The sequence below is a fragment of the Marmota monax genome, unplaced genomic scaffold, assembly GCF_021218885.2.
Source record: "Marmota monax isolate L192 unplaced genomic scaffold, Marmota_monax_Labrador192_F-V1.1 WCK01_AAM20220418_F8-fsc00099, whole genome shotgun sequence".
Classification (NCBI taxonomy): domain Eukaryota; kingdom Metazoa; phylum Chordata; class Mammalia; order Rodentia; family Sciuridae; genus Marmota; species Marmota monax.
Window position 1 is genome coordinate 1,975,865 of NW_026692126.1, and position 1,153,433 is coordinate 3,129,297.

A 1,153,433-nucleotide genomic window follows, 5' to 3' on the forward strand; every position below is an offset into this window, starting at 1 on the left:
CATCACTGGTGTGGATTGGGGTAGCTAGATCTGAGGGTCAAGAGGTCACCTGTGGAGCTGGGCGTGGTAGCACACACCTGTAATCCCAGCAGCTCAGGAGGCGGAGGCCAGGAGGATTGAGAGTTCAAAGCTAGCCTCAGCAACAGGAGGCACTAAGCAACTCAATGAGACCATCTACAGTCATTAATCTCTCAATAAAATAGGGCTGAAGATGTGTCTCAGTGGCTAAGTGCCCCTGAGTTCAATCCTCTGTACAAAAAAAAAAAAGGTCACCTGTGGAGAATACAAAAGAGCAGAGGAGGCCTCTAAAAGTGCGGCCGTCTCAGGGTGTAGAGAATCCAAGAGATGAGACGACCTGTCTTCACTCTTGATACTAATATCAAATGCAGCAGCAGTCGGCAGGGGGGCACTTGTACAAATGTTTCTAGGTGGGATAGTGGGATTCCTGGTTTCCTTTTTGTGCGTCAGAATTCATCATTTATTTTAGAAAGGAGACACTATTCACAACTTTCAGTTTTTCTCCAGAGGAAAGAAGCATCTGAGAACCCTCCAGGCCTTAGTGGCAGTTCTGTCAGGCAGCATGCCTTCCCCCATCCCCTTCTGAGCCCTTGAGTCCCCGGCATGGCCCCTTCCAAGGAGGCCCCGGCACATGGGGCATGAAATCAACTTGCAGTCTGAGTCTCAGCGTATGAAGGAGCCAGTTAGGAAGCAGAAGCTGAACAAATCACAGTATAATATAGCAACGATGAGGAGCTGGGGGCACACACCTATAATCCCAGTGGCTTGGGAAGCTCAAGCAGGAGGATCGTGAGTAAGCAAAGCCAGCCTCAGCAACTTAGGGAGGCCCTGAGCAACTCAGTGAGACCCTGTCTGTAAATAAAATACAAAAAAAGGCTGGGAATGTGGCTCAGTGGTTAAGTGCCCCTGGGTTCAATCCCTAATACCCAAAAGGGGGGAAAAAATGACAATGATGAACTTCAGTGTGGGTAAAGCCCAGAAACTGATGGTGTTAAGGACCTGGGATCCCGAAGACTGAAGAGTTGGCCACACAGACCAGGAACAAACAGGGCAGAGAACGAACAGGATGCTATCTCAGAACTAGGACTAGCTCCCCGATGCTGGGACTTAAGGCATAAGACAGCAATGGGAAACAGGTGGGAATGTCGTGGGGACCATGGGGCAGACATCTCCTGACCCCAGCAGTCTCAGGCTAACAGTGGGAAGAAAGGGCTTCCTAGCACATGAGCCTTTGAGGACAGCGTGTGTATTTTGCTCACACAGCCTATGGTGGTGGCCCACCAGAGTATGCTGAGGTACTGAACCAGGAAGATAGAAGCTGGCGTGCCAATTTATGGTCTCAGATGGTGACCACCCAAAACCAAAATGTCTGATAATTGAAGTCAAAGGGATAGTAATAAGTAAAAGATGCCCTGTGTGCCTGGCCTCTTACTCAGAAGACTGGCTCATTCCTGTTGTCCAGGGAGGGAGGGAATAAAGTTAGAAACCAAACTGGTGAGAGTTCTGGGCCTCTGCCTCAAGTGGACATGGTTTCTGTGCCACTTTCTGGCGCACTGACTGCCCTGAGGAGGGCTGTTGAAGCTGGCTCAACCATGGACTTGAACAGCTGCTCTAAAGGACCTGGCAGTCCTCAGTCCTGGGGAAGAAAAAGGTGCAGCAGAGTTCCCTCAGCAGGGGAGAAGAGATGACCTACCCCTCTCGCTGAGGAGAGGTGGAAACCTGGACTCAATCTCCAATTGAAAATACCCCCACGTGCCTGTGCTCTAGAATACAGCACCTAGGGAGCTAGGAAAAAAGTGAAGGACTGGGGGCTGGGGATGTAGCTCAGTTGGTGGAGTGCTTAGCTCACATGCACAAGGTTCTGGGTCCAATCCCCAGCACCATAAAAATAAATAAATATGTGCTTATGATTTGTTTAAAAAAAAAGGAAGGACTGAAGGGTGGGGGTGTCAACTGCAGGTATTCCCCCACACCTACCCCTTCTTGCTGATCATCTGAAGTCATTTTTTTCCCCCATCAAGTCTGGGAAGGCTTCTTAGAGGGGTTGTGGCTGCTGCCTCTGGGAGGGGCTGCTTCCAGGCTGTCAGAAGGCAGTGGGCAAATCCCATAAAGCACTTCACACAGCAGCATCTGAAGGGGAGGCAGCAGGCATCTGCCTGGGAGGCGCATTTGGTTTTTCCCCAGGGATAGTTCCCATCCCTGATGCCTGGGCCCCTTGGAGTAGACTTTACTAGTCCCAAGCACAAGCCATGTCTAATGGCTGTGTTATGAAGGCTCCGCAGAGGTGTGAGAGATCCATTTTGCTGCCCTTTAATCGCACAGAGTAGCACAGCTAGTGATTAGAAGCACAGATTCAGAAGCCAGAATACCTAGATTTGAACCCCAGATTTGCCACTTAATAACTGCATGGCCTTGACCAGGTTACTTGGGCCTTGGTTTCCTGATCTATGATAACATTAGGCTCTTAGAATGACAGTACATGCCTTAGAGTTGTGAGGAACTACTCTATGATGCTTACAATACCACCCAGGACACAGTAAGTACTGATTAGTGTTAGCCATGATCAATCTGATTGCAATCATAACCCACCCCAAAGGAGGAAAGGGGAGCGGCCCTCTGTTTAAGCACTTTCACTTCCATCCTCATATAATAATCCTCTGTTCCTATTCTAAGTAATCACTTCTTTCTGCTTCCCCGAAGCTCTTCATTTCCCCCAAGATTAAGCTCTTTTGAAGACACTCATTCTCCAACGGTTAATTATTCCAATTTTCCCCTTAGCTAAGGCCTCTCCCTACTTGCCTGTCTCCCCTTACCCCACCCGAGGTTGCAGTGTTCTGGAGCCCACACAATCGGCTCTGTGCCTCCGAGTTCTGGCTGCAGGCCCACCTCCACAAAGCACCCCCCTGCCCCTTCCTCTGCTTGCTCCAGAGCCTCAGCTTCCCACCCATGCGCTCAAGCTTTAGGTGGGTCAGAGGGTGCCATTCATTATATACAAGCACAACTGTGACCTCATTCCCAGCCACTCAGCCAACAGTGAGACCCAAATATTTTATCTGAATGATAGGCAGGCCTTGGGCCTGACGAAAGGGCTTTCAGCAGGAGGAACTGAACCTTAATTACAAAGGGCCAGGCTTGGTACAGTTATCTCTTGCTATGTGACAAGCTACCCCCAAACTTAGTGGCTGCAACAGCCATTATTCGCTCATGTTTCTGAAATTTGGATAGGGTTTGGTGGTAGTGGGTCACCCTCTTGGTGTGGGATTGACTGGGGCAAAAATTCTTGCCCCGCCCCCTGCCCCCAATCATATTGAAGTCCTAACCCCCATTACCTCAGAATGAACCCTTCCTTGGAAATAAGGTCATTGCCCATGTTAAGATGAGGTCCTACTTGGGCAGGGTGGGCCCCTAAAAAAAAAGGGAAAATTGTACATCCACATGCACCTGGGAGAATGCCAGGTGAAGGTAGGAGTTATGCTCCCAGCTGACAGGTGCCAGAAAAGGGGCTTTCAGAGGAAACATGGGCCTTGACCTAGACTCCTGGCCTTCAGAACCACAAAACAATAAACTTCTGTTTTAAACCACCTGGTGTGTGGTGCTTTGTTACTGTAGCCCTAGCAAACTAACTGACAGAAGATCAAGTCCATCTCTTGATGGGAAGGGTGACATGCACATACAAAATTGGGAGGAATAATTGTTATCTTTGTTATCTACCACGGTTGCCCAAGAGTGGTCAGGGCAACAGGCAGCAGAGAACTAGAGATGGACGGGCAAACCCAGGTTCTGAGCCAGACTCTGCCAAGAACTTGATGGGAAGCTGTTTTAATGCTCCCTCTTCTCTCCAGGGTACAAAGGACAGATAAGATGTCCTGTTTGATTTCAGCTTCAAAATTTTGTGCCTCCATTAGAGTTCTTCATCCTGCATGAGGATGCCCTGTAGGGCTTGTCAACACAGATTACCAGTCCCACTCTGAGTTTCTGACTCATATAGTCTGGGGCAAGGCCTGAGAATATATGTGCACTTCTAACACAGTCCTGGTTTATGCAAATGCTGCTGAGACCACACCAAGAATCTCCATGTTCAGATTCTTGACTATAATGGCTGCACATTAAAATCAGGAGTTGGGGGGGGGGGCTTTTAACAAGCACTGGTGTCTGGGCTCTGTCTCAGAGCTGTCACACAGCTAGGATGGCCTAGGATTAGGATGTGCTGGGTTTTGGTTTTTTTTTTCCTTTTTCCAATGCACAGCTGGAGTTGAGAACCACTGCCCCAGGGGCCCCAGACATTTTCAGAAACAATACAATCAAACTGTTGGTGCATACTTTTAAAAAATAACAAAAATTGTTCTTCAGTCTAGCCCAAACAAAGTATATATAGCCTTAAAAAAATGAGGAGAAATTTGTTCACTAATTTCCTGAAGTTAAGAAATTTGAAATCAAGGTTACTGATTCAAGTTCTCGTCATCTTTTTTGAACATGTTGTAAGTGCTTCTTGTCCCATCATCCCTATGGCTACTAACAGTTAACAGCCCAAGAAGGAGGTGAGAGTTCATTCCTCAGGAGAGGCCCTTGAGTTTTACCTCCCTGTCTCAAACATTATCACATATCTGCACAAACTCTGAATGACCTGCAGGAGACAAATCTTCCCAGCTGTCTGGGTGAATCTAGATAACCTCAAGGTGCTTGAGGAGCAAACATGATAGGTAGGAGCTGGAGATGTAGCTCAGAGGAGAAAAAAAAAAAAAAAAAGCAACAGTGGCCGCTAGGAAAGCTTGGGGGCTCTGGAGGGAGATTATTTGAGTACACACAACTTCATAGTGGTATGAGCAATCACCAGCCCTCCATGCTTCAATTAAAGCTCAAGTATAAAATGAGTAAATAGATTCTATTGCATTGGACTGTACAGGGGAAGGCACAGAAGGTGCTTAGCACAGCGTCTGACACATGTGGTAATTTGTAAACCCCATGATTGCAACCATTTTGTGAAAACATGATTCTTGTGTTGCTGTAACCAAAAACTCCGTCCTCATCCTTGACGCCAATCCAATAACAAAGACAAGGTCTTGAGAAAAAGGAAAAAGAAGGTTTATTACTTTGCTAGCAAGGGAGAAACACAGAGGACTCCTGTCCCAAAGACTTGGGATTCTTCCTATCTGCAGGAACAGGGGGCTTTTATAGAGGTGATTCAGAGAAAAATGAGATTAGGGAGGATGTTAGGGAAAAGAAGATTGGAAAGAAAAATATAAGTTTCAAAGCCATAAGGGATATAGTCAAAGTATCAAGTAGACCTCTGTTACATTACTGATGAGGAAACTGGCACAGAAATTTGCCCAAGATGTGACAGGGCTACGCACAGCTAGAGCTGGAATGCCAAGGGTTCTGCTCTTTAGTTAACAGGGGATGGGAGCAGTCCTCAGGAGGTTTGTTGACAAGTGAATAATCAACCTACACAATATCCCAAACCTGAAACTAAGATGACATGGTAAACGGTCCGCCACTCTGGGATCATGGAAGGGAGGTTGGGAAAAGGATACAAGTGAATGGAATTTTGAGTTGTGACAGGATCAGGGGGGAAACCGTACAGCTCTTCCTTCCAGTTGATGGAGGGGCAGTTAGCTGAGCAGTGTTTGGGGTGGGGCTGTGTTTGGGGTGGGGACTGCTTCAGTCTTTAGGCTAAGGGAGAGCTGTTGAAGAGACTGGGTGGGGAAAGCTGCCTGATTAGTTGCTTTTTTCTCTTAGCAAATAAAAAGCCTACTGCCTGCCAAGTACTCTGTGAGGCCTTGGGGATATGGTAATGAGCAAAATGGACATGCAGGGTCCTTGTCCCAGGGAAGCACCTACTGGGGGCTGGGGTGATGGTTTGCAAACCTTAAACAGTCCACTCAACTCTTTAGAAATGCGAAGAGGAGAAGACAAAGGTCCAAACTGCCCAGCCTCTGTGGGCAATCAGCAAAGGCTTCTCTGAGTTTCATTGAAACTGAGGACAAGTGGTGAGGCAGACTAGGAGGTCCAGGCCAGGAAACAGCACAGGCACAAGATCCAGGGCAGGCATGAGTTTGAACCCACAGAAAGAGCAACAAGAATCATGTGGCTCAGATGGTAGGAAATGAGGTTAGTGAGAAGGCCGTGGGCTGTGCTAAAAAATGTTTTGACCCCAACAGCCATGGGGAAGCCGCTGAAGCACCTTGTAATAGGTAATGTTGGGCCCAGTGTGATGTGTATCCTGTCCTCCAGTTCTGAGCTGAACCCTCATATAGACTAATCTCAGGTGATCACCTCACCAGCTCTGTGAAGATATGATCTCCACCTTATGGAGGAGAACATTTGGAATCCCAGACAGCAATCGTCTGGGCTCACGTATAGAGACCACACCATCCTGCCTCGTGTTCCTAGAGATTCCACCTATGTCCAGATAGACTAGGGGAGACACAAGGAGCCTGGATTTTTCTCTCTGTCCCATCTCTGAGCCCTCTTGGTGACAATATCGCTCCTTGAATGCCTAAGGTAGCCCATCCAGAGCTGGGAGGGTAGATGAGGTGGGGCGTGCTCACCCTGGATTCCATTCCCGGCACTACCTCATAAAGTAACTCAACCAGAATGGGGAGAATCATGCCCTGAGGACTTTCAGTGGGAAAAAATCTGCCCCTCCCTACCCACCTGGGGCTGGGCTGGCTTCGGTGCAGATATGCTACCTGCCTGGGCCTGTCTGAACTTCCCTCTTAGACCAAGTAAGGCTAAGAGGGAAGCCGGAAGCCAAAACTGAGTATGTATTTGCTCTGGAGACCCAAGGGATGCATCAGCAAGGAACTAGAGAGGCCCTAGGAGAGGTGGGCTGAGCCTGTGGGCCTCCTCAGAGAGAGAGGTGTGGCAGGGTGGAAGAGGGTTGCCTGCTGGTTGAGCCCTGAGGGCTAGGCACTTGAGCTGATGCCCTCTGTCTACTTACTGTCTGCCTTACTTGCAGGCAAATCCTGCCTGGTTGGCGGAATCCCTGTTTTACAGGTGGGAAAACTGATTCATAGAGGCTAAATAACATTTTTAAGATCTCACAGTCAGTAAAGAGAACTGAGATTAAAACCCAGGTTTAGTTGGACGTGATGGTGCATGCCTTTAATCCCAGCTACTCAGGAGTCTGAGGATCACAAGTTCAAAGACAACCTGAGCAATTTAGCGAGATCCTGTCTCAACATTTTTTTTTTAATTTTAATATTTATTTTTTTTAGTTTTCGGCGGACACAACATCTTTGTTTGTATGTGGTGCTGAGGATCGAACCCGGGCCACACGCATGCCAGGCGAACGCGCAACCGCTTGAGCCACATCCCCAGCCCCTGTCTCAACATTTTAAAGAAGTAGCTCAGTGGTGGAGGACCCCACAGTTCAATCTCCAAAAGAAAAAACGACAACAATAACAACTTCGGTTTGAGTGACTTTCAACTTTTGCATTTTTCATTGAGCTTCAGTAACCAGAGAAGAGCTCACTTACTTCCCCAAGAGTCTCAGAGACTTCTTGGAGGAGGTGACATTAGCAGGGAGCCCCTCCTCTCAGGTGCTTAGTATTCAACAGGAACTCAATAAAGGTTTGGATGAATGAAGAAAAAGTGTCACTGCTGGGTCCTAGGTAGCAGCATGGGTGGGTGGGGGAGGGCTGGGCTTTTGGTTGTAGTATCCATCAGCCATATGGGTTTCTGTTTTTTGTTTGTTTGTTTGTTTTTGGTACTGGGGATTGAAGCCAGGGGTGCTCAATCACTGAGCCACATCCCCGGCCCTTTTATCTTGTGCATTTTATTAGAGACAGGGTCTCACTGAATTGCTTAGAGCCTCACTGAGTTGCTGTGGCTGGCTTTGAACTCCAGGTGCTCCTGCCTCAGCCTTAGGAGCCACTGGGATTACAGGCAGGCACCACCGCACTTGGCCTGTGTGAGTTTATCTATCTCTGGGAGTGACGGACCTTCTAGGCCTCTGCAGTCTCACCTCCACAGCCAGAACTTGTCATGGCCTTTCTTAGCAGGAGCTGCTACCAAGTTCCTAAATGCCTGTGCTCTAAACATGCAGAACATGAAGGGCCTGCTTTTTTTCTTCTTTGTGGTACTGGGGATTGAACCCAGGAGTGCTCTACCACTGAGCTACACCCCCAGCCCTTTTTATTGTTTTTTTTTTTTTTTTTTAATTTTAATATTTATTTTTTAGTTTTTGGCGGACACAACATCTTTGTATGTGGTGCTGAGGATCGAACCCGGGCCGCACGCATGCCAGGCAAGCACGCTACCGCTTGAGCCACATCCCCAGCCCTTAATATTTATTTTTTAGTTATCGGCAGACACAACATCTTTGTTTGTATGTGGTGCTGAGGATCGAACCCGGGCCGCACGCATGCCAGGCAAGCACGCTACCGCTTGAGCCACATCCCCAGCCCCTATTGTTTTATTTTTGAGATAGGGCCTCCCTAAGATGTCAAGGCTGGCCTCAATCTTGCTATCCTCCTGACTCAACCTCAAAGCACCTGCTCTTGATAAAGGAAGGATGTGGCCAGCACAAAAAAGAAAAGAGGTCTGCCTCTGGGATCCCCAGAGGATAGAAAGGGGGGGTGCCCTGCAGGGAGGATGTGGGGCTTGCAGTCTGCCTTCACTTTCCTTGCCCCCCACAGGAGCCCAATGGCTCAAATTGGCCAGGGTCAAGTTGCTGGTTGCAGAGATAGGAGTATACCTACACCCTCACATCAGTCTGAGACCACCTCAGCCTTTCCCCTGATGAGGGAAAGCCACATCCATACAAGGTTTGAGTGTGGGGACAGTGTGGATGAGAGGGTCAGGATGTTTGAGTGTCTCAGATTCATTGGTGGGTCAGAGTTGGGGGTGTGGAGATAGGGATCACCTTCAGGGAAAGTGCTGGGTGTTGCTGGCAGGTAGCTTGGTGGTAATTTCAATGAAGTTTTTCAAAAGCCACCTCCCTCTGCTAATGGGAGCTTCCCCAAGACACCCAACCAGATGGGGTGAAGTAATCCAAGAACCTCAGGCAGAATCAGGGTGGTAGCAATCCAGGGGATCCGTGCAGTCTCCAGGGAACCTCTCTCTTTCATATATTTTACATGCTGGGGATGAAACCCAGGGCCTTGTGCATGCTAAGCAAGAGTCCAACCACTGAGCAACACGCCTGGCCCTTCATATACATGTCTCACCTGTAAAAAAGCCGCTCTCCCTCACAGTGTGCTTCTGATGATTAAGTCCAATAGTATATCCTTAGGAACTTTAAGAACTCAAGTGACCTACAAAAACAAAGGGGTATTCACTCATTCCACAAACATCCACTGAGCAATGGATCTGGAGATGAAAATGGAACTCAAATCCAGCCACAGATGTATGTGGCTTGGAGGAGGGGTTGCCAGGTGAGATATGGCCAAGGAGGCAAGGGTTATAATGCAGAAGAGGAATGAGGGGGTGGGGTTGGGGGGGGCCAGGGCACATCTGATGGGAACCACATAAACTGCCTTTTTACTGTATAATTAAAAAGAACCATTACATTTAAAACAAAATTGAGCTTCAGTGCTCAATGCACCTTTCACCTCATAATCTTCATACTAATCTATATTATCACCCTCATTTTACTTGATAAAAAACCAGGAATACAGAAGTTAAAGTAGTTCTCTGAAGTCACTAAATCTGGTGAATAACAGCTGAACTCTGAACTCTATCACTCTGACTTCAAAAGCTATGTATTTAAACTTCTTTTTAAGAACCCCCTTACTTTGTTCAATTCTCCATTAATTCTTCTTCTTCTTCTTCTTTTTTTTTGTACTGGGGATTGCACCCAGGGGTGCTTAATCACTGAGCCACATTCCCAGTCCTTTTATATTTTATTTAGACACAGAGACTTACTAAGTTTCTTAGGACCTCACTAAGTTGCTGAGGCTGGCTTTGAACTTTATCCTCCTGCCTCAGCCTCCCCAACTACTGGGATTACAAGCGTGTGCCATCATGCCTGGCCAAAAATCCTTTTAAAGCTACATTTTCTTTTTTAGAGAATGTCACCTTTATCTTTCTTTCAGGCAAAGTCCCCAATATCTGTCACTTTTTGTGAGAAGGTATCTGACTTATGAGAGGCCAGAACAGGGTCAGTAGGGCACGAAGAAGGAAGAAGTGATCTGAAAGGAAAGATCTTATGCAGAAATCAGAGTCTAGGATGAACCAGAAATCAGACCCCAGGCCAGGCCCCCTACCTCTACAACTTAGTCTCCAACAGCAAACAGCCAGGGAAGAACAAGGACAGAACTGATACTCAGAGAAGTGTCTTGCTTTCTGGTAGCCACGGCTAGTCTTCCTTGTAAAGTTCACTTCCCCCCAGGAAAATTAAGGCACATTTTATCAAGCTGACTTCTGCTGTGCTAACCCTCACCTGGAAGAGAAGACAGGGAGAGCATCCACTCTAGGGGACAAAGAATGTCCCAGAGAGAAGGTCCTGGGGAAGGTAGGCCAGTAAGGATCAGTTGGGCATATGGTAGCAAAGAGCCCTCACCAGAGACTGGGACTCTCTTTAAGGAGAGGTCTGAGGGATGATGGCGTTCTCAGTGTCATCACCAGGGCTCTGTAGCTCTCCTTCAGTGACTTGGGTCACCTTCTGTCCTAACTGCATTTCCTCTGCTAACCTTATAATGACTTACCTCCTTGTCTGCCTTCACCATTCAGCTTCTTTGAGGTAAAACCCCACAACCAAGCACATGGAGAGGGGGCCCATCTTGAGGACATGGCAAGCCTGCTTCCTTGTGTCTGATTTTAAGTCATATCCTGCTCCAACCAGGTGCTCAGAGCCCTGTGCAGCCCCAAGGCCTGAGCTCCACCCTAATCCCTGAACTTCAGCAATCCCTTTCAGAAGTTGGCCACAAGCCCACTGCTCCCCTGTCTCCCTTGTCAGTTAGGATGACGCTGGAATTCCTGGGTTCTTACACCAGGCCTGCTCTTCCCATCTCTGTTACCTACTGCCCTATGGACACAGGAACAAAGCCTCAGCCACTGTTTAGGGCAGAGGGTACCCTGATAGGATCTGAGTCCCCAAAGAAAGAGGGAAGTGACAAATATCATTTATCCTCTGTCATATGCCAAGCAAAGAAATAGGCTTGGCACATGTTATCTTGTTTAATTGGTTTCCTCATCCTGAGGCGCTTTTTTAAAAAAAAAATTTTTAGTTGTAATTGGACACAATACTTGTATTTTATTTATTTTTTTATGTGGTGTTGAGGATCAAACCCGGCGCCTCACACATGCTAGAAGAGCGCTGTACTACTGAGCCATAACCCCAGCCCTCATCCTGACGCTTTATTAAAAATATTTTTTTTAGTTGGAGATGGACACAATACTTTTATTTATTTATTTCTGTGTGGTGCTGAAGATCAAACCCAGTGCCTCACACGTGCCAGGTAAGTGCTCTACCACTGAGCCACAACACCAATCTGACACTTTTGATCTAATATTATTCACAGGAAACCTATGTGATGTTTCCAAAATACCACAGGGCTCATTTTGCTGTCCTCCTAAAATTTCTGCAAAGATCAAGTCCCTGCTGTCATCAGGATAATTAAAAAAAAAAAGTCCTTTAACTTGCTTCTAAGGGTCTGATGGGTCCTTTCTATGATTTTTTTTAATGTTTATATATTTATTTTATATATTTATTTTTGGTACTGGGGGTTGAACTCAGGGGTACTTTACCAGTGAGCAACATCCCCAGCAACTCCCCCCAACCTTTATTTATTTATTTTTGAGGCAGGGTCTTGCTAAGTGAGTTAGGACCTCACTAAGTTGGTAAGGCTGGTTTTGAACTTTCAATCTTCCTGCCTTAGTCTCCTGAGTCAGTGGGATTACAGGGCTGTAATTACAGGTGTGTAATTGTCCAGGTATAAATGCCTGGCTTTTTTTTTTTTTTTGAGTAATTATTTTATTGAAATATAATTAATGGGCTGGGTTTGTAGTTCAGTGGTAGAGCGCTTGCCTTGCATGCATGAGGCCCTGGGTTCGGTCCCCAGCACCACATAAAAAAAATAAATAAAAATAAAGGTAAAAAGAAATATAATTCACATACCGTAAAATTCATTCTTTTTATTTATTTATTTATTTATTTGAGAGAGAGAGAGAGAGAGAGAGGGAATTTTAATATTTATTTTTTATTTTTTTCCGGTGGACACAACATCTTTGTTTGTATGTGGTGCTGAGGATTGAACCCGGGCCACACGCATGCCAGGCAAGCGTGCTACCACTTGAGCCACATCCCCAGCCCCAAATTCATTCTTTTTAAAGTACACAAGTCAATGTGTTTTTTTTTAGCTTATTAACAGAGTTGTACAAGCATTCACAATGCTAGAACATTTTAACTACACCAAAAAGAAACCCTGTATTAATTACCAGTCATTCCCATTCCAACCTTTTTCTAGCCCCTGGGCACTAATCTGCTTTATTTCTATGGATTTTTGTATTCTGAACATTTCATATAAACAAATCCTGTAGCACGTGGCTTTTTGAGACTGGTTTCTTTCACCTAGCAGGATGTCTTTAAGGCTCGTACACATTGCAGCACGTATCTGTACTCCATTCCTTTTTGTTGGCAAATAATATTTTATTTTATGGATGTACCACATCTTTGTTATCTTCCATCAGCTGATAGTCCCGTGTATTGGGTTATTATGTTATGAACATTTGTGTAGAAGTCATGAATGTTGGTTTTCATTTTCTTGAGTAGAAGCCTAGGAGTGAAATTGATGAATCATATTGCCACTCTTGCTTAACATTTTGAGGAACTGCTAAACATTTTTCCAAAGCATTATACCAGAAATGTATGATGGTGCCCATCCTCACCAGCACTTTTTGTGTGTATGTGGCATTGGGATTGAACCCAGGGACTCTACACTGAGCTACATCCCCAACCCTGATTTTTTATTTTGAGATAACATCTCCCTAAATTCCCCACTCTGGCCTCAAACTTGTGATCCTCCTGCCTCAGCCTCCCAAGTTGCTGGGATTACAGGTGTACATCACCAAGACCATCTTTTTTTTTTTTTTTAATTTTTATTAAAAAAAAATTTTAGTGGTTGATGGGCTTTTATTTTTATTTTACTGTTGAGAATTGAACCTCTCACATGCTAGGTGAGCACTCTATCACTGAGCCATAACCCCAGCTCCATCACCTTGTTTTTCTTTTTCTTTTTTTTTTTTTTTGATTTTTAAAAATTTATTTTGCATTACAATTCTTCATACACCATTATACAATGATTTATCATATCTCTGATTATATATAAGGTACGTTGACACCAAATTCACATCTTTATACATGTATTTTGTATAGTGATAAAGGTCTCCTTTCACCATCCATGCTATTCCCCTCTCCCTCCCTTTCCCTCCCACCCCTATTCCCTATCTAGAGGTAATCTTCCTCCCTTGCTCTCCTTTCCAACCCCATTTTGAGTCACCCCCCTTATATCAGAAAAGACATTTGGCATTTTTGGAGGATTGGCCAACTTCACTTAGCATAATCTGCTCTAATGCCATCCATTTCTCTGCAAATGCCATGATCTTATTATTTTTTATTGCTGAGTAATATTCCATTGTGTATAAATGCCACATTTTTTTTTATCCATTCATTCACTGAAGGACATCTAGGTTGGCTCCACAGTTTAGCTATTGTGAATTGTGCTGCTATAAACATCGATGTGGCTGTGTCCCTGTAATATGCTGTTTTTGGGTCCTTTGGGTATAGTCCCGAGAAGAGGAACAGCTGGGTCAAATGGTGGTTCCATTCCCAGTTTTCCAAGGAATCTCCATACTGCTTTCCAAATTGGCTGCACCAATTTGCAGACCCACCAGCAGTGTATGAGTGCGCCTTTTTCCCTGCATCCTCGCCAACACTTATTGTTGTCTTCATAATGGCTGCCACTCTTACTGGAGTGAGATGGTATCTTAGGGTAGTTTTAATTTACCTTGTTTTTCAATTATAGCCATCATGATGAGTATTAGTAGAATTTCATTTTTGTTGTTTTTTGGGGGGCAGGTTGGAGGGAGTTTTGGTACTGGACATTGAACCTAGGGACACTCTACCACTGAATTAGATCCCTAGCCCCCTCCCCCGCTTTAATATTTTTTGGTTGTTAAGTGATCACAATACCTTTATTTTTATGTGGTGCTGAGGATTGAACCCAGTGCCTCACACAGGAGAGGTGAGTGCTCTACCACTGAGTCACAACCTTAGCACCAGATCCTCATTTCTTTTTAATTTCTATTTTGAGACAGGGTCTCCCTAAATTGCTGAGACTGGCCTCAGCTTGTTATCCTTCTGCCTCAGCCTCCTGACTAGCTGGAATTACAGGTGAGCACCATTGCGCCAGCTCCCCAGTGACGAATGATCATGAAACACATTTTTTTCATGTTCTTATTTGCTATCTTCTTTGGAGAACTGTCTATCCAAATCCTTTGCCTATTTTTCAGGGTAAAGGCGGAACACTGGGGATGAACCTAGGGGCACTCTACCCTTGAGCTACTCCCCCAGATCCCACATTTTATTTGGAGGCAGGGTCTCACTAAGTTGCTGAGGCTTGTCTGGAACTTGTGACCCCCTTTCCTCATCATTCCCTTGTACCTTTCCTATGTCACTCACACAGGCTAGAAGGAAATGGCTTCATGACTTTAATTTTTTCATACTTTTAATGATGTATCACCGTCTCTGATGAGCTTTTCCTTCTTGGCCTTTTCTTCCCAGAGGTAGATGTGCCTGATCATGAGGCCACCATCCTGTTTGGCTTTGGCCACCAGCCTCACACAGTTCACTTGGTGTCCCATGCTTTTCGGAACTATCTCCTGAGACAGCTGCCCCTCCACCAGATGGCCCAGCACGAAAAATGAGGCACAGTACTGAGGCATCCCCTCAGGGTCGTAGCCCAGCTCCACCTGCCCCTTCTTCAGGGTGTACTTTCCCTCCATGATGGAGCCTGTCATCACCTGCACTTTTCTCAGGTTCGATGGATGGTTCAAGATCACGGTCAAGTGGTCCCCTACATTAACATCGTGCGTCCAGAAGTAGGACTCATCCAGAGTGTAGGCCTCCCAGGGGAAGTGGACATTAGAAACTGTCATATCTGTGAAAACGGCAGCAGGGGGGTTGTCGGGACCAAAAGGGTCGGTTTCCCGATCGAGCGTGGCCTTTTGGTTGTCATCAAAGGTGGGGTGGGACATCCTGTAATAGAAGAGAAATGGTCTGCAGATGATTGATTTCTCCTGGACCATAAGGGTGCGGAAATGAAGGAGCAGTTTGTCAAGGGGTTTCTCCTGGTGGAAGAGGAGCAGGAAATGGGCCAGCAGTGGGAGGTCCTTGCTGTGGAAGAGTTTGCCAAGGAAGCCTATGTCCGAGAACTCCAGTATCACCTGGACTTGACTTCATGGAGGCCACCTGTGAATGGATTTGGGTGACAAAGTTGGGGGAACAAAAGACATTGTCCTCGATTAACAGGAAGTAAGTAGAGAGATTTGTGGCAAAGCTCATGAGGAAGGCATGATCCACATTCTGCTTGGAGTACAATTCCTCACGACTGGCCTCATTCTGGGTGCCATTCACAGAGGGATAGACATCAGATGGAGCGTGGATCAGTAGCAACTGCCCGGCCAAGATCTGTGGACTGAAGAGTCTTGAAATTTGGGCAATGGTTTCTTTGAGCCAGAGGAGGTCAGAATCTGCCAGGTGGACCAGTACAGTGAGGTGTTTCTCCTCCTCTGGAGAGGAGGCTTGGTACAGGGAGACCAATGTGTACAGGAGGCCATTAGGAGTCCATTGTGATGCTGAGGAGATCCCCACTGTGAGCCATGCTAAGGAGAGGTAAAATAGGGACAATTATCAGTGTACAAGTGGTAGTGAGGGTTGTCAAAAGAAGTGACCCGGCTATCCCTCTCCTCTATCTATACCCAAAGGACTTAAAAACAGCATACTACAGGGACACAGCCACATCAATATTTATAGCAGTACAATTCACAATAGCTAAATTGTGGAACCAACCTAGATGCCCTTCAATAGATGAATGGATAAAAAAAAATGTGGCATTTATACATAATGGAATATTACTCAGCAGTAAAAGAGAATAAAATCATGGCATTTGCAGGTAAATGGATGGAGTTAGAGAAGATAATGCTAAGTGAAGTTAGCCAATCCCAAATAACCAAATGCCAAATGTTTTCTCTGATATAAGGAGGCTGATTCATAGTGGGATAGGGAGAGGGAGCATGGGAGCAATAGAGGAACTCTATTGCTCATGAGAAAGGGGTAGGAGGGGAAAGAAGGGGGCATGGGGTCATTAATGAGGGTGAAATGTGATGGACATTATTATCCAAAGTACATGTATAAAGACACGAATTGGTGTGAATATACTTTATATACAACCAGATATGAAAAATTGAGCTCTAGGGCTGGGGATGTAGCTCAAGCGGTAGCGCGCTCGCCTGGCATGCATGCGGCCTGGGTTCGATCCTCAGCACCACATACAAACAAAGATGTTATGTCTGCCGAAAACTTAAAAATAAATATTAAAAAAAAAAATTCTCTCTCTCTCTCTCAAAAAAAATTGAGCTCTATATATAATAAGAATTATAATGCATTCTGCTGTTATATATAAATAATAAATAAATAATAAATAAATAAATAAATAAAGTGCAGATGGGGATGTCATTGAGGACCTTCTCTCTTCTCTATCCTATTTCTCATCTTTTTTTTCCTTTGGTAGAGGTGATGTTTATATCATGACTACTCAAAGTGCGGTTCTTAGTCCAGAAATGTGGGCCTCATCTACAAGTTTATTAGACACACAGAATCTTATTTATATACTTATTTTGTAGTTCAAGGGATTGAACCCAGGGGTACTCTACCACTGACCTACATTCCCAGTCTTTTTTGTTGTTGTTGTTACTGGGGATCAAACCCAGGGGCATGCAACCACTGAGCCACATCCCCAGCCCTTTTTTGTATTTTATTTAGAGACAGGGTCTCCCTGAGTTGCTTAGGGCCTCACTAAGTTGCTGAGGCTGGATTTGAACTCAAGATTCTCCTGCCTCAGCCTCCTGAGCCTCTGGGATTACAGGCATGTGTCACTGTGCCTGGCTCCCTAGTCCTTTTAATCTTTTGAGACAGGGTCTCACTGACTTGCCCAAGCAGGCATTGAACTTGCAATCCTGCCTCAGCCTCTGGAGTAGCTGGGATTACAGGCAAGCACCATCGTGCCAAGCTAGACATCCAGAATCTTGCCCTTTACCTCAGAATTTGCATTTTAACAATAACACCAGGGCTGGGGCTGGGGCTCAGTGGTAGCGCACTTGCCTGGCATATGTGAGGCACTGGGTTCGATTCTCAGCACCATGTATAAATAAATAAAGGTCTATCATCAATTAAAAAAAATTTAAAAAATATTTTTAAAAAATAATACAACCAGATGACATATACACATGAGAGTACTAAGCTAAGTGATGCTAAGTCCCTAAGGGTTCCTCTGAATCATTAAACCTTAAAGTTTGAGACATATGGTTTATGTGCTCAATAAATAATAGATATTATTATAGTTATTATGATTTGTTTTGTTTTTTTACCCAGTTCATCTTCTCAAAAGTCTCATTTGAAGACAGTGTATTAGAAAAAGGATTTTCTCTAGAAATCAGGAGCCCAAAGTTCTTGTCCCAGTTGTGCCACCGACTGTGGTCTTCAACAAGTCCTTTCACCTGTATGTTTAGTTCTAAATCCATAAAGCCAAGGGACTTGGACTATGTGATTCTTAGACACACACTAGCCCCCTCCTCCTTTTTCATGGTACTGGGATTGAACCCAGGGACACTCTACCATTAAGCTATAACCCCCATCCCTTTTTTTGCTTTTTATTTTGAGATAGCATCTTGCTAACATGGGCAAGTTGACCTTGAACTTGTGATCCTCCTGCCTCAGCCTCCTGAGTTGCAGGGATTATAGGCATGTGCCACTATGCCAGGTTAAGACCCCTTCTGATCCAAATGTTCTCTTATCCAATGATTGCACCACCTTCTTATAAATATTTTATCTTTTTCTCTCCAGTGATTCCAACTTTTTTTCACAGTTATGAATTTTATTATTTTTCTACCTAAGCATATAGATAACCTCAACCTCAATTCATTTCTTTTTAATACTTCATACTTTTTTTTTTTTTTTGGTACTGGGATTGAACCAAGGGGTGCTTTACCACTGAGTTACAACCCTGGCCTTTTTATTTTTCATTTTGAGACAGTCTCACTAGGTTGTTTAGAGCTTCACTAAATTGCTAAGACTAGTCTTAAACTTGCGATCCTCCTGCCTCAGCCTCTGGAGTTTCTGGAATTACAGCCATGCACCACTGCATAGAGCCACATAGTCATTCATTCCTAGGTTATCAGTCATAATTGCAAACTCAAATATTAAGTTCCATAAAATAAGGAGACTCATGCTCCTCGATGTTTACCTAATATAAACAGGTACACTCTTGAAGATGAGAGTAAATACAGTGTAATGTTCAGTAATGTTTTATGTGATTGACATATTTATTCTATATTTATTTATCTTTTCCTTCTTCTCATACTCCTGATAGGTAAATGCCTTGGGGAGTGGGGAGAGAATTGTCTGCCAGATTGAAATACTCCTGCCTTTTCTCCTCCTCTCACTTCCTTCCTCCCTACCTCCCCTACGTTCCTACTTCCTGGTACCATCCTTCCCCTCCTCAACACTCACTCTTTCTTTTGCGCTGGATTTTTTCCAGATATTTGAAGGTGATGGTTTGCCAGTCTTCTAGTGGTCTCTGGGTCTTACGGCTGCTACTGGTCTCCTGGGGCATCGACAAAGGCAAAGCATACACCTCTTTTCTTTAAGAAAAGAAAATGTACCCCCCTTCCAGGGGTGACCCATAAGCTTTTCTAGGGAAAGTGGTGGAGTGGGCCACCTTCTCCAGCATATTTTCGGGATGTCCCAGTCATGAGTCAAAGGATACAGGGCCCAAGCGGTTTTCATTCCCTCTTTAAAAAATACATGCAGCTTCTTTAGGAACTAATGGGCCCAGATCCATACCCCAATTCTCTTTGGAGCTCCCTGTTCTCTGGTGGAAAGGTATAGGGAAAAGGAAAGCCCAGGTGCTTTGGGGAATCTGCTTGTCCTTGTTGACAGCCACAGTTTAGTCAGAATGACCCTGGCATTTTGCTAGAGGGAATGATTGAAAGGTGACCCTGCTCTCAGGATTAGGGCGGATCCTGCTGGGATTAGGGCGGATCCTGCTGCCTCGGTCCCCGCCCGCTACTTTGGAGTTCTGGTTGAGTTCTCCTTTTTTTTTTTTTTTTGTCTATTATTCATTTTTTTCTTTTTTTTTTTTTTATTTTTTATTTTATTTTTTTTATTGTTGGTTGTTCTAAACATTACATAGTTCTTGATATATCATCTTTCACACTTTGCTTCAAGTGGGTTATGAACTCCCATTTTTAGCCCATATACAGATTGCAGAATCACATCAATTACACATCCATTGATTTACATATTGCCATACTAGTGACTGTCATGTTCTGCTACCTTTCCTATCCTCTACTATCCCCCCTCCCCTCCCCTCCCCACCCCTCTTCTCTCTCTACCCCCTCTATTGACCTTCATTTCTCCCCCTTGTATTATTTTTCCCTTTCCCCTCATTTCCTCTTGTATGTTCTTTTGTATAACCCTGAGGGTCTCCTTCCATTTCCATGCAATTTCCCTTTTCTCTCCCTTTCCCTCCCACCTCTCATCTCTGTTTAATGTTAATCTTCTTCTCATGCTCTTCGCCCTTGAGTTGTTGAGTTCTCGAGGGAGCCCGGAGCCTGGTGGAGGGAGTGTGTTCCCGGGAAGTGTGGGTAGAGTGCCAGTGAGAGTTTGGGAATAAAGAGTTGCTGTTTGAACCTACAAGGCTTTATGGCGGCTCGGTTATTGTGTGCCCAGCCAGACTGCGGCAGTCCTCACTATTGCCAAACTACATCCCCAATTCCCAAACTGAGAGCAAGGGTTGCTACTTGGCCCTTAATAGTCACCATCTTTTGGTCATCTTCAATTTCCCTAGGGATTTTCAAAATGAAGAAGAGCCACAGGATCCCCACTGAGGTTAGGAAGCATCGCCTGGTGGAGCCCAACATTGTACCTGCTGCGTTGGGATGTGGGTCCTGTAACAAAAAGTCCACATGTTAAAAAAAAAAAAAAATGTCAACATGTAAAACTGGAGGACTCTTCCCCTCCTGCCCATGCCTAGATCTTCCCTTCTATCCTTCCAGAAGGCTCCTGGCTTGTCTGCCCTACCCCCCAAATTCTGGCCTACCTCATGATCATCCTTAACTTCTGTCCAAATGCACTCTCTTATCTGATCTAGAAATCTACATGGAGAGAATACAGCTTTATTTGCTGCCTCATGAAGGAAGATCACACAGGGCTTGGTGGGGCACACCTGTAATCCCAGCGACTTAGGAGGATCCCAAGTTTAAGGCCAGTCTCAGCAACTTAGTGAGACCCTGTCTCAAAATAAAAAATAAAAAGGGCTGGAGATGTGTCTCAGTGGTAGAGTGCCCTGAATTCAATCTCCAATATTGAAAGAAAAAATAATACAACAGGAAAGGTGACCTGTCCTGTGATGATGTTTGCTTTGCTAACTTCACTTCATCCATTTGTTGGGAGATGATAAAGGCTTTCTGGGTCTTTACAGATGTGGCACTGAAGCCCAGACAACACTTTTTAAAACAAAAATAAAACTATTTATTAAAATAGTTAAAATTGAAGTGTTGCTCAATCCTATGCCAAAATAGTGCTTTTCTTGCTTTATTTTTAAGAAAAAAGACACCCTTAATTAAATCCAATCTTTAATCTTCCAGAACTTGATTAAAACTTGATTCTGTTAACTTAGAGTAAAAAAATTTTTTCATGAGCCTTGGGTTATTCAGGCCACCTCAGCCTCAAAAGTACTTCTATGCTGCCCTCTTCCTCTTTAGTGTCTTTTCTGAAGTGAGAATGTGTTTCTCTGATGGCTTCTGGATTATCAGAGGAAAGGCTTTAATATACCTCATCACCCCTCTCATTTTTTTCCCCTGCATGCTCAATACACAAAAGAAACTGTAATCAGTGATTTCTATGCCCCACAGACCATACTATTCTCTGATGTCCCCCATTTTGAGGGAAGCCTCCCACTTTAGTATTTTGGTGGAGGTTAACAAGTTTCTCTCCTTTAACCATGTAGTTTTTTTTTTTTTTTTTTTTGAGAATTTTTTAATATTTACTTTTTAGTTTTCAGCGGACACAACATCTTTGTTTGTATGTGGTGCTGAGGATCGAACCCAGGCCGCACGCATGCCAGGCGAGCGCGCTACCGCTTGAGCCACATCCCCAGCCCCTAACCATGTAGTTTTTAAATTAGAGTTATAAAATAGTACTTACAGAGTGATGAGCTATAAAAATAATACATGTAGTCGTAGGCTTTACAGAAAGCTGTTCTTACCTGAATTCCTTTAGTAAAGACTTTTTGTAGCCCAGGTGACTCAGATACAAACTTTCATGGGAAAGAACGGGACTTCTCTAGACCATGAACACATGCACAGAGAGAATAAGAAGGCTTTACAATGTCAGTTAAAGGATTTCACCCCCACAGACATAGCTGTGTCCCCCTTCTGTCCTGCTTGCCATGTTGACCAGTCACATGGGAGGATTGCTCTCACTGGGCCCCACGGGGATAACAGACTTCTGGAAGGTGGAGTAGAGAAAGAATAAGAGGAGCAGGGGTGATGAGGGTCAGTCACTGTGAGTAAAGAACAGAGGGTGAGGCTGAGCACAGCCATCTGGGGTCTCCACAGGTTTCCACCCCTGAGCTCAGCTCCCTCTGTGATGCTACTCTTGTGTCCCTGCCACCTACTCCCTAGCATCACAGGGACGCATGCACAGGACTTACATGTGAGAAGATTATCCTTCATAATTGGGAGCTATTCGTTTGCTTTCACGGTCAAGATCAGCTGCAGTAGGACTGTATCTTTTTGCGGGGAGGGGATTGAACTCAGGGGCAAGCGACCACTGAGCCACCTCCCCAGCCCTATTTTGTATTTTATTTAGAGACAGGGTCTCACTGAGTTGCTTAGTGCCTCACTTTTGCTGAGGCTGGTTTGATCCTCCTGCCTCAGCCTCCCAAGGCCCTGGGATTACAGACGTGCACCACCATGCCCGGCTAGTACTGTATCTTTCAACAGAGAAAATAGGAGAGAGACTCGCCAACGCTGCCCTCCCCATGTCCTCTGTTTCCTTGCTGCTCTGCCATATTCCCTCCTTCTCTGCCATTGGCTCCACAGACATATTGGCCTGGACTTCCAATCCCTCAACCTCAAGCTCTTTGCATTTATCCTTTCTCTTTTGGATGACCCCTTTGTCCGCTCTAGTGAACCACTCCCACCACTATGGAAAGAAGATTTATCTCCCAATGGGGGGCAGGGGAGACAAAAAGCAAAATGCCTCCCTGAATTCATGTTCTCAAGTTCTGTCCCATGGCTCTGAAACTCTATTCCTAAAAGCCCTTGAAAGTGTTGCCTTTCTTGATTTGCCCACTTCCTTTCACCTTCTGTCTCATCCCACGCAACCTCCCTGCAGCCTTGACATGCTGACCACTGCCTCCGCCTTGAAACATTTTCTCTCTTCACCCACTCTTGCTGCACTGGACCTTTCTTCCCAGTTTCCTTTCTGCCTCATCCTCTTTCGAACCTGCCAGTGTAGACGGGTCCCAGGGCTCTGTCCTTGGCTCTCTTCATACACACTCTCCCTGGGCGATTTTACCCAGGTGCCATATAAGTGTCTGTAGCTCAGTGGCTGTCTGTGTATATCAGGTAACTCCCAAAACTTTTTTTTAATTAATTGATTTATTTTAATTAGGTATATATGACAGCAGAATGCATTCTAATTCATCATACACAATTGCATCACAACTTTACTTTTCTATGGTTGTACATGATGTAGCGTCACACTACACATGCAGTCACACATGTACCTAGGGTAATGGTGTCCATCTCACTCGACCCTTTTTAATATTTTATTAGAGACAAGGTCTTGCTGAGTTGCCTAGGGCCTCGCTAAGTTGCTGAGGCTGGCTTTGAACTTGTGATTCTTCTGCCTCAGCCTCCCTAGTTGCTGGGATTACAGGTGTGCACCACCGTGCCTGGCATTCTCAACTGTTATCTCCAGCCCTGACTCCTATTGTGACCCCCATTCTGAGCTCCAATTTGATTATCCATTTGTGTGAATAAAAAGAATAATACTAACAATAATAATAAAATAATAAACATTTGTATGAGTAAGAGGTATTTCAACATTTTTTTTGTGTGTATAAACTTGGAATCAAAGAGGTATCTCAAGTTTAACAAAACCAAAATAAAACTATAGATTCTGCTTACTTCCTGAGTCATTGACCCAGTTTCCCTCTTTTTAGTAAACAGCACCACCATGTACCTGATTACTCAGAAAAAAAAAAAGTCTAGGAGTTATCCTTAATGCCTCTCTCTTCTTAGCATCCCATATTCAATCTATTTAGACCTGTTACCATTTTCCCAAAATTTGACCCTTTCAGCATCACCTCCTGCCTGGGCTATTGCAACCACTTTCTAATTGGTCTCTCACCTCCACCCTTGTTCTCTTGTAATCCATCCTGTACACGACTGATGGTCTGAGATCTTTAAAAATTTGAAATCAGCAGGCTCAGTGGCATCTAAAATATAAGCCCCTGAAGCATAGGGACTTTGTTTTATTCAACGCTATAACTAGCACTTGGAATTATACTGGTCATAGTACAATCATGCTCAACAGTTCTTATCAAGTCACTGATTGTTAGGAACCCTTTGATAGTAGTAAGGGGTCATTTATTCTTCAGCAAATACCACATGAGGTGCTGCGGGGGCATAGCAGTGCCAGGAGGCCTGGGCAGTATTAGAGAAGGGCAGTAGACGCATGATGGTTAAGAGCTTGGATTCTGGACTTAGAAAGTTGGGCCAGAATCTGGTTCTGCTAAACTTCTTGTCCATGTGGCCTTGGCCACATGACTCAGCCTCTCTGAACCCAAGTTCCTCATATATCAAAAGAAGATAATAGCGATGGCCTTAAGAGTTTTTATGAAGAGGGAAACAGATCATCCCTACAAAGATGCCTGGCACATAGCAAGCACTCAATAAATGTTAGCTCTTTCGTATGAAGAACTAGCACTTGCAACGGGAGAGGCCAGCACCACTTTCTTTTCCCTCATGTTTGAAAGGTCCATCTCCCCTTATTTCTAAACTCTAGCTAGGTTTTGCTTTTGGATTCTTCACTCTGAGAACCTTTCTGGATATTGCCATCAGATTCCCACTTCTCTGAGGGATTTGCAGGAGGGGGAAAAAAAAGGGGGAGGGGAAAAATCAATATGAAAAAGCTCAGCTGGGCGTGGTATCACATACCTGTAATTCCAAGGCTTCCGAGGAAGGCTGAGGCAGGAAGATCCCAAGGTCAAAAGCCAGCTTCAGGGGCTGGGGATATAGCTCAGTTGATAAAGTGCTTGCCTGGCATGCTCAAGGCCCTGGGTTTGATCTCTAGCCCCCAAAAAAGTCAGCTTCAGCAACTTTGTGAGGCCCTAAGCAACTTAGCGAGACTCTGTCTTAAAAAAAAAAAAGTCTGGGGATGTGGCCCAGTAGTTAAGCACACCTAGGTTCAATCCATAGTGTTCAAAACAAAACAAAACAACCAACCTGTGACATCTTCTAGGCTCCTCACCAACACAGTTGTTATGGGTAGGACACCTGCCACATAGTGCCAGTTGCCACTTTTAGTGTGATTCTGACTTAGCTGGAAGTCAGGGTCCTCCTCAAGGCCTAGGAGCACGAATAGAACACCTTGGGATAAGAATGGGACATGAGGCACCTCTGGTCCTGCCTCTCTCCCTGTGGCTCAGCCGGCGGTCCCTTGGCAACCATTGTCTCTGCTAAAGGACTCAAACTCATCCTCCCACTGGTGGCTGCTGGCAGGTGGAGAGGGAGTGGGTTCCACACAGAACATAGTCAGACTAAAGCCATATATATATATATATATATATATTTTTTTTTTGCTGTGTTTGAAAAATGTGAATAAAGATTGAACATTGAAATATTGGCATTGCTTACATGAAAGCCTAAATAATTGGCTTCTCATGGAAAACTTGGAACTTGGTGCAATCCCTTGTCTATGCAGTGATGGTCTGAGCAGTAGCTGGACATGCATTCTCACTTCTCCATAGACTCTATGTGACTGACTTCACTAGTGTATTTGTTAGGCCCCAGAAAGCACTGAGGTCTTTGTTTTTTGGTCCTGGACCTCTAACCCAGGGATGCTTTACCACTGAGCCACATCCCCAGCCCATTTAAAAATTTTGAGACAGGTTCTCACTAAATTGCTGAGGCTGGCCTCGAATTTGTGATCCTCCTGTGTCAGCCTCCCAAGTCGCTGGAGTTATAGGCATGGGCCACCACTCAGTTCTCTTATTTTGAGACAGGGTCTTGCTAAATAGTGAAGACTGGCCTTGAACTTGTGATTTTGTCTTGGGTGCTCAAGTAACTGGAATTATAGGCATGAACCACTGCACTTGACAGTATTTGAGTTTTGTTTTGTCGTTTTGATATAGGAGATTGAAGCCAGGGGTGCTTTACCACTGAGCTATGTCCCCAGTTCTTTTTTTTTTTTAATTTTTTAGTTATAGATGGGCACAATATCTTTATTTTTATTTGGTGCTGAGGATCAAACCCAGTGGCTTACATGTGCGAGGCAAGTGCTCTGCCACTGAGCCAAATCCCCAGCCCCTGTTCCCAGTTCTTTTTAATGTTTTATTTGGGGACAGAGTCTCATTAAATTGCTGAGGCTGGACTCCAATTTGTGATCCTCCTACCCCAGCCTCCTGAATTGCTGGGATTACAGCCACGTGCCGCCCACCATGCCTGGTGAGATGAGTCAGCATTTGAAGACACTGTAGCCTAGCAGGAAATAATGGTTATTGACAGTTTATGGGGGCAGCTGGTGGTGAACTTGAGATCAGGCCTCTATGTCCTTTTTCCTTAGCTTTAGAACAGTCAGCCTGGTGTTTAGGGAAGATCAAAGGCAGGTACAAAGATGGCCATTCTAGTCCTGGCCCTGCTATTATTATCAGTATGATTTTGGCTGATCAGCCTTTCTGAAAATTTCTTTATCTGAAAAATGATGACAATAATACCACATACTTCATAAGTTCAGTCAAGTAGACTGTGAATTACTCCTGGCTGGTGGCCCTGTCTTATTCATGTTAGAATGTTATTTCCAGGTGTTCACAAATCACCCCTTCTTGCCAAGGAAGAGAAAAAGGCGAATGAGCATTTACCATTTACTCTGTCAGATGCTGTGCTCAGCATGATGTGGTTGAATGCAGAATTTCAAAGGGGCAAGGTAAATGGGGTGGTGCTCTCTCAAGTTCTGACATAGTGTTGCAGTCTTTTATCCTGTTAAAGTCTTTCATCCCAGATACAGAGAATTCCAAACATTCCAACTATCCAAGGCCATTGAGCATACTGACAGGGTCCCCTCAACTCTGAGACCTGAGTTGGGGTGCTGGTGGTGGAGTTGCAGGACTATTGGGGAATGTGGGGTTCCCTCTAAGCTTCTCTCAGAAACATTCACAATATTGCTCCTTGGGAGTTTGGCCTTTAAAGTGGCCAAACCGGAATGGGAAGGCACACCTGGAAGCCCTGGTGTTACTCTGCCCCTCCTATAGGCATGGTAGCTAAGGTAGCAGGCACCGTGAGAACATCCCATTTGCCAGTGCCTGACCCATACCAGGGTCTAGCCCTTTAGGTTCCACACCCAAGTAAGCCAAAGTTTAGGACTGAAGGTGCAGTCACCGTGGATCTCAGTTGGGCTGAGTCAGCAGGGAAGAGATATCAGGACTGGAGAAGGTGCTGGTGGGTGTAACTCTTGGTATAGCCCTTTTCCTACTATGCAGAAGGCCCTGGGTATGATCCCCAGCAACAAAATAAAAAGAAAGGAAGAGCCAGGACTGGAGAGGGAGAGGAGATGGGAAGGAGGAAAAGGTATTTAGTTACCAGGAGCCTCCTTAAGACCTATACTCAGCTTCCTAAGGACAGAAATGAAACCTTTACCCTGCTGTGAACTGCAGCCTCCACAGCTGGAGTTGAGGCAGAACAGGGAGCACTGAAGTCCCACAGAAGAGACCAGTGCAGCCAAAGGGAAAGGTTGAGGGTTCCAGGGAATTAAGTAGGGCAGGGGACTGGGCGGGGGAGACTGAGAAAAGACGGGATTTTCTCGTGTTCACCCACCATGTGGGCGCCCCCAATGCCCCACCTCCAATCTGCTGTGAGCTTCTTTCCAGCTCCATGTGGGCAAGCAGATTACTCTATCCTCAGCTTACTGGAGTCACAGAAACTCAAGCCCATTTCCCCTCCCTTTCAGCATTGGTGAAGCGTCTACCACGTGTCTGGTTCCGAGAGGGACTTCACTCCGTCCCTCTAGCGGCTTACTATCTGAGGGAAGAGGCACGTATGTGCCGAGGAGAGGACAGGGACACTGGTGGAAGAAAAGACATAGCGAGTCACATGTGCAGCGATGAAGGGTAGGAGCCCAGTATTGTGGGAATCAACAAAATAAATAAAACAAGGAGACAAATCCCATAGGTTTGTCCTGAGGACATCTGACACCAAACATTCCGGAGCATCAGAGGTGGTGAGCTGAGAGGATGGCACGGATCGGAGATGAGCAGCTGAGGTGCACTAGCTGTGCACGGGACCCTCGGGAAACCAGGGAAGGACCAGCAGGGCTGCGGAGGGAAGGGTGTTAGGAGGCGCACAGACCCGAAGTCTGGGCGGAAGGGAGGCGCGCGCGACAGCCGGAGCCCTGGGAAGTCGTCCCTGGCGGCCGCGGCGGCGGCGGAGGTGGGGAGCAGGCTCTACACGTGCGCTACGTGCTGTGCTGGCCGCCGCCCCCTCCCTGGCCGCTGGGGAACCGGGCCTGCCCCCCATCATTCGTTGGCCGAGTCTCCGGCAGTGAGCGGAGGGATGGGGAGGTAGAGGAAGGTCGCTCTCTCAGCTTGGAACCCAGGAGCGTGGTCTTCCCATCGCGGCGACCGGAAGAAGCTCCGGGACGCCGCAGCGGGCGGGCGAGTCTAGAGGCGAAGGCAGATCCGGGGGAGCAGGCCCGGAGTGGGACCCAGCAGGTTGGGGGCGTGAGGTCTGGGGGCTGAGAGGAGCGAAAGCAGATGACGATCCTACCAATGAATCGCTACGATCTGAAGCCGCACAAATGGGGGTAGTTTGGGGGACGGAGGCCCGGGCGGGGGTGGAGTGTTGTCCAAGAGTAAGGAGGGGGTTCCTGGAGACGTGGCACTCGGAACGGGGTTTGGTTCCGCTCGGGCCGCCTGGGCTGCAGCCCCGCTTTCCCCCGGGAACCTGGATCTGGCCCCGCCCAGGCCTTGCTCCCGGCGCTCGGGGAGCCGTAGCCCCAGCACCTCCCGCCCGGGGTTGCCCAGGTCCGGCCTCTGGGGCGTCCAGCCGGCCCCAGAAGAGACAATGCGGCCCGGGCTCCGCCCCCGGAGGCTGATGCAGCCCGGGCCGCGGCCAATCACGGCCTGTGGCTAGGCTCTTTAAAAAAAGAAGAGCCGGTCGCGGTGTGGCTGTCAGCTGTAGAGGGATCCCTCCGCCCATGTAAACACACATCATAAAGGGCAAGGGGAAGCGTCTTCTGCGGGGCGGGGGAGCTGTCGCCTTCCAGGAGAGCTCTCCCGGTCCCTAGGTTCCCCTAGCTATCCTGGCAACCGCCCCCTTCCTTAACGTCATATCGGGTGCGTGCAGAGCCAAACAGCTGCTGCCTGATCTGGGAGCTACAGTATCTCATCCTTTAGGGGCACTACCGGAAATGGAGGAAGCAGGATTGGGAGATCTTGAGAATTGGGAGCGAGAAGGAGTTCTACCATACTGCTGAAAATTGAAAAAGATTTTCTTAGGCTCATTCCTCCTGTGCCCTTCGGTTAAATAATAGTCTCTATTCACATATATCGAGATTTCTTGTCGAAGTTATACCCACCCAGCTCGTAGGATGCCAACACTAAAGGGTCAAAATTCTTACTGCTCTCCCAAGAGATAGCGCATGACAGGAAATCAATTCCAGAAATGCCCCACAAATACACACAATGACTGCTCTCCCTAACACTTTATTGTGAAAAATTTTCAGCAAAGTTAAAACTGCACAAATTCTTCTATATCCACTATCTAGATTGTACCATAATAACTTGCCATATCTACTATCTTACACTGATTTTTCCCCCTCTAATGGGGTTGCCAGCTGCCCCCCCTTTGCTTGAGGCTCTATTTCAGTGGGGAGAAGGAAAAAGCTTATCCAGATCCCAAAGCCCTAGAGATCTAAGAAAAGGTCTACCATCTCATCTCCAAGGACTGCTGTATACCTTTGGGAAGTTTAATGAAGAAGAGGCCTTCTTTTCTTTTCCTCCCTCCCTCCCTCCCTTCATTTTTTTTTTAATCTAATTGAAGATCCTTAAGGATAAGATGAATCTGATGAAATTACTCTTGAAGAATCTGAAAGCAGGGGTAGGGCTTCAGTGATGACTCCTCAAGGCGATCATGATAAGCAGACCTTTCATGGAGATGGCTGCTTTCTGAATAAAGGAGATCAATTCAGTGTTGAAATTCAACATTTTGAACTTTTATCACCTTTTCTGGGGCTAAACATACTCCCCCGTCCCCCAAAAGTGCTTCAAATATATTTATATCTCGAAATTAGTTACCCTTACTATGCTTCCCTTGCCTTTGCTGCAAAATGGGGATAACAGCAATACCTTCCCAGTATGACTGTTAGAACAGTGCCTTTTGCACGAGTAGCATTACATAATAACTATTACCTATATGCTAATAATCCCCAGATTTATGTCTCCAGTTCTAAACACCCCCCCCCCCTTCAGATTTATATCTTTCAACCTTTTGGATATATTCCATCAGTATGTACCAGAGACACCTCAAATTCAACACATTCAGAAGTGAACACATTATCTTCTTCCCTAGAATGGCTTTTTTATGTATAGTATGATCTGAGTGAATGTCCAGGCGATGCTAAGGGGCCAACATCCACTCAGACAGGTATGATACATACTAGATTCATCCTTAATACTCATGGTTCCTTCCCTTCATCCCTAATTTTATTTCCTGCATGTGCATCTCTTCCTCCTAATCAATAGCATCACTGTCTTAATTTTAGCTCTACGACTTCAAGATTATTTCAAGAGCCTTTTGTTCCTTTCAAATCCAACCTTGTGGTTGAGGATAACTCTTTTCCCTGCAACACGACTACCTCCTAATAAATAGTTCCCATCACTTAATAGTTTTATGTATTTGGACAAATTGCTTAATATTCCTTTTTGTAACATGTAAGAAAGAATACTTAACTCATGGGGTTGTTGTATAGACTGATTAATCATATAAAACATTTATAACGGTAGGATACGCAAGTACTCAAAAGTACTACGATCCTTACTGTTGTCGTCTCACATCCATGCTATTCTTCTGTTCAAGCTGTTCCTTTTACCTGGAAAATTCTCTCCCATTCTCAATACTCTTTCTGCCCCTCCTGTATATAAGTGTATACTTATATCGTGGCACAGTATTCTACACGATTGAATGATCGCCTTGTGGATCCGATCTTCTCTACTCATCTATTAACTTCTTAAGGGCAGTAACTCTGATACATAGTAAACGGTCAGTAGATGTTGGCGCAACTCAATCAGAAGGATAGACTCCATCCCAGGCGGAAGGCCCGGCCCCTCCCGACTCGGGGGCGGGGCGGAGAGCTCGGCGCGGGGTGGGGGTGGGGGTGGGGTGGGACTCTTTTTCCTCGCCGTGGCGGCGGAGGCGCACGGCGTGGGTTAGCGGCAAGACGTCGTCGGAGGAAGGCTGAAAAAGCCCAAGGTGCTGCCGTTGCTAGTACAAGTCGGACTTGCTATCGCCCGAGCCGCGTCAGTACAGGTCTCCGACGGAGCGGAGCTCGCAGCCACGGTCCCGGAGCCCACCTAGTCCTCGGCCCTGCCTGACCGGCGGTGATGGAGCCGGCCACCGCGCTGCCCCAGGGCCCGCGCCCGGCTCTGCCCCTTGGGAGCCCGGGGCCGCTGGGCGAGTTCCTGCCTCCTCCCGAGTGTCCGGTCTTCGAGCCCAGCTGGGAAGAGTTCGCGGACCCCTTCGCTTTTATCCACAAGATCCGGCCCATAGCCGAACAGACCGGGATCTGTAAGGTGCGGCCGCCGCCGGTGAGTCACGCCAGCACCCCGGATTCTGCTCGTGGCTGGGGGAGGGAGCGAGGACGCGCGGGGCCCGGAGGCCCGAGGCGCGGGGGGCGGGGAGTAGTCGCCCCGCAGGCCTCGTCAAGTTTGGGGCTGCCCGGTTGAGGCAGTGGGAGGAAGACCCGGGCTTCTTCTGGGTGGGAGATAAGGAGCGTGGAAGAGCGGGGGCTTCGGCGATGCCACGCGAGGGCCGGTTGGCGGCCGGGCTCGGGCGGACGGGTGCGCTGCCGGGCCTGGGGGTTCGGGTTCGGTTCCGGACGGAGTGGTGGCAGGAGCCGGAGGTGGTCGCGGGGGAGTTTCCTCCCGGAGCTCAGCGGAGGCGGGGGCGTGGAGGGAGGGCTCTGGGCCCGGCTGGGCTTCGCAGGCTGGTCCTCGCCTCCTCCCCCGGGGTGCGGGGGTGTGTGATGGGGTGGGGGTGGGGGACTTTCGAGTTGTCGTGCGAGGAGGAAAGTTTTCAATATGGCGGCGGGAGCCCCTGGTCCTTTGTGTGGTGGCGGCGTCGGCCCGGAGCGGCCCTCACCTGGGCGCCCCACCCTCCAGACCAGGGCACCCCCCACCCCCTGGTCCCCGGGTCTCCAGGTGGCCCCCAGGCCTGGGTCGGGGAGAGGCGGCCAGCGCTGCCGGGGGGGCGGGGAGGAGCTGCGGGTTGGGCCTGGAGCGGTGGTGTGTTGGGGGACACAAGTGTTTGGGGGGCACTTTTGGGATGATGTGGGCAGGACAGGCGGCGGCGGGCCCTGATGCCCGCCCACGCTCGCGGATGCTCCCACGCCGACTTCTGGCCGGGCCGCGCGGCTCCCGGGGGAGGCCTGGCGGGGTTGGTGGGATGGGGTGGGGGAGATGTCAGACGGCGGGACCGCGGCCGATTTCACCCCTGGCTCCCAACCTGCCCAGGCTGAAATGCGTCCACCCAGCGAGCCCTCCAAGCCCTGTCTGAAGCGCCTGGGGCCGGGGGGCTGTGAGTGAGGGGTGGGGTGCTTCCGAAACATCCCTAACGGCTCCAACGTCCGCGGAGGAAAACCCGGCCAACCCCTCCCTGTCCCCCACCCCCCAGCCGGAACTGGATGCGCTCCGACACCCCTGTTTTTTCGCCCACCTTTTGGGATGGTGCGAGCCGGAGTTGGCCTAAACGACGGTTGGACGGGCTGGGACGGTTGAAAGGAGGTTTAACTGCCTTTCCTACTGTTTTTAAGAATTTTCTCCCCACTCTTCCCCCGCCCCCCCCTCCGTGAGTGGAAAAAGACCCCCCCCTCCCCCTTGTCCCTTAAACTTGCTCTTTGTAATGACATTTCGAGTTGCCGGGATTCCGTGTGTAATCACAGTGTTTTGGAAAGCCGTTTTTGAGGGAGATCTCCGAATAAAGTCTTAACCACCCCCGCCCCCATCCCCCAATAAAAAATAAAAACACGGACTCCAGACTTTTTTGCCTTTTTTTTTTTTGGAGAAATTTTAAAATGGAGATGAAACATAGCCTCAAAAGATAGCTGGCCAGCTGGTGTGGGGAAAATGTTTGAAAATAGATCCGTTTCTTCCAGGGAAGTGGACAAGGTTGATTATTGTTGCTTACGGGAAGTACATTTCTTTAGAGTGTAGAGAGGCCTGCAAAAGTTACACTGGGTTTGGTTAGAGCCAAGATTTTAATTCATGAAGAATAATGTTTCCAACATTCAGCAATTTAGCTTTATGGCAGATGTGGGGAAGGATGAATATGAATGTTGGACATTTGCATTAATGAGATTTTATTCAGAAATTAGGCAACCTGAGCAAGTTCATGGTAACCAAAACGTGAAGAGTTAGGTTCCGAGTTAGGTTCCTGGGAGTTGTCCTCCATGTTGGTATTGTGGTATACTAGGGCTGGGGTAAGTCCTTTATCTTGCTTTCTTTTCCTTTTATAAATCCCTTTTACCGAAAACATAGTGTTGCTCTGGTTAGGTTTTGGCAACCCATTTCCTCATCTGGGCTAGCTCACTAATGGCAGACTTTGCAAAATGCGATTGTGTTGCCTTTTCCCACCCTGAATGTCAGACAGACATGATGGCCACCATTTTGTATTGAGAGTACTATATACTACAGCCTGAGGAAGGGGTAAGGAGGAACAAATAATCTACAAACATGACCATTGCTCTGTTTTGTAGACCTTCTTTGTGTGGAGGGGGCTTGCCTCCTCCTTTGTTTAACAAACTCCTCTCCCAAATGGAAAGAGTTTGGGACTATTTGCTGTTGATATAACCAAAAAAAGGGAAATCTTTCCAGAAGTTATAGCTCTTGAAGAGGGGTCTTGTTGGAACAAAGGCTTCTTAAGATATGTAAACATTCTTTGTTTTAGCAACTGTTTTTGGGAAAACTAACTGTGAACAAGTGGTTTCATACAGTTGAAATACAGCAAAAACAACAACAAAAAAATACCTGAAGAGACATGAAATTTTCCATGGTGATAGCTTTATAATGTATATGTTTATAGATGATTTTTCTTGAGTTTTTGGAGTACCAGTGACTGTATTAAAAGGGGCATTGGGACCTTTAGTATTTTACTTGTTAGGAGGTAAAGGGTAGAATTATAAAGCATTTCTGTTCCCTTTTGTTTTTACCTTTATTAGTGGTGCTTACATAGCTTAGGTTTTTTAGCTGTTTTCTTAGGGTACAGAGCTGCTTGGCTTGTGAAAACTTAGGATATTCATATTACTTTGTATGTTGGGAGTATAGGAGTACACAGAAATTTGTGAAAATACAGTAAGATTAAAAGTGATAAAAGTAATAAATCAAGAAGTCTATACTCAAAACCCTGGTTTTGGTTTTAGAGAGAGAAATAAACCTTTGTTTCAAATGATATCAAATACATAGGATAACCAGATTTTCTCAGCAGAGATCTTTTTAAATTTACAATTAATCTGGTTTCTGGTTTTATTGCCTTTAAAATGCAAATTTTAATTTCCTCTTTTAATAAGATTTCTGTTTAAAGTGGTATTTTCCATATCACTTTCAGTGTTTGGAGATCATTAATTTTAGGGGTGTAACTATTAGGCAAGAATAGTTAGCTGCTTAGTAGATCCTTTTTTGAATCCTCCAAGTTTTATAGGGACATATTTGATGGCTTTAATAACTTTCTTGCCTTAAAACAGCTAACATTTGGCCATAGATAGGCAAGTTCCACTTTTGTCCAAAAGTAGAGATTTAGATCAAACCCCAAGTGGCACAACGGATACTTTTTTTCAGCTTTAACTTCTGTGATCATTAGCGTTTTCCTTCACCTTTATAGCCAAGGTAAAAAACTACTTTGTTTTAACATAGTCAGCATCTTTGAGTAAGATCTTTCTTTGGTTGTGGTTATTATTTGGTCACATTAAATCTTAAAAATAGGAACATCCTTGAGCAAAAAACAAAAAAAAAACAAACAAACTTGAAATTACTTTTAAAAATTAACTTTATTAAAATAAACATGCCAGTTTATAGTGTACATTTATTGGTCTGAGGTATTTTCACAGAGTTGTGCATTCAGTCAATTTTTAGAATATTTTTATCTTCCCCAAAGAAACCCTGTACCCATTTGTACCTACATTTGTTGCTGGGGATACTGGCGATTGAACCCAGAGGCCTTTGTAACACTGAGCCACCTCCTTATCCTTTTTATGTATATAAATTTTTAGTTGTATGTAGTTGGACATAAAACCTTTATTTATTTTTCTAATTCAGTGCCTCACAGGTGCTAGGCAAGCGCTTTACTGCTGAGCCACCACCCTAGCCCATCCTTTTTTATTTTGAGACAGGGTCTCTATAAATTGCTGAGGCCAGCCTCCAATTTGTGATCCTCTTGCCTGAACCTTCCAAGTAGCTGAGATTACGGATGTGCACCACTACATCTAGCTTGTAACTGCTTTTTAAGACAAATTTAGGACTGTAAGTTCTTGCAAGAGCGCTGCTGGTCTGAAGCAAGGCTATCCATGCCATCCCAGCGCTTGGCGCCCCTCCTGCATATGGCCATTTCGGTTCCCGCTTGTCTGTCTTACTGTGATGCAGCCAAGGAGGCCCTCAGCAGAGGCCCAACAGAGGGGGCCACCCAACTTTGGACTTCAACCTCCAAAGCTATGGATCTTTTAAAAGTACCCAACTCTGGCATTTAGTTATAGCAACAGAAAATGGCCTCATTCAGAAACTAATGAAGACTTGGAAATTGTAGGGTAAATGCAGGGATAGCTAGTACCCTCGGGCTTCTCCACCTCCCTGGAGAAGCACCCCCACCATGCCAGCACACTCAGGAGACTCCAGGCCAGAGCATGTGGTGGCGGCGGCCCAGCTATCTTGGAGCCCAGGAAGACTCTTCCAGCTCCAGAAGCTTCTTCCACCTCAGCTGAACAGAGAGCTGGGAAGCTGCATTCATGACCATGAAGAGGGGAAAGTCAGTTTCTGCCTCTGCCTCCATGATCAACATTTGGGAACAAATGGTCTGAAAGACCATTGAGCTGGGACTGGGGCTCAGTGGTAGAGCGCTCACCTAGCATGCTTGAGGCACTGGGTTCAATCCTCAGCACCACATAAGTATAAAAGATATTGTGTCCACCTAAAACTAAAAAATAAATATTAGAAAAAAATTTAGGACTGTAATGCCCTGGAGGAAAAACTTAGTAGAAGGTAAGAGTTTGAATGAAGTCCTGCAGTCTAGGTCACAAGTATTTACTTTAGACAAAGCAAAAATATACTTCATTTGTTGTAGTGTGTAAGAGGATATTTATCCAAATTTGACCTACCAGTGGCAAATGGGATGTACTATAGGAGTCAGGAACATATTCTCTATAAAATTCTTACTGAGCTAATCAACAAATAGAGTGGAATGTGAATGATATTGCAAATACATGAGTCCCCACCCCCATTGGAAAAATTTCCCTTCCCATGATTATAGGATATGATTTTAAACATGCAATCTAAAGTAAAATAAATTTTACTTTAAAAAGTAAAATGAATATAGAATTGCCTTTGTAAAGTGTTAAACAAGGGTTCTCTATTAAAGCCAGGGTTTACATTCTTTAATACATAAAAAGGAAAAGTATTAACCCTTAAATTCTTTTTCTTTTTTTTTGGACTGTAGATTGAATCTAGGGGCACTTTATCCCTGACCTATATCCCTAATCCTTTTTACTTTTTATTTTGACACAGGGCCTCCCCAAGTTGCTTAGGGCTTTGCTAAATCACTGAGGCCAGCCCTGAACTTGGATCCTCCTGCTTCAGCCTCCAAAGAGTCTGGGATTACAGGCGCCCTGCCCTATAAACTCTTAATTTCATTCTTTTTTTTTTTTTTTTTTTGGGTCTTTGAAGTATTTAATTCTCTCTCTCTCTCTCTCTCCCCCCCCCCCCCTTTATTTTTTGGTAGTGCTGAGGGTTGAACCCAGGGCCTTGTGCATGTGAGGTAAGCTCTCTACCAACTGAGCTACATCCCCAGCTCTGAAGTATTTAATTTTCATTATGATCTATTAACTATTGGAGCATTTCTGGTTGATAGCTTACTGATAAACTTATTTATTTGTTTAATTTGGGGGACAATAACAAAGTCCAGTATGTTTGGGATACTTGAATATATATATAGGTAGGCAGAAATCTGCCTTTGAGGGAGTTTTCTTTTAGAAAGTTAAGAAATTATTTTTAAACTATTTGATTTAAAAAAAAAATAGGGGCTGGGGTTGTGGCTCAGTGGTAGAGTGCTCACCTCGCATGTGTGAGGCCCTGGGTTCAATCCTCAGCACCACATAAAAATAAACAAATAAAATAAAGGTATTGTGTCCAACTACAACTAAAAAACAAATATTTAAGAAAAAAAAAAAATAGAGCCAGGCCAGGGTGCATGCCTACAATCCCAACTTGCTGGGAGGCTGAGGCAGAAGGATCCAAAGTTCAAGGTCATCTTCTGGCAAGTTAGTGAGACCTTGTCTCAGATACATAAAAAGGGACTTGGATGTGGCTTAGTATTAACGCCCTTCTGGATTCAGTCCCCACTACTTGCCCCTTCCCTCCAAAAATCACCTGGTTTATGTACCACCATGGGATCTTTTTGTAGGTTCTTTTTTTTTCCAAATGTATTTTCTCAGTTCTGGAGGTCAGAAGTCCAAGATCAAGGTGACTTGCTGGCACCTTTCTTTTTTGTGGTGATAGGGGTTGAACCCAGGGCTTTGTGCATATGAGGCAAGCAGTCTACCAACTGAGCTATATCAGCCCTTTTTGTAGGTTCTTGTAACCTTGTTGTTGTCTTAATTGGCCAACATTAATGTAGGCCATAGAAGAAGATAAGGGAAAGTCCACCTGCCCCCAAATAAAAATGCTAATTAGGTTCTTGGCATTTGCATTCCTTGATGCCTACTTATGTGCCTCTTTCCAAATGCCATTTCTGAGTTTGAAAGACCACTAAACGAGGAAGATCTTGCTTTTGTCCTTGCACATCTTTTTGGCTTGGTTTGTGTTGAAGTTGTGTGATTCTTCTTTTTCTGGGAGCATTAGGTATGCTCTGGACATTATGCTTATGTTGCCTATTTAAAGTTTTGCCAACCTAAAAAAATAATAATAAGAATTAGGTGAAAAAAAAAAAAGAATTAGGTGAATAAATGTTAGGAATTGGAGGGGTCTGCTTTATAAAATTTTTATTAAGTTTGGGTTTCCTGAAGAGGAATCACCAAGAGGAGTATTGATGGAGCCCTTAGGGTGAGTGGGATTATATCTTGGGAAGGCCATATCCCTGGGCTGCTGTTACAAATTTTTGTTATTTTGTTTTATGTTATTTTTTGTAGCAGGGATTGAACTCAGGGTTCAGCCCTGTATTTTGTATTTTATTTAGAGACAGAGTCCCACTGAGTTGCTTAGCACCTTGCTGTTGCTGAGCCTGGCTTTTCTCCTGCCTCAGCTTCCTGAGCAGCTGGGCTCAACTTTTGGTTTTAAAGTTTGAGCAACTAGTAACTACGTTTTCCCCTCCCCATGCTGATGGAGAACTGAACCCAAGACCTAGTGCATGCTAGGCAATTGTTCTACCGCTAGTCTGCATCCCCAGCCTGTGGTAGTAGCTACCTTTAAAAAAAAAATCTGAGTTGTAACTGGGTGTGGTGGCACACACCAATAGTCCCAGTGATTTGGGAGGCTGAGACAGGAGGATCATAAATTGGAGGCCAGCCTCAATAACTTGAGTAGTGAGATCCTAAGGGTCTGCTATCTCAAAATAAAAAGTAAAAGGACTGGGGATATAGCTAAGTGGTAGAGGGACCCCAGGGTTCAGTTCCTTGTGTCAAAAAGGAAAAAACCAAACCAAAACAAAAAAAACCTGAGTTGTGAGAAACTTGTTTAAGACATGAGAATTGTATGCACTCTACACTCTCTTTTTTTTTTTTCGTTTATGGGTGCTGAGCTTGAACCTAGGGGCACTCTACCACTGAGCTATGTCCCCAATCCTTTTTTAATTTTAATTTTTTTGGTACAAGGGATTGAACCCAGGGACACTTAACCACTGAGCCACATCCCTAACCCTTTTTATATTTTATTTTGAGATAGGGTGGGCTTTGCTAAGTTGCTGATGCTCGCTTTGGAACTTGAGATCCTTCTGCCTCAGCTTCTCAAGTTGCTGTGATTACAGGCGTGTGCTTACCCAGTTTAATTTTTTGAGACAGGGTCTTGGTAAGTTGCTTAAGGGCTCCCTCACTAAATTGCTGAGGCTGGCCTCCAACTTGCAATCCTCTTGCCTCGGCCTCCTAAATTGTTAGGATTATAGGTGCACACCACCACACCTGGCTAGAATTTCTTCAGTATTTATTAACTGCTATAGTTTGGGATTGAAGATGACCTTTGTGTACTTTATTAAAATAAGATGACCTTTGTACATCTTCAAAAAAGTTCTTTTTTTGGGATCATTAACTGTTAGAAGAGTTGTATGGTGAATTTGCTTTTATAGCTAAGTTTATGAACTAGACCATACTAATGAAGAAAAGCTACCTCTACGACAATGAGGCATTTCATCTCCATACTTATAAGATTTTTGGAAAAAAATATGGAATCTAACTAAGTGCATTCTTTTTAGTACTTTTTTCCTCATCATGGTTTAAACAGATCCCCCCACTCCCTTTCCGTCCCCAACTGCCCAGGGTCTCACTCCGAAGCCCAGGCTGGCCTTAAACTCCTGTGCTCACACTGATCCTCCTGCCCCAGCCTTCCAAGAAACTTAGACTAGGAGTACCCACAACCTTGCCCAGCTTAAACATTCAAATCTTTAATTGTAGGCCATTCCTCCCAAGGCATTGTTCCTGTGCACCTTTATATATGACCTTAGATTCATTCCACTTTTAAAAATTCTCTTTTAAAGTCACTAAAACTTTCTTAGATGTAAAAACTGATTACTTTGTTCTGCCAGGGTATAAATTTTTTTTATTGCAAATATTTTTTTTATTATGAAAAATTTCAAGCATACACAAAAGTATAGAAAATAGTCCTTTAAACTATTTTTCTGTATATAAGAGCAGAAAGAGTATCAGTATTGGTATTGAGACAACTAGTAATTAATATTCAGTCGTAGACTAGCTCTTTTTCTTGGTGGTGGGAGGCAGTTCTGGAGATCAAACCCCAGGGCTTGGTGCATGCTAAGCAAATGCTCTACCACTGAGCCATATCCCAAGCCCCTTGGCTTACCTTTGGGTCTTGTTCTGGTTATAGGTGACATTTGGGCAATTCAGAGTAAGCTTAAAGCCTTTAGTGAGTGATGGTCACTTTGCCCAATTAGTGTGGAGATTGTGTCTCTGAGTTTTAGCAAGTAGCTTTGCTGCATTGTTACATATTTTTTGTGACCTTTGTAGAAACGTGTCCATATCCAGGCTGCAGGTGAGGGAGTGAGGAGTGGCTGGAGTGCATTTTCTATCAGTATCTTTCCATTCTCTGATATTTGTCCATTTTGTGTTGACCCAACCACATTTTATCTCAACTTCTGGTCAGAATGGGTAGTTAATCTGACAGAACAGAGTTGGTAGTTAGTCTGATAGAACAGAGTTGGGAGTCAGGAGTACCAAGAAACAGAATGAAATCCCTTTTTAGAAAAGGAGTTTTAGGGAAATGAGAATTAGAAGAGTAATGTTGTTGATTGTGTTGTTTTCTGTGCAGAGTGGTAATTTGACTTTTGAAGTAGGATGGATGTTGCAGTTTGTTTAATTTATATGTTAACTAACATGTTTTCAGATATTCTTTAAAATGGGTAGTTTAAAAAATAGATCATCAAAAAATGTCTTCTACCAGTAAAATCTTGGGGCTTCCCACTCCCTCCTTCTGGGGGTGACTTCATTTCTTAGATAGGAGACACCACCAGGCAGAAGTTCACATAATGATTTAGAACTTGTTGATTCTGATTCATATGGTAATCTCTTGTGAAGTGCTGTAAAATTTAAAGATTGTTTTGTAGAGATAAAAATTAGTTATTATGTGGCTGTATTTTATTTATTACTTAAAAGCCAGTTCTTTTATTATGTAAAAGAGAACCAGAGGAGGGGGGGTATTGTTTCTAGATTTTTAAAACCTGGTGGATAGACTGTTTTCAATCTAATTCCAAAATGACCTTGGACAAAGTTGTTGTACCCAGTGTGTGCCTTCTCATCTGCTCTAAGGAGATCTGACACTGACCTAGGGCTGCTGTCTAGATTAATTAACTGATGGATTGCAAAGAGCTTAAATCCCAAAGCTTTATCTGTCCATTGCTAAGAAGAGTCTGGGGGCAGATTTGGTGAGACACAGTGGTTAGTGCCAAATATATCCTTCATTTTCCTTAAAAGTGAAGGGATTTTTTAAGTGAAACTTGAAAAGGCAAAAGCCTGTTGACAAAACCAGAAAATGTAGAATGTTATTCTTCTATTGTTTTAGATGAATGAAGCTTTTCTGTGTCTGGATTTTTTTTTTCCCCCTACCAAGAATTGAACCCAAGGGTGCTTGCTTGACCACTGTGCCACGTCTCCAGCTTTTTTATTTATTTATTTTTTAAATTTTAAGACAGGGTCTCACTAGGTTGTACAGCCTCACTAAGTTGCTGAAGCTGATTTTGAACTTGTGATCCTCCTGCCTCACCTCCTAAGCTGCTTGTATTATAGGCATGCACCACTGCACTGACCAAGCTGTATGTATTTGGATCTTTTCTATATTATTTTTTTCTTTTTTTTGCAGAGCTGCGGATCAAATACAGGGCTTTGTGCTGCTAGTCCAGAGCTGTACCACCAAACTACACTCCCAGCCCTGTACCTGGATCTTTTTTAAAAAAAAAAAAAATATTGATTTTTTTTGGGGGGGGGGGCTGTTATAAAGTATTGCAGAAAATGTGCAGATGCATGTGTGTTTCTTGTGCACATGCAGGAATTTCTTTTAGGTGATTTTTTATTTGATGATTTGTAAATTTACCTGTAAATTTGCAAGCAAATGTTTATCATTATTTTCATTTCTCCTAGTATGAGACACCTGATGCTGTGGAAGCCATGCAAATGGATGGGCATATGTATTTAGCAAATTTAAATAATCCCAATGCATGCCTAACAGGAAGAGTCAGTAGACAAGAGTCCAATGTTTTTCCAGTTATCCCATTTGTAAAGTGAAGAGAAATATAAAAGAGGTAGCAGGAAAAAATGTTCAGTTTGGTCTTTAAAAAAAAATACTACATCAGTCTGAGTGTGGTGCTCTATACTTATAATCCCAGCAACTCAGGAGATGGAGGCAGGAGGATAGGATGGCATGTTCAAGGCCAGCCTTTGCAGTTTATTGAGGCCCAGATTAGAAATAAAAATAACAAGGGCTGAGTGGTGGCTCAGTGGTAGAGCACTTACCTAGCATGTGTGAGGCACTGAACTCAATTCTCAGCACCACATACAAATAAATAAAAAACAAAAGGTCCATTGACAACTAAAATATATACACATACACAAAAAAATTAAAAATAAGTAAAATAACAAGAAGGGCCGAGGATGTAGCTCAGTGCTAGAGTGCCCTTGGGTTCAGTCCTTATTTTTATTCTTTACTAACAGTTAGACAAACTACTATTGTATATAATCATACAAACTTAAATTCCCAAATTTTTGTTTAAATATATCTTATGTTATTGTACCTTGTAACATTACTTCTTAGGTTGGCCCTATATGCTGTGGTCTTACTATGACTTAATGGCTTTTGTGTGTGTGTCTTGAATCAAGTATTTTAATATAATGCTTTCTAAATGTATTAAAATACTCTGGAGTTGGGAGCAGCGGTGCAGACCTGTAATCCCAGCGATTGAGGAGGCTGAGACAGAAGGATCTCAAGTATGAGTCCAGTCTTAGTCCCTGTCTAAAAAGACCAGTGTGGTGGCACATGCCTGTAATGGCTTGGGAGGCTGAAGCAGGAGGATTGTGAATTCAAAGTCAGCATGAGCAATTTAGTGAGGGCCCTAAGCAACTCAGCAAGACCCTGCCTCTAAATAAAATGAGGTGGGGGTGGGGGGACAACAGATGGGACAGGACATGGCTCAGTGGTTAAATGCTCCTGGGTTAAATCCCCAGTACCAAAAAAAAAGTAATTTCGTGTGATATATATATCAACTTTTAAATCCTAAAATGTTATGTTAGTTATTTTATTTGGGAACAGACATCTAGGCTAGGATTTATCTTCTCAGCTCTTCTCTTTGTGTGGCCCTAAGCAGATTTTTGTGCATTTGTGAGTTAATTTTTGCTAACTCACTGACTTGACCAAATTATAATGCTTTAGTGTGTTTTTTTGCGGGGGGTAGTACTGGGGATTGTTGAACCCAGGGCCTTGTGCCCGAGATGCAAGCAGTCTACCAACTGAGCTATATCCCCAGCCCTAGCTTAGTATATTTTGAGCACCTGGTCTGGGCTTTTTATTAAGCATGTATTTGAATAAGATGTTATAGTACACTATAGGTTCCAGACCCTGAAACATTGCCAATTTACTCTAATCATATAACTCCAGAAACAAAGAACAAATCCCTATCAAACCCACATAATTACAAGGTCTTTAAGGCAAGATCCTCCCAATTTTCTGTGTGGTTATACCAACTCATCATTTGGTGATATTTAAACCATATGGTAACATCTTGTCCTTGCCATGCTGTTAACTTGTAGGGAAGAGATGGAGAGGGTTGGCTCTGCTACATTTGTACTGATTCTTTTTTTATTTGTTGTGCAGGGAGGGGAATGTAGAATGAGAAAGGTCTGTGCAGAATTTTTGGGCTATAACCTCTACTTTGTAAAATTTCCAGGTATTTAAGCTTTTCTCTCTTTTTAAGCTCTCTGCCAGTATTATGATGCATGGGACAAATTGAGAAGAGCCACCAGATTTTCCAGTGGGAGGCTGGCTTTAGGGTCTGTGTAGGTTGTGGGTTTGGGGTTTTAAAAAATTGTACTTGATGGCAGCCCATTCCTCTGGTTTCCTCTATAACTGCTGTTTTCACTGTTAAGCTAATGTTAATGTCTTTTTCCATCTTCCACTATAAAATGTTTTTGATTTACATAATAGATAATTGGTCATCAAGATCTTTTTTTCTTTTTTTCATTTTTGGTACTAGGGAATTGAATCCAGGGGTGCTCTACCACTGAGCTGCAATCCCCAGCCCTTTGAGATAGGGTCTTGCTAAATTACTTAGTGTCTCAGAAGTTACTGAGACTGGCCTTGAACTTGCAATCCTCCTGCCTCCTGCCTCAGCTTCCTGAGTTGCTGGAATTACAGGCATGCGTCACCATGCCTGGTTTATCAAGGTGTTGTTTTTTTTTTGACTAGGCATGGTGGTTTATTCCTGTAATCTGAATGATTTGGGAAGCTGAGGCAGGAGGCCAGCCTATGCAACATAAGAAGACCCTGTCTTTTTTTTTTTTTTTTTTTAAAGAGAATAAGAAAATGATTTATTATCATGAAATGGAATAATCTTTAAAACATATGAAGTGGAAGGAGCAAGATAGAACAATAGGTATAAAGTTGGATGCTACCTTTTAGGTAAAAGATGAAGAAAATACTGTATATATACAAATATACATATATTTTCATATACGTTTTCTCACATATATACCAATTGCCTCTAAAGATTGCACAAGGGACATTGGATATGGGAGGAAAGAGTAACTGTGTCATTAAGTTCAAGGTCAAGAGGTAGACTTTCATGAGCTTTTACATTTATATAAAATACTTTTGTATAAAATAATTTTAGAAGTTTTAACCAAGTGATTTGTGATCCACAAAAAAATGTTTTGAAAATTACCTTCCTCTAAACTGTCTAGTCATTCTCTACCTCACCTAGTAATATTCTCTTCATACTTTATATATGTACCTGAAATTCTTACTCTTCTATTTACCCCTCAAATATCCATTCCAGAGTGTAGACCCTTTAAAAGCAGTGTCTATAGCTGTCTTGCCAGTACCTGGAGCCTTGTTGAAAGAAGTAACTGATTCTGTAGGATGAGTGGGAGGTTGTATGGGAAGGACACCTTGGGGTTTGGGAAGGCAATGCCCACAACAAAGATGGTCGCATAGAGCACACACAGGGTTCTCAGACAGTGGGAGCCATAATTTTGTCATCCTTGCACCTCCCCTAAATACAGTCTTCTATCACAAGCAGTGTAAAGGTTAAAGATCAACAGGTTCACTGGGAGAAAATTCAGCCATCCATCCATAAGTAGAATAAACCAAAGATTTTGCATTTCATGTGGACATTCCTGGTGTTACACATTCAAATGTGCAGCAAAGTTTGTAATGGAGAAAACCCATAAAAGTGTCCATCTATAGGGCTACGGTTTTGAGAAATGTTGAAATACCATACAGACATCAGGAGGAAGAAGACACCATTATAGGTTGACTTGAAAAGACAACCAAAAGATATAAAGTGAAGAAAGCAAGGTACCAGATAGCACATGTGGCATAATGCTATTTTTATAAAAAGGTTATGAATGAAAAAAATAAAAGCACTGCAGTGTATATTCCATTCGGTTGGCAGTAGTTGTTTCTGGGTACCCACAAGGAAAGGGAATTTCACTTTTATACTGGATATTTCTGTAGCATTTAAGACCCTGTCTTAATACAAAAAAATAAAAAAGGGATGGGGACAGTGCAGTAGTAGAGTACTCCTGGGTTCCATCCCCAGTACACCTCTCCCCCAAAAAAATTATTTTGAAAGGAACAGGGTTTAACATTTGATTTTTGGATTCTAAAATATTTTTGGGTGTGTGTGTGTGAGTGGGGGAAATGTTATTATCCAGTTACCAAATGAAAACTTTTGAGAATAGGGCTAATAGGGCTGGTGGTATAGCTGAGTGGTATCTTGCCTAGCAAGTATAAGACCTTGGGTTCAATCGACACCACCAAGAAAAAAGAAAACTTTTTAAGAGAATAGAATCTTCATGAGAAGAAGACTAGAGTAAAAGTAAGAACATTTGGCTTCTGGTGTGTATCCCATTACTTACAAATTATCCTTGAGCTGCTAGCCTTAAGAGGGGACTGTTTTCAGAACTTTATTCCTGTTAACCTGCCTATAAAAGGGGATAATGTTGGCCCTTCTTTACAATGAAGCCTAAAGAGGTACATTTGCCCAAGGTTTCCTGGGTAATAAGTGGTAGAGCTAGGATTTGAATCTAAGCGGTACAGGTCCAGAGTTAATGTCCTTAAACACTTTTTACTGTTGCATCTTATAAAACCATAATCATGATGCAGTTGTGATTACATGAGATAGTTGAAGGGAAATTATGAAATTTTATTATTTTTGCCTGTATCCTTTTTTTCATTTGCTTTATATATTTTTTCATTTTTAGTGATGCAATTAAAGTTGTGATTTATAACTACATATTAAGAAATGCTTATTTTTGATTAAGTACTTTCTTTTTTTTTAAAAAAATATGTATTTTTTTATGTGGTGCTGAGGATCGAACCTAGTGCCTCAATACATGTGAGGCAAGCGCTCAACTACTGAGCTACAATCCTAGCCCTTGACTATGTACTTTGTATTCAGGTAGGCTACTGTTTTTTTTTTTTTTTTTTTAATTTGGCAAAAAACCCTTTTTTTTTAGTACTGGAAATTGAACCCACGGGAGCTTAACCAGTGAGCCATATCCCCAGCCCATTTTTATTTTTATTTTATTTTTTAAATGTTTTTATTAGTTATTGATGGATCTTTCTTTCTTTCTTTGTTTATATGTGGTGCTGAGAATCGAACCCAGTGCCTCACAAATGCTAGGCAAGCGCTCTACCACTGAGCCACAACCCCAGCCCCCCATTTTTATTTTTTATTTTGAGACAGGGTCTTGCTGAATTGCTCAGATCCTCACTAAATTGCTGAGGCTGGCTTTGAATTTGGTATCTTCTTGCCTCTCCCTCCTGAGTTGCTGGGATTACAGGACTGTGTGTTTTTTTTTTCTTCCCAATTCTTGCTAAGATAGATCCATTTTACTGATAAGAAGAGCCAGAGAGCTGTTAGGTGACTTGTCCAAAGTTGGCATAACCTTTAGAAGAAGATTAGGGTACTGGGCCTGGTGGCGCATGCCACAACTCTAGAAGCTAAGGCAGGAGGATCACAAATTCCCTTAGCAAAATGCTGTCTAAAACAAAAATAAATGAAGAGCTGGGGATGTAGCTCAGTAGTAGCATGAGTGAGGCCCTGGGTTCAGTCCTCATTACTACCTTAAAAAAGGCGGGGTGTGTGTCAAACCATGGCACTGTTTCTAAATTCAGTGTTCTTCCTTCTATTTAATGTATCATGGCTCTCCTCATCCTGTTTCTTTCATCTCCCCCAATAAGCCTTTTGAGTGTGGTTTTCCCATCTTCCTTTTTGTTTTCCAAACACAACATCAGGGAAATCAATAAAAATAGTAAGCTGCATCCATATCAAAGTACAATTTAGGTTATTTTGTCTACTATATTTATGTAGTTCAGTTTATCAGTAAATAATAGCATATTGCCTTTATATAATTTTTTGGTTGGGTGGCTCCTTTATATGGAAGCTCCTGATTCATCAGCTTTTCAGTGACTGTTAACTTAACACATAAGAAGTATTTAAGACTAAGGGCCTCCTAAATGTCTTCCTGCCTCCCTTCAAAGTTTTTTTGGAGGGTCCTTTTGAATTAGAATCTCATGTTGGATTAAGTGTTTGAATTTTAAGAAACTCCTCTGGTCATTCTAAACCTCAGCTGCGCTTGAACCACTGGTTTAAGTAATTCCCTAACAGGGAAAATAGGAAATTCTCTTGCCTGTTGGCTTCAGATTGGTCAGAAATTGTCATCTCTACTTCAGGAAATCCTTTTTATCATCTCTGTTGAATGAAGAAATGAATTGGATCCTTGGCACTAGTTGTGATTTCTTTCTTTCTTTTTTTTTTTTTTGAGAGAGAGAATTTTTTTTTTAATATTTATATTTTAGTTTTTGGCGGACATAACATCTTTATTTTTACGTGGTGCTGAGGATCGAACCCAGTGCCGCGCGCATGCCAGGTGAGCTCGCTACCGCTTGAACCACATCCCCAGCCCACTAGTTGTGATTTCTCAGCAGTACAGTTATCGATATGTCAGTAAGTACTAGGCGTTGTGTAAAGGTTCTAGGTCTTCAGAAGTAAATGAAATAGCTTTGACTTGAAGGAACTCATATAATCTACTGGTGAGAAAGATCTAAAGGAAGATTATAAAGTATGACGTGTGGATGTCTGCCTGGAAAGAAGTTGTATTAGAGTGGCTGGAGATAACCAGGGTTAGTGGGGTAATGCAAGTGGGGGGAGGGTGGAAACAGGAGAGGCTGCTAGGGGTGCTCTGGAAGGCTTTGCTTCACCTGAATTGGAGTAAGAATATATGAATATAGAATTAAAATGAGGGTCATGACAAACTCCAGAAATACCAACATTTAAGGAAAGAAAAGGATCTGGTTGGAGGCACCAGGCAATGTGGTTCAGGGAAGCCAAATAACCCGCTAGATAAATGCAGGTTTATTGATAGTATTTCAGGCTTACATGGCTAAGTGGTAGTGATTTCTTAAGTCTTAGATGCAGCTTTCATACTCTTGTATTCAGAAGCTGGAAAAGTAGATAATTGCAGTTTGTACAGAGTGATTCCGGGCAGCTAAACTAAGTTAGCTGAAGTGAGTTATCTTTCAGATCAAATTTATTTTAGGATGCAGCAGTAAATGTGAAGGAAATAAAGCAGTCAGTAATGCTAACTCTACTATAGTAATACACAGAATGGTCTGAGTTACAGTGTTGAATAAGTTTAAGATCTTTGGAGATAACGACCTATTAATTTACCATCATAAGTGGATGTGCATCATCTTAAATGTTTGTGTCTCAATACATCCTTTATTCTTTCAAACGGGCATCTATCCTTGAAGCCTGGTCACTGTCTTAATGTGTTTATGCTGCTAAAACAAAATCCTGGAGACTGGGTAACTTGTAAATAATAGAACTTTATTTTTCACAGTTCTTGGTAGGTTTTGATATTTGGTGAGGGTTAGGTCTCTGTTTCCAAGATGGTGTTTTGAATGCTGTGTTCTACTTGGGTGGAAGGGTAAAAGGGTCTGGGCTAGTTCCTCCAATCCTTTTATAAGATTTCTAATCCTATTATAAGTACTCTGCCCTTGTGATTTAATCACTTCCCAAAGGGCCCTACCCCTTAATACTATCACTTTGGTGATTAAATTTTAACACATGGGTTTTGGGAGGGGCACAGACAATGAAACCATAGCGATCAGAATCTATTAATATTTTGAATGGACTAGCAGTTTGCCTTGTTAAACATTTAACAGTAGTGGGGTCAGCTAAGCAGTTTCCAAGCTAATTTCAGTTCAGATTTAAGTTTAGTTTTTGACTTTAAATATGACTATTAGGGATCATATGTGGGGTTTAAGAATGTTTCCACTTTGAATGTTAGGCTTAAAGTTAATGAATCTTAATTGTAGGAGGGCTAAGTATTTGCTGTTAAATATTTGCATCTATTAAAATAGATTACCATTTGACTTCCTTTTTTGAATACAGTTACAATTGTATGTTTAGTTGGGACATCAACACAACAAAGTTTTTGTGATCTTTTTCTATCTTTTCTGAGGCTCAAGATGATTTTTAGTCTTTCTACTATCCCTTTCCTGACCCTGGCTTTGAATCTCTTTAAAAGTGATTAGTTCATAAAAGACCAAAGGTAGAGCTTGTGTTTACAGTCTAATGAGACCTTAAAAGTAGGGTGTGGGATGTTTGACTTTTCCTGCCTTTGGTGTCCAGGTAGGTTTGGGTGTTGCTTAGGGAAGGGTGTGGGGGCAGAGTCCAACCTGAACCCCATTCCTCGTGAGAACGAATCATTTTTAGAATCTCTCTGGTCTTTTCTAAACCTTGATAACTTCAGTTTTCTGCCAGACATTGTTTTTTCCTTACTGAGATCTTAAGTATGGAAGAAAACTGAACCAAAACTACTTATTAAATAATAACTTCCTTGAGAGAAAAGCTGTGGTGTTACAGCTATTTGGTCACAATCTGGCTTGGTGTAAGCATTCCAAAATAATGTGTGTGCCTGTAATGGTAACAGTAGGGAAGAAGAATCTAAAGTTTCTTCTGGTCCCATCCAGTGATTTACATATCATAACTATGAGTGACCGAAAAGAAATATTAGTTTTCTGTTAACTTGTCATGATTAGCCCACATCATGATATCAGTCCATTTGGGTAGAAGGTGATTTGTTCTAGGGATTCAGTTAGCTTTTTTAGAATCCTTCTTCGTGAATTTTAAAAAGGATATTTTCATTATAGGCCTGTTAAGACTTTCGAGGATATGCCCAAAATCAGTATGAATCATTTCAGTAGGTGATTTTGGGAGACTTCTGATGAGTAAATTTGGGAATGGTAAGGTATCTATGTGGTCTAGTTAGCTCCCTTACTCTATTGTTTATGAACAACATGATACTTGGCTAGTTCCTGACAGGAAACTTGGCTAGTGACCTGACAGGAAACTATTTCTTTGAGGTTTGATGAAAAAAGATCTCTGAGAGCCATTTTATATCTTCTTCTGGTTTTGAGGACCTGTAATTGCCAAGTTTATATATACATATGCATATATATGTACTTTTTATTGTTCTGAAGATTGAACCCAGGGCCTAACTGGCTACAAACCCAGCCCAATTACCAAGTTTTGTTAAAAGTGGTGAAAAGGGAATTTAAACAACTCAATTTAAAATTAACACCCCAAGCCCCAAAATTAACCCAATTAATAAATGGGCAAATGAATTAAACAGATACTTCCAGCTGCCAGCACTTCTCAAAAGAAGCATACAAATGACCAATAAATATATGGAAAAAAACGCTTAGCATCTTTAGCAATTAGGGAAGTGCAAATCAAAACTACATTAAGATTTCATTTCAAATTAGAATGTTAGCCATCAAGAACACAACAATACAGCTGTGATTTGGGAGGTTGAAGTAGGAGGATCAAGTGCAAGCCACCTCAGCAATTTAGTGAAGCTCTAAGCAACTTAGAGAGACCCTGTCTCATAAAAACAAAAAGGATTGGTGAGGTAGCTCAGTCTTGGAGCCCACCTGGGTTTAATTACCCCTCCTCCACACACACCAAAAAAAAAAAAAAAAGGAAAGAAAATACAAGCAATAATAAAAGCTGGAGAGGATGGGAGGAAAAAGTAACACTTTTAAACTTTTGGTGGGATTGTAAATTAGCACAACCACTATGGAAATCAGCATGGAGAAACCATCATATGACCCAGCTAGACCACTCCTATTTATCTTAAAGAATTAAAGTCCAAATACTGTACTGATACACGCATGCTCATGTTTATAGAAGCACCATTCACAATAACCAAACTATGGAACCATAGCCTAGGTGTCTCTCAGTGGATGAATAGATACAGAAAATGCGGTGTAAACATAATGGAGTTTTATTCAGGTTTTGTTCAGTGATAAAGCAGAATGAAATTGTGTCATTTGCGGGAAAATGGATGGAACTTGAGAACACTATATTAAGCAAAGTAAGCCAAACTCAGAATGTTAGAGGGTCAGTATGTTTTCACTCATGTGGAAGCTAGAGAGGAAAAAGGAAAAGAAAGGTTGGGGGAAGGGTCTCATGAAAATGGAAGGGAGATCAGTACAGTAAAATAAAGGGACCAGTGAGAGGGAGGAGAAGGGTAAGGGGAGATTCTGGGGAATGATATATGAACATACGTGTTAGCAATGAATCCCACCATTATGTATAATTAAATACACCAATAAAAAATATGGGGGGAAAGTAAAAAGGAATTTAATGGAACTAATGCTTAGAAAATAAATACCGCCCCCCCCACCCCCACGTCTTTTTTTTTTTTTTGGTATTGGGGATTGAACCCAGGGACACTTTACCACTGAGACACATCCCCAACCCTTTTTATTATTTATTTTATTTTGAGATAGGGTCTTGCCAAATTGCCAAGGCTGGCCTTGAACTTGTGATCCTCTATCTCAGCCTCCTGAGTAGTTAGGTGTGTGCCACTGCGCCTGGTTCATAGCATGTTTTTTTATTACCACTATATTTTATTTACTAATAGACGATCCACCAAACAAGTTCTTTAAAAACTGATGGCCTTTCCACAGGCTCTATCTCTATATAAGTTCTAATTTTAGTGAAGGTTCTTTTTTTTTTTTTTTTTTAATATTTATTTTTTTTTTAGTTTTCGGCGGACACAACATCTTTGTTTGTATGTGGTGCTGAGGATCGAACCCAGGCCGCACGCATGCCAGGCAAGCGTGCTACCGCTTGAGCCACATCCCCAGCCCCAGTGAAGGTTCTTATCCCTTGGCACCTATTATTTTTAATATGACTATTAAAAGTCCACAAATGATTGTGCTATTTTCAGGATCTTTTTGGTGGTAAGACTTCAGGGAAGATTCAGTTGACCCAAGTACATGTTTTCTAAAAATGTTGTCATTATACAAATACATCAAAAATTGTCATTCACGGAAGATGGAAGGAGAACCTCATTGTTATACAGAATACATATATGATGTTGTAATGAGAAAAAGAAAAAAAAGTGTGTCACATTAGATAGGATAGAGAGAAAGGATGGGAGAGGAGGGGAGGAGTAGGGAGGATAGGAAGGGCAGCAGAATAGAATAGACAATATGATTGATGTATGTACATTCCATGTATGTATTATATGTCAAAATACATTCTGCTGTCATGTATGACTAAAAAATAAAAATAAATCATATGGTAAAAAAATTCTTATTAATAGTGAATGGAAGAAGAATTTCTGTATAGTTCTTTGGAGGAACAGATTAGATAGGCGGATCACTAGGGTTGTTAGGGCAGTTGGTTTTTTTGCTTTTGGTACCAGGGATTGAACCCAGAGGGGCTTAATCACTAAGCTACGCCCCCAGACCTTTTCATTTTTTATTTTGAGACAGGACAGGGTTTTGGTAGGTTGCTGAGGCTGGTCTCAAACTTGCAGTCCTACTGTCTCAGCCTCCAGAGTTGCCGAAATTACAGGTGTGTACACCACAGCTGGCAGGGCAGTTGAAAATTTCCTAAGACCCTTTTAAACTTCTCATTTTCAACTAAATATTTGTGTGAAGTCAGATTTTCTTCATACTTTTTAAAGCCCATATGTATATATTTTAGTGAAGGTTCTTATCCCTTGGCACCTATTATTTTTAATATGACTATTAAAAGTCCACAAATGATTGTGCTATTTGATATATATATCATATATATGATGAATATTTATTTATTTATTTGCTGTGCTGAGAATTGAACCCAGCACCTCACACATGCTAGACAAGTGCTATTCTACTGAACTACAACCCCAGTCCTCTTCATATGCTTTTAACCAAAATAATATACCACAAAACATTGAAGAAGAAATGAAAACATGGCTTATTTCTATTAAATTAGACATTAAAAAGATTTGGAAAGTATTTATAAAATAAAACTGTGCATTAAGCATTGAAGAGCTTACTTAAAATGTCTTAGTTCTAATTTCTAATGTGATAAAAATCAGTAGTGTTAAAATATCTATGTCACTGCTCTGTGAAGGCAGATAGAAATTTAAATTCTTCCTTAAAACCATTTTCACGTTTTATGCAGTTGGTGTCTGGATCCAGAATAAACCATCATTCTAAAAGGAGAATCTCAGGCCACTACGATCACTGTGCTCAAGTTTGTTTTTTTTCCCTGTAAAAAAGGGAAGGTTGGCTCTGTAAAGTAGGATCTGTGTGAGAGTGCTGTTTTTCTCATTTTTACCATGCTTATCCGTGTGTGTGTGTGTGTGTGTGTGTGTGTGTGTGTCTGGGGATTGAAACCAGGGCTTCACACGTTAGGCAAGTACTCTACTACCAAGCTATACCCCAGCCCATTTTAACACAAGTTAAGGCCATTTCCCCACTAGCTCTTTAAAAAACACAGTGACACTGTTTATCTTAACCTTGTACTATACAGTAAAATAGATATATAAGAGGACATGTTGTGGAGTCACACTGCCTGGTTTCAAATTATGACTCTATCATGTAGCTATTTACTACCTTTTATATAAGCTATGTTAAACTTTTCATACCTTAAGTGTATCTGTGTGTGTGTTTGTGTGCACCTGCATGTGTGCATATAATAATAATTGTGAAACCTGAGTACAATAATAGGTAAGTTCCTAAGACAGTTAAGTAAATGGTAAAAAACGTTAGTGACGATTAGGAAAAGATTCATGTTAAAATTGCTATGATAAAAAGGGCTGGGGAAATAGCTCAGTTGGTAGAGCACTTGCCTCACATGTACAAGGCCCTGGGTTCAATCCCCCCAGCTCCACAAAAAAAAAAAAAAAAAGTGTTAGTTGAGGGCTGGGATGTAGCTCAGTGATAGAGTGCTTGCTGAAAATGTGAGGCTTTAGGAAAAAAGTGCTAGTTGACAGTTAGATGCCAACTTAAGTTAGGCTAGAAGAATAAGGTCCTTAAAAATAAAGTTTAGAGAGCAGATTCTCTTTACCCATACCCTACATCCCCAGCCCTTTTTTCTTTCTTTTTAAAAAAATTTTGCTCCTGCCTTAGCCTCTTGAGTAGCTGGCAAACAGTGAATTTTATTTGCCCAAGGTAAGATTACATTTTACAGGTCAATATTAAATGTAATGACATTGTTTCATAATTTCAATAAAACTTTTAACTTGTAATCGCTATTCTTACCATAGTCCTGAAAGGTAGCTCTTTTTCATATTTTTCAAAATAAGAAATTGAGATCCTTTAAAGGAAAGAACCAAAACTCAAATCCAGGTCAGTGTAGGACAAGAAGAGATGTACTGAAAGTGTATCTGCCCTAACTGTATAACCCCTTGGCTGACATTCTCAGAAGCAGATATCTTTTCCATTATCATGTCTTGGTAAAGTAGCAGGAAGAGTTGAAAGAGAGCAAGTATAGCGGTAATGAGATAAAAATTAGAGGGGTGCTAATTTTTTTTGAAACCCAGAAATATAAGACATTCTGGAAAGTTTATTTTTAAGGTACTTTGTGACCCTGTTGAACGCTGTGGGCTGTCTTAGAAAAATCCATATATACTCAATTCTACGTAAAATATAAAGCCTCTCATTTAAGGCATAAAATATTCTATAGTATAAAAGGAAAATCTTCCAAATTTAAGTTTTTTTTTTTTTTTTTTTTTTTGCTAGAAGGCTTATAAGAATGGGGGGTCTTAAACATCCTTTGAACAAATGGGTAAACCAGCTAAGTAAAGCTGGTTGGTGCCAAGCCTGCCCTGAGGACAGTAAGAAGCAAGGGTAGAGTGAGTAAGCAGCATTAGCTAAGGAATTTTATTTTTGGTTTTGTTTGAAAGATATATATTATTATTTTTTTGGGGGGGGTACTGGCTCTTGAACCCAGTGGCATTTTACCACTGAGTTGCATCCCCAGCCCTTTTTATTTTTATTTTGAGACAGGATCTTGCTAAGTTACTGAGGGCTAACCTTGAACTTGGGATCCTTCTGCCTCAGCCTCCTAAATTTTTGGGATTACTAGTATGTGATGCTGTGCCCGGCTGTTTGGAAGACATTGAATGCAGTTCTTCCAAAGGTGTTGTAGTTGGTCTCCATCAGGGTCTCATAAATAATAACCCTGCTTACTTGTTTGTAAGAGATTTACAGTGGTAGTGGAATTATCTGGTTTTCCTGCAGGTGTTTTAAGGGCATGTTACTGATGGGTGTGGTGATGCCCACTTGTAATCCCAGTGACTCTGGAGTTTCAAGGCAGGATGATTACAAGTTTGAGGCCAGTCTGGGCAATTGAGTCAAGCCCCTGTCTCAAGAAAAAAAAAAAAAGAAAGAGACTAAAAAGACTAGGATGCTCTCTAGTAGAGCATCCTTGGGTTTAACTTGGGTGTTAATTTTGAAAAACTAAGAAAATATGTATGTAGAAAAAGGCTCTTACTTCTGTTGGCTTTGGGTTGAAAATCCTATGAGCACATTTGTTCTGTGATGTCTGGGTTTCATAGAACATATGCAATTAGAAAAATGCTTTTGTTCTTAGTTAATGTTATTCTTTGTAAACTAACAAGAATGTGCTTTTGACACTGATTTTTAATTGGTTTTGTCTGCAGGGAGTCAGAGCCAACTTTTGTAGCCTCTGTCTAGAGTACACTTTTCTCATTTTGCTAATTATCAGATCTCAAAATGATGACAGTCTCTCTATAATTAGAAAGATTAAAGGAGTATTCTAATACGTGAAATATGGATGCTAATAGTAAGTCATCTAAAGAATGAATTTTCATGGCATTTAAGAATTTTTAGCATCCTTTGAAAGTTATTTTCTTACTGGTTGATTTTTGTCTTTGAAATATTTCAGTTAAATGTGTTTTAAGTTGTTGTTGCCAAGTTAGTGCTGAGACTGAGGAAAATGTTTACCTGATGCTTTTCAGCCTCTGAGGATTTTGAAGTTTCAACTTCTTACTTAATTGCCTGTCCAAGGAATACATTTTTGAGTGCTAATAATTGAACCTTTTTTTTTTCAATTTTCATTTGTTCTTTTAGTTTTATATGACAGCGGAGTGTATTTTGACATTATACATACATGAAGTATAACTTACCATTCCTTTTTCTTTTTTTGTACTGGGGATTGAACTCGGGCACTCAACCACTGTGCCGCATCCCCAGCAGTATTTTTGTATTTTATTTAGAGACTGGGTCTGTCTCACTGATTACTTAGTGCTTCGCTGTCACTGAGGCTGGCTTTGAACTCGCAATTGTCCTGTCTCAGCTCCCAAGCAGCTGGGATTATAGCTGTGCCCCACTGTGCCTGGCTACATGATGTGGAGTTACATTGGTCGTGTATATATATATATATGAAAACAGGAAAGTGTTAAATAATATAGTTCTTGTAGTTTTTATTTTGAAAGTTAAAACTATATTTTAAAGTTTTAAAAATGAAGGAAATTAAATCTCAGCAGGGAATTTATTTAGAACCGCTTGTAATCTATGATTTCTTATTACTTTATGGACTGAAAATATTGTTTTTCTGTAAGAAAAATGGTTTATTATTGGGCTGGGGTTGTGGCTTGCCTAGCATGTTTGAGGCTCTGGGTTCAATCCTCAGCACCACATAAAAATAAACAAAATTAAAGTATTGTGTACAACTATTAAAAAAAATAAAAAAAGAGAAAAAATGACACTTTGTTTTTGGGTGTACAGGGAATTGAACCCAGGGGCACTTCACCAATGATATACACCCCCAGCCATTATTATTTTTTGAGATTGAGGTCTTGCTAAATTGCTTATGGCCTCACTGAGTTGCTGAGGCTGTCCTTGAACTTGTGATCCTCCTGTCTCAGCCTCTCCAGTTGCTGCGATTACAGGCATATTGCGTCACCATGCCTGGCTAAAATTTTTTAAAAATCTTTTTTCTGTAGTGCCATGGATCAAACCCAGAGCTTTGTTCATGCTAGGGAAGCCCACTACCGCTGAGCTGCATTCCCAGCCTTTAATCACTTTATTGATTAGGTTACATGATATATTCCTTTTAGATTAAGTGTTGAGTTAGAAAATTTCACAATGTTTGTAAGTGGAGATCTTATTATTTGACTACTTAATTTGAGAATCATTTCCCCTAATTTTTACTTATTAGAGCCTTTTTATTATGGTTTCTTATCTTTCTTTCTTAATGGCTTTTCCATCCTTATTTAAAACACATGACCCAATGAGGCCAGACTTTGCCAAGGCTATCTTGGGTTCCCCATGATAGTGAGCATTCAAATAATGTGCAGTTCTTGTGTTGTTGTTTTTTTAACACTGGGGATTGAACTCTGGCACTCATCCACTGAGCTACATCCCCAGCCCTAGTTTGTATTTTATTTAGAGACAGAGTCTCACTAAGTTGCTTAGGACCTCTAGTTGATGAGGCTGGCTTTGTGGTCCTCCTGCCTTAGCCTCCTGAGCTTCTGGGATTATAGGCACATGCCACCGCACCCTGCAATTCTTTTTTTTTTTTTTTTTTATTGGAGTACATCTTTGTTACTGAAAATGAAAGTCCCAAAAGGAATGGCATTTATCTTTTTTCCTCTAATTTGCAACTGAAAGAGGAGGCAAACATTTCAGTAGATATTTTAAAATGAAAAAAAAAATGATTTTTGAAACCTTTAATTATAAATTTTAATTGATGTGTCATTATAAAATATAATTGAAGGGACTCTTGATGTGTCACTTTTAGTATTCATTTTATTTGAGGCTACAGGCTAAAATAAGCATAAATTACTTATATAGAAATATAAAGATATACTTTAATTTTTCAAAGTTTTACAGGCTTATCAGGACATGAAATTTCTATATCATGTGTTTAGGGATTAGAAGGCTTATTATCTATCTGATCAGTCAGGGAATAATCTATATCACCTTCAAATCCTTTTGGATGGTATGATAAAACTAAATATTTGATCACTTGTTTGTATATGTGATACAGGGATTGAACCCAGGGACGTTCAACTATTGAGCCACCTCCCCAGCCCTATTTTGTATTTATTTAGAGACAAGGTCTCATTGAGTTGCTTAAGGTCTCGATAAATTGCTGAGGCTGTCCTCAAACTTGCCATCCTTCTGCCTCAGCCTACTGAGCTGTTGGAATTATAGGTGTGTGCCACTGCACCTGGCAGACTTTCATCTTTAAAAAGATGGACACAGCACCTTTATTTTGTTTATTTAGTTTTAAATGGTGCCGGGGATTCATCCCAGGGTCTCACACATGCTAGGCAAGCGCTCTACCACTAAGCTAGAACCCCAGCCCCTAGACTTTCATCTTTCTGACTAGTATGGAGTATTTTTATTTTTTTTAAAGAGAGAGAGAGAGAGAGAATTTTTAATATTTTTTAGTTTTTGGCGGACACAACATCTTTGTATGTGGTGCTGAAGATCAAACCCGGGCCACATGCATGCCAGGCGAGTGCGCTACTGCTTGAGCCACATCCCCAGCCCTAGTATGGAGTATTTTTAACTTGAAACATATTTAGTATGTCATTAACTACCATTTAAATATTAGCCATAGTCTTTATTTATTTATTTGGTACCGGGGATTGAACTCAGGGGCACTCGGCCACTGAATCATATCCCCAGCCCTGTTTTGTATTCTATTTAGAGGCAGAGTCTCAACTGTTGCTTAGCGCCTCACTGTTGCTGGGGCTGTCTTTGAACTTGTGATTCTCCTGTCTCAGCCTCCTGAGCTGCTGGGATGTCATAGTCTTTATTGAGAAGGCAGTATGACTGAAATGGCATTAAACATGTGAAGACTTTTCCTGTAATTGTATTCTCAAACAACTAACCCTCACGTGTTAGAACTTGCAGGTGGGCATTTCAACTGAAGTCTTTTATATCACTAAAACCAAAACTAAACTTTTAAAGTTTTCTTTTCTTTTTTTTTTTTTTTTAATTTTTTTTTATTGGTTGTTCAAAACATTATAAAGCTCTTCACATATCATATTTCATACATTAGATTCAAGTTGGTTATGAACTCCCAATTTTACCCCAAATACAGATTGCAGAATCACATCGGTTACACATCCACATTTTTACATAATGCCCTATTAGTAACTGTTGTATTCTGCTACCTTTCCTATCCTCTACCATCCCCCCTCCCTCCTAAAGTTTTCTTTTCTATTTTTTGTTAACACCCCCCCCCCCCCCCATCCCTGGTACCACTGAGGATTGAATGCCAGTGTGCTCTACCACTGAGCTTCATCCCCAGTTTCTTGACAGTCTCATTAAATTGCCCTGTTGTTATCCTGGAACTTTAAATCCTCCTGCCTCAGCCTCCTGAGTTGCTCCGTCATGCCTGGCTTGTTTTATTTTTAAACAAAAAACTATAGTGATAAATTCCTGCAGTATAGGTTTGAAAGGTGAAAAAGCCTTTTTTTTCTTCTTCCTGTTATGGTAGTCTTTAAAATAGGTAAAACTGTGAACACAGTTTTTCATGTTTTTGTTTACTCATTGAATCTTAGCTATTTTCAATGTTGAATGTCTAGATGTTTTATTTATTACCACTGATTAGTATTATTATTTACAGATGTACTAACATTTATTTAACTTACTCCTCACTGATCCATATTAGGGCTTTGTTGTTGTCGTTCATTTATTTTTGTTTTGTTGTACTGAGGACTGAACGCAGGGGCTGTCTACTGCTAAGCTATGTCCCCAGTGCTTTCTGTTTATTTTGCTCAAGCTGGCTTTGAACTAGTTATTCTCCTACCTCACCCTCCCAATTAGCTGGGATCACAGCTGTGTGTATCACCATGCCCATCTTAGTGTATTTGGGTGTGTTTTTTTTTTTTTAAATAATTTTTAATTTATATGTATATTTTTAGTTGTTGATGGACCCTTATTTTACTCATTTATATGTGGAGCTGCAAATCGAACCCAGTACCTCACACATGCTAGGCAAGTGTGCTACCACTGAGCTACAATCCCAGCCCATGTATTTGGTTTTAAGTTGAAACAATTCTGCAGTGAATTTCCTGTGTCTACATCTTGTTATTGTGAATACTAATGCATATTTGTAAATTCCTGTCAGGGAATTTCTGGGTCAGAGGGCCTTAATAAGCTTCCTAAATATCTTACCATTAAGAGTGCACAGTTTGTCACAAATTTCTAATATTGATGGTATGTGTATTTTTAGTCTTTGCTAAGATAGGTAGAAACAATATAAGCTTTGATTATTTCTTATTTGGAATTAATTTGGACACCAATCTTGGGGTGATTGGTCATTTTCCATTTCTTTTTAAAAATGTGGGGGATTAAACCCAGGGCCCTGTGCATGCTAAGCATGCTGTCTCACTGCTGAGCTACACCCCAGTTCCCCCCCCCACTTTTTCTTATTGATCAGAGATTCTTTATAAATCTGGCACTTGCAAATGCTGTATGTTATTCATTGTTATTTTAATATCCTAATATTTCTTCCTAACATAATACTGCAGTTAATTTCACACATATAATTTATTCATTCTGGTTGAATTATTCTCTTAGGACAAATTTCCGTGTATGAAATTGGGTTAAAGGATATGAACTTCCTTGAATTATATCTTTTCAATATTTTATTTTTCTATTTCAAAGCCTCTTTTTCTTTTTTCCCTGATCTCCTTGATTGGTTTCCCTGTTCCTATGATTATGATTATGATTGTTTTGGTTGAATACATTTACATTGTTGTGCAACCATCACTGCTATCCATCTCTGGACTTTTTCATTATTATTTCAAATGAAATTAATTAAAAAGCTTTTTAAAATATTTTAGCTCTTCCCTTATTGTAGATTTTTGTTTGTATTCAGCTCCACATAGGTATGCATTTATATGTTTTTCTTCTTGTTTGATTCTTTCCTCATGATCTCAGTTCTCCCAGTATAGAAGGATTCTCTAGAGATCAGGTATCTATATGAGTAGACATATTAAGGATAGTGAAAATTGGTTTTGGATGTCAGTTTCTCCTTCCTCCTATTGAAGAACTTATCTTCAACTTTTTAATAAAAGCTAATGTGACTAGAAGTTTAAATATATAAAAATATATATTATGGTGCTGATATAGCTGTTTTGTAGTAAGATACTTCTGTAGTAAATAAGAAGTTAGAGTCTCTTTTCCTAAACCTGGTTTTTCAACACAGGTTGGGGCTTAGTGATGTTGCTGGGCTCAGCAGGGAAGGTGGGGAGTATATGGGATATATCATTCATTCGTATATATTCTGCTACTAAATGTCAAATAATTATAAATTCTTCTAATAAGAGCTTTTGCTCTCTCCTAGGATTGGCAGCCACCTTTTGCATGTGATGTTGATAAACTTCATTTTACTCCACGGATCCAGAGGCTGAATGAATTGGAGGTAATGTCTTTACTATTGTTCCTGTTTCCTGTATTCCTGAGGGGTCGGGTCCACTTTGAAGAGGCTTTGTCACCAATCTGGTAGGGAAAGAAAATATGTCCAATAGTTGATCATGGTAAAACAATTTGCAGTAAGGCCATTGAAACAGACAAATTTTATTAAAAGCAATGATACTTGTCAGACACTTTTTTAGTCTGTTAGTAAATCCTATATTAAGGCGATAATCATTAGAATTTAGGTTTTGAAAAGAATTACACAGTAGAACAGATTCTATAGTCCTAATTTCTTCAAAGTGCATAACTTTGTCACTTAGATTTAAGGAAGAGTGAGGAACACAGAACATTCTCTAGAGAACAGATGTTTCTTCAGTTTCTAGCCACCAAGAGCAGGGTAGATAAGACTTGTGTTGTTTGTTAGTTTTAAAATCTGATTTTAATATTGAACTAAACATCTTTAACTGAAACAGAGCACATATCCAACAGAATTTTATAGACATTGATAATAGGATTAAAATGTGTATATTGTAAAGAATTTCAGTGTATTTTCAAATTCAAATTAAACCTGAAAACAGGAGATGATTACTAACTTGAAATCTTGGTATGATTGAGAATATCTGAATATTGATCCAAGTTTTGGTCTGGCTTCAAGTTAAATCTCCCCAAACTGTCCAGCTTATATTTGACAAGGAGAGTAAAAATAAAAATGACTGTATAGTAATAATATGTTTAAAAATAATATTTTAAAAAGTTTCCTTTTTTGTCTTTAAATTATAGGGGCTTTTAAAAATTGATACGGGGTCTGGGGTTGTGGCTCAATGGTAGAGCATTTGCCTGGCATGTGAGAGGTACTGGGTTTGATTGTCAGCACCGCGTATAAATAAATGAATAAAATAAAGATCTCTTAACAACTAAAAATATATATATTTTTAAAAAAGACTGATATAGACTGCATCTGGTGTTGCATGTTTATAATCCCAGATACTTGGGTGGCTGAGCTAGGAGGATCAGAGCTGGGGATGTATGTAGCTCAGCAGTACAGTGTTTATCTAGCATGCACAAGGCCCAGGATCCAATCCCCAGGACCACTGAAAATAATTTGCTATAGAAGCACTATTATAAATCTGATTTTAGATTTGTGTTTGAGCAAGTAAGAAAATTTCTACTTGCAACAAGCCTTTGAAATCTTGTTGTAAAAAGACCAAGGTGGGCATATAAAAACTTGTCACGTAACTTAAGCAGTAAAATGAAATTGTGTTTACTCTGGTACCTCTTAAATGAAGCACCTTTTAGGGTAAGAACTTATGTTATAAGACTGTTTATTGAGTGTAGAACTCCTTGCCTGACACATGCATGATAAGGGCTAAATTAAGGTTTTGTTGAGTTAGTATATAAGCTTTTAGCTTCATTTTAACTTCATTTTATATACTTTCAGCTATTTCTCTATTAAAGTATGATTGTTTAATCAGCTTTATCTTGTATCCTTTGATTATTTCTCTTGAATTCAGAAAGTAGTTTTGCACTTAAATATTCTAAGAATGAAAATATGGCACAGGCAGGTAATAGACATGAGCTTTAAAATAAAACTAGGTAAGTTTATTTTATAAGCAGGCATATGTGCCTGTGGTCTGAGCTATTCAGGCTAAGGTGAGAGGATCCCTTGAGCCCAGGGATTCAAGCTCATCTTGGGCAACATAGTGAGACATGTCCAAAAATAAGTAAACAAACACATAAACAAAATATCTGAGATTAATGCGCAGTTTTTTGTCATTTAGGCTCAAACTCGTGTAAAATTGAATTTCCTGGACCAGATTGCAAAGTACTGGGAGTTACAGGGAAGTACTCTAAAAATTCCACACGTGGAGAGGAAGATCTTGGACTTGTTTCAGCTAAATAAGGTAAAGGGCTAATGACCATCTTACTCATTTATATAATTGTGAACAGTGCATTTGGTTTTCTTTGCCTTATGAAGAAACTTGTTGTTTAAAATATATAAAGTGAAGCTGGGTGAAATGGCACACTCCTGTAATCCCAGCAACTGGGGAGGCTGAGGCAGGAGGATCCTTAGTTCAAAGCCAATCGTAGCAAATTAGCGAGCGAGGCCCTAAGCAACTCAGCAAGGCCCTGTCTCTAAATAATTGAATACAATAAAAAAGGATAGGGATGTGCCTCAGTGGTAAAACACCCCTGAGTTCAATCTCTGGTACCAAAAACAAACAAAGTAAAGTGAGATTTTTAGTTCAGTTGAGTGATAAGAATCAGAACCACCTATCTGGTCTGGAAGTCTTGTGGAATATTTTGCTGCCACCCGTTTTTGTCATTTTTAAACTCACCAATAATTCTGTAAACTATTTCTTTCCATTTTAGTACAGACAGACAAACTGAAGCTCGTGGGGATTTAAAAAACAAACAAAGAAACAAACAAAAAGACCCAGCTAAAATGGCTGAGCTCATAGTTAAATTCCAGGTCCCACTTTAATCTAAAGCCTGCATTCTTTCCACCAAACATTATTTCAGGCTTTCTGTCCCTTAGTTTGTGGAGATTTTAAGGGTCACAGAGTAGGACCAAGTACCTAGGGCCTTTTCTTTAGTAGAGATTTGACTATGATTCTTTTAAGATGACTGCTTTGGGGAAGCGAGAAGTCATTTTGGGAGGGACAAAATGTTTATGAACATGTTGTTAAAAGAAATGTTTTAATTGTCTAGCTTGAAATTAACAGCACATGCATTTTTTCTTTTGACTTAGGAAAAGTATTTTTAAAATATAACCATAGCCAAGAACATTTTGTTCTTGGAGTCTACCTAGGCATGATTTCCACATAAGTGTTTCTAACTTTTGCTATTTTAACAGTTAGTTGCAGAAGAAGGTGGATTTGCAGTTGTTTGCAAGGATAGAAAATGGACCAAAATTGCCACCAAGATGGGTTTTGCTCCTGGCAAAGCTGTGGGTTCACATATCAGAGGGCATTATGAACGAATTCTCAACCCTTACAATTTATTCCTGTCTGGAGACAGTCTGAGGGTGAGTTTTGGGGCTCGCCACAAACCTGTTTCATTCACTGCTTGTTGGTACATTATGTTTTAGGGGGAATGAAAAAGCCTCAGTTGTGTTTGAATGACACTGTTCAGAAGACCTTGGTTTTTGGCTGTTTTCTCCAGTGTTGTTATTCTGTTTTGAGAGCAACCATACTTAGACATTTGTTTTTAGAATGAGTAAGATTATAGAGGACATGTCGTTTTACTGTCAAAAAGTGAAATCTGTATTTACTCCACAACAGGTGTTTCTTTACAGCAAGAAGTTAATTATTGTATACTTGTTAGGCTTATACTTTTGCATTTGCTTGCTATTTAAAGCATCCCTGGTTCCCATATTATGAAAGTATAACTTGGAAAATAATTTATTCGTTCTTTTTTGCCAGCAGAGATTCCCAAGGAAATGGTCATGTAGAATGCTTATATTTGTAAAGGAGAAGGAACTTAAGAATACTGCATAGCTTCAGGGTGTGTGGTGGGATTACAAACCTGTAATCCAGTTAATGGGAGACTGAAGGAGGAAGAATACAAAATTTAGGACCACCTAGGCAATTTAGTGATGCCCTATCTCAAAATCAAATTTTAAAAAAAGGGTGAGAATGTAGCTCAGTGGTAGAAGATTCGCCTAGCATATGCCATTCCCGGTTCAGTCCCCTGCACACACCTCAAAACAAAACCAAAAAACCCCAAAAGCTTTGAAGCTAATGGGTTCCTTTTTTAGTAGTTATTACCTAGCCATGTTTGTTTCCATACAGAAATGGTATTTGTGAATTTACTCAGATAAACACTTTTGTTTTCATTAATTAAGGTAAAACAATATTGTAGAAACTTCCCACCTATTTCAAGGTTCTGGCAAAAAGTGTGTCATAATTCATTTACATCCTTTGAGTTATTCTAAGACTAGAGCAGTGAGCCCTATAATTTTAAAAGTTGTTTCTATGTTATAGAAAGGTAGATAATAACATGGTTTCTGAGGGCAAACCAGTAATCAAAACCCTGTTCTAATATTATAATCTAGTACCATTTGTAATGCTTAAATCCTATAGATTTTCTTCCCTTTCTTCTTTCTTGATTTCAAGTAAATTTTCTTTTTAGCCTAGAAGAAAGTGACCAATCTGATATTCAGAAAGCTATGTGTCTATTTTTGTTACTGGGAACTGAACCCAAGGGTGCTTTTATCACTAAGCTACATCCCTACCCTACCACCCGCCCCCACCTTTTTTTCTTTTCTTTTTTTTTCAATTTTGAGGCAGGGTCTTTTTGTTAAGTTGCTGAGGCTGACTTCAAACTTGATCCTCCTGCCTCAGCCTTCTTTGTAGCTGGAATTACAGGCATGTGCCACCATGCCCAGCTGTTTTAATGTATATTACATGAGTGGTTAGTAAGTCCATGGATGAAATTAAAAACAATTATTGAATTTGGAACTTTTATGGTTCTGTTTTATAGTCAGACCTAGATAGAGTTGTCCATATAGATTTTCTCTTTTTGAATCTGAAGTGTGGAGGTTACAGTGAATCAGGGGAGAGAAAGTTCCTGCTTTAAAGTTCCAACATTTTAGAAATATGTCATCTGTATACTTAGGCAGTAGAGTTTTGTTGTTTAAAAAGCATTTAAAAACACAGGGAAGTATCATGAAAATAAATTGCCCCTAATCCTTGTTATTTCTCTTGGCTGTTTTTATGCATGTATATACAAATTGGCAATGGGTTCTCCTATACAATATTGTTATCCTGTCTTTTCGACTTAACGTATCATGAGCATCTGCTATGTCATTGAATGTTTTTAAAAACACAGTTTTGAATGATCGTGGCTTTCCATTTTATATCCAGGTCTTGATTTAATTTCTCCTACTATTGAAAGTTTATATTGGTCCCCCTTTTTGGGGGGGGGCCGTGGACAGGGAATGGGGATTCTGGGATTGAACCTAGGGTCTCACACATGATGAACAGGAGCCATACCACTGAGCTACACCTCTAGCCCCTATACTCATTTCTCATTGTCAAAATTTGTTTTTATGGTAAAGGAGAATTAGAAAATAAAGAGTTTTAAAAAAGAAGTGCACATAATGAAGGATTTATTGCAAATTTATTGCCTAAATTTGGAGAAACTTGAGTAAAGTTGAGCAGTGATATATGGGCATTATAGAACACAGGTCTCCATCTTGCATCATCATGTTTTTTAAATGTCCTAAGGGATCACTCTGTGGGATGATGTGCTTATGGTGTGATGCTATTAATCATCTGTAAATTTCTGTTTCTCAAGTAAAGGTTAAAATTAGTGTTTGTGATAGCATTAGATATAAAACCAAGGCTTCGGGTGCGTTTAAATTATGGTTTGGAACAAAATAATGAAGCTCTTCATGTATATTCTAAAAAGCTGCTAAGCTTGAATATATAGAGTCCCTATAGAACTGAACTGATCATAGATAATAGAAATCATTGAAATAAATATGGTCTGAATATTTAGTATCTGAATTTCTGACCATCCTTACAGTAATTAGTATTTCCCAACTTTGGTGTCTCAAGTAGAGAGTTCATAGAACACATAAATGGGTTAATTTATGTGATGGGCAAGTTTATTCTTCTCTCTTTGCTTTCTTTAAATGTGCTCCAGATGCTCAATAGAAGACTTGTTATAGAATGGTAGATATTATTTCATAACAATTTTTTTTAAAAACTCAGGTTCTCTCACTTATTACTGGTATTTTATTCATAAGTTTTTCAGACTATTTAATTATAATATTAATGATATAATAATTGACTTTTCCAAATAAAATCACTTAGAAAGAACAAAATATTTAGTATTGATATGTTGTTGTGCCTTTGGTATGTTCCTTACTTGATATTAAGTAATCACTTGATGTTCTGTTTTATATGTTATATTTCTTAAACATTAGAAAATAGACTGATAATTTGTTTCTCTATGGTTTCTTTTGTTTCTTCTCCCCACAACATCTGTATTTTCTCTGCAAATGTAAAGGAAAAGGAGCTAAACTTATAAATAAGACTATATGGTAGTAGTGGTGCCCATAATGCCAATAATTCTGGAATTTTGTTATTTTGGTACCTATCATACCAAATACAAATGATATAAAACATCTAGATGGTTACATTTTGGAACATTTTGCAGGGGGTGTTGCACAGCTGGTATAGGGGATTGAAAGCAGGGGAACTTTACCACTGAGCTACAATCTCGGCCCTTTTTATTTTCTATTTTGAGATGGGTCTCACTAAGGTACTGAGGCTGTCCTGAAATTTTTGATCCTTCTGAGTTGCTGGGATTATAAATGTGCATTCTGTGTCTAGCTGGAATTCACTTTAAAAAAATGCTTGGCATGATCCTTCGGTTCATAAGTGTGACGATTGGGTGTTCATGCTCCTGTGTGAGATGTGCCTCCCTCTAAACCTTGTTACAACATGGCATATTACCTGTCTGGCGCGAAAAAAAAAATGCTTTGCATGCAAGGTACGATGGTGCACACCTATAATCCCAGCAACTCTGGGCCTCTGGCAGGAGGATCTAAAGTTGCAGGCTACCCTCAGCAACTTAAAACAGTAAGGCCCTAAGCAACCTAGTGAGACCCTGTCTCAAAATAAAATAAAAGGACTGTGGATGTAGCTTAATGATAAAGTATCCTGGGTTTAATCTCCTCTATCTCCACCTCCCGAAAGCTTAAGATGTTTGTGGATTCTCTTATGAAATGGAAGTGCTAACTTAAAATTCATATTAGCTTCAGTGGTGATACTTTGTTGTGTTATGCTGTATTGGCATTAAATACCATCTTTTAGCCAGCTTAGAATTAAACTAAAGGAGAAAGTGAATAAGTAGAGACTTGTATGATGAGCCAGTTATTGCTTTGAGCTACTGATTAATCTTTGCTTTGTGAGTTAGACTTTGTTGGAGATATGCAAACCTTGGAATGCTTGTCACATGTCCTGTTTTCTCAATTCAGGTGGTATATTTTGGTGACAGCATTGCTTAGTTATTTCTAAAACTACAAGATGGTAAAATTGTAAAAAAACCTATTGGATTCCCCTTTTTATTACTCCAAACACTTTTTGAAAAATAAGATAGTCTTAATGTAGGAAATTATTTTTGGAACATATTAGGGGTCTTTTTAACAACTTGTCTTCAATTAATTGACAGTTGCCAGCAAGGGAAATTGCAAATGGCTCTTTGGGAGTGTCTGGAACCTGCTGTGATTTCCTGTGACTTAATGAGATCAATGAAATAAATTGAAGAAACCAAATTCAGTTGTTTAAAAAAGTTTAAGCTGTTGTACTTCTTACATGTGTGTATATTATTAGTTGTTAGTTTTTTAAAACAGATATAGACTTGTCTTTGTATTTAGATTTTAAAAAATAGACCTGTATGTTATCCACATAAATAATTGTACCATGTAAAAATACATCAAAACAAGATTTAAAAAAAGAAGGGAGATTCATTAATGCAATTTATTTTATGTTCAGTGTCTACAGAAGCCCAACCTGACCACAGACACAAAGGACAAGGAGTACAAACCCCATGATATTCCCCAGAGGCAGTCTGTGCAGCCCTCAGAAACCTGTCCCCCAGCCCGAAGAGCAAAACGCATGAGAGCTGAGGTGAGAGCTTCACCAGGTCCATTAGCAGGCATTGTGGAGGTGTGGTGCTACGGCCGTCCAACAACTGTACCTGTGCTTTTTATAGTTTTGAACCTTATTCGTCTCACACAAGGAGGCTTTGTGTATTCCAGCATTTACACTTGTGGGGTGGGGGTGGTGGGAACTGTGCCAGCAAAGGGATAAGAAATTGAAGAGTTTTTTCTGGGCTTATGTTGCCTGGATAGCTGCTGAGTTGTAACTAAAAAGAAATAATAAAATAACTGAGACACATGTCCTAGGATATGGATGCCTACATCTTACCTCATGACACCTAATGGTAATGATATCACCTGTGGAAGAAAATCTCTTACTTATGGACATCCTTAATATACCTGAATGAACAAGGGCAAAGTGATATATAGTTTCAGAAACACTACTTGGTTAACAGATCACAAAAATAATTTTGTTTTTTTTCCCTCAAAAATATCAATACTGGGGGCCTGGGGATGTGGCTCAAGCGGTAGCGTGCTCACCTGGCATGCGTGCGGCCCGGGTTCGATCCTCAGCACCACATACAAACAAAGATGTTATGTCTGCCTAAAAAATAAATAAATAAATATTTTTTAAAAAAAATATCAATACTGGGGCTGGGGATGTGGCTCAAGCGGTAGCGCGATCGCCTGGCATGCGTGCGGCCCAGGTTCGATCCTCAGCACCACATACAAACAAAGATGTTGTGTCCGCCGAATACTAAAAAATAAATATTAAAATTTTCTCTCTCTCTCACTCTCTCTTTAAAAAAAAAAAATCAGTACTGGGCTGGGGATATAGTTCAGTTGGTAAGAGTGCTTGCTTTGCATGCACAAGGCCCTCGGTTCTAATCCCCAGCACCACAAAAAGAAACAAACAAACAACAACAACAACAAAACCCAATAAATATTAGTACTATGAGAAACAATAGAAACCAAGACTGGCTTATATACCCTCAATGAGAAGGAAGGCCTTAATAGTTTATTGATGTTAAAAGTATAGTTTATAATGATGGTTTGTAAAAAGAATTGAAGAAAATTTTAGAAGCTGAATTTTCTGTGAATACTGGTAGACCTTGGAAAGAAGTCAACAAAAATAAATAAGCTTCCAGGAGGAAAATAAGAGTTGTTTCCAATTTGAGTCGTAATATTTCCCATAATTTGTTCCTGATTTTTCGTTGTTATTTTTGGTGGAGAAAGGGCCTATTTTTTTTTTTTAAAACATAAAATAGTGGAGAATACTCTGCTAACTTCTAAGTTTCTCATTCATACCTTAAGTAAGAGTTGTTTCAGGGCTGGGGTTGTGGCTTAGTGGTAGAGCACTCACCTAGCATGAGTGAGGCACTGGGTTCAATCCTCAGCACCACATAAAGATAAATAAAAGTATTGTGTCCATCTACAACTAAAAAACACTAAAAAAAAAGAGCTGTTTCAAAGATGAGGTGGTCTCTAAGGGAAGAGAGAAGTGTGTTTTGAATTCCTGATTAACAGATATAGTTTGTAAGATTATATAAATCTGTACAGTTTATATTCTTTAAAGATTTCTTTTTTTTAAAGAAAGTATTCATGTATATGGTAATTTCTTTTAGGCCATGAATATTAAAGTAGAACCAGAAGAGATAACAGAAGCCAGAACTCATAATCTGAGACGTCGAATGGGTTGTCCAACTCTAAAATGTGAAAATGGTAAGAAAGTTTATTCATGAATAAGAAAGAAAACATAGCTGGGTATGGTGTATTCCCAGCTACTTAGGATGTTGAGGCAGGAGGATTACAAGTTTGAGACCAGCCTGTGCAACATAGTGAGACCTGTCTCAAAATAAAATAAAATTGCCTGGGATGTAGCTCAGTGCTTAACCTAGATTTGGGAAGCTCTGGGTTCAATCCCCAATATAAAAAAAGAAGGAAGAAGGAGGTGATGGGGTGAACAAGGAAGCAGAGAACGACATAATACAGAAAGATCTAACTTTGGATTGCCTCCCACAGACAAAGAAATGAAAAGTAACATCAAGCAAGAACTCACTGAGAAGAAAGATTATATTGTAGAAAGTGAGAAGGAAAAGCCCAAGAGTCGATCTAAAAAATCCACCAATGCTGTGAGTTGATTTCTTCCTTTCTCTTTTCCCCCATTTCTTCTTTTCTCCTTTCATTTCTTCCTTTTGAGTCTCTTTACACTGAAGCTTATACTTTTGTGCTGTACTTAGGTTAGGTTAACTTACTGCCTGACAATGAAAAGATCTTTTTGAGTCAGTTTATACTATCAGTTTATAAATGCAGAAATACATGAGAACCTTATAAAGACAGTGTAGTAATATGGGGAGGTGGTAGGGGCAGCTGTTTTTCTAGAGTACATTCTGTTTAGCACTGAATAGTAAACGAGCTGTATCATATATTGAATCACGAACCCACCTTCAAATGAGCTGAAGGCTATGTCAAAAATCAGTTTGGTGTTTTCCAACTTTCCATCTAGCAAGGGAAAGGAACAGAAAAAAGAAATGAAATATAAAACAGAGAAAGGAAGGAAAGAAGAAGAAAGGAGCCTAGGGATTAGTGGGTAAGGACATGGCAGAGATGGGGAGCTGTTTACTCTGTTAGACACTTTTGTTTAAAGTGAAACTAGAGTGTTAGGCTCTGGTTGCCCTCTTTCCTGCTCCCAAACCGATAAATATACCTCACCACTGGGTATTTTGGGGGAACTTTTAAACACTGACCCTTACTTAATTAGAATTTGAAGTGATAGTTTAATGTAGTTAATTAACTTTAAAACTTCTCTCCTTTTAAATATGGCAAAATTGAATTTTTCCTTCATAAATTCTACTTTTGGTTAGCTGATAATTATTACCTAGCACCTTATTCTTCTAGAAGACTCCTTTTTCTTTTAAGGTTGGGTCATAAGCTTTTTAAAAAATACTTGTTTTAATTGTATATAAACACAGTGCCTTTATTTATTTATTTTTTATGTGGTGCTGAGGATAGAACCCAGTGCCGCACAGGGGCTAGGCAAGCACTCTACCACCGAGCCACAACCCCACCCCTGAAAGAATTATTTTTAAACTACCAAAAGGTAGCAATGTAAATATAGGACAATTGAGAAAAAATATTCAGAAACTTGGGAGATCACATTTTGGAACTGAGGTTGCATGAAGTATTATGAAATACCTTTTATAGAAAATGAAGGATTTTTTTTTTTTTATTTTAAATATCTCTTATAGAAGTTGTACAACTGGAAGCAGGCTGGAAAGACTACATACATGTCTTAGATCCATTTCATTATTACAATTTCACTAAATCAAGTAATAGCTCATTCTGCTTTGTTCTACCCTCTTTTTCATTGATGCAGGTGGACCTGTATGTCTGCCTCTTGTGTGGCAGTGGCAATGATGAGGACCGGCTTCTCTTATGTGATGGCTGTGATGACAGTTACCATACCTTTTGCTTGATTCCACCACTCCATGATGTTCCCAAGGGAGACTGGAGGTGTCCTAAGTGTTTGGCTCAGGTAAAAAAGACAGTGGTAGCATTAGAAAATTTCTTCTGGCGTACTTTTTCTTTGCCTGGGGGTTTAGATTTGGCAATGGATAATAGTGAAGTCCAGGAAGAAAATTGGATTGACCCTGAATAGGATAGAAGTCTTAGAAGTAAATTCCACAGTGTGGCTGAGAGGGGGGTGGAAAAAAGTAAAAAAATGTAAGATATAATTACATTGCTTTTAAAAAAAATCTCATTGTAAAAAGCACTGTATATTCTTAGCAAAAATTCTTGAAACACTGAACAACTGAAAATAGAGATAGTTCACAGTGCATAGATAACCATCATATCAGTGTATATTCATCCAGACTCTCTTCTATTTTTAAACAAATGAAATTACATTACATAAGCAATTTTAGTGATCTACTTTTAAAGTATTTTTGTGTAGTTACTGATACTTGCCATCACTTTTTATGAGGATTATTTTATACGATTTATAATGAAGCAGTCACTTGAATACTATGTTTGCATTAGGATTAGATTATGTAATAAGGTGGATAATAGGGATGAACTTGGCTGGGGTTGTGGCTCAGTGGTAGCACTGGGTTTGATTCTCAGCACTACATACAAATAAATAAAATAAAGGTCCATCAACAACTAAAAAATATTTTTAAAAAATAGGGATGAACTTGTAAGATGGTCTGGAATATTCAAATTCATTAATTTGCTATAGTCTAGGGCCGCCTGTAACTGCCTGCTAACTTCTCAATGTTTAGTTTTATTTTTTTAGTACTGGGGATTGAACCTAGGGGTGCTTTACCAATTAACTACATTGCTGATCCTTTCTATTTTTTATTTTGAGATGGGATTTTACTAAGATGCTTAGGGCCTTGCTAAGTTGGTGAGGCTGCCCTTGAACTTGGGATTCTCCTACCTCAGTCTCCCAAGTTGCTGGGGTTATAGGCATGCACCACTGTGCCTGGCTCAGTGTTTGTTTTTGATGGCATAATTAGGATATAATTAACTAATGCTGTTCAGAGAGCCATTCTACTTCCATCAAGTGTTTTATCTCTATTTTGATGATATATTATGTGTTGATTTTTTTCTTAGTTTTAACTCTCTGAAGGACATTATTCCTCTCATTATTGAAAACATTTTTTGGTTCTGAAAGAAACAAGGTTTTAGGCTGCCTCTTTTTGTGTGTGTATGTGGGTTTGGGGACAAAGAGTTAATAATTGGTGATTGAACTCAGGTAACTGTACCACTGAGCTATATTCCTAGTTACTGCTTTATATCCCCCCATTTAAATTTATTATTTTGAGATAGGATCTCACTTATTTGCCCAGGCTGGCCTGGTACTTGTTATCCTTCTGTTTCAGCTTCCCCATGCCCAGCCTAGGATGCTTCTTTATAGAGATTTAAATTATTCAAAGTTGTGATTATTTAAGTAAATATTTTATTTGCTTGCTAGAACATCCTTCAAATTTCAGGCAGATTGATTTTTTTCTTTTTAAACAGAGACATTGCATAGAAGTAAAAAAAAAATAAAACTTTTTTTTAAAGAAAATCTGTCCTTTTCATGATTGACCAGATAGACTTGTAGACTTGACATTTTCAGGTGCCACCTAGAACACAAACTTTCTTTTTTATTTGCAGGAATGTAGTAAACCACAAGAAGCATTTGGCTTTGAACAAGCAGCCAGGGACTACACGCTTCGTACTTTTGGGGAAATGGCAGATGCATTCAAATCTGATTACTTCAACATGCCAGTCCATGTATGTACATATTAACTGCTTTGATAGAGAATTTTAATAACTTTTGGAGACAGAATGACAGTTTTAATTTTTAATGATATTAAAATTCCACAATAAAATTCATTCTGATTCATCTAAGAATTTCACTAGAGATACCTTTTTCGCAGAGATTATACAGTAGCAGTAGTAAAAATAGCAATAAAGAAAATCACCTACAGTCCCTTTAGCACAATGCACGTAATTTAAAGAATACAGCAAAAATTTATTGACAGCTTACTATGTGCTAAGCTGTGTGCTTTGCCTTGGGAATGCATTTGTTGTATATTAGCTAGTTGCATGTAAGTTAGTATTATAAACTTCATAGGATTCTGGTTTTAATTCTCCCTGTTCACTTAGCACTATAAGCATGCTTCATTCAGCATTTAGTAGTCTATCAAATGAATATGACAAAACTAAATGGTTTCCTTTAGTAATTCTGGGTATTTAAAGCTAGGGTCTTCCTCAGTTCTAAATAAATGCTATAGCAAACACTTCATCCATGTTGATCTCTGTAATTGAATTATGTTCTTTGAATGATTGCTGAGATCTAATGTTCTCATAAATAAGAATATTTATTCCCTACCCCTCCTCCACAGGTCCATCAATTTATGGCACTCCAGCTTTACGTGTGTGTGTGTGTGTGTGTGTGTGTGTGGTGCTGGGATTTGTGTGTGTGTGTGTGTGGTGCTGGAATTTGAACCCAGAGCCTTGTGCATGCAAGGCAAGCACTCTACCAACTGAGCTATATTCCTAGTCCCACCATCCAGCAGTATATTAATGAGCCTGCTTTTCTTTATTATCACCAACATTAGCTAAAATGTTTGTTTATTTAATTGGCTTATGTTTATTCTCCATTTGAATTTTTAGGTCTTTTGATTCCTTGTATATTATAGTATTTGCCAGTTTTTGCTCAGCCAGTTCTAGTGACTTGCAACCTGTCTATGGTTGGCTTTTTATTTTAATTAAAAGATGAAGATTTTGAAAGATGTTTAAGTTACTTACTTGCCTGTGTACTGAAATCAGATATCAACAGATCCTTGACAATCTGGTGCCTTTTTATAGGGCATTCTGCCCAAATTAATTGTTCTTTTTGTTTATAGTCTGCACCCTTGTCTCTTTTTTAATCATCATTGCCTACTTTACTCTTTCTGTCATATCTAGTGAAAAGAAAAAATGGATGGACTCAAGACAATGTGTTCAAAAGCCTCTTGAAGTATAAAGCATCATTCTAAACACAGATGACCATTCTTTTTATACTGTCTTCAACCAAGTTGTGTACTACATTTCTGAAAAGACAAACATTCCCAATTTTTGAATATCAGCATTTTACATTCTTTAGCTACTTTTTATAATCATAGCCAGGTTCATGATAGAGGAACATGAATTCTTAATTTTTTTTTTAGAATTAAAAAAAATATATATATATATATTTTAGTTTTTGGCGAACACAACATCTTTCTTTGTATGTGGTGCTGAGGATCGAACCCGGGCCACACGCATGCCAGGCGAGCACGCTACCGCTTGAGCCACATCCCCAGCCCCTGAATTCTTAATTTTTATGTTGCTGTTTCTTTTCTTTTTTTTTTGGTACCCAGGATGGAACACAGCGTGTCTTACCACTGAGCTTCATCCTTGGCCCCTTTGTATTTTATATTTTAAGACAGGATTTCACAAAGGTGCTCAGGTTGGCCTGGAACTTACAATCTTTGCTTTAGACTCTGAGTCTCTGGGATTATAAGCATTGCACCATTGTACCCAACTCTTAATGCTCCTTAATTATAAAATTCCTTTTAGAAAATAAAGATGTTTCCTGAATTGCCTGGGATCAATTATGGAATGATATGGAGAGAATCTTCCCTTAGAAGTCTGGTCCATGATTCCTGTCATTAATTTACCTAGTTACATCAGTGATAGGCAGTTTGTAAATGAGTTAGAAAACTCACCTTTTCCTCTTATTATTAATATTTTTAGATGGTTCCCACAGAACTGGTTGAGAAAGAATTCTGGCGATTGGTAAGCACTATCGAAGAGGATGTCACAGTGGAATATGGAGCTGATATTGCTTCAAAGGAATTTGGAAGTGGTTTTCCTGTTCGAGATGGAAAAATCAAACTTTCACCTGAGGAAGAGGTAGGCCCATGTAGAAGGAACTTTTAGTTTGAGGGAGACTTGTGCATTTAAAGCTATGATTCAGCATATCCTTGATCTAAAGAGCCTGCTACTGGATTAATAGCATCCTTATTATTATTACTTTTTAATGGAGATCATTTGTTTTAAACCTTTATTTCACTTATTTTTATGTGGTGCTGAGGATCGAACCCAGGGTCTTGCACATGCGAGGCGAGGGCTCTACTGCTGAGCCACAACCCCAGCCAGCACCCCCCAACTCCAGCATCCTTATTATAAAAAATGAAAGTCCATGTATGTGGCTTGAAAGTTTAAGTACTTATTGAAATTCTGTTTGGTTCTTGAAGTAATTTATGATTACTTTCAGCAGATCCTTAATTATCAGATTCTTAGTGATTTCAAGAAAAGTTGGAAGACAATAGAACAATTCTAGTCCTAACTGTACCACTACATTTTATATCATGGTGATAAGGGAAAATAACTTTGCCTTCAGATTGTATAATTTAATTTCTCCTTCTGAAGAAAATCTAAGAGTTTTGTTTATTTATTTATGTCTATGAGTCTATTGCTTTCTACACCATCAGGTTTCTAAAAAAAATTTTATTTCTATCCTGTTAGGAAGTAACAAAAAAAGAATAAATAAATATATAAATATATTCTAACACACACAGGAAATGGGTAATCCTATATCTATAGCTTAATGAATTTTCACAAACTAAGCACACCCATGTAACCAGCAGTCGAATAAGAATTAAGATTACCCCCCGCCGAAACTCCCCCTTTGCCCTCTCTCCTTCATTACTTTACCTCTTTCAGGATAACCACTATTCTGACTTCCGATACCGTAGATTACTTTGCCTACTTTTGAACTTTAGTATCTCTGTATCCAGGGTCTTGTTAAGTTGCCCAGACTGGCTTTGAAATTGCAATCTTCCTGCAGCAGCCTCTTGAGTCACTGGGATTACAGCCTTTTCCACCAATCCTGGAACAAGTCCATTTATATAAAGCTTTAAACGAGGCAGAACTAATCTACAGGCATCCTAAAATTGAGCATGTTGACCCCTCTACTTCCCACTCCCTTTTATTTTGAAGGAAATTATTTTCCAGACAGCCTTTGGAAACAGAATTCTAAAGTATTAGCATGGTACAGCTAAAACTTTACCCTCATTTTTCTTATTTTTAGGAATATCTTGATAGTGGCTGGAATTTGAACAATATGCCAGTGATGGAGCAGTCTGTCCTTGCCCACATTACTGCTGATATATGTGGCATGAAACTCCCTTGGTTGTATGTGGGAATGTGCTTTTCTTCATTCTGTTGGCATATTGAAGACCATTGGAGCTATTCCATCAACTACCTGCACTGGTGAGAAATCCCACATAGAAAGTATAAGCAGTATGTAAACCGGGTAGAAAAACTTTCTGTTCCTCTTAAATATGTCTCAGCTATGTTTGAAGACTGACGAGCTAGTTTTTTTCACCGCTATTACAATAGGCATCCTATTAAGGCAGTACTAGTTTGTAAAGCTTCCTAGAAGTACATGGATCCTCTAAATTGTACACTGTAGCCTGAGAAGTGTAGCCTGTTTCTGGGGACAGGATAGTTATTCTTTGAAGTGAGTAAGTTTTTACTCATAGAATGGTTAAAAAAGCTTTGGACTATACTTTCCTATAGAAAATTGCATTCAGTGGCAATTTGGGAATAGAGGCAGGCTATAGGTACATAGTATCTTCCAGGTCCTTGGGATGCCAGCTTCCTTTTTGTTGGGTGGAATTCTGTCACCACAACACTTTGAGGGAACCTCATCCTTGTGTCTGAATTTTGTGGATGCAGATACTTGGACTTCTTTACCTCTACTCTCAAAGCCATTTCTTCACATCTGTTTTTCCCCCTTTATTCATCTTGCTTCTAAATATAAAAATATTTGAAGATTCATAATTCACTTAAATCCTTATATAAGGAATTCAAGAATGTACCACAAGAAAGAAGAGATGGCATATATATGTATAGCATCAGTTCTTCTTCCCTGGGCAATTACTCCCAGCTGTAAAGTGAAGATGATATTTATCATACCTCACAGGGATGTTACAGATTAATTGGTTGACAATTTAAAATGCTTTGAAGAATAAGAGCTCTTTAGAAGTGCTAATTGCCTTATCATTTTTGATTTAACCTCATCTGTCAGAATGGGCAAGGGAAGAGGAAGATGGAGAGTTGCCATCTCTTGTCAGTTGCAGTAGGAAACTGTGGAACTTCATATCCTGTAGATCCCTTATATTATTAAAAATTCTAGATATCTGCATTTTTTAAAGGGTTAGTTAAAAGTGGGAGCTGGGAGAGGAATGGACCTCAGCTAGAAAGTCTCATGCTTAACACTTATACTTGAAGGTAGAAAATGCATTACATATGTTCAGATTACATTTATAATGATACTTCCTCAGTTTGAACATTCCTTTGTAACTAAGTCTTACACAGCAAGGTCTGAAAAATATGAACTGATTAACATTTTGTTTTGTGTTGGTATTGCAGATTGATTTATTTTTATAATCTCTTTCCAGGGGTGAGCCAAAAACCTGGTATGGAGTCCCAGGGTATGCTGCTGAGCAGCTAGAAAATGTAATGAAGAAACTAGCTCCAGAGCTCTTTGTGTCCCAACCAGATCTCCTCCATCAGCTTGTGACCATCATGAACCCCAATACCCTGATGACTCATGAAGTGCCTGTATGTTCTGGTTAATCCTCCTATCACTCAGACTTACTAATTCACCACTTTTCTTATTCTCTATTATTTACTTTTTAATGAAGTTGATTTGGTTACCTGTTTTCCATAGGATACTTCATAGCAGAAACAGGTGCTTGATGCAAGTTGGTACTGTATATATAGCATTAACCCAGTGGGGGTAGTCACTCAAATACCACAGAAAACTGATTTGTTGCAGCTAATACCTGGATAACTGAATGGCCTTGCTTTGCAAAAAAAAAAAAAGTGTGTGATATTTTTCTTTTTTTCTTATTGTTCATTCAGTGGCTTTAGTATATTCATAGGTTGTGCAACTCTCACCACTAATATGTTCTAGACTGAATTTTTGTTTATGACTTCAGTCTTACAGTCAATAAAACAAACTTTTTTAAAAATATTTTTTAGTTGTAGTTGGACACAATACCTTTATTTATTTATTTTTATGTGGTGCTGAGGATCAAACCCAAGGCCTTGCACACTCTACTGCTGAGCCACAACCCCAGCCCTAAAACGAAAACTTAAATGATCTGTCAGTATACATAGTTTACTATGAAAATGGCTAAATTTTGTTATAGAGAGGTGTTAGAATTCTTTATATTCTGTCCCTATTTGAAAAAATAATTATATTGAATCTATATGATCTTCATTTTGAATGGTGAACCAAAGTGTCATTCTTGATAGAAATTATTTATATTGTACCCCTACCCCCAAGTTTTATTTTAAGTGAAAATTTACTTCTAGGTCTTGAGCTTGTTCAGGGCTCCCAGTCTTGACTTGGAAGGTGCTGGGGATATTTTCTCTGAGATTGCTGTTACATAAAGTAACATTCATATGCTTACTTTCTTTTGGAGAATACTCTGAAGATATTTTGGGAGTCTATATTGATTTTTTTTTTTTTTTTTTTGGTGCTTGGGATTGAACCCAGGGCCTTTTGCACTTGTGTATGCAAGGCAAGCACTCTACCAACTGAGCCATATCCCCAGCCTGGGAGTCTATATTGAGATGTATGGAATTGAAGAGTCTATCCTAATTAGCTAAATAAAATGTAAATGATAGACTAATAGTGTTAAAATGAATTATTTTTATTTTTTTTTAGTTGTAGATGAACACAATACCTTTGTTTTACTTATTTATTTATATGTGGTGCTGAGGATTGAATTCAATACCTTACATGCGCTAGGCAAATGCTCTGTGACTTAGCTACAACCCCAGCCCTAAAGTGAATTCTTGATCTTGCTGTGACCTAAATTTTATGTGTTTTGGCTTCACAGGTTAGTTAGTCAGTGGGAATAGACTGAAAAGACATTTCATTGAGGTATCATAAGTTATGCATGGGCTATAACTGATAAAATAATGACCAATAAGTACCAAAATTCTTCCATACTTTCATTGTTAGTACTTTGCTCATTGATCCCTGCCCCCTCCCCCACCCCCTACCATGTGGATTGGTCTTGCCCCATTTGTCAAAAGTAGCTTGCTCAATGCAAGACTTGGCTCTAGTTCTTTAGTATTTGAGCCAATCATGCAAGACTACATTCTGGACCTACAGAAGTAGATGAATAAGCTGGGTGCAGTGACTCACACCTATAATCCCAGTGATCCAGGAGGCTAAGGCTGGAGGATCACAAGTTCAAAGCCAGCCTCAGCAATTTAGTGAGGTCCCAAGCAGCTTAGTGAGACACCTTGTCTCAAAAATAAAAGGGTCTTGCCAATTTGCACCCCTGAGTTTAATGCCCCGTACCCCAAACAAAAAATAGATGAATGAACTCCTGTGCAATAGGGATTCACAATTTAAGGGGAAAAAAGGGGCAAAGTTTATGTAGAAAATGGAAAGGGTGGTGTGGTTTGTTAGTGTCAAGTAGACTATTGAGATTCAGAAAGGGCTTATAAATTAGATGCCATCTGAAGTAGGAGTTGGAACTTCTGCTTATAAGTGTTTGGCAAAGAGTAGGAGAGGAAGAAAGTAGTTCAGATAGAAAGGATTTTGCTCATGTGATACAGACAGTCTTTATGAGAACCCTAATAAGAGTCATTACCATGCATATGTCTGGACCCCATCACTAGAATTTTCTGATTTTTTGGGGTCTTTTTTTGGGTCTTGACCATAGTTGGAACAACCATAAATTCGAGATATAGAGTCTTAAAAAGCTGTGTGCTTTTATGTAAGTTCAGTGTAAAAGGTGTGTGCCTTGAATAATACAGGTGCTTTTGGTGTTTGGTTAATCCGAAGAGTGGAATGATAGGAAGTAAATTTGAGATCCAAATCAGGAAGAGCTCTGTATGAGATTCCTTTTTTAAAAAAAAAATATTTATTTTTTAATTGTAGTTGGACACAATGTCTTTATTTGTTTTTATGTGGTGCTGGGATCAAGCCCAGGGCCTCCCACGAGCTAGGCGAGCGCTCTACCACGGAGCCACAACCCCAGCCCTTTTATGATATTCTTGAAATAGAATCTTCAGCTGGTGGTAGGTTATCCTGTTTGGGGGTAATGAAATTACATTAGGATTTTTTTTTTTTTAAATGATATCAGGGATGCTTAACCACTGAGCCACATCCCCAACCCTTTTATTTTTAAATTTTTTAATTTTTTTTTAAATTTTGAGACAGGGTCTTGCCAATTTGCTTGCCTTCCAGAGTCTGCCCTTGAATTTGTGATCATCCTGCCTCAACCTTCTGAGATAATGGGATTACTGGTATTCGCCATCATCCTCAGTAGGATATTCTTTATGGTAGCTGTATTTAGAAAAATGTGTCTTGATCCTGGATGTGGTCAAAGTTTTGTATTGGAAGCCATATTTTTTGTTCAGAGTAACTAACTATGGTAGCCTGGGGTACTGCTCCATCTTGTGGCAGAAATTAGGTGACATTCTATCTATAATTTTTCTTTTCTTTTTTTCCTCAGTTTTAACTGGCAGAAAGCTTCATGTTTTGGAGAATCACCTAATAGTTTATGTCCAAATTATCTTTGGTGAGACTGTAATTGAGAACCTCAAAAATCTCTAATTATCTGTCTTTTTAGGTTTATCGAACGAATCAGTGTGCTGGGGAGTTTGTGATTACATTTCCAAGAGCTTACCACAGTGGTTTTAACCAAGGGTTTAATTTTGCTGAGGCTGTTAACTTCTGCACTGTTGACTGGGTATGTAATTACAAATTAGTGAGCTTTTTCTAACTGTGGAAATGGAATATAATGCTTTCAAATCTGCCCTGTGTATTGTTACTATAACCCGTTGATGTTCAGCTGGACAGTCTGCAAATTGTTTTCCAGTCCATAAAGAGATAAGGCTCTTAGTACCACATTGTAAATCAAGCATATGTAATATAATCACATTATTTAATTCCACTAACTTTTTCTTTCTTTTGTAGCAAGACTTTATTTTTTGTTGTTGTTGTGACTTTTTTTTTGTTTGTTTTTTGTTTTTGATTATTGTTCTTTTGAGATGGGGTTTAGCTATGTTGCCCAGGCTCACCCCAAGTTCCAGGGCTCAAGTGATCTTCTTTAGCCTCTTCAGTATCCTGACTTAATGAAGAAAGAGGAGGTATTGATTAATATTCTGCAACTCTAGTCTGGAACTTTGTCCATACTGGTTTAAATTATCCACAGTTTTTGCAATTTACTGACACATTTGGTTTCCTTTAGTTATAAAGTTGAATATTTTTAAAAAGTATATTTTAGTTGTTGATGGACCTTTTTTTTTTTTTAAATATGTGGTGCTGAGATTCCATTGCCTTCATACATGCTAGTGTGATATTTTATAGTGTGATATTTGGTGATTTTTTTTTTTTTTAATTTTTTATTGTTGGTTGTTCAAAACATTACATAGTTCTTGATATATCATATTTCACACTTTGATTCAAGTGGGTTATGAACTCCCATTTTTAATACCACTTTTCAACTAAGGTACCCAATATGCCAGATCTTTGAGATGCAAAGATATATAAGGTCTGGGTCTAGTCTTGGTATCTTAGTCTGGTTTTAGAGTTGATAAATGTTTTAACCCAGAATGCGACATTTGATTAATTGATAGTACAAGTTAGAAGTTTTGGGAAATAGAAGATGAATGTATCTCCTCCTTTCTTTCTTTTTTAATTTTTATTGTTGGTTGTTCAAAACATTACATAGTTCTTGATATATCATATTTCACACTTTGATTCAAGTGGGTTATGAACTCTCATTTTTACCCCGTCTCCTCCTTTCTTTCAGCTGCCATTGGGCAGACAGTGTGTGGAGCATTACCGCCTGCTTCACCGTTACTGTGTGTTTTCCCATGATGAGATGATATGTAAGATGGCGTCTAAGGCTGATGTACTAGATGTTGTAGTGGCTTCAACTGTTCAGAAAGACATGGCCATTATGATTGAAGATGAGAAAGCCTTAAGGGAGACTGTTCGTAAATTGGTAAGGTTTCTCCTCACCTAATTGCATGTCATCCGGGTGTAACTTTAATAAGTTACACACTTTAAGAAGTCGTTTTTAGTGTATTTAATTTCCTTGAAAGCCATTCTAGTAGATGTATAGTAATATATCATTTTTGTTTTTATTTATTGCCTATCTTATTGTGGACTTATTTGCTACCTATTTATCTTTATGTTCAAATGTTTGTACCCCTCCTTTAAAATATTTTTAATTGTAGATGGACATAATACCTTTTATTTTATTTGTTTTTAAGTGGTGCTGAGGATAAAACCCAGTGCCTCACAGTGAGCCACAACCCCAGCCCATATTAGGCCCTTTTTATTTATTAAATAAGATTGTTCTAAGAGTGCATTATATATTCTGTATACCAGTCCTTTATCAGATAAGTGTTCTGCTAATATTTTCTCCCAGTCTGGTTTATCTTTGGTTCTCCTAGCACTGTCTTTCATAGAATAGAAGGTATTCATTTTGATGAAGTCCATTTTATTTCTTCCTTTGTTGTTGTGCTAGGGATTGAATCCAGGGTTTTGTGCACTCAACCAACTGAGCTATATCCCCAGCCAGATTTCTTCCTTTTGTAGATCATGTTGTGGTTGGGGGTATGGGTCCTACTTTAAAAAAAAAACAAAACAAAAAACTTTGCTGCATCCCCAGCACTACCCCTCCCCCCCCCCCCGCAAGACAGGGTTTTTTGTTGAGTTGCTGGGACTGGTCTTGAACTTTAGATTCTCCTGTCAGTCTCCTGAGTGGCTGGATTATAAACGTGTGCCACCACTCCTGGCTAGAATCTTATAGTTTGAAGACTATATTTAGGCCTTTGATCCATTTCAAGTAATTTTTGTTGTGTGATAAGGTATTGGTCAAAGTTAATTTTTTTTTTCATGCGGATGTCTAGTTGTTCCAGCATCATATTTTAAAAAAAGTATCTGTTCATTGTTACCTTGGCATATTGGTTGAAAATCACTTCATACATATGTACATCTGTCCTATTGCTAATGCCATATGCTTCTCATTATTGTAATTTTCTAAGAAGTTTTAAAATCTTGTATCTTACAAAAACCACCCCTGTCTCCCCTACTGGGGGCTGGGGGTTCAACCCAGGGTGAATGCTCGGGAAACATTTTAACACTGAGCCACATCACCAGCCCCTATATATTTTGAATTCTGAGCCAAGGTCTCACTTGCAGTCCCCTTTATTCATCCTCCCAAGTTTCTGGGATTACAGGTGTGCACCACTTTGCCTGGTTTACAACTTTGTTCTTTATTTTAAAAATAGTTTTGTCTCTTTTATTTTCTTTGAATTAGCTGATTGATTTCTACCAGAATGACTCATTAGGATTTTGTTTGGGACTTTATTAAACCTATAAATAGTTTGGGGATAATTGATACTTTTAACAATACTGAGTCTTTTAGTTCATGAACATGGTATAGTTATGTTTTTCTCTTTTTTGGCATTATTATAAGTGGCACTTTAAAATTTTTTTATTTTCTAATTGCTAACATGTAAAAATACAACTGATGTATTCTGCAACCTCATTAAACTCACTTTTAATTTCTAGTAGATTTTTTGGGGGGTGGGGTAGGGTGGGTGGGGTATCAGGATTGAACTCAGGGACACTCAGCCACTGAGCCACTCAGCCACTGAGCCCAGCCCTATTTTATATTAGAGACAGGGTCTCAACTGAGTTGCTTAGCGCATTGTGTTGCCTAGGCTGGCTTTGAACTCACGATTCTCCTCTGTCAGCCTTCCAAGCCACTAGGATTACAGGCGTGCACCACTGAGCCTGGCAATTTCTAGTAGATTTTTTTAGTACCTTTTTTGTTTATCTTTTTATGTGGTGCTGAGGATCGAGCTCAGTGCCTCACACGTGCGAAGCAAGCATTCTACCACTGAGCCACAACCCCAGCTCTCTAGTAGATTTAAAAAAAAAAAAAAAAAACAACTGTACAAGTATAGGCTGTCAAAGAGCCTTTATATTTTTTTTTTAAAGAGAGAGAATTTTAATATTTAATTTTTAGTTTTCAGCGAACACAACATCTTTGTTTGTATGTGGTGTTGAGGATCGAACCCGGGCCGCACGCATGCCAGGCAAGCGTGCTACCGCTTGAGCCACATCCCCAGTCCCTCTAGTAGATTTTTAATGGATATATTTGGGGACAAGTCTTCAAGTAGAATTTAGTTAATTTTTTAAAAATGTGCCTTTTTTGGGTGTATGCTGAAATGTTGACTCTCTGACGTCCATAATAAATTAGTTGCAGGATATCTACCTTCCCCTGATACTTTATAGTTGGGGAAAACTATGCCCAGAGGATTTAAGTGACCTGCTAAGCTCATACATTAGTAATTGTAGCTAATCTCATTTTAAACAAAAAATTTTAACTGTCTCCATTCATGACATTCTCAATTATAGATGTAAGACAAAAGAATTACATATTTAAAAAAAAACATTAATTAGCATTTTCCTTACTCTCCTTGTTTTTGTTGGTCAATATATTTGTTAGAAGTGAAATAGCCAAAAGTTTAAAATAAAACAGAAGGCTCATAAATTGTCATAACCAGGACTGGCATTTTCATGTTGGATTTGGATCTAGAAGCAGATAATTAGAATAGGTGGTAGAGTTTAGGCTTTGAGTGGCAAAAGATACATCCCACAAGGGCCCTCTAAAAATTGGATGACGTAGAATATAGGTGAAATTCACTGCTTAAGACTATTTTCCCTTGAGAGTCTTACTTTGAAGTTACAGTCTCTTCTATTACACACATTTTATAACCTCATGAGATAATGATATCACTGCATATAACTTTTTCTGTAAAAAATTAAGAGACCACTTAGTAAACAGTTACTACTTGGGTATCTTTCCCACTTGCTCTTTTATTTTTATTCTTTTTATAGATTATCTAGGAATATCACTATGAAGCTCTATGTAGCATTTTCTCATAAATAGAAAGCTTATCTATTTTTTTTAATCCCCATCTTTGCTGAAGACATGGACAAGGCCATTTTGGAGTGATAAGCAGCTACTCATTGTTAGTCATTCTGTTTTTATACTTAGATCAGAAAAGCCAAACATAAGACCTTACCTTATTAAAAAAGGTGGAGGTCCTTGTTACTTTGTATTCCACACATTTTTGCCCTGCTTCTGTATTTTGGTAAGACTTTTTTTTTTTTTTTTCGTTTAGTCTTGGGGGCAAGGAGATTATTGTCCTTTAAAAGTCTCTAAAGTCTACTTCATTTTAGGGAGTAATTGATTCGGAGAGAATGGATTTTGAGTTGTTGCCAGATGATGAGCGACAGTGTATAAAATGCAAAACAACATGCTTCATGTCTGCCATCTCCTGCTCTTGTAAACCTGGCCTGCTTGTTTGCTTGCATCATGTAAAGGAATTGTGTTCCTGTCCTCCTTATAAATATAAACTGCGGTAAGTAAGAGGAATGATTTTCCCCCCTTTATGAAAAGCATGGAATCTTTACTAAAAGCTCAGTGATCTCCTTGTTTTCGGGCTAAAATGGTAAGTATAAAATATTAAGTTTTCTCCAGAGCCATGTGTCTCAAAGCTGTCTGGTATTCTTTTTCCAGTTATCGATATACTCTGGATGATCTCTACCCTATGATGAATGCATTGAAGCTTCGAGCAGAATCTTATAATGAATGGGCCTTGAATGTGAACGAAGCTTTGGAGGCAAAAATCAATAAGAAGAAAAGTATGTGGCACAGAAAGTGGGGCTTGCTGAATACCAAATTGGGGCTGATTGTGATGCAGGCAACTTAAAGTTATCAACAAAACAGATTATTAGAAAGAGCTGAAGTCATCCTTGGTTACCACCTCTGTGCAGCCAGGTTTCTAGAACATTGGCAACGCATTTAAAACCAAAGAGTGAATAAAGCAGATGCCCTTACATCAAAAGTGATAACTTAATATATGAATTGTGCTTGATAGTTTATTTAACAATATTGTTAGGAAACACAATAACCTTTTATACCTCTTTGTTTCAGAGATGAAAGCATTTCAGAGATGAAAGCATTTTACATTTCACACAGAATCTTGGGAAAGCTTTTATTTATTTATTTATTTATTATTTTGTGGTATTGAAGCTAGAGGCACTTTAGCACACTGAGCTATATCCCTATCTTTTTATTTTCTTCCTTTGAGATAGGGTCTTGCTAAGTAGTCCACATTGGTCTTGAACTTAGAGTCCTCCTGCCTCCGTCTCCTAAATTGCTGGGATTACAGGAGTGCACCACCTTGAGTAGATCTTAATATTTTCATATTGAAGATCACTTTTAAACAGTTGTTTAAAATCTTTTTCTCCAGCCAGGCGTGGTGGTGCATGCCTGTAATTTCAGTGACTCGGGAGTCTGAGATAGGAGTATCACAAGTTTGAGGCTAGCCTAAGTGAGACTGTGTCTCAAAATCAAAAAGGGATTAGGATTAGAGGGCTGGGATTGTAATTTATTGGTAGAGCCCTTGTCTCACATGTGTGAGGCACTGGGTTCAATCCCCAGTACCTCCTGCACTGCACCCCTGCCAGTCAGTTTCTTGCCCAGCTGCCCCCCCCCCCCCTCAAATGAATAAGTTTATTTAAGTAATCAATTTCTTTTTACGTTTTGGTATTGGGGATTGATACCAATGGCATCGAAACACTGACCCACATCTTCAACCCCCCTTTTTATGTTTTATTTTCAGATAGTCTCACTAAGTTGCTTAGGGCCTCACTAAATTGCTGAGGCTGGTCTTGAACTTGCAGCCCTCCTGCCTCAGCTTTTCTCAAGTTGCTGGGATTGCAGGCTTATGCCACTATGCCCACTTCAAATGAACAAATTTATTAATGACCATTACAATAGTGTTCAAGTTATATTTATAGATAAGAGTAGATAAAAGCAATCTCTCAAGCAATCTCTCCTTCAGTTCTATGACAGTACTAATAAATATAATGATTATAAAAAAGGTGTCTTTTTTCTTTATTCCTAGGTCTTGTCAGCTTTAAGTCTTTAATTGAAGAATCGGAAATGAAGAAATTCCCAGATAATGATCTTTTGCGTCACCTTCGCTTAGTCACACAAGATGCAGAAAAGTGTGCCTCTGTTGCCCAGCAGTTGCTTAATGGCAAAAGGCAAACTAGGTATGTACTTCTGATCATTTTTGTCACCTAAACTTGGAAACCTGTTTTAACTGATTTTTCCTTCTGTCCCAGATTTCTTTGACATTGGAACCTGTGAGTGGTGAATAAGGTTCTCATACAGCTTCCTTGGGTTTTTCTTTTGCAGATATCGATCTGGTGGAGGAAAATCCCAAAATCAGTTGACAGTGAATGAACTCCGACAATTTGTGACACAGTTGTATGCTCTTCCATGTGTCCTCAGTCAAACACCACTGCTAAAGGTAATTATAGAGGATGTGTGGGAGTACATTATTAATTCTGTGTTCTGTAAATAAACTTAAATCATTAAATTCTCTTTCCTAATTACTTTGTTCATTTATTTCAAATAAATTTTAATATACATTAAAATTGTGTGTGCATAAAGAAATTATAATGTCTGTAGAAGAGAGATAAAATTCAAAATTTTTATTTTGAAAGTGACCACCAGCTAGTTCTTACAGTTGGTGTAAGGTTTTTTTTGTTTTTTGTTTTAAAAAACATAGTCTCTTGTTTTAGCAAGAAACTTGCTACAGTTGGCTTATGTTAGTTGCCTCATTTACTTATATTATTAGTAAAATCAAGGAGGGATGATGGCAGAGGATCACATTGAATGTGAATTAAAGATTCTAAGTCTGAAAGAAGCCAATTCCTGAAATTACTTGTTTATTTATTAGCAATTAAACTCAAGGGTGTTTAACCACTGAGTCATATCCCAAGCCCTTATTTTTTTTTATTCCAGATAGGTTCTTGTTTAGTTGTTTAGGACCTTGCTGAGTTGCTCAAGCTGGCCTTGAACTTGGGATCCTCCTGCCTCAGCCTCCCAATTTGCTGGGTTACAGGTGTACACCACCATGTCTGGCTTTGAAATTACTACTTTGGTGGGACAGCTTATAATTTGTTGCATTTGCACCAAATGCAATTTGTTTTTGTTTGCTTTTTTCCTTTTAGGATCTCTTGAACCGTGTAGAAGACTTCCAACAACACAGCCAGAAACTACTCTCTGAGGAAATGCCTAGTGCTGCTGAGCTACAGGACTTGCTAGATGTTAGCTTTGAATTTGACGTTGAACTTCCACAGCTTGCTGAGATGCGGATACGCCTGGAGCAGGCCCGTTGGCTAGAAGAAGTGCAGCAAGCTTATCTAGATCCCAGCTCCCTTACTTTAGATGATATGAGACGTCTCATAGACCTGGGAGTGGGGCTGGCCCCATATTCGGCAGTGGAGAAAGCTATGGCCCGGCTGCAAGAACTGCTTACAGTGTCAGAGCACTGGGATGACAAAGCCAAGAGTCTTCTCAAGGCCAGGTAAAAAAAAGTAAACCCATATCCCTATCTTGGGGAAGGTTGAATGATAGTTACATTTTAAAGCATAGAGAGCATAGTTGTTGGCATTTTTCAAGTGTTCAGTTGCTAAAATGCATATAGAATACATGTGGAAATAGCTTAGATATTTTGGCCTACTTTGCAACTTGGGTGAAGAATATTATTATTATTTTTTATTTTACTCATGATGAAATGAATGATTTAAATGAACTACCTCTTCTAGGGATAAGATTTAATGAAATTTTTCTGGATCCCAATGAGACTGTCTTCAAGAGAAGAACACGTTTACAAATAGGTGGAAATGTTTAAACCAATAAGCGGGGTGTCAGGAAGTCTTAAGAGAAGTAGCTGAGAGATAACATGTAGATAATGCAGCTTTTCTATAGAAACAGGACTGTACATTTTGTGCTGTTGATTTAGTAATTCAGGATACTTTATCTGTTTTTGAGGTTTAGATTTAGATTGTACACAGGCTAACCATCTGAGGGAGAAGAGAGAATGAAGCTTCTTTCCTACTCTTGCTTTTTCTGATCGATTTTTGTTGGTCCTCTTGACAACATAAAGCATTGAAATTATCTAGGTTATAGACCTAGATGGTTTTGGTACTCTGCTTTGAATGTGTTAATATCTTGTAGAATTTCACTTTGTCCTTAGTGAAACTCTGAATTTTGACAGTTTATCTAGTTTAACGTAGAAGAGATGTCTGTCAGTAAGTTGTTTACCTTGTGCAGATGAAAGTTTGAGTTTATACCATCATAAGATCAGGTCCAAGTAGAGCTTAAATGCTTTATTGAGTCATTTGCTTTTTAATCCTATTTGTGATTATACAGCAATTAAAATTTAATTTTATATCTAATAACCAGTGCCATTTGCAGATTTATTTGCCATACTTAATTTCTTATTTTTTAAAATGAGGGGTTTTTTTTTTAGCATTTTTAGTAACCATAAGAAAAATGAACCTTCATAGAAAATGCTGAGAAGCCTTTTTGTTTAATTTATGTAGACCACGGCATTCGTTGAACAGCCTTGCTACAGCTGTAAAGGAGATCGAGGAGATCCCCGCATATCTGCCCAATGGTGCAGCCCTGAAAGATTCAGTGCAAAAAGCCAGAGACTGGCTTCAGGATGTCGAGGCTCTGCAGGTTGGTTTAAAAACAAAAGAAAATGTCCCAGATTTGTAAGTGCATCTATGAAGAGCAATAATTGACAAGCAGGTTTTTTTGGAGGAGAAGGGTGTGTGTGTGTGTGTGTGTGTGTGTGTGTGTTGGTTTTTGGATTTTGTTTTTGGTACTAGAAATAAATGGAATAGAATCTTCAGTTAGTGGTAGGCAGTCCTGTTTTGGAGTAATAAAATTACATTAGGATATATATTTTTTTGGTACCAGGGATTGAACCCAAGGGTCTTAATCACTGAGCCACATTCCCCAGCCCTTTTTATTTTGAGACAGGGTTTTGCTCACTTGTTTAGGCCCTCGCTAGGTTGCTGAGGCTGGCTTTGAACTTGGGATCCTCCCACATCAGCCTCCTGAGTCACTGAGATTACAGGTGTGTGCCATGGCTCCCAGCTAATAATTGACATGTTATTAAGGATGGTGTGTGGAATCTTATTTCACTGCACAGATTGAGTGTTTTTTTTGTTTTTTTTTTTAAGAGTTGAGACCCAAATACTGATTCTTTTCAGCCTTTTGGGATATACTTACCTGTTATTATCCTGACCATTTGGATCAAATATTCAAAGCATAGACAATTCAACCCACTTTTTGGAGTCTTTCTTGAGTACTTGGTTGCAGATCAAGGGAAAAAAAAGAAAAGAAAAAGTTGTTGAGAGAAAAAGGTATGGTTGCCTTTACCCTCTCACCACCCTCTCCCCCCCAAAAAAGAAGAAAGAAAATGGGTTTCAAAGTTATATCCAAAGTAATTATCACCAATTAAGTAATTATGTGGCCCTTTGCTAGATGTTTGTTGGATATAATGTTTTAAAAAGAGAGTTATATTTGGGCTAGGAATGTAGCTAAGTGATAGAGGCCTTGCCTAAAATACATGAGATCTTGTGTTCAAAGTCCTCAGTACTGTCTGCTGTGTTTCCTTCCACCCCCAACTCCAGTTCACTTGAAACATTAGTAAGGTTCAGAAAAAATGCCTTCTATGATTTACCCAATTTTTAGCTGGATAACAATTTGAAAAGCAGTTGGTGGGGGAAATGGGTGTCTTCTTTTGTCTTTGTAATTATTGTAATTTTGAGGGAGGAAAAAGAGCCTCAAGTTTTCTTTTCAGATTTTAGTAATAAAACACTCTTGTTTTCTAAATATTTGTGTATTTTAATTGCTTATTGACCACTTGTTAATAAGAAATACCAAATGGGACATTTGTAGATAAATGTTTGCAACAAAATATCTGGGACTCTGTTCTGGTTAACAGGGCTAAAAAGAAGATACATTGTTTGAGGGATATTATGTAATTAAAATGTAATCCTAGCAAGACAAAAGTATTTTACATGCATGTAAACGCCCAAGGAGTTGTAGTTGCAGGCTCTTCTCAATAGTTGTTGATGTTATAGTAACTGTAGTCATGGCCCTCTTTTCACTCAGTGATTTGTAGCAGCCAGAAGGTGAGGTCATGCAAATGGAGAAGCTAGCTTATTTAAATCAGAAAGCAAGGAAATGCTTCTGGATAGGTATATTGCATTCATTTCTTTGCAATAGTGTCCTTAAGACCAAAAAGCAAGTTTTGCTTCTTACTTGAAAAAAAATAGCCTTGCCTTTTCTTGCATGGATTTGATTAACAACAGGGAACCAATCCACTTGATAGTTAGATTATTTATTCTGGAAGGTTATGGAGTATTCTTTTTCCTGCCTCAGCCTCTGGAGCCACTGGAATTATAAGCGTGCACAGCTGTGCCCAGCTGTGGGAGGCTGTCACATCATGTGACCAGCGTTTTTCCCTCCTGATCTGTTGAGGCATTATCAGTCATCCCTGTTGATCTGGCTACTTTTAAGTGGCTGAGGACGATAGCCCCAATCTTGAGGGTAGTAAAAATGTAGCCAAATGTGTCTCCATGCGTGGGCGTGCCTTCCTATATCTCCAGGAATTGAGTTACCTTACCTGTCCTTCTTGACCTTCATTGGATGGAAATTTCTAAAGAATCTAGAGTCCCCCCAATAAAAGTCCACTCCGAAACGTGCTCATTCTCTCTCGCCAGCCTCTTATGATATTCCTCCCTTTCCCGTTTAGGGAGCTTGAGGCTGAGGGCAGAGGAGCCGAATTTAAAGGTAAATGGTGCATTTGTGTTTTATTTGATATCTTAGGAAATTCACTTGAGAGACCTCTAGTTTAGCTGTCTCCTGGCTGCGGCCAGTACCCAGCCACTCCATATTCTTCTAAATAACAATCATAGGAATGGCATGTGACTCATGAGTCAAATACTTTTTATTTTAAATGTCCATCAGAAATTTATGCCCTAACAGATTCATTTCTTTAAGAATAAATATGAAAGAGCATAAATATTCAACTGCCCAGTTTACCCTGTTGCCCTAGAAATGACTTTTAGGGTTGTCTAATCCATTGCACCTAATTGGTATAGCTCTTTTTATTTTTTTCCTTTAACTCATGGAGTTCTCCCCATCCTATTTTTTCCCCCTCGTTTCACTGTCCAGTCTAATTTTCCTGAGGTATGCTCCACCTTCTGGATTTTTCTGGTTAAGAGATTCTTTGTGGTGTGTTCTGTCTTCTATATTTTCTACAATTGGAGTTAGTTTCAAAGCCTTGCTGGATTTGAGTTAAATATGTTTAACTAGAATAAATACATCCATATGTGAGGTGGTGATGTATCTGGAAGACTGACCATTAGCCATGTTAAGTTTTACCATTGTATTAGAGCAACACTGGTGCAGTTCATCCCCCATAACCTGATGCTTTTATTCTTCTTCCAGTTTGGCATTATCATTCTCACATTGTGGTTCCTGGACCAGCAACATTAGCATCACCAGCAGCAGCAGCATCACCTGGGAACTTGTTAGAAATGCAAATTCATGGACCCTTCCCTCACCTACTGAATCAGAATGTCTGGGGATGGGGCCCAGGAAACTGTGTTTAAACAAGCTTTCCAGATGATTCTTATGCATGCTAAAGAACCACTGGGCTTTCTCAACTCAGATTTTATTTTCCTGAATAATTTATTCTGGGTTCTGGGTTACTTTAATTCATCTTTGGTGAGTGGATTGGAGAAAAATACTTTTTTGTTGCTTTTTAAAATATAAGTCAGCATATGAAAGGCTTGGGTCACTGTAAGCTTTTATTTCTGTTGAATTTTTTCAGACAGTCCATAGGGACCAATGTAACAAGTCAATTTAGAATGACATAAATAGAACAAAGAGACACCATAGTGTTTGTCATGTTGACATTCCATTGGAACATTTGGGAATTAAACATGTTGAAGTCATGGAGTAATTTGAATTGGTCCATTGATCATGGACCATCTGAATTATGCTTTTCTTGTTTTACATGGAATGTTTTTTTTTCTTCCCTAAATTGCTATAATTTTTTTTAATTTATTAGGCTGGAGGACGTGTGCCAGTGTTAGACACACTCATAGAACTTGTTACAAGAGGTCGATCTATCCCAGTTCATCTAAATTCTTTGCCAAGACTGGAATCACTAGTAGCTGAAGTTCAGGCTTGGAAAGAATGTGCTGCTAATACATTCTTGACTGAAAATTCTCCATATTCTCTCTTGGAGGTAAGTTTACAGCGGGCTCACTTGGAAGCACTAAAATCTCCTAGCTTGGTAAAATATGTGGTCTATCATATACAAAAGTCACACCATTACTTATGAATCTGTGTTCTGAATTGTTTTTAGCAATCTTAAATTATTTTTGGATACCTGTTGGCATTCAGTGTCTAAAGTTAAAGACCATTTTTTCATTTAAATTCCTCTATCTTTGTTGAAATTGTACTTTTAAACTTAGTTGTACTTCACTACCAGATTAGAAAACACCTATTTCATAAAGTGCTTTATCTGTACTTTTTTATTATATTTTTTCTAAGCTGATGCTCATGCATCATCACTAGAATCTGTGATATATTGCATATTTTTATCTATTTAATTGAATCTGGAATCAAAGTAAATATTTTGTAAGCAATCCTGTCTTCCTTTCCTTTCCCCATTCTTCCTTCTTTCCTTTTTTTAATAGACTAGTCTTTTATTTAGCTTTATCTGAAACCCATTTTGCTGATGTTTGTGCTTTGTCCCGCATTAGGTGCTGTGTCCTCGATGTGATATTGGCCTTTTGGGATTGAAAAGAAAGCAGAGAAAGTTAAAGGAGCCCTTGCCAAGTGGGAAGAAGAAAAGCACCAAATTGGAGAGTTTGAGTGACCTGGAGAGGGCTTTAAGTGAAAGCAAAGAGACTGCTTCAGCTGTGCGTAGTAGGGTTTTTTTCTTCTCCTTTATTATTGGAAAGGATATATATATATATATTTGTAGATGGACAGAATGCCTTTATTTTATTTGCTTATTTTTAATGTGGTGCTAAGGATCAAACCCAGTGCCTCACACATGCTAGGCAGGTGCTCTGCTGCTGAGCTACAGCCCCAGCCCTGGGAAGGATAATTTTTAACCCTTTCAGATATACAGGTATACTGGGAAGACAAGTAGAATAAAGTGCTCAGTTTTATTAGAAATTGTCAAGTATAAAAGATTTATACTTGCCAGGATACCTGGCATGGTAGCACATGCCTATAATCTCAACTACTTAGGAGGCTGAGGCAAGAGAGTCACAAGACCAGATTTGGCAACATAGACTGTCTCACAAAACAAAAACAACATCATCATAAACAAAACCAAAAAACCCGACCAAAACAGAAAGATGTCAGGGATGGGGGGAATTAGCTTAGTGGTAAAGTGCTTGTCTGGCATTCACAAGGCTCTGGGTTTGATGCCCAGCATTGCTTATCTGAGTCTGACCTGCATTTAGTAAAACTGTTGATTCAAGATATCATCTTCAAGTTAATGAGTCAAGTCAAGCTCATGTTCAATGAACAGTATTAGGATAAAAGAAGATAGCTGCATGATTTGGAAGCTGTTTTTGTGTGGTGCTGGGAATGGAACCCAGAGCTTTCCACATGCTAAGCAAGCACTCTACTATAAAACTACAATCCCAGCCTGATTTGGATGCTTTTATTGGCACAAAGTATGGCCCATTACAGAGCAGAATACATCACCTGTTGCTTAAGGATGGGATAAGTTCTGGGAAGTGTGACATTAGGTAGTTTTGTTGTGTGAACATCATAGAGTGTACCCTTACAACTAATAGGGCTACAGTGTCAGTAGGCAGTATAATCTTACAGGAACACTGCCATATATACAGTCTATTGTTGACCATAACATTATGTAGCAAGCAACCTGCTGTTGGAACTGACTGAATGGGTTCATCTTTGGGCCAGGGCTCCTTTTCTCCTGTTTGGTTTTTTGTAGCTCACTGACCTCTTATGATCGATGTGGGATTGCATTGGTTTATTTATATATTTGACACATTCTTTCTTTGGGGTATATTTATATATTTCTGCAACCCAAGCACTGTTTTGGTGTAGTTACTGTAGTTCACAGATATAATAGTGAACCTACACTATTATATCTGTGCTTCATTTTTGTAAAGACTGAGTCATAGTCCCTTTTCCCCGAAATGCATATATGTCTGTCTGAAACTTTGTGTGTAGTCAGTCTCTTCCCATCTAGTCCATGGACTCTGGTTTAAGAGCTCCTCCTATGCACGCATGGCAGAACCCTGAAAGGTCAGTCACTTGCTTTCCATTTTTTGGTTACAAGAGGGCACCTTGTTATTAGATAACATATATATTGCTGAACATCATGTTCATTTTCAAAAAGATTTTTTAAAAAAATATATCACAGGTTTGTTACTTAGTATACTTTTGGAACTATTTTTTATTGCCCCCCCACCCCCCATTCATAGATTTTCTTCCTCAATCTCAAAAAGAGACAATAATTTATTCTGGTCTTATAATTCATGGTGTGACTGAAAGAGGATGGGTGGATATGATCACTGGGAATGGTTTCACCTGTGATAAATTAACATTTTAAAGACTTGAGAAAACAGAATAGGTCCTGCATCTGATAGCTTTAAAAAAAAAATCTTTTTCCCTTCATGTATCTGTTTTCTTTAGTAATATGCTAGAGGAGGGCTTTAATGGTCTAGCTTTTGATTGAAGTGATGGCCAACTCTGACATGGTACAAATTTGAATTTGCCACCTTTATACTCTACTTTTACTTCATGATGGATAGTGAATAAATCTGTAATGCTTGGGCTTGCTTGTTTACTGGAGGCCTTATAGATAGAAAGTGCTTTAGTCTGTGCATGTAAAAAGTTTCACTTATGGGCAGCTTGTAAATGGTCATTTTAGCTTAATGACTATGAAGTTGATTGTGTTTGTTTTCAAGACAAGGTGACTGAACTCTGCTGGGTCATGGCTCTCTTTAATAAAGAAGAAAGGCTTTAGGAATACATTCAACTTGCTGCAAAATGGCAGCTTTGCAGATTACTTGTTGTTGTGTTTGCATTAAATGATCTTACTTTAGTATGCATGTGTACATGTAATAAAATCTGAGCTGGACGTGGTGGTAAACACCTGTATGAGCAACTCTGGAAGCTGAGGCAGAAGGATTAAAAATTCAAAGCCAGCCCCAGCAATTTAGCAAGGCTCTGAGCAATTTAGTGAGACCCTGCCTCAAAAAAAAGGCTGGGGACATGGTTCAGTGGTTAAGCACCCGAGTTCAATCCCTGGTACGGAAAAGAAAGAAAGAAGGAGGAGACAGAGGGAGGGAGGGAGGAAAAGAAAATAAATCTGGTTAAAAGGTTTTTTTTTTTCTTTTTTTAATGAGGACTCTAGTTTCATTGCCTGTAATTGCTGTACTCAGCACACATGGAAGACCTCAGCATTGAAGAGCAGTTAGACATACACTAGTACTGTGTAATGGCTGGCCTAAGAGACCTCTATATCATGTACCTTTCTAGAAGAATGCAAAAGCTAATGGGACTGAAAACAAGTGGAGAGCCTCAGAAATGAGCTCACATGGAGTATAAAAAAAAGGTCTCAATATTTACAGAGAAGTAAATTTTCTAAGAGATAAATGTACATAGATGTTGGATTTTAAGAAGTGATGTAAAGTAATTGCTCATACTGTGCTTCTTATGCCCCAGGCAGAGTGATCTATCTCACATATCACAGCTAATCATCATTGCGGTCCTGTGAGGTGCACACTATTTTCATCTCTATTTTATAGAGAGTGGAATATGTTCCCCACAGTTCCTTGTACTTCAGTGTGAGGCTGAGCCAGGCTTTGAATGCAGATAAACTACTGTGGGGCCCTTTCTGTTAACTACTAGGACCTTGAGTTCTGGGGAAGGCAATTTCTTTATGATACCATCCTCTCTTTTCAGATGGCAACACTTGGGGAAGCTCGCCTAAGGGAAATGGAAGCTTTGCAGTCTCTTAGACTTGCCAATGAAGGGAAGTTGCTGTCACCTGCCCAAGATGTGGAGATGAAAGTCTGCCTATGTCAGAAGGCCCCAGCTACCCCTATGATCCAGTGTGAACTCTGCAGGGATGCTTTCCACACTAGCTGTGTGGCGGTACCCAGTATTTCTCAAAGCCTCCGAATCTGGCTTTGTCCCCATTGTCGGAGGTCAGAGAAACCTCCATTAGAGAAAATTCTTCCCTTGCTGGCCTCCCTGCAGCGTATCCGAGTTCGCCTTCCTGAGGGAGATGCACTTCGATACATGATCGAAAGAACCGTGAACTGGCAACACAGAGCCCAGCAACTGCTCTCGTCAGGGAATCTAAAATTTGTGCAAGACCGTGTGGGCTCAGGACTGTTATATAGCAGATGGCAAGCCTCAGCAGGACAGGTGTCAGAGACCAACAAGGTGAGTCTGGACTCCTCAGGTTTTGGGAATCTCTGTACCTTTCTCCTGATCCTGGTGTCACTGTTTGTTCCCTTGGTAATCACTTTGTGTTACCAGCACTCGAGGCACCCACGGCTTCCTACTTGAAGGATGTGCTCATCTGCCATATCCTTTTAGTTTCCTCTGCTCCTAACAGTTGTTGCCTAGGCACTCCATTCCCACAGAACAAATGTTCACCTTTTCATATATACAAGTATTTTTTCCATTTATATGTCTGTTAACCCAAATGTGTATGTGTGTATATATCTTTTTTAAAAATTTTTAGTTGTTGATGGATCTTTATTTCATTAATTTATATTATTTTATATTAATTTATATGTGGTGCTGAGAATCGATCCCAATGCCTCCCACATGCTAGGCAAATGCTTTGTCACTGAGCCGAAACCCCAGCCCATATGTGTGTATTTTAAATTATTGTTTGACTACAAATTTGGCACCTGCCCCCGTTTTCCCTCATGGAATTTGCTGAGAGTGGAAGAGCTTCTTGCCTTCTGTGTATTCAGCCTTTGAGAAAGAATAATTTTTGGAAGCATTGGAGTCCTTTATTTCTTCAGTAGAAAGGCTGTGGGTTTCAATACCTTGTGCATTCTTTCTGCCAAAGCCAGATTCCCTGACCATCACTGGAGGAAGGGGTAGGCCGCTTTCTGTCTTCCTCCATTGAAGCTGCAGGAGAAGAATGTGAAGATACCAGGAAAGCACAGTCAGAATGACAATAGTCAGTCTTTTTATAATTTGACTTTTAAATCTAGTACATAGTTCTCTATCAGAGATAATTACAGTGCTCTTGTGCCATTAAGAACACAGACATGAACTAAATGAATTAAATCTTCAGCAACTTAAGGGTTAAGGAACCAAAAATGCCTTTGTCATATTTGTTTCCTTGGTTTTTGTGTTTTTATTTCTTTCCAGGCCTTAAAAATAAATACAGTGCCTGGCACATACCAGATGATCAATTAAATACTCACTGCATAGATAAATTGGAGCTATCTATATCGTGGAATTGCTTGTGTTTTTTTACACAAGGTTTGCTAGGATTATATCAGTAAAGGCAAAGGACACAACTGTTATTTATTAAATCATGGTCGAAGGAATGTTTCCCTATTTCCTTTAAATACAGGAGAAGATAGGGAGGTGGATGTGAATGATTTTGACAAATTCTCCTTTGATCTGTTCAGAGGGGTACTTGACTACGTATATTGTATTGTAATCTTCAATAAGGATAATTACATAAGGTTATATGATCTGTTCTCAGAGAAAGTGGCTTATTTCCCAGTGGTCTTCTTTACCTTTCTGAATTCAGTTCAAGTAAAACTGGGAAGATTAAAGGCTTGGTCTTCCGGACAAAGAATTGTTGAGTTGGTCAGTTTAGAAACACCAGGAGACTCCTCAGTTTGGGAGAATTAGCCTTTCTTTTTCCCAGTTACCTTCCTGATAACCCAAGTTACTTTCCTTAGGTTGGTGCCAGTATTTTTAATCCTGAAAAGGCCTTGTTGTAAGATGTTTTTCTTTCATTAGGTATCTCAGCCTCCTGGTACAACATCTTTTTCCTTGCCTGATGACTGGGAAAATAGGACCTCATATTTACACTCTCCCTTCTCTACTGGACGGAGTTGTGTCCCTCTCCATGGTTTGTGAATCATTATTATCATTACTACTACTACTACTACTGCTACTGGTATTTTGAGGACTGGAGAGTAACAGGTCATGTAGATATAACCAAGTCTTTTGTTGTAGAGGATCAGGTACAATAAAAAACTTTATCCTTCCATTAGGGATGTTGAGGCAAGAAGACCGTAAGTTCAAGGCTAGCCTGGGAAACTTATTGAGACCCCGTCTCAAATAAAAAATAAAAAGGGCTGGAGATGTAGCTCAGTGGTAGGGAAAAAATAAAATGAAAATCAACTTTGAGCCCCCTTTCTTTCTCTTCCTTTTGGTACAAGCTAGCAGCTTGTTTCTGAGTTTTCTAGTAGAAGCTGTCAAGGTAGAGGTACTGTCTTTTAGGGATGGAACCCAGGATGCTCTATCACTGAGCTACATCCCAACCCCTTTTATCTTTTTGCTACCCGGGATTGAACCCAGGGGCACTTAACCATTAACCACATCCCCAGCCCTTTTTTAAAATATTTTTTTAGGGCTGGGGATGTGGCTCAAGCGGTAGCGCGCTCGCCTAGCATGTGTGCGGCCCGGGTTCGATCCTCAGCACCACATACAAACAAAGATGTTGTGTCCACCAATAACTAAAAAAAATAAATAAATAAATATTTAAAAAAAAAAAATTTTAAAATATTTTTTTAGTTGTGGATGGACACAGTATCTTTATTTTTAGTGCTGAGGATTGAGCCCAGGGCCTCACACATGCCAGGCAAGCGCTGTACTACTGAATTACAATGCCAGCCCTTTAGAGACAGTTGCTTAGGGCCTCACTGAGTTGCTGAGGCTGGCTTTAAAATTCTCCTCTGTCTCAGCCTCTCTAACTACTGGGATTACAGGCTTGCACCCCATGCCCGGCCCTTTTATTTTTTTACTTGGAGACAGGGTTTCAAGTTGCTGTGGGTCTTGATGAATTGCTGAGGCTGACCTCAAACTTGGCAATCCTTCTGTCTCTGCCTTCCAAGATACTGGGATTACAGGCATGTACCACTGCACCCAGCAGAACTTCATTGTTAAATGTAGGATATGGGTTACTGTGCATTCACTAGGTAGGGAAGAGGGATAATGTTTAAGTTTTATAAGTGCGAAAGAAACAGAGAGAAAGGCCTTGTCTGTTGCTTTCAGGGACAGAAGAGTCAGTCCCATACAACTAATAATTAAGCAGCAAGTATTTAAGTCAGATGCTAAGTCATGGACTGTCTTATTAAATTACCTAAGAGATTTGTGGAGGATCTCAGAGATAATACACATTTGAAACCTACCCCGTCCCAATTTATTTAATTAATTTATTCAGGGCCTCATGCATGCTAGCAGATGCTGCACCACTGATTTACACCCAGCCCTTTAAAAAAAAAATTTTTTTTTTGAGACAGGGTCTTGCTAAGTTGCCCAGGCTGCTTTTGAACTTGTGATCCTTCTGCCTTAGCCTACTGAGTAGCTAGAGTTACAGGTGTGCTCCACCATGCCTGGCCTACCTCCTTTTTCTTACTTATAAATGATTTCTGCCAAAAGCTGCAGCTGGAATCCTGAGCCTTAGTCACACCTTCTCAGTGTGCATCTAGTCTTGTGGTCAGAGCCCCTTGATCCACTCAGATTATTCATGCCCTGGGCTAGCAGCTTGTTTCTGAGTTTTCTAGTAGAAGCTGTCAGGGTAGAGGTACTGTCTTTTCTGTATTAGCAATTAGCAAAGGGATGAAGTTAATACTTCTCTAGTAATAAGGAGTCTTAGGAAATCTAGTTTGGGGCTTTGGGCACATTAAGTGAACCTAGCTTGAACTGAATGCCATTTAAGGAGGATAGAGGGTGGAAATGGTATGAAAGGCAGTCCTTCTGTAAATTTCATAGGCCTGAATGCACATGTGTGAACACTCTTTGTTGTCATCCTTTTGATTGGGTCTGGTCTTAAACAGGCATCAGTCCAGAAGTGAATGAGCTATTGATGGAAGCCCAGTTGCTCCAGGTATCCCTTCCTGAAATTCAGGAACTTTACCAGACTCTACTTGCAAAGCCAAGCCCTGCTCAGCAAACTGATCGAAACTCACCAGTTAGACCCAGCAGTGAGAAGGTGAGTGTCTGAGGCTGCTGGAGGCAGCAGAAGCACAAAGGCTTTGAGATGATATTTTTAATCCACAGAAGGGTGCCAGGTGTCTGCCTTACAGCTTGCTCTTAAGGGTGTCGGTGAGAAGGTAGGCACCAGCCACCATTTGCTACAGTTTAAGCTTATGGCCTGTGTTTGGGTCTTGTTTGAGGTGACTGTAAATTTCTTTCTTTCTTTTTTTTTTTATTTCTTTTTAGTAAGGTGTATGTTTCATCATTACCATGTGATAATAGTGAGAGTTAGTGTTGTTTTTGTCCTATTACAGAAATACTAAGAGGTGAAAACATAATTATAGCTGAGAGGGCTTTTAATTATAACAATTTCAAAAATCAAAGATACTTTCAGAGTCAACATTGAACAAATGCTTTTGTTACACCCTGAACAAGGCAGCTGGTGTGAAGATTGAGGATGCTCATCTTGAATGCTGGCTTACTTGAAGGATTCTCTGCACTGTCCTATTTCTTAGCCTAGTTAAGGGCACTGCTTCCTTCTAGTGAACTATCTGACCTGGCACTTCAGGCCCCTGAAAATAGGATAGAAACTTACCAGGAAGACTGAAGCCATATTAGGGAAGAATCTCATGGAAGATAATACAAGGGCTAATACCAGCATTTAGGATTTATTTTTCATTATGATAGCAAATAATATAGCACCATTATTATTGTTTAATACTTTTATTAGTTGTTGGCGGACCTTTATTTTATTTATTTATATGTGGTGCTGAGAATCGAACCCAGTGTCTCACATATGCCAGGCAAGTGCTCTACCACTGAGCCACAATCCCAGCCCCTAGCACCATTATTGATTGTGTTCAGATAATGTTCCTATGAGGGGTAGGGGTATATGGTTTTAAAGAAGGAACTAATAGCCTGGTTCCTTAGGAGCCAGCAGATCAAAGGGTAGACATAAACACCTAGATAGAAACTATGTAAGTGGCCAGTCACTCCCTGATTTGATGAAAAGAATCTTTGGAAGGATCTTGCATCTCCTGGTGCTGGTTGAGTAATTTAAGGCAAATCATTCTTTCTTTCTTTATTTTTTCCTAGTGTTCTTTGTTTCACTAACAGAGAGGAGGGAAGGAAGTTAAAGTCAAATGGTTGTCCATAGGATTGGAGGGGGAGGTGGTGGAGATGTTTAGGATGCAGGATATTCACCAGGGGAATAATTTGGTTTCTTATTCACCTATTTTCCCTTTCTGTGGTCCTGGGGATTGAATCTGGGGCCTTGCACATGTCAGGCAGGTGTTCAACTGCAGAGCTATATCCCCACCCCTTTTTATTTTGAGACAAAGATTTACTAAGTTGTCCAGACTGGTATTGAACTTGTGTTCCTTCTGCCTCCGCCTCCTAAGTAGCTGGGATTACAGGTGTGTGCCACCATGCCAGGCTCATTCGCCCATTTCCTTTAGCTTCACTAATTTTAGTAGTAGGGAAACTGTAAGCTAAAATTGAATTTGCTCATCTTCCACCCAGAATGATTGCTGTCGAGGAAAGAGAGATGGAATCAACAATCTTGAGAGGAAACTGAAGAGACGCCTGGAGAGAGAAGGCCTCTCCAGTGAACGGTGGGATCGAGTTAAAAAAATGAGGACCCCCAAAAAGAAGAAAATCAAACTGAGCCACCCTAAGGACATGAACAATTTCAAGTTAGAGAGAGAGCGTAGCTATGAGTTAGTTCGTTCTGCCGAAACTCATTCCCTGCCCTCAGACACGTCCTATTCGGAACAGGAAGACTCTGAGGATGAAGATGCCATCTGTCCAGCTGCGAGCTGCCTGCAGCCAGAAGGAGATGAGGTCAGTGAGGTTTGGGCCGTAGAGGACGTGCTTTCCCTTAACTCAGAAACCCTGTAAGCTAGACCTCATCTCGCTGGGGCTTTCTCTTCTGCTTATCTGCTTTGAGCTGATCTGAATGGATTGCTCAGTCCTCCCCCCACTGATATTTCTGCTCTTACCATCGTTCCTGGTTCTCCTCCCTTCTCTTGAAGAAACTCTTGTTCTTCCCTTTTTCCTTTTCTTGCTCCTCCAGCTTTCACCGTCCCGGCGCTAAGAAGGTGGGAGGGATGCTGACGTAATGCCCTTTTGCTTACTGTCACAGGGCAGCACTGTCTTAACCCCAAAGCAGTCACGACTTGAAGATGACTTTGACTCAGTTGCTTTGGCTGGTGGGCCAGCTACACTCGTTTGGTCCCAGTGGTGGGACGGTGGCTGTTAATGGCAAACGGCCTGAATATCTTGAGGCTGGCCTGCCCAATTTTGAATGGCATTCTTTCCTCTGAACACCCCATCTTCCTGCTCTTTGTAACCAGGTGGACTGGGTCCAGTGTGATGGCAGCTGCAATCAGTGGTTTCATCAGGTCTGTGTTGGTGTTTCTCCAGAGATGGCAGAGAAAGAAGACTACATCTGTGTGCGCTGTACTGGGAAGGACGCACCAAGCCGAAAGTAAAAACAAAACAAACACCCCCACTTAATGTAATTCAGGACTCCAACCAAGAAGATTTCCTCAAATCTCAGCAAAGCTACAGGACTGGTGTTCAAGCCAGTCTGTACACGGTGCTATTTCTATTCCTCATGGGATCATTTTTCCAGAACTCTTTGAAAAAAAGAAAAAACAACTAAAAAAATTTTTGACACTTTTTGTATTTTTTTCCTTAAGAGCTGTTTGTGGTTGTTGAGGTTTGAAATGCTGACTGTTTTTTGCAGGGGTTTCCACCAATTTGGAAGGCATTGAAGCTTGCACCTTTTCATGTACAGCATTGAAATTGTACCTCTGTCTGGGATTTACCGGATTAAGACCCAACTCAGTTTCAGTGCCCAGAGGGGCACCAGAAATTCCAGTAAATCCTCATTTGAGGAATCCTTCTCTTGTTTACTCTGTTACCACATTGGGGATTTTAAGTTTTTCCACTTTGGGGATTTTTGTTTGTTTCTTCCTTTCTTTATCCACTTTTCTTTTTTCTGGTAGACTAGGTTTATTTATCTGAGCAATAACTTCTATGTTGGTTTCAGTGGCTGGAATTAAAACAAAACAAAACAAACTCCTGAACAGTGTGTTGGTGCTTTAGCATTTGGTTGATGTACGGAACGCAAATGTCTAGTTTCTAGTGTCACTGATGAACTAGTGATGTAGAAAAGAGACTGCTCTGTAAGTAATTGCCACAGCTGTATTTTGGCTTTCTCCCTGCCCATTCCTCCCTCCCCTATTTTTTGGTAGCTTGTATCAAATGTTGCAGTTTATATTGTGGAATAAATCCTTGGTCCTAATACTACACTATATGCTGGTTATTTAGAGCCATTAGAACAGCTTCCTTTGCCCCTCTGCCTTGTGGGCTTGCAGAACCAGAAGGGGTCGCTTGCCTTGACTTCTGCCCAGCCAGGCTGTGGTGGCAGTGAGTGTATGCCTGCGAACAACATGGGGGTTTCTTCTTTTGCATCCTGCTCTTTTTGGTGGGTCATATGCCTCCAGGCCCCACTAAAAGAACCCCTCAGTCTTCGAAGACTAGAAACTGTCTTTAAAGCCATGCTCTATTTTAATAAACACTTCAGAATGTCGGTGAGTCAATCCTCAAGTCAGCCCTCCTTGTGGAAGTGACACCTTTATTATATTTCAGTTGACAGGGAAACTTGATTTAGGGTTAAGATATTGGAAGGAAATCTAAGGAAGTTTCATCCTCATAGAGGGTTGGGTTTAGTGTGAGGGCTGAAGGGAAACTTGTGAATGCCCAGGCTCCGCCTTCCTGGTTTCCTTCCTGTCCCTTTCTAACTCTGGATCTGGAGCTGGATGGTTATGGGGTGTGGACTGCCACATCTGTTTCCCTCCTTTTCTTTTGAAAGAGCTCTCCTCTGCAGTGGAGAGGGCATCCTGGTCAACAGAAGAAACTGTTGCTCGCTCTTCCTCTCCTCTTCCATATTCTATAGCCATAAACCTGCAGACGGTAAAACTCTAGTGGGTCTTTAATAAAATAAAACAATAAAAAGCAGTTTGTGATGTAGCAGAGATTTAAATGTACTACCCCCTTTTATGCAATTCAAATAATTAAATCTCTTTAAGAATGACTTCTAGTCAGTTTTCCTGCAGTTATTGTGATGTCTCTCCTTGTCTCATGGGGGTTATGGGGCCAAAAGAAATGCATAGCTTCCAGTGCACAATCTGGAATAACAGTGGTTTGGCCTTTTTAGTATCCAAATTCTTAACCCCACCTCACCCCACCCCTGGTGTTGGAACAAGATACCAGCTGACCCAGTCCTCACCTTCCATTGAAAACGCAAGCTTGAAAGAGGACACTTCTTGGGCTCCGGAGTAGCTCGTGCACAGGACCCTGGGTTCCACCCCCAGCGTTGCAAGGGGCAAAGAAGACTGCTGCTAAAATAAAGCCTTTGCCTTTAAAGAGCTCTCACCCATGTTGTACAAGCCACCCCCACCCCTCCCCGCCATCCAACCCCACTAGTCTTTCTTCATCTGTAAGTTGTGCACAATCTCCAACAATAGCCTCTTTGGTGAGGTAGTATCTTCATCTCTGAGGGGGAAAGATAGGCAGGTGTGTATTTGAGCCACCCCTCCCCCAGGTGGTAACCACTGATCATCATTTTTTTTTTAAACATGTGCTGAAGCTAAAGATATAGACAGCATCAGTTGCCTACAGTTACACTGCCAGTAAATGACAATGCCTAGCTTTTTCTTTCAGTTCTGCTGTCTTGCACGCTATCAAACCCTGCAAATGAACAGAGCATGTTTTTGCTTCCATTGTGTACCCAATGTGACCACAGACTAATTTTTGTTATCTAAAAACTGGCCTGGACTCCAGAGAAACCTCTGACCTTACTGGAAATATGAGGAAGATACACACTGACACTTGAGTTTCCATCTCAGTAGTTCTGCAGCCCCCTGAGCTCAGAGAGAAGGGTTGAGGGAGGTAGAGCCTGAGCCAGGAGGAACTCATTGGTGAAGAGCAAATCTGGGGACTTCGCCAGCAAAGGGTAGATGAGGAGTGCTGTCACTTCACCTGTGATGTAGTGGTTGCTTTTTCTTCCAGATCAGACTCGGGGATTTCTCCTTTTTTTCTTTTCCCTACCCTGACTGATAGCAGGGATTAAACCCAGGGGTGTTATGCCACTGAACTGTGTCCCTAGCCTTTTTTATTTCTATTTATTTTTTGCAGTACTGTGGATTGAATCCAGGGGTGATCTGCCACTGAGCTTACATCCCCAGACCCCACTGCCCCCCGCCCCAATCCACTTTTGGTACTAGGTATTGAACCCAGGAACACTTTAACCACTGAGCCACATCCCAGCCACTTTTTTTTTTTTTACTTTGAGACAGGGTCTTGCTAAGTTGCTGAGGCTGGCCTCAAACTTGCAATCCTCCTGCCTCAACCTCCCAGTAGCTGGGAAAAAAGTCATGTGCCACTGTGCCCCACTTAAGGGATTTCTTATATTAAATAAATGGCTTTCTTATACAAGCCTCCAGCCTGGGGGAAAAATAAAGACTGTGTCATTTGGACTAGCTGTAAGAGAGGTTAACATCTTTATCGCCAACTTCCTTGCAGTCCTCTAAGAGGTAGGATTCACTTTTCTATCTCAAGGTGAATGAACCTAAAGCAGAGGTGCCACTTTTGGCAGTGGAGGTGGATACAGACTCGTTAACCCTACTTCATTCTGCCATGCAGAGCTTAAGAAAATAAGATGTGAAGGTCTTGAGGCTTTGAATCTTCAGTAATGAGATGCACCTGATTTGCCATTATACCCACCATAAAAAGCAACACAAGCTTTTGGGTATCAGTGGAAGATAAACTTGAGAAGAGAGCAGATGCCAACTTGAAAGGGGCTAAAACTATTTACCGTTTTGTAGTGGATCTTGCCCCCCACCTCTTGCCCTCCACCCCCGTGTTTTTGTTTTTTTTTTCCCTCCACTGATATTTGGCAGTCCATTAAGACCTGCTTCTAGCTTGAAATAAGCCTTGATTGGTGTTTAGTGCCCACGGGTGTCTGTGGGTTCAACTTACCTAGGTTTCAACTCAATCTGGAATGGATCACAGGTGCTATATTCCTGTAATAGGAAATGGAATTACTGAGTATTTTGAGTCTGCCTGTTTGCCAGGCATTGAACCAAAGCTGTTCACTCAGTAACAGGCTTACTTACATGTGCTAGAGGTCAGCCTATATTACGTTGGCTTTTCCCTGCTGTGATGCTGTGTAAAACTGAATTCCCTCCTGAGGAAATGCCTGTTGGGAAGAAGATCTGAGGAAAGCAGTGAAGAGATCTCAGTGTCGAATCCTTTAAGGACCGGGGTCCTTCCTCAATTAGTGTCTAAGAAACACCAGAGCGATGGCTTCATCTCTGGTGGCTCTCTGTTCCTAGTCCTCTGCACGTGGCTTTTTAAGCCTCTTCACATTCTCTGAGAGGTTTCATGTGTAACTTGTACTAGAAATGTTATTGAGAGTTGCCTAAACAAAAAATTGTATAAAGCAATACTGTTGTAAATCTATTTTTTAAGGCATAAACAATTTGTAAAGTATATATTTCACTTTGAAATTTATGTAAACAAATTTTCATGTTTAAATACTGCTGGCATTGGAATGCACCTGTACATTTTCCTTAGTATAAGTGGAATATTGTATAGAGCCAACAGCAGAATGGATAATTCAGCTCCCTGTTTTGGTTTTGGGTTAATTACATGAGGTGAAGGCCTGTGATCCGGTGAGTTTGAGTGTGTTTTTAATTTTCAGGATAACCTACTGCTTACCAAAGTGGAGTTGGAATGGTGAGATCATTTGATCTGTTTCAGGTGAGTGGAGGCCAAAGGACTATTCTTTCTGCTTTCCCTTCAGGAGGAACAGAGACATTAAAAAAAAAAAATTGCCCTTCTGGGTCTGGGGATACAGTTCAGTGGTGGAGCACTTGCCCAACATGCAGGAGGTCCTGAGTCAATTCCAGCACCACCACCCCCCCCCCCAAAAAAAAAAAAGCCTTTCGAAGGAAACATTATTTGCTGTATTTAGGATACACCAAAAATTTCAGCTCCTGGCAAACTTTCTTGGCTAGAAGCTGCTGTTCTCTTTCCCACTTGTAAATCCCAAGGATTCAGGAGGCTGAGGCAAAAGGATTGCAAGTTTGAGGCTAGCCTTTGCAACTTGGTAATACCTTCAGTAACTTGGCAAGACCCTGTCTCAAAGTCTAAAAAGGACTGGTTGATATATTTAGATAATATAGCACCCCTGCCTGGTTCAATCCCCAGTACTGCAAAAATAAAGGATGAAAAAATACTCATTTAACAATTTTAGTTTGTGGGTGAGGACCTGAGCAGACTTAAATGCTCAGCAGGCCAAGACTGAATGCACATGTTAGAGAAGGAATGTAGAAATAGGATTGGGGTCAATCTATAATTTTAAATCATGTGGTTCAGTGTTTGTAAAAACGTTCTAAGCTGCCAGGAGAGAACTGCCATACAGATGAGACAACTCCTCTGCAGCAGCTGTGATGCATTGGTAGTTAGTCTTCTTGGAATTGTGTTCTTCAAAGCTGGTCTACTGTTCCTGAGGATCACCTTTCAGGGTGTATGTAGCAAAGAGCCCAATTTCCCTATTTCACAGGTCTGAAAACTGAAAGACGGTAACTTGCCAAGATAGGAAATAAGAACATTTGGGCATGAGATGAGACTGATCTAGGCACCCTATTCTAAGGGCAGAGCCTGTTGCTCTGATTTGCAGGTTCCTTTCCACAACTTTCTACAGGTTTCAGAGAACCAAGAATATGGGCACTCAGGTGGGTGATCTTGCTTCCTTTCTCAGTCTTCCACCTTCCCCTTTCTCCCAGCCTGAAGGGAATAGAGTGGACAGATGTGACTCAGGATTTAACCTCCAACCACCAGATTCTTAGTTGTGGCCCTGGTTGGGAGGTGCTTTTGTGTTTTAGAGATGTCTGAAAACTAGCAGCCACATTTAGCATTTAACACTAGAACATACCACCCCCCACTCACCTCCATAGGCCCAATACCTTACTTCCTTTTCCCTACTGAGACTGAGAACACGTAGTCAGTAATGGGTGTTTCATAACTAACCCCACTAGATATTGCTGGTGTCCTCAGGCAGCTTCACAAGGGAAAGCAGACCCTGGGCACAAGTTCCTGGACTTTGTTCATTTCCTTGCTCTCTCCATTTCTATCCCCCACCCCCACACCACCCACTGCTCAAAGAAGTTCCTCCAGGATCCTATAGGACTATATGAAAAGCGCTGTCCAGAAAGCATATCAGAGGAGGATTTGGAGGTGATGTGCCTGGGTGTCCAAGCTCCCAGCTCAGTGATGATTTTCCACGGATTGAGCACACCCTCTTTGAGCCACTGCTAGACTTAAGGAGCTGCCACTCCTGGTGTGGCCACCAGATGGCACCATTTGCTTTCTATAAGTGCCATGGATCCTCTGGCCTTGTCCATGTAGGTTGGTCCTGTTCAGGTTGGCCAGAAGGAGATAAACTAGAGTGAGTTTAGGCAAACTTCAATATGATTATTAGGGCTTTTAAAGCTCCAGCCATCTTTAGTTTTTTGATTTTTCAGCAATACACCACTGAGCTACCTCCAAATCCTTTAAAAAAATGTTTAAATTTTTATTTTGAAACAGTCATGCTAAATTGCTTAGGCTGACCTCAATTTTGTGATTGTCCTGCTTCAGTCTCCTGAGTAGCTGGGATTATAGTTGTGTGTCACCAGGCCCAGCTGGGCTCCAGCCCTATCTAGCAGAGAAAGCCATTGGGTCTCTATACATTGCTTTCCTCCCAAATCAGTCTTTTTATTGGGGTGGGGGTGTATGTTGGGGATTGAGCCATGGGGCCCTTTTGAGATACATTTTCACTAAATTGCTGAGGCTTGGCTTGATCATATGATTCACCTACCTCAGCTTCCAAGTCTGTGGGGTTATAGGCCTGTGCCACCATGCAGGGCCAAAGTGTCTTTGGATAGGTTTGTTTTTCAATTCAAGGGAAAATAAGGTCGAGGCCCTCTTTGTTAGCCTGTTTTGCTTTTGGTACCAGGAATTGAACCCATGGGGACTTAATCACTGAGTCACAACCTCAGCCCTTTTTACTTTGAGACAGAACCTCACTAAGTTGCTGAGACGGGCTTTGAACTTGTGATCCTCCTGCCTCAGTTTCCTGAGCTCTGGGATTACTGGCATTTGCTACAACAGCCAGCTGATAGAGGCCCTCTTGATGCAGGCTTTACAGTGTAAGTGATGACCACAGAAAAATGCTGGCTCTGGTTAGAGGGTGGGGGAGAGCTGACTTGAAAATCTCAATACTAATTTCTTTCCCAGAGCCACCTTCATTGGAGAAAGGTCAAGGACAGAGTGCACTTATTCCTGAGAATCATAGTTCTATGAGTCCAGAATGGCTAGGTCCTAGGGAAGCAGATAGGAATGATCATTGTTCTCTTTGCTAGATAGCCTGTAGGATGAGTACTGAAAAAGCAACCATGGAGGATGTGTGACTTGAGTTGGGATATAGATAGAACTTGTATAAGGCTTGTACCCAGGAGCTGAGCCAGTCCCCAAGCTGTGTGTGTGTGTGTGTGTGTGTGTGTGTAACGCTGGGGATCGAACCCAGGGCCTTGTGCATGGGAGGCAAGCACTCTACCAACTAAGCTATATCCTAAGCCCACTCATGTTGTTTTAAACCTTTTTCCTTCATGCTTTCCCACTGTACCATGACCTCTGCCACATCACTGAGTTGTTCTTAAAACATTTCTATAGGGCTCAGGTTGTGGCTCAGTGTAGAGCTCTTGTCTAGGATGTGTGAGGCACTGGGTTCAAATCACAGCACCACATATAATTAAATGAATAAAATAAAGGTCCATCAACAACAAAAACTATTTTTAAAAAGTTTCTATAGAGAAATATAAGGTAGAGGCCCTCTTTCTTTCTTTTTTTCTTTTTCTTTTTTTTTTTTTTGTTAGCCTGTTTTGCTTTTGGTACCAGGAATTGAACCTATGGGGGCTTAATCACTGAGCCACAACCTCAGCCCTTTTTAGTTTGAGACAGAACCTCACTAAAGTTGCTGAGACGGGCTTTGAACTTGTGATCCTCCTGCCTCAGATACTATTCCTAGGACTTTATGTATATTTAATCCTCGAAACACAAGGTCATATTTCCCTGTAGGTAAGGATGGAATTTTGATGCATAATTGTGCCCTTAAGTATTAGCTTTAGAGTTTAGGAGCATGCATGTACTTGTTCCATGTCTGCCAGATCCTCAGTGGAGGGAAGTCCAGGGTTCGGAAGGGAAGAAATGCTCAATGTTGGTGCTTTTTGCCCAGAAAGACAATAATCTATTTTCTAGTCTGAACTAGAAACTGTGGCAATCACAGCTTTCTTGCTTCTAATATTAACCTCATGCACTGAAACTATGAGGGTGTGGGGAGAAGGGGTATTAGAAGAGGAGTGGGTGTTTTTCAGACTGTGAAGCAGAAGCCACCAGGAACTTCTAATAAACAACAGAAGAGGGCAGCAGAGGACCAAGATTAAACTGCTCTCCCATCCTATTTCCCAGACCTGAGCTAGGCCTTGTAGAGAGAAACACTTAGGTACCCAAGGTCACTCTGCATTCGTTTACATCTACATGACCAACCCTAAGCTAGAGGTAAGGATCTGTCTTCTGCAATGTGTAGTCTTTCAGTTCATCATCTAAATCTAACTTGCTTGCTTTTTGGGAGAAGATTGGTTATTGACCTAAAACCGAAGCTCTGAACCCTTGTTCTCTCAGTTGATTGATAGGAGGCAAGCCCTAAGCTAGTGATGATCTCACTGAATTGCCCAGCACATTGAGCACATATCTCCTATATTCGTAGCCCTGCACTGGGTTTTATAGATTCATGACCTTAAGGAACATGAGCCCTGTGTTCAAAGGAACTGAAAGTTGAGTGCAGGAGGGAACTAAGAAAACAGATCATTCTAGTTTCTTGTTCTCCTGGGAATACGTAATTGTAGTAGAACTAGAGAAGAAAAATAAGACTGGCTATGAGATCCCCAGTGTCATTTGGGCCCTATTTCCTCTCTCCCTAAATGTTTGGCTTGATTGCCACTCCCTTAAGTGGTACCTAAGATCAGAGGCACTGATGGCAAATTGTTCCAGTAAAGGTGTTCTCTGAGATGGACAGGCTTTGGCCCAGGAGGACCTTTGGGTATTGAGGCTGGGAACAAATTTTGGATATGTGAGTGGAGAAGAACCAAATGAAATGGTCCTAGGAGTCTGTGTTCAGTATCTTTAGGGAATGACCAGAACAAGGTGTGTGTTTAGGGAAAGGTGAGGAAGAGACATTTCAAATGACACCCATAACCGTGAAAAATGGTAAAACTAGCACAATGCCTAATGCAGGCTCAATCTTTACCATATCCCAGCGGGGTCAGTACTATCACGCCCACTTTACAGATAAGAAACTTGAATTCAGAGAAGTAAAAGGCCATCTAGCTGGTACGTAGAGGAACTAGAATTCGAACCCAGAGTCTGAACCTCAAAAGCAAAATGAAAACCCTCTGAGTACCCCTGAGCCTCGCCTCTGCGACATGTGGCTCCCCAAAGCAATAAGCCATTCCTAAACACTCCCCAACACTAACTCCCCATAGGCTGTGAGTTTCTTTTTCTATCCCTGGTTTGGTGAGGCTTATGAAAGCCTCATTTCAGAGAACCCAGTGAACATTCTTTTTTCCTAAATGGGTAATTGAGCCACGTTGGAAACACATTCCATAGGTGTGCAGGTCTATGCTGGGACCTTGCCCTCAGGAACTTGCTGGCAGGTGGATGGCAGCTCCACCACAGCGCTCAGCCTCCAGCCACTGTGAGCAAAGTCACCTCAATTGGGACTGAGGCCAGGCATATTCATTGTTCCTGGCAAAAAGAGCAAGTCAGTCCCAGAAAGCTCAGACCTTTAGAGATGGAATTGCATAAGTAAAAGTGGAAAATCTCAAGGTGACTGGCCTGACTGGAAGAAGAGAACCTCAGGCCTGAGGCAAGCTGCTCTTGTGGCAGACACTTACCCAGGAGAAGCACTTACTCAGTGCTCTGAACCCAGGTAGCCAAGCCCACAGACTGCCATACTGATGGATCTTAGCTGCACACACAGGGCAATCATTCATGCAGAAAGGAGGACATACCTGATGCCATGTCCTGTGGTGGGGGGTCTAGCTCAGGGCATTCAACGATCTTCAAACCTTCCCCCAGCCAGGCCACTGAGAATGAGGTGGTAAGCAGATTTCTAGACTCGCTGGGTTTCCTTGGGAAAGTCACTCAGCCTCTCCGAGGCAAATGATGTGGGGAATCTGCAGTTGCTGGCCTTCTGGAGCTAAGGAATAAGTTACCTTAATGCCCAACATTCATTCAGCTCTTGCTCAGCATCTACCGCCATGTTGCATACTTAAGAGTTATCGTTTGATTATGAGGTATCCCCCCAAATTCCCGTTAATGTAGGAATGTTCGGAGATGAAATGATTACGTTATGAGAGCTGTAATCAAATTAGGGATTCATTCATTTAATGAATAATTTGAAATTTTTTATTGGTACTGGGGGTTGAATTGGGGCATTTTACCACTGAACTACATTCTGAATCATTTATTTATTTATTTAGAGACAGGGTCTCACTAAGTTGATAAGGCTGGCCTCAAACTTGCCATTCTCCTGACTTAGCCTCCCAAGTCACTGGGATTATAGGTGGGTGCCATCACATCTGGCTTTGATGAATAGTTTGTTTCCCCCCCCCACACACAGTTTTTATTATTATATTATAGTTGTACATAATGATGGGATTTGTTGTTACATATTCATAATCCATGCACATAATTTAGCAATATAATTTGGCCAATATCACTCCCCAGCTCTTTCCCTACTCACCCCATGGTTCCTTTTCTCTACTGATCTCCCTTTGATTTTCATGAGATCTGCCCCCACCTTTCCTTTCACTTTTTTCTCTCTAGCTTCTGCATATGAGAGAAAAAAACATGACCCTTAACCTTTTGAGTTGGCTTATTTTGCTTAACATAATGGTCCCAAATTCCATCCATTTTCCTGCAAATGACATAATTTCATTCTTCTTTATGGCTGAATAAAACTCCATTGTGTATGTATAACACATTTTCGTTATCCATTCATCCATTGAGGGACACCTAGTCTGGTTTCATGATTTGGCTATTGTGCATTGTGCTGCTATAAACATGGGTATGCATGTGTCACTGCAGTAAGATGACTAATTCTTCAGGATAAATACCAAAGAACGGTATAGCTGGATCCTGTGGTGGTTCCATGCCTAATCTTTTGAGGAACCTCCATACTGATTTCCATAGTGGTTGTACTAATTTACAATTCCCATTAACAGTGTAAACGTTACTTTTTCTCCACATCCTCTCCAGCACTTATTATTATTTGTGTTCTTGATGGCTGCCATTCTGACTGTTGTGAGATGAAATCTCAGAATAGTTTGATTGTTGATGATGTTGAACGTTTTTTTATTTGCATTTCTTCTTTTGATAAATGTCTGTCTATCAGAGGAGTAGCAAGCAAAGATTTCTCTCCCATTCTGTGGGCTATCTCTTCACATTCCTAATTGTTTCCTCAGCTATGCAGAAGCTTTTTAATTTGATGCCATCCCATTTATTAACTCTCAGCATTATTCCTGAGCTTTAGGGTCCTGTTGAGAAAGTTGTTTACTGTGTCTATATGCTGGAGTATTGACCCTATGTTTTCTTCTCAGAGTTGCATAATTTTTGGTCTAATTTCTAGGTCTTTGAACCATTTTTAGTTGATTTTTGTGCAGGCTGAGAGATAAGGATCGAGTTTCATTAACCATTTTTCCCAGCACCAATTGTTAAAAAGGTTGTCTTTTCTCCAATGTATGTTTTTGGCCCCTTTGTCAAGAATCAGATGACCGTAAAATGGTCTATGCATCTGTTTTTATGCCAGTACCATGCATTTTTTTTTCTTTTTTGGCTCGGGTCTTTTTTTTTTTTTTCCCCCTTTTGGAACTGGGGGTTGAACCCAGGGCTTCACAGATGTGAGGCTACATCCCAGCCCAACAGGCAGCGTGTTTTTGTTTTTGTTTTTTTTTTTTAAACTATAGCTCTGTAGTATAATTTAAAGTCAGGTATTGCCTCCAGCATTCTTTTTTTTTTTTTTTTTTTTGGCTTAGAATTGCTTTGAATATTCAGGATCTCTTAGTCTTCCAAATGACATTTAGGACTGTTTTTTTCTAGTTCTGTAAAGAATGTCATTGGTATTTGGATGGGGATTGCATTGAATCTGTATATTGCTTTTGGTAGTATGGCCATTTTAACAATATTAATTCTGCCATTTTAACAATATTCTGCCTATCCATGAACATGGGAGGTCTTTCCATCTTTTGAGGTCTTCTTTAATTTCTTTTTTTCAATATTCTATAGTTTTTGTTGTAGAGACCTTTTACCTCCTTGGTTAGATTCATTCCTAGTTTTTTTTGTTTGTTTGTTTAGGCTATTGGGAATGGAATTGTTTTCCTGATTTCTTTCTCAGCCAATTCATTATTGGTATATGATGGATAATTTGAATGGACAAACTGGGTGGCATCTGTATGCGATAGAGCATATGGCTAGAGCAGGCGGTGTCACTGGGTGCGTACCTTGGGATTACACATTTTGTCCCTGGCTCCTCCTGCACTCTCTGCTTCTTGTCTGCCTGGACTGAATAGTTTTCCTCCTCTATGCTCTTCTGCCTCGATGTACTGCCTGACCTTGGACCTAGAGCAATGGATTTGGCCAACAAGAACCGAACCTCTGAAACCATGAGCCAAAATAAACTTTTCCTCCTCTTAAGTTGTTCTTGTCAGTTATTGGAGTCACAGCAATGAAAAGGTTGACTAACATACTTAGATTACCTAGGTTGGTTCTCAGCATATTTCTATAAATGAACTAACCTGCCCAAGGTCTTACTGCCTGTGAGAGGTGAGCTGAGATTCAAAATCAGGTGGTTTGGCTTTAGAATCCAAAATGGTGAGTACTATGCTATGTGGGCTCTTTTGAGAGGCCATCAGGAAAAGGGTCCTTATGGGTCCTTCAACTTAACTTCAGACTGAGTGATTTTTCTAAAATCAAGTGGATCAAGTTTTGTTGGAGGCAGTGGCAAAAGCCTATAATCCTAGTGGCTTGGGAGACTGAGGCAGGAGGATTGCGAGCTCAAAGCCAGCCTCAGCCTTAGTGAGGCCCTAAGCAATTTATGCAGACCCTGTCTCTAAATAAAATATAAAAAGGGGGCTTGGGATGTGGCTCAGTGGTTAATCGCCCCTGAGTTCAATCCCTGGTACCAGAAAACCAAAACAACAAGGGGTGGGTGTGTGTGGGGGGGGATGTGGCTCAGTGGTAAAAGCACTTGTGTGAGGCTCTGAGTTCAATCCCCAGCACTGCCAAACAAAAACAAAAACAAAGCAACAACAAAAACAAATGGATCAAGTTTCTCCTGAATGTAAGGCCCTAATCCACACAGCTGGTCAACAGGCTCTGGCGTGGTCTTGCCCTGGCCTCCCTGCTCCCCGAGCCCACTCTGCACTCCAACCTCACAGAACTATTTTCACTTCCCTGAGCATAATACCTTTTGCTAATGCCCTGCTCAATCTTTACATACATCTAATCTTCACAACGACCCCTCAAGGGAGATGGTGAGGTCTCCATTCAACGATAAGGAAGCTGAGGTTTCAGAAGGTATCCCAGGTCACAGAGCTTTCCCCCTACAAAGCTCAAGCGCTTTGATAAGCGCACTCTACCCATTTACACCAGGATCGTCTCTGCCTGGCCGGCCTTGGACTTCACTGCCCACCCAGAGAACTAGTCCTTCCTCTGGAGGTAGCTGAAAGGTTCCTCTAGGAGGGAAGGCTGTCGTGGCTTCTGCCTTCCTGCCATGCTGACCTGGAGACTCTCGCTGCCATTCTCATGGTAGCTTCTACTTTCCTTTCCCTGATCATCTCACTCCCTGCTTCCAGGAGGCTGGGAACTCTTGGAGGCGTGTAAGTGTCTCCTCCACACTGCCAGCCCCTAGCAGGGGTCCTGATAGACCTTGTCCTAGGAGGTGAGTGGAAAAATGCTGACTGGGTAGCCGATGGGGACATGGATGATCTGAAGCTTAAGAGAACTGGCTCCAGAGGTGCAGAGAAGGGTGGCAGATGCACCTGGGGAACCCAAAAGGGGACTGTGTCAACCCTAGAGCTCTTCCCTGGTGTCCTCTGCTGTGGCTTCTGGTGCTCACCTCCCACAGCTGGGGTCATCCAAGGGCAGTTCTGTGCTAGGACCCCAAGGTATGAAAGGTTTTAATGGACAGTGGGATATTATAGTGCCAGGGTTAATTTTCCAGAGTGTTTCAACTGACTTGCTTTCCATCTCCTCCTGATGGGTAGCTTCGAAGCCCATGGTTGCCCTCTGGAAAGGAAAGACATCCTGCCCTTGTAGATCTGAGTTCTGAGCCATTTGTTCCTCACGTCCCAGAAGGTACGCACCACCCTCGCACAGCATCTCTTCCTCATCTTTGGAGTCACCCTAAGAGTGTAAGGGGGAGTGGCTGGGGAAAGTGGCAGTTTTCACATTAGGTAGAATAGTCCAGAACCCTCTTCTGTATTACAAGGGCAGAAACTTCGGCTCAGTATAACTTGTCTGGGACATAAATCTGTGTGACAGGGACTCCACTGAGGAGGGAGGAAGTCTGCTCTGGTGTTTTAGGTTATTCCCTTTGAATGTGAGAATCATTTTTACTTTCGGACAAGAATGTGAAAACATGAAGTCCTCATGATGTCCTCTCGTCCCTGGGATCTGATAAAATTCTGTGGTTAGTTTTTTAACTTTCTTCTGTATGTCATATATGGTCCTGAAAACTTCCAGACACTTTCCTTCTAGGAGTGTTAAGTTATAAATAAGTAGCCCTCCCCATTCTGTTGTATTTAAGAGTTTTATTTGTGCTCCGAGTTATTTTTTTTTATTGTTTTGTTCACTGCACAGATCATAAATAATTACAGTTCATTTAATAGTCTTCCTGGAAAAGCTGGTCTTCACCACTTGTTAGGAAACCAGGATTTTTATTTTTAGTTACAACTAAAAATAAGATATCTTATATCACATGGACTGTACGATATTTAACTTTATTTTACCCATGTTTCATCCTCCTCTGTCTGATGTTTGGTGTCTTCTATTTTTTCTTTCTTTTTCTTTTCTTCTTTCTTTCTTTTTTCTTTTTCCTTTTTCCTTTCTTTTTTTTTCTTTTCTTTTCTTTTTTTTCTTTTTGTACCAGGGATTGAACTCAGGGGCACTTGCCCACTGAGCCACATCCCCAGCCCTATTTTGTATTTTATTTAGAGACAGGGTCTCACTGAGTTGCTTAGCACCTTGCTTTTGCTGAGGTTGGCTTTGAACTCATGATTCTCTTGCCTCAGCCTCCTGAGCTGCTGGGATTACAGATGTGCACCACTGTGCCTGGCTTGAATTAGTGTCTTCTATATTGAAAGCATTTTTATAGGATGTCTAAAAATTAAGTGGACTTTATAAATATATATAAATAAAATCAAGATACATTTAAACTTGCTATGTGTACAAAATCCGAGCAAACACTAGTGAAGAAGACCTCAGTGACAGGAAATGCATGTCAGTTTTACAGACCCATGTACTGAGTGCCTGCAGTGGGGCAGGTGTGTTCAGAGGCGGGTCCAGCCGTTGTTGGCTTAATTGTCGGGAACAACATGCAGAGTTAAGATGGATGCTCGTGGGCTGGGAGGATGGGAACCGCAATCCCTGGCCCCATGTTTGTGTTTGAGTGTGTGGAGAGGAGGCAGGAATGAGCTGGCCAGGTCTGCAGGAGGACAGGAAGGCGGGTGCTCCTGCCTGATCTCTTCTGTTTACTCTAAGGACAGACAACGGGCAGGGCTTTGAAAAGCTGTGTGAGAACAAAGACCTTCCTAGGATAGAGGGGGAAGCAATCCAGGTGTTCAGTGTAAGTGCTAGCAGACCTGGGAGCAACCAGGGACAAAAATGCTGGGCTTTATGTGCCAATTAGTGGCAAGTGGGGGAGGGGCACAGAGACTCTGCGTCCCCAGAGAGTCGTTTGGAGGGAGATGCTGCAATTGGTTCCTTGCTCTCTCTTCTTTCCTACATGGGAAAAATTAGAGAATGAAGCTACGAGGAAGCAGTGTTTAGTAGAAAGTGACAAAACAATGTAATCAAGGGAGGTAGATTTCCCCCCAGATAGCTCTGTGTTATATGGGCAGATCCCTACCTTCATGGGTTCAGAATGATCTTGCATACAGGCAGAGGGTTTGCCCTAGTGGTCATGCAAATCAGTGATGATGGACTAAGACTACAAGGGCTCATCTTTTAAAAATGATGAGTGGTTGAAAATAATAATAGGTTGGGTGTGGAGAGAGTGGATGTCTTTTCCATTCTTTGCTCTTCTAGCTCCTGGGGGAATAAGCGAGAGGGATGCTGAGCTCGTGATTAGGTTTATAACTCAGACACTACTGGTCCTGATGAATTAAAAGAACATTAAGGCTGTAGCCAGGGACACCACATTTTTCATTTAACCAAATTGATTGCAGCATTGACTTCCTAATAGTCTGGGAAGGCAGGCTGGCTTCCCCTGACCTTAGGTTCCCAGGCAAGCTTAGGAGAAGTTGGGGCACCAGATTGACACAGGCTTTCATTGCATGCGCGCAGCTGGGCCAACTGCCATAGAATTGAAGTGCGTTAGCCCGGTTAGCATGGGAACTGCAGTCCCTGTCTGGCTGCAGTCCTGTAGTTACACACTGTCAGTATTAGGAGTATGAAAGAGCAAGGGAGAAGAGCTTGTCCCTGTGTCCAAGAAACAAGTCCTTGAACATGCCTGGCTCAGAGAGGGGTTGGACATCCTCTTTTGCATGGGAACAACAACATAATGACAGCCACATCTTCCTTGATTAAAATTTGACTCTGCACATGTGGAGCACACCTGTAATTGCAGAAAGTTGGGAGGCTGAGGCAGGAGGATCACGAGTTCCAGGACAGCCTCTGCAATTTAGCCAGGTCCTGTCTCAAAAACAAAAAGGGCTAGGGATGCAGCTCAGTGGTAAAATAAATCAATAAATACTAATACCAATACTAATAAAAACGGACTCTGGAAGAGTTAAAGTGGGTATTGGAGTTGTGCTATACTGTTTGAGTTGTGTGCCTTCCTCCTCATGCCCCCAGGGATCCTGAGTAGGTTAGGGCTCCACCCTGTGCTTGCAATCCTCTTTCTCCCCAGACTCTCCCTCAATGCCACCACTTGCTGTGTGTGGCTCCTTGGTCCAGTACTGTACCTGAACTGTTTCCCCATCTATAAACTAAGCATAATACCCATCTTAAAAGGGATGTCTCACATATTCAGCAAACTAACACGTAGGGAAAATCTATCATTTAGGGGTTTCCTCTCTACCTCCTCCCCTTTTCCTGCACACCACCCTATTGTCACAGGCTCCAGGCACCTTTATCTTCTCCCAGAGATCCTCCTCTTCCTCACTCATCCTTTAGCCTCAAAGGCCCCCACCATCCCGGTGACCACTGTAGGTAGACTTACTGGGGCGGGGAGAAAAGAAAGGGATTCAGGGGCCCCAAATGGCTACGGGAATTCCTGAGCCTAATAACTTAGCCTTGAGCTGCAGAGGGTTCTGCAGATTGGGGAGAAAAGGCTGGCTCAAGCGAGACAACCCGTCGCGGGTGGGGAGGAGGCGGCCCCTTTCCTTGTCCTGCTCTCGCTGCCCTGGGAGCAGCCGCCTTGACCTTGAGCAGGAGGCGTGGGCGTGGAGTGCGGAGGGGGGCTGCGCAGACCCGACCAGGTCCCCGCAGGCAGGTCCTTCCCTCCGCCTCCTGCGGGCCTCCTCCCTCCGCGGTCCCCGCCCTCCCGCGCCGCCCGCCCGGTCTCCTCCCCTCACTGCAGCGCTCGCCGCGCTCGCCCATCGATCAGGCCCCCTCCCGCCGCCGCCTCGGCGCAGACTGCTAAGCTCAGCAAGTCTTGCGGCAAAGGCACTTCGGAGCCGAGTTGGGGCCGGGCGGAGCGGGGACTCCACGCCCCGGGGGAACGGACGCCGCTGCTAAACTGTCGCCAGCGCCGCATCCTTACAACCCGACGCGCCCTCGCAGCGGGGACCCCGAATCTCTCCTTCCTCCTGGGGGTCTGTCTCCAGTAAGTCCGTACCCCGCCCGTGGGGGCATCGACCTCCCCCTCCGAAGTTTCTCCATCCCCGCTACAGATTAGAGGGGCCAGGGTGGCGCTCGGGAAGTTTGAGGCCAAGGGTCCAGGCGCCCGCGCCGCCTCTGGGGGAGTTTGGAACGTCCGGGGGAAGGTTCGTTTGGGGGAGCCGGACGAGGGGCGAGGGGCCCGCTCCCCTGCGGACTTGGGGCCAAGAGGGAGCAGATTTCCTCTCCCGCCTCCCCGAGAGGAGCTGCGGAGGAGAGGGGGCCAACGACCCCTGCGCCCTCGCCCCTCTTGGCTGCCTCCCGGAGCCCCCATGCGCATCTTGCGCTCCCCCGCCCTCCTGAACGGTCTCTGACCAAGTGGGGACCCCCGGTTCCGCCGTCGTGGGAGGAGAAGGGAGGGTCCCCGAGCCCTGCGAACCGGAGCCCCTGGATCAGGGAGCGGTTGCAGAGCCAGATACAGGGACTGTCTGGAAGTGAGGGTCCAGAGGAGCAGGGACAGGGAGGAGCAGGGATGAAGGAGCCCCTTGCCTCCCTTCAAATCTCATGAGTCAGCACGACCTAGGACGTCCCATTCCTGCTCCAGCCCTTGTCCCCAGGTGCAGACAGCCTCACTCTTCTTTCTGGACTCTTCCATCTACCTTTCCCTTGGCACGGGGTTATATGAATCAAAGAGGAGCTGTATCCTTTCCCCTCCACTAATCCCAGGCATCCTCCCTTCATTTCCACACTCCACAGGTGCCTCCTGCCGCCCCTGGCCCACGCGGCCCACGTGGGCATGGGGTTTCTTGTTGGGGTAGAGGAATGAGAGCCCTCCCCTCTACACTCCCCGCAGCCGAAGAAAACAGTGCAAGGACAGAGAAGGCACTAGCCCAGAGGGACCACTGCAGTGTGGACAGGGCAGAGGCTGGCTGGGTGCAGGAGGCCCAGGTGGGAATGGGGTGGGCAGGAGATGAGGAAATCCTTAGCATCCGAGGTCGGGGCAAGAAGGTGGTCTGGGGCCTGACCCAGAAAGCCTGGGGGTAGATGCGCTAACCTCCTCTCCTCCTTCCTCTGCCCAGAGGGGTCCTCTCCCTGTGTAATAGATTGTCCTCAATCCAGTCGCTCCAGCTCTTGGCCACCTGGGCATTTCATTACAAGGGGTGACAAGGAGGCACAGGAGGGCCCTTAGTCCTTCCAGCCATCTCCCCCTACTTAGTCCAAGTTCAGCTTTTGGGCTGCTGGAAACATCCCTGTGATCATCAGAGGTGTTGAAAAAAATAGCCATGCCCTGTGCCCCTAGGGCTGAGTGGAAGGGGCAGGTGGAGGGGGCAGGGAGGCTCTGATGCAGTGGGACGTGCCTGGCGTCCTGGCCAGCGAGCAGTGGCAGTGGCCTGGCAGGCACTGCAAGCTGCAGCTTGTGTCAGGGCCTCAGGGGGTGAGTCAGCGTCAGGGGTCCATGCCAGGCACACTGAGGCCTGGTCCTGGGAGTCCAGCCCCAGACCTTCTTTTCCTCCTGCCCCTGGGGAATAACCCATGAGGGCTGCACCCCCACTCCTGGGCTTCCTCCCTCAGTATGGCCAGCCTCTGACCTGCTCGGCTCCCAGACACATCCTTAGGACTTCCTCATCTAGGACACATCCTTAGGACACATCTAGGACTTCCCTCAGGGTCTGGCTTTTACTGGGGAATTTTTGGGTTTCCTCCTCACCATCTCTCCTCTGTACCTGGCCCACAGAGGAGGGAGGAGATTTGGGAAAGTGGCGGAGGGGGAGGAAGAGGTAGGTGTTCCAATTACAGCCCCCCATAGACTGGCCTTGCGTCCCTGGAGAGGCAGAGACCAGACCACTGTGTTGTAAGTCAGCTTTACTCGTGAGATCTTTCCACTCAACCTGGGATCTTTTTTTTTTTTGTTTTGTTTTGTTATTGTTTTGAGAGGGGTGGGTTGTGCAAGCACATTTCTTTTTCTTTTAGTTCTGGGGCCTGATGTCTTCATTCAGACCAAGGGGCAGGGGGGAGGTGCACACTTTGCCCATTTCCCCATAGAGGAGGCCAACTGGCTTCACCAGTGACTGGGGTTGGTCACATCCCTGGCAAAGCATAGACCTTTCCATAGACTCGGCCTAGTCAGAGAGGCCTTTCCAGAGCTGGGTCTGGGTTGCTGGACCTACACTGCAGATGGAGCTCATTCCAGCTCTTTCCTCCACAGGCATCTTCCAGGCAGATGCAGCCAGGCCACCCCTGATACCGTGGAGAGGGGCGGGCTGGGCTTCGGAGGTGGCTGGAGAAGTCTCTTCCCTGCCAGCCACCCCAGTCCTCCCCAGCCTAGGTGTGCCTGACCTTGAATGGCCTCTGCTTGTTCTTTGTCCTGTCACCCCTGGATCTCCTCTTTCTCTGCTGAGTGGTAGAAGGGGTATGGGCAGGACCGTGGGGGCGTGGTGGTGGTGGTTGGGCCTAGTGCGCTGGAGGAATGACATGTCAATCCCTTGCTTGCACTGAGGCGCCTTGTGGATGATGGAAGGCCGCGGCTGAGTAGAAATGCTGCTTTGCTCAGCTTTGGGATTTGCTGTGTGGACTTTCCTGATCTGGGCAGGTTCTACTAAAGCTGGATTTGCTTATCTTAAGCTAAACATCTTAGATGGTCCAGTTTGCTGAGATTATTGTTTAGGAACTGGAAGGACCAGCCAGAGGGAGCAACAGAGAGGGCTTTTACACAGATGGTGGTTAAAACAGGAAGCAGCAAAGTATAGAGGCCCGGAGCCAGCTGGGCTTGGGTTCAGATCCCTGGGTCCTGAATTATAATGGTGTGGCCTTATTCATTCATTCACACAACAAGTATTTTTATTAGCGAGTACCTACTCTACCTACTCTGTGCCGATGTTCTAGTCACTGGATGCAGCCGTGAGCACAATAGACAAAAAATTCCTGTCAATCTGGATTTTGTATCCTTTGCCACCCCAATGTCACTTTCCACACTCACTCAGTTCTTGCTGTTTGACAGTCTGCTGTGTCCAGAGCTATGCTAGGCAACAGATTCAGATGGCAACAAAACAGACCTGGTTCCTGCCCATGGCGCTGATGATCTAGTGAATACCAAACAATTAGACAAATAATTACACCAAGAATCCACCGCAGCCCTGATAAGTATCATGGCAATAATAAAAGGATATGAGAGCATTTCATGGGGTGGCCTGACCAGGTTTAGAGAGTTTTCTCTATGAGAATAAGTAATACTACTTACCTTACAGGGTAATATTGTATAAATAACGATAATATCATCTTTAAAATAGTCCGTGGATCACTGGACAGATGCATTTCTAAATTCTGTGCATGAATCATCTCTACACAGGCAACAAGTTGATTATTCATCCTTCACTGGGTCAGAAGCCAGTCCAGGAAGCTGGGATTCAGTCCTGGGTCAGAAAGCCTGTGATAAATGACAGTTTCAGTTTCATTGGAGAAATGTCAGTCATCCTTTTTTTTTGGTACTGGGGATTGAACTCAGGGTACTTTGTCTCAGAGCTACAGTCTCAGCCCTTTTTATTTTTTTTCTTTTGAGACAGGGTCTCCCTAAGTGGCTCATGGCTTCACCATGTTTCTGAGGTTGGCCTTAAACTTTCAATCCTCCTGTCTCAGCCTTCCAAGTTGCTGGGATTACAGGAGGGTGCCACCGTGCCTGGCTTTTTATTTTATTTTTTCTAAGAGGCAGTAGAGTGACTATCACCAGATTGCCTGGGTTCCTCTTGGTTCTGCCACTTGCTCTGATTTTGGGCAAGTTAATCAACTTCTGAATCTCAGTATTCCAATCTGTAGAATGGAACTAACATTCCTGCCTCTGACTGAGGTTGCTGTGGGTGAGGAGTAAATGAATTAGATCTTGTAAAGTGCATTGCTCAGGGTGAGAGTCATATAAGCTTTTCTGTCGTGGTGCTCCTCACAGCCCTTTCCTTGCCCACAGACAGGACTCTGTCCTGGGTTCTCCAGCTGAAGGGACCATATTTCACCTCTGTTCATCTTAAAAACTCAAAAAAGATGCGCTCTAACTCCTTGGTGGTCACTGCAATATTTCATCCTTGCAATTTTCAGGGGCTTCTTTATGGCTAACAAGCCGTTTCTTGCCAAAGCTTGATTTCTGGGAAGGCTGTGTCCTGGCAATCCTTCATCTTCATCCCTGGAACAGACAGTTCCAAGAGGGGGCCAGAGTAAATTTGGATGCAAACCCAGAGGGACCTGATGAGTGAGTGGAGTCCAGCCTGCAGGGGGCACCCAACTGGTGGCCCCACCCCTACAGACTGGCTCTGAGATCCAACTCCACGGAGGACTCTGAAATGTGTGGCAAGCAAGAGCTGCCGTGGAACCGCCTCCTCAGATGAACTTCCAGATGAGGACGGAGTCCCCCAGTGAAGGGACGAGGAGTCTGGGTTCTGGAGGTCCCTTCCAGACCCTGCCCTGTAGGAAGGCAGGAGGAGTGTGGGGGCCGCTGAAATGAGCATTGCACCTCAGAGCGTCGGATGCTCTGATGCTCTAGCCTGCCCCCACATCTGAGGGTCCGGGAAAAGAGAGAGGGGGGGGAGAGGAGTTGCCTGCTGTCGTCAAGTCAAGAGGTCCTTCTTTGGCCACTTTATCTGGGGCCCCAGGATTTCAGCTTTGGCTGAACACACGTCCCTTGTCACTCGCAGCATGCAGAAAGGGTTTTTAGTACCACCATCAGATCTCAGAGCAGCCGTCACTGTCCCCATTTTACAACAGAGAGGCAAGGGCCCAGAGACATGGTGTAACTTATCCCAAATCTCCAGGCCACAGGTCCTTGCAGGACGGAGATGGCTGCTCAGAGTGGAGTTGCCCTGCCGTCGTCAAGTCCCTCCCCATCCTCACCAGTTCTGCCTACAGCATGGAGCCAGAGAATGGGGTTGGGGATTCTCGGGGGCCCTTGGGATGAAGTTACTGATACTTTGAGTATAAACTGGAGACTAGATGTTTGAAATCAGGCAGCAGATTTTTTTTTAAAAATTAGGCAGTGAGACTTGGAGAAATTGAATTGGCTCTCCTTCCCTGCTGTAGGGTTTCCTTGGGATTCTCCATAAAGGCTTGGGCATCTTCTTCAGGAGCACCTGCTCTGATGGGGGTAGGGAGGAGCCATGATAGGGTGCTGGGGTGACTGATGGGACACCCGCTGCAGCTGAATCTGAATCTGCCCAGCCACCTTGGGTGTAATGGGACACTGATCCCGCAGGCACCTGAGCCTCTGCAAGTTCCCAGTTTGGTGATTAAATGATAAATGTCTGAGATGCCAGACATGTGGCAGCCTGTGGAGCCTGGCAGCAGTGTGTGTGCATGTGTGTGTGTGTATGTGTGTGTGTGTGTGTGTGCTGGGTCTTAGGATTAGCTGCAAAGGCAGGGGAAATGGGAACTCCTTGGTGCCTGCTTGTCTTTCAGAGTCCAGGCTCGAGAAGTCAGATCCCCGAGGGATGCACAGCCTCAACGCCAACCCTCAGATGCATGGGTAGCAGGAGTCCACGCACAGTCTGAGCCACAGTGCCCTGTGCTTTCTCGATTCCCCACCATCCTCCTCTTGCCTTCACTTTCCATTCAACTCAACTAAGTACCCATGGCTGCAAAGGGAGCTCAAATTAACCACGGCTCCTCTGCTAACCTGGAGCTCCCCAAGGGCAGGGCATGAGACTCTTTCCCCTGTCCTGGATCCCCGAGGACCCAGAGGGAGCTCTCGTGATGGCCCATGTGGGGCAGCAGGGTTCCCACTGCTCCTCCAGCCCAGGCTTCCTGACTGCACAATCTGGGATCCTGCGAGGAATCAGGAAGGCTCCCTGGAGGCATTTGTGGGGACCAGGTGCCTCTGAGTGGTTCAGGAAGTTGTCAGACTGTGAACACCGGCAGGGCTTTCATAATGGGGCTGATGTGGTAGCTCTGGAATTTAGCAATTAGGGAATATTGCAATTAGAGGCAGAACTTACCCATGACTATTCCATGCATCTTAATATCTAGTGTAAGTGGTGTGACTATTAGCGTGGCACTAGAGAGCTGGGAAGATAGAAATGAATGAAGGGATGCTGTGAGGGGCTTGCAGGCTGAGCATGGGGTGGGGCTGGGACGAGCTTAACCCTTTACATGTCCAAGCTGAGGAATGACCCGGGGATGCAAGCAGCCGGTTGCATTTGTAAGATGTGACTGAGACAAAATTGCCCAGGCTCACCCTGGGCCTTTTTAAAAAAATTACTTTTATTTTTAGTTCACACACAGTAATCACACATATTTATGGGATATAGTGTGACATTTCTATATATATATGTATATATACACACACAATATGTAATGATCAGCTCAGGGAAATCGGCATCTCAGACATTTATCATTTTGTGTGTGCATGCAGGGTGTATGTGTGTGTGTGTGTGTGTGTGTGTTGGGAAACTTCAAATTCTATGTGCTTCTTCAGCTCAGGTTGCTTGCAGGTGTGGAGGGAGTGGTGGTGGAAGCCATGGGGCAGCCCAGTGGAGAAGCAGAGAGTGAGTCCTAACCAACTGTGTGCGTTTGTGAGAGAGGGGACAGTGCCTTCCTCACACCTGACCTTCCCTTTTCCTCTTGTTCTTTTCTCTCCCTCCTCACTCCTACTCCTGGCTTCAATTTCTTCTGAAGCCAAATGAGACCAGATGTGTTGGTGCAGGATCAAGTCAAGAGGGGACATTTGGAGTTAGTGGTTCTTGGGAAGGTGCGTGTTTGTTCCTTTCCAGAGCAGATGTGGCTTCCCCAAGGTCAGCCAGTGCTCTGGGCTCCAAGGACCCTCTGGACAACCCCTGCTCCCTAAGAGGTGGATGATTTGAGAGAAGTATCTCTTCCTCACTGTTGATTCTGCTCTGAACTAATGGTCCAGATGTGTTGGGCTGCTGCTTCCTGTTTTGGAAAGTGTCTGGGGAAAGAGCTTTTATGTCTTAATGGAAAGGAAGTCCTTTCTGATGTGTGACCTCACCTTCTCTTGCTGCTCCTTAGCTTCCTAGAGAGGAGGAGAGCCTGAGAGACAGCCTGCAGGGGGGTCCTGGAGGGTCCTTGACTGTGGTGGAGGTCTCTGTGTGCCTCTGCGTCTTGTGTGTATCTAGAAAGAGAATATCTAACAAACACATAGTCCCTTATCTCTGTCCTTCCTGGGGCTGTCTGGTTCCCTGTTTTGATTGTCAACCATGGATCACTCATTGTGCCAACTCAGATGAACCCAAATTACATGCCCCAGGGTAGGGTCTGGGACCAGATGCCAGGAGGAATGGGATCACCCACTCCACAGCTCAGGAGTGGAGGGAGGAAAACGAGAATCTGTTGGTTCAGTGCTAGGGGTCCTGCGGGGAAGCAGACCTGGGACTGAAATCCAGCCTCCCCATTGGGAGGCAAGAAAAGTTAGAGGTTAAACCCCAGGAAAGTCAAGGGCGGCCTGTAGCTAGGAGGAAGCAAGGAGTTAATTGGTGAGGGGGGAGGCCTCTCTTTCCCAGTGTGAGTCTCCCAGGAGGAGGAAAAAGCATCACTTTAATAAGGCTGCCCTGGTTCCAAATCAATCCTGGCGTTGCAGGAGGCAAAGGGGGAGACACAGCCGAGAAATCGGATTAGCTCTTTGATGCTGGGAACTGTGCTCCGCTGCTGTGGGAGGCAGGGAAGAAGCAAAGACTAAGCCAGCCATTGGCAGCCCAGATCCAGGGGTCTGAGGCTGTGGGGAGGCCTGGCCCCCACTGCCATCCAGTCTCTGCTGGTGGAGGGGCAACGGGGAACCCAGGATGCAGGCAGTACCGGGAGCCCAGGCTCTCACTGCTGCAAGGCTGGGAGGTGTCCTTGGGCTTCTTCTGGAGCAGACAGTGAGCCCCAAAGACCCCAGGAGAAGAGGAATGAGAAGGGGGAGAGGAGGCGTTTGACACCCCTGGCTCCATGCCCCCAGTTGCATGTTATAAAAGACACCTCCAAAGAAGGTGTAGGGCAGAGAGTCAGGTGGCCTAGGTTTAAACCAAGACTCCCACCTCCTGGCCATGGGTCCCCAGGCAAGTCACTTAAACCTTCTATACCTCAAGGTCTTCTGAGAATGGAGCTAGTAACACATAGGACACGTGGCCCTGGAAGACTACATGTGATGTCCTACAACAGTAGTTCTCCAGATGGGATCCACAGATACCTGGGAGCCCCCAAGAATTTTTCAGAGGGAGCCCCAAGGTCAAAGAAGTTTTCGTAATAACCCTAAGTTATTGACATTTTCACATGTGATGGTGATGGGTACTGAGGCAACTGTGGGCAAAACTGCTGGCACCTCTGCAGAAGTCAAGTTTGTGGTGTCAACTGTACTGGTCATTGTCTTCTTCCCCACCACACACCTGCTAACAAATAAGTCAGTAAATGAGGAAATGGCAGTTTCACCTGAGAATGTCTTTGATCAAGCACAGATGGTATGGTTTTATTAAATCCTGACTCTGCAATACACACTTTCTCTCTCTCTCTCTCTCTCTCTCTCTCTGTGTGTGTGTGTGTGTGTGTGTGTGTATGTGTTGCAGTGCTGGGGATCCAATCTAGGGCCTCGCATACTAGGCTGAACTATATCTCCAGCTCCTGGAGAGCACACATCTTGTTTTGTTTTGTTTTTGGAACCGGGGATTGAACCCATGTCACATCCCCAGCCCTTTTTTGTGTTTTATTTACAGACAGGGTCTCACTAAGTGGCCTAGGGCCTCTCTAAATTGCTGAGGCTGGCTTTGAACTCTCAATCCTCCTGCCTCAGCATCCTGAGCCTCTGGGATTATAGGTGTGCGCCACCACGCCCAGCTTGGAGCACACATCTTATAAATAGTCATTGTGGTGAAATGAGAAGTACGCTTCTGCATACTGAAATAATTCTCTCATAAACTAAAGATTAAGGGTTAGGGATATAGCTCAGTGGTAGACACTTGCCTAGCAAGCATGAGATCCTGGGTTCAATCCTTAGTATCTTAAACAACAAAACAAAACAAAAACTCACCACCAATACCTATGCATTTGTTTGAGTTACAAGCTAAACTAACCACATTTAGTGAGGGACACCATTTTTACTTGAAAGAATGATGGACAAATTACAATTATTTAGAATTGGGCGTTGAGCAGGCATTTTTACAAAAATGAATGAATAGAGACTGCGACTTCAAGAAAATCAACTGACAGTATTTGTTCCCAATGATAAAATTCAAGCTTTCAAGCAAAAGAATTAGAATTTTGGGAAACTCACATCTATTGCCATGAAAAAAAAAAAAAGACTTCTGATTAGATTAGCTAGAATATTAATGGATGTGATTTGTCAATATTTTGAAGTTTTTCAATATCTGAAAGATCTGCACAACTGAGCAAACCAGTATCTTCAAAATGATAAATTATGGTGTTATAAAATCATGCTCAGAGTTAAAAGATCCATTCCAAACTTAAGGTTTCAGACTCCACACTGCAGCTAAACCTTTAAGAAACTACCATGTATTGAGTTTTGGTGACTTGTCAAAGAAGAATATCCACAGTGATCTGCAAAGGCTTTAGCAAATCCTCCTCCCCTTTCACAACTATACTTCTGTATGAGTTTGGATTTTCTTTTCTCCTTCAATCAAAGTAACTTATTGCAACAGATTGAATACAGAAGCTGGCATGAGAATTTAGCTGCCTTCTAGTAAACCAGCCATCAGAGAAATTTGTGGAGATGTAAAATGAGGCCTTCTTACTAGATAGAACTTCCACTGTGTGTGTGTGTGTGTGTGTGTGTGTGTGAGAGAGAGAGAGAGAGAGAGAGAGAGAGAGAGAGAGATACACTGGGGATGGAACCTAGGGCCTTCTGCATGATAAGCAAGTGTTCTATCACCCAGTTATATCCCCAGTCCTTTTTATTTGGGTTTATTTTTTATTATTTTTAAAATTTTAATTAATTTATTTTTGTGGTACTTGAAATGGAACCCAGGGATGCTTTACCACTGTGCTATATCTCCAGCCCTTTATTATTATTTTTTTTTTTATCTTGAGACAGGATCATACTAAGTTGCTGAGGTTGGTGCCAATCTTACTATCCTCCTGTCTCAGCCTCCCAAGTTGCTGGGAGTACAGACATGCACCACTGTACCTAGCTTATAGTTACTTAAAAAATATTTTAATTAGTTGTTGATGGATCTTTATTTTATTTACTTATTTGTGGTGCTGAGAATTGAACCCAGTGTCTCACACATGCCAAGCAAGTGCTCTACCGCTGAGCCCCAGCCCCAGCCCTACAGTTACTTTTTATTGAACTATATTATGATACTATATAAAGAGTTTATTGCTTTTTTAATATAATAATTTAGAAATTTCTCAGTTTTAATTTCTAACATCAGGGACTAATGTTGTGGCTCAGTGGTAAAGCACTCGCCTAGCACACTTGAGGCACTGGGTTCCATCCTTAGCACCACATAAAAATTAATAATGAATAAATAAATAAAATAAAGGTATTGTGTTCACCTACAATTAAAAAAATATAGTTAAAAATTTATAATATGGTAATTATTGGTAGCTATAATCCACATAACCACAGGCTCTTGGAGGGTCCTCCATCAATGGGTCTTGGGACCATATTTGAGAACACCATCCTAGGTGAAGGCAAGCTGGTAGCTGGGCACCCAGTAAATGCCAGACAAAGACTGCTTGCTCCTCAGAGCTCCTGACTTCCCAGGATTTGGTACTGTGGGACAGAACCTGGGGCATTCTGTGTCTTAAATGTCCAGGGTCACCTAGTAGCCTTGCTGGGCATCCTGCATGAGACTAGCTGGCCCCTAGAGATGCACATCCAGGGTCAAAGAAGCCCCAGGGGATACCTAGCCTACTGGCTTCACGTGGGCTCTGGGGCAGGGGCTCTTCCAGGACTGCTTTTCTTGGAGTTGGGAGAGAGGATACCCAGGGACTGGCCCCCTCAACTGCTCCAGTCCTTTATTTATTTTTCATTTTTTTAAAGATTTATTTTTTTTTAAGAGAGAGGGAGAGAGAGAATTTTAATATTTATTTTTTAGTTTTTGGCAGACACAACATCTTTGTTTGTATGTGGTGCTGAGGATCGAACCCAGGCCGCACGCATGTCAGGTGAGCGCGCTACCGCTTGAGCCACATCCCCAGCCCCCAGTCCTTTGTTTTAAAGACAAGACCAACAAAGGGAAAGTGACTTCTCAAAAAAAAAAAAAAAAACACAGTGAGCCATCAACTCAGCAGTGATCAAGTCACAACCAACACCTGAGAGGGTCCCTTGTAACTGGAGTGCCTCCGCCCACAGCGCCTAGGTACTCTGTGGTGGGGCCCTGCAAATGGTCAGTCGTGCATTCCGATGCCCCCTGTGTGTCATCCCGTTTTATCTTTATAACAAGGCTGAGCTCTGCTGAGGTGAATTTGAAGATCACATTATCATCTGTTTAAGGTGCACAATTCAGTAGTGTCTAGTAAATTTACAGCATGGAAGACCAATACCAGAATCCAGTTTTAGAGCATGTTTTACCCCATTTATAGAGAGAAACCGTCTCAGGTAAAATAATTTCCAAGGTCACCCTGGGAATGGGTGGCAGAATTAACACCCAGATTCAAGTTTATTTGTTTTCCCGCGCCACACTCCCCAGGGGCACACTGCAAAGAAGAGGGTCAGCTGGTCCATTGTTTGGGGGCTGTGGGCAAATGTCACCCCTAAAGGCTGGTGTCACAAGACTTTCTTGAGAGCTGGTCATGTCAGTCCAGTTTGAGCATGATTCTGGCCACCCAGCTCTGTGGATGCTGAGGAGATCCGGATCTCTGCTCCTCTCCAGGGTAAAATTGCATGAACGGGGAGCTTCCATCGCCTAATTTACAGGAGACCTAAAGCTCCTTGCTGAGCAGGTCCTCTAGGGTCTGGGAAGTAAAAATTTCAGGAAGTAAATAAAATTGGTTCTTAACACTAGTAACCCCTAATGGTAAGGCATCTAGCCACATTCCTCCTGCTGCATTGACTATCCATTTCCACTTCCTATCCACTCTTCCAGTCCTCCTACCCAGTGAGTCTGGGGGGGTCAATGTACATAGTTTAGAGAATAACTCAGAGCCAGATGCAGATTATGGACTGTGTCTACCTGGACACCTGCCTGTTATAATTAAGGTTCAAGACCCTGATCTCTGAGGCTTGGGGGTAATTGCTCTTCCCACAAGAAGACCAGGCAGTCTTCGTGTCTCTTCTGTGGCTTTTGTGGCTCTGGCATTGAGAAAATGTGGTCAGTTTATCCTGGAAGGACAAGTGGAGGGCGGGGAGGCTCTGGAGGACAGCAGAAGAGCCACCTTCATGCGGGGTCATGCACATCTGCTCATGCACATCTGGCCTAACAGGGAGCTCACTTCCCTCAGCTCCTGAGCAGAACAGGCTGACATAATTGATTGTCCTGACACACGGCTCCTTCCTCTGCATGAGCATCCCTGGCTGCCCAGCTTTTGAGTGCCTCTGCAGGGCTGCTTCCACTGCCCATTTTAGACCAGGAATGGGAAAGACCAAGACATAGTAAAAGATGGGGGGCCGGGTGGGAGAGAAGGGTCACTTGAACTTTCCTTGGACATTGCTTTGGAGGGGGAGACATTGCCCACAGAGGTCATCCAACCATGGCAGGAGTGGGGTCTCTGAGCCTTCACCCTCCTAGCACCCCCAGTTGTGTTTTCCTTTCCTCTCCACAACATCAAGCAGCACTGTAGAAGGACCCTGAGCTGGCAGAAGTCGGGTAGGGGAAAATCAACACTGAATTTGCAAATGCTCAGAGGTGGGCTGGGGCAGCCTCATTAGGCAGGATTACAATTTTTTTTTTAAATACTTCCCCCCCCCCAGCTCTATTGAGGTATAATTGACAAATAAAAATTCTATCTATTCAAGGTATACAATATGATGCTTTGGTATATATACATATGTGTAATATTTACCATAATAAAACGAATCAACACATCCATCATCACACATAAATACCCTGTGTGTGTGCGTGTTAGATAGAACGAGGTGCCGCAAGAAATCAAACACGTGGATGCAAAGTGGGTGAGCTAGGCACATCTTTGCACCTGGCAGAAGACATGCTCCTGGAACCTGGCTACCAAGTGGCCCAGGGGGAGCAGCCCGCCTTCTTTTATCTTTAACCTAACACAGCTCTGCCCTTCACTCTGATTGGACGAGTTAGGGGTTACGGTCCATGTGATTGGCTTATTTTAGAATTGGGGCGGGCAAAAGGGAAGGGCTCCAATCAGATCCAGTTAAGGTGTTATACTGTATTCTGAAAATGGACCATGAGACTTTCTATTTCTCACAGTGTGGATGAGGACTTGGGGGGCAGGTGGGTGCCCGCAGGACCCACCTGTCATGTCCGTTCTTGGGCACAGGGTTCTGGCCACCTCCCCCCTCCAAAACAACCGAGACAGGTTCCCAAAGCAGCTCCTGGAAGGGTCCATCTGTACCCCACTTTCTGAGAGCATCTCCTTATCTGGGGTTGATGGCACCTTGGGAAATTTGGTTCCGAGGGGGAAGGATGCACAACGTCCCACCAGCTCACCAGGCGAACAGACCGCCTAGGCCTAGCTTTTGGCAGGGTGCCCGTGGGCAGGGGCCCTCCCTCTCACATTCCTTGGAAATCGAGAATGAAATTCAACCCGAGGCCTCATCTCCGCGTTGTCGCTGGAGGAGGCTCCTCAGGTGACACAGGGCCCCCTTCCCCGGTCCACACACCACTGCTCCAGCTTGGCTCAGCAGTGCTCAGGGTCCTGCTTGGTGCTGGGCAGTTGTGTGGCCTGCTTGCAGACTCTAGACCCAGGTTTCGGAAGTATTTTCTGGAGAGGGACTTGGGTCAGGGGGAAGGTGAATGAGACAGTGTATCTGGGACCAAAGGCGGGGACTCTAGTCACTGCTTGAGTGTCAGAGGTGGCAGAGGAGAAGGCGAGGGGGAGGGAAGAAAGGTAGGTAGGATAGTATGTAGATTCCTTGGGTCCTTTCACCAACTCCAGACGCTGGCCTGATCCATGCTTCACCCTGTAGTGAGAAGATTTTTTTTTTTTTTTTATTGTGCCTGAAATTCTGTAGAAAAGGGAAACTCTTGTCAGTGTTGGAACCAGGAAGAGGAACGGGGACCTCTGCCCTGCAGCCCTTTCCTTATGGACACCTCCAGGTCATCACATGCCTCAGGGCCACCCTTCCCTGGGATCACTCCTCCAGGCCACCAACAATCAGGGAACCCCTCTGTGTGCGACTATAATGGTGAGGAAGATGGGACAGAAGGTCCTCATGGCCCTTATTGTCCAAGGGAAGCAAGACATTAAGCAAGAGAATCACAAAATTGTTCATGTAATTGCAACTGTGGTCATTGGCATGCAGAGAGAAATGCTTAATGCTTCCAGGGTTTATAGTGGGGAATGGGTTTGTGGCCACCTCAGCTCATGGCATTCCTGGGCATTCTTGAGGGGTGTCAGGCCGCTCTCTGGCAGTGCCCGAGTGTGTACACCTGGAAGGCACGGAGAGGAGCACCACTCCGGCTTGTAAAGAGAACTGGAATTTCTGGCTCTGCCTTTAGTTAGTTCCCCAGGTGACCTTGAACTTGTCACTTCTCTTTGTACCTCTGCTCTTTCTTCTATGAAATGAAATCTTACTCAAAATTTCCTGATGTCCTTTCCCAGAATCCCAGAAAAGCATCAGTTTCCAAGGGACAAACCATAGTTCTTTCCTAGAAAGGAACTCAGGAATGGGATCTTCAGCCACTCACTCCAGAGAACGACAGATAGGGAGGAGAACAAGCCAGAGTCAGGAGATCATGGTCCTTTGACAGCACAAATGGAGGGGTGTGGGTATGACAGGTGCATCCTACAGTGGCTGGAATCAGGGAGATTTGTACTAATGGCGGGACCCCAGGGCAGTGGTTGAAAACTACAGCAAGCAGGGATTAGGTTAGATATTAGGCAGTACTTTCTTGCCTATAATACTAAGACATCTGGCAGGCGACCAAAGAGGTTGAAGGAGAGTGAGTGTCGTAGCTATTTCATAAAAAGCAGAGAAAGAGCTTTTCAGAGGGAGATGGTTGCATGGAGGCAGGGGCAATGGGTGACCTTACAAGGTCTCTCCTCAGACAAGTCCATGAATCTTTCCTGGCGCTGCCACTGATGTCAGTGCTGTCCGGATGTCTGGGAGAGGAAGATGTCAGGTCCTCTTGGAAATGAGTTTTTGAGCATAAACTATCCCAATTCACATCTCTTGATGACACATGTGGCTAACTGTGCAGTTGTCACCCTCAATCAAATGGAGGCCAATTACACCTTTGCCCTTGTGTCCTCCTGTAATAGAAACATGGCTTCTGAGAAGTGTATTAGTTTCTGGCAACCTGGGGGCTGGGAGGCATTTCATGTTTCTGACCCAGAAACGAGGTCTGAGAATGCACTCCTCGAGGGTGTGGCATTGGGCAGCCAATAAAGCCTTCTGCTTAGGGGGCACCAGGGCAGTTATGTCTCTAGATAAAGGGGGATGGATCCCATGTCTTATCAAGGTCCTTTGTGTCCTTGGACTTTAAAAAAAAATTGTTGTCCAGGGACACAGGTCCTCCGTGTGTCATTATTACTTTTTTTTTTTTTTTTTTGGTACCAGGGATTGAACCTGGGGCACTTCACCACTGAGCCACATCCCCAGCCCATTTTTGTTTTATTTAGAGACAGGGTCTTGCTGAGTTTGATTTCACTAATTTGCTGAGATTGACCTCGAACTAGTGATCCTCCTGAGGCTGAGGCAGCCTCCCTAGCTGCTGGGATTACTGCATGCACCACCACCGAGCCTGGCTGTGTTACCTTTATGCACATGTCTGCACCCAGATTCTGAAAAGTCCTCCGCTTCTACTGAGGAACATACTGTGCATCTGAAAAACATGATTCATATTGTCAGAAAGGCAATGGGATTAGCTCCACCATGAAGAATATCAGGTAGATGGAAAGAGGAATTTCGAGACATTAAACATAGATATTGTCACCGAAGACCAAACCGGTGGTGAGACAGACATCCTTCAACAGGAAGAGAAGCCTCAGATGGGAAAGACATTGGGGAAGGAAAAATTGACAAGATTTCTTCCATACCAGGGTTTGTGTGAGTGTGGGTGTAGACAAGGTAGGAAGAGCAGCTCAGTTGTCAGTCCATGAACGTGTGTTCAGTGAATGCCTTAGTGTCAGGGGAGAGAGGAGCTGGGGGAAGGGAGGAGGCGGGAGGAGAGTAATGCTGGACCTAACAGGGCTCAGCAGAGTGGAAGCCCCTTTTTATTAGAGTCATGGTGTTATCTCCGGGCTCAGGGACATTGTGTGGGTGAGTGTGTGAGTCAGGAAACTTGAGTTAGGAGAGTCAAACCTGCCATAAGGACCTGCAGGTGACTCCCCAGCCCCAGCTGAGTTGGCAGCGCTGCCCGTTTAAATTCAGGGTGCCGCGTGTCTTGTCCTTTGTGTGTAGTCTGTTTACACACGCTGAGCATCTACCCTGCCAGCAAGCCATGATCCTTGAGCCTCAATATTGAAGGGAGCATGAAGAGCCTGGATTGGTGAAGAATACAGTTTCCAGATTCATTCAGGAGGAACTCCAGCCTGGTGTCAGGATAGACTCCACTTCCCCGCCTCCCCTCTCTGTCTCTCTTTCTTTCTGCAGCATTGAGAATTGAGCCCTGGGCTGCTCCACCACTGACCTATATCCCCAGTTCATTATTTTTGGTACAAATCTCCCTAAGTTTCTGAGGCTGATCTTGAACTGTGATCCTCCTGTCTCAGCCTTCCAAGTTGCTGAGATTACAGGTGTGCACCTCCTGGCTTTCGCTCTTTTTCTAATACAACTCTGATGTCATTCCAGATGTTTCTAAGGGTATCTCAGCCAGAAAATGCATAAACCTCATCTCAGGTTACTTTGCTACCAACACAGAGGCTAAATGACCAGTGCATTAATTTTTTTGGTGATCTTCCCAACTTGACTCCTAGGACCACAATCCAGGAAGGGTCACAATCATGATTCTGGATTTTGAAAGTGTGACCTTGAAATGTCCTGGTACCAAATCTCCTGCCTCAGGGTAGAACCTTCCTAAATCACCCCATATCCTGTTAGGTACATGTTCTCCAAATTTCTCTTGGCCTTTCCTTCTAGTAGTTTCATATATATATATATATATATATATATATATATATATTTTTTTTTATGTGGTGCTGAGGATCGAACCCAGTGCCTCATACATGCACGGCAGACGCTCTACCACTGAGCTACAGCCCCAGCCCCTAGTAGTTTCCTTTTTAGAAAGTGTTCCTTTTGGCTAACTAGTATCCATCATGTTGTTTTCTCACATTTGGCTTCTGGGAAAGGGTCTGATTCTCAGTGTCTTAGGGCCAGGTTGAACTGCCAAGTTCAAGATATAGTGAGAGGTTGGGACTCTAGACTACCTTTCTTTGTGATCTTGATGTCTGCCTATTAATCCCCTTAGAATTATTCTCAGCCTCATGTCTCTTGCATAGTGCCTTTGCAAAGCTGGAAGCCCCAACAGTGCTTAGAAATGCAGTCCGTACCCGCTATGATTGTACACACCTAATCTCAGCTACTCAGCTGGCCATCCTAGCCTGAGCAACTTGGTGAGACAGACCCTGTCTCAAAATAAAAACAAGAGGGGCTGGGGATGTGGCTCAAGCGGTAGCGCGCTCGCCTGGCATGCGTGCGGCCCGGGTTCAATCCTCAGCACCACATACAAACAAAGATGTTATGTCACCGAAAACTAAAAAATAAATATTAAAATTCTCTCTCTTTCTTTAAAAAAATAAAAAATAAAAACAAGAAGGGCTGGGGGTGTGTCTCAGTGGTTCAATCCTCAGTACCTCCCCGCAGCTGGGCTTGGAAAAGGTTCAGGACCATGGACAGAGCTCAGCACCGGCCTCCTCTAGACAGGAAGGCCACAAAGCTGAATCCTGACTCCAATATTGGAGGTAGAGACAGGGACAAGGGAAAACCGGTGTTGTAGGATATTGTTTCTGCTTTTTACAAGGTGAGGCCTTGTCGGAGACACTTCCTGTCTCTGGGCTTCACTTTTTCATGTGTAAAAGGAGGTGGCTGAACTCCAGGGCTCCGCTGTACTGTGAGCTTGAGTGACTGTGAATGTTTTTCCCAGAGGGTCTTTATGAGTGATCTCGACCTGTGAGGCGTGGGTAGAGCTACTCTGGCCTGTAAGGGGAAGGATATGTGATCCCAGGTCCTCCATCCTGGCCATGGCCCCCAAATCAGTGTCGTGCATATTTCTCCAACATGGAGAGCAGGGCCGTCTTCTCTGCCATATTCATGATTCCAGATCCCCCACTGCCCACTCTGCTGATGGGCAAAACCTGTCCTGGGTTGTTGGGAGAGGCGAGCTTTGTGGTGGCAATGGGTCAGGTGAAGCTTAATGTGGGGTAGAGCCTCCATCCCGGCTGGGGCTGAGCAGAGTAGACACACCTGGAGGGGAGGGGGCTACCTAGGCATTGGGAGGGAGAATCCAGACCTTGCTGCCTTGGCGATGGGGGCAGGGTGTCTGAGCAGGGTCCTCCCTCCCTCACTCTGTCGCAGTGACTCTGCCTCGGTACAGGGCTGGACTGCAGAGGATCCTGCAGAGGGAGGAGGAGGCGCGGCCGGATAGAATGGCGTGGGGCCAGATGCGAGGGCAGGGCTGGGTGGAGACTGGCAGCTCTCCAGAGCTCGGGGCTGTAGGAGTGACAGTAGGAGGAAGGATTGAGTGCCAGACTGTGGCTGTGTCCTCATGTGCCTGGAGCAGGGCTGCACCAGGCTTCTGGCCTCTTGATGAGTCTGAACAGGGTCATCCCTCAGTTCCCAGCCCTCAGGTCGCCCACAGGGATGGGACGTCCCTCCCCTCTGTCCTCTCGCTCTTCTTCCCATCTTCCCCACTTCTGTGTCTTTTCCTGACCTCCACGCCTCTCACCAAGCCAGGAATCCAAGCCCTGTTGGTTCCCCTGTCCAGGGCATTTAGCCTGGGGTAGAAGGCACAATGGTCATCCCAAGAAGTCGCAAGAAGGCAGCCCGGGCCTGTCTGCTGAGTGGGGTAACCCGGAGCCCTCCAGACCTACTGAACAGCAAAGGGGAGACTGCAGGCAGTGTGTAGTTACCTGAACCCACCCTTTTGGTGCTCTTGCCGTTAAGCTCCCCTCAGAGATGACAGGTACACCTGCTGTCACTTGCAGGCTCACCTCATCTTTCTCCCCCAGCCCGAAGAACAGTCTGGTGTGTCTTATTTTACAGCCCCAGGCCCAGGTTCATGGTCCCCTCTGCCTCCCTCCCCTCCCCGTTCTCTTCCTCATGAAGGGACACCTGCATGTTGACTATGCAGTGAAGTGACCCAGAAAAGGCTGGGTAAGCAGGCTGGGAATCCGGGCACAGTGGAGGCTGCTGGGGAACATATTCTAGGCAGGACTTCCCTGTACCACTTGTGCTGCCAGGTGGCTCACTACCTACCTCACCCAAAGCTAGTTCTTAGGTGTTGAGGGGTCTGGGCAAGGTGGAGGCAGACTCTTGGCTGGCAGAGACATCAGAGGTGCACACAAGTGGGCACAGTGTTCTAGGGGGTGGACGGGGGTTCAAACCTCTAAAACCAGGGCTCCCCAATGCTCAGGTCCTGTTCTGGAAACCGTTGCCCAGAACAGGAGGGCAGTTCCAGGGCACAAGCCCAGCCTGGGGGAGCAGGCTGAGTCCCACAGTCTTAGAGCAGGGACCTCATGGCTTTAGGTATAAGCAGAACTGATTCACATCTCCCCCATCTCCGAGCAGGCCTGGGAAGCATCAGCTACCTGGGGACTAATTTTGTCCCTCTCTCAGGAAGGCAATTCTAACAGAGAAAGAACTTGGCCTGTTTCAGTTGTAAATCAGGCGGGTGTCTCATTCAGTACCAGGTGCATTGAAATTCAGTAAATAATTGTGATGTTGTAGAATTAGCACTGTCCCGAGACTCAGTGGCCTGCCTCAGATATGGGCACTTGTGCTTGGGCACAGTTGAGCAGAGTCCAGGTGTTAGAGGGACTTAGGGACCACTGATGGCTTGAGGGCTTTTTCTCTTTGACTTTGGGATTCCATGATTCTGTGACCTCTTTTGAAGAACGGAGACCTCAGAGTGGGGCCAGAGCTGAGCAAGCAATGGGTGTCTTACTCAGGGACACACAACGCAGCACCTTTTGCCCTGCTACCTCTGCTACATCAACCTGTCATCAAACTGGGTAAGGAGAGCATGTCTGCCTCTCCTTTCTTGGAAATCCTTATTGCGAGCTTCTAGGTTGCAGTCTCAGCTTGGCCTGTGTCTGGGCCATCTGTTCAGTTGAGCGACATCCATCTGACTCCTGAATACACTTTTCAGAAGTGGGTGCTCAGGAGGCCCCAGGTGGGTGGAGCATGGGAGAGACTGTTGACTGTCTCAGGGGGCGTGGAGGTGGGGTGGGGGTGGGTCCCAGCTTCGGCTGCTCCCTGCTGCCTCCCTGGCTCTGGCCCTGACGGGGATGAATAATTGATGGTGACTAATGGATCGTTGCTCCTGTATGAAATATTCAGCAGGGACTGTGGCAGGTTTGTATAATCAGATGTTTCACGCTGCCCTCCTGGTAGGTGTGGGACTCCTGGGTTTCCCTGACTCTCAGAACCATGGGGTGGAAGGGGACCCTTCCCTACAGATAAGTGGATTCTGTGCAGAGAGCTGAGAGGCATCCTTCTCAGGGGGCACTTTACTGGGGAGGGAGCCCCACAGTCCATAATTCTGGGGACTGGACTTGTCTACTTTGTGGAATGTCTACACTGCCCAACATTTAGAATATTGGGGAGGGGTTGACAGCAGCAAACATAGGGATTGCATACACCCCAAAATGACTGGGATGCACAGTAGGGTGCTGACTCTGGACATTTAAAGCATCCCTGTAGATCAGCCTGATTATGCAAATGAGGAAGGGTGCCTGGGGCTTTGAATGAACTTAAGGCCTTACAGCTTTTGCTCCACACAGCTGGCTCCGCCCACAGCATCCCTCCATAGTGCTGTCCGCCTTGACAGTGCCTTGGTCTCTTCTTTCCACCCCACTACCACCTCATCCTCTCCTCTCCTTTGTCACTGACCCTGTAGGAATGATGTCATGGGATCCCAGGATGGAATTACAGCCACCAGCTGCCATGTGTTTGAGAGGGCTGTTTGGTCTGCACTGGGGGATGGGGCGATGGGTGTGTGTGTGTGTGTGTGTGTGTGCGCGCGCATGCACACCCACAGCCTCATCTTTGCATGTGTGAAGTGGCATGCCAGTATGTGTGCTTCGGAGGGTGTGCTAGTCTTTTTCTCCTCCTTCAGGAGTCCAGGGCTAAGAGGGTTCCGGTCACACCTGCCTCTGCCCCTTCTGATCAGCACAGATCAGACCTCGGGATTCAGGGAGGAGACAGGCCAGACTCAGAGGTGGGGTTGGCTGCGTGGTGCGTTGCAGGAGGCCCCTTCCTATGCTTGATGTGGTCCCTCTGGGGCTGCTCCCGTGGGGGTTTAACCTCCCTGGGGTTCCGGGCCACAAGGAGAACCAGCATGTCCTGTCTTCTGCTTTGGATCTTCCCTCTGCCACACCGTTCGTCTCCCATCACTGTTGGAGGCTGGATGGGGAGGTCACAGGAAGGCATCCCTCCCTGAGGGATGAGCAACTTAACTCAGTCCACTCTCACCAGTTCTGAAAGGCCCCAAACAAGGTTGCACCCCACCATCCATTTCTGAGTATCAAAATCAAGCTCCTTCCATCAGTAGGAAGTTGTTCCTGCTCTCTAGTCTGAGGCCTTCCTGCTGCCACCAGATACATCCTCCTGTTTCTTGGGCTGAAGATCTCTCCCTTCAGGGTCTCAGATAACATCGCCAGCGTGGGAGATGGATGAGTAATGCTTGCTTAACAGAGAGGAAAATGCAATTCAGGATTTGGGGGTTAGAGCCAACTCCCTCCATAGTTATCTCTCATTCCAACTTGACACATCTCTCTGCTCAATACCTGGGCCCTGTCCAGGGGGCTGAATCAGAACATCCTTGCAGGAGGATACAGTGAGGACCTTCTGGCTGTCCCCTGCTACTTACACTCAACCTATTTCAGACCTGGGCCCTCACGCTGGGGTAGGCCCCAGCATGGTAATTCATGGTCATCCTTGCTAAGGAATGAATAAGACCTTAGTGAGATTTTACCACAAGCTGGTTCCACCCTTATGGTGGTGGGGATGGAGAGGAATGGCTGAGAGAGCCCTTGGCAGAGCCAAGGGTGGGGTGCACCCTTGTTTGGGGCCTTTCATGGCAGATCACATTGTCCATTTCACAGATACGGAAACTGAGATTCAGAGTAAAGTGCTGTGCCTGGGTTCACACTGCAGGTTGGAATGTGAGAGCATTGTTTTTTGGTGTGGGAGGTCTGCCCTGAAATCCAGCCTCAGGAAGTGAAGAGTGATGGTGACAGGAAGTCCAGCTCTCAGCCATGAAGGGGGTCCCCTGCCCGGGGCCTCTGCTGCAGGAGGCTCTGGCTGAGCCCAGTGGCAGCGTGGAGCAGGCCGGTGTTGCCACCCAGAATCTCTGTCCCTATCTCATTAACGTGTCCTCTGTATTGTGATGACTGAAAAGATATTTTTTTGTTGTTGTTGCTCATTTCAGTTTCAGTTCAGTGTCAGGAACAAACCACTTGGGAAGGAATGGAGGGGAGGAAGGGTGGGCTTTTATCTTTTTATGTCTCAGGTTCCCAAAGGGAAAAATTAATGCCATGGATGAAGATCCTTATTTATTTTTTTAAGGTGAGCACTGGGGGGGGGCTGAACCCCGGGGGGCATGCTACCCCTGAGCCACATCCCCAGGCCTTTTTATTTTTGTTTTGAGACAGGACTCCCTAAGTTGCTGAGGCTGGCCTCGAACTTGCACTCCTCCTGCCTCGGCCTCTTGAGTTGCAGGGATTACAGGTGTGCGCCGCTGCTAAGCCTGGCCAGAGGATCCATCTTATAACAAATATGCACTGAGCCCTTTGAGCCCTTGCTCGTCTGAGCCCCGTGTGCTTTTGGCATCATTGTCTGCCAGCAGGGCTCCCTGTCTCCGCATCTGGTCCCGGGGAACCCCGCTCCCCACAGAGAGGGTCCCCTTCTGGTGTCAGCCACTCAGTCACCAACGTGGGCTGAGTTCCACCCCACAGCCAGCCTGGCACTGGGCTTGAGAAAAGAGTGGCCCCTCCCTGCCCGTGGCATTCAGAGTACCTCAAGTGGAGACAGGAAAGGGATAAGGAACGGCCACACAGACCCGTCACAGGGAAGGGCATTTAGTGCCACCTGAGGAATCTTAGCAAGATGGGATTTTGGAATTCAAGGAGGGTGAGGAAACTAAGGGCTGGGTTGAAGGACACTTCAGAGAGGAGGACACTTAGACTGGGCCCACCTCTTCCTGGGGCCTTGAGGATCCTCGTCATCCATGCAGCCAACATTGTATGGCGCGCACCCCCGGGGGGGGGGGGAGGTCTCTGCTAAGTGCTGGGATGTGAAGATGTGTGAGTGCTGCGCTCCCCAAACCTGCAGGGCAGATGCTGGCAGGGAAGCAGCAGGTTCTGCCAAGGGCGCTGGAGGAGACTTCCCAGAGCAGGAGGACCTTGAGCGCATCTTCTGGCATTTTCCAGATGGACAAGAGGAAGGGAGGTGTGCAGCAGAGGCGATCACAAGAACGAAGATTCAGAGTGTGCAGAGCCTCAGTGGGCGGTGGCGGCCTGCAGGGGCGAGCCAACACGGCGGAGAGCAGGGCCAGGCCCAGAGATGCCATGATGCTGGGTTCCGTGGGGCAGGGGAGAGGGAGAGGGAGGCTGTGCACTTGAGCAGGTTTAAAGAACAACGTGGAGGGTATAGTAAGAGGCAGAGAGCTAGGGGTCAGGGACAATGGCCATAGAAGGTGACAGGTGGCAGGAATTGGTAGGAGTGAGGCGGTTCTGTCTGCTCATGCTCAGCAAAGTGCAGGGAATGTGTTTCAGGACGACCCGACCTTGTCCCATGGAGACATCAAGTAGCAGGACTTCAGCTCAAGGAAGGGAGCAGCTGAGGGTTCACGGTTTCCTTGAGAGCTTGTCCGTGTCTGAGATTAGGGTGGAGAGAGTGGTGGGGAGAAGGCAGGCGGTGCAGGAAGGGCCAGGGAGGACCTGTGCCCCAGTACTAAGGATGGCAGGGCTGAGGCACTCTCTGACACATGTGGCCGGACCTGCCCAGACTCCTGGCCTTCGCCCCCCCCGGAGGCAGAGCTGAGGCCTGCCTGTACCTGCAGGCTCTGTGCCCAGGACCTATGAGACCATTTCCGATGATCTCATTCCCTCATCTCTCGCAGGGAACATGCCTTCCAGCAGTGTGTGCCTGTTTCCCTAGTTAATGGAGCTGGGGAAATGTGCATTCATTTCTCCCCTGAGCTGTGACAGGCAATACGAAATTTGCCCTGAAATTTGCTTCAGTGTGGATTGAAATAAAGATGCACCATATTTTGCAACAGAGCATTAAGGAGGAAGAGTGTGGGCACCTCACCCCAACACCAGCTTCCCAGGGAAGCATTTCCCCCAGACTTTCTTTTTTTTTTCCACTCAAGTACCCCTCAATGTGCTACGTGGGGAGATGCGTGGTACCCGGCAAGAAGCTACGGGTGTTAAGTAAGCTTGATGCCAGTGTGGTCACTGGCCAGAGACACCAGGAGACCCGGGAATTCGCATTTCTAGAAGAATGGGACTCTAGAAGTCTGGAGGTAAGAATGGGTGTATTTAAAGTGCCCCATGCCTGGAGCTGAATAATTAAAGGCCATCGATTCTCCTCATTGCTCATGGAACCTTGTTGGTGTGTGCCATGGTGGCGTTAGGATGGGGCCAGAGGGATGCGCACATCTCTGGTTGGTGGAAGCGCAGCCCTTCTGTTCTCATAACCTGTTTACAGTCTCTGCCCAGAGATGTCTAAGGCCAGCCAGGAGCGTGAAAGAGGCTCCGTTTCAGCTTACTTTACTCGTTAGGAAGTGACAACACTGTGTCCTGGCAGCCACTTTTCCAGTAGGTAGGTTTGCCAGGAGAGGGCTGAACCCCAGAGCCTGAATCTGTCAAAGGCTCCCTTTGGAGAGCTCAGACTCCCCCCGGGGACCCGCCTCTCCAAAAATACCTTTTGAGCATTTCATGCCCCTGCCCAGATGTTTATGTAGGATTATGGCAGATGAATAAAGCTAGAGATTCAACGTCCAGCATGGGCCACCGTTAACATCATCTACTGAAAATTTGCTAGGAGAGTGGAGGTTAGGTGCAGGTGACTGGGGAAAGTGATGCCGATGTTAATTTACTTCCCTGTAGCAATCATTTCACTATGTGGATGTGCATGAGAGCATCATGCAGTACACCTTCAATGCATACAGTAAATATAATATTTTAAAACTTTGAAGTATACATACAGAAAAGTGCATAGATGATTTAAGTGTAAATCATCTATGATGATGAGTTGGACGAATGAATATTCACAAATGGAACACACCTGTGTGACCTGCAGCCAGCTGAAGAAAGAGAACCTCTCCAGCACCCCAGAGGGAGGAAACCATCCCAGGTGGATGAGAGAAGCCTCAGCTTCCCCAGCCAGGGTGTCCTGTGCTGTCCGTTAGCTTGACCTGGGTTTGAACTGGAATAATATGGCATGGGCTCTTCGGTAATTGGCTTGTTCCCCAGGATTATACCTGTGCCATTCACTCTGCTGTTTCATGTAGCTGTTATGTATTTATTCTCATCAATGTGTCATGTTACACTGTGTCAATGTACCTCAATGTTCATTAACATTAACATTTGTGGAGTTTCAAGTTAGGGTCCATTACTGTTACTAATGCCACTATAAGCTTACTTCCTCTACATACCTTTTGGTAACCGCCTTTCTCTTGTCAGGTCAGGGTGTGTCTGTGTGTCACTGCAGGGTGTGTATTTTCCAAAATGCTTGTGCCAACTTTCGCTCCCATGGGCAGTGATGGGGAGTCCCTGCTGCACCTGTATTCTTGTCAACACTTGGTATTTTCTGTCTTGAATTTTAGCCATATTGGTGGGTGGAGAGGCTATCACTCTTTTTGATTTCAACATGCATTTCACCTATGACTGAAAAAGTCCAGCCTCTTCCATTTGCTTGTGGGCCATTTGGATATTCTTCTTGGAAGACACTATTTTAGTCTTCTGCTCATTTTTTGACTGAATTGTTTTTTGCATATGTATTTGTGGGCAGGAAGCCCACCTGTGTTGAAGGCCTAGGTGCTAAGACTTCACTTGTGCCTTTCTTCCTAAAGTGCAAAAGCTGAGATGCTTTCAGAACCTAGGATCTAGCTGATTAATGTGACATTCCCAGGATCCCACCATCACCTCCCTATGGTGTCACATTTGCTTTGTGTGTCGTGTAGAGCCTGGGCCATGCCCAGCTGCAAGTTGGCTCTCCATTCTCATCTCTCCCTTCTCCCCACCTTGAGAAGCCTGCCCCTTGGTCAGGTGAGACCGTATCTAGCTCACGCCACTCGGTACTTGGCCACTTGTGCACCTTTGGTCACGTGTGCTCTTCACCTGGAATGCTATCTGGGAATCCTTTGTCTTACTGAAGGTCCAGTTAAATCCCTCCACTTCCTGGAACCCTTTCCTCCTTCCCACAGCTCACTATGGTTCCTCTTACCCGGCCTCAGCCCTTGTCTGCCTGCCTCTTGGAGCAATTAATTATATTTTGCTTTGTGACACCTCTTCTATCGGTGGCTGATCTTGTGATTTGACCTTTGATGCGCCAATGTCCAAGCTCCCCAAGAAATCAGTGCCTCCGTGTTTCCCGCTGTGTGTTGGGGTCCAGAGGGATGGGGTGGCCAGAAGTCACGTCACGGGGCAGCCTCAGCATGCGCTGCCTGTCCACCAGGTCTGATGGCTCAGTCAGCCTCCCTGGGTGCCTCCTGTGTGCCCACCTCTGAGCTGGGTGGGGGATCAGGAAGCAGCAGCAAGGGCTACTTTCCATCTGGGTTGTCAGTCTCCCCAGCAACAGAAGGCAGGGAGCACAGAGGTGGTGTTGGAGCAAGCGTGGGCTCCTGGGAGGGGTCAGGGAGGCTGAGGGGTGGGAGGTCTCTGGGTTACTGTGGCCCTCATTAGGAGGTAGTCTGATCAGGAGTGAGGCTGATGAGGTTGGGGACTCACGTCTCATCCCTGTGGAGGCCCAAGTGGCTCTCAGGAAGCAGCATGGCTCACCTCTGTGCCAGGCACCCTGCTTCCCCCCTCTCTGGTGATGCTGTGCGAGGAGATGTGAATCATTCCCCCTCTGACTGCTCAGCTTGCTTATTGGTGCTGCTGTCCCTGAAGGGAGGAGGAAAGGCTCAGTGCCACATCGCAGGGGCCCTCTGAGGCCCTGCGTCCCTTTGCCCAGAGGACAGCATCACTGCCCGAAGGAGGGCTCTACGCACCTGCTGCTCCTCTCTGATCCGGGGCCTCCTGGCTGAAGATTCCGAGCTCTGATCTGGAGCTTTTTCTTATCCCTGCGAATCAAGGGCCTTCAGTGGGGAGCCTCTTAGAGATTCCATTTAGCGTTTCCTGAGTGCTCGCTGTCTGCGGCAGGCCGTGCTGGAGGAGTTAAGGACCCTGCCCTGGGGATTCTCCAGTTAAATAAGACAAGACACCTGTGGGGCAGGGCAGTGGGGCGGAGGAGAATTCTCTGTACTGCTGGCTCTCGCTTCCCTTTCCCTGGTCTCTGGCCCCTCAGCTCTTCCCGCTCCCTCTCTGCAGCCATTCGGCCTGAGGGAGGATCGCCAAGGCAGCCTTCTGGTCGGGGTGGCTGAATGGGCTCAAGGAGGGTGGGAGGGTTGGGGCGGGAAGGAAGGTGGGCTCCTGATGTTGGCTGGGGCTGGGGGTGGAGGAGGCGGCGTGGCCAGGGGATCTGGTCATCAGATGACTTGACACTTCATGAGACATTAGCTAGACTGCATTTGAGCCAGGGACTTGGGAAGAGCCCCCACCCCTACCTGGCAGAGGCAATCATACCACTGGGCCTTGGGCACCTGGAGTGAGGGTGACCTGTGTTCCAGGTCCAATGGCTCAGTGTTTGCTAAGGGACCTTGCCTTGCCCCTAAGATCACCTGCCGTCCTAGCCCAGTCTGGCCCAGCCCTATTTGCCCAAGGTCTACCACAAGCAGTGGTGGCCGCGGGCATCATGTGGGAGCTCCAGAGCCCGTGCTCTCTGTGTGCATGCCCTTTGTCTGTTTCAGGACTTGCCTGATTGGACACCATTTGCATTTGACGTGGGCTGAGGCTTTAACTCTGGGAACATTCTTAAACGAAGGAAAGCAAGGAGGGGCTGGGAAGAAGGTTGGAAGTGTGGAAATGATGCGATTGGGTAGTTAGGCGGGTAATTCTTCCTTTCTCTTCTTGGGCACCTTCCCATTCCTTCCTCATTTCCTTGTCCCACCAGCCAAAACAGCAATAAATGTCATTCCCAACTGATCCTATATATGAAAGGAAGCCTCATTCCCAAAGAGGCCATAGTCAGGTCCTCTTTGCTCCAACTTCTAGAGGCAGGGACTGGTGTGTTCTGGTTCCGTATTTAAGTCACAATGACATCATGGCCTATATGGATTTGAATCCTCTGAATTTTCAGGTTTGAATTTAGGGAAGCTCTATATTTAGCCAACACATATGGAGCCCCAACTTCATGCAGACCCTGTACTGGATTGGGGGATACAGAGGCCAATCGCCATGGCTCCTGCTTTGGGCCATGTGTCCTGGGAAAACTGCCACACAGACTGTTAATTCAGGACAGGAGGAAGTTCTGGGGGTTGGAGACACTAGTCGGACAAGGAAGAACTGGTGGACTTGAAGAGGAGGTGATGCTTAAGAATGCCCTGAAGGGGGCTGGGGATTTAGCTCAGTTGGTAGAGTGCTTGCCTTGTGTGCACAAGGCCCTGGGTTCAATCCCCAGCACCACACACACAAAAAGAGAATGTCCTGAAGGAGGAATTGAGGTCATTTGAGGAATAGAGGGTACGGTAGGCAGAGAGAACAAAAAGCAGAAGGGCAAGTTGCAGCACTGGGGCCTCCAGGAAACATGGGGTGTGAGAGAGGGACCAGTGGGGTTGAGGCTAGATCAGGAAGGGCAGGAATGTGGAATGTCGGGCTGAGGAATGTGGATTTTATCCACTGGAGGATATTAAGCAGGGGTGCAATATGACCAGGTGAGCATTTTAGAAAGTTTATTCTGGCAGAGACGTGATTCCTGGTTAGAGGGAAGCAGCGCAGACAGCAGGGGAAGCAGTCAGGAGATAATCATGGAATCTAGGTGAGAAATGATGAGGGTCTGGACCTCTGGGAGATGGAGTCTGCATTTGAGAGATAATTAGGAAGAATAACACACCAAACTTGTTAACCAGTTTTGAGTGGGAATAAGTGAAAGATAAGGAAGCCCTGGAACGATTCCTGAACCAGACAACTCAGGGATGGCGCCTTCAGCTGAGCAGGGAAAGCGAGGAGGAGCAGCAGGTTTAATTTGAAGGATGAGAGTGAGTTTAGTTTTGGCGTGGTGAGTTTGAGGCCCTTCTGGGACAGCTGTCTTAGTGTATTTTCTGAGGTTATAACAGAATACCCGAGACTGGGTAATTTATAAGGAACAGAAAATTATTTGGTGCACAATTCCAGAGGCTGGGGAGTCCAAGAGTATGGTGCTGGCATCTGGAGAGGGACTCAGTGCTACATCATCACATGGTGGAAGGTGGAAGGGCAAGACAGGCTGAGCACCAGAGAGCAAGACCAGGTGAACTCGATTTTGTAGCAACATATCATGCAATAACTAGCCCACTCTTGTGATAAGAATATTAACTCATTGATGAGGGCAGAGCCTTCATGACCTAGTCACCTCTCATTAGGCACCACCTCCCAACACTGTTGCATTGGGGGTTGTTTCCAACGTGGGAACTTTGGGGGATACATGTAAAGCAGTGACTGTGTGGAAGCTACTGATAAACATCTGCAAGTCTGGGTCAGGTGCTCCCGAGAGGCACCAGCTCAGGGAGAAGGGAGGGAGTCTCACCCTTGGGGAGAAGAGCTGGAGGGAGGACAGAGAAGGGAGAGAGCAGGGATCCTTGGGTCAAGAGGCCAAGTAACCAAGTGAGAACAGCAAGGAGGAGGCCAAGATGGAGGAAAGAGAGTGGCAGCAAGAGAGAAGATGTATTGCTCCAGACAGAGGAGAGAGAGCAGAAGGGAGTGTGGCCCCTGTCCAGAGCCCATGCAGCGCAACAAGGCAGGGGCAGAAAGTGTCTCTGAGAACTGACCCTTTGGAGGCCATTGGGGACCTCAGTGAAAGCAAAGCTGTTTCATTGGCTAAGGATGGCCAGAGACAGATTGTGTCGGATTGTGGGATCATGGATCAGCAGTGAACTCCGAATGTGGCAGCAGGGAACAGTGGTGGAGCTGTGTAGGTAGGAGGAGCTGTTTTAATTTATAAATGGGATAAACTTGAACTTACATGTAGATAGAAGAGGTGAGGCAAGTGGAAGGTAGAAGAGGGGTTGGGGATAATTTGAGCAGGATCCTAGAGGAGGTGGGAAGAGTTGGTGAAGGGCTATATGGAGGGACAGCCTCACCAAGGACTGAGGACTGTCCCCCTCCCTGTGAGATTGGGCAGATGGGGAAGGAAGGAAGCCTTGGAGAGAGTCTGGAGAGAGTCCATTAAGGAAGCCATAAGGCAGCAGAGTCCCAGAGACCCTGGGGGTATTGGGTTGACCCTCAGGATGGAGAGGGGGGGACAGAGGTGGAGAGTTGGAGATATGTTGGCAGAAACATATCAAGTCACAGAATCTAAATGTGGACTCACACAGATCATAGATAGAGAATTTTTACAGTTACCGTATTAAATTTTTTGGGGGGGAGAAGTTAAGATAGCAGAAAAGTATAACCACCCATTTTCAAAGAACACAACTCTTGATATTTGTTCAGTTGTTTTTCTATATATTTTGAACAAACAACATAAATACTATATGCACTCATCCTACTTTATAGAAAATATAGTATTTTTGTATGACATAGGTACAGCTAGAATCCTGTTAGAAATCACCTCCAATCTTATTCCCTATCTACATCTTTGAAAGAACCCATGATGATTTTACTATCCATACTTTATAAATCACACAGTATTGGCTTTGGTGTGTTGTATAAAAACATAAATCTGGGGCAAAAATTGCCTGATAATGCCTGATGAACACTTGATACAAACCAGTCAAAATCATATGCTTTTCTCAGAAGACTGCAGTTTAAGCAGGGCTCAGCAGGGTGGTCCATCTCTCTGCACATGGTTGGCTTCACTGAGGCTCTGGTGGACCCACTTTGGAGATTGCTCACTGATGTGGCTGTCAAGTCAGTGCTGGCTGTAAATGGGGAGCTCAGCAGGGTCTTCTGATCTCTTCCTTTGAACTTCCCTGGGTTGCTTGAGCTTCCTCACAGCGTGGCGGCTGGGCCTCAAGAACAAGTGTCTGTAGGGAAGAATGTAGAGATGAGTTCCATTTTCATCACCTGGCCTTAGTATGTAGCATCCCTTCTGCCACCAGTTATGGGTCACAGAATTTATCCAATTTCAAGGAAAGGGGGCATATCCTCTCTCTCAATGATCAAGTCCTATTTTTTTTTTTTTTTTTTTAGAGAGAGTGTGAGAGGAGAGAGGGGTGGGGAGAGAGAGAGAAAGAATTTTTTAATATTTATTTTTTAGTTTTCGGCGGACACAACAACATCTTTGTTTGTATGTGGTGCTAAGGATCAAACCTGGGCCGCACGCATGCCAGGCGAGCACGCTACCGCTTGAGCCACATCCCCAGCCCCTCAAGTCCTATTCTATATGAAGAACACATGAGATGGGCATTAACAGTCTGCCACATGTGTGCTTAAAATTTTTTATATAAATAGGATTTCATACTCTACATTCTTTTTTTTTTTTTGGTACTGGGGATTGAACTCAGGGGCACTGGACCACTGAGCCACATCCCCAGCCCTATTTTGTATTTTATTTAGAGATAGGGTCTCACTGATTGCTTAGTGCCTCACTGTTGCTAAGGCTGGTTTTGAACTTGCGATCCTCCTGCCTCAGCCTCCCAAGCTGCTGGGATTACAGGTGTGTGCACTGCACCTGGCTGTAGTCTATATTCTTGTTTTTTTTTTCTCATTCAACATTGTATTTATGAAATTTAGAGCTGAACTTTAATTTTTACGTATGGCCTGGCTGGTGTTCGGATCTGGTATTGGGAAGCGCCTCAAGCTATATCATGAATTTGGGTTCAGCTTAGTCTTCTGTAGGTAGGGCTAACATGCACAACCAGCCGTGGTTGTCTGCTGTGAAATGCAGACTCCTGCTACTTGTTTCAGTGTGAGTTCAGCAAGAAAGGGAAAGAAGAAAGTAGTGAGTGTAAGTTGAGGGAGGGATTGCATGCTAGGATTTGTCAGGTATGCAGAAGAATACAAGACAGGGCTCTTGCTCTTGAGAAACCAGTCCTCCATTCCCAGAGGACACCGGCACCATGGATTGCAAGAAGGTTTGTGAACTGAGTAGAGCAGTTGGGAGAGGGTGGGGTCGGCTTGGCTAGAAGCTGAGAACCAGCATTGGGAAGGGTGCTCTGCCCAGTGGTCGCCTCCAGCCCAGGAGGAAGTCTCATCAGCCTCCTGTCTCCACCTCTCCAAAGGGCACTGGCTCACTGATCGTGTGTTAATTGTGGGGCGTGGGACCCAGGCCAACTCTGAATTGGGTGAGGAGGGGAGAAGGCTGACCTGCCATGGCTTAGGCCACAGCCTGACCTCCTGTAAGCTCCCAGGCTGGAGTGATGGCAAGGCACTGGACTGGCTGTTGGGAAGGGTACAGGGGTGGAAAGGCAGGGACCCGTGAGCAGGGCAACGACGGGACCTGACTCTGCCACTTCCTGGTGAGATGGTGGGCAGGGGAGGTTTCAGTTCCCCATTTGTAAAATAGGCATGGGAATACCTGCCCAGGGAGGATCAAATGAAATGCCATGAAGTATTTAGCACTTAACCCTCAGCAAGTGCTAGAAACAGGTTAGAAGCAATGACTCTTGATGCTGGGGACAGAGGACAGGTGCCTCCAATGCTAAGCGGAGGAGCTGAATTTGGCCCTGAGGTGCTCTGGCTGCTGAGCCTGGCAGTCTGGACTGGTTAGAGGAGGGGCAGGCAGAGGGAGACCAGCCAGGAGGCCAGAGGGGACCCCAGCGGGACATCCGTGAATGCTCCTTTCATCCTGGAAGTGCTTTTTCTGGGATTCAGGAGCTCTGAGGAGGAGGTTTGCGAGTGGACTTACACATGATGGAAAAGCCCAGTTTTTCCCAGGTCACTGCTGCTGTCAGCTGTGACTTTCGCCCTCCGGAAAGCCTCTGCTGAGCTTCTGACTCCACCACGTCTCCTCAAGTACTGTTAGAGCTCCGTGCTCTGCCTTCAAGGCTGAGCATAATTTTTAATTATTTACTGTGTTTCTCCTCCCGGTGAGAGCAGGCTATCTGGGTATGGCGCGGTCGATGAGAAGTAATTACTTGTTGAATACGTGGCTATACACTAAATAATGGCCACGAGGACTGTCTCTAGTCACATGCCCAACAAGTTCGAATGTTCACTGTGTCTGTTTTTCTGTAACATAATTTATTTGATGGCACATATACTGACCTCATTCAATAGATTTTTAAAAAATTTGTTATATATGACAGCAAAATGCATTATAATTCATATTACACATGTAGAGCACAATTTTTCATATCTCTGGTTGTTCACAAAGTAGAGTCACACCATTCATGTCTTCATACATGTACTTAAGATAATGATGTCTATCTTATTCCACCATCTTTCCTACCCCCATTTTCCCTGCCTTTCCCACCTCCCCTTTGCCCTATCTAGAGTTCTTCTAATCCTCCCATGCCCCTGACCCCAACCACATTATGAATTGGCATCCTTAAATCAGAGGAAACATTTGGCATTTGGCTTTTGGGGATTGGCTAACTTCACTTAGCATTATATTTTCCAACTCCATCCATTTATCTGCAAATGCCATGATTTTATTCTATTTTAATGCTGAATAGTATTCCATTGTGTATATACACCACGTTTTCTTTATCCATTCATCTACTGAAGGGCATCTAGGTTGGTTCCACAGTTTGGCTATTGTGAATTGTGCTGTTATAAACATTGATGTGGCTATGTCCCTGTAGTATGCTGTTTTTAAGTCCTTTGGGTTTAGACCGAGGAGTGGGATAGTTGAGTCAAATGATGGTTCCATTCCCTGTGTTCCAAGGATTCTCCATACTGCTTACAATAGATTCTTACTGAGCTTTGTCATGTGCCAAGCACATTTCTGGGGACACAGTGATAACCAAAAAGGCAATGATCCTCTTTACGCAGCTTACACTTTCTTGGGAGACTCCAGCAGACAATAGTCAAGGTAAAGGTCTGATCAGTGCAGTTCCAGAGGCTGGCAAGTGCTCAGAAGGCAATGGAACAGACTGACGGGGTGTGGGTGGGTGTGACCCTCCTGCTGAGCCAGCACTGGGGTTGTACAAAGAGGCCGTGGAATTAAGTGGGCAGAGCCTGCCAGGTGGAGGGACTGGTTCTGGAAGAAACCAGCATAGTGGTGGAGGGGACATTGGTATGACCAGAGAAGCGTTTGAAAGCAAGGGAACGGGGAGTGAGAGGTCAGCGAGGTGGGCAGGTCCGTCTGCCCAGTGCTTTAAAGGTCAGGTGAAGGAACTGTGATTTTATATTAAGTACAGGGGGAAACTCTTGGTAAGTTTTAGGCTGAGGGGAGATCGTTTGGTTTACTGTTGAGAAAGAGGATGAGGAAGGATTGTACCCCCACCAGTCCTACAGGTGGGGCACTGACATGCTCTTATTAAAGCTCACTTATTAAAGCTCACATTCCTACACGCACACACGTGTGCACATCACATGCAGACCTTCACACAGATGTTCACTGACTCCAACATGCCACGCTGACATCTGGGCATGTGCAAAATTAAATACAATTCTGCTTTCATGTTTTTCAGAAATTCCCACACTTACCCACACAAGGTACACACTCAGCTGCCCACGCAGGTCTCCCTGTGCTACACACAATTCCCACATCTATGTAAATGTGCACACAGTCACTCTGGCCCAGGACCAGCCAACCCTCGCCGCCCATCACCAGAGCAATCTCCTGCAGGCTTCTAACGACAAATGAGATCAGAGCTCTGTGAGGAATTGTCCTCTCTGTTGAGCATGAATGTGCTAAATAAATCTCTCTGCTTCGAATAAATCTTGTACAGATGTAGAAAATGCATTAAAGGCTGAGGAACTAGAGGTGGTTGGAGATGGTGGTGGAGACGGAGTAGTAAATCTGTGCAGCCCCTGGGGCTCTCTAGTTGCCTGGGAGGAGGGAGGGAGGTGAGAATGTGGGCACCTCTTCTTCCTGGAGGTCACCCCAAGGTAAACGTGGCCTCCTGGGTGATGCGCTCTTCCAGCCTGAGCTGTCTGCACCCCTCCCACGCGCAAGGTTAAGTGCTGGTCTTCTCGACACAGAAATACCCATCTCCTTTGACCCGTTCTGAGAGGTAGAACACTCCTGGAGAATCTCACTCTGAACTATTTTTGAAGGTATCAAGACCAAGCAAGCATCCATAGTTTTTGGTTTGTTTGGGCCTAATTCACACACAAATTGCTGCTTCTTTCTTGGAATGTCACTGAGTTTCTAGGCCCATGATTTTACGCTATTGCTTGGTCCATTTTCAACTCCTCCCTGTACCCGCCTTTGGGGCTGGATATTAAACCAGGGCCTCGTGCATGTTGGGCAAGGACTCCTCCACTGAGCCACACTCCCAGCCTTTCCCTTGCTTTTTAATGGACATGTTCCAATGCTGAAGCTGATCCGATACACCCAGTCCTGTGAGATCATCCTGGTTATTCTAGAAGACCTCTCATTTCAATCTCTGAGCAAGGTTTAATGGTTACTTACAGCCCAGTCATTTTCTCTTTTCCAGATCATTTATTATTGTGTCTAATAAATCCAGGGCTCACTTCCACACTTGGGTGGTGCTCACTTGTTATTTCCTTTAGTTTTCCATCTCTAAGGTTTTCCGTGACCTCCTGCCCCATCCACAGGCTCAGATGTCCAGGTGGGGGTGGGGGGGTGGAACCTGCCTACACTCAGTTGACACACTTGTGAACATCTGAATAGTAAGATGTCCTGAGTGTCGACTGCCCTCCTAACTGCTGGCTTGGGTGTTTTGTCTCTATGTATGTAAGATACTTTTCTTTAGTTTTTTGCAGTTTTCTATGATATATCTAAACATGAATTTCTTTTTATTTATTTTTTTCTGCTTAGGATTCATTAGGTTTCTTTTTTAATTAATTCATTTATTTATTCTAATTAGGTATATACGACAGCAGAATGCATTTTGATTCATTGTTCACAATGGAGCACAATTCTCATTTCTCTGGTTGTACATGATGTAGCGTAGCACCATGTGTGAAGTTATACATGTACCTAGGGGAATGATGTCCATCTCGTTCCACCTTCTTTCCTGCCTCCGTGCCTCCTTCCCTCTCTTCCCTCCCCTTTGCCCAGTTTCGCCAGTCTTTCTATGCACGCACCCCCAATTATGGATCAGCATCCACTTATCAGAGAGAACATTCAGCTTTTGTTTTTGGGGGATGGGCTTAGCATGATGTTCTCCAACTCCATCCATTTACCTGCAAATGCCATAATTCGATTCTCTTTTAATGCTGAGTAATATTCCATGTGTATATATACCACAGTTTCTTTATCCATTCATCTGTTATAGGGCATCTAGGTTGCTTCCACAGTTTAGCTGTTGTAAATTGAGCTGCTATGAACATTGATGTGGCTGCGTCACTACAGTATACTGACTTTAAGACCTTTGGGTAAAGACCAAGGAATGGGATAGCTGGGTCAAATGGTGGCTCCATTCCAGGTTTTGTAAGGAATCTCCATACTGATTTCCAGAGTGGTTGCACCAATTTGCAGTGCCATCAGCAATGTATGAGTGTGCCTTTTCCCCCACATCCTCACCAACACTTATTATTGCTTATATACTTGATAATTACCATTCTAACTGGAGTGAGATGAAATCTTAAAGTAGTTTTGATTTGAATTTCTCTTCACTGGGTTTCTTTTTTCTTTTTTGGTAGATTATTTTCTATATACCTTTATTTTATTTATTTATTTTTATGTGGTGCTGAGGATCGAACCTAGTGCCTCGCACATGCTAGGCAAGTACTCTCTCAATGAGCCACAACCCCAGCTCCTTTGTTGGGTTTCTTGAATGTGCAAATTGATATCTTTTATCAGCTCTGGAAATCTTTTTCAGTCTTTATCTCTCCCAGTAGACCTTGGATCTCTTCTTGTTCTTTATTCCCTGCTTGTAATTCCAATTAAATGGATGTTTTCTTCTCATCCGAAAAGAGAAGCCTCTTTTACCCAGTTTTTGCGATTATATTGTAGATCATTTCTTCTGATCTCTCTTCCAGTTCACTAATTTTCTCTTCAGCTGTGTTAAATCTGTGGTTATATCTGTCCATTAAATTCTTATGTTATTTTATTGTATGTCTTGGTCTTCTCTAGCTACTAAAATGAAATCCTGCAGACTGAGTGGATTAAACAATTGACATGTATTTCTCACAATTCTGGAGACTGGAAGTCCATGATCAAGGTACTCACAGGCTTGGTTCTAGGTGGGGGTCCTCTTCCTGGCTTGCAAATGGCTAACTTCTTGCTGAATCAAATGGTGGGTGGACTGTGCCTCTCTTTTCTTCATATCATGAAGACCCTACCTTCATGACTATCTAAACCTAATTATATCTGAGGGGCCCCTCCTCCAAACACCACCACATTGGGGGTTAAGGTTTCAACGTACAAACATTCATTCCATAACATTTATCAGCTAGAAGCCTATATAATTTCATTGTTTCAAAGCTGTCATATGGCAAATTTTAGTTTTCATATTCATGCTGATATTAACTTTTTATTTACTTGAAAATTGAAAGCTTGATTGTTTTATGATCAGTATCTACTAATTCCAATATCTGGAGTCCCTGTCCCTCTTTTTATTACCTGTTGTTCACACAATTCTTCCTCAAGGTCTCTTTTTTTCTTTGTGTCCTTGATTTATTTTAATTATGTGCTAAGCACTTTTTTATTTTTTGTCAAATCATTTGCTATCTTCCTCCAGAGAGGACTTTTCCTCCCTTTATTTTAATTTTCTCTTTTATTCAGAGAGAATCTTGTTGGCATCTGTGGGGTGCCTGGGGGCATTCCTAATGCCGGGCATCCTAATTCAAGTTCAAGGCATCTTAATTTAAGTTCAAGGCTTAGGTTTCCATAACCAAGATGAAAAGACAGCCCGGAAGCCCATCTGCTTTCATTTTGGAATGTGTGTGGAGGATGAGCCTGTTGGAGTCCTGGTCTAAAACAATAGGTAGTTATCAGGTCCCCCTTTTGGTGGACCCTGGGCATTGACTTCTATCTCTCCACCCGAGAGGCTGCCACAGGGCAAAGCAGGCAGCTGCTGAATTTCTCAGGATTCTTCCTGATGAACAAAGTCCCTCAGGGCTCAAACACTTTTGTCTGAACTCACTGCTCTGGGTTTTTATTGTCTTCTGGAGTTCAACCCAGTGTTTCCTCCGCATTGTGTTAGGTCATAGATGCTGCTAAGATGATTTTTGTATTCCACTAAAATTTTCTCAGTTGTCCTCTGAGGGAAGGTTGCTCTCAATTACCCAGTTTCCCTTTGCTAAATGTCCCGGCCCAGGTGCATTTGGCCATTCACAGCCCTGATGCGGAGATGAGCACCAGCAGCCGTGAATTGTCCTAGGAAAGCGGTAGCAATCACACTTCTTTCTCTCTGGCTCTGACTCTGAAGCCACCATGGGTCATGTGGCTGGCTCCGATTCTCCTTCTTTCTCCAACCTGTTTGTTTCCAACGATGAGAGAGGATGGTCACGGTTTTGTTTCTAGAAGGAAAGGCTCCTTTCGTCCCTGTTCCCCCCACACTGGTTGGGGACCAGTGGCGATGATGTGAAGCTGCTGGAGATGAGGAGGTAAGGCCTTTATGTGTCTCTGGTCCGATTGCTTCATCGGGAGAGTGATGGCTGGCAGGAATGATGGGCTGCTAAGCACCTGGCTAGACCTTTGACTGGCCTTGCTTGTCTCCGACCTGAGCACCTGAGCAGACCCAGGCCCAGCTGGCCCTCGGATCACAGGGAGCTCAGCGTGATGCCCCCTTGGGATCCAGAAAGAGGAGGAAGGGTGTCTGGAAGGCAGATCCATGATGAAACTCAGCTGCGCCCACAGGTCATTGAACGAGTACTTTCTCTTGTCTTATTGGTGACACCTGTGGCTGTGCATGGCTCGTCAGAGCCTGTATGGATCAAAACAGTGGGACACACAAGCGATGGACTTTAACCAAGAGCGGTGACCCAGGGCTGGGGAGGTGCCTTCCTTTCACGCTACTTCCTTTACAGCTGCTTTCAGACATCGGTGTGTGGGGACGGTGAAGTCACCCATCCTATCCCACCCATGTTGTTCAGAACCAGAAGTGGCCATTATTGATGGCCAGGCCCACAGTGCGCTCCCAGCTCCCAGTGAGCGCAGTAATTAATCCTGGCGGGAACTTCATTAATCTTGATTTAGTGCCCAGTGTAGTTGGTCCCCTTCTCCTTCCCCTTCATCTTCTCCATGTTAAAATGACTAAAGGAAGAGTGTTAATTTCCCGAGATGGCTGGTGGTGGGGTTGGGGATTCTGTGGTCCTTCAGCCAAGCTGGAGCCATGAGGGCCTCAGCAGTCTTCAGCCAGTAGCTCTGTGGGTGCCAGGGAAGGGCAGCGATGCAGGGCAGAGGAGTCCATGCCATTCTCCCATCTCGTCAGTCCCCTGAACTCGCTTCGGGGAAAACAGCACGTCCTAGGCTGTTCTCTGCGTCTCCCTCCCTCTTTGCCACGGCCCCCCTCCCTCATCAGTGCTGTGCATCTGTCAGGGAGCCACGTGTGCTGCCGATAGCGTGGGGTGCTGGGTAGCCCATCATGTGGTGGGTCTGGACCTGCGAGCTTTACGCTCATCAGTGACCAGGACGAGCTGTTGCAGGCAGAGGCAGGGCCTCAGTTATGCCCTGAGAGAGAAACCAGGGATCCTGGGCCCGGTGACTGAGTGACAGAGGTGTGTCAAGTCTTGCTACTCAACTGTGGTCCCCAAATCTCTTAAAGACAAGAATTAGACATTAACTAGTATTTCTTTCTTTTTTAAAAATTTTGTTCTCTTTAGATATACATGACAGCAGAATGTATTTTGACATATTACACAGACATGGAGTATGACTTACTCTAATTAGGATCCCATTCTTGAGGTTGTACATGATGTGGAGTTACACTGGTTGTGTGTTCATACATGAGCATAGGAAAGTGATGTCTGATTCATTCCACTCTCTTTCCTATTGCAATCCCCGCTCCCTTCCCCTCATTCCTCTTTGTCTAATCCAATGAACTTCTATTCTTCCTTCCTCCACTTATTGTGTGTTAGCATCCACATGTCAGAGAGAATATTCAGCCTTTGGCTTTTTGGGATTGGCTTATTTCACTAGCATAATAGTCTCCAATTCCATCCATTTACTGGCAAATGCCATAATTTCATTCTTCTTTATGGCTGAGTAATATTCCTGTGTGTGTGTGTGTGTGTGTGTGTGTATTATCTATTCATCTATTGAAGGGCATTTAAGTTGGTCCAACAGTTTAGCTATTGTGAATTGAACTGCTATAAGCACTGATGTGGCTGTATTACCATGGTATTCGGATTTTAAGTCCTCTGGGTATATGCCAAGGAGCGGGATATACTGGGTCAAATAGTGGTTCTATTCCAATTAACTAGTATTTCTAAGGAGTACTTTAATGCAGAGTTTAAAGAAAGACAAAGACTTTGGCTACCAATGACACTCACAATGTCTCATTTTCTGTTAGTAGCTGCTTAGCTGTGGTATTTTGCGTGGCTTGTGTGGAATCAAAGCACACTGAATTTGTTGACTGAACCTCAGACTTTCAGAAACAGCAACGGGTTCCAAAATTCCTGAAGGCTCAACAACCTTGAGATGTAGAAAGCTACTCTCACATATTTCCCCGTCTCCACTGATGTTCCTCCCGTCATTTCCACCTCAGGCCTCCTCCTGTCCTCTACTTTAAGAAATAAGTGGCTCCAAAATGAGAGATACGGACTTGTCCAGGCCCTTCGTCAGTGCCTTGACTCCCTCTCTTTGAGGGTTGCCCTGTACAGTCGTGGATGGGCTTGGAGACAGACAGACCCCCGCCCCAATCCCAGTGCTGTCCCTTGGCAGCCACGAGTTTTGTGTGTATGGTACCAGGGATTGAACCCAGAGGTGCTCTACCACTGAGCCGCATCCCCAGCCCTTTTTAATTTTTAATTTTGAGACAGGCTGGCCTTGAACTTCAAATCTTCCTGCCTCAGACTCCTGAATCACTGGGATTACAGGCATGTGCCACTGTACCTGGCCAAGAGATGAGTTTTTATGCGATTACTTAACCACTTTTCCTCTGGTAAATGGGCCACACCTGCCTTTCCGGAATGCTCCAAGGGTTAAACAGAACACTACACAGGATGGGCCCTGGTATTTGGTAAGCACACAATAATGGGTGTTGTTATGTTCCTTTCTTCAGATAAAGGGTTTCTCCTTATTTGTTGTGGAGTCTTTAAACCTTGTAAATCTTATAATAATTCTACCTAGAACCACCACTATCAGTCTTTACTATACCTACTAAATGCAGAATGAAAGTACAATCCCAGCGATATTTTTGCATTTATTTGAGTAATGTGCCATAAACTTTATAAAGTGCTTTCACACATATTATTCTATTTATCTCCCACATCACACCTGGGAGGTTTAGACGGTATTGGAAAAAGATTTAAAGCAGATATTATGTATTTTAGCCACAGCTTATAAGTGAGTATCTGAGTATACAAACAGATGTGTGTGAGAATCAAGAGCTGTGTGAGTGGACATTTACCTGTGTCTGCGACTGTGAATGGGTGGCCGTTGGAGCTGTCCGATGGACTCCATACCTTTATATTTGGGTGGACTGAACTCCAGATCTCCTGATTCTCTTCTGTTCCCACCCAAATGTCTATGTTTGTCCATTGTTATGCTGTTGATCTACTAGATGGGCTTTGGTAATGCTGCAAGGTTCCTGAATATATTTGAGAAGCTTACTGTGGACTCAGCTAGTTAAGTCCACATGGGGCTTACTTAGATGGGCCCCATAAAATAAAGACATACAGTATTCTGGGCAGGTTTAGCCACAGGTAGGCATTGACTGAGACTGGAAGGGAGAATCCCTTCTTTTCTTAACTCAAGTGGCTTCTCTGGCTGCAGTCCCCTCTCCTCTATGACTCTAGTTCCCCGTGGCCTCTCTTCATCTCATTGTAGGGCATAAAGGAAATGCAGAACCTCAGGCTCCTGAGTGTCCAGGATTGGTCTGTGCAGAAGGAAACCAGATTGTCCCAGTTTCCTGATGGGAAACTTCTCTGAGAGAGGAAAATATTGCCGTTTTGACGAGCAGATTGGCTCTTGATTCTGCTGAAACAGCTAGTCAAGCTGTCAGATCACTGGGCAAGTTTAAGTTAAATTAGTTGTTTGGCATCATGTGGGCCAGGGACTAGGTAAAAATTGTTTTTCTGCTGAGAGCTGCTGACAAAATTAACTCATTAAAAAAAAAAAAGGTAACTCTTTAAAGAAATCAACTTATGTCCATTTCTTTTGCTTCTTGAATTAGGAACTATGAAGATAAAACTCTCTTCCCTGAGTATCACAAATAATAAAAGTAAAAACTTTGTACTGATGACAGCATTGTGGGGAGAGAGAATGGAGAACCAAGGGGAACGGGGCACGGTGGCACATGTCTGTAATCCCCACAGCTCAGGAGGCTGAAGCAAGAGGATCCAGAGTTCAAAGCCAGCCTCAGCAACTTAGTGAGACCCTGTCTCTAAATGAAATATAAAAAAGGGCTGGGGATGCGGCTCAGTGGTCGAGTGCCCTGAGTTCAATCCCTGGTACCCCCCCCCCCAAAAAAAAAGAACCAAGGGGAGGGAGGGTCAGATGTGGGGAAGGGAAGGAAATGCAAATGGGAGAAGAGAAAGATGTGCTCTGAGGCCGTCCCAGAGACCTTAATGTAGAGAAGGCGAGAGGAATGTGGAGAAAGAGGTGCCATTCAGGAAGCAACGCCCTTTCTCAAGGCCTTCTGGGAAGTTGCAATGACAGCCTTTTAAGGTAGCCTTGTTTTTGCCGGCTGTTGACGCTATCTGATGGCTGTGATACAGGTCCCCAAGCAGACATTTCTCTTGGTTGCTTTAGTCCACCGTGGGCACCTAAGTGCCGGGTCATAAGTTCTTTTCCTGGGATTCAGAATATAGTAGGTGCTCACACTCTCTTTCCTTTCTCCCTCCCTCCTTCCCTCCCTTCCTTCCTTCCTTCCTTCTTCTTTTTTCCTGCTTAGGATTGAACTCAGGTCACTTTCCCACGGAGCCATATCCCCAGCCCTTTTACTTTTTTTATTTTGAGGTAGGGTCTTGGGCCTTGCTAAGTTGCTGAGGCTGGTTTTGAACTCAGAATCCTCCTGGGATGACAGGCGGGGGCCACCCTGCCTGGCTTAGTCCTCAGATTTTCTGATGTTAACCCAGAAAGGGAATCAGAAGAATGAAAAGGAGTATAGAAAGTCATTGGCTCAGCTTCTCTCCAGGCAGGACACAGCCTCGCTACCTTTGACTCCGTACTTCCTGTGAGCTGTGGAAGCAAAGATTGTCCTTTTTAATCTCTTTCCCACTTTCATCCTGGGGACAAACTCCTCAGCCTTTTAAAATGCAGAACAGGAGCCCGTGGGAAGGACAAGAGAGTATATATGAATACATTTCACATTATTTTAAATTGAAATTAAAATTTTAAACTGAAATTGGCACTTCACGCGATGGTGTACTATATTCAGTAATAAAAAAGAATGAAGACGTTGGTTTCTGCAACCCATGGGTAAATGTCCAAATAATTATGCTGAGCACAGGAAGCAGCCCAGGGGAGTGTGTGTGGAGCATGTGATTCCGTTGACGGGGCATTTTAAACTGATGAGCCTGCTCTATGGTAAGAAGCACAAACCACGGTGACCCGGGGTGGGGTGAAGGGGGCTGGAGGGCACAGAGGCCCAGGAGACATTATGAGGGGATGGAAATGCTCTGCATCTTGATTGGGGGGGTGGTGAAGTGGGTATACGCTGAAGATTCATCAAGTCAACACAAATTAGTGTGTTTTATTGTGTGTGTTTGGGATTTTATCTCAATGCAATTGATTAGAAATGTAAAAATAGTGTACAATGAATCAAAATGCATTCTGCTGTCATATATACCTAATTCAAATAAATAAATTAATTTTAAAAAAAGAAAATGTAAAAATAGGGGCAGTGAAGGAGAAACTGGGGCCCATTGGGGATATGTGCTCTCAGGGACCCAAATGGGATGGGGATGAGCCCCTTCCTCCTGGCTAAGCGTGAGCCAGAATGAGGAGCTGAGGCTGGACTTCAGTGGAAAGAGGGCCCTGGAATCCACTGCTGCAGATGGAAGGCCCTCCCTCCACCGCCTCCTCTGCATTCATGTCCCCTGGGTGGGGACCTCACCATGAGGGTGAGCCCGTCTTTCCTACCTGCGTGGCACAGAGGAGACACCTGAAGGTGGAAGAGCATATGCCAAAGGTGGCTGACGTCCTACCCTGCCAGGTCCCCAGAGCTGCTGCTCCATGGGACTCTGCCCTGTGTCCCACAGGCCCTGTCCCCAGGGCGGATGTGCCTTAGCCTGCCTGGGGCATGTCGGTTGCCCGGATACTGAAGCACAGCAAGTGGCTGGAGTGTGGGAAAGCCTGCTGAGGGGATCCTAGCTAGATCTCTCCTTGTCCCTGGGTCCCCGCTGCCACCACCGCTGCTGCCATATGCTCATAATATGCCCAGTGGCCCACCTGAAGACGTTTCTAGAATCCAGTCCAGTGTCATTGCCAGGTGGGTTACATCCACTCCGTAAACACAGATTAAATACTCAGTGCATGCCAAGCGCCATGGGAGGCACCTGGTGTAGTCAGGGGACTAAAAGTCTTGTGTCGGAGCTCCCAGTCTGGCGCGGGGATCCATGAGGTAAACGGGTTAGTACAAAGGTGAGGGTGGGTGGGGAAGCAGGCAGTGTGGGCTTCCAGAGGGGCTGCACCAATGCAGAATGGAGGCTTGGGAGGAGGCAGGGCCGAGCTGAGTCCTTGAAGACAGTTAAATTCCACTCGGCTACATGTAGCCAAGGCAGGCACAAGAAGGAGTGTTCTAAACCCAGGAAACAGCAGGTGCAAAGGCCCAGAGGTGTGAGAAGGGCCTGTGTTGCAAGAGTTACAAGTAGTCTAGTAAGGTTGTAGGGCCTGGGGCTGATGGCACTGAGCGTGAGAGACAGGGGATGGTGGCGAGCACTAGATCTGCCTCCAGTTAGAGCCCAGCATCAGTTTACAGGAAGCTGAATGGTCCCAGGAGGAAGCAATGGGCCAATCTGGAATGTGGGACAAATGACCTGCTTTGTCCAACTGATGAATGACATAATAATATGCCCAGTGCCCCACCTGAAGAAGTTTCTAGAATAAAAGGAATGTAATGGAGACAACAACCAAAGGCAATGTGTGAACTCGCACCTGTAAGGAGGCATTTTGGAGCCATCAGAGAGGTTTGAATATGAAGATAACACAAAGCATTAATTTATGCAAGTCGTGACAGTGTCATGTTATAGAGGGCTTTCTAATGGCATTTAAACTCGAGACCTATGCGGAAGTACTTCTTTTTTTGGTACTGGGGATTGAACCCAGGGGCGCTTAACCACGGAGCCACATCCCCAGCTCTTTTTATATTTTTTATTTTGAAACAGGATCTTGCTAAGCTGCTTAAGGCCTCACTAAGTGGCTGAGGCTGGCTTTGACATTGTGATCCTCCTGCCTCAGCCTCCTGAGCCACTAGGATTACAGGTATGTGACACTATGTCCTGGCAACTAACTAAAAGGTCTTTTTTAAAATGGTGCCCCCAAGCACAGAGACACAGTGGTGCAGAGAGTAGACACCAGAACTCTTGGGGGAGGGGGTCGATCTGGAGGCAGAGGTGACGTGTTTGCGGGGAGCGTGGTGTGTAGATGCGGATGCAATGTCTGGCCAACATTGGAAAGGAGAGACCAGGGCTTGGGAGCAGGCTGAACTGCCCGGTGGTGACTTAATGTCCGTATGAGAATGGCCGGGGACTTTCTTACTGCAGGACTATTTTGCCTCGTGAGGCTCCTTCGGCTTTTCTGGTGGGGTATTCCCCTTTGTGGTGACGATCACAAGGGCCTCGTGTCCCTTGCTCTTCCTGGGGTGAAGGGGTGGCCTGAGTTCTGTTTCTTGGTGCCCAGGAAAGGATCCTCCCCAGTCCTGGGTGAGTGCCTTGGCCACTGTCCCTTGCCCACCTTCCCTTGATTCCAGGCGAATAAAGGACTCTTCCAGGGAAGAGGATCTCGATGACTCCAGGAGAGGCTAAGCACGTAATAAAAGTCCCCACAGCCAAGTGTATCCAAGGACTCACTGCTGCGTCCTGCTGCTGCCTGTCTCCACTGGCAAAGAACAAGCTCAGGCCTCCTCCTGACCCCAGCCCCATGGCCATTATTACAGTCTGCCCACTGTGCCTGGTGCTTTGCTAATCATTCTGTATATATTATTTCTAATCCTCAGCAACCCTTATTAGGTGGATATTAATAATCCTCTTTTACAGATGATGATCCTGAGGCTCAGAGAGCTTACCTGACTTGCCCAAGGCAACTTGGTAAGGGCTGAGCGAAGAACCAAGCTCTGCGTATGGCCCAAGCCATTCTTTGCAACCACCCTATACATCGTCTCCCAGTGAACCTGGCCTGCGCTGAGAGAATCAGGGGTCTGTGAACTCGGCTCCAGAGGTTGGGAGACCCAGGGTCTCTTCAGCCACCTGGATCCACCCCACCCTATCAGTTAGTTAACGATGTACCTGAGCAGGAATGAGGCTCGTGCTTGGCAGGGTCCATTCTGTGCTCTCTCCACCTCTGGAGGAGCCTTGACCCCAGAGAGTTTTAAAAATCCTTTTGGATTTTAAAACCCTTTTGGAGGCTGCCCTGGGTGTCACCGCTAATTAGAAGGTTGAATTTTGTGTCCAAGTGCACACAGCCCTCCCCAGGCCGGCCCAGTTCCCCACGGGGGGAGGGGGGATCCGAGTCATTTCTGCATCTCCAGGAAGCTGAGAGGCTGCAGAGGCATGAAGATACTAGAATCTGGTGGTGCTGGCCTGGTTCAGCTCTGCTCCCTGCCTCATGTATGCGACATCTCTTGCCATTTCCTGGTTGTCGCCCAGGAGATGCCCTCTGCCTGCGATGTCCTTCCCATGCCGTGTGCCTGTGTGATTCCTCTTCTCAGGCCCCTGGCTCGCAGGCTGGGTAGCACCTTTGTTCTGCCACACTAACCACTGTCCCCACTGTGTTGTAGTGTGATCACATGGGTCTCCTCACAGGGGTGGGAGCCGAGTGAGAGCAGGGACCATGTCTTGTCATTCTTTTATGTCCAGAGACTAGCCCAGCCTTGGTGCCTCTCAAGGTGTTTGCCAAGTGAATTAATGAATGGGCAAATGCATGGCTGGATGGAGGAAGCAGATGACTCATTTTTTGACCAACCTTGAGCAACTTAGTTCCCACCTGAACCTCGATGGCTTCATCTGCAAAATCTGGGGACTGGATCCAGTGAGTTCCAAGGGCCCTTCCTGCTTTACAAACACTCCAGCAGGGGTGGAGGGAGCCGGCCAGCGCCCGCAGAGTGTTCCCTCCGAACACCTGCCCCCTTGGAGCAGAGACCGGAGCTGGCAGGCTGGTGATGGATGCAGGACTGGCATGAAAAATTGAGACCACAGGCTGAGCTCCCCCTGCCAGGTGGCTTGAGGGCCACAGAGCGTCACAGGGCAACCGCGAGGGAATGTTATCGATGGCCTGACACCATGTTGGGGGAATTAGCCCGTCCTCACATGTAATTACGAGGCATAGAATTATGCAAAGGGACCGGCCAGGAGCAGAGGCAAAAAGAAATGCTTTGTACCCGCAGTGACGATGAGTGAGCTGGGGAAGAAGGCCAAGCCATTCATCTCTTCCACAGCTTCTCCTGCCAGGGGTGTTGGCAGCAGGTGGCCTTTGTCAGCAAGAGGAACCCCAGTTAACCCCATGCTGTCCTCTGTCTCAGGGTTTGGAGGTAAAGGTCCTCAGGGTCAGGCAGTCCCTAAGGGCCATCTGTTCTTGATCTTTTCTGAGGAAGGCTTTGCACTTAGCCTTAGCATCAGCATCATCCTGGAAGAGGGTAGATATCCAGTAGTAGTTTTTTCTTTTTGGTACTGGGCATCGAACCCAGGGGCACTTAACCACTGAGCCACATCCCTGTCCCTTTTTTATTTTTTTGTTTTGAGACAGAGTCTCACTGAGTTGCTTAGGGCCTCTCTAAGTTGCTGAGTTTGGCCTCAAACTTGCAATCCTCCTGCCTCAGCCTCCTGCGCCGCTGGGATCACAGGCATGCGCCCCTGCGCTTGGCTTACCCAGCAGTATTTACTGAATGAATGTCAGTCATTTAGTATATAAATCATATGGTCCATGGAGGCAAGGATTCTTGTTCTGTTCATTGCTCTATCCCAGCACACAGAACAGTGTCTGGGATAGAGTAGCTGCTCACTGAGTATTTGCTGAATGATTAAATGGCTACAGGAAAGCCAGTGCCAATGTATGAGACAGGCAGGAAAAAAAGCAATGAACTAGGTAAAAGGGAGGCCAGGGTTGGGGAAGGAGGCAGAAGCAGGGCTCAACACATGGCTAAGCATGGACTTGCATCTGTACTGTCCTTAGGCAAAGGCCTTGGGACATCTCTCATTTCCTCTAAGGCAGCACTTCTCAAATTGTGGTACATAGACCACCAGCTCAGACTCTCGCAGAATGCCCAAGCTCATCAAACTGCATCAGAATCTTTGCAGTTGAGCCCAGAATCCGCATTTTACAGAAGCTTCCAAGAGATTATTTTTGGTACTGGGGATTGAACTCAGAGGCGTTTTACCACGGAGCCATATCCCCAGTCCTTTTTATGTTTCATTTTGGGACAGGGTCTTGCTGAGTTGCTTATGGCCTTGCTAAGTTGCTGAGGCTGTCCTTGAACTTGTGATCTTCCTGCCTCAGCCTCGGGAGTCTCTGGGATTACAGTCATGCACCAACTGCCTGGCCCAAGAGATTTTTTAAGGCACATTAAGATCTGGAAGGAGCTGATTAGGCTGCTGGGGAGAAGATCCTCTGCCTTCCTCTGCTACTATTCTGGGATAGAGCAAAATAAACAGCAGCCACCACTTACGAGGGCAGATATGCATTATGTCGCATAATCCTCCTGAGAGCCCTGTGAGGTGAAGGTTTCCCTGTCTCTTTATATAAGAGGAAACTGAGGCTCCAACAAGTGAATGAACTTGCCCCAGGTCACACAGCTAGAAGGCATCAGGGTCAGGACCAAAGCCTGGGCTTGTACATAACGCTGTCCTGCCTCACGGGGTTCCTTCTGTTGCCTGGTAGCTAACCCCAGTCCCTTGTCCTGACTTCAGGGAGGAGAGAGCTGTCCCCTCCACAGGGGCAGTGATTCTGCTCCATCTTGTGTGTTGCTGGAAATGCGTGAAGCAGGAGGCGGCCTCTCTCAGGCATGGTCAATTTGTTTCCACTGAAGACCTACGTGCCCTGCCCAGGGAGTCTGATGGCAGCTGGAGAAGTCCCATAGGCAGTAGCTCTGACCCTGTCATCCTAGCTCACCCCCCAACTTACATATCAGCAGCTGTCACCTGCTCAGCAGATGGGCTGACTGGCAGCACCTCTCCCTGAGCGGTACCCAGATTGGCTTGGCTGTGCCCTGGCTGCCCCTGAGCTAGAGCCATCTGTGCCCAAGAGAGACCCAACATCAGAGAAGGGCAGACGGACCCTGCAGAGCCCTTCAGGTTGCAGAGAGAGATGGCTCAGAACCTTGTGGTGCCCACACCTGCTTTGCCCAGATAGGGCACCTGAGACCAGCGCAGGGTGGTGGGGGGCAGCTTTTCCAGCCCCTGCTAGGGGCTTTCAAAGCCTGTGAAATGCCTCTCACTCAGCCAAACACTGCCGACCTGACTGTGATTCTAAGCCATCTCTTTCTGCTGCCTTCTGCCTGTCAGCAAAGAGCCCCCCTGGTGTCTCTCCATGGCAATCAGAGTCCCTGGAAACCCCGCACCACGGGAAGAGAAGGGGATGGGCTGAGCCGGCGTGGGTGGGTCTGCCCCGGTTCCGTGAGGCCCTTCTGCATTTTTTTTCATAGCTGATTGAACTCATTGCCTTTCTAATGGGGAAAACAGAGCTGGGCTGAAAAGTTCCTTTAAAATGAAACTCAAGAGCAGAAGAACACAGACAGAGGTAGAGTTTGTGGGAAATTAGTATGCCATGTGACAGGGACCGGGAGGGGTCCCTTCCACCAGCGAACCAGAGAGACAGGGTCATTCCAATTCATGCCCTTCCTGAGATCCCTGCAGGGGATTTGGCATTTGATCCTCCACGGGAGGAGGGACATTGCCCACCCCCTCCCTGAAAGAAGGCTCATTTAGAGAGACAGAGAGGTTGATCCTCCTCAAAACGAAAGGCATCTCTGCCTCTGAGTGCAGTCTCACGCCAGAGCCCCTGGGGTTTTGGAAAAAGGAGAAGTCTTCCATCCAGCAATCATCTAAGTTCAATCAGCCCGTGCCCCAGCCTTTAGGAAGGGAGACTCCGCCACTTCCCCTTCCTCCTCCCTAGACCTCCGGACTGCGGCAGGAGCTGGCTGGGGGGTGCACCATGCGGGGCTGAGAGGCAGGTGCCAGTGTCCTAAGTGGGAAGGGTTGACACATTCCCACGCAACCTGGCCATCCGCTTCTGGAAGTGTTTGGCTGCACATTTTCCTGGGAAATGAGGACTTTTAGGGGAAAAAAGAAAACACACGCACACACACAAAAAAAATCCGACCACTGCATTGCAGTGCCTCTGAGATTGGTGCAGGCTGCCCGGCTGTGTTTGAGGCACACACGCTGCACGTCCTCACCCAGCCTGCACCTAGGCCACCGGCCTCCTCACCCCCCTGGCTGGTGCTGTCACAGCCCTGGAACCAGAGGCAGGGGAGGGGGCACCGGCTCTCCTGTCGTCTATCTCTGGACTGACCCAGAGCAGGATCCAAGAGGCAGTGGTAGTAGAGATAGAGGTGGGGATTACTGAGCTAGGGAGGGGGAAGACAGGATGGCCAGGCCAGGAGGCTGGCCTCCTGCTGCCTCCACTGCCCTTGCCAGGACACCGGTTCTCTCCCTCATCCAGAACCCCTTCAGCTGAAGCCCGGGTGGCCCATTACCAGCCCTCATCCTTTTCTCCTCCTTAGGGCCCTTGCTGTTCACACGCCTCTGGCTCCCAGCTCACAGACTGAGACCTATGGAGTTTAGAGCTGAAAGGGGCTGAAGAGATCATCTAGTGCCATCCTTCTATTAACCATGACCCAGAGAGGCAAGGTGACTTGCCCAAGGTCATTCACTGAGCTGAGGGCCGGGCTGGTCTTGGCATGTGGGGCCAGATGTGGGTCAAGAAGTGCTGAGGGAAACCCAGTGAGAGGGCGCTCAGAGAGGTCTGGTGACTTCCTACTGATTGTTTAATGAATTCATTGATTAGCTGTGGGAGGCGGCCGAGGAGGAGACGCAGGATCAGGGTTCAGTGGCCTTCTCTACACTTCTCCCAGGGGCCTGGCCCCACTATAGCCCTCTGTCCTCAGCTTCAGGGCATCCCTCCAATTGCCAATTCCAGTCCGGCCCTAGGACCTGTCAAGGACAAGGAGGGGCTCCTCCCACTGTGCTGGCGGCACTGTTTCTGGAGAGGGTGCTGACCGCAGAGGAACAGGGAAGCCAAGCAGGGGAGCACCTCGTGTCCTCTGACCCAATGGCAGTATGAGGGAGGAAAGGGGGAAACACAGTGACCGCCAGAGACGGCGAACAACTTCCGGTTCACAGAACCATCTGCCTGTTCCCTCCAGGACCTCCCTCTAGAGCTAGTGGTACCCCATCCCTGCAAGCCTTAGGTTCTGAAGGCCCCAGAAGCTGGGAACAGCTCTGTCCAGAGTCCTGATGTCACTTCCCAGAGAAGTGGGCTCTAGGTCTGCATGGGAGGACAGAGAACTGGGTGGGAAAGAGGTCCCGGGCACTCTGAAGGCTACCCTTGGGCCTCTTCTTGTGGGCGGCCCAGAGCGCGGTGGGCATCATGGCTCTTGTGTGGTGTGTCTGGACTCGCTTTGCCTGAGAGTGATGAGGCTTCTGTGCCACTGACCTTGGTGAGGGTGGCCCAGCCTCAGTCTGACCTCTGGAACTCACCAGGAGGGCTCAGGTCTAGGTGGGAGCATTCTCTTCTCAATATCCCATTTTAAGAAGGATATGGACAAACTGAGTCTTGTCTTGCCCAGAAGAATTTGTCCAGGACAGAAGAGGCAATGGGAAACTCTGAACAAGGGTGGAAGGAGCACTTGATATTAGACGCAGGCACCCAGGGGGCTTCTTCTAGAGAGCTGGAGAATGGCCATGTCTGCTGTGGAAGCCACAGAGATACAGGTTTTAGTTCAAGAGAAGGAAGTCCACTCTGACTCTTATAGACGTCCAAACAATGGGAAGGCTATTTTGTGATGGAGTGGGTGGCCAGTTGCTGGTCAGGGAATTCCTGCACAGAGCAGGAAGGAGGTTGAGCTGGAGACAACGAGGGGGGAAGGCAAAGGGAGGTCCTATGCATGTCCTGGCTTTGATGCTTTTGGGCTGTCACCTATGTGTGGCATCTGACATTTAACAATACAGCCCACTGGAGCATCACCTCTCCCTGCCAAAAAAAGCTGTTTTTTCTTATTGTTACGGATGACAAAAGGAACCTCAGAGAGGTTAATGCTGAGTCCTCCACCCGGAAAGCAGCAGCTGGGGCTGGACCCCAGGCTGCCTGGTCCACAGCCCTTGTTCTTGTCACTCAACCACACTCGGCACCGAGTCTCGGGCTCTCAGGGGCCTGGGGCACAATGGAGGGACTGAGTGCCCATACAGACTTGCACCCCTCTTGCTCTGGGTTGAGAATAAAGAGTAGCAAAGCCAAAGAGGAGGGTAGCTGCCACCCAGGGACTGAGGATCTGGAGGCCCCGAGGTTGGCTGGCCATTGGGTTTTCCCTGGCCAGGCTGATGCTCCCCATGGGATGTTGTGAATGGCATGTGTGTGTGTGTGTGTGTGTGTGCATATGTGCGTGTGCGTGTGCATGTGAACATCCCAAAGTCCACGTCTACCAGGGCCACATCTCCCTCACCCAGGCCTCACTGATGACACTTCCCAGCACCCAGTCCTCTGCCTTCTTGGGGTTGCAGCGGGGAGGGCTTCCAAGGCTCTCTTGCCAAGTCCCTACCTGAGCCCTTCACAGTCCCCATAAGACTTGGACCCCTAGCCTTTGACCTTCAGCTAGGGCCCAGGTGTGGGGGGTGGAGGGTGGTAGCTGATAGGATACAGAGCCCCTGCACCTTCAGGTTTGGAGGACCTTGGCACAATGCCACACAGACCTGTCCCTTCCCTTTCATGTGTACCCCAGAGGCTTGCTCACCAGTTCCCCCTCCATCATCTAAGTACAAGCCAGAGCTTAGGAGTTGCTCATTAATGTCCCCTCCTCCTCTCTCTTGCACCAGTTCAATCCCAGAGCCGGTCACCTTTTGCTCTTCCCCCTGGAGCCCTCTTCTCTTCATCCCCAGCCACCTGGTCCAGCCTTTAGCTTCTCTTCCTCATCTGGATGATGCAGAGGCTGATCACTCGGCCTGGAATGAATGTCTCCCCCTCTGCCAAGTTAGTTCCCATCCAGCTGTCAAATCAATTCAAGCACCACTTCCTCCAGGAAGCCATCCTTGATCTCTCCTGAGAAGTCAGAGTTCCTTTATGATGGAGTTCCTTCACAGTACCGGCTGTACCACAGATCTGACAAGTGTGTGTGAGCAGGTGTGGCCAATGGCCAGCCACTGACTCCCCAGGAACTGAGCACAGCATTTGACACATGAAATAGGCAATTAATATAAGGCTGCTGAATGGAAGACGGACCGGCTGGGGTGAGTCTAGAGTCAGGCCTTGCGTGGACAGAGGCCTGGGGGAGGAGTTCTGGTGCAGGGTTCAGGCATGGCTGGCCGGAGTGCGTGGGTCAGCTCTTCCGGGCTCACAGGATGCTGGTCTACTGGGGAGAGCAGGCAGTGCAATGGCCACGGACAATGTGCCTACTTGGGTCATGTGACTGAAAATATTAGTCCTTGGGAGCAATTAGTTAAGTTAAGTTAATTAGCTCATTCATTTAAGTAGCAGCTAAAGCAACGGGGCCTGAAGACTGGGGAAAGACACTCAATTACTTGCACCAATGTCACCCTAATTTCCCTAGTAAGCTCGGCTGTGGCTGGGCAAGGGAAGAGACTTGAACACTCAATTAATCTCCCCTGTTTGGGGCCTGGAGTGGGAGGGGAAGAGGGGCCTGGGGAGGAGGGAAAAGCAGGCCATCAGGACTCGGAAGCCCCAGTGGCCACCTTAACATTCTGACCGACCCTTCTGATAAAGAGGATCTGTGGGCCTCTGAGATGTCACTCCCAGGAGGATGACTTAGCCAAGGTCACACAGCAAGTCAGTTCCAGGGACATACCCAGAGCCCGGGTTCCCAGCCTCCCACACCAGACCTCGTCTTCAGGGGGAGAAGGGAAGGCATGCCAGTCACCATGTTGACCCGCAGAGGCCAGGGAGTGTGGTGACAGGCTTGCACAGCACAGCTCACCTAGAATGGCATCCGGAACTGAGATGCCTGATATCCATTCCAGGGTCCAGCACCCGGTCTCTTCCCTACCTGGAAAACGAGGCCACTGGTCTTACATACCCCTGTTCCCTACCCTAATCCCTTGGGGACAATCTGTGGGTGCACAGGTCCTGGTCTCTTCCTCACCCCATCTGAGGTCACCAGGCAGCACTGACCACACATTACCATGTGCCCAGATGCTGGGCTTGGCGGGGTTAGAGGTGACTGCACAAGCCCAGGACAGCCACCAGAGAGCAGCAGGGGTCAGTGTGTAAGGGCAGCTGAGCCGGTGAGGACGGGTGATGAGGGGGAGGTGGGATGGGGGCTTGAGGGAGGACAAAGGGCTTCCCAGGAACTTGGGTGAATACTCGGAGGGAGTAGGCAGAGTGAGGTGCAGACGGGCTGGGGGCTCATGGGTATCCATGCCGGGGACCGAGTCAGGGGAGTCAGAGTGATCAGATGGAGTCATTTGGGAAAGGGTCTTGACAGCCAGGAGGCTGCATTTGGGCTAGGTGCAGCTGGAAGAGAGCAAAAGGCGATGCTCAGGATGTTCAATCAGGACGATGGCATTGAGGTGTCAAGCCACACATGCAGAGACAGAGGGAGGTGATGTCACTGGGGAGGGCCATATTTTCCATGGACTACTGAGCAGGGACGATTTACTTGCAAGGCTGGTTTAGGAGGAAATCAGACTCCAAGGGAGATGCAAAGTGGGAAGGAGAATTAGATGCCTCCAGCTCAGGCTTGGTGAAGCCCCAGGCCGTGCACCTCTCGAGGGTCATCTTACGTGAATTGGAGATGGATGTTTCCTAGGAAAAGGAAACTGGAGCTCAGAGAGTATAAGTCATTCATCCAAGTCACACAGTTCACACAAGGCAGGGCCACGCTTCCTGGTGGGATTCTGAGGCTATTGGTCTTTCCAGAAGCTCTCATCCTCACTCTTGGCTCCACAGAGAATGACCAAAGTCTGGTCCCCTCCCAGGCTGATTAAAAGGGACTCTCCGGGAGAGGGGGCTGGCACCTAGCTCCTCAGGTGACTCTGATGGATAGAGAGGCTGAGGACCATCATTCTGTGGCCAGCTGCTTCCTACTTGAGCCCCTAGGCTCCAGCCATTCCATCACGGGCGGGCACTGGCTCCTGTGTCCAGGCACTAAATCCACCGTCGTCAAGGACGCACGAGGCAGGGAAGAAAAATGATGCGTTAAAGTTGATCTGGGACAGGCCTCCTGCAGAAGGGCAGGAGCCAGCAAGTCACAGGGAGAAGCGAGAGAGGAAAAGCTTAGGAACCCGGGGGAGGGGGGATCCCCAGAGAGCAAAGACAGGAGTGGAACCTGTTGACACTTTCCTGTCACCTGCATGCATGTGTGGTCCTGGGAATCCCCTTTTTTCATCACCATGACCCTTGACACCTGCTACTTCTCCCTAGGAAGCCAGCTTTTGAGTTGCCACTCATCCAAGACAGTCGAAGGGGAGGGAGACTGTCCTCTCAACAGATGCACGCATAGCTCCTCGGACCCCTTCCACTGTCAGCAGCTGCCACCAACTCTCTGTGCAGAAACACTCCTCCCAGGGCTGGGGACAGAGCTCAGTTGGTAGAGTGCTTGTCTCACATGCACCATGCCCTGGGTTCAATCCCTAGCACCACAAAAAGAAAAAGAAACAAGAAACATTCATCCCAGAGATAGTCCAGGTGGACAGTTTGACTGCACTGGACACCATCTCAGACATAAGTCACCTGTGTGGCTTCTTTAAGTATATACCTCACCATTCCAATTGTGTAAAATGGGTAGAATGATTTTAAATTTTTATTTGAAACCTTTAAGAAAAAGAAAGATTGTTCAAGAGCAGTTTGTGACTTTTTAGCCTTGAGGTAATGACTACTGATGATAACGCGCTGGGGTGGACAGAAGGAACAAGCCCTGAGCCTCGGAGTCTGGAATCAAATCCAGTCCCTGCCACGTACTGGGTCGTCAATATCTTTGAGCAAGTTTTTCTCTGTGTGAGTCACTGGTTTCCAAAGGTGCGTGACCTGTTCAAACCTCTTTTCTGAACTCCAGACCCAGTTCTAACCATCTGCCGGACGTTTCCTCCTGAATGGGGCACAGGTTCCCCCACTGAGCTCACATCCACAGCCTCTCACGCTCCTTCTATTGGTGAATGTCCTTCCCATCCTTCTGGTGACACACATCGGAGGCCCAGAACTTGTCCTCGGTGCTGTCTGCCTCAGGCCCATGTGCATGGAGTCTCCCCTTCTGGACACGCAGACCCATCCTGCCTCTCCACTCCCACTAGCCCCTGCAGCCCGGGTGTATCACCTTCCCCTTATTTCCAGACACTGCCCCTCTCTGCCCGCAAGCCTTCCCCAGCCCATTGCCAAAGCCCGGCCCCCTGACCAACAAGGCGTTCAAGTTCAGGTCTGATGTCCCTCCAGCCCCACCCCTGGCCACTCCTTCCCTCTCTGTCCAGTGCCTCCTGCTTCCTCCCTTGAGCACTTTGCTTGGATCACCTGCCCTTTCCTCAGGAGCAGATCAGAAGTGTCCCTGGTGTGCCAGTGAGCTGCCATCTTCCCTGGAATCTCTCCAGAGTTGGCTCCACTGAGTCTCCAGCTTCCCTGGTCCAGGGTGCTTTGGGCACACCTGCTGGGGACCCTTTACTCCTGCATCATGATCCGCCTGCACGCCTGTCTCCCCAACAGACTTCCACATTCTTGAGGGCAGGGATCATGTCCCAGAGCATGTCACATCCCAGCCCCTGGCAGAGTGCAAGACACCTAGTGAACATTTGGCAGAGGATCCTGTCCAGTGTTTGTCCCCTTTCAAAGACCCAGCTACACTAACAGGGACATACACACTGGCCCTGGTCAGTAGGTGGTGACAGAAGCATAGCCATGCACCAGCGTATGGCCCCTTCAGGTGGTCATCTCAGGCAGGCAGGGGACATGGGCACGCAGGTGGGCGACCCACTGGAGCATGAAGCTCACCCAGGTAGGGTTTCCGTGACTGCAGCTCCCCACCCATAGTTATGGGAGTTGATTGTCTTGATGTCATGGTTTGAATCTTTAATGTCCCCAGAAGCTCATATGTTAGAAGAAGGTCCCCAGTAGAGCGAGGCTCAGAGACGGTGACTAGGGCTGTAACCTCATCAATGAATTAATCCATTTGATGGATTAAGAATTTGAATGACAACTTGGTGGGGTAACTGTAGGCAGGTGGGCATGGCTGGAGGAGGTGGGTCACTGGGGACATGGCCTTCGGACTGTTCCTGTCCTTGATCCTTCTCTCTTGCTGCTGTGAGCTGAGCAGCTTTCCTACTTCACACCCTTCCACCACCATGCGTCTGCCTTGGAGCCAGCCGGCCATGGACTGAGACATCCGAAATCATTAGCCCTAAATAAATTTTCCTTCTCTAAGTCGTCCTTGCCAGGTGTTCTGGTCACAGTGGTGAGACGCTGGCTAACACACCTGGCTTCCTGAATTCTCTTGGAAGGTCCTCTGAGCCCATCCCCGATTCCCTTTCCCTCATCAGGGGCCCTCATATATGGCCCACTTGTGGCTCCAGTCTAGAGAGAATTCAGAGAATGGGGCTTGCTGGTCCTGTCTGGGAAAAGCTCCTCTTAGAGACGATGGAGATATATTTCCTCGAGAGCAGGGAGGACTGGAGCTGGTTCATGGTCACCTGGAAAATGCTGAAGTTAGTTAGCTCTATGATCTTGGGAAGATCACCTCACTCCCTAGGAGGTGGGTGAGTTTTAGATCCCCACAGACCAGGACTGGAATCCTGGTTCTGGTACTTTCCAGCCATGCAGACTAGAGCAAGTCATTTGCACTTTTTTTTTTTTTTTTTTTTTGCGGCAGGGAGGGGGGAGTACAGGGATTGAAACCCAGGGGTGTTTAACCACCGTGCCACATCCCCAGCCCCTTTTATTTTTTCTTTTGACACAGGGTCTCACTAAGTTGCTTAGGGCCTTTCTAAGTTGCTAAGGCTGGTCTCAAAGTTGCAATCCTCCTGCCTCAGCCTCCCGAGCAGATGGGATTGCAGGTGTACACCACCACTTCCAACTCATTTGCACCTTTTGAGCCTCAGTCCCCTTAGCTGTGAAATGAGGACAGACATGTTTTTCTTAAGGTAGTTATAAGACTTAGGGAAGATCCAAGTGTCTACAACCCTGCCCAGTTTAAGGTTAAGGAATGAGGAGGGTGCTTGGTAGTGATTGGTAAGGTGTAAAGAAGAGGGGTTTGGAGTGTGGCCCCAGGTTCAAATCCTGCATCTTCCGTTTCCTAGCTCTGTGACCTTGGGAAAGTTAGTTTACCTCTTTTTTGCCCATCCGTAAAACGGGAACAAGGATAATTTTCTCCTCTGGGGTTACTGTAAGTATTAACTAAAGACATTCACGTTAAACCCTTAAAATAGTGCCTGGCAGGGGCTGGGATTGTGGCTCAGTGGTTGAGCACTTGCCTGGCATGTGTGAGGCGCTGGGTTTGATCCTTAGCACCACATAAAAATAAATAAATATTTTTTTAAAAATAGTGCCGGGCACATAGAAAGCACCCATATGTATTCCTTGTTACCTTTATTAGCATCATCTCAACACCTGCATCTCATTAGTTCTTTTTGTGGGGAGGGGATTGAACTCAGGGACACTCAACCACTGAGCCACATCCCCACCCCTATTTTGTATTTTATTAGAGACAAAGTCTCACTGAGTTGCTTAGTGCCTGGCTTTTGCTGAGGTTGGCTTTTAATTCAAGATCATCCTGCCTCAGCCTCCCGAGTAGCTGGGACTACAGGTGTGTGCCCCCATGCCCTGCACATCTCATTAGTTCTAAGCACCTGCCTGTTCTTGTGGGAAACCTGGCTTCCCCCAAATCTGCCTCCCCCTAGCCTAGGTTCTGGGAGCCCCCTCAACCTGCCTTCCTCCGTATGGGCTGCCACTTGCTCTGGTTTCAGTGTCTGCGGTCCCAGCACCACCATCTAAGCACTGCTCAGTGGCCCCACCACCTGCCCACCCCTCACACCTTCCTTAGAGCAATGGCCCCAGTCAGCAGCCTGGTTCCAAGAGAGGAGGGCAGCCCCCCTCCCGGGGTGAGGAGAGCACAGAGGGCAGGGCCTCACAGCAGGGCTGCTGGGGACCTCAAGGGCCAGATTTAGTGAGCTAGCTCCAGGGCAGCACATGCTCTTTACACACAGCCATTCTCTCTCCAGGATCAGTGGGTCACACAGGGTCTAGTGACAGCCACTCTACCCAACCTGGAGGGTCTCTCCCACTGACCCTCAAGCCCTGTTGTGAAATCTGGCTTGTTTTGTTGACAGTATTCTTTATTTTGGGGAAACCCCCATTTAATGACTGCCAAAACCATTCCTGTATGTCTGGAACCCTTGACACAATTCAGATTTCCCCTAGCAATGACCAGGGGTACCATTCTTTAGCCCCCTGCAAGCCAGTGAATGCAAATACATACCTCAGAAGAAGGGTGTCAGTAGACTACTTAGGTTTGCTGCAACCAATCCTGGACTCCTCGCCCTGTCCCCAAGACATGTGAACTGCCTGGCATATAGTAGGCACTAAATAAACAGCTATTTCTATCAATTTTCTCATCTGCAAAGTAGAGATAATATTAAAATAACAACTCACATTCACTGTACCCTTGTTCTGGCCTAGGCAGTGTTCTGAGTTTTTTGCTCTATTTTGTGGCTTCTGGGAATGGGACCCAGGGCCTTACCTTGCCCATGCTAGACAAGTATCCTACCACTGAGCTACATCCCCAGCCCCTTACTGAGTTTTTTTTTTTTTAACATGTATTAACTCATGCAGAATTCACAGTGACTGTTTCTGTTCTCATTTTACAGATGAGGCACAGAGAGGTTAAAGTAAATTGCCTGGCCACACAGTTAAGTAGCGGGATTCACACCCAGCAGTCTGGCTTTGGATCCTGTAACCTTAACCAACACAGTGTCCACACTGTCGCTCAGGATTGCTGAGGGTTCCAATGATTCTATATAATCTGGTCCTCTGCAAGCACTAGGGGCTGATGCTCTGGGGGTTCAGTGCTTTGGAAGGAGAAGGGGCAAAGTTGAGGACAGCGTTTCCCTCAGCGTGAGTCATGGTCATGGTGGTGGGACTTAGGGACTCTACAGACTGCAGTGGCTGCATTTCCAGAAAGGAAGCACTGAGAGCCGCTATTTTGGCTGCCTAGGTCTGAGGGGAGAGGTAAAGAACAAGGACATCAGCCTCCCTTTTGTGTCTCCCTCCTCTCCCAGCTGGGACCCACAGCAGGGGGTGGTCACCAGCAGGCTGCCTTCACACTCTGTAGGCAGCAGTCTCTGCTTCTTTGGCAGGGTACCCACCATGGGGAGAGGATGCCAGCCTCCCAACAGCAGCCTCAGAGAGGCCCAGGTCACTTGGATAGAAAGGGGGGAATATCTTGACAGCTCAGGGAGACTGCAAAGTCCTCTCTGGGACACCTCTTCCTAACATGACCCTGCCACCCAGGAACCTGGTCCTGCAGGGTTGGATTGGAGCCCAGAGCTCCAGGGCAGCTCCGGGACTTGTGTGTGGGAGGAGCGCGAGTTGCCATCTCACTGGAACAGGGAGGGGAGAACATTTTATTTTAGTCTGTGGACTTAGCCGAGGTGACTTTGGGGGGGATGCTGACAGAGATCATGAAGGAGGCCAAAGCCCTCCCTCCCCTGACCACCCCAGCTCAGCCACTGACTGACACATGGCTCCCAGTCCTGGGTTGCTTTGGGATGACACCAGCGGCCAAGCCAGGGATAGGGCCAAGAAGCCTGTGCTTGGACTGCAGCCTTAAGAGGCAGAGCTGGCATTGGGGACAGAAGCTGCTGGTGGCTGGGGCGGCTTTCTCCAGGAGTCCTGGGGCGGGAATTGGGATTTCAGGGACCAGTAGAGAGGGGGACATGGGAGGAGACAGAATTTGCCCAAGGTCACACAATGTACAAGGGCCAGCGGCAGGGTTCGAAGACACCAAGCCTCATAGCTACTGAGCTATTTATGGAGGGGCTGCCCAGGGCTGGGGGAGCAGAGGGTCCTTACCCTGTGGATCTTACAGTCTAGGGGGGAGGGAAGCCGAGCATAAGATAGGACAAGAGTGACAAGGCTGCAGAGGAAGGGCACAGGGTGCATCAAAGAGAGGGGCCAGGGGGCCAAGACCGGCAGGAGGAAGATGGGCTAGCATGGGAAAGGGGGTGAAGAGGATGGGGGTCCTCTACTATTAGGACCCTGCAGCTCAAGACAGCGCAGCACGGCCAGGCTCTGCTGTGCACAGAGTTTGGTAGGGCCAGAGAGGGGAGAAGGGCACTTTCTAGAGATGCTGGTGCAGGAATCCCACAGGAAGAGGATAGGGAAGGAGGGACAAACAGGACATAAGAGCTGCAAGGGAGGAGGGTGTACCTAGCCCATGGAGATTGGGGAGGATCACAGTCTAGAGTCCTAAGAGCTAGCTCCATAATCTGTGACCTTGGGCCCTTGGGTGGGTCACCCATGTTTAGGGACTTCCTATGCCTTAATGAAGCAAATAATTGACCCCTCCTTGCATCCTGAGATTGTTTATGAGCATCTGGTGAAATTAAGACCATAAGGAGAGAGATCCTGTAGGACCTCAGGAGGCCCTGAGCAAATCCAGCTGGAAAACTCAAAGGGACTCTGGATGTTCCCACCCCACCCCCCAAGCTTGACCCAGCCCCTCCTGTGCAAATGTCACCTGGTCCTTCCACACTCCTTCAGATTCCACTGCCCCTGGAGGGCAGGCAGCAGATATTAAACCCAGGTGCTTTCTGAAGGCACAGATATGGCCTTCAGGAACTCTGCCCTTTCTGTCTGTTTTACTGAAGGCAGCCATGAGTGAGGCTGAAGGATCTTTTAATTTATTTTATGATAAGAACGAAAAGGATCATTTCATCCATCCCCAGGCATCCAGGTAGTGCTGGTTTCCAGTCGTGAAGGCACAGGCCTTCTCTGTCAGGTAGGATGGTGTCACAGACACTCAGCATCAGGGAGTTCTGAAGTCTAACTTGACCATAACCTGCTACATCTTCAGTGTGGTGGTGATGGGGGGGGGGAGGTTCCAAGGAGAAGCAGAAATGTTCTTCTGCTTGCCCACCCATCTCAGGTGACAGGGACCCCATCAGTGTGTGTGTGTGTGTGAGTGTGTGTGTGTGTGTGAGTGTGTGTGAGTGTGTGTGTGTGTGTGTGTGTGTGATCACATGCAGCAGGGGGAATCCCTAATGCCCTCTTCTGAGTAGATTGCCCTTGAGCTTTCAACCCTCAGGTTCCCTTTTCCATATTAAGAATGGCAAGGGTCAGCTGAGCTGACCAGATCTCAGGAGTCATTTCTTACCTTTATCATGTGCGCCCGCGCGCGCACACACACACGCACACACCCTTGACAGCACTCATGCCAGGGGTCCCGTCCAGGCTCATGCTGCCTCCCAGGGCCTGAAGCCTGGAAATCCCCGAATCAGCTTTTCTGTAGACCTGGGGCCATGACTAGCGCGCTGCTGCCATTCTAAAGAGAGGCTCCGGCCTGCGCAGGAGCAGGGCTTGCTGCAGCACTGCAGTGGCACAGCTTTGGGAGTGATGTAGGCATCCTGGGGCTGGGGACAAGTGGAGGAAGGGAGGAGGAGGGGATTTGCTGAGGCTGTGGGGAATTTCCCAGGTTCTACAGATTGGGTGGGGATGAGAAGGCCTGACTGAGTGCCCAGACACACAGGCCTACAGGAATTTGGGGGGGGGGATCACTTCCTTGGTCAAGCCCTAAACTTAATTCATGATTCTGAGTGTGCAGAACAGGAGGAAAAAGGAAGGAGCTGCTGCTGACTGTGAAGGAGGCTGAGGGCCAGAAGGCCAGGGAGGGCTAATGGCCTGACAAAATTCCACCGGCTGAGCTCTTCCGAGGCCTTAGCAGGTGGATGCTGAAGAGAAGATGAGGTGCAATGAGGCCAAGAGGGACACCAAGCTCCTGGGCCTCCTTGCCCTCTGGCCCTTCCTCTGCCCATGGTGGGCGGAGGCCTTGCCTTCCTCTGGAGGGACAGTGCAGAGTGGGCCTGGTAGGGCAGAGTTGGTCTCCAGGGTAGAGCGCTTTTGGTGTGTCCTGTCCCACAGCGAAAGCGAGCACAGGGTCCCTGGCTGGCAGGCACCGTGCCTCCTCCCTTGCCTGGCTCACTCCACCTCCCTTTCTCCCTTCCCCAAGTGACCCAAGGAGAGCCCTGGAAGATTCTACTCCGACCTCCCGGATGAAGTGACGCAGGGGACCGTGGACTGCAGGGGACCACCTCCCCTTCCCCTCTAGAGTCTGCCTTTTGTTCCGTCTCTCCTCTTCTCCCTCGACTCGGGGAAACCTTCATCAGTGTCCCCTGAAGCAAATCCTTCCTCTCCCACCCCTCCCCTCAACAGTTCGACAGCAGGGAGGTCCCCTTCCTCCCGCCCCTCCCCCAGCCAATCCCTTCACGGAGAGGCTCTTAAAGCTCGTGGGTGACGGGATGGGGTGGGGAGTGTCGCAGGAGGGCACTGAGGGGCGGGGACTCCTCCGCAGAGCTCGGGGAGCCCCATGGGGCTCCTGGCCAAAGCCCGCCCCGCCCGCCCCAAACTTCTGTAACGCCCGCCCTGCCAGGTTAGCCCCCCTCCCCCGTGCACACTCCTCCCCTCCCCCTCGTGCCCCCTCCCGCGGGCTGGGCCGTCCCGACTGGAGAAGGCAGCGGAGCGGAGGCGGCCTCCCCGCACCGGATCGCCTGAGGCGGGGTCCCTGCGGTTTGCGGGATCGCCCTCTGAGGGGCCAGCACGGGCTGTGTGCAGGCGGATGTGAGGAGCATGTCAATTGGCGGGCGGGGGAAGCGGGATCAGGTTGTTACTACTGCAGAGAGAGAGAGAGAGGGAGAGAGAGAGAAGAGCGAGCAAGAGAGAGAGCGCGCGCGCTAGCAAGAGAGGGAGCTGCAGGCGGCAGGAGAGCTGCAGCGGCCCGGCCGGCTGCGAAGTGGGAAAGAGGGACCTCGACTTCAGGACCCCGGGGGTCCCCTCCGTTCTTCCTGTCACCAGCTCACACCGAACTGCCCCGAACGTCCCTGGTAAGAGGGAGCCCGGGCGGGGCACCTTGCGAGGGCAGCCCTAGGTCCCCAGCAAGCCACGCCCCGACCACCAGCAGCCTTCCCAAGGGACTGCACCGTGGGCGGGTGGGTGGTCGCCGAACTGGGACCCTCTGACTTTCTGGGCTTAGCGCTCACCACGAACGAACTAACTGCAGGACGGTGCCCACGGTGGGAGCCTGGTTTCCGGAAATCCACTTGCTTGGCAGTCCCTGGGGAGGTGGCCTGAATTATCCCGGGAACCCCTCGCCCTTCCACCTGTCTCTCCTCGCGAGCCCGGAACCGCGCGGGGGGAAGTCGGGGGCGGCCGTTGTGCCTCCGCGGGGGGACCCGGACACTAGCTGGAAAGCGAAGGCGCTCGCCCCTGAAGGGGCGAGGAGGAGGTGGATGAAGTGGGTGTGCGGTGCGAAGTGGGTGCGGGGCACGTGGGACCCCACCCGCCCGCGCCGCAGTGAGGATGAGTTGAAGGATCCCGTGCGCGTGCGGAGCCTGGAGCTCGGGAGCCCCTGGAGAAAAGTGGGGCGCTCTGGGGACACTGGCGGTGCGCAGGGCTCACTGCCCTTCAGCACCCCCTCGCCTGCTGCAGCCATCCGGGACTACGATCCTCTATAACGTCTTTTGCCCCCTCCTCTCCCTGGAACTTTTATCATACTCCAGCCACTCCGTGCTCTGTGCTCCAGGGATCCTGGCAAGCGGAGGCGCTTAGGACCGGAATGGGGAGGGGGGAGAAGGGGCGGCTGGGCAATAGACCGAATGCCCTATTCAGTTAGTTCTGTGACCTTGGGCAAGCTGCTGTACGTCTCTAAATCTCTGGGTGATGGAGGCGCGTGGTGCACCAGGCAGGAATGGGAACGCGGTGGGGGAGGGTGCTCTGGTGAACAAGCCCCTGGGCCAGCCTGCCAGAGCCTCTGCGCCTGGAAATTCGCTGCTTTTAAGATCGCTGGCCTCTGTCTATGGCGAGCTCAGCACACACTGAGAGGAGAGAGGTGACAGTGAGGAGCTGTGAACCCATCCTCCCAGGGAGAGTCCGAAAGCTCCTATCCTGACCTGTCCTATGAACTTAGGCAACTGTTTCCCTTTTCTGACCTCAATATCTTCTTCTGTTAAATGGGGATTTGGAATTTGTGGTATCTGAGTTCTCTCCCAGTCCCAACACTTGCTGGCACATGAGGCCCGTTAAAGAAATAGGGTTGGGGTGTAGCTGGGTAGGGTGACCTGTTCTCTGAGGAGACTGTAGCTCCCTAACCCTCTGCAGAGACAGTGGGACCAGGAGGGTGCAGCCTGCATATCCATCATCCTGTCCCCCTCTCAGGACAGGCTGTCTGAGGGGAGGATGGCTGAGTTCTAGCACCACACACCCTTTCTGCGGAGAGCAGAGCCTCCCCTAGGAAAAGTCTCCCTATGACAGAGAGGAGACAGTAGGCTAAGGGGGGATATCAAGGTCATGCTGTCTGCCCCCGTCCCCCCAGGCAAGACTGCTTCCACCTTAGACAAAGATGAAGCAATCCTCTCTGTTTGGAAAGATCTCCACAAGAGCCCATACTGTGCCACTGTGAGGCTCTAGGGAAGTCCCATCTACCCTTTTCTGGGTGAGCTCTGCTTCTGTCTTCGGTGGAGATGCATTGCTAGCTCTCATTGGGCCTCAGGTGTTGTGGGGAGTCCTGGTTGAAGACACAATAGCTGAGTTTAGTCTACAGGCTCTGCCTCCTGTTTCTGTGACCTTGTGTGACCTTGGACAAGCCCCTTGTTTGCTTTCCTCACCTGTACATTAAGAGGGTTCAACTAGATAACCCTATCCAGCCACAGCACATCTGTGGCTGAAGTTTGGGGCTTGGTGCCTGAGTGGCAGGAATGGGCTTGACCTGGCCATGAGAACAGGTGGTCTGTCCTGCTCATCCCTGGAGTGAGACCTTGGGAAGTCCTGGCTCTTCTGGTTATTAGCTGTGTGACCTTGAGCAAGTGCTTTTATAGCTTTGAGCTTCATTGACTCAACTGTCAAAACACAAGGATCCTGGCAGTGTTTGGGGGGTAGTTAGGAGGATTAAGCAAGAAACATGTGAAATGTTTAGTGAATGGGAGCCCTCTAGGTCCTCACGAGGGGCAGCTGTTGTTAGTAGTAACAATAAAAGCTGGTTTCAGCAGGTCTGGAACAGCTGTGAACAGCGGCTTGCGGGGCAGAGATTTGTGGACTTGGCATCTTCCCTGTGTTCCCGAAGCTTCCCTGCAGACTGGGAGTCCAGGCACTGCTCCTGTCTTCTGGACACTTAGAGTCACCCTGCCGCGGGAACTTCAGGGCAAAGAGAGAACGTGGCTTTCTTAGAATCTCACATCTATTTTCTTCTAGTTCTCCCTTTCACACCCCCTGCCACCGCTGGTCCCTTCTGTTGTTATGACAAAATGGACCTTTTTCCAGGAATGAGCCAACTGAGGACCTGAGAGGATTGAGACTGTCTGTCTCTGAAGTGAGTGGCCAGAAGCATGTCCCCCCGGCTGGGGTGGAGGGCACGGCAAAGGGACTGGCTCATTCTTGGAGGAACTCTCAGTATCCCAGGGCCAGGCCAGACTGCGCGTGCGGGTGGCACTGGTTGGCAGGGCTGGTGTTTGGGTTTACCCCAGGCTCACTGCAGGAACTTAGGCAAGTCACGCCCCCTCTGGGTCTCAGTTTCCTCATGTGTGAAGTGAAAGTTTGGTTTAGGTCATTTGGACCTGCAGGGCTCACTGCCCTTCCCCGCCACCTTATGACAACCTGGGGAGAGATGAAGAGCAAAGGCTTTGTAGATAGACAAATCCAGGTTTCTGTCTGGGCAACAGCTGTGTGAATTTATTGACTCTCCCTGAGCCTCCATTATCTCATCTGTGAAGTGGGGATAATTTTTTCTACCTCTTAGGGGTTCTTATGAAGAAGAATGAAGTGGGAATGATTTATACAAAACACCTAGAGTGTGGGGAGTTCCTAGTGTGATAGTAGGTGCTGCGCCTGGTGTGGGTTTTTGAGGTTCTGTGTCATCACAGAGGGGGCTCAGGTCAGAGGAAGGGCAGGGACAGAGCTCATAGTTGTGCACTATGCACAAGCTTCCAGGAAAACTCTCCAGTTCCCTGTGTCAGACCCCACCCCCATCCCCACTGTGCTCTCCTGGAGTTTGTATGCTTTGGCCCTTGTCACCTGACCTGCTCCCCACGGGAGCTGCAGGGCTGAGCCTGAGCCTGTTGGAAGCAGGACAGGCCACCAGGAGGCTCCTGGTGATGGGGGAACACAAGCCGGAGGCGTGACATCCTTCAATTCAAGGTTAGTCATGAGGAAAGGGCTGTGAAATGAGGTCTTGGAGAAAAGGCTGGGAGCCGGGGTGTGGCCACCATGTGGTATGTGAGGGAACCTCAGAATTTGGCACTGAATGGTCCCCTCCAATGCTCTGGTTCTGATTTGGGGGAAGCTGAGGTTCAGAGATGGGAGCACCTTGCCCAGGATCACACAGCACATTAACGCCCGTGGTAGAGCTGACTGGCACTTTTGGACCCTTGGTCCGGTGTTCTTTCCATCCTCCCACTCATGCACTGAACAGTCATTTTCTGTTTCTTCTAAAATCAGAGCACAAGGTGCAACACTTTGATGGCAACAGGAAGGCATGGGTACTGATAGGAAGGAACGTCCTGATCCAGTTACCACGATCATTGGGTCCAACATCCCCATTTTGTAGATGAGAATGCTGAGGCTCAAGAACATTTAAAGACTAGTATAAGGTTACCCAATGTCAGAGACTTGAATTCCCAGACCTGAGACTTGAATTCCCAGCTACGCCATTTTGCTTCTCCTGGCTCCGACGTGCCACATGGCAGCGGGACAGACAGAACGGGAAAATAAACCTGGATGGGCTTGGGGACGGGAGGCAGGACACAGAAGATCAAAAGACAGAAATATCACTCCCAAGCTGGTGGCTGGCTTTCTTGGCCATATCAGTTGGCCTGTGCTCTGAACTGCCGGGCTGACAGCCTGCTGGCCCTCGAGGGGACAGAGACAATAGTTGCTCCTCCAGGTTGGTTCCATGGGCCATGCTGAGTGAAAGAAAGTCAATATTTGCCCAGTGGCAGCGCACAGGCTGCGAGTCTGAGTTGGGGTGCGGGTGGGGGGAGTGGTTCCGAAGGCCTGGGGGCGGGAGGGCACTTGACTTCTGAAGGAGGCTTTGGATTTTCCGCATTAAATAATCCTTTGTGTGTCAGCGTGTCTGGGTGTCTCCCCGCCTCCTAGAAGCCCTGATCCCTAATAAATTTCCCTTATTGTTTGGAGCTGACGCCAACCCCCACCCCCACCCCGGCTTCCAGCTCCCTGGAGAAATGGGACTTTTGAAGCTTTTGCAGAAAGGCCTGGGAGCAGATGGCCCATTGAGTGGGTCTCAGGCAGGAGCAGGGAGAAGGCTGGCCTCCGTATCTGGGCCCCCAGTGGAGGGAAAGATGTGGGTAAAGTCCTTGGCAGGTCAAGAGCTGCGAATGGTTTTTCTTTCTGCCTTTGTTTGGTTGTCTTTCCATTTCCCTTCTCTGCATCCTGTTCCCTTTCTCTGTGTCCGGAGATGGCAGAAGGGGTGTGGGGAGGAGAGCCAGGGAGCTCAGCCTTCCCCCAACTCCAATGAAATTCTTGAACCCGTAGCAGCTGCCGGCTGCTTTAATGGTTTTTGCAATTGCTGCCGTTGCTCGTAGAATGTGTCTTAGCAATTTAACAAAGGGTGCATTAGGAAGCAGAAGCATTTCTAGTACAAGGTAATGGGGCTATGCTGCAGCAGGAAGGGCTTACATGAGATTCGAGGAGGGACTTCCTACCGTGGGAGTTCCCAGCTCTTGAATCTGCTAGGTGGGCAGCCGTGGGAGGTGATCTACCGAGCTCGCCTGCTCTCTCAGGCATCAGCCAACATTGTGATCTGACTCTGAAAGGGGCCACAGTGACATTCCCAGAGATCGGTGCCACTACCCAAGTCTAAACCTGAGGGCAGCCCCCAGTTGATCACCGGGGCTGGCGGTCTCAGGAGACCACACAGCCAGAGTGACCTCCTAAGCCCTGTTTTGTTTGCACTGTGGGCTGAGTGACTGGGGGAGGGATGGAGGACAAGGGGGCCCTTGCTGGGCCTCAGCCCAGCCAGCCCTGTGGCCAGGACAGATACCCCAGCACCTCGGAGCAGCCAGCATGAGCGTCTCTCAAAGCTGCAGCTCACAGTGGGTCAGGCCGAGGCTGCCAGCTCCAAGCTTGCCTTCAACCTGCTCCTCACCGCTTGGCCCAGACTGGAGAGCAGCCGGTGCTCAGAGACAGATTGCAGCCTGTCCCCATGCTCCTCCCCCAGCACTTGGCCCCTGGGCACAAGCACAACCCAGAGCCCAAACTAAGGTGGACTTCTACAGGGGGCCCCCCAGCTCATCTTGGGTGGGTCCGGGGAGGTGGGAGCCCTGTGCCTTGCAGGTGTGAGACCTCAGGCACCAGAGCTGTATTGCCCATGTTCAAATTCAACTTCTCTAGTTTTTTAATACTTGTTAGTTACCTCAGTTTCCTCACCTGTAAAGTGGAAATAAAATAGCTTGTATGTCCTAGGGTCCACATGAGGATTTAACATATTAACAGTTACATCCAGCTCTGAGGATAGAAAGTCCTGGAGACGGTGCTATAAATATAAAGATTTAGTTATAAAATGCTACCAAAATTGTTAAGGTAGTGTTTCCTAAAACAGAAGAGACTTTTTTCTTTTCTTTCTTTCTTTCTTTTTTGGTACCAGGGATTGAACCCCGGGGTGCTTAACCACTGAGCCACATCCCCAGCCCTTTTTATATTTTGAGACTGGGTCTTGCTGAGTTGCTTAGGGCCTGGCTAAGTTGCTAAGGCTGGCTTAACTGGTGATCCTCCTGCCTCAGCCTCCTGAACTGCCAGGATCCCAGGTGTACACCAAGAATAGAGACATTTTAAAGATACAGAAACTTTTCCAGAGCTGGGAGTGGGGTGAGGCAGGATGTGATTAGATTTGATTAGAAGAATCTAGAACCCAGTGGACCCTCCATGAATCTACATGACCGCAGGCAAAGCAGTTTCTTCCCATTTCCGGACCTCCGTGGTGCTCCTCTGAAAAGGTGGAGAAGAGGCCTCCTCCCTCACCTATCCTGAGATGCCCTGGGCATCTGTGAGGTGGACGTGGTCTGAAGGAGCCAGCAGGCCTGGAGGATGCACAGGTTGGCCACTTCCGTCTCGGCTCTGGGACTCATGCAGGCTTCCTGGCTGAAGCGACGGCACCAAACCTAGTGGGCCACTCTCCCAGTGAGGCCAGCTTCGGCTGAAACTGGACCCTCATTTTCTGTTTTTTCTCACTGGGCCAGGAAATTTGGGATGAGGGAAACTGCCTCTAAATTGAGAGCCCCAGGGGATGCCTCCCTCGGACGTCAAACACGGGATCCCCTGCCCTCCTGACCTCCAGTGTAGGGGTGCTGCTCAGGAGCAGGGAATGGACTCCATGCACATCCAGCACCTTTCCCACTGATGGCATCCTTGTCCTTCACCTGCCTCATTCCCAGGGTGGAGGGTGGAGCCACCTGGCCATCTGACAGTACTAGATTGATGGCTAAGCCACTGGCCTCTCAAATGATACCTAACATCCTCTGCCAAGGACCACAGTGGTGACCTGGCTGTTGATGCCCATTGCCCTTCTTCCTGGTCCTCTGGAGTGAGGCCAGGGATGGGGAAGGGAGGCCACTTTATTTCAGTTACTCGGGGCCTTGGAAGTGTCTTGCTTGGGAGCTGTCCTCTGAGTCTCTTCCCAAGTGTCATTTCACCAAGAGCCCCAGAGATGAGTTGCCTAGTCAAGGTCACCTGAAAAATCAACCTGAGCACATGGCCTGGAGTCTGCCGTATTTCATCTGCCCCATTCCCCAGGCTTCCTTAAAGAAGACTTCAGCATTGGCTAGAAATGTAGAGATCCTGTTCCATGCCAGTCTCCTGTGACCTTGGTCCTGACCCCAAATCCCCTGGACATCATCCTTCCACAAATTGAAAGTGTTTAGATTAGCTAACAGGTAGAACTTTCAGAGTAGTCTCATTGGAGCAGGGAATGGAGGCTTTTCCCAGGATATTTAAGAACAGACCTGGTCTTCATAAATCTGGACTGGATTAATTCTTAGGGGAAACTTTAGAAAATGAGCCCTGATTTGCAATTAACACAACGGCAAAGGAAACTCAGCCTACTAACCATGTGACTTTGGGCAAATTGCTAAATCTCAGAGCCTCATTTCTGAATTGAGATTGGTACTACTTATTATCTTATTTACAGAGGTTCATAAATATCTATTTACTTAAAAACAGCTTTATGGAGATAGAACTCACATACCATACGATTCAACCATTTAAAACGCACAATTCAATGACTTTTATTTAATATAGTCACCGAATTGAGCAACCACCACCAAATCTAATTTCGGAACTTTTTTCCCACCCCCAGAAGAAGCCCTATGCACATGATTCGCTTCGTCTCCACTCCAGCCCTGATCAACGAATCATCTACTCTGTCTATAGATTTGTCTCTTCCAGATGTTTCAGAGAAACAGAATCATACAACATGTGGTCTTTTGTGACTGTTGGTGTTTTTGTTTTGTTTTTCACTTACACAATGCTTTCAAGGTTCATTCACGAGGTAGTGTGGATCAGTACCTCATTTCTTCTTATTGTCACATCACATTTTGTGGTAGGGATATACTGCATTCCGTTGATCCATTCATCAGCTGATGGATGTTTGGGTTGACTCTACTTTGCAACTACTACAAATAATGCTGTTATAAATATTTGTGTAAAGGTTTTTGTAAGGACATGCATTTTCATTTCTCTGGGGGGTATACCTAGGATTGGAATTGCCATGTCAAACAGTCTATTTTTAAATAAGGCATTTTTATATTAGGCTCTGTTTAAGTGTTTTTTTAATTTTATAGTTGTAGATATAGTTGTAGATGGACAGAATGCCTTTATTTTATTTTATTTTTTATTTATTTTTTTTAAAAGAGAGAGGGAGGGAGAGAGAGAGAGAGAGAGAGAGAGAATTTTTTTAATATTTATTTTTTAGTATTCGGCGGACACAACATCTTTGTTTGTATGTGGTGCTGAGGATCGAACCCGGGCCGCATGCATGCCAGGCCAGGCGAGCATGCTACCGTTTGAGCCACATCCCCAGCCCGGCACTTTACTTTGTTTATTTTTATGTGGTGCTGAGGATCAAACCCAGTGCCTCACACATGCTAGGCAAGTGCTCTGCCGCTAAGCTAGAGCCTCAGTCCTTTTCCTTTAAGTATTTTTTTTTTAGTTGTCAATGGATCTTTATTTTTATTTACTTATTTATATGTGGTGCTGACAATCAAACCCAGTGCCTCACACATGTTAGGCAAGTGGTCTACCACTGAGCCCCAGCCCAGCCCTGTTTTAAGTATTTTATATGAACCATCTCCTTTAATGATCACAATACCCTACAAGCTGGGTTCTTTATTATGCCCCTTTTCCAAAGTGAAGAGACCGAAGCATCATTTGCAGGATGGCAAGGAACTTGTCCCTGGACACTCAGATAATAGGGCTAGGATTTGGACCCTGGCAGTCAGGCCCTTAGCTCTTCTACCATTTTGCTCCCTTGTGAGGTTTACGTGAGATGAACTATTCAAGTATCTCCAGCCATGCCTGCCCTAAAGTAGGTGCTGAATAAATATTTGTAGACTCTGGGGAATCTGACCAGACATCCTGCATTTCCCTGCCTGACTCTATGTGGCTTTATAGGACTGACTGTGTCCCTTTGAGTCTCAGTTCAGTTCCCCTCAATATGTAAAGCATCCAACATGGGATTTAATAAGAGGAGGGCTGATAGGGGTGTGTGCAGCAGCATGGACAGAGTCCTGGATTCTGGTTCTGGCTCTCTTATTTGGAAGGGAAATGATATCCCTTCTCTGGGCCTTGGTCTCCCTACGGTTCAGTAGAGGCTGGAATAATTAGTGCTAAGGTTCCTCCCGGTTCTCATTTCCTATGTAAGTTTGGCGTTTTCCCATAGCCCAAGCCCCCAAGGAGCCAAGCCTGGGCTCACTGTTGTTCTCAGAAACACTTCTCCCACCCAGGATGACAGACCAGGTGGGGGTGACGGGGGAGGAGGGGGAACCCAGCACAGGCTTCCTCGGTCACAGAGCCCTGGCCATGGGTGGGGACCTTCCATGGTCTAAGCCAGGGAAAAGCCATGTGGCCTAGGTACCTTCCCACTTTCTTGGCCCCCTTCTCTGGAACCCCACACCTCTGGGGCACCTGCAGCCCACCTACCAGTGAACTGCCCAGCTGCCTTCTGAGGCTTGGCCCAGCTCCTGATGGGATCATCCGTGGGCAAGCGCTGCCACAGAGTGGGCTGGTTGACTGGAACCCAGCTCTGTGTTGGAACCGTGGCTTCCTGTAGACACTGACCTCCCCGTGTGCTTTTCCCCAGGCTTTTTCAATGAGGACCTGAACTGAATCCTCTGACCTCCATCGGGCAGCACCAAGCAAGGCCGCCAAACCTTTCTGCACCTTCTAGCCTGGGCAGGTTTTTTTTTTTTTTTTTTTGTACCTGGGGTTGAACTCAGGGGCACTTAAGCACTGAGCCATATTCTTAGCCTGTTTTATATTTTATTTAGAGACAGGCTCTTGCTGAGTGGCTTAGATCCTCCTGCCCCAGCCTCCTGAGCCTTCTGGGATTGGTGGGTGCTCCCCCTGAGCTCCAGGGAGGGTGCCAGGCGTGTGACATGCAGGATGGTGTGGCTGACCGTGTGTGGTAGGGTTTTTAGTATCTCCACTTTATGGACAGAGAAATAAGTCCAGAGAGGGAAACAACTTCTCTAAGGTCACTGCCTTGGTAGGAAGCAGCGGGAGGGTCTGAGTGGAGACCGTCTGGTTCCAAAGCCCGCATCACTAGAAGGATAAGAAAGAGACAAAGGATTTTCGAAGGGCCCAAAGAACCCAGGTGCGCTGTGTCTGGGCAGGTGGGCTTGGCTCCTCCAGGGCAGGGCTGTGGCTCTGTCTCTATCACCCTGCGCGGAGCACAGTGGTGCCTATGTAGTGACACCTGTGAGCACCCCCTACGCCACAGCCTGCCCGCTGACACTCCTAGAGAGGGCCGCGAGCTGGCGCTTCCCCTGAGCAACAGCAACGCAGCAACCTTCCTGGGGTGGCTGTGCCCGCCTGGGGGCGCGGAGCTGCAGTCCCCACGCCCCTCCCCCTAGCGCCTGCACCTCTCACTATTTTTAATCTCCGTGGGCTTAATGAGCCGCACGCGTGTCTTCAGCTTCACCTTTTCCTCCAAGGAACCTCGGGGATCTGGATCTGGGCTGGGCTCCCTTTTCACCTGCAGCCTCGCAGGAGGCCAGAGCCTCAGCCCCCATCTGGACTCAAACTTGGCTCGGGAGCCACACCCTGCAGGGTGGCTCTGACTTCTGGTGGTGGCACCCTGCAGGGTCCAGGCCCCAAGGAACAGGCCCTTCTCCTTGTGCCACCGTCCCTCTCCTTTCTCCCTTCCTACCCTCACCCATTCCTGTGAGCTTAGGGACCTTACAGAGAGCACTGGTGAGCACCCGTGTGACTGTTGGTGGCTTCCTGGGGAAGAGCTGCCCAGGGGCTGCAGGGCGGTGGAATGTGGCAGCGAGGGCTGGGCTGGCAGTGTCAGAGATTTAGGGACTCAGGGTTGGAGAGGGAACCTTGAAGTTCATCTAGGCCAATGCTGTGTCCCCCACCTGACATCCCTCCCAGTAGTGGCTAACCTTGGCTTGAATATCCCCAATGATGGGACACTTGTCACCTCCAGAGACCAATGTGCCATCAGATGGTGCTGACTATGCAAAAATTCTTAATCATTTTGAGCCTAAATCGGTGTCACCAAGAAGAGGGGACACTCCCTGTCCCCCAACAGTGGGTTCATCTTCCTCTAGCCCTTACTGCTGCTGGAGGAGGAGAGGGGAAGCAGAGGAGCTGAGGGTCACTCTTCATGGGGACACCCAGCGTGGTGTCTTGGGCAGGGGCAGAGGCACCTCCCAGGGCTGTGGGGATGTGGTGGGATCTTTGCTGAGAGGACTCGGCAGGAGTCCTCAGTGGGCGGGGCCACTGAGAAGAGACAAGATGCTTTTTTGGAAAATCTGGGGTCAGGGCCTGCAGCCCTTCCCACCCCAAAGGGTGAGGAACTTGAACCTGGGACAGAAAATCAGAACTGAGACAAACCAGCTCTGTCTGTGGAGACCGTCACATGCCGGCTTCCACTACCAGCTCTAGGGACTTGGGCTCTGATAGGAGCCACACCAGAAATACCAGCTACAGTCAGTGTCAAGCAGGGGTTGTGCCACAGGGTGACTGGAACCCCTTAAGACTCCAGAGAGCCTCAGATGCCCCCGGCCCAAGGATTTGGCCCGCTCCGAGGAGCTCTGGATGGGGACCCGGCTCCGCCCTCCTGGTTCTGTGACCTTGGGCAAGTCACTCTTTCTGGCTCTACTTTCCTGGCTGGAAAGCATGTTGTGTGTCCCTTCAGAAGGGATGTGGGTGTCTGGGCTTGCGGGTAGCATGCCATATCTGTGGGTGGATATTCTGCATCCCGGTTGTGCTCTGAAAGGCACGATGTCCTCATTAGTCATATGAAGGTGACAGTCCTCTGCTTGCTTCCTGTTCCTCCTCCTCTGGCCCAGGGCAGAGAGGCTGGAGCCCTGGGGATTTTGCTCTTAGCCAGGCAGGGGCCATGCCTGTGGTTTGCTGGGCAGTGTGAGCCTAGACAGAAGCCTCAACTCCTGGGAAAGGAGCCCTGGAGGTTCGGGATCTGGCCCGAGGGGCTCTCCTACCCCAGGCCAGGCTCTGTGCAGCGGGCCCCAGGAGGTGGGCTCCCCGGGGTGCTCTCCTGCACCATCACTTTCCCAAGGCAGATGTCAGCTCTGCGCCTTCCAGGATGGAGACCCCAAGTGGGGCCTGTCTGGTTGGTAGTTGAGAGACGCCTGTCCAGGACCCCTGCTAGGTCTGTCCCTGGCTTGGACCTGGCCAGCCCCTCTGAGCCCACTCTTGGCTCAGTGCTGCTCTCTCAAGTAACCTCCCTAGAGTGGAGCTCCTGTGGTCCCTAGAGGGGACACCCACACACCTTGGGGGAGGCAGGTTGGCAGCTTGGTGTCCCTTGCTCAGGGTAGGGCCCATATTTCCCTGTGTGGCGTCCTCCAGCACAGAGGCCATTGGAGGGTGCGGGTGCCGGGCTGGATCAGCACCCAATCCTTTCTCCTTTGCACGTTCTGTTTTTCTTTTTGATTGACTTATAACTTAGATTCAGTGAAGTGCTCAATTTATTGGCATATGCACCTATACAAACTCCAAAGAAATTCTCCAGAGGGCTCTTGGGTCCCCTCCCAAGCCCTGCTCATCCCTCACCTATAACCAGCCTCCCTCCTGGCACCATGGAGTAGTTTTCTACTGGTTTTTCCTCCTTTTGGTGGCCAAGCATCCATTTCCTCTTTCTCTCAAATCCTCTAAATGTGGATGTCCCCCAAACCCATCTCTCACTTTTCTTTTATACCCACCCTCTCCCCAGGTGACTGTTTCCCCGTGCCCCTTTCCCCCTGTGCTAATGACTTCCAGAGCCTCAGTCTCACAGGTGCTCATTCTTGTGTGACACAGATGCCCACCCAGATGCCCACCGGGATTGCCACTGATCTGCTGGCACTAGCTTTCCTTGGGGGTCCCCTTGGGGGTCTGGGCAGCATTGTCTTGTTGAATTCCAGTGTCATCCTCTGTAGGGTGGGACTGGTGGAGAGGAGAGATAGCCAGGCCCTGCTAACTTCTGTCAGGACGATGGGCCAGACACCCACACATCACTTAAAAATTGAGCAACCAAAATGGAGATGTAGCAACACAGGGGGAGAGGACCCAGGTGCCCAGAGAGGCCTGAGCCTCGGGGAGGCGGCTGCAGGTGGGACTGAGGAATGGCAGTTTCTGGACCCAGGCAGAGAAGAAGCCAGGGACAGAGCAGTGGCTCAGAGAGAGGACTTGGCCAGAGGCGGGCCTTAAGGCGGCTGGCTGGGCTGGAGCCAGGCCTGGGTGGAAGAGGATAGCTAATTAAGGAGGCCTCGCTGCGGCTGCAGAGGCCTGATTCTACCAGGATTATAAAAAAGGGCATTGAGCTTAGCCTGGGCCATGACAAGGTGGCTGACCTGCCCCCTACCTGCCCCCACTGGAGCCATCCTGGGTGCTCCTGAAAGGCCTGTTCCCATAATGTACATACATTGTTCCTAAGCCCAGCAACCCCGTGAGGAAAGTTCTATTCTGATTCCCATCTCGCAGTTGGAGGGTTGGCCCCGGGTGCGGATTTGCATGGCTAACACTGGCAGAGCTGAGACCTGTACGGGTCTGTCTGCCACGAGTCCAGGTGCAAATGTACCCACTTGGCTCACCTGCTGTTTGACTTGGCTTCTGTCCCTCAGTAGAGCTGTCTCCTAGTCGGATCCACATCGAATTCCAAGTTGGGACTTTCCAGAGTGGAATTTTCCCCCAGCGCACGCCTCCTCCACCCTGTGGGCACCGAGAGGCTCTGCAGCCTCTCTCCCGGCCCGTGTTTCCCAGGTCTGCCTCAGCCCTGGAAAAGGAGAAAGTTGGCTTCTTTGGGGGCTCTAATTGTGCTCCCAGGACTTGCATGACCCACTTCAGTTTCTGGAGACCATGAGCTGTCAGAGGTGTTAGTGATAATGGGCATCTCCATCGGAAGAGTGACTGGCACATCTGTGTCCCTGGGCCTGGCTAGCATCTGGAAGGAGGAGGCACTTGCTGAAAAGGGCAGATCAGGTGCCTCCTCCTTGGTCGGCCCCTCTCTGGGTGCCAGCTGCCATTGCACATGGAGAGCAGATGGGAGGGGGGTTCCCCAGACTTCTCCCAGCCTCTTCCAGCTCCCAGCTTGGCCCACAGATGAGACGGTCTACTTTTGGGGGGTGCAACCCTTTCCGTCCCTCAAAAAATATGAAATGTCCCAGATATGAATGAGCAGCTTTGTTCATGTCCTGCTTGGCCTCAGTTTCCTCCTCCATAAAATGGATGAATAGTGACTACCACAGGGTGGGGGTTAAAACAAAATGCGGCATTGGCATTTAGTGGGCAGTACTGAAGGGTCTCCTTCCCCTGCCCAGTAGATCCCCCCACGGGACCCTGAGTCTTCGTGACCCCCAACCCCCATTAGACCTGACTTCCCAGTGCTTGAGAAGCTGGCTGGGCTGTTTGTTGGAGAGAGTCTAGGGCTGGATATGCCAGGAAGTCAGGCCCAAGTTCACAGTGAGGCCTTGGCTGTCTCCTCTGTCAAGTGGCAGGAATCACATCTCCATTTCTACAGCGGCCTGAGTTTGTCATCTCCCTGGCGAGCTACTTGGGGACAGGATTGAGTTTTATTCATCTTATATTAGAAGTGCTTAGCACCGGTCCTGGCCTGGGATTTGGAGTAAATGAAAGTAAGGATCAAAGTCCCGCGTGGTGGCACACACCTATAAATCTCAGCTGCTCTGGAGGCCAAAGCAAGAGATTGACAAGTTCAAGGCCAATCTGGGCTACTTAGACCCTGTCTCAAAATAATGAAAATGGCTCAGTGGTAGAGCCCTTGCCTCACATGCATGAGGCCTTGGGTTCAATCCCCAGTACTGAAAACAGAACAGGAAGGAAAGAGAAAAGTGAGAATCAGATGAAAAAAGGAGATTTTGAGCAGACGCGCCCAGGGTTATTTTCAAGTCTGGACAAGATGGGCATGAATGGGGGAACTAGTCTTCGTGCCCTCCCTGAGCTCATGGCCCTGGAGGGTCTGCTTGCCCACTTCCCTGCTCTGGCAGTGTACCCGAGGCCACAGGCCCACCCACCCATGACTCATGACCACTGGGGCCTGGGCGTGAAGGTCTGCCCTGGATAGGTGCACCCAGCTCCTCCCCCCTGAGGCAGGGAGCTTGATGGACAGAGGTTTCCAGAGGGCACGGGCCAGTGCCTAGTGAGACACCCCCCCAACTTCTCAGTCACCTGCTGCCAGGCCCAGCAGCCAGTCTGCTCCTCTGGGTGGGGATGGCAGGGACGGGGGAAACCCAGAGGTGAACAAGACAGCAGCCCTTGGACCTCTTAGCCCTTAGGGTCCTCAGGGAGCTGAGCTGCTCACACAAGTGACTTTACCAGGCGGAAGCAATGCGGAATGTACAGAGCCAGGAGGAGAGCTCCGGGCCCCTGTCTCCCCGGCCACACACCTTGGGCAGCACCTCCTCCTCCTGGACAGCTCCTGGGTTGGCAGTCAGAATCCCTGGCTTGGCCAGCCCCATAGCCACCTTCCAAGGACATGGCTCTTCTGACCTGGTGCACATGGCTAGTATGGACTCCGTCCTACCAAGAGGACCAAGGAAAGGAAATGGACATTTGAAAGGAAATGGACATGCTTTTCTAAGCTTCATAACGTCCCCGTGAGACAGGCACCATCCCCTCTCTCTGGCTGGGGCAGTGATTCCCAGAGCCACGAGCTCATCTCCCAGGGCTGCAGGGTTTCCCCACGTGGGACTGGAAAGCAGACCTGGCTGCTCATCACTGGGTGCTCATCACTGCCCCACCCCCTCTCTCTTGTGCACGTCCCAAACTCTGGCCACAGACAGAGACCCCTCCTCACTGGAGAAACTGGCAAGGGATGACAGGGAGACAGGGAGACTGCAGGGATGGGGGCTGGTGGCCCTGTGGCTTCCAGCCCTGAGACTCTGTGGCTCTGTGACCCACATTATCCAAGTACAGGGATCTTGACTACCACCATGGCTCCTGGACAAGTGGTGTGGCCAAAGACCGCAGTTCTCCCTTTCCCAGGGCTTCTGTATCTCCCACATATGTCTGTGTAACACACCTGCACACTACACCTGCATGCTTGTTTGCACACGTTCATAGTACCTGTTCATGCGTGTTCCCATCCCCCTTGTGGTGTTTGCACTCATGGTGCCCGACGTGTGTGCGCACACACAGCCTTTCTGCTACTCCCCTGCTGCTGTCCTGCGTCTCCGCCAGGCCTGAGAAATGGAGAGCAGACCCTTCCTTCCCTTGGTGCTGGGCTAGCAATCGCCTCTGGAGCTGATGTTCTGCTCCATTACTTGGTTAATGGAGCTTCCCTCTGCCTCCGGCCTTTCCCTAGTTGCCTACCTCCTCCTTTCCAGGGCCTGAGCATTGACTCTGGCCTGGGAGTCAGTCAGCCTGGCTGGGATGCCCGGCTGGGTGTGAAGGTGGGCATGGGGCATGGAGCTGGGGGCAGGCTGCGGCTCATGATGGCCGCCAGGGGGCGCTGCTGGGCCTCAGAAGCCAGCCCTGACTGGGGCGGGGAGGAGTGGGTGGTGGGAGGAGCTCCGGAGACCCTAACTTCTCTCTTTCTGGTTCTTGTCAGCTGTCTTCTTGCTTCCGTCCCCTCTTCCCTCTCCCATACATCCACACACGCCCTCCTACACACCCCACCACACACATCCCACATGCAATGCTCTCCAAAGACACCACACTACACACTGATACACCCCTACCTGTCATATGTGCACAACCCACACGACACACACACCATACACCACACACACTACCCATGCCCTACCCACCACAGACACACCTTACCACACACACATCATACGTAAAACACACCCATCCCTACACACTACACACACACACCACCTACCCCACTACCCGCCCCCCCCCCACCCTCCTCCCTCCTCTGTGTTCACACATGAAAAGACTTTTCCTCTCATCTCGCAGCTCTGGGCCCACAGAGGGGCGGAGCTTGGCAGAGCTCTGTGTGCAAAGCCTGTAACATTTAGAAAGAACATGCATCGATTTTTGATGGTTTTTAGCTCAAAATGAAGATGTGCATCTGGCATGAAGGAGAACGGGACACTCGGAAGGTACAGTGCATTTCCCAGGTGGCAGAGCTGCACACCCTGTAACCAGTGTCCCATTGATTGAGCTCGTTAGTCACTGCTAAGTGGCCTAGAGCCCCTCTTTTTTTAACTTTTGGCACTAGGGATTGAACCCAGAGGCTCTTTACCGCTGAGCCACATCCCCAGTCCTTTTTTAGTTTTTATATTGATCAGAGTCTTACTGAGTTACTTAGGGCCTCATTAAGTTGTTGAGGCTGGCCTCGAACTTGGAATCCTCCTGCCTTGCTGGGCTCACAGGTGTGCCCACTGCACCCAGCTCCAGAGTCCCTCTTGCCCCAGGGGATGCTTCCTCAGCCAGCAAGCTCTATAGAGAGTAGTGCCTGATCATGGCTGGGGCAGAGCCCCCCACCTCCACCCCCAGTCCTGCCTCTTATCCCTCAGAGCATCATGCACAACCAAAGTCCCCCAAGGTTCCCTGTCACCTCTGGGGACCCAACCCATAACTCCCACTGCACTTCATCTATTCCCACTGTCACCCATTCGGAGCCCACCTCCAAGCTGCTCCCAAGCATCCTGATGCCCAGACAGTGGGCAGTCTTCCCTCTCCAGGAGAGCTGCCTGTGGGCTCGGGCCATGCTGTAGGATGTGGAGAGTGGGTCTCTGGGTGAGGGCACGGGTTCTGGGGAGAGCAGCAGGCCGGGGTCAGGAGCAGCTGGAACCCTTAAGGTGGCTGGTGGCTGCTAGCACTGGGGGTGGGGGTGCTCAGCACTTCTCCCCCTGGGCTTGTGGCTGGACAGACAGACTGGTGGGTGGAGTGACTGAGCTGTTGGATGATCTCTGTGCAGAAACCCCCCATGTCCTCAGTTGCTTGGGGTGCTGAGGATCCCTGCCTGACTGGGCATCCCCCACTCCAGCACCCTGCAAGAGATAGCAGGGAGGGAAGTGGAACCTGTAGGGCTTGGCGGGGTGGACTGGGGGACAACAGAGGCCAGGCTCACACAGCACCACCATCAGCTGGCCATTTTATCTGCAAGACATCTGGTAAGTCCTGTCCCTTTGGCCTTCAGTTTCTTCATCTTTCAAGCAAGGGCTTTGCGATGCATTGTCTGTAAGGTCCCCAAGGCACTCACAGGCCGAGGCTTGGCTTGTCTGTGATTTAGGAATATCGTGCCTGGGGTCTGGGCTGAGAGAACTAATCCGTGGCAGGTCCAGGTCTACAGGGCCCGGCTCGGGAGCTTTGTTTGGATCATCCCAGTCGGAGCAGGGCGGTTAACCCTCGTTTATGGATGTGCAAGCTGAGGCCCAGGGAGGCAAACCAGCCAGCCCAAGGTTACGTTCACTGCCATCAGGACGGTGGCCTCCGCCTCAGGCCTCTTTTTAGGTGGTTTGGGATTTGTTAACCTCAATTTAGATGCAAGAAAGGGAAAGTGAGTGTCACTGCAGCTGGGAAGATAGAAGTTAGACCCTAGGAAGGATTTTCCAATCCTAGGAAGCTGGAGTAGGCCCAGCCAAGAGCAGGCTCTGGCTCCATGTGTGAGAACTCAGCCCAGCTCCGAAGTAGCAGTGTGCACGAACTGACCCAGTAAGGCTCCTTAGGTCTCGGTGCATGAGGAACGCAAAGAAATGGGTAATTCATTTTCAAAATGAGCTAAAGAATTAATTCATTAAAACTTTATCCTCTGCCTCCCAGGACCAAATGCTGGACTGGAGCTTTGATGCAAAAAGTACAGCCATAAATTTATCCTTAAGTATTGATCTTTCTTAGCCTGCTAGCCTCAGCGACAGGCATCTTGCTGGTTAACCTATTTCCATCTCATTACTTTGGCTTCTGCAAATACAATGCCGAGAAAGATTAAATTAGTGGTATCTAGTCAGTTCTCCATTATCTGCCTTAATCGAGGTCAGGGCAGAGCGGGGTAATCCACAGAAGTGCATAGTCCCCAAATCATGTTTAATTGGTGTGGGGTGACAGTTGGAAGTGTGTGTGCATGCCCACGTGTGCTGTTGACGTGGGTGGGAATCCACCGTCCTCATCTGTCATGTGATCAGCATCTTATTCTGAAGGAACTCACACCTGGGAGGTCACGGAGAGAGCCTAGCAGCGCTGGAGGACAGAATGAGGCTTCAGGACTCCCAACCTATTTAGGATGGGCCTAGGAGAAGCTGGGTAGAGTCCAGGGTAACCTCTGTGGGTGGAGGGAACATCCTGGGGATGTCCTTCCTGCTGCGGGTCTCCCAGCTTGGGGCAGGCTGGGCTATTCCTGGGTGAGCTGCACAAACCTCTTCATTGCTGGCTTTTGCCAGGCTGGGGACCCAGCTCCTAGGTCCTGCAGTAACAGGGATGGGGAGAAGGGACAGGCAGATAAATTTGAGGGATTCACAATTGAAGAAATACAGAAGAGCACACAGTGAAGTATTTGGCAGCCTCTCTTTTCCCAGTCCCTGCCCCAGAGGCAATGACAACAAATGTCATCGACTCCTGCGAGTCTTTCCCAGAGCTGTTCTATGGATGTGTAAGTGTGCATGTCCTTGTCCTCCACCCTGCATAAAGGTATCCTACTTACTCCTTTGTGCACTGACTCTTTGACTGACAGTCTCCCTGGGAGATCATTCCAGATCTAAACACAAAGGGGGATGGATGCTCAGGAGCGCTGGAGCCTTCTGTGACGCTTCTGCCTGCTAGACCTGCCGCGAGTGGCAGTGGGAGCATGTTCAAGGTCCCTTCACCCCTTCCACCTCTGGCCTAACTGTCCTTCCCTCCTATTCCACAGATTATTGTCCATCAAGTCCCCCTGTAGTCTAGATCCAGGCTTGCGCTCAGTGCCGAGCAGCTGAGCAGCTTCCCTACAGTGTTAGGGAAGGTGAAGCCTCCAGACACCTGCAGGGGGCTCATTACAAACATTCAAAATGAGCAGGGTGTGGTGACCCACGCCTGTAATCCAGCATCTCTGGAGACTGAGGCAGGAAGATCGAGGGTTCAAAGCCAGCCTCAGCAACAGCGAGGCACTAAGCAACTCAGTGAGACCCTGTCTCCAAAATAGAACTGGGGATGTGGCTCAGTGGTTGACTGCCCCTGAGTTCAATCCCTGGTACCAAAAAAACACAACAAACAAACAAAAAAGGTTCATAATGGGAGGGTTTCGGGAATGGCAGGCCTTGGCCTTTCCCAAGGCTCTCTCCCCCTGTGTCCCTCTCAGTCCCCACCTGGGCAGAGACCCAGCTCATGCCTGGGTTCTGCCTGGTCCTGCCCACCACCCCACCCAGCAGTCCTGGCCGGAGTGCCTTGGGGACTGACACAGGAATCCAGTGGCCATTCCTGATAGGTAGACGGCAGCCAGCAGGCCACGGGGGGCGGGGGCGGGGAGAGGAAGGCTCCTCCCTGCTTACCCCCCTCCTCCAGGTGCTGGAGCTCCCCCAATCTCACCCCTGGGAAACCGAGTGGGAAGACGGGAGACTTGGATACAGGCAAATGGAGGCTCCAATCTTTTCACCATCAGCCGAGTGACCTCGGGCAGATCACTTGCTCGGGCAGATCCCCGGGGAAATTCACCTTCTCTCCAAAATGGTGCTCATACCCGCGCCCTCTCCCAGCGGGATAATGGGCACATCCGCGTGCCCACTGAAGGAAGCTGCCGTTATCCAGCCTGGCGTTGCCCGTAGTTTCCTTGTGCTCGCCCAGATGCCACCTGGGGGAGGCGGGTGCAGGGCGTCCGCAGGGCCACGGGGCCTTTCACACTTCTTTTATTTCCAGCATCTGCTCTTGGACGTTGACCTCCTCCCCGTGTCTTTCCACAGTACTCAGAACCTCCTTTTCACAGTGGCCACCAGTCAGAGGAAAGCAGACTGCAGGCACGTGCCAGCCCTCTGCCTGGGGCTTGGGGTGGCCTGGCAGGAGAGCTGGGCGGTCTGTATCCTGACAAGACCCCGGGGCCTGAAGGCCAGGCTCCAGAGACCCTCCCCAGGCCCTCCCCCTGGGTGTCTGCTCTCTGTGGGGCCTTGCAGGCCCCTTCCTCCTCCGGCCCTGGCCCTGGTCCTGCAGGTGGTGGACTGCCCAGCCGGCCTCCCTCTGGGGCGGCTGTGGCCTTCTCTGCCTAATGGCACCATTTCATGCTTTCCTGCTTGGGTGATTCTGACCAGACAGAGGAGTCGGCTCTGTCCTGGGAGTCCCTGGAGCCCCGATCATTTATCATCCTCAGCCCTTCCAGCTGGCCGCCTCCTCAGGGCTGACGCTGCAAGCCCTGGGGGGAGACGGAGGAAGCCAGGGCTCCCTGAGGACTGGGCCTCTGCCCCATGCTGTTCCGTCCATCTCCCTGCTCAGCCATGGGATGGCAGGTTAAATGGAGGGGGGGTGGGGTGAGTCCTGGGGAGGAAGGAGGCTGCTGTGCGGCAGGGTAAAGAGTGCTGGATTCCAACTTGGATTCTGCCTCCAAAATGCCTGTGTGACCTCTGACAAGTTACTACACCCCTCTGAACCTCCTTTCTTCAAAGGAGTCTTGAGAACACATGCCAAGTCTCAGCATCTTTTCCCCCTTGGCTTCTAGAAGGATCTGTGAGGATGGAGAACACTTACTTTTTATACTTATCCAAAGAGAGAAGATGAAAGTCTATTTATTTATCTAATTTTTAAAAGAAATGCTTACATGCTGTAGAAAGGGCTGGTGGGTTCACAAGCATCCACACTGGCAGACGGATAAGAGGATGGAGCACAGGCATCATAGATATGAAACACCCCACCAATTCCTTATCCTACATTTTTTGAGCACCTACTAAGTGCTAGTCAAAAATCCTTGTATTTGTGAATCTTAAATTTTAGTGAAGGGAGATGGACAAATAGAATTGATACAATATATAGGGTGTGTCATCGGGGGTCCTGTAGACAGCAGTGAACCAGGAGGGGGGGCAGTGGGCAGCCGTGGTCCATGGTGGGTGACAGGTTTAAATGTGGTTATCACAGACGACCTCATGGAGCTGAGGAGGAGACCTGGATGGGAGGCTGTGGGGAAGGGTTTCAGGCAGAGGAAACAGCAGCGAATGCTGTACGGAGAGCCTGGGGTGGCTGGAAGGAGGAGGAGGGGTTCTCTAGGAGAGGAGTAAGGGCCCCAGCAGGCATGTGAAGGCCCTGAAGCCTATAACAAGGGAAATAAACTTTGAGGGAAATAAAAAGCTCCTGTGGGGTCTTTTTAAAAAAAATTATTTTAAAAACTTATGATAGTGGGATTCTTTATGCCATAGTCCAACGTGCACATAACATAATTTGATCAATCTCATTTCCCCGTATCTGCCGTGGTCTTATGTTTTAATCGTGGACTGAGGACAGCCTGGGAGGGCGAGAGGGACAGCAGGAGACCGGCCAGGAGCCTCACGCCCCCCCAGGTCCTGACAGGCACCCCCACCCTGAAGGGAGGGCTGGGGGGCAGTGGGGTGCCCAGGGAGCCGCCTTCCCTCTTCTTTGCCTCTGTCTGCTAGGGGTGCAGAGCTAAGGGACAGGGGCTACCAGGTCACATCAGAGAGAGAATCTGCTGGAGGAATTTTAGACTCGGAGCTACTGGAGTGTCTCCCAGTGGACGGCGGCCAAGGGCAGCGGTGGAAAGCTAAGCAGCCAGACTCTGTGCTAAGCAGCCAGACTCTGTGCTCTGGGCCGAGGCGGCTGCAGGCAGGCGTGTGATCTCCCCCAGGCGTCATCTCACTGGATCCAGCCTCCCCTCCAGGCCTTGGGAACCGAGCTGCACTTGACAGTTAAGAAGTCTGATGCTCCGAGAGGGAAGGAAACCACCCAAGGTCAAATGGTGGTGAGGGTGCATCGGACCCTCACAGCCCACGCCTGCAGCAAAGGGAGGGGGGTGGGTAGGTCTCACAGCTGGGCACAGCACCCCCCACTATGCCAGTTTGGGGATCTCCTGTGGGAACACGCACACTCACGCCCCAGGCCTCAGTTCCCTTCTATCCTGGGTGGGTGCCCCTGGGCTCAGCCTGGTGACTGTTGGAGCTTTGAAGACCTTGGGGATCCCCTGTGAAGGAGGCAGGGCAGGCTGGGGAGGTGGCTGCAGAGGGTGGTGCTGGGGTTCAGCCCCGGTGCTGCCCGGGCTCTGCCCTGTGGTGCTCAGCACCCAGGGAAACCCTGGAGCTGGAGGAGCTGATGGCGGCATTTCTCCGGGGCTGGCATCTTGTCAGCTGAGTGACATGAACAGAGCAGCCAAGGGAGTGCAGGGGATTGGGGGAAGGTCACAGAATGACAGTGGGAAATGAAGATAGGAGGGGCTCATGGTAGCCCCAAAGAGACTTCCACAGAAGAGCACGTGAGGCTGAGCCTGAGGCAGCAGGTGCAGAGGCTGAGACAGGGTCTGTTGGGGGAGGGGGTGAGTGATAGGGTACTATGGGGACAAGAAATGTACTTGAGAGCCAACCAGGCCAAGCAGGGCTCTTGGTTGAAGCGTGACGAGAAGCCATGGGTGGTTTCAGGTAAATCAGTCTGGCTGCAGGGTGGAGATGAGACTGAGCTTGGGAAGTGGAGGCTTCCAGATAGAGGCCCTTGTGGTACTCCAGGTGGAGGGGTAGGAGGTGGCTAGGTTTGGAAAACACTGAGTTGGGCTGTCCAGTCTGCACATGGCAGGATGTTGGGATGACCCCGCCTGGACAGGAAAAGTGACCCGAATGCCATGGATCTGAGCACCTGGTGCCATTTCCTGGAGGTCTGACTAAGGTGAGAGCAGAATCTATTCCACCTCTACCTGCCCTTTATCCAGGGTCACCTTTGTGAGCATCTCATGACTCTCTCTGGGCAGCTACAACCCCATGGTGTTTTTTAGAGAGGGGTTTAAAGGTGGTCCAGGCTCTGGGACCTGGAAAAGCCACCTGTCCACCTCCGCTGCTCTGTTAATGGACCCCCCCCCTTGGCAGCTGTAAGTCATTCCCCTCTGGGGGCATCTCCAGGAACGTGGCCTCATGTCTCATAAGAGCTCGGGGCTGAAAGCACTTCGTTGCTGGCTGTCTCTTCTCCTATCCCTTCCCCCTGGGTCGGGCTCCATAGTCTTCCTCACTCACTAAGCCAAAGTGCAAATTTCAAAACAGAAGTTTGTACGTGTAACCTCGCCCCCATCCTCCAGTCTTTCAAACATCTTCCTGGGGAAGGACAAAACTCCTGGAGGCATCCCAAAGGTACATGCCTGGTCTGGCCTGGCACATCCTGCTGGCCTTGTCGGGATCCATGCTCGCTCCAACCCAGCTTCTGCAGCCTTCTCCAGGCTGTGTGCTCGCCTCCCTCTTGTCACCCCTGGACCTTTGCATGTGCTGCCCCCTCCACCAGGGCTGCTCTTTTTCTGCCTCTTTACCTGGACACTTCCTGCTCTTCCTTTGGGTCGCAGCTCAATCCTCAGTTCCCCCAGGAAAGCACATTTGCTCCCCCAGACTAGGTTACACACCCCTCTCCTACCACCAGCTGCCTCTCCTTCCTGCCACTTCTGTTACAATTTCACATCCATATGTGTGCAAATATTTCACATCCCCCTTATGATAAGTTCCACAGGTCAGAACGGGACAAGTTCAACATGTATTTGAATGAATGAGTGAGTCTCTCTCGCATGTTCTCTCTAATCCAGCTCCTTGCTCTTTCCCAAGTCTGGGTCTGTTTCACTTCTGGTCTGTTGATCTGGCCTCCTACCGGCCTCGGTCACCAGCCTCCCCTCCCCACCCCACTGTGCAGCTAACTTCCCAAAGTCCTGTGTTTAGCAGGTCAGGGTCAGTCCTCTGCTCATGGACCTTCCCTTTCCTGGACCTCTAGAGCTCCGCAGATGCACCTTCCCCTCTGGGCACCTTGGTCTGCAGGGGGACCTGAACCCCAGGAGCCCCCGACCTCATCATTCCTGGCTCTTTTTGCCCCGGGGACTGTTTCCTCGTGGTCAGCTCTTGGAGAGAAGGTCCATATCGAATATGGACCTTGGGTTTCTCTACTGTGCTGAAGCCATTTTTAGACACCTCCTCCAACCTACATTTACTGGATGTCTGCCAGCCAAGGTCAAATGTGTTCTCGAAATTTTCAAAATGGCTCTGAAAAAATAGGTATCATTTTCTGCAATTGTTCTATAAGGAAATGAAGTTGTGGAAAGGGATTGGTGGGGCGTCACCTGAGCAGTAGTGTGTTCAGGGCACTCTCCTCAGCCTCCCCCAGCTGGTGCTGCCTCTGCCTGGGTATGGCAGGGAGCGGGGCTGGGGGACCGCAGGGGCCAAGCGATGGGGGGTGCGTGTGAGCGGTGGTGGGAGCTGGGTGCAGGATGAGGAGTAGGACTGCCAGGCACGGCGATGACAGTGTGGAATCCAGGGCAGATGGCCATGTGGGTCCAGTCTGAGTGGTGGTATCTCACAAGACCCAGAGCTACCGTCATGCTTCATGGAGAAAGACTGAAAATCTCCCTCGCCAGACAGGAACAAAGACAGATGTTCCTTCCCACGTTCCAGTCAACATAGGTTCTAGCCAGGACGGTTAAGATCATAAAGGATGACGTTAAACAGTGTCCATTTGCATGACTCTGTATTTGGAAAATCCTAAGGAATACACCCCCCAAACACACACACACACACACACACAATTAGAATAAATAAATGAGCTTATCAGTGTGGCAGGATACAAGATCAAGATACAAAAAACTATTGTATTTCTCTCTCTCTCTCTTTTTTTGTGTGTGTGGTACGGGATTAAGCCCAGGAACGTTCTACCACAGACTTACAACCAGCCATTTTTATTTTTTGAGACAGGGTCTCTCTAAGTTGCTGAGGTTGGCCTTGAACTTGCAGTCCTCCTGCCTCAGCCTCCCAAGTCACTGGGATTACACGTGTGTGCCACTGGGCCTATCAAGAACTTATTGTAGTTTTATACACAATGAACAACCTGAAAGTGAAATTCAGAAAACAATTCCAGAGCCAGGTACAGTGGGTGGTACCTGCCTGTCATTTCAGTGGGTCTGGAGAATGAGGCAGGAGGATTGCAAATTTGAGGTCAGCCTCATAACTTAGCCAGACTGTATCTCAAAATAAAAGGGCTGGAGATGAAGCTCAGTGGAAAAGTGTCCCTGGGTTCAAGGCCCAGTGCCAAAAAAAAAAAAAAAAAAAAAAAAGTAAAACGACACACACACATTCACAAGAGAACAATTTCAAGCTGAGGGTGTAACTCAGCAATAGCCCCTGCCTGGCTTATGTGAATTCTTAGGTTTCATCCCCAGCATCCCCAGTAAGTAAGTAAATGAAAGTAAAAAAAAAAAAATTCTATTTACACTAGAATAAAACACCTAAAATAAATATCACAAAATGGGCAAGATTTGTATGTTGAGAAGTAGGAAACAATGTTGAAGAAATTAAAGACCTAAATAAATGGAAAGACATTGTAAACTTTCATATATACACAATGGAACATTACTCAGTCTTAAAGAAGAATGAAATGATGGCATTTGCCGGTAAATGGATGGAGCTGGAGACTATCATGCTAAAAACAAAGAAAGCCAATCCCAAGGAACCAAAGACCTAATGTTTTCTCTGGTGTGTGGATGCTAATTCACAATAGGGGAGAGGCTAGGGAAGAATAGAGGTATTTTGGATTAGGCAGAGGGGAGTGAAGGGACGGGAAGAGGGAGTGGGGTTGGAAGGATAGTAGAATGAGTCAGACGGTATTACCCTCTGTGCACATAAGACTACACAACCTGTGTGATTCTACATCATGTACAGCCAGAAGAATGAGAAGTTATACTGCATTTGTGTGTGATATGTCAAAGTGCATTCTACTGTCCTGTATAACTAATTAGAACAAATAAAAATCAAAACAGAAAAAAGATGGCAATAATCCCTCCATTGATCTACAGAGTCAACACAATCCCTACCAAAATCCCAGAGAGTTATCTTATATAAATAAATAAGCTGATCCTGAAAATCCTATGGAAATGCTAGGGGCCTAGAATAGTAAAACAATCTTATAAAAAGAATAAAGTTGAAAGAGTCACACCACCAGATTTCAAAACAGTTTCAACATAGTATGTTACATGGCATAAGGAGAGACAGGCAGATCAATGCAACCGAGTTGGGAGTCCAGGAAATGAACCATCGCATTTATGGTTGGCTTGTATTTTACAAGGGTACTAAGATAATTCAGTGGGGAAAGAATGTCTTTTCAATAAATAGTACTGTGTCAAATGAATTTGGACCCTTTCCTTTTTTTTTAAATATACTAGGGATTGAACACAGGGGCACCTAATCACCCTGGCCCTTTTTATTTTTTATTTTGAGGAGGGTCTCACTAAGTTGCTTAGGGCCTCACAAAGTTGCTAAGGCTGGCTTTGAACTCACGATCCTCCTGCCTCAGACTCCCGAGCCTCTGGGATTACAGGCGTGCACCCCTGTGCCTGGGATCCTGGGATAACCCCTTTCTTTATACTATGCACAAGAAATGACTCAAATTGAACTACAGATCTTAATGTAAAACTATAAAACTCCTGTAAGAGAACATAGGAGTAAATCTCGGTGACCTGGGGTTATGTGATTGTTTCTTAGATACAACACCAAAACCATAAGCAACAAAAGAAATACACTGGACATCATCAAAAATCATATATGTGATAACCCTCTTGGTCCCCTGCAGGGTGGGTGTGCTGCTGGCTCCTGACGCAGCGTGGGCAGGGGCTGGGAATCGGTTAAACTGGAACCTCCCCCGCCCACCCTCTACCATCTGACAAGGAACGGGTATCCAGAATATGTAAAGAACTCTTACAACTCAATAATAAAAAGACAAACACTCAATTAAAAAATTGGCAGAGGGCTTGAGTAGGCATTTCTCCAAAGAAAACAATCAAATGGCTAATAAGCACATAAAAAGATGTTCAGCATCATTAGTCATCAGGGAAATGCAAATCAAAGCCACAATGAGATACAGCTTCATCCCTCACTAAGAAGGCTGTAAACAAAAGGCATGACACGTATTGTCCTGGATATGGTGAACGTGGAACCCTCATCCGTTGCTGAAAAGAACATCAATTCCTTGCAGCCACCTTGCAAGATAGTTGGCTAATTCCTCAAAATGTCAAACGCAGTAACCACACGACCCAGCAGTCTCAGTCCTCGGTGTATATCTAAGAGACAGGGAAATACACGTCCACACTAAAACTCACACGTGGATGTTCATAGCAGGACTGATGATAACCCCGAAGTGGAACTAACCCAGAGGTCCTTAAATGGATGAAGAGATAAACAGAAATGTGTCCTGTTTATACAATAGAGTGTTATTTGGCAATAATAGAAATAAAGAACTGATATACACTACACCATGGTGAACCCCGAAAACATCATACTAAATGAAAGAAGCCAGTCCCAAAGGCTGCATGTGTTAGGAATCCATTTATCTATCTATCATCTATTTATTTACTTATTTTTGGATACCGAGGATTGAGCTCCTTGGCTCACTGAGCCAAATCCTTGGCCCCCTTTTACATTTTATTTAGAGACAGGGTCTCACTAAACTGCTTAGAGCCTCTCTAAGTGGCTGAGGCTGACTTTGAACTCTCAATCCTCCTGTCTCAGCCTCCCCAAACGCTGGGATTACAGGTGTGCGCCACTGCGCCTGGCTTAGGAATCCATTTATATGAAATGTTTAGAAAAGGCAAATCTATGGAGATGGAAAGATGGGTGGTGGCGAGAGCTGGGGGGAGAGTGTGCGTGGGGAGTAGCAGTTGGTGGGCGTGGGGTTTCCTTTGGGGGAGGGGAAATGTCCTAAAATTATCTCATAGCTGTAGTTCCACAACTCTGTGACCACCCTGAAACCACTGAATACTTTAAATGAGTAAATTATATGGTGGATGAATTATAAATTTGGGAGAGCTGTTTTTTTTTTTTTAAAGGTCCTGGACAGTTGGGCAGGCTGTGGGCATACCTGGCTCTCATTTTTCTCTGGTGATGGGCTGACTGCAGTTCTCAGAGAACCTGAGGGGCCTGCCAGCCCGAGAGCAGGTCCAGGGGGCCCTAAAAGACAGAACTTTGAACCCCTAAAACTCTCCCTCAGAACTCAGCGCAGTGGAGAATTGACCCGACCAGAACAGTCTCACATTTTTCCTTTAAAATTCTCCTGCTGCCAGGCACGTGGTGGTCACCTGTAGTCCCAGCGACTCGGGAGGCTGAGGCAGGAGGATTGCAAATTCAAGGTCAGCCTCAGCAACTTAGCAAGGTCCTAAGCAACTTAGTGAGACCCTGTCTCAAAATAAAAATTAAAAAAAAGGGTTGGGGGTGTGGTTCAGTGGTTAAGCACTCCTGGATTCTATCCCAGGTACAGAATAAATGAAATAAAATAAAATAAAACTCTGTGTGCATCCTGCTCTGTAATTGCATGCTTGTTTTTGTAATTCCATGTGTATTTCCATGCTTGTTTTAATTTCAAATATATTGTAAATTTTTGGAGTCCAGTGTGGTGGTTCACACCCGTAATCAATCCCAGTGACTCGAGAGGCTGAGGCAGAAGGATCACAAGTTCACGGCCAACTTAGACCTTCCACAACTTAGTGAGATCCTGTCTCAAAAAATAAAAAGGACAGGGAATATAGCCCAGTGGTAAAGTGCCCCTGAGTTCAATCCTCAGCCAAAAACAAATGGTAAATTGTCATTAGGTGAAACGGATGCTGTTCATTCTTATGAGCTGGTCTGCCTCTGTGTCTACACTGCTGGATTTCCTGGGGTGCAGCAGCCAAAGGACACCTCCTTGGAACCCATGGTGTGCTTGGTGTGGAGGGAGGAGGCACATACCCACTCAGTCGTGAGAAGCAAAAATACTATTTGGGCACACGATTGGGGGTGAGGCAGAAACTCAAGAATATAACCTCAACCAGGCATGGTGGCATGCACCGGTAATCCCAGCAACTCAGGAGGCTGAGGCAGGAGGATTGCAAGTTTGAGGCCAGTCTCTGCAAACTAACAAGGCCCTGTCTCAAAACTAAAAATAAAAAATCCAGGTGGTGAGTGGTATAGCATATATGTGTGTGTGTGTGTGTGTGTGTGTGTGTTATATTGAACCTGGGGCCTTGCACATGCTAGGCAAGAGCCCAACCAATAAGTTACATACTCAGCCACATAGTAATATTTTTGCTAGCAAACAGTTGGAAACTATCTAGATGTCCACACATTTTGACATTGACTAATCAATTACTGTACAGTGGGATATAATTTAGCTATTTAATGAAAATAGGGATAAAGTCAAAGGTTTCTGATAATATTTCAGGTAAAAAACAAAAGGCAGCCCACCAAATTATATATAGCGTGGTCTCAACAAGTCAAACAGCCAGAAAAATATAGTGGCATGAAATATACTGAATGCTCACCTTAGCTCTCTGGATGGTGGAAACGTGGCCTCTCCTTCCTCCTTTGCTCCTTCTTTCCCTCCCCTTCCTTCCTCTCCCCTCTTCTCTCTCCTTCATCCCCCAATTTTGCCTCCATCCCAGATTTTCTGCAGTCATCTTGGGTCACATTTATTATTAGTGAATCCAGTTCTTGCAGGTGGAGGAGGGGCATAGCGAGGGATGGAGATGCAGTCATGGGGGAAGAGGTGGGTGCTGGGGGAGACCGAGAGGGAGGGAAAGAGGGCTGAAGAGAGAGGCCTAGAGGACAGGGGAGGAGACGGAGCCGGAGCCGGGCAGTGAGTAGGAGTGTTGTGCGTGAGCCTTGTTTGGACAGGCAAAGAATCAAGGTAAAGTGACTGTCATGGAAGTCAGAGAGGACAGAAGCTGAAAGAGACCTCCCTGAAAACCTTACCCCTTCCTAGGCTTGCTGCGGGGTTAGATTTAAGTGAATCTGGGAAAGAGATTAGATTTCTAGGTTTTGGAGTCAGACAAAGCTGTCAGAGAGCTGACTTGTTCAGCTGAATTACTTTGGGAAGATTTCCTAACCTCTCTGAACCTCTGTTTCCCCATCTGGTAAGTGGGAACAATAATACTTTGGTTGTTTAGATTAAACGAGGTCATACATGGAGAGTACTTTGCGCAGCTCCTGAATATACATGTACTGACATGATGGCTATTGTGTTTTTGCACAGGTGTTAACGTTATGCAGAACATCTTTGAACTCTAAAGGGATTGCCATTAATAGTTTTTGGATTTTTTCTGCATTTTTCTTCGTGCATTATCGTTGTGCGTAGTGGTGGGATTTGTGGTTACATATTCATACGTGCACACAGTATGACGGGGTAACTTGGCCAATATCGTTCCCAGTATTCCCTCTTCCCTCCCCTCCTCCCTCCCCTGGTCCTCTCCACTCTGCTGACCTCCCTTTGACTTTCATGAGACCCCCCACCTTCCCTTTCCTTGTCCTCTCTAACGTCCACACAAGCTCTTAAGACAGCTTTCTCTGGTCCTTTGGGCAGAGCTTTCTGCATCGGGGTCTCTGGATGCTCACCCTGCCCTCTTCCCCTCTCATCCCCAGCTGTCCCCTCTGCCACCATGAGGAACATCTTCAAGAGGAACCAGGCGCCCATTGTGGCTCCTGCCACCACTACTGCCCCGATGCCAGTCGGCCCTGCAGACAACTCCACGGGGAGCGGGGGTGCAGGGGAGAGCCAGGAGGACATGTTCGCCAAGCTGAAGGACAAGTTCTTCAACGAGATCAACAAGATCCCCTGTGAGTGGCCCTGGGGGCTGAGAGGGGACTGTGGGCGGGGCCTGTGGTCAGGGCAGAGCTGGCAGGCGGGGGCGCCCTGGGATGGGTTTGCTTCCTGAAACGTGGGTCTCAGCCTGGATTCTCTGCAGAACCCCTTTAGGAAGGGGAACTATGGTCTTGAACTAATGGGGTGACCAAGGAGATTAGTTTAGGTGCCTCAACTCCCAGCAAGGGGAAAATATTTTACAACTTAAAACATTATTTTAAAAGGAAAAATTTGGTAGAAATCATAGTTTTCGGTAGTATAGTAAAACCACTTCATTTTGAAATATGGAAAATAAAAGCCCTGCTGCTTTCTGAACTCTGGCCAAGGCTGTGTGCACAGGCCCAGTTTCTGGGGGGGTGGCCACACTGGTGAGACCCGGTGCTTCAGGACCACGGAGAGCAGCCCACCCCCACCGGGAACACCTGACCTTGCAAAGCCCAGGTTTCCTGGTGGCCAGAACCTTAAAGAGCCTCTGTCCCTGAGTCAGCCCTCTCCACACTAGTGGTGGGGCCAAGGGACTCTTCCTGCACACGGGTGTGATAAGGACAGTCCATCTGCTCCAGCGTGAGCTTCTCCGAGGATCAAAGTAGACACACTCCTGTTAATGGAGCCGAGCTGGTGTTCTTCTGAGCAGCACCCGACACTCTCTCCTCCACCAGAGCCGCAGGCTGGGGAAGAGCGGGCATTGCTGGACAGTTGCCCGAGCACCGCAACTCTGCAAACCACGCATGGACACGTGGCTTGGGAAAGGGACAGCGCAGGTGTTGGCGTGGGGGTCACGGGCTCTGTTTTGCCAGTGCTGCGGGGTCCGGGCCGCGAGGCCCAGCGTGCTGACCGGGGCTCTTCTCTGTGGGCAGTGCCTCCCTGGGCTCTGATCGCCATCGCCGTGGTCGCGGGCCTCCTGCTCCTCACCTGCTGCTTCTGCATCTGCAAGAAATGCTGCTGCAAGAAGAAGAAGAACAAGAAGGAGAAGGGCAAAGGCATGAAGAACGCCATGAACATGAAGGACATGAAGGGGGGCCAGGTAGGCGAGGATGGCCGGGCGTCTGCAGGCCGCCACAGGGTGGCTCCGGGGCTGCCACGGCTAAGCTGGCTCATGCTGCAGACTCCACGGGGCTCTGTGGGCTGCATCTAGGGTAACCTCATCCACCGTCTGCTAGTGGCAAGGGGAGCTTACCCAGGTGACAGCATGAGCTCATCCCTGAGAAGGAAAGGGAGAGAACCAGGCCCCCATCCCAGGCAGCCACTGGAACAGAGAAGGGCAAGAGAGACCCCTCCATCACCAGGAGGACACTGCGGGTGACCCTGTGTTTTCCCGCCAGGACAGACTGAAGGACAGCAGGTGCCTGTTTGGAGGCATCTAGCTGGGCTGGGCCGGGGTGAGGAGTTGAATGAGCTGGGAAAAAGGTCTTCAGGCACCAGGTCAGGGGCGAATGGAATCATGACTCATCAGAATAATTGTTATTTATTTTTTAGTACTAGGAATTGAACCCAGGGCCACTTTACCACTGGGTCACACCCCCCAGCTCTTTTTCTGTGTCTCCCTGAGTTGCTTAGTGCCTCACTAAGTTGCTGAGGCTGACTTTGAACTCACGATCCTCCTGCCTCAGCCTCCTGAGTCGCTGGGATTACAGGCGTGCACAGTGCATCATAATAATTTAATTTAACACTGTCTTTTGGTGTTGGTCAGCCTCAAAAGGTCCCTTAATATGCCAAAGCCTCAAATTTACAGAGGCCCCTGTGTGCATCACGGTCCCCATGTCTTCATCGGGGGTGACGGGGTGGCATCTCTCACTCAAGGAACCAGGATGGAGGTTGAAAGGATGAGGCAGCCTCAAGAATTTGACAAGAAGTCATCGTGGTCTTGAGTGCTTATGTGCACGTGTGTACACAGGCCAGAAGAAGCCTGCAGTGTGTGTGTGTGTGTCTAAGAGTGACCTGGGCCTAGTCGTCCTGAGCTCACCTTGTGGCGGTGACATCAGGGGCTGGCTTGAGCCACAGGCTTTTCTCTGACATCACTTTCTCTCCTCTCTTCCCTCCTCTGTGGACGTGCCCTGCTCCTGTTGGCCTGGGATGCCCTGCTGGTATGTCTTGCCCAGGATGGGGAGGGGGGGTCCCAGCTGGGGAAAGTGTGGGGGGATGTTCTTGTGACGGAAGTGAGTCCCCTGCCTCCAGAAGCAAGCTCTACCACATGGCAGAGCACCTGGCCACCTGGTACTGTGCTCCTGGAGGGGAGAGAGCCACCGAGCCCAGAGCCTGGCTTCCCAATGCAGGGCTGGGCTCTGCCCAGGCTGCCTGTGGGCTGGGGTGCAGCGGCGTCTACGCCACCTTCCCTCGTGGCCCCACTCAGCTCTGGCTCAGGGTCTGGCACAGAGGGGCCAGGTTCCCATCACCTGCTGGGCCAAGCTGCTCTCTTCTCTCCTTTTAACCATTTCCCCACCCTCAGGTCCCCAGGATGACGATGACAATGAGACAGGCCTGACCGAGGGGGAAGGCGAAGGGGAGGAGGAGAAGGAGCCGGAGAACCTGGGCAAACTGCAGTTTTCCTTGGACTATGATTTTCAGGCTAACCAGGTGGGTGGGGCTGGCGGGGACAGGCGAGGCGGGGCTTGGTTCTTGGGGCAGAACAGGGATAGACACAATTATTCTAGAGGTTGAGGACATTGTCCCTCTCCATGGAGTGGGCAAATTGGAAGCCACAGGGGGTGTATTCCTGGGTGTCAACCCTGGCATGGCCACCATCTGATCTGGGGAGGTTCCAGGGGGACTCTGCTATTAACCTGCCCACCAAGCTCAGGTAAAGCAACTCATCTCTCAACTTCAGGTTCTCCAAACATCATTCCAAATTTCTGGGATGGAGATGGAGACCAGTCTGCCCTCCAGCAGGGGCCTGGCCTGCTCTCCAGCTGCCCCCGCTGGGAGGGACGGGCAGGGCCAGGACTGGGGCGGGACCTGGTCTGGGGCAGCAGGCACTCAGGCCCTTCCCTCTCTCTCCACAGCTCACGGTGGGCGTTCTGCAGGCTGCTGAGCTACCTGCCCTGGACATGGGCGGCACCTCAGACCCTTACGTCAAAGTCTTCCTTCTTCCAGACAAGAAGAAGAAATATGAGACCAAAGTCCATCGGAAGACCCTGAACCCTGCCTTCAATGAGACCTTTACCTTCAAGGTGAGGAGGACAGGAGAATGGCTAAGCCCGCTCCCTGCCTCTGAGTTCTGCAGACCTTTCCCTGGTGCTTAGCCATGGCTGGGGCCCTGGGACCAGCTCAATTCAACAGTGGCAGGCCAGGTGTAGGCTACATGGAGTCCCTGTAGACCTCTGTGGAGGATGGGGCTCCCTCCTACTGTTCCCTCAGGCCCCCATCTCCTCTCTGTCTCTGAGCACTGCTGGGAGCCCCGAGGGATGGCTGGAGCAGGGGTTCAGGCACCTGCCCACAGCCTCGCCTTCTGATCCCCTTGTGCCCGACAGGTGCCATACCAGGAGCTTGGGGGCAAAACCCTGGTGATGGCCATCTACGACTTTGACCGCTTCTCCAAACATGACATCATTGGAGAGGTAAAGGTGCCCATGAACACCGTGGACCTTGGCCAGCCCATCGAGGAGTGGAGAGACCTGCAGGGCGGAGAGAAGGAGGAGGTGAGAGTGGGAGTAGGCCGGGCCCAGAGGAAGGAAATGCCACTGCTGGCCTGGGCTCTCTCCCCTGGCTCGCTCAGCATGATGGGAACAGGGTGGATGGCGAGTCAGGCCTCCAGGGTCAGGGTCCAGCTCCACATGCCTGGCTGTTGACTCTGGGCAAGTTGCTGAGACTCTCTGGGTGTGGACTCTCTCCTTTAGACTCCAAGGTGAAGATCAACTATCCGTGTAAAGCGCCTGGTATTGTCCACCCAAATAAGGAAGTCATTATTACTGTTTCTCCTAGATTCTGCTGTCACTTAGGGCCAGGGACCATTGACTGCCTCAGTTTACCCACCAGGAAGGTTCATATTTACTCTAAAGTTTTCTCAGCACGGAAGCTTGTCCTTCAAACAACTGCTAGGACACTTCCTTCAGTCACCACATATTCACTAAGCATTGACCGGGTGCCCAAACCCCCATTTTAGCAGAGACCTTAGGAATCAGGAACCCCAGTCCTCATCCGGGCCTCAATGCCAGAGTGCTGTGTGACTCTGAGGAAACCATCTCCCTCTGAGAATCTCCATTTCTCATGGGTCGCAAAGAATCCTTGCCTGTCTACACACACGGCAGTGCCAGTAACAAAAGAAGAAGAAGGAAGAGGAGGAAGAGGAGGAGAAGCAGGAGTGGGGGGAGGAGAGGAGGAGGAAGAGGGAGGAGGGGGGAGGAGGATGGGGGAGGAGGAGTGCCACAGTCTGGCTGGGCACAAATGCCGCAGTCTGGCTGAGCACACAATCACGAGCCACCACACAGCTTGTAGATTCAAACAGCAACTCTTTATTCCCGAACTCACACCGGCCGTCTACAATCACGTTCTGGGGAAATCCACGTTCTCTTCCCAAATCCACCTCCACTGGGCTTCTGTCTCTCAAAAAATACTATCTGAATCCCGTGAGAACTCAAGGGGAACTCAGGCAGCAGGATACGCCCTATTCCCAGCAGGAATAATCTTAAACCTGGAACGCCCTAAACCCGATTATCCTAAACCGGGAACACCCTAATCCGCCCTGGTCCTTGAGCAAGGTCACCTACATTCAATGTCACTGCAAAATGTCCTATTTCCACGAGTCCTTCCACTAAGCAACATGGGGTACGCTGGCAAGGAAATTGTCATACCTACTTGGCTAATGGCTCCCAGCAGAGGAGGGGGGGAGGAAGGGGGAGGAGGAGGAGGAGGAGGAGGAGGAGGAGGAGGAGGAGGAGGAAAAGTGCTTTGCATAAACATGCATAAACCACTCTGCAAGGGGAACGGTTGGCCAGGGGAGATGGCTCGGGAGGAGACTTCTGAGATATGCAGTCTTCAGTTCCCCTGAGATTGAACACTTGACCTCACATCTGCTCCTGCCCTTCCCACCTGGCTTGGGCCTGGGGAAGGGGCTGAGCACTTCCCACACCTGCCCAGGTCTGCTTGGTCCCACTGCCCCAGCTTCCACTCACCCGTCGGCCTCCTCAGGTCGCAGCTGTGAACTGCAGCAGGAGACCCTGAGATCAGACACTGAAGGGCCTTCTCAACCATCACAGCTGTGGGGACTGGGGACTTAGGGAGGTGGCAACATGGATGTGCTAGTGTTTACAAGATGGGGTCAGCCATGCTAGCGACAGTGGGATGGCTGAGGTGACCTGAGTCCCACTTCTTTCCCTGGACAGCCAGAGAAGCTGGGCGACATCTGCACCTCCCTACGCTACGTGCCCACGGCCGGGAAGCTCACTGTCTGCATCCTGGAGGCCAAGAACCTCAAGAAGATGGACGTGGGTGGCCTTTCAGGTACATGCAGAGCTTCTGGCTGCCATTGGGTGGCACCAGTGAGCCAGTCACAGCCCAGAACCCCAGGAGATTGCACACTCGGGCAAGGAGGAGGAGGTCTTTCCTGTCCTGGGTCCTGGGTGTCCCCCTTCAGAGCAGGGGAGCTCTGACCCCCTGTCTGAGGTGTCTTCCCAGTGCTCCCCGGCCATGCCCTGTGGGCTACAGAGGATCAGAGAGATTTCAATGAGTTGTGACAGGATTTTGCTTCTCCCAGGGAAGTTTAGGAAGTGGATGAGGCCTACCCAAAGTGGGCCTTTCCATCAGGCCCACTTTGTGTCCACTGGGGACACTTCCAGGAGAGGCTGTAGGCTCTGCTGGCTCTCCCCTGGCAAGGGACTCCATACATACATGGCGGATGCTGAGTTTTAGACTTACCTGGTAAGAAATGGGGCCGACACCTGAATCACCAGGTGTAGCCCCCTGTCTCTGCCGTGCTGTCCCAGAGAATCAGCCTGTGCTGGACTCAGTCACTGAGCCAGTACGTGACTTTTGGTGGGTTATTTCCCTTCTTCAGTCTTACTTTCTCATCTGCAAGTTTGGGAAGATGGGCTTGGGCAGGATCAGGACTAGGCAGAGGTGCCCCTGCCTAGCACAGTCATCACCAGCTGAGCCCCATACTCTCTCACAAGGCCTAACTTAGAAGCAGAAATTTCCTCAATGCGATGCTCCAGGAAGCCACAAGCAACCAGTCAGAACTGGTCCTTGAGGTGAAACCTACTGCCATCCTTGAGGATCCTCTGTGTCTTTTGGGTTTCCTGTTCTGTGCCTCAGGGCTTTCTGAGGGCCTGGTCTCAGCTGGGTGGAGACTCCCACCCCCATCCTCCATGGAGGCCCTGGGTACCTGGGAGGGTGGACGTGGGCTAAGGGAGCCTTTTGGGTTGGCATTCTCCCCGCCACAGACCCCTATGTGAAGATCCACCTGATGCAGAACGGCAAGAGGCTCAAGAAGAAGAAGACAACGGTGAAGAAGAAGACCCTGAACCCCTACTTTAACGAGTCCTTCAGCTTTGAGATCCCCTTTGAGCAGATCCAGGTGCGTGAGCCTGAAGGACCTTAGGCGCAGAGCTGGGCCAGGAGGCAAATGAGTATGGGCAGGTGGAGGGCAGGGGACTCACCCAGGAGTTTCCTCCAACCATGGAGGGGTGTCACTCTGGTGGGGGAATGCCACGTGGGGGCTCTTCCCCAGGGTCTCCCTTTTGGAGGAGATGAACATAAAGTAATTAAAAACATTCTACAGATGGCTCCTTTAGAATTTGGAAGGACACGGTTGTACATATGGGCCAGGGGGTGACACCAGTGAGACTGGAAGTGACTAAGTAGGAAATAGTCTCTTTCCCTTCCATCCTCCCTTGGTCATCCCTGCCCCCATGTTCCCTGCTTCCTAAGTCTGCTCCCATCTTCCCCTCTAACCTCTTCCTCCCTCCTCTTCCCCCCCCCCACTTTTCCTTTTCTTTCCCTCCCTTCCTCCTTCCCTCCCTTCTGTCCCACCAGAAAGTGCTGTACATGGTGGAGATGAGGTTTGTTTTTCTCCACTTCTGGGTGGGACTGGGATCTGGACTTGGTAAGATGGGAGACACAGACCCTTCTGGGCTGGAAGTCAGATGCAGGGGCTTGCAGGGGGGCGGTTCTCTTCAGGGGAGCTGTCCTTTCCCCTCTTCTCCCTCTTTGAAGGGCAAGAGTGCCAAGGGGCTCTTCAGAGTTGAAGTTGTCCGGTTTGAGGTGTCCATGATGTCATTTACGGAATCTTCAGGGGAATAGATGTGATCCCAAGAGGAATCTTCACAATGAAAAGCTTCAGATGTGAACTATCCTGGCTCAAGCATCTCAAATCCACAAGTCCAAAGCCAACATAATGGTCTTCTCCCTCCCTGATCCCATCCAAACCTGCTTTGCTAAATTCTGTTTTCAATGAATGACCCTACATCTTCCCAGTGGCCCATGTCAGAGGCCTGAGCTTCATCTGAGACCCCAGTCCTTTTTCTTTTCCCATTTACTCAACATATTTCCTGAGCATTTCCTAAGTGCCAGGCACTTGCTAGTGGCTGGGGAAATAAGTGTGTAGAAGACACTGACCTGGTGTCAAGGCCCTCATAGTGGGAAGGGCCCAGAAAACACCGTGGGATGGTGGCTTCAGTGTGCCTAAGATTCAGGGGAGGCTTTGCAAAGAAAGCTTTGCCCTAAGGGATGAGCCTGAGTTGGTAGGGAGGGGGGAGAAAGGCATTGACTGTCCCCTCAACAAGTCCAAATGATCACCAAGTCCTCTTGATTCTCTCCTCTAAATACCTCTCTGGTCTGGCCCTGACTTCCCATCCCCACTGTCCTGGTTCACATTCACTAATACACCCCTGCAGACCCCTAGCAGTGGGTGCTCCTGCAATCAGGTCCATTCCTCCCACCTCGGGGCCAGGTTCTCCTAACAGATCCATGCCACCCCTTCTCTTATGTCTTCAGGAGCTGCCTACTGTTTATCTGACTGATAGATAAAGTGAAAACTCCTTAGCTGACCTCACTTCCTGTCCAGCTGACCTCACTTCCTGCCCAGCTGACCTCACTTCCTGTGTCTCAATCTATACTTCAGTGAATCTGAACTTCTGTTTCTCAGTTACCAGTGCACTCTCCTGTCTCTGTTCCCTCTCTGAGGCTAATCTTCTTTTCTGGAACTCTCTTTCCTCTTTTCTGCCGTCTGTGAAGCCCTTCCTGTATTGACCCAAGCAGGACTGTCATTTCCTCTGAGTTTCCCTTGTACCTGGTGTTCCCCTCTCTAGCATAACCTTTATTACTTTGTGGGGCAATTTTTTGATTATGTGCATGTTGATGTCATTAGAAGTAAAATTCATCTTTTCCTTCTCCCATCCCCTCTGCAAGTACTGACAGTGCCTGGAGCATTTTTTGTGGTGCACAAAATGCTGTTGGTAGCAACACAGGTTGTCCCCACAGGTGTGGCCTTTGCCTCCATGTAAATTCAGTCTTATTGGGAGCCCGAGATGGAAGGCAGTAAGGAGCCCAGGGAGGCCTTTCTTCCCAATTGTTTGGAGTAAATGTTGATGGAGGGAAATTTGGACTTGGAATTCCATGTCTTCACTTTCCAACGTCCTCCCTCTTTGGCTTCCCTTGCAGAAAGTCCAGGTGGTGGTCACTGTGCTGGACTATGACAAGCTGGGCAAGAATGAAGCCATCGGCAAGATCTTTGTGGGCAGCAACGCCACGGGCACAGAGCTGCGACACTGGTCTGACATGCTGGCCAACCCCCGGAGGCCCATCGCCCAGTGGCACTCACTGAAGCCGGAGGAGGAGGTGGACGCACTTCTGGGCAAGAATAAGTAGATGGCCGAGGCTGGGACCCCGTGCCCTTGATGGACACTGACAAGATCCAGAGCTATCAATACCTCAGTTATGCGACCTTAGAGGTTTTCTTCATCGTTTGTGGTTGTGTCCTTGTTTTTCCTTCCTTTTCTCTTTTTCAAGACCAACTTTCCTTTGATGGCTGTGTGAGGAGAGTCCCCTAAGAGGTGGAAGAGAAGCCTGGCTCTGTTCGTCGTCCCAGGAGCTGCGGTCGCTGCATGCCCTGCCGGTTCCCCCTCACTCTCTCAAAGCTTTGTTCAAGCCTCACCCTGGGTGAGGCCCTCTCCTGGCGGGAAGTTGCAGCGCTTCCTGGTTTTTGTGCGTTCTGGACCAACAACATGGCAGCACATCTTGCTTTGCAACAGCCAAGGCAACACAGTAGCCAACGTGTGTGTGTGTGTGTGAGTGTGTGGGTGTCTGAGTATTTTTCTTCATTCCTGGGATGAGCCATAGACAGTGATCCTCTGTGGGAAGAGAAGGCTCTTCATGGACATGAGGAGATGAAGAAAGTCCACTGTCTGAGTGGAACATGGTCTACCAGATGGCGGAGAAGGCTCAGAATCCCAGTCAGAGGCTGGAAGCCCTCATACTCTTCTGGGTGGACATTTGGGAGGCAGCAAGATGTGGGCACTGGATGTGTCCAGAACTAGGACCAGACCCCTGATGCCGTCACAGACTTCCTCCTGTCAATCATGTTTCCCCAGAAGTGGGGTTTCTGGGACATTCATGGAAATGAACTATCCCTAGATTGGTTAGACTCTTCACAGGGACCGTCAGTCCCAGGATCTCACTCTTGCTGACAATGAACATTGAACTATGAAGCAACAGAAGTCCTGTTACCCTGAAAGACCAAGCTTAAGCTCCTGGATCTTTGCCCCAACTAGTGGGAAACACACTTTCTCCCTTTCCAGAGTCTCAGCAGCACGGTTCATGGGCCCTTGTTCTCCATGATGCTTTTGCTTCTGTTTGTCTTTGCATCTAAGTGGACCAACACTGTCTGAAGACGTGTTATCTGTACAGAGCCAGAGAACGTTAAAAGGAAGGCTTAAATGTGCTTAGTTTCCCTGAGGTCCAGGTAAGAAGGGGGTGGTTAGAAGGGAAGGATGATGGGCAGATGCTGGAGATTTTCTGAGACGGTACAGAGGGGAGCAGTGGGATTCCTTCCATTCCTATTCCTTGCTCCCTGGGCCCTCTGCTTTCCATGCTTGGCTTATGGATTGCTAGAGCGGCCCAGCGAGACGTGCGAGGAGGCCCCAGCCTTCCATTCATCAGAGAGACTTTTCTCGGTGAATGTCAAGATGTGAATGCCATTCATTTGAAATGGGTGGAGACCAACCAGTGTTTCATCAATTTTATTTTATTTTGTGGTGCTGGGGATCACACCCAGGGCCTCCTGCATGCTAGGCAAGCACTTAAGCTATATTCCCAGCCTTGTGCCAGGTTTTCTACCCCATGCCCAGTTGTGTCCCATACCTGTTCACCTTTTGTCCCTAGCATTGATAAAAAGCCATATATATGTTAGTCAGATTTGCACTGAGTTCCCTTCCAAAACTTCAGCATGGCCAAGAGAGTCAGGCCCCCATGTGGCTAGAGGCCAGCCCTCCTTGTCTCCCTTCCTCTAATCTCTCTCTTCCCTCCTTAAAGCTCTCAGGCTCTTGGTATTTCCCTACCAGAGAAAAATCACATCTTCTCCAGGAGGCTGGGGATCACTCTCTTTCCCAGTAAAAAATGGCAGAATTTTCCTTCTGCCCCATTTGAGCCACTTCAGCTTCCTGTAGGTACCTGACACAGGTAGATGGTGATGGAGTGAATCAGGCTTTGAGGCCCCAGCACAGAGAAGGTGCAGAGTATCTTTTTATTCAAAAAAGTGGGGGGAGGAAGGAATTTGGTTTTGCTTGGCTTTGTTTTTTTTTTTTGGTTGAAGCAGGGAGTGAGAGGACACTTACAGCAGAAACAGACCGGGAAGCAGGACTTGGCTTGCCTCTCTCAGAGTCCCTTCCCTTCCTACCAGTGGCCCTTGGTACATGGGAAGTTATGCATTTTATACTCCGTGTGTGTGTGTGTGTGTGTGTGTGTGTGTGTGTGTGAACAATGAGAAGGTAGCACTCTGATAAGGATTATGAGCAGTGGTCCTTGGGACCAGAGTTGTGGTCATGGTAGAAAACTGTAGGACAATAGGGTGCCTTCAGAATCAAGGTGGCCACAGAGTACCAGAGTCTTGGTGTGGACATCAGAAGTCACTGGACTCTTCTTCCCTCCCCAGAGCTGAGGCATTTTGGTGCTTTCTCAGGGTCCTTCCTCACTTACGTCCCCGCGAACCTCATTCATGGAAACCCCCTGTCAATCTCACCCCCTTGACCTTCCTTCTTCTGCCTTCTCCCAATCCACTTCCTACCACCTGGGATTCTTCTCTGCCCATGAGCTTCATTTAACCCTTCTAGCGCCTAAGATCTACCACTTCCCAAACAGAGAAGGAAAGGAAACCTCTGGTGTTTCGTGTGTGCCTGGGCCTGGAGATAGAGGCTGGACAGTTCCTATTCAGAGCCCACCTTAAGCGGAGCCTGGAGGGGACAGGCTGCTGAGGCTTCTACTGGTAGCACGGTGGGTGCTGGGAGCGTGTCCTCCCTCAGGTCCCAGCTGGTCCTGATGAGCTCCCAGAATGGGAGGGGAAGTCCACAAGCAGGTGGGACATGCTAATGCTGGACAGTTTCTATAGCTGACAGCTGAGGAAGCCTAACCACAGAGCATCCTTCTAAACCCCGACTGCTGTATGGATTTATTCCTGGGGATGTCAGGGTCCTGGAGTGTGAGAGCTAATCAGGACAGAGTTAGGTGTCTGACTAGTGAGGGGTTCAGGATGCTTCTGGGGCTATGAGTTTTCATTCCAAAGTCTGTTCCAGAGAGAGGAAAGTACTTAGTTGAGAGCAGCATTTTTACAGAGGGACTGAAACTATGAAAATCCAAACTCAGAGCCACTCAGAAACTAGGACGAGGGCTAAGGCTGCTTTCTCCCTGAATCATCTATGTAGAAGGAAAACCAACTCTGCCAAAGCTACGGGCAGATTTTTTAGAGTTTGGAAGCAGAAGCTGAGGCCTGGGAGAGGCTGAGCAGGTGCTCGGGGTGAAGGAGAAACCACGGTCCTGGAGCTTCTTGGCTGGAGGTTGGATGACAGGGATCAGGCCACAGTTTCAGGTCCTGGTCTTCTTTCTAATCAAGAAACCATACATAGCGTGTGTCTCTGCAGAATCAGATTTGGGTGATTTTGCTGGCCCCAGGCTTCAGGGAGAGAAGAGGGGTGGCTGCAGGGTCTCTCATAAACTGGCTTCTATGTGATGGGGTGAGGGAAGGGTGGGTAGGAGACAGCAGAGGCTCTCCCTGGCTGCGGAAGCAAGAGATTCCTTGTTCCTTTAATGTTCTAGGCTATTCTTTGAGTCTTCAGTTCTGATCTCACCCAGCCCTGTAGAGAGAGCCTGTCCCACCTCAAGAGGAAGAGATGGAGCCAGTGACTGCCCTCTTACCCTCTGCCTTCACCCTTTCCCTCCTCAGGCTCGTTGGGGCCTTTCATCAGAGCCATGGGTGGTGGCAGGCAGGGAGCCCTAGGTCCTTATCCTTGTGGCACAGAGTCCCGTGATATACAGTGCCAGATTTGGAAAGTAAAAATATAGGATGGTCGAATTCAGAATTTCAGATAAACAATACAATTTTAAGGATGTCGTAGGCAATATTTGGGACACACTATACTTAAAAATGGTTCATCGTTTATCTGAAATTCAAATTTAACTGGCCATCCTGTACTGTGTCTGACAACCCTACCCTATGACCACATCCCTCCTCTCCTGCTCAGTCCCAGGGGGCCAGAGGTTGGTCACCACGGATTTGACCTAACCTGTTTTTTGAAATGCAATATTGAGAAGGGGACACTGTGACTTGAAGATACATGAATATACTTTATTTTTTAAGCGACAACAAAAGCACCTTTTGAAGCCATTTGAGCCTCATCCAACCCCTGCCATATGCATTTAGTTATATATTAAAAGAAGATAGTTATCTATAAACATACGAACAGAATCTTGTTGAGTCAAGATGCATGTCTATAAACTTCTGTAAATAGCCGCATGGCAATGCTGAGAGTCCCCTCGGTCCCCCAACCTCAGGCCTATTTTACAGAACTGGTCAAGGCTGCTCCTTCTCTTTTCTGTTGTGTGACGTCTTTGTCCCCAGCTCCACACCCGCCCTTCCCCAGTGGGAATCCCATAATGGGAGCTGTCAGGGGATGGGAACGGGTTTCCAGCCCTGGTGCTGGCCCTGTTGGAGAAGATGCTGGAGGACACCATGGCCCCGAAGGCCCCCCGTCTGCGGTGCATCTATGGGCAGGGCCAAGGCACGCCGTGTCCCACCTGCTGTCTGGTGTCCACTGTTTCTGTGTTCTGTGTCCGTGTGTGGCGTGGCTCCTTTCCTCCCGCTGTCTAAATAACTGAAAAGCCATAAAGGGGGCCTTCTGCTGGAGACTGCCCTCCGCCCTCCCAGGAGCCCCCATGTCCCTCCGACTGGCTCCCCACAGAACACTTGTGAAGGGCTCACTTGTTGTCCTCCCCTCCTGCTTCCTCAGCCCCGTGTCATGAGGATGGACGGTGGCCAGGGCTTCTGGTGGGGCCTTGGGAGGTGTCCCTGGCTGGCTGTGGTCTGATGGCTCCACTCCATCTCCACCCTGATGGTGCATGGTGGGACGCCACAGTTCTGCTACTTTCCTGGGGGCCCTGCAGAGTCAACCCAGAGTTTCAGGAGCCGCCAGTCAGCAGCTCAGTCTGTGGTCGGGTTTCCATTTACGACCTGGGTCCTCAACCAGCCTGGCCTACTTGCCACTGAGGTGTCAGGGTCCATAGAGGGTAATGGAGGAGGAACTCGTGGGGGGAAACCTAGGGCTGGTAGTGGGTTAGGCTTTATCCCCATCTTCCTTCTGCAGTCTGAGAGAGAGCACCCCAATAGTGTGGTGGCCCTAGGGCTGCCAGGCTCCTCCAGAAGTGGTGGGTAGGTGCCGTGGTTATGGATAGCTTAGAGGACCCTTGGCAGAACAGGTGTGTTCTGGGCTCTGGCCTTCACGCTGGCTCCCCCAGTCCCCGCCAGGCACAGCAAGCAGTAGGGACCCAAAGCCTTCCAAGGTCCCTGGTTGAAGTGCAGTCCCCAGCCTGCAGCCCCAGGCCCCCAGAGCACAGGAGGGCGGTGATGCATGCGAGTAACCCAGGAAGCCTCGGGCTGAGAAGAGCTTGAGGAGAATCAGGCGGGTTGTGTTAGACAAGGCCAGAGGTGGCAGAGTGAGCCTTGCCAGTTACAAACCACAGCACCCGGGCACACAAAAATCCCAGGGCCAGCTCTCTTGGTCCCTCCCATTTTCCACAGACACGGAAATTGAGGCAAGATTGGAGGGAGGGTCTGTGGTGAGGGGGCAGCCTCCGTGAGGGGGGCAAGGGAGCTTCCGCTGTGCCTCCCTTAGCAACCCAGATTTTAGGGGGTCCTCTTTAGAGAAGCATGACCAGTATGCCCTGACCCTGCTCATCTAAGGACTTGATTGGTTGCTTTCTAAAAACCCTGGGGCCTGAAAAGTTGAAAACTAGGCCCAGTTCACCCTGGACCATCTTGCCCCACCAGGAGCCCTCCTGTCCACACACGTGCAGCCCTCGCCACCCGCCCCCGCTTGGCAATGCCCTCCACCCCCTCATGTGGACTCTGTTGTTCTTGTCTGATCTCTTGTCAAATTGTTATTTTGTAATGAGCTGCGTCTCCTTATTAAAGAAATGAGTTGAAAGAAACCCGGGGGTGGGGGGTGTCTGTAGTTGTTTCTACCGGCCATGGTGAGGGTGGGGGAGGCAGGAGCTGCCCCTGTGCATGTCAGCACTGTGCATGAGGGTGACCAGCTGCGTCTGAGGCTCTGGCCTCTAGTCTAGTGACTCCCTTCCGGAAGCCACCCAAGGGGCCAAGTCCCATTCCTTTCTTGCGAGTGGGGGAAGACCAGATGGGCACTGTTGGTTGGTGAAGCCCGATGCCCTCCTGGGGAAGGCTGTGGTGCTGGGATCCTCCCCTGGGAGACTGCAGGGTGCCCACATCCTGGAATTCCCCTCCAGTAGAGCCGTGCTTAGGAAGAGCCAGCCTATGTCTGACAAGGAGGCTGGCCCTGAAGTGGGAGTGTGAAAAGAGAATTTCTACAGATTCTTGAATTACTCCACTACAAAGAAAGAACTCCAGAAGTCTTTGACTCTAATGAGGCAAAAATGTTAGGAACTTCATTGGGGCTTCAGAGTTCTTAGAAAAGAACCCGGTGCAGTGGCGCACTGCTGTCATCCCAGTGGCTCAGAAGGCTGAGGCAGGAGGATCGTGAGTTCAAAGCCAGCCTCAGCAACTTAGTTAGGTCCCAAGCAACTAGTGAGACCCTCTCTCTAGATAATAGATAAAATATAAAAAAGGGCCAGGGACGTGGTAGCAAAAAAAAAAAAGTTTTTAGGAAAGTGTGGGAGCAGTATTGCCCCTAGGACCAGGAAGGGGCTGGACTCCTATTTCAAGCCCTACCCCACCTGTCTCTTCACTTTGAAGACAGGCCAGCCTATTTCGTTAGTTTATGCCATGTGGCACTTGTCCTCTAGGGTTGCCACCTGCTCAAAAGTCAGGTCCAAATGCATGAGGGGCAGCAAAGTCAAGGCAGGGATGGGGCCAACTCAGTGACGAGCAAGGGCCAGGACCCTGGCATGTCTACCCCATCTTGCTGCCTCAGTCCCTGAGGTGGGATGGGCTGGGTGGCTCAGGTGTGTGAGGGGCACTCTCAGCCCAGGACTGGGGCTCCTCGCTGGACCATTTCCTGGCCGGGAGTGTGACTCCTTGCTCTCCTGCAGGGAAGCCACATACTGCAGCCCTCCTCGTGCAGCACTGGCCTCATGACTGTGAGGAGACTGTCTGTGCAGACCTCAATGCCCACTGGGGGACACAGAGAGGAAGATGACATTTGTGGTCTGAGAGCATCAGACATGCTGCTTTGCCTGTTTCGGGCCTCAGGACAGATCTGAACTCTTCAACCATGACATCATGTGTGTTTTCTGCTGCTGCTTGGGCTACAAACAGCTGGGTGACAGAAGGGGAAAAGAATCTTCCCTCCTTGACCTCCCTTTTAGTCAGTGAGCAGGGATTTCCGCTTGGCAGAAAACACTGGGCTTAGCAGAGCCAGAACAGGGTTTGCTGGATGGAGAAACCAGACCCGAACCTTGGCTGCCCAAGGGCAGTCCTGGCTGGCCACCCATCCACAAACCCTGCCAGCGCCTGTGCGGCTCCTCCCTGGGCTGGGCTCCTTCATTTGGAGTTTGAGTTTAACCTCCAGTAACCCCCAAGTTAACTGCATTTGTAGTTTGGATCTAGGGAGAGGTTTGGGATCTCCTGAATCAAATGACCCAGGAGAAAACCCGTATGTGTACAGCAGAGGACTAGGTGGTGCCCAGAGACTTGCATGAGCCCAAACAAGGCCCCTCTTCTCTGGACACAGCCTGCCCAAGTATGAGAGGTCAGTGTGCATGAGATGGGCTCAGCACCCTCGTCATGGATGCGTTTTGCCTTTGAGGAAATAACCCTGCTCTTGGTCACTTGAAACCCTGATGTCTTCTTACGGTTCTGCTGAACCTTCGATCTCGGCTTTTCCTGGGCCTGACACACTAAGGAAATACATTGGTGCTCTCAGAGACCTGTCCTTAGGGCTGGCCACTCACTTGCGGCTGTCCTGAGAAAAGACCTTCAAGTGGAGGGAGGTGTAGGAAGCATGGGGAGGGGCGTTGACAGATGTGACATTCTATCAGTCTCACTGCACAAAGTTAAAACACAGTTTTATTTACTCATTTATAAATACTGTTGTGTTTACAGGCATCATATAGATGTGAATATTATTACCAAACTTTCAAACACAGAATACTTAATGCTATATAATAACAACCAGTAAAACAAAATCATCCATATCTCAGGGTTGAAAGGCCACTCAAAATTGCATAAAAATACATTCAGTTCACAAAGCAAATCCGGCTTCCCCTCCCGAAATGGCCCCCTCCCCAGGTGTATTTACAACAGACTGAAGTTAATCCATACACCTCAGCTGAAGAACAGTTTACATCTGGTGTGGAAGTAAGGTGCGGAAGGAAGGGTGGAAAGAGTAAAGACACACGGTGCTGTCACTGAGGTGGGACCAGTGTGGAGACACCAGGGTGGTTCTTATGAGCTCTTTTCACCCCTGTCTGGGGCAGAGGCAAGAAAAGAGGGAGAAAACCATAAAGTCAAAGCCTGAGTCTGAACCACTCAATTGAGAAGAGGCCACATCTCTCCTAGGAGAGGGAGGCAAGGTGAAGCACACTCCTTCCCTCCTTGGGGAAGTCTGGCCTCTTTCAGGAACCAGCTGGGTGGTGTCCAACCTTTCGGGAGTTCAAGGGATGCTGGCTAGAAAAGGGTGTGCTTTGGATGGCTGTGTCTCCCTGAACCCTCCCGAGCCCCTGCAGCTTGCCGCCCAGTGTCCTTTTCCCCCCAATTTCTCTTCACCTGGCCCTCTGCACCAGAGGACAAGCTGAAGTCGGCTGGTCTTGGGGGAGGGACAGCAAGAGCAGTTGTACTTTGGGGGAGTCGAGCTCGTGCTGACCCTCACAAGTCCATTGTTCAGGATTTGTGCTCTGTCCTGGGACCACACCAGAGGCTCTCACCAGGTTCCCCAGTTACATGCCTTCCCCGAATCCACTATCCTGCAGGCAGAAGTGGGCTGAGCTGCCGCTGCCAGATGCACTGCCAGGCCCGTCCAGGTGTGCAGAGAAGACACTTTTGCCTTAAGCTGGAACCAGTCAGCTCTCTCAGGACAAAGACGGGATAAACCAGACATGCTACCTGGTCTCCTTGGCCAGGCTAGGGAGGAACTCTAAGGGTGATGAGGGGCCATTAGCACAGTCGGCAAGCTTTGAAATGGGAAGGGGGGTGGCAGAGGTGGCTGTTGGATGTGAAACTCCAGGAATCCTGGCTGATTAGGGAACACCTCTTTCTCTTAAGCACCATCAGGTCCACGTGAGAAAAGCAAAGAAAAAGAACATGGAGGAAGATGAAAGGGAGAGGAAGGGTGAAGTATATTTACTGGAAGGACATAAGAGCATCCTGATGTCAACTTAAAGGCCACCCACATAAAATCTTATTGGCAGCATTAGGGGAAATTTTGGAGGAGAAATAACAAAATATCACTCTGGCAGATTCACAGTCCAAAATGATAAACAGATGAGAGAAAAGTCCTTTGAGGGACTGGAAGGGGGGGAAAGGCAAAAAATATGAACTGATAGAATAATACACTTGAATAAAATTGGTTTCTGAGTTCTCATTTCTAATCAAGAACATGTGAAACCTCATTTTGGAAGCTCCGAGCTAGCATGTACATGTCTATGCACTCAGACTAGAAGAGGACCCTCAAATTGTCAAACCTTTGTAAGGAAGGCCAGACAGAACACGCATCAGTGCTGTGGTCTTTAGACACCCCTGCTTCTTATCAACTGTTCTTCCCCAGGAATTCTGCAGGCTTCCAGAGATTGGGTTGCAAGCCATTCCTCAGTTCAACTCTGACCCTCGACGTCCACTCTTAAGAAGTGAGCGCATCTTCTTTCACTGTGCTGCAGCTGGCTGACAGGTCAAGAGTCTCTGCTGTTTTTTCTCAGATTTCAAAAAACACCTCATTCCTTAGTAGCTGTGGCAATGACTTCCTGGGCTGTAGTGAAGTTGATCTATTTTTCCAATCTAATCAGAACACAGCGATCAATACCTGTCCCTGATAGGGTCTCCTCCTCAGCAGTGTCAATACCCATTAGGGAAGCTGATTAGAATCTCAGCTCAGCTGGAGGCTGAGGATAAAGTCACCAGCTCACAGCTCATTTCCACGCTGAAGCTTTGCTCCCTCCTTCCTTCCCTCCAGTGCTTGCAACCTCTACCCTGCTCCACGTTCAAAGCCCTGTCTGTCTCTTTTCCAATGCTGCTTGGGGGCCACCTCCCCACCCAGGGTCTTTGCCCTTTCACTGGGCTCACACTAGACCCACAGGAGTCTTGCAAGAGCTGAGTGCTGCTCTGTGCAACATGGCAGTGTGGTTTGTAAACGCTTCTGACTTTGCTGGTCTCGTCTGCAGACCTGCTATAAAGGAAAGCCTGCCTTGAACAGAACCAGAACTTCCTAATTCTGAGAGACCAGAATCCAGAGGAGCTCAAAGGAACTAATGGTTGAGTTTCTTTCTTTCTTTCTTTTTTTTTACTGAGGAAAATTCCTTTGCTGTTGCAAGACAGAGTTCAAGACCAGGGACCAGCTAGTGCTAAGTAGCAATGCAATCAATTTGTCTGGGGCGAAGAAGCAGAGTAGGCCATGTCTGAGGAAGCTGAGGAAAGGTGGTTGAGGACCTGTGAAGCGGCAGCTCTATTTCCTATTAAAACAATTTGTCTGAAGGCTGCCTACAACAAATTACTTTCTATCCATTTCCCTATGAGCTCCAATTTCCACCTCTGCAGGTTTTAATATTCTTACCAAAACATTAGGAGGGAAAGCAATTGCAACACCACTCAATTATCCTTAATACCAAACTCGCTTTCCAGCAAGGGTGAGAAGTCAGTCTTGACGTGCTGATGTTAAACAGTCTGAATTGGAAGAAAACAAGAATTTTTGCTCTTGAATTTTTGAAGTTGAAAGAAGGAATTTTTGAAGCAGAAATTCCAAGTATAAGAAATGTTCTGTTCTTCCTAAGAATGAATAAACCACAGAATTTTAAGCCAAGAGAATTTAAAGGTAATCTTGCCCAAGGTCACACGGTTAATACAAGAGCTGGCCCCAGCACTGATGTTCAGGCTCCTGGGGGTTTACCCTTTCATGTCGCCTATTCTCCCCTCACAGCTGCCTCATTTACGGGGTCACAGGAATCCAAATATTTGAGGGGTCTGAACCTGTCTTAAAAATCAGAATGGTGAGAGAGATCTGGGCTTAGATTTGGGCAGGGACTACCTCTGACTGACAAGATTGTGTGCCAAGGTAAGTGCAGTGTGGGCATAAATGATGGGGTTCAGTGGCCCTGGTGGTATCCAGAAGAGAAGGACACTGGACTCCTGGTGATCCCTCACTGTTAAGCTGCAGTAGTGGCTCACTTGCTGGGGCAGACAGGAACTCCCCCTTTCCATGGGCCTTGTTGCTGAACCTGTAGGCCTCCCTTTAAGGTGTGAAGTGGCTGGAAGCAGAATAACGCAACACGTGGAACAGTCTGCTCTTCCCCAGGTGTCTGCTCACCCAGGCCCATCTCCTAAGGAGTGCCAACACTGTGGGGACCTTCTGCACAGTGGCCTGGCCAGAAACAACTGGCTTTTCTCTGAGAGGAGATGGTGTCTTTCTTTGGCTAAGAGATGCTGCAAAGTTGCCAGACATCCAGAGGCACAGCAAAGTGCATGGCTGAGAATTTCTCCTTCCTCATCTCTGAAATCAGTTAAATGCTCTTAGCGGAGAAGCAGCTGGTAGTTCACCCAGTTTTGTGTGGGATCCACAGCTATTAAGTAGGATTGTAGCCTCCTTGCTTCCTGGTAGAACTGTCAAATAAGCACATGCTTTGTTTGGGGTAGGGAGAAGAGGTGAAATGTTCCAAACAGAGATATGAAACCCACCAGCAGCCTTGAGAGCATCAAATGCATCTAGATCTCCTTAAACATGGAAAAGCCCAGAAGAGAAATGCAAATGTCCCACAGCTGGATAGAGAGCAAGGGAGTGTCTAGGAGATAGCCAATGAGATTGGCCTAGTGGAGAATCGAGTGTTCCAAGGACACCTGGGACATGTCTGTTGTTCAGATTCGTTAGTAGCTGTACCCTGAGATATGCACAGCCTTATGCTAGAGATTAGGATGGGGCTGGGGTCATCACACCTGGGGCTTCTGAAAAGGACTGGGCTATCTGAAAAGGATCAGCAGCCTCTGAAAGACAAATAGGCAAACTTTAGCCAGAGAATCTTTGGAATCCTCAATCGTTACTCCCAAAGGTGTGGCTTGGCTATTGAAAAATATCAAGTCAGTGGGAACAGAGGGTGTGAATTTGAACTGAGAAATTCTCTTTTCCAGACAGTCTTGACAGTCTTCCTGTCAAGACTGAAGCGACAGAGCTGAGCCTCTCGCTGCTGGCCAGCCTGCTGCTACTCACTTAGCTTGAGCTGCTGGGGTGCTCATGAGTTCCCAAACCAGCAGGCAAGGATGAGGAGGGCAGTGGCGACTGAGGAGACCAACAGTAGGTAACTTGCTACTAAAAGGCCTACACCCAGCACCTCGTATGGCTTCCAGTCAATACAGCTGTGAAGAAAGGACGTTTTATTCTCTATAGGAGACCAGGATTCAGAATGTTATCTAATAAAATCAATGGCATAAGAACAACTGCCTGAAATAGTGAATTCAGGAAATTGTACCTTAGTGTGAACTATGGTTCACACTTTCTGAGTTCTTGGCCATAGAATCCAGTATTCCTGAGATTAAAAACCTTGTAAACTTCTTGACACAAGGAAAACCTCCTGGCAAGAAGAGACCTTTGACATGAAAGGCTGCTGTAGAGCAGCGGGGGAGAGACACCAATCCAAGAGTTTTGAGAACCTGCCTCCAACACTTTAAAAGGCACAAAGGGATCTGAGGGAATTCTGCAATTCCTTTACTCGGTCTAAGGAACTGAGAAGAATAACAAATGTTTCCTAATAATCTGGTTTTCTTTTCTTAAGAGGCAATCAACTCCACTTCCTCCATATCTAAGAGGCACCAGGAGAATCAATTAGCCAATCCTTGTTGATTTCTTTTCCCCGGAATGAAGGATATGCTTACAGTGGAAGATATGGTACTTCTCACTCTAATCCAGCATTCCCTGAGAATTGAGCTAACAATGCCCCCATTATCATATAAAGTTCCAAGATAGGAGCAGCTTCTCCTGGGAAAAAAAAAGAAAAAAAAAAAAAGAGACAGGAACAGAAGAGAGAATCTTATATACTCTAAAAGTGAGGTTCTGCCAGAGGAGGCATGGCTACTATTCTGGAACTGTTCCTGAATTATAGATTCTGAGTAAAGAGCATGGGCATTTCAGAGGACTATCGAGAACACCATTGCCACTTTCAGAAGACAATGACAGAGGTAGCACAGACTGCTCTCAGCACTGAGTATCACTGGCAACCCTATAATGAGGCTCTAAGTGACCTGCACACTCAAGGTGAACCAAGGGATGCAACTCCTCCAAAAAGCAAATACTATATGCCTTAATTGTCTCATGGAGAACTAATGATTGAACTGTGCGCTGGGGTTATGGAGTACTCTGTGAAGGTCTGGGCACGATATCTTAAAAGGCTGTTTTGTCTAAAGCAGGATGGCCAAGATGACAGGTATGAAAAGCATGTCACATGAGGAGTGACTGAAAAGACTAGGGCAGTGTGGGCTTGACATCAGGTGAAGAAGAGACCACCGACCACACGGATCTGAAGTGCTGTCACTTCAAGGAGCTATGAAGGGTAGACATGGCCTACAGGCAGACTTCAGCTGGTCTTAGGAGAAACTCTGGTTATTAGAGTTGCTCAAACCTCAAGTACTAAATGCACAGCCACTTAACTATGGGTCAAACCTGTGGTAGCAGGGGTCCCTGTGACACAAAAATGGAAAGCTGGACCAAATGACCTCTGGGCCTTGCCACTCTAAAATTCCATGACCCTCATCATGCATTGAAAGGACTTCTTCCCTTTAAACCTCATCAAGCAGCCATGTCTCCTGATAACTTCTAAGAAAGCAAATATCTCTTCCCTCAATCTAACCACCAGAAACAATCCAATCCACCACTATTCTCACAGCACAGTGGAACACTGTCTTCTCTGTCGTCATGTTTCAGTGTCCTCAGATACTTTCCTTTCACCAAATATGTATTTCAACTTCTACCCTCTGCCCAGCTCCCAACAGTCTGCCCTCCCCACCTTACAGGTCTCCTTGCAATGACTTCATATCTCATTTGCAAGAGGCACCAGGTGAAGAGAGGAAAACTCCCTCATCAAAGAGAGATCAGGCAGAATGGGGTATCCACTTTTCTGATAAGGAATAAGATTTTCTAATAAGAGCTATTTTCTAATAAGGAGCCCAGATTTTCTAATAAGAAAAACCATTTTTCAGGGGGAAGATAAGTGGGAGATGTGAATAGCAGGCTGACACTTCTGCCATGGTCTCGCTTTTTATATACAGGGCTCATGAAGCCACCCCAAAGCACCAGAGTCATGATTTTCTAGTCTCCAGAGTAATGATCTTCCACAATGGTCACAACAAAACAAAACAAAAAACCAAGGTCGAGTGCTCTGGAGGCAAGGGTGTGGGAGAGAAAGAACGAAAGGATAGAAGGTAGAGGAATAAGTGAGGCCAGGGCCATCAGTGCCTTGGATAAAGGTTAGGCACGAGGGAGGAAGAGGGGTTAAGACTAGTCAGGAATGGCTCTGGATTGCTGAGGAAAAAATATAAGTCAGTTCCTGAGAGGTGAAGAACAGAGAGCTTCAGTGCGGTCACTGTCCCCGTGGACTCCAAAGAAACACAGCTCCAGAGGCTGATGATTAATTCCACATCCTGCCATTTCTCTTGGCACCCCAGACAGGAACCTGGAGTGGTACCACAAGACTCACTTATATTAAAGGATACTGGGTCAGCATAAAGGCTAGGCATGTCTTATGTGTTTGGACCAAATCCAATGTGGACAAAGTAGGAGAGCAGCAGGAAGCTTGGGTCCATAGCTGAGCTTGGTGTGCTCCATGGGGCCTTTTCCAGATGGCTCCAATGATCACAATCATGCTTCAATTAAAACTGTCATAAAACTTGGGGTGAGGGTGTGGGAGGAACAGGGCATTGAGAGTGCAGAGAAAATGTACAGTGCAGAGGATGTGACTGAAGAGGGTCAGAGAGAAGTGTCCTTCCTTCCACCAAAACATTCACTTCTTTTGGCTGGAAGGCAATGGCTGGAAATGAGGGGCAGGGCAGCAGATGCCTTCCCACACCTGGAGCCTTGTCTATTTGGACAGTTTGCTGATCACTCTGATGAGGGCGCCATTTTCATCTTTCAGTCTCTGGTTGTCAGATTTCAGTTCTGTTAACACCTGTAGGTGACAGAGCGAAAAGTGTGTTAGAACTTGGCACAACTGCTTCCCCTACCCTCCTGACCAGGCACAGCTGGCAGGGGAGCAGGGCCTTCTGAGAACGTGCATGTAATGAGCTGTCATCCCCCCTTCTCCCAGAAACAAAGTTCCATTGACTCTTCCTACTTACTCAGTTGGTGGTGTTCATATTTAGAGAGATCGCAGCCCCTCACCTTTTGAGCTGGCAGATTAGTAACACAGGCTCACGTTCCACACTAGATATCCTTTTACTCTATTGAGTCAATGGCTATTTTCAATTATTCCTTGAACTCACCTCTAGTCTAGATAAACTGGAGAGTGCCAAAGTAGGCTAATGAGGACATAGGGAAGGAATTCAAAAAGGAGTTGTTGGTGATCCAAAAGAGTTAAATGAGGACACTGCTTCACAGCCAGTGAAAAACAAGAATGCAGGCTGAGGGACAGAACTTGCCTTTTCTGCCATGTGCACAAGATGATTTAAGGGCCCTCCTTCCACCAAATCTCAATGGTTATACTATACATACCCACTTTCAATCACTAAAACCCAGGGAACTAACAGATGTGGTCACACAGCTGCAAGACACAGTGGACACTAGGCACACAGTGGACACTAGGCATACTCTCCACCGATAGTTATCAAGAAAAACCTAGAGGCCTTAGAGCAGTTTTAGGAGATAGTGTTAAAATTCCAGGAAACACATGCTTATAGAAGGATAGAGGCGGTGGCGATTCAATTCTATTAATTCTACTATCTTGGAAGTTTGCCCATCTTGTGGATCAAAGGAAAAGTAAGCTCCAGCTTAGATATCCAAGTCTTTATTATGTCATCAAAGCACTTTGATAAATACGTTATGCATTAGAAACAGCCTAATGGACTGTTGATAAAGGTAGTTTTATGTGTAGGCCTCACTGATAGCAAGATTTAGGTTGGAGGGTAAGTACCTCTTCGCCAGGGAGGCTACAGAAATTGACATCTTTGCTGTCAGTGCAGATGTTGCAGGATTATCAGTCATTTAAACCTAAAGGACCCCTGTGGCAGGCAACACCCTCAGAAACAGAAATTATGAAGCTGAGGTTCAGAGAGTTAAAATGATAAAGCTTTGTTAACATCCTCATATAGTGCTTTCACATATGTTCTTATTTAATCATTCTTTAACTTCAAGAAAATATCAGATAACACGTTCATTTCCCCTTCTCTCTTTTGAGAGTGAGGTTTATGAGGCTTCCCCCCCTCAATTTCTACATTCCTCTTGTACTTTATGTAAGTAGCCTGCCTCCCTGCAACGCTGAGGGAAAGTTAGATTCCTAAGTAGTCGTAGCAGAGGCAAGCACTAGAACTAATAGGTCTCATAACACCTGGGCCCAGGCCACCTGTTGCCTTGTTCAATTTTTTCCCCAAGGAATTGAGTTCTTAATGTAGAAATAAATCACCAAAGCTCAATGAGTTGTTTGTACATTAAAAAAAAAAAAAGGCAACTCAGTTCTGATTGGACGAGACACTAGGCACTGAACCATAATCCACTGCCATGCATAGCTTCTTCCCGCCTGTGGAGTCCTGTCATGGAAATATGGTTTTCATAGTCTCACCCAGCCTGCAGTCCACAGGATGGGACATAGGAAAGAGATGGGAAGGTGAAACACTGTGAAGCCACCCTGGGCTGTTTTCTGAAACTCTGATTAAGATGAGTTTCTGAGCACTGGATTCTGATGGGTACACCTGCAGGGATGGAGGCATGAGGAGGCAGCCAGAGCCTTCCTGGTTGAGTTAGAGGGAAGAAAGGCAGGGTCAAAGGTCTGGAACTTTCCTTTGACATTTTCTGAATGAAAGTCATCTATGTAAGGCCTGTAGACTGTTTGCCCACCCTCCCATATTCATGGGCAAACTCCTAGTGGCCCAGAGAGTACTCAGTATCCAAAAGCACATTCTAGATGTCTACACCCCCCCATACTCTCACCTCCTGTGGGCCTCGCCACGTCCCTACCTTCTGAGGGAGTAGAATGGTTTATACACACAAAAATGGAAATGCAGAGACGTGGTTTGCCTAAAGTAATACAGATCATTAATGGCGAAGGCAATGCTGGGCTGTTTCCAGACTGAGGCGGTTCCTGGGGTTTGGGGTTTTCCCACCCCTGCCTCCACCTGTAATGAAAGAATGGTCTTTGAAGCTGGGCACACCTGAGACCAATATCAGCTGTGCCACTTAAGTAGCCTGACACCTTGGTCTAGTTATGAACTCTTCATTCCCTCATTTGTAGAAATAAGAATAGAAGTGTATCTCAGATTCACGAGGCCCTAGTGAGGCCCAATAGCACACTGCCTCCCACCTCGGAGATCCTTGGGGTTTTCCTTTTGTTCCCCTATTACAAATTCTTTTTTTTTTTTTAGTTGTTTATGCGTGTATTTCAGATAGCTCCAGGGCAAGGCTGGCAAGAGGGTTTCAGATCAGTCTTGCCTCAATTTCTTTGCTTCCAACTACATGGGAGGTGGGAAGGGAATCCTCCCTTTTATTTTGTTAGTATTTAACTCAACTATGAGTTAAATACTTTTATTTTGTTAGTAAGTGGCTTGCACTACATGCTGAGGTAAGTTTTCTCCAGGGACTATTATTAAAAAAACCCAACCAACCAACCAAACAAAGAAAAGGGCAGGGTGAAAAATCTCTTGATCACACTGCCAGTTTGGCTTAGTTATCTCATTTTTCCTTCTAGTGGGGGTCAGCAAGGTTTTTCTGTAAACATCTCAGGGTCTGCAGGCCACACAGTCTCTGTTGCTGTAATACAAAAGCAGCCCCAGACATAATAATATTACATAAACAAAAGAGCATGGCTTGGTTCCAGTAAAACTTTATTTTTGGACATTAAAATTTGAATTCCATGTAATTGCATGTGTTATGAAATACTCTCCTTTTGATTTCTTTTTTGGCTATTGGTAGGGCTCATGGGCCATAGGAGTGGGTCACAGTTTGCAATCCCTTCTATAGAAGGTCATGTACCAGGCAATGGCATTCCTTACAGTGGGCAGAATCTCAGCAGGGAAATGTTCTTTAAAAGTTAACCTTTCGCAGGGAAGTTGGAGTGCTGAGAAGGCAGAAAGCTGTCCCTCATCCCTCAGCTGCAGTACTGGGCACTGTAGTTGCTTAATAGGTCCTTCTTGCATGTTTTGGCCATATGCTTAACAAACGGCCAAAACTTTGTGCCAAATAAGCAGACAGTTCCAATCACAGGGCAAAGAACATGGACTCTGGAACCTACCATAGGTGATTTGAATTTTGGTTCTACCACTAACTCTCTGAGCGACCTTGGACACATAATCTGTGACTGTATTTTTTAAAAAATATGTACAATAATTGAGGATTCAATGAGAAAAAGCATATAAAGCACTCAGCATAAGCCCTAACTGACTTTATCATGGTTATTAACCACTGAAAGGATGAGATCTAATTTTTCCCATATCCTATACTGTCTTGCAACAAAGAGGGGAAAATAACTGGGACATCTTTTGGGGTCTCTACTTTGTCCCAAGTTGAATTTTCCAGGAATCTGTGTGCGCACAAGTATGTGTGCATGCACACTGGGGATTAATTGAACCTAGGGCCTTTTACATACTAAGTATGTGCTTTACAACTGAGCTAAATCCCTAGTCCCCTTTCCAGGAATCTGGAGGCTAATTTTAAAGCATGGAGGTAGGCAGGCCTAACAGTGGCTGCTCACTGCCAGCCCATGGTAGCACTTCCCTTTCAATTTTCTTTCAGCCTGTGATAGCATCTGTAGCAGGATATTAGCTCAGCCCTTATGGTAATTTGGGTGCTTTAGTTCTAGTGGATATTAGTTGCCAGCTACTGACCCTGAAGGCAAAAGCAAATAGGCAGGGAAAAAAAAAAAAAAAAGGCCCTGGTCAGGACTAATTAGATTGTTGCTGAAAATTAAAAACTCACTTCAGGGTAGTGGTGACCCCATCACACTATCTTGGGATGAGAAAACAAGCTGTCTATGAGCTTGTCTTTCAGATCCACAGCCAGGGGAAGGCTCCAGCTTGCCAAACACATTTTCTTTTTTTTTGTTCTTAGTTGAAAATAAATCCCTGCTCTCTGCTCCACTGCCTGTCATCTCCTTGCAAAGTCAGCCCTATTAGGGAGGGTCTTGCTATTTGAGGGTCTCATTTATATAGACTGCGTTCTGCCTCAGCCCACACTCAGGGTGGGGAGGGACACATCTCCATGGTCCAGATTTGTGACAGGGATGAAAAATGCCTCCCAAGGAGGGAGAAGAAAGCAAAGACTATTGTAGAAGGAGGCAAAGGATGCTATTCAGTTCTGCTCTGATGGTGGGATGCATGATGTTTTTGCTGGTAGCAGAGCTGGGCCAGAATGGCTCTAGCCATTGGTTCTAGTCCTCTCTGCCTATGCTGCCATATGCAAGGATTTAATTCTGCCTGGTATTTAAATGGCTGTGGTTCTCAACCCTAGTTGAACAAAAGAATCAACAATAGAGCTTTGAAAAAAAAATACTGAAGTCTGGGTCTCAACCCAAACCATCGATTCTTTGGAGTGGGCCCAGGCACTGGCATATGTCAACAGCTTCCAGGTGGGTCTAACATGCAGGCAGGATTGAGAGCTCTTGTCCTTTATTACCCCAGACCCAACCATTATTTGGAGTCTACAACTATCCCCAATTGATGTAGGGGACCAAGTTGCAGTTGACTGGGAAAGCTCTATCTCAGTTTGGGAATGACCCCACCAAAGAAATACATGTGCATGAATGTACACAGGTATAGGCATACCACACGTGTGCACATTTATGTGTAACCGAGTTAGAAAATACATACTCAGTATCTAGGAGAAGGACAAGTAATGTAGTTATCTTACTAAGTGTACGCTGGCCCATGCGAGTCTCCCACCGCCTCCCTCGACCTATGCTGTTATTTCCCATTCTAAGGTCTCAGTCCTGGCTCCCTCCACCTCCAGATGACCAAGCTTTACAGGAACCTGCACAGAGGCTCTTATGGAGGGGATAAGCACAGGGCTTCTGGAACCAACAAGAAGAGTAAACCTGCCTGGAGTAGTGGAGGAGGGAAGTGAGGTGGAGAGGAAGGGCAAGAACTAGAGCTCCTGGGTGTCCGAGGACTCGATGGACTCCGAGAGTCTGGCCACCACTCGGGTCAGGGCCCTGTTCTCAGCCTGCAGTTGCTCGTTCATCTGCTTCAAGGTTTGAATCTGTTTTAGCTGGTGGAGATTCTGCAGAGAGTGAGACACGGAGGGGAAAGACAGACAAGACAGAAAGAGACAAGACAGACCAGAGGAGAAAAAAGTAGGACAAAGAAACCATGTGACTTTTTGTTTTTGTTTTTAGTTTTCATGCTAGACAGGAAATGAGAGAGGCAGGAGCAATGAGAGCAAATCATGTATGTTGGTTGAGGGAGGGTGGAGAAAAGCACCAGAGAGGGGAGAGCTATGTCTGAGATTCTTGGCTGAGGCCTAAGTGTGCTGATGGTTGGCCATATGGATACAACCGGACACTTCAAATGCATATCTGGATCACTTTTGAGAATGACAGTCTACCAAGTAGCTTGGGGCCTTCTGAACCAAATTCATAGGCTGAGCCACAGCCTCAGGGACCCTCCATGTCACTGTCAAACTAAGGACTTGGTGTGTTCCTAAATCCAGCTGCTGCCCTTTTCTTTCTCTCTCATCTCATCTTCTCTCCATACTTCCCATTTGTTTTCTTTCTGGATTCTTTCCTTACTTCATTTTTCTTTTTAATTTTAAAAAACAAAACAAGGAAAACAAGAGAGGGGTCTGTTATTGAACCGCTTTCTGTATATGGCATGTACTGTTTAGCAGGATGAAATGACACATAGTGAAATAATAAACAACTGTCACAGCTCTAACCTGCTTTGGAGGAAGCTTCCTTGGCCTTGCTAGTTCTCCTCTGCATTTTAGGATCCCAGAGCTGCTGACCTTCCTCTGACCTGATATATGATTATATGCATCACTAAGTTCATAGCTAACTGTGTTCCCTCTGTCCGAGTTAATGCTGAGGCTGGGAGCTGCTTAAAGGTGTTCACAAAAAGAGTCGTACACTGGAAGTTTCTGCACATAAAAGTGGAGAAATCATAAATGTCCAAATGATAATGGAAGTGGCTGGGCCAATTTCAGCCCTTACTGTCTGTCAGTGTTGTAAATGGAATAGAACAACCAGCCCATGGGTATTTTTCTTAAAACCCTGTAAGGACTTAAAGACTTCAATAAATGAGACTATATCACGGGCCTGCCTACTCTGCTCCACGTCCTTCCTAAGTGATCATTTGCACTGACCCTGAAACTGAGGCCATCAGCTTTTGGGGAGGAGGGGAATGACTTTGTTATGCAAATGGAGTTTCATGGATGAGGACAGACAATTCTGGGTTACAATGATGACAAAAAGATCACCGGGTATTAGAGAAATGTTTCCCATACCCACACAATGAGGAGGACAGAAATGAAAGATTAGTGGAGTAAAAGTTTGGGAGTAAAGCAGAAAATGAAAGGTAGTATGAGGGGAAAAACAGTGAAAAGGAAAAACAAGCAGAGACAAATCACTGAATATCCCTTTCCCCCCAAAGGGAGAATAACCATCTTGCAAAGAGGTAGGGTAGCCAAGCAATTCCATGGAGCCACTGGACAGGAGGGACTGGGCAACCCTCTTTGCCCACTGTAAGCATCTCAGTCATGAAGGGGACAGAGGAGGGAGATCATGGTGCAGCACATGGAAAAGTTTAAAGAGATGGGCAGGGACCAAATTTAAGAACCAATGGAAAGTCCCTGGCTCTCACCCTTCACTGGTGTTGACATTGGACCAAGCTTTCAACACAATCATTAGCATTATATGAAGTGGTCCTTGCCTCCCAGAGAATATTAAAGACATGAACTATGAAGGTGACTCAATCTAACATGTGAATACAAGCAGACTGAAGTAGAAGAATTTGCAAGTTAGTAGCGTGAGAGAAGCAGGAAACACTGGTGGAATGTTCTATAGAAAGCGGTCTATAGAAAGCATGTTCTACAGAACATGGCAAGAAGATGGGGAAGAGTGCAGGGCATAGAGCAGAGTGGACAAGGGCACAGCTGAAGTCGGCGAGTGATGTTTCCAAAATAAGCAAAGTAAAAATCCCAGGACCAATCTAAAAGGAGATTGGTTGATGGGCCTCTGTCATGCAAGGACCTGGGAAAAGAAGGGCAGAAGGTCTAGCAAGGAGGGTGATGCTGAATGAAGGATGCAGTAGAAAAGTAATGAGATCAGGTGAGGGAACATCCCAGGACCAAGTGCAAGTCTAGCACAGCTTACACTGACATACATGTCTGTCAGAAGCTGGCATGTAATCCTGCTCCAGCCCAGGATCTGGGTGGGGTTTCTCCTGGGGAGAATTTATGAATACTTACCTTTCTAGGTAAAGGCCAGAGGGGCACAACCCAACTTACAACTACAGAGCCCACCTACATCTGGGTGAGCCAATCTCATGGTTCCCGTTTCACCTGGCCTTTGTATTTTACTTGCTAGAGTCAGAAAAATAGGCACCAAAATTACTCTGTGTCCTTGAACACTTCCTCTTTAAAGGTTCACTGGAGGTCAGCCGCATAAACTGCTCCCTACTGATTGCACCAGGGAGATTTGAGCATCTGTACAAATATGCAAAAATATGGAGACCAACAGGTCCAGCCTCTACTGGGTCCCACACGATGGTTGCATGCACTGTTGGCTGGCTACCTAATACACACAAATTTTGTCCACTAACTACTCTAGAAAAGTTGGTCACAATGAAAAATAGCCTGAATAGAGAACTTGGAGCTGAACAAGGATTTTCTTTGATTCCTACAGAGCAGTGATATTAATTTGATAACATTTATATTTGTATATTTGAAGTTTTTGTTTTCAAAGAAGGTACAGACACCAATGCAATGTTGGTGTGACTGGAGGCTCTGACGTTCCTCCCCCTTAGTCCTCTAGGGGGAGCTGGACAGTTTGTAAATCTGGTAGTACTATATGATTTGAGCAAACTGTTTAAGGGCTTTGGAGCCTATAGGCATTTATTCTCCACAACTTTGTAATTAGGAATGGAGAAAAAAAGGCAATGACTGCGGGGGTATATTTTTAACTAAAAAAAAAAAAAAAGACCCAAAATAAAAACCAATCTTAAAACAGCTTATCTACTGGTTTGGGGGCCAAAACCATCATGATCTGGCTCCAGTTGATAATGTAAACAAATTGATTTTTAAAGTTGTTGGCAAATGGCTTCTAACTAGAGAGAGCAAACACGTTCATGTACAATAAACTCTATTGAGAAAAGAAAAGAACTCATGACTTACTTTAGGAAATCATGGTCTGACAGGATAGAGAGAGAGAAACATGTAAATTTGTCTCAACCACAGGATCGATAGCAACTAGAACACAGGAGGACTTCTGTATTCTCCATTTTAGAATGGGAACAGAAATAGGAAATGATCTCAAGTTATCCACTTTTGGCCACTTTCTGGGTCTTTGTGTGGGGTCCTGTGTGGAGACAACTCAAGAGTTTCAGGACTGGTGGGTATAGGTTGGTTCTGGGCTCCTCAGTACTTGCTGGGAGGCACCAGTTTTGGCTTCATTTACATGAGGATCCGCATTTTGGTCCTTCCTTCCTTCTTCTTTTAGCCATTTCTTAATGAGCATCAATGACAGGACAGCTACCTAATAGCAAAGTACAAACGGTGTAACTCAAGGGTTTCGAAGATGGAATAGTCGCCATGCAACCAAGAGATGCTGATCCATCCATCTGGGATTATTTACAATGCTCACATGCCACGCTAAGAGGGCGAGAATAGTTCTGAATGTGAGATGGGTTTAGAAAAAGCAGAAGATGAAGAGGTTTAACAGTGGTAGGGTATCGTCCTATCATCTCAGGAGAATCAACCATATATTATAAAGAGTAACAGCTGGATGCAATATAACAAAGCACATGCCTATAATCCCAGCAACTTGGGAGGCTGAGAAAGGAGGATCACAGATTCAAGGCAAACCTGGGCAACTACAACTTAGAAAGATCCTGTCTCAAAATGTAAAAAAAATAAAAGAGAGTTGGGGATGTAGCACCCCTGGGTTCAATCCCAGTAGTGCCAAAAAAAAAAAAAAAAGCAATAGGATCTTGTGAAAACTATGACCTTGTCATGTCCTGAAAGGCCCCCACACCCCCAAAATTAAACATAAGCCTTTGGAACAATAAATGCGTCTCTCAAGGTGCTCTAACTGTACATTAGGGATACCTACTATTCACAGAAAGAAATTTAGGGATATGCCTGAAACTGAATTAGTATTCTTGTTTCCTAGCTGATGAAACCTGGGTCTCACCCAATGAACACTTGGCGGCAGCACAATAAGATCCTTGAAGAAAGAAAAGAAGCTTAGCAAGCACTAGGTGATTGTGGCCATGTGGCATTAAGGCCACTGTGGGGATGGGATGCTCCACAATCATATCCAGGTGGCTACCCTGAGCAGCTTTGTATCTTCCCCTTCCACAGTAGTGAGTTTATTCCTTTCAAAATATTACCAAATCTTAGCATTCAAAGCTGCAAAGAATGGCAACTGTTCACTAAAGTGCCCAGTGGAGGCTATATCACTTCAGGTCATGGTGAAGGTTGAGAGGAAAACAGCAAGCCTGAAGTATATCTGGTGGCATGAGCTTATTCTAGTGGGACAGTGCCAAGCACACTGGAACACCGCAGAGGAGATGGACTGGGGAAGGAAATCAATATCAGAATAAATTTTTACTCTGCTACAGAATGACTCAATCTGTGTTCTTTCCTGCAAAGGGCTGGGTTAGGGAGGCGCTGCAGGGAGGAAAGCCTGTGGCCATACGCAGGCTTCACTGAATACCTAATGGTAAGCTCTGCAGAGTTGGAAACGTGTGTACTAGTCTTTTTATTTAGCCTTTCAAGGGTGAAGCCATTGCTCAGAAAACCTTACATGTTCAACTTGGGTTTACCTCCGGTCTTCTAGAGACTTCCCTTTAAACTGAGGGCAATATGTGGACATCGAGGTGACCACAGTAGATGCTATGTGAGCTGAGAGTGCCTGGGAAACCTCCTCTTCACATATCATCTCTTCCTGGGAGTGTGGAGTTTGTGGTGAATTTCAGAGAGGGCAGGCCTATGCTTAAGTATCCAGTCTTGGCAGGCATTTAGAGAACAGGCATACAAAGAGAGAAAAAAATCTCTTCATACCTTCATCTCTTCTTCCATTTCTGACATTTTCCGCTCCAAGGCTCGTCTCTCCTGTTTAGAAACAAGGAGACTGTTGAACATGTAATGGACCTACAGGCAGCCACGACGCACCTCCCAGCTGCTATGGGATCAGCAGCTTCATGGTAAAGGGTCTGTCTACTGACTCAGACAAACCTTACCCAGATGTGAGCGCTCCTTCATCCTGTCCCTGTAGAATGAGCTACTTCACTGATAAGAATCCCAGGATCTCTAAGCAAATAAGTGAGACCCTATCTCTAAATAAAATGCAAAATAGGGTTGGGGATGTGGCTCAGTGGTTGAGTGCCCCTGGGTTCAATCCCTGGTTACTCCCCACCTCAAAATCCCAGGATCTAATTCTTCTTGCAAAACATCAGAAGACATAGAGGGAAGCAACTTGCTTACAGATGATCAGACCAGGGCACTCTGAGTTATTCTCTGCAAGCTGGAAGGTTTCATGGACTTTCAAATGACTGCAAGTAGCCAGAATCCTTGCTTTCTATTAACAAAAATCCACCATTATCCTCAGTAATATCCCAAGCCCCCCAAACAAAATCTTAGGGAACTGCTTCTCTCATGACAGGGAGATGGTTTGCAAGGAAGTAGACATCACTGTCTACTAAGAAATAGCATCCCTACTCCAAGTTCCTGTCTCCCTCCCTTTCTTTCTCCCAGCAACTAACTCTTATTTTAGCCTGAATGCAACAGAGAGTCCTTGATCAGATGAGATACCAAGGAGGTTTGGCTATAGGCCAAGGAAATGAAATATAAAACTTAGCTGCTTTCCAAATTAAACATACAATAACAGGAGAGATGGGAACATATTATATCCCTAGGGTCAAATCTAAACTAGAGCTCATCAATAAATCTAATTGAGTTTTCCCAATCCAAGAATGTCAAATCCCAGAAAAATATGCTGAGTGCAGTTGGAAGGAGGTCAGCAATTGAACCAGAGAGTGGGATTCTGATGGTTCATGTCTCAAGTCAAATGAATTAAATCAATGGCAGAGGGTCCTGTTAAAAACTTTTCTTTTTAAAGTGATGAGAAGGGCAAAGAGCCCTTGTATATGTATGTGTGTATGTGTGCGCGCGCACGCACGCTTATGATGATTTACAGTAAACCAAAATATATTATGGCTATGTGTATGTGTGTAGTTGTGCCTATTGGAAGAACTACAACAAGATGACCTTCCAAGAACCCTTCCCACCCTAAGACTGGAATGTGTACAAAGTACTGAGGAAGCCAAAAGGACTAGCAATCAAATTACTGTCCAGAATCAGACAAAAAGAATTTCTCATCAGGCTGGGAATGGAATGTGGCAGAGTTCCTACCTTCTTAAGATGAACTTTTTCCACTGGCACAAACAACAAAGTTAGGGAAAGTCAGAGAGAGAGATGAAACGGGAAAAAGAGACATGCACGTACCCGTTTCTCCATTTCTAGCATTGATGATCGGTCAGAGGTCTTTTCTTGTTTCTGCTGAGCAGATGGAAAGAAAACACTTGTTACTTCAGTTCTTTTGCCAGGGGAAACCCAGTCTCGTTCATCTTCACCACTGGACACTCAGAAGTAGATGGCCAGGCTTTGGGCTTTCACTTTAGCAAGTGTCCCAACAAAATAAATTCTGATAGATCACTAAGCCTAACATTATTTTGTCTCTGAAGTTTGCAGGATTCTCACTGATTGGGGGGGTGGGTAAGGCATTGTGACACTCCAAAAGTCACATGTGCTGGGTGTGGAGGCACATTCCTGTAATCCCAGCAGCTTGGGAGGCTGAGGCAGGAGGATTGCAAGTTTAAGGCCAGCCTTAGCAATCTATCAAGGTCCTAAGCAACTTACTAAGTTACTCTGCCTTAAAATAAAACATAAAAAGGGCTGGGGATGTAGCTCAGTGGTAAAGTACCTCTGGGTTAAATCCCTAGTACCAAAAATCAATCAGTCAGTCAATCAATCAATCAATCAATCAATCGTACAAAGACATTATTCAACACATACCCAGCTTCCTCTCCTAGTTCTCTTTCTCTCTGTCTCCAGGGCCAACTATCTTCTTATGTTGTACTGTCCCTCTCCCTTCTTTTTTATGAGTAATATCATAATCCAGAGGAAATGAGAAATGGGTTTTCTACTTTAAAAGGCTGGAGATCCTTGAAGGCCCCATGGCTCTCCTCTAAACAATCCCTTCTCCCATTCCTTCTGTCTCACAGGCACTGAGGCCATTTTCCTTACAGAGCACTGGTCTCTGTGTGTGCTTACACTTCTTGGGAGCCCTGCTTTGAACACAGCACTTCCATTTTTATCTGTTGCATACCCTGGACTTTCAGTTAATATTTTATCTGCATAAAGGATTTAGAATGTATTTTAGATCACCATTGACCTTTAAGTTATAGTTTTTAGAAGGGTTAAAAAGATGTGGCTACATACCCAAAATGTAGAATAAACTCAGATAATAATCCTGTCTTAAATAAGGGAGTAAAAAGGAACCCTTCTTAGCATTACAGAACAGGGAAGAATTTCTTATAGATATTTAATAAGTAAAGGTGATTATTTTTATTTTGCCTTGTGCCAGGCTCAGACAACAGTCAATAAGTATAGAAATTATGCTGGTTTTCTGGCAGAGGTTACCCTTTCCCCCCAAAATTAAGGAATAGCCAGAACTAACATTAATCCTCGGAATCTGGCTCCTGTCCTGGGCTTTCACCTTCTGCTCTGAAGGTCATGGCTATGTGCCTTAATACTGCATCTACAGTAGGAAGGGTGCAGAAGGAAAAGAGAAGTTGAAACTGGGATTTATGCAGATCCTCATTAAGTCTCCCTTTCCTAAGCCTGAGAAACTATGTTTAAATTCATGTATACAAAGAACTAGTTTTTTATTTGCTTGTTTTGTTTTAAATGTCAAGCCTGATAGAGTTCAGGTGAACCTTCCATGTAAAAACACTGTGCGTGTCCATGTGGTAACTGTCTCCACGTAAATGTATGAGACTCACAGGCTCCCGCCCACTGTCCTACCAAACAACTCCATTTTTGGTAAACAGAGAAAGGGTTTGTAGTGCCACCATTTCTTCTGAATTTCAATAACTTATATTTGGCAAAACTAAGTATATTTTGACACACCCAGCAAAGCAGTTGGCTGGAGGGTAAATGCTATTCCCCAGTGACTTGGGAAAGGCTGATTTTATTTTTAATGTCCACAGCTTGCTAGGCTGCTCATTGCTATGAAGCGAAGCTGGGGGAAAGGCCGTGAACCCCACCCAATAGGTCAAGAAACAAGCTAACTGCCAGAAGCTTCTGCCGAAGAAAATGTGCAGCAGGTGAAACTAGGTTTTTCCTGTGGTTCTTCACAGTCCTGACTGCTCCTTATTTTTCTATAAAATACAGCCCAATAATAACTGATAAGAACCAGATCTGTATTTATTGACAGATGCCAATATTTGGCACAATTCAGAATAAAAATTGGACCAGACATCTCCTAAGGATCTATCATAAATTAGATGTTTGCCTGGCTCAGTAGTACTGAGATGAAGAGATATCTTAAGGCTTACCCTGCCTTGGGGCAGGGTTGTAACTGTGTATATCTGTATTTTATTTTTTCCTCTTAGATTTAGAGACCTACTTTCTTATTCCACAAAACCATGTTAAGTCCAGTTGTTATCTATCTGTTGCAGTAGGTCTCAGAAATTCCCAGGAAGAGACGTATTTGGCTACTATCACAGGCAGAAGGGAGTGCCTTTTTCAAATTGACAGAGGCAGCTCTCAGGACAGGCCAACTATTTTGAGCCTGGCTAAGCCCTTTTCTGGTCAGTGTGGCTGTCCTAGCTGTCTTGCTGGGATCCCACACAGTTTTGTAGCACTATCTTCTACATGCTGGTGCCTCTTGCTCATCCCATGCCAGAGGGATGCTGTTCAGAGGGTATTTGACTACCCCGGTCCCCACCAAACCCCACAGTTTGGGACTATTCAACTCTATATTTTAGTCTTACTTTTGGATCATATCAAATTACCAGATTGACTAGCCACCTCTGGTTTTCATTTCACGCTCTCCTTGTAAAGAGTCATTTTTACCTCAGATTGGCTTTTCAAATTCTTAGTCCCTAGGCATCTGGGTTTCCGGTTAACTCTGCAGTAACCTAAGACAGTACTTGCTCTAGCTCTCAGCTGCAGGGTTTATTTCACTAGTGATGAGGTCATTACCTCTACCACCCTCTAATGCATCATCTAATAAAATCAGGCCCAGCAGTGAGAGGAAATGGATATCCTTGCGTTCCCGCCTACCAGCTCTTTATTTCTAGCTGAAGGAGGGTGTAGCCTGGGGAGATAGGAAGGAATCGTTGCAGGATGGAATCTTTACATCAGGACCTAATCCCGGGTTCCAGCAGCTCTTCTTCCCCTGATGTGCTACATAACCTAAGCAAGCCACTCTTGTTTCTAGGCCCAATTTGCTACCTTTCTGTACTCGGGTATAATGTCTTGCAGATCCCTCTCCAAAAGGTGATGTGCAAATAAGCTGCACTGAAACACGAGGAACAAGACAGAAGAAGCTGTCTAGGACTGACTGTGCTGTGCTAGTTTATGCTTTTCTACTGAGAACTAATTAGATAATATTAATTAATTATTAGCATTTAGACCATCAGAAGTTGTTCACTGAACTATCAGTTTTCAATTTTAAGTTAAACACTGACTGAATCCTCAGCTCAAATTAGAATCCAAGGGAACTCCATTTCACTGCCTCTGATGAGGCCTGATTTTGACTCCATCTCATGTCCTGCCCCTTAGATCCCTAGTCCAGGTTGTCTGCTGATATCAATCCCTGTCTCCCCATCTTCTTTATTCTTCCTCTCCTTACCTGGGCCATCTTCTCAAGCTTGGATTTTATATCTGCTAGCTCTAGCTGGGCCTCCTGAAGTTTGGTTTTCAGTTTTTGGTTTTCAGTCAGGGCACTCTCGTAGAGCTGGGGAGGGGGAAGCAGAGTCAGGTCACTAGGGGGGCTTCCCAGAATCAGAACCCACACAGTTTGATCATATGAGAATGTCTGGGGCTCTCTGCTCCAAGCCAAGACAGTACCCTAGGGGCAGAAGATGATGAAGTGTGGGGATCAGGGCACATTCACAGCCACTGCTCTCTGGCTTCTTGAAGGTGATGATCTCACATGCAGAACACAGAGAATGATGCTCCAATTTCAATAATGTTAATCTTGGGGGGAAAAATCCCCAGTCATCCATTTTCTCCTATGTAGTACTGACATTGCTTAAAAGTGTGGCTTCTCATACCAAAGAGATTAGTTTTGTAACTGGCCTAGGGTGATTTTTGTCGAGTTCTACTTAATAAAAACATCAACAAAGAAGAATTTCTTTAACCAAAATGTTTTTTCCTGGTACCTCAAGTGCTTGAAGGGAAAGTTTTCAAAGCCTACTCCTGGAGCTAGGTAGCAAGACAAAAGGAAATGGACTATAAAGTGATTCAAATCCTTTCCAAGCCCAGACAATGATGATAATGATGAGGGTTTTTTAAAAAAACTAACACCAAGAAGTATTTAGCTGATATTCACAGGATCTTATTAAAAGCACATGTTTATTAAAAATAAGTCCACCACATAAGTCTCAGGTTTAGACAGAACTATAATTTTTTATTCTTACAATTCTTATTTTCTTACTTTTTCCCATATATGTAAATATCTGACTCTAGGCAAAAACTTACTGCAATAAAAACAATTTAAGGGTTTTAATTTAGCTGGTGGAGAGGTAAAGCAAACAAAGAAGACTGCAAGCAAGGAGTTGTTACTTAAGTGTCCTTTTCCCTGCTTACTCACAACTGCGCTCCTTTTTCTATCCTGGGGGAAAAGGCTATTTATATGTTGTAACCCAAGAACAGGAAAACTGAAAAATGACCTTACTTTTTTATAATCCCTGTTGCTGTCCTCTTCCACACGGCTGGTCAGGCTGGCTAGACGAGCCTCCCGGGCTTCCCGACGGGCTCTTGCTGAGGCTCGGTCACCATAAGAATCACTGGTTGTAGGGTTACCACCTCCTGATTCCAACCTGTGAGATGTAATGTGAAAGGTAAAAAGTACTTTTGAGAACAAAGTAGTGAGGGGAAGATAGAGTTCAGGAGTAGTCTGTACTTTTTCTAAGATATTTGTGAGGGGAGGCCAAAAACGATGCATGACATTCCTTCCTTGAATCTCTCAGAGAGCATTCCTGGATCTCATGGCTACACTGTATCCGTGTGGAGCTTAAGGAGGGAGGCTGTCATTTGCCAAGAATGGAGCTTACTTGAAAAATTGGTGGTTTGGACACATGTGCTGACTTAAATCTTGGAGCTTTTCAAATTAGTTTGGGGTTGAACAGCTTCCCTGAAAAGTGTGCTTTTAAAAGCAAAAGTTTCTTGGATCTCAATGGCTCTTGGAAAATGATTACAATTAACTGTCGTTGAATCAGAAACATGTGGAGACTGAGCTGGAGGCTGAATGGAGGAGGATGGCCAGCAGGGCACGATACCTGTGCTTCATCAGTGCACTGAAGTGGGCTGGAATCCCAAACATTCCACGGTGCTACACGATGCCCAAAAAAGCTACTTTCCGACCCTCTTTTCTGTATTCTATATCAATACTTATATCTATAACCAAGATTCTTATACCTTCCAGAAACTGAACTTTCAAGAGTGGTTTTATTCCCAGTATTGGTAAGTTCATTAGAGGAAGTCAGCTAATTATGGTTAAAGTGTATAATTATTGAACTGATTCTAAATACTGGTTTATATTTTCCTGAACTTTGCTTTTTGCAAACTAGAATGTGTCACACACGAAAGTGCTCTGGACAAAGCAGCCCTGCAGAGCTCCACGGCCCTGAATTGGGACGGTTTGAAGCTTCACAGCTGTGGGACTTGCATCTGATGTTTCTGTGGTACCTACTGTCAAATCTAGGGAGGGGGTAGCTGAAATAAGCATTAAGTAGCAGAAAAGCAATAAGGTTGAGGACAGAGAGGGGAGAGGCAAAGTAATTAGCTCCTAAGAACAATAATGATCACTTTTCTTTATAACATTCTTTTTATTTCTTTTGTTAATAGAAATCTTTGTATTGACTTCTTTTTACTATAAAAGCAATACATTAAAAGTAGTACCAAAGGGGGCTGGGGTTGTGGCTCAGCGGCAGAGCACTTTTCTAGCACTGGTGAGTGAGGCCCTGGGTTGGATCCTCAGCACCACATAGAAAACAACAACTGAGATAAAGGTTAAATTCTTTAAAAAAAAATTAAAAATTAAAAAAAATAATACCAAAGTATCTACCCCATAATTTTGCCCAAGGAATAACCACTATTAACAGTCTAGTTCATCTCCTTGCAGGATGTCAACACAAAAATATGTTAAAATATATATTTCTGTAAATAAAATTAGATACTGCCTATTGTCTAATTCCTCTTCCTTCCTACACTTATTATTATGATTGTGGGCATCAGCTAAGTAAAAATAAATTTGTCTCATAAAAATGACTGCACAGTCCTTTCCATGGTTTTCTGATAATTTAATTAATCTTTAATTGATAGCCACATATTGTTTGTTCTGGCCCAGACTGGCCTCAAAGTTGTGATCCTCTGGCCTCAGTCTCTTGAGGAATTGATTTTAATATTCGGGAGGTTCAATATTTTTGGTTATTCATCTTCTTTGTTTTGGAATTACCCACTTTGTGGCCTTTATTTAGCAGAATCTTCATCATCTTCTTGTTGTTGGTGGAGCCTCCAACATGGTAGGGTTTTTAAAACTAACATAGCTTAAATTTTTTTTTCTATTTTGCTTTTTGTTTCTATAGTATCTTTTACTGCAGAGACTTAAAATTTTACGCGATTATATTTGCCGATTTTTACTTTTATCATATAATGCTTAGGAAGGTCTTTCCTATATAAAATTATAAAATATTTTACTTTTTTTGTTGGAAAGCTTTTTTCTCTAAAAATTATAACCCATCTGAAATTGTTTTTTTTGGGAAGGGAGGAAAGATATAGTTCCCAAATAGTCAATTATCTCAATGATCACTTAATGAATAATTGTTTCCCCAATGAGATGAAAAGCCACCTCATACACATGACTTTGTGGGGATTATAGATTGTGTTCCATCATATCTTTGTTTATTTTTAGACGGTACCTCACTGTTCCAATCATTGCAATTTGATAGCATATTTGAAATCTATAGGCAAAGTCTCCTTTCATGAATGGCTATTAATAACACAACAGAGTTCATAAAAGATTAACTATAACAAAATACCATGACAAAATGCCACTCTACCAATTCTGTAAAGCTGAGTAAGCTTCTGCTAGGTTAGAAGTAAATTACTTATCCTTGGCTGGTGCTGGTGAGAGGGCGAGCAAAAAAAGAATACACATAAAACTTAACATACATTATTAAGGGAGAACCAGCTCCATCACCAAGCAAATTATGAGAAGACTCATTTGCCCTGTGTTGTCTTATATCTACATCTTCCCCCAGTCTCTTCTTAATTTCTCCATCAGAGGAATAGTGGAAAGGAGAGATTCAAATGTGTATCTCCATAATTGCTATTATTTTCTTCTTCCAAAAGATCAGTTTTTGGTTTATTATTATTTTTTTGGTGCTGGGGATTAAACCCAGGAGCACTTTACCACTGATCTACATTTTTAGTCCTTTTTAAAATGTTTATATTTTGAGACAGGGTCTTGCTAAGCTGTTGATTATCTCACTAAATTGCTGAGATTAACCTCGAACTTGCCATCCTCTTGACTCAGTCTCCTGAGTTGCTGGGATTACAGGCATACAACTTTGCACTTGGCTAGCAAGATCGGTTTTTATAACCTTCTTATTAGTTGAAAAATTTCAGAGGATCATCCTCTAAATGGATACCTTCCCTTAATGTTTCTGCAACTGCAAAACAGGTCTTTAGTTAATTTGACAAACTGCTGCTGAGCACCATTTAGATACAAGGGATAAAGCTGGACTCACTGTTAGTGACGGCATCTAACCTCAATCTCCATTCAGGTTTCCACTATGCAATGAAGCCTTCCCTACACCACCAGATAAAGTTAACTGCCTCTTTTTTTTTTTACTCTCACATTACCTGACCATACTTCTAAATGGCATTTTCTACATTCTATTGAAATCATCTGTCTCTCCAGTGGTTTGTAAGCTAATTGTAGGTAAGGATATTGTCTTATTTGTATTGTTTCCCTACTGCCTAGCACAGTGCCTGGTACAGGTGCTTTAGGAAATTAATCTAGTGGTAGTACACAAGGTGAACTGGAAAAAGGAGATTGGTGGCAGGAAGGCGAACTGAAAGCTGTTCTATTACTTTGGCAGGAAATAATAAACGTTAGAAATTATTGTGATGGATGTGGAAATGAAAAGGAAGAAAATGATGTGGGGAAATTACTAAACCACTATATAAATCTAAATTTAATTAGACATATATTTACTCATAATTATTAAACATGCATATAAAACAGAGAGGGTTCTTACCTAGAAAGTCTTTCATGCTAGAGAAAGGAAACAAAAACAAAAACAATAAAAAAAAAGGAAAAAAGAAAACAGCATTAGCAAAGGGACTTATTTTTATTTCCATTTATAAATGCACTTTTTCAAATCAGATGTCTCAACTTCACAGCTGGAGATGGGGTTGCAATTTAAGAAAAGCAATTCAACCAACTGCACAAAAGGCTACTTAGCTCGAGCTCACATTTGGTATTCCATGACTCAGCAGACCTGAGGCTTAGAGATATAGCATCTTTTTTTCTTTTCAGGGCTAGGGTTGAACCCAGGGGTACTCTATCACTGAGCTATTCATTTTTATTTCATTCTGAGACAGCATCTCACTAAATTGCCGAGTTTGGCCTCAAACCTGTGATTCTCCCCACCTCAGTCTTCTCAAATTGCTGAGATTATGGGCATGTGCCACTGTTCTCAGCAGGGACATAGTATCTTTTAAAACTAGAAGTCAGCAAAATGTAAAATGATCAAAAATTGACACCCCCCCCTCCAATAAGCCAGCCAACCAGTGTTTTAGGAGTGGCTATCACTGATTTTCTGTGTGACATTTTTGATCATTTCTAATCTCAATATTCAGACTGTTAATTTCTTTCAGTTCACAGACCCCCACACCTTCCCAGAATAAATTTATAAATGTTAAACTTGGGACAGTTTTCTGGTTTTCACCTAGATCTACAGTGAAGGTAGATAAGTGAGAAAATTAGAAAGGGAAGAAGAGTTCCATCCTAGTCTCTAGAATGCTGGTTAAAAAAAAAAAAAAAAAAAAAAAAGAAAGAAAGTACTTTGAGGACTCAGAAGGAAGGAGTTTAATATGTAAACTATGATCTTGGTCACTGTAAATAAACCAATAAAAAGTGACTATGTCTGTGTTTCCCATTTATTTATTTATTTTTATCATAGATGGCCTTTCCCCTCCTATCCCTTCACTTTTTTTTTTTAAAAAGAACTCAGGCAAATAAACACTTACTTGATTTGAATGTATTTATTTATTTCCTCTTTTGAGGTGTTAAGGAATAACAAAAACTCCCAGGACAGATAAAAGAAGAAAGAAGAGATGCAGAAATGTGACAAAAATGTCACAAAACTAATAATAAATCCTTGAACTACTTAAGAATTACTCAGTGGCACTGATTTGGAGATGGACACATACCTTTATTTTATTTATTTATTTTATACGGTGCTGAGGATTGAACCTAGTGCCTCACATGTGTGAGGCAAGCGCTCCAACACTGAGCTATAACCCCATCCCCTTGTACACTTTTTCGTCCTAATCTAAATCCTGGAGATTCTCTTTTAGTAGGTCTGGAGTGGAATCTTCCTATCCTCCCAACACCATATTGGGAATTGAACCCAGTGCCTCATGTGTGCTGGGCAAGCACTCTACCACTGAAAAGGCCTCCTTAAAATTTTATTTTGAGATAGGGTCTAAGTTTCCAGGCTGGCCTCAAACCTGCAATCCTTCTGAGTAGCTGGAATTAGAGGCATGTACAATCATGCCTGATGCCCTGTATGTATTTTTTAACAAGTACCCAAGATGATTCTGTGGCATAGCTCTGGTTAAACACCACTGGACTGAACATATGTTTGTTTGTTTATTTTTTTAAGGTGGAGACATGTCCCATTTGAGATGAGGAAATCATTAAAAAAAAGTATATAGTATATATTTAATGTCCTCATATACTTGGAGTTCTTGGAGAATCCTGAAATTTAGAAATCTGGAATTCCTGACACTTTTCCTCTCCTGTAATTACACATTTGTACCTGATCTTCAGGGAGAGTCATATCCCATACACTCAATGCATATCCCACACTACCAATGACTATTTTTTTTGGTCAACATTATCCAAAGTTTTTTTCCTCTTACTTGAAGGCTCCCCTCCCCAAAGAGGCAGCTATTTTTTTTTTTTTTTTTGGTGGCGCTAGGGATCAAACCCAAGGCCTCATCCACATTACGCAAGTGCTATATTACTGAGCTACAACCCCAGTCCTAAAAGAAACTAAATTTTAATTATCTCTCAAGAATTACTTTATATATAAGCTGAGCATGGTGGTGCATGCCTGTAATCCCAGCTACTCAGAAGGCTTAGGCAGAAAGGAAGATTGCAAGTTCCAGGCTGGACTGGGCAACTTTAGCAAGATTCTGTCTCAAAAAATAAAAAGGGCTGGAGATGTAGCTCTAAGTTCAATTTCTGGTACAAAAAAAAAAAAAAGAATTACTTAATATATAAAAAGGCTTCAAGAGTATTGGAGTGAACCTGAGAAGCTGGGGTGTTGGCATGTACACTCACTAACCTTGTAAGAGCAGCCTTACAGGACCTGTGTGGATTAAAACTCACAGCCTAGGAAACCTGTAAATGGTGATATGTCAAATACCTGTGTGTAACTGAGACTGAACTTCACACTAGCAAATGCCAAGAAGCTGATGTATTTAAGAGCCAACTGCATACAGGGCCCTGGAGAGGATGTGGAGAAAGAAGTTAACTTACTACTCTAACCAGCATTAATAGTCAATATAGCATCCTGACAACTTAAAAATGAAGAGAAGGAAAGTGGGAGGAGCTGATATTTTAAGAGTGTATTTCCTCATAATTATCATATTTAATTTTACTATCAGAGTGATAACTTGCCCAAGGTCTCTTGGCTAGAGGATGTCAGAGTAGAAATCAGAACTCAGGACAGGCCAAGGCCATCACATTCAGAAATATGAAGAACTCTGTTCCACTCAGTTTATCAAGCACCCATCATGCTCTGGCCCCATGGGTACTAACTGTGAATAAGATAGTGTATGTATTTCTCTAACATCATTTCGGAACTCATTTATTTCTGGAAGTCTTCTTAGTGGGAGCCCAGCGGTTACCACTGTTATCTTATGGCCCTTTAATCTAGGAAATTGAGCTCACATACAACCAAATGAAACAATAATTTAGGAAAACATTTAATTTCTCTTGCTGCTTCTGGGCATAAGAGCCTTCAAATGACATCATGCATTCAGGAGACCCATTCTGGATAGTCTCTCCAAAGATGAACTTCCCACATATTCTCTTGGGTATGGAAAAAGCGACTCATTTAAAAATCAAACTCTCCTGCTTTGTGTTTTCTTTTTCCTCATCCTACTGAAATATAAGCCTATTTCCATACGATGTGCACAGACTGAGGCCTGCTTAACTTTCTTACAATTAAATCAGGTCTGTTTTCTGGCTTTGTTTTTCCTGAAATGTGGGCTCTCACATGAAAATATCTTTCTTTCTTGTCTCCATCCAGTTTCTTCTTTGTAAATACCTTATTTGTTGGATAAGATTTAACAATATTTTTAGATTTAAATTTTGCTGTGTAGACTCTGGTAACTGCCTCTATAATAAAGAAATGAGTTTTTTTCCTCACTAAAATGGAGGAAATTAGAATGTTTTAAAACCAGGTATGGATCTTGGCAACTACATGTATCAAAGCATGTGAATCATTTCCATTGATTAACTCAAGAATAACATGTAATTCACCTTTTTCATTTAGAATGTTCTAGAAGTACAATGAGGTTCTTTATGCCTTGGCATCACACCCAAGAAAGTTCTCAGACAGATATGTGAATATATAGCGTGGCTGTGTGTACTGTATAGCCTCTACTGAGGAGGGTGACAGAAAACGCAAACACTTAAAAACTGAAAAACACAAAAGACAGGTAATCACTATCAAGAGACAACCAGAGAAAGCCCACAGTCCCCTGGATATTAAGAGGCAGATTCTACAGGGTTTTCAAGCAGCTGAAGTTAATTTTTCCACAGATGAGAACATATGGAAAAAGGTAACACTGTGGTGTTCACACTTGTGACTGCCACACCAATTCCTGCCCCTCCAGGCTTCCTGCACATGTTCCCTACAGATAGCCATCAGGAGCCTGATGAATGACACTCACACTTCTACCTGCCAGGAGAAACTAAAAACAAATATCACAGTCTGTTACCATCTTTTTGGGCATGTTAAGATTCCTTGTCATCAATTACTCTTTGGGTGACCTTTTATAAAAATGTGCAGGTGATGAGTAATCCAATAGACAAAGCAGTAGACAATTCACCTAAATCCAGATATCAGAGAAGAGAGAGCTTCCAAGCTAATCCTCGACCTTTCCTCACCACCTCTAACAGTAACCTCCAGCTTCTACCTGACTTTTGGAGCAATGTGGAAACCTTGGGATTGTTTTTCTTTTCTTTTCCTCCCCCCCCCCTTTTTATTGTCTTCTAGGGCTAGTCTTAACAATGTCCTGGGAAGGTTCATCCAATTAAAGGAGAGCATATAAACCTAAACCTCAGAGATTATTGAGGATGCAGTAGAGGTAACACAGTTACCTCAACACAAACAATATTATTTCAAACAAGGAAAAATCCCTGAAATTTCCAAAGGAGATGGTATTCACACAGTAAAAGAAATGGTTTTCTTTGAGTTTTTAGCCTAAAAAAATATTTTTATAGGCTGGAAGGCAAGATAGCTTGAAAGGATACAGGATTTAGTGTTTAATTCCTCAGCTTCTGATTGGCTTAGGTTTTTAGCTCATACTTCCTGATTTTTACTGATAGAATACCTCCAAAAACTATTGTTTTGCTTGGTTTCTTGATACCCAAGATAACTGAGGGTTTGATTAAAAAAAAAAAACATTCAGGAGAGAAATTTGGGTTTGCTGGGTAAAGAGGAGAGTGGCTGAATTGGTACACAGGAGATTTAACCTCAATTTTTTCTCTTCATCCAGCTGTCACTCAAAGTAAGCACAGATCAAACGTTAAAACTGACACAGCTTCTCATTATAGGAAGTTGACTGCCAACCCTGCAGGGAGACTATTGAGTAAATCTAGAGATAAGATGGATTGGGAGTTTGCCTAAGTGGTCTCAGGGGAACAGTGAGCCAAGAAGTGACATCACAAGAGGCAAGCAGAACACAGAATAGTGTTCTTCCCAGAGAAGATTGTTTTTACTTTTGTTTTTGCAGGACTGGGGATTAAACCCAGGGAACTCTACCACTGAGCCACATCTCTAGCCCTTTTTATTTTTTGAGATAAGGTCTCACTAAGTTGCTGAGGTTGGTCTCAAACTTGCAATTCTCCTGCTTTAGCTTCTTGAGTCACTGGGATTACAGGTATGTGCCAATGTGCTTGGCCAGAGAAGAGGGTTCTAATTGAGCTCAGCCTAGTGGAAAGGAAATATGGAAAAGGTCTAGAACACAGAGATTAGGCATTCTAGCCAAATCTCTGACCCTGTGGAGACTGGAATGTGGGCTTCTCTTATCTACGTTCTGGAAATGGCCCTATTTCCCCATCCTCCCTTCTCTGCACGTTTGTTCCCTTTTAAAAACAGAACAGTTAGTCTCAGTCTACTCTTTAGGGTCTGGATAACTTATCTCTATTTAATGACATCAGATATTTTAGAAAAGGCATAAGTCTTCTATCCAATTTACAGACAACACACAAATGTATTATGCATGTGATCTAATCAGGAAGTGTTAGGAAGAACTTCTAGAAGTGCTTTTGTTAAAGATCATTTTGCTCTACTTTCCACTGAAGTCAAATGAATGATGGCCATTAAGATGAACTCTCTGGTGTGTCTGAACTAGATAAAACATTGTTCAGAGAAGGAATTACTTTTTTAGCTTTAATGGCTCAAGTGGGGGCAATAGGAATTATGAATGGGACCCTGGAGTAGAAGTCACTAAAAGCTGTTCAGAGACTAATATATGAACACAGAGAGTTGATGTAAAAAAAATAAAATAAAATGATTAGCTACATAGAACATGGTTTTAAAAATGCCCCCAAATTAAGAAGCAGGGTCCTTCCTTTCATACCTCTTGAAATACTCCTATAATAATTCCATTGCTTGGGCCTGTTTCTAATAAAAGAACAGAGTGAAGATCACCATTAATTCAGATGGGCAATCCTAGAAAGGGACAAGAACCAGGCTGGTTTTGATTTGTGAAATGTGTAGGGTCCTCAAAACACCAGAGGCTGGCTTAGAAAAATCCCCACAAAAGCTTTTAGCTTGAAAGTTATCAGGAGTACAGGAAGGCACATAATTAAAACCAAACTCCTTTTACCGAGTTTAAAATAAAATTGTGGCTCTGGAAAGCTGGGCCCAAGGGAAAGGAATGAGACCAAGTCACATGTCTACTGCCAAGGCTGAAACTGGTTTAACTCATGTTCCTTTGGAGTCAGGGCCTGACCCCACGGTGATGGGAAAAAAATCTCCTATTTACATTTTCCCTAAGAGGGACGAAGCAGAAAGAACATTTTCTATCATGTTTTTGTGTACTAGCTGAGCCAGGGGAAACAAGTTGAGCTATTCTGGGATGGCCTACAGACAAACAGTCCTTCCCTTCAGGGTTCTCAGATTAATGACCTAGAGGAACAAGTAAATGACGGGAATGGGACTGCAGCAGAGACGGTCTTGACAGCCAGTGCCCCTGCAGACCTTATCACCATCTGAGCTAACTGCAAAATCATCTAATTTTTTAACTTCTCCCATCATTGTTTATTTGGTACCAGGGATTGAACCCAGGGGCGTTTAACCATCATGCTACATCTCCAGCCCTTTTTTATTTTGAGACAGGGTCTCACTACTTTGCTGAGGGCCTTACTAAATTGCTGAGACTGATTTTTGAACTTGGGATCCTCCTGCATCAGCCTCCAGAGCCACTGGGATTACAGGTTAGTGCCACCATGCTCAGCAATTTTTTAACTTTTAAAGAGTCTTCTGAACAACAAATCCCATCAGTATGTACAACTATAATGCATCAATAAAAAATATATATATATGGACCCCCCCCCCCAAAAAAAAGAATCATTCTGGTTTCACCTATCTATCTACCTACCTACCTACTTACCTACCTAACTACCTATCCATCTATGAGAGACAAAAGTTTCCCAGCCTTCTCCCTTAAGGAAGAATACCCTTTGTAACTCACACCAACAGGACTCTCAGGAAGTTGAAACAAGCAGAGATTCTAGCTCTGAAGCCCATCTTATTGAGTCTGTATTCCAGTAATCTATGTGGAGATCTTGCATAATTTAGAAATACATGAATGGGTAGAATAAGAACTTCAAGATTTAAGCAAGTTGTGACAGTAGAGGACAGTGAAATGAAGCCTACATTGTCCCCACTCCCCTATCTAAAAAAAACCCAAAAAACAACTAATGGTATTTTCTTAAATATCATCAAGGTTTCAATTGTACTATTTTTCTACTGCTGCCAAAATAAATTGAACTCAGGGATACAACTACTAAATTTTTATCTTTTTAATTTTGAGACAGGGTCTAGCTAAGTTGCTTAGGGCCTCACTAAGTGCTGAGGCTGGCTTTGAACTTGTGATCCTCCTGCCTCAGCCTCCCAAGCCTCTGGGATTACAGGCCTGTGCCACCATCCCCAGCAAAACTTCAAGTCTTAAAACAGCCATTTGTTATCTCACAGTTTTGTAGGTCACAAGTCTGGCACAGTTCTGCAGGCTTCCCCGCTCAGGTTTTCAGTTGGCTGAAATTAAGGCATCTGCAGGATGGGCCTCTATCTGGAAGATCTGGGGAAGGATCTGCTTTCAAACTAGTTCATGTTATCAGCAGAATCCAATTTCCTGCAGTTGTAAGTCTCAGGTCCCTGTTGCTCTGCTGCTGTCAGCTGGTAGCTGCTCACTGCTTGCAGGGAGTCCCACATTCCTTCTCACTGGGCCCCTTCCCTCTTCAAACCAGCAATAGTGCACTGAGTCCTTTCCACACTTCAAATTTCTTGCTTCCCCTTTTGTCATCGGCTGAGAAAGCTCTTTGCCTTAAGGGACTCACATGATTAGATAAGGCTTACCAGGAAAAGCTCTCCTAACCTAAGGTCACTTTTGCCCTTAAATATAACATAATCAATGGGAGAACTATCTGGTCATAAATACAGGTTCTGGAGACATCTTTAGGGAGCTATTTTCAACTATCACAACATGGTCTAGTTTTATCTATTGCTTCATGAAATTAAGAAACACAGCTGGCTTCTTAGCTGCATTGGGTGACTGTATACATTCAGAATCAGAACCATGCTGAAAGCACTGTCTTAGGCGGGGAAGAAGTGAACAGGCATACATGTGTGAGAAAGTATACCTTTCCAAGCAAAAATGACCAACTATTAAATCACATATAGCTTCACTGTATTATACTCCTTGATTTTTCTTTACTGACTACTTAATACACATGGAAAAACAGTTAAAAAGGAAAGTCAAATATAGTACCTACATTCAGTTATATTACAAATACTGCTGAAATTTTTCATACCTCAGATTATGAATACCCCATCAATTCTTTGCTTGTTATGGTACTGGAAATTGTACCCAGGGCCTCACACATCTACCCTATTGATTTAATATAGCATGCTGATAGACATCAGGTAATGTCACCTCACATATTCTAGTATATCTTCTATATTTTAAAAGAAAAATCATTAAGTTCTCTACATGATAGAAGTAGACTCTCTGTTGTATTCATCATGCTACCTAAATACTATTGGCATTTTATAGCTCTTAGTTTCTTATAGGCCTGTACCTTTTTTTGTAGATATTCTCCGTTTCTGAAGAATTTCTGGATTTTGGGGGAACTCATAAAATGTACTTATTATAGAAGAAAATATACATAAATATACAAAGTCCTCCATGACTTTGTATTCATAAACTCTGATGATCCACAAACACATTTGCTGGCTCAGGCATGTTCTCTATTTAGCGATTCACACGCTGTGTACCATATGTGATGAAAATGACCAACAGAAGAATGAGGAGCTCTAAAACTTGTGGTTCCAGTGCATGGGTCACATTTTTCAGATGGTCATCTATTTTCATTTTCCCCATGGCTTGAAGTTTTAGGTTCACACTGGTGTGCATAGTCACCTTAAACTGCAGTAGCCCATGAAAATACATTCCAATGATTCAAAAATCAGGATCAGTGAACATCTGAGAAAAAAAGCCTGATCACTCCCTCAAAAATATTTTTAAGGAAGACTGCATATAAGTCCTAAGTTTTGGAAATCCTTATTTAGGTCTTAAATCCCACTCTTTGACTTTAACTATTTCTCTAATTGAGTTTCCAGGTCTTACTCCACTACTTAGCTGAGACTCCTCAATAGATGTGTTATTGATCACCATTATATCTCCTAGACAGCAAGCTTTCCTTGTCCAAAGACTGGGAAAAGATGGGTTGCTATTATTCTTTTTGTGGTGGGGATCAAACCCAGGGCTTTGTGCATTTGAGATATGCTCTACCACCGAGCTACATCCTCAGCTCATAGATAGCCTTTTTAAAAAATGCAGTACTGGGTATAGAATCAAGGGATAGATGGACTTTTTAATATGATAAACATCACAATCTAGTAGCCTGTTTGGATAGCAGTAATTTAGATTTTATTTGAACCAAACTATGAATCAAAAACTTTTACAGGAGGATTGTAAGTCCAAAGCCAGCCTTAGCAATTTAGTAAGACCCTATCATAAATAAATAAATAAATAAATAAATAAATAAGGCTGGAGATGTGGCTCGGTGGTTAAGTGCCACTGGGTTCAATCCTTCTTCTTTTTTTTTTTTTTGCTAAGAGGATAGTGTGGCTCACTAGACTTTACATTTCAAGATGAAATAAATACTTGGGACCTAAATAACATAAGGTAAAACTTTTTTACTCCTCAGTAGACTCCACAGAAGGTTAGAGACTTCCTTTGTTTTTAATTTTTTTCCCTGCCTCCACAGAAACCAAACAAACGAACCATAAATAAATAAATAAATAAAATAAAATTTGTCTTCTCTCTTTTTTTCTTTGAGATGGGATCTTGCTATATTGCCCAGGCAGACCTTGAACTCATGATCTTCCTGCCTTGGCCTCTCAAGTAGCTGGAATTATAGGCACGAGCCACTGTCCAACTGAATCAATATATCAATTCATCTATTTTAGAACTATAAATACACAGAAAATTATAATAAACAGGAATCTTAATTAACTTGGAAAAATCTTCAGAAATGATTCTCTAGTGTGTGGTTTCTGCTTTCCAAATCACCAAATGGGATAGGAGCAGCATTCAGTCCCTGTATTTCACACCTGTGTGTGCTCAGCCTTGCCCATGGTATACTTAGAGTAATAAAATGTGTGATTACAAAATCTAAGACAAGCCTCTTTGATCTCAAAGAGCTCTTCCTGGGAAGGAAAGATAAGCACAGCCATGAAACACTTGGAGGGAAATGTAAGAAACAATTGACTGAATGCAATCAAACACTAGACTACATGGTAGCTACAATAAGTGAAAAGGGTAGCCAGGAAAGGGAGAATGCACTATTGACTAGAGATTTTGGGCAAGGCTTTATGGAAGATACAGGCCTACTGGACATATTATCTTGAAGTTTGAAACCAGTGGTCACGAAAAATGACCTTGTTATATGTAATTGTTAAGACTTATGGCACAAATTGGGGCATTGCTAGGGCCACCACTGTCCTAAAGTGCCACTCTGCTCTGAAAGACAAAGCTCTGAAAGGTGATAAATGAAAGCTTTCTTTGATTCTTCCACTTTTTTCTTTTGTGTGTGTGTGTGTGTGTGTGTGTGTGTGTGTGTGTGGTACTAGGAATTAAACTCAGGGGGCACTTGACCACTGAGCCGCATCCCCAGCTCATTTTTGTATTTTATTTAGAGACAGGGTCTCACTGAGTTGCTTAGTGCCTTGCTAAATTGCTAAGGGTGGCTTTGAACTTGAGATTCTCCTGCCTCTGCCTCCCGAGCAGCTGGGATTACAGGCATGCGCCACCATGTCTGGCCCAATTCTTCCACTTTTATATCCCCACAGAAAAACTGCGTCTTCAGATACACAAGGTTCTTTGAATTTAGGGAGCTAAAATTGCCTCCCAGAGCAAAACAAGTATTTAAAATTGGACCTTTGTGAGAGGAGCAGTTATTTATTTATTTATTTTTGTGGGGGGGTGGGGGAGCAGGGGCAGGGTCCTTCAGACAAGAAAAGCCTCAGAGTAATTCAGAAATTGTTATAACTTAACAGGTTCTGAGCTGAAGCATACCTTTGTATCATTTCTTCAAAATTTATTTCTATAGCAAATTAACAGCATAAATAAAATGAATTACCTGAACACTTACAAATGGCTTTGGAGTGATTGTTTACATACAATTGACAGGTGCATTAAAAATACTTTTCAATCACAACATTTAAGGGCATAGGAGATCTTTTCTCCTTTGCAAAGGTAGTAAGTAGTCAACAGTTACATTATTGACAGTTAAAAATAATAAAATATACCCATTTTAAAATGATGTAATGTAAAATTCTGACTTTTTCTTTTCTTTTTTTTACTCATTTAGGTTTGTCTCTTCCTGAATCATTCTGTAAGGTTTTTCCTCCTTTAAACTAGGTTTTCTTGTCATTGTCTCCCTTTCCAAATCAGATTCAATACTCAAGGATACTGGTGACAATCTAGGTGCCATTTCATGGAGAGACAGCAGTTTCACTGGAGCAGTTGTTACCCATCTCACTGGTTAACACAGGCTCCAGAGCCAAGCTGCTGGCTGCAGCATCACTAGTTACGTGATCTTAGATAATTTCCTGACTTCTTTCTGTCTCAGTGTTCTCAGAAGTAAAACGGGGGGTAATGGTACTTGATATATAAGGTTACCAAAAGTATTAAAAAAGACAATAAGTGAGTCTGGTAGAGCATGACATAGTAAATGTTTTATAAATTGTTGGCTACTGATACCATTTCTACAGTTTTCCTGCTTTTCCAATCTCTCTCATGCCTCTTTGGTTCTGGCTCTTCCAATAATACTTGTTCACTGAAAGAGGAATTAAGCTCAAGTAAATTCCTTAGCACTCAAGTAAAGGGTTTTAATTGTAGATTTTGATTATCCAGGCTAATTCCTACTTACCCTTTCCAACCTACATTTAAGGTCATTACTTTACTGTCTGGATGGTTGTACACCCTTTTAAAATAACCAACTATGTGAAGTTGATTTTGGAAAGCAATACCAAGATTTTTCATGTTTTTAATGATTTGATATACTTTCATTTATTTTATAATTCAATTTAAATCTGAATACGTAAATTTTCAAACAAACAACTTAAAAAATAGCTACTTGCTATTTTACATGTAATCTATGTATAAAAAATGTTACTTTTGCAATGAAACATGAAGAAATTAAAGTCGAGGCACACTTTTAGTATCTTTAATTAACTCACTAGTAGAACTTCCCTGCCTCACATAACCAAAGAAGGCTGCTGGGTTTTGGGGCTGTGGTGACAACTAACACCCCAATTATGGATAACCACCACCCTTTATAATAAGAAGGTCAAGAAAAGAACCAAAAAGGAGCTGGAAAAGAACAAAAGGCTGATGAGAGCCAACTCTCACTGTTTCCCTTTGGCCCACTTTGATTATAATTAATTGTTAGTTCACCCAAACATTACAAGGGTTAGTTGGGCTGGGGAAAACCAAACTAATGCTGAATAATCTGGGAACTTTTCAAAATTTGAAAAAAAGCAATCCCTGATCACACAGTTGGTTATGTACTGAAAACAAAACTAGAACTCAGTCCAAAACTCATAACCAATTGACCCCTGACTTCTTAAATTTTTGGATCCTTTGAGAACTGAAGCTTATTACCCTTAACAAGAAGTTGACTACGATGGCCCTTAACAAAGAAACAAGATACAGAACCTTCTGTCCTCCTTGAGATTCCGGTGGTAGCTGGATAGGAAAGAGTCAGAGGCAGCTGCACTGCTGGTTGGCACTCTCAGCTTATTCTCAGCCCTTTCCTGACACTGCATCCAGTCCTTAGGCGAGCTCAATACTCCTATAACTCTAATCCTAAACTTCAATATTTTTAGCCCATAATTTTCTCCCCATCTTCAGACCAACCACAGGTTGAATATTCCTTATCTGAAATGCTTGGGGCTCGAAGGTGTTCAGATTTTGGAATATTTGCATATACGTAATAATGAGATCTCTTGGAGACATGCCCCAAGTCGAAACAGAAAATCCATCTGTAGCCTAAAGGTAATTTTGCACAGTATTTTTAAAGCATGTCTATTTTCACTGTAACCTGTCACATGAGGTCAGGTTTGGAATTTCCACTTGTGGCATCATGTTTGTGCTGTAAGGTTTTGAATTTTGGAGCATTTTGGATTTTGAATAAGGAATGTTAACAACCTATACTTTTTGGATATCATTAACTGAAAGTCCTAAAGTTCCTCTAATTCAATATATCCAAAAGTGAAATGTCGTTCCCATTCAATACACTTTCACTTCCTGTTTGGCAATGCAATTTGTCATTTCTGACCAAGTCATTTTTGGCCATTTGTCATATTTGACCATTTTTGGCCAATTGTCATATTTGACCATTTTTGGCCAAGTCACCTAAACCAAAGGCCTGGACATTATTCTTAACTCTGCCTTCTCCCAAGTTCAACCCTGCCCCCACTGTATGGATCCCCAAGTCTTGTCAGTTCTAGCTTCCGAACAATTGAATGCTTCTCTATTCTACCTGAAGAATACCTTGCCACAGGCCTTTATCATGTCTCACCTGGAATACCGAGATCAGATCACCTCCTGATGTCCCTTCCACCATCCAGTGTCTACAGCTGCCAGAGTTATTCCTCTGACATGCAATTCTGATCACAGCAACTTTACTCCAAATCTTCAGTCCTTTACCCACAGGAAAACTTTCCAAATCTAAGAATGCCATACTTAAACCCTACATAGTATGGCCTCTGCTAAGACTCTAGTCTTAATTCCTATTATACTTCTTAAATATATCCTTTGTTCTAGCTACACTGATATGCAGCTTTCAAAATAATGCTACACTTTCTCATATTTTTCTACCTTTGTAATATGCTACTTCCTTCTTCTTTGCCCAAAGAGCTTCTATTGTCCTGCAAACATCAGGCTACTGCATTTATCACCTGACTGATCTTTTTTTTTTTATGTGTGTGTGGGGGTGCTGGGGATTGAACTCAGGGGCACTTTATCACTGAGCTATATTCTCAGCCCTTTTTGTTTTGAGACAGAGTCTAAGTAGCTGAGGGTCTTATTAAACTTCTAAAGCTGGCCAGGCGTGGTGGTGCCCTCTGTAATCCAGTGACTAGGGAGGCTGAGGCAGGAGGATCACAAATTTGAGGCCAGCCTCAGCAATTTAGTGAGGTCCTAAGCAACTTGTACCCACCTCCCCCGCCCCCCCCCCAAAAAAAAATTCTGAATCTTGCCTTGTATTGGTGAGTCTCCGGCCTAAGCTTCCTGAGTAGTTAGGATTACAGGTGTGCATCACCACACCTGGCCTGATTGATGATCTAAAACACTCTGTACCTATATTAGAAAATATAGGTAGCTTTATTAGAAAATTCACCTCCCTGTGTCATAATTCTTGGCTTCTATCTCTACAATTAGATTTAAAAGTCCTTGAGGGTAGAAATTGTGTCTTTCATTTATTAGGAATTCCAGTGCCCGATATGGGGCCTACTACACATAGCAGATGCTCATAGAATGCTAATTATGGGAAGATTCAAGGTAGGGCAAGATTGGCTGGGTATATTGGTGAGCTCCTAAAATACCAGTTACCCAGCAGGGTGAGGTAGGAAGATAACTTGAACCCATCAACCAAACTGGGCAACATAGCAAGACCCTGTCTTGAAAAACCAAAACGAATAGGGTAGGCAGCTTTAATACTCATTAATCATGGGATTAGAAAATTAGGGTGGCAAGTGCAGGACACAGCTTGCAGTAAAAGAGCTGATGTCTTTAAAACTCCCAGTCTCTTTAGTCAACAAACCAATGTTTCAGATGCCACTTCACCTGGTTCCATGCAAGACAGGAATTAATTAGGCCAGTATCTATCCAGAATTCATGTAATGGCTCCTAATAGGGAAACCACTTTTATTCCTACAGGTCCTACTTCTCTTGCCTAAAAAGACTGCTTGGACTGAAGAATTACTGCTTATTGACTTTTCTTGAGTGGAATAAACAAACAAAAAAATATACTGGTGGTTTTAATTAGGTAGAAAAAAAATGATAAATAGATTGCATCCTAATTATCATGTTCACTCAAATGTTTCTCATTCCAGGACAACAAATTATAAAGTTGAATTAATAAATGCCTGTAATTCTAGAGACTGGGGAGGCTAAGGCAAGAGGACAGCAAGTTTGAGGCCAGCCTGGGCCACTTAGTGAGACACTGTCTCAAAATTAAAAATTAAAAACAACAACAACAGTAATAATAATGATGATAAAGTGGATTCCAAATTGGTAGTCTCCCAATTAAAGAATTGTAGGTATAGAGGATAAGGTAATATGCTACAGAACTGCTTGGTGTTTGCCAGAGATAAACACAGCACATGGAAAGAATGATTATCAACCTGGTCTGGGAGGTGAAAAGGCAGGATGCCTTTGGCCTGCCTACTAGGTGCCTCACAGAACGAGCTCTTGTGACAGTTGCAATCTTTTATTATCCAATTATCTATCAATAGTACTGTGATTAGTTTGTATGGCTGATTATAAAACAAATTAAATTGATTAATTTCTCCCTTTATATGTGAAAATGGCTGGGATGAAAATTATTATTATTATGTAAAATCTTTTCTATTGAGATGTTAGACTGGAAGCAATCCCATCTAAATGAGAAAACGCTACTGATCCTGGTTTATAAATGTAGGTCAAATCCTATTATCACAAATACCAATTCAATGAAAATCTGCCTAATTAAAGATTCCCAGGACTTAGCTGATAACCCACTTACTTCAAGATGTAGTCAACATTATAAATATCAAATACACCACAGTTTGGACATCTGCTACTATGTTTTCTTTGTAAATAATCTGTCTTGCAATTTTTTTCAATTAGCAAATAATAATTTGAGATTATGGACTAAGGATTACTTGGTTCATACCTTAGGATGATTTAAAATGTCAACCCATTCTAAATGGACTAGTTCCTAAGCTATAGAATTTTATATTATATCCAGTGATTAAAAACAAGAACTGAGGTATCTAAAGTATTTGTAGTTCACTTTTTCCCTAATGTTGGAAAATTACTTTCTGAAGAAAACTTTTCTACTGAATGTGTGAACCAAGAATTTTATGTTGCAGTTGTTTCATGGTAGCTGAAGGCTGACCCTTCGGAGTGTCATGAAGAAGTACTGGTGTGGTTCCCATTAGAATTGAGAGTGAATCTGGAAGTTGTTCTGTTTTTCCTGAGTAACAAACCAGAGATGAACAGATCTGTTGCTCAGGGAACTCCCAGCCTTTAGAGATAAAAGAGATGTTGAACTAATGTGAAACTAGTGTGAACGCCCCAAGAAGCTGTTGAATCTGTTATGTCATTATTCCCCAGGAGCCCCAAACAGTGGTATCAGGAACATAACCACTTATAATAGCTGTTCTTAGTGAGGGTGGGAAGGGGTGCCTGGGATACAAAAAGGATGGATGGACATTTTTGCCTATGAGGAAAAAGGGTATTTCATTTTTTTCCCTGAATTGTCCATGTCAACCTATCATGAGTTTACCCTCAGGAAAGGCAAAATAAAATGATGAATATAGCTTTTCTTTCAGCAGGATAATGGTGGTATGTTCATAAAATAAAGCACTGTAATAAAAGGGGTATTTTTAAAAACCATGTTTCATGGTATAATTTGTATTCAGAAAATTAAGTATATTATTTTTGAAATATCAATAGAGGAAGTAAACACAAATCTTGGCTGGGGAGGACCCACACTATCTTCTCATGAGTGATTTCTCATTAGGGAGTATATTAATTGTTCAATTTCTGGGCAGGCATTAGATTTTCTTATGATTAAAACGGGTCAGAGGCTTACTTAAACACTGCATTATATAATATGAAAAAATATCAGATGCTGCTAAAAGTTTAAAAGTTAAGGTGTATGATAAAGTAGTTTGTTTTGAAGTCACTAAAAAGTCTTTCTGCCTTTTGTTTTCTCAAGTTAAAAATAATTCCCACTGAATTGCAGTTTTAGTTTGCTTGTTCTGCTTCTCAAAGAGCAAAGTGTCCAAAGTATTTTCTCCTTGTGAATAGCTATTATTTAAAAATTCTCTGAGGACACTGTCCTTATATGGTAACATTTTATATTCAGCCCCTTTAGCAGCATTAAAAACAACAACAAAGAACCCCCACAAACTTTTAAATGCTTATTCAAAATTCCAATCCTATTTTGTAGAGTGCTGGACCAGGGGTTACGGATCTTTAACTTTGTCTGATCTCCATCAGAAAACTCTGTGTGTGTGTGTGTGTGTGTGTGTGTGAGAGAGAGAGAGAGAGAGAGAGACAGAAAGAGAGAGAAAGAGAGACACAGAGAGAGATTGAGACGAGAGCTGTGTGCCTTTCACTTTAGAACACACACAGCAACGTCCTATATCTTTACTGGAAAGGTCCGAGCATTTTCCTTTTTAAGAGAAATCTGAAGACCCTATAGCCCGTAAGTCTCAGGCTCGGTGGGGCTCATAATCCCAGACAATACGACTGGAATTTGAGAGCCAGGCACGGAGATTAAGTTATGACCCGTCAATTGCCTCCCTTGTTCTATAGACCTGGTGTTCCTCCTCCTGCAATTTCAGTTTCCTGTGTTCCTACCATGGATAAATTTTGGACTCCCACAGCTACTTAAGCTTCTGACTGTCCCCTTTACTCCTTAGCATGTCTTTAGCCTTGACTTTCAAATCTATTTGATATGTACTCCAGTGTTGCCGATAATATGGTTTTGGAGCCAAGAAACCTTAGCTTAAATCAAGATGACGCTTCTAGCTGAGTGATGCTGGGCGAGCTACTTCTGTGCATTTCCATTTCCTCACATGTAACGCGAAGACAGTGAGAACCACCTCAGGGAGGCGGAGGATCAGCCAGTTACAACCAAGCATCCAAAGACACATGAGCCCAAGACCACCACAAAACTAGTTGTGAAAGAGCACCTATTTAGTCAGTCGTGAGGAAAGGAACTGAGCTAGGGAAATCTTATGAGATGAACCAGTCCTGAGAGTCAACAACCTCTAAATTAATTATGCATATTTTCCCACTAGCTCAGAGATTAAAGACAAAATAGGATAAGGGCACATGAGTGGTACATAAATACCAAAGTTCTCTACAATATAGTCTCTAGTCATATGGACATTAAAGTTGGTTACAATAAACTGATGCTATTGTGGGAATCCATAGCCACAGACCACTAAAATTGGGAAGCAGTCTCTTATTAAAGCTGTCCATGTTTTGGTTTCCTGTAATCTCAATTTTCAAAATTTCTCTCACTGTGACCTCTGTCTAAAAGGCGGGGATGAGGGTGTGTGGAATGAGGGTGGGAAGGCTGGACAGCAGCTGTTAGGAGTGAGACCAGAAGAAAATACTTCTTCAGTGGAGTACTAACTTTAAATAAGAAAGGGGAAACAGAAAGGAAGAAGAGGAGGATGGTCACTCAATAAATTGAATGATCATCAGGTATCATTGCTCTGGGAGTGGTGGCGACAGTGGACAAACATTAACAAGAGGCTTTTTTCATCCACAGTCTGTAATGGATGGAATATAAAAGGGAGGCAGCAAAGGGAACACCAACTCAAGTAATGGAGCTCAGCTCTGTGACCTCAATCAGCAGTCACCAGAAAACCCCAACGCTGCTGGGGGGAAAGCGTTCTGCAGTTCTGTAGAAAAGGAAGGTACTAGCCCATGTATTCAAGAAACATCCTGGAACTCAATAACAGTGATATGTACACCGGAGCCTCTCTTGGTTCTCTCACAAAGAGCACCTATGAATGAAACAGCTTCTTAACAGCATTCTTTTGGTATTCTGGTAACTAAACACCCCTAGCTGAAGTCCAAGACTAATACCTATATGCCAAATTCCACTACATGATAATTTACACCATGAGAAAGACGTTGAAAATGAATGTAAAGCAACCCAAAATAAACAAGTAGTCTGTTCAGATTTCTTTTAGATTTTCTCCCTACAGCTCCCCAAATAAGGAATCTATGACTGTCCCTCTTCTTACCTTGTATGTAAGATAGAACACAGTCTAGTTCCCTAAGAAGGAACTGCTACCTTACCTACTACCTAATATGCCCATCAGCATTCCTCATCATTTGCTGTTGGTAGCATTTTTTCCTTTAGTTAGCTTCCTACAGAGGAGGACATTAAATTAGATGCAAACATCCATATGTTAATCACTTCAGCAGAGTCATTCACTGGAGTAAACTGAGAAAAGCCTCAAATGGCTTTGTTATCACAAGCATCACAAGCACCTCCATACAGCTAATAGCCACGAGCTATTTCTTTGGGTTTTAATCACAAAATTTCCTGATGGTGCCTGAATGACTGAGAAGTAAGGTTACAAATGCCCATAAGTTCTTGTTTGTTTGGTTTTTCTTTCACTCAAATCACTTTGCTTATCATGCAAAACAGGCAAAGGTATACTCTATTTCACATACATGTGTGCACACGAGCAGAACTTGCACATAACTGAAGTTTTTGTGTATAGTTTCACAACCATATGGGAGCTTTTCTTTTGAATGATAGTATTGATCCATAAACCACAAGAAAAGCAGCAACTACATATAGCCACAGAAACTAAGAAAAGCCCCATGGGACATAATGATAAAAACTCTAAAATCTTACTGTCAAGCAGTTTACAGCTTATTAAAAAGCTAAAAGACAGAAACTGTAGGCTGGCATATTTAAGTCTGCTTTTACTTAAGACTATATCAAGTATTATGAACCATAACCTCTTTCAGAGAAGCTAAATGGGTCTTTACTTGCAATTTTTTCCCCTTTACTGATTCCTGTAAGTTCCATATGCTTTTGCTCTCAACCTAACCCCTAAGTTATATATAAACACATTTCCTACCTTTGTCACAGCTAGGAACATATGTAAATAAAAAAGGCTGCTTACTCGGAGTGTCTTGGCAGTCGGGGAGGGAGATGCTGGGGGAGAATCAGACTGAGATTTCCTATTCCGCGTGAATTCTTTACTTCGAGTATATAAAGAGGACATAGTTCCTTAGGATGTAGACAGACACCCAAACTCTGAATTCTTCACACAAAGCTGGGAAACTGCCTTGTAAGTTACCCTCAAAGAATTTCTCCTTTTGAACTGATGCAAGATGACTTTGGAAAGAACTAAATAAAGGATAAAAGCTGCCCTGTAATTTATAGTCTTGAGCTCTGAACCAGTCCACAGTTAAACAGTGTCTGAGAGGCGTGTTCCATCAATATTTTCAATTCAGCTCCAACCACAAGAGCTCAGCACTGGTGGCTTGTGGTAGAAGGTACTGTGCTGAGCAACACCTTGACACCTAGATGGAGTCCTTGATTCTCCCAGAAGAACACTTCTTATGAGGCTTGCTCTTCAATAAAACCCAAGTCTAGGTTACTGATGATATCAGCTTAAATCCCAGAGGAAAAATGACTCTGGATCCTGCTGCAGATGAGTCTAGGAAGGACTACGGTCACTTTATCCAGAGGGAAGAAATACAAGCCCCCAGGAAATCATGCTGTCTTCCCTTAGCTTGATTCCACCAGGGCAAGAGTTGAGAACTGCTGTGATAAATTCAGGTCAAACAACTTGAAAAACAAAACAAAACAAACCAAAAAAATAAAAATAAACAAAAGGAACCAAGAGTTTAGAAGAAGGAAGCTGTCTGAGGAAGTCAAGTTTTCCTAGGTCCTCCCAGACGAAGCTGCTTTTACATATAAACACTCACAGTCACACACACATCTTTTCCCCTCCCCTCTTCTATTTTCTGACATTCCAAATCCCTATTCGCTCAGCGAGGAATGCTGGAGAGGAGCCAAGGGCAAAGATTCACTTTCAACTTAGAATTCGGGTTGCCACTTGTAGAAGGAAAAGAAACCCTGCCAGCTGTTCGGCATAGGGGAGGCTCTTGGGGGCAAACTCAGGGGTAGCCCCCGACCTTCAATATTCACCACTCTGAGGAGGCAGCAGTCTCCAAGATGGATTTCTCTAAACAGTTTTCTAAATATGATAATGGTGTTTTTTCAGCTTCTGGATCTCTTAAGTAACAAAGCCCAGAGAGATACATATGTCAAAGTACCTTCAGGCCTTTTATGTTCAGTTTTAATGTGATGTCATTCCTGCTGCTCTGTGGAGGAGCCCCCGAATTTGAAACTTTGGCTCACTGCAAAGCAAGTTCTCCGTCTCAGAGAACTTGAACCAAATCTGGCTGAATCTAGAAACTGAAGGCTTACTGGAGTTTCCTAAAAGGCCACGAGCAGGAATGGACAAGATTAGAAAGGAGTATAAAGGTGAGGGAAAAGGGAAAAAAAAATCAGAAATAAAAGAACAGAGCTGTGAAACTGTAAGACTACAGGACTCAGCAACACAGGGGCAGTTAAGAGTTAAAAACAGGAATTTCTTTGCTGGGTGTTGAAGGGTTTTGGATTTGGCCTTGAAGGAATATCTCAAATTTAATCTTTTGCACTCTGTTGTCATCACTACACTATCCAACATTTCTTCGCCAAATGCTTTCTAAGCCAATGGGTTCATTCCCAAAGTAACAACTCTCTGGGCTCTTAAAAACTCCATCCTGCTCTCCCCTTTCCATATGAATGAATGAAAACATATATATATCCTTTACTTAATTTATTTATTTTTATGTGGTGCTGAGGATTGAACCTAGTGCCTTGCACGTGATAGGTGAGTGCTCTACCACTGGGCCACAACCCCAGCCCAAAATTTATATTTTTCCTCTGTCTTGATATCTTCTTTATTTCAATGACCAATTTTGTGAAATTAAAGCAAGAGGGAAGATCAGCTACTTGGAGGTTAGTCTGAGGAATACAGATTGAAGAGGATTTTTGAAGGGCTCTTGATTATTTCTAATCTAAAAAAATTTCTGAAGAGTTTATAGATCATATCTGTAAGTCTGAATTACACATACAGTACCTAAATTTTTGGGAATTTAGATCCACACATTTTATATTATGGGTACAGCCTATATAGTTATTCTTATTTGATAAGAGTGGGTCTTTCTCTACTAAACCTCTGCACTTAGAAGAGAAATATTAGTGTGAACCTAAATAGTAATATACCAGGAACAAGCATGCTTGCTTAGGGAAGGATTAGTGATACCTTGTCAATATGTTGAATGAAAGTTAACAGGTTATGTTATTCCTTAAGGAGACAGCAAAAACAATTCTGAACAGACAATTGTTTTCTCACCTATTTCTGTAAAGTTTGTACACTGATTTCACACCTATTGACAAATGGAGAGGGACTGTAAATCCTTCATTTCTAGATGGCACCTTTGTTCATCTCTCACTTTTACTTTTATACCTACTTCTAGGAAGTTCTAACAATAGACAAACTCTTTTATATCTTACAATCTGTTTTCATATACATTAGATAATCTGATCCTCTCAACCATGTTGAAAAGAACATCATTATACTGTTATCTTATAGATGAGGAAACTAGAGTTTTAGAAAGGTTCACTGACTTGGCAAAAGCCATACCGTCATTAAGAAAGGAGCAGAACAACTGTCTGAGGACTAAGTTTTGGTTGACTAAGGTAATGTAAAAGCAGATCTAAAAAGATCTATCAATTCAAAACATTCAAGAAGATTCTGAAACCTGGCATGGTGATGAATGGCTATAATTCCAGTGACTTGGGAGGCTGAGGCAAGAGGATTGAAAGTTCAACACCATCCTCAGCAACTTAGTGAGACCCTTTCTTAAAATAAAATATAAAAGGGGCTGGGGATGTAGCTTAATGGTAAAGCATTCCTGGGTTCACTCTCTAGTAAACTCTCTAACCCCCCCACCCCCAACCCCAAAAAAGATTTTGAGTATTTGAGACATTCACAGAAATACACTGGAAATTTAGGAACAGAGATAAATTTCCCAAAAATTTGAATCTAAATTCTTTCTTCATTTACTTCTTGTTCTTTGTATTTAATTTTTTTCCAGCCCAGACATCAAGTATTTATTGTTCCTTTTTGACTCAAAAGACATAAACTCCCCTTTGAAAATGAAAGTGTCCTTCACATCTCAGTGAAAATAAGAACTGAAAGAAAATATTCTTGGTCATAGTCTTGTTCCTTTCAGTTATAATCTATTTTTTTTTTTTGAGTAGTACACATTTCCAATATCATTCCCAAATTTGGAATCCATAGATTAAAAACAATACATTTTTCTCCACACTGGCTTATCAAATTATAACATTCTGGTGTAGGGCAAACATGTTATTTATTCAGAAAATTCCCTAATCACATAAGTTTTCTGTTCAAAGACAATTAGCATGAAGGAATATCGAGAATAAGAATAACTTTTATTTCCCCAGGTGGGAGTGCTCTCACTGATGATTCAACCTATTCTTTTTCAAGTTAAGTCTTAGCAAACAAAGAGCTTGATAAAGGAGAACCTCAGAAATAGACTTCCATCGGGTAAGCTTTATAACAGCCACTTGCTTAGAAAATAATTTATTCCAGATTGATAGGACAAAATATTGGGCTTATTTGTTTTGTTTCTCCTAAGTGAGATAAAAGGAGGAAAAAAGTCCATGAACTTTAGGGGGTTGTTATAACTGAACTAAGAGTCCCAGGCATCAGTTCAATAGACTCCAACAAATATAGGACTATCAAATAAGGGAATTCATGTGTGTGTGTGTGTGTGTGTGTGTGTGTGTGTGTATGTGTGTGTGTTTTAAAATGACACACATCACAAGTGAGAATGAGCCTTTAAATGCCCTTTTGTGAATTCTGATCACTGACCCTCAATGACTCAACTTTCCCAAAACTTAGATGAAGAAATTAATGAATCAGTTAAGTAATTTCTAGTTTTTCCTCTTTTTATTTCTTAAATCAAGAAAACAAAGTGACATGGTACAGAGTGATGATGTTTGGTAAAAGGCCTCTCCCATGATGATTCTGAAAGTTACTGACATACTACCATCCTGCTGTAGATGTGGCCAGAGTGCAGGCTGCACAGTCAGATATCCTGCTTTCCCATCTGACATGATCAAGTTCTTCAGTCTCACTGAATCTTATTTATCATCTGCAAGTGGTGATAGTGCTATTTGCAGAGTTAATATATTTAGGCCTAGTATACAGCACAGTGCTTAGTTTAGTCATGCTCAATACATGGTAGTTATCACAGAAAATGCATGGTCAATAGGCACATGAATTTAGAAAACATATATAAAAATCTAGGGCTGAAATGTAGCTCAGAGTAGAGTGCTTGCCTAGCATGTTTGAGGCTCTGGGTTCAATTCCAGCACTTGAGCTCTATGAAAACAAACAAAGCAAAATGAATCTATATGAAAATCTGATCTGAAGCAAAAAGCATATATAATAAGTTCTTACAACCTATATATTTGTTTTTCTTATGCTTACATCAAAGGCTACTGAGAAAGAACTGGTAGAATCTCGTTCCAAAGGCTTATCTCTCTACCTGCATTATTCCCTCCCTCTTTCTAACCTTTTTTATTTCTTGAAAGGGAGCCCTGGCGTAAGGGGAGGGTACAGTGGTGAGTCCATAGACTGGTTAGTTGGGGATGCTTTACATGGAGAGATGGAGAAAATAAGCAAACATATTGAGTATAACGAGAACTAGGTTTTTCATTGTTAAAACAAAAACAAAAACAGATAAACTGAGCATAGTGGCATACACCTGTAATCCCAGCTACTTGGGAGGCTGAGGCAGGAGGATTCCAAGTTCAAGGCTAGCCTGTGAAACTTAGCAAGACACTGTTTCAAAATAAAATTTAAAAAGAGGGCTGGGGATGTAGGTTAGTGGTTAGAGTGCTCAAAGTTCAATCCCCAGTACTGCCTCCTGCCCTCAGCAACACAGAAAGTTTTAAATATGAAAAAAGAAAAAGTTTTGAATGAACCTAGTGGTGGTATGAAGGAAGTGAACCTACTGGTATGGACCCAGGATTTTTATTGATAAAGAAATAACTAAATTGAATGTAAATGTATGTGTGCTTGTGTGTATGTGAGTGCTTATATGTGTAAGTGAATGCACATGTATTAATAGGTTCAAATTATATTGTATTTCCTAGCTCTGTCTGGGAGGGCCTGGGAAGAGCAACATCCCAACAGCATTTAGCACACTCGGTATCCAGATCATTTGTTTCTAAATACCACTCTCCACTAAAAGGAATAGGACTCCCTGGAGAAATGGCTAATTCTAGAGCTGGTGCAGGCAAAGAAAATGAGACTTGTTTTTTTTTTGTATTAAAAATAATGATAGGGCCATGATAAAAGGACACAGATGTCTGCTTAAAAAGCAAAACCTGGACACTAGTATGGCAGTATGTAAAAAAGTGGATGTGTAACCGATGTGATTCTGCAATCTGTATACGGGGTAAAAATGGGAGTTCATAACCCACATGAATCCAGTGTATGAAATATGATATGTCAAGAACTATGTAATGTTTTGAACAACTAATAATAAAATAAATAAATAAATAAAATAAATAAATAAATTTTGAGACAGGATCTCACTGAAAAAAAAAAAAGCAAAACCTGGGAGCACAAGTATCAAAATAAATAATGATAGCAATGGGTTACAACCCACCGAATAAAACAGGAATCTATGAGTCCGCACTGATATAAGTAAAAAAGAAAAAATAATTGGGAGGAACTAAAGTTCTTCCTTACAGTAAAATGTCTATTAATAAATGTAGAAAGAGTAAGGAAGTTAGAATAATCATCACTTAGCAATCTTCATTTAAAATCAATCCAGGAAAGGAATATTAATGGATAACAAAAACTAGTGGTTATGAATAGATGAGGTAGTAATTTACATAATTTCAAATGTTGCCTCATAAAATATTTATTAGTCAGAAAGAAAGAAAAGGAACTTTGCTATAAAGAACTCTGGAAGATGCCATCTTAATCTAGTGATCAAAATCAACACCATCAGCAGGACGAATTGGCGGCATGAAATGAGAAGAGCATAGCATTATCACTGCGACGCTGTGGCCTAAAGTATATAAGCTGAGTCATATTATAAGGAAACACTGGACAAATCCAAACTGAGAGACATACATGACTGCACTGTTATCTTAAAAAAATTATCAAGGTCACAAAAAGCAAGGAAGGATTAAAGGACTAAAAAGACACAAAAATTGGGTTTAATTCATGATCTTGGATTGCATCTTTCTACTACAAAGGCTAATATTGAGACAATTGGTGAAACTGGAATTTGGTTTCTGGGGAAAGGGTATACATGAGTTCTTTGTCTTATCCTTGAAATATTTCTTTAGTTAGAACTTGTTCAAGAGTAAAAAGAAAAAAGCCCTGTTCTTTCAACTTACTGGGAGGATGGGAGAGGAGGACAAAAAGATGGCTTAACTCCAGAGAACTTTGGGAAAAACAGCCCACATTACAGAGGAGATTATATATGTTCACCACAGACCTGGATTTGCAAATGGCAGACAATCACTTGTGCTGGAGGCATAATAACTATAAGTTGAGATTCATTAGTAGGTCATGAATCAACTTCGTGGCTCACAACCAATCAATAAAAAGTCAAACAGAATACTAAATATTAGGATACATCATACATAGTAGAGTATGTTTTCATGAAACTGTTGTTTTGGTTATATATAATACATTTAAATATATATTGGGTCACAGTATAAAGTATATTTCTTTCTTTCTTTTTGGTACCAGGGATTGAACCCAGGGACACATAACCATTGAGCCACATCCCCAGGCCTTTTTTCTATTTTATTTAGACAGGTTTTCTTAAAAGTTGCTGAGGCTGGCTTTGAACTCATGATCCTCTTGCCTCAGCATCCCAAGCCACTGGGATTACAGGCATGCGCCACTGCACCAGCTTATAAAGTATAGTGCTTACTACCATGGGTCATGGTCAAAAGTTTGAAAATCAATGGTGTGAAGATGCTCAGTACAAGTCCCTTGATGGTGAGAAGAGCAAGAAGAGTTTTTAGTGGGGGGTAGAAGGATAGTCTCCCATCTGTGCAACTAACTGACAAAGGACATGTGCTTTGAACTAAATTTAACCCGTATTATACTGCTTGATCAGTAAAACCTGAAAACACTAAAATAGTCACTATTTAAAAATTCAAATTTGGGATGCAGTAGACAACCACTGCTAAAAGCCAGCAGAGAATGATTTATTATTATAGTTGACATAATACTGAGAATCATCTCCACTTCCAGACAGTTAGTTTCTTTTCTTTTCTTTTTTTTTTTGAGAGAGAGAGAGAGAATTTTTTAATATTTATTTTTCAGTTTTTGGCGGACACAACATCTTTGTTTGTATGTGGTGCTGAGGATCGAACCGGGCTGCATGCACGCCAGGCGAGCGCGCTACCACTTGAGCCACATCCCCAGCCCCAGACAGTTAATTTCACCATGCAAACATCCATACTAGTCAAACGCACTCAGCAAACGCTTCAGTGGTCTATGACATGAAATGGAGATTCCTTGAACATCACTGAAAGGCTTCAACTAGAGGAACCTGTACTTACTATCATCTCAAGGACAGAGTAGCTGGAATTCCCACTTGCTTTTTCCTAAATGAAGAACAAGGTTCTCCTTTTCCTCTAAAAACCTGACAATTCAAGATCAGCACTGTTCACTACTATTTGAAAGCAGGGGGCATGGTAGTAGTTGTCTCTGTTTTTTGAATTTTTCAAGCCCATTGCATTTTGGACATCAAACATGATATAATTATTAAGCTCCAAGGGTGGGGGGAAACCCTCATCTCATTCTGCTTGCTGAATTTGTCATTCAGTGGAGACTATTAGCCTGCAAAAGGGATTATAATATTTATCAAGAACAGAACAAAATTATATATATATTTTAAAAAAGTTAGTGTAATAAGAGGTTTTGAGAGGGGTGAGAATTGAAGAGCATGTAAGGAAAGAATACAGAAGCAATAGAGAGGGTAGAAAGAATGGCATTTGCACTTTGGGTCACAGCCAAACTGATTTTTAAGATTTCTGATGGTTGGGTGCCATGGCAAATGCCTGTAATCCCAGCTAACTTGGGAGGCTGAGGCGGGAGGATCACAAGTTTGAGGCCACCCAGAGCAACTTAGTAAGACTGTCTCAAAATAAAATACTAAGGGCTGAGGTGTGTCACCCAGTAGTACAACTCTTGCCTAGCATGCATGAGGCCCTGGATTCCACCAACAGGTCTATATATATATATATATATTTTTTTTTTCTCTTACTCTTATACAAGTATAAATATGCATGCAAAAGAGGGGGTAAACTATATTGGCAAAACTGTATATCAACTACAATTACTAAAAATAATTTTTATAAAAATTCTATGGGCTTGGCTGGGCGCGGTGGCATGCACCTGTTCTTAGCAGCTCCGGAGGCTGAGGCAGGAGGATTGAGAGTTCAAAGCCAGTCTCAGCAAAAGCGAGGTGCTAAGCAACTCAGTGAGATTCTGTCTCTAAATAAAATACAAAATAGTCCTGGGGATGTGGCTCAGTGGTTGAGTGCCTCTGAGTTCAATCCCCAATATCAAAAAAATAAAAAATAAATAATAAAAAATCTATGGGCTTGCAAAACCTAGAGAAGCTTTTTTTTTTTTTTAAATCAAGCTACAATTGTAAAAAATCTTAGAATTATTTTAAAAGTATATCTGAGAGTAGTCTCATAATTTCAGTCCCTATCTATGAACTTTCAAATTCCTTTATCTCAAAAAAGAAAAAAAAGGGGAGCAGAATAAAATTCTGGAGTGCTCCTGGCTAAGAGGATCACAAAAGACCTTCCCATTGACCCTTATAAATGTCAGAAATGAACCTCAACTATGAGATGTTTAAGGCAATAAATAAATGTTGAATGACTTTAGCCAAAGAACTTTGGCTCTGGGCTTTTCTGAAGTATCCTCAAACTTTAAACAATAATCTAGAACTATAATATTTAATAATCTACTTTTAGCACAGTGACAAAAGAATTCCTTGCTATCACCTATTCAATCAGATATAGCAAAGGTATGGGAAAGTTCCTTGGGAAAGTGAACATGGTTTGCAAACCTCAGGACTTTAAGACCCAAAGAGGATCATCGATAGTTTGATAGACATTACTTAGTCTTTCAAAAATTTATCTGCCTTTTCCTGCATGCTAATTTTTAGTAGCTTAGTTTATAAACTTTTAATAGCCACAACATATATAGTATTGTAGTTCACACTGAGGAAAGAAGGTTAAGTCAAGTATTATCAGTTAGAAACAGTTTAAGTTCTTTTTCTCCTTTTGGAGCTAAGAGAACAGAATGGTGATTTTCAGGCCTATTTATGAGTATATGAGTATAGGAACCAAAGAATAAATTTTTATTTTTCATTATCAGCAGATACTTTTCTGGCATTAATCCACCTAACAACTATTAAGTGTTCACTGAACGCAAGGTGCTGAGGCAGGAGGATCCCAAGGTCAAGACCAGCCTCAGTGACTAAGCAATACCTTATCTCAAAATTAAAATAAAAAGGGCTGGGGATATAGCTCAGTGATAGAGCACTCATGAGTTCAATACCTAGTACCACAAAAAATTATTTATGTATATGTACATAACACAATTTGATCAATTTCACTCTCTAGTACCTCCCCTTTGCCCCCAGACCCCCTTCTCTACTCTACAGGTCCAGAGAGATATATAAAGTTCTTTAAGACATGATTGCTATTTTCAAAAAGACTACAGGAAATCTCAAGGTTTATATAACTATAAAGTCTCTACACTGCTAAAATTAATAATCAAGCCCTACTTTTCTATATGTTTTTATATAAATAATTTCTGATCTCATAGTAAACAAATAAGCTGTTTTTAAGGAGACCATAGATGACACACAGCCAAGTCGGAAGATAAAACCAATAAGAACTTCACTCACTAGCCTGTGTATTGATCTGTTGCTCTGCTTTGGGGTACCTAGAAGGGCTATAATCATTATTTGGGGGTGAATAAATTCTGGAGGAAACAGATTCCTGGTCACTTGACCCCTTCTTCATTTTCCCATGTTAATTCTTTGTTTTAGTTTATTTGCTGTGAAAATCCTCCCCTTTCTTTGGTGATGGGCCAGATCAGTGATGGTAACTCTCATTCATTGATGACTAGCATAGACCGCTCCTTACTGAGAGGCACATGAGGGATTCTATCATGAAATGAATATCTTATCCTCACTTCTCTTTTGAAATGAATCATTCCAGAGTGAAGATTTGGTCTTCATTCCACACATAAGGAAATGCAGAAAAGGGAGAAGCCACACAATTTTTTCAGTCTAATAAAGGGTTTTTGACATGTGTTCTTCATGAAAAAGCAATAAAAGCTAAAAATCAAACCAACATACATATCCCTGAAAGGCCTGTGTACACTCTGGTGGGCTATTGTGATTTGGGGGGTAGGGTGGGGACAGTGTCATCTGAGGCCTAAGGCAGCAACAAAGTCAAGGCGAAACAGGACCAACAAGTTGACCAGAACGGGGCACACAATAATTTTTGTTAGTTATTTTGTTATTTTGAAAATTACAAAAATGTTCCCAATTTTGCTTTCATATAGTTAAATAATCATGCCTTAGTGTTATGAAAGTTTAAAGAACAGAATTTCACTTAAGGACAAGGGATTATAAAGGCCCTTTAAGAAAATCATTCTATAAATCCATCCTAGAATTGGTTCATGAGTTTACTGTTTTGCAGTTAAACTTAAATTTAGCAACAGCTTAAAAAGACAAACAGTGAAAAGCTACCTCTTTTTTATGTGAACAACTCATGCAGCTTTTCCCAAAACCTTCACACATGTCTTTGTAGGCCCCACAGGATGGAAACAGTAGTAAAGTTAGAAGGGGCAATTCAGAATCTGAGGTTTTTCAAGGGCAGGGACAGGGGCAATACTTACCACAGGGCATCTGGAAATATGTGGGGATACTAATTGTCACAATGATGGAAAGTGCTACTGTAATTTAGTAGGTCAGGGACAGGGATGCTGAATGTCCTGCTATGCCAGAGACAGACCCACAGTGTGAAGAATTACCCTGCCAAAATGCTCACAACACCTTGATGAGAAAAAAACACATGATGGATTGATCAGAAGCATTAACAGGGCAAATCAGGTCTTTTTGTTTAGTTGAAAAGTGGCAAAAGGTTTGTTTATTTAATAAGGTACATAGTTGTCTAAATATTGTAATGTATATGTAATTTAAAAGTATATGACTTGTTTGGGCTGTGGTTGTACAGCTCAGTGGTAGAGTGCTTGCCTCACATGTATGAGGCACTGGGTTCGATCCTCAGCATCGCATAAAAATAAATAAATAAAATAAAGGCAGTGTGTTCATCTACAACTAAAAATTTAATTGTTTGCCACTTTTGTTAAAACTTGATTACAAAAGAGTTAAGTAGAGTTGGGCTGAGAATACAGCTCCAGGCTAAAGCAGTTGTGTAGCATCTATGAGGCTCTGGGTTCGAACACAGCACCATAAACACACAAAGGTAGAGTTGGAAAGATAGCTTCATGCATGCATATCCCCCAATTCATCAGATGATACATTTTAAATACATTCAGTTTATTTTATATAAATTATATCTCAATGAAGTTATTTTATTTTTATTTTTTTATGGTACTGGGGATGGAATCCAGGAATGCTCTGCTCCTTAGCGACACCCCCAGGCTTTTTTATTTTTTGAGATAGGGACTTGCTAAGTTGTCAACACTGCCCTCCAACTTGTGATCCTCCTGCCTCAGCCTGCTATCTATCTATGGTACTAGGGATTGACCCAGTGGCGCTTCATCACTGAGCTACATCCCTGGCCCTTTTTTGAGACAAGGTCTTGCTAACTTGCCCAGGTTGGCCTTGAACTTGTGATTTTCCTGCCTCTGCCTCCCACAAGATGGGATTAAAGGCGTGTGTCACCACTCCTGGCCTAATGTTCTTATGATAGCATAGATCCTGAAACAGAGTTTATTAGAATGTTGCTGGTCTACAATGAGTTGACGTCTACCCTTTTCTGTTTTGCAGACACTGTTGACATATACAGTGTAATTGTTTGTCCATGTTTTGTTTGTTGTGTATGTGCCATATTTTATATCTATGTTTTCAGTTATAAATACTTTAAAACATTTAAAAATAAAAGATGCTATTGCACTACTAGGTTTTAATTTTCAATTCTTTTATCTCACATTTTCAAACGATTTTCTTCTAAGTTGACTGAATTCTCTAAACAAGCAACTTTTATTTTTTCTGCCTTTCACATTTTGCTTAGAGATCAGTTTTCTCCTTCGTCTGGGGTTCTGTGGGCAGTGGGTGGCGGGGGCGAGCGGGGGTTAAGCTTTGATTCTTGCTAAAAATATGACTACACCTCTGAAAATGATACAAAAGCTTTTCCCTGAGCCTAAGATATAAGAGATGCCCAAAAAATCAAAACAAATAAACCTTTAACCAACATAAGAGAGAAAAAGTTCAAAGAAAAATATTTCATAGGGAGAGTATTATTTTTGTCCAGATTACTTAGACCCATTGGTAAGTAAAGAACAGTCTCTTTACATTTTTTAAACAATGCATTTCAAACCCACATCATAATTCAGAAAAAAAGTTCCTTTAGTTATCCATGGGGGAAACAGGTAACAATTCTGAGGGTACACAAGTTAATGGTCCTGTCAATTCTGTCATCCCCACATTGCAATGACAGTTTAATTTCGCATAAATACAATTATGCGGAGGCAAACACTGTTACAGAGCAGGAGGGCTACAGATGCACTTCTCTAGGAAATACTACTTGTGAGGTTCATGAGGTAAACAGGAGCAATGTGGGAATCAAATTAATTAGATTCCTAGACTGTTGCTTCGCATGCAGTACAGGGAAGAACTAAGCTACACAGTGACCTAGATGACTGTACACATACATGAAGAGAGCACGTTGTTCTCTGAGCACAGAGAGCATGGACATGTTAATAGCCGAGAGTCTTCAGTACTGCTCTAAGTGGTCTCTACACAGTGCTGGGTGTCATGTTACTACCTGGGTTGGCTGATTTGGGATGATAACAATTGTGATTCAAGTTAAGGTCACATAGTTGATCTCCATATGCTCAGCACCACACTCAAACAAACAAAAAATAAATTACTTTTCCATGTCTTAGACTATTGGTGACTTAGCTATCTTCTACTGGGCTGAGGATGTAGCACAGTGGTAGAGGGCTTGCCTAGCCATGTACAAGGCCCTGGATTCTATCCCCAGTGCTGCAAAAAAAAAAATAAATAAATAAAACAAAACCCACTACTGGTCATAATACAGACTGAATATCCAAAACCCATAATTACAACTGGAATCAAAATTCAAACAGCAAAGCAGATATACTACTGTTCACCACCCAGAATGGTGACCATCAAATTTTACTTTTGAGAGCCAGGGCTTGGAGCACACGCCTGTAATCCCAGAGCTCAGGAGGCTGAGGCAGAGAATTGCAAATTGGAAGCCAACCTGGGCAATTTAGCTAGATCCTGTCTCTAAATAAAATTTAAAAGTTGGGGGATGTGCCTTAGGGGCAGAGTGCTTATATTAGCATACTCGAAGCCCTGGGTTCAATCTCCAGTTAAAAAAGAAAATCTGATGTTCTAACCCATGAAACTTGTACAGCCTAGGTACAAGGTCAAATGTCTTTTTTTTTTCAGTGCTGTTTGTGGAAAGTATTCAGTCTTATTGGAAGCAAGACAAGCTAGTGTGAATGCTGGTTTCTTTCTTTTTATTCTTTGAAACAGTTCCTATAAAACAATATATTTCTTGAAGGCTTGAAGATGAAACCCGAAGGTAAAATTTGTTCCCTAAATTGGTGTAGAATTGAGGTCTTTGGCAGGAGGTCATTGTTATAGTGGTGGTGGTTAAAATATGATTAATTTTCTTTAATGGTTATCAGACTTTTCCATTTTCCTATTACGTGAATCATCTTGATGTCTTCTATTTTCCCCAAACAATGTCCACTTAAACTTTCAGGCTTATTATAGCATACAGTTATTCAACATAATGTCTTATATTTCTATTTTATCTATAATTTGTCCCCCTTTTCCTTCCTAATACTGTTTGTTTACATCTACTCTTTTTTAAATCAGACTACCAAAGGTTTATTGTATTCAACCTTTTTATATAATCAACTTCTGGGGTTACCAACCATTCCATGGATATTTTATTTTTTTGTTCAGTAGTTTCTGTTTTGATATTAATTTTATTTCATTCCTTCTATTTTATTTGGGCTCACTCTATTTTCTTGCTAACCATGGCTGCTGCTATTCTCCCTCCTCTGTCCCAGGTGCTGAGGATCCATCCCAGGCCTCACGCATGCTAACTTGCTGTGTTGAGTTGAAAGCTTATCTCATCTTCTTCTTGTGAAACTGTACTGTCTCATGCCCTTGATGCCCTTAATTCCCTTGCTTCCCTAGCTTAAATTCCATGGTCCATTATTATCAGCACTCTCTTTCCCCTTTCTCCCTTTAGAATATTCTGCGAAATGACCTTGTTCAAATCCAATTTCCTGCCTGTTCCACACCAGCTCCTGCGTAACTTAATGTGGCTAGATAAAAACATACAATCATGCTCAGTGGTCTCAATTTAAATTCTTTATTTTAACCTTCAGTGTATTCTTAAGGATCCCTTTTCCTGTCAACCAAACATCTAACACTTCCTTCCTCATGCTCACTCCTTGGCTCTTTGTCTTGTTTTCTAACTCATTAGAAAACTGAAGCAACCAGAAGAGGACTTCCACAGACTCTCATCACCACTTCCCATTCTCTCACCTGTTATCACTGGTGAATTTAACATACCTCTATTTAGAGCCAGTCCTTCAACTTGTGTCCTTCACAAGATTTTACTCATGGACCTTATGACAACAGTTCACTCTTCCTCCTACACTGTCATATCTATTTCCTATTTCTCTCCTGGATCATTCCCATTAGCAAACATGCACCTATATCTCCCATCATTTTTTTTCTTGGGGTGGTGGTGGTGGTGGTGGTGCTTTACCACTGAGCTATATTCTCAGCGCTTTTTATTTTGAGACTGGGTCTCGCTAAGTTGCTGAGGTTGGCCTCACACTCGTGATCCTCTTTCCTCAGCCTCCTGAGTTACTTGGACTGTAGGTTTGTACCACTGAAGCTGGCTTATTACTCCCATCTTAAAAGAAAATCCTTCTCTTGACTATATTTCCCCTGCATGATGCCACTGCATTTCTTTGTCCCCCTTTATTGAAAAAGATTTTTTAAAAAACTGACTTTTCCCCAATGTTTCCAATTCCTCTTCTCTCAATGTGTCTCCCACCACTGTTTCCCTCAAACCACTCTTCCTTAAGGTTACTATGTTACCAGAATCAATGATCAGTTCTTAGTCTTCATCTTACTTGACCTTTCAGTAACATATAACACAGTTGATAACTACCTCCTAAATGATCAGTTTTCTCACTCTCACTGGACACTGCATACTTCCTGGGTCCTCTTTTCCATGTTGTGTCTCTTGTCTCATGGTTTCCTAGATTTAAATGCTCCAACTACCAAGTTCTCCAGTTGGATATCCAGAGATCTCAAACTCAACTACCCTAGGCTATATTCTCAGTTTTCTTGCCCAACCTGCTTCCTCTGCAAGCTTCTCCATTTCAGTTCAGTCAGTTGCTTAGGCCAAAGCCATAGAATTTCATATCCCACACAAGACCCTTCAGGAAATATTGGATCTCCTTTCAAATGTATCCAGAATTTTACCAACTCTCTACATCTCTACTGCTACCATATGATCCAAGCACCCATCATCTTTTGCCTGGATTATGCTAACTGTCCTGGTTTCTGCTCTTATCTCAAATCTAATTTCAACACAGCAGCTAGAGTGATTTGAAACTTAAGTCAGATCATGTCACTTTTCTACTCAAATTCTTGCAATGGACCCTTGTTTTACTCAGAGTATATAACCAAGGCCTATAACACACTACACTCACATAATGTGATTCTCTTTCCTACTAATTTCTCCCATAATTTCTTACATGTGCCATTTCTTACTTTCCCACCATATAGCCTTTGCTCCAGTTGTTCTGTTTTCCTGGAATAATCTTCCTCCAGATGTCTTGGTGAGTAGTTTGAACAGCTTCAAATCTTTGTTCAAATCTCAAAATACTGAAAAAATTTACTCTGACCCCCTAATTTGATACCAAAACATCTCCATTGAATCCACCTTAACCAACTTTTTTAAACTGCATCAGTGTCTAACATCTTATTTTAGTTTACTTATTGTTTACTGTCTCTTTCCTCCCACTATTCCCTGCTAGAACATATGCTTTGAACAGGATCTTTGTAAATTTTGTTGACTAATGGATTCCAAGTATCTAGAACATTATCTGGCAAATATCAGGCAGTCGATCAATAAACATTTATTGAATAAATTAGTAAATGTTGACTTTTAATTTCATGTGGTCCTTATGATATAATGTTCCACGTATGCTTCTTATCTATTGGATTAATCTGGTTAATTATGTTGTTCAAATCCTTTAAATCCTTAAGTATTTCTGTCAGACATGCTGATTTCTGAGAGAGGCAAATTAAAATTGGCAACATTGACTACAGATGCATTGTTTGTAATTCTGTCAGTTTTTGAGACAATATTATTAATTTCTCAAGTTCACTATTTTATATCTTTTTGGAGGATTGTTTCCTTTTTTGGGGGGGGATTATTCCTTTTTTTTTTTTTATAAACAAGACTTATCTTTCCATCATTTGATGCTTTCTGTATAAAATTATCTTTTGATGTTAATATTGCCAATTTTCTCTTTGAGTATTTGCGATATCTTTTTCTCATACTTTTATGTTTTACCTTTCAGTGTCATTTTAAAAACAGAATATAAGCTGGACACAGTGTTGCATGCTTGTAATTCCAGTTGCTGAGAGCCACAGCCAGTGGGAATGACACATGGCATTTTTGCCAGAACGAGTGGTTGAGAGGTGATGCCAGCGAGCCATTGAGATGATGATGGTTATGTTAAGCTGTGTATTCAATTGTATATTAGACCCCTGCAGTCTGCCTTGGCCACTACTTTGGAATTCTCTCTTTCATTATTTCTCCTTCTAAAATGCATTCTGAAAGCTTTTCTCAGTTCTATTTTCTAATTTACTAGTTTTCTCTTAATCTATAAAAAGTATGCTGTACAACCTAACTGCTCTTTTATTTCAATATTATGTATTTTTTCATTTCAATATAGTATTTCACTTTCAAGATGTCTAAATGATTTTTTTTAAACCTTTCTCTTCTTGTTTTGTTACCTGTTATTCTGGTTTTATGAAACCTAACATTTCTATATAGGGAGAATTTTAACTCATTTTGAATTCTCCTATTACTCTTTTTTTCCTCAGGTACAAATTCTCTTATTTGTTGGGTCTCGTAACTGCTTTTCATGGTCTAAAGTTTTATCAGGTTCTTTGTAATGTTTTGAGCCCTCCGTTTTTATCATAGCTTGAAAATGTGTGTACCTGTGTCTACAGGAAGTTTCAAATTGCCTTAGCTTAGATCTGATAAGATGCCTACGGTGAACCAGACTGTAAGCTGCTTGCTCTGGGGTCTTCTTTCTTCTAGGTATTCCACTTCTAGATTGTTCAGCTAAAAATGGTTTGAGCTGGGGCAATGGCACATGCTTATAATCCCAGTGACTCAGGAGGCTGAGGCAGGAGAACTACAAGTTTGAGGATAGCCTCAGCAAATTAGTGAAGCCCTAAAGCAACTTACTGAGACCTTGTCTCAAAATTGAAAAAAAAAAAAAATAGGGGTTGGGGTTGTGGCTCAGTGATAGAGTGCTTGCTTAGCATGTGTGAGACACTGGGTTTCATTCTCAGCACCACTTATAAACAAACAAATAAATAAATAAAGGTCCATCAATAACTAAAAAATTAAAAAAAAAAAAAAAAAGGTCTGGGATATGGCTCAGTGGTAAAGCCCCTTTGAGTTCAGTTTCCAGTACTTTAAAAGAAAAATAAAAGTTTGAGTTCAATTCTATCTTGAATGGGTCACTGGGTGCCTGTGCTTTCTTGCTTCTGCTACTCTTCCTCTACTTCTGCTCAGGAACAAGCAGCTTATTTCTGGCATTAACACTACTGGGATGACCTAAATGAACACAGCACCTATTTGCAGACAGTATAGTGTGTCCCTGGCTCCTGAATTCAAGTTCTAAGTGGATGAGATCCTTGCAAAACAATCCCGTCCAATTGCCTGTATCCATTCACAGCTCACCTATCACAGTCTCTTTTCTCCCCATTACCAGCCGACAGTGACCTTCTTTTTTTTTAAGTATGACTAATTTAAAAAAAAAAAAAAAACTTTAAAAAATATTTACCCATCAGTTCTGTTTTGGAATGTGAGGGATAAGATTCAGAATGTGCTCACTCTGCCATTCTGTCCTAGAAGTCCCAGAATGGCTTTCACTTTTGAAATGAGAGCAGTTCAATTATCCTGATCTCATAAGTCTTATAGACATTTGCATATAACACCCAAACTCAAAATAAACTGTAGTGGAAGAAAATTTCCATTATTTGGAAAATGTATATGTGTGTGTGTGTACGCATACACTTACACACACACACACAGTTGCATTGAAATAGATAACAGATGTATTGGAAAATCAAAAATGGAGGGAAGATGGTTTTAAAAAGGTAAGGAACCAGGGATATCAGCAGACTTTTACCGTAAACTTTTTGTATAAACTGCCATTACTTTCCATAAATGGAATCAGACTGAACAAAAGAACACGGTGCTTTCCCCAGCCCGAGGAAGGGCCATTGCAGCCAGCAGAGTCCTGTTATAAGCACCGACCTGCACTTCTGCACCTGGAAGACCGCCATCAGCACAGTGGAAAGAATGCTGGACTGGGAACTCAGAACTGCTCTAGTTTGTTCTCTACCACTAACTTATTATACAACTTAGGTTAAGCTCTGCCTCCTTTTTAGTCCCAGGTCTTTACATCTGCAAAATAAAGAAGCTGGGCTAGAATACCTTAAAAGTACCTTCTAGAAATAATTTTCTGTGACCTCAACAATTTTGTAGGCTGACTCCTCCATTATGCAGTTTGCTGAGTAAATAATTTGAAGGAAAAGGAAGAAAACCATGCATTCTTGCAATCAGTCTTTGAATCAAATGGAAGTTAGAAGAATCACAGATGCTTGGTTTTGTTTAATTACCACTCTGCAGAGGAACAGCCTAGAGGCTAGATAAAGTTTCTCTATGGGTGTAGACACAACCTAAGTTTTAAATAGAAAAAGCAAATCAACCTAGACCCAAACAAAAACCCTACATACAAGTTCAGACAAAACAAAGTGTAAGATGTCTTTTCTACAAACATGTCTGTCACTAATAGCTGAGGAGACAAAAAAATAGTAAATATCAAGCTGACAAGATCAAAGTGTAGATGAAGACAAAACTAAGCAGTATGAAGCAAAGTTACAGGATGTGAGAGATCTGAGCCTATACATGTTAAAGATAGTACAATTAGAAATTTTATGTGAACAGTCAGGCACAGTGGCATACCCTGTAACATGAGCTACTCAGAAACCTAAGGCTGGAGGATTTTTAAGTTTGAGGCCAGCCCAGGCAACTTAGTGAGAGAGCACTCTGGGTTCAATCCTTAGTTTTGGGGGCGGGGGGTGGGATTTATGGGAACAGAAATGTAAGAAAGGAGATTAGGAATAAAAGGTTAATGTTGGAGTTTTTAAACAGAAGGATAAGGAATAAAAGATTAATGTTGGAATTTTTAAACAGAAGGATAAGTGGATAAAAAATTAATTAGGGCTGGAGATGTAGCTAAAAAAATTAAAAAATTGGGTTGAAGTGGCAGGAAAATTAAAAAATAAATCTTGGAGTTTCTCAGAGCTTTGACTACGGATCATGATAAGAATGTGTACAAACTCTTTACATTTGCCACAATGCAGTAAAATCCAAGCTGATTTGGACTTCAAAGGTCTGGAGGATGGAGCATATACAATCTTGTGTAGTTAAACTATCTACAATCTTGTGTAGATAATTTCCAACTCCCATAGACATACTGTTTTCTAAAACAACATTCATTGAAAGTACCTTACCATCTACACTGTTGTATGTGTGACATGGTCTGTTGCACCTAAAATGCAACATGCACCTACAATGGATATACATGATAGTGGGGTAGGTGTCCAGTAGATTTCTATTCACTGTTCAGTATTTCTGACACAGATGAAATAGGCAACCAATCAGAAGAAAGGGACAAAGCTCTCTGACAAAATTCCTGTTCGGTTCATGATCAGGCCACTAAGCAGCCTTCACTTTCATGCAAACGTTCAAGTTAAGTTTCCATTACCAAAGCATTTAATCGGGGGGCAGGGATAGGTCAGTTACATTTAGTGTCACCACAAATACAGCCACTATTAACACTTGGTGGCTATCTCCCTGGTCTTCTCACCTGGTCCTGTGTGTCCTCTATTTCCCCATAGCTGCAATCATAATACCTCCATGAGTCTACATTTAGTTCTTTCAGTAATATTTTATCATAATTATTTATCCAAATTGCATTATCTTTGTAACTCACTTTTAATGGCTGCTTTTATACCCGACCCTGATTCAAGGCAACACCCCTGTGTGGCCAGCAGGCAGGGAATGGTAGGACAAACTATGATTCATGGCGTTCCACTGTGTGGATGAATCATAGTTTACTTAACTACTGCCAAAATAATGGACATTTAGGTTGTTTCCAATTTCCCCACTATTATAAATAGCTAAATGGACTAAGTCTGTTTTGGTCAATAGTACCTAACAGTTTTCCACATAGTAGGCACTCACCAGTACAACATGGGAAGGCCCAATTCACCACATTCTCACCTAAACTGGGCATTATCTTTTCAGTCTTTGCCTATTACAATTAGTGAAAATGTAATTACATTATTGCTACTAATACCAGAAAATCTTGTAAGTATATTATAATTGCTGTTTCTTATACGAAGCTACAAAATAGGGATAATCTTATTTTTATAGATGAAAGAACTTTGAGAGTTCACAGAGATTAAACTACTTTTCTAAGATCATACAGCTAATAAGAGATGTAACCAGTCTAAGTCTTCTGGCTCCAAAATCAATGCTGCTTCTAACAATCCACATATCCCCCAATCACCCTAGACTCCTCTTCATGTTTCATTATCCACATCCAGAAAAACAGTAAATCTTTCTGTTTTCACAGGTTAAAGTGTTTCCATTCTGTCCATAACTAACATAAGACATCTACTTCATTATCCTTCATCTAGATCCTTTGCTTTCTAGGTATAAGGGATGTGCACAGAAGAGGAGGGATATACAGAGTGTGTGTGTTAATCATCTCATTTTCCCAAGAAGAGATCTACCAAGTTATTTGTATATGTGCCATGAAAGAAATATTCCTGCTTTAGTTTAGGGCCAGCCTGTAGTAATCTAGAGCTTAATCCTGGGCCCTCTTTCCTTCTTTAATTATATTCCTTTCTTGGTGATCTCACCCAGTCTTAAAATACCATGTCTAAAATATCATCGAAGTCACCTAAGGCAATGACTGCAAAATACTTACCTCTGCAGCTTTACTCTCACTCCCATGAGCAGCTGATTCTTATGTCTAATTGTCTACTTGACATCTCATCTTGGAAGTCTAATAGGAATATCTTCTGTTCCAGTAGAATATGGCCTCTATGAGGGGCAGGAACATTGTCTAATGCACAGTGCCTGACACACAGTGGATAAACAATAAATACAGGTTGGTTGAACAAATGCATGCTGTTATATAAGCAAAAGACTTCCCAAATGAGATCAGACTGTTCTGGGAGGGCTTTGATAGTTTGGTATTCTGAGTTAAATGTACATTTCTGGAGGTCAGGAAGGAGTAGAATTTGGTTCTAAGCTCTCTCAGGGTGCCACAGTTAACCCTACTTTTTAATGATGACCTACCTGGGATGTTAGCAATCCATAAACATACCTCTAGGAACACTGTCAAATTTGCCTATTAAAAATCACCTAGGAGACAGTTACAATATTTCCAAGCCTTACTATCATGCCCCTCCTAATTCAGAATCTCAAGGGAGAAAGGTCTGAAAAATCTACAGCATAAACAAATGACTCCAGTGACATATCAACAAGTTTGAGAGAGATTACTATAGATGCTTTCCCTATTGGGTTATTATCACTGAAACTTTATGGATACAAATATCCACATGTACTCTTAGCTCTAACTCAAACACTCCAGAAATGATTTATAAGTCACCCAAACGTTTCATTGACTTCATTCCAGAGCAGTAGAGGTCACCAGTGACCTAAGAGTCCTTCTCATACAGCATGACATACATGGAGTAGACCTTTAGTCTCAATTAAGGATCTGATTTTGCTTACTTGGCAAAAAATTAGTTGTGTGAACCCATGCTCAATTACCATACCTTACATGAGTTTACTCTGACATATGGTCAACTTTCATCACTTTCTTCCTTAAAGTTTGTTGAAGTATCAGGATTTCAGTTTCTCTCTGCAAAAATCCACTCCTCTTAGCTATCATTCCAGGCAAGCAGGGTCAAAGCTTTGCAGATTTTGTCACCCTCCCCACAAATCTCCAAAAAGTTTTTCCTTGCATATTATAAGAAGACTGAAAGTTGATAAGGCAAAAGACTAACAAATTCTATAATCAATCTCTCTCTCTCTCTCTCTCTCTCTCTCTTTTTGCCATGGTGGGGACTGTGCCCCACCACTAAGTGATATCCCCAGACCTTTTATTTTGAGACGGGGTTTTGCTAGATTGCCTGGGCTGGCCTCCAATTTACAATCCTCCTGTCTCGACCTTCTGAGTAGCTGGGATTACAGGCATGTACCACCATGCCTGGTCCATACTCTATGTCTGACTAAGGAATTCAAAGACAACCAGTAATCAAAGTGAATGACAGCAATTAACAATCTTCTCACAAACACACTTCTAAGAATCTGTGAACCTTTAAGTCAAAGTCACTTTTGGTCACAGTTTTCAAAAACAGAATGTCTTAAGTGGCAACTAATTATATATCCCAAAATTGTAATCTCAGCTAACCTCAAAGACAGATTCTTGGGAGGGAAGAGGAATAGGATCAGATGAGAAAAGCAAATGGGGACACATTGGGAGAATCATTCTAGACTTTTTCCTCAAGAGGTAAAGAACTGGGCTGGGGATGTGGCTCAAGCGGTAGCGCGCTCGCCTGGCATGCGTGCGGCCAGGGTTCAATCCTCAGCACCACATACAAAGATGTTGGGTCCACCGAAAACTAAAAATAAATAAATATTAAAAAAAAAAAAGAGAGGTAAAGAACTGAAACAGAACAGAACTACATTAAAATGACCTGGATCCATTTCCTTCTCTGTTCACTATCCCATTCAGGAAGCTTCTCATTAATGCTTTTCCAAGTGCAGACAGACAACATACATGCCTCTAAACAGATGATTTCCCTTGCCCACCCTGAAAAAACATTGATGGTAAATCAGGAGAATTACCAGAGAAGTGCTCAGATTACAGAAAATTGACACTTCGAGTCATGTTGACATCAGCAAAACATTTTTTTAGATCAGTAACTTGGTGTAGAGGCCAGCAAACTGTGTCAAATTCAGTCCACCAGCCTGTTTTTGTAAATAAAGTTTTATTGGAACAGTCACTCCATTTATTTACATAATTGTTATGGCTGTTTTTCCATTGTAATAGCAGAGTCAAATAGTTACAACAAGGCAACATGACCCCCAAAGTAGAAAATATTTATGACCAGTCCCTTTACATAAAACATTTGCTGAACCCTTATCTAGAGTGTTTATGTGACAAAATGAAGCCTAGGCTGGTTTGTCCACCCCTAGCACATAGTACTGGAGAATATCCGCCCTCTTCGCTGGGTCTATGTTGCCCAGGCTGACCTGAAACTCCTGGGCTCAATTGATACTCCCATCTTAACCTCCCAAATAACTGGGACTACAGGTGTGCACCACTATGCCCAGTTCTACTAATAGATTTTAAAAATGCCCTTCTTTTCCTCAGTTGCCAAAAACATCATCATAGTTTAAGCTATAGAATTCAAATTATAAGAAAACATTTTAAAAAATTCCAAAGTACAAAAAACATCAAGTATTTCTAAAATCCCAAACTCTGTTAAGGTACTTCTGTGTGAACATTCATGCACATTAAGGATCATATTTGGATACAAAACTATGGTTTCCCTATGAAGAGATTCATGGCCCCTAAATGGTTATTATCTGATTCTTGAACTTGCTTGATTGAAAACTGAGATGGCATGGAGAAAAATTAAAACTGGTAACTTGTAAATGTTCATCTTTAGGGCTGGGGATGTGGCTCAAGCGGTAGCGCGCTCGCCTGGCATGTGTGCGGCCGGGTTCGATCCTCAGCACCACATACAAAAAAAAAAAAAAAACAAAGATGTTGTGTCCGCCGAAAACTAAAAAATAAATATAAAAAAAAAATGTTCATCTTTACATTTCCACCCCAACTATCCTATCTTTTAGGTCCTACCAAAACAACACTTTCAAAGGCAGCATTGGTTAGAGCCTCAATTCAACATTCCTGCAGGGACAAGTCTATAAACATTGCATTTGCTGAAAATGGGCTTCAAATCCCACACCAAGCTTTATACTTCAATCATGGGCCCAGAACTCTAACATTAGCTAAGCCTAAGCCATGGTTAAGACTCTCTAGCCATGCCATCAGCAGAAGAAATGAATACTTTCGTAACCAAGGTAACCCTTAGATTCCAACTGAAAGGGGAACAATTATTCCTGGAGGCTCTCTTATGATCAAAGCCATCATAGAACTGACTACTTTGATAAAAGAGTTGAACCCCAACTCCTTTGAAGACAACTGTATGAACTGTCATAATGGTAATGATGGGGTTCCAGGAATGCTCAAGTTGAAAATGATCCTTTTCTCAAGAACATCGTTAGTTGGCCCTGAATATTTTCTTTTTTCAAAGATAAACTGAAAAAAATACCAGCAGGAAATTCACCACAATGCTAGCAATATTTTTTTTCTGAATAGTATGGTTATGAAAGTTTTTTCTTATTCTTCATAGAAAAAATGATTCCCTTTTTACAACAAATATTTTTAATACCCTTCACATTTACTATCCTGAAATGAAATTCACTTATACCAAACTTAGTTAAAATCATGAAAAATAACATAGTGAGAAGAAATAAACGTGAAGAAATTTATAACAAACTGTGTATGTGTGTGTATGTGTGTGTGTGTGTACTTGGATGCTGGGGATTGAACTCAGAGTCTCATGCACTCTCTACCACTGAGACACACCTTCAGCCCCTAAATATGTACTTTCCAATGTGTTAATTCTTGTTCCAACAACATTAGGAGGCATAACAAAGCAGTAAGAGGTTTGGATACATCTTAAGATTCTCATGAGGAAAAATGCAGACCTGTAAAATCTGTTAAGTCATCATAATATAAATGGCATTACTATCAGGATGAGCAAAACTCAGCAGTTGCTCCTCAATTTACATGGTGTTTGAATTCTCAGAACTGCTCCCTACCAATTGAGTGTGTACATAAAATCAAGTAAGGTTTGAGACTCAGATACTAGACAGGTTTTCATCTTAGACTGTCCTGGGAGACAGTCAAGAGTCAAGCAAGCTCAGGACAACTGCTGGATGTGAGACATCTTTCGAAATCTAGCATCTGGCATATCTGATCCCTTCCAATAAATGCATCTAGAACATGCTCCATCACTATGTTCCCTGAAAGGGCCCTTAGGAATTTTTATAACCTCTTCTAAAAATGCTCTTGCTGCTTTTGAGAACCACTGTTGTATACTTTTCTGTGTTTCATAAAATTTCTATAATCAAATTAATTTCCTTTTGTAATCATGGGGGGGGGGCAGGGAGAAGCTCCATCAGAATTTCAAGCTCCTAAGGGTCCCTGCAAATGAAAAGACTTAAGGTCACACGTTGCTAACAACCTTGAAGGCAGCTAGATGCTGAAAGAAGAAATTGAAAGAAAAGAAAAAGCCAAGAGGTTAACTACACCATTCTTAGAGGTCAGATAAATCTTTCACATCTTTGGATAAGATGTTTGAATGAAACCCAAACAGAAACCTTGAAGGTCAGTTTATTTCTATGTTAAAAAAGATTTCTGATTAAGGCAGAACTCACTGATGTAATGGGACATTGGGTCCAAATTTTCAGGGTCTCCAAGGAATACATGTAAGCTTTGATTACTGAAATTTCCTTGGCAACAGCATGACCTAAAATTAATAGAGTCCATAAAAGGAAGATGCCAAAAGAAACTTTGTTCTTAAGATGGTTTATGTGGTTTGGGCTAGAGCAAGGCATAACCCATATATAGAAAATCACAGCATCTATAGTATTTTAAGAAACTACAGTTGCAAAGAAAGAGCAAATGTACAATGAGAGGAGAGATCCTTCCAGGCCACTGTGGAGTCAGCCACTAGAGAGGAGTCCTCAGTACACACTGGGTAGCAGGCAACTTCCCCCATACAGAATCGGTTGGCTGCCCTTTCTCAATCTCCATCTCCTTCCCAGGATTATCCATGGACATCAACAGTACAGATCCAGGACAGCTTGCCTTTCTACATGTGGAATGTCTGCCAATTCCCAGAGGCTGGCCACAACAGGACTCTAATAGCCACTGCTTATTAAGTCTATCCTTATTTTTTATATCCTTGTGAACATCAGCATGGTATTAAGTTTCTCAGACTTATTAAAACCCTCTCATTCCCTATCTGCCTAAAAATAAAGATGTTAGCGAAGAAAACCTCTATTTTATTATTCTTTTAACTCTGTTAAAAGAAATTATGGCTTATTAAGAAAAAAAAAGACTGAAGTTGTTATATAGTATACTACAAAAATATTACTTTACTACATAAACAACTTAAGTCTCTCTGATAGCTCACCTACCATGTCTTTAAACTTAGTCAAGCTGTTGTTCTGTCTCAACAGTGCAGGCTTGTCTGGGAAATACCTTACCATATTAGGCAATCAGGCCTCAGAAAGAGGGGAAAGCAAAATAGACCTAGGATTTTACCTAAAAGGAGAATGGCAAAGATACTGCCCAGTGGTGGAGAGTGGACAGAAAATTGCTGAATCCTCTTCAGGACATAAAGGGGCTTCACAAGATTAAGTAGCAAGATTAAAAATTACTGCTTGAGAGAAAGATCCAGAAAATGGCCAGAAGCAAAGTAGTAAAAATTTAGAAAAACAGAAAAATTGGCTGTTATTTACTCAAAGAAAGAAAGTTGGGGAAAAACAGTCAAGATTTATGAAACTAGGACTGTTAGAAACAGGCAGAGAAGCACACATAGGAGGGGAAATTTAGTCATAAAAATGAAAGTCTGCTTGATCAAGGGAGAAATTTGCAGAGATTTGACTTGCTTAGGAACTCAAAGGGTTCCAAGCAAAATTTGAAACATTTTAATCCTGTTCCTTCCATTTCTACTCATTTCTTTCCCCTATCTCAATGATCCCTTTTAAAATTCAGTCCTTAAAACCCCTCAGGTATGTTAGAATTATATGTTAGAATTATAGAGGCATTTGGGCTACTTCTCTTATTTTTCAAATAATCCATTCTTGAGAGGTTGTTTGGAGGTTCTAGCAGCAAAGTACAGCTACTCATGTACCCTTGACCTAGAAGTGGTCTTTCCCTATGAGGGAAGGTCATCCTCTTCAACCAAGTGCTCAGCTTTGAGAAAGATGCACATGAAATGGGTAAGGGAGGAAGGGGACACTTGCTTAGCCAGCCAGATCATCTGAATCAACTCTGGCAATTAATGGAGAGACAGATGTCACAGCCAGATCATGCTCACATTCCAAATAATAATTTTTAAGGATAAATTAATAAATAACTTAAAAATCACATGATTCTAAGGTCAACAAAAATATTCCAAAAGACTTACTCTCATCTGACTTAGGAATTTATAGATTTGGAACATTTTAATTTTAAACCCAGGGAGTCTGGCTTCTGAGTTAGTACTCAGAGCTTCTACATTATTTGTCATAAAGTATGTGACATAAGACATATAACAAATATAAGAATTCAAATGAAGGCAAGGTGACAGCTGTAGACTAGGGATATGACAATGTGATCCTGGCAAATTAATCTCTCCAGGCCTTAGCTGTTGTCTTTATGAGAGTTAGATGGCCTTGAAAGTCCCTTTCAGTTCTAAGATTCGGTCTATAATCACCATTTTAGACATCACAGAGCTAAATCAAATTTTAGTATACAGTAGCATCTTAAAATACAAGGTCTTTGAAGAAGGCTTCTTAACTGAAATGGAAGAGCTAGTGATTTGAAGATGTAGTAAAGCTGAGAAAAATCTAGGCAAGGCAAAAGTAACTAAAAGGTGAGTAAAATTAACAGGTCATTTTCAGGCATGATTAATTAATAGAACCTCTCTGATGTGGTAAGAACAGTCTTGTGACATAACTGGGCTTCAAAGGTCTCTGGACAAGGTTTGCAAAGAGTGCTTTTAATTTTAAAAGACATCAGAGGATGCTCTGGGATACTCAACTTTTATACCACTATATGATCCTTTTATAAAAAGGCTGAAAAGATTTCATGGGTTAATATCCCTATATGAGAAAAAAAATGTTAAAACAAGAATACAAAACTATCTGTTATTCTATGTTCTGTTTTTGATTTGAAAAAAGAGAAAACTGTATTTATATTCTCAGAGTCAAGTGCCAGGATTTCTCAGTCTCATGCTGGTTCTTCTCGTTTTCCTCATTTTGAACTCTGGAGTGCTACAGGCTTCTGTCTTTAGGTATCTTCTATATGATGTTACTTTCTTGGTGACTGTATCCAACCCCTGTTTTTTTTCTTTTTTGGTACAAGGGGTTGAACCCAGGGGTGCTTAACCACTGAGCCACACCCCAACCCTTCTATTTGAATTTTATTTAGATATAGGTTCTCACTGAGTTGCTTAGGGCCTCTCTAAGTTTCTAAGGCTGGCTCTGAACTTGCAATCCTCCTATCTCAGCCTCCTGAGCCAATGGGATTACAGGTGTGTGCCATCGCACCTGGCCCAACCCCTTGGTTTAAAATATAATCTATATGTTTGCTGACATACAAGTTTATGTCTGAAGCTTGGGTCACTCACATGAACTCCAGACCCCTATATCTTAATTGTTCTTTTGACATTTCCATGTACAATATATCAATCAAGTTTATTAAATTTAAACCAAATGCCTACTCTTCCTTGACCAAATCTATTCTTCCCATAGTATTCTTCATCTCAGTTAATGAAAACTCCATTTCATGTTGTCTTAGCTAAAAGCTCTAGCATCAACCTTGACCTGTTTTCTCAACCTAAATCCAGGCCAATAGCAAATCTAAGTGGTTCTAACTTCAAAATGTATATTGAATAACAACTTCTCAGGATCTTTCTGTTTTTCCAATATTATTGGAAAAGCCTCTTAACTGACATTACTGCTTCCACTGAATCTTAAAGACCACTGATGTCCCCCGGCCTCAGAGTACAATCTTCAATAGGCAGGTAGAGTGAACCATTAAAATGTAAGTATAATAATGTCACTCTTCTGCTCAAAACTTGGTAAGATATCTACACGTATATTTCAAAAGCTAGAGTTCTAATGACAACTTATCAGCCCATGCTGCCTAGCCCTTTTGCTCATTCTGCTCTAACCACACTGGGTTTTACACCTGTTCTCAAGCATGCCAGCATACCCTGCCTTGGGTCTTTGCAATTGCTGTTCCTTCTGCCCATAATACCCCACCTCCACATGGCCACATGGCTGCCTACTTTACTTCATCTAGGTTCTAATGATATTCTGTAACAGAGCCCTATCCTAACTGCCCTACTTATAGCATGAGCCTTTGCCCACCTTGGCACATCTAATTCCTCCATCCTACTTATTCTGTATGGCTTTTCCATAACATATCACCTTTAACACATTATTTTCTGTAACATATCACCCTTTAACATATTATTTACTTTACATATTTATTTTATTTATTGTCTGTCTCCCTCATTAGAATGTAAATTCCAATAAAGTAGAGATTTTTGTTCATTGTTGCAAAATTTAGAAAAGTACCTGAACATAAGAGGCAAATAAAAGCACTTGTTGAATGAAAGAACAGGAAGATATTTATAATAGAGAAGGAAGGACAAAATGGAAAATGCATGTAGTGGCTTTCAGCATTAGAGACACTTCTGAAGCATTTATTTTTTCCAGTTCAAAACCAAGCTTTGCCAACAAATTAGAGTTGGGTTCTCTTATTAGTTTGAAAACTTTACATTAAATTGCTTACCTCTTTTAGAACATTTTACCAACACATTTCTCCACTGGCATATAACCAGTCATCTAGGACAAGCATATCAATAGTCATAAATTAGTAATTCCTTAATAACATCTCCTTTACCAATGTATTTTGAGGAGTGATTAGTAATCCAATCTACTAGTTCCATTCAGAGCTAGGACAGCTCCAGTGTCGACTTTGAGGGTAAAGTTTCAATGGTTTTATCCTTATTGAGTATACTACCTGATTTTCCTAAAAGCAACAGGGTGGGGTAGGGGATTCCTAACAAAAGTATGGGAATTCTTACTTCCTGACAGACATAACTACCCACCTATGTCAAGGACAGCAGAAGAATGCTGATGCTCTACCCACTGAATCTTGATACTGAGTAGGCTTTTAAGTTGTCCTTCAAGAAGACGTTCCTTCACTCAAGGAGGTGAGGTGCTACTAGCAAGTCAATTCGAACATGTAACCTGCTGAGTAAAAAAACCAAATGGATAAATAGGGTGTGGAAAAGGACATAAGCCCTAATTCCAGGTCTGCATATTACCATCAAATGAAAACGTTCCCTGATGCAGGATCCAGGATGCTTTTCCTTGCACAGGTTTTCCATCCCCAAGTTATTAACTTCTCTGGTCTCCGTTTTCTCAACTATGAAATGAGGCTCCTAAATCAAGTTATCTATAAATTCCCTTTCAATTCTATGAGACCAAAAGTGGGGTGGCAAATTACTACACTGAACTAGGTTCTTCAGCAATTCTTTTAAAACAGGAGCAATTTGTTTAGGTTCAGCTTCTTCAGGGCACCATTCTGCTTGCTCACCAACATCTTTTCTGTTGACCACTTGTGCCCTCTAGTGATGAATTCAATTACACAACAGGATCAGATTGAAAAATACCATAGCTGTCATACAGGCCCAGAGGGACCCTGACTTCAGGGAGATGAATACTAGGGGACCTGCTGCCCCTTAAAGGCAACTCAAGGTAGGGTGGCACCAGGTCACATAGGACCAGGATCTCTGGAACTTCTAGCGTGCTCCATGGGGATGTGGGGGTGTGAATGTGAGCACAGATTGTGGGGAGAAGGACAGGTAGAGAAAAGCTGTGTCCTTTTGTTAGTGACTTAGACACATATCCATGCTGTTTCCCAGAGCTACCCCCAGCCTTAGCAAATGGATAAAAAAAATGTGGCATTTATACACAATGGAGTATTACTCTGCATTAAAAAATGACAAAATCATAGAATTTGCAGGGAAATGGATGGCATTAGAGCAGATTATGCTAAGTGAAGCTAGCCAATCCCTAAAAAACAAATGCCAAATGTCTTCTTTGATATAAGGAGAGTAACTAAGAACAGAGTAGGGACGAAGAGCATGAGAAGAAGATTAACATTAAACAGGGATGAGAGGTGGGAGGGAAAGGGAGAGAGAAGGGAAATTGCATGGAAATGGAAGGAGACCCTCAGGATTATACAAAAGTACATACAAGAGGAAGTGAGGGGAAAGGGAAAAATAATACAAGGGGGAGAAATGAAGGACAGTAGAGGGGGTAGAGAGAGAAGAGGGGAGGGGAGGGGAGGGGAGGGGGGATAGTGGAGGATAGGAAAGGCAGCAGAATACAATAGACACTAGTATGGCAATATGTAAATCAATAGATGTGTAACTGATATGATTCTGCAATCTGTATATGGGGTAAAAATGGGAGTTCATAACCCACTTGAATCAAAGTGTGAAATATGATATATCAAGAACTATGTAATGTTTTGAATAACCAACAATAAAAAATTAAAAAAAAAAAAAAGAAAAATAGACTACTGAAGAGGAGTAAATGGGGGAAAACCAGAATTCAGTAGATAAAACTCATAGTAAAGCAAAAGTCAGTTCAAAGACACAATAATAAAAGGTGGAGAGAACTGAAATGGTCACCACCTTCCCTGATGTGCCTATGATCATTCCCTCCAGAGCACTTGCTATGCAAAACCCTTATCTGTGATTTTGCTTTGGTTTAAGTTACTCACAGTCAGCCGCTGTCTGAAAATATTAAATGCAAATTCCAGAAGTTAATAGCTCATAGTTTTTAAATTGTATTGTCTGGAGTAGTATGATGAAATCTCATGCCATCTGGTACCCTGCCCTGCCAGAGACATGAATTATCCCTCTGTCCAGGATATCCATGTTGTGTATACTACTGCTTGTTAGTCATTTAGTAACCTTCTGACCAACTGTTAAGACACTGATATCACATAGTACTGGTGTTCAAGTAACTCTTATTTTACTTAATAATGATGCCAAAGCATAGGAGTAGAGATAGTGGTAATGTAATTTTAGTTGTAACTGTTCTATTTTATTATTAGTTCTTGTTGTTACTCTCTTACTATGTTTAATATAAATAAAACTTCATCATAGGTATGTATGTATATGAAAAAGTATAACACATGTAGGGTTCAGTACTACCTGTGGTTTCAGCCATCTCCTTAGGGTGAGGGAAAGTATCTCCCATGGAGTAGGGAGACCACTATACAGTAAACAGTAAATACATTCTTGAATATAAAAGCATTTTTAGATATGACTGAAACAACTTGTTCTCAAATTAAAATTAGATTCAGTTTCCTCTTCACTTAGAAAGACAAAGGATATCTTAAGATTTACAGAGACTGGCCCATACCTAATGTGGATAATGAAAGAGAACTGCTATAAACATATCTGTCAAGGAGGTGCTACAATATCAATATATAGTCTTTGTCTATCTTACCAGCTGATGGAATTACCACTGGGGATGGGTTTTGATGAAAACCATGCACTATGTTGGATGTAGGCAAGGCCCCCAGCCTTCTCATCATATTTCTTGCTCTTTACTGACACTAGTATAGCAATATGTGACTTCTATCTTTATCACACACATCACAGATAGCAAACATCAGGCCATGTCTGGCCCTAAATATTAATTGGTGTTTACATTTTGGTTACATTTTTCTAGGTACATAAAGAGGAATGAATTTCAATGATATCAGCAGAGATTTAGTTTAATAATAGAAAGGCTTCTTAATCATGCTGTTGTTACTGACATAGGGATGAGAAATTAAAGAATCTTATAAAATCTTTAAGAAGATGGGGGGAAATCAATATATATTTGGAATCATCTTAGCTCTAACCCTGACTAGAGACACAAACAGAGATAATAATAATTGAACTTTCCTTTCTAACCTAAAATTAAATATTACTGGATGATTTCATATATATGTGTGCATATACATATGTAGATATATGTGTGTATACATACATATGTGTGTATACATATAAATAACACTGACATATCATCACTCTTTTTTGGGGGGAGGTGGTTTACTGGGGATTGAACTCACGACACTCAACCACTGAGCCACATCCTCAGCCCTACTTTGTATTTTATTTAGAGACAGGGTCTCACTGAGTTGCTTAGCACCTTGCTGTTGCCAAAGCTGGCTTTGAACTCTCGATCCTCCTGCCTCAGGCTCCTGAGCCACTGGGATTACAGGCGTGTGCCACTGGGCCTGGCCATATCCTCACTCTTAAGAAGCAGTACATTCATATATATGTACGCACATAGACAAACACAGACACACACAGTTAAAGAACAGACAATGCTAATTTATAGAGACAGAAATTAGAAAGAATGGTTGCTTCTCAGGACAGGGAATTGATTAGAAAGTGGCAAGAGGAAACTTTGTTTTTAAATATCTTTTTTCTTGGTGTATTACAGCTGTACATAAGGGGGGGGGATTTGTTGTTACATATTAGTACATGCACAAAGTATAACAATATGATTTGACCAATATCCCTCCCCAGCGCTTTTCCTCTTCCTCCCCTCCTCCCAGCTCCTGGTCGCCTTTCTCTGCTCTATTGATCTCCTTTTGCTTTTCATGTGGATCACCCCCCACCTTTCTTTTCCTTTTTCCTCTCTAGCTTCCATAGATGAGAGAAAACATATGACACTCGACCTTCTGACTTTGGCTTATTTCACTTAACATAATGATAAGAGGAAACTTTTTAAGGTAAGGGAAAAGTTTTATGTCTTGATTTGGACTGTGGTTTATACTGGTATATGCAAGTGTCAAAACTCACCAAATGACACATTTAAAATTTATTTATTTTATTGATTGTAAATTTATATCTCAGTTAAAAAAATAAGATGTCATTAGCTAACTATGGGGCTACCTCAGTGGTAGATGTGTTGCTTAGCACTTGCAAGGCCCTGGGTTCAAATCTCAACACCACAAAAAAGAAAAAAAGAAAAAGATGTCAGAGTTTTGGGAAGAGTGAATTTAAAAAATAATAGATACCATCACTCTCAAGGAGAAGGTTGGGGAGAGTAGGGAGCTTGTGTGACTTCAATAGCAGATACAGTTTTACTAAATCAAAATCAAGAAAGAAAAGAACTGCCCTGGCTTTTCAGCAAAATTCATGCTTAATAGCTAACTGGGCCATTTCCACAGAATGTCCTCTCATTTATTGCTGCAGAGCTGAGTCTATGATACTGCCTGATGGATGGACATGAAGGTAGGGCAGAGAGTGGTCTAAGATTCATAACATACTGGTGACTGTCTTGAACTAGAATTGCAGCAATTTACACTGGGTCATCATTAGGTGTGTTGTTCTGCAGCCCATATGGATAATGGTTTCAAACCTGCTAGCATTAGAAGCAAGCGCTCCGAAGAGAAAACCAGATAAACAGTTTAATTGAAATAAACTAGAGTTGAAGACTTTTCAAAAAAGGAAGCCTCTCCCTTTACCAACTCATCACCAGTCTTTCCTTCTGCAGAACTGTGGGTGGGACTAGAGAATGGTACCTGGAATGTGCTTGTACCAACCTTACCTTACCTGCGTACAAAGTTACCAATCTAGAGGTAATAGGCTGTTTGTTCTTCTCTTAAGATTCACACTGAAGTCTGCTTGACACATGGTAAACACTAGTAGATGTCTTAAGCAATTGGAAGAGTGGAATATTTTTCAGCCTGACAAATGACTTTCACAGCAAACCTCAATAGTCTCTGCTTTTCGTCACAAACCAAAAAGTTTTTTCTATTATTTTAAGTGAATGGTCCTAAGATGAAATTCCGTGAGAACCACTGCATTAAAATCATTATAGTTTTCATTCCTTGGTACTCGAGGTTAGGACTTTCCAGGGCTGAGAAATTTTGAAAAGTAGAGACAAAGATTTTCATTGACAAAAGACATTCTATAACATCAAAACCTTCCTTGTTGTAATCCATTAATTTAAACGGCCTGTACAATCCTCTAGAGATTATGATGCATTTCAGTGCTCTGTAATCTATTACTCAAATTCTCTGCTTAAGCATAATTCCCCAAAGGAACTTCTCTATATTCATTCTGTCTATATGCAAAATCCTATTCAAGATTTTTAAAGAATCTATGAGTTGCTGTTGTTTGCATGCATGCAAACACACACACACACACACACACACACACACACACACACATACACACACTTGCCTTAAGGGAATAGCTATGTGCTATTTCCACATAACATAGCTCATCTTTGTGAAGTAGCCTCAACTTCAACCCAGAGTAGGCAATTCTCACTGGTGTTACTGTAAGTCATTACAGATACTGCTTTTTGAAAGTCTACTATTGATTATTTTGGATCTTGGCTAAAATGTAGGTGAGTTGATGACAATGTCTTATTCATCTCTCTTCTGTTAAAAATGAGTTAATTGTTAATTATTAAGGGTTGATAAGTGTATTCTGAGAATACAAGTCCAAATTATGAAGTATTAAAAAGGCCATCATTTTATGTAATTTCTCACAGGAAAGCACATGTATTTCAATTAATTTAGTCAAAACCAAATTCCTTCCTTCCTGTGAAACTGTAAAAAGAAGAAAACCCCCAGTATTCTATGGCACTGGAGTGGCTCACAAGAACCTGGATTATTTTTAAGAATGCTGGGTATAGGCCTGCAGATGGAGGCTAGGCTTTATGAGGTCAGGGCTATAGAAGAGGTGAGGTGCTTAACCTTATTTCATAGTCAAATATAAATGACTTTTAGACTATCTGATGTTTTACATACTTCACACTTATGTTCCTCTTTATCAATGTAGATCCATAAAAATACCACTTTTTATTTTTCTTCCAAAGATTTCAAAGTACTTTACTCAATCCAAAAACATTCAAGAGAAAAAGATGGATCCTGTAATGGTATTAGAGATTAGCAGCTAGCACACAGAAGCTGGAAATTGTTACACCACAGGAGGAAGTACCACCATCTAACACCTGCCATGCCTCTCAGAGGAATGTCTATCTTCAAACTCCTCCTCAGCTCCAATTTGCATAGGTCCTGCTCTTCTATTAAAATCGTATGCATCAAAGTAAGATTGAGCCCTAAAGAGATATGCCTCACTGGCTTGTCACTTACCCGTGTTTCCTTGACCTCTTCAGAGACATCAGTTTCATCCTCCTGAAAAGGAAGGAGGAAGACAAACAAGAGAATCATCATCATGGATATGTTTTAAAGCAATAAGGTCAGTTCCTATCAATTATACATCTTGGCATTTCAAACATGGGCAATGAGATTTGACAGCCAGGTGATACTCTGTGATGCTACTTCTAACAGCTTTCACAAGTAGGCAATTTAGAAATATCACCTATGGTTTTAAAAAAAAAGTCAAATCAACCACAGTTGGGAAAAAAAGGTATCATCTCTGCCCAAAGTTATCAGTCTATGGGCTGGGGGTGTAGATCACTGGTAGAAAGTTTGCCTGGCATGCCCAATGCCCTGGGTTAGATCCTCACCATAGGAATTAAAAAAAAAAAAAAGGATTAGTCTATTCGGCTCTATAACAAGGAAATATTCTTATCTAAAAGGTAGTTTCTAATAGATACGTATTGCTGTTTCATTTCTTGTCCCATTGAATAGTTTTATCTAATTTTCAAATGAGTCATTAGTAACCAGGGGCTTTTGTTTCGAATTATTGGCTGCTTGGTTTTTTAGATTCCAATAGCAAGGTTGAGTGAAAAAGGTAAACATGACATGGAGGGGGACGCATGTCTCTATTGGTAAGCACTGGTACATCTCTCTTTATTTAAAAGTCAGTGTTAATCTGTTTTCTATTTATCCTTTTTCCTCCAGAAGAATAAAATTGAATCAAATGAACTTACAGATTTTAAGTTCTTTAAATTTCTTATAGCTCTCCTAAAACATTTAGTTAAAAATCTCTGCTTTTTTGTGGTATTGATATTGTTGACTATATGAATTTCAAGGAATATTCAGGAAGAGAGCTAAAACCTGGCAAATTTATTTACTTGTTAGATTTGTTTATATTGGTTCTATTATATTGTAAATTTCAAGTTCTTAAAATTCTTCATCAATTAATACTGAGTGCCACCATATGATTAGTACTATTCTTGGTACTGGGAATCCAGCAGGAACATACTAAATGAGCCCCACACTAGCTAAATTTTGTTTTGCTTTTCTTCAGTAATAGTTCTTGTCAATCTGCAAGATTCATGGTACCACATGGGACTCTTTCTCTTGAACTCAACAGAAAGACTGGCAGCCAAGCATAATGTGCTATGGCCCAGTATGGACTAATCTACTTACATCTTTTGTCCAGAAGTTGATGCCCGTGCCTCTTCGTCGTTCCTTGGGCCGCCTCCTCTCTCGAATGGAGAGCCTGTTAGAGGACTGATCATCCAAATCCACTTCTTCACTCTCTAACCAGAGATAAAGTAAAGCATGACTCTTAAGAATCTGTAGCAATGTGCACGAGAGAGTGGCTTCCACCTTTTAAAACTCTACATACCGTTTTTGTCCATTTCCTTTGCAGCTGTAGTATTCACAGTGATCTCTGAACTCTCAGAATCAGGGATGGAACATCTACTTGTTCGTAGCAGATGAGAACTGGTGAAGAGTGAAGGTCTTGATGCAGAAGGAGACACTGGTTTTGTGGGTTTGTCTGGCTGAGCTGGACACCTCAGACGACGATAGACAGTCTAGAAATAATTCACAGAATGAGCCATGAGAGGTCAAGTCCAGCCAAAGGATAAAGACAGCAGGTTTATTCAAGATGAGCTTTTTCATTAAGAGTCTTATTTTAATAGCTGATTCTCAATCAACAATCACTGAGCTGAACTGAAGTTAGTTAATTAGTCAGAAAACTACAGCTTCTGGATGCTTCTTTGAAAAGACCATCATGTTGCTAGCAGTATAGGCAAACTGTTCCTAAAATGACTAAAGGGCACTAGACAGTGCTGTGTTAATGAAAATTCTTTTGATCTTGGAGTGAAACAGGAAGCATGATGAGCTTTCTCAAAGAGTGTTGAAAGGCAAAGTTTACAAAGGAAAATAAAAAAGCTCAAGACAAAGGAGCAGAATGTAGGAAGCATCTGAAAACAGAGAATAAATCTGAGCATTCTACCAATTTCTGAATACTCATTAATTTGCCATAATGATGTTTATTGAAACCTATTAATTTTTTTTAATGGTTCTGGGGATAGAAGTCAGGCCTCAGACATGCTAGCTAGGCAAGCACTCTACCACTGAGTCCAGTCCCCTAAGCTTTTCATAAATTCCCATTTTCCCCTTTGAAATCCTTTTTTCTAAGAGTTAAGACAGAACTTGACAATGAGTCTTAAGTTGGCTTATCGAAGATGCATAAATTCTTACAGCATACTGGTTTACAGTATACAGATTTTGTACAATTTTTAATTTAGAAATTATAAAACAACCCTGGTGTTTGATAATTTAGTTATAAAATTATAATTAAAAACACCTGTAATCCTAGCTACTCAGGAGGCTGAAGCAGGAAGATCCCAAGGTCAAGGGCAGACTGAGCAACTTAATAAGACACTGTCTGAAAACAAGAGGCTGAGGACATAGCTCAGTGGTACATTTCTTGCCAAGCATGTACAACAAGGCCCTGGGTTCCATCCTTAGGTCAAAAAAAGAAAATAGAGAACAACAACAAAAAAATTATAAAGACAGAAGTAATAAAATAACGTAAGCTTTGGAGTCAGATGCAATTTGGCTCAAAGTCTAACTTTAGTATTTATTAGCTGTTTGGCCCTGAATAAGTTATTTAACCTCTCTGAGCGTTAGCTTCCTTATCTGTAATACAGGGATAACACCTCAGACAGGATGGTGAACATTCAATAAGACAGTATGTGTTAGGTGCTTAGAATAATATCTGGTAATAAGTATTTAATAAATATAGTAGCTTATAAAATAAAATACACAACAGAACACCAGTTTATATGGATTCTAGCCATTCAGAGTTAGAACATGAAAGAGATGATTCCTTTCTCCTACAACTAAACTGACCATAAAATTTATCAATTACAATTTTAAGAGTGAAAGAAGTGGTAATAATAATTGCACAGAGACAACAGTTATAACTAGAACCATCATAGGTAAACCAGGAGTATGCTTATCCCTAAGTATACTCTTGTACCTGTGACTACCAACTCCACCAGAGAAATGAAACATAAATCAAAATGTCCACCCCAACATAAATAAAAATGTACACCCAGGAGTGTTCTGTAAGCCTTTACATTTGTAGCAGTTTGGGGAACACATTAGTGGTTAAGAGACCAAGCCGTGGAGTCAGACTGCCTGTGTTCAAATCTTGCTTATCTACTCCTCAGCCGCCATGAAATGTTAGCTAAGTTACCCAACCTCTGTGACTCGATTTCCTCATAGATAAAATAGGAATAGCAATATCTACCTCAGAGGATTGTTTTGAGGATTAAAAACACATGAAATGCTTAAAGTAGTGCCTGGCAAAAATACTTAATAAATGTTTATATTCTTATTTGCATTTTATTATACTGTGGCCTCTCTTTTTGGAATAGGTGGGTATTTATTTAAAAGCATTAGTTAACTCCCAGGAGGAAAAAAATGGTCATTTAAGGAATGACATCCTTTGAATTCTTTCAGTCACATAGGTTTGCCAACTAAAGACAGTCATCAAGTCCTCTATTCCTGAGTGGTCCACTGCAAGGTAGAAGAGCATTTGAATGATCAATAAAGAACAGATTTGCAGAAATCAATTATCCTGCTTTTGTCACAGTACTTGCCAGCAAAATGAGCTCACCTCTTCATCCAGACTCCTGCCCCAGGGTTGCTGGTCTTCCCCAGCTTCCTTTGCTGGGACAGCTGAGGGCTCTTGCTTCTCAGTGCTCCCCTCCAGTCCTTCAGTGTCTGCAGGTTTTTCACTAGCCTGTCTCTCTGCCCTGGACCGGCTGAAAGTCCTTTCTGCTTCTTGAAGGTCTGTTAGGGTAACACCCTGGGAAAATAGCACAAGATCACGGCAGTTTCACCCTAACATGGAATAACTCTTGAGTAAGCAGGGAAACTCTCAAAAAGATCTAACGGTTTTCAAATCCCAGACGAAGATCCCAAAATGCATAATGAGGCCATTTCAAGCAATATATGCTTAAAATAAGCATCTCTGTGTGCAAAGAACCCAGGCCTGAATCTAGGTACATTTCAAACGTAATACTTTAGCTTTCCCAATTTGATCCCCAGAAAATAGGTCAACACTGATGTCTGCCTGTTATAGATATATTTCTTCCATACCAAATAGTTCTTGGCATTTTTATGTGAATATTCTCTATTCTCCCAAGATCAAACTGTTAACAAAAGAGATTTTCTGAACAGCAGATGCTGGAAAAACTTAATTTTACTCGTAGAAAGAAAAGCCATATCCAAAAAGATGAAAATTCAGAGTAAAGCTAGAACAACAAAAAGAACTCCCAAAAGAAAAAGTAAGCTATTTCTTTAATATTATTTCCAAGTAACTCTAGGAATCATCCAGCGAGGTTCTTCCGACAATTAATGTTTGCCTCTGGGTCACAAAAGCAGCAAGGCAGAAGAAAAGCAAATGATGAGTCACTTGCAGCCGGGACAAAGGAGTTAGGAAGAGAATGTGATGAGTCTAACTGAAGGGGTTACATGCTCAAGTAATCAGAGGAAAAGGGATGTCCCAGAGCTGGAAGGTAGTTGATGGATACCAAATCCATAACTTGCTTTTTTTTTCACTTATTCACTCATTCTCTTAATAACTGTCTTTAAGCCCTAGAACTATGAAGACAACACCAATTATTTCTGTCAAGAAACTTTTAATCAAACAAAAATGATATAAGAAAATAAATATTAAGAAACACACACACACACACACACACACACAGAAAGAAACACAGTAATACATAACAAGCACACCTAACACTGATTTTGAAAGGTGGGGAGTTAAAAAAGACCATGGGTAGAGGGGAGGCTACGTAGAAATACTGAAACAAAGAGAAGCCATGGATCAGTCAGGGTCTGTAGTTAATTAAGCAAAAGACCTTCAAAATTTACTTTCTGAAGTAAATTTTGGAAGCTTGTAACCTGAAATAGGAATGCAAAATGAAAAATAGCATGGTGATTCCTCAAAAAATGAAAAATAGGCTGGACATGGGTGGAGCATGTCTATAATTCCAGGGACTCTGGGGGCTGAGCAGGATCCTAAAGTTGAGGCCAGTCTCACCAACTTAGTGAGATTCTGTCTTAAAATGCAAAAGAGTAAGGGCTGGCAATGTAGCTCAGTAGTAGAGTACCCTGGGGTTTAATCCCTAGCGTGTACCCCTCCCCAACACACAAATTAAAATTAAAAGTAGAATGAGCATGTGATTTGGTAAGTTCCATTTCTAAGGATATACACATCAAAGAACTGACAGTAGGGTCTCAAAGTAAAATTTTGTACAGCCATTCTCAGCAGTATTATTCACAACAGCCAAGTATCCATCAACGGATGCATGGATACATAAAATATGGCATATACATGCAATGGAATATTATTTAACCTTAAGAAGGAAGACAATTTTGACATATGCTACAATATAGATAAACCTTGATGACACTATGCTAAATGAAATAAGCCAGACACAAAAAGACAAATAGTTGCATGATTCCACTTATGTAAGGTTCCTAAATTGGACAGAAAGAAGAATGCTGCCTGCCAGGGGGGAAGCGAAATACTGTTTAATGGTTATAGAGTATCAGTCTGGAAAGTCAAAGTTCTAGAAATGGATAATGGTAATAGCTATAAAACAACATGAATGCACTTCATATCAATGAACTGTACACTTAAAAATGGAAAAAGTGGTAAATTTTATGTTATGTATAATTATTGCAGTAAAACAAAACCAAAAAAAATATAGTCCACCTTGGTTCTCAAGGAGGATACATTCTAATAGGCAAAACAGAGAAATAATCATCAAGCAAAAATAAAAAAGGAAAACCTGACTCACTTTCTGAGGGTCAGAGAAGAGAGAAGGATTTTTTTGCTGCTATGAATAATGTCCCTTTTTTAGTCATCAACTTTACTACTTGACTTCTGCAGCATTTAAAAATGTTCAACTTCTCTTTTTTTGTGCAAACTGATTTTTCATTCATTTCCATGCCACCACTATTTTCTACTTCCCTTTTTACTTCTCTGGATGCTCCCTTTCATTCTGCTTCATGGGCTAATCTTTCTTTCCTCCTTAACTAACTCTGATTCATAGCTTCTTCCTCCATTCTCACTGCCATCACAACCTGAGTTCATGGCCTTGTCATTTTCAGCTTGGATTACTATTAACAGCTTCCTAGCAAATCTTCTAGTTTCCAGGCTTGGCAAACAAACACTGCCTACCACTTCCATTAATTCTCTGCATGGGGATTTTTGTGAAACATAAAGTAGACTCTATCACTCATCCTTAAACTGTTTCAATGGCTCCCTTAAGGGATTTCCCCACCCTTCTTTGTAACGTCTTTACTGAAATATAATTCACATATTGTAAAATTCACCCTTTAAATAATCCCATGGTTTTTAGTTTATTCATTGAGTTGTGCAACTACCACCACTATCTAATTTCAGAACACTTTTCAACATTCCAAAAAGAAACCCCACACCTATTAACAGTCATTTTCCATTCCTCTTCCCTCTAGCCCCTAGCATTCATCCACTTTCTGTCTCTCTGGATTTGCCCATTTTGGATACATCATATAAATGGAATTATACAACATATGGCACTTTTTGAGTCTGGCCACTTGAGCTTAATTAGCATAATGTTTTCTCAAAGTTTATTCATGTTGTAGTATGTAACAACAGTACTGCATTACTTTTTAATACCAAATAATATTCCATTGTATGAACACAGAACATTTTGTTTGTTCATTCATTAGCTAATGGACATTTGGTTTGTTTCTACCTTTTGCCTATTATGAATAATGCTGTTATAAACACTTACATATAAGTTTTTATATGGACATTTTTATTTCTTTTACATATGTATGTTAAGAGTAGAACTGCTGGGTTGAATAAACTCTATATTTAACATTTTGAGGAAGTGCTAACTATTTTCCCCTAGGGATTCCTAATGTGATTCTTTTTTAATATAATTATTAATACATATTTATGGGTTTCACTGTGACATTTCCATATACACATATATCTATTCCATGCTTTGTTTATGTCCAACAGCCCTCAACCCTCCCTTCTACAGGGCACAGGGTTCTTAAGACCCCCAAGCACTAGTGGAATGATGAGTCTTGCTCTGAGCCTGGAGGCACAGAGGTATGAGTGAGAGGTACAATGGAGAGTGGGTAGATGGAACTATAAATTCAATTGATTCTCTGTAGTGTAAGATTTAACAGAGTTTTTAATACAGTGGCTGGGATAAAGCATTCACTTTAGTAGTTTTAAAATGTACCTGCAATGGAAAAATAGATAGATGAAAGGATATTTAAAAAAAAAAAATCACACTCACTTGAGTAGATCTTCGTGTTTGCCGAGCTTGTCTGGAACGTGCTTTCCGTAAAGACTCTGCTTCCTCATCCCGTACAGGAGTCAGATAGGACCTACAGAGAAGTAGGATCTTTGCTGCATGACTTGGGGAATGACAAGGTGCTTCCACACACTGAAGGGATTCCTATGCGCTAAGGATGAATTAAGGCAAAGTCCAAATGGCAGAAATGCTATTCGCCATCAGTAAAAATCACTGAATTGAAGACATAATTTGTGAATGTGTTATTGTTCAGGTAGAACTGTACCACCTGTAAAAAAAGATTCTATTTCTTCTTTCCTTAATCCTTTCCTATAAGCCTTCAGAGAGAATATTTTCAGTATTTTGCCAATGAATGTGATGTTTGTTGTAAGATTTCTTTAGATACTACTTACTGAATCAGAGTAATTCCTTTCTATTTCTATAGGAAGCAGGCTAAGAATTTTTTTTTTTTTATCACTAGGTGGACTAAACTTTATTGAATGCTTTTCTCTCCTATATATTTATATGTTGTTTGTTTCTTTTCTTTTTTTTTTGGTGCTGGGGACTAAACTCAGCTCATATGTGCTAGACAAGCATTCTACCACTGAGTTACAACCACGGTCCTTTGTATTTTCTTTTGAGACACAGTCTCACTAAGTTGCCCAAGCTGGCCTTGAACTTGTGATCCACTTGCCTCAGCCTTTGTTTTACATTTTTATAATTTTCCTTTATTGACTTCATAGAAGACAGCCAGACTCTCATAGCTGCTTTTGCAGTCAATATATTTTAGTTGAAATATATTAAGACTAACTAGCCTTTCACAGATATACAGTTGCAAAAATGAGGAATATTGTGATTATTTTTTCAGATAACTGTGGATATTGTTTGATACTATACCAATGTGGAATCTGAAATGTATTAAGAGACTTTTCATATTCTGTTACATTAAGATGCATTGGTCTGGGCTGGAGCTGTGGTAGAGCACTCCCCTAGTACTCCTGAGGCACTGGGTTCAACCGCCAGCACCATGTAAAAAAAGCTAAATATACAAAATAAAGGTATTGTGTCTATCTACAATTTAAAAAATATTTTTAAAAAAGATGCATTGGTCTACCTTGCACTTTGGATCTTCTTATCTATACATGATTTTGTAACATTATATCTCCATTAGTCATTTGAAAAATATCAGTGTACCTAGTTATGCATATCTTCCTAATACTGACACATTTATTTATACAATTAAAAAAAGACATTCCTTAATATCACCTTTGACCTTAGAACAATCTACATAATAGGAAGATGTCAGTATTACAGTGACATATACAAGTTTTCTAAAATTCTAATTTTTGCTTAAAAGTTTAAATTTTATGATTAGCAACAAATACTTACCAGGCTCACTTGGTTCATTTTCAAGAAAATGTCTCCATAACCATAGTGTCATCATTAGTCATTATAAAATGGTGTTCCATGAAAAAAGTTAGTTCTCTTCTTCTGAGACTATAATCTTATGTTAGGCCTGACTGGCCACATTTCATGTATTTATTATCTTTTTCTGTATATCTTTTTATTTCTGTAAATTTCATTCTGGATATTTGCTACTGTCCCATCTAATCCTCTCTTTGGCAGGTTTGATGCAAACTAACCAATTGAATTTCCTAATTTCAGTTATTTTTCAGTTTAGAATTTCCACTTGATTCTTTTAATAGATTGCAATCCTCTGGTGAAATCCTCCATCTTATTTTTTTTGAATATATTAATCATAATTATTTTAAAGTCCATGTCTGATAATATCACTATCTGATCTGGTCCTATTATCTATTTTTTCTTTTGATCTTTTGGTAAATCGGTTTTATTTCCTGGTATAGCTAGTAACTTTTGAATTAACTCCAGATACAATTAATGAAAAAATGTAGTTTTAACTCACAGCACTAGAAGATGTCATCCTTCAGAGCAATTAGGTAAAAGTAGTTCTCAAACTTTGACTTGCCACAGAATCACTTGGAGAGATTCCACAACCCCAGAAGTTCTGCTTTGGTAGGGTTTAGGGTGGGAATCTAAGAATTTGCATTCCTAATTATTTCTCTGCTGATGATGCTCATTTATACTTTGAGAACCACGGGGATGAGGCAAATTTCCTTAATCCACTTTGAGACTAAGCTGACTGGAAGTCAGGCTTCAGTCTTTGCAGGGGGGCTGGTGTATTTTGGAAAAGCTGGTTTTTACATTTCCAGAGGTTGCCATCTATATGCTACAAGTCCATCATAAACAAATGATATGTATCAAAGAAGAGAGTGACTAACTTCTCCTTTGAAGGATGCAGTTGATTTAGTTGAACTAAAACCAGTCAGGTTTTAGTTCAAGTTTTACTTACTGTCTCTAATTGGGAATGGGATGCTCATACTATGGAACAATAGAACAGATAACTGGATTCTACTTCAATTACAAGTTTGCCTTAAAAGACTTAATCTTTTGGGACTTTGGTTTCTTCATTTATAAAATAAAGGGGTTGGTCTACAGTTTTTAAGGTCCCATTCAGCTTTAAGCCACAGTGAATCCATATTTATGCTGATTCTGGGCAAATGTCCTTGAAAACTTCCAGTTAAAATGCTTACTAACTGGTCTGGCCAAATAAACATTTTCCCTGAGTAGGGAGGGGTGGTTGGTTCAGTTGGACACTCTCCCCCATGCCAAATCCACAAATGCTCAAGTCCTATCTATAAAATGGTGCAGCACTTGCATATAATCTACAAACATCCTTCCATATACTTTAAATCATGTGTAGATTATCTGCAATACCTAATACAACGTAAATGCTATGATAATAGTAGTTATATTGTATTGTTTAGAGAATTTTGACCTGAAAAAAATTATGCATGTTCAGAAGAGATGCAGTTTTTTTTCCCTGATTAGTTTTTGATTTGCAGTTGGTTGAATCCACCAATTCAGAACCCATTGGTACAGAGGGCCTACTATACTAAATTTCCTATATTCCATATGCCATTTCCTTTTGTACTTGCAACAGAACTTTGTGTGACAATGGAAATTTATATATCTGAACAGCCCAATATGGTAGCCAGTAGTCATGTGTGGTTTCTGAGCACTTAAAATGTGGCTAGTGCAACACAGAAACTGATTTTTCATTTCATTTCAGTTAAACTTAAATAGTCACACACAACTACTGAATACCACACTGTAAAAAAAAAAAAAACTTGAAGTCCTGAAAAATCCAATTAAAAGATATTTATTGTCAGCCCCTTTCTTAAACCTGAAAATCAGATCCAACTCATACAACATAAACTTAACAAAATTTGTCGAGAACACAGTTTATTCACCAGCTAAGTTTAAAAGCAACTGATTTTATTTTCTTGTCGAAGTTCTCACTTTTCTTCTGTGTTTCCCAGAGGCAATATTACTGTAACCTTACATTTTTTATGTGGTACTTTTAAGTTTTATGAGGTTGTTCTGGGGCTCCCAACTTTAAGATATTTATAGATACAACAAACAGGAACAGGCTCACTGATGCAGCACACTCAGAGTTACTTTTTTGCTAATTGCAATGTTTGCACTCTGCTGTCTCCACATGCCTTATCCCATACCACCCCTCTTTCCCTCTTGCCCCTTTTGACACAGAGAGCTCCAAGAAAACAGACTGTTACCTCCTTGCGTAGGCCTGCATGGCAGAATGAAGGTCAAGAGATGAGTGGAGACGAAGAGCAAGGAAGGTAAGTGGCTGCTGGGAAAGATTGCAGTCTCAGCACCCGGTCTCCCTTGGAAACTAGAAAAGGCTTGCACTGCCACTGCTATCCAGCAACCCAGAGGCAAAGCCTGTAATTTGCTAAGAAGCTGCTACTAGAAAGGAGGAGGAGAAGGAAGGGGAGGAGAAATGGGGAGGAAGGCAAAATCTTGGGGCTCGGCAGAACCAATGCTACTAATAGTTCCGAAGATACCATTCCATTAGATGCATATTTTATACAGCGTACCAAACCAATCAATACTACTTCTCATCTGATAGACAGGGGAGGGAGAATTATTCCTCATGTAAAAGGAGGTACGCAAAAGAGCATTCTTGTTCTGGATACTATTTCATCTGCCCTTGGGCTATCCTAGTTGCTGCATTCATCCAAGTGAGCTATAAACATTGCCTCACAGGAGGCTCAGGCCTGGCCAGCTGGCAAATTTAAAGGGTGGGTGAAGAGACAGATTAAAAGGAAACACATGAGAGAAATGCAGGGACAGATTTCAGATCTGCTATAAATGGGTTAAATCTACATAGAGGGAGGCTATAAGAACTACTAAATTTGATAAGCTAGCTACAGATTTCTAGATCTAGTATATGTCACATATCAAAATGTGAACTGATTTTATGGTCTGGGATAATTGCATTCAAATGCATGTGTGTCTTTTTGACCTATTTCAACACTGACATCAGAGATGAGGTTTAAGTGAAGAAGGACCAGCAGGAGGAGGAGGAGGAAACTTCCTGCAGTCAATCTCAGCATTTCCTGAATTCTGTGAATCAAGAGTTCTCAAAATGAGACAATTTTGACCTCTCTTTCCCCAAAGGTAGGGTTAGGCAGAATTAGCTGTCTTGAAATGCCAATAGTACTGAGTTTGCAGGCATTGGGATCAGCACATTTTTTTTTCTGTAAAGACCCAAGTAATAAATCATTAGGTTTTACAGACTTTCTAGTGCCAAAGCAGTCCTAGATGATACATAAATCAGTGGATGAGCTGTATACTCACTGCTTGCCATTCTACCCTGGTGGAACTAAAGCCAGATGGCTTGTAAAGCTTCAAATATTTACTATCTAGTCCTTTTCAGATCATTTTGCTGATCCTTGCTCTAGTCCCTAAGTTCTAGAGCACCAAACTATGGCTCAGAGAACTCCTTTTGGGAGTCTGGTGTTTCTGTGATGTATCTTAGATAAATACTATATCATCTTGATTCTTTTCTTTTGGAATATTGATTGGTTCCATTAGAAACATGCCAGCCTCAAGTGCCAAAGCCACTTTCACAAAAACAATCTTTTACTTATGTAGGTCACTTTACAATTAGTTCACTGGTCAGAGCAGGTGTTGCTGATGCCAACAATAACAGATTCATGCACAAGGCCAGTGAGTGCTGCTTTACTGCATACCCACAGGCTATACCAACTGGACATGGCCAACTATCTCAAATATTTATCACTGATTACAAAATAGATCAGGACAAATTCAACTCTATGGTTAATTTTCTTTTAGTCAAGAAAATGCAATAAAGCCAACAAACAAAGTGTACTTGGAAATAATGTAACTCTCAAACAATAGGAGAATGGTTAAATAAATTACGGATCATTCATATGATAAAGTGTTATACAGACATTAAAAAACAAACTAAAAAGTACTACAGGGGCTAACTTGGAAAATATCTGTACATGGAAAATATAAAGAGCTTAAACCATTTTTTTAATTTAAAAGACCAACAACCCCAACAACAACAAATATCAATAAAACACATAATCAAGGAATTCACAAAATAGGAAGCCAGAAAAATCTACTAATGGACGAGAAAATGCTATTTTAGCTGCGCACAGTGGTGCACACCTGTCATCCCAGTGAGTCGGAAGACTGAGGCAGAAGGATTGTAAATTCAAGGCCAGCCTCAGCAGTTTAGCAAGGCCCTAAGCAAATTAGACCCTGTCTCAAAATAAGATATAAAAATGGCAGCTCAGCAGTTTAGCAAGGCCCTAAGCAAATTAGACCCTGTCTCAAAATAAGATATAAAAATGGCTGGGGGATGTGGCTCAATGATTAAGGACCTCTGGGGAGGGAGGGAGGGGGGGAAGGGGGAGGGAGGGAGGGAAGGAAGGAAGGAAGGAAGGAAGGAATGTTGTTTCACTAGTATCAAGAAAATGCAAATTAAAACAAGAAGAAACTACATTTTCCTTAGACTGGCAAAATATTTTTAAAAAAAAACCAACTATGTCAAGTAGAAAGAACTAGCAACTTTTATACAGTGTTAGTGATACAAAGAAGGTAGCAATATATACTCACTTCTTCAGACCAGAAATTGATTTGAAAATATATACCCTTTAGGAAACTCTTGCACATTTATACAAAGAAATATGAACAAGAAGTATGCAGTAACATCATTAATGTTAGAAAAAAGAAGACCTTAACACAGGAAAAAAAAAAGAAAAGATAGACTAAAATAAGCATTTAAGGTGAATGCTGGGTAAAAACAGTAAGTTTCAAAATAATGTATGCAAAGTGTAAAAATGTAAAAAATATTTGTGTGTGCATAAATAAAATAATAACAACAATAAGTTTAAGAATGATAAATATCAAATTCAGGATATTTATATTCAGATGGTGACTACCTGGTAGAGAGGGTGTTAAGAGATGAGATCAGGGTCTACAGGGGCTTAAGCCATATATTCTCAATAATTTATTTAAAAAGAACAAGCAATTTGGCAAAACATTGGGACCTGATCAAACTAACTTGGTATTTGTAATGTTTAATAATTAAAAAAAAGAATAAGTATAATAACACTATATCTCAAACAACTTATAAATATTTTAGCAGTAATATTACTGTAGGTGAAAATGTAATTTTTATTTTCTACTTAAAATATAGTTATGGTGGATAATTTTGTAAATGAACTTTTTAAGAGTTAAGGTTAACAAACCTTTAACCCTGAAAAGTGATCATTAATATAAAAAGAACTCTTGCAAGCCGAAAAGATACATATAACAGAGAGATATTCATATTTCACAATGTGGAAAACTTAAAGACTAATAGATTTACAGACTCCTCTACTCTCACCAGCTCCTAGAAATTACTTTCTAGCTGCTATAATCACTAGCATGGCCTTTATTGGGGGAAAAAAAAAAAAGCGGGGGAGAGTGTTGGGGGAGTACGGGGATCGGGGGAGTAGGAAAAGCTCCCATACCTGTGGTTCTTAACCTGTACTAAACACTAATACCTTTAACAATCAGATAAAAACTGTAACTCTTTCCCAGAATAAAAGTACTTACATGTACACAAAATTTGCTAACAATATCAAGGATTTCTGTACTTTATCTTAGCTCAGATTAAAGGGGGCAGGGTCTAGAAGGTAAACCAGATTTACCTTCAGAGGAGGCCTATAGGTCTATTAACTTAATTTTCCAATCACCTATACTTTGCAGATGTATCAAAGTCCTTTAATTAAGACTGTGGGTGGAGGAAGGAGAGTGGGAAGAGATGGCTGATGTGTACAGGGGTGGTACAGCTGCATGGGAGGAATCACAGAGTAGTAGGATAACCATGATTCAAAACAATTAATTGAACACTTCAAAATAGTTAATAGAGGAATTTTGAATATTTCTGACACAAAGAAATGATAAATGTCTGAGGTGAGAGATACACCATTTGCCCTGGTCTGATCATTACGCATTGTACACATGTATTGAAATGTCACACTGCACCTGATAAACATATGCAATGATTATGTGTTAAAACTTTTTAACTTAACTTTTTGAGTTTTTAAGTCAAAACTCAGTGACACTGTTTAAAGTCATGTTTCCTATGGTATAATTTACATGCAGGAAAATTTGCCCTTTTTAGTATATTGGTCTGAGAGTTTTAGCAAATGCACACAGTCCCATGTATTGTATCACCATAATCAAGATAGAGGATAGTTCCATCATCCCTCTAATTCCCTCATGACACTTTATAGCCATCACTTCCCACCAGCTAAGGGATTTTTTTTTTAATTGCAGAAAAAAAAATTAAAATATACTATTGAAGAAATGCATAGAATTTTCATTCAAATTTAAAAATAATATGTAATATAACAATTACCTTAGCCCACTAAGTTAGACATTGGATACTACAATAGATTGTAGATTATAAAAACAAAAACGGGGGGGGGGGGCTTTAAGATCTAGTGAATGAAATTCCTTATATTCTAACCAGTGCTTGCCACTGTGATCAAGTTCCAGGAAGGTGGAGACCACTCTTTGTCATTACATTACCAATACTGAGCACTGAGCCTGCCCTAGGTTAGGTATTCCAAAACAATTACTGGATTAAGTTATGAAAAAAATTCAGAATCTGGACTATTAGTTTTGTCCTAAGGTTGGCCCCAATCTCCAACCAAATAGTTGCTTATTTGCCATTTTTAAAGTTTAGTCAATAGTATGTCGATCCATTTTTTTCATATTCAGCCATCTTCCCATCTTGCCGTTTTTGACTTATAAAAAATGAAGGTTTGAAGGTTTGCCTGAAAACTGGATCTTGTGGGGAAGATGAACATATTAAGTAGTGATAATTAAAATTGAAGACAGCAAAATGCCACAAATAGTGCTCTGGAGAGGAAACCTGATACTGGCTGGGAGACTCAGGAATAAAACATCACAGTGAGGTGATCTGAGTAGAACAAGTGGCTTCCTAGAAAACAAGGGGGTACAACAATTCCTGGGGCCACCTTCTCAGATTTTAAGTAGTAGACAGTGACCTAGCAGGAACAACAATCCCTGCTGTGGCACTGTAAGGGTGGACTGGCTGTGGGGCGCGGTTGGGGGTTGCTCTGAGGGGAAGAAGGCCAAAGGTCTAGGCTGGGAGGCCTGAAACAACTGGACAGTGCAGGTACAGAGGAGACAGGGACTTGATGGATTCTTGAGAATGGCAGGACTTGGTGACAGATTAAAGGTGAGTAGTGGAGAAGGAAAAGGTTTCTAGTTTGATCTCCAAGTTTCCCAAATGGGTGACACTTATGCAGGACCATAAACAAAGATTTTCTTTTTCTTTTTTTTTTTTTAAACATGACTTTTTTTCTTGCCTTTTAAAGGTCAGAGGGAAGACTTATTTGGTTTATTTTGTTTATACCCTCTTTCCAAAGAGGACTTGAAAAACCCTTAAAGAAATGCAAACCTGTAACTATTCTTTACACAAAGAAATAAGAGGGGAAGAAAAATAATGGTCTCAAATGGCTTGTCATGGAATACTCACTAGAAGTCAGGCACTATCCTGAGCTCTTTACATGCCATTTTATGAAGAATGGGAGAGAAGTCTGGACTTGAGACAAGAGATTGAAGTGACTACTGAAGCAGCTGGAGTGGATAAGGTCAGCTGGGGAGAGTCACAGACAGAGAAACAAAGGACGCTTGTAGAATGATGTTTAAAGATGTTACAGAGGAAAAACAGCTAAGAAGGGACACAAAGGAGAAGCAATCAGAAAAGACAGAAGTAATCCAGGAAAGAATGGTATCAGAGAGGCCATGGTAGAATAAAAATTTAAGAAAGTAATAGTCAAAATTATAAAATGTTGCTGAAAGTTCAAGGTAAAAGATGAAGTGACCACGAAATCTGATACAAGGATCTTCACAGGACCATTTAGCAGAGCAATTTCACTGGATATGCAGGTGTGGCAGAATTTCTCTTCTAATAGAAGAGCGAAAAGGAGGTCAGGAAGTGGATAAAGTGAAATTAGAGTCCCCCCAACTTTTCTGTATAAGGGATTGATCGCAGAGGTGTTTTATTACTGAGCCACATCCCCAGCCCTTTCTTTATTTTGAGACAGGGGTCTCACTAAATTTTGGAGGCTGACCTTGAACTTGGAATCCTCTTGCCTTGGCTTCTGAGCCTCTGAGATTATAGGCATGCACCACTACCTCTGTGCCTGGCAAATTAGAGGACTTTCAAAGACTAACAGCAGAGGAAAAAGTGAAATATGGCAACACCAGAGGGCAGTGCAGGGCTAAAGGTGAGTTCCATCAAGATGGGAAAGACAAGCACCTGTCAAGGACAAATGGTCTTTACACAGGGAAATCTGTGTCATAGATAAAGCTAAGCTTACAGTTTTGCTTCCCATTATTTATGAATTTTGTGTGCCAAGTGGTTTCTTTTAAATACCATCAGCTTCATTATAAAGGAACTTGGTTCTTGAGGGATCTTTCAGCTATTACTGTATTTTATTTACATGTCAATGATCAGTAACCCATTTTCAGCACAAGTGCACAGGGATTGTGAATCGTATCCTATTTCCCTTTCAGGTTAGAAGACTAAGATTTCCTAAGAGGAAATAAATTAAAGAACTGGGTCAGTATATTGCCCAGGGTTATCTAAGAGACTCTAAGGAAGAAAATGAATTGTTTAAAGTAGAATCAGAAATGATTCATGCAATTGCTGTCAGCTAATTCCAATTTTTCAAAACTTCTTTAAATAGAAATATACATACCCAATACTCTAGAACTCTCCCAACAGTAAACTTCTTAACCCAGCATCCTTACCCAAAACTGGACAGGTGGCCTGTAAGACAACCTCTCACTTGGTTCTCCAAGTCTCTGGTATTACAGGCATGTACCACTGCACCCTGCTACCTAGACATTCCATTCTATACCACTCACCTTCTCTGAACTCCTAACATACCTACCTGAATGCAATTTTGCACTCAAGGATGTATTATTCTCTAATAAGTACTCATGGTTTGCTATGTATAAATTTGATTATTAAATATTTTTATTTTAGATTAAAATTTTTTTTCAGTTGTTGGTGGACTTTTATTTATCTGTATGTGATGCTGAGAATCAAACCCATTCTAGGCAAGTGCTTTACCACTGAGTCACAACCCCAGCCCTGATGTACTGAATCTTGATGGTACAACGTGGGGCATATGCCTTTCTTATCATAACCCACTGTTCTTAGCACAACATGGAGCACACAAATGGTGAGAGTCACTGATGGTTTGGAATTCTGTGATTTTTAGAATCCAATATTATCTATAGATCTCCTAACGTCACCAAATTGCCAATTAAGAAACTCAGACTAGGGGAGTTACATGGCTTGCCTGAGAAGGCATAAGTTGTATGCTTTGCTTAAGGGTAAATGAGGTATCCTTCTTGCAACCCAGGGAAGTTTTTTGTTTTTTCTTTTTAACCTTGTGCCTGCTTCTCTATTTTGAAGAAGCACCAGAGTGGAAGTTCACAAAGGGCCTCCACATTTCAGAAAATATTTGCACTTCTTATATCAATACACTTAAAATGGAATGGGGGAGATAAAGCTCATCTGAAAACTGATTCAAACACAAAACAGGGACTTCAGGAGCAATGCACCAAGATCAATTGACATTCCTCTGCTGCCATCTTATGGACATAGATGATTATAACACAGGGCTTATTTTCATTTAAGAAAATGTTATTCAACATTGACACATCTATGTATTAGGCTCTGTGGTGAGAAGAAAACCCTACAGAAAAGCAGCACCACAAAGTTCACAGTGTAGTGAATGAAGAGCAACAACATATTATTTATCTGATTAAACTAGTCGGAATAACAGTACTACTGAAGAACAAATCTGATTTCAGCCTGGAGATGGGGAGCAGGATAGTGAGCAGTAGGGTTTAATCTGTGGGAGTTCTTATGCATGAATAATGTGTTAAGTAGAGAAGGTGAGGGCGGGGGAACCATATTCCAGGGAAAAGGTTTCGAATGGACAAAGGAAGAGGATTGTTAAGGTAGAATGAATTCAGGAAATGTCTAAGTTTTATATCTGGGTAAGCTGATGCAATTACTAAGGCTATAAAATACAGGAAGAGTAGAAAGAAAAGGATGAGAAGGATAGGGAGAATAGTACAGTTCTGGGTAAGGTGAATTCAGAGCCTGATGAAAGGTAGCCATAGTGGCTTGGGGAGGCTGAGACAGGAGGATAAGGAGTTGAAAGACAGTCTCAGCAACATAGCAAGACCTTGTATAAGTAAACAAACATTTTTAGAAGAACCTGATGAGTATTCTCTCTACAGGACTAAAATGACTAATAATTGTCAGCAGGATTTTCGAGACTGCCTGGCTTAGCATGATTTTGAATTTTGCTCGGAAACTGGTCCTCTGCATATACAAGATCAATTAGGAAGCTTCTCATCTTATAGATGGAGAAAAATGTTTACTTTCATCAATATTCATCTGATTGTAAAGTTTGTGGTAAATAAACAGCTTTTACACAGACCTCAATAAATTCCCCTCTTCATTTTATAATTTCTTCTTCAAAGTCCAGTTCAGTTTGCAAAGTGCCCTTCACCTATATAAACCAGCTTCTCTCTCTAATTTCTCTAAATACCTGACAATTTTTATTTAAAATATATAGTATGAAAAATTTAAAACAAAAAAGAATACAATCACTACCTGCGTATTCTTACCATCCAATTTAAGAATAATAGTACCAATACCAATTTCCTCTTAAAAGGAGAAAATTTGGGGCTGGGGTTATGCTTAGTGGTAGAGCGCTTGCCTAGCATGTGTGAGGCCCTGGGTTCGATTCTCAGCACAACGTATAAACAAATAAATAAACAAAGGTCCATCGGTAACTAATAAAAATTAAAGAGAGAGAGAGAGACAGACAGAGAGAGAGAGAGAGAGAGAGAGAGAGAGAGAGAGAGAGAGAGATCCTACTTCTTGAATTTCTTAATTGTCTTCGGTAACCTCAACCTCTTTGGTCTGATTCTTAGATCAAAGCACATGTTTAAATTCATTAAGAATATGAAGAAAAAAAAAGAAGTTCCAAAAGCAGTTATTCTGAACACTTCGTATCTTATTCCTCCTACCTACCTTCTCCTTCTCCTCCAGTCACAACACTAAAACAATCTATGCAACAAGTCAGCTTCCCAAAGAACCATCAGAAAAGGAGGACAGAGTACAAACATATATACAGAATATCTAAGCTGTCAGGCAGAATTTTTTTTTTTACCTGTTGCTTCTGCCATTCCATGTCAAGCACTTGCTGAAGTCTCAGTTCAGAATATCCAAGTTAGCCTTCAAATACTGAGTATTAGGAAACTTTGGCAGAGGCTTGTCTCAATTCCCTGGAACACACAGATCAACTTCCTGTGCTTCTGATTTTCATAAAATGAGGAATGGCAAGGCACTCAACTGCCAGATCAAATCAATCCACATGAGGTAAAGCTACTTCAGACACACCTTGCCACACACCTGTGCAGCTGCATTCCCATAAGTCCAAGTTTCAACAAACAGGTGGCCACTCCTCTAGTTGTTCTTCCCCAGTAAACACCAGAACCCATTTTATGAGATTGTTTTTAAAGCAGTGGTCTTTTGATAATATGGGAAAATGAACTGGTAGACAGGAAGTGGGAGGGGGAATAAGGGCACACGATTTTGGCCCCTCCCATGTGTTGCTAATTCAGCTCTGAAAAAAGAATCACTTTATCAGAAGGAGATTAACTGTGAAGACATGGCTGATAAGGGCTTTTGAGTAGCAGGTGTTAAGTGACTGCTCTCTGAATTGGCTGAGGAATGGGAGCAGAACCAGAGGCTCTGCTGCCTCAGGGAATGAACTCTTGTCCTTTCTCCTAAGTGCAAGAGTCCTGAGGGGTGGATTGTTTTAAACATCCCCTCCTAAACTGTTGAGGACTTGCATGACAAATGCCATTGTCTCTGGAAAATGAAGTGAGGTTATGTTTTAATGGCAATGTTCAGCAACAGAAATGGCAAAAGAGTAGCAGACTTTTAATTCAAGGCCCTAAATTTCATTACAGTTAACTCTTAGGAGACAGCACCCAGGTCTTCCTTCCCAGAATTAGTATTGCTAAACAATACTGATGTTATTTTTAAACCCCCAAGTATATCATTCAATGGTAACTACCATGATTCTAAAAGAGTTGCTTCATCCTCAAAAGAAATTCCATATGCATTCATTGCCCACTTCATGATTTTAAATATAGATTGCCAGCCTCATTCTTACTAAACAAATAGCACCACATTCTATCACACCTAAAACACATCTAAAAATTAGTTACAAGATGCATTACTGCTTTGTTTATTGTTTTTTTTTTTTTTTAAAGAAGTGTCAGTAAACCTATCACAATGCTTTCTTTTCTTTTAGTCTTTGTGTCAGGGATTGAACCCACACATGCTTGCTTATAATCTTATAGCTCAATTAACATTTAAGTTACTAAAAGACATCTTTAAGATGCATTTACCTAGACATATTTAGAATCAGCAATACACAAAACCCAGTGGATACAACAATATGGAACCCTATCTCTACAAGAATCAGTTGCTACCATTATCCACATGCTTAGCTCACTAGCTGTTGCCTAAATGTCCAAGATTCCTGGACACCTCTTGGTGAGGGAAGAAATGGCATCAGAAGATATGCACATGGTTGCACTATATTACCATGAAGAAGATTTTCCCCTTAGATATCCATGAAGTATGTCCCAACAATGCGTTACATTGTAAATATAGGCATATCTTGTTTCCTTGTATTTTGCTTTGTTGCACTTTACATGTTATGGTTTTTACAAATTGAAGGTTTATGGCAACCCTGCTTTGAGTAAGCCATTTTTCTAACAGTGTGTGCTCATTTCACTTCACTGTGTCATAATTTGCTAATTATCACATTTCAAATTTTTTCATGATGATTATATCTGTATGGTGATCTGTGATCAGTAACATTTCTTTGGATCTCTATAACCAGGCCTATATAAGATGGTGAACTTGATTGACAAATGTTGTGTGTGTTCTGACTGTTCTGCCCACTGGCTATTTCCCATCTCTCTCCCTCTCCCCAGGCCTCCCTTTTCCCTGAGATGTAACAACAATGAAATTAGAACTATTAATAACTCCACCATGGCCTCTAAGTGTTCAAGTGAAAGGAAGAGTCACGTATCTTTCACTTTAAATCAGAAGCTAGAAATGATCAAGCTTAGTGAGAAAGGTTTGTTAAAAGTGAGAAAGTCTGAGAGCTTAGTTTCTTGTGCCAGTTAGCCAATTTGTGAATGCAAAGAAAAAGTTTTTGAAGAAAATTAAAAGTGCTACCCTAGAAATGATAAGAAAGAGAAACGGCCTTATTGCTGATATGGAGAAGATTTTAGTGGTCTGGATAGAACACCAAACCGGTCACAGCATTCCTTCAGGGGATCATTTAGGGCAAGACCCTAACTTTCTTCCATTCTAGCAAGGCTGAGAGGTGAGGAAGTTGCAGAAGAAAAGTCTGAAGCTTGCAGAGGTTGGTTCAGGAGGTTTAAAGAGAGAAGCCACTTCTATAACATCAAAATGCAGGTGAAGCCACAGTGCTGATGTAGAAGCTGCAATAAATCATCTACAAGATCCAGCTAAGATAATTGATGACGATGGCTGTGCTGAACAACAGATTTTCAATGCAGATGAAATAGCTTTTTATTGGAAGGAGACACCATCTATGAAATTCATAGCTAGAGAGGAGAAGTCAATTCCTGGCTCAAAGCTTCAAAGAACAGGCTGCCTCTCTTGTTAGGAGCTAATGCATTTATCTATCTGGTGCCTTTAAATTGAAACCAACACTCATTTACCATTCTGAAAATCCTAGGGTCCTTATAAACTATACTGAATCTACTCTGCCTGTGTTCCCTAAATAGAACAACACAGCACATGTGTTTACAACATAGCTTACTAAATATTTTATGCCCACTACTCTGAGACCTACTACTCAGAAGAAAAGATTCCTTTCAAAATATTACTGCTCATTGACAATGCACTTAGTTACCCACCAGCTCTGATGGAAATACACATAGAGATTAATGTTGTTTCATGACTGTTAACACAACACCCATTCTGCAGCCCATAGATCAAAAAGTAATTTTTACTGTCAAGTCTTATTATTTAAGAAATACATTTCATAAGGCTACAGCTGTCATAGATGGTGATTCCTCTGATAGATCTGGGCAAAGTAAATTGAAAACCATCTGGAAAGTATTCACCATTTCAGATACCATTTAAGAACAATGATGATTCATGGAAGGAGGTTGAAATATCAACATTAATAGGAGTCTGGAAGAAGCTGATTCTGACCCTCATGGATGACTTTGAAAGGTTCAAGTTTTCAATTTACAGATGCGTTGGAAATTGTAAGAGAACCAGAGTTAAAAGCAGAGAAAGAGACTGAACTGCTGCCTCTCACAACAAAACTTATATAGATGAGGAGCTTCTTATGAATGAGCAAAGGAAACAGTTTCTTCAGATGGAGTCTACTCCTGGTGAAGATGCTGCAACCACTGCTGAAATTAAAGGATTCAGAATCTTACATAAACTTAGCTAACAAATCAGGGGTAGGGTTGAGAGGACAGACTCCAATGTGGAAAGTTCTATGGTAGGTAAAATACTATCAAACAACATCTCACTCTTCTAAGAAATCTTTCATGAAAGGAAGAGTCAATTGATGAGGCAAATTTCATTGTCTTATTTTAGGAAAGTGTCATAATGACCCCAGTCTTCAGCAACCACCACTCTGACCAGTCAGCAGCCCTCAACATCAAGACAAGACCCTCCATCTGCAAAAAGATTATGACTTGCTAAAGGCTCAGAAAATCCATTGCATTTTTTAGCAATAAGATATTTTAAAATTAAGGTATGTATTTTGGTTTTTTAAACATAATGCTATTGCACACTTAACAGACTATAATACAGTATAAACATAGTGTTTATATGCACTGGGAATCCAAAACATTTGCTTTTTTACAATATTCACTTCATCGAGGTGGTCTGGAACCAAACCTGTACTATGTCTGAGGTATGCCTATAATAGATAAGGAGATAAAATGCAAGACAAGTGGGCTTAAAAGAAGAACACAGTCTTAAAACATTGAGATACAGGATCCCTATAATATATAGGGTTTAAAAATTAAATAAAACAACCTGAAATCTAAAATAGTAGCAATAGTTAACACTCTGGGAGTAGATCTTGGCTCTGCTGAAGTTAGACACAGATCTTAATGAAAGTCCGCAAAGCATTTTACTGGTAGCAATATAACTAGTTATTATGTGTACATATCCCTAAATTATTTTAAAGTTTGAGAAGAACTTTTACATAGTATGCTTCTTTTAATCCTCAAAATAGCCCATGAGATAGGCTTGGGAACATTTGGGTCATACATGAATTATTTGATTCCTACAACAAGTTTACAAAGTAGGCACTGCTATCCCTCTTTTACATATGAGGAACGGGTCAGAAAGGGAACCTGATTTACCCCAAATCACACGGCAAGTAAGAGGCTGAAGTGGAATTTTCTTAATCAATTCTGTGCACTGCCCACAGAGTCCGGCCTTTTACAGTGGCCCATGGGTAGCCCAGTCCCTCAGGTAGCAACTTATCATCATTATCATTTCAAAAACAGTCATGTTCTGAAGAAAAAATTCAAATTTAAAAGATTTAACACTAAAGGCAGTTCTGTCTGTATGGTGTCTTTAGCCTGGTGAAGCTTCTTGTCATTCTGCTACCTAAGGACTGGGGGCCCCAAGCAGTGGATCACTTTTCTTTCTATTCCAGAACTGTTTGGAGCATAATCCAATTGTATTAACAACCCAGAGACTTCCAAAATGACAACTTGCTAATCATCTGAGCCTTAAGCAAGCTATAATCTTCTTGTGGGTGGAGGATGTTGTCGTGATGTTGATGGCTGCTGAGCCATCAGGGTAGTGGTTGCTGAAGATTGTGGAGTCCCTGTGGCAATTTCCTAAAATAAGACAATGAAATCTGCCTTATCAGTTGACTCTCCCTTTCACTTAAGATTTCTCTGTAACATAAGATGCTGTTTGATAATATTTTACTCACAATAGAAAATGTACCTACTACCATATATATTTCACTCTCTTCCTGTTCAATATATTCATACTTAGAGAATAATCATGTGAGTAGAGAAATTTATTTAGTAAATTAAATTGGTAAATTCAGCATCGCTGCAGACCTCAAGATAAAGAAAACACTCACTTGACAACAACAACAACAACAACAACAAAAGAGAGATTAAGAGAAGTCTGTGAAATCTCTTCTCTAGAGTACTTTTTTGAATTGATAACTGTCTACAGCTTGGGATAGGGATGAACACATGATAAAAACCATGACTCAAGAGTTTAGTTGGTTGGTATATATTTCTAACATCTCAAAGACGATGCCAAATTAATCTGTTGACAGCCTCATGTTAGCAGGATTAACTACCTAGCTTACAACACCATAAGAGATTCAAGAAGGGGGTTGAATATGGGTGGTGTATGTGACCCAACCAGTAGTGACCATATCCTGAGAAGCAAAGCAGAGTCACATATAATTTGGGCTATTTGGGAGAGACAAGCAATTTTAGCTTCTTGTGGAGAAAAACTATTAAAGCCATTTCTATAAAGAAAAGTAAGGCCATAAAACTAATTTAAAATTCAGGGCTGCTGGGGGAGGAGAAAAGCAAGAAAAGCAAAGGCAGACACTATCAGACTCTAATATTAGCCAAGGGAATTGTTTATATTTTGTTGCTAAGGAAAACTTGGAGCTTTGGAAAATGAACCCAACCACTACACTATGACAGCTGCTGCTTGGCCCTGGTATCCCTGCAGAATTATCTGCCAACTTGCCACTTGCCTATCCTGTTGTCTGCCAGTCAATTCAGTCCCTTTATAATCAGATGACCCTGTTGGTTTTCATAGTTCCCAGGATAATCCAAAGACTGGATGGTGGTGATTACAGTGCCAAGAAGGTAGAGACTGTTGCATTCTGGAATGCGGATTAAGACAGGCTGTCCCTGATTCAAAAACCTTTATCCTGAATTCAAAAGCTGTAGTTGGTGTGTTCAATGAAGAAGAGGCCTGGGAGAGGTCTCCACTATGCCTCTCACTCAAGGTGTGATACTAAATGAATTACTCTGCTCACAAGGCCTCAGCATTCCCATGTATCAAGCAGGGAGCATACCTCCTATTTCTTTCCGTCATGTAAAGAGAATATATTTGAGTACACTTTAGACTTACAGAGCTGGGGCAGGGGTTGGAGAGTAAGGGGGAAGGAACTTTGCAAAGCTATGATTATGTCGTTGAAAATAACAAACTGTTTCAGAAGTTCTGCCATGAGCTATGTAAGAAAAATCACAAATTATTTAGCATCATGCAAACTTTGAATCTCAGGCTATTACAATTACTCTTCAATAGCCATAGCCATCTCCACAGACTTATATTGTAGGAGAAACTATGGTCCCTAGAGTTAATTTTAGTCAAGTCCTCTTTCTCCTTCTGCCCCATTTTAAGAGTAATACTTTATCACTCTGGAACTTTGGACTGTTGGGTCAGGCTATATGGACAATGACCAAACAGACTCCATTTTACCTTGAGACTCCATGTCATGTAAGAAATCATTCTCCCATGGGAAGACCCCACCTTTGTACCTACTTGACAATTACTTAGCATAGCATATTGGCAATGCAAAACAGCAAAATTGTTCCTTCTATTATTATATACTGTACTTGTACAATGTACCCTAACCGCATAGAATGTTAATGTTTGTCTAAACATTAGAAACCATTCCTTAACTTGCACTCAAACTAGGGTCATTTTGACCCGCTTCCCCTTCTGCTTATGATTTTAGATCTCATGATTTTTGTTTACAGTTTTGAATCATAGCAACAGACACTTATGATTAATGTACTGACATTCTTTAAAAAGTGTACTCTAACTCCTGGAGGGGGTCAAAGGGTGTAGACTTGCAGCCTAGCCCTTGGCCCTCCAGCTGGTGAATAAAATGTTCCGTCTCCTGTTTTAAGATCGACTTGGTGATTTACTGGAATCTTGCAAAACAGGACATTATAGAAAAAGAAAATTAAAAACCATCCAGAACCCTCCCCCCCAAAAAAAACCAGTGTTCACCATTCCATATTTACTACTATCTAATATCATAAAGTATCCTTTAATAACTATCTTTGTTCATATAACAACATATCTGTAGTTAACAAACTGAATAAAGATCTGTTACCAGAGGGTGTAAAGTTGAGACTGATTTTTGACCAACTGTATACACATACTCACTTATCCCCTCTTGGAACAAAACCTTCTCTGCAAAGGAGAGCCAGCTGTGAAATTTAATGGTAAGACCCATTCTCCAGGTCCAAGTGCTCTAATCACAGTGGCAAATGGAGATTATTTCTGAGAGATGACTTTCCACTAGTTATGTCTTGCTGTGGCCAGTTTCAAAGCCCCATTTATCCCAATGCTCACTAATTGTTTCAAATTGGACCTGTGAACACAGGCTTCAGGCCTTCATCATGGTTTCTCAGCAGGAGTCAAGATATTTCCACAATGAGCTGATTACAGAGAAAGCTGCAGCTTCAAAGAGAAGAATTAGCACACAGCATGTTCTTTCAGAAGGAAAGTTTAGCTGTTTTCAAAACATCTCATTTTATTTTCTTTCAGCTTAAGCATGTCTAGATGGAGAAACTAAGTGACTTTAATTCTGTAAAGGCTAAATGGTGTGTTTTATTTGATCAAGTCATTCTCCTGCTGAAAATTCTTCAGTGATATTCCATAGCTCTGAGAATAGAAGATGATCAAGTTTCTTAGCATTGCACAGACAAAAAATCTACATGATTTGGTTCCTGACTACATTTCTCCATAATTTCCAAAGTAAGTGCAGTAGAATACCAATCTTATATTCCTTTGAGGGAAAAGAACCTATTCTACAGGCAAAAAATTCAGACTATGCTGCAAATTCTAACTATTCCTAAACTCTACTCTATACCCCGCCCCCACCTCCTACAGAGGAATGACCCTGAGAAGGCTTCAGAGTGATCCCGTTTAACTTTGTTTTACCCATTGCTTTCCAAATTAATTTGGCCATTCAATGCCTTTCTTTTCTCCCTTCATCTAAATCTATTTCATAAAAGACACTTTTAAAAATGTTACACTAGCCTTCCTGTCCTCTAGCTTCAGACATAGTGAACTTATTGTTTCTTGAATTTCTTGGGTTTTCTGCAAAATACCATCCTCTTATTAGTACTTTTAGTTAATTTCTACCTGTTTTTATTTTAAAATTCAACTCCAGTCACCTTTTTTGGTAAGGCTTTCCAGCCACCCCACTCAGTCTAAATCAGATTTCCCTCTGCCTCAGTCCTATAGCAATCTATTCATACTTTTATCAAGGTGCTTAAAATCTGTACTGTAATAATTGATTTGCTTATATGCCTTCCCACAACAGATAGATTAAAGATCCTCAAGGGCAGGAGAGAGGTTTTCTTTGGCCTTGTAACCTTGACACTTTTGTGACTGGCTGTTTCAAAAATTCTTCAAATGGATTATCATGCTTATTAGCATATAAATCTAGAATCCTTACCTTTGGCTGTAAAATCTGGCATTATATAGCTCCTACCTACTCCTTAAACTTCATCTTAGTCTACCATTTCCCTCACTCTGCATTGACTCACAATGCCATCCTTCATTTTCTCCAAAGGATCAAAACACCTTCCCATCTTAGTGTCTGAAAACTGCACCTAGCTGTTACCTATCCTGAAAATCTTGGTTTGATCATCACACCCTATGAAAGCCTTCTTCTTTGATCCTCCAGGAGAAGGAAAGTCTTCTAAATCTTCTGTCATACACTGTCATAACAACTCATATTACCTCTTTATGAAACAGGTTGAGGATCCTTTATCCAAAAGGCACAGGACCAGTGCGACTGGGTTTTGAAAAATTAATTTTAGAATATTTGCATATACATGAGATATCTGAGAGATGGAACTCAAGTCTAAATGTAAAATTATTGTTTCATATACATCTTTCCACATAGCATGAAGGAAATTTTATGCAATATTTTTAGTGCACTTGTATTTTGACTGCAACCTGTGGAATTTTTTACTTGTGGCATCTTGTTGGTCCTCTAAAAGTTTTAGACACTGGAGCATTTCAGATTAGATTTTTGGATTAGGGAACTGTACTTCTCATAATTTTTCTGAAAGATTTTTGGTGGAGGAGATTATAATTAAGCTGAATTTCATATGGACCTTTATAAATGCTTCCTGAAGGTAATTTTATGCAATGTATAAAATAATTTTGTGCATGAAACAAAGTTTCTTAGTGAGGAGTTTTCCATTTGTCATGTCATGTCAGCACGCAAAACATTTTAAATTTGCAGTATTTCAAATTTGGGATTTTCAGATTAGGGATGCTTAGCCTATATGTATTATAAGTTTAATCGTTGTTTAACATTTCTTTGTCTTTGTCTCTAGCATGTTTTCCAAGGGCTCAGATCATATTTGTACCTGGAAACTGGCAGATATTCAATGAATATTTTGAAAAGAATAAGTACTAGTATATATGACGTGCCTCTTTATTTAATGTCTCCCTATTTATCTATTGTGCCATTCCTAAAATGTTCTTATGGCCTCTATTAGATACACCATATTTATCTTATAAATCACTAATAGCCTGACTTAATAATTTTATTCATATAGCTACTGCTTCTTGAGGAAATATACCTGGTAATCCTGTGTGGCACATAGCTTATACTCAACAGATATCTGTGGATAAAATTTCTAAAAGAAAATAAAAAATCTATAGCAAGTGCTCTTATTTATTATAGGTTATAAAATTCCCAGAAGGCAGTAACCATTTAACATCTTTCTCCCTTTACTTCTCAAAGTGTATTTTAAAACTGGTTTTAAAATGATTAAAAAGTTCAATTCTTATTATGTCTCATAGATGCTTTTTTTTTTTTTTTCGTCCTGGGGATTGAATAAACCCAGAGGTATTTTACCACTGAGCTACATCCCCAACACTTTTAATTTTTTATTTTGAGACAGGGTCTCCCTAATTTGCTTAGGGCCTTAAAAGTTGCTGAGACTGGCTTCAAACTTGCGATCCTTCTGCCTCTGCCTCCCAAGTCACTAGGATTATAGACATGCGCCACAGTGCCTGGTTTCTTTTTGTATCTTAAAGATCTTCCACTTTATCCAGCTAGATGATAAGATTTTTGGACTTTTTTACATGTACATACACAGTCAGTTATAAAATCTCCTGTCTTTGAAATTCAAAATAATATTAAGTCAAACTGAAATCTAAATTTTGATAAGATTTCACTCTTTTCTAATTTTTAAGTAGTTCTGAAATTTCCAAATAGACAAATTTCCACCTTTCTTTAAAAAAATTTTTAATTTTCTTTTATTCTATGCTTTATACTTCTCCCTTGGTCCCTAAGATTCATAATCCTAACAATTAAGAAGTTCTTTTTAGCTTCTACCTTGAGAATACACAACTGCTCTTTCATAATTTCTTTCTAAAGAAAATGCAGACTAGCCAATGATTATCCTTCTACCATATCATCATATACTGCTCAGTTCCTTTTGTAGTATTATTCTCAAATTCATTAGAAATACATATCCTAGCTCTATTCTTCAAGAGTTTTATCAGACTATTACTTGTCTTCCCTGACAGAGAAGTCATTATGAACAACCCAGAACAAAAGATATTTCACTACTCTTCAGGTTCCCCATCACAAAATATAGAAATAATGCCTGACAACTACGTCTCACATGACAAATAGAAAAAAAAATTAACTATACCCATAATAGAATGTTTATGTTAAATAATAAAAAATAATTAAGATCACCACCAAAACCTCCGAGTCAAAAGACAAAACCCAAAATTAAGATCTATTTTCAAAAATTTATTTGTAATTGGGGAAAAGACTTCACACCTACTGCTTTATCTCCTAATTCAAAACAGAGCCCCCGCAAAGCAAAGAGTAACCTAACATACCTCCTCTTCTCCCTGGCTTCCACAGAGGAGTCTGTTCCAGTAGAGGAGAGCACAGTGGCAGCTGTGACCCCATTGGCAGTGCTAGGTGGAGGACGATTGGTTATCACACAGAGCGGGGTGCTACAAGAGACACTCTCTGCTGTCTTCTCTGTTGTAGAGTCAGCCTGGGATTTGTAAGGAGTCCTGAAATCAAAAGAGACATGAGCAGGAGAATGGTCAGCTTGCAATACCATAAAGCACTGGCTCAGAGACAGGAAGGTTAGAGAGGGCTAACTAGAGAATCTTTTACTCAGATTTTGTTTATTGATTTGTTAATTCTGAGCTCTTAAATCTTAGAACAGTGTAATTACATGTTTAGTTGGACATCCTCTGCCTGAGGACTCACACTTAATTTTATTATTATTATTTTTTTGTCTGAGATCAAAAAACAAAAACAAAAATTAGCTATATGGTACCAAGCAAGATAGTGACATATGCAAGAGTGCTTTAAATGACTCCTCATTACCATCTGGCCTCCCTCCACACATGCACACAGAGACAGTGTCTTGCTATACAGGAGAAAGACACTAAAGTCACTTACGATATTAGTTTCCACCTGTCCCTCAATTCTTGGCAGTGGGAGTCTTTGTGGTAGTCCTCAGTCTAGATTTGATGACCATCTTCTTGAATTATCCATTTGAAAAATACTCTACAACCTCAGTATGTTTAGTTCTCCCTCACCTAGTTCAGCAACTGCAGTCTCTTTTCATTTAACAAAATGCCTAATTGTCTGTATTCGTAACTGCACAAGGGAGAAATTAAAACAAAAACCGAATAGGAATTCTGTATGTAACCTTAGCTACAGACTTTTCAACAGCAAGCTGTATAATTAAACTCATTTATGTGAAAACAAGATCTTTGTTTCTTAACAAAGAGTTAGGAGCAACCATTGGCTCTCCACCCAAAAAGCTATCATTTGTGATGTCACAGCTTGTTGCTGGGGTAACAGAGATCCAAAATTGATACAGAGATGGCAAAAGCAATGAAAAGCATGAATGTTAAAAATCTGTTTTTCACCCACTCACAATTATTACCAGAAATGTTTATAAGTAGCTATAAGTTCACTTCCAAATAATCAATTATTAGAATAAGCTTAAAAGAAATAATTGGATAAGAATCTATTATGGTACTTAGATACAAATGTAAAAATAGAATACTTTTAAAGATGGAAGTGGTATCTAAAAAATATAAGCTACTTTTTCAGAAGCTTAATTTTTTATTCATTTTCTAATTTGAAAAATTAAAGGTAAATAATTCCCCAAACTTATTAATCTATAGGGAGTACTAATAAAATTAAAAACACATTTATGAAAAATTATAGGCATGGCAGCACACATCTATAGTCCTAGCTATTTGGGAGACTAGCTACCTGTAGTTCAGGAGGTCAAGGCCAGTCTGGGCAACACAGTGAGAACCCGTTTCAAAACACAAACAAACAAACAACAATAAAAACCCATTAGGTAAGGTTTTTCATACCTTACCTAAGGTTTTTTTTGTTTTGTTTTTGTTTTTAGGTTAATAACATATTTTGTTCTCTGCATTTCTTAAGCTATTGAAATTTCAGAGATTTAATTTTATTAAATCATACAACAGGATTTTTACTATTATTTTGAAATGTGATATAATTTCACAAGTAGATAAGAGACTAGGAAAAACTCTAGAGCAGGAATCAAAGTTGGTACAATGGAGTAGGATAAATATAGGCTTTGGGTTTAAGGTAATTTACTGTCTGATCTCTTCTTCATCTATAAAATAGGAATAATGATATCTTTACATGCAGGATTCTTGTGATAACTAAACAATGCTGCAGAACTCCTAAAATAGTACCTGGAATAAAATATAAATTCACTGGAACCAAACAGCGACAAAATGGATAAGAGCTTTGAAATGGTCAAATCTGCGTTCAAATCCTGCTCAGGTCCTCACTAGCTGTGTGATGGTGGGCAGATGACTAAGCTTTTGGTCTCCGTTTCCTCATCTATAACATAATATTTAATCAACCGTGAAGCTCTTTTTTGCCATATTTTTTATTGGTGCATTATTTTAATTGTATATAATGGTAGGAGGTATTGTTACATATTAATACATGCACACTACAAAACAATATAATTTGTCAAATAGCATATATACTGGGGAGCTCTTTATGAAACTATAAATAATATATGTGTACTTAAGATGGCTAGTTGCCTAAGCCATATCCATTGTTCATTACTAACAGAACCCCTGTATCACTGAGGGCAGCAATGTACCTATTAAACATCTACATCTACCAATGTACCTATTAAAGCCTCCCTATAAACTGGAGATATCCAAGGAGATATAAACAGAAAACTAGTAGTTCTGAGAAAGTTTTCGGTTCAGAGGCACTCCATCCCTGCTGCTTCCCTCTTTCCTTCTGCTTCCTCCCTTCATTGCAGCCATAATGGCTAGAGCCCCAGCAGTTATTTTGTTTATTGAGTCAATCCATGGAAATAGATGCCATGATGTAAAGATTACAGAGTAGAAACACTGAAAAAAATCTGGATCCTTTAATGACTTTAGAGCTATTAGGTTAGCCCTGACTATTTCTGTGCTTCCTACAAGAAAAGGATATAAACCTTTATCTTATTTAAGGCACTGTTATATGTGAGTAAAGCAAATCTCAATATAATCTGTGTATAGTAACTGAGCCAATGCCTGTCACATAATAAGGTTCAAAAATGATGTCTATATTTACCTTTCCCCAATGTCAGTTCTTAATAGTTAATCAAGTAACCTATCTGTGTTTTGGCTTCTTCATCTATGATGATAATAATTACCATATCTGTATAGTTGGATAATTATGGGGATCCAATAAATTTCCACATAGTTATACAGTATTATTTTTATTAATCAGTCATAAGCCTGTCCCTCCTTATAAATAACTGGATTATTATGAGAACCTAATGAATTTCTACATAATTATACCGTACTATAATAACCCATCATGATCTTATCCTTTCTGGTCAAATTAATAATCACTACTTGTTTTCAGGAAAGAAATCTAGTAAACTGACAAGTATCAATAATCACCACTCTAACTGGTGTTCTTGCAACATGTCTTCATTAATAATTTTACATTTTCTTTTGTGTCACCCATAGGGACAAGACCCACAAAAACTATACCCCAAAAGCAAAAAGGTCTCTGACCACATGAAAAAGATTAAAGAACCATAATTAAAACAACAGCTAAAGTTCTGCCATACTTTCACAATGAAACTCTGCCCATGGAATCCCTTAGATAAACTAGAAACGAAGGAGATACTGTCCCCAAACATTTTAGACAAGCCCGAATCTCTCCTTTCCCACAGCATTCCCGGAAAAACATTCTCATTGGCTGGGAATTTTCAGAAGGCTGTAGGAGGCTTTTGGAATATCAGCTAGCTTTCCTTCTTATCTGGGTTTGTATGCCATCTTCCATCTTTCAAAACAACAAGAAACTCCCACTCATAATTACTAGAAAGTTAAAATATAAGAATATTTTAAATACTTAATTTACTGCAATAGGTATAACCATTAAATTGTACTCAGAACTGGTAAAATTGTTGAGAGATAAAAGCAATCATGTTAAGTTGATCCTTGAATCCCAAATACAATGATATATATCCTATGTTATTCAATAAGCAATGGTTAACTGGCTAAGAAAAGCCAAAACAAAAGCATCTCCATTAAGTTATGGAAATTTTCACAGGAATTCATATTTCCACCTCAGTGACAAAGTCTCTTTAGTTCAAATCTCATGTGTTTCCAGAGGCATTAACTTTGAAGAATGCAACTCAAATGGCTCCAAGAAGCCTTACCTGCCATGGTGTACAGATGCAGTAGTGTTTGCACTGATGGGTGCAGGGCAAGAAGAGGCAGGTTGCCACTGGCTGCCCCGAGAGGTAGATGAACCAATGGTAATGGGTGAGGTAGCAGGAGATGAATTGCAATTGGCTGAAATGTAGGGACTTGTGGGGTCACTACTTCTACCAAATGAAGCACTGCAAAATAGCACACAGTCACTTTCTTCAGGACATGCTGCTCACCCACCATTTCCCAGCACCACCTTCCCACATTCCCAGATTGTTCAATTGAAAGGAATATAGACCAAAGAGAGGGCATGGCAACTGGGAAATGGAGTGCTCAACTCCAGCTGGAGCTGGGACACTGGCAGCAAGCAGGTGATCACCAGAAAGAGTGAAGCAATCATCACTCTTTTTAGAATGATCTTTAGGTCAGTCATCCAAAAGAGTGAAGGAATGTGAAGGAGGAGAGATGATATTTAGCAAGGAAAAGCCAGAAAGTAGAATATATGACAAGAGTAGAAGCTCAGAAAGGGTAACAATAGGAAACAGAATAACTCTATTAGAAAAAATAAGTCCCAACCAACCCAAGTCAAAAAAGTCATGCAACCCCAAATGTCTACCTGATATAGAAGCAGCACTGCAAAGCCAAAGTAAGATGAGGGAATTTGGAGAGGTTTTCAAATTTTAAAATAAAAAAGTGGACAGGAGTAAAGAAATTCTGAAAAAATGCCTTTGAGAACTGCAGTTATTTAATTTAAAGCCAAAATGCCTTTGGAAGGATTTGAAGTTTGAAGTCTAGAAAGTAATGTTGTATGGGAAACAAAAGGCAACTTTTCTTGGTTTCTAGTGAAGATAGGTAAGAACCATCTCAATTGCAGCAAAAAGTTACTTGGGTTAGAATTTTAAAAAAATACTTCCTAACTATAATAGTAATGACACACTTGAGGGGGTGATTAAAAAGGGCTATGCAGCCTTCTCTGGAAAAGAGGCTTTTTTGTTGGGTCCCATCCAAATGGATTCCTGCCTACATACAGACAAGAGATGACATAGAAAAGAAAAGTATACCAAGGCCTGGCACATCCAGGGAACGATAAATTCCTGTTTTTCTTTTCTGTTGAAAATGGTGATGGCACAGAATTCTTTCTTCTTGAAAAGATCATAAGAGAAGATTTTATAAAATCAAAAGGTGCCTTAGGGTTACAGAAGATATGCTTTGGAAATCCAAGGTGTGAAGCAAGTTGTACATCTTTTCTCAAAAAGTACTCTCATAATTAAGCACATTTTCCACTCTAAATAGAAGCAGCACTTTCCTTTCTGTTCACTGTAACCTGCCAGACTACATCTATCAAACCAAATGCCACTCAACCCATTTGCTAATGATATGGATCAAGGAAATCAGCAACCTCGGCACAAAATAACTCCATGCCTGAAAACAAAATAGCAGCTTTGTCCCCTTTCTATCTCTAGAACATTATCTTCTGAGAAAAGTTTTCTTGAATTTGATTTCAACTGTGAGGAATAATATCCTATCTAGGTGAATGAAGTCCTTTGCCATTAATACAAATAGCTGATAACCTCACATAGACAGAAACACTTAGTATATACAATAAAGAATCAGTGAAATCACTGACCTGTGCCTGTACAGTTTCAAAATTGAACCCTTTCGATTTTGGCTATATCTGTAGAATTAAAGCAGTGGTTGTTTCTTTTATAGCTTATTATTTCCTGGGTTCTGACATTAACTATTTGACAAATCTTCCTGCCAAACGGAAATAAGTTTTGATCCCAAACAGCTAATCTGCCCATATAGTCTATGGCCAAAGCCTGTTTCTAAGGTAACCAACCAGCCATCTAGGAAACCTAATGAAGGCATGAAGAGGCAGTTGGAGGGGTTAAGTGGAAGTGAAGAAAGAATTCAAAGTAAGCAGTGAAAAACAGATTCTTCCACATCAGCAGCAAAGTTCAAATTAAAAAATTAATTAAATATATCTTATAGCTAGCTTAATGGTTCTGGCAAAGGTGCTTTGCTTGCTGGCTAATACGTGGCAAAGAAAATAATTGCAGAAAAGGGAATAGAGATGAGAAAAAAGAAGGAAACCCATGTACCTTCTCTGCACCAAACTTGCGAGTTTCACATCTTGATGGATCTGAGGGCCATTAAAGTCATAAAAAAAAAAAAAACTCAAGTCCCTAAATTAACAGGCTTTAACATGAAACTTCTTTAATGCAATAGAAAACTGTTCCCATTTCCCACCCTTTACCACCCTACCATGTCCCCCCCTTCCTCCCCACAAAAACATAACACGATGAAAAATACTCTAGTTTTAGAAAGAGAAAAACCAGCTGCTGGACAAGGGTGTTTTAAATTCAGTCTTGCCCAGTGATGACTAGAAGTCACTTCTGATTGAAGATTTCAATAGGACTGAGAGGACAGAGTCTAAAGTCAGATCTTTGGTAAGAATTTGGAATTAGCTTACTTTAATTTAGATATTAAGAAAACAAATTAATTTTAATTTTAAATTAGTCAAGATGTTAATCCCAAGAAATCTAAAAGCAATTTATTTGTTGATTCATTTTTGTGGTGCTAATTGGATATAAAAAGGCATGCAATTATTACCCATATTCCCATAGCCAAGTGAATGAAAATCATCTCCCAAACCCCTTGTTCCTGGTACCTTTTCAAGTAGGTTGATACATAGGTGGAAGGAGCAATTGTCTGTGGAGTTTCATTTCCCTTTGCTTCATCCTTCCACAGCTGCCGAGTATAGGAGCCACTCCTCACTAGATTAACAGCTGACTCTCTGTAGAGGCATGAAAGAAAAACAATCCAAACACTGATTCCTACCATCAGTTTTGTCCATGATACAATGCACAAGGGGAGAGAAGAGCCAACAGCAAACTGTAACATGGCTAAAGAAACAGATACATCTTTCCAGTGATTCTGTTTTATATATACCTGTTTTCTGTACAAAGGATGACTATTACTGTCTGTTTTCTTCTAACAACTTCAAAGCCAACTAATTTCAACAGGTACCAAATTCCTCATATCAAAGGTCCTTCATCCTTTTGTAAAGAGAAGTCACTTTAGTTCCTTGTTTAAAAAGCACCTTGTAATCAGTCCCCAGTAGTAGGTTACTCATAAGTTAACCAGAGAAGGGACGGGTGAAAAAGCGAAGTCTGCCACCATGGAAAAAGGTTTCTACAGAAGGAGAAAGGAAAGGAAGACTTGTTGGGAGCCTCTTTAGCATTATAAATTAGAAGGCATCAAGGAAGGGGCTGTAGTAGGATTTTGGATCCACAGACATTCCATCTTTGCTGGGTGGAGGACCATACTGTGAGAAGAAAGGTTCTAGATTAGGTTCTGCCCTGAGATGCAGGAGTACTTCAAAATCCCTGTATTGCTTTTAACTGGTGAGGAAGACTTTAAATTTTATCTACTTACAAATTATAAATTGACCAAGTAAATAATATTTTTAGTGTTTTCTATACGATAAGCAGAGTGCTAGGCACTAGAGGTCTTTAAGCAATCACACAGACATAGACTCTATCTTTATAGAGCCTGCTAAGGGAATAAAACTAACCCACAATTTGGAAGGGCCAGGGAGGATGTCCTACAAACAGTAACATCTAGATGGGCTGGGAAGCATTCTCAGCAGAAGGAACAAATAATTCATAACGTGCTAAGGACACCTACAGGAAGAAGGCAGAGGTATAATGGCCACGAGATCATTATGCCCAGAAGAGTGAAAGGAAACCATCTTCTGGTCTGTGCTATGATTACCTGTTCTCCTTTTCTTCAATGTCATTTGTGCTACTGAGCCTCCGGGATGCTAGTGAACTAAAGTAGCTTTTGTTTTCTCTTTCCTGTAAAATAAAAAAAAGCAAAGCACAAGAAAGGTACAATACTGATCCAGCATAAAACAATTTGGCTAAAAAAGCAAGAACTAATCTACCTATATAGTCTTATATCTGGTTCCACACTAATGCCATTGTGAGTGATATTAAAAAAGGTAGCTTTCAAAAGCTTATTCCTAATCACTCCATTAAAATCTCATAGGCAGTGAAATAATTCTCATAAGAAAAGTAAGGATAGACAATGGTAGCACAAATTACACAAAGCAGTAGTCCTGCCTTTGAAAAGTCACGGAGCGGGCTAGGGTTGTGGGAGAGCACTTGCCTAGCATGTGTGAGGCACTGGGTTCAATTCTCAGCACCACATATAAATATATGAATAAAATAAAGATCCATAATGTCTAAAAAAATTTTTTTTAAAAGTCATGGAGCTCTCCTCACTATTCTTAATCAAATAAGTCTATTGAATCGCTAGCATATCTTTTCCTTAAAATGCACAAAAGATATGCTGCAGAATTAATCCAATATGCCTTTCCTCTTCAAGTATTCTCCAGAAGTACAAGACAAAACAAGAGGACTATGATTATAAGGAAGATCTGATCCACAAAAGGCTCTAAGTGAGCCCTATAAAATCTGGAACCAAATTCGTCCCTGATGAATACATAGAGGAATTATTTATGGTGTTAGCTTGATCATATGTCTATGAATTAAAAAAATTACAAGTGTAAAAATGTTTTTTCTAAATCCTCATGTGCCTGAGCTTCATTAGGATTCAAAGCCCAGCTAAGGAACTTTGCTTCTAAACATCAAAAGAGTGAAGTTTCTGGTATTGGTTCAAAAGAACCTTTTGAGCCATATCCAATTTTCTCTGATCCTCTATTTTACTCTAGATAAGAAGGTAAGCAAGAATGAACATATAAGTCAAAAGAAGAAGCTATATTTAAAATTTATTTTCTTTTTTGACCAAGAGAATAATAGCAAGCAAATAGCAACTTGATGATACTATCAATGTGTCTGTCTCCTTCCTCAGGTGTTATAGTTCTACATTCCTCTTAGAGAATAGAAAATATTTTCATTATTCCCAGGATTGAATTTTCATGAAAGAAAACTGCTTGGAATTCTCCCACATCCTGCTGGAATTGCACCTTATCTTTGTTGTCCAGCAGAGCAGAGATCCGAGGGCTTGAAGAGGAGCGGTAGATGGAAGAGCCTCGATCCCTTAGGCCTTCTCTGGAATTGGCCACTTCACTCAGCATGTTGTGACTGCCAGTTTTTTTGAGTCCCAATCTCCATGAAGAAGGAGATTCATCTTTGGCCTCTTCTGGCTTGTTGAAAAGGCTGGAGGAGAACTATGAGGGAGGATGCAAAGAAAAGAAAAAAGCAAGGTCCTGATGAGCCTTCTGTTTGCGCCTATTTGCCCTTTCCATGCTTAACAAAGTTCAGTGAAGCAACTAAGGCAGCACCAGAGAACAAACACACAGTGGGCTGTCTGCCAATGTGCCCTCCTCACCTAGAGGACGCTTATCACCTCTCAAGGCTCTCTTTCTCCCTAAGCCAGAAATAGCCTCCAATTCTCAGCACAGTTCTCCTCCCTGACAGATTTGTTCTGAGAAATAAAAAACCATTTGCTCTCCTTAACTGACCTGGAGTAGTGATATAAAGATGAAGAGGTAGTGATACATCTTCTCTTGACTCACTGGGTAACTGAAAATAAGATATTTCACTTCTTAGGTCTCAACATGCTCATCTGTAAAATGGTGATAATGAGTTTAATTCCTCCACATGATATGTGGAGTTTGAAAACACAAGAGAGCTAATGTGTAAATATGTCTGAAGGTACTATATGTGATAAGCTGATTTAATACTAATAAAATATCAGAGGCTCCTCCACACAAATTCTAACTGCCAACTTCAAAAGAACTTATTTGATGTTGGATAGCAGTTCCAAGAATTTTAGATTTCACTGACCACAAAATTTAAAAAGAAAAACTTTAAAGGTCAAAGGTTTCTACCTTTTTTCTTTTGTCTGGAGAGAAAATCTTTCAAAACATGAACAGCTCACCATCACTGTCATTATATTAAAAAGAAGAAGGAATTTTTAATTTTAGAAAAGAAAGTTTCACGCCTGGGGCTGTAGCTCAGTGGTAGAGCACTTGCCTAACACGTGCAAGGCTCTGGGTTCCACCCCTAGCACTGCATTAAAAAAAGGAAGCTTCATAAAAAGCTTACATTATCTTTAATTATAAATCAGGGAAAATTCATAGACTAGCATTAGCCCAAAGACCAGTTTAGGGTATAATTGGTCTTTGGAACACTATCCAACAGCTCCTTCCTAGGGTCTGGGAAACTTTGCAAGGTCATCTTTACTGCTTGAAATAGTGAAAATGCAGTACAAATGTTAATGCATTCATCTCCAACTCATGCTCAGAGTTTTCTCTTCATTGTCACGTGAGTACATACATTTATATACTCCTTCCTTTTTATAAGTTACCCTAATTCTTAGGGAATCTTTCCCCCTTTCACAGTATTATTCAGCAAAGTGGAATCAGTACTGCATGTGTTTGTATTTTTAAAAATTTATTATTTTTCTTTTTGAAAATTAGGAAGTTTAGCTGAGTGCTGTGGTGCACACCTATAATCAGCAACTTGGGAAGCTGAGGCAGGAGGAACAAAAGTCCAAAACCAACCTGGGCAACCTGGTGAGAGCCTGTCTCAAAAAAGGACTGGGAATATAGCTCAGTGGGAGCGCACCCATGGGTTCAATTCCCAGTAGAGCAAAAAATTAAAAATGAAATAAAAATAAAAACATAGGAAATCTAGTCACAACTAGAAGCAGTTACAGTATGTGAGGTACAACCAAGTGATTATATTCTATTTGAAGCCTGTGTAATGATTCACAATGATGTTTCTAGGAATAAATAAGTAGCCAAGACTTGTTCTCTCATTTCCACAAGGACACCAGAAGCCCATCTTTCCAATTCATGAGGAAATCAGATCAATAAGTTAATATCTCCAAAACCACACAGTTTTTTCAACAGTTCTATTCCAAAGAATTTGGATCAATTCTTAACTTCAAAACCAATTTTGCACTTTGTAGAATGGATCATCATTCAGCTCTGTCTCACTGACTAGGAGCCTACAGATTCTTAGTTTGTGTAAAGTTGTAGCAGGAAGTGCTCCTGAAATTTCAACATGTTCTTTCTACTTCTGCCCTTTACCCATCATAAAGTATAAAGACATGAAAACAAAGTTTTAGAGAGAAGTAGAAAAAAGAGAATAGTCATCAAAGCAATTATTTTTGGATGCCAGATATCTTCCTAAACCTGTCTAAAGTTTATATATAGTTACCTTAACCTTGGATGTGAAAAAAAACAGGAAATGACTTTTTAAAAAAAATGTTTTTGGTCCCAGACTATTCTATCCTATGTTATCTTAACCCATCTGTAGCCATATTTGGTGATGGTTTTACAAAAAGTATTTTTGGCAGTGTTATGCACTGATTCTTTGTGTCCCTACAAAATTCATATATTAAAGCCCTAATCCCCAATATGTCTTATTTGGAGATGGGGCCAGTGAGTAGGTGGTAATGGTTAAACAAGGTCAACAGAGTGGGTCTCTCCTCCAACAGGGCTGGTGCCCTTATATGAAAAGGAAGAGACACCAGAGCTCCCTTTCTTTCCACCACGTTAGGACATAGCAAGAAGGTGGCCATCTTCGAGACAGAAGAGTCACATGGCTCATATACTGAATCCAGTATATTGGTCTGGGACTTCTCAGCCTTCAGAACTGTGAGGAATAAATTTCAATTGCTTACATCAACCAGTGTGGTATTTTGTTCTAGGAGAGGACTAAGGCAAAAGTATATCTTTATTTTTTTCAAGAACATATCTTTGAGTCCTTTCTAAATATGTATTATTGCAGGAGGGTGAAATATAATACCCAAATAATTCCAAAGTACTCACTCTCCTAGCAGAAGAGGCAGAGAAGGTATTCTGAGCTGGTGTTGGTATCTGCTCCATGACACTACTCTTGCTTTCAGAGTTGGAATGGTTGACCGTGGCTTCTGGCTTTTTATCTGTTATTTAAGATAAGAGAAGTAACAAGTCCAAGTATGAAAACCATACCTTTGTGTGTCTATGTTCTTTTCTGCTAACAGAAAAGGCTTGTTATCAGAACACATTTTAGGGCCATGTAATATTAAACTCAAACTAAGATGAACTCTCCAGCCACTGTGGGCAGAAGAAAATAAACTCAACAGTATTCCCATCTTGTATCTTTGGCAGTGTTATGCACTGATTCTTTATGTAAGCTCCAACTCTAATTTCCAGATGAAAAGTGAAAATTGTTTCTACATTATCAGTAAAATCATATATAGAATTCATTAGTTACTACTTGGGAAGAATATGTGTTTGGGGGTTGCTTGGCAGGGAAAAAAACAAAAAGTGCAAGATAGACTTTGTTTTCTAGGTAATTATAATCAAAAGAGATAAGACTCTTTACAACGATAATAACACAACGTCATATAAAATTCAGGTACTAAAGTGGTTGATTCAGATCAACAAGTGCTAGAGAATTTCAGAGGAGGCAGATCCTCTGAGGGAAGAAACAGGGAAAATTGCTACATTAGTCAGGGTTCTCTAGAACAGAACCACAGAGGAAGCTGGAAGACAGTACCGACTGACAGGTGGAAGAGGAAGAAGGGGCATGAGTAATGGCTCAGAAATCAAAAGAAATACATCTGATGGTCAGCAAAATGGCCAGCCTACTTTAAATAGTGGGAATTCCTATGGTTACAATAGGAAATAAAGGTAAAAAGGGATTGGAGGGTGAGCTACAGAATAATATTATTGCTGAACTCACATAATATAAATGAGTGGTCCATATCGGTAGGGTTATCAATCAGAAAGCTTGTCTTTTTATTGCTACAAACTAAATAACTACCACTGTGCCTATGTCTAGTGAATTATGCACTGATTCTGATTTATGTGCTCTGGAAACAACCCCAAGAGTAACCTACTCATGAATTATGTGACAATTTTAAGCTATATCCTAACTGTGTGATACTAGAAAAGTTTACTTATATTTAAATCTCTATTTTCTCACTGAGTCTTACCTTGTGGGAATTATGATAAAGATTAGAGATTATGTTCTAAAACTGCATAGCTCATTGTCTGGCCATAGTAAATCCCTCATTTTTAAAAAAAATAATGTTATTTTTTTGAATTATTGTGAATATTCAAGGCATTCTTTAAATACTATCTGAGTATCTGTAGCCCTGAGAAATCCAGCTTACTAGCCAAATGTGACAGACTGTTACTGTAATAGCTCCCAACAAATCATGTCTCCGCGAATCCATACCCTTGTGCAAATCATGTCTCCATGAATCCATACCGTTTCTACATTGACTCTGGGCTTAGCCAGGTGATTTGCTATGGCCATGGGAACATTAGCAAATGTGACAAAAGTTAAGTTTGAAAAGTGCCTATACACTGAGCTTTAGCCTTTGACTGCTTTTTGAAGCATCTGCCACATGAAGAAGGAGAAGCTAAGTTGCTTGAAGATAGGAGTCACATGGCTCATTTGCACTAAACATCCTGCCATCTAGGACCTCATCCCTTTAGATGACTCATCAATTGACTATACAAACATGAGTGAACCTAGCATTACCATGAGGAGACACAAATCATACAGCTGAGCCCTTCTGAAATTGCCAATCTGTTGAATTTGGTACACATAAGGTATTACTGTTTTAAGCCACTAAGTTTGGGGATAGTTTTTACTCAGCAATAAATAATTGATTCACAAAATATTTAAGTCAAATAAATAAAAGGGGAAAAAGAAAAACTCTAATCAAAATGCTTATGTTCACCTCAAAATAAAATTAATATCTTTACTACAACATAAGACACATGAAAAATATCATATTAAAAAGTTGTATCTGTGGGTCTTTAAAATTAGGATAAATGCATTCAACAAGTATTAGTTTAGTACCACACAGGCAATATTTGGAAAGGTTTTGGTATAATGCACTTCCTTGCATTTTCCCCACATATTTACTGAGCACCTTAATAGAAGGCCATGTGCTAGGAACTATGGTACATAGCAAGTGGATCAAGACACATTACTTTCAAGTGCTTCCAAAGCTTGCTGGTGGGGGAAGAGCAGAAAGGAAGAGCAACAAACCAAATAATTCAAATATTAAACATCAGGAAAAAAGTAATACACCAGACATTCAAACAATAGCTACAGGAATCAGGGGAGGGAAGAAAACCATATATTTATATGGTAGGGATCCATAAAGAAAAAGTTGATTGGAGCTGGGATTTGGGACCTGAGTGAAATTTCAGTTGGCAGAGAACTGCAGAAATGAGTAGGGAAGCTTGCTAGAACCATCTGGCTTCTGCCCACACCAGGCTACTGAAACTGCTCTCTAGGATTACTAGTGACTTCCTAATTGCTGTGTCATCCTTCAGTTCTCCCTTCTCACTACAGCCCTGGTTTCTGAGGTAGAATGATGCATCCTGGTTTTCCTCAATCTCTCTGGTCACACCTTCTTTGCCTCCTTCAGAGATTCTATTTCACTTCCTTCCACTTCACATCCTAAGCACAGTATGTCAAGATTCTTTTTTGTACCTCTTTTCTCTAAAGTCTCTTCCTTAGGGATCTCATCCTTTTCTAATTTCATCTTTCACTTCTGTGCAGATAATTTGCACTGGTCCCTTACTTCTCTGAGGAGCTCCAGATCAAAACTATATGTGCTATCTATGAAACCTAATTCACCTAACCTCCTATGGTGTCAATTTCTCAATCTAAAAAGTGGTGATAATGATATATACCCCAGAGTGTGATTATGAGGATTAAATAAAAACGTTTAAATGTGTGTTGCAAAGTAAAATGCACTGCAGATGTAAAGTTTTATTACAATTCCCTGAACTAAACATAATCTTTCTTACTAGTGAATACCAGTGATTGGATTAATCTCTCTCACATGGCATGTATTTTACTCATGTATATATGCCTTTCTATTCCCCTAACTAGACATATTCAACAAAAAACATTTAATGAATGTGAGTGCCTGCCATGTGCCAGGCATTGTGCTGAGACCTGGGGGCATAATAATAAACCCAGTGTTCCCAGCCAAAACAATGAGTGCTAGAAGAGAATTAAGAACATGGTGGTAGAGGGATACAAACAGGGGAGCAATACTGTTGGGTGGGAGAACAGAAAAGGGGTCTATTCTTTGCAGATTTCAGTTATCAGAAAAACCTAAAATATCACCATTTGAATCTGCTAGATCCTAAAGCTCCTAACAGAACTCACTAAACAAGCATCTGAAGGCCTGAAATAAATTTTAAAATACAAATAAACATTCAACAGCAGGAGAGATCACAGCATGTTTAAAGAAATCGAGCAATATGGTCTGACTACAATATGTCCTTGCCTGTGTGTAGCACTGGAAAGGTCAGCTGGAGATAGATTATGAAAGGCCTTGACAGCCAGGCTACAGAGTTTGGGACTTAGTCCGTAGGCAAAGGTGGAGTGAGGAGGTAGTTCTAGGTTTTGAATTAGGTACACAATAGTTATAAGGGTGTTGTAGGTATTTTACTCCAACAGCAGTGTGGAAGTGGGCTGCAGGGAATGAGATCTGGGGTAGTGGTACAAATCACAAGCAATGCCAGGAGTTCAAGCAGCTCCCAGGAGTTCAAGCAGCTCCCTCCCATTTTTTTTAATACCTTGGTAGATATAGCATAGAGCAAACCCAATATTAATTCTGGGTAACATCTGAAAACTTGGCAATATGCCAATGCTCAATAGCTAATACAAAGGACAAAAAGAAACGCATTTATATATCTTTTTAAGTACTGACACTGCATTTCCAGAGCAAGCTACACCTGATTAATAATAGAAATCCAAGTCTCAATGAATATAAGGTCATCTCCTATACTGCAAACCTAGCTGGTGTCTGTCTTCTCTATGGCACTGATGGACTCTAACCTCTGGTGACATTCAGTGAGCCTCAGATTGAAACATGAAGACAGGTGATATTCTCCCATGATTGACAGAAACCATATCAGGAAAGCCAGACATCATCAGAAGCTTGGGCCAAGACAACACAGTAAGTTAAATATCTTCATTATAGGTAGTCCAGCTACAATAGAATTCAGAGGAAAATACAGATTTCATTATAAACTTAATGGGTGGCCTCTTCCCCTCTAACTTGGTTTTCAAGCTGGAAATGTCATCTTTTTTCATGAACTCAAATCTGGAGGGATAATGTGCCAATGAATGCAGGGCATATGTGCAATTAAAATCTTAGCTTACCATTTCTTTCCAATTATCTATGAGAACTATTATTTGCAGCTGAATTTCTATTCAGTAAAATCCAGCTTATTATTTCTCAATGATTGCCGGCCTTTACAAAACCAAACCTATAGGCTATTTTATAGCTTAATGATCTGACCATGTTCAGCACCTCATTCTCATTTTTAGGGCTCCTGTCTTGTCAATAATAAACTTAAGAATCTCCATATGAGATGTACAGTTAGCCTTCCATGGATTCAACTAACCATGGACTGAAAATAATTCAAGAAAAAAAATGTATACATATTGAATATGTACAGACTTTTTCCCCATCATTATTCCCTACAATACAGTGTAACAACTATTTACATAGCATTTATATTGCATTGTATATTATAAGTAACTTAGAATTATTTGAAGTACACAGGAGGGTGTGCATAGTTTATAAGCAAATACTGTGTCGTTTTAAATAAGGGACTTAAGCATCTAAGAATTTTGATTATCTACAGGGGTCCTAAAACCAATTTCCCAGAATACCTGGGAAGGACTGTACTGTTATCAATGAAAGTCATATAGGACCTGTAATCCCAATGACTCGGGTGATAGAGGCAAGAGAATCTCAAGTTTAAAGCCAACTTCAGCAACTTAGAAAAAAAAAGGAATGGAAATGTGGCTTGGTGGTTAAACACCCCTGGGTTCAATCCCGACACAAAAAGAAAAAAAAAAATGATAAAGATAAGCCAGGCATGGTGGTGCACACCTGTAATCCAAGCTATTCAGGAGGCTGAGACAGAAGGATCACAAATTCAAGGTCAGTCCTGGCAACTTAGTGAGATCCTGACTGAAAAAATGAAAGGGCAGGAGTTTAAGTTCAGTGTTAGAATGCCCCTGGGTTCAATTCCCAGTATTACCCCTCCACTAAAAAAGAATCATAAAGGTAAATATGATATTGTTCCTTTCTTAATCCTCTATTCAGGACCTGAAGGAACATTATATAATAAGGAGAAGGATGGGGGACGGTGGGTGGGGAGGGTGGTCGATTTTAGGATTCTGTTTAGGGAATCAAACTAACCTGAGAACTAAGTACAAATTTTCACCAGTTCATCAAAAGTATTTGACCCAAAGAGACATAGTGACTTTTTGGAATCTGATCTTGATGCTATTTACAAATTCAAGGTTAGGACAGCTGGCTCCCTCACACAGAATTCTCTGGGCACCTTACTACATGGCTGCATAGAAACTGGAAGATATAGTTTAACAGAGCTCACAGCTTTTATAAACAAGTTGTCACTAGCAATTTGATCTCTTTTCTTTGAAAACTAAATTTGCAGTGCCTTGAGGCCTGGCCAGCTTTCTGACAAGCAGTGGAAATGGAGGATCTTTGCATTACCTGCCTCCTTCTCAGTTTCTGACTCAGAAGCTTCATCTTCACCTTCCTCTTCCTCTGAACTAGAGCTGCTGGATTCTTTATTTTCTTCCTCCATTTCTTGGGACTTGGGTGTCTCTTCCTCATATAGCATCTTCTCTTTGCTAAATTAAAGACACAAGTTGAATGTAATTCAGAAGTAATGACAACAGGTAAAATAAAGAGAACAAATCTATAGACTATAATATATAGAGAGGCAATAGTAGAAATATATTTAGATCCTTCTTTATATCTATGTGTTCATCTGAACCCTGGAGTTTGTTTTTTTTTTTTTTTTTTCAGATTAAGGTGTAGTATTGACTCTTGAATATGACTCGAGGAGATCTGGCCTGTTCAACATACAGAAAAAAAGGAAACCATGACTTGTGATGATGGGTAGATATAAAAAAACAAAAACTAACAGATGCTTACTCACAACTTATTACATGCCAGGAATCATGCTAGGCACCAAAACAGTGGTAAACAACAGAACTTACAGTGCATTTATGGGACTAGGTGGGACTAAGAACCCTCAAGCTAGGATAGAAGAAATGCTGCATGCATGCAGTCTTCATTAATTTCTAAGTTTAAAGCACATTCACCTATTCTCAGTGTTTTTCACCTATATCAATGCCGTCTCCCTGTCCCCTAAACTTTTTAACATGTTTGAAGATGATCTGACTAAAACAAACATAGTTTCTTCATCATATAAATTCTCAGGGTCAGTCTGATATATTAGAACACAGCTTGAACCCATTCCTCAAGCCCAAGTATCTTACTTCTTAAAGAGTCCACTCTGCAACTTGCTGTTCAGGTCTGACTCAATGAGTTTATTTCGTGTCTCCTTTTCACTTCGAAGCTGAAAATTGATAAAATAGAGAAAAGGAAAAAAGTTGACTACTGGTGAAAAATCAGCAGTATTAAGAAGAACCCAATGGCACTATCATCCTGAAGAAGACAGAACCCACACTAAAGTAGGGGAAAAGAAACTGCAAAAAAGAGAAACACATCAGCTGGGTCTCCTTAGGAAAAAATGACAGAGGAAAATCCTCATCCAGATTAGACAAGAAAACAACATGGTGTTAACGCTTCAAGAAAACTTCCTGCTTCAAATACCCAAATCCCAAAAAAACCTAGCTTCTGAAGAACAAAAGGCCAGCAGCAACTTGGAAAGAATTCTATATGATCAATAAGTTGACAATAATTCTAAAGAAAACACAGGTACCAAAATGGGAAATTAGCCCTTAGAATGATATTTAGATGCATGCTCTAGACAATATGTATTCTATCCCTAGAGCCTAAAGTTATGTAGGAGACATGGGTATGAATCATTATCATAATTATAGAAATGTTATTCAGTGACAATATTATTTAGGCTCAAAAACATAACAATGTTTGGTAAAGAATTTATAGGAATCTTCTCTATGATTTTTGTAATTTCTTCGTGAATGAAAAATTATTTCAGAATAAAAAGGTTTTAAAAACCTAACTATGCAAAGTATACATCTTATATTAGGAAGACTGTTGCAGCTATATAACAGGAAAGCCACTGATTTTTTTTTTTTTTTCCTATTCTACCCTGTGGTCACTGATCTTTATTCTCCTCACCAAATTACTCATCCCCTTTGTGGGGAGTAAATGTGACACATTCATTCTTCATCTCTTTATTGGAGGTGGTTTTCCATGCTGCAGTTTGTGCATGGGCACCAGGTGTGTGTAGCACTAAGCAGAATGGTACAGGTAACCAAACCAAAAAAAGATTTAAAATGAAGAAGAAGGAGAAGAGGACTGAATTTTGGATGTTTCATGGAATCTAGAATAAGTATGAATCACTGACCAATACTGTCCAATACCAAATAACTGTTTTATCATTTTATACTTGTTAAGAAAGATAAATATCCCTCTTTATAATCAATATGCTTTAAATTATATACTTTTAGTTAATAAGAGAAAGAAAAAATTATGAGTCCTGCATTCTAGTATTCATTTGGAAAAAAAGCTCTTAATTTGAACATAGCATTTTCTAGAACTCAAGTGTAGTGTTTTTTGTTGTTGTTGTTGTTGTTTGTTGCTTTCATCTGCTTAAAGGATATCTTACAACAAGCAAACTTTAACAACAGTGGTTTCTAGAATACTTTCTTCTAACAGACTCTTGTTAGTTCCTGAAGGAAACAATGAATATCTCTGGAATTCGGAAATGTCCAGTTCAGTTCTCAACAGACATAATAAAAGCAAGCAACTGTGATACCCACTGTAGACCGCAAACTGCTAGAAGATCTTTCAAAGTATGAAACAGTGACTCACCACATTCTGCTTCTTCTGGAGCATCTCCAAATGTTCCACAAGACCCTCATCAGCCACATCAAATGGCGTCTGACCCTGGGAGAGAAAAGGGACACAATGACTGATAGAAAATAGAAGCAGTTATTATGTACCTTTATTTTATCAGGGACTATGCAATATTCACTTTCTGCCTTAGATTCCAATGATACAGGCTGAGTATCCCTTATGCAAAATGCTTAGGACCAGAAGTCTCTGAATTTTTTTCAGATTTTGGAATATTTGCATATACATAATAAGATATATGGAGGATAGGATCCAAGTCTAAACACAAACATCATTCATTCTTCATATACAACTTGTACATACAGCCTGAAGGTCATTTTATACAATATGTTAAATAATTGTGTGCTTTAAAGGTGTGGAATTTTCCACTTGGGGTATTATATTAGCATTCAAAAAGTTTCAGATTTTGGAGAATTTCAGATTTTAGATTTTTGGATTAGGGACGCTCAACCTGTAGGTGCTTTCCAAATTAATCTACCCTACTTTATGACAGACCTTCATCTATTACATAGGAAACTCTGTAAGAAACAGCAAACCCATTAAGCAGAGAGCTTCATATTGTACAAAACAGTATTGAGGAAATATCACCACATCATTTCTAATGTTTATTGCCTGTTGGCAAATAATCAAGGGAAACCTCTACTTGTACCTACTCTAAAAAAGGTCTTAATTACAATGATGAATTTAATAAGGGCTCTTAAAAACCTCTGGGGGAGGTTCAGAAACATGTGCACCAAAGATAAGTCACAGAAATCATCTCCCTTTAAGTAACAAAAGGGCAGATAGGAAGGTTTTCTCTTTTAGAAAACATCAGCCCAATTAAGGACTCTGACCTATAGTCTGAGAATGAAACCAGGACCCAAAGGAGACGTGAGGCAGATAAGAACATCTACTAATTAAAGAGTCCAAACCAGGTACAGTGCTGCATGCCTGTAATTCCTGCAACTTGGGAAGCTGAGCAAGAGGATCACAAGTTCAAGGCCAGCCTAAACAACTTAGCAAGACCTTCAGCAACTTAGTGAGACTGTGACTCCAAAAGACTGGGGGATGTAGCTCAGTGGAAAGGCTCCCTGAGTTCAAATCCAGTACAAAAAAAGAAAAAGAAAAAAGAAAAAAAAAGTCCATTATCTCTGGGTTCTTAGAAAATTAGGAGACAAGGATTGGAATTCAGGGCTTCTAAGATGCTTGAAGTGAGGCTGAATAAGGCTATTTTCAGCCAAAACTCAAAGTTATTTGTTATTGTAACATTGTTAAATGACTCAATGTGAATAGAGCTCAGCTGTTAAAAGAATGATTTGAAAAATAACAACTCTTCCATACTTCATTATAAATAGTGGCCTTAGGTTTCTGAAAGCCTTTTTTTTTTTTTTTTTTTGCCAAGTTTGTTTTAAGGGCTTCACTAGGTTAATGGGGTTTTATTTCATGTAGCAACACTTCTCTGTGTTGATAATGGGTGAGGGCAGGCAGGTGAGGGCAACATCACAGTTACCAGGGATGCACATTTCTCCAGAGCAGTCACCTGGCCATTTTGTTCTAGAGACTCAACCACCAACCTCATTGCGTTTTAGAGATTCAGACTCACTAACCAGTTTGTTCCGGATATCCATGTCACAGAGTGCTTCTGCCAGGATGGAACAAGCCTCCTTCACTCCCCAGTGTGCTGCTGCATGGAGGGGAGTCCAGCCATCAAGATCCTGAACGTTGAGTTCGTAGCCAGCCTGAATTAGAAGTCTAAGAAGAAAACCCCAAATATTACATTTCTCTTTTCAATTTTACAATTTTCTGTCAAAAAAGCTGAAGGTCATTTTATACAATATGTTAAATAATTATGGGCTTTAAAGATGTGGAATTTTCCACTTGGGGCATTATATTGGCACTCAAAAAGTTTCAGATTTTGGAACATTTCAGATTTTAGATTTTTGGATCAGGGATGCTCAACCTGTAGGTGCTTTCCAAATTAATTGATTTCAGATTGAGCCCTGAACTACAGGGATTCATTCTATGATTGCTTCTGCCCTCTAAGGCATAGCTATGGTTTCATAATTGCTACTTTGAGCATAAATCATAGATGATTTTTAACTGAGCCCCTCAAAAAGGTCATTTGTATGGTATTTCCTACACATATCCATGTATATTGTATAAGGGGAGTGCAAAGATAGGTGGGTACCTGAGACTAACAAAAACCTAATTCAATTAACCAAGTCATACAACTCTATTATAGAATGTGCTCTCTATTCTCCAGGGCAAGGAGAAATTAACATAAAACAAGGGCTCATATTTCTTCAGGATACTTTCTGGTTGGTCTTTCCACAATATCATAGGTTTACTACAGAATCTCATACCTTCTACTCTACAAGAGTATCTGCAGACACTCACTTTAAAGCTTTAATCTAACTGTAACCATGTTATACATGTAAAGATATGATTCCAGAAGTCCCAAATTGCACTGAGCTGGCTGAGGCCCTTTATTGTGGAGCTCCAGAAATCTTCCAAGAATTGAGCACAGTATGGATGTCACACTTGGACAGACATGGAGTACAACACACTGTCACATCTATTAGAAACCCCATATTAGGTTGAATATAGAACACTGAAGGAGTTTGGCAGCAATGGCACACACAGTGCCTTCAGCAACCCACGTTTTGGGGAAAACCTTTCAACTCTAAGCACCAAAAGCTACATAAAGCACAGATGTAAGAAAAACTGGAATAGATATAGTAGAATCCAAATCCCTCATGTAAGTTTGACTATTCTAGACACTGCATATTCAAGATCTGTAAGATTGATCTAAAGAGTCCCAAGAAATTATTTAAGTCAAGAAGGACCAAAATGATCATAGGTCCTGCATTGCAGGTCCTAAGAGGAGAAAGTTGCAGGGGAATTAATGATAAATTCATAGAATGGGACAAGGTCTGTGTATCTTAACTCTTTTTCATATATCATACATATCAGTGAAAAGCTAGAGGGATGGCAGGAGGGAGGTAGACTATCTGTGGCCTAATATCAGCAAAATATGGGGTGGGGGAACAAAAAACTGCATGATCAACAAAAAAGGAAACACATCATAGTTGAAAATCTAATTCACCTTCGGCATTCAAAACTCATCTCATCTCATCCCAGTAAACCAAACTACTGATTGATATACAGAAACAATACCTGAGCACTTCAGAGTAGCCCTTGGCAGCAGCCACATGGAGGGCTGTGGCTCCTGAGCGGGTCTGCCTTACATCCTCTATTTTCCCACTGTTGAGCCACTGGCGGGCATCCTGTAACATCTGTTGCTCTTCTTCCTTTCTTGACTGCTCTAGATCAACTCCTATAGAAGTAATATATCAGACAGCCAGCATTACTAAAACTCTACTCAAGTCTAACAGGTTATTTTCCTTAGATTCAAAACACATCATAAATATAACCACAGATAACAGTTTAATTATCAAACTGGATAGTATCAAATTTAGGAAAGCAGCTGAATTTGCACACACATTAATGGTCTTACCAGGTTAAATCATCAGGCTAAATATTATGTGATGCAGATCCATTGAGGAAACATGCCTAAATCATTTTCAACAGAACATAAAAATCAGAGGGGATATTATTTTTACTTATAATATTTGCACAAAGCTATAAACTTCAAGGTTCTTTTATATTATATCATTTCAGTTTCCAAACAATTCTTTGAAGTGAGTATAATATCCCCATTTACCACATAAGGAAATAAACATGAAAAGTTTCAATGCCTTGCTTAAAACTACAAAACACATTAGTGATACCAGAACTCTGAAATACTTGATCCCTGTCTGTTTTTCTTTTCCACTCATTACACCAAAAGGTTAGTATTAAAGATGCTGGTTTCAGGTATGACGTATTTTAAAATAAACTATCTCTAAAGCTTGTTTCCATATACAGAAAAATACAGTGACCTGAAGCTATACATAATACTTCAGAGATGAGTAGGTGATCTGCAGGCTAAAAAAACAGTCAAAAGCATGATGGAGGAACTTCCAAGAATTCCTCCCTTTAGCCAACCACTCTCCAATACCCATGCCAATGAAGAAGGGCTGAGATGGGGCACTCCCTGATATATAAATAATGAAATGTCTCAAATATAAACATACCCATTCAAAGAGTTCCACCTTCATTATCAGTCTTTTCTGTGCTTGGTCTGCTCCCTTTCTACTCTTAAATGAAAACCTGGGAACTACCTAAGTATTATCTCTGTCTAATCTGGGGAGAGGAAGGGGTAAAGAACAGACCAGAATTCCACACACTATAAGGGGAGTTAACAGTGCTACAAAGTTAGGCATACATATGAATGTCTATTCCAATAGAGTATAATCCTTAACTGAAGAGTCAACAATCAAAATAGGAAAAGTAGATTCTCCAACCAAAACTACTTTAAAAACTGGTTTGTTTAAAAAATTATCTGTAAATTGTAAAACATATTGTAGAAGATGCAACTGAGTGAGATGGGAGGGTAAACAGCACCAAAGCCTTCAATTCAATAGGGCACAAAACTATATGTAGAAGGCAATAAAAACAATAGTTGTTGACCTAGAACATCATTATTTTAAGGTAGGTTTGCAATATCCTTTCTATAAAGGGTCAAATATTAAATATTTTTGGGTTTGCTGGCCATCTGGTATATTAGAACTACTCAACTCTGTGGTATATATACAATGGAATAGTACTCAGCCATAAAGAAGAATGAAATTATGGCATGGATGGAACTGGAGACTCTCTTGCTAAATGAAATAAGCCAATCCCAAAATACCAAAGGTTGAATGTTCTCTTTGATATCCAGATGCTAACTCACAATAAGGAGGAGGGGATAGAAGTTCACTGGATTAAACAAAGGAGAATGACAGGAAGGGAGGGGGATAGAAATAGGAAAGACAATAGAAAGAATCAGACATAACTTTCCTATGTTCATATATGAATACATGACTAGTTAACTCCACATATTATACAACCTCAAGAATGGGAAGTTATACTCCCTGTATGTTTGATACACAAAATACATTCCACTGTTATGTGTAACTAAAAAGAACAAACAAACAAACAAAAAGAACTACTTAACTCTGCTACTGTAGCACAAAAGCAGCTTGTAAACGAATGGGCATGGTCAGATGGCCCTGACTGCTTTAAAGGGTCATAACAGAAAAGATCCCTGGAGCTAAATCCTTTGGGATAAACTACAGATTGTGGGTCTGGTTGTTTACCAACTCCCTTTCCCCAAAAACAAAACAAAACAAAAACAGTACTGCAAATCACATCTAAAGTTTTGTGACAGTTCTAGCAGAATTCCCTAAGACCTGTTCTCCTGTTCTCTGCCTAGTGTTATTCAACATTTTTAAATTAAAAGAACCCAGAGACCTTTAGTAGGAGAATCCTACCCCATTCCCTGAAATGAATTCTTCTAAAACTATCAAAACAAACAAAACAAAAAACCTTTTTAGAGCATATTCTTCTAAATTATATTCCTAACTTGATTAAACTACCAGAATAATTTTAAGATTAATATAAAAATCATTTCAGAAATTACAATAAATATATTTTACTAGTATCAACTTCTGTTCTCAAGAAAAAAGATGCAAAGTTACAAAATGAATGTGGCCACACTGTATCCCATCCCTTTTTTTGAACTCCACAATGTGTAGCAAATCTAACAACATATATGCACTGATAAAAAAGTTCACACTCCTCTTCAGGTCACTTCTACCTATCCAGTGAGTATACAACCTCAGAATGGCAAAAACCAGGAATGACTAGCCATTCTTTTGGCATTTCGCCTATTCTTGTTGAGTTGTTACATGATGTTGGTAATTGATTAATGCTGTGCAGACAGATCTAATCCTTTCCTGTTATATGATAATCAAAAGTTTTAACCAACAAAAAGAATTATGTTCTACAGGGGGCAGAGAGTCCCTCTGGGCCCAGCATAGTCTCTAGGTTACCTTGCTTCTTTACTTGCTCCAGAAGAAGATCCTTCATGGCTGGCTCTTCTGCAAGGTCAGATGGGACCTCACCTTCACTATTCACCATACCCACACTGGCTCCATGGTTAATGAAATACCTGTGCAACAAGACTCAGGATGAATATTATCTCTGTCAATCTAATATTAATTTATACTTGTGTATATGGAGTTCTGTGTAGAGCAAGGCCTATTTCAGGGCTTTAAATATGGCCCCAAATAAGGTGTTTCATTATTAATTTTCAACTTCATTAGCCTTTAATAATTAGACCTGGAAGTTTCTCCATTTCCTGACAAGAGCAATGTCAATAGTAGGATTTCTTTCATAGTCATATACCTAACTCCCAGTCTCTCTCTCACTCCAGTGGACAGCAAGAAGTTTCTAAATACCATGTAGTCTTTAAAACATGTCCACCATCTCAGAAGTCCAAACAGGGTGTCCAAAAGGACTTACTTTGCATTTAATATTAGGAATGAAAGAGAGCCCCTAAAAGCAACATAAATAAATAAATCTAATGAAAACTTCCAAGTGCACACTGGAGTTTACTAAGTAGTATTGTGGATGTGAAAATAGAAAAATAAAGTATGCATTAAAATTTGCACAAATCCTCTTAAATCATATATCCACAAAACTTTCCCTTCAACAAATCATGTATGTGAAATTTTCTGTACTTTTGGAGGAAACTAAATCACTGAAGAAGAAACATTAAAATGATAAATGGTGAGATTCTAAATCCACATAGAATACTTAATCCCAAAGAAGAAAAAACTGATAATTGCAATACCTTACATGGGTCCTTTTTTATTCTCAAAATGATTTCACACACACACACACACAAAAAATCATGAATCTTAGGCATGAAGTAGGCAATGTAGTTATTACTAATCCTCCTTTAAGTAACTGAGGCTCACACATATTAAGTAATTTTCTCAAAATCACATAGCTGGAAAATAGCAGAGGCTACGGCCCCAATCTTTGAATTCAAGTGTAATTCACCTTTTCTCCAGAACAAACTACTTCAGAGCCAGTGAGAATCCAAATAATGCTGGGAGCTCTAGCAAATATTCACAGACACTTAAAGGGAAAGAAAAGCTGCAATTTAGACTTTAATTCATTGAAAAATTAATAAACATCATTGGTCAGAGAACCATACTTTAGGCACTGTAGGAAATTTTTTAAAAATAATATATGGGTCAGGCGTTGTGGCACACACCTGTAATCCCAGCAACTTGGGAGGATGAGGCAGGAGGATCACAAGTTTGAGGCTAACCTCAGCAACTTAGCGAGGCCCGAAGCAATTTAGCAAGACCCTGTCTCAAAATACAAAATAAAAAGGGTTCAGGATATGGCTCAATGGTAAAGCACCTCTGGGTTCAATCTCCCAATAACCCCCCTCCAAAATCTATGTATGGTCACTACATTCAAAGAATTGACAAAGGAGAAAAAATCTATAAAAATTAGATTAAGACCATGATTTTGCTTTCTCAGTGCCTAGTAGCTGGTTTGACAGGGCCTCAGTAAATGTTTGTTAATTTATAATCAATTCCACATATGTAAAACTTAAAGGTATTCACAATTCATCTAATTTTCAACTGTCTTCTTCCTTCTCTCACAGCCTTAAGGGAAGACAGACCTTATTCAATTCCAGAGTTAACTCCCTCTATCTGCATTCTTAAATCTATCAAATATCACTATTCTGTCCATCAGTTTCTCTTTTTTACTTCCCCATATTCAATGGCTCCTCTCTTCTGGTTCCTTCCCTTTTACATACCCCCACCCTGAAAAATCATAATACAAATAATATACATAATAAGCACATAATAAATGTTTGTTGGGACTAAACTATAAACAAAACCCTTATTCCCAAACACACCCCACTCTCACCCAGCTCTCCTCCTTAGTTCAGTGTTTCCTCCACTGGACGGAACACAATTTCTTCTTCTCAAGCCTTTGCCTCTTCTCACTAACTGAATTCTCTCTTGCCTTCCTCTCACACCACCCCACACTGCAGCTCGATGAGACCACAGGAGCACTCAAAGCAATGTGAGGGCCACAACTGTGCCCTCTTCACTGTCTCTAGTTTCCCTTATTCTCCTGTTTTAGGGAAAAAAGTAAAACTTCTTTAGTTTTACACTTTTACCTGAACAAGAATAAATGTCAACCTATGAAATAGTATCTACTTTACCCTAAGGATCCTTATAGGTGTCCAGAGGCTCAGAAATAACTATTAGCTCAATATATATGTCCTTAGAAAATAAAGCCTTCCTATTCTTTCTAATGCATTACTGATAAAAGGCCTTTTTGCTACTTTTTATGGGAGAAAGAAAGGAAATTAAATGTAGCATCCCAATAAACTATAAAGCCAAACTAAATGTTTCACCCTTGGGTCAATCTGCTATTTCTAAGTTAAACAAACACTATTGATAATAAAAATCTAATACCCAGGGCTGGGGTTGGGGGTCAGAGGTAGAATGCTCGCCTACCATGCATGAGGCACAGCCCTGTCTCAAAATACAAAATAAAAAGGGTTCAGGATATGGCTCAATGGTAAGGCACCATTTTAGGCACCAGTTTGAAATTAACAAACATTTACTGAGGCCCTATCAAACCAGCTACTAGATCCTCAGCACCACATTAAAATTTTTTTTTTAAAAAAACATATTGTTATAACTAAAAATAAATATTTTTTAAAAATCTAATACCCAGTTAACTAATATTAAGCCTCAACTTAAGTTGAAATGAGGAAAAAAATAACCTCTAAACCTCCTTTTGATGTACCATACTGAGTACAAACATGAGACAAAAAATTCATCACAGAACATGAAATAGAATGTATTTGATTCTTCCTAGAAAGTCGGTTTACTTTTTATTCTTTTCTACTTCTGTGAAAATTGGAGTTCCTAATGATCCTGGGAATAAGAATGCAAAATGTAAGATCTTTAAGATACAAAAAGAGGCCAGGTGTAGTGACATACACCTATAATTCCAGCAGCTCAGAAGGCTGAAACAGAATGATTGTAAGTTTGAAGCGAGCCTCAGCAACTCAGTGAAACCCTAAGCAATGTAGTAAGACCCCCTCTCAAAATAAAACATAAAAAGGACTGGCAATATGGCTCAGTCGTAAAGCACCCCTGGGTTCAATTCCCAATGCCCTCCCCCCAAAAAGAAAAATGACAAGATGGCCAGGGACTGATCTTAACTGAAACATTCTTCATTGGCTCTGAGGCCAAATTGAATAGTATAAACAATTGTTTTCCATCATATTAAATATAATGCCACAGTCTGGCATGGTGGCACATGCCTGAAATCCTAGAAACTAGGAGGCTAACCTGGACAACTTAGTGAGATCATGTTTCAAAATAAAAATAATAAGGGCTTGGAGTATAGCTCAGTAGTAGAGCACTTGCCTGGCATTCAGGAGGCCTGGGCTTTGATCCCCAGTAATGCCCCCCCCCCCAAAAAAAGGCTACATATTGAAAAAAAAAAAATGACCGTAAAAACAAAATCTGTCTAGTAACAATATGCATAATGAAAGAGAAGGTCATCCCTACTACCACTCCAGCTCTGCAATGGATTCTGGTCTATATCAGGTCAATCATGATCAAACTTTCATAGATCTAATTTGTAATAATTAGATGAAGAAATAGTAACTGATAGATTCACTTCATTCAGGGTAATATTTGAGCAGGAGATTTCTGAATTTTGAACATTTTTCTAAAGGAACTATGTTTTAAAAATGAATTAAAATAACTACTATTAAAAAAGTCTCATTAAAATCATTTTTCTGTACTCAACTTCACAGGAGTGTGATGCCAACCAACACAATGATCCTAATTCTAAGCATAAGCTCCTCTAGAAAAGTGTGTGTGGAGGGGAGGGGGATGAAAAGAAGTGAATTCATGAATGTAACGAGATTTGGTAGCTCAAATATCACAAACATGCCACCTGAACAAATTAATCAATTCTCAAAAATGCAGGGCCAATATGTTCTATATTTCTTATTAAATAAAATCAAATTTATTTGACAAAGAAATCTCTTTAACTCTTGGACATCAAAATGCTGGCACTGGTGAATAAGGCTGAGAATGGGAGCCTTTCCTATGAGACTTTGAAATGGGCACAGCCTAGGGGATAAAGAGGTGGCTGACTTTTACTAATTTAGGATACAGTAAGGAAATAAGAGGCAAGAAACTACACTATTCATTTCTTTCAGCTTTCAGACTGAGCAGTCCTCTGCTTCTCTGAACAAGCAACCCAGTGATGCTGCCTACTGTTTCCCCAGCCCCGAACCCCTTTGTTTAACTTCTCCCAATGAACATCCCTGGCTCAAGACAGGGTCTCCCACAGGAAATGTGGGCAAATCAGATTCTGTGGGAAGCTATTCTCAGACCTCTATAAGCTGCCAATGTCATTCTCACTTCTGATTGCTAAATAAGAGAGATGTAATGGAGCTCTAATCATAATCACTGAAAAAGGCCTTAAAACAAGCAATCTCATTTCTAAAGGACCACACACATTGTGATAAAGAATTTATTGTATCAATATAAATTTTCCTTCATCTAGAATATACACAATTGCTTCATTTTAAAGATGTTTCAACCACCAAAGCCTCTTTCCTAAGTAAAAATAACCTTCCTGATCATTCTTTCTTATAAGAGACATTTTTTTAGTGCCTCTTATATCTCAGACATAATGTAGTCAGAATTCTTCTGCCCAAGGGAGGGGCAACTAGTTGTCATGGAAGTTAATAGCTACTACTGTTATTTTATTAAACATATCCATTCAACCAATGTAGAGAACACATGTCAATCTCTACCCTTCCTTGGTTCCACATGTTTAGGTTCTTTCTTCTACTAAATACCAGCATACCAGTTATTTTCACCTTTGTTTGTATTAAGCATTGATTTTTTAAAATTTTTTTAAACTGTTGATAGACCTTTATTTACTTATCTGTGGTGCTGAGAATTGAACCCAGTGCTTCACACATGCTAGGCAAGTGCTCTACCACTAAGCTACAACCCTAGGCCTTAAGCATTGATTTTTTTCCCCTCCATATTTGTACTGGTACATTATAGTTGTTATAATGGTGGGATCTGTTTACATATTTGTTTATGCACACAATATAACAATATAATTTGGTCAAAATCATTCACCAATATTTTCCTTTCTTTCTCCTTCCTCTCTCTGGTCTCTTTCCTCTACTCTACTGATCTCCTTTGATTCATAAGATTCTCACCCTACTTGTTTTCCTTTTTTCTACTCTAGCTTTCACATATTAGAGAAAACATGAATTTTGACTTTCTGAGTTTGGCTTATTTTGCTTAACAGAATACTCTCAAGTTCCATCCATTTTCCTGCATTTGACACAATTTCATTCTTTTTTATGGCTGAATGAAACTCCATTGTAAACACTAATTTAAAAAGCAAACAAAAACAACAGGTTTATGAAGACATCCAGAAAAAAAATTGCAGCCTGCTTACTCATGTGCCCTGCTAGAGTTCTTCAGAAGTGAATCCAGAAAGTGCACCAGACAGAATCTAACTGCATAATCCAGCAAATACAAATTATATGAAGATGAAAGCAAACAAAAACTTTCAACTAAGAAACTATAGATTTAGCAATTATGTAAAACATACAATTAGTCTTTAAAAATAGTCAACTCCGTGAATTTGCAATTAATAACAGAGATTATGACTATTTATGAAATCCAAATTCTATGAGCAGAGAAATGAAGGTTATTCCTACCAAACCCAAACAGAAACTCACTCTGCTATATTGAGATAGCCACAGGAAGCTGCTGCATGAAGGGGTGTCCATCCCTCATTGTCTTGCTGGTTTACATTGGCTCTGTTCTCAACCAGAAACTTCACCATGTCCAAATTTTCATCAATACAGGCCTGAAAAGAAAAGTCCATTCATTTATTCAACAATAATTTATTGAGTTCTACTATGTGATAGGCACCACTCTGGACATGACAATATCCAGCAGTTCTAATAATACATTAATTTTTATGTTTTCCAAACAAAATGTGCAGAACATGACTTATAAACTTAGAAGTGCTATAGGACTATTATTTATAGTACCTATTTGATTAATTATAAAATTGATTTCTGAAGTGGGTAAAAATGATTTCTAAATGGGTAAGCTGTTTCATCATTACAATATACAAAGGAAAGCATGTTAGAAATTTGATAAGTACTGACTTGCTTACAAAGTTTAAAGGAAAATAATCACATACTATCAGATGTAATTTTCTCAGTAGGAAGTTATAGTTTAAGACTATAGGATTACTAAAGGGGGATCATTTCAAATGAAAGAAATGTATTTTTTTCATGTATTTTCTGAATGGCTTCAAACAATATGGCAAAGGATGTTTATAGTTACAGATGATCAGGGATCCTTATCTGCCCACCTCCTACCAGAAATTAGGGAAGAATGCAGAAGGGTTTTAAATAAAGGCTTTAGGCCTATCAGTCTAGAAGAAAAGAGTCACAAATAGCAATGAGATCTACAAAAAGCTCTCTTGATAATCTACAGAATAAAATGGAGGTAGAAGGTTCATGGTGACAAAGATAATCATTATATCAGGTTTAGATGGTCCTAAAACACTTGAGATATTTCAGGGCTCAGACAAATGAGACACCTTTTAAAAACTCACCTATGGACCCTCTTCTTTAAATAAATAATCAATCAATCAAAATTTCAACTGAGAAAAAAAATCCATTAACCAAATCAAAATTATTTTCACAATAATATTAGGAGATTTTATACTTTTTTCATTGTTTTGACATCTGCACTAATGATGCAAAAGCAATGTTGGGTAAAACTGCTCATGCCTTAGCAGAAATCAAGGCAACAGCACCAAAAAAAGCTAATTCCACTTAAGAATGACCTTGATGAGGCAGTAAAAATTACTAATTTTATTAAATCTAAATCCTTGAATATTAGTCTTTTTATTACTCTGTGATAAAATAGGAAGTATATTTGCAGCACTTCTGTGGAACTGAAGTATGATTGTTGTTTCTAGAAAAAGCATTTGTGTTATGTGTTTGATTTGCCAGATGAACTACCTACTTTTTTCATAAAACACTACTTCTACTCAAAAGAATAACTGACAGATAACTCATTGTTCCTCAGGCTTGAAAATGAAAAAAGTGAGCTTCTCACCTCAAATAAAATAACTAGTATTCTCACCTCAAATTAAATAACTAGTATTTGTGTCAGTGGTAGAATTTGGCCATGCAAGTGAAAACAGGAATTTTGCGAAATAAAACTACCACCATGAAATTGAAAGCTTCCTAATATTCTGCTGATGTTCACAATGGGACTACCAACAAGTGTGTTTGTTAATATTATATAAAGAATTATAATGTGTTTACATTTGGAAGATCTGCTTAACACAATGAACCTGTGTTTTCCAAATAACCAAATGCATGGTGATAGAAAATTGGACATGGGGAAAACATACATTGAAAATACAAGTTAAACCAATGTTTTGTTTTTTTGATACTGAACCCATGGGTGCTTAATCACTGAGCCCTTTTTATTTTATATTTTGAAACAGGGCCTTGCTAAGTTGCTCAGGGCCTCACTAAGTTGCTGAGGCTGACTTTGAACCTACAATTCTATCTCAGCCTCCTGAGCCGCTGTGATTACAGGTGTGCAACACCTTGCCCAGCTTGACCAATGGGTTTTAATGTGACAGAGTAAAAACAAGTCCACTGATATGGTTTTAGCTTGCACATTGCAACTAACATTTAAGAGACTACCAGTAATTAGAGTTTTGATATAGTACACAAGAGCAAAATCCACAATTGTCTGAATAGGCTATTAAAATACTCCTCATTTTTCCAAATATGTATCTGTGTGAGACTAGATTTTCTTTATGAATTTTAAGTAAAACAAGATGTCACAACAGATTAGATGCAAATATTAAAAGAGATCTGTAAGAATGTAAAAAAATGCCACTTTCTGATGTTTTAAAAAGTATAGTTATTTTAATTAAAATATATAGTTTATGCTAATAAGTAATGGGCTGCTGTTATTTATTTAGGCACTGGGGATTGATTGAACTCAGGGGTACTTAACCACTGGGTCATATCCCCACCCCTCTTTTTATTTTTTATTTTGAGACATGTTCTTGCTTAAGTTGCTTAGGGCCTCGCTAAGTTGCTGAGGCTGGCTTTGAACTTTCGATTCTCCTGACTCAGCCTCCCAGATCACTGAGATTACAGGCATGTGCCACAACACCCAGCAGGCTGTTGTATTTTAATGTATTAAAAAGTATATATTTTTTAATTTCTCAAAAAATATAATAACCAATAGGGACACATTTCTGAATAAATTTTAGGGGGCGTTATTTATAAATTTTTAACTATAAAAGAAACTGGAGATCAAACAGTTTGAGAACCACTATACCAAGGATATTTTATGGTGATGATGAGCAACTGTTTAAAACAGTAAAAGATTATTGTGAGAAGAATTGACCTTGGAACTCCAGAGAACCCCTGTAACTACAGGACCCAAGTAATACCATCACATCAAGGGCGTTTATGGGAATTCCTTCCAGAGATAAACCTCCTGTCAATCCTGCGCAAAAGCAGGGGCATGGCTGAAAAAGCTTGATCCAAATTTAGTGAAAATTTAATCAACTAACTCTGGTCACAAAAAGCATCTTTGTTAATTTTTCCCAGACCATATGATAATCTTCTAACAATTACTGAGATTAGCTAAATATATCAAGCTAGATTTGATTTGATGCAATATAATATATTCCTCCAACTTGACCTTTTGAGGTCAGATTACTCATAGCCAGTGTTCATTACTGTCTCTTTTTCAAAAAGCAGCTATAAAAATTAATTTCTTCTATGAGGCTTTCAAGGTTTATCAACTTCAATTCCCTCCTTACTCTTCCTTTACTTCTATAAGGCATTAACTATTTTGTAATTATGCTTCTCATTACATTGGTCACATGTTGTATGTCTGAGTCTGCAATTCCATATGGCAAGGTCTAGTCAACTCATTTCAGAGTAACTCACTAAAACCTAAATAAAAGCCTTAAGTGAAAAAATGGAAGTGGGCATGCCTTAACCCATCTTCTGTTGCTATTAAAAAAAAAAAAAAAAAAAGCCTGGGAAATTTATAAAGGAAGGAGTTTTATTTAGGCTTACTGTTCCGAAGGCTGAGAAGCTGAAGATTGGGTGTCGGCATCTGGTGAGAGTCTTGTTCTACTTTAACTCACAGTGAGAAGTAGAAGGACAAGTGGGAATGTTAGAGAGAAACAGGGACCAGATTCCTAATCCCTTCCCATGGGAAAGGCATTAGACCATTTATAAGAGCCCTACCCCGCTTGGGACCCAAAATTCTTCCTCTAGTCCCACCTCCAAAACTGCTGCATTGAAGAATTAAGATTCAATATATGAACTTTGGGGGCACACACTCAAATTACAGCAGAGTACTTTTCAAAAGGGCACCAAAGTAAAAGGAGAAGACAGTATTTTAGGGACTGTGCTAAATATTGACCTTAATAATAACACCTCCATCAAGATGACCAAATGTGCAATCTTAATTTGTATAGCCCAGGACAGTTAGGTCAGTTACTTCTTACTTGGTTGTAAAATGTCTTTGGCTCTGAAAGAAATCTAAAAACAGCTCTGGTGGCCACACTACCACCGGGCAGACTTTTGGAAGCCAATGTTTCCAAGGTCATTCTTTGTATTTTGAAGATGTTAGCAGCCCATTCCAGAAGGCCTAAAATAAACCCCAAAACTAGAGAATGGGAAAAATCTGCCTTTTCTCTTTCCTTCCCTCTTAACATATTCTTTCTGGTTTTTTTTTTTTTTAATATTTATTTTTTAGTTGTAGTTGGAAACAATACCTTTATTTCACTTATTTATTATGTGGTGCTGAGGCTCAAACCCAGGGTCTTGCATGTGGAGGCGAGCACTCTACCGCTGAGCCACAACCCCAGCCCCTCTTTCTGTTTTTTAATCTCTTTCATTCCATCACTACTTCAGTTCTCTTTTTCAATTTTGTGACATTGTTGTCTATAAATTTCAAATCCCTGATACAGCATTTTCATAGGAATAACACTGCAAGGAAGTTTGAGAGAACAGCAATAAAAAACTGGCTTAATCTGATACCATCAGTCTCTAAGGAATTAATTTAGAGACAATAAAATAATTGAACTGCTCAAATCATTCTCCACAAAGACTACTGTATACTGTAAAAAGCACCAGCTGTGGGGTCAGAAGATGGAGTTTGTGTGCTGGCTCTACCAATACATATAACCTTGCGTGGAGTATTTAACAAAATACCAGCATACTCATCAATGGTGTTGGGAAGACCACCCACCTCACAGGGTTCTGTGAGGATTAAAGAAGACAGGTCTTTGGAAAAACAGGTGTTTCTGAGCCAACAGTATTACAAAATAGCAACTTCCCCAGGAAGAAACCACACATAAGATGTACTTACTCCTTACCGGTCAAAGCCCTCCCCAACCTCCAGTAGCTTATGGGAGAAAAATGGTTTGATTAAAAATGTCTTTGAATTAGCAAGACTTGGGAGCTTGTTCGTAAGTCTAACTTCAGAAAACTCCCTCTCTGATGTTCAAAGTCCTGTGAGTTCCTAAATTCAGGAACTACCTTAATGAAAGAGTATGCACCATGGTTAAATTGGAAGAGAATCCCTCTTGTGATACCAATCAAGAGAATTAGAAGGTATTTACTCACATGAAATACCTTGGAATGACTATTTCTCCCTCCCTCCCTCTCTTCTTTTTTGGAATCCAGAAGAAGGACTATGACTAAAGCATGGATGAGTGACGAATGGTCCCTGAAAACCTTCTCAAGTGAATAATGACTAAATTTAGATGTCCTTCTGCCCACTCCATCTGCAGCTGTGCTGCTGACTCATTCACATCAGAAGCACGATGCATGAGCAGATTTGCCCAGCTGTAAAACCCTGTCCAGGGCCTCCACCCACAGCTATCCTGATCCTCCAGACAAAGAGCCTTTCCTTTTCTTGAGAAGGAGGCTAAACAAGCTTTTGATATTACCCATAACAATGACAGGGAAATTCTTTGATTTTAAGTCAAATGCCTTCTGATTTAACTTCCTTAAGTCCTTTTCCTTCTATTCCATACTCCTGAAGACATACAGAAGATTACTAAAATATCAACTTGATCTAAGCTCCCTAAGAAATGGAGATATGACTAAATATTAGTCTAGAAAAATATTATAAAAAACTACCAGTTAAAGCTTCCTAAAATTGGCATGTCACATTTCTCTGACAAGGACTTTTTCCAAGGGAAAATACTTGCTTTTACCAATAAAACAGGGAAAGAGCACTATGATCCTTCTACTGCACCTGATATTGCTCTCTCTATATCAAAGGCAAAAGTGGCTGATGCTTGATCAATGCCAGAGTTAAATCTGGGAGTACACAGAGGCCTTCCAAAACAAAGCCTCCTTGGTTCCCAAAATAGCCTGCAACTGTCACCACCACCAAGTGCTGGCTTTAAGAGCTGACCTTGCTACTATGTCTCCGAAGAATGCTAATGTTACCTGCATCAGCCTGTGAACAACTCTTTCCCACAAAACCCAGCTCCAGGTGCCTGGGCAGTTGCTACATTAGAAGCGGGCTTAGAGTGGCCTAACTTAGTTTGGGTTTTTCAGACCATGTTTGCCTTGATTTCAACAAACCATGCTGACAAATGTGTTGTGAGAATACAACAAAAGACATCACCAATTATCAAAGACAATCCTCAGTATGGGGAAAAGAACTGCAAACCATGTATCCAATAGAAATAATATCCTGAATATATAGGGAACACCTAAAACTCAATAATAAAAGAAATCCTGAAATTCAAAAATGGGCAAAAGAGTTGAAAAGACATGTCTCCATGTTTACAAATGATATACAAATGGCCAAAAGCCATGAAAAGATGGACAACATCACTAGTCATTAGGGAAATGTAAGCTAAAACTACATCGATACACCATCTCACACTCATGAGGATGGCTACTTTAACAATAACAAAAAAAAGGAAGAAGAACAATTGTGGTGTCAAGGATGAGGGGAAATTAAAACACTGTGCACTGCTAAGGGGAACATAAAATGGTGTAGCATCTATGGAAAACAGTATGGCAATTCCTCAAACAATCAAAAATAACCATTTCCATTCTATTCAAAAACAGAATTGAGGGTAGATACTCAGAAGAACTGAAAGCAGGGTCTTAAAGAGAGATTTGTTCACCATATTCACAGAAGCATTATTCCCAGTAGCCAAAATGTGGAAGAAGCGAATAGTCCACCGACAGATGAACTAATAAGCAAGGTGTGGCGCATGCAAACAAGCCACACTGCCCTGCTGATACCTTGAAAAGGCTTCTGACCTCCAGAACTGAAGAGAATAATTTTCTGTTATTTTAAGTCACCAAGTCTATGGCAATCTATTACAGAAGGAACCGAAACGAATCCAATGGACAAAGAGTAGGGAATCAGAACCTCGAGAGTCTGCCATATTCTCACTTTTTCCTCAGCAGTGATTGATCTCTTCTTTGCCAGATGAAAAGGATCACCCCCCCACACACACAATTTTTTATACCACCTTCTAGAAGAACAACTACATTAAATAGAATTTTCTTGTTTTTTTAACCAATTTAAATCAAATAGGAAAATCCAGAAAGCTCTGACCATAATTCTCACATCAGGCATTTCACTGAAGAGATTCTGGCTGAGGGCTGAAACTAAAACAAAGGTATTGATTTATGAGTTCTCTGTGAATCCCAACATCTCTAAACCCAAAGTCCCTTGGCTCTAACTAGGCAGCTTCATCATATGTCAAGTAAACTAAAGGTGACAAAGGTAATAAAGCAATCAGTAAATCTTGAAATCTCCATCATCATCAGATCACCACTATGAAAAGACTTTAACATACTAGTAGTTATGATTGTCTGACCCAGCACTTAACTCAATCCTTCCAAGTACCTGTCTCTCCGTTCCAGTCATGGTACAGTGTAACTATTGCTTACGTGAGAATCATAATAGCAGTTTGCTCCAACATGACAGGTGACCCCAGCCAACTGTCAGCCCTGTGTGAAAAACTCACAACCCCACTGGCAGAGACAGTTTGGCTCCCAGATGGTGAGAACTATATCTGATTACGTACTCAGTGGTCAGACAGGCTCTGGAAACAGATCTGGGCCTTTCAACAGAGATAGCCAAGACAGACAGCATAAGTAAAGAATTTTCCATGCAGTGCCACACTGATTACGATTTTTGTTCTCAGTAGGCTGGCATATTGCCCCAAGAGTGCACACATTTACAAATGAGACCAGAGAATATCTTCCTTCAATTAAAAGTATCATATTGCCTAAAGGTTAACAAAACTTACATTTCAAAAAATATGTTCATTCTAGATTCTAACAAGGCCTGCTATAAATGTGCCAACAACCTGCCTTTAAAATAATATTTCCCTCATCTTTCTCTACCCCATGTCTTCACCTAAATGAAGAAAAACTTATTAAGTTGTCTTACAGTATCACCTTGTCAACTTTTGTACTATACAAAATTCTATACATCTCACACTCTTATCATCAAGGCAGGTTTTGTTAAGGTGAAGAAAAAGAAGACTAAAGAAAGGGCCCAGAAAATAAAGGCATCTTCTCAAAGCTCATGGTTCAAACAGAAGATTTATAGTTCTAATCTCCAAATCTCTTATTTTGTTAACTCACTAATAATCCTAATTTTGAGAAACAATAAATGAAGCCTATTAATTGTGATAAAAATTCTAGTACAACTTTGTCTTAGGTCAAAGGAATATATGTAGCTGAGTAAATATAGCACTTGGATATAAGCAAAAAAGTCCCTTTGGCATTACCTTCTTTTAAATTCTGCATATAAGAGCTGAATACTAAACAACTCAATGATTTTCTTAAACAGATCAAAGGAAGTCCTTGAAAAAGATTCTTAAAGCTTTAAAAGAAGGAAAGAAGATGGTAGCTGGTATAAAAAGCATTAGGACTTTTCATTTAAAAATGGAGAAACTTAGCCTAGGTCACATATTGAGTTGAAGAGCCACCTGAATGCTTTCATCTTACCAATATAGAGGCATCCAAAATAGAGTTCCCAGGCCAGAGTCAAGATACCACCTGGCTCATGGACTATTTCTAATACCTGATACCATCTCCTTAAAAACTGCTTTAGTGATTTGTTATTGGTGTACTCCTACAATAATTTCAAAGGGTCAATTGGTCAATTTGAGTTGGTCACTCATAACTAGATTAAACAGAAAACACAAAGGTCCCACTAAAGTGCTTTGGTTACCATTCTGTTTATTAGCATGAGTCTGGATTAGAAACCTCCCTCATATCTTGGCTACCTGTCTTAACCACAGCCCCCCAAAGGTCTACTCTGCTGCCAACTTGGCATGTAAAGTAAATTGCTGTTCCATGGAGAGGGATTTTTCTATTTAATTCCAGATCACTCTGTGCCCATAAACAAGTGTTTCACAAGCCACAAGAGTACAGCCTGAAAGCTAAGGCATGGGCAATGCTCCATAGCTGTCAAGTAAGCTTGAGGGACAGAAGGCAGGCAATTCTGAGACCTGAGCTTGGTAAGGGGTGAAAGCCACAAAGAAATTTCAGCAAGTTTAAATTCGCAGAAAGTACAAGTCAGTGCACAAAAGTTCATCCCTAAAAGGAGATATTAAACAAGAGGCTTTTTTTTTAACGCAGCATATTTTCATCAAGAATTTTTTATAGTCAAAGCTAGTATGGACCATTATCCCTATCACTCAATATCATACCCTCCACCCCATGGGACTATAGTTCTATGTGGCCAAAGGTACTAGGGAAAATAATCATACAACCATATCCTGTACAGTGTATCAGTTAAGAGCACAGACTACAGAACAAGACTTCCTAGGTTCAAATCCCACGTCTATAAGTTGATAGTTTTGTGTTCTCAAAACAAGTTATCTCTCTGTGTGCTTTAGCTTACTTATCCATAAAATTATCATATCGATCACTGTAACTACTTCATGGGGTTGCAATTACAACTGAATGAGTTCATGTACATAAAAACACTGAGTTCAAGGCCCATCATTAAATGCTACTTAAATATTAGTTGCTATCATTATCACTATCATTATTATTACCACTTTTATTATCACTAACAAGTGTTTCTGTTGGGCTTTAACAGTGAAAATCAGGATATAAACAAGCCTGCATATATAACAACATAATTGTACCAGTGAGGCTGTTAGCAAGGGACATCCTTTTCCACACAAGAAAATGCAAAAATGATTCACTTAAACATAAATATATTATAAACTCTAAGTGAGTTCCTGTAGATGCAAGTAGATCACAGTCAGTCTTCATTAATATGATAAGGAACTGAATTTATGTTAAGACTAGAGAATAGGAGAGACAACCCAGCAGGAGTTGCTGACTTCTAAAGCTGGTAAATAAGTTCAGGGGTGGCATACTAGATTTTACCATAATAGAGTCACGGCTGCTGAAGGGTCCAGCAAGTCTATTGTTAGCATGAACAGAAAATCCCAGAAGACAGATTTAAATTCCAGATCTGATACTGACTCACATAACCAAAGAACAGGTTAAGAATTGTCTTAGTAATCAGTGTTCCTTGACTGTAAAGTGCTTTTCCATTTATTCATGTAACATTTACTGAGATCCTATACTATGCCAGACATATCCCTCAGGGGGAGATGTAGGAATAAACACTGAATAAGTCTTTACCATTATGGTAAAAAGAGATGTGTAAATGATACAATGTAACAGGACTCATACTCTAAAACAAAATGAGAGATAAATAGAGTGCTACAGCACAGAGTAAGAAGTCATCAACTTTGTCTGGGGATGGAGAGACAGGTGATAGGAAACACTTCCCAGAATGGGCAAAACTTACCTGTCAGAAAGGAGAAGCAGTTACCCCAATGAGGAAGCAGTGATAAAGACAATCTGAAGCAAAGGGAACAGCTTATACTACGGTCTGGAGGACAAAGAAAATGCCCATTTTTTGAAATGATGAAAGTTTGGCATACTTGTAATGGGATGGAGTGTGATGGGAATCTGAGTAGGGCTTTAGTTGCCAGACTCAGAAATTTGAACTTTACCCTATAGGCTAATGGGAAATAGAAGGAAGAGTGGTTGTTTAGGTAGGCTGGTAGCTCTAAAGGTCCCCATATCTGAGTCTATGATACAGAGTCTTACTTTTACCCTGCTTGCAACAGAGAGGTGTTGAGGTTTTTAAACCAGAGAGGGATACCATTAGAATTATATCTCAGAGTGATAACTGCAGTGGGGATATGAAAATTGAACAGCTGGCAGGAAAACTCATGACAGAAGCACCACTTAGGAAACCGTAATACAGGCTAGAGAGAATGAGGTCTTGAAGTAAGGTAATGTGTGGGAGACACTAGGGACAGATGGATTTGAGAAGCACTCCCAAGGTAGAATACACAGAACAGACAGATCATAAGAATGCCAGTGGTGAGAAAGGAGAGCAAAGATTTTTTAACAGAGCAGGAGCCTGTTGGATTGTGATATCACTTAGCCAAAACTCGGAATATAAGGAAGTCTTAGAAGTCTTTTCTGTGAGTAAGTCCCATCTAGTGCTAATTTCTCTCCAAGCCTAAATGACTTACATCCAGGAACTATATCCGAGCAGCAAACTAACATGCCCTGCTGGCCTTTCTATATTCAAATAATCCTAAAGCAAGCCCAGGGAAAGCAATGCCAACCAGCCCAACCTCACAGCTGTTCCCTGACCCATAGCAAAGTCCCTGTTGGTACATTATTGTACAGCAGCCCACACTACAGGGGAATTGAGGTTACTGCCTAAAGGTCTCGGCACAGCTGAAATCTCTCTAAAGTCACATGTTCGTGATGACTTTACATTTCAAGAGGACACCCCAATTTCTTTTCTACCATTAAAGTCTTTGAAATAGAAAATCAATTGGCAAATTAAAAATACTGTTTGGGTAAACCAAGGATTGGGACAGCTGGGTCAAATGGTGGTTCCATTCTGAGTTTTCTGAGGACTCTCCAAACTGCTTTCCATAGTGGTCACACCAATTTGCATTCCGGCCAGCAAGGTATTAGTGTACCTTTTCCCCCACATCCTTGCCAACATTTACTGTTGCCTGTATTCATGATGATTGTCATTCTGACTGGAGTGAGATAAAATCTGAGAGTAATTTTGATTTGTGGCCATGTCAATGTTTATAGCAGTTCAATTCATAATAGTTAAACTATGAAACCAAACTAGGTGCCCTTTAATAGATAAATGGATAAAGAAAACGTGGTATATATATTCAATGGAATATTACTCAGCTTTAAAGAAGAATGAAATTATGGCATTTACTGATAAATGGATGGAGCTGGAGAATATCATGGCTAAGTGAAATAAGGCAATTCCAAAAACCAAGGGCCGAATGTTTTCTCTGATATGCGGATGCTTATTCACAATGGGGGGAGGAGATGTGTGCTAAAGAAGAATAGACTTATTTTAGGTAGAGAAGACTGAAGGGAGGGGAGGGGATATGAGGATAAGAAGGAGAGTAGAATGAAACAGATATTATTACCTTATTTACATATATGACTACATGACTGATGTGATTCTACAACATGTGCAATCAGAATTATTCCCCATTTATGTACAATATATCAAAGTGCACAAATGCATTCTACTGTCTAATTAAAACAAATTAAAAATTTAAAAAGTACTATTTGGTTCATTTGGTATTTTAAAAATAAAGATTTTTTTATACGCAAAAATATCATATATGAAACTCCTTTTTTAAAATTAGAATATCTAACAATACTGGAAGAATATTTCCACAATTAACAACTGGCTGAAGTTTGGCAGCATTGCCTTCTCCAGGCAGAACCCAGGTGCCCTAGTGCCCCAGGCCCCACTGCTTTCTACTGTCTTGTACCTGCTTTGCCTTATCAACTTACATCACCTGCCCCATTCCCTTTATATACGCTCCCAAAATATTTTATTATGAAAATGTTCAAACATACAGAAAAGGTGAAAGAATTTCACATGAATACCCACACAAATCCTATCCTACCTTAACACTGGGCTATACTTCTTAACCACATATCTATCCCTTCGACCCCCACATCCCGCTTCAGACATTAGTAATAATTTTCCCCAAATAGTTCATCATGAATATCATTAACTAGAGTTTAATACTTGTTTACAATATTATTTTTCTTTTCAGGAAAATTTACATACAGTGAAAAGCATGAATCTGAAGTATATGTTCACTGAGCTTTGACAAATGTCTATACCTGCTACCCACTACTATAGGTGTTTGATTTGACTTTGAGGTGTCTGACCACTTGGACAGAAAATTGTTTTTCTACACTGCTCTGACTGTGGCCAACAAATTGCTGGCTATGAGCAGAAACATAGCTGACCCTCCCTTAATGCAGCATCTTGTTTCTGTTGGGCCGTAACAGTGCAAATCTGAATATAAACAAGCCTGCATATATAACAATATAAATGTACCACTGGGGCTGAAAGAGAAGACACTACTGGTTAAGACTTTAAAAATTTCAACAATTTGTTTTTTCCTGAAGCATCAAGCTCAGTAATACATTAGGAAACATGGCCTAGATAGTTCAACTTCAGATTGCTGTGGCCTAGAGGAAGAGAAGTGGAATGAACAATACCAGGCAAGGAATAACACAAACATCCCTCAAAATCAGTGTGATTCTACTCTGCCTGACCAGTTTAGCTTACTGGTAGTAGTGGGTAACAAAGGAAGCTTCTATGGTTTGACTGGTTAAGACACAGTATGTCTAAGCTCAGTGGAAGATCAAAAATAACAAAAGGGTGTCAAAACCAGAATAATGGACAGGTGAAAACCTGAAAAAGAATTCAAGAATCTCTATTAAGGCAAAGACTTTCCACATAGCCTGGCAATGCAATGGTATTCCTTCATGAAAGCAAAAATGAGAAATATGCCCTGTTTCCTTTGATGGTAAGTTTTTACTTATCTGCAATCATATCCAGCCCTCCTGGAACACTTCTCAGGCAGTGTGCTCAGACTTAGGTGAAGCTTGCCAAGACAGAATTTCAGATGCTATTGCAAAGGTGCCAAAGGTTAAGGAAAGAGTGTGTATTACCTTGCTCTTTCGATCTATCTCAACTATCTCATTTACGGAATGGCCTCAAGCCCAAACTCTGAGCAACTGTCTATGTAGGACAGAGGTAGAGGGCAAATTTCAGAACAGAATGGGAACATTACAAGATACTGTACAGGCAGAAGAATCTAATTTTAATGTCACAGCCCATCCCAACTAAATATCCTGACTATAAGATGGAAAGCACCAAACTTAACCTTCCTTTACCTTTCAGGGTTGATGTAAGAACACAGGAGATAAACATGAAAACAGACTTTTAAAAGGATAATGAGCACACAAGTCAAAGCATTACTTTAACACATGATCTTATGTTATTTAATAAAACAGAATGCACTATGAGGCAATATAGCACACTGATTTAAAGCAGGGTTAGTAAACTTTCTCTATAAAGAGTCAAACAGAAAGTACTTTAGGTTTTGTGGGATATAGGCTCTCATAAACACTCAGCTCCACCACTGTAATGTAAAAGCAGCCATAAACCAATGAGTGTAGCTATGTTACAATGAAAAAAAAAATTTTTTTTTGGTACTGGGAATTGAACCCAGGAGCACTTAACCACTGAGCCAGAGCCCCAGCCCCTTATTATATTTTATTTAGAGACAGAGTCTTGCTGAGTTGCTTAGGGCCTTACTAAATTGCTGAGGTTGGCTGTGAACTCACAATCCTCCTGCCTCAGCCTCCCAAGCGACTGGGATTACAGGTATGCACCACCTCAACCAGCTTACAATGAAATTTTATGAACACTAAAATTTGAATTTCATATAACTTTCACATGTAATAAAATATTAATACTTCTTTTTTATTTTCTAACTAGTTAAAAATGCAAAAACCATTTTTAGCTTGCAGGCTATATAAAAACAAGTATCAGGCTGTAGTCTGCTAACCCCTGATTTAAACTGTTGGCCAGAAAGTTTGAATTCAAGTATCAGCTGTGAAACTTAATAACAATAGGACCTAGTGTAAAATGTTTAACTTCTTTCTGCCTCAGTTGCCTTATCTTTAAAATGGGAATAGCCAATTGTGGTGGCACATGCTATAATCCCAATAACTAGGGAAGTTGAGGAGGGGAATACAAGTTAAAGCCGAGACACAGCAATTTAGGAATATCCTGTCTCAAAACAAAAATAAAAAGAACTATGGATACAGCTCAGTGACAAAGTGCCCCTGATTCAATCCTGATTAACACACACACATATTTACATACACAAAGGAATAACAATAATATCTCTTAAAATTGTTTTGAGGTTTACATGGTTAGCATAGGCATAGCAGTTGGAACAGTACCTGGCACAACTAATTTCTCGTGTAGATTGCTACTAGCTATTATATGCCATTCCCATAACAATTTCTAACAATTCTCCAAAAGTGTCATGCTTTCATATGTCTCCACACATTTATACATGCTACTTTCTCTGCCTGGAATGCAATTTCCTATTTTACATGGCCTCAAAGACATAGTTTAAAATCACCTTCTCTGTGAAGTCTGTCTTAACTATTCTTCACATCCTAGTGTATTCTAAGCCACTATCACCTGTGATCACCTGTGTTTTTAATCACCTATTATAGTGTGCTATATTTTATTGTAGTTATTTTTGACAGGTCATTTCCCAACCAGACTCCTCCTAAGCAGAAACTATGACTTACTAATTGTATCCCTAGCGCCTAGGATAGTGCTTTACACATTGAAAGCATATATTTGCTTAGTGGAATTATCAAAAATACAGGAAGTAACTTAATACATTAATAACTAGGTCAAAAATCTCCTAGTTTTATGTTAAACATAAACAATTAGAATAATAAATTATTTTCATATGTATTTTGAATAAACTCAATCATATTGGCCTACCCTTTAAGCATCCAGAGATCCTCTTGGTGCTTATATTAATATCTACACATTAATACTTACAATATCAACATTTAGTAATTTAAATCTATCTCTAACCACAATTTATACAAAATAATCTGTTGTCTGGTGGTGGTGAAAAGGAGACTAAACAATGAAATCTGAAATTTCTACCAATGTTAACGATGAATATGGTAAGAAGCAGAAGTTAACAGAATGGGAGCCTCTTTTTTTTGATGGTGCTCTTAAACTCTTAGGGAAATCATCAAATGATCAAAAGGCTTCACAAAGGCCACTGAAAGAAGTATACTTCCCCCAGCTAATGAGGATTCTAACTAAAACAGTTTCAGTGACAACCTAAGTTACCACTCTTGCCCAGCCAGAGTGTTCTGCCCCTTTGCTTAGACCTCTGCCAGGCAAGCCATGCTACTGTGTCCAGCTGATCCTGTGCCAGATACAACATCATCCCTCTGACAGAAGCTCCCCTGTGTCTGGTAATACATGTGCCAGCATGCCTGGCACACGTCTCCTAAAAACAATCAAAGCTCTTTTGGGAGAACAGGTTAAAAGGGGAAAGGATTCCAACAACTAGTTAACATTTTCCTAAAAGCAATTCAATGTCTTCAAAATCAGTCAAATGTTACACAACTAAGAAGAGAGCCCAGTGAAGACTCAGATCACAGCCTACCAGGCCACACTAACACAACACTAAAGATGAAGAAACGCCTAAGCTTCTCTTTTTCTAAGTTTTCTAAGTTAATGTCACATTGTATAAAATCCAAGTTGGTTGCTATGGAAATAATAACATCAGAATTGGTTTGTCCTTAGATTTTTTATTCTTTTTTGTTTTCTTGTGTGTGGGTGAAGTGTGTGTGTATGCCTCCCAGATAAGAAGAGTAGTTGGGAAACAGAAGAAATCCCCATCTAATTTGCTTCCTTCTTATCTTATCTGTGAGACAGTAGTCACTACAACAGAACAGAAGTTGAAAAGGAGTGATAATAATATCAGTTAAGATTTATAGAGTAGTTTATCAGGAGATAAGTACTGCCCCACACTAATTGGCTTAATCCTCCTAGCAAACTTGTAAGATGAACATTATTATTATTTTCATTTTTAAAAGGTTGTAACTTGTGGCTGGGGATGTGGCTCAAGAGGTAGCGCACTCGCCTGGCATGCGCGTGGTGCTGGGTTCTATCCTCAGCATCACATACAAATAAAGATGTTGTGTCTGCCGAAAACTAAAAAATAAATATTAAAAAATTTTTTAAAAAAGGTTGTAACTTGTCTGAGGTCATGTGGCTAAAAAAGAATATGTTAGCATTTGAATTCACTTTGACTCCAGAGTCTATATTCTGAACCATTTTATCATACTATCAATCAATTTAGCAACCTGAAGGCTTATAGAGTCTTGAACAAATCTAGTGTTAAGAGCTCTAAAATGCTTTTTTTTTTTTTTTTTTTTTTTTTTCGGGGAGGGGTGCAGTGATAAGAGACAAAAGCCAGATCAACATAGGCTCTGGAGCAGGAAGCAAAATAATGTGAAGTAGTATCATCTGTTGAGAATAAGGAAAGAAGTCAGGTGGTCAAAGGGTGAAGAGTGCAGAACTATGAAATGACCTTTCCAGAGAAAGGAATGTGTTGACCAAAGACAAATACAGTGGTTAAGATCTTTGAATTTGAAAACCATGTGTTTAAAAGTACAAATCAGCACTATTTTGTGATTTTCGCTTAGGTGTAACCACAGAGAAATCTACTACTGAGCCACATTCCCCAGCCCATTATTTTTTACTTTAAAACAGGGTCTCACTAAGTTGCTTAAGGGCCTTGCTAAGTGAAGGGTAGCCTCAAACTTGCAATCCTCCTGCCCTAGTCTCCCAGGCCACTGGGATTACATGTGTGCACCACCACACTCAGCTTTGCCCATTTTTTGAGGAATTTGAAATTTTATTTTTGAGTTACAAGAGTTCTTTATATATTCTAAACACAAATTACTTATTAGTTATGCAATTTGCAAAATTGTTTTCTGTTCTGTGGGTTGTCATAATTTTCTTGATAGTGTCCTTTCTTTTTTCTTTCTTTGGCACCAAGGGTTTAACCCAGGGGCACTTTACCACTGAGTCATATCCCTCACCCTTTTCTTTTTTTATTGAACAGGTTCTCCCTAAATTGCTTAGGGCCTCATTAAGTTTCTGAGGCTGGTCTGGAACTTGTGATCCTCCTGCCTCAGCCTCCCAGGTTGCTGGGATTACAGGCATGTGCCCACCTGGCTCCCCCATTACATTTTTAAATTCATTTCTATTATATTCCAAATTATGGTTTACAAAGCTATTTTGTACATATTCAAATTGATTTTATACAAAACTTTTTGTCTGAAATTTTATTTATTTTATTCTGCTTTTGTGCAATGGCTAGTTTGGAACATAGTTAATTCCACATATTATACAACTAAGTTACATACATTCTTACAGTATGGCACAGGGCAATTCAGAGGCTTGATGTAAAAGGTACTGGATTAGATAAAGGGGAATGAAGGAAAGGGAAGGGATGGGAATAGAAAAGACAGAAGAACGAATCAAACATAACTTTCCGATGTTCATATATAAATACACAACCAGTATAACTCACATCATGCTCAATCACAAGAATGAGATCCTAATTAGAATAAGTTATACTCCATGTATGTATAATATGTCAAACTATACTATCATGTGTATCTAAAAGTAATTTAAAAAAAAATTTTAAGAGGCAGAGTGACACTTCTATCTTTCCCAAATTTGCTCAAGATTGCCCTATGAAACCATGTTAAATGACTATCCAGCTAGAAAGCAGCCATCTTGCCCAGGAGGATCTGACCCAGAAAATTACAGAAGTCTATCTGAAAGGACAGGCAGAAAGATATTAAGATATTTGCAGCTTGTTTGTTTGATTTTTCTAAAATTTTTTTAGTTGTTGACAGACCTTTATTGTATTTATTTATTTATATGCAGTGCCGAGAATCGAACCCAGTGCCTCACACATGCTAGGCAAGCCCTCTATCACTGAGCAACAACCCCAGCCCCTGCAGTTTGTTTTTGAACAATCTAATTACTGACCTTTAAAGACATCACCTAAGAATCCTTTTATAGAACTGGGGATGTAGCTCAGAAATAAGCAGACATGACCCCTACATCTTTTTGAGACCAAGTCTCATCTTTCTTGATCTACAAAATTTTAGAAATCAGTGAAATATCCTATGTAACTAGTATTAGCACATCTATTCCCTGGGGCACAATCAGTCCTGTTAATATGCCACACTGACATGGCTGACAGAGTACTCCAATTTAAGGCTGAATAGCAAGAATTTTAAGGCTTAAAATAATTTATCTGTTTTCAAAAGTGATGGCAAAGACCAAGAGCAAAGTCACTTTTCCAGGTTAGCCTACAGAGCACTGGAAAGACCAGAGCAACTTCCAGAGCACTTTTTGACGCAGAATCAATAATTATTTTCAAATATGAACATCGTTAGCTACACTTTCTTGTCAATAGATCAAGTTTAGATTGATAATGAAAAAAAAAAACTCTTCTAAAACATTCTTCTTCTCTAACTTATCCCTATTCACTTCTTCATTTCTTTTTGTAAAAGAATAGGATGCCATGAAAAGCTGTGCAATTCCATTCTTCTAATTTCAGTCTGGAAAAGTCCTTAAGCAAATACATGCCTATATATATTCTCATAAAAATGGTCCTTATGAAGATTAGTATGTTATAAAATGCAAACAGCAGTAGAAATATACTACCCTTAAAAACAATAAAAACTTTGCCAAGTGTTAAATACTAAAGGACCTTAGCTTATTCACAATTATTTAAGTGTAAAAAATTTTGCAAAAAACAAAGAAAGTTAATAGAACATACTAAATACACAAGAACTCATCATAACTTCAGATTTATTTTTATATTCTGAAGTTAGCCACACATATTATTATTGTAGAAAAATAGCTCTTGAAACATTTGCAGGTCTTAGGGTTACAGCACACTCCCTAATACAACAGACCCTTCCTTCATCCTTTGCAGCAACCCTTTTACAAAACAAACAAACAAAAACCCTCCTAGAACGATCATTTAAAGTATAATGCCAAACCAGAGAAGAATGTAACACTCAGTATATGATTTACGTAGAGCTAGCTATGTGAGACTTTGAGCAAATCATATGACCTCTCTGGATCTCACTTTTTATCTGTAGAAATCATGGATGCAGAACTGTCACTTTCATGAAGACTTCTTTATTCACTATCATCGTTAGGGTACCTACTAGATATATTATTCCACAATTATCCCCATCCCAAAGAGTCTAGGCCAATTTCTAATAGATCATCATATTCTGAAAAACTCAAGAATCAATAAATATTTTTATTAATGAGTTTACATAACAAGGTCTTTATGGTGTTTGCTGCTGCTATTCAAATGAGTTTGTTTTCCATATTTTGAGTCAGAAGTTGAATTTCAACATTTATTTTATGACATCTAGTATAGCACGTACAATGTCTTCAACCAAGAAGAAACCAAGAGGAAAAAAGAGCTGCTGCATGAGGAAGAAACTGGGGGTGGGGGTGGGGGCCATAAGAACATCCAAGAGTTTAAATCATGTACAAATGCAATGATATAAGTACAGTGTTGAAATTTACTTGTCTGAGATGCGGAGAAAGGTTTTCTTTAATAGACTGTTCAACTTTTCTGATTTTCACAAACCTTATACAAAGTTGGTCACTCCAAATATCAAGCAATATGCTTACTGGACCTTGATATTTTAGAGCTAATCACTAAGAAATCTATGCAGCAAAAGTCAAGAACAGTTATAAATATTCATCACACTGTAAGCATTTTCTTAGAGTAGTAAGTAATCTATTAAAGAATCATATCAGCTTTGACCTGAAAAACCAATATTAAAAATATATATATGACAGTGCTGGGGCTATAGCTCAGTGGTACAGTACTTGCCTAACATGAAAGGGGCTCTGGGTTCAATACCCACAAAATAAATAAAGTTACATTTAAAAAATATAACAATAGCAAGTAAAAACGACAACCTGGAGCACAGGAACTTTCATATACAGTTGGAGGCAGCATAAATTGATATTGCCAATCACCTTGAACAGCACTTACGCAGTGAAGATGTACAAATATTTGACCCTTCACACAACTGCTATAAAATCTCTAACATATGGAATCATGTACAAGAATGCTTATAGCATCATGAGTTTTTAAATTTTTTATAACATTTTCATTAAGATAGAATTCACTTGCCATAAATTCACCCCTTTTTAACTATACAATTCAGATATTTTTAGTATACTGAGTTGTGCAGCTATCACTACTACGTAATTCAGAACATTTTCGCCACCCCAGAGAAACCTCATTCTGTTAGAAATCATTCTCCATATTTGACAGTTTCATTTTTTTCTATAACCATCTCTATATGAAGATGTCAGCTTAAAAAAATTCAGTGGAGGGGCTGGGTTTATGGCTCACTAGTAGAGTGCTCACTAAGCATGTGTGAGGCACTGGGTTTGATCCTTAGCACCACATAAAAATCAATAAGATAAAGGTATTGTGTCCATTTGCGACTAAAAAATATATTTTAAAAAAATTTTAAAAGAAAAATTCAGTGGATCAATGATATTTAATATTTATATCACTATCCAATAATATTATGAAGTATTCCCGGATGTTTGATACATATTTCACAATCAAACTTTCTAATTTTTAAAGTTCTCAAAAAATTCATTTCCCTCAATATTATATGCTTTGTGTTTACAGACTTCTCAAGTTGGAAATTAGATTTCTATTAAAAATATGACTTAGGTCACATTACCTAAATAATAATGACATTTTTAAAATTTTAAAAATAAAAAAGCAATTCCTGCTGTATCATATTGGTGTTTATACGAATCTATATGTGTGATTAAATTGCATAAACACACACACACACACACAAATAAGTATATGTAAAACTCGTAAATCTGAATGAGGTCTGTGTATTGTACAAATATCTATTTTTTGGTTTTGATGTTACACTGCAGTTATATAAGATATCACTAGTGGAAGAAACCAGGTGAAGGACACCCAGAATTTCTCTTTATTACTTTCTATGAAAATATAATTATTTAAAAACAAAATTTTAAAGACAGTAAATCCTATGATACAAGATGAAATATTCAAAAAACAATTTGCCTGCATCTGAACTTTTCACAAAGACTCCTTTATTGAGACACTTCCAATTCTACAGCTATTGGTTTACCAATCCTCCTAGTCGTGTGTCTCTCCTAAGTTGCTGCTGCCCTATTAATTCTGGCCTTTAAACTATTTACTTGTTCATGAGAAGGTAGGGGAAGTGACAAAGGAAATTCTAATTTAATACACTACAGATTAACAGATACCATAAAGGAAGAATTTGGAATTATTAGCAGATAGCTCTTTCTTAGGCCATTCCCAGAAACCGTAGAAAACAAAATACTGACTTTGCTATTTGTAGTCTTCAAGCTGGTCTAAAAGCACAGAATGGAATATTAGTTGGAGGTAGTTAGAGGTAGTTCCCTACAAACTACCAGTAGTTAGAGGTAGTTCCCTATAAACTTAGGAAAAATATTGATGAAAACTCACAAGTAATAAAAAAGCGGCTCACAAGTAATAGTGTGTGGAGAGGACTGCTGGGTGAATCTTGGCCTAGGCACAGGAGACAGCTGAAAGATGAGAAACACACAGGCCACCATCCATCAAAATCACCCTAAACAGGCATTTACACAAAGAGACAACACTCTAATAATCCATATCAGGTCAAATCAAGGGGCCTCATTTTCTTTCCTTTCCTTTCCTATAAGATTAAGATAGGTGATCATTAGAGATGTTTGCCTCACTCAAGTTCAAAGGAGAAAAAGGTATCATTTTTCAATTGAGTAACTACAAAAACTAAGATCCTTTGGGGATTTAATAACCTGAAAAGTGAGTACATATATGTGTATGGAATGTGTACAGAAAATATATATATATATACACACACGTGTGTGTGGAGTGTGTGCGTGTGTGCTATTTAGAAACAATTTACATACACATCAATAAGAGATAGCTGCTGTGAATAAGAAAGAGAACATAGCTAGTCATTAGTAAAGCAAGTAACTGCTTTATAAGTTCTAGTGCTATCAGAGCAATCCAATTACCACAAAAACCACACAAAGTTTTGATCAAAAGTGATTTTCAAAGACTAAACCACAGATACTTGAAATCTTAGCCCTTCATGTTAGAACATGTTTTAAATACAAAGAATTCAAAAGGAATATATATATATATATATGTATATATATATAATCATTTCTTTGGGGAAGTTAAGAGATCTTCAAAAAGATGCACTCAAGTTCAGAGAAATAAACTACCAGATCAGAAAGGAAAAATCTTGGAATAAATCAGTAACTAAAGCAATCTACAGCCAAAAAAAAAAAAAGGTATCTACTGAAACTGACAAGACAGAAGCAAGAGGTAGGGAAGTTTGAAAGAGCTCCAAGGTTCTGTTTTCAGGGGAGGAAGTGGATGTAAGGCTTGAGCATTTACTCTATAAAGTGGAGGAGAGTCAAGTATAAGAACCCAAAGTTCAAATTATGTGCATAAAAATTGTTTGAAACACATTTTCCTCTTTATTCACTGGTCATATCAAAACCATTTTTGATTTGATAGATCTCTCCACTTGGGCAACAGCACTCCTGGGCAGGAAACAACAGGTAAATAATCAAACTCCCTCACTTCTGAGTCTTTGCTTATCACAGTATGACTTGCTGAAAAAGATGTGACAAATAATGTATGAATCTCAAAGGTTCTGCATCTCCAAATCATAATTCTGGTTCATATGGTAGCTAGAGGGAATTTTTAAGAAGTAAATCCTTATACTTAGATCCTGATTAGAGTCCTGGCCTAAATTTTCTCCCAGTATTCAAACTATTAACATATTTTAAACATTTGAGAAGATCTGAGGAAGCCACAATCCAGGCAATAAATCATAATTAGCAAACAGGTGTCAAACAGTACCTACTAAAACTGCCTTGAGATGGGACTGATCAGATGCAAACATAGAATTTTCTAGAGACATTAGCAGAAACTCATTAAGCCAGAAGTAAGAGGGGAGACATGGGGCTCCTCACCCTTATCCTACAAGTTATCATGAAAATATAACATCCAATAAAGATTTCCAATCATGATGTAGCCAGGGTTCTGGATTTGGGAAGGCATAAGGTATTTTTTCAACTTGTTCTTAAGATTTAGACCCTACAGGAAAGTAATGGGACAACTTCTTCTGGCAACTATGTTCAGAGAAACTAGATGGGGCGTTCCTCTCAAACTAACTAACCTTCTCAAATGATGTCATTGCTTACTCAAGTCTCCTATCAAAAAATATTTCCGAGATTCAAGGGTCAATTTCTTTATTAATTAAAACTTTTATCCTTTTACTTCCAAAACATTGCTTCCTCTTCAGATCCTTTTCTTACCTCCTTAATCATTCTTTTTCACTTTTTTTCACCATTCCTCTACCATCTCCCACTGGTTTCCCAGAGTTCCATCCTCAGCCCCACTTCCTTTCTACCCTTTCTTCATTTGTGATCTTGCTCATTCCGTGGCCTCAGCTATCTCTGTATAGTAATGATATCTGGATCTTTCTAGCCCTGATCTTTCCAGGATCTTTTTCCTAGACTCCAACATCCTGATCTAGACATCCTGAAGGTTTATATCAAATGTCTCAGTATTTCCAGGCCCTCCTCTGGAGCAAAACCATTTTCCTCCATTACAAACCAGTTGCTCCCCTCCCTGTCTTCTCTTCTTGGCAGAATAAAAATCCACTGTGTATATTTACACCACATTTTCTTTATCTGTTCATGTGTTGGTGGATACTTAGGCTGGTTCCATAGTTTGGCTATTGTGAATTGCGTTGAAGAAGCCTTAATTCTAAAACTTAACAGAAATAAAACCAAGCCATTTTTGGTGCTAAGTTACTTAAGACTTTTCTCTTTCTCTATCTTAGACATGAATACATATTCAAATTCTCTAAAACATCTAATATTCTTTGTTAACTAGCATACTGCCTGGCATGTAGTAAATGCTCAATAAATAGAAGATTTTAAAGTAAATGTGTGGATGATTGAATGAACAATTCAACAAGTGTACTCTCCCAACCCAAAGTGAACTCTCCCTCCTCGAAACAGCTATACTAATTAGCCAGACTATTCATTCCACAATTTTGCTGCTTTAACAGCTAGTTATTCTTTTTTCATGTAACTATGCTTTATCTGGTGAACAAGGTTCTTGAAGGAAGAGAATTTTTTACTTTTTTTTTTTAAAGCCTTTTGGGACCTCAGGCATAGTACAGTACACCTAGAAGGCATTCATTCCATTGTTCTTGGTCAAGTCTCCCAGCATTCAAAAACATACCAAGTTGAAGAAAACTGTCCTCAATATACTGTGGTTTGAGCCATTATTTTATTATAATTTTAACAGCCCTTTCCATATTCCTTTACTAAAAGTCAACAAATTCCAGGGTAATTTTTATATCACATAAATGATAATGGTTAATTTTCTTTAATCTACATTAATCTCTTTGTGCTTTAGTTTCATTATAGGTAAATGATATAACAGGAACTTTAAGTTCATAAAGTTCTTATGAGAAACTAATTAATATATAAATTATATGTTGATTTCATCTACATAATAACCTTTATACATAATAAGGTTGTACTTACATACCAATCCCTAAACTACACTAAAAACTCAGTTTGTTTTATTCATACTATGATTTTTACATCTCTCCCAGTCCACTCACTTTCCATTTGCATCCAGATGATTTCAAAGCTATACTACTTAGGACCCACAGCAAACTGAATTCTATAAAATCTTTCAACATCAGAGGCACTTATTCCTAACAGTTGAACTCTTATGTGGATATGGTCCATAAAGGTCAAGGATCTAAATTATGCAATATAGGCGCTGGGTATGTGGCTCAAGCGGTAGCGCGCTCGCCTGGCGTGCGTGCGGCCGGGGTTCAATCCTCAGCACCACATACAAACAAAGATGTTATGTCCACCAAGAACTAAAAAATAAATATTAAAAAATTCTCTCTCTCTCTCTCAAAAAAAAAAAAAATAAATAAATTATGCAATATTTTTAGCATCTAAAATCCTACTTTATGCTCTCCTGCTAGATCTCTTGGTCTTTAAAAAAACATAAGATCATGCTATCAAATTCCTAATTCCCCACATGCCCTAACCAACCAAAGTTTTAACTAACAAAAAAATTAAAACAAAGTCAACTACTAAGAAAAAAAAATATTTTGAAGCAAAAGAAATCACAATGAACCCAATTTCCAACTCATTTTTCTCATTAAATTATCAACCAAAATAACTTACTACTCCTGCCACCATTCTACCTCTACTTAGCCCATTCATTGAACCAATCTGTATTCCCAATGACTTAAACTCAACAAGCATTTTGGTAGATGCAATTAATATAATAGTGAATAAGTAAGGCACATTCCTGCCCTCCCTGACCTTAAAGTTTGGTTGGGAAAAGACAGTTAAGCTATAAGATTAAATGACACTGGGTTCAATTCCCAGTGCCTCAAATGAAGAAGAAGAAAGAACAAAAGGAAGAAAGATAACATCATGATAATGATGATGACGACGATGTGATTAAATACAACAAGGGAAAACACAGAAGAAGTACTAAAAGTAAGAAAAGATAGCATAGGCAGATCCATGGAGAGGCTCCTTGAGCAATGATGTTGAACTGAAAAATGTGTAGACAAGGAAAAGAGATGACAGGGATTGGGAAAGGAGGGGAAGGAAGCATACTAGAACTTGGAGACAAGAGAACGTGATATGATTGAAGAAATTAAAGGTTATTCATGTAGTTAAAGTATAGAAGTCAAAGCTGGAAATGACAAGAAGTGAGACTGGAGAACATGAAAACCACTGAAGGATTTGATCTTCCTGGCTAAGGATAAAAAATGGTTAGAGAAGGCAAGGGAAACTACCCAAGTGAGATACAATGACCTGAACTAAACTGTTGGTAAAGAAAACAAATAAAATCGGGTACATCAGCACTGGCCTATAATAATCCCAGCTATGCAGTAGGCTGAAGCAGGAGGATTTCAAGTTTGAGGCCAGCTTTAGCAACTCAGTGAGACCCTGTCCCAAAATTAATAATAAAAAGGGCTGGGGATATAGGTCAGTGGTACAACACTCCTGGGTTCAAACCCCAGTAAAGAAAAAGAGGGGAAGGTGGAGAAAGAAAAAAAAATGAATGAAAGCAGATAGATTTAACAGATATTAAGGAGATGGAATCCACAGGAATGGGAGATTATAAACTCATGGGAAGGCCATGTCTATTTTATTTTCAATTGTATCTCCATGGCTATATATCTAGCACATAGTAAAGGTCAGATAAACACTGCTAAATAAATGAATCAAGAAAAATAAGGAATCACAGATACATTACCCAGGGGCTGAGATGTGGACGGGTTCTATTCCCAGCACCACAAACAAACAAAAAAAGATGTTGCCCAAGTTTCTAGCATTAACAACTGGGGAGAGGAAAGTGACTGTACTGAGATAGGAAACACAGGAGAAGAGGAAATAATGTTGAGTCTGAGGTAACTCCAAGGAGAGAGAATGATTCAACTGGATAGACAGAAACAAAGCTCAAGAGAAAACCATACTATGGGAAGAAAGCATACTTTGGGAAACATCATCCCAATAACCCTTTTACAATCCCAGGGTTGTTAACCTAATAGTTTTAACATCAAAGCTATCAAAAAATTAATACCTGTCCTTGCCAAGCACAGCAGTATATGCCTAATCCCCAGCAAGAGGCTGGGGCAGGAGGATCACAAGTTTGGGGCAGCCTTGGCAACTCAGTGTGACCTTATCTCAAAATTAAAAATAGAAAAGGGCTGGGGATGTAGTTCAGTGGCAGGATGTCCCTAGGTTCAAACTCCAGTACCACAAAAAATATAGATAGATAGATAGATAACATATACTATATATATATATGTGTTATATAGAGAGATATATCTAAATATAAGAAGAGGGGGGGAGAGGAAGAAAAATATGGAAATACCATTCAGAATATCAACAAAAACAACAGAATATTTGTTTTGAATACCATATCATCATGGTTATATAAGATATTAACATTAGGGGAAGCTGTGTAAAGAGGACATGGAACTCTGAACTCTTCGCAAATGACTCCAAAATTTTAAAAAAATTGTTAAAACAACAAAAAAGATAAGAACATGAAAAAAATAAGCCACAGACAATAAGAAATAGTTGCAATACATATCTGACCAAGGATCTATCCAGAAACTATCAAGAATGCCTACAAATCAAGATTAAAAAGGCAAAAGTTTCTAGCATAAAAATTTAAACGTGCATGGAACAGACATGGCATCACACACACTCTGAATAATCAATAAATCTGTGAGAAAATTCTCAATCAACATCATTAGTCACTAAAAAAGAATATATTAAAACCACACTGAAATAAAAGTACATAAACATCAAAAGGGTTAGTATTAAAAAGACATACACGTGCGCACACACACACACACACACATACACACACAAAGATGAAGAAAAAAACTGAACTGACAATATCAACAAGGATGTGCAGCAAATGGAAGTCTCACTCATTGTTGTTTTTGGTTTTACTTTGTTTTGATGCTGAGGATTGAAGCTGGAATGCTTTACCACTAAACCACAGCCCTATTTTATTTATTTATTTTGAGACAGGGTCCCACTAAATTGCTGAAGGTCTTGCTAAGTTGCTAAGGCTGGGCTCAAACTTGCCATCCTTCTGCTTCAGCTTCCCAAGTTGTTTGGATTGTTGGCATGTGCCATCACACCAGACTTCATTCATTCTTAGTGGTACTGTAAAATGGTACGATCACATTGCAAAAAATGGAAGTTGCAAATAAAATTTAAATTTTACATATTCTACACACCAGTAATTTCATTACTATTGTATTTACCTAAGAGAAAATAAAACATATGTCTATAAATAACTTGGAAGAATATTGATTGCCTCTTGATTCATAATAGCAAAATGAAAAAGAAAGAAAAACAAAAGGAAGGAAGAAAACAAAATGAAAGGAGGAAAGAGAAGAAAAGAACCCAAATGTTAATTAACAGAAGGCTAAACTATGGAATATTCACACAATGGCTACTACTCAGTCATAAAAATGAATTAACTATACAAAAATTTGGTAAACACATTCAGAAACACATTCAGATGAAGAAAACAAACATGAAAGAGTACGTATTTATATTCTATTTAAGAACAGCAAAACCGAATTCTTAGAATGATAGAAACAAAACAATGATTGCCTGGGGGAAAGGAGAGGGTGTGGGTAGAACTTTTAAGGGTGACAAAAACGTCCTACTTCTTGATTTGAGTGTTAGCTATATGGCTGGATACACTGTCAAAACCCATTAAAACTTCAGATTTAAGTTCCATGCATTTTGCTATATCTAAAGTATATCTCAATTTTTTTTTAAATGAGAAGGTGAGAAAAGTTCATCTAAAATTTTTAGATAGGATGGTCAGGAAATGCTTCAGTGCAAAAGTGACATCAGTTAAGACCTGTAAAAAGTAAAACAGGTGAGTATTTGATGGAAGAATCTTCAAAGCAGAAGAAATAACAAACGCAAAGCCTTTGAGCAGGAAGAACAACCAGTTTTCAAAAAACAAGGAAAATCTTGGAGTAGGCTGAAGAAAGGAAAGACAAATTCTGAGACACAACAGGGGGAACCAGATGATATAATGTCTGGTGGGTCACAGTGAGCCTAGTTAAAGAGTTCTGTCTTCATCTTAGGACTTAGTGCTTACTAATAGGCACTGTGCTCAGGCAGCTTACATAAAACTTACGTAAGTAGCAAAACCAGGATTAGAACCCAGGTATATCTGATTCCAAAGCTCCTAATCTTTATCACTTGGTTTTACTAACCCAACATAGTTAAGTCAATATTTACTATGTGTTTACTGGTAACTTTATATCAGACTGTCTCAATCATGTATTATTCTACAAATAGGTTATAAATGTGATGTAAAGATCTTCTGAATGAAATTTTATATTGTTATTTAAAAAGTTTTGCAACCAAGTAAAAATTGAACCTGTGTAAAATTATATTTAGTTTATATGGTTTTCTTTTTTTTTTTTTATTTTTTTTCAGAGAGAGAGAGAATTTTTAATATTTATTTTTTTTTTTTTTTTTTTTTAGTTTTCAGCGGACACAACATCTTTGTTTGTATGTGGTGCTGAGGATCGAACCTGGGCCGCACGCATGCCAGGTGAGTGCGCTACCACTTGAGCCACATCCCCAGCCCCAATATGGTTTTCTCTTTATAAAATTCCTAATTATAATTTTGGTACATAAAACTATGCACAGTTTCATTGCCAGAGAGCATATATAGTAACTCTATGTATGTCCCTTCACTTGTTTGTCCTGTTGAATCACTTTAGTCTATATTTTTATTTTAGCCTACTTTTTTTTATAGCAGTGAAGTTCTATGTTTTGTATGCACGTATGTAAAATAATGCCAAGAGCTAATAAATGGGATGGCATCAAATTAAAAGCTTTCACAGCTAAGGAAACAATTACGAATGTAAAGAACAGTGGGAGAATCTTTGCTAGCTACTCTTCTGAAAGAGGATTAATATCTAAAATATATAAAGCACTCAAAAACTTTACACCAAAAAACAAACAAACAAACAAACAAAAAAACACACGAATGACCCAATGAATAAGGTGGCAAATGAATTAGATACCTCTCAAAAGAAATACAAATGGTTAACAAATATGTGAAAAAATGTTCAACATTATTAGCAATCAGGAAAATGCAAATCAAAGTTACACTGAGGTTTCATTTCACACCAGTCAGAATGGCAGCCATCAAGAATACAAATAATAATAAATGCTGGAGAAAATATAGATAAAAAGGAACACTTTTACACTGTTGATGGGATTGTAAATTAGTACAACCAATATGGAAATCAGTATGGAATTTCCTCAAAACATTAGACATGAACTACCATATGATCCAGCTATACCACTCCTTGGTATTTATCCAGAAGGTTCAAAGCCATCATACTACAGTGACACATGCATACCCACCTTTATAGCATCAAACTATGGAACCACCCTAGGTGTTCATCAACAGATGAATGGATACAGAAAATGTGGTATATATACACAATGGAGTTTTATTCAGCCATACAGAAAAAAATGAAATTATGTAATTTGCAGGAAAATTGATGGAATTAGAGAACATTATGTTAAGCAAAACAAGTCAAACTCAGAAGGTCAAGAGTCATACATTTTCTCTCATATGGGGAGCTAGAGCGGGAAAAGGAAAATAAAGGTGGGGGCAGCTCTCATGAAGATCAAAGGGAGATCAGTGAGGGAAAAGAACCAAAGAGTAGGAGGTGGAGAGGAAAATGCTGGGGAGTGATATTGACCAAACTGCACTGTTATATTGTGTATTATGTGCACAAATTTGTAACAACAAATCCCATCAGTATATTCAACTAAAATGCACCCATAAAAAACGTGGGGGAAAAAATGCCATGTGACATGATGGAAAGAAAATGAAATTTGGGATTAGAAGGCCCCACATTGCTACTGATTCACTTTAGATCTTCTATGGCCCAATATTTTGGTCTTTAAAATGGAAATATAATCTCTGCTCAGCCTGCTTCTTTAAGTGCTATTAAGAAAAATAATAAATCTCTCTCTCTTTGAATGTAGTCATAAATAATCAAATACTCCATTAATGTATGCTGTTGTGGAGAATAAATGAGGTGGAGAATAAACATTTGAAGAATCTAATGCCAGCTATTCCAGACACAAACGTAATACAATTGTATCCATAGGAATAGCAATAAAAAAGTGATAAATTTTAAAAAATACATTGTTTTTTAATTTAATCGAATTTTCCCATTATTAGGTGTTCCTAAATAAAACAACTAAATTTGTAGCTCTTGATTGCTACATCGATTTATCTATTGTTTATAGATTTTGATTTTATTGTTCAATATCTGATTTTATTTTTTCCTTGCAGTAATAGGGATTGAACCCAGTATCTCATGCACTGAGCTACATCTCCAGCCTTTTTTATTTTAAAATTTGAGACAGAGTCTCACTATATTATCCAGACCAGCCTTGAAGTTGCAATCTTCCTACCTCAGCCTCCTGAGTAGCTGGGATTACAGGTATGCATCACTGCACCCAGCTTCTTTGTATTTTCTTAATATAATCATGATAAAATGTATTGAAAATAAGACATTGAAGCCCTGCACAATGGCACACACCTGTAATCCCAGCTATTCAGAAGCTGAGGCAGGATGGTTCCAAACTGAAATCCAGCTTCAACAACTTAGCAAGACCTTGTCTCCAAATTAAAAATAAAAAGGGTTTGGGATTTAGCTCAGTGGTAGAGTGCCCCTGAGTTCAACTTTCAATATCTCATTACAAAATATATATATATATATATATATATATATATATATATATATATATATACATACATACACACACACACACAAACACACACCAAACTTCCGAATCTCCTTCAGTTCACCCACAGTGCTATACAATATCATAAAAATCATTTTCTGTGTACACCATGACACAAAAAAAGTACAGAAGCAATGTTTTAGCCAGTATTCTACACTGAATAGATGTAGAATTCTGATAATATAAAACACTACAGGAGCAATACTGAATGCTAAAAGAAATCTACCTCTAAAAAACTATGTATCTAAAATGGCTTTAATCTAACTGGAGAGGTAAACCAGAATTTCAGAAAATTAGCGTAACCTAGAAACAAGACTAGAAGTTTCTGGGTCAGAGACCTGACTTCAAATAGCCCTGTGACCTCTGAATATGATTCTGAGATTAGCACACGTTACCTTCTCTGATTCTTCTTTCTCATCATTATATGGAATAATACCATGTATTTAGTAGAACTGTTGATGTAAAGATAATTTTTAGAAAGTAAAATGCATAATGCAATACTTGGTAAACAATAGAACTTAATGATAATTATGAACACCATAAGTTCAATTATGTTAAAATATCTGTAAAAACCAAGATGACCTGAAAAAAACACAAAGACAAATAAAATAGTTGATGTTAGAGTGATATTCATAATAATTGATTTTTCTTTTAAATAATTTTACATGTTATCTTGTTGCTTAGCAGTAGATATAGAATAAATCAAGAACACTTAGACAAGTTCTTGTGGAATATGAGTTGTTATCCATGATGCCTCTGTTATATTGAGGTTTTTGAAACAGAAATACAACTGTAAGGTATCATTTTTTCTTCAAAAGTTCTTCAAAAGAATTTAAAGAACATTTTGCTTTTCTCAAACTGATTGGCAAACAACTACAAATTCATAGAAATTCATCAAGCAAAAATCTGATATTTGTTTTTTATTTAGAACATTTAATTATATGTTATTTCTGTGCCATCCTTAAGGTATTCCTTTAGTTTCTTTCTAGGCCTCATATTTCTCATTCGTAAAATGACAGAAGTGGATCAGATGGCAGGCATCCTCTAATGTTCTTTTTGCTGTAATGTCCTGGAAACTTGATATCATCTTCCAATAAAAAAATGTATATGGATAATCCTACAATCTGTTATGTACTTTTAAGTGGTCCTATAACAGACTTTCACCCTGGGGATGGTTCCCAGAGCTAAAGACATTATTGTCTCTTCTCAATGAGCCAGTGGGCCCAAAGGGAACTGGAGATCTTAGAAATCCAGAGATATAACAAAATGATTAATGATTTGTAAATTGGTCTTAAATTCAAGGATGGACACATTTACCTTGGATTAGAGAAATCTAATGACTATGACTTCACTATCTTAAAATATATAAAGGCAAATATAATCAATACTATTTCTTCACTTTTACTATGAATAGATTAATAGCAAATGGAATCAATATTCAACAGGAGGAATACAGACCAGATTATATCTTTTTAACTATGAGTTTCTCAATAACTGTGGGATCCCTGAAAGTAGGGCTATGATTTATTTGCACCCCAATATCTACTACAGGATCAGGCACCTAGGAAATACTCAATAAATATATAGCAAATACACACGCACACGAATAAAAGATCACTAAAATTTTTAAATAGTCAAACCACAAAAGTTCATTCTGGGAACAGGACAGGAAATTTCTCTTCTGATACTAAATAATAATAATAATATCCACCTCACAGTGACTTATTTAATGAATAGAGAGACAAAGTTTATTATATTTCAAAGTTATATCCCTGTTTTATAAAAGCCCTTAGAAATTTGTCTTAAATTCAAATTGGTCTTAAATTCAATTGAGATGTGCCTGTAGTCCCAGCTACTTAGGAGGCTGAAGTGGAAAGATCATTTGAGCCCAGGAGTTCAAGACCAGCCTGGGCAACACTGCAAGACCTCATCTCAAAAACAAAAACCTAAAAAAAAAAAAAAAAAGAAAAGAAAGAAAAAGAAAAGAAAAGAAAGCCCCTCTTCAGCTGTGATGACCCTGTAATGAACTAGCTATAGCAAAGAGATGAAGCAAACAGTCTCTAGTCTTCCCAGAAAATTAGTTCTGTTTTAAATATCTATTAAGCACTTTATAAGAGTTCTAGCAGTAAAATTCTGCTATTAGGGGCTGGGATGTGGCTCAAGCGGTAGCGCGCTCGCCTGGCATGCGTGCGGCCCGGGTTCGATCCTCAGCACCACATACAAACAAAGATGTTGTGTCCGCCAAATACTAAAAAATAAATATTAAAAAATTCTCTCTCTCTCTCTACCTCTATCTCTCTCACTCTCTCTTAAAAAAAAAAAAAAAAAAAAAATTCTGCTATTAGCTCAACATGGCAATTGATGAGACATGAATAGACAAGTATCTCACTTGGGTCTCAGTGCAACAGGAACACTCCAACAGGTGAAATGATTCTCAACAGATGGAGTGCAGCTTGGTCATCCTTCAAAATCACTTTCCATTACCCATAGTGATTTATAATGAGGTGAGTCATTATTTTGACCTCATTTTTTCATGCTATTTTCTGTCAAGGAGGTAACAATCTAAACATGGGGAGGAAAATCAATACAAGAGTCATGCTTATAAAACATAAAGCTGTGTTTACAGAATCCAAACAAAATCTGTTTTGACACTTTAGAGTGACATTGCATACCTGGGTCACCATCTTAAAAAAATAAAAAAACTAACTTAAAAAAAAAAGAAATCTGACAAAAAGTATTGAAAGAAGCTGAAAAAAAGTAAACCTACCTCTCATTAAATGGCTATATATAAATAAAACACAGTTCATAAAACCATATGTACCTTGATGAAATTAGAAAGTCGTATTTCTCCTCAGCCTCAAAGAGCACAATACAAAGTCAGCCAACTCAATCTCCATATGAATATTCCAAAAGTCAATTCCATTTTCTAAGTCAAGTCTATCATGTGCCCATGGTTCACAGCCTAAAACTGATAAAATTAGAATGGACAGTCTTCTCTCCTGACTTCTCCCTTAAGGCAGGTGCCTGGAAAGCAGTCTCTCTCTTCTCCTTACACAGGCAAGTTAACTTTCTTAGTGTTCTCTGGATCCTGTCCTTTTAAATTTTCCTTCATAATGGGTTGGTTGCCTAGGGGGTCAGGAAACAATATTATCAAACTGAAATCTGGAACAATATTTCAAAATAAGAGAAACTTCAGTTAAGAATGAATGGGACAGGGGCTGGCATTGTGGCTCAGAGGTAGAGCACTCACCTAGCATGCGTGAGGCATGGGTTCAATCCTTAGCACCACATAAAATAAAATAAAGATACTGTGTCCACCTATAACTAAAAAATATTTTTTTAAAAAAAGAGTGAATGAAACAGATGAAAGATTGCAGAGAAAGTTTATTCCATTGTCATCTCTGACCAAAATTTACATACAAAGGCCACTCACTAATCTAAATGTAAGGTATCATAACAAGCTTTGTAACAGTCAGCACACTACACCTATATGCTATGGTTTGGACATTCAATGATCCCCAAGAGTTTGTTTTGTTGAAAGCAAGATCCCTAATACAGCTAAATTCAGAGGTAGGGCTTTTAAGCAATGATTAGGCCATGGGGCTATAACCTCATCAGTAGATTAGTGCAAGTGATAAATTATTTGAATGGACTACTGGGTGGTAACTACAGGCAGGTGGGACATGGCTGGAGGAAGTAGATCCAGTCAGTAGATCCCCTGGACTTTATCTGGTCTCTGGCTCCTCTTATTCACTCTGCTTCCCAGCTGCCATAAGCTGGGCAGCTTTCCTCCACCTGCCCTTCCACTATGATGTTCTGCTCCACCTTGGGGCCTAGAGCTGGGAGTTAGTCAACCACTATCTGAAACTCTGAAACCATGTGACCAAATAAACTTTCCCTTCTCTAAGTTGTTCTTGTCAGGTATTTTGGTCACAGCAATAAAAAGCTGTCTAACACAATATTAACCATTTTCTCAAAATTTTCACAATTTATATTTGTTTTATCTGATCGTTGGTATCCCAATTTGAAGCTCAACACAAAGAGCTGTGATAAACAGAAGAAGAAACAGTTATTTACTATAATTCAGATCAAATCAAGATTGACTTGAAGTTTCAAAATTCTATTAGGTCATCAATGGTACTAAATCACAAGGAAAGAGACAACTACACATCATGTGCCTCCTGATAGAAGTATATACCATCACCTGTGATAGGGTCTTGCCAAAACATTTAAACCTGAATCAGATCAAATCTCCAGATATAATTGCCAGTTTACAAAACACACAGGGGCAAAGGAACATGATAACATCACAAGCAAGCAGTTTACAAAACCCAGGTTATGAGAACCAGAGTACAAGCAACCTAGTTTTTCAATAAATAAGATACAGAGGAAAAAAAAAAAAGGAAGAACTCATAGATTAGAAGTTTAAATTTTTTAGAAATTCATATTGAAATATTAATAAATACAATTATGTCTGTGATTGGCTATAAAATAATCTAATATACTGGGGATGAGGTAGGAGGACCTATAAATGAAATAAGATTTGAAGCTCAACACAAAGAGTTAGTAACTTTTGAGAATTAGACCATTCCATTCCTGTGTTTTCTGCTTTAAAGTGTTCCATAATAAAAAGGGGTTTGGGGGTTGTTGTTGTTTTAACTTTGGTACAAATAATAATAATAAAATAATAACAGAGGTAGTTCAGGAGGAGGATGCCAGAAAAGATCAGGGCTCTAGCTACCTTCCACCATCCTCACTTACTCAGGGATACTAATTATTGTCAGCTCTTCCTTCTTTCCCTCCTTGATGCTTCCTCCACCCCACCAGTAATGGTGATTGAACCCAGGGGCACTCTATGTCTCAGCCCCTTTTTATTTTTTATTTAGAGACAGAGTGAAGGGAAAGTAAGGAATAAGAGATGGGAAAGCAAGAAATGAAAATGGAGACCAGTCAGAGATACCCTCGAGAGTTTATTTGTCAGAGCTGACAAATAAAGGCCATTTGTCTATAAAAGAGAGAGGCAAAACAGGCTTGGGTTCTGGGACCTTTATGGGGGAGGCTCAGGAATCAGACCTGGGCAGGTCCTGGACAGGTCCTAATGCTGGCAGTTAAGGATTGGGTTAGTATGAGGGAGTGGTGAGCCCTTCTCAGAGACTTGAGAGGAAGAGGGGGGCCTTCTGTGGGGTTAAAAAGTACCAGCTTGTCAGGAGACAGAGTGGGAAAAGGGAAAGAGGCAGAACTAGGCTTTGCCAGAATAGCATTACTGTATTGCCAAAGAAGGTTTCTAATTTATTCAAGAAGAGGCCAGAAAAGATGAGGAACAAGGGTAGTGGAGAATCAGAGACGTGAGCTAAGCAGGGAGATAGGCCATCCATATAGAAGCTCAAAAAGGGGAGATGTTGAGTGGCTTCTTTGGGAGGGCTTGTAACCAAAGAAGAGCGAAGAGAAGGAGTTTAGTCCAATCTAAATGTAATTCAAGGGACAGTTTAGTGAAACTGTTCTTCAAGATCTAGTTGGTACGTTCCACCTTGCCAGAAGACTGGGGATGGTAGGGGATATGAAAATGCCAGGCGATGTTGAGTGCCTTAGCTACAGACCGTGAAACATGGGAAGTGAATTCAGGATCATTATCAGACTGGAGCGAGGAGAGGAGCCCCAATCAGGGAAGAATGTGTTCAACAAGGATGTTGGCCACCGTCGAGGCACATTTACTGGTGGTAGGGAAAGCCTTGAGCCATCCCAAGAAGGTGTTGACAAGTACTAAGAGAAATTTGTACCACTTGACCAGGGGATATGAATGAAATCCAGCTGCCAATCAGAGCAAGGGAGATGTTCCCTAGCCTGGTGTAAAGGGAAGGCAGGTGGGTGAAGACTGGAGGTAGGGTTGGTTTTTTTGGCAGACTTCACAGGAGGCAGAGAGGGTAGAGAGAAATTGTAGGTCCTCTGGAGAGAGTTTAAGGTGGGAAGTGAGAAACTGTTTTCAAGATGTGGTGTTAGGGTGAAAGAAGTTGTGAAGGAAGGTAAGCATCTGTTGAGTGTCAGGTGGGGAAGAATCCGTCGAGGGACTAGCAAGGCAGAGGACCGCAGGTGGAGTAGGCTGTCAGAGGGCAGCAGCCATCACCTCAGAGTCTGCCTTGTGGTTGCCAAGTGTCACAAAGGAGGTATCTGTCTGATGGGATTTACAATGTGAGATTCCAATGGTAGTGGGAAGTTTTGAGGCCTGAAGGAGATCGGAGATAAAGGGGGCACTAGTAATTGAGTTCCCTTGGTGGTAAGGAATCTGCACTCCTTCCAAATAGCAGAGTGGGGGAGAAGAATGTGGAAAACGTATTTACCATCAGTGTAGACACTGAGGGAGCCAAAGTGAAGGCTCTAATGAGGGCAATAAGCTCAACCTGCTGATTCTATGTATTATTGGAGAGGGACGCTGCTTCCACAACTGAGGTTAGAGAGACTATTGTATACCCTGCCCAACAAACTCCCTCCAGAAGGAAGAAGGAGCCATCTGTGAACCGTGTGTATGTTGCCTGGAACAAGGGGCCTTCCTGTATGTGGGAGGGATGTTGAAGAAGCTCCTCCAGAGTTTCAATGCATAAATGGGTAAGAGAAGAAGAGATGGAAGAGTCCTGAGGAACAGGGAGGAGAATAACAGGGTTTAAAGGTGAGCATGTGTGGAAAGTAAGATTGGGATCTTTCACCAGGGAAACCTGTAGAGATAAAAGGTGGCAGGCGGGTAAGGAATGTAAGCCCTTGCAGGTGAGCAGTTCCTTTAGGTGATGGGGAGCCAGGATGGTGAGTGGAGCCCCAAAGGTGAGTTTCTTTGATTCATTAGTGAGTAGAGAGGCTGTGGCCAATGTTCATAAGCAGGGGGCCCATCCCTGAACAATAGGGTCAAGACCCTTTGACAGATAAGCTATAGGGGCAAAGCTTGGCCCTAGCATGTGTCCAAGGACCCCTGCTTTTTAGCCATGTAAAGGTGAAATGGGTGTGGGGGAGAGAGAGAGAGACCAGAGGCCTGGAGGAGGGCCTGCTGGAGCCTGGTGAAGGACTTTGTAACAGAGTGCAATAGGGGTTCAGAGAGTGAGCCCTGGGCTGCATCACACAGAGGTTTAGCCAACATAGAGTAGTTAGGAATCCAAGCTCTGAAGAATCCTGCCATACCTAGAAAGGAGAGAATTTCTTTCTTAGTAGAGGGCATTGGTATATTAGTGATAAGGACCTTTCTAGCAACCATAATGGCTTTGTGTGTAGGGGTCAGGAGGAGGCCTAGGTATGTTATCATTGCCAAGGAAAGCTGTACCTTGGATGGAGAAACCCTATAGCCATGGGTAGAAAGGAAGTTAAGAAGTTTACAGATGTCCTGATGACTGACCTCAAAGGAGGGGCTACAAAGGAGGTCATCAAGATACTGTGGCACCAAAGACTGAATGAGATGCTAGGTCCTTAGCTAAGGCCTTTCTGAAGATATGAGGGCTGTCTTGGAACCCTTGGGGGAGAACTGTCCACGTTAGCTGAGTGGAGTTATAAGACTCTGGGTCTGCCATGTAAAGGTGAAAATGTCTTGAGAATCAGAATGGAGGGGAACAGAGAAGAAGGCATCTTTCAAGTCTAGTATGAGAAGTAAGAGGTCCCGGAAGGAATGGTGGAGAGAAGGGTATAAGGATTGGTTACCAGGGGATGGATTGGGATGACCACAGAGTTGATGGAATGAAGGTCTTGGACCAAGCAGTAGGAACCATTAAGTTTTCTTACTGCCAAGATGAGGGTGTTATAAGGGGAATGAGTAGGTCTAAGGAATCCCTTTCACAAGAGGTCTTGAATGATTGGCTGTAAGCCTAGGAGTTTTTGCCGGGAGAGTAGGCATTGTGATTGGGCCAGAAAATGGAGGGGGTCTTTGAGACAGATATGAATGGGCTTGTGGTGTGAGGTGACAGAAGGACTTGAAACATTCCAGACAGTAGGGTCCACCTTGGAAGGGTGCCATGGTAAGGCACTGGCAGAGGGAATAGGGGATGGTCCCAAGACAAGGGTGAGGATCAGGGGAGAGGCAGGCGAGTCTGGATAGAAGGATATATGAAGAGAGAAGGAAAGCATAGCCCCCAATTTTATGAGGATGTCCCTTCCCATAAGGGGAACAGGGCACTGTGGAATGACCAAAAAGGATGAGTAAAAATTAGAGAGCCAAAAGCACAAACAAGTCTAGGTGTCTGTGAGGATTGGTAAGGTTTACCCTCTACCTGGACAATAAAGGTGATAGAACGAGTAGTAGGCCCCCAGAACTCGTTGAAGACTGAATATGTAGCCCTGGTGTCTAGGAGGAAGGAGACAGTCCTACCTGAAATACACAGTTACCCTGGGTTCCCATGATAGTAGTGATGGTAGTGGTCGGGTGATGGGGACCTGGGCCTTGTCAGTCCTCTGAAGCCAGTCCTAAGAGTTGGAAAGGGAAACCAGAAGGACCAGAAGGCTGGGAGCCACTATAGGCTCAGGGACAGTCAACGGCCCAGTGTCTCTTCTGATGGCATTTAGGATAAGGGTCCAGAGGCTTGCGAAGCTTAGGACAAGTACAGGCCCAGTGACCTGTCTGACCACATTTAAAACAGAGTCTGGTTGATCCTGAGGGACCCTTCCACGGTCCAGTGGAACCAGGGTCAGATGCTAAGGCTAGGTGGACAGCTTGAGCGAGCATCTGATATTCCTGCTTCTGGGCCTTCTCATCTCTCTCGTTACACATCTTAAAGGCCACTTCTAGAACCTCAGCTTGGGGAGTTAGGGGCCCCCTCTCGAGGTACCTTAGTTTGGCCTTAATATTGGGGAAACTCAGGGAGAAAAAGTAGGTCATTAGTAGTGGTCTCCCACCTGGAATCTCAGGATCCAGATTAGTATATTGTAATAAAGCCTTGGTTAGGTTGTCTAAAAATGTTGAAGGGTTTTCATTCTTAGCTTGGAAGAGTTCCTGGAGTCTTTCATAATTGATAGCCTTATGGGCTGCCTTTCTAAGTCCTGCCACAAGGCAAGTAATGAATTGGTTTCTATGAGTTACTCCTCTATGCAAATTATAATCCCAACTGGGGTATCAATCAGGGACTTGCTTCAGTGTCAGTCGGATGGGTAGGGGAGGTCTGATGTACCTCATTAGCATAATTTCTAGCTTGCTCCCAAACTCGCCTACGCTCCTCTGGTCATATGGACCAGATCATAAGGACATCATAGAAGGTCAAATTATATGATGGAGTCAGATATTGAAACTCTTTGATATATGTGGTAGGACTTGAAGTCCCAAGCTGCTTTTCTGTGAAAGATCTGACAAAGAGAAAGACACATGAACCCGGATTACACCATCTACCCCAGTCACCTCAGGTAGAGGACACAGAGATGCGGATTGGGCAGTGGCAGTCCATGAGCGTGTGGCAGGAGGAGAAAAGGACGGAGGGGCCGAGGGGACAGTTGCTATGGAGGCTTCATTAGAAAGAGAATTGTGGTATGGTGGGGGCTCATCCGCTTGGTCGAAGGAGAAGGAGTCCTGGTAGGATCTTCTGTCCCTTTGGGATCAGGCGTAGGGGAGGTGAGAGCTAAAAGGACTTGTACAGGAGAGCAAGAGTTGCAGAGAGAGGGCTTAGAATGTAGAAAGGAGAAGGCCTAAATGTATGATTTCTCTCTCCATTTTCCTGAATTCTCACAACAGTTGAAAAGATCCCTGATAAGACTGGGATCTAAAGTGCCATTAAGTGGCCATGTAGAGTCATTTTCCAAATGATATTGAGCCAGATATGATTGCACAAGTGGAAAAGTTTTTCGCAGTTTAGGTCTGGAATGAGAGAGAGAGACTCTAGATTAGCCAAGAAGCAGCTTAGGAGACTTTGAGAGGGAATGGATGAGGAACCACACAAGGTGAGAAGTAGGAGGTGATTTTAGAGGTGGGGCATCCTCCAGTCTCTAGTATCACCAAGTCAAAAGGACAATTACACTCAGGGGTTGTCACCACTGCTGGGTAAGCATTGAGGCAGGAGACTGAAGAGGCACTTAGGCACTTGGGCACCCGGCCGGGACTACGCAGTAGGGGTAGAAGCCAGTAACCCAAGGCTGAGAGGTAGTCTCACCAGGAACAACTCACAATCATCCTTGGTGATTTTTTCTCAAAACCCAGGACCCAAATAAAAGACCACCTACAGACTCAGTCCACAGTAGGGATCAGCCGTAGCTGTGAAAGCTATGGATGGAGGTGCCCCCAACCACATGATAACCCAGTGCTGGACGATCAACTTCCCAGGACCCGTAAGTCGTTTAGGTCAACCAGAGACAGGGGTCTTACCTGAAATGTCCAGTGGTGGGTGCAGAAAGGACATTCAGCAGAATGGAGGGCCTGGTCCCAAAATGGAATCTAGATTGGGGCCCGTGGATGCTCAGTAACCCTCAAAGAGGGGAGCGGGCACACTAGGGAACCTGATCCCAGATTTCGGCAACAAAATGAAAGGAAAGCAAGGAACAAGAGACGGGTAAGCGAGAAATGAAAGATGGAGACCAGGCAGAGATACACACGAGAGTTTATTTGTCAGAGCTGACAAATAAAAGCCATCTCTCTATAGGAGAGAGAGGCAACACAGGCCTGAGTTCTGGGACTTTTATGAGGGAGGCTCAGGAATCAGAGCCAGGTTGAGTCCTGGGTGGGTCCTAATGCTGGCAATTAAGGATTGGGTTGGTATGAGGGAGTAGTGAGCCTTTCTCAGAAACCCCTTGAAAGAGATAGGGAAACCTTTTCCTTAAAATGGCGGCTATCACTTAAGATGGCCATCCAGATGCTAATTATAAATTATAATTATAAAGGGTATCATTAAATTGCCAAGGCTAGCCTAAAACTTAAAATCCTCCACCTCAGTCTCCCAAGTTGCTGAGATTATAAGCATGCCCCAGTGCACTGGGCAATAAAAACATTACAAAAAAAAAATAAATAAAGTGGATCATTAGATCCAAAATTTATACATAAAAGCAGACATATCAAGGCTGTGGCTCACTGATAGAGTGCTTGCCTAGCATGTGTGAGGCACTTGGTTTGATCCTCAGCACCATAAAAAAATAAATAAAATAAAGATATTGTGTCCATCTACAACTAAAAAAATTAAAAAGAAAAAAAAAGCCAGATATATCATGGATATTCAGAGTATGGCATTGTAAAATACTTTCCCAAATTTGTATTAGATTGAGTCCAACAGATTGTTATCATGTTATAACATTTAAATATACTAGATACAAAACCATTTATAAACTTTTTCATAAACCTATTCAAAACTAGAGTTAAATACCATATTTCATTAGAAATCATATACATATTAATTTTCAATATTGAGAACTAAAGCTCCAGTTTTCCAAGTCAAGTGCCTCACGGGGGGAAAAAAAAAAATCTGCATGCCTGATAAAACTTCAGGCCCCTAAATTTACTCAAACCCATTATAGTCAAAGATCTAAGAAACTATTTTTTTAATCAGACTTCGAAAGCAGAGGGAGAAAACTCAACACATTTACAGACAACAATAACAACAAAACAAACTGAGCAAACCATGAATTATCACTCCTAATGAGGTTTCAATTCATAGTCCAATATAAAATTCGGATCAAGATCTTTAATCTGGATTTATTATTACTTTAGTTAAACCACTAAAGATCTATTTAAGACCCCAAGATCCATCTTTTACCATGTAGAGAAGGTATAAATATGATAATTTTCATCCTTATGGATGAATACTAATGAATACACAAATACTGATAAATATAATACTACACCAACATCCAAGAATCAGAAGAATGGAATAGAAAAATCACCATGTAGCCAATTTCATATTGCAAGTAATAATGGGAACCAGCTATTCTGCAGACCATTCTCAAAATTTAGTTTAGTTTCTGAAATATATCTACTGTTCAGTAAAAAGTAACAAAAAGCCCAGCATCAAGCATAGAGAAAACATTCAATAAATAAATATGAGAGAATAAATGGCAGAAGAAACTGTCTATTGGCACTAACCTCCCTAACACTGCTCTCCCAAGGCTGCCTTCCAGTGAAAATACAAATGAATGGAAAACAGAGCAAACCAGACTGGGAAAAATAATAATCTAACCTAACTCACCTAGCTAATCAGCTTGTCAATAACTGGGATATAACCCTTCTGTCCCTAGTTAATATCTAAAACATTCTTAACTCATAAAGTTAATAACCTAGAACATTATTAACTCATAATGAAACCACTGTAACTAGCTAGAAATCAGCTTTCAAGGAGCCCTGTCATATATTAAAATTTAAAGTTTAATTTAAGTTTAAATTACAATCATATTGAGAAAAGATCTTTTATTTTTCTTACGGAAATCAACAGAAAGACTAATTTTGTTATCCTTAATAAGACAAAAAAAATACACCTTTATATAGCCTCCAAATAACATCTCTCTTCTGAAATTGCTTGTTCAAAGATTATAAATTACCAAATCCAACAGTCTTTTTTCAGGCCTCCTCCTCAATTTCCTTATGCTACTCACTTTAACATTCCTGAATATCACTGTACTTTCTGGGTTCTCTTCTCTGTTAATTTCCTATCACTGCTATAACATGTCACCACAATCTTGGTGGGTTAAAACAACAAAACTTATTATTTTGCTGTCTGGAAGTCAGAATTCTAGAAGCAGTTTTGCTGGCTAAAGTCAGATTGCTGGCTCCTTCTGGAGGCTCTGAAGAGAGAATCTGTGTTCCACTTGCCTGTTTCAGCTTCAAGAGGCCATCTGCATTCCTTGGCTCACTGCCCCTTCCTCAAACCACTCCAATCTTTTGCCTACTTTCACTACTTCTGATTCTGCTCTCTTGCCTTCCTCCTATATAGACTGTTGTGATTAATTGGACTCACCTAGGTAATCCAGGACAATCTCCTCATCTCAACATCCTTATTTTAATCACACCTGCAACATTCTTTGCCATGTAAGGTAAAACACCCAGAGCTTCTGTGCATTAGGACAAGGGCATATTTGGGGGCACACTCATTAGCCCTACCACATCCTCCAATGGCTTTAACTTGAATTTCTATATCTTCTTCCTACCACCAAATAGTGTTTCCTACTTTTCTCTTTTTATTTTCTCTATACTCAATGCTTCAACTCTCACCTCTATCTCAAATATGAGAAAATCAAAGTCTAGACAGAACAGTGTCTTGCCTTGATTCACATAAAGGCCAAAAGGGTATTTCTACTTGGATGTCTTCAGAGCACCTCAATTCAGTAATGGACTGAATCCTATTTCAATCTGAACAATACAATTCTTTCAAACTCACAGGCTACAACTGTATTACTCTTTTTGTCATGTTCATTCATCTCTGTCCTTCCATTCATTTTGAAACCCAACTGCAGCTTCACAGTCTTAAAATTTTGCTTTGGTTGGGTTACGTCCCTGCTCAAACCCAAAAGTTCTCTACCAAGAAATCCATCAAGCCTTCTGAGCCAATGTTTGAAGTTCAAAGTCCCCGATGATGTCATCACCACTCTCATCTCAGACCTTCCAAAAATATCCATTAGGATTTCCCAGTGTCCTCAGCCTATACACCATACTCCTTCCTATTTCTTTTCCCACATTGATTTACTGTCCTATACTACCTTCCTTAGTTCCTCTAGTTATGGGCACATCCTTGCCTATGTATCACAGAATCAGCAATTTGAGTACTGAAGATTTTTGTCTGTCTCCAAGTCGGATTATAAATTTCTTGAGAGTAGAAATTCTATCATATATACTTTAGCACAGACTAACAACCTACCTTGAGGCATTCAATAGAAGCTGTATATGAAGAATCAAATAAAATTTCTAACAAGAAAAATATATAGCTAGGCACAGTGGTGCATGTCTGTTATTCCAGCAGCATAGGAGGCTGAGGCAGGAGAATTGCAAGTTCAAGACTAGCCTCAGCAACTTAGTAAGACCCTAAGCAATACAGCAAGACCCTGTCTCAAAATAAAAAATAAAAAGATATGGGAATGTTTCTCAGTGGTTAAGCACACCTGGGTTCAATCCTTGGTACCAAAAACAAATAAAGGAGAAGAAGAAGAAAAGAGAAATACATTATAGCACATAAAACTATTTTTAAAAATACTTGCAAAGCATATTTAATATGGGAAAATGACTACAAAAAATTAAGTGAAAAAAATTAGATAAAGTGTTTGTTTTCAACTTTATAAACATATTCATTTATATACGTATGTATACTTAATATAATGAACATTCAAGAAAAACACCTAAAAGGAATATAATAAAATGTTACTGGTATTTATCTCTAAGCAGCCTGATTTTGATTCACTCTAAATTTTTTCTTTATACTTTCATTTTCTACATTTGTTTTTTTTTAAACAATGAAAGACCATATAGTCTAGTAAGAGGGAGTATAAATATAATATCAAAAGCATGGACTAACGTTATAGCCAAACCACTTGGACTTAAATAAATTCTAGCTCTGCCACTTATAATCTTGGTGGCCTTGGGCAGTGTCTGTTTCTCCAACTCTATAAAATCCAGACAATAACATAAGTACCTATCTCATGAGTTGTTCTGAGTATTACATGTGAGTTAATAAATTAAAACCTTAGAATAGACTCTGGCTCAGAATAAATCCTACAGTATATAAGTAGGAGCTACCAATACTACTATTGCTGCTACTACTATTATTGCCAGCATCATTACTAAACGATTAAAAAACATATGACTATTAAAACGGCTTTTACAAAATGGTCAATATTGAATGCAGGCAAGGATGTGTTATGGACTGAATATTTGTATCTCCTCCTAATTCATTTGTTGAAATCCTAAACAATGGTATTAGGAGGTAGGGCCTGTGGGAGGTAATTAGGTCATGAGGGTAGAACCCTAATCCATGAGATTAGTATTTTATAAGAGGACACACAAGAATCTGAACTCACTCTCTCTGCTCTCTACCATGTAAGAATGGAGTAAGAAGACATCTATCTGCAAACCACGAAAGAAGAACTTCACCAAGAAGTCTGCTGGCATCCTGATCTCAAGATTCTCAACCTCCAAAACTGGGAGAAATGAAAGTCTGTGTTTAAGGCCCACGTGTTTTGGTACCTTGTTATAGCAGCACATGCTGACTAAGACAGAATGCAAAGCCAATAGAATTCGTACATTGCTGTTTAGAATGCAATGGTAAAGCTACTTTGGAATATTGTTTGGCAATTTCTTAAAAACTTAAACATTCATTACCACATGATTGAGTTATCTCACTCCTAGGGGTCTAACAAAATGAAATTTTTAAAAAATGTTCATGCAAAAACATATGGAAATGTTTGTAATAGCTCAATTTATTATTTCCAAAATCTGGAAATAAATCAAATATCTTCAACCATGAATAAACAAACTGTGTACACCCATATGGTAGAATATCACTCAACAGCAAAGACCAACTATCTATTGTTAACAACACAGATGAGTCTCAATGCAACACAGCAAAGGAAAGCAGACAGATTCAAATTCGATCTACAAGGCATTGTGATGACAAGGGTAGAAAATTTTTGAATGGCTGCCATGGGTTTGGGTAGGAGATGGGGTTGGCTACAGAGGAGCACAAAGAAATTGTGAGAGTAATGGTAAAGTTATACATCTTGTATAGTAGAAGTTACAAACTCATGAAACTCATAATAAAAAGGGTGAACTTTACCACATATAAAGTATATCTTAATTTTAAAAATTTTTAAATGAAAATAAATAATGACAATTTTAAGTTACCAACAAGACCTGTCCAACCCCTTACCTTCAGCAGAATTATGCTTACTCTACATACATGGACAGCTGCCTATTTCAAAACACAAAGAATATTCTAAAAACTCAAATTGCAATATATAGTTACTTGACAGGACTTTAAGAATGGGGAAGAAAACTTTACCTAGGGAACACATGAATTTCATTTGCAACTGTACTTAAAAAAAAAAAAATCCAGGAGAACCTAATATCTAAATCTTGCTTTGAAGTCTATTATGACATGGGAACTTGAACTAATACACAGCAAGGGGCCAGGGGCGCAACACAGTCTGATGCATCGTATCAACCAATCTGAAGAGGTAAGCTACTACAATAACTGATGATGAATAACTGTTGTAGATGCACAATAATGAAGGAGCCAAGAGAATTTTCTGAATCCCATATTGCCATGGGTCCTGACACTAAGCAAAATAAATCAATACTCAGGGTAAGGCAAAAGTCACTTTACAGATAAAATTATAAGAATAAATAATGAGTTAGGAATAAAAGAGAAAGGAATAGAAGACAAATTTCATTTTTACACAAGTTAACATACATAGCATACTATTTGACATTGAACTCAGCACACTGTCATCTTCATCTTCTGTCTCATTCTGAATATAAATGGCTCTGTCTATTCTCCTCTCTTCATCTGCTTCTAGCTCTACCTCTCTTCCAGAGAAATATGTAATTTAACCTCCCTGAGACTACAAGGTCAGATTGAGGTAGCTCTAAATGAGAGAGGCTACTATGAATTGAATTCCAGCCTGGAGTGACCCTGCAGGTCAAAACTTGGACCCTGAGACCACTACAAAGCCAACGTTAATTTCTAAGTATAGAATCATTCTAACCTCCGTGGTATCCCTCTAAACGAAGACTGGTCAGACTGGGCTGGTGACAAGATCTATGTGAACTGACATCAGAATCCCTCACCACACCCAGCACAGATAAAAGTGCCAATCTAATATATGCTGAAAGAATAAGCAGGCAATCATTTTAACGAATTTAAGAAAATCTCCTTTCTGAAAGCAAGCACTCGCCTTTTACAACAACCCAATGATTTGGTAGATATAATTCCTAAAAGTCTCTGTGTAGGCCTAGAGCACCCAAGACTTTAATGCTAAGATATCAAGATATCAACCTTACTAAATAAATAAAATTTTAAAGTACCAGTTCACATGAAATTATCAGCATATACTTTTCTTCTTTGTAATGTGTTTACACAAATAAAATGGATATTTCTTTGTGAGGGAAAATAAGTGTTTTCAAGGTATATACAATCAGATTAATACCTATCAAACATACCAAATCTTAATTTATTTATTCCCCAAAATGTAGTTAGTCTTCCTCAGTTTCCAACGCTTTCTTCAGAGTTGGTCTAACCTTTGAGATAGTTCTTATCCCCACCTATTTCAAGTATCATTAATAGGCCTCCTGGACCTTGTTATCTTTGACTCAAGCACCTCGTGGTCTCAGCAAAGGCTGCCAAGAAAGAAAGGTCTTTTAAGTCAAAAGTAGCATCACAGCTGCAGTAAGAGCAAATTGTCTACTGTTTCCTTGTAGAAAAGGAGAAAAATCATCCCCCAATATTACATGGGGGTTTCTTCCAAGATGACAATTCACAGTTGGTCAAGTGACCATGGCCAAAACAAAGGAAAGAAAGGAATCAATTATCCAGATAATGCACACCATGTTTATATAACAGGCAGATATTTTAACTAAATAATTCAGACGTTTTTTACTACTCACTCTCAATGTTGCAGAGGTGAATCAGTAGTAAGGTAGGTGGCTCAGACTGGCAGCTCCACTCTTTGTTTTTTGGGTTTTTTTAGTTATAGTTGGACACAATACCTTTATTTTGTTTATTTATTTTTATGTGGTGCTGAGGTTCAAACTCAGGGCCTCCCACATGCTAGGCGAGCGCTCTACCGCTGAGCCACAACTCCAGCCTCCCTGCCCCCCACAGCTCCATTCTTACGTTCTGAAAATCATCTTTTATGTACTTTAAAAGTTCTTCAGATTATGGAAAAACATATTGCAACTCTTTGTAAAATGATTTGTCAAAATTTCCAAGCTAATGGAGGCTTGTCTTGATTCAAAAAGATGGTTTTTCAACAGAAGATTGCTTTGACCTTAAATCTTTGAGTATATTAATTTTTAGCTGAATTCATCTGGTATTGAATATACGTATTCAGTTCAACTCACTACCAGTCCTGCAGATGTGAAGAAATGTCTATAATGCATTTGCAGATAGTTAAAAAGAAAAATCCTACAGTTGTCATCCCTTTCCTCTTCTATTTCAAGAAATTACTGCTGGGTGCAGTTGTACACACCTGTAATCCAGTGACTTGGGACTCTGAGGCAGGACAACCACAAGTTCAAGGCCAGCCTGGGTAACTTAGCAAGACCCTGTCTCAAAATAAAAAATAAAAAGGGCTGGGGGTTCAGGTCAGTGGCAGTATACCCCTGGATTCAGTCCTTGGTACTGCATGAAGGGGCTGGGAGTGGGGGCGTGGAGACTGATTAAATGTGAAACGCATACCGAGAAGTTGCACTTCACAGTTGGTAGTGGTAATGAAAGAGAGAAGGAAAGGCACCAAGGTACTCAGTCTCAGTAGAAGGGCTCAGAAAAATCTGAAATGGTAAGATCTACCATGAGTGACCTCAAAGAAAATGCTTTACTCAGAATGATATTAAAATGAGTATAGGAAGAACCAGACTTAGCTAGCTAGCACAATCACTTTAAAAGAAACAGATTACTGAGTTACACTAAAACGAAGGGTGGTTCAATAGAAAGGTGATTCAAAAAAGGATTAGAAAGCCAGATTTCATTTTTCTATCCTCTAGAACCCATAAAATTATTTCCAGAATCCAGATCTCAATCTCCTTCACATCACGGATACATTCGAAAAATAAGAATTAACCTTTCCAAAATTAACCTCAGAAATTTGAAGTTTAAAATTTAACTTAGGATCTATCTTATTTTATACCCAGTGCCTTATTCAGTGGTATATAGAGCTCTGCAATTTAAATCTGAAAAATCCATACCTGCAAGCAATTTTCTCTTTTCTAACTTGCACTAGTAACAATTTTTCTGGACTTCAATTTCCTTATCTGGAAAATGGGACTAACAACTTACTTGCCACATCTAATTCAGAGAGTCTCTACTGAGGTTCACATGAGGTTGGCCTTATGAAATCATTTAAACCTCAAAGCAATATACAAATATTGGCTGCTGAGGTGCACCACTGTTGGAGGCAGAAAAAAAATGGATTAAAAATAGGATGATAATTACCTTAAAGAGAAGGGCTTCAAAAACAGCAAGGAGCAATTTTAAGCCATTGGCCATATGTATTTAGGGAAGTGGTTTGACATAAAGCCTTGTTTTCTGGTTTGTTTTTGCATTTTTTTTAAGTACTAGAGATTAAACCCAAGGCCTCACACATGCTAGGCAAACATTTTACCACTGAGCTATATCCCCTGCCCTTTTTATTTTATTTTGAGACAGGTTTCCGCTAAAGTTGGCTGCCCTCTGACTTATGGTTCTCCTGCCTCAGCCTCCAGAATGGCTGGGATTACAGGAGTGCACCACCATGCCCAGCTTGAATTATTATTTAGAAGTGGATTCTCATGCAAACACATTCACTTTGCACAGACAGCAAGAGAAAAATAAGGAAGATTAAGAGTGGGTGTCCAGCTCTCAGCCACCAAAATAACTGATAAAGTTCACTTGGGGAAAGAGGGTGGAGTTAGTTATAACAGCAGGTATATAGAGAATATTGTTGCATAAGTGAGAGAAACAAAAGTGTAGAACTGTCAGGTCATCTACAATCATAAAAATACACACACACACACACACACACACACACACGTTTCTAGAGGCTTTAGGAAAAAACTCGAAAGTCTATTTTATAAGTATCAAACAGAAGGGCTTCCTTAGCTTAGTTCTCCACATGAAACCTGAGGGAAGTAGCATTGCTGGGAAGAAAATATGACACCCATAACAATGAGGTCAAGGGTGTTCTAGGAGCTATAGCCTGGAGAAGATACAAACTGTTTTTTAAGCACTGCAAATCAGCCAAACAAGGTGTGGTTTCAGAAGATCTGCTTGCTTTAACCCAGTGTAAGAATTTACTCTTTAAGGGACCTAGGATATTGGATAATGGGGCCACACAAACACAAAACTGAATTATCTGCAAGAGCATCACACAATGATACTAACTATGCATATAAGTGACACTGTTTGTGGGCACACCAACAAGATAGATGGGAAGACGACTAATCTATAGGGATAACACCATGGACCAAATCACCAGTAACCATGACAACCCAAGTTGGAGGGAGGGAAATACAAACACTGACCAAACATCAGGGTGACAAAATTCCTTCAGGTAGGGACCCTGAGGTAGGAAAAAGACTTGATTAGTGGAGGAAGGTGACCAATAATGAAAGTGAGTTGGCCAGAGAGGCAGTGTCCATACAGGAGGTCTCGGAGGTCTCCTGCCTCAAATACAGGGCATGTTAATATTTGAGATCTTGTCTCAGGATCCCAACTTGACACTAATACTCTCCACGAGGCGAATCACAGGGCAAAGGGCTCGTCCGTAGGAGACTGGACGCCTATATGACCGAAAAGGGAGTTACCTGGTGCAGGGCTGTCAAGCCGTCCACGTTGACGGTGTTGATGTCCGCACCTCTCGTCAGAAGCTTTTTCACCTCGTCCGTGTCCCCGCTAGAGCAGGCAGCCAGAAACACAGCGCCGTCTTCGAAGCGGACCTTGGGGCTCCCGCGCCTAGTCTGTGGCTGCCGCCCCGTGCTTCGTCGCTCCGCCGGCTCCTGCTCTGTCAGCGAGCCCCGCCAGCGCCGCAGCTGCTCAGCCCGCCGCATTCGCGCCGACTCTGCCCGCTTCCCTCCCAGGTGCTCCAGCTCCGCCATGGCTCCGGCCTGGACAGGTACTGCCGAAACTACCACCACTAGACTGTTGGTGCAGCTTGGGTTGCCGCTGCCGCCTCCCTCAGAGCGCTTCAGCCGGGAGCAGAAGGCGGAGACCACAGCACCGCCATCTTTACTCCTCCCGCCACTAGCACCGCCCACGCGCTCGCTCGGCTTCAACACGCAGGCGCTGCCCTGGCCTCGGGTCATCACGGGAGTTGTAGTAGGAGACGTGCCCTGAGGGCACCCCTTCCCCGAAGGGGAACTACATATCCCTGGATGCATCAGAAATAAAAGCGAGGACCGGCTGGTTCCCTTCTTCGCCAGGGGACCCAGCGAGGTCACCTTTGCCCTAAAGCTGGAATCGTTTCCCCGACGTGCGTCAGCGTCTCCCTCTAGGCATTTTGGGAGTCGTAGTTTATTCTTGTTATGACTACTAACTAATCTTACTTTGGGAGTGGAATAAATTACACAATAAGTGCAATAAATACTCCCTGAAAGATTTGATTCCATGTTCAGGTTCTAAATCTAGAGTTTTATTAACATGTATTAATCACAGTAAATAGGAATGTGAGTGAGGAAGAGAAGCATCCATACACATAAGGCAATACATGTATTACATAAATATTTTCAACATGACACTTATTCTGAGCCCAGAAAAGATATTTAAAAGAACGCATTCAGGTGTAGTGGCAAGAGCTTAAGCTTTGAATTCAAATTGAATTCACATATTTAGACAAGTTACTGGACTTCTCTGAGCCTGTTTCCTTACGCATAAAACTGAGATAATAATACCTCAAAGGGTAGTCTCATGGATTAAATGTGATAAGGTATGCAAGGATAACTAGTGCTATTCTTGGAACAATCAGTTAGCAATAAATATTAATTTCCTTTCATTCTCCCTCCTCTCCTCTATTCTTGTCATGGATCTTAAATATTACCAGACAGAATGGACATTTTGTCTTCCATGATTTTTTTTTTCCAAAGCCACAGAAAGATACTATGCAACATTCTAAACTCCTAAGGCAACAAGTGGAATATTTTCATATTCAACATGAATTGCTTATAAAACCTTTGTGTGTCTAATTGATTTAATAACTATACCCTCTAAGGCCTTAGCCCTGGACAAAATATAATTAAATGTGTTATCCATAATTAAAGACAACATATACAAATATTAGGTTCTTTCATATTTTCTGCATATTTGAAATTGTTCTTTAAAGATGTTACAAAAACCCTACACATGGTGGTGCATGCCTATAATCTCAGCTACTGGCAAAGCTGAGGTAGGAGTATTGAAATTCCAGTAATGTATCCAGACCCTGCCTCAAAATAAATTTTTTGGAAGGATTGGGGATGTAGCTCAATGGTGGAATGCATGCTTAGCATGCACTAGGTCCTGGGTTCAATTCCTAGTGCCACCAAAAAAAAAGCAGCAAAATGACTAGGTATTGTAAAGGGAAACTTATTTTTTTTTTATTGGTTGTTCAAAACATTACAAAGCTCTTGACATATCATATTTCATACATTAGATTCAAGTGGGTTATGAACTCCATTTTTACCCCAAATACAGGTTGCAGAATCACATCGGTTACACATCCACATTTTTACATAATGCCATATTAGTAACTGTTGTATTCTGCTACCTTTCCTATCCTCTACTATCCCCCCTCTCCTCCCCTCCCGTCTTCTCTCTCTACCCCATCTACTGTAATTCATTTCTCTCCTTGTTTTTTTTTTCCCATTCCCCTCACAACCTCTTATATGTAATTTTGTATAACAATGAGGGTCTCTTTCCATTTCCATGCAATTTCCCTTTTCTCTCCCTTTCCCTCCCACCTCATGTCTCTGTTTAATGTTAATCTTTTCCTCCTGCTCTTCCTCCCTGCTCTGTTCATAGTTGCTCTCATTATATCAAAGAAGACATTTGGCATTTGTTTTTTGGGGATTGGCTAGCTTCACTTAGCATAATCTGCTCTAATGCCATCCATTTCCCTGCAAATTCCATGATTTTGTCATTTTTTAGTGCAGAGTAATACTCCATTGTGTATAAATGCCACATTTTTTTATCCATTCATCTATTGAAGGGCATCTGGGTTGGTTCCACAGTCTAGCTATTGTGAATTGTGCTGCTATGAACATCGATGTGGCAGTATCCCTGTAGTATGCTCTTTTAAGGTCTTCAGAAACTTATTTTTATTATACTCTTATTATGAACATTTGCCTGTTCCTCAATTTTCTCTGAAATGCACTGGAAATCATACACTGAAGAAGTAAATAAATCTAAAAATTGAAAGCCTCACATAAAAACTGACATACAAATACAAAATATTATGTTTAATAATAGTACGTCTATATTCCATATGCTTTAAGTTGAATATTCCTAAATGTCTTATAAATACTAATTAAGCCTTACAGCATCTTTATATGCAATGACTAAAAATGTGCATAAAAATAAATCACTAATGTATACTTTTGGGGGGGAGGGAGTGGGGATTGCACCCAGGGAACCACTGAGTTACATCACCAGCTCTTATTTTATTTTTTATTTTGAGACAGGATCTTGCTAAGGTGCTTAGGGCCTTGCGGAGACTGGCCTCAAACTTGAAATCCTTCTGCCTCAGCCTCCCAAATTTCTAGAATTACAGGTGTGCATCACCATGCCCGGCTCATTTCTTTTGATTATATTCTTTTTGCATTCAGAAACAAGAAATTTAAATAAATCAAATTGAAAAAAAATAAATTAAAATTGGCCAAGTTCAGTTTAAATTCTTCTTTCCTCAAGAAAAGTTTCAATTTCAACAATAATAAAGTCTCAATACTAGGAAGATTCTGGAAGCAGGAAGTACTTCCTTACTAATTATATTTGCCTTTTTTCTTCTTCCTCATCTTCCCTTCCTCCTTTCCCCCTTACCTTTCCTCTTCTCCTTTCCTTCTACTTTTCTCATTATAGTAACCTTCTCTTAGGAGACTTTACAGAAAGATGTAAATAGCTAAGTTCCTTGTCTAATTAATTTAAGAGCAAACCTACCCAGAAGAAGAGAAATGTGTCTTTGAACTAAGTGATTACTACAAATAATAATAATTATTTACACTATAATTTTTTTAGTTAAAATCATGTCAGTTTTTTTCTAACCAACCAGGTCTCTGAGAATAAATTACACAATAAGTTTATTAAACAAGTGTGATAGTTTAAATTTAGAACGGAATGCCTTAAAGAAAATATTTTTATATATAAGCAAGTAAATCCTGACAAATAAGCCTGCATACAAATAAAATACAATTTTTGTACTTTCAAATGTACTAAATCCTCTATGTTATTCTATAAAGGGAAGAAACTTTTATAAAATTGTAATTTTCCATATCCACAATTTAATCAATAAATTTTAAGATTAGACTACTCCATTTAAAAAGCAATATGACAGGCTGTGGTTGTGGCTCAGTGGTAGAGCACTCACCTAGCACACGTGAGGCACTGGGTTTGATCCTCAGCACCACATAAAAATAAAATAAAGGTATTGTGTCCACCTACAACCAAAAAGTAAATATTAAGAAAAAAAAAGGCAATGACACCTGTAGACAGTTTATGAAACATTTTTATTCTGGCCTCTATTCCCACTAGGTCCTATAGCTCCCTCTGGTGGGCAAATTGAACTGTACAGTTAACACCCAGTCCTTTCTTTTCCCTGTCCGTCTCCGTTCCTTCTGCCAAAACTCAATTTGCAGGTTTTCTATTATCACTCCTTTCCACAAAACTCAATAGTTAGTACTTTTTATAAGAGACATATTAATACCTATTTCTCAAAGAATCACTCAAGGAAGTAAATAATTTCAGTTGTGAGGCAGAACTGTAATTGAGATACAACAGTTGAGGTAAAAAGAAAATAAGACATTGAGGGGATTAAATATCAGTAAAATATCAAAATAAAATAAGACATAACTCCAAAATTATGGGAAAAAAACCCACTTCACTGCACTGAGTAATTTCTAACAATAAATGCAAACTCCCAACAGCTAACTGGAAACTAGACTGGACAGTAACAGGATTCCTGATGTTTCATAATCTCATAATAATTCTCATAACTCATAAGCTATTTTATTTAGTTGGTTCAGTCGTATAACTAAAGTGAGGAATTCCAGAGTAGGATCATAGAATTCTAGTGACTGTGTGGGTCTACTGAGGAGAGAAAACACACCATGCAGTTCATGGAGAACCAGTTGCTACCTAACATCAATTTGGACTAAATCTCTGCAGTTGCCAAAATTATATTGGTTTACAAGTTCAGGAAGAGACTGTTCTTTGCTCCTATGCCACCACTGTTCTAAAATGACACAATGAGCTAAGAGCAATGATAAGATGAAGGTTGGGTTTTATTTGTTTTTTGTTGTTGTTGTCCCACATACAGTATTCCCAAAGGCTAGTCAAGTTCCAGCCCTGTCCTTTGTATTCTCAGGTCCAAGCCATCCTACACCTCTCAAGGAGCATTCACCTCTGGCAGAGGCAGCTCTATCAAGGTTGGTTTAGCTATAAACAGGTACTTCCTCATTCAGGTACTTCCTTTAACAGCTTAAAAGTCGTCTGTTCCAAGGCTGGGGATATGGCTTCGTGGTAGGATGTGCTAGGTCCTGAGTTAGAGCCCCAGAACAGTGGCAAAAATAAATAAATAAATAAAAATTCATCTATCCCAAACTTCCACCCAATACAAGAATCCCTTTTGCGTCATTTTAACAAATAATTACCCAACTTCCACTTGAACACTTCCAGTGATGCTCTGGAATTCACTCTCTTCACTTTTTAGAGTTCTGATAGCCAAAATGCTTTACTGAACTAAATTTCAACTTTAATTATCATCCATTCATCTTTTTTTTTTTTTTAAAGAGAGAGAGAGAGAACTATTTATTATTTATTTTTTGGCGGACACAACATCTTTGTTATGTGGTGCTGAGGATCGAACCCGGGCCGCACGCATGCCAGGTGAGCGCGCTACCGCTTGAGCCACATCCCCAGCCCCTCATCCATTCATCTTACATGTAGGTTATGAAGTAAAGTCTATCGTATGAAAAATATTTAAAAGAAACGAAGACAGCGATCGCCTATTCCCTTCTTCAGATTAAATGTTTCCGGTTCCTTTCCTTGTTCTCTTTCCAACTTTCCGCCTGGACAAAGCCAACCTTGTAACCGCTCGAGTGGCGCCAGGTAGCGCAGCCGGAACAGCGCCTCCAGGAACCTCAGAAGAGGTCGGCTGGGCGTAGGGATTTGAAGGGTGGCGCCAGAACGCGCGCTCCAATTTGAATGAGGCATGCGCGGAAGCGGGCCCAGAGCGCTGGCCAATAGACGGGTGTACTCGTCTCCAGGGAATTGATGCGAACCAATCACAATCCTTACAGGGCAGGAGGCGGAGTCACGCCAACAGCCCGGGCTCACGCAGGCGCGGATTCCCAGTTCCTACTAGATACCTGCGCTGCTGCGCTGTGAAGTGAGGTTGCACAGGTAAGCAAGTTTTCCGGCCCCGCACCCGAGAGAACGTACCCAGAGGAGCTCTAATGACTGAGGCAGGAGGATCACAAGTTCGAGGCCAGTCTCAGCTTAGTCTTGGGGGAAGATGTCTTGTTTTAGCTTAACATGGGCGTTTTCCTCTCCACTGAAGGGAAAAATCAGAAAAGCCAATGGTGAGCGGAAGTTCTAAGTATTTTCGCAGTGAACTTGGGTGGAAGCTTTTCCAGGGATACCAGGGAGAAATTTGCCAGGGTGAAAAAGACGTAAGTGCCCTGTACTCGCCGCAGGGTATGAGCAGGCCGTTATTTTTACATCTCAGGTTTTGTTCATTAATTATTAAACGTCCTACAGGTTTGGATACAAGAAAAATCTTTTTTTAAAGACTAGGGACCTGTCCTAAAGAATCCGTCCTGATGAGAAGAAGCTATCAGAGATGCATTTGAGTGGTGTATAGGGTTGGGATGCATTACTGTAGAGGAGGGAGAATTTGGTGTGTACTGATCTGTAGGTGTGACCGAGAATGATATGGGCATTATGTCTGTGTGGCTAAAGCATAAATGCAAGGGAAGTAGTTTCTAAATATGAAGCTAAAAATATGGGTTGAAGCTAGATTGTGAAGAACCTTAACACCCAGAAAATATGCAGCAATTGATGGCTTTCGAGCCAAGGAGTGGCACATACCGATTTGTTGATATAGTGAGACTGGAGTCTAGTTCCTTTTTTTGAAAGAAATGTCTTACCTGTTCTCACTCTTTTCTAATCCCCTTACCTACCTTTCCAATGTGTTCTCTTTTTATGTAAAGGTATAAAAGTTATACTACAGGATAATGGTTTCATTGTAACTAATTCCCAGTATATGCTTAACGACAAAGTTGTAAGGTTCTGTGTATCAAAGTTAAGGTTAATTATCTAGTGAAGTAATTGCTCCAAGAGATGATGTTCTTAAAGGTGTAGCCAGAAGGACTGGGAGTGTAGCTTAGTGGTAGAGCATTTACTTAGCAAGCAAAGGGCCCTTGGGTTCAATCCCTAGCATCAAAACAAAGCCAGCATAGCTAAGTAAATTTGGAAATACACAACGTATATGAAAGAGGTGTAATATAATTGATTCTACTATTAATTCACCCATAATATTAGTCTATTTAGATATTTAAATATTTCTGAAAGAGTGTGTTAATTGTGGAGAAGCACCTTGCCCCTCCCCTCTTTAAAAAAAAAAAAAGGAATGTGGGATGTATTGGCACATGCCTGTAGTTCTAGTGACAGAGGCAGGAGGATCACAAGTTCAAGGCCAGCCTCAGCTTAGTGAGGGCCTGTCTCAAAAAAAAATAAGGGCTGGGGTTGTAGCTCAGTGGCAGAATGCCCCTGGGTTATCCCCCCATGTACATCCCACTACCCCATCCAAAAAAAGAGACAACCAAAGAAGTAAAATTAGTCTTTGGGACAGGATTCAGCAGTGTCTTAAGCAGACAATACACAAGTTTAGTCTCCTTTGAACATGTCTCCCTATGTTTAAGATGGATGCATCAAAGTTGATGATTATCATAAATTAAAACTGTCTAGTAATCCTATCAAGTTATTCTTTGATTATAATAGAAAGTAAAAATAACTTAGGGAGAGAATTGTGGAAATAAAGTTTTTACTGGGGTTTTTACAAATTAATTGGCTTTCTGATTAGTTTAAGGCTGTGTGAGTAAGTTAGCATGAATTAGTGTATCTAGGCCCCTTTGAATATAGGTTTACTGCTCAGAATCAGATCCTAAAATGTGATGACCATCTGAGGACTAATGTGACCATTTAAGCACTTGCTTTAAAAGGAGACCAACTTATTTGCATAGTTATTAAAAATAAATCCTGGGCTGGGGTTGTGGTTCATTGGTGGAGCAAGTCCCTAGCATGTGCGAGGCCCTGGGTTCAATCCTCAGCATCATCTAAAAATAAATAAAATAAAGGTATTGTGTCCAACTAAAACTAAAAATTAAATATTAAAAAAAGTTGGAGCTGAGGTTGTGGCTCAGAGGTAGCCCGCTTGCCTAACATGTGTGACGCACTAGGTTCGATTCTCAGCACCATATACAAATAAATAAAAAATAAAGGTCCATCAAAAACTAAAAAATATTTTTTTAAAAAAAGTTAAATAAATCCTACCAGCTGGGCGCAGTGGCACCCGCCTATAATCCCAGTGGCTCAGGAGGCTGAGGCCAGAGGATCGTGAGTTCAAAGCCAGCCTCAGCAAAAATGAGGCGCTAAGCAACTCAGTGAGACCCTGTCTCTAAAAAAAATTAAAAATAGGGCTGGGGACATGGCTTAGTGGTCGAGTGCCCCTGAATTCAATCCTCAGCACCCCTATTTTTACTGAAGTTCATCTCAAAAAAAATTTTATTTATGAATACTCAGTTCATGGGAATACTCAATGAAATACTTTTACATGTCACTTTTTTCTGTATCTACATAAAGAATATGTGGTCTTATTCTCAGATCTAAGCATTAGAGAAATTCAGTATTTCAAACTTTAGTAATGCTAAACTTATATTTTCTTGTAAAGAGTTTTCCTTCATTCTTTTTTTTAAGTTTTTATTTGTTCTTTTTAGTTATACATGACAATAGAATGTATTTTGATATATCATACATACGTGGAGTATAACTTTCCATTATCATGGTTGTACATAATGTGGAGTTACACTGGTCATATATTCATATATGGACATAAGAAAGTTATGTCTCATTCATTCTACTGTCATGAGCCTTCCTTTGTGATATATATATATACATATATATATATATATATATATATTTAGTTGTAGATGGACACAATACCTTTATTTTATTTATTTATGTGGTGCTGAGGATCGAACCTAATGCCTCATACGTGCTAAGCAAGTGCTTTACCATTGAGTCCCAGCCCAGCCTCATATTCTTAAACTTTCCTACACATTTCCATCACTGTAACATTGATGATCAGGCTTTTATTTGTGATAACTTTTTATCATATTTATTGATAAAATAATTGACATACAATAAGCTGAATATATTGTGTACAATTTGGTAGGTTTTTGACTTAAATACACATTTGAGAAAATATTACCACAATCAAGATAATGAACATGTCTATTACTTCCAAAAATTTCTTAGTAATCCCTTCTAGCCATCCCTTCCATTATCCCTCCATTTCTAAGCAAACACTTACTTAGAATAGAACTGGAGATTATGTGCTCTTTTTGTCTGTCTACTACTTGCACTCAGCATGATTATTTTTGACATTCATGCCTATTGTATCAGTAGTTTGTCCTTTTAAAAAAGTGTTGCATTTTAGAGTTATCCCACTGTTCATTTTTCCATTTTTCTATTGATGGATATTGGGGTTGTTTCCATTTTTTTAACTTTATTGAGATATTCACATACCATATAAGTCTCATTTAAATAAATATGTGATTCAGTGGGTTTTAGTGTGTCTTATGGTTGTGCAATCATTGCTATGATCCATTTTCCATCACCCTCAAAAGAAATACTGCCCATTAGCAGCTGCTCCCTATCTTCTTTTCCCCATCCCTTGACAACCACTCATCAAATTTCTGTCTCTAACATATTACCTATTCTAGACATTTCACATAAATGGAATTGTACAAGGCTGTATATGATATTTTGTGACTTCTTTCACTTAGCATAGTATTTTCAAGGCTGTTCTGTGGTATGTACGGGTGCTTTGTTTTTCTATTGCTGAATAATATTCCACAGTGTGGTCATATCATATTTGTTTATCCATTCTTCAAATTATGTATATTTGTATTGTTTTCATTTGTCAACTGCTACAAATAGTGTTGCTATTTGCATTAGTGTATGGATTTTATGGACATATAATTTCAGTTCTCTTGGGTATGTGCCAAGGAGTGGATGCAGGGTCATAGGTAACTATGTAAACATTTTGTGGAACTGGCAGACTGTTTGCCAAAGCAACTACCTCATTTCACATTCCCTTGAGCAACACATGAGGGTTCTAATTTCTTCATATCCTCATCAACACTTAGATATAATCTGGTTTTCTTCATTATAGACATTCTAGTGGTTGTGAAGTGATATTTCACTGTGGTTTTGATTTGTATTTCCCTAATGATTAATGATGTTGGAGTCTTTTCATGTGCTGTTGGGGATTTGTATATTTTTGAAGGAATGTCTATTTAAATCCTTTGCCTATTTTTTTTTAATTGGGTTGTCTTTTTTCAGTGAGTTATTTATATATTTTAGATGCAAAAAAGTCCCTTATCTGGTATATAATGATTTATTAATATGTTTTTTTTTCCTTTCTGTTGTTTTATCACTTCATGGTTTAATTTTAATGAAGTCAAATTTTATCAGGTTTTCTGTGTGTATGCTCTTGGTATCTTATGTATAAAAAAACTTTGCCTAACCCAAGACTACAAAGATATACTCTTATTTTCATTATTATTCCATTTATCTCTTTAATTTTTGCCAGATACAGAATTCTAAATCTGCTTTTCTTTGTATACTTTAAAGATGTTGCTCCACTGTCTTCTGGCATGCATTGTTTCTGAGGCATCTGTTGCCTTTATATTTTTGTTCCTTTGAACATAATATGTCTTCTTTCCTCATACTGCTTTCACATTTTCTTTTTATCACTATTTAGTTCTTGTTGTTGCAATGTGGTTAGAATGTGTTTTGTTTTCTTTGTGCTTCTTAGTAATTCTTTGAGCATCTTGAATCTGCAAGTTTATACTTTCAGTCAAGTTTGTGAATTTCTTGGCTATTATTTCTTCAAATATCTATCCTCCATCCTCTTTCTGGGACTCCATTGGCATGTGAATTAGGTTATTTGATGTTGTCTTATGGTTTCCAGATACCCTGTTCAATTTTTGACAGTTCTTTTTCCTTGTTTGGTGTCTAGAAGTTTGGGTCTTTTTCTTCCATGTTTCTCCTTAGCATGCCTGCTCTATTTCTTGAAGATATGGAATATATTAATATAACTTTTTTTAAAATTTTAATTTGTAATATAACTGTTTTAAAATCCTTATTTTTATCACTATTCATCTAGGTCATGTCTTTTTTCCTCTGACTGCTCTAAGACTATTCTTTTTGCAACACGTTCTCACTGTATTACTCAGGCTGGTCTCAAATGAGCCTCATGCCTCAGACTCCTTGAATAGCTGGGATTGCAGATTATTATTATAATCCCTTCTAGCCATCCCTTCCAGCGAACATTTTCTTTTTTATCTTTGCTTTTTTTAACAGTTTAATTATGACATCCATAGAGTGGTTTTCTTTGTATTTCTCTCTCTTGAATATCTTACTTAGAAGTTCTTCACCCAATAGTTTTCTTCAGACTTTTGACTGTCTCATTGGGTTTAAAAAAAAAAAAAAAGAATTAAAATACAAACTAGTATGAGTGGAGAGTTCATTTATTCCAAGGTCCTTGTATTGCTTGGAGAAGAGTTGGTACTAGTAAATGATATACTTTTAATTTAAAGTTGCTAAGGGGGTAACTTCTACTGGATTCAGTAATTCAGGTGTGTGTGTGTGTGAGTGTGTGTGTGTGTTTTGTACTTGATGTACATTTTATATAAAAAAGAAACTGTTGTAGGGTACCACAAGGCAGATTTACAATCTTAAGTTGCAGAAAAACAAGAAAGTAACTTTCTATGTGATCCTAATAAAGGTACTCTTTCCTTGATCCTAAGAAAATCATATATTTTTAGAAGTTAAGGCTATTAAGTTTTCAGAAGTGCAAAATACATTCAGAAAAAAGAAATCTTTATACTTAAGGGAAAAGTTCTGTTTTTCATTTTCTCTCTTTCTTTCTTTCTTTTTTTTAAGAACCCGCTATATTTTTAGTTGTAGATGGACACAATACCTTTATTTTATTTATTTATTTTTATGTGGTGCTGAGGATTGAACCCAGTGCCTCACATGTGCTAGGCAAGCACTCTACCACTGAGCCACAATTTTTTGTTCTTGGCATAAATTTTCATTCTTTGCAAGGGAACCAAACTTCCTGAACCCCTTTCAGTGTTATCCAAAACTTGAACTATTTCTGGATATCAAAAATCTGTTCACAAATGGGCTATGCAATTCGATCATCCTTTTGACTTGATACTTTTCTTTGTCAAAATTAAATGATACAGCATTAGTTTCTCTTCTGTAGACATCGTCTGTAACACCAGCTTCTACATCTACGAAATATTTGCAGCCAAGCCAGAGGTGGAACTACTCTTCTGTAAAACCCAGAAGGAAGAACTATCTGAATGTCTTTTCACAAAGGCCTTCTCCGTAGTGTACTGGATAATCCTAAGCACTGTGTAGATCCTGGTGCACAGCCCTCGTGGGCCCCCTTGTCACATCAGGGCCTCAAGCCGCCCTTCTGGTAGGCCGTGACTGCTTACTAGAGGAGACGCTGTGTGTGTCTTTTTAAAGCAGGGCATTGCAGAGCAAGGATGCCAGGGAAGGAGAGAACAGAGTTTCCAGAAAGACCAAGAACAGATTGAGCCCTGCAGCAAGAAACACTCTAGGCTCTAACCTCTAGCTTTTCAACTTTAGACTTTGATAAGTTAAATGTGTATATTCAAGTCTATGTGATGATTTTTAAAAGTAGACCAAAAACTTTCAAGACAATAGAGAAAAACCAAAAGAAGAAAAAAAATAACCTTATAATTTCAGATATATACAAAAGGCACATCATAAGCCTAAAGATACAGAAAAATAGAAAATGAAACAATAGGAAATGGTGTCTCAGGCAAATATCATCTAGAAGAAAGCTGAGATAGCTTTAATATGAAATATACTTTAAGGATAAATCATTACTAGAGAAGAGAACATTCTCTAAAAATGATAAAAACTAAAATTTGCTATAAATATGTAACAATTTTAAACTTGTATGTCTCTAATAGCCTAACCTAAATATTTAAGGCAAAATTTGACAAAACTACCAGGAGAAATTACATTTACCATCGTAGTGCTTTATCAGTTAAACATCAGACTCAATAATTGATAAATCACAAGAGAAAAAAATCAGTACAGACATAAAAAACAAAAACACAGTTAAGCTTATCTAATGGCATAAATAGAATATTTCCTCAAATAACTTTGGTGTGTAGGTATTTTTAAGCATACACAGGACATTTGTGAATAGTGACTACATATTTGACAATAAAGCAAGACTCATCAAATTCAAAGGATATATATATAAACTACACATTAGAAATCAATAACATAACTAGGAAACCCCCACATTTGAAAATTAAACCCATTTCTAAATTAAAGAGGAAATTATAAGGGAAAGTAGAGAATATTGAGAATGGGAGAATATTCTACAGATCAAAATTTTGGTATTCAATGACAATTAGAAGGCAATGTATAGTCTTGTGTGTTTACATTTGAAATAAGAAAGACGAAAAATTAAACATAACCTAAGTTGGAAAAACTAAGAAAGTAGGATAGAAATAAGCAAAGTCAAAAGCTTTGCCTTGAAGGTTAGAAATCAGGCAAGAATAACAGCTATCAGCTCTTCTATTCTAGGTTGTGCTGGAAGTTACCGTCAGAAGAGAAGACAGGAGAAGGGCAGAAGGGGAGAGAGAAACTGATTATGTGTGGATGATGTGATTGGCTGTTAGAATTACCCAAACCCCCCCACCCCTAAGTGGATTTAATATTAACATTATTAAGGTTTCAGTTAAAAATCAATTATATTTACATATACTAGCAAGAAATAGGTAGAAAATATTTTTTTGAAAAGATAAAAAATAAAATGCTTAGGAATATATCTAACATCAAATAAGACTTTACATAAAAATTATAAAATTTTTTATAATTTGCTTTTTTAACAGTTTATAAAGATCCATGAGTAATTAAAACATTCCTAAAGAAAAAGCACAGGGTATATAAATTATAGTAAAACATCATGTTATGAACATCATGTTATACACCCTAAACATACACAAATCGTATTGGCCAATTATACCTCAATAAAGCTGGAAGCAATTTAAATAAATATGAAAATAAGCTGTAGTAATTGAAACACTGGAATATTGGTCCAAAAATAATCTACTTAACCAATGCAACAAATTCAAGCAAGAGTCCCAAAATAGATCCACTTGTAGACAGAAATTTAATTTATGGTAATATCAGGGAAAAGAATGGACTTTTCCAGTAGATGGTGCTAGGACAATTGGTTATATATTTATTTGGTGAATATTTTTAAATTGGACCCCTACCTCTCACAATATAAAAATACCAATTCCTAGTGAATTAAAAAAACTGAAGTGTGAAAAGTGAAATTATAACAAGATTTGAGGAATGTGTTGGAAAATATCTTTAAATTTGGTATGGAAAGGATTTTAAATTGATTTAAGTGTTTTGATCAAAGGGCACCTTAAAGTGGAAAAATAAACCATAACTAGGAGATATTTGTAATACCTATCAGATTATTACCATCCTGTGGCTGATCGGTTACCAGAGGGAGAACTAGAGGAAGAGAGTGAATGGATGTGTTATGGGATTCGTTTTAGATGAGAAAGACTTTGGACTTATTTGAATGTTAGGACTAAGAAGGAAAGATTGGCAATACTAGGGAAAGGTGGACTAATTGATGGGGTGGGTTCCCTGAAGAACTGGGAAGATGTGGAATGTGGAATCCACATGGAGAGAACTTCAGGCAGCAGCTTGTGTCTGAGGATTGACAGTCATTCTTGCTCTCAGAGAGCTTAGATAGGCTTCCTCACGCTGCTAGTATTTGTCCAGGCCCTGCCTGGCCTCATGAGTTTATAATTATTAGAGGAAGCGTACATTAATTTAAAACCTTTAGTGGTTTTTTCATTTGTTTGGTGTTTTGTTTTATACGGGGGATTGAATCCAGAGGCATTTTACCACTGACCTACACCCCCAGTCGTTTGTATTGTAAGACAAGGTCTTGCTAAGTTGCTGAAGCAGCTCTCAAACTTGCAATCCTACCTCGGCCTCCTGTTTATTTTAAACATTTATTTGCTTGAGTAGATGAAATGTTCACAAGAAGGAAGTAGAAAAAACTCAGACTCCCTTGTCAGAATAGAGATTAAGAGGAATCTGACGTTCACTAAACTGAAAGTATGTGCTGAAAGTTCCAGTCACCTCTGCTAACTATTTCATGGTTGTTCTTTTTCCTCCCTCAGCACATCCCAACCAGCCTGTTTTGTGGAGCCGTGAGCTGTGTGGTTCCTTTTACTTGGGATCATGCAAAGAGCATCCCGACTGAAAAAAGAGCTGCACATGTTATCCACAGAGCCACCCCCAGGCATCACATGCTGGCAAGAAAAGGACCAGACGGACAACCTGCGAGCTCGTGGGTATCCCATCATGCCTATCATGAGGGTCATGGCCCCATTTGAAGATTGTGCTGAAATCAAACATTTGTGTGTTCTGAAGTAGGGAACAGTTATAAGGTCCAAGTGCCCTCCCATCTTTTTTTACTCATTTGTTTATTGTCCTAAAAGTTTTGCTTGGAATTTCTGGATTCTTTGAGTTTTTATTATACCTTTTGCTGATTTAAAATCAGAATTTTGGCATCAGCTCTAAAGCAGTATTTAGACCAAAGCTGGCCATTTCAAATATCTAGGAGGCCAGACGGGAAACATAAGTGATTAAAATATTGCTGTCCAAACAAAACAAATCTGTAGGTTGTATTTGGTCTGGTAGCCAGCATTTACAACTTCTGTTTTAGATCTTCTCTGTGTCCTTTGAGACCATCAACTTTTGGGGTACATCAACATTATGATGCATTGCAAATGACTAAAGCCCTGAGAGAGAATTATTGTCCTGGACCTAGTTTTTTCTGTTAGGACCATACCCTTATTAAGTCCATATGGAATGATAATTCAAATCATCTGATTCCCTTTTTACCCTTTTCTTTGAAGAAATATTAGGTGGAGCCAATACACCTTATGAGAAAGGTGTTTTCAAGCTGGAAATCCTCGTTCCTGAGCGGTTAGTGCAAGTTTGGTTCTTAACCTATAAAGTAAAAGTTACTGGAAGATGGAACAATGTAGTATATAGAGCATTAAACGTAGGAGTAAAGCACCTGATTTTCTTTGTTTTTTTGGTGTTTGTTTTCTGTCGGTGGTGGGATTAAATCCATAGCTGTGCACATGCTAGGCAAGCATTCCACCACCAAGCTACACCCGCAACCCAAAGCACCTGGGTTTTAATTCTAGTCTTATCATGACTTAATACAATTAAGTTTTTTTGCTTGTTTGTTTTGTTTTTATCTCTCTGGAATTTAATTTCCTTGTCTAAAAGAATGGACTAAATCACAACTGAGCCTTCCCTCATCCCACCTCTGCACCTTTAAACCATGCTTTTAGCATAACATAAAATTTATCATTTTAACCAATTTTTGTTGTTGTTGTTTTGTACAAAAAAAAGTAAAGTGTCCCTGGATTAAAACCACGGGTACTTGACCACTGAGCTACATCCCCAACCCTTTTTATTTATTTGAGACAGGGTCTTGCTAAGTTGCTTAGGGCCTCACAAAATTGCAGAGGCTGGCCTAGAACTTCAGATCCTCCTAACTCAGGCTCCCAACTCACAGAGATTACAGGCATGGGCCACCATATCCAGCCATTTTAACCATTTTTTAAATATTCACATTGTTGTGCAACCATCACTAAATCTATATATAGAACTTTTTTATCTTCCCAAACTATATAACTCCCTGTCTTCCCTGCCCCCAGTTCCTGGCAACCACCATTCAACTTTCCATCTCAATATTAAGGTCCTTCTTAGTTAAAGTCTTCTTTAAGACTCGGATCAGTTAAGTTACAGTTGTACTTTTGTGCAGAATGAGGAAGGATGAAATGAATTCCTATCTATTTAAATGTAGACATTTAAAAGTTCATCCTGGCCAAACTTGATAAAGCCTGAGAGAATAGCTTAAAAATCATCATACATCAGTTCTGAAAATAGACTGGGAACTTTCCAAGATTTGTTTCTCACTAAAGAGGCATAATACCAAATGCAACATATAAGTCTTAATTAGATCCCATTTTGAAAAAGCTAGCTATTAAAAAAAAATTGGGACAGTTAAGGAAATCTGAATAGGAAGAGATATTATGGAATTATTTTTTAAAAGTTTTGTAGGTGTAATGGTGTTAGAGTTCTATAGGAGAATATCCTTATTCTTAAGAGATACATGCTGAAATATTGAGAAGGTAAAGTAGAGCTGGGAATGTAGTTCAGTGGTAGAGTGATCATATAGCATGTGCAAGGCCCCGGGTTCAATCCCCAGTGCTGAAAAAAAGGTGAAGTGGCTTGATTTAAGGTGGTGGGTATATGAATGTTTTCGATACTATTATTTCAACTTTTGACTATTCTTAAATTTTTATAATGAAAATTTTGGAAGAGAAAAGGTTTGCCTCATTTCAAATGCTGTCTTCCTGACATTTTTCTAATATCAGCATTACCTTTTATCTATTAGTGACCAGGGAAATACTTAAAACATAATAAAAACCATAGTAAAATAATGATTTCCTGTTCTATACATTGAAAGGTACCCGTTTGAACCTCCGCAGATTCGATTTTTGACTCCAATCTATCATCCAAACATTGATTCTGCTGGAAGGATTTGTCTAGATGTTCTCAAACTGCCACCAAAAGTGAGTGGTGTATAAAGATTAACTGAATAAAACTTGAATTGCAGTGTCACATTCTAATATAAAAGCAAGTGCTTATCTGTGTACAGGGTGCCTGGAGACCATCACTCAACATTGCAACTGTGTTGACCTCAATTCAGCTGCTCATGTCAGAACCCAACCCTGATGACCCACTGATGGCTGACATTGTAAGTAACTCATTTCCTCAGCAGCACATAGCCTACTCTCTCATAACTCTAATGATGCATACCATGCCAAATCTTTTTTTTTTCTTCTTTTTCCACCATGAATTCTTTTGTCTCAGTCCTCAGAATTTAAATATAATAAGCCAGTCTTCCTCAAGAATGCCAGGGAGTGGACAGAGAAGCATGCAAGACCAAAACAAAAGGTATGATACTTGCTATTATTATCAGTTTGTTAAATATATATATATGTATAAAAATAATGTTTATTAGATTTGCCAAATTTATACTGTAGCTAGAATAGCTAGGTGATCTTTTTCTCTTATTGCAACCATCTAATAACTATTTAACAAAACAGCCTGGTAGCTAACCAGCAGTAAATTTTTCCTAATAGTTGTCATCTGCTGGCAACACTAGAGGGCAGGCAGCTTCTAGTTAATATATATATTATTTTTTTTGTATTCTAGGGGGTAGCAGGAATAGAAAGGGAGGTGACTTGGAAGGGTTTTTTTTTTTTCTGAGTTATCTCTTTTAATACTGAGGAAGGACTATATTTATAGAAACTAGTTGCAGAAATAAGGAGGGTTTTAGGTTGAAGGGGAAATTTTTATATTTCTTATGGGACCATTCATGGAAGAAAGGAAAAGGAAAAATTTCCCTGATTTAAGTTGATAAAGTTTCCTCATTTAACAAAATACAAATTACAAGATTATAGAGCTTAGCACCTCCTGGTTTTTGCTGAGTTAGATACTTGAAATTGAGTAGAGTCGCAGTTATGTGTTATTTGTTAAAGGAAATAATTAAACAAAAATTTTAGGAAGATGCTTTCAGAGAAAATACCATATATACCATGCAATATATAAACCTTGTAACAAAATACCTGGAAATAATATTACAGAGATTCACTGTTTTTCTTTGGCATTTGTGTGAACTTTGTTGTATTTCCCCTTACCTCTCCTTTTTAGGCCACTGAGGAAGAGATGCTTGATAATTCAGCAGAGGGCAGTGAGTCTGAAGCCCACAACTCAACACAAAAAAGGAAGGCCAGGCAGCTAGTAGGCACAGAAAAGAAATTTTGCCCTGATGTTCAGGGAGTTTGTCCTGGTCCATCTTAGTTAATGTATTCTTTGACTAGATGGTCTAATTTGCTTACCTTTCCTAAATGTTTTTCTTTGTATTTGATGACATTGTAATTTTTGTATCCTATAAACGACCCTGTATATTTATGTGTTCTGCTCTGCTCTCGAGTGATTCTCTGTTTGTTTTATTTATCTTGCACATATGTATTTTGAAACCTTTTAAACCTGAAAAATAAATAATCATCTAATGTTGAGTATGTGTTTATCCTTCATGGGTATTTGAGAGTGGACTGGCCAGGGTGCTGTATAATCAGAATGTTAAAATATCTGTCCTTTCTATTGCCAACTTACCACCATTACTAGGGACACCGAATGTTTAATACAGAGGCAAAATAGCTGTTAGAAATAATTCAGTTACCTCTAGGCTCTCAGAAGTCCTTTTTGAGGACTTTTCAGAGTCCTCAAAACTGGGAATAAGGCAGTGTGCCCTTTTGTTAATGTTTCATCTTTTTGCAGCTTTCACTTTTTGTGATCAGTATAGCTGTTCCTGTCAGCAAATATTTAAGGTACACCTACTGTGTGCCAAGTTCATGTTTGAGAACGTAAAGGCAAGGAGGTCAGACATGGGATTGTTCAAATAATCATACAAATTTAAACAGGGATTATTAATCCCTTTCACTCCCTAGCATCATTTCATGGCAAAGTATTACTCTGAACAATTAGGTGCTGCACTTGAATCCCCTACTTGTGATTTTATATACTTATCTTGTTTTTTTTTTTTTTTTCTTTTTTCTTCACGCTAGAATCAAACCCAGGGCCCTACATGTGTTCGGCAAACACTCTACCACTGAGCTGTATCTCTAGACCTTATAGAATTCTCTAACTCACTACTCAAAGACAGTTACTGTGTTCATTTTAAAGTCCAGGAGTTAATTTTATTCTGGGTTTGTCTTCTATACTCATTAAGTTAAGTTTGGGTTCCTAGATACCATTAATGTATCAGTTAGGATGCTTTCAGTAGTGAATAAAATCTGACCCTGACTGGTAATAAAGGAAATCTATCACCTTACTAAATAGAAGGGGTAGAGCAAACATCTGGATTGGTGGGTTCAGAAATTCAACAATATCAAAATCTTGGTTTCTGTGCAACCTCCGTCCACACTATCAGCTTTCTCTCGGGCTGCTTTTTCCTAAAGTTTCTTCCCCTAATAGCCTCAGTGACACTTTCTTCTTTTTTTTTTTTTTTTTTAAATATTTATTTATTTTTTTAGTTTTCAGTGGACACATCTTTGTTTGTATGTGGTGCTGAGGATCGAACCCGGGCCGCACGCATGCCATGCGAGCGTGCTACCGCTTGAGCCACATCCCCAGCCCGACACTTTCTTCTTAACATCTATCAGACCAGAGGCCTCTGCTTTCTGTGGAACAAAAGTCTATTATTGGACCACTCTGGAAGCAATCACTGTGGCCAGGGAAACGCCATGCGCTGATTGGTCTGGGTTTAACACATGTGAAATGAGAGTTGGACTTAGGGAACCCATTGTAGGAAAACAGCACCTCTAATAAACCAAAAAACCTCCTACACTCTAATCTGTCACCCAGTCTGTTCAGCTCTACAAGCTACTTTTCCCCTCCTCCACTTCTAATACTGGTTCAAGCTCCATCATCTCCCACCTGCATCTTAGCCACAGCCTTCTATCTTGTTTCCTTGCCACCACCCTTGACCCTTGAGAATCCCTGCTTCTCAGAGCAGCAGGAATAATCTCTTGACAATGGAGGTCAGATTTGACTTCCGTCCTTCAACCCCTCCAAGTGGGTTCCTTTTTCAATGAGAACAAAAATCTAGTCTACTTCCCTACCAGTGAGACCCTTCATGATCTGGCCCTTACTTGCTTGATCTCTACCCCTTCTACACCACACTCCAGCTATACTGGCCCACTTTCAATCTCAAACATTCGTGCTTCAAGTCTCTCGCATATGCCATTTCCTCTGCCTCCTACATTCCTCAGTATGATCTCGACTGACCATCTCAAATGTAGCTGTAGCAGAAAGGCCTCATGCCATCTACAGATGCCCTAGAGCCTCAGCTGGCTGGCTGGAGGGCAGCTTGCGGTCCCTGACTGCACGGGGCTGCCAGTGAAGTCTGGGAGAGGCTGGGGCAACACACTCATTGCACACGAGGCTCATAGCCCATTACCCTGATTAATTTTCCTCATAGACTAGAACCTATCTGAAAAATGTGTGTCTACTGTCTTGACCCCAGGTGCTGAGGATATAGTGGCTACAAGGGACTATTCTCTAATCACAAGAAATATCAGAGCTGAAAGTTACCAGAAGCCAGTCATTCCTCTATCTCTGCCTTAACAAGTGCAGAGGACTTGGGTTAGAGATCAGAAGTGATGGGCCTGAGAACTAGCAAAGCCCAGATCCTACCCCCAGCCCAAGATGAGAAATGGCTAAAAGCCAGAACTTGAGTCAAGAAGACCTGGTTCCAGCCCTGGTGGTGCTGCTTCCCACTTGCACTATCTTAGTGCTCTGCTCAATCTTTCTGGTTTTGGTTTTTGCCTCTGTAAAGCAGATCGTGATGGTCCTTAACCCATGAGATCATTGTGAGGATTGACTGAGATGATGCGTGTAAAGCACCCAGAACATGACCTGGCACAGGGCTCAACGTTTGTTGGGTACTTGGCTGAGGACTGGGGAATGGAGACAGCAGTCCAACCATCGGTGGGCCCCAGAAGCTGCTCTGCCCCCTGCCTATTTGCCAGTCTGCTCCGTTCCTAGGACAAGCAAGCTGAGCAAAGTTTCTCAACTCGAAACCCCTAATTAAAGAGGAGAGATGACATCCATGACTGATCATATAAACACTGCAGATTCCAAGTTCCCTTCTCCTGCTGCCCCAGTCCCCCTCTTCACCTCTCCCCACCAGCTATCTAAATAAGAACAGATTTTACCACCCACCTTGTGGGCAGAGTCGAAGCTGAGGCTGGGACCAGCTATTTATCCTTCGGCTGCTGCGGGAATTCAACACATACAAATAAAGCTCCTTTTCCAGCCAAGTGTGTATTTTTCCATCAGTGTGTGGCCCCCCTGCCCAGGTTGTCTTGTTTAGGTTGGGACAGCAGGAGGGAGGGGACAGGGAGGGGTGTGGGGCTGTGGTTTCAGAATCTGCCCCCAAGGCTGGCTGGCTGGAGGGCAGCTTGCGGTCCCTGACTGCACGGGGCTGCCAGTGAAGTCTGGGAGAGGCTGGGGCAACACACTCATTGCACACAAGAAACAACACATTCCGCTCTCTCCTTGCTTCTTGGCAAGTCACTCCTGCCTCCTGCCATGGCCCTCAGAGTGTCCATCCCTCCCTCCAACTCGTAGTTTATATTAGGGATGACAGATTATCCAATGCCTCTCATCCTACCCTCCCTTCTACACCCCCCACCCCAGCTCCAGAGTTTCTCCCCTCCATGAGCTTACCTCGCCCATCCCTTCCCCCACTCCACTAGACTGGGTCCCCTTCCTTCCATTGCCTTCCTCTGTTAACCAGAACCCTGAAACTTGTGCTTTAGACAAGGGGTGCCTCCCATCAGAGGCACCCTCCTCTAGGAGGTGAATTCTTAGACACCTGGTTTTCTCTCTTGTTCTGGCAGTAGCCAGGCACTAAGCTAAGCTCTTTACAAGAAAAATCTTTTTAAAGCTCTCCAAAGACCTTTAGAGATTAGGCATTATTAGCCCCATTTTACTGATGATGAAACTGAGACTCAGAGAAGTTAAGTAAAACCTAGGGGCAACTGGCTATTTATGGCACATCTGGGATTCAACCCAGATCTAATTCCAGAATCATATTTATCAACTGTATGATTCAGTTCTAATATTGATACATCTGTCTCTGCAGTTCTCCCCAAAGTAGCTGCAGGGTCATGGGCAAGTATCTCGACCCTTCCATCTCCTCCTCTATAAAACTGAGCTCCCTCTGCATGCTAATATGTGACAGCTCTGGAATTCTGAAGCTACCTGACACATCCAAACAGGGCAGTGCAAGTCAATCTGCTCACTTACCTTCTCACTTCCCCTTCTAGTCCCTCTTGTGTTCTCTTGCCTTAGGTTACCTACCACACAGGCCCACTGTCTATACCTGATAGCTCATCCCATCCTGACAATCTTTTTTTTTTTTTTTTTTTTTTTTGTACTAGGGATTGAACTCAGAACACTCAAACATTGAATTACATCCCCAAGTGTATTTATTTTGTATTTTGAGACAGTCTCACTAAGTTGCTTAGGACCTCGCTAAATTGCTGAGGCTGGCCTCAAACTTGCAATCCTCCTGCATCAATCTCCCAAGCCACTAGGGTTATAGGTGTGAGCCACTGCATCCAGCCTGGCATTCTTTTTTGCCCATAAAAATTCCCTTCCAGTAGCTGCCCTCTTCCACCTTAATGGCTGATAAGAGGACAATAGGTTGCTCCTCCTCCCCTGGATAGTGGGTGATGGCAGATAGTGACTTGGGAAAGAAGCCTCTGGCTGCTTCTCCATACAAGTGACAGAAATCTAACACTCTCACTTGTGCAAACAAAAATACCAGTTCACAGCTTGAGAAGTCCAAACTTACTTTTTAGGCATGGCTAAGTATAAATGCTCAGGATTCATTTCTCTCCAAGTGGCTACACAGACACCTGCTCCAATGAAAGAGTACTTTCTAACAGCTCTACCAAAGTTCCTGGATTGGTTCTCATTAAAAGGACTTGGAGCCAGGTGCAGTGGCACATGCCTGTATTTCCAGTGACTCGAGAGATTGAGGCAGGAGGATTGCAAGTTCAAGGCCTGCCTCAGCAACTTACCGAGAGCCTGTCTCAAAATACAAAATAAAAAGAGCTAGAGCTATAGCTCAGTGGTAAAGCATCCCTGGGCTCAATTCCCCAATACTTAAAAAAAAATCTTGGGATATGAGCCCCCTCCTTGGACAAATCATGTGCCCAGGGGACAGAAAAGGCTGATAAGACTTCCACTTATGGCACCTAGGATGGAGTTAACTCCGTTCGAACAGGCAGTATAGAGCTGTGGGGAGCACTGCCTGAAGGAAAGCCAAATGGATGTTACTAAAACAGAGGAAGACAGACTAAAGTAAATAGCTATGACTAACCTGAAGGAACAAGTTGCCCTAATGGTTGAATTTCAACCATTATGGTACCCAAGGTAAGAGCTGATACAAAGAAGAGACAGAGAACTTGAGGACCTTTTAAATCTCACTATTAAATATACACCCACAGAGCTTTATTATAAACAGGAAGACCTGCCCAAAGTGCATGCATAGACTGAGGAATGGAGTTCCAGAGCATCATTTCTTAGGGATACAAATGGTTTAGTTCAGATAAGAACTATCTTTTACTCTGTGTTATTTGCATCTCCTTCAAATAAAGGTCCCAATGGTCCCTTGAGATTGGGAAAAAAAATCTTTAGGGATATAAATATTATGTTAATTTCTTAATTCTGTTTTCTCCCCACCCCCTTTAACAGAAATTAATTGACATATTCTTTGTGCTAGGTCCTGTGAAAAGAATTTAGGATACAACAATGAATGAGATCAACAGGGTCCTTGCTCTTGTGGAACTATCCTGCTAGGTCAATTTCAGAAGAGCCTTGTCTACCCTTGCTCAAGCAAAAGACGTGAGCAGTCATATTTTGTCCACCACAAACCCACAGAGACATATCCATTTACACACTATAATTTAGTGGACCAGGAGAGGTACCCAACCTAAGAGTAGTTAGCCCATTATATTTGACCATAGGCATAAATGACTTGGCCTAGTATAGAAAAAGAAGCTTGGCTAGTCCATTTCTCAATCTCTCAGGACATTGCTCCAGGAAATGCCAAAAGAGGGCTGGGGATGTAGCTCAGTTGGCAGAGTGCTTGCCTTGCAAGCACAAGGCCCTGGGTTCAATCCCCAGCACCACCCCCCCCCCCAAAAAAAAAGCCAAAAGAACACAAGGCAATTATCCCAAGACCTGATGCTGATAGGATGTTTACAGAAGCCTTGAAGAATAGGTTCACAGTGAGGACCATGCAAGCAGAAGTCGTGAATCAACGTAGCCTACTAATCAAACGAAGGTTAAAAAAAAAAAAAAGGTATAATTAACCCAGGAGGTGTGCATATCTAATTCTGGCTAATTAGGAGGCTGAGTAGGAGGATGCCAAGTTTAAGGCCAGTGTGAGCAACTTACAGAGACCCTATCTCAAAATAGAATAAAAGATCTAGGGATGTAGTTCAGTGGTAGAGCACTTGCTAGCATGTGTGAAGCCCTGGGTTCAATCTCCAATACTGAAGGGGGAAAAAATGGTATAATTATTCAGGATTATTCTTTTGACTCAGCAATCCCACATATATACATGTGTGTTAAAAAGGTACTTGTTGCAGTATCGTTTATAAGAGCAAGCTATTAAGCAATCCAAATGTCCATCAGAAAGGGAACAGTGAGATAAAATTATATTATCCAAATAATGGGACACCAATACTATGAAAAAAAAATGGGCAAGTTTTCTTCTGTGGAAAGATCTTTGAGCTGTATTAGTAGGTTTAAAAAAGAAAAGGCAGAAGCACATGTGTGGTATTCTAACTTTAGGTAAAAATAATAATAATAAGCACTGCTATGCATCTTGCTTGTCTATGCATTGAAAAAACCTCTGGAAGGATATGTAAGACCCTAATAACAGTGGCAAACCAGTGAGGTTTTAGAAAGTGAGCAAATAGGGACAGGAATGGGACAGAGACTGTTATTTGAAAAACGTACGTTATTTGAACCATGTCAACGTATTACTTATATAAAAATTAGATTAAAGCTTTCTGAACACAAAAAAAATTAGATTAAAGCTTTTTTTTTTTTTTAGTCGTGGTTGAGGACAGACAGGAGACCAGGCCTACAAGAACAGCTTAGCCCACTTGTGGTGGACGTGAGTGACTAACCACAGATTCCAACTTGCTAGAACTCAGAGCTGCTTCAAATCCAGAACAGCTCCAGATTTTAGATACAAGGGCCAATCCCACTGCTCTCTCTGATCTTGAGTTTGCATAGACTCTGCCTCCATTGTTGCTTTATATTCTCTCAAGGATTACACACTTACTGGAGTTAATGCCTGGATCTCTTTCCCTTCACCTAGTCTAACCAGAACAGCCTTCCTGAGAATGAGTTAGAAGGATGGAGGGGTTTGAAATGCTCTGTCTTGGAGAAGAATGGAGTTCATGTATCAGTTAAAAAATGAAATAAAATTTGAAACACTTTTAAATTCAAAAAAGAAGAGGAGGAACAAGAGAAAGAGGAGAAGGAGGGAAAAACAGGAGAGGAAAGAGCAAAGAGAGGAAGAAAGAAAAGGAAGGAGCAGGATGAGAGAGTCAGGTACTAGGCCACCAAAGCCCTGGTATAGTTCTGGAGCTAGCACCTCATTCCTTTGGCTGCAGGTTTTTGTTAAACTTGAGAAGGGCCCTGGGGCATTCATCCTACTCAGAAGCAAGGCTTGAGGGAGAAGCTTTCCAAAGCAGAGAGTGGGTGAGGAAGTTAACCCAAGGAGAAGAAAGTGAGCTGATTTTTGGGGATTCACAGGATCAGGAAACCCTAGTTCTAGGCCTGAGTCTGAATAAGAGCCCAACCTGCTCACTGCTTTCTTAAGACCACGCTGTCTGTCTGACCCAGTGTCAAGTACATAAAGAGCACTTCAAAATGAGTGAGCGGATTTGATTCTGAGGCCTCCAAACTTCAATCCTGAGCCTCCCCGGCATCCCCAGATGCCCCAGGTTCAGAAGATGGGTTAGGAAGAGCCTTGACCCTTTGATCACTCCGTCCTCAAAGCAGCCCCCAAGGCCACACCCATGACTCCACCAGGGGCAGCAGAAAGGAGCTGAGGGACACAAATGGTACTTCACTGGTGCTTTATTATACAGAAGAATCAAATATTTACATCCTGACAATTTTCACATGGCTGGAGATGGCACAGGACTAGAACCCGGAAGGGCACATAGGAGTGGTGGATGATGGGTGAGAGAACTTGCCAAACCAGAGCAGAGGTAATTAGAGAGGACAGTTCCAGAAAGGATCAGGGTTCTAGCTACCTCCCACAATCCTCTCTTACTCAGCCCTGCTAATTGTCAGCTCTTCTTTCTTCCCCTCCTTCACCTTTTTTCCCCCCTTGGGTGAGGAATGAACACTCTATAACTGAACTACCTCCCTGATCCTTTTCATTTTGAGACAGGTTCTTGCTAGGTTGCTAAGGCTGGCCCAGAACTTGCAATCCTGCTGCCTTAGCCTCCTAGGTAGCTGAGATCACAGGTGTGGCACCACCTCACTGTGCTCCCTGCTCCCTCCCTCTTTTTTGTATACCAGGGATTGAACTTGGGGTACTCAACCACTGAGCCTCATCCCTAGCCCTATTTTGTATTTTATTCAGAGACAGGGTCTCACTGAGTTACTTAGCCCCTTGTTTCCTGAGGCTGGCTTTGAACTTGTAATCTTCCTGCCTCAGCCTCCTAAGACGCTGGATTACAGGTGTGTGCCACCACACCTGATTCCTCCTTTACTCTTTAAACCTTATTCTTCCTGGCAAAGGGAAGCAAGGAGGTTGGGAAGGAGAAGACCCAGCTGTTAACTCTGCTGATCCATAGTCTTCCAATTTTAGCTCTGGATTTTTTTGGATTTTTCCTTTTGGTGTGTACCTAAGTGCTTAGCAAACTATGAGCCACTGTGAGAGGCTCTCCTCCACAAGTCAGTCTGCCAAGGCATAGCACACAGAGCCCAGGTAAGCATACGCTGAGCCAGCAGCTCCCAACATTTACACCACTCTAGTTCCTTTCTTTGGGCTGATTCTTTCCCATAGGCACCATTTTGAAAGAGTTTGCAATCAAACAAAATACACTTACGTGCATCAAAAAATTTGGTTTTTGATTTTTGTGATGAATCAATTGATCTTCATAAACTTCTACTGACCACAAAGGAGATAGCTAAAGTAAATGAACACACTGACTTGCTAGGAATTCAGTAAAACAACAACAACAACAACAAACAACAACAAAAAAAAAACAACAGAGAAAGCACTATACAATCTTCTCCTGTGCAAATGCACAACATTGACTAGACTTTTTGAATAGTGAAAATAGTTCACGGTGCCAGGAATCGTGGCACATGCCTATAATCCCAGCAACACAAGAGGGTGAGGGAGAAGATCACAAGTTCCAGGCCAGCCTGGGCAATTTAGTGAGACACTGTCTCAAAATAAAAAGTAAAAAGGGCTGGGGTTGTAGCTCAGTGGTACAGGGCAAAAGGGTCCAATCTCCATCATGGAAAAAAAGAAAGGAAGGAAGTATTTTAGCTTTTTCACTGCTGTGACTAAAAGATCTGACCAAAACAATTTTAGGAGGAAAAGTTTACTTGGGGGCTCACGGTTTCAGAGGTCTCAATCCATAGACAGTAGGCTCCATTCTTCAGGCATCAAGGTGAGACAGGACATCATGGCAGAAGAGTGTGGCAGAGGAAAGCAGCCCACATGATGATCAGAAAGCAGAGAGAGAGAGAGAGAGAGAGAGAGAGAGAGAGAGAGAGAGAGAGAGACTCCACTCTCCAGATACAAAATATATACCCCATAGCACACCACCAATGAACCACTTCCTTCATCCACACTCCACCTGCCTCTAGTTACCACTCAGTTAATCCCATCAGGGACTAATTCACTGATTAGATTAGGGCTATTTCTTCTCCAAACTTTCCTGCATTGTCTCACATGTTGAGATTTGGGGGGACAACTCACATCTACATCACAACAGGAAGGAATGTAAAGAAAAGAAGAAAAGAGTTTATGGGAAACAGCTCCACCCCCTTCCCACACACCTCTCTTCTGTCCAGCCTTGGCTGATGCCCAGATCTTTAGAAGCAGACAGTAAAGTTGGACAGCAGTGCCACCGTAGCCCACAGGTCAAAGCACTGACCAAAAAGCACAGGCTCCCTTACCAAAGAAGCAGTCACATGTAGGGAACAGTCCCTAAAACTCCCAAACCTCTAACACACAGCCACTCAAGACTGGCTCCCTAACTCCAAGGGAAACAGTGATCCTATGGTGGAGAGGGGAACTAGGGTGACTTTCTAGAAGTGAAGGCTCCCAAAAATCATACCCTTGTTGTCTTCCCTGAAGTTCTCAGAGAACTCATTTCCCTTTTAAGAATTACCGATTCTCAGTACCCAAAGTAAAACAAACTCCTTCTATCAAGAAAACTCTTGATCATCCCTGGGCAATTAGGGACAGCACCATAGTTTAGTGAATGACTACTCTGAAGTTGACCCCCTGGTAGGACCCTAAGGAATAATAAGGTCAGTTTATTCATTTGGAGCCTATAAGAATCCAGGAAACTCAACTAGTCAAATGATATTTTAAAATGTGTCAAGTTAAATATGGTCTTTGCCTCATCCCTCCAGCCCAGCCTAGACACCTTGTGAACCTATGTTGGAATTCCCACTAGGCACTGGGAGCAGCAGGGGGACAGGACAAGCGAAGCTGCAGAAACTTGAGCTGTGAAACTCAAGAGCTTTCTCAGGGTTGTCTTAACCGTGGAGGTCCTGTGGGTAGGTCCTGGCTAGGGATCACAATAGAATTCAACAGAACAGAGTTTCATTCAGTCTCAGGATTCCACACTCTGTCCTTTGAGTTTGACTGATGTTGGAGTGCCCTGGAAAAAATCTCACCCATTTCTGGGTCTTGGATTCTTTTTTATGTTTGCAAGAATTAGCTTTCATATTTGTAAGAATGCACCAGGTTCTCACCCTCTCACCCTGAGATTGAATGTGTATGTGGGGTGAGAGATACTCTATAGACCTTCAGATGCACTTGGGAAACCACAGATAAGAAAGTCATGAGGGGAAAGGCAGAAAGGTCAGGCCTATTTGGGGAACCCAAGACTCCCAGATAGCCACATGCTTCTAAAAGCATTGTAGGAACCTCCTCTCTGCTAGGTAATGGATCCTTATCCCACAGAAAGACAGAATAAGAAGGATAAGAAGGGAAGACCAGGCTTGTGACAGTTGGTGGCAGGGTGCATCTGATGGAGGACCATAGGAAGGCAACTCACAGCCAGAGAGAACCCAGACTGCTACACAGTTCCTTGTGTGTACCTTGCTAGGATCCAACAATCCTCCTTCTTGCTGGAGGCAGGAGTTTCACTGGTGCTTGGATGTAGGAGGGGGTGGGGAAGCACACACAGGATCCTTTTCCTCCGTCTTGCCTGAGGGGGCTGAAGCTGTAACCATGACAGCCTGTTCCTCCCCATCCTTCTCTAGGTAAGACAAGCAGCTTGGGAGGTAGAGTACAGAGAGTCTGTCCTGGATCATGGAATCACCAGTTGCCTCTGGAACTTCACCCCAGGTTCAGCTCCTAGGTTTGGGACTTTCAAAAAGTGATGACACTTGGTGTGGTGGCACACACTTGTAATCCCAGCAACTCGGGAGACTGAGGCAGGAAGGATCATAGATTCAAAATCAGTCTCAGCAATTTATTGAGGCCCTAAGCAACTTAGCAAGATCCTGTCTAAAAATAAAAAATAAATAGAACTAGGGATGTAGCTCAGTGGTTAGGTACCCCTGGGTTCAATCTCTAGTGCCAAAAAAAAAAAAAAAAAAGTGATGTGATGTGATTTTGTGGTGTCACTGGGTAGTACTAGATGGTACAGACAGTACTAAATCCTGTGAGCTAGTAATAGGTATTCCATGAAAACCAATCAATCAAAGAGAAACATATTGTCTAAGAATTGGAGAATGGGATTAAACAGAGTTCAATAGATTTTACTGCTGCAGAGGTTTTTAGGGCTTTTACTATATTAACATGTTCTCTAAGAAAGGGACATAATGTGTAATCTCTTCCAAAGCTCATTTTAATAGGAAGTATTTTTTCATGGCAAATGTCAAGATTAATGGGACACAGAACAGGTTTTATATCCTATCCATAAGTCAAAGGGGAGATGCCAAATGCCCTTGGTGGTCCCCTTTTCTGTTAGGTCTCCGTGTCCACTGTGCCATGATCCTGGCCCTATCGGGTCCCCTCCTCCTTCCCTGTCTTTTATTTCACTCCTTATCCTTAAGCAAATTTCCAGGTCTCTGGTCCACAGCTTTGGACCCACAGGGAAGAGGCAGCATGAAGGTGAAGATGAGGAGGGCCAAGGGAATACTGGGCCAAGAAGCCTTCACTGGTGATGGTCACAGAGAGAGGAGACCAACAGAACCAGGCCCTGCTGTGGATCACACTGGTGAGTTTAGGTTGTATTTATTTTATAAGCAGCCATCATTGAGGGAGTGGGGAGAGAAAGAAGGGAAGAGATGGAAAGAGAAGAAGGGGGAAGGACATTTATAAGTGTGAAGCAAAGACTGAGCCGGAGGGCCTGAAGCCCCCACCCGCCGATGAGCCCCCTCCTGAAGATGTGGCTCCCCTGGCCTTCAGCAGCAGTTCTCCATCCACAGAGGGTTGTGGATTCCCAAAGTGGGTTCCCTCTGGCTCTATAAAATGGCTTCCCTCCAGTCTGGGGCCCCCTGGCTGCTGACAGGAGATGAAGGTCACTGAGGGGAAGCCATAGGTCTCCAGCCCAGGGGGCCGTCCAGCCTCAGAAGCTTCCAGAATGAGATCCACATCAGAGAAGGCCACAAGAGCCTGGGTGGAATCGCAGGAGCTCTTCTCCAGCTCGTTGGCAGCAGCGTAGGCCAGGGGCCCAGGAGTTCCTGGGCCGGGCCAGAGCCGCCGGAGGTCATCCCTGAAGTGGGGGTTGAAGAGCAGGTAGAGCAGGGGGTTGAGGCAGGCAGGCAGCGGCAGCACCACGAGCAGGACAGACTTGACGGCCTCGGGGGTGACAGGGAAGAGGCCCATCATGGAGGCGAAGCTGAGGAAGGCCACGGGACAGTAGAGGAGCCCATCCGCGAAGATGAGCCAGGCCACATGCCTCACCATGGCACAGTCCCACACGGCCTCAAAGTCGCCCCGCGGCAGGTCACAGTAGAGTTTGATGTAGGCACCGGCCACCACCAGGAAGCAGAAGGAGTTCATCATGACCAGGGCCACCGCGAAGCCCAGGGCGGCCGGCTGGCCCTCGGGCGGGGCGTAGGGCAGGCAGAGCGGGGAGGCCCCGTACTCTCCCACCGAGGCCAGCGGCAGGGCGGCGGCCAGCCCTGCCAGCGACAGGCAGCCCAGGGCCCCGGCTCGGACACTGCCCAGCGAGGGCGCCTTCCCGTAGGCCCGCACGCACGACACGGAGACGCTGCACTGCACGGCGGCCAGGGTGAGCAGCAGCACCGACGCCTCGGACCCCAGGACGGCCAGGAAGCCCGTGGCCCGGCAGCCCAGCCCCGACTCCCAGCGGGCTCCGTACTCGGCGAACTGGCCAAAGGTCAAGGCGTCCACGGAGGCCAGAAGGCCACAGGAAATGCCCGTCAAGGTGTTGGCGCCGGCAATCGCACCTACCACAAACTTGACCGGGGACAGGGGGATGGGCCCGCCGGCAAACACGGTCAGCAGCACCAGCCCGTTACAGAGCACGGAGAGCAGCACGATGGCCCACACGGCCAGGCGGATGCCCCAGCTCTCAAAGAGGTGCTCGCAGGGCTTGAAGGGGCCTGTAGGAGAGAGGGACGGACGTCACCCCTGGCCGAGGCTGCCACGACAGAAACCCTGGTCTGAGGGAGGCTGACTTGGCCTCTGCCCTCCAAGAGCTGCAAACGGAGTGGACACTAACCCTCCTCCTGATACCCACAGTGCAATCCCGATTACTACACTCAAGAAGCGTTAAGTACATCTTTCCAAAGGAGCAACATTTGGAAGGATGGAAGAGACAGACGGGCATTCTGGAATGGAGAGGGTACCAGAACTGGGGATACCACTGCGGTAGTAGAGACACAGTCCTTTGAGGGGCTACCCAGTCAGTAACACTTTTGCTGAGGTTCTGCTCAGTGACCCACTAAGGATTCCATTGTGGATGAGCCCTGACTGGCTTTCCCTTGCTCTCTGAGAACGGTATAGGCATATTTCATATTCATCTGTCAATCAGTATGTGGGAGGGAAAACAAATAATCAAAACATAGACGACTTCTGGGGTTTTCCCACCCGACTTTGCACTAGATGGGTGAGATCCTGGTGTTTCCCATCACTCTTCTCAGAGTCTGTTCTTAAATCACTTTATGACTTTGGACATATTATTTCTTCATTTCCTTTGGCTTCAGACTCTTGTTTCTCAATGTATTGCTAGGTGGTTTGGGAATTTGAGAGGCTTTTGCGGGAGCTATTTTTAAAACATTTTTTTTCTAATTATGAAATAATATATGGTAATTGTAGAAATTTTGAAAATATAACATGGAAAAATTAAAACTGCTCATGACCTCACTTCTTAGAGAAAAGTCATTATTTTGGCATGTTTCCTTACAGAATTTCTTTTAAAATATACATATACGTGCGGATTTTTTTAACTAAGTTGGGATTTGACTGAATAGAGATTTTTATGCTTTAAGTTAAATTTTGTGATGCTTGCACACTTTTTCCATATCCTTATATTTCGCAAAACCATATCTCAATGGCTGTGTCATAAATACTCCACCATATAATGTACCATAATTTATTTGACCATTTTTATGAGCTATTTTAAAAGCAAGTTTAAGTTAAACCTTATTTTTGGAAATTTCCTCTTTTACCTCATCCCTGTTGGTTACTGGTTTTCAGAGGTGACATTTCTGTGGCAGTTTGAATTAAAAAAAAAAAAAAAAAAAAAAAGCACATGGATTTCCAAGTGAAAAAAAAAAACAAAAAAACACCTGCTTCCTCTAGGTTGGGTCAGTGCTCTGGCTCTGAGCTGGCGCTAGGGAGCGTGCTATTATCAGTAAGTGCTGAGAGCTGGTGTTAGGCAAGGTCAGGCCAGCGCTCCAGGGTTTGGAAAGGGGAAAGGAGAGGTTAAGGGATATGAACTAAAAATTGAAGCCTGGAGAATGGAGGTGGGATGAAAGAGGAAAAGCCAGCTGTTCATCACTTTTTGTTCATTCTGAATAAAAGTTCCTGGCCTGAGCAGCAGACTGCTGCTGCCTTCTAGCATTGTTGGTTAACATTTTATACACAGGAAAGGGACTTTTTCACTCTCAACATCTTAGGCTAAATTGCACTGAGGAGAAAGAATTTTCTTTCTTTCTTTGGGGCTGTGGCTCAGTGGTAGAGTGCTTGCCTTGCACATGTGAGGCACTGGGTTTGATCCTCAGGACCACATAAAAATAAATGAATAAAATGAATGAATGAATAAATAAATAAATAAAGGTATTTTTTAAAAGAGATAATACATTTTTTTAAAAAAATGGCTTTGGGTTGGATGACTCCAGACAAGGCTTCCTCTGCGGTAAAGTTAGACAGTACTGGTGCAGGAATTATCCAGAGACACTGGAGATTTTGCACTGTGGAGGATTTTAGTCAAGAGACTGTAATCTTGCTGGGACGGAGCAGTGAGGGCTGGAGAAGGTGACTTAGTCCCACGTGACTCTAGTATTCTGTGAGGTGGTTTTTAGATTGAGAGAGTGCTCAGAAGCAGCCCCATGTCCCCCGAGCAGGGGTTCAAGGCATTCTTTCTTGCTTCTGTCCTCCATGAGAGCATAACCTCTAAATGACTGGTTTGCAGAGGTTGCTTGACTGCCTGTCACCCCTCCACCCTCATTCTGATATTCCCCATGTAATAGTAGCCATCAAGGGTCAGAACTCCCTCCTTCCTCAGGAATAATGAAAAGAGGCTTTCCTTCCCCTAAGATGGGAGTCAGGCAAAGACCATGCCTGACACTTAGCTACAGATGGGCCACCTGAACCGGCCTCTCTCTAGGTGGGTGGGTGCCCCTTCTCCATTCCCAGGCCACCGATCTCACCTGGAATAGGGCTACACTGGACACTGTGGTGTGGCTTTGAGTCCTCCATCTCCATTTGGAGCTCATCCAGGTCCAGGTCATCTGAGAGAGGAGATGAAAATGTGGCTGAGGCCTGGACCTTGGTGTCACCTTGCCACCTTTCTCCTAACCCCTACCCCTTTAAGTAGATGTGTCACTGATTAACTGTTCAGTCCTGGTCAGCCAGCAGCTCTGAACATCTGCTTCTACCCTTGGGTGTAAATATTTGGTCAGCTCCCTATTATTCACATATGGATCATGTCCATTGCGGGTTTTGAACACCAAATGTTATGATTAGTCCTGGTCTTTCTGTTCTCAGCCCTCCCCTGTCCTCTCCCATCAGCTGTAGTTCACGAGTACTTAGAATTTGGGCCATAGCTGCCCTAATAATGGGAGCTACGGATCATACTGTTCTCCACTCTGGTCAGGCGGTCATTGTAATTCCATGTCCAGTTGCAAACAATAAACATGAAGGGGGACCTCTGTGAGCTGCAGTGTGTTCAGAGATGAGCCAGGGATAGTGGGGGAGCAGAAGTCATTTGTGTGAGAAATAAAGTAGCTGGGGGATGGTTGGCTTGGAGAAGGCAAGAATAAGTGGGGATATAATGGCTGTCCAAGAGCTGAAAGCCTGTTGATATAAAGAGGTTACACTTCTACATGCTGTTCTGTCCCAGAGGGTAGAACCAACATCAGTCGATGGATTATATAGAAGGAGGCAAATTATGGTTCAAATGAAGATGTTCTAGCTCTTCAGCACGTGCACAGTGGACGCATGTGTTCTGAATATGATGCCAACTACATTTAAGAACTGGAAGGGCAGAGGAATTCAGGAATGAATAAAAGATGGTCCTGCTCACGAGGGACTTATGGAGACAAATGAGGAAACAAACTGTCATGCTACAAGGCCTGTGTCAACTGATGGATTTACTTTGCAACAAGGGTTAACATTCCTTGAGCTGTTCCTCTCTCTGTGAGTCCTCATTGTCATAGCTTCCTTAACCTTCACAATAGTGCATGAGGCAGGTGTCAGATAAGGAAACTGAGGCTCACTGAAGTTAAGTGGCTTCCTCTGGGTCTCCCAGCTAGTGATGACAGACCAGAATACAAATCCAGATTTGTCTGACTACAGAGCCCAGATGTTCAACAATCATGAGATGGATTGTTTGGGGGGGGATTGGGGAGTGTGAAGGTGGGGGGAGGTTTACAGATGCATAAGCTAGACATTATTTATCACTGGAGCTATTGAACTAGAAAGTTCCCAACGTGAGAGGATGCACTTCTACCCTGAGTCAGAGTTTGGACTAGATAATCATTAATGTCCTTCCAATTCTAAGCCGTAGCTCTACAATTCTAGGTTAGTAGGATAAAACAGGGATGGAAAGGTAAATCCATCATTGGAGAAATTCTGTAGCATCTTTGAATGAAATGAGATTTTTCTTTTTTCTTATTTACTATTGCAGTTTGGGGGGTGTTTTTGGATCTTGGGTGGGTTTTTTGTTTTGTTTGCAGTGGTGGGGATCAAATGCAGGTCCTTGAGCCACACCCCCAGCCCTATTGCAATATTTCTTAACCAGGACCTGTGAACTCCAGGGGATCAGAGACACCTCAGAGTCTCAAAATTCTATAAGAATTTTGAAATGACTCTCTGAAATAGCTTCTAACTATAAAGACACAACTTTCTTTTATAAGGACAACCCATCAATGAAAGACATTTTAAAGAATAAAACTTAAGTTTCTGAAGTCACACTGGGAAAAGTACCTGAGGATCCAAGTGGCAAGAAAGAGCTGCTTGTCTTTTAAAGGCACCTGTACATTCATCAGGTTTAAAAGACAGTCCTTACGGACTCTTCATCATAAGGAAACGGATAGGTGACTCTGTTGCACTTGTGCCCATCTTTGGCTCGCGGTCTAGTTCCTGTGTGGGTTCTTCTTCCCCACTTAAAGAGTAAACACCTTCAGTTGGTAGTTTTCCCAGGAGGCTGGAAGACTGTGGCCTTGGCCTGGACAGCATCAGGGTGGGTAGGCTGAGGTGTGCCCACAGAGTCCTGGCATTTCCTTCCTTCTCTACCTTTCATTCCCTGCCTGCCCCTCCAGAATGGGGCTTAGCAATTCTTTGAAATCAAAATGCATGAATGAAACACAAGGGGTGAAATCAATGGACTCTGTCTGAGGCTGGGAAAGTCACGGCCAAGGTGTTAAGTAACCACTCTTCAAACAAGGAGGAAATCGAATCTGGCTGGAGCAGGGCTCCTGGCTTTCCTTCTCGAGGCTCGTTTGCTCCCACAGGAAGTGGGGGGCCCTGCCCTAGCTCCCATTACAGGCGGCAGGCAGCCCACGAGCTCGACGCCCTGTGGTTCTCCAAGACTTAAGCCCCGGTGGAAAGTTTCACCTTGAGGAAGGAAAGTTTCCATTCCTCCTTCCAGCCCCCTGAGGGAGTGTGTAGCAGACATCCGGGAATGTCCCCTGGGGACAGCTGTCTGCTGGCTCAGCCAGCTGCTGGGACCTGTGAACCTCCTTGTCAGGTCCTTGTGCCCCATCTGGGAGGGGCTTTGGTGCACTGGGAGTGAGGGTCTCAGAGACCCCCAGACTGCCCACTCAAGGTTCAGCCTCCACGGCTATATCCTGAGCTACACTACTAAACTGTCCCCATGCCAGAAGGGGATCCAAGTTCTCAGCAGCAGCAGTGGTAAACCCACTTCACCTTATATGGACTCTTTCAAGCCTCCCAACAGTCTATGAGAAATGTATTATATTTCTCCTTCATTTTTATTTTATTGGTGCTGGGGAGCCCAGGGGTCTTTTACCATTGAGCTACAATCCCAGCCCTTTTTATTTTTGTATTTTGGGACAGGGTCTCAGTCAGTTGCTGAAGGGGCCGCTAAATTGCTGAGACTGCCTTCAAACTTGAGATTCTCCTGCCTCAGCCTCCAAGTCGCTGGGATTACGGGTGTATGACACTGGTTCCAGCTATCTTTCTCATTTAAAGACAAGAAAATGGAGTGTCAGTAAGATTAAACAACTTATCTAAGGCAACCCGACTGGTGAAAGCTATAGTTGGGTTTAGACCTAATTCTGTTTACCCCATTATGAGATGTTTTTCTTACATACTTCAATTTAATTTTTCAGTTCAACTTCTCCATTGAGAGAGTACAGAGAGGAACTCAAGATGGAAAAAGGAATGCAAGAAGCAGGACCTTGTTTCTCTCTCCTAGTTCATCTTGTGTTCAGTAACATGGCGGGGTGTGGGGGAGCATTGCTCTCTGCCCTTCAGCCAAGACACCTCTTAGTACACAGTTCCTCAGAACCCCTGGCTGTCCACCCTAATCTTTCCCTTTCACCCCAACTCTTCCAGAAATCAATCTGGCCCAAGACAGATCTCAGTGAAACCCTCTTGTGTATAGTGACCATTGAAGTCTCGCTTTCAGACTCACAAGAGATGGGAGGTGCAGGATACCCTTGGAGAACAATAATTTCTACAAAGATCCTTTTGGTTGTAGGACATATTGTATCCGGATTTTTTTTTTTTTTCTGGAAGCAGGTTTAATTCAATTGATTTAATTCAATCCTACTTGGTTTAGGTCTGTTTTCTCCTAGAATGCCCTGAGGCTGAAGGGCCCATGTGTCAGAGAAGGCAACCACAAAGAAATATGTGAGCCCCAAGGATAGGATACTAACAAAGACAGCACCTGTGAGGTACTTTGTGAATCGCAAAGGAGGAACCTGTTGAGATGTTATTGTTGCCATTGTTACCATCATTACTTCTCCCCTAAGTACCTTTGGGGTGTTGCATTAGAGAGTCAGGCGCAAACAGTGGGAGAGTTCCTCCCAGGTCACAAGCAGCCACCCCCAGTCCTCCCTCGGCTGCCCCTCTTAGATTCCCTTCCAGGCCCCCCAAGCCTCCTCCCTAACTTCCTCTCTACAGCTCCCCACCCGCCAGTCTAGGCATCCCCCGTCACTCACAATGGTTCTCTGCTTGTCCAGCAAGGAGGCTCTGGGTCCTCCTTGGAGGCTCCTCCTCCTCCAGGTGGAAGTCCTCGGCCTGCCACTGCCCAGAGGGTTTGAAGAAGCTGGCACAGACCCCATAGGCACAGCACTGGTAGGCATAGGGCACCTCCAGAATCCTGAGGATGGGAGAGGGGCTGCCTCATTATGTTTGGAGTCTAAGACATTAGCCCTGAGTTAAGAGATTCCCCAGCCCAAGAACTGGGGACTAAGTACCTGCCCTTCAACCACAAAGTGTCCTGCTCACTATGCCAGCAGCCTCGAGGACTTGATTTGTTAAGAATCTTGCACCCTGACTCTGAGGGGCTCTGGGCACATGCCAGTCTTTTCCTCATTCATCCTCAGAACTGAGATGGGGAGAGAAATGTCTGCCCTTTATTGAAGGAGGACTCTTAGCAGACTCAGAGTAGGAAGCAACTTCCCCAAGGTCACACAGCACTTACAGTGCTCTGCTCCCCAGCCTAGGCTGCGGCTCTTCTTTCATATTGCAGGAAGCAGGGATTCTCCTAGGGATGCTCCACCCTTGCCCTCTGTGAGACCCACACCCTCACCTTCCCCTATGGGCACATTAGAGCTGGATAGGGTGTCCTTGGAGGGTGAGGGCACATGTCTTGGGCACTTCATTAGTTTATAGTAGACAAGGCTCGGGCCACACAGGCTGCACTGCTGCTGCCGCTGCACGGAGGAGGCCTGGATGTCATTAACACCAGGGACGGGCTGTGCAGTTTGTTTTCCACTCATCATGCCCTGGGCTCTGCCCTGATTCCAGGGACCTAGATGCTGCCAAAGTGAGGACGGACAGCCTGGCTATGTGGAACCAGGCACAGAGTGAGGAGGTCCAGGGGCCTTCAACCCCGTTTACTACCACCCTCATACATTCCAGTGTTCTCTAGGAGTGGTACTTGGGGTGGGGAAAATTCTAGAAAGAGATGAAGAGGAAGAGGAGGCATGTATGAGACCAGACTCCCAGGAGGCCCAGGGAGCCTTCCCATGGAGTCTCAGACACACTCCAAGCCACCAGGCTCTTCTTGGGGTGAGGTCCCATGGCTTTCTCCCTGTCCCTCCCTGGCCTCCAGCAGACCCCGGGCAAACATACCCAGATGTGGGGGGAAAAGCCAGGCCCTCACCTCAGTCTTGGGAAACTGTCCTTGGAGAAGGCCTGAGACAGAGCCAGGTTCCCTTTGAGCTTCAGATGCATCAGGCCCCCAAGCCCAGCCAGAGGCAGTGTGGTCAGCTGGTTGTCTGTCAGATCCCTAGGACAGTGGATGGCAGGGTTATTGGCATTCAGTGGGATTGCTGAGGGGGCAGGGCTGTGCGGAGGGTGTGGCCAGTGTGCCTGGGATGGAAGCAAGAGGAGAGGAGCAAAGGACAGAAGATGAGCACAGAGAGAAGACGGCATTACACGCCGGGGAGGAGTGTGGTCAAGAGTTGCCAGAGGCACCATCCACAACGTATGCATTCATTCGGTCATTCAACAAACACCAAGTGCCAGCTATGTACCACTTAAGGCCAAGCTGTCCCAATTTAGAGGTAACAGAGCCCCTCAGACACAGCTCCTGTATCCAGGTCTGATTCCCATCCAGGAATCCCTGCCCGTCCCCCTAGGGGACCTGTCTGCGGTTGGCTTCCTCCTCCTTTCTTTCCTCTGCTATTCTGATGCTACAGAGGCCAGAGTTGGGGATAGGACAGAGCTGGGCATCTGGCTACCGTAGGGATTGGGTCATCCATCCCGCCCTTTGGTGCCTTCTGGAGCCAGAGCTGAGGACATACATGGTCCTCCACTGGAGATGCATTAGAGGAAGCCGAGGCTCCAAAGCAAACACCACTACCACAGACGGTGCGTGGTGGAAATAGCCCTGGACTGGAAGGCAGGAAACCTGGCACTGTCACCAACTCCTTGGGTAACCAAAGGGAGTCACAAATCTGCCTGAGTTCCAATGTCCTCATCTTTCAAAGGATAAAAATATCTGCCCTACCTATCTGGCAGGAGTACAGCAAACAGGAGAGGGAAGACGGAGGTGAGAGTTTTGCAAGGTCACAGCCCAGAGCCCAGAGAGCCGCAGCCTGGGGAGAGACTGCAGCCTAGGAGTCCTGGGCTCTGTCCTCGGCTCTGAGCCTCTCCCCCTGAACCTTGGAGATGTCACCTGTGTCATGAGGATCTGGGGCTCTGCAGCCGGGGCTGGAGCTAGCCCAAAGGAGTCTCTGTGTTATTAGAAAAGGACCCCCCTGGGGCCGGCCTGCCTTTGGGACACTCGACTTGGAAAACAGGGAGGTAGGAGATCAGTAGGATCCCTAGTGCAGCCAATAACCTCTACCACAGCATGTGGCAGCCCCTGAAATAAAGGCCACGTGGCCAAACCTACAAGCTCCCTATTTACATTCTATATAAATTAGCGACCTCTGGTCCCCGGCTGTTCTGCAGAATGGCAGCCTTTCGAGTAATGTCAAGCAGAACTCCTGAACTCTCTGAGACCCTGGTTCCACCAACAGTCACCACCCTCTTGTGTTGAAGAGTTCCAGGCCCATACACCCCCTTTATTGGTGCATGTAGAGCATCGAAAGGCTGGGGGTGGAGTGGGGGATGGGATAGGGGGACAGGGGGAGGACTGAGGCTGCCAATGTTGCAGAACATTAGCAGATGATGTTCTGGAGCTTGCAAGAGGTGGATTCTGTTTATCAGGCCCCACAATGTGTCAAACGGACTGTCAGAATGATTGATTAGGCTGGAGCCCATCTCCCTGGCATGTGTGGTCAAACTTTAATGCATGTCCCTAATCAGGGGTGGTTCTCCTACCCCCACTGGACATCCCACAGTTCCAATTGGTCCCTAGCATCCTAGAGGAGAGTGAGTGGGCACTTACAGCTTGACCAGGGAGCGCAGCGTTGAGAAGGCTTCTGGGTGGATGGATCTGATGGCATTCCAGCTTAGGTCCCTGTGGACAAAGAGTGTGATAGGAGAGGATGGTGGCATGTGGAGTTCTCATTGTTCCCACCTGGGCTCTTCCTCCCATCTGACCTCCCTCCAGTTGCAGTGACCTTAGCCTTTGGGGGAAGATACCTGCTGCTGTCCAGTTCCCAGCCTGGTTGTGGCATCAGAAACAGGGACATAGCAGCTTGGCTCTAGAGCCACATGGCCCCCGAGTACCATCTGTAGGGAGAGGTATTTCTCGTCCTCTGTGTGTGCTGGGGGTAGGGGCGGTGGAACAGGAAGTCTGTGCATGTCACATATGTGGACACTGGTCACATGTGCTATGGGTATGAGCCTGGCATTGCCTCCTCCAGGGCCCACCCCTGGGTACTGCAGGTACTCACAAGGCTTGTAAGGAGCTCAGCTGGCTGAAGGTGTCAGCTCCGATTTCCCAGATGCGGTTGTGTTGGAGGCCGCTAGGGCAGCAAGAGAAGTTGGATGAGCCTCTGGGCTCAGACTCTGGCTCTGATCCACGCCCCCTGAGCACTGGGAAGAAGAAAGAAGAGCCCCCCACTTCTCCTGGCACAGGAAGAAAGGGCCCAGCCCGCGGATGTCACCAGAATTAAAGGGAGCACAAGGGGATCCGGTTGCCTTGGGTAAGTGGGTCAGGAGACAAAGCCACAAAACCATCCCTGTGGCCCAAAAGGGAGTCAGCTTCCAATGTTCCCACCGGGCCTGGCTCTCGGCCCAGCTGAACTGCCCCTCACTCCCCCACTGCCATGGGTCCTCCAGATCCCAGCCCAGGGGCAGAGCACCGCCCAGTCCTTGGACAGCCCAACAGACTGGCCTGAGCCAGGAAGCAGAGCTCACTAAACTGGTGAGATAGATCCTGGGCCTCAGACAATGTCAAAGAGCCACAGACAAACAGGACAGACCCTTACACATTTTCTAGCCCGGGCCCTACAAAGGAGTGCCCTGCAAAATATAGATACACAGAGGCCTGGGATGCCGTAGTTTAGTTTGAGAAAACAGGAGCTGGGTGAATAGGGCTTAGAGAATTTTTTAAAGTGATGTTTTTCCTTGTGAAACTTGAATGGGGGGGGGGTGTTGGAGAGAGTGTGTGTGTGTTTATGGGCATGTGGAAATGAGTGTGCACACTCCAAAATGCAGGGTGCTTCCAGCTCCTCTGAACCTTTCCCACATCCATCCCACCAGGCCCTAATGTGGCCTTGTTCCTTATCACTACTGAGTTTTTCTTTCTAGCTTCTTCTTCTTCTTCTTTTTTTTATTTTCCCCAGTGTTGGGGATTGAACCCAGGCCTCACACATGCTAGGCAAGCGTTTCATTACTGAGCCAAAGCCCCGGCCCTCATCCTCTGCTGCATTTCTATGTTGCTGTTGACTCATAAGGAGCCACCTTGAGACTCCTTTAGGGTTCCAGCTCCTGGGTCTGTCATCTGCTGTGAGTCCTAGGGGCCATATCCAGTCCTCTTCCAGGCTCTCAGCCCTAATGCTTTTGTTCAACAAACTCAGAGAAGGGAGAAAATTCTGAGCCTGATTCGCCCCTTGCTGATCCTCCCCTCAGACCTGCCAAGTCTGGCTTGCCTTTGTCTCCCTCAGCCCCCAAACTCACATTTCCTCCAACTTCTCACACCTGCGCAGACTGGGCAGCTCCTCAATTTGATTGTGAGACAGCTCCCTGGGGAAGAGAGAAAGGCCAGGGCTGGGGCAAAGCAGTGGCTATGTGAGGGCAGGAGAAGCTCTGGCCAGGGCTGTGCTTTCTTGTCAAGTAGTCGAAGGTCATAGGGACCCTATAGGAACACTGTAGCTGAGGATACCAGCCTCCTCAGTTAGACCTCTCTTCATGCCCCCTTGCTGAGCCCCGGTCCTCATTGGGCTTATAAATACCTTATTGGTATTTTTCTCAGTAGGGCAGCCGTATCCACCAGAAGGACCCTGGAGGCGTCCTGGGGAAATGGAGCAGGAGGGGAGAGGGCTGTGGAGAGAGGACCTGAGGAGAGAGGCTGAGTGCGAAGCAGGACACGGAGACAGCCAAAGGGAACCTAGGCACCACTGAGCAAACCTGTCTGTGCCAACTGACGTCCATGGCGCCTAAAGCCACTGTTTATGGTGTCGGTAGGGAAGATCACAGTTGGGGCCCTAAGGGAACAGCTGGCTTAGTGCCTTCACCTACCAGATGAGGAACATGAGGCCCAGAACCTTAGAACAGAATCTGTCCAGGGATACACCACTGGACAGAGGCGAGACTGGCTCTGGAACTCACATCCCAGGACACCTGTGTGTCAGCATACACTTCCTGAGCTTTGGGCCTATGGACCCTGGTAAGGAGTCTCAGATTTAAGTTGGAGTCAAGAGAGAGAGAGAAAAACAAAACAAAACAAAACAAAAAAAACCTTTGACTTACTTTATAGGTCACTTAGGTATCTTCACAGTTCCAAAAGGAATGAACTTTCTTGTATAAATTAGAGTAACAATGCCTTTTATTGAGCACCTACGGTATGCTAGGTACTTAATACATATTTTTCAATGCTTACAAATGTACTCTTTATACAGATAAAAGATTGCAGTTCAGAGAAATTAAAGGGTGACTCCAATTAATGCAGCTAATGAGGGGCCGAGCTGGGCCTCAAAGAACCCAGGTCTGACTCCAAAAACCATCGTCTTTATACTGAACAACAGGACAACCCAGGCCCTCTGGGGCAGGTTCTCAGAAGGAACCTAAGCTGCCCTCCTCTCCAGAAAGATGTGACCCAGTGGGACAGAAAGAAGCAGGGGAGGACTTTGCTGGAACATGGGGGAAGGCCAAGACCATGGAATGCTTGTGAGCCACTCACAGGACTCGGAGCCTGGGCAGTTGCTGGCACATTTCTGGTGGGAGCAGCCGGATGCCTGCGCGGGTCAGGGTCCTGCAGGGAGAACAGAGACAGAGCTGGCACCAGGCCCAGGGCCCTGCCATTCCCAGCCATGGTTCTCCAGCTCTGGACCTGATATTGTCGTGGGAGGACAGAGCTGACAAAAGAAAGAAGTGGTGGGAGAGACAGGGCGGGGGCGGGGCTCCAGGGACAGAAAGGAGCAGGCCGTGGCATCTGAGTGCCAAACTCCTCTAGGCCTGGAGGAACTAGGGGTGGGAAGTGGAGAGAGGGAGAGAGACCCAGCCCAAGGGCTCTGCTTGACAGGCAGTCCCTGCAGGCTCAGCCCCACCCACCCATCCCATCTGGTCCTCTTCCTGGTCATCATAATGGTCTCCAGCAACTAAGCCTGTAGGATAGGGACTAAATCTTAGGTGCTCTAGAGGCTTAAGAATGGCCATGACAGGGAATAGAGAGAAAAAAAAGTTCTAGTTGAACCCTGGGAATGAAGCATAGAGTTTCCTCCCTGTGCCTTGTGGGAGGGAGAAGAGATGAGAAAGAGGGAAGGACCCAGGGGCCAGGGTGGAGAGGGTAGTGGAGACAGATTGGAGAATGGGCTTGGCTTGGGCACAGGGTGTCCCAGTAAAGATCCAAGGCCAAGGTCATCCTTGGGGAACTATTATTTCCCTCCTGAAAAAATTCCCACATGCCAGCGAATCTAGGGGGAAGACAATAGAGACACAGAGAAGCATTCCAGTCCCTAAATGTCATGAATAAGCTGTGTGATGTGGGGCGGGGAGTTCACTTTCTAACAATCACCCTGGGTGTTTGCCTGATTGTTTCATTCATTCATTTAAATGGTTCGGAGGGCCTACTATGCACTGACACCCCTTCCCCACACCACAGAATGTAATCATGGGTGATCTGAGAAAGTCTTTGTTAGAATCAAGCCTCAGAAAGACACAGGAGGTGGGTTTTCACAACTCTGCTCTGGGTCCGGAGTCCTCTGCACCCAGGGCCTGGGGTTAGAACCTCTGAAGTCAGGGAATACCAGCCGCCTCAGCCCCATCCTGCCACCCCTGCCTGGCCTGGAGGCAGTGCACATAGAGATGGCCATAGACCCTGGACAGCACCAGGAGCAGAGCAGGCCAGGGACCCTGGCCCTCAGGGTCAGGAGGCAGGCAAGAACTCCTGGGAGTGAAGCTGGGGAGGCAGAGCAGGAGGACGCAAGAGAGGATTCACTCACAGGACCTCCAGGCTGCTGGTGCCTTTGAGGTCCGGGAACTCCTGGATGTCCGTGGCGCCATTCAGGGACCTGGAAACAGAGACGGTAAGTGCTAAGGGGTGAGTCAGGGTGCCTCAGCTTTGGGGAATCTCAACCCTCAGTCTTCTCCCCATTCAGAGACTCTACCTTTTGGGAAAATGTCATCTTTCCCCCAGCCTCCCTCAAATCAGCCTCTCTGGCCCTGACAGTGGCTGAACCACACTTAGCAGGGTCCAACTGGCCATTTTCTTGCCCCTCGCTATTTTTTTGGTGGTGCTGAGGATTGAAGCCACACATACTTGACAAGTGCTCTACCACTAAGGCTACATCCCCAGCTCTTTATTATTATTATTGTTGTTACTATTATTAGACAGGATCTTACTAAGTTGCCCAGGCTGACCTGGAACTTGCGGTTCTCTTGCCTCAGCCTCCTGAGTCGCTGGGATTACAGGTGTGAACCCAGCCAGTCATTTTTCTAAAATTGGCTCAGCCCACCTCAGCCCAGATTGAGCTGATCAATTTCAGCATTTAAGCCTCACCTTACAACAAAGCAACAGCAAAAATCCACAGGCAGTTGCCTCCATTTAAAAGGCAACCTCTTGAGTACTTCTGGAAAAGTCTTTGGCTCTTGGAGCTTGTTTCTTATAGAGCCTGAGAAAGGGTCTCCCCTGTCCTGCCATCTGCTGTGGCTTTATTTGAATCTGTTGGTTCTTAGGCTGCTTTAGACTGATGGGTCTCCCTCTCCACTTTTTCCTGCACACAAGACCCTGAGGAGGCAGCAATGGGCCCAGGATCCGAAGTTAAGGGTTGGGGGCTCATGCCCAGTCAGTACCTGTGAGCCCCACATTCCTTCTATAAAATGGAAAGAAGCCATGGGTCATGGAAGAGAAGGGAGACCATTAAGTCCAGCTAGATCTGGAAATAGGGCGAATGACCTGGAGGCCTACAGCCCTGAGGAGCACGTCTCCCAGTAGGACTGTGCCTTGCAGGTGAGAGATCTGCAGGCCAAAGGCAGGAGAGAGCAAGAAGGAGTGAGGGTGGGAGAGGCCCTGGCTGCGGCAGCCTTCGGGTGCCAACTTACAGCGTGTGCAGTTTAGGCAGGTACTGGAATGCTGACCTTCCCACAAACTGGATTGGGTTATCATAAAAGTGTCTGGAAGAAAAAGACCCAAGCACCTAATTCAGTTTCTACCCCTTTCAGCTGGGACCAAGGGTGACCTCTGCTACCTTCTCCTCCCAGGAAAGGGACAAAGAAGAAGGCAAGCCCTCCCCTAGTCCTGCTCCCCTGCTGCTTTCTAAGAATGGCCCTCGCCCTCCCCAGCCTCTGTCCTCCCCCTGCACCAACACTCTCAGCGCCTAGAGACAGAGAGGCAGTACTCACATTGTCTGCAGCAGAGGGTTGCCCATGAAGGCCTTTTCAGGGATAGCCTTGATGTTATTGTTGTGGAATCCCCTGGAAGACAGCACCCGGGAGCAGTGAGGACTTGGGGAAAAGTATGGAGAGGGAGAAAATGGGACTCCCTAGGGCTTCCTGACGATTATACAGACTCGGAGACCAAAGAGACATCAGCCCGGAGGCCCCAGGTTCAAATCCTGCCTGTAAATTTTCTTGGTTCAACAGCACATCCATCCTTTCCCCCGATGGTGGGAGGAGAGTGAGGAGTGGAGTCCCAAGCCGCAGGCCTCTGGAAGCCCATGAGAACATGCCAAGGCCAAGACGCTGAGTACTGTCCCAAAGGGGAGCCCTCTCCCGGATCACTTATGTCAGGAGCTCTGGTGAGTCCCCACAGAGGGAGCCAAGGGAGTGTGGAAGGAAAACAGGGATGCAGAAAGCCAGGGCGGGCGATGTCTCTTGAATGGAGGCTGACTTGGCCTCAGTGCCCTAAAATGAGGAAATATAGAAGCATCTGTAGCAGCAGGAGGGACAAGGAACAGAGTCAGGGGCTGAATGACCAGGCACGGCATCATGGGGTGGTGAGGAATGAGGCACCCAGCTGAGGGTCTGGGGTTCGGAAGCCAGGAACTATGGGTTTGGTTAGTTGGGAAGAACATTTTCCAAGAAGTGACATGTTACACCGAAAACCGCACAGCCATGCTGAGCAGGCCCTTTTAGTCATCCTCTCGTTCACCTGCGCCTCTCCCCTCCTGCTCTCCTACCGTGGCTTTCACCTTGGCGCTCTTACTCAAAAGTTTACCTTGGACACCTCAGGCCAATGTCACCCACCAAGTCCTATTTGTTACTTCATTCATTCCTTCTATTCACTCATTTTTTATATATGCATATATATGTACACATACATACATACATAGACACTTTATACATTATACATAAATATATATATTTTAATACCTCCTTTGTGTTTTGTGCTGGACCAAGCTTTGAAGGATCAAGAAGTTTATAGTTTATAAGCAGTGTCCCTGTTTCTCAAGTAGCCTTCACCCAGTGGATGATAGGTAGGTAGGCAGAGATGAGTAAGTGATCATACATGGAGAGAGAGAGAGATGATATAGATAGATGAGAGATAGACATGGATGGATAGAAGGAAATAGGTGATGAATGTTTGAATGGATGATGGATAGATAAAGATTGGTAGAGATAGATACAGATAGATAGACAAGAGATAGATATAGATGGATGGATGGATAGATATAGATAAATAGATATGTATGGATAGATACAAAGATGGATAGAGATGGATGGATAGACACATATACACTCACATCCCGAGTACATGTATTTTCTTGCTCCTGCTAACTTAGTGTCTGCTCTCTTTTCCCTAATGTTCGGGGACTTCCCTATGCCTTGGCATATCCTGTTTCTTTCATGCCCCCTTGTTTGATCAAACATCATCCTTCTTTCATGTCTTAGGAAAAAAGGGAAACGATCAGCCCTCCTTTGGAAATAATTCCTTCATTGGCAATAGAGGACTTCCAATAGTGCCTCAGGCTGGTTCAGCCATTGTTTATCTGCTGCATACACTTGGCATTCACATCTTTAAATTTCTGGAAGAAATGAGGAAGGTGGCATGGGCTGGACCTATTGGCCTTAGGTGGCTGTTTGAAATATGAAGATGCTGTTCTGCCTGAAGGTCTAGGGCTCATTTCAGGCCCTTAATCTGACTCTGGCCCAGCTGTGCACTAGACCTATCAGGTCCTGAGAGCCCCCCTTCCAGCAAGGCAGGCTTCCCTCTGGTGGTCATCCCTTTGCCAGCTTGGCTGCCTGCACTGTTCTGCTGTCTGAAATGAGGCAGCAACTTCTCCTCTGGAACCCCACTCATCCTTTAAGACCAATCTCAGGATGCCCCAGTTCACGTGACCTTTCTGTCTCCCGTGGTCATTTTAGTGAACTCTGCACGACTTAGGGTTAGAGTCATGCTGCTCTGCCTGGTTCTGCTTTCCACGTGTTCCTTTGTGTTGTGGAAGGCTGAAGGGTCCCTGAGGAAGTCCCATGTCTACCTTGCTCTTTGTTTAGCACTAAGTGCAGCTCTGGGCACGGTGGGCACTCAGTAAATGCTCAGATAGAATAATGAAGTGTGACTGTGGGAACCAGAGGGAATTTCTCAGTCGTCTTTGAGACAAGGTGATGAGTAGCAACCCTGTAAATGGGCCCCCCGGTGCCTCTCCTCGTTCGTCTCTGGACACATCCCAACCAAGGCAGGGACAGTGCCAGGCCCAGGCTACATAGGAGGTGGCTCATGCCATGTGTCTTCCCAAGCTGGAAGGACCCAGGGCTACTTAGGCTGAGGACACACCCCCTGGAGATGCTCAAAGCCAAGCTAAGGAGGCCTGTGACCGCTTAGAGCTATGCTGGGAATCAGCAGGACCAGTGGCCACAGATTTAACAAGGACCAGGGGAGGCGAGGAGGCGAGGGTGTGAGCAAGGCCCCGGCTGGCTGCAACCCCTGCCCTTGGAAGGAGACACCCGCTGAAACCAGCAGAGGAGCTTACAGTTCCTGTAGTCTGCCCAAGGTCCGGATGGCCACGGGGAACTCCTGCAGCTCGTTATAATTCAGGTCTCTGGAACAGAAAGCAGAGCCATCATTAGCACAGAGGCTTAACAGGGCATGTCAGGGTCCCAGAGAAATGGAAACTTGGCTCTGGGGTTGACCAGAGAGATGGGTTTTCCAATCTGTTGGATAAAGCTGCCAATGTCTGGAAACATATTTTTGGAATGTTTGCACTCCGTTCTTACTCCACGAATCCTCAGGCTTGGAGCCTTCCTGGCAGCAGAACTGTTTGGAGTCGGGGACACACTTCAGGGGTGTGGATACCTGGAACCACCTTCTCAGAATAGTCTCCATAAGCTGCGGAAAGTATTTCAAGACTTTGGAGATATGAGGGGAGGTGGCAGGAGAAATGGGGTGATGTGTGTGTGTGTGCGTGTGTGTGTGTGTGTGTGTTATTGGGGATTGAACCCAGTGGCGCTCCACCATTGAGATGCACCGCAAACCTTTTACTTTTATTTATTTATTCATTCATTCATTTTGAAATGGGGGGAAGGGACTTGCTAAGTTTGCCAAGGCAGGTCTTGAACTTGTGATCCTCCTCAGCCTCCAGAGTAGCTGGGATTTAAAGGTGTGCCCAGCAAATGGGGTGATCTTCAACACATTGCTCCTTTCTTGATTCCAGAAAGTTTCTCAGGTGACTACTTTGGCCATAGAATCTGCTGTTGTCTTCTACCAAAATGGACAGTATTTTTAAATCTTTGCATAATAACAGCTATTCTTTATTTTCTCTAACTCTTTTTCATTTTTTCTACAATGAATACATATCACATGCATAATCAGAAAACAATGAAGGTAGTTTTTAAAAGGGGTGGCAACCCAAGTTGGCAAGGATGTGAGGAAACAAGCTTTCTCAAACTATAAGTGGGAATTTAAATGTGTGCAATTTTTTTTTTAGAAACAATTTACCAACATGTTTTTCAAATTAAAAGATGATCCATACTCAGGATGTCAGTCTAGGAATTTGTCCCACAGAAAAATCTATAGCCCTGTATAAAGAAGCTCATGAAAGCATTCTTTAGGCAACAGGAGCCAAATATTGACCCTAACGTGATCCTGGCTTCGTTCCTTTCACTCTTTCAAGGGGCCTCTGTGTTGATGCCCTGCAGGGTGATGGACAGGGCAGAAAGGCAGGAGAGATGGGAGAGGCACAGGGAAAATTTTATTTTTATCAGAAAAGATTTAGAACCGCTCATGACAAACAGAAGCAGCCCCCACAGGCAGGGGCTTTGCTCAGCCCCGTGTGGAAATGTGCCTGATTTGGGATCTTGATGCCTCTGAAGTCCTCCTGACTTGCACAGTTCCAGGCTTGGCAATGGTATATATGTGGAGGGTCAGTTTGAGTGTCCCTCTGGAGCCTCTCAGGGGGACCTGAGCCCATCTTCTCAGCCTTTTAAAGCTGCCCCTTTCCTGACAACGTTAATGGCTGACTGGTGCCAGGGCAGGGGAACCATGTGGAGGTCCTTTAATTACAGAGTGACTTGGCAGGGTTTTGTGATAAATATCATGTTAACATAGAGATAATGGCAGGCTCCTCTGCATGACAGGGCCATTACACTTAATAGTCCACAGGTAGAGCCAGGAACCCAGCCCAAGGGCCAGAGGAGCAGTGACAAGCGTCTGGCAGCCAGAGAGCTAGATAATTGTCCCCCTCCATACACACACTAATTACCCGATTACCCTCAGACTGCCCTGGTGATCCTGGGTAATTACAGCATAAAACCCCTTCTACTCTGCTCTGCTCCCTCCTTTAGCAAGCCAGACACCCTCGCCTCCCATGTGTCAAATGTAGATTAGCTTCCAGAGACGCTCCCACAGGCTGTGCAAAGGCAAGGCTGGGGTCCAGCTGAGGTCAGGTCATGTGCAAAGCACTTAGACTGAAACCGGAGGTACTGGGGTTGGAAGCAGGGGGTACTATTCAAACTCTGGGGTTCCTGGAATTCTACCAGGGGCTGCAGAAGATGCCTGGACCATCAGATCAGGAGAACTGAGGACGGAGGCAGCAAAGATGAAGGAGATGGGCACTTTTTACTCTTAAATTACATAAATGATTCATCTTCACATCTCAGTGTTTTAAAATCAGGTGTCCTGTGCCGGGCATAGTGGTAGCTGTAATCCCAGCAGCTTGGGAGACTGAGGCAGGAGGATCATGAGTCTAAAGCCAGCCTCAGCAATTTAGTGAGGACCTAAGCAATTTAGTGAGACCCTGTCTCAAAATAAAAAATTAAAAGGGCTGGGGATGTGGCTCAGTGGTTAAGTGCCCTGAGTTCAATCCCTGGTACCAAATATAAAATAAATTAAAATAAAGTGTTTTATTTTGTCTTGGCTCAGCTGCATTAGGAATTTTCCAGTCACATGAGAACTGTATTTTCCATAAGTAACATGGACATATCTCCATTTAAGGGCCTTAATGTAGAGCTGGAGATATGGCTTGATGGTAAAATGTTTGCCTAGCATGCATGAGGTCCTGTGTTTAACCCCCACCACCATACATGTGCACACACACAAAAAGCCTTGCTATTGAATTGTTTTCTCAATTGCAAAGAATTATATTATTCTGGCTGGGTGTGGTGGTACATACTTTTAATCCCAGTGACTCGGGAGGCTGAGGCAGGAGAATCACAAATTCAAGGCCACCCTTAGCAATTTAGCAACATAGCAAGACCCTGTCTCAAAATAAAAAATAAAAAGGTCTGGGGATGTAGCTTAGTGGTAAAGTGTTCCTGGGTTCAATCCCCAGTACTACCCCCTAACCGAAAAAAGAATTACATTATTCTGCCCCAGAGCCTTTGCTAGTTTTTCCATCTGCCTAGAATGCTTTCCATCCAGATATTTGTATGACTTATTCCTCACTTCACTCAGGTCTCTGTTGAAATTCTGCTTCATCAGAGAGGCCTTCTTTGACCATTTTATTTCAATTAACACATCTGTTACTTGCTATTCCTATCCTTTATGCCTATTTCTATCAAAAGGTGGCATCTACCTGAAGACTGGACTGGTCTTGTGAATGGCATTCACTGATGGAGTGAGGTGGAAGTGACAGGGTGTGACCTGGTCCTAAGTCACAAGAGCCTCAATCTTGAAATGCTCCCACCACCACACATGAAATCCAGGCTGGATTCTTGCATGGCAAGAGCCATGCGGAAAGAGAGGACCAGGTCACGGCCAACAGCCAGGCCCCAGACATGTGAATGAGCTTGTCTCTGTTTTCAGCTTTTTGTCACTGTGGCCAAAATATCTGAGAAGAACAACTTAGAGGAGGAAAAGTTTACTTTGTGCTCACAGTTTCAGAGGGTTAGTTCTACAGTCTGCTGAGTCCATTTCTCTGGACCCAAGATGAGGCAGAATATCATGGTGGAAGGGCGTGGTGGAAGAATATGGTCTCCATTCTTGGCATCCAAGAAGCAGAGAGAGTGAAGGAGGAAGGGGCTACGGGGAAGATGAACCCTTTCAAGGCAAGCCCCCATGAACCCATCTCCTCCAGCCATGCCCCACCTGCCTACAATTGCCACCCAGTTAGTCCCTTCAAACTAAGAATGAACTGATGAGGTTACAGCTCTCATGATGTCATCATTTTACCTCTGAACATTCCTGAATCAACACAGGAGTTTTTTGGGGGCACTTCATAACACTTTCTTGGACCCCCCAAGCCCTCTGTGAACCTCCAAAGGACACAGCCTTCTGTGTGAGCCCAGAGAGTGGGAGTTTCCAGCAGAAGAACCACCTGGTGGAGCCCTGCTAAGCCACAGATTCAAAAGAAATAATGAGGTGTTGTTTTAAGCCACTAAGTTTTGCAGTGATTTGTTATATATTAATAGATAAGGATACAGCCTGTTTTCTTTGCCTTCATAAAGCCTATGGCCACCTGACATTTACTTTCTTCCCACTCAATCAGAATGAAAGCACCTTGAACACATGAACTTTATGTGTTTCATATTCTAATCACCAGAATAATACCAGGCACGGAGCAGGAACTCAACAAATATATGTTGAGTCACTAATTGAAAAGCTCTAAATAAATAGATTTGTAAAGAACACTGGTGAACTCTAAAAAGAAGGTGCATCCTCAAGGGTACATGAGGATACATCCTTGATACTGTCAAAATAGCACCAGATAGTCCTGAGTGACACTGGCAGGCTTTCCCAGAGCCACAGAGACGATTGTATGGGTTCCATGTGACTTTGCTATCATTGAGTCCTTCTACAGTTCACTGGACCCATGTCCAGGCAGCCAAATTGAGTGGTTCCAGCCCTCCTTGGCAGTTTCTGGTCAGGAATTTTGCCAGGAGTAGACTAACCGACAGTGGGAAAAGACAGATGGCTTGTGAACTAGAAGGCTATTTTTGTAGAGAAATGTAGGAGAAGAAAAATTGTACCAATGTCAAAGGGACATTGGTACAAACTACAGCAGTGAGGTAGCCTGAAGTTTCTCATGGGGATGTCTACATAGCTCCAGTGACCTGGGGAATTGCCAAAACCCTGCTTCATTTGCTGATTGTCCAGGGAACATGTCTTTGCAACTCTCTCTGACCCTGATGAGTTCAACTCATTACACTTGTTGCCAAATGTCCCAAAATACACAATGAGTTCCACTGGGTAAAGTGGAAGGTAGAGAGATGGGTTAAAAATGACTCCTATCTAGACAAATGCAGAAGATGACGAGGTGAGCTGTCTTGGTAGGATGTGGTAGGTCCGGGAAAAAATACAAAGCCTCAGGACCTCCAGAGACTGTGGCAATCACACACACCTGGGAAGACCAGGAGGGCTTCATGGAGATGTTACAATTGAACCAGGTCTTGATAGCAGGGCTGGATTTCAGGAAGGGTTGGGTCAAGTTGGAGGGGTCTCTCCCCTGGACTGCTGTATGTACTCCTATCAAGTGCCTCTGCTTTCAGGCCATCCCGAAATAACATTGGTTGATCATTGACTATGTGCTGACTGCTAAGTACTGTGCCTAGATGATCCCTCTCAATCCTCACAACCGCTGTAGAGGGAGATACTCCATTACACCCATTTACAGTTGAGGAAAGTGAAACATAGTAAACCAGTCACTCACTCACAGACAACTAATAATGGCTGTCTGCCAAAATCCTTCCCCGTCTCCCTTTTTTCCTTTATTTTTTTTATTTTTTTAACCCATACTGGACTGGGCATTAAATCCAGGGATATTCTAGCATTGAGCTATGTTCCCAGCCCTTTTTATTTTTTATTTTGAGACAGAGTCTCACTAAGTTGCTAAGGCTGGTCTCAAACTTGTGATCCTCCTGCCTCAGCCTCTAGACTCACTGGGATTACACATGTGTACACCATCCCAGGTCTTCCTCTGTCTCCTCTATAACTGCACTGTCCAATACCATACTCATAAGCCATATGTAGCTATTTAAGTTAGTTACAAGTAAATAAAATTTTAAAATCCAGTTTTCAGTTTTACTAGCCAAAGTGTTCAATAGCAGTATGTGGCTATCTATGCTTCTATCATATTAGCAGCACAGATCTAGAACATTTCCACCATCCCAGAAAGTTCTTACTAGCATTATCCTGTCATACCAGGAGGAATAGCCAGGAATGTAGCTAGAGCATATTTCTCAGGCTTCCTTGCAGTAGGTGGGGCCATGTGACTAGATTCACACCAAGAGTGTGGTCTGAAATGGTGCGTGCCACCTCTAGTCCAGGGTTTATAAAATAGCCAGCGTTTCTCCTCCATGGTCTCTCTACTCTTCACCAACTAGATGCCAAGAAAAATGAGGCCTGGGGATGGCAAGAACCCAAGAAGCCAGGTTCCTGAGTCACCCTGTGGAGGAGGGCCACCCGCCAAGAAGAAACTCCCCCCCTTGGACTGTTAAATGATCCAGAAATAAACTTCTATTGTGTTTCAGCCATTATGCATGTTTTGGTCTATTTGTTAGCAATTTAGGCCACCTCAACTAAGTCAGTGTCACAGCCAGGATTTGAACCCCGTCAGTTGGGTGTCTGGAGCCCACACTCTTTGCTACGATGCATTTGCCAAAAAAAAAAAAAATTCTTTAAAAGGCAAAGCTGACTCTGTCACTCTCCTCCACTGAAAATCTGAAAAGGCTTCCAGAATAAAGACTTAACAAAGTTCAAATTCCTTAACGGGCTCGGATGCCCTTAATCAATCTTTCAGCTCCCTCTGGATTTCAACCCTCCTTGTATCTTCACACCCTTGTATATTTACTTGGACGGCTCCTGCCTCAGCCTGGAATGCCCTTTCCCCACATCCTCAGCTGTTGAAACCCTAGTCATCCTTTGAAGTTGGGCTCAAATATACCTTTCTCCACGAGTCCAACCTCATCCCTGCAGTTAGAATGAATTACTCACTCTCTCAGCATTTTTTCTGGTGTTTTTTCTCCTCAGCATGCACCAGCCTTGGACTGGTAATGACGATGGTGGCAGTAATAACAGTAATTACTACGTAACTGTCATGGTTCTAGGTGATTTACATGTATTAGTCCATTTAATACCTCTGAGGTAGGTGCCATTAGTACTTCCATTTTGATAGAAACTGAGGCACAAAGAGAGGTCATCACTTGGCCACAGTCCCACAGCTCCTAATGGAAGAGCTGGGATCAAAGCCCAGGCAGGTCAAGTCCAGAGTAGAGTTATCCACGTGCACAGGGTCACTCCCATGAGGCAGGCAGCTTGCTGTGGTCAGGAAGCATATGGGCTTTTGGATCTCCTGCAGCTCAGGCCCAAGGCCACATATTTGAATGTTCGCTGTTGAAGATGATCATTTGAGCCCATTGGGCAAGGTTTCAAAATAGGCTCCTCAAGCCTTTGTGGCTGGTGGCTTTGAGGCAGTGTCTTGGCCCTTTGGCATTTGACTCTAACATGCAACCTCTTGGTGACTGCAGGGAAGACCTCCCCTGCCACAGGCTTGGGCTTATTCTTCTGTGACAGGATGCCCTAAACTTCAGCTGGAAAACTCATCCATCCATTATCTTTAATAGCCCCCAGAATCAGCCAGAAGCTCAGGGACAGTTCATTGTTCTCACTGCTGCTCCTGGGAGCTAGAAGAAGATGGGGAGGGGCTGAGGCGAAAGAGAAACCCTTCCGAACTCCAGCCAGCATCAGCCCGGAAGCTGCAGCTGTCCATGGCTGAGCCTCCCCTTCATCTGCTTAGCTGTTTCCAGCCAAATCCAATCAAAACCCTTGAAATTGGTCAAAGTAGCTGAAAAGGTAACCCAAGCTCTACATTGCTCAACGGCCATAATCCTGGGCAGAAATGGCCAGCTCCTCATCTTTCTATGGAGCCTCACTATGGACCAGCAGGCAGAGATGGCAGGATTTTACAGACATCTTGTCCAGCCCCTTCTTTTTCTTGATAAAGAAAATAAGGCTTGGAGAAAAGAGGTGAATTGCTGAAAGTCCTCGAGTTGGAACTCAAACTCAGACCTGCTGAGTCCTGGCTTAAATCACTTTCTATACAACCCAGAGTTGGACCCTAGCTGGGCTCCAAACAGAAGGGCTAAGAAGAAATTTTAGGGAGAATGGGAAAGAGGATAAGTGGAGGAGGTTTCTGTAGGAGTTTTTTAAGTGTTTATAAGCATGTCAAAACCAAATACTTATGACTTAGAAGCTAAACATCTTTTGATATGTTATCCATGTTATTGATTCATTTGTTCAGTACTGAGGATTAAACCCTGGGACCCTGTACCACTGAGATATTCCCTTCATTTTTGAGATAGGGTCTTTGTGATTTCCCTAGTTCATCCTCAAACTTGTGATCCTCCTGCCTCAGCCTCTGGAATAGCTGGGATTACAGGCGTATCACAGATACTGGCTTTATTTACTATCTGTGTTAAAGTTGTTGGTCTTCTGTGTATAAGATTGCCTTGCTGGTCACCGTGACCAATGCCTGTAATCCCAATGGCTCAGGAAGCTGAGGCAGAGGATCTCAAGTTTGAGGCCAGCCTCAGCAATTTAGTGAGACCCTAAGCAACTTAGTGAGAACCTGTCTTAAAAAAAAAAAAGAGGCTGGGGATGTGGCTCAGTGGTAAACTGCCCCCTAGGTTCCATCCCCAGTAACCTCCCTGACCAAATGTTACCTTGAAAAAGTCACTTGATTTATGTAGCTTGTTTCTTCACCTGCAGATGGATTCTCACTGCAGAATGCTGCTCTGTTCACCTGGTCCAGAGACTGGCACAGAGTAGCTGTCCAAATAATGCCAATCCCTTTTACCTCTTCCTTTCACTAGACATTACATACGAGAACAGTTGCTTCATTCATTAGACAACAGGAGGCACACAAGTTGGTCTATCTACTTTTTGCAGCAATTAAGAAAGATGAATATCATTAATTGGGTTTCCACTTACATTTTTATTCTCAAGGCTAATATTTGTGTTTATTACCAGATCATAGATAAGGGTGCAGGGTGGGGAGGGTGAGGAGGGAATGTAAGTGAGCATAACCACATAGCATGAAAAACAAAACACAGAAATTTCTGATAGATGGTAAACTCAGAACCACTTTTATCTCCCAAAGGCCTGGAACAAAGGCAAATGAGCACAATGAACAGGTTTCTTAATTGCTCTTCCCCTGCTGCAGACGGAGCCCTGTGCTTGGGGCCGTTGACTTGGAGAGCCAGGAAGCAGCAAACCCTTATGACTAACCGCATTGTTTTACCTTCTAAACAACCTACATAAAAGGCCACCCATTAATAAATACAGCAATTAGTAAAATTGTCATCAGTTTCTATTGAGAGGCACAGACACACCCTTCCTTCCTCCACCTACACTCTCTTCCTTGCCAGAGAGAACATTCAGAATATACCCAAAGCAATAGCGTGCTGATTTTCATGAAAGTGCCCATCTCTGAAATGGAGATTATGGGTTGTCCTGCCCTAATGAAGCACCTGGATTGCAGAAACCTGGAACTGGAAGAGAGATAAAGGGTAACAGTCCAACCGGCCCCCACGGCAAGAATTGATTCTGAGATTCCAGTTGGATGGGGGTCTCCTTTCCGCTTGAATTTTTGAGATGGTGGAGCACTTGCTGCCTATGCCGTCTGCCTAGCGGCCACTGTCAACTTACTCTATTGACAAATACTTCCCATCCTGAGCTGAAGCACCATCATTATTGCCTCCCATGGCCTTGTCCTGTCGGTAGGACCTCCATAAGACATGCATCTGTCTTCCAAAGAGGAGCATGACATGCCACTCAAGACTTCCCCCAATTCTTTCTTTTTTTCTTTTTCTTTTGGTAATGGGGATTGAACCCAGGGGCACTTAACCCCTAAACCACATCCCCAGCACTTTTTTTTTGAGACAGGGTGTCCCTAAATTATCCAGGCTGGCCATGAACTTGAGATCCTCCTGCTTCAGCCTCTGGAGTCACTGGGGTTATATAAAAGTGCATCACCATGCCTGGCTTTAATTCTCTGTTCTACTTTTGCCCCAAGGTTCTGAGTGACTGGCTTATATGAAAGTGACCCTGCCCCAAGGCAAGGCTGAGTTATTATTGCTATGGGTTCTGTCCATGTCAGGGCATTTTTCTAGATTAAAGCTTGAAACATCTGTACCAGCTCCTGGGCTTTGAGGAGACTACTTAAGGACATTTAAGTCTGGAGTTTGGAGAGAGGTCTGGAGTCATCAAGAAATATACAGTATTGAAAACCTTGAGACTGTAACAGGGTTCACTGGATACTTTGGCTGTATCCCTGTGGCTTTGAAACTTACATGTTTTTTTTCTTTTTCTAAACCTTCTTCTCCCTGATCTTCTCCCCCTGATCTTCTTTTCCCTAACTTTCTCCTCGCTGATCTTCTCCTTCCTGATCTCTCCTCCCTAATTTCATTTTCTCTGAATCCTCTAAAAAAGCCCTCATTCCTGCTGATGGGCAGAATCACCTCCTTTGGGGCAGGAGTCTCCTGTATTTTTCCTTTGCTAGAAAAGTAATAAACTTTCTTTTTCCCTTTTCTCAAAATAGTGTCCTCATTATTGGCTTGGCATTAGGGACAAGGACCCAGCTTTCTGCAACAAGACCAGATGAGAACCCAAAGGGAAGGAGTGTAAATAGCAGGTGAGCCCAGGGGCATGCCAAGGTTAAGGGGTTAGAGTGATGAGGTCAGGAGTGCTGGGAAAGGTACATTCGTGATAAATTTTAAGGACCTCAACATTTCTGTTCTAGAACCCTTTGGTCTCAGTGATAGCAGGGGCTACATTTGTAAATGTTTCCCCAGTACCTATAGTAGTGGTATGGCCCATACTAGGAGCTCAATAAACATGGAATGAGTGAATCTAAAGAGGCAGCAGAAAGAGTGGCAATAACTGATTCTTACCAGTTCCTTCCTACAGACATGCAAAGCCAGACCTGATCTCCATGGCATCTGCTAAGGATACCATGGTCCAGCGTCCCTCCCCTTACCCTCCCTTCCCTCTCCATTCCAGACCAGCTGGCTGGGGTGCCTGTGGGAGCGAGGGTGGGGTGGAGTTCAGAATGGAAGTTTTGGCCCCATTTCTTGCAGGGGAGGAAGGGGCAGCTCTGACAGGAGCAGCGACCTTGGCTCCCCTCAACGCTAGGGCGATGGGAAAGGGAATGTTGTACTGGGAAGAACTATTAATAACTCATCATGGTCACAGAACACAAGACAAACTCATTGGGCAGCTCAATTTTCTGCCTGTTAAAAGTCATTAGTGGTTCTGTGGGGAAGCCAGAAGAAAAAAGGTTTTATATGGAACAATAAATTCCTCTATAAGCCACAAAAGCCCACAAATTTGCAACTAATAAACCCACAGAAGTAAGATGATTAAGAATTGGAGAGGAAAGAGTTCCTCGCTTCTCAGCCCCAAGAGGCAGTGAGGTCGGGAAGTTTCACTGGGCCAAGGGCAGAGAAATCTGAGTTCCAATCCTGCCTCTTAATCAGTTGAGTAGCCTTGGAGAAGTCATCCACTCTCTACCTCAGCTTCCCCATCTGTAACACGAGAAAACAAAATTCCTGCTTTGTCTTCCTCAGTAAGTGGTTGGTTGGGGACCAGGTGCATGCCTGTAATCCCAGTAGCTTGGGAGGCAGGAGGATCGTGAGTTCAAAGTCAGCCTCAGCAACTTATAGAGGCCCTAAGCAACTCAGTGAGACCTTGTCTCTAAATAAAACAAGAGAAGAAAAGAAAAAAAAAGTGGTTGGGTGTGGGGTGAAAATGAGAGGAGACAATCTCTGAGTACAAAAATTTCAAATTCTCCTAATGGAAGGAACTGTTTTTAGTTCAGGATGATCTGCACTTGCCTTGAGATAAGGAGGCAAGTTGGCAAGATTCACCTGGTTCTGTCTACCCTTTAGCCTGTTCCCAGAGGGTTCTGCTGGGAAGACTGCCAGTGGGTAGCTGTATCGAGTTGACCTGTAGCCCCCCCAAAAGATAAGCCCAAGTCCTAACCCCTGTTGCCTGTGAATGTGACCTTCCTTGGAGAGAGAATCTTTGTAGAAGGAATTCAGTGAAGGATCTCAAGATGAGGTCCATATGGATCAACAGGGCTGTTCCTAAATCCATTGATAAGTAGTCTTAAAAGAAGAGGAGAAACAGACAAAATGGCATTGAGAACACGGAGGCAGAGACTGGAGGGATGGGTCTCATATATACATGTATGCATCTGATACTGGGGAATGAACCCAGGTGCTCTACCACTGAGCTACATTCCCAGCTCTTTTAATTTATTTTGAGACAAGGTCACACTAAGTTGTCCAGCCTGGCTTTAAACCTTCAATCCTCCTGCCTAAGCCTTCCAAGTAGCTGGGATTGCAGGCATACGCCACCACACCCAGCATGGAGGAATGAGTCTCTAAACCAAGGACTGCCATCAGCAACTAGAAGCCAGGAGAAAGGCATGGAACAGATTCTGCCTCAAACCCTGCAGAGGGAACCAACCCTGCCAACACCTTGATTTTGGCCTTCTGACCTCTAGAACTGTGGGGGAATAAATTGCTGTTTTCTTACGCCACTAAGTTTGTGGTTGTTTGTTATGGAAGCCACAGGAAACTAATACAGCAGTCACATCTTGACTGCCTGGGAATTCCTTCCTATTCATCCTATAGAGGAAATGAGTCACCTCTGGGTAAAAACCTCCCTGCCACCTTCAGACACATTCCATGCAACATTAAATGAGAGGGCAGGAAAGAGAAAGGCAACATAGAGGAAGCACCTATGGATTATCTCATTTAATTTGATCCTGGCAACAGACTTTTGAATTGTTAAATACCATCCTTATTTTTCTATTTGTGGAAACAGAGACTCTTGATAGGTCAGGTGATTTGCACATGTCACATGTTGGTGGCAGGATCAGGATTTGAATCCAGATCTACCAAATCAAATCTAATCCTTGATCTTCCCCAGGATTCCTTGAGCCCTAGAAGAACCTTGGTAGCAATCTGTCAGGCCAAAGGTTTACCATCAGGTCCAGAACAGGGGTACCAGATACTTTCAGGGCCCAGTCTGAGCCAGTTGAGAGTAAAACCTGTTGGTATTTGTGGTTTCAATGACAAAGATACAGGGGAATATTTTCCAGCCACAATGGCTGTTGAAGTAAAAATGTTCCATGTTCCACAGAAACAGATCACTGGGACATCTGTCACTAGTAGAGGTCTGACAGGGAACGTACAATTTTGTGTTAGAATGAGGAATTCTATAAATTCCTGCCTTGCTCTCCTCCCCTCCTGGACCCCTGTTTAATCCTGGTCCTGATTTAGAGAAGGCGCTGTAGCCAGGAGGTTTCTGTTCTCACTAAGACCCAGGCTCTTCTCCAAGGGAAAATGTCCAGCCCACCCAGGCTCCAGTAGGGCCTGATTTGTTTAACAAGGCTATAACAAGGCCCAGAGATCATTGCCCAGGCTGAAGGAATGGAGGCACGGTTGTCCCCACATGCATGCTGGGACCTGCCCCCTCTGGATTCCAGATTGGATGCAGACCTCAAGTTTCCAGATATAGAGGCCCCTCAGAATACAACTGGGATTGCAGGGTGCTTTGATTTCGTGGTGCTGCAGATCTAACCCAGGCCTCCTGCATGCTAAGCGACTACTCTACCTTGGAGCATGTCTCTACCTCCTCCACTGAAATTTTTATTAAGTATAACCGGGAATTTGAGGCTCCTTAGCTGTCAGGCTAGGGTAGCTGCATGGGGTCTCCAAGGCTGCAATTCCAAGCATTGACCTAGAGGTCCTGACACCTGATTTCTGGTCCCTGAAACTTCCTGGTAGAAGAAACCTCCCATGGTGGTTCTACATCATGATTCCTCCTCTTAACCTAAATACCTAGGAAGTCCTCTAATTGCTCTGGGCTTGAGGTAATGAGTGCCAAATAGAGCAAAGTACTGTGAGGCTGAGGTATGGGTTCTAGTGGTTTCTATCGCATAAGAACTATAGAAACTTGAGTACCTGGCCCCAAATCTGTATATTTGGTCTGATCTAGAAAGTGGAGAAATTGCTATTTCATAGGCTGAGGGCTAGACCATCTATGATTCTGAGTTTCCCAACAGGCGGTGGGTTGTCTTCACTGGGATCTGAAAGAAGTCGTGGGTGCAGGACAGAGCACCCCCTCTGGCTGAGGTTTCTTGGTACAGTCTGGAATGGTGACAACTACATTGGGACTCTTCCCGTGAGACCAGACTTCTTCAGACAGTAGCAAGGTTTGTCTTCCGGGGCCTCATGTGGCATTTGTGGGATTTATGCTGTCTATCAGTAGCCCTGTCGCCCTGCCCAAAGTACTTGGATTTGCTTAGATTTGCCTGGCTCCTTTGAAGGTAGAGAGACTCTGGTGTAGGATGCTGTTTCCCCCTTGATTTTCTTTCTTTTTGTGGTTCTGGGGATTGAACCCAGGGCCTTTTTGCATGCTAAGCCAACACTCTACTCCTGAGCCACATCCAAGCCCCTCCCCCTTACTTTTGTGGGAGCTAATTGTGCAGGTGAAAAAAGTGAGACTTCCAGAGGCGAGGCCATAAATTCTGGCTGACCCAGCTTGCAGAGGCAGAGTCAGGGCTGGAACCCAGGCAGCCTGGCCCGCAGAGCCGAGGGCATAGAGGGGCTGTGTTTCCGCAGGTGCGTTTGCTATGGGCATCTCTGTGCTGTGCTGAGCATGGGGTGGGGGCGTTGATGTGGAGAGAGGATTGTAAAGGGTGGGAGCCATGTGGCGTGTGCATCCGTGACATGGCTCAGGGTGCCTGTGTGGCCACGAGTGTGCATGCCCGCACCTGGCCCCTCCTTCCCAGGTGGTAAGACTGGGGGGACCTCTCCCTCCAAAGAGGAGTCTGCAGATGAGCCAAACCACAGCTTGAGCCAAACCACAGCTTGGGCCGTGGGGGTTTGATCTTCCCTCTGCTGCCAGAGATGAGAGAGGTCTAAGTGGCAGAGATTTACGAGGCCTGAGGGAGAAATACCCTTCCAGTGAGAAGCTCACATGAAAGCTCCCGAGTACTAGCCGAGGCTGCCGAGCGTGCCAATTACGCAGCAATTAAAAGGTTTGACTATCATTTCTTTCTCCTTTCATTCTCCCAGCCACTCCTCCCCCTCCACATCTGGCTCCCCAGAAAATGCTCTGGGGAACAGAGGATAAAGAACACACTTTCCCCCTTTTTAATTGGAGATCAAAAGTTGGAAGAAGAGTTTACCCCTCATGGGTGGGGAAGAGAGGGGTGTTGCTGAGATGGAGGCCCTCAGAAGAGGGGATGGGGAAGGAGTGGGGAACACAGGGCAGGTTCTGATACAGCTGCCAGACTCTGCAACCACTTTACACGCATCATCTCGTTGAACGCACATGTCAGCCCTGTAAAGTGGGTGTTACTGATGACATCGTGTTGTAGGTCAGGAAACTAAGACTCAGAAGGCAATGACTTCAGTCAGGTCATGTAGTTGGTAGAATGGCATTGTGCCCCGGGTCATCCGTTGCCAATGGCTTTGCCACTTGACAATTCAGCCTCCACACTGTGAAGTGGGAGAACTTTCCTCATCTCTGGATCTTGGCGTTCCCATCTGTAAAGTGGGCACAGCCGTGGGCTTTGTGTGTTGGAGCCAAACACTCCTGTAGATAGATGAAAGGTCCCGTGGGTGCTTAGCGGCAGGATTTCTCTGTGACTCAGCCAGCACCAGCTGAGCCAAGTGCCTTGTGCGGCAATCCAGTGGCTAATTGAGAAAGAATTAGGCAGTGTGCCCCAGAAGGAAAGAAACAGCTGCTCACTGGCTTTTTAGAGATGCCAACCCACACCCAGTGTAGGTGCCCCCTCCTCACCTGACTTCCCAGCAGACTGAACATCCCCCGCCCCATCCCAAGGCCAATGGCATTGGATTCCTTCCTGCCCTACAGATGAATAGCAACTCCAAGAATGGCCCCGAGCACTCTTGTGTCTCCTGGAGGAGTCTGGTTAATGGGGGTCAGGGCTACCCCAAGGAAATAGCCATCTCCCACATTTAGGAGCCTCTCAAACCTAGAACACAGTAGGCTCACACAGTTCCCATTTGACCAGGTGGTCGAGGGTGGCGGTCAGGGCACTATCCTAGGGACTTTCCTGTGTTTTCTCATTACTGCACCCTAGATTTTCTCCGTCCATAAGTTGGGGAGTTACTCTGGGCAAGTCATGCCAGCTCTCTGGGCATCAGTTTTCTCCCAAGGTGGTGGAGTGGGCTAGGCTGTTCAGCTTGAACTGTCCAGCTGTCTGTGGCAGCCAGTAGGGGCGGGGGGAGCACACAGCCCCAGTCACGCAGAGTGGCAGGGGAGGAGGTTCTGATGTTCTTGACTCCAGGCTAGGGCATGTCGCCCCACACCCCTCTCCTCTGCAGCGAGTTGGCTGAAGAGTGAGGCTACGGGGAGCTGGGCCCCACTCTGCCATTCGTCCTGCTGCAGGCTGAGCCCAAGAGAGCAGCCACGCTCCTGGGAGCCCCACCACAGGAAAGAGGAGTGGAACTTCGCTCCCGGCCTCCACTCCCCTCCCTGCACAAACACACGTGCCCAGGCCTCTCGGGATAGACTTTGCCAAATGGTTTTCCACGACACATTGCTTCCCAGCCACCGACCATCTTCCAGCATTTTCTCCTCCACTGCTTTGGATTCTTGAAAATCCCTCACCTCAGGAGTGATGCTCTGGGGTGTGTGTTTGGGAGTGGGGAGTGTATGCAAAATGGGGAATTGATTATGGGGAAGGGGACATAGTGGGGGGGGGCAGGAACTGTGACTATCCTGCTGGTGCTGTGAGCCCTTCCCACCCTCAATGACCTGGGGATCCTACTCTCCCCAGCGCCCCTCTCCCAAGCCTGCACCAGGTGGCAGTGGTAGCCGGCTCTCTCCTGGGACCTGAGGAACCCAGCTGACATGGGCAGCCACACTTACAGAGGCCGGCCAATTGTTTGCTCAATTGGGGCCCACTCAGCCCGCTCTGCGGGGGCTGGCCGCACTCCAGAGGAAGTGATGGGAGGCTTTGGGTGCATTTTGACCTTAACTGAATTCCAGGATGATGATGTGTGAATAATATGGCTTTTTAAGAGTCAACAGCTCGGGTGCTTTTTATAGTCAGACTGGAGTGCTGAACGGGCCATCCCCCCATTAATCATTTAGCTAGTTAGATCAGTTGGCAAACAGTCCCGGCATTACTCCCAAACCGTCTAGTCCCCAGGCTTAATACCCTAATACTCCCTGCAGCCTTGTTTCTGTCTAAACCGTGCGGTTTTTTGGTGGTCTCTGCTGGCAGGACCCTAGATTCCCACTCCCCATGGCCACTCTGAACTCCCCCAGGGCACCTCCCACCCACCTGAGGGAAGGAGGAATTCATTCTGAGTGCCATCCCAGAGAAAATGCCAGGGAAGGCCACGTGGGCGAGCAAGCCTGGGGCCACAACCCAGCATCCCAGACCTACTGGCCCTTCCCCGTGCCCACAACCCCCACTCGAGGAATGCAGTTCTCATCGCCAGGCAGGACAGGGCTTGAGCAGGACTCCCCCACTCACAGTGTCTCCAGATTGCGCAGCCCCTCGAAGCTGTGGGTCCCCAGATGCTGGATACGGTTGTTGTGCAGATGCCTGTGTGGGGAGGAAAGACACCTCAGAATGAGCGCCACCACTCCAGGGCCAGAACGGACGAGAACACACGGTGGTGAGCGTAGCAGAGCGGAGGCAGAAGCATGGACAGAATGACCCCAGTTAGACCCAAGGTCTAATCCTTTGTTTCCAGGGACCAATGGAGTAGGCAAGACCGACTTCTGAAACCATCATTGCCAGGGATGCTTTGGCCACAGGTTACATCGTTTTGACTTCTTATTGAAGTAAACAGGGAGAGGAGGGCCTAGACCTGCCAAGGCTAAAGCAAACTCCTGCTAAGCACTGGGAGAGGCCTGATGTCACAGGGGCTCAAGTCTGAGGCTTTGTCTATGACCCTGCTCCCTAGGACCCGGCCAGCTTGACTCAGTGGCCAGACACACTTAGGGGAGCCAAGAGCAAACCACTGCAGACAACATATAATTAAAGGCTAAGCTTTCTGTAACAGCTGGAGGGAGCCACGGACACGCTGAGAGAACGGGGAGATCGGTGAGGCCAGAGGAACCAAGAAAGGCTTCCAGAGGCGGTGATCCAGAGCAAGGCCAGGAAGATAGGTGAGCCCCAGGAGCAGAGGGAGGGAAGTCCAGGCACAGGTAAAGGTGTGCTCAGAGGCAAGCAGGTGGGAATGAGCCTGGTCTCTCTGCGCAGGGTGGTAAAGAGTTTGGCTAGAGCAGGTGTGGGTTGAGGAGAGGAAGGAAAGCATTTCAGGGGAGATTTCCAAGATAACTGAAAATAGTGACAGAATTTAGCTAACTGAAAATAAGTGACAGAATTTTCTTCTCCCAACTCCTAATGGGAAAAAAAAAATAAAAAAGCCAGACCCCACCCCACCCCAAATATTAACAGTAGCAACAAAGCCAGGAAAGACAGGTAGCCTACTGTAAGGACACTGCAAAAACTGATGACCAAGGGAACAGTCTACAACGGATCAGCTCCTTTTTCCAGAAAATGAACTGGCAAGAAAGCAAAATCTAAGAACTCTCCCTAAAACCCGTGTCCAAGAGAATTGCCTATATGAGTGTCCTTGTTTTTCCTCTCTATCTCTGGCTTCCAAAAGGAACAAGGGAAAGAAAAAGTAAAAGAAAGGCTTCAGACTACTTACAGAATGCAGAAAATAGCTTAAAGCCAAAGGGGCTTCGAGGTTTCTGTTTTTTGGGGGGATTTCCCCAGCACTAAGGATTGAACCCAGGGGTGCTCTACCACTGAGCTACATCCTTGGTACTTCTTATTTTTTATTTTGAAACAGGGTCTCACTAAGTTGCTGAGGCTGGCTTTGAACTTGAGATCCTCCTGCCTTAGCTTCCTGAGTAGCTGGGATAACAGGCAGGCACCACCCCGCCCAGCCTCAAGGTATTTTTGAGCAGAGGGAATGAACTCTGCCCACAACCCGGGCAGAGAAAGCAGAGCCCAAGGAATTTAACAAAGATTGGATGCTGCCTCAAAGTATATCCCCACCCTTCACCATCCCACCAAAATAGAGGATAGAACCTAATTCATCCTTGGTACTCACTGCACACAGTGCAGCTTGGAGGGGGGAACCAACGGAGCCCAAGACGATGCCGCCAGAACAGCTGAACAGCTCCCCACGCACAGCCAGAAAAAGGAACATATCACTAATGAATGAGGAACAGAAGGCAATAGATTACATGTGCCTGCTGCTACAAAACAACCCCAACAGCATTTCAAAGACAGAATTTTTAATGAAAAGAAAATGACCATCCTAGATTAAAAAAAAAAAAACCCTGAGGACCCCAAATCATTATTAAAAGAAAAATTAGTCAATAAATTTGAAAGAAGGAACAGCATCATCGCTGCTGAAATTAATTTAGTGTCAGAGAGAAAGCTTGAGATAAAACAGTAACTGATCAATGTGATGCAAAGGGAGTCAATCAGAGTAACTGACATTTCTGGAGGAGAGAATCCAAAAAATGAGACCGAAGATATAGTTAAAGACAAAATATGAAAAAAAAAAAATCTCCAGGAAGATGGAACCTGAAACTCAAAAGTATACATTGCTCCAGGAAAATTAGATGCAGGATGTCTAATATTCTGTGACAATATTGAAGTTACATTATTAAAGTTCAAGAATTTAAAAATATCTTCAAGCCATACGTGGTGCATGCCCGGAATCCCAGCAGCTTGGGAGGCTGAGGCAGGAGGATTGTGAGTTCAAAGCCAGCCTCAGCAACTTAGCAAGGCCCTCAGCAACCCAACAAGACCCTGTCTCTAAATAAAATATTTTTAAAAGGACAGGGGATGTGGCTCCATGGTTAAGCACCCCTGAGTTCAATACCCAGCACCACAAAACCAACAAACAAATAAGTAAACTTTAGTCAGAAGAGAAAAATCACTTCCAAGGGGTAAAAATCAGGCTGGCCTCTAAGATGTTGCTCAGATACCAAGACCACAGGCAGGTCTCATCCCTAGATGCGGGGAGGAGGACAGGGGACAGGAGCTTTGTGAGCCTTGGGATTTAAATCTCAGTCAGTTCCAGAGGGGGCAACAGATTCCTGCCCACAGGGAGCCTCTGTTCCAGTAGAGAAAACAGCCCATGTTTTCTGGGAATAATCGCCCCCTTCCTGAGGGGTTTTAGTTGTCCCATTTTCTTCACACCTCTATCCCAACTGCCACTGAACTCTACCATTCTGGAGTCTAGTTCTGTTTCAGCTTTGCTCCTGCACCAGTACTTTTCCCCCTTAGTCCCTTGTCCCTCCTTATGTCCAGTGGGTCCCCATGCCTCCTAACTCTCTCACAGGCCTGACTTTCATACCAACACCCTGCCTCCCAGCCAAACTGTGAAGTCACCCATGACTCCTTTTCCTCTTGGTCTCCCACCCTCTGACCCCAGTAAACCAGATCAATTTTCCATTCAAAACATTGCTTACAGCCTGCTTTTCCTTCTAGCCTTTCTGCCCCATCCCTAATCTGGACTTTGATGCATAAGAGCCTCTGAACTGATCTCCCTATAACTGATTTGCCCCTGTTCTCATCCATCCTTCACATTGACCTTCTTAAAATACTCTCTTTTAACTCTGGCCTGAAAGGCTTCAAATTCCCCTCTCCCACTGGCAGATGAAAGCCAGACTCTCTGCTCTGATGTTGTGAGTCCCCAAACTCCCATCACCAACCTCTTCTCCACACTCTGCCTGAGGACTCTCTGCTTGCCATATTGGACTATTCACGGGTAGCTGCACACCCCTGACTTCAATGCTCTTATTCTTTTTGCTCATCTAAATCCACCATTTTTCCAGGTCCTGGACCAGCTGCACCTCACCTGTGAAACTTCCCTCTCCCCCCATCTATAATTGCGTCAGCCTCTCTTCTATTCTTATGCTACCGAGAACCTGTACTTACCAACTGGCTATGTTAGCATCAGTTATACAACATCTCAGTTATCTGTTCCCACATTTGTTCTGCTATTGCCCCTTGGGAGAACAGCTATGTGCCATCATCCTGTGGCCCTTCAGTGTCCACACAGGAGCTCTATAAGCACCTGCGGATGCCCATTTGTCTGAGACCCATGATGAAGTTCTAGTCTTCCAGTAGTCTCCCATGGAGCCTGACCTCATTCCCTCATGAAGTCACAGGGATACGGGTCTCACCAAAGCTGAGACCAATCACCTTGTTCTGTTGATCCTCCAGAAACATGTCACCAGCTCCCAGGAGTGGGGAGGGTGTGGTCATCTTGAGAGAAGTATGTGCTCCCTAAGAATATTCATCTTGGTTCTCTAATCTCCCAGAACAGAGAATTAGACAAATTGGTGCCTGTCTTTTCATCTCTGAAATATAACTAAGCATCATTCATTCCCTGGCTTGGAAAATCACACCAGATTTCCAAGAGCAGGGGAAGTAATGTTGCCACTTAGCAGAGTCACCAACACACATGTTCCTGTAGCAATTAGTGTGTAACTCAAAGCAATTACACATGACCTCCAAGCCCTTAGTAATTACCCTATGAACTTACCAATCATTCATGGCAATTAGCTGGGAGCTAATTTGCACTCTAAAGTTCCCATTGGGAAGGCAGAGTTCACCCCAGTCCCCAATTCCTGCCAGGGATGCTATCTCCCAGGTAATTACCCTGATGGGGCTTTGCTGTCTAATTACAAGTGATGGCTTTTTTTGCTTCTTTAGACCTGCAGAATGAGGTGAATTTATCCCATCTCTGTGCCAGAGCATACGACTGCATCATTTTTTCATCAAATATGGTAGAAATTAGTTAAGAAATTCTTGTTTTCTATTCCAACTAGCATGGTAGAGTTGTTATATGTACATAGTGAGAAAATGATAGCTTAATTCCTGTTTTCTGGTTATAGTATTCTGGCATTATAGTGACTCTTAGAGCCCTTCAATAGGTATAACGTCATTTTACTTCATGTTAATCTAATGTGGTTAATGGAGGATGGACATCCTCATCCTTCTTACAAAAGAGAAAGGGAGACTAGGATTTCAGCAACATGCAGAGAAGAGCAAAGCTAGCCAGGCTTCTCGTCCAACTTGAGAAAACATGCAGCCTCTAGGCCCAGGAGGACGCAGCCAGGACAGCACTCACAGCACCACAAGACTGGTGAGGTTCTGGAAGGCGTAGTCAGGGATGTGGCTGATGCGGTTGAGGGCCAGGGTCATGGCCTGCAGGGCAGGAAGATTGTTGAGGGCTCTGACGGGGATCTCTGTGAGTGCATTGTCATCCAGCCAGAGGTGGCGGAGGGAAGACAGTCCCTCAAAGCTCCTTTCTGGGACCAGAGAGATGAGGTTGGCATCCAGGCGCCTGGTGGGAGAGAGGAGGAAGAGGGTCAATGAAGGGAAGGCTGCAGATCAATCTCTGGTTCAATAATGGCTTCCAAACCATCCTGGGACTATTGAAACTTGGCTACTATTAACCCTGTATCCCACTTCTTTAAGTTCCCCTGTTTGGCCTCTATGTCAAACCACTTCTTGTTCCTTTTATGCCAGACATTTCTATCTATAATCCTAATTCTTCCTCTCAGACCCAAGGTTGAACCCATAGCCTATTTGTGGATAACCAGTATTTCCCCCACCACCCCTCCCCAGGCTTCCAAATCTATGCCATGGCTCTCCTGACTGTGACATTGTTTTTTTCAACCTTGTCGACTTTAAGGCCATATAATAGAGATGTCCCCACCATTGACAATGGGAAATCTCTTTCTGTACCCAACCAAAGAAAATGCTTCCCCAAAGACACAAGCCATTCTCTATCACCCACCCCTAGCACCAACTGTTCCTTGTCCCCTCAAATACCCAGGAGTTTTGGGGGGCTTCTGCCAAAGTCCTGGAGTTTCTTGCTGGGTTGATTGAAACGCTTAGTTTGCTGATTCCCCCAGACAGATGGGAGATGGTCTTGCCTGTGCACAACCAGAGATTCCAGGCTGACTCAAGGATTTCTGATGTGGTCTGTAGATCCTGGTAGCTCAGCAAACAAGGAAACTGCCTGTCTTCGCTTTTTACATGTGTGCCTAAGTTATAATATCTTTTATCAGTGTGCTACTGTCTCTGCCTTCCAGTCTGGGACTTAGGCTATCACCCCATGTAGCTGGTCCCATGGGACCCAGATAAGCTGACCCATGACCCATGGATCTACTCCTGGACTTTATTATCTTGAAGGGGTCTTGGGCCTGAACCATGGCTGTCCCACGCAGGCATACAGGATGAAGGGTAGAGGAGGTGACTTTCTATCATCCCAACAGTATAGATCAATTTGTAGAAGGTACAGCTTCTTTCTCTTCCCTAAGTAATTTTTACCAGTATCCTCCCTTTCAAGTCTCTTGAACCCCTAGGAGAAACCTCCCCGCCCCCCACCCGAGATCTCCAGCAAGAGAGCTCTGGGTGGACAGACTGACATGCAGCCTTGGCAGTAAGTGAAAACTGACCAGGGAATCCCTTGATAGCTGCAATTAGAGAAGACCCTCCACCCACATCAATCCTGACCTGATGGGACCAAAAACGCCACAGGGAGCACCCTCTATGGGCAAGGTCTGTCACACCAGACAGGGTCCTCTGGTGGTCATCATTCATCCATCATGGTCTAACTGATTAGATCATCTGGGGATCATTGTGAAAATACTGACTCCCAAGCCCTCTCTGGGAGAGTTCATAAGGACTAGGGTGGGGCCTGGGAATATGTCCCTACAGAACGCTCCAGGTGTTTCTAGGCACAGAAAGGTGTGGGGACCACCTCCTCTCAAGAGAGGCTACCATGGGAGCTTCTAGGGGACTTGGACAGAAAACCCTAATAATTCTGTCCCAGAAGCAGTGTTTGAGAAAGGCCAGCTGCTAAGAAGAAAGCATCTGAGTCCTTCCTCCTGGAGCCCTACAGTCCAGTGGGAGCCAGACAGAGAGTCACAATGAGGCACTATGGTACCTGCCCCATGGTGTCAGGGACTGCCTCCAGGAGAAAGCGGTGTTTACACTGAGAACTGATGGCCAAGTAGGATCAGTCAGGGAGAAGGGGGGGGGGTGGGAAAGAACTCTGAGCAGAGGCAACAGTATGTGGGAAACAGGGAGTGTAGCCTTGTAGGGGACCTGAAAGCACTCAGGTAGGGCTTCCAGAAGGAGGAATGAGGGAAAGAATGAGAGAAGTGTACAGAGAAGTTTGAAGGGTCTCATAAGCAATGCCATGTTATAGAAAATAGGAAGCTCCTGGAGACTTTTGAGCTAAGGAAGGACATGGCTAGATTTTCGCTTTAGAAAGATCCCCTAAGAGACCATGTAGGTATTGGCTAAGGGTAATATTGGAGGCAGAAGATCAGCAAAGAAAGAGTTGCTTTCCATAATGATTATGTCCAGAAAGGGGCAGCCATATCCATCTCATTTGCTCTAGAAACTCAGGAAGTGAATCTGACTGATGCAGTAGGGTCCAGTCCCCAAAAGTACCCTGTTCTAATGGTAATCCCTGTTGCTCTTGACCTGGATAGCACAGTGCCTGGAGGGCACAGTTAAGTTATGCAGAGGCTCTGGGGGTCTCTTTAGCATCTCATAAAGTATTGTGCTTCTTTGTTTCCTTCCTGCACACAAGTACCCTCTCATCCCAGCCTCACCCTCAGTGTGCTTGAATTCCTACCAGTCAGAAACTACAGATGGCATATCAGTATCATCTTACTCCTATCTCCTGCCTATTTAGAAAACCAAGCCTGGAGAATGACAACCACCCACACAGGAAACCGAGACACTGCCTGGCCTTCATGATAACTGCATCACCATGCAGCTCAGCCAGCCATAGACATGGTATTCTTTGAAAGAGCTCCATTCCCCTCAATGTTCACATCAGCAGATACTTAGAAGGCGGATCTACCCTGCCTGGACCTTGACCATCGTGGAACAGAGTCCAGGGTGAGCAATTCTCCACCTGCTTGAATTTCAGTTCCTTGTGTAGTTACAGCCCCCACCGACTGAGTGTGCATTTATGCTCAAAAAAGGTTTTAAGGATCAAGTCATTTATTTTATTTTCATAATTTGCAAGCTTCGCACTCTGCAAGTGAGAAACAATTAGGTATATAAAGGTTAAGTAACTTGCCCAAGGTCAAATATCTGATACATAGTAGAGATGGGATTCAAACCCAGACAATCCAGCTCCAAAGTACACATCCCTAACCATTATGCCATCATTGGCACCCTCTACAAAATTATTGCTTATGTGCCTCACTGATTGCTACACCAACCTGGAACCCTTCCAGAATACCTCACCCCCACTCCATCAACAGTCTCTGGCATTTACATACCTGCCTGACCACCCCTTTGAGCTGCCTAGGTTAAGTAACCCAATTTGGTCATGCTGGCCCCATCATCCCACTCCACTGGGGCAACAGTGGACATATCCAATTCTTCTCTAGGCCTTTGCTTCGCAGCATGTGATACAGGGATGATCAACTTAGTCATCTGTGAGCTTGTTAGAAATGCTGACTCTTAGGCCCCACTCCAGACTTACTAAATCAGAGCCTGAATTTTAATCTAATTTTTTGGGTGATTCATTTATTCATAAGTGCATTCATGTTTTAGGGCCTTTTTTAAAAATTAAATTATTGAATAGTGTTAGTATTAAATGTGATATCTATTGCAATGTTACTGATGCAAATAAGCAATATATTCCTTAGGTAGAAGTTAATTAAATAAATGTACACAGTCTCATAATTGAACCCTAAACAGAAATTGAAAAGAATGACATGAGACCCTCCATCCGATCACTGCAAGAGCTCTTATCCCTCCCCCTTTCACCTGTCACCAGCAGATGTCCACACCATCCTCCCGCCCCTGGGGAGGCCTTCTTAGTGGGGTCACCATCTTAGACAGACCCCTAAGTCCCGAGTCCTGCTTAAGACCACCACAGAGAAAATTTTGAGAAGACTTTCTTAAAGAAAGGTAGGGTTTAGACCAGGAGAAGGAAGAAGCAGGATATCATGAGTGAGGGCCTCAAGGCAGGAAAATGCAGGGGAAGTGGGCCCAGATTCCAGACCAATCCTTACTGGGTAAAGTGGAGAAGGCCCAGCAGCCCACTGCATGCGGGAGCCGGGGGGCTGGACTGGGGCCTGGCTGTCAGGCAGGTCTAGGCCTTGCCCTCTACAGCTGCCTACCTAATGGGTAAGTTCACAGAGCCCTAGAACTTGACTCCCCAAGGAGTGTAATCACATTCCTTCTTTCCTGAAGCCCTGGGCTGGGTGCAGCTCTACAGTGTCAACCAAATAATTATTATTGTTTCTATTTGTTGAGCCTTTGTCATAGGCCAAGTACAGCACCAGATACAAGCATGAAACTCTCAACCTCATCCTGAGGTAGTTCTTATTAGTCCCATTTTACGGAGAAATTAAGCTGCCCAAGGTCTCACAGCTAGTGAGCCTTGGAGCTAGAATTTGAACCTAGGCTCTCTGGAACCCAAATCCATGGGCCTCCCCACTGTCTGATACCAGCACGGAGTGGGCAGAAGTGAGAACTTTGCTCACCTATTTGAGAAGGTCCAGGAAATCAGCCCAGAGGCTGAGCTGGCAGATAGTCCTAGAGAGACTCATGGGAAAGTGCTATGAGACAGACAGGAAGTTGCTTCCTCCACTTGACTGCACATGTGTGAGCACATGTGTGCCTGCACACACGCACTGATGCTCACACGTGTAACCTAGGGTTCTGATCAGTCCCTCTTCTGCATTTGGGAAACCTACAGGCTGGAGAGCTTAGGGAGGGCCTCTTCTACCAGACTGGGTCAAGCATGGCCCCTGCTCAGGGTGGATTTCTGTGTCTCCTCTTAGGGAAGGTGAGGCTGCAGGACCTCCAGGTCTCCTTCTGCTCTAGCAGAGAGAGCCCTGGCTCCCCCATCTCCTGCAGTGGTGAGGTGGAGGAGCGGGCTGGGGAGGGGAGGGACCTGCAGCCCTGTTGCTGCTGCTTGTGGGGGTGAGAGGGAGTCCAGGTCTTTCACTCAGGCCAGGTGGACTTGGGAGTGACCCAAGAGCTGAGGAGATATTACCAGATATAGGGAATAAAAACACATGCTGTCCATTTAAATTTGAGTTTTAGATAAATAACAAGTAACTTTTAGCATAAATTATGTCCCTTGCAACATTTGGGACGATGCCCGGTGAAATCTGAATTTCAGATAAATGAGGAAACCTTTTTAATATAAGTAGTTCCCATACAAGATTTGTCTGTCTGTTTGTTTGTTTATTACTAGGGTTTTAACCCAGGGGCACTCTACCACTGAGCTACATCCACGGCCTTTTTTGTTTTACTAGTTTATTTTTATTTTGAGAAAGAGTCTCACTAAGTGCTCAGGCTGGCCTTGAACTTGTGATTCTCCGCCTCAGACTCCGAAGTAGCTGGGTTTATAGGTGTGCACCACTGTGCTTTGCTGAGATTTGTATTTCATCTAGCAACTCCGATTCAGGGAGCTCCTGGGAGTGTGGATGGAATGTAGACTTAACTTTGGACAGATCTAGCAATAGACCTCCTCCTGTGGCACTGGGTTCTTGACTGTACCCCTTTTCCTTCTCCCCTTCTAACAAGGAGACTATCCAGATGAGGCCTGGGGTCCCCAGGGTGATTCATTGATTCCTAAGTGCATTCATGTTTTAGGGCCTTTTTAAAAAATTAAATTATTGAATAGTGTTAGTATTAAATGTGATGTCTATTGCAATAGACAATTATAGGTACTTGGCAATTATAGGTCCCGGTGATTTTGTGAGGACAAAACACCCCTTTAGAGGTAGACTCCCCAGAAAACGCAGGGAGGAGCAGGGAGAAAGCAGGAATGCGGAAAGGATCAACGCCAGCTTCTACCTTCTCCCCTCTCCCCATTCTGGGATGCTCTGATTCTCAGGGTCCTCCAAATGTCAGCACCTTGGCTACAGAGAAGTCCCTCCCCACCTCCTCCTACTAGTCCTCCTAGTGGGATGGAGTGATCATTGAAGAAACCCTCCCAGCCCCCTTGAGCCAGGGCTCAGGCTCCACTAAGGTCCCCAGCCCTCCAGGGTAGGGGGACCCTTGGTTCTCCTGCCACCTGGGGTTGGAAAGGAGCCGGAGGAGCCTCTGAGCAGCCATCAGAATCCGCCATTTGAGACTAAGAGAACTTTCTGAGCAGCTCCCCATCAGCAGGTGGGAGAGCTGATCCCATCTCTGGCTTGGCAGGAGGAAGAGAGCAATTATACCAATTAAGCTCTGGAATAGAATCAACAGAGCTTCTCTTTCTCCCACGTGGGCCTTGGCCCCTCGAGTGCTTTCTCATTATAATTCTTACCTGCGGTAATAGGGTAGATTAGCAGGGCCCTCGCGGGCCAGTTCAGGCTTGCCTGTGTGAGGAGAAACAGCAGGGCCAAATTGCTCCTCAGCTCCCCCAGCCTAGGGCTGCGTCTGGGGCAGGATGGGAGGAAGCGAGAGTGGGAGCCCTTCTCTCTACTACCCAAGGGGTGGGTGGTGTGAAAGTCATCTCTCCGTAGGACTTTGTGGATTTCTGGGAACATGGAGACCTGATCCCACTTGACTAAAGTAAGATGAGGACCTAACAGGGAGCAAGATATAGCAGAAGAGCTTGAGGTTAGACAGCAGGAAGTTACTTGCTCATAGTGACCCAGAAGGACAATAGTATAAACTTAGAATCACATTATATCAGAACCTGAAGGGATCTGCCGGAGTCACTCACATGAGGAGGCTGTTGGCCTGAGAAATCAAGACAAATGTCCCAGCTGGGTGGCATGCTGGAGCTCAAACTCTACTCTGCCAATCTGACTTTCCTAAAATGATGGGGGGGCAGAAATACTGCAATAGACACATTTCTATTTGGGAACCAGGGAGCTCTTACCACCCACAGAGGCCTAGATTGATCTAATGAGCCCTTTCTAGATTGTTTTTCTCTAATCCATCATATCCCACCACATATTAGTCAAACACAAGACAGAAGGGACAGATTTGGGACTCGTAGTAGACCACCAACTGACCCATGGATATCACCAGGTATTCTTTAAAAGAAATCGTGCATGGAGAGTTCCAGTGCTGGTACAAGCACCTTCTTCCTGAGCACAGGCTGACCTTGAATCTAAAGGCCAATGGACCCCAAAGAAAACCAGGAGGACAGCAGGGGAAGAGGGCCGGTGTCCTTCTCTTTTGTTTCACTCAGGTCAGCCGTGACTTCTTCCCCTCTCCAGCTCTGAGCCTTTGATTCAAGAAGACACAGAGGTGGGACAGAGATCCTCAGGAGAAGATGGAGGCTGAGGACCAGCATTCATGAGGAAAGGTGGGCCGGAAGGAGGCTGGGGCTCATGGCGGAGGGGAGGGCTCCACTGCTCCTCTAGCAAGAGGCAGATGAGGCTTCTAGAGTTCCCACCACCCCCTGACCCCCTGTTGTGACCCCTCCATCCTAAGACAATATCTTATGCCAATCTTAAGACCTGGGGTGTTCCTTTCCCTCATCAGCCCATCAGTTTTCTGCAGAGAAAGGATAGACAAGGTTCCATTTCAGATGGAAAGTTCGGAGAAGGGAGCCCCTTGCCATCTGTCCTGCATAGTTTTCTCTGCCCACTTCTTGCCCCAGTTTGTCTACCTCCTTCTCTCTACCCTCCTGAGTAGGACCGGTTACATAAAATCTGCAGGACCCAACACAAAATGAGAACGTAAAACCCTGTTCAAAATCATCAAGAATTTCAAGAGGACAATAACAGTGTTAACCCAGCACAGGCCCCTCTGAGGTCTGGGCCCCGGGCGGGATGCAGGCTCAGCCCATGAAGTCAGTCCTGCTCCCGACCCCAAAACTCCTTCAAAGTTGTGGGCCAGGCCTTCTCCTGTGACTGTGAGGGGGAGGGAGAGGTTGGCAGGGGAGAGACCCTGAGGACCAGGACTGCTCATTTGACCTACGGTTATTGTCTGCCCTGGGCCAGAGGGGCTGCATTTTCATCCCTAAACCCCACCTCAGCACAGTATAGGCACAGAATAGACTTTCAGTAGAACATGGGGAAGGAAGAGAGGGAAGAAAGCAGGAGGGGGCTGATGTTCTAGAGCTGGAGAAAAGGATAGGGCAGAAGGGGGAGGATATTAAAAAAAAAACCCACAGGCACTATGGAAATGGTTATTCTGTAGGGAAAATATTTCATGTGGGAGCCATTGATTGCCTGTAGGAACCAACAGCCCTGACCAGGAGCCTGCCAGGGAAGGTGAGGGTTCCAGCAGGGAGCAGGCTGGCACCTGCAGAGTGATGAGGAGGGGCCCCCACTCCTGCACCAGCACCGGCCACCAGTGCTGTCAACCTTTGCTGAGAGGGTCACAGGACCCCAAGATGGGAGCACTCCCTGCCCATGCCTTCGTTCTGCTTGGCAAGAGGGCTTGTCCAACTAGAGACCAAGCAGGCTGCATCCATGACACAGCCGCGTATTCCTGTGCCTTTGCACACAATGACACCCCTGTTAAGTTCCCTTGCAGAGGCTGTAGTGTGCCTCCTGCAAAGGCCCTTCATGGTTTCTTGGGGGCTCCACAAAGCCTCTACCCTCCCAAGTCTCCCCCCAGTGCCTATCAGGTCCTCTGAAATGCCCCTCATTACAGATGGTGTCAATCAATAAATTAAATCCAATAAATGTTCACCGAATGCCTACTCTTATGCCAGCACTCTGCTCAGTCGGGGGTCCCAACTTGAATAACAAGAGTCCCTCTCCACAAAAGCTCTTAGACCATTTAATTTATTACCTAATGAAACAACATAAAAGCCTTTGCTAACATTTAGTGAGAAATAGCTGGTTAGCAGGTGTGCTGGATGTTTTACACATACGATCATATTTAATCTTCCCCAGCCCCATGGACTAGGCACCCTATTATTCCCCCTTTGCATGCAGAAAAGGAGGCTCAGGGAGGTGAAGCCATCAGTCTGACTCCAGAGCCTTTGGCTTTAAACCTGTGGCTAGACTGAGACACACACTTTGAGTGTGTGGGAAACACTCTCGGAGCTGAGACACACTCTTTCAGCCTGGGGGAAATCCAAGAAGGCCTCCCAGAAGAAGTGAAGCTGGAGCTGGCTCTCAAGGTAGGAGGCGTTTTCTTAGGGAAAGAGAGAATACATGAGGCAGAAATAACAGAATGAGCAAAACCCAGAGCAGAAAGGTACTTAGTGAATAGTCAGCGTTTAGAAGTGCATGAGAAGAGGCCAGGCCAGGTGGGGGAAGGTGGAGAAGGGCAGATTACGGTAGAGCGACTGTTGAGTTGTATTTTAGGAAGATGATCAAGGCCACAGGGTTGAGATTGGGTCAGGTGGGACAGGTTGGGGCAGAAGGCCGGGAGGTGGTGGGATGCCTGGTTCAGGTGCATGAGTCAGAGCTGTCTTCCTAGGAGGAGGTAAGGGTCTTGGAAGACAAGGCCCAGGAGAGTGGAGAAGGTGGAGTCAGGGAAAGTGGGAGGAATCAAGGAAAATTATGCTAGTTTCTCAAGGCTAAGACCCCATCTACGTACATAACCCATAGTCCTCGGCTGCTCAGGAGAAGGGTTGGTTCTCAGGGGCCACAACTCTGGAACACCATCTGTGATGTATGTGTGAAGTGTGTTCACCACCCCAGTCTCCCAGGTCAGGGGGCCGTGGGAGGCAGGTAGTAGGTGGTAGGAGAGGCCATTTTTGCCCACAGCCAGTGCACCTTATCCTTGTCCTAGGATGGTTTAGGGTGCTGGAGGGAAGAGCCGGGGAACCCTTGAACCAGGGCTCTTCATCTTCAAGTGGCCACCACACAATCTGGGCTTTTGATAAGCTTTCCCTTATTAAGACTTGAGCAGCAGAGCTTGTCCTGAAAGGCCCTTCCCTCCCTACAGAGTGACATCTGTCAGCTAAGGGGAGTAGCACCAGCAGAGGCCCTTAGGGAACCAGGTTTTGGAGCTGCACCCCAAAACAGGACCTAGATAGAGTAAACAAACCCAGAACCCATGTGATGGTACTCCACCCCAGTTCCAGGAAGTTCTTCCTCAAGCACCTTCTCCGTGCCAGGTTCCAGCACCTGTGCAGTCAGAGCAGCAAAGGCCTTCCCAGGCCCACCATGGACTCATGAAGAGTACTATATGGTTTTCGTCTCCTCAGAGACAACACTGTCCTATGGAGCTCTGTGAAGAGAGAAAGGGTACTGTCCCAAATCGTAACCCCTAGGCACATGTGTGTATTGAGCACTTCCAATGTGGCTGACATTACTGAGAAATTGAATTTCATTCATTTTAATTAACACAGGCAGCTAGTGGCCATCATCTAAGAAATTATCTAGGCTCTATGCAATACATTAGGGCCACCGAGATACCTTGAGATTTGGTTCCAGCCTTTGAGGAACTCACAGTGCATTAATGAAGATAAACAACCAACTGTGATGCAGTGTGTGTGTGCTCGTGTGTCAGAGAGCAGGGGATGTGATGTGCACCGAGAACTGAGGGAACAAAATGAACCATGCAAATCATTAGGCCAGAAAGGGCAGGACAGGCTTCCAGGAGGAGGTAGCATTTTTTTTTCCAGAAAAGGTGATGTTTGAAGAATACATGAATTTTCACCAGGTGGACAGGATAGTGAGCATTCTGGCTGACAGAAGAGTCTGTGCAGAGGTGCTGGCCAAAGCCCAACATGGGAGAGTATATCCAGGGGGCTAGAGGTACCAGCTGAGGTACCAGCTGAGTACCAGCTGAGGAAAGAAGAGCTTGTCCATTGGGAAGAGAATGTGCTGGTCCCTGAGGGCTTGATGGATCTGAACTTTAACTTGTAGCAATTGTGAGATTTAAGATTGAGAAAGACAACTCTGCTGGGGCTCTGTTACTTTAGGTACCTCCTCTTCCCCTCTATGGGGTTAGTATCTATACCTTATGAGGATGGGTTAGCTTAAGGGTCCTTGTGGCTCTGTCCTTCTAAGACTAGAAGCCTTCTTTGGACAAATTCTTCTGTTCTGCATCCCTGTGTCCCCAAGACAGGGGGCTTGCTGAGCAGGCAACTTACAAGTGTGTGATGTCATACAGGGGCCTAGGCAGCCAACTCCACCCCACGCCCCATGAGCATCTCAAGATGACTAAAATTCACCATTTGGACAATATTCCTTTTTTAGAATATAGAAGTTGCCTGCTATTGTGTTTTTTTTTTTAAATCTGGCAAGTATTATTCAGTAAGCTTTTAGTGGAGAACAGCTTTTTGAGAGAAGCTTCTGAAAATGAGACCCAGACTTGGAATGCAGGGAGCTCTGGACCTAAGTGCTGGGAAGGATGTCAGCAGAGTTGGAGGAAGGAGAGGCCAACTTTGGACCTTTGAATGACTTTACCCAAATGCGCACTTTGATTTGGGGCCCATCTTTCCCCAAAATTTGCTCACATGGGATGTTAGATCTGTATTTCTTACTGATAAATTTATGGGCACTGAGCTGGGGGTGTGTAGCTCAGTGGTAGAGCACTTGCCTAGCATGTGCCAGGCCCTGGGTTCCATCCTTAGCACCACAAAAAAAGAAAGAAAGAAAGAAAGAAAATTATGGGCACTGCCAACACCATCCAGAGAAGTGCTTTCTGAGAATAGACCATAGCCATAGAAATGAAAACTGAAAGGACCCCTCTCAACCAGGGAATCTTGAAGGGCCAAGTGACTTGGCCAGGGCCAAAGTAAAGACATGGCAGAGGCAGAGAAGGTTATGGCCTTTGAGTCTGGGGTTCTTTGAGTCTAGTGCCCCTTCTCCCTGCTCTTGTCTTTGGGGAGGAGAAGCTGTGTTTTAACCCTTGCCCAACAGACAGCGCCATAGGGATAACAGCAGACACCCTCCCCAGGTCTCTGGCTGAGTCCTGGGAAGGGCTCAAGTCCCATGAGCCACTTCTCAGCGGCATCCAACACTTGGGTCCCTTCCCGTGGGCCCCAGCAGTGACTTTCCACATCCAGAACCCACCAGGCCCTTAGACAACACACTCAAGTTCTGAAGAATCCAAAAACTAAAACTCTTGGGAGCCAGAGTCCGGGCACTCTTGGGGGATGGGTCCCATGGTGACAGAGAGCATGGGGAGCAGGGAGGAGCTGAGTGAGCCATCAGGAGCTTGGAGAGAGAACACAGGCTTCCCTGCACGGGTGGGCTGAGGCAGGAGAAGGGGCCTCCAGTCACCCTTTTTGTTCCCAGCTGGGATTGAGAGGAGGGTAGCCCAAGGCTCCAGCATCCGGTTTCTCTCCCCCTTCCTTCACAGGGAAGGTCTGGGTTTGCTGGAGGAAAGGGACTGTACCAATTCTGATTTACGCCACCTAATAAGATCCTTCCCCTCTCACTGTCAGCCTTCCAATAGATCAAAACAGGGATATTAAAATGAAGGCAATTCCAACTTGTTCTCCGGGCCATGCTAATGCCCAAGCCACCCTTCCCTCCATCTGTCAGGAGAATTGATGGGTGTGCAAGAGCCCCGGGAGGCAGAGAAGCCGCTTCCTTTGTACACATCAAAGGAGGATACCTGAGCATTCCTGCAAGCCATTCCTTGTGTTCTATTCGGCAGCAATATATAAAAGTAATTACGCGCCTCCAGGAGGGAGGCAGGCGGGAGACTGTGTGTCCTTCAGGAGCTGCCCTGAAGACACAGACCTACAGATCTGGGCACAAGGCCAGCTTTGTGGGTGACAATCCCGGAATCCTGGGGTGGGGACTACAAAAAGCCATCTCATCTATCCCCTGTCCTCCAGCCATTGGATTCCAGACACCAGGCTGGTTTCTGGGGACCTTTCTGGCTGTCTGACGTGTGTTTGGGAGCTGGGTCCCGCGGTTGCCCGGGGCCTGGATGCCTGCCCTTGGCGAAGGCAGCTGTGGTTGGTGGAGGAAGAGGCAGACAGGGATTTTCCTAACTTTTCTCCCAAGACTCAGAGCAGTGATGTCAGCGGCTCGGGGAATAGAAGTGACATTCCTGTAATTTGAAGACACGATTAGTAGACCTTATAGTAATGGCATCAGGGGAAACCAAGTCACATATGAACACTTCTAAAGGTACCAAGAGAGAAGGGGAGAAGAAGACAGCGGGGAAAGCCCATATTTGCTCTGGTTTACCTCACTCAGAGTTCCCGTCCTTCCCACAGTTTATTTCTCCTCCTTCATTCCAGAGAGCTTCCTACTCTCTGTGGATCTGTGTGAGAACTGGAGAAGTCACGTCTTCATGATAAGAATCCTCTCCTCTTCAATCTCCCTGCCTCCATCCCTCCACCCATCCCTACGTAAACTCACACAGGCTACACAGTCATCCCCGTCCATGTTGTCACCTTGTTTATCTCTTGCTCAGAATCATCTATAGCTTCCAGGCAACTCCAAACTCTTGAGCTTGGCCTTCGAGATCCCTTCCCTGAAAAGATTCTCTCACTAGCCTCATTTCTGAGAAGGTCCTTCCAATTATCCATTTCATCTGCAAATATGCCTCTCTGGGTACCTCCTTGTTTAAGAGTCTATGGTTATTTATCCCTATTTCTTTGCGGAGGCCTCTGCTCCTGTTTCTCTCTCCTGTCTTCAAAGCTCTGCTTAAAATGCCTCTTCCTAGAGTCTCTGACCTGACCCTCATGTTTCTGTTACCTCCTGTATTCAGCCTCTCCTCCTGATTGACTGACCCCTAAGCACCCTCCACACCCCCACCCTGGGCCAAAGCATTGACACACAGGGAATCTGGACAGAGTCCCTCTCCTCCAACCTAGTAAGGAAAGGAAGGGAACAAGTTAAACACACTCAAAATGCGTCCAGCTAAAATGGAGAGAAACCTAACAACCTTCTCACTAAAACACATGTGAAATACAAGGGGAAAGAATGAAAACTTAGACCTGGACCAAAAGTAACACTTACCCAGAATCTGACATCTCTGCTAACCCTGAGTTCAGTGGGACTAGGGAAGATAGCTGATAATGAGTGGCATTCCTGTTTTGCCTTGTGAGACAGAGCAGCACTGTCCCCATAAGATAGAAGATGGGAAAAGACTTTTCTCCCTCCCCGTCTGTCTATTTTGAATCAGAATACAGAAACTGAACCCAATATCAATGATGCTTTTTGAGGCCAGTATACCATCCACCCTACCACCCCAGCCCAGATTTCTGTATTCACTCAGAGACTTCAACTTCTAGAAAATACTGTGGAAGGAAGGAGGGGAAGGGTCTGGAATTGGCACCTTTATCCTGGGAGGTGGGCTTCCTCAAGGCAATGGCCGTGATAGCCCTGGTAGCTGTATATCCTTAGGTAAAGCAGAGCTTCTCTATTCTGGCCCCTCAGTCGCATCACCTAAGGAGCTTTTCAAAACACTGATACCTGGGTCTAGCCCCAGAAATTCTGTCAAAGGCTCAGGGTGAAGATTAAAGTGTTCACAATTTCCTCTGGTGGTTCTAATGTTTGGCCAAGGTAGCAAATCACTGGTATGGAGAGTCTGATTCACACCCTGGTGAAGACAATCAGATAACCAATTACTGGGCGAAGGATAAGATTCCATCAGATATCAAAGTTAATCCACATGAATATCTGCTTAGACACTAAAAATTGGCCTGGGAATTGTGCACGCCAACCTGCTTTCCAGCTGTAAATCTGAGAAGCCCTGGGAGGATAGAAAGCAAAGCCATGGGAAATTCACATCACCTCTCTAATGACATTTAGTACTTCTAGATACGATTTTTTTTTTTTTTTTTTTTTTGGTACCAGGGATTGAACTCAGGGGATCTCAACCTCTGAGTCACATCCCCAGCTCTTTTTATTTTTTTTATTTTGAGACAGGGTCTCGCTAAGTTGCTCAGGGCCTCACTAAGTTGCTGAGCTTGGCTTTGAACTTGCGATCCTCCTGCCTTAGCCTCCAGAGCCACTTGGATTTCAGGCGTGCATCACCACGCCCAGCAAGATTTTTTTTTTCTATTCAAAGATAAGGAGAAAAATATATTTACACACTCCTAATCATAGTAGCATTATTCACAATAGCCAACAGGTGGGAAAATCCATCAATGGGTGAATGAATAGACAAAATGTGAGCTATATGTACAAAAATTATTTCCTACAAAGATGAGAAAAAATTGAAAAGCAATTTTTTAAATTCTGAAAAAAATATTATTTTTTTAATACAAGGAAGAGGTAATAGCATCATGCCAGAAGGTCACATCTTTGAAATGGGATAGAAGTTATTTAGCATCCTCAATAAGGTATGAATAATCATGACTTCTGTGAAATTGGAACAAAAATCCAGAAAAAAGAAAAAGAAGTGGAGACAGAACTACAGTATAAAATAGAAAAAAATAAAGGTGCATTTCAAAGACTACTGGAAATGCCAACAGAGCTAGGTGGGTTGTGGGCAGCTTGCAGGAAAAGGAAAGTTAAAAGAGCAAATTCAAATTCACATTGTAAGTGATAAAGAATAGAATTGGCTCCATAAAAAAAAAACTGAATAAGCAATGGGAAATCAAACATGAGATGCTCTCTTTGAAGTTGGAATAAAAGGACAAAGAGATGAAAGTTATAAAAATGAAGATGAGGCAAATAGGAAAGATAATTGAATTTTGAACTTAAGAATTACAGGTATTCTCAGAGGATTAAACCAGAGCAAATGGAACAGAAACAGAAGCACACAATTGTTATAAATTTTAAAAAAAAATTTTTTTGAAGCTGAAAAAATAGTACCGATTTTAAATGCTCATTGTGTTACAAACAAACCAAATGAAAAAGATTTAGGCCGACAATAGTCTGGCAAATTTTTCAGTTATAAGGGCTGGGGTTGTAGCTTGGTGGTAGAGTGCTTGTCTAGTACATGTGAGGCATTGGGTTCCACCCTCAGCACCACATAAAAATAAATAAATTAAATAAAGGTATTATGTGCATCTACAACTAAAAAGATATATTTTTAAAATTTTTGGTTGTAAAGATAAGGAAAAAGAACTCATATGCATCCATAAAGAAGAAACATGCTGTCCTCAGAGAAATAAAATGGTAAGGCTGACCTCAGAAATTTCTGATATACTACATGTTAGAGAGAAAATGACGCTATAGCTACAGGATTCTGAGAAAAAAAAATAGATCACGAGTCAAGAATTTTTTTATTGAGTTAGTTGGACTATTGTTTGTGAAGTCCACAAAAATATATTAACCATGTAAGAGATTGGAAAATAGAGTAGCCCTGTATTGTTCTTGGCTCAAGGAAAAAATTAAAGACATAAAAGAGGCACTCAAGGGAGATAACAGAGAACTCAAGGATGAGGAGTACTCGACTTCCATCTCTAGAGGAGATGGAGCCGCAGGAACTGGGCCCACCCCTCCGCCACCAGAAAACCACTGGTTTCAGGGACTGGGCAACAGGCAGCGCTGGACAATGATTCCAGAGAGAAGAGACAAATGATAGGGCTGTAGGACTGCCCTAGCTTGCTGCCCAGAGAGAGCTTCCAGGCTTCCTCAAGAAGAGAGGGAACCCAAACCCAGAACCCAGGTTCACCCCGAGTTGAGTGGAGGAGATGGCTTTCAGAGTTTGGAGAATCCAAGATGACTCAGTGTGAGAGAGAGGAGTCCCAAGGAGAGAGAAGGATGAGGAGGGGGAGGAGAAGAGAACAATGGAAACAGCAGCTAAACATTAAGAAAGAAAGAATAAAACGTGATGGAAGGGAGACGAAACGCATCGTTTCTGTTCTTCCCAGAAGAGAACCGTTTCCTCAAAAATCATTGCATTTATTAGCAGAGTGAAAAAAGATTTCAATGAAATGGATGATTTTCAGGAAAATATAATGCTTCAACTAAGAAACAGAAAAACAGATGAAATCAAACACTAAAGAATAAACGAGAAATATTAGCAAAGAATTTGCTTCCCAGAACCCAAAGTTTCTAGGACCAGGCAATTTATCACTAAACTGCTCCAAACTTTCAAGTAAGAAACAATTCTCATTAATAAGCTAGAGTTGTGGCTCAGTGGTAGAATGCTTGCCTAGCACGTGTGAGGCCCTGGGTTCAATCCTCAGCACCACATAAAAATAAAGGCATTGTGTGTGTGTGTGTGTATATATATATATATATATATATATATATATATATATATATATATATATATCATACTTTATAAATTGTTTCAGGGATAGAAAAGGCTGGAATGATACTTGATTTACTCAGTTTAACTTAATAACAAAAGCTACCAAGGACAACCCAGAACACAAGATATAGCTCATTGTCATTTATGAATATTTTAATAGGATTTAAATATTTAAATATCACATTCTATTACCCAGCTTCAAGTATTTCATTATAGCAACAGAAAATGAACTAAGACAACAAACACCTTAATACTTTCCTAAATTTCCAAAAATAAGCAGGAGACAATAGTGAAACATCTCCTCCCCACCAGTGATAGCCACCAAAAACAAACAAACAAAAAATTCACAAACAGGAAGACTCAATAAACTTCATGAGCTAAATCTAACAAGAAATATAGCAGTCCTTGCCAGGTGTGCTGAAGACCTACAGACTCAGTCAACTGAGGCAGGAGAATCACAAGTTTGAGGTAAGTCTCAGCAATTTAGTGAGGTCTTGAGCAACTTATAGAGACTATCTCAAATTAAAACAGATGAATGGATAAGGAAAATGTGGTATATATACACAATGAAATATTACTTAGCCATAAAGAAGAATGAAATTATGGCATTTGCTGGTAAATGAATGGAATTGGAGCCTCTAAAGCTATGAGAAATAAGCCAGTCCCCAATGTTTTCTCTGATATGTGGATGCTAACACACAATACGGGTGGGGGAGGAGGGAAGAATAGAAGTTCATTGAATTAGACAAAGGGGAATGAAGGCAAGGAAGGGGGACAGGATTAGGAAAGACAGTGGAATAAATGGGACATAACTTTCCTAAGTTCATATATGAATACTTGACCAGTGAAACATCACATCATGTACAACCACAAAAATGGGATCCTAATTAGCACAAGTTATACTCCATGTATGCATAATATGTCAAAATACACTGTACTATCATGTATATATAAAAAGAATAAATAAAAAAATAAAAGGTCTTGGGAATGTAGCTCAGTGGTCGAACACACCTGGGTTCAACCCCCAGTACCAAAATAAAAAAATAAACAAACAAACCAAATGAAATATATGGGTCCTTAGTGAAAAAAAGCTAGAACTACAGAAAGATTACCAAGATATATAAAATATGTGGGTTTTTTGTTGTTTAGGTCCTGGGGATCAAACCCAGGGCCTTGTGCATGCTCGGTAAGTGCTCTGTCACTAGGCTACACCCCCAACCCCCTAAAAGATGTTTTGAATTAAAAGAAATAATAAATCCTATGGAAGACTATATTTTCTAAGTTTGTAAAGCCACTACAATTCAATTTATAGACAATGTAATTACAATTGAAATCCCCAAGGTACTTTTTTGGAAGAGGAGTTGGGGCACTCTCAAGAAATAAAACTAAACTGCATATCATAAAATAGAAAGTGAGAAAAATAGACAGGGACTTAATTAAAATCCACAAAGGAATTGTCAGAGCTAATAAACAAGTACAGCAAAGTTGTATCAATATTCAAAACTCATTAGTATTTATATATACTTGCAATGAGCAACCTGGAAAAGGAAATAAGAAAAAAGATTCCATTTATAATAGCACTAACAAGGATAAAATACCTAGGAATAAATTTTTTTTAAAAAATGCAATGCCTATACTCTAAAAAAACTATAAAATATTGTTGAAAGAAATAAAAGAACACCAAAAAATAGAAATAACCTAATTGTCCATCAACTGATATGTAGGTAAAACAAAATATGGTTTAGCCATATAATAGAATATTATTCAGCTATTAAGCTATCAAAAGGAACAAGGTAAAAAATAATAACAATAAAAAATGAAATAAAGTACTGATACATGCTAATAAGGCATGGATGATCTTTGAAAACATTACATGAGGTTTTAAAAGCCATGAAGAAAAAGCTACATGTTGTGTAACTCCATTTATAAGAAATGTCCAGAATAGAACGATCCAGAGACAGTCAATAAGTGGCTGTCCGGGGGTGGGGGAAGGGAGATGGGGAAGGACTGTAATTGAGTAAAGTTTGTCTTTAGAGAGTGATGAAAATGTTTGAGAGTTAGTAGCAATGGTTGTCCAACCTTATAAGTACACTAACAACTGCTGAATTGCATACTTAAAAGAGTGAATTTTATGCTGTGTGAATTATATCACCATTTTCAAAAATATTTAGAAGTTAAAATTCTTGTAAGTACCGCGCGCTAACCGATTGCGCAACTGTAGCTCCGTAGAAGTTAAAATTCTTAAACTAGTGATAGAGTTTGAAGAGACTACACCAGACTCCAACATAATGTATTATCATGTATCATACAGGACGCACATGTGTTCGGAAGAGTCCGTGTGTTCACAGAGAAACACAGAAATGTTAACGAGCCTTGTGTCTGGGTGGTAGGATTGTGGATGATTTTTATTTTCTTCTTTTTATTTTTTGTATTTTCTAAATTTTCTACAATGAGTCAGAACAAAAATAAACATGTTTTTTTAAAAACAAAGTGCATCAGTGTATAATTAAGTCCCAGGCTGTTGGAGTGCTGGGACAAGGGGGGGCCAGCAAGGGAGTGCTCCACAGAGCCCGCAGCCTGAGCAGAGAAGGGCACTGCGGAGGGAAAGATTTGGGAGTGTGCAGTGGGAGAAAACTCATTTGCTTCAATCCACTTTCCCTGCAGCCCATCTTTCCGTGGATCTCCTACCTAATCAGTCCCCAGGCCCTGTCATTGGAATCTCAAGGCTGTGTCCTCTCAACCTGCCCCAATGGCCATTGCTATAATCCAGGTCCTATCCTGCAGTGGTCTCCAACTAGCCTCACATATGACCCCCAGCAGAGACTCTTTGATATATATCTGTTGATATATATCTGTTATATATATATATATATATATATATATATCTGTTGCCATGAAAATCCAGCAATGGCCTCTATTGCTGGCCATTACAGGGCCCAGTCTTCTTGCAAACCCATCTCCTACATGCAGGCCTTCTCTCAGTAGGGCAGGCAGCACTGTAAGCACAGGAAGCTAGGCCTGCACCAAACCAAGCTGCCATGCTCCAGATCCAAAGTCCTTTTCCTCCTACGCCCCAAGTTACTGCCTTTACTCTTTGCCTGGCGTCCTCTCCTAGCAAATCTGCCCTTTCATCTGTACCAGTTCAACTCCTCTTCCACCTTCAAAATCCAGCACAGCACCTGGCACATAGCTAACGGCCAACGAATGCTAGCTGCTGTCCTTCCCAGGGTGCTCTGGACCTCTCATAGGCACCTGCTCTATTCTAGCACCAGCTGATTGTGAACATGCCTTGAAATTCTCATTTGATGATAATCACACTGAAGGCAGGTGCATCTCAGTGAAGGTGCCCAACACAGATCTACATGATGAAAAGGCCGTGGAAGGAATGATCCCAGGGCATCACTGCTGCAGTAATTGACTACCCAGAAGGCCAGTCCTGAGCTCAAGGGTTGGAGAAGCATCTGTCCTTTTCTGGACAATCTAGTTTTGCAGGAAAGTCTGGCAGGGGAAGGACCCAAATCCTTGCCCCTGGAGTCTATCATACTCTGGGTCCTCAAGCCAGGGTTTCTAGAACTGAGCTGCCCAAATGATCTAACCTCAGTGCCCCCTCACAGTGGAAATGGATGATGCCATAGAAGTCAGTTCTAGAGATTAGTCCAGCAGTAACACTTGTATCAGGAGCAGCAGTTACTGTGCACGTAGGTTGTATCTGGTACTGTGTTGTACCTAGTGCCCAGTCTCTCTCTACATCATCTCATGAATTTTCAAAACGACCACTTCATTATACCCAGTGTACGGAGGACAAAACTGAGGCTCAAAATGTTTAGACAATTTGTCTGGGATGTTTCATCTAGAAAATGACCAATCTAACATTCAAGGAAGAGCAGCAGTCATTTTCAGAAAAAGACTCTAAGATCCATAACATCCTTTCAGCTGAAAGGAGACAGATTCCCCAGGCTGCTGCAATCTAAAGTCTCAGGCTGAGCCAGAACCCAAGCATGCAGGTCCCCCGGTCAAGGTCTCCCAGGCTGGATATGGTGAAATGAAGGGGTGGGTGAGATGCCCAAGCTCGAGCCTGGTGCAGTGCTCAACCCCTGCAAGTGCTCCCAAGACTTACCCCCTTCCCCTCTTCACTTTGAAAATTCAGAGCAGCTTGGGCACAGGCAGATTTGAATGCTTTTCAGGTCTTACTAGGAAGAAGGACCGGCCAGGAAGGGTGCCCCATCTGCCCTGGGCTGGGCATGGAGCTCTTTCTCAGAACTCACCAGATTTCCCAAAAGCTCTATTTAGTGTCCTATTTGGCAATTCCTAAAGGGTATTGCTCATCTGTGCCCACGCCATTCCCCTCGCTGTCTCCCTGACTTCTGACAGGCTCTTCTCCGTGCTGTTGGCCACAGGTAGAGTTGACAGACTCAGGGTCCAGCCAGGTATTTGTCTCAGGTGGTGTTGGCTGAAATCCAGAGCAATCCTCCTGAAGAGTACCCACTGGACCTTTTGATTATCAGCGTGCTTGGGTTCATCACATGAAGCCCAGGGCCCACACCCACTTCACAGATGGAAAAGTTGAGACTAAGAGATGAGAAAAAAGTTAGGAAGACTGAAAAACCTCTGGCTCTGGTACTTAGCGTTCCCATGTGCCCATCAGGCCTCGAGTTCAGAGGACCTCGAATCATTCTAGGAGGACTTTCTGGAGGAGGTGAGTACTGTATCGACGTAGGCAGTAGAGACAAGTTTTGGCAGAAAGGAAGGGGAAAGCATCCTCGCCTGAGAAACAGCTTAAGCCAAGGCTTGGAGGTAGAAGAGGATGGGTTTGAGGCAGAGGGAAAGGGGACAGGTTTCTTTGCTGAAATAAAGGGCAGGGAACAGGTATACCGGAGGGAAAGCAGAAGTACCTCAAAGAAAATTCTGCCCCAGGGATATCCGGTGGTTCCCTCCCTCCCTCCCTCCCTCCCTTCCTTCCTTCCTTCCTTCCTTCCTTCCCAGGGGTTGAACTCAGGGGCACTCAACCACTGAGCCACATCAACAGCCCTATTTTGTATTTTATTTAGAGACAGGTCTCACTGAGTTGCTTAGCACCTCGACATTGCTGAGGCTTGAACCTCCTGCCTCAGCCTCCTGAGCTGCTGGGATTCTGGCCATGTGCCACCATGCCCGGCTCGGTGGCACTTACTGTGGTTTCTGATCAGAGGAGCAGGATGACTTAAATGGTATGATCTGATGATTTGGAGGAGGCTTGGGTCCACCCTTCATGGTGCCCCTTCCATCCCTTCCACCTTGACCAAGGACAGAACTGAGAATCCAGCCTCCCATGTCACCACTGCAGATTGCCCTTCCTTCTTCACCTTCCTTCTCTCCTTCTCTTTCCCTCTCTCTTCCAGGTGGGGTCCTCCCCACGCCTCCACCCCCTGCACTCCAGATGTTCAGAAGGGGTTTTTACTATAAGGCCATTCAGGCCCCAGGTTAGCAGATGTGTAGCTGAGAGGCAGGTTAATGGGGGCCAGGGGAGCAGGTTGGAGCCGGGACTGGAGACCGACACAGCTGCATTGGCCCAGAAGGCCTTTTGGCTCCCTGAGGAGGCCTAGCAGCCTCATTCCTGTCAGCTGCAGGAATGAGCAGGAAGGAAAGGGGAATGGGCTGGGGGGAGTGTTCCCTGGGGACAAGAGCCTCCTGGCTCCCCGGCTGCGAAGGATCCGGAGGCTTCCTCTGCATCCCTCCCCCTCTCCAGCCTGGAGCTCCGGAAATTATGAATGCCCCCAAGTAGTCAACCTAGCAGTTGCTTCCCCAGCCCCTGCCTTTTCATTTCAGGAAAATGTCTGTTCTCCATGAAGGCCGTGGGCTGCAGAGTCATAGATCTTTCTCAAGTAGCAGGTAGTTCTAAATAATGTTATTCTTGGCTTTGGAAGATATTGAATGGCTTTTTCGCAAGTAACAAGTTTATTCTGTTTTATTTAGGTGACACATATTCTAAGGTGCAGACCTTGGCGACACACTGTCGGATGGTGGAGGCCTAGCCCACACACTCTCCTGGAAGCCAGCAGCGCTGTGTACTGAGTTCTTCTCATTTCAAATCCCTTGGGCAGCTTTCCTGCTCTTTGGCCCTTCTCAGAGATGTCAGCTGTCCCACCTCTTCTGAAAGTGACTGTGGAGGGCAGGAGGGGCCTTGCATACCACATCTCCCTCCTCCATCCTCAGAACTCATGGGCGTTTTGAGGAAGGATCTGGAGGGAAGGAGAAAGCAGTGGCCGATCAAGCATTAGCTCAGGATCAGACTCATCTGAGTTAAAACTCAAGCTCAAGGTCTTACAAGTTGCATGTTCCTGGGCAGTTGCTTAACCTCTCTGACCTGGGTCCTCGTTCATTAACTTACACCATTATAAGCAAAGCAGTTTCTTCCCTGAGATAAAGCGCAAGCCTGGTCCCTGAGCTCCCTCTACTCATCTTCTTTGTCTTCTCCATCTTTCTCAAGAGGCATCCTAAGGATGTCCTGCCCCCATTGCCAAGTGAGCAGGGGAGCACAGGATCTTTGGTAGTGATCACTGGGTGCCTAGTGTGTCCCAAGCACAATACTGGGTGCAGGGAGTCCTGAATTAAAAAAAAAATATGCACAGTCTCCATGGGACTCAGAGGACTGCATAGAAGACAACAGCAAAATAGGGGGCAATGGTAGCGTCACAGTGCTTGTGCATCTCAGAGGCACCGGAATGAATCTGGAGATCAGCCAAGGCTCCTGCAGGATGAGAAGTGCAAGCCAAGACCTGATGGATGGCAGGAGGTGAGAGGGATGAGCTTTTAGGTGAGAAGAGACTGGAGTGAGCATCCTAGCTAGAGCAGACAGCGAGCAGCAGGGGCAGGGGCTGCAGGCCCAAGAGAAATGCAAACTGCTGTCCAGCTACAGTGTGGAGTGGGAGGGAGGAGTGAGTGACAGGCAGGAGCCAAGCTGTGGTATGTCTTGTAACTTAGCCAGCAAGTTTGGGCTTTGTCTTCAGGATGACTGGGAGCCACTGAAGAAATTTCAGCAGGAGAATGACATGATCAAATTCATGTTTTAAGAGCCACCTGGCTCATGGGTGGTGCATGCCTGTAATCCCAGTGGCTCAGGAGGCTTAGGCAGGAGGATTGCAAGTTCAAAGCCAGCCTCAGCAACTTAGCATGGCCCCAAGCAACTTAGTGAGACCCTGTCTCAAAATACAAAATAAAAGAAGGGCTAGAGATGTGGTTCAATAACTAAGTACCCCTGAGTTCAATCCATGGTAATAATAATAATAATAATAATAATAATAATTTTTAAAGATCCATCTGGCTGCAGCATGGGGCAGAGTTTGGGGATGTTTGAAATGGAATCAGGGGGCCAGTTAAGAGGCTGTCATAGCAGTCCAAGCAAGGGGTGATGGCAATAGATAAAGATGGGTACAAGGAAGTAAGAGAAGACCTATTCTAGAACAATCAGAATGTATAGTCTCCGGAACTTGATTGACTGGATGTAGAAGAGGTGAAAGTCAAAGACGACACCCATGTTTCTGAATTAGGGAACTAAATGAGTGTGTTATTTCCTAGAACAGAGATGTGGAGAAGGATCATTCATGGGAAGGAAGGCAGGGGCTTACTTTGGGAAATGTTCAGTTTGAGGCACTACTGGGTCATCCAAGTGGAGAGGCCATTGTGCAGTGAGTTGGGTCAATCTAGACTGGAGATGTAGAGCTAGGAACCATCAGCAGACAGGTGGGTATGGAGTCCATGGGCAGATGAAAAAAATAAATTACTGCCCACAGAGAATCTAAGAGTAGCTAGAACAAAGAGACAGGACAGTGCCCCCAAAGAATTATGCCACTTATAGGATGGGCGGGGGAAGAGAAGCCCTGCAAAGAAGATAGCCTAGCTGGGCAGAGTGGCGCACACCTGCATTTCCAGTGATTTGGGAGGCTGAGGCAGAATGACCTTAAGTTCAAGACCAGCCTCAGCAACTCACAAAAAGGACTGGGATGTAGCTCAGTGGTAAAGCTCCTCTGGGTTCAATCCCTAGGAGGAGGAAGAAGAAGAAGGAATGTTAAGGAGAAGAAGAGGGGGAGGAGAGGAGGCAGAAGAGGAAGAAGAGTGGCTAGAGGTGGAGAGAGCCAGGAGAGGGAGTTTTCACAGCAGGAGGTAGTGAGCACTTTGAGGAGAGAAGGCTCAATGTTGCCAGGTGCTTCTCTAAGATCAAGTGAGACAGGGGCCGGATAGTGCCTGAGCAGAAGCATCTCCCCCTTCTGATGGGCTGGAGGGCAATGGAGGCCAGATTGGAAGATAAGAAATGGAGGCGACCCTTGTGGAACTGTGAGAGTGAGGAGGGAAAGAGTGGCAGCTGGCGGGGCCTGGAGCAGAGCTTGGCTCTGAAGATGGGGCTGAGGCTGAGGTCACCTCTCCTGAGGATCCCCAGAGGCCTCCAGCCCTAGAAGGTGCTGCGCTCCCTACCCACCAGGCAAAAAGTCAAGACACCCCAAAAACACCTCCAGAGAGAGTTCCTCTCCTCTAAGAGGCACAGGGAGCTGGAGAGAGCTTGGGGGCCACATGTGCCCTTTTCCTCAGAGAAGGTCCAGCCGCCTGGTGTCAGTTCAGATGCGCAGCAGTGTCATTGGCTGTCCACTGCTCCCTGTTCCTTAGGCCCTAAAGACCTTCTATAGAAAGTTCCATCTCTGAGAACTTGCTCCTTCCCCTGCAGTCACTTGTATTATGGGATGGAAGTGCATGACTTGGAATGGCTTGGTTGTAGAACTGTCTGGAGGCAGTGAGAGGTACCAGGCGCAGGCAGCAGCCAGGCAGAGTGGCCCGTGAGCCTGCAGCAGACCTTCCCCTGACTGCTGCCCCCAACCCCTCAGCCGACCTGCTGAAAGAGGACAGGTCAGGGGCTGGGAAAGAGTGGTCTTTTTCAAGAGTCTATGAGTAATTTTCCACCCTTTTATGAACCGCAGGAGCCCAGGTGGCTGCCAGCCCCTTGCTGGATGTGGAGATCCACACACGACCAGAAAAGACAGTGAGTGACAGGCTCCCCCTGGCCACCTGCCAAGGCTGTGTAGGCAGAGGCCACCCACTGGAGACCACAGGACCTCAGAATACCAGGGCTGGAAGGCATGTGGGGTCACCCAGTCCAATGTTCTCTTACAGGTGAGAAAACCACGTGTGAGAGAGGCTGTGTGTTCCCAGCGTCACCCAGTGAATTAGTGACAGGGCTTGCAGCCAGCTGGGACCCAGGCCAGCCTGCAGACGCTTTTTCCCTCCGAAAGGGGATGATCTATTTATGAGCCTCTGTAACCAGATGGCTCTAAGATCAGTTGTTCTGGAATGTGACCCCATCCGGGGGACTCTCGCCAAGGTGGCTTCCCTCCCCTCCCCACCCCAGCACCTGTTTTGGGACTTGAAGCGGGCTCCTTCCCCTGCCCTCTCTTAAGTAAAACAACCGCTCCTGAGGTCTGGACCCTTGGGTGGTGGAGAGGGAGGAGTGACAGCCCACAGTGTTTGTGGGGTGAGCTGCTGTGGGTGGCAGCCATCAAAAGGATGCAGAGCCTTGAGGGGCCCTGGCAACCCATCAAAAGGAAATCTCTGGGGGTCCCCTCACAAAGCAGTCTCTTCCCTGAGGAAAAAGGACACATGCAACCCTCAAGTTCTCACCACACTCCCTGTGCCTCCTAGAAGAAAGGGACTCTCTCTGGAGGTGTTTTCAGGGTGTCCTGCCTTGTCACCTGGTAAGTGGGGGCGCAGCACTTTCTAGGGCTGGAGGCCACAGGAGATCTTCATAAGAGGTGATCTCAGCCCCACCCCCTCCTCAGAACTACACCACTGCTATTTGGGTCAAGACTGGTGGAAGAGGAGACAGAAGGAAGGGAAAGAAGGAGGAGCTTTCTTTCAACATCTCCCAGGTGACAGGTACCGCACCTCTGGGCAGTGTGTCCCATAGGCTCCTGGACAAAAGAAAAGTGATTCTGAAATTTAAATTGCATATTGATCACACAGAGGGTGGAGGGGTGGGCCTTGTAAAAATGCAGATTCTGAATCAGAAGGTATGGTGTGGAGCACGAGATTCCCACATCTAACTAGCTCCCAGGGAATGCCAATGCTGCAGGTCAGTGAATAGAAGAGGATGTGGACCTTTATCCACATTCCCAGACCTGGCTCTGCATCAGAGTCATCTGGGAGGATTTTTTTTTTAATCCAGATTTCTGGACCCAAACTCTCAAGATTCCCATTTAGAAGGTCTAAGCAGGGACTCTGCATTTTATAAATTTCTCTGTGTTGTAAGGCAGAGAGTCTGGGGAACCAGGTCTCCAGCAGCCCTCACAACCACCTTTCTGCAGAGTGTAGAGGCCTGTTAAGAGCATGCACAGGCCAGGTGCAGTGGCGCATGCCTGTAATCCTAGCGTCTTGGGAAGCTGAGGCAGGAGCATCACAAGTTCAAAGTCAGCCTCAGCAATTGAGCAAGAACCTAATCAACTTAACAAGACCCTGCCTCAAAAATAAATAAATAAATAAAAAGTTCTGGGGGTTGAGTGTCCCTGGGTTCAATCCCCAGTATAAAAGAAAAAGAGCCTGCATAGCCTCGGAACTCAGATGAAGCCTCTACCAATTCTGTGATCAGCTCCCAAATTCTTCATTTGCTCATCTGTAAAATGGGGATCATAGCACCTCCCGTGGGGCCTTGATGCAAGGAAGAAATGAGAGGATGTCTGCTGAGCATTAACCCAGAGCCTAGTCATTGAGAGTGAGCACTCAGCAAACGTGAACTACCAGCATGATTCTTATTACACACGCTAGACTTCACCTGGTTTTCCTCACTGTAGTCAACTTCCTATCATAAACCAATTCTACAAGGCATTCACTTGCACTGCTTTTCTGTCTAGGAATGTAATGTCCACAGTATATGGGGTGGGAGGGAAGATGGGGTCATTCCCACACCAAGCTACGAGCTGCTGAAAGGCAGAGTTCTTATTATCTCAGTGTCTTCTGTGCCCGGGATCTCAAGCACTCTACAAAGCTGGAAAGAATAAATGGACAGATGGGTGGATGGATGGATGGAGAAACAGGTGGAGTCTCTTCTCCTCTCCAGACACTCCCAGAACCCAGGCCAAGGCTCTGATACTCCGAAGTATTAAAGCAGGCAGAGGAGACCTAGGAGAATTTCGCCTCCGTCCTCACCCCATGGGGGAGGGACTGCCCCACCTCTTGGCTCTTCCTGGGACCCACTTGCATTTAAACCAAATCTGAGTCACCAGCTCCATCCTGGGTGCTCTGCAGAGCTCAGGAGCAGCCCAGTTAGAGAAGAATGTCTGGCCAGCAAAAGCCCCTGGCACCACAGTCAGAGCCTGCAGGAGAGCTAAGGAGACCCAGAAGTCTGCCCTGGGGTGTTTCCCTCAGGGCCCAGGCACCATACGGCTCCTGGGTGGCCCAGCCTGGGCCACGTCTGTTCCAGACCAGCATTTATGGCTGAAAGAATCACCACCAGATCCCAGGCCCCAGCCCACCCTGGACACTCTCCTAGCATCTCTCAGGAGCCAAATTATCCATGTTCAGACCCTCATGGGCTGCAGGGGGCTGCCAGCCTGCCCACTCGCCCACCTCAGAGCAGCCTCTGCCCTAGACGCATGTAGTAATCAACTCCCGGAACCTTGGGAAGATCCAAATACAGCAGCATATAATCATGGAGCCTGAAATAGCCATTCCAGGGAGGCCATCTGCCACCTCGCGCATCCCTCGGGACCCCTTGTCTGGGTCCCCTGGCACGCCTGGGCCCCAGGGTCCTCCCTGGCTGACTGGTAAGTTGGGGGTGCTGATAGCACATCAGATCACCTGCAGAGCTCGGGGGGAGCATGGAGGGCGTGTCCCTGGCAGGATGGGCAACTTCAGAATGGGACCGTGGCTCAGAGCTCTCAGACCTCAGGACCCTGTTGCTCCCCTGGCCTGCCAGTTATTGGCCTCTCTGCCAGGTTCCCTCTGTGCAGGCACAGCTGGCTCAAGGGCAGCTGATCCCCTCACCCCCGTGTGCCATTCCCCCAGACTCCACCTCGGCTTTTCATCACCAAGCACTGTGCCACAGAATGCAGGCTCCCTGCCCCTCATTTCCTGTTCATCCTATTCCTTTGTAGTGAGCAGCCCCCTCCCCCCCAAAAAAACAAGATATATCAATGTCCTAACTCCCAGAACATGTTAATGGGACCTTATTTGGAACAAGGTTTTTTTTCTCAAATTAAGGATCTTGAGATGAGCTCATCAGGAATACCTGGGTGGGCCCTAAACCCAACGACAAGTCCCTATAAAGGACTACAGAGAGACACAGGAGAAGGGGAAAAGGCCATGTGAAGATGGGAGGCAGGGACTGACGGGTGGCAGCCTGAGGAATGTGAAGCCATCAGAAGCTGGACGAGGCAAGGAAGGGTTTTCCCATGGAGCTTCTGGCCTCCAGGGCTGGGAGAGAATAAATTTCTGTTGTTCTAAGCCACCTCTTTTGTGGTTGCTTTTTTACCATCCTTTTATTTTCCATGTCCGCGGTTCTTAATCTTCAACATGCCTCTGAATCACCTAGAGGGCTTCCGAAAGCACAGATTGCTGGGCCTAGCGTCAGAGACTTTGACCCAATAGTTCTGGAATTTGCATTTCTAACAAGCTCCCAAGTGATGCTGCTCTGGGGACCACACTTTGAGAAGCACTGTTCTGTAAGCTCTATCCATGTGTTCCCCACGCTCTATCCTCAGTCCCTTGTCCTCAAAGATACTCTCCTTGTCCTCCCATGATTTCCTCCTTCTTCCCTCAGTGCTCAGGCAGCCCAAGAGAAGGCCCTAGCTCCCCAGGCAACCAGCACCTTCTTCCCAGCCCAGGTTCCACTTAGCTTTAGAACTCCTCAGGTAAGGACCAAAGCAGGCCAATCCAGAATCCTCTGGCCTCCTCAGGCCAAGCTCCACTCAAGGCCTGCTCTGGGGCAGGTACTCTAGAAACACTACACAGGCCTATTTCCCAGGTTGGAAGCCTCTCATTCAGCCTCTCAGAGGCTCCCGGAGGCAGCCCTGCACCATAGGTGTGTGTGTGGACTATGGGCCTGGCCACCTGAATTTTGTTGTTCTTTTTAGATACACATGACAGTAGCGTGTATTTTGACATATCATACATCCATGGAATGTAACTTCCCATTCTTGTGGTTGTACATGATGTGGAGTTACACTGCTTGTATATTCATATGTGAATATGTGAACATAGGAAAGTTCAATTCATTCTACTATCTTTCCTATTGCCATTCCCCCTCCCTTCCCTTCATTCCCATTTGTCTAATCCAGTGAATTTCTATTCCCACCTCCCATTGTAAGTTAGCATCCACATATCAGAGAAAACATTTGGCCTTTGGTTTTTGGGGATTGGCTTTTTCCACTTAGCATGATAATCTCCAGTTCCATTCATTTACCCGCAAATGCCACAATTTCATTTATGACTGAGTAATATTCCACTGTGTATATATGCCACATTCATCTGATGAAGGGCACCTAGGTTGGTTCCCTAACTTAGTTGTTGTAAAATGAGCTGCTATAAACATAGATGTGGCACCTGAATTTTGACCCTGGTGGTACAAAAAGCCACTTCATCCTTTATACCTCAGTTGCTCATCAATACGGTGGGGTGACAAGCTGACTAGCAGTAACTGTCCCAGAAGAATGTGGTTAGGATTGAGGGAATAAATGAGTGACTCACGCTAGTCAAGTGTCATCCAAGTGCTGGCTCTTATTGGTCTGGCCCTGGGCATTATTCAGGAGTGTGACTTAACCCTTGGAGAAGGGTCAGAGGTATGGAAAGAGGGGCATCTGTCCAGAAGCCTCTTGCATTTGGCTTCTCTGGGAATACCTCCTATCCCTGTTCCCATGGCAACTCTGCCCTCAGGCAGAAGGACTCCGTCATTTTTCCCCTGGAGGTACACAGGTCATCCCTCCTCAATGTGCAGCATCCTCAGAAGACTGGAAGGGTTTAAGAAGGTTACTCTCCATTGCATAGAGAGAAAGACAGAGGCCCACAGAGGACAAGCACACAGTAATCATAAGCAACTCCAAAGCCAGTAATCCCAACAGAAAATCCTTGTATCTCTGTGGCATGACATGCTCTTGGGACACCTTTCCGTCAATCATCCTATGTGACCCTCCCATTTTAGAGAGGGGGAACTTTAGGTGCAGAAAGGGGAGGCGACTTTCCTTATAACTAGTTAGTGACAGAGCCAGGACTTAAACCTAAGTCTCTGAATCCTAAAACTTGTAGCTTCAGAGGGGTAACAAAGAATAGAGGTTAACAGCATAGCACTTTGGAATCAGAACCAATCTAAAATTCCAGCCCTACTCTCTCTTAGCTATGTGACCTCAAGCAAATTCCTTAACTTATCTGGGCTTTAGTTGACCCATCTATAAAATGGACATAATAAAGGCTACTTGATAGAATTTTCAGGATTAAATGAGACAGAGAATGCACTTCACATATTGAAGTGTGCTAAGTGGGAGCCGCTCCTCCCTGGCCCCAGCCAGGGACCTCCCTGTGCCCACAGGCACATCCGCGCACACACATCTTCCCACCCCAGCCTCTCTACCTCTTTCCCTCCAGCGACCAGCCGCTGCCTGCACGTTTTCCACTGGCTTGAGCCGAAGGGGTTGTGGTAGCTCTAGCGGGTTCCAGTTGGGAGTCTGGCGCTGCTCTTGATTAATTTCCCCAGTGCCACACAACGTTTCATGTGGCTGTCCTTTGTAATTATGCGTTTCCCCCCTAGGGTGTCCAGGATGGGGCTGTTTTTCTATTTTCTCCCCTTTATTCCTGCCACCGTGCTTTCCCCGGCTCTGTGCCTGGCCCCTCCTGGGCTGCTGCTCTGTTTTTCCGCGCTTTCCCCCTCCCGGGCCAGGCCTCGCCCCCACCAGTTTCTATTTTCCCCCTGTCTCCACTGGCTTCCCGCGGTTTCTCTTGGCCTGTGCTCAAGCCTGGCGTGACACGTCTGGCGTGACCGCTCTCCCCCTCCCACATCAGTTGGGGAGGAAGCAAGTGTATCCAGGGAGGGGAACTTGGGGGGCTGGGTGCTGCCAGCCCAGGTGCCAAGCCAAACAGCCTGTGCGCCACGTCTGACTCGGTACCTGGGGCCTGGAATGCTGGGCCGGCTGGCCCCAACCCCTACCCGGCCCTACCCAAGACTCCCCCAAACCTAGTTCCTACTCCCCAAAGTCTGGTTCTAGCTGGTAGAAAGCAGGACCATGGAGCTGGTCTTTCCCTGAGTCTCTGAGAATGTCCATGAGGGTATTCAGGGATCTCCCCTACAACCCTCTGCCTTCTGGAGATGAAGAATGGTCACTTCCAGGGACAAGAGGTGTACCTGGCCTGCTCTGGGGAGGACATCCCACCCCTGGAAGAGCACAGGCAGAGGTGTGTCCCCTGTATGCCTTCCTCATCTATTGGCTCTGCTGATAACTCCTGGGGAAGAGGAAGGTCACTGATGGTGGCAGTTTTTGGAATGCAACAACCACGGTGCAGATCTGTCTTCCCAATTCACCAGCCCTGACCTTGCAGAACCCCCACACTTGTCAGTCTCTGTTGCCTCATCTATGGCAGAGGGGGGAGTTACTAAAGAGGATCTGTGAAGAAGAAATCAGACAGGGGGTGTCAACCCTCCCTGGAGCGCTGGCTCACAGGGTGCTCCACATATGGGCCCATATCCCACTTCTCCCTCAGCCTAGCAACTGGGGCTGGTCTTGCTGTCCAAGATGGAGGGACCAGAAACAAGGGGAGCAGCACCACACTGAGGTCTGGGGAGGTCTCTCCTTGAATCCCTACAACTTCCCAAAGCTCAGGACAATCATAACAGACTCTTTGGGGTCGTGCATCCCTCATTCACTATACACATGCACACACGCTGGTGTCCTACAGGCACAGCGACCAATCTTCCAGCCTGTCTGGTCACCCTCTAGGCTTCACTTCTTATTCACAACTTGTCCAACACGTTCATCATGAGCTCTTATCCTGTGCCAAGCTCTTGGTGACCAGGTTCTCCATCCACCCTGAGGTCAAAGCCAGAGAACTGGTTGTTGACTTGACTTCTCTTTTCCAACTCCCATATCCATCAGTGGTACTACTAATCATAATAGTAACTGTGCTGGAGGCAAAGAAAGGTACTGTTCTAGGTTATTCATGCTTATCACCTCACCTCGTGCTATCCTATGGAGGTACATAGATACCATCCTCACCTCCTTTTTGTTAATAAGGAAACAGAAGGACAGCTGTTGAGTAACCTGCCTGAGGTCTCCCAAGTGGTAAGTGAGGGAGGTGAGATTTGAACCCAGGGAGTCCAACACCAGAGTCCTGACCTGGATCCTTGATATTCCCAGAGTTCACCAACATCTCCTCTTGCTTTGGCTGCTGTCATACTCACTTCACTCAGGAGTCTCTTTGCTGGCTCCCCACCTCCAGGTTGGCCCCCATCTGCTGCCAAAGATAGAGGGGAGACCCAAACCCTATCACATTGCTCTCCTGCTAAAAGTCCTTCAATGGCTCCCCACTTTTTTTGAGATATTGGGGATGGAACCCAGGCCCTCATGCACGCCAGGCAAGCACTCGACCACTGAGCCACACCCCAGCCCAGCTCCCGACTTGCTTAAGCTTAAAGTCCAAAGCTTTAGCAAAGCCCTTGCCTATCTGTCAGGATCATCACTTGCTAGTTCCAGATCTTTCCCCATCACTGCCTTTCCCACTAGGCCCCCAACACAAACACACACACACACACACACACACACACACACTACACACACACACACAGTTCAGCCAAACTCCCTCCTGCAAATTCTCTAGAGCACACTCAGGATTCCTTCTTATCTCTGTGCCTTTGCGTGTGCTCTTCCTTCTACCTGTGACTTTCTTCCTCTTCACCAGACTGACACTTCCTAATCCTTCAGAACTCAACTCAGGTTTTGCAATCCCAGTAAGGCCTCAAAAGTATTTGCAAAATGAATAAATCGATGATCCATTTAGACAAACAATATTGCAATAGTATCACCACGTATCACAGCTGTGTAGGACCTTTTGCAAATCCCTCCCATGTATTCTACATTCATCTTCACAACAACCCTGTGAGGTAGGCAGGGAAGATAGTCAGCCCCACGGTAGTCAAGGTAGGTGCCAGGACCACAGGCCAAGTTTTCTATCTGGCTGGCTGGTACTTTTCCCACAGGATTGCAAGAGGCAAATCTATTCATTTACCTTATATCTGTGGAAGTGGGGAATGGGGCCTCTGTCCCCATCCCCTGACCCACACAAGCAACAGGGAGTCATGGGGTTGGGGGTAGACACTAATTATCTAGTTCTCCAAACCAACAGGGTCTGCCCACTTCCCAGAAAGTGTAGGGGAAATGGCGTGTCTAACTCAGAAGCTCCATGCCTAGTCTGAAGGTGAGGCCTTTAGAACCCGTAAGCAAAAAATGGGATCCATGAGTTTAAAAAATTTAAAAACAACTTAACCTTAAAATAAGTGCAAAGAAGTCCAGTGAACTCCAAGTTTTTTCCCATGAAGGCCTCTTTGATGCTCTGGATGAAATGTCAAACCCCCCCATACACACACACACCCCTCTTATTTTTGGCTGTCCCTGTCCTTTGCTGGTGCCCTAAGTAAATGTTTAGTCTGCCCCGCCAGAGGGGGAGCAAGCGCAGGCTTTCCTAGCCTTTGATCTCCTGACCTTGGCTCCTAGGGGCAGCCAGATTGCTGGCTCTGTCCAGTGGTGGGGCTGGCTGGAGGGAGAGAGGCGGCTGGGGCCAAAGGCCTAGACACATTGGGATGGAGGGCGAAAAGAAAATGAGGGGAGATAGACAGGTTCTGTCACTGGGGCAAATCAGGCAGCTTGGGGGAGGGCAGACACTGAGGTTCAGAAACAGAGAAGGAAGTGAGAGGATGTCCCAGGGAGTATAGGGGATAAAGGTCCCAACCATGGTGGCCATGGCACAGCTAGCTAGGCAGGACCCCCCCCAGGACAGGGTTTTTGTTTGTTTGTTTGTTTTATTTTGTTTTGACTGGGAATTGAACTCAGAGGTGTTTTACCATTAAGCTACATCCCTTTTAAATTTTGAGACAGGGTCTTGCTAAATTGCTCAGGGTCTCTCTAAGTTTCTGGGCCTGGCCTTGAACTTGCAATCCTCCTGCCTCAGCCCCCTGAGCTGCTGAGATGACAGATCTGTAGCACTCTGCCTGGCTGGGCCCATGTTTTTATGATAGAATGGGGGCTAAATGTCAGCCACAGGGAGAAAAGCCCCCCCCCCCGGCCCCCGCAACCTCCTGCCACTCAAGGGCAGTCAGGACAGTTCTGAGTCGTCTGACTTCCATGTCCACACACTGGGCAGGGCCTTAGCAGGACCTACAAGCTGTGAATACCAGAATACCAGAGGCTTTTGTCCTTTCACTGTCAGTGCTTCTGTTTCTCCTGCTGGCAGGTGTCATGCCCCAATCTTGTCCTCCAACTTTGATTTCTCTCTAAATATGAATCCATTCTCCCGTAGGATGAGGTATCACTGGAAATGCAGTGGTGTTCCCCAGGCATGTGTGAGGCACCTACCCTGTTCCAGCTCTGTGCTGTGTGTTGTGTGGATAAACCCAGCACCTGACCCAGAGGACCACAGTGGGCTGGGTTCCATCACCCCGGAGCACCTGTTCCCACTTCCCGGGCTGGCTTGATCTTGCTGCCATGATGCCCCTGCTGGTCAAGAAGGGAACTACAGGCTCCTTGGAGGAATGGATCTGTCATGGGTGGCCCATGAGTCCCTGACAGCCCTTTCTCCTTCCCACCCACCTTCTCTCCTTGCGCAGAGCCCCGTGGGCAAGAGCAGCCTAGGTGGAAGGGACAGCCCCTTCCTGATGCTCTTTGGGAACATGGCAGAATGCCAGTCGCCTCAGGACTGCTGCCCTGGTGGCCCTACCTAGGGAGGTCTCCCTTCCCCAAATACACACACAAGGGAACCCAGACGCACTGCTGCTGACAACAACCAAACCCCCCAAGGAACCAAAGTCAGGAGGAGCCAGATGTCTGGAACACGGAGTGGAGAAGGGGACCTGAAGGAGAAGGGAGGGCTGAGGCCAGGGGGGCCTGGACGGCGACTCAGGCCCCAGGAAGCGGGTGACCCCCAGGACAGCCCCTCAGTGACTCACAGAGACTGCAGGCCTGGCAGCTCCCACAGCGCTTCCGCCGGGATCCCTCCCAGCTCGTTGTTCTGCAGCATCCTGGAAGGGAAAAGGGGGCTTTGAGGACCCACAAGGCATGAGGACAGGGGTGGCAGGGAGTGAGGAGGTCCCTGCTTGAGCCCCTTGCCCCAAGCTAGGCCCCTCCCTTTTGCTTGAGAGCCCCAGAGGGAATCTTGGTCCAGCCCCTCCCCTCTGTTGCTAGTGGGGAGTCGGAGGCTGTTGAGGTGTACACTGGAGGCTGGGAGGCCCAGGGTGGGGAGAGAGCATCGCAGAAGAGCTTCCAGGATGAGGCAGGAGGAAAGAGAATGGTGAAAAGGAAGGGAGATGTTCTCGAAGCAACAAGGGCCGAAGTCGGAATCCATGGAATTCTGCTGAAGTTTGTCAGGAAGCATGTGGGCCTCAGTTTCTCTATTAATTCAACTGAGAGGCTCCAGGTTCCTTTGTGGAAGAGGAGGACATGGATGAGGGTAAGGTGTCAGGGTGTCAGGATTTCAGGAAAATGTGTTTTAAGAGTCCTTGTCTGTAGATACAGTTTGAAACCCATCACAGTGGCACATGCCTGTAGTCCCAGTAACTCAGAGGCTGAGGAAGGAGGACCCCAAGTTCAAGGCCAGCCTCCGTGAAAACCTGCCTCAAAATTAAAAGGATAGCTCGGTGGTAGAGTACCATTGGTTTTTATCCCGAGTACTGCAAGAAAAGAGAAGAAAGGAAAGCAGGGAGGGAGGAAAGGAAAGAATTGAAAGTACCCAGATCAGCACACCAGCCTGTTCTGGTGGGCCAGCCTCACACAACAGAATTTAGAAAAGTAACAGACCAACTAGTGGAAATGACCCTCTGGCCAAGCTGCCTTCCTGGGACTGGGGCTGGGCCACAGGATGCCAGGATGTCTCCTCAGGCTGGGATGGTGGAGCTCCTGGGGGCCTGGAAACCCCAGGAAGTACGCAGTCGGGGAACAATGGCAGAACGGGACACCTTTCCCAGAGGCACCACTGACTCCAGCCAACTCCCGGCAGCAGAGGGACCTTAGGACATTTTGAGGAAGGCACCCCACACTGCAGGAAGTCCCTGAGGTAGGGCCCTGAGCAAGGGTCCTGCTTGCCTGGTTCTAAGGGAGACATCGGAGGACAAAATGGAGGGAAGCCTTTGGGTAGCCATTGCCATCAGAACATCCTTTACTTCTGAGCCCCCAGATCCAGAAATGAGAAGGTGGGCATTCGGGGAGCAGGAGCTCTGGAAATAGCTGAAGAAGCAGGAAGGACATGGCTGACTGTCCCAGGCAGGGTGAGGGAGCACCCCCTCCTAAGCTGTGCATGCAACCTGTCCGGGGAGGAGTCAGGTACATTTGTGGGTCTGCCTCAGCTGGCCAGGCTCCTTGAGAATTATGGGGAGGGGGTGCAAGGGGGGTGATCTCTCAGTGAGCACTTACTATGTGCCCCAGTATGTCACTGCCCTGAGGGGTCCAGTCTTCCCTCTAAGGTGTTATTGTTAGCCCTGGTTCAGAGAGGAAGGTCAAGGCTCCGAGAGGATAAACACCTTGCCCAAGGTCACGTAGGTATCACTGGGCTTCAGGGAACGGGGCTTATTTCCTGATCTTGACTTTAGTAATAGTAAGAGCTGGCTTGCCAAGCCCTGGTGTTGGGGTATTAACAGGTATTCACCCAAACCTATCCTTGTTACAACTCCACCAGATCATTTCAAGGTCACACAGCTGATAAGGGACAGAGACGGGGTTTGAATCCAGAGGTTTAGACCTACAGTCTGGATGCTTAACCAATGACACCACATAGCACCTATCTCGATGGCAGGGTGGAGCAGGGGCCAGAAAATGCTGATGAACCTGGTAGCTATTGTTGCCTGCTGTGTGACTGTCCAGGTCAGAGTCACCTGTTACCTTCCCTGATCTCCTCTTACGGATATGTGAAGACCCCAAATATAAACCAAATTTCAGCACCCTGGGACAGGATGCTCACCTACTGCAGGAATGTGGGGGCTGCGGAAAGGAGCCCCTTGTGGAGGCAAAGCTGAAGATGAGAGAACAATACAGACTCGGGCAGCCCAGGACTGGGGTCTTGCCCAGCAGGAGAGAGGGAGGGCAGTGTGGGAGAAGGGCCAGGCTGCCCTGAGCAGCTGGAGGACCCTGCCCCTTTCCATGCACACTCCGTGATCCCAAAGGTCTCAGCCTCCTGGTCCCTCCAGTGCAGGCTCTAAGCGGTGCCAGAGAGAGCTTTCCAACAACGGTTTCCTTTCATGAATGGAATTTAAACCTGCGCCTCTCCAGCTTCCTTAAATATGACGTCCCACGTGAGGCTCTGGTCAGATGGCCCTGGGACTGCATCCCCAGCTCTGCCCCTCTCCAGGTGTGTGAAAGGTACAAGTGCTTAAACTCCCAGGGCCTCTGATTCCTCCTCTATGGACTGGGGATAATGATGTTGACCTCACATGCTGACTGTGATCAAATAAAATAGCCCAGCTATTTTTATTTTCTTTTGAGACAGGGTCTCACTAAACTGCTCAGGCTGGCCTCCAACTTGTAATCCTCCTGCTTCAGCCTCCTAAATGTCTGGGATCGCAGGTGTCATTTCCACCCTTGGCTTCAGGTAATTGTCATGTGGAGCTGAGCCTAGCAGAAGTCTAGTCCTCAGCACCCTCCCTCCTTGTGTCCTGGTGTGTCAGTCAGCTTTTTCCTCTGCTGTGACTGAAGGACCCAGCCAGAACAATTGTAGAGGAGGAAAAGTTTATTGAAGGACTCACAGTTTATTGAAGGTCTCAGTCTATAGAAGGCCAGCTCCACTCCTCGGGGCTCGAGGCGAGGGAGAACATCATGGTGGAAGAGTGTGGCAGAGGGAAGCAGCTCACGTGGTGATCAGAGAGCAGAGAGACTCCCTTCTCCAGATACAAAATGTATACCCCATAGCCACACCACCAGTGAACCACTTCCCCCAGCCACACCCCACCTGCCTCCAGTTACCACTCAGAAAATCCCATCAGGGATTAACTCACTGGTTAGGGTAAGGCTATAACCCAATCATTTCTCCCCCAAACTTTCTCGCATTATCTCACATGTGAGCTTTTGGGGGGACAGCTCATATCCAAACCATAACACCTGGGGAACATCTTTCTGGCCAGAGAGACATTTGGGGACAAGAACCATGAGTGCCACAGCCAGAGGGTACCACAGGTGACCCAGCAGTGGCTCCACAAGCCCTTCCTTTGGTTCTGCAAAGGGGCCTTGGGGTTCCTGGAGTGGGCGAGACAGCACCTGGAGCCCCCGACCCACACTCGCAGAGCTCTCTCTCATCTGTTGTATGTTGAGACTTCTACACAAGGTCTTTTTAAATTTCTGGGTTTTTTTTTTTTCTCTATTTCTTTTTCTTCCTTTTTTAGGTGTGGTGCTGGAGATGGAAGCCAGGGCCCCATCCATGCTGGGCCTGAGCTCTACCACTGACCAGACTCTCAGCTTTTGTTTAAGTTTTTGTAGCTAAAAATGTTGGGAAGTTTATTCCAACTATCCCATTTTAAATGATGAAATAACGATTTGCAGGGAGAGGGCGTCGGAACGTCCTCCCGGCACCTGCTCTGGTGAGGTCCTCTGGGCTCCAGTTTTCCTGCTGCACTAGAGACCCACTTCCTGTCCACCAATCCCTTAGAGGGTCTCCCTGGGCTCTGGACAGCCTGGGCCCATGAAGCAGGCCAGTGAGACTCACCCAAAGCCAGCACTCCCCAGTGACTCACACGTCCCTCCTGGGGTCTGTTCAGTTCAGTTCAACAACACAGATGGAGCCCCAGCTCTGGGCCAGGCATGGCCACTGTCTGGCCAGGTGGAGCATAACACAGCCCATGACAACACCAGACAGCTCCAGGCCCCGTGGAGAGGGCTCCCTAGAGGCTGGCATAGGGAGATGTCCTCAAGGACAGGCCAGACGAATTCTTTCCCTCCCGCTCCTCGGTGCCCTCCAGCCAGGGCTTCAGAGGGATGGGCCCGCTCAGAAGAAGCCAGACGTGAGTCTCCCATCTTCAGACCCTTCTGACCCTTCTAGACCCTTATGTTCACCAAGATGGCACTGGCGAGGAATCTGCAGTCACTGACTCCCAGGAGTTCAGGGCTCAGCCCAGGAGCAAGGGTTCTGGGGAAATCTTCCCAGTCTACTGGAGGCAGGGACAGAATGGTAAGGCCCTGACTGTCTGCCACCTGCTTCCTGGGTCTGGCTCTGGTGAGGAACAAAGGTCCCAGCAGAGTCCTTTGTTTTCTTTTTCTTTCCTTTCCTTTCTCCCCCTCCCCCTCCCCCTCCCCTCCCCCCTCCCCCTCCTCCTTCCTCCCCCCACCCCACAGTATTAGGGATTAAACCTAGGGGGTACTTTTCCACTGAGCCACATCCCCAGCCCTTTGTTTGATTTTGAGACAGGGTCTTGCTACATTGCCCAGGTTGGCCTGCTACTTGTGGAGAGTGCCTCGGCCTCCCTAGTTGCTGGGATGACAGGTGTGTGCTTCATGCCTGGTGTCAGCAGGCATCTTGGTAGATGGGACCACAGTATCCTGATGCAGGGCGGGCACAGGCCCTGGCTGGTCCTCCGAGGAGGGGACTAAGGCCTGGATTAAGGACTAAGGTCCTGCTCCCTGGCAGGAAAGCTCTGGGAGGGGAAGGTGGGGCTGCAACCTTTTGAGGTAAAGACCCTGAGGCTTAACAGACACACACCCTGAGCCCAAGGGCTCTGGCCACAGCCACCCCCAGGCCCTACAGGCACTCAGGACAGGGCCCTTGGAGGTACATGCAGTGTCCCATGTGCCTGGGGCAGCAAGAACGGTAGCTTCCCTTGAGACAGCACCACCAGCGAGCCTGGCAGCGAACCTGATGTCCAGACACACAGGAGCCCACGGCTGCCGACTCCCTGTGGAGGCCAACTCTGGTGATCCAACCTTGAACAGAGGAGAGTGGGAGAGAAGCCCTAGTGATACCTCCAGGGCTGGCCTGGGGGGAGGACCCGAGGGAGGGGCTCTGCCACAGTCATTCAGGGAGGATCAGAGAGGGAATCCACTTTATTTAATCCTTTGCTTCTGGGAGGGTAAAAAGGAGGCGGCGTGTCTCCCAGGCATCAGAGAAAGGAAGGTGCAATTCAGAGAAGGGTCCTGGACAAGAGGAGACCGGGGAGCTGCTGGGGACTCTGGTGCAGAGAGGGTCTCTTGCTGGCCTATTTTTCTTGCAGGCCTGAAAGCCAAACAATGGAAGGACCTGCAACAAGGGACGTCAGACATCGGGAAGGTCCTATGCTGGGGTGCTCTGAAGCACTGGAGTGACAGGAGGGATTCCCCAGACGGCCTGCCCGTTCCTAAAGCAAAGGTCTGCAGGCAGAGAAACGGCATGCAGGTTTGGGGGACCTGGTGGCCTTGGAGGATGGGGCAAAGCAGAGGTCTCTGGCAGAGTTGGGGGCGAATGGGCTGGCAGTCCTCCGCTCTCCTGGCCGCCCTGCTGCTGCACCAAGATGCCGTTGGTGGGAAGGGGGCGGCGGGCAGCCTGCGGTTTCTCCTGGGCTTTGATTTATTGCCTAATGCAGGCAGAGAAGAAAGGGGAGGCTCATCTCTAAGCCAGAGTCTTAGGAGCGGGACGTGAGTCTCCCATCTTCTGAAGGCCCAGCAAACAGAGCCCTGCTCTCTAATCCGGCTGCAGGTCTGAGCCTGCCACGGGGCACAGACATGCCACCAAGTAGGCCTCTTGCACTGCGCCTCTGGTTCAGAATCCCCCACCCCCACCCCCACCCCCATGGCTCTGTGCTTATGGGGAGCAAGACGGAGGGCAGAGGCAGGAAGGAGACCGGGGAGGCAGTAGCAGAGGTGCCAAGAGGGAGAGAAAGGTCCAAGACAGAAGAGGAGGCTGAGGACAGACAGGAGGCACCCACGGGCAGAGTAGAGAATGGAGGAGGGACAGCGGCCAGGACAGCCCTGAGAGTGAGATTCAGAGGCAGATGGAGAGAGAGACCTGGGAACCAGAGGTGCCCCAACAACACCAATTACGTGGGAAAAGAAGAAAGTGCTTAGGTTTGGATTATTGGCTGGACCATGTGGGAAGGGCCCCTGCTAGTCCAAAAGCAACTTTAAGAAAAAATTTAAAAAGATATCTCAGTTTCTGAGTGGGGTGCTGCATCCAACCAGGGCACAGAACTGGATTTCAGTCCCTTATCCCCTCAGGCTCAACTATACAAAGACCTGCAAGTCTAGTTAGGGCCAAAGGAGTAACAGAGCTGGGGAATGGCTCAGCCAGCACCTTAGGGAAGCTTCCAAATGACCATTCTTTTGCTTCAGGATCCGCCCCCTGAGATCCTCATTTTCTTCCCAAACTAATCCCTGGGGTAAGGAGCCTTTCCAGGAAGCCCACCTCCAGAGTCTGTGCTTCCACCTCCTCCACCCTTCCTCGTCACAAGGACCCAAGAAGGCCTCTGGGAGGACAGTATTTTTGAGATGGAGTGAGTCATGAGTTGGGATGAGAGGAGACAGGGCCTCAGCCTTCCATTCTCTGAAGTGGATCCTCAGGCCAATGGCAAGGGAAAGCCAGGTAATTAACGCAAGGTCTTCGCCAACTTACTTTCCTTTTTGCTTCAAAGGGGAGGTGAAAGGGATTGGGCAGAAGCAGCCTGAAGGCTGAAGGAGAAGATAGGAGAATGAGCTAAAGCACATTTGAGCCTCAAAAAGAAAAATGAGCAAAGAAAACCCATCTGGATTCTTCCTCCCTAAAAACAGTCTTCTGCCTCTCCTGGCCTGAGGGTCTCAGGGAGGGTGCTGCAACTGAACTCTTCCCCCACCAAGCCCTGTGCCTTAGGGCATTATTCATGGCACCAAAAAAAAAAAAAACTTCACTTCTCTTTAGGGTGGCCACCCACGGGCAGGTGCGATTCAACATTTGTTTACAGTCACAAAGGTTTATTGCAGATAAGACAAAGCAAAGCATTGGACATAATGAGTGAAAATAAAGTGAATATAAAGTCAAAATACACTCTACTGCCAAGTGTATCTAAAAAGAACTAATTTTTAAAAAGTGAAGAGAAGAAGCAAATCAGTGGTAAACCAAGAGTCAGGCTGCAGATCTTCCATCTGACCATGAGTCTCTCTGTTGCACCTTTATGGAAACTGGGGTGCACTGATACTTACAGGATCTTCAGGCTGTAGAGACCAGAGAAGGCTTGTCCCGGAATATGTGAGAGACGATTCCCAGAGAGACGCCTGGAAATCAGAGTCAAAGGTCAGTGGTGTCAGCAGGTAACCCAAGGAGGGGGTGACTTCCATTATTACTTCGTATCTTGGGATGTGGGAGGGGGAGGTGGTGGTGACAGCTAGCATTTATTGAGGTCTACACCTACTCCACACATGCCATCTCAATTCTCACAAAACCCCATAAGGTACTTTGTTTGGTTTCAGATAATGGGGATGGAACCCAGGTGTGCTTAACCACTGAGCTATATCCCAGCCCTTTTTATTTTTTAGTTTGACTCAGGGTCTTGCTGAGTTGCTTAGGGCCTCACTAAGTTGCTGAGGCTGGCCTCGAACTTGCAATCCTCCTGCCTCAGCCTCCTGAGCTGCTGGAATTACAGGCATATGCCACCATCCCTGGCTTGAAGGTAATTTCATACAATAATTTTGCTTGTTTGTTTTGGTGCTGAGGATGGAACGGCGGGCCTTGTGCATGCTAAGCACATGCTCTACTACTTAGCTACAACTCCAGCCCTACAATGGTCTTAGTGCTCCTGGGCTTTGACTGTGACCTATCACATGAGGTCAGGCACAGAATTGTCCGCTGATGGTGCCGTCAGGTCAGAGTTCAAAAAGTTTCATATTTCAGATTTTTGGATTTAGCTATGCTTAAATTTCACATGAGAAATTTCACACAAGGAAACTGAGGCTGAGTCAAGTGACTTCGCCTCCAGAAGCACAGGGTTTGCCCCAGATCTGACAATCTTTGGGGCTCACTTTGCACTGTGGTCTGTCCTGGGCTGAGCTGGGCTACCCACATCCTGCTCTTGACCACTGACCTGCACTGCCCGTGTCACCAGTGAAGGGGTGGGTACAGAGGTCTGCATCTCCCCTCGCCTTCACCACACAGCTCACCCCCAGTAATTGGGGAACATTGGGAGATGACATTCTGGTCTAATTAAGCATTTCCCCATTTGTCATGGGGTGATCAATTCTAAAAGGAGCAAATGTAATAAAATATGCTCACACCTGACTGGGCAGAGGTTAACTGTGCCTGGCTCAGAAGACACTTCTGAACCGAGCTTTCCACCCCCCACCCCCCCATATGTTTTATCTCAGGCTGGGGATGTGGCTCAGGGTAGAATGCTTGCCTGGCCCTGGGTTAGATTCCACCCCACCCCCAAAAGAATCTAATCAAAGTCTCTTTACTTGACATTTGTCGTTCAAAAATAACTGTGTGGAAAGGCATCTCGATATCTGAGGTCACCAAGCCTGGTTTCTGTGGATGGGCTCGTGCCTGGGTGGGTCCTGGAGCTTGACCCTGTCAGGGAGCAGGAGCTACAAAACCAGCCTTGACTCTCAGGTTGTCCCCACTCTTCGTCCCCTTTCCTGATCTGTTCGCCTTGCTCTTACTTTTTGTTCCCCTGGCAGGCTGTCACACCCACCTCTTACCCTGTCCACTTCCTTTGAAAACTGGTTTCCTCCCCTTCTCCCTCCCCCTTCCTCCTCCTCCCCCTCCTCCTCTTCTTCTTCCCCCTATTGCTCAGCTCCACCAACCCTGCCCCCCCACACAATGCCCTGGGACCCACACCTACAGTGCCAGCTCCCCTGCTGTCCCCACAGCTCGCCAGCCCTGAGCAAGCTCCCTGAGGGTGGCAGAAGGGACCTCCAGCTTGTTTCCCCTAGGTCACCTTGAGCTTGCCTTCTGCACAGAGGATCCGACAAGAACCCGATCTGCAAACCCTGCTACAGCCCTGGGAGTTGATGGACTCCCTGTCCTTGAGGAGCGCTATCAGGGTGAGGAGGGGACACTTGAGAGGGAGTAGCGGGGTCAGGGTCGCGATGGGGCAGAAACGTATCCAGGGCCAGGAGCCCACAGTTTGTGCAGTTTAAGCAAAGCTTTGTAGGACCCCAAGGATCTAGGGGAAGGAGAGACTTGGGACAGAGTGACCTGGTTTCCCAAAGCAATCAGGAGGGACACTCTAATGGAGCAGGTGACTTCCTCCTGAGCCTCCTTGAGTGTGAGGCCAGACAGGAGTGACAGTGTGGGGAGGGATTACCCAGAAAGGACTTTTCCAGGGAAGAGGATCTTGTAGGGGAGGGTAAAGACGTTGATCCTACAGGTTGTGGGGAGCCACCAAGGGCTCTTGAGCTGGTGGGGTGCATCTTAAAGTTGTACAGAGAACATCAGAAGGGAGGCAGCAGATCTGTCACTTAGGAGGCTGGTTTCCCCCAGGTGTCGGGATGTCTGGGGCAGTAGCAGTGGGAATAGAGAACAAAGGGTAGATGTGAGTGACATCTCATAGAACCACTGGGCTCTAGAGAATGGCTGGTGGCTGGACGCAGGGCACAGCTTCAGCTCAAAGATGACCCTGGGGAGATGTGCAACTAAGGACAATGAGAGGGAAAGTGAGCCAGGCACAGTGGGTGGCGCACACCTGTGATCTCAGCGACTCAGGAAGCTGAGGTAGGAGGATGGCAAGTTCAAGGCCAGTCTCAGGAACTTAGTGAGGCCCTGAACAACTTAGCAAGGACCTGACTCAAAATAAAAAGGGCTGGGGGTGTGGTTCAGGGGTAGAACGCCCCTGGGTTTAATCCCGAGGACTGCCAAAAAAAAAAAAAGTTGCAAAAAGGCCCTAGTTTCAGGGAAGAATGCAGTTAGACTCCAGACCTCCTGTACCGAGTGGGCCTAGCCCTGCCCCCCAGGACTCACACTTGGAGCAGAGGTCAGCGGGACCGCTTGGCTTCCCAAGCCCCTTTCTCTTCCCTCAAGCCCCCCTCCTCCTGAGGTGACCTGGTTCCTCAGCTGGTAGAGGCAGCCCCAGCCTCGCTTCCCATCCCCCAACTCCCACTCACAGCTCCTCCAAGAAGCGAAGGTGGCGGAAGAGGCCTGGCTGAAGCTCCGTGAGGTTGTTCATGCTGAGGTCTCTGCGTGGAGAGAAAACGGGGAGGGGGCTGTGAGCTGCCCACCTGTACCATCTGCACTGTCCTGCCCCAAGTCCCCCTGGGGGAGACAGAGTTTCCCACAGCTCCTTTCAGCCCCCCACTTGCACCCTGCCCTGCCCTCCTAGCTCCGCAGGCAGAGCAGGGCTGGGAGCCAGACCCCCCGAGCTGCCTCTGTCCAGTCTCCCATCCACCCTCCCCCTTTCACTCTTCCTTGGCAGGGTTCTCCTGGGACTAGCTGCAATTAGGACAATGAAGGAAGCTGACTTCCCCACAAACGGAGGAGCTAGAGGAAAATTCGTAGCACTTCAGAGAGGAAGGGAGGGGTCCCTAGTGCACATAATATTTTATGCACTCTTTTTACCAGTGGGGAAACTGAGGCCTGGAATCTACAGAGCAGCCTCAGTGGATGTCCATGCCTTGCTGTGCCCATCCCCAGGCTGCCACAGGGGTCATCCAGTTCCAACCCTTTGAGCTGTCTGACAGTCTCCCTCCCATTGGCCTTGCTCCCTGTCAGTCTCCTGGCACATCCTAGAAGATGCCCAGATTCCTGAATGGGGGTGTGTGAAGGCCCAGATCCCTCCATGCACTCACAGCCTAGATCATTCTAAGCCTTCCAGGTTACCTAAGAGACCCTATGAGTGGTTTTAGCGTCACTGTCCTTTAAGATGACCTGCAAACAAATTAGCCACAATAATTACATTGACATTTACTGGAGGCCCACTCTGTGCCAGGCATTGGCCAACCTTTATCCAAATAATCCCACTTAATCCTCACAACCACCCCAGGCTAGCTTCCATTTTACATTTAAGAAAACAAAAGAAAAAAGCAGGGAGCTTTGGAGTCAAAAGGCCCTGAGGTCCTATCTCTCCTCCACAGTCACCTATCAAACCTGGGGCTCTTGATCACTTGGACCAGCCATTTTCTCAGCCATAAAAATAAGATGAAAAATGATGATGATGATAATAATAATATGGAACAAATAAAACCAAGCTAGCTAGGTCCTTGTTAGGATCAAGAACTCATGTTGACAGATTGCCTAATAAATAGGACATACACAATAAATATTTGCTTCTTCCTTCCACCTTTCCCTCAGTGGCCTGTGGGCCAGAGTCCCAGCCCCACAGGCCTGGAGGTGGGTAGGGCGGAGTCGGGGACTTTGTTTGCAGGTCCTGGCTCTTGTTGGCATTTTCTTCTTAGAGGTTGTGCGTTTATATCCGACTCATTTGGGTTCCCTCCTATTTCAAACTCCTAAGAGCTGCTTCTCAGCTCACCTCCCTGGGTGAGCAGAGGTGAGCCCAGGTCAGACTACCGCGTCCTTAGGCAGCACCCTCAGGCCTTCGCCTTGCTCTCGGAATGCACATGTGCCCTCGAACTTGTGCCTCCATTTCCCCCGCCCCAGAAATGTGTTGCTTTATGTGTGTGCTGGGAGAGGCTGGTGGGGTAGCTAGGGACATGTGCTTGGGAGCCCAGTTCCAGTCTATAAAAAAGACTGTTTAGTCTCAAATGTTTTATCTTTGATAAAGCTTGGGCTCCGGACTCCATGTCCTCTAAGGAAGGAAGATGTTCCAGGCAGGGTAGAGCTAAGGAACTGTCACGCTAAATGTGGGACTGGTCCTTGTCTATGGTTCCCTCCCTGCACCCCTGTGGAAACAGAAGGGCCACGGCCACCTGCCAGGTCTCGAAGCAGGGCTCTGTGGAGGCCATAGTGGGGCTGATGGTCATAGTCAACGACAGGAAAAAAGTTGCACCAAGAGGGTTCGTTTGGTCCTCGGGATGTTTCTGGGCTCCATCCGCCTCTGGCTACATCTGACCAGATGCAGGGTGATGCCCATGGATGCCCAGGCTGCAGATCCTGGTCTGACTCGATTCCTTCCCCTTGAGCCCCGGGCCTGGCTCATCCTCAGTGAGGAGGGAGCTAGGTGCCACGAAAATGATTACCTCTAAATATTTACCCTGTGCATTTCTGATGTGTCTCGACAGGCACCCGAGCGGGAGTTCAAGGAGCACGTGGGGCATGTGACTCAGGCCTCATCACTCAGCTGTCCCTCCAGGGGCCGCACCGGAGCTCTGATGCTGCTCCACGGCCCCCACCCCACCCACTCCCTCCGCCTGCCACCCTGACTAGCGGCCTCATTGTTCTCCCCTGGGGAGGAGGGGGCTGAACCCTCACCACCGCCTCCACATCCTGCCCCAAGACAGCAGGCCGCTCAGCTGCAGTGCTCAGGAGAGGGGCCAGGGTGGGGCAGTTTCCTATGGTCTGGTGGGGTGGGGGGCCCATTCAGGCCTGGCCCCTCACAAAAGGAAGAAGGGTGAGGCTGGTGCCAGGCAAAGGTAGGAAGAGAATTGCGCAGAGCTGGGAGAGGGAGAAACAAATGGCCTAGTGATGCTGTTTTAAGGTCTAACTTATGGCTGAATTGGACACTTAAGGCCTGAACTCAAACTCTGCTCTACCATCACCACCCTGTGACCACTGCCCCCGGGCCCTGCCATACACACACACACACACACACACACACTAACTCATACACACTGCTCTCCATTGCTGACTCCATGGGCACATAACCTGTGCAGTTGCACAGGGCCCCACACTCAGAAGGGCCCAGCTATTGCCATTTTGAAATACTTCCTACTTTGGGCAAGAGGCCCTCCATTTTCATTTGCAGGGGGCCCCTCAACAGCTATTCTGGCCTGAAAAGCAAGCGCTTCAAAGGATGGCTTGCAATCTCGTTCTGAAGTCTTCATCCAGTCCTGGCAGCCCTCAGGATACACAGGCACGTTCTGTGTCCTCTTGGCTGGACATGGCCATGATGAGGTGGGGTTGCGGGGGAGGGTGTTGACAGAGCAAGGCTGGTGGGAGGGTAGGGCTGAGGGGGGCAGCCCTGGGCACAGGAAGCGGAAGTTTCTGGCTGCACATTAGGAAAATGTTCTCAGAGCTTCACCCTGTGAGGTAACTGGACCACCCAAGGTAACTGGGTAAGGCGGTGTCACCATGGAGACAGGAAGCCGGTTTGATAAGAGGGAAGATGTTGGGAAATGGAATGGGGCAGAGAACAGCAAAACCCATGCTCCAGAGACAGGAAAGAGGAGATGCTCCCAAGGAAGTCTGGCTGATAACCAAGGGCCCCTGGCGGGGACCGGTTCTGCTTGAATTTTTCCCGTGGAAGGAAGCAACAGTGAAGGACAAACTTTTGGGTCCTGCTGGGGTAGACCTGGAAGGACATCCCACACTGGAGAAGAGACCCAAGACGCATGAACCCCCTTTTCACTGTCTCTCCTGGGGCTCAGGTTGCCCATCTCTGCAACCAGGAAAAGGTCAGCTATTTATTTTATTGTAAATATTTAAGGTGTACAACTTGATGATTGGATATACATACACAGTAGGAAATAATCACCACCATTTAGCTCGTGAACACACCCATCATCTCACATAGCTACGGTTTTTCCTTCTCATTCATTCATTCATTCATTCATTCACTTTTTGGCAAGAACACATAGGATCCACCCTCAGAAAAAGGCCTCAGGGTGTCCAGGAGATGAGCCCTAACCCCAGCCACAGCAATGCCCTGGTGTCACCTCTTCTGTGAGGCTTCCCTTACCTCCCCAGGCAGAGCTGGGGTGACATCCTCTGGATCCCGAAGACGTTTCATAAACACTTGACAATAAGTCTTGAGCCAGTGTCTAGCACTGCTCCTGCCTTTATCCTTACCCTGGCACAATGCTAACTGGCTGTGCGACCCCATCCCAATATCTCTGAGCCCCCCTAGTCTCATCTATAAAGTCAGAGTCATTGTACCTACCTGACAAGAGCTATTGTGAGGAGTGTGTGAGTCAATAAACATAAAGCCCAGGTCTCTATAAATCTGCCTAATCCCCTACTATCAGACTCATCCAACTGAATTCTAATTATTAGTCTGTAACAACATATCTGAGCTTATTCAAAGCAGGGGATTAATCACCTGTGCACCCTCCAGTCCTAGTGGGATGCCTGGCAAATAGGGTGTTCAAAAACCAATCAAATAAACGCATCACAGGGCTGGAGGTGTAGCTCAGTGGTGGGGTGCTTGCCTAGCGTGGGCCAGGCCCTGAGTCAAAAAACCAAACCAAATGAAGTGTTACAAACATAAACGATTCCTCTCCCTGTTCCTGTGACTGACAGCCTTCACTCAGAGGAAGTTCTTCCCAATGTCTAGTTGGATGAACTCCCATTGATGCTGAAAGGCACAGCCTCTGGGAGGAACTTGATTCCAAGTCAACAGTGCCGTCAATGGTGGCTCTTGCTACAGAGGTCACTGGTAATGTTCTAGTGATTTGGCCTCCTCTGGAGAAAGTAAAAGTGTGGTCCTCCTCCAAACAAGCCCTCCTGACCCTACATGGGCCATGGGTTTTCTCCTGACCCTGTTCTCTGTCTCTGGATAGGGACTGGCAGGCTGCCTAAGAACCATGAGGGCCACTGAGCTGGGCACATATCCCACCATATTGGAAGATAACTTGGCAGGGCGCAGGCAGGCCAGTGTAGCATGAGACAAAGGGGGGGTGTTGGGGGGCTCCCACTAAAAAGGCATCTACAGTAGACAAGCTATCTACCACAGGGACCATGGGTGTCCAGAGAACACTTGATGAATTTCTTTCAACAAGAGAGGCAGGTAATGAGGTCAAAAGAGGAAAGAAGCCTGAATTTAGAAGCAGGGATCTGGTTGAATGAAGGGAATGGCTAGGTCCCTCTGTCTTGAAGATCCCTGCTTTGCCACCAGCTGCTTTGGCAATAGGCCTTGGGGGGTACAGAGGAGTTGCATTGCTGGGGGAGGATTGATGACTCACAAACTAACAACAAAACCCACGTACGTACACTGCTGTGTGGTTTGCAAAACGCTCCTGTAGACCCTCACCGGATTCAGTTCTAGAGTACACACGAGTCTCAGGAGCGGAAACAGCCTACAGAGAGAGCTTCCTGGGCAGAAATGGGATGAGGGTGAAGGTGCATGAGACTCAAGCAACTCACAGAAGTCCAGAGTGGAAGGCACCCAGTGTGCAGCCCACGCCATCATGGACCCTGCAGTTAGCTCTTCATTGGGCAGGGCCTGTCCCTCTAACTGCCTGGCTTCAGCAGTTAGCTCCTAAGTGCCCGTAGCATCTCCTGGTTATGTGACATGAAAACACGCTCTGCCTCTGGCTCTGTGGTAAAGCAGTGTGACCCCATCCCCATGTCATTTCATATCTCTGAGCCCCCTTTGTCTCATCTATAAAATGGGAGTCATGCTCCAGGACCTGGGTTCCATCCCCATGAATGCATAAAAAATAAAATAAATACACCATCCCAGGTATTTGCAAACACCTGCTCAATGGTTGGTCTTTTACCATACTCCTTTAACTTACTAGTACAAAATAGATCCAGAGAGGGTTAGAAGTACCTAAAATCACACAGCAAATTAATGGCACAGTGGGGGTTACTACTTGGTCTCTTAAATCACATAAGGAGTGGAATGACGGTACTTACCTGTAGCTCCAGCTGCTCAGGAGGCTGAGAAAAGATACTTGAGCTCAGGAGTTTGAGACCAGACTGGGCAATATAAAAAGACCCTATCTCAAACCAACCAACCAGATGGATGCTCTTTCGATCGACTAGATAGATTCTTTTCTTTTGCAGGGGAGGTACTGGAGATTGAGCCCAGGAACATTCTACCACTGAGTCATATCTCCAAATCTTTTTTATTTTGTGACAGAGTCTCACTAAGTTTTCCAAGCTGGCCTCCAACTTGCAATCCTCCTGCCTCAGATTCCTGGGTAGCTGGGATTGCAGGTGTGCACCACTGTGTCTGGCTTAATCTTGAATTTTCTAACGCAGTGTCCTCTGTCTAGTTTATTCCCTGAGATGACACTTCCCATCAGAAATAATGTGCATAGCAGCTATCTTCTTTGAGATTCCAAAGACACAAGTTGACACAAAGTTCTCTTGGAATTTTGTGGTTTTCAACACTTTCCAAACAAGGGAGTGTGCTTCAGTCTAGAAAAAGTCTCCCTCACCATCCACATAACAGCACAAACCGTTCTCTTAGGGTTTGCACAAAGTCCTATGTGAGAACAACGCTGTATTTTGAAATAAAAGGGCTATTGCTTTACTTTGTCATTTCTTGGCTCCCTTGTTGGTAACAAGAATGTCTCCAGCCTGCCTGGAGTGGCAGGAAGGCTATGACGAGGGAACTGGAGGGGGGTGAGGGGGAATGAGAGGCTGGAGGGTCAGCCGGAGAGGCAGGGTCTGGATTGGGGGTGCCTGTGGAGGGGAGGGAGGGTCCTGGTAGTTGCCAGGCAAAGTTGAGGCTGGGCAGGTCAGACTGCACTGGGGCAAGGCTGGAAACCCAGAGTGTCACCAGAAGATGACCCAATTAATCCATGTGGGACTGAGAGGGGTAAAGGGAGGGGAATAGAGATATTCCTAAAGGTCAGAAGAGAGAAAAGAAAAATAGTATTTTCCACAGGTAGTCAGAGAATGCCATCACTGGCTCTTGCCTATGTGGGTCTCCTCGAAGTCTAATGACCGACAACGGAGGCCAAGGAAGGACGGCACCCAGGAGAGGTCCCTCCACTCAAAAATGCTAGTTGTGGGAAATCGTGGTTTAGCTCCATGGGCACCAAATTCAGGCTGAGCCCTACTTCTCAGCTTCTTCTCACAGAGAGGGGTTCATTGGACAGCGGGCTGCAGGCATGGGTGCCTGGGCAGAGCGAGGAGAAGGAGATGGGGTGTGGGGCTGGCCTTGACCTTCAGCACTGTAGGGAAATCCCTTTGGGGGGAAGCCAGGCCCATGCATGGCTGAGGGGGCATCTCTGGCTCTACTGGGTAAAGCTGCTAAGGCGGATTGGACCGCAGTGCCCAAGTCCCAGTCAAAAGTGCTACAGTGGGTCAAATGCAAGGGGCTGCTCCTGCCCCCAGGCCAGAGGTCAAGGTCCTTGGAGAGCCTATGGGACCTGTTCTCCCCAGCCGTGCCCAGAGCCAGGAAGCAATGCTCAAGAGCAAAGCGTGGCCCAGGGATTGCACAATGCATGTGTGCTTCTCCAGGGCTCCTCCCTCCTTGCCAAGCCATGCCACCCACAGGCAGAGATGTTAAAGGGACCCAGACTTCTTGGACCCCACCAGGGGGGTCACAGTGTGACCTGATAACAGCCCATGACATGAAGGGCAGAGTCTCTGGAGGGCCCTGAAGCCATGAGGGCTTCTCTGGACCCCCCTCCCTTCTCTGCCCCCTCTCTGGAGACAGCACAGACCCACACTGCCCAGAGAAAGGAATGGCAAGGTCACAGCCGCAGGCGACTATTTAAGTTCATTAACATTAAGTTGAAAATTTCAGTTCTTTGGCTGCACCAAACATATTTCAGGGCTCAATCGCCACAGGCAGCTAGAGGGTACTGCCATGGAGGATGCAGACCAGAATACATCCACCATCACAGGGTGTGCTGTGAGACAGCAACAGTGCAGCCTCCACACCCAGAAAGACCCGTGCTTGTCCCCAGCTCTGCCACTCACTGGCCATGTGACTGTGGGGAAGTTATTTCACCTCTCACTGGGTGCCTAGCACACAGTAAATTACCTCTCATCACCTGTGAACATCACTACTCAATGCCCTAAGGCCCAGTTCTAGTGCCTCGGCCTACAGGAAGCCTCCAACCTCCCACTGTCCACTGAATCAAGCAGCCATTTGCCTATTCAATGAGTATTTATCGAGCACTTACTATATAACAGGCTCTGTGCTAGATGAAGCCTTGCACATGTATGCTCCTTGTCCTCAAAGAGCCAACTCCAGTGGGGACAATGGCCAGAGAACAGACAATAATACCAGGCTGAGTGACAAGTGCTGGGACTGGGGCTTGAGTGTCATAGGGCTTCCTCTCAGACTAATCCCCCTGTGGCCTTTTGACTCTAATCTCTGAGGGTTCAGTTATAAGTCAGGTCGCACAACCCTGCCTTCAATTACAAACTGTCATCTTCTGGTCTCAGATCATTCATTCATGTGGCTGCTCTGTCCAAACAGTCTAGAGCTCCTCCACAGCTCCCAATTATGGGTTTCTGTCACATACACAGACAGCATCCAGGTCGGTTTTCTAGAAGGCCATGGAAGGGAGGGGGCGCATCCCACACACAGGCCCTGGCCAGAGGGACAGAAGAGGTCAGACGAATCTGGTGCAGGAGGGGGACAGAATAAACCCAGAGAAAGCCAGCCACAGTGGCTGTGCATTTGAAGTCTTGTTCATTGGATCCCGCCAGGCCCCAGTCTCTGACTCACCAGTGTCTTTAACAGTCCCTCTGGTCCCTGGCTCAGCCTAGCAGGGCACCCTCTCTGTGTGTGGGAAGGAATGCAAGCTCTCCTCAGCCCAGACATCTGGGGTAGGAACTACTAGCGGCTCCCCTTCCCTCCGCACATTGGGAAATCCCTGAGCTCCCAGCCAGGGCCCCTGACAGGGCTGGGTGGAGTGGGTACAAGAGGACACCCAGGTGGGACGGAGCCAGGCAGCCCGAGCAGGAGGTGCCACCCCAGCCCTGAGCGCTGTTTGCTTAGCTGGAGCCCCAGCCCGCTACCTTTTTTCCCACAGATAAACAGGCAGGGTGTGTCTGGAGCAAGGCCCCGCCATGCAGTCACCACCCCATCCCAGACACTGCTCCCTTCTCACATCAGGACCTCCTCCTCTCCTTCTCAGGCCAGCAGCTCAACGTCCTTCTGCCTCTCTACACACTGCGGAGCTCCCAGACACCCCCCACCTCCCCCCCAGCCAGGGGCAACACAAGAGCCCTGCCGGAGGCCCCAGGCTCCAGCTGAAGGCAGGGGAAAGCAGAGGCTAGGAGTTGAGAGGCCTCGGGCTCATTTTACAGATGAGGTTCAGCAAAATTAAGGTCCCTCAGGGCCCAAATGCCAGGTTGTCCTCAAACCCTACGCCCCTGCCTCTCCCCCGCGCCCACAATCTGAAGGTCTTTTGCGGTTGCTAGAGCTGGGCACGTCCCTGTTCTCGTGGAATGCAATTCTTTTCCCGGGCCAGGGAGTGAAGCCTTATTTATTCCCACCTTAAATGAAGAACTGGCGACTCGGAAATATCACGTTACTTCCCCTAAGTCACACAGTTAGAAATGCCAGCGCGAACCCCCCGCGGGCGGGCTCTGCTGCCCCAGCCGCACGCACGGACCGGCCCAGCCGCGGAGCCTCCCGCTGCGCTGCTGCCCGGGCTGCCAGCGCCCAGCCGCCGGGCGGTGGCCAGAGCTCGGGGAACAAGGCAGGGGATTAGCGCCCACCCCGGAGGGCCCCACCCGTCGCGTCGGCCTCGGGATCGCGCTTCCCCAGGACTCGAGGCTCGGCACCCCTCCCCAAGCCCACCTGGGCGCACCATGTCTTACCGATCTGCCGGCGCCCAGCGTCTCCCTTCCTCCATCCAGCTCCTGAGGCCTCGAACGCAAGTTTCCAGCCAGTGCCCACTACTGACTACGCCTGTCCTGCCCACCACTGATCTGCCGCTGTCCTGCCTCCAGTCCATCAGTCCCCAAATGTCTCCCCACTTTCCTCTTCCCCAACTCCCTTCCTATTTGGTTCATCTTGTAGGAAGACTAGATCCAACCAAGGTCTAGGTCCGCACTCCCTGCCCATCAAGAAGTCCTAGCTGACCTCTAGCCTCACTCCCTCATGCTGCAGTTGGACTGAACAACTGTCTGCCTTGCCTTATACTGAGTAGTTGTGGTTCTGATGTCAGACTGCCAGAGTTTGTATCTTGGCCCTAACACTTGACAGTGGTTTGATGTTGGGCTTTCTCTTTGTACCTCAGTTTCTACATCTAAGAATCGCCCTGTTATTAACCCTCCTAAGGGCATAGTGAGATTTAAGTGGGATAGGAGAATCCACGTGTGTAGGGAGTATTAGTTTTGCCCACAGGATGGCACATGTCAGTCAGCACACACCCCCACACACACACTTGCATTCACTCCCAGAGGCCCCCAGCCTGGAGAAGCAGCTCTGCAAGGTTAGGAAACAGATGGGTTGGGGCTTCTGAGGGAGGGGAGGGCGTTTTGGGTCAACCCTGCCCTTAGGAGGCACCAGCTGCTGCTTCTCTCTGGTGCCTCCAAGTGATGCCACCTGCCTCGCCCCTGATCTTCTCATCCTTTGATCTTCTGATCTCTGGCCAGGGTCTCCCAGCCAAAGGCATTCCTGTGTCCCAGCCTCTCCAAGGAAAGGCAAAGGGCTGGGCTCCTTCCCCTGGCCCAGCTCCTCCCCCACCCCTGCTGTGTGTGTGCAGCTGAGACTACCACACAGGCCCTGGGACAAGGTAACAACCTGGCCCCTTCTGGGGAAGAGCAGAGGCCACAAGGTAGAGCTGGCCAGCCGCTGCTGGAAAGGTGTCTTTGGCCAGCTTCCTTGTTCTCCGTGAGCTTGTGTGCAGGAGATGGGTGCCCCGGGTGTAAAAGAGAAGCAGGAAGAAATATTTCCTTCCCTCGGGAAACCTCAGTCTGAGGAGAGATTCAGAACCACAGACTCTGAAGGACAGAGCCTTGGACACTAGAGCTGGAGGACTCTCAAGGACCTGAGGGTCAGGAGACAGTCAAGGAGGGCTTCCTGGAGGGAGCTTGGCCTGAACTGGCCAAGGGGGACATGATGAGCCATAAGAAAATGGCCTGACTAAAGCCAGGCAAACTTGTAATCCCAGTGACTAGGGAGGCTGAGGCAAAAGAATTGCAAGTTCAAGGTCAGTCTCAGCAACTTAGCCAGACCCTGTCTCAAAATCAGATAAAAGGGGCTGGAGACGGAGCTGAGTGGCAGTGGTGCTTGCCTGGCATGCACAAGGCCCTGGGTTCCATCCCAGTACCACAAAGAAAAGAGCTGAGTGACAGCTTTGCAGGGTGGGGAGAAGGGATGAGGTGCTCAGGATGACAGCTAGGGGTGATTTGGCAGGATGGATGGCAGCTCCTCAAAAAATACATCTAGCTCTTAATTCCTGGAACCTGTCACTATGACTTGACTTGGAAAAAGGTCTTTGCAGGTGTAGTTCAGTGGAAGCCTGAGATCATCGTGGATCCTCCAGGTGGGCTCTGGATCCAGAGGCAAGTGCCTTGTGAGAGACATCCAGAGGTCACACACAAAGAAGATGAAGCAGAGATGGGAGTGATGTGGCCACAAGCCAAGGGCACCAGAAACTCCAGGAGCTTGCAGTGGATTCTCCCCCAGAGCCACAGGGATACAGCCCTGTTCACACCTTGATTTGGAGTTCCTGGGCCCAAGAACTGTGATAGAATAAATTCATCTAGTTTTCAATTAGCCAGTTTATGGTCCTATGTCACAGTAGCACCTGGGAATTAACACAGGTAAGCAGGAGCAGTCAGAGGGGTCTCAATGTGTTGCTGTTCCTTGAACCCCTCTTCTCCCTGTGGGCTCCTGCTGCCCCCTCCCTCTGTCCCCCTGCCACCCCTGTCCTCAGAGCAAGCCAGTGACTCATCCCACACTTCTCCACCTAGGCCAGTCATGCTCACCTCTTGAGATTCTTCTGTATCTACTCTGACTCAGAAATTCCATTCCTGGGCATTTAACCAATAGAAATGCACTCACGTGCTCACCCAGCAACCATACGGGACTGCTCACAGCCGCGCTCCTTGTAACACCCCCAACTGGGAAGTGTCCAGCGCTCAACCACAGTAGAATGGACATATTGTATAGTAGTCACCCCCAGCGAAAAAACTGCCAAGAAGCAACCATGTGGGTGGATCCTCAAACACAGGAAAAGAAGCCAGATACAACTTTACATAAAGTTCAAAACGCTGGAAAAACTTTCTATGTTATTAGAAATTATGACGGTGGTGTGGTGCACCCTGTGATCCCAGAGACTCAGAGGCTGAGACAGGAGGATTGCAGGTTCGAGGCTAGCCTGGGCAACTTACAAAGGCCTTGTCTCAAAATAAAAAGGGCTGGGGATGTAGCTCAGAGGTAGAGCATCCCTGCATTCAATCCCCAGTACCAAAAACAAACAAAACAAAAAACACATTTTAAAAAAGAAAAAACATGGTGTTTATCCTCTCGGGGGATGGATGATTATAGGATGGAGGACTTCCGCTAAACTAATGATATTCTATTTCCTGGTCTGGGTACTGCTCATACAGGGGTATTTGCCTGTGGAAACTTATCAAGCTATCCTTTTGTGCATGTTTTCTGTTATATTGTACTTTCTTTTTTTTTTTTTTTTTTTGAAACTCAGGCTGCCGTGTCCCCCTCTGGATGCCATGGTATCTTGTGGACCCTTCTCAGCTGTTGCTTCATTGAGTTGAAATTAGATTTTTATTTCTGTGTATCATTTTCATCTTACGCTTCCATATATCCATGTCACCTTTCACAGATTCTGGCACATAATAGATGCTTAATAAACACCTAAGATTTGCTAGCAGGGCTGGGTGAGGTGGCACATGCCTGTAATCCCAATGACTCGGAAAGCTGGGGAAGGAGGATCACATGTTCAAGGCCAGCTGGGGCAAGTTAGCAAGATCCTGTCTCAAAACAAAAATATAAAAGGGCTGGGGTGCAGCTCAGTGGAGAAACACTCCTGATTTCAATCCCCAATACTGGGGAAAACAAAAAAATGTGCTGGCCTGACCAAGGACATTGGGATTCCCAGACTTTCCTCCCAGGGCTTCCTGGCCATCAGATTCAGCTCCCTGGATCTTCACAGGATGCCACAGTGAGGCGCGTTCTTCCCCACTGATGCCCTGTCCATCCTGTGTGTCCCCCAAGTGCCCCCATCAGCCTAGGCATGCCTCCCACCTAGGGCTTAATGCCCAGGTGACAACTCCCTGACCTGCCAGCCTGTGATCTGTCTGAACACAGAGCTCATCTTGGGCCTTCGGAACCTAGGCAAGTGTCAGCTACACCACAGGGATTCAAGAACCCACCTCAAGTCCCCAGAGCACTCGCCCATCCCGGTCTGGGGCGGGCACATTCCTATGTTCATCTTAGTGTGTTTGGAACTGGATGGAAGTTTTCAAAAGACATTTTCTTTCTTTAAGAAAATAAAGAGAATGAACAGGAAAAGCAGAAGCCCCTCAGTGAAAGGGTTTCTAGAACAGATGTCTCACTCTAATGAAACCCAAGCCTGGTCAGGAGCCTGCCTGGCAACTGCAGAGGCTCCCCATTGAGGCTCAGTCCTCACTGCAGCCGGCTGGGTTGGCTCCTGGAACCAGGTTAGTGCCACTACCAGGTCTGGAAAGTGTTCCCTCCCTCCCAGCCCTCTCTCTGAGGAAAGCCCATCAACTCCAGCCTGAGTTGGTCTCTGCCCTATCCCTCCTGGCCCCTGGCTGTTCACTGTTCATTCATCTGTTCATTCACTCATTCATCTCTTCATTCGCATATTCTACTGATATTTTTGAGCACCCACGTGCCAGGGGCTTGGACCAGCACTGAGAATACCTGGGGACATGGATGGCCAGGTGGGGCTCCCAGCCTAGTCTGAGACACAGACAGGTGAACAGGAGGTAGAACGCAAGCAGATGGGCCCTGGGGCAGCACAAGCTCAGAGGGGAGCCCTCTCCTAGAGTTGAGGGTCAGGGAAGGTTTTCTGGAGGAAGAGACATCTCAGGCAGCCACTTGCATTCTGAATGAGGCTGATGCTTCCCTGGCTGCCTCCAAAGACTCCCACCAAACCCAGAGACTTCTTTCTTCACCACATTCTTGCTGGAAATCGACAGTGACATCTGTGGGGCTCTTTCTTACATCCCTGGATGGAAACCAGTGGTACACTACCTAGGTGCAAATTAGGTAAAGCCAGTTCTCTGGGAGGTGGAATGGGGGCAGCTGAGCAGAAACTCAGCGGATGATGTGACTTATTCCAATGTTGGAGCCCAGGTGAGTGTCAGCTACACCAGTTTGCTGGGCAACCTCAAGTGCAAATTCTGACTGTGTCATTCTGGAGCTAGGCCTGAGCTCCTGCACTCCCAGCATTCTCCCCGATGCTGCCGCTACTGCTACTGCTGGCTGTGAACTGTACTGTGAGTAAAAAGGCTTTAGAAATGTCCAGAAGACTAGGGGGAATCTTTAAGCAATACTTCATAAATATTTTTTCAATCATTTTTCTTTTTTTTCTGTGCTGGGGATTGAACTTAGGAGTGCTCTACCACTGAGCTACGTCCCAGCTCTTTTGTTTTCATTTTGAAAAAAGGTCTTGCTAAGTTGCCCAGGCTGATCTTGAACTTGCAATCCTCCTGTCTCAGCCTCTGGAGTCACTAGGATTATAAATTTGTGCCACCATGCCTGGCTCAATTGCTAAGTATTGACCAGACTGACCCAGAGAGGTGTTGCTTGTGGTCTGGCCTAGAGTGCCTGCCCAAGGTTGAAACCCTGCCCCTGTTCCACTATCCTCTTCTGCCCATGTGGTAGGGCCTTGCAAACAAGAGGCACTTTTCTCTAATTCTCACAAAGGCCATGCCAGGCTAACTGCAACCCAGAGCACTGCAAGGCAGGGAGACTGCAGGAGAACCTGATTCCCAGGGGGAAGTGCACGGAGCCTTCAGCCTCCTCTGCAACAGGCAGGCCCTGGAGATCCCTGGAGGCCGCATGTATGGCATCTCCCAGGTGGTTTCTACAGTCCCAGCTGCCTTCCTCATGGAGAAAGTAAAACGAAACCCAATCCAACCTACTAGTTCCTAGGGAGCTAAAAAGGCAGGGCTGGCTACTGGCTCTCTCCTCTTTAACCAAAGCAAGAGGGAAAATAGGGGACATCACAGCAAGAAGAGGAGGGATTCTAGGAAGAACTTTATAGAATAATATTCCTAAGAAGTCAAACACTAAAACAAGTTGTGGGGTGTTGAATTACTCCATCTGCTCATCTGGGGGTTCCAGGCCAGGTAAGGGCAAGGGGCCAGAGCAAGACATCAGGAAGGCTCCTCTGGACAAGCTTGTGAGCTTCCAAACCCTCCTCTCTTGCTACACTCTACTTGCTCTCTGGCCCCCTGCAGGCTCCAAGGCCAAGCATCCATCAGCACTGGGCATAGTAGGGTTCCAGCAACTGGCCCAGGTAATTCCTGACCCCAAGCCCTACCCTCAGTGTGTGCCCTGAACTCCAAAGCATGGTGCCTTTGCACCATTGTGATAGCTGCGACAGAGAGGCTAATCCTTTCTGGCAGGTGGAGGCAGGGCAGGCGGGGGACCGGGGTGGCACTCTGGGCTTCTACATTCAGAGCAGGGGAGCAGGCAAGGAGGCAAGGGATGGCATGGCGTCGGCTGGCGGGGCAGTGGGCATTCCTCTTTCCGCTGGCTGCCCATAGTTAATGGGGGGCCTTGTTCTTGCTGGGCACACAGCCCTGGAGGTGCTTGTGAGGGTGATGGCCTGTCCCAGCCCCTGGGATCTCAAGTCTCACGAAGTGAACGAAGTGAACACTGCAGGTCTCCAGGGACCCTGGCTCTCCCTCCCATCAGACTCGCCTCCTGGCTCACTCACACCCCTCCCCTCTCTCCCTCCCTGCTTCTTTACTGGCATCCCACCAGCTTTTGTCTCTATAATACCCTGGGTCAGGAGCTCTCATCCCACAGGAAACAGGCCCAAAGAGATCAGAGGACTTGGCCAAAGGTCCTCAGCGAGTGGATGGCAAAGATAGGATCCCAGCTCAGGGTCTCAGATTCAAATTCTACTGAATGAAGAGCAAACTGAAAGCTGCAAATGGATGATACCAGAGGAGTTAGAGGAGGGGAACTACTGACCATCCCCATTCCTCCAGAGGACTCTCGCTGCCCCTCTCTCCACACCAGCAGGAGATGGCAGGACAGAGAAGGGCTAGGCCAGCAGGACCCTGCAGTGGGGAAGCTGGGTTCTTAAGGCTGGAATGATACTATATTTTTTTTCCTCAATTAGGCTGGGGACTGTCCAGTAAGACCATCCAGGAACTGGCTATTGTACCATGGTCCCCTTATTCACAAGGGCTGTTTCAAGAACCCTAGTGGAAACCTAAAACCTCAGATAGTACTGCTCCCCATATATACTGTGCTTCTCTATATGTACAAACCTATGATAAATCTTAATTTATAAATTAGACATAGTGAGATATTATCAACAAGAACAAAGTAAAATTCAATGACTATGGTAATATGCTGTAATAAAATTTATGTGAATGTTGTCTCTTAAAATATATCTTATGGTACTTTCACTTTAACAGCTTAAAGAAAGAAAGCACTTAACAGCTTCTCTCTGGCATATCCAAGTTGCCAATTTTGCTACCCTTGCACTTTGGAGCCATTATTAAGTAAAACAAAGGTTCAACACAAGCACTGCAGTACCAAAACAATTGTTCTGATGACTGAGAGCTACTAAATGACTAATGAGTGGGTAGCATATACAGCATGGAAACGCTAGACAGAGGGATAATTCAGATCTCTAGTGGGATGGAGAACATCACCAATTACATACCTGTAATCCCAGCTACCTGGGAGGTTGAGGCAGGAGGAATACAAGTTCAATACCAACCTGGGCAATTTAATGAGATCCTGTCTCAAAATAAAACATTTTTACAAAGAGCTGGGGATGTAGAATCAATGGTATAGAGTGCTTGCCTGAGTTCAACCCTCAGTTCAGCAAAAAAATAACATAAAGGGGCTGGGATTGTGGCTCAGCGGTAGAGTGCTCGCCTAGCACGTGCAAGGGCCTGGGTTCGATCCTCTGCACCACATAAAAATAAATAAATAAAATAAAGGTATTGTGTCCAACTACTTCTAAAAAATAAATATTTTTTTAAAAGATAACATAAAACTTTTGGCTAGGCATGGTGACACATACCTGTAATCCCACCTACTGGAAGGCTGAAGCAGGAGGATCTCAAGTTCAAGACCAGCCTTTCAGTCGAAATAATAATAACTTAAACCCAGTGAATGGTTACTGTGTGCCATCGATTTTCGAGTACTAATTTGGCTCTCACAACAACCCCATGAGTTGGGTATCATTATTACCCCCATTTTAAAGGTAAGGAAACTAAGGCACAAAGAGTTTAAGCCTTTCTCCAAGGCCTGGTAAAAGGCAGAGCCAGGATCTGAACCCAGGTGGACCAGCTGCAGTTTGTGCACTTAACCTCTCTGCTGTACTGTTAAAAACTGGGAGGGAGCCTGATACATGCTGGTGACATGTCCTCTACCCTCCTGTTCAAGCACAGGCCTACTCACTAAAGCCTAACTGTCTCAACTGGGAGCACCTAGACTCAGATGTGTCACTGTGCCTGTCTCAGCACAGTGCATCCCATGGAGCCCCTGGATCCTTGCAGACTTCATACTTAGGCCCAGGAGTACCTCCAACCACATAGGCATGTCCAGGAAGGGGGCCCAGGTTGGCCCAAGTCACTCTGCTCACAGATGCTGAAGCCAGGTAACTGTATTGGGGGGCTGAGGTCCATGTGGTCTGAGAGGGGAGCTGGTTCCCAGTTCCAGCTCTCTTGGATCCTAAGTTTTCTCCCAGATAATAAAGGCAGGAGCCCAAGTTCTGTCCCAATTATCGTTCTCTCTTGTTTTTGTCCTGGACAATAGTCCCCTCCCAGCCTCCTAATCTGCTCTGTCTACCACAAAGGCAAGGGATTAGTTTACGGCCCCTTCCTGCCTCAACTCTTAGAATCCCTGGACACCTGATCCAGCCCCCCCATCCTCAAACACACCCACCCCGGGGGCTGCCCCAGATCTGAAGCTGAGGGGGAGGGAACAAAGACTAAATGCATATACCTGTACTGTTCATGGCCCCTGCAGAGCGCCCCCTGCAGGTAGGGACTCACACTGGAGAGCGTGCGAGTGCACCTGTGCATATTTGAAGTAGGGGTGTGTGTGAGGTAATCCTGAAACAAAGACGACCCCTAGCACAGATCCTATTGGCAGGAAGTCCCTGCCCTAAGAGACTTCTCCCTCCTAATGATGGAGAGAAGTGTGGATCTTGTCCTCAAGAACTCCTGAATCTGATGAGATAGAAAACCCCTGTCAAATGGACAGAGGGACATACAAACAGAGTATGGAACACCTGATAAAAATAAAAAAAAAAACAGGGAATAAAATCACACCTCCTATGTGCTAAGTGCTCTCCCAAACAGGACTGTGCTTCATATAACAACTCATCAGGGAGAGGACGATTACTCCATCTTGCAAATGAGTGCAATCCCAGCTCTCCTCACGCTGAGGCCTGTGTTTTGTTTTTTGTTTTGTTTTGTTTTGTTTTTTTAACCTGTGCATCAAAACTGCCTGACCCGGAGCTCCTGTACCAACATCAGTCAGTCAAAGCCTTCCCTCCTCTGTGCCCAGACTGCTGTGTGTGTCTGTCCCTACCCCAGGCACCTCTCACATCCCACAAAGTGTCTGCTATTTGTTTTTGTTTGGATACTGAGGATTGAACTCAGGGGCACTCAACACTGAGCCACATCCCCAGCCCTTTTTTGTATTGTATTTAGAGACAGGGTCTCACTGATTGCTTAGCGCCTCACTGTTGCTGAGACTGGCTTTGAACTTGTGATCCTCCTGCCTCAGCCTCTGAGCAGCTGGGATTAAAGGCATGTGCCTTGGCTCCTGGCTAGTGTCCATTATTTATATGGTTGCCTTATCTCTTAGCTCTGAGTTCCCACAGCAGAGGAAAGTGATGGATTTTGAAGTCCCCCAAACTCAATTCACCTTTGCTCTATCCCTACATCATGTAGCCCCCTCATCTGAGAGAGGGGATAGCCACTATCCTGGCCTCACACGGGAAGATTCATGAGAAAATCCTTAACACAGTGCTTCACAGACAGCAAGCATCCTGTCCGTGTCTGTCAAATGAGTGAATGAGTGACTGAATAAATGTTTGTTCTGCACGAGAACTTGTGGGTTCAAGTGGCATTATCACTGTCACAGACAAGGGAGAGGAGGGACACTGCAGCCTAAACTGGTACCAAAAAAAAAAATTCCAGATAGTGCCTAGGTCAACCTAGGAAGGCCTCCCTCCTATAGGAGGTGTTAAAAGCCTTTTAGTGGCAGCTGCTCTTGGCCTGTTTCCCAGGAGCCAGTGATAACTCAGGTAGGGGGCAATTCAAACTGCACAGTTGGAATAAACCTTGGTGTGTTGGGTCCCTTTTTCCTGGCTCCCCCACTTATTCCCCCACCAAAAAGGAAGCACTCCCTGCCCTGCAGTGACCCCAGCAATATATTGGGCCAAGGTGCTAGACGATGACAGTGCTAGACGCCTTTGCACCACAGCTTCTCCCTGCTTCCCCCTCCATCAGCCCATGACGTTGGCCTTGGGCCTGGGGACCACATCCAAATCCCAGACATGGTGCAATGGAAGACACTCAACACTTCCCTCCCAGCCTGCCTCAGTCTGGACACCCTTGGGGATATTTTCACCTCCAGCACCTCCAAGGGCAAAGGGAAGGGACAAGCCAGGCGTGGTGATGCATGCCTGTAATCCCAGTGGCTCAGGAGGCTGAAGCAGGAGGGTTGTGAGTTCAAAGCCAGCCTCAGCAATAGCATGGTACTTAACAACTCAGTGAGACCCTGTCTCACTCTCAACAAAGTCCTAGAATAGGCAATGCTGGGTAGACAAGATGAAGGGCCACTTTATGATTGCTTCAGTTTCTACTTCCAAATGTCTCTCTCAAGGGGAGACCAGAATGCATAGTAGTTCCCATGTGCTCACTTTGTGCCAAACACTGAGCCAAACTGCAGACATCTTTTATGATTTATGCCCCTTTCAAGGCTAAGGAAGCTGAGGCTGAGCGAGGCAAAAAAAAAAAAAAAACATGCTAGTTAGTGCTGAACCTGAGACTTGAATCCATGCCTGCTTGACTGCAAAACTGCACTCTTTCCTCTACAGCAATGCCTCCAGCTGTGCCAAGACCAGGGTCTCAGCCCCTAGGGTGGCCAGGTATTGCCTGGGGTTGGCTGATTCCTTCAGCCTGAGCAGCTTAGTCAATTGATCCCAGCTGCCAAATGCTTTGGATTGTTCTGGTTTGTTTTAAGTGTGTGCCCTGAGGAGGAAAGTCCTGCTCTGGAACATCCTGCTCTCCAGGGAGTGGGACAGAAAAGACTGTCAAGATGGAGGGACAATCACAGCCAATGTGGTTCCTCACTCTCTCCTGGGCTCATGGCTTTCTCTTCTAGAGGGTCTTCCTTGGCTACTCCCTGGGCTGCATTCTTCTGGATCTCAGGACTCAAGCCTCTTCTCCTTGCCCCAAGCCTTGCTCCACCACCTGGTCCTCTTTCTCTTCTGAGCACCTATTGGTCAGCTGTTCACAGCTGGTCCTCTGTGGATGCTCCCACGATTACCTGGCACAGTGAGTTCACTCTTCACACATGCCTGACCTGTCTCCCCTGACCTGTCTCCCCAACCTCAGCAACAAGTAAGTCCTCAGCAAAAACCTTGATAGGCTCCATGCTCAGGGATTCTGCCGCCCCCTCCCCCACCAGAGTCCCCAGTTTCTGGGCTGAGCCCCAACACCTTTCCCTTTGAGCAACTGGTTAGCAGGAGGAGAAGGGCATAAACTGCTGATTCTTCCCAGAAAGACTACCAGGGGCTGCTCAGCCTGGATTTAACATGCCCAGGTCCTGCCACACCCTTGGAGCTCAGAAACTACCAGTTGTGAGTCCCTAAGAGGCAATATACTTCAGAGGTTAGGCGGGAGATTTTTTTTTTGGCGGGGGGGATTGGGTACCAAGGATTGAACTCAGGGGTACTCGACCACTGAGCCACATCCCCAGCCCTATTTTGTATTTTATTTAGAGACAGGGTCTCACTGAGTTGCCTAGCATCTTGATTTTGCCGAGGCTGGCTTTGAACTCACAATCCTCCTACCTCAGCCTCCTAAAGCCACTGGAATTACAGGCGTGCGCCACCACACCTGGCTAGGAGGGAGATTTTCTTGGCTAAAATCCCTGCACCAGCAATTACTGGCTGATGGTTTTAGGTAAACTCCTTAACATCTAAAAGTCTCAGTTTCCTCATCTGTGAGATGGGCCTAACACTGGGACCACCTTCACAGGCAGTTTAAGTCCTTGAATGTGCCACAGGGCAATCATCCCATAAATGCCAACTGGTACTGTGATTGGTTAAGCACACCCCAGGATGATGGCAGGTTCTGAGGCAGGTTTCCCTAGGCCCATCAGGGGTTTTCTAGGCTGAGCCCCATGAATGCATCTTCCGGGTGACAGAGTGCCTTTCTGGAAGATGGCCATAACTCTGGGACTTCCACCAGGAAGTCATCCCCACTGCGCTCAGGAGAGACAGGAGAGGCCGAAAGCCCATTATGAGGTGTTGCCCCAGTCCCAGTTTCAGATTCAAGCCTTCCAATTAATCAGGGGAACTCTGATCCCCTAAGGCTGGGGAGAATTCAAGACAAGGGCGCAAGCCCCCACTGGAAGTTGCTGGAGGAAAAAGAAGATTGTGGCGGACTTGAAAAGGCTAGGAATGGGATACAAAGGGAACCTCCACTCCGGAGGTACCCCATCTTGGACAGCCTGCCCAGCCCCCACCTGCCTGCCGCCAGCCCGAGGCGGCCTGCTCTGGCATGGCTCTGGGGGGCGCCGTGCCAACCCCTGAGCTCCCCCCCTCACCATGTCCTTTTGCTGCTTCCAAAATAACTCTCCACTCGCTGCCCAAGTTTGGCCTCTGGGCTGTTTTTCTCCTCCTGGGACCTGTTCTCCCATGTCTGAAGGGCGGTGGGAGAGACCTGAATTGTTGTTAGAAACCGGGGACCACCCCTTTTTTCCAATGGATTAGTTAGCACAAAGGAACTCCCACAATTCCCCAAGTCAATAAGTCCTTTTCAGTTTGGCTAAAAGAAGTTATTTGCAACCAGGAAAAGGGGTTGTAAATGTCTCCCCACCCTCAGCTCTTACACCTTCCCAGGGTGTCTGCAGCCCCAGCAGGACTCCTTATCCAAGGCCCTGCTCCCACCTGAGGGAGTTCTTAGCCAAAGGTCAGATAGCCCATTAGGGCAGAGCTCAGAGGAGAATCCACACAGCCCCTCGTGGGTATTCCCAGGGCAGAAATGAAGCACAGTCCCCAACACTCCAGCCACCATTGAAGTCCCTTGGACCCTACTGGAGAAGTCTCATTCCAAGGAACTCTGTTTCCGGGAGAAGCTGGGCACTGAGCTGAAAGGCTAGCCTCTTCCTCTTTGGAGGGTCTCCCATCAGGCACTGTGCCTGGTCACATCTACTCCAGGGCTCCCCATGAGGAGGAGGCCCACTTCCTCTATCAGCCCAGCCCAGGAACCCAGGAGCAGAACTGGTTCCTTGAAAGGCCATTTCCACCAAGGTCAATGAGTGGGGGAAAGGGCAGGAAGAAAGGACTGGCCATCTGATGGGGGATGGGGCTTGCGAAGATGAGGCTCTGGCATCCCAAACCCCCACCCTGTCACAAGCAGCCCTGTGTTCCCTTTGGAGGCCTATTGCACATCTGTAGTTGAGGGCGTTGGTAAAAACAATATGAAGAATTAACATTTTTAAAAGTACTTGTAATATGAAAAGTAGCGTGCTTTGCTTTCTTCCTCTCCTTTGCTCCTCCTCACGACCCTTCCAGGTAGGTACTGAGTGTTTCCATTTGCAAAGATTAAGAAATGGAAACTCTGGCGAGGTGGAGTGATGTTTCCAAAGATGGCGGAGCTGCTCAAGCCTGGGCACCAGACTCCAGAGCCCACGACCCTACCCATGACCCTGCGGGGCGCCCCCTCGGGTGCCCTCTCCTGGTCCCTGCTCTGCCCCTGGTGGCCCTCGGTCAGCTTGGGGAGCAGGCTGCAGCGCGTGTGGGGCCATCGGGGTTGAGAGCCCAGGGACTGGGGAAGGCGGGTGGAGTGGGGCGGGCCGGGGGCCAACTCCGCTCTGAGCCAGGCTTTCTTCTCCTCCGCCAGCCGCCCCACCCGGCCGCGCCCCGTGCCCACTGCTGCCAAAGCCGAGAGGTTTCCTTTTTCTTTTGCCTAGGGCTGTTTCCTGCCTTTCCTTTGAACTGGGGTGTTGGCTCCCCCTCACATCACTCCTCCAGCGACACCCCTCCACCGTCCTCTGATGGGCTCATCCCCCCAGGCAAGGCTTTGGAGAAAGGCCGGCACAGGAGGTCCCAGAGGACCCCATTTCCTGGAATCCCTCCACCCCTCCTTCGCCCTCCTCTCTGCTCCGGTCTGGGTGCTGCCTGGATTCTCCCCGTCCCTCCTCCCTGCCCGCACACCCGCTGCCAAACACTGTCTGTCCTACATCAGCAGCAGGGGACTCAGTGGATGTCCCCCTGCCTCTCTTACTTTCTAGTTTTCAGCCAAATGTGGGGACACTGAGGTCCAGGGAAGTTGTAGGACATGTGCAGGGTCTCCCAGCAATGGAGGGACTGAGGCTGAGAACTCACAAACCCCAAGTTTCCAGGGGCAGCAGCGGGCTCTTAGAGTCCCTTCGAAAGGCACCTGAGGCTCAGGTGGGACAGGAGACCTGACCTCAGACCCTACACATCCTCCCCAGGACCAGCTCTCCCCACGTGTTCTATGCTTCTTTATCTAAGAAGCCCTGTAGGGACCCATCTAGGACACACTGGGAAGCAGGCTGGGGGGTCTTCCATCAATCACTCCCCTCCCCTCCCCTGAAGCCCTACATTGTACTAGACAGTTAAAAAAAAGAAAAACTAAAGGCACTCTGGGTCCCCAGCACAGCTCATGCTGTCTCCTTGCCAGCCAGTCTCTCCCCATCCCCAGCAGACACACACACCTGTCCCACACCTGTCATAGAACGCGCTGCTCTTCTTCCAATGCTAGCTCCAGGACTTCCTCCTCCAGAAGTCTTCCATGACTAATGCCTCCTGGCCCTGGTCCCCGAATAACAACACTGGCTAACACTTCCCATGGGCCAGACCCTCTGCCAAGCCCTCTACAAACATTACCTCAGTGAATCCACACAGCAACCCTTTGAGACAGGTATTAGCTCCATTTGCAGACCAGGAAACTGAGTCACAGAAGTGCCCATGAACTGGCCCAGGTTCACATAGCTGGGAAGCAGTGATCTGAGCCCTGTACCAATATGACCAATGCCTGTCTCCTCAGCCCTCTGCTTTCTTCCTCCAGCATCCTGTCTCTATCTCTTTGGTTACAAACATCCCCAGGCAGTGATGAGCAGGCTGCAGTTTACCCTGTCTCCATTCAGACTCACCATCTAACCTTTCACACCAATCCAGTGGTTCTCAGAGGCAGTCTTTCTTTTTCCTTCTTTTTTTCTTTTCTTTTCTTTTTTTTTTTTTTCACCAGGGATTGAAACGAGGGCTACTTTGCCACTGAGCTACATCCCCAGCCCTTTATTTTATTTTGAGACAGGATCTTGGTAAGTTACTGAGGCTGGTCTTGAACTTGTGATCCTCCTACCTTAGCCTTCTGAGTTACTGGGTCTACCAGTGTGCACCCCCACACTCAGTTCACAGGCAGTCTTAAAGGGAGTGACTTCCAAGAAAGGAGTGAGTAGTCTATTGTGGGTTCCATGGAGCAGAGACCCCTTCCTTAGCCCCAGTGGCCATGTGTGAAGGAAGTGGTTGCTTGGGGGTGACTGCTAACATGGATGAGCCTCAGATCTTTTGCAGCTAGCTTCCCAAGACAACTTTTCTCACACCACCTATTTCCTAATACTGTTCAGCTTTAGGGCAGAAAAGGGGGGACTCCACAGCATTACCTAGATTCTCCTACTCTGAGACAATTCTGTTTTATTTTCCCAACAAGTATTTGCTGTGATTTCCTTCTCTTGGTTCTGTGCATATTTGACGGGACAGAGCAAGAGGGCATCGTGCCTTCTCACTGTTGCACCCAAGCACCGTGGCTCCATCTTCCCCTAGGTGCATTCCTGAAAGAGCCAGCTAGTGTCACTGGGCCCTGCCGAGGTGACAATGTTTAGGAGGAAGGAAACTTTAAAAAGAGAGACCCCTGAAGGGCTATAAAGGAAATCTGTCCTTCCAACCTTGATCAAACGGGACTGGCATTGGGCTCTGAAGTATTCATAATTTTTGGACTTGAGTGTCAAAGCAAAGGACATAAAGACTCGCTGATGTTCCCTGAAACTGGAACAGAAGGAATGAGGAAAACTACACCATGAAAAGTAAAGCCGAGAAGGGACGCTTACGCCGGGTGGGGAAGCAGATGTCAAGTGATTCGTACTGGGACAGAATGAAGGAATGCAGAAGAGGACCCATAGGTATCTTCTGCAGCTCACAGGCATTTCCCAACATTGCTGACAAGGGAAAGGAGCCCCAGGACCCCCCAGGCCTAGCTCTTCCCAATGCCCTCACCCTCACTCCACCTTCAGGTGAGCTGGGCTGCTCTCTGGAGAGGGTAAAGAAAGAAGACTCTCTGAGTCACCTTCAGGACACCATCCACCACCCTCCACAGCCCACGGCAGCGGGCACAGTCCTCTCCACTTCCCTCCAATATTCCTGATCTGTGTGCTAATTCCTCACGTTGCCTCAGACTCCATCTCCTCCCCTCTCCCAACTCAGAAGCTTTCTCATGTCTTAAGAGGGAGCAGCTTTCTCAGCCTCCAGGGAGACTCAGGACCAGTTCAGAAAATCCTACCCCCACGGAACCCAAAAGTAGTTCATGTGTCCAAGGGAATTGTATCCAGATACTAGAGGGAACCTATGAGCATGGATGGCGGGATGCTGGGACCCCAAAAGCGGCACTCTCCCTCCTTCCCAATTCCTACCTGAAAAAGGATCTCTGACCAGTGTAGGAAGACTTGGGAAAGGAGTCTGGACGGATCAACCTTTGAAACCCATGCAAGTCTGTTCCAGAGACTGGCTCAACAGAAGTTACTTGTAAACTCGTTTTAGCTGCAGGATCCTGTCTTCAGATGAAACAATATCATATGCCCCAGTATATAGAACAGCAAGAAGTGGGGGTGCTTTGTTGTAACTGGGGTGGGGTTGGAGCCTGCCTGACTCTGCCAGCTGCTGTGGCACATTTAAAACGCCATAGGACTCTGCTCACAGTTTCTGTCTTGTTTTCCTGTGTGGTTCCTGCTGTCACCCCCTGGATATACAGGGCTCAATTTACCTTTCTGGAAGATGGACATTATCTTCTCCTTTTCCTTCCCTCCCCTGGCTTATAGCCTGTGCCTTTTGGAGCAGCGGGGGATATTCCAACTGGGAACAGGGAGATTGGAGGGCAGACCCACCAAAAGTTGCAATTTAGGATCCTTCACGACTACCAGACATTGCCAACCCTGAGAGCTCTGGTCCCATTTAGCTCAACACACTCTTTCGGGGCCTCTGTATAGACTAGCCAGCTCCACCTTCCTCAGAGGGCCTCTGTCCTGGAACTCCAAAGCTATGTGGAGCCTCTCTCAGGCCAGAAAGAATTCTGGGATCCTATCCCAGGTAGATCCCAGACTTTACCACCTGCTCCACCTTCTCTCAAGAAAGGTGGTGGTGCTGGGCTACGTGGGGGAGCACAGATTGAGGAGATTCTCTTTCCCTAGAGCAGAGGTGGGAGGAGCCAGGTGGTCTGGAAAGTTCTCTCATCCCCCCCTTCTGACCAAGTGGTGAGCAGACAGAGCCCCTGGCCTCTCAGTTCTGAGAGAAGCTCCTCGAAGCCATCCTCAGGACAGCCGCCCCCAATAGGGTCCCCTTCACTCACCATCTCACCCCAACATAGACTCTAAAAATGGTTCTCTGGTTTTCAGCCCCAGTGCCTGCCCACAAATTAGTGTCTCCAACACAACCCTCCGGAGACTGGACTTCAGGGAGGCTCCTGGGGTGGAGGGAGGGGGCAGGGGCCTGAGCAAAAGGAGATGCCATTGGCAGTATCCCTTTCTGAGAGATGACCCAGGGTGAGGCTCCCTCCCAGCTTTTGGGACCCCTCACCAAGGCCACCCAGCCTCAGTGTGCCAGCCTTGCTCTCCTCCTGGAGCCAAGGACGGTGCCCCATTCTCCCCACGGGAGTGCACTTCCTCATCTTCCCCACCAATCCAGTCAGTTTTGCCCTCAGTCACCCTGCTGGCCACTGCTCTGCTGGGGAAAGCAGAAAGAGGAGAGGTCACCCCTACACTCATTATCCCTCCTGCTCAGGGTCCAGAGCCCACCTTGCCAGACCTAGACTCCCACAGAAACCCCACAACACACAGGTGCCAAGTGGGAAACCCAGCAAGGGAAGCCCAGGCTCGATACTCCCTTGACCCTTAGTCTCAGACTTTACTCCCCTCCCCAGCTCTGCAGCGGTGGACTTGGAAGGGCAAGAGCCCTCCCGGGATACCCATACCACCGTGCACCAACTAGGCAGGTGCCCTAGACTATTGCCACAACAGTGCAAGCCGGCAGCCAGCAGGAGCAGGGGGAGACCTGTGGCGAGTACTCACAGGTATGCCGTCAGGGGGTCCAAGTCCACTGGCACAGTGGAGAGCCCGAGCTCAGAGCAGTCGGCTGACAGCATGATGCCATCCTCCTGGCAATGGCAGGGGACCGGACAGGCAGCACGCCCCGGGCCCAGCTGGGGGACGCCGCCTGCGCACGGGGAGGCGCACAGCGCGGCGCAAAGCCACAGCGCCAGGAGCCCGAGCGGGCTGGGCATCTCGGTGGCTGGGCTGCGGGGCACCTGGCAGGCGCACAGGCGCAGTGACCGCCGCTGCTCGCCTCCTGGTCCTGCGGCCAGGCCGGCAGGCTGCACCGTCGGCGGGGACTGTCCCGCGGGCTCTCCTTGGCGTCGGCGGCAGCGGCGGCAGCGCAGGGACCGTGCAGTCAGAGAGGGGCAGGCATTGTTGAGTGATCTTCGTTATTCAGTTTCACAGGCTGGGCTTGGCAAGGGAGGGAGACACAGGCGGAGGAGGAGTCAAGGAAACTTTCTACGCTGCTCGCTCCCCTTCCCTCCTTCCTTCCGAGCTGGCAGGAATTTCATCCAGGAAAGGGGGGAAAAGAGAAGAAAAAGAAAAGAAAGAAAAAATAAAAGGAAGAAAACAAATTCAGAGATTGGAAAGTTCAGACCTGCACTTGTTTGGAAAGAGTGCCCCAGAGCTGGGGTCCGATGAACTCCAGCCCCTCTTGCTTTTTAGGACAGCCACGGGATCATAGGGACCCCGGGGAGGCCCTTGGGAGACATCTCAGTTCCCATAGGCCCCTAGTCCCTCCACAAGGGTCTCCACCTGAGGGGCCTAAGACCCAAGAGAAGTGATTTGTTCAAGGTCACACAGCCCATTGGAGGGCAACTGGAACTGGAGCACGGGTCAGCCCTCCTCACCTCGCTAGTGTCAGAGACGGGAGAGGGGGAAGTGAGGGGGCTGTCCTGGAAGGGATCAGGCTGGGGAGATTCCAGGGAAAATAGGGATGAAAGGTTGTGGGCTGTGAGGAGCCTCCTCACTGAGAGGCCATGCCACCACACGGAAGAAACAGGTGTGGGTTTCCACCCAGTGAGTGTACAGTGAATGGAAATGCATTCAAGTAGTCTCTGTCAAGTTAAAGGTCTGGGGATCAGGTTGATCCTGCAGGTTCCCAGGACCCAGGAAGGCTGAGGGGCTGGGGGATGCCCAGCTGGTTGTCAGAGCCTGCCAGAAAGTCAGCGTCTTGGCGCCACCTGGAGGCTCAATGCTGTACCTGCACCTGAACCACCTAGATGCTCAAACAACAGGATCTTCTCTGGCCGTCCCTGGGACCTTCCAGAGCTAGGACAATAGTGGCTAAAACTGGAGTCAAGACCCTGTTCTCTCCTTAGATGATGGTGGGTTGGTTATTCTTCCTTCATATGGCCTCTTGTTTTCTCTGCTTTCTTGGTTTCTCTCTGAGCCCCAGTGCTCCGCCCAGTTTCTCCAAGTCTTCCCTGGTCGGTCCAGAGTATTTTCCAGAGCTGGGCAAGGTGGCGATGCCTGCAATCCCAGTGACTATAGAGGTTGAGACAGGAGAATTTCAAGTTCAAGGCCTGCCTAGGCAACTTAGCAAGACCCTGATTAAAAAAAAAAATAATAAAAGACTGGGGCTGTAGCTCAGTGGTAGCATGCTTTCCTAACTTATGCAAGACCCTGAGTTTAATCCCCAGTTCTGCAAAAACAAAACATCAGAGTGTGCACCAGGAACATGGGAGCTCAGAGGCAGCTATGATTCCTTCCACCCTGCACTTCCATGTCCCAGGACCCTCTCATTGATCCCTTTCCACTCTCTGCTAACCTCCTGGGGTTATAGCCAGCCAAGAGCCAGTAGACCCTGATCTTAGTACTCTAATTCAGATCATGACCCAGAAAGTAGATGAGCTCTTAGGAAGGCCAGAGGATGGCACCATGTAACTCTAAAGACCACAGATAGAAGTACTCTGCTCTGTGGCAGAAAGCCCCCTCAGGGAGGCCTGTGTTTCTGGTCTTACTCATCCACAGCCTTGGCTTCTCCCCACTCCTACTGTTCCAGTGTGAGGGGTCCAGACTGGAAAAACCATTGTTGAGCCCTGTTGCAGCCTCATAAGCAGACCCTTGAGGTGGGCTTAGGTAGCTCAGAGCTGCCTCCAGTTGCCAATGGAGGACGATCATTAAGGGGCCAATCTCTTGGGTTCCTGATAAACATGGTTATGAAGAAGACATTGACATTCATTCCTCCTGGGGAACCATAGGAGTTTAAATTCATTCTGGGAAGGTTCCTAATGGAGCAAAAATCCCTACCTTTGTTCCTCTTTCCTAACCAGGCCTGAGGAGGATCCTCTCTGACCTCTGGCCTTTGCAAATTACTAAGAACTCAAGTTGGCCAGTGAGAATACTGTACCCTCCTCCACGTAGGGCTGTTGGGGGGTTAACTCAATTTAGGGGAGGTCTGTGCTGATTTGTCAAGCTTTCTCTGTGTCCTCATAGGGCCTTCCACCTGGGGCAATCAGTGTCCAGCAGTAGACACCCCTCCATCCTGACCCAGAGGCAGGTGTGGGCTCAGAGCACTCATGTCCTGTAGTGTGCAGTCCAGTCTGGGACAGTCAGCCTCATCCTATCACCTGGATTTTCCCATCTCTACTTCCTCTCATTGCTTCTTCCTCCATCTCCTTCCTATGTGGAGGGAAGGAGGAGACTGCAAAGGAACAGGGAGAACTTGGTCACTGTGGCCCGAGGGTCAGCCCTTCCAATGGGACTGTCAAACCTCTACCCTGGAAAGGAGCCGGCAGAGACTCTAGCAGGTAAAGGCTAGGGTTGGCAGGAGAAGGAAGGTCAGGAACCAGACAAATCCTACTTCATTCAGGGCAGGTGGGTGGGGAGGGGGCGCAGTGAGTTCCAATGAATCCCGGGCTGAGCACCACAGGATGCTAGTGGTGAAGAGATGAAGTGTGAGGAGACTGGGAAACTGGGAACCTGGAGGAGTGGGGAGTAGAAGAGCTTCGGGGTAAAGGCTAACAGCTTACCGGCTGCAGCTCCCTGGCTCAGCCGGACCCCAGGCCTCACCTCCCATCCCTGCTCCATGTTTGCCAACAAGGCCTTGTGTTGAGCCCATGTCAGGGGATGGACAGACAGAATGCTCAGCTCAGGCTTGACTACAGGCCTTTATTCAACAACTCTGTTGCTTCACAACCAGGCGCCCAGGGAAACCAGGCCTAGGTCATCTTGCGGGGACTGGTCCTCCATGGCTGGAAGGGCACAGGCTGCTTCTGGACTCAGGTCATCCCATTCATCAGTGCGCTATTCAGACAGTTGTAGAGGTAGATATACTGCTCCTAGGGATAGAGATGAACGAGGAGGCTCAAACCTGATACAGAAAGGTCAGTCCCCTGTGTCCCCTAACCCCTAGGGCTCCATCTGGGCCAGTAGAGTGGTCCATAGCGCCACCTGGTGGTGACATGCATGGTGCCGCCTAGAGGTAGCCTGTGGCTGGGACAGAACCCTCCCAGTGCCTTCCCACATCTGAGCCCGTGCTGCCTCTCACCAGCGTCGGGGTCATGAGCCCACAGGCCTGTGACTGCTGCAGGGCCACGTTAAAAACATCCACGGTGCTTTCAGCCTCTGCCTGCTGCAGTAACTGCTCCATGGCCAGGAAGATGCCCAGCTGGGTCATGCCCTTGCTGCAATTGACTTAGAGTTGGATGGGGTAGCTGGAGGGGAAGGGAGGGGAGCGGGGATCGAGGGCACATGGAGAAACCAAACCGGGGTCCAGAGACTGGGAAAGACCCTAGGTATTTTGGTCAACTGGGCTGAGGCAGAGAGGGGACAAATCCCTGTCATGTCACTGAGGACAGGGCAAGGTGCCGAGTAGACAGGGACATTGGAAGACTATGTCATGTAGACCCATGACGCAAGCTGGACTCAGTAAGATGTGTCCACAGCACCTGGAGTGGCTCAGCAGTGTGCTCGGCTTCTTGCTTTTGCCCCGGGAGCAGCACTGACCCACGGCGGCCAGGAAGGGCAGCAGGGTGGTGGCGGGCAGCTCGTGGCCAGGCTCCCAGCATGGTAGCTGCAGCTGCTGCACCTGCCTCTCCTTCCTGCTCTCCCCCTGGGCAAAGACACAGTCAGCACTGGTGCCCAGGAAGGCAGAGGGAAGCCAGCCAGGACTCTGCCCACCCCTAGCCCAGCACCCCATGCCCCATGGCCTCCACACCTACATGTGTAACCCTGAAGAGAGTACAGGGCCAGCCAGCTGCGTTGCTCTCGGCCACCCAGTGCACTGTCACCATGTCTGTAATGATGGGCTGGTTCTCCGATGGCCAGAATTCCTGTGGCTGGGACCAAATGAGGACTGCTCAGGCAGCTTCCTGAAGTCCTCACACACGTTCTGGTCACACACATTCCCCGAGCTCTGCCCCAACTCCTGCAGCCACCCATCCTCTGTTCCTGTGCCCCCTCACCTTCTCCTCCTGGGTCTCAGATGAGCACAGGGAGACCAGCACAAGGGCCCCATGCTCCCACACCAGATCCCAGAGTTCCTCTGGCCCCGCAGGGCCTGTCAGCACCACGTGGTCACAGCCAGAAGGCCCACCCTGCAGAGCACGGCCAATTGGTTCTTATGGGCTGAGGAGTCCCCTGCCCACCCCACGGCTCTAGGAGACGCCAAAGCCCCATCCCCAGGCTGGGAAGCACAAATGGTCAGAGAGGGCAAGCAATAGGCCAGCAGGACCAGCATCTCACAGGGAAGAGCCAGGCTTCCGGCATGTCGTCAGAAGGGCTTTCCTCCACCAGAGAAAACTGCACCTGAGAACGATCATCTGCAGGAGGACGGTGAGGGTGAGGTGGCCTCTGCCCTCACTCCCCACCCCAGGGCTCCCACTGAGACTCACAGGAGACAGTGCTGTCCTGCTGGTAGCCAGGAGGGGAGGTTGAAGAGCTGGCCTCATCCTTAATGGCCTGCAGGAGGAGCTGGGCGGAGACAGGCACTCTGAGGCTGGCCAGGGGAATGCCACCCTTGCCTGTCCCCCACTCCCTGGCCTGAAGTGTACCTGGTACTCTTTCAAGAAGCCAGCATTGCCATTGGCCGCCCTCTGTGCAAATGCCTGGGCAAAGTTCCTCACTGAGATAGGCCTGCACCTGTGGGGGGGGGGGGGGCAGTGGTGAGAAGGCACTCCAGGTTCCCCGGCTCTTGCTTCCACAATTCCTGGCTGTACTCATGACAGGAGCTGGAACCTGTTGGTGGGAAAGCACAGGGAACCACACCCCATCGGCCAGGGCCCAGGGGAGCTGGACTTACTCAGAGGTGTCAGAGGGTCCTTCCAGAATCCTGTCCATGATGCAACTGTGCAGGAAGATGTACTGGCTCTGGCAGAGGGAGAGAGCATCAGGCCTCTGGACGGGTATGGGCCAGCAGGGAGGCCACCCAGGCCCCAACCCCCGTACGAGGCAGGGATGTTAGCAGGGTAGACCAGAGAGCCATTTTGGAACCTTCCCATATGTCCCACGGTGTCAAAGCTGGCAGGAGCCTGTCTATCCTTCCCTTTACAGAAAGGACCCCAGGGTCCTCTATAGTTCCCTATGAGCTCCTTCTCCTGGTCTCTCCAGGCCTGTGGACCCCTCCCACCCACACCCTTGCAGGCTGCGCTGCCTAGCCCAGCGCGCTGAGGCCCTCACCGGGGTCTGGATCATGAGGGGCCGGTGCAGCCGCAGCGCGTACACAGCATTGAACACGTCTACCATCTGCTCCTCCTCCAGCTGCTGCAGCAGCCTTGACAGGGCCACGAAGGTGCCTGTCCGGCCCACACCCGCACTGTGGAAATAGCCCCCGTGTCCTCAGCTCTCCCCAGAGTCCCAGAGCCCTGCCCCCCACTCCGGACCAGGCAGCACCCCCCCAGCACTCCCACCTCCCCTCACCTGCAGTGTACCAGGATGGGCCCCGTGCCCTGGGTGACCCTTGCCTGCTCCCGAACCAGTTCCACAAAGGTGAGCAGGGAGCCGGGGGCCTCGGGGATGCTGTGGTCAGGCCAGGTGGTGAACTGCATCTGCTTGACCCTCCGTTGTTTTTGCTGGATTTCCTGAGGAGTGGGTGGGCCAGAGCAGGGACTCTGCTATTGCTCCTTGTCTTCCTAACCCCAGGGCCCTGTGCTCAGCCCTGAAACATCATTACCAGCTCCGAGGGCAGGAGTGAGGCCTCTGGCCTCAAAGCGTGGTAGTTATGTCCTCCCACCCGAGTAGATGCTTCCTGAGTGCTTGGGTCCTCCTGTAGCCTCCTACATTATCTCTGCCTACAGAGGGTGCCCAGGCAGCAGGGTGAGTCTAGTCTCTGGCTTTCTTGTCCCAGGAGGTCATAGACTTACCAAGGGTCAGAGTAAGCAGCAAGTCCTGAGCTGCATGTGGCGTGGATCTCTTCTCACTTGGATCCCTCTTTACCTCACCATGTGACCCCTGCCCTCACCTCCTCTGCCTCTCTTCCCCTTCTTGAACCACCTATTCCCCTGGTAGTAGCCAAGTGCTGTGATACTTAGAAGAAAGGGGTCCATGGGGGCCCAGGAAGTGGGGTGCCTTCTCAGGGAGTCTCAGCTCTGATGCCCACCCCGCCCTGCCCTGCCCCCTGGGGCCCTCACATGCTGCAGTTGGAATTCCCTCTTGGTCCACTCATGCTCGGACTCCTCAGCCAGGAGGTGGATGGTAATGTGACCATGGGTAACAGGGCTGGAGTTGGCTGGCCAGTAGTGTTCACACAGCACCTAGGGACAGAGGGTAGAGAGGGGAAAAGATGGCTGTGGGCTCAGCCGTTACTGCCACCCCCTGCTTCACTGATTCCCAACCTTCTCTATCCATCTCTTTGGTTCCTTGCCACCTGGATGAGGCCACCTCCTCCAGAAATTCCCCTCCCCCAGCTGGGCTCCAGCACCCTCACCCCTGGACCTTCATATGACCCTGAGGACTCTGAGAGAGCTTTTGGCTCTGTTGAGAAAGTGAACAGCTCCCGGACCTGGGAGCCTTCTGCCCTTCCTCAAGCTCAGTAGCCCCTCTGTCTCAGGTGCTACACTGAGCAGGGCACAGAGGCAGCATACCCCGGGCTTATAGAGGACAGGAGGCAGGCTGCCCTACATCCCCGTTCCCCTCCTAACCCCTTCCCCCTTCTCGCCCAGAGCAAGAAGCCAGTGGAAACTGAGTCAAGCTGGGAGTTTGCATACCTGGATCAGCCCTGTACCTCCCCATCCTAGGCAACCCTGGGGACCCCACCATCCGCCAGGCCTGATTGGCCTCTCTCCCATCTATTGGACCCACCCTGATAGAGGCTAGACCAAGAGGACCGTTTCTGCAAGGAGGATGTGTGCCACCTGGTGGCCATTCTGTGAACCTGCAGGGCACGCTCACCCTCCCGTTCTCCATGCCCACGGTCAGCATGACAATGATGTGGACATGCTGCTCCCACACCAGTCGCCAAAAGTCCTCCAGCGTTTTCTTGAGCGGTCCCTGGGTGGCGATGAATTCTTGCGGGTGGGTGTAGCCCTAAGGTGTGGGGTGAAGGGCAGGAACATGTGACATCTTGGTCCCCACCAAATAACAGCTTTCGATAGGACCATGTGTGACCTCCAGGAATGAGGACCCTGTGTCCATGTGTAAGCACACGAACATGTTGAACTTCAGGAGCTCAAACCAGGAGGGGCTACTTTAGAGACACCACCACCCACTCACACCCTACCCCAAAGGAGAGAGAACAGCCTACGACAAAGTCACCAGACACTGAGTGCCAGAACAGTCTACCCAGCCCACCCTTCTTACGAGCCTGGAGTGGCCTTCCCAAAGCCAAATTCTACCTTTCTTCCATACTCACAAGCCTTCCATGTGTCTCCATTGCCCACCAAAGAGAATCCAAAGCCCTTGGTCTAAGGATCAAGATTGTCCTTAATCCTGCCCAATCTCCCTTTCCCATCTCCCTGTACCTGACACACCCAGGCCACCCCGCCTTGAATTAGCACCACCAACACATACACACACACACACATACACACACACACACTGCCTGTATGTTCCTGCCTGGCTGTTCTCTGAATGTTCTTCCAGCCAGAATGACCTTCCCTCTTTTTCTTCTTTTTTTTTTTAATATCTTTATTTTATTTGATTGTTTATTTATTTTATTTTTATTTATTTTTTTTTGTGGTGTTAAGGATCGAACCCAGGGCCTCGTAAGTGCTTGGCGAGTGCTCTACGGCTGCGCCACAACCCCAGCCCGACTTTACCTCTTTTTGCTCTTATCAAAATTCTATTCAACCTTCCAGAGATCAAATTCCCCCTCTGCTAGGAAGGCTTTCTTGATTTGCTTCCTCAGGTGGACCAAATTTTTTTCTTCTTCCATGTGCCCTAACAAGCACTATGCTTGTTCCCCTATTCCAGCACTTCTCACACTTTGTGGTAGAGGTCACACATACACACACACTCACACACACACACACACACAACACCTGTGCTCCTTCAAAGGCTTGAAGATGGCTAACTCTACTGTGCCTCCGGTGGGCCCAGCATAGAGCCTGACATGCAGTAGACCCTCAAAAACATATCTGCTGCATGTCCTTAAAGAACAAGCTGGTGATCTTCATGGAAAACTGCTACAACTAGGGAAGGACAATAAATCCTGCAAAGCAACCCATGTCCCAAACAGATGCACCCACAATGGCCCTGCAGATGGTCCTTACTGGGATGAAGTTGGCATTGATATAGTCGGAATGGGGCTCTCCTTCCAGTGGGGTCAGCCTGACTCTGGAGTGGTCATCTGAAGAGAGGAAAAACTATTTATTCCGGGCCCCGGAATATGCAGCCTCCTCCCCAGGCCAAGCCCTTACTTCTGCCATGTCCCCAGCCTGCCCCCAGCACTCACATGGGAGCACATGCGGGTAACGGTTCTTGGTGGTGTTGGCAGGGTGTTCAGCCTCCAGTCTGGGCTGCTCCCTGCCCACCTCCTTCAGCTCCTGCAGAGATGAGGGGCGGGCGCTGGATGATGAAACCCATCATCTCCCCGCACAACAGGAGCGGGCAGGGGTGCTGAGTGGGACATCGGGAGGCAGGCCCCCCACCAGCCTCAATGCCCCAGGGTCCTCCCTCCCCTGAGGCTGAGGGCAATGCAGGTCTTACCTCAAACTCCTGAAAGAAAGCCTCGTGTGCATGGGCACTCTTGGCCTCAAAGCTCTGGCGGAAGCTGTGGATAGGGATGGGCCGGTGGGTCCGCCTGGTGGGAGAAGAATGGAGTGAGCCCCCAGTCTTGGGCGTGCAGTCCTGCTTTCCCTCCCCGGGTGACAGAAATAGAACTGGCTGCACAGCCTGACTACAGGGTGCAGGGGGGCCTGGTGGAATTGTAGACCCTGAGCTCTGCCCCAGGTGTAGAGCAGCCTTTCCAGAAAGTTCCTCCAATGCTCAGCCTGGGCTGCAAACTGCCAGTGTGGAAATTTGGGAAAAGGGAAGGGGAGGGGAGGGGGCAGGGGACAGAAACTACACATGAATGCACACGAGTCTTTTAGACACCCTTGCAGGCCCTGAAGAGGGATCTGTACACAGCCCAGTGCTCAACTAATGCCAATCCAACAGGAAGTCAATATGAGGAGAAGAGATTCGACCTGACAGGATCTACATGGTCAGTCAGAAAGCGGGTAAGGACTGGAGTAGGTAAATGTGATGGTTGATTTGTCAATGTGGTTGGGCCACAGTGCCCAGCCATGGGGTCAAAGGATATTGCTGTGAAGGTGTGTTTTGTTTTTGTTTTTTTAAATAAATACACGTAAGTTGGCTGACTTTGAATAAAGCAGATTACTCCTGCATGTGTGGGTGACCTTATCCAACCAGCTGAAGATCTAATAGAACAAAGAATGACATCCCCTGAGTGAGAAGCCACTCTCCCAGGTGCCCCCTGCTGGCCTCCCTGCCTCTGTCCTGCTGACCTACCCCGTAAGATTTTGGTTTTTGCTTTATTTTTGTTTGTTTGTTTGTTCTTTGTTGTTTGGTGCTGGGGATTGAACCCAGAGTTGCCTTACCACTGAGCTAGACCCTAGTCTTTTTTTTATATTTTCAGACAGGGTCTCCCTAGCTGCCCAGGTTGGACTTGAACTTGAAAAACTCTTGCCTCAACTTCCCCAGTCACTGGGATCACAGGTATGAGCTACCACCCTTGGCCAGGTTTTAGACCTACCAAGCCTCCACAATCACATGAGCTGATTCTTTAAATCTCTCTCTCTCTCTCTCTCTCTCTCTCTCTCTCTCTCAAACCGCCCTCCCCAGCCGCACCCCTCCACCCCCACCCCCCACGTTGGTCCTATTTTCCTGGAAAGCCCTGACTCAGTGAGTCTGGAGGAAGAGGAAGAAGAGGGCACAAACAGAAGTCTAGCAGAGACTTGGAGCCCCTGTCTGGGGTGAAACAGAGGAGCAGGCTGCCTGGGTGGCCCTGGCATGTCACCATTCCCCCATCCTTGGGAAGCGTACTCACCGTAGGCTGTAGGGCATCAGCTCATGGGAAAACCCATCCTTCTCTGCCCTGAAGGAGGGAGAGAGAGAGGAAGAGAGAGAGACTGAGGGATTACATCAGGAAGCTGCAAGTGATGTGGTGCATGTGGTAGGCAGCCCCAGGCCCAGGCCCCGGTGGCCCTCGCTGGTCACAAAGTTCTTCCAGCCCCCTCCTTCCCTTCTGCTCACCTCTGCCCCTTCGCCCGCCGCCGGCACAGCAGGCCCAGCACAGCACAGATAGTGAGAGCACAGCCCACCACCGTGCCCACCATGACTAGCAAGGGCACTTTCATTGGGGAGATGCTGGCCCGGGGCTCTGCAGAAAGAAGGACGGAATGTGGCAGCCTTGTCCCACTGACACTGCAGGGCTGTGCCAATCTTTCCTGGACTTGGGACTATCAAGTGGAACATGCAGTGACGATTTTCTATAATCCTAGAAGTCCCTGATGCCAAACCAAGGCCAGAGCTGGCTGTCTTAAAAAAACAGGATGCCCAGCAAGCCAGCCCGGGGGAAAAAAACAAAAGACCCTACTTCCCCTCCCTGTACCCTATAAAGCATCTTGCTGGACCTTCTAGAACCACACTGTCCTATGTGGCTATTGAGCCCTTGCTGTGTGGCTGCTCCAATGTAGACTGGCCCAATGTGTGGGATGTGCAGGGGAGTTTAAAGACGCAGTAAGAAAAAAAGAATGTAAAATATCTGAGTAATTTTGTTATTGATAAGTTGAAACAATATTATTTGAGATATTTTGGCTTGTAGTAAATGTTACTAAAATTCATTGTATCTTTTTTTACTTTTTTAACGTAGTTACTAGGAGATTCTAAATGATGCTGGTATCAGTGGCTCATCTTATGTTCCTATGGGAAAATGCCATTCTAGGACGTCTGTGGCCCAGGAGCAGCCAGCTGCAGGGGGACAGTGCAGGACAGTGCTGTTGTTGTTGACAGCAGCAACCATCTCCATGCACCTGCCTCCTTCCACCTGCTCCCAGGTCACCCAGGCCATATCTGGAGCCCACTGCACTTGATTGGCTCTGGGTCTCCAGTTCTGCTAGGCACCACGGGATCTCCCAGGAACCTAAGTGCTGGGAGCCATTAGCCAAGTAAGTATGACAATTTCCTTGCCAGCATACCCCATGTTGCAGTGACATTGAATGTACTTAACCTTGCTCAAGGACCAAGGCAGATTAGGGTGTTCCCGGTTTTAAGATAATCTTGTTTAGGGCGTTCCCAGTTTAGGTTCCAGGTTTAAGGTTTAAGATTATTCCTGCTGGGAATAGGGCGTATCCTGCTGCCTGAGTTCCCCTTGAGTTCTCACGGGATTCAGACAGTATATTTTGGAGATAGAAGCCCAGTGGAGGTGAATTTGGGCAGAGAACGTGGATTTGGGAAGAGAACGTGGATTTCCCCAGAACGTGATTGTAGACGGCTGGTGTGAGTTCAGGAATAAAGAGATGCTGTTTGAATCTACAAGCTGTGTGGTGGCTCGTGATTGTGTGCCCAGCCAGACTGCGGCATTTGTGCCCAGCCAGACTGTGGCACCTAAGCTCAGTCCCTCCCCACAGATTGAGGATGAGCCTCCAGCGGGGTCCTTGCACTCCCCGTCTTCAGGGTCCCGCTGGAGCCCCAGCCAGGTGCCCACCTACCTGAGAAGGCTGAGAAGGAGATAGTGGTGTCCTGAGGGCCGAACCTGGTAAAGGCAGCAATACTGAACCTGGGACAGAGAAGCAGGACTTTCTATTGGGGAGGGGCAGGAAAATGAGGTAAAATCCCTCCCAGGAAACGAGGCCAAAAGCAGTGGATTGTTCAGTTAGGGAGAGCTTCCTCCCTCCCGCCACCTGGCGTCCTAAAGCAGGCCATCTCCAGCCACTCTTCCATCTTCCTCACCCTGTTTCAAGAGCAAAAAGCAGCTCTAGAAACAGACACCTGGATATCCTTGGAATTGCCCTGGCAAACCCAAACCCAATCCATCCCCCATTTCTTTTTGGAAAAAGACCCATATAATGGATGGGTGTTCCCTTCTTTTCCTGGCCTACCAGGAAACCCATCAAAAGAGCTGTTGATCCTCTTTGCAGAGATCTGTGTTTGAAAGACTATGTAAACAACCCATAAATGAAACTTACATAGGCTCCTCCCCCCCGCCCCACCCCCGAAGACTTAGCTCTTACCTGTACTGGGAGCTTGGTTTGAGTGGCCCATTACATATCTCCTGGGTCTGGCCACAGTCCTCTGTACCCATGGGCACTGTCCAGGAGCTCGGCACAGCCCAGGGTCCTGGGTAGAAGGGGTTGGGGAGCAAGATGGCCAGGTAGGAGTCGTATCCTCTGTAGTAGTGGTCGTACCACGTGTGGTTGATGGCTTCCCGGGGAGGGCGGGCCACTGGGGAAGGAATGTGGAAGGTGCAGAGGAAAGTGGGCAGAGTGTTGGAGCCTGGCTCCCCACTACAAGGGGACTACCCCATTTCTCCAGCTTGCTCCCCACTCAAAACCCAACCTCAACCCTATCCTGAGATAGTTCATCTTACCAGCCTCGACCCCCGGACCTTCCTACCCACTGCTAGGTAATCACCAGGGTCTCCCAACCCCTCCTAAGCATAAGACTCACGTGACATGTTGGTGGTGGCAATGACACCATACCACTGAATCTGTCCATCATCCTTGCCAAACATGCCTGGTGTGATCTTCACCCCCATTCCTGACTCAGGCTCCAGCTTGGGGGCCACAGCCAACTCTGGGGGATGCCAGACTGAGGATGGAGAGGAGGGAAGCGAGGCCTTGACTAAGCACAAAACCACCAGTCTATAGGGGTAATGACCATGCCTCACTGTCCCCAGCACCTCCTATCACACCTGCCAACAAACGGCTTATGGATACAATCAAACGTGGAGTGGAAGACTGCTGGGTGCCACTGTGTGAGGCTCAAGATCAGGGCGAGAGGAAACTATTGGGGCCTGGGGACAGGGAGAGCCCTAGGCAGCCAGGCCAGCCAAGTGACAATCCTAGCTGGGCAGTGGTAGAGGGGGACTATGGAAGCAGAGGTGGCACCAGAGGCGGTGAAAAGTGCCTACCCTCCGCAGAAGTGGCACACACCAGGGTGACCGTCCGACTCCACAGCCCGTTCCTGCCCAGCGTGGTGAGGCTGAGGCGGTAGGAAGTGGCAGGCTCCAGGCGGGGCAACAGCAGCGCGTCCTCGGAGGTGTTGGCCTGGAACACGAGGTGAGCGCTCCCTCCCGCAGCCAGCTGCTCCGCCACCACCAGACAGGCGTCCACGTCCCCAGCAGGCACCGTCCAGTTCAGGACCAGGTGGGCAGCCTCAGTCTGGCACCTCACGTCTTCCACAGGGCCAGGCTCTGTAGGAACCAAGGGCTCTGCATTGTGTGGGTGTCCGTGTCCCCCAAGAGGGTGGCATCTGGGTGGGGCTGCCAAAATCAGCAGGCAGGAAGGGTCTGGACATTTATGCTTGTGGAAAGGGACCTCAGCCACATGGAGAGACAACTTGTCTTCATCCCTGCTTATCTGGATATAGGGCATAACCCAAGGCAGAGGTGGTCACAATAGCCACTAGAAGGAGCAGGTGGCTCCAAGAGATGGGCAATGGGCTGGATTGGACCTGCTGGTCTGGGCACTTCACCCTCCCCCAGCAGGCAGCCACTTACCAACTGGCAGTACCACAGGGTGAGTGGAGGCCTGGAGAGGCCCCGCCTGGCACAGCACTGACAGGGAGAGGTTGCGTCCCGGGGTGAGACCCCTCAGCATGAGGCGGGCTTGGCCTAGTTCCAGGGGCTCCTTCCAGGAGAGGTGCCCAGCTTCTGAGAGTTGGGCATGGCAGGTTCCCTGCCCCAAGGGGCTGCTGACCCAGGCCAGGTTGACCACAGCACTGCCCGCCTGCATGGACACCAACAACTCACTGGGCATGAGCGGGGCTGTGGAGGGAAGGAGAGTGAGCAGGCCAATCAGGCTCCATGGCCTAGTCCTGAGAGACCCCTGAATGGTGACAGAATTCATTAACCACATGCAGGGGCCTTCTGTGTAGAAGTGGGACTAATGGACAGCTAACGTGCCACTGAGGGAGGAGCAGGGGGTCTCAGAGGCAGCCCTGCCCTCCTGTCCTCTGTCGCTGACCTTCCCAGGCTCCACTTACAGGTCCAACCAGAGACATTGGCTGCTGCGGTGCGAAGAGGCCCAGCCCGTGAGGCAATCTCCACCTCGTACTTAGTGCCTGGAGTCAGAGATGAGAGGCTTGTGCTGTTCACCTCAGCTCCCACGAAGCCAGTGGCCACACGGGTACCTCCTTGGCACACAGTCACTTGGTAGCTGTCCCAGTTCCCAGAAGCATGGACCCAGGATGCCTGGAGCTTGGTGGGGCCTTCACTGGTCACGTTGACCAGAAGAGGGGCAAGAGGAGCTGCAGGGAGCACAAGGTATGGGGTGATGGACAGGAAAGAAGAAAAGAATCTAAGTCAAATATCTGGCTTCTCCTGCTCCAGAAGTTTCCTCTCTGCTTGGCTCAATTAAGGAACAACCAAGAGCCAAGATACAGGTTCAGGGCATCGGGATCATGACTCTCCTCTGAAGCAGGGTCTGCCATTTGTCCCAGGAGGCAGGGTACAAGCTCAGCTGGGCTGGACGGCTGAATTAATCAATACCCTCCCGGCGGCCACCCCCTCAGTCAGAGGCAGACTGGGCTGCGTGACAGTTGACTCACGGGCCTTTGCCTAGTCCCCGCAGAAGGGGCTTTTAAAGACCCTTACATGGATGGACAGGTGGAAGCGTAGGGGCCCAGTCAGTGCCCTCCTACCCTCAGAGCCTGAGCCCAGGATTTGGACTCACCTGAGTCCAGCCCAGTCACTTTGTCAAAGTTCCTCTTTATAGTTGGGGACACTGAGGCTCAGGGAGGGCTGAGCTTACATTCGGGGTGGAGCCCCAGCTAGAACTCAGGTCTCCTGACTCCCAGGCCAGACTTCCCTCCAGCTCCTCCCAGCCTGCCTGAGGTCTCACCCTTCTTGGGAGGAATCTAAAGACAGTGATGGTGGCCCTCATGGAAGAAGGGAGACTGGGGTGGGGAGGGGGACTCCCAAGGGTAGAGGCAGGGGAGGACCACACTGGGGGCACTCACGGGTCCATGCTGTGGCATTGGAACTGCTGCTCTCCTCTGGACCATGCAGGGTGGCCACCTGCACCAGGAACTTGGAGCCTGGGGACAGCTGGGCCCAGGAGAAGTTCTGGGCCTCTGGGGCCAGGGTTTCCTCGCTTTTCAGAGCTAGGGGCCCCAGGCTGTAAAGCCGCAGCCGGAAGCCATCCCTGCCACCTGGTGGGGGACTCCAAGAAGCCCTCAGAGCCGGAGGCTGAGCAGCAAAGCCCAGGTTCAAGTTGGCAGGAGGAACAGGGACTGAGAGGACAAGAAAAAAGAGATTTGAAATCATCAGAATCCCCCCCCCCTCTTTCCCCAAACAAGCTCCCGAGCATCCCATCCTAAAACTCCAATTTCACAGGGCTCAAAGCCTGCTCTTTTTCTTCCCAGAAAAACCTCTTGCAAAGACACCTGTGCCCTCACCACACCCTGGCTCCAGGGGAGGTGTCTGGTTCACTCTGCTTCTGCCAGCGCCCAGCTCCATACCCAGTCTCTCCCATGCCTCAGAGTCTTTGTTCTCCAGTGTATCCATGGACGCTCAGTTCCAGCAAGGTCTCAGTCTGTCTGTCTGTCTGTCTGTCCGTCTCTGACCTGTGGGCCTTGGTACATGCTTAGCTTCCTGCTGAAGTCCTCCGCCCCTCCTACCCAGCCCCTCAGGCCTCTCAGCTCACTCTCCTCTGAGAACCTTGTCCTGACTTCTGAAGCAAGTGTCCCTTCTCTGAGTCCAGAAGTCAGATGGAACCACATAAAATTCCCAACAGTCGCCATTTGAGCCTATAAGAATGTAGTTTTGTACAGTTTGAGTTAATACTGCATGCATATTCCTACCAACACATTTACATTTATAATTCAGCCTATAAAACCACGTGCGTGATAGACATATACGCCATCTGTCAATTGTCCTTTCTAGACTGTTTTGTTCCCAAAGCTTAGCCTCAGCACCTAAATCCATATCTAGGAAATGGGAGATGTTAATCAAATGTTGATTGAATGGAAGGATGGCAGAGTGGTGGGTGATAAAAGGGTGTGTGATGGGTGAGTGGCTAGCTGACCAAATGGTAGGAAGTAGGAAACATTTGCAAATAGATTCAGGAAAGGCCTGCTTTTGACTAGTGGCCCTCTAAGTCAATAATATGACATACAGAAGGCCCGGGAGCAAAGGAAACCAGGCCCCTAGCTGCCACCCAGAGGCTAAGCTGGAACTCACGGGTACAGGAGTGAATCCTTTGGACGCTGGAGCTGACGTTCCCTGCCCAGGCCCATACTGACACTGCGTAGCAGAAGCCAGGGACCAGACCCTTGAGAGTCACACTGGAATTATCTGGGCCCAAATCAAGGTTTCCCAGTGACCTCTGGCTGCCCTCCTGGTGCCAAGTGACCTTGTAGCCATCCCGCTGCCCTGGTGCCAAGGCCCAGCCAATAGTCAGGTCAGATGGGCTGTTCTTGCTGATGACCTCCAGTGACTGTGGTGTCAGGGGACCTGAAAGGTGTTGGGGAGGGAGTCATATGTGTCACTGGCCCTGTGATGCCTCCTGCACAGCTCTCATGAGCCACTCCCCTACGTGACTTCCCTCGCCAAGCCAAGGCCTCCCGGCCCCAGTCCCAGGGGACACAGCAGCTGGCACTCACTTGTGCGGCCCATGAGGCTCTGGGTGATGACTCCCAGGAATGAGGCAATATCCACACGGTACTGTGCTCCAGGGACCAGGCCACAGAAGGTGACCTGGGTGGCACCAGAGGGCACGGAGATGTTTCCTAGGAGGCCTGGGGCATCATTGGCATAGAGCAGTGCCCGCCGCCCAGGCTCCCTGCTGGCTTCCAACCCTTCCAGCTGCAACTTGGCCCCATGGTCCTTCCTGGGCTGGCCTGTAGAATCTGGAGAGGAGGCCGGTCGCAGAGAATGAGGATCCACCTGCCTCTTGAAGCAGATGGCTCTGGGCAGGACCCCACCCTTATTCCCCCAGTCCAGACTCACCATCAAGCCAGGCACTGGCCTGGGCCCAGGCATCATAGGGCCCAGCCAGAACCTTCAGCTCTAGAGCATAGTGTCCTGAGGGGAGGGGCCCTGGGAATGTAGCATTGCAGGCCTCAGGGCCCAGAGAGGTATTCTTTTCCACTGGCCCACTTAACTTCAGCACATAGCCATCCCGGGCTCCCAGCCCTGCCTTCCAGCTTGCCCAGAGCTGGGGAGGCACAGGAGTCAGCACCAGGTCCAGTGGGGCAGAGGGATCTGTGGAGATAGGAGCAAATACTCCTGAAGACCTAAGCAGTGGGTGAGAAAAGCCCCACTCTCTCTGTACCAGCTGCTTCTATGCACCCTGGGCCTCATCTCATCCAGATGTTGGCAGCCCTATTTGCCACAATCTGGATGAATACCAGGATATGGCAGCCACCATCTGGCCATGGACAGCAATAACAGCAAAATAAGAGCACATCATATGATCCAATGTGTGTCTGCCAGCACACTCCTGAGGCCTCTGCACACAGAACCTCACACTCAATCCTCTTGACATAGGAGGAAGATACTCACTACCTTTAAAAGATATAGAATCTGTACCCTGGGGGCGCTGGGGTTATGGCTCAGTGGTAGAGCACTCACCTAGCACATGCAAGGCCCTGGGTTCAATCCTCAGCACCACATAAAAATAAATAAAATAAAGGTATTGTGCCAACTACAACTAAAAAAAATAAATATTTTTTTTAAAAAATAGAAAAGAAACTGCACTGGGGATATAGCTCAGTGGTAGAGCATTTGCCTAGCATGCACAGGACTCTGGGTTTAATCCCAAACATGCACAAATATATAAATACATAAATAAGTAAACAAACAGACAGGAACTGGGCACAGATTTGTAATCCTAGCTATTTGGGAGGCTGAGGCAGGAGGATTGCAAGTTCAAGGCCAGCTTTGGCAGCTTAGAGACAGCTTAGCTTGTCTCAAAATAAAAATTTAAAAAGGCTGGGGGTGGTAGAGCTACTCAGTGGTAGAGCACTTGCTTAGCATGCACAAGGCCCTGAGTTTGATCCCCAGGACTGTAAAATAAAATAAGTAAAATAAGGTGAGGAAGTCATCCAGAGATGTGCAGCCAGCAGGCAGCAGAAACAAAACTCAGAACCCAGGCAGCCTGGTTCCCCGACTCTTCACCAAGGCGCAACAGCGCCTCTCAGAGTGCAAATGAGGCGTGCTGCCCAGGGTGAGGTCAGCTCTTACACACTGTGACCTTGGGTGCTTTCTCTCTCTGCAGCTTAGTTCCCTCTGTGATAACACGGGGTAAGGAGACCTACATATAGCTTCATGGAGGATTAAATAAAACTACACACAGAAAGTGCCAAGCACAGAGCCCACCCCAGAGGGGCTCAACTGATGATAACTGTTACTTCCACTGCCATCGTCTCAGGTGGGCACCGACCACGAGTCAACAGGACGGGTGCAGGCTCCAAGCCTCCCAACTCCCAGCTCCCCTGCCAGCTGTACTCTGGCTACTTGACCCGAGGAGATGAACTGAGCAGTCTCTGCTATATCCCTCCCCAACCCCCCAGGTACTCACAGGTGCACTCAGTGGCACTGGGCCCCATGGCCTGATGAGGCCCAGCAGCAGCACTAAGTGTCAATTCATAGGCTGTGCCCGGAGACAGGTGGAGGAAGGTGTGATTGGAGACACCACGTGTGACCTCTACAGTCAGATTGGAGCCACCTAGGAGGTCTTTGAGCACTAGGTGGAGCCAGGCAGCCCCCTCGGAGCTGTTCCAGGAGGCTTGCAGGGCACAGGTGTCCAGGGCATGCAGCACCAGGTGACCTGGAGGCACGGGTTCTGGAGGAAGGACAGTACAGCAAAGCCAGGCTTGAGGAAGGATCCCAGAGCAAGATGCTGGCGCCAGCTTGGGCACTTGGGGTCCCAGAGGCCCAGCCACACTGGGGCATGGCACTGCTTACAAGGCACTGGACTATTATTCCCAGACTGGCTGCCACACGGGGCCTCACCCAGGTGCCCACCTCACCTGTCCACTGGTGCATGCTGGTCTTCGCTTGGAGATTGCCGGCCCAGGTGGTAACCTCTAAAACATACTCGCTACCTGGCAAGAGGTTGCCAAAATTGTAGGACGAGGTTTCCGGGGACACAGAGACATTATGTGCCACTGTATGGGATTCCAGGTGGTAGAGGAGAAGTTGATAACCATCCTGCTCCCCCGGGGCATCTTCCCACGAGGCCTCCAGGCTGGCTGGGCTCCCAGAGCCATGGAGCTGCAGTCCATGGACAATTGATGGGGCTGCATCAGAGGTGGAAAGAGAGGGCTTGTAAGTGCTTCTAAATGGGTCCCTGTGCCAGACTGGGTCCTGTGAGAAGTTGTCTCTTTTGGTTTCCTGTCCCCAGCCAGCCCTCCAGGGCAGCCACCTCCTGTTTCCACCCCAGGAAAGGACCCCGCCCCCTCAGCCTGTAGGTCCCATACCAGTGCGGGCTATGAGGGTGATGGTGACATTCTTTCCACAGGGTTGCAGGGCAGTCACTTCCAGCTGGTAGAGACTCCCTGGCACCAGGTTCTGGAACTCAAAGCTGGATTCACTGGTGTGGGCCTGGAGCTGCTGCCCATCAGGAGAGCTCAGGCTTGTGAGGTGGAGAACATGTCCAAGCCCACCTGGCTGGGTAGGCGCCCAGCTCAGAAGGAGGCTGGGAGGGCTGCCCTGACTGCTGATGTTCACGCTCAGGGGTGGACCTGGGGAAAGGGGTACACTCAGAGTCTCCCGACACCCCTAGGCCCCAAGGAAGGAGGGAAGGCAGAAAGCGGGGGGCAAGGCCCCATGTGGAAAAATCATCCCTTCACCCTCCCCCTTGCCCCCAGAACCCCCTCCTACACCACAGACACCTACCTCTACCCTCCCCATCTGGGCTCCCTTCCAAGACGTGGCATGGGTCTTCCTGTAGAAAGGAGAGGAGAGGAGATGGGCAGAGGCCTCCGGATCGATGAGGCCTCTGGGAAAGCTAGTGGGGGACAGAGCCAGGATCAGAGAGCAGGCTCCCACCTGTCTGACACCCCCCTACACACTGCAGAGGGGCATCCCCTGGAGACTCGCCCAAGGTGTGGGAGGCAGCCTGGCAGTTGGAGTGATCTGTCCTCCATGCTGGCCCGAGTGGAAAGGAGTAGCCTTCCTCCTCGCCTAATGCAGACCAGCTGTGGGCTCTGCCGAGAGGTGGAGGCCTGGACATGCCCTGGACAACAGGGGCCCACTTGCTGGGTGTGCCCCCCATGCCCACTTTACCTCAGCCAGAAAGCCCGGGAGCCAGAGGAGCAGGACGAACAGGACTGGGGGCTTCATCCCAAGGATGTCTGCAGAGGGAAGATTGGGAGGCTGCAGGAGGAGAGCCACGCCCCCACCAAGCCCTTCCCTGCCCTGCTGGAGGGCGGGCAAGGGCAGAATTTCAAGCAGACAGCAGCAAAGAGCAAGGGGCTGCCTCCAACCAGAGCCCGACTCTACCCCGCCCAGTTTGGGCAAGACTCTGTGAGGGGAAGGAGGCCGGTTCTAGGCCCAGAAGGTGGAAGAGATCTGTAACTCTCAGACAGTAACCAAACCCACCTCCCTGCTGGGTCTCTCCCTCCTCCAGCCCACCTCCAGCAGCTGCTCCCAGAGAGGAGAATGTCCTGTGCTCTCAGGAATGACCGAGTAACAACCCTGCAGATGGTCACACGCAGCCGAGACAGCTAACTTCCCCTCTCCCTGACCCTGCAAGAGGGGCCGTGTCCCTTGACTCCCTCATATGTGCGTGAGATTAATAGGATGTTTGTGCTTCTGTGGGGATAGAGGGGAGGTCCTGGTCACATGGTGTGGGTGTATGTTCCTGTGCTCTGCGTGGATGGGTCAGCTGAGTATGTGTCCCTTTCTGGGCACCCGGGTGGCACTATGCTGTACTGGACAGAGGCCCAGAAGCTCATCCTTTAAGCCCTGAGTCTCTGTGACAGTGGATCCAGAGCTCACCTGGCCCTTGGGATGGATCATCATTCCACTGCCCAAATGAGGAAGTCAAAGTTCAGAAAGGGGCAGAGTCCAGCCCAGGGATCAAGGATCCCAGGTACAAGGAAAGAAGCTGAACTTGAACCTGGGACTGGGACGTCTGACTACGTACAGCAGAGATGGCAAACCCGGTTCCTAGCCCCCCAATCGCTCTTCTTCACTTGGAAGGACGAGAGTCCCTGGGGTCCTCTCCTGACTTCCCTTACCTCTGGCAGCCGTGCCCACCCTGGCTCCCCTGCCCCTCCCGGCCCTGCAGAGTCCCGGCTGCACCCGCCTGAGACCTGGCCTAGAAAAATCTGGCACTCGTGCTCCCTTCACCCTGCCTAGAGCCAGCTGCTCACCTGGCACCGCTCACCCAGGTGCTCCCACGCCAAGTGCCAAGTCAGCTCGGGTGGGAGGGAAGGGAGCAGAGGAGAGGCGCTGGGCCCCAGGAAGAGCCCAGGACTCTGCAAGCCCAGGAGGGGGTGTACAGAAAGCAGCCGGTACCGAGACTCCAACAGCAAGGCATCTTCTGAGCGGGGGCCAGACTCCCCTGGGCCTGCCCCAGCAGGGAGGACAGGCCTGTACCAGAGCCCAGCACTGGGGGCTGCACCCCCCTCCACCCAGCCCCAAACCTCAGAGCCGCCCACCCGGCCCTGGACAGGGGCCTGGAAACTCAGTACTGCAGACTCATCAGATTTTCCAGGCTGTGTTTGTGTGCGTGTGTGCATGTGTGTGTGTGTGTGTGTACATATGCACACGTGTGTTCTTTCAGAAGAGGTGGGGGTGGGGGACCTAGCAACTAGGAAAACTGACAAGAAAGGGGAAAGGTCCCCGTCCCGCTCTGGCCAAGAGGTGGGGCAACTCCTTACCCTGGTCCTTTCCCCATCTCACCTCACCTGGGGACAACTTACTCTGTTGTCCCGACCAGCAGCCACAAACAGGAGAGATGGTGGGGTGGAAACATCCTAATTCAGAATCTAAGGAGATAGAGCAGGACATGGGGCGGGGTGGTCCCAAAGTCCCCACCAAAGAGAGGCCCGTTGGGGACAGCCCTGACTCTGAAGCTAGAGAGAACCTTGAGAAGGCACTTTACCACAGTAGGCCCAGCTGCCAGCCCCCAACCCAGCCAGGGGCAGCTTTGGGAAGGGAGGGGGGCTCCAGAGAGAGTACAGAAAGTTTCTGACAGATAAGAATCAGCACCGCCTACCCCCAAGACCAAGCCTCTCCATTCAGCAAAAAAGAACCACAGGGCTGTACCTCTTCCCCAACAGCCACCCCCACAGACAAACCCACATCCTCTCCCTAGAGAACCCCGAGGGTCCTCCCAAGGTCTCAAGGCACCTTACCAGTTCATTCTGGAAAGAGGCAGAAGAGGGCCAGTGGCAGGTCCTGCTGTCTGGGCTCCCAAATGTGAATTGGCCTTGTCTCTCCCTGCAGCTGTCCCAGGCAGCTCTTCCGGCCCCTCCTCTGCTCTCCCACAACCCGAAGCCAGGCCTTGGGCATCCCCCACGCTGGAGGAAGATAATCACCAGGCAGGAGAGGACAAGTCGCCCACTGTCCCTCCCACGTTCTGGGGAAGGTCGCCGGGGAAGGGGGAGGCCTAGGTGCAGCTGTGGAGAGACAGCAGGGGCTGGGGGCCTGGGCAGGGGTGTGCCCCAACAGTGTGTGTTCAAGTGTGCACAGGTGTATCAGGAGGGAGCTCACGCCTGTCTGAATGGACACACGAGGGGGTGTCCAGAAACAACACCCAGGGGGAGGCCGACAGGAGAGCCCCTGCGAGGAAAGGGCCACGCTGTAGAGCAGATGTCCATTTCTCTGACTCTGAGCTTGGAGACAGGGAGGGACTTTCCTCTGCCCTAACGTTCTCCTGCCAGGGTCCCAGCGACAGGAGAGGAATTGGGGTCTTTCCTGGAACGCCCAGCAGGCTGGCCCTGGTTTCCTCCATGCTGAGCTGATCCTCTCAGCCAGGGCTGAAGGGTATGGAAAAGTCCCCTGTACCAGCATGGCACTCAAATGGTAGCAGGAGGGAAATGGGGTTGGAGTGGGTGATGGCATTTGAGGTGGCTGGCACAGAGGGGCAGCCTGGGACATGCCCTGTGGGCCTCCCTGGAGGCTAGCCCAGGGGGCCGCCCAGCACTCCTCTGCCCCACTCACCGTGTGTCTGGTGTATCCCTGCCTCCTGCTCCAAGACCTCGGTGTCTGTCTCCCCAACGAGCCTGGGCCCGCCGAGTCAGGGCAGAACAAGTCGGCTTCCTCAGGAAGAGCCACCTAGGATCTAAGGGCTTGTCCAGAGAGGAGCTAGTAGGGCAGTTAAGGAGAGGAACAGGACAGATGTGAGGCCCAGCAGTCCTGGCCCCCAGCAGCTGACCCTTCCCCAAGATGCCCCCTTGGATTTTATAGAACAGGGGTTTCTGGGAGTTGCTGGTGTATCCCGTCCCCCAGGGGCTCTCACACTGAGCATGGGAGTCAGGGTTCACAGCCCCAGGAATCAGGAGTGACTGGAGGAGACAGACTGGAGAGCCAAGTGGTAACTGTGTGTGCAGCCAGACGGACCACAAGTCTCAGATGGGACGAGACACGTGTCCTCGCCCTGCATCAGCCCCTCCCCAGCCTGGCCCGAGAGCCTGGCCAGTTCCTCCCTGTCCTCTCTGGCTGCTATGAGCTACTCCCTGCAGAGCCTCCCCTGAGCTGCGCTGACACCTTCTCCCTGGAGGATGTAAGGCTGGTGAGGGGCAAGGCGTAGCCTCCATGGCCTCCCCCACGCAGCTCTCCCCCACCCAGTGTGGCTCCCTGGCCCACTTCCCTCACCAGCTTCTCTTGCTTCTGCTGACTCCTGAGCTCTCCTGTGAACAAAAGCACTTCACAGGTCTCCCTTCATCTGCCCACATGGGGTTATTATCCCTATTATCATCCCCCTGGGAAGGGAGGAAGCTGAGGAGGAGTCGGAGACACAGGGAGCCTTCGTAACTTGCCCAAGGTCACACAGCACTGGGCCCTAGTTTACTCATGACACGCAGGTCTTCCGGCTCCCAGCTATTAGTATACACATTCTCCGGGGCAGAAGGTAGCTGGAAACTCAATCCCAACCCAGGAAAACAAATAAGAAATTTCAGTGATGAAATTTGGAAAGCCACCCGGGAGAGCTCCACCCCAGGCATGGGAAGGTCTGCAGTGAAGAGACAGTCACTTTAGGAGCGTCAAGATGGGGCAAAGCTCACACCAGGGTGGGGGGGCACAGAGGGTGGACTAGGCTCCCAGGCCAGGCTGGGGAGGGGCTGGGGCAGCATCTTGTCCATCAGAGGCCTGTGGTTGGGTCTCGAGCCACATGCTCCATGGATGTCCAGGCGTTTCTAAGCAAAGGAAGAGAGAGGGAGTGGGTAGGAGGCCAGAAGTGATTCTCCCCTCCACCTCCCAAAGGAAACTGGGAGGGCCCCGGGGTCTTGCTCAATGTCCAGCATTACACCCACCCCTTGTATCAACCCCCTTCCTCATCTCCAGGCTCCTGGCTTCCTTGAACCACTTGGACCTCTGCCGGCCCTAGCCTCTGAGGGGTCAGGGATGTGCTCAGAGCCAACAGGGCTCAGGCATGGAAACCCGGGGGCACTGGGCAAGCCAGTGGAGGGGAGACTTGGCCCACTTCCTCCTCCCCCACCCCTGTGGTATCCTAGCTTCCTGTTCTTGATCATAATCAACAGTCGGCCCAGAGCGGGGGCCCTCTTTCCAATCCCCTCCTGCCCCCTCCTTTACTCCAGGGCCCACACCACTGACCAGAAGAAACACTGACCCACATGGGGAGGTCAAGGCAGAGGCCAGCCTCAGATCATTGCCCACAGCGACCTAGGGATTCCCAGGCTCCTGCTCCTGCCACCTCACGCTGGCCCTACAGCCAAATACTTCCCAGCTCCACCTAGCCCCCTTCCTTGGGCGACCCCCCCCCCATTCTTAGAGGAACACCAACTACAGGGAAGATGGACCCAGGATCAGTTAGCCAAGGAGAGGCTCAGAAAAGAGTCTTCACCTCCCAAGGGCAAAGGAAGGTAGCAGGAGGCCTCCTGAGCCCAAAGGGTCACTCTTGTTCTTCACCTCAAACGTTCTCCTGTGAGGGTCAGCTGAAGCCCCCTGCCGCCCCCTGTGTGCCCTCCCCTGTGCCTATTGTACATCATGTCTTCTTTGCTGTCACCGTTTGACAGCTGAATCAGAGAAGTGGGAGGAAGAGAGGGAATGCGGAGGGAGCGTGCTGGGGCCAGGAAGGATGTTGGGAATGTTACAAGGTCTAAGGAGATGCAGCAGCATGAACCGCGGGGCGGCTGGGCTGCAGGCCTCCAGGGGCCAGCCAGAGGAGCCAGGCAGGGGCGGAGGGCCCTGGCGTCTTGGATTTGGGGGCTGCTCCCCAAGCCCCAGGCACACAGGTGCCCCAGTAGTGAAGAGGACATGGGAGTCCCCTGGCAGGAGGGCCAGAGCCTGTCGATGATTCGTAAGTCTTCTGAAAGGATGTCAGGTTCTGGGAGGAGGCCCAGAGGGGGCAGGGGACCTAGGGGAAGCCCCAGACTCTCCTCCAACTCAGCTCTACGGTCCACTCCCCTGGTGGCTGGCCTATGTGCAGGCCAAGGGAGCAGAGAGCTGGGCAGGGCTCAGAGCCTGAGGAAGCCCTTCTGGCCCAGCCAGGGGCCCTCCTTTCCCACATGCAGCAAGGACTCCTGCCCGCTGCTTCCCACCCCAGGTCTGCACCACATCTGCTCTAGGAAGCTGCAGCTTCTTCTTGGCCATGAGGTTCCAAGGCATGAAACAGCAAGGGCTTCCAGGGAGAGGGCCCCTGGGCAGAGGCACAGGAGTGGAAATAAGCCTCTGGCATGGTCAGGTGGACGAGGAGCCACCTGGGGTTCTTTGTGAGATGGCATGGAGCAAGGGGCCAGCTGAGTTCTGCCCAGAAAGCAGACAGAAATGGGACGTGACAAGGACCCACAGGAGCAGTGTGGCAGGAGGGAAGAGGGTTTAGAAGTCAGAGGAACCTGGTGCTCAAGGAAGGCCCAGCCCCTCACCTGTTCCCAGAAACAGGACCTTGGCCCCTGGCAAAGGTGCCAAGACATCGCACGAAGCCTCTAGGGGCACAGGCAGGAGGCACCGACCCCTGGTGGCAGCTGCACAGGCGCGGGAGGGCGGCACGAGCAAGCCGGGGTGTGCGTGGGTGGAAGCGAGGAGGGGCCGAGGGAGGAAACTGGCTTCCTGAATCCTTCTCAGTCCTCAAAGACAGACCGACAGACAGATAGACAGCTGGCAAGAGGCAGCCTGGGGAACACAGCTGCTTCAGTAAGTACCTGAAGCAGGGATCAGGAGTGCTGTGCCCCAGGGTGGGGACAGCCTGGGGAAGGGGGTGTGTGGGAGGGCGAGTGGGCCCTTGGTGCCAGCTGGGGAGTGGGTGTCCATACACCTGATGTCCCTGAAGCCAGGAGGGCAGGGAAGCCACAGGGAGCGCAGAGAACTAAGTGAAAGAGCCCTCCTGCTGCAGGAGAAGCCCTCTCCACCACCCGCACCTGCAAGGGCCCACGCTGTCCCCTCACCTCCATCCCTGTGGGCTTAGCAACTTAGACCCTGCTGTCTCAGCACCTGAGACCCTGGCTCTGAGAGATGGGGACTGCCCCCAGAAGAGGTGGCTTCATCACCTCCATGCCCCCACTCATGCCCCTAGCTGTCGCCTCACCATGCACTGTCGCTCAAGGGCTTGGTGAGGCCATTTCCTGTGACGGTTACAGAGGCGGGAGATGGGGGAAGGGCAGGAGGAGGAAGGAAACACCCCCAGGCTAACCTCCCTGGACGGGGACCCCAGAAGCCAGAAATTATCTTGGGAGTGGACCTACCAGCGGTTCGGAGAGGACCATGTGAGGGGCCAGCAGCCCGGTGGGTCTGGGTCTCCAACGGCCTCCAACACTGCCAGAGGCGTGCGCTTTCTCATTCAGGAGCAGTCCCACTGGTTAGAGTCAGGGGTGGCTTCTGAGAGCTTTGTCCCTTCCTTCTGTGTGGTTCCCACCATTGACCTTTCTCCCTGGCCTCCTCTCACCGGGACCCCAGCTTAGAGCCCTGTGCGCTTTGGTCTCCCTCCTTCTCCCTCTGGATTCTTTCCTATCTTCATCCAGGACTCCACCCTTTATCTTTTCCTTACTCCAACCTCAGTCAGACTGTGGCCTGTGCCCTGGATCCCACCAAAGAGATCCTGTCCTCGGGCTGAAAATGAGGCCACCTCTTGAGGAACAGGGTTTGGGAGCCTCCTTCTGGCCAGACAGGCTGAGGCCAGCAGCTGCAGGGCCTTGTCTTCCAGGCAGACGTCATGGCCATGGCCGAGTGAGCCTCCCTTGGGCCAGTGCCCCACCCCAGCATGGTCCAGGCCCGTGGGGGGCGCTCCAGAGCACTGCGGCCGACCTCATCTTTAGGGGCAGCCAAGATGACCCAACCTCCACCTGCCAAAGCACCAGCCAAGAAGCATGTGCGGCTACAGGAGAGGTGAGGTCTTCCCTGTGGAGAGGGTCTTCCCAGCCCTGGGCCCCGGCTCGCTTCTCCCCTCCCTCCACCTGCCCCTCCAGGTCTGATAGCTGAGTCCAGAGACCCTCTACTTTGGACTCCAATCTGGAAAGAAAACCCGATCATACTAATTTGCATATCCTTTGCATGTTCTTTGTGTTTCTGGGGCACAGAGTTTCATGTCAACCCTGAGCCTGCACCTTGAATCCTAGGTTTGGCTGGCTGTCCCTGGGGAGAGGTTGCGTGTAGGTGTGAGCCTGGGGGCCAGGTTGAGAAGGAGAAGAGGTGGCAGCGGGGAAGAGCAGTTGTTTCCGTGTGCCCTTATCTGGCTGACAAAGGGACAAAAGCATGCAGCAGGGCCCTGAACCCTCGAATGCACTAGGCCTCTGGAGCACTGACGAGGAGCCGCCTCCTCAAGTGTACCCTATACAATAATAACTGTAACATAAACGGTTTTTATTGGGTGCTCGTTAGGCGGGGCTCCAATGTGGCTCTGATGCTGGATGTGCGCTCCCTGGGCACCGTGGAGCCCATCTGCTCCGTGAACACACCCCGGGAGGTCACCCTACACTTTCTGCGCACAGCTGGACACCCCCTGACCTGCTGGGCCCTGCAGCACCAGCCACCCAGCCCCAAGCAACTGGAGGAGGAATTCTTGGTAAGAACTTGGGGTCCCTTCTGCATCAGTCTGTCCTCTGTATTAGAGGTGCTCAGCTGGCCTCAGTCCGTCATGGACACCCTGGGCACTCTTTGCACCCTGGGGGCTCAGGAAAGGAGGTTGCCCCCATGTCTCCTCTTTTACTTTCCACCCTAGCCTGCTAAGAAGGGATGGCCAGGGTCCAGCACTAGTAGGAAAGGGAGGAAGGGGAGAAAAGCATGCTGGGAAAGGGAGCAGCTGTTCACTCATTTCTTCCCCTGCCAGAAGATCCCCTCAAACTTCGTCAACCCTGAAGACCTGGATATCCCTGGTCATGCCTCCAAGGACCGGTACAAGACCATCTTGCCAAGTAAGAGCGGCAGTGGGGATGGAGGGAGGTGGGCACTCTGCCCAGGACTGGCAAGCTTCAGAAGGCAAGATGCACAGCCTGGGTGAAGGAAGGACAAGAGAACTTGGAAATATTCTTTCCCTGATGAGGGAAAGAAGGGGCAATAATCGCAGCAGCAGCGATGATAAAATTTGCAAATGCCTACTGTGGGCCAGGTACTGCCCTCCGCCCTTTTGGTTCATTCATTTCTCCCAGTGTCCCTGTGAAGCTGGCATGATGGTATTAGTATGCCCATTTTGCAAATGAGGAAACCGAGGGACAGAGGATTACATAGCTTGCCCAAGGTCACACAGCTCCCTGTACCAAAACTTCCTCATCTTCCTCCCATGTAGGGAGGCTTCACAGCAGCAGAGGTTTCTGGGAGGATACCCCAAGACATAGAGGGCTTTGAGAAACACACATGGAGGCAGGACAGAGAGATTGCTGAGCAGGTTGGGATGGGGGACGCTGGGCTGACAAGCCAGGGCTAGCACCTCCTGCTCTGCAGAGGCCTCTGAGCCTCTCCCCCCACCCCCCCCACCCCCGCCCTGAGAGCAGCCCCATCAGGCTGCCCCCTGCAGTGACTCCACACTGGGGTTACCTCCTGCTGGTACTCCCTTCCTCCTCCTGCGCCTCTGCCAGCTGAGATGGGTTCAGAGGCTGGGAGTGCTCCGCCAAGTGGAGAGGATGTGAGTTTAGTCCTTTCCTAATTCTGACCAGCCCTGCAGCCACCAGAGAGGGGACAGTCCCCTTGCCTGAGATTTCCCTGGCCTCTGGGCCTCCTCTGTTCATAGCCAGGCTGGCTCTGGAGGGGAGTATCCCCTCTCCTTTCCTCACAGGCCTGCTTCTTTATCCTCGTTTGGATTTGATTTGGAGAAATCCCATCCCCTAGAGGAGAAACCGCAGGATCTAGTAGCTGAATGAAATCTGAGTCCGAGTCCCACTTAACCACCAAGTGATCTTGGGCAAGTCACTCCTCTGGACCCCATATCCATCACTGAAAAGACACTCTTTCTCTGCAGCACTTCTTTTTCCAATTTTACTCGTATTCTCCTGTTCTGCACCCTCACTGATCTCAAGAGTAGATCGTTACAAGAACTTCCTGTGTGATCTTTGCAGCTCCATGCCCTTTCCTCTCTAGTCTATCCCGCACAGTACCACTCAGTTAGCCTTCCCAAGTTATGGCTGGAAATTGATATCAATCTCCCGCTCAAAATTATTCTGTGGTTGCCTATTAGCTACATATAAAATAATCCAGTGGGCATTGGGCTACTTGCTATATATAAAGGACTGTGACAGTCACAAGTCTTTTCTCTGAGTCAGTTAGAGTCTGTATTAGTTGGTCACCTTTTGACCTCTGACCGCCACTGATTTTTACTTCCTAGATCCTCAGAGCCGTGTCTGTCTCTGTCGGGTGCAGAGCCAGGAGGATGGAGATTACATCAATGCCAACTACATCCGAGTGAGTAGCCGGGCTGCAGTACCGGCGCAACGGTGGTGTGATGGGATTGTGTTTGAAGATGTCAGATGGTATCTCCCAGCTGTGGCTGGTAGGTCAGGGGCGTTGATGTCCCTGTCTGCTCTGACTCATTGCTGTCACAGCCCTGCCAGGCTGGATGGACACTAAACAGACCCAAAGTCACCAACCTAGAAAACATGCTAAAAATTTTCGGAAAAGAAGAGATGCCAAATTTCCTTAAACCACCTTATCACCCTGTGTATGTCAAGTCTCTAAACCTGGCAGGAAAATGAACATTGCTGAACCTAGCCATTAGCTTCTTAAAGGCTAATGACTCCTGAAATCTTCATGGGAGAGACCAACACAAATAGTAACACCCCACCCACCCACCCACCCCCACCAACTGCCCAGGCTCCCCCCAGATATTCATGGGAGAGGCCAATGCAAATATGGAAGAACCCCCACCCATGTGCTTTTCCCAAACATCCCCTCCTTTGTGGAAATGGTTGGATTAATGTCCAAGTAATAGGAACCTAAAAGCAAGGTGGGCTCTCTACCCCAACTTCTCACCTCTGTCCACCCTAAGTAGAAATAGAAGCAGCCCCCTCTAGTGGCCAACATGGGTATGACAGCAGTTGAGGCTGCAGGCCGAATAGCTGTTGTCAGAAAAGCAGTGCAGACCCAAGGTCTTCCACTAGTCAGGCAAAACTAGCAGAACAGTGGGCTGGATTTCACCATCACCTTGAGGAACAGGAAACTGAGGATCCTGAAGGGGACAGAGACAGGCCTGAGAGAGGGTGCTACATTTCACTGCTAAATATATAAGAGTGATATATAAAAGTGAAACATTAATTCACAATCAATGAACAATTTTGGTATTTTGTGCTAGAAGAAAGCAGCAAGGGAGGAAGGGAACAAACTTTTATATAGCACCCATTATATGCCAGACTCTTAGTATATTGTATTAACTTTAATCCACACTACATTCCTGCAAGAAAGATATCAGTATGCCCAGTTTACAGATAGGAAGCTGGGACTTACAGAAGCTAGGTAACTTGCTTATAATAGCATAACTAGGAAACATCAGAACAGGGATTTGAACTCACATGTTCCTCACTCCAGAACCCATGTCCTGGGCTGGGGATGTGGCTCAGTGGTAGAGCACTTGTCTAGCCTGTACCAGGCCCTGGGTTCAATTAAAAAACAACAACAAAAAGACCTTGTCCTTTCCACCCTGTGGCTTCTGAGAGTGTGTGTGCTTGTACACGTGCGTGTGTTCACTGGTTTCAGCCTGATCCAGCACCTGCAGAGCCTGGGCTTTCCCTGGCACTCGGATCTCACTGCCTCCCTGTGCTCCCACCTCCCCAGGGCTACGATGGGCAGGAGAAGGTCTATATCGCGACCCAGGGTCCCATGCCCAACACCGTGTCAGACTTCTGGGAGATGGTGTGGCAAGAAGAAGTGTGCCTTATTGTCATGCTCACTCAGCTCCGAGAGGGCAAGGAGGTAGGCGGCAGAGCCACAGTCCTTGGTGAACCCCCAAAAGGGCTACATCCTGCCCCAACACACTCACACACCCCCATGCAGGCAGCTTGGCACCACAGGCTCCCTGGGAGCTAAGAACACTGACAGGCAACCCTGGCTCTTGTCTGAGCTATTCTCCAGGTAGCGGGGTCTTGGCCAAAATATGAGATGGGACGAATACTTGGCCTGCAGGGTCAAACTCAGGAGAGCCAAGTCCCAGTTGCTGACCTCCCCAGAGGAGATGGGATATGCAGGGTGATACCAGCCCCCTCAGAGCTTCCCCAACCCCTGCTGCAGCTGATAGACACCCCCCTTCTGACTCCTAGCTCCCTCCCTTCTAGAAATGTGTCCACTACTGGCCCACAAAAGAGGAAACCTATGGACCCTTCCAGATACGCATCCAGGATACCAAAGAATGCCCAGAATACACTGTGCGGCAGCTCACCATCCAGGTACCACCCCAGGGAAATTGGACCACCCCCAGCATCTCTGGGCCTCAGGCCCAGCCTTTGCTGGGAGCCAAGCTTGCTCATCCAAATCTTGAGCCCACATCTAAAAGAGGCGTTTGATCCACAGAAGAGAGACTTGGGCACTGACCTCAGGGAGCCCCTAGTCTAATAGCACAGAGGGAACAAATCATATAGGAATGGACAGGAAGCCACTCTACCCCTGCTGAGTGGTCCAGCAAGGAGAGGAAGGATCCAGAGTGCGCTGAAGGAATGAGAGGAGGTTGGAAGAGATGTGTAACAGTCCACGTGAAAGTGCTTTAGAAAGGTTTTCTATGATTGCATAGTGTTTTCCATTTTTCAAAACATTTCTTTGTTGATTCATTATTTTCCAAGCATCCCAGGAAGTAAACCAATATATCACCGTTCCCACTTTTTAGGCAAAGAAAACGGGGTTATGTGCTAGTCAGAGGCAGAGTCAAGCCTTGAACGTGGGTCTTTCCCTGTCCCAGGGTGATGCTCCTTCACTGGGTTTAGCGTGGCGGGATGATGAGCTGGAAGAGTCAGCCCTGCCTGCTCTGAGCTGACGACTCCCCCACAGGGTTATTGTAGCCCCTGCCCTCCTCTAACGCCACAGAAGGTGGGCAGTGCCCCTCTCCCGGCCCCCGTCCTTACGCCTTGTCTCTATCCCAGCACCAGGAGGAACGCCGGTCAGTTAAACACATCCTCTTCTCAGCCTGGCCTGACCACCAGACGCCGGAATCAGCCGGGCCCCTGCTGCGCCTGGTGGCTGAGGTGGAGGACAGCCCAGAGACAGCTGCCAACACTGGGCCCATCGTGGTCCACTGCAGGTGGGGGACCGCTGCTTCCACCGTGGCCTGGATCCCATGCTCCCCTCCCTCCCACTGGGTCTGGGAAGGGGGTCGGAGCAGAAGAGCATCAGGCAGGCCTAGTTCTTACTTGGACAGGAATCTGTGTCATTCAGCAAGTGTTCTGCTCTTACTACCTCCTTCCCGCAGAACCCAGACATCTCTGCACACCCAGGCACAATGCAGAGAGGCGTCAGAATATCGGGAAGCTCCTAGTTGGCTATTAAAAGGAAACATGTACAATCCCTGCGGTTAGGGGATCATTCAACATGTATTTATCGAAAACCTCTTATTGTCAGGCACAATGTTAGACTCTAAGTAGGTAACAGTAACCGAAATAGTTTGGATTCTTCCCTAACAGTTTTAGGGCCTGGTGGGAATGATGGCAGATTAAACAACTAAACACAACACGATGCTGTGAGAGCTCTGATGGGCAGTGCAGAGTCAGGTTGCCTAACTCAGACTTTAACCAGAGGTTTTCCAAGAGGAAGGACAGCTAAGCTACCCTAGGACCTGTAAGGGAAATGATCAAGTGAGAAGGGACAGGGGAAGCATTCCAAGCAGACGGAACAGCACACGCAAAGGCCGAGAGAAGAAATTTAAAACTTGGTCCATTACTGGCTGCAGGGTGGGAGGGTGAGAGGGTGGGCCATTACGTGTGGGAATAATGATGGGAGATGATTCCAGAAGGCAAGTGAAGGCCACGTGAAGAGCAGCCTTAGAGGGCTGACTAAAACACTTGGGTTTATTTTATTGTTTATTTATTTAGGTGCCAAGGATAGAACCCAAGACCTTGGATTTGTCATTTTATTTCTTTGCGGCTTTTTGGTTCTGTTTGTTTGGGTACTGGGGATTGAATCCAACGCCTCCCACATGCTGGCCAGTGCTCTGCCACCAAGCTACATCACCAGCCCTTTCTATTTTATTTTTGAGGCATGGTCTTCTAAGGGTCTTGCTAAGCTGCCCAGGCTGGCCTCACATTTGTGATCTTCCTGCCTCAGTCTTCCAAACTTGCTGAGGTTCCAGGCATGCACCACCCAGCCTGGCTCAGATTTGCTATTTTAAAAGGATGCTTTGGCTACAGAATGAAAGTAGGAGTGGGTGGGGGGTGACACAGGGGACAGATAAAGCAAGGAGACCACTGGGGAGTGGACATCCGAAATAAAACAACATCCAGGCAAAAAAGTATAAATTAGAGGGGCCTCCTGGGCTCACCCACAGGTGACCCCTGGATATAGGTGCTGGGTGTCATTAGTGGTTTCTATCAGGGGTCATGCAAGAGTTGCTCAAGAAGGAAGGAGAGGGTTTTGAAATAAAGGGCAAGATAGCGCACAGCAGAGAGAAGAGGACTGTGGATGGAATGGAGGGAGGCGTAGAGGGAGCAGGCCTAGGTAGCTGTGGAGGCTGAGTATAAACTGGGAGGAAGTCATATTCAGATAAGGAGGGCCTGAGGGGGCAGCCAGCCCACAGTGGGGCACCGTCAGTTGGAAACTGTTGTAGATTGTTACGCAGAAAAGAGATCATTGCAATGTCCACAGGAACCGGAAGGTGACCTGGACTAGGCCTGGAGTGAGGCTGAGGAGCAGTACAGGCTCAAGGCTGGGGCATGGTTCAGTGGTAGAGCGCATGCTTAGCATGCAGGAGACGTTGGGTTCATCTCCCCCAATGCAAAGAGAGGCAAACTCCTCCAGAGGTGCTGGAAGCTGGGGTATAGTGTTCCATCCTCAGAATCCTGCCCCACAAATACAGCACCTTCAGGTCATTTTTTTTTTTTTTTTTTTTTGTTTGGTACCAGGGATTGAACCCAGGGACACTCAACCACTGAGCCACATCCCCAGCCCTTTTTAATATTTTATTTAGAGACAGGATCTCACTGAGTTGCTTAGGGCCTTGCTAAGTTGCTGAGGCTGGCTTTGAACTTGCAATCCTCCTGCCTCAGCCTCCAGAGTCACTGGGAATACAGTCATGCACCACCACACCCAGCAGGTCCCATTTTTGTCCATAGATTTGGGACCCGGCTCCCACATTTCCTGTTCACCTTACTCCCTTGCTTCTTCCCTCCTGTGACCTCCCCGTCTTCTCTCTGGTTATATCCAGTGCAGGGATTGGCCGGACAGGCTGCTTCATAGCCACCCGAATTGGCTGCCAACAGCTGAAGGCCCGAGGGGAAGTGGACATTCTGGGCATTGTGTGCCAACTGCGGCTAGACAGGTGGGTGCATGATAAACAAGACTAGTCATGCTAATGAGTGGCCAGGGCCCTTGGGCATCAGCACCACTAGACAATCACCATCAAGCACTCTTTCAAGAAAGGAAAGGATCCCTTTGGCTTAAGAGCTGTTTATTTTGCAGCTAACATCCAGGAATGAATCTCTATTTGGAATTTTAGCTTGGGGCCTGGAATTAAATATGCCACCCTATGGACTTCCCAGGACCCTTCAATTTCTCGTGCATTCCCCAGCCTCTTCCAAATGCCTATTTGGGAGAGCTTGAAAAAAAAAAAAAAAGATACAGTTGACTCTAGATATGAGGTGGCCATGGGCAAGTCCCGATGCTTACTGGATTTAGAGATTGAGAAGCAGTGTCCAAATTCCCACTTGCATCTTACTGAGCTGTCTCTAAATTTCTCTGGGCCCATTCCTTCATCCTCAGAGTGCTATTGAAAGGAATAGGTTAATTTATATGAAAATTTATATGAATTTATATGAAAGTATTTTGGAAAGTGGGAACTGCTATATAAATGCACAGAATTACTATTTTCACTTTTAGGATTATTAGAAAGGAAAACTTGTGGCTCAGGGATATTCCTGACCCAACCTGAGGAAATCAGAAGTTTGGTTTTGCTCAGGAGCTAAATGGATCAGAGAAGACCAAGTGTCAATGTAGGGTACTTCCCCCTTAGTACCCAGCCTCCCTCTCTTGAGGGGAAGCTTGAGGGGCCTCAAGGAGGAATAGAAAGTAGTAAAATTAACACAGGGGAGGGAGAAAGACAGGACTTTCCCAGTAAGACCAGGGAGACGTTTGACCCCAGCCATTCAGCAGGCTCCTTGTCCCTCCTTCGATCATGGTCTGTTTCTTCCTGCAGAGGAGGAATGATCCAGACTGCGGAGCAATACCAGTTCCTGCACCACACTTTGGCCCTATATGCAGCCCAGCTGCCCCAGGAACCCAGCCCCTGACCCCTGCCACCCTCCACCAGCCCAGGTGCCAACCGCCCTTCAGGCCTGGGTTTGGGGAAGTGGGCTGTGGGATCTGGGGTACCCCCTGCATGACAGTGGGAAGGGATGCCCCATTAGTGAGCACTTAGGGTTCCAGGAAGCTGAATCAGCAAGAATGAGAGGCCAGGCTTCAGGTGTCCCCACTGGCCACTCCTCTGCCTCCCCTAGTGGCCCCAGATGGGTAATAGAGGAGCCTTCAAATCTCTGACCTTAAAGATAGGAGCTGGCACAGACTGAGACACAAGCCCAGGTGTGTTGTTCTTCCCGAAAATGCTCTTTGTGAGCATTCAATCTTCTCATTTATGTCATGGACATAAAGTGCTCTGCTGTCATAAGGGAAGCAATCAGAGAAGTTCCCAGCTGCTGTTCCAGTGGTCTCTCCTTTTCCTGGGGCTGGCAAGAGGGTGATTCCAAGATAATCCTCCACCCAGGCCCTGCCTAAGCACTGGCAAGATGAAGAGCTGGGAAAAGTCTGGTTCTGACCTCAGTCAGATTCTCAGCATCCTGGCAGGCTCCCTGCTCCACCCTATGCATCAGTGAGTGCTGGATGACCCACTCGAAGGTGAACAAAGACCCAGGTGATTCCTGTTTCCATGCATGTATCCTGAGAGGAGGCTACAGCGATGATCAGGCATGTCAGTTGAAACCTCTTAAAGAGAGAATATGTGGGGACAAATCAGAGGCCAAGAAGGCTGCCCCTGCCTACATAACTGCCTGCCACTTACCCATCTACTTTCTGTGGAGCCCCAACACTCTCTGCTTTGCTCTATGACCTCAGAAGATACCCTGGGTGCCCAGGAAGCACCAAAGAAAGAGGAGAGAGGAGGAGACAAAGAACTTCATCTGATTCAAAAACCCCCACCCCCACCATATCCTCCATGCCCTGCATTTGCAGAGTACATCTGGAGAGCTTGGCTGTTTCCAGAACATTCTGAGTTCCAACCACCCCGTATAGACAGACGGGCTCACACTGAATTGCAACCCCTCATATCTACCCCAGAGAACTAATCACCATTCATCTCAACACGATTTCCAGGGCAACCCAGATTTATCTCAGGGCTCAACTACAAAATCTCAGGAAGGTACCCAAACCCTGAGTCTTTCTTGACTCTGAGGATGATGGTAGTAAAACACCATTCTCCGTGAAAACCCCAAGGAGCTGGTCCCAGAAAGCAGCTGGGCTCCCCTCTCATGATGTCTCTTTTAAAGGACATGTAGTGCTGCTGTTGAGGTTCATTTTCTTCATGCTTCTGCTTGGCCTTATGGAGAAGTCCCTTCATTCTTCATAGGCCTGGAGTGGGCTCACCTATACCTCCACCTTCCAGAGCCCTGTGAGAGGCACCACCATCTGTGCCACCCAAGCGAGGTGGAGGGCTCTCAAGTGCCTGATCCTGCCCTGAGCTCAGACCCAGTCTGGAGGAAAGCAATGGCATAGCACCCAAGGGCACCCTTCTGCACTGTGAGTAACCTTGCTCCAGATCTCAGAGGGTACCAGCTCTGGAGAAGTAACCAAGTGGAAAAAATAAAGACTTGTTGGATGACTGACTGATTCCTTCTTTCCATCTTCTCAAGCCTCTGGGGCTCTTTATAGCAATACAGTTTACTCCACAGACCAGTTACAGGCTGCAGCAATCTTTACCCCTGGGATGTTCATTTTTCTAGCCCTTCCAAGGATAGGAAACAAAGTGCAACTGTAAATCAATTTAGGAAATGAGACCTAGGTATGCTATCTTAGCCTGACCAGGCTGTTATAGCAAAATAGCTCAAACTGGGTGGTTATTTAAACAACAGAAACTGGGGCTGAGGGGCTGGGGTTGTGGCTCAGCGGTTGTGTGCTTGCCTAGTATGTGCGAGGCGCTGGGTTCGATCCTCAGCACTGCATAAAAAGAAATAAATAAAATAAAGGTATTTTGTCCAACTACAACTAAAAAAAAATTAAAAAGAAAGAAAGAAACTGGGGCTGAGGATGTAGCTCAGTGGTAGGTTGCTTGCTAGCACATACAAGGCCTTGTAGTCAATCCCAGCACCACACAAGCACAAACACAAACACAAATTCAAGAAATTTGTTTCTCAATGTTCTGAATAATAGGAAGTCCAAGATCAATGTGCTTATAGATTCAGTTTTTGGTTAGGACCCACATTCTGGCTCATAAGCAGAGCCTTCTGTTTCCTTGCCTGGTGGAAGGGGCATAGGCTCTGGGCTAGACTGCACGTGTTTGTTCGTTCTCTCTCTCTCTCCCTCTCTCTCTTTCCTCTCTCTCCTCCCTCTCTCTCTCTCCTCTTTTATAAGGACACTAATCCTATCTAGTAGGGCTCCACCTCATGACTTAATCCCAGGCCCCACCTCCTAATACCATCACTTGGGAGATTAGGATTTCGACATATTAATTTGGGGGAGACATATTCAGTCATTCAGCATATCAAGTACATTAGGAGCTAAAGGGAGACTTATAAAAGGTACAGACTAGACAGACAGTGCTTAATAAACCAGAATGTTATACTGGTCTAAGGTGGGGATTCCTCCACTTTGGCAACTATTTGGTCAGTTGGGGTCATCTAACTCTTGGGTAGGTTTGAAGGATATGATTGATGTTGAGAGTTTATTTGCCTTTGATTGAGAGAGTAGACTCCATAGGAGTATTCTTGGAAATCAAATTCAAAGGAGCATCCAACAGAAGCTGGGAACTGCCCTGAAGCTGGGGACTAGTGAGGTCCAGCTGGCTGGGTGAGCAGGCCCGGTGGTTAGTTCCTGCAAGAGAGGAGTGGAGGCGTCTCTGCGGTCCTACACCACCCACTATCAGTTCTGCTCTGGAAGAAAACTTTACTTTTTACCAAAACAGCACATATTTCCCTTTGCCACAGATGTTCCTCACTGGGGATCCCCTGCCAGGATTTTTGTCTGTTTCATTGTCGTCATGATACTAGCAATAATCAGCATTAAGTTCAAACATCTATTTCACTTTGGACCAGAGGCCCTCCTGAACAAGTAGCCTGGGCAAGTTGTGGTTAACAAAACAAGATGGAGTATTAAAAGACCCAAATGTGGCTGTTACTCTCCCCTGGGTACATTTTAGAGGAGGGGACTCAGTACCCAGGGATATTGAGAAGCAGGGATTAAGAAACAAAAAGCCTCCATTGCCTCCCTTTCCTAGAGATCTCATCTTTGTGTCCTGGAAAGTGGGCGACTCCAGCACCCCTTTCTTCAAACTGGAGACGCTGTTGCTTAGTGGCACCTCACCCGCATCAGGACCACCACCCTTGAAGAACGAAGGAGTGGCAGTAAGCGCTCAGTGGCCCAAGAAGAGAGAGAAAATAAAATTCTCCTCCTCTCCCGAGCGCCCGGCCTCGTCGCTGCCAGTCAATCCCTACCCTCGCAGCCCCGGCTTCCCCGCCCACCGCTCGCGGGCGTCGGCCCCTGGCTGCGGGCGAGGGAGGAGCGCGCGCTCGGGTGCGAGCAGGACGCTGCCCGGCCCGCGGGAGGGCGGCGGCGGCGGCAGCGGAGGAGGAGGAGGGCGCTGAAGCCACACCCATCGGCGAGCGGATCCGGGGGCAGCAAGTCGTCGGCCGCCGCGCTCGAGCCTCCGCCCGCACCGAGCAGCGGGACCCGGGCCGCACCGGGGAGGGGCCGCTCCGGGCCGCAGCGCGAGGGCAACGAGGGGCGGCGGGGACCCGGCACCGGGCGGGGCCGGCGGCAGCGACCATGATCGCTTTGTTCAATAAACTGCTGGACTGGTTCAAGGCCCTGTTCTGGAAGGAGGAGATGGAGCTCACGCTGGTCGGGCTGCAGTACTCGGGCAAGACCACCTTCGTCAACGTGATCGCGGTACGAGGGCGCGTGGCGCGGGGCCCGGGCGCGGGCCGAGGGTCTGGCCTGTCTCCGCCTGCACTGCGCGCTGGGAAACCCGGGTCGCCGCCTGGCATGGCCGGGCACCGCCGGGTGTCGGGCGGGGGAGGAGCCGGCCCGGGGCGCTTGGGGCCTAGCACGGCCGGTGGGGGACCCGAGTGGCACGCGACCCGCTCTCCCTCCTGAGCCAGGATGGCACAGCTGGGGGCAGGGGAGGGGGGATCCAGGAGATGGGTGGCGCTCTGGGGTTGGCGGCACAGAGGGGGGTCTCCAGGCACCTGGGACCCGCTGCGGGCTGAGACAGGCCCCCTTGCAAGGGGGCATGACGGGGCGAAAGTGCCCGGGCCTTTCCGCCCCGCGCAAGGAGCGTCACGGGACAGGCGGTCTGAGCTGCTTGGGAGGGGGCCTGGGCCAACCCAGTCCCACCCTGAGGGCTCCATCCCATTTTGATAGATGATGCCCCGACCCCACCGCGTAGAGGGGAGGTAGTCCCCAGGGACAGAGGAGTCAGCTGAGGCCCTTGGCTCAGACCCAGACTCCTCCTTCCCGGAACCTCTCTGGGATGGTGGTGTCGCTGGGGGTCCAGAGAGGATGGCACCGTAAAGGGAGTTTGGAGTCTTCGCCTGGCTCAGAAGTTGCAAGAGGAGGTACTCTCTACCAGAGGATGAATTGCAGGGGCGCTACCCACTTGGGGACATGGCAGAGAGTGGCTCCGGGGGCATCCGGGAGTCAAAACTAAGGAGGGCGATTACTATAGTCTTTCTGTGCCAGGGGAGTGGTGGAGAAGGAGTTAAAATCTCTCTCAAAAAACGGAAGATGAGCTCCCTGGGTGTGTGAGCTGAGGCTGCAGTAATGGCTGCGGCCTGCATTTCCCAGCCAGGCAGGACTCTGGCTTGTAGGGCCCAGGAAACCTTGGGACAGACTCTAGGGTTGTCCAGGGAACTGGTCCTAGACCCAAAGATGGGATTTCCAAGAACCGTGATGTGGCCAAATATTGATACAAAATGCTGAATAGATAGGTAGGCAAAGGATAGTGGCCCCCAGCCTAGCACTGCCACCTGCCTAGTTGTTACCCAACCTTGCAGGACCTGAGTCTCCCTGACAGGTCTCAGCATCCCCCAGGGGTGGAGTTATTACTACTACACTTGGTCTGAAGCAGCAGGACAGATGGAAAGCTGGAGGGGCTGGTACTCAGGTCATGATTGGGCACTGGCTTCCTTCCCTATTCATGCTCTGCAGGTGACCTCTGCCCCTTCCTCTACCCAGCATCTCCTGCCAGGGCAGAATGTCTAGTTTGTGGCTAAGGTTTGGGGCATGATGTTTTCTGACATGCTTCTCGGCTCCTGTCTGCCTAAGCTCTAACTCCAGGGTCAGAGACTCCTTGGTTAGACTTGGCATTGACTTGGCTCTTGGGATCCCAGAGCAGCAGCACACCTGCACTCCTACTTGGCTCTGCAGGCCTCAGTGGCTGGGCTTCTAGGCATTTAGTTCTGGGAGATGTCTCTGGAATAAGACCAAGAGGAGAAACAAGTCACCTCCTGTCCCCAAGGAAACTCTCCTCGTGGAGCATTATTAAAGCCATGTTCCTGGGCAGGGATCGACAAGTACCCAGGTGGGTTCAGTTTCTGGGTCTGGAGGCCCCCTCTGGATGAGCATCAATCCAGATGGGAGGCTATGACATAGGGCAGCAACAGAACCCAAGAATCCCAAATGCTGCTGCCAGGGTCAAGAGTTTCTGGGATGTTCAGGGAAAGTTCCCTCTCTCTAGTCCAGGAAACCTTGAGACATACTTTAGGGTTTTGTGGGGCCCAGGAAACCTTGGGACAGACTCTAGGGTTGTCCAGGGAACTGGTCCTAGACCCAAAGATGGGATTTCCAAGAACCGTGATTTAGATATTAAGTTTATCACTTCAACTGGTACATCCTAAAAGAGCAGGACCCTGAGTCCCTTCCCTAAAAGAGGACTTCCAAGAAAAACCGCCCCTTGCAGACTGCAGTTGGAATTCCAGCATCTGGGTAACTCCAGTGTCCTCAGATCTACAACCAGCGCTACCACATCAGACTTTCTGCTCACCCTGTATATAATAAGTAGTGTCTTCTGGAAATGAAGGGCCAGGAACCCAGGGCTCTGTTCCCATGCCCACCACTGACTTTCTGCATCACCTCCCTGTGTTCCCCTGGCCTCTGTCTTGGCATCTTCCCATTGGGTTCTTTTCTTCACTGGATGAGGTCTGGCTTTAAGTAGGAAGTGAATTGAGTGTGTGTAGCCGCTCAGCAGGTTAATAGGAATTTGAAAAGAAATTAGGTAGAAAGTTTACAGCGCTTCTAAGAAACAAAACCTGATCTGAGTTCTGAAAGAATTGTGATGGTAGAAAAGTAGATGTTTTAGCCCAGGGAAACGGATATTTTCAAATATTTAAAAGCGTAATAAAAGACTGTCCTATGGAAGAACTAATCTTGCAGTACTCACCAGGATTTAGGAACAAAAGGCTAGAAATTATAGGAAGATGGATTCTTGATGCATTATAAAGAACTTTATAATAGTTAGAGTGGACCCAGGAGGGAATGGGCCAGAGGATATCCAAGTCTGAGACAAGAGGTTGGGCTAAATAACTTAAGATTACTTCTGTTCTTACCTGAGGAACTTGGGAGGCATCAGCAGGGAAATTAAGTCATACCCTGATCCAACTTAGCTCTGACGATGGCTGAACAGAAGAGACTCCTCGTCGGGGGGGGGGGGGGGGGGCACCTGACTCCCTGAAGTTCTCCTAGCATCTTTCTTTGCCAAGGTCACATTCTACCAGGCTAGATTCTCATCTATTTGGGAGCCTGTGGGTCTTATTGCTAAAGACCAATGATGGTTCCTGTGCCATATTACAACTTATTCTAGACAGGCGTGGTGGCGGGTACCTGTAATCTCCATTACTCAAGAGGCTGAGGCAAGAGGATCACAAGTTCAAGGCCAGCCTGGGCAATATAATGAGATTCTGTCTCAAAATTTAAAAATGTGAAAAGGGCTGGGGATGTAGCAAAGCTCATGCCTAGCATGTGGGGAGACTCTGGGATCTATCTATATCACCCCCACAAAAAGAAAGAAAGAAAATTCCAAGCACTTGGTTAGCCTTATTCATAACTCCTAGGAAACCAAAACCTTTCTCCCCCTTTTTATAGTAGGAAACCCTGGGTCCCAGAGAGGATAAAGTATCTTATTAAAGCTCTCCTGTGATGGTGATGAATAAGAACTGGGCTTCCTTCCTCAGACTTATGGGGGTTTTTGTTATACTAGGGTTGAACCCAGGGATGCTTTACCACTGAGCAATATCCCCAGTCCTTTATATTTACTTATTTATTTTATTTTGAGATAGGGAGGGTCTCACTAAATTGCTGAGGCTGGCCTTGAAATTGTCCTCCTCCTGCCTCAGCCTCCTGAGGAGCTGGGATCATAGATGTGCACTGCCACACCCAGCTCCAAATTCTTTCTTTCTTTCTTTCTTTGGCAGTACTGGGGATTGAACCCAGAGCCTCACACATGCCAGGCAAGTACTCTACCACTGAGCTACACCCTAAACCCCTCCATGTTCTTCGTCAGCTGGGATGGGGCGGGGTGTCCTTTGGCCCAGCAGGTGCCCAGTCCCACAGCCCAGAGTCATGCCGGGGCTTGGGTATCAGGCCCACCCTTAGTTCTCCTTACTTTGCCAGAGGGCAGGCAGTCCTCCTTCAGGTACACACTTCTCCTGGTGATTCCTAACTTCTGGGGGGCTATTGGACGCTTTGGATAACTGAGAAAAATTAGGGACCCTTTCCCCCAAGAAGCGTACAGTCAGACCTCCATGAATCTCTGCATGCAGCCAACCAAGGATCAGAAATATTCAGAAGAAGCCAGACATGGTGGTGCATGACTTTTATCCCAGCTACTTGGGAGTCTAAGGCAAGGGGATAGATTCAGCCCAGGCGTTCGAGCCCAACCTGGGCAACATAGCAAGACCTCTTATGAATACTTTTCAAGCTGGGCACCGTGGCGCATGCCTGTAATCCCAGCAGTTCGGAGGCTGAGGCAGGAGGATCATGAGTTCAAAGCCAGCCTCAGCATCTTAGTGAGGACCTAAGGAACTCAGTGAGACCCTATCTCAAAATAAAATATAAAAAAGGGCTGGGGATGTGGCTCAGTGGTTAAACACCCCTGAGTTCAATCCCCAGTACTGGGGGGAAAAAAAAAAGTTTTCACACAAAAAAATTTCATCTGTATTGAACATAAATCTAATTTTTCTTTTCATTTTTCCCTAAATGATACAGGATGATGACAATATGGTAACTATTTACATAGCATTTGCATTGTTATTAGATATAAGTAATCAAGAGATAATTTAAAATATAAGGGAGGCTGTGTGTGGGTTATAGGCAAATAACTGTGCCATTTTATCTAAGGGACTTGAGCGTCCCCAGATTTTGTACTGTGGAGGGGTTCTTGGGACCAACCCCTGTGGATACCAAGGAGTGACTGTACATATAAACGAAGCATCACACACAGAGATGGTGTGCAATTTCAGGAAATCCAGGGGACCTTTAAAGCCTCAGATGAGGAACCCCTGCTTTACCTTGTCACTGGGTGTTGTTCATGGTCACTGTGTTCTCACATCACCCTGAGGCCTTGGGGAGCAGGTGTTCCTGTGGATGGAAGGGAAGGGTGCTCAAAGAGGACCTGAGGGGTCTTCACTTAGACTTGGAGATGCTGAGAAAGAACTGATCATCTCCCACAGCTTGGCCAGTGGTCAGAACCCCTGACCTCTTTACGGGAACCAAGGCAACTGATTCTTTCACTGGGTGGGAAAAAAGGATGTGGTAAAGGAACAGGGCTGTCCCTTTCAAGTTCAGGGTTAAGTGAGCCCCGTCTCCTTCTGGGTAGTGAGCAGAAGTGTCCTATGTGAGTGGAGATGACCCCGGAGGGAGTTAAGTCTGGCCTTATTTGAAGTCTGTGGTTGGTTTAGAACAATCCAGAGATCTTAAGAGACAGTTTAGAGGGGAGAAGTGAAAATGACTAGAATTTGAACATGGATTATGGAGAATGGAATTACAATCAACTCTCAAATAGTCAGCAAACATTCCCTAATGCTATTGCTGTAGGCATGGGCCCTCTCCCTAAGAAGCTTTGGGTCTAGGGGGAGATGCATGGAAACAAATAATAGAGTGTGGGTTATCCGCCCTATCAGATGGAGTAGAGTGCAAATAAAAACTATGGTTAATTCTTTTTTCCTTCTTTCTTTTCTTTTTTTTTTTTTTTCTTTTTTTGGCACCAGGAATTTAACCCAGGGACACTTAACTACTGAGCCACAACCCCAGCCTTTTTTAAAATTTTATTTAAAGATGGGGCCTCATTAAATTGTTGAGGGCCTCACAAAGATGCTGAGACTGACTTTGAACTCAAGATCCTCCTGCCTCAGCCTCCTGAGCCACTGGAATTACAGGCATAGATGCCACTGTGCCTGCCTAACCATGGATAATTCTGAAATTTCTTGGCATTTATTACATTTTGAGAGTGGTCAATTTACACCTCACCCCACAATTTTCACTTGAACATTTACTGCTAGTTTGAAAATATGTCTGTTTTCCTTGATTTATCCCTTGAGTGTTAGACCATGACCTGTTCCAGGTCCTTTTCCTGGGAAGTAATTTATTCTTCCCTTCCACTGCAGACTAAATACAGTCAAGAGGCTTCACTTAACAGAGTGCCATAGGTTAGACCTTATGAAGAACTTTCTCCCAGTCTGGGTTGAGAAACTTTGAGATTGCTTGAGGAAGATGGGCCTCTTCACAAGAGATCTCCAGGTGCAGGGTGGACACCTAGTTTGGTTGTGGACCATCCTGCCTGCAAGCAAGAGGCATTCAACAGATGGTCCCTGTGACACTGACCCCCATGCCTCACTGCCTCAGGGAAGTCTAAGAGACTCTGGCTTCAGTGCTGCATTCTTCCTGCAGCCCCTTGGCCTGTGACCACAGGGAGGGCACATCTGGGCCTGTTGGGCTTTGCACCTTTTACAATTCTGACTCTTCCCTCCAGTCAGGACAGTTCAATGAAGACATGATCCCCACCGTGGGCTTCAACATGCGCAAAATCACCAAAGGGAACGTGACCATCAAGGTGAGGGGCAGGAGGCTGAAACTACTGGCACTAGCAAGGTGGCTGTAGAGGAGCACTTGTGATGGGGAGGGCCAGAGGGGCTCTTGGGAGGAGCAGACCAGGGAGACCAGAGGCCAGGGGTCCCATCGCTGGGAAGCTGGAAAAAGAGAGCAGAAGGTATCAGAGGTGGCTGGAAGGGTGTGGGGACAGAGGAGGAGAAACTGAGAGGAGGGGGAACTGCTAAGGAGCCAAGATGGGTTTTGGTCACCTACTTGCTACTGAGGCCATCTCACCCTCTTCTTGCTCAGCTCTGGGACATTGGGGGACAGCCCCGTTTCCGCAGCATGTGGGAGCGCTACTGCCGGGGAGTGAGTGCCATTGTGTAAGTATGGGCCGGTGGGGCTGAAGGACTCCTCCGCTTACCTGGTCTTCCTCCATCCCACCCCACTCCCTGCCACATACACTATCTGCAGGGACCTCAGAGGCACAGAATCGAATCAGACCTAGTCCTGGGTTCAGGGCCAACTTCCTGTGCACAATCTGCCTGTTTTGCACCCTGCTTGTTTCTTATTAGGTAAATGCTCTGGAACGCTGCCCAGTCTAAGAACCAGGGCCCCAGCAAACCAGCTGGACTGTCGGGGGACTCCTCATTGTCCCCCTGCCTATCCCCAGCTCACGTCACCACTGTCTTGAATTTGGGGGGTATTTCATTGCCTTATGTTTTAGAAATAATTTTACTTGACATATATATGCCCAGACAATAGGTCGTTTAGTTTTCCTGATAGAACAGACAATAGATGGTTTTTAACCTGATTTTTTTTTTTTTTAAGCATCTTGCTGCAAGAAAATATCCTGGGATTTCCTTTGTTTTTTCCACTCTTGCCTTACGTAGGCTTTTCATGAGAACCTAAATGGGTCACTTTGGGCTGGACTTACAGCTGATCCTACAGGGCCCAAGCCTGTGCCACATGAGTAACAGCTTCCACAGATGCCAGGATAGAGGTGGCCCCAGGAGTCACCAGTTTTTTACCTGCATAGATTGAGAAAGCATTCATTGAGCTAGAGCCTTGAGCCCAGCCAGGCTCGCCCGCAGCTCCAGAAGGGACCACCCCGCAGCAAGTAGTTTCCTGCTCCCAGCACCAGCTCCCTCTTCCTTCCTGCCCACCCCCCTGCATGGTGTCCACGCGCTGTCCTGCCTTGCCTTTCCCCAGGTATATGGTGGATGCTGCAGACCAGGAGAAGATCGAGGCCTCCAAAAATGAACTCCACAACCTACTGGACAAACCTCAGTTGCAGGGCATCCCGGTCAGCAAGGGAATGGAGTGAAAGGGGCAAGGGAGCTTGGCTGGGAGGTCACTGGGGGTGGGAGAAAAGCCTGCGTCCCAAGGGTGGGGAGAGGAGGTAGGGAAGGGCGGGGCTGCTCTACGTCTAATCCTCATCCTTCCTCCACTGTAGGTCTTAGTCCTGGGTAACAAGCGAGATCTCCCAGGGGCACTGGATGAGAAGGAACTGATAGAAAAAATGTGAGTTTGATGATTCTTTGTACTTCCAGCTCCCCAAATTCCCCAGCCACCTGACCTGGAGGCTGGGCTTGTTGCAGTTCTTAGCATTCACCACATGGTGGCAGCAGAACGCACCTTTCCAAGAGCCTCGCCCTCATTGTAGCAGGTTTAGGCAGAAAAAGCCCCTGTCTTTCCCTAGTCCCAGGTCCCCAATCAGTCCCAACCTCAGCAGACTCTACTGTGGTCTCCCCCCAGGAATCTGTCTGCCATCCAGGACCGAGAGATTTGCTGCTACTCCATCTCCTGCAAAGAGAAGGACAATATTGGTGCGTGAGTTTGGGGAGCTACTGACCTCGGGGAGTGGCAGTGGGGAAGGGAGAGGAGACCTTTTCTGGATGTCTTAGTATTGGGCTCTCAGAGGTTCCCAGTCCACAGCTGTAGCACAAAGCTTTGTGGTCCTCGGATGCAATGGGCAGCCAGGAGGCCCCACTCTGAGTATATTCCAGCTCTGCCTCAGTGGTGTATGACCTTGGGCCACTAGCCCCCTTCTGCACCTTTGAGGTTCTGGGTTGAACCAGACAACTCCAGGCCACTCTACAGGCGGGGCTCTGTCTCCTTCCATTTGGGGCTGTGGAGCTTTGTCAACCTGGGCTTTGGGTGCCCTTCGACGTGCTCCCTGGCTGTGGTTTGGGGAACCCTGGGCTCACTGTCACTCTCCAGCCAGCTTCAGCAAAGCCTTATACACTTCTCTCATCTCCTGCCCAGACATCACCCTACAGTGGCTTATTCAACACTCAAAGTCACGGAGAAGCTGAGACCGTGGCCCTTCTCCCTCCGACCAGGGACGGCAGTGATCTAAACCTGAAGCCGAGCTCCCCGCCCACCCCATCCCCCCAAACCCACCCCCCCTCACTCAGTGTGGGGACGGCCCTCTGGGGCTCCCAGAGACCCATTCTGCTGAGGTTTGAACTCCTGTTTTTATTGTAAAATAAATTGCCCCCCAACTGGGCCCCTAACCTCTCCCCCTTCTCTCCCTTCATCCCTTCACCCAACCCTGCTTCCCTCCCACAGCCCCGGCTCCCCCTGGCCCACGCCTCGACTTCCCTTTTCAACACTCTCTGTTGTTGTCCTGTGTGTACAGTATATATATGTATATATATTTTAATTTTTTAATTTAAGCAAAGACTAAAATCAACCATTTGATGCTGCAGGGGCCATTTAGGATCTGGGAGGGGCCATCTGGAGAGAAGGAGAGAGATGCAGGGTGGGCTTGGGGCAAGTTCAGACCAGAAAGGCAGAGCCTGGCGCCTGGGTCAGGTATCAGCCCAGGTTACTGGTGGCCACCCCCCGCACACCCCGGTCCTGTGTGTATCTGTCTCCCAATCGGGCTTGTCCCCACAGGGCTGCAATGCCACAGGCAGGTGGGAACTTCTCTGCCCCCAGCCTTGGTAGGGCCACCAGGCACAACCAGGTGCCAGAGGCCACCAGGCCTAAGGGGCAGGAAAATGGTGTCCATGCTGCCCCAGCACCCTCTCCACCTGTTCCTGGTCCCTGGCTCCTGCCCCACCCAGGGCTCCCACCTCCACAGCCCACCTCATTTTCTGTTCTCATTTTGCAGAGTTGCACAAGGAGAGAACTCAGCATGGGGGGTTGGTTCTTTGGGTTTGGTTTTTTTGTTTGTTTATTTGTTTAATTTAATGATTTGTAAAGTGATGTTCCTCTTCCTTTTTTACACTTTTCAGCTCATATTTAACCTCTGTTTGGAATATGATTCTTGTAACTACATTTTTTTGCCTCCTAATAATGACAACAATAAATTACCAATTTTGTGTTGGGGGGGGTTCGTGGTGCCAGTTATTTTTCTGCTGGTGGCAGACCCACGGGGATACCAGCCCACCCAGCACACTGGGCGTAAACAGCCAGGGGGAGCCACGCCCACGGTGGGCACGTGCTCCTGCCAGGAACAATGGTCCCTCACAGGACAGCCGCCCACACGTGTGTCTGCAAGTTGCCTCCTTCCCGTTCTCTTTTCAGATTTTCATGTGGTCCCAGCCTTGAACTGTCAGCTGCCAAGCGAAGCTGAGTAGGTCTGTTGAAGGAGCTGCCCAGGGCCTGGGTCAGGGTGGCCGGAGGACAAGGCTGGAGGCTGGACTGTGCTCCGACTGAGCTGTGTCCATACAGCCAGCGCAGCCCTTAGCCCTTCTCTTTTCCAGGCCCCTGACCTCATCCACAGGGTTGGATCAGAACCAGTACTCTGCACCCCCCAGCCCCACTCTGCAGCTGGTACCAGTTAATTGTCTTCTCAGAGTAGCCCAGGCCTGCATTCAGGCCCCAGAGCCTGGTGGCTCTGCTGCTTTCCACCTCTCGGTTGGTGTTGATGCTCCTGGTTTCCTGGGAGAGGCCCTACCTTCATTCCTCTGCCAATTTGAGTCCTCCTCCCACCCCTCCTGTCTAGCCAGACCTCTCTGTGGTACCCGCAGCTATTACCCCAGAGCCTGGTAGGCTCTGCTCACTCAAATCTGAAGCCATCTTGACCCAGTTTTCAATAAGCCCTGCCTCCCGGCTCCGCCTCCCCCAGCCTCCCCTTCACCCTGGGAAATGGAGCAGGCCTCTGCAGAACATCCTGTCCCTTCCTACTACTGCAGGAAGAAGAAGCCACATTCACTCTTAGTTCTGCAAATGGGCTCCCGGGGCCCTGTGCCCTTGGCCTCCCCAGTCCTGAGCTCTCCCAGCCCCTTCCTCTGTGCCCAGGGACGCTTCCTGGAGGCACTGCTCACCCCAGAGCCATCGCATGCTTATCCTGCCTAGAGCGGCAAGCCCCCATTGCCAGAAGAATTTGAGGAAGGACTGTAGATGGGATTTGGGAACTAGAGCTAAGTGATTCTCGGGTGACCTCCAACCCCTAAAGAATTGGAGATGTGCCCATCCGGTTAAGGAGGTTGAGGGTGGGCTCAGATTCTGGCTCTATCCTCGAGACTACGAAGGTGGCTGGGTTTGCCTGCGGCCCAGAGCCTGGGGATGGACCAACAGCTTCATTCATCTAGGAATTTCGGGGCTGAGCTGCCTCAGATCCTGTCCTCCTTCAACGAGGGTTAAAGTTGGAGACAGGAGAAATTGGTTACCAGTAAGTCAGCAGGCGTCACCCCAGCCCAGTGCCTGCATGGAGCAGGTGCCAGACAAGACTTAGGAACTTGTTTAAGTTGAACAGGGAACAGACTAGGGATGTGGTATATGTAAATTATCATATTTGGGGCTTTGATGCCAAAAGCGGATGAATTTAAACACACCGTGATTAGGAAGCGTTTAAGAAGACCCCGACCTTCTAGAAAGAAAGAGAAGGCAGCAGGCACGAGGCCAGATGCTTGACATATCTTGTCTCATTTAATGACCACAGTCCTCTGTGAAGGAGGGATTGCTTCTGCCTCCCAGTTAAGGAAGCGGAGACAGGCTAAGTGGCTGCATTCAGGCCCCAGGGTAAATGCTGCAGCGGAGATGGAATGAGGGGGTCCCTGGACAGAGGGGAGGCTCAGAGAATTCCCCCTGACAGCAGGGGCTGAGGGCTGCCCTCGGAGGTAAGTGTCACACCTCCTCTGAGGACCCCAGCTCAAGTCTACCGCCCACCCCAGTGCCTTCCCCCACTGCAAGCCTGGGACCCCTAAGCAACAAACCCCACATTGTTCCCTAGCTGGCCCAGGCTGGAGGGACAGTGGCTCTTTCCCAAGGCAGGCCAGCCTGCTGACTAATTCTGCAAGCCATTCATGTTGGCAGGCCGCGGAGGCAGCGGCAGTGGCAGGGGCTTCCAGCCACCACCTCACCCCCTGCATCTCTGAGCAGGCCAGCCCGCAGGAGGGAGGGGCCAAGGGGATCCTTTGTGGAGAAGTGCCCCCAAACAGGATGTTGAGGTGCCCCCCACCCCGAGCCTTCTAGCCTCAGCCCTGCCCCTGTCCCGGACTTCACCTCAGTTCACCCGCCCCCGCCCCTGCCTCCCTTAGGAAGCTATTGGTGTTAGGAGTGGGGGGCTGGGGTGGAGAAGGGATTGTGGGGGAACGGGGAGGAAGCACCCCTGGCAGCTTCCAGCACCCCCCCCCGCCTTTGGCCCCCAGTCCACCCCCCATCTAAAGTTTCTACAAAGCTGGGGGTTCCCGTCACTGTGGCAACAGGTCTGCTGAAAACTGGGTGGGTGTCATCCCCGGCACAAATGGTGTGCACATGGCAGTACCATTGCCTAGCAACAGCCTCGCTCTCCTGGCGGCATCAGCAGCCCCAGGGGTGGGTGCCAGGGAGTAAGAACAAGGCAGTTAAGATCTCCAGAGGTGGGGGGAAGCTTGGGCACTGGGCAGGCTGAGGCCAAGGGTGTGGGTGGCTGGAGAGAGGAGAATGGGGCCGGGGCCACCAGAAGCCCCTGGCCTCTATCATCCTAGGCTCCATTCAGATGGGGGTTCCAGGTGGCCTGGCAGACCGGACTGTCTGGTCGGACCCAGAGCTGAGCTTTAGGCAGGGGAGGAGGAAGCTGAGCCTATCTGGCAGAGAGCGTTGGTGGCCGAGGTGGAGCATGACTTCTGGTTGATGGCCTGCCAGCTCCTCAGGGGGCAGCAAGGCTCAGGACCCTCCGGAAGGACCAGAGGCCGAGCTGGGGGAAGCTAACCTCAGGGACGGGGACCAACAGGAGGAGCTGCAGGGTCTGTTGGGGACATAGCATGCAGCCCTGGCAGGAAGGGTGCAGTGGGGGTGGGGTGGGGGCAGGCAGGGGACAGGCAGCTGGGCCGTCTACGGGCAAAACAGTCCGTTCTAAGAAATCGAACAAGAGCCGCTCTCAGAGCGAGAAAGGCTGGGAAGCCCCGCAATGAAGAGAGGGGAGGCCATGGATTCCCTCGAATGGGGGCTTTGTGAAGAGAGGGAAACCAGAGGGGGGCTCCAGAGGAGATAAGTTGGCAGCCTTTTGACTTCCCAGGGACTCTGGGTCTAGGCCAGGATGAAGGCTCAGTTCTCCTCCTCCCCAAGACCTCCATCCTTGTTTCTCAAAAGTCAGATGCTCTCAGAGCCCCAGGGCCAGGCAGCAGCCACAGGCCAGGACCCAAGGTGGTCAGGAGGAATGCCCCCAAGACGCTGCCCAGGCCTGGGGAAGGGCCAGATGAATTGGGACACTGCCAGGACATGGCACAAAAAGTTCAGGGGGCACAGGGTTGAGTTCTACCTGGTTTATTTTCAAGAAGGGCCTTCTATAGGAAAGTACCTAAGGAGAGAGGTTTGGAGAGGGCCACCCGGGGTACCTCAGAGAAAGGACGAGGGAGGAGAGAGAAATCTTCTGAAAGAAGGGAGGAGGTGTCCATGGCAGGGACAGATTCAGTCCAGAGAAAAGGGTACTGAGGCTGGTCAGGCGGAACCCCCCATTCCAGGGTGGGTCCCTGGGTCGGGGGATGAGGAGATGACGCTTGGGGAGATTCAACCACCATATAGTCAGGTTCCAAGGCAGAGAAAGGAAACAAGCTGCAACCAAGGTAGGGAAGGCCAAGTTCAGGCTCCCAAGTGGTGGGACAGCGATTTGGGGCAGCTCTAAGGACCTAGGAGCATCACCGCCCACCCGTGGAAGGGACAGGGCTAGAAGGCCCCTCAGAGCAACATGGAAGGCCCTGCTTGGGAAAAGAGGTTTGACACCCCCAACCTTGTCAAGAGGAGCCAGGTCCATGTCTAGACAGCAAGATGGGCAGAAAAGCAAGACCTGTGGGAAAGAAACAGCAGGCTCGGCTCCGGCTGGGGTGGTGCCCCTCCCTGCCTGCTCCACCCCTCCTCCTGTGCCCCCATCCCCACCGGGGCCTGGCCTCAGCAAGGTGTGCCCAGGGGCAGGAGTGGGGGGGACTCCTTGGGCTTGTGGAAGTAGATGGAGGAGGACACCTCGGTCTTGAGCTTGCTGTCCGAGCCCCCCGCGGTCGAGGCCTCTGAGGCCCCGCACTCCTCGCAGCAGCAGCAGCAGCAACAGTCCAGGAAGGCCTGGCCCAGCGGCCTGCAGATGCACAGGAGGAGCACCGGGGTGATGGCGCCTTTGAAGAAGGTGGAGAACTGGTTGATGAGGCCCAGAAGGTCCAGGGTCTGGCGGGTGAGCTCAGTGGAGAGATAGGCCACCACAATGTTGCAGACGTTCTCCGGGAGGGTGCAGAAGGCGTAGACCACGGTCAGGCCCACCACGGTGCTGTTGAGCTGGCTCTCACACTGCTCGTGTTTACCTGCCCGGCACTCTGGCTTCCTACCCGGCGGGCCCCGAACCCGCCACGTCACCAGCTGGCAGGTGACCGTGAAGAGGATGGGCAGGCAGAAGTAGCAGCCAAAGTACCACCACATGCGGGCGTTCTGATAGGTCATTACCAGGGAGTAAAGGGACTCGGGCAGGCTGGCTGAGGGTTTCATGATGCACGAGTCCACAGTGCCCGTGGTGGGGGCTGGCTCCTGTACCAGCTGCCACAGCAGGAGCTCGGGCACTGCCAGAGTCATGGAGCCCACCCAGATGACAGCCAGCTTGGCCAGGATTGACTGGCACCGCTCAATGGGCCTCACCTTGGGCAGGGTGCTGGTGGCCACATGGAAGCGGTCAATGCCCAGGGCACAGAGGCTAAAGGTCGTGACTCCCAGAGAGGAAACCTGTGGGCCAGGGTGTGGAGGGAGACAGAGGCACATGATCAGAACCTGTGAGACAGGAAAGAAACTCTGGTTTCTGGCCAAACAGAGCATGAATTACTTCCTATATGGTATGGAAATAATAGTAATGATGACAGCTACCATTTGGTGAGAATTGTCTAACCATCAGTCCTCTTCCATACATTGTCAAACCCTCCGTCAACCATCTCACAGAAGAAGAAACTGAGGGTCAGGCAGAAAAAATCTTAAATGACAAAGCTGAAGTTTACCCCACACCTGCCATCTGGTCTACCCATCCTGCTAGGGTAGGAGATAAGGAAATGGAAGAGGAGGTGCCCAGAGACATTCCTTGAGCTAGGGGATGTTCATCCTGTCTCCTCCAGACCCCAGTGCTTGAGAATCATTTGAGAACCATCACTACGGAAGACCCAGGACAAAGACATGGAAGTTCTGGCTCTTTGAAGCTCTTTCCACTTCCTGTACCCACTTCCGTGCATTCATTGGGAGCAGTTCTTGGGAAACGTGGCTTATACACTCATTCATGCTCGCTTGCTCTCTGTCTGTGTCTCTCTCTCTCTCTCTCTCCCTCCCTCCCTCCCTTCCTCTCCGCTTGTCCTGAAAAGCCCAGGGCCTCACTGTGTGGGGAGCAGCCCCCGTCAAGCAGCCTGGGCCCACCATCCCTGCGTGCTGTTCATCGAATACACAGGAAGATCACCCTGTGAGCCAAGAGGAAGAAGCCCCAGCCACTGGGAAGAAAGTGCCAAAGAGCATAAAAGAAGAAGAGAACCCTCCGGAGCTATCCAGTGATGTTCGACCACACTCTGGGCTCTGACCACCCGCCCCCTACATCCAAATTCTTCCCTCTCTGGCTGGGGGAACACAATCCCTGGCTTATTCGCACTGCTGAGTGGCCTCTGTAAGAACCCCAGCCCCCTCTCTTGGCAGGGAAGCCCAGGCCTGCAGAGGAGCTGCCTTCCGCCTCCAGCCTCTGGCAACAACACCATGCTCTCTCCTTCCTTCCCCATGTCTCAAAAAATATGCCAAGCTGCCTTCCCCAGCTCCCTGCAAGGGACCATCCTGACATCCTCCCAACTAGAGAGTTCTGGGCAAGTGTGTTTTGTGCCCCCAAGCCCATCCCATCTCCCAGCCGAGACTCCATCAGCTCATGGACCATCTCTTTCCTGGGGTCAGAGTCTACATATTAGGCATTGTGGACCCACAGTCAAGCAAGGCCGGGTATCCATTCACCTCCAACCATAAGCAAGAAAGTTCATAAAGTCAGCCTTTGTCCTTTTTCCCCTTATACCATCCCCCAATAAAAGCCACCATATGTTGATTGATTTTAATTCTAAGCACTTTATGCATATTACCCATTTAAACCTCCAAAAAGAGGGGCTGAGTAGTGTGGCTCAGTGGTTGAGTGCTTCCCTGGCCAACAGTAGAAGGAAAAATAATAATAATTCAAATAGTTATTGCTGTTACTATTGTTCCCAACTTACAGATGAGGAAACTGAGGTTTAGGCAGGTGAGTAACTTACCAGGCTCAATCAGCTAGCAATTGGCAAAAGCCCAGTTTTTTATCTAGACTGTCCAGTTCTGAAGTCCTGTGTCTGACCACTCACAACTCACCCTGGCTGTGAGCACCAGATGAGGACGAAGTTATCCTGAGTTGTAGGGTCTCCTATCAAGTTAGAGTACCTCTGTGCCACCATTAGTTGGACTCCTGGCTTTAGGAGGAGAGGAAAGGACAGTTCTAACTGCTGATCTTAGAGAGTCTGTCCAGGGGCACCAGCTCTGGACCCCCTCCTCTCTGGAGGAGTCTCTCCATTCTATCCTTTAATAAAACTTTTTGCTCTTGCCTCAGTGTTTCTTGAGTGTTGGTCTTCAATACCAGGGGAACAGGGACCCAATCCTAATTTTTAAGACCAGCTTCAGAGAGTCTGTCCAACCATGAAATCATCACGAACACAGCCAACTGGGTAGGACCAGGACCTGCATCTAATGCTGATCCTGACCAAGCACAGTGGTGCACATCTGTAATCCCAGCTACTCAGGAGACTGAGGAAGGAGGCCAAGTTCAAGGGCAAATAGGCAACATAGCGAGTCCCTAACTCAAAATAAAATTAAGTATGACGACATGGCACCATCTGTGCTGCTACATCCTTCTTGTGGCTGCTGGCGCCCGCCAGCCTCCTGAGGGGGCCCCTCAGCACGGTCGGAATTCTACTTGGGGAACTCACCATGTGACAAAGCCGACTGGGCTGGAAAGTTGGGTTGACCTTGAGCACCACTGGCTTCCTGTGGTTCTAGCTCATCCAACCACATAATAAAGATGTTTTAGAGTATAAAAGAAGAAATGGTTTGGGATCAACTTTGGAAAAAACTAATATAGTATGCTCCATATAATGGTAACAGAAGTTCCTCTGGATTCACCAATCTACTGAGTTTTGAATGTCAGAGAAAAAGTTACATATGAATATATATGAAGTCAGAATTTGTGTTTTGCATTATTCAATGAAAGAAATCAAATTACTTCTGTATTCTTCAAGTAAAAAAATAAAGTTAGATAAAATTTTTAAAGGCTGAGGATGTAGCTCAGGGGTAGAGCGCTTGCCTCACATGCACAAGACCTGGGGTTCAACCCCTGTACTGAAAGAGAGAGAGAGAAATGATATTTGATTCCTTCCTCAACCAGACAGGAAGGTCACCTGGGTCACAGAGCATCATTCATAGAGTAAAACCAGCCTTCATGGGGAGGTCACAGTCACTAGAGTCTTCATTATTACATCACATGTAACCAAAATTTAAAAGGTCACTTGAGGGCTGGGGAGGTGACTTGGTGATTGAGCACTCACCTAGCATGTGTGAGGCCCTGGCTCAATCCCCAGTAACACACACACACACACACACACACCCGCCACTTGCTTGTTTTGTATTCTCTTATAGAGACAGCAGCCTTCCTGATCCACATATGTGAGTACACTTAGGCAGTGATTAAATTGTCTCTGGGTGAGCCAAGCAACCTTTAAAACCATGTGCTTATCTTAACAAAGAAGTATCCAGAAGTGAGGGCATAGTGACTTACTTTAGAATTGTAGAACGAGCCAGCTAGAAGGGCCATCTGGTCTACCCATCCTGCTAGGGTGGGAGATAAGGAAATGAAAAGGAGGTGTGAGCTGCCCAGAGACACCCAGTATGTCAGGGGCAGAGTGGAGACCAGAGCCCCTGTTGGCTCCAGGGCCCAGAAGTGGGTCTTCTCTTTCAGAGAGGATTTAGAGGGTAACTGATGGAGATGGTAGCAATGACACCAATAACCACAGTCGGGAGGGGAATGGCTGTCCTCCAGGCATTTGCACTTGCAGGGAGCAGGAATGCCCAGGAGGCAGGATAGCGAGGAGTTAAGATGGGAAGCTGTGGGTGCGGGGCAGCGGCCATGGGTACATAGGGAAAGAAGGAGACACAACAAAGGACAGAGGGATTTCTTGGGTGGAACAATGGGGGAGGGTAGGGACAGAGGAGGCAGCAGCTCCGATCTAGAGAACCAGGGAGAGACCTGCCCTGAGTTTGCTTGAAGGCGGGAGGCCAGGCTGGGACTGGAACCCAGGGTCCTGCACACGGCCACATCCCCTGGCCCACCTTGCTCTCCTGACAGCTACCGGACACCAACACCAAGCTCGCCTCCTTCCCCAGCATCGGGGAGAAGGGAGTGAAGGCAGAGCCGCAGGGATCTGGGGTTCTATGCACCCACTTCCAGGGTCTAAAGAGACTTTGAGCTGCTTCAAGGAATTGCAGCCCCGCAGCCGAGCTCTGGAAGCGAACACACTCACCTCCATGAAAGGCACGGCCCGGCAAGAAACGTCACCCAGCAGTCTCTGCTTGGTGATCTCGTTGAAGATGACAACCGGGAGGCAGAAAAAGAGAACCAGGAAATCCCAGAGGGCCAGGCTGGCGAGGATGGAGTTCCAAGCACTCTTCAGGTAGTAGCTGTGCCACACGATGCACATGACGGACAGGTTGCCCACTATGCCCACAGCAAACACCACCAGTGCCAGGAGCATGATGGCATAGGCGCTGTAGGAGCTCTCGGTCACCGGATACAGGGGGTTCTGGATCTGCAGCCTCTGACCCGGCACCCCCGTCAGATTGCCCTTCAGCTCCTGCCCGCTGCTCAGGATGCCCCCATCCTTGTCCAGGCTGGGGCTGGTGGCTTCCAACAATTTGGTGGGCTGCAGGCCAGCAGGGTGGATAGGCCTGGGGTACTCAGCCCACTCCTCAGGCACATAATGCTGCACCTCTTTGGCCTCCTCATCCTCAGCGCCTCTCTTGGATCGGCTCTGCTGCTCTTGGGCCTCGGCTCTGTGCCTGCCCAAGGGTGAGGGGGCACCCCCAGAGACCCTGTTTAGCCCTGCAGCCAGCACCACAGCAAGAGACACAGCCAGGGGACACAGCCACCGCATGGCCGGACAAGCAGGACACAGCTGCCCTGGGGAGAGCAGGTGAGGGCAGGAGACCCAAGTGCCGGGCAGAATCAAGAGAGGCAGCTGGCCGGCTGGGTCCGCCTCCAGTCAGGCGTCTGGCATGGCCAGCCCTCCCTCCCACCCTGTTGGCCAGAGGCTGGCCAGGGCCCTCTGCTGGACACAGAGGAGTCCTTGCTGCCCTCAGCATATCATCCTCCAGGCCACTCCGTCTCAGGCCCCTGGACCATAGCAGATCAGACTCTAGGCCCCTCAGGGGGCAGGAGAATAACTGGAGTGAATTCTAAGGCAGCTCCTAATTTCAAACTGAGCAATAGGACTGGGGATATAGCTCAGTGGGAAAGGGCTCGCCTAGCAAGCAGGAGGCCCCGAGTTCCATCCTGACGCCCAGCACTATCCAAAACAAACACACAACTGAACGACAAGACTCACTGCGATTATTGAACATTTACTAAGTCCTAGCATATAGCTAGGGTTTTTGTTCTATTTTGTTCTTGCAGTGCTAGGGATTGAACCCAGGGCCTCGCATATGTTAGGCAAGCTCTCTACCACTGAGCTACTTCCACAGCCCTTTTAGTTTATTTTGAGACAGGGTCTCATTAAGTTACCCAAGCTGGCCTCAAACTTGCAATCCTCGTGCCTCAGCCTCCAGAGTAGCTGGGATTACAGGCATGAGACAACATGCCCAGGTTCAGCTAATTTCTTGCTGAACCCTTGCTATCTTCTATGTGTGGTCCATGCTCAGAGCTGTGTTTCCCTAAGCCTGCTGGAGAATTGATCTAAGTGCTACTGTAACCCATATTTTTAGGTTTGAAATATGAGATTTGTAGAGGTCAGTCACTTTTCACAAAGCTGATACGAGCCAGACACAGATCCTGGATCTAACTCCAGAGCCTTGAACTTGATGCTATTCTCAACAGGCAAGAGCCCATCTGCTTGCCTCCTAACCACACAAACTCCCGGAGGAAAGCAGCAACTAGCAAGATTTCAAAACAGCACATTCTTGGCTGGAGATGTAGCTCAGTAGTAGAGCACTTTCGTCTGGCATATGTGAGGCCCTGGGTTTGGTGCCCAGTACTGCAAACACACACACACTCTCGCGCGCGCGCGCACACACACACACACACACACACACACACCTTGAGCCAACACAAGGTGGAAGGACATATGCAATAGCACATCTTTTTTGAGTACCTGCCATGCTCTAGAAACTTCAGTGCACAAAAATGCAAGACTTCTGCCACCAAGGAGCTTTTAGTCCACAGGGGGAAATAAATATGCAAATCAATAATTAGAATTCAGTGTGATAGATGCTTGATAGACAAGTGTCACAATGCCAAGGGATTCCAGAGAAGCTTGGAGGAATCTGGAAGGGGTCCAAAGTGAGGCAATATTTGAATGGATCCTAAAAATTGCCAGGGAAGACCCTGGAAAAGAAGGGTTCTAGGGACAGAAGACATGGCACCTGCAAAGGCTTGGCGATGTGAAAGTGCATGGAGTTCCTGCAAAATGTCATGGAGCTGCGACCCATGACGGGGAGTTTGGGGAGAAGGCATTAGCACTCCCAAGAGAGGAAGAACCAGGATGGACTTTGTACACTAAGCCAAAGAGCTGAGATATGATCTCGAAGGCAACAGAGGGTCCTACAGGTTGGGATACAGAGGAACAATGGACTTGGCCAGGTTATTTTCAAGGGTCTCTGGATGGCGAGCTGGGCAGCCAGAACAGGAGATGCACAGATTCCAGGAAGGCCATCAGCACCAAGCACTTCTGCCTGTGCATGGGGGTGGGAGAAAGGTCAAGGCTGATCCAGGACTGGGTCCACCACTCATGCAGGACAGGGGAGGAGCCCCTGGCGCGTCAGGGATGGGATCTCAGCAAATCAGCAGAGAATCCAATTGTCCTATTTGCTGTCATTGCTACCCAGGACCCCACAGTGGAGAGGAGAAGCTGCTCCACATCCTTCCTCAGAGAGGTTGGAGAAAGGACGGTAGGAAACAAGACCCTGCCCTGAGCCTCCCACGCGGGTTCCTGCTTAGAGCTGAGCTCCCCTAAGCCTGCTGGAGAGTGATTCAGATCTCTCTCCTACCAACTCCCATGGCACCAGACTGTTGTCAACGAGACCCACCGCCTGCTGCCTGGGCACGGGTTTAGGGTAAATAGCATCCTGTTATCTGTAGCATTTATTGATCATTCACCAGCTGCTATGTTCTTCCTTTCTCTTTTTCTTTTTGGTGCTAAGAATTGAACTCAAGAGTACTCTACCTCTGAGTTACAACTATAGCCCTTTTTAAATTTATTTTTGAGACAGGGTCTCACTAACTTGTCATGGCTGGCCTCAAATTTGTGATCCTCCAGAGCTGCTGAGATTATACCAGGATACCACCATGCCCAGCTCTGTTAATGAATGTTGCACTTTTTCTTTTTTTACTTTTTTTTTTCTGAAGGGTGCTTTACCACTGAGTTACTTTCCCAGCCCTCTACCACCAATTTTTTTTTTTTTTTAATTTTGAAAAAAGTTCTTGCTAAATTGCTGAGGCTGGCCTTGAAACTGCAATTCTCCTGCCTCGGCCTCCTAAATGGCTGGGATTACAGGCATGCATCACCACACCTAGCCAGGCTCTGTCTTAAACACTTGATATGATTATCACTTAACTTTTTGTGACTGCCCAGGTTCAGAGAGGTGAAGTAGCCTGGTCAGGGAAACACTGATCCTCTTATTATTCAGATGAATCAAATACCAAGGCCAGGCACTGCGCAGACCTGTCTCTGGCAAGAGATCCTTGGTGCCCCTCAGGCAGGTACCCCAGTGTGGGGCTGGCACATGGAACCAGAGAATGTTAGTTCTCTGCTCATTCCTTCTATTTGTGAATATGCCCCACCCCACCTCACGGTGTGCCTTGGACAAAGCAGGTATGGAATCTCTACAAGAGCACCCCTCTGCTGGTCTCTGATAAGACAGTTGGAATGCATGAGGCCACTAGGTGGAACCAAATGTCTAGTGATGGGAATTAAGGGCTGGGCTGCAGGCCAGCACCCCCTCCCATTCTAGTCCCGCCTGCTCCGCCCAAGCCCAGCCCATACTCTCTAGGCCATCAGAAAAGAGATTCGGGAGATGATAGCACTTGTCCACTGTTTCACCACCCCTCCTAAGAGTACTCAGCATGGATCCCCAAAATGCTTTTCGCCTACTACCCCTTCTTCAACTTCTGGAAGATTCCTCTGTCAGTAGCAGGTTGGAAATCTCATTCAGAAGCATACCAGGTGAAGTGGAAGACTTCCCTAGCCCTTGGGAATGGCTCTCCATGATCCCAGGAATTCCCCGTTCTTCTCCCTGGGAATTTCCCCAAATAGCAGTTCCAGAAAAAGAAAATTAGGTGGGACAGGGTGGCAGAGAGGCTGGAGATGTCCCCTAGCATTAAATGAAGTGAAGCTTTAGGGCCCCTACCACCCATGGTAAGAGCTATCATTTTATTAGATGCTACGTACCAGGTGTTCTCCAGCTGAGAGCACTTGCTGTATCCAGACTGCCTGAATGTCACTGCAGATACTACTAGCCATGTATGTGATCTTGGTCAAGTGCTTAACCTGTACCTCGGCTTCCATGGAAAGAGCATGCTCCAGGCTGGCTAAGAAGATTGAAGGAGTTCATCTGTGCAGATCTCCAGAACAAGGCCGGGCACACGGCAAGCAGTGCCTGAATGGGGCTGTTGGCTAGCGTGGGTTCATTCAATTCTCACAGCAGCCTTCCAAGGACACTCATTACTATCTTCACGTCACAGATTTCAAAATTGAAGCACTGAGAGGCAGGAGGCAAAGAGGCGGGGAGGACATATGCTGGGAGAAGCTTTTCTGCCAGGGACATCTCTCTGCCTGCCACTGGCACAGATGGGGGCTCGGAGAGGTTCAGACAGTCTGAGCCCACTGGATCCTGCTATGTTGAGTCTCCTTCAGGTTCTGGGCTTCCAGAACCCAGAGGCACTTGGTTCAGAAGGCCACTAGCAGGAAAGTGTGCTTCCCAAAGTCAGGGACTGTGGCCTGATGCCAACTCTGCTGCTCACTAGCCCCACGATGTCAGCAATCACTGAGTCACTCATTTTACAAATATTTGTTGAGTACCTACTGTGTGCTGGGTGTTCTAGATACTCACAAACAGAGTAAAGGACATGACGTGACCTCGGTCCTCATGAAATTCACTGAGGCAGCCACTGGGGAAAAAAAATAGGCCCAAATAACAGGACTGTAAATTATAATGAAGGACATGGAGGTCATAGAACCACTCTGTCTTTCAGCTTACTCCTTAATAAATAGCAATGAGCATTGTTCCAAGTCTGAGGTTCCATAAGGATTTTATTTATTAAATGTGGTCATTGTGAGGGCATGTTTTTTGGGAAGAGGGTACCAGGGATTGAACCCAGGGGACTTAACCACTGGGCCACATCCCCAGCCCTTTTTTTTTAATATTTATTTTTTAGTTGTAGTTGGACACAATACCTTTATTTTATTTATTTTTATGTGGTGTTGAAGATCAAACCCAGGGTCTCCCACATGCTAGGCGAGCACTCTACCGCTGAGCCATAACCCCAACACCCCAGCCCTTTTTATATTTTATTTAGAGACAGGGCCTCAGTGAGTGGCTTAGGGCCTAACTAAGTTGTTGAAGCTGGCTTTGAACTTGTGATCCTCCTGCCTCAGCCTCCCAAGTCCCAGAGAATACAAGCATGTGCGACCATGCCCTGTGGTGCAGGTGTTTTTTTAAAGGTAAAATTTCTAGTACAACTTAAGTCAGTGGTTCTCCAAGTGTGGTCCCAGGATCAGCAGGAACAGCAATACCTGGAAATCTATATTCAATGCCTACTTTCAGGCCCTACCCTGGATCTGCTAAATCAGAAACTCTGGGAGTGGGACCAGCAATCCGTGTTTTAGCAAGTCCTCCAAGGAATTTTTTTTTTCTTTTTTTGTGGTGCTGGAAATTGAATTTGGGGTCTTGGGCATGCTAGGCAAGCACTCTACCGCTGAGCTACATCCCTAGCTCCACATGGGATTCTAATGCAGACTACAATTTGAGAACTACTACCTAAGGTATTCCCATTGCAGTCAAATGGTGACTGGTGGGGAGTGGGGGTCCCCTTAGCAAATCCTTGGGCAGGTGCTTGTAGGAGGGTGCAGAGGGAGGAACACACCCTGGAACACTGCAGACCAGGGACTCACTGAACTTCTTGGTGAACAAGGCCGAGATCTTTCTATCTGCATTCTCAGTGCCTAGTATTCAGTAGATGCTTAAAATGTGCATTTAAGGGAGAAGGGCGAAAGGCCTAATATGGTGGTACAGGCTAATAATCCCAGTGACTCATGAGGCTGAGGCAAGAAGATCACAAGTTCAAGGCCAGCCTGGGCAACTTAGTGAGACCCAAAATAAAAATAATAAAAAGGGATGGGGATGTGACTCAGTGGTAAAGCAGCCCTGGGTTCAAACCCCAGTACCAAAAAAAAAAAAAAAAAAAAAAGCAGAGACAGAAAAGTGCTCACCCAATCCTACCTGTTCCATGATACCAAATTTCTAGGTTTCTCAGCAAAAATAAACTCACAAGATAGGCAGTGGTAAGACTTCTGACCATCCCCTACTCTTGCCCCAAGACGCTGTTTGCCTTGTGGGCTCTCTGTCCCCCTTCCCCAGCCATGGCAGCTGGCTCCCCTGTAACACCATGCTCCACACACACCCCACCACCTTTCCTCACTGTCCCACATCATGGCTAAGGCAAGACCAGAAGGTCCAACTGCAAAGGAAGGGACACCAGTGGAGCCACAGCAAAGAGCCAAATGGTCTGGCGCCAGGGGTCATCATGTCTTTCAGGTCCCCGAGCCCCTCCACCATGGCTCCTAGCTGCCCTGCTGCCACCATCACCACCAGGAACTCACTGACAGGCCTCCTACTCTCATCCAAGTCCAACAGAGAGAGGGCTGGGAGAGATGCTCCTATGTACCTAAGGACTGTCATCCAGGTTAGGGCTTCCCGCTAAGGATCCTTCCAAACCAGAGTAACCACAGGGACTAACACTTCAAGACCAACTGCTGGCCCATCAGAATGAACTCCAGCTGGGCGCCACAGCGCATGCCTGTAATCCCAGTGGCTGAAGCAGGAGGATCACAAGTTCAAAGCAATTTAGCTTGTTCCCAAGCAATTAAGTGAGACCTTGTCTCAAAATGAAAAAACAGAATGGGCTGGGGATGTGGCTCAGGGATTGAGCACCCTGGGTTCAATCCCTGGTTTCAAAAAAAAAAAAAAAAGCCTTGAATTTTTTTGTTTGTGGAACTGGGGACTGAACCCAGGGGCACTCTACCACTGAGCTACAGCTCTTTTTAAATTTTATTTTGAGGCGAGTTTTCACTAAGTTGCCCAGGGTGGCCTGAAACTTCCAATTATCCTTCCTCAGCCTCCCAGGTAGTTGGGATTGTGGACATGTGCCACCCCACTGGGCTCAACACCCCACGTTTTAATGAGTAACATACATACTATAGAAAGGGAGTAAATCAAGTATTTGTCTAACAGATGGTTACTGAACGCATACTGTGTGCCAGACACAGAACTGATGCTCAAAAGCCCGTTTTCTTAACCCCTCCATTGGCAAAGAAGCAAAGAGGTCACTACCTCTCAAGGCACCCTTTTGCTGTTTTGTTCCCCCTCCGTACTGGGGGATTGAACCCAGGGGTGCCCTAAACACTGAGCTACCTCCCCAGACCTTTTAATTTTTTATTTTGAAACAGAATCTAACTAAATGGTTCAGGCTGGCCTTGAACTTGCGATCCTCCTGCCTCAGCTTCCCGAGTTGCTGGATTACAGGCAGATACCACCATGCCTGGCTCCCCAGCAGCCCATTCTGATTCTAGATGGCTATACTAATGTAGAAGTTGCTCCCTGATTGGAAATGTGGCTCAAGAAAAACCCTCCCATTGGTTCTGGGCTGTCCCTGGGAGAGACAGAACCTACGCGTGAACAGAGGACCCTCAGGTGTGCACAGTTCACAGAATGCACACGGACGGAGCAGGGCCATGGCCATAAGTAGAGGTGTGTGAGGGTGGAAGGAGGAGTGGGGCAACCAGACGGGCCGGGGTGAGCTAAAGCAGCCTTCCTAGAAAGAAGACTCAGGGGATTTGTCCAGGGACAGAGTCCAGGTGGAAGTGGGGCAGCCAGTTCTGCAGAAGGGAGAGGAGACAAGCTCCAGGCAGGAAGGTAGCAGTGGGGAGGACAGACTGGCTCCTGGAACAGCCAGCCTGCTGGGTGGAGTCCGTTGTCACCCAGCCCTGACGCTCTGAGCCAGGCAGTTGAGCCATGGCAGGGGTGGGGCCATATCTCCGCTCCCGCCATGAATTCAGGGACATTGGACTGATTCCTACCAACACCTGCACTGGATTTTCACCCTCAGGCAGCTGGAGGAACCCTCTGGAGTCTGAGTCCGGTTCTGAAGTGCTGGGTGGTGAAGAGGGTTGGGATACAAATCTTAGGGGAGAAGGGAGCCCAGACTGTGGCTGTGGGGGGTTCCCCTGCAGTCCGGGGCTCATGGGGAAAGCTGCCCAGGTCTGTTTAAGTGGTGACTGGGTGAGTCCCAGGGGCCTGCTGCCGAGCTGGCTGCCCGTCCCCCCAGCCACTTGCCCTCGGGTCCCACCACTTCGCCATCTTCCCCTCTTCACCCTGCTCTATGCAGCCACAGGGCCGCTGGACTTGGACAAGCAGATTATTTATTGCCAGGTGCCCTGGCCGTGTCCTTTCTGCTTTCTTGCCCTGATGTCCTGACTTGAGCTGCCAGTCCCAGAGCTCAGCGCAAAAGAATGTAGCACAGAGCCAGAGAGAAGGGGCGGACACTGCCCTGGGAGCCTCTGCCTGGCCAGCTTTTGGAGGGCACGCTGGGTGGGAACTGAGACCAAAGATGGCTGAACTTCTACTCCCAAGTCCTCAGGGGCAGAAGAGCAGCCCCTTCCTCCACTTCTTTGAAGTTGGCGGGTTGTCCTGGACACTGCATGAAAATGGAGTCACATAGATGTATATTCCCTCACTTCTTAGTAGGGCAGCCTTGAGTAAGTCACTTAACCTGACTGAACCCCCTTTTTTTAACTGCAAATAAGGAAAATAATATGCACCTCCAACATGGCCCTAAACATTAAATGACACAAATAACATATTCCTGACACAAAGTATTCTTAATAAGTATCAACTCCCTCCCTCTAGTCCCTCCCCCTACTGACAATCTGCCTCATTCCCCTGCTCCCAGGGTGCAGGCCCCCTGAAATCTCCATGCTAGGGGGTCTCTGGGCTCACTGTCCAGCCAGTCTGGCCATGCAGCTCTGGCTTAGATTGCTGAGGGACATCTGGCCATCTTGCCAACATCCCAGACATCAGGGTAAGTCAGGAATGGGTCTGAAGGTTTCCTCTTCCCCTCCTAGAGCGAAGTTTCCTCTCTGCCACCATTAGCCATTGCCCCAGATGGGGACTGAGAAGAGGCAGAGAGTGCTTCAGAGGACGGGAGAGGGCAAAGGTCTCTCCCTACACCTCCTAGTAGAAAAGATGGAGGAAATTCCCTACATGCAAAGGAGGCTAAAAATAGACACAGAGACCCCACCCCCAGCTTGGCTTTGTCCTGCCCAGCCCTGAAATAACAGCACAGACTCCATTCCCTGAAACAGGCAGGGCCAAACTAGCTGCCTGGAATTGGGAGAGCCTAGTGCAGTCACCTGTAATCCCAGCGATTTGGGAGGCTGAGGCAGGAGGATGGCAAGTTCAAAGCCAGCCTCAGTAATTTAGCAAGATCCTGTCTCAAAATAAAAATTAAGAATAAAAAAGGACTGAGGATGTAGCTCAGTGACAAAAATTCCTCTGGATTCAATCCCTGACACCAAAAACAAATAAACAAACAAACAAACAAAACAGAACACAAAGATCTTGGGAGAGACTTGACCTACAGATGAATAGAAAAATGTCCAGTCACAGGCAAAATTCCTCCACCTCTAGCTTTCTTTAACTGTGTGGTCAAGTCTCTCCCTTTCTCTCTCCTGGCTTCTCCCACCCACTACCCGCTTGTTGCTGGGGACAGAACCCAGGGCCCCATGCCTGAAAGGAAGTATTCAACCATCGAGTTGCACTCCCAGCCCTTGCCCCCATTCTGAATTTTCCTGGATTCATTCTTTTTCTCTCCTGTCTAAACCAGCATAAAAGTCCTATGGGTCTGCAGGCCTCACCTACAGACTCGTATATTGTCTTGCCTAGGTTTGGGTCTTTGGATGTCAGAGGCCAAGAGAGAGTCCTTTGCGGAAGCTCCCGCACAGCCCTTCATGAGAACAGACTACAAGGGCCAAGGTACTTTGTTCACCCCCGTCTCCCCAATGTCCAGCTCACTGTCTGGCACAACTGGCACAAAGCGTGCACTTCGTACACATTAGTTGTTTTTGTTCTTAGCAAAATTCTACCTGAAGGTGTGGCAGGCTTCTGTCAAGGCGAGCTCCCTGCATCTGGAGGTCTTCAGAGCCATGTGGATCTCCCCTGATCCCTCCAGGGTTACCATGAAACAGACCATAGGGTCCCCATGTCCTTCTATCAAGGCCCTCCAGCACACAGCACTCCAGTGCTTATGAACCAACATTTCCCCTCGGTTCTGCCAGCACTTGGCAGGACCTAGGCAGGAAGGTCAGAGGGCTATATAAGCACCCCCAGTTTTCCTCTGGGCATGCTCTGTCTACCATAGCCAGCTGGAAACATCCACCCAAGAAGTCCCCCAGGGCAGATCCATGGGCCAACACCTGTCTGAGCTCCTGGAACTTCGGCAAGAGGTCCTTGCCAACAACAATGAGTTCTGAGCCATCCTCCGGATGGGCCCTGGGACCCATCTATAAATGGAGCTTTGCTAGGGGAGTTCCTAGTTCCTATGAAACCCAGCCTTCCCAGAGGAACCTCTATGGAATGGTTGATGCCCCATTGATATTGTTTGTTTATTGATTGATTGATTGATTGATTGCAAAGAATAAAGTGAAATTAGAAATCTTCTAGACCACTGCTGGCCTAATAATTCATAGGAAGCCATCACTGGGCATTGGAGAGACACATTCAGGTCTATTGCAATATCCTGGACAGCTTCCCTTTTGCCAATTTCTGATCCAGGAGATGAAGGAGAATGGACATGGTGGTGACCTTGGCAGAGGCAGGAAGAAACAGGGCTAAGGGTGGTTAGGTTTTCAACTGTCTCAGGTGCATACTGTCTCAGGTGTATTTGTACCTGTCTCTGTGCTCAGTATGCATCCGTGAGCATCTCCCTCCATGTTAGGATTACAGAGCTCTCCACATGCAGCTATATAAAGAGATTGCTATTTCTTTCTGGAATGGCTGGGGCAGGGGTGTGGTCCAACAGATGGCTAGCAGGTTACAGGTGTGTCTGGCTGAAAAAGGTACTTGGCCCAGGCCTCCTGATTGGCTCTCAGTGAGTCATGGCAGTTGGGTTCCTGGAGCAGAGCTAATTGGCTGTCATGGAGTCGGGTTCATGCCCTGCCTTATCTTTAGGGCCTTCTCCTGCTGGCCCAGACGGACAATGTTCCTGGGATTGGCAATGACGCTTGCAGGCTGCTGACTCCGGGTCAGTGGGACGTGCCCTTTGGGTCTTTTTCCCAGCAGTGTGTGGGTTCACCTTGACCTCTCCACACCCTGGCTCCTCAGCCCTCCAGCAGTACCTGATGGATGACACCCCCCAAGGGAGTGATTGGAGGGGATGGCTGGCTGTGACCTGGCAAAGAACGACCTGCATAAACTGACTGGCAACATCAAAGAGAGTGTTTGAGGGTAAACATTCTAGAAACTAACTGTAGACCCTGGGAAGGGCCTCCAAGGAGATGGGCAGGGGATGTTACCATGGCAACTTAGAGAGCAGGAAAAAGATAGGTGGAAGGGGTCCCCACCATGGCTTTTCAGACCCCATGGGTTTCTGAGCATGCAGACCATGGGAAAGGTCCTGCCTCCCAGTCACATGTACCCACAGAGTTTTTCACTTTTCCTAGGCCTGCACAGGTGTGACTTCATGCCTTCCAGATGGGCGGGACCCAGAAGGCTATCTCTGTCTTTGTGATGGGCAAAGCAAAGCCTCTTTGAGGGCGGGTACTTGCTGCCCAAGGTCACAAGGCAGAGACTAGCAGGCAGCAGGAGTCCAGTGGACCTGGGGACATGCGCCTCTGCTGCACTTGGCAAAGCTCTCTGCCTGACCCCTGGAAGAGCTGAAGCCCTCAGCCTCCCTTAGTGTTCCAGGAACCGCCCAGCCCGGGGCTTGGAAGTAGCTGCCACAATAATCTTGGCTCAGGCCTGCACTTCTGAGAAGCTCCCAGACTTCAGTACACAAACAACCTTGCACTTCCCATCCTCCTCCTGTGTGTCTGTCCACCTGAGCAGGCACAATTTCTGAGACTGGGCAGTGGGTGGGGGGCAGTTAGGCTGCGGAGGCCTTGGCAGGCACTCTGCCAGCTCCCTGCGGCTTTCAGGCCGTTGGCACCCTGAACTCCCAGCTCTTGCCTGTCCAGGTTGGCACAGTCACCATCCAGGGTGCCTTGGCAGAATGCCAGAGGGAATTTTCCACCTGCCTGGCTTTGTTGTCTGCTCTGTGCTCTGGAACCGGGGCTGGAAGGGGCAGGTCCTCCTGGGTATCTGGAAGGGAGCTCCTGGGTTGTTTGGGGCCCCCTCAGACAGGAGCTGCCAGCCCTTCCCTTCTTCCAGGGGCCTACAGGATCTCTTTTCCTCCCTGAGGGAGATACAGGAGCTGGTGGGAGATGTGGAAAAGGTGGACTCTGGGCTGGTGAAGCCCACCCAGGTGACCAGAGTGCCAGGGTCAGAAGGAGCCTAGATTCATCCAGTTGAGCCCCTTCCTCGTACAGATGGGTAGACTGAGGCACCCGGAGGAGCCAACGGACAAAGGAGGTAGTAGTTAAGCCAGGACTCAAAGTCAGGTTTCTAGAATCAGAGAGTCCAGTGTCTTCACTGAACCTTTTAGTCTTCTTCCCCAGAGTTCTCCTCTCCCCTGACCTCTCTCCTCCACCCCAGGTTGCATTTGGTGTAGGGGCAAAAGGTGTGACACCTCTCCTTACCTATCATACGGGTCACAGCCACAGGCCTGCAACAAAAGACAGGTTAACAAGAGCAAAGCATAACAAATGTGCTTAATCGAAGTTTTACATGTTCGGAGCTTTCAGAGAGGGAGACCCAGAGACCCAGGGAAAACTGTCTTCAAGCTTAGTTTTGATGGAGAATGGACAGCTGTGTGGAAATGTGTTTGGACAAAGGGCAAGATCTTCATCTAAGGGACTGAGGGGCACCCAGCAAGGCCTGTCTGTTCAGATTCCTCCGGGCCTCTCTGCGAGCCTTCTTCCCTCCTGGGCATAGGGAAGGGTCTCTGGGAATGAGGGTTTTCAAGGGAGAAAGGAGAAGAGTTCCAGGTTTTAGGGCTTGCTTTGTTGTTGCAATCCTGGCAATTAAACCCAGGACCTTGCGCATGCTCAGGAAGCACTCACCACCCAGCTGTATCCCCTGCCCTTTTTTAAAATTTTATTTTGTGGCAGGGACCTCTCTAAGTTGCCCAGCTGTCCTCAAACTTGAGATCCTTCTGCCTCAGCCTTCCAAGTCTCTGGGACTACAGGTGTGTGTGTCACAGCCCAGCTGGAATTCTGGTCTCTCTGACTCACTTTGGGGAGAAGGCGGGGCAGGGCGGGTGGACGCAGAAGGACAGGAGAAGGTCTTGCTTCGGAGACCCCCTAGTCTCCAGTTTGGAGGACTCAGCTCACCCCATGCTTTGGGGTATCATTGCTAAGCCCTATTGCAGGGCTGCTGGCTTCCAGCCCGGGTCCCTTTTACACACCTCATCACTTGGCACCAGGTGTATGGGGGCTTGGCCTGCCCTCCACCACTCCTTAGTGTAAGCAGCAGCCTGGTAGCGCCTGCCACCTTCAGTGAACTGCTCTCCTGGCTGAGCTCTATGGGGTGGCCCTGGGGGCGGGGGACAAGGCTGCTCTAAAAGCGAATGAAGAGTGAACCCAGAGGTGACCCAGGGAGACAAGAGGGAGGCCGGGAAGACAACAGAGGCATATGGCTGAGGACTTGGGTGGACGGAATGGCCAGAGCCTACTTAGAGAGGCTTCTTCATGCCCCCACCAACACTTCACCTCGCTGGGGACCTCCAAAACCTCCTCTGGCCCTGAGCCACCCGTCAGGGTTGGGGCCAGCAGTGCCCCATCATCCCCAGGCCCAGAGCCTCTCTCTCTCTCTCCCCCCTGCGGTGAGGTGGCTCAGTTGCACCTGCTCCCTTCCCGAGTAAACAGCAAATGGGAGGCCCAGGGCTGTCGGAGCGAGGCTGAAACTGGGAGCTGGAGCTGGCTGAGTCACCACTGTGCTCTGCAACCAGGGACCAGAGAAAGAGTGCAGGCTGGGGGAGGACAGATGATCGCCACAACAGGACAGACTCAGGCCTTGTACTCTCCTCCCGAAAGGGAATCCTGAAAGGGTCATTTGGAAATTTCTCCAAACCTTTTTGTTTTATTACATTAGAAAGCTATGCCTAAGAGATGGCCCAGAGAGGACAAGTGACTTGTCTAGAGACACACAGAAAGTTAGTGGTTTCAGGTCTCCTGAACTAGCCATGGGTTCAAATCCCAGATTCAGAAACAGAACTCCCAGCAGGCTCCCTGCCTCCCTGGATCCACCACCTCCTGGGAAAAGGATTCAAGAGATCTGTAATTGAAATCATTGCTAAAATGCACTCGATCCCCCCACCCCCGCTTCTTCAAGGAGAAGGAGGCCTCCTGCAGCCCCTCTGCTGAGGTCAGCGGGGTGTCAGCGATCCCCGGAAGCTCTGCCCAGCGATTTGACGTCACGGGGCAGGACCTGCTCGGCAGCGAAGAGCCCCGCCCAGGAGAGGCGGGGGGAGGGAGCGGGTCTGGGCTGCGCTGCTGAGCCTCACGACCCAGCCGAGCCGAGCCGGCCGCGGCCTTGACCGAAACTCCCCAGGCGGCTCTGCTGCCCACCTCCCACTCAGAAACCCGGGGTGCCTGGAGCTCCTGCCCTGGGCGACTGAGTCAGCGGGCCTCGGGGCCAGGTAGTGAATAACAGCAGCCAGGCCTTCCCCAGACACGTAGGACTGCGGTTAACAGGGTGGAATTCGGAGAATTCACAGTATCGGTCACCTAACCAAGCTCTGAGGGCGCCTCACCGGTCAGCTGCGAGACCAGGGCAGCTCCCTGACCTCAGTGAGCCTCTTCTGTAATCAAGGGGAAAATACCTATCACACTGGATGGCTGTCACGATTCAATGAAATGACCTGGATGTCCCTCGGGCTCAATGCCTGACAAGCAGAAATATGGGCTCAAGTTGGTTGTGAGTGTGTGTGTGTGTGTGTGTGTGTGTGTGTGCGCGCGCGCGCGCGCGCGCGGCTAAGGTTCAGACTCAGGACTGTCCCCTGCTAGGCATGTGCTCTACCACTGAGCTACATCCTCAGCGCTTGGCCTCCATTTTGCTAGCTAAAATAAAACTATTTTTTTTTTTACATTTGAATCAGACGGGATATAATTTCTCAATTTTTCTGAGTGTACAGGTTGCAGAATCATATTGGTCATGCAGTCACATATATACACACAGTAATAATGTCTATTTCATTCTACTGTCCTTCCTTTCCCCCCATCCCCTCCCCTTAAAATAAAACTATTGCTGGGCTATAGCTCAGTAGTTCTGTGCTTGCCTAGCGTTTGCAAGATCCTGGGTTCAATTCCTGACACTGCCAAAATTAATAAAATAATATAATATATATAACACATACATATATACATCTCTAGTATTAATAATAATAAACCAAAGTTCTAAACCTTGCATTTACATCATGGAAAAATAATGTCGAATTTTTTTTTTAGGAGAGTCATTTATTCAACAAGCTGTGTGTGTATGTGGGGGTGGGGGGTGCTGGGTATTGAACCCAGGGGCATTCTACTGCTGAACTGTGTACCCATCCATTTTTAGTTTGAGATAGGGTCTCACTAAACTGCTAACCCTGGCCTCAAACTTGCTATCCTCCAAGCTGGGCAGGGTGGCGCACACTTGTAATCCCAGCAGCTCAGGAGGCTGAAACAGGAAGATCACGAGTTCAAAGCCAGCCTCAGCAACAGCAAGGCTCGAAGCCTCAGTGAGACCCTGTCTCTAAATAAAGTACAAAACAGGGCTGGGGATGTGGCTCAGTGGTTGAGTGCCCCTGAGTTCAATCCCTGGTACCTCCTCCCCCACAAATAAAACAAACAATTTTCCATCCTCCTGCCTCAGCCTCCTAGTAGCTGGGATTACAGGTGTGCCACTGCCTTCGGCCTAAGCCTCTTCTTTACTGAGTCCAACTCAGGCTTCATCTTCCCTGAGGCTGACCCACACCAGCACCCCTCTCATAAACTTTCTTCTTGCAGTTTATCACAATGTCTATCCTTGGGTTCTGAACATTCCTTTTATGGGGGGAAATGGGGAACTGGGGATTGAAGCCGGGGGTACTTTACCACTGAGCCACATCCCCAGCCCTTTGTATTTTTCATTTTGAGACAGGTCTCTCTAAATTACTTAGGGTCTCGCTAAATTGCTGTGGTTGGCCTTGAACTTGTGATCCTCCTGCTTTAGTCTCTCAGTTACTGGGATTACAGGCAGGCAGCACCCAAACCAGCCAGCATAGTTTTTCTGTGATGGATGTCTCCTCCCTTAGACTGTAAGGAAGGCTAGGTCAGGGACCCAGCAGAGTCCCAGCAGAGGTGGGAGTAACAGTGGTGGAATGAACGCACGGAAGGAACAGGCTCTCGGGAGGCAGATGTCTCTGGGGGTCCTGTGCCCAGGAAAGGGCCTGGTTGATTGTACATCCCAATGTGCCTGGGACAGCAGTGGTTTACACTGTGTCCTTTCAGGACTTTTTTTTTTTTTTTGGTACCAGGGATTGAACCCAAGGGCCCTTCATCACTGAACCACATCCTCTGCCCTTTTTTAAAATATTTTATTTAGAGACAGGGTCTCGCTAAGTTGCTTAAGGCCTCACTAAATTGCTGAGTTAAACTCGAGATCCTCCTGCTTCAGCCTCCCAAGCCCCTGAGATTACAGGCCTGTGCCATTAAGCTGGTCTCATGATTGTTCAGTGTTCCCTCTCACTCTCCAAAGTGTCCAGGTTTTTGTTTGTTGCTGTTTATTTGCTGCCCTGCCCCACCCCAGCACTGAACTCAGGGGCACTCTGCCACTTAGCTTCATCCATTTTATTTTATATTTTGAGAAAGGGCTGATCCGGAACTTGTGATCCTCTTGCCTCAGTCCCCCAAGAGGCTTCGGTGACAGGCGTGCATCACAGCCCCCACTTTGAATGATAAATTCTACAATCACCCTCTGCTGAAGAGCACAACCAGGAAGCCCAGTTTTGGTAACCGAAGGTTTCTTTTTGGTCTTCTTGGTTATTTCCTTGTGTTCTCCATTTGTTCCTTCCCTCAGCTGTGTGATGGGAGTTTTTCTTCTGTATGTTTTTGTTTTAGGTACTGGGGATTGAACCTCTGGGCTCTTTGCCACTGAGCCACATCCCCAGCTCTTTGTGTGTTTTATTTAGAGACAGGGTCTCCCTGAGTTGCTTAGGTCCTCACTAAGTTGCTGAGGCTGGCCTCGAACTCTCCATCCCTCTCGATCCCTCCTGCTTCAAACTCCTGAGCTGCTAGGATTACAGGGGTGCACCACCACACCCAGCTGCCAGCCCCTTTTATTTCTTGAAACACACCTGGAGTGCCATGGGAGAGGGATGGAGTACTCTGTTATAAGTCTGGGCTCTACGGGGGGTGGGGGGGTGGGGGGTGGACAGGTAATGATACCATACTGAGGCAGCCAGGTCTGGCAGTACAGTCTGACATGAGAAATGCCCCTCCCAAGAGACTTGGGGACTTCTGGAACTGTTGCCCTGAAGGAGCCCAAAGGAGAAGGCACTAAAGATACAAGAATTCAGTCTGCAGGGGCAGCAAATAAAGAGGAAATTCCTGCACAATCAAGTTCTTTAGATTTCTAGACTCCCAAGGCTCAGCAGGGACCGCCCAAGGCTGAAGTGCATGACCCACAGTACCCAGGGTAAAGGGATGCAGACCCAAGAGTCCTCCCAGTACACACAAATGTGATCACTTAGCCACCAAGGCCTCCCAGAGCCATGCACTAGCTCAGAGAGTCCCCCAGGAGGCCCAGCTCTCCCAGCTGTGCTTCTCTGTAGTGAGGGTGGGAGGGTAACACGGGGAGAAAGAAGGAGAGAAATCTGACCACCAAACCACAGAAGCTCATCAAGAAGTCTGGAAGAGACCTTGAGGGGGCCTCTGGCCAGCACCTGGCTCAACTTATTCAGCAAACATTCATTAAGACTTGCAGGGTGCGGGGCACTGGGCTAGGCCCTGGAGATACAGGGCCTGGTGGAAGCCAGAGGCTCCAGGAGGAGGCCAAGAAACTGTCTGAGCTGGTGGTGCCTGGCTGGGATGCTGGGATGGAGGGAGGCCAGCAGCACTGCAGGAGCCAAGGAGGTGCCCAAACCCGGAGAAGGGGCCCCCCCCCCCCCCCCCGCAGAGACACGACCTCTGACCTCAGGCCTGGAGAAGAGCAGAGTCAGCCAGGCCAAGAGGAGGAGGCAGTTAGGTGTGGGGAGGAGGAACAGTGTTTGAGGCACGGAGCGTGTATGCTAGGGAGGACAGGAGAGCGGCTGTTTGTAGAACCCTGTGTATTTTGGTAGGCCTTGAGGAGAATTATCCAGGGGCTGGGGCATAGCTCAGTGGTAGAGCAAAGCCCTGGGCTCCATCCCCAGCAGGGGGCGGGGGATTCTGTAAAACTTGGAATGAGGTCAACAAAGGACTCTTATCTTTCAGAATCATCTTAGAGCATTAACTAGCTGAGCTTCCCAAGTGGCTCCACTAACTTTATATATGGTCTCTTGTACCCTTTGTTGAAACTTTACACCTATTAATGTATTAAATAAAGCTTTGGCTGGAAGAAGAGGGGTGGTAAGCAGTGGTAGAGCGCTTGCCCAGGATGTGTGAGGCCCTGGGTTCCTTCTCCAGCAAATAAAAAATAAATAAATAAACAAACAAATAAGTCTTTACTATATACTTACTATTTATATATTACTATTTAACTTTGTGGAATTACACTTTAGCAGAATGCATATGAAGTCATGGAGGAAAAGGCGGACTTAGTAGATATGTTAGAGGGAAATCTATATGTTTGACTTTATTAGACACCAACTAAGTATATTATAGTGTTTTGGGGGGATGCTGGGGATTGAACCTTTGCCTATGCCAGGCCAACTCTCTACCAATTGAGCTACACCCCCAGTTCCATCTTCTGTAGTTGCTTATAAATACACCCTTACATACAGTCTAGCAATGCCATTCCTAGCAACTGCCCAAGAGAAATAAAAGCAGATACACACACAAAGACATTTATAGGAATTCACTGCAGTCTCCTTCAAACTCGCCTAGTTTGGAATCAACCCCAATGTCCATCAATCATTGAATGCATGAGTGTGTTATCACACAGCGGAACACTCCTAAGCAATAATAAGAAATATTATTGGTTTATAGAACTTATTGGGGGGTCTGGGAGTATAGCTTAGTGGCAGGGACGAGCCCTGGGTTCCATCCCCAAAATTGTAAACAAACAGCAAAAAAAAAAATCCATAATGGGTAGATTTTAGAAATCTACTGGTGAAAGCAACTAGTCAAAAATGAGTCCCGATTGTATAATTCCATTTGCAGTCTAGAAAAAGCTACCAAATATTGACAGAAAGAAGACCCAAGGTTGTCTGGGGCTGGAAGTAGAAAAAGATTGATTTCAAAGGGGCCAGAGGGAAATTGGGGGTTTAACAGAAGTGCTCCAGATTTGATTATAGTGTGGAGTTCGGGTTGCACCCATGTGCCTACTGAAACGCACACTTACAACGAGTGAATTTTATTTCAGGGAAATGATGTCTCCGTGAAGTTGTTTCAAAAGGTGGGCGTGGAGAAGGGATGGAAAGGTGTCTGAGTTGGGAGCCCGCAGGTGGGAGGGTTGGCTGGGAGGTGGGTGGAGCCCACAGGTGTCTGCAGGTGAGAGAGGCTTTGTCTAGACAGGCGGGTCGGCTCTGCAGGGAGGACGGAGGGCGCTCTGCCTGGGGTTGCTGGCTCCCATCTCCTGTCTCCTGTTTCAAAAAGAGGACCAGCCAGGCCTCCAAAGCCTGGTTTCTTATCTCTACTCTGTCATTTGCCACTCGTGGGCAACTCCCATAAGCATGGCTATTATTCCCTTCCCTGCCCACCCTCACAAGGTGGAAGGCAACTGTGAAAATGAAATCAGGAAATGTATCTGAAAGCGCCTGACAGCAGGCATCCTACATGGGTAAGATGCAGGGTGACTCCAGCACAGTGCAGCTTCTTGTTATGAGCCCCTTGAGGACAGGGGTTCATATAAATACACCCTTCCCATACAATCTAGCAATGCCATTCCTAGCATCTGCCCAAGAGAGATAAAAGCAGATACGCACACAAAGACTTGTATAGGAATTCATTGCAGTCTTCTTCAAACTCACCAAAGTTTGGAAATCAACGCCAATGTCCATAATCATTGAATGCATGAGTGTGTTATCACACAGCGGAACACACAGTAGACACATCTGTGTCTACTTCTATTACTTCTGTATTCCAAAAGCCCCTTAGAATGTGGAGTATCCCTTGCCATTGCTTAGGGGTCTTGGTCTCTCCTAGTCTAGGCAAGCGCTCTACTCCAGAGCTACACCCCTAGCTTCCTAGGCTCTTTTTGTTTGTTGGTTGATTGGTTTTTTTGTTTTTGTTTTTGTTTGTTTGTTTGTTGTTTTTTGGCGGCAGGAGATACCAGGGACTGAACTCAGGGGCACTCCACCACTGAGCCACATCCCCAGCCCTATTTTGTATTCTATTTAGAGACAGGGTCTCACTGAGTTGCTTAGCACCTCACTTTTGCTGAAGCTGGATTTGAACTTGTGATCCTCCTGCCTCAGCCTCCCAAGCCTCTGGGATTACAGGCATGTGCCACCACACCCGGCTTCCAGGGCTCTTTTTGATGATATTTTCTGTTGCTCAGGACCATTAGCATGTGCTGCTGCTGCTGCCACCAATGATGATGATGCTAGCTAAGATTTATACCTACGTATTTATGCCCGTTTATGCTAACCCATAAATGCCCATTTATTGGGCATTTACTATGTGCCAGACTCTCTTCTATCTGTTTCCTATATGGCAACTCATTTAATCCTTGCCAACCTTTCATGATACCGTTACACCCACCCTGTTTCACATATGGGGTAATTAGGATCAGAGATTACAAATGTGTCCAAAGTCCTATAAACTATAAGGAGCAAAACCCAGATTCAAACACCTAAGGGCTAAGGATCTACTCTCCTTCCTTCTTTCCATTTTGTGTTGTTGGGGATAAAACTTAGGACTTCACATTAGCTAGGCAAGTGCTCTACATTGAGCCACAGCCCAGCCTGGGCTTATCATCTTAATCACTGGTCTATTCATGAATGGTTCTGCAATTATTTTAATCTAAGGCCACCTTATACTCATAAAAAATTATTTAATATTATTATTATATTCACAAGCATCATCATTATTAGTGGTAGTAATAGTAGTATTGGAGATTGAACTGAGGGTCCTTAACCACAGAACTATACCCCCAGCTCTTTTTATTTTTTAATTTGAGACAGAGTCTTGCTAACTTGTTTAAGGCCTCACTAAATTGCTGAGGCTCACCTCAAACTTTTGATCCTCCTGCCTCAGCCTCCTGAGTCTCTGGAATTATAGGCATGCACTACCACACCAGACATGTTCATAAAAATTATTGAAGATTCCAAAGATTTTTAGTTTATAGGGGTTATATCCATTGCCGTTTATCAAATGAGAAAACTGAAAATTTTTGAAATTTATCTCTATCTATCTGTGTGTGTGTGTGTGTGTGTGTGTGAGAGAGAGAGAGAGAGAGAGAGACTAGGAATTGAACCCAGAGGCACTTTACCATTGAGCTACATCCCCAGTCCTTTTTTAATTTTTTTTTTTTTAATTTTAAAACAGGGACTTACTAAGATGCTTAGGGCATTGCTAAGTTGCTGAGGCTGGTCTCAAACTTGAAATCTTCCTGCCTCAGCCTCCCAAATCGCTGGGATTACAGACATGCACCACCATGTCTGATAAAATATCTATTTAAAATTAATGATAGAAGCTGGTGCTTGTGATGGCAGAAGTCTGTAACCCCAGCTACTCTGGAAGCTGAGACAGGAGAATCACAAGTTTAAGGCCAGCACTTTAGTGAGATGCTGTCTCAAAGTAAAAAAAAAAAAAAGGCTGGGGTGTAGCTTAGTGCTAGAGTAATTATACAACATGCACAAAGCCCTGGGTTCAATCCCAGTACCATAAAAAATAAACCAGCGGGCTGGGGATGTGGCTCAAGTGGTAGTGCGCTCGCCTGGCATGCTTGCGGCCCGGGTTCCATCCTCAGCACCACATACAAACAAAGATGTTGTGTCTGCCGAAAACTAAAAAATAAATATTAAAAATTCTCTCTCTCTCTCTTTAAAAAAAATAAAAATAAATAAAAAAATAAGCCAGCCAGGAGCAGTGGCGCACACGTGTAATCTCAGGGACTCTGGAGGCTGAGGCAGGAGGATTATGAGTTCAAAGCCAGCCTTAGGAAATTAGCGAAGTGCTAAGCAACCCAGTGAGACTTCATCTCTAAAAAAATACAAAATAAGGGTGGGGGTGTGGCTCAGTGGTAGAGCGCCCCTGGGTTTAATCCCCAGTCCAAAAATAAACAAATAAATTAAAAAACAAGTGACAGGGTATTTCTTAGGGAAAATAAAATACAGGAAGTATTCATAGAATGAGTGGATGCAGTATAGTGGAAGGAAGATCTTGGGAGTTGAAGTCAAAGAGCAAAAATAGTTTACTCCTGGACATTGAAGTTGTTGGGGCTCAGAAAATGATACCCCTAAGTAGGTGCCTTGGTACTCTGAGTACTTTGAACTAAGGATTGGAAGGTCTCAGAAGCAGCCTTAAAATCAAATTCTTTCTTTGACCTTCTCTTTCCCTCCTGTCTCTCACCCACTTTGCCCCCCAAGTGAATCAGATAAAACAGAATTCCTCTTCCCCAAGGCAAGTCACAGCACCTAGAACCCAATCCCCCAAAGCAAGTCATGAAACCGAGACCCGTCACTCTCTCCCTTGAAGACCCTCCTTCCCAGGGACCCTGCCCCATGCCCAGGGGGGAAGAAGGCTACACAGAGAGGCCAGAGGAATCTGAACAGACAGGCCTTGCAGGGATGGGCAGGCCTCAGTCCCTTAGACTTAGATCCTGCCCTCTGTCCAAACACATTTCCACCCAGCTGTCCAATCCCCATTGAAACCAAGCCCAAAGACGGTTTTCCCTGGGCCTTTGGGTCTTCCATTCTGAAAGCTCCATACACGTAAAACTTCAATTAAACCCATTTGTTAGGCTGTGCTCTTGTTCATCTGCCTCTTGTTACAGGGGAGTAGACACTGACACATATCATACCCTTCCATGCCTACAAAGTCACTCCGACTTCTGGTAGGATGAGAAGACGACTCCAACCCAAGTCTCCACATCCATTAGGAATCAGGGTAAATAGCCAGCAAGGGCTGAGGGATCAAGTGACATGAATATGCAAGGACCCCGCCCCTGGGCTGAGGGAAAAGGGCAGTGAAGCTGGAGGTGCTTCTGGGAAACAAGGTTCTCAGGGGAACCAGGGGCCCTGCCAAAGCTGGAGCCTGGAAAAGTCCACGGGGGATGAAGCAAGAATGTGGAGAGTTCTCAGATCTCAGGATTTTATTTATTCCAGCTGGGCATGGTGGTGCACACCTGCAACCTCAGCTACTCCTGAGGCTGAGGCAGGAGGATCTCAAGTTTGAGGCCAGCCTGGGCAACTAAGGAGACAGACCTTATCTTTAAAAAAATAAATAAATAAAAATTAAAAAGGGCTGGGGATCTAGCTCAGTTGGTAGAGTGTTTGCCTCACAAGCACAAAGCCCTGGGTTCAATCCCCAGCACCACCAAAAAAAAAAAATAGCAGGGTTGGGCGCTGAAGATGTAACTCAGTGTAGAGTACTCGCCTAGCATGTGCAAGACCCTAGGTTTGATCCCTAGTACTCCCCCCACATACACAATATTTTTCTTTCTTTTCTTTTCCTGAGGATACTCCTGGGCTCAAGTGATCTACTTGCATTGTTTTCTGTAGTAGCCAGGACTACAAGTGGAAGCCACTGTGCCTGGCTCTTGGATAGAGAATTTTTGATGGCAAAAATGAAAAGTTTTGGAAGAGAGGGAAGCCCTGGACTGTTCGGTCTGTTGAGAGGATGCTCAGAACAGCAAAGGGAGGAGTATGTGTAGAACTGGTATTTTAGGTGGCAATTGGCTTTACTGATGAAGATGCAGGGCTTGATGGCTCTGTGGCCTCCCCAGAGAGGTCAGAATCCATACAATGCTAACATTAACAGTAGGGCTAATCGACTACTGGGGAAGAAGTCGGCCCCATCAGGACTGATGGTCTTTATTATTTTTTTTATTATTTATTTATGGTATTGGGGATTGAACTCAGGGCTGCTCTACCATTGAGCTACATAGTCAGCCCTTTTTATTTTTAAATAATTTGAGACAGGGTGTCGCCAAATTGCTGAGACTGGTCATGAACTTGCAATCCTCTGCCGCAGGCTCAAGTTCAAGCATGGGCCACAGCACCTGGCAGGACTGAAGATCTTTAAAGGAATCCTAAATCAAGTAAGAAAGTTACTTGACCTCTCTGGGATTCAGTTTCCTTATTTATAAACAGAGCACAAGAAATACTTAACTTATTGAGAAGCTGAAATAGGAGGATCACAAGTTCAAGGCCAGCCTATGCAATTTAGCAAGAACTTGTCTCAAAATGAAATGGAAAAAAGAACTGGGAATAGGTTATACCGTGGTGCATGCCTGTCAATTCCAGTGGCTCAGAGGCTGAGGCAGGAAATCTGAGTGTTCAAAACCAGCTCCAGCAACTTAGAGAGGCCCTAAACAATTCAGTGAGAACTTGTATCTCTAAATAAAATATAAGAAAGGGCTGGGGATGTGGGTCAGTGGTTGAGTACCCTTGGGTTTAATCTATAGTACCCCCCCCCCCAAAAAAAAAATCAAAGGGCACTTGCCTCTCATGTGAGAGGCCTAAGAAGCAGGGGTGCTACCTAACTTGCCAGGTTGTTGCAAATGTTAGAAAAAGAACAAAATAAGGCACTTAACAGGAGTGTCTGGCCCAAAATGAGTTTTCAGTAAATAATAGCTGCTGTTATTTTTCTTGTTATTATAATGAAGTCCCTTTGGGAAGGCTGAGGCTGGATGAGAGATGGATAAAGTCAGGGCCTGGGCTTGAGTGACTTCAGTGTCCAGCCAGATCTTGCCCCATCCCTACTGACCTCCTCAAGAAAGATGGCCCTTGATTTTTCACAGGACCCAAGCACTCTACATCACTCAGTCCAGGCCACTGAAAATAGAGTCCCCTGTCACAGGTCAGAAAGGGCTCTTCTGGGTTGATCACCCCTTGAGCCCTATTGCCCAGAGCCCAGGGCACCCCAAAGGCCCAGCCCTGCCTGGCTTCCTCCCATTAGTACCTCTGACCCATTAGACTCCCTGCCCAGGTCCCTTATCTTGCAGCAAGGCAAAATTCCGGCCCGAGGACTACCCGTGGGCAGCAGGAGCTGGACATTAACTCCTCAGCCTGCCATCTCCACAGTAATAAGCTGGAGGGAGCAGGCCCCGAGGAGAAGACAGGGTGGTCAGCCATCTCCAGTACCCCACCCCATCTTTCTGGATGCCTCTATGGCCCTCCTCATGAAAACACAACCCCCAACGCCACCCCGTCCTTGCTCTTCTCTGTCCCTCACAGACTCTCTTAGGTTGCCATTCCACCTGTTTTAATCTCTTTTTTGAAAAGGGTCAATAGAAAATCACTCTCAAATTTTGAAATGTTAGGGGTTGTGGATGTCACTTAGTGATAGCGCTCTTGCCTAGCAGGCACCAGGCCCTGGGTTTAACCTCCAGCACCACAAAAAAAAAAAAAAAAAGAAAAAAGAAAGACAAAAGAAACTGTTGGTATTAGCTTTGAACACATGCATACACACGTGTGTGCATTCATACATTCTCTATCCCCCTGATCTCCTTCCCATCTCTGTCTCTGCCCTTCTCTCTGAACTGGCTGCCTGTTTCTTCATCTCTCTCTCTCTTTCCTCCTCTTACGAATGGATGGTTGCCGCCTCGTCTCTGCAGCAAAGATTGGATCTGAGCTTCCCTCTCAGCATGGGTAGGAATGAGATGCCTGGATAGCCCAAGAGGATGCTGCCAAGTGGCACAGCACAGTTGGCCTTTGAAGCTCTAGCCTTGACTTTGAATTACTTCCCATCTGTTCAGTGGAGGAAGCTCTCCAAGCCTGCTTCCTTGGGGCGGGGCAGGGGGGTTACTGGGAATTGAACCCAGGAGCTCTTCGTGGAGCCACATCCCCAGACCTTTTTTTTTTTTTTTTTGTATTTTATTTAGAGACAGGGTCCCACTGAGTTACTGATTGCCTCTCTAAGTTGCTGAGGCTGACTTTGAACTCACAATCCTCCTGCCTCAGCCTCCGGAGCTGCTGGGGTTACAGGCGGGCACCACTATGCCTGTTTCCCAGCCCTTTTGAATTTTTGAGACAGGGCCAAGGCTGGCCTTGAACCTGGGATACTCCTGCCTCAGTCTCCTGAGGCGTTGAGATGAGGGCCACCCCATGCTCGCTTCATGCCCGTTTGTTTATCTATGAAATGGATGATTCAGCAGTGCACGTGTAGATCTCAGTACCTTGTAGCTGCACCATAAGAGATGTTCATAGGATGAGAGTTGATCACCCAAAACTCATCTCCCCTTTCCCCCTGCCTTCTCTTTCTGGGTCTTCAGTCTGAGACCAAGAGGCCACTCATTCAGTCCTGTCCTCCGGCCCTGGCTCCTACAGAAGAGTTCCAGATACTAGCCCTCTCTGGAGCAGCCTCCCTCCCCCAAACACTTGGCCAGCCCACTTCCTCTGCCAGGGCCCAGCCTGTAGCAGCCAGCCTGAACAGGACTGGGCTGGGAACATCTCCAGCCCCCAGCAAGGCCTAGTGTCAGTTTCAAGCCCTTCTGGGGTAGGTGGAGGCTCTGGGTGGGGCTGCCAAAGTCAACACGCAGCCAGTTTCCAAGGGCAGGGACCTGTTTGGCACCTGCAGGCCTGGTTTCCAGCCCACAAGCCTGGGTCTTGGCCTCTTTGGGGGTCAGCCCAAGTTCCTCTCCCTCTCTAAGTTCAAAGCTTCAAAGTCTCCCTTTTGCTGTCTGAATGCTCTGCGGGACCCCAGACCTGTCCCTGCTTTCCATCCCAAGCCCCAGAGCAGCCCCCAGAGAGCTACCATCATACCCACTAAGCTTATACCTAAAAGATCAACTACCTACCCCTCCGACAGTCAGGGTCACATCAACACGACTTCAGTCTTCCCTTGTCTTCATTAGCATACTTTACTATACCCATAAACTCTCACCCAGGAAAAAGACTTTAGGAACTTTCCAAAAGGCACATCAATTCTTCAATGGAGGATTCAGCAAAACTTTGACTCCTTGGCATTCAAATCCCTTGCTGTTTGCTCTGACTCCTGACTGTTAAATCATGATCCTTACCCAATCGTAATCAAAGCACCTCCCACTGAAAGGTTTAATTTAATTTTAATTGCTGTACTTGGGGTTGAACCCAGGGCCTCACACATGCTGGGCAATCACTCTCGCCCTGAGCTACATCCCCAGTCCCTTTTTAGAATTTTTTAAAAATCTGAGACATGGGCTCTCTAAGTTGTCCAGGCTGATCAACTTGCAATCCTCCTGCCTCAGCCTCATGAGTAGTTTGGATTGTAGCTGTGTATCACTAGACCTGGCTGAAAGGCCTGTTTTGCAACCAACTTTCGAGGTAGCATCTCCCTCACCAAGGCGGATGACAAACTGGTTGTACTGGTAATATCCGGGGAACTCAGGTTTAACACCTTCTACTTATCTTTACCCAAAATGAGTCATTCTGGTCTCCACGTGGGCAGCCAAAGATCCTAAGCCTAGTCCTTGTCCCAAAAACAGATGGGTTTCCTAAATCCCGCAGGGTCGCACCCAAGCTCCCAGTCCTACAGCCACCTCTGACTGGGAGGCCCCTCTAGGGCTGATCCCGTGCCTCCTCACAGGTGCTTGCAGACAGAAAGCATGGCAAGAAGTGAGAGGCTGAATTTAACTAACAAATGGGCTAGGGGTGTAGCTGGGGTTGGGCAGAAGTCCCACCAATACACACCTCTCTCCCTTGCTCTGGAAAGAGGGCAAAGCTCTCACCCTCTGCCACAGTCTAATTTGCTTTGCAAAATCTAAGGGTGCTCCATGCCCAGGCCCCAGGGAAGCCGTGAGAGCAGGTGCAGAAGGCAGGACAGCTCCAAACTGGTTGGATGCTGCTGCACCCCCTCCTCCCCAGTGCCCCCCTCCTTCATTGCTAGTCCCAAGTGTTCTCTGAGTTCTAACTCTGTGCCCCAAATCCCTCTCCCTATTCTGACACCTGTTTGCTTAGGTGTGGATTCTTGGCAGTGAGGAGCCAGCCCTTCCCCCAAACTGAGGGGGCAGCAGGATACCCCAGCATGGGCCCTACCAGGGATAAAGACTGTATATTTTGAGCTTGAGACTAGAGCGAGCGATTCAGAAGGGAGCCCCTTCCACCCCCATAAGAGCCTGGGCATGCACCTTGGGCGGAGAACAGGGACGTCATTAGTGCCCTTTGCCCATGGGGAGCTGGCTCGGTGGGAGCCACGCAGGTGCCTCGCCCAGCACTGCCCTGCTCCAACACCCTCCCTGCCCCGGGCGGGGCTGTCCTTCCTCTCCCCCAGAGAGGCTCCCGGGGCGCAGGTCCCAGGGCTGTACAAAGAGTCCTTTGTCTGCGCTGGAAACAATTGTTCTCCCCTTTATGGAAACATGGGCTGTGTCTCATAATCAAGCCTTCAGAGGCTGGATCAAAGGGCACTGCAGCAGCTTGGGGTGCTGGGGATTATGGCAGTGTCCTCCTAGAGAGCCTCTGACAACCTGTCGTCAGCCCCTAACCCTTACCTGTCCCAAGCCCGCTGAGAGCACCCTTTCTTCCCTGGCTTGGACCTGTGTGAGCCTTGGGGTGCGAAGGTAGCTGGGGGAGACTGGACAGGACAGGGTGGGTCTGTCCCCCTCCTGGCACCCAGGGCTCAGGTTACAGCCCCTGCCAGCGCGGCACTGGGTGTGAACGTGCAGAGAGGCACTAACTGGTGAGAAAGGGTGGTGTCTGGCTTGGCCCAGGGCCACCCCCCATCTTCCAGATCCTCAGTCAAGCTGGGACTGCCCCCTCCGAATCACAGGGGCCTCTTCTCCCCATTCGCCCAGGCTCCTGGGAGTCTCCGCCCAGACTCATGGGCCCAGGTTCCCCATTCTGCCCACAGCTCCCAACCCCTCTGCCTGTGGCCACCCCACCCCCTTCCCACTTCCCCAGTTCCACTTCTCCTCCACCCACCTATGGCCCTCCCCACCCTCCCTGCATCTCCCATGTGAAAACAACTGGGTGGCCCCCAATTCTGGTGGGCCTCCCCATCTCCATTATGCCCACGTCTCCAGGCCTGGAGGCTGAGGACACGCAGGTTCCAGACCACAAACTCCCTCTTTGCCTCCAGAAATGTATCCTACATGATTTTTTAAAGAACCCAACAAAAACATGTCCTAAATCACTCATGTGAAGATTAAAACCAATCTCTCCCGCAAGACTGCAACCTCACTGGGCCAGAGCTATAATCAGAGCATAGAAAATCACATTATCAAAACTGGAAGAGGCCTTAGAGACATATTTTGAGGCTTGTGATCCCGATTCTCCCAGTTCCATGCCAAATTTTATGCACCTGTTCATTGTTGTGGAGAGAGCTGTAGGTATCGTTGGTATTTCAAAATAATTTACAGAAATCACTGATCTAGCCCAGTCCATACATATACGGAGCTACATCCTGAGCTACATCCCCAGTCCTTTTTATTTTATTTTTCTGTTCTGAGACAGAATCTCACTAAGTTACCCAGGCTGGCCTCAAACGTGTGCTCCTCCTGCCTCAGCCTCCCGAGTCACTGGGATTCCAGGTGCGCACCACTCCACCCAGCTCCAATCCTACTATTTTGCAGATGGGAAAACTGAGGTTCACAGTGTGGGAAATCATTCAGCAAGTTTAATGGTTCCACGGAGGCTAGAGGTGAAGTCCTGAGACTAGAGATGTGGATCCCTGTAAGGGTTTCCTGTAAGGCTTGTCTCCTTGTCAGTGGCCACGGGGACTTAAGACCTTTTAAAAAGATGAAGATGAATTCAAATGTTTGGTCTCTCCCTGAAGAAGATTAGAATCAAGCAGAGATGGACTAGGTAAGACCTGGCAGGCAGGGAAATGAATAAACACAGTGGTTCAACAAAATGCCCTGAAATAACACCCAAATACACCTACCACAAAGACACAAATAAGCTGGTCCAGAAGAAGGAAGGCCACCAGGGCCTGTGTGCTGTCCCTGAGAGGGTCAGGCTGACTGTGGGCATGTGAACAGACTGGGTAGGAAGCAGGCGCTGCCCGGGCTCTGGTATATGGTCTGCGGTCCTGCCTCCAAGAAATTCAGTGTCCTGCCCAAGAGACAGACACAAGGGCCCTCCCTACACTCTGTGCCCCACACAGCAGCAGGACAGTTGAGACCCTCCATGGCTCCCCATCTTACAAAGTAAAGGCCGCCCACCTGCCAAGGCCCTATGGCCACGTGGCTTAGCCACACCTCCTCCCCGCCCTCCTCTGCTCTGTTGCAGCTGTGCATGTCACCTTGCTATTCCCCCAGAAGCCTCAGGTTCTGGCTGCTGTATCCCTGCAAGCGGCTCTCAGGTTGACCGTCTCTTCTCCAAGACGGTCCCTGACTCACATCCTCAGCTTCTGATCAAACATTCCTTTAACCCAGAGCCCTTCTGTGCTGAGCTATCAAAGCTAACTGCACCCCAGCGCTCCCCCTGGCTTTATATAAGTGCCTGACATAATTATCTGTGTACTTATTTTTAATTACATTTGCATTGTCTGTCTCCCCAAATAGAATATTAGCCCTGCGAGGATGGAATTTTTGTCCGTTTTATGCACCGCTGTGTATTGAGTGTATAAACAGCACATAGTAGGAGCTCAAGAAATATTTTAGTGACTATTCTTGAAAGAATATAGAAAAAGGGTTGTTAGGTAAACCACAAGGCTTCAGCTTCCCCATATGGCAGAGGGTAGGGGGTGGAGGCATTAAACTGGATATCTGGGACCCCATTGCCTCCAGCAGGCAGGCTAAGCTGGGGTGGTCCAGGGGGGCTGTCAGGGTGTGACTGAGGAGGATGGGCCTGCAGGGTGTGGGCATGACACGGCCGAGTGAGGAGGGACCGGAAGGACCCTGCTGAGGACATATCCAGAAGACTCTAAAGTTTCTGAGAATGGAAGAGGGCACGAGACCCTTCCAGGCAATAGCAAAGCTCAACAAATAGCAGCTCCCCAATCTTGTAGAGCCAAAGCCCTGGGAGATTTCTGGATTTCTCTTTTTCCCTCAGTCCCCACCTATGGTCAGCTTGCAAACCCAGTTCTTCCCAAGTCTCCCACAGTAGTGATCTTTATGAACAGGGACGTCTGCTGAGCACCTGCCACGGTCTTCTGAGCACTCGGTTACCCCTGACTGCCCTGTGAAACTGATCCCTCAGCCCCTTCCCTCCCCAGCTGGAAGGTCCTTCTCTGTCACTGGGGTCTCCTCGAAGTGGTCTTCTCTAACCATACACAGTCATCTTCCAATAATCTTTTTTTTTTATTTTTTAAAAAAATATTTTTATTTTTTGGTACTGGAGATGGAATTCAGGGTCTTCCGCTGAGCTGCATCCCTGGCCCTTTGGAATTTTTATTCTGCGGTAGGGTCTTCCCAAGCTGCTCAGGCTGGTCTAGAACTTGTGATCCTCCTGCCTCAGCCTGTCAAGCCTTAGGGGTTACAGGTGTGCCTCACGGTACCTGGTTTAAGCTATTTTTACCTATTTTAATTCTCCACATAACATTTAGCACTCCCTGTAGGTTTTCTGGTTAGATAGCTGGACTTTCCCCGTGAGAATGTAAATTCCAGCCAGGTGTGAGTGTGCACCTGTAGTCCTAGTAAGTCAGGAGGCTGAGGCAGGAAGATCTCAAGTTCAAGGTCAGCTGCCTGGGCAACTTCCCAAAGCCCTATCTGAAAATTAAAAAGCAACAACAATCAACTGCTGTAACGTAGTAGCATAACACCCCCGAGTTCAATCCCCAGGACTACAAAAAAAGTCCCACCAGGGGCACCCTCCACCCAAAGAAGGATCAGAGCACAGCGGGCACTCAGCAAGCTTAACAAAGACAGGGTGAATAAAACCCCATTTAAAGCCATGAAGACAGAAGCACAGAGAGGTTAAGCAACTGACCTGAGTTGTAACAGTAAACAGCAGAGCCTGGATTCACCTTCTACATCTGCTGTGTTCCCTGCTTATCAGCCTGTCCCTTCCATCCAGTCACCACATAGCAGCCCAAGTGAAATGTTCAAAATAAAAGGAAAATTCCTCCTGACTCTCCTTTCTGTGGCTTCCTTTGCTGCGCTCATCTGTAAACTTCTGGTGGAGACGTAATCCTGCCCCCCTCAGCTGGCCTCTGCCCACCATCATTTTCTTTCTTCTTCTTCTTCTTCTTCTTCTTCTTCTTATTATTATTATTATTATTATTTGCAGTACTGAGAATGGAATCACAGGTGCTCTGGCACCGAGCTACGCCTCTAGGGCTTTATATTTTGAGACAGGGTCTCACTAAATTGAATTTGCTGTCCTCCGGCCTCAGCCTCCGAAGTAGCTGGGATTACAGGTGTGCAGGGCCAAGTGCAGTGGCACACACCTGTAATCCCAGCTACTTGGTTTTCTTTTGTTATTGTTTTTTTTTTTTTTTTTCTTGCAGCACTGGAGACTGAACCCAGGGATGCTGTGCTCTTCCACTGAGATACAACCCTGGTCCTTTCTTTTTATTTATTTTTTATTTTGAGACACAGTCTGAGTAATTTGCCCAGGCTGCCCTCAAACTTGCAATCCTCTTGCCTCAGCACACCCAAGTTGCTGGGAAGCCTGGCCTCACCATAATTTTCTACCACTCTCACCAACCCCCAGCCTCTGTTTCTCCCCCAGGCAGTCCTCCCTCACTCCTACCCCCAGGGCCTTTGCACCTGGTCTCTTCCCTCCAGAAAGGTTTTGCCTTGGCTCATTTTTACTCACCAAGTCCCCTCGGAAAGGCCAGCCTGGGTAACTTTGCAAGACCCTCGGCAACTTAGCAAGACCTTGTCTCAAAAGAAAAAAAAAAGTGCTGGGAATGAAAGAAAGAAAAAGTCATCCGACCACTCTAAAGCCACCCAGCCTGCTCTGCCTAGTTACCTTCTACTGCATCCCCTTAGCATTTCCTCACCACCTACTTGTCGCCCATTACAATGACTCTTCTATTGTTTATCCCCAGCTACCCAGATCATAAGCCTTGTGAAAGCAAAGACTGTGCCTCCTGGCTTCCCTACCGTGTCTCGGGTGCCCAGAACAGTGCCAGGCATAAAGAGGACACTCGTAAACCATTGTTAACTGAATGAGCACAGGAGCCAATGCACTGGGAAGAAGGTCTAAGGGGCAGGGAAGAAGTAGGGTTGGGAAGGCAGGGTGGGCTGCAGACAGCTGTCCCGGGGGACAGGAGCAGAGCCCGCAGGCCCAGGCACTCATACCAAGAGACATGCCCAGACCACCTGTTAAAAGACTAGTAACACGGAGCCCTCCCTGCTGGTGACTTGGGAGCAGAAGACTCTATTGAAACTGGCAAACAGCAGGACACAGTTGCATCTGCAACCCCAGCTCCTTGGGAGGCTGAGGAGGGAGATCTGAGAATTGGAGCCCAGCCTGGGGAACTTTGCAAGAGCTCATCTCAAAAACAAATCAATGAATAAAAACTGGCAAAAGGCAGGCAGGCACCACTGGTGAGCTGAACCCAGTGCATCCCGCTCCTCTTATCGACTTTCTCTGAAGCTGTTATCTCTCTGGACTTCAAACAGCTGCCTCTTATCTTTGGCCCAGCCCAGGCAGTTATCGGGTTCTAGAATAACAGCTTCCCAGGCTGCTGGGATCCCAGCGCCAGGTCTCCTGCCTGGATGAGGAGGCCCAGGGTGTCTTTCTGCCCTGCGCTCACCAAGGTCCCCTTCATTCCCCTCAGGGGGGTGTCACAGCACAAGGAGGGGACAAAGTGCAGAGACAAATCTCCAAAAGCCACCTTGGGCAGGGTCAAAGCTAAAAAAAATTAGCCCAGGGGTCCAGCTGGTCTCATCAGGGACAGGCACGAGGCCTCCTCTTACAACCTGAGCCATGAGTTCACATCTTAAATGAACCTTTGATGTTAGGCCTCCTCTGAGAACATTCCAGTCTAGGTGCCCTCAGGACAAGAAGCTCACCAGAAAAGAAGTGGGGCAATGTGCCGTGCTGTACCCTCCCCCAGAAGCCACCTGTCACTTGCCCAGAGCCAAGTCACCTTCAGGACTTGGAAGACAGATGGGCAGGTCACTTTGCAGGATAGACCAGGACCTCTCGTTTCTGCCTCCTCACCCTCCTCAGGAGGGCACGGATGATTCCAGGACTCAAATAAAATCCAGGAAGTCACAGGGTGACCCCCACCTCCCTTTACTTCACATCAGGTGGCCCACAACCCATTAATGTCAGAGAGCCAGGGCCATCCTGGAGGGTGGGGCACAGCATTTCATGCCCTGAAGGACTTGTGCCAACTGCCTTCCCCCTTGCCCCCTCTCTATTTGCTTCATAGGTATACCGTGAGGGGCAGGGCAGGACTTCTAAGGAGTATTTATTTATTTATCTTTATTTTTTATTTTCCATATTTATTTTGAGATGCCACCTTGCTACGTTGCCCAGGCTAGTGCTGAACTCCTGGGCAAAAGCAATCTTCCTGCCTGAACCTCCCACGTGGCTGGGGCTTTCAAGCACGCACCACTGTGTCCAGCTCCTAAGGCATCTCTAAAAGTTGGCCAGGCCCCCACGGGTGCAGCTCAGCAGTTGAGCTCCACTGGGGGGGGGGAATCAATGAAAAGTTGGCCAGACTCTCACCTCCTGCTCCGTTCTGCCTTGAAGATCAGCAGGATGCCAATGAGGAAGAGGCACCTGGAGAGGTGGCACTGGGAGCAGCACGTGGGTGTCCAGGCAAAGCATTTGTCAATAAGGAAGGGCGACGGCAAGGCAGAGCTTAGAGGAGGCTGAAGGGATGGCAGGTTTCCCATCATGTACCGCCCCCTGAGCTGAATGACAGACCCTGGACCTGACCCCCAGGGACAAAGGGAAACTGCTGAGAGGCTTTAAGTAGGGGGTGGCCAGCATCAGATTCACAGGTTTGAAGACACCTGGCTGCATCTACAGGAAGCATCGGAACTCCAACCCAACCTGCCAAATCTCCCAGGCGGTGCCAGCCTCTGTCTCCAACCCTGTCCTTATGTGTGCATCCCAGTGACCAGCCCAGTGCCTCACCCGCAACCCCCACTCCCTGCTCCAGGGACCACCTTGCCCCAGGCCTCCACACCGTGACACAGTTTTACACAGGCTGCCCCTCCACATAAGATGCCCCTTTCCCCTTGTGTGTTGTTTAACACCCAGGGCAGGTAGTGCCTGACTCGTGGTAACCCTCTCAATCAATGCGTGTTTGTTTTACACACAGCAGAACTAATCCTCCCTCTTTCCCTCCCACTGGTTAGAGCACACACCTTTAATACAGCACTTAGGTCGCTCTGCAATAACCTGTTGACTTCACTTTTCCACCCAGACTGTGAAGTCCTTGAGTGTTTGGACTTTCACATCTTTGTGTCCCCACCACGTGGTAGACAGTAAGTTTGACCCATGCTCTGTATCCGCAGGCTCTGCATCCTCAGATTCTACCAACTGGGGATCAGAAATATGTTTTAAAATGTTACATGGCAACTGACATCTGTTACAGACCTAGGATGGCCATGTCTCTGCTGAACATGTATAGCTTTTGTTTGTTTTTTCGCCTCACTGGGGATTGGACCCAGAGCCTCCAGCATGCTAGACAAGTGCCCCACCACAGGGTTACATCCCTAGGCTTTTGTTTTGTTTGAGACAGGGCCTGGCTAAGTAACCCAGACTTGAACTTGGTATCCTCCTACCTCAGCCTCCTGAGTAGCTGGGATTAGACACCTGCATCACAGCACCTGGCTAAAATGTTTTTTCTTGTCACTATTCCCTAAACAATATAGGTTAATACTATTTACATAACAGTACAGGGTATTAGGTATTATAAGTAATCTATACATGACTTGAAGTATACGGGAGGATGTGTGTGGCTATGTGCAAATACCATACCATGTATTATATATAAGGGATTTGAGCATCCATGGATTTTGATGTCCACAGGAGTCTCAGAGCCAATCCCCTGCAGATACCAAAGGGACACTCACTAAATGCTTATAAAATGAATGAATGCATGACACCTCTCTGAAACCTTCCCTAATTGTGTGTGAGTGTGTATGTGTGTGTGTGTGTGAGTGTGTGTGCTAGGGAGCAAGACTAGGACCTCAAGCACCCAAAGCATGCGCTTTATCACTGTACCACACTGCCCCACTGAATAACCATGGTACATTTACACCCTCTTCCATACCGCTTCCATACCCCTCCCTACACTCTTGCAGCCCCGTAGTTAATCCAGAGCCCTCAGTCAAGTCCAGGTCCAAACCCTGGCTGCAACTTTTGAGGACCTGGGGCACTCCATCAGCCTCAGATTCACTTAGTAGGTAATTAATAACAGGGGCAAGATCTGTACCTATTCCTTTATGGAAGCAGAAGAACTCCATTAGGTAATTCATGACAAGGGTTGAGCAAATGTCAAATCAATGGCAACTGGGTTATTCTAGCATCAACATGGTTTTATCACTTCCAGAATCCGAAAGCCAGATATGTGTGCCTCAGAGGCTCCTAGGGAATAAGACCCCTTAGCTGTGGCTGGAGAACAAGAAGATACAAAGTGAAGATAGTATTTGTAAAAATTTGTAAAGTTAAAAAAAAAAAAAACGGAACAGAAAAGTAGAGGAAGGCTGGCCAGGGCAGTGACAGAATTGGGAGGGATCTTGAGGCAGCCTGGGAGTGCCCGTCTGTATTGGTGTGGCAGGGCCAGATGACAGGCTGCCTGGCAGCTGGGCTCTGGAGCTCCTCTGGCCTGAGCCGGATGCAGCCCGCCACCACCAGTTCTCCTTCCTGCGCTCCTGGTTCTCCCAAGGAGCCTGCTGAAATCTCCTGGAGTTCCTCTCCGGTTAGGCATGGGGGGCCTAGAAAGCTAAAGACAAACTGACCTCAGCGGCTGGATGTGGCACAGCAGTGGAGAGCTTGCCTAGTTTGCCTGAGGCCCTGGGTTGGATCCCTGGCACTGCAAAAACCCAACCACATCAAAATTGTCATCACGAACCCCGACAGACCACCCTGCAAATTAACAGCATTCCCTGGGCCTCATAAGCCATAACTTGTACAAATATTATTTACAAATATTTGTATATTGGGATAGCATTACCTAGCTCATAGACTTTTTCTTGCAGTACTAGGGATAGAACCTGGGGACTCAGGCATGCTATGCAAGCACTCTACCCCTGAGCCACATCTCTAGCCCCTCTTTATTTATTTATTTTTCATTTTGAGACAAGTCTTGTTAAGTTTCCCAGGCTGCCCTTGAACTTGAGATCCTCCTGCCTCAACCTCCTGATTCGCTGGGATTATATGTGTTAGCCTGGTACTCATAGCATTTTAATGATTCAATTTGATCATGTTAGGGTGGCCATATAACTTATTATCCAAACTGTGGTACATTTGAGAGTAAAAGGGATCACTGGTAGTATTCACCCTGGGACAATAGGCTAAAACAAGGATTTTTCCAGGCAAACTGGGAGGTGAGGTCCCTGGTCCTGTATGTAAGCACCTTGCTCTAGTAATAATGATAGTAGTTGGTGCTCACTGGCTCTGACTATGTGTGGTGTCTGGTTCTAAAGGATTTCCCTCATTTGATCCTCACAACAGAAGTGCCTATTTTACAGTTGGATATCCACCATTTTATAGGTGAATATTCAAGACACAGAACAGTTAAGTAATAGCAATGACTGAACTAGAAATTGAACTTGGAGTCTACGTGCTAAATTACTGGACCATATCTTTTTTTTTTTTTTTTGGTATGAGGAATTGAACCCAGGGACACTCAATTGCTGAGCAACATCCCCAGCCCTTTTAATGTTTTATTTAGAGACAGGGTCTCACTGAGTTGCTTAGGGCTCGATAAGTTGCTCGGCTGCCTTTGAACTCATGATCCTCCTGCCTCAGCTTCCCAAACTGCTGGGATTACAGGCGTGCACCACTGCACCCAGCTCGACCATATCTGTTTTGCTAAAAACTATACAGTTCCTCGCTTTCTTTTTTTCACTTTTAATGGATAAGTTCTCTCTATATTGTCCAGGCTGCCCCCAAACTCCTGGGCTTAAGGAATCCTTTGCTCCAGCTCTGGAACAGCTGGAACTATACATAGGTGTCCACTTCTGCTGCTGCTTCTTCTCCTTCTCCTTCTTTGATTGCAGTGCTGGGGATTGAACCCAGGGCCTCGGGCATGCTAGGCAGGCTAAGTTCATCCCCAGCCCTCTTCCTTCCTTTTTAAACCCTCCCACACTGATCCATGTGCATGAGCCCCAGCTGGAGCAGAGGTGTCCTCCCCTCACTGTCCACGCTCGTTCCCTGTGTGATCCTAACCCCACATGCTGAGCTACAGCTGTGACCACCAGCCCACTGTCCTCTGCTGAGCTTCCAAAAGAGCAGAGTATATTCAAGAGCTGCCTGGACACCTCTGACATGCATCATCTGAAACCAAAGCCCACTGAGAAGGAGCCAAGGTAACCTCCTGCAGGGTCCAGGGTGCTCTGGGGTGGGTTATCTAGACTAGAGAAATAGAGGAACCCATGTGCTTGAAATAAAAATAAGTAAATAATTTAAGACCAGCTGGGCACACCTGTAATCCCAACTGTGTATGAGGCCGAGGCAGGAGGATCTCGAGTTAGAGGCCAGCCTGGGGAACTCAGTGAGACCCTGTCTCAAAATAAAATAAAAAGGACTAAGGATGAAGCGGAGTGCTTACCTTGCATGTGCAAGGCCCTGAGCTCAGTCCCCGGGAGCAAAGAAACAAAAGCCCTGCCTGTCGCTGAATGGCTGATAGCTCCTGGGCAGCCAGAGAAGGAGGCTGTTTTCTGACAACGCCCACGTCAGCACGTCACAGGTGGGGTTCTTCAGAAGCAGACGCTGAGTCAGAGTTTGGGGTGCAAGATGTTTCCCAATGACCAGAAGGGGAGGAAGCAGGACTGGTCCCGGGGAGAGACTGACCTGCAACGTAGGCCCAGCAAGGCCTCCACCCACGCGCATGGAGCCAGGGTGAGGGGCCTGTGGGGCTGAGGTGGTCAGGCCTTTATACTCACCGTGCTCAGTTCCCAGATGTGGGCTGTCTTGCAAAAGTGGAGCTCAGGGAAGTCCCTCTGCAGGTGGCTGACCCTTGGGAGCTCACAGTGGGAGCTGTCTGGTGTCTGTGCTCCCCACAGCCAGGTGTCAGATCCTGCCCCCGAGGGGGATTTCACCTCCATGTCACTCGCAGCCCACCTGGTCTGCCTCTCCAACTGTGGGTCAGGTTCACAGCTCTACATTTACCCAGGCCTGCCTCTCTGATAGGAGTCCATTGAAGGGGACAGGGACAAACTGAAGACCTCACAGCTGTCACAAGCTTGAGTGTGTTAGAGGTGCTTATCTTCTCCCTACTCTGACATCCATTCTAGACTCCCTGCCCACTGTGACTCACCCGGTGGTGTGACCCCAGCTCTAGACCTGGTTGGTGTGCTCCTGGCTGGGATTGCTGTCCTTATTTGTGTATGTCAAACTTGGACAAAGGAACCCCAAGAGGCACTCTCATTGATCACCAGGGTCCCACACAAATGTCTGTCTGTCTTAGCAGCAGGCCAATTTTTTCCTGATGACCAGAGTCAATTACCCCTGGAAGATGGCGACTCCTCATCCTGCCTGCTGGGCCCTGGACACAGTGAGGCCAAAGCACCCAGCTCAGTCACAGTTTAGGGGACAACAGAGGACTTGCTGGGTGTCCTCTAACAGCAGAGCCCTGAGAACGAGCTCATCTCCAGAAATGGGGCAATGGACGAGGACTTTTTATTTTGGCCACTACTCCCAGCCTCTAGTCACCTTGATTTCTTTCACTGTCACCTCCAAACATTATGTTATCGGCATCATTCATGCAAGCCTCTGCAGGTCAGCCTCCCCATCCCTGGCCGCCATTCTGACCTCCCCAGTATTGACCGTGCCTGCCACAGTCTGGTGTCTCTTCCTTAGTGCAGTCACAACAAGTCTCTCTTACTGGGCCCTCAACCTAGAGGACAGCCACCACTGAGCTCCGGTGCTGCTGCCCCTCTTGACTCTGCGGGTCATGGTATAAATGGCGTGTCCTCAGGGCCTCCTGAGGAACCTGAATGCCTGGGGGTCTTCTGACAGCACACAGTGAATGAGGTCAGCCTTTTCCCTTCCCTGCCCATTCTGCAACAGCAACTCTGCCTTTGCAACTTCATCGATGTGGTCAATCACTTTTTCCAGCTTCTGGAAGCACTGGCTACAGCAAGTTCCTACCCATCTCCTGGGGTCCTCACTTCAAATTCTAAATCCTGTACCTCAGATCTCACTCCAGTCAGAAGGGCAGTCATTAAGAATATAAGCAACAATAAGTGTTGGCGAGGACGTGGGGGAAACGGTCCACTCGTACATTGCTGATGGGACTGCGAATTGGTACAACCATCCTGGAAAGCAGAATGGAGATTCCTAAGAAAACCTGGAATGGAACCACCATTTGACCCAGTTATCCTACTCCTAGGTTTATACCCTAGGACTTAAAATCAGCACACTACAGGGATGCAGCCACAGCAATGTTTATAGCAGCTCAATTCACAATAGTTAAACAATGGAGTAACCTAGGTGCCCTTCAACAGATGAACGGATGAAGAAAATGTGGTACATATACACAATGGAATATTACTCAGCCTTAAAAAAAGAATGAAATTATGGCATTTGCCGGTAAAATAAATGGAACTGGAGAATATTATTCTAAGAAAAATAAGTCAATCTCAAAGAACCAAAGGCCAAATTTTTCTCTGATATGTGGTTGCTAATTCACAATAAGGGGAGGGGCGAGTTTTGGACTAGACAAAATTTTAGACCAGATTGGACAGAAGGGAGTGAAGAGAGAGGAGTGAAGGGAGGGGGCTTGGGGGTGAGAATGAGAGTAGAATCAGACATTATGTGCCTATGTGCATATATGCTTACATGACCTGCGTCACTCTATATCATGTACAACCAGGTGAATGAGAAGTTACGCTCCATTTATATATGATGTGTCAAAATGCAGTCTACTGTCGTGTATAACTAGTTAGAATAAAGAAAATTTGAGAGGAAAAAAAATTCTGTAACTCAAGGGAGCTCAATAAAGTCAAGAAATTCTTCCCCTCCAATTTATGTTTAGCTCCTAAACCAAGCCTCCTCAGAATCTAGTTAAACCCAAGCCCCCGGCTATGCTGGGGCTGTGGACTAGTTCTTGCGGCTCATGTGGAGTGTAGGCCCTTCTTGAGAAAGACAGAGGAATTAGGCCCAGGACTTTCCCAGCTGGGTCACCGTGAGTACAGATGATGTGATGGGTCCCTTTGTGACCGGCTTCCCGGGGAAGGAGACAGAGCTGGACTGTAAGGAACGTATTAAGCACCAGCACTTCCTAAGGAAGGGAGAGGAAGCAAGAGTGGGCAGAGGGGAAGTCCAGGTGAGGCGTGGGCCTGGGAAGCCCAGCCCCAGCAGCCGAGAGCTCTGGAGTGAGTATTGCCGTCAGAGTTGCCCTGCCTTAGGCCAAGATGTCCAGGTGGCCATACCCACATCTGGCTCAGTCCTGGATCCTGGCTGCCCCGGGGAGGGTGTGGCCTGCGGTCTCTGAAGCTAAGGCGGATGCCGACGGTGCTGGTGACTGGAGCTGGGACCTCACTCCCCCATCTGGGCAGCAGGCCCTCCCCTGAAGAAGGCTCTAGGCAGCACATCACCGAATCTACACAAAAAGCAGCTCACCACGCCTCCCCTCACCTGCATTGCTCCTGGTAACAACCTAAGCCCTGTTCCAGGAGAGAGACTAAGTCTCTCTGAGCTGCAGGACTTAACACAGTGTTCACCTAGGGATCAGGTTGACGTCACCCTATGAACTTGAGGATTCAAATAAGGCCAGAGTCAGAGGACCGTCCACTCAGAGGTGCTGAGGGGCAGCGTTCTTCTCAAGTCAACTGCCACGGGTCTGCTTTCATGTATAAATCATGGAATTAGGTGGGGTGGGGTGGTGCACACCTGTAGTCCCAGCGGCTGGGGGATCACAAGTTCAAGGCCAACCTCAACAACTTAGCAAGTCCCTGTCTCAAAATGAAAAATAAAAAGGGTTGGGGAGGGGCTGGGGTTGTGGCTCAGAGGTAGAGCGCTCACCCAGCACGTGTGAGGCACTGAGTTCAATCCTCAGCATCACATACAAATAAATAAATAACAGTATTGTGTCCATCTACAATTTAAAAGAGGGGGGCTGCAGATATAGCTCAGAGTTAGAGAGCCCCTGGGTTCAATCCGCAGTGTCACAAAAATTAAAAAAAAGAAGGAATCAAGTTCTTAAAGTTATACTACATGAAGCATGGCCTTGGCCTTGATTTCTTTTTTTAAGACAGGGTCTGTCTAGTTGCCTAGGCTGGCTTGAAACTTGAGCTCCTGCCTCAGCCTCCTAAGTAGCTGGGATTACAGGTGTGTACCACTGTGCCCCAAAACAACAACAACAACAACAAAACTTGACTAAAATTTAATACAGATGCCACATAATTTACCTATTTAAAGTACACAATTCACGGGGCATGGTGGTGCACACCTGTAATCCCAGCGGCTTGGAAGGCTGAGGCAGGAGGATCACGAGTTCAAAGCCAGCCTCAGCAACTTAGCGAGGCCCTAGGTTCAGAGCAACCTAAGCAACTTAGGGAAACCCTGTCTCTAATTAAAACATTAAAAGGGCTGGGGATGTGGCTCAGTGGTTAAGCACCCCTTAGTTCAATCTTTGGTACTCCCAAAAAAATTAAAAAATAAATAAGTTACACCATCCGTGGAGCTTTAGTGTATTCATAGAGCTCTGCAGACATCCCAACAATCCACTACAGAACATTCTGATCACTCCGCAATGAAACTCCACGCAAATCAGCCATGATGCTACTCTGCCCCACCCCAGCCCTAGGCAAGCACTGACGTACTTTATGTCTCTTGCATATTCTGAATATTCATAAAAATGAACATTTCATATAAAAGGCCAATATATGGCCACTTATGTTTATATTTTGTGATGCTGGGTTGCTCGCACTAGGTAAGCACTCTACCACTGACGTATAATCCCAGCCATTCAGTGATGGTTCCTTAGCATGAGACCTTCAAGGTTCATTCTGATTGTGACATGTTTCAGAACTTTTTTGTGTGTGTGTGGTGCCGGGAATTGAACCAAGGGACACCTTAATCTTGCCTCATCCTCTGGAGTCACTGGGATTACAGGCATGCACCACTGTGCCCAGCATTTCATTCATCTTTATGGCTGAATAATATTCCATTGTATGGCTATGTCACATTTTATTTTTTTTCATTCTTCAAGTGAAGGATTTGGGGATTGCTTCTGGGTTTTGCCTATTATTCATAATATTGCTATGAACATTTGTATACAATTTGCATGTGATCATTTCTTTCTTTTTTAGTCCTGGGAACTAAACCCAGAGCCTTGCACATGCTAGCTGAGTGCTCTCCCACAGAGCTACATCCCTTTTTATTTTTGTGTTTGAGACAGGGTCTCAGTAAGTTGCCTGGGCTGGCCTCAAACCTGTAATCTTCCTGCCTCGGCCTCCTGAGCAGCTGGGATTACAGGTGGGTGTCACCGTGCCCAGCAAGAAGTGGCATTTACACCGAGAGCAGGAAGACTAGAAGGCAGAGGGATGAGCAGATGCAGGGGCCCCAGGATGGAATAAGTGACGTGTTCACAGAGCTCCAAGGAGACCGGAGCAGAGTGGTCAGGGACAGTCAAGGGAGCAGGACTGGGAAGGTCATGCGTAGCTAGGTTTTGTTGGCCTCTGTGGGCCGGGACAAGGCGTGTAGATTTTATCATAAATGTGATGGAAAGTCATTGAGGTATTAAATGAGAAAATGACGTAACTTATTTATCTTTCTTATTTTCTAATAAACTTATTTTAGTACTTGATAGTACTAAGAGTTCTCATATACCTCACACCTGGTTTCCTGTGATTTATTTATTTATCTATTTATGTATTTGTTTATTTACTGTGGTATTGGGGATTGAACCCAGGGGTGCATTACCACTGAACTGCACTTTTAATTTTTTTTTCTTTTTAATTTTCAGACAGGGTCTCACTAAATTGCTCAGTCTGGCCCTGAACTTGCAATTATTATTCTCCTGCCTCAGCCTCCCAAGTACCTGAGATTATAGCTGTGCGCCACTGTGCCCGGCTTATTCTTTTCTTTGAACACCCCGTAGTTTTATTCATTCATTCATTGTTTGTTCTTTATTTTTTCCTACTTAATGTTTATTGAGTAACCATTATGCTCCAGGCCCTGGGATTTAATGGTGATTAATAAAGACACAAAATCTCTTAGGGTACTTAAACGGTGTTGTATTGTCAATCATGCATCTAATTTATTCATTCAACAAACTTTCATTGAGCACTTACTAAGTGCCAGGCATGGTATTAAGTGCTGTGACTACAATGGTGCCCATAATCCCTTATAACTTACGATGGAGGAGACAGGTACGCCAACCAAGAACGAAGAAACAGTAGGGCAAGGGCTCTCTTAGCTTTACTCACCTCTAAGCTCCCTAAGGACAGAATCTATGTCTGATTCAGATTTGCTTTACATATTAAGAAGCGCTGTGTAGGTGTTCACTGAATTCATGTAAATCCACAGCCCAGGGTCTCCCCTTCAAGCTGCCCTGGCCCTGACCCAAATGACTTTGGGCTCCTCGCTCCCCTCCACTCCTGCAAACCTCCGAAAGATGTGTCTCCCTCCAATACCCGCCCCACCCGACCCATGCCATCATCTTGCACCTTGTGGAATTTGCTGGACTGTCCAGATGAACTGTGGGGAGGGAGACCAGAAAAGCAGCTCCTCCCTCCCCCCTCCCTCCATCCCCCAGATGGGCTTCCAGGGAGGCTCCCAGGGACCCCAGTCTACTCCCGCCAATCTTGCTCATCTGCCCTCGCACGGAGCCTTTCTCCTGGGATAACCCTGACCAGATCAGAGCAGAGCCGCTTTGGCCCCCAGCCCCGCCCTCTGCAGCTACGGTTGCCCTCCACGCTGTGGCCACAATGACAACCCAACAGAACGTTTCGTTGGGTTCGTGACTTGAGTCTGTTTGCAGAGTGCTGGCACCCCGGGCAGCTGACGAGTTGAAATTCTGCTCCACTCTCTGGCCCTGGGCCCACGCAACCACGCCCGCCCACACAGCACCGAGGCCAACATCTCAGGTTACACCTGCGCACCCATGGTTACCCGGGGCAGGACTGGGCAGGAGGCCTCCCCCACCCCCCCAGGTGGCTTGGGTGCCTGAGGAACACAGCAGGGCCCCATTGGACGTCTCCAGGACAGCAGAATGGGCATGCAGCAGCCCTGGTTGTCCTAGTCACCAGAATCATGGGACAGCCCCACTTCCCTTTCCCTGGGGATATTTTTTTTTCCTGTTGCTGTACTAGGGACAGAATCCAGGGCGCTCTAACCCTGAGCTACATCCACAACCCCCCCCCTTTGTTTTTTATTATTTTGAGACAGGGTCTCACTAAATTGCCCAGGCTGGCCTCAACTTGCAATCCTCCTGCCTCAGCCTCGCCATACCTGGGATTACAGGTGTGCACCACCACCCCTGGGTTCCCAGGTTTCTCTGTGCGGAGCCTCACCGAGCCACTCTGGGCTTGTTCGTACTTGCCTGGGAAACCAGAGTCTAGCCTCCCTATCATGACCCCGCTAGGCCTGAGAAAAGCGCTTCAGGTAATGGTAGGGACCACGTGTCACCTATGAGCATGATGTTGCTCCCACCTGTGCTCATCATCATCCCCATCCCCCAAGCAAACACCTTGACACCTCGGCTGATTCCTTCACTTCTTGTGCCTCACGGCTAATTCATCAGCAGATCCTATCAGCTCTACCACCAGGTACAGTTCTAATCAGTCGGTTTTCACTATCTATGGCTGCTCCACCCTCGTCCAATGTACCATGATGTAAAACATTCCAAACAAGGGCTTCCCATCACCCTTAATGAGATCCTCCAGCTCTCTGTTCTGACCTTTAAGACCCTGTGTGTTCTGGTCCCTGGGGTCTCCCTGCCCACCACTTGTCTGGTTCCACCATGGATTTTGGCTTTAGCACACAGCTTTCTGCTTGTCAAATCACCCAGTTGGCTCTCATTTCCAGGCCCCGCTGTTCCCTAATCCCATGGCTCACTACTTCCCATCAGGCAGGCCTTAGCTGTCATCGCATCTCTGCAGAGAGCCTTTGCCCAATGCCCCATTTAGAACAGGGCTCCTCCCCCTCCTGCTCTGCACCAGCGCAGTATCCTGTCACCTGTCTTCAGAGCACATAGTGCCCTAAGATTTTTCTGTCTTTCTTTACTAATTTACTGGTTTTACTGATTACCTGTCCCTCGCCAGCTCCAATGCAAACCACCTGAGGACAGACAGGTTGAACCCAGGGGCACTTAACCACTGAGCCAGATCCTCAGCTCTTTTTAATATTTTATTTAGAGACAGGGTCTCACTGAGTTGTTTAGCGCCTCATAGTTGCTGAGGCTGGCTTTGAACTCACAATCCTCCTGCCTCAGCCTCCCAAACAGCTGGGATTACAGGTGTGCACCACCGTGCCCAGCCCCATCCCAGTATTTTATTTAGAGATAGGGTCTTGCTCAGTTTCTTAGGGCCTTTCTAAGTCACTGAGGCTGGCTTTGAACTAGTGATCCTCCTGCCTCAGCTCCCCAGAGCCACTGTGCCACCACTGTGCCCAGCTGTCCGGTTCTCTTGAGTGTCCTCAGCACCACTAACAAGAGATGCTCCATAGAAACATTTTTGAGGAATGAGTGATGTTAACAATCTAGTTATCTACCCTAACACTTACACCAAACTCAAGGCCCATAAAATTTTGTAGTAGTCCTGGTTTGAAAATAATTTGGTGAAAAAAAAAAAAGTTGGAGTGCACACACCACCATGGATGAACTCTAGAAAAGGTATCCAAGTGAAAGAACTCAATCCTAAAAGGCCATGTGTTGTATGATTCCATTTATATGAAATGTCCAGAATGGGCAGTCTATAGAGACAGAAAATGAATCAATGGATGCCTGGGGCAGGATGGGGAATGGGAGTATGACTACTAATAGGGGCTTTTTATTTATTTATTTATTTGGTATTGGGGATTGAATCTCAGGATGCTTTACCACTGAGCTACATCCCCTTACTTTTTGAGACAGGGTCTCACTAAATTGCTGAAGCTGGGTTTGAAGTTGAGATCCTCCAGCCTTAGCCTCCTGAGTAGCTGGGATAACAGGCACAGCGCCACCATGCCCCACGAATACAGACTTTCTTCTCGGAGTGATGCAAATGTTCTGAGGTTGGGTAGTGGTGATCGTTGCACAATTCTGTGAACATACTAAAACCCACGCAATTATATTCTTTAGAAAGGTGAATTTTGTGGTGTGTGAATTAGATCTCAATATACCTGCTATTTTTAAAAAGTTATTATATGATTGAAGTAGTGCCCAAACAGTAAAAAGAGGGATTAACAATGCAATCTAAATGGCAACTGATGAGCTGCTGCTAATGGATGACTTTCCAGATATTTGGCTGCCAGGATGCATATGTATAGACAGTTACTGTCAAACCTGAGATCAAATCTGCAGACCATGACATTCTCCCTTGGGAACTTGGGATAAACTTTGGAGTGAGTCTCTCCAGAATCATGTTCTGCGAAGGTAATCGGGGGTGGTGAACACCCAGAGCACTAACCCTTTAACCCTTTAACCCTGCCTAAGAGTGCATGTGTGGACACTGCGTGCCTTGCTTAACAGTCCCCTGGGAGAGGCCACCTCTTCTAGGAAGGTTTTGGCTCACCCACACCATGTAGACTACCCCCACCGCCTCTCCAAGTCCTTCACTGATTTTTTTTTTTGGGGGGGTGGAGTAGTAGTAGTAGTAGTAGTAGTAGTAGTATTTTCATTTTTCTAGTCATTTGTTTTAATTATGTTTTGAAACAGGTTAGAAGTTAAAAACAAAACAGCAAAGCCGCCGGGCACGGTGGTGCACTCCTGTAATCTCAGCGGCTCGGGGGACTGAGGCAGGAGGATCACGAATTCAAAGCCAGCCTCAGCAACACTGAGGTGCTAAGCATCTCAGTGAGATCCTGACTATAAATAAAATACAAAAGGGCTGGGGACGTGGCTCAGTGACCAAGTGCCCCTGAGTTCAATTCCTAGTACCCCCCACCAAAAAAAAAAAAGAAAGAGAGAGAGAGAGAGAGAGAAAACAGAGCAAAGCAAAACAAAATTGGTCCTTGACGCCAAGCTCTTGAAGCAGCTCTGGGCTGGAAGGGCTTGGCTGGTCATCAGGCTCCACCCCGCTGCATACGACTGGGCTCTGGGGGAGTGACCTAACCTGTGTGGCTCTTCAGCTTCCTCATAAATAAAAAGGGATAATAATAGCTCCTACCTGAAAGGGTTGTTCCAAGAATTAGATGAAAGAACATATGTAAAACACTTCTAGACTAAGAGCTGCTGGCTCTTCCCGCCCTGAAGTTCCCCTCTGACTCTGGGATGACGTGTGCTAGAGACAAGGAGAAACCCAGGGGAGTCAGAGACGTGGGGCAATCATGCCTGCAGACAGGTGGAGCCGCGGGACTGGGGCATCAAAGGACAGTGAGGGAGTTGGAAAGTCCCCTCTAGAGAGGGCAGTATGGACGGAGGAACTGGGTCTCCAGTGTGCCTTTGCTTAGAAATGCAACTAACCTGGGAAGGGGACCAGAATACCAGAATATGTTACCCCAAACCATGCCACTGAGGCATAAGGAGTGTCTTGAGCTGAAGGAATTTGAGAAATGGCAGACCCAGGAGGAGGCTCCCCCTAATCTGCCTAGAAGCAGGGCATACATTTCCCTTGGCAAAAGTGACATAAATTTCCCTCACCAGGTGTCTACCAGTGGGAGGAGAGCAACACTTACCACCAGGGTCAGAGATGGCACCAAGATGAGTCTGCATCAACAGGCCGTATTAAATCATTCTTCTCAGTCATTGGGGTGTGACTCGGGGGTAGAGCACGGGCTCAGCATGTGCAAGGCCCTGCGTACGATCCCAGCACAGCAAAAACTAAATATGTAAACAAATAACCCTTATCTATTGTTAGTGTCCCCCCCCCCCCCAAATATTTACCTTCCCACAACTGACCAGCCCAAGGAGCCCGAAGCTCATTTCTGTGTCCAGTCACTTCTGCACAATTTATTGCCCTTGTTAAAATGGTACATAAACCCCTGAGATTAACTAATCTATTCTTTGGGTGTTCATGTCTTTTCTGTGTAGCCCCCATGCATGTAAATAAAATTAAAAACATCTATTAAATCCGTATGGCTTTTCTCCTGTTTATCTGTCTTTTGTCAGTTTAATTGGCAGTCCCCAGCAACAAAACATAACGGAGAAGTTTTGCATGCTGTACTCTTGTCTTTATTAGATCCTGCCTTTCTTGAGGACAGAGACCCCACCTCTAGTCACCTCCTTGGCCTAGTGATTTGTCTGCCAGTCAGCATCCTTGGGCTCCTGGAGAGAGTCCTGCAGCTTACTCAGTTACTGCCAAACAACCGGGCTCCGGAGGAGCAGGCGATGGAGTAGGTGTGGGAGAGCCGCTGCTCTAGGGGAACAGCTGAGGGCGGTGGATTCAGCAGGAGTGAGTCTGGAACACAGGAGGCTAGGGGGGCAACAGCAGGCTGTTTCCAGCTCAGGTGACATGCTCCACTAGACACTGGCACTGTGAGTTTGGGCAAAGTGGCAATAGGCAGTGGGCCACGGACTTGCAAGACCTTGAACAATGCCTTCTGCGGCTGACACAAACGGGCTTGAGGGCAAAAATCAGGGAGCTGGGAACCTAGACGGATAGTAAATGTCATGACCTGGGAAGGAGACTGGCAGCTGGGAGCTGGGGACCCTGTCACTTGGTTTGGTCAGGAAACCCCTGGCCCAGGCTGCCTAAGCACCAAGCCTCACTGTAGAGAAAACAGGAAAAGCCCCCTGACACACACACACACACACACACACAGATCTGTTGAGGAAACCCACCATGACAGGATCTACGGATGCCCATAAAGATGGAATGGAGTTGCCGTGTCCCAGGACATTCAGGGTGCAGTCGGGGCTACCCGGGCATGGCAGAGGCATCCCAGTGCAGCCGAGCCAGCCCTTCTCAGCTGGGGAACATGGCCCCTAAAGTAGGACACCCCTGGTGCTCAGAGCTGAACCTCTCTGAGTTGGCCCCTGACCCTGAGGAGCTGGGCAGGGATGGGATCCCTGCTCAGGGGCTGGGTCAGTACCCCATCCACCCCCCTGGAGGGAAGGTGGGGTGGTGACAGTTCAGCAGGACAGGAACTGAAAGAATGTGCTGTTTGAGACCCTGACACCCTGGCAAGATGGTCAGCAAGGTGTGGAGGTGGAGACGCAGGAGAGGAACTCAGGCAGATGGAAGGAAGAGGGACAGTGCCCTACCGAGAAGGAGGCCACGGACTGTGGTCACCAAGAGCACAGCTGGGATCTGAGCACCCAGCCAAGGGCTGGGCACGTAGTAGGCAGTCAGTACATACTTGGTGACTGAGTGACCAGTCACCATTGTTGACAGAGACAGAGAAGAGACCAGGTGGAAAACAATTTGACAGGAACTCGGTCAGCTAATCCTCTGGTAGAGGAAGAAACTTCTCCCCCTGAGTCACACCTACCCACTCCTCCCGACCGTGGCAGTCCTGCCCAGAGGGAACCTGGGGCTGCAGATGCCCTGAGGGACAGACACCAGCACCCTCCTCCTCTGGGACAGAAGCTCTTCTCTGGCTCAGGCTGGCCAGCCCCGGCCCGCTGCTCCTCCCACCATACCTGCCCACACCTGCCTTCTCCCCTGCTCCTGCCAGAGACCCTGTCTCTAGGTTCATCCTGCTTCCTCACTGACTCAGCTGTGGAACGAACGAAGGCCAGAGCCCCCCGGGGCACCAGGCAGGAGAGAGTCCAACCCCAGTGCAGCCACTTCATCCCACAGGTCACTATTAGGTCTCTCTCAAGGGGGGCATTGGCTCAAGAGCAGATCTGATTGCCGATGCAGTTCTCTGTCTCTAGGCAATGCCCACTGAGAGGAAGAGTCTTGGTCCTCCCCACTCTGGGGACTTGCCAGGAAGGCCCCCTGGGTGCATCCCATCCTATTGGAGTCAGCCAACAATCCTTGGCCCACGGTGCAGGAGCCTGGCACCGGTGCTGCCATGGGAAGGACCAGAGTTTGTTCCCCAAGGGCTTGAATCACCTGCCAGGACTGCCACCAGCTCCCCACCCCCAAGCGCTCAGCCCAACCTGTCCTACAGGTGTGTCTGGCTCTCGGCCAGTGGGGCCCAGTGCCCAACTCATTTACGGGAAGGGAGGATGTAAACAAAGGACAAGGGGCGGGCAGAGGACAAAGGCAACCCCTGAGTCTTTTGTGAGCACCCAACTCAGCTCAGAGGTGCTTCATATCACACCACAGGGGGCTGGCACCCTGGGCCCTGCCCACCAAGGGGCAGCACACCTTGCCAGGAGCTGTCCTCACTTGTCCCCCAAGACTCCCCTACCTGTTGACAGGGTGGGGGTGGGGCTGCCCTGGCCCACCTGTCCTCCCTCACGCCAGGGTTCCTGCCTCAGGCAACACCCAACCCACCTGTGGCCAGGGCTCAACCCAAGAGCTGCAGGCACTGAGGGATTGGCCAGAGTCGGCCGCCTGGCTGCTCAGAGAAAAGGAGGCCCTTTAGGTTTCATTTTCACACTTTGAGGTGTTGAGAGGTAGAGGCTGAAGGCCAAGGACACCTCTACTGTGGTGGAGGATCCTGCACAGAACGAGAGAACAAAACCAGCTGCCTCAGGCTGACCGCCCAGGAGACCCCCCCCCAGCACCTGGTGCCTAGGAAAGTCAAACCTTCTGTGCACTCAGAGCAGGACTTCTTGGCCCCCACCAGGTCCCCGGCACCCTCTAGGAGCTGAGATACGTCACAGAACAAGTGAAGACCATGCCTGTCACCTTAGCCTCCAGTCTAGGGCACAGACAGTAACCAAGATAAATACATGTCCAGTACCTGGGGGCACGGGAAGTGCAGGGGGTGGGAGATGCAGCGAGGGCCTGCGGGGCTTCACAGGATGGCCTTCCCCAGAGAGGTCACCTGAAGACAGCGAGGGGAAGGTCCTGGGGAAGCCGAGGGAAGGAATGTTCCAGGCAGAGTAGAGACCATACAAGGGCCCTAGGTGTGATCATGTGGACTGGGGGAGGCAGCCAGGAGGCCAAGCTCAGGGCGAGAGTGGACAGGAGCCAGGGCCCGGCAGAGCTGCCCCGTCCTCTAGAGAGATGCAAGTTTGGAGGTTGGGGCGGAGGAGAATCATGTTTTACTTGGATCCCACTGGGTACTGGGGTGAATGATATGCTTATTGAATATTAGCTATTAGCTTCAAATTGTGGTAAAATATATATAACCTAAGGTGTTTAAGTGTACCATGTTTGAGAGTACCATTTGGTGGTATAAAGGACAGTCACGTTGTGTGACCATCACCATCCAGGTGAAATCATCCCAGGCTGAAACTCTGTGTCCATGGATCTCCCATTCCTCCCCCTTCCCCAGCCCCTGGCGACCACCATTCTACAGCTTATTTCTATAGATTGGTCTCTGCTGGGTACCTTGGGCAAGTGGAATCCTACAGTACGTGTCCTTTGGTGTCAACTTACTGACGCAGGCATTCTATTTTATTTATTTATTTATTTAGTACTGGGGATTGAACCCAGGAGAACTTGAACACTGAGCCACATCCCCAGTCCTTTTTGTAAATTTTTTATTTAGAGACAGGGCCTTGCTGGGTTGCTTAGGCCCTCCCTAAGTTGCTGAGGCTGGGTTTGAATTTGCAATCCTCGTGCCTCAGCCTCCCTAGCCACTAACACATTTTTTAAGAAGACTTGCTTTGACTACTTCAGAGTTGTGGTGTGAGTGGTGTGAGGGTGATGACCGTGAAGGTATGTTGTAAATGCCTGACCTCAATTCAAACATTAGGAAGATCAACGTCATTATTCCCACCCAGGTGGGTCTGCCCAGTTGGAGGTGAAAGGTCATGGGGCACTGAGGGGAATTCTGGCTTCCTTCTAGATATTAGAAGGACAGTGGCAGGTCACCAAACACTGGGCAAATGGTAGCTGCTGTCCCTGGGTCAAGTTGGGGTCTGTAGAAAGGGTTCTCAGGCTGCTGTCTGCTAACCGCTCTCCCAGGGCCTTACTTGGTGGGGTGAGGCGGACCTTACGATGGGCAGGGAAGCCCACTCCTTCTACAGACATCTGGTGCCAAGGCTCCCTCACCCATTGAAGCTGTGTGGCTCAGCTCACCGTGTATTCCTGAGCCACTGCCATAGTGACAGAGCTTCCCTCTGCTCACGTCTCTGAAGGAACTGGCCACCCTAGTGCCACACCAGGGCAACAGCTCTGTGTGCAGCTATACCGGTCCCATTGCAAATGTTCTGATAGAGGTGTTCCTTGGGAGTTTGGGAGCACAGGGGAGCAATGGACTCCACCTGGGCCAGTGAAGGAGGATGTCAGAGAAGACTTCCGGGAGGAGGGGACCAAGTTACTTTACCTTCTATTGGGGGACTCTCAGGACCCCACCTTATATTTAACGAAATGCTCAGAGAGGTGCAGCCACTTGCTCAAGGTTATACAGCTCCCATAAGGCAATGGCAGCATGGGATCCGAGGTCTACTGGCCTCCATAATCTGCACTTTGTCACAAGGTAGACTGCCTTTGGAGAAGCAAGGCAGCCCAGGGGTGGAAAAGAGTACTATTGGTGGTTTGATGTCATTTACAAGGTGAACTTTGGTGGCCCAGGGACAAACATTTCTAAAAAGTTCACAGACATGAAAGTGTTTCAGGAAAATGACAAGCAGCACATCAAACTCTTGATGAGTAAGAGATGAAAAATCTTCGAATTATAGTTTAGTAAAAAAGGGGAGTCTTTTGTGTAACTTATTTTTCTCCTTTTTTACTTTTGAGACAAGTTGTCGCTGTTACCCAGGCTGGCTCAACCTCCTGGCTCAGGTGATCTTTCTGCTTCAACACCCTGAATAGCTGGGACAGCAGGTGCCCATACCACCATGCCCAGTTGGGATTCCGTTTTTAAGGTCTCAATGCACTTTTAAAAATTTTTTGGCAATACTGGGGATGAACCTGGGGTCTTGCACCTGCCAGGCAAGCACTCTACCACTGAGCCACATCTTTGGTCCTTTTAATATTTTTATTTTCAGGGTCTTGCTAAGTTGCTGAGGCTGGCCTTGAACTTGCAACCCTCCTGCCTCAACTTCCTGAGTAGCTGGGATCATAGGCTTGTGTCGCTGTGCTCCTCTGGTTGTTCTTTCTTTCTTTATTTATTTATTTATTTTTCATTGTAATAAGATTTCAATTTTTGCTGGGTGCCGTGGCACATGCCTGCAATCCCAGTGGCTCAAGAGACTGAGGCAGGAGGATTGAGAGTTCAAAGCCAGCCTCAGCAACTTAGTGAGACCCAATCTCTGAATAAAATATAGAAAAGGGTTGGGGATGTAGCTCAGTGATTAAGTACCCCTGGGTTCAATCCCTGGTACAGATAGATAGATAGATAGATAGATAGATTGCAATTTTTATAATTATAAGTGCAACTTTACCATTTAACCGTTTGTAAGCTCTGTGCATTAAGTTCAGTGACCTTATTGTACGACGAACACCAACAGAGCTCTCATTATCCCAAGCTGAAACTCACCCATTAAACAATAGCCTCATTCTCCCCTCCCCGCCCCATAACCAATACTCTGCTTTCTGTCTCTATAAACTCACCTAGTCTAGGTGCCACATATAAGTGGATCATATAATATTTGTCCTTTGGTGACTCACTCATGTTAGTTGTAATGCCAAGGGGAGCCTACTTAAATAGAAGAAATTAAAATAAATGATAGGCCAGGCGCAGTGGTGCACACCTGTAATCCTGGCGGCTTGGGAGGCTGAGGCAGGAGGATCGCAAGTTCAAAGCCAACCTCAGCAAAGATGAGGTGCTAAGCAACTCAGCGAGACCCTGTCTCTAAATAAAATACAAAATAGGGCTGAGGATGTGGCTCAATGGTGAAGTGCCCCTGTGTTCAATCCCTAGTACCCCCCCAAAAAAATAATAATAAAAATTAAAAAGTAAATGACAGTTTAGGAGGTCTGCGGATGTGGCAATGGTCTAGGGGTGACCAAAGATGGGAAATCTCAGAGCAGAGCACTTCCCACACACCTGCCACTCCATCTGCCTTGCTGAGCAACTCGGGACACTTGTTGGGAGAACTGGGGATGAGAAGGAGGTAAGAAGGGGACAGGAGTCAACTGTAGTAAGCTCCTCACCCAAAAAAATCAACCAGGTGTGACTCGGCTACTCTGGGAGACTCTCTGGGCCCAGGGCTGGCTGTCCACTCTATAATGTGCAATGGGCTGCAAGCTGGCCCTCTGGGCTATTCCTCCAGAAAGGATCCTGGCTCCATACCAAGGCTCCTGGTGCCATTTTCTCGCACCTGTTTGACTGGGCAGTGTCCAGGCATCCAAGGGACTTCGCACTGCTGCTGGCCCAGATATGTCCCAGAAACCAAGCGGTAACCAATGACTAGACACCCCATATCTCCAGGTTCTGAGTCAACAGGTGACATAATAATATTCAGGGCAGGACGTGAGCAGAAAGACGGAGGCTGGGAAATCCCCAGAGATGAGGGATTCTGGGATTGAAACAAAGAAAGGAATTTCCAGAATGGAGGGGGGAGACAGTCCTCTTCTGAGGATTGGAGTCCTAGCAGAGAATAAAGACTCCAGGTCACAGCAGGCAGACTCCTGACACCCTGCTCTTCAGGCCCAAAGTACCAGAAAGGTCAGGGTATAGTTTCTTTCCAGCCAGCACATTTGATGCCCAGCCTCTGCCCCGCCACCCCCACCACTCAGGATTGAACCCTCTTTATTTTTTAGACTGGCCTCTAACTTGCGATCCTCTGGCCTCAACCTCCCAAGTAACCGGGATCACAGGTGTGTGCCATGGTACCAAGATCACAGTATTCTTTCAAAGTTTATATTTACACTTACACATTCGTACATGAGCATAAATGCTTTGTTAGCTTTATATATTTATTTTTTTAAAATCCCAAATCTTTTGACATTTCTTGAGGAAAAAAAATAGTTTTCTAATAGCTTTGCATCTCCATTGGTAGAGGATTATTTACCAACTCCTGAGGTCAGGACATTGATTTCTGAAAACATAAAATATGTCCTATGATCACATAGAAATGTCCTAAAAAAATTCTTTTTGAAATACAACAATCGCAAGACATTCTTTTGAGAAAGGGCACAATTCAAACGTGAATGAGGTCTTTATGGATATATATATGTTTCTATGCAACATTCCCCTTTGGGAAGTTGCACCTCTTATGGAGAGGAATTCAGGATTTTTTTTTTTTTTTTGGTACTGGGGATTAAAGCCAGGAGTGCTTAACCATTGGGACACATTTCCAGCCCTTTTTAATATTTTATTTAGAGACAAGGTCTCATTGAGTTTCTTTAGGACCTCACTAAGTCACCAAGGCTGGCTTTGAGCTTTTGACCCTCCTGCCTCAGCCTCAGAGCTGCTGGAATTACAGTTGTGTGCTATTATACCTGGCTAAGGAGTTCATTATTCTCCTGTACTGGGGACTGAACTCAGGGGCACTTTACCACTAAACTAGACCCCAGCCTTTTAAAAAACAATTTTAATTTTCAGGCAGCATCTCACTAACTTCCTGAGAGTCTAAGTTGCCTAGGCTGGTCTCAAACCCTCCTGCTTCAGCCTCCTGAGTCACTAGGATTGTAGGCATGTGCCATTGTGCCAGGCTAAAGAGTAATTCTTTTTTTTTTTGGGGGGGGGGCAGGGGTGTACCAGGGATTGAACTCAGGGGCATTTGACCACTGAGCCACATCCCCAGCCCTACTTTGTATTTTATTTAAGGAGGAGGGTCTCACTGAGTTGCTTAGTGCCTCACTTTTTGCTGAGGCTGGCTTTGAACACACGAGCCTTCTGCCTCAACCTCCTAGCTGCTGGGATTACAGGCTTGCACCACCATGCCGGGGGAGAGTAATTCATTTTTTCCTCAATCAAGAATATGCGCTGCAGGGTGCCGTGGTACACACCTGTAATCCCAGTGACTAGGGAGGCTGAAGCAGGAGGATCCCGAGTTCAAGGCCAGCCCAGGAAAGTTAGCAAGATACTGTTTCAAAATAAAAAGGACTGGGCATGTAGCTCAGTGATAGAGCCCCCCTGGGTTCAATCTCTAGCACTAAATAAACAAAACAAACAAACAATTCAAAACCAAAAGGCATAATCAATTCTTTAGTCCACTTCTGGCTTTGGAAATATTTTTAGCTTTTGGTGTTTTTATATGTGTATGGTGCTGGGGTTTGAACCCAGGCCTTGTGCATGCAAGGCAAGCACTCTACCACCTGAACTATATCCCCAACCCTACTTTTGGTGTCTTGAGACTAATGAACATCTTAATTGGTAATAGGTGGTTTTTACTTATTTATTTACTTACTTACTTACTTTGTGGTGTAGGGATTGCATCCAGGGCTTCGTGCCTACCAGGCAAGCACTGTACTACCTAGCTACATTCCCAGTCCTAAAAGATGGTTTTTAAATATATAACTTAGTTGAGATGCAAATATATACTTTTCAACAATGCTAGATGAATAAAAATCCACCCAAGATTGCACAAAATGTAAAATGTTGTTTTCCATCAAGAAGCCTTCTGGGCCAGGTGCAGTGGTGCACGCCTGTGATCCTAGTGACTCAGGAGGCTGAGACCGGAGCATCGGGAGTTCAAAGCCAGCCTAAGCAATTTAGCCAGGTCCTAAGCAACTCATGGAGACCCTGTCTCTAAGTAAAATACAAAATAGGGCCGGGAATGTGGCTCAGTAGTTGAGTGTCCCTGGTTCAATCCCTGATACAAAAAAAAAAAAAAAGCCAAGCCTTCAACGTCATCTGTATGTTTATGCTATGGACAAATGTTTTTATGATACTTGTGAGCAGTAATGCAGATAATGAGGCAGTGACCAAGGACAGGGCCACCACACGCCCCAGCTCTGACCAGGGTCCACTCTACTCCCTGCCCTGAGGGTGTGCGCCCCAGGCTGGCCCTTGAGGCCCTGCAAGGAAGCTGGTTAACCATTCCCTCTGGTCCCGGGTGAGGCAAGCCAGCCTCCCCAGGGAGAGGCTAGAACTTCCAGGTAAACCAGCCCAGCCTGCAGAGCAGGGCTGACGTCACCGGACCCCCAGAAGCTGGCCAGGCTGAGTGGGTGGGGAGCCAGGGTCCCGGCCTTCTCTGGAGCTAAGGGCACATTCCTGACTAAGTGTTTGCCCCTGGCTGTCCCTGTGGAAACCACCAGCCAGAGCCAGAGCCCTGGGGCAGCAGGGAGACCCACAGGCTGAAGAAGAGCGATGTGAAGGAGCCTAGCAGCCTAGTTTGGGGTACATGGAGATGGGGACAGGCTGGGTGGCTGGAAAGTAACTCTGCAGCTGTCATGGAGAAATCATCTGTTAGGACTCGGCAGACCCTTAGACCTGGCCATGACACACCACATCAGTGCCCAGCTGGCCTTCCTTTACCCTGCCCTCCATATAAGGACAAATGTAAGTTCCTTAGACCCTTCTCTCTGTCCCCCCTCCCAGCATATGCTTTGGGGGACCAAACCCAGGGTCTTGCACATGCTTGGAAGCACTAACCACTTAGCAACACAACCAACCCCCACAATCACCTCCAATCCATCTGCCTTTAGGTGCCCACTATAAGCCAGAGCCTCTGGTAGATTATCTTATATGTTTCTCTCTCTCTCTCTCTCTCTCCCCCCCCCACTCCCCCTTTCAGGGGTATGTGTGTATGTTACTGGGAATTGAACCTCCAGGGATGCTCTAACACTGAACTATACCCTTAGTCCTGTTTTATTTGTTATTATGAGACAGAATCTCACTAAGTTGACCGGTCTGGCCTCAAACTTTCGATCCTGCTGTGGAGATTGATTCAGTCCAAGCTTGAAACCAAGAAAAATCCATCAGTAGCAAAAGGTCAACCTTTTACCCACTGATAGGAGCTAAAGGTCCTCAGCCTCGCCTGAGGTCACCAATTAAGGGTTCAAAGATGATAAGCAGTGGCCATTCATTTATTTACAAAGTATGAGGTGGGTCCATTTGTTTGCTCAGTAAATGATATGTTGAATGTGCCCTCCGGGAGAGACATTGTGAACGAAATGGGCAACATGTCATGCCTTCTTGGGGCTTGTATTTTACTGGGGGGAGAAAACAATTTTTAAAAATTAAGACACATAGCCAGGTGCAGTGGTGCACTTTGTAACCCCAGTACTCAGGAGGCTGAGCAGGAGGATCGCAAGTTCAAAGCCAGCCTCAGCAACCTTGTGAGACCCTGTCTCTAAATAAAAAATGTAAAGGGCTAGAGATGTAGCTCCGTAGTAAAGCACCCCTGGGTTTAATCCCCAGTACAAAAGGCGGGGAGGAGGTACAAAAAAATTAAGATAAATACATCTTAATTTTAATTAACGGTGTGTTTGATCATGATTATATGTAAGAACATATAAAAAAAAGAATGGAAGCCAGACACAGTAACACACACCTGTAAACCCAGCTGCTCAGGAAGCTGAGGCAGGAGAATCGCAAGTTCAGCCGTTTAGTGAGATCTTGTCTCAAAAAAGTAAAGGGGTCGGATGTGGCTTAGAGGTGGAGGACTTGGCTAGCATGTGCAAAGCTCTGGGTCTGTCAACAGATAGGGGTCCCACTAAATCCCCCAGGAGAGAGAAGGGGACCTCAACGAAGCCCTGTCAGGCTCCTGACTCACACTGCAGAAAGGAATTCAGGACGCGTCCAAACAGGCACAAAGATTTATTTAAGAAAACAAAAGATATATTCAGAAAAGCAAGCTATAGAGCAGGGTACACACTCCAAGGGAGGAGGGTGGGCACTTGAGTGGGCCTCGCTTTGGGGTCTTGGGCTGTTCTTTTAATGGCCACTAAATAGTGACCATGGGAAGTACATGGGTGACATCGGCCTGGTGAGCTCAGCTGTCTTAATGGTGGAGCACAGAGTGGGTCACGGTTGTCTGGTTCTTTGGATCTCCAGGTTGACGTCACCCAGTCAATAGACAATGTTTGGAATATCCTCATATCCTAAGTCTCTAACAATATTTTCCCTTGGCTTTGTTGTGTAAACTAGCAACATATGTAGGCATTCATCATCTAAACTCACATTACTCCAAGAATCAAGGGCTTTTAAGAATTTAGGCCTGAAGGAAAACAGGGCTGGGGAGGGAAGGTTGGGGTGCTCATAAACCTCTTTTTTTCCTTTCTCTGTTGGTCTCTTCTCTACCTATCCTATGTCCTCTCTCCTACCTCTGTTTTGAACCCCAGTTCCAGAGGGCAGGTGGGGAGGACCAGATGATAACTGGGCTGCAGTTAGGTAGATCCATGGTCTGCAAAGAGGAGGTGCTATTTAACAAAAGAGGTGAGAAATTAAAGCTTTTGTATCTGGGGAGGGTTCAAGGCGAAAGAAGTGCCGTGTTATTTTTTTTTTCCCATCCAGTGCTAGGGCTGGAAGCCAGGGCCTGGTAGATGCTAGACAAGCACTCTACCACCGAGCTACACCCCCAGCCCAGTGCTGAATATGTTTTGAGTGTAAAGATAACTGACCCTGCTGCCAGATGAGATATTCAATGTGAGAAACAGAAGAGCCAGGGATGACTCTGAGTTGCTTATCTTGAGCATTAGAAGCAAGAGATTTTAATTGGTGATGGGAGAACTGTCAGGAGGGAAGTGCAGAGTTGGCTTTGAGTGTATCAAGTGGGTGTTGCAAGGAGAGATGTTACAGAGGCAGTCAGACCCTCGAGTCTCTAGGACAGGGCATCCCTCAGTTCTCAGGTGGCATTTAATGCCATGGAGCAAAGGAAGGTCACGGTAAAGGTGAGGGGAGATAGAACAGAGAGGGTGCTATGTGTTTGGAGCACTCGAACACAGAGAGCAGGGAGCTGGGAGGCACTGGCCAAGGAGTTTGAGAAACAGTGGTCCCCAGTAGTCGAGGGAAGAAGTATCCCAAGGAAAAGGACGTGGTCAGGGTTCCATGTCTATTGCTAGATCAAAGGCTGTTGAGAACCAGCAGGTGGATTTAACGTGATGGTCATCGCTAACACATATGCAGAGTGGTGGCAGGCACCGCTGGGTGTGTGCGTTGAGGAACTCACTCACACGGTCAGGACTTTACCGTAAAGGGGGATAGGGGAATGGGCAGTAGCTAAAAGGGAATGAGGACCAAAAGAGGGTTATATTTTTTCTTTTCTTTTTTTTCCAAATGAGAAAAGTTGCCCTGGATGGTGGTGCACACCTGTAACCCCAGCAACTCAGGAGGCTGAGGCAGGAGGACCTCAAGGCTAGTCTGGGCAACTTAGCAACTTGGCAAGACCCTGTTTCAAAATAAAAACTAAGGCTGCGAATGTGGCTCAGTGGTAGAGTACTTGCCTAGCATGTGTAGAGCCCAGGGTTCAATCCCCCAATAGAAAGAGAAGGAGAAGAATATGAAATAATCCTCTAGCAAAATAGGAGATTGAGCTGGGTACAACAGCACACACCTGTAATCCCAGTTACTCAGGAGGCTGAGGCAGGAGGATCACAAGTTCAGAGCCAGCCTAGGCAATTTAGCAAGACCCTTCCTCAATACAAAACAGAACAAGACAGAGAGACGGGGCGGGGAGGGAGAGAGGAGAGGGAGGAAGAAAGGGAGGAGGAAGGAAGGAGCAAAAGGAAGGTCTGGGACGTAGCTCATGTAGAGTGCTTGCCTAGTATGCCTGGGTTCAATTCCCAGGATCAAAAAATGAATTTAAAAAAAAAATGGTAGTGTGAGCCAACAGAGAAAGGTCAAATGATTGTCAACTAACACTACAGCCCAATGGAGACTCATGGTTGTCATCTAAACCAGGGTTTATCAATCTTAGCTTGGTTGACATTTTAGGCCAGACTTCACTGTGGGGGTTACTATGTAGTGCAATGCTTGCCACCCTGTCTCCACCCACTGACAGCCAGTAACAGCAGCCTCTCCCAGTGGTGATGGTCACAATGTCTCCAGACACTGCCAAGTGCTGCAGGTGCAAAGTTGTTCCCCACTAAGAAACAGATTAAGGGGGCCGAGGTTGTGGCTCAGCGGTAGAGGGCTTGCCTAGCACATGTGAGGTGTTGGGTTCCATCCTTCGCACCACATAAAAATAAAAACAAATAAAAATAAAGGTATTGTGTCCATCTACAACTAAAAAAATATTTAAAAGAAAGAAAGAAACAGATTTAGGGGCTGGGGCTATAGCTCAGTGGCAGAGTGCTTGCCTGGCACATGTGAGGCACTGGGTTTGATCCTCAGCACCACATTAAAATAAATAAATAAGGTTATTGTGTCCATCTACAACTAAAAATATTAAAAAAAAAAAAAACAGATTTAGACTGAGAACCATCAGGACTGTGAATCTTTCCAGGCACCAGCTTGGAATGTCTGAAGATTGGATTTTAATAAGATTGTGATTTTACCAAGAGAGTGGGACAAAGGGAAAAAAGCGAGAGGATCCAGGGTTTCTGAATGGAAGTGTCAATAAAACAGTCCATAGAATTTCAGCTGATGAGGAGGGAGAGAGAAACGTTCATCTTTTCTCTGACCCTTAGATGCCAGTGCTCAGGACATAGCGAAGGATTTAATGATCTACAAACCACTCAGCCCCATTTTTGCCCACCCCTTCTTGGACAATCACACTCCTGTCCAACCCAGTGTCTTCCCCTTCTCTGAGTCAATGGTCCCGTGTCACGTACGCTCACCTTTGCCTCTGACGGCCTTTCGGGCAGGATGACCTGCATCTCTGCCCTGGTGAGTTCCTACTCATCTTCCCAGAACCCTCCCACCCCTGGTTCCTGCCTCTGTGTCCTGCTCTGTGGTTTCAATGTCACTTTTCATGTACTTTCATCATACTACCAATCCCAGTGTGTGGTAAGCATCTGCTTAGCTCATGAGGGAGAGTCCTGTCTTGGCTTCCTTTACATCATCAAAGCCTGGCACAGAGCACATTCCTCAATGAATCACCATTTTTAAAGGATGCATAGTATTCTATATTATAAATACATGAGCCTACTTTAATTTATTCCAGAAATCAGCCATATTGTTTATTTCACTTATTTATTTGTTTGTTTGCTTATTTATTTATTTTGGTAGCGGGGTTTGAGCCCAGGGGTGCTTAACCATGAGCCACATACCCAGCCCTTCTTATTTTTTATTTATTTAGATAGAGACAGGGTCTCACTAAGTTGCTTAGGGCCTCACTAAGTTGCTGAGGCTGACTTAGAACTCACAATCCTCCTGCCTCAGCCTCCTGAGCCGCTGGGATTTCAAGCATGTACCACAGCACCTGGTGTACTTCACTTTTCTTAAATTACTAATATTTATTTTTCAAAATGGAGAAAGAAAGAATTTGTATTTTTTATTTTAAGAGAAGCAAAGGCTTATTACAAAAGAAAATTCAGATAATACAGAAAGGTATAAAATCAAAAGTCAGGACTAGGGATGTAACTCAGAGGTAGAGCGCTTACCTAGCATGTGCAAGCCCTGGGTTTGATTCCTAGAAATACACACACACACATACACACACACACATACACAAAGGAAAAATTATATATGATCTCACCATCTGAAGTTGGCCACAGTAATCAAGCTGATATAAAGCTGATACATGTCCTTTCAGTCTTTTTATTTTTTTTGAGGAGGGGATTGAACCCAAGGCCTCACACATGCTAAGCACCACTCCACCACTGAGCTACATTCCTGTCCCCAGCCTTCTTTTTTTAACAAAGGGTCCCACTAAGTGCCCAGACTGGCCTCAAGCTTGCCATCCTCCTGCCTCAGCCTTCTGAGTTGTTGGGATTACGTGTGTGACACCATGCCTAGCTTCCAGGCTTTTTTCTGTAACTATATATAACCACGATTGTCACTGCATTTATTTTTTCCTTTGAGGTACATGCCCTGTGCATACCTGGCAAATATTCTACCACTGAGCTGCATCCCAGCCCTATCTCTACATTTTAAATCAAAATTGAAATACATTGTCCACCCTGTTATATAGCCAGCCTTTTCCCTTAACATATATACCATGATATCGTGAACATTCCATGCCACAAATATTCCCATATCATCATGTTTAATGAGTGTATGATATTACTTTTTTTTTTTTTGTACCAGGGATTAAACCCAGGGGAGCTTAACCACTCAGCCACATACCCAGCCCTTTTTATGTTTTATTTTGAGACAGGGTCTTGCTGAGTTACCAAGGCTGGCTTTGAACTTGTAATACTCCTTCCTCAACCTCCTGAGTGTCTGGAATTACAGGCATGCGCCACTGTGCCCGGCTGCATCATGTTTCATGGAATGAGTATAACAATATATTTATTTTTATTATGTTTTGTTAGTGCATCATAATTATACATAACAGAGGAGTTTATTGTGACATAATCATACATGAATATAATTTGCTCATTTCATTTCCTAGTACTACCCTTTCTCTTCCCTCCTCCCTTCTTCCCCTGATCCCTTTTGTCTATTCTATTGATCTTGCATCTATTATGATCTTGCATAATTATACATGAAAGTAAGATTGATTGTGATACATTCATACATGCACATAGCCTAATTTGGTCAACTTCAATCCACAATTCCTCCTCTTTTCCTTCCCTCCTCACTCCCTAACAATATATTCAAGCAATCCCCTTTCTTTGGACATTTTGATTATTACCAATAGGCCTGAATCTCCTGATAGATACATCTCTGATCCCAACTAAGTTGTCTGATTATTTGCTAAAATTGTATTCCTTGAAGTTGAATACTTCACTTAGGATGGGGACTTGCACATTTTTAAAGCTTTGGTCAAATTGTTCTTCAGGAGGATTATACAATGTTATCTTCTGCCAGTCATGAAAGGCAGTCTCCCGACACCCTTGCCAGAGTTGGGTATTACTATGTTTCATCTCTGTCAACTGGGGAGAAGAAAGGTACAGTTTCTATTCCCTCTGAGAGAATGCTGAGCAGCTCTGAGGCCATCATCTCTACAGATAATCACAGTTAGGTGCTTAGTAGGCATTTTATGAATGAAGAATGAATGAACAAAGACAAATATATGGAGAAAACTCATTGTACGGATAAGCTATGGACCTGAGTCAGACACACTGGGTTCAAATCCCAGTTCTGCTGCCTAGAGTTTGTGCAATCATAGGCAAGCTTGTAACTATATTAGAACTTGATTTACCAAACTGTGAATTAGAGATCACGATTCCTACCCAATATGATTATTGTGAGGTTAACGAGACACACTGTGTCTTTAAAAATGCTAAAAGCTGGAGGATCTGTTGGTGTATCTTAGTGACAGAGCACTTGCTTAGCAAGTGCAAGGCCCTGGGTTAGGTCCCAGCACCACAAAAAAAAAAAAAAAAAAAAAAAAAAGGAAATTTTTTAAATTAAAAGAAATATATGGTTAAAAATTCTAATAACATCATAGATTATATTATATAAAAGTTTCCTCACTCACTCTGACTCCCATCCCAGAGGTCATCAATTTCTTTTGTGTCCTTCCAAAATTGTCTCTCCTCTCCTGTACTGGGGATTGAACTCACCGCCCCAGCCTTTAAAAAAAAAAATTATTTTTCAGACAGCATCTCATTAACCTCTTGAGAATCTCTTTAAGTTGCCTAGGCTGGTCTCAAACCCTCCTGCCTCAGCCTCCTGAGTCACTGGAATTATAGGCATGTGCCACTGTGCCAGGTTAGAGAGTAATTCTTTTTTTTTTTTCTGGGGGGGACAGGATACTAGGGATTGAACTCAGGGGCACTCCACCTCTAAGCCACATCCCCAGCCCTATTTTGTATTTTATTTAGGGACAGGGTCTCACTGAGTTGCTTAGTACCTGACTTTTACAATCTCTACATACTATTCCGCCTCTGCTTTATCTGCTTAGATCTGCTTTGGAGATTGGTCCACATAGACTAATGGAGAACCACCTCATTCTTTATAATGAGCTGTGATTTATTCAACAACTTTAGATGGTGCCCCATTTAAGCACATAAACTCTGGAGTCAGGCTGCTTGGCTTTGAGTACTGGCTCCATAATTTACTAGTTGTGAAATCTTGAGCAATTGACCTAAATTCTTTGTGCCTTGGATTTCTCATCAATAAAATGGGGATGATCTAAACTCACTTGGCATAGTGCCAGCACCTCAGAAGGCAGAGGAAAGGGCAGTGAACTGATTCAGAATTGGTACCTGTAAAATACTAACGACATATAATAATCATTCGGTAAATTAACTTATATTTGTTTCCAGCATGTTATTACTTTCCAAAAAATGCTGCAAGGATTATCCTTGCATTAATATAAAAGTATATCTGGAGACTAAATCACCAAAGTCAAATAGCATGTCTTTTTGTTGTTTATTTCATTTGTTTTTGGGTTTTTGTTTGGTTGGTTGGTTTTGGTTTGGGTACTGGGGATTGAATCCAGGGGCACTTAACCACTGAGCCACATCCCAGCCCTTTTTTATATTTTATTTCAAGACAAGGTCTTGCTGAGTTGCTTAGGGCCTCGCTAAATTGGTGAGGCTATCCTTGAACTCACAATCCTCCTGCTTCAGCCTTCCAAGCTGCTGGAATTACAGGTGTGTATGTTTTTGTTTGTTTTGTTTTGCTTTAATGCTGTGCTGGGGATCAACAGGGCATAGAGAATGCTAGGCAAGGGTTCTGCCATTGAGCTGCATCCCTCCTGAACATGCGCATTTTAAATTTTGGAGCCCTCCTAAGAGGCTGATCTAGTTAACCTGCCTATGAAAACCGTGGGAGAAGGAATACATTTACTCCCATTTCTAGGCCAAAATCATGTGCTGTCCAACATTTTCTTCAATTTTTTCAGTACAATAAGACAAAACCAGTATCTCATGTGTGTTTAGTGCATTTTTTTTTTAATTAAATTGGAGGGAGCTACTTTATCTTCAGCACTAAAAAAAAAAAGATATTTTTGTGAACTAGTGGAGAATTCATTGATAGGCAAAATTATATGCCTTTTGAAATAAGAATGGAGGAAAGATTTTTTTTTTAAGAATTTAACCTTTTTTTTTGTTTTTATTTTTGTTTTTATGTGGTGAGGATGGAACCCAGTGCCTCCTCACCCATGCTAGGCAAGCGCTCTACCACTGAGCGACAACCTGGAGGAAGAATTTTTATTCTTTTAATGCTATCAGAGGGAGAACTCCCCTAAGAGAACCCATATACACAGAATGTGACAGAGAGGAATCCTCCACGTAGATAAAGAATGAAAGGAGGTTGTATTTCCACCACTTAGTATATCGAAAGAGCTCTGCTCTCAATCTAATAGCAAGAGGTCAGACAAACTACAAATCATAGCCCCTCTTGAATCTGTCAGAGAGATGGGATCACAGTGCCAGCAGATAACCTAGAACTCAACCACAAGGAGGGCACCTCTGAGCACAGATGAGATGTGAACCAGTTCTGAAAGGCAGAGCAAGGAAGGAAAACACACCCTGGGCAGGAAGAATTTTGCAAATGTGTTTTCCTTTGTCATGCTGGGGATGGAACCCAGGGCTTTGTACAAGCTAGGCAAGCGCGCTACCACTGTGCTACATCCCCAGCCCCTTTTAACGTTTTTATTTTATTTTTGAGATGGGGTCTCACTAAGTTTCCCAGGCTTTTTGATCTTCCTGCCTCAGTCTCCTGAGTTGCTGGGGTTACAGGCGTGCACCTCTATGACTAGCATTTGCTACAGATTTTTCACAAACAGCTGAAGACTCGCTTGGCAGAAGATCCTCAAAAGCTGACACTCAAGGTGTCAGCATTCACTTGTGAACTCTTCCCCGACAGGCCTGTTAGGGGGCTCAGGAGGACAATGAGATGGCTGGAGAGAGCCTCCCTGGGTGGTGCCCCCTGGAGGAGTGCTGGATGCTGCTAAGGGAAGACAGGAAGCCTTACCTGGACCCTTCTCCCAGGAGAAGGACAGGAGAGGAAGAGGGGGAGGGGGGGGAGGAGGAGGAGGAAGTAGAGGAGTAGGAGGAGAAAGAAGAGCAAACAAACTGAAGCTACATCGGGGGAGTAACTAACCCTGCCCACCCCCCACCCAGAATAGGTGAAGATCCCTGCAGGAGGGAAGAAGTAAGAGATGAAGGCTTCTTACCTCCAGAAGGGCCAGGAAAGTTCTGGATTCAGGATCGTGTTTCAGCCCTGGCTCTAGGGACAGGGAGTTTTGCCACTGAGGGGACATTTGACAATGTCTGGAGATATTTTTGACTGTCACAACTAGAGGAAGTGTGAACTATGCAAGACTCCCATGGTAGAGACCAAGGCTGCTACTTGGCATCCTAACTAGCTGAGCGTGGAAGGTACAGAGAAGGGCTTTCTGTGGCCCAGCGCATGGGAAGGCTCAGGGTAGAGCCTCCACATTGGAAAAACCCAGGACCAAGCAGAAGGTAATGCTAGAACGATCTGAAGCCAGGGGTACATGGAAGGTAACCAACCATAGCAACAGCAAAGCCCAAGCCCAGGCAAACTCCTGACCGGGCTGTCCCCACCCTCCTCCACCCTGCCACCCACACACAGAGCCAAGCAAAAGACAGAAAGACGTGTACCCATTTCTAACCACAAGTACTACTGTCTCCACTATTCTACCTAAGATGACTAGCATTTATTTTCTTTTTTTTTTTTTTTTGCTGCTACTGGGGATTGAATCCAGGGGCACTTTACTTCAGCATCCCCAAATCTTTTCTTTTCTTTTTTGACACAGGGTCTCTCTAAGTTGCTGAGGCAGGCCTTAAACTGTGATCCTCCTTCCTCAGCCTCCCAAGTCCCTGGGATTACAGGTGTGTGCCACTATGCCCAGTTAAGATCCCCAGAATTTGGGGCTGGGGTTGTGGCTTAGTGGTAGAGCACTTGCCTGGCATGTGTGAGATACTGGGTTCAATCCTCAGCACCATATAAAAATAAATTAATAAAATAAAGGTATGTGTCCATCTACAACCAAAATAAAAATTTTAAAAAAAAGATACCCAGAATTTAATTTTAAAAAATTGTGAGAATTATTTTTTTAAAAATTGAAGAAAAAGTAAAAACCATTACCCACTGTCAAGGAATGAAATAACCAGAGAAGGAGCAAAGATGACGGAATGAGGCATGCCTTGGCTCTCTGTCTGTCTGGCCTGTGGGCCTGGGGCAGGCGGGCCCCTGGGAGGCTGATTGCGTCTGGTGGATCACGTGAGGATCCTTAGCCCATAGGAAGAACATTTTCCTGACATTTAGATGCTTTTATATTCATCTCAAAACAAAATTCTGAATTCAGGACGTGACAGTTAGAAATACCTGTCTTCTAGCTGCTTTTATCCAGCCACTCTCCCTGTTGACATGTGTGTACCTTTCTACAATGACCTCCATGGTTTGGAAGGGGAGACTGTTTTTCTTGTGTTCCACCTTTCAGATCCAACACAGAGAGAAGCCCTTAGGATGCAGTTATCCTGCTGACTTCTCCAGGAAGAAAAGAGTAACTGATAGGCGTCTTCTGATGCAATTTGCTTAATTATCAAGAAATCATTTGGCAACTTGAAAGCTGATGTTGAATTTGAAACAGGTGTTTAGGTTGTGGTATTTGTGAATTCTTTGCCTTTTCTCCAAACAAGAAGACTAAATAAATGGCAGATATAGATGACTCCAGAGTTTTAAAAAAATTTCTTCCAGTTTCAGCCACTATTATGATAAGCCCATTGGAGACTGCAGCCGTAAGTTCCAAATATTTGTTATACTTTGAAAAGAAAGAGACGTTAAAAAGTTATATGTATCTCTAAATCCCGGTTCATCTTGTGACATAGAATTACTGGACAGAAACAAAGGCCCAATTTTGCAGTTAACTCTTTGATATGATAAAGAAGCATAAAGACAGATATCAGGATTGATTTCATATCTGAATAAACCTTCAGGGTTTCTGTACAGATACACATTTTTTTAATGAAAGGAGGGATTTTTTTTTTCCCTCCTGGAAAAAGAAAGTTGTTGAATTTCTCAAGTCTTGGGACATTTGCTACTTTAAATTTTTTTTTTTTTTCATTCTTTTAGGGAGGGACCCACTGTGCAGCAGCTGACCCTGTGAACACAGGCTCATATTCAGTGGAAAGAATGGCAAAAGCAAACAACATAGTTCGAGTCCAGTTGTGGAACCCTGCCCACCTGTCTAGGTTGGGAGGCTGCTTATTACAGTTCTGTCGTCCTGCTCTGTGGACTAAAGCATGTAAGACATACTTCTCCATGTGACCAGGGCTTGGAAAACGTAGCACGACTGTGATGGACATTTACTAAAAAGTAAGAAGATGGGATGGATCCTACTGTGTAATCTGCCTTCAACTTTGGACATAGAGGAGTGGAAGGAAAAATGAGAAATCTCCATATAGAGAGAGATTATATATAAGATTTCTCAGGCTGGGGTTGTGGCTCAGTGGTAGAGCACTTATCTTGCATGTGTGAGGCCCTGGATTCGATCCTCAGCACCATATAAAAATAAAGATATTGTGTCCACATACAACTAAAAAAATATTTTTAAAAAGATTCCTCTTAGGAGAAAGGAGTAATATCTATGTATATACATTAATTATTAAGAAATCATTTTGCAACCTGAAGGCTGATGTTGAATTTGAAACAGATGCTTAGGTCATGATATTTGTGAATTATTTGCCTGTTTTCCAAACAAGAAGACTAAATAAATGGCAGGTATAGATATGTATTATTTATAAATAATAAAATAATATATATTAATATATAATATTATATATACATATATATATATATTTTTTTTTTTTTGCTCATCTCTCCTAAGAAACAAAAATTTCTTACGAAGCACCATCTGACTTCTTTGGAATTTCACATTCCATAGTTCCATTTTGTTAAAATCATAAATATCTTCCTTCAATTCCAGTGGGTACTTGGATTTGTTTTTCTAGGTCCCAGGTGTAAGGTTAAGCTGTAAAGGTTGGGACTCAGGTAAATTTCCCCAGTTGGAATTGGTCTTTCTTCTCAGCAAATGGATCTTTCAAGAAATGTCACAAATCCTGTTGGATTATTGTAGATTTAGAAGAAATTCGGGATCTGGAAAAAAACTTAAATAAGAAAAATAGTCTTAATAAGAAGTGTGAATCTTGTGTTTGGTTCATTATAGATTTAGAAGATATTCAGAGCTTGAAAAAAAACTCAAGAAATATGGATCCTCTTTTAAAAGTTATATTAGATGATAAACAGACGAGCATGAAAACCTGTCCTTTCTTCCAAGTAAACAGAGGCCCATTGTATGAGAGCAAAATGAAAGAAAGAAAAAAAAATAACCAACGAACCATACTCATAGATAACGCCACTTTAAAGGCTATACTGGAAAATGTAGACAACCGGAGAAACAGAATTTTAGCACAGAGTTGAAAACTGTAAGACTCAAATGGGGATTCTAAAAAAAAACCAAAAAACAAAAACAAAACCAACCTGGTATCAGAGATAAAGAATATCTTCCATGGTCTCATCAGTAGACCTGACACAGCTGAGGAAAGAAAGAATTAGAAAACCCCCACAATTTGTTGTGAATCTTTGGACATATTAATCTTTCAGAGCCAAAAGTTCTTATCAAACTGAAAAGAATAATTTTGCTGGGCAAGGTGGCACATGCTTGTAATCTCAGCTACTCGGGAGACTGAGAAAGGAGGATCACACGTTCAAGGTGAGCCTGGGTAACTTAATAAGACCCTGTCTCAAAATAAAAATAATAAAAGGCTGGAGACGTAGCTCAGTGATAGTGTGCCCTTGGGTTCAATCCCCAGGGCTGCAAAAAAAATAAAATAAGTAAGTAAATAAATAAATAAATAAAAGGGGCTAGCGATGGAATTCAATGACAGAGCACTTGTTGAGCATGCAGAAGACCCTGGATTCCATCCCATCATTCTTTCTTCCTTCCTTCCTTCCTTCCCTTCTTTTCCTCTCCTCCCCTCCCCTCCCCTCCCCCTCTCCCCCTCCCCCCCCCCATTTCCAGTACTGGGATGGAAGCCAGAAACACTTGACCACTAAGCTACATCCCCGGTCCTCTTTATTTTTTTATCTGGAGACAGGATTTTGCTAAGCTGCCCAGGCTCACCTCCAACTCTCCACCTTCTCACCTCAGCCTCCTGGTCTCTGGGATTACAGGGGTGCCCAATCGCACCTTACTAGGGGGAATTCTCTTTATTCTTGACAGGTTTGGTATATGAAAAATAGTATTTCCCAAGGCCTTAAGCTGCTTGCACTTCACAGAAGTCAAGGGAGCCAGTACATGCACCCTCTACATTTAAGGTAGAGATTCGTTTTCCAGCCTTAGCGTTTGCTGTGGAACATCTTTCTGCAATCAGCCAGGGAACAGAACTTGAGATACAAGGACTCTAAATCCCAGCTTGCCTTGCAAACTCATGAGGATGGACCAAAGGGTGCTGGGACTTTCCCCTTGGCATTGTGGCCTGGGTCACTGAGGCTAGCAGGTGTGGAGGTGGGCAGGTGAGATTGAGTCATGCAGGACACTGGGCGTGGCTTCCTGGATCAAGTCCAGAGTTGACTTGCAGGTTCCAGTAACGGGCGGGCGGCTGAGCTGGGCTAATTGCTGCTGCTGCTGTTGCTGCTGTTGCTGCCCCAGCCCAACCCTGCACGTAGCAGGAGAAGGAGGAGGAGGGGGTTCTGGGGCAGGGATGAGGAGGCCTTTCCCAAAGGGTGGAAACTTGAGGGTCTCATGATCTGAAAACTCAGTCCTCAACCTTCCCACAGGGTCAAGGAGTCCCTGGAAAGCAACACACTAGTTGAATCCACCCTCACTCACCCCAGGTGTGTCCTTATGTCAATAGGGCAATTCTCAGCTGGAGAGGTGGCACATGCCTGTAATCCCAGCAACTCCAGAGGCTGGCACAGGAGGATGAAACTTAGCAAGACCTTTTTTTTCAAATAAAATAAGAAGGGCTGGGGGTATAGCTGAGTGGTAGAGCTTTTGCCTAGTGTATGCAATGCCCTGGGTTCAATCCCCAGCACCGCCAAAAAAAAAAAAAAAAAGACAGGGGTCTTCTCAAACTGCACCTTTGATGGTAGAATTTCAGGTGCCAGTGCAGCAGTAAGATGTGTAGGCTGCTTAGCACCTTTCAAAGGAGAGTCAGATGTGGGTTTGAGGAAAGAGGGAAGCCAGGTTCAAGTGCTGGTTTTCTAAACTTTCTAGCTCTGAAAACCTGAGCTGTTTCTTGAGCTTTCTAAAACCTCAGTCTCCTCATCTGTAAAATGAGGCACTTGCCTGGAACGAGCAGACTTGGTGGGAGGTTTTAGGAGATGTCTTTGGAATTTCTTAGGCTCCAGCCTAGGCCCTAGTTTCCCTGGGTGATTTCTTCCCTTCTGGGTCACCTGTCTCTACTAAGGAGCCAGATGCACAGCAGATAGTGAATGAACACTGAGAGAATGAATGAATGATGGGTATAAATAGCTGGACACAGTGGTGCACACTTGGAATTCCAGTGTCTTGGGTGGCTGAGGCAAAAAAGATTGCAAATTCAAAGCCAAGTTTAAAGCCAGCCTGGGTAACTTAGACTCTGTGTCAAAAATAAAAAAGGGTTGGGGATGTAGGTCAGTGCTAGAGTTCAATTTCCAGTGCCACAAAAATAAATAGCAATAACTTGACACGTAGCCTATTACCTAATAGGTGCTCAATAACGGACCAGCTGTCAATATTAAGCCCAGGCTCTGTATCAGCATTCTGAGTGATTTTGAATGGATCATCTTCCTTTAAGAAGACTCATATTCCTCAACTACGAGATGAGGGTTGTTCTAGATCTAGTTCTCTGTTCTCCAAACTGTTGGTAAATGATTATGAGGTGTTTGTTCTGCCTGACAAGAGATGAGGTAGGGGAAAAAATAACTGAAGAGCTATTGTGTAGACACATGAGGTTCGGCCAATTCTCCTCCATCAGCAGGAAGAGAGGTATAGAGACTGGACAGACTGCTGGACAGTGGTGCCATCTGTGGGCCCTCCCCTTAGGCAGTCTTGCCCAGTCAAGAAGGTCATACAGATGATCTTCAGTGTCTGTGGGGGTCACAATATACCAGGCACTGAACTGAGGTGTGGAGGTAGGCAGGTGAGATTGAGTCATGCAGGACACTGGGCGTGGCTTGCAGGTGGTCTTGCAGGTGAGAAAATGTAACACTTCCCAGCAAATATAGGGGGCCTCTGATCCCCACTGCAAACCTTCAGAGCGGAAAGATCTGGCTGGGCTTCCAACCCACAAGCATCACTATTCCCAATTCCAGACCTCATCATCCATTTATTTATTAACATCCTCAACAAGCCACCATTTTCCAGGTAGAGAGGGAATCAAACATTCTCCCAGGAAGGAGCAGCGGTGGGAGGCAGGCACGCCCCTCGGGGCCACCCAGGTGTTGCGTGGTGGCAATGGTGGTGAACTCAAGACCCCATAGAGAACGGCATGATTCCACCTCCATCTTTCTGTGACAGGGTCTCACTCTGTTGCCCAACATCAGGCTCAAGGGATCCTCCTGCCTCAGCCTCCCAAATAGCTGGGACGGCAGGTGCTACCACTGCCCTGGGCTTGGCCTGGTTCCCCTCTGCAGACTGGTCCCGTGGAAAAACTCACTGGCCACGGCCAGGGCTCCTGAGCTTTTAAAGAGAACCACAAAGTCAGTTTTTTTCCATGAAAATTTTTTCCAATTTAAAAATGTCAGCAAGTTCCTCACTGTTTGGTGCTCATTGCTGACATATCTGTAGTAAAGGGCGTGGTGAGTGGCCAACAGCCCACAGGACACGTAGCCAGTGTTCCCTTCATCATTCAGCGCCCTGCGCTCAGGGTCAGAGCCCCGTGCTTGAGCTTCTGCTCTGTTGAGGCAGTTTTGAAATTATAAATAACTTTTAAACAAGGGCCAAAGTTTCCTCTTTGTGCTGCAAATTATGTAGCTGGTCCCAACTAGAGGGAAGGACTGAACCCACCTGTGGAGAAAGGGCAGAGTGGAGGCCAAGCTTCAAACACAAGGCCAGTTGTCTCCCAGCCCAGGGAGGACATGGACAGTGTAAACAAAAGGCTGGTCACAGCAGGGGTTGAGTCTGGTTGTGAGTAGTGTAGTTGTATGAGACTGGTGTATGTGTGTGTGTGGTGTGATTGTCACACAGAAGCATATATGCATATGTGGGTTAGAAGTGTGAGTGTTATGGGCAGGGGTGTGTTATATGTAGCAGTGGGTGATGGTGCTTGAGTGTGTGTTATGGGTACAAGTGTATTATATGTAGCAGTGGGTGATGGTGCATGAGTGAGTGTGGGTGTGTTCTGGTGTGTGGTGTGAGTGTGTGGAAGGGGTGGCCAGGGCAGGGAGAGTCACAGGGCAGTTTGACAAATATTTATGGAGCACCTTCTGTGCGCCAGGCGCTGTGCGCTGTGCGCTGTGCAAGGCGCGGAGTTGAGCAAGCCCCAAGGCGCTCAGGACCCAGTAAGGGAGGGAGATGTGTAAACAGATAACCACAGCAAACCAGCAGACTGATACAAACCCCTTTATAAAAATTCCAGCTCTGCCCCCACTTTGTTGACCAGCCTTGTAAATTGGGTTTCTCCCAAGGGGTGAGAGGGGTGGAGCTTTGTGGGATTCTGGGCACCAACCCCGGGGAGGCCCAGGGCAGCAAACTCAGCCCCCCTGGGTCTGGACCCAGCCCCCTCTGGGCACACCCAAACACGGGAGGGGTGACCTCCCTCTGACCTGCCTAGCAACACACCCAACCCTGGAGAAGTCGATAAGAGGTAACCAGCAGCTCAGGGCAGGATATAAACAGCCCAGCCCCACCCCCAGTCCAGGACACACCTGAGGGGACCCAGGGCAGGTGGGCAAGAGACAGGGCCACTTCTGAGGGTGAGTCCATCCCAAGGCTCCCAGTTGGGTAAGGATAACTGGCTCCTAACACAGAGAGCTCTGGGGGAGGGGCCGAGAACAGCTGGCCTAGGTGTATGTGGGCGCTCTGGTTTTCTGAGGGTGGGAGGGCAGAGAGCAAGATATCTTGGGTAAGGGGAGAAAGATATCTTGAGTAAGAAACGTGTCCCTGGTCCAGGCTCTGCCCCAGGCACAGGCAAGCACATTGAGTTCTGGTCCCTACTCTCCCCTGGCCAGTGACCTTGGGCTAGGCTCTGGCTTCATCAGAGAAATGGGACGCCCAGTCTCCTCGAGGCTGTGGGGCAGATCCAGTGAGATAATGGGATGAAGAAAGTGCCTCATAACAGAAGACAGCAGGACAGAGGTCAGCAGGCGGTGTGGACCTCGCAGCTGTTCTCAAGCCCTTCTGCAGGGCTTGAAGGTACTCGGCGCCATATGCTCAGCCCTCCAGCTCCGCACATGCTCTCTGGTTGAAACTCACTGCTGGGATCTCCTTTGGGACCTGAAGAAATGGAGGACCTAGGGAGGCCTATCAAGTGTGTCTTGGTCACTTTTGGCTGGGTGATCTTAGGCAACTTTGGGTCACCTCTCTCAAGCTTGAAAAGGACCCTGGAGATAATATGGTAGAGCAAATACCACAGGATAAACTGCCTATGAAATTTCAAGAAATGAGGTTGCTGTTATGCTAAGTGGTTACCAAAGTTCCCCAACTAAGTGGCCTTCTCGTGGGAGCCAGGCCTGCCTGAACCGGAGCCCTTGCCCACCTCTCTCTTTGGCTAACGTGCTCACTATGGTCTCCAAGCGCCCCACTCTCCTTTCCACCACTTGCTGTTTCTCCAGAGCAAGCTCCGTGCTCACGTGCCCACCACCATGTCTAAGAGCCCTTCTTTGTCAACATCCCTTCAGCAAATAATGTGATATTTCCAAGACAACTGAGCAGTATTTCAAATTTATAGAATGGATTATTCATGTGCCCTGTGGAATCCAAAGCCTTGAACTTAAGTAACTTTCCACTTGGAGACTATTCTTCATAAGTAGACCTATGGACAGTCCCATCAATGAAATGTTCTCCCTAACATCAGATACATGCTAGGCATGGGGACTCAGGAGGCTAAGGCAGGAGGATCTCCATTTTGAGGTCAGCCTGGGCATTTATCAAGACCCTGTCTCAAAATAAAAAAAAAAAAAAAGACTGGGGATGTATTCAGTGGTAGAGTACCCCCTAGGTTCAATCCCAATACCATATATCAATAATCAGTCAATCCATCCAGAGTCATCACTGTGGAAACAGTAATGCAGTTCTGGAATCTGCTGAGGATTGGATTAGAAGTTAGTGAGGTTGGAGAAGCTCCCTGGGGTAGGGTAAAGGACAGAACCCAAGTACATCGACCAAACCTTGTGCTCTGCAACTGTAAAATGGGAACCTTAAGTCTCTCTTCTTAGGAGAAGATGCAGAGTGGCTTTAGCTCAGTGCCTGGAAGAAGACTCAGTTGTCAATAAATCTCAATTCCTTCCCCTATTCTTTCTCAGCAAGCATCCTCTCCATTTTGCTTTGCTTTCTCCCCTTCACAAGATCTTAACTCTGATTTCATATCAGGCACAGAAGCTAGGATTCATGTTACATTCAACTTGCAGCCAACTTAGCTGGAATGCAGAGGCCCCTCTTTATTCCACAAGGCTGGACATGCAATTCTCGATGTCTTGGAGAACATCAGGTCCAAACCCCTGTCCTTCAGGAGGAAGCAGCCCCAGAGGGCAGATGTGGCCGAGGTCACTGAGCACACGTGTGGTGGTGGCAGCCTCTGAAACTCACGTCCTTGATTGTGTGACCATCTTGCACACCTTCCCTGTCGTGAACAGCCTTACCTGTCCTCTTTGCCCCAAGTCAGGGTCCTACCAGCCCCACTCTCCTGTTTCCCAGCCCCCAGATGCTCTGTCTTCCCCCTCTGTCCCTTAAGACCCCTTTCCCAGCTCAGGCCTATCTGATCTGGAGGCCTAGATGTCAGTACACAGAGAGCAGAGACAAAGGTTAGAAAAACCTAGAAGGCGCTTTATTGGAGGTCTCGGCCTCCATTCACAGGAGAAAGGAGCCAGGACCCCCATCTTGAGGGGTCTGGCTGCAGCCCTCCTCTCACTGGCCAGGCAGGGTGACAAGTCTGGCCACAAGTGCTCAGTGAGAGAGGAGGGGGGAGGGGAATGCCTTAGAAAAAATAGATCTCTATGTACATCTGACGTATTTATAACACATAAATTAGGGATGCTCTGACCCCCCGCCGTGGAGCCCAAGCACTGAGTAGAGAGGTGGAAGCCAGTCCAGAAAGGAGGGGCTGGAGGACACTGCCTGTCCCCTCTATCCCAGGGCTCCCCAACAGTCTCCATGGCTGAGTCCAAGCATCTGCCAGGGAAGGTGTCATCGGCAGCAGCGTTGGGATTGGAAGCAGCCAACCAGCAGCTGTAGAGTCAGCGAGCAAGTCGCTTCAAACCCCAGGGCTTATAATTCCAGAAGGTGGACAGAGGAGAGGCTGCAGGCCCCGCTCCAGGACAGGCCTGACCACACACCAGACTTCGGCTTCTCCACAGCTCTGCAGGGAGCACATCCAAATGGAGGGGCTTCCAAGCCTGCCTGGCCTCCAGGAGGGCTGCAGGCCTCAGTCCAAGTCCATGAGTTTGGTCCTGGTCTAGTTCAGCTCCTCAGTTCCGACTCTGAACCACCTCTTCTTCCTTCCAGCCACTGGAGTTTTTGCCAAACTTGTAGACCAGTCGGCGGCCATCCACCCGTTCCAGGATCTCGCGTTTGTAGTAGTACCTGGACCAGAGGCGAGGTGGTCAGAGGTGCGCAGGCAGGAGACGTGGCCTGCGCTGCAGCACATCCCACATGGCCCAAGTCCTCGGCTGATCTGTCCCCTCTGGTCTGCAGCCAGACCCACCTGAGCCTGCCCCATACTTCCTGGACTGCTCTTCCCATCTGCTGCGGCCATACCGGCCTATCAATGTCTGCAGGGCACCTGCTTCTGCACTGGTTTGTTTATAGCTTATGGCTACATCCTGGGCCTTTTCATGAAGGCACATGGTGCAGGCTGAAGGGAGCCTAGAGATGAGCGAGGCCATCATTGTGGCAACAGGAGGAAACTGAAGCCCAGAGACAAACAAGCAGAGCCCTGGCCCAGGCATGGCCGTGGTCTTTCCAGCACTCTCCAGGTGCCTTTCTTAGGACCACCTTGCAAATAACACATATGTCAGCTGAAGTCAAGGTGCCTGCAACATGCCAGGCTAACACTTTCTCCGTGCTACCATTTGACCCCCCAGGTCAGTGGGCAACTTCACCGTCCTCACTCCACAGGATTAACACTTACTACATGGATCCCAGGGGTGACAGAGAGGGTGGGGAGGGGGGAGGGGTACACAAACAACCGGTCAGATCAACAAGTCCCCGGATGTCCAGCTCAGTCATGAGCCCCATGACTCTCATGAGCATCTCACCTCATGGCCCGGCTCAGCTTCTCATAGGTCATGTTGCTGTTTTTTTTCTTTTGGCCCCACAGTTGGGCCACAGCCTCAGAGCGCAGGAACTTGAAGACACCCTCGTGCCGGTTCTCCCACTTCATGAGGCCTTCGTTGAGCTCAGGGTGGATGAGGATGTCCCGGATGAACTCCCACAGGTGGGTGCCTCTGGGGGCTACAAGGCCACATCCCTTCAGTCAGCAGGCCAGGGCAGCCCCTCTCACCAGGCTGGCTGACCCTAACGCTAACCCTGCACACTGCTGACTAATGGCCAGAGCAGGAAACCAAACCTTCCAGAAACCGGCTACAGTGCCCTTGGAGTGTGTATTGTAGCGAGCACTTTCCTCCTCATGTCCTCTTAGACGAGGCGCTCCAGGAAGACTGGACACCTCTTGCACAGCACAGATGTTTCACTCCTGACAATACTGATCAAACGTCTGGCTGGCATGGATGGTGACAAGGATCCCTATGGCCTCTGGGGGCTCATGGCTTGGTGGGGGGCCTACAGAGAAACCCATGGTGAGAGCTTGCGGAGTATGGGAACAGATAAGTAGCCCCAGGCTGGGGGACCAGGGGACAGCTTCCTGGAAAAATACACTCCCCCACAGAAACCAGCTATATGTGCATGCGAGCAAGCATGCAGGCAAGAGAGGCCTTCAGGGCAATCTCCCAGAGGCTCAAAGCTGCTGGAGCACACAATGCCTGAGGCCCCTTCCCCACCCTCAGCAGGTTGGTGTCCAGTGTCTCAGCCCAGTGGCTCTAGGGTCCCCCCCAGGCACCCACCAGCTGCCTCCACCCACCACCTAGGGTGTCCCAGCAGGCAGGACAATGGCTAAGTGCAGACAGAACTGGAGTGGGTGGACTGGAAACTTGAACACTCAAGCCCTGGGCCTCCCTCAGGAGCCTCGTTTCCCCTCCTCATCAAGACCACATGGTAGTCCCTGCAGTGAGGCGTGGACCAGCGCCATACAGCCCTCCTCCTCCCCGCTGGCGCAGCAGCAGGGAAGCAGAGCAGAGGTGGCCTGCCGCCCACCAGCTGCCCGCCCCCAGGCCAGGGCTCACCCACCGTGCTTGCTCTTCTTGCCCTCCAGGCACTCCCAGTACTCCTTGCTCAGCTTCCGTGGGCGGCCCCGTTTCCGCTTTCCGTGCTTGCTTTCCCCCTTCTTATAGTCAGGAAATCCATCTATGGGGGACAGGTGGGAGGTCAAGAGGGTGGTCACTGGGGGAGCAGCTCCTATCCAGAAAGCCCTGCAGGAGCAGGGAGGAGGGAACGGGACCCCCAGGGCCTCCCTCTGCTCACCTCTGGGGAAGAGCTTGCTGTCAGTAGGGTCCAGGTCCACGTCACTTCCACCGGAGTCTGAGGAATGGAGGCTCTGGGAAGTACCGGTCCCTGGGCGGGAGGTTAGAGTGAGTGCCTGGCTGCCACACAGGACCCAGAGGCCTGGGTTCCAGTGCTGGGACCCAGGCCCTGGGGTCCCTGGGGGAGGGAGGCTGCGCTCTCACCTGCGGTGGAGACGTCAGAGCTGCCAGGGGAGGGGGCTCCTGCGCCATAGCTGCCTGCGTAGTAGGGGCTGGCCTGGTGGCCGTCTTCCAGCAGCTCCTGGGTGAAAGGGCTTCCCTGATCTGAGGGGAAGAGGAGAGAGGGCTCAGGGGACCAGGCAAGGGCAGGTAAGGCTCCGGGACCTGATGAGCTGCTGCCGGGCCTTTTCTAGTTGGGGTAGGAGGCCTGGGGAGGGGCCGTTCCTCTCACTCTAGGTAGGGCCAGGAATGGGACAGGACAGGTAGACCTGGGCATGGGGGAGAAAAGGAGCCTCACCAAAGGGGCCGGGGTCTCCTAGGGTGTCCTGGAAAGCCATGCCGTCCTTCTCCAGAAGCTCTATGATCCAGCTGAGTTCGTCAGAAGAGCTGGAAGCTGAGGAGAAGGAAGGAGGGGTCACTTCCCTTGCCCCTCCCTCGGGCCCTCTCTGGCTGCGCCCTCTGGCCAGGCTCCAGGTCTTGCCCAGGGCTGACCCTCTCCTCCCCTCCAAGGCCCCTGTGGCACCAGTGGCCTGAACTCACTGAGGTCCCGCAGCTGGGCATGCAGGTGGTCCCCCAGAGGCCCAAAGACCAGGCGCAGCTCGTCAAGGGCACAGTTGCAGAGGGTGGCCCCGTCCATGTCACACCGAGAGAAGTCAATGGAGCTGGCATCGTATTTGTTCTTCTCCACTTGGTAGCTGATCCAGTCCAGAACCTGGGCCTTCGACCAGAACTGGGGCTGTTCCCCCAACCAGCTGGCCTTCTCTGCAAGGGGCCAGCACAGCAACCGGGTCAGCACAGGCCCCATTTCTGGTGCCCCTTTGGGATTCTTTTTTTTTTCTTTGTACCCAGTATTGGACCCAGGGGTGCTTAACCACTGAACCACATCCCCAGCCCCTCCACTTTTTTTTTTTTTTTTCCTGAGACAGGATCTCACTAAATTGCTTAGGGCCTCAGTTGCTGAGTCTAGCCTTGAGCTTGTGATCCTCCTGCCTCAGCTTCCCAAGTTGCTGGGATTAAGGCCTGTGCCACGGCTCCCAGCCCCTTTGGGATCCTGTGTGCACTCCCACCTCATTTCTCAGGAAGCCTCCCCAGGAACAGGGGGAGAATGTGGCTTTCATGACACCCTGGTCCCAGTATCCTCTCTTGGCCCATCACAGTCCCCACAATCCCCACCACCTCAGCCCCTAGTCCTGGAATTCACTTGGGAACCCTCCTCCCTGTCCGCTTCCCCATTTATCTAGCAGAGAGCCGTGTCTCCCTCCGTCCCTGAAGGCACCCCATCCCACGTCACACACCTGTCCCCTCCAGCGACATCTGTGGGTTGCTCAGGGTTAGCACCAAGTCATCAGCCCCAAAGGTGGCAGCAGGGGGAGCAGAGGCCAAGCTGGGGTCCTCGGAGCTGTACATAGCACTGAAGTAATTGCTGAAAACGTTGCTAATCTCACAGGTTGCAGCCATGAGGCTACCTGGGGAGAGGGGACAAGGTTGGTGAAGGTTCCAGACTCCTCACCTTACATCCTGGCTGCTCTCTTCTGGCCAAACCTGGGCAGGAGCCACCCAAAGGGGCAGCAAGGTCAGCATCTGCGTGCTCCCTCTCTTCAAAAAGGGCTTCTAGATTCAGAGCAAAGTGTGGCTACTAGACCCTCCTGCTGGGGCTCCCTGCTCGGATCGCCCAGAGCCCTTAAGTGGGAGCTTCCAAGTCCTTGTCCCTCCTACAGACAGGATACTCTGACTCTCAGGACCCCCCTACTGCCGCACACTCCTGCTGGGAAATTCCAGACTAGAGGGGGCAGGTTCAGAGCTGCAGATCCACTAAGCCATCCCTGGTTTCACGGATGGGAACGTGACAGGTGGGGGTCCTACCGGGTGGCAGGGTGCGGGCGTCAGGCAGGCAGGCAGGCTTCGGAGGTCACAGGTGGAAGAGAAATCCAGGTGGCCAACAGCTCGGCCAGGTAGCAGTGAGGAGTCTGGCCCCTGTGCTCCCCCACCCGTCCTATATAGAGCCGTAGGAGCTCCTCCCCACACCAGGTCTTCTGAGTTTGTCCCGGCGGTAACCTGAGCTGGTGGCTCATTGGATGGAGGGGATTTCCTGGCCTTCAGACTGGGCTCCTGGCCCCAGGTGATTTGCATATTCTGTGCCACTTGGCCCGGATCCTAGCAGGCGGTGCTGGGAAATCAGGCCCGGCTGGTTTAATGATTGTCAGACTCTGTCATCCTGCACCCTCTGGGGTTGGGCCCAGGGCTCTGACCTGGGCAGGTGGTGGGAATGCCACTGGGGTGGGCATCTGTGCTTCTGGCCACCCTCTGGCTCAGGAAATTCCTCCTGGGGGCCAGGTTAGGGATGGGCTAGGGAGGGGAAAAGGTAAGTGGGGAAACCAGAACCCCTGATTGAACCCTGGCCCTGCCTCTAACTGTCCAGAGAACTGGGGACAAAGGAGCCTAGGAGGAGAGAAGTTATTGAGGTTTAGGGATTTTCTCCACAACACCCAGGATTTGGAGTGAAGGACGACTCTCCAGACTCCTTGCAAGGCAATATTCATGGGCTAATGGGTGTGGCCTGTCCTGCAGGTGTAGCCCCCAGGCTCCAGGGTCCCTAGCCTAGGAACCCATTCACAGGGTCCACTTCATTTTTTGCCTGCCTAGGCCCCACCCAAGCATCAGGGTTTTTGCAGCCACTTATGGTGAGATGGGGCTGTACTTAACAGTCCTCCCTCAGCTGGACATGGTGGCCAAAGCCTGTAATCCCACCCTACCCTGAGGCTGAGGCAGGATTACAAAAGTTTGAGGCCAGCCTCAACAATTTACCTCAAAAAAAGTTAAAAGGCCAGGGGATGTAACTCAGCGGTAGAGCACCCCTGGGTTCGATCCCCAGGACCACCACAAAACAAACAAGCAAGCCCAAAACCTTCCTCAGATGCCTAATTTAGTAGCCTTCCCTGTTTACCAGTACCTGTCTGCTGCCCTCTACTGGTCAGAAGCCTGCCCTGGGTCATGTCATTCAGAGAAGGGAATCCTGTGGCATCAGTTTCCTATTTTGTCAAGCTCTTTGTTTTTGCAGTACGGGGATTGAACCCAGAGCACTCTGCCACAGAGCCACATCCTCAGCCCCTTTCATCTTTTATTTTGAAACAGAGTCTTCCTAAGTTGCTTAGAGCCTTGCTAAATTGCTGAGGCTGGCCTCAAACTTTCCATCCTTCTGTCTCAGCCTTCCAGGTCACTGAGATTGCAGGCATGTGCCACCACACCCAGATCTCCAATACTTTTTATTTTTTGAGTCAGGGTCCCACTAAGTTGCAGAGCCTGGCCTCAAACTTATGCTCTTCCTACCTTAGCCTTCAGAGAGGCTGGGATTATAGGTTTGTACCACTTGCCCAGCTTACCAAGCACTTTTAACATAAAAATCTTCACACACAAAAATCCAGTAAGCAATGTGCATCTTTGTTTTATTTTGAAATGCTGGGATTGAACCCAGGGTCTTGCACATGCACTGCGCTACCACTGAGTTACATCCCTAGTTGAGACTCACTAAATTGCCCAGGCTGGCCTTGAACTTGCAATCTTCCCCCTCAGCCTCCCAAGTAGTTGGGGTTATAGGTGCACACTACTGCACCTGGATAGTTACCTTCATTTTAAAAAAATCTATTTTTTAGTTGTAGGTTGACACAATACCTTTATGTATTTACTTATTTTTATGTGGTGCCGAGGATCAAACCCAGTGCCTCACACGTGCCAGGCATGCGTTCTACCTCTGCTACAACCCCAGCCCTGCTTACCTTCATTTTTTAGGTGAGAAAAATGCAGCTCAGATGGGTGGAACGGCTTGCCCAGGCCAATGAGTTAGGTAGATGGTAAGGCTGGGAAAGGAACCAGGTCCCTGCACTCCGAGCCTCTGGCTGCAGTTCTCCCCCTCAGTCTTGGATGGAACCCTAGCCTCCCCTGTGGCAGAGTCCCACATACCTGTGCTTCTATGAATTGAGCTCCAAATACAAGAGACAGGTCCCACAGACCCACCCCTGGAGACCCTGAGCAGAAGTAACAGGATGAAAGGAGGTAGGAGATTAATGTTCTAGAGTCTGTTCCATGTGATCTTGGGCAAGGTGCATGGATTCTGCACATCTCCTTCTTTAAAAATAATGTTTGGGGCTGGGGTTGTGGCTCAGTGGTACAGCACTTGCCTCAGTAGTAAAGCACTTGTCTAGCATGCATGGGGCACTGGGTTCTATCCTCAGCAGCACATTAAAAAAAATTAAACTAAATAAACAAAATAATGTAGTTGTGTCCATCTACAACTAAAAATATTTTAAAAACTGATAATGTTTGGCTAAGGTGACATACGCCTGTAATCCCAGTGACTCTGGAGGCTGAGGCAGTAGGATCGTAAGTTTAAGGCCAAGCTGAGCAACTTAGCAAGACCATGTCTCAAAAAGCAGGGAAGGGGTTGGGGATGTAGCTCAGTGGTAGAGTGCCCCTGGGTTTAATCCCAAGTACCATGCCAAAAAGAAAGAGGTTGTTTGGAATAAATAATCCTTAAGGTCTCTTCTAGCTCTTTGTTTTGTGTGGTGCTGGGCCTGGAACCCAGGGCCTGGTGAGTACCCTACCACTCTACACCCTCAGCCTCAAACTTTATTCATGCATCTGAGATACAGGGTGTGGTTCTCCTCCCCATCCCCTTAATTGACAACACAATAGTGGGGGAGGGGGTATTTTCACAGGTCACTTTAACAGAAGGTGACTCATGATTCCACATCCAGGTACCCCTCTCTGACTTGATAACTGGAGGATTTGCTTCTCATCTTTCTTGTCTCTGAAACTACTGGGTGCCTAGGAGAGAGGGTTCTTAATGTCCAGAGTCCCCTTCACTGGGCCAGGGGTGGCAGGAGAGCCAGGGGCTCTGGGCAGGATTATTTTCAGCCCTTCAGGGGGCCACCCCCAAGGAGCCCAAGGCAGGCACACCCTCTACCCAGTCACTCACCCTGGAATGTGGGAGAACCGGCTGCAGCCCCAGGGCTGCTCACATGCTCCCGCCTGAAGAGCACCTGGCCAGGGCTCCAGAGGCAGGGTGAGGAGGAGGCACAGAGCATAATGAGAAGGCCACCAGCAACCCTGCCTTCATGAGGCTTCTCCACAGAAGAAATGGAGCTGAGGAAATCCTGCAGGCTCGCACCTGTCCAACTATTAGTGCCTTCAATAACCAAATGAGGCAGGAAAATAGGAAAGACTTGGACTTGGGGTCAGTGCCTCAGAGGGCTGAGGAGGTTCCAGGACTGTGGTCAGACCAGCTATGGAGCAGGAAGCAAGGGGCCTTCCAAATACCACAGTGGCACAGCCTCACCCTCTGGACAGGAGGATGGCAAGAGGATAGCCCCCAGCCCTTTAAAGGACAGACATACTCAGCAAGACAGCAGGGAGCAAAGGTGGCGTGCCCATACTATGAAACAGAAGGACTCACAAAGCAAGTGCGACAGAGAAGGCTGCAGCGGAAGCACTCCCAGCCTTGGCTTCCAGGACCCTTCGTATTTACTGGACTCATCCATGTTACAGGGTTTTAATACAGAACAAGGCTACTGGTCTCAGCTGATATGCTAAACACTAGGCTGGGATATGAGGATGCATCTAGACAAGCCCTAAAATAGTCTTGGCCCATAACATATTGCCAAGGGCATCCTGAAAGAGTTTGGGAAACAGTCTGGTATCAAGTTGCCAATGCCTAGGGCTGAGGCTGAAGCCCAGTGGTGGAGTGCTTGCCTAGCATGGCAAGGCCCTGGGTTCAATCCCCAGTACTGCCAGGAAGGGGGGAAAAAGTCAATGCTCTGAGTAGCTGCCCCAATCCTGGACCTCCCAAGTCATTCTATGATTCACAACTGCCCCCTTCTTCGGGGGAGGCTCTGAGCGTGCCTTGGGGAAGAGGTGCTCTCCTGCCAACCGTTGGTTACTACTATTCTCTTGCTTTGGCTAAGACTAAGAACAAATCAACTGAAGTACTCTTTCTCAATCCCTGTGCAGGGAAGGCCACATGGATAACCTAAAGTAAGGGACAGAACCACAAATGGATATTGGTTCAGGGGTCCCTGTAGTTAAAAAAGATAATCTAAATATAATTTTTCTTTCAACCCTCCTCTCACCTCACTCTCAAACCCAAGTTACTCACTGCTTAGCCTACAATGAAGCCAAGAAATCAGAATTTAGTACCAAGTTTTGGTTTTGGAATGCTGGGGACAGAACCCAGGGCGCTGCACATGCTAGGCAAGGTTCTACCTCCCCGAGTCCAAATGCCAGGTTTTGAACAGATTCTACCCATCACCACACCATAAAAATACAGTTATCGAAGAGCACAGGCAGGTGAGGCCCCGCAAAGGCCAGGGACGGGAAGGAAGGGGAGAGAGAGAGCACTAGATCAAACTTGTGTGTGAGAGGTGGGGGAGGAGAGCACTGGAGTGAGGCTGCAGCTAGGGAACTGGGCTTCGCTCCCTCCCACGGAGCAGGTTGGAAGGCTCTTCATCCCCACGCTGTCCCTGCAACAGCCCTGCCATGTGGCCAATCATTTTTTTCACTGGCCTGCGTGGGCCCACTCCTCAGTCTGGCAGTTCCCTAAAGACAGGGAGACAATGTCCCCCCCAGCCCCGCAGTGATGTTCTCTTATCACTCACATTCAGAAGGTACACCTGGTAGAAGAAATTAACAGTTACTCAGTGTATCACTCCAACTTATCTACTTTTTGCTTAAAAACATTTATTTAAAAAAAGAAAGGAAAACCTCTCTGCTTCTCCCCAGAAACTTAAGTGGGAAGGCAGGAGAAGACCGACTGCCCCCACCAACGCCAGCAGCCTGTATGGAGAGGAGCTGTGGGAGGGAGGGACAGAGAGAAGCTCCTGCCAGAGCACAGGCCCAAAGTGACAGATACCTAAGGTCAGAAAACAGATTATCCCGAGGGGACCAAAACTTCAGGATGTTGACTGGAAAACTAGAATTTGAGAACAATTATTCTGAAAGCCTGGGCAGTCCGAAGAGACAGGCCATGCACATGACCTCTAACTGCTCTTGGGCTCCAGGATTTGCTGGACATAGTTGACAACATTGCTGTGGAGCTGGGAGGCAGTGGACGCAAAAGTCTCCTTGGCGAGGGTCTGGGCCACTTCACTGCCACTCATCATGGCGTGGTACAGCGGAAGGGTATACTTCTGCTTCCCCTGCAGAAACACATGCACGGGCTCTGAGCAGCTTGTTGTTGTCTTCCCAGCCCTCTTCCCCTGGAAGCAATCTAACAGGGATCATGGTCAAGTGCCAAGAGGGATGTGGAACCAGAGTTGAAATAGAGAGCTTCCCAGTCAGAGGTGCTCTGATTCTGGCATCTTCTCAGGTGGCAAAGATCCATGGAGATAAATCTCAACATGCATCCAAAGCCAGGATAACATAGGGACCCCTACATCCACAGAACAAATGAGATGGGTTAACACAAAGGGACTGCCAACTTTTGGAGAGCTGGAGGTGGTCAGCTACCAAGGTAGTGACAGACATAAAAGGCGGCAGCACAGGGCTGGGGTGGGGCTCAGTGGTAAAGCACCCCTGGGCTCAATCCCTAGTACCATTAAAAAAGAAAACAACTGGGCTGGGTTGTGGCTCAGTGGTACAGCGCTTGCCTAACATGTGTGAGGCCCTGATCCTCAGCACCACATAAAAATAAATAAATAAAGGTACTGTATCCATCTACAACTAAAAGACCATATATATATATATATATATATATATATATATATATATATATATATATATATATATATATTTTAAGACTGTAGCACATAAAACTCAGGACCACATAAGGTCAACTACAATCAAGCAAAAGAAAACCCCTAAGTCAAATTTGCATAACTGTCTACCTCACAAGAAGTGGTCAGAGGGCTCAGAACACCCCCAACAGACATGTAGCTCCTGCTTCATGCAGATCAGAGAAGCTGAGCATTGCTTTGTACCCAGCCCACTCTTCCCTGCTCTGCAATCAAATGACATTCAGTTCCTGGGGAAAGCCCCACCCTTACCCAGGAGGCAGATCTCATGAGCTGATGGAGGATCCTTCTGTGCATTCTAATCCCAAGTCCTGCAGCTTTCCCATAAGGCAGGGATCTATATAATCTAGCCTTTGCTCACCTTGCTTGTCCTCTGGCCCTCTCCCATTCTTCCCATGACCAGAACCATGCTATGTGTTACCCTCCTTACCAGTTTTGAGTGAGGGTTAGCTGACTACCTTTTATCTCTCAAGCCTCTACCAGATTATCTGCAAAAAAACCCCTAAGCTTGCAGGCTTTCTCTTTCCCTAGGACGATATCTCCAGCGGCCACATTATTAACACAATGAGGAGTAAGATCCTCTGGAGGTCCCAGGCCCCACATCCTCTGTAGCTCTGAGCTCAGACCACAAGACACTAAAGACGCTTTGCCCACAGGATGACTTCAAGTATGGTGGGTAGTCCACATCCCGCCTTCATGGGACAGGGAGGTGGGGGTCACCCACCTGGCTCTGCAGGAACTCTTTCACTTTCCAGAAATCCTCCTGATGGTCGTTCTTAAGTACAATTTGACCCCATCGTAGCCGCAGCTCTGCATTCCGGGCATTTGAGACCTTCGGGTATGCCTCTCCAAGTTTTTTCACATTCCCTAGAAAAGAGAAAGAAATCGATTGTTTTGTTTTGTTTGGTACCAGGGATTGAACCCTGGTGCTTAACCCTGAGTCACATCCTCAACCCTTTTTTTGTATTTTACTTAAAGACAGGGTCTCACTCAGTTGCTTAGGGCATCGCTCAATTGCTGAAGCTGGCTTTAAACTCGATCCTCCTATCTCAGCCTCCAGAGCTGCTGGGATGACAGGCATGTGCCTCCATACCCAATGGTATGCGTTGTTTATGACCAGCAGGGGAAGCCAAGAAGCCCCATTCTCAGGGACACTAAGTGCTTGCCCACCCTGAGGTCCTCAAAGAGGACACAACCACCCACTTTATCATTCATTCTTATGCTCCAGAATGGTAATATTCTATTATCACAGTTACTTGAACTTCTTTTTTTTTTTCACTTTTTTGACTGTAGCACTGTAGTTGTAAATGGACAGCATACCTTTATTTTATTTGTTCATTTTTATGTGTTGCTGAGGATCAAACCCAGTACCTCATGCATGCTAGGCAAGCGCTCTGCCACTGAGCCAGAGCCCCAGCCCAGTTACCTGAACTTCTAAGGCTCTTCTGTCCAATGTCCCTTACTGTCCAGTCACCTAACCCCAAACTGGTAATATGGGTGCAGGTCACAGACATGCTCTTTTCCTGTAATCATCCTATTTTCCTTTATGGATTATAACACATGTATACCCCCTAAAATATGCTTCCCCACTTTTTTCCTACCATTAACCTATCAATTTATCTGAACTTTACCTGCATCCCCCCCAATACTGGAGACTGAATCCAGCAGCACTTTACCACTGAGCTACACCCCAAGCCCTCTTTATTTTCAATTTTGAATTAGGGTTTCAATAAATTGCTGAGGTTGACCCTGAACTTATGCTCCTCCTTGCCTCAACCTCTTGAGTAGCTGAGATTACAGCCAAGCACCATTATGTTTTAGCTTTTTCTCACCCCTTGGTGAATATTATCTCTTTTTCTTTCTTTCTTTCTTTTTTTTCTTTTTGGTACCAGGCCACCAAGCCACATCCCCAGCCTTTTTTATTTTTATTTTTTATTTAGAGACAGGGTCTCGCTAAATTGCTTAGGGCAGCCCTAAATTGCTGAGGCTGGCTTTGAACTCATGACACTCCTGCCTCAGCCTCCCAAACTGCTAGGATTACAGGCATGCGCCACCACACCCAGTGGTGAATATCATTTCGATCAAGCAGCAAGCGTTAATGGTTAAAAGCTTTGGATGACTGTATTCAAATTCCAGTCCATTTGTTGGCTGTATGAACTATGTGTGCCTCAAGTTCATTTTGTTACATGGGGATTAAAATCACAATTCCTCCTTCACAGACTAGTTATAAGGATTAAGCCACCTCATAGATATGCAGAGCCTAAAAAAGTGGCCTGCAGCGCCTGAAGCATTGAGAAATGCCAGGCTTCCTCTACTCCCCATGGCACCAGTACCCAGGACCTGTATTCTTCTGATGACAGGTTTCTCATGAAGTACTTGCCTCCCTGCTACATCTGGCACTGCCTTGGGCCAAGATCTCAACTCCTCCTGACTCTCCTTCTGGACCAGGTTAAAAGCTGTTACCCAAGGAGACTTGATTCAGCATATTGAAGAAATAACCCACTTATTCTTACCAGGAGGGAGAGGGGATTTTTGGAGGATCTTATCTAGGAAGTAGATCAGCTGGTAGGTCTTCCAGGAAGAGATGGCCACAGCCTCAATGGCTGGCATGTTTAGCTCCTCAGTCACCCACAGCTGGGCCAGATTTTCAGCTGGCTTCATGAGTGAGTCCCCAGGAGAGAGATCAGGAAGGTAGGGGGGCCAGCCAGGAGTATTCAGCCATCGATCAAACTCAAAACCTGTTGAACAAAAGGAGAGAAGATACTATCAGAATACTCTGGCCAGGTCAAGGTCAACTTTCCCAAGCAACTCCTAGAGACCTCAAGCCCTACCTCTCTTCAACCCAAACTCCTTCTCCAGTACTTAATGTCACTTTCCCAAACAACAATTTGTCCAGCAAGGTCAAAGTTAGATGATACCTGGAGAATATCATAGTAAGGCTGGACTATGACTATTTCTTCTGTGAAAGTGTTCTGTGCATTTGTTTTTCAATACTAGGGACAGGACACAGGAGCACTCTGTGACTCATCTCCATTCTATCTTTTATTTTGAGACAGGGTCTTGCTAAGTTGCTGAGGCTGGTTTTCAACTTGAGATTCTTCCTGCCTCAGCCTCTTGAGTGGCTGGGATTCCAGCAGTGAAAGTGTTTTGTTGTTTTGCTCTATAATTAACCTTATGCTGTCAGATGCTTTCCTAGCTGTATTCTCCTCTTGATCACTGCAACGGCATCGTGCTTAAACACCAGGGCTCCAAAACAGGGCTCCCTGGGTTACTGTCCCAACTCTTCCCTTAACTAGCTGGGAGACCACAGGCACATTACTTCATGTCTTGGCGCCTCAGTTTTATCTGTAAAACGGTGGTGACAGGCCCTACCTTGTTTGATAGCTGTGAAGATTAAATGAGCAAATACATATTAAAAGCTTAGCACACTGCCTGGTGCATAGTAAGCACTCAGGAATTGTCACCTAGTGATAGCTACAGAATCTCATGACCTTCAAATGCAGGCCTCTGTCTAGAGAGGAGGTGCTACCCAGGGCCTAACCAATCCAGCTGTCATAGGAGGCTGACGTTAGCAGGCCCAAGAGAGTGACTCAGAGTTCACAGCAGGACCAAGGGGTGTGTCTAATGAACTATCTCACCCATGACAGGACATTCTCTCCTCTCTGAGGAGGCAGAACCTCCCAAGCAGACAGCAGGACAGCTGCTGGTATTTTCCTTTGCTCAGAGGGCCATAGAAGGCCAAACCATGAAGTTAAGGCAGGGGCTGCCCCATCCTGCCCTGAGACTGTTCCTATGGGCAGTGGCAGCAACTCTCTGGGGAGAGAGAAGGGAATGATCATGTGTGTTCAGGTGTGAGGAAAACAAAACACAGAGGGAAGAGTAGAGAAGCAAAACAGTTGAAAACGAGGCCAAGTGGAATTGAGAGAAATCTTTTACAGTGGAATTGAGAGAGGTCTTTTTGTAGTCATTGCTAGTTCTGAGCCCAGGGCCTGGCACACACTAAGCATGTGCTCTCCCACTGAACTGCATCTTACATCCAAGAGAATCACTTTTGTGGAACAGAGCTGGGACCTGGGATTGCTCCCCACAAAGGGCTACTTATCAGATAACTTTTATCCACTGACTTCCCACCCACCTTGGTCTTCCAAACATAAACTAGATATAACTCTCCATTATCTCCTAGAAGCCTGTGAGCCAGTTCCTCTACTTACCTGGGATGGAATCTACTCTCTTCTTCTTCAGCTCAGGGAAATATTCCAAGTAGAATTCCAGAAAGTCATCAGCTAAGATACTTTGGAATTTAAACTCATCCACATAGGCCTGTGGGAAGGAAGGTGCCTTTTAGCTTCTCTGGATGGCTTGGGCCTTCTCCAACCCCTTACCTCTTATGCCCTCTGCCTCTACCCTTGCATTCCTCCCAGCTGCTTTATCTGTTCCTTGTCCTTCTCCCCTCATTGAAAGTTGACTATACCTTGAGAAACTTGTCAAACTGATCCTGATCACCCACCAAGTGGGCCAAGTATGAGACAAAGCAGAAACCTTTCTCGTAGGGTGTCTCATTGTAGGTATCGTCTGGGTCAACACCTAGCAGAGGAGAAAGCAGGCAGGATTTGAGCATCAATAATCTACTCCCCTCACTGTCCCCATTGCTCCAAATTCAAAGACTAATGTTGCAAAACATCAAACCAGCTTCCACGGGGACAGGAAGACCAAGGTTTCTAGATCCATTCTGGCCTCTCCCAAAGCACTTCAAAGGAGATCTTAGAGGCTCAGAAACTACGGACTTAAGAAGAGGAAAAGGAAACCAGCCATCCAGAGGAACTGACATATTTCCTTGTTCCTGAGGTCTGCTTTGCTTGGGCAGGAACCATCGATTCTTAGGATGGAACATGGAAACATGGAGCGCAGTCTTTTCCAGCCATATTGGTCACCCCCTACCTACTCAACCTCCCCTCCCAGAATGCGTTGTTTTCACAACTGTTCTAGACTAAAACTAATTTACCAACGTACAAGAAGTTCATTTCCATAGTTGGAGGGACCAAGGAACATGAGCTTCAGCTGAACAAAATGGTTTTACATTAGTCATCCATGGAACATTTAAAAAAAAAAAAAAAAAGTAAAAACCTCTGAACCTAAAAATGATTAGGTTCATGACCTTGGACAAGCCACTGAACTTGTCTAATTTGTCTAATGCTTCTCTGTTTACAAAAAAAAAAAAAAAAAAAAGGCTGTGTTCTATAGAATTCACAGGTGGCGCACGCCTATAATCCCAAAGGCTCTGGAGACTGACGCAGGAGGATCACGAGTTCAAAGCCAGCCTCAGCAATCTAGGGTGGCCCTAAGCAACTTAGCAAGACCCTCTCTCAAAATAAAAAATAAAAAGGACTGGGGATGTGGATCAGTGGTTAAGCACTCCTAGGTTAGATCCTTGGTACTTTAAAAAAAAAAAAGAAAAAGAAAAAGAAAGAAAGAAAGAAAGAAAAAGGAAAAAGGAATAAGAAAACACCTCATGAAACAGCACGGACCTGTGAACTGCGCAGGGCTGGCCTGAACTCCAACTGGCTGAAATGGCTGGGTTGTCAGTCTAGTGTCCAGGGACAGCTACAAAGAACTCTGGAGGGCCCCTCCCTCCCAAAAAAGCGATTCTAAGTGCACAATGATCAACATGAAATTCTAGCTTGGGGATACAGTGCAATTCAGGGGAGAGGGGAAGGCTGAGCAGGCTCCCAGACCTGGTTCAATCTTCACTCGCAGCTTGTTGAGCGGGTTTTCCTCTCCGGTGATGTCCATGTGCTGCCGCAGCAAAGCTCGCCCAGTAGCAGCTTCCAAACAGGTATAAGCAGCCCCTGGAATGGACAAAAATGGACAAATTTTTTGAAACCCAAAAGCTGGTCACCACTTCCAAGCGTATTTTCCTGGAGAAAGCACTGTGCTGCCCCCTTGTGGCGTGAAACTTAATAAGGTCCCTTCCTGGAGTCAGAAGGTAAATAGGGTCGCAGAGAACGTGACTCAGCTCTGAGCTCCCTGTTGCTCTAGGCTATAAGGACTAGGCTAATTAAGTTGTAGGTTTCTCCCAGGAGGACTGGGAGAACCACACCTTCTCCCTGACAGTTACCTTTTCCTATCAATCTATTTTTATTTTTAGATAGCAATTGGATCGTCTATGAAAATTTAAAATATGTTTCGTTTGTTTGTCAAACAAGAGAAACAGTCACAAGATTTTTAAAGATCTCAGGGCTGGGAATGTAGCTGAGTGGTACAGCTCATGCACAGCATGTGCAAGGACATGGGCTTGATGTTCCACAAAAACAAAGCAAAATAATCCTAGGGACTTAGGAGGCTGAGGCAGAAGGATGGTAAGCTGGAGCCCAGTCTCAGCAAATTAGCAAGACCTTATCAAAATAAGAAATAAGAAGGACTGGGGATGTGGTTCAGAAGTAAAGTGCCCTTGGGTTCAATCCCCAGTACACACACACCACACACACATACACACACACACACACACACACACAAATTCTTTAAAAAATCTCTAACTCTCCTTATGGCTTTAAACATAACTAAGAGCCTAGTACAGTGGTGTACACCTATAATGCCAATTACATGGGATGCTAAGGCAGGAAAATTGTAAGTTCAAGGCTGGCCTCAGCAATTTAGCTAAGATCCTGACTCAGAACAAAAATAAAAAAGGGCTGGGGATGTAGCTCAGTGTTACAACACCTGCGTAGGTTCAAGTGAACCCTGGGTTAAATCCCCAGTACCATAAAAAACAAATGAAACAACACAAAAACGCTGAAGGAATGGTGGAGGGGAGGGGACTGAGTGTTTCAACCAGCCAGCTCTGCCATTTACTAGGTACTCTGACTGGAAGCCTCTCTTAGCCTAGGTCTCTTCCTCTAAACAATGGGAAAGTATCATTTCCCTTAGGATTCTTAGAAGCTGATTAAGACATTCATAAACAGGCTTTTACTCTATCTACTCTGAATCGAAGTATAAATTTGTACTAATTTTCTGGGAGGTTAGGGACAATATGTACTAAAAAGTCTCTAAAATGTTCAAAACCAAGTGGTGCCTAGTAGTGCACATCTACATGTAATACCAGCCACTCAAGAGGCTGAGGCAGGAGAATTCCAAGTTCAAGGCCAACCTGAACACTTTACCAAGACACTGTCTCAAAACAAAAATAAAAAAGGGCTGAGGATGTAGCTCAGTGGTAGAGTGCTTGCTTGGCAAACAGGAGTAGCTGGGTTCAATCCCCAGTACTTCCCAACACACACACACACACACACACACACACACACACACACACACACACAGAGTTCAGATCCAGAATTACATTTCTATGAATTTATCCTTATTGAAGTTGTATCAGATGTGCATCAACATTTCTACAATAATTTCCACAATATTTCAGTGGAGAGCTGGGGATATAGCTCAGCACCAGCACTTGCCAAGCGTGCCCAAGGCCCTGGGTTTGATCTCCAGCACCACTAAAAACATATTTATAAAAATGTCAATAGATGTTATATACACAATGGAATTTTACTAAGCAATTAAGAGAGAATAAAATCATGGCATTTGCAGGTAAATGGATGGCACTGGAGAAGATAATGCTAAGTGAAGTTAGCCAATCCCAAAAAAAACAAATGCCGATGATGTTTTCTCTGATATAAGGAGGCTGACTCATAGTGGGGTAGAGAGGGGGAGCATGGGAGGAATGTCCTCATTTGGATAATGAGGATATCATTATCCAAAGTACATGTATGAAGACATGAATTGGTGTCAACAGACTTTATATATAACCAGAGATACGAAAAATTGTGCTGTCTATGTGTAATAAGAATTGTAATCATTCCACTGACATTTATTTTTTAAAAATTTTAAAAAAATACAATAAATAAATAAATAATGAAGCATTTTAAAAAAATGTCAATAGATGGGAATAACCTATCTAACAAGTGGAGATTGATAAATCATGAAACATCCACACTATACAGCCATGTGTGTATACATATATTTATATATCATACACACATGTATACACATATACACAGGCCTTCTGCATGCTAGGCAAGTACTCTACTTCTAGGCTATATCCCTAGACCCTTGGACAAAATTTAATGACTTAACAAGCTTTTAAGACTCTTTTAAATTTTAAGTTTAAATAGCAAGACAGCTGTAAAACCATGGAGAGTTTGATAACTCATACACACATACTACATATATACACATAAAAACAATTTGAAAGAATATACATTCATTATGCTTGAATAATGAGATTATAGATAATTTTTTCTTCCTTTTTGTGTTTTTCCACATATACCAAACAGATCTTCTTTCTGAGACAAAGTCTCGCTAAGTTGCCCAGGGTAGCCTCAAACTTGTGCCTGCCTGTGTCAGCCTCCTGAGTCACTGGGATTATAGGTGTGCTCCACTGCACACGGAAAATTATGGTTTCTTTCCTCCACTCTCCCCAGTACTGGTGCACACGGCAAATTATGGTTTCTTTCCTCCACTCTCCCCAGTACTGGGGATTGAACCAGGGGCACTTCATCACTTAGCTACATTCCTAGCCCTTTTCATGTTTTTTATTTTGTGACTGAGTCTAAGTTACCCACGCTGGTCTTGAATTTGTAATCCTCCTGCCTCAGCCTCCTGAATAGCTAGAATTATAGGTGTGCATCACCACACCTGGCAAATTATTTTTTGCAAGGCATCTAGGACAAAGTTGGCATAAAGGTGATTAAGATAATGATGACAATGATTTTATGATTCATTCACAACTTAGCCCACCACCTGGATGATCAACCCTGGGCAACTCTCCCACAGGGGTTGCCTGGCTCAGGGAGGAGTGCGCCTGGTGTGTGGCTGCAGCTTAGATGGGGGAACTTTCATTGTGAGTTCACCTGTTAGTCCATTCGGTCAGTATAAACCACGGCTGCCACTGTCTCTGTGGCAGGTGGTGGAGCAGGGATTACCTACTTTAAATACAATGTTTATCCACTAGCCCTGTATCATCTTTCACCTGAATTTTCTGCACTGTGCCCTCCTCTCCACGCCCACCTGTATCCTAAACCCCCAAAGGAGACAGCACTGGCCTCACAGTGGGGAATGGGGGTAGGTTGCCTGGGGGGAGGCTGGCACCTTACCAAACAGGATGGTGGAGATCCTCCTCTGGGCATACATGGTGAAGCCTTCGTTAAGCCAGAACTCCCCCCAGTTGGCATTAGTGACCAGGTTCCCAAACCAACTGTGGGAGACCTCATGAATGATGACGTCAGCCAAGGAGCGGTCCCCTGCTAGTAGGCAGGGGGTAACGAAGGTCAGACAAGGGTTCTCCATTCCTCCAAATGGAAAGGATGGTGGCATGAAGAGCAAGTCATACCTGCCAAAAAACTGAAAGGTCACAGAGATGTCCTGGCTCCCTGAAACAGACCTTACTTCCCTGAAGTGGCCTTCCCATCTCGCTGTAAGCCCTAAGGGTTGCGGTCGCTAGACAGGCAGAGCATGATCTCAGGTGGAAATGAAGTCCAGCTCTCAGTCTTCTCCAGAGGGCAGGGCTCCCCTGTCCTCGGCCTCCCCTTTCCTAGGGCTCCAACTCTCTCTCCTCCAAAGCATGGGGTGAACATACTCCTGGCCCTGTCACACTCAGCTCACACCCTCACTCCTCTAGGAGGCCAACTTGCAGTCACAAATACCAGTGAATATCTAAGAAGCCTGAAGTCTCAAGATGTAAAAGGACAAAATGGAGAGTGGATAACTTCCCACCAGGATCAAAGGCCCTAGCTGAGTCTCCCCGTGTCTAACATGGCAGCAGATTTTTATCATCTAAAGATCCTTCCCTTCCTGGAGTCCCCTCCTCAGCCACTCCCAGGGGCCTGGCTCACCCCTTTCTCTACCTCCTCTCCTTCACTTCTAGGATCAAGGAAACCTTGCTCTAGGAGATACAAGGAAGGGAAGTAGCCCCAGAAGGCAGAATGGAAAGCAAGGACTTAGTTTAACAAAACACACTTGTCAGTGTGATACCACACCTTCCCCAAACATAGGGTCCAAAAAGCTTCTCTCCTGTCGCCAAGAATTCTTCTATCACTCCGTCGTATTCCTCCTTGGCAGCATCAATCAGGCAGGGTTCTGCCCACACCCGGCTCCTTAATGGTAAGAACACAGAAAAAGCAGAGGGTGTGTCGACACTCCTACAGAGACCAAGCCTTAAACCACCTGTAAAAACCAGCGTTGGTCCATATCTGAGTCAAATAAATGTGATAGTGTGGTCAGCCACAGAGACAGAAGATGCAAGATCAGATCACCTGCACCTACTGCCTTGAGGTAATGGGAGGTAACCTGCAGTGCTAAAGTCTGTGGCTTGAACACTGAGTGTGATCTTGCAAAAGTTATTTGACCCCCCTGAGCCTCAGTTTTCTTGATCATCAATAAGAGATGAAGATTAGCTAAAACAGCATACAAGCTGGGCACAGTGGCCTATAATCCCAGCTACTCAGAAGGCTAAGGAAGGAGGATCACAAGTTCAAAACCAGCCAAGGCGAACCTGGCAAGATCCTATCTCAAAATTAAAAATAAATAAATAAATAAAAAGGGCTGGAAGTATAGTTTGGTATTAGAGGGTCCTGGGTTCAACACCCAGTGTGGGGGGAAAAAAAAGCAAAGCATGTGGGGCTGGGGCTGTGGCTCAGTGGTAGACAGCTTGCCTCACATGTGTGAGCCCTTGGGTTCGATCCTCAGCACCACACAGAAATAAATAAATTAAATAAAGGTATTGTGTCCAACTACAACTAAAAAATAAATATTTTTTTTTTTTTAAAAAGCAAAGCACGAGAAAGGCCTTCATACAGTGACATATAAATGTTAAGTTTCCTTTTTCCTATTTACGGGACAGATGAAGGAATGGTTCTTTTTTGTGTGTTTTCTGTTTGTTTTTGTGCTACTGGGGATTGAACCCTGGGGCCTCCTCCACTGAATTATATTCCCAGACCTTTTTATTTTTTAATTTTGAGATAGGGTCTTGCTAAATTGCTGAGGTTGGCCTCCAATTATGATCCTACTGCCTCAGCCTCCAGACCGGCTGGCATTACAGGCGTGCACTAGCAGGCTAAGAAAGAATTCTAATAATAGCATCTTTGGAAATGAAAGAAACCTTAAGAGATAAATCTATTAACGTTAATATAAAATTGCTATTGTCCTAGGTGCGATAATGGTACGGTGCCTTTATTCTTCACAATTAAGGAAGAATGGTTTTACTCTTTTTTTTTTTTTAATATTTATTTATTTTAGTTTTTGGCGGACACAACATCTTTGTTTGTATGTGGTGCTGAGGATGGAACCCGGGCCGCACGCATGCCAGGCAAGCGCGCTACCGCTTGAGCCACATCCCCAGCCCCATGGTTTTACTCTTAACAGAGGCACTCTGATTTACTTTAAATGGTCTACAATAAATGAAAACAAACCCACACAGAAATAAAACTGATAATGACAAAATGAATGAGCATACAGATATTTAGTGCCTCATCCTTTCAATTTTCTGTACATTTAAATTTTTCATAATAAAAAATAGGAAAACAGGGGCTGAGGATGTGGCTCAAGCGGTTGCGCGCTCGCCTGGCATGCGTGCGGCCCGGGTTCGATCCTCAGCACCACATACAAACAAAGATGTTGTGTCCGCCAAAAACTAAAAAAAAATAAATATTAAAATTCTCTCTCTGTCTCTTAAAAAAAAAATCTTAAAAAAAAAAAAATAGGAAAACAAAAGGAAAAGGCCAAGGCTGAGAGGTGACTGTCAGCACAAGACCATTTACTGAACCCAAGAAGAAGCTGAAGCCAGAATCCAGGGCTCCTGTGCAAGTCAGTGTCCTAGAGCCTTGGTCTGCCTAGCTACAAACTAGACACGATAAGACGTCCCCACGGAATCTGGATGAGCACTACAAGAGGTCATGTACAAAAGGCCTTCTGGGGTATATCACCAACCCCTTTCTGGCCAGGACTCTCTTCCCAAGGTAACAAGACTGGGGACAGGTGGCACATTTTGCTAGTCCTTCACATTTAATGTACTCCATGAGACCTTAAGATGTGACCCATGAGGCAGGGAGCATGCATCTGAGAAGGGAAGGAAAAAGTCACCACCAGAAGTTAGATTCTGCCACCTAGTTTGATATACTGGTTGTAATTTTCTTACAAAGCTTCAAAAGATAAATAAAACATTATCATTCCGTATGTTTAGAATTTGTTTTTCTCTCATTGCCCATTAATAGTTCACATTCAGCTAGGCACAGTGACACATGCCTGTAATCCCAGCTACCCAGGAGGTTGGGGCAAGAGGATCACGAGTTCAAGGCCAGCCTTAGCAATTTATCAATTCTGTGGAGTGTTCTTGGGTTCAATCACTAAGTACCAACAAACAACAACAACAAAAAACTTCCTCACACTTTTATTAATAGAAACTTAGTAAGGGTAAATACATTCTCAAAATGACATTCCTTTATTTATTTATTTCCCTGTCTATTGCAAAGATGACATCCCTTAGGTTATCTTTTCTTTTTATCCCTTAGGTTATCTACGGCACTGCCTATTAGGAAGAGGATAAGACCTTGTCTTTTAAGACTGACATTGTTTTGAGTGTGTTTGTTAGAAGCAGACACCAACAGAATCCTATCTATTATTCCACCCGATACCCAGGAACTACGATTCATGAGCCCTGCAGTGTTACCATGCCCAGTTACAAAGTCTGAGGCTTGTCATCACAATCTCGTTGAGGACACCACCACCTCCAGGAACTGAGAGCAGGGCCAGAGATAAAAAGCAGCAGCAGAGCCAGCAAAGGGCCTCGGCTTTGCAGTTCAATCTTTGATCCCGTCACAGCAAGAGCAAGCTGCAGTGGTAGATGATATAACATCCAGAACACCTATACTCCTGGTAAAATTTCTTGTTTCAGGAAACCTTACAAAATCTGTCTCCACCAAATCCATCTAATTTCACGGAGGCATTGTGTCACCCTAAGTTTAGATAAGTGCATCTGCAGCAGATAGAGACCCCTCCCTCTCTAGAAGGAAATAATGAAATCAAAATTGTGTATTTTTAGGAATAAAGTGTTAAAGAAAAATGAGAAGATTTGGTACAAAAATTATTTTTTTTTAATTACTACAGTAGCAGGATGCAGTGACACAACACACATCCATAATCCCAGCATCTAGGGAGGTTGAGGCAGAAGGATCATGAGTTCAAGGCCAGCAACTTAGCAAGGCAACTTAGCAAAGCCCCCAACAACTTAACAAGACCCTGCCTCAAAAAAAAAAAAAAAATGGGCTAGAGATGTGGCTTAGTGGGTTGAGTGCCCCTTGGTTCAATTTCTGGTAACAACAAAAAAAAAAATTACTATAGTAGCTGGGCACTGTGACACAGGTCTGTAATCCCAGCGACACAGGAGGCTGAGACACGAAGATTGCACGTTAGAGGCCAACATTGAGAACCTGTCTAAAAATAAAAATAAAATTAAAATGAGTGGGAGTAGCTCAGTGGTAGTGTGCCCTTTCCTAGTACTGCCAAAAAATAGTGAATATAGTTTTTTTTTTTTTGCTAGAGGGCATTTAGAATTTAAAGACACTATTAAAGATCAATCTTCTAGCCTGACATGGAGGCGCGTACCTATAATTCCAGTGGCTTGGGAGGATGACAGGAGGATGGCGAGTTCAACGCCAGCCTCAGCAATGGAGAGATACTAAGCAACTCAGTGAGACCCTGTCTCTAAATAAAATGCAAAATAGGGCTAGGGATGTGGCTCAGTGGCCAAGAGTCCCTGAGTTCAATCCCTACTACCAAAAAAAATAAATAAATAGGGCTGGGGATATGGCTCAGTAGTCGAGTGCCCCTGAATTCAATCCCCAGTACCAAAAAAAATCAATCTTCTAAAACTGTCACCTAAGTCTCAACATGACTCTAAAATGCAGCCTAGGACAACTGTTATTGCTAAGCAGGACTGTGATCTCATTCCAGACAGCAGGTTTAGAACTGGAGAAAGGGAGATTGGAGGGGAAGATAGTAGAGGAATGGAGTAGAGAAAAGGGTGCCTCCCCCAGCTGTACTCTGCTTCTCCACTGTAGAAGGCTCTAGACGCAGACACAGGATCCCATGCTGTCCCAAGAACCATCCCAGTGGTACACTGGTCAGAGTCCTCCTTGACTCCAAGATCAAACCAACCTTGCCTGTGGGGTCTTTGTCTCCTACCTGGGTCCAACTTCAGCTGAAACCAGATCTCCGATGGCCAAAGCTATCAGATAGGAGGGGACAGGCTGACACATCTGGAAGAAGAACTTATTTGGACCTCTCTTCTCCCAGGTACTTGCACTCATCACAGCTGTGAAGCCATCTGGGACCTGGCAACAGAAAAAGCTTATAGGGCCAACCCAGAGTCTCCTGTGACTAGATTGAAGAATAGTGTGTCCAGCGACCTGCATGGTGATACTAATGACCTAGAATCCATTTTAGAGAACACAAAGGCTTCAAGAAAGTAAACCTGTGCTAAATTTAAGGGATTTAGAAAGCTATATAAAACTTCTGAAGGTAGAAGAGTTAAAGAGGATTCAATCTTTCAGAGGTACTACTGGATGGATAATAATTTATCAACTAAAATGTAATCTGATAGGTCTGAAATTATATATACACATATATATATATATATGTGTGTGTGTGTATATATATATATATATATATTTTTTTTTTTTTTAAAAACAGAGAGATCTTACTATGTTGCCCAGGCTGGCTTCTGCTTTGAACTCCAGTGTTCAAGCAATCCTTCTACCTCAGCCTCCCAAGTAGCTGCAACTACAGGTGCACATCACCATGCCAGGCTGAAATTATTTTCTTGGTCCCTGAGGGCAGGTGCACCTAACCTTAATCTCCTTACCTCAACAAGAGCTGAATATTTGCATTTCACTGCAGGAGTGTCGAAGCAAGGGAAGAAAGCCCGATTTAGAACAGCTTGACCCTGGGTATAGACAAAAGGCTTCTTCTTTCCTGCTGTCTGCTCAGGAGACAACCAGCAAACCTAAAGGAACAGAAAAGCATTTTGGAACTGACATCCCTCAGAGGAACTCAGTCCAGCCAGACAAAAGATCTGGCTGGCATGGGAAAATCTCAGGGAATTCTTACAAGTAATTCAGGAGGCAAGAAGATTGTACATTTGAGGTCAGCCTTAGCAAGATCCAGACCAGCCTAGACAATTAAGTGAGAACTGTTCTCAAAATTTAAAAAGGGGAGGGGGGCAGGGCTGAGGATATAGCTCACCCCTGGGTTCAATCTCCAGTACACACATATAAAAAAACCCTCAGGTAATTCTTAAAATCCTTCTGCCAGTTGATTGTGCTCTGACTGGAAAGTTCTCTTCCACTGTGTATTTACTCTCTCCTAAAATCCACACCATGGTATGACATCCTCTTCACAGGGCAGAACTACCACAAAGGATCCATTTCTTACTGCATCCTGGGGGTCATCTCAGGAATCCTACACCTAGCCCCTGATCACGTCACTTTGTCTTCTTCCTGTGTTCTTCTTACTGTAGTAGTCAACACTGAAGCAACTGTATTGGGACTTGTGATGACACAGGAAAGCAGAACCAAACTATGAATCTATGAATCGGTGATTAACACGTGCTCTCCATTGCTGAAGCTTATCTTTTCAGCATAAATATATTTTATAAATTTTATATGCATTTGTTGTATGATTATTATTATTATTTTGAGATGAACTCTTGCTATGTCCCCAGGCTGGCCTTGAACTCCTGGAGTCAAGCAATTCTCCTGCCATAGCTTCCCAAGTGCCAGGACTAAAAGTATGCACCACAGTGCCTGATGACTATTGCTAGACAAGCACTCTACCGCTGAACTACATCCTCAGCCCCTTTTTAAAACTGTGAGACAGGGTCTGGCTACAGTGTCTAAGTAGGCCTCAAATTTGTGACCCTTCTGCCTCAATCCCTGCAAGTAGCTGGGATAACAGGCCTACACCACTGTGACCAGCACTCTTGATTGTTTTCTGTTAGCTCTTAAACCAAGGGGAAATCTGAATGATGATAAACCTAATTTCTTCCCACAGTAAAAGGTCACTTACAACATAGATATATCTGGGTGGGTGGGAGGGAATGTATAGCCATCCCACTCCTACTTGCCTTGGCAGTAGGCTTTGCTACAGAGTGGCAGGAGACAGACCTGGGCAGGTATAATGAATGGTTTCAAATACAGAAGCATTTGAGACCTATTTTCAAGAAAGCCACATTGGGATGTCAGATTTTTTTCTCTGCTTGAGTTTTTATTTGTAAATGTGAAAAATTTAGTCTCCTTCTAACAAACACAGTATAGTATGGAAGTGGGGAGATAACTTTGCAGTAGAGAAAACTGAGATATACTACTTCAGCTAGGCAACGGAGGTCAACATCAACAGTCAGAAATCATGGCAGTACTATGCAACCTCAATATGATGTGAGGAAACAGCATCTTACCTATGTGAATTTCTGCTCAAAAACCCATGATCCTAATTTAATCATGAGAAAAACATCAGATAAATTCCAGTGGAGGGTCACTCTATAATATATCTGACCAACACTCCTCCAAACTGTCAAGGACATAAAAAACAAAGTTTGAAAAACTGTCCAGTGTCAAGAAAGATGTAAGGCTACACACCAGCTATATGTGGTGTTCTGGATAGGATCCTAGAAGAGAAAAAGACATTAAGAACTAAGGGGCGCTGGGGGTATAGCTCAGTTGGTAGAGTGCTTGCCTTGCATGTACAAGGCCCTGGGTTCAATCCCCAGCACCACAAAAAAAAAAAAAAAATGAACTAAGGAAATGGAAAAAAACTATAGTTAATAATGATAATATACCAGTACTGGCTCATTAATTTTATCAGAAATGTCATACAAATGTAAAATGCTAAAAGGAGAAATTGTGTGTATTGATGGGAACTCTGTACTATCTGCTCATTTTTTCTGTTTTAATCTATTTTTTTAAATAAAGTATATTAATTAAAAGATGAGTTAGCAATAAGAGTAAACACTCCTAAGAGTACTCACTATGTACCAGGTACTATACTGGTCACTTACATAAAGACATCTCACTTAACTTTGTGAAGCAATTAGACTAGAGCCTGGCACATCTTAATAAGTACTGGCCATCATCCTCTTCACCAAAATTCCTTTTTTATCATCTGCATGAGTTTGGGGGTTTCTTTTTTCTTTTTCTTTTTTTTTTTTTGGAGACAGGGTCTTGCAATATTACACAGGATGAAAGGGTGACCTCAAACTTTCAATCCTCTTGCCTCGACCCTCACTAATCAGGCATGTTCCACTGTGCTGAGTTTTTGTTGTTGTTGTTTTGTTTTGTTTTGACAATGGAATGAAGAAACCTGGCAGTTCATACATTATATAAAGTCGTAAAGTCAGGGAGAGGGTGCTGGGGTGATTAATGTGAGAACCTTCATCAGAATGATAGTGAGGATCAGAGGGGAAGGAATACATACAAGTGCCATTAATGCAGAACTTCACAGTGCAAAGGAGAGCTCCTTGTAAAGCACAGACCTCTGCCATTATGTCTTAAATGAAATTCAATCCTGCAACTTTGAGTAGGCAAATTCAGGAGGGTTTAATTTTTCCATTCATCCTGTTTAATTTTTTGTTCCTGCCAAAAAGCAAGGAACCAGGATATAACAGAGGAACCAAAGACACTAAATATAGGTTCCATTTCTCCACAGGGCACTGGGGTTTTCTTTCTCCTTCTAGGCTAGTTTGCATCAAGTGCTTTGGACTTTCATTTTTCAAACAAGTCCTATCACAAGATTAATTTTTTTCCTCCAGTGGTGAACCACACAGGAACAGAACTGCTCTTTGGACCAGTTCTAAGAGCAAAGGGGAACTGCTAGCTAGATGAATAAGTTTCAACTACCCACTGTAAAACTTGTAACCCACCCTGAAAAATAACTAGCAGCCACAGCCTAAGGCCACCAAGGAGTACCTGACTATAAAAAAAAGTACACCACATAACCTTCCATCCTCATATTTCCAATATTTGCTCCCAAAAATATAAGATTTGCGAGTCAACCAACAGTGACTCCAACAGTGAGTCCAAGTTATTATAAAGCCTAGAACATTCTAATCCCACTTCTCACTTTCACTCAAACTCTTCTGTTAATCAAATCTAGAACTACTTAGGATGAAACAAAACTAATTATATGGGCTTCAAGCATGTTTCAGCCTATGGAACTAGAAGAGCACACAGAATAAAGGACAGAGTCAGCATCTGGCTAACTAACCAGCACTGTCCAGGGTCCCATAACACAGAAATAAAGTCCCTAGCTGACAATAGGACATAAATCCAAAAGTCCCATAACAGCATTAAGTTCGGTGTATGAACAGTTCGTTATCCAGAAAGGCACATGGAATACTGGATGTGGGGTATGTGATGAGAGGGAATGTGGGGTGATCTAGACAAGCCTCTACGGGGCCAGGGAGGAGAGGCAGGAAGGACAGTAGAAAAGCCAAGCGTAGTACACGGTGGCTGCAGCGGTCAGACTCCAGGAGAGGAAAACCTGGGTCCAGGGAGTTCAGACGGAACTGATGGTCACTAGGGGAACGAACTGGGAGAGCTCCAGAGGAGCGCTGTGAAGCAATTCGACTAGAGCCAACTTAACCAACTTATCTCTTCCTTTCCCCTCCCTTGAGTTTGCGTGAGTGTCTCCAGGCGCGGCTCCGAGGCCGGAAGTGCGGCAGGAAGACACCGGGCAAGGCCAGGGACCAGGGCTGGACACCGGGGGGCGCACTCACCCCGGGTCCCTCTCCGACGCGGTAGGTGAGCACCACCTGGAAGCGCTCGTCCGTGTGGCAGGGCTGCGGGAAGTCCAAGCACAGGGCTTGGCCGTAATGCGAAAAGGGCAGCGTGTGGAAGGGCACGGGTTCCGTGAGCAGCTCCTCCGATTTGGGCCGCTGTCGCCGCAGCATTGCCGCCGTCACCTCGAGGCAGGGGTGCGAGTCGAGCCGCAGCTCGGTGGCGCCCTCCGGCAGCAGGCAGCGCAGATCCAGGATCGCAGTGCCATTCAGCCCCCGGCTCCCCGGGCCCGGCCCCGGCGGCCCGAACTCTGCCCGCAGGTCCAGGTGTAAGTGTAGTATCTCGAAGGCCCGGAAACTGGAGGCCGAGGCCACGTCCACTGCCTGGGCCGAGTGCAGCGGACGCCGAGCCGCGCCGCCGGCCGGAGGCCCACAACTAGCCATGGCCCAGTAGCGCCGTTGCTCGTTGCTCGACCGCGGGCAAAGCCGGCCAGCTCCGCTGGGGTCACGGGAAGCCACGCCTCGTAGCGACGTGCCGCCACAGGCCACGCCCCCTGGATCCGGCCGGGCCACGCCCTCTCCATGGTCCTCCTAGCCCCCTTTAATAGCTTCACACAGAGGCTTCAGCATTCTGGAAGGGAGTGGTGCGACCAACTTATCCCACTGGAATGTTACAGTAGTCCGGGGGAGACACCCGTCTCTGCCGACACTTCCTGGTTCCTCATTTTCCACACAGGCAGCGGGATATGGGGACAGAGTCCTGGGTTTAAGGTCTAGTTCAAAATCTCATGCTGTGTGCTTGCTCGGCCAGTTATTAGGACTATGTGTGTCACCTTGGGGAAATTGTCCACGAAAGGTAAATCTTTCCGAATGTCTTTCTGTCTGCATCTGTAAAATAGGAGTCATAATAGCTTTCTATTTCACGAGGTAGTGGTGAGAACTCAATCAGGCAAGGCGTCCAATACATTTGGTAAACAGCAAACACCTATATAGATGCAAGGAATTTCACACCAGATCAAGGTTCGTCCCCTAGAGACATCAAGCACGCCTCTCTCTCCGTCGTTGTGCAAAGGACAAGGAACCAGCACCGCACAGTTTGATGCTTGACTGTCCATTAAGTCACTTTTATTACTCTGTATGGTACAGTTTATAGAACTAGTTTATACTTTGTTTCTCTTCTATGCCAGTGGGTTGCAGTGGCCCTTCTGTGAATAGGAGCCAATCAGTTGTTTTACTGATTAGCTAGAAAATCAGATTTTTTTAAAAAAAGAACAATGTAGGCAGATTTTCATAAAAGGAAATAATCTTATGTGCTTTGTAGGTTTTTTGTTGTGGTGGTGGTGCTAGACATGGAACCCAGGGCCTTGTGCATGCAAGGCACGCACTCTACTAACTGAGATATATTCCCAGCCCTGTGCTTTTTGTAGTTTTATAGAATTGAAATTTATCTTATGAAATGGTGCTTAAGGTAAATAATTTTTAAAATCCTCATCAATTCAATACAATTTCCTTCCTTCCTTCCTTCCTTCCTTCCTTCCTTCCTTCCTTCCTTCCTTCCTTCCTCCCTCCCTCCCTCCCTCCCTCCACTGGGACACTGTTTTTCTATAGCTTTGAACACAGTGCTTGGTACTTGTTAGACATTCAATACACCTATCTTGAATTTACTCAATCTCCATTTTGTTAAGTATCTACTGTATGCCAGAAGTTAGGCTGAGTGCTAGGAATACAACTGAGTGTGAAACACACCCATCCTTGTGATGCTTATAGCCCAGATCATGCACAAGAGAGAGTCATGACAGCTGTATGTGCTGTGATATCATCAGGGAAGGAAAGAGTCCCCTGGAAGCACATGGTAGTGACACTTAGAGTGATCTTTCCAGTAAATATTGCTGGAGGAAACGAATCTTATCCTTGGATATAGGGTAAAAAAAAATTGGAGTCATGGTACTTCTCCATTTGGTTTTTTGATGTTGTTTTGTTTTGGTTTTTCTTATACCAGGGATTTAACCCAGGGATGCTCAACCATTGAGCCACATTCTCAACCCTTTTTATTTCGAGACTCGCTAAGTTGCTGAGATGGACTTTGAACTTGCAATCCTCCTGTTTCAGCCTCCCAAACTGCTGGAATTATAGGCGTGCACCACCACATCCAGCTCCATTTAGTTTAAACTAGGAATACGAGAAATTTTATTTCTATTTCTTCTTCCTTGCATGGATCCCACAGTGTTTGGTTTGTCTCAGATGTTGCCTGGAGATGGCAGGGTAACAGCCACAGTATAGAGAGAAATTCAGGAAGCCTTCTCTGCTGAAAAGAGACCCTTAGGCACCACATGGGGCAAAAAGTGATAACTGAAAGGAAAAATGGACAAATCTACAATTATGGTTAGAGATTTCAACACTTGCCTTTCAGTGTTTGAAAGAGCAAGTGATAAAAAATCAGTAAGAATACATGGACATGAACAATAGTATCAACCAGCTAGACCTAATTGTTGTCTATAGAACAACATCAAGGGCTGGGGGTGTAGCTTCAGTGGTAAAGCACTTGCCAAGCATGTTCAAGACCCAGAGTTCAATACCCAGTACTGCCAAAAAAAAAACAAAAAACAAAAAATCTCAATACCCATTCTTTTCAATCATATGTAGAACATTCATCAAATATACCATATTCTGGGTCATTAAAAACAACTAACATATTAAAAAGAATAGAAATTATACAAAGTGTGTTTTTCAGACCATAATAGAATTAAGCCAGAAAATAAAAGCAGAGAGATATCTGAAAAGTTCTCATACATTTGAAGATTTTAAAACAATCCATGGATCAAATAGGATGGGTCAATGCATTTAAAGGATATTTTAAATTAAATAAAATTTTAAAAATATAAAAATTTGTGGACTACACTAGTACAGTGCTTGTGGGAAATTTTATAATAATAAATAGTTGTATTAGAAGAAAAAATTCTCAAATCAATAATCGAAACTTCCTTCTTAAGAAGCTAAATAAAGCTGGGCATGGTAGCACGTCTGTAATCCCAGCTACTTGGTAGGATGAGGCAAGAGGACTGTTTGAGCCCATGAGTTTGACACCAGCCTGGGCAACACAGATCCCATCCCAAAAAATAAAATAAAATAAAGAAATTATATACAGAGAGAAGACACAAATTACCCATATCAGGAACAAGAGAGAATATTGGCATAAATCCATGAATATTAAAAGGATGCCCAAAAGGAAAATGACAGATAATTCTGTTCATAAATTTGACAACTTACATAAGTCCTCAAAGACAAAACCAAAACTCACTCAATTAGAAATTGATAATTAAAAGTCCTGCATCAATTAAAGAAATTGAGTTTGTACTTAAAAACCATTCAGTGAGGGGCTGGGGTTGTAGCTCAGCCATAGAGCGCTTGCTTAGCACATGCAAGATCCTGGGTTCAATCCTCAGCACTGCATAAAAATAAATAAATAAAATAAAGACATTGTGTCCAACTACAACTAAAAAACAAAAAAACAAAAAAACATTCAGTGAAGATTGAACCCAGGGTCACTTTACCACTGAGCTACATTCCCAGCCCTTTCTATTATTTATTTTAAAACAGGCTCTTGGGTTGGGGATGTGGCTCCAGTGGTACCGCACTCATCTGGCATGCGTGAGGCAATGGGTTCGATCCTTAGCACCACATAAAAATAAAGATATTGTTTCCACCTAAGAAAACTAAAAAAAATAAATATTTAAAAAATTAAAATAAAAAACAGGCTCTTGATAAATTGCCCAGGTTGGCCTCAAACTTACCATCCTCTTGCCTCAGCCTCCTGAATCACTAGGATGACAGGCATACCCAGCTCTGATGATTTCACTGATGAATAATGATGCCCACATGATTTATTTGATGAAGACTATCAAACATTTAAGGAAGAAATGCCAATTACATACAATCTGTTCCAGAAAATAGAAGAGGTGAAAATTCATTTTAATGTCAGTATTATTCTAATACCAACACTAGACAAAGATATCTATCATTAAAAACTACAACCAATATCCTTCACAAATATAACTGTAAAAATCATCACCAAAATATTAACAAATCAAATCCAAAAATATATATGAAAGATAATACATTATTACTTAGTGGGGCATATTTGGGAATTCAAACCTGGTTCAGCAATTGAAAATCAATCATGTAATTTACCATGTTAACAAATTTAAGAAGAAAAACCAAGGGCTAGTGTATAGTTTAGCTCAGTGGTAGAGCACTTGTCTAGCATGTACAAGGCCTTGAATTTCACCCCCAGCTCTGCAAATAAAAAAAGAAAGAAAAGAGAAAAATAATGCACTAATCTCAATTAATCTCAATAGATGCAGAAAAAGTATTTGAGAAAACCCATTCATGACCAAAACAAACAAACTGTTAAAATCCCTCAGCAAATTAGAAGGAAACTTCCTCAACCTTGTAAAGAGAATCTATAAAAATTCTATAAATATGCTTAATGCTGAGGATGGAATACTCAATATTAGGAAATAAAGTTGGATGTTCTCTCTTACCACTCCTATTAATAATATACTTGAAGTTCAGGGCCACAAGGACAAATAAATAAATAAATAAAAGACACATATACTAGAAATAAATGAACTGTTTCCATTCCATAATATGATTATTATAGATAAATAACCTCAAAGAATCTAGAAAAATCTCAATCTAAAAAAGCTACTATAACTACTAATTAATTTCACCAAAATCAATAACTAAAAATAAGTTGGGCTGTGGGTGTAATTCAATGGGAAAATGGTTTCCTAGCATATATGAGGCCCTGTGTTTGATCCCCAGCCCTGCAAAAAGAAAAAAAAAGTGAATTGTATTTGTATTTACTAGCATTGAATAATGGAATTATTCTCCTTAATGGAAGATGCTAGTTTATTTAGTGATGCTGGAATTGGGGCCTTGCACATGCTGGGCAAGCACTCTACCCCTGAGCTACACTCCAGCCCTTAACAATGGAATTGAAAATTTTAAAACCAATACTATTTACAGAAGCATGCCCCAAAATGAAATATCTAACAAATTACATGCAGGATCAGAATGCTAAAAATTACAAAACATGATGAAACTCAAACCCAGTAAAAATCCCATCAGGCTTTTTTTTGTAGATATCAACAAGTTCATTGTAAAATTTACAGGGAAAAGCGAAGGGACAAAGATGAACGAAATCAGAGGACTCATACTACCAATACCAAAATTTACTGTAAAGTTATAGTGTGATACTAATTATAGGCAGACACAAAGGTCAAAGCAACAGAATAGACACCCCAGAAAGACCGATTTTTGGCAAAGGTACAAAAAACATTTGCAAATCATATGGCTTCCGTGTTTGTAACACAGAGCAAGATGGAACTCACCAGTAATCCTAGCCACTCAGGAGTCTGAGGCAGGAGGACAGCAAATTCAAAGCCAGCCTCAGCAACTTAGTGAAGCCCTAAGCAATTTAGTGAAACCCTATCTCAAAAATAAAAAATAAAGGGCTGGGATTGTGATTTAGAGGTAGAGCGCTCGCCTACCATCCGTGAGGAGCTGGGTTCGAACTCAGCACCACATAAAAATAAAATAAAGATATCGTGTCCACCTGTAACTAAAAAATAAATTTAAAAAGTGAAAATAAGTATGGCTGTATGCTGGACCAGTAGTCAGTGACGGGTAAGATCCAATTGCAGTGGTACCAACCTAAGACAGGAGGCTGACGCCTAGAGGTCAGCTCATCCGATGATGGGTAAGGACCATATGTTGTATTGGACAAACTAACAGGCACGGTCGTAAGCCACATTGCTTGTTGTTTAATTAAACAGAAGGGGGGAGATGCTGAGAGCCATAGCCAAGTAGGAATGACGCATGGCATTTTTGGTTGAAAGGTGACACCAGCAAGCCATTGAGATGATAATGATTATGTTAAGATGTGCATTCAATTGGAGATTAGACCCCTGCTGTCCCCCTCAGCCTGCTACTTTGGAGCGAGAGCTCCCGGAGAGTTCCCATTGGTTGGGGAAGTGCGGTAGGAGGGAATTCCAGAGGAGGGATTTTCTGTTGGTGTAGTGTGTCCCGGGAGAAGGCCGCAATGCGTGGCATTCGCGGGAGTTTTGGAAATAAAGTTTGTTCTTGCCGCAGTCTGGCTGGGCACAAAATCACGAGCCACTCAAGCAGGAGGCCCTGTGTTTGATTGAACTTGAACCCAGGAGTTTGAGGCCAGTCCAGGCAACATAGTAAGACCCTGACTCAAAGAAAATTTAAAAAAAAAAAAAAGAATAAAAAAATTCTCACATGAATAGATGCAGAAATAAATGTAAATATGTGAGTGTGTGGATTAGAAAGTATGTGAATTTCCTAGTTTTATATACTGAAAGGAACTAGAAGCAGTGGCTTCCAGTAGTGATGGACCTACCTAGCGTCCAGATTTTGGTATCTAAATTCCATTCTTCAGTAATCTTGCAGAGGCAGATTCCAGGACTTGGGCAGGGAAAATACAAGTTGAGCCTAGAGCATTTTGTGGTCTAGAAAGTCTAGAAGTGCTAAGATCCAAAAACCAAAATCAATGAGCAACACTGAAAGGGTAAAGGTCAATCAGAAAGAGTTTCCAATAGGAGTTAGAACAACCTGAGCAAATAAATAATGACAGTAATGGATTACAGCTCCAAATTAAATGAAAACTCATGAATCCATACTGATAAAAATAAGAAAATAAATAAACAAATTGGAGAGAAGAGATGATTCTTTCCAGCAGCTGAATTCCAATTAGTACATCTAGAAGGAATGAGATAAACAGAAAATCACTATTAGAACACCACATGTCAAAATTAGTGGGCAAAATTAAAGCAAAGACAAGATATTTGAGCCAGACACAAGTGGCATATGGCTGTAATCCTAGTGACTCAGGAGGCTGAGGCAGAAGGATTGCAAATTTGAGGCCAGACTGGGCAATTTAGAGTGAACCTGTTTCAAAATAAAAATGGCTGGATATATCTCAGCGCCTCCCTGCTAAAAAAAGGATATTTTCAGTATTTCACCAAAACTATTTATTAATCACATAGGTAAAGTAGTAATTGTTCCACTACTAGAGAAAACCAGAAGATGCCACTGTAATTGAGAGGTCCAAGTTAAAATCACAGGGCTGGAGTTGTGGCTCAGCTGTAGAGCGCTTGCCTACCATATGTGAGTAGGGTTTAATCCTCAGCACCACATAAAAACAAAATAAAGACATTGTATCCACCTATAACTAAAAAATATTTTTAAGAAGTTAAAATCACAAGTGATAAATATAGATACCATCTATCCTTTGCTGTGATGTATTGAGAAGAGCATATTGTCTCCTTCCTGTCCAATGATGTATAATCTTAATTATGAGAACATAGCAAACTCAAACTGAGAAACACCTCAAAATAACAGAGCACTGGTCTTAAAAAAAGCATCAAGGTTGAGCTGGGGGTGTAACTTAGTGGTTGACCACTTGCATTGAGTGAGACCCTGGCTTCCATCCTCCATTAACACAGGTATCAAGGTCACAAAAGACAAAAAAAACAAGAAACTGTCAGACTAGAAACTAAGAAGACATGACAATTAATTGAATTTGGAATCCTGTATTTGATCCTAAAACAAACAAACAAAAAAGAATATTATGGAAAAACTTGGAGATCCAAATAAATTCTGTAGTTAATGTATCCACTCTGAATGTCTTAGTTGTGAGATATATATATATATATATTTGGTACTAGGGATTGAACTCAGGGTGCTTAATCACCGAGCTACAACTCCAGCCTTTTTTTTTTTTTGTATTTTGAGACAGGGTATCCCTAAGTTGCTGAGGCTGACCTCAAACTTGTCATTTTCCTGCCTCAGCCTCCCAAGTTTCTGGAATTATGGGCACACACCACCACACCCAGCAGTTTTGATAATTATTTTATGGATATGTAAAATATTAACATGCAGGGGAGCTGACTGAAACATGTACTAGAACTCTATTTTTGTAATTTTTCTGTAATTCTAAATTTATCTCAAAATGAAACAATTGGGCTGAGGGTATAGCTCAGTGGCAGTGCGGTTACCTAGCATGTGAGAAGCCCTGGGTTGGAATCCCAGCACAAGAAAGAAGACGTGAAGGAAAACGAAGGGAAGAGAAAGGAATGAGGAAAGGGAAGGATAGGGAGAAAGAAAAAAGGGAGAGAGAGAAAAAAATTCATAAAATAAAAACACAAAGAAATACATGAGGGCTGGGGTTGTGGCTCAGCAGTAGAGCGCTCCCCTGGCATGTGCAAGACCCTGGGTTCGATCCTCAGCACCACATAAAAATAAATAAGTGAAATAAAGATATTGTGTTCTAACTACACTAAAAAATAAACATTAAAAAAAAGAAATACATGAGAATGATAAACATCAAACTCAGGATAATAGTTAACTCTTATGGAAAGTAGGTGAATGAAATCAGAAACTTCAACTGTAGGAGGAATGTTTATTTCTCATGCTGTGTAGAGGGCACGTTAGACATTTAGCATATTTTTGTTACATTTATATGCCTATCCGACTTTTGAATTGGTTGACACTTTGGCCTATAATTTATTCATTCAGACAATATTTATCAAGTACCTCTTTTAAAATGTGGTTCCTGACACCAGGAAATTCAATTTCGTCATCTCCTGAGATTCCAACTTACTTTTGTATTGGCTGGGGGCATAGAATCTCTGGCAAATTCTGCTGTGGTGCTAAGAAAGCAGCAAAACGCTGTGTACATGAATGGGTGTGTCTGAATTCCAACAAGTTATTTATAAAAACAAGTGTGTGTAGCTTGCTGACCTGGAGCCTAATAGAATCTAGACTCTGTTTTAACTACAACTAACAGACCACAGGATGGAGCTCTGAGTACATTTTTATGACTGGCGGATATTCCATATGTGAAATCAGATGCACTTCCAAGAGCAGGTGCAGCTGAACCCACTCTTCCAAACCCTCCCTCAAAAATCCACTATTACATGCTAATTTCACATTAGTCAGATGCTAGGAGAAAGGGAGAAACAGATGGGATCTTCTGATGAGTGCTGAAACCCCAAAATTGAAAATCTTCACTATTCCAGGAAAGATCTAGGGAAAACCTCCTTCCCACCTACTAGTTTCTCCAATTATTTATTTCAACATGATTTTGATGTTTATCACACACTCTACTAAACTACAGTTAGTTCTAGAATATTTACTAAATACTTCATATCAGTATTTTTAAAGGGTATTTCGTAGAATCTAAACTACCCAATTTCTCTCTGTAGAGCTCTAATGTGGACCCTCTCTTGACCACAGGAGAAAAGGAAAGAGGCCCCAACTAGGTAGAGACAGGAAGCCTGGGAAACACAACTGGAAACATTTCCATAGGAGTTCCCACCTATACCTACTGTCCTGCATGTGGTATGAGAAAATGTAAAGTCCTTTCCACCTCTTCCCATCTTCCTCTTTCTACCCCATCCCTGATTCAAGAAAATTCACCTGTAATAAAGAATTCTTAGATATGCTGGGCTGAGGACACCAGAATTAACCAATAAAATGGTAAAAACACACCAGCATCAAAGAACTAGAATTCATATGAAAGCCTCAAAGAAATAGAATTCATATGAAAGGAATTTTCCAAATTGTTGCACCATTTAAACAATGATAAGGAATTTAGGAAACCTTAAGTGTTTTCTTTTAAGTTTAATATTTGCAGTTTGAACTGCTCTTCTGATACTGCATCTCCTTGAATTTATGACTAAAAATAGACTTAAAAACAAATTATCCCCAAACAAGATATATGTGGTTTAGGGCATAAGGCCTTGGGTGTGGTCCCCTAGCATCACACACACACACACACACACACAAAAAAAAGGAAGCCCATAAACACATGACAGTTCTCAGGATCATGTCTCTTGGGAAATGCAAATAAAAGCCATAATGAAATACCACATCACAAACATTAGGATGGCTACCTTAAAAGAAAAAGGGAGGACTGGGATGTAGCTCAATGGTAGTATGCTTTCCTGGCACGCGAGAAGCCTTGGGTTTGATCCCCAGCATCACATGCAAAAGAAAAGAACAAGTGTTGGCAAGGATGTAGAGAAACTGGAACCCTTATGCATTACTCTTGGGAATATAAAATGGTACAGCCGTTGTGGAAAGCAGTTTGGCATTTTCTCAGAGTTAAACATAGCACTATCATATGACCTAGCAATCTCACTCCCTAGGTAAAGATCCAAAAGAACTGAAAATATGGGGCTCAAATAGACTTCTGTACACCAACGTTTGTAGTGGTGTAACTCACCACAGCCAAAAGATGAAACAGCTCAAGTGATCAACAGATGAATGAATAAGCATTATGTGATACACGCATACAATGGAGTATTCTTCATTCGTAAAAATGCAATTTTTTTTTTTGGTACCCAGGATTTAACCCAGAGGTGCTTCACCACTGTCACATACCCAGCCTTTTTAAATTTTGAGACAGGATCTTGCTAAATTGCTGAGGTTGGCCTCGAACTTGCAATTCTCCTGCGTTAGCCTCCTAAGTCACTAGATTGCAAGCATGCACCACCAACCCAGCAATAAAAATTTTGACATATGCCACAATTATGGATGGACTTTGAAACATGCTAAGTGAACTAAGACACAGGACAAATACTGTATGATTCCACTTATAATAAGCTACCTGGAAAAGACAAATCCAGACAAAGCAGGATTGTGGTTACTAGGGGCTGGAGAGAGGGAAGAATGGGAAGTTATTGTATAAGGGGTACAGTTTGTTAGTGATGAATACACTTTGGGTATACATAGTAGTGATGGTTAAATACCACTGTGCCCATATTTAGATGCTACGGAATTGTACACTTATAAATGTTGGTGCTAGGGATAGAATCCAGCCAGGGCTTTGTGCCTAATAGGCTAGAGTCCTACTTTTTTTTTTTTTTTTTTTGAGATGCTGGCAATTGAACTCGGGAGCTTGTGCACACCAAGTGTTCTACCACTGATATATATCTCCAGCCTGATAAATATTATATTATGTATATTTTACCACAATTTAAAAACCCTAAATCATCCACTGTAATTAGTAATTAAAAGCTCACTATTGTATGGCATTGCACTAAATAATAACTGTTTTCACAGTACCCACATGGATTTGTCTTGTTTTGTGCAATGTTTAAGTAGGCAAATGGGCAATTACTAACATCATGCCTTCTAAAGGCCACATGCTACTTCCAATAAAATCAGGAAAATTGCCTGTTCTGAAACTCTCATACAATTTCCAGGCCCAACCAGACCCCACAACACACCCCTTATGGAGATCAGCTTCAGGGGACTTGGAACACATTAAAAACAGCATATATTTTATTTTCAAGCACACAACACCAAAATTTTCTCTGCATGAATTCTTCTCATACAGAATTGGGCATATTGAAAGCAAGTTGTTTCTGGTGAGGTTTCTGATGATCAGGAATCAGGACGTAGTAGCCCTAAAGTTAACAGTCTTGTACCCACCATCCTCAAAACCAAGACAGCATAGTTTACTTTCAAAGTAAAAGATAGTTACCATATCCTTCAATCCATAAAGCATTTCACTGTGAAATGATTCATGTCGACTCTGCATAATTCTTCTTATACATAATTCACTTCAAGTGAGATGAGGGACGAGTATAAAACATGCATTATTTGAAATATGCTCAGTATGAAAAGGCAGAACTTTATAATTTATCTTAAAAGAAAGAGTAAGTTCCAGGAGCTTTTTATTGTTTGAATAATAGAACACATAAAACCAGGCAGAGAAGTCCCTAAGGAAATGATGGTCATGTTCCACTGTTATTTGCCCTTTGGTCCTTCATCTTCTAAGCACTTATTATATTTTCTTTTAAGGACATTAGATATTTATTTTGATCACAAATGCAATCCGAGTGTGAATACATAAATGTGGCATCTTTTATTCCCCCCCTCCATGTTCCTTTAAATAGAAAAAAGTGCTAAATGTCTCTTCATAGCCTATTTGGCCACAGTTGTTCCACCTATGGTTTTAAAAACAGACTGCAACTTGATCTTCTGAAATCTTTCTTGAACTACAGCTCATTCTGTTAAAGAAATCCTGGGAAAAAAAGTTCTACTGATATTGTCGATAGTCTCCAAAAGGTGAGGATGGTAACTGGGTGGAAGGCAACTGGGAGGGGTCTTCAGCAAACTGAGGACCTGCAATTAAGAAATAAAAATGATTCTTAAATAACCTGAATGTTATATAATTAAAAAGAACAAGTCTCTGTATAAAGTAAACCAATCAACTAAAAAATTATGTGCTACACTAGAGCTGTAATCTGAATTTCTTTTTAGACCTGCCTATTTCCTCAAGAGGTCTGGAAAACCTTCAAATTTGTTGTAACATAACAGATGTCTTCCATTTTTTTCCAGAATGAACAGCTCTCAAATGTTATGCCAGAAAAATCAGATGGATTCATTATAGCAAAAAGCAATACTTGAGGTTTTTTTTGGTTGGGGAAGGTAAAGGTACCGGGGATTCAACTCAGGGGCACTTGACCACTGAGCCACATCCCCACCCCTATTTTGTATTTTATTTAGAGACAGGGTCTCACTGAGTTGCTTTAAGCCTCGCTTTTACTGAGGCTGGCTTTGAACTTGTGATCTTCCTGCCTCAGCCTCCCAAGCCACTGGGGACTACAGGCATGCACCACTGTGCCCGGTAATACTCAAGTTTTTAAAGCAATTGTAATACCAAGCTGACATGTATCAATATTGGAAAAATCTCTCCCACCTCTTCACACATTTTTCAGTAGCTATTTAAAATCATTTTTACCAACTGGGAGCAGTGATGCGTGCCTATAATCCCAGAGATTCGGGAGGATGAGGCAGGAAGATCACAAGTTCAAGATCAGCCTGGGTGCCAATCCCAAAAAACCAAAGTCCAAATGTTTTCTCTAAGAAGTGGATGCTCATCCATAAGGGAGAAGAGGGGAGGGAATATTGGGAGAGAAAGATGGTGGAATGAGATGTGCATTATTACCCTATATACGGGTATGATTGCACAAATGGTGTGACTCTAAATTATGTACAACCAAAGAAATGAAAAGTTATGCTCCATTTGTGTAAAAAAAAAAAAAAAAAAAAAAAAGATCAGTCTGGGCAACTTAACAAGACCCTGTCTCAAAATAAAAAATAAAAAGGGCTGGGGATGTAGCTCAGTGGTAAAGCAGCCTGGGTTCAATCCCCAATACCATACACACATACACTCAGAATTATTTTCACCAAGTTTAAGTACTTAGCCATGTTTTAAAAGAATTCAGTAATCCAATTTATGTAACCAATTAAGTATGGAATAAATGAAATAGGAAGATATCCCCTAGCTTGCTATAGAACTAAGTCTTAGTTTAGTTTTCAAAGGATGAGGGGCCCTGGGAACTAAGAAAAAATGTGACACAGTGGCGCATGCCTGTAATCCCAGAGGCTCAGGAGGCTGAGGCAAAAGGATTGCGAGTTTAAAGCCAGCCTCAGCAAAAAGCGAGGGTCTAAGCAACTCAGTGAGACCCTGTCTCTAAATAAAATACAAAATAGGGCTGGGGATGTGGCTCAGTGGTCGAGTGCCCTGAGTTCAATCTCTGGTACCACTCTCCCCCGCCAAAAAATATTTATAGAGGAATAAACAATCTTTTTTACTTTAGGGAAACTGAAACAGGCAAAAACATATCTAGGGGGAAAAAAAGAAGTAAAATGGTAAAACTCCCTGAATCTTTCTAAATACTTCTACTCTAATGATACATTTTTATTTCACTATAAAAGCAATATCTATTCATATCAGAAAACCTGAGAAGACACTGGATGGAAAAGACAAATCAAAGATAATCACTGTTATCATTTAGATACAGGTCTAGCTAATCTCTTTTTCATTATTTTAAGAACTTACTTTCTTTTTTGGTTTTGTTGTTTTGCAGTGTTGTGGGCTGAACAGCCAGGGATTTGCGCCTGGCGGGCAAATGCTCTACCACCGAGTTAATCCTCGGCCCCCCACCTTTTTAAAATTTTGACTTTGAGCCAGGGTCTTGTAAAGTTGCCCAAGCTGACCTTATACTTGCAATCCTCACAAGTTACTAAGATGTGTAAGTTAATTAGAAAAATATGATTACTTCTCAAAGATCTTCCCCCTATACAACATTTTAAAAACATATCTCTTGTCTAAAAATAAATGTGCCACTTTTGGGTTGCTTCTACATAAATGCTGAATTTTGATTACTCAAAAGGAGATTCCCTCTGAGGAAAAAAGCTTAAAGCAAAGTAACCAAGGCTAATCTCTATCTATAAGATAACATAACTATCTAAGTTTTTGTTATATCCATATCTGAATTTCTGAAAATATCAAATTCTCCTGATGTTTCATGTGAAGTCTTTTTTTTTTTTTTAAATCTTATTTTTTTAGTTGTAGGTGGACACATACCTTTGTTTTATTTCTATGCGGTGCTGAGGATCGAACCCAGTGTCTCACGCATGCCAGGCAAGCGCTCTACCTCTGAGCCACAACCCCAGCCCTCATGTGAAGTCTTTTACACACAAAAAAACTAAAAAGCAAAATTAGAACATGACCATCATAATAGACTGTTAAAACAGAAACATAAAGTGAGATGGTCATCTAGATCATCCCACTGGCAACTAATGAGCAGTGCTCTCAAAAACTGTGCCAAAAAGATACTAATCTCTCCCTCAGTGCTTCAGGGAAATCAAATCAAATTGGGAGGTATGATCTATTCCTGATTCTATGCTGATTCTTTTCCAAGCTCCAAAAATAATTTTCATCATGTCTCACTATTCTGCCCATTTCCTTCCCCAAATGCCAGGTTAAGTTTTTTACTATCACAACCCTCATATCTCTGCTTCCTTCCAATATCAAGGAATATTTCCATTTTGACCCTGAACTTTTTAACAGTTAATAAACTGTAAAAGTTAATGACTGAGTAGATATTCCATGACCATGTAATGATCACTGAATCCACAATTTAACTTTTTCCCTGTGCATCAGACAAGAGGAACAATCAGCAACAAATTACATGACCAATTTCTCAAAGAGACTTTCCTTACAATCCTAACGCTACCCTCCAAAATATAAGCTACCTTCTACTACTCTACATTTTATTTTCTTCAAAACAAGCAATATTATTTTAAATAATCCATTGAACTGTTAATGTATTACCCCATGAGAATGTAAGTCTTCAAGAGTAGGTAAGGGCTGTCTTTTCTTTCTTTCTTTTTTTTTTTGTGGTACTGGGGATTGAACCCAAGGATGTTCTACCACTAAGATACATTCCCAACACTTTATTTTTGTTTGTTTGAATTTTTTTTGCAGTGCTGGGGACTGACCTTTTTTTATTTTTTGAGACAGGGTCCCACTAATTGCTGAGGCTCGCCTTGAACTTGTGATCCTCCTGCCTCAGCCTCCCAAATAGCTGGTATTACAGGCATGAACCACTGGGCCCAGCTAAAATGACTAGAAATTTCTTAGAATAAGCAAAGAAGCACCGATAAAACCCGAGACCCATAAAGAAAGACCAACAACAAATTAAGTAACGAAAGAATTTTTGTCAATGTGGTTAACTAAACATCACCAAACTTAGATTATGTTCATGTTCACTTTTTTGACTAGAAATTGAGCCTGTTATCATAGTCTTCATGAACTTCAGCATGTTAATACCTAATGTAGAAATCAAACTATCCCATTTTAGCAGACAAAATATTCTTTCTTAACATTAGGAAACCAGGGAATATAGCTCAATTGGTGGAGTGCTTACCTCAAATACACAAGGCCCTGGGTTCAATCCCCAGCACCATTAAAAAAAAAAAAAGCTCATTTAAAAAAAAATAAAATAAAATTTAGGAAACCATTCCAAAGAGCTACGGTATTAAGAAGAAAGAAGACTCACCATTGGGAAACTGTGTAGAGGCAAATCTTGTCAACAAGATACCAGCTCCTTCAATTAAAGCTAGGAGAATGCCACCCATTGCAGCTGACCCAACCATGGCCACTGGACCATCTGAAGACAATAACAAAGAGATTACTTTAAACGAAAGTGCTATCTGTATGGCATTCCCATTCCCAAACTCTTTCTCAATGTCTAGGACCCACAGTCAGCAAACTATGGCCCACAGGTCTAATTCAGGCCACTGCCTACTTTTGAAAATAGGTTGTATTAGAACACAGCCATGTTCTTTCACTTATACATTAGCTATGGATGCTTTCACACTATGACAGCAGAACTAATTCGTTGTGGCAAGGATCACAAAGTCCACAAAGCTTAAAATAATTACTATCTATCTGGCCTTTTACAAAAAAAAGTTTGCTCACCCCTAGGCTAAACCACAAAGTCCAAAGGAATTCTGGTTTGCTCTCTGTCTCAAAGATCCAGAAGTTGTTTTTAAGCTTTTTATTCAATGTGGCAGGTACTATTATTAATTCTAGAGTAATGATGAAATCATAGCACAAAAAGTTTGGCAGACTGCCTGGTCATACAGGTAATAAATGACCTGAGCAGGACCTGTAGTGCTCTTAACCATTCTCATGCACGGGTTAGAACTCCATGTTATATCCTCAAACATTCCAAATACATACCCTTACACTTTTTTTTCCCCCTCAAATGACCACATATATTCATGCTACATCAAATTAAGCAATGTTCACTTTTTATCTTATAGATGTCACTAAATTAAGACAGGAGAGGGCTTCCCAAAAAGTCTGTATATAATGATTGCTTACTTCTTGCTGCCAGTATAGCTCCTGTTAAGGCACCACTAGTGATGGAGTTCCAGGGATCTTCTTTTCCTCTGACTTGAACCATACTACAGTCAATCATAGAGAACAGGCCTCCCCAAACCGCAAAACTACCTATTTCATCGTAAAAACAAATAACAAATAAAAATTTCTTTTAATCCTTAGACTATTCATTTGAAACAACATTTACCACATTTGCGAAATTCTCACACTCCAAATATGTACAAACACTGAACAAAAGTCAGAATACTTTATCTTTTCTTTTTTTTTTTAATATTTTATTTACATTTTAGTTTTCGGCAGACACAACATCTTTGTTTGTATGTGGTGCTGAGGATTGAACCCGGGCCGCACACATGCCAGGCGAGCGTGCTACCGCTTGAGCCACATCCCCAGCCCCACTTTATCTTTTCTTTTTGGTGGTACTGTGGATCATTAGGCAAGGGATGACTTGCCACTCCAGTTACATCCTCAGCCCTAAATTTTTTCCTTCTTTCTTTTTTTGGTACTATATATTGAACCCAGGGGTGTTCTTCCACTGAGCCACCTCCTTGGCACTTTTTATTTTGAGATACAGTCTAAGTTGCTGAGGGTTTTGCTAAATTGCTGAGGCTGGGCTCAAACTTGGGATCCTCCTGCCTCAGTCTCCCAAGTTGCTAAAATTACAAGTGTATGCCACCACACCTGCATTATAATTTTCACTTCTAAGGAATGACAAGTAAAAAGTTTTCTTATGTCTTAAGAAAACAGTTGTCTCCACTTGGCTGTATCTTTGTATGTGAATATAATTTACATTTTTTTCATCTCCCTTTTCTCAGCTTCTGAATAACCAAGTTTTATAAGCACAATGCAAGCACCAATCCTTGCACAATGAGTAAAAGAGAACCTTGGAGAAAAACCCAACCAGCTTGATCAGTTTCTCTCTTATGAAATCCTAACCCTTCAGATCACATTCTCTTCAACTTTACATTACTCCAGAAACAATTTATTACTGACTCGCCAACACACTTTATTTTTTTTTTTTTTCCTGGAGCAGGGAAAGGGAAAAAAATTTTTAAACCCTGAACATCTGAAGGATAGACACAAGATTCTCAAGTATATAATTCAGTTAACTTTCCCACACATAAATCAAGAACGTATAGGGATCCTAGTTTGTGACAAGATGTTAAAACTAAAATCCTCACTGGCATAATCTAAACTAACAAAAAAAAATATATAATAGTTTCATCATCAAATTAACAGAAAAAAACAGACTAGAGTACAAATGGAAAATACTGCTTACCTCCCAATTGTGGAGCCCTGGTTCTAATAGCTGTCAAACTCCCTCGTAGTCTGTGGTTTACTCCCTATCACAAAACAAAAGGAATCGGTCCAGATTACTACACATTAGATGTGTAAGACATTACTAACATGCTGATGGGGATGCCAGAAATATTATCAAACTCCAGTTTCCAGGGAAGATATATAAGACCAATCCCCTACTTACCACTGGAGAATTTCGAAAACCTTTGATTGCTTGAAAGATACCACCACCTATGGTACCCATCGTAAAGGCCCCACCACAGTCATCCACAATTCGCCAGGGGCTAAGAACAGAGGAGGAAAAAAAAAATGACCTTATTTCTCATTCATAAGCCATAAAACTTTCTTCGCTAACACAATAAGGGATACAACAGATTCCAATTCAGGATCCACTGATATTAGCAAACATGTGGTCTATAAAATATATATATGTATGTATATATATATATTTTATATAATGTAGTTAGGCATGGTGGCCCACACCTGTAATCCTGGCTACTCATGAGGATGAGGCAGAAGGACCATGAATTCAAGGCCAGCCTGGGCAACGTAGCAAGACTCTATCTCAAATAAAAAAATAAGAAAGGGCTGGGGGGGGTGGGCTGAGGATGTGGCTCAAGCGGTAGCGTGCTCGCCTGGCATGCGCGGGACGCTGGGTTCGATCCTCAGCACCCCATAAAAAATAAAATAAAATAAAGATGTTGTCTCCACCAAAAACTAAAAAATAAATATTAAAAAAAAAAATTCTCTCTCTCAAAAAAAAAAAAAAAGGGCTGGGGATATAGTTCAGTCATAGAGCAACTTGGGTTCAATCCCCAGTACAAATAATAATAATAATTATGTGTGTATATATAGAGAGAAAGAGACAGAGACATATACACACACAAAGATAAAGGACACTGATAATATCTATATCTATTCAACCCCAAGTCATCTAAGCTAGAAGTAACAGAATTGGCATTAATTTCGTATTTTTTTTAAATATTTATTTTCTAGTTGTAGTTGAACACAATAGCTTTATTTAATTAATTTATTTATTTTTATGTGGTGTTGGGGATCAAACCCAGGGCCTCGCACATGCTAGGCAAGTGCTCTACTGCTGAGCCACAACCCCAGCCCCTAATTCCCTATTTTTAACAGGACTTTATTCATTCACTTACAATTACCAAATGTATTGTAAATCAGGCATTGTGCAAAAGCAAATAAACAAATACTCGGGAAATTATGCTGTAATTAACAATGCTGATTCAGTCTCTTAGAGATCAGGGTTAAGTTCTCCAGCTGCAATAAATTTCAAAGCTGAGACTCAGTGAATAAAGATTTAGTAATTACAGACAAAAACAAATTTTAAAAGTGTGCAGTTCTCCCCAGGCTTATGGAATCTAACTAAGCATTTGAAACTGTAGTCTACATCATATCCTTTTAACACACTGGAATAATACACAGTAATTTGAGGTTAAATTTGTAACCCAGCTTCCAAATGTAGCACCCTAACTTATGCAACACTAAAATCTGAGTAATTTGATAAGCAGAACAGAACTATTATTCTAAGAACCTGGCTTATAAAATTCTATGAGTAGTTAAATTCATTTTCTTTTATCTAGTCTCAAGGGAAAAGCACTACAATGAGCTACCTGCTCTTAAACTTATAAATTCAAATACTTGCTGGTTGGAGATTAATAACTAGAATAGAACTATAGTATTCTAAGAATCTGGCTTATTAAAGTCTGTGAGTAGTTAAATTCACTTTCTAAGTCCAAGATTGTTTTTTTAACCCTACATAACATTACAATTAGTTGAAGCTGAAATAAATCAGCATTTAAAAAAATGGATAAAGCCAGGCATGGTGGCAGACACGTATAATCCCAGCAATATGGGACGCTGAGACAGGAGATCACACGTTTCAGGCCAGCCTCAGCAATTTAGTGAGGCCCTAAACAAGTCAGCAAGACCCTATCTCAAAATAAAAAATAAAAAAAGGACTGAGGATAGCTCAATGGTAAAGCACCCCAGAGTTCAATCCCCAGTACTAAAAGAGAGGGAAAAAAAAAAAAAAAAACGATAAAAACAGCAGGCTTCAGATCAAAGAGCAGTTACAGTATTACAAGAGAATATCTGAAACAAAGGCAAGATGGAAACAGTTTGTGACTGTCTGGCTAAATCAAAAATGTTCCTACAGCAAAGTGATGGGCTGCAGAGGATAAAGCCCATTCCACAAGAATATAAATATCAGGTAAACGCAGGCAAGAGAGAACCAGTAAATGGACTGAAGTCCTAGTTCAGTGGTAGAGCGCTTGCCCAGCATGTGTGAGGCACTGGGTTCGATTCTCAGCACCACATATAAATAAATAAAGGTCCATTAACTAAAAAAAAAATTTAAAATAGAACCAGTAACTAACAATAATAAGATTAAAAGTATCATCCATATTTTAGGCAACCACTTATGCAAATACAATCAATGAATTCCAAAAATGCTAAGTTCTTTTCCTTTAGAATCCATAATACTTAACTTCGTAAAAGAACATTGCTGTCTCCTCTGCATCTCAGATTAAAAAAGAGGTTCATACAGAGATTAAGTAACTTGTTTAAGATCATATAAGCAGCAATTAGTAAAACCAATTAGAGTACAAAATCCAGTACTCTAAAGCCCCCCTATCTTTCCACTAGCCTAAAGGTTTGGTTTGGTTTTGATTTTGGTACTGGGGATTAAACTCAGGGGCACTATACCAATGAGCCACATCCCCAGTCCTTTTTGTTTTTTTTAAATTTTGAGACAGGGTCTCACTAAATTGATGAGGCTGGCTTTAAACTTAAAATCATCCTGTCTTGCCTCCCTAGCCCCTGGTATTACAGGCTAGTGCTACCACACCTAGCAGCCTAAAAGTTTTTGAAAAAAGAACTATGATGATTAAGCCCAAATGCTATATTAGACAGTGCTGGAGATAAGGAAAGCAATTAGGAAGTTATTGTAAAAGGCCTTAAGGCATCAAATAATATCATAACAATAAAAATTGAAAGAAAGGCAGAAATTTTGAAAGAATTCATACTGCGCATGTGGAAGGTGGGCAGTTGAGGGAGGAAAAAAATGCTAATAATTTAAGATTGGATGACTTGAAAGGTTGCTTCAGGACTATATTGCATGGTAGGCAAGTGCTCTACCACAGAGCCACACCCACAGCCCTGAATATCATTATTTTTATAAGATGATTAACTCAAGGAAATTACTTTACCTGTCCCCAACCATATCCAACAGCAATTTACAATGTGCTGAGCTCTGCATATAGAAGCACAATACACAAAGGGGGATAGATGAGGTAAGTGAGGAGCCAGGCAGTGCTTAAATAAGGTAACAGGGTTATTGCTAGCAAGGTAATAATTTAAACTCCTAGGCACTTTCACAACTTGAGGATACTTTGGTTCTTGTTCTTACACACACACACATACATACACACACACACACACACACACACACACGCCCTGCGCGATTAACCCAAATATCAAGATATAATTTTTCACTTATGACCTCAAAATCTTTAAGCTCGGATAACCTGAGACCTCTAACAGGTACTACATAATTTTACAATGATCTATTTATGTGCTTAACTTATTCGTCCTTTTTAAAAAAATATAACCAATTGCTAAGTACAGAGTTTTCACTCAATAAAAGGTGAATGAATGAATTTCTGTTTATGGCTTTTTAGAGAACATCCAACCATCTTTTTCTACTTCCCAGATATTTTTTTGCTTTCCTTCTTCCTCAAGAGAGAATTCCAAGCAGGAAAACGATGCTCTGGCCTAATGAGAGCTTATCCAGACCCCGTGGTTGAAATCTATGTTCCACTCATTTGATATGCTTCACCTTGTGGACACGTCACGATACAAATAAGGACTCAAGAATGGCACTTCCAGAGGGCGTGGTGGTGCACGCCTGTAATCCCAGCGATTCGGGAGGCTGAGACAGGAGGATCGCCAAGCTCGAGACCGGCCTCGGGGAACTTAGTGAGCCCCTCAACAACTTAGCGAGACCCTGTCTCAAAACAAAAAAAAAAATAAAAAGGATTGGGTTGTACTACAGTTCAGTGGTAAAGCGCCCTGGGTTCAATCCTCAGTACCAAAACAGAAAAAAGAATGGCACTCGCTCAGAGGTCGATTTTTCCCTTCTTCCATGCAGGCACTCAGCAAAACAAGGCGTCGGGAAGCGTCCAAGGTCACCTCAGTGGGTCAGCGGGCAGAGAGGATTACTGCTGACCCCGCACAAAGTCGACGCTCTCAGCCTCGGGGGACGAACCGGTTCCCAGGCTCCATCATGCCCAAGCCAGGACCGATCTCCTCACCATCCACCGCAAGGTCACTGGAGTCTTGGGGTGGGGGAGTACAGGACCGAGAAGCCAACTGGCTGCTCACGTCCGCACTGCCTGCGGTTATCAAGCCCACGTCGACGAGCTGCGCCTGGGTTCGGTTGGCACCTCGGGAGACTGAACAGGGGAAAACGAGGGCCGAGGGCAGAGGGGTAAAGAAAAGCAAGGGCAGCAGATGAAGCTCACCAAGGCTCTCTCGCATACTCCTCCATCTTGACTCCAGCCGCGCGGGCGAAGCCGGGCAAGCTGGGCGGAAACTGACCCCAGCGGCGGAAGTGATCCGAGAGGAGGGCGTTACGGTCTACGGGGATTGGTTCACCGCTTCCCTTCGCAGCCAATGGCAATTGGGGCTCCTGGGGGCAGTGCGTGGGCGGGGCTCAGGCCCGGCTCAGTGGGACTAGCCCCGCCCAGGTCCTCGAAGGCTGTGGGTCTGGGTTGTGTAGGCGAAGAGCTGCCAAGTGACAGAGTTCAAATTACTCAGTCACTGAAGTTCCGTGGCCTGAGATAAACCTGATATTATTCCGCTAGTGTTCATCAAGCTTCGTAACGGTTCCTTTTTTATTTTTTTCTTTTTCTTTTGAGATACTGGGGATGGAACCCAGGGCCGCGCACTTGCTAGGCAAGCATTTTACCCCTAAACAGCATCCCTGATCCTTTTAAATTTTTTTAATTTTGATACAGGGTATCACTAAGTTGCCCAGACTGACCTCCTGCTTGTGATCCTTGTGATCCTTGTGATCCTCCTGCCTCAGCCTCCCCAGTTGCGTCGCTGGGATTATAGGCATGAGCCACCAGACCCTTCTGATGCTGCTGCTGCTTCTTCTCCTTCTACTCTTCTTCCTCTCCCTCCTCCTCCTCCACTTCCTTCTCTTTCTTCTTCTTTTTCTGTGAACTGTGAGTTAATGCTATCTAATTCATTGTGAACTGTGAATCTCTTAGCAGCTACACATAGCTCCTTTAGGGGAGACGCTGTCTCATTGCCTTATAATCACAGTGCCTGAAATGTAATAGATGCTCAATAGATGTTTCTGAAATTGAACTGCTTGAGCCAGCTGAAAAGCCATGACCAACTGGACCCTTGATTTGAGGGTCTTGACTCCAGAACCTCTTCTGAGCCTCCCCACTAATGATCACAAAAAGGCATGAGAAATTTTATCCCTGAGAAAAGAAACTAAAATGATGAGAACCCATTAGATTGTTTTAGCTAACAGTCAGCAAAAACCAATCATGCGATGGCTATGGAAGGAGTTCTGTACTTTTGACTTTAAAATGTATACATTTTTTGTTTCATGGAAAAGTCAACGTAATAAATAGAAGACTTCAATGAAAAGTGAGGTTCCCTCCATTGGCTTGGAAATAACTTAAGCAGATGGATCAAACCCTTAATAGAACTAAAGATTAGCAATGTCTTATATGTGAGAAGAACAGTTCAGACTAGTCATCTGATTTGGATATATACATTCCAAAGGAGGCCTGTTTGGATTGTGTGAATGTCATTAGGCATACTTAAAACTAATTTATTCTATAAGCTGAAGAGAATAAGGGAGAGGGACAGTATGAGCCTAGAAGAAGGAATTCAGAGAGCAAGTATTTAATCAGCACTCCAGACATAAATATTTCAATGACTAGAGATTGGCACTCTCATGGGGCAAGGATAATTTTTCTGGCCTCACAGTCAGGTGGAGTGGGGGAGACTAAGTTTCTTTTCTTTGCTTCCTAAAGGAGCCATGTGTAGTTGCTGAGACCTTCATAGTTCACAACCAATTAGGAGGTGTTAATTCACAGTTGACAGAGATCTTTGCTCTTCCTTGGTCTCAATAGTCAAGCTCTTCCAACCTCTTTTTTTTTTATTTTGGCCTTTTATTAGTAATTAATAGTTTTTTTCTTATTCCTTATTCATTATGCAATCTTCTAATTATGATTTGGTTTCTGAATATATTTCCATATAGGAGTTAATTCCTGGGCCCATGCTTTTAACTATTCTTGTCTTTCTGGTAGTTAATATTGGTTTCTACATCTGCTTCTTTTGAACTTGGTTCTTTTGACTCAGTCATCAGGAATAGTCTAGGTTCTCCAGAGATATAGAACCAATAGTAGATAGATAGATAGATGATAAAAAAGAATGAGAAACTGAGTCATGCAGTGATGGAAGATGAGAAGTCTCATGATCTGCATTTGTAAGATGAAGACTCAAGAAAGCTGGCAGGATAGATTCACCCAAAGCCAAAGGCCCAAGAACCAGGGGAGTCAATGGTATAAATCCCAATTTGAAGGCAGGAGAAGATGAGATGAGGTGTCCCAGGTCAGCAGTAAGGCAGGAAAAGAAAGGAGGTTTTCTCCTCGATCTCTGATTCTATTTAGGCTCTTAGTGGATGATGTCCAGTCCCATCAGGAAGAACAGTCTCCTGAGAGTCCACCAATTCAAATGCTGTTTCCCATAGGGAACATCCTAACAGACATACCCCCAAACAATGTTTAATCTGGACACCCTGTGGCATAAGATTAACCATCACAATGCTGGTGCTCAGAGTTTACAAAGCTGAAGTCCAGATTCTAGCCTGTGGTTTTTCCAGCTGACTATTTCCTTTAGAGTAGCTATCCCTACTCTAAAGGAAATTACTGTTCTGGGAGACCCTCCTTAAGTGACTTGTAAACACTCTTAGACTTTTCCCTCTCTGTTTTCTTTACTTTCATTTTCTTCCAGTGCTGGGAATCGAACCCAGGATCACCACCATGCTAGGCAAGTACTCTACCACGGAGCTACACCCCCAGCCCAGCTTTGTTCTTTTTTTTTTTTTTTTTGTGTGTGTGTGTGTGTGGTAGTGGGGTATCAGGGATTGAACTCAGGGGCACTTGGTCTCTGGGCCACATCCCCAGCCCTATTTTGTATTTTATTTAGAAACAGGTCTCACTGAGTTTTTTAGTGCCTTGCTTTTGCTGATGCTGCTTTGAACTCTCGATATTCCTGCCTCAGCCTCCCATACCACTGAGATTACAGGAGGGCACCACCGGGCCCAGTTGTTTTTTTGTTGTTGTTGTTGTTGTTATTTTGTTTATGGTACCTGGGATTGAACTCAGGGGCACTCCACCACTGAGCCATATCCCCAGCCTTATTCTTGTATATTATTTAGAGACAGGGTCTCACAGAGTTGCTTAGTCCCTCACCATTGCTAAGGCTGGCTTTGAACTCATGATTCTCTTGTCTCAGCCTCCCTTGCCACTGGGATTACAGGCGTGTGCCACTGAGCCCGGCTCAGCTTGTTTATTTTTAACTGCAACAGGTAACAGGATTATTTTTGCCTGGGAAAGCCTGGGACTTAGGCTTTGTTGAAGAACATGTCACCTTTCCCTCAAAAATATCCTTGATTCCAGGGTGTTGAATCAAGAAACCTTTTGGAATAAAAGATCTTGGTACTCTAATCTCTAAGCCTGAGGGATTTCAGTGGTCCTTGGTGAAGAAATAGTGACAAGAAGGGATGATAAAAGAAAGCAGTGGAGGTATTTGAGAGAAAACCCATCATGAATGTGGGGGGAGTTGGAGTTGGTGATTCTAAACACCAAGGTGAGTTTTGTTGGAAGTTTTCAAGTATAGATAGAACTCTTTCTAGAACCCTTTGTGATCAGATACTGGTAGGATGGACATTTTCAGAATCTGCCTCTCCTGACCACTCAGTACTTGTGTTGACTTAGAGGTTCCTGAGCCTCAACAGATTGAGTTCTGTTGAACCAGAAGCTACTGTGGCCTAAAGAGTTCCACCTACACCCAGGCCAGGTATTTGCCCCATCCCCAGTCTTGCCTGGTCAAGTCACCAAAAAACTAGCTTGGCACAGATAAGTGAGACCTAAGCCACAGCCAGTTCTTGGGTTTGGGGTTCTAGTCTGTGATTAGGGCCAATCTGGTGGGCAGAGGGGTTTTAGCTTAGCCCAGGTAAAGGTGGGAAAAATAATCTCTTGTCCCTTTTCAGCCAGTTTTCCTCTCCTGGTTCTCCTTTCAGGAAGCCTGTAGTAGGGCTTGTGTTATCTCAGAGCTCCCCTCCGACATTTCTGCTCATATCAGGAGTGTTAGACCAGCCAAGTGGCTGGCTTCCAGACAAAGACTGCTGCTTCCTTCTAGAAAAACTACTCACGACCCCCAAAGAGAACCGGTGTCACCAGGTGAGGTGGAACATACCTGTAATCCCAGTGATTCTGGAGACTGAAGCAGGAGACTCACAAGTTCAAGGTCAGCCTCAGCAATTTAGCAAGGCCCTCAGTAATTTAATGAGACCCTGTCTCAAAAAATAAAAAAGGGCTGGGGATGTCACTGGGTTCAATCACCAGTACCAAAAAAAAAAAAAAAAAAAAGGAAAGAGAGAGAGAAACCAGTGAAAAAATGTCTCTTTTGTGACTTACTTTGGCCCCTGCTTTAGCTATTTACATCACAGCATATCTATCCATCTGTATATCTATATCCTTATATGTAAACACATATGTAAGTATGAAAGAACTATGTAGCAAGAATTGTTGAGTGCTTACTTCATGCCTGATGCTGCTACTGTTAGTACTTTGTATGTGTTATCTTATTTAACTTAATATCTCCATAACTCTATGAGACAGTATTAGGTAAATACTTTTAATATCCTAATTTTCCATTTCCTAGGCCTCAGAGAGGTTAAATAACCTACCCAGGGTTACACAACTCATATTTGAACCCATGTAATTTGACTCCAGAGCCTGTGATCTTGTCCACTATACTATACTACCACCCTATATTCTAGAAGATGTGACTTTCCTGGGGAATTCCAGTCCCATTGAGAGCCACCTAAGCCTTAGTTAAATGAGTCTGGATCCTCACTATCCCTCTCTCATCCCACCACATTTTTTTTCCTTTTGTTTGTTTTTGCAGTCCCATGGATTGAACTCAGGGCCTCACATGTACTAGGCAAGTGCATTACCCGTGAGCTACATCCCCAGCCCCCACCATATAGTTCAACTGGAACTTAGAGTCTCTTTCTTCTTTTTTCCCTCTCCACACCTCTAGCAACAACATGCTTAATTTTCTGTGAGGAATAGGCTAAGCCAGAATCTCCTGACCCCCAGGATGAATTTGTTCAGATGGAAGAGGATTCTGAGCCTGGGCAACCATGGCCACCATACCTGTGTGGCCCCTGGTGGCAGGGCCTGGAGGAGGCTGTACGGGTCCCAGCTGTGGTGCCTTTCAAAGGAAGACATTCCGAGTCTAAAAGCAGTCTCAGGGATCCCTGGGAATCTAGGGATCCAAGAGCTTCAGAATGTTATGTCAGCTGTTTGGAACCATGGGACCTGAGGCAGAGAAGTTACCGGGGTTCATGTGTAGACACCTTTGGTTAGGAGACCATTGTTAGCAAAAATAACTGAAACAGGAGCAGACCTCAAGTGGATCGGCAAGCAGTCTTTATTAAGGATGGATGCAACAGCACATTTTCAGGGGAGAAAATGGCAACTGTTTACAAGAGGGGTCTGTTTTTATAAGTCTTAATGAGAGTTAATCCTAACAGAATGTTTAGTGTGACTTAATCATTAGAGACTTGGGACGTGCTGGCTGGGCAGTCTTTAAAAGGCTAAACTGCTCTGTACTAAATTTGGTCACGCAGCGCTCCTCATTGTGTAGGTTAAAAATCTAACTCAGGGAAACAGCTGTAAAAGCTTGAAACTCACTGTTACTGGGATGAAAATCCAAAGCCACAGCCCAGAGTCCATTTGTTTGCCTTCCCCTCCAGGACCTGTTGCTGGGAAAGGATGAAAGACTAAAGCCCAGAGCCTAATGATTACCTCCTTCCTCCCTGGCTCAGTGTCACTGGAAAGGGATGAAAGTCCAGGACCCAGGGCCAAATGTTTACCTTCTCTCTCCAGGGACCCATTGTCACCATTGTCCTCCCTTCTCCCTGGGGACTGTCATTCCCCTTTTCTTGGGGGATGTTATTTTCCATATCCTTCAGCCATGGATTCTGCCCTTGTGTCTAGAAGCTGTCTAGAAGGTTTTTTTTTTTTTTTTAGTGTATTCTAGAACAGGGACCTAGGCTCAGGGGAGAAGGCCACTGAAACCAAATGGTACAGAGGCTGATCCCAGGACTGAGATAGTTATGTGCATTCAGTCCCTGCTTCCTCTTCAGGGAACAATGAACATTACTGGCAAAAAGCCTGAGAGAGAAGAATCTCAGGAAGCTGAAGAGCTGCTCTCAGCTAATTGGGCATTAGAGGTTGGCTAGGGGGGCTTCACAGCCTGAGGTCCCAGAAGATGATGACTCTTCCAGGTAACAGTGAGAATGAATTAAAATTAATGCATCTTCCTTTTTAGGACTCCTAATAGTTCCTAATAGTATCTCTTGCTTTTTTTTTTCCCTACAGAATAACTATTGTTTTACCCCATTAAATTATATATTTTTGGCCAGGTACAATGACACATGCCTGAAATCCCAGCTACTTGGGAGGTTGAGGCAGGAAGATTGCAAGTTTGAGGCCAGCCTCAACAATTTAGTAACACCCTGTCTCAAAAAGTAAAAAGGGCTGGGAATTTAGCTCAGTAGTAGAGCATGCCTGGGTTCAATCCCCAGTACTGCAAAAAGAAAACAAAGGGAAATATGTATACATTTTTAAGAGTGTTGTAATTATTTTGTATCCCTCTATCCATGGTGCCTAGCAGGGTGATATATATATATTTAGTAGTATCTGAATAAATGCTTGAATGCATGAATGGGAACTAAGTGAGAAAATGTGTGTGCATGTCTGTGTATGTGGGTGTGTACTGAGGGTGGTTACTGCTGGAGGAAAAGAGGAAAGAAGAGGTGGGTTGAACAAAAAGGACCTAGGATAAGAATAAGTATAAATAATTCTAAAACTTCAAATTGGCTAGGCTCTGTGGCACATGCCTGTAATCAGAGCAGCCCAGGAGGCTGAGGCAGGAGAATTTCCAGTTCAAAGCCAGCCTCAGCAACTTAGTGAGGCCCTAAGCAACTTAGTAAGACCCTGTGTCTAAATAAAATATAAAAAGGGCTGGGGATGTGGCTCAATGGTTAAGCAACCCTGCACCAATGTACCAGATAATTCCTGGTACTAAACAAAATAAAACAAAACAATTAATAAATAAATACTATGTTTCTCTTGTATCAGCTAAATGTTTTCATATATATGACAATTTAGTGTCCATAACAATCCTACAAGGAGCGGGGGAAGTTGTTATTTTACTGACAGGAGAAGCTAAGTCTCAGAGGAGAGGAAAATTTTCCCAAAGTTATATGACCAGAAAGCAGCAATACCAGGTCTGTTTGTCTGAAGAGTGCAAGCTCATATCTTTGCAACCACACTGCTGTCCAGCCTCCTCGGTTGTGTGTTCCCATAGCCTCTGTACTTCTCTTTTGAGGCATTTTGCAGACTTTTAATTAGTTAAGGATTATTTGTTTAATAACTGTCTTCACTGGTAGATCCTAGGCTCCCAAAGGACAAGGACCAAATTGATTTACATCCTTATTTACATTCCCTGTTCTCACAGCAGTCACCTGTCACATAATAGGCACTCAATAAATACATGTTTATCACGGCCAACCCCTAACTACTGACACTTACATGAAAACCCCTAAGGTTCTCTAGTCCTTTTCCATTCTCCCATCTACCTGCCGCACTTTTGTCCTCCAGTCTCACCAGTCAGCACCTTTTTTTGCCTAAGCTGGACTAGTGGGCATGAATGCCACGGCCAAGTTTTAGTCCCAGACGATCCCTGAACTCAGCAAACGCTGATCAAGTGACTGTCTCTCTCTGGCTTAGGATGGAAAGATGCCAGGAAAGATCGAAGCATCTACCCCGATGGTTTACACCAGGGCTTCTAGAAGGGATTTTGTGGCAGGAGGGAGGGGGGCAGGAGATTGAATGTCTGTGAGTTGCGCAGGGCAGCATGATGGATGAGTGGTGGAAAGCCCTTTGATGCGACATGCCAGAGCCATTGCAATAGTATCTCTCCCAATGGCCCAGAATTGTATTTCTCTGAAGACATGTTAAATTGTGCTCTGGATTTATATGTGGGTGGCAACCTGCTGGCTCCTCCTCAATGCTCCCCAAGGAGGTCTTTCTACAGATGCCCCAGCAGAGGAAGAAAGATGAGAATGGACGCAGGGTGGAACCCTCTTCCCTAGAGCCTGGGGGCTCATGGAAACTGACAGCTCTTTAAGAGTTTCCAGAGTCCAGTAGATCCCATGCTGTTCCTCAAACAGACTTCCAGTTTTCAGTTTGGGTGCACTGTGAAAGGGGCTTATTCCTGCCCTCCACCCTCAACCCACACTGACCCCTGCCCTCTCTCTGGAGGTCAGACACAGCCTGTGATGCTTAGCATTCAGCTTCGCCTTGGTTTAAGAGAATGAGTAGGTGGAGCGTAGCATGGCTCCTGTTAAAATCAAGTGTGTTTCCTGGGGCTATAAACACTTGGGTGTCCCCCGCACATTACCAAATACAGTAGAAAGGAGTCAATGAGCCACACGCTGGCCACAGCAACATCCACCTGGCAACAGAGAAGCAAAGTGCGTTTGACCAGGGCATGCCTTGGGCTGGCCAGTTCCTGAACTCACATGTCCTCGTCCTGCTTTTCTGGCTCTCCGGGCTGCGGTCCGCTTCTTCCAGACTCCGCATTTTTGTCTCTCTTTCTCATTGCATGCCCCCCTTGTCTTTAAAAGGCTAAACTGCTCTGTACTAAATTTGGTCACGCAGCGCTCCAAGATTCCCTGGAATGTCCTCAAGTTTCAAACAGCTCTGACAGAGAGGCAGGCCCGCCCCCAGCTTGGGGATTGGCTTCTCCTTTCAGGGCAGGCAGTTGCTGGGTCTTATTGGCCACTGGTTAGACCAGGCAGGGTCCGCTAGCCCTGGGCTGCAGGGAGGCTGCTGTGTCCACTGAGCACCTGTGGCTCGGCGGGGCCAAGGAGCTGCAGTCCTTGACCAGCTGGAGGTTTGCTCCTAAGCCTCACTTGGCTCCATCCAGATCTGCCCCCCTGACCCTTCCCTGCCCACCAGCATTCCCATAGTCCCGGCAAGAGCCATAGCCCACTTTGCCAATATGTCGAAGGTAGCCAAGTATCGCCGGCAGGTGAGTGAAGACCCTGACATCGACAGTCTGCTGTCCACCCTGTCCCCGGAGGAGATGGAGGAGCTGGAGAAAGAGCTAGACGTGGTGGACCCAGATGGGAGCATTCCCGTGGGGCTGCGACAGAGGAACCTGACGGACAAACAGTCCACGGGCGCATACAACCGGGAAGCCATGCTCAACTTCTGTGAAAAGGAGACCAAGAAACTTATTCAGAGGGAGATGTCCATGGATGTGAGTGACATACCCTGGAGGGAAGAGGGAGGAGGGAGGGCTGGGAACCCTGACTCCTTGGCTAGGATGCATCTTTCCTCAGAGGAACTGCTCTCGATGGCAAAGGATTAGATGCTTTAGAACTATCATCACTAGACTAGCAGTGTGAATCTCCCACCCCTAATTTCTGTTGTATAAGCAGAAGTTGTATGCTGCAGGAATACAGCCTCTCACAAAACAAACAGCGCTACCAGTAGAAAGGGAGCTGGGAGGTGTCCTTGAAGTATTTGTTGTCCAGTTGACTTCATCCTGGTCCCTGACATCTGTTTTCTCCTTCATGTTCATCTCATCCTATAGGGAGGAGGGACGCAAGAATAGAATGCTTGCAGTTTCCTGCCAGCTACCAAAGAAGAGAAGCTAAATCCTCCTTGTGAAACAAAGAGTCATCTTTCCCCTGACCTATGAGCTCCTCATAGCATAGAAACTATTCAGAGAAGCTTGGGATGGGGAAGATGGGCTTCCCAAAGCCAGGATCTATGGGCTGGCACATGTCTTAACCCGAAAGCTTCCCTTTTATTCCCAGGAAGGGTGAGGTGCTGTGTCTTCCTTCCTTCCTTCCTTCCTTCCTTTCTTCCTTCCTTCCTTCCTTCCTTCCTTCCTTCCATTTTCCACTCTCTGGAGAAGCCTGTTGAGGGACTATTCCCCCCCTTTTGGCATTCAGCCCTTTATAAATTAATTAAGTCGCTTTGCTAGGAATGCAGGAGAGAACAGAGGAAAGAAAGTAGTGACTGTTTGGGAGCATCTACCCACATCTAGGATGAAATGAAGCACGGCTTGCTTTCTGTTTTCCTGCGTTGGCATGGAGGAATTATTTTTCTTCACCATTTCTTTCATATATGAGTTTCCTTTGGACAAACAAAAGTGGCCTCCAATTGAGTCTGACTTTATGGGACTGCTTGGTCCATGGGGAAAAGGGCGCTAAGACTTTGCACTAGTTCTCTTCTTCTACTCAGCTCCGTCTCTTGCACAGTATCCATTACTTGAGAATTCTTGCAGGAAAAAGTTCATTTTCAATCCTTGTCTTTTGTTTTACTTCTATGGACACCGAGGCACGCAACATCAAAGTCACATTCATTCCCACAGAGAAACTGGGAATGTCTGCATGGAATGTCTGGCTGGATATGCAATTGTGTTGACTTCTTGTCAGAGTACCCTGGGAGACATGGTCCTGACTTCTCAAGAGTAGGAATGAGAAAGTAGGGAGGAGGAGAGAAGGGGTAGAGGTAAAATAAGTGAAGGAGGTGAGACTCTGTCTCTGTCCTGCCACCCACTGAGCCAGTGTTTAAGGCTCTGCCAAGAAGTGAGGAGAGTGTAGGAAGCCGGGGGGTCCGGGTTGTTACCCTTGGGAGGGTGGTTGCCCCTGATGCAGTATGATAATGAAGAGTAAATGCCAAATCACTTATAGAAAAAAAATGACAGGATTTACTGCGAGGGCCTTCTGTCTCAGGACAGCTATCAGGAAATGTACAGAAAGAAATGAAATGCCACCAAAACTTTGGCAGCTCTGTGACTCCTGCCCTAGTCCCCAAACATTCTCTCTGGAGTTTGGCTCTGCTCTTCTCTCACTCGCAGTCCCTAGTCCCTGGGCCTATGGCTGCCTTGTGTCCAGTGGCTTCTGGAGGCTAAGGTCAAAGAGAACTTTTTTCTTTTCTTTTCTTTCTTTCTTTTTTTTTTTTAAACAATACTAGGGATCAAACGCAGTGCCTTGTGCATGCTAGGCAAGCGCCCTACTATTGAACTATATTCCAAGCCCTGAACAGAACAGGGCTTAGTAATGAAGTACAATGTTTAGGCCACAGAGAAGGCAAGTGACTCTTGTGCTCCTAGAACTTTCATTCTCCAGCTTTTCTGCTCAGCCAGTTAATACCATGGCCTGCCTCCTCTCCCCTGCCCCGCTGCCCTCCCCCTTACCAGTTCCACACTTGATCCTGCAGACAGAGCCAGGGAATAAAGGAATAAAGGGTGGTGAATGTGTGTGTGTGTGTGTCCTCAGGTTAAGGAGCTGCCTTCAAGGGGTGGGGGTCATGGCTTAGTGGCAGAGCACTTGCCTAGCATGCGTGAGGCACTGGGTTTGAATCTCAGCACCAATTATAAATAAATGAATAAAATAAAGATCCATTAACAACTGAAAAAAAAAGGAACTTCCTTCAGGATCATGGAGTTAGGCTGTTCTGATCCTCATACTCGTACACAGTTCAAGGGCATTCACTGGCGTAAAGGCTGGCTGGAGTTCAGGATGTATGCTAAACAGCGGGCAGAAGTCACATCTGCAAATCTGGGTGAATGGGAATGAACCATAAAAAAGTGACTTCTTTAACACCATTAGCAAAATAGTGAGTGTGGGGTCAAGGACTTAGATTTAAATATCAGAGAAACCTGATGTGACTGCGAGTGTCTCTCTTTTTTTATTTGTTCCCAGTGTTTCTTGAGAATAATAGCATCCACCTCATGGGACTGTTATGAAAACTGAGAGATGATAACAGAAAGCTCTTAGCACAGAGGCTGGCATATAATAAACAATAAATGGCAGCTACGAACCATGGATTCAGTTAGGTCAATTAACTCAGAAATTGGCCAAGTGAGCCAAAAGCAATCTCTGCTCCTTCTAGCCCTCCCTTCCCTCAGTTCCCTGGAGGTTTTGCAGGCCACACCTGTTCCTCAGTGTCCACAGCAAATGAACAAAGCCTGGTGCTTAGGTTGGGGACCACCAGTGCCACAGCCTCAGAACGGTGGGGCAGCTCCAGACTGCTGGACTGACTGCAGCAGCCCTCTCTCCTGAGATCTGCTGCAATGAGGAACCAGAAGATAGTGGAGCCAGAGAATGTGACGCAGTCTCACTGGATCTGAGGAAAAGCAGCAAGTTGAGCATTTACCAAGAACCTTCTACCTGTTAAGCTCATTCATCCTTTTTTCTTTAAGCCTCACAAGTCTTGGGAGATGGGTATTTTTACTCCCATTACACAGATGAAGAAAATAATTCTCAGGGAGTTTTAATAACCTCCCCCAATAAATGGCCTGCCTAAGATGTGTGACACCGGGGTACAAAAGGGCAATGGTGCCAAACCTTACTCTGAAGAATTTATGGCCCAGAGTCACAAAACACATACACATAGAACTACCAGAGAGGAGTGACAGATGAGTGGCTATGCAGTCATGTATTGTCACAGGAGCAGTAGATATCACATAGTCTCCTAACCCTAACCCTACCTTCGTAAGCAGGACCATGACTTATAAAACCAAGTATGGATGAGGGGAAGACAGCAGATGGTACTAAGGCGTTTTTGTTAATTCCTTTTTAGTGTGATGATGGGTCTATTTATAAAAGAATGCTTATCTTTTAGACATAAATCCTGAAATATTTATGGAGAAAATTGGATTAGGGAATTTGCTTTAAAATGTTCAGACCGGGAGTATAGATGGAACAAGATTGGTCACGAGTGTCTGATGGTTGAAGCTGGGTGATGGTCCACGGAGCTGTTCATTGTGTAGTTTTTCTCTACTTTGGTTGATATGTTTGAATTTTTCCATAATAAAAAAGTGTAAATAGAAACCAAGAGTGGGGGGCTGGGGTTGTGGCTCAGTGGTAGAGTGCTCGCCTAGCATTGAGGCACTGGGTTCAATCCTCAGCACCACACTAACAATGAAATAAAGATATTGTGTCCACCACCTACAACTAAAAAATAAATATTAAAAAAAAAGAGTGGGAGGGAGGCCAACTTGGGCCTTTCCTGGGGAGGGAGAGCCTTAAGGTTCAGATCCTAGCTGGGGTGGGGAGGTGGGGCTAGACTATGGGAGGGACCTACCTGCTTCTGCCTCAGCTGAGGATCTTCAGGACTGCTAACCACCTCTGTTGTCTTTTGTCAATATTCCCCCAGGCCTCTTCCAGGTCACCTCCTATTTTTCTTTCCTGTATCATATAACACTACTTGCAGGTAGACTTCCCTGATCCCCCCAAGCAAGGCTGGGCACCTGGTCTGGGCACTCCAGTTTCACCCTCAGGACTACCTTTCTTTCTTTCTCTTTTTCTTTCTTTCTTTCTCTTTCTTTCTTTCTTTCTTTCTTTCTCTCTCTCTCTCTCTCTCTCTCTCTCTCTCTCTCTCTCTCTCTCTCTTTCTCTCTCTCTTTCTTTCGGATTGAACTCAGGGACACTTGACCTCTGAGCCACATCCCCAGCCCTATTTTATATTTTATTTAGAGACAGGGTCTCACTGAGTTGCTAAGCACCTCACTGTTGCTTTGAACTTGCAATCTTCCTGCCTCAGCCTCCCACAGCAGTGTGGCCACCACTGCACAGAACATCACTTTTATTTACTTATTTATTATGCTGGGGATTGAACCAAGGCCTTGAGCATGCTGAGCTCCACCACTGACCAACACCCCCACCCCCTCTTTTCTGGAATTATTCATTTTATTGAGTATCTCCTTCTCCAATTTATGTGATTCCAAAAGGCAAATGCTAATGCAAGGTCCCATGGGTGCAGGCAAGGGGTGAGGGTGAGACTGAAGGTGGGCTTGGCAGAACTGACTAGGCACAGACAGCAGCTTCCACCCCAGTCCTCAGGGAGTTCTCTTTCAGCCCAGGTGGAAGACAAAGCCCCTGGGCAAGTGTGCAGTGGACGGTCCAGAGAGACGTCTAGCCTTGGCTCAGGTTTCAGGAACCAGATCCCAACAGGTCAACCCGTGCGTGTGTTTTCTTTCCTTCCAAAGTGGGAAAGAAAATCTCCAGCCTGCCTCTCTTTCCTTCTCTCTGGGGCTACAGGGGTGGAGGATTAGCACCTGCACACAGCCAGGGGCAGTGGCAGGGGCAGGGGCAGGGGCAGCTGAGCTACGGGGCAGAGGAAGCTCTTAAGTTCTTCCTAGAAGTGAACTTGAGAAACAAACCTGAGGTTGGGCCTGAGCCTCCGGTTGAGCATACAGCCTCAGCAGCCCCTCTCCCACAAGTCCAGGTTCCCTGGGGAGCGCCCTTTTATCCCCGTGGGGTGGGAATGCCGCTGCTGCTTGCTAACCCAAACCCTCAGCATGCCCTTTGCAGAGACAGGCTGGTCAGGAGCACACTGGGCAGCACGGCTCAACGCTTAAGGGGATTAACCCCGACTGGTACTCACCTAAAATAGCCCTGGAGGCCGGGGTGGAGAGGGCAGAAGAGGTGATGGGGACCTGTCCACCCGGGGAGGCAAGAGCAGGCACCCAGAGAGGGCTGGATAAGTTTACATTCTCTCCCTGGAGTTTGAAAGCTGCCTCCATCCAGAGTTTGGCAAAGCAGCTGTTTTCTTAAACTAGGTGGTAGGATCCACAGATGTTTAAGTGTTATTCTTACTCATAGAAGTGTTCTTCTGTGTGCTCATAATATTTAGTTAAAGGATTTGGGGTAAGTGAGCATCTCTTTGTCAGGACAATAGGTATGAAAACATGTCTGGGAGAAAAATGCCACAGGGAGGCAGGACAAGTGGACAGGACCGAGGAACACTTGGGAAAATGAAATGGCTCAACAGTGAAAGGGGGCTGGGAGATGGTTCCCAGCCGGGATGTGAGTGCCACTGGCCAAGGGGGAGGGTACACCAGCATCATGGAGGCCTGGAGGCTTCCTGCTTTGTGAAGGGGAGGGGCACACGGTCCCCAGGCTAGGACAGGAAGGGTTGGACAAAGCCTTCTTCTGACCTGTCTCCCCTCCCACAATCTTTCTCCAAGAGACTGTGAGTTGGTGTCAGACCATGTCAGCATATTCACAGCTGGACCCTGAGTGGGCAAAGCCTTGAGTGAAGTGCACCAGGAGATATGTGCAACCTACATGTATGTTTGCACACACACACACACACACACACACAGCACAGCACAGCAGGAATGCAACAAAGCACATAGCCCTGGGTGCAGGAAGAGAAGTTGATTTTAATATGCCTGCCAAGTTGGATAAATGGAACATCCTGAACTATAGTATACAACCCTTTCAGATTAGGTAATTTGTTAGACCACCCTCGGCATAACCAGCAAAAAGAAGTGGTCTGGATCCAGAGGATCAGTTCCCATTCCCACATCCTAGCATCAGGGCAGGGTGGTGAGATAGGTCTGTGGTTCTTTGGAATCAGATAGGTCAGGTTTGAATTCTGCTTCAGCCCCTTGATGCACAAATGAACTAGAGTCAGTTGGGTAAGCTAGGAAGAACTTGAACTTTATTGACCACCTGGTGGTGCCAAGGGCCTTATCTGCGATCTCATTAGCATAACCTCATTAGCATTACCTGTCAAATGGCAAAGATAAAATCACCCTTGAAGAGTTACTGTGAGGATTAAATAGTATGAAGTGTTAGGGGAGTGAGAATGTTCTTACTCCCCTTTATACTTGCCTATGTGCCAAAATTCTTCACCCTTTATACTTGCCTATATGCCAAATCAACATTTTTTAAATCTCTCTTGAGGTTAAAAAAAATGCCATCAGTAGAAGGGAAGGAATGACAGAAAAGGAGAGGGGAAAGGGGAGGAAGAAAAGCAGAGTTAATTTTAAGGAAGAAGGCAAGGCTTATTTAATTACTTAGTGCTGAGCTCCAGTTCCCTGATTTCTTGAAGTCTCTGCCTAATTTATTTTATACCCCAACCTTGAGGGTCCAAACTGAGTGGCTGAGTTGGAAAAAAAAATGGCAGAGGAAAGGGAGATTAGGGGGAGATGTCAGGACTGGAGAATTCTTGTCTGCTCCCTTCCACCCCCAGCATGATCTCAGAAAAGCCAAGGCTGCTTTGGGAAACTTTGGCCTCAGCTATCTCTGGGGTCCACTGCAGAAAGGGCAAGCCAGGTCATCAGGACACTGTTTACAAACAGCTAGGAATAGAAAGGCCTCCTGCCCCACACCCTCCACCCTATCCTCCCCTCACCTGCCTTCCCTCCCCCAGGACCCACAGGCTTAGTCAGGTTGTGGCCCTTCCTTCCAGATCAAATGATCAGGAACAGGAGGACCCCTGCCTCGTGAAACCAGCAGGTGAGAGGTAAAACATCCCTCCACTCCCGACCCCCCATGCCTAATTCCAGGCTAAGCTTTGGGTGCAGAGTGTATTGAGTCTGGTGGTTAGAATATCTCTTCAGAGGCCAGCCAGACCCAGATTCCCATTTTACTCTACCAGTTATTGGTTATGTGTGCTGAATAAGTTACTTCACCTCTCTGAGCCCGAGTTTTCCAATCTAGAAAAGGAAAAATGCAATGCCTAGGCAGATGATAGCAGGAGGTTTAAATTAAACAGTCTACATAGACCCCAAGCAGTGTGCTGGGTCGGAAACCCAGTGCTAAGGTCCCATGAGCATTGTTTCTTCCTTCCTTTCACTCTCATCCATTCCACTCACTCCAGTTGTCTTCCTTCTTTCCTCCTCCTTCTCTTCTTTCTCCTCCTTCTTCTGTCTTTTTGTGTGCTTGTGTGCTGGGGCTCAAACCCAGGGCCTCATATATACTAAGCACTGACTCTATCGCTGAGCTGGACCCCCAGCCTCTTTGTTCTTTTTGTGCACAGGATTCATGAGTCACGTTTTGTATTTATAAGGAGGGAGGAGGACTCCATTAAATCATTTCCTCAACTATTTAGTGAGCGTCTATTGCATTAAGCCACTTTCTAAATATTAGGACAGAGTAATGAGTAAGACAGACAAGGTCCTTGCCCTCTTAGAGATTATACATGTTCTTCTGGTCTGGACAGACAATACATGTGTTACTGGAGAGCTGCATTGTGTTCTTAGCTCTTGTGTCTTGGCAAGAGGAGATTTCGAGCAAGACAAGAGATGTAGTAAAATTATAGTGAAACTTATTAGATGAGAAAAAAGAAGGGGGAAAAGACACTCGCAAGAGAGAGAGTAGATCATCTTTTTTTTTTAACATTTATTTATTTACGTATCTTTAGTTTTAGGCGGGCACATTATTTTGTTTTTATGTGGTGCTGAGGATCGAACCCAGTGCCTCATGCATGCTAGGCGAGCACTCTACCACTGAGCCACAACCCCAGCCCCATCTTTTTTAATATATATTTTTAGTAGATGTTCACAATACCTTTATTTAGTTTATTTTTTTATTATTATTATTTTTTTATGTGGTGCTGGGGGCTGAACCCAGTGCCTCACACGCGTGCTAGGCAAGCGCTCTACCACTGAGCCACAACCCCAGCCCCAAGAGAGGAGATCATCTTAAAGAGGAGATCCACAACTCACTTCTCTGTGAGCTCAGCTTTTATTGGGGTTAAGGGCAATTTTCAGAGGGTCCTGCCAGATGACCATCTCCTGACTCTCGACTGTCAGTTAGATTGTATCATATTTCTAAATCCCTGTTGTGTGTGTTTTACTCATGACTATCTAAGTGAAACCCACAGGAGTAAAAAGATCATAATTACGACAAGATTAACTAATATGCCAAGGACCTAAAGGCAACCTAAAGGTCATCTTGGTTTGTGCTGTGTGGTTTTATCTGAAATTCAGTTTCATGACCTTGAGACCACTGAGTTTTCCAGTCTCTAGTCAGAACAATCTGTCTTTTTCTTATCAGAAGAGGAGTCTTGGGCAGACGCTCCTCAGCCCTGTGAATAGTAGGTTGTAACGGGACTATTATCTTAAATCAGAGCAGAGCTAGGATGAGTTAGTGTAAGATGTTTCTTTAAAATCACTTTGTGGGGACTGGGGTTGTGGCTCAGCAGTAGAGCACTCGCCCAGCACATGCGAGGCCCTGGGTTCGATCCTCAGCACCACATAAAAATAAAATAAAGATATTGTGTCTATCTACAACTAAAAAATAAAATATATATTAAAAAAAGAAAAATATCACATTGAGAATTAGCACAGGGCTGGGGATGTGGCTCAAGCGGTAGCGCGCTCGCCTGGCATGCATGCGGCCCGGGTTCGATCCTCAGCACCACATACAAACAAAGATGTTGTGTCCGCCAAAAACTAAAAAATAAATATTAAAAAATTCTCTCTCTCTCTCTCAAAAAAAAAAGAGAGAGAGAGAGAGAGAGAATTAGCACAGAGGCTCAGTCTGTAGATTTAACCCCTCATTTTCCATGCTCCCCCTGCTCATGTCCACCTTCCCCCAACGCACACACCTGCACACCCAGACCACACAGAGCACGCAGAGGCAAGGACCCCGTATGTAATTGACCATATTGGTGGGGGACCATTTTCCAATGAAGTTGTCAGTGTCTTTTTCACCAAAGAGGTGACATTTGAGCTGTGCCTGGAATGTAGCCAGCCTGGAGAGAGAGCTTTCCAAGCCCAGGGGACAGCTACACACAGCCCTGAGGTGGCAGCCATTTGATGCACCAGAGAAAAAGCAAAACCAGGGTAACGGAAGCAGAGGGAGCTGGGGTGTAGGGGCGGGGACTAGAGAAGATGAGGCCCCAGAAGGAAGCAGGGTTCCGATAGTGTCGAGGTTTTAGGGCAGGCATCAGAGGAGTTTGGATTTACTTATTTACTTATTTTTGGTTATTTCTTTTTGGTGGAGCCCAGGGCCTGTCTCATGCTATGCAATTGTTTTACCACTGAGCTGCTTCCCAGTCCAGAGTTTGGATTTTTATTCAAAGTGTGGTGAGAAGTCTTTGGAGGATTTACAGTGGGGGAGAGATGTGATAAGTTACATGGTTTGAAAGGCTCATTCTGCCAACTTTCATATGAACAGACATAGAAGGGTAAGAGAGGAGGAGCAAGACCTGTTAGAAGGGTGCTGCAGCCACTCAGGAGTGAGATCAAGAAAAGTTTGGGCTGGGGATGTGGCTCAAGTGGTAGTGTGCTCACCTGGCATGCGTGTGGCCCGGGTTCAATCCCCAGCACCACATACAAACAAAGATGTTGTGTCCGCCGAAAACTAAAAAATAAATATTAAAATTCTCTCTCTCTCTGTCTTAAAAAAGAAAGAAAGAAAAGTTGAATAAAAAATGGAAGCTTCTGGAAATACTTTAAAGGTAGCACAAAAAGACTACCTAATGTATTGGGGCAAAGAGAGGAGTTGGGGTGACAAGTCCTGCCAGAGCTATTGGGTAAATTTGATGTCACTTACCAATATGGTAAACAGCAGAAAAGGAGTGGTTTGGGGAAGTGTAAAAATTCAAATTTGAACATGTTAAGTTCATCGTGCTAGCAGACACTCCCCAAGTGGAAATGCTGGGTGGACAGGGAGTTAAGGCTCAGCAGGGAGGTTAAACTGAAACTTCAACTTGGGAGTCATTAGATGCTATGTAAAGCCATGGGCCTAGTAGAGATCACTCAGGGATGCAGACGGAAGAAAGCAGAGGGCCAAGAACCCAGCCCTTCCTATACCAACACTGAGGAATTAGAAGAAGATAAGGAGTAAATGGAAGGACCTAGAGGTGGGAGGAAACAGTGGTTTTATAAAATCAAGTGGTAAAAGGGCTTCAAGGAATAAAGCACTTCACCATGTCCATTCTTGCTGAGAGGTTAATAAGATGAGAACAGAGAATCAACCATAGAAAATCAACTGGTAAAATGGGAGCCTAAATAAGAATTATTTCACTGTAGTGAAGAGTGCATTCAATAGAAAAGCAGATAAGGATTGAAGATAGAAGAATATAGACAAGTTCTCTCTCTCTCTCTCTCTCTCTCTCTCTCTCTCTCTCTCTCTCTCTCTCTCTCTCTCTCTTTCTCCTCAGCTTTGTTCTAGTGGAAAGCAAAACAGCTGGAGGCAAACATGTAATCAGGGAGGATTTTTTTGGTACCTGGGATTGAACCCAGAGGTGCTTAACCATTGAGCCACATCCCCAGCCATTTTTTTGTATTTTATTTTGAGACAAGGCCTCACTAAGTTGCTTAGGGCCTCAATAAGTTGCTGAGGCTACCTTCGAACTTTCGACTCTCCTGCTTCAGCCTCCCCAAGTTGCTGGGATTACAGGCATGCACCATTGCGCCTGGTTCAGAGAGGATTTTTTCAAGACAGGAAATATTACTGCATGTCTGTATGCTGATGAGGGTAATTCAGTAGAGAGGTAATCTTTGATACCTCCAGGAAAGGAGACAAGGAGGGATGAAACGTGCCGGACTTAGCAGGTCGGGCTTAGCAGCAGGCTGTCATTTCTGCATGAGGAGGGGAGGCAGTGGGGTTGGGCAGGAAAGCAGTCTGGTGGAAAGTGTGGTGAGGGAAGGTAGGGTTTGGTCTCTGATGTGTTGCCATGTGGAAGTGTGCTCTGGACAGGCAGCACTGTAGCCATATGTATGCTCGGCTCAAGTGGGGAGGAAGTTTAGGAGGCTGTGACAATGGTCAGAGGTGAAGACTGAGGACACAAGAAAAAGTGCTTGCTGAGTGAGGGTAGAGAAGACCTGAAAACACTTCTGGACATGAAATCTGGCATTGAACAGCCAACAGACAACAACCAGCTGCCAAAATGGCTAGAAAATCCAGTAGATTTTCACCTCCTGTGCATCGATCTTCTGTCCCCAAGGCCACCCATGCCCAGGGAGAAGGAGGGAGCACACAGGTTCTTTCCCAGCCCCCAACTGACAACTAGTGTAGTGGGACCAGCACTGGATTAGGGAGCCAACCCGGGGGCACACAGACATAGGACTAATTCCCAGCTAGAATATTTGCCAGCTGTGTAGCCTCAGACAACAATTTATGTTTATAAGCTTTATTTTATTTTTATTCTTGTCTATTTTGCATTTGTACTCTACAAAAATAGATATTTTTCTAACATGCGTTTTAATGAAATATAAAATACATACAGAAATGTGGACAAAATAGTTGGGGCCGTGGCACATACCTGTAATTCCAGCAGTTCCAGAGGCTGAGGCAGGAGGATCGTAAGTTCAAAGCCAGCCTCAGCTATGGTGAGGTACTAAGCAACTAGATGAAACCCTGTCTCTAGATAAAATATAAAATAGGGCTGGGGATGTGGCTCAGTGGTTGAGTGCCCCTGAGTTCAGTCCCCTATATCCCCTCCTCCAAAAGAAAAGAAAGAAAGAAAAAAAAAGAAATGTCCACAAAACCTAAGTGTAGAGTTTCATGAATGATCACAAAGTGAACAGGACATAGAGCATGGTCAGCATGGCAGGACTATAGTAGCCCCTAAGCGGCCTCTCCAGAGGTAACCCCCACCCTGACTCCTAACCTGATAGGTTAGCCTTGCCTATTTTCACATTTTATAGACTCATATAGTATGTGTTTTATCTGACTTCTTTCATTCTACCTTAGATTTGTGAGATTCAGTTTTGTTGTTGTCTATAGCTTTTGGTTTGTTTTGCTTTTGCAGTACTGGGGATTGAACCCAGGGATGTCCTATCACTGAGCTCTTTAAATTTTTTTTTAATTTTGAGACAGGTTTTTGCTCAGTTGCTGAGGCTGGCCTTGAACTTGGCCTTGTGTCCTCTGCCTTAGCTCCAGAGTCACTGGGATTACAGGCATGCGCCACTGTGCTTGGCTGCTTACAGCATTTTTAAACCTTCATCGCTATGCAGTATTCCATTGTATGAACATGACGTGATTTATTTATCCATTTCACTGTTAATGGAAATTTGGGTTGTGTCCAGTCTGGGGCTATCACAAACAATGCTGCTAAGAACATTTTTGTACATGTTTTGGTGCACTTATTTCTGATCGGTATGTACCTAGGAGTGGAATCACTGGGTCACAGAGAATGCATAACAAACTCTAATTTCTCCATCCGTAAATAGGGATGATACTACTAATTTGAAGAGTCTCTACAAGGATCAGATGCAAAAGTTGAAGAAAGTGTAATTAATGTAGCATTGGCAAACAGTAGGCACTTAATTGATAGCCATCATTACCATTTCTAGAGGAGTTCATCTTTGATTTGCCATCATATCCTTCAAACTCATTCTGCCTATCTGACCCACCCTGTTAAGATTTGGACACTTCACTAAAAGCCAGGCCAGATTCCTCTGCCTTGGAACTCTACCTTTCCCAAAGGTGGCAACATAAAAGCATGTTCTGCTTCATGGCCTCTTCTCACCCTTAACTTTACTTACTCCCAGTGTGGACTCATTCTCTTCCACTGAATTTTCAGGCCCTATCTGGCCTTATTTATTTTCCTCTGTAGTATATATTTTACTTTGGTCATTCTCAATATCATCCTCCATTTTTATGCTCTGGTGTCTCCAACCTTTCATCACCGCCCCCCCCAGGATGAGACCAATCATTTGGCATTTCTGTTCTGCACCCAGGCTGTTGATCACACCTAGAGAGAATAGCACAGGTGCTTCTGTGGATTAAACCCCATGACCTCAGCTGATCCCAAAGGCCGCCCAGAAAACCTCTACAGGTACCTTTCACTCCCCTGAGAGGTTATTCCAAAATCAACTTTTCTCTAAATTCTTTATTATTATTATTATTATTATTATTATTTGTGGTGGGAGTGTGAATGGAACCCAGGGCACTGTGCTTGCTAGGTACGTGCTTTACCTCTGAGCTACACCTCAGCCCTAGATACCCTTTCCTCCCATCTATCTGCACCCTTAACAGATGATCTAGGTTTGTATTTCACTGAGAAACTGGAAGCCATCAGGAGAGAATGCCTTCACATTTCTCTTCTGCCACCTGAAAATACATAAACGTGTATATGCAAGCTTTCCACCTTCTCTCTTTCTCACGGGAAAGATAACTTCCTCTTGCTCCAGATTAGTACCCTGACCCACTTTTTGGATTCCATTGTCTACCTGCACAGGAAGCTTTGTTCCTTTAAACATCCCATCCTCCATCTTCAACATTCCTTTCTATTGTCTCCAGCTCCCCCCTCCCCTCCTTGGCTTTGTAGCCAAACTGGAGGAAATACCTTCTACACTCATGGTCCCCCAGCCAGTCTCCTAAGTGCCAACATCAGTCTTGGTGAGGTATCCAAGGACTTCCTTGTTGCTTAAGCTTAATCCATTGCACACTTTTTTAGTTTCTTTTGTTGTTGTTGTTTTGTTTGGTACTGCAGATTGAACCCAGGGGCACTTAACCACTGAGATACATCCACAGTCCTCTGTGGCATTGGTAAGTTGCTAAGGCTGACCTCGACTTGCAATCCTCCTGCCACAGCCTGCTGAGTTGCTGGGATTCTGGGTGGGAGCCACTGGGCATGGCCACAGTTTAGTCTTTATCCTATTTGCTTACCTTGTGGTATTGAGGCACCCTCTCATTCTTAAAACACTCATTTCTCTTGGCACCAGGACAACACATTTGCTGGCTTTCCTTTTCTCTCTCTAGCTATTCCTTCCTAGTCTCCTCTGAGAGCAGTCCTTCCTTTAGTGCTTAAATATGATTGTTCCCCAGGATCCTGCCCTTCCCATGCAATTTTGCTGGGTGCCCTCATCCCACCCTGTGGACTCAGCTACCTACCATTCTCATGCACTGTCTGATAGAGATATCACTGGCCTAGATCTCCATTTTGAGTTCTAGATCATTCCGTTGTTTTTGGATACCTCAAGTGTCTCAAATTCAACCAGTCTAAAAATAATTAATCATTGTCACCCCACCCCTAAACCTGCTTTTCCTCCTGCATTCCACACATTGGTAACTAGAAGCGCCATCTTATGAGACACCTAGGTCATAACTCTAGGGATTAACCATCCCTCATCTCTCTCCCAATGTTTCCAAATTTCCTGTTGATAGAATCCTGCTGACTCTACCTCTGTGCTCTCTCTTGACTCTGCCCTTCCTCTCTATTCCACATCTATCACTTCCACCCATATCATTATCAACTAGAAGAGTGTCATGACCTCCTAACTGATCTCTTCTCGCACCATTGCAATCCATCTGCCCCACAGTTGCCAAGGTCTTATTATAAAATGAAATCATGATCTTGACACTCCCTGCATGAAAGCCTTCAATTGCTCAACATAGCTTCCACGATCAAATTTACACTCCTTAGCATAGTGTAGAGGGCCCTTGGCAACCCAGCGCCTCCCGATCTCTCAAGCTACTAATACTCTTCTCCTTGACATTTACTGTTTGCTGCAGTTATACTAGGCCATTGGTTCTTCAGAGGGGCCAAGCTTTGTCATGCTTCCTTGGTACTTTTGAACACATTGTTGCCCCTAAATGGGACATCAGACCTAGCTGACCCTTACTTATTTTGCAAGTATGATGCCTTCTAGAAAGGTTTCCTGATCGCCCCAGTTGGGATTCTATGCCTACAAAGGACCATCTGCAGCTTCTGCCACTTCACCCACCATATACACACAACACACCACTTTGGCACTGTTTGTTTCTGTGCTTTCCCAAATTTCTTTATGGTAAGAACTGACTCTTATTCATCTGCATGTCCCCAAGTGATGAATATGGTGCCTGGCTCAACCAATGCCAGTTGAATGAATGAAGGACGAAGAATTTGCATATGCCATTCTTGTCCAATTTGACTGGATCTACAGAAGTTGTGAATCCATCTATACTCTTCTAAGACTGCTTGTAAATCTCATTTGGGGTCCAAACCCTCAAATGGAGGGAAATTCAGCAGTGATCCCCCCTACCCCATTTTCTGTAAACAATCAATGAAATCAGTTCGAAATTTATACTCTGGGGTCTGAATTATTGGCATGGATTTCTATCATATTTTCCCTTTAGTTGGAACTTTTCCATTTCTTCTTTCTTCCATCTCTGTAGGGATTGAGATTATAGGCTAACATTTTCAGACTGACTCAACCAAATCCACCCACGATCCCTGGGGCCCTTAACATACCCTAAAGAGCATATTAGTAATTTGTTATATATTTAGCCAGCCAAGGTCTGCAGCTCCCATTATCTGGATTCTTCCCTACAATGTTGGGGGAAGGGCAGTGTCTTTGCCTCTAGATCCAGAAAAAATAATACAGCTCCCTCTAGAACTTGCTACAACCAGATTTCCCTTTGGATCCACACAGAGCAGGAGAGGGAACTGCCTTCCTCATGGTACTCACTCAGCAAACCACCCCTCTGAGGAGCCCTAGTGTGAATATGGTGATCCAGAAAGGTTTGCACATACGAATTCTATAGCCATGTAGACAGACTTAGACCTGCCCATCTGAAGCCAGAGTTGTAAAGCTGGAGAAAAAGAGGTGCACAACTGAGACTAGGTTCTTGTTGACAAGATTAGGTCCTTGTTGACAAATGATCCTCTTTTCTCAATCAGGTTCTGCAAGTGAGAATTAAGTCCTATAGAAAATCACTCCCTCTGTCTTAATCTGTTCGTTACTGCCACACAGAATGCCAGCCTGGATAATAGATAATGATTAGAAATTTATTTGGCTGAGAGTTATGGCATCTGGGAAGTCCAAAATCAAAATGCTGGATTTTGCAAGGGCCTTCTTGCTATGTCATTCCACGCCAGAGGTTGTGGGGTTGGGGTAGGGTGGGGTGGGTGGGGGTGGGGCAGAGAGGAAAAGCAAGCATGCACTTAAGAGAGGGCTGAACCAGGCTTCATATAAGAAAGCCACCGTACAATAATAGCATTAATCCATCCAGGAAAGCAGTGCTCGTGTGACCAAACACCTCCCATTAGGCCCCACCTCTTGATACCATCATATTGGGGATCAAGTTTCTTACACCTGAACATTGGGGAACACATTCCAACCATAGCACTGCTAAAGATGCCTACCAGCTGGTCCCATTTTCAATACATAGGGAAGAAATTAATTCCTTACATAATGGATGCCTTAGGGCATTAAAGATTTACATTTTCTCCTGGAATTCTGGTTGCTAAGGGCTGACACTGGGCAATTTGCTTATACTAAATTTACTAAGTTTCTCCAAGATGGATCTCTCACCTAATCCAATGGCACCATCTCTTCTACTTAGTGTCCTCTACTGCGCTGAAAAGCCTAACTTAATCTTGAAATTACCAAGAAAATATCAATTATGATCCTAAAGTACTGAAGACTCAAAGGTTCCAATGGCCAAGGGTCTTTCTGTTTGGGAGGTTTTCAGATTTAAGTCCAGTTCCTATAGTCCTCGCCTTAAGGGCAAGAGGGGAAGTCCTCAGAGCATAGGTGTGCTGTTTATAGATTGACTTAAAAAAAATAACCTATAATGAAATAAGGCTCATTACAGACAATGTGTAAAACATAGTGAAAAAGAGGAAAAATAACCAGGAATTCTTTGTCTTATTAGCTAAATGTTAGGTATTGTCAATTTTTCCCTTCATTTTATTTCTTATGTTAATTTTTCTCTTTCTGCATTTTCATTGGTGCCTTATAGTTGTATATAAGAATGAGATTTTTTTGTTACATATTCATACATGCACACAATACAATGATATAATTTGGCCATATCATTCCCCAACACTTCCCCCTCCCTCTCCTCCTCTTATCCTGACCTTTTCCTCTATTGATCTACCTTTGATTTTCATGAGATCCCTGCCCTTGGCCCCAGCCTTTCTTTTCCTTTTTTCTCTTGAGCTTCCTCATAGGAGAGAAAATGTATGACCCTTGACCTTCTGAGTTTGACTTGTTTTACTTAACATAATGGTCTCAAGTTCCATCCATTTCCCTGAAAATGACATAATTCTATTTTTCTTTATGGCTGAATAAAACTCTTATTGTGTATCTCCTATTGAGAGAGTTGTTGCCTGTGTCTATGTGTTGGAGGGATGACCCTATGTTTTCTTTTCGGAGTTGCAGTGTAATTCCTAGGTCTTTGACCCATTTTGAGTTGATTTTTGCACAGGGCGAGGGATAAGGGTCTAGTTCCATTCTTCTACATATGGATGTCCAGTTTTCCCAGCACCATTTGTTTAAAAGGTTGCCTTTTCTTCATTGTGTTTTTTAGCCATTGTCAATTTTTTTGCGGGGTATAGTTCAACATGTGTGTTCCCTTTTGTAGTTAATTCTGTGCATGCACATATATTCACATAATTTTTTCCCACTTTTTTGCTTATCATAATATACTAATTTTCCCATGTATTAAAAATTCTTCCTACACATCATTTCCAGTGGATGACATCATCATCCATCATATGGTTGTGTTGAACCATTTGCCTATATTTGGACATTTACACGGTTCCCATTAAATATACTTTCCAAGGCCCCAAACAGATCCCCAGAGCTTCAGCACGAACTCCTTCCCTTGGCCTTTGGCACCCTCCCCGGAGGGACAGAGCCAACCAAACAAGATGATAAATAGAACCATTAACACTCTGTTCTTGCTGCTGAGTCTTAGGGCCAGACGGGTGAAACGAAACTCCAAACGAGAGACAAACTCCTTGGACAGTGGAAAAGAGGGACTGATGGGCAGATCACAGGGCAGTCACTCCATAGCCTGGGGAAACATGAGGCCACATATGTTATTTTTTAGAGGATCAAGTTCCTTACGTTGTAATATCCACCAAGCAGAGCACTTACCCTCTCTCTTTGACTCATAGGATAATGTGACAGTTTGTGTGTACCATGGGTAGAGCAGAGATACCCAGTTTCCCTCTGTGTTGGGAGGGAAAGGATTGCTATCACTTTAAAAAAAAAATGAAGTCTCCAGCTTTGGAAATTTTTTAGGTCTAGGAAGGGTATCAAGAAGGGGCAAGCAGTCCATTCTCCCACTCCCAGAGGGCCCTGCGACACAGATTCTGGAGTATCATACCAAACGCACAGCACCAGGTCATAAGGCAAGGTCGTTTCCCTTTCTATGAAAAATAGAAGGGGAGCCCCTCACATCCAGAAGACCATAGGGGAGCACTTTGCTGCTGTCTTAGGACATCACACAATATGCTCAGGCACAAATAATTACAGAGCCTAAAGCCTGGTATGTGTGTCCATCATTTCATTTGATCCTCCCATGGCCTTGTAAGGTAGATAAACTTCAATCTGATGGACAGATGAAAAACTGAGGCTTCATGAGGTCACCCAGTTGGTGGCTGAGGAAGGTCTTGAGCTTTTTCTTTTGAGCTCAAGTTGCAACAAATCTTGCATAACTTAACATCAACAAAATCTGTCCTGCCAGCCTTCACTGTGGACCTCCACTAGAATGGGAGACGCATTTATTCAGACAGCATTTAGGAAACATACATTGTGTGCCTGGTTCTAGGAGAGGGGCTGCTCAGTTCTGGTGGCTGTGGCAGCCAACAGTTTTCCTGTCACTGTGCTGCACCCTGGAAACTTGCTATGCTCTGAGATGGACACTGACCTGGCTGCTATACTGCCCTCTAAGAGACCTGGGAATGGCTATCAGGAAACACTCCAGACCATTCTGTGGCAATTCCTTTTCCTGCCTGGAAGAATCTTGGTGTCCTGGCTTCCTTCCCCACTCTTCTCCCTCAGGGTCTGCCCCAGACTTTACTCACCTAGCTTCTCTCTCCTCTTCAAAGTAGCCTCCTCCACTCTCCTTTGAGGTTCTTCTCCCAAACCTAGCTATAGAACAGACTTAGGGTTTCTCCAGCTTGCCTCTAGCCAAAGACACTGGAGGCAACCACACAAGCCTAGGGCTTTTCTTGCTCACCACGAACAGAAATAAACAGAGGGAAATAAAACCGGCCTCCATGGCAATGGCAGCCACCTTAGCGTCGCCCTGTCTGATATGACAACCACTGGCCACATGTGGCTGTCAAACACTTGAAATGAAGCCAGTCTGAACTGAAATGTGCTACAAGTGTAAAATTTATACTGGATTCCAAAAACTTAGCAGGAAAACATCCTGGAAAATTTTATATTGTTTTCATGTTGAAATGGTAACATCTTGAATGAGTTCAAAACGTATTATTAAAATGAATTTCACCTGTTTCATTTTACTTTTCATAATATGGCTAATAGAACATTTCAAGTTACATATGTAGCTTGCATTATATTTCCTCTGGTCTGTGCTGTCTACAATATAATGTTTATAACTATGGTGCCTGGCATATTATTTGTTTGTTTGGTTGGTTGGTTGGATTTTGTTTTCATATTTTCAGTTCTTTTTTTTTTTGGCGGAGGTGGGGAGGTGTACCCGGGATTGAACTGAGGGGCGCCCAGCCACTGAGCCACATCCACAGCCCTATTTTGTATTTTATTTAGAGACAGGGTCTCATTGAGCTGCTTAGCATCTTGCTATTGATGAAGCTGGCTTTGAACTCGTGATCCTCTTCTCAGCCTCCTGAGCCACTGGGATAACAGGTGTGCACCACTGCGCCCAGCTACATGTCAGTTCTTTATTTAATCTTCATCCTTTAGAAATTAAAGCAAGATTAATCTTAAGTTCAAAGAGAAAAAATATTATTTATGCAAAAATTATATTGAATGGTTTCAATTTTTCCCTAATGCTCCAATAAATGTTTGAGAAGGCAGCATAACCACTGGATTGGGTCAGCCTTTATGCTAATTCATAACCTATGCAACAGTCCTTAGTTCATTATGAAATTAAATGTTGTTAATGTTCAGTAAAATAAAGTGTTATTGTGCTTATAAAAGTGAAAAAAAAAGAAATTAAAGCAAGAGAGAAAAAGAATGAGATTTTGTTTAATATAGCACTATTATTTTTATGTAATTAAGGTCAGGATATTTTAAAACTATCTTTAGGTTTTTAAATTTAGATGATTCACATACTATATCTCATCCATTTTTTTTTTTTTGCTTTGTTTTGTTTTGGTCCTGGGGGTTAAACCCAAGGGCTCTTTACTATTGAGTCACATCCCCAGTCCATCCGTCCTTCCTTCCTTCCTTCCTTGACATTGTCTCACTAAGTTGCTGAGGGTTTTGCCGAATTGCCCAGGCTGGCCTCATACTTGCTATCCTTCTGCCTCAGTGTCCTAAGTTGCTAGAATTATGGGCCTGAGCCCCATGTCTGACTGTTTCACTCCTTTAAAGTATGCATTGGAGCTGGGCATGGTGGCTCATGTCAGTAATCCCAGCAACTCAGGCCATTAAGGCAGGAGGATGGCAAGTTCAAGGCCAGCTTGGGCAACCTAGCAAGAATCTGTCTCAAAATAAAGTAAAAAGGACTGGAGGTATTGCTTGGTGATAGTCGGCCTCCGGTTACAATACCCAGTACCGCAATAAATAGCAATTTGGTGGGTTTTTTAAAAAAATATATTCACAAACTAATAATAAAAATTTAAAAAAATAAATAAATATATTCACAAAGTTTGGTAATCATGACCACCTAATTCCGGAATATTTTCATTACCCACCCCAAAGAAACCCTGTATTCATCAGGATGAGAAATAAGGATACTCCTTAGTCCCCTCTCCCATCCCCCCCACCCCCAAGCAACCACTAATTTACTTTTTTCCTCTATGGATTTGCTATTCTGGATATTTCATATAAGTGAATCATACAAATTTGGACCTGGTTTCTTTCAATTATATTTTCAAGGTGCATCATGGTATAGCATGGTACTTCATTCATTTTTATGGCTGAATATTTTTCTGTTGTATGGACATACATCACATTTGCTTATTCATTCATTCAGCAGTTAATGGATTTTGTTTTCCCATTCGTCTGCTGGGTGGTTTCTGCTTTGGCCCTGCTGTGAACATTTGTGTGTGAGTTTTTGTGTGACATGTTTCGGTCCTCCTGTTTGTATATCTAGGTATAGAATTGCAGGATTGTAAGGTTTGCTTATCTTTTTGAGGACCTGTCAGACTGTTTTCCAAAGTGGCTGCACCATATATATATATGGTGCTAATTCATATTATATATGGAGGTTCCAATTTCTCCACATCCTTACAAACAATTATTTTTGTCTGACTTTTTTTTTTTAAGAGACATTGATTGGTTGTGAAGCATAGCTCATTATGATTTTGCCAATTCAGGCGATATGGGCTTTATTTTATTAAATAATTGGACAACTTCCTTGTTCCTCTTCTGTACATCCCTTTCCTCTTCCTGAAGACACTCTTTTCAGTGTCACCTTACTTTTGTGGTTTTCCTTGCTGTTTATACACCCGTGACTCACAAATCTACACCTCAAGCCCAGACTTCTTTCCTAAGCCTCAGATCCTTATTTATTTATTTATTTATTGGGGTACTGGGGATTGAACTCAGGGGCACCACCACTGAGCCACATCCCCAGCCCTATTTTATATTTTATTTACAGACGGGGTCTCACTTAGCACCTTGCTTTTGCTGAGGCTGGCTTTGAACTTGTGATCCTCCTGCCTCAGCCTCCCGAGCCCCTGGGATTACAGGTGTGCGCCACCGCACCTGGCTCAGATTCTTATTAATGCCAACTTGTTGGGCATTTAAACCTTGTCATGAGCAAAACAATTTATCATCCTAATTGTCATGTTCATCTCCTCCTCCATATTGCCTGTCATGGTTACAAGCATCATCCCCCACCCCCATACTGGGGATTAAACCCAGGAGTGCTCTACCTCTGAGCTATATCCCCAGTCCTTTTTATTTTTTATTTTGAGACAGAGTCTTGTTAAGTTGCCCAGCGTGGCCTCAAACTTGGCACTCCTCCTATTTCAGCCTCCTGAATCACTGGAATTATAGACATGTGCCACCTTGCCCAGATAATAGCATCATTATCTATCCACTCAACCAAACTGAAAACTCCTCCTTGTCATTCTCCACTTCATTGAATCTTATCAACTGTGCTCCAGATATGTCTATGGCATGCACTTCCCTCTCTGCGCTCACTGCTCAACTTTAGTCCAGGATCTCATAATTTCTTGCCTATTGCAGTAGCTTCTATTGGACTATTGCAGTAGCTTCCTAATGTTCTCCTACTTGCTTCTTTCCGGTTTCTCCCAGTCTCAATTCCATCCTCCAAATAGCTGTCAGAGCTATCTTTTCAAAATACAATGTTATTTCTCTGTTAAAAATCTGTGTGCTTCTCCCCTGGCCACTGGGCAAAGCCCCCACTGCTTAGCACCATGTGTATTCCATCATGAACTGCCTCCAGAGCTCAATTCTGGGTTCATCTCCCACCACCACCTTCTTCCCCTGCTGCAGTTACAAAGAACTTCTCTACAATCCCTGCCAGGCTCCAGTGAATCCACGCCTTTGCCTATTTTGTTCCCTCTACTGAGGTACCTCTCTTGTCTCTGATGCCCAGATGACTTCTCCGAAGGAGGCTACTTCCAAAGCTTTACTTCCAGGTTCCCACCACCCTTGTGGATTCACCAGGTTCTGCGCTTAGAGGCCACTTGGCCTCCATGATGCAATGGCTTGGATCTTTGTTTGCTGCTCTTTCCTTCTAGATTCTGACTTCCTCCTTCCCTCGCCCCCAGTGGCATGACCAGACCCACATACAATTGTCCTAGAGCTTAACGACTCAGCTAAATGGTTGGCTTGTTCTTCAAGTGTGACGGACTCTCCCAGGGTATCTCAGAGGGAAAGACCCAGCCTCCCCTCTAGATGGCAAGGGAAACTCCCATCTCATGACCATGGCCCATGAAGATCCTATGTCTCCTAGGGCTTCAGCCATTGGAAGGGAACTGTGCTTGGGAGTTGTAATACCTTTGCAGTCTGAAAGGAGAGACTTTCCAGAATTGGGCATGGGACATGGTGGCTCAAAGTTCATCATTTTAGTGGGGTAAAAATTCTCCAGGAAGAGTCAGTGTGGAGTGGAGGTGGTGTTGTCCTGGACCCCTGTAGAGACTTCAGGAAAACATTGGCAAAGGCTTCTCACAATGGGTTAGAGGCAGACGGAGAGATGTCAAGTGGAAGATGGTGCAGTTGGGTGCTGATGGGGGCTTCTTGGAGGTTTCTGGTAGGGTGCCAAGGAGTTCTACCCTGGACTCTGCCCTGTTCAGTGGGCACAAGGATCTAGAAGCCAAGTCTACCAGATTTGCAGATTATCTGAAGCTGAGAGGGACAATGAACTTTTTAAACAGCAAAAACCAAGATCCAAAAAGTTCTGTTTGGATGGGTTTGGCTCAGTGAACTAGAACTTTTCTTCCCTAGAGAAGAGCAGCCTACAGAAGAGAAGGGGTGGCCTTGTTTTACATGGACCCAGGAGGGCTTTCTGAGATAGAGCCTGTTTAGAAAAGAAAGAAAGAGCCGGGTATGGTGACACTCACTTCAGGAGGCTGAAACAGAAAGATCTCCAAGTTCAAGGCCAACTTGGGCAATTTAGAAAGATCCTGTCTCAAAATAAAAATAAAGGGCTGGGGATGTAATTCAGTGGTGAAGTGCCCCTGGGTTCAATGTCTAGTACTGGGGCAGGGGCTGGGGTGGGGAGAAAAGGAAGGAAAAGGAGGGAGGCAGTGTTTGTCAGCTTGTGTTCCTCAAAAAGAACTAAGCTCCCTGTCACTGGAATTATTCAGCACACACTGCTTAACAGGGACACTGTAGATAGGATTTAAATATTTGCAATTCATTCCAGCAAATATTTATTCACTGCAAAGTGTTCTGCCAGGCCAGGGGCTAAGGATAGAAATAAAAGATGGGTCTCTTATATTTCAAGTCACTCACCGTCTAGTCCAGGGACAGGTGAGTAAACTAATTAGTGCTCAGAGAGCTGTGAGCTGGACCTGCTGTAGGAACACAGAGCAAGGACTCCTGTTCCAGGGGTTGGGAGGGCTACTGAAAGGGCCCTTGGGCTGAAGGTCAGTAGGCCATCAAGAGGCAAATGCTGTTATTAGTGGTTCACATAAGAAATGTTATCTCAACTATCTTCTTAAAAAGTTTCTGTCTTCTAGAGATGTACACTGAAATATGTATGTATGAAATGAGGACTTACATAGCATACAAGAGACCCTGGGTTTCATCCCCCATGACTCAAAAATAGATAAATAAAATGATCTAAAGATGGGAGATGTGGGGCCTTGAACTCTCTTGTTCAAGAATCAAGACTTCCAAATGGTCACAGCAGAGTATGAAACAAAGCCCAGGGCTCGCCTGAGCATGGGGCCCTGCAGGACTGCTGAGGTCAAACACCCATGAAGCTGGGCCCAATTAGGCCGTTGTAGCCTTTTCTGTTTAGAAAAAGAAGGAGGGTGTCTGGGTGAGAGCCAGGGCGCCTACTCACAGCTCCAGCAAGCAGCAAGAGGACAACATGTTCTTCTTGCTATCCCCCTGGGACCCAAGAGGGACCCAGCACTCAGGGAAAAATAGCTGACTTTTGAGTAGATCTTTACAATGTTTTCCAAACTCACTTGGGTTTTCATCTGGGCTGGGATGAAATGAAGATACAGAAAGTGGCAAGCAGGCATTTAGACAGCAAAGCACTCAAGTGTCTTATTTGTCTCTCCAAAGAGATTTCCTGGCTTCTCCAAAAATGGGGTTTACTATAAGCTTCCCAGCATGAGTCACCAGACCAGTTGGCAAAACATTTAGGTCTGCAGAAAGCAGTGGAGCTGACCCTTCCCTGGCAGAGAAATTTTCTGCCCTAAGCACCTCCAGGCCCCTGAGATGGGTTCTTCATAACCCAAGAGAAACCAGAATGGCCTGCCTAGGAGGTGTGGCCAGCACAGCCTGAAGGCAACTGCCACCCCTCCCAGCTGGGTCTTCTCTTTGCAGAAGCACGCAGAGGCCTCTGGTGCAAGTAGTAAGGGTAGTAAGGGCACCCGGAGAAGTGATCTCTCCCACCAGGTCTTCTTTCTAGTGCCTGTGGCAGAACTGCTCCTCAAGGTCAGGTCACCTCCCCCATTCAACACCCCCTTCACTAGAAACTGGGCCCCTGCAAGACTCAAGCAACCAAGGATCCCCTTTCCCTTTGGCAGAGAGTTTGGTGATAGATTGCGTGCAAGAGCCCAGCACCCCCAAGTTTGCACATCATTCATTCTCTTTTCTGGAAGTTGCTTCTGCTCCCCATCACTTCCAAGGGCAGAGCAGGCACAGAGATGGGGGCACTGCTCCCCCGTGGAGCTGGTCTCCTGCCAAACGGCATCAGGAAAGGCCCTTTTCCAGGGTACCACTGTACCCGCCAAAGTTCATCCTGGGAGAGAAAAATGAGCTGTGGAGTTGCTGTTTACACTAGAGCAGGAGGCCTGAGACCCTCCTGGTTTCTGCTCAGCACTAATATTTATCACCAGAGATGACTGGTAAGTGCTGGAACAGGACCAGGAGAGGCCAGGCTGCATGGTGGTTCCCTGCGCAGCAGAGCCAGGCAGAGGCTGAGCAGCAGGAGGGGAATGACCACCAATCTCTGCCCCTTCCATGCACTCCATACCTTTTCCCCGGCCACTGACTTGAGGGATCTTATTTTTTTTTAATTTTTTAATGTTTTTTAATTTCTTTGTTTCTCAGGGCTGGGTATGGAACCCAAACCTCATATATGCCGGGCAAGAACTCTACCCTTGGTCTATTCCTGCAGCCCAGGTCTTGCTTTTCTATTTTATTTTGTTTTTGCTATGAACTGGATTATTTTAAGATAATTTTCTTTTTCTTTTTTTTTTGGTACTAGAGATTGAACCCAGGGGTGCTTAACCACTGAGCCACATCCCCAGCCCTTTGTATTTTTTATTTTTAGACAGGGTCTCACTAAGTTGCTTAGGGCCTTGCTTTGTTGCTCAGGCTGGCTTTGAACTTGTAGTCCTCCTGCCTCAGACTCCTGAATTGCTGGGATTACAGCTGTGTGCCACTGTGCCCAGTGATAATTCTTCTTTTTTTTTTTTAATAAAAATTTTCTTCCTAATCATAAAAGTAGTTCAGATTTTAGATATGTCTTTGAAATGAAAACGTTAAATTGTTACCTTGCATTGTGACCAAAGTAAAAAGTCCAGACGGTCAATCTGAACCTCTAAGGACAGACAGAGCTCAGCAGGAAGAAAGGGAAGAGTTTTCCAAGGGATAGGAACATCCTTGCAAATGTCCCAAGGCCTAGCTGCCTCAGGCACTTAAGAGTTTTGCAGGATGGATGGAGACTGTGGTGGTGGGCAGGGGAAGCCAACTCGCCAGGAGAGGACTTCAGCGGCCAGGTCAGGAGGGGCCTACAAGTCTGTACTTGTCCTGAGGGTGTTGGGGGACAACTGAGGTTGTAGGCCAAGAAATGAGTTGAGGGATGTGTGTGTTAGAAGGGCCCCAGGCTGCAGTGTGGAGATTCTCCTGGAGGACATCAACAAAATCCGAGACAAGGTTGTTGTCCCAACCCCATGAGAGCTGGCCTGGCTGGGACCAGGGCAACCTGATAAAGGATGGAGAGAGGCTGTTTTGAGAGGCGTTAGACTTTCTATCATCTGCATGTGGAAGACAGGGAGTAAAGTAGTCTTTGTGAAGGAGGCTGATTTCCCAGCCTCCCCCACGCCCCTTGGGCTGCTGGTGGAGGAAAGGGATAAGTGAGTGCACAGGAGTTCGGCCACCTCCCAACCTCCCCTCCTCTCCTCTTCCCAGAAGGGCTTCTGAGAAGAGCGCGAGATATCTAGAGGAACCATCCTCCAAGACAGGGAGTGTGTGGGAGTGAGCAGGGGGCGGGGGATGAGAAGCCCAGTTTTTGAGGTTCTTTGGGGGCACACAAACCAAGATGTTTGCTTGACAGTGGGATAGAAGGGTCTGAACGTCTGTAGTAGCTTGGAGAGAACATAGACGGCAACTGACACCAGTGGAGTGGATGAGGGCACCCAGAGAGAGGGTCTAGAAGTGGAAACAAGGAGGCTTGAAATGAGACCTTGAAAACAGCCCCATGCCTGTGTCCAGGAGGGGCAGCAGGTGGGGGGTGGGCTACACCTTGTGGGAGACTGAAAAGGAGGAAAGCCATGGGGGGCAGGATGGAAACCAGGGGAGGAAAGCATTCAGGAGGAGGGCCTGTCCTCAGGACCAGTTGTTCCTCCAGGAGTTGAGCAAGATAAAGCATGAAAGATGTGAACCTGATTTAGCAACAAGAGGGGCAGAAGTCATGGGGTGGGGGGCGGAAAATGAACTGCTGTGGACTGAGGGGAGTGAGGTGAGATTGTGTGGAACTGAGGAACGAGGAGGGATGAAGAAGTAGAGTTCTTTGGGGGAAGTCTGGGTACAGAAGGCTGCAGACAGAGGCAGAGCCTGATAGAGATTTTGGGGTGAAGGCAGGGAGCTAAGTAACAGGGTGAGAGGACGGAGCTGGGAAAGAGGGAGAGTGTGGAGAGTGGAGGGCTAGGCTGGGGCCCATGGGGTGAGGTGGACCCCAGGCAGCAGGAGAGGGATGAGGACAGGATTCAGCAGGAGTGACGCTGGAGGTTGGAGGATCCCACTGGAGGCTTTCTGTTTCTTCCCGAGGAGACTGTCTGAGACTAGAGACACACGGTCCCAGAGGGTCCCTGAATGTGAAGGGAACTGGGACCAGTCCTGACAGGTGATTTTCCCTACAATCTTCGGGAGCCCTTGGCGCTGTTGTAGATGCTTTGCCTACGGCTTCTCATTGGAGCCTCTCAACAGCCCATTTGTGAAGGATTATGGTCCCATTTGACAGATGAGAGGGGTTCATGAACGTGCCCAGGATGCCATAAGGCAGGGACCGGAACCCTGGCATTCCAACTCCAGAGCTGGTGCTTAGCCTTGGCACTGCCCAGGAGGGTGTGGGTAGTGGGGTCTGCCCCTCACAGTGGGTGGGCTGCTCTCCCCAGACAGCCAGTAGCCTGGGATGGGGAGCAGCTCAGGCAAGGGGTTGCAAGCTACAGGGTTGGGACTTTGGCCATCACTGGTGACCAGGCTGAGGGTATTGGCAAGTTGATGAATGACAGGGCTAGATAGGACAGGAGGTGACACAGTCAAGATGGCTGGAATAGAGAAGTCAGAATTTGGGCCTTGTTCCTGCAGTTCCACTGATGAGCGGATGCCCAAAGGAGTTGAGAATAACAACTCAGAAATTAGGACACACATGTTTGTAACAGCATTATTCAGAAGGGCCACAGCTAACCTGAGTGTCCCTCAACAGATGAATGAATTGACAAAATGTGGTATGTACATACAGTGGAATAGTATTCTGCCTTTAAAAGGAAAAGAATGTTTGAATTTGAATGTTTGAAATGTCTCCTTGCCCAGGTAGTATATTGCAGAACTTAAGTCTCACTGTCCCTCACTATGTGAAAGGGGTGAGTGTTGGGATTGCTTCTTAGGTACTATGGTAATGTGATAGTCATTAGGTCATGAAGGAAAAATATTATGGGAAACAGTGGGAAAGGAAAACCACTCACGACACAGCTGAGGGTCCCTGAATGTGAAGGGCGCTGGCTCCCACCAGCCACCCCGGGCAGGCCCCTCCCCCTAGCTTCCTCCTGCTGAGACTAAAGCCTGAGGAGTCTCTGCCTGCTGTCTGGACTTGGGAGAAGCACTTAGCATGGAGTCTGGCACCATGTAAACACTACTAGATGGTTGTGGAGATTAGTATCAGCATTCTTATTTAGTGTTGGATGGCCGGGGTAGAAGAGCTCTCTGGGGACTAGGTATTCTGAGGAAATAGTGGATTGGCTTATGGCCCCACTCACACACCACAGTGTAATACAACTGGCCTCCTCACCCCCTGGTTCCACATTCGCAGATTCAACTAGCTATGGATAGACTATATTAAAAAATTAAAAATAACAGTATAGCAGTCAAAATAATATGGATTTAAAAATACAGTATTAACTAGTCACATGTAATTTACATTGCTTTACGTATTATACGTAATCTAGAGATGATTTAAAGCATTCGGAGGATGTGCCTAGGTTCGATGTGAACACTAGGCCATTTTTTATTAGGGACTTGAGCATCCACAGACTTTGGTATCTGAGGGGCTTCTGGAGCCAATGCCCTGTGGATTCTGAGGAAGATGGCAGAGGGGTTAAAAGTCTGGAGCCTGAGAACCTGAACTTGAATCCTTGCTTCAACATTATTAGCTGTGGGTTCTTGGGCTTCCATTTCTTCTTCTCTACTCAGTCCCCGGTGGGCCACAGTAGGGAGCATGGGAGTTGGTTACCATCCAGGAACACATGGAACAGCATGTCAGGCAGCTCTGGAGAGGTCAGCTCTTGTTAGGCTGGAGAGGTGAGGTGTTAAGAACCCATGGGGGTGCTCCCTGGACTGAGGATTTGGGGAAAAGGGTTGAACAAAGGTCCTGGATCTTTTCTCAGGTGGACTGGCAGCCCAAGGTGGGGGTCATACCCCTCAGACAAAGGGGCTTAAAGTTGGGAAGTGAGCTCCCCCAGTGCCAGGGTTTCTCTGGCTTTCTCACCCAGTAGAAGGAACAGTCTGACTTTTGCCATTCCCAGACCTGAGGCAGGACCATCTGCAGATGGGCATCTCTCTGCCAGGGGGCTGATCCTCTGTACTACCCTTGGGAGCTGACCCACTTGCTCACAAGTGGCTGGGCTGACCACTGGGGTGCCTGGGAAGCCAGAGAGAGGCCAGGTAGGGTGGGGCTGGGCAGCAGGAGTCCTGGATGCTTGCGAGTGCAGCTGTTCTTAGCTCTGTGACTGCACTGGCCCTGGCTTCTCAGCCCAGAGCTCACCAGGTGCACGCCTCCCTTGGGGGTGCCCGCATTACCCTCTCTGAAGCCCTGGGCCTGTGAGAGGTTGTGTCCAGATGGCTCGCATTCGTTTTGAGGATGCAGGGGAAAAGCCTCCAGGACTGGGTCATGTTTACTGAGTGTTCACTAGTAGGCTCCAGGTTGGGAGCAGGCCTGATGGGGACATCTGCACACCGCTGGTGTTGACGGGCCAGACTGGGGTGACATGGGTGTCTCTGGGCCTGGCCCCTCTTTGTTGCCGACAGCCTCCATGTGGATTACTGGATGGTGCGCGTGGCTGTCCATGCCAACAAGCCTTCCCTGAGCACCAGGCTGTGCGAAGCCCTTGCAGGGCATCTTCCATGCTGTCCTCTGTGGTCAGGGGCTGGGCGCTCCAGATGTGCAGAGTGGTTGGTCAGTGGTCTCAGAAAGCATGGGAGGAGGTGGCACTGCAGCCCCACATCATAGGACAAAGGCTCCCAACCCCAAATTAGGAATTCTATGTTAAGTCCCTATTTTTATGAGACTAACTGTACTCCAGTACGGGAGGAACTGAGTGTATGTGTGGTCGTGTGTACAAGCCCTTGAACATTCCAGAAAGTTTCTTTCCAGAGATGTTAGCTGAAGGGGAGGAAGGTTATGGGCTCACTCTCTCCTCTTGCCTGTTTCCTCCCCACTTCTCCAGCCCCATCTCTGAGGCTTCGGTTTCCTCATCAGCCTCTTACAATTAGGAGGGGTGAAGAGAGCTTCCCTCAGAACTTGTCCTCAAGGGCCAGTGGAGACAGTCTGTGTTTCCTAGAGTGGGGGGCTTTGGAATCGGGGAGGCTGGCATGGGATGATCTGGAAAGGGCCAGGGGATGCTGTGAGGTGCCCAGACTTTGTCCACTGCCAGGCAGGAGCTGAGAAAGGGGCTGCCTGACCTTTTTAGGGGGTTGTACAACCCAGTGTGGAGCCCCAGGGTGATCAGTCTGGTGCATATAAGACAAATTCAGAGGGCCTAAGTGACTTACCCAAGGTCACACAGCTAGCAGGGGGCAGAGCTGGGATTTGCACACGGGCCAACCAGGCAGTTGGGCTTCCATGCCACCATGGTTAGACCTTTGCCAGAACAATCCCCAGTTTTCCTGATAGCTCTGAAGGGGACCTGTGGCTCTCTATGGGCAATGCCAGTTATTAAAAGATCTGTCTAATGAACCGGGCAGAGCCTCAGTAGAGGAATGCTGTGTCACAGACCGCATTTCCTGTGGTCCCTTCCCAGACTGCCAGCCCTGGCGATGCTATTTTCCCCAAACAGCAGTGGACCCTCCCAAAACTGCTTGCTAGGAGAATCTAGAAACTTTCTTCTTGGTGGAAAACCCATAAAAGAGTCACATGGAGTGAGGCAGGAGACCGAGGAGACGACTCCTTTGATCCCCACCAGTCGGGGCCCTTCTGCTTGCCTGCCCTTCGCACCAGCCCTGAAAGCGAGCTGCTCTCCCAGGGGACCTGTGGCCAGTTCCTCCCAGCCCCCCCTTGTGCAGACAGATGACACTGGCAGCCGCAGTTCCTGAGACCAGGAGGTCACCAGGTGGCTGGAGGGAGTGCCCCCTGCTGGGACAGCTTCTTGAGAAGAGCAGGGGAGTGAGATCTTGTGCAAGACCAGGAAGGACAGGTGGCAAGGGGTCAGCACGTTGGGAGCAGGACTAGGAGATGTCCCATTGATCTGGGGGAAGCAAGAAGCAGGCCACCGCCAAGGTAGAAATGCATTTTCTAGTGAGTTCTGGATCCACACACAGGAGCCTGTCAATGCCCTCAGGGACAATGGCAGCTAAGGCCTGGGAAGAGGGTCTACCAAAAGCCGAGCTAAGGACCTGAAGCCCTGCATCCAGCCTGGAGCTCCAGCTGGGGGCGTTCTGGATGCCTCCAGCCAGAAGCCCTTGGAGGTACTGAGCAGGACACAGCAAGAGGGCCACTGCCGTCTGAGTCAGCATCACCTCAGTCTTGCTTTAGGGAGAAACAAAGGTGCCTGACTTCACAGCGGGGTTTTCACACGTGATGGGTACAGTCATGCAGGCGCCCCTGCCCTCCATCACTCTGTCTCTCCTAGGCAAGTGGCTGGAAAGGGGACACAAGCAAAAGTAAAAGCAGAAGTCCTGTGCCTTCTGACAGCCTAGGGTCCTCCTGCAGACTCCTGGCAGCTGTCTGGGGCTAGGATGGCTCTCAGAGGGGCAGACGCCTCCTCCTCAGGTGCTGGGTCACAGGAAGGAAAGAGATGAGCTGAGAGGAGTTGGCATGAGCCAGCAGGGGTTCAGCGAGCGGGTGCTGAGCGCAGACTCAGAGGCTTTGACTCTCATACCAGAAAGTTCTCACTTTTTAAGTTAGACAATTGTCTGTCTTTATGTCTTTATGTACAGATGCCTTCTGGATAGACAATTCTCCTCTGCTCTTTTGGCAAGGGAGGTGGTAAATTGTTCTCTTCTCTGCAGTTAGATAAGACTCCACAGGGAATCCTATCAGAAGACCCCTGTGAGGAAAAAGATGGTGTGTTCTGCCCATTGACCCCACCAGGGGCACTGAACATGGATCTAACTCATGTGACCATTCCCAGTCCTTTTTATTTTTTATTTGGAGACAGGATCTCACTAAATTGCTTAGGGTCTTGCTAAGTTGCTGAGGCTGGCCTCAAACTTCCAATCCTCCTGTCTCAGCCTCCCTAGGGGTGCACCACTGTGCCCAGCCCCACTAGAGGATTTCTGAAGTCATCCTTTCCATTCCCCTGCCTATGGGCTTTCCCTACCCCTTCAGGTTTTCCCAAGGGGGAAAAGATATTGTTACTTAGGGCTCCCATCTAGAAGATACAAACTGTCATTCTATGGAAGTTCTTTATCATGGCTAACTTAAACCCCTTTTGCTATAAGGAACAAACTAAAGACTACGGACAGGAACACATGCAAAAATAACCTCTGGAGGTCACCAGGATGCACCACTAGTTCTAGAAACAAAAAGAAGTCAGCCTGGACTCCTTCTCAGATAAGCTTGAAGGAGACGGCGCTGGTGTGTGCCGAGGAACTCGCCCCACAGAAATCCCAGGCCAGGGAGGACTCCGGGCTCCTTCTCCTTTTAAGGCAACATCTGAGCTCCCAGGGCTGCTCGAGCCGCAACAAGCCCCAGCCCCACTCATTCCTGGCTATTTGGAGGAAACTGATGATTAATCAGCCCTTTCCCCCTCCTCCACTCGGCCTGTTTTTCATTAGGTTCTTTTTAAAGGGTTGGCACACCTCCCCAGAACAGGCACTTGGCAGATCCTAGCCAAGCAGGACCACAGCGGAGGGGAAGCACCTGAGAGGGAGTGGCCAGGAGTCCCACCGGAGGACAGAGGGCAGAGGTCAGGACCTGGGATGTAAGGGAGAAAAGTGTTCAAATGTGGAAAACAAGCCCTGGTTGGGAAGGGAGTGAAGGCTCTGAATGGGATCCCAGAGCCTGATGAGGTTTACTGAGGTCCCATGGACAGCAAGGGCACTCGGGGACCCAAGGGATCCTGGGCAGGCAGGAGGGAGAGCCTGGGCCCCTAATAGGAAGGTTGGAGGCAGTGACATTGACTTGGTGGCTGTTTTAGTCAGCTTTTTCATTGCTGTGACTAAGAGATCTGACCAGAACGATTGTAGAAGAGGAAAAGTTTATTTGAAGGCTCACAGTTTCAGAGATCTTAGTTCATAGACAGCCGGCTCCACTCCTCAGGGCTCGATTTGAGGCAGGACATCATGACGAAGAGTGTGGCAGAGGGAAGCAGCTCACGTGGTGACCAGGGAGCAGAGAGAGAGCCCGCTCTCCAGATACAAAACACATACCCCATGACCACGCTCCCAACTCCTACCTCCTCCAGCCACATCCACCTGCCTCCAGCTACCGCCCAGTTAATCCCATCAGGGATCAATCCACTGATTAGTTTAAGGCTCTCACAACCGGATCATTTCTTCTCTGAACCTTCTTGCATTGTCTCACATGTAAGCTCTTGGGGGACACCTCACATCCAAACCATAACAGTGGCTGTTCGTGAGACAATCAAGCCTAACCCTCAGTTTTTCCTGAACCTGCTGGGTGAAATTGGCTGTCATCTCTCTCTGGGTCCCCAGCTTCCCTCAGCGCAGCCTGTGACTGAGAGGCATGGCATCTCTGCAGCGGACAGTTGGGCCGTGCCTGGTGGGCTCTGAGACATTCCGCTGTGGACGCATTCTGGGAAGGGAAGGAGAGGGAGGCATGATATCTAGAGACCATGCCATCAGCTCTCACCGCCAAGCTCCAGGTGGATGGAACCACTCTGCATGTGGCATGGGAGGGGAGGAGATTCCCTGGTCACATAAGGGCAGATCATTATAAAAGTTCCCTAAAAGGAAACCCACTGGGTTTCCTCATTTACATCCTATTTGCATACTTCTTTACATACAGAAAAGTTATTACCACTTCCCATTCAGGGCAATCATAAGTGGCAAACTCAGTTCCTTGGGGGCCACAGTGAGTTGGGGGGGCTCTCGGTCCCCTGTTCCATCACCACAGTTCCAGGTGGAATCCCATGCATTCTAGGGCAGGAGGCAACAAGTGCCCTTTCCAAGGCTCTGTCCACCAGGCTCTGGGCCCCTGGGCTGCCTATTATGAGTCTAGCAGAAGAGCCAAGGACTTCTCTTGCCAAATACCCAGGGGCTGGTCTCCAATGGCATGTGTTTGTGGTTCCGGTACAAACTGTCTCCAAAGGGCCAACCTTGCCCTCCATTCCCTCTGGGACAAGGAGTGCCTTTCTTCCTTCCCCTTTTCCACACCCCACTGGGCTCTCTTAAAAGAAACCCTCCATGCTCAGGCCATGGTCTCTCAATGCGCCTTTAAGGAAGGTCCTCCTAGCATATCTTGGAGTCCCAGTTGGACAGTTAAATTTAATGCCGTATTGTAGGTAATCTGCTGCTTCCTCTGCTCCTGTGGTGGGGATGTGCACTAGGTCCTCTTGAAATAGCTCCTCGACTTCATGAAGCAAGAAATACCCCTCTCCCCCAGGGAGGTGCTGGGTGGCTGGTGGACACTCAAGCCTCCGTTGTGTTCCCCTGACTCCATCCCACAGCCTCCCCAAGCAGCAGCCCACATGTGCATGGTCAAAGTGGAGTTGCAGAATCCTAGTGGACTCCAGGGCTACCTACGGGAGAGGCTTGACCTTAGCAAAATTTTTACTAAAAAATAAAGACTAGGGCTGGGAATGCAGCACAGTGGCAGAGTACTTGCCCAACATGCATCAAGCCCTGGGTTCCATCCCCAGCATTGCAATAAATAAATAAATAAGTAAAAGACAACACTGGGAACTTCTGAAGAGACACACGTGTTTTGCAATTTGCTGTAAAGGTACATCTTTTGGTCTGTTACCCACTTCTTAATAATTAGCTCCTTGTTTCAATGAGATGATGTTGCTAGGTAAAATTTATGAATATCCTTAATTGGTACAATGTTAGCAACCCTGTCTTGATTCTTTCAATTTCTTTTTTCTTTGTCAATGTACTGGCTTATAACATTCCAGTATCTGAGAACTGGTGACCTCCCCTTGGCAGCAGGGCTGGGACTAGGTATGAGGCAGTGTGAACTTGAGCACAGAACACGGGCAGAAGCCAAGTGAGGTGGCGCACACCTATAATCCCAGCAACTTGGGAAGCTGAGGCAGGAGGATTCCAAGTTCAAGACCAGCCTCCACAGATTAGCAAGACCCTTTCTCAAAACAGAGGAAAAAGGACTGGGGATATAGCTCAGTAGCAGGAGCGCTTGCCTCACATGTTCAAGGTTCTGAGTTCAATCTACAGCACTGAAAAAAAAAATTCAAAACAGGATCAGTGTTGGTGATTTTTGCTTTTGCCTCAGGTGCTAACATTGTTAGAAGCAGTCCTTTTAAGGGGGTCAGAGGTGCCATGGGTAAATCATCCATGACAGAAAGGCAAATCTGGGTCTGAAGATGCTCTGGGAAAGAAACTGCGCTTGGTCCAAACCTCTCCAGGTGTTCTTTCTGGCATCTCATGACCCGTGGCGGAGTCTGACACTGGCCCGTTCTCTCCGATTGGAATCCCGCAAAGCCCCATTTCTGCTATTCTCTCAGGGACATGCCCATCACTCTCCCAAACACCCAGTGTCCTTCGGAGGCCCAAGGGCAGTTGTATAAGTGCTCCCTCGCTTGTCCTGTAACCCGCTCCTCTACTGAAGCCAGCTCTTCATGTTTATTTTTCTTTTCTGAATTCTTAGGAAAGCAAGCAAGTGGAGACCAGAGCCGATGCCAAGAATGGAGAGGAAAGGGGCAGAGATGCCAGCACAAAGGCCCTGGGCCCCAGACGGGACTCAGACCTGGGAAAGGAGCCAAAGAGGGGCGGACTAAAGAAAAGCTTCTCCAGAGACAAAGAGGAAGCTGATGGCAGGAGTGGGGAGAAGCCAAAGGAGGAGAAGGTGATCAGGGGCATCGACAAGGGCCGGGTCAGGGCTGTGGTGGACAAGAAGGAGGCAGGGAAGGATGGGAGAGGAGACGAGAAGACGGTGGCCGTCAGGAAGGAAGAGGAGAAGAGACGGAGTGACAGGAGTTCAGGCCTGATCAAGGACAAGGACAAGAAGAGCGAGGAGGTGAAGGAGCTGGCCAAGAGAGGGGACAGTGAGAAGGTAAAGGGGGACAGCAGGAGCACAGATGTGAGACGGGAGGACGAGAAGACAAAAAGAGCCACTGGGGACACAGATAGGAAAAAGGAGGAGGGTGGGGCAAAAAGAAGAACCGAGGACAGGGACACGAAAAAGGAGGTTGAGAAAGTCCAGAGGGAGGAGTCCCCAAGTGAGAAGGAGGCCCAGGAAGAGAGCAAGACCAAGGCAGCTGAGAAACAGGCCGCTGGAGGCCCCAGCCCCAGCAAACCCTCGGAGGGGCCCCCCAGGGCGGAGGAGGAAGCGGCCCCCAGCATCTTTGACGAGCCTCTGGAGAGAGTGAAGAACAACGACCCGGAGATGACGGAAGTGAACGTCAACAACTCGGACTGCATCACCAACGAGATCCTGGTCAGGTTCACCGAGGCCCTGGAGTTCAACACCGTGGTCAAGGTGTTCGCCCTGGCCAACACGCGCGCGGACGACCACGTGGCCTTCGCCATAGCCATCATGCTCAAGGCCAACAAGACCATCACCAGCCTCAACCTGGACTCCAACCACATCACGGGCAAGGGCATCCTGGCCATCTTCCGAGCTCTCCTCCAGAACAACACGCTGACCGAGCTGCGCTTCCACAACCAGCGGCACATTTGCGGGGGCAAGACGGAGATGGAGATCGCCAAGCTGCTCAAGGAGAACACCACCCTGCTCAAGCTCGGCTACCATTTTGAGCTTGCCGGGCCCCGAATGACCGTCACCAACCTGCTCAGCCGCAACATGGACAAGCAGCGACAAAAGCGGCTGCAGGAGCAAAGGCAGGCCCAGGAAGCCCGCGGAGAGAAGAAGGACCTGCTGGAGGTGCCCAAGGGAGGGGCCCTGGCCAAGGGCTCCCCCAAACCTTCACCCCAGCCATCTCCCAAGCCTGCTCCAAAGAACTCCCCAAAGAAAGGGGGTGCTCCAGCTGCCCCTCCCCCTCCTCCCCCGCCCCTGGCTCCACCCCTTATCATGGAGAACCTGAAGAACTCCCTCTCCCCAGCCACTCAGAGGAAAATGGGAGACAAAGTCCTCCCTGCCCAGGAGAAGAACTCACGTGACCAGCTCCTGGCCGCCATCCGCTCCAGCAACCTTAAACAGCTGAAGAAGGCAAGTTGCTGTGGGCGTGGCCACAGGGCAGGGTGCCCAGGGGCTGACAGGAGAGGGCAGTTGTAACAGGCCAGCATGCAGACACTCCTGCAGGTGCACCCAGACCCCGGGGCCTGCAGGTCATCTCAGCCATGCTCCTGCCCCCAGGCAGGCCACATCTGTATCTCCCTTACAGGTGGGACTCTATGCTTCCTTTAGCCTCGCCCTCCACACCTGGAACTCCTTCACCAGCCATCAAACCTGTTCCTCCTGCTAATGGAGAGGCAGCCTCCACACATGGAGTGTTGCTGTGGCTCTTCCTCTAGGTTGTCTTCTCCTTCCCCCCCCAAAAAAACCTGGAGATATCGAACCCAGGGGCTCTTTGTCACTGAGCTATCTCCCCAGTCTTTTTTATTTTAAAAAGGTCTTGCTAAATTGCTTAGGCTGGCCTCAAACTTGGGATCCTCCTGCCTCTCATCCTCTGGGCAGGAGGAATTATAGGCCTGTACCACTGCACCTGGCTTCTTCCCCTGAGTCTCCTTTTCTCCATTTCCCCAAACAAAAGTGATATTGGTTTTATGTAATCCCCTCTCAGGATCAGCTCAGTTCTATGGGTCAGTCTATCCCAAAGGTTTGCCCTCAGTATAGTTTATCTTTGACTAACCAGTGCAATGGACACATGGATCATCCCCGGGCACCCTACTTCTCATAGTCCTGCCTCCCTGGATGACAAAGTCCATTGTCATTTGCCTGTCTGAGTGAATATCCTACTCTCACATTATTTGCCACTGGACACCATGAGATAAAGGACAACCTCACTTATAATTCTAGTGGTCATCTGATGACATCCAGGTTTTTTGTTTGTTAACTTTTTGTGATACTGGGTATTGAACCTACCACCAAGCTACATCCCCAGCACACACACCACCCTTTTAAATTTGAAACAGGTCCTTGATGAATTGCTGAGGCTGGCCTTGAATTTTTGATCCTCCTGCCTCAGCCTCTCAACTTGCTGGGCTCTGATGTCTAGTGGTTACAGAACAGGAGAAATGCTCCTTCCGTGTCAATACCTCATACATTCATCCCACAGACACATATTGAGAGGTGTGGGATGGTGTACTTCCAGAAGGGAGGGAGGTGAGATGAATTCCAGAGGCCCAGTTGCCAAACTCCTTGCTCTAACCTGTCTCTCTGCCCTACAGGTGGAAGTGCCCAAGCTGCTTCAGTAGGACCAGGCTGCCGGGCTCTGGTGCCAAGGCCATGATGGCCCTGGCTCACATCCAGGGCTGCACAGACCCTGCCCACACCACTCTGGCTGACCTTCTGTGGCTGTCCCTGTTCTGCCATGGGAGAGCTCAAGGCCTGGGCCACACTCAAGGGAGGACGCTGCATTTCCTCTCACCTTCCTTTTCTTGTCTCTGGGGCTCTCCAAAAATTGCTTTGATGCCTGGAGCTGAGGTTTCTGGACAAGAAGAGTTTTTTTTTTTTTTTTTTTTTTTTTTGTGCATCATGGAGAAGATGGCACTGCCCAGGCCCTTTGTAGTTGGCACGCTTCAAAAGGCCTATGATCCAGGAAAGATGTCCCCCAGGGACCACATATCCAGCCCCACTGCCCTTCAGGGCCAGGATCCAGGCCACTGAGGAGCCCTTGGGGCAAAGCTGCTGGGCCAATGGTACTCTGAGGGGCAATGGCAGAGGGAACCAGGGCGTGGGAGTCCAAGGGGAGAGTAGGAGGGGCTGAGGACACGGAGGGCAGCTGGCCTGGATGGACAGTGCCCGGTGGGATTAGGCTCCAGAGGAGAGGAAAGGAACAGACCTGAAGGTTTGATGCCAAAGCAGACATTTTCCTCACACCCACCCGCTGTTGTAAAAATAGCTGTGTATCTGTTTTTCCATAAGATTTTGATAATATATACAAACCTTTAGCTGAGAGTCACTATGTCTCACCTCTGTCATATACTACAGGTCCTGATACTCACCCAGGGCTCCCAGGAAAGCTGTAGAAGCTCAGGTTCCCTGCCTCACTGTACAAGTTGACCATAAACTCAGTTTACCACCACAAAAGGATCACATGGGGGAAAGCCTAAGCTCTGGGTGCAGGAACCCCCAAAGTAGTTGTCCTGGGTGTGCTTCTGAATTAGGCTTCCTGCCTGGACTCAGTGTCCAGAGCTGGTCTCAGGGTAACACGGCAGAGCCAAGCTTGGGGCCCTAGATGGCTATATTAGGCAAGTTCAGGGGATGCTCATTCCATGACTCTTCCCAACTGTGGGCTCACAGCCAGCTCCCCACAGCAGTCATAGGTCCAGGAAGGACCATGCAGGGAGTAGCACCCACACCAGATCCCAGGGTACACTCTACCTCAGAAGGTATGAGCTGAAGCTAAGCCATTTCCCCCTATGCCTGCTGGGTTATGTTCACTAGCTAGATGCTTTGTATTTTTCCGGTTATCCTTCAACTCTGTGAGGTGGATACTCATGTTCTCTCCATTTTGCAGATAAAGTTTGAGACAGAGATTAACTCTATGATCACACAACTAGCAAAAGGCAGAGGGCACAGGTCTTGAGCCTTCAGAGCTGCTTCTCATAACAGATCCTCCTGCTTACCCCCACCCCACTGAGATGAGACTGGTGATGGTGCCTCAGGAAAGCACTAGAAACCTAACAGAACCAATCTCCAAATCTTCAGGCTTCAACAGAACCTGTCACCTTAGAGCCCTTTCTACCAAACTTGAACGCGGTTTAGCCAGAGGAGAAGCCTATTCCCTTCCTCCGCCCTCCTGGGGGATCCTGCCGGGGCCTGGGATGATGTAATCATTTCTCTGGTGCCTCTGAACTTGATGCGGGGGCACAGCGCCATCTGGGGGTAGACAGCTTCCCGCTGCTCCTCTAGGTGCTCTGGGGACCTGGAGGAGGCTACCTGGGCCAGGAAAAGAAGAAGGGCGGATGGGACTGGGAGCCTGTCGCACCCTAGGGGACTGTTTCGGGGGCTCTGCTCGCGGTCTTGGAGGGCCAAAGGAGGGCGCAAGGCACGCAGCGGACGCGGGCACTCACGACCTGTTCTGTTGTGGGAAAGGGGACGGTACTCGCCGGGACGCATTTCTGCAGGACATGTTCGCACCGCCGCCCACCTGCTCCGCTCGCACTGGGAGTCAGGAGTTTGCTGGCTTCACAGGGAGTCAGGGGATTGCTGGCTTTCCCTTCCTGAAACCCAGGGGGAAAGAGCCAGAGATGTTTTATCCTAATCCAGAGTATGAGTTTCAAAGAAAGCAGATAACTTGTCCAAGATGATGAATCCGGACTCAAACCCAGGTCCCCTGACAACCAGTCCATCATGCATACATCTAGGAGAAGCCACGACTCAGTTCTGCAGAGTCAGCCTGCAGTCCCCGTCGGAATACCCTGGACACCGCCGCCCGCCCTCAGCTCTCCCCGCCCCCATCAACTTCTGGCGCTTCCCCTTCCAGCTCTCCTGCTCCTCTGGCTTAGTCCTTACGGCCCCGGGTCCCACCCTGTCTGGCCTCACCCCTGCAGGAAAAGTGCCCTTCCCACCTACCTTCGGTCCCCAGGAAAACTCCAGAGCCTGGCCCTAGCCAGGGACAGGCACCTGGGGCCTGCCGAGGCTCTTGCCAGACTTATTGTCACAGGAGCTCCAGAGGCTCCCGGCTCAGTCTCACTCCAGATCTCCTCCTGGCTCACTCCTCTTCAAGAAACAAAAGTTCTGGGCAAGTTTCACCCAGGATCGTGCTTTTGGAAGACCAAGACCGCCCCTCAGGGGCTGGAGTGCCATACACTGTGGTTCCCGTTGGTAGCTCTCTGCGGGAGCCTCTGAAGTCAGCCTTAAGTCGGGCCCTTGAGTGCCTCCCCGGCTGCCCCGCCTTGCCTGCGCAACTTCTCCGTCTCTGAGCTCCCGCCTCCAGCCCCCTAGATCCTCTTCCTTACCGGCTCTCCCTTCCTTCACTACCAGCCCCCTTGAAGCTCTGCCTCCCTGATCAAGTTGTTCCTTTGTGGTTTTGTTTTCTGCAGAGCTGGTGATCATATCCAGGGCTTCATGCCACATTTTCTGTTTTATTTTATTTTTTTATACTGGGGATTGAACCCTGGGGTATGCTAGATCCACACACGGTTTGTGTAAAAAAGCTTCATCTGGGCTTCCTAGACCTGCCCATCTTAGAATGCTCAGTGTTCCCTTGCAACCTAGCAAGATCCTATTTACACTATAGGGTACTCCAATCCTTCTTGCATTTCTAGGGTGCCTGACTGGTTTTCAGGGGTGCTAGCTGAAGAACAAGGTGACGGGAAGGGACAGTGACAGCTCCTGGCTTCACTCCGCCCTACTGGGCCTTCCTTACTCCCCTGATGGTGAGCCCCAGGAGATGGAGTCAGAGATTAGCATGCTTTGGGAGAGATGAAAGAGTATTGTCCTCATTTAAAGCATCCTGGTATGTGACAGGGTCCTCTGCTCAGAGTATGTAGAAGCCACTGTCAGGGCTTTTCCTTTTTTCTTAGAATTCTTACTTTTAGTGTGTCGCAAAATTAACTATAAACTGGAGAGCTCCACACCTTCTCCCTTCCTCGACTCTAGACCACAAAATAACTGCGCAATGTCCTGGGCTGTTGACTCAAGGATAATTAATTCTGTAATTATGACCTACATAAATTACACCAATTTCTCTTGGAAACTCAGAATACTTATCAGGAACATCTTTCTTCCTCCCAGCTTTGGAACAGAGGAACCTGGGCTCCAAACCTCAGTGACCTGGTCATCTTCTCTCCTGAAGTATGAAGGCAGAACCACTCTGTGGACCCAGAGCCACCCTTTGGCCCCACTCTCAGAACAAAAGCAGATTTGCAGCTGTGGCCCCAGGTCTGTCCTCACCAGCATCAGGTGCTCGTCCCTGTCTGGGTCAGATCCGGGATCCTTGACTATTTCACTGGGAACAGGGAAGCTGTGAATGCAGTGGGGGCAGAATTCTGTCTCAGCAAATCTCAGACCCTGGCCCCAAAGCACTAGTTCAGGAACTCCTGCCTTTCAGGCTGTGTGACAAGAGGTAATTCCCCAGAGTCTGTAGGTAGCAGAGGGCCTGCAGCATAGTCAGCACAAAGGCCCTATCCAGAACCCAGCTGGGCTGCAGGACCTAAGAGGTCCAATAGCCTGAGGGGCAGGGCAAGAGAGCAGGGCCTGTGGCTACACTGAGCTTCAGGAACTGGGAAAAGGAGGGAACATTGGGTGGTGGTGGTTTTGCCAAACTGAGCTGACACTATGCCCACTTGAATTAAAAGCTGTAAGCCAGGTTTGGTGGCACACACCTGTAATACCAGGGAGGTTGAGGCAGGAGAATTTCCAGTTCAAGGCCAGTCTTGGTAACCTAGTGAGCCTGTCTCAAAATAAACTAGAAAGGACTGGGATGTAATTTAGTGGTTATGAGCTCCTGTGTTTAATTCCCAGCAAAAACAAACAAACAAAAACCCTATAAAACTGGGATGGCCAGTTTGGTAGTAGAGTACTTGCCTAGAAGGTACAAGGCCTTGGGTTCTTTTTTTTCTATTTTGAAAAAAACCAAAAAAATTATAAATTTCCCTTCTCTAGTTCTGTCACCAGAAAAGTCTTGAGAACACAAGGAGCCCCGGGGGCACAGCAATGGAAGATGGACAGCTCCAAGTACTTACTGCCCCTCCCAGGTTCCCTCTTATAAGCAGCCTTCATGGGAGAAGGAGAAATGAGGTCATATCCCTCACTGCTTGGGCTCAGTGGGGGCCCTGACATGGGCCTGGGGGCCAAAGAAGTAATCTGGTCAGGAAGGACTTCTGAGTCAGCATCTTCAAGTTTGCTGGGGGCTGTTCATTAATACTTTTTGGGATGGGCTTTGGGCCTAGGGCTTTTCCTGGACTTCATTAACATTCCAAGAGTTGTTCAACTTTTCCCAGAATGCCTCCATTTTGGATCTTACTCGATATTAGACCCAATCTACCTAACTACACTGACTACCTAACTTTAAATCTGGCTTCAATATCTTCAGGGTCCCTTGATGACCAAGCAGTTGACAGAAGCACCCTGTACCAGCCCCATGGATGCCATCATCCCTCCATTTGGCTCCTAGTCCTAGGAGCTCTGATCATGAAGGAAGGACAGGACTTAGTTCCATTTACATAATATTTCACCCTTATGACAGCCATGCATTTATAGTTGAGGACACTGGGGCATGGAGACCTTCAGAGACATGCTCAAGGTTTGAGAGTGGTAGGGGTCTGAATTTGAATCTCTGTGTACATGGATCGGGGAGGCGTCTTTGCAGCTGGTAGTGTCCTGATATTTCAGAAGCCTGACCCCAGACAGGGAATCTCTGCAACGCAAGTGATACCTTCTTCAAAGCTGCCGCCAGATCCAACTCACTGGCTTTGGGACCCAGTCCAAGGAACCCTGCAGCCTGGGGTGGCTCTGCCAGGGATGGCCCAGAAGTGCTAACAGAAGGTGTGGATGGGCCCAAGGATGCCATCAACATGATTTACATCTTTACAGCTTTAATTCAATAGGCCAGAGCCCTAGCCAGCGGGGCAGCCATAGAGGAGGGCTACTACCAGCCACTGACGGAGCCTCCCATGGCCCCACCTCAGCCACCTCAGCAAACCAGAGCGTCCCCACCTTTTTTGGTTGGGATCCTGGAAGCAGAGGGACTACTTGTAAGCAGGGGCTGTGACCTAGCTTGTCATTCATCTGTCTTCCTTGCCCCTGGTAAAAACAGTCCACCAATCCCAAGCCCTCCCCATCCACCCCTCCTCATTCATGGCTTAGAAAACTCAACTCCTGTTCCACTTCTCTGGGGCTCTGTCCTTGGTGGGGCCCAGGGTTTGGCTTGGTATGGGGCCTGGTGACTAGAAGACCTGTGCCATCCCCAGGGCTGGATGCAGGTACAGGATGGGGCATCTCCCAAAGTTGGTATCTTTGAAGGGGCAGCAGAGACATGGCTGGTTCTTCAGGCTCCTGGGTAAGAGGGCTGTGGTGGCATATAGGGGGGAGGGGCTGAAAAAACAAGAAGACAGGATGAGGGTCATTGGGGTCATAGGAGCACAGGAAACAAATCTCTTCCCCCCAAGGCATGAGGATCCACAGGGAAGAGCTGGTCTGGAGGTTTCCAGCTAGATGTGGAGGAAGTCTGGGAGAGGGAATCCTCAGTGAGAGGCCAGGGAGGTTCTGGAGAGAGCTCAGGGGCATGTGGAGCAAGAGCTCCAGATTGTTACTTACCAGCAGGGTTGTAGATAGGGGGCCCAGCTGGGTAGAGTGGATACTGAGGAGCAGGACCACTAGGCGGGTACATGAAGCCAGGCTGTGGGGCTGCAGGGCCAGCTTTGGGGTCCGAAGGATATGGATATACTGGCTGCACTGGGATGCCTGTCATTGGGATCTCCTGCCCTAGATGGGGGACAAGGATCAACATTTAGAGTTCTACCTCCCAAGAGAAGCCTCTGATCCCTGCCCGGGAAACCAAGATAAGCACCCCACCTGTGGCCTTTACCTCCCAAACCCTGCTTAACAAAGTTGAGTTGGGGGCTGAGTGCATGGTGCTGCTGGTCAACCTGTATTTTGCAAGATGACTCCCTAAGCAGGTGTCAGAGACCTCATGAACTGGGGAGCACAGGCAGAGAAATACCCCACTTGGGCAATGATCAGTTAGCTGGGGGGGCTGGCATCTGTAGCGCCACCAAGGGTGTCTTCCTCAAGTCCTTCCCTCCCACACTAATTTCCCATATGGTGTCACTGTCCCCATGTCATTCAGGATTGGGCAAACATGCAGTCACATGCAACACTTAGACATGTATACCACTGTACACTGGAACACACCCAATTAATGCTCACCATTTATAGATCATACTCTGTGCACTTACTGAGTCACTCGCCTACATAGACCCACTGTGCACTCCCCACTGTGACAGACTGCACTTCTGTGCATAGCTGAATATTCATGTGTGTGCACAAACGTGGACACAGTCCCACATTTCCACATACCCCAGGCACATTCTAGAACTCATGAGTTTACAAGCATATTTCCAGGTTTACACGCTGCCAGGGGAATTCACACAGAAACATACACTACCACAAAATTCACCAATCCTTGACCGCTCCAGTGCCCACCATGGGACTCAGCCCAGGCTACCTCATGTCCATTTTGCCCAATACTGTGCATACCTTCAAATGGACTCTGGAGTTGCTGGCGCCGTCGGTACAGGTAGCAACAGGAACAGAGGAAGCAGCAGATGGTGGTAGCAACCACAGCAACAAATAGGATCACAGCAGAGGCGATGCCTGCTATGGTCTTGGGACTTTAGACAAAGAACAGGCCTGCTCACTTTCCAACATTTGCAGGAGGAGGACAAGGCTCCAACTCCTGGCCAGCAGGGGGCTACAGCATGCTAAGATTTGGAGTTTCTTGTGGGATTCTGCCCAGTCCTTGTGGAGCATATCTTAGGGACCTCCATTTCCCAGAAGGCAATGCTGCTTGGTTGGCTAATGTGAGGCATGCTGGGATTTGTAGTGTGCCCCTCCCCCAGGACTTTTATATCTACAACTTAATTGATTAGACTTACATGTTAAGCTGTAAAAAAGGCCATAGGATATAAGCTAGGACTGTTTTTTCCCCACTAACTGCACTTCAGACACTCTCCTTACATCTGTTTTATATATTAGCAGCCACCTTCAAAAGGAAGTTTGAAAACCACTAATTTGGAGCTGAGGAATAGCTCAGTGGTAGAGTGCTTTAGGCTCAAGGTTGGGTTTCATCTCCAGCATCACAAAAAAGAAAACCATTAATTTGGGCAATCCCCTTATTTTATGAAAAGGAAACAATGACCCATAGAGGGCAAGTGTCATCCCCAAATCACATGGCTGGTAAGAAGCGGACCGGGAATCAAACCCAAGCCTCCAGCCCTTTTGCCAGAGCTCCCACAAAGCTGCACTGCATTCTGGTGCTAACCCCGAACAGTCGCTCCGCAGGATCCAGCAGGACCAAGAGGAGGCTCCAGAAGGAACCTGAAACACTCACCCCAGCCCAAGGCTGTGATGGTAACTAACATGCCTTTCTGGAGCTCCCACATCAGGACCACCCAACTGTGTCTCCAAGCTGAAGTCCTGGTGAATCCACTGAGCTAAGAATGTGGAGGTGCACAAAGGGAGGAGGCAGGAAGCCTGTTGAGAGGATGAAGGGGATCCAGGAGAGGTGGCAGGAGCTCACCTGAAGGCCAGGCAGTGCTTCTGTTGTCTCTCGGTGATAAGCAAGGTCAGGTCCCTGCAGCAGTACCGCTGGTAGCAAGTCCCGCAGCAGAAGGTGAAGAACTCGCAGTTAAAGCCCGGATGCCAGGAGCCATTCCGGTCCAGGTACCACAGGCAGTCCTCGCTGGCCAGCGCTGCGGGCAGGGGTCGGGGCGCCGCGGGCCACCAGGCCAGTTCAACTCCGCCGTCCTTAGCCCCACGCCCCTGAGGTTTCTAGCCCTCTGGCTCCCGGTTGACTCTTGTCCCCACCTGAGGTTCCAGCTTCGGAACCCCGGGGGCCTTTCTCTAAAGCGGACCCAGGTGCCCAGGGCCAGCTGCCCAACGCCCAACTGCCGGGCTCTGTCTTCTCCCACTCGCTGGGGACCCCGCAGCATCCAGGGCGTGCAAGCCCGAGGGTCTCCTGGGAGCCCGGGTCGCGGCCCTCGGGTCGGCTCCTCCCCTTACCCTGCCTCATCCCACCCACCCGCGCCTCGCCAGCCATGCCTTACCCAGGGGAGCCCCCAGCACCAGGAGGGCGATCGCGGCGAGCGGTGCGGCCCGGCGGAGCCCCGCGGGCGGCATTGCGGAGGTTGAGCGCAGCCAGAGCCGGGCCGCCCAGAAAAGGGACCCGAGGAGGAAAAGCCAGCCGGCGGGAGCTGCGGCGGGCCCTGCCCGCGGCCAGGCCCGGGCTCCTCTCCCGCCTCCTCGGGGGCGGGCCCAGGCGCCCCGCCTGCGGTAACCCCACCCGCGCCGCTCGGCGCACAGCCCAGGCCCACCCACCAGCGACGCCCACTCAGCCCCGGCTGTAGAGTCGGGCGCCCCTCACCCTGTCCCTGGCACCGCAGTGGCTCCTCCCGTCGGAGCCACCATGGGCACAGCGGGCAGCTGGGCTCTACAGCCACGGAGGCCTGGCCTTGTCCTGGGCCCGCCCCCCGACTGGGTCCAATCATTATCCCGGAGCCTAGAAACCCTGATCCTGGTGCCACCTCCGAATGTCCAGCACATGGGCCAACCCTGGAGGGGCAGTGCAGGACCTTCCCTTGTGCGGGACGTCCTCTGCCCTAGTGTCCAGTCCGGGACGCCCTGCGGGCAGGGGAGAGGGGAAGAGGCTGGGAGCCACCCCACCGCCGTTCTTGAACACAGGCGGTTATTGAAAGGCAGTTCAGAGAGGCTTTGTCTCCAACGGTGCCCACAAGCCTGGACACTGGCAGCTGCACTGGCTCCCTGAGATGGCCCTTCCCCCTCTGGGTGGACAGCGCTCACACCATGGCCTCACCAGCATGAATGGCAGGTCCATGGATGGGGCCTGTCAGTTAAACAGTCTTCACAGTGAAAACCCTTTTCTTCAGGGAGCAAGTCTGCAAAATCACTGCACTACCAGGAAAGTATGAGAAAGGCCACGGTTAATTACAGGTGAGGACAGTGTTCAGGGAGGGGGAAGTCAATCTCACAGCACTAGTGACTGTGCTTAGTCCTTGCAAGAGCTTCCCTGATTGGAAACTACCTATCAAACCAGGGATAGCATCAAACCTACTTAATCCTCCTCAGTATGGCCCTTCCACACTTGAACATCTAGTTTACTTCATTTGATCTTTCCACAACTCCATGAGCTAAGCCTGGTTGGTAGATGTTATTATCCATTCCATTTTATAAACAGAAAATAGGGCTAAATAAGTGAAAAGAGTTTCTCCAGGTAATACAGCCAGTAAATGATAGAGGCAATATCAACACCCAAGTCTTCTAGACCAAGGTGGGTCCTTACCCTCAGTAGTAAATTGTGTAGTGTTTCTCATTTTCTGGGGTGAGGGCACCAGGCAGGTCATGGAAGGCTCAGAAGAATCTGAATAGATTAGGGAAGGCAGTTGGAAGAGGAGGGCCCATCCCTGGCCTCCATAGGTGCAGGTACATCACCTGGTAGAGATGGAATAAGAGAGAACAGCTTCCTGCCCTAGGAAGCTGCCAGCAGGCCAATGGGCTGGCATGAATATGAACTTACGTAGGACACCGTTATAATTGCAGTGGCCAGGGACAAAGAGACACGTTTTTAAATTCATTGCTGCTTACACAGTGTAGCCATTGCTGTCTGTCTCCTCTTTCCTACACCAGGAGCTCCGTGAATACAGGGACCATGTGGTTATGTTCACTTATTCCCCAGTCCTTAGCCACAGGTGCTTGGTCATTGGTTGAATGACCCTCAGATGAAAGGTATCTCTCCTGTCCAAGGTTAACTCTGCAGGTGTGCTCCTGACCCCATTTGATGTGACTCTACAATATTCCTTCTTTGGGGGTCTTTAGTTTCTTCCTCCTTACTAGCTATTTTTCCTTAGGAAATGAAATCTCAAGTCTTTCTTTTTGAAAAATCAAAATGAAACCCCATGCTTCCTGAAACCCACCTCTAACTACCGCTTTTCTGCTTTTCTCCTTTTTCTCTCCAACTGGTCTTCTCCCAGATTGGATGGTCCTGGCTGACACTTCAGCTCATAACAACCTCTAGCTCTCACCAACATTATCAGTGACTTTCTAGCTGCAAAATTCTAGAGAATATAATTAAAAAGAACAAATAATTCTTTTTTTTTAATTGTAGGGAAAAAATTCAGTCCGTGAACTCATCCCATTGTACAGACGAGGAAACTGAATTGGAAGAAGTTAATTCTCCCAGCTCACACTGCTGTTGGACTTTCTGACTTCAAAGCTCAGGCCCTTGGGCTCCATCACCTGTCCTACTTTATTCAAGTCTCAAATGCTTAGGGTTGTGTATGTCTGAGCATGTATTCCAGGAAACTTCAATGCCCATCCTTATCCCTAGTAGGATGGGGTGAGAGGGCAGCCAGAATGTCTGGAATTGGGGAAACTAGGAAGAGGAGAAGGGCTGGGATCATACCTGTGATCCAATTTGGGCTGGCCTGGGGCTGTGCTCTGAGTTCTACCAAGTCACACCTCTCCTGGGTTGCATGACCAGTTCTGGGTCCCCCAGCTCCTTCCATGCTTCTCCTCATGGAGCCTGAGATCCAGCCTGAACTTTGCTGAGCTCTTCCTGACCATCCTTGGCCCGGGACCCTGGGGCCTCCATCCCTGAGGCTTCTGCCTCACCCTCCTATCTGGCCAGGGAGGCTCTTGTCCCACTTCTGTTGGCTGTATGTGGTTTGCATTGAGCTGCTCTGAGATAAGGAAATTCCCCTCCTCTGCTAATTCCTGCCTCTAGTCAGTTTGTGCTCTCTCCAGAAGAGCAACCAGGCTACCTTTCTTCTCCTCCTGGCTTGGCCTCTGGCAACCCAACCTTTCAGCCAGGTGATACACATTTCTTCCTGCCACAGAACCCTTGGGTCCTTCTGTTTAATTTAATCTGTCACGACCTCCCTAGACAGACTTGGATATAATCTCTTTGAGTACACAGCTAGGAGAGTCCCAGGAACTTGGTCAAGGTCTATGGCTGGGGCTGGGGTTGTGGCTCAGCGGTAGAGCACTCGCCTAGCCCTGTGCAAGGCCCTGGGTTCAATCCTCAGCACCACAAATAAATAAAGATCTTATGGCTGAGTTGGGGATTGAAGGTTTTCAGGCTTCCACTGCTCCAGAATAAACATTTCTCCTTAACCAGAACATTTTTTTTCTGGTGTCTAATCTTTTTTATTTGTAGTTGGACACAATACCTTTATTTTGTTTATTTTTATGTGGTACTGAGGATCGAATCCAGGGCACCACACATGCTAGGTGAGCACTCAACCGCTGAGCCACAACCCTTGCCCTGGTATCTAATCTTTCTTGCTATAAACTACTGGGTTTCTTGTGTTTGTCCTCTTGGTGGGAAGGACAGTGGCGGTCAGTCCCTGCCACCCAGCTACTGGTAAGAGGGGCCACTCTTTCCCCAGGAGTTTTTACCATGCCTTTGTAGGAGTGCCACTCTGTATGCCAACTCTGGCTTTTTTGCAGCATGCCTAGCACAGTTTGGGCAGAACTAAGGCAGCAAGACAGAAGGGGGTGGCCAGGCTGGCTTGGGTGGCATGTGTGAACAGCCCCCTTCTCAGGCAGACCCTGGTGGCTGTGGGAGCAGCAGTCCTAGGCAGCCAGAGGCTGGCCTCAGGAGTCTGGCTCAGGCGGTGGGGTGGATGGGGAAGGCCAGGTTATCTTTAAATGGTACCTTACTCAGCCTGTAGCTCTGCCAGCTGGGCAGGGTGGGGGCAGACAAATGTTATTTTGGGATCGGAGGATAAGAGAGGAAGAAGGCTGTTTACAGCTCTCCTGTCTGTCCCTACTGCCTCTCCTGGGAAGAGTGTGGGGGGCCCTAGGTCTCAATGCTCCAGCTGGCCCTTTTTACCCTAGAGCCTCTGTTTTTATGTGGTATTGTTTTAGGTGGGAACTGTTGAAATTTGCAGAGGCCCAAGGTCTTTCTTTGTCAGACCAGCTCTATAAAGACAGGCTTCCATGGTGAGAATTCTATTAGACTTGAGATTAGACTAATAGCTAAAATTACTACTTACTATGAGGCAATACTACAAAGTATTTTGTATTGTAGTGACTTTATTTAATCTTCACAATCACTCCATAAAACAGATATTAATATTATACCTGTTTTGTGGATTAGGAAGTGGAGACAGAAAATTTAAATACTCCCCAAATCACCTAGCTAGTAAATGACAAAGCCAGGATTTAAACCCAGTCCAGCTACAAAGCCCAAGCTCTGAACTACTACAGGTGAGTCCTGCTTTGCCACTTCCTGGCTCTACAAGTTTGGTCAAACCACTCAACCCCTCTGGTCTTGGTCTCCTCATATGGAAATAAACTATTTCAACTGAATCTTCTAGAATCCCCAAATCAGAGTTAACAGAAGCTCTGGCCCATTCTCTCTCCCCCTGCTAAATGGAAAAGAGCTTATTCAAGGTCACATAGCAGGGCACTGGCAACTGGCCTGGCTTCTGTGCTCTTGCTAGTGAAACTCTTTGTCAGGAATGAGGAAGGGACAGATATGAGATCAGGTGTGACTGTGCAGTCACAGTCAAGTGTGGAAGAAATAATTATTTTTTGACATAGATCAGACTGATTCTATATCCTGTTACTACTAAGGGCGAAAAATCTAGACAAACCCTCTAATTTCACTTGCTTAGTTGATTTTAAAATCACTCATTTTGGAGGACACACAGGTGGGCAATACAGAGTTAGTTTTCCACTAGCTTTGCTGTAGATGACACTCCTCTGCATGTGAGTTTTGATAATGGTTGTCCAGGTTACGCTTTGTGTATCTGAATGTTTTTGCTTCACTGGGGCCTGCAGAGGTCCAAAGTAACTGGAATGGGATGAAAATGCTGGACATCTCTGTCTGCATGTTGTATCTGTCTTTTTGTTTTGCCTTAACCTTGGGTCAGATTCTGTTCAGTTCTGCATGTAGACATATTCATCACTTGAGAAATGTTTCATCCAAAACTGTAACACAGGGTTAATTTGACCTAGACCTGCCTGGACTTTTCTGCTTCAAGGCCAAAGACACCAGCTGCTATCATGTGAAAAATCACACCATGAATGGAGTGAAAAAAAAAAGTGGCACCTGAGTTCCTAGAACTCTACCTCCTCCCAGAAAAGACATGAATATTCCTCCCCTTTATTAGCCTAGTCCTCTCCCTCATTATTCCTATCCTATATTGTAACCTCAACCCTCTTGGAGTTGAGAAACCGATTTGTGAGCAATTCTCCCTCTTCTTCATTCCCTCATAAAACTCTTCTTTGACCACTGAATCAAGCCTTTCCTTCTCTACATTCATCTCTTGGACACTGGTTTTTCCATGAGATGAACCTCTGAACCTGGACTTGGTAACATCACCTGTTGGGGAATTCAGTCTATTGTTACTATCATTTGCTCTCCCTTCCAGGATCCTGAGGAGGTCCTGGGGACCACCAAAATATAAAATACTGATCTGTCAAGGCCTCAGTCACACTGGTTCTGCTCATCAGCCTGCAGGCCCAGGGACAGGGGCCTTATCAGGGACTGCTGCAGCCTTCTTCCCAGTTTCCTCATCCCCAGATGTTCTGCCAGTATCAGAGTGGGGTCCTCACCACTCACAAGCCTCATAGATTTGCTCCCTTTGGTTTTCTCTCCCCATCTTCTTCCAGGCGCCTGAGCCCAATCTGAGTTCACAGGAGCTCTCACCAAGGGTCCAGAGTGTGACTACCCTCATATTGTGCTGCTTGCTACCCTGAAAAAACAGCTAAAGCAAGGAACTGAAGAACTCACATATGCTCTTGGAGTGAGTAGAGGGGAAAAAGCCCAGTGAAAGCAAATTAATACAATTATGTTTTATGTCACCAGATAACCAAAGAAAAACGGTTTGAAAGGCGGGAGCTGGGGCTTCCACATTACTGTCCTGTTCCCTATGCAGGGCTGCAGTCCCTTCCTCAGAGTCAGCCTCCCAAAGGCTCACCAAGACCCTGATTTAGCAGCAATAGCAGCTGTGAAGCTGAACTGAGTCAGTCAAATTCAGCCAGAAAGTCTGAGTCAATGCATCTCCTAGGTCTGGGGGTGGAGGGTAGTAGGAGGGGATAACTTCTCACCATTTCAGTACTTTTTCATCAAGTCAGCTTTAATTCTAACTATAATCCAGTGAGGTAGGTATTAATTCTTCATTTTACAGATGAAGAAACCAAGGCTTGGAGGGGATATCACCTGCTTCCATTCCCAGATACGTAATCATGCCAAGTTAAAACAACTCAAGCCTTGAAGGGACATCTTGGACCTTCTGCTCAGGCCTCATTGTTTTTCTTCCCACAATGATTTGCTACAAAATCACATATTCCACACACAGGCATGAGACCTTTTAAATTTTACAATTTTAGGAAACTAGCACTAATGCCCTCCTTTTCTTACCTCATCAAAAAAGTAAAAAATATTGAAGCGTGAAAGATGGTTGATGTTGACCTGTACCATTTGTCAGAAAAAAGGAAAACAGTTCACAAAATTTGGAATTTTATTAACAATTACTTTTGGCTGCTTTGCTACTAGAATCCTGGCAAAGAATTGAGACCTAGTCTAAATCCCTGTGAGAATGAGAGCTTTTTCCATGAGATAGGACAGTTCTCTCAATGTCCAGCCTCTGGTTGGGTACTTCCATGGATGGGGAGGAAATGCATTTTAAGACTGCAAGGCAACTCACTCCACAGCTACCAGGTTTAAAACACTCTCCCTTATCAGTAAATAAACTCCACTGATTCTCCTTTCTATCATTTCACTAATCCATTCCTTTCACTCCAGCTCTCTAGATACAGGCTCTGGGTTCTCCCATCTGGAGCTGCTTCCAGACTCCATTCCTACCTCCCATCTCCCTCCTCTTCAACTCAAGGTTCTAAATCATCCTTCTGGTCATGTTTGGAATGACACCATTTTTGGTGTCACCTTTTCACCATCTGCCTCTCACTTGTCTTTCCAGTTTTACTTCTGGACAAGACCCCCATGAACCATATTTTATGTTTTATGCTGTCCTGTTGTGGTGCTGGGACTAGAACCCAGAGCCTTACACATGCTAGGCGAGTACTCCACCCTGTCATTCCAAAATGGGTTAACCTGTAGTTTGGTTAGTTGGTCTTCAGCCACCAACTTCTCTATCTTTCTAATTCTCCGACTTTTCTATGTCCAAGTTTTTTTTTTAATTAGTTGTAGATGGACATAATACCTTTATTTTTTATTTTTACATGGTTCCGGGAATTGAACCCAGTACCTCACGCATGCTAGGCAAACGCCGTACCACTGAGCCACAACCCCGGCCCCAAGGTTTTTTTTTGAATCCAGAGTCTGGCACAAGTGAGGTAAGAGCTCTGCTGATTACACCCCCAGCTCTGTCCAGGCGATTTTATCTAGTTAACAAAACTAAAGGTTGCAAGACATCCCTTGCTCTTTAGCTAGCTCACAATGAACATCTATTAATGAAACTCACTGATTACTTTTTCATCACTGTTATTTATCTGCTTTTGAATTATTGGCTGTAGGTCATACTTCCCAATGACTAACTGCTTCTTTGTCAGACTTATGTTTTTCAGTCTTTTAGTGTTTTCATTTTCCCTTCTGTTTCCACCAACAGCTCAACCAACTCCTAGGAACCCCTTAGTGTCCTAGCTGCTGCTTCCCAGGCAGGAACCTGAGGCTTTTATTACTTTTAGTAATAAAATTATCCTTGATCTTCAGTTCCTCCTAACCAGGTAGTCCAGCCCTTTTCAGACTGAAAGCTAGCTCTGGCCAAAAGGCAGGATATAAAATAGGAGGTTAGAGTTCAGTTTCCTGTCACACCACTGGCCTCCAACAGAAATTCTTCTTGCTGGCACTAAACAGACTTTCCAAACTCTCTTTTTAACAGATTGGGAATATCTCTGTCCTTGTTGTAAAGATTAAATGATCTGGAAACACAAGGAATTACCTGCACAAGGGGTTCAAAACCATCTACTCTCAACCAAAGCTGTCTGTTGGTGAGGGCTCCCTGCCAAGTGACACTAGTGCTCTTAGAACTCATTTTCCTAAGTTCAGCCATTGTCCCCCCCGCCTCCCAATCAGCCTAAGAACAGAAAGAGGGGCCTTTGCCAAGGCAGTTATTATCACTTTTGGCAATAGACATAGATTATTATTATTTTGGTACTGAGGATTGAATTCAGGGCATTTTACCATTGAATTATAACCCTAGCCCTTTTTGAAACTGGGTCTTGCTGAAGCTTCTCTCAAACCTGTGACCCTTCTACCTCAGCCTTATGAGTTGCTGGGATTATAGAAGTATGCTACCATGCATGGCTAATTTTTTAAATCATCAGGCTCAGAAGGGGTCCATCACTCTCAGTCTGTGTTGGAGCCCCAAGCCTCTCAAACCCAACAGTTCAATGTGCTGGCATGAGACCATTTTTTGGTGCCCAAATCAACAATCAACTTTGTCTTCCACCAAATGTAGATCTACCTTGAGATCAGCCACAGAGTGAGTCTCCTAGGATCACACTGATGTTTTCTGGACACCATTGGCCAGACTTGCCACTGTTTTCCATTATCAGTGACTCCCCCAACTCTAGAGGGAGCAGCAGCAGGGAGAGAATATTAGCCTCAGAATCTGGTTGGCAGCAGACAACTGTGAACACACGCCCTCAGGCTTTTCAAATATAGAAACTTAACTAAAATACCTTCCAACTCATCATGGACGCTGAACACTAGGGACATCTAGTGGCATGAAGTCATTACCAGCCACAATATCCTTAGGCTTCCATGAAAGTCCTATGGAGTAAATGCCCTACAACGGGGCTCTCCCCTTTAAGAATGGAGATGCAAACTCATTTTATATATTATTTTGTTATGACAACATCACCCTAAAGAAATATTGTGGCTTCTAAAAAACGGGGCACCCAGATGCAGGCACTATCAAAAAGCAGGTGAATATTGGGCTTTACTCCCCTTAATTTTTTTTCATCTTCATTTACTTTCTGAACCCATAACCCACTAAAGCCCAATTAAGGCATTGTTAAGGCATTGACCTTAAAAGTTTTTTTTGGTGATGCTGGGAATGGAACCCAGGGCCTCGGGCAATTGCTGTACCACTGAGCTACATCCCAAGCCCTTTTTAACATCTGATTAAATAAGCCAGTTCTCCAAGAATTATTTTAAATTAAGTTTGACAAACAGACTAGAATGTCTAAATAGGCTCCATGCAACCCTTTTTCCTCCTCTATTTTACTTCCTTCTAAAGGGAATAGAAGGCAGAGGTGCTGAGATACCTTATACCATGCAGACTAAGTTCATTTGTAAAGATTACTTTACTGTCCTAGAAAAATACACGTTGCAAATTTGAGGGCTACAACTTAACCATTTTAAAGGATTCCTGAGGGACAAGGGATAACCTTTGAATATCATACTCTGTGGTAATGTGTGGTAGAGGCATATTAAATATAGTGGGGTCAGGTGGATTTTTAAAAAATCCTTTTTTTTCTAGTTTTTTTTTTTTTTTTCTAAAAAAGGAAAAACAAATTGTCATCTGGCTTATTTTGTGTGTGCATGTATATATAGGAACAGGTTGGGGGAGGGGTTGTGTCATGCAAGGAAGCAAAAACAAGATGATGACTTCCTTCAACAGAGGAGCCTCAGTGTTGCAGGAAGAAAGCAGGGAGGGAGACTGCTGGAAAGGGTGTAGATGTAGGTGCTCCTGCTTGTGCCTGCTGAGAACCAGGAGCATCAGTGGTCGAAGGCAGAGAGCTTAGTGATCTCTCAAGAGTATTCCTATTTGAACACATCAGATGTCCTATGAAAGTAGACAGGTCTGTTTCAGAATATAAATGGTAGTGACTTCCTGTGCTTCTGAGGTGGGGTAAAATAATCCATGAACACATAATCCTTCTGGGCACAAATGTTTCTGGACTGGCCAGCAGAGGACACTAGGAACAGAGGTGAGGGCAGAGTTAGGGAGAAAAATGTTCCAGATATGGGGTATCTTCATGGGAACTTTGAGAAATGTCCCTTGTTCCACTATTCCTAGGTGATGGCACTGGTGAACTTGGTCAGAGTCATTATGAGTGTCACTCTGCAGAGGCCAAGGATCAAGGGTCAGGAAACCACTCTAGGTTGAGAAGAAAGTGCATCTCAAGGCCAGTGAGTACTGCAAAATTATTTGTGGCTGGGCCAAAAAAAAAAAAGCAAACGTGGAAAGGCCATTTTTAGATGCCGATGGTCTGTAGAATCCGCCTCTCGTTGTCATTAAGGTGGCCTGAGAACATTATGTAGCACGGTTGCTGAGCAAACTGGCAAAGGAAGTCTGTGAGATATGCCTGGAGGGAAGAATAAGAGTGGTGTTACTGAGGGTCCCCAGGGTCACTCACCTACAGCAATGTAAGAACCACCACCAAGTGGGACAATGAGCGGCTGACTTTTAGATAAATGCCACCTTCTTTAGGGATGGCCTTTTATATTCTTGGATCTAGTTTAGATACTACTGCCCAGGGACAAAATTCCATAGGGAACCAAAATATTTCCATGGCTATTATCTTATGTTTCACCCCAAGGACCTTCACAACACAGACTTAAGAAGCTGGATTATAATGCCGGAATAAAATAATTGTGAAATCTCCCAGTCTCCCCAAAGCCCTTGACCACTCAGCAAGATAGAACTCTCTCTCCAGAGGCTCCTAGGAAGAACTATGAATAGATCTGAGACCATATTTCTGCTTCCATGGATTAGGAAATTGTTACTTGCAAGACCTCTTCTCTGGACACCCTCACCTGCAGATCAATCTGATAGAGAGGATCCTTCAGGGCATCGGGGTCATCTTCCTCATCATCCTCGTAGTAATCCTCCTCTGTTAGACAGCCAACATAGGGCAGGTCAGGGCAGAGGCCCATGATCAGCCCTGGGTAGTGATGCACCACTGCATGGCTGAGGCAGGAGCCCAAGGAATATTCCTTGTAGGCCTGCCTCTCCCCTTTCCCAAGTACCCCATTCTTGGCACCAGTGTGCAAAGAAAAAGATATTTACCATGGCTGTTTTCTTCTCAAACTGCTTACCATATTTACTGGTAGCAAGAATGTCAGATAAAAGTTGGCCACCTAAACCATCCTCCTCTTCCTCATCTTCCTCCTCCTGGTCCTCCCACATATCATTGGAGTCATCTGCTGGGAAATGAAAAGCAGCTAAAGCACATTCATGCATTCTCCCTTCCCAAACCCAAACAGGTCATAAAAGAGGACCCTGAGGGTTCCTCTAAGGTGGCCTGCAGTCCCCAATGGGAGAGAATCAAGGATGGACAAACCTTCCCAGTAAGTGTGAATGGAAGAACCAACTTCCAAGAAGTAAGGGTAAGACAGCTTGTCCCCTGGTTGCTCCCCATCCCCAACTTCTGAGATTTCACAAGGCAGACCTAAGAGTGTCAGCTACAGAGTAGCTCTAGCTCAATATATATTTTTTTCTTTCTAAACCAATGAGTCAATAAATCAAATTGAAAATTTGTAACTTGATCTGCCAGGTAAAAGTCTCCTGGGAGTAAGGGCCTGGTGCACCTTGACTCCACTCTGCAGGAGTGGCCTGGCGTGCGGCATTGGCCTCCATGACGTTGGAGAGCTCGTTGATAATCAGCTTTAGGATCTTGACCAGCAAAGGAATATTTGTCCAGCGCTCTGGATCTGGGAAGGAAGGATAAGGCTTCAAGTCAGACTGTTATTGGCTCACTTCTAGCAACGCCTCCATGCTCCCTACAGTGCCATTCAACACAGAGTTCACCAACACTCACCATCACTTTCTACCATCCCTAACTATACTGAGCCATCAAAGAATGACTTAAATAACTTTATTCTGCCCGGTGTTATAAAAGTTCTGAAGTTAGGAGAGATTAAGAGAGATTGAAGGAGAGAGTTTGTCAGTACTAAAGTTCTGAAACCAAATAATTATACAGAGCACAGTACTAGAGTTCTCAGGACTTGCAAGATATCATGGTTATTATAAACCTACAGTTAAAGCAGCTCTACTTAAAAATCACTAGAGAAAACCTGGTAACAAAAACATGCTGAATATGTGTGTTGAAGTCCCAGAATGAACCTAAAAGTTGGGGATCTTTGGTAAATTACTATTTTTGTCAATTTTCAACAGAAAGGAACCATATATTCTAATCCATTGTTTGCCCATAGTTTTGTGCCTCCTCTTCTTTTTAATTTTTGGTATTAGAAATTAAACCCAGGGGTGCTTTACCACTGAGCCACATCCCCAGCACTTTGTATTTTGAGATAGGGTTTGACTAAGTTGCACAGGGACTTGCTAAGCTGCTGAGGGTAACCTCGAACTTCCAATCTTTCTGCTCAGTCTCCTAAATCACACACATAGGCATGTACCACCACACCTGGATTGACTCTTCTTTATCAAACCCGTCACTAGCAATTATGTGTGTTTTTTTTTTTTTGGTAATTGTATGTGGACAGCATGCCTTTATTTATTCATTTATTTTTATGTGGTGCTGAGAATTGAACCCAGTGCCTCACATGTGCTAGGTAAGCACTCTGCCACTGAACTACAGCCCCAGCCACAATTATGTCTTAAAAATATAGATCACAGGTCAGCATGGTGGTGTACACCTATAAGCTCATGTTGGGGCAGGAGGATTACAAGTTCAAGGCCAGCATGTGCAACTGGGTAAGATCCTGTCTCAAAATAAAAAAGAGCTTGGTGGTAGAGTGCCCTTGGGTTAAATCCCCAGTATTATAAATAAAATAAACAAATGAATAAAAAGTATTCTTAGCCTCTATGGAGAGGAAATCAGAGGGATGGCAGCATCACCCACTTTTGGCTGACTTAGAGCGGGTACGGATGCCCTCATCCATGCTGTAGATCTCTTCTCCCTTCACACGGATATCCTGTAGCCGTTTGTCATCTGCATTGATGCCATGCTGGAGCAGCTTACACAGTGCCACAGAGCTGACAAAGAAGAGTAAGAAAAGGTCAATCAGCCACCTATCTAGAGTTCACTCTAAGGCGACCAGTCATTATATCCTAAGACAATAAAAATTCTGTTCATAACTAATTAGGAGAGATAAAAGAGTTCAGCTAGAAATGGGATTAGAATTTATAAAATGGTCCAATGAGAGAACTGCTTTTCTTGAACAAAAACGATGGGTAAGCATCACAATGACTATCCATGCTATACAGTCAATAGGGTAATGAGAACTAGTGGAATAAAAGTCCAGGCAAGAAAGTTGGAAAGCCAAGGTTAGAAGGCTTGGGTTATAAAGGAGAATAAGTTACTAGCAGTTCTTAGCTGGCTGAAGTCTGTGGCAGAGGAAGCTCTCTAGCCAGCAGACCTCAGAAAAATATTGTCTACCTGTGTTGACTGGGGGATTTCAAGATGGCAGCCATTCAAATATGCAAGTTAACAAGACAGAGAAAAGGGAAAACAAGGGGTAATCTGATATGTCAAACAAAAATCAATGGTGTAAGTCAGGGAAGGAAGAAATGTGAGTAGGAGAAGAATGCTCAGAGAAGATGAGGGTCTACCTGACTTTGCCTTCATACTGTCCATAGAACAGATGCTGTCGGCTTGTCCACTCAGCCATCACAAACTCTAGGGCAGGTTTTCCAGTAGGTCCTGGGAGACTACAGAGGAACTCCAAGAGAGGTTCCAGCTGAGTGTGCACCAGATGAGCGAATACCATGATCAGAGACTAGGATATAACAAGAAGGACATCTGCTTCAGAAAAACTGATTTCACAGAGACAGGAGATGGAATAGTCCATCAAGAAATAATCTATGCACTGCAGGGACCACCCACAAGGCAGGAGAACATGAAGATTTTCTTTTTCATATTTCTTTGGCTATAAGAGATCTAACCTTACTTCTTTCTTGTTCTACAAGGATAGCAAGAGGGTAAAACAGTTCAGGGCCCACATAATAATTTGTATCTCCAGAGGATGGGAAAGACTAGTTCTCCACTGTCCTTACCTGCATGACACTGAGTGTCTCTGCCTGCTGCATCTTACTGAGGATGGCACGAAGAATCTGATCCAGATTTTCCCCAAGCTCCCGCCCTGCCTTGGAAATGAGGGTGGAGACAAGGCGGCCCACAAAGGCTGCAGTGAACTCTGAGGTGCGAGGGTCTAGGAGCTGGCTCACCACTTGCATCACATACCACAGTCCATTGTGGCCTTGTTCATCATGCCACTGGGCTACCTGCTCCAGCGTCACTGACACATAGGCCCGCAAGCACTCTCCACCATTCTGGGGAGATAGAAGTAACAAGCAAGATTAGCAACTGGGGAAGAGATGACAGAAGCCCTCAATTTGTATGAGCAAGTATTACTCTGAGGTCTATGCCTTATAACAGTCGTGAGACTACAGGGTTTGTGGTGGGCTCATTCCACTAGAGTCAGGAATTTACTGCTATAGATAAAAATTTTCCCTTTACCCATTCAGTTATCTAAAAATGCATTTTTTCTTTTTCCTGTGGTACCAGGGGTGTTCTCCCATAAAGCTACATCCCAAGACCTTTTAATTTTTCATTTGAACAGGGTCTTGTCTAAGTTGTTAAGGCTGTCCTTGAATTTGTCATCTTCCTGCCTTAGTCTCCCGAGTAGCTGGGATTACAGATGTGCGACACTACTAAGACTCAAAATGCATTTCTTTTTGACCACAAGGGATAATGACCAAGCAAACTGAGTTTTAACTATTAAGATCTACCTCTGGTACTGGAAAAATTATTTCTGAGATATAGCAATAATTAGATGTCTTGAAAGTCTTTATAGGAATACAGACAGACCTTACATATAATCTCCAAGCTGATGAATATCCACTGGTAAGTTCTATAATCTTTATAATCAACTTTAGTAGTAAAGACAAGAAAAAGTAACCAACTAACCCAAGAAACACAGAAGAATATTTAGGCTTTCCTCACCTCTCCAGAGGCCTACAATTTTGCTAACTTCATCAAAAAAAGAAAAAGACTTTCTTTTCTTGTTTTTGGTGGTACTGGAGATTGACTCTAGGGGCACTCTAGGAACTGAGCCACATCTCCAGACCTTTTTATTTTGAAACAGGGTCTTGCTAATTTGCTGAGGCTGACTTCAAACTTGTAATTCTCCTGCTTCAGTCTCTCAAGTCTCGATTACAGGTGTATACCACCATACCCAGCTCAGATTTTCTTAATGGCCCCAGATTTAGATGTCTGTAATCTCTTGTATAGTAGTAATACTCAGATGCAGATGGCCAGAATGCCTGGTTTCTAAACTCTTTAGGGTTATAACACATCCCAAAGTACAGTTTGTTAGTCTTTTGTAGCTTGAATCCTTTCTGCATCCTCTGGGTAAATATGAAATTGACAAACCTGTATTTTACTTTATTTTTTTTTTTTTTAGTTATAGATGGACACAATATCTTTGTTTGCTTATTTTTATGTGGTGCTGAGGAGCGAACCCAATGTCTCACATGTGTGAGGCAAGTGCTCTGCCACTGAGCCACAACCCCAGCCCACAAACCTGTATTTTAAAAGCATGAAAGCATGTCAGATTTCTCAGCTTACTATAAGCCAATGGAAGGAAGCTACCATTCTTCTAATCTCCATTTCTCAGATACCTGCATGGTGGCATTATCATCTGTGTGCAGGGTACACTGTGCTACAGCAGGGAAAGCTTGGCAGATGAGAAGCTGGGAAAGTGGAGGCTTTGTATTCCGAACTACTGTTGTCAGGATATCAATGGCTGTCTGAAGGGGAGAAGAGAGAAGAATGAGAATTGCCTCTAAGGTGGGAGGTACCCAATAATCAACTACTTACTGGGTGGATACAACAGAGCAACCCAGAGAAAACTCATTAATGAAACCAAGTTTCCAAAAAAAAAAAAGAACATCAGTAGACAGTACTCTCAGCCTCCTTATGATGGCTCATTACTTTATTAGATGTAGGAGGTGGGACACACAGCAGTGGACTGGACTGCCAGGTGACATACTTAATGGTGCTATGTAATAGTGGCACTCTAATCAATTAACCAAGAGTACCTCTGCAATAAGAGCCATTTTCTTTTTTTTTTTAATATTTATTTCTTAGTTTTCAGCAGACATAACATCTTTGTTTGTATGTGGTGCTGAGGATCGAACCCGGGCTGCACGCATGCTAGGCGAGCGCGCTACCGCTTGAGCCACATCCCCAGCCCCAACAGCCATTTTCTTAAAGCCTCAGATAATCACACACTGACCTTAGAGACAGAGCAGACCAGTAAAATTACCCCATGAATCTCCGATGCTATTACTAGTTTCCTGTTAACTATGTGGGATCTGTGGATGGCACTTGCAGATCTCTCTCGTTCTCTTTCTCAAATACACAGGCCTTGTAGCTACTTACCGCACAGAGACCTGCAGGGATCTTGTCTGCTGGGGCCTGCATTATGCTGACCAGAGTGGGAATTAGCCGCATCTGCATTGGGCCCTGACAGGCTTCAATCTGAGACAGCTCCTTGAAGATGTCCTGAGCCAGTGAGGCGACAACAGGATCTAAAGTGGATAAGGCAATATGGAATCCCCTGCCTGATGGTCTGCATCTGCTTTTGGCTTTAATGATGTCTATGTTTTGCCCTAATCTATGTTAACTTCTGCACTGATTACATATCACATACCTGGGACCTAATGGGGACAGACGAATAATCTCAAAGAACAGGAGAGATGCTAAATCTCCAAGAGGCAGGGTATGCATGTTTTCATTAAGACAAGGACTAGTCATTAACAGCTACTCCTAAAACAAAATCTGGCTTTTTTCCTGGAGTAAATATTAAAGGGTTTTTTGTTCTTGTGAAACCTGGGCTGATTGTAAAACCAAATGCTAAAAAAAAAAAAAAAAAAAAAAAAAAAGCCCCACTGATACTTAGTTAGGACGACATGAAAAATTTAAAAACAGCTCAGTGTCTTCCCCCCAGGTTCTCATGTACTGAGGAGAAAACAACCCAAAGCTTTTTGAAAAAATGGAACGTTTGTAGTTCAATCTACTTTACCTATAAGTAAAAATATTTCCCTCAACCTAGGCTGCAAAAATATATGTGGTATATGTTAAAAATCATAACAGCATTATTTGTAATAGAAAAGAATTGGGAATAATCTAACTGTCCATTAACAAAATGGGTGAAAAAATTATCATATAGCCATTTTGTGAAATTCTATGTGATGACTAAAAAGAATGAGATATATTCAAGCATGCAAAATGGAAAGCTCTTTGGGACATAGCTTTAAGTGAAAAAGCAAACCAAAGAATATGATTACTATGGTATCATATAAGTAATTCTTATGCCTGTACATTTTTCTGAGCATCAATATTAGAGCTCTCTATTTTAGTTGCACTAGGGACTGAGCTTAGGGGCACTTTATCACTGAACTACATCCTTAGTTCTTTTTGTTATTTTTTAAAAATTGTGAGATGGGGCCTGGCTAAATTGCTAAGGTTGACCTCACAGTTGGGATCCTCCTCTTGAGTCACTGAGATTACAGGTGTATGCCACTTCACCCATCAGGAGATTCCTCTTTAAAACCAAGTATCTTTAATACTTTTCAAATAATAAAGTATTAATATACATATCCACTATAAAAAGCTTAAAATGAAGAAAAGTATTAAAGAAAAGAAAAACCTATACTGCTATCTACCTAATCACCATTAACATTTTGAGGCATTTTTTTCTACACACTTATCTATATTCATATCCTTATTGGAAACAAAACTGAAATTTGAGGTCATATATTTTTTGTGGGGAGGGGCTCCAGGGATTGAACTCAGGGGCACTCAAGCACTGAGCCACATCCCTATCCCTGTTTTGTATTGTGTTAGAGACAAGGTCTCATTGAATTGCTTAGCATCTTGCTGCTGCTGAGGCTGGACCGAACTCACGATCCACCCTTCTCAGGCTCCTGAGCTGCTGGGATTCCAGGTGTGTGCCACTGGGCCTGGCTTGGGGTCATATTTTATGAATTTTTTTGGGATGACTATCTTTTCACTTATTAATATGTAAACATTTTCTCATGGTTTTGAATCAGTATGATGCTTGATTTTAATGGTTTTATAGTATTTCATTTTACGGATATAATTAAACTTCTGTTATTTCCAGCATTTGACTAGGATAAAAAACATTTGGTGAACAACTGTGTTCATAGACTTCTGCATGTTTCTTTCTTCAGCATCTCCTTTTCTAAATTACAGTTCAGGCCTCTTATAGAAAATTTTCATTTATTTGTTCAACTTCCTACTCTGTTATCCAAGTTCTGAATTATGCCTCCTGCCTATGAGTCTTTTATTCACTATCTTTGTTCCCCCAGTTCTTATCAGAGGAGAGTAAACAATACAGGAATAAGTAGTCTTTTTTTCTTGGGGGTGTGTGTGTCAAATATTGAACCCAAGGGTGCTTAACTAATAAGCCACATCCCAATCCATTTTTCACTTAGAAATAGGGTCTAACTAAATTGCTTAGGGCCTCACTAAGTTGCTGGCTTTTAACTTGCAATTCTCCTGCATCAGCCTTGGGCCACTGGGGAAGTATTTTTAATGCTGCTCTATCTACAGCATAATTCTATTCTTTGCTAATTGAAAGCTTTGCTTACAATTCTTAAGACCATCAGACCTAGGGAAACTTAACCTAGATTTACCAGCCACCACGATTTTTTTAGTGCCTCTCATCAACATATCATCCCTGATTGCATACCATTACTGTACTTTAGGAAAATGGCGATGGTGAAGGGGCAGATTTTGCTTTCCATGCTTGCTGTGAATTCTGGGTCTACAGTACAAACGATGCATAGAGTCTCCATCACCAGGTTGAGAACCTCTGAGCTGAACTGGGCTGCTAGGTGAATTAAGCCATCAAGGATGCTGGGGAGGAAGGGCTGAAGCACGTGGGTACTCTCTGAGACTTTCAGTTGGTCACAATAACTAGAGAGAGATAGATAAGCAAGAATTACAAGCAAATTCCCCAATTACTGGTTTTTCCAATCTTCTTCTCCAAATATATATATATATATATATAAATGTTATGGCATTTATATTATGGCATTATGTTAGGGTTATACATATATAAATTATATATATATATATATATATATATATATATATATATATATAGCATTACAAGGCTACTTTTATTTTTTACCCTTACATTTAAAAAAAAAATATTTATTTATTTTTATTCTTCCCTTTCATTTTCAATAACAGTACAAATATACACATGGTTAAAAAATGCATAAAGTACAGAAAGATCTAAAACAAAGTAAATATCCTTTCCCTATAACATGACAGATCTGATGTCTTCAAAATCCTTTAGGAGTCATATGAGTAACACACCAACTAAGTCTTTTCAGGCCTTTGGAACTGTGTTGATTGTCTCCTATAACACCTCTGCTACAGAGGAAACATGCATTCTTCTCCTTCATAAAGAAAGTTCAAAGGGCAACAGTCACACACCGCTCAGAGACAACAAAATCCAGGTAGCACCTCAGACACCACTGGATCTAGTTGTAGCTCCAGAGAGTCCCAGGTAACATCCAGAGACAGTGCTGCAGGAGTTCAGCCAAGTCCTTCCTCCATGCCGCGGATCCTCCTGGCCAGCTGCACATCCTTGGGGAAAACAGTGACTCGGCCAGCATGTAAGGAAAGGAGGTAGGCATCCTCAAAGAGGTGAACTAAAAATGCTTCTGCTGCCTCTTGAAGGGCCAACAGGGCCTGGGCTTGCCAACTGAAGTCCACACCACGTGTGAATTTCATACATATTTCTCTTGCCAGGCGGCTGAAGGGGTACTTCCTTATCAAGAGGTCTGTGCTCTTCTGTAGATTTTTGATCTCCTTAATCCAGCCAATTCTCCTCCGACTATGTTGACGAGAGGAAGAACCTAAGGAGGCTTCCCGCCGCGGGGTCCCGCGAGGTGGACTTGTGCTGCGCCTCTTCGGGGTCTCTGGCTTGCGGCGTCGGCGGCGAGGGCCCATCGTGGGCCACAAAGGGTCCCGGCTCCCGGTCGCCCCACGGCTCCTGTTCGGCCTTCGGGTCCCGTAGCTGAAGGCTGGTTACCAACAGAAGACGAGAGAGCGCCCGGGCGGAAGGCCCACAAGGCTACTTTTATAGTTAGGTGTGTTTTTACATCTCTGTGCTTATTATATAAATATCAGCACTATTATTTCCATGGTTGTTGACAATTTTTTTTTTCTGTTGGTGATGGGGATTGAACTCAGGTCATCAACATACTAAATATAGTTGCATATTTATTTCTGCTTTGATCTTTGCTATTTCCCTTTTTTTTTTGTAGTAATGAAAAAGTGAACTAGAAGTGGACTACCATTGAGCCACAACCTCAGCCTGTTTTATCTTTTGAGTTGGGATCTCACTAAAATTCTCAGAGTGGCTTTGAACTTGTGATCCTCTTGTCTCAGCCTCTTCTCTTTTGTTTTGAAGTAAATCAGCCAATCATTAAATCCAAATTGTTAACATATTAAATTAAATGCTTTATGATTCCTTAAAATACTATTTTTTTTAGATTATTATTATTTTTTTTGGTTAGACACATACCTTTATTTTATTTATTTATTTTTATGTGGTGCTGCAGATCAAACCCAGGGCCTGGCACATGCTAGGCGAGCACTCTCCCGCTGGGCCACAACCCCAGACCCTAGACTACTACTTTAATCACAATCCTAAGACTTGAATATACATTCCCATTATATTCCAAATATAGTGTTTCTTAAAGTATTTTTAAAATTTATTTGTTCTAATTAGTTATACATGGCAGCAGAATGCATTTTATTTCATTGTAAACAAAGGAGGCACAACTTTTCATTTCTCTGGTTGCACAAGATATGAAGTTGTACCATTTGTGCAAATATACATTTACCTAGGGTAATAATATCCTTCTCATTCCATCATCTTTCCTACCCCACTCCCCACTCTCCCCTTTGCCCAATCAAAAGTTCCTCCATTTTTCCCATGCCCCCTCTCCGAATTATGGATCAATGTCCACTTATCGGCCTTTGTTTTTTTGGGATTGGCTTACTTTGCTTAATAGCTCCATCCATTACCTGCAAATGCCATAATTTTATTCTCTTTTAATGCTGAGTAATATTCCATTGTGTATATATAACACAGTTTTTTAATCTATTCATCTATTAGCTATTGTGAATTGAGCTGCTATAAACATTGATGTGGCTGTGTCACTATAGTATGCTGATTTTAAGTCCTTTGGGTACAGACCAAGGAGTTGGATAGCTGGGTCAAACGGTGGTTCCATTCCGAGTTTTCTAAGTAATCTCCACACTGCTTTCCAGAGTGGGTGTGCCACCAGCAATGAGTGTACCTTTTCCTCCACATCCTTGCCAGCACTTATTGTTGCTTGTATTCTTGATAATTGCGATTCTGACTGGAGTGGGATGAAATCATAGAGTAGTTTTCATTTGCATTTCTCTAATTACTAGAGACGTTGAACATTTTTTCATACATTTGTTGATTGATTATATATCTTCTTCTGAGAAGTGTCTGTTCAGTTCCTTAGCCCATTTGTTAATTGGGTTACTTGTATATTTATTTATTATCTTTTGGGTGTTTTTTGAGTTCTTTATAATATCCTTGAAATTAGCGCTCTATCTGATGTGCATGTAGTAAAGATGTTCTCCCACTCTGTGGGCTCTCTCTTCACGTTACCAATCATTTCCTTTGCTGAGAAATAGTTTTTTAGTTTGAATCCATCCTATTTATTGATTCTTAATTTTACTTCTTGTGCTTTAGGAGTCTGTTAAGGAAGTCATGTCCTAAAATAATGAAGATTTGGGTCTACTTATTCTTCTATCAGTCGCAGGGTCTCTGTTCACTAGAGGTTTAATTTCATTTTTCTACATGTGGATTTCCAGTTTTCCTAGTACCATTTATTGAACAGGCAATCTTTTCACCAATGTATGTTTTTGGTGTCTTTGTCTAGTATGAGATAACTGTATTTATATGGGTTTATCTCTGTCTTCTATTCTGTACCATTGGTCGACATGTCTATACTGGTGCCACTACCATGCTGTTTTTGTTACTATAGCTTTGTAGTATAGTTTCAGGTCTGGTATTGTGATGTCTCCTGCTTTACTCTTCTTGCTTTGGCTATTCTGGGTCTCTTCTTTTTCCAAATGATTTTTTAGGATTGCTTTTTCTATTTCTATGACAAATATAGTTGGGATTTTAATTGGCATTGCATTAAATCTGTACAACCTTTTGGTAGTATGGCCATTTTGACAATGTTAATTCTTCCTATCCAAGAACATGAGATCATGTTGTCAGCACAAATAGTGATAGTTTCAGTTCTTTTCCTATTCATATCCCTTTAATTTCCTTCGTCTAATTGCTCTGGCTAGAGTTTCAAGGACTATATTGAACAGGAGTGATGAAAGAGGGAATCCTTGTATTATTCCAGTTCTTAGAGGAAATGCCTCCAATTTTCCTCCATTTAGAATGATGTTGGCTTTGGGCTTAGCAATAGATAGCTTTTACAATGTTGAGGTATATTCCTATTATCCCTAGTTTTTCTAGTATTTTGAACATGAAAGGGTGTTGTATTTTGTCAAATGCTTTTTTTGCATCTACTAAGATGATCATATGATTTTTATCTTTGAGTCTACTACTGTGATGAATTACGTTTATTGACAAAATACAAGGGTGTTGTATTTTGTCAAATGCTTTTTTTTGCATCTACTGAGATGAGATGATCATATGATTTTTATCTTTAAGTCTACTACTGTGATGAATTACGTTTATTGGTTTCTGTGTGTTAAACCAACCTTGCATCCCTGGAATGAACCCCACTTGATCATGGTGAACTATCTTTTTAATATGTTTTTGTAAGTTATTTACCAGAATTTTAGTGAGAATTTTTACATCTATGTTCATCAGGGATATTGTTCTGAAGTTTTCTTTCCTTGATGCATCTCCGTCTGGGTGATACTAGCTTCACAGAATGAGTTTGGAAGGGTTCCTTTTCTATTTCATGGAATAATTTGAGGAGTATTGGTATTAATTCTTATTTGAAGGTCTTGTAGAATTTGTCTCAGAATCTATCTGGTCCTGGGCTTTTCTTGGTTAGTAGGCTTTTGATGGCTTCTTCTATTTCATTGCTCAAAATTGATCTGTTTAAATTGTGTATGTCCCCTGATTCAGTTTGAGCAGATCATGTCTCTAGAAACTTGTCAGTGTCATTGAGATTTTCTACTTTATTGGAGTATAAACTTTCAAAAATTTATACTTCAATAAAGTAGTTTCTAATTATCTTCTGCATTTCAATAGTATTTGTCATGATATATCCTTTTTCATCATAAATTTTAGTAATTTGAGTCTTCTCTCTCCTTTTTGTTAGGGTGGCTAAGGGTTTATTGATTTTATTTATTTTTCTAAAGAACCAGCTTTCTGTTCTGTCAATTTTAAAAAAACATTAATTTTTTTCATTGTAGTTGGACACATTACCTTTATTTCACTTATTTATTTTTAAGTGCTGCTGAGGATCGAAACCAGGGTCTCTCACTTTATGTGGTGCTGAGGCGAGGGCTCTACCACTGAGCCACAACTCCAGCCCTATTTTGTCAATTTTTTCAATTGTTTCAATTTCCTTAATTGCAACCTTGATTTTAATTATTTTCGGTCTTCTCCTTTTGGTGTTGATTTTTTTCTAGGGCTTTGAGGTGTAATGCCAGGTCATTTATTTGTTGACTTTTTATTCTTTTTAATGAATGAGCTCAATGCAATGAACTTTCCTTAGCACTGCCTTCATAGTGTCCCAGAGATTTGAGTATGCTGTACTGGAGTTCTCATTTACCTCTAGGAATTTTTTTTTATCTCCTCCCTGATTCTTCTGCTATCCATGAGTCATTCGATAGAGTATTATTTAGTCTCCAGACGCTGGAGTAGCTTCTGTATTTTACTTTATCATTGATTTCTAATTTCATTTCATTAATGCAGGGTAGTCTCTCTCTCTCTCTCTTTGTATTTGCTAAGAGTTGCTTTGTGGCATAAGATATGGTTTATTTTAGAGAAGGATCCATGTGCTGCTGAGAAAAAAGTGTATTCACTCATTGATGGATGGGATATTCTGTCTATGCCTGTTAAGTTTAAATTATTGATTGTATTATTAAGTTCTATAGTTTCTTTGTTTAGTTTTGTTTGAAAGATCTATCCAGAGGCGAAAAAAGTATGTTAAAGTCACCCACAGGGGGGGCTGGGGTTGTGGCTCAGTGGTGTAGCACTTGCCTAGCACATGTGAGACACGGGGGTCAATCCTCAGCACCACATAAATAAACAAACAAAATAAAGGTATTGTGTCCATCTGCAATTAAAAAAATACTTAAAAACAAAGTTACCCAGGATTATTGTGCTGTGGTCTATTTGATTCTTGAAATTTAGAAGGGTTTATTTGATATATACAGATGCTTCACTGTTTCAGGCATAAATATTTATAACTGTTATGTCTTGTTTATGTATGATTCCCTAAGTACTATGAAATGTCCTTCTTTATTCCTTCTAACTTTGGTTTGAAGTCCACTTTATCTGAGGATGGAAACTCCTGCTTCTTTACCGTATGAGTGGTATTTTTTCCCCATCCTTTCACCTTCAGTCTGTGGATGTCTTTTCCTCTGAGTATCTTGAAGGCTGCATATTGTTGGGTCTTTTTTATTTTTATTTTTTAAATCCAATTTGCCAGTCTATAACTTTTAATTGATGAGTTTAGGCCATTAACATTCAGGGTTATTATTGAAATATGGTTTGTATTCCTGGTCATTTTGGTTTGTTTTTGGTTTTTTTACCTGACTTGGTTTCACCTTTGATTGGCTTTTCCTTTAGTGTATTTCTTCCCTTTGCTTATCTTCATTGTTGTTTTTCATTTCCTCCTCATAGAATATTTTGCTGAGAATATTCTATAGTGCAAGCTTTCTAGTTGGTAAATTCTTTTAACTTTTGCTTATCATGGAAGGTTTTTATTCCATCATCAAATCTGAAGCTTAATTTTGCTGGACATAACATTTTTGGTTGGCATTCATTTTCTTTCAGAGCTTGGTATATGTTGTTCCAGGATCTCCTAGCTTTGACAATCTGGGTTGATAAGTCTGCTAAGATCCAAATTGGTTCTCCTCTATAGGTAATCTGATACTTTTCTCTTGTGGCTTTTAAAGTTTTATCCTTACTCTTTATGCTTGGGATTTTCATTATAATGTATGTTGGTGTGGATCTGTTGTAATTTTGTATATTTGGTGTCCTGTAAGCCTCTTGTATTTGATTTTCCAATTAATTCTTCAGGTTTGGGAAATTTTCTGATATTATTTCACTGATATTATTTCATTCCTTTAGTTTGAATCTCTGTGCCTTCCTCTATCCCAATAAATCTTAAATTTGATCTTTTTATGCTATCCCACAATTCTTGGACGTTCTGTTCATGTTTTTTTTTTTATCATCTTCACTGTGTGGTCAACTTTAAAGACTATATATTTGTTTTCATTGTCTGAGGTTCTGTCCAAGTGATCTAATCTGTTGGTGATGCTTTTTTCTTTTTTAATTGGACACACACCTTTATTTAATTTATTTACTTTTATGTGGTACTGAGGATTGAACCCAGGGCCTCGCACGTGTTAGGTAGGCGCTCTACCGATGAGCCACAACCCCAGCCCCCTGTTGGTGATACTTTCTATTGAATTTTTTACTTGGTTTACTGTTTCCTTCATTTCAAAGATTTGGTTATTTTCAGAATCTTTCTTTCTTGAAGTAATATTTTATTGCCTGTATTTATTCTCTTACCTCTTTATTGGAGTGATCATTTGTTGCCTATATTTGCCCTCTTATCTCATTCTTTACTATGTAGATCATTTTAATTACATACATTCTGAACTCCTCTGAATATTTCTTCTACTGTGCTATCAATGGATTCTATCATTATATCATCTTGATTTGTTTGGGGCACTTTCTTCCCTTGTCTTTCATGCTTTTTGTATGTCTTCTCTTCTAGCAGCGTGGATCCAAGGTGTTACAGTTTCTTCCCTATAATCTTATAGTGTCCCTGCAGGTTTCTGATGTCTTACTTTTAAGGAAGAGATCAATATTAGCAGCATCCAATGCAAACAATATACAATGTAAAACAAATAGTTCCTATTTAGATGATTACCATTTTGTCACAATAAACAGAAATGATATGTTTAATTATTATCTTCAAAATAAACAGTAGGTTTGCAAAAGAGTCTACAGTTTCTACTGGTGGACAAGGAGAGAAGTAGGTGGGTGTGGAATGTGATGTTTATGAGGTAAGAGGTGAGAATACAGAGGTATTAGATGATAGGAAGGGTGAAAGAGGAATCAAATAAAGTTAACTGTTAACAGGAGAAAAGAGAAGGGCGACCTAATACAAGGCTCACTCCTGCATCTTCAACAAAATGGTAACTATTAGCACACCTAGAAGGGATACCTCTGGTGTAACAAGCCTGCAGGGACCTTGGTGATGATCTCTGGGTCCTGGCTGTTGTCCCTAGATGGAAGTGGCCACATCCCTAGTTCATGGCAGTAGTAGCACCAAACTGTAAGTATCTTGGTGTTGGACTTTCAGTCCCCAGCCAGTGTCCCAAGATGGAGGTAACCATTTTTCAGAGACGGGGCTGAAAGGGTGGTCCGTGTGATGGTGTTGGGCGGCCTGCTCAGGGATGCAGGGCTGTGGCACATGGTGCTATGGCGGTGGGCAGCTGCCTCCAGGCCCTGTCTGTTGTCCCAAGGTGGTGGCTACTGCATGGGGAGGGCTATGGCAGTGGCTGCAGTGTTCCAAGATTAAGGTAGGCTGTGTGTGTGTGTGTGTGTGTGTGTGTTGGTAAACAAGGAGCTGCAGGTCCCATCCTGGGTCTGCCTGGGCTGTGCGAGAGTAGGCAGGGCCTGCCTGGGATGCACTATTTTAAAGTCATTTTTTTTTTGGCAATGTTGAGAATTGAACCCAGGGCCTCACAAATGCAAGGAAAGTACTTTACATTGAGTCACATCCCTGGCCCTTGAACACAACTGTTAAATTTGATCTTTTCATGTTATCCCTTACTCTTGAAGCTCTGTTCATGGTCTCTTAACATCTTTTCTCCATGATCAACTGTATTTTCAACATTATATATTTTGTCTTCATTGCCTGAAACTTTGTCTTTAAAAAAGTGGTCTAGTCTGCAGGTGATGCTTTCCTTTGAATTTTCAATTTGGTTTATTTATTCCTTCATTTCAAGGATTTCTCCTTGATTTTTTTTTTCAAAGTATCTCTATTGAAATGATCTTTCACTTCTTGTATTTTGTCTCTAAATTCACTGCTTGTATCACCCTTTACCTTGAAGATCAGTTTAACTATGCTTTATACTGATTCTCTGACATTTCTTCCATTCTGGGATTGATGTATTGTTATTGAAGTATCTTGGTTTGTTTACAGTGATTTGTTCCCTTGATTTATCATGTTGTTGGTGTATCTACCCATCTAACAATATGGATAGGAGACAGTAGTGTTTCTACCCTGTGGACTTACAGTGTCCCTGAAGGTTCCCAGTACCTCACCATTTAGGAGGGTACAAATAATAACAACAACCACGACAAACTATAGTTCCTGCTATGATATCTACAATGTTGTCATAATAAACAGAAATGATATGATCAATTATTGCCTACAGTAAAAACATAAGTTTGCAAAAGAGTCTACAATTTTGAATGGTGGACAGTGAGAAAACAGAAGTAGGATGTGCTGATTATGAGGGAGGAGGAGAGAAGACCTAGGTAAAACCTTAGAGGAAGAGTGAAAGATTAGAGATTGGCTGTTAGCAGAAGAGAAAGATAATCAAGGAAAACAGATAAGTGAGAGAAAAAAAATGTATAAAGTAAAAAAATTAAAAAAAAAATATTTTTTTAGTTGTTGATGGACCTTTATTTATTTGCTTATTTATGTCGTGCTGGGAATCTAATCCAGTGCCTCACATGTACGAGGCAAGCACTCAACTGCTTAGCTACATCTCCAGTCCCCCCAAATTAAAAAAAAAAAAAAGAAAACAAAACTGAAATATACTAACCAAACATCCTATTCCTCAAAATAATAAAAAATAACTGGCTTCAAATATGCTAGAGAAAGAGAAAAAAGCATATGAATATGTGTAAATGTCCACAAACCATTAAGGTCATAATTAAACAGAGAGAGAAAAAAAAGTTCTTGATGAAAAGTTAAAGAACCATTTCTGTTGGAGTTGAAAAAAAATTCTCAGCTTCCCTTCTCAACAGTGTTGGGTGGGGTGGTCTGGAGTGAGAGAGGTAATCCTGTAGGTGGGGTTTAGCCTAAGCAGGCTCCAGTTCTTTGCTGAATGCCAAGTGGTCTGGAGATTTTAAATCAGTGCACCTCCACGGCCCAGCAATTGCTGGTCCATGCTGGAAGACAGCATCCCAGGGATCTCCTCTGGGTTCCACTCATGCAGTGGAAGAGCCAATTCTTTGTCCATTCTTGGGTTCATTTTCCAAATGCAGTCTCTCCTGCCCTGCCCTTTTGAATTTCCAGCCAGGCATGTCTCTCCTAGCTGGTCTTGCGAGCAGTTAGAGTGGAGAGGTAGGGGGAGAGCCAGGTGGGTTTCCACGACCAGTATTCCCCTGGGTAAACCCTTCTCCATGTTTGATTCTCTCCTGGTCACTTAGGCACACTATGTCATGCAGTATGGGTTTGCCAGGAATTGGCTCTACCAGCCACCAGCACATGGCTGCAATATGGTTCTTTCTTCTGTCCTCTGCATGCAGCTGGGAGAGATGTGGCTTCTTTCCTTTACAAGGACATTGTGCCAAAGGCCTTTGTGTAGTGTTTTCGATCTCTAAACTCTCTGTACCCAGACATGCCTCAGGCCTCCTAAAAATGCTGTTTCCTATCATTTCCTCATCCCTCCACTGTGCTTACAGAGGGACTGTTCTGGCTGGTGCCTTGGTGGCACTGGGGTTTTCTTCCTTATTTTACTATATCCAATCTCCTGAGTCCCCCATCTGCTTTCAGTGTCCAGTATAAAATCTTAGAAAGGCCTCCCTCTTTTTTCACCCTCCTTGCTGAGAAGCTGCTTATCTGCTTTCTTGGTTTCACACCATGGAGCAGGTAGGAAAGTGACCTTCTCTATCCCACCATCTTGAAACCTCACACTACCAATATATGTATATATTTTTGTGGTGCTGGGGATTGAACCCAGAGCCTTGTGCACGTGAAACAAGCATTCTACCAACTGAACTATATCCCCAGCCTAATAAATGGTTTTTAAAGTTTTTTTTTCTTTGTAGTGTTTTAGAGAAAAAATTATTTGTGTAGCTGACAAATAATGGGTTTTGATCTTAGATTTGGCCAGACTTTTTGACTGCTGGTACATAATACCTTGATTTTCAATACTACCTTGCTCAGACCTAACTTCTCCTGTAGACTAATGTGTCCTTTGGCTTTGGTCAGCTTTCAATTCCTTAGACATAGTTTTAGATTCCTCTTTACTAGTGATCTAGTGATCAGCTATGCCTTACTTGCCCCTATAACAAATCTGAATCTGTACAGTTTGCCAGATCACAGAGAATGCATAATCTAGCCATATCACATTAGCTCTTATATGCCATGTTACAAGTTTGGATGTTATTTTGGGAGGAAGTGTTTCTGAAACTTTTTTTTTTTAAATAAACAAATTACTCCTAATGCCTCAATTGCTCCTTATCCAACCCCAAAGTCTTTAAGGAAAACTGATACCCCAATAGGATGTTAATATATTTGACTTACAGCTTTATGGACCACCTGGCATAATATGATTTTCTGCTGAGATGCCTGTACCTCAGCTTGAATAGTACAACTGAAATCCAGGAAGGGCTTTAATTATAAGAACAACAATATTAGTTTTCTATTTTAGAAATCTCAGCTTGACAGCTCAAATAATATGGGTTGCAGTAGAGTAAGGTGGGAGGTAGACAGCTCAATCAGGAAGCTGTTCCAGTAATTCAGGAAAGCGAATCTGAGAAAATAATCTAGTGTAGTAGTAGTGTTAGAGATGGAGAGAGAAATGAAAGGATAAGGAAACAAGATATAAAAGGCAAAAAGAACTGGGATCTTTATGAAATACGAAATATAAAATATTTATCTTTAAGTTCAAAATGTAAGTAGATAAAATTTCTGCTTTTACTAAAGTAAAGAGTATGAGTAGGGCAGGCTTGCAGATAGTAAATAGTAAGCATAGCAATCAATGTATTTATTTTCAAGTACTTATAAGAAGTCCATGCTAATATGGATAGTAAGCAGTGAATATATTAAATTGGAGCTCAGAAGAAAGTCTGGAATAAATATTAAATTTGAGAAATGTGACACAAGTATAATTATTTGTCAATAAATATCTTGTGTCAGAAATTATTTCAGGCAGTTTGCAATGATACATAAACTATGACACAGAGAAATAAGTTAAAGCTGGAGCAAAAGTAAAAAGAAAAGCAAGGGGAGTTTGATCCTGTAATTCCAGGGGCTTGGGAGGGTAAGGCAGAGGATCAGAAGTTAAAGGACAGCCTCAGAAACTCAGTACCTATACAATTTAGGGGGGAAAAAAAAGTTGCTACAACATTAGAAAGAAGTTTTAGTAATGTGATAAGGAAGGATATCAAGCCAGATTGTAACTGGCTTAGAATGTAAGAAATGACCAAATGGAGAATCTTGGCTGGGAAGAAAACACTTCTCAGGACAGGTTTTTCTTTCTTTTTTTTTTTTTTTTTTTAGTACTAGGGACTGAACCTAGGGGTGCTTTACTTATGAGCCACATACCCAGTCCTTTTTACTAAGCAACACTAAGTTGCTTAGGGCCTTGCTAAGTTGTTGAGACAGGCCTCAAACTTGCGATCTTCCTACCTCAGCCTCCTGAGTTGCTAGAATTACAGGTGTATGCCACCGTGCCTGGCCACAGGACAGTTCTTAGAACCTAGAATCCAGAGATAGTCTTAAAGGGATTCAGTGTCTGCCATTGTATGTACAATTCTGTAAATATGTAAGAGTGTCCATTTTACATATCCACAGCTTTTGCCACTTTTCAGAGACATGTTACACTTTTCATGAAATCACTAAACTGCTACCCATGTAGACAATGAGAGATACATGTTTATCATTAAAAAATGTTTTCTTCATGCATTTTTTCTGATTATTAAAATAATATAAACTTATTGTGAACAAGTGAATTGAATATTATAAATATATAACAAGGAATGGAAGTTCTTTGTATTCTAATGCCTCCAAAGATAACCAATCTAAACACTTTATGCCTGATAGGTGCTGGTGCTCATCTAAAACACCCAAGAAATAATATACTTATTTTACCTTAAAAAATCATCTTCACATTCACACCAAACTAAATCACAACACAAAATAGATACATCTCTATTACCCACTCACAATCCGTTTTTAAATTTACTACCATTTTGACCCCTAGCCCAATAACATGTGGTTTGAAGTTTTAATAGGTTTTAATAGTTTTGTTCTTATTTTAATTTAATCTTATACCTACACTTATCACAAAGGACATTTTTTTATACCTCAAAAATAATTAATGAATATAAATGAAATCAAGTTTCACAAAGGTCAGAAGCAACACAGAAATAACCTTCAACATTCATGCCTTGACCAGGTCAGGGATCTCTCTTCTGAGGTATTTAAGTGGCCTAAGAGCTTTCTGAAAAGTTCTAGTTTGTCTGTTTTTTTAAAAAAATATTTATTTTTTATTTGTAGGTGGACACTATTTCTTTATTTCATTTTTATGTGGTGCTGAGGATTGATCTCAAGGCCTCACGTGTGCTAGGCGAGCATTCTACCACTGAGCCACAACCTCAGCCCTAGTCTGTCTCTTAATTGATGGCATTTTAAATTGTTTGAGTCAAAATTTTACTTTATGTAGATTGCACAGAAAAAGATGGACCTCTGCTCATAGTTATAACATTATGCATTTAATTAATAAACATAGTCAGAATAGGCAGGTCCTCAATGCTTTTAAAGATATATAAAAAACAATGCATGAAATCTCAATTTCTGCCTCAAAAGGTTACAAAAACAGGGTAGGCAGGTGGAAGATGAATTTTGTGCTGGTCGTGTTTAGGATCTGATTGAGAGAGACATTCAAGTTTGGCCCTTGAAATATTTCCCAAAACAACAATGCTCCTTCTGGTCTGGGTAGAAATAACCGACTATTATCGAATCTAGTCCCTTAGCTCTGAAAGAGACTGGCAAAATTGGAAAAAATACGCGATGTATCTAGGCCACAATCTCCCAAATTTGGTTTCTAATATAGAGGAAATCAATGAACAAAATAACATGGACTCTAATCCTGCTTCTATCATTTATCAATTGTGCAACCTGTGCAAGTTATTCATCTCTTCAAAGCCTTTTCACATTTGAAAGAAAGTTTTGTTAGCTTAGATTATTTCAGAGTTATGGTGTTTTTAAAGGAAATGAAGAACACCAGGGAACAGGACATTTGCTGGACTCATAAAAGCCTTTATACCCAACAATTCAAACCCAGGGACTCTTATCACTGAGCTACATCCCCAGCCCTTTTAATTTTTTTTGTAGTACTGGGCATTGAATGTGGCCTTGTGTGTGCTAGGCAGGGGCTCTACTACTGAGCTACATCCTCAGCCCTAATTTATTATTTTGAGACAGGGTCTCCCTAAATTGCTGAAGATTACAAACTTCTTGATCTTCCTGCCTCAGTCTCCGGAGAAGCCCAACCCATCATTTATCTTCAAGGAGATCTACAGCAGAAATTTCCAAGCAACAAATACACTGTATAACCATGGCTTAGGATATCTGAGTAATTTTCTCTTAAAGCAATTCTTATCAGGGCTGGGCATGGTGGTGCAGGCCTTAATCTCAGGGAGGCTAAATTGGGAGGACTAAGTTCAAGGGCAACCTCAGCAATTTAGCCTAGCCCTAAGCAACTCAGTGAGACAAGTCTCAAATAAAATATACAAAGATGTGGGGATGTGGCTCAGTGATAAAGTGCTCCTGGGTTAAATTCCCAGTACCAAAACAAACAAACAAACAAACAAACAGAAACCTCACCCTAGGGTAGTACACTTACCCCCAGATGGCTCTCACAGCAGAAATTCGAACTGATGGAGGTTGTGACTCATGAAGACCACTAACTGTTGCTTGTAGGAACTGCTGGATCAGTTCAGGAGACATAGCAACAGTGAACCGACTGGCAGCCCAAAGTGCCCGACCCAGGAGGAAAGGAGACACTGGGAAAAAGAGCAATTATGGGTTGGACAATGAAAGTTGGGGTTACATACCCTTTGTGCCTCCCAACTCCACTCCTTGAATGTCCACAAATAACAGGATGCTACATAATATATACAACTTCTTTGAAAGAAAAAGCATGATCTCATAAAGTAAATGCAAATATGTGACCTATGTTGCGGAATCAATTTCCCAGTTTCACTTCTCACTATTGGCAAAGTAGATCTTGATTATTCTGAAATTTAAAAAAGACTTTACCATTCTAGTTCCCATCCCTAGCTCTCACTATTTATTACCTGCTCTACTCATTTTCGAAACACATTCTCCATTGCCATTTTCTTCCTACTATAACATTGTATCATTATATAGTTCTAATCAGGTCATTTTTCCATTTATAACCCGCCAGTAAATTCCGTCCACCAAATAAGACCACCTCAGTCAGCACAGCATTCAAGTCTCCCTACCATCTCCCTTTATGCCTCCTAAACTCAAGCACACATCCTTCCCTAGCAACTCACATCTTACTTTAGCACTTTGGTGCTTTACTTATATTATACCAAGCTGGCATATTTTCTTGTATTCTCTCTTGGGCCAAGATAATCCTGTCTCTGAGCCACTGTGATTGTCTTCAGCTTTCTTACATGTTGTGTATTTTGTTTGGATTCCTATCACTGGTACAAAGATTATAACTTCCTGCCCATTATCACTGCTTAAAAAGACTACACTTATTAAGCCTGTTATAGGGCTTAACTTAGTTACTCGTACAAAAATAACTGAGAGGAGCTATTGAAAATATCATAAGAAATTAGTAAAAGAATTATATAATATTTTATTTACTATCAACCAGAAATTCTCAAAATACAGACGAGGAGCTCCTGGCGACTCCTAAAGTTAAAAACATTTTTTTCAGCAATACTAAACATTAATTTACCTTTTCACTGTCATTCTTTTACAATGTACAGTGAAGTTTTCCATAGATTGTATGATATGTGAGATCATAGGTCTGACAAATGATGAAATGTATACAAGCAGAACATCCCTGTTTTAATTTTTGATGTATCAAAAAAAAAAAATGTTTTCCTCATTATTATCCTTTTATTTGTTCTACTTAGTAGTACACCACAGCAGAATGCATTTCAATTCATCATACACAAATAGAGTGCAACAATTCAATTTTCTGGTTGAGTACTGTGTAGAGATACACCATTTGTGCAATCATACATGTACCTAGGATAATGATGTCCATCTCCTCACACCATCTTTCCTACCCTTAAAACCCCTCCCCAACCTCCCCTTTGCCCAATCCAAAGATCCTCCATTCTTCAAGCATGGGATTTTAATTAGGACCCCATTCTTGTGGGCAGGTATGATGGTAGGATTCATTTAAATATTTTCATATGTGTACATAGGAAAATTATGTTAGATTTATTCTACTGTCTTTCCTATTCCTATCCCTCCTCTTTCTTTTGATCCCCTTTGCTAATCTACTGAATTCTTGCCCTTCCCCACTTTATTGTGGTTTAGCTTCCACATTATCAGAAAAAACATTTGACCTTGGGTTTTTTTGTTTATCAATAAAACCCATACAAAAATCTCTTGGGGACTGATGATTTTTCAGTATATAAAGGGGTCCTGAGACCCAAAAGTTTGGCTAGTTATAGAAAATCTTTTAGCTATAGGCAGGATTCACAAAACGATAAATATCGAGCCTTTTTCAAATGCTGACTATGCTGATGTATTTGAAAAATCCTGATACTTTCATTTAAATTAAGTCATGGAAAATGCTTATTATATGGCAAGGCATTCTAGGATACAATGACATGAGTTCTTCTCTCCTCATTAACTACAATATAATGTAGTATATGACAAGTGCAGAGGGAAACAAGATACATCCAATAGATCTGAGCTATGGATGGACAATGATTTTAATCCCATGAATCAAAGAATGAAAGAGATGGGGATGAGATATTCTGTAAGAGATTAACTAACAGATAGACAGTAACAGAGTGGAATGTTTTCAAATGATGTAAGCTATTCCCAGTGCTATCCTATGAACAACAGTCAAGTGATGGATTGAGAAAGGAGCAAACAGCTATGCCAATTATCTAGATACAGTCCAAGAAAATAGTTTGAGAAAAATGACAGGAAACAAACAGGAAGAATGAGCCTGACTGGCATTTTGGACTCATTATTAAATATTTTTTGTTGTAGATGGACACAATACCTTTATTTTATTTACTTTTCTTTCTTTAGTTGTAGCTGGACAAAACATCTTTATTTATTTATTTTTATGTGGTGCTGAGGATCGAACCCAGTGCCTCACATGTGCGAGGCAGGTGTTGCTGTACCACTGAACTACAGCCCCAGCCACCTATTTATTTATTTATTTTTACATGACTGAGCTACAACCCCAGCCCCACATTTGGGACTTATTAATGAGAGCAGAACTCAAGCCAGAGTTCTGAAGGCATAACAACCAGATTTGCATTCCATTCAAAATGCCAAAAGCAGCCATAAATGGAAGGGCTAACTGGGAGGAAAAGCAGCAGTGAATGGAAGAGCTAATTCAAGGGAGGAAAAGCAATGGTAATTAGTCCCTTAGTAGGTGAATCCTGAACTCATGTCTCTGGCCTATTTTAGGGGTATGAATTAGTTCAAACTCTAGGGTGCAAAGATTTTCATCCAAAGGACATAAAAATGCTTGGCCTACCTATTTAAATAAAATATAAATGAATTGATGATAGGTCTAAAGAGCTTTCAGAATCCTAGACATATTGAAACATACCTGAGAGGTTGAGGTCAGCAAGGATGACATTGGTTAGGAACCCATGCATGTCAAAATGGATCCTGCCATTTTTCACACTGTCCGTGATAATGGACTTCACTGAGCCTAAGGCAAGCATGCAGGCCTCATGGATCTTCCACCTGTGAGAGGAATAGCAGAGCCTGGTAAAACAAACTGCTAAAACCCACAAATATTTGAGAAAGAAGATTCAGAAAAGGGCATTCCAGCAAAATCTGATCCAAAAGGGCAATTTATCTGCCCTTCCAATCTAAATGCTGTTATTAAATTATACTGAAAAGAAAATGAAATTTAATGACAGACTCCCCCCCCCCCCCCCAGTTAGAAACAATATAAAAACCCTTCCTTTCAAGGATATTTAAATAGGGATAAAAAACCAATTATTTTATGGTTGGGAAGAACTGCTTTAGAATAGATGACTCAAAGCAAGGATTTGTTTGTCTCAGATCTGAGGCCCCAAACAGGTCCTTAAATTACGTGTTTGCCGCTCGCTCTTACCAGTGCTCAGTGCCACTGCTTTTGGTTTGCTCAGCTTCTTGTAAATGCCTAGTGGCTGCTGCAGCCAGAGCTGCTGCACTCTCATTCTGGAAATCTGTGGCCACAGCCTAGGGAAAGAAGAGAAGGGCTAATAAATCTGTGTGTGCAGTCCAAGCATTTTAACTGCAAACTGCTTTAATCAAGACTGCTAGAAATGAATGGTTCAAATTCTTTCACATGTACACACTAAACTCAGATTAGGTGTATTAAAAATGTGACTACAAGCTGGGCAAAGTGACGCATGCCTATAATTTCAGCAACTTGGAAGACTGAGGCAGGAGGTTTGGAAGTTTGAGGTCAGGCTGGGCAATTTAGTGAGACCTTGTTTCAAAAAAAAAAAAAAGTGTGTGGGGGGGCCTGGGCTGGGGCATTATTGTAGATCAGTGGTAAACTGTCCCTGAGTTCAATCCTCCCCACCAAAAAAAGTGACTCCATTAGTTTTAAGGGTCTCTAATGGAAATAAAAGAATATTTTTGTTTGTTTGTTTGATACTGGAGATTGAACCCAGGAGCATAGTAACCACTGAGTTATATATCCCTGGTCCTTTTCTTAAATCTTGAGACAGAGTCTTGCTAAGTTGTTTAGGGAATCGCTAAATTGCTGAGGCTGCCTCAAACTTGTGGCCCTCCTAGCTAAGCTTCCAGATTGCTGGGATTACAGTGACTTGGCTAGGAATTCCTGGCTAAGAATACTTATTTTTCTACAGTGCATTTTAAGCCTAACTAGTTGCTTCCTTAGGCTATGTTCAGCAGAGCTAAAGTAAGAATGACAGATTCAGCTTTGGATGACAAAGGAGGAGATATTTATTCTCTAGGAACCTAATGACGGAAAGGTTACTCTATTAATTGAAAAAGAGTATAATCTTTCGTAGGTGCCTTAAGAAATATTAAGTGTAGTGGCACATGCTTGTAATCTCAGCAACTTGGGACGCTGAGGCAGAAGGATTGCAAGTTTGAGGCCAGCCTGGGCATCTTAGTAAGACCTTGTTTGAAAAAAGAAAAGAAGTAATTATAAAAAGAGATTTCACCAAGAAACTTCCTACCTAATAGGAAGCAAGTGGCAGTTTCTTCATAGTGTTCCAGTCTAGAGAGAACTCCATGCTTTTAGTCAGTAGAGCAGAAGAAAACATAAACAGATGTTTGGATGTCCATCTCAGCATTTTTTGTTTGTTTGTCAACCTCTGGATTACACTATAGTCTTGACAAAGGCAGCTTAAAGTAAAATAATGTTCCTTATTTGACTACTCTTACTCAATTAGCATGTTATCCTCTACACAATTTTTTTTTCTTTTGTACTAGGGATTGAACCCAGGGACACTTCATCACTGAGCTACATCTCAGCCCTTTTATTTTATTTTGGGACAAGGTCCTGCTAAGTGCCTAGGTTGGCCTTGAACTTGCCACCTTCCTGCTTCTGCCTCTTCCAGAGTTGCTGGGATTACTCGCATATGTCACTGCACCCAGCATCCTCTGCACAATTCTTATATCTAATATCTACTGGTGAATCAGAACTAGTAGAAACAATTTTGGAATTTCTGAGTCTCAAGCTTCATTTGAAAAGCTCTCTTGTATTCACAAAAATGTCTGAGATAAAGCTGCTCAACAGTACTGCTCACCTTGGGTTAGATGTCTAGGAAGAGGAGGAAACCCTCAAGTGACGGAGGAGGATTATTTGGTTGAAGTATCAAGGTGACTCTCTTACCAGCAATAGGTCTTGAGCTGCAATTCTAACAGTATAGGAGAAAGTATCATCATCTTCATCTTCTACAAACTGCTGGGGGTTGGCTGTCCACACTTTAATCTGAAAAGATGATAAAATTATGTTTTCGTTGGGCTACCAATCTGGTTCACATGTTCCTTCTTTTCATCAACAAAGATATGAAGACTTTAGCCTATTACTTAACAAAATTATAAGCCTCAAAAAGTCTTTTTTTTTTTAAAGAGAAACAAATTCTTACATTCAAGGTTTGTAGCAATCTACTCTCTCTACCAGATCTCATTTTAGAATTTGGGAGATTACTTGCTGTTATTGCCACTTAGCTATTATTCTTTGATAAGTCAGTTTCTTGAATATAATAGGTCTGATGGGATATTGAATATAAAAATCACGTCAATTTTTGTGCTGTTTTCTATGAGAGGTATTATCTTATTCTTCAATGCTTCCCCCCCCCCCACTCCCAGTTTTAAAGACCAACAGGTGAATAATCTGATTACTACTTTCTATTATTTATATTGAAGGAACAGTTTCTCCTAGATACCAGGATCTTTGGTTTAGTGGTTTTTACAGAGATTTTCCTAATGCAAAAAGTGTTCAGAAAGCCCAATTACCTAATATAGGAATTGATTAAAAACTCCTCAATACCCAAGGATTTGGCAATAAAATGATGTCAAAACTTTCCCAGAACTTCACATGAAGTTATTCTCTTAGTGTCTATCTTTAGAAAGAAAGCATTTCCTTGATCAAGGCCTGCATTCACCAAAAAGCTGCACTTTCCAAATGCCTGCTGGTAACTTTCTTCCAAGTATTATTTACCTGCTCCTCAGTGATTTGCATGTACAGAATAATATAGTAAATCAACTCAGGCAAAGCTTTCTTAACAGTGCTTTTGAATTTGCTATTTTCTAGGAGGGCATGGACAAATTCAAAAATACTAAAGACGAGATTTTCAAAGCCCAGGACTTCACCTATAGGAAATACACAAGAGAAGAAGTTAGTGATAAGAAAGCAAAAGAAAAGCACATATACTGGAAATCAACTACATTATCTTTGTAAATTAAGAAATATTGCAAGCAGTTGCCAGTTCCTAAGGGAATTGGTAGAAGAGGCTGAAGAGTCAAAGAACTTTGAGGATATCAAATATCCTTTGGTTTTTCAAGTAAAAAATACTGGTGAATCAAATATTAAAACAGAAATGAAAACATCATCATCTGGACTTCAAAATTAAACTAAACAAAACACCAGAAGTAGCTGGATTAAATGACTTTTAAGGTATCTCTTCCAAACTCAGAAATTCTATGACTTTATATGATTTTTGCAAATGCCTATGAAGAACAGATTAAAGATCGTCAATTTTCAATTCTTCACATCTAAAAACTGAAAGGAAACTCTATTAGAAAACTCACTTAGAAGAGTGAAGCTTCTAAGTTACTGCTTTTTTCTTTCTCTGACTTTTTTCTTTTTCCAGATCCCTTTTCTCAATAATTGATTTCTGTCAAGATCAAATAAACTACATACCATCAGAATCCACGGGATCTTCTACTTCCTCTGTGTAATTCACTTCAGTCCTCACATAAGTATGATGAAGAGTAAAGAAATAGAATTTGGAGTCTGCTTTACATATATTCTACAAAAGAATGCCGTATATTCCAACACTAGGAGTGGATACTTAAAAGTGGAGCCCCATGAATATGAGACCCAAGGCTAGATTCCCAACTATAGGTGGTAGTGGGTTCCTTAAACTTTCAGGAAAGGATATAAAGCTGCACTCTCAGTTAGGGTGTTCCAAACAATAGGCAGAATCTGCTGCATGGAGGACACCATGTGTTTTGGGAAGTTTTTCACCAGGGCTGTCACTGCCTGAAGTTAAGAGAAGACACCCAAGAGTGACATAGGAGAAATCAATGATTTCAGACTATCAAGCTCCAAATCTCATAGGCAGTAAATGTTTACCTTTAGGACCTCCATCTTAAACCCACTGTCTGATGTGGGGCCATCTGGTATCTGGAGGGCCTGAACAAAGGCCTCTGTGAACTGCTGCACCACTGGAAAGATCAGGACTTTGGCTGCACCCTGATAACAAAAATCAAAATCAATGCTGACAAACCTCTAATGGATGGCATCAATAACCACATCAAAAAGGGAGACTTAAGGTATCTAAAGCTCTAGTTAGGCTGAGGAAGGAGGATTGTAAGTTTGAGGCCAGGCTAGGCAACTCAGTGAGACCCTGTCTCAAAATAAAAAATAAAAGGGCTTTGTGTGTAGTTCAATGGTACAGCACCCCTGGATTTGATCCCCAGTACCACTAATTAGAAAGGTATAGGTATCAAGTCATTGGAGGTTGTTTTTCAGTATTTCATGTTTTCTTAACTACTACTTGTAGTTCTTCCTCACATCCCTACTAAAAGCTATTATATAAGGCCACCTTTTCATAACAGTTTCTTTTTTAAAAAAATTTTTTGTTCTTTTTAGTTATATATGACAGTACAATGTATTTTGATTTTTTTTTTTTAAGAGAGAGAGAGAATTTTAATATTTATTTTTTAGTTTTTGGTGGACACAACATCTTTGTTTGTATGTGGTGCTGAGGATCCAACCCGGGCCGCATGCATGCCAGGTGAGCACACTACCCCTTGAGCCACATCCCCAGCCCAGTACAATGTATTTTGAACTAGTGCTTTTTAAAAAGATATTTTTAGTTGTAGATGGACACAATATCTTTATTTATTTTTAAATGTGGTGCTGAGGACTGATCCCAGTGCCTCATACATGCTTGGCAAGTATTCTACCACTGAGCTACAACCCTAGCCCCGTAACTGCTTCTTGAATTCTCTTGATCAGTATTTATCAGCTAGCTTTGTTTCATAAGAGGATCATAAAATGTAGAAAAGTTCTAGGATATCTCTAATATGAAAAAGATATAGGGTAAAGTATTTAAAGAAATAAGACTGAAACAAAAGGAAACTAATCTATAAATTTAAAAATTTAGTTCAAATGTTAAATCTATCTAGCATATTGGTTAGTGTGCTTTCTAATTCTGGTATCATGAAATGAGACACTGCTTTGGAAGGCATTAACTAATTATGTTCTATCATCCTATACACAGAACACATATTAAATCGCTCAATTTAAGTTTTTATAGGTATCCTACATATAGGATGATGGGACGTAATGGATTAATAAAAACTTAAACATAAGCATGAAATATGTTATTTACCAAAGGCTCACTTACCTTTTCTAGCTCCTCCATGTTACAGATCATATGGGCACAAGTGGTAAAAATCTCCACAGCTCGGGAACGGGTTCGAATACCATATACCTGGGAAAGCAGTTATGGCACAGACATGAGATTGGAATGTAATGAGGTGTGAACCTATGACTAGAAGTAAAACTATCAATCCTTACATCAGATTGGATCCCCTGGACAGATAGGAAATATTATTGTTCATATCTGAGGCAGACATTTACAATTAAGAATCATAATGTTAGAACTTATTGTAATTAACATTTTATGTAAGCCTCTGTTGTCTGATCTGGTTAAAAATATCAAGCTGTATAATGTTTAAAATCCTAACATGGCCAATATATTTCTTTTTTTTAATATATATTTATTTTTTAGTTTTAGGTGGACACAATGTGGTGCTGAGGATTGAACCCAGCGCCTCATGCATGCCAGGCGAGCACTCGACCACTAAGCCACAACCCAAGCCCCACCAATGTATTTCTTTCTTTTTTAAAAATTTAACTAATTAATTTTAAAATTTATTTATTTCTTACATACATGACAATAGTGGACTGCATTACACTCATAATTATCCATTCACAGCACAATTTTTTGTAACTCTGTATATAAAGTATGTTCACATCAAATTATGCCATTATACATGAGCTCTCTTTTTTTGCATTACAATTCTTAATACATTTTTATAACACAATTTATCAAGCCCCAACAATGTATTTCTTTTTCCTTTTTTTAAAAAATATATATTTTTTAGTTGTTGATAGACCTTTGTTTTATTTATATATTTAATGTGGTGCTGAGAATCGAAGCCAGTGCCTCACACATGCCAGGCAAGTGCTCTACCGCTGAGCCCCATCACCAGCCCCCCCCCCTTTTTTTTTTTTGGTTTTTAGTGGTGCTTGGGGATTGAGCCCAGAGCCTGGCACATGCTCTATCAACTGAGCTACATCCTTAGTCCTTGGTGTGTTAATATGCACATTGTGGTTGAGGGCAGGAGGACAGGAGGACAGGGTTAAAACATTATACACTAGGCATTCATATCTTCCTGTGAATGAGTTACCATTCATATACACATTGATCAAATACACACACACACACACCCTGAGTATATTAAGGACCAATTTACGCAATGAAGTGATAAGACTACTTCTAAGTCCTTAGCTAAGGTAGGCAAGCTTAGGTAGAATACCTCAATGGGAGGTATCAATAAAGATACTAAATACTTAGAAATGAGCTATATGAAGATATATTTCAGTGATTTCATTGTTTTATCAAAAGACTACCCTTGTAGTTGTGAGTGAAAAGTCTATGGTTAATCTAGATTCTGATCCAGATCATTGTCAGTTCCAGTCTTCAGGTATATCAGTGAAATACACCATAAACTCCCATCTGAGAGGCAGAGCTGACCAGAGCCTGAACAGCCCTTTTTTCTGAAATCATGAAGCTGAGATTTCATACCTCAGCCATGGTGAAGATCTTATACATCTCTGGAAGAATGACAGGAGCAACCAGTGGCATTTGTGTGTCTGTCACCTCTCGAGTGAACTCTATAAAGAAAAAAGTACTGTAAAAAAAAAAAATTAACTGCTCATAAAGATATTAAGTGTGGAAATTTCCAAACTGTTTCCAGATAGCGGTTCCTAGTCAGCACACAAATAAGGACATTGGCCTGGTGGCCTTAACTAGGGAAGAAAAGCAGCGAGAATTATTGATTATTTGTTAGAAGAAGAAGAAAGAACAATATGGCCTTAAGGAAAATGAGATTAAGAAGGAAACCTTAATATAAATACTAAAAGGAAATCTGAAAGAGAACTGCATAAAAGTCTTTATGAAGTTAACCAGAAAATTCTGTATTAGTTTGTGTCCACCTGTCAACATTCAGGTGCACTTTGAGGTCTCTTTGTTCCTCTTTTTAGTTTTTTCCCTTGGCAAGTTGTTCTGATGCACATAATAAAGTATGTTCAGATTTACTAGGCTTCAACTCCATTCTTTTAAAACATAGTAGAATAAGACTTGAAGAAGGTAAGGGAAGTATGAGTCAGCTTTTTCTTTACTTTGAAAAACAAAAACCAAAAAAAATATAACATACACAATGCACTAAGACAGCATAAAGGACCCTGGATTTCATGTTACTAAGTGGTATAATAAAATATAAGCCCTTGAGTTCCAATAAATGTTCACTTTATCTGATGATTTTCCAAATTATTAGTATTAAAATGAAGCTAATATTTGGAAAACTTTCGAGAAGCCAGTTCAGGTAATTTAGTGAGTCCCTGCCCCAAAATAAAAAAGAAAAAGGGGCGAGGGATATAGCTCAGTGATAGAGCACCCCTGGGTTCAATCCCCAGTACAACATATACACACTAATAAGCTTTATGAAAAATGTAGTACAACTTAATCCTACTAATAAAGTGACTTACTACATTTTTTCTCTCCCAGTAGTCTCAATTTATTTATACTTTATAGGTTTAAGTTAAAAATAATTTTTTTATGAGGTCATTCAGCAAGTCAGGAAAACTCTGGGACACCAACAACACCTCGATTTCCAAACTTACTTGAGACTAAAGAAAACGTTTTAGTTTGTTGATCAAACATTTCAATTCTTTGCCAATATGTTTGCATTTCCTTCAAACCATAAAACTTAGTTCTCTTCCTACTTTTTTGGTGGTACTATGATTGAACCCATGGGTGCTATACACTTGAGATACATCATATATATATATATATAGTTGTAGATAGACACAATACCTTTATATATCTATTTTCCATGTGTTGCTAAGGATCAAACCCAGTGCCTCAAATGTGGTAGGCAAGTGCTCTACCACTGAGCTACAGCCCTAGACCTCCAGTCCTTTGTATTTTGAGACAAGTTTTCACTAAATTGCACAGATGGGACTAGAATGTAAGATTCTTCTAACTTGGCTTCCTGAGTAGCTGAGATTATAAGTGTGTACCACTGTACCTGAAGTTAATTCTCTTTCATAAATGGATAAATTATTGAGAAGCCTCATTAAAGGGAGTCAGGTACACACTGGAGAAGCTGGGCACAGTGGCATGTGTTTGTAGTTCCACCTACTTGGAAGGCTAAAGGAGGAGGATTGCTTAAGAACAGGGAAACACAGCAAGACTCCACCTCAAAAAAAACCAAACCAAACCTAAACCAAACAGTACCAATAACAAGAAACAAACACCCTGAGAGAATCAGTCCCATTCTCTATCCATATACTAATGTCCTTCTATCTTTATGCATGCCTGAGTTTCTGCTGTTGGAACTTATACAGTCTACCCTCTTTTGCAAATATTTGGAGCACTGATTTGGGAATGAAGATTGGCTGCAATCCATTCCATGTCTGATGACTCCATTTCAAAAGTATAAAAATTTCCCTACCAGTTCTTTCCCTTGGCCGACAGAAAAGTGATCTCATTGAACAGCAATTTCCTTAGTAAAGTACAAGAAGGGCTCTTCAGCATTCCAATCAGGATAAATGTAAAACCATCCTTTTTCTTTGGGTCTGTCAGAAGCTGAAATTTATGATGGAAAATTAGAAAGGAACAGTCTTCCTTTCCATGGTAGAAAATACATGTTAACTGATAACCTGATGTTGTAAATAAAGAATCCTGAAAGTCTGCCACTGTGGCTCAGTGGCAGAGTGCTTGTCTAGCATGTGTGAGGCACTGGGTTAGATTCTCAGCACCACATATAAATAAAATAAAGGTTCATTGATTTAAAAAAAAAAAAAGTCTAATTCCATGAGGAGGAGTGTGAGAAGTCACCTGAATAATGAATTATAAAGGACCAGCATGGGAAATAAGGGAAGTAAGAATCTGAGCAAGGAACCTTTTGATCTTTTTGGTAAGTCTGTTTTGTATCTGAGCTAAAATCTAAAGCTTTGTTGCAAGCAATCAATAAGAATATAATGGGGAGTTCAAAAAGGCAGCCTGGAAGCCAGTGGTGGGGGTGGCACAGGCCTATAATTATAGCTATTAGGGACATTGAGGCAGGAGGATCATCAGTTTAATGCCAGCCTGGGCAACATGGCAATTTTTTTCCCTTCCCCTTTCTCAACAAAGAAAGAAGGGGAGGGGGAAGGCAGCTGGAGCATGAGAAGAGGGAGTTTTGAAATAGATTTGCCTTTGATATGGAATTGATATTATCTATTATCTACCATTAATATCACATGAAATAGTAAAATTCAGCTTAGATGCCATTTGCTAAACTGAGATTCAAAGGGTGAATCTGGCAATTATAACCAGGTAAGAATACACTTCAGGTAAGTTGGCAAGTCACAGAGAAACAGATAAGATATAGATGGGATTTCCACGAACTTGTAGAACAGGGGAAGGACGATTTCTAACAGATGAGTACAAGATGGTGATAAGAATTTCTTTAAAGATTTCCAAGTGACTTCATTTAGTAAACTGGAAGCAGTGTAGAAATTGCAAAGGATTGAGAAACTTGGGCCACACCTTAGGATATATGAAAGTAGGTTCTGGGAGGAACTGACAGATTAATCAGAAGAGATATCCACCAAATCTCCCTGGAGTAAAAGCTGAAGATCAACCTCTTAGAATGAAAAAAGGGAAGAGACTAAAGATTACATATTCTCTGAAATGGCTAAATGACAGGATTATATACACATTAAAAAAAATTTCTTAAATTTCTATAAGAAAATCCGATTTGACATATCTTTTTTTTTTCTTCTCTTTTTTTGGTAGTGCTGGGGATCAATCTGAGGCCTCACATATGCTAGGCAAAAAGTTCTATCACTAAACCACATCCCTGACCCTATTTGACTATTCTTAACTTTGTCTTGGCTGCACTAAGCAATAAAACATAAGCCCTTGAGTTCACTTTTACCTGATGGTTTTCCACATTATCACTATAAAAATGAAGCTAATCAATTGAGAATATACAACTGGCTAAATGGAAAATAATATATATTAATAATGATAAATCATAATGACTAAAACTTGCTGAGTGTTTACCACATGTTGGTTATTGTGCTAAACAATTTACAAAGATTAGTTCATTTAAACTACTAAACGCTCCTTCAGATAGACACTATTAGCCTCTTAATTTTATATACAAGGAGATTCAGGTTCAAAGAAGCTACATGCCATGTGAAGAGTAAAAGTCAAGGTGAAGCCAGAATATGACTGCTTAATCACCATGCTATTCCTGTATCCTTTCTGGCGGGTTTCAAACTCAGGTCCTTGTGCATAGTAGGCAAGTGTTCTACTACTGAGCTATACCTCCAGCTTCCTGTATCCTTAAGTGGTAAGGTTTGGTAGTAGAAGTAGTACTATGCCAACTTAATTCTCTAGAAAGAACCAATGGAGCTGGAGGGTAGATGTAGAAATAAAAACTAGGAAAGGAATAGCACTCATAAAAAACTAGAAGAAAGAAGTAGCATTTGTAGCAAATTCTACTGATCTTGGCTACTCTATCACATAGCTTCTTATAAGTGTTCCTGTCACTTGGAATCCAAGTACCAATACCAGGAAAAGGCTTCTGGTACCTGTCAGCACACGCATGGCTCCATGGACGGCATTTAAGTCTCCGCTCACCAACATCTCCATGAGCAGGTTGAAGAGTTGGGGCCAGGCTTCCGGCCAGTCCCAGTGAGCAATGGCTGACACTGCATAGGCCACACTGGAGCGCACTTTGCTTATGGATTCTCTCAACCCATTGGGCAATAGCTCCCGGATAACAATTTTTGCCTGTAGAGGAGGAAAGTCCACTTGCCATTAGATCAGGTTATAGGTGATCAGCAGAGCCCAGTCCAGTTTGGAACTATGTTAGAAAAAAATATAAAAACTGCATAGCTGTAGAAAACTCCAACACATAAACTTGACAAATAATTCATTCAGAGAGTTTACCTGTGATTTCTACACTTATGGTGTCCATTATAGTAGCCATTAGCTACATGTGGCCATTTCAATTAAAATTAAATAAAATTAAAAATTCAGTTTTTCACTTCAAGTAGGAAGTATTTAATTTTGTTTAATTTATTTATTTATGATCCTGGGGATTGAACCCAGGGGTGCTCTATCACTGAGCTACATCCCATCCATTTTTTTTGCTTTCGACACAGGGTCTCACTAAGTTGCCCAGCCTGGAATCATACTTGTGATCTTCCTGCCTCAGCCTCTCAAGTTGCTGGGATTACAGGCCTGTGCCACCACACCTGTCAGCCATATTTGAAGTGCTCAGTAGCTAAGTAGCTCTTATGTTGGACATCACAGATAGAAAAACATTTCCATAACTGCAGAAGATTCCAGCAGCCTTTGTGTCTCTACAGTTTGTATCTCAATACTTTTGGGGGCAAAGAATATTTGCAGAGCACTACACAAAGCAGAAACATTATTTTATTTTCAAGCTCTTTGAAATTGGCATTATAATTCTAATTTTAGAGATTTAGTAAATTGAGGCTTAGTAGTCAAGTATGTTTCCAATTATCTCACAGATTGTAAATGGCAAAACTGGCATTTGAACATAGGCCAGCCTGATACCTGAGTTCTCTTATCTACAGCATTGTGCCCCCCCCCCCAATGCCAGCCACCAATCTCCTTTTCTACTTAAGTCTTTTGATCACTCCATGTTGTCAACGAATGTTGACAATCTCTTATGATGGCTACTCAAATATCTGTCTACAGACTACTCAAGTAACTGTTCTTACCCTTTCTGTAGTTTCAGGAGGCCTAAACTTTTCTGATTGGGCACACCAGTGAGTTTCCACGTATTGTTTCAAGATGACTGATGCTAGCTGTGAAGAGAATAAGCCAAGAAGTGCATTAAGAAAAAGACTTTTCATACATATCATATACATGGCTTTATACATTTGAATCATATCTAAATCTAAATCATAGATTATTTAAATTGGCCTTATTCTTTCTCTTTCCCATAAGAAAGTTTCATTACCAAGTAAAGGATGTTACTTGTAAATCATTTCAGTCTGGACTCACCTGACGGATTGCCAGTGCTCCCTGGGGATCTACAGTCAGCTCTGCCAAGTGAACACCAAATTCTGAAAGAGAAAACTTTAGTTTCAGTCTAAGAACATCCAAGAAAGCCACAGCAATTTACCAAGCTCTAAAAGTGATACCAATAAGAAAGATTTCAGAAAGAAACTTGATCCATTGCTTCTGAAAGTGCTGATAATTGCTAAGACTGATTGCTTCAAATAAGAGAAACAAGTTGGCCTGTAGGTCATGGTTTGTTACAATTTAAAGTTCTAGTACCTTTTCATTTATTTCAATTATTGCCCAGTAAAATCTAGCTATTCCCCCTGCCCTGCCCCAGGACACAAGGGACTGAACCCAGGAACACTTTACTACTGAGCTACATCTCCATTCCTTTTAAATTTGATACAGGGTCTCACTATGATGTTGAGGCTGGTCTCAAACTTGTTCTCCTCCTGCTTCAGTCTCCTGAGTCGTTGGGGTTACAGGCATGTACCACTATAACTGACTCTTCTAGTTATCTTCCTTTTCAAAACCATAACATTTTTCTCTTGTTAAGGAACGTAGTAGCTAATTGAAAACTGTAATTTTCTAACCCCACCAACTTAAAAGGTGAGCTTTCAGGAGTTGTCCAGATATATTCTTTTTATAATTTAAAAAAGTTTTTTAGCTGTAGTCAGATGCAATACCTTTATTTATTTATTTTTATGTAGTGCTGAGGACTTAACCCAGGGCCTTGCACGTGCTAGGTGAGTACTCTACTGCTGAGCCACAACATCAGCCCATGTCCAGATGTATTCTACCAATACATTATCAAGTCCAAGAAAACCTGGCATCAAGAGCTTAGTCCTAAAAATACAAGTGCTGCAAATGAAGTTTTTAGTAAGTATGTAAACAATAATCTTGAACTGCATATTGAGAGGCTCTAAACAACTTTTACTCCTAACCAAAATATAGATCTAATTTACACTGCAAAAGGAGTGAACTATCAAATATTTATTTATGAAAAGAGGAAGAAGAATGTAATATAAAGAGCACATCATAATTTCCACATCTCACAATCTAGGACTGCACTATCCAATATAGTATCCATCAGTCATAAAGGTTAAGTACTTGAAATGGTGGCTGGTGAGAACTGAGATGGCTGTAAATGTAAAAATACACACAAGATTCCAAACTCAGCATAAAAATAAAAGCAAAATACCTTAATAATTTTTATATTGATTATAATACTGAAATAATACTTTGTATACACCAGGTTAAATGAACATAATATTAAGAATTAAGTTTAGGAGATTCGGGCTGACTGATCTGCGTGGCCCGCCCCGTGGCTACAGACGGCGGGGCACCACCGAGAAGCAACCAGCAAGCAGGGAGAAACGTTGCTGCGGATTCTGTGGAATCCTGCTGGCTGAGCCCCCACTGAGCCCCGGGCTGAGTTCGGGATTTCAGACGGGGAAGGAAGCGGTACAGTTCTATCCCCCACAAGGGAAACTCCACCAAGGAAACCAGCGGCCACCATCTTGGAGAGCTGAAGTAACCACCGCCACTCTCCGACAGATTGCAACAATAAAACAGGTGTGTGTTACTCAGCTCATCTCCCATACAGCGGGGAATTCGCATAAAATCTCTCCTAGGCTTTCCGGGGGAGGGATTAAAAGAGCAAGCCTGCATAAAGGAGAAACCAGGACTAGCAGGAGAAACCAGGGGACTAGAGGCCAGGCCCTCGCAACTGGGCGGCTGGAGACCGTATGCCCGCCGGCGGTAGCCCGCCCGCTGCCTGCGTGACTGGGCGGCTGGAGTCCGCGCCCCCCCCCCCTGCCGGCGACCAATCGCCCGCCGGCTGCCGACCGCCCACCTGCCGGCGACCGACTACGCGACTGGGCGGCTAGAGATCACCCCCCGCCGGCGACAGCCCACCCGCTGCCCCTGCGACAGGAGACCACCCGCCGGCCGGCAACAGCCCACCCACTCCCCGCGTGACTGGGCGGCTGGAGAGAGCCCGCCCGCCAGCGACCGGGAGCTGAAACCAACCAGACACTCCAGTGCCACCCCCCCATTCGGACACCCCAGCAAGGAGCCTGGGGCCAGCCATAGCAGAGAGGTGACGTCACTGGAGCTCGGCCGTCGGAAGTCCTTCCCAGTGGAATCCACTTTAGCAGGCATAGTCTACCAACACAAAGGAGAGACAACAGAGATATACAAAACCAAAACAAATCTATAGAAGAGAGCAGAAACACAGCAATCAAATAGAGCTGGAAAGTAACGTGAACATCATGAAAAAACAAGGGAAAAAAGGAGTACAAACAATGCAGGACAACTTAATTCTACAGGAGGACCTAGAAGCATCAGAAACAGGGATAGGGAAAGAACTCAAGGCATACCTAACTCAGATGGAAAGGAATATTAGAGAAGACATGAGGCAGCAAATCCAAGCAATAAAAGTATATTTTGAAAATGAATTAAACAAACAAATTCAAATGGCAAAGAACGAGCTTTACCAGGAGATAGAGATCTTAAAAAAAAATCAAACAGTAATCCTAGAAATGCAGGAAACTATAAACCAAATTAAAAACTCAAACGAGAATATTACAAATAGACTAGATCAAGTAGAAGTCAGAACATCAGATAATGAAGACAAAGTTTATCAACTTGAAAAGAATATAGTCAACACAGAAAAGATGCTTAAATCCCACGAGCAATCTATTCAAGAGATATGGGATGTCATAAAAAAACCAAATTTGAGAGTCATCGGGATAGAAGAAGGCGTAGAGATTCAAACCAAAGGAATGGACAACATATTAAATGAAATAATTCTAGAAAACTTCCCAGAGATGAAAGATGGAATGGATTGCCAAATCCTGGAAGCCTACAGGACCCCAAACATTCAAAACCATAATAGACCAACTACAAGACATATAATTATGAAGATAGCCAACATACAGAACAAGGAGAGAATACTAAAAGCTACGAGAGAAAGGAGGCAGATTACATTTAGGGGTAAACCAATTAGGTTAACGACTGATTTTTCATCACAGACTTTGAGAGCAAGAAGATCCTGGAACAATGTATTTCAAACGCTGAAAAATAATGGATTCCAACCAAGAATACTGTATCCAGCAAAATTAAGCTTCAGATTTGACAATGAAATTAAAATCTTTCACGATAAACTAAAGCTAAAAGAATTCACAGCCAAAAAACCAGCACTGGAAAGCATTTTGAGCAAAATGCTACAAGAAGAGGAATTGAAAAAAATAGTGCCCAAAACTAACAGCGGGAGGTATCTCAGTAAAGGAGGAGGAAAATAACCAAAAAGTAAAAACTAGCCAAACTAAAATAAATAAATAAATAAACATGACTGGAAGTACAAATCATATTTCAATTGTAACCTTAAATGTTAATGGCCTAAATTCACCAATCAAGAGACATAGGCTAGTAACCTGGATCAAAAAAACAAATCCAACAATATGCTGCCTTCAGGAGACTCATATGATAGGAAAAGACATACACAGGCTGAAGGTAAAAGGTTGGGAAAAATCATACCACTCACATGGCCCTCGGAAGCAAGCAGGAGTGGCCATACTCATATCGAATAAAATCAACTTCAAACCTAAGTTAATCAAAAGGGATAAAGGAGGACACTATATACTGTTAAAAGGAACCATCCACCAACAAGACATACCAATTATCAATTTGTATGCACCAAACAATGGAGCTGCAACGTTCATAAAACAAACTCTCCTCAAGTTCAAGCGTCAAATAGACTACAACACAATAATTATGGGTGACTTCAACACACCGCTCTCGCCATTAGACAGATCCTCTAGACAAAAACTGAATAAAGAAACTATAGAACTCAACAGCACAATCAATAACCTAGACTTAACCGACATATATAGAATATATCAACCATCATCAAGTGGATACACGTTCTTCTCAGCAGCACACGGATCCTATTCAAAGATAGACCATATATTATGCCATAGGGCAACTCTTAGTAAATATAAAGGTGTGGAGATAATACTATGCACCATATCTGATCATAATGGAATGAAACTGGAAATCAATGATAAAAGGAAGGAAGGAAAAATCCTACATCACATGGAAAATGAACCATATGCTACTGAATGATCAATGGGTTACAGAAGACATAAAGGAGGAGATAAAAAAAATTCTTAGAGACAAATGATAATACAGACACAGCATACCGGAATCTATGGGACACAATGAAAGCAGTTTTAAGAGGAAAATTCATTTCTTGGAGTTCTTTCCTCAAAAAAAGAAAAAACCAACAAATAAATGAACTCACACTACACCTCAAAAACCTAGAAAAGGAAGAGCAAAACAACAGCAAATGTAGTAGAAGACAAGAAATAATTAAAATTAGAGCAGAAATCAACGAAATTGAAACAAACAAAAAAAAAAAAACATTGAAAAAATTGATAAAACTAAAAGTTGGTTCTTTGAAAAAATAAATAAGATCGACAGGCCCTTAGCCATGCTAACAAAGAGAAGAAGAGAGAGAACTCAAATTACTAACATACGGGATGAAAAAGGCAATATCACAACAGACACTACAGAAATACAGAAGATAATTAGAAAGTATTTGAAACCCTATATTCCAATAAAATAGAAGATAGTGAAGATATCGATAAATTTCTTAAGTCATACGATCTGCCCAGATTGAGTCAGGAAGACACAGACAATTTAAACAGACCAATAACAAAGGAAGAAATAGAAGAAGCCATCAAAAGACTACCAACCAAAAAAAGCCCTGGACCAGATGGGTATACAGCGGAGTTCTACAAAACCTTCAAAGAAGAATTAATACCAATACTTTTCAAGCTATTTCAAGAAATAGAAAAAGAAGGAGCTCTTCCAAATTCATTCTATGAGGCCAACATCACCCTGATCCCGAAACCAGACAAAGACACTTCAAAGAAAGAAAACTACAGACCAATATCTCTAATGAACTTGGATGCAAAAATTCTCAATAAAATCCTGGCGAATCGAATACAAAAGCATATCAAAAAAATTGTGCACCATGATCAAGTAGGATTCATCCCTGGGATGCAAGGCTGGTTCAATATACGGAAATCAATAAATACTATTCACCACATCAATAGACTTAAAGACAAGAACCATATGATCATCTCGATAGATGCAGAAAAAGCATTCGACAAAGTACAGCATCCCTTTATGTTCAAAACACTAGAAAAATTAGGGATAACAGGAACTTACCTCAACATTGTAAAAGCTATATATGCTAAACCTCAGGCTAGCATCGTCCTAAATGGAGAAAAACTGAAGGCATTCCCTCTAAAATCTGGAACAAGACAGGGATGCCCTCTATCACCACTTCTATTCAATTTAGTTCTTGAAATACTAGCCAGAGCAATTAGACAGACAAAAGAAATTAAAGGCATAAAAATAGGAAAAGAAGAACTTAAATTATCGCTATTTGCGGATGACATGATAATATATTTAACAGACCCAAAAGGGTCTACAAAGAAACTGCTAGAGTTAATAAATGAATTCAGCAAAGTGGCAGGATATAAAATCAACACGCATAAATCAAAGGCATTCCTGTATATCAGCAACAAAACTTCTGAAATGGAAATGAGGAAAACCACTCCATTCACAATATCCTCAAAGAAAATAAGATACTTGGGAATCAACCTAACAAAAGAGGTGAAAGATTTATATAATGAAAACTACAGAACCCTAAAGAGAGAGATAGAAGAAGATCTTAGAAGATGGAAAAATGTACCTGTTCATGGATAGGCAGAACTAATATCATCAAAATGGCGATATTACCCAAAGGTCTCTACAGGTTTAATGCGATGCCAATCAAAATCCCAACGGCATTTCTTGTAGAAATAGATAAAGCAATCATGAAATTCATATGGAAAAAAAAAAGACCCAGAATAGCAAAAGCAATTCTAAGCAGGAAGTGTGAATCTGGAGGTATAGCGATACCAGAGTTCAAACTGTACTACAAAGCAATAGTAACAAAAACAGCATGGTACTGGTACCAAAACAGGCAGGTGGACCAATGGTACAGAATAGAGGACACAGAAACCAATCCACAAAATTACAACTTTCTTATATTTGATAAAGGGGCTAAAAACATGCAATGGAGGAAGGATAGCATCTTCAACAAATGCTGCTGGGAAAATTGGAAATCCATATGCAACAAAATGAAACTGAATCCCTTTCTCTCGCCATGCACAAAAGTTAACTCAAAATGGATCAAGGAGCTAGATATCAAATCAGAGACACTGCGTCTGATAGAAGAAAAAGTTGGCTATGATCTACATACTGTGGGGTCAGGCTCCAAATTCCTTAATAGGACGCCCATAACCCAAGAGTTAATAACAAGAATAAACAAATGGGACTTACTTAAATTAAAAAGTTTTTTCTCAGCAAGAGAAACAATAAGAGAGGTAAATAGAGAGCCTACATCCTGGGAACAAATTTTTACCCCTCACACTTCAGATAGAGCCCTAATATCCAGAATATAAAAAGAACTCAAAAAATTAAACAATAAGATAACAAATAACCCAATCAACAAATGGGCCAAGGACCTGAACAGACACTTCACAGAGGAGGACATACAATCAATCAACAAATACATGAAAAAATGCTCACCATCTCTAGCAGTCAGAGAAATGCAAATCAAAACCACCCTAAGATACCATCTCACTCCAGTAAGATTGGCAGCCATTATGAAGTCAAACAACAATAAGTGTTAGCGAGGATGTGGGGAAAAGGGTACACTTGTACACTGCTGGTGGGTCTGCAAATTGGTGAGGCCAATTTGGAAAGCAGTATGGAGATTCCTGGGAAAGCTGGGAATGGATCCACCATTTGACCCAGCTATTGCCCTTCTTGGACTATTCCCTGAGGATCTTAAAAGAGCGTACTATAGAATTTGCAGGGAAATGGATGGCATTAGAGCAGATTATGCTAAGCGAAGCTAGCCAATCCTTAAAAAACAAATGCCAAATGTCTTCTTTGATATAAAGAGAGCAACTAAGAACAGAACAGGGAGGAAGAGCATGAGGAAAAGATTAACATTAAACAAAGACAAGTGGGGGGAGAGAAAGGGAGAGAGAAGGGAAAGCATATGGAAATGGTAGGAGACCCTCAATGTTACACAAAATTACATATAAGAGGTTGTGAGGGGAAAGGGGGGGGAAACAAGGGAGAGAATTGAACAACAGCAGATGAGGTAGAGAGGGAAGATGGGAGGGGAGGGGGGATAGTAGGGGATAGGAAAAGTAGCAGAATACAACAGTCACTAACATGCCATTATGTAAAAATGTGAGTGTGTAACCGATGTGATTCTGCAATTTGTATTTGGGGTAAAAATGGGAGTTCATAACCCAATTGAGTCAAATGTATGAAAGATGATATATCATGAGCTTTGTAATGTTTTGAACAACCAATTTAAAAAAAAAGAATTAAGTTTATCTGTTTCTTTTTATCTATTTTATTATAGTTACTAGGTAATTTAAAATTTCACATTTACCTTATATTTCTATTGGACTGCACTGGGCTAGATTGGATACATTAATCTATGGCTGCCATCAAGTGGGAAAAAGGAGTCTGCTGTTACCTCTAATTTGGAGGAAGATATAGATTAGTGTAGTTAAGAGTATAAGCTCTGGATTTTGGCAAGTTTAGGTTCAAATCCTGAAGCTACCGTGTTTGTCCTCAGTTTGCTTATCCACAAATTAAGAATAATGGTATCTAGCTGGGTACAGTGGTGCACACTGTAATCCCAGTAACATGGGAGGCTGAGGCAAGAGGATTATAAGTTTAAAGCCAGCCTCAGCAACTTAGCAAAAGCCTATCTCAAAATAAAAATAAAAGGCTAGGGGTATAGCTTAGTGATAGAATGCCTCTGGGTCCAATCCTGGTATCAAAAAAAAAAAAAAAAAAAAAAGAAAGAAAAAGTTTCTTTCTCTCTATATACATATATCAAGCAATTCTGTGAGAATTGAATGAGACCATGCATGTAAAATATTTAGCACAATACCTAACACATAATAAAAACTTGAAGAAAAAGTTATCTTGCTATTATTTTTATTGCCTACCACTAGTACATTGTTTGACTTTCCTATGTGTAACTAAAGTTACTTTTCATGTAAAGTTCTATAGCTGGATTCTACTGGAATAGTCATCCAAAGGGCATTTATTCCAAAGAAAAGCTTAACATCCAAAAAGAGTTAGCCGGTGTGGTGGCGTATGCCTGGGATCCCAGTAGCTTGGGAGGCCGAGGCAGGAGGATCCTGAATTTAAAGCCAGCCTCAGCAATGGTGAAGTAGACCCTGTCAGAGAGACCCTATCTCTAAATAAAATACAAAAAATAGTGCTGGGGATGTGGTTCAGTGGTTGAGTGCCCCTGAATTCAATTCCTGGTACCAAAAAGAGTTATTAGCCAGCCCTAGTGGCCACAGGTCTGTAATCTCAGTGATTTGGGAAGCTGAGGCAGAAGGACTGTCAAGTTTGAGACCAGCCTCAGCAATTAAGTGAAGCCCTAAGCAACTCAGCAAGACCCTGTCTCTAAATAAAAATAAAAAGAGCTGGGGATATGGCTCAGTGGTAAAGCACTCATGGGATCAATCCTTAGTACAAAACAAAAACAACAACAAAAAAGAAAATTATTAGACACAATGTTTCATGTTCAAAATCTTATCAAGGAATCAGGTTAAAACTACTCAGTTGGGCTAGGAATGTAGCTCAGTTGGTAGAGTGCCTGCCTCACATGCACAAGACCCTGGGTTCAATCCCAAATACTGCCAAAAAAAAAAGAAACAAACCACCAACACCAAAAACAAAAAACAAACAAACAAACAAAAAAACTACTCCGTTATTTATGCCCATATTTTTAAAAGTGTTTTATTTTGAAATAATTTTAGATTCACAAAAAGCTAAAAAGTAACACACACAAGTTCATGGATAGTTCATTAATATTCTCCACCAATAAGCCCCTTATCTACCTGTGGATCAATGATTAAAACCTAGGAAACTAATATGGGTACAATACTATTAACTAAACTAGACTTTATACAAACTTCAAATTCCAGGATCCCACATTGTGTTTGGTTGTTAATGTCTCCTAAATTTCCTCAAAGAGTGCAACACTTCCCCATTTTCTTCTTTGTTCCTTATAACCCAGACACTTTCAATTAGTTACTTTGTAGAAAGTTGTCTCAATTTGGGTTTAACTGAAGTTTCCTCATATTTAGATTAAGGTTATACATTTTGGGCAAGAATATCAGAAAGTAATGCTACTCTCAGTATTTCATATCAGGGAGTACATAATGTTATTACTGGTACTGTTCACTTTCATTACTTGGCAAGGTTGGGTCTGCCACATGAAGACCAGGCAAACTTTACACATAGATTCTGTCACAGGTTGGGCTCCCTTTGTCAGCAACCAGAGAACTTCAAGTCTAATTGCTCTTTGCAGAAGAAAAACTTTGCATGAATATAGTTTTTCCATGTAAGAAATTCAGAAATACTTAATCTATTCTAATACATAAGTCTATTTTAGTGCTACCAGAGGAAGGCAGAAGTTTGGTGATGATTACAGAGTTGGGATTTCTTTAATACAGTCATAAATTAATCATGTCTGGTACCTATCAAAGACCACACACACACGACAAATTTCACTAACCATCTTGTTTCACACATCTCTTGAGACTGTGAAGGATGTGAGAATAAGAGAACATCAGAAGAATAAGACCCACATGGGGGCCAGAAGCCTAAGTCAACTACAAGTCTGTACCTACAAGTAGTTTAAAATGACTTTTCTCCAAAAGTTTATAAGAAAGAAGCTTGAAAGTTCAAATAACATAAATAACATGAACGTCTGCTTAAAAGCCTGACTGGGAAAAAAAAAAAATCTTTGAAGAATATCATCACTGATAATTACAACACATTTTAAGATAAAATGAACAGAGTAAACCAGGCGCAGTAGTGCATGCCTATAATCCTAGCAATTCAGGAAATCAAGATAGGAGGATTAAAAATTCAAGGCCAACTTCAGCAATTTACCAAGACGCTGTCTTGAAATTGAAAAGAAAAAGGGCTAGGACATAGTTCAGTGGCAAAAGTGACCCTGGGTTCAATCCCTTGTGTGTGTTCAATCATACACATACACACATACACACACAGAGAGAGAAAATAGATTATCTACATTTTCTTCTCTACAGGTTTCCAGAGTTTAAAAAATGGTAATCCCAAAATTCAAAGAAAAAGAATTCATTTGTATTAAGCTATAGGGGGACTTAAGAGGGGAAACAAATTATTTAATGTGATTTATTCTGCCTAGACCACATATCCATAGAAATACAGGGACAGCTGGGCATGGTAACACATGCTTGTAATCCTAGTGGCTTGGGAGGCTGAGACAGGAGGATCAAGAGTTCAAACTTAGCCTCAGCAACTTAGCAAGGCCCAAGGCAACTCCCAAGACCCTGTCTTTAAGTAAAACATGAAAAAAGGCTGGGGATGTGGCCCAGTGGTAAAGTGCCCCTGGGTTCAATCCCTGGCACCTGCCCCAACCCCCCTCAAAAAAGAAAGAAAATAAATACAGGGACATCAGTTACCACAGAAGAGTGGCACACTCACAAAATTTTAATTTATATAAAGCTAATGAAGAACTGTTTCCAAGGAGTGATAGTGGTGTTATTCTGTTTGTGAACTCTGCTATCAGAGTATTTCAAAGAAGGAAAACACAAGAAAAATATCCTGAAGCTCTATACCATGTTTTAAATCTGATCCACAGAGTTATTCCTATTTTTTATCTGTTAAGTCATAAAAAATTAAAAAAAAGATTTTCACTTAAAAAGAGATTCTACAATATTTTTTAATAAATACAACTAAGCGTATCTGAAAAAAAGTACTATTGTGTATGTGTGTTTATTTATGTGTTGAGGGATTTCTAGTTTTATTGATTAGTGTCTTTAACATAACTTCTTTTTTAAGTTATAGGTAGACACAATATCTTTATTTTTATATGGTGCTGAGGATCGAACCTAGCGCTTCACGTATGCTAGGTGAGTGTACTACCTCTGAGCCACAACCCCAGCTTCTTAACATAACTTCTTTAGGGAAAAAAAAGAACTCTGAGATGATTAAGGCAGGGAAAATACAAGAGACACAGATATACATGGCTGTTTAATTTTTCTTGGAGTGGGGCATTAGAAAGGATCAATTAAGATCGAACTAAGATCCAAACCATAAAGTTAAACCAAAGGGGACATTCACAAGAGGGCTATATGAAATTAGCTTTCTAAAGCTATTTTTTTTTTTTTTTTTAGGAAATTTAATTTCTCTAGTTCCTGTTTCCTAGCTGAAAAAGACCTATTTGGTTATTCTGGATTTTTACCCTAACTTTAGGTTCTCAATTATCATTTTATTTCAAACCAAAAGGGTATCTATCCTCTGACTTCCTCTCTAAGAAATCCTTTGCTCTCTTTCATTTTCTAGTCTCATTCTCTACACTGGATTTATTTTCCAGTCTTTTACTCTTCTCTCTTGTTATCCTTGCTCCTCTTTCTCTCCTTTTACCCCACCTGGCAAAACATTATCTGTCTAAACCTTGGCTGAAAAGGGAAAAATCCAGGGAGGATAAAGATCAATTAAGAAATACACTGGTCTTAAGAGTCTATTAGAGTCAAAGACTTAGCAGTGCCTTGACAGTCAACTACTAGGATGAACTGTCAACAGAGATTTTTTGGAGGACTGAGTTGCATATAGTGTTCTGGAGAAGCCCCCTATTTCTCATGGAGGTTGGTAAACTCCACAAAACCACAGTTGAAAGGAAAATGAAAAACTCCACCACTGGCCTTTATCCGAGCGTGGCCGCCTTCCGCTCGGCTCAGTGCCCGCCACATGCCCAGGAGTGCGTCTGGATCCTTGAGGGGCGCCCTTCGCAGGTGGACAGTGCTTACGCTATACTGCAAGAGAGCCAGAAAAGTGCCCATGAGAACCAGAAAGCAAACTTCCAGCCAGTGGGATCATCTCTCTAGGCATCTAAGATGGGGAAATCAACACAGATATCTGGGCAGCATCTGAATGCCAGAAAGTTAGGGAGTGACAAATCCTGCCCTCCCTGACTTCAGATCAACATAATGGTGGTGGAAGGAAAGAAAAAATGTATTCTGACATATCTGGTGGGGACAAGACAAAAGCCTGGGCTTGGGGTACAGCTCAGTGGTAGAATGTTTGCCTAATTGAACCCATGAGGTCCTGGGTTCAATTCCCAGCATTAGAGGGAAAAAAAAAAAGAAAAGAAAAGACCAAGTCAAGGCCAAATGATGGGGGAGAAATGTCTTCATTTCTAATAGTCAAAAAAATTGAAATAACTAATAGAAGAAAATTTCCTATAGTCTAAATCTATATTAGAAAGTCTGTGCTATGCTGATATAGGGAATTAAAGGTTATAACTGAAAGCAATTCATCCAAAAATTAGGTGATGCTCTTAGAGGAAAGTAAAAGAACTTCATTCTGAGATATAAAAAAATACAGCATAAATATGCCAAAAATTAAGAAATTATCTTTTCACAAGTCATCATCTTACCATAAACTGGACCCTCTTCCACAAAAAGGTTAATGAAGCTAAATTGAGAATATTAAGATTTTATGGTAGGAGACTTTTGGTAGTTTATAATCTCTCCAGACTGTTTATAAAATGTTTCATATGACCCTATTAATACATGGAACTCAAAGAACATGCTAACAAATAAAAAAACTTCATATTTTTACCCTATTTAGGCAGAACTAAATTTCTAAACTCTGCTGATCCAACTCAAAATCTCAATCCTAAGAAAAATGCAAAAGTAACAATTATTTGCTGAAAATCATATAGCATAAAAACTTCCAAACTTTCAAGTACTATTCTTTTCAATCCTTGATGGGAGTACTGTCTGAACAAGGTGGTAAATGGCACCACATTCTCTAATTAACCCTGTTAAATAGAATTTAACTATTCAGAGAGGTTTGCTGGGTTTCCCTGGATCCAAGTGACTAGAAAAAAATGGCAATCTCATTGGTTCAAGAAAATCATCCCAGGACACCAGGCTGATGATGAAGCAAACTATGTTTGTTTGTTTTTGGTACCAGGGATTGAACCCAGGGGCATTCTATCACTAAACTACATCCCCAGCCAGCCCTTTTTATTTTTTACTTTGAGACAGCCAAGGCTGACCTTGACAGTAAAGCAAACTATTGTGATCATTTTCAGATACACACACTAAATAAGTCAGGGTTCTAGCAACTCCATTTTCTAAGAAAACTGCTTCTTAAAATTCTATCTATGGTGCAATCTGGCCAAAGCATGTCAACTTCTCTTGTCAATACTTTTCTTCTTCCTTTCTCTCTCTCTTCCTCCCTCTCCTGTCCCTCTCTTTCTTTCTTTTTTGGTACTGGGGATTGAACCCAGGGGCACTCTACCACTGAATCACATCCCCACCCCTTTTTATTTTGAGACAAGGTCTCACTAAATTGCACAGACAGCCTCGAACTTATGATATTCCTGCTTGAGTCTCCAAAGTAACTGGGATTATAGGCATATAAGCCACTGCTTGTCTCTTCTTCTCTTTTTAAAATTTTTGTGGTACTGGAGATTGAACCCACAACCTTGTCCATGCTAGGCAAGCACTCTACCATTTAGCTACTTCTTCAGCTCTCTTCTGAAAAACTTGTTTTCTCTTGTTTGAGACAGGTCTCACCTTGGCTGGCCTTGAACTTTTAATTCTTTTGTCTCAGTCTCTCAAGTAGCTGGAATAACAGGCGTGGGGGACTGCACCTGATTTTTGTCTGTTCTTTTAAGATAGAGTTGGCAAATGACCTGTGCTCTTTTCCCAAATTAAAGATTCTTCCACTTAAATCTTGAAGACTAGGGGGCATCAGCTGGCAGTCAAGGAAGGTGGCACTTCTTTTTGGCAAAAGGAATAGACTAGTTGATCCTAACAACTTGGTGGAACTAATATCCTAGGTGAGGCAACAATGAATGGCTCACAAAGATGTATGGTTATTTGAGAGGAATGAGGGACTATATCTGGTGGTCACCCGACCCTGCGCTCTATGGAAACCAAAAAGGATAAAAAGATAACAAGTACACAATAATATTAGACACCAACTCCCAGATTTCTCATTAACTTCAAGTTGTAAAGAAGAGTGTTTTCTAAGGGCAGAGGGAAGGTTTGTTACTAAGACACAACAAAATTGTGAAGCAATCTTGAGTAGAAAATCATCTATTCATTCAACTGCAAGAAAGCCTCCTCACCTTGGCTTGCAGGGCATTCTAATAGCAGGGGCGAGTCCTCCCAGTTTCACCAGGCCATGCAGTTTGCTAAATCCTGGCTGGGAAGTCAGGTTCTACATTTTCATGTAAGGAAGATGGTGGAAAAGAAGCTATTAGACCATGTTCAGAAAACATCTGAGGGAGTTAGAATATAAGATGGGAGAGACTGTGGAGCCAATAGCAAAGATAACTTGTTAAAGGTCATAAAAAGAGAGTATAGTGTATTTAAGGGATGAACCACCATGTCCATCTAAAAATATGTACAGAAGGGGGTAAAACTATAGTTTTTTTTTGATAAACACAAGGAACCAGACAATTGTAAAGACACAACCTTTAAAGGGCCTAAGGCAGTATACTCAACTCCCCCCCTCCCCCAGACTTGATCCAGCCCTGTAACCACAACCTAAACCCTAGCCATATGCCTTATTACTAGACCACCAATATCAGGATAATTTCCATACCTCTCTCACAGCATGCACAACAGCACAACACCAGTAAGTTTTGGGGGAGGGAGGAAGAGCTGAGAGGGAGAGTCTATCTATTTCCCACCAGTAGCCTGGATCAAATCTCTGTACTTTTGAAATTTGATTTTTGATTTCAAGACCCAAAAAGGCAAAGAAAGGGAGACCAGAACTTCAAAAAGATCTCAGGAAATTTACAATTGACTCTGGCTACGGCTGTAGAGGCCACGGCTACTGAGGCCACGGCTTTTGGCTACAGCTGTAGAAGAAATCAGAGCCAAAGAGGAGTTACTGGCAGTTTAAAATAAGCTAAGGTCTACCTTTTATGGAAAAGTGTCAGACATGCCCTTTGGAGCACCAAGACCACTGGGTATCATTCAAAGAAGATTTAGTTGGGATCAATTTGTATCAAACCAAGAACTTTATTCAAGTGGAAAATTAATTTGATGAGGTTTCTGTTTTTTCACTCTTCCTTCTTCATATCCAAGAAAGGCAGAGACATTAATGTGAATAAAGGAATTTTACATAGGAGGCAATAAAATCCCCCCTCAGATTATTTTATACATGGCTTTCCAACAGCTTTCTCCTAGCCAGTGGTTCCTCCTTTTGTAGAGTCTGATATTTTACAGAACAATAACAACTACAAATGAACTTTCAGAATGGCTCTTAATCCCAAATCTCAATGTTTTCAATAGCCCTTTCATATTACAAGTAAAGGTAAAACTAAATTTAAGGGAGATTTTTGTCTTCATTTCTTTTCAGGAAAAAGAAGTCTAGTGGGAGAGTTAACTCGAGGTTTTGAATGCAATCAATCAGACCATGGACAATTTCTCTTTACAGATGCCTAAATTTAAGGAGTGGAGGAAATATTCTCTTGAACTGGGAAATTCTGAGGACTTGTATTTACAGTGAAGCTATGGCCAAATATATTTCTTACATAAAGACCAAGAAGATTTTCCCTTCTGCTGTAATCTAAACTCTTCTTTGTACAGTGGCTATGCTGGGACTGATAAAAAGTCCATCAGCAGGAAACTAATAAAAAATCTCTCAACTCAATAGTTTATTTTCTCCTCCATCACTTTAACACACATAATAGGAGGATGGGGACAAAGATCAAAAACAAAGGAAGATCGGTTCCTCCACACAGAAATCGTATTTAATAACTGCAAATAACTCCGAAAATACACGGGGAGTGTGGTCAGAAAGGTGCAGCAGCTGCATGTGCTTATAACTTATAAATTATGAGACAACATGACATGTACAAACAACCAGCCAGGTTTAAAGTCAGTGGCAGAAACTTGTTTGATGACATCCACTAGATTTGATAGCCACTGCCCTCTCACCATTTCTAACAGCTCCCCCTACTCTAATCACAATACAATCAAGCTGGTGAGGACAGCTAAAGACCCTGGTCCTGCAAGAAAAAATGATCTCCCAGACCGCGCGGCACCAACACCACAAAGTCGATCTCCATCTCTGTCCTCGGCAGATCCCAGGCTCCATCTCTTTTCAAGTCTCCACCCTCCTTTCCCCGCGGAGGCTCCACCTCTCCGGCCCCGCTCTTTTCAGACGCGCCTCCGGTCTCTGGGACTTTCACAGCCACCAGCGACATCAACCTCTCGCGCTTCCTACTCCACTCCCCGGCGCCCAGCTCTCCACTGGCACAGCTCCGTGTGTGCCTTGCCGGTCCCGAGCTGCAGTCAGCGGATTGTGAGGCCCGCACAGGTCCCAACCATCCTCGTGACGGTCCCACCTCACTCACCCTCCGTCACCTCCAGCACCTTAATCTGTTCCTCGGCAGCAGCCCGCACCTCCTGCACTGGGGACAGGATCCCAGTGAGAGTATCCACCAACGCCTCCTTTAATCCTTGTGCTACTGGACCTGGCAACCCGGAGGCCGCACCAGCTGCAGCTGCCGCCGCCATCTTTTCTCCCCTCAGTCCCCCAGCCCGGACCCGCCACTGAATGACGGCTCCCGCGCACGGCCAATCCACGAAGCCGCGCCTGCGCACCAGATTCCGCGGGAGCGGGCGGGAGGCGGGGAATGAATCTAAACCTCCAGAGACAGCGCCTCCTGCCGCTTAAACGAAAACTGCACCTTTGTCAGCAAGGATCGCTTCGGATTTATGTCGAAAGGGAATCCCAGAGAGATTAAGGGGCTTTTCTAAAGTCGCACAGTAGGTGAGCCATCTCACTTAGAATAAAGGTTGTGGTGTATGCCTTTAGACTCAAGGGTCGTTCACATATTAGACGATGTGTTAGGAGAGAGGAGGTGGGGTGGAAATGGATGACGAGGGCTGAGTGTGGTGATGCATGTCGGTAATCCCAGAGAATGGGGAGGCTGAGGCAGGAGGATTGAAGTTCAAGACCAGCCTCAACAATTTAGCAAGACCTCTGTCAAAATAAAAAGGGCTGGGTATTAGCTCAATGGTGAAACGCCCCTGGTTCCAACCCCAATACCCACCCCACCAAAATGAAAAAGGAAAAGGATTTTTTTGAGGGCTTTAAAGAGAGGAGACTGAGTCAGAAAGACCACCCATTTTAAATCAACTTCTTTCTCCTCCACCCATCCCACCACACACGGAAAAAAAATTGGCTAAATTTAATTTCTTCATCGATTAGCCTTAAGAACCACAGATAGGGCGCTGGGAGAAACTGAAGGGAAGTGGGCAGTGGGCATGGGCCTGGGCGTGGGTAGGGTTACCTTCCAGCCTAGATGAACCCAACCTCAAAATGGGAAGGTGATGGAAGGGGAGAGTACCAACATGTAAAAGGGTATTTTCTCCAGATTGACACTTTATGTGAGAATTTGATAGCTGAGAATATATGCCACCTCCCTCAAGTGAAATTATGGCTGGACATCTCAAGAAGTGGGAACAGAAGTTATTTAATATACGAAATGGCCCAGGGTATATACTACTCAACAATGTAGGTGGAGGGAATTAGAGAGAGGAGTTGAAAATACAGGAGCCTGGGCTGGGGCTGCAGCTCAGTGGTAGAGTGCCTGCCTTGCGCGTGTGAGGCACTGGGTTCCATCCTCAGCACCACATAAAAATAAATAAAAATATTGTGACCATCTACAACTAGAAAATATATTTAAAAAATAAAGAATAGGAAAAAAATACAGGAGCCTGGCCGGTGAGGTAACCCGGGAAATGTAACCCCTGTGCTTCCTCTGGGGAGGCTGAGGCAGGATGACCGGGAGTTCAAAGCCAGCCTCAGCAAAAGCCAGGCACTAAGCAACTCAGTGAGACCCTGTCTCAAAACAAAATACAAAATAGGACTGGGATGTGGCTCAGTGGTTGGGTGCCCTGAGTTCAATCCCCAGTACCAAAAAAACAAAAAACAAAAACCATAAAAACCAAACCAACCAACCAAACAAACAAAAAACAACAAAAAATAAACCTGGGAGCCTGGCAAGTATGTAGTGGCTAAAGGGATGCAATTGCTATTACATCTTATTGGAGCAAAAAGGAACAGGTATTTCTTAGTAAGCTGTTCATAAGGTGGTTTCCAGGAATGTTTACTCTCATTTCCAAGTGGCAAAGGACACTAGTAATTTTTGTTTTTAATATTTTATTTTTTAGTTGTAGTTGGACACAATCCCTTTATTTCATTTATTTTTATGTGGTGCTAAGGATTGAACGCATGGTCTCGTACATGCTAGGCGAGCACTCTTCCGCTGAGCCACATCCCCAGCCCCCAAACTAGTAATTCTTAAGACAGTTCCAAGACTGTGGATGCTAAACTATTAACAACTGATGAAGATGAAGTCACCTCATCTGACGATTCTTCCAGAAGAATGCTTTAGAATGCTTTCTTGATTTATTTTGAGGAGTACTCATTTATCACCTCCCATGTTAGGAGGGCAGAGGTGGTTTGTGTTACCACAATACTTTCATAGGGAGAAGATTGCTTCTTGGACCTGAATTCCACAATAGAGAAGAGTTAAGACTTATTTTCCTTCTTCCAGTGGCCAGGAGGAGAAACTGAATTTCATTTTTAGAACAGCTTCGTTACCTAAAGGTTAATTCACTTTTTTTTTTACTCTTTTTTTTTTAATTTTTTATTGTTGGCTGTTCAAAACATTACATACTTCTTGATATATCATATTTCACAATTTGATTCAAGTGGGTTATGAGCTCCCATTTTTACCCCATATACAGATTGCAGAATCACATCAGTTACACATCCATTGATTTACATATTGCCATACTCATGTCTGTTGTGTTCTGCTGCCTTTCCTATCCTCTACTATCCCCCCTCCCCTCCCCTCCCCTCCCCTCTTCTCTCTCTGCCCCCTCTACTGACATTCGTTTGTCCCCCTTGTATTATTTTTCCCCTTCCCCTCACTTCCTCTTGTATGTACTTTTGTATAACTCTGAGGGTCTCCTTCCATTTCCATGCAAATTCCCTTCTCTCTCCCTTTCCCTCCCACCTCTCATCCCTGTTTAATGTTAATCTTCTTCTCATGCTCTTCGACCCTACTCTGTTCTTAGTTACTCTCCTTATATCAAAGAAGACATTTGGCATTTGTTTTTTAGGGATTGGCTAGCTTCACTTAGCATAATCTGCTCTAATGCCATCCATTTCCCTGTAAATTCTATGATTTTGTCATTTTTTAATGCAGAGTAGTACTCCATTCTGTATAAATGCCACATTTTTTTTTTAGAACAGCTTCGTTACCTAAAGGTTAATTCACTTTTACACCCCCCCCCAAAAAAAAAATTCAGGGATGTCCAGCAGGTGGTATGTTTTCAAACTTTGTGGCAATGGATGGAGGTCTCAGAGACATCCCCACCTCAACCAAAGGAGTCAAAAGAGATTCCATTTAGGATTTGGGGTTTGGGCATTTCCAGGCAGGTGGGTTTGCCTCTGGGTTTGGCAAATGACCACAACCAGACTTACTTTCCAGATCAAGTAATGGGTCATAAAATAAATGGAGACAGAAATCAGGCAGAGAGGGAGCTGGAGAACCAGTGGACAATACAGGAGATAACTTTATTGAAACGCAAATGGCATTGAACAGATGAATCTTGCTGGGAAGAGACATGCCTGAGGACAGAGGGCCCAGATGAGGGGGACCACCATGGTGAGGGAGGAAGGCCTCTTCAGCTGGCCCAGGCATGAATTTAATTTTTGACCAATTTGTTATTTAAAATGAATTACTGAGGGGACAGCCCAGCTCTCTTCATGATTGTTACCGCAACTATATACAACCATTTCCTTTCCAGATTCAATTTTGCTTTTTCTACATTAGCTATAAAAGGGAGTAGGTTGGAAGAGGCAAGGGTCAAATGAGAGAGGGAAAAAAAAAACCAACAACAGATCAATCAAACACACACACACATACATACATACACACATCCTGGTTTGAGGTTTTGTGCCCAATAAATTAAAAACAAAACAAAACCAAAAAACTGTTGTGAAAATTCCTGCCCACCCTCCACCTGAGGAACACCATGCACTTGAGAAACACAAACTCCATCACAGAGTGCTGCCCCAAACAGGATGGGGTGGGGGTGGGGGGAAGGAAGCTAGAGAATTCATTAAAAAAAAAAAGATCTTTTTTTAAAACAAAAGAACATTAGGAAGTGATGGCCCACTGCACAGCAGTAGCCCAGAGATTGGCTGCAACAGGAGCCTGTTCCTTACTTTCTTCCTTCTCAGAAAAATGGCAGGGAAGCAGGGTGACCCCCTCGGAGTTGGCCAGAGGACCCATGGCAGGCTTTCTGGGGGACTAAGGGAGTGATTTTAGTGCAATTATTTGCCTTCCTTAGGCTTTAGTCCTTCCTCCAAGTGCTGAGTGCCAGGGCACAGGAAACCTAGTCCTATTAGGTTTCTTTGTGCTCCATCCTCAAGCTCTTTCACAGGGTAAAAAATCAACAAACTTGAAACAAAACCAGTTCCAAAAAACCTCATCTCCCCCATGGCCCCATGAGTCTGTGAACTTTGCAATATATGAAGCTCTTTTCAGACCTTTTTTTTTTTTTTTAAGGATTTTATTCTATTGCCTTGGCTGAGTAGTTCTGTATCCACGACCTGGTGTGGGGAAAGCTTAAGCCCAAGGATTTAGGTGCCCAGCAGAGCACAGAGAAGGGGTCTCCTTGGAATCCTGGAACCCTTAAGTTGTTAGCTGCCTTGGGGAAGAAGGTTCTGACCAGGTTCTCAGACCAGTAGTGCTCTTTGCAACTCAAATAAAGGAGAGGGATGTTCCTGGGAGAACATCTTGTTATGGAAATACAAATTAATTTTTTTTTTTACTTTTCCCATTCTATTACATAATTGGGAAAAGGCTAAGAATAGACACAAATAGTCCACCAGAAGAGCAATCTGTAAGAGACCTCCAACCACTTTCCTCCGTGCAGTTTGCCAAGTAGAAATTTCAGAGGTGACATTTTTCTCTGAAGGTTGCTTTCAACTAGGAAAGCTGCAAACACTCCTCTAACTTCCACCTGGAAGCACACATATTGTTTCCTTTGTTAAATTAAACGTAAGGAAAACCGAAACATAAAGAAGTATGATAAAAGTGATGTTGAAACTAATAGTAACATCTGGATTATAACCTAGGACCTTCTTATTTTTGGTCCTAAAGCCCCTGAAAGTAGGCACTCTGATACTTAGCTTTCCCTTTAAAACAGTCAAATCTCCAAGTTCAGCGTGCATCAGATTCACTGCGGGGTTTCTTCACACGAGTTGCTGGGCTCTACCCCTGGAGTTTCTGACTCATTAGGCCCAGGGTGGAGCCTGAGAATTTAATTTCTTATAAGTACCCAGATGCTGCTGCTGATTATAGTAGTCTGGAACCATCCTTTTGAGAACCATGGTCTTCAGAATTGAAGGACTGAACCAAGAAACTAGGCGTTCACTTTCATAATCACATGATAGAAAATTTTCCAAGTCATAAACATTAAGAAAAATGGTTAAAACATCTGTATCTGCCTTGGTCTCCCTGCAGCTTCTGAATTTAAAGAGGTTTCCTTACTTTAAGGCTATAATTCCATCCAGTTTGTTCTACCTTCTCTAGGATCTGTGGTGGCAGTACTTGCTTCTAGGGCTAGGCTGAGCAGACACGCACACCTGCCCTCTGGGCAGTGAGATAGATCTCTGGAGATTGATTGATGTCATGAATATATAAAACTGATTCAGTTATAAAGGGCAATATCAGGCTTTGGGAACATAGGACAAAAATGTCCTATCATGGAAGTTGGCTTATGGGGTACAGGATTAAGGAAAGAAAAGTATGATGAAGAGCTGCATTTGCCAATGTGAACCACGTTGAATGTGTATGAATGTGTAATTAAACATCTTTCCCTTGCAAACACATTGGAATAAAGAATCCTTAATGTCTCTTTGTAAGCATCACTTTGATCTTGGTTTTGCAGGACTGAGTCCCATTCAGTCAGGCAAATTTCACCTACATGCTGGGTTGCTACACACGGGTGCCCTTCCACATAAGGATGTTTGTTACTGCTTCTCTCTTCCCACTCTTTGGAATACTACGGGAAATAGAGTTCAGACCACTAGAAGGCGGTATCCCTCTGAATAGTATGTTTTGGGGATCTAGAACTAACAGATAATATTAGGTGCACTCATACTCTTGCAAACCAGGAAAACCAGAAGGCAAGAAATGAAAAGGAAAAAAAAATCACTATTTGTCTTCAGTCCTTAAGGAGTATGGATGGATTAGTTGGAAGGTTGGTAACTCAAGACCAAAATGTAGTACATCAGTCTCTCCATGGACTTGTAGCCAATTCTTCTTCCCTGCCAGCCTCTACCTTCCCAATGGCTACACTACATGAAGAGCATTGGTATAGGATTTACATGAAGACAGAAATAAGCACCGTAAAGTGGCCACAAAGAATAGAATTCTTAAATATACTCTACGAAGCCTCAGGATAGGACATAGCAACAGCCAACTGCTTGTGTGTGTATGTGAGACACAACACACAAACATACACATGAACACACAAACACACACACACACACACACACACCAGGTCCCATATTAGCCTCCAATTTGCTAGTATTTTATTTTTAGTGCCTAGGCAGGGACTGAGAAAAAAATATATTGGACACATCTTATTGGTCTTCCCCATCCAGAAATGAGAGGGACTCTGCCGAGGAACCCCTCTCTGAGTTGTGGCTCTCCCCATAGATTGATGTTAGGTATTGAACCATGTTCTACACTAGCTCGCTTTGGTAAGGGATGAAGTCAGGGGCTGGAGAGGAAGGAAACAGTACAAATTCCAGAATTAGGCCAGATTCTTCCATAGGTGCCTGGGGGTTGAGAATTTAGTTATGGGACCCGGTTTTCTCTTTTGAGGGATCCCAGTAGTCTCAACCAAGAAGCAGGTGTGTAGGTAGGAGAGAATGCTGCGGATTTGCTTCTTGCCGTTCATTCTTGCAGCAGGTCGGGGGAGCTTGGTGTTCTGCTTCAGAGAAGTCTGGATGAGCGTCCCAAGGGGTTATAGCACCATGAGGAGGCCCAACCTTCTTCTACGGTTGCCAAATAACCAGGATTCCTTTGTGAGATGATCAATCCCCACCATGAGGGGCCCAGATGTGCAACTGTAAACAAGGTCCCAGGCTGCAGAGGGAAAGCTGAGGCTTCATTTCCACTTCACAAAATTGGGAACACACTTTCTGGAGGAAAGTAATTAGACACCTGGGCTAAATGCAGCAGTCAACCAAGAGCAGAGGGTGATGGATCCCAAGAATAGAAATGAAAAGTCAGAGCACGAGAAGCCTCCAGAAAAAAACCTGCTGAAGATCCACACAAAATTCATGGTGGTATCCATGGTTACCAGAGAGACAAGAATCCCTCTGCGGTCTGAGGCAGTTGGAATGGAAGAAGGGGCTCTCCCCTCTCCTTTTTCTCAAGTAGCCAGTAACATCCATGTCAGAAGGCACTGGCTGGGCAGCACCGGAAAGTAGAGTTAAGGGCTCAACCATCAGATTAAGATGGCATTAAAAGTCTAAGCCTTGCCATGGGACTGGAGCTTGGAATAGGGTACACAGAAGAGGCCTAGGTCCAAAGCAAGCCCATCTGGTCTTTCCTTCCTTCTAAGTTGGAACACCCAGCTCTGGGGCCTCATTTTGCGCAGCAGAGACCTTAAGGCAGTGATTTCAGCACCATCCTTGGACAAACAGCTTCTTCCCACCACAGAATTGCATATTTTACAGCCAAGTTGGTTGGGGGATCTTCACAGCTCATGGAATTAGCAGCAATAGCAATAATAGTCTCCAGCACAGAGGACCCTGTCTTCCCTGGGAGCTACCATATGAAAACAGAAGCTTTTCTTGGGGGTGGGGGGTGATAAACTAGACCATTTTGGGAACTAAATGAAAATATTCTGATATGAAGATTCAGATGAATCTACTCCTCGGTTGGGTGGAACAGAGTGATCCAGTATGCCTATAGAATCTGATAGTCTTGTGCTACTTAGGAATCTGAACAGCAAACTTTTAAACCCAAGCTCACCACATATCCCTGATTGGCAGAGCCCTGAAATTTCAGCCCACTTGGCAGTTCAGCCTGGAATCTGTTCCCTTAGGGCTTTCAGAAGTGGCAGGAAGTAGACTTGCCAACTCCAGACAAGCAAGATTCCATAGTCTTTCAGGTTCCACCTTAGTTGATCCCAGATCTTCTGCCCCCAATGTATTAGACATCTAATCAAAGGCTTCTTAGCTGACTTCTTGGATTTCAGCTACATTTCTTGGGTGATCCTGAAGGTCCAGATACAAGGTAGTATGCATTTAATGGGGGTCAACATTTTCTACTAGACATGAGCTTACGGGCCCAAGTCTTGTCTCTTATTTTTTTAAATCTAGTAACTGGTACACAGTTAAGTACTCAGTGTCAACCGAAGGAACATAGACCAGCAGACCTTCAGGACATCAGGAAAAGAGCAACTTCTTGCAAGATGTGGGATCTCCCCGGAAGGCAGATATTGGCCACCAAATCAAGCTCCTTGAACCTACAATTCTGATTTGGAGTGTCTCACGTGGCTGTTCAGTCTCTTACAAGTGAATACTCACCTGTCAAAAACAAATAGTAAGGGCTGGCTGGGGAATTTTGATTCAGTCAGGTGAAATGGCTACCATTAAATAGTGCAGTGAGAGGGACAAGCAAGCCACAAGATAGAAGAGTCTCTCCAATTTCTTGGTTTTCCTCCAGTCTACAATGAAGCTCAAAGTTGCCAATTGAGCTCCTGGCCAGAACGTGTGCTTTTTGCGAAAGGGAAGTTAAAGAAACTGGGTTCCTCTTCTCCCACTACTGCTGATCCAATGCTTCACGTCTTATATAGGCCCTAAGGATGCCACATAGAGTGGCATGACAGGTGTTTAGCTGGTACCAATTAGATGGCATCAGATTCTCCAAAGAAAATCCACTTGGAAAAGCCAAACTAACCCCTCAAAAAGCAACCCAGTATCTCATGGACATGTGAAGAAGTGGGGAAGCAGGGGGGGAAAATAAATAGGCAGATGGTAGGGGGAAAAAATCAATGCAAAATAAAAAAATAAAAAATTAAAAAGTAGGGTTTATTGACTCTCATGCATGTTAAATTAGAGGGTAGAAAGACAGAGCTAGGAGTCTTTCTCTGAAGGCTGTAATGTTATTTTTGTGGTTTGGCGACTTCTTAGATTGGCAGGCATCTTGTCAACACCCCCTGTTATCCAGAAGGCAAGAGCTGGCAGTTTTCTTTCTTGCTTGGCAACTGGGTCCGCTCTCTCCAGATTCATCTTTTCCATTGCTTTTTACCTTTTACAGGTTGATTTACACATTGTTTAAACCACATGCTTCTTTTCTGGGCTCCGGCCAGATCTCTGGGGGAAGAGTTGTTGGCAGTGGTGATGGAGTTGGGAAGGGTCTGCAAGAAAGTCTGCGGAGCGTCCTGCCTCCCTCAGGCCTCCCCACCTGCGACTGTCTCAGAGTTGTTTGTGAGAATCAGGAGCTGCTGCAGAGTTTTTTGATGTCTTCTGAACCCCTTTTCCCAGAAAGCCCAGGAATTTATAATTGAAATAAGAAATCAAGGAAAAGACCCAGAATCATCTTTTCCCCAAAATGGTGAGAGGAGGCCAGTAAATGTATTTAGGGGACACAAGTTCCCAAACTCCACCCCACCAATCCCTAGTAGGAAGTTCTCCAAGGTGCAGCACCAAGAACCTGCCCCTCTTCTTATCCTCCTCCTCCCTCCTGTTCTCCTCCTCGGCTGGAGAGCTAGCGCTCTGAAAGAAGAGGGGAGAGGAGGAGCTAAGGAAGCTGATGCCAGCCTTCTGTAGTCCGGGGTGACAGTGACTACTGGGACCTCAGAGTGTTGCCTGGAGGTTGGGGTCCAGAATCGTCTCTCGATCTGGAGATTCAATGTAGTTGGCAGCTTCTTGAAGTTTCAGCAGCATGGCCATCTAAAGAGGGGCAAAGGGATAGACTAATGAGAGTAGGAAGGCTGGGTCCTGCCTGCAGAAGGGAAACAGGAAAAACCTTGATCATAAGTTTGATTCTTGGTTTGGAAATGATTAAGAGCTTGGAGTTAAGAGGTTATTTATGAAAAGCATGATGATCGCTTCAACCCTGTTTGTAAATACATGCAAGGACGCGGTCACCTGGGGGTATCTCCGTTATACAGGGTGCCGTGTGTGATGTGTAGGGGAACCACCTCTGCCTGCATCGTAAGTGCCCTTCAGGGGAGGGCAGAAGAACCACACATCCCACCAATACTGGGGAGAACATGAGAAGTGTCATAAGAACACTTTTGTCTCTAACAATTCCCATTCCAGGAGATCATAACCCGGCAGCGAGGCTCCATGTTATATGAATCTGTTTCTCCCCAGCTAACAAACCCTATGTCTGGTCTAAACACCTCAGGGTTTTCATCTCCTTTTCTTTATCTTCATCTGTTTTTGACAAGGTCATAATTTAAATAAAAATGCATTATGACTCAACTGGAAGACTTCCTACTTGAGAGGTAAAACTGCAAGGCCATTGGATTTGTGCAAGTTTTTCTTTTTGCACTGGGGATTGAACCCAGGGGCGTTTAACCACTGAGCCATATCCCCAACCCTTTTTTTGTATTTTATTTAGAAACAAGTTCTTGCTGAGTTGCTAAGGTCTGCTGAGGCTGGCTTTGGACCTGTGATGCTCCTGCCTCAGCCTCCAGAGTTGCTATGATTACAGGCATATGCCACCGCGCCCAGCTAAATATGTTAAATTTTAATATAACCTGCTGAATGTCCTCTGGAATAGTTTTACCAATGAACACTCCCATGCAGAGTATGAAGTCCATGCTTCCACACATTAATTTTGCCAATGTGAAACACTATACCCTTGTTTGAATTTGCCTTTCCTCATTAGAGTCTGAGGATCTAGATATGTCTGCCCAGTTTGTCATGCATCTCAGCCCGATTTCTACAGGGGTTGCATGAAATCCATTTAGCTGAAGCAGTCCTCAGGATTGTAGCAGAAGAAAGGTAGAAGTAGAGAGTGCTAATGTGTCATATTGCTCTGCTTCTTTGGTTGGTATTTCTACATGGAATCTGCCTGAAAGTTGGGTCTTTGCTTGAATGCATCTTGCTGGGATGTATTATTAATTAGTTTCAGCAAGGCTGTAAGCATGCAATCTCTAACTCAAGATTCTGTACTCAGAGCTCTGTACTGGCTACATTCTGGTCCTGGACTTGTTGAAACTTTTCAATTCCTTTAGCCCCCACCTCTGAATATGCATGAAGACTGTGGAAAAATTCCATCCATCAGTACTTTTATTTTCACCTTAGTGTGGCTTATACTTACCAGAGGGTCCGAATCTAGAGAATTTGGAGTGCTGTCTTTGACTGTTCTGTCTTCTGGAGGTGAGGCAATGCTGTGAGGGCCCACAGTGGGTGGAGGCAGGTGGTACAACTTTGATTGGTCTTGTTGGGCTGATGGCCAGGGAAGAGTATCCCGGACCCACTCCACTGGGTCCTCCCAAGCAGCTTTCTGTCCATGAACCTGGAGAGGAGAAATTAATGGGAGGGGAATCCACAGATTAGAGGCTTGTTTGTGCACTCTCTTATAGTTCCTGCAGAAAATCACATTCCTTCAAAACATGCGCTTCCTCAAATGTAAAGATTTAAGGCTCTGGCCAGGTGCAGTGACACACACTTATAATCCCACCAATTTGGGAGGCTGAGGCAGGAGGAATGCAAATTTAAGGCCAATTTGGGCAACTTAGCAAGATCCTTTCTCAAAATAAAAAGGACTGAGGATGTAGCTCAGTGGGAGATCTCCCACAGTTTGCTCCATCACCACCACCAGAACAAAATTTGAGGCTCTTATTCCTGTGGAATTTTCCTGAGCTTCCCAACGAGGAAGATGTTTGTATAAACTGATATAAATCATTCTGATAATACAACAAACTGCAGTAAAGCTGTAAAAAAAATCTTTCTTTAATTTTACTCCTTAAATTGACAAACAAAAATTACATCTATTTCATATGCCTATAATCCCAGCAGCTCGGGAGGCGGAGGCAGGAGGATCGTGAGTTCAAAGCCACCCTCAGCAACTTAGAGAGGCCCTAAGCAACTCAGCCAGACCCTGTCTCAAAATAAAATTTAAAAAAAGGGCTGGGGATGTGGCTCAGTGGTTACTGCCACTGGGTTCAATCCCTGGAACCAAAACAAACAAACAAACGCCCAAAAGAAAACCCATATGTTTGTGGAAATATGCATAAATTGTCGAGTAGCTAAATTGAACTAAATTAATATATGCATGTGAGATCCCCTACTTTTTTGTGTGTGGCGGGAACACAAGTCTATTCTCTTTTCAAGTATATAATACATTGTTATTAATCACAGTTAACATATTATACTCTTTTACTTAATTTTCCTGTAGAATTGAAATTTTGTGTCCTTCGACTAACACAGCCCCAACTCCCACCTCCCCAGTCTCTGGTAACCCCCATTCTACTCTCTTTGAGTTCAACTTTTTGGGATTTCACATAAGATTGAGATCATGGGTTCTTTCTTTTCTGGACCCTGCTTGTTTCACTTCAGATCATGTCCCTCAGGTTCCTCCATGTCTTTGCAAATGACAGGACTCCTTTCTTTTTTAAGTAGGAATGGCTTTCTACTATGTATATATAAATACAACACTTTCTTTGTTCATCTGTTTATGGATCCAAAGGTGCACTGAAACATAATATAATACAAATTTTTTTATGACCCTGTAATTTTGCTTTACAAGTAGGAAATTATACATTACTCATGATACCTTTAATTTTTTTAACTTTCTTGAAAACAGACATTATCTATGTGAAAATGTTTTTATTTTTTATTGATGCATAATATTTATACATAATAGTAGAATCTGTTGTTACATGTTTGTACGTACACACGATATAACAATATAATTGGATCCCAGGACCTCTCCTATCCCTCCCCTCCCTACTTCCCTGGTCTCCTTCCTCTATTCTACTGGGCTCCCTTCTATTTTCATGAGACCTTCCCCCCCACCCACCAACACACAAACCTTTTCCCCCTTTTTTCTCTCTAGCTTCCACATGTGAGAGAAAACATATGGCTCTTCACTTTCTGTTTGCTTTATTTCACTTAACATAATGCTCTCAAGTTCTATTTTCCTGCAAATGATATTTCATTCTTCTTTAGAATTATTATTTTTATTACAGGTGTGAGCCATCATGCCCAGCTCTAGATTTAGGGTTTTTTTGTTTTTTTGTTTGTTTTGCTTTTTAGGCTACTGTGAATGGAACAGTTTTCCTGATTTCTTTTTCAGCAAATTTATTATTGGTGTATAGGAAAGCTATTGATTTTTGTACTATGAGTTTGTATCCTGCAATGCTGTTACTTTGCTGTGTTTGTTTCTTAGTTCTAGCAGTCTTCTGGTGGAGCTTTTTGGATCCTCTAAGTATAGGATCATATAATCTGCAAACAGTGATAATTTGACTTCTTCCTTTCTTTCTTTTTTTTTTTTTTCCAGTACAGGGGACTAAACTCAGGGGTCTTTAACCTAAGCTGCATCCTCAGCCATTTTTATTTTTTGAGATAGCGTCTCACTGAGCCTAGGCCTAGGCAAACCTCAAATTTATGATCATCCTGCCTCAGCCTCCCAAACAGCTGGGAATACACCTGTCTTCCTTTCCTATTTGTATCCCTTTAATTTCCTTCTCTTGCCTAATTGTTCTGCGTAAAATTTCAAGAACTATGTTGTATTCAACATAGCTGGTGAAAGCAGACACACTTCTGCTTTTAGAGGAACTGCATTCAGGTTTTTCCCATTCACTATGATGTTGGCTTTGTGTTTGTTTCTCATATATATATATATGAAGTTAAGGTAAGTTCCTTCTTCCCCTAGTTTCCTCAGTGTTTTTATCATGGTGCTGAATTTTGTCAAAGGTATTCTCCGTATCTTAGTGAGCCCTATCTCAAAATTTCTCTGTATTCAGCTATAAAAGAATAAAATCCTGACATTTGCAAAAATATGGATGGAACTGGAGATCATTATGTTAAGTGAAATAAACCAGACACAAAAAGACAAGTACTGCATTTATATCAATAAAAAAGTCAACCTTACATAGATGTTGAGAGTAGAATGGTAGTTACCAGAGGTAGGGGAGAGAAGAAGGGACAAAGATGGGGAAAGGTTGATCACGGGGTACTCAGTTGTAGTTAGTTAGAAGTTAGAGAAGTTCTGGTGTGCTACTGCATTGTAGGGTAACTATAGATAACAATAATGTAAATTTCAAAAAGCAAGAAAAAGGATTTTAAGTGCAAGAGGATGTATTACTTACCAAAGAAATGATAAATGTTTGAGGAGGTAGGTATGTTTAATATGATTTAAACATTACACGATGTACACATGTATTGAATCATCACATGGTACTCCATTAATTTGTATTTTGTGTTTTTAATTCATCACTTTAAAATAAATCTAAGGCTGGGTGGCACCCTTCTGTAATCCCAGCGACTTGGGAGGCTGAGACAGGAGGATTGAGTTTGGAACCCTGTCTCTAAATAAAAAAAATACAAAATAGGGTGGGAGATGTGGCTTGGTGGTCGAGTGCCCCTGAATTCAATCTCTGGTATTTCCTCCATCAAAAAATCAAAATAAAGTAAAAATAAATCTAAGCTGGGCGCAGTGGTGGATGCCTGTAATCTCAGTAGCTCCGGAGGCTGAGGCAGGAGGATCATGAGTTCAAAGCCAATCTCAGCAAAAGCAAGATGCTAAGCAACTCAGTGAGACCCTGTCTCTAAATAAAATACAAAATAGGGCTGAAATGTGGCTCAGTGGTCGAGTGCCCCTGAGTTCAATCTTTATTATTATTATAAATAAATAAATTTAATAATAAAAAATAAAATGACTCATTATAAATAAATAAATCTAATAATAAAAAATAAAATGACTCCTTTCTTATACAAAGTTTTTTGACTTAAAAATCTTTTTACCTATTTTGTTTGTCTTCAAAACAAGGTAGAGCAGAATTTATCTCTCTCTCTCTTTTTATACATGAGGACATTTAAAAAGGTTAAGTAACTTTGGTCAATGTACCATACTGCTTAGTAGTTAGTAAATAGCTAAGGCAATAATAGAGCTTTACTTAATTCCCAGCTCAATTACTTTTCTATTGCTCTGCGTTCTACAAAGTGGTGTGAACTGGGCTTAGAGCCAGAGGCCTAGGATTAGAGAGAGAGCCTTAGAGGCAGTGGCCATTGAGTCATCTGCCAAATGGAAAGCAGCTTAGTCTACACAGACCTTGCTCTATCTTTTTAAAGAGAACCTAACTAATCCCAATAGTTCCACGCTAAATATTAAAGAAATGTTTCTCCTTTACTAGGTGGGACAGCCTGATGGTGGAGTTTGAGAGGAATCAGAGGGTGGGGCTTACCTTGATCCCATCTTTGGCTCCCTCCTGCAGATAGGGAATGATGGAGTTGTTCCACAAGTCAATGAACCAGGTCCGGAAGTCCTCAATGCCAATGGGACAGGACAGGAAGAAGCACGGGCCTAGGGAAAAAATGAGATCATGCAGATGGCTGAGATACCTACACCTCCCCAGTCTTATGCCTCCTTTATCTGTTAGTACCAAGCAGAGGGGGCTGACATCCAGACTATCAAAGGAAATTTAGAGTTATCATGACCGGTAGGCACTGAGTGCCTGGGGGACAGTCTCATAAATCATGCCTCACAATGTAGGAGGGAGACAGGGAACAAGAGGAGCTTCTCAATTCCCTCCTAAATATATTTTCCCTCCTTAATTGTGGGGAAAGATGAGGGAGGAGTTAGTTTTGTTTATCCAAAGCCTTGCACATCCTCAGTAAATGGTCTACCATTGAGCTATACCCCATCCCTTCTATTTTATTTTAACTTATTTGAATCAGGGGTCATGCTGTGTTGTCCAAGCTGGCCTTGAACTCATGAGCTCATGCAATTTTCCCATTTCAGCCTCCCAAGGAACTGAGACACTATGCTGCCAAGTATGGCTTGGGTTAGCTTTCTGATGGTTGAAGTGATTTACTCAATTCATGGTGCTGACTGCATTGGAAAGTCCTAAGTATTTAACCCATTGCATACTATCATCCCAGATATGGGTCAAAGACTTAAACTGAGCAACAAATATACCACTTATGGTAATTTTTGAAAAGAAATACTGTTTTTTAGAGTTGTATTCTCTTGGGAAATAAGTGAATGATTAGAATGGCTAAAAAAATATTTACATGTTTCCATATATATATGTAAAGGCTCTATGAGTTGTAGAATATGGTTTCCAATCAAATTTAATGTACCTGTGTTAATTTTGTTGAAATATTTACAGAATTGAAAACTTGGGACTCATGGTTTAATGATTAAGTGGTTCTAAGTCTGCAGCCACAAGGCTTACAACTCCTTTGCAGAATGAAAACTCCAGAAAGCAAAGGGAGCACCCGCCTGTGGTGCGCTCTAAGAGGGAAGCTGTCTCTTGCCCCAGGGGAGCTGGAGTCCAGTACCGATGAGGAAGTCTGAGGTGCTGTGCTTCTCCAGGAAGGTGTGGAGGTGATACCACAGCTTAGGCACCCAGTCCAGCACCCGAAGCAGCTCTTCCTTGTTGGCGTTGATGTCACTGTCTGACTCTACCAACTTCCTCCGCAGGTAACGCACCAGGAAGCCATTGGCTGGCTCTACATTGTTGGAGAAGGTCAGCATCCTGTCACCAGGAATGGGGAGAGTGGGGTCAGAGTGGCAATGGGGACACCGAGGATTCAACCCCTCCTGCAGAGCTGTTCTCAAATCAGTGACCCTCTTCAAATAACCACCTGACCTCTCTGATCTGGATCAGGGTGGAAAGGCAGAGAATCCTAATACAGCAGCCTATCAGAGTCCCTCCTAGTTTTGCTATCCTTTCATCTCCTTAAAGGTCCCGCTCTGCCTTGTAGCTAACATGCAAATATATCTATTTTCTCTGCCCAGCCTGAAAGGCTCTGGCTACTTCTCTTTCCTTCTGGTACTTAGTGCCCCTCTGCTCTCAGAGCCCAGTGTGTAGGCTCTTGGGTAGGGTTAGAAGGTTCTTCCAGTGCCAAGGTTCTTACCTGAAACTCAAGTGCAAGCCATGGTTGGGTGTCATTTTTACAGGCTGATTGGTGGTACCTATAATATAGGGACTGGGGAAAGAAAGGGTTAAAAGAGTCACTTAGATCTGTCTTAACACATGTACACACAATGGAAAGCTCATAGGTTGGTCTGGACTGGACCTCCTCTTCCCCTTGTGATGAGTCCCCACCCCAGCTTACCATTTGTGATACTTGCAGGTGAGAGCCCCATTGACCAGCTCACTGATAGAGCCCGCTTCACTCAGGTCATCCAGTAGGATCACCAAGGGCACATCTCCAATTCCTGTTTCTCGATCTATCTGGTTGGCTAGGTTGGAGAGGTACAGTTGCAGATCCTGGAATCAAAGAAAATCGTGGGTTAACACTCAGGAGTTGGCACCCAGATTCGCACTGGAAGGAATTTTGGAGAAGCTCTGCTAGTTCTGGATTTCCTTGGGGCCTTTGGCTCCTGTTTGATGCACTTACACATTTGATTTCAGAACCAGATTTACCACAGACTGATAAACAGTGCTCCCAGAGGCTCTCAAGCAACCATCTTAAGCAGTTGCCTCTAAATCCCCAAAAGGTGGAGAATACATTTTGTTCTCTAAGTGGCTTTTCCCCGGGTTGGTATCACCAACTACTGTTAATGGATGTGCCTCCCCACAACAGCAGAGAGCTAAGATTTGAATTAACTCCAAAGAATTAGAGTGGGCACAAAAGACATTACTGAGGAGGGGGGGACACAATATATAATATTTAATTCTGCATGCTTCCTCCCAGAGAGCCCAAGGTCAGAGAGGAATACAGAAAAGGAAGAAGAGGGAAGAAAATAAGAGAAGGGATGGAACTAACAGAGTTGGCAGAGAGTGAGGTGGAGCTGAGGAGTCAGTTTCATCAACGATCAACTAAAGGGAAGGCAGCTTACCAGATCAAGTGTGGAGAAAGAACTATGGACAAAAGAAGAAGAGATGGAGGTAGAAGAAGTCAAGGACAAAAGTCTGGAAAGAAATTGGGGGGCAGGGGAAAGAGAAGGCCAGAAAAGAAAGGAGGTAGGGAAGGAAGGAAAAGAATACCGAAGAAAGGGAAAATATTATGGCAGGTGGGGACGGAAGGAAAAGGGGGCTAGAAAGGAACCCAGGGAAGGTCCTGGGGAGACTGGGGTCTGAAGGAAGGCTGGCAGGGGATCTCGGGGGGCAGCCACCTTGCAAGACTGCTGGTGCATGTTGAAGGTGCTGACGATGCCCTCGGTGACCTCGCGGCCAGAGCGCTCCACTAAGTATTCAGCCAAGCGATTGGTCAGGTAGGTCTTGCCAGTGCCGCTGGGGCCCGAGAGCACGAGGCGCCGGTGCTTGAGCAGGAGGCTAATGTAGTGCTGCATCATCGGTTTGGGGATCAGCGTCTCAAACACCAGGCTGTCCACACACTTCTCCTTTAGACCTGAACCCCACCACGGAAAGCGTGAGTCTGGAACGTGGCCCTGAAGAGGGCAAGGGACCCCAAAGAGCTTTCTTTTCTTTATTTAGGAGCCCACTGAAGACACTCAGAGCCTTGTGTCCCAGTTCCATAGGAATCCCCTTGCCCCTAATTCTGAAAACTTGGCCATCGTTTCTAGGGACATACTCTGAGCTGGAGTTGAGTGGGCAGAGCAAGAAGCCCAGGCTTGGTTAAAAAATGTTCCTGGGAACAGAAGTTAGAACTTATCTTTATCTTACTTATTTTTTTCTACCTCTCATTACTCAAGCACCTTCAAGTTATAGCTTCTCAATAAATCCTTGCTGAACAAATGCATGATGGTCCCCTCTCTGCCTCGATGCCACACCACCTTACCCCAAGAGATGAAGACTGACCTTTGAGGGAGACCGAAATGTTATTGACACCTCGACGGCAAGGAGGCATCTCTGGGGGTTCAGCATCCAACACTCGTTTCACGTGGCTGAGGCTGTAGCCGTGGATCGACTCAGTGCTTAGTCCCAGGGTGGAGGCTGGGTCCATTTTAGAAATGTAGTCCTGAGAAAAGAGAGGGGAGAACAAGAAGGAGATGGTGAGGGACACTGCAAAGATGCAATGCAGTTGACAAAGCCACAAGGAAGAATAAATATTAGAGGAAACAAAAGTAGGTGGAGAAAGAGAAGGGCATATGCTCTTGTTATGTTCCCTTTCTCCACAGAGCATCCAAGGTCCCTAGGGTCCCAGTGCATAGATGGCTCAATATCCCGTGACAGGATGAGCAGCCCTGGTGAGAACATGTATCCCTTTACCTTGAACACTTGGAAAACAGCTTCATCCAGCATCTTCCAGTCAACTTTTCCACTGACTTTGCTACATCCCAAGAAGAATTCCTGCTGCTTCAAGTCCTGTAAGGTCAAAGTAGAAGCATGTGAGCTTCAGTGCAGATGACTCTGAGAAAGGAAGACCCTAGAAGGCTTTGGGAGTTGAGTACTCTGGTATGGGAGTATTCGGAACCCTGAATTTCTTGCAACAATACGGCGGAATGGATGCTCTTCAACTTATAATGACGTCACATCCCGATACACTCATCAGGAATTGCAAATATCCTGAGCTGATGTTTAATACCCCTAAACTACTGAATATAGCTCAGCAATGCAGTCCACTGTAAAGCGAGGGTGGTTTCCCCTGTGATCACATGGCTGACTGAGAGCTGTGGTTTGCTGCCACTGTTCAATATCCCAATTAGAGTTTCATATTGCATACTGCTAGGCCAGGAGAAGTTCAAAATTCAAAGTATGGATTCCACTGACTGCACGTCATTTTTGTACATCATAAAACAGGGGACCGTCGGTGTTATGCCGGTTCCTACACTGGCCCTTCCTGAAGTTCCTTACCCCTTTGATGATGTGCTGTGGGGGCATCCGTACTACCACTCGAAGGGTCACTTCCTCCTTTAGACCACAGGTGCTGATGCCATCCATGGGTGACAGGTCTGTGGGGATTGAAAAGGACTAATTGGTTTGAGGGGCACCCACAGGCTTTCCTAAATTTTTTAGTCATAATCGCTTCCAAACAACTATTTGCCACAAAGAAGAAACTGGAGCCCCAAACTGAAAAGACAATAGGATCTAAAAACACAACAACTCTTCATGTCTCCTGACACGGGCATCTGCTTGATTTTGGCATTGTTACCTCCCTGGCCCAAGGAAAATGCCATGGAGCAACTGGAATGGAAACAGTGGAATGAACCCTGTTCTTCTCTCCACCCTTACAGGCTCGTCTCCCAAGCAGGTACCTGTGTCTGTGAGACTTGGGCTGAAGGAATGGGTGAGTGCGAGGCCCAGGGAGCGGCGAGGGGATGACAGAGTAGATGATCCAGGGACCTGCCCTGGAGTGGAGCCTGAGGAGGGGCCAGGGGCTACCTTCAGCCGGTCATTCTCTGCTTTCAGCAGGTCCACCTCCAACTACGGCAAGAACAGACAGGGAAGGGGGGCAGGGTTGGACGATCTCAGGCCTTGACTTCCCCGTTCTGGTAGCTCTCGGCCCAGACACTGACCTGCATGTTGTGCATGGTCTCCCGAAGTTGGTCCAGCTGGTGGGCAGAGTTGAGGGCCTCCAAGCGGATGTCTGTGAGCTTCATCTCTTTTTCCCACAGCTCTGAGCGCAACTCGGATACCTCCTTCTTTTCTGGCTCCTCCTCCTCGTTGGTGTGGAATAGCCTGGTGTGGGGGGCTGAATGAGCAGGGGCCCTGTAAGAAAGCACCTGTCAGCCAGGCTACTGGGGAAGCACTAGTTACCGGGGTAGAGCCATGCGCGGCTAGTAGCCTTGTCTCCTCCTGCCCACAGAACCCAATCAGTAGGAGAGGAAGGGTCCCTCTGTGGTCTTCTATGCCCAGAGAGAGGCCCGCAGTTAGGCGTTGTTTGTCCAGGGTCTATGGGCTCACTGCCCGTTCACACAGTGCCAGGCTGAGTGGCAGGTGGTGAGAGCACTTACTCGGTGACATCAATGCCCACAGAGGATGAGTTGGAGGACTTGATGGAGGGCGAAGCTGTCTCTGTGGAGCCATGTTGCAGTTTGGGTGACGAGGGGGCCGAGGAGTCTGGTGTGGCAATCTCCTCGATATCAGAGTATGAGGAGGCTGACTTGGGTCCCTTTTTTATGCTGAAGGCTTTGTTGAAGGAACTTCGAAGCTAGAAAAGAGCAGATCCAGGAAGAGAGATGTCAGGGATCCACTCTGAGGATGTGGGAGGGGGACTGACTTGGGACATCTGGGGCAGAGAGCTGTGGAGGCAGGGAATTTACTTGTTGTAATTAAGCCTGTTCCTTGAGGCTTCATTTGATTCATGGCACAGGGACAGAAGAGTGGCCAGAAACTGAGGCAGAGGAAAAGAGTGGAATCTTTCAGTTGCCACTGTTATAGGCTATGGAAACTTCCTGAGTCCTCTCTCCCCCATGGGGGGAACTGTGCCCCTGATGAGGATGGAGAGATGTCCCCAGAAGTCACATGGTGTATACCTCTCAACAATCCAATCCCACCTTCTCCAGCAGACCAGTTACAGCACAGTCTAGTTCATTTTGGGTCTCAGGATGCCACCTCTGACTTGGGCTTATCGGCCCTGAACCTGTTCATCTCTTTAGAAATCAATTAGAAACTGACAACATGATTCTGTGGAGACGGAGAAAAGGCAGTGGTATACTAAATTTCATTCAGTACTTTTGTGCCCAGCATATGGCCGAATGGTTAAAACAACCAGACATAAGCACTTTTTTTTTTCTTTTGCTATTTTGCAGTCCTGGAATAAGGGTTATTTCCCAGCACGTACTTAGGTACTTGGGGCATTACAATCAGACCATAGCTTGTTTAACCTCGGTGTTGACGAGCTTGGGTGTTAGGGATGTGAGCTGAAGATGCAAACCAGGGTCCTGTCCCACACCCATTCACATGCATCCATACAGCATGCACACACACGCGGGGACACAGACACGGAATGGCAGCAAGAGACAGAGAGTAAAGGAGGGGTCGAAGGCTATGGGGGACAAAGGCAAACCAGATCTTCGGGACAGTGAGAAAGATGAAGGGAAAATTTGAGGATATCCTTTCTAAATGTCTCTCCAGGGACACAAAGTCTGTTAGGTGAAGGATGGGGCTGGTGGTGGTGTTGAGATTTCTACTAGGCAAGACATAAAGGATGACCAATCTGGCTTCGTGAGGATGAGTGACAGAGTATATATGCACATCTGGATAGTTCCAGGGACTTAATATCATTGAGCAATCAGGGCTCAAAAGCACCATAAAGCTTAGTTCTCTGAGGAGATAAAGACCCAAGGCTGATCAGGCCAGAGTTGATTTGCTTGACACAGCATCACTGAAGGAAGACGTGGGACTAGAATTCAAGCTTGCTAATTTTCAATTTAGTGAGCTCTTCTCCACATCACTGCCTTAAGGGAAGCTCTGTGTGTCTCTGTATGTATGCAGAAAGAAATTCTGTAACCAATCAGCCTGGGGCAGAAGCCCTCTGAGATCTAAGATCTAAGATCTGAGATTCCAAGTGAGATTAGGGTGCGGTGGTGCACGTCTGTAATCTCAGCAACTTTAAAGGCAGGAGCATCACAAGTTCAAGGCTAGTGCAGCAATTTAGTGAGACCCTGTCTCAAAATAAAAAATAAAAAGGCACGGGGGATGTGACTCAGTGGTAAAGCATGCCTGGGTTCAATCCCCAGTCCCCCACCACTACCAAAAAAAAAAAAAAAAGATTCTAAGTGAGAACAGTGGTCTATGTGTCATTCAGTATTCCAAAAGCCAGAACTATTAGGGGATGTTTAGTGTTGTGTGGTTCCATGGTTAAATGAGTTCAGGAAACAATGGATTATGAAGAAAGAAGATTCTTTACTGGATATCTCAGAGCTTCTCCTCTGCAGATGTGTCCTGCAGAAGATGTAGTGCTTCTCAAATTTTTTAATGATAGTGTCACTTTTTAAGGAGCGCCCCAATGGATCTGTGGAACACACTTCAGGAAAGGCTAATCTAAAGAATCAGATTTAAAATCAGTCCTTCCCACCTGTGCTCTGTCTTACCCAGTCAGGGCCTTTGCTGCACTGGACTTTTTCTTGCCCCACTGCTTCCCTTCTGAGCAGACAGTGTCCATGTACAAAGCATGCCAACGTGTTCTTCACCACCACAGCCCCACCTCAGTTTGACTTTGGCCGCCTCTGTGATGTCTGCCTGCCCGCTGTGACCACAGTCTCTCATCTGAGCTGTGTTAGCACTTATTGCCTGAATAAGCATTTTGGCCACTGGACTTTACACATTTTCTATGTACAATATTTTTTGTGTGTGTGTGTGTCTCCAGCAATATTGCAGTCTCCCTCATGACTTAGATACTGGATCCAATTCTTCATATCTGCCACAACACCTAGTATGAAATTGGAATAGGGTTAGAGTGAACCTCGATATCTGAATTGGAACTTGCACTTTAGATTTACTTTCTATATATCTTAAATATACTCTAATCCCTGAAATGTCTTTGGAAACTCTGTGAATGCTTAGAAGGTTTTAGGCTATGAGGTGACTTAAGTGTACCCTAGACTGGCACCTTCTCTGGATTATCTTACTCTAGAGCTAAATCTCCAGGTTAGACCCCAATTGAACTTTGGAAATTATGTGAAGATAACCATCATTCAATAATTCTTTTATTTTGGGCTTCTAGGTTTAATGGAGCAAAAACAAACAAAAGCTCTGCTGGGTGATGTGCACACCTGTGATCCCAGCTCCTTGGGAGGCTGAGGTGGGAGGACTGTAAATCTGAGGCCAGCCTGGACAACTTAGCAGGACCCTGTCTCTAAATAAGTCAGTAAAATTAGAAGGCTAATGTTCTGAGCAGGGTGGGCTCAACTTGACTTCTTTTTAGAATAGTCCAATTTTGTAACAAGGGAAGGCAGTAGGGAACAGATTTGGATTTTGTCTGACTTTCCCATTTGACCCACGACCAGACCGCTCCTCTGTCCTCACGCGGGGCAGCTGTGGATGGACCATGCAGTGGAGTGAGTCGGGAACTCCAGGGCGGTTGTTACGGTTAGTGTTATGAGTGGCCATTTTTATTTTCATGGGGAGAGAGTTGCTCTGGAAACAGGGAAGGTATGGCAGAGGGAAAGAGAAAATAAGGGAAGAGGAACCGGGTCTCTTACCTCATAGACCTGGAAAAAAATAGGGATTTGAAGTCAGCATTTTGAACGGGGGAAAAAAAAAAAAAGAAGCAACACTTAATCACTCATTGCACACGGCCGGCTCCTATCTGGACTACCTAAAGGTCTGTGGGCTACTTGTCCTGAATAGAGGACAGAGGACCGACGCCTCCATCCAGGGTGCTCTCCCTTCCACAGTGAGCTGGGGAAGCTAAAAATGGTCTAGACCTGACTAAAGAATCTCAGGAAGGTCATCCAAGGTCAATTAAGGGTTATGGGGAAGAGGATGCACAAACATTAAAAAAACAAAACCAAACCCTGCCTCTGTACTAGTCATATGGAATAGCGAGAGTACTTTCAAAGTAATGAGGAAAGCTCCACAAATAGCTCTCTCAAATGGAAGATGTGACCTCCCGAAGCATCTAGAATGAATTGTTTTGTTTATAAAAATCTTTTTTTTATATTGAATAAGGTAGTGGGGGGTTGGGGGAAGGAAATGGTAATTCATTTCCTTCTGGGTATTTTCTCTGCTTCCTTCTGGAGTCTAATGCATCTGACCTAACAAGTAGGGAGAGCTGCAGGAAAGCAAATGCGTATCAAGATCACAGGGAGAGCTTTGGGACAAGTAGGGAATAAGGGCAGGGAGGGACAATTTAGCAGACCTTGCTCTGAGTGGATATCCGACTGAGGATTTTACTAGAAGGGCCACCTCTTGGTTAATCCTGGAAGGATCGGATCCCTACACTGAGGTGGAGGTGGTCCACCATTATTCTACGTAGCTCCGCCCCCAAACCTCTACCTACCCAACTCTTTTTCTTCTTCTTTTTCGCATCAGCGTCCTTGCCACTGCCGATGCTGGAATGGCTGGTGATGCTGTTGAGGCTTGAGATGCTATCTGAGGAGTTCTGTCTCTTGATCCGTAGTTCTAGGGGCCAAGTACAAACAGGAGGATCACAGAGGTAGATTTAGAGAAGATAGGAGACTTAAGGCAAGTCTAGCTGCAGAAGATAAGAGGGGAAGGGAATCAACTAACTCCTAGGTACACATTGTTCTTTTTTTGGTACCGGGGATTGAACTCAGGGGCACTCGACCACTGAGCCATATCCCCAGCCCTATTTTGTATTTTATTTGGAGAGTTGCTTAGCGCCTTGCTTTTGCTGAGGCTGGCTTTGAACTTGCGATTCTCCTCTCTCAGCCTCCTGAGCCTCTGGGATTAAAGGCATGCGGCTACCGTGCCAGGCCACATTGTTCATTTTTAAAATTACTTGATCAACAAACATTTATGGAGTGCCAAACATGTTTCAATATAGAAAAAAAATACTAAAGGTAAAAGTTCTCAAAATTTATTATTACTTATTTTTTATTTCAAAATAATTAAAGAAGCACAGAAAGTTGCAAAGAAATGTACACCACCTTTCACTCAGTGTCATCCAATGTTAACAATGTCAGAAGAGTTTTAAAAAAATAGAGCTTTTATGTTAACAATGAGAAAGATGAAGAAGCAGGAAACTATTCTAGATGTTGAGAACTAGTTAGGTGGCAACTGTTTTAGAAATAAGAGCTGTAAAGTGAAAGAGATATGGATTGTATTTGGCTATTTTCTCACTCTCTCCATAACCAGAAATGGATCATTAAGCTGTAATTTTCCCTTGATACTACCAGGAAATCAGAACCTAGAATATGATGTTGGAACTACCAACACTCCCAAAACACTCAAAGACTCTCTGTTCAATAATTATTGAAACTAGTTTATGATACAACAGAGTATTTCAGTTATTTTAAAAGATGTGGAAAGTCCTCAAGAGAAAATGCTTATTTGAAGGAAATAAATTTTCATTTTCATTGAAGGAATGGAAATATATTTGCTTTTTATGAATATTTTTGGAAAGATTTGTAAGCTCTCTTGCAGTACTTACCTTTAGGGAGTGGTATTTGGAGGAGTAATTCAGAGACAGGTTTTTCTTGTGTGTGTGTGTGTGTGTGTGTGTGTGTGTGGTACTGGGGATTGAACCCAGGGCTGCGTGCATGTGATACAAGCACTCTACCAACTGAACTATATCCCCAGCCCCTTAGAGATAGGTTTTTATATTTCACCACATAATCTTCTGTATTGTTCACTATTGCGGCTGGCAAACTTTTATTGCAAAGGGCCATACAGTAAATATATTAGGCTTTGTGGCCATGGGATCTGTCTCCACTATTCAGTTCTGCTGCTGTGGCTTTAAAACAGTTGTAGATGATATGTAAATTAATGATTGTGACTGTGTGTCACTAAAACTTTATTTAAAATCAAGAGGTGAGCCAGCTATGGTGGTGCATGCCTAGAATCTCAGACCTGGGAAACTAAAGCAGGAGGATCGCAAGTTCAAGGCCAGCCTCAGTAACTTTTCGAGGCCCTAAGCAAATTAGAACCTGTCTCAGAATTGAAAAATAAAAAAGGATTTGGGATGTGGCTCAGTGGCACAGCATCCTTTGATTCAATCCCTAATACCAAAAAAAAAAAAAAAGTGGGGAGATGCATTCCAAATCTTTAGCATAGAGTTCCACTGAGTTACATTCCCAGTCCTTTTTTATTTTGAGACAGGGTCTTACTAAATTGCTTGGGGCCTTGCTAAATTGCTGAGGCTGCTGGTCTTGAATCTATGATCCTCTTGCCTCAGCCTCCTGAGTCACTGGGATTGTAGGAGTGCATCACTGTACCCAGCTATTCTTTCCTCCTTTTAACTTGGTTCTTTGAAATATTCCAAACAAAGAGAAAAAACTCAAAACATAGTACAATGGACACCCATATGCCCTCCACCCAATTCAACAAATGTTATATTTTATTTTATTTGCCCCCCAACACACTCTTGAGCAATTTGAAAATAAGTTGCTGACAGTATGATATTTAACCACAAATTCTTCAAAATGTATCTTCTTTTTTTCCAGGGAGTGAATCCCTGGGTGCTTAACCACTGAGCAACATCCCCAGCCCTTTTTATTTTTTATTTTGAGATAAGGCCTCAATAAGTTGGTGAGGCTGGCCTCAAACTGGCCAGACTCCCAAACTACTGTGATTACAGGTGAGCACCACTATGACTGGCTTCAGGACACATCTTCTAAGAATAAGACATTCCCCCACAATTTCTTTATGACACCAAAGAAAATTAACAATACTTCTTTTCGCCTAATATCTAGTTCATATTCAAATAAATGTGTTCTGGTCTTAACTGAATTACTCTGGGGGCAGTATAAAGGAAGGCCCGGACCAAAAAAAGACCAGTTAGGGAATTACTGCAATGACCAAGGAGAATAAGAATGAAAATCGGAGCTAAGAGAGTGACAATACAGAGGAAGAATACAATTGAGATCTACACGGGGGAGTTAGAACTAACTTGCTGTACAGAGGTAAGTTGCGAGGAGTCAAGCATGACTCCCCATTCGAGGCTTGGGTGACCAGGCAGATGATAACACGTGGGGTGGCCAGAACTGTAGAGGGGGAAAGAGTTGGCTTGTGTACTTACTAATGGGGTGGAGGGGATGACTTCTAATTCTGGAAATGTTAAGTTAGAGATAACCTATGAAGTCAACTAAATGGAAACGTCCAAAAATGGTTGAAAACAGAGGTCTGTTACTCAGGAGAATAATATTGGTAGAAACACACACTAAGAAGAGATTATGGGGCTGGGGTTGTGGCTCAGTGGTAGAGCGCTTGCCTAGCATGTGCGAGGCACTGGGTTCAATCCTCAGCACCACATAAAAATAAATAAATAAAGGTATTGTGTCCAACTACGACTAAAAGAAATATTTAAAAAAAGAGAGAGAGAGAGAGAGAGAAAAGGTTGTAAATATTGAGCTAACAAACGAGCTCAGCAAGTTTGTAGGATATAAGATCAATACATTATAAAAAAATTAGTTGTATTCCTATGCACTAGTCATGAATAACCCAAAAAGAAAATTAAGAAAACAATCCTATAACAGCATAAAAATAAGTTTAACAAAAGAAATACAAGACTTTTACAATAAAACTGCAAAATATCACTGAAAGAACTGGAAAACTAAATAAGTGGGAAGGCACGCCAAGTTCAAGGATGGGAAGACTTGACATTCTTTTTTCTGTGTGTGTGTATGTGTGTGTGTGTGTGTGTGTGTGTGTGTAGTGCTCAGGATGGAACCCAGAGCCTTGTGCATGGCCCTTTGATATTCTTACGGTGGCAATACTCTCCAAATGGATATACAGATCGAACACAATCCCTATCAAAATCTCACCTATTTTTTTTTTAAACAGAGATTGACAAACCAATCTTAAAATTCACAAGGAAATGCAAAAGGCACAGAGTAGCCAAAGCAATAATAAAGAGGCACTAAGTCAGAGAACTTCCATTTCCTAATTTCAAAACTTTCTACAAAGCCACAATAATTGACCCTTGTGGGCCCACAGTACAGTACTGGCTAAGGATAGGCATTTAAGATCAATGGAATAGAACCGAGTCCAGAAATTAACACTTAAATTTTTGGCCAATTGATTACCTAAAGATTCTAAGACAATTCAATGAGGGAAAAAATAATAATCTTTTAAAGAAATATTGCTAGGACAACTGGATATTCACATGTAAAAGAATGGCATTGGACCCTCTATCTATCAATCTTTTATTAAATATTATTCTAAATGGATCAAAGACCTAATTTAAAAGCTAATACTGTAAAAACTTATAGAGGGAAACATGGGAATAAATCTTTGTGACCTTGGATTTGGATCACTTAGATTTATTCCTGTTTCCTCCTTCTCCTGTGGATGGGGGAATAGTTTCTTAGATACAACACCTAAAGCACACATAGCTGAAGAAAAAAAAAAATAGACGAACTTCATCAAAATGGAAAACCTTTGTTCTTCAAAAGATATTTTCAAGAAAGTGAAAAGAACACACAGAATGAGGGAAAATATTTGCAAATCATTATCTGTTAAGGGTCTAGTGCCCAGAATATATGAACTTTAAAAGCTCAGCAATAAAACAAACTGATTAAAAAATAAGCCAAGAATTTGAAGGTTGAGGAGGGCACTCATGGGGATTACAGGTTTCCTCTACTTGCCCCCATCCCCTAGGATGGGGATCAGTTCCCTGGCACTTCTCATTGATTAGTACAGATACCCCACTGAAGGGCACTTAAGGGACATCACCTTACAGAAAAAATTGCAGGGCAGGGATAGTGGGGAGTGAAGCCAGGGGCACCTTTCCACTGAGCTACAACCCCAACCCTTTTTAATTTTTTATCTTGAGGCAGTATCTTGCTAAGCTGATGAGGATGGCCTTGAACTTGCAATCCTCCTGCCTCAGCCTCCTTCGTCAAAATTGGGATTATAGGTGTACAGCATCATGCCTAGTTCTCCTAGAAATTTGATATGGGAGCTGACCATTGTGGGCCCACATAAAAACCTGCAATTGGACACAGGGTGTGTAGCTCAGTGTTAGAGCACTTGCCTAGCATGCAATAGGCCCTGTGTCCCATCCCCAGGACTGCAAAATAAAACAAAAACAAAAACCTGCAGTCATCTTCTTTCCCTCCTTCCCTGTTCTCCCTCAATCTGTGGTTGGACCCCCTACCTTTGGGTGTGGTTTCTGAGGCATTCAGGGCTCCCTGAATGACTGCCTGAGCCTCAGAGTTCTTTTTCTTCAGAAAGTCTATGGTTTCTCGCAAATCCAGCAGCTCAGTGTCCTAAGAAAGAATGAAAATGGTCATTAGTTGGGCTTAGTAGGAGCACTTACAATGAGCCAGGCAATGGGCTAGGCCCTGGAATTCTCCCTGACATGATAGAGAAGGGCAGGGAATTGGGGCAAGGAAGATGTTGACAGGGTCAGCTGGAGAGTGCTGGGCCATAGTCGGGGAGGTAGAAACTGGCGATTGTGGGGGAGGGGAAGCTGGCCTCCCCACCTAGGCCTCTCACCTTCTCCTCTGCTGTCTCTGCCAGGTGTCGTAGGCGGGATGTCATACTCACAAGGCTCTGCTCGAAAGCGGCCACTAGATTAGCCTGAAACAAACACATCAGGGGATCTTACGTTGCAAAGTCTCAGTAGAGGGACACACTGACATGGAAAGCAGTTTTAACTGATTTTCTGTGTATCAGAGGTGACCAAGGCCAACAAACTTCTTGGGGATTTTAAAATATTGACTTCCCTGAGCAGACAAGGTGGAGATACAGCAATTCTCCGGCAGGTCCAGCCTGTTGAACAGTGGGGACCGCAGGAGGGTAGAGTAGGGATCTGGTACCTGGTGTCTACCAGGGATGGGACGATTCCTCTGCTCTATGTGACATGTGGGTGGCAGGCTTGACACGAGGGTCATATTCTCTGGGATAGGTCTTATTTTGGTTTAACTCCACTGTGTAGTGGTCTGGCCCCCAAGGGAGGGATAACCTCCCAGGAGAATCTGTATGGTGTATATCTTTCATCTCTGCTTCTTAACCTGTTCTTATTTTGCGCCTTGTTTCTGGTTTCTTCCGACTCCACTTTGCAGGGCTAGAGGGAAGTAGCAAGAAACTTCCAGGGGCATTACACCATCTGGCCACTAGGTGTCAGGTCTGCTTCAAGAGGAGTGTAGGATACAGGAGGGCCAGCTGAGGAAGGTGCAGAGTGGCGCCCAGGCCACAGTGGAGCATGGTTTGAACTCTCGCTGCCCAGCTGGAGCAAGATGTATAGGAAAGGGAAGGGAAGGAGGCATGGGACCAGACTGGGAAACTCTAGAGGATGGAAAGAGAGCTTTCAGTGAGGGCATCTGAGCCAGCTGGTGACCCTAACAGGAAGTGATGAACTTATTCTGGGCAGGACCTTTACCCCAGACCTCTAATATGTCTGGGATACCCACTGCTTACTGTTGGTTTATAATTCTCCCTTCCGTTTTCACTCAGTGTCCTTGAAACCATGACTGGACCATGACTGGAGGTGATCACTTTGGTCCCATCTGAGCCTCATCTTCCACTTCTATAGTGAATTTGTCACGGCCTGGGCTTGATGTATGTCATGACCTAAGCAACTGCCCCCACCTCTTCTGTCTTCTGGGCCTTAGGTCTTATTTGCTTCTCTATATCTTGGCACATGTCTGAGGTCCCAGAAAATCTACTCATGAGCCCCGAAGAAGCCCTGGCCTCTTGTGTGCTTTTCTGTGCTGGCCTCTCCTCATCTGGGGGACTTGCCTTCCCTCCCATGTCCTTCATTTCCTCCCCTACCCTAAATCTCAGTCAAGGGCTAAGGTGCCTGAGAAGCTCAAGGCTAAGCGATTTAAGCGATGGTGCTATCATGAGGTTAGCATTGGGAGCCTGCACAACTTCCAATTCAGGGGGGGTCCTCCAGCTTCAGTTTCTTGGAAGTTCTATTCAACATGACAGTGTCTGGTTCAGCATCAGGGCATCCCAGATGTGGGACCTTCCCAGAATCCTGCCATCACATCTCCTGCTTGAGGGCAGGGCTCTGAGCTTCAGCAAAAATCTAAGATTCAGAACTCACCGTGTCTGGGTGTTTAGATTGTTCTCTCTCTTAGCCAAATGGAACTTCCTGTTCTAAGAAAAATCACCCTCTAAATTCATTTTCTTGGCTATAGCCCAGTCTTGACAACACGATGGCTGACAGACTGCAGTATAAATGAATAAGACATAATGTTCTCTGCCTCCCAGGCGCCTCTCCCCCAGCATCTCCCAGACATGAATTTCCTGGGGTGTGCAGGATGTGACCCAGGCCACTGGCCTTGATGGGTGTGGCATATAGGAGAGAAAAGTTGGTTCATGATTGTGTTATGATTCTTTTTTTTTTTTTTTTTTGAGACAGGGTCTCGATTGATTGCCAGACTGGACTTGAACTTGCAATCATCCTGCCTCAGCCTTCTGAGTCATTGGGATTACGGGCATTCACTATCATGTCTGGCTTTGTCTGTCATAATTCTTTTGGGTCCTCAAGAGTGGGAAAAAGTGCTTGATATGAGCTTCAAACAAACTGGTAAGTGTGCAACTTATAAACTGGGGATTTGGGAAAAGAATAAAGACAATAACCAATGTGGTGAGGGAGCTATGCTATTGCAATAATTTGGAAACATGAAAAATCTTGGTGAAGATCCTACCTGATTCCAAAGAACAGACCTAGGCCCAACAGCTGGGTTCCCCAGAGAGGAAGGGAAGAGAGAAAACCAGAAACTACTGCGGAAATTGCAGACATGGTTACTTTTGTGCAAACACTTGGAACACTCCTGCAGATCCGGCTCAGCTGTTGTTTATAGCTTTGGGGGAAAATGGCTCTTATGTTCTCTGTTTGCAACGTGGTCACAGGGGAGAAACTACAACAACCTAGTTAGATGAAGTGGCGTCTTTTCTCCCCATCTCACAGAGTAGAAAAACTAAGGCCTACAAGGAAGAAACTCACTATAAGTGGGTGTACTGAGAGCAGAAACAAAGAATACTATTGCCAACTAAAAGCTCAAACTGCCAAGGAGATTACTAGCAGGGCAGATGTGAGTGAAGGATAATGGGAATGAGAGGCTAGGGATATAGCTCAGAGGTGGAGCACGGGTCCAGTGTGCGCAAAGCTTTGGGTCTGATCCGTGCACTGAGCCCTCCCCCCTCCCCCAAAAAAATTCAGCCTAGAATTAGGCTTCGAATAGTGTGGTGGTCCCCAGACTGAATTCTAATGACCAGTTCTATGCCTGCCCAGTTACATGGCATAAACAAACACATGAACACATCAGGGAAGGATTCTCGGGGCTCCATAATTATAATTCATAACTATTTTAGTTCATGGCTAATGGCGAGACTGTTTGCATCCCCTGCAGGACCACTGGTACTCCTCTTATCTTTCTCCAAGAGAAAGATGAAAGTCTACCAGACACCAGTTTATCCACACCTACTCATTAGGGTGGGGGAAAAATAAATTTTTATAAAAACAGACTCAAAGAAGGTGAAGGACAATCCTCAGGTTCTCCACTGTAGGGTTGTGAGAACACCCCTCCCTGGAGTCTAAGCCCAGGGCACGCTTCTCAGCTAATTTTCCTCCCTTGGTTGATCTTATCTAACTTTGGCCAAAATAACTGCCCAGGTCTTTCCCTATTCCAGCACTCACATTGGCAGAAAGCTGAGATGTCAGGGTGGCCACTTTTTCCTGGGATGATTCCAGTTCTCTACGAAGCTTCCGGATTTGCTGTGAAAGAAGAGAAAACACAAACTACTGGTGGCAGAAGAAACAGGGTACTTGGAAGGAAAATGGGCGCAGTGGTGTTAACAAGCAGAGACCAAGGCTTTGTACCCTACCTCAGACTGCATCCTCTCCTCAGCCTGAAGAAGGGAGCACAGAGGGAGAGAAAGAGAGAGAGCGGGTGTTACTACAGGGGTGAAGAAGCCAGGCCCCAGTGAGTGGCAGGGCAAAGACTTGAAGAAGTGGGATTCAGAGGTTCAAAGAGGTGGGATCTCTTGTTCCTTGGCCCTGGCTCCTGAGGTCTCAGCTCAGATCTATGCTAGGGTTTAAATAAAAGACTTCTCGGGCAGTCAACTCCAGCCAACTTTGTCACTGCTGAGAAGGTTAGGAAACGAAATTTTGGTCGTGCTGAAAGGTAACCCTTTCTGCTTAGCAACCTGAGGAGTGAAGAAATAGGGACACAACAAAACAGAGAATCAAAGAACACCGAAAAGCCAAATGCTCTGGGAGATACCCCACAAGAAACATTTGGTCAATTCCATACATTGTTGGGGTCCTAGAGTCTAAAGAAACCTACCCAGCTTGCCTTGCTATAAATGTTTTCCATTTTTCAGGGGGAGAAAAGGGCTCTATAACAAGGAGAGTCTTCAAGGGGAACAGAAAGCATCAAAGGTGAGGACCTGAGGTGCCCAGGTGAGAGCTCCAAGCTGTAGGCACATTTCCCCATCCCCACCCAAGACCCATCAGGGGTAATGAAGAGATAGTAGTGCTCCCCGCTGCTCCCCACAGTGGCCCAACTGAAGGAGGTTTCAGGAAGCATGGGCTGGTAGGGATAGGAGTGAGCAAGGAAGGGAAGTTATTGTTCTTACTGAGGAGTATGTGGAGGAGGCACTGGAGGCCAGGGACAGCACCGAGCCATGAACTGAAAGAGAAAGAGAACATGAGGGGTTAACAGGGGGTTCCAGGAACAGGGGTTTCTGGGAAGAGCCCTAAGGCAGGAGGGTGGATACTGATTCTGGAGGGCATCTGGAGCAGACGGAAGGAACAGAGCAGGAAACTCAGTCGGCATCCCAAGAGCCCAAGGTAGGCAGGTGTCCAGGGAGACACAGTCCTGAGTAGAGATGGCGTCCTCTCTCATCTACTTCTCTGCAACCCAGCCATGGTGGTCCCTTACTCAGCCTGCTGCAAGGGGCGCAGGGTTTCAGAGAGAAGGAAATGAGATTCCTGTGGGTTGACGTTATCTCTTCTTCCCAGCCAGGAAAGTGCTTTAGCTGCAGAAGGGGGGTGTTTCCCATCAGAGCTGCTCAGAACAGATTCTGCAATTCGGCCTGTGCCTCCTCTTCTTATCACTGGGGGACACTGGGGGAGCCTGGGTGACACTCAGATGAAACAGATATTTAGGTGGGACACTGGTCCTGATTATTCAATAGAGCCTGCTGTAAGAACCAAAGCATATCTGCAAGCAATCCCCTGTGACCTAAGCACCCCAAGAGCAATGGGGGTCAATTCAGCCTCTGGTCCATCTTAACACCCAGATCACCATCATCCACCAGGTGCCCCTTCCCCTCCCCGCAGCTAATCTCTGGAATATTCTGAAATCAGGAATGAGATGTCTAATTCCTTGTAAGTGTTTTAAGAGCTACCATTGTATCCCTGTGTCTTTTCTAATACTCCGAGAGACTGTGAGGAGGAAAGACCACTAGCAGAATGAGGAGGACAGAAGCTCTGGTTTTCAGAGCACCTCGAGAGATAGCCTTAACCCTTTCTACTCTTGATTTTCCTCCCCCGGCCCTCAAGAGAGTAGCTCCATCCCAAAGTCCCAGTGCTAGATGGTGCCACCCAGGGTTTCTGGGCCCCCAGACCCTTCAAAGGTATGGGAAGAAAGAACTGAAATGGCCCAAGTCAATGTCCTGTGGATCATATAAGTGTGTGTGGTGGTGGCAGTGGTGGCAGTGGAGGTGGTGGTGGGTGAGGGGACCCAGCAGAGCTGGAATGAGCGTGAACCGCGCTGGCATGAAGTCTCACCATCGTCCGTGGGGTCTCGGAAGGATCCTGACCGAATCATTCCCTTGGGTCTCTCGGCCAGGGACAGGGTGCTCCCCATTTGGGAGCCGCTGTACAGCTCGAAGGCCGCTTCGTGGGTGGGGATGCTGTTGGAGCGGGTGATTCTTGGCGTGGTGGCCGCCGTGGGACTCACTGGAAGGACAGAGGGAAGGGGGACAGGAGAGGGAGGGGGAGGCAGGAGAAGAGGCAGGGTCATCAGCTCTCTTGTCCCTTGGGGGATGGAGCACCAGGAGCATGAGAGGCAACGGGGAGAGGGTGGGAGAGGAGGGGGCAGGCGGGCCGGGGGCGTGTGCAGAGGGCGAGCCCTAATGGAGAAGGACCCTGCTGTCTGGAATAAAATGGACATTCCCTCAAGCCTGCCTGCCTCGGCGTCATTGCTTTGGAAGGGGCCTGGCAGCTTATTGGAAACCTTCACATCGCTGGGATGTGACCATGAAAATGGGATGTTGTCGTCCTCTACAACACAACCCGGGAAGACTGAGAATTCACACCACGACTCAGATCCAAGTGATGCGGGGGTCAGGCTGCAGATCCAATGGGCTCAGCATTATGGAAGGACATGTCTCTCCACAAAGCAGTGTCACTCTAGGTCAGTTCTAAAGCATCAAAAATTAGGGCCACCTCTGCCCAGCGTCGGCTGGCTTTCATGTCGGACAGACAGAGCAGGTGGATGTGTCAGTAGGGCTTGGAATCTGCTTTGAGGTTTGAACTTGCTTTGAATAATCTGCTGGCTCCTGCTCACCTGCAGAACCTGACCCCATCCATTTGCCCCTTGCTGGGACTACAGCCTTTTGGGGTTCACACGTTCATGGAACTCCCTCCACAGGCCGGTGGATAGTGCGCCTGTCTGTAAAGACCTGTGCAGATCTCATGCCCCTCTTGGCGCTTTTGAATCCATAAGGTGAGTCCTACTTAGCCCAGGCCCTCATTCTGCAGCAGGAACACCTTTCGTCTTGGTTTATCCTCAATGGACATGGGAAACAAGCTGGCCCCATCCTCCTTTAAGAGCCCTTCAGAGGCCAGATGACCCTTAAAGCAAACATGATCCCGATTCCTAGTCTTTCCTCAAATTCCCCACAGTCACTGTACGGCAAGTCACAGGTCCTTGTCTTTCATTAACTCCTTCCCTTCACTCAGCTGAAAGAAGACATGGGTTTAGAGAGAGACAGCAAGCAAACAACAGGCCCATCCCGGGCACTGTTTGAAAGGGTTCCTAGTAGGCCAAGCCTGGCCCAGTGCTTCTCAGAACCAGGGCTGGGCCCGGCCCTCGCCACCCCAGGCTTCTTCCCCTCCCTGCTTTCTGAGTCATCCGGCCACTTCCTTCTATCTCAGCTTTCCCTGCTTCTCAGGATCTAGAAAGGGTGTGTCCAGGATATGTTTTAGTCAGCTCTGCCTTCAGGGCGAGGAGGGCTTGCCCTCAGCCAGGCAGCTGGGGAATCTGAATTTTTCTGGGTTTGGATGCAGATTTCACTCTCCTCCATCTACTACCTTTCCCTCTTCCTCCCTCCCCTCCAGCCTCACACTTTAGTTCTGCCCTTGCGCCGGCTGGGCCCGGCAGCCCTGGGTGTTGCAGATCCTTTCTGGCCGCTCTACGTGCCTGGTCATTGCACTGGTTTGATCCCTGGGCTTTGGCTTATGGCTTTTCCATGCCATAGTTCTGACTCTCTGATACTAGCAGGACCCTACTACATCTTGTGCCCAGGGGCAACTTTTCAATTGAGGAGTTGCACACTTCGCCTTCCATCTTATTTTGGGTGGATAAACTGAGGCACCGTGAAACCACCAGTGTAGCATGAGTCGAATACTAGATGAAACCTCAAGTCCAGCTGCCTTGCCTCACCCTACAGGGTGACCCCTGCTTCATCCCATGCCACAGTGAGCGACCGCAAACACTCACCTATGTTGGTAAGCTGGCCTTTTGCACTCAGGGACATGGAGAGAGCAGGGGGAGAAGGCAGCTCTGACTGGTCATCGGATTCAGGCAGCCCACCAATGGTATGGGAATGCCGCCTCTCCTTGGTCTCCTCCTGGGACTGGAGCTGGTACCTATAGAAGGCAGTAAGTAGAAGGAATTAGACTCGGCAACCACAAAGTGATACCAGACGCTTAGAAGGTATGGGGAATATTTAGGGGACTATCTACTAGAATATCTTTATCTGGGAGCTAGGAGCCAGGAGATCTGAAAGTAGGTCAAGGAAAAGGGGAGCATCCAGGGCTGGCAGGAGGGGGCAAAAGGAGGTGACTCAGCGTCTTCCCCCAGCCCCTCAGCTGATGCTACAGCTCTAGCAGGAACTTCACACAGAGCTCCAGAAATAGGGTCAGATAGGACAGAGAAGGTGCTAGAACTTCACGCTTGTAGCTCAGGGCAGAGCCCATGATTCTATGTGTTGGCTCTCAGGTCACAGGAATCCCCACTCAACTGAACAACTCAGTGCTGTCACAACAACAGAGGACAAGGATGTCCTGCCCCTTGCCCAACCAAGTGGCCCCAGAGGCACAGAGTAGGAATGCAAAATTACAGAAAGGAAGTTCAGGAGCCCTGGGATATCATAAGGGAGATACGTGATTCCCACACAAACTCCCTCTCCCTGTCACCAAAGACCACCTGCTGTAGACGCTGACTCACATGACGGTGAGCAGGTGCAGGATGGCATGTGAATGGGACCACATACAAATGATTGGGCTAAAAGGGCCAAATTCATGCAGAGGGCCTGGGACAGGTCAAATATGGATTTTTTATATATACTAGGAGCACCAAGTATAGGGAGGAAAAGCTGTAATTAAGGGTTACCTGAGTCCTTTCTTGGGAAGGGTATTCCGATCCCGCTGATTACTGTGGAGATAAAAAAAAAAAGAAGCGTGTGAGTCCACCTTAGAAACTAAAGTGTGGGACCATAGGCTTGAGGTGAGGTCTGCAGACTCGGGACACAGAGCATCAAACTACCTCTATAAACAAAATAAGAAGATAGTCTCAGCCAAGTTCTTGGTGCAAACTTGGGAAATTTACCTGAAATGTTGAATGTTTTTCTCCAATTAGGAATTAGGGTATGGTTGGCTATTTAAAAGATACTGTGGGTAAAAAGCAGGATGTGATATATTAGGAATGATTGTGGCTTAGGAAGCAAAAGCTCTGGAGAACACGTCTAACCAATTATGAGATCTTGGCTAAGTCACTTAAGTTTCTGCACACCAGTTTTTCCATTCATGAGATGAGGGGAAAAAAAAAAAAGCATCCTACCTATCTCATGGAGTTGTTTGAAGCATGTGAAATCACTTAAAATATGTGCAAAAGTTTTGAAAGTTACAGTGGCAATCGAATATAGGATGGTATTGCCAGTGGTCAAATGAGTCTGGGCTCAGTCTCAGCTCCATCTCCACCCACCTACCTGTCCACTTGTCCAGCCCTGGGGCTTCCACTCCAGGTCAGCTCTTCGGTCTCTTCCTCTGCGGGGGCAGCAGGGGCCGCAGGAGGGGTGGGGATGGGGGAACTGCTGGGAAAGGCACTGGGCAGGCTCATTGGCATCTGAAGGGACTCCATGCTCCTGTGCAGGCTTGAGAGTTTGGGGTACATGCGGGTCTCCTTTGGGACACTGAAACCACTCATCAGCTCTAGGCCCTGGGAGAAGCTGGCTGAGTTAATATTGAGGATGGGTGCTGGACTGGGGGTGAAGCAAGAAGGGAGAGGGCCCCCAGTTGCTGAGCTTGTAGCATGCAGATCTGGGACCTTTGGAGTGTGGCTGTCACTGGACGATGGTAGATCCAGACTGTTGGAGTTGACCTTGTCTAGATTGGCTAGTGAGGGAGGCTTGACAAAGCTCTTAGCTGTGGCCCTGAGAGAAGTGAAGATAAAATAAAATATTTAAGATAACAGAACTACAGAGCAAGAAGCAATCATTCTTTAGTTTCCTTGTTTTCTGGCCATTCGCTAAGTACAGAGGCTTATTCTAATGCTCTTGAGCAACCAGTTGGAAGGAAATCTGACACCTGACTGAAGGCACCTGCAGTCTTAATAGGGGGGCAATACATGCCCATGGGAAACACAAGTGAAGTTATATGCAAATGGATATATGTGTGCAAATTAACACTGAAAGACCACCTGTACAAGTGTTATGAAGACAGGTTAGGCTTTGATAAGAAAATAAAGAGTAAGTTTTGAATAGTTGTTTTTTTGTACTAGGGATTGAACCCAGGGGCGCTTAATCATTGAGCCATATCCCCAGCCCTTTTTTGTATTTTATTTAGAGACATGGTCTTGCTGAGTTGCTAAATGCCTCACTAAGTTGCTGAAGCTGGCTTTGAACTCAAGATCCTCCTGCCTCAGCCTCCCGAGTTGCTGGGATTACAGGGGTGCACGACGGCGCCCAGCTCTTGAATACAGTTTTGAAAGAAAGAAAAGAACTTGGCCTACTGGGGAAGCCAGAGGAGGTTTTGGAAAGACCCATGCAAAGGCCTAGAGATCAAAGTGGACAGGACATGGCACTCCTAGTCTAAAGAGGACCAGAATATGCAAAAGAATGACCGAGCAAATAGACAAGGAGGAAATACCCAATTTGGGTACCTGAGAGGGGTTGGTGGTAGCTCTGCTAACTTGGTGGCTGGCAGGTGGCTTGCTTGGTTCTTGGGAGTACTCTCTGGGGAGCCAATGCTCTTCAAGGAGATGTTGTCTGAGTCCAAGGCCACTGCTTTGGCTTTGGCCTTTTCCTTTTCCCGGTCTGTCTGATTGACAGGAGCTGGAGTGGTCCGCCCACTGGCAACCTTGGAAGGCTCCTTCAGTCTGGTGGGCGTAAGGCCTCCTTGCTTGGTGCTGAGGACACTGGGGTCAATGCTGCTGCTCACAGGGCGAGGTCCACCCCGCCCACCTGTTACACTCATGGAACTGGATTTGGCTGGCCGGGGTAGGCTGCGGTACTGGATGTTGGAACGGGCTCCAGGAGCCAGGAATCCAGGCTCCGCGCTATTGGACACATCTAAGCTAGTTTTTCGCCCATTCACTGGCTTGACGGGGATGCCTGAGGACTTCTGGATCTTGCTGAGAGTGGATGAGCCACCAGTCTGCATGACCGTGGCTGTGCCTGTGGCGGGAGGGGGTTTCTTGTAGCCAAAGGATCCCGAGGTGGAGGGGCGAGCAATGCCCGAGGGGGGCTTCTTAGCATCACTTAGGCGATCCCGGCCAGCATCAGAAGAGGAGCGCTGCAGCCCGGTATTCTTTACAGCAAGCTTACCCTTGTCTGTAGCTTTGCCTTCGGGTTTGCCTGTGAGAGGGAAGGAAATGAGGTGAGAGGAGCTGACACTGACCAGGACCTCAGAAATCTTTTTCTTTCCCTACTTGGGAAAAGGAGAGGAAAGAAATCAATAGGGGGGCTGGGGATGTGGCTCAAGCGGTAGCGCGCTCGCCTGGCATGCGTGCGGCCCAGGTTCGATCCTCAGCACCACATACAAACAAAGATGTTGTGTCTGCCGAAAACTAAAAAATAAATATTAAAAATTCTCTCTCTCTCTCAAAAAAAAAAAAAAGAAATCAATCAGAAGTGTTTGAAGGGAGGTCAAACTAGTCTCTGAACATAACACACTGTTCCTCCTCTGCTACTTATTCATTGTGTGAGAGTAATACCCACCCTTCCTCACTCCGAGGATCATCCTGAAGATCAGATGTGTGGATGTTAAAGCATTATGCAAATGTTTGCTATCATTCTATGGGTTAATGGCCATTCAGAGGGACAACCAAAGAAACAGATCCTCACTCTTTCCCTTCCTTTATTCCAGACTTACCTGCAACTTTGAGGGCACTCTGGGCTGTATGAGTGATGGGGGAAGTGACAGCCACTGGTGGGGTCTTGCCCTTCTTCAAGGAACCAGGATGTCCCAGACTGATGGGTTTTTTGAGTTCTCCGCCCTTGGAAGAATCATCACAGCTCTCAGGCCGTTCTCTCCGCCACTTAGAAGTCCCAGGTTCCATCTTCAGGCTACCGCTGTCGTACTCCAGCTTTTTGGGGGCCTTCTCCTCTGATTCACTAAACCAGCTCAGCCCACTTTCTGCCAGAGAGCGCTTCTCTGAGTCTGTGCGCAGCTAAAGAAGAGAAGAGGAACATTCCCATGGGGGTGGGGAATGGTTAGCTGAGGGATTTATTTGGTTATTAGGTGGCCCTGCTCTTCCCAGAGTGCCTAGGCAACCCAGGGCTCCTACTGTATCCTTAGGGTTCTGGAGAGAGGATATTGGATCTATCTCTGGGAATCTTTTTCTTTTCCAGTTGGATTAGCTCATTTTTTTCCTTCCTGTTTCAGCACTAGGGATTGACTCCAAGGGTGTTCTACCACTGAGCTATATCCCAAGCCCTTATTTTTTGTTTGTTTTTGTTTAATTTTGAGACAGGGTTTTGCTAAGTTGCTGAGACTGGCCTTGAACTTGAGATCCTCCTGCCTCAGTTGCTATGATTACAGGTGTGCACCACCAAGTCTAGCAAGATGGAATAGCTCTTACATATTTCAATCTAGACACATGTGAGCCCCAAATATAGGCACTATGACAACGTTTAATGTCTTAGGGGACTGCTAGGAAGACTTACTTTTGTTTTTTTATGGCCAGCTCTACAAGAACTTGGTCAATGGGAACCACTTCCATGGAGTGGGTATGACTGGGCGTGCAAACCCAGGCACTGCCCAGTTAGGCTCATCTCGAGGTGGTGGCCCAGGTGTTTGCAAACCCACATACCACTATTGTAGAGTTCCTGCGGGAGGCAGTGGGAGTAGATGGGAGGGAGTTGAGTGAGGAGCTGGCATTGAACTCTTCTGAGCTGAGGTTGTCGGAGGCATCACTGAGCCCACTGCTGATGGAGCTGCTTTCATCCCAGCTGCAGGATGGGAGAGAGAAAGATGAGCAGCTAAAACAGAAGCCAAGGCAGGAATAAATGTTTCCTATTAGCGGAAGGATGCCTTTATACATTCTTGACAAAGGAAAAGGCTTGGGGGTTCGTCCTGACTTTGCCAGTAATTGGAAGTGTGACTTCGGCCCCTTTGTAATTTGGTGGTTTTCTTCTCTAAAAAGAAGCGACTTTGTCTTTATCTGGCAAGAAAAGATCTTATATCTCCTTTACAGGAAGGTATAATATAAAGACAAGGTAATTTTTGGATCCATCTAATTATACGAACCAATTTCCTCTCCCTGTAAACAGCTTCCATTCTTATAATTACCGTATCTTTGTTCATTTTTAGATGTGTTCTCCAGGTATCTCTCTGCCTCTATCACCACCTTGCTAAAATTTCCCATATCTGGTGACAAGGCAGAGGGAAAGATTTATTTTTTCTGTTTTTTAGGACCCTCGAATTATCATTTCTCATTGTGCCCGATCATGGAGTTCACCCCATCCAGGGAACAGGTGCTGCTTCTAAACAGAATGTGCTGCTCTTTTGGTACATAAGTCAAACTCGAGATGCTATGGCCATCAGAGGTGCCTGATTCCTGCTGAATGGTTTCATTTCTCTGCCAACTTCTTGGAAGATCAGGTTTATGGTATCAGGAGAGACTGCTGTTCAACATCTGTATCTATAAATATCTGTTATATGAGGCCCCTGGCCATGTACCAAGGGAACCTACTACAGCCTCCAGAGCTCTATAGCTTGGGGCTGTTCAATTTTGGAGTTTAACAAGTTTCACCAGTCAGAAAATTTATTCTTTTTTGTACTGGCTATTGAACCCAGGGTTGCTTTACTACTGAGCTACATCCCTAGCCCTTTTTTATTTTTTATTTGGAGACAGAGCCTCCCTAAATTGTTGAGGCTGGCCTTAAACTTGTAATCCTCCTGCCCCAGTCTCCCAAGTCACTGGGATTACAGGCTTGCCCCAGCACACCTAGCAGAAAGTTTATCATTAAGATCTAACCAAATAGCCTCTTCTGCCATGGACACTACTTTATTTGAGTACTCTCCTGTTTGCTATTCACATATTTTCTTCTCTTTTGCCCAATTCTGTCTCCTAGAACCTTCCCTCAAAGACCCTATGTTCCAAGTCTTTCCCAATTTCCCCAGACCCTAAAATGTTCTTCAGCCCTCATTCCAGTTTTAGAGCCTAACCTCACACACAGGAGTTCCGTGAGTCTGCCTCACATGAGTATCTGTGATTATAGAAACTAGTCTCTAAATACTTGTATCTGTGTGCAGGGCAGGTCTGTTTATCAGCCTTGTGTGTGTGCCAGGACGAAAGAAGATGGAGATTTTTTGTGTGTGTGTGTGAATTAGCTGGTATTTGGAACATGTTTTTCCTTTTTGATTTATTTTGAGTTCCAAATCATGGAACAAAAATCAGACATCACAAGTCATCTAAGTGCCTGGCCCAGATTTCAGTTGGCCTCCCTCTAATTCATGTGCTGGGAATAGGCAAGTGGGTGGTTTGGACTTAGCTGGCTTAGTTGCTTTGTAGTGATTTATGCAAATACGTTGCAAAGGAGCAAAGAAAGCATGGGGGTTAGGATGCACTAGAGAGTTATCCAAATTTTATTACTATGAAATATAGCCATTATTAAATGACAGCCACCCGCTCATGACAATATTAAATCTCCCTTTTGTTCTGGGCTCAGTGCACCCCCTCATTTTGTGGAGAAAGGATACTGCGAAGAAGAGATCAATGCTGATTTTATGATCCTATCAGCTCTTCTGGGTGAAGATAAGATCTCTGGCAAGCAAACAAACAAACCATTCACAGCCTGTTCTCTTAGGTCAGAGACAGAGGAAGCCTGTAGCACTGAATCTTTCATCTGAGATTAATTATTGGTAATCAAGGTTTTGGAGCAGAGAAAGCTTTTATGGAAGGGCTCTTCCAAAAAGAAGTCTGCTGTAGTCCTGAAGCCCAGAAGAAACCTTCCTCTGCCCTCCATAATGGCGAGCCTAACGCTGAAGAGCAGGAGGGAGGATATCTTCTAGGAGAGAGTTCAGGCTCTTCATGTCCATAAGACATTCGTTCCTCCCTAGCTCTTCTATCATGAGAAGTGAATGCCTAAAATCATCAGTAAAGATTGGCTAGAGGATTTAAAAATATCCTAGCAAAATTGCTTTCCAGTTTCTGAACAACAGAAAAATTCTGTTATCATTATCTAAGGGTTAAACAACATCTCCATTGGAGATCTCAAAAAAAAAAAAAGTGTGATGGAGGCTAGGATTGTAGCTCAGTGGTGGGTGGAGTGCTTCCGTAGGATGTGTGAGACACTAAATAAATAAAATGGGGGTCTATCAACAACTAAAAAAAAAAAATATATATATATATATATATATATATATATATATATATATATTAAAAAAAGAAAAAAGTAATATATGTAAAGGAAAATGTCCTTTCTCTGCCTTCCCATTTTTATTTACAAGATAACCATTATTGATTTTCTTGTGTCTCTTTCAAAAATACCCTACGCATTGTTCTGTCTTCTGGCTGTTTGATCTCTGGCTATGTCCCTCCTGACACCAGGGACCACACTTCATCCACCCGGAGAGTCCCCTGCCTGACTTAAACTGGGACTTCGGTCTTCCTCTTTATTGGTTTATTGCTTTGCTTTAGTCAAGTATCTCTTCCTGGGAAAGGATGCTTTGGAAGTAAACTTGGTAAAGTCTTACATACCATAAAATATCTTTATTCTGTGTTTACAGATGGAATTTTGCCTAGGCATAGATTTCTAAGATGAAAATAATCTCCTTTTGGGATTTAAAGGCATTGTTCCATTGTCTAGCTAATATATTGCCAATCTGATCCCTTATCCTTATCCTTAGTATGTGACTATTTCTTTCATTCCTCTTTGGAATTTTTAGCTTCTTGGTGTTCTGAAATATCATTAATGACATGCCTTGAATTGGTGCCCTACTCGACACTTTGAATCCAAAAGTGCATGACTTTCAGTTCTGGGAAATTTCTAAAAAAAAAAAAATGGGGGGGGGGCGCAAGGCGCAGGTTGAACCAGGGGTGCTCTAACACTGAGCTACATCCCCAGCCCTTTTTATTTCAAGACAGTGTCTTGTAAGTTGCCCACGTTGGCCTCAAACTTGTGATCCTCCTGCCTCAGCCTCCTGAGTTGGTGGGATTATGGGTGGGTTTGGGGCACTCAAATATTTTTTTAATGACTTTTTCCTTTTCATTTTTCAGTTCTCTCTTCTAGAATGTCTATCATTCAAGATGACAGAATTTTAGGCTAACACCTGAGTTCCTTACTTTTCTCTTACATCCCCTTTTTGTTTTTTACTTTTGGGGCAATGATCTAAATTTTTATCTTCCCTTCCCTTTATTAAGTTTTTCATTTTTGTTATCATATTTTTAAGTAACTTCTTTATTTTTTAAATAGCACATCATTCATTCCCCACCCCCATATGTGATTGAAGTCCACGGTAGTACTCTACCATGGAGCTATGTCTCCAGTCACCCCCGAACACACACCTTCCTAAAACAGGGTCTTAAAATACAAAATTTTAAAAAGAGCTAGGATGTAGTTCAGTAGTAAGAGTGCTTGCCTAGGATGCACAAAGCCCTGGGTTCAATTCCCAGTACTGTGAACAAGACAAAACAAATCTCAACTCTCAGAGACATTGATCCTTTCGTTTGGAAAGGTTGGTTTATGATCTCTTTGCACAGTTTCTGGTTCCAAGTTGCTTTGTTCTGTTGTTTTGGGACACTTTAACATTTTAGACCTTCTCCTATGTCAGACAGTCCTTGGCTGTTAGCACATACTTAAAACAGGGACACTGGGTTATTTGAAAGCCCTGTGCACATAGGGTAGGACTTGCTAATTATGGCTCTGGATAGGGAGTTGTGATTGCGCTAGTTCATGTAAGTGTTTTTCTCTTGGGTCGGTCAGATTTCCCAGAGAGGAATCTTGCAAACTCCAGACTGAAGGCTATAAAACCAGTGTTCTGAAAGCGGAGCTGGAGAAGGATCCTGGAGGGTTTGCATTCAATATGCAAAGGTCCATTTATTCCCCCCTGGTCTTGTTCAAACTCTATGCCCTCATGTGTACCAGCAATTAGGAGTCAAAAGTCCAGACACTGCTTGCTTTACACTCTTCAGAGACAAGTCCAGTCCTCTGTCAATGAAGGGAAAGGATGGTTGTTTCTCTGGGAGCTGTTGAAGGAGAGGATCTGGGAGTCTGTTTCTTACACACATATTCACCCAGTCCTCCAATTTCCAGTTTTATCTCCACCTCTATTAATGGAACCTGAAGCCTCTACTAAAGGTACCCGATGCCACCAATTATCAAGCTTTTTGAAGATTCTAGGTTGCCGGTAGAGTTGCTGCTGAGTTCCCCACTGCTGGCCCAGGATTCAGTTTTAAGTCAGTCAGTTTTAAGTCCCAAAATTTCATAACTACTATCCCTTCTATTATTCATCCTTGAGGTTTTACGAGTTAAGGGAAAGGTCTTTATTGTCACTTTACTTTTGTGGTAGTTGTGAAATATATTAAACTAATCTATCAGCAGCACAATGCCCCTAAATGACTTTTAACAAAGTTTGCTTTTTTGGGAATAGACATCCTGATGGTGGGTAGCCTTCAAGTGGTCTGAGGAGAAATCAGGTGGAATGTTCCAACATCAAATCAGGTAGAGGCATGGGGCTGGGGTTGTGGCTCAGCAGTAGAACGCTTGTCTAGCACATGAGAGGCACTGGATTCAATCCTCAGCACCACGTAAAAATAAATAAATAAATAAATAAATAAATGTATTGTTTTCAACTACAACTAAAAAATATTTTAAAAATCAAGTAGAGGCAGAAAGGACTGTCTATATGTTTTTTTTTTTTTAAGATACAAAAACAGCTGTGCAGCCAGGTATGGTGGTGCATACCTGTAATGCCAGTGACTCACGAGGCTGAAACAGGAGGATCACAAATTTAAGGCCAGCCTCAGCCACTTAGCAAGAACCTGTCTCAAAAAAAAAAAAAAAAAAAAGAAAAGAAAAGAAAAAAAGAAACAGTTAATACTGAAACATATGACTATTTAGGGTCTAAGAACAGATAGTCTTTAGAAAGTCTTGCACAATTTGTCAGTTAATGAACCAGAGGACTAAAGAGCAAGTGCCTAGCCATTCAAGATATCAGGGAGAAAGACAGGCAGTTCCACATAGCACCAACAAGGATAAAGAGGAGGACAGAGATCAGAGTTAGGGAGGGCTACTGCGTCTGTTTCTTGGCAGAAAGAATTTCTGTGCTCACTCAAGCAGGATTTTGCTATCTCCCTCCTATTTCTCTCTAAATTTCTCACATAGATCTCAAGTGGAGACAAGAGAACTGGGTAACAAAAAGCTAGACCTAAACTTAGGACAAGAAAACAAGGGAAATCACAGACCTTAATATTCTTCTATAATTGAATCTCTTCGTAAATCCAAACAATCAATAATGAGTTGCCGATGTATAAGAGAAACGGGGTAAGTTTTCATTCTGGGAGAGTTCATATAAGCACAATGACACTTTATCATTTTTATCTACTCTCAGAAGAGAAGAGGAAATGAGTCTGAATCAGCATATGAGAGGTTAGGTCAGATACAAACAGGACAGTGAAAATGAAGACCCTTGTCAGCGGATATTTCTAGAGTGCTGGAACAGGTTTCAGAAGTAAATTAAGGAACCTTCTCTACAGGAGACTTACTTTCCCATTTACTATTCTCCAGATAGCCATACTCAATCCACCCTCTAAAATTTACACTTCTCATTCCCTTTTTCCACTAAAAGTTTTTTTTTCTCCCTGTTGCTCATAGAGGAACTTAGGTATTCCGTCAACTTCTTTTTCTTTACCCTTCACCAAGAATTTTCACTAACTGTGTTACTACTTGCTTCTCAAACCTACACCTTACCTTTCATTTCTCCTGTCTTTGTTCTGGTTCAGAGTCTTATCCTCTCACTTGAACTGCTGTGAAAGCCTGCTTATTGGTCTTGTTCTTGAGTCTCCTTTCTCCTACATACACCAAATATTATCAGAAGTCTAGCCAGGTGCAACGGTGCATACCTATAATCTAGCAACTTGGAAAGATGAGCAGGAACATTGAAAGTTTACAGGCAGCTTCAGCAACTTAGCGAGATCCTGACTTGAAATTAAATTAAAATGGCTGAGGATGAAGCTCAGTGGTAGACTGCCCCTGGGTTCATCCCCAGGGCTAGAAGAAGAAAGAGAAGGAGAAGGAAGAGAAGAAGAAGAGGAGAAGGAGGAAGAAGAGGAGGAGGAGGAAGAAGAGGAAGAGGAGGCAGAGGAAGAAGAGGAGGAAGAGAAACAGCAGCAGCAAAACCTTCATTAGCTCCTCATTGCAGATAGAATAAAATCAAAATTCTACAGATCGTTGATCAAGGTATCTATGAGTCATCATTAACATAGTGTAGTGATTAAGAGCCCAGAAGTTGACTGCCTGGGAGTCCTATTAACTCTATCTGGGGTTAAATTTTACTTCAATTGGGAAGACATTCTCTGAGCTCCTAATATTTATTTATAATTGACCATTGCCAGTTGCTATGGTCATTCAGATATAAGTGGTTGTCCAGAAGGAGCTTATAACGCAGATGGAGAAGGAGGTATAAATGAAATAAATTCTATAATAGAGGTAAAGACAACATACACAGGAGGATACAGAGGCAGGAGTGATTTAGTTCTCCAACAAAATCCCAAAATATGATTTTGCCATGTTAGAATACTGATAAATATAATTACTCCACTCTAATTCCTCTCTTCTGATGTCTCCTGGGTTTCCTGTAAGGTGACCAACTCTCTGGTCTCCTTTTAGAAATTCAGGAGGGGCCAGTCCTATGCCGCATCACTGTGCAATCATTTGTGTGCTGCTGAAGATTCTGGAGTCCCAGCTTTGTCACAGGGTGATATCACAGGGATTTGACATCAATGGATCTGAGTCCTGTCTCTCTCACATAAGAATTTTACCTTTCCTTGAGGACCAGACCAAATACCGAGCCTTTCATGAGGCCTTCCATGATCCTCCTTGCACGAAGACATGTCAGTCACTCATGTTTCTAGAGATTTATCTTGAAATAGTTAATGCTCATACCTCTCTTCACTAGACTAAATTTCCCTGAGGGCTGTGATCGAGGCTCATGTGTCTCTGTACTCTTATTCCTCATACAATATCTCCAACATAGTGGTCACCCCCCTCGTGGACTAGAATTCCTGATTTATGTGAAAGTAGGAATGTATAACCTCAGGAGAAGGGGTTATGACTTTGGGGCTGCTATTTATGCATTCTCCAAGAATGACTAGTAATTTGTTTCTAAATAATCCTTGCTTCAGGGAGGAATTTATAAACATTCTCTTTTTAGAACTTTCAGCTTTCTGCTGAAATTCCCCATCTATTCAAGAACAGATTTTGCTTTTTCTACAAGGTCCTTAAACACATTCGTAGAAAGTATTTTGGAACCCTCATCTGCTAACTCTAACATCTAGGACATCTATAGGTCTGCTTCTATTGACTATTTTTTCCCCTCAGTCATATGCTTCTGCTTCTTCCTGAGTCTTTAAACTTTTTATTACATGGCAACACGTAGCCCTAGAAAAAGGATGTACCCCTTCCTCTGTCAGGCTGCTAGGATTGAGAGCCGAGTCAGTCTAGCCCATAGCAGAACTTGGTCTGGGTTTTGCTGTAGCTTTGGTTAAAGTCAGTTCTCTGTTGGTTTTACTGGTGTTGAGGGTACAATCAGGATTGTCCTTTCAGTAGGACTTGGGATATGAGGATAGTGAGACTCCAGAGATCTCTTCCTCTGACATACAACCTAGCCACCAGCTTTGTGTCCTTCTGTGGAGTTCTCTTTGCTCTTGATGGTCCACTTCTGTACATTCAGTGAAGGGTCCTTGTGCTTTGGAGGGTCTTTCACTCAGATCTCACTGCACCATGCAGCTGCTGTGCAGCTTGGCCCTGGGCAAGCTGGGCAAGGGTGAGTCTTAGTTCTCCACTTTCAGCTCACTGCTACAGGCGACTAAAGTGTACTTGGGAAAGGCTGCCTGGGGAAGATTTAAGGGTGGGTGGGCATGTATTTGCTCTATGATTAAAGGTCCTTGTAGCCAGCCCAGGTAGCCTTCCAAATTTTGTATAAAGTTTGTCTCTTCTCTATCCTCCATGGTAGTTTGCTCCTTCTTCTGCCACACCCCTAGGATGAAAACAGTTACGCAGTCCTTCTCTCCTAGGAACAGCTCACCGCCTTCTGGAATTTACTGCAACAGGTTATTTTGTACACACACACACACACACACAAAGTTACAATATTTGTTGCTTATTCCTGTCATTATAGTGAGAATGACAGTGTACTGTGACACTATACCATCCCTCGCCTAGGGCTGTAAGAACGGCAACTGATTGCCCTTCTTGTTTTCTTGCCCATTTCCTAGCACTGATACCACAGTCTACGGAACACTCTGGTGCACCCATTTCTGTAGGATGAAAAGAATGACTGTGAAGAGGCCAGCTCAACTGAACACTGCTCTGTTTGTGTCTGTGCAGACACGTGGCAATGCACGGGGCAGGCAACACTCCTCCCCTCTGGGAGAAGCACCAACACTAACATAGCTCTTGGCTAGGACTGGCCACCCCTCCCAGATTACTCTCATACTTTCTGCTCCCCACAATTTGGGCCCACTATTCCATGGAAATGGAATGGCCAAGGGAACCTGAAGGCAGCCAGAGGACCAAGGGTGTGGACTCATTAACTGAAAGGGTGGACTAGCTTGTGACTGCACAGGAAAAAATTCTTACTGCCTCTCTGTCCCAGCGTAATTCTCCAAAGTCAGACTTGAACACTGAATTCATTCTCCTTCTTCCCACAATACATATGCCTGGTGAATCAGTAACCCAGTTTCTCGAATTATTCAATACTTATTGAATAAGAGTGGTATATATGGAACCCGCTCCGAGAATGAGGAAATATCTGCGGTATAATAGGCTGGTTATAAAAGCTGCTTTGGGGCTGGGAATGCACTTCAGTGGTAGAGCACTTGCCTAGTGTGCAGGAAGCCCTGGATTCATCCCCAGCACCCAGCACCGGGGCTAAGGGGTGGTAGAAAAGAGCAATTATTGTTTTCTTGAAATTATTTTTACTTCTGTAGAGTCTGTGGAATTGAAAACCTACTGCTTTGTCTCCAAAGCTACCTCAGACTTCTTTCTTTCCTATCCAGGAAAGAGAAGAGGAAGCCTTACAATCCAAACTGGAAACAAGCTCCTAAAAATCTGACCACACCATGTACCCAACTTCAGGGAAGCGAATCCCCAAACCAATCAAGAAAAGAAGCCAGAGTTGGAGTTGGAGGGTTTTTCAGTCCCCGTCACTGTACCAACAAGGTATGTACAAATATACAAAAGTCAGATGGGGCAGATAGGTAAAAGATCACCAGTCACCACAATGCTTGATATTGTCGCATTTGCTAGAGTTGACGGATGGTGGCCTGGGCTAGGCAATTAAATAGGCAACAGTGACAAAGTGTGAATCAGAGACTGAGAGCATCTGCTAGCAGAGATGAACAGGAGGCTATCAAGTCTGATGAGCCTGGCTCTAGATTGCTTCAAGGGTCAGAATATCTAAGGATCAAAGTAACAGAATCATTTTCATGATGGGTGTGTTGTAGAAAAGGCTGTCAGCTAGGGGTGTCTCATGACATCTGTCCTGGAACTCACTAGTCTTGATACTTGAAGAGAACAAGGCAAAAGTCCATAAAGCTAGATATGGGGATGGCCAAGTTAATGAAGTACATAGAGTAAAAAATCAATCTGTCCCCTTGAGGAGGCTAACCTTATTGGCTAGAAGTGGACTAGGCTGACTTCAGTAAATGTGCTTCTACAGGTCAGAATACATTTTTTTTTTTCTGGTACTGGAAATACAACCCAGGGTTGCTTTACCACTAAGCTACATCCTCAGCCATATATATATATATATATTTTTTAAGTTTTAAGACAGGGTCTCACTAAGTTGCTTAGGACCTCACTAAATTGCTGAGGCTAGCCTCAAACCTGTGATCCTCCTGCCTCAGCTTCCTGAGTTGCCGAGATTGTCATGTGCACCATTGTGCCTGATACACATTCTGATACTTGCTCTGCTCTTGAAAATTTCCATAACCTGGGAGGATAGGAAAGACAGTAGAATGAATCAGACATAACTTTCCTACGTTCATATATGAATACACGACCAGTGTAATTCCACATCGCGTATAACTTCTAAAATGGGAAGTTATACTCCATGTAGGTATGATATGTCAAAATATGTTCTACTGTCATGTATAACTAAAAAGTACAAATAAAAAAAATTTTAAAAACTCTATAATCTTCTTGGAACTACACCAGATTAAAATTAATATACAGTCTTCCTTGTTCACTGCTTCAAGAATATTCTTGCCATGTTTGATGGATGGAACAGGTTAAACCATAAAAAATTGCCAGTCTTGTAGGTCAAAAATGGTTCAAGATCAAATATGTCTATTTTCATGTCTGTTTTATGCTTCAGCACTTGTTTGCTGCAAAACCATAGTGATGGATTCTTTTTTTTTTTTTTTAATTTTGATATTAGAGATTGAACCAGAGGCGCTTAACCACATCCCCAGCTCCCTACACCTTTTAATTTTTTTATTTAGAGACAGGGTCTCACTAAGTTGCTTAGGTCCTTGCTAACATGCTGAGGCTGGCTTTGAGCTTGTAATCCTTCTGCCTCGGCCTCCTGAGCTACTGGGATTACAGGTGGGCGCCATCATGCTCAGCTGTAGTGAGAGAGTCCAGACTCAACAGAAAGAGACCAAGTTCTAAAATCAGAAACAAATGACAGCCTACACCTGGTTTGAACCATCTGAACAAGGGAAAATGCCTGGGACTCCCCACAGTCCAAAGTTCAGAGATACTTTACTCTTCATGTATCCTCTAGACAGTTCAGGTCCCCTTCTGGAGGTGAGTCACTTGGTTGCAGTGCAGAATGCAGGTGTCCTCAAGGTACTCAGTCACGGAGATGTGCATTTCCAGTTAGAAAACTAGTATTGTTCCATCTCTGGTTCCTGCAGCAAGCAGACCAAGTGGACTCCCTTGTTCTCCATTTTATTTATTTATTTATTTGGTACCAGGATTGAACTCAGGGGCACTTAACCACTGAGCCACATCCCCAGCCCTTTTATCTATCTATCTGTCTATCTATCTATCTATCTATTTATTTTATTTTATTTTGAGCAGGGTCTCCCTAAGTTGCTGAAGCTGGCTTCAAATTTGCAATCCTCCTGCCTCAGCCTCCCAAGCCACTGCTATAACAGACGTGCGCCACTGTGCCTGGCTCCTTGTTATCCTTTTATTTTTTTTTTTTAATTTTTTATTGTGGGTTGTTCAAAACATTACAAATTTCTTGACATATCATATTCCACACTTTGATTCAAGTGGGTTATGAACTCCCACCTTCACCCCATACACAGATTGCAGAATCACATCAGTTACACATCCATTGATTTACAAATTGCCATACTAGTGTCTGTTGTGCTCCGCTGCCTTTCCCATCCTCCATCCTCCCCCCTCCCCACCTCTCCCCTCCCCTCCCCTCCTCTCTCTCTACCTCCTCCACTGTATAACCCTGAGGGTCTCCTTCCATTACCATGCAATTTCCCTTCTCTCTCCCTTTCCCTTCCACCTCTCATCCCTGTTAAATGTTAATCTTCTTCTCCTGCTCTTCGACCCTACTCTGTTCTTAGTTACTCTCCTTATATCAAAGAAGACATTTGGCATTTGTTTTTTAGGGATTGGCTAGCTTCACTTAGCATAATCTGCTCTAATGCCATCCATTTCCCTGTAAATTCTATGATTTTGTCATTTTTTTAATGCAGAGTAATACTCCATTGTGTATAAATGCCACATTTTTTTTATCCATTCGTCTATTGAAGGGCATCTAGGTTGGTTCCACAGTCTTGCTATTGTGAACTGTGCTGCTATGAACATCGATGTAGCAGTGTCCCTGTAGCATGCTCTTTTTAGGTCTTTAGGGAATAGACCAAGAAGGGGAATAGCTGGGTCAAATGGTGGCTCCATTCCCAGCTTTCCAAGAAATCTCCATACTGCTTTCCAAATTGGCTGCACCAATCTGCAGTCCCACCAGCAATGTACAAGTGTACCCTTTTCCCCACATCCTCGCCAGCACTTGTTGTTGTTTGACTTCCTAATGGCTGCCAATCTTACTGGAGTGAGATGGTATCTTAGGGTGGTTTTGATTTGCATTTCTCTGACAGCTAGAGATGGTGAGCATTTTTTCATGTACTTGTTGATTGACTGTATGTCCTCCTCTGAGAAGTGTCTGTTCAGGTCCTTGGCCCATTTGTTGATTGGGTTGTTTGTTCTCTTATTGTCTAATTTTTTGAGGTCTTTGTATACTCTGGATATTAGGGCTCTATCTGAAGTGTGAGGAGTAAAGATTTGTTCCCAGGGTGTAGGCTCCCTATTTACCTCTCTTATTGTTTCTTTTGCTGAGAAAAAACTTTAGTTTGAGTAAGTCCCATTTGTTGATTCTAGTTATTAACTTTTGTGCTATGGGTGTCCTATTGAGGAATTTGGAGCCCGACCCCACCGACTGTAGATCGTAGCCAACTTTTTCTTCTATCAGACGGTGCGTCTCTGATTTGATATCAAGCTCCTTGATCCATTTTGAATTCACTTTTGTGCATGGCGAGAGAAAGGGATTCAGTTTCATTTTGTTGCATATGGATTTCCAGTTTTCCCAGCACCATTTGTTGAAGATGCTATCCTTCCTCCATTGCATGCTTTTAGCCCCTTTATCAAATATAAGGTAGTTGTAGTTTTGTGGATTGGTTTCTGTGTCCTCTATTCTGTACCATTGGTCCACCCGCCTGTTTTGGTACCAGTACCATGCTGTTTTTGTTACTATTGCTCTGTAGTATAGTTTGAAATCTGGTATCGCTATACCGCCTGATTCACACTTCTTGCTTAGCATTGTTTTTGCTATTCTGGGTCTTTTATTTTTCCATATGAATTTCATGATTGCTTTCTCTATTTCTACAAGAAATGCCGTTGGGATTTTGATTGGCATTGCATTAAACCTATAGAGAACTTTTGGTAATATCGCCATTTTGATGATGTTAGTTCTGCCTATCCATGAACAGGGTATATTTTTCCATCTTCTAAGATCTTCTTCTATTTCTCTCTTTAGGGTTCTGTAGTTTTCATTGTATAAGTCTTTCACCTCTTTTGTTAGGTTGATTCCCAAGTATTTTATTTTTTTTGAAGATATTTTGAATGGAGTGGTTGTCCTCATTTCCATTTCAGAGGATTTGTCGCTGATATACAGGAATGCCTTTGATTTATGCGTGTTGATTTTATATCCTGCCACTTTGCTGAATTCTTAGCTCTAATAGTTTCTTTGTAGAGCCTTTTGGGTCTGCTAGGTATAGAATCATATCATCTGCAAATAGTGATAATTTAAGTTCTTCTTTTCCTATTTTGATGCCTTTAATTTCTTTCGTCTGTCTAATTGCTCTGGCCAGTGTTTCGAGAACTATGTTGAAGAGAAGTGGAGAGAGAGGGCATCCCTGTCTTGTTCCAGATTTTAGAGGGAATGCCTTCAGTTTTTCTCCATTCAGAATGATGCTAGCCTGAGGCTTAGCATAGATTGCTTTTACAATATTGAGGTATGTTCCTGTTATCCCTAGTTTTTCTAGAGTTTTGAACATAAAGGGATGCTGTACTTTGTCGAATGCTTTTTCCGCATCGATCGAGATGATCATATGGTTCTTATTTTTAAGTCTATTGATGTGGTGAATAACATTTATTGATTTCCGTATATTGAACCAGCCTTGCATCCCAGGGATGAATCCTACTTGATCATGGTGTACAATTTTTTTGATATGTTTTTGTATCCGATTCGCCAGAATTTTATTGAGGATTTTTGCATCTAGGTTCATTAGAGATATTGGTCTGTAGTTTTCTTTCTTTGAAGTGTCTTTGTCTGGTTTAGGTATCAGGGTGATGTTGGCCTCATAGAATGAATTTGGAAGTTCTCCCTCCTTTTCTATTTCCTGAAGTAGCTTGAAAAGTATTGGTATTAGTTCTTCTTTAAAGGTTTTGTAAAATTCTGCTGTATACCCATCCGGACCTGGGCTTTTCTTAGTTGGTAGTCTTTTTATGGTTTCTTCTATTTCCTCAATTGATATTGGTCTGTTTAGGTTTTCTATATCCTCCTGACTCAATCTGGGCAGATCATATGACTTAAGAAATTTATCTATGCCTTCACTGTCTTCTAATTTATTGGAGTATAAGGATTCAAAATAGTTTTTGATTATCTTCTGTATTTCTGAAGTGTCTGTTGTGATATTGCCTTTTTCATCCCGTATGCTAGTAATTTGAGTTCTCTCTCTTCTTCTCTTCGCTAGCATCGCTAAGGGTCTGTCGATTTTGTTTATTTTTTCAAAGAACCAACTTTTAGTTTTGTCAATTTTTTCAATTGTTTCTTTTGTTTCGATTTCATTTAGTTCAGCTCTGACTTTAATTATTTCTTGCCTTCTACTTCTTTTGCTGTTGTTTTGCTCTTCTTTTTCAAGGATTTTGAGATGAAGTATGAGATCATTTATTTGTTGGTTTTTTCTTTTTTTAAGGAATGAACTCCAAGCAATGAATTTTCCTCTTAGAACTGCTTTCAATGTGTCCCATAGATTCCGATATGTTGTGTCTGTGTTTTCATTTATCTCTAAGAATTTTTTAATTTCCTTCTTGATGTCTTCTATAACACATTGATCATTCAGTAACCTATTGTTCATTCTCCAAGTGATGTATGCTTTTTCCTTCCTTCTTTTATCGTTGATTTTCAGTTTCATTCCATTATGATCAGATAAGATGCATGGTATTATCTCTACTCCTTTATATTGTCTAAGAGTTGCCCTGTGACATAATATATGATCTATTTTTGAGAAGGATCCATGTGCTGCTGAGAAAAAAGTGTAACTGCTTGATGTTGGGTGGTATACTCTATATATGTCAATTAGGTCTAGGTTATTAATAGTGTTATTGAGTTCTATAGTTTCCTTATTCAACTTTTGTGTGGAAGATCTGTCCAGTGGCGAGAGAGGTGTGTTGAAGTCTCCCATGATTATGGTGTGGTGGTCTATTAGACTCTTGAACTTGAGAAGAGTTTGTTTGACGAACATAGCTGCACCATTGTTTGGGGCATAAATATTTATGATTGTTATGTCTTGTTGGTGTATGGTTCTCTTAAGCAGTATGTAGTGTCCCTCTTTATCTCTTTTGATTAACTTTGGCTTGAAATCTATTTTATTTGATATGAGTATGGACACTCCTGCTTGTTTCCGAAGTCCATATGAGTGATATGATTTTTCCCAACCTTTCACCTTCAGCCTATGTATGTCTTTTCCTATCAAATGCGTCTCCTGTAGGCAGCATATTGTTGGGTCTTGTTTTGTGATCCATTCTACTAGCCTGTGTCTCTTAATTGGTGAGTTTAAGCCATTAACATTTAGGGTTATTATTGAGATATGGGTTGTTCTTCCAGCCATATTTGTTTATTTCTGTTACTAAACATGGTTTGTTTTCCTCTTTGATTATTTCCCCCCCCTTTACTGTCCTACCTCCCACTGTTGGTTTTCATTGTTATTTTCCATTTCCTCTTCCTGTAATGCTTTGGCGAGGATGTTTTGAAGAGATGGTTTTCTAGCTGCGAATTCTTTAAACTTTTGTTTATCGTGGAAGGTTTTAATTTCATCCTCCATCCTGAAGCTTAATTTCGCTGGATACACAATTCTTGGTTGGAACCCATTTTCTTTCAGTGTTTGAAATATGTTATTCCAGGATCTTCTAGCTTTCAGAGTCTGTGTTGAAAGATCAGCTGTTATCCTGATTGGCTTACCCCTAAATGTAATCTGCTTCCTTTCTCCTGTAGCTTTTAAAATTCTCTCCTTATTCTGTATGTTGGGCATCTTCATTATAATGTGTCTAGGTGTGGATCTCTTATGATTTTGCACATTCGGCATCCTGTAGGCTTCTAGGATTTGGGATTCTTTCTCATTCTTCAAGTCTGGGAAGTTTTCTTGTATTATTTCATTGAATAGACTGCTCATTCCTTTGGTTTGGAGCTCTGTACCTTCCTGTATCCCAATGACTCTTAAGTTTGGTCTCTTAATGTTATCCCATATTTCTTGGATGTTCTGCTCATGGTTTCTTAACAGTCTTGCTGAGCTGTCTATGTTCTTTTCCAGTTGAAATACTTTGTCTTCATTGTCTGATGTTCTATCTTCTAAGTGTTCTACTCTGCTGGTAGTATTCTCCATTGAGTTTTTAAGTTGATTTATTGCTTCCTGCATTTCTAGGATTTCTGATTGCTTGTTTTTTATAACCTCTATCTCCCTGTATAGTTGATCCTTTGCTTCCTGGATTTGTTTGCGTAATTCGTTGTCGAAGTGATCTTTCATTGTCTGATTTTGCTGTTTAATGTCTTCCTTGATACTCCAGATCATCTGAAGCATGTATATCCTGAATTCTTTATCTGACATTCCATCTGCTGCAGCTGTTACCTCTTCTAAAGTTGCGTTGACCTGCATTGCTTGTGGTCCTTTCTTTCCTTGTCTTTTCATACTGCTTGCGTATCTTTCCTGCAGGTGCGGGCGGCGGCTCTGCTCTCTCCTTATTCCAATTGGGGTGTCGTGGCTACCACGCCAGCAGGTCACTGGGCCTGTTCTGGGAGCTGGCGGTGGCTCTGTTCTGCCCCTACTCCAATTGGGGTGACAAGTGTACCACGCTGGCAGGCCACCGGGCCTGATCCGCCGGTCGGTTGCAGGTTTGCCTACCCTGCAGGCGCTGGCAGCGGCTCTACTCTGCCCCTACTCCAAATGGGGTGACGTGTCTGTCGTACCGGTAGGCCACTGGGCCTGTCCCGCTGGTCGGTCGCAGATCTGCCCACCTTTCGGGCATGGGTGGAGGCTCTGCTCTGCCCCTACTCCAATTGGGGTGTCGTGACTACCCCGCCTGCAGGACGCTGGGCCTGTTCCTGGCACGGGCGGCGACTCTGCTCTGCCACTACTCCAATTAGGGTGGTGTTTGTACCACGCCGGCAGGCTCCTGGGCCTGATCCGCCGGTCTGTTGTAGGTCTGCCTACCTTGGAGGCGCGGGCGGCGGATCTGCCCTGCCCCTCCTACCACGCCTGCGGACCCCTGGGCCTGATCTGCAGGTTGATCACTGGTCTGCTCACCCTGCGGGCACGGGTGGCGGTTCCGCTCCGCCCCCACTCCAATTAGGGTCACGTGACCACCACACCGGCAGGGCCTGATCTGGGCGTGGGAGAAGGATCTGCTCTGCCCCTACTCCAGTTGGGGTGACGTGTGTACCACACTGGCAGGCCACTGGGCCTGACCCGCCAGGCTGTCACAGGTCTGTTTACCTTGCAAGCGCGAACGGCGGCTCTGCCCTGCCCCTCCTACCACGCCCATGTACCACTGGGTCTTGGGTCTGCCCACCTTGCGGGTGCGGGTGGCGGCTCCGCTCCGCCCCCTCTCCAATTGGGGTCACGCGGTCACCACGCTGGCGAGCCGCTGGGCCTGCTCCAGGCGCTGGCGGCGGCCCGGCTCCTCCCCTCTGGTTCGAGGACAAATTGAGGAGACTCGGGTGTCTGTGCCTCACCCCCCCTACCAGGAGACCAACTGCTTATGTCACCGCTGGTATTGATGAAGTTCTCTCCTCCTCCGCTTTCTGCTGACATCAGATCTCTGCCATGTTGGTATCCTATGCGAATGGCAGCATTTCGTTCCCCTTGCCGGGCAACCAAAGCAACGGGTGAGTCCTGACCGGCCCTCAGCAGGACCCGGACCGAGACACAGTTTCCGCGGGCTCCTCCCCCGGTCCAGGGAAGTTCCGGGAGCCGGAACTCGGCCGCTCCGTGCTCGGTGTAAGCTCCTATAAGTGTAAGCTCCAAGAAGCAGTCCCCGCGGGCTCAGTTCCGGGAGCCGGAATTCGGCTTCTTAGTGCTTGGTGTTTGCTCTGATAGTAGCAGGGTCCAAGAAGCAGCCTCCGCAGGCTCCACAGCCCTGAGCCAGGGCGGTTCCGGGACGGTTCCGGGAGCCGGAACTCGGCCGCCCCGCGCTCGGTGTTCACTCCGATGAGATCAGATTTTAAGAAGCACCCAGGCGCTGAACCCTAGCAATCTGTCTGCAAGCCGCAGGCGAATTGCAGCCTGAAATTACCTGTTCTATGGCTGAATGAGCTGCGGTCAGTCGAAAACAGGGAAGGTGACGTCAGTTTACCAACATGGTGGCTGCTGGCCTCCTCTGTGGTCTGACCGGTGTGGAGAACCGAGATGGACCGCTTCCTTCCCCCGTCTCGAACCCAGAATTCAGCCCTGAGTACGGTGCTTGCGCAGCTGGCAGAAACTGCAGCGCTGTAACCCTGCGTCTCTATCCCAGCGCGCGCTGCAGACTCCCTTGTTATCCTTTTAAAATAAGGTGATAACCTGGATAAGTGTTAACATTGTGGCCACAAGTCATATTTGGCTAGTGAGTACTTGAAATGTAGCTAGTTCCAATTAAGATTGCAGCGAATTCAAAGACTTAGTAGGAAAAGGAAAATGCAAAATATCTTATTAATAATTTATATATTCATTCAATATTGGAAAATCTATTTTAGATAAATTGGGCTAAATGAGACAATGTTCAAATTAATTTACTTGTTTTCCTTTTAAAAATGTCTCCACTAGAAAATTTAAAATTCCATATGTAGCTTGCATTGCATTTCTATGGGAAAGCACCGACCTAAACAGGAAACTTTTGGTCAATACAATGTCAGCTTTGAAAAGCCGAAATTCATTGACTTCTACAATCTTTACACTTGACTCTTGACCTGAAAAAGTTATAGTCTGCAGTTGAACTCATCAGATCCTCTTTATGGAACCAAATGTGACAGAATTTTTACATGCATATATTGAGTTATTAGCCACCGTTTTCAGAAAGCATTCAGGAGATTAAAGAGGATTAGTGCTTTAAAAAAAAAGATAATGGAAGAATGAGAGTGAAATTGGGTAATTTTGTGATGCTCAGTTTTGAAAATGCATTAAGCCCATCCAGAGATACTGCCAAAGTTCTTCAAATCAGTAACCTCACTGGCTGTCCACCCCCAAATGGCCTCAGAGAACTCAGGGGAATAGAGTGTCTGCTTCATTACATGTCTGTGGTTTGGCGGGCAGCAGTCACCAGCTTGATCTGGCCAACAGAGCCAAGCGATGGGAGGAAAGGATGAAATACATAGTGAGACGCTGAGAGGAAGAGTGGGTGGAGCGCAAAAGACGCCAGTGTAAATTTTTTTGAGCTAAGAGTTTGCCAAGTCTTAAGCAAGGGTGAAGATCACCAAGAAGAAGGGACTCTCAAGAACAAGGTAACCAGAGTCTTCTATGAAACTGGAGATTATGTATAATTAGAAAAATGTATTTGGCGCTCAATATTTTCAGTAAGCTTATACTAGTGCAGTCCGTCCAGAAAACAAATGTTTTCAGGAACTTCTTAAAGATACTCCCTAAGCTCCAGTTTTGAGTAACTATCTGATTAATTGGTTCAACATTCAAATGCGGAGGCTAACTTTGTGAATGGATGAAGGGCCAAAGATCTCCAAATTCAGATTTAAATCCTGAAGACTGATTACTTGGTACTGCTGGCACTAGTAAAAAATCAGAGTTAGCGGTCATTACAGATTGCGGTCCTACCATCATAGGTACCTGTCCCAACATCTACAGATGAATTCTTACTTGGACCCCAATGGGAAGATGACAACGATTAATTCCAGCCAAAGAGAAGGGCCCCAAATCCAATAGCACTTTGGTTTTTCTGTTCAGTTGTGAATTCAGGTTGCCTTTTTCTTTTTCTTTTAAGTCACTCAGCTCTGATTTCTACAGTGACTACCAAAGGTCCCTGTGGCATTTAGAAAGGAGGCAGTGTAAATAAACACCATGAGTCTACAAAGCCACCCCAGAGTACATATGGAAAACTTCTACTGTCATTTCTGACGATGCTCCATGTAACAAAAAAGTGAGGAAACTTCTTCTGTTTGGTCCCAGCTTTAGTCTGACTGTTCTTTGCTCAAGTCCTAACCACCTCAGCACGCCTACTTCAGCTCACTCTTCTTTCCTCAAAGGCCCAAGAATTTTTAGAAGTGTCAGCAGGGCCACAGGCTCAGTCTTAGGTGGAATTCTACTCAGTTAAAATAAAGCCACAAGTTTCTGCAACCTGTTCTAGTGGCAACCAGTGGCAGTAGAATTTTTTTTTTTTTTGAGAATCAGCCTACTAGCATAGGGCACACGATAGGTCTGGAGAACTGGATGCCCTTTAAGTTATTTAGAAAATCCTGTGCATGTTCCATTTTATGGTATCTGGTGATACCTTCAGATTCTGAAATATCTATGACCCAGAACACTTTCTTTCAAACTATCCACTTGCCCTGTTAACACCCTGCCTCAAACACTGCCCTGTTGACTCCAGGGATAGAGACCAGGGCCTCGTGTCTACTAAGCATACACTCTATCACTGAGCTACATCCCAGCCCAAACTTAGACCACTCTTATGGACTGAGTTATGTTGTCCCCAAATTGATATGCTGGAGCCCTAAATCCCAATGACTCTCCAGTATTTGGAAATAAGTCCCTTAGGGAGGTAGTTACGGTTAAGTGAGGTCATAAGGGTGGGGCTATGATCTGTTTGGAATGGTGCCCTTAGAGAAGAGGAAGAGATGCCAGCGAGCTCTCTCAGTGCAAGCCAGAGGAAGGACCATGTAAGGACACAGTGAGAAAGCGGCTGCATACAAGCCAGGTCTCACCGGAAACCAACTTTGATGGCGCCTTGATCTTGGACTTCTAGTTTCCAGAACTGTAACAAAATTAATTTTTTTGTTGTTTAAGTCACCTGGCTGTGGCATTTTGTTATGGAAACTCAAGTAGACTCGCATAATCATTAAGTGAGGAAAATTAGCTTATTTATTTACACATTAATATCCCCATTGGGTCACACTGGACTTTGACCACCTTCCTGATTCAGACTTGTTAACACCAGGTTTTTGATCCCGATAGCACAGGTGAAATAAAATACCTAATTCGATCAGCTAGAAAAGTAGAAGCTATGGATTAAGAAAGCCAAGGAGTCAAGCAAAGTAGAAGGAATTATCATTGCTGCTTTGACTTGGCAGCAAAATAATCCCAAAGAAATTTCATCTTTCTATGATGAAATCAGGTTCTATGTGAGCTCCCCCTAATGACATGATCCACAATTATTCAGCCTTTGCAAACAGCTTGGATAGCACTTTCTGGAACGAGATGGATGTAATTGGATTAGAGGTATCAATATATTTTATTGGGATCTTAATGTGGGAAAGGGTAATTGCAGGGTACTGGGAGAGATACAGAGAAGTGAGAATCTAAGGGGAAGACATGAGGAGGCTGTTTCCGAGATGTGGGCTAAAGCTTTGCCATGTCAGCTGGCAGGGAGAAGAATAAAGAGCAGAAAGTTGAGCTGTTGAACGGGAGACTCCTTAATTAGGACCAACTGTGGGTGCGGAATGCTGACTCCGCTGGCTACAATTTGTTTGAGTTTTCTCTAGTTTCAGAGATTTCCCTTTTTGCCTGCCCCCAAACCTTTCCCCTCCTCTCCTTCTTTCACAGGGGCAGGAATGAAAAAAAAAAAAAAAGCGCCTTCCTCTCTTGTATAGATGTTCCTAAGCCAGGAAACTGAAATCCTTCGAAGACGAAAAGATAACTGAGAAGCTCTCTCAAGAAATGAGAAAAATTCTCAGGGATCTCGTCAAATTCACCTTCAAGTGATAAAAAGCAGCTCTTGGAGCAGACTCTGGATTACTGAAACTGTGCTTCTATTGCTACCATCCATGTTTCCTTCCTTCCTTCTATCCCTCCCTTCCTCCTTCTCCTCTTCTTTCTTTCTCTGTTTCTTCTTTTTTCGGTGCTTGTAATAAAAAGCCACATCTCCAGCCCTTTTTCCTTTTTGTTTTGAGACAAGGACTTGCTATGTTGCTTAGGGCCTCATTAAATTGCTAAGGCTGGCTTTGTACTTGAGATACTCCTGCCTCAGCCTCCTGAGTTGCTGGGATTACAGGCATGCACCACCACAGCCGGCTTCCTTCTCTTTTTAAAACAATAGAGATGCCCCATTTTATAGATTTTTGAAAATGGTATTTGACCTAAAACTTCATGAGCTGCTTCCTGCTTCCTCCGCCATGTCTTACCCACATTCTTCCTGGGATGCTGCTTCCTTAGGAGTCTACTGCACAATTCCAAACCCATGACTAGGGCAAAGAAAATGATACCACAGAATTTGCATTTCTGCCTCTCTTCCAAACTAATAAAGAAATAAAAGGCAATTAATAATACGCTGAAAAGTAGGAAAGGTCTAAGTTAAGGGCCTAGAGCAGGGGTTGTAAATTTTTTTATATGTAGGACAAGATGGTAAATATTTCAGGTTTTGCAGACCGTAGGATCTCTGTCACAATTAATCAACTTTACACAGCATGAATGCAGCCATAGCTAAAATGTAAACAAGTAAATGCAGCTATGTTTCTTCCAACAGAATTTTATTTACAGGCACTGAAATTTGAATTTCATATAATTTTCATGCGTCACAAAACATTTTTCTTTTAATTTTTTTAAAAACCATTTTTAGCTTGTGGGTCATATAAAAAAACAGGCAGTGGACTAGAGTTGGCCCGACTGAGGACTAGATCAATAAAAGATCTCTAAAAATGAAAAAAAAATAACAACTCCTCAACTGACAAGTCCTGGCTGAAACAGCAACTCTGGACTAAAGGTGACCTCTTGGATTTCCACTTTTATACCTCTTCCAGTGCCTTTCTGAGCTAACCTGTTCAGTTTACAAGTCAAAACAAGACTTTTCTGCTCACAGTAAGACTGGCTCAGTTTTGACTCAGGAGGGGAAATAAGGGGGAGGGGGTGTGGCAGAGAAAGAAAAGCACCTCACTGCCAATCCTCCCTCCCAGAAGCAGGCAATGCCTTAAAGTAGCATGAGATTCAAACATATTTATAGCTTTTAGAATGATTTATGTAGGGCTGACAGAAGCAAAAATCCTTTTTAGTTAGAAACACGAATCCTGCTTCCCACACAGGCTGGAAGAAGTCACAAAGAATGCGTGTGTCCTGCATATGTTCCTCTTACACAAAAGGTGACAAGTTAAAGTGCTTGATGTGAACAGATGCCCTTCATCTTCAGATCTCAAGTCACACTGTTAGCTCACTGTGTATACGGAAAGAAGTGAAAGGGACAGGAATCAGGTCCTCCATTCAAACTCCTCGGCTAAAGAATCTGCAACTCGGGGCAGTTTCTGGCAGCTCCAAAAGCTTCGGGCCAGATGACTGGTGCGAAATGCTGATCTAGCAATAAACACCTCCAGCCTGTGAGCTCCTCTTCAGGAATGGAGCTCCCACCACAAACCATACGACGTGCCAACGGAGAACCTTTTGAAAACATCGCTCCCCTTTTTTTGACTTCTTTGTATCATGGTCAGTCTTCTCACATTCACCAGAATCCCTGGACTTCCATTATCGCCTTCTTTCCCTTTTTAGTCTATTAAATAGGAAGCCCAACCTCTACTTTGGCATTCCCACATCAGTACATTTTATCTTTTTCTGTGCACTGAGCCTTTCTTGTTCAGTTAAAAGTTTACATCTTGACTCCAAATAGAAGGCTCGTGAGCCGCCCAAGTTTTTCTGCCCATAATTACCCTAATGCTGTCCACATTCAATCTACCAAAGAAAAACAAAGCAGGGAACATCAAAAGGATCTAAGCCAGCAAAACAGACACAAACACAAATTCCAAATGCTAGAACATAAACAGAAAAATATTTATGTGAACTCCCTGAGTCTGAGTGTTTGCACACCACCACACCGGAGGGCACGGCGGTGGATTGGTGAGAGAGGCTGAAGAACCTCAGGTCCAGAGCCTTGAGCAAAAGCAGGGGGTGGGTGGGATTTGACAGGATGGTATTTTGTAGTGTACATAAAGGGAATGTCATCCAAATCCAGGGATTCACCACAGCCAATCAGTTTTTGGAGTGTATTTTGCAAGTTAGGCTACTTATTTTCCATTTTAAAAATACACAGGGAGTGGGGGACCAATCTACTTCTTTCAGGAATTCACACCCTCCAGAGATCCCCAAGGAGAATACAATGAAGTTCCTCTAATACAAGTCAATGCAGGGTCACACGAAAAAAATAGCCGTTATCCTTTCACTAAATATAGAGGAAAACAAATAATCTCAGGCTGGTGGGAGAAGAGTAAGTAAAATAAAAAATGAGGCCATTTTCCAGATTATATAAGCTTTCTGATAACATTCTCTGCAAACCCTACTAGAATTACTTCAAGATTCTGACCTTAATGACTTTGGCTCCATGTCTACATTCTTATAACTTCTGCAACTTCTTTTTCATACCCTGTCCTCCTTTAAATTCCAAGCTAAAAATATCAATCATATATGATGGCAGTGGCCACATGGGTAGGAGAGTTCTTTCTTTTTACCTGTCTACAGGAAACTATAACCTGACATTTTGAAAAAGCTTCATTGTGACTCCAGGGGAGGTTTATCAATTTGTTACTGGGGGAGCTCATTGAATCTCTCAGTGAATGCGCCGATATCATGATTTCCAAAGAAGCAGTCGTGAGAAGGTAGGAGAACTTAAGGACACGTTTTACTTTGTTATTGAACATTTTTAATTTATGTGGATTCAACTGTCAAGATTTCCATTGTAGCAAAGCAATCCACGTAAAAGTCTGAGACTGCTTTGTGGGAAGTGGCTGTTCACTTAATCATCAGGCAGGCTGGGATCTGACTCAACATTAGCTATTACTTACACCCACCCAGTCAAGCTGAACCAATGTAACCTCTGCGCTGCTGGACAAACAGGCAGCAATGTCCTGCATTTAACCAGGCTGAAGTCCTCATCATTACTAAAAACTTACAGCTTTCTGGAAGACCACCCTATTAAATAATTTACAAACTTGAGAAGACAACCAAATGATAAAAATGAACACTCAAGATCTTTGCATCAATCATCCAACATCAGAAATGCTGAAGTTTGGGTCAGGGTCCCCTGAGGTCTGTGAAGTCTACACAGTCGTCTAGCTCACTCATTTGTTACCTTTCCATAAGTCTGTGTCACATTAGTTTCCCTATTTCTCTGTGAACAGTGATGTGCTTTGGGAACTCAGTATTTCTTAAGTACTCACTGTGAAAGGCATCTTTAATATGCTGTCTTTTGTAATAATCTATGGCATTTGATTTTGTCAAAAGGGTATGAATTTTACATTTCTAGAGGAGTTTCCAGGTTTATGGTAATCAATGCAGATGTTCTAATCTTTTTTCTTTGTGAACATCACCAGATATCATTATTAAAACTATAGTTATCATATGTTCAACATTTAAATATGTATGTCAAGCATTTTGCTGGGTACTTATACATACATGTACAATCTCATTTCATCTTCATATTGATCCTGGGATAGATATTTTACCTATAAGAGAGCTGAAATTTAAGACAGGTAACATTCCATGTCCAAGATCCCATGGCTAGTAAGAAACAGAGCCAATTTAATATAAAATTTGTGGGTTTTTTTTTTTTTTTTTTTTTTGTACCAGGGATTGAACCTAGTGGAACTTAATCACGGAACCATATCCACATTCCCAGTCCTTTTTATTTTTTTTTTCATTTTAAGACAGGGACTCTCCAAGTTGCTGAGATTGGCCTTGAACTTGTGATCCTCCTGCCTCAGCCTCCCAAGTCACTCGGGTTACAGAAGTGTACCACTATGTCCAGCAAAATTTGCCTTTTTTAAAACCACCTCATAGACTCATAGACTATAAATACTCCTATCATGAGATGTATAACTGAAGTTAAGGGTGATCACAGAATAGCAAAATTAAATTAGGTATTTACTTGGATCACGAGGGGACCATTTGACATTACTTCTGCAGTGCATTATTTGGCTGCTTTCCAAATGGTGTTCCACTGGAGAGCAAAGACCACTTATGCATCTCTAGGGGCTCTTTGTACCAAAAGGTGGTCTCCAGGTCAAATTTAATTTGTTTCTGCTCTGTCACTTTTACACTGAACCTCAGTAGTTACTGACACTTGGGATTTAGATCATGAAAAAGAAATGAAGTTAATTCCCAGACTTCAAAAGCCTGTAAACCAAAACAACGTGCTTGAAGGAGTGACATTCTCTTAGCTAACTACAGGAATGGCTTTAGCAGGTAGAAGTTGTAACAGCTCTGTAACTGACAGAAACCTTCCACAGTTGCTCAGACTGATTCCTACGGTTTGCAAAGACTGATCAGCATGCACTTTCTTCTTCTTCTCTTTCTTCCCTCTCTCTCTTCCTTCCCAGAACTGGGAACTGAACACAGGGCCTTGCCCATGGTAGCAAAGTACTCTACCACTGACCTACATCCTCAGTCCCCTAGTCCCTTTTTATGAGTTATATTTTGAGACAAGGTCTCACTAAGTTGCCCAGGCTGGTTGTTATGCTTTGGTGTCTCCAAAAAGCTCATGTGTTAGACAATGCAAGAAGGTTCAGAGGAGAAATGATTGGGTTGTAAGAGTCTTAACCCAATCAGTGATTTAATCCCCTGATAGGGATTAGCTGGGTGCTAACTGGAGTGTGGGTGTGATGCAGGAAGCAGGAGTTGGGACGTAGCTTTGGGGCTTTATATCTGGAGAGTGGACTCTCTCTGCTTTCTGATCATGATGTGAGCTGCTTCCCTCTGCCACACTCTTGCGCCATGACGTTCTGCCTCACCTCGAGTCCTGAGGAACGGAGCTGGCCTTCTATGGACTAAGACCTCTGAAACTGTGAGCCCTCAAATAAACTTTTCCTCCTCTATAGTTGTGCTGGCCGGGTCATTTTGTCACAGGAGCAAAACAGCCAGCTAAAACATTGGTATTGAAGTTGGGGATCCTCCTGCCTCAGCTTCCTGAGTAGCTGAGATCATGAGATCACAGGTTTGTGCCATTTGGTCCAGCAGTGTTTTTTTTTTGGTACTAGGGGTTGAATCCAGGGATCCAGGGGGCACTTAACCACTGAACAACATCCCTAACCTTTTTACCTTTTTTTTTTTAAGAAGGGGCTCACCGAGTTGCTGAGGCTGGTCTCCAACTTGCAATTCTCCTGCCTCAGAGCCTGCCGAGCTGCTGGATGCCAGCAGCAATACACATTCTTAAACATTATCACTACCCTATAAAAATCTCACACCACAGGTTTGCATTAGAATGGGTAGAAAACCAACCGATGCTGATGAGTCAGCAGGAGAGAAGCTGCTGATAATGTTCACCGTTTTAGCATTTGGTGGGTAGATCATTCTTTATGGATTGTCCCACTCTAGTACCTTTCCCTCTAGGAAAAACTTATGAAGAACCCTACCTGGCCCGTGAATATGAAGTCCACCCTTCTGAACCTTGCTCTACAAAGAAAGTATTTGCAATTCATGGGCAAAGATCCAAATACCACTGTTTTGGTGGGAAGAGTAGGAAATGCTGAATGAGTCCCACAGGTGGGGTCACTATATTAAGGCCTTTGGCCCGGTGCTAGGTGCCCTGAGGTCCCTGGGTGGGGGTGGGCAGTGCTGCTGTGGACTGACAGGGGTTGCTCTGCACATGGGTGCAACTAAGCCCTCCATGACCACCGGGAAAGTGGCTGCGGCATCCATAGGATGTCTCACTCCACCATGACTAGGCCAGCCAAGTAATACCTGTGATGCTTTGCTTCCAACAGCCTTGTCATTTTGGGTGGAACCCGCTGTTTTTCAGAGTCCAAGATTTTGATGCCCTGGTTCCCCGCATTTTAGGCTTTAGGGGTCATCTTGACAGCCGTCAGCTGTCAAGATGAAAATGCTCAACCATAGAAAGCCCCGCCCACTGCTTCCTCTCCCCTTGTCAATCAACATCCCAAGCGATTGCCCATTGGTCTTCTTGGAGCTGGATGTCTGTGCCAAGATGCTCTCCTGGATGTTCTCAAGGAAGTTCTCCTTTACACCCTCACCTCGGAAAGTGGTGCAAAATCCAGAGGCTTATTAGGGAGTGGCTACATCTGGCCACAAAGGAAGTCTTTGCAACTCATGGGCGAGAATCCAAACACCACACTTTTTGAATGAATCTGTGCCAAAAAGCAAATAGCTCTGGAGTTGGGCCCTGGGTTAGCCATGGATATGAGGGAGCTCTGTAGACTCCATTCCCCATGCAGAAGCGGTTGTTTGCCCAATCCTGCCAAGAATCAGAGCGCAAGAGAAAATGTGCTGTTCTCGTGCCTTGCTGGATGAAAATAAATTCGGAATAGTTTCCCAGGTTGATGGCAGGTGTGACTGGTCAGCTGATTGAGGCAAATATCATTTGATGACACCCCTGGAGATGTGGTTTATGGTATGAACTACAGTGTGTGATCTTGCTGAATCAAGGCAGAATATCAAACATGGATACTGAAATCAGCTTCTAAACTCTTTCCCTTCCGGGGTCTTGAGGAAAGTTGTGTTTTCAGTTGTTCAATGGCATGTATGACACAAAAAGTCAAGTTACAGGGGCAGATTGTTGAACAGAGATTATGGGGATTGCTTCTTTGTCAGAACAATGTGACATTATGGAGAGGTTAAGAACCAGAGTGCTGGACTGGTCAGCTTAACAGCTGTCTTTGTGAAGAGCTTGCTCTAACACACTTGTGTGCCAGACCTGCTACTATTATTGTAACCAGAGAAGAAAAAATTTGCAGTCAAGAAAGAATCATTTTCTGATCAATCACAAAGATAGCCAGAGTAGGGGTCAGGAGAGAAAGAAAGAAAGAAAGAAATTGCTCATTGGTTCTGTGTCCTTTTCCAGACCCCTGGAGAAAGAAGAGGTATTAAAAAAAAAAAATGTTGGCTGTATTAGAGGAGAAAACCTATTGGTCTGGAGAAGGAATTTTTCTCCAGGGTGAAAATGCAGAGAATTTCTACATATTGAGTCAAGTGAAGGCAAAATACTGACTAAAAAGCTAAGCAGCAAGGAAATGGGGATTTGGAAGCATTATTAAGGAGACCGTTTGGCGAGTTTTCCCTGCTTGGCAGCAACCCAGGATATTATCAGCCTATTTGGCCAGAGAGGTCAAATGTTTAAGTTATCAAATGTAAAGGCCCCTGAGACACTTCTTGAGTTCTGTGTGGACATTTGGCAGAGAGAGATGAAACCATATGGAGAGTGGGTAAAATGGTTTTGTTCCAGAATTAATAAGGAAGTATGAAGTGTTTAGGGAACTAAGCTTTTAAAATATGATTATGTGCTACAGAGTAGGTCGACTCTAGAAAAACACATGAGAACTGAAGGTTTATATACTTTTATATAAGCTCTGCATTGTGCTCACATTTGTTTATTTTTCCTTTGTTTTCAATCTGTTTCTTAGAACACTGCTCCTTAGCAGTATTTAAACCATTATGAGGCAATTTTCTCATGCTGGAGCTATTCTGCCCACCCTCCATAATTAAACAAAAAAAAAAAATTTTTTTCCCCTTCCTCTTAGGATCATCTTTTCCATTTCAGATACAGAGTTCCCTTTAATGATTTTCACCTTTTGGGTCTTTCCCCACATTAGTTGGCAAATCTCACAAGTCATACCACCACGATCCTTGTGTTACGGCCTCTCAATAAAATCAGCCTACATCTAGTCATGAAAGACAGTTTAGTTCCCACCCTATACCAAGGCTGACAGACAATCATTAACTGCCTCTTCAAGTAACAACAACAATAACAGCACAATCTTTCATGTCACTTTTTAAATGTTTTTATGTGAAACATTTAATTTTTATTTTGCAGTGGCAAAAGTTTTGTTGATTCTTTCTAGTGTTGCTGAAGACAGAAATCTGTCATATGTGAAGTGTCACCAGGGCAATATTTAAGACAAGGTATTAATAACATGTTGCCTTTACTCTGAATTCTCATGACTGGTATTTAAAGGCATTAATTTTTCTAAAGTAGTATCTCAAATTATTTAAAATCATTCCTCTATTCCTTACTGACATTAGAAAAACCATATCCAATATTATATTTTCAATACTTTTGTATAATTTTACTGTATATAACATACGTGTTTATATACATGTTGAATAAAATGAGTTATTTCTCTACTAAAAAAACGAATCAATAAAACAGGACAAAATAAAATTGTGGTACAAATAACAAAAAATGTAACTCTCTAACAAAGATCATAGGTTTCAAAAGTAGGGGCTGGGGTTGTGGCTCAGTGGTAGAGCACTTGCCTAGCACGCATGAGGCACTGGGTTTGATTCTCAGCACCACTTATAAATAAATAAAATAAAGGTCCATTGACAAAAATATTTAAAAAGGTAAAAGTAGAGCTGCCCTAATCCCAGTGACTGGGGAGGCTGAGGCAGGAGGGTCACTAGTTTGAGGTTAGCCTGGGTCACTTAGTGAGACTCTGCCCCAAAATAGAAAATAAAAAGGGCTGGAGATGTAGCTCAGTGATAAAATGGCCCTAGGTTCAATACTTAGTAATGCAGAAAAAAAAAATAGTGAAAGTAGATAGAGCAAGTGATGCTGTTTCATTGCTCATAAGGCCCGTGGCAAGCATAGTCTACCTGCATTTGTAAGCTGGTCTCTGTCCTTTCAACTACCTGTGATCACCACCTCCACCTTACCTCATTTACTCCTGTACTCACTGGAACTTGACTTTCATTTCCACTGCTAGGGCAGCAAATATCTCTGGCAACAGCAGCCAAATTAGGATTTTTTAGACCTATCTTTCTGACTCTGAGTTTGACCCTGTCAGTTGCTCCTTCAAATTCTTCCCTCAGTGATAGCGTCATCTTCCTGTTCCTCCCTATCCAGATTCGTTTCTCTTCCTCTGCTCATGCCTTCAACCTTGGTCTTTAATTTTATGTGGCTCTCGACATAATGGTATTCTTCTCCTACCTATTCCCTGGGGGCTCTGATGGGGTGTGTCTTCCTGTACTGGGTGAGAAAGTTTGAGTATAAAGGTCCGGCTCAGAGTAAATTCTCAATAAATGCCTGCTGAATGACTGAATCAAGGGGCCACCTGGGAATATCTTCCCCAGTATAGACATGGTGACATGGTTAGAGAAGACCACAGAGTCTTGTATCAGTTAAGAAAGCAATATGAAAAACCAACATTTGCTGAGTGTTTTTCTTCAAAAGAACTTGATGCCAACTTCTAGCTTTCCCCTTCTTTAGGCATGCATCCCCCATCAAATGGACTATATACCTGCTTCTGGCAAAGAGTTTCATAGTTTCATCATGGGATCCATAATGGGTAAAAATCACACTAGGGCCTTTAGTAACCCCATCTTTAGTTTAACAACAATACAACTCTTTACCCACCAAACAGAAGCCAGTCCTTTATGTGGCACCTGATGTGTTTCTGGAAAGTTTTCCTACACTGAGTTTTCCCAGACCAGACAAAAAATGGCAAGGTAGAAGCAAAACTGGATGTAAGACTCTGTGTAAAATGTTTAACCCATCATAAAAGGCTGAAGCCTCATCATTTTTGTGGGAAACCCTTAGTGATCAAGCTGAGCACTGTCACTTTGAAAACACCCCTGGAGAAGCATTGCTGAGGCTAAGCACTTCCCATTCTAACAAGGGAATTTGAAAGATGCACTTTCAAATGTACTTTTTACTCCTAGATAGTAGCCAAACTTAAGGCCACTAAATTTTCCTGCCACACAATGGATAGTGGAATTTAATTAAATAAGAGGCTTCTCTAGTTACCCAATTACAGGCTGAAATTTAATATAGCACAATTGCTTCTGCTTTTACATTCACAAAATATGCAATGTAGTCCTTACGGGAGTCTCATCAATTCTGTACCCCAAGATGAACTGCAGTACTTACGCTACAGTGGCTCTGAAATAAGCCATTTGAAAAGCATTTATATGATCATCTTTTCCCATGAAGTAGTCACTTCTCCTTAGATCATGAACGCACTTCATTTGGAAGATAGTCATGAGGGACCAAGAGAACTTTCGTTGCTTGGGGGATGTGGGTTTCCAATTCATTCTCAGATCCTCGACAAATCTCAGATACTATACAAGGTAACCTTTAATTTGAGCCTCCCTTCCCCAGAACACAACCCATACATTCTTTCCTAATGTAAAGATCTCCAATAACAGCATAAAACTAGCAGTTAATAATAGGTCCCAGCATGTAAATTACAGTGGTCTCCAAAAATAAAGCTTCATGGGAGAAAAATTTGCAAGTTACCACTGTGAGGTAGATGCAGCAAAAGAACAGTTTCCTCACACCACGGAAATCTGGATGTCTCTGCACAACTGGCATACAAGTATTCTGAACAGTCCTTAGAAATGATTTTGTTTGTGTGTAAACCAAGCTATGACTTTTCCCTACCTCGCCTCCCTGTCTCCCTGTCCTCAACCAACCTTGCAATTAAGCACCCAAAACTTGTTCATCAGTCTGTCTGTACATTTTTAGAGAGCAGTAAGTGGATGGCGGGGCATGGTGGGGAGCTGTAATCTGCTACCTTCTTAGCACTTTGTCTAAGGTGACTGGAACCATGTGTTATTTGTGAAGTTTTTTTCCTTGCCAAACAGCTTATAAGTGCTTACATCCTTGAGACCCTTAGAGTAAGAGTGCTTGTTAAGGATTTCAAAAGAAGTGCTCCCAAGAGGCCCTCTAGAGTCCTGCATTCTGAATAGCTTCTTCCCCCACTAAGATTCTCCACTCTTCCTCGGAATAGAAGGTTCACTTGTTTCTTTCATCCAGGTCTTAAGGAAGGTTGAGTCATCAGGGCTCCCATGGGGGAGGGGGAAATCAGTGCTCTGGCCTCCGAGGGCATTGTAATTTTTATAGACCTCTTGCCTTCATCTTTATTTTGAAATCAACTGCCTTCTTATCTTAAGTCATTTAGTTCATGGACTGCTTACTCTTGGTGACATATCTTTGTTGAGGGCTCTGAAGGTTTTCACTTCAGAGAACAGGACAGCTGAATACCACATTGTGCATGGGGCCAAAGGTCAGCACTGCAGAGAAAGCCCAGCTAATGCATTGTGAAAGACCTTCATTTTTTATGGGTGAGTTTTCTATGCATGTGAAAGTAAGCACATCTCTCACCAATTACAAAGCTTTGAACAAAAAGAATGAGAACAAAAAGCGATCTTAATTCTTAACCAATAAGTGGATGAAGTAAAGACCTAATTCCAGAGAAACAAACCACACACAGGTGTTCAGGCAAGGTAAAAAGGCCCTTATATGCCTCAGGCATGACATTCTGCCTGCTTACAGATGAGGAATGAATGGGGGAAAGCATAATAGGCAACTGAAAACATTTAAACTTCTCAAACCCTCACCTGCAAATGTCAGAGTCACCAGACATTTTTGAAAGGCAGATGTTCTACCCGGTTTTTACAGAATCAGGTATTGAGGTATCTGTAGTGCTTGGCAAGTATGGACACCAGACCATTTTTGTTACAGGGTAGGCTTTCAACACCCCAGAAGAATGGATTGCATATTTCTGTAGCAAATCCTTACTGATGCACTTTGCATTTAGACAAAATTCCATTCCTTCCATATCATCTCCCACCCATTATAGGCCTGTCACTGCTGGTGGCCTTCCTTCTCCTTCAAAGATGGGAAAACTAAGGCTGAAAGCTTTGCCTTGGATCATGGAACAAGTCAGTGGTGAAGTCAGTATTAGATCTCTGGGTGCTTCATCTCTTCACTTCAGTATTTAAAAAAAAAAAAAAAGGTACTCCAACACTGGCTGGATATAAAACATGCTTAGCAAGACATCAACCCTTTCCCCAGCTTCTCTAAAGGGTCTTTTTATTACGCTGTCTTCAAAATGCCTCCTGCCACATCACCTCCCCAGGATAAGAGGGAGAACAGTTTTTGTTATCTAAAGATATATATCTTAGGAAAAAATAACAAGTTTGAGAACACAGGAAATGACTGGCTAGGAAATTACTTTTGGTATTAACATGCTTTTCTTGGGCAACTATGAGTGAAATCTGTTCTGAGACTTTAGGATCAGTCTGGGGCTTCTGGCATAATCCTTAAAAAAGTCAAACGAAGGAAGACTGAAATTAAAAGAAGAGAAGGTTAATCAAAATCAAACTGGTTGTTTCTGGAGAAGATGCCTTCAGGTCACAGACAGAACAAAAACATCCTGCTCTTTCCTCCGTTCTGTTCTGATTCAGGGTAGATGCAGACCACTTGACAGTTCAGAAAAGAGGTCTTCACAATTCCACCCCAGGCTCCAGGTCTCTTCCAAAAGTAGTCTGTGCCAAAAATCCCTGTCTGCCTTTCTGAGATTTGGAAGAAAAAATCCCTAATGGGGCACCTCTTAGAGGTGACAGCCCCTGGGGGCATTAACCAAGTGTCAGGTTTGAGAAAATATAAAATTCATCAATTATCACTCCAAAGAAGTTGAAAATATATGGGGACACAAGATATGACTTGGGCACTAAAAATACATTCTCTGTTCTTCACTGGGGAGAGCTTAGTTCAGTCTTGCATAGATGTGGAGAAAGAGAGAAAAGACCTCACCTTGTAGCTTTCTAGCCCATTTTAAAGAAAAGGAACCTTTTTATTCTCCCTCTAACACATTTACCAGAAATCTTCGATGTATAAAGCACATACACACAGGGCTGCTCTGGCAGACAGGGAGGCAGAGGCTCAGGAGCCACCTGTCCCCTCTGTTCTTCCCCTCCCACTTGGTTGCCCCTTAAACCAAGAACCATTTGATTTCAGCCATTCTCTCCCCCCAACACCAATATACCAAGTCATCCAGGCTAATGGATGCTTTTCTTCTTTTGAAAGACTTCCAGGGAAGGACCTTCTACATATTCCTCATTAACATGTAAAATCCTTACAACAGTAAGTCCTTGTTACAGAAAATTATATAGCAAGATGCCAGTGAACCTCAGTGCCTTGGAAAGTCCTAGAATCCACAGAGTTTTCCCTGACACACTTCTGCTTTTCCAGCCCCTCTCTTTACGCCCATCTGCACAGTACATAATCATCCCCAGCATCCGTTTCTTGAAAGTGGAACAAAATTTTAATGACACATGACAATCTGAAAATCTTTCTAGTTTTCTAATCTCCTCTAACAGTTAAGTCCAAACATTTACTTCAAGTTTTCTTAGCCATTTGCCTTTTCAAGCTTTCTAAACCCTTCAATGTAGTTTTGAGAGAAACAACTTTCTTTTTATGTTCCTATAGCATCAACTGATGTGATGACTAAATTAAACAAGTTCCACTGGCATCAACAGATTTGGGAACACACCACAAGTCTTGGAAAGCACTCAGTGTGACAGGTGGTCACAGAGGGTATAGGTACACCAGAGAGCTGGCCACTGGCAGCTCATACTCCCTAGGCAGAAGACACCTGCCTGGTGGGTAGAGAGAACAAGTCAGGGAGAGGGTTCCATTTTAGGAAGATACGAGTGATATCCACAAGGCTAAAGGCACATCACAGCTCCATTTCTAACCTTTGTTGCTCTTCAACATATCTCACCTGTTTCACCTCTGAATTTCTTTGCTAAATATAGAGATCAGACACGGGGATGAGGAAGCTGGGATGACAGAAATAAAAATGCAGGTTACTCCTGAATCTTTGGGCTCAGGTCATGTGACCAGCATTATTTTCCTTGGATGGCATTATTTTACTGGTAGAACTGTTCTGAGTTTGAGTTAGAGCTCAAGCTTTTATGAAAGAAACATGGAGTAGTTAAAAGGCTGGTCAGAGCTGACTGTTATTTGAAAACCAGACACTAAACCCAGGAATTCTGACTTCTTTGGGGGGCTCCTACAGGCTCCACGGCCTCCCTGGCACAGCTAATTTTTTTCCAAGGGCTTTTGGACACTCTGGGGATCAAAGCTGCTTTCACAATGAACAGCTCTGTGCAAATTCCCAGAATTAGTTTCTCAGATAGCAGGAGAGCTCCCAAACCAGGCTGCGCGTGAGTAAGCAATGATTTCCTCCCTCCTGCAAGAGGCACACGGTTACTTTCTCAGAGAGAGGGACGAGGGACACGCTGCTCTCTTTCACCCCCTGGGGTTCCGAGGCAGGCGGAGCCTGGTGGGGACTCCTAGGTTCCCTGCTGAGGTAACTGAAGTGCAGCTGCACAGACTCCAGATTCCAGCTCCTTTCTCAACACCCCACACATGGCAAGCTCTGGCACCACAACTTTGCCAGATATTCCCATAGAGGACCCAGAAAAGAAAACCATCTGAAAGACTAGGGCAGATGTGAGGTGCACCAGTAAAGGATGAAAGCAATTTCTACAGATCACGTGAAAAAAATGGGGTTTTTATTATACCTCCTCCCTCACATTTAATTTATCAGAGTGGGGGAAGGGAGTTGTTAGTAAATGGAACAAGGCAAATTAATTAATTAACATATTGCTCATTATTGCTGAAATGTAATCATTCTAAAATGTACTATGACACTGAGAGAGTGGCTTTTATGAGCTCTCAGACAGCCACCTTTCCAGGACAAGGTGACTCGCCATCTGCTCAAGATCTGCTCAGTGCTAGCCTAGAAGGCACCTACCTGCAAAGTTGCTAAGTCCCCAATATACAGGACCCACTCATGTGGGGTTGTAGAAGGGTCCTGAGTGAAGGATCCAATGATAAGCACTCCATAGCCACAAGCATGGGAATGGGTTGAGAGCCCAGGGCAGGAAGTTACAAAGATGATTACCTAGGGCTGGGGCTGGGGCTGGGGCTGAGCAGTAGAGCGCTTGCCTAGCTCGTGGGAGGCCCTGGGTTCCATCCTCAGCACCACATAAAAATAAATAAATAAAGTAAAGGTATTGTGTCCAAGTACAACTAAAAAATAAATATTTTTTTTTTAAAAAAGACTGATTACCTAGAATTTATGAGAGCAGATTAATGGGGGGCAACAGTACAAATTATGGGAACCAAATACATATATAATATAGGAAATAGGAAAAAATGGCACCGACTTCAAGACTGTGGAAATATATCACAATATAACACAGGATTTTGAGGGAATTTGTCCCAGAGAAGAGCAAGGCATTCATTTCCAGGGTTCTGATAACCAATCGCGCATTGCTTTCCAACCGCATATCACAGACAAGAAGCAGCAGTGTCCAGGACTGTCCCCCAGAAGACAGCTACTGTCTAAGCCATGCATCTGCAGGTACTATTCTAAATATCCATGATACCCAGGAGTAATCCCAAGTATCTGTTTTCCTTGAGGGCCTTTGAGCCACAATTCCGACCACTGGTACGTGTGCTATTTTTGTTGAACGCTGTTATAAACCTACTTTTAAAATTATATCATTAAAAATAAATAAGTAAAAGTAAAAACAATTTTCTAAAAAATTAAAAACATATAAAACCACAGAGTTGGCAGATACCAGAGATGAAAACCTGACAGTCTAGTGCAGTCTTATAGAAGAACTGAAAATAATCCATGGGAAAATGTTTCAAGCCTGAAAAATAACTTTCTCACACAGAAAGCATGAAGGCCAGCAGTACAGAGCTGCCACACAGCCTCAAGAATGGGGCCTAGATGGGCACAAAAGAGCAGGAAGGACTTTATGTAGCAGTTTCTTTACTCATTGCCTGTGGATTCCAGGGCCACATAAATTCTTTTCAAGGTGCATCAGGCTCTCCAGTTTCTCTGCAGTCACCTTTTGAACTCCCAGAATTCTGCCACACTCACTGTCCTCCTACCTAATGTGCTGCTTCTTGCCCAGATGCCAATCTTTCTTTTTGTGTTTGACTTGCTGGCCTCCTCTTTCCAGTGACTGTTATTCCTGGGTCAGGACTCTACACCTAACTCCATCACAAATTAATCATATCATAATGTGGACTAGAACAGGTTGTCTTATTTTTTTTTTGTAGTGACTGACACCTAATAAATAGTATTATTAATAATTAGTATTATTTAATTAATAAATATTTACTTGGTGGATTTGCTTCTATCTCATTTACCTGTTATATTTCAGGAAGCATGATTTAACTCAATCTGAAGAGTTCTAAGTGAGAGGACACAGGATCAATATAATACATACAATGCTGTACTGCTAGAGAAGCCATTTATTTATTTATTTATTTGCAGTGCTGGGTGTACATCCCAGCCCTTTTTATTTTTCACCTTGAGATAGGATCTCCCTAAGGTGCGTAGGCTGGCCTCCAAGTTGCAATCCTGCCTTGGCCTCCCAAGTAGCTGGGATTACAGGTGTGCACCACCACATCTGGTAATGTAAGCTCTTATAGTAGTAGTCTATTGGATTTTTCTGGTCTTCATTAAAAGACCATTTTTGCATTCTACTGTCATATATAACTAATTAGAACAAATAAAAAAGTAAACAAAATATAAAAGAAAAAGATCATTATTAAATTCTACATATACATCACTTGAATAAAAGTTCCTGGCCTCTGAGAATTTACAATTTGACCAAACTACCAGCATATAATGAAAGAAAAATATATAGATAGATATAGATGTAGATATAAATATGTTGGAAAGCAACTCCCCAGAAGGTTAGGAAACTTCTATTAGCAGCTCTCCTTATAGAATATGACCATCCCAACCATACATGGTAGCACAAGTTTGAGGTCAGCCTGGGCAACTTAGTAATACCCTGTCTCAAAATATAAATAAATAAAACTGCTGAGTGAGCTGGGGTAGCTCAGAACAAAGCACCCCAGTACTGCAAAAACAAAGAATAAAAAAAAGAAGAAAATGATCATCTCAAATGGAAAGTTATTCTCAAGTTTGCAGAAGCACCAAGATTCTCAGACTTACACATTCTAGAGAGGAATGTTCACTGAGCCAGAGCTGAGTTTGTATTTCTGCTCCACTACTTTCTGGCTGTGACAGGGAACAGGCACTTTCCCTCCCTGAACATATGCTCACAGCGCAAAAATGGTCATATCACCATCAGCCTTTCAGGGGAGCTGGAGGAGTAAACAAGACATTAAAGTACCCAGTTCGGTGCCAGCAGACTGTAAGTAGGTGCACACTCCTCTCTGCTCACCCCTTTTTGAATAAACAACCCATCTACTACTTAAGTGGAACTTGCATTAATATGGTATTGGAAAACTAGTTTATGAGGAATTTCTTACTTGCTCTATCCTCTGTAAGTCCATGGATTCTATCAAGCCTTTCTTGATGTGCTCAGCACTAAGGACCAGGCTGTTGTGTATATACAGGAGGTGGGGGTGGCTTGATGTTTCTTTTCCAATGATGAGTCAAAGTCTTCATGGGAAAGGGGGTTTCAGATTTAAAATGCCCAGTCATGTCCAAGAATTAAACATTTCTAGGAAATTTCTGGAGCATTCCAAAAAAGACTGACAATGAATTCTCATATCCTACACATTCTCCATCTGGCTAGAATTATTTGACTATGCTTTAATGGCAAGGGCAAGGACAATCTAAGGACATTTTATTATATCATGAACTTAACTTGAAATGACACTGACTCCCAGGTCCTGGAGACACAAGCCAGCACCACTATCAAAGGCTTCCAGATAGGAATTCTGGCGGTAGTGGGTGATGACAAATTCATTCAATTATCATTCAATTATTATTCATTCAATTGTCTCAGAGGATTCTGTCTCAGACACGGAATCAACATGACTGAAGAAGTCACACTGCTGGTGCATCCGGGCAAAGAATCTGGAGGATGATTCAGAATTTCTCAATTGGGGAAAGTTCCCTGTTTTCGAAAATGAACTCTTGTCCCTCTGGGAAACTCTTGTTTTTCTTCCAGGCCCATCACCTCCCCTGTGAAGTCTTCTGTGACCACTCCAAGTATGAGCCCTCCCTGCCCGCACCCACACACACTGCACATGTGATCTGGTACACTTATTTGCTTCCTTCAGTCTCCTCCAGCAGACTGTATTCTCCTGCAGTGATTTGCTCTTATAGTTCTCATGATTTGAAATTATGTTCATTAACTTTTATTTCCTGTTTTCATCGTAAGATTATAAGGTCTGAACGCAGAGTCTATGCCTGTCTTGCTGATCAGTATTGTATTCCCAGTATCCAGCACTGTGCCTGGCATCCGGGGTGCTCACTAGAGTTTGTTGAATAAGTGAATTAATAAGTATATAAATGTCAGTCTTAGGGTTCAGCTCTGTGCCTCCGTTACCCAGCACAGTTGATGGGCACAACGTTACCACATAATAAAAGTTGAATGAATATGGCTGCTTTTTGAAAAAAAAAAAAGGTTAAGTTTTAAAAAATGGTTTATATTTATGTAAATTACTATAAAATAGCATATATAAATATACCATCCTAATTAGTATAGATTTTAGACTGAACAGAAATCTGAAGACAGGTAATTATGAACATAAGTAAAAATCAAAGACAGATTCTGAGCCAGAGAGCTCTAGACTATTATACTGATAGGTACCCTCATTAGATCCTAGCAAGATGGAAGAATGCCAAGGGAAAAAGGCAATCTAAAGAGTACAGGAGACTCCTGAGGCTGAGTGGGACTTCAACAGCTCATAAAAGTTCAAATGTTCAAAGCTCTCTGCTCTTTATATTATCTCATTGTCATTACTCCATCCTAGTAAGGTATACAGGTTAGGGATCATGTTCATTCCATAAAGGGGGAAACTGAGTCTGCAGACTAAATAACCTCGGTAAAGTCACAAAGCTAATTAGAAGTGGAGCATGTTCCAAATCTGGTCAGCCTACCCCAAGTTTAGTAACCTTCCCACTACATTCCTACTAGAGTCCCAGACCAACCCCCACCTCTCCCACTTCACCATCTAACATTCCCAGGCCCTGAGTAGGCTGATGTCAATGAGAAATCTCCTTATCACACAATAGTTAGTGTTGGCTTTAAAGTCAAATAGACCTAGGTGTGAGAACAAATTCCTCTACTGTAACTATTTTTACTTAATCTCTGTGCCTCCATTTCTTCATCTGTTAAATGGGATGATAACAAACTATACCTCTTAGGGTTGTTGTGAAGATTAAATGAAAGAACACATATAAAGGCCTTAGCACATGTAGTGTTTTAGAGTGACATGGTATAGTGAGAAAAGGTGACTGGTTCAGATGTTGGGCAGACTGCTATACACTAAGCCCTCCTTATTAAGATGCTTCTTGCTTAGCACCTCTCTCCCCAGAGACTTGTCAGGAAGGTTAAGCCAGTAAGTGTGGTTTGCCTGTGGGGTGTGTGCCTAGTCCCATAAACCCCTCTAACAAGAAGCAGCTCATTGGCTTTACAGTCCCTAGGTATTTGTCTTCTCATAGAGGTTGAGTCTGTGCCAAGCCAAAGCCCTCTGACCTAGGAAGTCTCTCTGTAGGTCAGGCAAATGCAGTAAGCAGGTCTTGTTCTCATGGATCTCCAGGCTTTACCTGATGGTCCTTTCCAGGTGGTGTGTAGGAGAGAGGGCAGAATGGCCGGGATGCCTGGACTCCACACATACTGGGGCAGGAGGAGAGAGAAAGAGGTCTCCAGGTGAGACCATGATGCTTGAAGTATGCAAGAATGGTGTTTACAGATAGAGCTTCCATGGCAGAGGCAATAAGCCCAGGCATCTGAGATGATGGGCATCTTCTCTAGGGCAAATGGAGGCATTGGGAACAGATCTCAGCTCACTCATCAAAAGCTGCTTATGGAGACACTTGAGGGCCAATTAAGTGATTCACCCTATACCCCCACATCCTCCCAGTGCTGCCTCCTTTGGAGATTAAGGGGAACCTGAGCCTGTAGAGAAATCGTTTCTTTGATCCCCTGATCCCCCGCTGGCCCCAACCAAACATCATTTACAGGGAAGGTTTCAAGCTGTCCCCAGAGCAAAGGGTTGAGTTAGGCTCCCCCTCTGTAGACTAGAGCCAGGCTTGTTAAATTTTATAATTGAAGTGTGGCAATTCCAGGACTGACCTGCACTTTACAACATCCCTTCTCTCTTTGCCTGCAACTCTTGGGCTAGGATGGAAAAGAAACCACAGGCCCAACCCCGCCCCACCCCAGCAGGCAGCAGGCTGGCTAGGTGTAATGTGACCTGCTTCTCTCCCAGGGCTATGGCAGACAGGTCCCCACCCTGGCACACCTGCCCAGAAAATGTTTCTGGTAAAAAGCTAGACAAGTTCTCAACAGCTGTGCCCCCAGGATAGGACACTAAAATCATTACAAAGGCCAGGTTTCCCCTGGAAGGGTGGGGCTGAGGAAGAGTGCAGGGAGAACACCAATTCAAAAAAAAAAAAAAAAGCAACAAACATATTTTCCCTGGAGCAGCCTAGAAAAGGCTGTTGAATAGGAAGAAGTAATAATGGAAAGGGTTCAGGAGTCACACAGAGGATTTTCGTGCCTCCCAGCCGCAGTACAAATCTTGGTTGGGTGACAATTTTCCTTGCACAGCATGAGTGAATTCTAAGTAGGTTCTAACTGGATTGGCAGTGATGGAAGGGAGGCTGGTGGTTTGAACAACCCCTTTTCTCTACTTCTTCAGGCTTTGAGACTCAGCCCAAGATCTCACCTGAAGAAATAATCCCTAAGGGTCCCTAAATGGATCTATTCTCTATGCATGAACTGCTTCATTTTATGACAGCCTCACCAGTCATCTTAGCAATCTTACCAGTCATCACATTCCAGATGGGCTGCAAGGCTGTAGTCTGTGTATTGTGGTAGGGGACAAAAAGTTCCGGGCCAGCAGGACTCTGGCTTCCAAGGGGCCTGGTGTCTCCATCCTGTAGCAGGAAGGCACTGAGGCAGATGCCTCTCCCTTCCCTAGCTTTGCCCAATTCTTTGCCCTTAACCAGGCCTTTGTGTAGTGAGTTGCTACTGAGTCCCAGGAGAGTACTTGGGGTTCCCTCCAAGGAAACAGGAGGCAACAGGAGCGTGTTACAGGGTGCAAGTCTGGGCTGTTGGGGCTCAGAGGGCTCAGCGGTTTGGGGTGGGCGTGGCCTCCCATGCCTCTCCCTGACCTCCAACTTCCCAGAGGCTGCAAGGTCTGAACCAGGTGGAGAGGATGGAGTGTTGCACAGGGGTTCCAGCCATGAGGTGGGAAGTTCCCCAAAAACCCAGAAAGCCCCAGCCCTCTTTCTCAGGCGGCTGGAATTTTCTAATCCTCCCCTGGAAGCCAGTTTCCAAGTCAGCTCAGAGGGTCCTGGGGCTGGCTGCGGTCATATTTACTTCCCTTTTATGAAGGAGCCTCTGTGCACGTCCTCACCTTACAGGACTGCTCTGCTGTCCCTCACAGTGGGACTCCCCAAATCATCCAAGCTCTCAGATTTTTACCCCTTCCCAGGCTAAAGTCCCAAGCTTCACTCCTGGAGAGATCCAACCAGCGGTGGGGTCACAAATACTACGCCCTCTCCCTTACTCACCCCCCCCCCACACACACACACGTTCTTCGGCCTCCCACCACCTCCTTTCACCCCAAAACGACTCCTACTCCCGAACTTCGGGGACCAGCGGGAACCTTGGCTGAGTCGGCTTGCGCTGCAGGTCCCTCGCCATATGCCCGCCTGGTCCCCGAGGACCCCGACCCTCACACGCTGCAGCGGCGATCATCGAAGTTCCATCAAGTTGTGCTATTGTTTCAGTCCCTGCAGGTCTCCCGAGAGTCTCGGCGACTCTCTAGACCCCTCTATAGCCCACCCCCGGCCCCAATACCAACAAGCCAAATGGTGGGCAGCCAGAAGGTTCCAGCATGTTGAGGAGCCAGAAGGCTCGGGCGGCGCTGGCACTCCTCCTTCTGGCAGAAGGAGCGCGGCCAAGACCCTCCTTCTTGCGGACCCCACACCCATCGCCCCCGAAGCTGCAGCTGCGATGGGGCCGGGGTGCTGGGGCAGCGCGCGGTGCCGCAAACCCCACCCCGGCTCGGCCGGCTGCGGGCGGGCCGGGGGCGCTTACCTGCGGGGGAAATTGACTGTCCTTCCAGACCTGGGCAAGGGCAGATGAAGCATCTTTCCCCAGCTCAGGCGGCCATTCACCGGGAGGGCACCTAGCGACCCTCGGGACTGCCCTTGCTCGACACGCGGTGGACACCCGACAAGATGTGAGCCTCCGACCACGAGGAGGGCCAGAAACCGAACCCTCGCCGGCCCTCCGCTCCCTTTTCTCCCCGCAGCCGGGCTCGTACTTACGGCTCCAGCTGTACTTAAAGCGACAGAGCCCTATTTCCCCGTCGCTGACTTCTGTCCCGAGCCCCAGCGATGCAGGCTGCGAGCGGGCTCTTTAATGCCCAGAGCAGGTAGACAAAGAGCCACCGCAGCCTCCACCGTTCCGGTGGCCTCGGAAGCCTGAAGGTTTAGAAAAGGGCTGGGGGCCTCGACCTCCACCTGGGCTGCTCTGGAGTTAACCCCTGGGATGCCAGCTGCGGTCCGGTCCCTTGGGCGCTCTCAGTGCAGGCAGAAGGGGGCGTGAGCAGCGGGGCACTTGCAGGTCTCTCCAGCCAAGGTGCACCGGTGGGTACAAGGCTGGGGAGGCCTGGGCAGAACCCTCTCCGCAGAGGGCTTCTGCTCAGCCTCTTCCTGGCCCCTTTCTATGTTTTTAGAAATTAGTTAAAATTGGAACATAGCATCACTGCATCCATCGCCTAAAACAAGGCTTAGGGAGCGTGTGGTGGGGGTGAAGGTCAGAGGGGACCTACATATTGCCAGAGGTTGACTCAGGATCCTTCTGGTTGGGGGGGGGGGGCGGTATGGCAGGCTAGTGTAACCTCTGCCGGAAGTATTGATACCCTCAGGGGGCGGGACCTAACATCCCTCCAACATTCAGCAGACCGCAGCTAAGATGATAAGCTTGCTTGTCCCTGGCGAAAGAGCAGTTCACATCACTCAAGGGTCTGTCCCAGAGGCATTTGAAGCTAACTAGTTAGGAAGAAAAGGATCCCAAAACATAAAGGTTTTAGTGTAGGGTTAAAAAAAAAAAGTGGGATCAGTAGCAGGTCCCTTCAGTTAGGATCCTCTCCCTCTCCCCTTAGGGCCCACATAGCCCTGTAAAAGAGAAAATAGAGTTGCAGAGGGCAGAATTGCTGCCCTCCCTCCAGATTCCTGTAGTCCTCACTCTGCTCCTGGAAGGGTCCCCATTCCCAATGTGAACTAGGCAAGCTGAAAAGACTGTTTTAGAAATGGATAGATTGCATCTGCAGTTCTTTTAAGCAAGGAAAGCAACTATGGTAATTACTTCATTTAAAGCAGCCACGCCCCCCAGCAGCCCCCCAATACTAAACTAAAATGACTACTAATCCCAAAGTGTTGTCTCTGGTGTTTGGGCAGCTTGGATAGATTGGGCCACATGTGTTCTCTTAGTCCTGGCACCCCCTTTTGCTTTCTGGACCTCAGTTTTCACAAATGTCAAGGAAGCAAAGATTTGCACTCCTGGATTCCTTCCTATGCTCCAGCCTTTAAGGTGTGGATGGTGCTCTGAATCCTAGGGCTGGCCCTTTCCCCTTCACATCACCCAGTCCTCTGATTCCAGCAGCACTGGCCAAGGCTGCAGCTCTACAGGGATGAACCCCATTTTTCTGGTATGTTTGGAAACTGGGGATTGAACCCATGAACACCACTCTACCACTGAACCACATCCCCAGCTTTTTTTTTTTTTTTAAAGACAGTTCTCATTAAATTTTCAAGGCTGTCCTCAAAATTCCCCTTCCTTAGCCTCCTGAGTAGGTTTATAGGTATGTGCCACTTGCATCTGGCAAATCTCATTTAAAGGGTAGAAACCTCAGCAGAGGGATCCATCTCTGGATTCCTGAACAGTCTGACTGGGGGAGGTTGGTTTTTGCATCAGAGGGTACACACCAGGACCAAGTTTTCCAAATATGCTTTGAGATCAAAGGTGTGTCAAAAGCTACAGTGATCCTAGACAGATCCCACCTTGACAGGGGGCAGAGGTGGGAATAGCATGGGGGAAATAGACTTTTATGCCCTTTTCTCCGTCCTGAGTGGTAAGAAGAAGTACCAGCTGCCAAGGAGATTGGTTTTGAGGTGCATCAGAGCAAGGTGGGTGGTTCTCCTAGCACATTCATTCTTCTATCTCAGTCCAGGATGCTATCCCTGGACCAAGCCCCTATCCTGTCTCTCCAGTCCCATGCTGTCCTGGGCCTCCCATCCTCATCATCACCCTAAATAGAGGGAGAGTGCAATTCCTCCCCTAGGGAGCTCTGTCCCAGCAGCTGTGTTAGAGCGAGCTTGGGTCATCTGGGGAACAGCTTACAGCAACAGCCATAAGGGATTCTCTTTAGTCTAAGTAAAATGACTGTCTCAGCCAGAGGAATGTCCTCAGCAGGGGATGTTGTTCTCCAGATCTGGCTGTAGGTTTTCCATAAGCTTTCCTCCTTTGTGGCTTTCTGGGCAGAGGTGGGGGAAAGAGATTTGAGGCCTGGAAGGGGTAAGGCACAGGGAGTTTACTTGAAGGGAGAGGGATGTCCTGCAGGCAACTGAGCAGTCGCTAAACACTCCCTCACATCCTCCAGAGCCCTGTCCCTCTTCCAGTACCTGGCCACCTGTCTACCTTTCCATCCACCCTCCCCTGCCCACTTTCCCTCTTTCTCCCCCCCCCAACCATGGCTGGGGGACCACCACTGTGAAGCAAAGTCTCAGCTAGTTCTAATCCCAGCGGAGGGGCTCTCTGAGGAGTCTGGACTGAGGATCTCTAATCTTCAATTTTGGATTGGTTCCTTAGCTGCCAGAACCCAACAGAAACTGAGGTTCCTGCATTTGCCACTCTTTCCATCCTCATGAGATGAGTCTCCGGGTAGTGTCCACCTTCCTGCTTGACAGAAGCTAGTGGGGGCTTTTACAGGGAAGGGGCAGGGACCCAAAGGCTTTGCTACTTAAACAAATAGCATGCAAATTATCACCTGCTATTTTCAGCCCACAGGTCGAGGCATTTTGGGAAATTGGGCAGCAGCATTGAAGAGAAAGGCTGTCTGGGGGCTTTTGTGAAGACTGGAAAACAGACTTCCTGTCAACAGCCCTGCTCTTGTGCTTGAGGAGGCCCTGACCTTGCCCATCACGGGGGTGCGGCAGACAGGGGGTGATATGGTGGCCTTGACTACAGTGATGGGGAGCATGCAGAGTGACTTTGAGCTCTTCTGAGTCCCAGGCTGCATGACTGAAGCCTGCAGCAGAGGGAGTGGGGGACAGCTGAGCCACACATGGTGGAGGGGGAAGACACCTGCTGAAAGGGAGCTAGGAGTCAGGCACTTTTCCAGATAGAAAACCCAGCCAAGAGGGCAAGAAGAAAAGGGCCCATCTATCTCAGATAGGGCTCCTCTGTGCTATGCTGGTGCTTCTCTTCAAAGAGCCTTTGGGAGCCATGATCTCATTTTTCTCCCCTGCCAGCACCATCAGAATGACTCTTTACTAGGGAGAAACTGAGGCACAGAAAAGCCACGAAATGTCCAAAGCAAGGGCAGGACTTAGTGCCTGAGGTCCCTCAGCAAGTTCCTGTACAGGGGGTGATTCCTTCTCCCTGCCCCCACTACCCTACCTCAGAAGATCTCTGGAGTCACCTAAACCCAATCCCAAATTCCTCTCAGTCAAGATTCCATTTCCATTTTTGGTACTGGGGTACTGAAGACTGAACCCAGGGACACTTTACCACTGAGCTACATCCCCAGCTCTTTTTACTTTTATTTTGAGAGAGGGTCTCACTAAGTTGCTGAGGCTGGCCTCGAACATGCCATCTTTCCGCCTCAGTCACCCCACCCTCCCTCTCAACTCAGTTGCTGGAATTACAGGTGTGTACCACCATGCCTGGCAAAGGTTCGTGTTCAACAAACAAAACATCCAAAGATAATTTCTAGGGGGCTCTGGTTGTCTCCTTAACAATAACCTCAAAAGATTAATGTGGTTGGTTAGAGATGGGCAGAGAGAGAGAGAGAGAGAGAGAGAGAGAAACTTGCCAGGTACTTTGCTATGCTCTTAATCCCAGTGTCATTTGCTTGGGCATGTCTGGGGCCTGGCTACACACTTGATTTCCTGGTGAGCCTCTGAAATGAGACCCTTGAGAAGATGAGGGTCTCAGGATGGGCATCCACCACTTTGTCCCTTGAACTGCCCTCATTCTTCTCATTCCTATCAACTATGAAGCAATTTAACTCCTCAAATGAAAAGCTCCTGCCCCTCCACAAGTCCCAGCCAGTCAGAGAACATTTCTCTGGACCCATGGGTGGAAGCTTGACTCAGGGACCCTTGTGCACCCTGGACAGGCTAAGTTGGTAGCATCTGAGCAGAGGCAGGCATGTCGTGAAAAGAAAGAGAAAGAATTAAACCAGAATGGAAGGGCAAGGAAGGAGGAGACAGGATTTGGGAGAGGGACTGTGTTGAATTAACCCTTACCATGGTGAGATGAATGGGGAATTACCTGGCCACATCCTCTGACCCCAGCTTTCAAAAACCTACCCCACATCCCCAATGATCCCCTGAGTTCTTAGGGAATCATTTTTTGCGAATTTAATAGAAATGTCTAAAACAATGATCCCTACCCTCTAGGTAGCATTAGTTTTTAAAGTATGTGGATAATTTTATTCTATTCAACCCAGGGATCTAAAGTGAGGCAGGTATTATTATACTTGCTTCAGCACAGTAAAAGCCAGAAAAGTTCAAAGAGTAGCTTAAGGTAGCCAGTCAGTCTGGAAGCCGTGATGGTGACTCCCAAGTCAGGAGTCATGGTGACGGTGACCTTTTTAACATGGGGTCTCACTATATTGCCCAGTCTGGGCCCAAATGATCCTCCTGCCTTAGCCTCCTGAGCATATGGGACTACATGTGTGCTACTGCGCCCAGCTCCCAGTGGACTTCTTGACCTGATAGCATTTCTGGGTCTTCCAGAGCTTCTTGCCTGTGAGCTGATGAGCTTCCCTCCTTTCCTCTCCTGACCCAGCAAGGCTCTACCTCTCCTCACCAACCTCCAGGCCCTTTGAGGAGGGATACCAGGTAGCCTGGACCAGACCCAGTTCATTTAGTCGGAGAGTCTCGCACATCAGAATTGAAAAGGATCTTCTGGTTCAACTTTCTCTTTTCCACAGAAGAGGAAACGAAGCTCAGAACATGCAAGTGATGTGCTCAAGACCCCTCCGCGTTACTCAGGCCTCCTGATTCCTGAGCCAGGGATCTCTCTAACAGACAGTGGTACCACTTCTTGTGAACCCCGTCCCTGGAGCCAGTGGGAGGCTCAGACTGGAAGGTTTTGAAGGTTGGTCCTTGGGACAGTCTGAATCGGGGGCATTGAGCACCAGCAGATGCACCGTGGAGTGTTCCAAAGCCCAGCCCTCATCCCAGCTGAGATTTCTCTGGGGTGGCAAATGAACCAGCTGGAGGAAGGGGCCCTGCTCCCAGCTGTGTTACTGCTCAGCAAATATTTATATAACCTTTGAGGAGACCTGCCTTTCCCACCACCCCTGCAGCTGGGAGCGGCAGCAGAGAGGGGAGCCCCTACCAGATCTTATATAGTGACCTACCGTCTTAGGCTAGCTTACCATCCTGCCTCAGCCACGCCAACGCCATCAGTGTGCCTTTGAGAGCAGGGGACAGGACAATGGGATGGGAAGGGAAGGGAAGAGAAGTGAGAGAGGCTGCCATGCCAACAAGAGGGAGAGTCACTGAGCAGATACCAGCCTGTGTGCTCGCACATTTGCACATGCACACCTACTGCGTCTCCCTCTTGCCCTGTGATCTCTTCTCATAGCAGCCAGATTGACCATGTGAATACATGGTGGATTGCATCACCCTCTTCCTTGAAGTCCTTAATGGCTTCTCCTCTCACTGAGAAGCAAAGCCACTGTCTTCAGTATGGCGCACCTAGCCCTGCCTGTCCTCCTGACCTCATTTTTGACCACTCTTCCCTTTGTTTACTCTGTGTCTGCCACACTGACCTCCTTGTGGTTCCTTGAACATATGCCCATTCTTGCCTCAGGCTCTTTGCACAGACTCTGCCGTTTGCTGGATGGCTGTATCCCCAGTTATCTGCATCACTGACCAAACAAGCCTTCTCTGATCACCCTATCTCACGTCATCCCCTCCCCCATCACTCTCTGCCTTTTATTGAGCTTTACTTTAGATACACAGCACCACTTAAACTATGATATATTTTTATATATCCATGTGCTTGCTTAGTGCCATTTCTTATTTCATATATGAGTTTAATAAAAAAATACTCATTTTTTTTCCCTTGGTATATCCACAGCATCTGGTATACAGAAGGTACTCTATAACTACTTACTGAATGTATGAACGAATATCGTGAGGGGGCTTAGCATCATCTTTCCTTTTGAACAATAAGATGAAGTACAAAGACGCTATGTAATACTGAGGTCACGTAGGTGGTGAGAGGCGAACTGAAAATGCAGAAAGTTCCATATACTTTGCCTTCAAGAAGAGGAAACTACCACAGGGACATAGACATGGTATAGCTACTGCCTCCCAGACTTCAATGAGATCACTCAGCTGGAGACTCACACAGGGAGCTCCTTGCCCTTTTCTGAATTTCTGGCTCAATTCAGAAAACAGGGAACATCTGGGGCAAGTTCACCCCTGCATGTGTCTGGAACGAAAGGCTATCCCCCAGAGCCCCGCTTTAGAAACTCGTGGCTTGGAAAGGGGCAGTGACAACCAGATAAACTCTGTCCCTCATCTTATAATTATGCTCAGCAGAATGTCAGCAGTCCTGGGAACCCCTGCTGTGAGAAGTTCCACCACCAGAGCCTGTCCACATGGCCATGCATGAATACATAGATAGTGTCATTCCTGAACCGCCCCTTGTCATCAAAACCACGGGGGCCAGGACAGAAACCAGACATGGAAATAGAGGAAGACTGAGAGATTGAGAAAGGTGACCAGGGAGAGGAGGAGCCGAAGAAAGGGGCTAGAGGAGGGAGCAGTCAAGGGAAGAGGACAGGAACTAGATCAAAGATTTGTCCTTATCTCCCAGGCTGGAGATGCCCCACAAGAAAGAACACAAGCCAGGCCACTTCAAGTATCAATTGGCTAAGGGAGAAGAGGAGGTAGGCTGGTGAGAATCCATTTGTCCTGCTCTGAGTCAGGCCCCCAGGCTGGGTTCAGGGTCACTCACCCCTCTCTGGAAGTCCCTCCACCTTTCAGACACTCTCTGTGTCTCTCTGGCAGCATAACAGCAGGCATATCCTCAACTGATCTTGTGCACACACAGCCTCTTTGTATCCAGCCACCTCTCACACATGTGTTCAGATGGATTTTACAATGTCTGTCTCTCATTCCCACTCCTTGGCCCATATCACGAACGTGCTGGCTCTGTTTACCTATGGCTCATGCCCCCCATCTTCCTATCTTCCATGACCCTCTTCCCTATCCTCCCTATCTTCTCTCTCCATGACCAGCATATTCAGTGAGTGTTGACCCGTTTCAGGTAGCTACGTGCTTTAGGTCTTTGGGGGCCGGACTCCTTTCTATTTGCTTCTAATCCATATTTTGATGCATCTGCCTGTATTGTTCCTTTGTTGCCCCAATATACGGGAAGAACAATTCAGTGTGCAACTCTTTGGGTACCCCGGTAAGTCCCCTGCCTGGACTGCTGGCTTTTCTTTGACTGTAGTGAATGGTCTTTTGCTGCCTGGCCAGGGACATCTGATAGCCCAGAGGCCAGAGCTGGCCCCTCATGAACATCCTGGGACAGCTCAGCCTTTGAGCTGAAGTCAAACAAGGAGTAGTATTCACAGAGGTTTGGGTTGCTCTTTCTGCTATTGGCCCAGAGCTCCTGGCTGTGGCCACATTTGTGGCTTTCCAAAGCAAGGAAGATGGGAAGGTCAATTAGGGGCATTCCAGAAGGGGGTCTCTAACAATGATTCATTGGTCAGTCGACAGCATGGCCTAAGAACCCAGGCTGCTGGATTGAGTGAAGAGAGAAGACAGGATATTTGTCCTTGGGAAGCTCCTACTCAGTGGAAAGCATATAATCCCCGCCCCTGACATGCTCCCAGGCTTCAGGGACACAGGGGGGTACACATAGCAAGGAGTGGGTCTACTGGAAAGAGCACAGGACATGAGAGTCAGGTTCCAGGCCTGGGTTCCGCTCTGATGCTACCACTTTCAAGTTATGCAATTCTGCCACATCAGTTAAGCCGAATTCCAATTCCTTCACTTATAATTAGGGAAAAGAAGATCTAATTCATACTGTTAAGATTAAGTAACATAATGCCACACTAGTATTTTGTAAAACTTAATGTGCTATACAATTGTTGGAAAAATCATAAAAACACAAGTTATTGTACTAACGATGCACACAAGTTCCAGGACAACCCTGAGTTAGATAGCAACCATATTGCAGTGAATGAATTGGGGAAGCCTCTCTGAAGGGAGAGAATTTGGCAAAGATGAGTGGGCAACTGGGCTTCACCATCCAGGCAGAAAAACTCCATTGCACAGATGGCCTTCATGTTCTAGAAACCAACCAAAAGGCAGGGATTTAACATCTACTGAGCACCTACTATATGCCAAGTATACCATAGACATTATATACCATTACATCCTAAGAGCAAACCTACTTTCATATTACTAGTCTTCCTTTGAATAAACAGCTTTCCTGAAGCCACAGAGATGGGATCTGAATAGTCTGTCATAGTTCTAAACTTGTGCCTTTTTGATGACATCAAGTAGCATGGGATTTCCAGGCATCGCATGAGCCCAGATGGCTTACCACAGAACATAAGGGCATGGAGCAAAGGAGGAGGCTGACAGAAAGGAAAGACAAAAGGACAGGTAGACAAGCGGACAGGGCTAGTAGGAAAAAGTCAATGCCATTTCAACAGTTTCCTCAGCCCCAATCCATTCCGGTTGTCAACCAAATTGTATGTCATCATGCTCAGTGAAAATTTCAGCAGCTCAGTTGTAGGTTAGTAGGACACACAGAGGAGGGGGCCCCTGCTCTTCCACTGGCATCAGTTGCTATGGCAACTAGCATACATCCAGCAGTCCCTTTGGAACACCTGGCTTACTCTATCCTTCCCCCAACCTTGTTGGGTGTGAACAGACACTGGGACATGTATTAACTCTGCGCAGAATCAGAAGTACTGTCTGATACTTTGTTAAGAATTAAGGGGAGGAGCTAAAGATGTAGCTCAGCAGCAGAGCACCTGCCTAGCATGCGAAAGACCCTGGGTTCAATCCCTAGGACCACTCAAATCCCTAAGCTTCATGTGCCTGCAGCAGTAACCCTCAGATTCATGCTTCCTTCACCTCCCTGTCCTATTCCCCACCCCTCTTCAGTGCTTTCTGAGATCACCTCCCAAATAAGCCACTTGCACTCAAATCCTGCCTCATATTCCTCTAAAAGGGAGGACAGCAGGGCACGGTGGCACATGTCTATGATCCCATCCTCTCAGGAGGCTGAAGCAGGAGAATCACAGTTTAAAGCCAGTCTCAGCAACTTAGTGAGGCCCCAAGCAACTCAGCGAGACCCTGTCTCTAAATAAAATACAAAAAAGATCCAGGGATTTAGCTCAGTGGTTAAGCATCCCTGAGTTCAATACCCAGTACCAACAACAACAACAGGGGGTGGAGAGACATGTATTGTTGAGGACTCCAGTGCCACAGGGCTGAGAAATAGGACTTTTTTTTTTCTTTTGTAGTGCTGGGGATTGAACCCAAGGCCTTGTGCATGTGAGGCAAGCACTCTACCAACTGAGCTATATCTCCAACCCTGAGATATAGGATGTTTAAGGGGTGATTGGGGGGCTAGGTTGTGGCTCAGGGGTAGAGCACCTGCCTGGCATGTGCAAGACCCTGGGTTTAACCCTTAGCACTGCCAAGAAACAAAGGGTGATGATGAGGTCATGTGGGCTCTGCCCTTATGAATGGATTAATGCGGTTACTGTGGGAATAAGTTACTGTGGGAGTGGTTCTTGAGAAAAGGATGAATTAGGCCTCCTTTGCCCTCCTGTGCATACTCTCTTGTCTTTCCACTTTCCACCATGAGATGATGCAACAAGAAGACCTCATCAGGGGCTGGGGATGTGGCTCACTCAGTAGTACGCTCGCCTGGCATGCGTGCGGCCCAGGTTCGATCCTCAGCACTACATACAAACAAAGATGTTATGTCCGCCCAAAACTAAAAAATAAATATTAAAAAATCCTCTCTCTCTCTCTAAAAAAAAAAAGAAGACCCTCATCAGATGTGGCCCTGCAATCTTGGACTTCCCAGCTGACAGAACTATAAGAAATAAATCTCCATTCTTCATAAATTATCTAGTCTGTGTACTATGTTACAGCAGGGAAAAAATGGATTAAGTCACCAGCCCGAGATACTTTTCACATAAGAAATATATGTCAGAGTAAGGCACACACAGCCCAACTAGCTAGGTCATGATGGGAAAGAGGTCATGGCCCTTGTGTGATCCTGTGCACAATTAACTTAGCTGACTGCATAACTGCATGCTATACTCACAGCCCAGATCCCAAGCCACAGATGGGCACACATAAAAACACTGCATGAGCCGGACGCGGTGACGCACTCCTGAAATCCCAGTAGCCTGGGATGCTGAGGCAGGAGGATCATGGGTTCAAAGCCAGCCTCAGCAATTTAGTGAGGCCCTAAGCAACTCAGTGAGACCCTGTCTTTAAATAAAATACAAAAAAGGGCTGAGGATGTAGCTCAGTGGTTGAGTGCCCCTGAGTTCAATACCTAGTACAAAACAAAACAAAACAACAACAACAAAAAAAAACCCACTGCACGAACAGGTTAAAAACAGGTCAGAATATCCACTTTGCTTGGCAAATGTGTAAGTTTGTCATCCTCCAAGTGAAGAGCAGAATACTATTTTCAAGCATGAACAAGAACACTCACTTTTTCAAATACTATATTATCATTTAAAATGTGCATTTAGAATGTGTCACCTTGCTAATGTCTGTCATCCAATGGCTAACAACAGCTAACATTTATTGAGCACCCATGACATCTAAAGTAGATTTAGTAACTGCTGTAACCCTCACATGGATCTTAACAGAGTATGTGCCATACTCTGCACATTTTCCAGCAGAGGACACTGAAACAGAGAGGAAACAGAGAGGCAAAGAACTCATTCTCTCTGGGGAGAGGAAGAGCCAGGATTGAAACCCAGGCAGTCTAGCTCTGAGCCTTTACTGTAACTACACTACTGCTCTGCCAATCTGGTACGCCTGTGCGAATAAGCCTGCTCTCAAAAGTCTGTTGAAGTAACTGCACACTTGCAGGACTAAATATCAAGACAGTGTGACAAAGCAAAACAAGATTGTTCTTTGGGACAGAAGTCAAGGCCCAAATTCAGTATAGTCATCTGCCAATTTTAAGAAACCTTATTTTGACACTTTAACAATTCCCTAAGACAGAGGCCATCAGGTAAATGAACAGAACATCAGGTTGAGATGGAATAATAATTTTCAAACCAACAGCCTTTTATACTTTTCAGGGCACACTTCCCTATTCTCTTCCACTTGATCCTCACAAGGCAAAAATAATCATCTTTTTATAAAGACCCAAAGTGATTAGGTAACTTGCTAGTGCCACACAGCAAGCAAGAGGTATGCTTAGGACTGAACTCCAGATCCTGATATTAGACCCGTGCTCCTTTCACTGCACCACAAAGACGTATCAGTCAGAGCTATTGGGTATGAATCTGTGAATCAGCGCTGTAATTTTAAACATTATCCTCAAACAAGGCAACAATCGTTGTGTCCTTTCCTTTACTGTGGGTCCAGTAAGCATCTTTCCTTCCTTTTCGATCTGAAGTTCTTTAAGGGCAGAATCCAAATTTCTTTTCTGGACTTGAGCCTTGGGTCCTCGCCAGGACATCCCCCTATCACTCCCTGCCTCTGTTCTTGTGTTTCAGGGGCAAAAAACAGACCTGGTCCATCTGCCTACCAGGCGGGATGCTGAAGAACTGGCAGCAAAGAGAGAAGTCAAAGGCAGAAGAAGAAACAACTCTTTCCTGTCCATTCACACGCAGAAGGGTTCTCTTCATACAAACTGTGCAAACCCAGTGTTCATGCAAGACAATTCTCATCCCTGAAAGTGGCTGCTCGGGGCATCCTGGGGTCTGGGAGTCAGATATGGCCAAGCAGAAGAGCAGTGAGTGGGCTCTTTTTCCCAAGAGGAGCTGCAGAGGCAGAGGCTTCACTACCAGGCTGAAGTGTCTCTTTAAGGCTTGAGCTTACTGCCTCTGGGAGTCCAAGAGCCAGCCTGGGAGAAGGCAGAGTCCTACAGTTTATTTTATTTGACATTTTTCAACGTCAAGACACTTGAGAGCCAAGGAGGAAACGAATCCCATCTGTCCCTGAGCCCCCAAGCACAGTTCAAGAGGACAGGCTGGGGGAGCAGGGGGGGGGGGCAAGGAGGAGACAGAAGCCTGGAACGCCCAGCCACACAGGAGGGCAGGGAACCACCTGAGAGCCACAGGCCTGGCAGACAGTCTCCACGCAAGCCCGCTGTGCCCGGGACACACACACAGAGCCCCCCCAAGATGGGGCCTGCTGACATTGGCTGAGGTTCCGTGGTCCTTGGCATGGGTCACTGGACAGCCATCCTGCGGGGGCTGCAGGGGGCACACCTCTGTCCAGTGTGAACAGCACTCTCTGGAGTTGTGGGACTTGGCGGGATGGCTGCTCACTTGGCCTGCAAGCTCCCACCCGTCACTGCCTCAGAGCCCCATCCCAGCCCATCCAGACCACCTCCACCACAGACAGAAAGGGAGCTGCTGAGAGGCAGACCCACTCACGGCTGGGGGAGACGGGGGGGGGTGCCCTCCAAGCTCCTGGCCACCTGGGAAGCCTGTGGCCCCATCCCCAACATCTGCACCACCTCTGCAGACTCCTGGCCTTGACTCCCTCCCGCCAACCCTGGATGCCAGGGATGGGGAGGACAGATGGCTAGGAGACTTATCTTCTTACTTAGATTAAATTCCAGACCTTCCTATTTTTAGAAAAACAAATTCCTTTTCTTTTTTTTCAAGTGGTAAAAATGGCCCGAGCTGTCATCTAGGACAGTCAGCAGCCAACTCGAAGTTGTCTGCAGTGTCATGATTTGAGAATTACCCTGGCAGGACTACTTCTAGTGTCAAGCAGGGGATCAGTCTAGGTGCCAGCATTTAAGAGGACAGTTGACAACTTGAGAGCTTCCAGAGGAGGGTGACCAGGACAATGAGGGGTCTGGAAAACTGGGTCATTTTACAAAGTACTGAAATAAGCCGGGGACTTTTTTTTTTTTTTAAAATGGGGAGGGAGGGTGTCTAAAAAATATCTGAGCAATTGTTAAGTATGTGTTGACATATTTGGATGAGGAGTTACACTTATTCTATTTCCCCCAGTGATGGTGTTTGATTTCATAGGCAAAAGTGGAGCAGATTTCAGCTGAATATTTAAAAACTTTCTTAGAACTTAATTCCACGTGAAATGGAATAAGCTCCCTGTCACTGTGCCCATGCAAGCCAAAGTCGAAAGACTGGCTGTCAGGGACACTACAGGGATGTTTGTACTAGATAGAAGGCAGACTGGTCCAAAACCACTGAGAAGCTTTAGAAAAATATGGCTTCCTGGGGGAGCAGAAATTCCACACTGGTGGGTCCGAGATTAGGCTTGGAATCTGTATTATTATTATTATTTTTTAAGTTCCATCAGCTACAAAGTTCAGAAGAAAACGGAAGAAAGCTGCATGACATTGGATTTGGCAATGACTTCCTGGATATGACATGCAAAGAACTGGCAATGAAAGGAAAAAGAAGAAGAAAAAAAACAGAAACAAAACAGAAAAACCGCACTTCACCAAAATGAAAAACTTTAGCCAGATGCACACATCTGTAGTCCCAGCTACTTGGGAGGCTGAAGCAGGAGGATCACTTGAGCCCAAGACACAACCTGGCAGATTGTTTTCAAAAAACAAAACCCCAGACAAAAACAAACAAACAAACAAACAAAAAAAAAAAACAGAAAGCCTTTTTTTGTGAATGAAAGGATACTATCAACAGGATGAAAGGCAACCCACAGTATGGAAGAAAGTGTTTGCAAATTACATATCTCATGACGGATTAATATCCAGAATATATAAAGAACTCCCACACCTCGACAACACAAACCAAATAATCCAATTAAAAAATGGGCAAAGGATTCAAACAGATATTTCTCCAAAGAAGATATACAAATGGCTAACAACCATGAAGATGCTAATATTATTGGTCAGCAGGGAAATGCAAATCCAGACCATTCCTATTAGGATGGTTATTTTCAAAAAGACAAAAAGTAACGAACACTGGTGAGGATGTGGTGGGAATGAAAATTAGTACAGTCATTATGGAAAACAATATGGAGTTTCCTCAGAAAAAGAACTACCATATGATCCGACCATTCCACTACTTGATGTCTGCATTTGTATTTTTATTGCAGCACAATTAATAATAGCCAAGATATGGAATCAACCTAGGTATCCACTGATGGATGAATGGGCAAAGAAAATGTGGAATATATACATGTACACATATGTGTGTGTGTGTGTTTGTTTGTGTGTGTGTGACTATATACACAAATAAGGTAACATTATTTAGCCATAAAAAATGAGATTTTGCTATTTGCAGTGACATGAATGAAACATTATATTCTAACTTATATGTAGAAGCTAAAATGTTGATCTCATAGAAGAAGAGAACAGAATAGTGGTTATCAGAGGCTAAGGAGGAGGGAGGGAGGGATGGAGAGAGAATGCAATTGGAAAGAGAAATAACTTCTTTTTTTTCTGAGGTGTTGGAGATTGAACCCATGCTAGACAGGGACTCTAGCACTGTGTCATGTTCTGTGCTACAACAGGATAGGAGGAATAACTTCTAATATTCTATAGTTACCAATAACTAATTGTAATTTTCAAAATAGGTATTAAATAGAATTTTGAACGTTCCCAACATAAAGAAATGATAGAAGTCTTAGGTGATGGATATACCAATTACTTGATCTGATCACTACACATTGTATACGTGCACTGAAATATCACACCACACTCCATAAATATGTAAAATTGCTATATGTCAATTAAAAATTATGTGTGTGTGTGTACATTTGCAGTGCTGGGGATTGAACCAAGGGCCTCAGGCATGCCAGGCAAGTGTTCTACCATAGAGCCACATCCCCAGCCAGAAATAAAATTATAGTTTTTAAAAAAGCACAACGAAATACTTTAGTGCTATATTTTGAATCCTAAATGCTCCCCAAATGCCCATGGGCTGCAGGATTGTTCCTGGTGGAGCCTTTAAGAGGTGGGGGCAGTGGGAGGCCTTAGGTCTTTGGGGTGTGCCTTCAAGGGGGTTGTGGGATCTTGGTATCTTCTGCCTCCCTTTTGTCGTACAGCCAGCGATGAATAGTTTCCCCATGCACTCCCACCATGATGTACCACCCTTGCCAAAATAGGCCCCTAAACTCTAAAACTGTAAGACCAATAAACCTTTCCTCTTTTAAAGCCAATTATCTCAGGCATTTTGTTACATTAAGGGGAAAGCTGACTAACACAGTTAGGATGGCCATTATTTTATTTTTTAAAAAAGCAGAAATTAGTAAGCAGCAAGGATGTAAAAAAAAATAAAACTGGAGGAAATGTAAAATGATGTAGTCTCTGTGGAAAACAGTCTTTATGGTTCCTCAAAAAATTAAACAGAATTACTAGACAATCCACAATGCCACCCCAAAGAATTGAAAGCAGGGACTTGAATAGATATTTGTACATCAATGTTCCTAGCAGTATTATTTCCAGTAGTCAAAAGGTAATACAATCCATGAATGCATGAGTCGGTAAATGAAATGTGGTATACACCTGTAACAGAATATTATTCAATCTTCAAAAAGAAAATTCTGACACATTCTACCTCATGGGTGAATTAGATGACATTATGCTAGTTAAAATAAGCCAGTCATAAAAAAAGACAAATATGGTCTGATTCCACTTATAGGAGTTACCTAGAGTAGTCAAATTCAAAGAAACAAAAAGTGGAACAGAGGTGGCCAGGGGCTGGAGGTGGTGGAGAAGGGAAGGCATTGTTTAATGAGTGTGGAGTTTCAGTCTGGGTAGATAAAAAAGCTCTGGAGATGGGTGGCCTTGATGGTGGCATCACAGTGTGAATGTACTCGGTGCCACTTCAAAATGATAAACATTGCGTACACTTCACTTTTTTTTTTTTTTTTTGGCAGTGTTAGGGATTGAACCCAGGGCCTTGTGCATGTGAGGCAAGCACCACATTTTTAAATATTAAACTTTTGAAAATGTGTGATTCTCGGGGCAGCTGGCGTTGCCCTCTTCATTCTAGTTTGTGGACTTGTCTGGAGAATTTGCCTTCTTCCTCTTGTGAGTGGCAAGCAAGCTGGGAAGAGGCGTGGTGTCTGGATGGAGTAGGAGCTGATCAGAAGCTGACAGTGGCATAGGAAGAACCCTCAGGGCACCCTCCCCCACTGAAAAAGGGTCAGAGTCACGGTCATCCTTCCCGGCTCAGCGGGATCGCTTGGCGCCCACTGTGTCACCCAGTGGAGAAGGAGGGAGCCCAGCAATCAGCCGCACTTGTCTGGTGGCCCAGCCCTGGGAGCGCCTGGGAATGGCAGCTGGCAGGCGGCCCTGGCCTACAGCAGAGGACCAGGAGTGTCACCATGTGGGGGAGTGTCACCACGTGGGTGAGAAGGGAAGTGCTGAAGGCGGCCCCTCCAGGGACCAGCCCAACCCATTTTCTGAATGGGAAAAACAGTTTTCTTAGGAAGAGGACATTCTCTAACTGACAAAATCTGGATAAAGACCAGAGTGGGGAGAGGAGGACCCTGAGAAGTCTGAGCGAGGGCAGCTCAGGTTTGCAGAGTTTAAGATTTGCTGGAATCCAGGATGCTCGGTGTCTCATCAAAAACAAAAATCAACCAAACAACAAAAAAAGCAAGCAAAAACAACAGGTAACCATGAAAACACAGGATCCAGGAGGGACTGTTTCCACTCTAATTACTGACTAATATAAATTGATTCCCTTCCACTGTGATTTCCCAAGTACCGTTAAGGGTGGTCATGTTTACAGCTTTGGCAGGGAATTGAATGACAAACCTTAAAACTGGGATTACGAGTTCTTGCTAACTGAAGACGGACCATAAAAAAAAAATAGATGGGAAATTATCGGGGGCACTAGCACTGCAGTTTACAGTGTGGACCACTTTGTGTGTATGGTTGTGCTAACAATTTATCCTGTGCTCCTCGTGCAAACTCCAGGCATCCCTGGGCTTCCGACAGGTGGGTGTGCATGGAGGGCAAGTTCTTATTCATGCCAGCCTCAAGGACTCTTTATTATTATTATTATTATTATTATTATTATTATTATTATTATTTACTGATTTAGAGGTATCACACACACGGTCCAGAGGAGGCAAATAAAGAAAGGGAACTAAGCTGGGCACAGTGGCACACACCTGTAATTCCAGTAACTCAGGACTTCGAGTTCAAGGTCAGCCTGGCCACTTAGTGAGACCCTGTCTCAAAAGAAAAAATAAAAAAGGGCTGGCCACTTAGCTCTGTGATAGAACATCACTGGGTGCAATCCCTGGTACTGCTCCCCCCACTCCAAAAAAAAAAAAAAGGAGGAGGAGGAAAGAAAGAAAAGAAAGGGTGCTAGCATATGGATAGTGTCTTTCCTTTCCTGCTCTCCCTGTGGCATCCCATACCCCACACCCTGCTCTCCATGGCCCCAGATTGGTGAACTGCTACTGAATCTGACTTTGCTGCTGACTCTCAGTGGAGCTCTGGTGAGACTACACATTACCTGAGGACAAGGACTGTGTCTCCCTATCTGTCTGGGCTCTAATAACAACAATAATAACAGTAGCTAACACTGAGAGAGTGATTACAAGGAGTCAAGAATTATTCTGAGCGCTTAACATGTGTGAATTCTCTCAATCCTCATCATGGGCCTATGACCTTGGGGCTAGTGGTACTCTTGTGGTCTGCACTTAGCAAATGAAAGCCTGGGGAAGTGACTAATGTGTCCAAGCTCATCAGCTAGTTGAGTGCCAGCAGTCCTGCCACCTCCCTCAGACCAGGGTCTGTCCGTATCTTGTGGTGCTCTCTCCTCACACATGGGGAGTTGTCTGCCATGACACAGGGGAAGGTGGGTGGGGGGTGGGACTCTCAGAGAGCTCTCACCTCCATCAGTCTGGGGACTCCCCCGAGGACAGGAATTCCCATTACCTTCATCTTTCTGGGAGCCCCGTAGGACTGAGGCCACAGTCCTTCCCACACATGGAGAGATTTCTGAGCCCCTAGCCCCACAACATTGCGCTTCCCTCTGCCCTGCCCAGCTGGAAACACTCAGAGGAAGGGGACCTGACGCTTCTTCGGGGCAGAGGCTGTGTACAGCAGCTCCTCCAAGGCACCTCGCTCTCCTTCCTGCCAGCACAGGATGCTGAGCACAGCCCAGCTCATGGCCATATGCTGGCGGATCTGAGCGTGAGGTCTGGCTGGCCCCTGGGATTTAACAGGCAGTAAACAACCCCATTCATGCGTCAGTTGTTTTGCTCCAGAGCAGCCTCATCAGCTGGACAGGCCCTGACCAGACCCCGCCAAGTTTATTCCCAGGGGTGGGAATGCAGCAAGAACAGCGGATTGCCTGGAGCTTGGCTCTCAGTCTTTTCTGAGGGGCTACTTTCCATTCCCTTCAAGTAGGAGATTTTTACTGGTAGTAAGATATTAAGTCCCTGAAAGGTAAAGGGAGAGGGATACTGGTGTGGCTTTTTTGGGGTCCCAGCAAACCAAGGAGGAATGGAAATGACAGTCAGCTGAGAGATGCCCCAGGGAAACTTGCAGGATCTCAACAGCTTCCTGGTCTCCAGGGCTTGGAAGGTTGGCCAGGACAGCAGAGGCCCCCCAGCACTTCATTCTTCCTGTCCTCTCCCCTCAGTTCCCAGACTGCTACCTCTGCCCTGCTTGTTTCCAAAGGCCCAACCCTGCTGATTTAGACAGAAAAAAGATAAGAAGAAGAGGGTCCATGTGGGGCAAAGCTCAGGAAAGAAGCTACCCATTCCTAGCCTGGGGTGGGGTCTAGGAAGCTATGGGTACAAGATCTGCAGAGGCAGAAACCCAAGGAGACCAGAGGTCGCAGGGTAAGGAAGGGGACTGGAGATTGCAAACTCCCGGCAAAGGAAGAAGCATTACTGTTACCACTTTCTGATTGACTCCTGCTGTCTCCACAAGCTCATTTTCAGACTGTTTTGCAAATAGGCAAGCAGATTAGCATGTCCTGGATCTACAAAGTTTGCAGAAGAACTGGTACTAAGAGTTTTCCCTACCCGCTGGTATTAGGGACCCAACCCAGGGGTTCTCTACCATGAACTACATCCCCAACTCTTTTTATTTGTTTATTTTGAGATAGGATCTCACTAAGTTGCCCAGCTGGCCTTAAGATCTTCCTGCCTCAACCTCCAAGTTGCTGGAATTACAGGCATGTGCAGGGGCCCCACGCTTCCAGGACTGATCCAGATTTGCAAGCAGAGGACTCAGGGAAGTAGGTGGGGCCTTCCACAGAATGGCAGGCATAGGGCCAATAAGGAAGAGGCATCTTTACTGACCAATCAGGCCCTCATATGCCGGCCCCAGGCACCACCCTCAGGTCTAGAATAAATGCATCAAATCACTGCGGTGAAGGCGGTCGCAACCTGTACACAGAAGCCCTACGTAGACCCCTTTGGTCAACAGCACCACAAATCGTCCACTCCACTTTGAAGACATCCCCTTCCACTGCCTCTCACTCCAGCTGGCGAAGGGGCTCCTGTGCTTACCCAGTAGTGATGTCGTCGTCCTCTGTCATGGTCTTGCCCATGAGGTCACTGTCGCTCATGTAGCCGGACTTGAGATCCACCTCATCCGAGTCCAGGGACTCGACCAGCTCCAGGCGGGAGATGTGGCTGAGCTTGCTGGGACTGCGCATGGGCATGGTGTGGGAGTAGTGGGCCCGCTCCCCGTGCATGTACCAGGCAGGCGTCCCCTCCGACCGGCAGCTCCCGCCCACCGAAGGTGCATCACCAGCCTGCAGCCGTGGGCTGGACTGGCCATAGCGCCAAGACAGAGGGGAGGAGCGGTTGGAGAGGCTGGACACGCTGCGCGGGTTGGCATCATCGCTGTCGTAGCAGGTCATCTCCAGGGAGCTGGGCAGAGAGCAAAAGGGCACTCCTTTAGTGAGTGCGGAGCTGTGCCCTGTCTCCTCGCTGCATCCCAGTGATGCCTTCTCTCACATGCGAGATTCTTGCTTTTCCTTGAGGTCCCTGGGTCACCCTGGTCACAAGGTATCTCAGGTGGTCAAGGGAAAATGAGTTTAAGCAGCTGGTGAAGCACTCCAGCGAATTCCTAAGAGCCTGTGCTTGTAATGTGGATTTGGGCATTTATTGGCAAGTGAGCCCAAGGAAAGTAACTTTGCAAACCCTCTATTTCCTCATCTGTGCAGTGGGGATAACAGCCTAAGAGCTGGTGGAGTTGGGAGGACCACAGATGACCAGATCTGACAGTGCTTGGTACATAGAAGGTGCTCCCTCAGTGAGAAGAGGCCAAATGAGACCTTCCAGGGGAAGTAGGAGGGACAAGTCACCTGAGCTCAGAGTCTTGACTATTCATTTTATACAGGTTATAGCCATCCCCTCTTTTCTATCAATGAGCCAAGGGCTAGCTTGGTCCCCAGACAGCAGATCTTTTAGGAAAGCCTGGCGTGTGAAGAGCCTAGGAAAAGCTTTAGACATGCAGCAGGTCCCCAGGAAGACTGGGCCCAGCCGCAGGCCTAGGGCTGCAGAGGAAGAAACAGAGCCTCCCTGGGGAACAGAAACAGCGTCCACTGGTTAGGAGAGGAAAGGGGAAGTGGGCCAGGGGTGAAGCAGGATGCCCAGGGTCCCAAGCCTCAGGCCCTGCAAGGCCAGGTCAAGGAAGTGATGCCCAGGTAGTACCAGAGGCCTGAGGCTGGAGAGGTCAAGGGGCTTGAGGAGCGGGGAATGTCTCCTCAGGGGCCAGGGAATCTGCAGAGAGGAAATACAATTGGGATCTGGCTGCAGAGGTGGCCTGGACTTGGGTTCAGACTGAGACCAATCATTCCCGGCCTCACAGTGGTGCCAGCTCAAGGCAACCTTAGGTAGGGTCTCTCTCCCTTGGCTTAGCTAATGTCAGACAGGATTGGGAAACTGAAATGGGGTTTGAGGCAACCTATGGGGGTACATAAAGCAAAGAATCTGCTTGGTGAATGCATCCATTTCTTCACCGATCTCATGGTTGGGATTGGAGGAGGACACTGATTTTCTATTCTTGTTTTTAAAAGTTCCTTGAAAAACCTGAAAATCCCCTAAAATCATTTTTATTGGACCTGAAAATAGCAGGATTTTATTTTTTTCCTCAATAGAACTGGAGGGAGCCAATGGCCCTTCAAAACAGCACAATGGGGGGGGGGGCAAGCACTTTGGTACATGCCTGTAATCCCAGTGGTTCTGGAAGCTGAGGCAGGAGGATCACAAGTTCAAAGCCAGCCTCAGCAATAGCAAGGCACTAAGCAACTCAGTGAGACCCTATCTCTAAATAAAAAAATTAAAAAAAAAAAAAAAACACAGCACAATGAATGGGGTCCTGTGGGTAGGACAATTAGTGACTGCCATGTCTGACCCTCTTGAATGTTCCTGGCCCGTCCACATCTGGATTCTCCCCACCAGATCCCCAGCAGCCCTTAGGCTCACTGTGTTCTGCAGTCCTATGTCACACACTGTGATGTTTTAGTTTCTGGTTACTGTGGACCTGGACACCTCATCTCCTTGGAGAGAATGGAAGCTCCCTGAAGCCAGAGACTGTGGCCGTGATGTGACCGTCTCCCTTGCTTACTGCTGTATTTCAGCACTTGGCATGAGCCTAGGGTGTAGTTGGTGACCAGCTGTGGGTCAACGAGGAGCAGCCCCACAACAAGTCTGCTGAATAAGAAGTGGGATGTTCTCATCACAAGACTCAGCCCAGGGCCTTGCAAAGTAAATGCTTAATAAACACAAGCTGACCATGACCACTGGGGGGAGGGAAGGAGGACGAGGATGGTGGTGACCATGCTGACGGATGGGAAGTTCTCCAGGGCAGTGGGCTTGGGTAGTTAGCTTAGACTGTGGTAAGAGGTTTGTGCAGAGGTGAGGCGTTGCATGGACATCCGGGTTCCTCAGTTCTGTTCCTGGCCTGCCTTTTGTTTAGCTCTCTGCACAGTAAGTCTCTCTTCCTGTCTTTCATGGTTCTGTTGTAACCCCCAAACACACCTCTAGACCTCAGCCAGCAGGGGGCACTCTAGCCCAGACCCTCAGTTCCTGACTTCCAGCCCAACAACTAGCCCAGACTTGCCTCTCTGCAGGGAACAGAGTTTCATTTCCTCTCCAGCCATGGCCCCTGACCTACACTCTCTCCAATAGAAACACAGGAAGCAGCAAGGGTATAAAGGTTTCTGGAAGAGTCCAAAGTTACCTTGGGAGTGCCTGGCTGAAAGCAACTTTGCTGGCAGCACCCTCTGGACAGAGAGCCCCTCAGGGATGAGGCTGCATTTGCTCTGAAGGCCAGTGCCCAGTGCCACATGGGCCCACAGCTGCTCCCAGCCTGTGCCACCCAGCAGGTGCCTTCCCTCCCAGCCTCAGTTGGTCCTTCTCTAGTCAGGAAATATGCATAAGTCCTGTGTACCCCAGGGCAAAGGGACTGGCTGATTGATGGAAAGCACTTTTAAAACTAAAGGAGCCATAAAAAGTCAGGGAATTGGTGTCGGCTAACCAAGTGTGGAACCGGAATAGTATAAACCAATGGCTAAGAGAGGAAGTGGCTCTGGGTCCATGGTAAACAGAAAATCCAGCCTCAGGCTGGTGGTTCCCTTTCCTATAAAGGGAGACAGGAGCCAGAGGCCCCACACACACTCTGCCAAACCAGTCAGCTTTGCACAAAGGCTTCAGCCCCCCTCAGCTATACCCAAGCAGAAGCTGGGGCTAGAGGCAGGGGCACAGGGAGACTGGCGTGGCTGCCTCTGCCCGGCCTCTGTGGGTGGGTCATTTGGGGTGTGACCCTTTCAGCAACTAAGCACTTTCTAGCTTCTTTGGCATGAGGTTGGCGGGTGACTTGGTGCTGAGAGATGTTCCAGCAACTTCCCAGGATAGGGGAAGGAACATGTCCACGATTTTACCCATTGAGTTTCTAAACTCATGAGCCCACTTTAGTTTCTAGCTCTGGGATAGAGGGAGGGTGATGGGAGACAGAGATAAGGGGGCCTGAGTCCCAGTGCCCCTGGAGACTCTCATCCACATTTTTCCTAGGTCTCCACGAGAATCACCTCCCTTTCAGGAGTCAGAGTCTTGCTGGCCTGAGCAGAAGCGTAACCCCAGAAAATGGATGCTTTGATTGGTTTTATCATTTAAAGTATTTTAGATGTCTGAGAGGAAAGGTCTAGAACTTTCCAGTGGGGAACTGGAGTGGGGATGGGGAAGGTAGTGGAAAGAAGACGGAAGAACTAGGCCAGTGGGTGGCAGCTCCAGAGGATGAAGTTCAGTTCCACGACAGTCACAGCAAACCCACCATGGACTAAATGCTTACAAAGTTCTCTGTCGCTGAGGGGACGTAAGTGTGCATTTGGATACTTGGGCTGGCCACACACTGGGCTAAGGAAAGCTCTTTACCCGGTGACCCTATGTCTCAACTTTGCTGTCAGTTTTCCGATCCCAGGAGATGGGGAGGAACCCTCTTCCAGGCCAACTGGGGAGGCTTCCGACCCTCACACAGCCTCCGAGTCCACCCCCCAGGACTTCCCAACCTTGGCTGCCTACTCTCCCTCCCTCACCCCCAGAGCTTAGCCCAGCCCTCTGCCCTCCTTGGAGCTGACAACATGAGCTCATCTGGGCAGCCCAGAGGAGCCCAGAGGAAAATGTGAATCACTTGGAGGCCACAGCCAGGACTCTGCTCCAGGGAGAGGTGCAGTGGGAGGGGTGCATGCCCCACACAGCTGGAGGGACTGAGGTCTCCTTGAGGGCTGGACCACGGGTGCACCCATGGGGCATGAATGACATTGTGTGGGTCCTGCGGAGCACTCAGGCCTCCCTCAGGGGGATGGAAGAGACGAGAGGGCACCTAACGGAGGAGTCTCAAATGTTGGGAGGGTGAGGAGCCCCAGATGTTGGGAGGGCATGGATTCTGGAATTGTAGAACGGTGGGACCTGGGGAACATGAGGGATATTTAGTAAATAAAGCCCCCTTTGACAGATGAGGAAATTGAGGTCTAAGGAGGGAGAGTGAGCACCAGGCCACACTCTGAGCTCCCCATTCCCTACCTAGCCATTTTGAAACTACTTCGTCTAAGCAAAATCTAGGCTCAAACTCAAGCAGAGATAAGACGAAGCTGAGCTGCTTCTGCCAAGATGCTGGATACCCTGTTCCCGGCAGGGCTAGCTCTGAGGGGCTCTGAAAACTGTGCTCACAGCAGGTCACACAGCAGGCCGTGTGGCTGGCCTGTGATACCTAATGGAGATATGGAGACCCCCGGAGCCCTGACCACCAGATCCGGGAGCAGATGAGGATGACCGAGAGCATGATCCTCTAAAGTTTGAGCTTACCTGTGAGTCACCTGGGAGCCTCGCAGGCTGGACATGGTCTCTTCCAGGTTCTGTCGAAGATCCAGGACATTTTGCACTGTCCTCTTTCTCTGGGACTCTGGGTCTGGCAGAGAGAGCAGAAAGAGCTGGGTGAATGGAAAGGGCTTTCTCCTGAGTGCAGGGGCACAGGAAAGGGGAGACTGACCGTTTACCCAAGAGGTGGCTCCCTGGTCATGTTAGTCACCTGCTTTTTGTCTTCCTTAAAGATGGCCAGCAAAGCAGGTCCTCTGAAAGGCCCTGGACACGTGCCCTTGGACCCTCTGAAGCCCTGACCTTGGCAGGAGCTGCAGATGTGGCCTCTGTTGGTGTACTGCCCTCAGATCCCTCAGGTGGTCGGATCTCTCTCTGGCTCTGTTTGGGGGAGGCCCTGCTTCTCACGGCAGAAGTCATGGGCAAGGTTTCCCATGGTTGAGGTCAGCAAGAACATCTGCCTGAAAAGGCCTCTCCAGCAATTCGCAGGTAAGTGTTAAACAACAGGCTCCTGGAGGAGGTGCCTCCGTGACTGTCATATTTGCCAACTGCTCTGGTGTAACTACTCCTACCAGATTTCAATCTACCAACGTGTCACTCATCACACAGTTAGGAAGAGATGCTAACAGTTAGCTGCATACTGGAGCTCCAGGCCTTGACTGGGAACATTTGAGGTCCTCTGTGGGGTTCAAGGAAGATGGTTCCCACAGAGCGTCCTAAAGGCAAGGTGGCTGGAGGGGAGACGCAAGAGAGGAGCAGTCATTTTCTGGAGCAGAACTAAGTTCCAGGCAATGCAGAGCCCACAGAGGTGGTGGAATCCTGAGTGAGGAGGAGGCATGTGCGGGGCCTCCGAATCCTAAAGGATCAGGGGCATTCGGTTCCACCTTGGTTTCCAGGCAGGATGACCCTAGACTGCACAGATGAGATTCTACAACAGCAATCAGAAATTTATCTCCTCTCCTTTCCAGGGTGAATATCAACTCCAAATGCCTGAGGAGTACCTGAGCACTAAGGAACTCAAAGAACCTTCTCCATTCCATTGACCTATCCAACAAATCTGTATCAAACATATGCTTGGTGTCAGGCCCCATGCTAGGCCCCGAGGCCACTAACCAAGAGGACCTGCCCCTGCCCCTGCCCCTGCCCCATGGTTTATCTGTTACTTTGGGGTCTAGAGTCACTGAATGGAATCCACCCACCACGCCAATACCTCCTTGGGGTCGGGGCGCAAACTGACATTCACATTTATGATCGCCCAAGGCTACTGGAGGAAGATCTGACTGCAGCAGGAGAATCAGACTGAGACAGATGAAGGTGAAACAACGGAGAAAACAGGGGAATTCTGTCTCTCTGGAGACTTCCCTTCCCCTCCATCCATATTGCCTCCTGAGCCCTCTGCAAGAGCCATCTTGCCCCTCTGTCCCTCCCCGACCCACGGACTCAGTTGGAGAGCCAGCTCCTTTTGGTGGTCACAGGACACGTTTCTGAATCCCTTGAGCGGTATTTTTCTTCAAGACTGAGCTCAGCTCACTGGCAACTGGCTGCCATGATTGTTGGCCAAGGGAAGCCGCGTGGGGTGGGCAGAGTACATGCTGTGCCACCCTCTCCATGAGCCTTTGAGGTACCTTCTCTAGGACAAGCTCCACACCCTGGCCCAGCCATCTCTCATTTCCCAGTTTGGGGGATCTGCTCTGCCCCCTACCCCATATTCTCATGGCCAATGCCAAGTATCCAGCCCTCCATGCTGGTGGCAAGGAACAGGGATAAATGGCAGGCCTCTGTGCCAGCAGTCTGCACTCTGTCCAGTATTGGTGTCACCTCTTTGGCTGCCAATGCCTATTTATCCTGGCGAGCGTCACCTTGTGAGCTGCTCTGTGGTTTCAACTGATGGCTTGGCATGGAACACAGACAGGGTCAGAAAGTGTATACATATATATTTTAAGGTTTAATTCTAAAAATGCCTATGTGGGGATCAAGAAGCTGCTGCCAAGACACGGGTTTCTGGGTCAGGATGATGCCTTCTATGGGCTTGGCAGAGATGAGGGACAGGCGCACATATGTCCAAGGGGCGTGTCTTTCCAAAGGGGAAGGTGACCAAGTTTACTCAGAGACTTGTGTGTGTGCCCAATCACTGGCATACATCATCTAGTTGAATCCTTACAACATTTCTGGGAGATACGTGCTGACGTCCTGTTTTACTGAGAGAAAACTGAGACTCAGAGAGATCAAGTAAAGTGCCCAAGATCACACAGCCAACATGAAGCATGGGGCAGAGTTGAGCCCAGAAAGAAACTGATATTTTTTTCAATATATAACAGAACATCTCTTCACCACCAGCATCAAGCATGGTGACTGCACACAGTAAGTGCTTAATGAATATTTCAAGAATGGCTGGATACTATCAGGAATGGTGGCACACGTCTGTAATCCCAGCAATTTAGGAGGCTGAAGCAGGAGGGTTAGGGTTCAAGGTGAGCCTCAGCAGTGTAGTGAGATCCTCTCTCAAAATAAAATAATAAACAGGTCTGGGATGTAACTCAGTGATAAAGCGCCCCTGGGTTCAATCCCCAGTACCAGGGGGGAAAATGGATATTGTGACACTAGAAAGATATTTCTCTCCTCTCTGTCCTCTCTCTCTCTTTAAGGGGAAAACTGTTGAAGTCACACAAAGGCCAGGTCCAAGAAGGTCACTCTACATTCTGTAATGCTCTAGGACCGAGGGCCTGGAGGAGGGGTGGTAGGAATCTCGAACTTAACGTCCTAGTAATGACCAAGAATGGGACACTGCCCTCTGTCCATCTTCTCACTGCAGCAGTCACAAGTGCCCTCTTTCCCCGTGTCTCTTCCCTCAAAGACCCTCCCCCTAGTCCCCACCTCATTCCACGTCCACAGTATGGGGCAGGAGTACCCCATAATATTCCAGACCTGCCAAAAACTAGAGTCCCAAAGATGCCTGGAAGTGATGCAGTCACTGGACCTCAGAGATGGCTGAGGTCCAGGGAGGTGACTAGCTATGATGGCAGAGAGATGCTAATGGAGGAAGATCTAACTGTGGGCAGCCTCCCCACAGGTGGAGGTCTGTGGCACGCAGCGGGAATTACGACAGGGCTTCATTTGCTGGGGGATTGACCAGGATCCGCTCTCTCAACTCCCAGGCCAGGACTGGCCTTGCCAAGGCTATACCCTAGGGCTTCCTCATGCCCTGGCAGTGCCGCCTGGTGGTCATCCTGGGTACACCACCCTATATCTCCAAGGCTCTGCTCAAGGGGTATGTGAGCTCCTGAGAAGTCCAGCTGTCCTCTACATTCCTGGGTGACAGACACAACCCTAAGCAGGAAGGATTGTGCACCTTCAGCCCAAGGATGAGAGGACTTGCAAGCATACGAAGGGCAGGCCTCAGGGCCAAGAGACTGCAGGTGCTTTGCTCAGGTATGGGGTGGGAGGCGCAAACTCACATTCACATTCATGATCCCCCAAGGCATTTTTTTTTTTACATTTTTAGCTTTTAAACATGAGTAAGTTGCATTTGCAAGGGAATTCACCCCACCTTTCACCCTCACCCATACCCAACCCTCACCCTGCTCCACCCCTGATCCCCAACCTATGACTAAACTTCAGCACTATCTCAGGAGTCCCACGAGGGTGAGGCCCAGGAACAGAGTGGAAGTATCTGAGCACACCTTACTTTGTGAAGACCACAAAAACCTCCAAGTGCAATGGTGTGTTTTATTGGCTATGCCAAGATGCCTTGGAGGCTGCTGCCACGTGTCCCCATCAACTGATTGGTCAGGGTGTGGGGTGGGCTTAAGGGTCATAATGGAGGCCAGACACAGCAAAGATGGAGGAATCTGGTGGCCCACCTCCCCTGGTGTCCCACATTATGGGAAGTTCTCAGGACACTGTCTACATGGCACCTTTGTGCCAGTGAGATCAAGCTCCTGTCCAAGCCAACCCAGTTCTTGCCAGGCCCAGGCCTCGGCCAGCAAACTACCCCATTCTTCTTCATTGCAGGCAGATCAGGACACTACCTACCCTGATACTTTGAGGGCCTGGGAGTGGCCCATGCTCTTAGCTCTTGCAGAATAGATTCCAGCTTCAAGAGTGGGCCAGGGAGAGAGAGAAAGAGAGAGAGAGGGAAGCAAACACTCCCTCCAGTGTTGGAGGGAGGCCACGTAGGGCTCCTACCAGTCCTGGGGTGACACTAATGTCTGTGGGGTGAAGGGAGGCTCGTGATGTTATCCCTAGCTGCCTCTCCAAGCCTTTCCCTGCAAATGGAGCAACTGGAGAGGATATACATGCTCTTCAGGCTCACAAGAGAAACAAGAGTCTCCCCCGACCAACCATCCCCAGGGTAACTCCCAGTGGCCACAGTCAGCAGCATCCTCCCAACATGCACTGGGGCATACGCAGGCTGGAGTGGTATTTCTTTCTACCCACTAGTGGCTCTTATGCAAGACCACAGAGTGTATATTGCCCATGTTAAAAATCAAATATATCTGACATGCAGGTGCAGGAACACAGGTGCAAATAACCCCGGCTGCTGAATGTTCTACCACATGCTAGGCATGACATTAGGCAAGTTATTCCTTATTGTTTAATTTGATTAAAAAAAAACAGGTCTAGGATGTAACTCAGTGATAAAGCACCTCTGGGTTCAATCTTTAGTACCAGGAATAAAATGGATGTTGTGTCACTAGAAAGTCTCTCTCTCTCCTCTCTGTCCTTTCTCTTTAAAGGGAAACCTGTTTAAGCCACTATAATATGGTGCCTTGGATTACATGCACATGCCTCCAGACACACACACACCTATTTGTGGTCCAGACAACGGTTTGTGGGAATCCTCATCAAGTTCTGCAATTTTGCAGACATCTGTATGGAGAAATTTGGGTGGACATGTGTCCCATTGTAGAAGAAGGAGAAAGATGACCATGAGAAGCTACAGGGAGAAGGGAAGGCCCAGGGTGCCATGGGAGGATGATGTAAATACGGTTCTTCCAGTTGCCCTGATGTCAGAAGAGGGGAAATGGGCTTCCCCTGGAAGGCAGGACCTGGAACTTGCTAACCAAGAAATCGGCTCTATAAAGTTTAAATTATTAGCTGAGAATTAAGAGATTGAGATACCCAAGCAAGACTGGCCTGCAGTGTAGTGACAAGAACATAGTTCTTAGAGTCAGAAAGTCTTGGGTTTCAGGTCCTGGCACTGCCTCTTTCCAGCTGGGTTGACCATGAACAAGTCACCTTTCCTTGCTGCAGTTTTGTTTTCTGCAAATGGGGAGAGTAAGAACACCCTCGTGGTAAGGTCACTGTGAGGCTTAAAGGGCTAATCCTCCAATGTGCTTAGCATGGTGCCTGGCACACAGTAGGTACTCTACAGATGTCTGGATGACAATGGGCACAGACTTGTGCTGGGGCTCGTTCCCTGCCTTTCCTTCACAAATGGGTAGGACCTTGCTCTGGCTGGGTGAGGCCCGCATACCTGGAACTGGGGGACAGACGGGGTAGCACTGAGATCTTGTCCCTGCATTGTTAGGTCTGATTACCCACTTCTCTGGGAGCCAATCTCAGCTGGGGGATGTGCTGGGCCTCAGGGGCCCCGGAGATCAGCAGTCCAAAAATATGGTGTAGCAATAGATGGGGAAGCCTCCCACTGTGGCAAGAGCCCTGGCAGAGGCTTTTGGGAAGTTTGGGAAGGAGGAGGCTCCAGGGGATCCATCACCCAGCAGTCAGATTTCACCACGTTCTATAAAGTTTTAATTATTAGCTGACAATTAAGTAAACCGCAATAACTGGTGAAAACTTAATTACTTCCACCAATGTTCGCAAACCCACATGAGCAGTTTAGCCCAGGGCAGAGGCCACAGAGGACTGGATTTGCACCTAACTTCTAGGCTGGCTTTTGCTGTGAGAGGCTGGACACGGTGGGGACCAACAGGAGGAGTAGAAGTGAACCAAGAGGGAGAACGTTAAGTCATACCATTCCAGGGCTTGAAAGCATCACCGTACTGGGAACTGAACCCAGGGCCTTGAGGCCTTGAACATGCTAGGCAAGTGCTCTTCCACAGTTATGTCTTCAGCTTTTTTGTTTTTTGAGACAGGGTCTTCTTACGTTGCCCAGGATGGCCTCCAACTTTCTATTCTCCTGCCTCAGCTTCCTGAGCAGCTGGGATTTTAGGAATGAGCCACCAAGCTGGTCTCGCCCTTTCAATTTTACAGACTTATATGGATTTATGGGTAATTGAGAAGCAAGCTGCAGGGGCCTGCAGAGCCCTCTCTCTCTGGCTGGAGTTTGAAGGTTTGTGTCCTTGAGTGGAGGAGAGGGATAAAAGTGATTCAGCTTCCCAAAGACTTCTCACTCCCTGCAAACACAAAATGGTTACCAACGAATACTGGTGGTGATGTGTTCAAATAAGTTCCCGAGAATCTTTTGCAGTTGCTGTATGAACTATTCCTGAGAGAAAGTGACCTGCTGGCTAGGGCTGGAAATTTTTGTGTTAGAGAGACATTTGTGTTTGGGGCGGCTTAGAAACAACCTATCCCTCAGGCCCAGAGAGGGAACCTAGGCAGTGAGTGAGTGGCAGGGCAGGAGTGACTCCTGACGCAGGGCTCATTCTACCATTGTCTGTGCAGCTCAGCACTATGGGCCTGAGATGTATCTGCAGAGGAGATGAACTGCTATGTGAATTAACCATGGCACTAGGTCCATTTAGACATCCAGGCGAGGGTAAGTGATCTGAAAACAGGAAGGATTAAGCATATCTCTGTCTCTGTCTCTGTCTCTGTCTCTGTATGTATGCGTGCGCACACACACACATTCTCAACAATTCTCAAGAAGAGATGGCATGGTGGCTTATGCTGTTACTAATCCTATAATCCCAGCAACTCTGGAGGCTGAGGCAGGAGGATCACAAGTTCAAGGCCAGCCTCAGCAACTTAGGGAGATCAAAGCAATTTAGTGAGACCCTGTGTCAAAATAATAATAATAATAATAATAATAATAATAATAATAATAATAATAATAAAGGCTAGGGATGTGGCTTAGTAGTAAAACGCCTCTGGGGTCAAGCCCTAGTATTAAAAAAAAAAAAAAAAAAAAAAAAAAAACAACCCTGACCCTATTTTATCTCCAGGACAGTGTTCAGGTCTCTCCCTTAAATTCTGAAATTTGTCATACTTTGGGGCTTCTTGTACACACATGTCAAATATCATTTTAATAGAAGCCGCCCCAAAGACAAATGTCTCTTTAAGTCTTTGGGAAGCTGAATCATTTTTATCCCTCTCCTCCACTCAAGGACACAAACCTTCAAACTCCAGCCAGAGAGAGAGGGCTCTGCAGGCCCCTGCAGCTTGCTCCTCGACTACCCACAAATCCCAGGTCTCCGCCCACCGCTCAGGTCCTGCCACCAGCGGCCTCAGGCTGGCTTCCTTCCCACCCTGAAGTCTGTGCAGGCCCGGCTCTGCAGTGGAGCTGGGAGAAGTCTGAAAACTGACAGCTGACCCAGCAGACAGGTCTCCTCCGACATCAGAAAGAGCACAGCAACTTGCCCCTAGGGTAACTCCACCCCTCTGTCCACTGCCTTCCTCACCATCTGTTGAACTCCGAGGCCCCGATGCTGGGTGGGTAAGCCTCCATGCCAGAGGCACCCCATTTCCATGGAGCGTGCAGGCAGAGGACTATTTATGCTGTTACTAATCCTATCATTCCACTTATCCCCCCACTTAAGTCACAATATTGGCAGAGGCGGCTGTCACAGAACCCCACAGCGCAGCAGATCACAAGCTTGTATCTGCTCAGTGCTCCTGCTCCTTAGAGTAGCTCCCAGGGATTTTATCCTTGTCCCCAAGGATCCCAGACCTGCTCAATCAGTGAGAGAGTCAAGCTGGAGCCAAGGGTCCCAAGGACCTTCTGTTGTGTGATGCTGCCCAGGTCGCGTACCCAGAGAACACCAGGGCGAAAGAAATCATGCATTGGCCAGGTGGGTGTGTGAGATGGGCAAAGGAAAATTAGGATCCAGAAGCAAATCTGGGGCCAGAGAGAGGGGCATGCATTGCCACCCTGGCCTGGAACCACCAGGCAGGATTTTTCCAGGTCGCCAACAGTTCTGATTTTCAGTGAATGAAAAGGCTCAGATTAGGGACGTTGGTAATGTGTGGGCACTGGGCTAAGTGGAACTGTGAAGAGGGAAATATGGGCAAAGCAACTTAGGGCACATGGAAGAGTTCTAGCTTGATTTTCCCCAGGGCACACACTAATTGGCTGTGGGGCCTTGGGGTAAATTACTTCCCCTCTCTGAGCCTCAGTTTGCAAATCTGTAAATGAGAGGTTGGGTAGAGGACACCCAAGCCCCTACCCAGTCTGGCCCTATGGCTTTGTACTTGGCTAAAATCCATGTGAATATGTTTCTTCCCCGAGTGTCTTAAAAACACAAATGCCAGAATGTCACTCCCAGAGATTTTGATTCAGCAGTTAGAGATGGGTCCCAGGAAGCCAAAGCTTTACCAGTTCCCATAGTGTATGATGTGATCAGAAGTTCACATTTTGGGAAATCCTCACTTCTTATTGCATACCACTAGACTAGAATGTCCATCACAAAACCAGGTCTTGACTTCCCAATGCCAGGTGGCCAGGAAAAATGTCCCCGGTCTTCAGGCCAAATCCAGTCTCTGGGCACAAGCCCACTGTCTGTTCTCTGGCAAAGCCCACTGCTACATCTCCAGACCTCAGATAAAAAGTCACCTAAATTCTGCTCCTTAATCTTACAGCCAGAGGACGCCATCCCACTCCAGTCCCCGCCGGGGTCTCTGGGGTCATTGCTAAGAAGGGCCACAAGGGGGCGCTGCCGGTCCTCAGCCGCTTGTGGCCTTGAAGTTGCCGCAGTGCTGCAGGACCCGCAGCTGTCTGGCTCCCAGGCTCGGGAGAAGGGCACAAGGCTCTTTTCCTCAGCACTCGGCTTGGCTTGGCCCCTTTCCTCCCAGGCTCCATACTCGTAGCTTCGGCACATCCTCCCCTGGACCCCCACAGCCTGTGGGTGGGATGGGGCATTCTGTGGTCCTGGGAGGAGAGTCAAGGGCTGCAGTGCCTATGCCCGGGCCTGCCTTATTCTTGGGGAAGGAATTAGCCAACCAGCCCTGGGCACGTGAGAGGGCTCTGGGGACCCATGTGGCAAGTTCAGATTGGGGGTCAAAGTTCCAGAGAGACTCCAGCTGACCCTGAGGCACCCCAATGCCGGAGGAAGTAGATGGGAGTTCAAATCTGTGCTGTGGAGGTCTCATCTCTGTTCCTCTACAATGCTCTTGATGCAGGTAGCCTGCCTGATGAGAAGAGGGGACAGTCATCCCCTCTCCCCCGCCATGGTGTTCTCTCTCACTCTCTCTCTCAGCACTGGTGGGGATTGAACCCAGGATTCACACGTGCCGGGCAAGTGATCTGCCATTGAGCTACATGCCCAGCCCTTTTTTTTTTTTCTATTTTGAGACAGGGTCTCACTAAATTTTCCAGGGCTGACTTTGAACTTGTGATCCTTGTGACTCTGCAGGATTACAGGCATGCACCACCATGCCTGGCTCACTGTGGCCCTTTCTGGGAAGAGTGATCCTCTCTCTGCAGTGAGCTGAGGGCAGGAAGTGAACCAGAGGGCACAGCACATGGTTGACTGGTCAGGACACAGCTCTCTTGGGCCCTTGGGAGCAGCTCAGTCTTGCTCAGCCTGTGCAGAGAACTTATGGTGTAAACTTCAAGTTCCAGGGGAAAGCCATTCATGTGTTTTCTTATTGTTTTTTGGCACTGAGGATTAAACCCAAGGTGCTGTTCCGTTGAGCTACAACCCCATTTCTTTTTATTTTTTGAGACAGGGTCTCATTAAGTTGCTGAAGTTGGCGTTGAATTTGAGATCCTCCTGCTTCAGCCTTCCAAGTCACTGGGATTGCCGGTGTTACAGCGCCCAAGCGACTGACACTTCTTAATATCTTACCTAGCATGGATATCGCCTTAGGGAAGGACTTGTTAGGTCAAGGGCAATCAATGCTAAGGGCTGTGGACCAGGAGAGGCCCTGGCCTGCAGCCCTGTTTGGAAAGAGTCCTAGTTTTGTCAATTCTGTCTTCTTTGCTTCCAGAGAAACACCTCCTGCCCCATTTCCCCCTGAATGTCAGGTCAAGCACATTCAGCCTTCTCTCCTTTAAAGCCTTGAAACTCTGGGCTGGGCTTACAGAACAGGTCCCCAGCAAAGCATGGCCTGCCTGCCTGCCTGCCTGAGCCTGGAGACACAGACAGACAGACCCCTGTTCCCTGACAGGCCCTGACTCTTCTGCCCAGGGAGCCTCAGGCTTTACTGAAAAGGTTTTCCATTATCAATCTCGCTCAGACCCTTCATGTGACACCCTGCTCCAATGACGTCACTGCTGCTGGGAGCTGGGAGTGGTTGTTATAGCAACAGTTTACACAGTGGAGACAACCATCTGCAGGCAGGGGAGGTGGTGGGGGAGAGTGGGGAGGGGTGGGGCCCAAGTGCACAGGACAATTGGAAGAGGCCTGGGGGATTTCCGGTTTAGAAACTAGTGGCGGATGACTCCGCTGTGGGCCAAGCACTGCTCTAGAGCTTTACGTATGAGCCCTTTCCATCCTCATGACAAGCCTGAGGTGGCCGAGTCATTCTCCCCATTCTGTAGTTGAAAAATCCAAAGCCCAGAGATACGAAGTACCCTGTCCAAGATGACATAACAGCAAATGGCACAGCCAGAATCACAACCCGGATGCCGACTCCAGAGCTGCCTTGTCTGATACTGGAGCCACTAGCCAAGAAGGTGAGATATACAAAAACCTCTATGTGAATTGAGATAAAATTCACCCCTTCAAAATATGTATTTCAAGCTGGGCTTGGGAGGCTGAGGCAGGAGGATTGTGAGTTCAAAGTCAGCCTCAGCAACTTAGCGAGGCCCTAAGCCATTCAGTGAGACCCTGTCTCTAAATAAAAAATATAAAAAAAGGGCTGGGAATATGGCTCAGTGATTAAGTCCCCTGAGTTCAATCCCCGTACCAAAAATAAAAATAAATATAAATATAAATACACACACATATATAATTCAGTGATTTTTAGTACATTTGCAAAGTGCACCCATCACATTACCTAATTCCAGAATATTTTTTTCACCTTTAAAATAAACCCTGTACTCATCGGCAATCTCTGACCATTTTTCCCTTGCTTCAAACTCTGGTGACCACCAATCTGACTCTGCAGATTTGCCTATTCTGGATGGTTTGTATAAATGGAATCATGCACCATGGCCTTTTGTGACTGGTTCCTCTCACTTAGCACTGTTTTCAAGGCTCCTTCATATTGTGGTGTCCATCAGCCCTTTGATCCTTTTCATGGCTGAATAATATTCTATTGTATCAATATCCTATTGTATCGATGGCCATGTTTTGCTTATCCATTCATCATTCAATGGGCACTTGGCTCGTTTCCACTTTTGCCTATTATGAATAATGCTACTATGAACATTCATGGACAAGTTTTTATATGGACATCTGTTTTTATTTCTCTTGGATATATGCCTAAGAGTGCAACGCTGGGTCATATGGTAACTTGTGCTTAACATTTTGAGGGACTGCCAGACTGTTCTCCAAAGTGTCTGCACCATTTCTCATTCCCAGCAGCTGAGCATGAGAGTTCCGACTTCTCCACATCCTCACCAACACACAGTATTGTCATTTTTAGGATAGTTGTCCTTGTGGGTGTGAAGGAATCTCACTATAGATTTCATCTGCATTTTCCTAATGATTAATGATGCTGAGCATCTTTGATATTTAAATTAATCAAAATTAAATAAAAAGATGAGTGGCTCAGTTCTACATTAGGTTACATCAGCCCCATTTTAAGTGCTGGATAGCCACCTGGCTGCTTTGGCTAGGAGCTCCCGCAGCACGGATAGAGAACCTTCTGGAGAGCTCTGCGGGATAGGCTGCCTGCTGGAGCCCTCTGGGGTTGGTGTGTTCTAGTATCACCAGCTCTTTTTCTGGAGGGTGACTGTCTTCAGTGCATTAAGCCCATTCTCCAGGTAGGGCCGAGGCTGAGGCCCAGCGTGGGTTAGGCAGAGGCTTGCTGGAGAACATGACTCAAGTCAGTGGCAGAGCAGAACCAGCTGCCCAGGTGAGCGAGGCTGGTGAGGGGCGTCTCTGCCTTTTGCTTCCATTCCGACTGTCCACTCTGACTCCCCGTCCAGGCCTCCACCCTCAGACCTGCCCCCCCATCCCTGACGGCCCCTCCTTTTCCAGAATTGACCAGTGGCAGTGACTGAATCAAGATGACCGTGCCCGCTAGCTCAGAGGCAAGCTTTGAGGACTGTGAGGGAAAGAGCCCAGCGCAGCGTCTGGGCCAGGTGGGGCTGCCCCAGGTCACCTAAGGAGACCGCCCACACCTCCCGGTTCCCCAACCTCCAGCTCTGCCCTCAGAGCGTCTGCTCCGACATCCACCTGGAATGGCTGCCTCCCTGGAGGGTTCCTGGGTCACCAACCCCCCTTAACTCTCTGCTGCCCACCACGGGGGATCCTCAGCCTTCGCCCAAAGGCCCAAGAGCTCCCCCAACAGCTTGGGACAAATCGAAGCAGGAAGCCATGTCAGCTTTAAGGAAGATAGAAATCCTACAGTGACACTTAATAAGGTTTGCTGAAGTGGGCTGTTCTCAGTGACGGAAAAAGAAAGGAGACGGTCTCTCCTGAGTGTCCTCTATGTGCTGAGCACGGTGCTAAACACTGAAAGGCATTCTGTCCTTGGAACAAAACAACTCTAAGAGGGTAAGTATAATCGCCCCCATTTCGCAGATCTTTCGCTCAGAGAGGCGGGTTTACTTCCTAAGGTCACACAGCTTGTGGAAATGGTATGGTAGAGATATGAATACCAACCTAGCTCTGAAATCCATGCTTTTTCCAAAATAAATTCTAAATGACAACAAAGGCAATCTGGCTGGACACCAGGAGGCCCTTCTTGACTGACATGCTGGAATCGTCGTCCCCACAGATCACAGGATGAGGCCTGTCCTCCGCTCCATGGAATGAATGAGATAGAGAATTGCCAGGACACAGGGGAGTAGCGGGCCACTGGCCAGGCCAAGCATTTCTCTACCTCCAAGACCCAGCCGCCAGCCAGGCCGGGCCTTGCTGGCAGTCACCACTCCTGTCCAGTACTTCCTCGAGAGAGCCCTTTCTCCCCACTGGGCTCTGTCCCAGCTCTGGAACCTGCAAAGCTTCTGGCCTCTGAAGAACCTTCCTAGAGCGTCTGGCAGGCGGGCCGCACAGCCCGTTGGCCAAGACCAATGGTACTCACACTCCACCGCCTAATCGGAGCGCTCAGAGTTCTCTCCTGCCCTTTCCATGCAGGAGCCTGGGAACCGGCTGCCAGCAAAGCAGAGCTTCAGCCCTCTCCTCCTTCCTGTCACCAGCCACCCTCTCCTTCATGGGGAACACCCGTGGGAGTGGAGGGTCCGGCTTCCACCTCCTGCCCTGTGCCCTAGCTGGCCTCTCCCTGGAGAAGTCAGGGGGACCAACACACCGTAACGCAGTGCCTGTGGCTCAGTGCATGGGTGGAACCTGAGATCCCTGAGTCCCAGCCCCAGCTGCTCAGCCTTTCTGGGTCTCGGTTGCCCCTTCTGTGAGACAGCATCAGTCTGACGGTGGGGGGGGAGGATGGAGAGGAGAGGGAAGGGGGTGAACAGCGGCACATGTCCTGCGCTTTCTCCTCCAGAATCAGAGGGGCATCTGAGCTGGACCAAAGCAGAGAATCTCTACACCCCCACTGAAGGGAGGCCTAGGAAGGGTCAGGAAGAAGCAGTGGGGTAGAGGGGGAGATTGGGAGGTACCCAGGCCTTCTCTAAGCCCCTGCCCCAGCAACATCAAAGCCACGGTGAGATCAGTAACAACTCATCCTGCAGTACCAAGTGCCAACCCCTTCCCCACGCCTCCTTCCCCATACCCTCCTTTCCCCATGGCTGGCCAGATGTGGTTTCTTTTCTTTTAAATATAATGACTTACTGATTGGCGGATGGTTTTGTTTTGGCTACTGGGGATTGAACCCAGGGGCACCCTATCATTGAGTTACAACCTCAATCCATTTTTTTTTCTTCTTTTTTGGACAGGGTCTCACTAAGTTGGCCAGGCTAGCCTTAGACTTAGGATCCTCCTGCCTCAGGCTCCCAAGTCACTAGGATTACAGGCATGTGCCACCATGTCCTGCTCAGATGTGGCTTCTTTTCTTCTGGTGACCGCTAAAATGAAGGCAGAGGAAAAGGCGTGTTCTGTGCTCAAGAATGTCCATTTGAACTAGAAACAGGACACAGGACAAAAGTGCAGTGACAGCCCTACACTAAGGGCCTCGGAAAGGAGGTGACCAAGAGTACCCTTGGGGAGGCAAGGGAGGCACTGCCCTGGATGGACAAGGAAAAGCCACCAGATGTCATGTGCTCTTTATCTCCCCCCCCCCCCCAATGCATCCAGGTTGGGGCAAGAGGCCCAGGCAGGGAAGAGGCTGGCCTGGGGACTGCTTCAGAGCTGGGGAGGGCTGGGCCAGAAGCAGGTGCTCCAGGGCACTGGGTGAACAAAACAGGTACAGTCCTCAGGCCTGGCCACCTCGATTCTTGGAACTACATAGACCTCCCTGCAGAACTGATCTCATCCGTTCTATGTTCAGAGGCAAACTAGCAGCTAGTAAATGCCTACTGTGTGCTAGGTCTTTTCACATTCATGATGTCAGTTAAGCCCTGCATAATCCTGTGAAGCAGGCACTGAGAATTCCCCTTGCATTTAAAGAGACTGATCAGCAATTTGCTTTTGATTTCGGCAGTGAGGCTGGGATTTGAACCCAGCCTCTCTGACTCCAACTCCTGTGCTGATGGCTCTGTGCCTCTCAGGACTGCATCTCACCTGCCTCTCATTTCTCAATGAATATGCAACCTAAGAGCAAGGAGCCCAGAGAACAGACTCCTAGCTATTTATGGCTCTCCTGACTCACTTCTAATACTCGTCAATAGGACGTACCTAGTCTTGGGAGCGTGCTGCTGACCACTCACTAGGCCAGCTTCCCGAGATGCCCCACCCCCACCCCAGTAGCCAGGGCGGGTGGTCCTGGCCACATTCTCCCTGTAAATGATCCCCAGCCCATCTCAGGGCAAGAAGCCCTAGCAGCTGGTGACCCCTGCCCCCAGCCTCCCCAGGGTCATCTATCTTTAATGAGCAGGATGCAAAGGGGACACCCCAGGCTCAGAAGGAGGGATGGGAGAAAAGATGGGCAATCAGCTGCCTAGGCCTAGCTGCGGCTCCTTCAGTGAACAAAGGGAGTCCCTTGGCCCTCCAGGCCTCCTGGCCATTGCTCCTACTTCCCCTGTATCCCTACACCCCAACTGGGGGGAGTCCCCAGTGATGCGGAGGGGGCTGCTGGTCTCCTTCAGCTCCCTGTGCTCTGCACCCTCCTATGCTAGGCACTGACAGGCGGTTGCCATGGGAACAGCAGGCCAAGGCTTTGCTCCTGGGGACAGGCGTGAGCAGAGTCTGGACTGAATTGATGACTGTGTGTGTCCCCTCCCCCACTGAGAAGCCAAAGTGGGAGACACACTGGGAAAAGGGAATTTTGCACATGACACCAAGCCCTGGCTGGAGGCTGGGGGATGGCCCAGATGGCTTCAGACAGGCCCTTCCCCCAGTCCCCAAGTCCCAGCTAAGGAGTCCAAGAGCATGCCCTATCCACAGAACCTTGAGTCTCTGCAACATGAGACCTCAGCATCTCTCAGATGACACAGGGCTCGTGGCCTGGCACTCAAGGCTTTCTATGGTAATCTGTTAGCCTAGTCTTTATTTCTTCACATGCCCCCTCCCCCCACACCCATCCAGGCCTCCCATCATTGCTCGCCCCTCTCTCCAACTGTTCCCATCTGAAGGGCCTTTCTTGCTGGGACATGTCCCCCAGCCCTGAAGGCCCCCAGTTCAAGTCACATCTTCTTCCAGAGCCTTCCACGGCCACTCCAGAGATCACTTCCGCTTCAGGCTCCAGAACACTGGCTCTCTGAGTCCCTGTCTAAGCACACGCTGTCTTTGCAGTGACAGCTCCTGGTCTCTGCTGTTCTTGTCTCCCCCACCCCACGTCAGCAGCACTGGGCAGCTGCCTATGTCCAAGAAATGTAGCTTGAGGAATGCAGACCGCCCTTCCTCTGAGCCCTCCTCTTGGTAGAAATCACACTATTCCTTTCTCAGGGTCCTGGCTGGCGCATGTGATGGACATCCACCACGGCCGCTTGACCACCCACGCCTCTTCACACGGCTGTCTGCCTCATATAGAGGCCCTATGCAATCTGTCTTTGAACAAGGGGCACCTGGCCTAAGCCCAGGGTGCAGTAGGTCCTCAGTAAAGGCCTTTGAGTCAAGACATCCCTTAGCACACAGTCAGATGGCACCTGCCTTTCCATTCACCCACCTCCTAACGTCCTTCTCCACGGGCCTTTCTGGTCAAGAGATGGGCAGGGAGACAACCTCATGTCCCTATTTGCTACCTTATGTCCTCCTCTCTGATGCACCACCCATCACATCCCATCTCCCCAGCTCACTTCCTCCAGGAAACTTTCATGCAATCCCTCCCCTCCCAGTTGCCTGACCTATTGTCCCAACCCTTGCTTTCTGCTTCTCCAGCACCAGCAGCTCCTCTCTCTGCCAGTTTCTCTTGAGAGTGTGGCTGCCTTGACTTCCCAGAAGCAGAGACCAGATTCCCCTCTCTGCTCTTTCCACGTGCCTCATCCGGGGCCTGCCTGCAGGGAGACTTAGAGGCAGTCCTGCTCATGCTCCCAGTGAACACCTGCCCTGTCCAGCCACACACGTGAGCCTCTGTCCTCCTGCCTGACATCTCAGCCTGTGTTCCATTGTCAGACACAAGTCAGAGGGAAATGGCTCCCCAGACACATAAATGCTTTTAATGGAGACCAGGAACTCACTCTAAAGATTTTCCTGCATTTTCCAGGCCATTACAAACTCCTGTTACCCGGGAGCCTCAGTGATTTTCCCTGGGCAGGCAGACATATATATTTTACTGGTCATACAACTCTTTAACACACTGGGGAAAGAAAAAAAAAAAATGACAATAAAACTCACTGCCTCAGATTTATACACCTGAGCTACCTGTCACTCCACCTGGTATCCTGCTTTCAGTGGTCATTTCCCTAAAAGGGCCCACGGAGCCTCACTCAGCCTGCTCTTAGGCCACGCTCTTCTGGGCTCCCACAGCCCCCGCCCTTTTCCACAACCAGTGCAGCGCTCACCACGTCACAAGGCAGCCACCTGCCTGCTCCCCTCCATCCAAATGAGGAACAGCCACTCTGTGTGTCCACAGCAGTGTCTCAGGGAGATAACACAGGCTCATTAAATGTTTGTGAACACATGAATCCAACAGCTGGGAGAAAAGAACTTAAGACACAGAGCTCAACAGCTCAGAAGGAAAGGGGTGGGGTAGAGAGACAGGACACAATGACCATGACGGGCTCCTGTCCCCTGTGTGAGCTGGCTTCAAGCAAAACAACCTTCCCTGAGTCTGATATTAGTCCCCTGGCCCACAGTCAGGGAGCTTCAGGTTACATCTGGTGTCCCTCCTGCAAATGCTAGGAGAGCAGACTGGAGAATTTCAAGGCCAAGTCCAGGTTTACCAGGATGGAGGGCTGTGATCAACCAGTGGAAGGCTCTATAAGCCATTCTCTTTCCTTTTCTTGGGCACAACTATATTTGCAGCCCCCAACCCCATCACCACCACTTCATTTCTTAAGGATCTACAGAAAAGGAAGCTCCACCTCTGGCTGAGCCAGAGTCACACAAGACACACAACCTTGATCTCTCCCATGGACAAGGGGCTGGGCCGCCTGAGATCCTAGAGACGCCTGCCCCTGGGTACCCTGTGCCTTTGCCCAGGCTCTTCTCCCTGGAATGCCTTGTTTTGCTTTTTTCCTGCACCTTCAAGCCTTCCTCATTCAGCTCTCTGGTGTTGTTTGTCCACACAGTGAACACGTTCCCAGCACTGTCTGTGCCAAGCTCTGTGCCACACTCTGGGGCTACAAAGTGAGCAAGCAAAACAAAACAAGAAAAGACTGCTTTCTCCATGTGGTTCCCAAACCCCACCTACTTCTCCCAGGAAGCCTTCTCTGGTCCTCCCACCCAGAATTAACCACACTTTCCTTTGGGGCGGAGCATATTGCTGTGCCTCTGTGCTAGTGGTTCTCAGCAGAGAACAGAGATTTTTGCCCTCCAGGGAACATATGGCAATGTCTAGAGATATTTTTGATTGTCATGACTTGGGCCAGGGAGGGGTGCTACTGGCATCTAGTAGGTAGTAGTCAAGGATGCTATTAAATATTCTTCAGGACAGCCTCTTTCACAAAGTCAATAATGCCGAGGTTGACTCCATTACCACGTCAACTCTTTATTTGTCATGTACTACCGTTGACCTTGACAACCATCTTCCCAAATCTCTACTTTGAAGTTTAGTTTTCCCAACATAGGATTTTGCTAAGTTGCTCAGGCTGGCCTCAAACTCATAATCCCCCTGCCTCTGCCTCTGCAGTAGCTGGGATTGCAGTTGTGCACCACCACACCTGGAGCACTCCAGAGATTTTAAATTCCTTGAGGACAGAATCCATGTTCTGCTATATCTGGAGCTGTGCATGCCATGCCACAGAAGGTCTAGGAATTCCTTGAAATTACACACAAAGTCTTGTACTCATGCATGACGGTCATTTTTCTGGAAAGAAGGATTTGAGACCAGGAAAATTAAAAGCCTCGTGATCCCAGCACTGTGCCTTGAACAGGGTGCTTAGGAAACATTATCCATACACTGGGGGTGCAGAACCCTTAACCCTCAGTTGCTCCAAAACCCCCAGCAGATCTTCTACCACAGTCTCCCATAACTGCTCTCCAAACTTAGGGTAGATTGAACCCAGGGGCAATTAACATCTGAGCTACATCCCCAGTTCTTTTTATTTTTTATTTAGAAACAGGTTTTCACTAAGTTGTTTAGAGGATCTGCAGAAAAGGAAGCTCCACATCTGGCTGAGCCAGAGTCACACAAGACACACAACCTTGATCTCTCCCATGGACGAGGGGCTGGGCCGCCTGAGATCCTAGAAACACCTGCCCCTCAGTACCCTGTGCCTTTGCCCACGCTCTTCACTAAGTTGCTGAGGTTGCCTTTGAACTCGTGATCCTCCTGCCTCAGCCTCCGAAGTCTCTGAAATTACCGGCGTGCGCCACAGTGCCTGGCCCTAGGTGGATTTTGATGGAAAAGGTGAGCTCACAGCAGGGTGCCCTTTTTTGGAGTCTACTTACCATCTTTCCTATTAGTGCCTTCAAGATGGGGAGATTATATCAGTTCCTACAAAAAGAGGACTCCCGCCTTAGAGTTCCTTGAGGATGTCTGAGCAGAAAAGGGCACTTCGTCTCAGTGGGTGTGCTTGGATTAATCGTCTCTCAGACGCGAATGAAGGTACCTGGTTAATCTCAAATTGATCACAAAGCTTGCCCTCAATTCTCCCCATGTTGCCCCTGGATAAACTGAGGCCTCAAACTCAAGGTCAAGTGTTCTTGTGGAGCGGGCAACACATCTAGTTACGCAGGTCCCAGCCTCTGCCGCTCTCTTAACCAACCTCCTTTTTAAGGGAGTTAGAATTTATCAACATGAGAGGCAATTTCATTCTATCATGTCAGGGACAGGGAAGAGAGATAAAAGGACATTTGACTCCCTGCTGTCAGCCGGAGACGCTAATGAATCCTTTGCTTCCGAAGACGATTATCGGACAGAATAATTCATCGCTAGAGATTAATTGGACTAATTACATTGGCTCTCAGAATCCTCAGAATAATTATTTTTTATCGGGCGGGTGTCAGTGATAATCGTGTGATATCTGAGCCTCTACCCCTGAGTGAGCAGGCCACCGAAAGGGATCCCGGGGTTTGAACAGTGGGCAGGTGTAAATACCACGGACAGCTAGTTTCCGCTCTGATCTGGTTATGTGGTGTCTTGTGTTTTGTGTGTTCATCTTTTATTCAGGAAGACAGATCACTTCTAAAATCCCAAATCACCTTCTTCATTCAACAAATTCTTTAAAACATTGTCATGTTCCCAGGAAGTCCTCCTCCATTCCATAGGAGTGGGGACCAAAAACTGGGTGACTTCACATTGCTCCTGGGAATAGGTTTACCTGCTCCATGGCACCTGACCAACCTGGTCCCTTCTTCTCCAGTGTTGATCTTGCCCACCACCCTCATCCCACCAGTGAGCCAAAAGGCCAACACGGAGCATGCGTGGAGAACGAGGAGGGTCCTCCCCTGTACCAAGCCTGTGGTGGCCCCTCTGCAGCCTCCCTGCTTAAATGAGAAGCCTGCTACTTGGCTACTAAGGTCTAATGTGCTGGGTAAGAAGGTAGCTTTTAAACAAGACTTTTGACCAAGTTCAACTGACACATGCAATAATCTCACTGTCACTTCCACGTTCTGTGGCAATTAGATGTAAAATGCTGGGTGGTCACTCCTCTTTAATTAGATACAGCGGAATCAGGAACATTTCGGATCACACTGCTAAAGGTGGTTGGGCGGGAGGTCCCTCCCCTGAAAGTGGGCCTTGGAGAAACTGACTTTTCTCTTAACTACCCCAGTCCACAAATGAAACTGGGTTTCAGGAAAGACTGCCTCTCCCCCAAGTCTATTCTGAACCACGAGTGGGTGGTAGCTTTCAAAACAGGTGTGAGCTGGAAAACTGGCTCCACCATGACAGTCTTCATATTCAAGTCTTGCTTCTGACCTATAATATGAAGGTAATTACTGCTTAGGATTATTAGAAAAAATCCAATTAGATAGTATAAGTTACTAGCACAGAGCCTGGTACATGGTAGGCATTCAAATGGATAGTCATTGCTGTTCTTGTTATTTTAAGTAGGAAAGCTTATCCACCCGGGTCCCCTTTGGTTATGAACCCAGAGGGGCCTCAGCTTTAAGTTTTTGCTCATCTTCCCCCCCACTGAAAGAAAGGAGCTGGGGGGATGGTCATATATATGATAAACGTACCCCCGATTGAATGGTGGTATGATTTGAGAGAGGATATCATCTCTCTGACCTTCCAACCACTTCCCCCTGGCAGAGGGGATCCATCCATGAAACCTGCCCCCCATGGCAGCTTCCCAGACCGCAGCAGTGTCATACACTCGAGCTTAGTAGTAAAATCCTCAGAGGGAGGATTTTGGTTGGTCATTCCATGTTGTCATTTATGTAACACTGGATATCCTGGCCAATGAGCCTTTCCTAAATATTGTACAGTTATAATAATTTCTGAAGGGAGAAAGGGAAAGGCATTTAAGAAGCTTATGAGGAGCTGAAAGGTTTCTGTTAATGGGTAACTGGGCAAAATGGCAAAATATCTTGCCCACCAGGAAGATGCCTGGGCACTGAGTGACAGAGCAGCTGGTGCTGGAGCTTGGTGCAATGACAGCAGAAGTGAGCTGCCTTCTGCCATCGGTTCTCCCTGCTGTGGACGGGGGCAGGGGTGGGGGGCAGTCCCAGGCTGGCAGGAGAGGGAGATGCAGGGGTTGGGCACTTCTCCAGAAAGAAAAGGACACTTTGCTGCCCAGAAGCCAATTTAAGGGCTCTTTAGGAGGCAGAGGTGGCCAGATAAGTAGCCGGAGGAGAGTCAACTTGAAGAAGCTACTTAAGTAGGACAATATGGTGGGGGACAAGCATCTTGTGATGAAATCTTGAGACTTTTAGTTCAGCATAAAGGAATGTGGGGTGGGGGTGACTATATTAAAGACATTAAAGACCAAGTGTCCTCTGTGGCTCACAATAGGGCTTCCAAATGCCTAAAGCCTGGAACTTGCTCCCCAAATATTCAAAATGGGATGACAAATCTCTGGATTTCTAAAGTATCTTGTCCTTTAGTTTAATCAGTCTGATTGTTCAACATCTGGATTAAAGAAAATGGGTGGGTAAAAACAAATAAATTAAAATTAAAAAATAAAAATAAAAAGATATGGGTGGGTTGCTGGGGACCTGGGAAGGTGTGAGAGGGAATAAGGGCACATATGCCCTTGAAAAAGGAATGGACTAGATGAGACGAGAAGTGGGCAGAGATGTGGCAGCAATACTGATAGGACAGGGGATCCGGGGAATAAGAAGAGGGGTTTACAATGGCATGGGGAGAGGGGAGGTGCTAAAGACAAATGCCTCCCTTTTGCCTAGGACCAACGTGACTCTTTTCCTTCTAGGAGGGCAGGAGAACATCTTATCCTATTGATCTGCAGAAAAGTCCCCAACCCCCTTTCTAGGGACATTCTGTAGAAAGCAAACCAAGAATGCCTTCAGGGGTATTTGGATTCATAGTAGCCTTCAAGACATGCAGCCTTTGGTTCCCCACAAATGCATCAATGGTCCTCAGCCTTCTGGCCCCAGGCATTGACAAGGATGGGCTAGGGACACAGCAGACTTGAGGAGCACAAGGCCTGGGTTCTACCTTGTGCTCTGCCACCACCTATGATTCCTGGACCTGGTCCTCAAATTGTAAAATGATCTGTAAGTCATCTCAAGCATTGTGGATTTGACTTACATGCCTAGCTTATTGCCACAGGGAAAAGAAGTACTGGCTGCTAGGCCAAGGGGGACAGGCAGGGATTGTCATCAGGTTTCTGCCACAGGCAGTAATGGATCCCAGACAGTCTGGCCTCACACCAGGAAGTATCAGGTGTTTGGGGAGCCGGATAGAGAAGGAAATGAGCAGAAACACCCAAACGTGGGGTAATGGACACCTTGGCAGGATTACAGGCCATTTCCCACTGAGCATCACCTGGGGTAAGGTGAAAAGCTCATTTGCTTCGGAGCCCCAGGGGTAGGAGATGCACTAAGGCGGCTGTAAATCCTGCACATCTGTGATGGGGCAGCTCTGGGTTTCTCTAAACTCAACCAAATTTAACAAACATTTGAGTACTTGCTATAATATTTCTCTGCATTTGGAGGATAATCTTTGGCCTGGCCTCAAAAGACTGTGATTCATAAGAACTGGGATTTCAAAAAGCTGCATAAAGGAAAGAAGATTAAAATGTACCATGTGGTACTCGATCAGAGTTGGAGACATCAGTATTAACTAATGTTTAGTTATTTATATATGTAATATTTATGAGATTAGATACATATACACTTATTATATATATGAATATAGATGTATATATCTATATATCTGTATCTATATCTATATAGCTATATTTATAGAGAGATATATCAGATATATATATATATATATATGTATATACATATATAATCAGAGAGAGATGTGTGCATACATGGATTAAAATAGATACATGTATTCATAGCCTTGCCATCTGAGAAGGCCTAAAAGCAGTGATACCCTAATAGCAATAAGCACACCCAGCACCCTGATCTCAGTTTCCAACACCTCCTCAGTTGAAGCAATAGGGTTCCTTGGAGAAGAGGATAAGGACAGGGAACATGTCAGATGAGCCTAGAGCCTCTTATTCAGCCAAAAAAGCAAAATAAAAAATATATATCAGGTATGTCAAAGTGACACAGGTACCAACTGAAAATACTTCTCTAATGGCCAAAGCTGAAACAATTTGAGCAACAAAATACAAAATGAAGCACTGAATTATAACTCAAAGTGTAAAATAAACATCCAAGAGTACACACTGATTTGAATGAATGGATGATGGTTAATGAATGAATTAATGAATGAGGAGAACAGACAGGTCTCCCAGAGGATTTATGCAGCTCTCCCCCTCTGGAGTCAGAGCCCTCCTGGAATGTAGGCTGCACACTGTGGCTTCCTCCTGAAGAGCACGCTCTGAGAAGAGGGTCATGGAGGGATAGTAACTCCAGTGGAGAAACTCGACAAATACTACCTTAGCCAGATGACCAAGGTCAACATCAATAGTGATAAGTCATATGCTGGCCTGAGATTAGTACTTTACTTCTGTAGTCTTTCTTCCCCAAACACATAACTCCTGTTGAACCAAGAGATAAATGTCAGATAAACCCATATAGATGGACAATCTGTAAACTATCTGACCAATACTCTTCAAAACTGTCAAGGTCATGAACAACAAGGGAAGTCTTAAGAAACTCACAATCTAGAAGAGCCTAGGGAGCCTGATGACTAAAGGTTACCCTACACAAGATTCTGGAACAAAACAAGGGCATTAGGCAAAAAACAAAGAAACCCAAAGAGAGTATGATAATAACAGTCTATCTTCAGCAGCTCAGGAGGCTGAGGCAGGAGGGTTGTGAGTTCAAAGCCAGCCTCAGAAGTGAGGTACTGAGCCAACTCAGTGAGACCCTGTCTCTAAATAAAATGCAAAATAGGGCTGGGAATGTGGCTCAGCGTTTGAGTGCCCCTGAGTTCAATCCCCAGTACCAAATAATTATAACAATAATGACAATCTATCAATATTGGTTCATTCGTTGCCACAAATGGACTCTAATCATAGACAATGTTAAGGAGAAAGTTGGGCATGAGGTATATGACAACTCTCTGCAATATCCTTGCAACTTTCTTATAAATCTAAAACTACTCTAAAATTAAAAGTTTACTAAGAAATAAAAAGAGGCAAAGATGGTTCTGAGGCACAGCCAGGGTGATATAATACATAGGAGATACCAAAGGAAACAGAATGTGTGGCTCAGCCCCTACCATTGAGGTGCACAGACTCTAATGGTCACAGTGGGAATTGCTGCCAGATGAGTAGACAAAAAGCTAAAATTAACAGTCTCAACCAATGAGAGCCATTAGAAGTACTGCCATGGGAGTTTAAAAGAACTTCAGAAGAGGTTCATGGTTGGGATAAGGTTGAAGGGCAATCTAGAAAAATACAGTCCATGCTCCATATCCGCAAACTCCACATCTGTGGATTCAACCAACTACAGGTCGAAAATATTTGAAACACAATTATGTCTCTACTGAACACGGGCAGATTTTATTTCTTGTCACCATACTCTAAATAATAGAGTATAACAATAATTTACATAGCAATTACCTTGTACTAGATATTATAAATAACCTCGAGATGACTTCAAAGTATAGGGGCTGGGGATGTAGTTCAGTGGCAGAGCACTTGCCTAGCATATGCAAAGTCCTGGGTTCCATCCCCAGTACAGGAAAACAAAAATACATACTATAAAAAAAAATACACACACACACACATATACGTGTATATATACATACACGTATATATGTATATGTGTGTGTGTGTGTGTGTGTATAACACTTACATGGAGATTGCACCATTTTATACAAGGAACTGGGGTTCTGGAACCATCCCTACGGATACAGGGAGACAATTGTGTTCTTAAAGGATGGTCCAGGTGTTTATAAGTGAGGATGGAGAAAGTAGGCATTCCAGGCTGGGAATATGGCTTAACTCAAGAGGCAGAGGCCAGAAAATTTGGTTGCAGATTCTGAGAGGAGCCTAGCCCATCTGAACACTAGGAGCACTGGCCCTACAGAATATTCTGCCAAGACAGGATCCTTGGACAGAATCATTGGGGAAATTCTGCATCTCTTAACCTACTCCTGGGAAGTCACAAAGCCCACTGTATATAAAGACTCTGAAAACCCTTGAACCTTTTCAATTCAAGAGTTTCCTAGATCTGTTTGACCTCAGAGCCTTTCATTTCTAGGTAAGGTTAATTAACAGGTTTCATAGAAATCCCTCGGGGAAATGCCAGCAGATGGTCTGAGTAGGGAAGGGACAGGGGGATCTAGAAAGGTAGAGCAAGGTGCAGATGTGCAGGCCTGCCATGTCAGGGTAAGGAATCAGGACGTTACACTGTGGAGAGCCACCAAAGGCCACTGTGCTGGGGAGGGGGGCGTGACACGGCCTCAGTTGTGCATCAGGAGGGGCACCCAGAGCAGGGACCGGGGATGATCAGAAGGAGGGGAGGCGGGAAAAGTTCACAATGAAAACGATGGAATGAACCAGGACAATGGCTGGAAGAAAAAGATGTTCAGTTTTCACAGGTAGAAGCCGTAAGACTCAGTGAGTAACTGAACCAAGGGTGGGGTCAGGTGCAAGACAGAGGGAGATAAAGAGGAGGGGGTAGGCGAAGAGTGGGGGCATCATGTGTGTCTACTGAACACAGGCAGATTTTATTTCTTGTCACCATACTCTAAATAATAGAGTATAACAAATCTCCAAAAAAGAAAAAATCTCAAATAATTTATGTAGATTCTACTCTATATAAAGATGAGAACCTGCACCCAGGCTCCTGACGCCCTCTCTGCACCACTGCAAAGCCTTTCTGAGAAGCACGGATTCAAATCCTCTTTCCACCGCTTTGCAGCTCCGTGACTTCAGCCAAGTTACTCGATCTTTCTGCTTCAATTCCTCTGCTAGCAGGAGGATGAAAATAATTCCAACTCTGTCGGCTCATCAGGGGTTAATGCGTGTTCATTGCTTAGGATGGTTAAGTTATAGAGTAAGCACTTGTCTTGGTGTGGGTCAGGGCTCACTGTTGAGAGGAAGGAAGGGAGGGAGGGGTCTATGGAAGCCCTGGAGGCTAAATTCTAAAGGCTCTGAGCAGGGCAGGTCCTCAGGGGTGGCAGCCCAGGTGTGAGATGGGAAAGCAGGGCCCTGGCTTTCCTTGCCCTCTGGGCTGCCCTCCCACATATGGTGGCTTCCTTTTCCCAGATGCACACCGGTAATTAGAGGACCAGGATTTCTGTTCTCAAACACCTCCAGGCCCCTTGGGAGACAAGTTGTGAATGAGACCACTACCCAGCTTCACGAAGGGGACCTCAGAGGGCCAGCTGGTCTCCCTGTGTCTCAATTACAGCCTCTGTCCACCCGCAGGCTCTGAGCGTGGCCCCTGCTGCAGTCTGGCAGGGGAGGGGGCTTCATCTGGGTGAGAATTCTGGAGGCAGAGGCACACTGCTGTGTCCCCCTAACTAAGCCCCCTCCCTCCTGGGCTCCCCTCACCTTTGTCTCCAGAACAGCCTCCCCCACCCCAGCATTCTGTGCTTCTGCTGAAAGCAGATGGAGGGGAGGGGCTGCCAACCCCCTACCCACAGCCTGGCTCTCTCCCCCTCCTCTGTCCTTTCAAGCTTTTCCCTCTGAGCTAATGCTGTGGAGTTGGGAGGAAAGGACAGACAGAGGGGAGGTGTGTCCTTGAGTCTGAGCTTGTGGTGCGACTATGAGTGGGTGGTGGAGGCAATGAATTCTCGGGTTGAATGGAGCCCCGAGTCTGGAAAGCAGCCTCTTTTGTTGGAAGCTTGGAGAAGTCTGAAAGCTAAACAAAACCACAGATGAAGTTACTTCCTCCTTTCTCACTCCATTCCTCTGCCTTAAAGATGCTGAAGTCATCAATAGACCCGCGGAAACACAGGTGTTAAGAAGGCAGGGTTCAAATCCTGGCTGCATCATTGACCAACTCTGTGGCTTCCAGCTGAGTTGAGGCCTTCTCTGTGCCTCAACTTCCTCATTTGTTAAGTGGGAGCAAGAGAACCTACCTGAAGGAGCCGAATGAAGACCGAACAAACCATGTGTGAAGGGCTCGGGACAGAAGCCCTCGAAACAGACCAGCCACGGCTGGCTCTAGACAGAGGCCTTCGTGGAAGTCCAGAGAGGCCTGCTTCAGAGGCAGGGACTTCAGCCCAGAGGCAAGAGGCCTGGATTCGCGTCCTGGGGTTGTCACAAACTCAGTGCTTCATCAGCACATGGCACAGCTCCCTCACCTGCCTGCTGGGGAGATGGACGCTTATCCTGCCTACGCGTCATCGGTTTGGTGTGAGAATAACGAGATCACATTTGGCAGGAGGCATTTCTGAGATACTTAATTCTCTTTGTATTCTACTCTCCTGCCCCCAATTTGAACAGGTCACCAGGTTTCAAATTGCTAGCTTCAATGACATCAGGTAGGGCAGAAAGCAGAACCAGTGGCATTATTCAGTGAAAGCATCAGGCTGCTAAGAAGGTGATTTTAACCAGGTGCGGAGGGTAATCCCAGAGAGTTGGGAGGCTGAGGCAGGAGGACTGTAAGTTTGAGGCCAGCTTCAGCAACTTAGGGAGGCGCTGTCTCTAAATAAAAAGGGCTGGGGATGTGACTCCATGGTAGAGCACCGCTTAGTTCAATCCCCAGTACTGAAAATAAATAAGTAAATAAATAAATAACAAGAACAGAATGTTTGTTGAATGTCCAAATTTGTGGGTTGACATTCCCATCATCTATTATGCACAGGTTCCAAAGTTTACAAAGTGCAGAGTGCCAGAAACACAGTCCATGACATGACTATTAATTACCTAATTATTTTGGTATAAAAATGCTTGGCAAGAGAGGGATGGGGAAGTTCAACAGGGCCAGAAAAGGTTTAGGCTGGAGTCCTGGAGAGACGGTGCCTGTTTGGGTGCTGGCGGGGAGAATGGCAGAGGACTGTCTGGGGCCCTGGACTTGACCTCAGGGAAACCGTTTCCTTGCATGTCACTCTCCCAGCCGCTTCCCTCCTGGGTGGCCCACTTTGCCTCCTTGAGATGCCCCGATTCCTTTCTCTCCTGAGGTTCCAGCAAGAGACACCAAGCATGGAGGGGACAGAGTTGGGCCTGTGCCCAGGAAGCCTACTCTGTGGCCTCCTCAGCATTTCTGGGAGCTGCATTTCAGTCTCGGGAAGGAAAAAGGGAGGAGAAAGAGCCAGAGAGAGCCCCTGAGCCCTGAAACCCGAGCGGAGCCTGGCTTAAGGAAGTGCAGCTTCCAGGAGGGAGTCTGACTTTCTCAGGCTACACCTTCCTCTCTATTGGTGGGGAGGGAGGCTGCTGGGAGGCCAGGGCCTCCAGGGCAGGCCCTCCTGTCCTCCCTGGCCACCTCCCCACACAGCACTCCTATGTGTTCCTCTCACTGGCCTTGGAGGAGACCCTGAAAGTCACCAGGACTCATCAGGAGACCCTGAAAGTCACCAGCCCATCTCAAAAACAGGGCCTGGAATCATTCCTTCTAGTAAAGGAAGAACTGAGACCCAGAATGGCGACCAGGGAATAAATTCTTCTAATTATGAATGATAACCAATGGGCCAGGCCACCGGGTTGATGAAATGCTTATCTCTTGTCTCCTCTTAAGGTTCTTCTCCTGCCATCAAGCTTCAGAAAACGGTTCCACACTGGCAGCCCTCATTGCCCCAAGCAGAACTCCAAGCCCAGGAGGCCGTGGTGGGGGCGGGGAAGTGGAGGATGTGCTGTGAACTTAGAGAAATGAACTTGAGCCAGCACGGTGGTGCACACCTTTGATCCCAACAACTGGGGAGGCTGAGACATGAGGATCGAAAGCCTGAGGCCAGCCTCCACAACTCAGCAAGACCCTGTCTCCATATAACAAATACAAAGGGTGGGGGGTAGAGTTCACTGGTAGAGCATCCCGGGTTCAGTCTCCGTACTGGGTGGGGGGAGAACTTGGGCAGAACCAAAGGGACCTCACACCTCACATGTCATTGCTTTGTTTTAAACATCATCTGACTTAAGGAAAGGTAGCTGCGGGGAATGATGACAGAAAGAGATTATGAAATACGTACACTCCTCTGAGGTGGGTAAAAGACAACTACCTTGGCAGGTGCCGCTCTTGGTCTTTATTGCTAACTAACAGGAAGTGGGTGTAGCACAGTTCCTCTGAGCTAAGTGCCTCTGGAGTTCTCCCAACCACCCCCATGCAGCAGGGACCTTCATCTCTCCACCAGGGAATGAGAAAACAGAGACTACAAGAGGCCTGCTTTGTGACAAAAGGACCCTGTCAGAAAGGAGACTCTAAGTGTGAGCAGGGCCAAGCCAAGGACCTCAGGGGCACGGGACAGACAGCAGTGGAACATCAACTCTGCTGCTTCCATAGTTTTGCCAATAGGCAGATGTGGCACTGAAAGGGACCGTGAGGCATTCACTCTCCGAGAGCCCCGTACCCCCACCCGCTCCAACAGGAACCTGAGGAGGGCTCAAACAGAGTCGTGGGCAGCATGGCACGGCTGCCCACGGTCCCCACCACTCTTCCTCTCCACTGCAACCCCCTCCCCCAAAATACTTTTTGATTTTAGACAAGTTTCCATGGCAACCCAAGTCCCCATCAGCCAGAAGGTTACCATGGAGACTCAACTTGGCTGTGCGTCCACAGCTAAGGAGGGCCCTGTACCTTCGCTGGCAAGCAGGGCACATGGGAAATCAAGTGAAGGGAGGACTGAGGACCGAGGTCTGGGGTGGCCTCCTGCCAGGCCTGGTGGGGAGGTCTCCGAGCAGCCATCAGCCCCGTCCCCTCTGGAACTGAGAAATGTGGGCTCGGGCTCTCCCTGTTCTTCAGCTCTCCTTCGGAGGCACTGACCGGCCTGGACCCTCAGATGATGCTCCTGTCCATGAATGCAGATGACGCTGCATCTTCCGGGCCCTTCCTTCCCTGTGTCTTAACTCTCTGAAGCATCCTTCCCTAACTCTACCTGGCTTCGACAACTCAGCTCCTCAACCATCTCCCCGTGTTTCCAGACTCGGTTCACAGTGTTCAGACAACTCTCGCGCAACCTCCCAGGCCTAGGCTCTGGGGGGCTGGTATCCCTCACCCTGAGCCACAGCTGTATCCATCCTAACTGTCCTGTGCCTTCTCTCCTCAACGCTCTGGCTCTTGACCTCTGTAACCTTTCTCCCCATCAGTCTGGGGGCTCTCTGTGGGCAGGGCCTGTTTTCTTTCTTTGAATTTCTGTATTGAGCTCAGCTAAGGAAGCAGAGGTTAGGAAATTGAGAATGGCCAATACTAGGAGTGGCCGATACTAATGGGCTTGACACTCCCAATTGCGAAAATGAAGAGAGAGCTGAAAGGTCAATTCTCACTTTGGAGGAGGCTGTGGATAATTGAGGCTTCTACTTCAGCCATTTCACTGTCTCCCAATCTCCCTTCCATCTTACCGCTCCCCAGCTACTATGCCAAAAGACGAGAACAGAAATGAAATCTGCTAAGCGTGAGCCTCCCACGACCACCCCTTACAAATGCACTCTCGCTTTGCTTGTATATGCCATGGCCCATCTGTGGGGCCCTGCCTGCCCACGTGCTGGAAGCCTTGGACTCGAATCTTAAAAGCAATCCATCAAATGCGGGGACACATTCTTACTGTGTTCTGAAATAAAATTTTAAAACTTCTATTGCATTCTCACAGAACCTAAAACAATACGGTCATTAAAAAAACAGTGAGAGTGTAGGATTAAGTTCGCTTATTTTTTTTTTAGCCTGTGAAAAGTGTTATGTTTAAAATTAACAGCAGTACTTTTGTATAGACTAGAGTCAGATTTTTCTCTGACTCGAGTCTGAGAAAAATTGGCCAGTGGGCAAAGTTCTGCACTTGGACCTAACAAGTGTTCCAGAAGAGCTACAGTTGTCCCACTGGCATCCCCATTGGACTATGGGATCCACAGGGCAGTCATGCCTGGGTCTGCTGGGCTGTGAGTTCCCAGAGCCCAGTCTGTTTTGTAGGTTCTTTATAGAATGCAAACTAGGCCTGTTTCCAGAAGCATCTGAGTCCAGCGCTGACCTCAGGGACCCAGGCTGCTGGCTTTAAAGCATCTTGACTGTCCCTTTGCAGGTTCACTTTTTCCTGTGTCCTCCAGGCAGCCAGCCGAGTCTATGGTGTCAGGAATTCTGTCACTTAATAGCAGTAGAAGCTTAAGACAAATAATATAACCTCCCTGTGCCTCCATTTCATTCCCATCCACTGTGGGTAATGATGACATTACCTACTCCTAAAGTGGTTGTGAGGTTACCTGAACTATTATACATAAGGTGTCTAGAACAGACCCTGAAGCAAGGAAAATGCCCTGCTAGGCAAAGTCTGGGTAATTCTTCCTCACAACCAGCTCCCAGAGACCTTCTGCTGGAAAAGAATGTCCATTTAGGCCAGGGCTTTTCAAATTGCAAGCCGTTAGCTCATTTGTGGATCACGAAATCAATTTAGTGGATTGCAACCAACAATTAAAAACACAAAAAAAACATGCCTATAAACCCAGCTACTTGGGAGGCTGAGACAGGAGGATTGCAAGTTCAAGGCCTGCCTGGGCAACTTCACAAGACACTGTCTCAAAATAATTTTTTAAAAAAGGGCTGGCAGAGGTAGAGTACTTCTGGCTTCAATCCCCAGTACCACAAAAAATAAGAAAGAAAAAAACAAAACATACACGATAAAACAGAAAATCAAGCACATTCCATATAGTATTGTTTCATCAAAATTTAGACTCGATATGGTTCTGGTTTGCCAGAAAAAGCATTTCTGATTGAGGTGGGGAAAGGGGGGGGTCAAGGTTAAAAAAAAAGTTTTACATACACTTCTGTAGGCTGCTGTCAAGTAGTGACAACCTTGGGGTGAATGAGGTCTTGGTTCTGCCCTGAGAGAAAGCAGGAAAGGAAGAAGAGACAGGGGTGGCCTAGCAGGCTGAGAGGAGGGAGAGAACCCTGTGGACAGCGTGGGAAACAAAGAAGGGTGCAAAGGACCAGGATGGCAGACAGTCTTGTACCTCATGTTTTTGCCTAAGCCGAGCCTGCTCCTATGGCGAACCTGAGAGCCTCTTTTGAGGGTTTACCTCCAGACCACCTGACATCACTCATCAGAGATAAAGGCCAGCTTTGGTGTTGCAACCAGGACCATGATTCCCCATGGGAATCCCCAGACAAGGGCCCCTCTGTGGCCAGGTCTGCTGACCAGACAGCAGGGAGGGGCAGAGTGCCTACAGAGACCTCTGCCTTTTCCCCTCAGTGTGTGACTCCCAGGGACCTCAAGGAGTTTTCCCACCTGTGACCTCATTTGGTCCTCCCAACAGCTCTATGAGCAAATATTATCCCCTGCTTAGAAGAGATAAGCAAATGAGAGCCCAGGAGTTAATAAATTGTTCCAGGTCACAAGGAACACTGTTGGCCCCAGGCCACACACTGCCCTGTTGGCCCAGCAAAGGTCCACGCGCCTGCCTAACCTGTATCCTGCCTGCCTACGTATCTATGCGAGGGGGGTTGTCCGTTTTGAAGCAGGCATTGGAGCTCCCCAGTTCATCCTGTCAAGGAGAGGGAGGGGGGTAAACCCCAGCACCGTGAGATGGGACACCAAGATTTAGTGTGGGCTACAGTCTGGGGAAGATGGCAACCTCTCTGACAGCAAGGACCACTTCTACTCTTCTGCTGTGACCCCAGCATGTCCTGGGCTCAGTCATATGTGTTGCCTAAGGGAATAAACAAAGGAGGTCATCTGTTACTCTTAGAATTAGGCACACTTAGGGCAGCAACAGTCACAGCTACTTAACACTGAATGCTCTATACTAACCTTGCCTCTGAGGTTGCAGATGGGATGGCTGCCTAGCCATCCCCATGATCATTCCCATCACACCAATGCCACTGCAGTCACCACTGTCAAAACCATCACCACCATTATCACCACCTTCACTCTATTCCCTAAGACCATCACCATCGTCTCTACTACCATCACCAAACATCCCCATCATCTCTACCACCAATCACAACCACCACCCCCCTGACCAAAACCATCCCCATCATCTTGACCACCATCAACATGACCAGTCTCATGACCACCACCATCACCAAAACCATCATTATCATCTTGACCACCAGCACCAAAACCATCACCATTATCTTGACTACCATTACCAAAATTATCACCATCACCAAAACTGTCACTGCCATCTCAACTACCATAAGGATCATCATTACTACCACCATCATCACCATCGTTACCACCATCAACAAAAGCAGCAGCAGCATCTCTGCCACTATCACCATTATTGCCATCATAACTGCTTGACACCAGCAGCAGCATGAACACCACCACATCTGCCTGCTCTGGACACTGTCCTGCCCCTTTTCCCTGAGTTTGGTTTGCATGAATTTCACGTGTCCTAAGTTGAGCTGAGCTGAGTTGACCTTTTTTTTTTTTTTTTTTTTTGGCGGTACTGAAGATCAAACCCAGGACTTCACAAATTCTAGGCAAGCACTACCACTCTGCTATATCCTCAGCTCCCTGAGTTGTTGACCTTTCCAAAAAAAGGCATCTTTACTAGAAAATGAAAGGGTCTGTGGTTTTTAATTAAATTTGTGTGCTTTACGCATAAGAAACTTACATAAAGGCAAAATAAAAGTATGGTATTTTTTTTTTCAAAACTGAAAACAAAAACCAGATTATATATGTAAGAAAACATGAAGGCCCAGGAGCAGAAAGGCTTATGGGGTCCAGAATCCTTATCCTGGTGTCACCAGAAACCTCGCTGTCTGGGCTCAAGGGATGCAGTCCACTATGCTCACAAGCTCCTGTCCCTTCCCCCAGAGCGACCCTGGTCAACTCTTCTGCCTCTCCACTTTGGCTTTCTCCCTGAAGCCTGCTGGGGCCACGCAGGGGTTAGTGGCAGGCAGAGACCTAGGAGGAAAGCCAGGGCTCGGAGTGGATGAGAAGTGACAGGCAGACGGGCAGCAGGGTCAGTGCCAGCACATGGCTCTCCAGGTCAAGGCTTGTGAAGTGCCCGGTAGCAAACATCCATTTCATCCTTAAAAATGCCCCCACACAGGGGCTGGGGTGGCGGCTCAGTGGTAGAGCACTTGCCTGGCATGTGTTGAGGCACTGGGTTCGATTCTCAGCACACCCATAGATAAATTAAATAATAAAGGTCCATTGACAATTAATTTTTTTGTGTGTGTGTGGTGCTAGGGATTGAACTCAGGGCCTTGTGCATTCGAGGCAAGCACTCTACCAACTGAGCTATATCCCCAGCCCCTAAAAAAATATTTTAAAAAAATGTCCCCATGCATTTTTGTGACAAAGCTCCCTCAGCTCACTTCCACCTGAGGACAGAGCCTGTGAAAGCCACCAGCGAAAGCCATCAGGGTAGGCACCTGGGAGAAACTGGTAGGGGAACATGAGCCCCCTGGCTCTGGGGCTGAAATTCCAAGCCCTCACCCATCTGCTCGATGAAGAGTTTGGGCTGCTGCAGACATGACCTCATTCTCCTGCCTCCTGCTGTTAACCACCCTGACTTTTTTTGCAGAGGGAAACTGAGGCAGTCTCCAAACCCCAGGAAACCTCAGCAGGGGGAGGGCATGGGTTCTAGCTTTTAAGTGCCTCGAGCTGAGACCATCACACTTAGAATTTCCTGGGCCTGAGGCCAAGGCCTGTGATAGGTCGCTGACCAGTCAAACTGGCCCACCCAAGGCCTGCGGGAGCCTCTGTCCTCAGGGGAATGTCATTCCCTACACATAGAGTGGCTGCCAGAACAGGCTTCCTCGGCCAACACCCACAGCCTTGGAGGCCACCTTGGACTGGCCCTCAGGTTTCACTGAGCTATTATATGAGCCTCCATAGGAGGCAGGAACTGCGGAATACATTTTAAAAGCTTATTTATGAGGTTTAAAAGGCACAGAGAGGGAGAGAGAGGTACACTTGTTACTTGACCCTGAAACCTCAGCAGATAGTTTTTAAAATTCATGGGTCAGGCCAGTAGCAGCTATTTGCTGAGGTGCCACTGTGACAGGCATCATGTCCTCTCCCCACCAGGTTGCCTGCTTAAAATACGAAGAATCATGGGACAGGAATAGAAGTTGAGAGACCTGGATCTGGGTCCTCAATCTGCCACTGATGCATTGGGTGACCTTGGGAAAATTTTGTTTCTCGGGACTTTGGCTTCCTCATCTGTTAAACGGGGGATGAGGCTAGGATGTAGCTCAGTACAAGTGGTGCAGTACTTGTCTCGTAGGTGTGAGGCCCTGAGTTTGATCCCCAGCACCACACACAAAAAACAAACAAAAAAGGGCTTGGGTTCTGGGCACTGAGGTCCCACCCAACTTGACATTCTAAGGTGAGCCTGAGTCCCACTTTCTTCCCCTCACTGTAAGAAGCACACATCTGCCGGAGGGTGGGGGTGGGGTGCGGAGTTTATCTCAGTCCTTCATTTCAAGGACCTGCTGCGACCAAGACAACAAGGGGAAGCCGGCAAGCAGATCACTAGATTAAGGAGCTGGGCGCGGTGGCACACACCTGTCATCCCAGCAACTCAAGAGGCTAAGGCAGGAGGACTGCAAGTTCTAGGCCAGCCTTAGAAACTTAGCAAGACCCTGTCTCAAAGTAAAAATATAAAATAAAAGAGAGTGTGGGTGTAGCTTAGTAGCAGAGCACCCCTGAGTTCAATCAACAACAAACAAAACTTATAGGGGAGAAAAAAAAAATCACTGTATCAGGAGGTGAGAGAGCTCTGCATGATCCTGAGCCAACTCCTGATCCTATCTGAGCCTCGATTTCCTCATCTGCAAAATGAAGGGTTTGCATTTCATCTTCAGACCACTCCGACTGGGACACTGTGATGCTGTGTTTTATCACCATGTCAGGGGTCAGTGCCCGTGCCTCAGGTGAACTGCTGTTCATGTGGATGGAGAGATGTCCCTTGACCTCGCCTGGGAGCCTGGTTTCCTGGACAGGAGCCAGGTGCCCTCATCCTCATCCAAGGCTCTCATTTTTTTAAACTCCATTCAGAGAAATCTTGACAAGGAACAAGCCAGAGGGCAGCTGCCTGCTGGCTCCAGATGGAACCCTATACTACTCTGCTTCCCAGAAACTCTGGATCCTGGAATCCACAGGCCCTCAAAATCTCAAGGGAGGAGGCAGCGAGAGTGAGAGCGGGCCAGTCCCTGCCCAGGAGAAAGGCGGTGTCCAGCAGCCCTGCCCCACTTGCCTTCCCTCAGGTCCAGGCAGGAGGAATCTTCCAAGCGGGCAAGGAGCCAAGGATGTCAGCTGCCCCAGGGATGGGCATGGAGGAGGTGCCCTGGGCTTCCTTCCCTCGGAATTCCCAGGACTCATTTATGACAAAGGCAAGCCCTTAAAGTCTGACCTCTGTCCTGCTCCTACCATTTTCTCCTGATTTCTCCTCGATGAATAGAATGGAGAGTGGCTCCACCACCCCCAGAATCCATCCCCCACCCCATCTGGGTTTCCCCCCCCAGATTTGTTTCCTCCATACAGAGCTGCTGAAGATAACGTAGAATTTTTTTTTTTTTTTAAGGAGGAGGCAAGACAGGAGTGGGGTGGAGACAGATTCCCTTTCCAGTGCTGTCTGGCTCAGGCTGACGCTCGCTCGTGTCAGTTTGCATTCCCTGAACAGATGGAAACCGAGGAGCAAGGGAGAGGCAAGAGATGAGGGTGGGAGGCTGGCCTCCCCAGTCCCCCCAAGGGCATCTCACAGGACTCAGTGTGGCTGGGAGTGGGGGCGTTGGAAAGGTGTTGTGTCCGAAGTTGGTGTGTCCGAAGTTGGTGGGACTCCCTCAACCCTGGAAACCTGCTCCCCGTGACCTCAGATGCCCATCCACTGGGACTTACCTGTCACTCACAGATCCCTGCTGCCTCACTTCCAGGGAATCAAAATGGATACCAGTCTTAGTCAAAAGTGACCAGAAATCAAAAAAGGAAAAAGTGCTTCCCTCAAAATCTCAAGAAGAGTGGTTTAAGACAGATGGAATGGCTTCCCCTGCCCCTTTTACACTAACCCAGTTAATGGAGAGATGAGGTGTTTGTAATATGGACGCAGAAACTCCAAAAAGTAGCAGGTTTGCTGTCAGGCTGGGAATGGGCAAGAGGCAGGGGCAATTCTGGCTTCTTAATGAGGATTCTCCCACAGTGAGACTCAGAAAAGAAACAAGGAGTTCTGAGCATTCTGGTCACCCATCCTCCTTATCTCTCAGTTAAGAGAGGACCAACAGGGACCCAGAAACCCCTGGGAGAAGGCCTCTACCTGTCTACCTGTGCTCTGCCCTGGGCTCTGCAGACAGGGCAAGAAGGAAGCTTTCCCAAGGTCGTCCCACACCTGGTGATTTCCTACACCTGGTAGTGCTAGTGATGAGTGGGATAGAGACAGAGTGGGGAAGGGAATGAGCCCCACTTCCGGGCCAGCAGCTGGACTCTTAACCATGAGCACCAGGAAGACAGGCTTGGAGGCCCAGGGAGAGCAGAATGTACTCAGGCAAAATCTGCAACACTGGCCCCGGAAAGGAGGGGAGAAACAGAGAATGCAGAGCAGTTCCAGCCGGCAGGAGTGGCCAGGCCTCTAAGGGTAGCCACCTGGAGGATTTCTTGAGTGTGACAAAAGAGGTGGGGTGGGAGAACGGGGACGCTCTTCAAAGAGAAGGTTGGAAAGGAAGAATGGAGGGTGGGAGGATGCTGGCGCTTGTCAAGCAAATGCAGATCTCAGGCCGATGCACACACGCGCACCGATATGTCTGGCTTTTGCGTGTGCAGTCTGGGTGGCTTCTAGAAAGGAGTTAGCATCCTGGGGGTGACACTTCTTGAGCACACACAGGCAGGGGCTGATGAACTAGTCACCTGGTGGACGCGGACGTGATGAGACAGCAGGACAGGGATGGCGGAGGCAGAAGGGGATGAGTGAGCTGGGGGCAGGCTGGTGACAAAGGGGCAGGTTAAAGGCAGTTAGCGCTCAAGAGGAAGGGTCCAGGAAAACACAGGACTCTGCACAAAGAGGCTGAGGGCTGCTAAGCACAGGGGTCATGTCTTTGTCACCAGAAGGGAGAGCCCTGAGACAAGACCTGAGTGTCCCTATCTGGCTAGTGGATGCCTCAGTGCAGAGCCCTCTTCCTCATCAGGACAGGCAGCGCCTGAGGGCCAGGTCTCCCACCTTAGACTAAGGTGGGGTCCCCTGAGGGCAGGAGCCATGTCTCTTTCCTCTACCACCCAGCATAAAGGGGCAACTAGATAACAACGAAATGACAATGCAAAACTCTCCTTAATGGGCTGCTTCTCAATGAGATCAGACTCGTGCTCAGTGCATTACAAGCATTATCTCATTTAATCATCATAGCAATCCTGTAAGGTAGATTGGAGCTATACCTCTGGCCCTTATAACTTAGAAGGTTATTGAACCCATTTAACAGATGAGGAAAATGAACTCAGAGAAATTTAATGACCCAGGGTCTCAAAGCTAGTTAATACAGAACAAAGACTGGAATTCAGGTCTGTCTGACCCCATATAGCCTGTGCATTTGGCCATTATATTCTGTGTTCTCCCTCCCAAGATCCCAAAAGAACAAGAGCAGTGACTTGGATTGCTGCAAACAGCTTGAGTTGAGAGGCTGAGAACTTTACAACTGTGATCCAGTGATACAATTTCAAGGGGAAACCCAATCTCTGCAGAGTGTGGGAAGATGGCAAGAATCCATCCTCTGCCCAGGCACAGGCTGGGCTCCTCCAGCTCAGAAGCGGGGCTAGATCCTCTGTGGCTGGTTTCTTCCCATCTGCCATTGGACACCCCACCCACTAAGGCAAAGCCAGGGGCCCTCCCTCCAGCCCAACACCCTGACTGTAACCCTAGCTCCAGCCTCATGCTTGCAGGAAATAAGGGGTCTGCACCAAGCCCATCCACCTGTTCCCCCATGAGAGAAGGAAAGCCAGGATGTCTTGGCATTGGTCCTCCCCAGATGTCTTCCCAGCTGTGTGATAACAGGCCACTGGGGTGGATTTTATGTCTCAGTCTTGAGAAAAGCCTACAAAGACCATCAAGGGGGTTGTTCCAATCACCCACTGGGGGAGCAGACAAGTCCATGGTGGACACGGGTGCCCATCGCTACCCAGAAATGAGGACGTTGCCAGTTTTTACCCTGATCTAGCTGGGAACCAGGCTTGTTAAGGACTGGGAATGAGTAATAAACTTGAACCGAAAGTACTGTCCTTTGACAGTCTTCCACACACCAAGGTCTGCACACTTTCTTCATAGTTTCTGCTATTTTCTTTTCATTGTATGTAAATAACCCATGGGCTGACATATAACCCTAAAAAACCTTTAGCAGAACAAACTTCCTCTCTCCTCGAGATGGGTCCATCAGAGCATCCTCCCGGTCCCCTTGGGTAAACTGGGTGATCTATTGGACAGAGGAGGCACAGAACTGTGGGCCTCCTTGTTCTGCCAGGTGGATGGACCAGGGGCAGAAGAAGTCAACCTGTGGTACAAAAGGAGATGAATCAGATGTGTAGGGAAAAACCAAAGAGCAAAAGCAAGCATGTCAAAGAGGCGAAGATGCTCAATAAAAATTAACTCCTTTCTCCTAGAAACCTGTCTGATTCCTGAACTCCAGCCCTGCAAAATATCTGTGTCCTATGATGAATTTTTTTTGGTCAAAGCTGGCTCCGATAGGGTTCAAAATGCGTATCTAAGAGTCTGAACAAGATATCAGAGCTAAATTGAAATAGGGTCAATGACCAGAGCGAAGCTGTGAATGAAATCCATTGGGATTACTGGTCACCAATGACTGGGGTTGGAACAGCCATAGTGGTTAGGAAGAGGAAGGATAAGATGACTCCAGGCCTGTGGGGAAGATGGGAAGGGAACTTCTTATTGATCACTATGGTGTGTCAGGTGCTCTATTTGTACTCTTCTGTGGGATCCTCACAATTACCCACAGTGCAGAGTTAGCCCCAATCTATAGATGAGACATAGGGTCAAACAGGGCCACAGCCAGCCAATCAGTGAGCGTTAGAGTTTGTATAGACCTTCATATGCATGACTCCAAAGGTTCCTATCACCCCCAGATAATCAGAGACCCAGAGACACATGGGGCTCCAGGCCAAGGGCAGATTCCAAAGTCTTGGTGCACATCCATCCCCTGTAGCAGACATGCTGGCCATTCAGGAACCACCAGAAAGGTTCTCAGGGTGGAAACATGCATGCAGATGGCGTGAAAGCATATCAGCCACAGACCCCACAAAATGTCCCCAGCCTCACAGTAGGTTATCCAAGTGGGTCCTAAGAATGTGCTAGGCTCCCAGTTCCCAGAGCCACAAAATTCTAACAGGAGACCTCAGTATGGGACCCCTTCCCCCTGTTTATAATAAAGGGTCTGGGCAGCTGCCTAGGAGGGTTTGCCATGACTGTGGGACACTACAAGGCCAGCTCTCTCCATGTGTGGGCAGTATGACCCACTGGTTAAGGAAGCAGGTGCTCCAGGCCGACTGTCATACCCAGGCCCCTACACTTCCTGGCTGTGTGATCTTGGGGAAGTTACTTCATCTCTCAGTTTCCTTACTGGTAAAATGGGTGGGGCGGGGATAGTATCTAATTCTGTTGTTCTGGCAATTAAATGAATTATCTGGTGCATAACACAAAAAGTGATAAATAACCTAAGTCAGATATTCCATGAAGCCAACATCTCCCTTAGATGCAACTTCATGGAAAATCTAGAAATCAGGGGCTGCTGACAGAGGGGGAGTGGGAGGGAAAGCGAAAGGGAAGCTGGTCCCGGAAATGCAGAGGGGCTGATATCTGCAGCACCAGCCACGTGCCAGCCTTCTCCCATGTGAGGTCATGTCCAGTCCTTGCAGATCTGGAAGCTGGTGCATCTAATCTCTATTTTACCAATAAGGAGGCTGAGGATCCGGCAGTTAAGTGGCTTATTCAAGATCCACAGTTAGTGAGCGACAGATTCAGGATCCACAGTCAGAGGGCGAGAGGAACAGTCCGCCCTAGGCTGACACTCCAGGCTCCCACTCTTCCTGACCTCGAGTCACCCTCATTCAGGCCACCTTGGTTATCATCTTCTTTAGCATCCACTTGCAAAGCCTCTGAGAGCCTTTCTGCCACTCCAGGTCTCTGCTGTGTCCAGCACTAACCATGGCTGGGCCAGAATTTCCCACCTATGCTTCCCACAATGGACAGGGACAGCTTGGGAAGCAGGGTCCCTGGCAAATAGTCAGCACTGAGGAATGTTTGCGGAGGGCAGGAGAGAACTGATTCGTTTAGACCTGGGCTCTCAGGACCACGGCAAGCCTGACTGAGCCTAAGTTCTAGAACATGGAGAGGGCAAGGGCTTTCCTTCTCTCATACTATCTCATGCAAGAGACAGTAGAGCCTAGTGGCTTGATCAGGATGCTGACTCAAGCCTTGTTCAAATGCTGGTACAGAGCTGTGGATATCTTTGTTCTGCCACGTAGATCAGGGGCAGAAGTCAGTTCATGGTGACACTTGTCACGTGATTTTGGGCAAGCTGCTTGGCATTCCTTAGGCTCCAATCAGTTTTCTCATATCTAAATCTTGTATTATAGTGGGGTTACCAGCCAGAAGAAATGCACCAGTAGGGCCACCCGGTTATTAAATACTATGAACACTCTTTTACAGTAGGAAGGCGCATGCTTCTTTGAGCTCTCCTGTATTCCCCTTGCCACTTGGGCCACCTGGGGCCTTGCTCTAGAACCACCACAGTCCACCAATCACACTATTTTTTTTTAATACTGTGGATTAAACTGAGGGGTGCTTAACCATTAAGCCACGTCCCCAGCCCTTTTTCTATATTTTATTTAGAGACAGGGTCTCACTAGGTTGCTTAGGGCCTCGCTAAGTTGCTGAGGCTGGCTTTGAACTCAAGATCCTCCTGCCTCAGCCTCCCAACACAGATACAACACCTGATATAGTAGGACCCTCCCTCCCAGGGTGGAATCCAGCATTACAGCCTCCCAAGGTTGTTAAATATTTCACATGTGACCCTTGAATAATATCTCATTATGAGGACGACATGGGATTATACAAACCAAGCACCCAATGGCAAACAGTGAGTGCTCAATAAATATTAGCCACTATTGTGACTGATCTCCAGGCTGTGAGCATTAAATGATGGCCCTGGGACCTGAGGATGAAGGTGCAGGACTTGTCCACAAACTGCACAGCCTTGATTAGAGTCTCAAGGTTGAGTGTTTTCTCCCAGGAAGCCCAAACTCCTCAGCCAGACCCTCGCTCCCCAACTTCCTGTTCTTTCAGGAGGACTTCCTGGATTGAACAAGTAATTTAAGAGCTAAAATGTGGCTCCCACACTACTTGTGTCTGCTTCAAAATTGCAAGCAAGCCGGGTGCAGTGGCACATGCCCATAATCCCAGCAGCTCAGGAGGCTGAGGCAGGAGGATGGAGAATTCAAAGCAAAAGTGAGGTGCTAAGCAACTCAGCAAGACTGTATTATAACTAAAATACAAAATAGGGCTGGGGAGGTGGCTTAGTGGTCAAGTACACCTGAAACTAGGAGAGGGTTGAGGGACCTCTTAAAGGCCTGGGGTGCCCAGCAGGCCTCCCTCCTTGGAGGCCTGCTCCTGGGAGTCCAATGGATCCCTTGATGTCGGCAGCAGGAGCAGCACCAGCCTCCCATGCTGCCTGTTGAGCAAAGAGCAAATGCCACTGGCTGGGTGATGTCAGGCAGCACAGAGACTGGGCCCTGTTCCTGTAGCTGAGGAAGGCCACCCCTCATTGGTGCTGCTGTGCACTGTGGCAGAAGGAGCAGTAGTGGTGCTGGCTGCAGGGCTCCCTGCCCTGGACAGGCGTTGCTGCCTTCCCTGTTATCCACTCCCTCTCCCCAGACCTGCAGGACACTGTGTCATCATCATCCAGGTCCCGTGGAAACAGTAAAACAGTGGGGCAGTAGGGAGCAGGGCCACAACTGCAATCCCAGCTACTCAAGAGGCTGAGGAAGGATCCTGAGTTTGAGACCAGCCTGAGTAACTCAGCAAGACCCAGTCTCAAAATAAAATTTTTAAAGTGCTGGGGATGTAGCTCAGTGGTGAGCACTCCTGGGTTCCATCCCCTGTACCAAATAATAATAATAATAAAATTAAATAAAGACAATAGGACAGTGCCTACACCCTGTAGCAAACTCTGAACCTGTCCCTGTGGACACCTTCTGGGGACACCTAGACTCCATAATAAAATCAAATCCTCTATGGCAAACACACTGGTTCCTATAACAACGGAACCTCATGATAAAACCTGGGCATGGCAACTGGAATAACCTGGTGGCATCCCAAAGGAACAGAGGCAGAGGAAGGCTTGAGTTTAGGGTAAGAGCACCCCCAATCCCTGTGGGTCCTCCTGCCCAGGGTGGTCTCCTTCCTCTGCTCCCTGAAACACCATCTGCTTTGAGGGCTCCCAGCCAGCCACACCCCAGCCTGCCTTCCTCCATCCTTCAAACAAAATCTGAAGTGCTTGCCCCCAAGACCCAATTCCCTTCAACCGCTCCCCAACTTCCTCTTCTTTCAGGAAGACTTCTCGCATTGAACAAGTAATTTAGGAGCTAAAATGTGGCTCCCACACTACTTGAGTCTGCTTCAAAATTGCAAGCAAGCTAGGTGCAGTGGCTCATGCCTGTAATCCCAGCAGCTCAGGAGGCTGAGGCAGGAGGATCGCGAATTCAAAGCAAAAGTGAGGTGCTAAGCAACTAAGCAAGACTTGGTCTATAACTCAAATACAAAATAGGGCTGGGGATGTGGCTTAGTGGTCAAGTGCCCCTGAGTTTAATCTCCAGTAACCACCTTCCCCACCCAAGAAATTGCAAGCAATTGAACAATTCCACTGCCTAGTCCCAAATCGGCTTCACATCTGGGTCCTGCTATGTCTGGGTCATGAGTGGTGGGCTGCAGGTCTGCCTTCAGCAGGGCACTTGCAGAGCTAAAGCAGTGGAGGACCAATCCCCGGTCAGGGAAGAGCACTGCACCTTGGGCAGAGAGTCTCATCAGAGCTGCTGCTAATGAGGGGAAACCTTGGAGCACAGAGGTGTCCTCTCCCTAGGGACCTCCACGGGCACACGGCAGGGGCTGCAAGAGCCATCTTCCCTGCAGTGAAGAGATGTGGAACCACAGGCTGGCTTAGCTCTTCACTCAGCCACTGCTCCAAGCAGGGAGGAGATGCAGGACTGTTGGGTAAACCCCCATTGCATTCCTCCATTCAACTGTCTGCCCAGAGCACCCTCACTGCCACCAGCCACGATCCTCTCCAGCCTGCCTTTGCAGTCTTGTCTCTTCTGCTTCCTTCCAGCCTCACCGCCTACCATGAAGCCCCACATTTACCTCCTCCTTTCCTTTTCCAGGCCCTTCCATCTCTGCTGCCACAATCTCATGCTCCTTTCAACACTACGTCAATCCTGGGGGAAATGGGAATGGAAATCAAATTCCTTGCAAACATGATTTTGTCCAAATGTACCCAGCTACTATGCATAACTATAATGCTCTAATAAAAAAAATTTTTTTTTTTAAACAAGTCAACCCTTCGTCTGAGGTTGCAGCTCAGCGGTAGAGCACTTGCCTAGCATGTGTGAAGCACTGGGTTCAATTCTCAGCACCACATAACAATAAATATATCAAATCAAGGTATTATGTCCATCTACAACTAAAAAAGGGCATTTCCAGAAGTGCCCTGCTGCACGTCTCCCACCCCTACCTGTACTCTAGCTCTAGGTGGCCTCACCCTCCTCAGTCACCTTCTCTCTCTTTTTCATAGCACAGGCCACATTCTACCTTTTCCGAGAATGAGCACGTCTTTTCTCCTCCTCTCACCTGTCAAACTAGCACGCTGGCCCCAAACCTCGAGCTCAGGAGCACGGTGGTTTGCCCCTACCCACTGCTTGACAAGCTGCTCCTGAATTAAATGAAATCAAACAATGTTGGGGGAATCTTGAGGCTCCTGGGAGCACCACATCCCTAGGATTATGCTCCAATCCTGGCTCTGCTGTTCACTTGCTTTGGGCAGATTACCTAAATTTCAGTGCCTCGGTTTCTTCAATTGTAATTGGAATCAGGAGATTACTGTGAGCATTAAGTTGCTTAGGATATATAAGGAATAAGTAAAATGCCTCACCAGGAGTAGTGACACACACCTGTAATCCCTGCAACTCAGGAGGCTGAGGCAGGAGGATTGCAAGTTTAAGGTCAGCCTCAGCAACTTAGTGAGGCCTTAGCAATGGAGTGAGACCCAGTCTCAAAATTAAAAAAATAAAATAAAATAAAAGGGCTGTGATGTGGTTCAAGTGATAAAGTGCCCTTGGATTCAATCCCTAGTGCCAAAACAACACAAGACAAACAGAATGAAACATTGCCTCTGGTATGCCAAGTGATTGGTAAATAATAGTATTAGATTATTGTAGAGATTTTTTTCTGTGTGGGGGGAGGCAGAAGAGTTGGGTACCAGTGCTCCTAGGAGGCCATCCTCATTTGTGGGGTATCAGAATCCTATGCCCCACAGCACTTTAGGGACTCTGCAGAGAGAAGGCGGGGCCTCCTAGCTGGTTGCCGGCATACCCCTAAAGGCAGGGCTTGTTTAGGGTCACCAAGGGCAGAGAGAGTCTATGTCTTTAGAGACCAGGGAGTAACCAGCACTTACAGTGCTCTTCTGGGAAAGGAGCCAGAAGTCTGAGCCTCTGCAGCCTCTTCCTGGTCTGTTTGGGGGAAGTTGTTCCACCATGGCTGTATTTCAGACTCTTTTAAACCTGTCCAGTTCTTGTGCACACACACACACACACACACACACACACGTAAGCACACCTTTAGTGTGCATATGTGCTGGAAGCCAGTGAGTGTGCAAGTGTTTACCTGCACTGATCCATGTGAACACACACCATCCACTGCACACCCTGTGTTCACATCCTGACACCCAAACTCACGCAAGCTGCAGGGGTTTCTGCCGTGTGCTATACAACCTAGTTGCCCAGTTGCTCCTACCACACCTGCCCGAGTCCAACTCTGTCAGCCTTCCCATCCCTCCACTCAGCCCAGGGTTACAGTTTACAACCCCGGCTCTTCGTGGAAACACCTGGAGCTTATGACATCCAACTTCCTAGACCAGATTACATCAATCAATAGTCAGGACCCAGAAGGACAGCCCTCGGACAACTCTAGGACCCCACAGGGACCAATGGCAGGAGTATCCACAGCACTTCTGGGCTTGGACCTGCCCTTGTTCTTGGTTTCCACCTCCCCCCAAGTCATAGAAGTTAGTATCCTGAGAAGCCCAGAGGAAGAGCTGCCACCCAGAAATTAGAAGACGCTGGAGGAAACGTCCACTCCAGTGGCCCTGAAATGTATCATTGAGATGTCTAAAATAGATGCTGATGGCTCAGGGCAAGGGTCCACCCTGGCCTGGCACTGGCTGCCATGCTGAGGTTTGGCTGGAGTTGAGTTGGAGAAGAACAGGACGTCAAGCTCAAGTGTACGACAGCGTTGACACCAAGCGCCTGGAACCTGGAACCAAAGCCCTTAGGGGTGAACCTGTGACCTGCAGATGGGCCACGCTCCACCCTCTCCCTCCCTGGCTCAGCACACGACTAGGCTCCCACCCTTGCAATTTGTACTTACATATGCCACAGTCATAAAATCTCAGCCAAAAAGTTGCATATAAAAGATGATAAGCCTCCCAGCCAACCCTGCTTATCTCAGCTGTGCCCACACTGAACAGCCACACAGGACACACCCTGGGCTGGCACAACTCTACTCCTGGCTCAGCCTCTGTTGGAAGATATAAACAGTTCCTGGGCATCTTCTTGGTCTGTGCCCTCATCTCTGCTGCTCGGAAGGAAACAAACTATTTTCATTGAAGGAGGTGGAACCGATCCCAGGAGGTTCTGGGGCCCTGCTTCCCAGACCCCAGTGTGGGGGAAGGTGTAGGAGGTGGTGTCTGCTTCAGGGCTGACCCAGCTCTCAAGGGTCTCCTATCAGAGGGTGCCTGCCCACGCAGGGTAGTGAGCTGGGCCTGGCCCCTGGCCCTTCCTGTGCATGAGAGGGAAGGCTGCAGGCTCCCAGGACATCAAAAACATCTGGGTAATCCAAACAAGGTGTGGAGGGAGGTCAGCCAGTGCAAATGAGAAACATGTGGCTCCATTTCCCCTCTGCTGGCTGCCTAGCACAGGGTTTCCAGGCTGAGAGAGAAGGCTGTGAGTAGCACAGCTTCCGGGTTGGGCCAGGAGAAAATGCAGCCAGGTGCTGTGGGTCCCCAGCGGGAAGCCACTCTGAGATGCAGACATTATGAGGAGGTGGGAATGTGATCCAGCTGAGGGGGCTGGACTTCACTGAGCCTGAGAACCAGGCGAATAGGTCAGGCTCCTCCCCCATCAGGTCTCATTAAAAAAAAAAAAAGACAAATGAAAGAAAATGAAGGGAGAGGTATAAGGAGAAAAGATAAGACAGAGCTTGCATAAGTATCTGACTTCAAATATAAGAAATCTAAAATGCAGACTAAATTAATCTGTAAAGATCCAGAGAGCAAATCTGGACCACGGGTGGAAATTATTAGGAAACAGAATCTTGGTTCAACAGGAAAAAAAAAAGAGCTTTCTCATAATGAATGCTTTTCAGGAAAATAAGGTAGTGAGTCCTCTGTCACTAGGAGTGTGTAAACAGAACACCCACCTGCCTATGATGGGATTAGTTTCAGCTTAAGTGGGTGGCTCAACCAGACAATTTCTATTCTGTGGTTCTATGAAATCCCAGGGAAGGCTGAGGGAGGTGGAGTGCTCTGCAGAGAGGAGGGGACTTCTCTCTCACGGGTTGTCCAGGGAGACACTGCAGTGTGCTGCAGCGGTGACTGGTGGAGCAGCAGGATGCTGAGCTGCAGTTGAGGTCCCTGAGGCCTCTGCTCAATGCAGGACAGGTTCTCCTTCGAGCCCACTGAAGCCACCTGCACCTTGAGCCTTGGGTCAGAGGCTGCCAGGTGTGGGTGTGGGCGTGGAGGGACAGCTGCAGGCAAGGGCAAGACTGGAGGTTAGCAAGCAGAAGAGGATGCCCAGGTAGGGGCCAGGTAGGGGCCAGGCAGGAGGTGGGTGATGGTAGCTCCAAAAGCAGATAGGGCAGGCGGGTGAGGAGGACTGGAACAAGAGGGAAGTGTCAGGAAACACCCAAGGGTTCCTGGTGACTTGGCTCTGTTATGTATTCACTCCAGGTCTAGAAGGGGCCTGTGGTCTGGGGACAGAGCCATCAGTAAAGGGCATCTCCCTGAACTGGTTTATGCTTTGGGGAATGACAGCAGCGTTGGGCACGTCTGTTCAATCTGGACCTTCTCCCCAGAATGGAGGGTCTGCCCGCTACTCATCCTCCCATGTGTCGCTCTCAGAAGCAGAGCCTGGGCTGCCTTGAGATGGCAGCTTTGGAGGAGGCAATCTGAAGAAGCCAAGGCCCAGAGCAGAGCAGCAGGACCTCTTGTCCACCTCTTGGGTGAGGGCTCAAGCCTGGCCCTGGAAGAAAACATCCTGACAAGGTAGAAAAAGAAATGCTCTCAGCACCAAACTTGAGGAAGGAGGGAGGCCTCACAGCTCCACGGTTCTGCACCAATTCCTCATTCATACAGTCCCCGCTCACCTGCAGGAAACACCAGAGCATTCTCCAGCACCACTACTGCTGCCCAGGGGAGGGGCAGAAGTGAGCTTTGTCACACTCTCCTGCCAGGCCTGGGGAAGCCCTGGAAGCATCTGAAATGGCTCTGGGTGGAGCCTCTGACACTGAGGTGCATGGTGAATTTGCACACACACCTGTCTGCTCTCAGCAGCCATTCTTTGGAGAATTAACAACATCTCTTCTACCCACCTGCCCCCTAAAGCACTGAATATGAAGGACATTTCATCCCCCCACGACTCAGAGCATCCAAGAGCACATTTTCTGGAGTAACTCTCTCCTTCTGCCCAACCCCCCCCCCCCACAAAAAAACCCACGGCAACCAAGTGGCTTAGAAATGGGTAGCTTCCTGTCTTTCTTCCTCAATCCTATTTGGCCTGTGCTTCTGAAGACATAAATGTTGTCATGGTAACCCTGGGGTGGGTGCCAGACACCTTCTGTGGGGAAGTACGACTAGGAACTCCAAGTTCCTAGGCTCCTTCACACCTAACCTTGGGCAGTCTTGTCCCTTTTTCCAGGAGGACCAAATGGAGAAACGCTGAACTTTTCAGGGAGTCTACAGACAGATTTCACTTGAGATCCTTGGGGCCTGGGCCGATGAGGAGGAAGAGTGTGGTCTGGGGATGTTTCTTCGGTATTTAACAGCAGCGCACTAATCTAAGTTCTCTTGAAGCCACCTAGGACATTTTCAAGGTTTAATCACCACCCCCCATCCCTAAAGGGTATGATTGAGCCAAGCGAGGCCCTCTTTCACTCGCAAATGGGGAAACTGAGTCCCCGAAGAGAACTGAGAGCTTAAGACTTCTGGACAGACAAATGTGGAATACAGCTTCCTGCCCTGCCCTAGATGCAGGCCTGGTGGCCTTCTGGGAGACAAATTGCCTGATGTGTAAGATGGGCCAGGTTCCAAAGGCATCTGATTTCCTGGAACTGGTCTCTTCTCTCTGGGATCTACCCCTCAGTCTTCTTAGTTTCTACAGTTCCCCAGGGGGACCCTGGTTACTTGGCAGCTTCCAAGGCTGGAGAAGGGACAGGGAACCTGCTTAGACCATCTGGGCCCCAGCTGATTTCTGGAAAGAGGATGATCAGGTTTCACTTTTTCCCCTTTATTCCAGAAAGGCTCTTGTTTGGGGTTACCTCACCTCCCCACACCCTCTGCCTCAGAAATTAGATCTAGGTACCTTCTTAGGTCTGAGATAGTCTCAGGGAATGAGCATAACCTGACACTGAGACTCATGGGTGGGGACAAATACCCTTATCTTCAGCAACAGGGAAATAGCCATTCCCTCCAGAGGCCACACAGCCCGCCAACAAGGGCCTATCCCCACACTGGGAACACCCTCACGGGCCCTGCGAGGTTCATCACCCTCATCTGGTCAGTCCATCCTCCATGTCCACCTTCACACAGAAGTTGGCCTGGAGTTACCAGCTGCACCCATAGCTGATGCCAAGCACAGTCCTAGGGCCTGGGCCCATACCCTACCTCTCAGCTGATGACAGTCCAGCAAGCTCCTCAGACTTTCCACCCCTGAGTCTCCCCCTGTGAGAGAAGCCCCTCAGCTCTCCATGGGGTCATCAGGACAACTTTGGTGGTCCATGCACAGCACACATAAGGGACTACAGTTCAGCTTCCCCTGCCACCCTCAACCAGCTCTAGGCCTATTTGTTAGGGTTTCCATGGTTACCCCTTTTGAGAAGCAATTAACAGCCCAGCTCCTGGGGGTAGTGTGGGGACTGCCAGGTCTAGGAAGGGCCAGATCAGCTAAGCCAACCAAACAGGGGAAGCCCTGACCTTGAAAGTGGGTTTGTGCCTTCTGCTATTCCATGCCCCTATCCACCCTTCCCCTGCCCAAATCACAGAGAAGGTCCCCCCTCCTTTTAGTCCTTCAGGCAACATTCATCCCAGTCAGCCTGGTGCCTCCTTCTCAAGCTTCAGTCACAATTGGATTATCACCTCCTTAGAGAGGCCTCAGCAGGCCTGCCCAGTATCTCTCCAGCACACAATCCAGTTTCATCTTCTCCACCGCCTGGGATTATTTTATTCATTAGCGACTACCTTGCCCCATTGGACTGCAAGCTCCTTGAGGGCAGGGCCTCTGGCCGACTCAGCAGGCAGTGAGCACAGGTGGCAATTTCTCTTTTCAGGGTGAGGCTGCCTTGTCACTGATGCACCCCCACCCCCCACCTCTACTCCTCCCTGCTGAGGCCTGAGCTTTCAGGGGCTCTCCAGGAACAAGACTGCTCTTCCCCTTTTGCCCTTGCCCAGTTTCCTGATTGCCTCTGTAAAACCCATCTGCAGCCTCCTTCGAGAGGATCCATTCTCAGAAAGGCCAAATCCTTGTCCCTGGTCAGGGGTTCCTTATCCTCGCCCACACTGGAGTTGGGGAGGGTGCAGGAGTGGGGGCAGGAAACCTGCAGCAGGCCAAACCCATCTCCCTCAGCTTCTCATTCTCCTGGGCAGCCAGGCAAGTTCTTCCATCCATCCATCCATCCATCCATCCATCCATCCCCACCGGCCCGCCCATCATTCGACCCCGCCCCTTCACACGCGCACAGACACGCCCCTTCCCAGCCCCCAGCGGGGCAGCCAGCCTGCAGGGTACCCGGGAAGGGTCCCTAGGCGCCGGGGCCTGAGGATCCACATTCTAGGCACCGCAACAAGTCTGTTCAACCAAGGCGGTTAGCCTGGGCTCCAGGCCTTGCCGCCGTCCGCGCGTGGCCCCAGCACCGCCCATGTGGGCTCCCAAGGCACCGCAGCCTTGTGTCCTGCACATCCTGGATCTGTCCCTCTGTGAGGGCACCGGCCCTAGGGAAAGCAAGCGCACTTCCCCGGCCCGCTCCGGGTTTTTTTGCATGAACTCTTCTGGCTCAGAGAACAATGGAGCAGCTCTCTGTGCTTCCTCCACTCCAGCAAGCTTTGTTCTTCCCTTCCCGCCTGCTCGGCTTCCATTAGCCAAAGGGCAAAGGCTGCCCCATCAAACAGAGGTCTGGGTGCAAAAGCCTAGACCTTCCCCTAAACGACCTGGGGTGGGAGTGGGGGTAGGGTCTGGAGCTAGAGCCTGGGCTGAGGTATAGGAGGCGCATCCAGATGCGAGCAGCTGGCTGTCCGCCCGCCCCTTGGCCCCAGACACTTCTCCTTGCCAGAACCCCCACACCCGGGAAATCCGACTCGCGCTCCCACCCGGGATCCAGAGGAAGTGGAGCCTCAGCTCTGCTTCAGGGCCAACAGGCCTTCACATCTGCTCTCCTCACATCTGTCCTCTAGGCTCTCCCTGGACGCTTCCCTACCAGTGCTGGATGCTATCTGGCACAGTGCAGACCACTCCACAGCTGTAGTCTCCACCAGCCCCAGATATTGTCTCTTTAGGATTGTGGACTTTAAAATTCGAGGAAACCAATGGAAACCAATGGGTTCTATGTCTGAGAATCTAAGTCCTTCACCCCATTGTCCGGGTTCACCTCCCGCAGGCCAGAGTAGGGCCTGGACTCCAGCCAGGTAACATCTTTAAGACGTACTTTGACTGTGCACATCTAGAAGTGGGTCTGCACATCTGGGCTCAATACCCCCTCTAATCTGACCGGTGATGAGGAGAGCCCTACGGAGCTGGGGCAAGGGAGGAAGCTCCGACCGCCCCCACCTCGCTCGCACCTTCCCCTGCAGCTGGCCAGAGGAGCACCAGGGGCGGGGTGGGGCGGGGCGGCAGGACTTACCCAGCATCTGGCTGAAGAGCAGCTGCTCCAGGTCGCCCAGCACAGTTACCACGAGCTCGGGGTCCACCTTGAGGAAAGCGCGCTCCTCCTGGCCCTTGGCGGAGGGCACAGGCCCAGAACCCTTTTGCGCCTTGGCCTTGCTGGAGAGCAACTCATCATCCGATTTGCCGTCGTCGCTGACCGCCGCCTCTGGCGCCTTGCTGAGCGGCTTGACCTCCGCATAAGGTCCGCGTGGGATCCGGCTGGGTTTTCCCAGGCTGGGCGCTAGAGGAGCTAGGGGGGTCTTGGCGCCGCCCGCCGGGCCGCTTTTGGCCTGGAAGAGTGAATGCTCAGACTTGGACAGCGTCTTGGACATCAGCGGAGTCTCGCGGCCCTTGGACCCCATCTTGCCTAAACCCTTGGGTGCCTTGGCCATATCGTCGCTCCACTCGGGCTCATAGAGCTGCAGCTTCTTCTCTGAGTCTGTGAGGAACGAGAGGTTGGTGAGCGACTTCTGTTTGCGCAGGTTGGAGGTCGGTGGACCGCCGGGAACACGGCTGTCCACGCTACCGGACTTGAAGACCTTCAGCTCAGCAGCGCTGGCCTTGGCCATGCTGCCACCGCCGCCCGGCGCCTTGGCGCGCTTGGGCAGCATGCCTCTGCCGTCCGCCGCTGCCGCCTTTCTGCCGGCTCCTCGCGGCTCGTCCGCGCCCTCGTCGCCGCCGCCGCTCAGCTCCACCTCGGGCTGCACGCTCTTGACGCTGCTGCCCAGCATTCTGCCCGCGAGGAGCGCATGGACGATCCGCGCGTCTGCAGGCACGGGGCGGGGGGAGGGGGCGGGGGCGCAGGGAGGAGGAGGAGGCAGAAGAGGAGGGGGAGGGAAAGGACGGAAGAAACCGGGGAAGAAGGGAAGAGGAAGGGGGAGGGAGCAAGGGAGGAGTGGGGCCGGCGAGCGGAGGGAGCGGGGAAAGAAACGCGGGGAAGGGAGACCGGGAAAAGGAAAGAGCAGGGAAACCGTGAAGCGATGGGGCGGGGTCGGAGGAAAAGGGGGCGGGGCGGGGAAAATACAAATTAAAAAATTTAAATCAGTCAAAGAAAAGATGGAAAACCCGCTGCTCCATCAAAGCCTGGAGCGGGATCGTGGCCGCCCTGGCCGGCCTGTCAGTCCCGCGGGCAGTGCACTGCCCGGCAGCGCCCTCGCCGCACTCCGCCCGCCTTGCTCCAGTAGAGGCTGCAGGCTGCAGCTCCGAGCCCGGGAAGAAGGGGAGGCGAAGGCGGGGAGCAAACCGGAGGAGGGGAGGAGTGAGCGCGAAGGGAGGGAGGTGGGGGAGAGAGAGTGTGTCTATTTCTGGCTCGGGAGGGGGAGGTATCTGCAAGCAGGCGCTCCAGGGGCGGATGAGTGGGGGGTAGGGGGCACATAAAGGATCCCACTAGGTTTTCTTCTCGCTTTCCGCGCCGTGGCAAGGCAGGTTCTTGGAGGGCACGGGTGGTCCCCTGCCGCATCCGGAAGAAAGGATTGATTGAGGAAATGTGGGGGTGCAGGTAAAAGGGACTGAAGAGGGCAGCTCAGGATAAAAGGGCAGACAGTGGGACCTGAAAAGACATTGGGAAGGTCCCTGCCCCCTACCCAAACCATCCTTGGTTTTCCCACAGGAAATTCCCATCCTACCTTACTTTAGTCTCTGAGGCACAAGGTTGCTTTCCTGAACCCAGAAGGTAGGGGACAGGAGATAGGACAGGGGAGGCTTGGAGAAGACAGGGCCAGGGGTTTGCTGGGGAGCCGACTGAGCTCTTTGGAGGAAGGGACTGACCCTTCGGATGAGAAGACTGGGTTCCTTTTCTGATTGACTGCATGACCTTGTCAAAGTCATTGAACCCCTCTGGTTGTCGGTCCCTCTCACAATGATTATAATACCAGCTTCTTAGGTAAAAGAGCTTTAGAACTTAAAGCCCTCTGTCAAACCACGGGGAGGATGAGCCCTGGTCCCTTACCTGCCAGAGCTGAATCAGTGCTGCAGAACCATTTAAAAAGACTCTTACCCAACCCATCTCTCTCCCCTACGCACCTCCTGGGCCCAGGGAAGAGGGAGCAAGAACCAAATGGTAGGCAGCATTTTGCCTATGACAGTAGAGGGCCACACTGCTAGTCTTCCCAGGTCCTCCCAAGACCAGGTTGCCTGAGCAAAAGGCTCTCAGGAGAGGTGAGGGACAGCAGAAAGTGGAGGGGAATTCTGAATGCAAAGCTTGCTTCAGAAGGGGCAGGCTCCAGCTGGAGCTGTGGGCTGGGGATTGTAAAGCCCTAAGAACTCTGCCAGAATGTGGTAACTATCAGATTACTCTCCATCCCCACCACCCCCAGGATCTTCTAGCTTCTCCCTTTCTTCCTGCTATATTTGAAGACCCCTGGGTCTACTGAGTCTTCTGGTTCATCCACTCTCCTAGTACTAAGCATCAAGCCCTACCTAGTGAGAGGGGTACTTCTGTATGCATCTGTCTTCCTACAGCATAGGAGCTCTCCCAGCATGGAGCTGTCTCTCCAGCACTTAATGTGGAGCAGGTATCGCAGCAGTGTTGGTTAAATGGATCCCAAGGCCTGCCTGGTGGATACCGGGTTGGTATCCTGCATGATCTTTTGGTCCTGGCGGTAGCCCAAGACTCCCTGCCTTCCATGATCAAAGGGTTGAACTGAGATACCACAAAGTCTTCGTGTACAGGGATCTTGGCCCAGAGAATGTTCCTACCCAGTACTGAGAATATAGAATTCTCAAGCAGAAAGGTGTTTGGTAAGAAGCATGGACCCTTGGCTGACCTTGGAGATACAGAGAAAGAGGGAGATTCTAGTCTCAAGGAACTCAATGTCTGGCAGGGAAATGCAAGATAGACAATACAACACTTAGGGAAATAGTAGGGTGGTCCCTATGAAAAAGCAATGTCACACGTTCATCACAGGTAAGCAGGAACGATAAGAGGCACCACCTCAAAGCAGTGGAGGAAAGGAGTCGGGTAAAAGAATTTGCCAGATAGTCCTAAGGCAGGGGCACGAGGCAGACCATTCTCAGAGGCCCGAGTCCAAAACTCAGGAAACTCAGGGTGGAGCTAGGGCTTATGAGTCCAGATAGGAAATGACCAGCAATAAGGAGCTGGTTAAAGGGATGTAAGTCGTATCACGCCAGAACTTGGCCAGGCACCGAGCCAAGGGATGAGGCCAGTCATGGGACACACGAGATACTCAGGCTTCTGCATAAACATGAGATCCCAGTTCAAGCAGGGGATCAAGCCCCAACTTTGATGCCAAATCTTTGAGTAAACATGACCACTCCCTTCCTCCCCATCCCACAGGCCACTTGTAATAAAATTGCAAACCATCACTTCCAAAGTCCTCATCCTTGTGCAGTCATTCTCTAATTCATACAAGATGCCCCTGATTCAATCACAGGGAACCTCACCTTTCCTAAAAATAGCTATTTGAGAATCTGAGGATGCCTATTGTATGATTGACTAGGTTACACTAGCTCTTGATGGTTGTCTGTAGGTTTCTTCCTGCACATAAATTCATCTCCTCCTTAGCAAAGAGAAATTTACGGGTAATCATCCTGGCTGAAAACCATCATGTGCCCTGTGACCCATTCCACCCAGTGTACTCTGCTGCAGCCCCTTTCCTTGCTGAATTTGGCCCCTCATCTCTGGTATCCATGTGTCACTAGATGAAAGTCTTCAGAGTTGCTATGAAACACTCGTCCATTTGTTGCTCTGTTCATCTGCACTTCCTTGACACTGGATGCCCACTGCCCCTGGGACCTGGCCTGCTTGCCTTCCTTTCTGGTTACCTCACTCCCTCATCTGATGCGTAGTTCATCCTAGTGGCTCCTTCTTTGTTCCTTTGTCCCTCCTCTCATAGGATAGCATATTTCCCAAATCCCTTAATAAACAACTCCTGAAATTCTCCTTATTGAGAAGGGAAGAACAAGTTGCCCAGAAAAAGGCACACACCATCAAAACCTGCTGCCCGGTGGGGGGGCGGCAGGCTGGGGTTATGGCTCAGTGGTAGAGTGCTTGCCTAGCATGCATGAGGCACTGGGTTCGATCCTCAGCACCACATAAATGTAAAATAAAGATATTGTGTCCACCTAAAACTAAAAATAAATTAAAAAAAAAACACAAAAACCTACTGCCCCAGTGCCTCCTTTGTGACACATCACCTGACAGATCCAAGATGGAAATCACCAGTGCATCTCCTCTGTCCACACAGTATGCTTTCCTCCTGTCATTTTTTAAAGGGTTTTGCCATGACCAGGTAATGGTTTCTTTAAATAGTCATCTTGGCATCCTGGAACTTTCTGACACTCCCTAACGGGACCTCTCACTTGGTCAGTCTCTTTTTTGATTCCTTTCACATCCCCTGAGTTTCCCACCATCCTCTTCTGCAGTGGGAGAGCTCTGCTGCCGTGGCAACAGTCATTCGGCATCAGTCGATAACGCCAATATGATAAAGCCAATATGTGCAGAGCGTTTCCTCGAGTCATTCCTAAAAAGAGAGGGACCTGCCCTGTCACACTATCTCCAAGCCCAGCCCCAAGCCCTCCCACTTGGCCGTTTTCCCCTTTCTCACCCATCTTGTGACAATGGCAGGCTTTGAATGGTTCACTAAAGAGCGATCAAAGATCAACGAAGGGGCTATGTGACCAGGGAAAGGCCTGGCTGGGCAGGCAGTGGGCGCTGGTGATGTCAGTAACCTGATTCAGGGGGTTGGATCCTGCCCAATTTCTAAAGGGAGGTTTAGAAATAGGAATCCTGAAAGTCTCCAATCCCCAGCTCCCCAAAGACAGGCTTATCACCCCACTCCTCTCTTTTTGAAGGCATTGGCAGTTTCTGGGCTGGAAATAGGATGAGTGATTTGACCACATCTGTTGACCAATAACTTAATGCAATTTGAGGAATGAAGATGTAGGCTTATGGCCAAGGAGAGGCCTGCTGGGTGATTTTACATTCTCACACTCCTGTGATTGGAAACGGATGTAACCCAGGGAGTCTGTGGGGGGTCTGGGTCCAGTGCCTGTTAGAGAGGGGTTAGGAGGAGCTGGAGGAGGCAGTGAAAGAGAAAATAGGGTGGGAGGGAAGACTAGACTGCTCCCCACACTGTTAACCTTGCAAGGTGACTTGGGAGCAGAGGGGATCTGGGGGAGGGAGGAGTGGGCAAAGGAGTCCACACTTGACTCCCTCCAGGACTAAGGGCAGAGCAGGGCTGAGGGAAGGTGTCCTTGATTTCTGTGCCCACAGTCCAGATCTGGGGAGCAAGAGCTAGGAATCCAGACACATAGCTGTGAACCTAGCCCACCCACCCTGAGTCAAGGTGTCACCAGCCCCATAGAGTTTCCCTGCTCAGACCCCATGATATGGTGTCTTCATCATGGCCCTAGCAGATACCAACATCTCTGCCCCTATAGAAAGCCCTCCAGGGCTGGGATTGTGGCTCAGTGGTAGAGCGCTTACCTAGCACATGCAGGGCCCTGAGTTTGATCCTCAGCACCACATAAAAATAAACGAACAAAATAAAGGTATTGTGCCCAACTACAACTAAAAAAAAAATATTTTAAAAAAAAGAAAGCCCTCCAGCCATTGGTCCCATTTCCTTCCGCCCTTTTCTCCACCATGCCATTTTCCCATGTCATTCTACCTTTTAGCAGGGACTTCTTAAGCACCCCAAATGTGTGCAAGGCCAGACTAGATAGAGGCTGCTGACACAGCTGATGTTTGAGCACAATCTCATCTGCACCCAGACAACCAGTTTCCCCTGCTCATGCCTTGCTCAGGGCCCACTACAAGCGCCAGAGGATATGGCAAGTGATGAGACAGACCAAATTCTTATCGTCATAGGACTTATATTCTCATGGGGAAAATAGACAATAAACCAGACAGAGATGTTAGATGAGTGCTAAGGAGAAAGAAGGGGACTATGAAATATCCAGCAGCAGTAGTTGACTTTTCCATACTGTGGCCAAAGAAGGTTTCACTGAGGGTGACATTTAGGTAAAGATCTGAAGGAAGTACATTTACATGGACATCTGGGAGAGAAGAGACTTCCAGATTGAACAGTCCAAGCAATGGCCCCAAGGGGGAATATGCCTGGCATATTTGAAGGTCAGCAGAGACCTCAGCAGGACTAGAGAGAAAAGAAGGGAGGGGTAAGGTCAGTGATGTGGTGTGGGGTCAGTGTGTGGAGGGCCTTTTAGGTCACTACAAGGACTTGGCCTTTCACTTGGGAGGGAGCTACTGGCAGGTTTGGAGCAGAGAGTGACATGACCTGGCTTCCCCCTTGGAAAGGTCACTTTGGTTCCTGTGTGGAGACAAATGGCTGGGTTCCTGGGCAGAAGCAGTTGCAACAATTCAGCTGAGTGATGCCGATGGCTGTAGTGATCGTGAGAAATGGTCAGACTCTGGATAAATTTTGCAGCCATTAGAATTTGCTGATAGGCCAAATGTGGGTGTGTGGGAAAGAGAGGAATCAAGAACATCCCCAAGGATTTTGGCCTGGACTCTGATTAAAGTTGCTGTCCATTGAGATACAGAAGGATTTAGGAGGAGCTGGTTTTGGAGAAAGGATTAGAGCTCTCTCTTCTCCCCAGCCCTTCTTGAGGACATACGTATGTCCTTTACGGATGCATTCCCCGAGACTTCACGGGGTTCACTGCAGTGACTTTTAATAATTTCCTAACATCTGCAGCTATCGTTCATCATGCACTGACTCGTGTTTCCCAAGACCCAACTTTGGTTGACCTTGCTCTCGAAAGCCATCAAAGCCCTGTGCACATAGTGGGCTCTCAAAAATATTTTGTGAATGACGACTGATTAAATGAATGAATGCGTGACTCAGAACAGATGTGTAGGGGATTGTAAACAGCAGTGACCTCTCGATACCCTGTGGCGAGAGACGGTGCAGCTGGCGTGTGGAATGGAAGCCAGGCTTGTGGGATGCTGTCCCAGAGGCATCTTTTCTCCCTTTCCTGCAGCCCTGGGCTGGGGAAAGGCCACCGGACCCTCTCCTTGCCTCTTCAAAGCAAACTCCTGTTCTTCAGAGCAATGACCTTGGGACATTCAGGGATGAAACTCTCCTGCCCCCAAATTTCTGCTCTGCTCTGAGAAACAGGGGCTTGAGTGGGTGAGGTGTCCTCCCAACCCAGTCTGCCTGGCTCATGTAGTCCCCGCTGAACTTGAACCTCAGCCTCTCATTTGCAGAAGAAAAGAGGACGGTGGACACAGTTGACCAACATGAATGCTCCAGCTCCAGGAAACCCTTCTAGATTGGTCCACTTGCTTCCTCCCAGCCCGGTCGCTACCTTTGCTTTAATAGGGCATCAGTAGCTGAGATGGTTCTGTGGATCACCCTTCCTAGCCCTAGAAGTCTCCCCGAGTTCAGGGATTGGGGATTTTTATTCTGGGTCAAAAGATCAGATGTGTGAGCTCTGACAATAAATTTGTTGTCTGTCTGTCTGCTGGGGAAAACGAGGCTCAGCAAACAGAAGGCTGGGAGTGGAGCCAGGGTCATGGGCTCTGTCTGCCCTCTGGCTCGAAAGTCCCAGAGGGAGCTTCTTGAAGGATAAAAATGCCAAGAAATACTAAGCTACGCCGCACATCGCTCACAGCCGCCGGGACACATCTCCCTCTGACCAGTGGGGCAGGGATGGGCCGGCCCACAGTGTGAAAGGAAGGGGCAGAAATGAGGCCCAGAGAAGAAAACACTGTCACTTCTGGTCATTCAGGAGCAGAGCCTGAAGCCCAGCATCCCTGGCTAGAGGAATGGGACCTTCAGAGCCCTTCAGAGCCCTTCAGAGAGAAGTTGCCCCTGGCTGCGTAGCCCCACAGGGAGCAGGGACTGTGCATGAGGCTTATTCAGAGGGTCTGCTTCAGACCTAAGTGAGGACAGGAGCTGGAGCTCACAGGACTGACCACTCCTTCACCCAGGGATCTCAGCTGGCCCCAGAGCTAAAAAGTCCAAGGCTGGAAAATGCAGGGCGAGGGACATGTGGTCTTGGACTGGGCTGCTGTTCCTTGCTCTGCTAAGTGTTCCTCCAGACCCAGGCTCTTAGAGGGCAGCCCCAGAGAGGCAGGACCAGGCACCGGGCCTCTCTTGCTCTTCTGAAGGGAGCGAACCGGGACCCCCCAGGATTGAGACCCTTCTTCTCCTTTTATAGCGAGAACTCCATGCTCTCTGAGAGAATGACCTGGATTGCCTCCAAGAAAAGGAAAGTCCCCCATTTTCTGATCTTGGCTTCCATCATGTCCAGTGCTAACCAACACGCAGGACGAATATCTTCACCCCCTTGGCAACAATGCCCTCTACTGCTGTCCTCCTTGCCTCTCTGGTCCAGGCCTAACCCTTCCTACTGTGTACCTTTGCTTTGCCCTGCCCTTCTCCTGAATACCTTTTATATGAATTCAAGTCCAATGCACGCTTCAAGGCCTGACTCAGGGTCCCCTCCTCCAGAAAGCCCTCTCTGCCTGCCCCACCCACACTGCCTTTCTTATTCACTGATTATAGTCAGGGAGGCATGTGGTCACATTCGGCCTTGTTACATCCTAGGGAGATATCCTCTCCTTCCAACTAAATTGTAAGCCCCTGCAGGAGAGTTACTAAGGGTGCACAGATACTTGCTGGACTGAAGGCAGGATTCCTACAATCACCAAACCCCGACTCTTGCCAGGAACTCTCTTAGATACGTCATGTGCATTATTTCATAAAACTATATGAAGCAGGGGCCATCATTGTCTTCATTTTATAAATAAATACACTTTCCCAAGAACACACAGGAGGCTGCTGGTGGAATCAGAATTTGAATCCAGGTCTGTTGGGGTCCTACATCTTTCCCTAATCTCATCCTCTCACTATGCAGCTGTTTCCAGGGATTTGCTTGGTAATTGCATGTGATACCAAGAAGTATGGAGCTCCTGTAACAGGAAACTCTAGGGTCCTGGCAGAGAAAGGGGGACTGCATCCTGCAGGGTGAGTGGAGAGTAGGAAGGAGGGCCTGCCTCTCCTATCTGACCCACTGAGGAGCTGCTATGGCCCAGAGCCTGCTGCAGCCGAGTCTGCATGGGTCTAGGACTGACTACGCCAGGACTGGCCCACAGAACAGGGATGAACTAAAGAATTATCCTCTGGATATAGCTGGTATTCCATAGCACCATCAGTTCCTTCCTAGCACAGCCTCATAACCTCTGTCCTAGGGTCCTGGGTCACTTATAGTGGACAAGTCCTAGATTCCTTGTGATCTTCCCCCATCTTCAATCTTGGGAGCCCTGGGTTCTCTTCTTGACTTCCTATGTGGCCTTAGGAGAATGCCTACCTTCAGTTGGTCATATAAGAAATGAGGTAGGAGCTGGCTATGGTGGCGCATACCTGTAATCTTAATGACTCAGGAGGCTGAGGTAGGAGATCTCAATTTTGAGGCCAGCCTCAGCAATTTAGAAAAACCCTTTCTCAAAAAATTGAAAGGGCTGGGTGTGGTGGCACACACTTGCAATCCCAGCGGCTCAGGAGGCTGAGACAAAGCCAGTTCAAAGCCAGCCTCAGCAAAAGTGAGGTGTTAAGCAACTCAGTAAGACCCTGTCTCTAAATAAAATACAAAATAGGGCTGAGGATGTGGCTCAATGGTTGAGTGCCCCTGAGTTTAATCCCTAGCACCCACCCCCTCCAAAAATTGAAAGGGCTGGTTATGTAGCTCAATGATAGAGTGCCCTTGGGTTCAATCCCCAATATGAAAAAAAAAATTAAAGAAAGAAATTAGATGGGGAAGGGAGGGTAGAGAATCTATTCTTTCCAGCAGGGAAAAGCAGGAGGAAAATACCTAATCTAGAGCACTCTCTCTCTCTCTCTCTCGTTCTGAAATTGGACTCATTTAAAATCACATCCCCCTGTTCTACTGCCCAATAAAAAGCCCAGGGTAGGAAGTCCAGATGTTTCCCACATGTGCTTGTCCTGTATGTTACCATGGCAACTGTCCCATATACACAGCTGGGGTGGCCATTGCACATTGAGACCCAGATGAGCTCTGCACCACCCAGGTACATCACCCTTAGACCAAGACCAGCCCAGATTAGTTGCCTAGGCAACCACAGGCCTGGCAAAGGGAACTGCAGGCAGGCAGTGGAAGAGGAGAGTAAAGTGGGTGCGTGCGTGCGAGAGACGGTGCCCCTGAGTTGGATGGAAACACACATCCTGTTTATGTGAGCAGGTACCCTTTGGTGTTGTCAAACCTAGAGTCAAAGCAGACCCATCCATGCGGAGTTGGTTGTTTCAATGTCACTGAATTATAAGGCTAACTTTGACCTTAAAGATAATCTTACTCAGCATCTCCCTCAGGGCAGAACTGACCCATTTGTAACAAATCCTATTACCTCACAGAGGGCCAAGTAAACCCCCCAAATGGGAAGAAAATAAAAACACAAGGCCCAGACCTTGGCTGCCTTGCCAACCCAGTGATGATATCCTGCCCTAGATTAGAACTTCTTAATCTGTGTCCACAGACTGCATTCAGGAGGTCGGTAGAACCAACCATCACTATCAGCCAAACATTGTGAAGGTGGCCATTTGTCTCTGGACACATATTATAATATCCCTCAGGTTCTTAGAGAGGGTTTTTTCTTTTTCTTTTTTTTTTTTTTTAAACGAGGGATTGAACCCAGGGACACCTAATCATTGAGCCTCATCACCAGCCCCTTTTTATATTTCAATTAAAGACAAGAGTCTTGCTGGGTTGCTGAGGGCTTCGCTAAGATGCCAAGGCTGGCTTTGAACTTGTGATCCTCCTGCCTCAGCCTCCCAAGCTGCTGGGATTACAAGTGTGTGCCACCGTGCCTGGCTTCAAGAGGTTCTTGACTTCAAAAAGTTAAAGACAACTGCGAGAGTAAGGAGGAACTTTTTTCCCAACTTCACTAGAAGCAGAAGGGACAGCTCTTTAGAGAAACCTGGCCTTCTTACTGCCCTGCAGAATGTGTTTCTCCACCAAAAAACTCTCATTTTGTGGAAGTACTCACGTGCCCCATTGGTACCTCTGTGCTTTATTAGAGTTTTTGCTAGGTTTTTCAATGAGGCATTAAACTTCACAGAGGTATGCCATGGATTCATATTTCAATGAATTTTAATAGAATAATCACTGGCAATTACTTGGCATATAAAAATGGCTCTGCAAATGCTAAGAATACTCATTGGCATGGTGGGTGGGAGTATCAGTGCCATGAGGAGAACTTTGCCTGATTTCCTCACTGGGAGCTTGCCTCCTACCTCTGTGCAAAGGGATTCTTCAGCAGGAAGGATGTGATGAGCTCATGGGGTCAGATCCCACCCCTGGACTGGGCCAGTCTCAGTGTGGACTAGGCTGCTCTCTCCCTCCACTTCCACTGGGGCTGAGCTCTCTCATTCGGAAGTTCTTTTAGCTGTCTGACCTCAATCACTCATACCACAGAACACTCTCATTTCCTTCTCCCATTCTCTGTGGAGGGGGAATGACTTCCCTGAGTGAAGGGACCCCTCGGCAGTTCTATTCTCTCCCCTCCCCCAGGGCTTCTCCTGCTCTGGGGTAGATGATCCCAAACTTGCAGACCCTTCCTGCATCCTGATCTTCAATGATTGGCTCCCTCTCAAGCCCTGAAAGTCCCACTATTGGGAGCCGTGCACAGGCAGGCAGGGTTTTTACTCTTAAAGACCTCCACGGAGGAACACTATGCCTGGCAGCAGCTCTCAGAACATCCTCTCTCTGGTTCTGTGTCTGCGTCACCTCAGTCTTCTTCTGTCTCCCCAGAGTTCCTTCCATGTAACCCTACTGGGCAGCCTGGGGGGACTCTCAGCAGGGCCCCCTGATCCTCTTACCACTAGGGCCGGCTCTGGAGGGAAGGCTGCAACTTTGGACAAGAGTGGCTTCAGAGCCAGCATCCTTGACACAGCTCCTGCAGGCTCTCCATCTGCCCGGGGCCTTCCCAGAAAGATCCTATTTCAGAGGCCAGGAGAAGGGCTGGCCAACCTTCGGCCAGGCTTGGGGCAAAGGCCTGAGGAACCAAGTGTTCAGGCTGCCATTGAGGTGGGAGTCCTTGGGTTGGCCACAGAAGGAGGGAGCCCCAGTGGTGGAAATCTGACAAATAATTCCCTGGATGGCCACCCCAGGGTAGTCTAGTTGGGGAGATTCCTATTAGCCAGGACACTCTCTATAACCACCCTTACCCTCAGGGTCCTTCCGTGGCCCACAGGCACATGAGGACTAAACACGGGGTTGGGATTTCCTAGGAAGGACTAACTGAAGCGGTGCTTCTTGGGTGGGAGAGCTTCATCTCTAAAAACGTGCCAGGAAGAAGTCAAATCCAGGACAGATGGGTACTGGGTATAGGGGACAATTCTGAAGGAGAACCACAGGGGGAAGTTCATCACCTTCTCCATCTGCACATCTTTCCCAGTACAGAGGACTCCTGGAGAAGGCACATGCCCTAGACTGCTGTTGCTTATAGTCTCCAGGAGTGTCATGAGGACAGAGCTCTGCTCTCATTCTCCAGGGTGGGAGGCATGTTCTGGGATTAAAGCTTCTCCAGGGTCACTATAGGTCAAGTATAGCTGCACAGGCTGCATGGATCCAGACAGTATCATATATCCCACCAGGGCAGAGTCCTTTCCCTATTTGGTCCCTGGATGTATCCCAAGCTTCTAGAATAGCACCTGGCACATAGTAAGTGCTTAATAAAAATCAGCAAGTGAATATGAATCCCTCTGGAGTTGAGCAGTGCAGAGGCCCTGGTTTTCCAGTGTAGCAGGAAACAGGGAAGTCAGGCCTTGCCAACCCCATGTATCATACTTCAATCACTCAGAGTTGCATACACCATATAGAACCACTCGCACACCTTCTGGAATAGGATCAGTCTGGGGAGGACCAGGAGAGTCATGGGGAAGGGGGCTCCAGGCTGTCTGGCCTCCACTATTCTTGATGCTCCACTAAAATGGCTCCTATTGGATCCAATTAGCTGCCTGGAGATAAATCACATTCCCAGCCAAATGCTGTCATGAGAAGTCACTCCATCTTCTCCCTCTCCCTCCCTCCCTCCTCCACAGCAACACAATCCAGATCCCTCCCATTTCTATTTCAAACCCCTCCAACAGGGAACCTCAGATGACCTTGCTTCTCTGGTCTCCTTCTTCCCCACCTCTCAGAGCCAGGCTTTGCCATGCTGGTCATTCCACTCACTGCCTCTCCCGGCCTCCATGGGCAGCCCTGGATTTGTGGCTCTTCTCCTCCAGTGAGGTCATGCATAAATGGTGAAGGGCATGACTTTTCTGAAGATTGGCTGCCTGGGATCAAATCCTGGCTGGACCACCTTGGGCAAGTCACTTAACCCCTCTGCCAGTTTTCTCATCTGTAAAGTAATAATAGCACTTTCCTCAATCACAAATAACGCTGAACACGTATTAAACACTACTGTGCATCAGACTGTCTTCTAAGAAATTGACCTATATTGATGCATTTAATTTCCACAAAACCTTTACAGAAAGGTCCAATTATCAACTCCAATTACAACCAAGGAAACAGGCACAGAGAGATTAAGCAACTTTTCCAACACTGCACAGCTAGCTTGTGAGGCAGCTGCAGTGCAAGCTGGGAAATTAGGTTCCAGCCCTTAGACAGTTGTTAGAAGAATTAACTGTAGGACCAATGTCCAGGCTCATAGAAAATCACAATTAAGTGTCAGCTACTACTACAAGTATTATCATGACATCCCATCCAAATTCCTAGAAGCCTATTTGCTCTATTTACCCAAAAAAGGTCTTCAGAGACCCCCACACTCACAGCCTCCTCTGCCCCACAATGGCACTGAGCAGCTCAAGCCCTAAGATCTTGGCTAATGTCATTGTCCCTGAACTTGTTCTGTTTCCTAGTCAATTGTCTGCATGTCCTCTCTCCACGGATGGCTGGGACATCAGGCTTGTCTTGGCCAGGAAGTCCCCAGAGGGAAGGGAACTGCAGCAGTGTGAACTCAGCGTGAAATGACACAGGTTGGGAGTGACAGAAATGCCAGTGACATCCTGGGGCTTACTCAGGTTGAGGGAGATGTCAGCAGGGACTGTGGCTCACTGACCCCATTTCCTTCCCAACCACTTGGCAGAGGTTTAGGGAGACCGAGTTGAGCTTGGACAGTGTGTAATTACCACAGTGAGTACTGGTGGCAGATGGGAAGGCAGGGGAGGAGGAGAGAACATGACCTTCAGACAGGCTGGCTCAAATCCTGGCACAACCCCGAGCTGTCTGTCCTCAGAAAAGTTTTCATAGCCTCTCAGAGCCCGAGTTTCCTCATCTATAACAGAAATACCACCTTCAAAGGGTTGCATAAGTCATTTGTATAAAGCACCTAGCAGTTTGTCTTATACATAGTACTGAGCACATAGTAGGTGTTCAGTAAATGGTCGTCAATATTACTATTTGGTTATTTCAGCGTTTGGGGAGTCAAAAGGGAGTGAGTGGTCCTGGTTTCAATTCACCTGCTTTTATCTCGCCATCAATCTTGAGCAGGACACTTCTTCTGAGTATCATCTTTCCCCATGGAAAATGAGGCCAAATTTGGGTGATCTATAGAATTTGTAAGAGCTGTGACTTCCTGTGTCCTTGGATTCCAAGTTCTTTGTTGTTCTGCGATACTTAGATTTGGCCTGAAACTCCCCCAAACACCTCCGAGCTGCAGCCTGCCTAGAAGCCACAACAAACTCTTCTCCCAGAGAGCCTGCTCTTGCCCTGGCCGAGGGCACACCAGATGTGCAAGTTTTCTTAGAATAAGCACTCTATCCGTGCTCCCAAATCCACAGAACATGAACAACTTAATTGTGGCTTAAAGATGAAGTCAGCTTAACAAGGGAAAAGAGAAGAAGAAAAGTAAAACAACCCCAGGCTGAGGCCCGACTCCGCTCTGCCCCTCCCATTCTATATATACCAACCCTTGTGCTAGAAGGGGCAAGCGGAGGCACTGGCTTCTTCCCCGGTGACACATGTTATGATGAGAAAAGATCCCTTCATTATGTGTCCACTTAGCGCTCATTCAAACATGCCACAAAGTGGAAGTAATTAAGGAATCTGTGTAAACCCCAGGGCGACCTTTCCCAGTCCTCTGCACACAGCCTCACACATGTGGGCACGTGGCAGCGTCAGCCCTGGCTTCCCTGGGCTGTCCAAATTAAGATCTGATGGTGGCCGGTGCGCTGCCTGGCACTGGCCATGAGCAGATGGAACCATCAGAGCCAGGCGGCAGAGGGGAGGGTCAGAACACATGTACAAACACCTGTGGGTTGGATTCTTCCACACCTGCCCCAAGGCAGAGGCAGAAGGAACAGCTGAGTGTGGACAGCCCTTGGGACCTAGGAAGGCCAGTCCCAGCACCTCAGCTTGGAGGCAGGCCAGCCTGGGAGATCCCGTTCCTGCTATATAAAGACTGTAAGCCTTATTTGGACTCCTGGCACAATAAGAAAGTGGTACAAGGTGGAGAAAGCTCTTTGGCCTTCCTCTGCTCCCCTCAAAGATTCTCCCCTAAGCAATGAGCCTAGAGGCCAGAGAGGACCATAAGCAGAGAAAGACTGGTTGCTCCTTCTCAGCTGCCCCAGCAAAAACAGGCTGACAGAGGACATGAGCACCATTGACCACTTATACATGCACCAGCACAGATAAGTTCATGGACAGGAAGTGGAATATTTGAGCTTCAAGAAAAGCCCCCTGCTCCCTGTCATCTGTAGATTGGTATGGAAATGACATGATCAATAACTGAAATAACTGTGAGGGGTTCTTTAAGTGATAAAATTATGTAATATAATACTCTCCAAGGCACCCAGTTCTCCTTCCAGAAGAAGAAGAGAAAAGTCCTAGAACCTCCTCGTGCTTCAGGGCCCAGAGAGGGAGGTAGGACTGACTGGCTGCCTGGTCAACCTGTAAGGACCACTGGGTGGGCCACTGGGTGGGATGCCAAGGAATTCTCCAGGTGAGTCTAACTGGAGTGAATCCCTGTACTGTGAACTCTTTAAAGGCAGGTCAAAATCTTTTTCATCTTTTACTTCAGTGTCAAACACAGGTTTTGGTACAAGACAAACACTGATGGTCTGCTGATTAAATAAAAGAATGCATGAATGAATGAGTCATGTCATGTCGTATCATGTGATGTCCTGAGTGAGTTTGAGAGTGGGAGAGAAAGCCATAAAATAGAGCCCTTCGGTTGTCCCTTCTCTTCCCCTCATCTTTGTTTTCTTCAAGTTCAGAGGAGTGGGGGCTCCCCCACAAAGAAGGCAAATCCTACATCACTCTCCCCATCCAGCCCATCAAAGAGCTCAGTGTGTCCTTAGTAAAGATGGATCACCATGACAACCAGCAAGCACCAGAGCAGAGACAGCGCTGTGAACCTTGCTCCCCTTCCCTAGGAGCCTTGGAGGAAGCGGGTGCTCCTCACTGTTCTGTGTGAAGTTCACCTCCAACATGCCCTGGCTCACTGCCCTGCAGAGCACCCAACCTGTGATCTATCAGCCACTTTCGGGGCTAGCTGGCGAGGGTGGTCTTCCAGCTGAGAAGCCTGGGGGATTCCTAGTGCCAGTCTTCCCACAGATGTTTAAAAGCAAAAGTCCTCTCATCAGCTCATGGGATAATAATTAGGAACAAGTGCCTGGTTAGGAGAATGGAGATCATTAGACTAACAATGTGGCACACACACACATGGAAGCCATTACACTAACAAAACTGCAAATGTAAAAATAGAGCTCCACATAGTTTCCTGGTTACCACATTCTAATTCTGATGGTTTGTTAGTGCCAGTGAAATTTGGTTTCCTTTTGTCCCCTGCCATGCCCTGATCCCCCTGCGTGTGTGCTTATTGTGTCAGGAGATGGTTCATCCTTTAACTACCCAGGCCCCACCCCAGGGCCTTCCTTCACAGGACTTGCCAGGGAGGAGTGAATGTGGCTGCTGTTTTCAGGGTCCAAGTGGCTCCAATATCACTGCTGTCATCCTCTCCAAAGATGGCTCACAGGCTAAGGGGACACCCGACCACCTGCCTAGCAGGGCACAGAGATAACAAGGATGGCATGCCATTGCTGTCAAATGACGCCAGGGTAAGCTGTGTTCCAAGCCTCAGCTTTGCCCCCTTGAAAAGGGTACTACAGTGAAACTGTAAAACAAACCCTCTGGACAATCTTAGATTTCCAAAGTCAAGTTTATTACTTTTCTGGAATAAGTTTTCCTTTGTCTGAGAAACTAAAGGGCAGAGCTGTTCCCCACAGTGAGCAGTCTTAAGTGCCCCCTTGGGTGCATCATTGCCAGATTCTAGAGATATATATATATATATATATATATATATTTTTTTTTTTTTAATGCTGCAAGAAAATCAACAAATACCCCTAAACACTGCTGAAAGTGTAGAATCTGACCTGCTGAGGACGCAAGCAATAGGTACACAAAGACCTCAATCATCTCTTGTCATTAATTAATTCATTCATTCAGAGACTCTGAGGACCTGAGGATGCACCTAGACCAAGCGAGGTCTCTGTCCTTAAGGAATGTCACAGTATTTGAGTTTCAAAGGTCTTGCCAATCTCAGGTTCTGGAAGTTATTATAAATAATGTGCACCAGGTGAGATGTTGTAACTACAGGATGACACTGGGAAGGGGATGGGTGGAAGACAATGGTCCTGAGAGGAAGAGGGCATCAGACAGCTAGCCAAGTGGCTCCGGACTCCCTCCCTGGCTCCTGCACCTCCACTTTTAAGCTTGGCTTCACCCAGAACCTGGATCCCACTCTCCCAGCTTGTTACTGTTTTGTTATGACCTCACACACCAGGCACACACAGTGACCGCCACAACCCGAGCATCCCACAGCACCCCTATGCCACTTCTCTATCCTGACCCTGACGTGCTCCTGGATTGGACGGACCAAGCCTGAGTTGAGTCATGTGTGGTGAAAACTCCAAGTGCATGCGGTTCACAAGCTGTTGTCGCATTTTTAAGAGATGGACTCATTTGGCTCAGGTCACTTCTTCCATGTGGGCAATGAGGATAGTTCTAGACCAGTGACCCCCAGCCCAGGAGGAAGTCTTTTCCCCAGAGCACTTACCCATACAGGAGAAGCTGTCCTCAGTCCTGCTGGGTGGACTGGAGTAGCCATCGAGGGCCCAACTGCTTTGGGGGAGGGGACCAGGCTCCTGGTCTGTCTGTAACCTGTGGGACCAAGAAGCATAGTTCATGCATGGCCTCAAAACCCCTCCATGGGCTAAGAAATCTTCCTTTGAGCTTGGTTCTTTCCCTTTGCTAGTGCTTTGAACCCTTCTGGGCCAGCTGGGCCTCTCTGAAGGGTATGTGCATGGGCACAGCCTCTAGCAGGTGATAGGCATCTGTGCAAAGCTGGGCCAGCAGGAATCAGACACTGAGATGTCCAATGCTAGTAGCCTTTTAGTGTTCTACCCAGTCCCAGGAACGTGGTTCACCACAGGGCAAAAGAGTTCCCGGCAACTCCAGGCCTTGGTTCCTTTCTTTTGCCATGGTCTTTGCCCTCAGGATGTGCACACATACAGCTGTGTGCATGCTCAGGGGGTGCGCCAGTCTCTGTGGGCTCGCTCACCATCCAGGCATGGGGAGGTCAGGAAAGAAGGAGGGGTAGGCTCAACCTGGGTCACAGTGACTCCTGGGAGGCCAAGTCCATGCTGGGCCAGTCGTGGCAACAGGAAGGAAGGGTGAGGTCTCTGGGCATCAGCTCCCAAGCACACAGAGACCTCTGAGCACAACCCCAACCGTACAATCGCTCCCAGGAACAAAGGCTGTGGGAGCTTTCATTACAGGCAATTACTCTGGGCTCTTGGAGCTGGCCCGCCCACCATCCGCCCGCTGTCGCCAGCTAAATGGACCCTTTGGCAGCTTGGCAGGAGGGGGAGGGGAGGACTACAGGCAGAAGGAGAAACTGACAGGCAGGGCCAGGGGACCCTGGGAGTCTCTGATGCTGCTGAGATTTGTCTTTCTTCAGGTTTTACTTTTTTCAACACCTAGATGACTGGGACTCTGGGGCCAGCTCTGTCATGGATTCAACTGTGCAACCCAGAAGGAATCTTAGGGTGAAGGGATGACCTTCAAGGCCCAGACCAGTAGGACAATCTGGAGTTGCTTGAAGTGTCTGTGGCTACTGCTTGGCTTTCTCCAAGCCTTTCAAGGCAGCGTGATGCTCTCCTGTGTCTGCAGGCCCCTTGGATGGGTGCTGGGGATCAGGTGGGATGGGGTGAGCTCAGAGCAAGCAGGATACCTCATCCTGGCCTTTGGAAGTGCTTGGCATGATGAGAACATCAGTTTACCCAGGTACACAAACTACCAAGGGGACAAAGAAAAACTGGAGTTGATTGGTTTATTGGAAGAAATTACTATGAACTTATGAACTTGGGTTTTTGAACTAAGAAACGCATCATATTGGTAATAGAACATTCTACCAGGGAAAGGGAATTCTCTATAACGTATCAAAGTGAACTGTCAGGGAAAGAAAATCCTTGGTAAGTGGAAGAATGTAACCGCCGTGGAGAAGCTGCCATAGCCTTTTTTCCAGAAGTTGAAGGGAAGGGAGGTGAGAGATGTGACAGAATCAGGTGAGACCAGAGGGTGGCCTCAGGGGCATTCCCCCTCCTCCTGTCCAGGGAGGGGTGTGTTGAGAGGAGGTGGTGCACACAGAGATCAGCTTCACTGAAAAGATCATGCCCAGATCTTCAAAAAGAGCTTGTTGGGAGGATGGGGCAGAGATTCGACCCCTGGAGAAGCAGGTCAGACTCAACCAGGCTAAAGATGGGGAAGGGAGCCCAGGAATCTCTGCTGCTGTATTCACCTGGGGCTTTGAAGAAGGCTAAAGAGCTGGGGGCAGGGGCAAATTTCCACGAAAACAGGCTGTCTGTGGATGCTCAGGAGCAGATGGCACTCCCTTGGCTATGAAGCTTGGAGGGGTGGCCCAGCCAGGCTCCCAGCAGAGCTGCCTATGGCAGAGGCTCTCAGTCCTGCAGGGTGTGCTGGGCCCCAGCCCATCTTTCCTTCTCTGTCTCAGGTACCTCTGATCCTAATCTCACTCTTGCCTGAGCCATGACCCTCTAACCCGAACCCATGGCGTGAAATGGGAAGAGTCTGGGGCAGGAGAATGGCAAAGAAAACCCCTCTTGAGAAGATGTGATGTATTTCCATTTCTGTTTAAAATGCAAACATACAATGAATATTTGCAGAATGAAGGCAACATGGTTCTGTTTAAGTTACACTGAAATGTTCAGAGGAAAATATTCTGACCTCTTCAGAAAATGCCAGATTCTAAATATACCATGGGACTTGTCGAGTGGATAATGTAAAAATCTGAAACAATTTAATACCTCGACACTTTTTCCCAGAGAATGAATTCAAAATGAAGGGAATCAGGAGAGGAAAGTCAAAGAGTCATCAGAGAAATATTAAACTGAGAAAAATGCCCGTCAAAGGAAGGTCAGGGCTAGGGGTGCTTGCCTAACATGCCTGGGACCCTGGGACCCTGGGACCCTGGGAGGAGGAGGAGGAGGAGGAGGAGGAGAAAGAAGAAGGAGAAGGAGAAGAAGAAGGTCTGTCCTGCATTCTTGAGTTTCTTGAATTTTCTCTTCAGCTTCAGAATCTGAATCAAAAAAGTCACAAGGGACAGAAGTAAGTTGCTCCTTAGAGAAAGGGACATTTTTGCACTTCATGGACAGTACAGTCAGGCCGAAGGGATGATTTGAGAGCCAGAGATTGCTGGAGAAGAACTCCCTTTGGCCACGGAATCAGCTGGAATCCCTGCAGGGAGTTCACGCCTTACAGTCAAATTGTACTCCCCTCCAGTTGCTGGAAAGTTCTTTCTATGGAGCCTCAAATCTGTTTCGAACGAATGTCTCCCCACCATGACGCTGAGTTAGTCCTTTGGAGCTGCACCAAGTAAATCTCATTTATCTTGTGACATGACAGCTCTCAAATATTTGAGAACAGTTCTCGAGCCCTCCTAAGCCTTCCCTTTCCAAAACAAACTTCTTCAGTTCTTTTAATCACCCTCATAACACCTTTTTTGGATCCTTCACTAACCTGCCAGTCTTTCTCTAAATGTGTTTTTCGTGCGTCAATGTCTTTGTAAAATGTGGTGTTCATAACTGAACGTAGCACTCTAAAAGAGGCCTGAGCCCATGCAGAACAGACTGGGACTATTCACTTCCTTGTCCAGGACTCCAAGTCACCTTTACTGAAAGGTACGAAAAACTGAACTTGACTTTTCAGAGATCAAGGCATGCAAGTTGGCTTCTACTGAAGGTTGAAGTGCCTAGTGGTTCTCTGCCCCCACTCCCAGCCATGCTGATGCCTCAGAGGCTCCAGTATCTAGGGAACGATGTACAAGCTTTTCTATACCCAAAATATAAATGAGAGCACTCCTTACATTAGCATAGGAAAAAAAAAACATAGGAAGCAAGTTTAGTCATGAAGGTACTTAGTTTGCATTTGGGCATTTCTAAACTGTATAATAAAGAGTAATTAAAATTTAGTTTATTTAATGTAGTTATTTTAGTAAAGAGTTATTTTTTTATTTTAAAATCATAGTTGGGGGCTAGGGATGTAGCTCAGTGGTGGAGTTCTTGCCTGGTATGCACAAAGCCTTGTGACACCCTAGTGACAACAAAATCAATAAGCAAAAAGTTAAGCTGGGTACAGTGACACATGCCTGTAATTCTAGCAATTGGGAGGCTGAGGCAGAGGATGGCAAGTTTGAGGCCAGCCTCAGCAACTTAGCTGGACCCTGTATCAAAATGAAGAGAGGCGCAGTGGGGCAGTTGTAAAGCACCAGTACCAAAAAAATAAATAAAAATCACAGTTGACTGTTTTCTATTCACTTAACTCGTGAAGAAGGTTAGAGAGACTGACTTACTGACCACATTGTTATAAATACTGGTCAGCCACTGCCACTACCAGTAGTGACAACATTTAATTTTATGTATTTGAGAGGCATTACTGACTGCCGATACGCCATGCACATACAGATGTACATACGACAATGTAATCAGTGGAGCGAAGAAGCAAGTGAGAGAGGAAGAGAGACCTATAAACAGACAGAAGATATTATGAGATCAACACAGAGTCTTACTCACCCTGAACTGGAAGCACAGTGCCCAAGACAATGTGACTTGTCTTATGTGTAGTGGGCAAGTGTCCTCTATGAGTCAGGCAAGGCTAACCCACCTACCACCCACCTGAGTATGGGTCTAGCTGCCCAGGTATCCACAATTCCCTGATATATTGTTACATTTCCCAGACAGAGGAAAATTGAACATTTTAGGGGTACCCTTCTTATCAGTCTCTGTTGTAGAGTCCTCAGAGTTCAGAGAGACCAGAGCGTGGATTAGGGTCCCCTTTTGTGTTCTCCATTCATCTCAGCTTGCCAAACCCCCAGGTTTTTAGGCCTCCACCTGCCTATACGCTGGGGCCCTCTGGTCTCTACCAGTCACTGGTCATCAAAGCCCCTCTCTTCTTTGGCCTTGCCCCTGGGTCCCTGCACCTTTCTTCCCTCCTTCCTTCCCTGCCTCTTCCCCCAGCTCACCTGTACTGGAAGGGGGCCACGGTGGCTGTGACCGGCTGGCTCTGCTGATGGACGGTGGAGAAGCTAATGGCTGGGGTCGGGGAGGGGCGCTTGTTCTGCATGGGACTGCAGACTGGAGAGGAAGCCCCTGAAGCTGCTCTGTCGTCGGGCTCCAAAGACCTGAGGATCCCAGAAGTTTTGTAGTTTATGTCTCTTTGATCTTTTCCTGGGCAGCTAGGAGGCTTTCGACCTTCAGAAGTCCCTGGTATGTGGGTTTCTCCATGACAGCTTGTCCGGGATGGGCTCCTGCCCCGGCTCTGGCGGGTTGGAATCCCTTCCTGGGCCTTCTTCTTCCCGTGGGTGCCTTGAGCCTCTCTGACTCTTCTGGACCCTGCCTGGCTGGAGAGGACTGCTTTGGGGGTTACCCTGGGACTGCTCCAGGGAGAGCTGGGGAGGCTTTCTCCATCCTCTGCTGATTCCTTCGCTGCCCCAGCAGCTCTGGGGGTGCCTCTGCCCCGGGAGACCTTGGGGGAGGAGTTTCTGGAAGGACCTGCAGCCTTGCCCAGTCTCGGAGAGGCTGCTCGTTGGGGGCTCAGGGCCAGGCCAGCCTGGCGGGGCCGCAGCTGGGGAGAGGCACCGGGTGTATGAATCCTGGTCTGGGAAGATGCTCGAGGCACAGGAATGGAGGAGGCATAGTGCGGGCGGCTGGCAGAATTCACGTTGGCCATCCCATTCATGGTCAGCGAGGCTGGCAGGGTGGGCTACTGTCCTGCGGGGAGAGGGGAGAGAAGGAGATCATCAGGTCCTGGCCCAAGCACCACCTACCCGCAGGGAGAGAAGCTTGAGCGTGGGGACTGCTGGGTTTACATCCTGACCAGGCCACATCCCTGAACCTCTCTGCTCCAAAGGTCTGTTGTTGCAAAGCACTCATGCAAACTCACATGTGAAAGTGCTTTGCGAACTCTATGCGCTCTACAAATGGGCTTTGTTTAACTTTCCTTGACTTCCTCCCAAGGAGTGAGGACAGAATCTCTTTCCCACAGCCCCCTCCCTCTCAGATCTTTCATGGTACCCTGAATCTAGAAAGCCCTGTCCACAGTAAACAAACTCCCTCATGCCCTCAGCCATTTCTTGGTCTGTTCCTTCTACTCACACCTAGCTGGTCCCTGACTCTCCCCCGCAACGTCTCTCCAGTGGAGTGCGGTCTTCTTCCACATGACCCTGGGCTCAGAGCTAGAACAGCCAGTCTCACGGTTCCCCATCATAAACCTGTAACTGGTAAATCTCTCCTTGGGGCTCCTGCCACCTGGCTCCTACCATTCTCTGGTCCTCCTCATTGAGGCCATCTCTCCTGGCCCCACCCTGCTGTCCCCTGTCCCACATCAGTGGGGATTTGGGCACCTTGTTCACAGTCTTCAACTCTACCCATTCCCTGTTGACCTCCTGCCCTGGCAAAACACTTCTGCTGCCTCCTGTTCCCTTGGTCTAGTCTGAGAGACTGTCCCACTTTAGTTTTGTAAAAGTTCCCTCTAAATACCTTCTACCAACAGCACTAGATCCCTTCTCTTCCAAACCTTGATCCATTAATTATTCCGTCTCTCTCCCAGATCTCAACCCCTTCCCCTCTGCTAATTTCCCCCATCCTGTCATATTAATTAATGAATGACTCACGCTCATTTCAAAGGTTTTTGCAGCAGTTCACAAAGACACATGCAATCGTTTCCAGACAGATTGAAGAGTCAAATGTAAAAAATGAAGCTATAAAAGAGTTTTCAGAACACATGCGTGAATATTTCCATAATTTTGTTATGGACAAGCCCTTTCTAAGCACCACATCAAAGACAGAAATCATAAAGGAAAATACTGATAGATTTTTGAGTATATAAAAATGAAAACTTCTGTATGGACAAAAAAGAAACCCCTTTAAAGAGGTTTGAAGTATTAGAAAACCATAAAAATATTTGAAACAGGTATGAAGAACCAGGAGTTCAGACCTTTACAGATGGGGAACTTTACTAAATCAATTTTAAGAAGCAAACACTCTAAAGAATATAGCAAAAGACACCCAGAAACTCATGAACTAGTAAACATAATTGGCCAGAACAATACAAAGATAAAAGGTTCCATTAGAAATTTAAGAAATGGAAATTAAATAGGTTATTATTTGTTGCTATCAGATTGTCTTACAGAAAGGAAAGTATAATATTGAGTGTTGATAAGAGTCTGGGCCCTCACACACTGCTGTGGGATCAATGCCAGATCTAGAAATTTATCCTAGGAAAATGATTAAAGATGTGGGCAAAGATTTACATACAATGAAAATATTCAATTTGCCCCTTGCAGGGTAAACTCTTTATTAAGTGAAGATGGAGAGAAAGGACATCTGGACATTAAAGAGACCACCAAAGCACAGCCGTCCACCTGAGCCCAGTGGGACTCTCTCTCTCATATTGTAGATGAAGCTGTCACCAACAGCATGGGATTGTTTATGGCTGTTGCTGACCTTTCCCTTACCTTTGACCCTGCGCGCAGGGACCAGCTATAGGCTAAACCGTAAGCAGTCAATGCAGAGTCTTGAACATTGATGGATTTATAGAACCACAGGGAGAGTCGGAGCTTCTAGGATGGCTCTATACAAAGGTGAAATAATCTCCACAAGAAAGAAGTGCTATGACCTCCCTCCTCCGTTCCTCCAATTTGTACTTTAATGATTTGATGCCATTACTGGATGAGGTAAAGCAACCCTCACCTCCTCCAGCAGAGGAGGGTGGCAAAGGCATGGGTGTTTAGGAACACTCCTCCATGCAGCTCACTTCTGTCCCTCCGATGGCTGCCCATTGCCTAGACCTGGAGGACCATATTCAGGGCTTGCCTGACTTCTGCTTCCTCCCCATCTATCCATGCTGCTCCCCGACCACCCACCAGACTGAAGGGATGCTTTGAGTCACCCTCTGCCTTCCCAGTCTCCCATGTAGGCATCCTGCCTTGTTCCCAGCCCCAGCATAACCAAGAATGGCCCAATGATGGGGACCGAGAAGTACTTTCATAAAGAGATCTCCGAGGAGGTCAAGCAGTTACCACCTGAAGCTTTGAGAATTTGGAAAATTATTTAACCTCTTTGTGCCCGTTATGTAAAATGAGGGCAGGATGGTATCTAGAAACTGCAGACAGGCAGAGACTGGAAGTCTTTAAGATAAGAAGAAAACACCATGCTTTAGCTTATGGACCTGTAGTCTGAATTCTTCCCCAGTAGAGGTGACAGTGGATTTACTTTGTCTTCCTCCTTCTATCCAATGACCCCTTAGCAGTCAGCTTTGTGCATCTGTGAAGATGCTGAGCAGGACCAGAAACATATGTGCAGACATATTCAGATGTTCATGTGAGTCCCGAGCTGACCTTGGCTTTCAGCAGAGCTGGGCTATGCACTGACCAGCAGAGTCAATCATATGAATTCCTAAAAGGAGGGTCTTAGAACACTGACCTGTCACATCCATCTCTGAGATGTTAGCCTTCCCAGATTTGGTCCCCTCTCCAATAAGGTGCCATGTGGCCCACTTCTTATAATTTTTTTTTTATACTGGAGCTACATCACCAGTCCTTTATTTTTAATTTTCAGACAGGTCTCACTAAATTACCAAGGCTGGCCTTGAACTTGGGATCCTCCTGCCTCACCCTCCTGAGTTGCTGGGATTACAAGGGTGTACCATCAATGTGCCATCATGCCTGACCCACTTCTGCTTCTGCCTTCAGCCCCCAGCCCCACCAAGTCCCAGCATGGGCTCCAAATCCAATTAAACACTCCTTCTGGAAGAATAGCATCTTGGCTCTGCCTGAGACTCTTTTGGGAGCTACTCCCCAACTTGGCTTTTATTGCCAAGGAACCAAACTCCCAAGAGCCCGACTCACCTACCTTGTCCTCCATGCATCCCCAGCTCCACGCTCTGCAGGGACAGGCCTGGACTCCCGTGGCTCAGACCTCCCCAGGCTCTCTGGCTAGGACTGACTAGATTTTCAGCTAAGAGAGCCAAAAGGCCGAAGGCTGCGCCTACCTCATTCGCTAATGGATCACACACCATCGCTGCTCTTACTGGATCATCATTTTTTCAAAAGCTCAATGGGGGAGGATTGTAAAACATTTCTGTGGTAGGTCCCAGGAGCCCCAACCTCCCTTTCCATTGCAATTGGGGCCCTGCTCTCTCATCTTCCCTAGATAACAGCCCCCAGGAGGCTGGGGCTAGGATGCATATAGAAGGTGAAAACCACTGTCCCAGGTAAAGCCTGAGAGAATCAGATCAGGTTTGGGGTGGTGGAGAGCTCCCCGGATGGGGTGAGTCCTTCTGGCATGGTGGTAAAGGGGTCACAATGACTGTTCCAGGTATATTTTCAGAGTGGGAACACAAAGGTACTCAGATTCTTATGGGCATCTCTGAGGACACTGAGCCCTAGACCCCAGGAACAGGCTCCTTTGTTGAGACATTATTTTTAGTTTTTTACAACAGTCTGAGAAGGTGAGTTTTATTATCTCTGTTTCACAGGTAAGGAACATGATGCTGAGATTTTTGTGAGTTGCCCAAGGATGCACAGGGATGGAAAGTGGGAGAGCTGTGTGATTTGAATGCAGATAGGCAGGATGCCCAGGTTCTCGGATGGATCCTCTGGGCACACAAAAATGTGTCCAAGCTGGGCACAGTGGTGCAAGCCTGTGATGCTAGCAGCTTGGGAGGCTGAGACAATATTGCAAGTTCAAAGCCAACCTCAGGGTTGGGGTTGTGGCTCAGTGGTAGAGCGGTAGAGCACTTGCCTAGCATGTGTGAGGCACTGGGTTTGATTCTCAGTACCACATATAAATAAATAAAGTTCCATTGACAACTAAATATATATATATAAAATAAAGCCAGCCTCAGCAACTTAGAAAGGCCCTAAGCAACTCAGCAAGATCTTATCTCCGTATAAAATATTAAAGAAAGGGCTGGGGATGTGGTCAGTGGTTAGGTACCCCTGGGTTCAGTCCCCAGTACCAAAAAAAGTGTCCCCCCCCCCAAAAAAAAAAAGTGTCTGGCTCTCTCTTTGCTTGGATGGCTGGTCTGGGCCTTCCAGAGATGGAGTTTCAAGTGAGGGGTAGGGAGGCTGAATCTTGTTTACAGAGCAGAAAATCCAATGTAGGTAGCACCAAGGGAGGCCTTTTTCTTTTCTTTCTTCCCCAACACCTCAGATCTTGCCCGTTTTTCCTGCCCTTCTCATAGCGTTTGCCTTGGGTAATGCTGGGGGTAAGGGTGGTACAGGGGCATTGTCCCATGTGAGATTGGAAGTAACATGGAGAGAGGGAAGGAAATGATGGGCCTAATCCAGCCTGGCACAGGTTTAATATTGCCTGGTTAGTGGCAGGTGGCACATGTGGGCTGGGCTAGGGACTTAGGAGGAAGGTTCTGGGGTTACAGGTCTCTGACAGTGGAGGGTGGAGAGAATGGGGAAGGAAGGGGAGAGAATGCATGGGGAGAGTGGGCTCTGAGACCTGTAAACAATGGTGGCCCCAGAGATCAAGGGTGAAGCCTCTGCCCAGGTGATTTCTCCCGGGCTGCAGACAGATGCCTGCTGGCTGTGGCACCCAATCTGTGTTATTCATGGACCAAATGATTTGGGAGACAACACGCTTGCTCTGGGACTTAGTTTCTTTCTGACTCCATCCCCAATGTCTCAAGTCCTAAGCAGAATGAACAAGGTAATGTTGGCTTCCTGAGATAAGCATGGTTACCTGTAAAGGCCCCCAAGTCCTGGACTGGCTTCTGTTCAAATCAAAGAGCTTGGATATCAACACCCATATCCTTTATGACACCTTTGCAATGTCTGAAGGAGGGTCAAGGGCAGGTTAGGGTTGAATCTGGAAGGGGAAGCAAGGTAATATTTAATGTGTGTGTGTGTGTGTGTGTACACACTTGGGAGATTCTATCAGATCCCCTACCCCCAAATGTTTTCCTCTTAAGCACTGAAATTTCACTTAACCTCAGTGAATAACACGAGGATTTCCTTAATTCCCTCATCGTGAGGATCCTTGTCCTCAGCAAATTACACTAAGGTGTTAGTACTCCACATGACAAAGAGCTTCCCACTTATCAAAGGATTTGTGGCAGGATCCCTTTGTTCAACAACTATACACCCTGGTTGGGCACTTTCCATATGCCAGGTGCTTTTCCAGGTGCCCTGGCAATCACAATGGCTGAGGCCCAACTTCTGCTCTCAAGGATCCAGAAATCTGGTGGGGAAGAAACACATGCACAGCAAGCAGCATGTGCAGTGTGCATCAGGAGAGGAAAATAGCCAGGCACCTCGGCGAATTCCTAGAATCCCAGCTACCTAGGAGGTTGAGGTGGGAGGATCACAAGTTCAAGTCCAGCCTTACAACTTAGCAAGACTCTGTCTTATTTGATGATAGGATTCCCCCATGCCCCTGGGTCTATCCATTAGTTCCAAAATACAGAATCTGCTCCTCAAAGAGACTGTGTGGTATAATGGTTAGAGAGTAAAACTCTGGAGCTAGAGTTCCTGGGTTCAAAACTTGTCTCTACCATTTGCTGATGGTTTGACCTCAGGAAAATTCCAGAATTTCTGAGTTTTATGATCTTTAAAATGAGACTAAGGGGCTGGGGATGTGGCTCAAGCGGTAGCGCGCTCGCCTGGCATGCATGCGGCCCGGGTTCGATCCTCAGCACCACATACAGACAAAGATGTTGTGTACGCCAAATACTAAAAAATAAATATTAAAAAAAAAATTCTTTAAAATGAGACTAAGACCAGGACCTGCCTAGTATGGTTACTTGGAAAAAAACAGATCAGTTAAATAAACATGAAGTGCTTAATACGGTAAAGAACCCAATAAATGTTTTTGCTATTATGACCACAAAGACAAATGACCTTCTTTTCCAAGTAACCCTCCATCCCATGTACCCAGGGATAGAGGCTGAGCTGCCTGCAGCCTTCAGCAGAGCAGAGGAAGATCAGACCACTAGCCTGGCCAGGAACAGAAACCTGTAGCATCAATAGGTTCAAATTCTAGCTCTGCTACTTCTTGCTATGTGGCTTAACAAGTTAAGTTTTCTGGGCCCAGAGCCCTGTGCACTAACTTAGTCATGGGGATTTCATAAATATTAAATAAAGAGAATAAAAGTAAGGCATTTAGCATAGAGATGGGCAAATAGAAGATGCTCAAGAAATGGCAGAAATTATGTTATGGAGAACAGCTGCCCCTGCTCTCAGAAGGAAAGGAGTTAAATTCCGATATCAAATGGGACTGTCAGGTGAATGGCAGTTGAGTGGAGAAGCTGGTGGCTTCCTCCGGGAAGTGGAACAATCCTAGGATCTGAGCATGGTGTACAGACCATTCCCAACACACACTTCCAGCCTGTCCCACTCCTCTCCTCCCAGTCCACACCCCTGCTGTCTGCTCGCCTCCTCACCCGGTGCTTTATTTTTAAACCAAATTCTTTTTCATTGCATTGGCTGACTGCGTGCCAGGCTCCGCGGGAAGTGCTCCACCTGTATTAAATTGTCCTTTGATTGGCTGCCATTATTAACATCCGTACCTCAGAGGCTCTGATGCTGAAGCACAGAGAAGAATCTAAAGAACTTGCTCACCATCACACAGCTAGTAAATGCAAAGCCAAGGTTAGACCCAGATGGACCAGCTCCAGAGGCTGCACTGGGAACCAGTAACCACTCCTCTGTGCTGCTAGCCCCCCAGTCTCCTTTCCATCCCCAACTTTCAGATCTTTCAGCCTCCACTCATTCTGGCCCCAGGCCGCATCAGGACAAACGGGGCTCCTGGCTTAATGCTCTCCAAGCCCCAGAGCCAGTAAGTATTTGGGGGCTATAAATATTTAACTTCAGCTCAGAAGGTGGTGAGGGCCTAAGTGCCAGCTCCCTCTGATCTGCGGGGCCAGAGGAGGGGCTCGGGGGAGGAAGAACGTTCCTCCCAGGCCCAGAGAACTCTTCAGGTGGCAAGATCAGGGCCAGCTCGCAGCAGCCCTTTCTGCCCTGGAGGCGGCGCCTGCGGCAGCGTCGGGTGGGCGGGGCGTGCGGGGCGGCGGCCGTGGTGCTGATAGGACAGCTCCTCCTGCAGCGGCCCTGTTAAAGGGGCCGCGACTGCGTTTGGGGAATGCAGTTATGATGTCGGTTCCAAGAGGTCAGGACTTTTAAACCACAGCAAGGAAAAGGTATGCTATATCAAGAGAGGGAGAGAGGGAAGGAGAGAAAGAAGGAAGGAAGGGAGTAGAGAGGAGGGGAAAGGGGGTGATGAGGGAGGGAAAAAGGAAAAATAGAAGAAAGACAGTGGACTTATTCTTGTTGAAGGGTTAGAGCGTCTCTGAACTCAAGCACTGAGGCACAGACCACGCACAGTACAGAGTGGTAGCCCAAAACAGAGGTCTGGAACCTGGCCACCCCCTGTATATTTGCCCTGTCCTCATCTTCCCACTCTCCTACTTATCCACTCGCCAGTGCAAATTTGTAGGGCTTCCTGCCTGAGGTCAGGAGCAAGGTACTTGACCTCCATGGGCTTCCTCATCTGTAACATGCACATGATGATAAGACCTTCCTAATGGAGCTGTTATAAAGATTCAGTGAGTTCGAGGAAAATCCTTCAGATTGTGCCTTGATCATAATAGACACTGAATACATGCTAGTTATTATTAAGTCAAGTCATCAGCACAGAATTTATCTCCTTTCTCTGTTTGACCCCCAAATTTACCATTAGCACTTTTCCTCAGCCATTCTAGTCAGAATAACATAAACATTGTCACCAGCATATTTCACTTAACCTAAATTTCTGTTTTCTTATTTGATTATGAATGGAGCAACCAATTTATATGAGATTGGAGTGGGGTGGGTAAACAAATCCAAAGATCAGGCTGAGTTTCCAACCTAAGCACTTTTAAGACCCTGGTGCGGGTTCATGAAGGAAGACGAGGCGTCTCTTTTCATGGAGACCCTTCTGAAGCTGACGCACTCTGACTATAGGAAGATGGCTTAGGTGTAATGTATTCAGAGACTAGAAAGTGGATAGAATGACCTTGGGGTCCAGATGCCACAGAGGAACTTCTAGACCACACAGGCCTCCTCACAAGCTTCCCCATTCCATCTGCTACACGCTTTCTTCTGCCCTTGAAATCCTGATCAGGCCAAGTATGGTGGTGCATGCTTGTAATCCCTCTGACTTTGGAGGTAGAGGCAGAAGGGTTGAGAGTTCAAAACCAGCCTCAGCAAAAGCAAGGTGCTAAGCAACTCAGTGAGACCCTGTCTCTAGAGCTGTGGATATAGCTCAGTTGGTAGAGTGCTTGCCTCACATGCACAAAGGTTCAATCCTCAACACCACCAAATAAAAAACAAAATAGAGCTGGGGATGTGGCTCAATGACCGAGTGCTCCTGAGTTCAATCCCTGGTACCTACTTCCCCAAAATAATATATATATATATAATTATATTTATATTTATAATAAAAAGAGCTGAGGATGTAGCTCAAGTCCCTGGGTTTATCTCTAGCACTGCAAAAATTTAAATTAAAAAAAAAAAGGCTGAGCATGTAACTCAGTGGTAAAGCACCCCCGAGTTTAATCCCCAGCAACACACACAACACACACACACACACACACCACATGCATGTGCACACATGAAGAAAGAAAGAAGAGGAAAAAAAACCTGATCAGTCTTCCCATGCAAACCTCAACTCAGGCTTCACTTCTAGTTGGAGGCCCAGTCTGGTCTCAAGGAACAGAAAGTTGTGTCCTTTGGTGCCACAGCAAAGGGGTGACTTGTGCTACTGCTTGCCTCAGACAAATATCACATGCAGAGTAATACACACACAGACGTACACCCACAATGCTCACTCACACTCATACAAGGTATGTACTTCCATGATCTAAATGTTTGGTTCCCTCCAAATTCACACGTTGACACCTAATCTTCAATGCAATAAAATTAGGAGGTGGGATGTTTGGGCAGAGATTAGGTCATGAGGGCTCCGCTTTCATGAATGGGATTAGTGCCCTTATAAACGATTCTTAAAAGCCAGGCTTGATGGCACATGCCTGTAATCCCAGCTACTCAGGAGGTTGAGACAGGCAGATTGCAAGTTCGAGGCCATCCTCAGTGACTTCAATTGTTTCAAAAATAAAAAAGGCTAGGGATGTAGCTCAGTGGTAGGGCACCCCTGGCTTCCTCCCCATGCCAATAATAATGATGATGATGATAAAAATAAATAAAAGAGGTTTAAGAAAGCACTTTTGTCCCTTTCTTCTACCATGTGAGGACATACAGAAGGCACCAGCTATGTGGAATTGTCCTTTACCAGATACTGAATCTGCTGGTGCTCTGGGCTTCTCAGCACACACACACACACACATACACATACTTATACATACCTATACCCAGGTGGACATAGAAATGGATATACTCGTACACATCCTCCCCAACACATACAGACAGACACACAGAGAAACACACTGACACAGAGAGATGCACACCTGCACACAGACATGGGCTTGCACACACTCTTACACATACACATTTGTCATAACACTCACTCTCAAGTTCTTTTTTTTTTTTTTTCTTTTCTTTTCTTGTGGTGCTGGGGATTGAGCCCGGGCCGCATACATGCTAGGCATGTGATCTACTTCTAAGCTAAACCCCCAGCCTCACACATAGATTCTTAAACACACACACCTTGTGCTTGACTCCTGCTGGTCCTCCTGTCCCTCACTGTCCTTCCCCTTTGGTCCACTTCATGTCCAGCCCAGAGGTGAGGAAGCACCTGTGTCCTCTCTCTGGGAGTGTGCCTCCGCTGTGGGTACAACACTTGCACTCACCACCTGTGGGTTATGGGCCTTGTACAGCTCTTGCATGGCACCAGAGGTGAGGTTACACGGGCACGTGAGAACATCCCTGTGCTTGAAAGGAAGTAGCTTGCCCCAGGTCACTGCTGAGTAGCAGTAGCACCTGGTGACTCCTGGTGACCTCCCTTCCACAGAAGACCCCCGTGTTCCTCAGCTTGAGCATCGTGAAGAGGCCCTCAGGGCTGAGGACAGGGCTGCAATAGTCACTTGCTGCAGGTCTCGCCTTTTTTCCAGTCTCTAACCTCTGCCAACCTCTCAGGACAGAGAGGATGGAAGATCTGAGCTGTGGGCAGTCCAGGGGCCTTAGCATAGGAGATCCGAGCCCATCCCCCATGTCCACACCACTCAGAGAGCCATTCAGCTGCCTGGTCCTTGGCAGAGAAGGCAGTCACCCCAGGCTGTGTGGAGAGGAGGACAAAGATGGGCAGCCAGTGGTTTTCACTTGAGAGTGGGTAGAGCATTGGCAGGAAGCGGAGGAAGCTGGGGTCTGCTGGCCAGGGCTTGGCAGGGAAGCCGGTGGGGGGCTCTGCATCCCCCGAGCGCCCGCCTGGCTGGCTCCCGGCTCAGAATAGGGATTAGGATTGTTCATAGCAGTGGGACTCATCGTTCCCCTCCCATCTTCACCCCCAGAGCCCAGGGCTCTGCCAACTCTCTCAGGGATTCCCTTATCCTACAGTGGCATGGTCTCCTTTTTGGACAGATGGTGGTTGTGTTCTTATGGAGGAAAGATGGGGCTGGCGGTGGCGATCGCAGGTAACGCTGGGTGTTCAGCTTCCTGGCATTTATAGCTAAGTGATCGAGCAGGAGCCCAGACCTTGCTTTTCACACCCAGCCCAGCCCAGCCCAGTCCTCTCCCCAGAAGAGGCTTCTGAGTTCTATAATACCTAGACTTGGCGTTCCCAAACCACTCCATCACCTGCTTCCCCCAACAGTGCTTCCTGGCCATGGGCCATTCTGTCTATGCTCAAGCTGATAGAGGCAGGACACATGGAAACTTCTGCCGCAGTCTGGCTGGGCACAAAATCAAGAGCCACCACACACCTTGTAGATTCAAACAGCAACTCTTTATTCCCGAACTCACCCCCGGCACTCTACACACACAGTTCTGGGGGAATTCACGTTCTCTCTGAATCCCACGAGAACTCAAGGAGAACTCAAGGAGCAGGCGCGCCTGAGGCAGCAGGATACGCCCTATTCCCAGCAGGGTTCACCTTAAACCTGGAACCGCCCTAAACCCGGATTGTCCTAAACCGGAATGCCCTAAACCCGATCCGCCCTAAACCTGGATCCGACCTGGTCCTTGAGCAAGGTCACCTTACATGCAATGACACTGCAAATGACCTGGGTCATGCCATGCGTCATTCTTACTTAGCTATGGCTCTCAACAAACTTCAAACAGCTACACAGAAGAAATGGCCACTGCATTCTTCCACCTCTTTCAGAATCTCTCATCCCGTCTCCCTAGGCTGGAAGTTCTTTCAAATGTCTAACCTCCATCCCTGCTAAAAAGCCAAGCTCATTTCCTAATTCTCCATTCTGGGGGCTTGTTTCTCACAGCCTCTGGCCTTTTCAGAGAGAAGTGTATTTTGAACTTCAGGGAGGGGCCCCAGAACCTCCCAGCTGAAGACTTACCCTGTATCAGCATATTGGCTTTTTTTTTTTTTTTTTTTTTTTTGCTGATTTGATCCATTCAGATGGCTCCACTCTTGGTTCCTTTTCAATTAGCCAAGAGAAATGATTTAGTGCTAATGAAATCAGTGGTTTAAAACTGTCCCACAAATCACTGGGGGCTGAAAGTCAGTTATAAATACCTCCCAGGAAGTTGAGCTGGCACCGGAAGTTCGGGCAGCCGGCACACAGCTTCCTTCATCCCCAGTGGAGCAAAAAAGCTGCCCTTCCTCCCTCCTCTCAGCTCCCAGGCACCTTCCTTTCATCCACAATACCTCCTGCTCTGCAGTTACCAGCTCCCAACACCCCAGCATTTGGGAGGCTCTCTGTAATACAGATTAGAACCTAGAGTTTTAAGTCACAAGTGTACAAATGTCTAGGTCCCTGGGGGAAAATGTCCCGAAGACAATCTATACCTCCCCCCACTCCCCACTGCCTCACACCCCCATCCCAGCCATACACCTTCCTTCCAGGGCAGAGTTACTAGAGGTCCTGCTTCCCAAGCAATGGCTTAGATTCCAGATGGACCCAGGAGCTGCTGAGTGGGGGAGGGGCAGGGGTAAGCAGAGCCCTGGGGTGGAGGAGCTCCATCCAGACAGAAACCTGAGCCTACACAAACCCCCAGGCAGCTGGCCAGAAGACCACGTCTCCCACCAGAGCTGTCAGCTCCGGACTTCTCACACTCACTTCATTATTATTTTTCTCCCCCAACTTAAAGCTTCCAGCATTTCTCCACGGATGGGTTTTCCAGCCAGACAGATGAAAGTGGTGTCACTCAACAAATCCCACATACTTCCCAGGCCTCAAAGACCGGCACACTGAGCTGGGATAGGGGAGGGAGGTTCCTTGGTGCTGGGGCAGGGGAGGTCTGGTGGATTCTGGACCATTTTTAAAGGCCTCATCCCAGAAGACCAAACCACTTTTGTAGCATGTGGACTGGTTCTCAGCCTGACAGGCCACATCCTGGTGTTTGAAGAGGGTTGGGACTCACATTCTGACTCCGGACCCGTTGGTGGGAGCGGGCTGTGAGGAGCAGACCAGACTGGCTGCACTAGTCCCTAATGAGCTCTGCCTTCCCCGGTGGCTGTGAAGGTGCGAAGAGTGCTGTGGGAGATAAGAGGCTTGAGTTGAGTTGTGAGACCCAATAGTCATTGGCAGCCTGGGAGTCAGGGCGCTGGACTGGATTCCAGCACTAGTGTCTCCCTGGATTATTCAGGCTCTGGGCCTTTGCTTTCCCATCTGAAAAGTGGGGCAAGCAATTCCAGTATGAATAGAATTCAAGTCTCCTTGCCTCTCATTCCAGAGCAGAGAGCTCATCAATTTCCTTAATGTCTGTGTGTCCTAAGCGAAGCCAAGTTCCCCTGTCCTGCTGGCTCCAACAGCCTCCCTCGGAGCCAGGCTATGACCACGTTCAGCCCTGTTCCTACCAGCCTGTGCTGCCAAGCCAGGGCGACTCCCCACTTCCAGCAGCACACTACTGTGGCAGTCATGCATGGAGGGAGGCGCCTGGCCTGGCTGGTGCCCGAGCTGCAGGAGAGAAACTTTCCCCCACTGATCCCAGGCTCAGAAAAAGTTCCATGAGCAATGAGGCTCCCAAAGCATAGCTCCCCAAGGCCCAGTGAACTTCCAGATACCAGGAGGCGGACAGGTGATGTATGGGAGATGCCGGGGGGTGGTCTCCTCCCCCATTCTGCTGGTAGACCCCAGATGCAACTGTCCTCACCCAGCCCACACTTAGGGCCTCACTGCCCTGGAATTGTGTTACAGGACTCTGAACAGAGTCATCTCTGCCTGAGGGATCCATCAGGAGTTTTGGCCGGGACTGCCTGACAAGCGCAGCTGAAGCCAGAGGATCCCGAGTTGGGAAGCAGTGGCATTTATACACTTGGAGCAGAAACCCACAGGCCATGCAGATCGGCACCACTTACCTGTCCACACCCATACCCCTACGCTGCATGACAGTATTAATCTTTCACAATTTCGTGGGCTCTGTTTAGAGTCTGCTTTTATTTATAAGCTGTGTAGCTGTAGGAAAGTTTCTTAGCCTCTCTAAGCTTTGGCTGGTTCATCTGAAAATCAAGGGGATTGACATCACTGAGATGATGTTGTAAGCATGAAATAAGACAATGTATGGACCATGCTTGGCATAGGAGTGCTTAAAACAGTAGTTCTTAGCCAGGCATGGTGGTGCATGCCTGTAATCCCAGCAGCTTGGGAAGCTGAGATAGGAGGATCACAAGTTCAAAGCCAACCTCAGGGCTGGGGCTGGGGCTGGGGCTGGGGCTTAGTGGCAGAGCACCTGCCTAGCATGTGAAGGCACTGGGTCCCATCCTTATCATGGCATAAAATAAATAAAATAAAGGCATTCTGTTCATCTACAACTACAAAATTTTTTTTTTAAAAAGTCAACATCAGCAATTTAGTGAGGACCTAAGCAACATAGCAAGAACCTGTCTCAAAATAAAAAATAAAAAGGGCTGGGGATGTGGCTCCATGGTTAAGAACCCCTGGGTTCAATTCCTAATACCAAAAAAAGAAAAGAAAAAGGGTAGTTCTTGTTACTCATAAAAATAATAGCATGAACATTAGGAAAAATCTAGAAAAATATAAAGAAGAAAATGTCTATCAACTAAGAGCCCACCATCTTACTAGATATTGTTTCCTGTAGACATTTTGCTGTACACACTCATGCACACATCTATACACACACACACACAAATTAAAGTTATACTACATATACATTTTATATCTTTTCATGTACTGTGTATTAATCATTTTTACTTTTCATTTAAAAAATCTCCAGAAGTTGCTAGACATGGTGATCTATTCCTATAATCCCAGCTCTTCTAGAGGCTGAGGCAGGAGAACAACAGGTTCAAGGTCAGCACAGGCAATTTAGCAAGGCTCTTCCTCAACATAAAATAAAAAAAGCTGGGGATGTAGTTCAGTGGTAGAGTGCTTTCCTAGTATATGCTAGGCCCTGGGTTCAATTTCTAGTACTGCAAGAAATTAAAATAAAGTCTTCAAGAGTTATTTTAAAACATACTTAATAGATAATAAACTATTATGTGAATGCATTCTATAAAAATGATTCAACCTTTCCACCTCATAAGCTATTTAGGTTGTTTCCACTATTATGAATGATTGTATGATAAACATCCAAACAAGTTTTGCTTAAGTCATAGATTCTTTCCTCAGGCTATGTTCTTAGAAGGAGAATCATCCGGTCTAAGAGGAGAATCTTATAAAGACTCTCAGTTCCAAACTGGAAATTGCTGTTCAGAAAGATCAGCCAGCTCCTTCCTACAGCAGCGGCTGGGAGTGAAAGACTTGCAACCTCCGTCTCAGCCGTGAGAATCTTGCATCTAAGCTGCCTTGTTGGTCAGTGGGGCTGTAGCCTGCTGGGGGCCTGGCCTTCCTTTTGGCCACACATACCGAGAGCATGAACAGGTTCTGGAAGAGTCAGGCTAGGTAGGGGAACAGAGCTGGAGGAGAAGACGCATGGGGTGGCCCCATGGTCAGCAGGCCCCCTTCTTGTGTGGTCCTTCCCCACTGAACACAGTAAGAACATGGACTGCTGTTTGAAGATTAACCTGAGAGGTGAGGAAGAATTTTCTGTCCATGATGATCACTAAATGCTGGGACTGGGTTTTTATTTTTGGGGGTCCTGTTTAGAATTGGAGGGTCAGAGACATTCTTCTGGAATGCTCAGGGCCAGGATGACAGGATGACCCTTGGCCTTAGGAAAGCTTTGAAGTTTACATGCTGTACCAGTGACCAAAGTACCAACAAAATGGGAGGGTTTGTTGAGTCCCCATGAGTGCAGGGTGCTGGGTTGGGGGGTCTCCCATGCATCATCTGCCTTGATCAATCAATTCAACTCAAGCAGTCCCTGTGTGCCCACAGGCCAGGAGATTTACAATACGAAGGTCCTTGCCTTCCTGAGGATCCTGGCTGGTCCCCGGCCACATAAGAATAGAGTGCCTGGCCAGCTGTTTCTTTTTTAGTTCTCCTTTCTAAGACATCACCCAATGTCTCCATTCCAGGTGGGTCCCATAGGCACCTGGTGAACGTCTGTCAGGTGCTCAGAGACAGTGGCCGGAATAGCCAGGGTGCCCTCTGTGAACTCCAGCCTGGGCACCAGGAAATCCAGAGCTGTTCTCACTTCCTTCCCTACCTCCTCTTCCCCTTGTCCTCCCTGCAGCCTTCCTCCAGGCCTTTGGGGAAGGGAAGCAGAGGTGCAGAGGCCACCCATTACCCAGAGCTGGACAGACCAGGACTCATACAGGGCTCACCCCCACCCACAGTACTCGGACAGGAGTCTGTGTGGCCTAGAATCTTGTTCATGACATCCTTTGTCATCTATCTATCCCTAATGCTGCTGGCCAGGCCAGGTCTGGCTTGGATAGATCCCAACTTGCATCTTACTGGAAAACATTCTCCACTGTCTCACTATTGAAAAGTCCTCCCTCATCCGGGTTGCCTTCTCAGGGGACTCACAGGAAGGTCATCACATGACCCAGTTCATCTGTCTAAAGAAAAAGTGCGCATGGCTCTCATCCTTGTCCTCCTATGAGTACCCTCAAGCTACTGTCCTCCCTCCATGAAGACTCTCAGTCTCATGATTTGCTCTCTCAGGAGGTTTGGGTTAGGCAGTTTGTGATACCCTCTGGGGACCTTGAAAACGAGCTGGCAAAACTGCATGAATGTCCTGAAATACAGGGTCTCAACACCTCCTCCCACCACAATCTAACTTTCTCTCTCTCTCCTCTCTCTCTCTCTCTCTCTCTCTCTCTCCCCCCCCCCTTTGGCAGTCTTGTTGTCATGGAGATCCTAACACAATGGGGCAGGTAGGAAGCCTGTTGCTTGGCAACAAGAAGAGTTGGAGGTGCAGGATTGGCTGTCAAGGTCTAAAGGAGCAGAAAAGGATGGTGAGGGAAAGTGGGAAAGTAGAGGAACACCCGGGGGGGACAGAAAGGCACAGGAGAGAAGCCGAAGACAGCTCCAGAATGAAGAGAAAATAAAACAGAAGCGAGTACATGTAACCTCCCCGGGGCTCGGTCATCACTTGTGTATTTGCTGTGGTGCCCTGAGTAAAAACAACAAAGAAAACCAAACATACATTAATGTATTTTCATAGCTGTGGTTACACTGTAGTAGGAGGAATGAAGACAGAAAAGAGGCTCCTAAATATCAGGGCAGAAAAATTCTACAAAAGACACCATGGTACAGTAAAGAGTAGAGCTTCAGGATCAAACTTGTGTTCGAATCTTCTCTCAACCCCTTCGTTGAAGCATGGCCCAGTCAAGGCATGCCTTTTTGAGCTTCAGTTTTATCATCTATAAGATGGGACTAGCAAGAAGTATCTCACAGTGTTGTTGCAAGAATAAATGAGAGGAGGCCGGGCGCGGTGATGGGTGCCTGTGATCTTGGCAACTTGGGAAGAAGCTAAAGCAGGAGGATCACAAGTTTGATGCCAGGCTCAGCAACTTCATGAGGCCTTAAGCAACTTAGCAAGACCCTCGTCTTAAAATTAAAAATGCAAAGGTCTGGGAATGTGGCTCCATGGTTAAGCATCCCTGGGTTCATCTCCCAGCACAAAAAAAAAAAAAAGAATGAATGAGCCAGAGGTGAGCTCTGGCACATAGCAGGGGCTTGGGAAGTGGTCAGCTGCATGGTGTCCCTGGCCTTTTGCAACTAACCATGTGTTGTTATCTTAATTACAGCAATGTGTGGAGTGGAAAGAGCCTTCTTCCTGCTGGGTTGTGGCTCAGTGGTAGAGTGCTTGCCTGGCATGTGTGAGGCACTGGGTTTGATTCTCAGCACCACATATAAATGAATAGAATAAAGGTCCATCAACAACTAAACAACTAACTAATATATATATATATATATAAAAGAGCCTTCTTCCCAATGTTCAAAGAGACTTGGCTCCCTTCAGACTGAAACACCTACGGTCTATAAGACTTGGGAAAACTATTAATCCAAGTAGCTCATCTGTAAAATGGGTATACTAATCTCTCCCTCATAGGATCTAGGAGGATTGAATTTAAACAGGTTGATAAAGCACCAATCCCAAAGCCAGATACTCAGATACTCAGTGGATGTCTTAAATGCTGAGCACTAACCCCTGCCTGCCTGCTTTCTGTGCTAGAGACCCATAGTTCTAAACTGGGGCTGGTTTCAACCTTCCTTCAAGGATGGGAGGGTCCCAATGATGCCCTGCCAAGCAACCAGTCTACGTGACTATGGGAAGACAGCGGGTGACAGAATGCAGGCACCTGGATGACAAAGCAAAGGCAGGTCCTCCACACTAGTTTTCAAGCAAATTAATTTTGCCAAGGTGATGACTTCCGTCCCCAGAAGCAATTTGGTGACAGAAGAGAGCACTCAACAACCATTTCCGTATATTTTGCAGTGAGATGGCAATTCTGGGTTGTCACCATATGCAATCCATTCATGAATAGGAACACACCAAGACAAGAGCTGTTCAAGGCAGACAGGGCTGCTCAAATTACCTTGGGCAGGTGGAGCTTTGGCAAGCTACTGCCTGCCTCCCAGGAAACTGGAACATCTTTGGGGGCCCATAAAGTTCAAGGAATCATTTTTGACATCTAACCTAAATCCTTCCTGCTGTCATTCTCAGCTGGGTCCTCCTGGTTCTGCCTCGGAGAACAATGCAACAGGCTGAGAAGGTAACTGTCTCCCCAGCTTCTAGGTTCACGCCAGGACTGGGGCGGCTGGCAGAAGAGCAGTGACTCACGCAGACGCTGTTTCATTCAGCTGTCTCACTGTCTGCACCGCTTCCCCAGCTCTCGCCCCAGCACTCTAAACCCCTCTGTGGTTTCAAAGCTGACTTTTCCAATAATGCCAACAGGCATCAGGGGGCTGCTGTTACTGTTTCTGCCTGGCCTGAGCCCAGCTTGCCAGGATGGGGGAGACTGAGCTGGGAGAACTGGGGGAGCCAAGGAGGAGGAACATGAGTAAGAGCTGGTGGGAAGCTGCTTTCCAGCGCTGCCATACTGGAATACCCGCCAGCCTACAGCACCCTCAGGGGCTCAGAAGGCCTAGCCCTATGGCCAAGACCAAAGGACTCCATAAAAAAAGAGAACAATGCAACAGGTTGAGAAGGTAACTGTAAAAAAGGTAACTATGATCCGGGTGCAGTGGCGCACACCTGTAATCCCAGTGGCTTGGGAGGCTGAGGCAGGAAGATTGTGAGTTCAAAGCCAGCCTCAGCAAAATCGAGGTGCTAAGCAACTCACTGAGACCCTGTCTCTAAATAAAATACAAAATAGGGCTGGGGATATGGCTCAGTGGTCAAGTACCCCTGAGTTCAATCCCTGGTACCGAAAAAAATAAAAAAGGTAATTATGAGATGGACCTAACCATGGCTTTAAAAACCTTTAGTTAAGGCCCAGTGAGGTCCAGTTTATTTTTTCCTCCTGTGCTAGGAGGAAAAGATGAAATTGCAGAAACAAAAGAGATTTAAGGACAACTGTAGGAGGTGGTCTTGACAATGAGTGTGTGGGGATATTTCTGGCCTGTGTCAATTATTTGGGTCAAATATATTTTCCTCTTAGACACTTAGAAGGTGGACTTCTGCACAACCATCCTCTCTGGTGGGTCAGCAGAGGGGTGAATATGGGAGACATCCAAGAGGAGCCCATCTTGAGAGGACCCATAGGTGTTTAGAATGCGTGCTGACCTCAGAGGTTTCCCAAGGGCTCATGGAGCCCCCTTTGTGGCTGCCATAAGGGAGTAGAAAGGGGTGCTGGAGTTGGGTGGTGGAGACTCCCCTGCTTTAACTAGCTTCAAAATGATCTGTTTCAAAGATTGGCTCTTCATCCATTCTGGCTGCGGTAATGAAATTTCATAGACTGGGTGGTTTATAAACAACAAATACATATTGCACACAATTCTGAATGCCATAAGCCCCAACTCCAGGCACTGGAAGATTCAGAGTGGAAGGCGGAGGGTGTCTTGGGGCCTATTTAAAAAACAAAAAACTTTATTTTATTTATTTCTGTATGTATGTGGTGCTGAGGATTGAACCTAGGGCCTTGAACATGCTAGGCAAGCGCTCTACCACTGAGCCACAACCCCAGCCCCTTGGTGCCTATTTCCTAAGGGCGCTAATCCCACTCATGAAGGCTTCCCGCTAACATCTCCTAAAGGCCCCACATCCTAACCTTTACATGAAGTCGGGGGTTAGGACTTGAACATATGAATGTTGGTGGGGGACACATGTTCGGCCCAGTGCTGCTGTCCATGCTAGATTTCATTTAGGCCATGGATTCCCTAGCTAAAGTAATTTTGAAGACTCCTCTAGTTGAGTTACTGGATGAGGATGAGTGGGGCTTTGATCGGTTTGTCATGGACCAGAAGCTAGGAGTAGGAGACACCCTGGGGGTCTGAGAGCCTAGAAAGAGGAAAAGAAAAAAGCAAGTTTACTGACCAGCATTTGCAGAGACTGTGGGAGGGGCAAACCTCCCAGGAGCTGACTTCCAAGAATCAGACTTCAGATAGGAAATCTGTCAAGCACTGGAGGGCATCCGGATAAACTTGATCCTAATCCCTTTTGGCTCAAGAGAGCCCTTTGCTCTTCTGCTAGGATTGGGGGAATTTTATGGCTTGTCTTTGCCCTTTTTTTTTTAACCCTCCCTCTTTTATGTTTTGATGCCGAGGAGCAAGCCGGGGCCTGCATATGCTAGGCAAGTGCTCTACCACTGAACTACAACCCCAGTGCTTGCACCTTTAAAAAAAAATTAATTTTAGTATGGCATGGTGGCACATGCCTGTCATCTTAGTGGCTCGAGATGCTGAGGCAGGAGGATCTCAAGTTCAAAGCCAGTCTGAGCAACTTCGCAAGGCCCTAAGCAACACAGTGAGACCCCATTTCTAATAAAATATAAAAAAGGGCTTGGGATGTGGCTCAAGGGTTAAGTACCCCTGGACTCAATCCCCAGTACACACACACACAAAAAAGTTAATTTTAAAGTTAAGTTTAGATTTACAAAAAATGTTGCAAAGATAGTACAGACTTCCCATCTGTCCTTCACACAGTTTCCCCTCATGGTAGAATTAACATTGGCACATGACTAGCAATCAAACTGTGGGATTTCTTTAGAGTTCACCAATTTTTCCTCTATTGCCCCATGGCATTTAGCTTCCCTCCACTTTTTTAAATTATAAGCTTCCTTCGCCTGTCTCCACCAGGAGAAAAGAAGGTACTTGGGTACTTGTCCACCCTGGTTCGGAGAAGGAAACTCTGCGCAGGGCAGAGACAGGCATAAATGGAAGGGAAAGTCCTGGAGAAAGCGAGCCAAGGGGAGGCTCATTTAGTTTCACCTTCCACCTGGAGATTGTCACTTGGGAGATTTTCTTGGCCCCCTCCTTGGGGATCCCTCCTACAGCAGTCACTCCATGGTACAAAGGCTTTCGGGGATGCCTGTGAGATCTGTGTCCCCAGAGCCCTAAGAACGAGGTGACCAGAGTCACAGAAGAGCTGCTCTTCCTCAGATCATTCCCCCTAGAACAACCTGTCCTGTGCTGCCCTGTGATTGAGAGCCCAGAACTCGGCCTGTGACTTTAAGATCCAGACCCTATTTTTGAGCACATAGCACTTCATAAACAGCAGGGAAGGAGAAGCCGAGATGAGACTGTATCTCAGCAGAGTTGTTTCCAAATAAAGTGTTGTTTCTTTCCCCCTCATCCTATCCCTGGAGATGCCTATGGTGCTGCTTAAATATCTTTCCACTAAATATCTTTCCTTGTTTATGACACAGACACCCCCCACTCCTCCCTGTCCCTTAGCCTGGTCTCTTTTATAGCAATGACGTGAGTGGTGCTGAACAGGAATCAGAGCAGGCTCCAGGAAGCCGGCTTGGTGGCTCCCCCTCCTAGTCAGAGGAGCTCATGACAAAGCCTTTGGTTTCTTAGAGACGCGAGAGTCATGGAGAGAAGCTCTGGGACCTGAGCATGGGAGTGGGCCCTGGGTCCTGGGGTCGGTTGGCGGGCTGCCGTGGACACAGAGCTCCAGGGCATCCATCCTCCTGTCCCAAGCATGGCTCCGGAGCCCATGAAACTCTCAACACATTCATTTTGTGCCCTGTGGTTTACGAGGGGCACAGGGAACTGGAATTGCTTCCGGAACAGGGGGTGGAGGGAGAGCCAGCCAGGGAGAGGTTAATGGATTAGGGTGACTCTATCCCGGAGTGAGGGTCAAGGGGAGGCTGGCTAATGGGCTTTGCAGATACAAAGCCTTTGTTCCCCATTCCCACTAAAAACAGGGCCTCGGAAAGGGGAGTCTCCTTCTAACCATTAAAATAGGGGTTGGACAGGAGAAAATGACAAGCGGAAGATCTGGATGACCCTGAATCACGTGAGACAAGGAGTCAGGGATCTGCTGAGGGCTTGGGGATCTTCTGTAGGATTCTGCTTCCTGGGGGCTTCCTGATGGCCACCTAAGTCCAGGGTGCTGACTGGCAGGGGAGCGGTGACTGCCGCCAGCAAGCAGAGAGGGGACCTAACTCTTCCTTGTGTGTTAAGTGGAACCAACAAAGGCCATGACCCTGTGATCATTTCCTGATGAAGAGTGAATCTCTCCTCATCCCACTACCTCCTCAGTCATGGTCATCTGTCCAAGGCAGGGAACAACATGATGACCTCTGTAAGACTTGACCAGCTTCAGGATCAGCCCCGGACAGGACAGCTCTGTCCCTTCACCTACCCTGTCCCTGTACTGAAGAATCAGACTCCCGGTGGCTGGAATCCAACCAAGCTGAAATGCCACTGCCTTCACAGATCACAAAAATGGTAGCATGGTGCCTGCCCTCACCCATGGCTCTTATTTCCATGACCTCGGCTCCTTCTAGGAGATGGAAAAGGTATTTTATAGATGATGAATTTGAAGTTCAGAGCGTGTGAGAAACAGTCCCAGTCACAGAGCTGCCTGGAACAACTCAGGTCCTTCTTATTTCTCACCAGGATCTTGTTCTCCTGGCCCCACCTTGGCCAGTCGAATCACACCATTTCTGCACTGAGGCTGGAGGACCTGGTCAAATAGTGGATCTGACCATGAACCTCCCATGGAGTAAAATCAACCTCCTTGGGGGCCCTCTAAGACTGTCTAGAATCCCTGCGTCTCCGGGCCTTCTCTCCAGCCCTCTCTACCTCAAACTTCAGTCTCAACTTCTGAACAGGTTATCACTTATTCACATGCCACCAGGCTTCAGACCCTCTTAAACCAGTGTTTATGCATCCTCAGGTTCCCCTTGGATGTCATCCCTTCCAGGAAGGCCTCCTTGACCTTCCATGAGCTGCTGAGTGGCCTTAGCGTACTCTGCACTGGGGCCTTGCTCCTGACGTATCCTGAGCTGCTCTCCAAAACCTCCTGCTTGGAGAGCACCTGGCTTTGAACCGTTGGCTCCTGGGCCCACACAGGGCACAGACTGGACAGTCAATATATGAGGGAGGCGCAGGACGACTCCTGGACTCCTCGGCGCCTGCAGGTGGGTTTGCTCCCGCTCCCCTCCCTCTGCTCTCTCCAGGGCCCTGGGTGGAGTCAGGCAGGAGATGGCCCAGCTTGAAGGGGACACGACAGCCTGACCTCATCTCAGCCAGGACACCACAAGGCCAGGAGGAGGACTTGAAGCCTGAGTGGCAAGGAAACAGATCAGGAAATCATCCCTGCGAAACAGGAAGAGGGTGGAGCGTGGGTGCAAGCTTCCTGAGGAGGGGGAGGGAGGAAACCTGGCCGTCCCCTGGTGCTGGACATGGCTGTGGGATCAACCCAGCTTGGACCTCAGCCAAGTGGAGCAGGGGCTCCGCAGCCTGCAGGAAGGTGTCTTTGCGGAGTGTCTCCTCAGGCACTAACCAGAGGGCCCTGGGGGCACGTTAGGAGGTTACTTGATAGTCTGCGGTTTGCACAGTGAGCCCTGACCAGGAAGCCCCCACTCAAAACAGTAGAGCCAGCTGGGAGGCCTTCCTGATGGGAGGGGGAGTGTGGGGAGCTGTCTGGCCAGGTGTGTGTGAATCCTGGAAGATGCCGGGTGCTCTGGGAGGGTGGGCTGCAGGAAACCTACAACACCCCTCTCATCTTCGCTGATTCTCCTCCTTGTTCTAAACCTCTCATCGTGAGGTCACCTCCTGGGACTGGGCGTCGCTCAGCGTTAGAGCACTTGCCTGGTGTGTGGGAGGCCCTGGATTTAACCCCCAGCACCATAAAAAACAAAAATGAGTTCACTTCCTCAATGGTCATTTCCCTCTGCCCTTATGCTGGACCAGTGTTCCCATTGTGTCCCCCTGGCTGAAACCCACTTGTTCTGTATCTTCCACCTGAGCTGAGAGCTCTATTGGGGCAGGGACTGTATTTTCTTCACCATTTTCTCTCCTACAGTCTGTGTATAGTGTCGATGTTCAATAAATGTGACTGAGCCAGGTGTGGCGGTGCACGCCTATAATCCCAGCCACTTGGGAGGCTGAGGTTAGAGGATTGCAAGTTTGAGGCCAGCCTCAGCAATTTAATGAGACCCTGTCTCAAAATAAATTTTAAAAAGAGCTGGGGATGTAGGTCAGAGATAGAGCATCTCTGGGTTCCATCCCCAGTACTGCATAAAAAAGTCAAAATATTAAAAATAAGTGTGTGGGGAGCTCAGTGGTAGAGCACTTGCCTGGTATGTGTGGGGCACTGGGTTTGATCCTCAGCACCACATAAAAATAAAGGTATTGTGTCCACCTACAGCTAAAAAAAATATTTAAAAAAATAAGAGTGGTTGTGGGGCTGGGGCTGTAGCTCAGTGGCAGAGTACTTGCGAGGTATGTGTGAGGCATTGGGTTCAATCCCTAGCACCACATAAAAATAAACAAAATGAAGGCATGATGTCCATCTACAACTACAAAAAATATTTAAAAATATTAAAAAAATATATCCCCAGCCCTTCACATCAGGGTCAGGGTACCCCAACGGAGGGAAGATAGTCTCTGTCATCAGGAAGCTCTTTGGAAGCTGGAAGGTACATGAAGAGGTATTCATGGCAGTTTCCTAGCCTGATGGGAAAGATGGGGCTCACAAGGGAGACAGAGGCTTCAAGAGATGTAATAACGACAGCTGCCACTCATGGGTCGTTCACCCGTGTCAGGCATTGCTGCCAGCATTTCACTGTATCGGCTGATTTCATTTTCGTAAAACTGCGTGAGATAGACAAAGGCATTGTTCTCATTTAATAGGTGGGAAAACGGAGGCAGAGCAAGGTGAAGGCGCTGGCCTTAATCAGGCTGCTGAGAAGGGGGAAGGGTAATGGTCAAGCACAGGCTGCGGGTTGCAGAGCCTGTTTTCCCGACCACTGCCGATGGCATGCAGGTACAGGTGATTTGCATAACTGCTGAGGCAGTCCCTAAGGTGCCAGCCGGAGCCAGTGGATGAGTGTCCTAGAGAGGAGAGTGCTGGTTCTGGGGGGATGTGGCTCAGTGGAGGAGAAAGAGAAGGACACACATAAGCGATGACGGAGACAGTTTTCAACTTTGCCAAAGAGCAGTGGGAAGGAATTTCTTCCTCCTTCCCTTGGTTGGAAGACAGTGGCCATGCTGGAGGGCCAGGCTCTGATCCTGAGCCTAACCCCTCAGATCAGCCTCCTGGCTGTGACAGTGCGTACAGCTGCTCCAGCCTGTTTCTTCCCAGTCCCCAACCCGTCCCCCAAATTCATCAAAAGCCTGATATGGTTTGGAGATGAGGGATCTGCTGACTGGATATGACCCTCTTGGCACTTGGGAGAGGGAGCCAGAGAATGGAGCAGGGAGGGCAGGTGGGGCCTCTGTAGTTATTGAGAAAGCTTCAGTGGGATGGAAGAGTTTCATTGATTAGGAGAAGAGAAGCAAAAAGTGTTTGGTTTGAAGTGTGAGTCAGGACAAGTTGCCTTAAATGACTCGTACATGTCCTTACAAAGCACCTTGCCTTTGACAGCTGTTTAGCCTTGAACACTGTCCCTCCACCCATGGACTTCCCCATACAGAAGACTCACATATTCCCTGCTCAGCATTCCTTTTCCCAGGCTGACCCTCTAGGTCAGCCTCACAATCCCTGAAGCAGAGAGGGCGCAGTGAACTGCAGAAGGGCGCCGGCTCTTCCCCTGGGCCTCCTTCAGGCTGGGACCCTGCTGATTTCAGCAGGTCCCCGTGCTGGACAGCTCCCAGCCCGCCAGTTCCAGGGTGTAGGCGTCCCACTGCTTTGCCTCAGGGCTCTGCCAGGCAAGGTTGGCTGAAGAAAGGGCCAGCCCCCCTCCCTGCTGCCCCTCGCTCACCTTGCCTTACTCTACAGTCATGTAGAGAGAAGCCACTTCTGCTTCCCAAGGGACAATGCCCACTTCCTGGACTGGGCCCGAGGACTCCATCTGGGTTCTGCCAACAGTCTGTACTACTCTGCCTCTGCCTCTGGCTACTGGCCTTGGGTGCCCTCACAGCCCTCTCTACAAGCACATGCTCCCTTCCTGTAGCCTCCTATGGAACTTTCTACAAGCTTTGCACTCTAGCCTCACCTCCTCCTCTGCCTTCTCCTATGTCATCCTGAGACTCCAAACCTGCCTTGACTGGGAGGCTCTGAAGTGAACCAAGGAGGCAGAAATGAACCCTTGCCTGCATGAGGCACATCTCCAGCATGGGGCTAAGAGCCACCCTGGCCCAGAATGGCCCTAGGAGCCACAGATGGGGCTGGGAAGCAACATTCCCCCCACCCACTGTCAGACTCCTTGACTCTGCTCTTGGCAGGAGCTGCTTTTAGGACCTCCTGGGGCACTAGGCCTGTTCCCACCTGCACTGATGACATTCCCTCTGCCCTGACCCTCAGCACCTGCAGTCAATGTCTTGACACCTGCTCTTAACTCGTCACCTTGCCAGTGAGCCTTCTGGGGTCCCGGGCCCATCCAGGCTACCTGCAGCTGCAGCTGAAGCAAAGGCAGACAGGACAGTCTACGAGGAGGGAATGGCTCTGAGTTGGGGAGGAGTCTGCACTGAGACCACTGGGCAGCCCCAATCTGTTAGGGGGAGACAGACTATGTACTCAGAAACAGGCTAAACCGTCTCCTTCCCAGTGGTATCAGTGGAGATAATGACAAAGAAACAGGCAAATGACAACAAATTTGGTGCAGGCCCAGGACACAGACTATCAGAGAATGCTGAGAAGAGGAAGAGAATGGGGCCAGCAGAGAAAGGCCACTGACACCAGGGTAAACGCTTGGTTCTGGATTTGGTTCTGCCATCCTCTGACTCATCTGTCGTCTAGCCACTGCCCCAGGGCCTGACTAATTGGAGGAAAGTTAAATAGGGCCAAAGAAAACAGGGGTGGGTATTACAGAGCCCCAGGTTCCCGGGGCTGGGAGGGAGAGCAGATGTCTTAATTTATGGGCTGCATTAGCCTCCCCTCAGGGAGAGGAAGTTGTCTCTAGCCTGGATGGATTGAGACCTGAGGACCAAAGTGCTCCCCCAGCCACCTGCTGACAAGCTCGTGGGGCTGATGGATGAAGGAGGGCTACTGCTGGAGTCAGGCTGGACAGGGAAAGGCATCCATCACCCGAGGCCTCCTAAAGCCAGAGAAGGGCAGCTCTGATTGGATACCCCTTTCCCCACCCCACACCCCAGCCTCCTGGTTGCTGTTTCCACTCAGCTCCAGATGTTTAGACATTTCCACCTTCCAGGTGGGCACAGTGCCTGGGATCATTTAAGGCAGGCCTTGGGGAGGTTCTTGATGATGGGGACCTTGTGCAGGTTAGACAATGTCCACAGAGGTGCCTAGAATCAAGAAGAGGGAATAAGAAAATGTGACTAGGAGGAGCCATGGCCCCAAACTGAGGATGGCAGCATCTGAGAGTGACAGAAGGGGACCGCCCGCTGTATTCCAGTTACTCCTAGACTCGTTCCTGCTCTGACAGGTAGTCTGAGCTGGGAGGTAAGGGGTGGGTCCTCATCCCATTGGTGATGAGGCCTCCTGTCCCTTCCTACAAGGTGCTTCCATTTTGCTACCTGGACCTCAAAACCTGTGCTTTCCTCACATTCTTTGTAGGGTAAGACTGGTCAGCTCAACCCTAGCTACTCTCTGTGTTCAGCCTTTAGAGCACAATCTGAAGACTACCTCCTCCAGGAAGCCTTTGGGTGAGGTCACTCATCCTTCAATTCCTGACCTCGCCTCTCACTCCGATTCTATGGCTAACTCAACAAGGGGTGGAGGACAGAGCACCACCTGGAAACCAGGAGACCCTGTTAGAGTCACAGTACTACCACCTGGCTGTGTGGCTCTAGGAAAACTGCTTGCACTGTCTAGGTCTATTTTACCACCAACAAAATGAGGAATAGAGCTAGGAGCTCTCAGACTCCAGTGTGGGCCTCCAAAGTGATGAAGAGCCTTTGTCGCCTGGCACCACCCTTTGCAGTAGACTGTGAGCTTTTTCAGGCAGGGACTGTGTGTCTTTCCCTCAAACTCTGGTTGAGGATTGTGTTTGCTCTTGTTGGTTCCAGGAAGAGTTGCTGATGGCAAGTGGGAGGATGTGTGTGCTCACTGAAGGCAGAGAGAGCAGAGGCAGACAGCTGTGAGAACATGAAGGCCCAAACCAAGAGAGGAGAGCTGGTCCATCCCACCCAGGTGGGACAGCGTCTACACCTCAGGAGGCCTGCTTTGGAAGAGCAGAGGGTGGGAGGTTGAGAGGGGGTAGAGGAGGCCCCATTGCAGACTGTCTTCGCATTGCTTACACTGCACGGGCCCTCCACACCAAAGACACTGCCAAGCTCTGCCTTGGATTGTTCCAGATGCAGGGCAGTGGTCCCCCATCTGAAAGATAGCAATTTTGACACCTGGGGTCAAAGAAGAGCCTGCAACCAAGAGCTAGGTGTGGGGTGGCTCTCTTGTCACTGGTTGCAGTCATTCTCGGAGGCCATATCTCTTTCCTCCCCTGCCCTGTACTCAGCTTTCTCACCTTTTCAGACCCCTGGGGGGCTAAGGGGAGGATGCCGCTGAGAAGGAGCAGATGCTCTTGGGAGGGAGAAGCAGGAAGAAGGGATTCACAGGGCCAGAAGGAGATGTCGCACACAGGGTGGGGTCCAGGCTGGGCTGTGGGGCTCCTACTCAGAGAGCCGGCTTGGCAGACTGCAGAGCTGCAGAGATTTGCATATATCTGCATACATTTACACATACTTATTTTCTGTCCCAGAGCCAACCTAGCTCCCCACACCCTTTCTGTCTGTACTAGGCCTGCTGGGCTCCTGCAACAGGCAGGACCAATCCCTGGCTGGACCAATACCAGCCAGGGCCACTCAAGTGCAGCTGAGCCCAGGGCAGGGGGCCTGAGTCAGAGAGATTGGGCAAAAAGCACTTTCCCTGCTCACCTTTGAACAAAGAGACTCCCTAGGCCCATATGTCCATATCAGACCAAAGTCATAGCTGAGCAGCGACTTAACTACTATAGCCTCCCTCCTCGGCCTCTTCTCTACCAGACCACCCTATTGTACATTAAGAGTGATAAGAAGATCAGAGTGCAAAGGGCCAGGAATGGGCAGGGAACACAGTAGCTCCCAATCAACCCTCACTCTCATAGAACTGACTATGAAGAACAAAGGCCGGACCCAAGAAAACAAAGCCAGCAGAGGGGTGGGAGAGTCAGGTGGGGTGAAGTGGCTGTTAGGAAGACAAATCCCTATCTGCAAACTTCCATGAGTCAGGCCTGGAATTGGAGGCGCAGTTGGCTCTCCTGGTGCCTAGCTCTGGCTCCTGGCGTCCCCATCCACCAAATAGCAGCTTCCCCTGCAGCCCCTCCTCGGCTGGGCATGGGCTCAGTTTCATGCATCATTAACACCTGTGTCAAAAAAAGCAAGGCAGAAGATGCCAGGGACCAGGAAGTTGGGGATTGACTGGGGATGTTTCGGGGAGACGTAAATGTTCTTATTTATGATTGTGGTGGTAGTTAAACAACTGTATTCACTTGATGAAAACTCATTAAATTTCATTATACCTCAATAAAGCTGCCCCCTCTCTCTCCACACACACACACACACACACACACACACACACACACACACACACACACTAGCTAGGGATTACCTAGCTAGAGAAATCTTAGTGTGGGATAGAGAGGTCGTGTGGGGCCTTGGGGAGGGTGCAGGCCTTGCAGTCAGGGGGACCTGATTACACTTCCTCTCCCACTCTTTATTAGCAGCAGGGTGTTAGGTGCTTACTAACCGCATTCCTCCTCCAAACTCACATTCTGGATCTGCGAAATGGAGGCAATAATGACTTCCTTACTGAGTAGTGGTGAGGATCAAGCTATACAACCTATCCTCAGGACCATCCCATAATATATGCTGTATTTCTTCCTTTAAGAGGTGTCTTTTAATTCATTTACCCAGTTATTAATTGGGTTATTGGGGGGGGGGTTGATGTTAGGTTTTTAGAGTTCTTTACATATTCTGGATATTCTGTTAGAATAGTAGCTAGCAAAGATTGTCTCCCATTCTGTAGGCTCTCTCTTCACATTCCTAACTGTTTCCTTTGCTGTGCAGAAGCTTCTTCATTTGACGCCATTCCTTTTATTAACTCTTGGCATTATTTCCTGAGCTTTAAGGGTCCTGTTGAGGAAGTCGTTGCCTGTTCTTAGCTAGGTGCTCAGAGCTGTACGCTTTCCTCTTAGAATGGGCCTCCTAGTGTTCTGCTATGTTGTATCACTGTTCTCATCTGAGTCTAAGAATTTTGATTCTTCTCTGATTTCATTCCATTACGAGTTACTAACCAAAATCAAGGTAGAGATGTCAATTTCCTTCTCCTTTCCCTATCTGTAAAATGTGAAATTTCTCCATTTTTAACTGTTTCCACTGGAGGTTAATGGGTCCTCTGAGCTAAAAAGGTTTATATTTTTATTTAGTTAAAGAAATACTGAGTTTGGGCTATGACTGTCGCTCAGTGACAGAGCACGTGCCCGGCAAGCATGAGACACAGGGCTTGATCCCCAGCACGGCTGAGTTTGAATAGACTTTTTTTTTTCCCCATGAATTGAAATAAATTTGTATACAATGAAATTCATTTTTTTTAAGGCGTACCATCAATGTATTGTTTTCTAGTGTACTCACAAAATTGTGCAACCATCACTACTCCCTAATTTCAAAACATCTCACCATCCCCCCCAAAACCCATACCTAATAGTAATCACCTCCTAATTCCCCTGCCCCAGCCCCTGGCAAATGCAAATTTATTTTCCGGTCTCTATGTTTGCCCGTTCTAAAAATTCACATCAATGGAATCAATTCAATGCAGCCCTTTGTGTGTGGCTTCTCTCACGTGGCATATTTTCAAGGTTCACCATGTTGGAGCCTATGTCAGGACTTCAGTTCCTTTTCATGGATGAATAATATGCCATTGTAGGAACATACTACCACATGAACATGACTGTTCATCAGTCATTGGGTTATTTCCACGTTTTTGGCTATTATGAAAATTGTTGCTATGAACATTTGTGTAAAAGTTTCTGTACAGACATATGTCTTCAATTCTCCTGGGTACATACCTAGAACTGGAATTTCTGGGCCAAATCATATTTTTATGTTTTAAGAAGTGCCAGCTCAGGCTGGGGTTTTGGATTAATGGTAAAGCACTTGCCTTGCATATGTGAGGTACTCAGCACCATATAAAATAAATAAATAAAGATATTATGACCATCTACAACTAAAAAAATATTAAAAAAAAAAAGTGCCAGCCCAACCTGGCTCAGTGGCGTGCATCTGTAATCCCAACAGCTCAGGAGGCTGAGCCAGGAGGATCGTGAGTTCAAAGCCAGCCTCAGCAAAAAGCGAGGTGCTAAGCAACTCAGTAAGACCCTGTCTCTAAATAAAATACAAAATAGGGCTGGGGATGTGGCTCAGTGGTAAGCGTTCCTGGGTTCAATCCCCCAGTACCAAAAAAAGGCGGGGGGGGGGGGGCAAAATGTTTCCAAAGAGACTGCACCATTTTACATTCCCATTAGTTATATAGGAAGGTTCCAGTTTTCCCACCTTCTTGCTAATGTTTCTTATTGTCTGTCTTTCTGATAATAGCCATCAACGTGGGTGAGAAGTGGTGTTCCATGTTTAGATCTACATTTCCCTGTTGACTAATGATGTTGAGCATCTCTTCATGTGACTGTTTGCCATTTGTGTATATTCTTTGGAGAAATGTCTATTCAAATCTTTTGTCTATTTTTAAATTGAGTTTATGTGTCTTTCTGTTGTTTAATTTTAAGAATTCTTTGTATTCTCTGGATATTAGACCCTTTTTAGACATCTGATTCACCAATATTATACCATCCTACAGGTCATCTATTCACTTACTTGATAGTGTCATTTAAAAAACAAGCATTTAAAAAAATGTGGTAGAATACACATAACATAAAATTACCATCTTACTCATTCTTAGATGTACAGTTCAATGGTGCCATGAACTGAATTGTGTGTCCCCCACCTTCCAAATTTAAACGTTGAAAGTCTATCCCAAAATGTGAATGTATTTGGCATAGGGCCTTAAAGAATATAGCCAAGGGCTGGGGATGTGGCTCAAGCGGTAGCGCGCTCGCCTGGCATGTGTGCGGCCCGGGTTCGATCCTCAGCACCACATACAAACAAAGATGTTGTGTTCGCCGATAACTAAAAAATAAATATTAAAAAAAATTCTCTCTCTCTCTCTCTAAAAAAAAAAAGAATATAGCCAAGATGGGTGGGGTCTTAAACCAAAAGGGCTGGTGTTTTTATAAGAAGAGAAAGAACTATCAGGGATCCTCCTCCCTGGTGCTTGCGTGCACAGAGAAAAGGCCACTTGAGGACCCAGTGAGAGGCTGCCCTCTGCAAGCCAGGAAGAAGAGGTCTCACCAGACACCAACCCTGTCATCCTAATCTTGGATTTTCAGAACTGTGAGAAACTGTTTTTAGAACAGTGAGAAAAAAAAAATTAAGCCACCTAGACTTTGACACTTTGTTATGGCAGTCCGGCAGATGAATGCAAATGGTATTAAGTACGTTCATACTGTTCTGCAACCATTACTACCATCGATCTTCAAAATTTTTTTCACCTTGCAAAACTTAAACTGTGTACCTGTTATGGTTTGGATGTGAGGTGTCCCCCAAAAGCTCACGTGTGAGACAATGCCAGAAGTTTTAGAGGACAAATGATCGGATTTTGAGAGTCTTAACCCAATCGGTGAATTAATCCCTGATGGGATTAACTGAGTGGTGACTAGAGGCAGGTGGGCTGTGACTGGAGGAAGTGGTTAATTGGGGCGTGGCTTTGGGTATATGTTTGTATCTGGAATGTGGATTCTGTCTCTCTGCTTCCTGATATGAGCTGCTACCCTCTGCCACGCCCTCCCGCCATGATGTTCAGCCTAACCTTGAGCCCCAAGGAATGGAGCCGGCCTTCTATGGACTAAGACCTCTGGAACTGTGAGCCCTCAAATAAACTTTTCCTCCTTCTGGTCAGATCCTTTAGTCGCAGCAGTGAAAAAGCTGACTAAAACACTACCCATTAAAAAATAACTCCCTCTCCACCCCCAGCCCCTGGCAACTACCATTCTACTTTCTTTCTGTAGGAATCAAACTACAGGAACTCAGAAAAGTGGAATCATACAGTATTTGGCTTTTCGTAGCCATTTATTGACTTATCAAGTTCTTATTTCACATAGCACATCATCAAGATTTATGTGTGTTAGAGCATGTGTCAGAATTTCCTTCTTTTTAAGGCTGAATAATATTCCATTGTATGTATCTACCACACTGTGTTGATCCATCCATCTGTTGATGGACACTTGAGTTGTTTCCACTTTGGGGCTATTGTGAATACTGCTGCTATGAACATGGTACACAAATATCTCAAAATTCTGCTTTCAATCCTTTTGGGTGTATACCCAGAAATGGAATTGCTGGATCATATGGTGATTCTATTTTTAATTTGTTGAGGAAGCATTGTACTGTTTTCCAAATGATTGCACCAATTTACATTCCTGCAACAGAGTCCAAGAGTTTTGTTCCAATTTCTCCACATCCTTGCCAAAATTTTATTTTCTGTGGGGTTTTTTTGGGGGAGAGGTTATTGTTTGTTTTGCTTTTTCACAGTTTTAAGGATGAAACCCAGAGCTTCATGTATGGTAGGCAAGGGCTCTGTCATTGAGCTACAGCCCCCAAACTTTTCCATGTTTTTGATAATGGCCATCCTATTAGTTTGAGATTTAAAAAAAAAAAATTCTTTTTCCCTAGCCCTGCCTCCCTCTGTGTGAATTAGCATCCACATGTGGCAGAAGGGAGTGAAGGGAGGGGAGTGGGTATGGGGGTAAAAAGATAGTAGAATGCATCAGACATTATTACCCTATGTGCATATGTGATTACATGACTGGTGTGATTCTACATCATGTACGATCGGAAGAATGAGAGGTTATACTCCATTTATGTATGATGTGTCAAAAAGCGTTCTACTGTCATGTGTAACTAATTAGAACAACAACAACAAAAAGGAACCCTCAGGCCCTCTTGGGAGTGTTACAAAAGAGATAGCTTATGTATTAGTCTCTGATTTGGGGCTTGTTCATTACGAGCAAGTCTGGAAAAGATAAAATTTTACTAATCAGAAAAAAAAAGCCAAAACACCACCACCAACAAAAAAACAACTCTTTTTATTTTGGGGTACTGGGGGTCAAACCCAGGGCCTCATGCATGCCAGGCAAGTGCTCTACCACTGAGCCTCATCCTTAACCCATCATCCTATTAGTTTGTATCTCATTTGGGTTTGATTTGCACATCCCTAGTAATTAGTGATGTTGAATGTCTTGTCATATGTTTGTTGGCTGTTAATATATATTTTTTGAAGAAATGGCTATTTAAGTGTCATTTGCCCTTTCCTGCTTTTTTAGTACTGGGGATTGCACTCTGAGCCTTGCATATGCTAGGCAAATGCTTTACCACTGAGATACATCCCAGCCCTCATTTTCTTTATAGTGTCTTTTGAAACCCAATCTCTTAACTTTGATGAAGCCTAATTGGTCTATTTTTTTTCCCTTGGTGTTTGTGAATGAAGAACTTCTCAGAGCCTTTCCTATGTTAATGTAGATCAGGATTCCAAAAGACAGATGGATTTCACTGCATTTCCAAAACTTAGCTGTCAATAATAACCTATCTCTGTGCCTCCCCCCACCATCCTATTCCTTCTCGCAGAATATCTTGCAAAAAGCCACAGAACACGCTGAGATTTCCTGCTTTAAGAATTTTCAGTACTCTATAAAAAGCCCTCCACGGAGGAGGCATCCCAAATACAGAATCCTAAAACCAGGAGAGAACCAGCCTAAGGTCTGATGTGAAATCAGACCCTTAGGACAACTATTCAAACAGGAACCCAAGACAGAAAGCATCTGTCTCATCAGTCTTATGTGGGACAGGGGCTGGGTAAAGCCACCTTAGTTACTTACTTCTAGGTTAAGGGTTTTAGGCCTTTTTCTCGCTCTTGTGAGGCCTTGATTTGGAAATGCAGAGGCTCTTCTCCCCTTCTGTGGGATGCCAGGATCTGGGTTCTCTGCCAGCCGCTAGTCAAGACCTTTACTGCTCTCCCTCATGTCTGCTCCAGATTCTGTCCAGACACCTGTCTCTGGATGACTCAGGAGCAGATTAGTGAACGGTGCAGCATCCAGCAGCCCTTGGTGTAGCATCTGGACTATCCCAGCCTGTCGTCTGGACAGACAGGCTAGGCCCTGGGCAGTTTCTGCAGACTCAGAGGAAATTCTAGAAATAGGCTTGGGAGGGCTCTGCTGCATACAAGCACATCCCAGGCTGGGTTGGCTGCTGAACTAGCAGCTGTGTTCCAGGCCTCAGTTTACCCAGATGGCAACAAGAGTTCAATGCCCAAAGATTATGCAAATTTTGGGGGGGAGGGTACCAGGGATTGAACCCAAGGGTGCTTAACCACTAAGCCAAATCCCCAGCCCTTTTTATCTTTTATTTTGAGACAGGGTCTCTGTAGGTTGCTTATAGCCTCATTAAATTGCTGAGGCTGGCTTCAAACCTTCAGTCCTTCTGCCTCAACCTCCCAAGTTGCTGGGATTACAGGTATGCACCACTACACTCCGCCACAAACTTTTTTCTTTGTTTTAGGTCAGGATTCCAAAAGACAGATGGATTACACTGCATTTCCAAAACTTAGCTGTCAATAATAATCTATTTCTGTACCTCCCGCAACCATCTTATCCCTCCTCGAAGAATATCTTGCACACACATCTCAGGTATTCTCTTGTCACATAGGAAGACCAAAGGGAAGATTCCTTTCCGTTTGCTCTATCCCAACACATTATGACTCCAGAGAGTTAAAGGGTCACAATTCATCTTCATTCTTAGTTCGGTTTACTGTTTTCCTCTCTATGTAGTTTTATCTTCTAAGGAAGCATGAGATGTGCAGACTCTTAAAACATGGTATCATGGACAGAGCAAGGTTTTAAAGCCTCACAGACATGGATTTGAGACCAGAGTCTTCTGAGTGCTGGATGTTTGACCTTGGACAACTTACATAACCTTTCTGAACCTTATTTTTTTAAATCACACTTAAAATGGAAATATTGATAAACAGGAAAGATCTGGCACACACTGGAGGTTCAATAAATGCTATTTTCCTTCTCAAATTGTATTGTACAGAAGATCATCATTGGTAATGGGATTTCTCTATTACAAAGTATCTTGGAGATTATCTAATTGGACTGTAATTTTTCAGAGAAGGAATCTAGAGCGCAGAGAGATTAAGTGACTTGCTGAAGGACACACTGCAAAGTGGGTTTGCTAAATCCAAGTCCCTCGGGGCAGTTCAGAACCTCTTCCCCAGGCACGGACACCACTGCTTATTAGGCTGTTTATTTCCATGCTTAAACTGGATGCTCAAATTTTGACTATAGGAGGTGAGATTAGTCATGATAATAGAAGGCTGGGGATTTATACAGTTGCTCAAGGGAGCAAGCAACTTAAACAGTGTCTTACTCATTTCCATAGGTTCCCTGGGCAGAAGAGAGGAGCGAGAGGATTTAGAAGGCCAGAGGTCACCCATTGAGTCTGAGCAGAACCATGCCAAGGGTCCCACGTGCTGCCCTCTCTCCCAGAGCCTCTGCCAGCCTCAGCAGCCTTCCTCACCCCTTTCCTTTGGCTCTGAGGCTCCAGCAGGGAAGGAGTTAATGCCAACCTCTGCTGGCCTCTGCAGGTGCTGCTCTTGAGAGAAAGCTCCTTAGCAGAGTCTGCAGATAATGGGAGCAGAAGAGATAACGAGCGTTCTGTCTTAATTGCAGACAGAAAACAGGGTCGGCTTGTTGGAGGGCTTGGACAATTAACACAGCTGGGGCGCAGGGGTTGATGAGCCCTGGATGGGGCCTTGCCCCTGCTGTCTCCTCACCGACAAGCACAGCGATCAGGGCTATTATACCCATGCAGCGGGCTGGCGCCGCGGGAGCCGGCCAAGGCACACAAAGAAATCAGCCAGGCAGGGAGCAGGCCCAGAAGCCACCAAATGAGCTGAGCCCAAGGGGGTACAGAGCCACAGTGCTTGGCCTTGTTTACGCACTGAGCTGTCAGAGGATGGGCTAAGACCCACAATGCCAGGCGTTGGCCCAGGTCTTAGGACATGGCAGGGGTCGCTGAGAGATTTTGCACAGTCTCCTGAGGCTGGGGGAATTGGCAGCAGCATGAAGAGCTAAGACCAGAAAGTGGCAGTGAGTCTAGACATCAGAAAGGCAGCAGTCGGCTCGGGCTTGTGGAAGGGTGTCACAGCCGGCAGATCTGCAGTCAGCAAGCCAGGGCGATTGACCTACCTGGAACTAGGCCTCAGCACTTTCCTTAATGAAGGTCACTGTGTTGTCCTAATCTCTCAATCCCAGGGACACGTCTCCTCAGGCTGGCTGACCTCTCTGACACACTGGACACTGCAGGGTAAAGCTGAACTTCCTGGCTCTGTGGTGTCTGGCAGTCCTGCCACTTGTCCTCACACCCACTCCTCAGGGCTCCGGCCTGTTCCTGTGGGAGCAGGCTAGCTGTTCCTGCAGCCCTGCATCAGCTGGGCTTCTGCCAACAAGGAACTGGTACCCCCTGGAAGGTGAGAGGAAGGGAGAGCTCTCTCTTCTCTTTTCAAAGAAGTGTCTCAGCAGGATCGAAGACTCCCTGGTGGCCCCAACCCCTCCCAGGCGGGCCCTTTGTGGTTCCAGATCCACAGGACCCAGGTCTCTGCACAGTTGTGATGGCCACTTCCTCCTTGTTGGGCTCTTCAGCTCTTCTCTCTCTGGTGTAGCCAGTTGCCTGCATCAAAGCTCCTCTTGTAAAACTGTGAAGTGGCTTCTAATAAGACGCATATGACCACAGGACCCTCCATGACTCTTCTGCTGTCCATCTCTTAATCATGATGGTTCTCTTATTGTTTTTTTGGGTTTTTTGGCAGTGCTAGGGATTGAACCCAGGGCCTCATGCATGCCAGGCAAGTGCTGTACCACTGAGCTACATCACCAAACGTTTTTATTTATTTTATTTTGAGACACAGTCTCACTAGATTGCCCAGGCTGGCCTCAGATGTGCAATCCTCCTGCCTTAGTCTCCCAAGTTGCTGGGATCACAGGTGTGTACCACCAGCTCGGATCTTTTTGAATTCTTAAAGCCCTGTCAAGGAGCTTTATGTTTTTAACTATCAATTCTATGTGATGACTCCCAAATCTGTCTCTCTGCCTTTAACTTCTCTGCTGAGATACTTATCCATCTGGCATCCTCACCGGGCTGTTTCCAGATGCTCCAAACTCTACATGTCCAAAGCCAAACTCGTATTCTTTCTTCCTTTCTCAAAATTTGAGACTGTTTCCTTAGTTGGCGCTACAGAGCCAAGTGGCTGTGCTCTTTCTTGCTTCCTCATCCACCCAGTCCTGTGAATCTTGTCTCCTAAGCATCTCTCAGATTCACCCCTGCAATTCACCTTCACCATCTCTGTCTATGCTCAACTCACCCGAGCCAAAATGAAAACTTGCTGGCTGTTGTCTTCCTGCATTGACCGTCTCAGGCTCACCACTCAGAAATGCCAATCTAACCATATCACTTCATGCTTAAAAGCTTTAAGGGTTAGCAGAGCAAACAATTCTCCCTATGATCTGGTCTCCTTCCACTTCCCTACCTCCACTGACTTCTCTGGTTTTATCAGACCATCACACCTGCCCACAATGAGCAGCCTCAGCTTGCTGTTCAATGTCTTTTTCCCAGCTGTTTTCCCCTGGGGAGTGTCCTCGACACTAGCTTCCATAGAGAAATCTGCGTATCTGCAAAGTTTGCTTCAAAGAAGGTGCTCCTGCTCCTCCCCATACATCCCAGGTAGGGTGGCAAACCCACCTCCTTCAAGCCTCCAGAATATCTCAACATCTCCCACTGAAGTACTTCAACATGATATTTGATCTTCACATACATCTGTCTCTTCTGCCAGGCTTTGAGCTCTTTGAAAACCAAACCAGTGGCTGGAGAGGCTGAGGCAGGAGGATCGGAGGTATAAAACCAGCTTCAGCCACTTAGTGAGGTCCTAAAGCAACTCAGCATGACCCCGTCTCTAAATAAAATATTAAAAACGGCTGGGGGTGTGGCTCAGTGGTTAAGTACCACTGGGTTCAATCCCTGGTACCCCCCCCCAAAAAAAAAGCCGAACCATTTTTTTCCATTGTTTTTTAATAGAATGGGTATCCAAAAATTAATTCCAGGAAGATGGAGTAATGCAATTATTAACTTTAGGTGGACTGATTGGACTAAGGGGTAGCTTGGTAAAGCATTATTTTGGGGTAAGTTTGTGAGAGTGTTTCTGGAAGAGACTAACATTTGAATCAGTGGACTGGGTGAGGAAGGGGACACCAGCCAATCAACTGAGGGCCCAGCCAGAACAAAGAGGCAGAGAACAAAGGAACTTGCTTGTTCCCTCTACTGGAGCTGGGACACCCTTCTCCTTCTACCCTGGGACATCAGGACTTCAGGTTCTCTGACCTCTGGACTCTGGGACATATACCAATGGTCCCCAGAGGTTCTCAGGCCTTTGGTTTTGGACTGAGAGTTACTGAGAGCTTTCCTGGTCCTGAGGCCTTTGGACTTGGACTGAGCCATGCTACAACTCCCCCCGTTCTCTGGTCTACAGATGGCTTATGGTGGGACTTCTCAGCCTCCACAATTTCATGAGCCAATTTCCCTAACAGACATCTCTCTCTCTCTCTATCTATCTCTCTATCATCATCATCATCATCATCATCATCTCTTCTTTCTGTTTTTCTGTAGAACTCTAATACAAGTACAAATAACAACCCTGGGCCTTATACATAAAGCAAAGGTGGAGAGACAAAGGGACAAGAGAAATGGCATGGTGGTGAGGCCCCTGGGCTTTCCTTTGCTTCCACGTCTGGATTTGGAACTAAAGAGGCTGGCAACCAAGAAATACCAGGGGCACAAAATGTCAAAAGCCTCAACAAAAGGCTGCTCTCTCTAGCCAAAGACCAGGAAGATGGCAGCCCAGCAAGACAGGGAACTTTTAGACGATAACTCCTTACTCCTGCCAAATGCAAAGAAAAACGGTGTGGCCCCACAACACCCACATCAGCAGTAGTCAAGTGGGGAGACCAAAGCCCACCCTCATCAGGCTGTGATAAGGCACCCCAATAACCCTGCTGGGGCCCGTGTCAGGGAAGGCTGAGTAGCCCAGGCTTTCACCCCTACCCTGCTCGGCTAAGGCCACACGGCCCCTTTCATTGTCAGTGAAAACCACAGGGAGCCCTGACTCCTACCCTTCTAGCAGGAACAAGCACCTACCCCTTTCCCAGGGCTGGTGTCTGGGGAGGCCTAGTGGGGAGTTGGAACCTCACTCCGAGCCAAGCAGTAACGAAGAACAAAGAATAGAAGCAATAAAGAAGAACCAAATGGAACATTTTAAACTAAAAAACACAATCACTGAAATACAATGCTTGGGATCAATAGAGGAAAGAGTAAACTGGAAGGTAGAACAATAGAAATCATACAGCATGAACAACAAAAGGAAAATAGGCTCAGACCAATGGAGCAGGTCCTCGGGGACTTGTGGGACTATCACAATAGAGCTAACTTTTATGTAACTGGAGTACTGGTAAGACAGGGGAAAGAGGATAATGCTGGGAAAGCATTCTCAAAAAATGGCTCCAGTGGGCCGAGGTCGTGGCTCAGTGGTAGCTCACTTGCCCAGCATGTGTGAGGCACTGGGTTCGATTGTCAGCATCCATATAAATAAATAAATAAAATAAAGGTCCAACAACATCTAAAAATGTATTTTTAAAAAATGGCTCCAAAATTCCCAAAGTTGGCAAAAGACATAAATCTACAGATTCAAGAAAGCAAGCAAATGACAGACACAAACTGACCTAAAACAAGTGTCATGGTTTGTATTTGAAGTATCCCTCAAAGGGGCATGTGTTGAAGGGTTGGTTGTCAATGCAGCAAGGTCAGAGGTGGGGCTCTTGGGATTCATCCACTGATGGGATCGTAGCTGATGGTGCCACAGAAAGGGGTGGAAACCTCAGGAGGGGGGGCCTAGTTGGAGAAATTAGTTCACTGGGGTTGTGCCCTGGAATAGCATATCATGTCCTTGACCTCTTGTATTCTCTCTCTCTCTCTCTCTCTCTCTCTCTCTCTCTCTCTCTCTGCTTCCTGGCATGAGGAAGCAGCTTTCTTCCTCCATGACCTTCTATCATATTCTTCTGACTTGCCTCAGGCCCAAAGCAGTAGAGCCAGTGCAGTGGGGACTGAAATCCCCAAAACTAGGAGCCAAAATAAATCTTTAGGTTGTTGAGGTTCTCAAGTACTTTGTCACAGTGATGGAAATATGACTAACACAACAAGATACATCACAATTAAACATCGGCAAATTAAAGACAGAGAAAAAAATCTCGAAAGCTGTTACAGACACAGAAAGAAAGACCTAATCTATAGAGGGAAGACTATTAAAACGACAGCAGATTTTCATCACAAACCAGTGGAGGCCAAAAGGAAATAGCACCACATTTTTCAAGCGCTGAAGAATGAACTGTGAACTTACAATTCTATACCAGTAAAAATGTCCTTTGGGAATAAATTTTTAAAAAAATCAATATTTTCAAACGAAGGGAAATTAGGAGAATTTATTGCTACAAGCTGAATACTGAAAGAATGGCTAAGGAAGTTCTCTAAACAGAAAGGAACCATGTGAGAGTCCCCAGCGAGAGACCTACATGAATGTGCCTCACTGATTTTTATTTATTTTTGTACTAGAGAGTGAGCCCAGGGCCGTGTGTGTGGTAGGCAAATGCTCTGCTGCTGAGCCACACCAAGCCTAGTGGATTTTTGACAAAGGTGCAAAAGTAATTCAATGGAGGAAAGAACTTTTCCAACACCATAGTGCTAAAGAAATTGGGCATCCATAGGCAAAACAAAACAAAAAACAAAAAGAACCTCAGTCTCAGTCTAAGTCTTATACATCATTCAAAAGTTAACTCTAAATGGATCATGAAGTTGGGCACAGCAGTGCACGCCTGTAATCCCAGTGGCAGGAGGATCTCAAGTTCAAAGCCAGCCTCAGCAACGTAGCAAGGCCATAAGCAACTTAGCATCTGGCTCAGTAGTTAGGCGCCCCTGGGTTTAATCCCTGGTACCAAAAGAAAAAAAAAAGATGAAAAGAAAGGCTACAGAGGAAGAGAAAATATTTGCCAGCCACACAGCCAACAAAGAACTAGCATACAGAATTGCGTATAGAATTGATAAGAAACTCAACAGCCAACTGATTCAATTAGGAAATAAGGAAAAGACACAGAGTCATTTCACCAAAGAGGATACACAGATGGCTAAATAAGCACATGAAAAGAAATTCAAAACCATTAGCCATTAGGGAAATGCAAATCAAAACCACGATGAGAGATCACTACACACACATCAGAATGGCTAAGATTTTACAACAGCGATGACACCAGAAGTCAGTCAGGATGCAGAGAAACTAGATCACTCAGATGTTGCCGGTGGAAATGTACAACGGCATCCTTGCTTTGGAAAATGATTTGTTGGATTCTTAAAAAACTAAACACACTAGTCAACAGATGCCTGTCCCATAGAAATGAAGACTTCACAAATTCTCTATTCTTGAAATGACTAAAGTATAGAAATGGAGAACAAATTAGTCAACGGAGACAAAGAAGGGGAGGAGCTACAGAGAAAGGGGTGTGGCTATGCAAAGGCAGGTGAGGGATCCTGTGGTGGAGGGAATGTTCCGCACCTTCACTGTATCCATGCCCATCTTAATTTTGTAAGATGTTACCATTGGGAGAAACTGGGTAAAACGCACACTGGATCCCTTTGTATTATTATTTTTTTTTACAACTGCATGTGAGTCTACAATTATCTTAGAATAAAAAGTTTAAAGCCAGGTGCAGTGGTGCATGTCTGTAATACCAGTGACTCCAGAGGCTGAGGCAGGAAGATCACAAGTTTGAGGACAGCTTCAGCAACTTAGCAAGATCCCGCTTCAAAATAAAAAATAAAAAGGGCTGGGGATGTAGCTCAGTGATAGAGCACCCTGGGGTTCAAGCCAATTCGTGCATCTGCTGTGAATCCGAGGATCATTGGATACAGGAGACATCCCTGATGCTTCCAAGGGAAGCCACATGGTCAAGCAAGACCTGGACCCATGGCACTAGCAGAACTAAGAAACTGTTCTCAAGTTCCCCCACAAGCAACCCCTATGGGAACTTGGCTGACTTTTAACAATAGATAGAAACAAAGTCAATTTTGACCAGCTTGATCTTAAACACCTACCAAAAACAGTTAAGCCAAAAAGTCATTCCTACGAGTAATGAAAGACAAGAACAGCTAAAAAAGAGGCGACAACAACTAGCCAACAGTCTCCATGGGGAATGTTCAGTCAAGTATGGCCTTGGCTTCTCCCAGTCGCAGTCCTCTTTATGTTTCTCCTAATAAGACCATGTCTATTAAATTGTCTACAGAAGTTCCTGCAAGATCAGATACACAAATTCACCAACCAGTTGGTCAATCAACCACTTCTTTAAGACTACCAGCCCTGATGCCCAAGACAGAGACCTACGTCTCATGACCAACTCCTCTGGCTCCAGAGACTCTGCCCATCTAAAACCCTCTCTAACCCCTTTTTTCCAGTCTTCACAACCCCTCTTTCACTTCATAGGAATGAGAACTATTCTCCAGCAGGTCCACTCTGCTTATTCTGTCTGCTCTACAGTATCCCCACAAGAAAATATCAAACCTAAACTCCCCACACCTCAGGTGAGGAGCCACTAGCCAGGCAAAGACTGGTACATCAATTTCACTCATGTGCCTAGGCACAAAAAGCTTCACTACCTACTTACTTTGGTTGATACTTTTCCATGTTGGATAGAAGCCTCTCCTACATCCAGGGAGATTGCTAACACTGTCACCCCCATCCTCATTGAGCAGATCATTCCCATGTTTGAACTTCCCGCCTCCATCCAGTCAGACAACAGTCCAGCCTTCACTTCTCAGGTTGTTCAACTAGTCTTCAAAGGCCTCAACATCACTTGGAGGCTCCACATCCCCCACCAACTCCCAACCCTTGGGTAAGTTGAGAGGCCTAATGGCATTCTCAAGGATCATCTCACTAAACATGCTATTGAACTCAGGCTTCTGGCCCAATCTCCTGCCATTGGCCCTCACCTGAATTCAGGTAGCCCCAAGAGCTCCCTCAGGCCTTAGCCCCTTTGAGCTACTCTATGGGCACCCTTTCTTAATCAACCAAAGCTTTCCAATCACTCCTCCTCCCCTTGTGTCCTACCTGCCTAATCTCACACTTCTATGCAAACTCCTAAGGGAACATGCAGACTGGTATCTTCCTGTTCCATTCATTGCCTCAATCCCAGCACAACCACAAACTGAATTGGACAATCTTCAACTGGGTGACTCAGTCTTATTTCAGGAACTGCATTCTCAATCGTTGGAACCTCAATGGACAGGACCCCATACAGTAATAGTTACTACCCCAATGCTGGCCAAGCTTTTGGGCCACTCTCCCTGGTACTATGTCTCCTGCCTTAAAAAAGGCACCTGTTCCAAATTTCCAGTCCTGGACTTCCACCACGACCACCAAACTCAAAATTTCTCGCCAACCCTCTTCTTCTACTAATCATTAATCTCTCTCAAGTTTCTATCCCAACCATAGATGGCGCTTTAACATCCAAGTGACTTGGCACCAGGATGACCCCACCCACTCTCAGTTTATGGGTCAAGGTGATTGCCCTTCCACTGGCTGCAATCGGGCTGTCACCCTTAACATTACTGGATTCAACCAAGCCACCTCCTATACTTCCTAGAGTCCCTACAACAGGACCAATGGCTGATACCAAAGATCTTCTCTGCTCAGAAATGGTTTGATGCCATTGACAACCTATGGCTTCAAGAAACCTTTATGGACTTTGCCCCTTCTGAAATAACTGTCTATAGCCACTTGATGTTATTTCTGGCTGCCCTGGTGTTCACAGACCTGTCCCCTGAACATTCCTCCATTTTCTCTTCTAGGTTCCATGCCGCCAACCATTAAGCAGGAAGTAGCTAGAGGACTTTACGACGTCCCCCGTGTCACTTAGAAAAACAAAAAGGGAGGAATATTAGGTGCAGAACAGGCTGAACTATGTTATCTGCAGGGCAGGCTGAACAAATGTTAGCTGCAGGATGGCCCACACACTCAAATCCCCCTCTGTCTGGTCCTTTATCACCTGTTTGCGTCAAAGCTGAACATTCAACCCCCACTCAAAGCTGAACACTCAACCCCCTCTTGTGCCAACAAGGCAGCTTGCAGACCCAGAGGCCCCTTTAGATTTGGGCTATAAAAACTCCCTCCTGCTGGGCCCCTCTCTCTCTTGCTCTCTTGTTCTCTTGCTCTGTCTCTCTCTCGATCTCTCTGTCTCCCTTGTGCGCATGCTCTCCTCTCTCTCTCTCTCTCTTTCTCTTTCTCTCTTTTCTCCTCTGTTGCACTGCTGCAAAAAGATCTCTTGGTCGCTCCGAGTGTTGCGGTCACTTTCCTTTCAGTAAGTAAATAAATAAATAAAAATATCAAGTGTAAAATGCATGGAATGAGAAAATGAATCTGAAAATATGAAATTAAGAAGTATCCCAAGTCTGGTGACCAAGAACCAAGATGCAAATAGATGCTTTAGAGTTTCTCTCCCTTACTGCTTGCTCACTCTGCTTCTCTCGCCTTTATAATACACTCAAGGAAAACTTTATCCAATAAACAGTTCGTTCTTGACCTTAGATTTGGAAATGTCAACACTCTGACTGCCTCCACCATTAATTTTCAGTTTTAACATGAAGTATTTTGTTTGGTTTTGGATTCTTCTTCCAAAAAGAGATGTCTGTGAATGTTTCCTCCATCAGATGGGGGCAACCTAGGGGCAGACACCTTCATCATCCCAATGCACCTCCCTCCCACAAAAAAAAATTCAGTAGAAGATCTGCCGACTCCAGTGGTTTCCGTGTTTCCAAAGGTAGATGTCAATAAATTCTGGCTGACTTGAATTGAATGTGCTATAAATTCCTTAATGGACAGAACTAGATCCTAGAGCTCAGCAATTAATGGGCAAAAAAGCTAAGAGACAGAGGGACTAGGAGACAGAGGGCAGCAAGGGTGCAAGATGTAAGGACACGGTTGAGAGGGGCTCTGGAGTCTACCAGGAACCCTGGAAAAGACACATCGCTTCTCAGTTTGGGTTCTCTCCCCACCTGCTTCCCCAATCGATATGAAAAAGGAAGCCCGGAGCTCTGGGGGTTGGAACAGAGTTCCTTTCAGACAGCTGACTCTGTATCAGGACTTTAAAGGACTAAGCACCATGGAGGGGGAAGACAGGCTCTTTGCTGGGCAGCCGGGAAGTCTGGGGCTTTTCCAGGTAGGGATCAAGACAAAGTCTTGGATGCTTTACAGCTTTCCGGGCCGCTCAGCAGAGTGATGTGGCCCCGGGCCCCCTGCCTTCCATGTCCCCTGCCATGTGTAGTACGTGTCCAGTGGGGCCTAGCAACAACTCCATCAGCTCTGTCTCCTTCCACCCGCAATACAAAATCCACATAGATGATAAAAAACGGGCAGGGAATGGGCAGAGCTCACACCACTGCCTGGTGGTGGTGGTGGTGGTGACAGGTGCAAATGGTGGCTCTGTTTAGTTTCCAACAGAGTTGATCTGAGCAGTCTTCCTGTGGCATGACTCAGGCAGTGGAATCTGCAACCAGCCTCCTTTGGAAGCTCCAAGTTTCCCAAGCCTTGTTCCTCAGCCTTCTCACTAGCTCAGGAAGTTACCAGAATCCCAGACAGGCAAGTTTTCTGTGAAGTTAAGCAGGACTGGGTTCCACTGTTCACTAATGAATCCTGAGGATCTGGGGCAGGACTGGCCAATAGAGCCGCCAGGGTTGCCCACTGCAGCCAGAAGCACTGGGCTCAGGCTGCTGCTGGGTGGCCACTCTCTAGCTACAGCCACTGGCCTAAACCTGTCTTCCTGCAAATCCCAGTTCTCATACCACCTCCTCCGTGGTGTCTTCTTGGATCTCTCCAGGGAAAGAGTGCCCTTCCTTGAAACTCCCCAGAACTTCATCTGACACTCCCTCTCTTAACACCTCCTGCCTCAGGTTACAGAGAGCAAATGAGAAAATTGTCTTCTTTGCCAGATGGTGGCCCTTTCTCACTTCCTCCTTGAGTCCAGCGCAATCCTCTGCACCAAAGAGTGCTCAATAAATGGTCAGAATAGAACTCCATAGTTTGTCCAAACTGGATTCTTTTTTCCTCCCTTAAGACTGGATTCTTTTTATTTATTTATTTATTTTTTAGTTGTCAATGGATCTTAATTTTATTTATTGATACGTGGTTCTGAAAAATCGAACCCAGTGCCTCACACATGCTAGGCAAGCGCTCTGCCACTAAGCCACACCCCCCGCCCAAGACTGAGTTCTTAACTTGGGATCCAGATACCCCATGAACTGCATGTAATGTGTGTTTTTTGGACATAATACCCATAGCTTTCATCATGTTCCCAAAACAGGACCATGACCCCAAACCAGTTAATGACAGATATTTGTTGAGTGTTTACTATGTAACTGGCACCGTCTACATACTTTCCGCATATTAGATATTTTCATGAGCAAAAGAACCCTGGGAGAAAGTCACTATTATTCTCATTTTATAAAGATCTCAGGGGTTAAATAACTTGCCCAAGGTTACACAGCTGATAAGTGGAGACACCAGAATTTGAACCCGGCCAATCTGACCAGGGTCCACTCTCTGAACTGCTGATCTATAATGGTCTCTCTGTACAATCTCCTAAACAGAGACTACTGTGGGCTGAGATGGAGGCTCCAAGGTGGATCTGGGCAGCTGGAGCCTGGGATAAGTTTGGTGGTTCTGACGCCACTGTGCGCCTACTGCCTTCTGGGAAATGTGAGTTCTCGGAGTCAGTGGAGGACACGCAAAGCCACAGGCAACCGCTTTGGGAACTGACCACAGGGGAAGGAAGAGCAGCAGGCGGGCCTGAAGCAGAAGATAACCTGGGCCTTCCTCTATCATTATGGAAGGTTCTAGCTGCAAGACAGTGAGGGGGGGTGGTGTGACAGAGAGGTGAAGGAAGGAACAAGTACTCCATTTCAGAGCCTGTTCTAGGAAGAGTTGGTCCAGAGGAGGAGCAGGACAGCTCCCAGGCACCCCAGGGACCACATGAGCCCTCTTCAAAGGTCTTCCTTCCTTGCGTTTTCCTTCCTCTCTCCCTTCCTCCTTCCTTCCCTCTGTGCCTCCTTCCCCTCCTCCTTCTCTACCCCTTGGTGTTAACACACATGAATTCTCTCTCATCAGGAGACAAAAATTTCTCTGGGTTTGGCAGCCATATTTTGGGAAATCAGTACTCCCGAGTGGCTCCCTGTGGTCTCCTCTGGCTGGATGTCCTGTCCTTCAAATTAGAGTGTCTGGCCTAGGTGGTAAATTCCTCAGGGACAGGCCCTACACCCTGCAATTCAAATTGAGTTTGACCAACACAAATAAACACTATATCGGGGTTTGAAATGGAGTTTGATTATTTACTTCCAAGGCAGGGCAGAGGGGTAGCCAGATGCAGGGGAGGAGGTCATTTTCAAGAAAAGCACAGCTGGCTGGGCACAGTGGTGCATGCCTGTAATCCCAACAGCTTGGGAGGCTGAGGCAGAAGGATTGCGAGTTCAAAGCCAGCCTCGAGGCACTAAGCAACTCAGTGAGACCCTGTCTCTAAATAAAATTCAAAATAGGGCTGGGGATGTGGCTCAGTGGTTGAGTGCCCCTGGGTTCAATCCCCAGTACCAAAAAAAAAAAAAAAAAAAAGAAAAGAAAAGAAAAAGAAAAAGAAAGAAAGAAAGAAAAGAAAAGCACAGCTGGACACTAACCCATACCCCAGAGGATGTACTTGAGCAATGAGGATTGTATTGTTCTGAGAAAACAAAACAATCCAAAACAAATCTCTGTGTATTCACTTCTACACAGTTCAGAGAGGCCACTTAACTGTCCCTATTTGTCTTATAATGTCTTGTCAGTAGTAGGTCAAACTATATTGCTGTGCCCATTTCACTGATGGCTGGGAAAAAAGAAGCTCAGAGAAATTAGAACCTGGGTCTCCTGACTCCAAATCTTGAACTTGCCTGATCACACAACACTGCTCTCAGGGAGCTGTGGAAACCAGGTTGGTTCCAGGATTCTGCAAGCAGGAGATGCTCTGGCCCCTGAAGAGGCCTGTCACATGCCTCAGCCATGAGGTGTCCAAAAATCCCTGCTTGCCCAGTTTCCTCACCATCCCATCACGAGTCCCGCACTTTTCTCCCTTAATCTCTGATCACACTCTCATCCATGAACAACTTGAATAAAACACTGTTTGCCTGGAAAGTGCTCTAGGAACATTAGTTGAATGATTAACTAGATGAATTAAAGACTGAACATATAAATTGTCAACATCTCCCTATGTGTGCATTAGGCACTTTAGATATTACCCCTTCCACTAGGTGGCTGTGCCACTAGCATATCTGGCATTGTTACCCACTCAAATTGTCCCCTTCCACTGTAATGAATGATCCTGCGAGGAACATTTTTATAGCTAGACCTTCGTACACACTGATGATCATTTACTTGGGGTAAACTCCTAAGTAATCCCACTTTAATAGTGGGATAAACAAAACCAAATTAGGAAAGGAATTGTTGGGGGGAAAAAAACAGCCTGTAATAAGCAATTCTAGGCAAAATAGAAAGCCTAGTCAGGCTCCTAGTTCTTGATGGTAGAAACCAAGGAGCCCCTGTAGTTCTATGTCTGGGCTCCCATAGCCAGAGACTAAGGACAGGCCCAGAGAGCTCACTCTGTGGTCCACTCTGTCTGTGATCTCACCGTGGCAGGGGCCTGGCTCCCCAGCTGAGCGACAAACTCCCTGACAGCAGGTCTGCATTCCCCAGTGCTCGAAGCTGGCAGGACCCAAAACGTGAAGGATGTTCTCTGGCTGCCTGATACTTGGCCCGTGGCATATTAAGCCATGGAAAGGCGGGAAAGGGGGCTGTCATCTATTTATTGGGCATCTGTTATGTGGTGGACAGGCGCTGTGCTAGGAACCTTGTATACATGATCACATCCACTATCTCATCTAAATTAGGTTCAGGGATGTGGGTCTGATTCCCACTTTGCCACCCTGCAATGGTTTGGTCCCACTCCTCCTCCAGAGGCCCAGGAACCAGTGCCCCCGAGGCCTCCCAGCTTGCAGTGCACACTGACCACCCTGCTCTTCTGAAATCAATGGCTTCCAGACCTGGCAGGGCTGACAGAGCCCTTAGCATGGACAGAAACAATTGCAGGGCACCTCTACCCTGGAGGGGGTGGATGCGGACACAGCGGAAATGGGTGCCGAGATTCTATGAAGCTCAGGAAATGAGAGGGCTTTGTTGCCTTAGCAACGGGCAGCCAGGGTCAGCAGCAGAGCAGAGGCAGCCCAGGGCTAATGGTAGAAAATAGGCCATGTTGTCAGGTCTGAGGTTCTAGGATGAGACCCTCCAGAAGAGGGAGGCCCCTCTTCCTACGCCTAGGCTTCCAGCACAGGGCAGGCTGTCAGTCAGGAGAAAAAACTTTATACCTGCAAAAGTCCCCAGGGCCCCTCGGTTGATTCTACCCCACACAGCCCTGAAGACTTACTCCTCTTCCTCTCTGAAGACAGACACTCTGAAATCATACGAGCAGGTTAGCTGAAAGGGCCCTTCCCTTCTGCAGACCTGGGCTCACAGGCTGGACCTGCAGAGGCGAGACGCAAATGAGGGTTTGTGATCAATACCCCTGGAGCTACAGAGGGACAGAGTTCAGGGCTGTCTTGCCAGGCATTTCCACAGTGGCCAGAAAGAGGGGTCTGGCCCTGGCAGTGGCTGGATCTTTGGATGTGCTGAATCTGCCCTGCAAGGGAAGGAGGGGTAGCCATGGGCAAAGCCTCTATATGGGCCATGGTCACCTACCAGGAGGGGAGAAAACCTACTTCCTTCCACCTGCTCCGGTTTCTCTGATAGTGTTTTCCAGGTCACCTAACCAGTGCACACAAGAGGCCAGGGGAACTGCCACCCAGGATGGCTAGGGTACCTTTTCTTAATCATAATCAATAAAATGAACACAGTGTTTTGTAGCTAAATCATTTTCACATATGCTCTATCATTTTATAGTCATAATAAACCTGTGAGCTAGGCAGGCAGGTGATATCTCTCTTTCTTTTTCTTTTCTTTTTAAATCACAGATAAAATAGCAAGTGATAAGTAAATTAACTATCCAAGGGCTGGGGATGTGGCTCAAGCGGTAGTGCGCTCGCCTGGCATGCGTGCGGCCCGGGTTCGATCCTCAGCACCACATACAAACAAAGATGTTGTGTCCGCCAAAAAACTAAAAATAAATAAATACATTCTCTCTCTCTCTCTCTCTCTCTCTCTCTCTCTCTCTCTCCCTCTCCTCTCTCTTTAAAAAAAAAAAAAAAAAAAAAAAAAAAAAAAAAAATTAACTATCCAAGATCACACCACTGGGCCGAAACCAGGGATCTGTGTTTCTGCCTCCAGTGCCCCTCCTCTCTCTATACTGCCATCCTAGGTGTCCCAGGGAGCTGCGAGAGAGAACTAGAGCAGGGGACATGCAAGGGGCATCCTAACTTGGAGGTGAGTATATGTCTTCATCTGAGATTCCCCCTCAAACCTATAGTGTCAGTGTCCCTCTCTGTGAGTGGCCTCAGGGAGGCAAGGCAGAGACATGGGCAGCTGCCAGTATCCTGTACCTTCCCTAGATGGTGTTTTACATGCAGATGTACCTGGAACAATCTAGAGTGTTTTATATGATGTCAGCTCAGAAAAATAGCAGAAGGATGTCTTGGGTGACCTCTCAAGTAAAGGGAGGGTTGACTGACCTGCCTCAGGGGTCCATGGCACCCTGTGAGTACCTGTGGGCTGGGAAAACTAGTGTGCTTTGAGATGTTGGAGCTGTTTGCTCCAAGAACTGGATATCCAATCCCTCATCAATCAACTCTAGCTCAGTACAGGTGCTGGCATCAGAGGACTTCACACCCCAGCCATGAACCACTGCAGCTGCCAGTTGCCTCAGGGAACCAAGAGGCAGCCAGGCCAACTCCCACTGGCACCAAGTTGCCAAGGAGCCAGCCAATATCAGTCACAGATCTGGAGAGGGCTGGCTGCCGATACCTGGGCAAGTCTCTGACCAACTCTATATACAGTCCTCAGGGTTCTGATGGCGGTCCTAGAAGCTGGGGGAACTGCCTACGTTGGCCCAGAGCAGGGAGGAAACATGCTCCTCCCTGCATGTCCTGCTAACAGGAAGCAGCTGGGAGGGGGTGGTACTGAGGAGGCCTCACCCTGCACAGCTGCCTGGGCTCCTAGCCCACCTCTCCTGACCTTTCAGTTTGACCTTCCTCCCCAGTGCCTGTCACTCAAGCCCACTGACCTAGGGGAAACCCCCAGAAACTTCTGTGGGTGCTTAAGGCACATCTTGACTTTCAGACCAGACAAGCTGGGGAAGAGGGGCCGGTCAGGGAGCAGCCTGAGGACCCAGAGATTGTTGTAATGGAGCCCCATTCCCTTAGCACAAACTCTGGTAACTGGTTTTTTTTTTTTTTTTTTTTTTTTTTTTTTTTTTTTTTTGTGGTACTGGGGATCAAACCTAGGGCTTCCTATATTGTTGGCAAGCTCTGGACAACCGAGCTACATCCCAGCCCTCTAAGCAAACTCTGGAATCGGCACTGTACAAACATGTATAGCTTGTATTATTTTACTGAATCACTTCAATGGAGCATATCTGATTAATGTTTGTGTTTACAGATGAGGAAACTGAGGCCAAAGAAGGAAAAATAAAATGCCAGCAGCTCAGGAGGATCACAAGTTCAATGCCAGTGTCAGCAACTTAGCAAGGCCCTAAGCAACTTAGTGAGACCCTGTCTCAAAATAATAATAATAATAATAATAATAATAATAATAAGAAGAAGAAGAAGAAGAAGAAGAAGAAGAAGAAGAAGAAGGCTGGAGATGGGCTTCATGGTTAAGTGCCCCTGGGTTCAATCCCCAATACAAAACAAAAAAAAAAAAAAAAGAAGAAGAAGAAGGTTAAAACAAAATGCCTAATTGCCATGGGCCAGTATCTAACCCACATCTTCCTGAGCCTGCTCTGCAGCCAGTGTGTACACTCAGCCATAAAGCACTCACAGGAACCACACGGCCCCATGGTAGCCAGACACACCACTACCAACACTCAGAAGGATCAGACAGAGTAGCTAACAGGGATTTCGGATGCGCCCTTGGGAAGCGTGCTGGGCTGCTGATGCTGTGTTGACAGGTGGGTCTTGAACATTATGGGAAATAGGTCCTGGTTCCAGGAATCTGGGTTGGCAGCCCAGACCTTCGCATAGGAAACTGTCAGCTAGGGCCAAGGAGAGCTGCCTCAAGGCTACAACTGGGCAAGGGGCTCCTCTGGGCTTTAGAGGAGCACCGTGAGGCTCTCTGTGGCTGTCCCCCACTGCCTCTTCGTCCCCAGCCCCACTGTTTCCTTTCTCTCTGCCCGTCCAGGATGCCCACACTCCAGTTACTTCTTTGTACACAGCCCAGGTAGCCCTCGATAGGTGACTTCTAGACACTCAAGAGACAAAGTATAAAGTACAAAGTATACTTCAATGAAGGAAAGATGGTTGGACACAGCTGGACTGTACAACTGCTTGAAGCACTCAGTGAGGCTCTGTCTCCCAGGCTGACCCCCATGTGGTGAGTTACCTTTGCTCTGGCCACATAGAGAATGGACGTTCTAGCTGTGAGGTCTGGGGCTGCATAGGCAGGATGCACACCAGGCCTTGGAAACGTACATGACTGGCAAAGCAGTGTCCACGGATTGGGAGGAAGCCACAGTCTCTCAGGGGACACATCTCTCTGTGGAGAGTCAGTTGCCACCTTCCTACACAAAGCAGTGTCACAAAAACACTGGCCAAGCTGGATATGAACAGACATCACCGGGAGCTGAAAGTTCCATCTCCCTGCACTTGCGACAGCCTGGAGACATCAATACTGTCTCCACACAGAGGAGATCCTCATAACTTGCTGAGTTAGACCATCTGGATCTCTGAGATGCCTCTCTGAGCATTGCTGTCAGGAGGACTAACAGGTGGCAGAGCCCTGGCTCCCTTGGCCTGGATCTTCCTGCTGAGTGTTGGACAGGCTCCATCCAGAAGCATCTAGGCCCTTCAGTCAGTGGCCCATCTCCTGAACCCCCATTAATCTCTGCAGGACATGGTCCCTCTGGCCTGATCTGTGCCCTTGATCTGTGCCTTTGAGTCTGTGCACAGCCCCACCAGGACCAAAAAAAAGGAAAGAAAGAAAAAACAAAAAACAGAGATAACCTCCCGAACTAACAGAAGCCCATCCCCCAGGGACAGGGCGGGGATGTTTGTTGCCCCCGCCCCCCCATAGCTGGTGGCTTTTTCAGCTTGTGGACAGGAAGGGGTAGGGTGTGGAGAGGGTGAGAGGGTGTGATACTGATTTCCAATTGCCACCCAGTTCGAGATCCTAATGAGTCCCGTGCAGGGCAGCTGGTCGCTGGTAGGGTTGCTTTTGTCTCCCAGAGGTAAGCAAGGGAGGGGGCAAAAGGATTCCAAAAACACTAATGAAGTCACCATCCTGTGGCCTGGGGATTATTAGTGAGGAGGGATCATTCATAGATGAGCACACCATGGTATAGACAGATCAGGGGATGTTCCCGTAATGTGCATAGAGCTCTGATGGATATGGAAAAATGCCTGAGATAATATTAAGAAAAAAAGAAAAAAAAAAACAAACAGAAAACCATGTGCAGAGAATGATGCCAATTGTGTAGAGATAACTGTGACTTTAAACACACACACACACACACACACACTGAAAATTAGAAAGAAATATTAACAGTGTTTGCTTCTGGAGTAGGGAATTCTGGCTACTTAAAACTTTTCTATTTTTCTATGAGCTTTGTTAAACAGAAAAAAAATTAAAACTAACACTAGTTAAAATTTAGGGGGCTCATGCCCTCTGTGATCCAAGGGACACAGAGGCTGTGTGTGACTGTGGGTGGGTAGGGAAGAAAGTGCTCTGTAAGTTCTCGCATGGCCAGGGGACTGGACGGGCAGGTGGCACAGAGCTGGTGGAGGTCAGGGGGTGTTCAGAAGCCTCCAACAAGAGCTTCCCCAGGAAGAGAGCCCATGAGGAACACAAGTACAAGGGATAGGGATACAGCCCTGTAAGAGCTGAGGTTCTGTCCCTGGGCACTAGGGGAACTCTGCAGCTGTACAGGGGTAAGTGGTAGCAGTGGGCTCAGAGGTGAAGTGAGGGGCTGTGGGTCCACAGGCAAGAAGAGAAGTGGTCTCAGAACAGAGGGCTGGGGTGCCAGGAGAGGCAGTCTGCCCTTGACGGAGAGGAGCCAGCCAGTGAGCCTCATGGTGAGAGCACTGCATGCTGGGAGGCTGCTAGGGCACGCACCGCGTTGGGGGGTAGGGGGCTGGAGCCACAGGAAGGGGTGTGGGTGGGATGGGGAGAGAGCAGGGCTGCGGAGGAAGGAAGAGCAGCCAGGATCTTAAAGAAAGGACCAGCCAGAGCCTGAACATGTAAGAAGGTGGCTGCATTTCAAATTGGTCTTTTGAAGAAAAGTCTAAGAGAAAGGTACCCGGCGGCCATTTGGGTGTTAATTTTTAGTTCAGTCAGTGGCTGGGGGTTTGGGGGGTGTCTGGCGCCTCCAGGGATAAAATGATAGCCTGAAGCTGGAAAGCCCCTAGGGGTCAAATCCACCTCATCCTGTGGCCTGGGGTCCTACCTCCCACTGTGTGGGCCTCAGTTTCTCCCAGAGAGGCAGGGGGGTGGACGACAGCCTTCCTATTATTCTCAGGTCTCAGGGGCTCTGCTAGTAAAAATGATTGTAAAATGCTTTGCAAATAGCGCCGCTGCCTCACAACAGAGGCAATTCTTTCCCACAGAGAGGGTTCAGTTCTTGCAGGGATCTGCTTGGAACCTCTCTGCCCTCCAAAGAAGGGACCCTTCTGTTCCCTTGTGATCTCAGTGAATGCCGAGTCCCTGGGATAGCCATGGCCGGGCCCGGTGCCCGCTGCTGGCAGCCGCCATCACACAGCACAAGGGAAACTTTGTGTGCCTCCCAGGGCTGGCGCGTGAGCTGCCAAGTGCAGGCCCGGCTCCTCCTCTGACAGTGGAGGAAACTGAGGCACAGGGAGGAAGAGGGACAGTGGGGCTGACAGAAAGCAGAACCGGTACCTCTGTGTTTTGACACTGGCATTAACAACTAGCATTTAAAAAGTCTTACATGGTTTATATAGTATGAGGATAGCAATAACCAAATATTTACTGGGCACTTAGTATATGACAGTCACTTCACATTGATTGCCTTTATTTATTTATTCTGCCAACCCATTAGATAGGGACCATTAGTTTTCTCTATGGTGGGCGGAGTGGTGGACCCCAAATGGTACACCAGCCTAATACTCAAAGTTGTGGATGTCACCAAAAAGGGCCAAAGGGCCTTTGCAGATGTGATCGAGGTCAAGTCCTTTGCGGTGGGGACAGCATTTTGGATTACCAAGTAGGCCCAATCTAATCACATGAATCCTTAGAAGCGAGCGCCTTTCCTGGTTGCAAAGAGCCAGAGAGTGGCAGCTGGGGGACTTGATCTGCTGTTGGCTCTGAACAAGTAAAGGTCCTCACCCAGGAGTTCCAGTGGCCCTTAGAAATGAGAAGAGGCAAGGAACAGGTTCCCCCTGGAGCTTCCAGAAGAAGCACACCCTGCAGGCACCTAGATTTTAGCCCAGTGACATCCTTTCGGGCTTGTGACCAACTGAGCTGTAAGAGAATGTGCTTGTGTTGTCTTAAGTCTCTCAGATAGTGGCCGTTTGTTATAGCAGCACGGGAAAGGGATCCATTCCCTGTCGTGGGCGAGTGAACGGGGGCGAGCGAGGTCCAAGCCTTGCTGGTAGAAAGCCACAGGTCCCTGGCTGGACTAGTCCTCTCACCAATACGAACTGACTCCCCTCCAAGCTCCAGCCCTGCGCTAAGGCTGAGGAATTCATGACGCTGAAGACAAATGGGTCCCAACTGGATATGGGCAGGTAGAGCATCTGCTGCCACCACCCCAGCACTCTGCCGTCCACCGCCCTCTTACATGTTGCTTGGTCAATCTTCAAGAAACCCACTGAAACTGAATGGACGCCTGCATTCTGACATGAGGAAACTGAGGCTAGAAGAAGAAGGTGTCAGTCATAGCATCCCCAGCTGGCCACATCAGGCACGGAGGACATGTTCCTGGCATCCCACTCCAGGTTCTGAGCTCCTCTTTACCTCAGGTATGGAGGGGCTTGGGGGTGCACCCTGCTGCACCCCCTGTGGTACTTGAAACAGAGATTTAGGGTACCACCACCCCAACAAGCAGCATCTTGGCATTAGGAATATCATGTTTTTCCCGAGCCTAGTTCTAGGCTACACCATGGAAAATCATGTCAGGCCAATGAAAACCTGTGGGGGTGAGTTAACACCCCTTCTGCCATCCAGGCTGGGTGCTCTGTCCAGAAGCTCTTTGAGGGGCTGTCTCCCAGGGACAGCGTTTCCTGCTGCTGCAGATACACGGGAGGGGTGCAACCAGGGACAGCAGGCCTGGCTCACACTGCTGGCTTCCTAAGCATGTCTATACCCGCTGACTCTGCTGTCACCTCCTAATTAGTCTGTCACTCCCTCACATGTCCTCTTAGGGCTTCACCACAAGACCATAACTCAGTCAGGAGCCCAGACCATTCCTAGTGGTCAAAAGCATCCATTCTGGAAAAACCTGTTTCCTAGGGGTTGAGGTGTAGCTCAGTGGTAGAGCACTGGGCAAGGTCCTGAGTTTGCTCCCCAGCACTGCAAAAAAATAAATAAATAAAAATTTTAAAAAAATTTAAAAAAGGGAACTGATGCTCAGACAGATAGCCCACACTGGGTCACAATATCATCCAGGACCTCCCACTTCAGAGCCCACCTCCCTTCCTGTCCACTTGCTGTTGTCTAGTGACAAACACTATAGGAAGGACCTGTTGGAACTGTCCCTGTCTGCTCACCTTCATCACCCCACCACAGAGACAGCAGAAACAGCCTGTGAGCCCCCGACCCTCCCCTGAGCTCAGCTAGAGATGGCCCTCTGCTGCCTTCACATATCTCCAGGATGACCTGCTCAAGATGGTGCCTTGCACTGTACCCAGAGGGAAGCTTGGACCTTTAGGAGGCAGAAGCCCCTGCTAGGATTCCTTCAGTCCTTTCTTGCTGAGAGGCAGCTGTGTCCAAGACCAGGGACCACTGTCCCCCAAGGGCCTGGATCACAACTCCACATAGCCCAGACTCTGGCCCTAGGCACCCAGCCGCTGTGGTGGAGGGTGAGTCACGAGGCCTGGAATCTCAAGTGTTCCGGAGCTTCACCCCTCCCAGCCAGCTCCACATCTGCCCTCCAGATGTTGCCGCTTTAGAAACACTTCTGCCAACAGAGATCCAAGGTCAGGGGCATACCCGACCTTAGAAAAATACCTTCAGACCCCCACCAAGTGCCTGCCTTGGCTGATTAGGGATTCTCAAACTTCTCAAACCTAACTTGCCGTACCTCTTGGGTATCTTTTTCCTCCATTGAAAATCTTATTGCCTAAGGGCCCTGGAGAGGCGGGAGTCTGGTGGGAGAAACAGCCCCTTCCTTCAGAGAGCTCCCAGTCGGATGGGCTCTTGAGTCAATTCCAAAATGACGGAGGAGACACAGCCCTGCCCTGAGTCTGATAGAAGAGACCATCTCTGTCTCTGGGGAGCTTCCAATGTCTGGGAATAAAGGACTCAGAAGAAAAGCCTATGAAAACTATGATTTTAAAAAATGAAAGAAACCAAAGTTCATCAAGTTCCTACCAAGTGTCCTCTTCAGGTTCAGCCAGCCTTCTGAAATCCTCACCATCACCTCATCTATACTCAAGGAAATGAAAGCACCATGGTTGGCTCCCAGCTAGTCAGGAACACCTAGGATTCACACTCAGGTTGGAGTAGCTCATACATGGCACCTTGGTGTCACACCACATTGGTGGGACAAATCCCCTTGCTTTCTTTTCCCACTCTACCCTCTAGGCTTACGGCAAGCTTTTTCTCCCATCTGCATATTAAATAGTTCTGCATTTAAGACAACCTCATGCACACCAACAATGTCCCACTGTCCCAGCAGCAAGAGGGACTATCAAGCAAGAGAAGGATCACAGATGGGCTCTCATCCTCTGTTAGTGGAGGTCCCGCGCCAAGGCAAGCTGTGATCCAGGCAGGGGCTCTTTGGGGTCTCAGGGACAGAAGGCTCAGAGTGCTGAGCCTCCCCACCCCCAGGCTGGCCCCAAGCCAGTCACTGGGTGAACCAACTGCCCAGGACCTCTGGAAAGAATAATGCCTGAGGTACACATCAGGAGGGCCTGTGGTAGTGGAAAATGCAGTGGAAACGCTGAATATGTGTTCCCTGAGCTCTCTGTCTGCTTTGTGGCACCCAGGGTAGAACAAAAGGCTGGCCTTCCTGTCATTGTGCCAGAGCCCTAGGAGGCCTCTGCTCAGGGTACAGATTCATGGAGCTCAAAGCTCTCTGAGGCTCCTTCATCCCCAGGAAGAGGCTCTGCAAAGAGGGGAGACAGAAATGCTGCCCTGAACGACAGAGATCCAGGTTGGAGAGAGACAGTTTCTTTCCGTGGGAACAGCAGTTTGGTAGGCAGGATCTCATTAAATCCTTGCTCATGGGCCTGTTATGGGGCGGGGGCCCTGGCAAGGAATCCAGAATCTAATGCTGAATCTAGCTTCTTCTCTGCTTTTCTCTGGCCCCCCAAAGCACCCCAGATTCATAGGCTCTCACCTGTTGGTTACTAGCTCAGTATGGCCAAGGCTGGGTTTCTGCCCACATTGTCCTGGCCTGAAAAGAGGGTTGCACTGATAGAGGAGGCAAGGCCAGTTCAGCCCCATAACCCATAAAAGAGAAGATTCCAAAAGAAGCTGGAAAATCAATGACCTTTCGATTTTGCCAACCAATAGCATCCCAGCCTGCTCCATATCCTGTCACCCAAGATACTGGGCTTCACATTCTGAACAATAAAGCCTAAGAGGAAGAAAGCAAGAATCTTATTTTTTGACGGGGAGCAGTTAGTTTGTATTAGCTGGAACTAAGCTCAGGCAAAAAAGGACTTTTTAGGATACACCCAGCAAGCTGGAGGCAAATAGCAATGGAGAGTGACAGAGCGCTACTCTCCCCAGTCACTGAGCTTCCTCAGCTCGCCACCCTTTCCGGTCTTCCTACAGGATGCTCCAGACCAAGGCTCCCACCCTAGACTTTCTTCTAGTTTGGAGAGGAGGAGATATGCTCTGGGCCTGCTTTCTCAGCCCAAAAGATGCTGAGCTGTGGGTTGCTGGACCAAGAGAGGAGGGCGTGGGGATGGGGTTGAGTTTTGCTGGGCAATTGTGCCCTCTTGTGGCAACAACAGGAAGCTGCAAGGACATGCAGACAAAGGGTGAAACAGATTCTTTTCTCCCTTTCCCAGAATCCTTCTATGGGGCCTTTATTATGCACCTATTGGTAAATAGCACTGGACCTTGCCCCAAACGAAGCTGGGAGAGACTGGCTTCTAAATGAAACCTTCCCTGGAGGAGGAGACCAGTCCTTCCACATTCCAGCTACAGGCCTTCCCTACCCACACGCTCTATCAATAAGTCCTTGAGTGGACAAAGTCACTCTCCTCTGACCACATGTGTAGCAGGCGCCTCATCTGGGTCAAAGCATGCTCCTGGCCTTCCTGAAAGCCCTGCTCTAAGAGGCCAACTCTGGAGAAGGCCCTGAGCCCTCTGCAGAGGAACAGTCACTGTTCGTGATGGTTTATGTCCAGTGTTGGATTCTCCGAGACACACTTCCAATTGTTCCAAATGGACTGGGAGCCTCCCAAGGGCAGGAGCATTGCCTGAGAACCTATTTCATGCCACCCCTTTACAACCAAGCCTTGTTCTGGCTTCTCATCAGGACTATAAGAGTCATAAATAAATTTCGATTTATAGTGGGAACTCAGGCCCTGGAAGGTCAAGTGACCTGCACAGGAGCTGCTATTTGTCTGATACCCACAGCTTCCCACCCACCTGGGGCCATGCAATATGCATTATCTTTTCAGTCATTATGAGTGAGATTGTCCAGGGAGCTACGTTATAATTATCCCCATTTTACTGATGAAGGCATGGAGTCATTGAGGGGATAAATAAAAAGCTCAAAGTCACACAGAAAGTGGTAGAAGCATAGGAACCCAGCCTGTCTCACCCTTACTCAATCCTGTTTGGTTTTTGAAGGGCCAGGCCTCCTCCTTCCTGCCCCTCCAAGGGCCTCATACAGGGCTCCACACCCACTTCCAACGCTGCCCACCACATAGACAAGCTTCTTTTTATGGTCCTGGAGGAGTCCTTTTGTCCTTCTACAGGAAATCCCAGAAATGACATTTAGATGCATCAACTCCTATTGGAACAAAACCCACATCTGACATTTCTCACCATTATTCCAGTAAAGGGATTGGATGCTAGTGAGTGATTCCTAGGCCTTAATTACTCTTGCTTTCCAGTCTAAGCAGTGTGGGGTCCTCGGTTAAACCATATAAAATCTGGGAAGATTGAGAAATATTAGCAGCAGAGGAAGGTGCTCACGGGGAGGCTGGAGTTAAGCACACTGCGGGTGGCTGGGTGGTTTTTTATGTTAATTCTCCCTGAAAAAACAGTGAGTCCTTGGGGCCACAGGGCAGCTTTGGAAGTGATCTCCCCATGGAGGATAAACGTCCTGAAATCAAGCCCCAGCAGAGACCCACTAAATCGTGTGTGTGGGCACCCAATCACCAGGACATGCCTGGTTACTGTCCGGGGGAGGCTGGACTGAGGGACACTGGTCAAGTACATATGCTAACTTTTGTCTTTCTTCCAAAATCACTATGCACTGTTCTGCAGAGGGAAACGCAGGGGCTGGGATTTTTACTGGCCCCTCAGAGGCCTGGGATCTGGTCTTGGATACTAATTGCAAACCGCCCTGGCTGAATGACGGGGGTTGAAATGTGGCATTTCAACATCACTGTTGGTGGCGTGGGAATGCAAAGGAATCTTAACTTGACACCAAAGCAGACTTCTCTGGGGCTTCCTAACAGAAACAGCAGCCCATTTTCATCTCAGCCCCCTCCAGCTATTAAGGAGGGCTCTGTGGTTTGGCAGGATCATAGAGGCCTGGGGAACATGGAGTCAGGGCTTCTGGGTCTCTGGCTGACTCACTGTCACCCTAGATGTACCCACCAGCATGAGCTTTGGCCTGTGATGCACACCACTGCAGAAAGCTCAGCAGAAGCAAGCTCCTGACTTTATAGGGGACCTTTTCCAGTAGGTGCTCTCATAGGGTTCTTGAGTGGCAGACCCCAGACAGAACTATACACCAGCCTCAGAAGCTGGCATTACACCCACCCATGGACCCCCCGCCCCCAGCTGCCTCCTCTAGTACCCAGGAACTCAGTTGGCTCCAGAATCCCCAATCCCCTCTCGCCTTTCTTGGCTTCTCTTTCGGAAACACCTTTTTCCTGCCCCATTAGGCTATTGGGCTTCCTGCAGGGGAAGAGGGCCTGTAATTCCAGGTACTATTTATAGCAGGTCTCCCTCCTTCTAGACCTCACCAAGGTGAGGGGCCATGGTGCAGGAGGTGGATGGAGGCTGCTTGGGGCTTTCCAGGATCCTGGCCACCAGGAGAAGCAAACTGAGGCCAAAATGAGGGGCAGAACCCAGAGGAAGCATCAATGCATTTTCTGATCCCTAAACTGGTTCTTCCTCCTGACCTACCCATGCCTATTAGGAGTCCCACAGTTATTTGAGGCCCTCCGGGTCCAGAACTTAGGGAAAAGGCCACAGGCTTTACATCTGAAGAAAACCTGAGGTCACATTTTGTAGATGAGGAAACAGACCAAGAGAGGAGAGATATGATAGAGGTCACCTAGGAAATTAAAAACAGATCCCCAGGCTAAAATCATCTGACCCTGGTCTAACACATAACAACTCCAAAGGATGACTTCATTCAATCCCATGAGCAGGTGAGGTGGCTCCTCGGGGGATGAAATGTCACCAATGAAGACAACTGATATTCTAATTCCAAGTGTCTCAGAATGTGGCCTTATTTGGAATAGGATCATTGCAGATGTAATTCTTTAAGATGAGGTTTGTTGGACTTGGCTCCAAATCCAATACCACTGGTGTCCTTCTAAGAAAAAAGAAATCTGGAAACATATAGAGGGAAGATGATGTGAAGACTTCAGGAAGAAGACAGTCTTGCAAAGATGGAGAGAGATTGGAGCAGTGTGTCTACAAGCCAAGGATTACAAGCCAAGGAGTGTCAGCAATCACCAGAAGCTATGGGAGGCACAGAGGGATACTCCTGGACAGGGTTTAGAGGGAGGATAGCCTTAGAGATGCTTGCAATTTGGGCTTCTGGCCTCTAGAACTGAGACAATAAATTTCTGTTGTTTTAAACCATGTAGTTTGAGGAACTTTGTTACAGCAGCCATAACAAACTGATACGTGGTATCATACCCACTTGACAGATGAGGACTCTAAGATTAAAGCAAATTAAGTGAGTTACACACTCGGAGGTGCAGGACTAACTCAACTCCCAGTCCAATCCTCTTCCAAACAGGCTGCACACCTTTTTGATTCTCCACTCTGTGGCCCTCCCACGTTCCAAATCCTGTTGGATTTTCATTTGTAAAAATGTCTCACCCACTCACCCTTCCTCTCCTTTCCCAGCAGGGCCACTATATCTCAGACATTCCATGCCAGGAGGGTGACAGTTGATCTGCTAGTCCAGTTCTCCCTTTCCCAACCATTATTCATCAACACAACTTCATCCAATGCTTTTGGTGCACCAAGTCCTGTGCTAGGCCCTGAGCTCCCATCAATCAACAGAACTGACCTAGTCCCTGTCACTCGGACTGTAATCCCAATAAACACTGCCTCTACATGTCACCTCCCAGCTCTCTGGTGTCTTCCCACCACTGAATGACTCGGGTCCTGCACAGGACCCTTTGTTTCTCAGATGCAGGGTCATAGGGTCCTGCTTGTCAATACGTGCCAGCTCAATTCAGGCCAGAGGACAACATTGGGTCCTGTGTGGAAATCAGGGGTCCCTCTACCAATGCTAAGAACTTCCAGCCCTAGGAGACAAAGGAGGCACCAGTCCATGAAGTAAAGAAAGACTCCGAGGGCTGGGGTTGTGGCTCAGAGGAAGAGTGCTCGCCTAGCATGCGTGAGGCACTGGGTTCGATCCTCAGCACTACATAAAATAAAATAAAGATATTGTGTCCACCTATAACTAAAAATAAATATTTTAAAAAAAAGAAAAACTCTGAAGCCACAGAAATGAGACTTGGTCTGAGTCAAAGAAGGGGACACTGTGAAGACAAAATCCAGAGGATATACTAGCTTATCTTTTTTTTTTAATATTTTTTAGTTGTCAATGGATCTTTATTTATATGTGGTGCTGAGAATCCAACCCAGTGCCTGACACATGCTAGGCAAGCGCTCTACCACTGAGCCACCACCCCAGCCCCCTCCCAGCATATCTAAAATTTCAAAATCCTGTCAGATTCCCCAGTGTTGCTTGACAGATGGGAAACCTAGAGTGACTACAAGGATTCTCCAGAAACCTACTGTGGTTACGTTCATACATCAGGACGTACAAGGAATAAACTACCACGTTGAACATGGATAAATCTCAAAAAACATTATGTTGAGCCAAGAGTCCAGACAGAAAATAGAACCTACCACACAATTCCACTTATATGAAGTTCAAGAACAGGCAAAGCTAATGGATGGTGACCCAAATCAGCACAGCGCAACAGTGGCTGGCGGGGTGAGGCTCTGATAAAAGGGACAGGAAGGAAACTGCAGGCGGGTGGAATGTTCTATATCTGGATTAGGGTGTGGGGTACCTGTGTGTGTGTACTTGTCGAAATTCATCAAGATGGACACAAGATCTGTGCATTTCTCTGTAAATCATACTTCAGTTAAGATAGAATAGAACAAGAGAAGAGGAAAGTGTCCCCTGACTCTCAGTTGGAGGGGAAGCCTGGCCCATAGCATGGGGTCAGAGAAGGCTGCTACAGGTGAACGGACACCCGCATTTTCTCCACTTCCCTCCCTAGGCCTGACATCTTACTCAGACTCTGCTCTGTCCCCCAGCTGGGTTCAGGCAGCAGCCTAGGTCTCTCTACAAAGAGGCAGATGGAAGTAAATAGAGCAGGCAGCCCTGGCCCATGGGCCACTAAACCCAGGCTCTCTCTGGATTTGTGAGCCAGGCCTTTGCCTCCGAGGCGTCCAGGCTGAGCCCTCCCCGGTGTCCTATTGCCATGGAGACCGCCCCCCTGCCTGTCTTTTGGCCCATAAGCCTTGAGTTCAGCATCTCAAATCTCTCACCTTCCCATATACTTTGCCTTAGCCACATCTGTGACTCCTCCTCCCAAAGCCAATGCTATTTATAATGCCCTGAAACAGCTTGGGCCAGATAATAGGCAGCCTTTGCCAAACAAAACCCCAGGCCATTCCACTCCCCATCACCAGCCCCCCCCCAGAGGCCTGCAGTCTGGAGCCCACTGGGACCCTCAGGGACCATATATCTTAGAACCGGCACCAGAGACGGTCCTCCCACTCATCCCTCTGACCCCCAGACAGGGAGACATCCCCCCGCCTGTATATAAACACCCCTTTGGGGATAAATCCACCCGGAAGCGTAGTCTGCAGGGCTGGGAACTGAATGTTTGAGGCATCTTTGGCTTTGTTCTGTCACTCTGCCTGTCCCACATAGACTGCAGTGGACCAAGTGTTTATGCATGCGGGGTGCAGCCAGCCCCGGGCAGCCAGACCAAGCAAGCACGTCAGTAATGGCCACTTTTAGGTCTATGCCAGAGGGTGTTTAACACCTTCTCGAATGTTCCTCACAATGCTGTGAGTTATTATCATCTCCATTTTACAGATGAGGAAATTGAAGCCCAGGAGAGTTGTAGGAACCCAAATGAGGCTGACTTAAAAACCTGTGTTTTCCATCACGCCACCTGCTTGAAGCAGGTGCCAGGGAGAGACCAAGGAAGCAGGGAGGTGGCCTCTAGGCTGGCCAGGGAAGCTCAGCACTGAAGGTACTGCTGTGGTGGGAGAAAGAGGAGAGGCATCCAATCCTGCCTGCCCCTCAGCGAGGCTTAAGCTTAACCACATCCCTTACCCCTGAGTAATCAATCTTCAAATATTTCCTGAGCTCCTACTATGTGCCAGGACCCAGCTAGGCCACTGGCCTATTTTAAGCCCTGCTGTGCTGGCCTTACTGGCTTTTCTCTGCCTTGGGCCTCCTCTCCCAGACTCGATCAGCTTGCCAGCCCCCACCCAACATCTGGCCCCAGCCCTGCCATCTTCAACACAGAGGCCTTTGTCTGGGACTGGATGTGATACAGGACTGTCACAGTCTCAGTGGCCAGCTCAGCAGCAGCCCTTCCCACCCGCTTCCCACAGCCACCCAATCCTGCGGTCACTCTCTGGGCCTCTCTTCTATCCTCTAATTTTCTAGCCAGGGCTAACGAGAAGATGTGGGAGATGACTCAGAGGTGTGATGTGGTGTCTTTGTGATGACATTCAGTCCGGAGACTGGTAAAGAGTGACAGAGACTGGGATTTCACAGGACATGTGTAAATTGGGAGGGGCAAGTTTATTAGCTCCAGACCAGCTAAAAAATTTAGCAAAGAAGTTTAATGGGTTGTTAGCCTAAGTTCATATAAAAGTTATTTCTAACTAATGAGAAAATGAGAAAGAGAACTCAAAATACAAGACTTCTTTATTGTTTCTTTGACGACGTGGGTAAAAATGACCTAATAATAAAATTAGTGATAAATTTTCAATAAGTTTTTATTGTTGCTGGGTGTAGTGGCACACACATATAATCCCAGCAGTTTGGGAGGCTGAGGCAGGAGGTTTGCAAGTTCAAAGCCAGCCTCAGCAAATAAATGAGGTCCTCAGCAACTTAGACCCTGTCTCAAAATGAAAATAAAATAAAATAAAAATAAAAATGAACTAGAGGTGCTGCTCAGTGGTTAAGCACCCCTAGGATCAATCCCTGGTACCAAAAAAAAAATTTTTTATTATAAAATAAATTTTGGGGTAGGGGTGTGGCTCAGTGATATAGCACATGCTTAGCACGTTTAAAGCCCTGGGTTTGATCCCCAGCACTTTCTCCCATATAATAATAATAAATCAAAGCTGGACATGGTGGCACATGCCTGTAATCCCAGCAACTTGGAGGCTGAGGCAGGAGGATTGCAAGTTCAAAGCCAGCCTCAGCAAAAGCAAGGTGCTAAGCAACTCAGTGAGATCTTGTCTCTAAATAAAATACAAAGTAAGGCTGGGGATGTGGCTCAGTGGCTGAGTGCCCTTGAGTTCAATCCCTGATTCCAAATAATAATAAATAATAAATCAAAGTAAATCTTAAGGACCTGTAAAATAAATGCAATAGCAAAATTAATAATAAAAACCTAATCATTTCTGCATTAGTATATCAAGCATAATGTCTGTGGTTAAGTTCCATCGCCCATTAAGGATGCTGCCCACCTCTGCCATCCATGACTGTGGAGCGTATTGGAAAGGACAAAGAGCAGGAGTCAGAGGACCTAAGTTCCCCACTTGATTCCCTGAAGCTATTTCCCTTTGGGCCAGTCATATAGCCTCTCTGAGTCCCGTTTTCACCATCAGTAGAAACGTAAATCCTTGTCCTGACCAGATCACAAGGCTGTCGTGATAAGCAAGTGGGGTGCTGGCCAGGGAGCCCCTGGGCTTAGATCACACATTAGCGAGGGACTTCTGCAGTGAAGCCTGAAGACAGGCGATGACAGCAGGGTGGGATTGGGTCAGGGGATGTCAATCGAGGTTTGCTCTGTCCTCAGGGTCAGGCTATGACCTGGACCCTGAAGTGGTGTGGGTCTCAAACGTTCACCCAGATGCACCTCAGGACCTACACCTGCGCCTACCAGCCGTCCCACCTGTTCCCAGAAAGAAGGTCCATGTGCAAGGAACTCAGAGGCCGGTGGTAGAAAATACCAAGGGTTCCAAATTACAAAAATAAAAGGGCAAAATTGGAATAAAGATTTAATTAAATGTCTGTAAAATGTAACACTGTGCCAACTTTATCCATTTTTAATGTTAGTTTTTTCCAAAAATACATTATATTTGAAAATAATTTTCAGGTAAAATTTTTGTTGCAATAATTTCTGTATATATTCAAGGTTACCAAGAAATAGACAATTCAAAATGACTAATAAATGAATTGTTGATATCCAAATACTTTTTTTTCCACTACTAGGGATTGAACCTAGAGGTATCTATTACTGAGCTACATCCCCTGCCTGGAACTTGTAATCCTCCACTGTCAGCCTCCTGAGTAACCCGGATTATAGGCATGCTCCCCCACAACCACCTTTCCAAATACTTTTAAAAAGTGAAATTATACAAATCCTTCAAACATTTTCCAACAAAAGCATGAACTCTGAATATGGGCCTTTGGGGTGCAGCTGCATCTCGCTGGGCATACTTGTCTTTGGCTCTCTCGGGGGTGAGAGCTACGGCACACCCCAGGGGTCTGGCACCCTCTCTGACCCAGCTCAACATTTCAGGGAAGCTTCCCCAGGCCAGGCCTTGGGTCCTGCTCCCTTGTCTGTGCCTAGAAACCAAGATATTGAATTCAAAGCCTACCATTGTCATGGCTATTATGGGTGGCCCCACCGGAAGGTACAGAAGGTGTTAGGACAATAAGCAACACTTTCTGTCCCACCCAAACCCTAGATAACACACTAATAGCTCTCCTCCCTGTTTTGACACCTCTGTCAATGACAATCACTGTCATTGCCTTTAAAATAGATGAGGATAGACCACTTACACCAAATACAGCTCTCACTCTCCTGTCCTTCAGGTATTTGATTTTAGTTCCTTTATTTATCTATTTATTTATTTATTGTACTTTAAAAATTTTTTTATTAGTTGTTGATAGACCTTTATTTTATTTATTTATTTATATGTGGTGCTGAGAATCGAACCCAGGGCCTCACACATGCTAGGCCAGCGCTCTACCACTGAGCCACAACCCCAGCCCCTATTTATTGTACTTTTAATTTTAGAATTTGGTTTCTTGTTTCATGACACTTGACAAACTCCTGAAGTCCTCTGTGTGAGATGAGGGTGTTGGAGGCCCTACTCTTCCTCCTCCTCTCCTACCTTCAGTCAGCCCAGCCATTGCAACGGAGCATATGGAGCTTTGTTTGGGCGATTCCCAGTAAAGGTCATCTTTACGTGATCTCGACTATGTAAATGTTGTTTAATCCCAGCCTCAGAGGGTCTCAATCTCACTTTCCTCATCTGTGAAATGCGGAAACCATAGCAAGTCCTTACACCTCATCAGACCTGGTGAAGAGGGTAAGAAATGTGAATGACAGCCGGCTTTTCACAAATAGAATATCTTATTTTTCTATACTTATAACATGACACATGGCATGAACGGTAATAATGGCTCATATTATTTGGGCAATTTATATAACTTTCCAAACTGATTTCTCACTCGTAAAATGGAGAGAATACGAGCACCTATCTCAGTTATTGTGAATATATAAATAGATGATATAAATTAAAGTGCTTCTCAGCTTGGTACAATGCTACTTGCCTGCAGTTCCAGATACTCAAAGAGACAGAAGCAGGAGAATCACTTGAGCCCAGAAGTTCGAACCCAGCCTGGGCAACACAGTGAGACTGCATCTCAAAAATAAATAAATAAACAAATAAAGTGCATTAGTTTTAATTTTATTTATTTGTTTGTTTATTCATTTATTTATTTTTCATTCAGTGCATCACTACCCCAATTTAAGGGATGATCATGATCTTATTTCCTTCTTTCTAGGAGAGAGAACTTCAGTCCTCAACACAGAAGGCTATGGATTAAGAAGTGCATAGCATCTGGGCATGGTGGCGCATGCCTATAAACCTAGTGACTGAGGAGGTCAAGGCAGGAGGATTGTGAGTTAAAAGGCAGCCTCAGCCACTTAGTGAGACCCTGTATCTAAATTTAAAAAGTGGGGGGGGTGCAGGGGATGTGGCTCAGTGGTTGAGTGTCCCTGAATTCAATCCCTGGTACCAAAAAAAAAAAAAGTAAAAAAATTTTCATAGCCCTCTTTAAAGGGCATTTAGAAAACAACTGGGGGTGGGCTGGGATGTGGCTCAAGCAGTAGTGTGCTCGCATGTGGCTCAAGCAGTAGTGTGCTCGCCTGGCATGCGTGCGGCCCAGGTTCGATCCTCAGCACCACATACAAAGATGTTGTGTCCTCCAAAAATAAAAAAATAACTGGGGAATTTGAGTATGGCCTACATATTAAACAATTCTCTTAAGTCCAATTTTAGTGGGTGCAATTAAGGTATTAATGGTATGTAGGAGAATTGTCCTTGTTTTTTAGGAAATAGGTGCATAAGTATTTAGAGGTTGAATGTCATGATGTCAAGAAATTATTTTCAGGGCTGGAGTTGTGGCTCAGCCGTAGAGTGCTCGCCTAACATGCCCGAGGCACTGGTTTCGATCCTCAGCATCACATAAATATAAAATAAAGATATGTGTCCACCTAAAACTTAAGAATAAATATTTAAAAAACAACCAAAAAAAAAAGAAATTATTTTCAAATGGTTCAGAATACAAAGTTTTATCATCTGTAGGCCTATATAGAGATAATGAATTATCTGGATTCACTAACATCTTGCTATACTGTGCTTTAAAGAGAGTCAGCAGTAGAGTCAAATGTTAACAATCAGTGGATCAAGATATTCATTGTAGTAGTCTTTTCACCTTTTCTACTGATTTGATAGCTTTCAAAATAAAACCTTGTGGAGGGAAACTTGCAACACTGGAAAGCACCTTACCTGCTCCGTCTCACTGTCCCTGGACATTGGGTGTGAGCACTGACGAAGCAGCTTCCAAACTCCTCCCAGGGAGGCACAGGTGTGATTTGCTGATGCCTTTCTTTCTTTCTTTTCTTTTCTTTTTTTTTTTTTTTTTGGTACTGGGGTTTAAACCCAGGGGCACTTAACCACTGAGCCACATCCCCAGACCTTTTTATTTTGAGTCAGGTTCTCGGGAAGTTGTTAAGGGCTTTGCTAAGTTCCTACAGCTGGCCTTGAACTTTCAATCTTCCTGTCTCAGCCTTTCAAGTCGCTGGGATAACGATATGCGCCATAGTGCTCAGCTTGCTGATGCCCTCTTAAAGCTCCTGGGTAAAGCTGATGGTGCCCAGGTGACAATGGATGGCACCAAGGTCTGGGGGCCGACAATCACACATGGCAGTGTGGATCGCCCTGTGAAACTGAGCCCCTCTGAAGTTTGGGAGAGGGAGAGCCCCACGTCCTTACAGAATCACAAGACAAGGCAAGGCAGGCAGCTGCTGAGTTGGGGTCCTGGCGGCGGCTCCTTAACCGTGTGTCTCATCAGCTGTCTCTCCTTTGTTCAAGGCAAGCAGGAAGAGAACAGTTGGTGTCTTGGCACTGCCCGGAACCCAGTTACTCCTTTTCAGTCTACTTAATTATCTGCACCAATGAGCTGGGAAAGAGCACTGGAAATTGACTTTAGTAATAATTTATTGAGGACCTATGTTTGAAGTCTACAAAAAAAATGTAGATAACACCACAAACGAAGTGAAATGACTCGAAAACCAGTGGTGAAAGGTAAATGATATAGTCAGATTCATTCCTTTCAGCCTTCATTTATCCCTCCCCAGACAGTTCTCGGGTTTTCAATCTACAAATGGAAAACAAAAATCTGCTTTGCTTAACTGATTCTAGGTGATCTGCCTGTGGATAATCTGTGCCAGGGAGCTCAGAACTGGAGTGTGGCACTTCTGCACACATGTGGAGATAAACTGTTTGTTGTTAGGATGACAAGAGAGAGGAAACGTCTGGCATTGATTAAGCATACACCTTTAGCATCCCAGGGACCGGGTCAGGTCTTTCACCATCTCACTTGATTCATGCAATCATACTCTGACTGAATTTCCCAAACTTGCCATATTTTTGGAATCAGTGTGGTGTGTGCGTACTCATGCAGAGTGGGGGATGTGGGATCAAGATCAGGCAAGCAGGGAACCACTGTCCTATGAGAAAAGGCATTTTTTGTTTCATTTTTCCTGGGGAAGAAGCTGAGTCTCTAAGAGTTTTCCTGACCTGCCTAAGGTCACACTGACAGCAGAAATAATGCTAATGTGGAAGGTATATAACTTAATTGCCAATGTTTGTCTAATACTCAGAATGTACTAGACTTTACATGGGAAGTCAAGATTTGAACCTTGACTCCAAGTCTGACTCATTTCATGATTCAAAATCTTGCTAGTGTATCACACATCTTCCCTGGAAATCTCTGATAACATATCAAGGACTATCTGAAGGAAACGGGGCTGCTGAGACCAAGGAGGAAGAGATGGGGTCAGATGCGTGACAGCTGTTTCCAAACAGTGAAAAACTGACATTTTGAAGGCGATTACACTTGTTCTGCCCGGCTTGTTCTGCACATCCCCCACTTTATTTGGGAATGCATTTTGGTGAAACCCACTAATCTTTTGGTGTCTTTCACCAATGGGTGGAAGTTACACCCATGGCAGATTAATACAAGAGAAACTCTAAAAGAACTGTCCAAATAGGGAATAAAATGATTTCAACATACTGTTAAGAGTCCCCAGCAACAGATGTAGCTGAGCTGCATGCCCCTGGAAGGGAGGTCTTAGATGTATCTAGGGGAGGGGAGAAGGAGGAGAGGAGTCCTTTCCAACTCTGAAAGTTAAATTCTGCGGAAGTTGCCATTTACTCTATTTACAAATGGATTTTTAAATCAGGGAAGGGATGTAAAGTGGGTCAGTATTACTGACCAGATGGGGAGGGAGTTGCGTCACTAAAAGCTGTGACCAGTCAAGGGGTCCAGGGAATAAATCAGCTCAACCATGGAGTGTTTCTAACCCTCACAGCACATCAGCATTACCAAGGGAGATTTTTTTTTTTTTTTTTTTTTAAAGACAGCTACAGGAGCTGCATTCTAAACTAAATGAAGCTGTATCTCTGGGGATGGGCCCAGGAATCAGAAAGGCTTAAAAACTCCCCAGGTAATGTTCAAACAAGATGGAGAAGCACTGAGCTAGAGGAAATGGAGTTCCCCCTGAGGCCCTTTTGTTGTGTTCTCTGAGCCTCTCTGATGACCAGAAACTAGTCTCTCTGCACCAGTCTCGGGGACTTGTTGGGAGATTGTTTGGGAGACCAGAAGCTAAGGCTCTTTAACCCTGTAATGCTTGAAGCCTTGACCTTTCTAGGTATTACAAAGTGTTTGCAAATTTATAGACAGGAAGTAGAATGGTGGCTGCTAGGGACTGGGGGAAGGGACAGGGAGTAATTCTATAATGGATACAAGGTCTAATTTGGAAAGATTTAAAACATTCTGGAGATAGTTGGTGGTGATGATTCCACAACAATGAGAATATATTTAATGTCACTGAACATCAGTACCCTTAAAAGCATTTTAAACAGTAAATTCTATGTTATATATGCATTTTGCCACAACATAAAGATTTTTAAATGTTTCAAGGATAATAATTATAAAGAAAAATGTAATTACATGCATCAGCTCATCCCACTGAAGGTTGATGCTTTACGATTGCTTTGGTGACATGAAACTTTGAAGATTAAAAAAAGAAAAAGAAAAAGAAAGAACAAAATACAAATACTATCTTTCAGAGGGATTTATCCCAGGAATGCAAGGGTGGTTCAACATAAGAAAAATAATCAATCAACAAAAATAATCACATTAACAAAATTAAGGAAAAAAGCAAACCACATGATTATCTCAAGTGATGTAGGAAAAAGCATTTGACAAAATCCAACATCCTTTCACTATAGAAACACTTAGAAAACTAGAAATAGAAAGGAATTTCCTCAAGATGATAAAGGGCATCTACGAGAAACCCACAGCTAACATCACACGCAATGGAGAAAGACGATTTCAATCTTTCCCACTAAGATGGGGAACAAGAGGGGCAGGCTGGCTTTCACTGCTGCTACTCAACACTGTACTGAAAGTTCTAGCCAGAGCAATTAGGCCGGGAACTAGAAAAATAAAGAGAATCTAAATTAGAAAGGAAGAGGTAAAACTATCTCTATTCATAATTGACCTGATCCCATATATAGGAAATCCCAAATAATCCACATACAAAAAAGCTTCTTGAGGTAATAAACAAATTCATCAGGGAACAAGATCAACATCCAAAAATCATTTGGGTATCTATACCCCAGCAATGGAGAATCCAAAAAGGAAATTCAGAACAATTCCATTTCAGAAAGCTTTCAGAGTATCTGAGGATTGGACATCAGAAGAGTCTTGTCATCCTTTGAAGTGGAAACATCTTGTTATTAACGGTGCTTTGTGGAGGCATATGCATCAGCGCCTTTAATTTTTCATGCATATTAGTGCATCTCATATTAAAATTAAGTAGAGCAAATAGATTTGATGAGGCTGGTAGCGCAGACTGCATAGGACATGCGTAAGAAGTTGAACCTCATCCGTGGCCTGATGAGCATAGGCTGGGTCTCAGCCATCCTGCCTCCCTTTGCGTCTCAAGAGTCATAGGAAGCTGGGAAGCAAAATCCCAGGCCCCCTGGAGGAAATCAAGTCTGAGTCAGTCTTCCTAGGAGGTGGAACAGATTAGGCCCAGGAAACTGATCACTGAGAAAAGTAGTTTTTTTTTTTTTCTTCACTTGAAAAATTGATGTTTTTTTTTTTTTTTATCGAAGAAGGAACTAAAAGTGTTTTTAATTATTGTGTGTGTGTCTTACCCACACACACACTAGGGGTCAGAAAGAGGAAGGGCTTGCCAAGTATTGCCACATTTCTCAGATCTCTGTGTTCTAGAGACTCAAAGCTGGTAGGTGGTTCCATCATAAAGATAGCTCTTTGTACCCCTTGCTGTTTCTGTTCCTCTCGCTAACAGCTAAGTAACATCTCCTCAGATCTGTGGATGGAAACGCTGGAAGCAGAAAAATTCTTAGTACAAGGAAGAAATTTGCTAGAAGAGAATGAACTCTGGTCAGGGAGCCAGAAGACCTGTGCTCTAGGCTGTCCTCGTCAGCGCCACAGCTGTGTGGCCAGGAGCCCATCCCTTCCTTTAGGAGGCCCTGATTCTTGTCTGTGAAGGGAAGAAGGGGAGGACCACAGCTGGGAGAGGCTGAGATCCTTTTGACTTTAACATTCTAGTTGTTCAAAAACATATTCTTTAGGAATCAAGAGAATTTTGAAAGAAGGGGGAAGTGACATTGAAATGAAAAGAGACACACATTTGAAAAGATGGGCAGGAACTTTTTCTACTGCAGGCCACTCTTTTCTACTGAACTAAAAGCTGAGTCAATAGGGACGGCTCACAAAGACTTGGGTGCGGGGAGTAGATGAGGCCAGGGAAGGACAAACAGCATATCTCCACTTTCAGTTTTCCCAAGCCAAGGCTCACCAGGACAGCTGGGCCTCAGAAATCAGCCTCATCGTGGGCCATGATTTTTTGCCTGTTTTAGTTGAGGGGATGGGGGGACCATGAGGGGGCATATCAAATAACTCCCAAAGATGAATAAATGGGCACTTGAGTGAGATAGGAGACCTCTGTGGTACTTAGATTCCCCTCCCAATTTTATCAATTCAGCAAATGTTTATAAGGTGCCTACTGTGTACTGGG

At 45.4% G+C, this 1,153,433-nt stretch overlaps 18 protein-coding genes, 2 long non-coding RNA genes and 5 other non-coding genes across 60 annotated transcripts in view; 10 read left to right on the plus strand and 15 right to left on the minus strand.

Annotated features, from left to right (window-relative positions):
• Positions 1–14,679: 14,679 nt before the first annotated feature.
• On the minus strand, positions 14,680–18,851 carry LOC124105586 (alpha-1,3-mannosyl-glycoprotein 4-beta-N-acetylglucosaminyltransferase-like protein MGAT4E). The gene is given in 3 exon segments (XM_046462804.1): positions 14,680–15,406; positions 15,408–15,843; positions 18,749–18,851. Coding segments are annotated over 3 exon segments (1,266 nt in total).
• A 12,080-nt stretch (positions 18,852–30,931) lies between these two features.
• Positions 30,932–107,061, plus strand: Kdm5b (lysine demethylase 5B). The gene is made up of 27 exons (XM_046463856.2): positions 30,932–31,328; positions 61,558–61,635; positions 63,407–63,529; positions 64,483–64,653; positions 69,134–69,268; positions 70,866–70,962; positions 71,263–71,372; positions 72,617–72,775; positions 74,401–74,520; positions 76,510–76,668; positions 77,849–78,030; positions 79,224–79,386; positions 82,425–82,544; positions 83,610–83,804; positions 87,062–87,243; positions 87,402–87,526; positions 88,795–88,945; positions 89,091–89,205; positions 89,912–90,267; positions 91,289–91,427; positions 94,840–95,019; positions 95,540–95,698; positions 98,736–99,221; positions 100,776–100,887; positions 102,821–102,975; positions 104,481–104,801; positions 105,314–107,061. The coding sequence occupies exons 1-27, from the start codon at positions 31,125–31,127 to the stop codon at positions 105,449–105,451; spliced, it is 4,635 nt and encodes a 1,544-aa protein (XP_046319812.1). The 5' UTR covers positions 30,932–31,124; the 3' UTR covers positions 105,452–107,061.
• LOC124107190 (small nucleolar RNA U13) lies at positions 68,002–68,102 on the plus strand. Its single transcript, XR_006856316.1, has one exon. It is a non-coding gene; the product is annotated as a small nucleolar RNA U13 (small nucleolar RNA).
• Positions 107,062–122,973: 15,912 nt separating the features above from the next.
• Positions 122,974–234,375, plus strand: Syt2 (synaptotagmin 2). 2 transcript variants are annotated; one of them, XM_058585856.1, is made up of 9 exons: positions 122,974–123,177; positions 219,531–219,725; positions 220,608–220,774; positions 222,205–222,324; positions 222,750–222,917; positions 223,218–223,385; positions 225,069–225,186; positions 226,125–226,258; positions 228,343–234,375. In XM_058585856.1, the coding sequence occupies exons 2-9, from the start codon at positions 219,548–219,550 to the stop codon at positions 228,547–228,549; spliced, it is 1,260 nt and encodes a 419-aa protein (XP_058441839.1). In that variant the 5' UTR covers positions 122,974–123,177; positions 219,531–219,547; the 3' UTR covers positions 228,550–234,375. The 2 variants fall into 2 exon arrangements, with proteins under 2 accessions (XP_058441839.1, XP_046319825.1); XM_046463869.2 differs by lacking the exon at positions 122,974–123,177 and adding an exon at positions 187,845–188,213.
• Positions 234,376–236,407: 2,032 nt separating this feature from the next.
• Ppp1r12b (protein phosphatase 1 regulatory subunit 12B) lies at positions 236,408–435,177 on the minus strand. 12 transcript variants are annotated; one of them, XM_058585822.1, is made up of 26 exons: positions 434,741–435,174; positions 382,488–382,618; positions 376,702–376,820; positions 373,904–374,063; positions 372,334–372,478; positions 370,706–370,780; positions 369,181–369,260; positions 368,387–368,526; positions 362,658–362,770; positions 359,841–360,044; positions 358,625–358,707; positions 357,519–357,644; positions 354,856–355,038; positions 350,999–351,181; positions 327,493–327,583; positions 323,796–323,987; positions 321,507–321,696; positions 321,305–321,417; positions 320,120–320,161; positions 263,456–263,472; positions 259,867–260,011; positions 258,820–258,924; positions 255,405–255,455; positions 253,962–254,012; positions 248,789–248,963; positions 236,408–243,717 (listed from the first exon to the last, which is right to left on the minus strand). In XM_058585822.1, the coding sequence occupies exons 1-25, from the start codon at positions 435,029–435,031 to the stop codon at positions 248,829–248,831; spliced, it is 3,165 nt and encodes a 1,054-aa protein (XP_058441805.1). In that variant the 5' UTR covers positions 435,032–435,174; the 3' UTR covers positions 236,408–243,717; positions 248,789–248,828. The 12 variants fall into 12 exon arrangements, 10 of the variants coding, with proteins under 10 accessions (XP_058441805.1, XP_058441804.1, XP_058441812.1 ...); XM_058585821.1 differs by having other exon boundaries at positions 255,405–255,458; positions 434,741–435,173; XM_058585829.1 differs by lacking the exon at positions 248,789–248,963 and having other exon boundaries at positions 236,408–243,711; positions 434,741–435,173.
• On the minus strand, positions 279,975–280,106 carry LOC124107213 (small nucleolar RNA SNORA69). The gene has a single exon (XR_006856332.1). It is a non-coding gene; the product is annotated as a small nucleolar RNA SNORA69 (small nucleolar RNA).
• A 5,241-nt stretch (positions 435,178–440,418) lies between the features above and the next one.
• On the plus strand, positions 440,419–453,664 carry Ube2t (ubiquitin conjugating enzyme E2 T). 2 transcript variants are annotated; one of them, XM_046463970.1, is made up of 7 exons: positions 440,419–440,519; positions 449,675–449,844; positions 450,416–450,485; positions 452,047–452,152; positions 452,239–452,337; positions 452,454–452,537; positions 453,297–453,664. In XM_046463970.1, exons 2-7 carry the CDS (start codon positions 449,736–449,738, stop codon positions 453,444–453,446), a joined length of 618 nt encoding a protein of 205 aa, XP_046319926.1. In that variant the 5' UTR covers positions 440,419–440,519; positions 449,675–449,735; the 3' UTR covers positions 453,447–453,664. The 2 variants fall into 2 exon arrangements, with proteins under 2 accessions (XP_046319926.1, XP_046319933.1); XM_046463977.2 differs by lacking the exon at positions 440,419–440,519 and adding an exon at positions 446,698–446,895.
• A 5,618-nt stretch (positions 453,665–459,282) lies between these two features.
• Positions 459,283–459,355, plus strand: Trnaa-ugc (transfer RNA alanine (anticodon UGC)). The gene has a single exon. It is a non-coding gene; the product is annotated as a tRNA-Ala (tRNA).
• A 1,951-nt stretch (positions 459,356–461,306) lies between these two features.
• Lgr6 (leucine rich repeat containing G protein-coupled receptor 6) lies at positions 461,307–579,870 on the minus strand. Of its 4 annotated transcripts, none has more exons than XM_046463939.2 (18): positions 579,433–579,861; positions 552,050–552,121; positions 549,155–549,226; positions 541,984–542,055; positions 505,930–506,145; positions 501,291–501,362; positions 484,305–484,373; positions 481,738–481,809; positions 481,438–481,509; positions 480,339–480,407; positions 479,078–479,149; positions 477,856–477,921; positions 476,628–476,699; positions 476,177–476,248; positions 474,443–474,568; positions 473,274–473,434; positions 469,296–469,376; positions 461,307–467,024 (listed from the first exon to the last, which is right to left on the minus strand). In XM_046463939.2, the coding sequence occupies exons 1-18, from the start codon at positions 579,642–579,644 to the stop codon at positions 465,769–465,771; spliced, it is 2,904 nt and encodes a 967-aa protein (XP_046319895.1). In that variant the 5' UTR covers positions 579,645–579,861; the 3' UTR covers positions 461,307–465,768. The 4 variants fall into 4 exon arrangements, with proteins under 4 accessions (XP_046319895.1, XP_046319915.1, XP_046319902.1 ...); XM_046463959.2 differs by lacking the exon at positions 579,433–579,861 and adding an exon at positions 561,513–563,400; XM_046463946.2 differs by lacking the exon at positions 541,984–542,055 and having other exon boundaries at positions 579,433–579,870.
• A 2,680-nt stretch (positions 579,871–582,550) lies between these two features.
• Positions 582,551–600,354, minus strand: LOC124106383 (receptor-type tyrosine-protein phosphatase V-like). Its single transcript, XM_046463993.2, has 33 exons — positions 600,290–600,354; positions 599,900–599,948; positions 599,482–599,745; positions 599,032–599,301; positions 598,581–598,844; positions 597,008–597,262; positions 596,662–596,907; positions 596,240–596,512; positions 595,018–595,290; positions 594,043–594,306; positions 593,558–593,824; positions 592,970–593,251; positions 592,507–592,647; positions 592,071–592,281; positions 591,549–591,616; positions 590,092–590,218; positions 589,886–589,933; positions 588,544–588,637; positions 588,290–588,380; positions 588,108–588,184; positions 586,789–586,923; positions 586,029–586,151; positions 585,319–585,479; positions 585,079–585,214; positions 584,702–584,769; positions 584,454–584,541; positions 584,295–584,373; positions 584,146–584,222; positions 583,866–583,997; positions 583,623–583,739; positions 583,350–583,513; positions 582,950–583,085; positions 582,551–582,740 (listed from the first exon to the last, which is right to left on the minus strand). The coding sequence occupies exons 1-33, from the start codon at positions 600,344–600,346 to the stop codon at positions 582,681–582,683; spliced, it is 5,097 nt and encodes a 1,698-aa protein (XP_046319949.1). The 5' UTR covers positions 600,347–600,354; the 3' UTR covers positions 582,551–582,680.
• A 1,584-nt stretch (positions 600,355–601,938) lies between these two features.
• On the minus strand, positions 601,939–603,606 carry LOC131424943 (uncharacterized). Its single transcript, XR_009228616.1, has 3 exons — positions 603,176–603,606; positions 602,368–602,532; positions 601,939–601,998 (listed from the first exon to the last, which is right to left on the minus strand). It is a non-coding gene; the product is annotated as an uncharacterized LOC131424943 (long non-coding RNA).
• A 2,596-nt stretch (positions 603,607–606,202) lies between these two features.
• Ptpn7 (protein tyrosine phosphatase non-receptor type 7) lies at positions 606,203–617,615 on the plus strand. Of its 8 annotated transcripts, XM_046464033.2 has the most exons (11): positions 606,204–606,328; positions 607,335–607,516; positions 608,009–608,192; positions 608,457–608,541; positions 609,945–610,021; positions 611,387–611,524; positions 611,884–611,994; positions 612,682–612,839; positions 614,955–615,068; positions 615,942–616,060; positions 616,506–617,615. In XM_046464033.2, exons 2-10 carry the CDS (start codon positions 607,392–607,394, stop codon positions 616,033–616,035), a joined length of 1,086 nt encoding a protein of 361 aa, XP_046319989.1. In that variant the 5' UTR covers positions 606,204–606,328; positions 607,335–607,391; the 3' UTR covers positions 616,036–616,060; positions 616,506–617,615. The 8 variants fall into 8 exon arrangements, with proteins under 8 accessions (XP_046319976.1, XP_046320007.1, XP_046319989.1 ...); XM_046464020.2 differs by lacking the exon at positions 615,942–616,060 and having other exon boundaries at positions 606,203–606,328; positions 608,460–608,541; XM_046464024.2 differs by having other exon boundaries at positions 615,942–617,615.
• A 2,002-nt stretch (positions 617,616–619,617) lies between these two features.
• Arl8a (ADP ribosylation factor like GTPase 8A) lies at positions 619,618–629,368 on the plus strand. The gene is made up of 7 exons (XM_046464063.2): positions 619,618–619,897; positions 625,974–626,054; positions 626,342–626,415; positions 627,245–627,338; positions 627,489–627,556; positions 627,791–627,861; positions 628,301–629,368. Exons 1-7 carry the CDS (start codon positions 619,775–619,777, stop codon positions 628,348–628,350), a joined length of 561 nt encoding a protein of 186 aa, XP_046320019.1. The 5' UTR covers positions 619,618–619,774; the 3' UTR covers positions 628,351–629,368.
• A 3,350-nt stretch (positions 629,369–632,718) lies between these two features.
• Gpr37l1 (G protein-coupled receptor 37 like 1) lies at positions 632,719–638,706 on the minus strand. Its single transcript, XM_046464069.2, has 2 exons — positions 637,993–638,706; positions 632,719–634,168 (listed from the first exon to the last, which is right to left on the minus strand). Exons 1-2 carry the CDS (start codon positions 638,620–638,622, stop codon positions 633,356–633,358), a joined length of 1,443 nt encoding a protein of 480 aa, XP_046320025.1. The 5' UTR covers positions 638,623–638,706; the 3' UTR covers positions 632,719–633,355.
• A 22,970-nt stretch (positions 638,707–661,676) lies between these two features.
• On the plus strand, positions 661,677–661,749 carry Trnav-cac (transfer RNA valine (anticodon CAC)). The gene has a single exon. It is a non-coding gene; the product is annotated as a tRNA-Val (tRNA).
• A 54,576-nt stretch (positions 661,750–716,325) lies between these two features.
• Positions 716,326–725,880, minus strand: Elf3 (E74 like ETS transcription factor 3). Of its 2 annotated transcripts, none has more exons than XM_046464084.2 (9): positions 721,179–725,880; positions 720,611–720,777; positions 719,856–720,077; positions 719,614–719,709; positions 719,301–719,420; positions 719,098–719,187; positions 718,864–718,980; positions 717,777–717,972; positions 716,326–717,102 (listed from the first exon to the last, which is right to left on the minus strand). In XM_046464084.2, the coding sequence occupies exons 2-9, from the start codon at positions 720,771–720,773 to the stop codon at positions 716,988–716,990; spliced, it is 1,119 nt and encodes a 372-aa protein (XP_046320040.1). In that variant the 5' UTR covers positions 720,774–720,777; positions 721,179–725,880; the 3' UTR covers positions 716,326–716,987. The 2 variants fall into 2 exon arrangements, with proteins under 2 accessions (XP_046320040.1, XP_046320031.1); XM_046464075.2 differs by having other exon boundaries at positions 720,611–720,781.
• Positions 725,881–726,019: 139 nt separating this feature from the next.
• Positions 726,020–746,491, minus strand: Rnpep (arginyl aminopeptidase). Its single transcript, XM_046464098.2, has 11 exons — positions 745,911–746,491; positions 742,005–742,145; positions 741,326–741,474; positions 737,125–737,241; positions 736,243–736,478; positions 732,829–732,942; positions 731,568–731,680; positions 731,308–731,416; positions 729,610–729,834; positions 727,821–727,963; positions 726,020–726,502 (listed from the first exon to the last, which is right to left on the minus strand). The coding sequence occupies exons 1-11, from the start codon at positions 746,352–746,354 to the stop codon at positions 726,344–726,346; spliced, it is 1,950 nt and encodes a 649-aa protein (XP_046320054.1). The 5' UTR covers positions 746,355–746,491; the 3' UTR covers positions 726,020–726,343.
• Positions 746,492–757,264: 10,773 nt separating this feature from the next.
• Positions 757,265–768,689, minus strand: Timm17a (translocase of inner mitochondrial membrane 17A). 3 transcript variants are annotated; one of them, XM_058585913.1, is made up of 8 exons: positions 768,552–768,670; positions 767,867–768,034; positions 767,238–767,281; positions 764,192–764,291; positions 763,988–764,051; positions 762,691–762,819; positions 761,861–761,971; positions 757,265–758,132 (listed from the first exon to the last, which is right to left on the minus strand). In XM_058585913.1, exons 3-8 carry the CDS (start codon positions 767,249–767,251, stop codon positions 758,047–758,049), a joined length of 504 nt encoding a protein of 167 aa, XP_058441896.1. In that variant the 5' UTR covers positions 767,252–767,281; positions 767,867–768,034; positions 768,552–768,670; the 3' UTR covers positions 757,265–758,046. The 3 variants fall into 3 exon arrangements, with proteins under 3 accessions (XP_058441896.1, XP_046320083.1, XP_046320066.1); XM_046464127.2 differs by lacking the exon at positions 767,238–767,281 and having other exon boundaries at positions 768,552–768,667; XM_046464110.2 differs by lacking the exons at positions 767,238–767,281; positions 767,867–768,034 and having other exon boundaries at positions 768,552–768,689.
• An 8,483-nt stretch (positions 768,690–777,172) lies between these two features.
• Positions 777,173–817,589, plus strand: Lmod1 (leiomodin 1). The gene is made up of 3 exons (XM_046464137.2): positions 777,173–777,681; positions 814,154–815,674; positions 816,856–817,589. Exons 1-3 carry the CDS (start codon positions 777,421–777,423, stop codon positions 816,880–816,882), a joined length of 1,809 nt encoding a protein of 602 aa, XP_046320093.1. The 5' UTR covers positions 777,173–777,420; the 3' UTR covers positions 816,883–817,589.
• Positions 817,590–822,154: 4,565 nt separating this feature from the next.
• On the minus strand, positions 822,155–825,774 carry Shisa4 (shisa family member 4). The gene is made up of 5 exons (XM_046464995.2): positions 825,403–825,774; positions 824,877–825,048; positions 823,835–823,968; positions 822,893–823,060; positions 822,155–822,670 (listed from the first exon to the last, which is right to left on the minus strand). Exons 1-5 carry the CDS (start codon positions 825,473–825,475, stop codon positions 822,624–822,626), a joined length of 594 nt encoding a protein of 197 aa, XP_046320951.1. The 5' UTR covers positions 825,476–825,774; the 3' UTR covers positions 822,155–822,623.
• On the plus strand, positions 825,596–828,490 carry LOC124107050 (uncharacterized). Its single transcript, XR_006856268.2, has 2 exons — positions 825,596–826,306; positions 827,478–828,490. It is a non-coding gene; the product is annotated as an uncharacterized LOC124107050 (long non-coding RNA).
• Positions 828,491–831,825: 3,335 nt separating this feature from the next.
• Ipo9 (importin 9) lies at positions 831,826–890,600 on the minus strand. Of its 2 annotated transcripts, none has more exons than XM_046464152.2 (24): positions 890,392–890,600; positions 873,849–873,910; positions 873,563–873,649; positions 872,402–872,603; positions 868,341–868,429; positions 866,874–866,960; positions 865,595–865,714; positions 865,401–865,501; positions 865,160–865,218; positions 864,458–864,609; positions 863,627–863,725; positions 861,887–861,993; positions 861,371–861,510; positions 858,428–858,587; positions 844,032–844,258; positions 841,697–841,845; positions 840,934–841,062; positions 839,308–839,583; positions 838,864–839,030; positions 838,154–838,287; positions 836,883–837,005; positions 836,391–836,498; positions 836,109–836,185; positions 831,826–835,657 (listed from the first exon to the last, which is right to left on the minus strand). In XM_046464152.2, exons 1-24 carry the CDS (start codon positions 890,552–890,554, stop codon positions 835,547–835,549), a joined length of 3,129 nt encoding a protein of 1,042 aa, XP_046320108.1. In that variant the 5' UTR covers positions 890,555–890,600; the 3' UTR covers positions 831,826–835,546. The 2 variants fall into 2 exon arrangements, with proteins under 2 accessions (XP_046320108.1, XP_046320117.1); XM_046464161.2 differs by having other exon boundaries at positions 836,391–836,495; positions 890,392–890,599.
• LOC124106514 (histone H3-like centromeric protein A) lies at positions 844,481–846,221 on the minus strand. The gene has a single exon (XM_046464166.2). The coding sequence runs from the start codon at positions 845,303–845,305 to the stop codon at positions 844,889–844,891; it is 417 nt and encodes a 138-aa protein (XP_046320122.1). The 5' UTR covers positions 845,306–846,221; the 3' UTR covers positions 844,481–844,888.
• A 3,011-nt stretch (positions 890,601–893,611) lies between the features above and the next one.
• Positions 893,612–1,153,433, minus strand: part of Nav1 (neuron navigator 1) — a 261,886-nt gene continuing 2,064 nt past the window's right edge. The window contains exons 1-32 of one of the 9 annotated variants that reach the window (XM_058585949.1): positions 1,128,251–1,128,747; positions 1,076,506–1,077,253; positions 1,072,024–1,072,127; positions 1,053,940–1,054,728; positions 1,001,046–1,001,148; positions 996,243–996,608; positions 932,245–932,383; positions 931,305–931,602; positions 930,094–930,787; positions 928,922–929,365; positions 928,327–928,368; positions 927,433–927,581; positions 925,497–925,667; positions 924,341–924,393; positions 923,588–923,611; positions 923,400–923,477; positions 920,246–920,329; positions 919,905–920,016; positions 915,126–915,247; positions 911,134–911,330; positions 910,696–910,888; positions 910,435–910,603; positions 910,034–910,131; positions 909,449–909,544; positions 909,038–909,197; positions 908,392–908,627; positions 907,389–907,543; positions 907,188–907,259; positions 906,609–906,805; positions 905,510–905,628; positions 901,420–901,617; positions 893,612–900,038 (exon numbers count right to left, since the gene is read on the minus strand). In XM_058585949.1, the coding sequence (XP_058441932.1) occupies positions 899,943–900,038; positions 901,420–901,617; positions 905,510–905,628; positions 906,609–906,805; positions 907,188–907,259; positions 907,389–907,543; positions 908,392–908,627; positions 909,038–909,197; positions 909,449–909,544; positions 910,034–910,131; positions 910,435–910,603; positions 910,696–910,888; positions 911,134–911,330; positions 915,126–915,247; positions 919,905–920,016; positions 920,246–920,329; positions 923,400–923,477; positions 923,588–923,611; positions 924,341–924,393; positions 925,497–925,667; positions 927,433–927,581; positions 928,327–928,368; positions 928,922–929,365; positions 930,094–930,787; positions 931,305–931,602; positions 932,245–932,383; positions 996,243–996,608; positions 1,001,046–1,001,148; positions 1,053,940–1,054,728; positions 1,072,024–1,072,127; positions 1,076,506–1,077,221 (6,474 nt within the window). In that variant the 5' untranslated portion in view covers positions 1,077,222–1,077,253; positions 1,128,251–1,128,747 and the 3' untranslated portion in view covers positions 893,612–899,942. Of the gene's footprint in view, positions 900,039–901,419; positions 901,618–905,509; positions 905,629–906,608; positions 906,806–907,187; positions 907,260–907,388; positions 907,544–908,391; positions 908,628–909,037; positions 909,198–909,448; positions 909,545–910,033; positions 910,132–910,434; positions 910,604–910,695; positions 910,889–911,133; positions 911,331–915,125; positions 915,248–919,904; positions 920,017–920,245; positions 920,330–923,399; positions 923,478–923,587; positions 923,612–924,340; positions 924,394–925,496; positions 925,668–927,432; positions 927,582–928,326; positions 928,369–928,921; positions 929,366–930,093; positions 930,788–931,304; positions 931,603–932,244; positions 932,384–976,371; positions 977,022–996,242; positions 996,609–1,001,045; positions 1,001,149–1,053,939; positions 1,054,729–1,072,023; positions 1,072,128–1,076,505; positions 1,077,254–1,128,250; positions 1,128,748–1,153,433 lie in introns of those variants that run through there. The other 8 variants (XM_058585950.1, XM_046464192.2, XM_058585953.1 and 5 more) reach the window with 8 other exon arrangements.
• Trnaa-ggc (transfer RNA alanine (anticodon GGC)) lies at positions 1,115,470–1,115,541 on the minus strand. The gene has a single exon. It is a non-coding gene; the product is annotated as a tRNA-Ala (tRNA).

Bases quoted from the DNA above. Each gene is read 5' to 3' on its own strand.
- Kdm5b (XM_046463856.2), top strand. From the start codon at position 31,125: ATGGAGCCGGCCACCGCGCTGCCCCAGGGCCCGCGCCCGGCTCTGCCC. The intron at 74,521-76,509 runs GTATGTACATAT...TAATATTTTTAG, and splicing joins ACTTCAACATGCCAGTCCAT to ATGGTTCCCACAGAACTGGT. The intron at 79,387-82,424 runs GTATGTTCTGGT...CTGTCTTTTTAG, and splicing joins TGATGACTCATGAAGTGCCT to GTTTATCGAACGAATCAGTG.
- Syt2 (XM_058585856.1), top strand. From the start codon at position 219,548: ATGAGGAACATCTTCAAGAGGAACCAGGCGCCCATTGTGGCTCCTGCC. The intron at 223,386-225,068 runs GTGAGAGTGGGA...TTCCCTGGACAG, and splicing joins AGGGCGGAGAGAAGGAGGAG to CCAGAGAAGCTGGGCGACAT. The intron at 225,187-226,124 runs GTACATGCAGAG...TCCCCGCCACAG, and splicing joins GGACGTGGGTGGCCTTTCAG to ACCCCTATGTGAAGATCCAC.
- Ppp1r12b (XM_058585821.1), bottom strand. From the start codon at position 435,031: ATGGCGGAGCTGGAGCACCTGGGAGGGAAGCGGGCAGAGTCGGCGCGA. The intron at 382,619-434,740 runs GTAACTCCCTTT...TTTTCTTTTCAG, and splicing joins GCTTGACAGCCCTGCACCAG to GCCTGTATTGATGAAAATTT. The intron at 320,162-321,304 runs GTAAGTAGATTA...CTTCCTTTTCAG, and splicing joins TCAACTTCTGGACAAAAGAT to GAGGATGAAACTGATGTCTC.
- Ube2t (XM_046463970.1), top strand. From the start codon at position 449,736: ATGCAAAGAGCATCCCGACTGAAAAAAGAGCTGCACATGTTATCCACA. The intron at 452,338-452,453 runs GTAAGTAACTCA...CTTTTGTCTCAG, and splicing joins ACCCACTGATGGCTGACATT to TCCTCAGAATTTAAATATAA. The intron at 452,538-453,296 runs GTATGATACTTG...TCTCCTTTTTAG, and splicing joins ATGCAAGACCAAAACAAAAG to GCCACTGAGGAAGAGATGCT.
- Lgr6 (XM_046463939.2), bottom strand. From the start codon at position 579,644: ATGCCCAGCCCGCTCGGGCTCCTGGCGCTGTGGCTTTGCGCCGCGCTG. The intron at 552,122-579,432 runs GTGAGTACTCGC...CTCTCCACGCAG, and splicing joins GACCCCCTGACGGCATACCT to AGACCTCAGCATGAACAACC. The intron at 467,025-469,295 runs GTGAGATCGGTG...TCTCTCCTACAG, and splicing joins CCAGTGTAGCCCTATTCCAG to GCCCCTTCAAGCCCTGCGAG.
- LOC124106383 (XM_046463993.2), bottom strand. From the start codon at position 600,346: ATGAAGCCCCCAGTCCTGTTCGTCCTGCTCCTCTGGCTCCCGGGCTTT. The intron at 592,648-592,969 runs GTAGGCACTTTT...CTCCATCCTCAG, and splicing joins GTGTGCCACTTCTGCGGAGG to TCTGGCATCCCCCAGAGTTG. The intron at 583,998-584,145 runs GTGAGATGCTGG...CGTGCTCTGCAG, and splicing joins CGGAAGCCTGGCTCTTCCCT to GGTGGGCCTTCTGGCTGTGA.
- Ptpn7 (XM_046464006.2), top strand. From the start codon at position 607,392: ATGGTCCAGGCCCGTGGGGGGCGCTCCAGAGCACTGCGGCCGACCTCA. The intron at 607,517-608,008 runs GTGAGGTCTTCC...GGTGCTCGTTAG, and splicing joins CATGTGCGGCTACAGGAGAG to GCGGGGCTCCAATGTGGCTC. The intron at 608,193-608,456 runs GTAAGAACTTGG...TTCCCCTGCCAG, and splicing joins AACTGGAGGAGGAATTCTTG to AAGATCCCCTCAAACTTCGT.
- Arl8a (XM_046464063.2), top strand. From the start codon at position 619,775: ATGATCGCTTTGTTCAATAAACTGCTGGACTGGTTCAAGGCCCTGTTC. The intron at 627,339-627,488 runs GTCAGCAAGGGA...CCTCCACTGTAG, and splicing joins CTCAGTTGCAGGGCATCCCG to GTCTTAGTCCTGGGTAACAA. The intron at 627,557-627,790 runs GTGAGTTTGATG...GTCTCCCCCCAG, and splicing joins AAGGAACTGATAGAAAAAAT to GAATCTGTCTGCCATCCAGG.
- Gpr37l1 (XM_046464069.2), bottom strand. From the start codon at position 638,622: ATGCGGTGGCTGTGTCCCCTGGCTGTGTCTCTTGCTGTGGTGCTGGCT. The intron at 634,169-637,992 runs GTGAGTGTGTTC...CCTGGCCCACAG, and splicing joins GGGCCGTGCCTTTCATGGAG to GTTTCCTCTCTGGGAGTCAC.
- Elf3 (XM_046464084.2), bottom strand. From the start codon at position 720,773: ATGGCTGCAACCTGTGAGATTAGCAACGTTTTCAGCAATTACTTCAGT. The intron at 719,421-719,613 runs GTGAGGCTCCTT...TCTTCCCCTCAG, and splicing joins AGGAGACCCCGGCCCCTTTG to ATCAGGGAAGCCCTTTCACC. The intron at 717,973-718,863 runs GTGGGTGAGCCC...GTGGCCTTGTAG, and splicing joins GGGCAAGAAGAGCAAGCACG to CCCCCAGAGGCACCCACCTG.
- Rnpep (XM_046464098.2), bottom strand. From the start codon at position 746,354: ATGGCTAGTTGTGGGCCTCCGGCCGGCGGCGCGGCTCGGCGTCCGCTG. The intron at 737,242-741,325 runs GTAGGAGACAAA...CTTACCATTAAG, and splicing joins TCAGCTGAAGTTGGACCCAG to GAGCCGGGTGTGGGCAGAAC. The intron at 732,943-736,242 runs GTAAGGTGCCAG...TGTCCATTCCAG, and splicing joins GATCTCCACCATCCTGTTTG to GGGCTGCTTATACCTGTTTG.
- Timm17a (XM_046464110.2), bottom strand. From the start codon at position 768,577: ATGGAGGAGTATGCGAGAGAGCCTTG. The intron at 764,052-764,191 runs GTAAGTAGGGGA...GTTTTGTGATAG, and splicing joins GTTTTCGAAATTCTCCAGTG to GGAGTAAACCACAGACTACG. The intron at 761,972-762,690 runs GTAAGCAATCAT...TATTGTCTTCAG, and splicing joins AGCTATACTGGCAGCAAGAA to ATGGTCCAGTGGCCATGGTT.
- Lmod1 (XM_046464137.2), top strand. From the start codon at position 777,421: ATGTCGAAGGTAGCCAAGTATCGCCGGCAGGTGAGTGAAGACCCTGAC. The intron at 777,682-814,153 runs GTGAGTGACATA...CTGAATTCTTAG, and splicing joins AGAGGGAGATGTCCATGGAT to GAAAGCAAGCAAGTGGAGAC. The intron at 815,675-816,855 runs GCAAGTTGCTGT...TCTGCCCTACAG, and splicing joins ACCTTAAACAGCTGAAGAAG to GTGGAAGTGCCCAAGCTGCT.
- Shisa4 (XM_046464995.2), bottom strand. From the start codon at position 825,475: ATGCCGCCCGCGGGGCTCCGCCGGGCCGCACCGCTCGCCGCGATCGCC. The intron at 825,049-825,402 runs GTAAGGCATGGC...CCCTGCCCGCAG, and splicing joins GGTGCTGGGGGCTCCCCTGG to CGCTGGCCAGCGAGGACTGC. The intron at 822,671-822,892 runs GTAAGTAACAAT...TTGTTTTTTCAG, and splicing joins CCCTATCTACAACCCTGCTG to CCCCTCCCCCCTATATGCCA.
- LOC124106514 (XM_046464166.2), bottom strand. From the start codon at position 845,305: ATGGGCCCTCGCCGCCGACGCCGCAAGCCAGAGACCCCGAAGAGGCGC.
- Ipo9 (XM_046464152.2), bottom strand. From the start codon at position 890,554: ATGGCGGCGGCAGCTGCAGCTGGTGCGGCCTCCGGGTTGCCAGGTCCA. The intron at 858,588-861,370 runs GTATGTTTCAAT...TCTTTTTCCCAG, and splicing joins TGCTGACCTCAACCTCTCAG to TGTCTCCTTTCCTCCTGGGT. The intron at 838,288-838,863 runs GTAGACCCTCAT...CTTCTTTGTCAG, and splicing joins CAGTATGAAGGCAAAGTCAG to CTCTGTGGCACTGTGTAAGC.